The 1,153,433-nt window shown below is 37.6% G+C and overlaps 2 protein-coding genes across 8 annotated transcripts; one reads left to right on the top strand and one right to left on the bottom strand.

Moving 5' to 3' along the window:
* The first annotated feature begins 281,787 nt into the window (after positions 1 to 281,787).
* Positions 281,788 to 289,086, top strand: ABRA (actin binding Rho activating protein). Its single transcript, XM_047783420.1, is given in 4 exon segments — positions 281,788 to 282,532; positions 288,485 to 288,689; positions 288,692 to 288,805; positions 288,808 to 289,086. Coding segments are annotated over 4 exon segments (1,152 nt in total). The 5' UTR covers positions 281,788 to 281,851; the 3' UTR covers positions 288,960 to 289,086.
* A 17,897-nt stretch (positions 289,087 to 306,983) lies between these two features.
* OXR1 (oxidation resistance 1) lies at positions 306,984 to 830,151 on the bottom strand. 7 transcript variants are annotated; one of them, XM_047783424.1, is made up of 17 exons: positions 830,052 to 830,151; positions 734,318 to 734,490; positions 569,472 to 569,668; positions 389,793 to 389,875; positions 382,411 to 382,518; positions 379,577 to 379,690; positions 366,537 to 366,689; positions 359,552 to 359,736; positions 354,798 to 355,558; positions 350,506 to 350,674; positions 346,349 to 346,508; positions 316,633 to 316,713; positions 314,344 to 314,469; positions 313,434 to 313,586; positions 311,705 to 311,737; positions 309,687 to 309,760; positions 306,984 to 308,878 (listed from the first exon to the last, which is right to left on the bottom strand). In XM_047783424.1, the coding sequence occupies exons 2-17, from the start codon at positions 734,338 to 734,340 to the stop codon at positions 308,743 to 308,745; spliced, it is 2,556 nt and encodes an 851-aa protein (XP_047639380.1). In that variant the 5' UTR covers positions 734,341 to 734,490; positions 830,052 to 830,151; the 3' UTR covers positions 306,984 to 308,742. The 7 variants fall into 7 exon arrangements, with proteins under 7 accessions (XP_047639380.1, XP_047639379.1, XP_047639381.1 ...); XM_047783423.1 differs by having other exon boundaries at positions 311,642 to 311,737; positions 830,052 to 830,146; XM_047783425.1 differs by lacking the exon at positions 316,633 to 316,713 and having other exon boundaries at positions 311,642 to 311,737; positions 830,052 to 830,144.
* Between the last annotated feature and the right edge of the window lie 323,282 nt (positions 830,152 to 1,153,433).

Here is a 1,153,433-nt window from a genome sequence, read left to right on the forward strand (position 1 = left end):
CAAGTAAAAATGTGGCTTAGTCATAGATGGTGCAGAGATGGGGAGAGAGATTTTTACAGTACCTAATTGAAAGAATAGGAGCAAAGAGTATAAAAGTTTGTTGAAACATTACTCCCTTCATAAATTTTTAAATTTTGAAATAAATTTAAAATTAAATTTAAAATTAAACAAAATTTTAGAGAATAATGAAAAGAATCCCTAAACCTAAACTTACAATTTTGAACATTGGTTAATGTTAAATTCCTTCCACTTGATTATTTTGTTTCTCTATATCTATACATAACACTCACACAAAGATATAATATTATTTATATTTTCTGAACCATTTGAAAGCATGGCACATATATTAGGCCACTTTAGCACATAATGCTTCAGTGTAAATTTCCTAAAACAATATTCTCTTAGATAAATGTTCTGAATTTCATTGTGGTGGTTAATATTGATACAGTACTTTTATGTAATCTATAATCCACATTCTAATTTTGTTAATGGTCTTAATTATGTCTTTTATAATGTTTTTTTACCTCCTTTCAATACAGGTTCTAGTCTAGAATCACATATTGCACTTGGATGCCTTACCTCTAAGTGTCTTTTTATGTAAAAAAAAATACTTAGCTTTTAGTTTTCATGGCATTATTATTTTATTTTATTATTTCACCAATACATTATTATTTTTTTTCTAACGTACAGCATGGTGACCCAGTCACACATACATGTATACATTCTTTTTTCTCATATTATCATGCTCCATCATAAGTGACTAGACATAGCTCCCAGTGTGGCACAGCAGGATCTCATTGCTAATCCATTCCAAGGGCAATAGTCTGCATGTATTAAATAAAGTGTAGTCATTGTGTATAAATGATACCCAGTTTGAATTATTCTGATTCAATAGTGATTATAGTAAGATTATACCTCTTTAGCATGAAAAATACAAGTATGATGTTGTTACCTTCTTTTGGTATTACATACAGGGTACGTGATGTCCAATAGTCCTTAATTTTTAATCTTAAGCCTAAGATAATATCTATTTTTTATTATATTATAAATTATTATATATTATCATTTATTTATTATAAAAATACCACTTCTCCCTTGGACCTAGTCTTGCTCTTGAGTTGGGGGGAGACACTTTAAGAACAATGTAAACATCTTACTCCAAATCATACAACTACTTACCCCCCTCCTAAGATTTATCATCTATTCAAAATTATTAAGTTAATGGCTGAACAGAACTACACATTGGAAAAATTGGAAAAATGGTGATGTTCAGTCTCTACCACTTTCTAATTTTGTATTCATATATGTACATAGATATGTATATATCATTTGGATTTTAAATATTTATAAAATCTTATCCAATTTAAATTTATTGATTGCACTGCTATATATTTGCTCTCAATTCTACCCTAATTTTACATGATTATTATACAACATTTTATGTGCTGTTCTTTCTCTACTGCATAAGCCTTCACTCTTACAAATCTTCCCAAATTCCAAGAGAAAATTTTATATTTTTTTGTTGCAGTAGTTATCTTTGTATTTATCATTTTATAAAGCTCCTAATCTTGTTCTTTCTTACCCTATTATGTAGACTTTTAAAATCGCATCTTTAATTCTCGCCTATTAGGTTTTCAACGATGGTAGCCTCCTTCCACTTTCCCCTTTCTCTTTCTTTTTTCAGTTGCAGTCTTCTTATTCTATAAGAACATGAACACAAATATTCTTCGCATATTCCCACTTGTGTTTTTTTCTTGAGCAAAGAATATAATTACAGAGCCATCATTTATGTGTTTTGGGCTCACCATCAGGTTATGTTGATAAGGTTTCTCTACTTATCATTAGGTTAGATGACACTGACTTACTAGTAAATTCCTGAAAAGGGATACTTCTAAACAATATTCTTGATAACTTACATGTTTAAAACTACTTTTCTATATCTCTGAAAATTGAATACACATTCTTGGTTCACAAATTGTTTCCTTGAATTTCTTAATACTGATCTACTGTAACCTTGTAATTTGCTTGAGAAGTCTGATACCAACTTAATTTTTAAAATCCTTTTAATAATTATTTACATGGAGGCCCTGGTAATATTTTAAATAGGCATATAGTGGGCCCTTTTGGTTTGTAGATTTGTTTCATCCTATTTCCAGGAAGTTTTATTGGATTAGATGTTTACTCCATTCTGTAGATTTATTTTTTTTCCCCCCGGAGACTTCAATTGTGTGTATATTGGACCTTCTTTGCTTGAAATCCTTTGAACCACTTTCTCTTTGACCCTTTATATTTCTTCCTTTATGTATGCACAGTTTCTTGGAAGCTACCATGCATTTATTAAATATTAATTTTTATTTGATTCTTTCTCTCTTGTTCATCTTTTTGTTCTTTACTTCTGAAAAGAGTCTTTATTTAATCCTGAAATTAATCAAATCATTGCATTTACTCCTTTTTTCCATTTTAAAGCTTTTTTGAGGTATAGTGGACAACATTGTAAAATATTTAAAATATATATCATGATTTGATATACATGTACATTGTGAAAAGATTCCTACAATCTAGTCAATTTAGCACATACATAACCTCACATATTTATCTTTTTTCTACTCTTACACCAAATTTCTATTAACCAATATTGTTATTAACTATAGTAACAATGTAATACCTTAAATTCTCAGACCTTATTTTGTAGCTGAAAGTTTAAAACCTTTTACCACCTCTCCTTCTTTCCTCCACCACCCAAACTCTGGCAACCACATTTTAACTCAGTATCTGAGTTTGATTTTTTTTTTCTTTTTGGATTCCACACACAAGTGATAACATGCAGTATTTATCTTTTGCTGTCTGGCTTCTTTCACTTACTATAATACCCTCAGGTCCATAAATTTTGTTGCAAATGGCTGGGTTTCATTTCTTACGGCTGCATAATTATTTATGGTACCACATCATCTTTATCCGTTCATCTGTTGACAGATACTTAGACTTTTTTTCTGTCATGGCAATGGTGAGTAATGCTGCAATAAATATGGGAGTAAAGATATTTCTTTAATATACTGTTTTCATTTCCTTTGGATATATTCCCAGAAGTGGATTATGGCAATTCTGCTTTTAATTACATGAGGAAACTCCACACTGTTTTCCATAGTGGTTGAACCAATTTTCCTTTCTGCTAACAATAAACAAGTGCTGCCTTTTCTCCACATTCTCACCAATATTTGTCATATATTGTATTTTTGATGACAGCAGTCCTAACAGGAGTGAGGTGACATCTCATTGTGGTCTTTATTTGCATTTCCCTGACCAATAGTGATGAGCATCTTTTCATGTAGCTGTTGGTTTTTGAATGTCTTCTTAGGGAAAATGTCTGTTCAGTTCTTCTGATAATTTTTTATTCAGGTCTTTTTTTGTTGTTGTTGTTATTGATAGAGACATATGAGTTCTCTGTATGTTTGGATATTAACCCTTATCTGTTATATGGGTTGTAGGTATTTTCTCTCATTCTGTAGGTTGCCTTCAGCTTTTGATGTTTTTTAGACATTGCTTTGGCTATTGGGAATATTTTGTGATTCCATACAAATTCTAGGATTGTTCTATTTCTGTATAAAATGCCATGAAATGTTGATAGATATTGCATTTTATCTCTAGATTGGATTGAGATGTATTGACATTTTCACAATATTTCTATCCATGAGCATGTAATATTTTTCCATTTATGTCATTTTCCATTTCTGTCATCAGTGCCTTAATTTTCAGTGTATAGGACTTGTACCATCTTGGTTTAATTTATCCCTGGGTATTTTAATCTGTTTAGTACAATTGTAAATGGAAGTGTTTTCTTAAATTCTCTTAGAGATTATTGTTAAGTATTTAAATACAATTAATATTGGTATATTGATTTTTGTATCTTGCAAATTTGCTGAATTCATTTAACAATTTTTTGGTAGATTCTTTAGGGTTTTCCATATATTTTACTATTTCACCTATAAACAGGTGATTTAACTCTTTGTTCTGATATGGATGCCTTTTCTTTTTGCTTAATTGTGCTGGCTAGGACTTATATTACTATGTTGAATAAAATTTTAGAGTACCATGCCTTGTTCCTGATAATAGAGAAAAAGCTTTCTGCTTTTCACTATTGAGTATGATGTTAGCTATGGGCGTCTCATATATGACTTTTTTATTACCTTGAGGTTTTCACCTCTACCTAGTTTTTTCTTCAGAGTTTTTATTATGGATATTTGTTGAATTTAGTTAAGTGCTTTTTCTGCATCTATTAAGATTATCACATGGTTTTTATCTTTAATTTTGTTAATGTGATGTATCACATCAACTGATTTGTGGTTATTAAATCATCCTTGCATCCCTGTAATAAATCCCTGTTGACATGGTATATAATCTTTTTAATGTTGTTGAATTTGCTGATATGAGGAATTTTGTGTGTGCGCTCATTACAGATAATTACCTATAATTTTCTTGTCTTGTAGTGTATTTGGTTTCAGCATCAGGGTAATGCTGGCCTAAAAGAATGAGTTTGTAACTTTCCTTCCTCTTCATTTTTTGCAAGAGTTTGAGAAGTAGTGATATTAATGATTCTTTAAATGTTTGGTAGTACTCACCAGTGAAGCCATTTGGTTCTGTATTTTTGTCTTATTGAGAGTTTTTTTTTTAATTACTGATTCAGTTTCCTTACTATTAATTGTCTACTGAGATTTTGACTTCTTCCTGAGTCAGTCTTGGAAGGTTGTATGTTTCTAGGAATTTATCTATTTCTTCTACTTTTTCTCATTTGTGGCATGTAATTATTATCATACCCCCCCTTTTTTTCTTTCTATGGCATATGGAAGTTCCTAGGCTAGAGGCTGAATCAGAGCTGCAGCTGAGGCCTACACCACAGCAGCACTGAATCTGAGCCACATCTGTGACCTATGCTTATGGCAATACTGGATCCTTAACTCACTAAGCAAGGCCAGGGATCAAACCCACATCCTCACAGAGATAATGTTGTGTCCTTAACCCACTGAGCCACAACAGGAACTCCTCTTTATCCCTTTTACAACAAAGTGACTCAGTCATACATATACACATATCCATTCTCTTTCAAATTCTTTTCACACAGAGATTATCACATTACTGTCATAATTTATACTTTTTAAAAACTTATGTATCCATTATAAAATTATTAGTTATTATTTCAATACTTCTCTTATAATTTTCATACTTGTATTATGCTTTATACCTATTACCATCACAAAACATTGAATTTCAGTATATATTTGCCTTTGTGAGATTTATACTGTCACAAATTTTATGTTACTAATTGGAATTCTTCAGTTTGTAGAAGTCACTTTAAGATATTTGTAATGTTGGTCTAGTGGTATGAACTCCTATAGCTTTTGTTTTTCTGAGAAACTGTTATCTCTTCTTCAATTCTGAAGGACAACTGCTGTCTAAAATATTTTCTGTTGGCAGTTTTTTTTTTTTAATTTTAGCTCTTTCAATATATTGTGCCACCTTCTTCTGGGTGAAATTTTCTGCTGAAAAATCTGTTGATAATTTTGTAAGCGTTCCTTTATATACAACAGGTTGTCTTTCTCTTGTTGATTTTAAGATTCTCTCCCTGTTTAACTTTTTACAGTTTAATTATAGCACGTTTTACTGTCATTTGCTTTAAGTTCATCTTATTTGGAAATTTCTGGATTTCCTGGATCTTGACGTCTGACTTTCCAAAGATTAGTGTAGTTTTCATCCATTTATTTCTTTGAATAAGCTTTTCCGTCCTTTTTCTCTTCTATTTCTGAGACACTATTATATAGATATTGGTTCATTTCATGTTGTTCCATAAATCCTTTAAACTATCTTTACCCTTTTTTTATTATTTCTCTTTTGTTCTTTGAGTAGGTGAATTCTTCCTCCCTGTCTTTGTTGATTGTTTCTTGCTCAATCTAGTCTGCTATTTAACAACTGTATTGAATTTTTTATTTCAGTTATTAAATTCTTCAGCTCTATGATTTCCATCTGGTACTTTGAGGACTTTTCTTGCATCTTCTATCTCTTTGTTGAAATTCATACTTTCTTATTTATATTGTCTTCCTGACCATGGTAAGCATCTTTGATAGTTATTTTGGACTCTTTATCAGGTAAAACCCTTATCTCCTCTTCTTTAAACTGTCTCTGGAATTTTGTCCTGTGTGCATTAGATAAAACAGCTGCTTCTCCAAGTCTTGACATCATAGCTTCATATAGGGTATGAATCTTAGCAGTCTTGTTTGATTTCTTGCTTGTCTCACAAACCTTTGTGATTGTCTAAGCTGTCTTCTGTGTTCTTAGTGGCTCCCAGTAATTGAATGACAATATCTTTGGTGTCCTGAAGGGAATGATCACAGCCAGCACCTGGATGCAGACCAATTGGAAGCCAGACACTCAGGTTGCAGACGAAAAAGTATGTCATTAAGGCCCTTCTGAGGAAAAACTGAGAGGTGAGCCCAGCATGGAATAAGCAGGCATGAGTTAAAGAAGGAGGGGATTGGTGTTCCTACTGTGGCTCAGTGAGTTAAGAACCTGAAATAGTCTCAGTGAAGATGTGGCTTCACTCAGTGGGTTAAGGATCAGACATTGCTGTAAGTTGCAGCTTAGGTCACAGATATGGCTCAGAACCAGCGTGGCTGTGCTTTGTGGTGTAGGCCAGCAGCTGCAACTCCCATTTAACCCCTACTCTGGGAACTTCCATATGCTACAGGTGCAACTGTAAAAAGAAAAAAAAGAAAAGAAAAAGTAGCATATAGATAAGGGGAGAAAAATAGAAAAGTTCCCTGAAAAAAAAAATGCAATGAGAAAAAGATAGTGACTGAGGGAATGAAAGAGACAAGAAAAGGCAGAAATATTATAGGGGAGAAGGAAACAATGAAAACACCAAGACTGAGACTGACCTAGGGATAATTTATATATATATATGATATAATATTTACATAGAGTGTATATATATAATAAATATACATAAAAGATATTTAAGAAAGACTAGTTAGATGACATGGCGATAAGTTAACCATCTATGCAATGGGAATAATAATAATACCTCATGGGAAAGATACAGAAATTAAAGGAATTAACATAGGTAAAGAGTTTTTAAAAGGATTTGGGGATATTTTAAGCACTCAAATGTTAAATATTACTATTATTCAGAAAAAGAATAAGAAATGCAAATATGGGAGGGAAGGATGGAGATAGAGGGATGAGGAGACAAATGTGTATTGATAGAGAAAAAGAGAAACAAGACTACAAAGAATCAAAAAACTATTTTCAAATACAAACATGTCTATTCACTTATTGTTAATATGGATACTTCTCTTGACCCGGGCCCCATGAGTAGGATCCAAAAAAGAAATGTTAAGATATATAGACTGAAATTATTCACTAATATGAGATTAATTTAAATCTGAACATAACTGTGGCTTGCAACTTTGAAGAGGTAATGGATATCTCATATTTGTATTAACTTTAAATACAATTTGAAGCATTTTTAAAAGTCTTGATCTGAAAAAAATCCATTAGAAATACATCCTTTTTAAAAGCACATAAGGGAGATAAATTTTAGGAAATCTATACCATATTCTCTCCTTAGCCTTTTTTTCTTGGTAAAATGCTTTTCCCTGTATTGTATTCTCTTTATTTTTCTCACTATTCCATATTTATTTTGGTCTTTTTACAAGGTACAACTTTTTAAATACTTATTTATTTTTTTCGTATCAAGTGGTCTTAATTGTAATCAATTGTTATTTCCCCAATACATTATTTTTTTCTACTGTACAACACGGTGACCCCATTACACATACATGTACACATTCTATTTTCTCACATTACCATGCTCCATCATAAGTGACTAGACATAGTTCCCAGTGCTACACAGCAGGATCTCTTTGCTAATCCATTCCAAAGTAAAGGGCCTTTTAGAGGTTTACAAAGTTGAAAAAGGACTTAGAAATAAGCTCGTCTTCTCTTCTTTTATATTTTTTAAAGTTGAGAAGTTGAAAACCTGTATGTAGCATGAACAAATGAACTTCATAATAGTACTCTGTATAAATCTCCCTTCTAGGCCAAAAAATTAAAAGCTCTAAGATATAGCCCTGGCTCTAAGGGAGTTATAATATGTGTCCCATTGCCCAAGGAAGGTATTATTTTACACCAGGAACTCAAGTCTTATCCATGTAGCTGCTAAGTTTTGAATCTACATTCTGATAATTTTGATTCATTATTATAAATAAAAATAGACTAATAGATCATCCGCATCACTGCTATGAAACTACCTGAAGTTACCAGACAATGACTGCTGCAAAAGCCAGCATTTTGTTGTCTTTTTTTTTTTAAATCTTTACCTCTTAGCAGAATTTGACTATGTTTGCTGCTTCTATCTTCACAAAATGCTTTTTGTGCTAAGCTTCCATGACCACTCATTTGCCTCCTTTTCTCTTCCTTAACTACTCTTTTTTTTTTTTTTTCAAGATCCTTTTCCTCTACAAGCCCTTTAATTATTGAGATACCCTACAGTTCTGTCCTCAATAGCACCTTCTCTCTATAGGAACATTTCCTTACAAAATCTCCTCTGATCCTTTAGCTTAAATATTTTCTATATACCAGTGTCTCAAGTTCTATATCTCCAAACTGAATCAAATAGGCAGTTAAATGTATAAACTTGGACACTTCAGGGAAAATGGCAATTTTATGTCCAAGAGTAGAGCCACTGAATACAGTCTAATAGTTGTACATTGCACAATCCTAGGGGTATATCATGCAAATAGATTATGATTGTTTTGTATAAATCATTTAAATTATCTGAGTTAATATAATCATCTGGAAAAAAAGCAGGCTTAACTAAACAAATTCTAAGGTTCTTTCTTACACTAAACATTTGGTAGCTATTGTTACACTTCTATGTTCTCCTTTTCATTTTAAGCAAATCTGAAGTTACACTTTAATACTCAAACTAGAAATTAGTAATAAGATTACATAAGAAATTTGTAAAACTATCATAACAGGCTCAAAAATGCTTATAGAAACATTTCCTACTGAAGATAGTGAGCAAAACTTTGAAAACCATTCTGGAGTCACTCCTAAAAATCACATGCAGGCTGAGGTCTACATTTTATTACATTTTAATACATGTAAAACTATTTTAAAACTATTTTACTAACAGACAAGAAGTGTAGGAGTCAGTGAGCAACTTGAAAATATAAGGCAGATATTGAAAACAAATCTCCTACTGAAGTATAAGAGCAATGAAACTAAAATGGTGAGAGATTCCTATGGCAGGAAGTGAAGGAGTGGCAAGGTCCTCCACTGGTTTGAACAGTAAAAGATAAAAATTAATTATCAAAATAATGCTGCAGTTTTCAGTAGCTGTTGCTGAGTGAGTGATGTTCCAGAATATTTTAAAGACTCACTGTATACTTTTATTTCTACTCCACAGAGCCTCAACCTAAAAATCCAAGCCACTGCAGTCTGGATTATTATATTGAAATTATGGATTCTTATGTTGAAATTATACTAAAGAAATTAAATAGTCCTTTTAAAAACTGGCTGAAGAGATTGTTACTAGAATAAGTTTAAGATTAGATTAATAAACATGGGCCTTTTGAAGGCAACATTACCAAATAACAAACTTCTAAATAAAAGGAGATTTAATGAAAGCTAAAGTGTGTCTGCATTCAACAAGAAAAAAATATTACTTAAGGTAATTGATTAAACAACATTGTAATATAGGTTCAATTCTGGTTAACCAAATTGTCAAATTCTATTCCAGATGACCAGAAATATAATTCCATCAGAGAAATTATACCTAGATATCTGTACAAATCAGTTCTTAAACTTCTTTAGTCTTCAAACAAAGCATTCTGGAATTCCTGTCATTGCTTAGCAGAAACGAATCTGACTAGCATCAGATGCAAGTTCAGTCCTTGGCCTTGCCCAGTGGGTTAAGGATCCGGTGTTGCAGTGAGCTGTGGTGTAGGTTGCAGACATGGATCAGATCCACAGCATTGCTGTGGCAGTGGTGTAGGCTGGCAGCTGTAGCTCCAATTCGACCCCTAGTCTAGGAACCTCCATATGCTGTGGGAATGGCCCTAAAAAGAAGAAAAAAAAAGCGTCTGTCTCTAAAACATTGGAGAGGATTGAAATTTGAGATCACTTTGGGATGAAGCCTTCAGAGTTGAGTCATATCTGTTAAGAATCCTGTTCAAAGGGATGGAAAATGAACTTAGGTTTATATCATTTTTCCTCCAACTAGCCAACAACATTTATTTTGGTTTGAAAGTCTAAGCACGGAAACACCTAGAAAAGTCACTCATGAATGAGTTCCTTTAACTTTCTTCTCAACTGATTTTTTTTCTGCCTTCACTCAGAAATGTGTCCCTTCTCCATCAAACTCGGTTACATTATGACCTTGAATATGTCTACACTCAAGGACTCCAGGATCTTGCTTTTTAAATCACCCCCCTCTCTCTCCCACCTTTAGTTTTCACTTTCTCCACCAGATCCTTCCACTTAGCCTCCAAACACATAAAGTTGTACCCCATTTAAAAGCAAAGAAATGAAAACTAAAACTTTCTGAATCTGCAACCCCTAAATTGCATCTATTTCAGTTTTATCCCAATACACTTGACTATTTTTTTTATATCATAAAAAATATGACTGATGTATAGCATTATGTTAGCCTAAGGTGTAAGTTCAGGATGTATACCATGTTAATTCAATACATTACTGTAGTATGATCACCACTAAGCATTAGCTAACATCTCTACCACATCACATAATTTTCATGTTTCTGTGGTGAGATCATTTAATATCTAGTCTCTAAACAACTTTCAAGTACATAATACAGTATTATTGGCTAAAATCATTATGATGTGCAGGAGATCTTCACAACTGGCTTATCTTCTAACTGTAAGTTTCTGCCCTATGTCCATCTTTCTAATCCTCCTACCTCCTAGCCTCTGGTAATTACCATTCTACTATGTTTCAGTTTAGCTTTTTAAGAATCTATGTGCAGGTGATACTATATTTGTCTTTCTCTGGCATACTTATTTGTGACCGTATGGATGGAACCCATTTATCTGTCACTTATTTGTGACAATACGGATGGAACCTGAGGCAGGATTTGCCTGCAAATGGCAAGATTTCCTTCTTTCTCATGCCTGAATAATATTCCATTATCTTCTTCAACCATTCACTGATGGACAGACAATTAGGTTGTTTCTACATCTTGGTCATTGTGAATACTGCAATAAACATGGGAGTTCAGATATGTTTCAATATTTTGTTTTTATTTGGTATGTACTCAGAGGGATAGCTGGATTATGGTAATACTATTACTAGTTTTATGTGGAAGCTCTGTACTATTTTAATAGCAGCTGAATCATTTTATATTCCTGCAAAGAGCAGATAACCTATTCTCCACATCCTGGTCAACACTTGATATCTATTGGCTTATTGACAGCTATTAGAACAAGTGTGAGGTAATAGTTCACTGAGGTTTTGATTTGCATTTTCTTGATTAGTGATGTTGAGTATCTTTTCATATATTTGAGGTATTGGCCATGTGTATATATTTTTTGAACAAAATGCTTATTCAGATCCTCTTCTGGTGTTAAAATCAGATTGGTTTCTTATTGAGTTGTATAGGTTATTTTTATATTTTGAATATTGACTCCTTATCAGATAAATGGTTTGCAAAACACTGGTTTCCATGCCATAGATTTCCTTTTCATTTTATTGATTGTTTCCTTTGCTGTGCAAAGCTTTTAGTTTGGTGTAATCTCATGTCGTTTTTGTTTTTGTTGTCTTTGCTTTTGTTTTATAGCCAAAGAATTGTTGCCAAGACCAATATCAGGAAGCATTTCCCCTGTGTTTTCTCTAGGAATTTTAAGAGTTTCACATCTTTTTATTTTTGCTTTTTTTTTTCTTTCCTTAGGGACATAGCTGCAGCATAGGGAAGTTCCCAGGACAGTGGTCAAATCAGAGCTACAGCTGCCAGCCTACACCACAGCTCACAGCAATGCCAGATCCTTAAGCCACTGGGTGAGGCCAGGATTCAAACCCACATCTCATGAATACTAGTCAGACTCATTTCTGCTGAGACATGATAGGAACTCCTGAGTTTCACATCTTATGTTGAAGACTTTAATACATTTCAAGTTAATTTTTGTGAGTGGCGAAAGAGGGATCCACTTTTGTTGTTCTGCATGTGGTTACCCAGTTTTTCCAGCACTGTTGATTGAAGGCACTGTCCTGTCCCCATTGAGTACTCTTTGTTCTCCTGTCAAAGATTAGCTGAGTGTAATGTAGGGGCTTGGTTTTGGACTATCCATTCTGATCGAATTGTCTATGTGTCTTTTTATGGTATTACCATACTATTTGTATTTAGTATAGCTTTGTAATATAGTTGTAAATCAGTGTGGTGCCTTCTGCTTTCTTCTTAGGATTGCTTTGGCTATTTGTGTTTTTCTATGGTTACATGCAAATTTTTTCTATTTCTGTTGAAGTGCCTTTGGAATTTCAATGGTAATTGCACTGTAACTGCAGATTGCTTTAGGTAAGTATGGTCATTTTAACAATATTCTTTCTCTCCATGAATGTATCTTTACCATTTATTTGTGTCATCTTCAGTGACTTTGGTCAAAATCCTATGGTTTTCATAGTATAGTACTTCCTTGATTAATTTACCCCTGAGTATTTTTTTGATGATCTGGTGAAAGGGATTATTTTTTCCCCAGATACTGTGCTGTTAGAGAAGTCAGCTGCATTTCTATACACTATCTTGACTTTGTATCCTCTGGTATTTATAGTTCTGAATTCATTGATTACTTTGTACAGTTTTTTAGTGATTTTTTAAAAATTATGGTTGATTTATAATATGCTAATTTCTGCTGTACAAAGTGATTCAATCATATATAAATATATATGTACTATTATATAATATGTATACACATTCCCTTTCTTGTATTATCTTCCATCATGGTCTATCCCAAGAGTTCCCTGTGTTATATAGTGGGACCACATTGCTTACCCATTCTAAATGTAATAGTTTATATCTATCAACCCCAAACTCCCTATCCATCCCACTCCCTTCCCCCTGCCCCCTTGGCCACCACGAATCTGTTCTATATTTCTGAGTCTGCCTCTGTATTGCAGATAGGTTCATTTGTGCCACATTTTAGATATAAGTGATATCATATGGTATTTGTCTTTCTCTTCACTTAGTATGAAAATCTCTAGTTGCATCCATGTTACTGCAAATGGCATTATTTCATTATTTTTTATGGCTGAGTAATATTCCATTATGTATAAGAATCACATCTTTTTAATTTCATTCATCTGTTGATGGACATTTAGGTTGCTTCCATGTCTTGGTTATTGTGAAAGGTGCTGCTGTGAACATAGGGGTGCATGTATATTTTTGAATCAAAGTTTTATATAGCCATATGCCCAGGAGTGGGATTGCTGGATCATATGGTGGTTCTATATTTAGTTTTCTGAAGAAAGTCCATATTGTTTTCTATATTTTTCTGAAGAAAGTACATATTGTGGTTGAACCAATATACATTCCCACCAGTGGTGTAGGAGGTTTCCCTTTTTCCACACCCTCTCTAGCATTTGTTATTTATACACTTATTAACGATGGCCATTCTGACTGGTGTGAGGTGACACCTCATTGTAGTTTTGATGTGCATTTCTTTAATAATTAGTGATATTGAGCATTTTTCCATGTGCCTACTGCCCCTCCATAGGTCTTCTTTGGAGAAATGTCTATTTCGGTCTTCTGCCTATTTTTCAATTGAATTATTTTGTTGTTGTTTAGTTGTATGAATTGTTTGTGTATTTTGAATATTTGCAACTATTTTCTCCCATTCATAGGTTGTCTTTTCATTTTGTTTATCATTTCCTTTGCTTGTAAATTTTATTAGGTCCCGTTTGTCTATTTTTGTTTTTATTTCTTTTGCCTTGGGAGACTGACCTAAGGAAACATTTGCTCTACTGATGTCAGAGGATATTTTGCCTGTGTTCTCTTCTAGGATTTTAATGGTGTCTTGCCATTAAGTCTTTAAGCCATTTTCAGGTTATTTTTGTGCATGGTGTGAGAGTGTGTTCTAGTTTACATGCAGCTGTCCAGGTTTCACAGCATCACTTGCTAAAGAGACTGTCTTTTTTTTTTTTTTTTCCTAGAGCTGCATATGGAAGTTCCCAGGCAAGGGGTTGAATCTGAGCTGCAGTTGCTGGCCTACGACACGGCCATACCAATGCAGGATCTTAGCTGTGTCAGCAATCTGCACCACAGCTCACAGCAATGCCAGATACTTAACCCACTGAGGGAGACCAGGGGTCAAACCCACATCCTCATGGATACTCATTGAGTTTAACTGCTAAGTCACATGGGAATGCCCACTTTTTCCCTATTTTATATTCTTTGCTCCTTTGTCAAAGATTAATTGACTCTAGGTGTCTGGGTTTATTTCTGGGCCCTCTATGGTGTTCCTATCCATATGTCTGTTTTTGTACCAGTACTGTGCTGTCTTGACTACTGTAGCTTTACAATATTGTCTGAAGTCTGGGAGAGTTATTCCTCCTGCTTGTGTTTTTCCTTTCAGGATTGCTTTGGCAAGTCTGGGTCTTTTTACAGTTCATATAAATTTTTGGATTATTTCGTCTAGTTCTGTGAAAAATGTCATGAGTAATTTGATAGGTGTTGCATTAAATCTGTAGATTGCCTTGTGTAGTATAGCCATTTTATAACCATTAATTTTCCAATCCAGGAGCATGGGATATCTTTCCATTTCTTTGAATCCTCTTTAATTTTCTTGATTAATATTTTATTGTTCTCAGCCTATAAGTCTTTCACCTCCTTGGTCAGATTTATTTCTAGGTATTTAATTTGGGGGTGTGATCTTAAAAGTTACTGTTTTTTATATTTTCTTTTTTTCTTAGCCACTTTAAAAAATCAATTTATTTAAATTTTTTAAAAAGTAGGAGTTCAACCATTACTTCCACCCCTCCCTTCCACCTCTGACAACCATTGGTCTGTTTTCTGTATCTATGAGCTTTCTTTTTATTTTCATTTTTATGTATAAGAGAGATCACATAGCATTGGTATTCATCTTTCCCTGACTTTTTTTTTAAATATTATTTTCCATCATGATTTATCCCAGGAGACTGGATACAGTTTCCTGTGCTATACAGTAGGACCTTGTTGATCCATTCTAAATGAAATAGGTTGCATCCACTAACCTCAAACTCCCCCTTGGCAATCATAAGTCTGCTTTCTGTTAAATTTATTTTCTAATATTTCACTGTTAGTATACATAAATGCAGCTGATTTCTGAATGTTAATCTTGTATCCTGCTGCTTTGCTAAATTTGTTGATCCATTTGAGTAGTTTTTGTATGGAGTCCTGAGGGTTTTCTATATGTAATATCATGTCATCTGAATATAGTAACAATTATTCTACTTCTTCTCTTCCAACTTGGCTACCTTATATTTCTTTTGTTTGTCTGATTGCTGTGGCTAGAATTTCCAGTATTATGTTGAATAAAAGTTGTGAGAATGGGCATCCTTGTCTTGTTCCAGATTTTAGCAGAAAGTCTCTCAGCTTTTCTCTGAGTATGAGATTGTCTATGGGTTTGTCAAAAATGGACTTTGTGATATTGAGATAATGTTCCCTGTATACCTACTGTTAAGAATTTCTTTTTATCATGAATGGACGTTGAATTTTATCAAATTCTTTTTTCTGTATCTATTGAGATGATCATGTGGTTTTTGACTTTTCTTTTTTTAATTGTATATTACATTGACTTGCGTATGTTGAACCATCCTGTGAACTAGGGATAAATCCCATTTGGTTGTGTAGAATCTTTTTTATGTGTTGTTGGACTTGGTTTGCTAAAATTTTGAATTTTTCATCTATATTCATCAAATATACTGGCTTATAGTTTTCTTTTTTGGCTCTATCTTTGATTTTGGTATTAGGGTGATGGTGGCTGCATAGAATGTCTTTGGGACTTTGCAACTTTTTGGAAGAGTTTAGGGAGGATAAGAATTTGTTCTTCTTTGTATGTTTGGTAGAATTGGCCTGTGAAGCCATCTAGTCTTGGGTTTTTGTTTGTAGTCAGTCTGTTCAAATGATCTATTTCTTGACTGAATTTGGATGGGCTTTATGTTCTTAGAAAGTTGTTCATTTCTTCTAGGTTGTCAAATTTACTAGCATATAATTGTCCATAGTATTCTTTTTTATGGTATTTCTGCAGTATCAGTTGAGATGTCTCCTTTTTCATTTCTTATTTATTTATTTATTTTTTTTTAGTTCTTTCTCTCCTCTTCTTGTTGAATCTGGCCAGAGCTTTGTCAATATTGTTTACCCTTTCAAAGATCTAGCTCTTGGTTTTATAGATTTGTTTCTAATGTTTTTTTGAATCTCTATTATATTAATTTCCTCTCTGATCTTTAAGATTTGCTTCCTTCTGCTGGCTTTAGGTTTTGGTTACTCTTCTTTTTCCAAGTCTTTTAGGTGGTAGGTTAAGTTACTGATTTGAGATTTTTCTTTTTATTTTATTTTTTTCTTTTTTTGAGGAAGGCCTGTATCAATATGAACTTCATTCTTAGAACTGCCTTTGCAGCATCCCATAGATACAGTAGGGTTTTGTTTTTATTGTCATTTGTCTCAAGGTATTTTTAATTTCCTTTTTGATTTCCTCATTGACCCCCCCTTCTTTTTTTTGTAGCATGTTTTTAGTCACCATGTGGTCAGTTTTTTGTCATTTCTTTTTGCCGTGGTTGATTTCTAGTTTCACGCCATTGTGGTCAGAGAAGATACTTGAAATAATTTCTATACTCTTAAATTTGTTGGGGTTAGTTTTGTGCCCTAGCATGTGCTCAATCCTAGAAAATGTTCCACAGGCACTTGAAAAGAATGTACATTCTGGTCTTTTTGGATATATTGCCCTGAAAATATCAATTAACAGACTGTTTTATTGTCATACAGGATCTCTGTTACCTCACTGATTTTCTTTCTAAAGGATCTATCCATCGATATGAGTGTGATGTTGAAGTCTCCTATTATTGTATTCCCGTCAGTTTCTCCTTTTGTGTCTTTTAGTATTCATTTTATGTATTTGGGTGCTCCTATATTAGGTGCATATATGTTGATGAGTGTAATATTCTGTTCTTGAATTGATTCTTGTATCATTAAATAGTGTCCTTCTTTATCATTTTTTATGGCCTTTAATTTAAATTATATTTTGTCTTATATGAGTATTATTATTTTGGCTTTATTATCATTTCCATTTGCATGAAATATATTTTCTATCCTCTCACTTTCAATCTATGTGTGTCCTTTGCCCTAGGGTGGGTCTCTTGTAGGCAGAATATTGTAGGCTGTTGTTTTCTAATCTGGTCTTCCACTCTATGTTTTTTGATTGGAGCATTCAGTCAATTTCCATTTAAGATAATTATTGATAGGTATGTAATACTGTCATTTTAAACCTTTTTTTCCCCACAGTTAATTCTATGTTTCTTCTTTGTTCCTTTCTTCTTCTTTTGGTTGGTTTATTTTATGCTTGTGTCTTCTTTTAGTTTTTGTGAATGTATTTTTTGTTTTGTGATTTGTGATTGCCCTGTTTGTCAAGTATGTTAACCCCTTCCTATATTTGCTTGCTGTAGATGGATAGCCATACAGTCTCATACGCATTCTTAAAAAAAAAAAAAAAAGTCGAGATTTTCTCACTCTCCTTTCCCTCATTTTATGATTTTGATGTCCTTTTTTATATTTTCATGTTTATCCTTTTGCTGTTCCTGTATTTATCATCACTTTCACAAAGAGTTTTTTTATCTTTTTGATGTGTATACTAGCTTATTTATATAATTGCTTAACAATTGTGATTTTTTCTCCATCCTGTAACTTTGTACTTTTGTACCTAGAGGAGATCTCTCAGCATTTCTTTTAAATAGATTTAGGGAGTTCCCATCATGGCTCAGCAGAAGCGAATCTGACTAGTATCCATAATGATGCAGGTTCTATCCCTGGGTCTCACTAAGTGGGTTAAAGATCTGGCATTGCCATGAGCTGTAGGCATAGATCAAAAATGCAGCTTGGATTCCAAGTTACTATGGCTGTGGTACAGGCTGGCAGCTGTAGCTCCGATTCAACCCCTAGCCTGGGAACCTCCACATGCTGTAGGTGGGGCCCTAAAAGAAAAAAAAAATAGATTCAGTATAGCTATATTCCTTTAGTTTTTGTTTTGAGAAATTCTTTATTTCACCTTCTATTTTGAATGATAACCTTGCTGTGTAGAATATTCTAGGTTGCAGAATTTTCCCATTCAGAACTTTGAATATATCTTGACATTCCCTTCTGGATTTCAGTGTTTCTATAGAGAAATCAGCTGATAGCTTATGGGGATTCCTTTGTGATTAACTCTTTTCTCTTTCTGTATTTATTTATTTATTAATTTTTGTCTTTTTGCCTTTTTTAGGGCTGCTCCTGTGGCATGTGGAAGTTCCCAGGCTAGGGGTCTAACTGGAGCTGTAGCCACCGGCCTATGCCAGGGCCACAGCAACGCGGGATCTGAGCCGCGTCTGCAACCTACACCACAGCTCATGGCAATGCCGGATCGTTAACCCACTGAGCAAGGGCAGGGACGGAACCTGCAACCTCATGGTTCCTAGTCGGATTCGTTAACCACTGCGCCACGACGGGAACTCCTCTTTCTGTTTTCAATTACTCTCCTTATCTTTAACTTTTGACATTTTAATTTTAATATGTCTTGGCAAATGTCTATCTGGTTTGAACTTGTTTGGGACTCTCTGTGCTTACTGTATATGGCTGTTTCCTTCTTTAGATTTGGGAAGGGTTCAGCCATAATTGCTTCAAATGCATTTTACATCCACTTTTTCTTTCTTCTCCTTCTGGAATCCCTATTATGCATATATTGATATGCTTTATATTACCCCTTAGATCTCATATCAATTTCATTTTTTTGTCTTCATTTAATTTTCTGTCTGCTGTCCTGATTGGAAGACTTCCATTATTCTATTCTCTGAGTCACTTATTCATTCCTCTGCATTATTCATTCTGCTATTCATTGCCTTTATCTCAGATTTCATCTTGGAAAAGAAATTTTCCATTTTTTTCTTGGCTTCTCCTTATAGTGTCTAGTTCCTTTTTATAGTAATACACATTTATTTCAATAGCCTATCTTAATTCCATCCATATTTTCATTACCTCATTTTTGAACTTGATGTTTCTTGTTTGCTCCTTGAGGGGAATTCTCCTGTTCTTTTACCTGGGAATGGTTCCTGTGCTTTTTCATTTTGCTTATACTTCTCTTATTCTGTAAGTTTAGGGGAAACATTTATCTACTTGTAGTCCTAGTGAGCTATTTATATGCAGAAGCATCCCTGGGTAGCTTGTATGAGTTTATTATTTTTTTGGTGTGAGGGCTGCTTTTGGTTTTGGATCCCTGTTGTCTATCTCTTCAGCATGTATTGTGCATTATCCCTTTCATAGGCGGCATGTAGGTGCATGGCCTGTGTGTCATCCCAGGGAGATGGGAACAATGGATGGCACCTGTTTGTGGGCCCCTTGTCAGTAGCAGCAACCTCAGGGAAGTGGGGGCAGTAGGTGGTCACCTGGTCAGAAGACCTCTGGGGAGGTGGGGGACAGTGCCCAGTCATGGGGCCCTTGGCAGCAGCAGTGGTGGGGCATGCATGTTCCTAGGGAGGTGGGGGTAATTGTTGGTGCCTGTAGTGAGGGAGGCAGGTGGTACCTGGTTCACGGACCCTCAGCAGTAGTGGGCCAAACCCACCTCTGGAGTTTGAGATCATTGCTGCAGCTTGCACCCACTCCCATAGCCCAAGCAAGAGGTGCCCTGCTGCCTGAGAGCCCATGCACACATAGAAAAATTTCCTATGGCAGTCCCCTCTAAATTCCCCAACAATGCTCCTCGCATCTCTGAAGGACCTAGGCCTCCTCTTGCACTCCCTGGCTGTGGAGTACTACTCCCTAGTACCTGCAGGCTGTTTCCACATAGCCACCGTTACCCTCTCTCCACGACTAGACTCTGAAGCCTGAGCCTCAGCACCTAGACACCATCTGAGTGTCTCAGGCTGTGGTGTACTAGTTGTGGCACTTGTTAATTATGTGGTTCTCTTTCTGCTTTGCCACCCTCTGATCAGCTGCTTCACTTTTCTCTGAGACTTTGAAACTCCTTTGTCCCAGCTGATCTCCCTGCCAGTCACAGAGCTTCCCAGTACATGGAATCCTTGCCCCTTTCACAGCTCCCTTTCAGGAGTGCTGGGCTCATCCTGATTCTTTTTCTCTCTTCTCTTTTTCTCCCTTTTGCCCTACCCAGTTACATGGAGATTTTCTTGACCTTTTGTAAGTCTAAGCTCTTCTGCCAGTGTTCAGTATGTGTTCCATGAGACTCATTCTACATATAGGTTTTTTTTTTTTTGACGTATTTGTGGGAGAAGGTGAGCTCCAAGTCCTCCTCTTCCACCATCTGGATCCCAATTATTTTCTACTTTGGATGTCTTTTATTTATTTATTTTTTTTCTTACTGACTAATTGCTCTAGCTAGGACTTCTAGTACTATTTTGAATAAATGTGTTGAGAGTGGGCAAGCTTGTCTTGTTCCTGTTCTTAAAGGCTAAGCTTTCAGCTTCTGACTGTTGAGTAAGATGTTATCTGTGGGCTTGTCCCATGCGGCCTTTAGTATGTTGAGGCATGTTCCCTCTATATCCACCTTGTTGAGAATTTTCATCATAAATGAATATATATTATGGCAAAATTCTTAAGCTTGCATGTTTTCTTTCAATCTTACAACTCAACAGGCCAGATGCTGGAAATCTCTTTTGTGTTCCCAAAGGTGGTGCTGCATCTCACATCTGTGGTTTATCTCTTGTCAGCAGATTCTGAGCTGCTTTCTGTGATCATTCCCTGCCTACTGGAGCTTGTTCTCACTGTAGCCCCTGGAGCCTCATAAGGAGCCAGAGCTCACAAAAGGAGACATCCTTAGATTAGGGAGGATGTGGGCTTGGTGATGATAGTATTGGGGGTGTCCACTGGCCAGGTTGGGTAATTAACAAGTAAGGTTTTTGCAGTAGCTCATAGGCAGGCTTCCTGCTTGAAGTTTAGAATATGGTCACTAGGAACCGCATCCATTTAATGTTCTCTGATATGTTATCTATGTTTTCCCCAGTCTCCTCTCTCCTCCAGTCACAAAGCTTCTACCTCAATATTCTGGGTTTCATAGGGGATAAATGGGTTTCTCCCATGGTGTCAGCACATCTGGAGAATGTGGGAACTCGCACACTGCTCTCCTTTCCCCCACAGGATGGGGGGCGGCTCTCCTGCCATGAGCTACTTCAACCCCATGCTATGCCACCCTGGGGGAGGCACAGCACTGGCAAAGTTCTTCTTACCTTCTCTAATGGATTGCTGGAATTTCTCCTCTAGTAAATAAAGGAGTTCTACCAAAACAACTTTTTCATCTATGGATGTCTGCCCCACTCAGTCCTCTCCAGGTGTATCCCAAACCCAACCACAGGGGCTGAGACCAATTCACAGGCTCCTATTGGTTCTACAGCCCATATCAAGGTCTGTCTGCCAATTATTTGATGCACAGGTGGGCAGGACTCCTCCAAGGTCCTTGAGTGTGTAGTGCTAGATCCCACAACTCCCACAAAAGCATTATTGTTCTTGTATATATGTCGAATATTAGTTGTTAAAATGGGGGACAAAAAGGAGGGATATCTTATGCCACCATAGAATTTGTGTTACTCTCTCAATCCAGCCAGAAATCTTGGAAGACAACTTTAGTCCTTTATTGTCCACCCCCTCTAAATGTTACAGAATTTGGTTTCCAATCTTATTTCTACCAAACTGCTTGATAGTCACTAAATGATTTCATAATCATCTACTTGTAGGCCTGCTCTCATTCCTCATCCTCTTTTATGTCTGCTTATTTGACACTTGTAGATGTTCTCATCCTTCCTCCACAATCTTCAAATATTCTTCAAAGCTATGGCTTACACTTCTACCGCACCTGCTCCTTGGAAAATCATAATCAATATAACAATCATTTCTAAATAATAAAGCTTTCAAATCTATGTGTCCTACCTGACTTCTTTATAAAGCTACACTATTTAGTATTTAACTTCTTAATAAGTTACCTGTTTGGTCTGAAGACAGTTCCAATTCATCATGTCCAAAATTTAAACCTCCTCAGCCTTTGTTCTGACACTTTCCTCCTAATGACCCAAGTTTTTAAATCTAAATGACATCTCTTATTCTTTGATCCTCACATCTCATCAAACAAACACTAAGAGTTGCCAAATGAGCTTCCCTAATCCTCTCAAACCAAGGTGGCCCTCTTCCCACATTCAACATCAACTTCTTCAATCTAGTTTACACTTGGCAGATTAATCTCCTTCAAACATAGCGCTAAGCATTTATTTCCTGTTCTAAAACCTAAAGTGGGTGTATACTACTCATAGAATAATGTTTGGACTCCAAGTTTGTTATGTCAGTGGTCTAGCTTCAAAAAAAATTTAGCATGCTCTTTTCCATAATTGTTCTGTAATATAAAACTATTTGCTCTAAGAACATATCCTGCACTTCCTCTCTCTGTGTACTACAAAGAGTAATCACTCTGCTTAGAATTCCCTGTGCCCGCCAACTCCTCCATCTAAACAGGTCTCCATTCTACTCATTCTTCAAGAGATTAGCCTAAATTCCATCTTTATTGTGAAATCCTTCCTAGTCCTCCAGCTGGAAGTAATCTTTCTCTTTTATGAAGTCTTAGATTATTTTATCTCTGTTTCATCTATGGCATCGGTCACTTTTGGCTTTGTACTGTTATAATAATTTTAATGCAACTTTAACAAATACTTATGAAACACTTGTACATACATGGCACATTGGCAGATACTATGGATTAAACAGGGTTCAAAATTGTATAAAACAGGGTTCAAATCCTCAAGCAGCCTCCATCTGGTAGGTTTATGAATATTTCTTATCTTGACTAAAGATGAAAACAAAAAAACATTTCTGACAGAAGAGTTACTTCCCAAAAATGACAAAAAGAAAAATCAGCTATGGAAGAAGTAATAGTAACCAGAACATTATGATCAGGAGAAACCAAAAAATGTTCTCAGAACATTCTATTACTCTGTAGGCCCCAATCTATACTAAATTTCACAGTTCAACTTTAATTTTTTCCTCTTCTTCAGTGACTAATTTTTAAATAAACAAAAGGAAAGGGAAACTTTTTATAAGAAATGGCTTTGAAATTTTCCATATGAGAGTAAATTGGGGTATACTCCTAAGTACAGATTTAGTAATAAGTATTTTGTGAAAATGTAGTCATGACTTGCTTGTCTAATGAGACATGATATTGAAGTCAATATTCTCTGCAGCAGTGGTTAAATGTTACTGTGCTTCAGAAACATCTGAAGCACAGATCAATGGGCACCACTCCCAGAATTTCTGATTCCAAAGACCTGCAGTGGGAGATCTGAGATGTGCATTGTGATCAAATTCTCAGATGATGCTGATGGAGTTGTTCCAGGGAACACACTTCGAGAACCACTGCTCTACAGAATTACTCTGCTCATGAGTATTATAAAAATCTAAGAACATCCAATTACTTCTTTCATTTCTCTTTGGATTTTGGAGGAGAAAAATAAATGGCTCTATGTTATGATCATCTCCTAACTACAAGGTACAGACTTCATGATACAGTTCTCCAGAGTGTTAGTTACTACTAATAATATTTAAATTAATAATCATATTTCAAAATAATATTTTTGAAGGCTTTTGACTTTTTTTTTCTTTTTATGGCCACACCTGAGGCATATGGAAGTTCCTGGAGTAGGGGGTCCAATCAGAGCTGCAGCTGTTGGCCTATGCCACAGCCACAGCAATGTAGATCTGAGCCATATCTGCGATCTACACTGCCACTTTTGGTAATACTGGATCCTTAACCCACCACAGCAATGCTGGATCTGAGCCATATCTGTGACCTATACTTCCACTTTTGGTAACACTGGATCCTTAACCAGCTGAACAGGGCCAGGAATCGAACTCACAACCTTAGGAATACTAATCAGGTTAGTTTCCACTGAGCGACAACAGGAACTCCTTTTAAAAGCTTATGTTATCAAACCACAATGTAATAGATAATCTCATTAATATAATGAAATATATTAAATATGCAATTGTATCCCCACTTTACATATATGAGAACAAAGTCATGTAACACTTAGAGCCAAGATTCACACAGTTCTCCTGACACCAGGTTATGAGGCTTTACTCCCTCCCTACTATTTCGTTTGAGATAATAAATTTGTAGAGACTACAGATGAATTATTCTGGTGTCTGTCACACAATTGAATTGAACAGAGATAATGAATCAACGAGTACATTTCTTAAAGATTATCTTCAGTTCAATTGTCAGAGACAAAATTATGCCACTTGGTCTCTTCTTTAACAAATAGTCTCCCTCCTGTATTGTCAATGTCCTATTTCATCATTACTTGTGAGCTCTTGAAGGGGATATGCATTAGTCATTTTTGTATTCTCCGTGGTGAGCAAGCAGATTTTCTGCCACACCATGGACACTTAGGAATCATTGATTGAACTGGGACTAAAACTTATCTCACATTTTATTTTCTAAATGCCAAGTCATCACATAATATCAGCAATGATTAAGTTTAAACACTCTTAGCAAAATGCAAACAATTCTCTGGAAAAGACTGAAAAAAACCCATGACTTTATAGGGCATGTGTGTTTTTAATCACTTCTTGGATCTCAATCAATAACACCATTTCCTGGAATAATATAACAAAATAAAAACAGATACTAGAGTAATATAATAAGACTCTTAACTCTCTTTCAGCAGTGGTTGCTTTATGCTCTGACTCAGGAAAATTTATTAGTAAGCATTAAATAAAAGAAAAAGAGACTTTAGGTAAAAGTGATTTTCCCCCACTTAGATGTGAGAGCAATCACCATTTTATTCTAAGGAACAAAAATGTCTCTTATTCACATATATTGCAGTGATAATATATCTATAAATGAAGAATAAAAATTCTCTCTACATCTCCCTTTCAAAGGGATGCCCAGAGAAAGCAGTAAATTTACCCTCAGAAGTCAGTAGGAAAACAGATAAAATTAAAATCTTGATTAAAACTCAGAGGTTGAAAAATCTATGGCCAAACTCCAGGGCAAAAAAAATTGAATATTTATGATAATATATAATATAATAAATTTTAGGGACATTGCTGCCAAAGGAATTCAGTTTAAAAACTGGTGTTGACAGGAGACCAGCAGTGAGAGATCATAGGAAGCAAGAAAGCGTATAATTAGATACTCGATCTGTGGCACATTTAAGTCAGGATGATGTGAACCAAGTTATGGCACAGTTGGAACTACTTACCATGAAACTGAGTGCAAAAACAAAAGGCTCACACAACCCAAGAATCCAAAGCAGCAAATAAACCAAGACATACTCTTAAAGCAGAATTAAATCTCAATTGTGGTGGGACTTGGGGGGTGGCGTTATCATGTAAAGAACAACCACATCTCAACACAAATAACCTTTACCAATATCCGCTCTATCTCTACACATACATACCTCCAACATACCCCAAACGAAAAATGGTAAATCTACCAAAAAAAAAAAAAAAAAAAAGTCTGCCCTCTTATCAGAACCTGAAGACTTAGGTAGTGATAATGCCTGTATTAGCCAGGCATACTTCAGCCAGGCTGAAGGCAAATATCATAATCTGAGAAGATACTAATCAAAGTACAGAAAAAAAAAATCAGGGGGCTCTGAGTATCAGCAAGACTCAGAGCTGGAGTTCAGGTGAATTATGAATGCAGGACTGAAGCCAATATTTACACAGATTCTTTGTCCCAAAATATATAATTCCAGGGTGAATATTAAGCATTTTAAGAGCATTCAGCTTTCAGCAAATCATTTAGTGGAATGTCACTATTCACTGGAATATTAATAGCACTACTGTGGTTTTAAAATGCTGTGCCCAACCTGATTTTTACCCAGAACCTACTCCAAAACATAATTGTTCCCAGAATCTAGGCACAAGTGTCATGTTTGTAAAAGAATTGGCTTTTAAAGCATATGCATACGGGCAAGATTTAATTTATGTGTAAAATAAGCTGTAAGGATGGGTGAAGAAGGAAAGAAAATTTTCTGTCTCTTCATGTTTAAGTGCAGCTTACATGACATTAATGTTTCAAATTGTGTAGTTAAGTTTTAAATAAGTATTATAAAAGGGAAATAAGGGATTTGAAACAAATTACACTTGAATAATTAGATTTTTTTCTCATTTATCAGCTGTGTGACCTTAGGTAAGTTTCTTACCCTCTCTAAGCTCCACTTTCCTAACTTCTAAATAGGAGGATAAGAAATATGACATGACAGATATAGATAATAAATTGTCTAATTCAGTGTTCAGCAGGTAGCAAATGCCCAATACATTGTGCTGAGTGGGATTTACTCTGCAGCTCATAAAACACATTTCTAGTCTAGTTTTGGGATATCTTCTACGATTCTGAAAGAAGCCCCCAGAAATGTGTAATTTGTGATGGATTTCAACTTTTAATTTTTAAAATTTTGTTTTGATATGTTATCTCAGTGTAAGTAAATTAACTTTAATACCTAACTTTGTTTCAGCAATATTTTATGTATTCTTTTTCTTAAAAAAGTTTCCCAAAGTCCCATAAAACCTCAATCTGCTTGTAATTGTTCCTATACATTATTATAATCATTACTAGTAATGCTCAATTAGTAATACTAGAATTCCATATAACTTGACTATTTTCCATAGCTCAAAATGATTACAAAAGTTTACTTTTAGCGAAAACAACTGTGGAATCTGAGCTTATAATTAAGTCTGTATAACCAGTTTTGTTTTTAAAGTATTTACTATCAGCAATGTGTTGGTATATTGAAGACAGTGATTCATTGCCAATGGGAAGTTAGAAGCCAGGTATTTTTTCAAGTCATTTGTTACAAATAGAAACTTATATTGAATTAAGTCATATGTTGTTTGGAAGATGTCAGCACACTGTCAAAAACCTCTGTGTATTTGGTGAAGAAAGGAGCTCATACTGTTTTAACCTTGAAAATTGGAGAACAGACACTTAACATTGGAGGAAGGGAGGGAAGAGGCTGAGTTGAAATGATATTTGATTCAGCCCCAAATTGCCAAGCCAGGTAGGATGTTTACAGAGGCCATCTGCCCAAAGTCATAACTTGAATGAGCATAGGAATCCAATTGCCTATGTGCCATTTATTCAGATATACAAGAATAAGGTTAAGGAGAGAGTACATGGGCACAAAATCAGGTGCCTTGGAGAGAGAATTAAACAGTGTGAGGAAAGCTGCCCACCTTTTGCCAGATGACCTAGTGTCTCAGGATGGCTTGTGGAAGCAGTGAATCTGCCCTGATTCCATGCCCAATCCCATGAGCCTCTCATACTGAGGCATCTTGCAATCTAGTGTCTGGGAATCCAAAGCACACAATTTAATACATCACTGGAAGAAACAGTTATCCACCCGTCATAAAGGAAAAACTGCCTTATGGGATTTCTTGTATGAGAACATGCCTGTCCTGTATGCTTGATTTAAGGGATTTTTCTGGGTGATAAACAATTGTACTTTATACCCTCGTTTAGGAAACAAATCTTTAAGAAGTGATTCTACCATACCCTTAGGATCACTTTCAATCAAATATTCTACAACAGAAACAGGACAAAATCGAATATATATAGCAAGCACAAATTACTTGGTCATTAAATCCAAATACGCAGAAATATCGTGTTTCCATAGTTTACTGTAAATCAGCTCACACCCTCATCCTACCTAATTTTAGCTAATTCTGCTTAAAATTAGTTCATTTCAAACTTAATTTAGCTAGCCTAGAGGTTCCTTTTGTTATTCTCCGTTCCCAGGTTCTTGGGTTCTTATGTAACTCTGGGGATTGGTGAGGGGTGGCGGAAGGGGAAGGGTGGATATTGGTGAGCATCTGGTCATTCATTGATATTTTCATCCTCCCAGGTTGGCATCCACTGAGATCCATTATTCCATAGGTCATAGTCACTGTTCTACAAAGTTGATATTCCCCTTGCCATATAGAAAAGTCCTTTCTAATCTGTTATCCTGCTTTCATCCACTTCTCTTCCACTCTTATTACACTTTACCAGAATTTTCTAGGGCCATAGGAAAATGTCTTGGCAGAGCTGTCTCAGGTCTGATCTGCCTATTCACCTCATACCACCACTTGTACTTACTTGCCACTGCACCAAGTTGATGTGGGATGAAAGAAGTCTCAAACTATGCAGGCTTCTTGGGTTCTGCCTTAGAGCCAAACATAGGTCCTTCTTCCCACTGAATAACAAACTTAAATGGACGATATAAAAGTTTCCATCATCTGCCTCCACTCGGAGATAACCAGAGGGGTAGCAGCATAACCAATCCATACCACAGACACTTGAATCCAGGATTCAGTCTGTGTGCCTTTTTCTTGGCTATTATCTCCTTAAGCCCAACTGAAAAGACCTTTGTTAAAAGTGAGAAAAATGTACCAATTTTTTGGCATAAACTTTATGCTCTGAACACCACAGTTGATGCTTCTGAAAAATCCAACCCCTGCAATTCAAAATTCATCATTACTATTATCTTTGTCTTGTAGTTCAAAAATTTATTTCAAAATGCAAAAGCTAAGCATCATTCATTTCTTTCACTCCGCATTTATGCAGTAACATTTTTATTCAATTTCTTAGATTAACTTAGAGACTCTAAGTATGACATATCTGTAGAAATTAACCGATAAGCTACATCTTAAAAAACTATTGAGTATCCTGGATCTCTACCACAAAGGTAATAAACCCAGGATGACTTAAGTGCTGAAAAAAGGGTAAATCTTTGATGGTGTGCTGAGTGAGGAAACATTGCTAATATAACACAATATCACTTCAACAACAGTTCATCAAGAAAAAAGCTATTTTTTTTTGGCTTTTGTCTTTTTGAGGGCCACACCTGTAGCATATGGAGGTTCCCAGGATAGGGGTTGGATCGGAGCTGTTCCTGCCAGCCTTCGCCAGAGCCACAGCAACGCAGGATCCGAGCCGAGTCTGCAACATACACCACAGCTCACGGCAACGCCGGATCCTTAACCCACTGAGGGAGGCCAGGGATCAAACCCTCAACCTCATGGCTCCTAGTTGGATTCGTTTCTGCTGCGTAACAAAGGGAACTCCGAAAAAAAGCTATTTGAAAGAAAATGTCTTCTCTGATACTGACAGTGAATTTGGCCTACTGGAAGATAGTTTGATTAAGTTTCTTGTCTGGACTTCTCCAGAAACCGCAGAGGAGATAGAATAGGACTTAGGATGATGATGGTAACAGGAGGCCTATGATGTAACAAAGGAAACAATGAATATTTTGTTTACTGGATGTTTTGATTGTTTTTCTTAAACTTGCCCATGTCAAGTAACAAAGTGGTGGAATTCTTTACAGAAGAATGTCACTTTCTGTTTGATGAAATTCAACTATTAAAAATATCCTATTCTGAACCTATGTAAGTTAAGATTATGTCTATGAGCAGGATCTCTCACTCTCTCTTCCTCCCTCCCTCCACTCAAATCTCTCACTCTGTCCATAGATATATAAAATACAGGTAGGCATGGACACACAAGTGCATAAGGCAAGCAAATAACCAAAATAGATGTGATCAATTTTATGCCATTCACATTGACTTGAAATTTCTTCATTCATTGTGTCTCTTGCAATACTGTATTCTGTAACAGTAGCATACAGCAAAGATTTAAGAAACAACCACAAGTGGAAATGACTTGAAATTGGGAAAATTATGTCTGTGGATATTTTTTTCCCTAGAATCTGGAAAAGGCTGCTGTTAATTGTTTCTTATTTTCTTCATTTCCTGTTGGATTCTGTTGAGGTAAGAAACACCAGTGTTTTGTGGGATCACAGTTTGAGAACTACCATGAAACCATCTAAATTAACTTGCTCCATCTTTCAATGATTTGGAAGCAACTGTTTTCTACGTGGTTTGCAAACAGCTGAAAGTCAGGAGTGATGGTGAGACGCCAAAGTAGTTCACATGTTATAAGCAAAACTCTAATCTCTGGGCTTCTGTAGATACAGGGCTGCAGGGTAATATTTTTTTTATTTTTCTGTGTGTGTGTTTTTAAATGCATGTTAATTTTTGTTTGTATTGGTTTTAAGTAAAAGCCAACAACTGTGAAGGAGATGGGATTCAGAAAGGATTTGCATAATAAGAGAATACCTTCCAGCAGGTTTTGGTATAGACAATATTATATTTCTTGTCAAAACTCATTCAAAAAATACTTCAGTTGTCCCTGTTACTTGAAAGTATTTGAAAGGAGTTTAATAAGAGAACTGTACTCTCTGCAACTCCCCCTTTTTATAGATTTGAGCCATAGTAGATAGAAATATGAGACAGTAAAATTGAAATTGATAGAATCAATGGAGTTCATAAAGAAAGCATCTATCCCTTACAAGCTGAACTTTGAACAATTGCAGGCAAACATTTGCTGCTCTCAATGAGCCCCAGATGTAGGCTATAGAAGCAAACCATGTGGGTCAGAGGCAAAAAGAACTAAGAAAAACGATTTCTATCAGACCAAGAGTCTGAAAGATAAGTTATTTTAAGTAAGCCCAGCTAGAGGCTTCACCAGTAGCAAGAAAGGGGTTGTTAAATCAGTTTGCAACTGGAGTTCATATCATGGGTTAGCAGTTGCTAGAGTGCTGTTTTATGAATTCCATTCCATAAAAGTTCCCAATTTGGAGTTCCTGTTGTAGCTTAGTGGCTTAAGAACCTGATTAGTATCCATGAGGATGCAGGTTCGATCCCTGGCCTCCCTGGGTTGGTTGAGGATCCAGTGTTGGTGCAAGCTGTGGTGTAGGCTGTGGATACAGCTTGGATCTGGCATTGCTGTGGCTATGGAGTAGGCCTACAACTGCAGCTTCAATTTGACCCCTAGCTCTGGGAATTTCTGTATGCCATGGGGCGGCCACCCTTTCAGCTCAGAGGTGGTCCATATGTAGAAGAGCCATAAGGGGTGGCACTTATGCCATGGAGTTGCAATCTGAAGCTTAGAAAAATGCTGCAAGCATCCTGAAGACAATAACTGTCTTAAGCCTCTGTCAACTTTATAGAGTAGATAAGTTTCAATTTTTTTTTTTTTTGTCTTAGAAAGTACTAAGTAAAATAACCTGCTTAGGTATTACTAAGGAAGGGCATGTATATGAGAAGGACCCACATAAAACTGAAGTTATAATCATGGGTCACTGACAGATTTATAGAAATGGCACTGAAAAAGAAGTGCTTCTATTGGAAGAAGTCAACAGGCAGTCTCTTTAAATTCTGTCTGAACAGAGCCTAAATGTGTAAAAGCCAACAAGCATCTGCCAAAAATATATGTAATTACATCTTTGAGTCTAAGGTGTACAATTTACTACTTTTGAAATCAGTGATGTTACAACATTTACATGGTAGTAGGTTTTTTTCTGAACTGTAATTTGACAGACTACATTAAGCAATGGCATTGTAAAACTAGGAAAATAAAACAATAGTTTGATAATATCAAAAAATAGCTCTAAATTTCTCACAGGACATTTTTATCCCCATTTTTATAGAGATGGAGTTTAACATAAAACACTGTATAAATATAAGTTTTGAGCACAGTGATTTGACTTACATGTATTGTAAAATGATTGCCCCAATAAGTGTAGTTAACATCCATCATCTCATATAGATAATAAAAATGTTTTCTTATAGTAAGAACTCTTTTAACAACTTTCAAATATACAACAGTATACCAGAGTTCCTGTCGTGGTGCAGCAGAAATGATTCCAACTAGGAACATGAGGTTGCAGGTTCGATCCTTGGCCTTGCTCAGTGGGTTAAGAATTCGGCGTTGGCCTGAGCTGTGTTGTAGGTCACACATGCAGCTCAGATCCAGCATTGCTGTGGCTGTGGTGTAGGTTGGAAGCTGCAGCTCAGATTCGACCCCTAGCCTGGGAACCTCCATATTCTGTGGGTGTGGGCCCTAATAAGTTTTATAGTATAACATAAACATAGTATAAACTGGAGCCATCATGTACATTATATCTCTAGTACTTATTTATCTTTATAATTAGAAGTTTATACTTTTTGACCACCTTCATCCAATTGCTCTTTCCCCCACCTCTGAAAACTGCAAATCTGATCTCTTTTCTTAAGAACTGTTTTTTGTTTGTTTTTAGATTCCACACGTGAGATCAGAAAGTGTTTGTATTTCTCTCTCTGACTTTAAATCACTTAAATTATGCCCACAAGGTCCATCCATGTTGCTGCAAATGACAAGATTTTTTTTCTTTTTTATGACTAATATTCTGTTGTATATATATGTATCATATCTTTATGCATTCATCTATTGATGACTCTCAGGTGGTTTTCAAGTCTTGGCTATTGTAAATAATGCTGTAGTGAACATAGAGTTATAGATATCTTTTTAAGAAAGCACATTCTTTATCCTTTGGATAAATACCTAGAAGTGTGATTGCTGGATCATATAGCAGTCTATTTTTATTTTTTTTAGGAAATGTGGTACTATTTTCCATAGTGACTGCACAAGTTTACATTCCTAACAACAGTGCACAAGGGTTTTCTTTTCACTACATCTTCCGGAACAGTTTCTATTTCTTGCTTTCTTTATAATAGTCATTCTAACAGGTATGAAGTGATATCACATTGTGATTTTGATTTGCATTTCCCTGATAATTAGTGATGCTGGGCACATTTTCATGTATCCGTTGGCCATTCAAATGTCCTCTTTGGAAAAATATTCCAGGTATTTTATTAAGGTCCTTTGCCCATTTTTAAATTAGGTTTTTTTTGTTGTTGTTGTTACTGAGCTGAGTGAAATATTTATATAGATTTGAATATTAACCCTTTATCAGATACATAGCTTGTAAGTATTTTCCTCCATTCACTGAGTTGTCTTTACATTTAGTTGATCATTTCTTTTGTTCTGCAGAAGCCTTTTATTTTGCTGTGGTCCCACCTGTTTGTTTATTTTGTTGCTTATGCTTTAGGTGTCAAATCAAAAAAAAATCAATGCCAAGATCCATGACAAGATTTTTTTCTATGATCTTCAAGGAGTTTTAAGGTTTCCAGATTTATGCTTAAGTCTATCATCCATTTTGAGTTAATTTTTGTGAATAGAATATGATAGAGGTCTAGTTTTATTCTTATATATGTGGATACCCAAGTTTCCTGGTACCATTTATTGAAGAGTCATCTCTCCATTGAGTATTAAAGACTTCCTTGTCAAATATTAGTTGTGTGTCTGAATGGGCTTATTTCTAGGTTCTCAATTCTCTTCCATTGGTTAATATGTCTGTTTTGTGCCAGTAGCATAGAATTTTTATTACTATAACTTTATAATATAGCTTGAAATCAAGAAGTGAAGTACCTCCTGCTTTACTCTTAAGATTTGTTTGGCTATTGGAGGTCTTTCGTGATTCTATCCTTGCATCCTAGGGGTAAATCCCACTTGATCCATGTGAGCGATCCTTTTAATGCACTGCTGATGAATTCACTCTGCTAGCATCAAAACCAAAAAATACTTTGAAATTAATTTAGCCAAGATGATGAAAGATCTCTAAACTGAAAAATGTAAGACACGGATGAAAAAAATTGAAGGAAAGCTATTAGTATTCATCAATTGGGATAATTAATGTTATTAAAATGTCAATACTACCAAAAGCCATCTAAAGAGTCAATATAATCCCTATCAGGATGTCAATGAGATTTTTTTTACAGAAGTAGAAAAAACAATTATAAAATTTGTATTATATGACTTTTTAACTATGGATACTATTCTCAGTGGGAGGAAAGGCTATGAATTAGTTCCCCTGACCTGACAAGGCAGCAAATTGGGCCCCAGATTTCACACAGCTCATTGTTTGGAGACCCAAATCAGGAAAGACTGCGTGATGAATTCCCTGGCCAGATGAGGCCACTGGTTTTTCTCTTTAGATGGAGAAAGCCATAGGCTGTGCTCTGTTCAAGTACCACTGTACAGAAAGCTGCTGGATGGGGTTTGGAGCTTCTCACGTACTTACCTTTTGGGTAAGCTGAAGGCTATGTTCAGCAAAGGGTAAGACTCTGAATTAGATCCTGTGTCTGGGAAGAGCTGAGAACTGGCTTGAAGGCCAAAAAGTCTCTTTGTATGTGATTTCAACCAGATTCCAGGCTGTATAATGCTCTTTGAGGACCCCATTCAGACAGACCTGTGCTCTACCAAGTTCCCTGGTCTGCTGATGAGTAAAGATGTTGGTTTGGACTATTAGCCGAGACACTGTAGGTAGGAACTCAGTCTACCAAGATCTGAGTGCTGATTTTTACAAGTTCCTCTGCACTTCTCTATCACAATTAGATTCCTAGGGGTCAAGCCTCATATTCCCCTGCAATCCCATGGGGTGAGACCAGAGTGGGAGTTGCCATGGAGTGGCCCACAATGCTAGGGGAGCAGGATCTGCACATTGGGCTCTCCTTTCTCCCTGGAGATAGTGTGGGCTCATGGGAGACCTCTCAGTGTGGGGGAGGTGCATTGCCATTAGTGTGCAGTCAGTCTTTTCTAATACAGTGTCTTGGTCTCTGTTGTGCAGAGGAAGTGCTTCAGCCTTACCTTGTGGTCTAGGATTCCTCCAGGTTATTTTGGATGCGAATAGTTGTTACTGCCCTTGTGAGAAGAAGCAAAGTCAGGAATGACCTATGTTGTCATCTGGGTAATGCCACTTCTTTCTCAGGGTCTTTGGACAAGAAGTTTATTGACCTAGCATTAAGTCATCTTTACAAGCTATGCCTTATAAAGAAGAGTGATTGATGTCCCATGGTGGAAAATGTCCATGAATGAGAGGTCAGACAACCTGGAGCTTATTTATGGCTCTGCATTATTTGAACTTACTTGACTCAAGTCTTCTAAGAAGTTTTTATTAGATTATGTTTACAGGCCTTCCAGCTTTAATATTTTTGGGTTTTCTTAGTAAACATCAAAATACCCACAATATAAGAGCAGCTGATATTTTCATATAAATATTTAATTCAAAAAATAAATGTACAAATTATCAAAGATTAAATTTTACTCAGCATAGTCTGAATTCTAGGTATATATTTTCATATTCCATGTTTCAAATTGGCCATCTGGGCATTTTTCTTAAATATAATTTACTATTGACTACCTCTTTATTCAATCAGGTTTATCTTTGGGATATTATAGAGGTGACCTAAGCATAAGCTACCACAAATACACCATAAAGATTAGTGAAATTTAATTGTATTTATTTCTAGGTAAAAGTGAGGGAAGCATATAGTATCACCATAGATTGATCACTAAGTTGTCACAGTAAATTTATATTCTAATCAAGAGTATCCCAATCATAAACAGGGATCAAGATTAGAATATATTCATTATACATAGGAAAATACACAGCATTTCCAGAGTGCTTGGCAAAGTTAATCCTCAAAACTTGAAATTTACAGGTATATCCCAAGGTGCTTATCATAGATTGCAGCACTAGCCTAGTTTTAATCCCTAAAAAACATTAAACACTTAAACACCACTTGGTGGAAGAAAAATAATTCAAATAGAATTGAAGTTCATATTGTTATTTGAAGGGGCTTGTATTTATCACTTCCTATAAAAGTTCCAAGAAGACTAACAAAAATACAAATATTGGCAGGAGCACACCACTCCCTTGCCTACTTTTAATATCGATGTCTGTGACAGTTTATTGACCTGGAAAAAATATTCATGATTCCAAATTCTCAAAGATCATGAAACATAGATCTCTAGTGAAGTGACTTACCAGTTGGCTAACATACCAATGACCATTTCAGAAAGCATATTACAGCCACACTGGCACATCACTGACTGCATACTCTCCATAATATGTTTTCATTCCAAATACAAGCAGCTGAATTTGGAGAATATTCATAACATGCCAAAAAAAGTCTTTTTTTAAAAAAAAAAAAGATATTACAGAGTTATGGGTCAGTTCAACAACAGGGGAATGCTTAGAAGAATTATGAATAGGTATTATATTTATAAAGAATTTAATAATGAGAAAAATGTCATATGTCAATGAAAAAATATAATACAAAGCTGTATAGTGTAATGCCCACCATATATATTATCTATAAATATGAATACTAAGAGTACTAAAAGGAACTTTATTAAAAGGAAATGGACTAAAATATCATTCATGGTTCTCTCTTAGTGTTACCTTGATTAGATGCTTAATACTTTGCTATACTTTTCAAATTTTCTTTAATGTTAATAGAAAGGGAATGTGGCTAAGTATATAATACAGAATTAAAAATTTTTTATCATGCTGAAAATTGCTAGTCATGATGAGGAAAAATAAAAATGAAACCATTTAAAGTAGGAAAAAAGTAACCCCATGCTAATTCTCTTAAGTGAGACAATAACCTTCCAACTACAAAAGTACATATTTTTTTTAAATTCAACAATTACATAACCAGAGAAAAATCTCTTTACTCAAAATGCTTTTCTTCACTAAAAATAATCAATGAGAGACAGAAGTCTTTGTGCTCAGAATTGGAGTTTCGGTCTTTCCCTTTTTCTGTACCCTATGTTTCCTTCCATAGATTCCTACAACTCAGTGTTTTTTGTATTATTGAAGCTAATGTCATCTGCTCCCTGCTGAGAAGTATCTGTGGCCATGTTGTAACCAGGTTATCATGAGACACCAAAGCATTGCCCTTAGGTGGCATTAGGCACAAATGTTCAAAGCTTCCATTCAGCACTTTGAATGCTGCCCAGTTGCTTAAATTATCTCTCAGTTTCTTCATCTGCAGAATGGGGATTATACCCTCAAAGGTTCTGAGATGATTGTAGGGATAAAGCTGTTGTTATCACTCCCATTTTCCCCAAACCAGAGTCTTCCCCCAGCTCATTATCCTTCCATTTGCTTTGCCCAAGTCCTTAAAGTCATCCTAATCCCTCCTTCCTCTCAATCTATCAGCAAATTCTGCTGTTTCTACCTTCAAAATAAATTCATGTTCTGACCACCTGTCACCACATCCACTCCCACCAGCTTGGTGCCAGTTGCCATCATCTTTCTCCTGCATGAATGCAGCAGTCTCCTCTATCACTTTTGCTCCCTACAGAGTATCCTCTGCAAGTCACACTGTAAGCCACATCATGTCACATCTCTCCCAGATCCCTTCAGTGGCTGTCCATCTTGCTCAAATGTAAAAGGAAATTCTCAACCAAGATCTGGAAGGCCCTCCAAAGCTGGTCCTTCATTATGCCTCTGACCTTAACTCATACTACTCTGCCCTGTGCCTCTTGTCTCCAGCCACATGGGTCTCTAGAACAAAAGGCAAGTCTTTGCATTAGCTGTTCCCTCTGCATAGATCATTCTCCTCCTAGATATTCATAAGGTCTGCCCCCTCACATTCCTCAAACCCTCACCCAAAAATAATCTATTCAAAATTGTATCCTCTTTTAGGATTCCTCATCCTATTTCCTGACTGTTTTTCTCTTTAACATATATCATTTTCTCATTTACTATGTAAATTGTTCACCTATGCTTTTTGGGATATCACTTTATGAAGGAAGAATTTGATGTAACCCTTAGGGGCCTTTAACAATGCCTCCTACCTAGTAGTTAGTTAATATTTTATGAATGCATGAATGAATATGTACATGTTCTTAGGACAATGCCTAGAGATAGCAAGCACTCCGTACATAGAAACTATTCTCATGTTCTGTGAGAAAGAATATCATAGAATTATGAAACTATAAAGTTAAAACTTAAACCATTTTTTAATCTCTATTTTGGGGTTTTTAAATTTTTACTTACTTATGTATTTATTTTATTTTTGGTTTTGAGGGCCGCAGCTGCGGCATATGGAAGTTCTAGGCTAGGGGTCAAACAGAGCTGCAGCTGCTGGCCTATGCCACAGCCACAGCAATGTGGGATCCAAGCCACGTCTGCAACCTAACACACAGCTCACAGCAACACCAGATCCTTAACTCACTGAGTGAGGACAGGGATCGAGCCCACATCCTCATGGATACTAGTCAAGTTTGTTACCACTGAGCCACAATTGAGAACTCCCTAATCTACATTTTTCGAAATGTGATCATTTGATCTCTAAGTAAGCTCTTTCTCAATAGGCCATTTGCTAACAAAGAGAGCACCTTGTTTCTTTTTTAAATTATTTTTTTAAACCACTGATAGGCTGAGATTTGTCTCCTGGCAAGTTTATTCTGTGATGCTCTGATTATATTCTGCAACTACCATAAGTTTGCCCATGTTTTACATAAAGGAACATTCTGAATATTTGAAGGTAGCTTTAGTGTCCCATTTAAGTCCTCTTTTTTATCAGAAACATTGTGAGCTCTTACCCATCTTCCATTATACCCAGAAGGGAGCACACCAATATACTTCCATTATTGCATCAATAGTTTATCCACTGTCATCACACCATTAGTTTATGTTGAATTGGTTGTAGTTTAAGATGAGCAGATTATGTGTATTATTTGTGTATTTATTCCCCACATTAGTTTCTTTTAAGGTAGTTCTCCCTCATTCCATCCTATTCATTTCCCACAAATATAGAATAATCTTCACTGAGACCCTGTCCTTTTAAGTTTAGAAATTAAATGGTGAGGTATCACAGTTGGTAATGCTATAAGCTCTCAGGCTATGGGAGAAAAGCAATAAATTTTACCATCTATAATCAGAAACACTTGTTATACATTAAAGCATCACACAGGTAATTTCCATAAGCTATCTTTTTCCACCACATTATCTCTGCTAAAATTTTCAGAATTTGTAGTAAAAAGGATCCCATCTTCCATAAAATATCTTCCCACACCCTCTTAGGAACTGTATATGCTAAGTATACTTCATCATTCTCACTGTGGTAAAGTCCTATCTTTCTACCACCAAACCAGGACCTCAAGAATACATACAACTACAAAAAGACTTCTCATGAAGGCTGTGTGATTAAATGAATTTTATTATGTGAACTGAAAACACTGAGTAGAAATCTTGATTTAGTAAATTGCTTTCTTGCTCTATGATTTTTGTAATCTCATTGTCCAATCCCTTTATTTATCTTTAAAAGTAGGATCATAGCACAATATCTAATAATATCAACAGTGGAATCGGATAGCTTTAATAGGATGCATTTGTAATACATTTTAAACTCCTTACAAAACACATTTCAAATAAAAATATTTATGAGTTGAAGAGTAAATAGATAAATGCAAGCAGTTAAAAAGTGTTTAATAGCAGAACAAACAGCTTATTCGCTCTGCTGAAATTGTTGTCATCATATTATGACCCTCCCCAAAGAGGGAAAACAGCTTTATGCTATTCTCAAGATTCAATACACATGTGTGAGTACAAGATAATGTGGTAGCCAGGAAGATGACAAATCTTATATACCCGGAAGCAGAACCAAACATATTGTCCTCAAAACAGATTTGCTGATTAGATTTTATGCCTCTAATACAATTTACACCTAATAATCCAATCTGGAAATATATACAGTCCTGCAGATAATGAAAGGTAATACAAATATTTTTCATGTGCATGTAAAGGGTTTTGGCTAAGAGAAATTTGCTAGATACAGCAAATAAACTATAGGGTAAATGGTTAAACTTGAATTTCAGATAAATAATTTTTTAGTTTACATGTGTCTCCAATAGTTCATGGGACATACACATAACTGAAAAATGATTCCTGTTTATCTGAAATTCAAATTTAAATGTGTTTCCTCTATTTTATCTCTCAATCTTAGGCTAAGATCAAAGCAACTTGACTCTGATTAGAGTCACATCAGTGTCACAGAGTGTTAACTCAAGTGGGGTACAAGCAGCAAAATAGAAAAGGGGCTGTGTGCCAAAGCTAAGGGCCAGACAAAAGGCAGAACTCACAAATAAAACTTAGAAAAAGTGGTGCTACACTTTCAAGGCCATTCAGTGAGATCAAGAATATAGAAGGGGGTCATAGTGGTCAGAGGATGAAAGAGGGGGAAATAGTTCTGTGGAAGAAAGTTGGTCTTGAGTCCCATCTCCAGTTCACCAGGTGAAAAGAGGAGTTTGTTGCCGCTCATCTCAATGCAAATAAGGGCTTCAGCCACAGCCCTTGGAGGGCCTAATTCTCTCTGTGGTTGGGGAATTCCGTGGACTAAGAAAGAGGCCTATTTCAGGACAAAAAAGAGAGAGCAGGGCTATGTTGCCAATGGAATTATACATCTGCTAGTCAAAGTCAAGCAATGTTTGATTCTCATGGACCAATTGTGGGCCTGTGAGAGAAGAGCTGACCTGGATCACAAAAGAACTTGGACACAGCACCAAGAAGGAGGTACCTGAACACCAGGGCTCAGGACAGGAGGAAGACATTATTCCTGCCATGACAGCTGCCACTAAAAATGGCCACTCAGGAGTCTTTAAAATTCCCCCGGGAGAAAACATCAGATGCAAACATCTGCCAGGACCAGCGTGAGAAGCCAGCTGATTAAAATACCAGTCACCAGCCAGGAAAGAATTTCCCTTTTCTATATCCCTTCTGTCTCTTCTCCCTCTTCAGCCATGGCATAGTCTAAAATGACAGCTTGAGGTGTCTGAGTCCAGGAAAGTTACTGGTAACCTTCTCTTTTCTCGTCCCCCAAGATGCCCCAGCCTACCATCTACAGGATTCAGCCTCTTACTCTGGATGAAAAATCAAAATACTTACTAATATCTTGCCCTGGATGACTTTAAAACTTTGCACTAAGACTGTGTCATATCTCTAAAAGTAACTGCATCTTGTAAGGGTGTGCATAAACATTTGGGGATTTGGGAGTTTTAATCTGATGGACAGAGAAATGCTTTCTTCAACTAAATTTTAAAGGATCAATGGGACACAAAAATAAAACTGTTATATACAATGATTCATGTGTATTTATATGGTTACAGTAGGACAGAGATTAAAATGGAGCCCTTTCTATGAAAACCAGGTTGGCTGAAACAGCTTTCAGGATAAATCGATGTGTGTTCACCTTTTCATCATATTGACCCACCAAGAAAACACTACCAGCTACTGTACTGGCCACTGATGTCATGCTGATGTTTTGCTGGCCAGTTTCATTTTCAGAAGCTTCTATGCCATTTTATGCATTTGAAAACATAACCAATGAACCTTATTTTTAATTTCTGTTATTTAGCAACAATGTGAAGAGACTGTACATAAAAAATGCTTTTAAATTTGTCTGAGATTTTTCAGACCTAAGAAAGGTTTCCTTTGAGTTAATTTTCAGTTTTCTCTCCAAAGACTTCATTCAAGTTTTATTTTTCTGGTTTTAGTGCCAGTTTCATACAACTCTCAAGGATTCCCAGATTCCCTTCTATAAGAAAAGGAACAGCCCTAGACAAAAACTGAGCAAGAAAAGTATATAAATATATCTGGAATCAATAATAAAATCCATTGCAATAATGTATAACACAAGAAACTCCTGACACAGCCAAAACATGATGCTGGCCAAACATTGCATAATGCTGAAGGCAGCAGTCAAGTTGGAAAACAAAAATAGTAGATAGTGTCAGCATAGACAGAATGTACAAATTCCTGTAATATAATTATCTTACTGGGAATGCAAAAAAGAAGAGCCAAAATGTAGTGACCTGATCTACTATCTGTATTTATCTTCTAAATTGCAAATGTCCAAAATGTATAGAGGGAGATATCCTGTTACATTTTCTTTGCAATTTTCTTTTATAATAAAAATAACACCACATTTGGGGAAAAACGGATGAGGGGAACTTTTTAACAAAAGTAAAATTTTATATAGTATCAGTATAATTCAGCTCTATGTATGCAGAAGTATTGTTCTAATCTTTAATTGAAATATAATTGACATATAACACTATTAGTTTTAGGTGTTCAGCGTAATGACTCAGTGTATGTACCTATTGCAAAGTAAGTACCATAATAAGTTAACATTTATTATCACACATAGTTACGTTTTTTTCCTTTGATGAAAACTTTTAAGATCTACTCTCAGCAATTTTAAAGTTGTGCATTACATCCCTAGGACTTACTTTATAAGTGGAAACTTGTACGTTTTGACCACCTACATCCATTTCACCCATCCCCACTAGCAGTTCTAGTAACCACCAATCTATTCTCTGTGAGTTTGGGGTTTTTTTTTTTTTTTTTTGGTTCCACATATAAGTGATATCATATAGCATTTGTCTTTCTTTGTCTGATTTATTTCACTTAGCGTAATGCTCTCAATGTCCACCCATGTTGTTGCAAATGGAAGGATTTTTTTATTTTAGAATTTTAGGACAAGAGATGCTATTCATTGTGCCTCTAAACATTTCTGAAAAGCTATGCACTAGTCCTTCAGAAGAAATTTTTAAAGAAAAATACTATGTTAGTAGGTTATAAATTAGAAAACCTGGCTACAATTTCCTAACTCAAATCCTACTTTAAGTGACTATATAGAAACGTGAGAGAACCTGAGAAAATCTAGGCACACATACTCCTGCCTTTGCTCCTTTCAAAACTATTTATAGTGCAGAAGCATTCATGCCAATGACAAATTCCACTTCAGAGCTATAGTCTAGAAGAGTCTCTAATCTAAAACATATTTGTCTGTAATTTCCTCTCACTTTCCATCCTTTCCCAATACAATATGAAGGTTTTTTTCAGTGCAATAACCAAGATTAGATGTGATATAACCAAAAATTCAAATTAAATTTCAGCTTTTTTATTCAGGTTAATCACAAGTTTTTTGAGCCAATACACCAAGCTATGCCACATACCCAGAATGCTGATTTATTTTAGGTTCTATTATGAGCTTCATTTTGGAAGTTATTCCTATAACAGCTACAATAGAACATTGAATTACATTTTTCAAGTGTTGGGACTTTCCTTTGGCCTTGATGATGACAATGGGCTTAAGGGGCTCAGGCTCATTTATTACAGTTCTCCTTTCTTTCTGATGGTTAAATTTACACTGTTGTTATTTAATATAACTTATATATATATATATCTTTAATTCAAAACATATTCATGAACAGACTTGAAAATCCAGAGAAACAGAAACAAAGAGAGGAAATCAATTTTCCTACCAACTACCTTCAATTACTTTTTCCTAACCCTTAAGGTCTTTTTCTTCTAATACTTTGACAAAAATAGGTGCAGTTAAAAAAAATAAAATTGGATATACATGACTTTATATCCCTATTTTTTCTCACTTAGCATTATTCCATTAGTATTTTCCACATTATATTATCTTTTAAAATATGGTTTAATTTTTTCCTTATGATTAGGTATTCTGTTTGTTTCTACTTTTTCAACATTATTAATAGTGATCGTATGAACTTGGAGTGAAAAACCTTTTTCTTTATTTAGGATTATTATGGTAGATTCTTGGTGTGGAATTACTGTTGAGAGGATATAAGGCCATTATACCTATTGATAAATTGCTGTCTAGAAAGGTCATACCAGTTAACTATGCCACCAGCAATAATTGGAGCATTCCATCATATACTTACTAGTGTTTTCATTTCAGGCTCATTAGCTTCTTTGCTAATGTGATAGGTGAAAAATTGAAATATCGTAATAGTTTCTAGTTTAATTTTTAAATCAGACATATGCATATGAAGACTTTAACATCTTACAAGGCCTTTTATGAAAAAGTTATCCTCCAAATCCTCCACTGACCCCCCAAACACACAAATATTTTCTGCTCCCCAGAAGTAGAACACTTTCTAGCCCTGCTGCTGCCTTGTCTTCTGACTTACGTACCCTAAGGTTATGGGCTGGGAGCAACATGAAATGTCTCCTTTTCTATTTTGATTGCTGCTCTGTCAGGTAAATGCCTCACTCGGAGTTACCATTGTGTGTCGCAGCAGAGATGAATCTGACTAGCATCCATGAGGATGTGGGTTTGATCCCTGGCCTTGCTCAGTGGGTCAGGGATTTGGTGTTGCTGTGAGCTGTAGTGTAGATCACAGGCACGGCCTGGATCCTGCATTGCTATGGCTGTGGGTAGGCTGGTAGCTGTAGCTCCGATTCGACCCTTAGCCTGGGAACTTCCATATTCTACTGGTTCAGCCCTAAAAAGCAAAAAACAAAAACAAAAACAAAAAAAACCATTCAAAGGTCAGGATGTTAAACATTTATCTTGATTCTTGTCCCACAATGTGCTTCACTTAACTGTCCATCCCTGGGCCACTCTGCCAGCCTTGTTCTAACAACCAGTAACCCACAAGAATAATGATAGAGTCAACTGTTCGTTCTTAGCTCCGTTCATTAAGCTAAGCTTTTCCACCTTCAAAAGTTCAAACACCTTTAGTTAGAAGGTGCATTACTGCGGCCTTCCTCTCAAGAAAACCTGTAGGTATTGGTCCTCTCCATTGCTTACTGTTGTTCTTCTACAGTGAAGTTCTCAAATAGCAGAGCTCATATCACAGTGAGAAAATGCCAGAGGCTAGGTTGGGATGGGAATTATGACCTCTATTACTCTCTTGTGTGACCTTACTGTCACTATCTGGTGTGACTCACTCTGGGCATGGTCCCTAACCTCCCTGTAATTCAATTTTCTTTCCTGAAATATAGGAAAAATAACAGTACCTACTTCACAGGGCTATTATAATGATTAAATGAGCTGGTATGCGAGTGTGACACTTAGGGAATGAATGTTTCCCACATAAAGCACCACATATGTGCAAGTTAAAACTGTAACTTCATTCTACCTGAAATGAAAATCTTGGCTCATAGGTCATAGTTTCTTGCAGTAGATGTTTCATACAACTTAACTCTATAATACTTCCAAGCATGGCGCAGAACCTGGCTACTTCTATGTTCTATTTTTATCCTCACACCAGGCCTCCTCAGGGATTCAGGGTGGTGGTTTTCTGTGCTCTGTCACATACTTACTGTTAAAGTATTCTTACTGACATTTTAAGTTATAAGATACACCTCACTGGAGTTTTTATCAGAGCTGTTAAATTTATAAATGACTTTAGGGAGAACCGACACCTATTCAGTAGTTAATCTTCCAGCTTACAATGTATGTTCCTTCTTTTGCATAATCTCTTGGATCAGAATTCCATCAGAGAAGCAGAACCGCTATATGTAAAATGAAGGGTTTGTTACCAGGATTGGGTCTTAAGGAAAATATGAGGGCTGGCTAAGCAATATCTGTAAGGCTGATCTGTCTTTTGTCTCCGGCTAGAGCTTGAAGTCTGCAGGGTGGGAAGCTGGGAAGAGAAGATGGATGTAGCCTAGGGAAGAGCAGGGAGAAGCTGGAATTCACGAGAAGGAGCTGGAAACCATGAGGGGAAAAAAAAAAGTCAATTCTCACTGTCTGTGATCTGGATGATGGGGTGTCCTATATAGAAAGTTTATGTCCTTCTTGAAACTAAAAACACACCCACTGGGAGTAGCAGAGTTGAAGAAGGATGTGGGGAAAGGTGGGGAAAGTGCAGACCCAGCTACCGTCCCACAGCAAGCTTTGGGTCAGCGAACTACAAAAAGGTTTCTGTTTAAATTCCGTCTGCCTAATAGCCTATAAAAATGTCTCTAGCAGCCCATTCTAATTGGAAATACATAGGAAAGGGAATTCTGGGGAGGTGACACATTAAAAACCCACCACATCTCTCTGTACAATTTATCTAATGGATTTTATGTCTTACACTCATAATTATTTATAACTGTATTACCACTATTGATGTGATTTGTATGCAATAGGTTTACTGTAAGGTTGTGAACACCCTAATGCCCTTTTCCCCATTCCCTCCATTACACATCATCGCATCAAACCTAGTTATCCAACACCGCTCGCTCTGCACTGAGGTAGCTGAATATGCCTAGGATAAAACTCAAAGCCATGCTTTAACAGTCCAACTTTGAATTATAAATACAAATCCTACTTAAGCCCTTATTGCTGCCTGCCCAACTTACTACTACTCAGGTCAATTCACTCTACTATTCTCCTATGTTATTTTGTATCACTCCTGAAATCTCCAATAACTTCTCCCCTGTGTGAGTGTTCTAAGGCTGTGAAAACAAAAAAAGCCACAGACTGGTGGCTTGAACAGTAAATCTATTTCCTCAGAGGCTGAGAGGTGTAAACGCACAGCGCTGGCATTTTGATTCCTTGGGCCTCCTCTGGGCTCATAGATGGTCACCTTCTCACTGTGAACTCACATGATGGGGAAAGAATATCAAACCTAAAATGTTTGAAACCAAATGTCTGATTCTCCTTACCCCAATGTGTTTTTTTTCCCCCCAGTATTCTCTTCAGTAAACATCAACTACTCATCCATTCAATAGGCCAGAAACTGCAGAATCATCTTGCCTTTCATTTTCACACACCAAAAAAAGATGATCTATGAGTAAGTCTCGTTGGTTCTAAAATACACCTAAAATCTACCAACTTCTTACCACCAGATCCAAGCACTTTTCTTCCTGAACAATTGTAAAAAGCCTCCTAAATAACCTCTTTGCATCCAATCTTGTAAATCTATGGTCCAGCTTTATATAAGCATTAGAATGAGCCTTTAAAAATGTTAGATTATGCCAGATCTATGCACAAATCTCTGAATGGTTTCCCATCTCTAAAAGAATAATCCAAAGTCCAAAAATGTGCCATACTATGGCCCATTGCTAACTATATGACCCCATTCCATTCTCCTCTTCACTTAATTTTCTCCAGCTACACTGAACTCCTTGCTGTGATTTGAACACATCAAGCATTCTTCAACCCCAGGACCTTTGCATCTACTGTTCACACTTATCGGAATTCTTTTTAAGATAACATCATGGATAAACTTATTAAATTGTCTCCTTTAAATGCCATCTCATTGCAAGGCCTTTGTCCAGCACCCTCAATGAAATAGTACCCCTGCCACTTTCTCCCCTTATTCAGCTTTACTTTTTCTTAATATAGTTAATCAAACCTAACTATATCAATCATAAATAGACATAGGAGCATGAACTGCCCAGATCTGAAACTTGTCTCCACTACTCATTATTAGGACTCTGGGCAACTTCTTTACCTATAATTTATTTTCCACATCTGTAAGATGGGAATAATAATAGACCCTACCTCATAAGGGTGTTTATGTGATTTAAACAAGTTTGTGTGTGGGTGGGTGGGAGGGGAAGCACTTAGAAATAAGTATCTGGTACATAAGCACTACATAAGCATGAATTGCTAGAATATATATCATTATTTGCTTAATTCCTTAAGAATGTAAGCTCAGTGAGAGCAGGATTTTTGCCTCTCTTGTTTCATGTTGTATTCCTAGTATTTAGAATGGTAACTTCACATAATATTAAATGAATTAAAGAAGAAATGGTCACGACTATTATGTGTATAATGCAACTAGCTACTTAAATTAATTCACTTGGATTTTAATAGTTTTTCATTGAGTCTTTAGACTCTTCTAGGTCTTCTGACATATCAGTTACAAAAAAATTCTTTCCCATGTTTAAATTTATGTTTTATATCCTTTTTAATCTGCCAGAACTTTTAAAGCAATAATCACCCTTGCTGTTCCCTATCCCAGTTACAGGACACAGAGTAATGGCTGCTTCATTAAGAGAAATGACTTTAATGGAATTGGTTTTGAAGCTGATTAAATTTCCTTCTAAGGCAGCACAGTGGTAAAAGAGGTTCTTTCTCTTTGAACCTAGTAGAGTGATAAGGGTTTTGTGTGGCTGTCAGCTGTCGCAATCCAAGCAAGTGGGCTCTGAGATCAACGTCCAATTCTGACTTAGTCGCCCACTGACTGTGACCCAGTCACTAAATCTCCCTGATTCTGGTTGTTTTCATACTTTCTCAAAGGTTTGCTGTTTAAGAGTTGAATAGAACAAGGAAGATAAGTGAAGTGATTCCAAACATATTACACGCTAAATAGATGGTAGGTGACTCTCTTTCATTTCCCTTCATCTTTAAAGAAAAAAATCCACTCTTGCATCTTCACATTTATTTATTTGACAAGTACGTATATAAAATGTACTAAGTGATCGCCATTAATCCAGACACTGAGATCTGAGTTCTCAGTCTGACAGAACAGATGATTAAATAACTCATTACAGTGTAGTGTAAAATATGCCTGAGAGCAGATGTTCAATTAATTCTTAGTGAATAAATGAGCAAACAGTTAAGTGAAAAGTTTAACTTTTAGTGTATATTTCTTTCTAGAGAGTTCAACTTAAAGTTATCATTTATCCTATATTGGAAAGACAAAAACTTCCAGTTCATGTACATAGCAGCACAATATACTTCATGTATGTCTGCGGCTGGAATAGGGGAGGGGAGGATCTGGGAGGCGGAAAGTGGAGTATGTAGACCTTTGATGAGTAGAATGACATTGGGGGTTTTGTGCCTCAGAAAAGAAAGTGTTTCCAAGTGGAAGACTCTTCAGTCATTTGTTTTTATAAACATCCAGTTCCACACTGGCAGTGCACTCAAACAGTTCCATGAGAAAGTGCCATTAGCACAAAATAAAATATCTCGTAAGACTCTGAAATGCCCTTTGACTGTTTCCTTTTCTGAATTTCCAATAAGAACTTAGTAGTGAGATAAGGCAAAAGCACAAAAATTTTTCCAATTTCAGAAAAACAGACATCATTAAAGGGAAACCTAAAAATATAGTCACCTATCACCATCCATCTTTACTTAGAAAACAATAGTTGCCTATCCAAACAGAGAGTTTGATTGATCCTAGGTTCTCAAAACACACACGAATGGTTTTGGACAGATGTTTCATCAATGATAAATTGGCCTTGAGGGAAATATAACCACCTTGGAAAAAAGCCACATATCCAAATTCTTTGAGTTTCAGCAGCACTCATTTGGAACTATTTTCTAATCTTAAATTTCTAAGTAAACTTCTGTTAAAATAAATATTAAGGAACTCTTTTTAAATTAGATTTAAATAAATCCTCTAAAGGCTAAGATTACAGTTCTAAGTAACCCACTAATCAACTCTCCAATTTTTACGGCAATAATATTACTGGCAAGAGTTTGCAAAGTGGTTGATGGCATCAACTGCAAAGCCCTATTTATAAATACATATTATCACATTAGGGGAACACTGTTTTGATTTTCAGAGCATTCCATTTACATTCCAACCTTGAACTGATCTGATGAATAGTTTTTCTTCTAGTAGTTATATTTCATTTATGACAACATTCAGTGGGAACAGAGAAAATATCCCATTTAAAATGAAAGTCTCTAAGTATCTAAGATAAGTATTGTTAACACCAAAAGCTGTGAAATTATCTCCTATAATTCTCCAGAAGGTAGAGTGGAGGAAAGATCCATAGTAGTGTTATACAGTGTTTTCAAGAGGAAGCAAGAGGAATCCACGAGTTTCATAGCCAGGTAAATCACTCATTACTGAGAGGTTTCTCCTCAATTGTTCTCTTATTAGAGAATGAAATATTCACACACAAACACCACCACCACATATAATGAGAGCTAACTATGCTATGAACTTGATTTCCATCAACCTACTCCATCTTTTTGTTATTGTTTTATTATATCATTTTATTATATGTTTCATGGTTCTGTTATTACTATCTTGAGATATGTTGTAATGACATGTTCAGGAAATCACTTGACCAAACCTTAAATGCAAAGGGCAAAATACAGAAACAACAAAATATTTCTAAGATGCTTTTGGCCTCATGAAAGGGATCTACAGATATATTTTCACACACAGACATAAATACACTTATGCACACACACATTGTTTCCTTGTGTGAAACAGTTCATTTCAAATGCTAAGGAAGCTCTAGAAATTCCTGGAGAGTTCACCATTGTTTGATTTTAAAATTTGTATTTTTAATACTTCTTGAGGATTCTCATAGGGGAGAGGGGATGAGCTGTGATACCCTAACCAGGTTCCAGCCTCTCTACTTTCTCATTGTTTCAGAAACCTCACAGCATTGTAGAAACAACTCCTCTTACTAAACTCTGGCCATAGGCCAACCTAATTTCTCTCTCCACCTGCTGAAGGAGATCAGAATATCTTATTCGGACCTAAATTCAAGAACACTAAAAGAGTCAAAGCTAGTGAGACCTATGGACATACTTAAGTCCAACACTTCTCACTATTGTCTAGATCTGTGACCTGTTCTCCCTTCCTCTTCACCAGGCCAACCCCTGCCTATCCCTCAAGTCTCTCTGGCTGCTGCTCCTCCAGAAGCCCTTCCCTGATTGGCAAGTGCTCTTCCTGTGCATTCACTTGGAATTCTTTGCACATCTCTACTCCTTTCTCAGGGAAATGATGTTGGGTGGTTCAGATGTCAACAGCTCTCTCAGGTCCACAGTTGAAACACATGCCATCAAAAAAAAAAATTATGGCATAAGTTAGTTTATATTCCATACTCCACCATTAACTTTAAAATTCTGCTTGGGCATCTATTTTCTTCATAGTCAACTTCTTTACCACTCTCCTTCTGGTAGTACCTTGGTCCCCAGGATTCTCTAGTCTCTCTTCTTCAGAAATATTCTGTCACGTGTACTAGAAGCCTTTAAGTGTTTAAGAAAACAATACCATGCAAATAACAATATTTGCCTTCTCTAGAGGTAATTTATCCAGTCTACTATTTCCAGATCTTGCTCTTTGAAATCTTTCCTAACTGATGGAATAAAAGTAACATCAGGATTTTGCAGTTCTTTGCTCTGGAGTTTTGCCAAAGATTCAGCTACCGTTTCTGTTTCTACTTTGTCTTCCTTTCTATAAAACTCCAGCAAATGATTTCTTCACTTAAAATGTCTATATGCCTTTCTTCTACTTGATGCTTGCTTGCTTACTCATAGTTTCTGCTTCCCTCATAACTTCAGCCTATACATTAGATTATAATCCTCTCTGACTTTTCAATGTATGCTCCCAATACTCCTACTTCAAATATTTAAACTAAAAAACTGATCACCCCAGGTCATCTTTTAATTCTTGTCCTGTCATAGCTCATTTGACAACATACGGATTGACTGTCCATTTTTCTAGGCCTAGCCCTGGTTGTCCAATCATGTATAGTTTTGATTATCCTGTGGCAAAGATGATCAGTCAGACTCACTCCTTCTACAGCCAGTGCTGATAGATTACTTAGATTGGGCTAGAGGGAAGCAATTACTATGATTGTGAATTATGCCAGTGCACCCATCTCCCTGGTCCTGTGAGTGTGGCTGTTGAAGGCTTGTAGCTGCCTGCCTTCTCTAGGAAACTGTCCTCAGCTAAAAGGAGCTGCCTCACCCAACAGATCACTGCCTTTTCCCCTCCTGTTCACCTTATTATCCTGATTGACTTCCCCTCTTAGAGATCTTTTCTGAAAAGCACTCTAAAAAAATCTGCATCTGAATTCTTGTCTCAGGCTCTGCATCTAAGGAACATGACCTCAAACTTATTAAATAAATTTAAGATCCCTTTGTAACTTCATTGGAAATAAGTAATTCTTCCTGAAACTAATGATGATAATAGCTTTGCATTTATATTTTGAAATCCAGAAAATTCAGGTTCCATTTTGATTTCAGACATGCTGTCATTCAAGTGGAGATATGAGTGCATAATAAAAATGCTAAAATGATGTGCATGAGATTGTGGTGAAATTAAATGAAATGAACAGGCTTCAAATATATATAACAAATTATATTTCTTTGGATCATACTTTTTTTAAGAATCAGATTTCAGGGAATCAAATTCCTTATCATTCAGATAAATTGACCTATAACATTATATTTAGGTATACAACATAATGATTTCATATTTGCATATATTGTGATAGATCACCATGATAAATGTAGTTAACCTTCATTGCCACCCAATTACAATTTTTTCTTGTGATGAGAATTAAAGATTTATTCTCTTGTCAACTTTTAAACATAATTAACCAGTCACCATGCTGTATATTACATCCATTAATTATGATTATATAAATGGAAGTTTGTACCTTTTGACTACCTTCACTCATTTCATCCACAACCCAAATTCTACCTCTGGCAACTGGAAATTTATTCTCTGTATCTATGATTTTTTTGTTGTTGTTAATTCCACAAATAAGTGAGGACATAGGATATTTGTCTTGGTCTTACTTCATCTGGCATAATGCACATAACATCCATCCATGATGTTGTAACTGGCAAGACTTTCTTCTTTTAATGGCTACATAATATTCCACTGAAGTCCATTTTCTTTATCCATTCATCCTTTGACAGATACTTAAGATTTCTTCCAAGTCTTGACTATTGTAAATAATGTTGCAATGAATATGAGTGTGCAGACATCTTTTAAAGTCAGTATCTTCAATTCCTTTAGATAAATTGACAGAAGCATAATTGCTGGATGATATGACAGTTCTTTTTAATTTTTTGAGGAACTGTTATACTGCTTTCCATAGTGGCTACACCAAATTAACATTCCCATCAACAATGCACATCCACATCCCCAGCAACATTTGTTATGTCTTTTTCAAAATAATCTTTTAAACAGGTATAAAGCGATACGTCATTGTGGTTTTGATTTGCATTTCCCTGATTATAAGTAATGTTGAATACCATTTCATGTAACTGTTGGCCATCTGTATGTCTTTGGAAAAAAATGTCTAGTCAGAGACTCTGCCTGTTTTTTTTATTTTGCTATTAAGTTGAATGTGTTCTTATATATTTCAAATATTATATATTTTGAAAATTAATCCATTATCAGATGTATGGTTTACAAATATTCTCTCCTATTCGGCTGGTTACCTTTTCATTTTGTTGATGGTTTCTCTTGCTGTGCAGAGCTCTCTAGTTTGATACAGTCCTACCTGTTTTTGTTTTTCTTGCTTTGGATTTGATGTCAAGTCCATAAACCATTGACAAGAACTATGTCAAGAAGGTTATTGCCTATGTTTTCTTCAAGAAGTTTTATGGTTTCAGACATTATGTTCAAATCATTAATCAATTTTGAATTAAATTTTGTGTATGGTATGAGATAGTAGCCCACTGTCATTCTTTGACATGTGTTCCACATTTCCTAATACCATTTATTGAAAATATCCTTTGCTGATTATATAGTTTTGGCTCCTTCAAAGCAAATTAATTGACCATATATACACAGATTTATTTCTGGGCTCTCTTCTGTTCCATTAATCTATGTCTCTGTTTTTATGTCAATACTACACTGTTTTCATGACTATAGCTTTTGTAATATTATTTGAAATTATGAAGTGTGATGGCTCCAGCTTGCTCTTCTTTCTCAAGATCACTATGGCTATTTGGGGTCTTTTATGGTTCCATATAAATTTTAGGATTGTTTGTTCAATCTATGGAAAATACCACTGGAGTTTGGATAGACAGTGCATTGAATCTGTAGATTGTTTGGGGTAGTACGGACATTTAATAATATTAATTCTTCAAATCCAGGAACAAGGAATATCCATTTATTTGTGTCTTCTTCAATTCTTTTCACCAAGGTCATATAGTTTTCAGTGTACAGGTATTTTACCACATTGATTAAAATTATTCCTAGATATTTTTTGTTGTAATTGTAAATGGAATTGCTTTTTAAGTTTCTGATAGTTTATTATCAGTGCATAGAAAATAAGTTTGTTTATATTGATTTTGTGTTCTGCAACTTTGCTGAATTCAATTATTCCAAGAGTTTTTTGGTGGAGTCTTTGGGATTTTCTATATGTAATACCATATCGTCCACAACTAGTAACAGTTTTACTTCTTTTCCAGTTTTGATTACTTTTATTTTTTTCTTGCCTAATTGCTCTGGCTAGGACTTCCACTACTATGGCGAATAATAGTAGTGTGAGTTGGTATCCTTGTCTTGTCCCTGACCCTAAAGCTTTTAGCTTTATACCATTAAGTGTGATGTTAGATATGGGGCTTGTCATACATAGCTTTTATATTATATTGAGGTATGTTCCCTCTATACACAGTTTTTAGGAGTTATTATTATAAATGTTTATTAAATTGTGTCAAATAATTTCTTTGCATCTATCAAGATGATTATATTTTTCATCCTTCATTTTGTTAATGTGATGTGTCACATTGATTGTTTTGCAGATGTTGAACCATCCTTGCCTCCCTGGATAAAACTCACTTGATCATGGTGTATGATTATTTTAAAGTATTAAGAATATGGTTTGCTAATATTTTCTAGAGGGTTTTTGTGTCTATGTTCATCAGGGATATTGGCCTATAATTTTCTTTTTTGTAGTGTCCTTGTCTGATTTTAGAATCAGGGTAATGCCAGTCCTATAAAATGAGTTTTGAAGTATTATCTCCTCTTCTAATTTTTGGAACAGTTTGAGAGGATTTGTATTACTTTTTCTTTTATTTTTTATTTTATTTTTTTTGTCTTTTTGCCTTTTCTAGGGCCACTCCTGCAGCATATAGAGGTTCCCAGGCTAGGGGTCCAGTCAGAGCTGTAGCCACCAGCCTACGCCAGAGCCACAGCAACGTTGGATCTGAGATGTGTCTGCAACCTATACCACAGCTCATGGCAACGCCGGGTCCTTAACCCACTGAGCAAGGCCAGGGATCGAACCTGCAACTTCATGGTTCCTAGTTGGAATTGTTAACCACTGTGCCACAACGGGAACTCCTAATTTTTCTTTTAAATGTTTTAAAGAATTGACCAGTGAAGCCATCTGTTCTTAGGCTTTTTTTTTTTTGATTACTGATTCAATCTCCTTACTGATAATTAGGATGCTTATATTTTTTATTTCTTCTTGATTCAGTCTTGGTAGATTGTATGTTTCTAGGCTGTCCATTTCTTCTAGTTTGTCCATATTGTTGATGTATAAGTGTTCATAGTAGTCTCTTACAATCCTTTTTATTTCCCTGGTAATGTATCCTCTTTCATTTCTGATTTTACTTGAGTTCTTTCTTTTTTTCTTGGTGAGTCTTGCTTAAATATTTGTCAATTTCATTTTTTTCAAACTGCCAGCTCAGTTTCATTGATCTTTTCTATTGTCTTTTTAGTATCTATTTTATTTATTTCAGCTCTGATCTTTATTTCCTTCCACCTAATAATTTTAAAATTAGTTCTCTTTTTTTCTAATTCCTTGAAGTGTATAAAGTTAGGCAATTTGATTTTTCTTAATCTGAAGATAAATATTTGTCAGCATGAATTTTCCTCTTAGAACAGCTTTTGCTGCACCCCATCAGTTTCACTGTGCTGTTATTTTCATTTGTCTCATGGCATTTTTTAATTTCTCTCTTTTTTCTTTGACCCAGATGTTGTTCAGTAGCATGTTGTTTAATCTCCATATATTTGTATATTTTCCACTATCTTCATATAATTGATTTCCAGTTTCATAGAGTTGTGGTCCAAAGATGCTTGATATGATCTCACACTTTTAAACTTATTAAGACTTGTTTTTTGACTTAATACATTCTCTATCTTGGAGAATTATTCCTAGTCACTTGAGAAAAATTATATTCTGTTGCTTTTGGATGGAATGTTCTGCATGTGTCTGTTGAATCCATCTAGTCTTAATCATGTTGTATAAGGTCAAACTACTTATTGATTCTCTCTCTGGATGACTTATCCATTGATGAAAATGGGGTATTAAAGTCCTCACTATTATTGTATTGTTCTATAGTTCTTCTAGCTTTAGATCTGTTAATTGTTGCTTGATCTATTTAGGTGCTTCTATTTTGGATGAATAAATATTTACAAATGTTATATCCTCTTGTTGGATTGACCTCTTTATCATTATATAATGACCTTCTTTGTTTCTTATTACAGTCTTTGTCTTAGGCTATTGTCTAAGTACAAGTATAACTCCTTTTATTGCACTTGACAGATACTGTGTTTTTATAAATTGAAATTTTGTGGCACTGCTGCATCAAGGAAGTCAAGTCTATCAGTGCCATTTTTCTATCAGCATTTTCTCACTTCATGTCTCTGTGTCATTCTGGGAATTCTCATAATATTTCAAACTTTTTTTATTACTATATTTGATATGGTGATAAGTGACCTTTGATGTTACTACTTTGAAAAGATTATGACCTACTGAAGGCTCAAACAATGGTTAGAATTTTTAGCAAATAAAGTATTTTTAATATAAGGTATGTACTTTGTTTAGATACAATGCTACTGTAAACTTAAACTATGGTATCATGGGAACATAACTTTTACATGCATTGGGAAACCACAAAATTTGTGTGACTCACTTTATTGTGATATTTGTTTTACTGTGGTAGTTTGGAATTGAACCCACAATAACTATTCCAGCTTTTTAAAATTTCCATTTGCATGGAATGTCTTTTTTCATCCCTTCACTTTCAGACTGTCTGTCCTTTGAAATAAGTTTCCAGTAGGCAGCATATATCCATTCACCTACTCTATATCTTATAATTGAAGAATTATTTATACTTAAAGTAATTATCGATAAGGATGTACTTATTGCCATTTTCTTATGTCTGGATATTTTCTAATTTCTTTTTTCTTTTGCTTTTTTTGTGATTTGATGATACTCTGTAGCAGTATGCTTAGATTTCTTTCTCTTGTGTATCTACTATAGGTTTTGCATTGTGGTTACCATGGGGTTTATATAAAACATCTTATATCTATAAAAATCTATTTTAAGTTGACAACTTTAATTTGAACATTTTCTAAATCTTTGCATATTACCCCCTGTGTCATGTGGGTGGTAGCTGGTTGCGAATTCTTTTTCCATTTGTTAGAGTCCTATGAGGTTCACAAGCTTAGCCCCAACTGGCCACAAGAGCCAGGGGATCAAGAGGTGTCCCATGGGTGTCAGATGATAAAATTGTAATGCCAGATGTTTGTATAAGCTGCTTTCCAGGTGATAACTGACATGAGAGGAGGCAAAAGGAGAGCCCAAACATGGCATCTGCTATATAGTCTATTTTTGGACTATTTCAGTAGGTCACCAGCTGTGTGTTAAATTAGTTGCTTGTTTCTCAGGGTGATGCTCTGAGATAAGCAAATAAGCCTCTTTCACAAAAAGTAAGGAACTTTTCAGTTGGCAACCTCTGTGCTTAGCCTTCAGGTGGGTGAGTGTATATACAAAAGCCCTTTAGGAACTCTTTCTCAGTTCACTGTAGCCTTGCAGTTTTCCTAGACCCAAGCCCCATTGGCTTTTGAAGCTAGAAGTTTGGGAAGCTCATCTATAGAAGGCCTTAAAACCTAGGGTATCTGATGTGAGGTCCAAACCCTTTGTTAATCAGGGAGAGAAGCTCAGGGTTTTCAGTCTCCTTTTGATTGCGGATCACTGTGCCAAGAGTGTGGTTTATGGGAAGATTGTGTCTCAGCCTCTCCTACCCACATCGATGTGTTTGTTTTTGTTTTTTTTTGTTTTTGTTTTTGTTTTTTTTCATTTGTTCAGTTTATAGGAGTCCTTAAGCTGGCTTTGGGTTATTTTTTTTCCCCAGATGAAATTGTTCCAAATGTAGTTATAGGTGAGGAGGTGCGTTTAGGATCTTTCTATGTTGTCATCTTGAATCAGAACTCTCAAGATTCAAATTCTTGGACTAGCCTAGTAGAAAATAAAATTAAAACATTTTTAGTTACTTAAGAACTTGAAAATCTATTTGATAGTGCTTTTGAAACATAGAGCAGAATATTTAGCTTTAGGCAACTACCTCACCCCCTGTTAGAAACAGTGGACAAAGGCGATAAAGATTTAAAGTAACCAAAAGAATTTTACATTACCCATATCTTAAAAATTGGTATTAGATTTCTTAAAAGCTAACTTTTTTCTTCAAAGAAGATTAATGATTTGTCTCTTTCACTGCATTTTATACATAAGCATATTTTTTGATAAAATTGTTTTGGATGGCTAGTTTATAGCCCAATTAAAAATAATTCAAAGAAAAAAATCTCACTTATGGGATAAATGTCTCTTGTTATTCCTATAATAGCTATTTCCAGAAATAAATTGGTTAAGGAACACTTAGTTTCAAGCTTCATTTAAAGACGTGAAAAGTTTCAATGTTAATTTTCATGGTGCAATCAATTTGAATTAGGTCATAAACATTACTACTATTTCTGAAATCACTTGAAAAGTTTTCTCTTTTTTAACTTTTTGTTGTTTTGTTGTGATCCAGTATTAATTGGCTTCTCTATAATTGGTTTGCTTGCCTTAAATTGGTTTAAAGTTCCCTGTCATACTGATTTTTTAAGTTTCATCTGAAATATAGCAGATCTAGCATTTGTCAAGAAGATATCCCTCCACCTTTTTTTTTCCAGTTTTTCTATATCATAAGGATTGTAGAGCTTACATTCTATATTTTGAGTTCTACCTGGAGTCACAGAGTCTTTAAGAAAGATTCCCTCCACTTAAGGAGATCACTTATGCATTTGAGAAAGGAAAACCCTTGTCAAATACTATAATCAATGAAGCATAAATACACACCCAATAAGACAAGACACCCATCATGCAAATAAGTGAGATACTCACACGGTGCGTTTTAGTTTGCATTGTTACAAGTATTTGCCAACAATTCTCCGTCTCATTTCAATACAAAACAAACAAACAAAAAATCAATGTTCACCAAATACCCCTCTACTGAGTGAAAAGAATTGGTTTATTGGCCCTCTATTCCATCTGCTTTCTAGATTTCTATGTGGCACAGACTGAAAAACTAAAAATTGAATTTCAAACTCCCTTGCAGCTAGTGTTCTAGATACCAGGCAGGGTTTCTCTATAAAATCCACTCATGCAAGATTCAAAAGATGGAAGTGGGGTGGAGGCCAATGTTTTACTTCATTGCTGTTTTCTGTGGGAAATTACAGCTAGAGACACAGGAATTTTCTAAAATGGGGGTCCAGTGCCCAGTTGCTGCCACAGGGATGCCCAGCAGCAATTGCAGAAGTGCTGTTGTAGCCCTGTGATTCTTACCCTTTGACTGAGGCAGAGGAGCAGTTCTCTGATCAGCGATGAGGGTTCTCATTGTTACTCTGGGGGTCATTCCTGGAAGACTTACCTAGAAGCTTGCTCCTTCCCTGTTTTGAATCCTCTTCTACATCAAATAGCTAAACGTGTGTTTCTTCTAATGGTATTCTGCCTGACACTGTCTCAGAAAGATCACTTGAGAAAAGAGCATCTGAGGTATAGTTAAGGTAAGTCAGAAAATTCCCATCATATATTTGAAAGCATTTCTAAGAAACTCGGGCACTGAAGTTTGCGTTTTGCTGTAGTCCCCAGCACTTGGTGGATGGGTAGTAAAAGATCAATCAGGCTGACAGAAAGTGTAGCAAGATGTAAAGAACAGAGCCTCTGAAGTCAGATAGGCATGCACAGACTGGTGGGTTTCCAGTTAGAGCTATAGTTTCTAGACAGGCTGGAAAAGAAAGGTTACAAAATTAAAGGAGAAACAATCTATAGGTAAAGATAAAAAGTGCCATAGTCATTCCTGGAAGTTTAGTGCCCAGTGTCTGGGAAGGTAACATATGCTAAGCTAGACCAAGGGAATAGACTCTGAGCGTATTTAAGAGAGTACAGCCTTTGATGGCAACAGTCCTGCCATCTTCCAATAGGTTCATTACTTATAGGCTGCATGACTAGAATTTTCCTTAGTCTCTGAGCTTCAGTTTCCAGACCGTAAAATGTAAATATTTACCTTACTCATGGGATTGTTTTATTAGAAATAAGGTATACAAAGCACCTATAGCACTTAGCACATAATAGGTGTTCAAAGGCGGTAATGAACTATCTATTAGTCCCTCAGCTTTTAACAGTGAATCCGGCCTTACACAGAAGCAGAAGTAATAAAATATGGAAATTGAAACAGAAAAAAGCAAAAAAGATAAATAGCAAGATACAGAGCCAGAAGAACTAATGATGTCTCATAGGCCCTGAGACACATGGAAAAAGGAAACAGTCTCCTACAGTGAGAAGAAAGGAAATAAAGTAGTCTGGAGCCACAAAGAATCTAGGACAGGGCCCTCCTGCTGCATTAGCACTGGGTGACTGTAAAAACATGAGGTCTGCTCTCAGCAGTAGAGGCATGCAAAGTGAATTCTATTATAATTCTCTGTTTTCACTCAAAACTTGCCAAAAAAAATTCTTTGTGGTGAAACTCTAGTATTCTCTACAGCTCAAACTGATTATTTGAAGTAGTAAAGAGAGGAAGTAAAGATACTTGTTGGTGGAATGCAAGGAGGTGGGAGAAGAGACATAAAATTATCAGATGCACCTTGTATAAAGTTAACCATGTTTAGATTAGCTAAACAAATCATGAAAAAGAAGTTGTATTTTTAATTGAAATTCACTGGGAAGAAATGTGGGCTCCTCTGAAAGCATAGACTATGGATAATACTAACTAAAACACATATAAGGTGAACTCCATATTCTCTGCTTATTTGTGTCAGCATGGATTATGGTCTACAGTCTAAATACATGGTTTCTACAGCCAAAACAGCACAAAAATAACTGGCTCATTCAGTTAAATCAATCAAATTTAGTGGTCAGTTCAGTGAAACAAAAGCACACCAACTGTATTACCAGTTAAATCAAACTAGTTTGTGTACAAAAACAGATCTACAATCTTCTAGTTAATTTTCATTATTTAAAAAAAAATATTGAAAGAGAAGTTTGTATGCATAATCATTATAAACTCTGTAAGTGTAGATTCATCTATACTTTTAGGAATGACTGACTGTGTTTCATAAAGTTCAGTGCCACTTTTCTCAAGTTCAGTCTCTGCATGATGCCATTTTCTTGTAGGTAAGTTTACCTTGTTCAATCAGAGATGGGCGGGAGTAGTACAACTGTCTTGATTGTGGCTCAACAGTATGTATTCCCTGGGGAAGCGATGAGCTCCAGACATTTCAGGAGACACTAGCAAGCTGTACAGGTGGATGTAGACACAACTTGGAGGCCCAGCTTCATTCAGAATGTGGTCCCATGCAGGTGTTTCGACAGATTAGGAATCTGGGAATGAGGCACAAATACTGAATCACAGTGGCATTAAGTACTAGGTTACAGGCACTGGAGATCATCAATCCCAATGAGACAATGGGGCGGGACTCTACGATCTTCATTTCTGGAGGCCATCCTTGCTTGTTGACTTCAAATTTAAGTCCTCAGAAGAACTTCTGGACAGTGATTTCAACTTTTCCTAGGTAGAAAAACAAGAGGATTCCCCTTTTCACAAGCTAAGGCTTCTCTCCAGCATTCTGGCCACTCCAGTCCACAGTTTCCTCAAGCCCCTCCCTTATTCATAAACCCCTGTGGTATGAAGCTCTTTAGTAAGAATTCCACAGAATCTGGTGTATCCATTTTAAGCAAGAATCTTTACCTCATTTTTCCCCCAGGGCTTTTACCCCAGCCTCCTCCCAGGCCACTTGTGGCCAACACATCTTATGTGCACTTCACACTCACCTCTCAGTCTGCACAATAAGATGCTTGGCCTACAAACCATCATGGTGGTGGTAGTCATGTATTGTCTGTGGTACAGATGCCATGCTTGCAGGTAGGGCTGCTGCAGCCACTGCTTTTCCAATTCATTGGGGGGAAGATGGCAAAATGCTAGAGTGCTGATACTCCTTTCCTAATCCTTCGTTGCTCCTACCCTATTCTCTTTCCAGGTCTCATCACTTTACTCTTTCTCATAACTCTTCAATCCATTCTAAAATCCCATTTTGTATCTTAGTACTATATTAATACTCTGAAATTTATTGCTAATATCTGATTCTACCCTGCTTGACATTTTTACTTAGACTTTAGGTCTAATAATCATTAAAAAGTTTGCAGAGTACATATATTATAACACTGAAGTTGTAATTTGGTTTGACACAAGAGAATAATGACAACAATAATAGCATTATATATTTGGTACTTACTGCATCCTAGAGGCCATCTTGTACAATGACAGTATAGAATAATTATTTAAAAGCACCAATATAACATCAGCCTACATAGATTTAAATCCTCATTTGGCAATTTACTAGCATTGTAATGTAGGTAAATCAACATTTCAAGGACTTAAATTTTTTATCTGTAGAATAGAAATACTACTAGTTACCTACCCCAGGGCTATTTTGAGAATGAACTAAGATACTGCACATAAAACTCTTAGTGAATGTTGGTACTTAATAAACATAAAATGAAGCATGTTAGCTGTAACTGATACTAGCATTTTTTTCATTTAATAAGATTGATCACTATAACCTCATTATATAGATAGGGGAACTAAAGCCCAGGGAAGCTGGGTAATTTCCCCAAGCTCACGAAGCTGGTAATTCCCTAAAAAGGTACTTATTCCCAGATGCACCTACAGAGCCTGGGCTCTGACATAGCACACTCACTAGTGGCTCTCACCTTATCTTCCTTAAAACGACAGATGTCCCCTACAGGGGTGTCCATGGGATTCATGTTCATGGGTCTGCTGCAGCTGTTCATAGGTGGCTTTTTATCATTTCCCATTTTGCAGATAATTCTGATGACAGCTAAACAGTACACTGCTGTCTACCTATAAAAAGCCTCAAAGCCTTTCTCATGGTGCTGTGATCAGGAAAAAATGAAAAGTATATGAAACCCACCCACTAACAAAGTTTTAACAACTGTTGCATGTCAAGAGCTATTATTTCCCAAATTGATTTAAAGAAAAAAAAAAAAGGCTAAGTGATTCCTAAGGAGAGATGCTTCAAAGGAAATTGTTGCTTGTTGGTTAAAAGTCCCTTTTCCTGACAAAGGGGAAGCTCGTAGATGACCCCTGAGCATGTAAAGCAGTTTTGTCTAAGTTACATTTTAACTCTGAAAGAAAATTTGAGAACTTTTTAGGAAAAAAAAATTAATACATCCAAAAAACTATTGTTCCATGGAGCAGAACAAGAATCTGAATCTCAGAGGGGAGTCATGTTAAGATGCCAGCTGATCTTTCCATCAGGAACTGGGAGCTTTTTGCCTCTACTCTATCCTCACATCCAGCACCATCAATCACTGTACCTCTTTTAATCTAGTCCATCTCCCTTCTCTCCTTTCCTACTGCTCTTATCTAAATCTTAGTAACTTCTCTCCCAGAATATTTTCATGTGCTCCTGATCCATCATTTCTACACACATACTATAGCCCAGCTTAAAATTGCTTTCCCAACTAAAGTCGAGTTTCCATTGTTTGCCAGCCAAGGGTGTCCCTAGTCTGTCTCTAGCACTAACTTTCCAGTTCTCTTCCCTTCAGTCATGTGCCATGCTTTCTCTCTTTTGTGCCTTTGACTAGCTTATTACATTCAGTTGATCTTCTCTGTCACCTTTTCACATTTGGACTTTGTCCTGCTCTTGAGGTGGACTTCCAAGGTCAGTTCCTCCATAATTGCCTCTGCAAGTAAATGTGATTTTGCCAACCCATGAAATGTCACATGTTATTTATACAGTTGTACTAATGCTGGCATTGGATGGAAGGAAAAATAAAATTTCCCTTACCCACTTTAGATTCTCCAGCATAGGGCCCAGTAAATTAGACTGGCCAGAGACAAGTTAAGAGGAAAAAAAAAAAAGTTTATAAGTATTTGTATCACAAATGTACACATGGGAACACTTAACAATGAGTAATTCAGAGGGGTGATTAGAACTTGAGTTTATCTCAAGCTAAGCAAGGAATTTTGGGCTTATGAGCAAGGGAGGCAGTTAACAGATTACAACCAGGGAAAGTACTGTAAACAAGAATTGTTTAGTAAGGTTTGTAATGCATATTTAAGACAGCTTTCTCCATTGATAAAGAGGGGTTATGATACTGGAGAGGGAACGTTTCTATAAAGAGAAATTTCCTTTACAAATGTGAATTTCCTTTATAAAAGGTAACTTCTACCCAGTTTTTAGAATTTTTCCTGCTTCTGCTGGTTCTCAGTGTACTTTAGTTCAAGATATTCTGTATGCCAGAGAGGCATATTTTGGGGTGCAATACCCTGGTACCCTCAGCATACATCATTCATTACTTTATATCTGGAAAATCTATCCAACATTGCTATATTTGGAGTGTCCTAGTAGATTAAACTTGGAAATTTTTCCCTTCTTCCTTCAGCAAGAAAGATGATTTAAGCGGGCGATAGGGGTGTATAGAAATGAAAAAAGAAAAGTCTGCCTGAGTGGCTGAGCTTGGGGTGGGTTCTGCAATCACCCGTGCATCATTCCTACCTGCAGGAGACATATGCATTTGGAATCACTGAAGGCTGCTTTACTGAAGGAAGATTTGGGACTGGTTGGCTCCATTGTGCTTGGAAAGAAAGCAGAACAAAAGCTTTTATGTTTTTTAGTTTAAAATAAGGGGGGGGGGGGTGGCCAGGATTGGGAGAGCTGGCTCTGAGCCCAGGAGTTTGCCAGTGCTCATCCCAATTCTTAACCCTGCCCCACCCCTCCCTGTGAAGCTGTTGAAGGGGAGAATAATACACCACCCCAAAACATACCTCTCTAGCATAAAGATTATTTTCAGCCAATTATTTTCGAGAAATAGCAGACACAGGAGAACTTCTGTTTTTAGAAGAGAATTTGCCTTTTGGTGAGGTACATTTACCTTTATAAAGGAAATCTTTCTTTGTAAGGGTGTCTCCTTCTAGGTTCCGGGAAGAGAATAACGACTTTCCATCTCCAGAACTTCCTACCAATGGAGCAGGCAACAGCTTAAACATGCATAGCAAGCCACATCCTTGTTACCATGATTTCCTGGAAACCTCCCATAACTGGCCTCTTCTTCAAAGTCTCTCTTTTGTCTTTTGTTGGAGACGGTATTTAAGGTGGCACTTTTACTCAGTTTTTCTGGGTATCTCCCATGTGTACAGGAGGTATACATGTTGATGAGATAAAAGTCATATTTTATGGTAAGATGAGAAAAATTTAAACACAATTTTTCTTTGCCCGTTTGGGCCCTTTCTCCCACATTTAGTGTATATCATGCCTCCACATTGACCAGACCTGCTTACAAGATAACATTCCTTCTTACTCTCATCAAGGATTACAACTCCTTAGAAGATAACCTTTCTTCTTAATCTTAAAAGGGGCCAGGATGACCCATGGCCCACTACTCGCTTCTCTGTATATGTAGATCTGGATTGTTATGTAGATCTGGATTGTATAAAGTGCCAATGCATCATTTGAAGTATAACCCTTTGTCTCAAAAACTTACATGGCTGTGCTTTGATCTATAAATGGGCAAAACAGTCCTCAGAGCTTTCTGAAAGACTGTCTCAAATGAAATTTTCCATTTCTTTCTTTATCGCCTATTGATTTTTCCATCAATAATACTATTAAACTTAACCTATATTTGTTTTTCTCCTATTAATCTGTTTTTTATTATGGGGACAGGGTCCCATCCCAAACTAGAAGGGTAGAAGAAAAATATTTTTCTTTCCCCTATGCTCCTGTGGCCTGTGAAGTGTAAGAATCATACCAATGCACCTGTCTATGCCCTTAACGGAGCACTCTGCTTAGCACCACAAATCCCTGGTTGACCTTGATCAGAAGCTTTATGAAAGAATCAATCTTAGCATATCTGGGGATCTCAGGTTCTGCACATCAGATCTGCCAATCTGAGGCACTTAATCATTAACACATTTGGCACTGTGAGTCTGTTCTGGGTGTTTAGCTCCAGGGGCCTCTGAGAAGGGGGTTGTTTTGGATTTGCTGCTACTTGTAATAGGTAAGAGGGATCAATCATATTATCCCAAGATGGCTTGGAAACCAATAGTAAAACCTCTGAAATATTGAGGCAAGGGCCACCCCAGTAACAATAATGACCTGCTTGAGTAGATGGTCTTTGTCTTGCTCAGAGTGGTCAACGGCGCCTCGGACACCAGGTGTTACTGACTAGAAGTTATATAACTATATTATTTTGTTGTCTTAGATATGCAATTCATCTTGTATTTTTTTCCCTGACAGATACAGAGTATAAATGGTAAGTTTTATATAATAAGACATTACAAAATTCTTTGGATGACTCTAAAACATTACTTATACATTTAATTTAAAAATGTATTAACTCCTGGAGACAGGATTAAGATGGCAAAATAGAAGGACTGGAGCTCACCTTCTTTCATAAAAACAACAAAATTACAACCAAATGCTGAACAACTTTCAACCAAATGAACTGGAAACTTTCAAAAAGATATCCTACTCCAGAACATGAAGAGGAGGCCACATAAAGAGGTAGGAGGGGTTATTACATGATATAAGCAACCCCATACCTGCTGGGTGGGAAACCCACAGACTAGAGAGTAACTATCATGGAGACTCACCTACAGGAGTGAGAGTTCTGAGCCCCACATCAGGTCTCCACACCTGGGGATCTGGCATTGGAAGAAAGAGCTCCCAGAGCATCTGGCATTGAAGGCCAGCAGGGGTTGTACCCAGGAGCTCCATGGGACTGGGAGAAATGGAGACCCCATTCTTGAAAGGTTCACATAGGTTTTCATGTGCCCTAGGTCCCAGGGCAAAGCAGAGTCTCCATAGGAATCTGGGTCAGACATAACTGCAGGTTTAGAGGATCTCCTGGGAAAACAGGGGGAGACTGTGGTTTGATGTGGGGGAAGGACATTGGAGGCAAAGGTCTCTGGAGTGTTTATCAGTGTGTATTCCTCTAGAGGTGGCCATTTTGGGAAAATCTGGCCCCACCCATCAGCATTGAGAAGCCCCAGGCCAAATAATAATCCAGGTGGGATCACAGCCCCACCCATCAGTAAATAGGCTGCCTAACCCACCAGGCATGCACATAGCCACCTCTAATCTCAACTAGAGACAAAGTCCCACCCACCAGAGGGATAGGAATCAGTCCCACTTACCAGTGGGCAGGCACCAGTCCCTCCCATCAGGAAGCCTAGAGCAAGCACCCATACCAACTTCAGCCATAAGGGCAGTAGACTTCAGAAGTAAGAGAGGCTACAACTCCATTGTCTGCAAGAACACCACCACACCAAAAACCTATAAAAATGAAAAGGCAGAGAACTATAACTTAAAGGAACAAGAAAAAAAAAACAGAAAAACAGTTAAGTGATCTGGAGATTCTCAGCCTCCAGGAAAAAGACTTTAGACTGTTGATGCTGAAGATGATGCAAGACATTGGAAATAAACTGGAGGCAAAGATGGATAATTTACAGGAAACACTGCACAAAGAGATAGATATAAAATTTAAGCAAGTGGAGATGCAAAATATAATAACTGAAATAAAAAATTCATTAGAAGCAACCAACAGCAGAATACAGGAGGCAGAAGAACGAATAAACAGGTGGAGGACAGAATAGTGGAAATCACTGATGAAGAACAGAAAAGAGGAAAAGTTGAAAAGAAATGAAGACAGTCTAAGAGAACTCTGGGACAATGTTAAATGCACAAACACCCATATTACAGAGGTGCCAGAAGGAGAAGAGAGAAGGGGACAGAAAAAATATTCAAAGAGATAATAGCCAAAAACTTCCCTAACATGGGAAAGGAACCACTCACTCAAATCCAGGAAGCACAGTGAGTACCATAAAACCAAAATAAACCCAAGTAGGAACAGCCCAAGACACGTATTAAACTGACCCAAAATTAAAGACAAAGAGAAAATATTGAAAGCAGCTAGGGAAAAGAAACAAATAACATACAGGGAACCCCAGTAGGGTTATCAGCAGATTTTTCAGCAGAAACTGCAGGCCAGAAGTGAGTGGCACAATATACTTAATGTGATGAAAGGAAAAAAACCTTCAACCAAGATTACTTTACTCAGCAAGGCTCTCATTCAGAGAAATCAAAAGCTAAGAGAATTCAGTAACACTAAACTAGCTTTACAACAAATACTAAAGGAACTTCTCTAGGCTGAAAAGAATAAGCCATGACTAGAAACACAAATACCACAAATGAAAAGGCTCACCAGTAAAGGCATATATATAGAAAAGGTAGATAATCATCCATGCACAAATATGCTGCCAAAATCAGAAATTGTGAGGAGGGTACAAATGCAGGAAACTGGAGATGCACTTGGAATTAAGAGAACAGCAACTTAAAACAATCTCATATATATTTTTATAGGCTTCTATATCAAAACTTTAGGGTAAATACAAACCAAAAATCTACAATTGATATGCACTCAAAGAAGAAAAATCAACTCAAATACCACACTAAAGATAGTCATCAAACCACAAAAGAAAAGGGGAAGAAAAAATAGCAACAAAAAAAGAGCAACAAAAACAAATTCAAAACAGCTAAAAAAATGGCAATAATAACATACATATCAATAATCACCTTAAATTAAAATGGACTAAATGTCCCCACCAAAAGACGTAGACTGGCTGAATGGATACAAAAACAAGATCCATATATATGCTGTCTTCAAGAGACCCTCTTCACTTCTAGGGACACATACAAACTCAAAGTGAGAGGATGGAAGAAAACATTCCATGCAAATGGGAATCAAAAGAAAGCTGGAGTAGCACTACTCATATCAGACAAAACAAACCTTTTTAAAAATAAATAAATGAGTTCCCGTAATGGTACAGTGGATACAAATCCGAATGGGAACCATGAGGTAGCAGGTTCAATCCCTGGCTTCACTCAGTGGATTAAGTATCTGGCATTGCTGTGAGCTGTGGTGTAGGTCACAGATGTGGCTTGGATCTGGCATTGATGTGGCTCTGGTGTAGGCTGGTATCAATAGCTCTGATTAGACCCCTAGCCTGGGAACCTCCATATGCCATGTGTGCAGCCCTAAAAAGACAAAAGACAAAAAATAAATAAATAAAAATAAAATGTGTTAACTCCAAATATATAGATAGATATATATAAATAGTGATGAAAAGCTACAAGAGCCTGTGCCTAACTTATAATATATTTAGAAATTCACTAAATTCATCTATATAACTTCTATTCAGTTAAAAAAAATTAGCATCTGTCTGTTACTTAGTCAACACCTGGCTAAGTAATGGGTAACACAGTCCTGCCTTCAACTCATATATTGAATTTTTTCATGTTCAAAAGGTAACAATAAATCCTGATGAGCACCATCAAGAAAACAAATAAGGTAGAAAATAACTACTCACTTAGATTGGTGAGAGAAGATCTTCATGAAGAGGTGAGATTTCCACTGAGACCTGAAGGTCAAGATATAATCATTTATGAGAAAGTTGGTCTGGACAGAGAACAGTGTATTGAAGCCTCTAAGATAAAAAAAACATACCTTCTAGACAGATCAGGCAATATATTACTAGAGCATAAACTATTACAGTGATAAATATTTTGAATGTTTTCTTTTCAGCAAGTATTTTCTGCATGACTACAATGAGCATGATGATGATACAATGATGAATATAGACACACAAATCTCCTGCTCTCCTGGAACTTATAATCAGGTGAGAAAGACAAAACCTGAGCATGCAATTACAGGTGTGATGAAGATTATATAATGATACATAAACTAGGCTGTGAAAGATAAGTAGGCATCTGATGGGTGAAGAGCTGAAGGCTAGGGACATGGTCCAGGAAAAGGGTATAGCCAGGTCTGTTGGTATAGCTTGTCTAGCATACCTATCAAAGCGGACAATCCTTGTTAATGCACAGGAAGAATTTACAGGAGTAAATGGTAAGTTTAGGTTTGACAGACAAGGAGGCACTGAGACACTGAATACAAAAGAAGAGTAAGAAATTGCTAGTCATAGCTGAGTAAAGAAAAGGGTTGACACATATTTGAGTCTGATGGGACATTAGTTTTCATTGAAAATAGTTGTGTAAGAATTAGTAACCTTTTTATTCTTGGCAGCAGCTTAATAGTTAATTTCTTTCTACCTCTAAAAGCATGCAATTGTGTTTTAATTATTCTCAAAATTACTGTCAATAGGGTACTTTCAAAATTACTGTCAATAGGGTACTCAGATTCCTCTACTTAGGGTACACATTTTGTCTTTTCACTCAGGGTTGATATTTCCTTGGGAGGGGGGAATGGAGCAGATTTTATGAGAAACTAAAATGTCACAGATGACACCTTTCCCCCTCAAAGACTTGTAATTTTGAACTCATCTGATTTTCTGTCCATAACATTGAGCATGCGTTTAGAGTAAGAAAAAGGTTGCAAAAGGCAAAGGCATTCTTTTACTTAAAAGCATAATGTATGGCAAAGAAAGACTAATAATATATTTATTGTTTTTATAAAAGCTTTACCAAATGATGGGCAATCCATGATTCATATGCATGTTTTTACTGCTCTGACTCTGGATTGAATTTTTTTAACGTATTTTTATGACATATAAATGGCCCTGTGAGCTATGGAACATACAATTATATGGAAGCTGTATTATGTTATCACAGCTAAATACAATCAGTAGAAATAATGCATAGAAATCTTGAGCCCAGTGTCTCCTTCCCTTTGAAACCATCTTGACTTCCCTGGAAGACCCAGTTACTTTCTGTACTCAGCCCTTCAATATAGCAGTCATAATTGATTATAATTACTGTTCACATGCCTGACTCCTTCACTAAACTGAGTGACTCAAAGGTAAGGAATGTTTTTATTTATCTTTCTAACCACAAGACTTTAGATGTAGTAGATGCTCAAAAATATCTCTGTAGGAATAAATATGAATGAGTTATTAAGACATACTATGGGGTTAACAAGGATTGGACCTTTGTCTTAATAACATGCATAAAACTTTAATGGGGATGTTCATTGAGAAAGATACCCCCAGCTAAGCCAACACGCCAAAACCCCCTTGGCCACTCTGTCACCTAGTTCTTGTAAATTTTTCCCTTCCTCCCATGTATTCACTCTCACAATCCAGTGAGTCTAAGAAATACAGCCATGTTTAAACATCTGGGATTCATCAGGCTGGTTCTGTTAATCAAAGTTAGGAAATCAGCTCCAGATGCTGCCTAACTAAAGTTACATAAGCATTGTTCGCATTTTTAAGTACAATCAGACCTAAGTTACCATATCTTGAAAGTGACTTATAGGTAGGAGTTTAGAAAAATTAATTCTCAACTTAAACACAGAGATAATGCTGATAGATCTCCCCTGGAGGTGAATGAGTATCAGTGAAAATTATTGATATGATTAAATGTATGATTTGAAAAAATATAAAAAGATGCCATGAGAAGGATAGAAAAAACAATACTGTCCAAGCATCCACTATGTGCTTGTATAGAGGGGGAAAATGTATTTTTCCTCTACCCCTAAAGGCTCTTAGCTGAGAACTCTCTGTCATAAAAGATTAATAGGAGAAAAACAGAAGCTTAATGACATATATACCTGGGAGATATTCATGGAAAACTGAGTATACATGGGAGATATACCTAGGAAATACCCAGGAAAACTGAATAACTCCCCAAAATGGCCCAAGCCACCACCTTAAATAAGACCTCCAGCTAAAGACAAAGAAGGTGTTGGGGGTTAAGCAAGGAAGATAGTCATGTGGTTGCCAGGCAAAGCACAGTAAATAAGGGCATGGTTGTTAAACATTACCTTCTTCAGTGATAAGAATTTCTAGAGCTTTAGTCATTCTTCTCTTCCTGGTACAGAGGAGAAGTTTTCTCTTATAGATATGAATATCGCTTACAAGAGGGTAACTTCTACTGGTTTTCAGAGCTACTCCTGTGTCTACTATTTCTTAAACATAATCAGCTCCAGGTAATCCACATGCCAAAGAGGGATATTTTGGGGAGGCATACTTCGTTCACCTCGCATAGTACAGAAGCTGAGTTGAAAGAGGGCTCCATATCTCACTGAATCAACCTTAGTCTTGAAATAGGTTAGTGCAGTTAAACATCGTGTCTTATTTCAGGAAGCAGTCTTGCCAGTGGGCTCCCAAAGTCAGACCTATATGGTGCAAGCGATTAGGTATGTAATAGAGATAGATCCTGAAGTCCCCTGCACCTGCAGGTTGACCCACCTAGTCAGACAATTTTGTCCTTCCAGCAGATGAAAGTAAATTAAATTTTACATAAGTACCATATTGATATTGAAGCTTGTTTTTAAAAATCCTTATAATAATAATTCAATTTTAGCCAGCTTAACCACATAAGGTAGGATTTCTCTCTTCCCTACTCTTCATATCCATTTAGGTTGTTCTTTAATATCATCTTATCCATTCTGAAATAGCCAGTTCTTTGGGACAAAACTGCTTTCACGTCCCTTAACAAATGCATCTCCATATATCACATTTAGTTACTCCAAAACATACCCTACTTTCTTTGCATACAGAGATGGAATAGTTTCTCTTACTACTGCTAGTAGGCTTAATTTATATATATTAATTAGAATTTTTAACTCACAGAAGCCTTAATTTCCAGTGAAAACTCAGAAGTAAGGTGTATGCCTTTCTTACAGTATAATTTTTCAATGCGGCATTAGACATGTTTACTACTAATAGAACCATATATCTTTGGTTTGTCTACTTTTATTACAGAGAATCTAACATTCAAAATTTTCTTATTTAGAAATGATATAAACAATGGATTTATATCCTTTAATTTAGTGAAATTTTAAGGCTTGTACTAAGAAGATTTTGGTGGTTATTTTAAATTAAATATTTCTTATAAAACCTCATTATTTTTCAAAAGTGTATTTATAAACTTCTACTCTACCTACAACTACTTAACTCTTTTGCTTTTAATAATCATATTTAGATTAGTATTAGTATTTAGTTATTAGTATTAAACTTTCATAAATAAAGTTAGCCATAAGTTATTTTTCTCCTGCTGACAAATACAGCACGAGCTTACCTGAGTCGTAAATCCCAGGTAGATTAAGAGATGGATATCTGTATTAGATTTAATGCTAATGACACTGAAGACGTCTCTTTTAATTAAACTAACAAACTTCACCTAACTTTCATTTAAATATTTTTCAGGTCATATTTCTGTGAATTTTGGAATGCCCAATCTATGCAGCATTTTCCTTCAAGCCAACCAGATAGAATTTTTACAAATTAATGTTGACAATACCACCTAGAGGTAGAAAAATACCATACCTACGAGCTTCACATATAGATACACATGATCATATAGGCAGATACAAATAGAAATAATATAGCTTTTATTCTAAAAAGTTTAGCCATGAGTCAAATACCATACAAAACTCACTATTTTTAAGTCGGATCCAAATTGTTTTCTGGCAGATGGAATAAGTTTACCTGCTCACATGGTTAAAACTTTCAAACTAATATTTGTGGAGAAAGCACTTAAGATTTTTTTTATTTGCCCAAGTTCTAAATAGCTCCTTTTTTTCCCTCTTAATAAGCATGATTTCTCTAGTTTACATTTCAAAGAAATAGCTGTCAGCCCCTAGAGAAGACAAAGTGGGCACAGAGAAAGTATACAAGTTTTCTCCCAGATGAAAATTTGGGGGTATCTGCAAGCAAATCAGTATGGAGATTGGGGGATTGGTAAGGATAGGTAAACGGTGGATTGCTTCTAGAGCTACATTTCTGGGCTCGTAAAGATTTTTAAGACAAAGGCATTTGATTCTAATTCCTCAAGGGATTGGATTGTGGCCTGAATTATATCAAGGGACTGGCCTGCCCATCCAAATACATTTATCTTTAATTTTCTTCTTTATATCAACAAGATTTCTGGAATTCTCATCACGGCTCAGCGGAAATAAATCTGACTAGCATCCATGAGGACACAGGTTTGATCCGTGGCCTTGCACAGTGAGTTAAGGATGCAGTGTTGCTGTGAGCTGTGGTGTAGGTCTCAGATGTGGCTTGGATCCTGCACTGCTGTGGCTTTGGCCAGCAGATGGCAGATGTACCTCTGAATCGACCCCTAGCCTGGGAACCTCCACATGCATGGGTGCAGACCTAAAAGACCCCCCCCCAAAAAAAAACAACAAAAAAATGAAAACAAACAAAGATTTCCAACTAAGATGGAAATCAATCAAAAGAATCCTATGTTTTGGAACTTCAAGGTTTAATGTGATATGCCTTTGTAATGTCGGTATAAAGTCTTATTTTTTTCTGAATGTAAAATTCAACCTCAACCAGTTAACCTTAGAAGGAAAAGCTCTGCTGTTTTTTCTATCAGCTCCTTTATATCAACCTCCAGCTGAGTTATCTCTTGATCATTTGTAGGAGAGCCTGGGAGAAATTCTGTTCCTCTGTGAGGGATTTTTTCCCCAGGGGGTCATCTAGCTTTCGGATAACTTTTATTGTAACACTAGGCACCCTTTAGCAGCCAATTAGGTACCTGTATGTGTAAATGTGAATGTACACCAATTTTTCCAACTCTTCTATAAATTTGGCAGGATCTTTTGAAACTAGAAGCAACAAAAAGGGAGCATGAGGGTTATATAATTTCATCTCCTTAAAGAAATCCCTAAGACTAGATGCCATACTCCATTGTGTATTCTTTTCAACATTATTTATTCATAAATACCTATAAGACAGTTGTGGAAAAAAAATTTTCAAATATAGAAGTTTTTCCAATTCAAAATATGCATCATCTGGCCATTGATAAGTAGAGTCTTCAATGGTATGTTTTTCTCAGTAGTGAATCAAACCAACAAGCTTTGTTATGACTTACCTGCAGATAAAAAAAGGCATTGCAGAAGATGCAGCCCAAATGATTCAAAATTTTCCCTCGCAGAGTTTGCCTAAGAAAGCAAAGACCTTCATTGTCACAGGTGGTAAGAACGGTATTAGTAAAAAGATACTCTTTTGGTCTCCCAGAACACAAAATGCCTTTACTTATAGACCTTCAAATCTGTGACATAGGGCAGGCACTACTGGAATGGGACATTTTCAGCATGAATGAGACTATAAAGGTTGACATGACAAAGGCTTTTTATGGACCAAGACCTCTTAAGACAAGTTTCCTGTGAACCAGGCTCCACTAGACAAAGAGAATGCTGCTAGTCACTTCATGGCATGGACCCTCAGCCTGCTTTAGCTGCTAGAGAGAAGCCTCACCGGCCATAAAGCAAGCTCTCAGGACAAAAATATAAGAGAATAAGAAAACTTCATTTGCCCATACTTTTACTCCTTATAATGGAAGATAGAATAGAGACAAAACAATGATCATTTCTGGGAGGAAAGGGAAAACTAGAAAACAAGAGCAGTCATAACAAAAATCTTTACCACTTGCCATACCCCAAAAAATAGTTCATACAAATATTTTTTCCTACTAATCTAAATTTGGAAAGGAAGGGACAAAACATTTTTATCTTCTCCTCTCAACTGGGTATATATAGAGAAAACTGGGAGAGGAGACTTTGGAAAGACTTCTTTCTTTTTGCCAGCTTCTACCAGTCTTCCAAGGATCCCATCTCCAGGCTCTGGAGTGAGGCTGGTGTCTCAGCAGATCCCATCATGGTGGAGAGGAAAAATAATTTTCCTTCTATCCTTCTATGTTCTTGGTTGAGATGCCCTATACTAAAAGACAGATTAACAGGAGAAAAACAGAAATTTAATTAACATGTATACCTGGAATATACCCATGCAAAATGGAAGAACTTCCCCCAAAAGGCCCAAGCCACACATTATATACCAATGCTAGCTAAAGACAAAAGACGTTGGGAAGGGGAGGCCTAAGCCAGTTATGGAAGGTTATCAGGCAAAGAAAATGAACAGGAGTATAGTTCCTTTCTCCACTGAAGTGGATTTCTAGAGATTTCATGATTCCTTTGTGGTACAGAAAGGTAAACACACTCATAAATGGAGATTTCCCTTATATTTATGCACATGTCACTTATAAAAGGAACAATTTTCAGAGCTTCCCCTGTGTCTGCTATCTCTTAAAAATAACCAGCTTGAGATAATTTTTATGTCAAAGAGAAATATTTGGGGTGGCATATTCTGCTCTTCTTTACTGGACATTGTCATAGGTAATTCCACATGTACTTCTTTAATTCTTAAAATAACTGTGAAATAGAATAATCTTCATTATACAAATGAGGAGGTACAGGCTCACAGAAATAAACTACACTGTTAAAAAGTCATATGCTTGGTGTCTAAACTGAGATTACAGTCATTTCTCTGATCCAAAATTTAGTACTCTTTCCACATGTTGTATTTCTCTATAATCGTAGACAATATGGGCCAAAAGGATAAATTTGAGAAAAATTAAAAAGTATATTTATAACCTTCTTAGAAACTATTTTCCCAAGGAAGACCATAAGTATGAAATTTATGTCTCTTTTCAGAAATTTTGTTTTGTCCATACTTTATTAAAATAATCAGTTTAATCTGATAATATAATTGGATTTTTTATGAAGCTCAAAAAATTCTTGGAGTATAAGAAAAATAAAGTGAATTAATTTAATCTCACTGCTAGAAGCTTTATAACAAGCATTCTATAAATCCAGAAGTGCTGTAGGGCTCTAGAAGAAGCCCATGTGGTATCAAATAAAAGTCATGCACTGACTTTTGATGTTATCAGAATGGGAATATAGATGTTCCAAATGGTCCTCCTATGACAATGCAATTTGATCCTGCATAACTACAACGTACTTTCTTTTTAAATTAGAGTTGAGCTAAAAAAAAAAAAAACCCATAGAAAATCAACAAATATTAAGGTAATATAAAGAAAAGATATGTGGGGGAAGAGTTAAAAGAACAGCGAGCTAAACCCTGAATAATGCCAGTAAACAAATACAGAAGTCAAGGTTCCCCAATTCTAGGAGCAGCTCAGGAGACACATAAGCCATTCTGCAAGGTAGAGATGCTGAACATTAAGATGCCCCATAGGAGCATCTTAGAGAGATACATATTTCTATAGGTTTTATAGATATATAGGTTGTAAATGTATGTGCCTTTGGCTCCAGTGAAGCAAATATCAATCTTCTGTGGTAGAAAGCCAGCCTACGTTAGACCGTCAGAATTCTCAAAATTTATATAATTAAAATTCACATTAAAAAAAAAATCACTTACCAGGAGTTCCTTTTGTGGTGCACAGGAAAATGAATCTGACTAGTATCTGTGAAGATTCAGGTTCAATCCTTGGCCTGGATCAGTAGGTTGGGGACCCGGTGTTGCCATGAGCTGTGATGTAGGTCCTAGATATGGCTCAGATGCCATGTTGTTGTGGCTGTGGCATAGGCTGGTAGCTGTAGCTCTGATTTGATCCCTAGCTTGGGAACTTCCATATGCTGTGTGAGTATGGCACTAAAAGCAAATTAAATCATTTACCAACAAATGAAATAAGCTGCCATGAATGAGTCATCAGAAACAAAAAATAAAACTGTGAAAACCTGGATATACTAGAAATAGCTGATGGAAAATGAAAAATGATATTATAAAATGTCCTTAAAATTAAAAAAAACAGTAAAAATAAGAAATGAGATTATTAAAAATGACCAAGTAGACTGCAAAAGATCAAGTAGAAGTTTAAAAAATATTTATTCAAATCAAAAGCTCAATGGTTATATTAAATAACACACTAGACATAGTTAAAGAGACAATGAACAAGAAACAAGAAGTAAAGAACTTTCAGTTAAGAGATAGGTCATAAAAATATAAAAGAATGATTACGAATCATCGAAGACAGAATAAACAAAAGAATGTCAAACATATATCTAATCATAGTCCTTGAAAAATAATACAGAGAGGTAGTAATGGAATGATTGAGAATCAGACTGAGAATTGCTGAGTCTTATGAACATGAGAGCCTTATGAGAATTAGGATAGGCATAATAACCACAGAAAAAGCTATTAAAAAAACATAGTAAAACTTGAGAACACCAACAATAAAGGAAGTATCTGAAAGGCAGTCAGAAAAAAACCAGAACACCTATAAGAAAAAATTAGTCTAACAGATATCTAAACTTTAGTGGAAGTCAAAAGTCCTTAGAGCAATATCTTCAAAATACTGAGAGACATAACTACCAGTCTAAATTGTGCTGTCATCAAAATTCCTTTTCAAGGTCATTATTAAAATAAATACGTAACAACAACAACAAAATGAGTTTACCACGAAAGACCTTAGCTAATGTTCATTCTAAAAGATGTACTTAAAGGTGGAAAAATTCTAGATAAGAAAGGCAAGAAGAAATGTTGATCCCAAAAAATGTTAAATATGTAGATTAATTTTAAAAATGACTAATTTCTATATTTTAAAAAAGAACAAAAGTATTAGATTTCCACAGTAGATCTATTATACAGTATCTAATAGCCACAGATTATTATTTAAACATAAAATTAAGTTAAAATTCAGTTGCTCAGTCATGTTATTTACATTTCTGGTGCTTAGAAGCCACATGTACTGGAGATTCTATATAGTTTGCAAAGCAAGAGTTACAAAAATACGGAAAAACACTAAAATTTCACTATTAACAGATATAACTGTCTGCATAGAAACACAAGACTCTACCAACAAAATATTAGAATTACTTAGTGTTTATCAAAGTTCCTGAAATATAATATTTAAAGATTAATGTGGATGGAGGGGGAAGATGTAGTTATCAGATGTAAGCTTTTATACACTGAGAGGATAAACAACAAAGTCCTACTTATAACACAGAGAACTATATTCAATGCCCTATGAAAAACTATAATGGAAAAGAATATTTAAAAAACATGTATGTGTGCGTGTATGTGTGTGATGTACACATCACTTTGCTGTATATCAGAAATACAGCATTGTAAATCAACTATTTCAAAAATATTTAAAAAGATTAATGTGTTAATATGTACCATCTATAGATTTAGCAATCATAATTTAAAATATATTAATATAAAAATAAAATAGATATTTAAAAGGTGGTGTGCAAAAATCTAAAGAAAGGCTTAATTTTTTAATTTATTTTATAATGATTTCTAATTTTTCCATCATAGCTGGTTTACAATATTCTGTCAATTTCCTACTATACAGCAAGGTGACCCAGTCACACATGCATATATACATTCTTTTTTCTCACATTATCATGCTCCATCGTAAGAGACTAGATATAGTTCCCAGTTGTATAAAGCAGGATCTCATTTCTTATCCATTCTAAAGGCAAGAGTCTGCATCTATTAACCCCAAGCTCCCAATCCTTCCCACTTCCTCCCCCTCTCTCTTGGCAACCGCAAGTCTGTCCTCCATGTCCATGATTTTCTTTTCTGTGGAAAGGTTCATTTGTGCCATATATTAGATTCCAGATATAAGTGATATCATATGGTATTTGTCTTTCTTTCTCACTTACTTCACTTAGTGTGAGAGTGTCTAGTTCCATCCATCTTGCTGCAAGAAAGGCTTAATTTTATTGAAAGCTATTTTAAAAACACAGATATATAAAGAGATATACCACCCATTATTGGGCCTTTCAAACAAGTTTTACAATTAACTTGTTTCCTTGAAAACTCCGTTAAATTTTGATTAAATATGTAGTAAAGTTTAAGGAGAACTGACACATAGATAAAGAGATATACCATGTTCGTGGATGGGAGGGTGGAATAATTCAATATTATAAAAACGTCAGTTTTTTACTGACATTTTTTACTGACCACCGGAGAAAGGAGATACTCTAATTTAAAAAACTTTGTTTTTTATTTATATAATGCATACACATAAATTCCAGGTTGACTAAATATTTGATTCCAAAGGGAAATATTTTAAACTTTCAGAAGAAAATTTAGAAGATAACTTTTATGATTTCAGAATGGGTAAAATGTCAACCTTAAACAAAATTTTCTAAACTATATTAATGGAAAAAACTTAGAAAAAACTTCTATTTATCAAAAGATACCATAAAGAAAACAATATAAACCACAAATTATTTCTGCATATAGATTCAATAAATAATTAGTATCTAGTAAGTGTAATTATACTTGTCAAGCACCATGAAAAAGAACTAGTCTCCTCTCATCAAAAAACAACAAAACTGGAGTTCCCGTCATAGCTCAGTGGTTAATGAATCTGACTAGAAACTATGAGGTTGCAGGTTCGATCCCTGGCCTTGCTCGGTGGGTTAAGGATCCGGCATTGCCATGAGCTGTGGTGTGGGCTGCAGACGCAGCTCGGATCCCATGTTGCTGTGGCTCTGGCGTAGGCCAGCGGCTATAGCTCCGATTAGACCCCTAGCCTGGGAACCTCCATATGCCCAGGAGTAACCCTAGAAAAGGCAAAAAGACAAAAAAATAACAACAAAAAACCAAATCAAGCAGGCATTTCAAATGAGAAGAAATAGTTAGTGGTTCAGCCTCATTAGTAATCAAAGTGCAAATTAAGCTCACAATTGATTTAATTTTATTTACATTAAGGAAGCAGAGAGATGAAACATATAAACTGTTTTAGGGAGCATGTAATTGGAACATATAATTTGAAAAACAATCATTTTGAAATCTAAACATGAACTTAGCTATAACCCACGAATTTTACTTCTAGAAACCTAGAGAAATTTATATCAGTCCCAGAAGATATGTATAAAAATTTTATAATTGACAATAATTAAAATAGGAAAAAATCAGGTAACAAAAGCATTGACTGAAAAAAAACTGGATAAATTGATTATGGCATAGTCACAGAATATTTTATAGCTGTTAAAATGAACTATAGCTGATGGAATATGATAGATCAATCATAGAAACAATGTTGAGTGAAAAAGCAAGTTGAAGAAAACTACATATTATAAAATTATACAATGCAATAATATATACATACATAATTGTGCAATAATATATACATACATAATTATGTAATTACCTAAATTGTATGCTAAAATTTTATAAAAATCTTTTTACATTTAGAGATTGCTGCATATGTAATTTTTTTTAAGAAGGGAAATAAAGCAGTTATTTCTGGAGTGGAAATAGAGGAATGAATTTTAGAGGAAGACACACAAAACCCAGGTGATGTCAGTAACATTCTAGTTTTTAATCTAAACAGTGAGCTCACCAGTGTTGGTGTTACTATGCTTCATAAAGTCCCATCAATTATTTCTGTGTATCGAACATTACGTAGTAGTTTAATCAGAGCTTTTCTGTATTGTTTAATGTGCCCCATAATTTGGCTTGCTGGAAATGTTGGAATTTAATAAATTACGTTATGCATGAGTGAACATGAAAAGCATGAATTTGGAGCCAGATCTGAATTGAAATTTTTGCTTTGATAATTGCTAAATTGAGCTATATAATATTGAGTGAGATACTTAACATCTCTGAATATCAGTCTCTTTCAACAATATTTGTTGTAGACCTACTATTACTAAGTACTGCTCAGGACAGTAGCAACATAATGGTAAACAAAATAGGAACCATGTCCATGTATGTAGAAGAATTTATACAGGAGCCTGGAATGGCTCACTACCAATAAAATGTAATTTTTAGTGTGAGAACTGTGTCAGTGCCCTTTTAGATGAATTTGTGTGGAAATTATTTCATAGACTTTCTAAATTGGCTGTTCTTCCAACACTCCTCGGGATATATGAAACACCAGGACTTTTTACATACTATTATTAACATGAGTAGTTTGTATAAGAAGCTAGCAATCACTCTTTGTCAGCCTATCAAATTCCTTATAGTTAGGGAACAAGGGATTGACTCCATGTAGAGAAGTCTTTATTTTATCATATGCTAATAATCCCTGACTGCCTTACTTGTGTGCTTTTCCCATTTATACTCTCCCCTGTATCACCAGAAAGTAAACTCCTTTCTCCCATCTTACTTTGGTAGGCATCGGAGTCATAGTTCTTCCCATTCCTATCAGACTATCTCACTTTTCTCTGTGGGTCTCATTCTTATTGCCCTGCTCCCCCTGAGCTCTTGGGTACTCAAGCAGTCCTGGGGCTACTGCCACTGATGCTGGTTTATGAGTAACCATCCACCATGAAGTAACACTTGCTCTAAAGGGCCACATGGTCAGTTTGAGAGCACAAAAAGCATTCTATCCTCATGTAAGAAGAACCTAAGAGAAGAATAAAATGAAAATCTAATAATATGGTTAATATAAAAAATAAGTTGTATTATGATATTTATGACAAAGTAATAAAAAGCCCTCATTTACCAGAAAGGAAATTTGTGTCACACAAAAGAACCCTTCTGAAACCAATAGTAAATTCTTCAAGAAGTGCATTCATCTGAAATATGACATAAAAGAAACAGACAAGGATCTTTTCTCAGCATATACAACCTACAGTATGGGAGAAAATATCTGCAAATGATGCGGCAGACAAGGGATTAATTTTCAAAATACACAATTAGCTTACACAGCTCAAAAAAGCCAAATCAATCAAAAAATGGGCAGAAGATCTAAATAGACATGCTCAACATTGCTAATTATTAAACAAATACAAATCAAAACTACAATGAGGTACCACCATACACTGGCCAGAATGGCCATCATCAGAAAGTCTACAAATAATAAATACTGGAGAGGGTGTGGAGAAAAAGGAACACTCCTAAAATGTTGGTGGGAATGTAAATTGGTGCAGTCACTATGGAAAACAGTATAGAGTTTCCTTAAAAAACTAAAAATCAAGTTACTATATGAGCCAGCAATTTCACTCCTGGTCATATATCCAGAAAAACTGTAATTCAAAAACTATGTGCACCACAATGTTGATTGCAGTGCAGTTTACAGTAACCATGACATAGAAGCAACCCAAATGTCCATAAACTGAGGAATGGATAAAGAAGATATGATACATATATACAATGAAATATTACTCAGCCCTAAAAAGGAAAGTGATAATGCTATTTGCAGCAACATGGATAGACCTAGAGATTACCCTAATAAGTAATGTAAGTCAAACGGAAAAGGACAACATCATATGATATCACTTACATGTGGAATCTAAAAAGAAGATACAAATGAATTTATATAGAAAACAAACTTACAGTTACCACTGTAAGAAAGAGGGGGGGAGGAATAAACTAGGAGTTTGGGGTTAAAATAAACACACCAGTATGTATAAAGCAGATGACCAACAGAACCTGCTAAATAGCATAGGGAACTATACTCAATATCTTGTAATAACCTATAATGGAGAAGAATCTAAAAAAGAATATATGTATATGTGTGTGTATATGTGTGTGTATATATATAATTACATACACACACAAATATATGTATTTGAATCACTTAGCTGTACGCCTCAAACTAACAACATTGTAAATCAACTATATTTCAGTTAAAAATTTTAAAAATTCTCAGCATTTGTAAAGTAAGGAAAATATAAAAAATAAAACAGCAACAAAGCCAACAACCCAATGGAAAAACGGGCAAAAGACCTGAAGAGACATTTCTCCAAGGAAGATATACAGACGGCCAACAAGCACTTGAAACAATGCTCAACATCCCTGATTACTAGAGAAATGGAAATCAAAACTACCACGAGATACCACCTCACACCAGTCAGAATGGCCATCATTAAAAAGTCCACAAATAACAAATGCTGGAGGGGGTGTGGAGAAAAGAGAACCCTCCTGCACTGTTGGTGGGAATGTAAGCTGGTACAACCACTATAGAGAACAGTATGGAGGTACCTTAGAAATCTATACATACAACTACCATATGACCCAACAATCCCACTCTTGGGCATCTATCCAGACAAAGCTTTCCTTAAAAAAGACACACGCACCTGCATGTCCATTGCAGCTCTATTTACAATAGCCAAGACAAGGAAACAACCCAAATGTCCATCGACAGATGACTGGATTAGGAAGATGTGGTATATATACACAATGGAATACTACTCAGCCATTAAAAAAACCCAAAATAATGCCATTTGAAGCAACATGGATGGAACTAGAGACTCTCATACTGAGTGAAGTAAGTCAGAAAGAGAAAGACAAATATCATATGATATCACTTATATCTGGAATCTAACATAAGGCACAAATGAACCTTTCCACAGAAAAGTAAATCATGGACTTGGAGAATAGACTTGTGGTTGCCAAGGGGGAGGGGGAGGGAGTGGGGTGGTTGTGGAGCTTGGGGTTAATGGATACAAACTATTGCCTTTGGAATGGATTAGGAATGAGATCCTGCTGTGTAGCACTGGGAACTATGTCTAGTCACTTATGATGGAGCATGATAATGTGAGAAAACAGAATGTGTACATATATGTGTAACTGGGTCACCATGCTGTACAGTAGGAAAAAAAATTGTATTGGGGAAATAACTACTAAAAATTAAACATTAAAAAAAACATTTGCACATGCCATAATTGGGAAATTTCCTACAACTATAAGCAAAGCAACAAAATGAGACTTGAATAGGTATTCAGATAGTTATTGATGGAAAGGTATGGGCAAAAAAGCAAGAGATGAGATCATAATTATTTAATTTTCTAAGAAAAGAGGGTAAGAGAATATGTAGCAGAGCTCTGTCAACCTCAAACTCAGGTGGTGACCTTGACCTGCCTGAAAGGTGATTCCTCATTCTCAAGCACCCCAAGAGAAACCAGGTAATCAGGCCATGATGGAAATTTTAAAAACTGTTTTTCAGTTGTTTATTTTTGTTTTTGCCTCTGCAATATCTGTGTCTTAAACAAGAAGTCTTGCCCCATTCACAAACAAAATACATTAGCAAAAAAAACCCAAAACATACACACACACACAATCCCCACCATTCTGACTCTCTCTCATTTATACCATTTTTCTAAGCAGTTAATGACTTCCAACTCATGGGATTAGGGTATCTTAGAATAACTGGGCTACTAGTTCTAATTTCTTTAAGATACCGCTCCACAGCACATCACTCAACATTCATCTGCCATTATTGGTGCCTTGGATTTCTTTCACCTATCAGAATAAATGGGATTCCAGTCAAAATTTTGGAGAGTATAGGATCCTGACACCATACACAGATCTAATAAGAAAATGAGACGGATTTTAGCTTGTATGAAATTTACTTTATGAACTACTTATTCTAGCACACACACACAAAAAATCTTTATGCAAATTATGCTTTGCTCCAACCTCTGTTCTTTCCTCTCTGCATCATTAAACAATCCTGAAAAACATTCATTTAATTGGTGTAATACTTCATTCCTTTTGCTATTTTCTCAAGTCCCAATGGTGCCTTACAGAGGTAGTTTCAGTTCCTCTCTACAAAGTATAGTTTTTCCACCAGATGAACAAAAGAGACTATTTTACATCTGGGTAGAGTGTGATTGCAATAGCACTGGAAAACAAAAGTCAGATCACAAATCTCTTTATCAAAGGCAAATTCAGATCAGTTCCTACTTTTGATCCAGGCAGAAAGCCAAACCTAGAATAAGAGAAGCCATATGTATGTGTTTGAGAGAAAGTTGCCTATATAAGTGGGGATTTTCCCCAAATAATGAAGTTAACTTTTTGATGGCTTTCAGAGGATGATGGAAATGTAATGGTCAGACTACAAAACTCTTAAACTGTTTTTCAAATACTTTGAGGTAATTTTTTAAAAAGAAGAATCAGCATGATAAAAGGGCCACAGCCATCATCAAGCGTGATTAATGCAAAAAGGGCAGGGATGGTATTTAAAGGTTCACCAGTTTCCCTACATTCTAATGCGGATGAAACTTGTTCCCAGATATTTTTAACCATGTCCAAACGATGAAATATCTGACTAAATAGGAGGGAGCCTGTAAAACTGCCCACCCTCATGCCCTTCCTGATTTACATTTACACTTAAATATCATAAAAACAAGCCAGCGATTTTTGGGTTACTATTAGAAACCCTCTTTTAAATACATCAGGGCAGTTCAAGAAGATTGATCCTAACATCCCCAGGCTGGGAAGAGTCTAAAGGTCTTCTAAACAAGTGGTTCTCAACAGGGAGCAATTTGGTCCTTAAGGAACTTTTGGCATGTCTGGAGACATTTTTGATAGTCACAAGTGGAAGGGGAAGGAGGTGCTGCTGGCATCTAATGAGTAGAGGTCAGGAATGCTTCCAAACATCCTACGATGCGCAGGTTAGTCCTCGACCAGAAAGCATGAGGGTCCAAAATAGCAAGTGCAGAGGATGAGAAACACTGTTTATAGATCACTGTCACCTGGACTGGCCCAATCTGTGAGGAAGCACAATCTTACTGATTTCTGACCTTGAAGGTGCAAACTGAAAGGAACGATGTGGAGCCATGTCCCCGCCCCCTGCTGTGGATGCATTCAATTCAATGTTGGCATTTCTGTCTCTTGGTCTAAGGTCCCCCTTGTAAGCAATTATTTGGAGCCCATTTCCCTGCTCCTTTCTTCCAGCAGACCTACATTTCAGATCATGACCTACTGAGGCCTAAAAAGAAAGGCACAAAAGGGAGGCTAGAATTATATTAGCTGATGTTCTCTGGCTTTTCTTAGCCCACATAGAATATTCTAAATTAAGAGAAATGACATTTGGAATTTACTTCCACCTCTAGGCCAAGGAGTATGTTTGACAATGACTGTAAACAAAAATAAATTTCAAGAATAGTTTGGATATTTGAATTCTATTTCATAGTACACAATTATATGTATAAATTCCCAAACTGATATATTTAATCAAGGAAATGATCACATACCATATAATAAAAACCAAAAATATGTTTATATCTTCCTCTATTTGAAGACATTTAAATATATACTTTTTAAAAACAGTGTAAAATGGCCAATGATTTTTTTTTTCCTTGAGAGGAAAAAAAAATATTCTGAAAGAAGGTACTTCCTTAATTTTGGTGTTAAAGCAATGGTAAAAATAGTGTCTGTGTGGTATTTGTTTTTCTGTAACAATCTTCCTTAGCAAAATAGTAGGCTGGAAACTTTTTGCTGGTTTTCCAATTATTCATTTGAAGTTCTTTGGGTCCATGAAACCCCAAATTCTGGAATCACTGTTATAGTGTAGCCAATAACCAAGAATTCACAACCAAATAGGCTCTTTGCCTAAGTAAGTACAGTGGTGAGGAATGTCATATTTGGCCAGTCCTACTGGAAAGTTCTTTATGTTAAGGTGAAATTATCTCCTTGATAATTATCTCTTTGAAATTTCTTGGCCCTTGACTCTTGTTCTACCCTTCAGGCCACAGAACTCAAGCCAAACCCCACTTCTACGGGATAGGCAGTAGGCAAGGATGGCTACCAAACCCACACCTTCTCTAAGCCATGCACAGCACAAGACACAATTCAGGGTTCCTCTCATCATTCTAGTCATTGTCCGTCTAAAGAGCTTCCAGCTTCTGTAAAATTGAGCAACATAAGCTTTGACTGAAGCAGAGTTGAAAAGCACTATCATTTTTCTGTTTCAGACATTTTGCTCATACTGTTCAGCTTTAGGACAAATTAGATTTGTTGGCAGGACTTAGAAGTACTGACACATGAAACTGTAGTCAAATCAAATCATTGATATTCAAACAAATTCTTTTAACCCACATGCCCCCTACTGTGTATACATCCAATTGGTAGGGTTTCCATTTGATTCAAGTTTAGGATTTTTAAAAATTTATCTCTCCTAAATTTTTATCATGTTAGTGTCACCACATTTGTTGCACTCTATAATTTTTTTGAATATTTTTCTTATTAAATATTTCAAATATGAAAAATTAGAGAGCCTAATATAATGAAAACCCATGTGCACAAACCCAGATATAAGAAATACTAACATTATACCATATTTTCTTTTTTTTTAAGAAAACCAAACATTATACTTACAGCCCAACTGAAGGCTATGAAATACCATCCCCTTCCCTCTCTCCTCAGTAAAACCAATAACCTTAGGTACCATGTATCCTTTCCACTGCAGATTTATATACTTAATCCTACATATACAGAGAGCTGTCAATGAAATGTATATATAAACTTTAAACATATGTTATCATAGAATATAAATCACTCTATACTTGGTCTTTAAAATTGCAACTTTTGTTTCTGGCCTTTATCCTTGTTGAAACATGAAATACCAGCTTTTTTATTTTCACTCATACATTTATCTAGTCTCTCATTTTCTCCATTTCAAACAATGCTCCTATGAGCATCCTTAAACACATCATCTTCTGCCCACTGTACAATAGTGGGTCTTGGACAGACATCCAGAAGTAAAAATTTCTGAATTACACTTATGTATCAACACTTTTTTTCTTCTTTTTCTTCTTTTTATGTCTCCACCTGTAGCATATGGAAGTTCCTAGGTTAGGGGTCAAATCGGACCTGCAGTGCAGGCCTATGCCACAGCCATGACAACACCAGAGCCAAGCTGCACCTGTCACCTACACCATAGCTCATGGCAATACCAGGATCCTTAACCCATTGAGCAAGGGCAGGGATTGAACCACAGCCTCACAGACACTATTTCCACTATATCATGTTCTTAACCTGCTGAGCCACACAACGTGAACTCCCAACACTTTTTATAGCTTTGTCAAATTGCCTTTTTTTTTTTTGTCTTTTTAGGGCTACACCCACAGCATATGGAAGTTCCCAGTCTAGGGGTTGATTCAGAGCTGCAGCTGCCAGCCATAGCCACAGCAAAAGCAATGTGGGATCCAAACCTCACCTGTGACCTACACCACAGCTCATGGCAATGCTGGATCCTCGACCCACTGACAGGGGCCAGGGATCGAACCCCCACCCTCATGGATACTAGTCAGATTTGTTTCCACTGTGCCATAACAGGAACTCCCTGCTTTTTAAATCAATAATACTAATTTACTTTTCTAACAATAGTGACTGAGAGTTTGTGTAACTCCACATCCTTGGCAATACTTGATGTTATGTGTTCAATTATGTCCTCCTCCAAAATTTACTTTCAAAATCACGTTGACAATTCATGTTGCAGTCCTAACCACCAATACTTCAAATGTGAACTTATTTGTAAATAGTCTCATTGCAGATGAAACTAATTAGGGTGAGGTCATATTGAAGTAGGGTAGGCTCCTAATCCAGTGACTGATGTCCTTCTAAAACAGAGGAAATTTAGTCACAGAGGAATGAATGCAGGGAGAAAGCCATGTAAAAATAAAGACAGACAGAGATTGGGCTGATAAAGCAGACACAAAGGAACACCAAGGATTGCCAACAAACTGCCAGAAGCTAAGAGAAAGCATAGACCCCATCTCCCTTGTAGCTCCCGGAAGGTATCAATGGTGCCAATACCTTGATCTCAGACTTCTGGGCGGTAGAACTATGAAACAAGAAATTTCTGTCCTTCAAACCACCCACTTTATGATACTTTATTATACCAGCTCAAGGAAATAAATACACTATTACTGACTTGTATTTCTTCCCTTTTTTTTTTTTTTTGACTTTTCGGGCTGCACCCACTGCAGTTTCTGGGCTAGGGGTCAAATGGGAGGTAGCTGCCAGCCTATGCCACAGCCACAGCAATGCCACATCCCAAGCTGCATCTGCAACCTACATCACAGCTCACAGCAATGCCAGGTCCTTAACCCACTGAGAAAGGCCAGGGATCAGACCCACATCCCCATGGATACTAGTCAGGTTCATTACTTCTGAGCCATAATGGGAACTCCTACATGACTTTTAAAATGTATGGCAAATTGATAGATATAAAACAGACTCATTTTAATGTTAATTTTTATTTTCTTTCACTCATACTGAGCATATATATTGCTAATTTGTGCTCCCTCTTCAGAATATTATTTTTTTAAATATGTCTACCTTTTAAACTGATTGCCAATTTTGATGATTTTTACATAAATAGTTTAAATTATTAATACTTTTATGAAACAGGCTCTTGGTGTCATAATTTAAAATGTTTCATACCCTAAGGTTTTAATGTCCTCTGTAATTTTTCTAACAAGTTAAAGTTTTGCTTTTCACAATTTGTCCTTTAATCTATCTGAATTTGGATTTCGTATGTGAGATGAGGAAGGAATTCGTTGTTTTTTATGCTTGGATAATCAATTTTCCAAGAACCATTTATAATTCTCAGTTCTTTGTTCACTAATTTATATTACCACTTATGTCATAGTCTGTGTTTTTCTGTAGGTATGGCCTTGTTTCTAGACTCGCTATTCTATTTCACTTGTCTATTCATCTAATCCTATTCCAATACTACATTATCCTAACTATTACAGCTGTATAGTAAATTTTCATTGACATTAACAAATTTTACTATAATTTTCTTCTCCACTTCTAACTTCATTGTATTGCAATTTGTGATCATTAGTATCATGTTGAATATATATAACAAAGTATTAAAATGTATCTCTATCAGTTTTGAAAGAGTACCTGAGACCAAGAAAAAATGTAGTACCTATTCTGAAGTGATGGAGTAAATATCTTTGAAGCAGTTGTGAAATAGCTGGTAACACTCAGCTCAATAACCATATCAAGGACAACTATCTGCAGTTAAATAGACAAGGAGAGAAAACTTCCATGGTAAAAATTTTTTAGAACGGCATTTTCTTTCTTCTCCCCACCTAGGTAAAAGGAAAAGAGGATTCCCATTATGGCTCAGTGGTAATGAACCTGGCTAATATCATGAGGACGCAGATTCAATCCCTCGCCTCACTCAGTGGGTTAAGGATCCGGCGGTGCTGTGAGCTATGGTGTAGGTCATAGGTGCAGCTCAGATCCAGTGTTGCTGTAGCTGTCAGCATTGCTGTGGCTGTGGCATAGGCTGGCAGCTGCAGCTCTGATTTGACCCCTAGCCTGGGAACCTCCATATGCCGTGGGTGCAGTCCTAAAAAGACAAAAAAAAAATCATTATTGAACATTCACTGAGCATTACTATAGATGTGGATAACAGCAACTGAAGGAGAGCTTGAAAAATTCCTATATATTCCTTGGAATCTGGAAGGCTGCACACATGTGAAGGGCTATGTGCATGCCCAAGACTATACACATGCACAAGAAAGACCTGAGGAAGCCCCCAGCAATCACCTTTGACTGACTTTAACTTCAAGGAAATGAAGGTTAAGGTGGTGTTATTAACTGTCTGTCTGACTCTGGAAAGCTTGCACCAATGTGCACACGCAGCCCTTTGGCAAAATCTGTGAAACCTTTTGGTTCTAGGCATTTACAGAAATCACTGTCCAATCATAATCTGAAGTTTAAACTAATTGAGTAGAGACTGCAGTGGCTCCACACAACAAAGTTCAAGAACATTACTAAGCAAACAAACATCAACAATGACAACAGATAATAATAACAAACCCTGGGGAGAGGGAGATTGATTTTTCCAAGTTGCCACATTATTCAAAATGTCGTTTTAAACAAAAATTTAAGGGACAGGGAAACAAAGAAGGAAGTATGGTCCATACACAGAAAAACCTGCAGAAACTGTTTCTGAAAAAACACACATGTTGAACTAACTAGACAAGATTTAATCAACAAGTTTAAATATGGTCCAAAGAACTGAAGGAAGTCGTGCCTAAAGAACTAAAGGAAAGTATGAGAACAGTATTTTATCAAGTAGAAATTATCAACAGACACCCATTATTTAAAAAGTACTAAAAGAAATTTATAAGATCTGAAATTAAAATTTCACCAGAGGGACCCAAAAGGAGATTTAAACTGGGAGAAGAATCATTGAACTTCAGGATAGCTTTAAGAAACAACAGGATTGGCGAGAAGAAACAAAATGAACACAGCCTCAGTGACTTGTGCGATACATTAAAGTGTTCTGAAATACAAATAAAAGTAGAGAAAAGGGCAAAAAAAATTTTTTAAAAATAATGTCTGAGAAATCCCTTGATTTGATGAGAAACATTATACATCCAAGAAGCTCAACAGTCTTCAGGTAAGAGAAACTCTAAGACATTCACATCTAGAGACAGAATGATCAAACTGTTGAAAACAAAGGATTCCTGATACAGAACAAGTACTGAGAAAACTGATATTTTAGCTTTAAATTTTTTTCAAAAGGTCTCACACAATGAAAGTTCAAATATTCTATAAAAAGCAGTGTATTCAATTGCTGAAGTATTAGAAAGATGTTAATAATAGGAAACATTCTGTGTCTCATCCTGTTTGACTTTGGACCCCCTATAAATACTGATTGGATCTACCCCATTTGACCTTGATATTAAACAGAATCAGATGGAATAGAAAAATGTTGATTGCAAAATCTCTTTATTCTCTGTGATAAATGATTCCTACTCAGGCTAGTCTTAGTCACAGTGCCAATACTCAGACACAGATGTCTTTAGAGTTTGCATATCATAGAGCACAAAAAAGTCTCAGGTCTTCTAAACAATGCTTCTTCTTACTGACAGTGATACAATGAATTTTAAAGGGCCCAGAGTCTCAACATCACTAATTATTAGAGAAATGCAAATCAAAACTACAATGAGGTATCACCTCATACCAATGAGAATAGCCATATCATAAAAAACCTGCAAACAATAAATGCTGGAGGGGGTATGGAGAAAAAGGAATGCTCCTATACTGTTGTGGGAATGTAAAGTGGTACAACCACTATGGAGAACACAGTATGGAGGTTCCTTAAAGAATCAAAAATAGAACTGAGCATGTATCTAGAGAAAATCATAATTTGAAAATATACATGCACCCCAGTATACATTGCAGCTTTATTTACAATAGCCATGACATAGAAGCAACCTAAATGTCAATCAGCAGAGGAATGGATAGAGAAGGTGTGTCACAATGGAATAATATTTCTTGGCCATTAAAAAAAAGAATGAAACAATGTCATTTGTAGCAACATGGATGGACCTAGAGATTATCATACTAATAAAGTAAGTCAGACAAAGACAAACATTGTATGATATCACTTATCTGTGGAATTTTAAAAAATGATGAACTTATTCACAAAAGAGAAACAGACTCACCAACAGAGAAAACAAACTTATGGCTATCAAAGGGGAAATGTGGGAGAGTGGGATAAATTATGAGTTTAGGATTAAGATATACATTCCACAATGTATAAAATAGGTAATCAACAAGGACCTACTATATGGCACAGGGAACTCTACTCAATATCCTGTAATAACCTATATGGAAAATAATCTGAAAAAAGATGGATGGATGTATATGTAAAATTGAATTATTTTTCTGTACACCTGACACTAATACAACATTGTAAATCAACTATGCTCCAATATAAAAAAATTAAAAATGATAATGAAGGGCCCACGGTAAATGGGATATGGATGAAGGAACCAGATAAAGTGAGAAAAAAATTACAACATAATTTTATGGTTTGTTCTGTCTACAAGAAATAGCCACAGCAAAAGTAATAAATTGTAAAGATGAGGAAATCAGCCCACCCATAAGCCAAATAAAAACCTTTCCTGTCATGTAGTTTATTAAAAATTGAATAAAAGTTATCCCTAGTGTATTACTACCTTGAACATCAGATCCCTCTGCAAGTCTTAATTGTCATGCTTCCCTTTGTTTTTCTGAACAAATACCATAACTCCCCACCTTTTCAAACATGTGTGACTTCTTTATGAGTATATTTTATTAGAACTCTTTTCAAATAGCCCATTGATAATAATACTTTATTGTACACTTAAAAATATATTAAGAGGATAGATCTCATGTTAAGTGTTTTCATCACTATAAAGAAAAAAATGTGAAAGGAGCAGGAGAGAAGAAACTCATAGCATAAAGGGAGACTCATTAAGATTAATAGCTTATTTCTCTCTGAAACTATGCAGATTAGAACAGAATAACATTAAAAGTGCTAAAAGAAATAGACTATCACTCAAGAATTCTACATTGAGCAAAACTATCCTTCAAAAATCAAGAATAAACAAAGGCATTTACAGATAGGGACAGAAAATCTTTCACTAGCAGACATTTCCTCCAAGAGATACTAAAAAGGGAGTTCTTCAAGCAGAAATAAAATAACCCTAGATGGTGACAAATCCACATGAAGAGATAAAGAGCCCTGGCAAAATTTAAGTACATAGGCTATATACAATGGAATATTACTCAGACATAAAAAAGGACAAAATAATGCAGTTGTGGCAACATGGATGGAACTAGAATTATCATACTAAGTGAAGTATGATAGAAAAAGACAAATATCATGAGATCACTATATATGGAATCTAATAAAAATTATACAGAAGAGTTTATTCACAAAACAAAAACAGACTAAAATATTTTAAAACCAAACTTATGGTTACCAAAGGGGAAACATTAGGGGAAGGAATAAAATAGGAGGTTGGAATTGACGTATATGTGGAATTGATAAGTAACAAGGATCTACTCAATACTTTGTAGTGACCTATGTGGGAAAAGAAATCTACTCAATACTCTGTAATGACCTATGTGGGAAAAGAAATCTGAAAAGGAATGGATATATATATAGATGTGTAACTGATTCACTTGTACACCTGAAACTAACACAACATTGTAAGTCAATACATTTTTTAAGTACATAGGTAAATTTTAAGGAGAGCATAAAAGTATTTTTGTAACTTCTTTTCTCTCACTTAAAACTATATAAAACAAAAATTGAAAATCTGTGATGATGAGTATAAATGATATAAGGATGCAATTTTCATAACAGTTACACCACAAACAATGGGAGAGAATGGGAGAGAGACTAGAGATATATAGGAGAAAAGTCTTTGCATATTGTCGATATTAAGTTGGTATTAACTCAACCTAGACTGTTATAAGCTTAGATGTTAATTGTAATCCCCAGGTCAGCCACTAAGAAGATCACTCAAAAAATACAGTAAAAGAAACAAAAACAACTAAATGGCATGCTAACAAAATTTATTTAACTTGAAGCAGTACAGGAAAATTCAAGAAACGAAAAGAATAAAACGTAGAAAACAAATTGCAACATGGCAGGAATATCCTATCTTATCAGTAACTACACGTGAAATGTAAATAAATACCCCAATTAAGGAGTTCCCACTGTGACTCAGCAATAACAAACCCAACCATATCCACGATGATGCGGGTTTGATCCCTAGCCTCACTCAGTAGATTAAAGGATCAAGTGTTGCAGGGAGCTGTGGTGAAGGATACAGAGGTGGCTCAGATTCTGCATTGCTGTGGCTGTGGCATAGGCTGGAGCTACAGCTCTGATTCATCCCCTAGCCTGGGAATTTCCATATGCTGCACAGGCAGCACCCCCCCACCCCCCAAAAAAAGACAAATAAATAAATAAATAAAACAAAAAATAAATACTCCAATTAGAAGGCAGATTTTGAAAAAATGGATTAAAAAGAACACATGATACAACTATATGCTGTCTACAAGAGACAAGCTTTAGTTTCAAAGACATAATTGACAATAAAAGGAGGAAAAGATAAATTCTATATGAAAAGTAGCCAAAAGAGAAGTAGACAAGACAAAAATTGCTACTTTTGACCAAGAAGGGTATCTTATGATTATAGAGTGGTCACTATGAAGAAGATAAAACAATTTTAATTGCATATGCACACAACAACTGAGTGCAAATACATGGAATAAATACTAACAGAATTGAGAAAAATAGACAGGTCCACAGTAATCACTGGAGACATAAATACTGACTTTCAATAGTGGTAAAACAGCTACATAGAACATCAAAAAGGAAATGGAAGACTTGAATAGCAATAGAAATCCACTTAGAGCTAAAGATATTTATGGATTATTCCACTCAACAACAGGCAAATATACATTTTACTCAGTTGCATACAGAACTTACCTCTAGGATAAGCCATAAAGCAAGTCTCGATAAATCTGAAAGAATTGAAGTAATATAAAATATTCCATAATGGAATGAAAATAGACATTGAAATTTTACCAATCTGTGGAAATTAATGTTAATAAATAACAGGACAAAGAAAAAAATTACAGGATAATTAGAAAATACCTCAAGATAAATAAAAAGAAAAATATATATACACCAGAATTTAGGATACAGGTAAAGCAGTGCTTGCAGAGAAATTTACCTAATTTAAAAAGTTGAAAAATCTCAAAACCAATAATCTAAACTTCTACTTTAAGAAAGTAAACAACAAAGAGAAAAACCAAAACTCAAACTAAGCAGAAAGAATAATAAATATTAAGGTGGAAATAAGTGAAATTAAGAAAGAAAAAACAATACAGAAAATTAATAAAATCAAAATTTTGTTCTTTGAAAAGATCGACAAAATTGACATTTGTCTAAACCAAGAAAAACGAGACAAGATTCAAATTACTAAAATCAGAAATGAAAGATAAATTAACCTCTGATCTTATAAAATAAAAAAAGACTAGAAGGTAATAGTATTACCAATTGAATGCCAACAAATTATGTAACTTGGATGAGATGTACAAATTCCTAGAAAGACACACACTATCAAAACTGAGTCAAAGAAAAATAGAAAGTTTGAATATACTTATTAACAAGGAAAGAAACTTAATTAATCAAAAATGCCAACAAAGAAAATCCCAGAACAGATGGCTTCAGTCACAAATTCTACCAAATGTTAAAGGAAAATTGAACATCAAATCTTCTCAAACTCTTTCAAAAAACAGAAGAGAAAGGAACACATTCCAACTCATTTTATGGGATTCCAACTAATTTTGGGGATTAGCCTGATCCCCAAATCAGATAGATATTATAAGAAAAGAAAAAAAACTAGAGACCAATATCCTTTATGAATATATACAAAGGAGTGCTCCTGTGGTGCAGCAGGTTAAAGATCCAGTGCTCCTGTGGTGCAGCAGGTTAAGGACCCAGTGGCTTGGGTCACTGCTATAGCATGGGTTTGATTCCTAGCCCAGGAACTTCCACATGCCATGGGCATGGCAAAAAAAAAAAAAATGTACACATAAAAATCTTCAATAAAAACCAGGAAGCCAAATCCAGCAACAGGTAAAATATCCACCTTGATCAATTGGGATCCATTCCAGGAATACAAGGTTGGCTCAATATATGAACGGTAATCAATGTAATAACATATTACTAGAATAAATGATAAAAAAACATCATCCTAATAGATATAGAAAAAGCATTTCACAAAATTTCAACAGCCTTCATTATAAAAACACTCAATAAACTAGGAATGCAAGGGAACTTTCCCAATAAGATAAAGGGCATCTGTGAAAATTCCACAAATAATTCCATACTTAAAGACATTAAAGCCTTTCTCCTAAAATTTTCTCCTAAAATTAGGAACAAGACAAGGATATCTGCTCTTGCTAAACTTATTAAAACATTGTGCTGGATGCTATAGCCAGAGAACTTAGGCAAGAAGAAAAAGTAAAAGGTATCCAGATTGACAGAAATTCTTGAAATTCAACAATAAAAAGACAACCCAATGAATTTATGGGCAAGAAATTAAACATTTCTCCAAAAATACACAAATAACTATTGGGAAAAGCAAGTCAAAACTACAATGAGGTAACGCGTCCTACCTACTAAGACAGCTACAGTAAAAAAAAAAGAAAAAAAAAGAGCAAAAACAAATGTAGGTTAAGACATGGAAACCCTCACGTATTGCTGATGGAAGTAAAAAAAAAAATGTAGCCGTATTCAAAGACAATTTTGCAGTTCTTCAAAAAGTTCATCAACGAATTGCCTTGTAACTCTGCAATTCTTCTCCTAGGTACATGTCTAAGAAAAATGAAAGCATATATATATATAAAAGCTTTTATCCAGATTTTTTTGGGAGGAGGGGATGTCTCTGAGGTGGTATGTGGAAATTCCCAGGGCATTGATCAAACCCATGCCACAGCAGTGATAATGCCGGATCTTTAATGTGCTGTACACAAGACAACTCCATGTATCCAGATGTTTATAGTAGCCAAATGTTTCATTAAAGCCAAAAAGTAGAAACAATCCAAATGTTCAACTGATGAATAAACAAAATATGGTATATAAATATAACGGAATATTATTCATCTCTAAAATAATGAAGTACTGACACATGCTGTAACATGGAAAATCCTGGGAGATATTATGCTACATCAAAGAAGCCAGATATTAGAAACAACATATTGTATGATTCCATTTATAATGAAATATCCAAAAGAGGAAAATCCATAAAGACAGAGAAACAGCTTGGTTTCCAGGGACTGGGGGCACAGGGCAATGAGTGACTGCCTAATGGGTACAGAGTTTCCTGTGGAGGTAATTAAAATGCTTTAGAACTATATAGAGGTAGTAGTGACACAAATTTATGAATATACTAAAAACCACCCAACTGCACAATTTAAAAATGGTGAATTTTATAATATGTGAATAAAATATCATAAAAAAATGACAATGTAATTTGTCACATAAAAGGGGGAATAATGTGATTGCCTCAACAAAGACAACAAATTTTGAAAAACTTCTAGATAAGAAAAAAAAAGCACAAACTAACTTATAAGGAGACCACCTTAACTGCTGAAGTATATATTCACACACACACCCAACTATGATAAACAGTACACTTACTGGAAACCTTAGAAGTTACTCCATTTTAAAGAACAAGGATGTCGGCCAATAAGAGTATCATTTAACATAGTATCAGAATTCTTGGCCAATACTGTAAATTATAAAAATAGCAATAACAACAATGATAATGATGAACTAAGGTGTAAGGAAAGATATAAAAATGTTTTTTGCAAATGTTATCATCTGCCTAGATGAACCATTAAAAAAAAAGTATGAGTAGGTGTTCAGCAAGGTCTCCAGAGACAAAGTCAGTATATAAAAATCAATAGCATTCTCTATAACAGCAAAAATAAACTATAAAATATAATAAACTTTATCTTTCCAATAGAAACAAATATTTAAGGTACTTGGGAATTATCTTTATTGAGAATACATAAAATTCCACTTTTTAATTGTTAAATGTCACTAAAGTATGCAGATAATTGTATGAATAAATGGAGTATATTCTGTGCTGCAGATGAGTCTACTTAACATTATAAAGATATTGGTTCTCTCCAACTTAATCTATAAACTAAACTGAACCAAAAAAAATCCATTTTGGATATTTAAAGAAAAAGCCAAACATATTCTAAAATGTACATGAATAAATAGAAGTATATAAATAATGAAGTTGACCATCATAAAAAAGTAAAAATGAACACTTGCCTTTCTGGTTATTATAATAAACAGTAAATAGACAAATGGACAGATGGATCAAAACAGAAAGCTTAGAGACATACCCCTGAACATATAGGAACTTGATACATGATAAAAATGCCATCATATATTAATGTATTAAAGGGAAAGAAGAAATAATTTATTACACTGTTGAAAGATGGTTCACTCTAAATAGAATTCAAATCAGCTCATTTGTTAATATAATTTGTAAAGATGGAATAAATGGTTTAAAAGATAGAATAGGTGGTTTATAAAATACATACATGCAAAATTAAATTATAAAACTATAGATGATGTGAGAAAATGTCTTTGTGACAATGGAGTAGAAATAAAATTTGTAAATATAACTTTAAATCATAGACTATCAGACAAAATTTTTTTAAGATGATGAATTTGATTATATCAAAATAATGACTTGATTAGAGAGCATGATAGTAAAATTAACAGTGTGTGAAATCAACTAGAAACTCTCAGAGGTCAGCAAACTTTTTCTATAAAAGGATAGCTAGTCAGTATTTTATGCTTTGAGAGTCGTATGATTTCTGTTGGAATTAAACTCTGTCATTGTAGCATAAATCCAGCAATATACCATATATAACTAAATGAGCGTGGCTACATTTAATGCAACTTTATTTATGGACACTAAAATTTGATTTTAAATAATTTTCATGAGTTACAAAATATTATTATTCTTTTCATTTTTACCCTATCATATGAAAATGTAAACTTTATTCTTAGCCTGTTGGCTCTATAAAAATAGGCAAAAATTTAGATTTGGGCCAGAGACCAAAATCTGCTGATCCCTGGTCTAGACTGTAAAAGAATCTTTGCAAACAAGACAAAGAAGACTAGCAACACCAAATAGACAAAGAATAAAAGCAAGCAAAATATAGAAAGTGAAATTTAAAAGGCCTCAACTGTAAAATATATGTTCAGAGTAATTAATAATAAGAAACACAAATTAAAATGAGATATCACTTTATACCCATTTAGAGTGTCAAAAATTAGAAAGCTGGATAAGGCGAAATGTTAGCTGGGATTAGAGACATGGGGATCTTTCATGCCTTGCTAGTGAAAATGCAGACTGTACAACCTCTTCTGAGAAATCTGACACCACCTAGTTAATTAAGCATATTGATATCCTTCCATCTGGGAATCCTCCTCTTGCCTCTATAACCCAAAGAAGAAAATCCAAAAGGGGAAATATATAAGGAAATTTATGCAGATTTCTTGCAGGGAGCTGAATGTGATCTGTGTGCTCATTGTTGAGAAAATAAGTGGATAAATATGGTAGACACTACTATGGAGCACCAAGCCTATATTAAAACCAAGCATACATATCAAAATTAATGGTGATATGAACATAGTATTTTGTGAAAAGTGAGAAACAGGTGAAAATATAATTTACATTACCATTTATAAAAATTAAAATAATAATGTATATAAAGCAATTCACATTCACAAGCATATATGCAAGTTTAAGGACATTTGCCAAACTAGTTAGAATTGAATTGGGATGGGTAAGGGTGACAGGTGGAATAGAAAATGAGGAGTAAAACCAACAACTATGTAAATCAAAAAAAGAGAGAAGGGCCTTCCTTGCAGGACCATCAGTGATTCTGCACTGTGTATTGAGTTGTGTGATTCACTCAGTCTATTGCCTCTGAGGTTTAGACACACACAAACAGGAATAAAAAGCACACATTACTGAAAATATTATAGTAGGAGATTTTAACAAAAAACTTACAATCTTTAACAGATCAAGTACACAAAGGAGACAGAGGAAGAAATAAGTTTATGCTCAAATAGCATTAAATTAAAAGATATAACTAACTTCCTATCCTACAAAGGAAGGAAACACATTCATATTCTGTCAAGGGACATTTACTAAAATTTATATTCACTTCAGCCCTGAATAAAACCTTAAAATCCACAATCCTCCCTAAGAGCAAGTTAAATATTAAAACATAATAAAGCATATGTAAATGGTGGAAACTAAAAATTAATTTTATAACCATAAGAACAAAGAGAAAAATCCAAAACAACTTCAGTAGAAAATTTATAGAATGATTAAAAATTATAATACACATGAAAAGGTATAGAAACAAGTCACTTTGTATCCCAATTCATTAACTATTTAAAATAAATGATACAAAAAAGACTTATACCTAAGTAACTACAAAAAGAACAAAATTTCTCCTTAAGAATTAACTGAAGGGGAGTTTTCCAGACAAGCAAAAGCTAAAGGAGTTCATCACCACTATACCAGCCTTAAAGAAATGTTCAGGGGCCTTTTTAAACTTAAATGAAGGATGCTTGCTAAGAAGTCACAGGAAAATATGTGAAAGTATTAATCTCACTGGTAAAGGTAAATATATAGTATAATTCAAAATAATGTTGTAAAGTAGTAGGTTAATCACTTATAAGGCTTGTATGAAGGTTAAAAGACAAAAGCACTATCTATAACTATAATAATTATTTAATGACACATCGTATTAAAAGATATAAATTAAAACATTAAAAACAAGATGTATGTAGGGGCAAATGTATAGAGCTTTAGGATGCATTCCAACTTAAGTTGACATTAACTTAAAATAGACTGTTATAAGTTGTTTTATGTAAGCCTCATGATAATCACAAGGCAAAAGCCTACAGTAGATACACAAAGAAGGAAAGCTAAGCATACATACCACTGTAGAACATCATCATCAAAAGGAATAGAACAAGAGAAGAAGAAAGCACAAGGAAACTACAAAACAGCCAGAAATCAATTAATAAAATGGCAATAAGTACATATGTGTCGGTAATTACTAAATGTAAAAAAATTTCAAATCAAAGGACATAGAGTAGCTAAATGTTTAGTAATCAACACCCATCTACATGTTGCCCACAGAAGACATACTTCAGATATATTACATACCAGGCTGAAAATAAGAGACAGAAAAAGAGTTCATGAAAATGGAAACCAATGGAAATCTGAGGCAGTAATACTTGTATTTGATAAAATTAACTTCAACACAAAGACTTTAATAAGACACAAATAAGGTCATTACATGATGATAAAAGACTCAATCCAAGAGGATATAACATTTATAAATATCTATGCACCCAACATAGGACCATCTAAAGAGATAAAGCAAATATTAACGTACCTAAAGGCAAAAACAGAGTACAATAATGTTAGGGATTTTAATACCCCACTTTCACCAATGGATATATCATCCAGACAGAAAATCAATGAGGAAACATTGGCCTTAAACAACATGTTAGATTAGATGGACTTAACAGACATATTCAGAACATTCCATACAAGAGCAACAGAATACACACTCTTCTCAAGGGCACATGAAATATGCTCCAAGAGAAATCATAAGTTAGGCCACAACCCAAGTCTTAACAAATTTAAGAAGACTGAAATCCTACCAAGCATCATTGCTGCAACATTGGTATAAAACTAGAAGTCAACTGCAAGAATAAAAGTGGAATATTTACAAATACATGGAGATAAAACAATATGCTACTGAGTAAAAGATAAGAGAAGAAATCAAGAGAGACATTTAAAAAATCTTGAGACAAATGATAGGACAAATGCAACATACCAAAACTTATGGGATGCAGCCAAAGCTATTCCAAGAAGAAAATTCCTAGTGATAAATATGTAGACCAAGGAACAAGAAAAATCTCAAATAAACAACTTTATACTCTCAGGAATTAGAAAAATAACAAAGTCCAAGGTTTTGTAGACATAACTCATTTTATTGAGCTTCACTTTATTGCACTTCATAGTTATGTTTTTTTACAAATTAAAGGTTTGTGACAACTCTGTGTTGAACAAGTCCATCTATGCCATTCTTTCCAAAGCATTTGTTCACTTTCTGTCTCTGTATCACATTTCAGTAATTCTCACAATATTTTAAACCCCCACCAGCAAAAGATTATAACCTGCTGAAGGCGCAAATGATCTTTGGCATTTTTTAGCAATAAAGCATTTTTAAATTAAGGTATGTACTTGGGGTTTTTAGACATAATGATATTGCACAATTAATAGACGAAGATGTAGTGTAAACATAACTTTCATATGCCCATGGAAACCCAAAAAATTCATGTAACTCACTTGGCACAATGTCTTCTTTACTGCAGTAGTCTGGAACCAAACTCACAAAATTTCCTGAGGTATGTCTGTAGAAGGAAGGAAGTAACAGAGATCACAAAGGAAATAAATGGACTAGATACTAAAAAAAAAAAGAAAGAAAAAGAAAAAGAACCAGTGCTATTAAGCCTGGCTTTCTGAAACTATAAGCAAAATTGACAAAACTTTAGCTAAACTCACCAAGAAAAACAGAGGACTCAGATAAATAAAATAAAAAATGAAAGGGGATACATTAAAACTGATAACAAAGAAACAAAGGATCATAGGAACTACTTTGAAAAAATTATATACCAACAAATTGGACAAGCTAGAAGAAATGGCTATTCCTAGAAACATAAAATCCGTCATGACTAAAACATGTAAAAAGTTTATTCAACTCAATAGTAAAAACAAAAAATTGCCTAAAAACAATGTTATATTCATAAATCCAACAGGCAGAGGATATGCTTAAAAATTTTTCTGAAGACGATGTTTCTGAAGATGCATAAATGGCCAACAGGCACATGAAAAGGTTTTCAACACTGTTAGTTGTCAGAGAAATGCAAATCAAAACTACAATGAATAGAATCTTATACCTGTGAGAATGGCCATTATTGGAAAGACAAGAAATAAGTGTTGGCAAGAATGTAGAGAAAAGAGAACACTGTGCACTGTTGATAGGAATGTAAATTGTAGCTACTGTGGAAAATTGCATACAGCTTCCTTAAAAATCAAAAATAGCAATACTGTATGATTCAGTTATTCCACTTATGAGTATTTATCTGAAGGGCACAGAAATACTAACTGGAAAAGACAAATGTTCCTCAGTGTTCTTTGCAGTATTGTTTACTATAGCCAAGACATGGAAGTAATATAAGTGTGCACAGATAGATGAATGGATAAAGAGGTTTTGTATATATATGCAGTGGAATATTTTGCCATAAAAAGATGGAAATTTTGCCATTTGTGACAACATGGATGGACTTTGAGGGCATTCTGTTAAGTGAAATAAGTGACAAAAAGTATGAATACTAAGAGTTCCCATTGTGGCTCAGCAGTAACGAACCCAGCTAGTATCCAGGAGGACAAGGGTTGGATCCCGGGCCCTACTCAGTGGGTTAAGGATCTGGCTTTTCTGTGAGCTGTGGAGTAGGCCACAGATGCAGCTCGGATCCCACGTTTCTATGGCTGTGGAGTAGGCCAGTGACTGCAGCTCTTATTCTACCCCTAGCCTGGGAAACTCTATATGCTGTGGGTGTGGCCCTAAAAAGACAAAAAAAATTAAAAAAAAATAGAATTTATAGTGGGGATAGAAAAACTGATTTGCTAATATCAACTACCAAAATTGACCCAAATGTGCAAAGCCAAAAATCTTAAAAGGAAAATGACTTTGTCATTTCATGAGACAATGATAAAGACAGTTGATAAAAATCTCACACTTATTCATGCTTAATGCAACAGTTAAAAGAAATTTCCATTCAAGTAGGAATATTAGTCATAATTTCTATTCTGATCTTTATTTCTTTTTTTAATAAGTTCTAGTCAATTACAATAAGAAACAGATATAAAATACAGATATAAAAAATATAAATAAGAAAAAATGTTTTTATTTCAACAATTTTCTCCTTATAAAACTCAAGGGAATTGACTTAAAGAGTACCACAATTAAAACATTCCTTGAGTAAAGAATCTGAATAAAAATAAAGTATTCCCAAATGAATAATCAATTCTTCTAATTTAATGGAAAAAGAAGAATAAAATAAAAGTATCTATAAATGACCTCAATAAGAAACATATTAGGTGTAAATAAATTTACAAATTTTGCTCAAGAATAAATATTTATATTAAATAGTTACAATGCTAAATACCTTAAAGATACCATTTTTCTATAATCAATTTTTAGGTTACATTTGAAGATAAAAATATATTTAAAATTATCTGGAGTAATAAACATCTAGTTAATAGCTGTTTTACAAAGGTATTAAAAAGGTGTGCCTGGCAAAATATGCAGATTTATTATGGAGTTACAATAATTAAAACAATATAAACTTAACCCCCAAGTTACTAGAAGAATCCCTGCACAATAGAAATGGGTCCTTCTATTTGAACAGAGTTGGAAAAAAATACTTGTGGAAAATAAATTAGATCACACTGCACCCCCAAGTAAATTTTATTTTAAAGGCAAAGTATTAAAAGAAAGTAAACTAGGATAACACATAGGAGAACATTTTTGTAGTGGTTTTGCTACCTGGGCAGAGCCAAAAGAAGTGGAATAAAAAAGAAAGTTTCCCAGGGCCTCTAAACTGGAAACTGACCCTGGTTTAGAAACAGAGAATTTTCCCACTCATCACTCCTCTCACCACAGATACCAACTTACCACCTGCCCAGAGCACCACACCTGTACATATATTTCCATGTGAATATCTCCCGTCTTCTTCCAATACCTTATTTAACGAACCTTCTCAGAGTACCTGGGCTCTGGATTTTATCTACCATGGTGATGGACAGAACCTCCAACTAGCTCTTTGGGATTAAGCTAAGGGTCTCAAAACTGGACATCAGGAAGGAAATACACCTGATTTTATAAGCTTACTGTTTGAGAAATTTTCATGAACAATCTGGCATTAGAGAAACGAGACCTTAAGTAAAAGGTAAATCTCGAATATGCTGATGTGAGAGAAGGGCAGCCTATGACAAACAGCAATGAAAAAAGGCAAAGAATTGGGAACATAGGAGAGAGCATGAAGAAACAGAATGGGAACAGGATTAGTAAGTATCAGTTTGCTGGGGCTGCCTTGGCAAAGTGCTTAACAGAAATTTATTCTGTTTTGGAGGCTAGAAATCTGGGATCAAGTTGTCAGCAGCGCTGTGCTCTCTCTCCAGACACTAGCGAAAAATCTGTTTCAGGCCTTTCTCCTCACCTCTGAAAGTTTCTTGGCTTCTGGCAGCATGACTCCAAATTTTCACATCACGTTCTCCCCATTGGCATGTCCTTGTTTCCCAGTTTCTCCCCTTCATAAAGACACTGGTCATATTGGGTAAGGACTCATTATAACAACTTCACTTTAATTTGATTACCTCTCTAGAGAATCTATCTCCAAATAACATCACATTCTGAGATGCTGGATGGAGGTTAAAACTCCAGTACATCTTTTTTGAGGGGTAACAAGGGAGACACAATCGATCCATTACATTAAGCAATAAGTACAGGAGGAACTTTATTTAATGGGTTAATGGAGTAAAGCACCGCTTAACAATGCCTTAGGTAACAACAAACGTTAAAGGATTTAGTTCAGGGAAGAAATAAAAATGAGAGGAAGAGCAACAAATCTAATTGTCAAAAGCAAAAAAGGTAAATGTGGTTGACAAGGCCAGAATAAGGTATTACAATCTGCATATGTTTTATTTCTTCTGGAAATTAGGAACTTGTAGTTCAGGTCATGGAAGAACTACACCAAAACACAGCTTTTAGCAAAAAGAATACTGGAGCTACCAAGAAAAGTTGAACCAATAGCCTACAAAAATGGACCATAACAAAGAAATCTGCTGGAGGATATATAATCCCAGGAATTTTGCATGCCCTAACAATGAACAGCAGATGGTACTAAATCCAAAGAACATTGGTAAATAAAATAGCCAATGGTTTCAATCAGTTGAAAAACTGGAATGTTAACTCCAAATCCTATGTAAACCAGCTTCCAGAGAGAAATTTTTTTCTTTTTAAGTGAAAACATATTTGCATTTTGATGGCACCTTTCTTCCAAAGCTTTCAAAGCATTTCTACGGGTAAGTTTTTCTGCTTTATGAGTCATCCAGGGCAATTCACTTTCAAGTTGGTAATGTGTTGCTATTTTCATTATAAATGTAGAATGCATATTTCAGGTCCATTGCAGTTTCTGGGGTTGGGGGAACAGTAACTACCAAATAACATTGTCTCTATATGCACATGAATATAAAATATGAATACACTGTAAACTACATCAATATGAACAAACTAGGAAACAAGAGACTAAGTAGCCTATCGCCATAAAAAAATCCAATCCAGTTCTGTACTAGGTAAAGCTTTCTGTGGAATGGAAAGGATTAGCATAGATCTATGAATCACAGTAGATAATATAACAATTAATATAACACAAAATAAACCATTTTTATTAATAGCACAATGAAATCACTTGTAACATGGGTTATGTTTTAAAATAAGTGCATAAGGAGAAAATTGCATGTTGTCAAAACTGCATTTGATAATCCATTAAATCACCATAAACTACACTAAGTGAATTTGTATACTCTGTCTCTCCAACATGGGATTGAATTGCTGGTTTGTTTTTGGCTTTGTGGTAGGCATCAGAAAAAGTAGTTAGGTAATAGAATAATGTTCATACTGTAATAGATAAATTACAGGGTTTTTTAATATGAGCACATGTTGAATTTGGAGAAGTAAAATGTGGATATGACAGCTCCACTTTCATGATTAAGATTCACTGCACTTTTACTGAAATCAATACAGTATATTTAGACTCCAAGGAAAAAGCAACAAAAGCAAAAATAAACAAATGAGACTATAGCAAACTAAAAAGCTTCTGCACAGCAAAGGAAACAACAAAATGGAAAGACAATATCAAATGGGAGAAAATATTTGCAAATCATACATCTGATCAAGGTTTAATATCTGAAATATATAAAGAACTCATTAACTCAATGGCAAAAACAAATTTAAAAATGTGCAGAGGACCTGAATAGACACATAAGACACACAGATGACGAACAGATATATGAAAAGGTATTCAACATTACTAATCATCAAGGAAATACAAATCAAAAACCACAATAAAATATCACCTCATGATTGTTATAATAGATATTATCAAAATGACAAGTAATAAATCTTGACAAGGATATAGAGAAAATAGAACCCTTGTGTACTGTTGGAGGGAATGTAAATTGGTGCATTTATGGAAAATAGTATGGAGGTTCCTCAAAAAATTAAAAATAGAACTATGCTATGATCCAGCAATTCTACTTCTGTGTATTTATCTGAAAGAAATGAAAACAGTAACTCAAAAAGATATCTGTTCCCCCATGTTCATTTCATTATCTGCAATATCCAAGACATGGAAGTGATCTATGTATATACCAAAGGATGAATGGATAAATAAGTTGTGAAACAATGGAATATTATTCAGCCACAAAAAAGAATAAAATCTTGCCATTTGAGACAACATGGATGGACCTTCAGGGCATTATGCTAAATGAAGTAGGACAGAGAAGGACAAGTAGCACATTATCTTACTTAAACATGGAACCTAAAAATCAAAACAAAAGATGGAGTTCATAAACACAGAGTACACAGATTGGTTGTTAGAGGAAAGAGGTGTGAAAAACAGGAGAAAGTGTTCAAAAGCTACAAATTTCCAGTTATAAAATAAATAAGTCCTAGGGATATAATGTACAGTATGATAACTAGTGTTAATAATACTATATATTTGGAAATTAAGAACATAGATCTTAAAAGTTATCACTAGAAAAAATATTCATAATTATGTACGGTAATGGATGTTAACTAGACATATCATGATCATTTCACAATATATACAAATATTGAATTTTGGTGTACACCTGAAACTGATACATTGTTATTTTTCAACTATTTCTCAATGAAAAAAATTGTAAGAAATCTTAAGACCCTGACTGACCTATCCCTTCTTATTTGCTCTCCCACTTATTGTCATTGTCTCTTGGTCTTTCATTATTTCCAACTCTTTATTTCTCTCTCTCTCTTGCATGCCATAGGTCCTGTAAGGCAGGTGCTGATGATTCCTGTGGGGTATAATGAGAAGAATGCAGTATTGGAAGCTGTGTCGGGCTTAGCCAGGCTCAACTAATGACTAGTCACAAGGTCTTAGGTCACGAAACCCACCTGATCAATACCGAAAGTCAGAGTCAGTGCCTAATTCATATGGTTTGGGAAGACTAAAGATATAGACTTTACATACAAACCAGTAGGTATTATATATGCATAACACAGATATTAAATGGCACCCATTTTACAGATGATAAAGCTGAGGCTTAGAGAAATTTAAGCCCATAATTGTAATGATTTGAAGTTGTGATTCACTTTTATAACTTCAAAGCCAGAGTTCTTCAAAAAAAGCCATAAATACAACAGAATCTTCAAGCGTTTACTACTGTCCTCAGACCTAAACACATTTACCTAACAACTGAGAGATCCAAACTCTTTTCTGCTTCCTGTCATCTATTTGTAAAGATTCTATGCTTAAATGGTCACATTCTGCAAATTCCCAGCAACTTCAATGGGATGTAAGTCATAGAAAATATGTATGAACAAGCTAAAATACACCATATGGTTAATGGGGATAAAAATTCAACTTAAATGCATCAAGTAGAAGAAATGAACTATTGTTCCATGTACATCTTCTCAAAAAACTGGTAAGGCCATTTTCTAAATCATCTTACCTTACTGTCCCTTCTAAAAGGGCTTCATATTAATTGTTATGTGTTATCTTAAATATTCTCTTGGTTTAATAAAATATAGTCAAAGAAAGCCCCCAACATCAGGATAAACCTTTAGCAAAGTTCTTAGTAACATTAAGCACAGATAAAAGTAAAATAAATACATGCCAAAATTAACTTAGAAAAATAACAAAAGTTCTGAATTAAGCACAAAGGAATAAAAGTTTAAATGTGTCATTTCCTTTTCATTCCAACTAGCTTACTTTTGCTTATAATAATATTTTAGGATATATACAGAATTTTCCTAGATGCTTTCTGAATTTAGCAATTTCATTCTTTGGCCCTGGTAAATAAGTAGCAAGGAAGTATGCCATTATGAGAAATATCGAGATTCCAGATGACTCTGAATTAGTAACAATGGATGCCCCATTTGTAAAGATCCTTCAGGATTTGTCCTTATTCCAGACAGTACAAATTCCAAACATTACGAATAATCACCAAAATGCATATTTATGGATTTTTTTTCTGATCAAAAAAGGAATAGGAATACTCTTCTAGAAAAACTTAAAAATATGAAAAGAGCAGTAAAATCTCCCACAAACCTCCCTGAGTAACCTTTATTTCATCTTAAACAATGTAAAATATTATATAGTAAAAACAACTAAGCAAATAGCCAACTTAACCTGTTTTTAAATAGTTCGCAACTCTCAAATCTTGAAAACATCTGCTATGGAAAGTATTTGTTTAGATTATCAGTTAAAAGGGAGGCACACATTCTTTATCCATTCAACAAATGTTGATTCTTCATTCAACAGCTATCCATTCAAAATATATGGATTAAAGACCTACTAAATTTAAGGCACTATTCTAGGTCATGGGAAGGAACTAAACAGCTCTAAGTTTATGCCCTTAAAAGAAATGACATTCTAGTTAAAATGAGGGGTGTGGGCAAATAATAAATATTTTTTTCTGAAACATGATACTATTTTAAAAGGTGATAAGTGCTTTGAAATAAAAATAAAGCAGAGAAGGGGAAAACAGACTGCTGAGGAGTAAACAGTGTTGTAATTTTAAACAGCCTGGCCAGAGAAGGCTTCACTGATGATACTTGAGCAGAACTACACGAGATGAAAAAATAAGCCATACCTATGACTGGGAAATAGGGTTTCAGACATTTTCCACATGTTCTTAGTCCCTGTCCCATCAAAGAAAAACATCAAAAGACATTTTAGTAATAATTATTGATCTTCATGGTGGCAATTTCGAGTTAAATTCACTGCTTCAGTTTTCCATCAGTGAGTATCTCATAGCCCTGTTTACGTATATACAATAAGGCTTAATGTCACCTGTCCATTCCATGCCCATAATCAATTCTCTACCAATCATTTTATTCCATATGGAAATTCAACGCAACATGGGAATCAATCAGAAAGTCAGCTTTATTGAAATTACAGTTAAATTATGGATTCCCGTACTCAGACTATGAGAATTACGAGGTGTATGTGTGATGATTTGTGGCAGTTGACATTATAATGCTGAGGGACAACAGAAAATAATGGGGACAATGATGAGCCAGAGAGGACATGTCCCATCAAGTGTTGCAAACTACTCAGGATTTTTTTAAAGAAAAAAAAAAAAAACACACAAATAGACACCTAGACTTATGTATGTTATAGTCTCATTTTTGAATGATGGCAAATTTAAATTAAAAAACATCGAGTTCCTGCTGTGACACAACAGGATCCATGGTGTCTCTGCCACACCAGGACACAGGTTCAATCTCCCCAGTCCAGTGCAGTGGGTTCAAGAATCCGGATTTATGTACCTGTGGCGTAGGTCACAAGTGCAGCTCAAATCTGACCCCTTGCCTGGGAACTCTGTATGCCATGGGGCAGACAAAAAAAAAAAAATTAAACATCCTGTGTTGTTCAGAGGCCAGATTTAGCTCTCATGTTTGCACTTGAGAACCTCTGGCATGGATTTAGGAGCATGTGTCATGAGTAAAACATAATCTTCTTTGACTCCCACTGCCTTGATGTCCACCTAGCCAGATCATAAAAAGACTCTTGATTTTAGGGAGATAGACCTGTGTAGAGATGAGCTGAATATGGAGAAATTTCAAATGGACCCCAAGTAGACTTGTGGAATCAGAAATTGAAAATGGCCTATTTCTCACATTCTAAGGTAGAGACTTTGAAAGATCATAAGACAATCATGACCAAACAACAGATGGGGGCAAACTCCACAAAATCCTAAAGTCAAACTCCACAAAATCCTAAAGTCATAGAACCAAGTCTGTATTGTCCCACTCTCACCACTCATGGAGAGGTGTGCTAGAATCAGTGATGGACTGACCCGCTGTGGACCGTACTTGTGGTAAGGAACCTGGATTCCAGCCACCACCTGCACTTACAAAGGAATCAGACAGAAGCTGAGATCACCATTCTTTCTGGTCTTGTTGGCAAAAGAAATACTCTAATTTCTCATGCCAGTTGCCTACAGAGGTTACTTATGAGAGCCCTGTTGAGGAATCACTGCTAGCTTGTCAGATTATCTGGAAGAGGTGCAGGTTTGTCTCTCAGGCTGCACCCTGCTTACAGAGGCTTATTAAATTTAGGTTTTGCCATAGGGGATATACAATATTTTTGTTAACTTTTTTGACAAGTTTTCACTCTGGACTACTTCCTGGGACAGTTCTAAGAAGGAGTTTGGGGCTAACTATCCATATATAAATTACAAAGAAAGAAAAAATTATACATCATTTAACTCTCCACCCTTTCAGTGGTCATCCTGTCTTCAGCCTCGAGAATGGGCCAGATTATTTGTCTATTGGCTGGAGCAATGAACTCTCCAGAAATGGAGGAGTTGTCATTTCACACCAAAGATGTCTCAGAAGCAGACAAGGATAGCTGCAAAGCAAAGAGGAGGTTAGAGCTGCTCTTGTCATCAGCGTGAATATCAGGTACCATCTAATGGAAAAAGACATCCAAATTTATGTCCATCTAATCACTGCAAACAAGGTCCAGGTAGTACCAATTTGTTTCCATAGGGAGACATTCCTTAGGAGTATGCCCTTAATAATCTGATCTTAAATAATCCCCTGCCTGACCATACAACTTGGTCATTATCAATTCTCATGAGTATGTAAAAACAACATAGCTTAGTTTTCAGCCCACTGAGAATGAACAGAAAATATTGGGAGCTCAGGAATATTTTGTTCATTTGACTAGAATGCGAGTACTCTAGATAGGTAGCAGGAAAACAGAGCAGCATCTACCACTGTCCATCATGATTACTTATCAAGATTTATTCAACATTAAATTATTCTTTTTCCTTCCCCTTCTTAATTTTTTCCTTTTTTTTTTTTGTCTTTTTGCTATTTCTTGGGCCACTCCTGCAGCATATGGAGGTTCCCGGGCTAGGGGTCGAATCGGAGCTGTAGCTGCCAGCCTACGCCAGAGCCACAGCAACGCAGGATCCGAGCCGTGTCTGCGACCTACACCACAGCTCACAGCAATGCCAGAACCTTGACCCACTGAGCAAGGGCAGGGATCGAACCCGCAACCTCATGGTTCCTAGTCAGATTCGTTAACCACTGCGCCACGACGGGAACTCCTTTTCCCATTTTTCTACTTCATTTTCTTTCTCACTTCTTCATCTTCCCTTTTTTTTTTTTTTTTTTTTTCCAGTCTCCTTGTGATGCCTAAGATTTACCATCATTGGACCAGGTATCAGAGGACCTGGACTCTAAGTTCTGGCTCTGTCAAAAACTGGGCAGCCTTGGGAAAGCCTCTTGATCTCGCCACAATGTGCTGTCTTTAACTGTGTGGTCATAGGGAGGATAAAGTGGGAAGGAGGGCAATTAGCAGGGGGTTTGAATGTATAATACAATGAGGAGACTGTAGAATATAACTGAACCCCATGGGTTTAAATCCAAGTTCTTCTCTACCTATTACTGGGGTGACTCTGGGAAACTCACATAATCTGGCTAATGCTCAGCCTCCCAGTTGCAAAGAGGAATAATGATAGTACCTAGGTTGGTAGAATTATTATTATGATTGCATATATAAATCATTTATCACAATGCATGTCTCACACTAAGTTTCCAGCAAATGATAGCTATTATTTTTTACTAACCATATAAATATATTATTAGTTTGTCTGATGTTCCTGAGCTTATTATAGCTAAAATTATTCATGATATTGTTCTTGGTTCCTTAATTCACTAGTTTTAGGGGAAAATTATCTCATACCAGAGTATCATTTTTCATTTGTTTCTAAGATATCACTTTTCCTTGTCACCATGCAACCAATGTCTCCCTCCTTTCTCAGTAAGAATGCTCCCTTTAAAATTAGCTTTCTCTCATCTTTTATCTCATTAACTTTCTGCTCCTTGAGAAATCTCATCACCTTGCAAGAACATACATACATTCTCAAGATCTATTTGACAAGGTAACCTTTCACCTGTGAGTCCATCTAATAAATACTGAGTAACCTCTTATAGCAGCAATAAAGTGAGTGGCAGAGTAGACTAAATAAGCACTAGAATGTCACTCATTATCAGCTGTGTAAGCTACAGGTGGAAAAGTACCCATGAAAAGAAGAAGAAAGTTTCTAGAAACATTAACATAGGGTCACATAAAACACATACAGAGAAGTCAGGAGAAAAAGGTAGACAAAAAAATAAAAGTTGCAGTAGGTAGAATAGTGGCCCCACAAAGATATCTGCATCCCAGTTCTCCGAACCTGTGATTCTGTTACCTTACATACAAAAAAGGCTTTGCAGATGTGATTAAGTTAAGGACCCTGAGAGGGGGTAATTATCCTGAGTGATGGAGGTGGACCCAATGTCACCAAAAAGGTCATAAGGGAAAAAGGGAGGCAAGACAGTATCAAGGAGATGCAGCTTGAAAGATGAAAGAGGACCATGAACTAAAGAATGTGGGCAACTTCCAAACATTGGAAAGAACAAGGAAACTGCCTCTTCTCTCATGCCTCCAGAAGGAATGCAGCAATGCAGATATTTTGATTCCAGCCCAGAGCGTCCCATTCCAGACTTCTGACCTACAGACCTGTAAGGTAATAAATTTTTGTTGTTTTAAGCAACCATGTTTGTGGTAATTTATTACAGCAGCAATAGAAACTAATATTAAAAAGGTGTTCAATAATTAACAGTGACATTTAGAGGGTAGCCAATTCAATAAGAAAAATCAACACAGATGTGATATAGGGGCCAGCTTTAGCACATTTGCTGTTCTCCAACACCAATCCAGAGTGTTGGTTTCCAATGTCAACAATGTGTCTATTATTTTACTACCATACCTCTTCATGGGAGTAAGAAGTGAACAGCTGACCAAAGATGGACCAATCAGGATCCATTTCTTTGAAATAAGAGATGCAGTCTCTCTTTGCAACTAACTTCTTAATGTATGAACCTGAGCACCACCAGTGACCATTTTTTCCCCACCACGGGTGCTGATAACAAAGAAAGCCAGCCTGTCTGCAAAAGGAGAAAAAATTACATATGTATATATATATACACACATATATACATACACACAAACATATATATGCATATACACATATATATGTGTGTGTATAAATAGAGTAGGATGAAAATATCCCCTTGGCTCCCTACCACCTTCTAGTTCCTGACTCAAATTCATCCTAAGGCCAGGCTGTATTCCTGCCTTTCACTTTCATGAAAGAATTGTTGTCAGGTGATTTCTTTTAGTTAGAATGCAGAATCCTAAATAATGCAGGTGGAAGAAAACAGGACAAGAGATGAATTGAGACTTGTACCTAAAAACTACTAGCTAGTGAACTATCATCAACTCACCATATAAGAAAGGACCCATGATCTGAATTGAAAAAGTATGTTACACAGTGTTATATTTACATTTTTAAATAGATTACAAAGATAAAAATAAAATTTACAAAAGCAAAATGCTAGACAAAAATACAGAACTTACAAAAGTCAAAACTTGGTCCATGACTGTTTGGACACCAGGGCCAGACAAAGAACATCAAAGGAGCCCAGAATGGAAAGGAGATGCTGTATGAAGAAGTCATTGTGTAAAGTGGAGTTTTAGAGAGTGTCACATAGTGCTGGAAGGCCTTCCCTGGGGGAGGAAACACTGTGAAACCTGGCCCCTCCCCTCAAGCTCTGATATGGAAGGATTCCAATTAGGCTCTCCAAAGAGTTTAATTTGTGACCCCTGAAGTTGGAAGCTTAGTGAACTAGGACATTGATAGGGATAAAAGATGAAGGAATGTTTGGCAGTGGCTGGAGAAGGGTTTATGCAGAGAGAAAACTAGAAGATGTTAAGACCAGCCAATTTCATATTTTGGTGGCAGAGCCAAGACAACTGCCTCATCACTGAGGTGCATCACTAGAGTTTATTGGGAAAAGAAATGTGTTTCCTGTGTGCTATAAGTGAGATCCGGAGGGGTCACCTTCGGTGTTGATCTATAAGGGACAGAGATGCTACATCAAGAAGCTAGATATGGAAGCAACTTCCTAGAAGATGTAGAAGGAGGCTCAAGTCACTAGTCAAAGTAGACAATCTTCTGGGTCAGAGTTAATAGCAAGTAAGAGATCCCCCATTTGGGATTCTCAAAAGAGCCAAAGGAAGGAATTACATGAGAAAGAGTATGCTTTAACCATGCCAAGTTCAGAGGGCAGAAATCCATCCAACCAAATCTATATCCTGTAACTCTTCCCACACCTCATCACTGATGGGGTAGTGAACATCCTGTGAAGGATAGAATAATAAAGATTGTAGGTGATCACAGTACCCCCACACCTAAGCTGGGAGAAGGTGAGAAGACATGTCTGAATAACGACTGACGAGTTAACTAACAGCTTGCACCAGATATTTTTAATTTTTAAATTGTGACTTCTGTGACATAAGTTGACTCCAAGACAGTCTGTTACTTCAATACCTCTATTGAATAGCTAAGGACAGTCTTCCCTCTACTGAATGAAGCTGAAATGGGCATTGGGAGACAAAGCTTTGATGGCAACCCGAGTAATGCATTCAATTTAAGTTACACATACCTATTCTATATATGTAACTTTTATTAAAAATGTTGTGGTTTTGACATTTTAAGACATCTGCAAATAATTGGGCATGCTTAATTCAAATGCTGTAGTCAATTTAAGCATACCCATACATTTAGCATGTAATGAGTTTTCAACAAGAAATAGCTGGTTCTAAGTCTGCGTAGAGACAATGCAGCAGATCCAAGTGACGCATCAGCCCATCACCCCTGGACTCACCTCTAAGTTCACCTCCAGGTTTAGGGGAGGAGTTTCCTTCAGGTTGGCAGCTTTCCTCCTCACAATGATACTATCTGTTTAGTGATAATGATCAGAAAAGGTAAACAGAAATAATATAAAAGGGTAAAAATGGTTTCCTCTGGGGAACAGGATGCAGATTAGGGAAGAAAAAGGCAGGTAACCATGGCTTTACTTATGGACTCTTGTCTCCTTTTTTAAAAATTTATTCAAGTGTGTATGCACAGGTACATCCCCCATAAATGACAAGTGCGATGTTATTAAGTTACAGCTACAAGGTGCAAAAGAACATTATGCCCATATACAATTAAAATAGAACTATAGGCACTTATACAAAGCATACACTTTTTGGAACTTCTTTTAAAATAAGCAAATTTCTTTTGTTGTAATTTAGCCAATTATTATGGCTCAGAGAAGGTGATAGGACAGATATTATCTTGGAAAGAGAAAGAAGTCTATTCCAAGCCTAGAGGATTGTGGAAAGAGGGGAAGCTTCAGCAGTGAGGAGTGGTCAGGACCTTTCCTCACATTAAGCTGAAATCTTAGGTTGGGGCTGAAGGCGTATTTGACAGGTTGAGGGGCAAACTGTGAGTGGGAAGGCTTTTACCTGCTTCCCCATCTCATCTTGTGACAGCAGACCCACATGGAGTGGCCGCTCCATAGCAAACACAATGGGAGGGTGCGGTGGAGGAGAAGCAGAGCCTGGGTTTAGCTTTACTAGAACTCCTGCCAGCTGCCCTAACATGGTATAGAGGGTATTCAGGAGTTTTTATGTGCATTGAGGAGGGAGGACAGGCCTTGACTGTTACTGTTCCTTGTGGGAATCAGGACTTAGAAGGGGAAATCAGTGGAATGGAGAGGGGAACAGGGCAGGGGGTGGGGGGGGGCACAAGCTGTGGGGCAGGGGGAGCAGGGGCAAGAGAGGAGATGGGGGTGAGAAAATCCAGCCATAGGCTTTAGAATTAGGGCCAACAGGTTAAACAGTAACCTCGTGGATGAGAGTCACTGTGAAGCAGAGCCCAACAAGGACTTAGGAGACAACTCTGGGACTTTGATGGAGATCTGAAACCTTCCTACCCTCCCTGCTTCCTACTACCACTACCACCTCAGACTGCCTCAGGGGCCAAGGAGTCAACTTGGGAAGGAGAAGGGGTAAAGACTGGATCTAAAAAAACTGAGCATTTACTCAGGAAGGGCTCTGGTACAAAAAAGGCATAAGAACCACTAACATTTCGCAAAATACACCCTGAAAAGGTTAAAAATACATATTGTAATCGTCAGAAATGAGTTCAGACATGAAATACGATACATCATGAAATCATGATGCGGATCGTGACACACAAATTTTTCTTCTGAGACTGTAAAAGATACTCAGGTTTTGGTTTGGGCAGAACTGAGAACAAAGAGGACAGAGTGCCGTATTAGGCAGGACCTCCCACCACGCCCTCATCGGACCTCCGGCCTGGTCCCTCTGCCAGCTCAGGTCGGCCCATTTCTGTGTCAGCATTTGATCACGCGTGTATATTCAGGGCCTGCCAGTGTGAAACCAATAATTCAAAGGCACATGAGGTTTACATTGGGCTAATTAACTTCGAAACAAACATAAATCCTAAGAGCATGTTCTACATAACAACAGGAGTGTGTGGAATGAGCTGAGTTACCACGGTCCCAGCGCCAGCTCTGTAACACTTCAATCGACCTTGCCCTCCCTAACAGAAAGTGACCAGGTTATACTTTAAAAACTGCTATTTTATACTAAATAACAAAACAATGACCTGAAAACTAAAATATGCAATAAGTCAACTTAGCCACTTCCACAATGCTAAACTTTATTTGTACAGCCATTTTTTGTAGTTTTTTTCCCCCACTAAATTGAAGGAATAGAAGATTGTTTCAGCACCACAGACGAAACCCAGGTTAAGAGGATAAAGTCTGGTCTTGTCCTCATTAGAGGTGCCACTGCAGAAGAGCATATAGACTGTAACAAGCTTTGAGCGATTTTTCAGCAGGTTGTAAAATCGGACTGAGAAGGAGCTTTGCTTGCAAGGGAAGCCATCTCAGCAGCAAGGCATAGTAAAAAAAAAAAGCATGGACTTTGCAACCAGATCTCAGTTAAATTTTTTGGATTTTGTTTCCTCCTTGGTGAAATAAGATTAAGAACATTAAATGACTTAGTTTCTTAGAGATAAGCAACAGACATTGACTCTGGCTGATTTTACCCAAAAACAAAAATAAGAAACACAAGACTTCAGTTAAAGGCTTTAATGAGGGGTTCACAGAATCTCAGGGCTCAGAGGTTGACCAGCTCCATAGGAGCCATCACTGGACATGGACACCTCTGGAAAAGGGAGCCCTCATTCTATCCTAACTGATTCCATCAGTCACAAGCATAGATTGCTTTTTTTTTTTTTTTCTTATGGACTCTACTTCATCAGGACTTGCTCTTCCCATTCAGAATCTGGAGTCAAAGTGCTGAGAGGGAGACTGAGAAAATGGAGGGTAGCCTCTGCCCATCAGTCAACTATAAAATACTTCATTTGAAGACTTGGAATAAAGCTGAAATTACATAAATAGGTATAAATTCCATCACGGAAGAGACTTTGACCCCTGATTCAAGGCTGGTACATAACAGATGCTCAGAAGGAGTTGTTAGAGTAATTATTTTTAAAAGCAAGAAATAGATGAACAACATGTGTAAAGACTCAGGCTTTGTCACACATAATAGCCAAGTAATGAATGCACTTTCTTCTCTCAGTCTCCTAATACTCACTTCTTGAAACTATATTATATAAATTCTTCATATATGGCAAGTGGAGAGTAGCTTTTCTGATTTATGAATTAGTGTGTTAAATGTTAAATATATATTATGTAAATTACACATTTTTAAACAATTAGAATGTGATATATGTAATTATTGCTCACAGGTGTGAATTTAATGAACCCTCTTTTCTCAGATTTAGAAGGCTCTACAGTAATTATTCACTGGACATCGTTGTATCTTTAATTAATATTCTTATAATGAAAATAAATGCCCCATAATAAAGACTTCTTAATTTCAGATGGCCAATTGCAACAACATATCCTTCTTTTAGTAGTTATCATGAGGGATTAACAAATGTTTAATCATCTATTTTTTCAATAATAATTCATTTTCAATAGAAAGCAACACTATTTTCAAACATGCAAAGTCTGGATAGTTTTTACTTATCCTCATTTATTATCGTTCATTTCTGCTATGAAATGTATGTGTCCTCCACAAATTATGCCCTTTGCAAATGAAGTAAATCATTATCATGGACCAAATTTTCACCCTACTCAATCATCAGAATTCAATAGTTTTACTCTAAAGCTGTTATCATTTCTAGGCAAGACACTGAAAAAATGGAGGGGAAGGTAATTTACCATAGTAATTCTGAATAACCTTATCTTTCTACCTCTGAAACTTGGGGGTTTTACACAGTTACAAAATAAATACAAAAGTAATTCAAGATGTTCTGAACCATAGTAAATCAGAATTAAGCAGACCATGTAGCAAAACTATTTACACAACATAGCATTTTTGGCCATCTGGATCATCTTTAAACCAGACCAAGAAAATGATGAAATGCACAGGCAGAAAGACCAAATCCGCATGCAGCAAAGCCAACTCTCACCTCAGCTCTACGTGTGGCCCCATGGCCTGAAATGACATTTAACCAAAGGTTTCCAAGAAAGAACTGTGAAAAGCAAACAAACCAAAAAACATTTAAAAATATCACACATAATATACATTAAAGGAAAATGCAAATAAGCAAAATCAGAATAAAAACCATTATAATCCTACATAGGTAAACACTGTTAACATTTTGGTGTATTTCCCTCTAATTGTATATGTGTTTATATATGAGTGTTTGCAGACTTAGATGAATGTTAGGATATACACTAAAATAGAATTCTACTGCATAATTTGATTTCCTCATCTAACAATAGTTCTAGCCTCATGATATTCCATTTCATGGATATACAAAATTATTTACCCAATGGTCTCCTTGGGTATTCAGGTTAATTCTAATTCTTTGAAAAGAAACAGAATTATGATGAACATACTATAATAAAGAGTCTGACTTCATTTTCACTGCTTGACCCCTGATCCAAATCCCATCCCTCCTCCCCTCTCTCTTGCCCCATATCTGCACAAGCCCATAAGAAAGCCTCTAGCGCCAGAGGAGAAGTTCAAACCACACAAATCCCACAAACCCTTCATCCCAGCCCCAACCCCCAACCACAGTAAAAACCAAAGCCACTTGTCTCTCTTTTGTTTAAGCCATTCTGAATGGTCCCACTACCTGAGTATTAAGCCTTTTCTCCCCCTCTCTGTGCAAATGTGACATCATCATTCTCAACATCTGAAACAAATTTGAGGGAGGGGTTGGTCCCCCTACCACAGGGCCACCGCAATACAACTGGTACTATAAACAAGATCATCTAGGTGGTCACCACCACCACCCCGGGATCCTTGTTCTCTTGCATTTGGTTCACTTACTGTGTATCATCTGCCTGTGACAACCATGCACTCTGAGTTGCTATCTGCCAAATAGGGTAAGTTTTGAGTTGTGTTGCTACCTTCTGGCAAGCTTGTATTCTGAGTCCTACACTCTGCTGCATTTGTAGAGTCCTACCAAGCCTGTTACAGACATAACCTACCTAAGTCACAAGTTCCAATTACTGACATTAGAAACAAGAATATGGGAATGGGGCTCCCCTTAAAGTGGACCTGGGTTGTATGTCTTGGCCAAGACCTTTCTGTGTGACTCAAATTGAATCGAGTGTCTCAGTTCCAGCACAATCTGTAACTGATGTAGGCTTATTCATGATGATACTTACAAATTGGCTCACTCTCAGTTGTGTCCTCCAAAAAAAGAAAAAAGCTCTAGAATCTATTCAAATTGCTATACAGCAGTCCCTCCCTCTCATTGGTGTTCCAAGACTCTGGCACTGTCAAGGGACTTTAGCAACTTCCTCTCATGCTGCTTAGAGTTGCTGGATTATCCAAAGTGACCATAGTCTCCCATATGCTACAAGAAACTGCCCTCCTCAGTCCCATGCCAACTCCATTAGAGCAGCAAATTCTGTCCACACATTGAACCCTTCCAAAGATGGACACTCTCACAAACACTGGGCCTGTGACTCCACAGGCCCAACTGAGTTACACCTTGGGTCTTGGGGGCAGAATCCCAAAGGCTTGGTATGGCCACAGAGGCTTCCTTATTAAAAAGGAAACGAGGAGTTCCCGTCGTGGCGCAGTGGTTAACGAATCCGACTAGGAACCATGAGGTTGCGGGTTCGGTCCCTGCCCTTGCTCAGTGGGTTAACGATCCGGCGTTGCCGTGAGCTGTGGTGTAGGTTGCAGACGCGGCTCGGATCCCGCGTTGCTGTGGCTCTGGTGTAGGCCAGTGGCTACAGCTCCGATTCGACCCCTAGCCTGGGAACCTCCATATGCCGTTGGAGCGGCCCAAGAAATAGCTAAAAAGACAAAAAAAAAAAAGGAAACGGTATTTGCAGGTAGAACCAAACCTGGACCCTCTGGTATACTGCACCTGTAAGAGGAAGTGACTTTCGCATCCTCATTCCTTTATCAGGTGCAATGGTCACCCCTCTTCAGACCCACAAGTCACTTGGGAAGCCCACAGGAATCAATTGAGTGATCAAGAAAGACAGTTCATATCTCTTAGGAATGGCACATGTGATGGAGCTTCCTAGAGAACTGCTACCATCTAGCCTCTAACTTGGACATCCCTGATTGAGGTTGTGTCAGCATTACTGTCCAATTTGAGGCAGTTGTCCTGGTGCTGGAGGATGATCCAGACAATGACCAGCCATCTCCACATATTTTTGCAGACTCTTGGGCCATTAATGATCTATCTGTTCTAATCAATGGCAAAAAACGATTTCTTATTCATAGTTACTCCCATTGGGATAAAAACACTGGGAATTTCTTGCCTCACAGACACCTAAAACATCAGTCGAGGTCACACATGTCTCCACACATACCAAAGCCATAGTACAAGGTCTCCCCAAGATACCCCTTATTCCTTCAGTTTCAGACATTGAGCTCCATGGCAACAGAAATTTGTGTCTTTATCTTGTTCACTTTATTTCCTTTCACTACTAAACCCTCAGTTCCTAGAACACTGCCTGATACACAGGAGGTAGTCAGAAATTGTTGAATGAATAAACAAATGTCCAAAAGCTCTGACATTGTATATATTTCGTACCCCAGAAATTCTATCCATCCCCAGTACACAGCTGAGCACTTCTTTTCAACGTTAGTTTCAGTGACAAGAGAAATTTAAGGAAGAATTTGAATAATTTAATTAAAGATCTTAGTTTGGCTTCAATTATCTGGGTATACTGGGTATATATTTTTGGCCCATTTCTTCAAAAATTACAGATTTAAACAGAGGACTAGAGCCAGAAAAGATGTAGGGAAAAAAAAAATACCGTCATGCCTTTCCTAAATCTTCCCTAAGACATTTTTAGGGTTTTCTAGTCATTTTCTAAGACAATTTCTTTTATATTTTCATAGGTCTGGGGATAGAGAAAGTCTAGCAATTTTACTATTTCAATCCAAGACTTTTTTTTTTTACTGATTTATTCAAGTTTGAAGATACTTTAGCATTCTGCTAAACCTACCTTCTAAAAGAATTCAATCTCTATATAAAAAGACTGCTATAAAAATGTAAATGATTTATATAATAGCTTCAAATCTGCACTTATATTCCTATGTTGATAAAACACCATCTACGTGAGCAAATGAAGCAGGCACTGCAATAGACTGATACTCATATACTGATGTTGAATAAATTAAGCTTTCCCTGGGCCAAGTCAATAGATGAATATTACAGACCACCTGCAGCTCAGGGAGCTCATGCCAATCAAGGGCTTCCACCCCTGTCAACCTGTCATAGGATGGATTGAATGGACTACTCCAAAATCTACTCATGTGGAAAATCTGAGTGGAAAAAAATTTCTCTAGACTTTACAAAAATTGATTAAAAAACAGAATGTGAATTTGAATCTCATAATCCTGATTCTCTGCCTTCACCAGCTGACAGATCAAATGAGGTATCCACATGCCTCCCTCTCTGATTTTAGGTCATCTGATTAATAACACAAGTAGAAATTCTACATGGCTCAATAATTTGTACAGAGTTGTTTCAAAAACAAGAAGGCTCCATCATTTCATGTTGGCAGTAGGACTGAATATCAAGTGAAATACTAATCTCAGCCCCGAAGTCCAGACACATAAACGTGAAGGGAATTTTACAGAATCAAACTGAGCCCTCTAAGTCCACAAAGCTGTTTATACCTTCCCAAAATAGAAATTTTAGTCCATATTTCATATTCCACTAGTGTTAGCTCATTGTTTTGCTTTATATTGTTGGGGGCAGGAGAGGAAAGGACAAAAGAGAAAATAATTGGGAAGTTAATCCCTTGTACCGAAAAAGGAAGATTTCAGTTCAAGCCTGTGACCCAGAGACAGCAACTTTTTCTCCTGAGAAGCAGGATTGACCAGTGGTGACTGTGAAGACAGCTGTATTGGGAGGGGCAGCTGATGGACCAGGCATTGTGGCCGTTTACTCACATAAGTTATGGGGAGACTTTGGAGTCAGAGGGATATGGGTTTGAACCTGGTCCTGCCAATTACTAGTGATTTTTAACCTTGCTGCATTATCTGTATATGGGGATAATGTTCCTTACATCACAGGGTATTCATGAATATTAAATAATATCCAAAAATTATTATATGTAATACACACTCAATAAGTGACAGCTGTCATTTTTAGAATAATACACACACACACACACACATTTTTGTGCCCAGAAGGACAACAGGACCTTTTTAAAACTTCACGTTTAACAGTAATATACATTTATAAAAATATGGCATTCTTGTCGTCATGGCAGCAGAAACTAATCCAACTAGGAACCATGGGGTTGCAGGGTCAATCCCTGGCCTTGCTCGATGGGTTAGGGGTCTGGCATTGCCTGAGCTGTGGTGTACGTTGCAGACACGGCTTGGATCCCATATTACTGTGGCTATGGCATAGGCCAGCAGCCGTAGCTCTGATTGGACCCCTAGCCTGGGAACCTCCATATGCCGTAGGTACAGCCCTAAAAAGCAAAAAACAAATTTATAAAAATAGAAGTAAAAACATTGGGGATAAAGATAAACTATGGTAAGAAAATAAGAGCAAGACAGGTATAAGCTCTCAAAATACATATAAAAGTTATAATTTCACTAAACACGGGCCAGAAATTTTACTTTAACTCCTGCAGGTAACATGAAGACAAAACCTGATCATTTTAAAGATTCTAAGAGCTCCCAAAGTAAAAATTAGTTGTTCAGATGAAGTGAAACTTTTTTTTATTTAGCATGATAAACATTCATCTAGTCAACAAAATGATCTTCACATAGGTTTGTTTTTTAAAATACCCTTCAAAATAATCCAGTGCCACCATGACAATCCATTTGTAGTACAGAGAGTAATATATACCAAAATTCACATTTTCAAGGAAAAAATTGCTCATATTCTAAAGCAGGATGTTGAGAGGGAAATTTACTCAATACTGTGTAATAACCTATATGAGAAAATAATCTGAAAAAGAATGTATATAAGTATATGTATAATGCTTTGATATACACCTGAAACTAACACAACACCATAAATCAACTATACTCCAATAATTTTTTTAAATCTTTAAAAATAAAAGAATGTAGAGAGCCAAATATAATCATGTCACTATGGTGGTTTGAAAGAAACCTTCACCAATCTTTGCTTCTTTTCCCCTTCTTTGATTCCATTCTCCTAGAGGGGGCCATGGATTAGTGACCCATTCCTAATAAATAGAATAGAATGAAAGCAGTGGTGTGCAATTTCAGGGACTAGGTCATAAAAAGGTAGGCTTTTATCTTGTTCTTTCTTTTCTTGTATTACTCATTCTGAAGGAAGCCAACTGCCTTGGCTTGAGCTGCCCTATGGAAAGGTTCATGTGGCAAGAAACTGAGGTCTTCAACCAACACCAGTGATAAACTGAGACTTCCCATCAAACATGATAGAGCTTGGAAGTAATCCTCCAGCTCCAGACAATCTTTCAGGTGACTGCAGCACAGACTCACATCTTGACCTCAATGTCATGAGAGATGGGGACATAAAACCACCCAGTTGAGTTCTCAAATTCCTGATCTACAGAAACTGTGATAATAAATGTTTATAGTTTTAAGCTGGTAAGTTTTAGGGTGATTTGTATACAGAAATAGGTAAGTAATGCAACTGCCTTGGGAGAGAAAGGCCAGAAGATTGAAGCTATTGGTAATTGATAGAGAAACATACTAACATTGGTTTCCCAAAGAAGCAAGTGGTATTTTACCTTGAGTAGGATAAGAACAGCTTGTCTACAAGATTTTGCAAGCTTCTGCTTGTGGAAAAATACAGATATGCACAATTTAATGAGTCTAACTCAAAAACATTTTGAGTTTGTTTTCCAGGTCAAAGTGGTTATTTTAGTTTCCATTTTCAGATTTTTTTTTGAGAGCCCCTGACAATAACCACAAATATTAGAAGATGATTGGATTCAAAGACTTGGTAAATGCAATTATCTTTTAAATAATATACAACAGTTGTACAAAGGGAGTAATTTGTGCATAGCCATAAATCTGTTTCAAAAGTAGAGGAGCTAAGTGGTCAACAAATATCTTTCATTAGCTCATCCTCTTAATACAAAACATTTTTTTTTTTTACTTTTATGGCCACACCTGGGACACATGGAAATTCCCAGGCTAGGGGTGGAATCAGCTAGGGCTGGCCTACACCACAGCCACAGCAACACTGGATCCAAGCAGCATCTGCAACCTATGTGGCAGCTCACAGCAACGTCAGATCCTTCACCCACTGAGAACTTTAACCCACTGAGCAAGGCCAGGGATTGAACTAGTAGCCTCATGGAACTATGCTGTGTTCTTAACATACTGAGCCACAATGGGAGTTCCCCAAAACATTTATTGATTCCTACTCTGTCTTAGGCACTGGGATAGATACTCCCAGACATAAAGGCTGAAACTCAAGTCGGCTGATTTTTATGAATTGTATAAAGGCCTAACTGAATAGCTCCCTTGCCCAGGGAGTTATCCCCAACTGTCAACGGGGGGCAATTTCGTTTCACAAAGACAGCAGTTTGTTTGACTGACTGCAGAGCATGTAATTCATATGACCTTCATCACGTTATTATATCATTTGTCTTATTGCCACAACTGAATTATTGATTCTTTGAGACCAGGGAGAATGTTTCTTACATGCTTGAATCTTTCACACTTACTAAATGTTTAAGACAGAATAGGAGCTCAGTATCTGTGTAATTTAACAAGTGATGCTGCATTAGCACTACATAGATATAAATTTATAGATAATAGAGATGGAAGACAGAGAGAGAATGTCAGTATATTCTTAACGTCATTTCAAGTATCTTCATCGTCCTTCTGAGTAAGCTGGAATTGCAAGTGGAAAAGAATAAAGAAAACGACTTCAGGAAGGACTATTATGATTCAGCACAAGTGAATACATTTTAGCTAAATTCATCAAGAGTAGTTAACACATCTGTATTTGAATTCTAGCCCTTCTACTCAGCGCATTACTTCTTTGAAGGTTTTCTCAGTGATAAACTAAATCTACCAATAAGGTTGCTGGGTAGAGTAAAGCGATGTTACATATAAAATATTTAGCGTAATTTCTGGCACATAGCAAGTGCTTTTTAAAATCATAGGTGCTGATGATTCTCACTTGTAATAATACTTTGCAAATTGCATTTAGGGAAATTCAAAGTTGGAAATGTTCCAGTGAGCCCTCTCCTCACTGCCTTTGGCTTTATTTTTTTTCTACTTCCTTTCTTACAGATCTTTGACTGAAACTCCTCTGTTTCAGGGAATCCTAAGGAACTGATAGCATTAAGTTATTCTCTAACTTGAAATAGTGGCATCTCTAGGCTGAGACCTACTGACTCACAACCTGTTCACTATGTTTTTGGTGTCTCTTTATTTCATTCTGGGTTCTGGACTCAACATCCACAAAATCTACCCAGATTCATGAGTGGACTTTTGGTCTCAAATTCCACTTCTAAAAATATCACCTAGGATTCCAATGTCTTGGCCACACTCCCTAATCTCTGAGATTGCCTTCCCTTTTTCACAACACTCACTGACTCTGAAGTTTTTCTTTCATTTCTTGAATGTTCCATGAAAAGCCATATTTTATTCACCTGTGCCAGTTCCAGCCCTGCTCTCCCTTTGACCCTGGTACTGCTCACAGGTGAACAGGAATGCCCATTGTTCCCTAAATGCACAGGTCAACAGGATAAATACCCACCATCCCCTAAACAAGCAGAGTTAACACTGCAAATTCCAAGCTGAATAAATGTTTTAGTTTATTACCCTCTTATGTACCTGACATAAGGAAAGTTGGGTGTTTAGATAAAATTATTTCAGTAATAACACAAATGAATCCGAAGAAGCTGTTTTTCAATTTTGCCTATGAAACTTTACCAGGCATTATAGGCATACTTCAGGGATATTGTGGGTTCAGTTCCAGACCACCACAACAAAGGGAATACTTCAATAATGCATTCCATGTGATTTTTTGATTTCCTACTGCATATAAAAGTTATGTTGGGCATTCCTGCTGTGGCACAGTGGGTTAAGAATCTGATTGCAGCAGCTCTAGTCACTATGGAGGTATGGGTTTAATCCCCAGCTCCTGCAGTGGGTTAAAGGATCAATCATTGCTATAGCTGCAGCATAGGTCTCAGGTATAGCTTGGATTCAGTCCCTGGGCCAGGGAACTCCCATATGCCATGGGTGCAACCATTAAAAAAAAATTACATTTATACTAGACTGTGGTCTATTAAGTGTGCCATAAAATTATGCCTAAGAAAAACAAGGTACATTACATACCTTAATTTAAAAAATACTCCATTGTTAGAAAATGCTAACCATCATCTGACAATGCAGGGTTGCCACAAACCTTCAATTTGTATAAAATACAGTGTCTGTGAAGCATGATGAAATAAGGTGTGGTTATAAATGGTTCTACCACTCCTAAATTTAATATATTTTCATAGGCTATATCTTCTACACAAAAGACCTGTCCTACATCAGTATAACCATCGTTCTTTTGCCTACTATCTTCCTAGAAGCCCCTGACTATTCCCTGAAAGTGTGCTGTCCTGAGAAATGGTTATGGAATGAGGCAGGGATTGTACAATAACAGGGAAATGCTGAGTCAGGACTAGAGTTTAGCTGCACCCAGTATAGACTAGTTATCTGAGAGTTAGATAATGAGAGACCAAGTTGAGTGAGGTCAGAGAAAGTCCCAACCCCAAAAAGGGTGGTTTTCTATCCAGTCTCTACACAATCACCTATCTTTGGACCTTTCTAAAATGCAGATGTCTGGGCATTCTGTAACTCTATAGAAGATACTGGAAATGGTTACGGGCTTCTGATCCAAAAATAAAGTTCATCTATTTCCAGTATTATCATCATTGCACTATACAATGTATGTGCATCCTAGGCCAGGAACTATGCTAAGTGTTTTACCAACATTTATTCTTAGTTATATAAACCATTTATATACAGGGAAAATTAAAACTTGCCCATAATTGTGCAACAACCAAAGATCAAATTTGGAATTCAAGTCATGGGCCTTCAAGCTCCAAAACCTTTCACAATCCCTACTCTCCACTGCTTTTTGGTGTTCCTGCCTCTTGCTGCCATAAATACCATCTACTTTTACTGATTTTTCTTAGTTCAGGCTGCTATAAAAGAACACCATAAACTGCAGCAAGGGGAGAGGGGAGCTTATAAAAAAACAAAAAAAAACAAAAAAAAAAAACAGAAATTTATTTCCCATAATTCTGGAGCCTGGGAAGTCTAAGATCAAGGTGTTGGCAGATTTACTGACTGGTAAGAACTCACCTCCTGGTTCCTAGACAGCTGTCTTCTTGCTGCGTCCTCACATGTGAGAAGGATGAGGGCGCTCCCAGGGGTCTCTTTGATATGAGCACTAATCCCATCACGAGGGCTCCACCTTCAAGATCTAATCACCTCACAAAAGCTCCGCCTCCAAATGCCATCATATGGGGAATTCCATTTCAAAATATGAATTTGGGGAAGGACACAAAATTTAATCTACAAGTGGGCCATTAGAGTCAAACAATTCAGTAGAGGACCCAACTCAACCCTTTCTCCAAATGTAGTTGGCCTAGACCTACTAAGACAGGAGGAAAAGGCCATTAGGTCAAGAGCCAAGTCAGCTCTCTCCTGATGTCATTCTGCAGTAGGGAAACAGGTCCTATGTGAAAATTTACCCCTGTGCTCCTCTCCCAGGAGAATGCTGACATTTCTCCATATTCTTATACCATCCCCAAAGCAGTTGCACAAAACACTGGGACAAAGGTTCCAAAGCGCAAACTAACCAGGTTTGTTGATGTCGTTGTTACTATGCCTATATGCATGTTGTGTGTGTTATAAAACTATGCCTTTTCATAGAAAACAGACTTGTGGTTGCCAAGGAGAAAGGGGAAGGGAGTAGGACAGACTGGTGGTTAGTAGATGCTATCTATTACATTTACAATGGTTAAGCATTGAGGTCCTGGTGTAGAGCACAGGGAACTATATCCAATCTCCTGGAACAGAACATGATGGAAGATAATACAAGAATAGAAATGTATATACATGTATGATTGGGTCACTTTGCTGTACAGCAAAAACTGGCATAACATGCAAATCAACTCTAATTGAAAAATTAAAATTCTTTAATAGTAAAAGAAAAAAATTTTAAAGAGATATGTGTCTTTTCGTTTTTAACCTAAATTTACATTTGTAAAATCACAATAAACCACCACAAAGAAATGAAATTGGAAGAAGAATTTTCCATCATCTCCTTCAGAGTTCTACAGCTTGGACTAGGATATTTGTTTAAATCAGAACGACATATTTAAGGAGTAGCTAGAAAAAGGGAGCTCATCTGCTTGTCGTGTGGCCATTTTCAGAGCTCAAGGACCCTCAACTACATGTACCAGCCTAAGCAGGGAAGAATGCAGCCCCAGCCCCTCTTCAACCCACTGACATTCATCATGTGAATTGGAAGTAATTGGGACATTTTCAATGCCTGTGCTAAACTTCCAGGAGAGACGAAAGAATGCACAGCATGAGAAATGTCTGAACCCTTCTGCCCTACATTTACATGGCCCTGTGTATTCATCTCCTTCTGAAATGAGGATGTTGAGACAAACTAGCCAATCTTTCTTGGAGACTGCAGCAGTAGCCAACAGCACCACAAGTCTAGTCGTCCAAGCTGTTCGACTTGACCAGGAAACAAGACCCTGATGTCTGCCAATCTCTCTTCCACTGGTGAGCACATTTTCTTCATCTGTTAAATCAGAAAATGCTTTCTCTTCTGTAGGGATGGGAAGATGGTTGAATTATCTACTATCTGCCAAAGATCATCCATTTCTCTGGGAAAAATATCCAAAACCTTTACGAACAGTAGTATAAAGAACTGTGGCCTCCTGCTGTTTTCATTCTTGGCCAATTGGCAACTACTGAAAGATTAAGGGCTTCAAAAACACTACCCTAAAGCCTCCGCATTCCAAAAATGTGAAACCATGGAACAGAATATTTCATTTGGTCTTTGGTGTGAATACAGATACTGTCTCTTCTCTTATCCTCTTAAAAAAACTTGTACAGGGTAAATCCTTTGTCTTTAGAAATAGGACACCCTCGAGTGCTCCCAGGCCAAAAGCAGTAATTTAGGAAATGCTTTTAGAAAGGACACAAAAAGGCCAATGCCATCAATAGCAAAGAAACATTCTAACAGATTGAGGGTGTTTATTAAACTTCTCATTAGATTCCCATGGCCATAGAATGCTCCAGAAGAATAAGTTGAAGCTAAGGGTATGTCCCATGACCACTGGATGACCCTTCCTCTTTTACCGTTGTCCTCAGGCTCCACTCTGTTAGCATGGCATACAGTGTAGAAGGATCCTGGCATTTAAATGGATGCTGTCTGGACATTCTTTACATGTGACCAGGGAGCTGAAGACTCTGGGAGACACACGGCTTCGCTCACCCCATTCACGTCTGCATCTAGGCCTCCCTTCTTTCTTTTTAAATAGACTATGTTATAAAAGCAATGTTAGGTTTACAGAATAATGAAGCAGAAAGTACAGAGATTTACCAAATACCTCCTGCTCACCACCCCTGCCATGCACAGCCTCTCACACTATCTCCATTCTGCACCAATGTGGTACATGTGTTACAAGCCATAAACCTGAACTGAGATACCATTTTTTCCCAAAGTCTATAGATCTGTTATGGTTCAATACAGATTCATTTAGGTTCAGTCTTGGTGTTGTTCAGTCTATGGGGTTTTTTTTTAAGCTTTTTATTTTTTTATTATAGTTGATTTACATTGTTCGGTCAATCTCTGCTGTACAGCAAAGTGACCCAGTCACACACACACACACACATATATGTACACATTCTTTTTATCTTTTCTCATACCATCCTCTATCATGTTCCATCACAAGTGTGATTAATATATATATACTCCCTGTGCTATACAGCAGGATCTCATTGCTTATTCATTTCAAATGCCAGTCTATGGGCCAAGTCTATTTCTGACAGATGCGTAATGACTACAATTTATAGCATCACATAGAATGGCATCATTGCCCTAAAAATCTTCTGTCTTTTCTCTATTCACCCCTCCTCACCCACACCCCTACACTCAACTCTGCCAAGCACTAGTCTTTTACTGTCTGCATAGTTTTGCCTTTTAAAAATGTTATAGGAGTTCCCACTGTGGTGCACAGGATCGATAGCGTCTTGGGACCACTGTGATGCAGGATCAATCCCTGGCCTGGCAAAGGGATTACAGAACTCTGATTCTGGGTTACAGAACCAGAGTTGCCACAGCTGGGGCTCAGATCTGATCCCTGGCCTGGAAACTCCAAATATTGCAGGGTGACTAAAAAAGAAAAAAAAAAATGTTATACAGTTGGAATCATTCTATATGGAAGCTTTTTTCAGAATGGCTCCTCTTACTTAGTTATAGGCATTTAAAGTTCTATGTCTTTTCATGACTTGATAGCAAATCTCTTTAGTGTGGAGTAATATTCCATAGTCTGGATGTACCACGATTAATTTATCCATTCACTTACTGCAGGTTGCTTTTAAATTTTAGAAATGATGAATAACGCTGCTATAAACATTTGTTTGCGTATAAGTTCTCAACTCATTTTCATAAATACAAAGGAATACAATTGCTAGATGACATGGTAAGGGCATGTTTTGTAAGAAACTGCCAAATTATCTTCCAAAGTGGCCCTTATTTCTCTATCTTTAGCCAGAGGGAAATTGCCCTGGGCGTCTCCCATGACCACTGGATGACCTTTCCTCTTTTACTGTTGTCCTGATGCTTTGCCCTGGGCCTCCAAATTTCTCCCACCCATTTCACCATCATCTTCACAGATGCCTCTGAATAGAGCCAGTCCCCGGGCTAGGACACCCCGGTCTACTGTCTTACCTCTCAGATCTCTGGACAGGGCTTCTGGAAAAAGATGCCAGCACTGAGCAGTACACACTAATCAGGTGGTCAAAAATCCTATCCAGAAACCTTCTGACATCTGTTTCACGTCAGGAAGGAGCTGCCCCCCAACCATAGTCCAGTCAGTGTAATTTAATTGGCAGCATTTTTCCCGAAACTCAAGCCAAGCCTAGGGATTACGATTCATAAAAGCTTTCCAGCATTTTGCATTGTTGGGCTGTCAGGTGGCTTATCCTTAGTAGTTGGTCATCTTCCATCAAGCTCTTTAGCATTTTCTCAGTGTGAAAACTGCCTCATTGTCATCAGCTAGGTTGAGGGGTCTGGAGCATGGGAAAATCTCTAGGGATTCAAACTTGCCCATATTCAAGAATTCTTAATGAATGTATGAAATATGGACAGTCTCCCCTCCACTGCCATCCACTGCTCACAGCCCTCTCCTAGAAAGTCTTAGATACACACCCATCCTCTTATGCAGCCTGAGAGGCCCTGCTGAGACTGTCAGTCTCACAAACAAGGACCACATGATAAATCATTGTCATTCATACCTGCTCAGGAGTCTCTTAAAAATGCGGCATAGCCAGAAAATGTCAACATATTAACTCCATAGTCTAAAGAGATAACAGGAGTAAACCTGGGAATATATACAGTAATGAAACACATAGATGGTAATACCCACATCATAATTGGATGGCCCCTGATTAGCAAGTCCTGTGTTGACTGCACTTCTGAATGAGATGCAGAAGAGAAGGTGAGAATACAAAGAGTAGATATTGGTTAGGGCCTAACAGCAAACACGTGGCACAGTCATACTAGGTATTGAGGAGGGTTCAGTGATGGGTCCTTTACCCAGCTCTGAGCTGAGGACAGTAGCCGGGAGCCATGACCACCCCCAAATCAGAAGCGACAAAGGAAAGGCTGTTACTGGAACCCAAAGGAGCTGCCAGACAGCCTTGACTTCCGGAGACAAACACAGCCAACCTGCAGCAATAGGACAGGGTGGGAGCTAGAAGAATAAATACTCCACCCCACTCTCTGTACCTCCAGTAGCCTGGCCCTGCCTCTCCCTGGAGGAACCTAAAAGGGAGACCAAGAACAAGGGCAGACTGTGACTCAGAGATTAGCCAGAAAGAGCAGTTGTCTTAGTTAAATCTGAATCTACACAAGCTCTGTTTCTTATTAGCATGATTAAAGCTCTTCACTTTAATATCCAGCTGCCTAACTAACCTTTTGATTTAATCACAAAGGAATGTAACTCTAACAGTAAAGCTTTCAGTGAATCACAAGCCTTATGCAACATTTGTTATAGGAAATTATACTCATTCGCTTAAATAAAAAATGTTTGTTACCAGAAGATAAATTTACACACTTATGAACTGCCCACCAACATTAACCTTAGAATTAATACAGGCCCCTGCAAATGAATTTATCCTTCTTGTGTCTATGAATGCATCACATAGATTTTCTTTTAAGCAGAGAGCATTTTGGCTAGCTTCCTCTTGCACTGTAGAAAGAAAAATTTGATCTCACCTCTGGTATATTTATCTAAACATATCACAAAGTTACTTTGTGTTTTTATACCAGATAATTATTTTATGCTCTGGAGAACGTCCCTGTCCTTTGATATTTACGTAAGTCATGGTGTATACTTCTTGGACCTTGAAACATATAGAGAAATTCTGAATTTTCAAGATTTTATCCAGTAAATTATCTTTTACTTAAAATCATCCAAATAAAGGTGCCCTTTGCAGGATACCCAAAGCAAGTACCTGGAATGAAAGGAATAACAAAAACTTTATGGATACATATAGCTGTCTCTTCAAAACTAATCTGCCTCTAGGAAATGTCAGTGAAAGAGTGGGGTAGAGAAGGTTCTCTCTTCTCCTTATACTTAACCCTGTGACATACATTAGCCCTGTGATTCCAAGACAGTGGAAAATGGACTTAGTAGCATTCCTTAATATGTAGTCTCCTAGGACAATAATATAGGAATACATTCATGTGTACTTGCCTAGGACACTCAGTCACATCAAAGCAAAAAATTTTATTAGAATCAAGCATCATTTTTATGCTTTGATTTTTTAAAATGCAAATCCTCTGCAGGTTCCTTTGTGTATTTGTGTATTTTCTCTAAGACCCTACTCTGTCTTATCAATCCCATTCTTCAAGGTCTCCTTCTCAATCCAAGCCTGTACTCCTAAAACCTTGGAAGGGATCCATTGGTGGTAGTGTTTTACCAACACCTTTGCTCAAAGTCAGACGTTACTGAATCCTTCCTTTTCTTCCTCCAACCTCACCTCAACTTGCTCCTGTACAACCTGCCCCAAGCCTAGGTAGCCAATGTTAATCACTAGTCTGCTTCCTTCCACACTTCTCTCCATGATCACAGAATGACACACGTGCAGAAGTACCTAGGTTTGGGGACTGTTTTGCACAAATGATTTTCATATTATAGTCTCTACATTTACCATCTCACACCCACACATGGAAATCCCAACAAGAAAGCTGAGATAGGTTTAATTCATTCTTTGGTCACACATACATATTTGATGTTTTAATTTTAAATTCAGTCTCATCTAATATCATCACTTTCTTATTTTTGTTGGCCTTTGGTCTCATCCATTTTTCAACTTCCAAACTTTATCACTTCAAGTGTGTTTCATTAAACTGAATGTATCTGTGTTTTTTTTTAATGCAATCTCTCAATTTCTATCTTTCAGTAAGAGAACTGCCAAGTCATAGTGAGCGTGACAATTTACATGCTTAATTTTACTCCTTACATATTACTCTGTTGGCTCATTTTGTTTTTGCTTACTCATATGTTCTTCTTGCTTTGGCTGTTTTGCTGGTTACCCTCTTTCTCCTCTGTTTAATTTGAAATTCTGCACTTTTCCATTCTGCCAGTATTTACCTTTTTTCCAACACTCATAATCAAATGTTTATATCTTTATAACAACTATTTCTCCCAACTGAGAGGAGTTATTTCTCTACTGTTTTCTTTCCCTTTCCCAACAAGACCACTAAAAGGCTTTTCTCTGTCTACTTCTTGGTGATAAGTTCTGTAAAATGCTTCTCTATTCTTTATTCTACCCCACTTCACCGTTTAAATCTAAGTTTTTAGGTAAACATTTAGTAAACTGCAGCTTCCCTTTTCATGTCACTTCTGTTTTAACAATTTGTATTTTGCACTTAAATTATTTTTGCATTATCACTTTTCACTTACATACATTTGATACTATTTGCATATATTTACATCCATTTAGTGCATATTTACTGCTATTTGTATATATTTACATCTACTCACATATGTTTTAAAGTTTATTGCCTGCCATTCTTTCTTCTCTTTATCTTTACCTATATTAACATTTCTTCTGATACAAGGTTGTTTTTGGTTTTTTTTTTACGTTATCTTCCCATTTAGGGTGTATACTCAACAGTTCTCTGAATCCTCACAAATCCACAAATCTTTCCTTTCCTCAGCAAATGAATTACATCAACATTCTCAGCTTGCAGCCCTTTTCTCCTAGTAGCCTATAGCACTTAGTCTACCACCCTCCTGCTTCTAGAATTCCAGCATCATTTTTCTTCCTTTGTAGGTAGTTTTTGTTTTTTTTAATCTGGAAACTTGCAAGATTTTCTCTTTGTATTTTACACCTTATCAAAAATTTTCTAGGCCCATTCATCACATTTTCCAGACTTTTCCATTGTTTTTTAAAACATTTTCCTAAGTTTCTTCTAAATCCTTGCTAAACTAAAATTTCCTTTTATTTTGTCTTTTTAGGGTGACACCCGTGGCATATGGAGGTTCCCAGGCTAGGGGTCGAATGGAAGCTGCAGCTGCTGGCCTATAGCACAGCCATAGCAATGCCAGGTCCTCAACCCACTGAGCAAGGCCAGGGATCAACTGGAATCTCATTAACCGTCAGGTTCGTTAACCACTGAGCCATGACAGGAACTCCTAAAATTTCCATTTTAAATTGTGTTTTATGTAGCCTTAGCCTCTTTCAGCACATTACCACATTCTCTCTATTCTCTCCTCCTGACACTTCTTAAATGAGAGACATGCAATGAATTTTTGCACATTCATTCATTCCCCAGCATACATTGGGTGCATTACATGTGTCATGAGCATTTTTAGATGCTGAGGATACAATAAAACATTTAAAAAACAAAATTGCTTGCACTTTTGAATTTTCTATTTTCTCATCTTTCATTCTTCTACCCACTTAACCTTCTTCCCCCTGCCTTCTCTCACCCCACCCCCTGCTCCCTAACTCCATCCAAGGCTGCTCTAGCAAAGATCTGAAATGAACTGTAATTGCCAAACTTATGCCTACCTCAGTTATCTACAACATTTGACGCTTTCTTCAATGTCTTCTTCTTTTAATTTTATTTTATTTTTATCAGCATATAGTTGATTTACAGTGTTATATCAATTTCTACTGTACATCATAGTGACCTAGTCATATATATTATACACACACACATTTTTCTCATACTATCTTCCATTATGTTGTATCCCAACATATTGGTTATAGTTCTCTGTGCTGTACAGTAGCACCTCATTGCTTATCCATTCTCAATGTCTTCTTGATTGCAATAATGTGTTCTGTTAGGATTCCTTTCATTCTGAATAAAGGCAAACCCAACTAAAACTGGCCTAAACAATAATTTACAAAGTAACATAACTGATATTTTCATTTATGGCAGGTTTCAGAGCTGATTTGGTTAGGCAGCTCATCAAGAACCTGGTTGCTTTCTTTGAATTCTGCTTCTCTGGTGTCGGTTTCATCCTATGCCATAATAGTTCCAGTCTTCACATTAGTCAGCCACACCTCTGAGAATGAAGAGATTGTCTTTCAAGAGCTTCCCCCCCACACGCAAACCCCCAGCAAATTTCCCATCATATCTAATTAAATTTAATTTGGTTTCTGTCCTTTCTTACACTAATCTTTCTCACCCTAGAAATGTTCTGATTGTCTTAGGCTTGGGTTATGTGAACCCATCATTATGGCATGGTATAGGATTTCTCTGAAGAGCCATATAAACCAGCACTCACTCCTACAACTAGCTTTGACTCAGCTTCTTAGGACACACATCAGCAGCATAATGGAAAACTGTGTGGATACCCAAACAAAAATCTGGGTACTGTTAGGAAGGGTAAAGAGGGGGAATTATTGCTCAGTTGACCTTAAACAAATGCCAATCTACTTCCCCCTAGACCATGAATGAAATTTTGTGGCTTCCTAGAATTTCATGTCCAGCAATTTGGGATGTTTTAATCTATTACTTCATGGCTTTAACTACCAACTATATGATAGGCACTCTCAAATTTATGCCTGAAATCTCAGCTTCTTTCCTGGAATCTAAATTTGTGTTTCCAGCTACAATATAACCATCTTGGCAAATTAAGTATTTCAAACTTAACCTGTTCAATACCTGCGTAAACATCACTAGTAATCCAAAATGGAAATCTTCCAATAATCTCTGACAGTCATACCTTTTGCTTGTAAATACTTTTCTCCAAAATCGGGGCACTTATTGCTATATGCATCAAATATTTTGATCTTCTTCACTAATGTGCACCTTGCTTAGAGGAATATTACAATCACTTAGACATCTGAGAGTTTTGTCAAGGAGAATTTTTTTTTCTTTTTAAGGCTGCACCTACAGTATATAGAAGTTCCTAGGTTAGTGGTCGAATAGGATCTGCAGCAGCTGGCCTATGCCACAGCAACACTGGATCCAAGCCCCATCTGCGACTTATGCCACAGCTTATGGCAACACCGGATCCTTAATCCACTGAGTGAGGCCAGGGATCAAACCCATGCCCTCATGGACACAATGTCAAGTTCTTAACCCACTGAGCCACAGTGGAAACTCCCTTGTCAAGGAGAGAGTCAACGTTTCAAGTTTGCTCCTGACTACATCTTTTGTCCTAAAGCTCTATTCACTTTTCCAATGTCAAGTCAAAGTGATAATCCAGCTTAGTAGAATGAAAAGTTTAATATAATTATCCTTCATTCGTAGGCCTTCCTTGGAGTCTTGACCAAAGCCAAGTAACTGAAAGTACCTTATTTTTCATGTCTTTGTAGCACTGTCTGTTCTCCATGGCTGGAATTTTCTTGTCTCCCTGGGCTCCTGCATGAAGTCTCCCCTCACTCACCCCCAACCATCTGAAAGAGTTAGTGACCCTGTCTTTCCAAGTCCCTCCTCTAGTGTAGAAATTATCTACTATTGCCAAGACACACCACATCATAATTATTCAGTTTTATGTCTATCTCCATACCAGATAGCAATGTCCTTATTAGGTGTGTAAAGATGCAATAAATGTGTGTAAGAAAGGAAGCGGGGGGGAGAAGGGATGTGCTATAATAATAAATAGTTATCTATAATAGTGACCTTAGGGTATTATCTTCAATTTTTAGTAGATAGATTTTATATGAACAAAAGGGAATAATTTGAGGATAAAAACAAGGATTTGTATCTAAATTCTTCTATTAATTACAATATATACTAGAGACCTTGGCCCAGCAAATTCTCTTTTCTCTCCAGGTCCAACATCAATAATTTACAAATGTGGATAATTCTAATCAGCCAAAATTTTTAGGCTGGTTTTGGAGCATTATGGGTTATGCAGTTCAGTGAAAATGGTATGACTTAAATGAAGCATGTGACATTGGTAATGTGTATCTGGTTTCACGTGCTGTACTACAGATCTGCATAGGCACTAAATTAGACACAAAAATCACAAGAGAACAGCAGATATCTTTCTGCCCCATTTAACAAACACAACTTTTTCTCATTTCGTGGAGATTGAGCTCTTGTTTCACTTTCTTATTGCTTCACTTTCTTATTGCCTATCAATCAGCTGGAGAAGACATCCGCAATTGTATTTCCTTCATAAGGACATAAGACCTGGCAGCAGCAGCCAACACTCATCTGAAAGCTCCATCCTAAATAACCTTTGTCAGACTGTATGGAAGGTAAAAGGCACACTTCAGTCTCATTTGATTAAATCAGGGAAGGGACCAGCTAGCCAGAGAATGCAAAGTCATTTTCATTTATATGCTCCATTAACTGCACTTCACCGGAAAAACAAATCTCAGGGCAATTCTTTACCTCTGCTCCTCCAATTGCCACTTACAAATTCTTTTCTCTCAATCACGCTATCTCTTATAAATCAGGAAGCAAAAGCATTTGCAGCTGAGCCCTTAGCTCTAATTTAACATGATATGCCACTATTAATGCCAAAGGCAAATACTATACCAAGTTACCATGGGAACCAGGGCATGAAAAGGTGAAAGCCCTCCCTTACACAAGATGGGTGGAACTTCTGTGGGGACCTCTGTCCCACCCACACCAGAGGCCATGTCATTTTGGCAAAATTCCTCAGACCCAGCCCATCTCCAATTGCAAAGATGTGTGGATCCATCCTTCATCCCTTGAAACTTGACATGTAATTGGTCCGTACCTCCAAAGAGAAAAATCACTCACATTATAACAGATTCTCCATTAACACTCACTTTCAAAAACTATAGCACACAGCAAAATATTAAAAGACAAACTTGGAAAAGAAATCAACTAAAGGGCGTTACTACCATTAAAAGAGTCTATTTCATTTATAAAAGCCCTCATCTCAAGATTCTATAAATTGAATAATATCCTTTTACATTCCTTTTTTTTTTCTTTTCTTTCTATTTTTGGACATCCCATAGCATACAGAGTTCCTGGGCCAGGGATCAGATCTGAGCTACAGTTGCAACCTACTCTGCAGCTGTGGCAATACTGGACCTTGGATCCACTCTGCTGGGAGAGGGATCAAACCTGCGTTCAGGCACTGCAGAGATTCTGCCAATCCCACTGCGCCACAGTGGGAACTCCTTCCCTTCCAATTCTTATGTACCCCTAGAATAGAGGTAATTTCAAGGCTGAGAAATGGGGTTACATTATTAAAATCAATTAGAAATAAAAACCAAATATCTCTATAGTTACAAATCAATGGAAATAAATTATCCCATTCGTCAAAATATTAATTCACAAAGTGTTTCAGTGATAAGGCTTGTTTCTAGTGCTCTCAAACAACTTCATACACATTCATGTCTGTATACCCTACACACAAGGAAAGAGCTCCCATAGAACAACCTTTGTCAGCCTCCTTCATTCATTTCTAATTTGCTCCGCCTCTGCATCACGCCAAAAGCAAATGTCAATTATAAGGAAAGAAATCATTGAATTTATCATAAGGAAAATATTTCTCTAGAGGAAGATACAAAGAAAATGCCAGGCATGGTACTAACATGATAATATTAATTTTCTCCGGAGAAAAGTCAACTCAATCGTGTGTATGGTATTGAATGACGTCATTCACTTACTGTCGTGCAAAGTTTTCTCCATTTTATTCAGAAAATGATTGAAAGAACTGAGCTGAAGTAAGCAACCACATTCTCTTTTATTACAGCTCTATAAAATTTAGAGTTGCAATTGGTGCACATATGCAAATCTGGTTACCGAGTAGACAAATCTTTGCCACACATGTTGATTTCACTGGGATTCAAATTATTGCTAATAGCCTTGGGTTTATTAAATTCAAAACATATTTTATGGAATATTTTGGCCCTTCACTTTAAAAGCCATGTGTGTTTTATTGAAACTTTTAATTCAGAAGAGTTTGACTCTATTTGAAATCATTACGATTTAAGTGAACTTCTTGATGTTGACTGGTAAGGTCAGCTAAACCAAATATTGAGTTTGATGACTGACAGTTAATGAGAGGCCAGAGTTAGAATTAGTGTTCTGTTACAGGAGTAGAAGCAGTTGTCTACATGTACCAAGAAGTTAACCATAAAATTTTACAAGGTCAGAGAAGATTAGAGGGTATAGATTTATTGCGAAGACTCTTCAAATTATATGGCACACCCATCTTGCCGTTTTAGTAAACTAAATACATAATGTCTCTCACATATATCTTTTCTAGTTGTGTGTATGTATGTGTGTGTTTGTATACATTATTATATTAATAAAATAGAAATTTACCGAATAGGGTAGTTTTTTCAAGTTTTTTTCAGTAATCATTTCTTTACATGACTGTTCAAGCAGTAGATGAATCATGAAGATAGCAAAAGACACAATACTAGAATTAATAATAATTGTAAAATTTATTGAGTACTTTTCATGTGCCAAACACCTTGCTAAAGATCACCCCCAAATCATCTCATTTAATCCTCGAGAAAACTCTTATGAGGTAAACATCTACTATAACTCATACCTTGACCATGGTCACATACGTACTTTCTGTTTATCCTCTATAAAGCCATCTAGGAAAGAACGTAAGAAAGTAGGTGATAGTAAGACTTTTGTTTCAGGTTTTATTACCTCAAAAGAGTAGTTATCCTACACAACACACAAAGAAGGAAATGCTATCTATTTGTGCCAGTGTCAAGAAGAGACAGTCTGGTAGTGTGTGTACTTAACAAAGAGCCATACCGTTTAGGTTCTACACACTCTACCAAGCTCAATCTAGCTACATAAAAAGTACAAGAGATAAGACTCTTGTTTGCAGCAATGTGATCTGTTGTATTACCATTCAAAACTGCTCCTCTTTGGGAGGATTACATATCCCCATTCTGTTGACACCAGGTTTAGCCACATAAATTGCTCTGCGCAATGACATGTGAACAGAAGGTGACACATATCACCTCTTAGCAGAAGCTTTTGGATCCAGCACATGAATCATGTTTCAATTTTTCCCTCTTTTATGAGCACAGCAATACCTCTGATAGGAACTTCTCCATCAGTCTAGATCCAAGACTGAAGACAATAGGTGGCAAAGCCCCAGCTAGCTCCTGGTGAACATGTCAATACAACCTACTTGAATGTTTTAAAGCCCCTAGGTTTGGGAGGTCATTTGTTACTGCACATTAACATTGTCTACCCCTACAGATACAAACAATGTAACACAGTGATTAAGAGGATGAGATCAGCAAATGGCCTGGCCTCAAATCACAATCCCATCACTGTTATTTATGCTATTAAAATTCAGTTCCAAAAATCTGACCTTTGAATAAGCCAAACTGAATGTATAACAAATTAAATTTGGTCCCTTGAATACTTTCATTGACTAAATATGGAAAAACAAGTAGATAATTTACAATTGGTTGACATTAAGCAAAACAGATTACAAAGCTCATGCATCTCCAAGGTTTTTAAAAAGTTTTTCCAAAACATAATCCTGTTTTAAATTTCAAAATCTAAGTGACTTTGGTGCCCTAATTCCTTTCAATAACGCTTATCTATATGTGTTCAATATTTGAATTGTATATCTCTTTCTCCCTTTTCATTATTGAAATAATATAACATGAAGGTTTCTCTATGGTCTTTATACGTTGGAGTCCCACCATTATAATAAGAGTATGTGGTTCTCTGATGTGTCATTTTGTCATAGTTGATAATTTATTCCTTATTGCTATTTACCGCATATAAGTTTTGATAAGGAAAATAGAGCATTTGTTCAGGTAATTACACCCTACATGCTTTCAAAATGACTTGGAGTTGCTTATAGAAATAGGGATACCACAACAGAGACAAAAAAGAAAATGAGAAGTGAGTGCAAAGAGAATAAAAGCAGGCTTGCTGGATAGATTTGGTGTGTAAAACGGAATACAACAAGAGCTTACATGGTTACTAAAGTGCTTTTCAAATTCGGCTTTGAGATTCCTAGTACCCAAAGCAAAGAGAGAAATATAATCACTTACCAGATACATAATAACCCACAAACTTTAAAGCAATGACTCAAAAAAAAAAAAAAGCACAAATTTTCATGTCATGGAAATCTGTCAGACATGTAGGTCAACATTAAAAAGAAAAGGCAAAATAGCACGCTTAGCAATGTCCTTATCAACATCCCTACAAACAGTGAAAATATAAGAAATTTCCTACTCTGAATTCTATTGACTTGAATTTCATCCTTATGACTTAAGGAAATATCCAATCCAAGATATTCTTCCAAGTTAAGTTATTTATTTACACTAAATATGTGTATCCATCTAGGCTATGTGAAATTCTTTATGTATAAAATTGTATGTGGCATTTCTGAACCAAATACAAAATTAAAGATTGAAACATTGGTCATTGTTTTAGATATTCTGTGGTGTATACACTGCAATTTACTTAGACCAAAATGTTGGAAAAGCATTTTGGTTTATCTGCAAAGGAATCTTGAATAAACAAGATCAAATTCTTTTCAATTCAAGATCATATTCTTTTATTCAATTCAATTCAAGATCATATTCTTCTAGTCAACCCAACAATCTCTACATCCCTTGCCATCAACATTTTTTCCATTGTCATCTCCAATTTCACAGTTTTTTTAATTTTGATTTTCTGAAATCATTCTTTCTATAAATGCCATCACTAGCTGGGCACCTCACTTAAGCTGCCAATCATTTACAACTATTCAGTGAGTAAAATTCATTGCAGATGTCCTCTATTTGTGTTCATATAGAAACTATACGATAATATTGCCATTGGCACTTCTCTATAAAGTGCCTTGCTCTCTATAGTTTTCTGAACTTGCTTGTCTTCCTATATAGATGTCAATTATTTTCAGAGAAAAATTATGCCTTGCTGAAGAATATCAACTAAAGTAGTTTAGAAAAATAGGGGAAAGGACAACCACCAAAATGAGTGGATATGAGTACCTCCTTCAGATCTCATACTCAGACTTGTGAAAGTGACTTTTAGAAGCCATCTAATGAAATGATATGAAAATTTTTCATCTAGATTTATGAGGCCACCTTGATTCTGCTGTTCATTTCTAAATATATAAGGATTTGTAAAATACATTATTTTAAAAATTTAATCTTGAGGCGTGTTGTTCATAGTCTTAACTGTCTGATCCAGAGAAAGTTAATCTCCTTATACCTCCTTTCCTCATCTTTAAAATATAATCTTTTTTTTTTTTGTCTTTTTGCCATTTCTTGGGCTGCTCCAGCGGCATATGGGAGGTTGCCAGGCTAGGGGTTGAATCAGAGCTGTAGCCGCCGGCCTACGCCAGAGCCACAGCAACGCGGGATCCGAGCCACATCTGCAACCTACACCACAGCTCACGGCAACGCCGGATCATTAACCCACTGAGCAAAGCCAGGGACCGAACCCACAACCTCATGGTTCCTAGTTGGATTCGTTAACCACTGTGCCACAACGGGAACTCCTAAAATATAAATTATAATAGGGCCTACCTAATGGGATTGTTGTGAGGATTACTTGGGTTAAAATTCATGAACCAGAGTTCCTGCCATGGCTCAGCAGAAGTGAATCTGACCAGCATCCATGAAGATGCTGATTCGATCCCTGGCCTTGCTCAGTGGGTTAAGGATCCAGCATTCCTGTGAGCTGTGGTGTAGGTCGCAGATGCGGCTCAGATTCAGTATTGCTGTTTCTGTGGTGTAAGCCAGCAGCTACAGCTCCAATTAGACCCCTAGCCTTGGAACCTCCATATGCTGTGGGTGCAGCCCTAAAAAGACCAAAATAAAATAAATAAATAAATTCATGAACCACTTAGAGCCATGCTTCCCACACTGAGCATTATAATTATTATTCTTTTAAAAGTTAATTTTTAAATGCTTTCAAAATGTTACTGTTCCCTATATTTTTCCACATTAAATATTCAATAGCATAAAATGGTAGAAATGGGCACCATGAAAGTCAAAACATATTTTTAATTTTTCAGATGAATGCCAAATTCTACCTCATTAGGAAGAAATGAAGCTACAAGTTTTCCTTTCCTTGCACACAATGTTTTAATCAGCAGACACCAGGACACTTCAATCAGTGATAATTCAAGAAAGACTTCCTTTTGCTAACATCTCTCCACAAATTACTGCTTTTTGTTAAAGGCCTAAAGAAAACCAACTCCAGTTTTAAATTTGTTTCAATTCAAAGACCTTCACTCTCTATTCAGCATGTCCCTAAAGGCCTTGTTCACCCATCCTTAGACTGGCAGCAGGTTACAATGAAAAGACCACTGGTCTGGAAATAAAAAACTTATCCTGAACTGGCTGTGTCACTTGCTGGTTCTTTATATTTAAACAAGGGATTTTGTCTTATTTGAACTTAGTTTCCTACAGGATCTGAATGGACATGATTCTTTATAAAATTCTATAGTTCTCAGAAGCTTTTCAGATGTTATCTACAGATGTCGGACAATGTGACATTAACTCCTCCAAAGTTATGCATCTATATACAGACTTGTACAGAAAATGAATTCTCATCTAGATCATTTCTGTGCTCCCTAGAAAGAAGAGAAAATAGTTCATATTCGAAGCTATTTAATACTTAAATAGTTAGAATATCCTTAACAGCATGGAAACACTCATCCTTTTTTTTTAGATTTGACTGTTCTTTTTATCTTTGCAAAGCTGTCCAGTTGCTGGCTGCTGTTTCTCATTATTATCAGTTGGTCACAAATACAATTGAGGTAGTCATGGAAAACATTTACTTCTCAAAATATAATTCCCCAAATATAAATGTCCATATTACCTTACAGCCATCTGCAGATTCAATGCAATCCCTATCAAAATCCCAATGGCATGTTTCACAGAAACAGAAGAAATAAATCCTTATATATAACCACAAAAGGACCTGAATAGCCAAAGTAATCTCAAAAATTACAAAATTATAGTAGTACAATAATAGCATGATATTGGCAGTAGGGACATGACTATCAATGTAATAGCCTGGAAATAAACCCAAACATATATGGATAGTTAATTTACAACAAAGAAGTGGAGAACATACTTTGGAGAAAGGATAATCTCATCAATAAATGGTGTTGGAAACTGGACAGCCACACACATAAGGATAAAACTAGACCACTATCTCACATCATACAAATGGACTACATGCAGATTTAAAGGTAAAACCTGAAACCATAAAACTCCTAGAAGAAAACCTAGGCATCACTGACATCAACCTTAGCAATATCTTTCTAGATCTGTTTCCTCAGGCAAGGGAAACAGAAACAAAAATAAATGATACCACATCAAGCCAAAAAGCTTCTGAATAGCCAAGGAAACCAGCAACAAAATGAAAAGACACCCTAAAAAAAATGGGAGAAGGGATGTTCAAATCATATAACCAATAAGGAGGTAATACTCAAAATATGTAAAGAACTTATATGACGAGAAGATCTAAGATGGTAGAGTAGCAGGATGTAAGGCTCATCTATTTCACAAACACATTGAAAATACAACTACATGTGGAACTATTTGCACAGGAAATTTGTGAAAAACTGACGAAAGACCTCAAGATTATGATAGAATAAGAAAAACATTACAAAACCAGATAGGACATAAAAAAGAAGAAAGAAGAACAAGAGAAAAAGAAGCAAAAGGAAACGATATGGGACCTGCTCTCCCAGGAGAGAGATAGAAAGAAGAACTGCTCCTGCACCCTGGGAAGTCCACCTATCAGCAACGAGATCAGCCAAAAACAGAGGAGATACTCTATCAAGTGGTCTGAAGCAGTTAAGGAGACAGTCCTCCACAAATGGTCAGTGCTACAGGCAACAGGCAACAATAGGCAGGTGCCAACAGGTGTTGGTAGCTAAAACTTTGGCCTTAGAGATCAGAGCCAAAGAGGGAGCTGGGGACAGCTATGTGGAGAAAAAAAAACTGGGGTTGGTCATGGGGAAACAGCCCAGAGGGACTAGAATATAAGGCAACCACAATGGAGAGCATCTAAGCAGAGGTAACCCAGTCAGGCTTAGAGACTAGATACCATTGTTTGAGGGTGCTGGAAGGAAGGGGCAGGATTCACTACAGCCTTGTTCCCTATACCCACTTCCTCAAGCTGCAAGATACTGCCTGCCTCAGCTCCGGAACCACTTCGCCAAAGCAGCTGCCTAGTAATGACTGGGAAGCAGCCCCACCCTTAGGGTACAGATTTCTTGGAGAAGGTGGAATAAACTCCTGGGGAAATAATACAAGTTCCCAGTTCCTGACAGTGGGGGCCCTGTGCCAGGGTAGCCCAACGTGCACCAGAAGGCATTCATCCCTCTGAGAGATCAGTGAAAACACAGATGTTCTGGCTCCACCCAGAAAATCTGTAGGGGTTCTGACCAGCAGGGAAGCACCAGAAAAGCTGCTGGAAACAGTGCCCACTTCCTGCAAAGCAATGACCTGCTTGAGCAGCGAAAACACAGGAGTCTCAGCCCCACCCAGAGAGGCTGCACCCATTCCCAACAGAGGGCCACTGGAGCCTGTTCCCTGCTGATCAGGGAAAACACAGGTGCCTTGGCTCTGCCCAGAGGCTCATGCCAGCAAAGCAGCACCAGAAAATCTGTTGGCAGCAGCACTAGCTCCCATGAGAGAGCTGCCAGTGCCCACTCTCTGATGGAGCTTTGGGCTGCCCAACCAGTGAAAAGCATAAGATACAGGACTCCTGCCAGTGGCCCCGTGAAGGCTCATGTCAGTGGCACTCTTTGCACTCCAAGGGAGCCAGGGGAGGCCCATTAACCCACATTCCAATCTGCAGGGCTACAGAGAGCACTCCTACCAGCAGCAAGTTGGGGGGGAGGGGTGGCTGCCCAAAACACACATCCTGCAACTAGAGAAAGAGCCTGTGAGCAAAAAGTAGGGAGAAGCCCCCCTGCCCCTGAGACTTTAGAGAGATCCCTACAATGGCCAAGCAAGGAGAGTTTCGGCAAAACTGTTCCTATATCTACATATAGCAATCCCTAGAGCCTACCTGGCAAAGAGATACATGCGAACCACTACCACCCCTGAGAACTCCAGTACTGGGCACCTATTTCAACATCTACATACCAACTTTCAAGGGAACGATGAACAGAAAGACACTATGTGATGACAAAGAAACAGTTTTCAGACAAAGGAATAAGACAAAAAACACAAAAAAAACACTAAACGATGAGGAGATAGGCAATTCACCTGAAAAAGAATTCAGAGTGATGATAGTAAAGATAATCCAAGATCTTGGAAAAAGAATGGAGACACAGATCAGGAACTTAAATGTTTAACAAAGAACCAGAGGATTTTAAGAACAAAATGAATAGTGCAATAGCCAAAATGAAAAATAATCTAGAAGGGAGCAACAGCAGGTTAACAGAGGCAGAAGAACAAATAAGTGAGGTGGAAGACAGAGTGGTGAAAATCACTGCAACAGAAAAGAATTTTTAAAAAATAATAAAAAGCTGAAGAGAGCAGAAGAGACATCTCAGACAACATTAAATAAACAACATTCACACCATAGGGGTTCCAGCAGGAGAAGAGGGAGGAAAAGGGGCCAGAGAAAATATTTGAAGAGTTTATAACCAAAAATTTTCCAAATATGGGAAATGAAACACTCACTCAAGTGGAAGAAGCACAGAGAATTGCATACAAAACAAACCCCAGAAAATATACAGCAAGACACATTACTAATCAAACTGACAAAATTAAGTTCGAAGAAAAAGTATTAAGAGCCTTGAGGGAGAAGCAACAAATCACCTATAAGGGAATTCTCATAAGGATAACAGCTGATCTCTCAGCAGAAACTCTATAACCAGAAAGGAGTGGCAAAATATATTTGAAGTGATGAAGAGGAGGAACTAGAACAAAGAATACTCTACCCAGCAAAGCTCTAATTCAGATTTGGTGGACAGATCAAAAGTTTCACAGACAAGCAAAAGCTAAGAGAATTCAGCATCTTCAAACCAGCTCTGTATCAATTACTAAAGAAACTTCTCTAAGCAGAAAAGGAAAGCCACAATTAGAACAAGAATACGAAAAATGAAGAAGCTCACTGGTAAAGGCAAAGATAATTTAAAAGTAGGAAATCACCCACTAACAAATATGATATCTAAACTAGCAAGCATGAGAAGAGGAGAGGACAAATGCAGAATGTTGAAAATGCATTTGAAATTAATGAGACCCGCAAGATGAAAAAATTCTGCACACATTAACAGATGGATATATCAAAATATAAGGGGAACTACTAGTCAGATAACTATAATGGTCACACACATAAAAAATAAAAACCAAGCCAAACATAACACTAAACATGTTTAGCAAATCACAAGACAGCAAAAAGGGAAGAAAAAATACCCAAAATATCAACCCCCAAATAAACTTATTAAGTAAATTACAACAAATACATACTTATCCATAATTACATTGAATGTGAATGGATTAAATGCTCCAACTTAAAGAAAAAGACTAGCTGAATGGATTAAAAAACAAGACCCATATATATGCTGTCTACAGAAGACCCCCTTCAGATCTAAGGACACATACAGACTTAAAAGTGAGAGGGTAGAATAAAATATTACATGCAAATGGAAATTATAGAAAAGCAGGAGTAGCAATACTCATATCAGACAAAATAGATTTTTAAAATAAAGAAGGTCTCAAGAGATAAAGAAGGACATTACATATTGATCAAAAAATTAATACAAGAAGAAGAAATAACAATTTTAAGTATATATGCACCCAACATAGGAGCAGCACAATATATAAGGTAACCACTAACAGCCATAAAAGGGGAAACTTACAGTAGCACAATAATAGTGGGGGACTTTAACACCCCCTTACAGCAATGGACAGATCATCCAGACAGAAAATCAACAAGGAAACACAGGCCTTAAATAATACACTAAACCAAATAGACTTGATACCTATGGAACTTTTCACCCCAAAGCAGCAGAACATACTTTCTTCTCAAGTGCACACAGAACATTCTCCAGAATAGATCACATCTTGGGCCACAGATAAGCCTTGATACCTTTTTAAAAACTGAAATTATTTCAAGCATTTTCTCCAATCACAATGCTATGTATGAGACTAGAAATAAAATAAGAAAAACAGCAAAAAAACACAAACTCTTGAAAGCTAAACAATATGCTACTAAATAACCAGTGGATTACTGAAGAAATCAAAGAGGAGATTAAAAGGTACGTAGTGTCAAAATGGCAATGAAGATACAACAATCCAAAATCTATGGGTCACGGCAAAAGCAGTTCTGAGAAGGAAGTTTATAGAACTACAATCTCACCTCGGGAAAGAACAAAAAATGCAAATAAATGACTTAAACTTACACCTTAAACAGCTAGACAAGGAGGAACAGACAATGCCATAATTTAGCAGAAGGAAAGAAATCATAAATATTAGAGCATAAAGTAATAACATAGAGATAAAGAAACAGTTGAGAAGATTAATGAAACCAAAAGTTGGTTCTTTGAAAAGATTAGCAAAATTGAAAAACCACTAGCCAGACTCATCAAGAAAAAAAAAAGAGAGGGTTCAAATCAATAAAATTAGAAATGAAAAAGGAGAATTTACAACTGACACTGCAGAAACACAAAGGATCATGAGAGACTACTGTAATTGTATGCCGATAAAATGGACAACCTAGAAAAAATGGACAAATTCTTACAAAGGTACAACCTCCTAAGACTGAACCAGGAAGAAATAGAAAATATGGTAGACCAATCACAAGTACTGAAATTGAGAATGTGATTTAAAAACTTCCAAAAAACAAAAGTCTAGGACCAGATGGCTTCACACCTGGAGTTGTACTAAACATTCAGAGAGGTATTAACACCTCTTCTTCTAAAACTTTCCAGCAAATTGCAGAGGAAGGAATATTCCCAAGCTCATTCTATGAAGCCACCATTACCCTGATACCAAAACCAGACAAAGATACCACAAAAAAAAGAAAATTACAGGCCAGTATCAATGATGAACATAGATGTAAATATCCTCAACAAAATATTAGCAAACTGCATACAAATATACTTTGAAAAGATCATACACCATGATCGAGTAGGATTCATCTGAGGGATTCAAGGATTCTTCAATATCCACAAATCTATCAATGTTTTACACCACATCAACAAAATGAAAAATAAAAATCCTACGATTATCTCGGTAGATGCAGAAAAAGCTTTTGACAAAATTCAATACACGTTCCTGATAAAAGCTCTCCAAAGAGTAAGAATAGAGAGGAACTACCTCAATATAATAAGAGCCATTTATAAAAAACCCACAACTGACATCATTCTCAGTGGTGAAAAACTGAAAGCATTTCCAGTAAGATCAGGAACAAGAAAAGGACATCCTCTTTTGCTGATGTTATTCAACACAGTCTTGGGAGTCCTAGTCATGGCAATCCGAGAAGAAAAGCAAATAAAAGGAATTCAAATTGGAAAGGAAGAAGTGAAACGATCACTGTTTGCAGATGACATGATTCTATACCTAGAAAATCCTAAAGATATTACCAGAAAGCTATTAGAGCTCAGCAATGAATTTGCTAAAGTCACAGGATACAAAATTAATACACAGAAATCAATTGTATTTCTATACACTAACAATGAAAGATCAGAAAAAGAAATTAAAGAAACAATTCCATTTACCATTTCATCAAAAAGAATAAAATACTAAGAAATAAACCTACCTAAAGAGACAAAAGACCTGTGCTCTGAAAACTATAAGACACTGATGAAAGAAATCAAAGAAGACACAAACAGATGGAAAACTATACCATACTCTTGGATTGGAAAAATCAATATAGTCAAAATGACAATACTGCCTAAGGCTATCTACAGATTCAACGCAATCCCTATCAAATTAATGATGACATTCTTTACAAAACCAGAACAAAATATTTTAAAATTTGTATGGAAACACAAAAGACCTCAAATAGCCAAAGCAATAATGTAAAGAAAAAACAGAACTGGACAAATCAGGCTCCCTGACTTCAGACCCTACTGCAAAGCTACAGTCATCAAAATGGCATGGTACTGGCACAAAAACAGAAATATAGATCAATGGGAACAGGATAGAAGGCCCAGAAATAAACCCAAACACCTGTAGTCAATTAATCTATGACAAAGGAGGCAAGAACATACATTGGAGGAATGATAGTCTCTTCAATAAACAGTGCTGGGAAAACTGGACAACTGCATGAAATTAGAACATTGTCTAACACCATACACAAAAATAAACTCAAAATGGATTAAAGACCTAAATGTACTGCCAGACACTATAAACTCCTAGAAGAGAACGTAGGTAGAACACTCTTTGACATAAATCACAGCAACATCTTGTTTGATATACCTGCTAGAATAAAGACAATAAAGACACAAATAACCCATGGAACCTAATTAAACACAAAAGCTCCTGCACAGCAAAGGAAACCATTAAAAAATGGAAAAGACAACCCAAAGAATGGGAGAAAATTTTTGCAAATGACTCAACCAACAAAGGTTAAATCTCCAAAATAAACAAACAACTCATACAACTCAACAACAAAAAAAACAAACAACCCAATTGAAAAATGGGTAGGAAACCTAAATAGACATTTCACCAAAGAAGACATACAGACATTTCACCAAAGAAGACATACAAAAATGCTCAACATCACTAATTATTAGAAAAATGAAAATCAAAACTATGAAGTACCACCTCACACCAGTTACAGTGGCCATCATTAACAAGTCAACAAATAACAAATGCTAGAGAGGATGTGGAGAAAAGGGAACCCTCCTACACTGCTGGTGGGAATGTAAATTGGTACAACCGCTATGGAAAAAAGTATGGAAATACCTCAGAAAACTAAATATAGAACTACCATACATACAGCATTCCACTCCTAGGCATATATCCAGACAAAAACTTCATTGAAAAAGATACAAATACATTCGCCTGTATGTTCATCACAACACTATTCACAGTAACCAAGATATGGAAACACCCTAAATGCCCATCAATGGATGACTGGCTTAGGAAGATGTGGTACATATTTATAATGGAATACTACTCGGCCATAACAAAGGACAAAATAACACCATTTGCAGCAGCATGGATGGAACTAGAGACTCTCACACTGAGTGAAGTCAGAAAGACATACTCATACCGAGTGAAGTCAGAAGGACAGACACCATATGATATCATTTATGTGTAGAGTCTGAAACATGGCACATATGATCTGTCTGCAAAATAGAAAATAACATGGACATGTAGGACAGACTCATGTTTTCCAGGAGGAGCAGAAGGGAATAGGATGTATTGGGAGTATGGGCTTAACAGATGCAAACTATTGCATGTGGAGTGGATAAGCAATGATATCCTGCTGTATGGCACAGGGAACTATATATCTAATCACTTGTGATAGAACATGATGGATGACAATGTGAAAAAAAGAAGATATATGTGACTGGGTCACTTCACTGTATAGCAGAAATTGGCAGAGCATTCTAAATCAATCATGATAAAAATTTAAAAAAAAAAACAACTCATACAACTCAACCACAATATCAAAAATCAAACAACCCAATTTAAAAGAGGGCAGAGGCTGTGAATAGACATTTTTACAAAGAAAACAAACACATGGGCAACAGGGACCTTACAAGATGCTCAACATTACAAATCATTAGAGAAAGGCAAATCAAAGCCACAATGCAGTATCCAGCCTATTAGAATGGCTATTTTTAAAGAGGCAAGAAATAACAAGTGTTGAAGAAGACATGGAAAAAAGGGAAACCTCATACACTGTTATGGGAATGTAAGTCAGTTGACCCACTAAGGAAAATATTATAGAGATTCCTTTAAAAATTAAGAATAGGAGTTCCCGTCGTGGTGCAGTGGTTAATGAATCCGACTAGGAACCATGAGGTTGCAGGTTCGATCCCTGCCCTTGCTCAGTGGGTTAATGATCCGGCGTTGCTGTGAGCTGTGGTGTAGGTTGCAGACGCGGCTCGGATCCCGCGTTGCTGTGGCTCTGGCATAGGCTGGCAGCTACAGCTCCGATTAGACCCCTAGCCTGGGAAACTCCATATGCTGCGGGAGCAGCCCAAGAAATGGCAAAAAGACCAAAATAAATAAATAAATAAATAAAAAATTAAGAGTAGATCCAGTTGTTCCACTTTTGGGTATTTATCCAAAATGAAAACACTAATTCAAAAATATATATGCATCCCTATGTTCATTGCAGCATTATTTACAGTAGCCAAAATATGGAAGTGATCTAAGTACACATTAATAGATGGAGGGATAAAGATATGGAGTGTGTGTGTGTGTGTGTGTGTGTGTGTGTGTATATATAGAGAGAGAGATGAATGGAAGGATAAAGATATGGTGTGTATGTATATATGTGTATATATATATATATATATATATATAGAGAGAGAGAGAGAGAGAGAGAGAGAGAGAGAGATGAATGGACCTTGAGAGTATTACACTAAATAAGTCAGATGGAGAAAGATAAATACTTCATTCTTGTGGAAAATAAATTAACAAATTAAAAATCCCCAAACAAGCACATACATACAGAGAATAGTGTTTACCAGAGGGGAAGGGGGAAAGGGATGGCGAGAGCAAACCGGTCAAAGGCATCAACTCTATAGTGATGGAGAAAAAAATAACATTTTGGTAGTATTCATGCAGCATGCAGTGTATATAGGAATCAAAATATAATGCTGTTGACATGAAACTCATATAAAATTATAATCCAGTGTTACCTAAATAATTTTTTTTAAAGAGGCCTTTTTCTGCAGTTGTTAGTATTCTGAGAGCAGCAGGTCAGGTTCTCTAGAGAGTTCAGGCTGAAACCCTACATAGAGTAGCGCTTTATTAGCTTAATAAAGTCTGTATTTTAAAATACCATAAAAAGCAGTTGGCTCCATAGCTCAGGGGTTAGAGCAATGGTCTTGTAAAATACCATAAATATAAGAAATCAAGAAAATAAAGGACACTTTTGTAAAAACCAAGAGATTGGAGAATTTTTAAGCAAGCCATATAGGATTTATTAAAGCTGGAAACCCAACAAGCTGGAAAGCCAAGAGATGAACTTGGATTTGGAAGCAAATCTCTCATTGTGTAGCCTTGGGCAAAAATTCCTCCAAGACTCAGTATTCTTATGAGTAAACCGGTAGAGGATCAAATATGTTCCTGTCTGCATGCTATTATCTTAGGAACTAAATGATATGATAGAGATGAAATTAATGTGTGAAGATATCACAGAAAGTACTCTGAACTAATAGCCAGGAGCCCTGCATGTTACTTCTCAACCTGCCGTGTGACATTGTACAATATCCTTCCTTAAAACTTTAGTTCTACAATCTTCCAAAGAGAAATAACATTCTCTTTCAACATCACAGGATACCATGTCTAAAAGTATTTTCAAGTTAAAAAGCTATATGTACCTAAGACTTTTTGGTACATGAAGAGGATAATTCACTCTCAGGGAGTCATGTCCAAAGAAATCTAAGTACTTTCTGAGTAAATGCTGTGATAATGTGTTGTGGATTGAACTGTTCTTTCAGGTAGGTAAATAATGTCATGGTTCCTAGATGATGACTATGTGAAGCCTCAAATTGGGATTAATTCCCAGAAGTTTAAACATTAAAAGAAATAATACTTTTTGAAAGACAAGCATAAAGTATATGCATCAGACTAACAGAGGAGAGATCTAAAAGAAAGGCATAGCACAGAAACTTCCTGGAAGTCAAGAGATAAAAAGTAACAATGCTGAAACACTAAAGAGGACTGCTACACATGGCTTCATAAACTCTGTCTTCCATGTGTTTTCAGAAATACTTGAAAGGGTCATAAAATATCCCAGTGATGAGAACCACCAGATAGCTGGTCAGCTCATCTCTTTGGATGTAATTTGGGATTTATAACACTTCCTTATATTAAGAAACATAAAAGCAAATACCAAAAAAAAAAAGTCTTCTACTATCTGAAAAATTTGGCCCTGTAAAGATAATTAGATTATTGTTCATGTTTAGAACACAATTCTACCAAATTAATCATGATTAGAGGGGCCAGGTACCTCCTCCTTTTCAAACAAATTTGAAAAGAATAGAGGGTGTAGTCTTATGTGCAGCTCGTCAGAATCCAGAAATTCTAATTGCTTTTACTTATATTTTCCACTGTTGAGATGAAAAATGTTGACCTACTATTGAGAATTTTCCAGAAACCATCCTGGAGACTATCATACTGTTTCTGAACAAATTGTGATTACTTATCCCTCTCTGTCTGCAGTTGTTTGCAAATATCATGCTCTCCATTTAGAATTAAATTTTTAATTTTTCAAGTAGTAGAGCAACTCTTGGTAAATCCAAGAATTGCAAATCTTGCAAATCCACAGTACAAAATCCCTTATATCTTCAAAAAATATAGGGCTTTGATTACAATCACTAGATCACCAAATAGAAACAGAAGAGGAAAATATTATTTTAATTTTTAAAAGAACGCTAATTAAATAATGCAACCACAGTAATAATTGAATTGTAAACAACAATAAAAATAAATCACACTACATTTAAGGGTTTCAATGAGATAAAATCCTTAAAATCCCTGCCATCCATAGCTCAGCTTAGGAATTTCTCAGACCTGGATTTAAATCTTTTATTTGGTATTTATTATTTATAGGAACTTAATCTACTTAACCTCTTCAATTTACAATGAACTTGGTTAGACTATCTACTTATATGACTGTGGTGAAAATTAAAAATAATATGTATAAAGCTGCTACCACTATTCTTGCTACATAATAAAGCATCACTAAAAGGAAATTTTTTTTGTTTGTTTTCTTCATCCATAACCACAGGAAACGGAGGAAAATCATTCTACTTTTACAAATTAAAGATCTTGAGAGCTAGATTCTAGTGTTCATTTCAGCAGTCATGGTAACAATCAGAGCAACATTTTATAATTGTACAGAGCTTTATCATTTATAACACTTTACAAATAACTCATTTGATACAAATCCATAGCAAAAGCCCATTCGTACATTTTGAGATAAGACAATTGAGACTCAGGGAAATTAAGTGAATTTTTAATAATAACTTTTAATGTGGTAGATCTATTTTGGTTGCCAAGGATTTTTCTTTATACAGGAAGATGTTTTGCCCTCCACTTCATTCATGAAGCTCCTGCGAGAAATTCTAAGTCTTATGTAAATCCATATTCCTGGCAAAAGCTGATTGGTCCAAAAGTGGGAATAAGACTCAAGTGGAGTCAATAATAGACCACATTCACAGTGGCCAAAATTGATTGGTCCAATGAAGACCTCTGACTCAATCTGAGCGAAAGGGTCCCTTCTCAAGATTCTTTGGACTTAAACCAAGAAAGTTTCTCTCTGATGAAAGGGCTATGACATGTTTAACTCTGGAGCTGTTGGTATCTGTGACTTCTGTAGAATGGGAAATTTTATTGAGACCAAGGTTTTCTTATACTAAATTTGGTTCTCTTGTTACTAGACAGAAAACTAATAGCCCCCCACTGTTCTCTGAATACTTCCTTTTACTATTTTTGTGCATTTGATTTGGGGACCTAAGTAAATAAAAGCTATAAAGGGTATTGTTCAAATTAATTCACACTATATAAGAATATTAGAAGGAAATGATACAAAACAAAGACATTAGATTGAAAACAACTCAATTCTAAAATGACTAAATTCCTCTTTTGAAGTCTGTTAAGTAGAGTATTAAAGGCAAATTTAGGACAGATCCATGTCCTAAAACATCTTCAATTCATCCAGTATATACCATTTTCCAGCTGGTGAAATACTGAATTTCTTCAAGTTTCTCTGTTCCATATAACCCTAGCCTGTTCCATGTGGGTTTTTTGGTTTGCTTTTTGCTTCTTATAATTCCCAACCTCCAGTCCACAACCATGACACCTTTCCACTTAGCTAAGTTTTGTTACTCAGGTCTCAGTGCAAAGATAATTTATTCCAGGAAGCCTTCTCTAGTCTCGAAGTTTGGGTTCTGTGCATCTCCTCCATGCTCTATGAGTACCTATATTAAATCCATAATAACTCCTATCCCATTACCTGATAAAAGTTCCCCAAGATACACCAAACAGAGTACTAACTAATCTGCTCAATGCGATGTCTTCAGTAGCTAAAATTGTGTTTAATATATAGCCAATATTCAACAAATATTTATGATAATCTTTGTGAATAAACTTCTTTGGGGATTTTTATCAATTTCAATCATCCCTACCTCCAAATAAATCATTGATAAGGTACCTCACTTACTGATGACAGCATTTGAGTTAACTCAGTTATGCTGGGATAGACATTAGATTGAAAACAACTCAATTCTAAAATGACTAAATTCCTCTTCTGAAGTCTATTAAGTAGAGTATTAAAGGCAAATTTAGATGGACACTGAAATAGTAACTGTTTTCAAAGCCTGTTCAGACAATTTCATTTATACGGATAATAGAAAATGAGAATTAACTTCTATATTCCATCAAAGGACAATAAGAATGCTAAACACTGTCCCCAGTGAAAGCAATTTGCAACAGGTTGAAATTAAAAATTGCAAAATGGTTCTCATATAAATGGCTATTGACCCTTAGCTTTGGGCAATACCATTGTAGACTATGTATTACCTAAAACGAAATGTTTTTCCTGATGTGAGCAAACATAACTATGCAACCAAATCTCTCAGAATATATTAGAAATGACAGCGATGAAATAAAAAATAATTCAGTTAAAGCAATATATACTATTCAGATTTCAACAGCAATATAAATGGTATGAAGAAAATGATCCTCTCACTATGTGACATCAATCTGACATAAACAATAGCACCAGGAGAGAAATATACCTAAACATACTTCTGTCACAAGGATTTAGGTTGAAGAGAGGTAGAATGGAAGCCCAATGTTTTAGTTTCTATCAACTGTTTGATGTAGTGTTTTCATCCTGTTGCTGATCTTGGCCCTTATGAATACTTTGTGTTTTTCTTTGGATTTCTAGAAATAGCGTTCTCCAATTACAGGGCAATATGCATTCTAGACCAAAAAAATGGCAGTGCCTAGTACTGTGCTATGCCTAAGGTTGTGCTCAGCACATATGTCTAAGAAATATTGTTGAGTAAATGAATGAATATATAAATCCATTCATCACTTGGTTGTACACTTTGAAATTCTTTATTTTTACATATGCCTTTTAATTTTTATCCCAGTAAGAGGATCTATATAAAAACTATGGAAAAAATCATACTCAATAATGAATTATTAAAAGCACTACTTTTAAAATTAAGAATGGGTAATTTCTGTCAAAATCACTTTTATCCACTTATCTCTGGAGCTCCAACCCATCACATTAAGATGGGGAAAATAAGGTTTAACAAGATAAACACTGATACGAAAAAAACTAAGCAATTATTATTCAATATTTTATATTTATATAGATATCATAAAAGAGAACATAGGCAATATATAAGAATCACTAAGAAAAAAACATCAAGGGGAGTTCCCATTCATGGCTCAGTGGAAATGAATATGACTAGCATCCATGAGGACACAGGTTCAAACTCTGGCCTCACTCAATGGGTTAAGGATCTGGCGGTGCTGTGAGTTTGGTATAGGTCACAGATGCAGCTTGGATTCAGTGTTGCTGTGGCATAGGCCAGAGGCTGCAGCTCCAATTCAACCCTTACCCTGGAAACCTCCATATGCCATGGGTGTGACCCTAAAAAGACAAAAAAAGGAAAAAAGAAATACATCAAGACTGATGGGCATGGTCAATTTTTAAAAATTACTCTTCTTCCCATATTCTAGCAACAACAGAAAATGAAATTTTAAAAATACCATTTTAGATAATCAAAAAATAGCTAAAAATAAATATAAGAAAAAGATTCACATGTGTCCCAGGAGAAGCATTGGCTTGCACTGGGCTCTGGTACTAGCCCCCAAACTCTAGTCTGTACATGCCAAGACAACAGACCCTGTGCACCCCAAGAAAAGGTCCAGCCCGTGCTAGTTTCACCTCCAGAACTCCCACCAAAGCCACTGGATACATGCAGTCTGCATAGGGACAATCCTACACACAGATATTCCTTCAAGACTGGGATAGTGTAATTTCACAGAGACAGAGAAATTCAAACAAAATGAAACTACAGAAAGGTATGATCCAAATGAAAGAACAAGATAACCCTAATGAAATAGAATTAAGTAATTTACCTGGTAAAGAGTTTAAAGTAATGGTCATTAAAATGTTCACCAAATTCAGGAAAAGAATAAAGAGATACAGTGAGAACTTGAACAAAGAATTAGCAAATATTAAAAGACCAGTAAGAGGAGTTCTTGTCATGGAACACTGGGTTAAGAATCTGACTACAGCAGCTTGGGTCACTTCAGAGGAATGGGTATGTCTGAAGACCAGCAAAGTGAGTTAAAGAATCCAGCACTGTTCAGTTTTAAACACTGACCAGTAACTTACATTTGCCATGGATGCAGCCATTTAAAAAAAAAGACCAAAAAGGGATGAAGGTTAAAATAACTGAAATGAAAAATACTCTAGGAGGGAGTCAAAAGAGACTAGGTGATACAGAATAATTCATAAGCAATCTGGAAAAGAGAATAGTGGAAATTATCCAATCAGAACAGCAATAAGAAAAAAAATGTAATGAACATAATTTAAATGACCTCTGGAACAACATCAAATTACTACTATTCGCATTACAGGGGGTCCCAGAAGGAGAAGACAGAGAAAGGGATAGGAAACTTATTTGATGAACTAATGGCTGATAACTTCCTTAACCTGGGAAAACACCCACATCTAAGTCCAAGAAGCAAAGAGCATATCAAACAAGATGAGCCCATGGAAATGTTCAGAAATGCTCCACCAGCAACCACATCGTTGGCACCAAGGACCACGCATCCATCCAGATAAACATGGCCAAGGCTGACAAGGTGACCATCAGGATTGATGGCCAGCTTTGAAGCTATGCCATCTGTGGGTCCATTTGCAAACATATCATAATTAAAGTGGCAACAATTAAAGAAAGAATTTTAAAGGCAGCAAGAGAAATACAGCATCTCATAAAAGAGAACACCCATGAGGCTATTAGCCGATTTTTCAGCAGAAACTTTGCAAGCCAGAAGGGAGTGGCATTATATATATATAATGCTGAAAGGATATTATTATATATATTATATGTGTATATATATGTTTATAGTGCTGAAAGGAAGAACCTATAACCAAGGATAATAACTCAGCAAGGTTATTATTCAGAATTGAAGGAGAGATAAAGAGTTTCCCAGACAAGAAAAAAAATTAATAGTTCATCACTATTAAGTTAATCTTTAAAAAAATTAAAATATCTTCTTTAAATGAAAAACAAAAGGACAAAACTAGAAATGAGAAAATAAAGAAAAAAATCTCATTGGCAGAGACATACATATAGTAAAAGTAGTGGATCAACCACTTATAGAATTATTGTGAAGGTTTAAAGACAAATTCATAAAGTAAACTATAACCACTATAAATATTGTACACATAAGGATGTAAAACATAAGATCAAAAACATAAAACATGGGGGAGGAGGGAGCCAAAAATAATAGAGCTTTTAGAATGTGACCGAAATTCAATGATCATCAATTTAAAACAAATAGATATAACATAGGTTGACATATATGAACCTACAATAGATACACAAAAATATAAAGAAACCAAACATAACACTAAAAGAAGTTATCAAAACACAAGGGATGAGACTAAATTAAGGAAGAAAAAAAGAAAAGAACAACAAAAAGATCAAAAAACAAGTAACAAAATGGGATGAGTACATACCTAACATATAGCTTCAAATATAAATGGAATAAATGCTCCAATCAAAGACAGAGGGTAACTGAAAATAAAAACAAGACCCATCTATGTTGCCTACAAAAGACTCACTTCAGAGCTAAGCACACACAAACTGAAAGTGAAGGGATGGAAAAAGATATTTTATTCAAATGGAAACAATAAGAAAACTGAGATAGCAAAACTCATATCAGATAAAACAGACTTTAAGTAAAATCTACAACAAAAGAGAAAGGGTATTACATAACGATAAAGTTGATCCAACAAAAGTCTATAACATTGTGTCATCATATATGTACCTAACACGGAAGTACCTAAATATATAAAGCAAACAGCAACAGAAAAGGGAGAAACTTGCAGAAATATAACAACAGTAGGGGACTTTAATACCCCAATTACATCAATGGATAGATCATCCTGACAGAAAATCAATAAGGAAACAGTGGTCTCAACTGATACACTAGACCAGATAAAATGGATAGATATCTAAAGAATATATTATCCCAAAAGTGCAGAATACACATTATTTTCAAGTGCACATGGAACATTCTCCAAGATATCACATATTAGGTTACAAAAACAAGTCTAAGTAAATTTAAGAAAAATTATACCATATCAAGCATCTTTTTCAACAATGATGATAACAAACTAGAAATCAATTGCAAGAAGAAAACTGTAAAAAAAACACATGGAGACTAAACAGGATGTTACTTAGAAAAAATCAATGGGCCTCTTAAGAAACCAAAGAGGAAATAAAAATGTATATTGAGACAAATGAAAATATCAGAACAATTTCACAAAATCTATGGGATTTGGAAAAAGCAGGTTTTTTTTCCTTTGGTTAGGCAGTTCATTAATTACTTTTTTAAAATTTTTTATTTCCCCAATACATTATTTTTTTCTACTGTACAGCATGGTGACCCAGTTACACATATGTGTGTACATTCTTTTTTCTCACATTATCATGCTCCATCATAAGTGATTTGACATAGTTCCCAGTGCTTCACAGCAGGATCTCATTGCTAATCCATTCCAAAGGCAATAGTCTGCAGCTATTAACCCCAAGCTCTCAATCCATCCCACTCCTCCCCCTCCACCTTGGCAGCCACAAATCTATTCTCCACGTCCATGATTTTCTTTTCTGGGGAAACATTCATTTGTGTCTTATATTAGATTCCAGGTAGAAGTGATATCATATGATATTTGTCTTTCTCTGACTTACTTCACTCAGGATGAGAGTCTCTAGTTCCATCCATGTTGCTGTAAATGGCATTATGTCATTATTTTTTACGGCTGAGTAGTATTCCATTGTGTATGTATACCACATCTTCATAATCCAGTCATCTCTCGAAGGACATTTGGGTTGATTCCATGTCTTGGCTATTGTGAATAGAGCTGCAATGAACATGCGGGTACCTGTGTCTTTTGCAAGGAAAGTTTTGTCTGGATAAACGCCCAAGAGTGGGATTGCTGGGTCATATGGAAGTTCTAGGTATAGTTTTCTAAGATACCTCAATACTGTTCTCCATGGTGGTTGTACCAGCTTACATTCCCACCAACAGTGCAGGAAGTTTGCCTTTTCTCCACATCCTCTCCAGCATTTGTTATTTGTGGACTTACTAATGATGGCCATTAGACTGGTGTGAGGTAGTATCTCATGGTAGTTTTGATTTGCATTTCTCTAATAATCAGTGATGTTGTGCATTTTTTCCTGTGCTTGTTGGCCATCTGTACATCTTCCTTGGAGAACAGTATATTCAGGTCTTTTGCCCATTTTTCAATTGGATTGTTGGCTTTTTTGCTGTTGAGTTGTATTATAAGTTGCTTGTATATTCTAGAGATTAAGCCCTTGTCGGTTGCATCATTTGAAATGATTTTCTGCCATTCTGTAAGTTGTCTTTTTGTTTTCTTTTTGGTTTCCTTTGCTGTGCAAAAGCTTGTCAGTTTGATTAGGTTCCATTGGTTTATTTTTGCTCTTATTTCTATTGCTTTGGGAGACTGACCTGAGAAAATATTCATGATGTTGCCTATGTTCTCTTCCAGGAGTTTGATGGTATCTTGCCTTATATTGAAGTCTTTCAGCCATTTTGAATTTATTTTTGTGCATGATGTGAGTGTGTGTTCTATTTTCATTGATTTGCATGCAGCTGTCCAGGTTTCCCAGCAACAACTGCTAAAAAGACTTTCTTTTTCCCATTTTATGTTCTTGCCTCCTTTGTCAAAGATTAATTGACCATAGGTGTCTGGGTTTATTCCTGGGTTCTCTATTCTGTTGCATTAGTCTGTATGTCTGTTTTGGTACCAGTACCACATTGTCTTGATGACTGTGGCTTTGTAATATTGCCTGAAGTCTGGGAGAGTTATGCCTCCTGCTTAGTTTTTGTTCCTCAAGGACTGCTTTGGGAATTCTGGGTCTTTCACGGTTCTATAGAAATTTTTGGATTATTTGTTCTAGTTCTTTGAAAAATGTCATTGGTAATTTGATAGGGATCACATTGAATTTGTAGATTTCTTTGAGTAGTATGGCCATTTTAAAAATATTACCTTTTCCAACCCAGGAGCATGCAATATCTTTCCATTTCTTTACATCTTCTTTAATTTCCTTGATTAATGTTTTATAGTTCTCAGTATATAAGTCCTTTAGCTCCTTGGTCAGGTATATTTCCAGGTATTTTATTTTTGAGGGTGCAATTTTAAAAGGTATTGTATTTTTGTATTCCTTTTCTAATATTTCATTGTTAGTATACAGAAACGTGACTGATTTCTGAATGTTAATCTTATATCCTGCTACTTTGCTGAATTTGTTGATCCAGTTCAAGTAGTTTTTGGGTTGAGTCCTTAGGGTTTTCTAGATATAGTATCATCATGTCATCTGCATACAGTGACAGTTTTACCTCTTCTCTCCCTATTTGGATGCCTTTTATTTCTTTTGTTTGTCTGAGTGCTGTGGCTAGGAAAAGCAGTTCTAAGAGGGAAGTTTTTAGTGATAGAGGCCTACCTCAAAAAAAATTCTCAAAAAACAACATAACTTTACAACTAAAGGAGTTAGAAAAAGAAAACAAATGAAGCCTAAAGTTAGTAGAGGAAAGAAATAATAAAGATCAGAGTAGAGACCAAAATATAATAGAGATGAAAAAAATTAAATATTAACACAACTAAGAGCCAGTTTTTTTACAAAAAGGTAAAATTAATTAGCCTTTATGCAAACTCAGCAAGAAAAAATAGAGGGGGCCCAAATAAATAAAAATTAAAGAGCAAAAGTTACAATCGCTATCACAGAAATAAAATCATAGGAGAACACCACAACCAATTACAAGCCAACAAATAGGAAAACCTAGAAGAAATGGATAAATTCCTAGAAAAATATAATTTTCCAATAATGACTCAGGAATAAATAGAAATTCTGCACAAGTCAATTAATAATAATGAAATTGAATAAGTATTCAAACTCACAACAAACAGAAGTCCAGATCAGATGGCTTCACAGGGGAATTCTGACAAACATTTAAAGAGCAAATACCTATTCCTTTCAAACTCTTTTGAAAAATTGTTGGGAACACTCCTAAACTCATTTTATGAGGGTGACATTACCATCATAATAAAACCAGAAAAAAATACAAAAAATAAAATTATAGGTCAATATCCCTGATTAACATAGATGCAAAAATCCTCTACAAAATTAGCAAATGGAATTCAACAATACACTAAAAGGATTATATATCATGTTCAAGTGGAATTTATTCCAGAAATGCAAGGATTGTTCAATAGTCATAAAACAATCAATGTAATAGACCACGTTAAAAAAAAAAAGGATAAAAATCACACATTCATTTCAATAGATCCAGAAAAGGCATTTGTCAAAATTCAGCATTCACTCATGATAAAAATGTTCAACTAAGTTGATATAGAGGGAATATACTTCAATATAATAAAGGCCATACATGAGAAACCCAAATATAACATCATACACAATGGTGAAATGCAGAAAACGTTTCCTCTAAGATCAAGAACAAGAAACGGATGCCCATTTTCACCACTTCTTTTTTTTTTTTTAGTTTTTCAAGATTTATTTTCCATAAATCTTCAAGTTAACTTATGATGTTAATGATAATATTTCATTAAAATCAATCAATAAAAAGAAAAGAATACATATGTATACATAGATATGTACATATACATATATGAGTGTGTGTGTATTTATGACGAAAACTCTTTTGGAGAACAGTAAATCTTAACTAACTGTGGACATCAGGCAACCCTTTTCAATTCTGCTAGAGACTGGATACCACTTCTATTTAACATAGTATTAGAAGTCCTAGCCACAGCAATCAGACAAGAGAAAGAAATAAAAGGAATCCAAACCAGAAGGGAATAAGTAAAATGGTCACTTTTTGGAGGTAGCATGATGCTACGTATAAGAAACCCTAAATTCTCCACACACACACACACACACACAAAAAACTATTAGAATAAGTGAATTCAGTAAAATTAATATTCAGAAATCTGTTGCATTTCTATGTAATAATAATAAACTTATCCGAAGGAGAAATTAACAATTCCACATTCCATTCTTATTAAAAGAATAAATAGCCCCTTTTTTTGAGGAGGTAAAAAAGAATAAAGCTGTAGGTATGCTCACTGATTTCATATCATACTGCAAAGTTACAGTTATCAAAACACTATGGTACTGGCATATAAACAGATGCATAGATCAATGAAACAGAGAGCCCAGAAATAAATACACTCATAAATGGTTAATTAATCTATGGTAAAGTAGGCAAGAATATACAATGAGGAAAAGAGAGTCTCTTCAATAAATAGTGATGAGAAAACTGGTGTTGAAAAATAAAAACTGTAAAAGACTGAAACTAGACCATTTTCTCATATCATACAAAAATTAAATTCAAAATGCATTTAAATATAAGACTTAAAACTATAAAACTCCTAGAAAAAAACATGCGCAGTATGCTATTTGACATCAATCTTAGCACTATGTTTTCTGAATCTGTCTTCTCAGACATGTGCAACAAAAACAAAGCCACAAATGGAACAGCATTAAACTAAAGAGCTTTTACACAATGAAGAAAACTACCAGCAAAATAAAAAGGCAACCTACTGAACCAGAGAAGATAGTTGCAAACGATATGTCTGATAACAGTTAGTATCCAAAATGTATTTAAAAAAAACTCACACAACTCAATACCTAAAACAAATCAAAACAAAACAATTTTATTTAAAAATGGACAGAGGACCCGAATAGATATTTTTCCAGATACACAGATGGCCAAGAGATACAGAAAAATGTGCTCCACATAACTAATAATCAGAGAAATGCTAGCCGAAACCACAATGATGCATCACCTCAGACTTGTCAGAATAGCTCTTGTCAAAAAGAGAAGAAATAACAAGTGTTCGTAAGAATGTGAAGAAAGGGGAACCCTTCTGCTCTGTTGGTGGGAATGTAAAATGGTGCAGCCACTATGGAAAACAGTATAGACGTTCCTCAAAAAAATTAAAAATATAACTACCCTGTGACCCAGCAATTCCACTACTATGAATTTACCTGAAGAAAACAAAAACACTAACTGGACAAGATATATACACCCCTGTGATCACTGCAGAATTATTTACAATAGGCAAGATAAGGAAACAACCTAACATCCATCAAAGAATGAATGGGTAAAGAAGGTGTGGATATATGTGCAAAGGAGTATTTCTCAGATATTAAAAAGAATGAAATCTTGCCATTTGCGACCACATGGATGGACTTTGTGGCTCTTTGTTTTGTTGATAATTCCCTTCACTTTGCAAATCTTTTTTATTGATATAGTCCAATTTGTTTATTTCTGCCTTAGTTTCCCTTTCCTGAGGAGACATACAGAAAAATATTACCAAGACTCAGGTCAAAGAGCATACTGCCTATGTTTTCTTCTAGAAATTTTGTAATTTTGGGTTTTAAATTTAAGTCCTTAATCCATTTTGAATTTACTTTTATGCATGGTATGAGAGGGAAATCCAGTTTGACTCAATCAGGCAAGAAAAAAAAATAAAAGGAATCCAAATTGAAAAGAAAGGAGTGAAACTCACTGCTTGCAGATGACATGGTATTATACATAGACAATCCTAAAGATGTCACCCAAAACTACTAGAATTTGTCAATGATTTTGGTAAAGTTATAGAATATAAAATTAATATACAGAAATCTGTTGCATTTCTATACACTATAAACAATCCACCAGAAAGAGAAATTAAGAAAACAATCCTATTTACGATCACATCAAAAAAAAAAAAACCTAAGAATAAACCTAAAGAGGTGAAAGACTATACTCAGAAAACTATAAGTCACTGATGAAAGAAATTGAAAAGGACATAAACAGATGCAAAGATATACTGTGCTTGTGGATTGGAAAAATTAGTATCACTAAAGGAAATCTAAAGGTTTTATGCAATTCCTATCAAAACAACAGTGGACCTTTTCACAGACCTATAGCAGATAATTCTAAAATTTTTGTAGATACACAAAGGTCTCTGAATATCCAAAACAATCTTGACAAAGAAGAACAAAGCTGGAGGCAATCATGCCTCTTGATTTCAAACAATACTACAAAGCTGTAGTAATCAAAACAGTATGATACTGGCACAAAAGAGACACACAGATCAATGGAACAGAATGGACAGCCTAAAAATAAACTCATATAAGTAATTAATCTACAGCAAATTAGGCAAGAATAAACAATTAGAAAGAATGCCACTTCAATAAATGGTGTTGGAAAAACTGGATAGCTACATGCAAAATAATCATATGGTAAGACATTTTAGAATACCTGGATAAGTGGAGGCTTGCACTGAAATTCAGTGTTTCTTCAACTTGACTGAAGCTGCATATTAGAATGAGTACAGACATCTGCTCTCTAAAATTATGATGTAATTGTTCTCATGTGAAAAATGGGCTTTGGGAGTCTGCAAATTGCCCCAAGTCATTCTAATGACTTTTAATGATTTAGTGGATGGTATGGTTCCCCCCCAGACCCCCACTGTATGATAAAAATACCCATTTCCCCAGCTTCTAGAGGGTTAGCAACTGATAGTTCTCAGCTGACTCCCCTCTGTGGGACCTTCCCTCAAGTTCTTTAGCTGAAGACAGCAGGATTGGAGCCTCCTGTATGTGGCTTAACAGTCATTTCTCTCTATTCCTGGACCCAAAGAGAAACCCTAACTTGGATTAGGTATTTTGTATTATTACATTTATTACATTCCCTTATCCTTTTTCCACATAGGTATGTGTCCCTAACAATACACAACATGAGTTATATCATACTGAATATATTTCTCTTGCTTTATTTTCAATTAATGTTTATAAGACTTATACTAAAAATTCTAATGCTAATTCATTTATCTTTGAAACTGTAGATTGCCATTGTATGCATATACTATAATTTTTCTCCATTTAAGTGACTCCTTTTCTTCTAAAAGAGGCCATTAGAAGATTAGGGAATGCCCAAAGCAATTTACAATTTCTTTAAATTATAAGTAATACAATAGAAGTACCAGGAGGGAGAGACAGTCTGAATATGTCACTATAGAAGTTGAGAAAAAATAATGAGAAAAAGAACAAGAAGGGATTGAAATAAAAGCTAAGTGGGATCCATGTCTTCTGAGACCCAGCCAGCTGACCATTTTCTTACATATATTTCAATCAACTTTCCATCTTCATTTTCTATCACAACTAAGCTTTCACATCTCTTTCTCCTGAGGCAGCTTTAAAATGACATTAAGGCAAACTGCTTCCTACAATGGACAACTTCTTTATTTTCCTTACCCTGTGTTGTCATATTTTCTCCTGCTTGTGCACGGGATTGCAGTCCTATAACATTAGCAGAAGAAAGATGCTACTCATAAATCATAGCCTACATTTTGTAAAGAGTGGGAAAATCTTTTATAGTCAGACAACCTGGAATGAAATGATAATATGTGAAGGAGTTACTTCATATCTCCAAGTTACCATTTCCTTATCTATACAATGGAGATACAATTTAAAATTAAATATGTAAGACAACTGAGGTATGTCTGTAAAGTCCTTCGATGCATGCCTGATCCATATTAAGTACTTAGTAGATGCTAGCTTTTTACAAAATTAGTCTATAGTCCTTTCAAAATCCCACAGCAACTATAGCTATGGTATATTACCAACTTGTGATCACTGCCATAAATTAACACCTCTAGTGGAGTAATCTTCTTGGGACCAGGGTATGCTGGATCCTGATGGTATGAATTTCTTTATCGTCCCCTAGTTGGTCCCAAAGTCAGTCAGCGATGCACATTCACAAAAGTGAACTAGATTCATATACATTTTATAAATTACCTTATAAACAATGGTTTTTAATCATGTATATTTCAATAGATTGTACATGTCACATGTTCCTAAATTTATTATAATGGTTTTAAAAAGTAATAAACATATATTGTGTAGTTTATGGTTTGCAGGACTGATGAATCTAGGGGCCATATTTTCATGTGTGGCTTCATGGAAAATGAGACTTCCCTGGTCTTGCTTGCAAAATTTGACATCTATGTTCATTCTTTTGAAGAGCATTTTGTTAACTATCATCATATTTCAAAAAAAAAAAGTCTGTTACACAAAATTGATCAAATGCTGGTTTACTGAAACCGAGTTTGCATGAGTGATAAGCAAGGGTCTAACATTTCTCTCCTGTATTGGTCCTGGTGTCCTGTGATTTATGTCATTGCATGTGCCCTGCTGCATTGATTCCTCACCTAATTCACCTTATGACAGTCTGTCTCTCTTTTTCATCACTCTCACTATAGATACAGTGAATGAAACTACCTCTATACTGTTAGTTTGTCTGGGATAGTCTTGTCTTACACATGTCCCCCATGGGAATTATCAATGGCACCTTTTTCACTCTCCAAAGTGGCCCAATTTGAATTATATGATTACATTGAACACAATACAAGAATAGCTGAGGACAAGACTGGACCTTTGATGAAGCACTTACATCTCTTGGGGGAAAAAAAATTGAAATCAACTTCCAAACTAACACAGCTTGTCTTGCCAGCAGCTAATAGAAATGAACAACCAAGCTCTCAATCTTCAGTAAGTTCTTGCCACAAAAAGAGGCTACAGATCCCACATCAGATGTCAACTGAAGAAGCAGAATGGGGCTCAGTGGTCTCTACACTGCATATTGTAGGAGAAAGAAGCAGTTCTATGACAGTGTGATGAAGGATCGCTTGCCCCAGCACTGCCCTTTCACTGGCCAAACTACCTGACCTCTGAACTGATAGGGCTACTTTTAGAATTCAGATTCTCAGAATTCTTGGTAACTTGACTACATCCCAAAACTAACTTCATAATTCCCAGAAAGAAAATATGCTGTGAAAATTCCTAAAGTAATACCAGTAGTCAGTCTTAGATATGTACTTCAAATGAAAAAAAAAAAAAAAGACTTCTATCTTTTTTCATGTCATAATACGTTTCACAATGTTAAGAATATCTGAATATGAGAATGGAAGCACAACAGATGCTGGCATGATGGTCAAAACTGTACATTTTAAAATAGTATCAAGTGAAAGCTGAACACAACATTGTTCTGAAAATTATTCTGAATGAAGCCACAAAAATTATTTTGAATTTCAACCTTAGTGGTGTGGAGTTCTGTGATATGAAACTCTTTAAAAACAAAAGAACATCCCAAGTTTCAAATCCTTTGTCCATGAAAACAATTTACAAAGTAATAAAATGGTGGTAAATATGAATAAGAAGAAAATAAAGACAAAATTTTATATCCAAATCCAGAATTCTGTAAAATATTATATGCTAAGTGGGAAGATACTATATCATGAAAATGTTGGAATTTTTTTTCTTTTAGAAAATAGCTGGAGCTATAATTAAATTGAGTTGATGTGAACATCTGATGTCAGTAAGGGTTAGGTAAATATTCCTGGAATCCACCTGGCTTAAGGAATAAAAATTCTCTTACTGAAAGTATTTTATTAAAGGAAGAAAATCATTCAATTTTATAATCTCCAAGGAGAAAAATCCTAATGAACAAGTACCTATCCTTCAAAAAAAAAAATCAAACAGGACCTGAATTCTAATAAAAGTACTAATGGTCTCACTAAATACTCATATGCTGCTGAGATTTTCTCTACAGCTTGAAGTGAGTGAAAGTTCAGCCCAAAGTAGCCCCTAGGGACATACTCCTTGTTCAAAAATTCAATCTCACCATGTGAAGTAAAACCCAGTTGTATGTCAACCTTGAAGGGATGAGTGTTTTTTTATTTGGCTTAAGAATGTGATATGTAGAACATGAGCTGGGAACACAGTTTAACCTAGTTCCCACCCAAAGCCTAAACCCAAATGAATCTCTCTTGGGCTTTATCTGCCTGGTACAATAGAAGCTCTGTCAAGTTAAAAGAAAGCTGTGAGGTGATGGACTATGTAGACTCCTCCCCACAGCAGTGAAGCTGGTGCCAAAAGCATGGAAATTTAATAGGATGAAACCATATCCTGCCTGGACTCCCAGCCTCATTTATACTCAACTGTTCCTTGTTTGGCTATCTGAAACTATTCCTAAAGCCATACTATTTTGTCAACAAAAGGGTAGGCAATGTTACTGACCAATGCCACCTACAAACGTCATAGCTCTTGTTCCTTCTATGTACTTCCATCCAGTGAGACAATCCTGCCTATCATGTTAACATGGGCCACTGTCTATGACAAGTATGGTGGGTGTGGAGAGGGAAGTCTTACCTGGGCATCCTTACCACCGCTAAGCTGGCCTTAGTCTGTCATTTTAAGTCCCTGGAAAGCCAAAGCCAGGAGTGCTTCCAATTTAAGCCCAGATTCATGTCTCGTCTCTAGGTGTTCACCAAGAAAATAGCATTTTAAGTTATCCCCAGCTAAGGCTTGCTTTTGTCAACAAGTTGGTCTGACCATAGCATGTCAGCTCATGGAAACTGGAAATATCTGATTTCCTTATTCCTCTAAATATCTGTTCTTTTATATCCTATGAAACTTAGAAAATATTAAGAACCCAGTGTCTGTACAAGGGATACAGCTTTCCCCACATATGCCAAGTGGTTTTAAACTGGTGTCTGAATATTTTAAGCTACTTAGAAACAGTAAACAATGTAGTTCTAAAACACATTTTATTAAAAATAGTATAAGCATCCATGAACAACTGTTTACAATACAAGTGGGTACTTATTCACATCAAGTATCTAGTAATTCCAAATAAAGTTGACCCTTGCACAATGTGGGGGTTAAGGGTGTCAATCCCCTGCACAGTGGAAAATCCAAGTATAACTCTTAGTTACAGAAGCCCTATTAATAACATAAACAGTCAACTAACACATTTTGTATGTTATATGCATTATATACTGTATTCTTATAATAAAGTCAGCTAGAGAAAAGAGAATATTATTAAGAAAACTATACCTCAAAAAAGAAGAAAGTTCTCAAATTGGCACTTAACCCTCCACCTAAACGAATTAGAAAAAGAAGAACAAAAAAGACCTAAAAAATCAGCAGAAGGAAGGGAATTATAAAGATCAAAGAGGAAATCAATAAAATAGAGATTCAAAAAACAATAGAGAAAATTAATAAAACCAAGAGCTGGTTCTTTGAAAAGGTAAACAAAATTGACAAACCCCTGGCTAGACTCACTAAGAAGAGGAGAGAAAGAACCCAAATAAACAAAATTAGAAACAAAAAAGGAAAAATCACAATAGATGCTGCAGAAATACAAAATATCGTAAGAGAATACTATGAACAACTATATGCCAACAAATTTGACAATCTGGAAGAAATGGACAGTTTTCTAGAATATTACAGCCTGCCAAAACTGAATCAAGAAGAAACAGACCAACTGAACAGACCGATCACTAGAAATGAAATTGATTATGTCATAAAAACACTCCCTACAAATAAAAGCCCAGGACCAGGTGGCTTCACAGGCGAATTCTACCAAACATATAAAGAGCATCTGGTGCACATCCTCCTTAAACTTTTTCAAAAGGTTGAAGAAGAAGGAACACTCCCAAAGACATTCTATGATGCCACCATCACCCTCATTCCAAAACCAGACAGAGATACCACCAAAAAAGAAAACTATCGCCCAATATCATTGATGAATATAGATGCAAAAATTCTCAACAAAATTTTAGCCAACCAAATCCAACAACATATCAAAAGATCATACACCATGACCAGGTCACAAGGATGGTTCAACATACACAAATCAATCAACATCATACACCACATTAACAAAAGAAACGTCAAAACCATATGATCATCTCAATAGATGCAGAAAAAGCATTTGACAAAGTCTAACATCCATTCATGATAAAAACTCTCGCCAAAGTGGGTATAGAGGGAACATTCCTGAACATAATCAAAAACATTTATGACAAACCCACAGCAAATATAATACTCAATGGAGAAAAAACGGAAAGCCTTCTCACTCAAATCTGGATCAAGACAGGGATGCCCACTCTCACCACTGCTCCTCAACATAGTTTTGGAAGTCCTAGCCACAGCAATTAGACAAACAAAAGAAATAAAAGGCATCCATATAGGAAGAGAAGAGATCAAACTGTCACTGTATGCAGATGACATGATACTATACATAGAAAACCCAAAGGACTCAACCCAAAAACTACTTGAACTGATTAATAAATTCAGCAAAGTAGCAGGATATAAGATTAACTTTCAGAAATCAGTCACATTTCTGTATACCAACAATGAAATATTAGAAAAGGAATACACAAATACAATACCTTTTAAAATTGCACCCTCAAAAAAATCAAATACCTTGGAATATACCTGACCAAGGAGCTAAAGGACTTATATGCCAAGAACTATAAAACATTAATCAAATAAATTAAAGGAGATGTAAAGAAATGGAAAGATAGTCCATGTTCATGGATTGGGAAAATCAATATTGTAAAAATGGCCATACTACCCAAAGAAATCTACAGATTCAATGTGATCCCTATCAAATTACCCACGACATTTTTCACAGAACTAGAACATACAATCCAAAAATTTATATAGAACCACAAAATACCCAGAATTGCCAAAGCAATCCTGAGAAACAAAAACCAAGCAGGGGGCATCACTCTCCCAGACTTCAGGCAATATTACAAAGCACAGTCATCAAGACAATGTGGTACTGGTACCAAAACAGACAGGCAGACCAAGGGAACACAATAGAGAACCCAGAAATAAACCCTGACACCTATGGTCAATTAATCTTTGACAAAGGAGGCAAGAACATAAAATGGGAAAAATAAAGTCTATTCAGCAATTGTGCTGGGAAACCTGGACAGCTGTATGCAAAGCAATGAAATTAGAACACACCCTCACACCACGCACAAAAATAAACTCAAAATGGCTGAAAGACATAAATATAAGACAGGACACCATCAAACTCTTAGAAGAGAACATAGGCAAAATACTCTCTGACATCAACATCACAAATATTTTCTCAGGTCAGTCTCCCAAAGCAACAGAAATAAGAGCAAAAATAAACCAATGGGACCTAATCAAACTGACAAGCTTTTGCACAGCAAAGGAAACCAAAAAGAAAACAAAAAGATAACTTACAGAATGGCAGAAAATAGTTTCAAATGATGCAACTGACAAGGGCTTAATCTCTAGAATATACAAGCAATTTATAATACAACTCAACAGCAAAAAAGCCAACAATCCAATGGAATATACTGTTCTCCAAGGAAGATGTACAGATGGCCAACAAGCACAGGAAAAAATGCTCGACATTGCTGACATTGCTGATTATAAGAGAAATGCAGATCAAAACTACCGTGAGATACCACCTCATACCAGTCAGAATGGCTATCATTAGTAAGTCCACAAATAACAAATGCTGGAGGGGTTGTGGAGAAAAGGCAAACTTCCTGCACTGCTGGTGTGAATGTAAACTGGTACAGCCACTATGCAGAACAGTTTGGAGATACCTTAGAAATCTATACAAAGAACTTCCATATGACCCTGCAATCCCACTCTTGAGCATATATCCGGACAAAAGCTTCCTTGAAAAAGACACATGCACCCTCATGTTCATTGCATCACTATTCACAATAACCAAGACATAGAAAACAACCCAAATGTCCATCGACAGACAATTGGATTAGGAAGATGTGCTATATATACGCAATGGAATACTACTCAGCCATAAAAAGAATGACATAATGCCATTTAGAGCAACATGGATAGAACTAGAGACTCTCATACTGAGTGAAATAAGTCAGAAAGACAAACACCATATGATATCACTTATAACTGGAATCTAATATACAGCACATATGAACATTTTCACAGAAAAGAAAACCATGGACTTGGAGAATAGACTTATATTGCAACAGAACAAAGGGTGGAAAAAAATGTATACATGTAAGTGTAACTTGGTCCCCATGCTGTACAGCAGAAAAAATAAATTAATTTTAAAAATTATAAGAAAATACATTTTCAGTACCGTACTGTATTTATTGGTACCATAAGTTTATCTCCACTTACAAGATGAATTATCTGTCAGAACCTACATCAATATTATCTTATATGATACAAAACATGCTATAATATTACTAACACTAAATATAAAAAATAAATATGACATGAAAAAAATTAAGTTATTTACAGGTAAAACAATTCTTGCATCAATAAGGAAGAAACAGCAATATGACTGCTTCACAGTAGCCTAGCCTAATGAAAGAATTGTAGTAAAATTTTTGTGACATATAATATTAGTCACATTCATAATACTGTATTGGAAACTTTTTTTCTTTAAAGATATTTACATGTATGTTAAGAAGATACACATTTCCTCCAATTACTAGAGAGAGGCATACTCTAATGTAGTTCTTTGGAAGCAAAGTTATAAAACAGTAAGAAAACTAGCACATTATTAATTTTATGTTAAATATCACTCACCTTATGCTTATATAAGAATAGGCTATATTTACCTGCATTTTATTCCTTCATGACATTCCTTTTTCTTAATTTTTTTTTGTTGCTATTTTTCGGCTATTCAGTTATCTGCAAGTTTTTTTTAATGGTTGCAGATATCCAAAACATTTTGCAATATATTTTTTGAAAAGAATCCACATTTAAGTGGACCCATGCAGTTCAAACCCTCTGACATGGCCCTTATCCAATTGGGTGAATCTCACTTGAAGGCTTGAATAGAATATATGAATTGATTATATTTGAAAGGATTTAATCCAGAATATAAAGACTTCCTATGAATTAATAATATTAATAATATAAAGACAGATAATTGGATTTTTTAAATAGGCAAAGTATTTGAATAAGAATTTCACCAAAGGTTTATGAGTGACCAATAGCAGCAGCAGCTGTGGAGAAAATGCAAATTAAAGTCACAGTGAGGAAGTTCCCATTGTAGCTCAGTGGTAACGAACCTGACTAGGATCCATGAGGACACAAGTTTGATCCCTGGCCTCGCTCAGTGGGTTAAAGCATCCAGCACTACCGTGAACTGCAGTGTAGGTCACAGATGTGGCTTGGATCCCACGTTGCTGTGGCTGTGGTGTGGGCTGGCAGCTGCAGCTCCAATTCTACCCCTAGCCTAGGAATCTCCATATGCCATGTGTATGGCCCTGAAAGACCAAAAGAAAAAGAAAAAAATCACAGTGAGATTAATAGTAGGCACCCACTTGAATGATTAAATTTTTAAAAGTTGTCATTGCCTCATGTTAACAAGGGTATGGAGCTAATGGAAATCTTATATATTAATGGTGGGAATGCAAAGTGGCGCCAACACTTTGAAAGAAATTAACAGTTTCTTATAGATATGCATTTACATGTGACCCAACAAGATAACTCCTCCTCAATATCTATAAGAGAAATGAAAATATATGTTCTCACAAAGCCTTGTCTTGAATGTCTACAGCAGCTTGATATGTAATAGAGAAAAACTGGAGACAACACAAATGTCAACAAGTAAAAGATGTAAATTATGACATAGTCATACAATGAAGTACTACACAGTGATGAAAAGGAATGCACTGCTGAGATATACAGCAAGAAAGACTAATCAGAAAAAGTTATGCTGGGCAAAAAAGGCAGGCACAAATAATATATTGTATAATTTCACTTTTATGAAACTCTAGGAAAAGAACTCTAAATTACAGGTATACAAAGAAGACCAGTGTTTAGATGAGACTAGTGGTAAAACATGGAGACTAGGACAGAACATAATGAAAGTTCTAGAAGTGAGGAAGATGTCCTGTATGTCTGCCCTGATGATGGTAAATGGAATATACAGTTGTCTAAACTCACTACAATTAAGATGGGTACTTTTTATTGCATGTAAATTATACCTTACTGCAGTTAATTTAAAAATCTGAAATAGGGAGTTCCCATTGTGACTCCGAGGTAATGAACCTGATTAGTATCCATGAGGATGCGAGTTTGATCCCTGGCTTGGGTCAGTGGCTTAAGGATCTGGCTTTACCATGAGCTGTGGTGTAGGTCACAGATGCAACTCAGATCTTGAGTTGCTGTGGCTGTGCCTGTGCCCAGCAGTTGCAGATCCAATTTGACCCCTGGCCTGCACACTTCCATATGCTGTAGGTACAGGCCTAAAAGGCACAAAAAAAAAAAAATATATATATATATATATATCCAAAATAAATAAAAGTAGTACAGTCAAAAGTTCTTCCCCCAAATACCCACATGAGTTTCTCATCTCCCTTGAGTTTTGTTCAAACGTCATTTTCTCAATGAGTACTTTCCTAACCACCACTAAATTCAATACTTCTTTCCAATTTCTCTTCCCTTGTCTTACTCTATTTTCTACAATGCTTAGTATCAGCTAATATAGTATATAATTTACTCTCATGTACATCATTTATTCTCCAAAGGGAATGTGAGTTCCATGAAGCCTCAGATATTTTATTTTTGTTTTTTTTACCTTTTGTCCACTAATGCATCCTAAATTGTTATGTGCCTTACAAATAGTATATGGTCAATTAATCTTTGTTGGACAGTTGAATGAAACTCCAAATAAAACAATTTCCAGAGTAATCTAAACAAGCCACTAGATTAAAAAGTACCGAGATACATTTGGGAAAAATCACATTTTTCTATATTGTCCTATCTAGGCACTCTCTCAAATGTGCTCTCGGGGTTACTGATTGACTTCAGACTACAACTACGCATAATCTTGGAATTGTTGTAGATACAGGAGAAGGGCTGAGAAAAATGTAAAGAATGAATACATTTAAATAACGTAGTGCCACATTCAGTGACACAACAAAGAAAATAACACAATACATCTTGGGAAAATGTCACTTTAATCACATTTACTCTTAGGAATGCTTTAGAAGTTCACTTATTCTTAGGACCATTCAAAGGGATTTATTTACTTAAGTGTTAAAGGAACTTTATTATATTTACCATAATCAAATTATGTAGCTTCTCTGGATCAGTTTTCTCACCTGTAAAATGAAAGGTATCAGACCAAGAATAACCACTGAATTTTGAAAATGTTTATTAGAATCTAAAGGGTATTTTACAAGTGGAGCTGAACTTAGGTAATTAATTTTAAAATTTTCAAGCTATGTCATCAAAATGTCAGAACACTAGAGAGAAGATCAAAAGTCCACTTGTTCCTCTCCTTTCCTAAGACTAAACTATTCCACTCATTGATTCTATGGGTTATTACAGTGTTTCTTCAATAACTTCAGTTTCCTCTTTAAACTTATATTAGCCAGATTAATCCTCTGTTGCTTGCAACCAAGAGTCCTAACTAACAAAGAAATTAGTCCTGAGATGTGACAAATGCGAAAATGTGAAAATAACTGCATGAAGGTACAATGATAAACAGTGAGGTTTTCTTACATTAAGGGCTGGGAAAATTTCAAGTCTTACTACTCTAAATAGAAACGTTTGATTAAGCAACCATCTATTGTATTTTGAGATCACAATCATATGACTAAAGATAAGAATTACAGGCTGCTAATCATTATACAACTACAGATGTGATAAATTCATTTGAGTAATTAAATAAATAAATAATTTTTTAAAAAAAGAGCAACCTGAGTTAAAAAAAAAAAGAAAAGAAAAGAAAAGAATTACAGGCTGCTGGATAGGAAATGTCAGGATGGTGAAGAGTTTTAGCAACTTCTTTCAGATTTTGATAAAATGTTTTAAGGGAGGGAGGCACAAGGCCCTAAAATATTCCAGCTGAAGGGGGCCAGCAGCCCAGTTACAAAGCTTTGCCAGGAGAGGGCCAGTAATCCTGCTTTGTCTATGTCAGACAGTGCAATCGTGTAATTTGCTTCTTCTGTGCTTTGGCTAGGAATAAATAAAAAGGGGGAGCAGAGGAATTGAGGAAGCTGTGAATAAAATGATCATAGAATTTTTCACACCACAAAAAGAAAAATGAAAGGAATGAAGAATTCCATCAGACAATAAAGAGATTTGTGTAATCCAAGAAGTGAATAAATTAAGGTCTATGTAGGGCTTGAAAAATTCCAGCCTTTCAATTCAGACTATTAAATTTTGAAGACAAGATTAGAAAGAAACTTGAAGTTAAAAACTGGGATAAAGCTAAATTTACCAGATTGATAAATTAAATCATAGCTGTAATTACGAGTGTTCAGCTTTCTGTGACAAAGCAAGCAGAGTCCCACTATTAAGACTAAGATCAGCTTAATGACACTAAATGTTTTAGACAAAAATCATTCTACAATGTATAAACCCAGAACAGATCCTCAGTCTTGTTCCTTAAATCCTGGGCCAATGACTCAAATTTATGATTTTACCGTAATCACCAATATTGAGCAAGTAATGTCCACATGTGTGAGACAATGTATTTCTCCCCTATGTAGCTAAGTGAGTTTGAAACTCCAAGAAATTGTTAAAGAAATGACAGAAATAATAAATAAATCAAATCCCACATTATTAATTAGGTATAAATTTATAAGTTCATCAGATGTTATTTTAGGTTTTTAAACACGATATTTTTAGAGAAATTTATGTATCATTTATTTTGATCAACAGCATATTTTATGTAACATGCACTCTTTTGAGTACCTTAGAAATATTAACCTATTTAAAACTCATAACTACACTATGAGAGGTACTATTATCAGTGCATTTTATAGAGAAAATGAGACACAAAGGAGTAATTTACTCAGTTTTCCAAGTAGTAAGTGGTAAAGCTGGAATTTGAATCTAAGATAGTCAAGTTCCAGAGTTTATGCCATGTATTATCCACTGTGCAGTGTGCACCCTCAATTATTAGACATGTTGCCTTATTAAAAATTTTAAATTGATATTAGAGATATCATTTTTCTTTGAAAGGTGTAAAAGACAGATTGATCAGTTTGTAGACAGTATTTTAAATATTAAATATCTTATTAAAGTATTAGTTTACACAGTATTTGTTTACAAGTAGCAATGAAAGATGTAGGAATATTCTGCTTGCTAGATGTGTACACCTGAATCATTATAGTGTTGAGAAAATTGGATATACAAACTTTTTGAAATATTTAACTCTGCAAATGAGATTATTTTACAGAGTCATTTAACTCATTAAATTTATGAGTTAGTGAACATAAACAAGTAAATGGGTGACTGACCCCCCACATAGATTTAAAATAAAATTTATAAGCTGTACATATGCCTTAATAACCAAGCCATATGTTAACCAAGTTTCAAATTTATATTTTCAATAATTTCAGTATTAATTAAATCCTAGTAACAGTAAAGAGTCCTTTATATAAACAAAGATTTTCTCATGTATGAAAATAGTCTAATGACATAGCTGTAAAGATGGGCTTTACCACAAAAGTTCATGTGAAGTCATTCTTGTGGTTTGCTGTCATTTTTACTATATTTTCAAATTTCTATAGAATTAGATAATTTCTAAGATTATCCAAATAAAAACTAGTACATTTAAATTATAATTAATTTCAAGTGTAAATCCTAATTCACATTACATGTATATTTCCTGCCAAATTAATCCAAGTTTAGAATATTACTAATGTAGAGCTTAGCTAATTGCAGTGCAAAATTTCAGATCTTCACGTGGATTAAAGATGCCATGTTGTTGGCACTCTGTAGGGGTGTGTTTTATTATCCCTACTTTATGTAATCATACCTGTAACTTTCTTTGTAACTTCAATTGCTTAAGTGGTCATCCTTCTACCAATGATATTACTATTTCACTGTGACAACTAGACAAGATAAACTGAACAGAATTGTAGACAGTCTTATAAGCTTATACCCGCATTCCTTCTCCCTATTAAACCTGTGCAGTTAAGGCAAGGTCTAAGGCGATATGCAGGCTCCAGGTTCTGTTGTTAAGAAACTTTATTTTCTTAACAAACACATGTACATAATGTACATGATGACACCATACAAAGTGAATACAAATATTAACTCTTTTAAGCAATCTTAATGGGTAGTATTACTCTCACTATTCTGCAGAAGAATGAGGAAGCTGAAACACAGCATAATAAACTGAACCTGATCATACCGTAAGTAAACAGGGGAACTGAGATTTGAACTCAGGGAGTCTGACTCCAGGATTCAGATTCACAAACCCCAAATACAAATATTGTAATTCAAAAACACTTCTAGCATTAGCACTGGGTTTCAGAGTCTTAAATAGAAAGCCAAAAGACTTAAAGCAGTTATATTGTCAGAATAACACCAATCCTGAAAGCAGGCCTGTTGCCCTTCCAACTTTACAGCAATCTTTTAGAAATGGATTAATATGTTACTTTATCCACCTGCAGAAATATACTCTACAAATCCTCCCTCTCATGGGGCCATAAAAAAATTGTTGATTCTTTCCAATCCAAGACCACCCCCAGGAATATCCCTGTAGTCAAACAAAGTTGGCATTACTGATTGACTTATTGCAACAAGGGAAAACCATAGGGAGATCTCCATAAGAGGGTTTTAGAAATGATCTGTAACAGGATTTTGGCTTGTGTTAGATGATTTGGAGGAAGGATGACTGAAGTAGAGTTTTCTTTGTTCTCTGCAAAAAGTGGGAGAAAATCTATGATTGGGCATTTTAACAATCTCCATTGTGAACTAGTCTTGAAACCACAGCACAAAGATGAAAGAAGCTGCTATCCAATTTCAGGACAGTAGCAAAGAAGAATATTCATAATCCTCTGAAAAGGCACTGAAATACATCTCCTTTTCCAACTACAAATCTGTCTGTGGCTGGATTTTGCTTATATGCTTCTAGCAGCACAATATACTATGAAAGACTGAATTTAAGAGAACACAGAAGAATCCCCCTATATCCTTTTAAAGATATTGAAAAAATATAAATGATGCTACTCTTTCGTTTTGAAAGATATAGTTTACTTTTCATAAAATGCTATTTGTAATAAAATCATGGGGTTTTGTCTTAATATCAGAAAAATTAATCATTTAAATTTTCTGGGGTTCAATTTCTAAGGCAGTAGATATGACATTTAGCCTATTCAGCAAAAGCTCTTTGGGGTTCTCAATCATCTTTAAGTTTGTTAAAGGATCCTGAGAGCTAGCAGTTTGAGAGTCACTGAGCCAGGTAATGGGAATGACATGTACAAAATTTCAGAGGCCAGAGGGATGTCACTGCAAGAACTGAAAGAAATTCAGTTTAGTTTTAACGGTAGAGTAGAAGAAAGCCAGTTCTATAAGGGAATGTGAGAGAGGGTGGCAAGAATTGAAGAAATGAAGAAACACCTGTCAATATGGCACAAACTTATCAAGGACCTTAGCATCTCATGGTTCACAATGAAGGCCCGTCCCATTTTTTTTTTTTTTTAATAGTTTTTACTTTGTCAGCACCTAGTGGTTAGGAAGAGATATTACTGCCAAGATCTGCATTTTGGTATTCTCCATCATCATTATCATCATAATTTGGAAGAACTCCTCTGGCCTTTCTCGGCCTCAGTTCTTTGAAAGAACGCAGAAGTTAAGGTTTCTTCCAAAGAGAGATAAAAATCAAGAGATTGAATGTGGCAGAGATATTTACAGCCTGCATGTTAATAATTAACTAGCTAACCTCCTGAGAATATGCTACATGAAAATAAACACCCCAAATTATGCTTTAAACTATTTAGAATATCATAAGCTAAGCAACTAACTACCGAAAGTCTTACTTCAACATTTTGATTTTGCCTTCAATTTGGCAGGAAACGAGTTTCTCTCTAAAGAAATTGTGAAGAGGCCAACTTAAATCTCAGTGTGTTTCTAGAAGAAAGTAGTGAACAGTCTCCTAAATTTGAGTTTGCTTTTCATTTACAAATATGAATATATTTCATTGCATTGTAGAAAAGAGTCTTATAGTTTTTCTGTAACGCAACCCAGAGAAATGTGAGCAATGAATTTTAGCCACACTCCATTGTAATCCAAGAACAGTACATCATGAATTTGTTATTCTTGCTGTTTTTATATTAAAGGACATGGCATTGAACAAGATAAGAAACTAAGATCTATGAGGCTAAAATAGCCTACATAACAAAGCAGCATGACCTTGTATATAGAAAAAAAATCACCACAGGGGAAAATGTTGAAGACAGAATTCAGATATTAATAGTTTACCTAATATAAGATCTCAAAAAAATATATACTGTTATATCCTCTAATTATTCTTACTACTTCTGGCAAAAAAGATACACAATATAAGTATGCATTAAGGTTAGTACAAATGGGATTAACTGACAGTTATTTGACAAATATTGCTATATTCTTGTTTGGAAAACACTGATTTAAACTATGTACAAAGTGACCTCATCTTACTGATGCCCTTTCTTTGTTGCGTCAGTTTTCAGAATTGTTATAATTTTAACCAAAGCTAACCCCTTAGCCTCTTGTGATAATTCTCATTAATCTTCTTGGGAGAAAGAAAATAGACCTTTTGTTTTAAAAAAAAAAAAAAAAACGCAATGCTGTTATAAGCCATACATCTCAAAGATAGTAAATTCACAAGGAAAATGAGTTGTGCCAGTGATTTTCAAACATGCTCCACATTAAGGTCACCTATGTTTGGGTTCTACCCCCAAAATGTGATTTAATTCTGGATAGGTAGGTACTTAATTATCACCTATTTTGAAAAAATAGTTCTCAGCCCTCACATTAGAATATGATTACATCAAACCATGTAATAACAAGCCCAACCCCGTGACAACTGGACGGACTCTGGGGGATAGGCACCCAATGATAGCAGTGTTTTAAAAGCTTGCTGATATTTCTTTTTTTTTTTTTTTTTTTGGTCTTTTTGCTATTTCTTGGGCCCCTCCCGTGGCATATGGAGGTTCCCAGGCTAGGGGTTGAATCAGAGCTGTAGCCCCCGGCCTACGCCAGAGCCACAGCAACGCGGGATCCGAGCCGCGTCTGCGACCTACACCACAGCTCACGGCAACACCATATCATTAACCCACTGAGCAAGGGCAGGGATCGAACCCGCAACCTCATGGTTCCTAGTTGGATTTGTTAACCACTGCGCCACGACGGGAACTCCTTGCTGATATTTCTTAATGGCAGCCCAGGTTAAAAATGTATGATAGAATTTCATCTACAAAATTGATGGTAGATTCCAAACTCACCTTTAGTGGAAGGTTCTATAAAAAGATGAGCTTCCGAAACAAAAAGACAACCCACAGAATGGGAGAAAATATTTGCAAATGAAGCAACTGACAAGAAATTAATCTCAAAAATTTATAAACACCTCCTGCAGCTCAATACCAGAAAAAAACCAAACAACCCCATCAAAAAATAGGCAGAAGTTCTAAACAGACAATTCTCCAAAGAATACAGACAGATGGCTAAAAAACACATGAAAAGATGTTCAACATCACTCATTATTAGAGAAATGCAAATCAAAACCACTATGAGGTACCACCTTACACCAGCCAGAATGGCCATCAAAACATCAAGGAACAATAAGTATTGGAGAGGTTGTGGAGAAAAGGGAACCCTATTATACTGTTGGTGGAATGTAAATCAGTACAACCACTGTGGAAAACAGTACGGAGATTCTACAGAAAACTAAAAATAGAATTACCACTTGATCCAGCAATCCCACTCCTGGGCATCTATCCAGAGGAAACCAAGACTCGAAAAGATACTTGTACTCCAATGTTCAATACAGCACTATTTGCAATAGCCAAGACGTGGAAACAACCTAAATGTCCATTGACAGAGGAGTAGATAAAGAAGATGTGGTGCATATACATAATGGAATATTAGCCATTAAAAGGGAAGAAATAACTGCATTTGTAGCAACATGGATGGACCTAGAAATTATCATGCTAAGTGAAGTCAGTCAGACAGTGAGACACCAACATCATATGCTATCACTTGCATGTGGAATCTAAAAAAAAAAAAAAAAGACACCATGAACTTCTTTTTCACACTTTGAAAAACTTATAGTTTCCAAGTGAGACAGGATTGGGGGGGGATGTGCTTGGGGTTTGAGCTGGAAATGCTATAAACTTGGGTTGTGATGACTGCTGTACAACTAAAAATGTAACAAAATTCCCTGAGTAATAAATAAACAAAAAAAGATCAGCTCCATAGACATCTGTTTACAGAACATACTATGCTCTGCAGGTCAACATGAAGCTGTTCTGTGGCCAACCATACAGAATAGAGTAGGGCTGTCATAGCTAAGGGACTGGACAAATGACAAGCTCCAAAGAGTTTTATTTTATTTTATTTTTTTTCTGTCTTTTTGTCATTTCTTGGGCCGCTCCTGCGGCATATGGAGTTTCCCAGGCTAGGCGTCTAATCGGAGCTGTAGCCACCGGCCTATGCCAGAACCACAGCAACGCAGGATCTGAGCCGTGTCTGCGACCTACACCACAGCTCACAGCAAAGCCGTATCCTTAACCCACTGAGCAAGGCCAGGGATCGAACCTGCAACCTCATGGTTCCTAGTCGGATTCATTAACCACTGAGCCACGATGGGAACCCTTGAGTTTTGAAACCTAGCGTTAACATATGTTATGTTTTACTTGAATATTACCATTTTGGAAAAAAAAATGAATAAGATACAAAACCCCTGTGGAAAAAGCAGGAGTTGCTTCTACATGAAAAAATAAATATATAAAAATAGTAATTCAAGAGATAAGATGATTATAAGAGGAATGCTATTGAAGAATAGCAAAAAAAAAAAAAAGCTTAATCATGCACAAAAATGGATTAAAGACCTAAATATAAGGCCACATACTATAAAAACTCAGAGGAAAACATAGGCAGAACACTGCTTGACATAACTGCAGCAATATTTTTTGGATCCACCTCCCAGAGTAAGGAAAATAAAAAGAAAAATAAACAAATAGGACCTAATTAAACTTAATAGCTTTTAGACAGCAAAGGAAACCATAAAAAAAGATAACTCACAGAAGGGGAGACAATCTTTGCAAACAAAGTGACCAACAAGGGAGAAATTTCCAAAATATACAAAAATCTTATACAGCTTACTATCAAAAAAACAAGCAGGTTAATCAAAAAATGATCAGAAAATCTACCCATTTCTCCAAAGACAGACAGATGGCCAAAAAGCACACGAAAAGATGGTCATCATCACAAATTACTAGAGAAAAGCAAATCAAAACTACATTATGGTATCACCTCACACCAGTCAGAGTGGCCACATCAAAAAAAAGTCTACAAACAAACAAACAAAAAAGTCTACAAACAATAAATTCTGGAGAGGGTGTGGAGAAAAGGGAACCCTCCTACACTGTTGGTGGAATTACAAGCTGGTGCAACCACTATGAAGAACAGCATGGAGTTTCCTTCAAAAACTAAATATACAACTACCACAGGATCCAACAATCCCAGTCCTAAGCATACATCTGGGGAAAACCATAATTCAAAAAGACACATGCACCGCAGTATTCACAGCAGCACTATTTATAATAGCCCAGACATGGAAGCAACTTAAATGTCCATTGACAAAGGAGTGGATAAAGAAGATGTGGTACATATACACAATGGAATATTACTCAGCCATAAAAAGAACAAAATAATGTCATTTGGAGCAACATGGATGGACCTAGAGATTATCACTCTGATATCAGATAAAGAAGGACAAATATCATGAGATCACTAACATGTGTGATCTAATTTTTAAAAATTGATACAGGAGTTCCCGTCGTGGCACAGTGGTTAACGAATCCGACTAGGAACCATGAGGTTGCGGGTTCGGTCCCTGCCCTTGCTCAGTGGGTTAACGATATGGTGTTGCCGTGAGCTGTGGTGTAGGTCGCAGACGCGGCTCGGATCCCGCGTTGCTGTGGCTCTGGCGTAGGCCGGGGGCTACAGCTCTGATTCAACCCCTAGCCTGGGAACCTCCACATGCCGAGGGAGCGGCCCAAGAAACAGCAACAACAACAACAACAACAAAAAAGACAAAAGACAAAAAAAATTGATACAAAAGAACTTATTCACAAAACAAAAACAGACTCACCCACAGAGAAAACAAACTTGTGTTTACTAAAGGGGAAATATTGGAGGGAGGGATAAGTTGGGAAGTTGGGAGTTGCATATACACATTACTATATACAATTAATAAGTAACAAGGACCTACTATATAGCACAGAGAAATAAATCTACCCAGTACTCTGTGATGGTCTATATGGGGAAAGAATCTCAGGAATGGAAATATGTATAAAGGATTCACATCCTTTAGACCCAAAGCTAACACAATATTGTAAGCCAACTATATGCCAAAAAATTTTTCTAAAAGCTTAATCAGAGGACTTATGGCTGTGTGACAGTAACAAAAAAAAAAAAAAAAAGTCAATCTCTATTTCTTCATCTGTACAAGAAGTTACTACCTACTCCAAGCAGCTATAGAATTTTAAGTAAATGTGCGAAGCTTTATACCCTTGCTACACAAAGTGTGGTCTAGGATAAGCAGCATCAGTATTACCTGGGAGCTTGTTAAAAAGACAGAATCTCAGCCTCACTTGAAATATATTGAATCAGATTCTGTATTAGCAAGAGCCTTAGGTGATACATAGGCACACTCAACTTTTGGAAACTCTTCTCTGCACATCAGTATTATTGTTATAACTGAAGTAGTCATTGTAGAATGGCTTCAACCTCAAGTCTTTTAATACAGATTCATAAATACAAAATAAACTTACCCTGAACTTGTCCATTGCTCAGACGTTTCTGAAGCAGTGAGTATCTATGAAATGCTGAGTTATCTGCAAACACATGCTACAACCTTGCAACCTAATAATGGGAATTTCAATGCCTGGCAAGTCCATTTATTGAGAGGATTTCCTATTCTGAACCAGCTTTGAGGATGACATCTCAGTGGAAAGGGTAGTTGGCATCAACTGTCTTACATTCATTTGTCTATGGAAAAGCTCATCCTCACATCCCAGACACATACATGAAGAAAATGTGTGTGTGTGTACACGATGGAATATTATTCATATTTTAAAAAGAAGAAAGTCTTGCATTTGTGACAATGTAGATGAACCTGGAGGACATTATGCTAAATAAGGCAAGCTAGACACAGACACATGCTGCATGATTTCAAATGTGGAATCTAAAAAAGTAGAACTCATAAAAGCAGAGAATAGAATGTAGTTTCTAAGGGCTGGGAGAAAGGGGAAATGAGATGTGGGTCAAAAGGTGCAAAGTGTCACTTATGCAAGATAAATAAGTTGTGGAGATCTAACGTGCAGCATGGTGACCATAGTTAACAACTGAATTGTCTACTTAAAGTTCCTAAGAGTAGATTTGAGTGTTCTTATCACAAGGAAAAAAAGTGAGGAAGGAAGGAAGAAAGGGAAGAAGAATGAAAGGGAAGGAGGAAGGAAAGAAGGCAGGAAGGAAATGGTAATTATGTGAGGTGATAGATATGTTAATTAGCTTGGTTATCGTGATCATTTTACAAGGTATACGTATATCAAAACACCAAGTTGTGTTAAATATAGATAATTTATGTTGGCCAATTGTACCTTAATAAAGCTGAAAAAACAGTTTTAAAAAATAGACACTCTTATCTAAGGTTAGTTGAAGAAAGAAACCAGGAAATGGAGCTGGACTGTGAGCATCAACTTTAAAAACAAGAACTTAATCAGGAAAAGAACAGATAAGGAATTTTGAAGTGCCACAGATAAAGAAATCAGAATTTTGAACCCTTAGCCATTTCATATTTCTTTCTTACACAGGACCTTTGGTAAGATTTATTTTCCAGCCAATTGCACGAACTACAGTTATGACACTATATTTTGGTAGGCAGAGTATCTCTTCAGATTAGAACAGAAGTTTCCTCAGACTGATGGAAGTTGTTGGGGGTTTTTTCGAGATTTGATATGAAAGATGCTATTTCTGCATGTGACCTTTCACTGTTTCTCTGAATAGGAGAAACACACACACACACACCCCTCCATTTTCATAACCAAATGCCAATGTAGTATGTATGTATCAGAAACTAAAACAAGCTTTTTTTTTTTTTTTTTCTGAAATAGGTATATAGAATGGGCATATGACCACTCTCACAAGCCGCAACATGAGAGAAGGACATAAAAGGGGAGAAAAAATTAAAAGAAAAATATATACAGTAAGCTAGCAATGTATTAGTAGAAACTAAATAGTCTGTGAACATGTTCAAGACAAACTTTATGCGTGACCATTTTGCCCAAAGAAAATGATAGACATTCTTGCTAAAGCCTGACTGGTCTCAAATCTGGATGGGAATTTACAATCTGCTCAGCTTGTAGACAAGCTTTACTTGATTTGACCAACCCATGAAAAAAAGGAAATCCAATTAGACACAGATGGAGGAAAACAGAAACTCACTCTCAGCAGGTTTTTAATTCAAACACAGCCAACTTCATTATGTATAAACATTTGAACTTTAGGAGGAAAATAGAAAAATACAAAGGTAAAGACTGAAGAATAAGCTTTTGTCTAGGGTTTGGGATTTTTAAATTTTAACTTTTTCTCATCAGAAACTCAAAGAAGTATCTTTTCAGTCCAGCAGGCTCCCAGGCGGGCCCTAAACATATTCTGCAGTTGCTCAATACAGTGCTTTATTTTTGTCATTACATCTAGTTTCTAAATTACTGTTCAAACGTATAATATACTTAACTGATTTTTTTTAACGGCTTCTATTACCAGGTACTTAAGGAAGTATGATGCATGCTCCCTAAGTAATGATAGATTTTTTTCATTTCTTTTTAATTTCAATTTTTGTTTAATATTTTGAAGCCATATTTTCAGTTCAGAACTGCTATTTCTCCCAAGTGAATCAAACATTATTTCATTATAGTGTGAATCCATAAAATATTTTTTTAAATCACCTTTAACTTCTTTTTTTAAAAACCTTAAAAATCTATTTTGCCTCATGGTAATTCAGACACTTCCAAATTTCCCCTTTTTTTGGCTCTGGCGTAGGCTGGTGGCTACAGCTCCGATTAGACTCCTAGCCTGGGAACCTCCATATGCCATAGGTGTGGCCCTAGAAAAGGCAAAAAGACAAAAAACAAAAACAAAAACAAAATTCTGAGAGATTAAGAGAAAAGGAACATAGCGGAATATACTCTAACATATATAATGTGAATGAAATACAGGCTAGCATGTTATGCAATGTGTAATGGTGGAATTAATATAAAATAGAACTGATACTGGAAAACAATAACATACGAATTAGTAGGGGATATTGGGATTAATGTGTTCTAAGATTTTTATACTGGGGAGGGGAGGAGAGCAAAGACCTTGATTAACATTAGACTCGATCTGGATTTAGTTATGCGTGGAACTTATTAAAATAACAAACATAAAAGTATAATATATAAATTAATAGAGGGGATTAATGGATTGAGGGGGAAAAAACCATTCCAATTGATCAAATAAGATTAAAAAAAAGTAAAATCAGGACAATGAAAAAGTACAGATAGTAGAAATACATTACAGTTTATCAGTAACAAAACGAAAACAAATAGACTCTCCAGTTACAGCTCAGTAATTTTAAGACTATTCTTTAAAAATTCAACTTTGTGATATTAATAAGAGAATCCGCTGAAAAAAAGGATACCAACAGACTACTAAAATTTGAAAGAAAAAGAATTGGAAAATATGGCTGCCACAGCAACACATGATCTGAGCTGCGTCTGCAACCTACACCACAGCTCACGGCAATGCCAGATCCTTAACCCACTGAGCAAGGCGGGGGATTGAACCCGCAACCTCATGGTTCCTAGTTGGATTAACCACTGCGCCACAACAGGAACTCCAAGTGTTATATTTTTTATCTCTTTGCCCAAGCATTTCAAAAAACTTTCTATTATACTTTCATAGATATTTTGTCACAGCAAATGTTTGTTTAGAGCTTTCTCACACATCCTGGTTCACCATTTATTCTTACCTCTGAAAGCTTCCCTCTAATAAAATACTCTTTAGACTATCTTCTAGTGTGGATATGTTGGTGATAAATGGTCTCAGTTACTGTTGTCCGAAAATGACTTTATTTTACCAATATTCTTGACAGATATTTTCACCAGATATATAGTTTTAGGTTGACAGTTATTTTCTTCAGCACTTGGATGGTATTTGCTTGACTTCTGGCTCCTGCTACTACTTAGGCAGTCATCCATCAAATTGTCATTTCTTTGTAGTAATCACTTTTTCTTTCTCTGTTTGCTTTCAACATCTAACTTTTGCCTTTATTATTCTTCAACTCACTCTGACTCATCTAAATTACAATTTCTTATTTATCCTATTAATTTTGTGTCTTATCTTTGTTTTCTTTCAATAGAAGAGTCTTTCCCAAATTCTGGAAAATTCTTAGCATTTATTCCATCAAGTATTGCTTCTTTTCTAGTTTCTCTTACTTCTTCTCTTACATCTTCTGGACTTCTAGTTAGGTGTATGTTAGATGTATCTCACTATCGTGTGTGTGTGTGTGTGTGTGTGTGTGTGTGTGGTTTCTGTCTTATTTTCTATGTCTTTTTGCATGTGGCATCAAAAAAAATCCAATTATACTCTTCTCTTACATATTTCTCACTAAATGTAAAGTGGTTATGCCTGACATACTTTTGAACAAACCGATTATAGGAAACCAGGTAGCAAAACTGTGTGAAGATTAACTTGTGGTAGGAATAATCAGAGAAGGTATTTTCCCTTTGAACCAATGCCAAAATTATGCCGTTCCCTGTGTGGCAAGGCTGTTATTCATTTTCCTTTGCATTGAGGTGTAGGTCTTTGAGGTTCCAGCTTTAACAGAGTCTTCTTTTAGATTCTTCACATTGAGAAGTTCTAGATTTTCAATCTTAAGATTTAAGCCTTAGGGAACTTTGAAAATTGGGGTTCATTTCTTTTCTTCATTTGCCTTCCTCTTCCTAATTTTTAAAATCAACTGACTTCCTTCTTTTCCTCACCAAAAAGCCATGAGATAGTCCTAAATGAGGTGGAGTCTCAGGGAAGCAGTCTCCTGCAGGACGGGATGAACAGCCAGTAGGATGAAGATGTTGGATATACATAGGGAGCTGGAGACAGTGGGAACTAGCTTTCTCATCAGAGGAGGAAATACAAGTATCAAAAGGGAAAAAACTAGACTAAACTTTGTGTTAGACTGCAACTGGAGATAACCATGTAAACTTCTGACTTTAACCACACACTGAGTTAAAGCAATGAATATAAATGTATTTTGTGTGCATATATGTATATTTCTTTTACTTTAATTTTTATTATAGTTTATTTATAATATTCAATTTTTTCTATAAAGTGACCCGGTTATACATACATATATATATATAGATGTGTGTTTGTGTGTGTGTGTATGTATATATATATATATATATATATATATATTCTTTGTCTTACATTATCCTTGCGTATGTACATTTCTTAATCTTTCCACTGATAGAGCTCAGGAAGAGTGGCACTTAATTAGCAACATGCACAAGTCCCAGCTAGATCTTGGTTTTTGAATACTGTCCTGCACTAAATGGAATCAGAGATCTTTGGGGGGAAAAAATGGGTATATCCTAGGCTAGGGCACGTGAAAATAAAAGTGATCTTAGAATCTCTAGTACCACATTGTAAGGAAATATGTAAATAATAAAGGCATTGGCAAAAGAATACAAAAACCATCTTGAAGTCACTGTCATTGGCTAAATCTGGGAAAAAGTAAAGCATCAAAACAAATAGTGATAGTAGTGTATTACATCCACCTAATAAAAAAGGAACACAAAGTCCACACTAACATAAATTACTAAATGAGTATCAAGAAAGGAAACCTCTAAAGTTTCTGTGGAAGCCATTCAATAAACACTGAAGGAATGCTAGTACTAGAAAAATCACCATTTGACAACCTTATTAGTAATAAATAATCCAATCAAAACATATTAATGGATGCTAAAAGTAGTTGGTGAAAGTTAGTTATGAAACCAGATTTTATATAATCTCTAGATACCGCTCCATAATATAATTATTGAAAAGACAGAAAGATTTGGTAACTTTACAGTGGAGACACATGGCAGGCATCATTATAATCAAGTGGTTAAATTTAACACAACCAATAATGGGAAGAACAGACATACTATGCACCCAATAGGATTCAATGATATTTTAGGACAAAAGAAAAAATGCATAATCTAGGACTGATGGTAAAGAAACACCAGACCAACTCAAATTGAGGGAGATTCTACAAAATGACTGGCCTAGAATCTGCAAAGCATCAATGTCATGAAAGTCAAGAACTGAGGTAATGTTCCAGGTTAAAAGAGAGAGAAAGACATGACAACAGGTATGATGCATAATCCAGGATTGGATCCTTTGCTATTAAAAAACACTATTGAGACAATTAGCAAAACTTGAATGGGGGCTGAGAGAATGCTAAATAGGAGTTCTCTGTGCTATTATTGCATCCTTTTTTTAGTTTTATACTATTTTGAAATAAAATATTAAGAAATCAAAGAATCTAAAGTTTAGGGTCAGTTAGGGTGCAGCAGATATCTTTGGGCAAACTTTCACTTCCCGGTATTCCTGCTTTCACTTAGGTTTTGTCCTGTATGGATTTATTTTCTTGTTATCTCAGTGATGCCCTTGAAAATATATTTTCTCCAGCATTTTCAGTTGTCTTCAGTGGAAGAAATACTGAGTATCTAATCTATAATCCTACAGGAAATTCTGGCCTCATATACTTTAATACAGTTGACCTTCGAACAGCGTGAGGGTTGGGGTGCTGACCCTCTACGCAGTTTGGAAATCACATATAACTTTATAGTGGGCCCTCCATATCTCCAGTTGTGCATCTGTGGATTCAACCAACTGCAGATTGTGTGGTACTTCTTGAGGAAATCTGCATGTAAATGAACCATGCAGTTCAAACCTGTGTTGTTCAAGGGTCAGTTATATATTTTTGTTCCTTTTTTCCATTCTGTTCTTACAAAATACAGCATGTATCTCCATTGACTTCCTTGCATATTCTTCTATTTGTGATTCTATGTTCTTTTTTATTTATTTGTTCAATTTCGTCAGACCTGTTTTTCATATTCCCAACTCCATTTTCAACAATATCTAATCTTTTGTTTTCTTCTTCCTAATCCATCTATGTTTTTCATTTCTGATGTGGTTTTATTTCTCATACTACTTTATTGAGTGCTACTAATTTATTGTTTTTATTATGATCTATTGTCTTATTTTTCTACTTTAAGCATTTATTTCTGGGTGGCTATTACCAAATTGGCCATTACCTAATTTTTTCCAGCTTAAAAAAATTTTCTCACCCAAACCAATTTCAGTCTTTATATGTCACATTCCTGTCTATATTTTTTCTTACGCTATTTTGAGAGGCCCCATTCTAGTTATTTTCTAGTTATTACTAGAATTTTAGTGCCAGCTGGGCAGTTGAAAGAATGAGGAGCCTTGAAGAATGAAATAGAGACACACCTGTATCTGTATCAGGTGATATCATGGCTCAGTTCCAGACAACCACAACTGCATACAAGTTAAGTTTTTACAATGCCGTCATCTATTAAGTGTACAATAGCATTATGCCTAAAAACAGAGCACTATATGCCTTAATTAAAAAATACTGTTGCTGAAGGCTCAGATAATGCTTAGCAACTGTCCTAGTAACATGAAAGATAAAAGATTGCAGACCACCGTAACAAATATACTAACAAAAATTTTGAAATATTGCCAAGAATCATCAAAATGGGATGCAGAGACATGAAGTGAAGCAATGCTACTGGGAAAAAATGGTGCTAATAGATTTGCTCAGTGTAGGGTTACCACAAGTCTTCAGTTTGCAAAACATGAAGTATGTGAAGCACAATAAAGCACAAGAAAACGAGGTATGCCTGTAGTGAATGAGTAGCTTCCATTTCAGCTAGTTGTCTCTGTACACTTACTTCCTCCATCAGCTCTCTGCCAAGTGAACAAGTCTCCACTCCAGGAGAATAGAAATTTTTCCTGACTACAATGGCACACATTATCCCATAAGCCATTATGTAGTGATTTAGCCTACTTTTCTTCAGTTGACCAAAAAAAAAAAAAAAAAAAAAAAAATCTATGGCTAAAAACTAATTACCAGCAGCAGTTTACTGACATGGCAAAGGAAATAAAAGACGTAGTACAGATGGCATATCCATGCATTTGCTCCTTTGTCACTGCCCTCGAACACTCCATAGAGTCACAATAGGATGTTTTTGCAGCACAGTGGACATGCAAACACATCTGGACCAGCAAAGAACAGCAAGAAGGCCAGAGTGCTTGTAAAATATTGCGCATATGTGAGATGAGATCAGAGGAGCAGGCAGTTGCCAGTTTACATAGGACCACAGGCCAGGATAAGGAGTTTGCATTAAATTCTAGATTAAATAGGAAACTATTGGAAAGTTTTAAGTAGGGAAACATAGTTACCTAACTTCACAAATAAGGAGTAAGAGTTGAAGTAAAGAATCCAATTTGAGTGATATTTTCATAATCTAAACAAGAAACTAGACTAAGGCCATAGCAGTAGACAAAGAAAGAAATGGATGGATGTATCATGTGGGAGATACAACCACCAAGACCTGCTACTGGGTAAGATATGGAGCAAAAAGAGAACAAAAGAGAGGATTCAAAAGTGTCTCGTAATAACTTTTCTAAAGGGTAGGCATGGGGAGTTATGATTAAGAATAAGAGGAACATTTTCAAAGGGAGAGTCAGTACTTAGAGTTGGAAATTTGTATTGAATGAATGCATGAAAAAAGACATATCAGTCTCTGCCCTCAAAGAATGTATCACTCTGCAGAAACAGACAAGAAAAAAGGAACTTGCAATAGAATGTGCTAAGTACCACAATTAGGAATATGCAGAGTGTTGTAGCAGTACATAGGACAGGCACCTACACTATGTTGTGGGGATCAGAGAGGACCACTTGGAAGGAAAAACTCATTTGAATGAAGATCCAGTGGTGGGAAAGAGCTTGGGGCTTTCCAGAAGCTTTGGGAAGGATGAGACTAAGAGCAAGGCATGGAATAGCGAGAGAAGGGATGGAGCAGTGAAGGCAGTCAGGGCATTCGAAGCCTTTTAAACCATAGTCAAGAGTTCAGCACTTCCCCTGAGAGCGACAGGGTGTCAGGGTAGGCTACCTAAGCAGGGAAGCCCAAAAGTATCTATTTCCCTTCCGTTCCTATTTCATTGTCACAAACCAGTCATAGACCTCCCATAGCTGCATGGGTTGTGGAGTGAGCTTCCTGCATGCCCAGAAAGGAAGAGGAAGGAGTTGGTAAACACTTGGAATGTCTGCCAAGGGCAGAGATCAATTACTATACAGATTACAGATTCTCTTCTTCTTCTTCTTCGGTGGAAAAGACAGAGACAAAAGGCTTTTTTAAGTTTATTAATATCTGTCTATTGCTATAGTATGTGAATAAGTAGGTGTACACTGTCCCATCAAATCTTTGTTACATTTGAAATGATTAATTTTTATTATGGGCTCTGCACCAAATGCCTAAACAGCTGAAACAAAGGAATATAAAAAACCCAGTACAGTTGCCTACTTGAAGAGATTTGCCAAACATACTAAGACGCCATTAATGGGGAAAACACTGGTTTTAAATCTGGTCTCCAAACAGAAGACCCCAACTGTAGATGCTTCAAATTGCTTGATGGGTTCAAGCTGCTTCTCCCTGTGCTGTGTGTGTGTGTTCCTCAAGGGAACAGGACAGGGATTGACTTTTAATAATGATGTGATTCTCCCTAGTAACTGTAAAAACTAGTTACTGGTTTTTTGCTTTTTTGTTTTTGACCATGCCAATAGCATGTGCAAGTTCCCAATCCAGGGATCAAACCCATGCCAGAGCAACAACCCAGCCACTGCAGTGACAATGCTGAATCTTTAACCTGCTGCACCACAAGAGAACTCCTAAAACTAGCTAGTTTTTGATATTATAGGGAAAGTCCAATCTACAACTGATATGAACTTCTGTTAGACATTGCTTGAACTATGTTATTTTTTGCTACTTTTACTACCACTTTTATATTACTTTTTTGCTACTATTTAAGTGAAGAAATACAGCATGTGCTTTGGTTTGAACAGAACCCCAGTTTTAACCCCTGGTTCCACCACTACTAACTGTGTGGTCTTGGGCAATACACTCAAACTCTCTAAGTCTCAGCTTACTCATCTAGAGAATGATCATAGTAATTGTATTTTACTATGTTTTCTTAAGGATTAATTTTTCAAGACCTATAAATCACATAATACCATGCTTGCCATGTGGTGAGGGCTCAATTAATGGGAGCTCCTACGATCTCATGTTTTAGTTCTCTGTGCTCAGTTGTAGTTTTTGGATCAAACTATTTGAATCTTCAAAAATTTAATAGTAACAGTATTCTTATTTCAAATGCTCACAGGAATGATTACAAATCAAAGAATTTTTATAAAGTTCATTTTAATGATCAAATTTTGTTATTTAAAACAAAATGTGAATCTTATTATAGTCAGCTCTTTTTTTCATGAAGTTTTGACAAGTGAAATTAAATGTCTGCCACATGTTTCCCCATCTACCGAGAACTACAGACATCCTGGCTTAAAGTGCAGTAACGCCCGTAGTCATGCCCACAGGCTGAAGGGCTTTAAAAACCTGACTCTGGATTCAGGACTCACTGTTCTTGGTAGTTCAAAAAGGTCCTCAAACATATAGCCCTCAGGCCTGACTCTGCCCACTGATGATCCCCTTAGATGCCCCCCCAAAACTGAGTGCTGGGTGCACTGAAGACCTTAAATCCAAGTACTATGTTCTGCAGCTCCCCCAGGAGATCTGATCCTTACCAGGGTTCATGTGGTGGAATAGGTTACAAAGTGGAATTAAGTATTGCCTGGACAAGCATGCTTAAATAGCAGTAACAAGACAAACCAGAGTAACTATGTCATCTCTTTTATACTTAAAAACACTGTATTAAAAAACACTGGGGCAGCATCTATGCAGAATCACCAGGTTGCCAATATTATAAAAGAAGAAAAAACAATGAGGGAAATTCACACTCTGAAATCAACCTTCAGAAAACAGTAATGCCAAGGGGGTGGGGGTTGGACTGGGAGTTTGGTGTGAGCCTCAGCTTACTCATCTGCATTTAGAATAGATAAGCAATGAGACACTAGTATACAGCACACTTTATACTATATCCAATCTCTTGGAATAGAACATGATGGAAGATAATATGAGAAAAAGAATGTATGTATGTGTATGCCTGGGTCACTTGGCTGTACAGCAGAAATTGGTACAACAATGTAAATCAACCATACTTCAATTGAAAGAGAGAAAGAAAGAAACAAACAAACAAACAAAGAGAGAGAAAGAAAGAAGAAAGTAAGACTATAGTAGGTGAAGTAACGTAAGCTATGAACCAGTGACATTTAGCTAATGAACAGCTCACTGATCAGTTTACATCCAAGGTCCTTTTTCATTCTATTCCTAATACTTCTGCATATGTAAGGTAGAAGACAAAAAGGCCAACTTCTGAAAACAAGCTGAGGATAAGAATTTATCTTTGCTCTACTTCCCTCTATATTTGCAAAGATAAAGATTTAGTCCTCTTGCCAGGTGATTGTAGAAACATGTAAAAGAGGTAACTGCAAAAGAAGGCATGTGAGAAGGACAAACAGATACACACCACCTTCCAAGAGCTGGGGTGTAGTTCTACCTTGGTCCCTGATGGAGGTAGACCTGCATTAAACCGCGCTTCTTCGAGGCTTCATTTCCTAATGTGCACCAAGAATAGCTGATAGCTGACCTCTTAGTAAACGACTATACATCCCAAAACAGACCCTGTCTGCACCTGCTCGCCTAAAGTTCTTATGGCATCTCCTCTCACACTGAAACACATCCTGGTTTGGTTGATAAACACAGCATGGTCCACCCTTCCTCTCAGGTTGTCTTTTTGAGCTCTAAAATTCTATTAATTCTTCCACTCATGTATTCTCCTACATCTAGAGCATTTATATACACCAATGTTCTCATCAGAAAAACTATACCTGATTCATAGACACCTATCTTGGGAAGCATGTTAGAGTAACTGTTCCTTGCATATGGACTTTGGTTGACGTCCAAGATGTCATCTGCCTAATTAGAATCAAATTCTGAAAAAATTAATTCACTTGGACTTTACAACAAGGTAAACAAATGCTACTTATTTGTTTTTCTATTAGTAAAACACAACATTTTATACCCAGTGGCCTTCATAGGCTAATAAATTATAATGATTAAATTCTTATTTCTTAGGCTCTGCCACACTTATTTCTAACTGGTTAATGTACTAGTTAGATTTTTAGATGCTAAAAGCCATTGAAAATATATCAATATTATACCATTTTCCGTGGAAGTAAGGTTTAAGGACATGTCGATCTCAAAAATACTTTGGCCATACATATATTTAAATCATTTAAATTTTTTTTCTTCCCAAGTTAAGGAATATAATGATTAGTAACATATGTTGTAAGGTGTCAACAAAATTGTATACTTTAAATTTTCCGTCTGAAATTTTTTAAAAAGCTCAATCTCAAACTTACCAAATAAATTTTAAAAACATTATTTAGCATTGCCTAAGACAAACAACTCTATTTCTTGGTTATATTAGCCATAACTGATGACCCTTCTTGGAAATGCAGAATTCCTTTCATCCTTCTCCATTTCTTTGGCAGCCATGACTGTCTTCTGGGACACTCCTCCCTCCGTCCAAGCCTCCTCCACCCTTCACTTGACAAGCCATCTCTGGCTTGCCTTTCTCCCTTCTGTACGCTTTAACTGGAGCTGCTGATAATTGACAAATGTGACAACTGCTATCAGCAAAGCTGAGCTTCAAACATTAGCACAATGGTGTTGGGAGATGTCTGCAGGCTGTCTTCATCCATAAAAAGAAGAACTAAGATGAATTATTAGATTAATCAAGGCTACTTCATTGTCATACCTTGCACTCTCATCTTTTTCCACCAATTAATCTCCACATTTGCCACCATTCCAAAAGAAGACTCAAACATAAATCTTCATTCAATTCATTTATCACCCACATAAATCTACAAATTCAAATCTGTAACTACCTACGATGATAATAAGTTCCTGTAATAATATAAACTCTCTCCAACCCAAATGCAACTCAAAGTATTTTTAAGTGATTAATTTTTTACTTCAAAGTATGAAATATTAACAGAGTTTGATAAGTTATATTTCGTATCCACGAAGATCAAAATGCTTTGGGAAATGTAATAATCCCTAATAATAAAGGAAGAGAACCCCAAATTTAAAAAGATGCTTTTGGATACAATTAAGAGATAGGAAATGAGCATGTAAATAAGCAAATCTTATAGTAATTATACCTAACATTCACCAAATACTTTCTTTGTACCAGGTCCTCACCTCAGCACCTTCTCCTGTATAAACTCTTATGATTATCACACTAACCCTCCAAGTTTTAGGGTATTATGTTAATATCACTATAGATGTTTTATAGACGAAAAAACTAAATCAAAGAGAATGGAAATAACTTTTCAAAGTTCTCATAGCAAGTAATTAATGGAGATGGGATTCAAAACTATGACTCCTTAATCCTTGCTTTTAACCATTAAGATCTTCTACACAGACTTATGGGTTTTTTTTTAACCCTATCAAATTAAAAACCCACTTTAAAAAATAAATATTATGTAACGCCTATTTCAAAATCTTAAAATAAATTTATAGAAAATATAACCTATAAATTTAGATATAATACAAGTAAAAACCCCATAAAACTCCCTAGTGATTACATAAAAAAGTAATAAAAACAAAGCAAATTATAGTAAAAATATACATAATTCAATATGTAAATACTCACATTAGAAGAAATAATGACCTAAACAGCCAAAAATGCAGACTGACACAGATGTGTTGCATTTTTGACTCCAGTACCTCAGGCATCATTGTCATTAGTGATGAGATGTTCCATGATGAACAACTCCTGGTAAAGTTCCAAATAAAACAAAGGAAAATTCTCTTTATGTATACGATAGTCAACTCAGTTGATATTAAAACTGCATTGAGGAGTTCCCGTCGTGGCGCAGTGGTTAACGAATCCGACTAGGAACCATGAGGTTGCGGGTTCGGTCCCTGCCCCTGCTCAGTGGGTTAACGAGCCAGCGTTGCTGTGAGCTGTGGTGTAGGTTGCAGACTCGGCTTGGATCCCGCGTTGCTGTGGCTCTGGCGTAGGCCGGTGGCTACAGCTCCAATTCAACCCCTAGCCTGGGAACCTCCATATGCCGTGGGAGCGGCCCAAGAAATAGCAACAACAACAACAACAACAATAACAACAGCGACAACAGACAAAAAAAAAAAAAAAAAACTGCATTGAAATTACGATTTCCCTTATATGTAAAATATATCACTTGGATCTTCCTTCAGATGATTATAAAAAGGTTTTTTACATATACCTATGTCTGGTGGTGGGACTTTTAAATGTCAGCAGTACAAGAAACAATTATTTGTTACTCAGGACCATCTTGAACAGTATTAGACATCCCGCCTCCTGATTCTCCACTCACTAAATGCCAGTAGGGCCTTTCAATCATTGGGACAACCATAAAACACTCCCTACAGTTTTCAAAAACATTGCTTAACAGCAGGACTGGCCCTAATCAGTACCATTGCTATAGAAGAGAGATTATTCACTTAGAGCAGAGAAAGCATCACTTCCTTGAGAGGAAAGAAAGCCCAAGTCCAAATAAAGATGGAAAAGTCTACTTTAAAATGTATCATCTGAAGCAAACCGATTTTGAACTTTAAATGAATACTGAAAAATAGGTCTTCTGGGGTCTCGGGCATTTCATTTTGACAATTTCTCCCTTCTCACCAGCAGAAGACATCCCACTTGGTGTAACTGAGTATATGCCTCTGGTCTGGCTCCATTTCTAAAACAATAGCCTTGGAATGGGCTCAGTCCACTCTGTGGAAAGAAGTTTATTTGCTCTTTTTCTTCTCTTTCTGTCAAACTTCATCACCTTCCTTCCTCTGACATCCCTTTTTTCATCATTCTTCTATTATTCTTCCTCCCAGGAATCATAATGGGGCCAAAATGAGCCCCAGGAATAAATATTTTTAATAAAGAATTAGTGGATATAATTAACTACTAGAGGACTATGACTCATAGAAATTATTTCATTCATTCAACAAATATTGCTAAGCACCTTAGATAATGCCATATACTGGGTTTGGTGCATATTCTCCATATAGAAGGAAATCATGATCTGATGGAAGACAAATAATAAATGGGTAGTTTCAAGATACTAAAATAAGCACCACAAGTAAGCCCAGGAAGGCATCAATAATGTGGAATCTCACAGAAATGACACGTGACATGAGCCTCAAGAGAAAGAAATCTGAAGGGCTAAAAAGAAAGGTGAGGAGTGGAGAAAAGGGCATCTTCCTCAGAGAACAGCTTTTCTGTTTAGAGCTATTGAATTCTATAATGGTAGAACTAAAGGAGGCTTTGATTATCAGGCGTGTATTTAACCTCATTTTGAAAATAAGGAAACTGAGCATAGGTAGGAGAGAAACCAATTTAATCCAAAATTTACACTTAATTGATTGAGGCAGAATGTATAATGAAGAAAAACACTCAGCATCAAGTCTCTAATCTGCTGCTTGTCAGCTGTGTGATCTTTAAACGTGTCCCTCCAAGTACCTCCACCTCTAAGTGTTGCCGCAAAACAAATCACAGGTTCAAAATGCAGCATGGCGGGCTGCTGGGTGCAGAGCAAGGTCTCAGAAATGTTTTGTTTCTCATTCCCTAGGTAAAAAGGCAAAAGGATGATTTTCCTAAACTTGGTGTTCACTAGTCTTCTCCCTGGGCATTGGAATTGGGCGGCATAAGATTTGAAAATGAGAGTCTGATGCTCTACTGGACCAGTTAACTAAATGGCTTAAGTTGACTTCCTTTCCTATAAATATGGTGATACTGACTGCTTTACAGGATTTTCCAAAGATGAAGCGAGCAAATGTGTGAAGGTATTTAAAATAAGACCAGTCACAGAGCAGATGCTCAATAAATCCAAGTAGGCATATATAGTTGAAATTTTCATCTAGCAGTGTAGAAAGGAGATCAGGGTGACATTTGACTTCTCTAAATTGACATGACATTTGATATAAGATTGAAATTGGGAAGAGATGCTGAAAGGGGGAAAATCTACCAAGTCTTAAGGAGAACATGGATTTAGGAAAGACTGGGTGGGGGTGGGGGCAGTTGATCAAAGAAGGAAAATAAAACCAAGAATTACAGTGTCAAAGCTATTAACAGAGTTTAGAAGGGAAGTGGGGATTAATCAGGTAGTAAACACAACACAGAAGTAAGTAATGAGAGGAGTCAGGAAAAGACTGATCAATCAAGGGCTTTCAAAGTGAACAAAGTGAAGAAGTTAGTGCATAGGTACTGCTCTTCAAATATTTATTTCCCAGGTACTTGTGTGTGACAGGGTGGGTTTTTTGTTTTGTTTATTAGTTTTGGAGTTGGGGTGGGGATGCTATTTGTTTCAAAATCAAAGAATATGGCCCTCTTTTGCAAAGTGTTGATGTTGCTGCAACTGTTTTTGATTTCTCTGTGCCTGATCTAGCCTTGCCAATCCTTTTAATAATTTTTGTTATTCTATTTTTGTCCTTTGGAAACAATATATATTTGAATTTCAGTTTTTGATATTTTAAAATATAAAACTATAATCTATTACAAATTTTTTTATGTATACATACTTTAATATAATCCTTGTCCATAATTTGTCCTAAAAGTTAGTTTGTGTTTCATTATATATTATATTTTATATATTGTACTTTCTCTACTTTATCAATTTAAAGTTATCCAAAGCACTTTCAAAACTCAAAACCTGTTCAGCTTGCTTTTTTCAATTATCAATATTGAGTGAAAAAAGGCTCTTGACTTTCCCATGTAAGAAAATTAGCATGTTTTTGGTTTGCTTAATTCTCTCCAACCTACTGAGTTTTTTTTTTTTACTATGACTTTTTAGGCATAAGTTGTTTTAATATTGTATATTCTCTATGGGCATATTTTTCCATTTGCACAAATTTCTACTCCTATTTACAGCAAGAATTTGAACTTATCTATGTGTCACTGTTATCAGTGTTCAAAGCCAATCTTATTATGGCCTAATTTGTCCTTCTTGGAGTTCGTTATTAATTTACTTCTTGTTGCAATGTGTACTAATTTTTTTTTAATGTATGAGTTACATAATTTTTTATTTGGGAGAATTTTGTTCCTTTATTTCACATATTTCCTATTTCACATACATTTTCATATTTCTTATATACCTTGGGAAAGGAAAGGGGAGCTTGGAGTGACATCATGCACCCATGGCCACATGATTCATTCCTCTTTTCTCTCCCCTTTGATTAACAGCTAATTAGACATCTATAACTGAACAGAAGTGCCTCAGGCACACTATACCAGGAAAGTTTCCATCCACACGTGCTTCTGAAAACAAATAGAAGCTCAGTAGCGACTAAGAGGCTGGGCTGATGATACTGCCTCACTTTCACTCACATCAAATAGAGAAAGGTTATCTGGAGAGTTCAAAACTGGGAGGATCCCCGTGAGTACCTGCAAGCGAGAATCTGTGAAGGTCCAGATTTTCTAAACGAACAATCTAGCACATCATTGAGGAAGGACAGAGATGAGTCTGGATGCAGAGAGATGAGAGGAACTTGTCAGGGTGGGAATCCCTCCAGGGCGACACTGCAAGGGGCTGGCCTTTTGGGAGTGGTGACCTCTCTGGCAGAGGAGGTGGAAAGTGAGGAGGGAAAAAGCAAAAGTGGTGAAAGACCTCCCAGCTGTCCCAGTTGTGCAGGTTGCAGCTGGAGAAACCTGTTTCTCTCTAGCAACATTCAGATTTCTGAGGAGAGAACTCTGACTGGGGTAAGGGAAAGGAGAGAAAGGAGGCAGATAACAAAATAAAAGGGTTTTGAAGGAATGTGTTTCCTGCTGTCTGCTTCATGACTTCTGCAGGGGGTTGGCTTGGGGACTTCTGGGAGTGACTCATTTGACAAGTCCCCCACAGGGCTCACGGCTATCCCAAAGCCGCAGGTGCTAAACTCACACCTCCCCCTTAATCTGTTGCCAGCTCCACATTCCCAAGTGCACCCCAGCCAGCCAGCTCCAGGAGGAGAAACCACAGGCTTGAGCTACAGCACCACCTTCTGGAATTAAAAGAACGGTTTCTAATAGCATGTTGAATTTTGGTAACCGAAGAACCAAAGTTCGATTTAAGGATGGGTCTGCTATGTCAAATGCAAAAGCAGAATTGCATGCTTCCCAAAGAATATGAGAAATCAAGGAAGAACAGAAGGAAGCGAGAGTAAATGACTTGGAGGATAGGAATATAGAAATAATTTAATTAGATGAGGAGAGTGAGCTAAATTTTTTTTAAGTGAAGAAACCCTAGGAAAGCTATTAGATTTGATTAGAAAGGCAACTATAAGGATAATTGGTATACCAGAAGCGAGGGCAAGGGGCAGAGAGTTTATTTAAAGAAATAATAGCTGAGAATGTCTCAAACCTAGGGAAGAACTTGGACGTGTTAATCCGTTCTTTTGTCTCAATACAAAAAGATCTTTACCAAGACACACTGTAATGAAATTGTCAAAAATCAGTGACAAAGAAAGAATCTTAAAGGCAACATGGGGCATGGGGACAAAATAACTACAAAGGAAACCCCAACTAGGCTATCAGCAGATTTCTTAGCAGAAACTCTATAGATCAGTAGAAAGTGGTATGGCATATTCAAAGTGTTGAAAGAAAATTACCAGCCTAGAATACTTTATCCAGCAAAGTTATCCTTCAGATGTGAAGGAGAAATAAAGGCTTTCCCAGATGAACAAAAGCTGAGGGATTTCACCACAAGTATTCCTGCCTTTCAAGAAATGCTGAAAGCAGTTCTTCAAGCTGAAATGAAAAGATGTTTATCAGAGACATGAAAATACATAACATTATGGTAAAAGTCAAAAAATGACAGAATTAGAAAATTATAAAGCTATTGGAACCGTGTGTTAACTACCTAACTATAGTATAAAAGCTAAAGGAAAATATAATTAAAATAACTATAGCTAATAGAGTTTACAAACAAATGTAAAACAGCCAAGAGGTAAATTGTGACATCAAGAATATAAAAGGGGAATAAAAGAGCCTTTATAGGTGAATAAAGATATGTTGCTATTAGCATAAAATGGACTGTTTTATCTTTGAGATGTTTTGTGCAAGCTTCAATGGTAACCCCAAAGCAAAAATCTAAATTCATGAAATATAAAAAAGGGAGGAGTTTCCATTGTGGCATAGCAGAAATGAATCCAACTAGTATCCATGAGGATGCGGGTTCAATCCCCAGCCTTGCTCAGTAGGTTGGGAATCCTGTCTTGCAGTGAGCTGTGGTGTAGGTCACACATGTGGCCTGGATCCTGCATTGCTGTAGCTGTGGCGTAGGCCGGCAGGTGCAGCTCCAGTTCAACCCCTAGCCTGGGAATCTCCATACAACACAGGTGCAGCCCTAAAAAGCAAAAAATAAAATTAAATTAAGATTAAATTTAAAAAGGGAGACAGAGCATACCATCTTGGAAAACCACCAATTTACAAAGGTAGGCAGAAACACATGGGGAAAAAAAGATATACAAAGCAACCAGAAAGCAAATAATAGACATCCTAGGAAAAAATGGTTAAATTCCTGGAAAGACACAACCTACAAAAGTAGGAAGAAACAGAAAATCTGAATATACCAATAATGAGTAAAGAGATTCAATCAGTAATCAAAACTTGCCCAGAAGAGGAAAATCTCAGGACCAGATGGCTTATCTGGCAAATTATACCAAACATTTAAAGAAGAATTAATGCCAATCCTTCTCAAACTCTTCCAAATGAACACTTCCAAACTCTTGCCATGAGGCCAGCATTACCCTGATACCAAAGCCAGATAGGAATACTATAAGAAAAGAGAACTGTAGACCAATATACCTGGTGAATATAAATACAAAAATTCAACAGGATATTAGCAAACTGAATTCATGAACACATTTAAAGGATTATATACCATGACCAAGTGGGATTTATCCCTGAAATGCGAAGATGCTTCAGCTCATGCAAAATCAATACATCACATTAATAGAAGGAAAGGTAAAAATAACATATCTATAGATGCAGAAAAAGCATTTGTCAAAATACACCATCCTTTCATGATAAAAATTCTCAAAAGATTGGGTATAGAAAGAAACTAATGCAACATAGTAAATGCTGTATACAGCAAACACACAGCTAACATTATTCTCAATGGTGAAAAACTAAAAGCTTTTCCAGAAAAAAAAACAAGGACGGCAATGCCCACACCTACCACTGGTGAGAAGTACTGGAAGTCCTAGCTAAACAAATTAAGCAAGACAAAGAAATAAAAGGTATTCAAATTGGAAAGAAAGAAATAAAATTAGCATTATTTGCAGATGATATGGTTTTATATATAGAAAATTCCAAAGACTTAACCAAAAACTATTGGAATAAAAAAATTCAGGAAATTTGCAGGATATAAAATCAACATAGTGAAATAGCTGCTTTTCTATACACTAATTACAAAACATAAAAAAATAAACTATACCATTCACAACAGCATCAAAAATAATAAAATACTTAATGATAATTTAACTAAGAAGGTAAAATATCTGTACAGTGAAAACTACAAGATTTTGTCGAAAGAAATTGAAGAAGGCACAAACAAATGGAAACACATCTTGTGTTCATGGATTGGAAGAATTAATATTATTAAAACATACACAGTATGCAAAGCCACTCACAGATTCAATGCAATCTTCACCAAAATAATAGCATTCTTTACAGATATAGAAAAAATAATCCTAAAATCCTCAAATAGCCAAAGCAATCCTGAGAAAAAACAAAGCTGTAGGCATCACCCTTCCTGATTTTCACTATACAACAAAGCTATACTAATAAAAACAGCATGGTACTGGCCTAAGAATAGGAACATAGATCAATGGAATACAACAGAGAGCTCAGAAGCACACAGTCACATAATCTGCAACAAGGGAGCCAAGAATAGCAGTGAGGAAAGGATAGTCTCTTCCAAAAATTTTTTCCATTAAAAAATTTTTGGAAAATTGGATAAACACATGTAGAACAGTGAAATTGGACCTCTATCTTACACCACTCACAAATATTAACCAGAAATGGATCAAAGACTCAAACATAAATGGTATACCATAAAAGTTCTAGAAAAAAACATAAGTTGTTCATCAACATTGGTCTCAGCAATAATTTTTGACTATAACACCAAAAGCACCACTAACAAAAGCAAAATCAACAAATGGGACAATATCAGAGACAAACCCATGCACCTATGGTCAACTAATCAATGACAAAAGAGGCGATAATATATAATGGAAAAAAACAGTCTCTTCAATAAGTGGTGCTATGAAAACTGGACAACTACATGTAAAAAGAATGAAATTAGAACATTCTCTAACACCATACACAAAAATAACTTAAAATGGATTAAAGACCTAAACATAAGCCCAGATACTATAAAAATAGGCAGAACACTCTGACATAAATCACATCTTTTTTCATACACTTCCTAGAGTACTGAAAATAAAAACAAAAAGAAATAAATGGGACATAATTAAATTTAAAAAGCTTCTGCACAGCAAATGAAAACATTAACAACAACAACAGCAAAAACTAAAAAGACAACACAGAGAATGGGACAAAATCTTTCAAACAAAGCAACCTACAAGAGATTAATCTCCAAAATATACAAAAATCTCATACAGCTTCATATTAAAAACACTCAGTCAAGGCGAGTTCCCATTGCAGCGCAGTGGTTAACAAATCCAACTAGGAACCATGAGGTTGCATGTTTGATCCCAGCCCTTGCTTAGTGGGTTAATGATCCGGCGTTGCCGTGAGCTGTGGTGTAGGTCTCAGATGCGGCTTGGATCCTGCGTTGCTGTGGCTCTGGCGTAGGCTGGCAGCTACAGCTCCGGTTAGACCCCTAGCCTGGGAACCTCCCATATGCTGTGGGAGCGGCCCAAGAAATGGCAAAAAGACAAAAACAAACAAACAAACAAACAAAAAACTCAGTCGAATGGTCAGAAGATCTAAATAAGCTTTTCTCCAAAGAAGACAGACAGATGGCCAAAAAGAACATGAAAAGATGCTCAACATCACTAATTATTAGAGAAAATCAAATTGAAACTACAGTGAGGTATCACCTCACACCAGTCAGAATGGGCATCATCAAAAAGTCTACATCAATAAATGCTAGAGAGGGTGTGGAGAAAAGGGAACCCTATTATACTGTTGGTGGGAATGGAGATTAGTGCAACCACTGTGGAAAACAGTATGGAGACTCGACAGAAAACTAGAAGTAGAACTACCATTTGATCCAGCAATCCCACTCCTGGGCATCTATCCATAGAAAACCATGACTTGAAAAGACACATGTACTCCAGTGTTCATTACAGCACTATTTGCAATAGCCAAGACATGGAAACAACCTAAATGTCCATCAACAGAGGAGTGGATCAAGAAGATGTGGTACATAGACACAATGCAATGCTACTCAGCCATTAAGAGGAATGAAATACCAGCATTTTTAGCATGATAATTTCTAGGTCCATCCATGTTGCTAAGTGAAGTCAGTCAGACAGTGAGACACCAACATCATATGCTATCACTTCCATGTGGAATCTTAAAAAAAAAAAAGGACACAATGAACTTCTTGACAGAACAGATACTGACTCAGACTTTGAAAAACTTACGGTTTCCAAATGAGACAAGTCGGGGGAAGGGTGGGTGTGCTAGGGGTTGGAATGGAAGTTCTATAAAATTGGGTTGTGATTATCATTGTACAACTATAAATATAATAAAATTTATTTGAGTAATAAAAAATAAAATGCTGGAGAAAGAGTAAAGAAAAGGAAACCCTCCTACATTTTTGGTGGGAATGTAAATTGGTGCAACCACTATAGAAAACAGTGTGGAAGCTCCTCTGGAGTTCCTGTCGTGGCGCAGTGGTTAACGAATCCGACCAGGAACCATGAGGTTGCGGGTTCGATCCCTGCCCTTGCTCAGTGGGTTAACGATCCGGTGTTGCCGTGAGCTGTGGTGTAGTTTGCAGACGTGGCTTGGATCCTGCGTTGCTGTGGCTCTGGCGTAGGCTGGCAGCTATAGCTCCGATTCGACCCCTAGCCTGGGAACCTCCATATGCCACAAGAGCAGCCCAAGAAATAGCAAAAAGACAAAAAAAAAAAAAAGAACGATTTAAATATAAGACAAGACACCATCAAACTTAGAACATAGGCAAAACATTCTCTGACATCAACCTTATGAATATTTCCTCAGGTCAGTCTCCCAAAGCAACAGAAATAATAAGAGCAAAAATAAACCAATGGGACCTAATCAAACTGACAAGGTTTAGCACAGCACAGGAAACCAAAAGAAAACAAAAAGACAACTTACAGAATGGGAGAAAATAGTTTGAAATGATGCAGCTGACAAGCGCTTAATCTCTAAAATATACAAAAAACTTATACAGCTCAACAGCAAAAAAGCCAACAACCCAATTGGAAGATGGGCAAAGGAACTGAATAGGCATTTCTCCAAGGAAGATATACAGATGGCCAACAAGCACTTGAAGCAATGCTCAACATCCCTGATTATTAGAGAAATGCAAATCAAAACTACCATGAGATACCACCTCACACCAGTCAGAAGGCCATCATTAAGAAGTCCACAAATAACAAATGCTGGAGGGGGTGTGGAGAAAAGGGAACCCTCCTGCACTGTTGGTGGGAATGTAAGCTGGTACAACCACTATGGAGAACAGTATAGAGGTACCTTAGAAAATTATACATAGAACTACCATATAATCCAACAATCCCACTCTTGGACATATATCCAGACAAAACTCTACTTAAAAAGACACATGCACCTGAATGTTCATTGCAGCTCTATTCACAATAGCCAAGACATAGAATCAACCCAAATGTCCACTGACCGATGATCAGATTGGGAAGATGTGGTATATATAAACAATAGAATACTACTCAGCCCTAAAAAAGAATGAAATAATACTATTTGAAGCAACATGGATGGAACTAGAGACTCTCATCCTGAGTGAAGTTAAATCAGAAAGAGAAAGACAAATACCATATGATATCACTTATATCTGGAATCTAATACATGGCACAAAGGAATCTTTCCACAGACAAGAAAATCATGGACTTGGAGAATAGACAAGTGGTTGCCAAGGGGAAAGGGGAGGGACTGGGAGCTTGGGGTAAATTGAAGCAGAATGTTGCCTTCAGGGATGGATTAACAATGGGATCCTGCTGTGTAGCACTGGGAACTCTGTCTAGTCAACCATGATGGAACACATAATGTGAGAAAAAAAGAATGTATACCTGTATGTGTAAGTGGACCACCATGCTGTGCAGTAGAAAAAATACATATATAAATAAATAAATAAATTTTTAAAAGAGATCAAGGAATAAAGAAGTTATGACATTTATACAATGGAATATTATTCAGCTACGATAAAGGATATCATGACATTTTCAACAACATGGATAGACCTTGTGAGATAAGTTAGCCAGAGAAAGACAAGTACTCTGGTGAGATAAGTTAGCCAGAGAAAGACAAGTACTCTATGGTGAGATAAGTTAGCCAGAGAAAGACAAGTACTCTATGGTGTTACTTTTACATGGAATGTAAACAAGATAAACTCATGGAAACCAAAAGAAAATTGGTGGATACCATGGAATGGGCATGGGAGGGATAGAACAGACATTATTTAAAGGTACAAGCTTGAAACAAGTGGTGAATAAGTCCTAGAGATCTAATGCACAATATAGAATTATAACAAGATTTACCAAAAGATTAGAAGGCAATTATCCAACCACTAAAAAGAAATAACTATATAACATGATAGAGGTGTTCATTACTGCTGCAATGGCAATCATATTACAAAATGTAAAATTATCATATCAACATGCTATTTACTTCTAATTTAAACAATGTTGTATGTCAAATAAATTTCAGTTAAATTTTTTAAATTTTAAAAGAGAAAAATTGAATCACAATTTCTTCCCAGGAATGGTTATAAGTGTTGTGCCTTTCCAGTCTAACACTAATGCAAAGATTTGTGAAAACCGTTTCAACTTATTTGTAACTACCCTGGTTTGTTTCTATTTTGTTTTTTTCCCACCTGGACACTTAAATAGATTTCTCTCTAGCTCTGAAATTTAAAAACAATTCATCGGGATCCCCATCTAGCAGTTGTTTTCCTTTCATCAATTTTGCTTGATATTTGGTGAGCCTATTCTATTTACTACCAGTCTTTCTTAAGTCAGCAAAGATTTATGCTCATATACTTAATTCTTATTACTCTTCCTTTTTTTTGTCCAGGAACATTTTTTTTTCTAATAGAATTTCTTGAATATTGATTATGCATTTCACTGTTTCCATTGGAGCTATAAATCAAGCTTCATCATTTTTGGCTTTTGTATGTCTGTCTTTACCTGCATGAAAGTCATACCTTCTTCACATTTCTTGTCAAATACATATTATATGACTATGGCAGTCATACATACACACACACACACACACATATATACATACACACATTAGTATATTTTTTATAGAACTTTTCCTATATTATCTTGAAAACCCAAAGCAGGTGGTTTATAAAATTTACATGTTTGTGCATTTTAAAACAACTATTAGAAGTCTGATTTTTCTCTACAACTTGAAAAAAATGGTGTCATTCTTTGAGATTGTAGAATCTTTTCCCAAGTGCAATGTTTTCCCTTCACCTGATTCCTCACCTTTGAGTGAAAAGAGCACTATTCAGGCTTCCCACAAAAACAGCATGAGAGTATTTTCCTTGAGAACTCAGACTTCGGGGTCTAGTTGATGTAGAGAGACTCTACTCAAATTCCTAACATCTGACATTCATTGTTTTAGAGTTAGCATGCTGAATTAGCTGTAGGTTGCTGGAGCATATTAGATCATTTGAAAGCCAGTGAAGCCCCCCAAAATACCCCTCTCAGCCAAGCCCCAGGAGATTTACCAGCAATAGGCACCCAGATAATCTGAGTAGAGATTCTAGAGCCCAATTGTCTATGTCCAAATCCTGGCTCCACAATTTAGGAGTGGTTGTTATCTAGGTACCTACTTAGGAGAACACCAACTGAGGCTATGGTGAGAGAAATTATTTCATAAGCTTCAATTTTCCCATCTCTGAGATGGAGATAGTGAATTTTGCCCTCATAGGGCTGTTGTAAGGATAAAACAGGCTACTCTATATAAAGCACTTCAAACAATTCCTGGCACATGGTTATTGTTACGTAGCATGTAGGCTGTTTTTCAGAAACATTAGCTTCCAAAGGGATTGTAGAGATGCAGGCTCAGCATTTGCACAGATCTATGCACTGTCAGGTAGGAACTAAAACAACCAGAGCAACAGAAGTATGCAGACACTTGCCTAGTGAGCAGAAAAATCTCTGTACCTGCTAACTGTCCACTCTGTACTGGGGAAACTGGCTGCACAGAAACCACCATTCTTGGGGTGTTCTCCCCCCACACTATGTTCTAATGATTTCACCAATCCCAAGGTGTATGTTCATGCCCATTAAAATCCTCATGTGGGAAATGTGTCTGTAATGATGTAAGTATTCTCAGTATCTGGCTGACAATGCACAACAATGAAGAAGAGAAAAGACAGCTGTGTTTTTGGAATCTGAGACATCTGGAAGGATCAAGCAGTGAACTGAAGAGGCGAATGAGACAGTAGATGGAGAGATGAAGGGCCGTGGGCTGAACAACAGACTTCAAAATGAAATGATTATTACAGGGTACAATAGCCATGATGTTTCAAAAAGACGCAATAAAGAGAAAAACAGGTTGCAAGAGGAAAAAAAACGCTAAGAAGGCAATCATTCCACAATGGATGCTGAAGGACAGGATGTGGGCGCTGCCTCCCTGCTCTCACAAAGAACACAGCACCTATTTTGCGCCAGACACTTGACAGGTTCAAAGCGCCACCAGATACAATTGAGGGTGAATGTAGAGAAAGGGGCTGTGCCCTATACATACAAAAGAATCTCTAAGGGAGTAAAAATAAAGTGTTACAGATTTGCGATGAGGCAGAAAGGCAAAGAAGGAAGAGATAAAAACAAATATTATGTCCAGATTTATTTGGCCACAAACACAACTCATTCCATTTGTGCTCATGTTAAGCGATTTTAACAAGGTAAAAATAACAATGGTGATGTACCTCCCTTGCCCATGTGCAAAGCAGCCTTTTGTTTCCTTGCCTATTGATATTCTTTCTTCACTATTCCTTTATTACCAATAGTCTATTTTTGTTTCCAACCTAACCATCATAGATTTTAAGAAAAATAAACAAACTCATAAAATAGAATTTGACCCATGGATACTGAAGAATTTAAGAAAATGTCATAGATTTTTTAAGGTTCTCCACTCTAACCAGATCAAGCACAGGACAAACAGTTTTTCTGGTAATTTTGTCTGAAATTGCTTCCATAATTGGCACATTTCTGGTGAAAACTTCCATCTTAATCATCTGAATAATTGTCTCAATTCATGTTCCTTTTAAAAACTGCAGGGTTGGAGTTCCTGCTATGGTACAGTGGGTAAAGGACTCCTCTGTTGCTACAGGTCACAGCTCTGGCTCAGACTCAATCCCTGGCCTGGGAACATCCATCTGCTGAAAAAGCAGCTGAAAAAAGGAAAAATAAAAATAAAATGATTTTTTTTATTTTTAATTTTTTTATTTTTATTTTTATTACTCAAATGAATTTATCACATCTGTAGTTGTATAATGATCGTAACAATCTGATTTCACAGGATTTCCACCCCACAGCCCAAGCACATCCTCCCACCCCCCAAATTGTCTCCTCTGGAGATGGTAAGTTTTTCAATGTCTGTGAGTCAGAAAAAATGATTTTTTTTTTTTTAAATGCAGAGTTTTTCTGGATTTAATAAAAGGCTTTGCTCTTCTCAGGAGCAGGCTTGGTTTAGATAGAATCTGTTGCAATTCCCACAGTGTCCTCAAGATGGCAGGCGGGGATTAAGACCAAGTTTATGACTTCTAATGAAAGACATTTTATAGCTTCTTCTCTAATTCAGTTCTGTTACAGACTCCATTAACAAATATTTTATCTTTTTGCCCAACTTTAATGAGATAGAATTGAAACATTAAAGTTATATATATAATAAATATCATATGAATATATATTTAAGGTGTACAAAATGATGATTGGAAATGTGTATATACTGTGAAATGATTATCACCACCAAGCTAATGAACACGTTCATCACCTCATAGTTACCTTTCATTTTGTGGTAGGAACACTTAGATCTACTCCCTTATAAATTTCAAGTATACATTACAATGCTATTAACTATAGGCTGGTAACCACGCTGTATGTTAGATTCCCCAGAAGTTATTCATTCTATAACTGAAAGTCTATACTGTTTGACCAACATCACTCCATTTTTGTCATCCCCGAGTTGACAACCACCATTCCACTCAGTTCGACTTTTTTGAATGCATATTATATGCCAAGGATTATACTAGATTTGAGGGCAGAGGGGGATACCATGCAGTTTAAAAGATTACCTTTATTTACCATATGACTTAGGAAAAAACACCAAATATTTTGTTTCCTGGAGAAAAGACAAGAATTTTGGGCAGTACACTAACATGAAGATATCATACACAGGAAGCTGCAACTGAAAAGTAGGCAAGCAAGTACCACATAAAGCAATAAGCAAGATAGAAGACTGGGTATGTCTGGCAATTTAAAAAAATCCTATCAGGATTACCATAAAAAAATCTAAATATTGACTCCAAAATCCCAACATTTTTTTTTCTAAAAGTATTTCCTTTGGAATTTAACTTGCTGACCATAATAAAATTGTGAAATAATTTTCCAGAGACTAGTATTAACCTTGTCAATGAAATAGAGTTTTGAATTATCAATGCTAACAAATAGACCACTATATTATAAAAGTCAACAAACAGAGCTATATCTTAAGGAGAATTTGAAAGGCCAAGAGATGCTAGAGAAAATGTTCCCTTTCCATATCTTAAAATTTAAATCTGATAAATTTTCTTTCTACCATAATGATATTAGGCAAGTTTAATTTAAAGAAAATTGTAATCACTTGAAAAATGGTATGTAATTTATTTTACATAGTCATATATTTTTCTCAGTGTTCCATACATTACAAATTAATTATTAAAGGCTCATAAAAGATAAGTTTAAAAATTAGTATTCAATGTTAGAGAATACTAAAACGACATGAATATAAAATGCCATATGGTGTAATGGATTCAATTCTGCAATAGAAAAAAAGGATGTTATTGGAAAAATTGGTGATATCTGAATAAAGTCTATAGTTTAGTTAATAGTGTAGTATCAATGTTAACTTCATAGTTTTAACAAATGAACCACAGTTATGTGACATGTTAATGTTAGAATAGAGGAGCTGGCTGATGGTAGACAGCAATCTTCCATATTGGCAACTTTTTCTGTAATTCTAAAATCACCCCAAAACAAAAAAAGTTAAAAAATATATTAGTCTCATTAAGCACTATTGATTACCCACGATTTACCAGTTATGATCCAGATGCTGGTGATGCAAACCCTACCTATGCTGTTCATAGTCTAGAAGAGATATTCATACAAATGTTGAATTGCATCACAAAATATCTTTAGCAATGTACTTTACCCCCAAGTACATTCTTGCTTTTATTGGGAAGAATTAAAAATCACATCACGAAAATTAACATGGGTGAAAGAGGAAAGAGAAGCGGGGTTGTAAAAGGTCAAACAGAGAAACAAAGGGCTAACAGCAGAAACAAAGCACAAAAGTTGAATGGATGAAGTACATAGTCTGGTGCAGAAGTGGAAACCCTCTCCATCATTGTTTATTTTTAGGCTTGTTCCTGGTAAAAATATGCAGAGAGTGGGATGGACTGAGATGCAAACTATTACATTTAGACTGGGTGAGCAATAAGGTCCTACTGTACAGCACAGGACACTACATCTAATCTCTTGGGATAGAACATGATGGAAAACAGTATCAGAAAAACAATGTATACATATGCGTGGCTGGGTTACTTTGCTGTACAGCAGAAACTGGCACAGCCATTATAAATCAACTATAAGTTTTTTAAATATGCATTTTTAAAATAGCTGCAAAACAAACATGACTGAAATGGCATGATTCCTGTGGATAATTTCACCTACTATCTTGTTTTATGTCTTACCAGGTTGGCTTGTGTAAGCCATGTTTTACCCCATCCTCCTAAGAGCATGCTTTATATAGACTGTGGAGGGAGAGGACACAGAAGAAAATAAGAGGAGGAACGAGAAGTGTTGTGAAAAAGATGGAGAAAATATGAAGTAAAATATGAGGTAGGGAAATGGAAAAACCGATAGATAGCATAGGTGATGAACTTTACGCAAAAAGGATTTAATTGCTTTCTGAGAGATGGTGGGCTCTCAAATTCCAGTGAAGTTACATTTTCATTCTTCTTTTACTAGCCAAGAATAATTTAGCCTCCTCTTAACTCTTTTAAAAAATTGAACAAAACAAATAGTGTGTTCTTCATAGATCACAGTTTATCAACAGTGATGGGTACCGTATGTAGTATGAGAAGATATGGGATATGGTAAATGAAATTTATGATCTTAAAAATTAAGTTGACGAGCCATCTGGAATTTTATAATAAATAACGTAGCTATTTTACTGGACATCATTTCTCATGTCAAAAACTCAAGGTTCATAAAGTGAAGAATGCAGAGAAGGCCAATCACAATGATCAGAAGCGAGAGAGTCTAAAAGTTCTGAAACATGTATGTCTATAAGGGTGAGGCTGGAATAGGAACAGAAAAATGAATAAAACATTCACTAATGGAGATTAACAGACCCACTCACCAAATTCTATAATGCTAAAATACCCTTTAAACCTGAGTGAAGCAGAATTAGGACACATAGAGGTATCACTTCTTTCAGCTGGGTCACTTAGGAGGTGATAATAAGTGGAAATTTGTAGATGGAATACAAAACTGGTTTAAGGAAAAGAATTTTTGCTAAAATCTCCAAAGTGATCACATGTATATGTATGCGTGTGTGTGTGTGTGTGTGTATTATCATGTACGTACATGCATGGGAGCACCCAACACTCTTTTTCTATGAACTGATCCCTCCAGAACCTGGGTGGTGGTTGCAGGAGCTTTCAGGTTACAACACATCACCTGCCCATTAGCCAATGAGTTTCCTTCCTTGGGAAATCAGACCTGAATCAAGAGAATTGAGACAGTCTTTCCTTGTATGTCTACAGTGTAACACACAAAACCTGGGAGTTGTTGATGGACTACCACTGTTTCTTCATGTAAGTAAAAAGAAGCAATAAACTTACACAGAGTGAGGAACGGTGAGGTCAGTCTTGGCAGTGGTTTAGATCCCTGAATTCTACCTTTCCCAAAGCCCAGAGAATTGTTGTCCTTGGGTTCTATGCTACACTGAGTGTCGATATAAAGAAATTTCTGGCTGTAATTCATTTTAGTTTGTTTCTGTTCTTTTTGACTGAAATAATTCCACCTAACACAAAAGCTATACACTACTCCCTCTTTCCTGATCTCTAATCTTTTCCCCCCTCTCTTCTATCTTCAGTCTCTATGTACAACAAATATATATAGCAGAGAAAACAAAAACAGTCATCTCCCTGCTGATCAGTAAGTGGAGAGTTTTAAACACAGCTACAGCTACAGCTACTTGGGTTTCCAATGATAGAAGCTGGGATAATGTCACCTGATGATGCAAACAAAAAATTAACAAACAATAATGACTGAGTGAAAAGTCTACATCTGAAGTAGCACTTAGCCTACAAGGTTTTCTCTTCTGGTAAAATCCAACATATAACCTCTCCCAATGCTGCAGTACTATCCAGAGAGGTGGCAGCATGCAGCATATGCACTCAAAGAGCCAAATCTCAGAATTCAATATATGTACACACCTTATCATGATAAAATATCCAGTCATATAGACAGAGTTATTGAAAACCATAAACTTAAATATGGCAATTAGTAGGTAACCTCTGACTCTATAAAGAGAAAAAAAAAAAGGGTGGCATGATTGGTTTAGGACAAGGAACCATCCTTGGGTCAGCTGATGATACAGAAGTGGTATTATTAGTATCTACACTACTCAACAGCATCACTGAACGTCTGCCAAGTTTGAATCAGGACCACCGTTTTCAGATCTTTCTCACAGGATTTCACCAGTGTCATGAACAGCATTCCCTTGAACTGATACATCTTATTACTAGGGGAAGCAGAAGTTCCAACGAATGTGGCTGCTTAGACTAGGTGATCTCAATTTTTCCTTGCAGCTCAACATGCTTCTGTGCTTTTTATATTCCTAAATGTGAAATAAATTAGTGGTAGACCCCATTAAAAGCTATTAGTGATGACAGTGGAGGAAGAAGTGGTGACAAGGTAGAGGAAATCGGTGAGTCTAAAAAGCCATTTATCTCATCAAAAAAAGGATTTTTCTTGTTAAAATGTTTGATGTATTTAGAACATGTCAGATTCTAAAATCTGAGAGACTATCATAATTTACAAAGCTAGACAGCACACCCAAGTGAGTCTTTTACTCTAACCATACACCCATATGTATTAAGAAATGAATCAAAAATATTTCTGGAGTTCCCGTCGTGGCGCAGTGGTTAACGAATCCGACTAGGAACCATGAGGTTGCGGGTTCGGTCCCTGCCCCTGCTCAGTGGGTTAACGATCCGGCGTTGCCGTGAGCTGTGGTGTAGGTTGCAGACACGGCTCGGATCCTGCGTTGCTGTGGCTCTGGCGTAGGCCAGTGGCTACAGCTCCGATTCGACCCCTAGCCTGGGAAACTCCATATGCTGCAGGAGCGGCCCAAAGAAATAGCAAAAAGACAAAAAAAAAAATTTCTATATAATGTGTGAATTTTTTTTTTAATTTTCACACTTTTTCTACTTTAATGCAACCATAGAGAACTGTAGCCTTTTCTTACAATAAATCTCAGTCTTACTTAGATCTGAGTGGATTAAGGTTATACAGAAATAGTAAAGTAGACTTTTCTTGAGATATTACTGTGCACCAGGTTTTTTTTTTTTTTTTTTTTATGGCCAAACCCATGGCATAGGTAAGTTCCTGGGCCAGGGACTGAATCCAAGCCTCAGTTACAACCCAAGCTACAGCTACAGCAACACCAGATCCTTTAACCCACTGCACTGGGCCAGGGCTCAAACCCACACCTCCACAGTGACCCAAGGCACTGCAGTCGATTCTTAACCCAATGTACCATAGCAGGGAACTCTCAAGCATTTTTCTAAGTGCTTTATGGGTATACAATCCTCATGATATTCCTACATGCCAAGTACTCTGCTTATCAAAATTCTGTCACAAGTGAGCAAACTGAAGCACAGAGAAATCCAACTTGCCCAAGAACCCACATCTAGGAAGCTGCAGTACTGGTAGTTGAATCCAGATGATCTGTACTTGTAACTCAATCGTTACCAAGATTCTTGGAGGCCATCACGAATAGGACTTTATGCTTAGGGTCTTGGCACAAGCTCTGTAGGACTGTCACAGACAAAGCTGAAAACAACTTTCACCACCCCAATTCAGGTGGGAGATGCTGTACACAATTGGAATGGGCTGTTTGGAAAAGATGCAACGGGTTTGTGTCTACTTGGCAGATAAACAGCATTGGATAAAGGAGCACAAGTTAAAAGCCAATTCTATTCTACTTATATTAGGTTGTAGTAGAAAACGACAGATACCAAAACGGAAACATCTGGATTGCTCTCTACATTGCCCACATAAAATTTCTAAACTATTATTAGGCTATCAAACCCACCAGGGTCAACCTTGGATCACAAACTGCCCTGACCACTCACTTACCCATGTGAGAGTTTATAGAGCAACACAAATGTCCTAATGGGATTTTATGTCTTTTTTTAATATATATATATAATTTCTATTTTTTCCCATTATAGATGGTTTACAATGTTCTGTCAATTTTCTACTGTACAGCATGGTGACCCAGTTATACATACATGTATGCATTCTCTTTTCTCACATTATCATGCTCTATCATAAGTGATGTCTTCTTAATACTGCTTGCTGAATTTAATTATTAGAGTGTCTAATAACATGGGAGTATTTTCTTATTATCACTGTCATTCAGAATTAGAAATTCTATGGAAATTATTGGTAGAGAGTTTAAGTAGATTTTAAATGGACATCCAGCATAGAAAAAGTTTTTAATGTGGGGCAGCTTCACTGAAGGGGATTGGAGTTCTCCAGTACCCCATCCCCACCCTGTTAGTGTGTCTCCCTCCTTCCCCTGTGGAAGTGCCTCCAGGTCTTTATGAAACCCTTCGTCCTCCACACCTTACACAGTTTGTAACCCACTGGCTGTTACCAAGTGGCAAACAAATGGGAGGGATTCCTGGGTCTGGAGGTGATAAATGGTATATTCTGAGGATTGAAAATGAAGTAATTTTTTTTTTCTTTTTTGTCTTTTTAGGGCCACATCCATGGCATATGGAGGTTCCCAGGCTAGGGGTCGAATCGGAGCTGTAGCTGCCAGCCTACACCAGCGCCACGGCAATGCCAGATCCAAGTCGTGTCTGTGACCTATACCACAGCTCACGGCAACGTTGGATCCTCAACCCACTGAGCGAGGCCAAGGACAAAACCGCAACCTCATAGCTCCTAGTCGGATTCATCTCCACTGCGCCAAGACAGGAACTCCTCAAGTCATGTTTTGATGGCTCCACCAAAGTTAGCCAGTGAAGTTCATTTCCTAGAAGGTCTTCATGGGAACTATAGCGGTGGGAGAAGGAACACCTATGTCCTTTCCTGAAGTTCAGAAATGCCCAAGTGCATACAATGGGCCAAACACAAGTCCCTTTGATTTAGGATTTGAGAAGCACCTTAGCATCATTCTTAGGAAAGAGAGTGCTGAACAGAGAAGATTGTATGAAGGTTATTAGCATATACAGGGAAGGGAGATGATGGAAGGAGGGATGCTCAGAGGCAGAATGAGAGTTTGACAAAAATGGCTCCAGATTATTACAAGGACAAAGAGGGATACCCGAATTAAATTTGAAGGTAATTGCCTAAAAGAAGGCTGAGGAAGGGTGCTAGATTGCTGGATGGGTCATCATCAATACAGATTTTTAAAACTCAGGGAGCATATTGAAGGGAATGAAGTGAATTTTATGATGAATCAAGTACTGAAACCATTAAGAATATCTTAAGTTCAAAAGGTTTTTAGCAAGTGAGGGCAGGATGAGCATTGTATGGATGGAAAGCCTGGGCAAAGGCAGTGTTGATGGTGGGGTTAATCCCAGTTGAGGAGCCTGGCAACAGCTGTTAAATTCCATCTTGTTACAGACTTTCACTCTGGCTGATAGGATACTTTTTAGGTCATATTTCTTTTACCCTAAAATGTCACCATTTCTTCTAGCTTGGTATCATTTATGAAATCTACTTGGTGGGTCTCAGCAGATATTTTTTAATGAAATAGAATTTAAAAAGTCAGATGCATTTTATACAGTGAGGGTTAACATTATTTCGTGCAGTTTTTGTTTTCATTAAAGATGTGTGTTTTATGTATATGCATTTATTATGTGTCTATGAATGTACCTGTGTCCCTAAGTCACCATGTAAAATGTTTTTTCTTAGGGCATATGGAATAAAAATTTTAAAGTCACTAAATTAGATAATCTAGTAATAGCAATGGTGTTGAAAAAAGGCACCCTCCTACACTTCAAAAGAGAAAGCAAAATAGTACAAACCATTTTAGAGGGCAATTTGGTAATAGGTCCTAAAAGCATCAGAATTATTCAGATCTTTTGATCTTGTTTTGCCACCCAAAATTTAGCCTAAAGAAGGAATTGATCAAGTATCTAGGTATGCATATTTTTCACAGCATCAGGAATAATAATGAAAACCTGGAAATAACCAAAGAATCAAAGGATAAAGTGGTGCTTTATATACATTTTGTGGCAGATAATATACTGTAACATCCATATGCCAAAGGCTGCAAAAGGCTGCTACTTGTTATTTACCAGTATGGAAAGATTTTCATGATAAGATTACAGGTGTCATCATGTAATACTTATTTATTTATTTTAAATCTGTATCCATAAAACAAGCCCTTCATTGGTGGCCCAGGGCAGAAAAGAGTCCTGCCCCATTGGAATCTGTTCCCACAGCAGGACAGCTATAGCTGTCAAAGGCCCCTCAGCAGCTCCTTGTTTCCCTCCCCAATGAAAGCCATTCCCACCCCTGAAATAGATGGGCCTTCCTGACTTGGAAAAGAAAGGGTAGATGCCTCCAAGGCAGGGCAACTTTGAACAAAACCTGAGGCAAGTCATCACAACTTTCTCGTGCCATCTCTTTCCATTCCCAGACAGGAGGGCCTGGGTTTGGCCACCAGGGCTGGAAAAGCACATATTGAATTCCACAGTTCAAGTGGCAATCACATTCTTATAGAAATAACCTAAGGGAGCACTCGTAATAGGCAGAGGTGTGCTAGATGAGTGGAAAGACTTTCCACAAGCAATCATTAGTGAAAAGAGCAAGACGCAGAAAATGAACGTAAAGTGATTCCAGTTCTGCAAACAATTACTACGAACATTTGTATGTACAGGTAACTATGTCAACATATGACTACGTAAGTACAAAGAAAATAAATTTAATTATATCAGCTTACTTGATGAAGAGATTAAGAAAAGAAGACAGGGGGGGAGTTCCCGTCGTGGCGCAGTGGTTAACGAATCCCACTAGGAACCATGAGGTTGCGGGTTCGGTCCCTGCCCTTGCTCAGTGGGTTAATGATCCCGCGTTGCCGTGAGCTGTGGTGTAGGTTGCAGATGCGGCTCAGATCCCGCGTTGCTGTGGCTCTGGCGTAGGCCAGTGGCTACAGCTCAGATTCGACCCCTGGCCTGGGAACCTCCATATGCCGCGGGAGCGGCCCAAGAAATAGCAACAACAACAAAGACAAAAAAGACAAAAAAAAAAAAAAAAGAAAAGAAGACAGGGGATGGGGGAAGCAGGGAAAAAAGGAAAATCAAATAAAATTACACTGAAACTTGAAAAAAAAAATGTGTCCACAGAAACATTTTTGAAAAGATATTTATACAAACTGGTAACATCAGTAACTCTGTGGAAAGTGGAGAAGCATTATGGACTCTTCAATTCTTCCTATTCTATTACTTCAAATGTCTTTTTTTCTAAAATGGACATTGATTTTTATTTTAGAAACATTAATAATGTTCTCAATCCTGTCCACTCTGAGACACTATGACTTCCAGAGCCCATAGCCTAAGATGAGCCTCTAGTACTCAACCTACACAGCTCCTTACAAGAGTATTTTCAGTCCTAGAAGGAACTGCATAAAGTTTGAAGTGGGAAATGGGGATGGCATGTAAAACAGACAAGAAGACATTAATCCAGCTGGATTAGATGCTTTTAAAAAATGTATATTATATATATTTTTATATATTTTGTAATATATATTTATAAATATTCATATTGATAAATATGTTACATGTTTATGTGTAAAAATATTTTTATGTAAATATATGTAATATAAATATATTATATATATTCAGATAGCTAAAGGGGAATCAATCGGCTATCAGGGCTAACATTTAGGATTTGCAATATGGATTTGATTTTTTGTAAGGTATCACGTAAGTTCACAGGAAGACATTATTGCGTTTTCCCATCAGTGCACCATAATGTCCACTTGCTCTAACTCAGACACTCTTCATGGAAACTAACACTTCAGGGCAGAATGGGACATTCATACTGCAATGCGGCAGTGTTAACACGTGTAATGGAAGTTAAAGTGACATAGAAGAGGTCTTCATTGAACTCTTCTCCCAAAACAGCAGATATTCTTTTCTAGCTACTCTAGCAAGTACTTAAGTTTTTATAACAAGCTAACGAAAATTGCTACATCTATAAATGTCAGCTGGAGTCCTGGGATTAATACTCTACTTGAAACACTTTTTAGAGGACAAGATCTTTAAAGATTCATTCTTTGCAACATTTCAAGCATTATTTTGGAAAGCACCCTGCCTTAATGAAATAAGACCTCAATATGCTCAAAGGGAAATAAAACAGACCCTATTTAATATTGTAAAAGACCACAAAAAACATTTTGCCTTGCTTAAGCCTTAGTGTAGGGCTCGGCAAACTCTTTCTATAAAGAGTTAGATAATAAATATTTTCCACTTTGCAAGGTTCCTGTTGCAACAGCAACTGTAGACAATATATAACAAAATGGGAGTGGTTGTATTGCAATAAAAAACTATTTTCAAAAACATAACAGGCCCAATTTTTCCCACAGGCTATAGTTTGCTGACCACTAACTTAGACAATATAAATTAACCAAGACACAAATCAATTTACATGCAGAAATTCACTAAAAAATAATACTTATCTAAAAGACCAGAGATTACTTGATTGTTTAAATATTCTACCATTCAAGTATTAATTGGTCAATTAAACACTGTATTAGATTTTATGAAAAATCCTTAATTTACACTAGATCTAGTTATTATTTTCCTAGAGCATTTCTACATTTTACAAAATCCAGCAATAGGATTTTTGCGGGTTCGATCCTTGCCCTTGGTCAGTGGGTTAAGGATCCAGTGTTGCCATGAGCCGCGGTGTAGCTTGCAGATGTGGCTCGCATCCCGCGTTGCTGTGGCTCTGGCATAGGCCAGTGGCTACAGCACAGATTAGACCCCTAGCCAGGGAACCTCCATATGCCACGGGAGCAGCCCAAGAAATGCCAAAAAAAGACACACACACAAAAAAAAATCCAGCAATACAGAGATGGAGATCAAGTTTCATCTTTAGATACTTATGCATTAACTTTATTTTATTTTTTGTCTTTTGCTATTTCTTGGGCCGCCCCTGTGGCATGTGGAGGTTTCCCAGGCTAGGGGTCCAATCGGAGCCATAGCCACCGGCCTACGCTAGAGCCACAGCAACACGGGATCCGAGCCGCGTCTGCAACCTACACCACAGCTCACGGCAACACCGGATCGTTAACCCACTGAGCAAGGCCAGGGACCGAACCCGCAACCTCATGGTTCCTAGTCGGATTCGTTAACCACTGCGCCACGACGGGAACTCCTAGCATTAATTTTAAATTTAATAAATATTTAAGTTATTATAGTCCTATTGGAGTCTGCATGCATTTGAAGTACATTCTTGAGTATTAAAATACACAGCCTTCTTCTCTATAACTGAAATGGGCAAGTTCTATGGCCCCATTTCCACTGTTGGTAGAAAGCAGGTCAACTCTGGATCAATTCTCCAACCAGCCTGAATATTCAGACAGTGCAGGCCTATGGGACAGTCTTGTTATAATTCCAGCTTCCCTCACACATTTTTGGGTTTTTGCCTTTGCCCAGTTCCTGAGATGCCTCTACAATTCTAATACCAGGGAGGTTCTAGTGTCAGCTGTTGAGTCCTTGTCCCACTTTTCCTGGAGCCTGGGTGATTCAAGCTCCTGCCACGAATGATGACCTTAGCCTACTATGCAACTGACTCTACTCATTTCCTCTTCCTGGCTTTTGGTATGTATTGAGATTGTGGCCAAGTTTCCCTGAGGAGGCAGGGGTAAGCTATTTACCCTCACACTTCATCCTGCTTCTAGTCTCGGCCACTCTAATATTGTAAAAGACCACAAAAACACTTCCACTTCTAATTCTTCACTCACTCAGGCCAGGGGAAGTCCAGCACTCTTCCAACCCTCTGGAGCATTGAGAAATTCAGACAGGGGCTGAGGGACAGGGCAGTCTCTGTCCCTCTGATGCTCTGATACATTGTTTCCACTTCAGCTCCTCAACTCGGCCACCATGAGAAGAAGCACACTGCTAAGATCTCAAACAGGGAAGAGGTTTCAGTGCACTCACTCTCAGGTCCTTAAATCCTATGGCAGTAGGATGAGGGGTGGGGGGTGAGGGTGAGGTGGGACAACACAACCCACAAAGTTCATACAACTTGCACCTGTAGTTCTTTATATATCTGGTAGGGAGGATCCTTAATTTTACACATAAACCTGTTTTTGTTGTTTTCATAGCCGCACCTAAGGCATATGGAAATTCCCGTGCCAGGGATGGAATGCAAGTCACAGCTGTGACCTAGGCCACAGCTGCAACATTGTTTCATCCTTTAACCCACTGTGCCACAGTGGGATCCAACCCCCACTTCTCAAAGAAAATTTGTATACAAATGATCATAGCATATCTTTTCACCATAACCAAAAGGTGGGAATAACCCAAATGCCCACAATGAATTAATAGATTTTAAAAAATGAGCTAAATCCATATGATAGGATATTTACCTGTAAAAAAGGAATGAAATACCAACACCTGCTAAAACATAAACATTGAAAAAATTATATGAAATGGAAGAGGCTAGACACCTAAGACCACTTATTATGATTCCATTTATATAAAATATCCAGAATAGGTAAAACCATTAAGATAGCAAGCAGGTCAGCAGTGGCCAAGAACTGCAGGCTCCGGGAGGGTATGGGGACATGGGGAATGAGTATTTAATGGGTACAGGCTCCTTTCTACAGTAATAGAAAAGTTCTAGGACTAGATATGATGACAGTGGCACAATGTTATAAACATACTTCACGCACTGAATTTTATAAATTGTTCAGAACAGTTTTATATTGTATATATTTTACTACAATAAAAAAATTCAGGGTTGTATTTGAGAACAAAGTAGAAGGAGCTAGACAGGTGTGAAATTCTGCTATGTCCACATGACGGGGAATAAGCAGATGGAGGAGATGCACAAAGACACCAGAAGCAAATTTTTTGGCATCAAATTTTGAAGAGCTTTAGACATCATATTAAAGAGTTTGAACATTACTCCAGATCAACAAAGATTCCTTGAACATTTTTAAGGAATTAAAAACACAGCAAATTGATCTGAAGTTCTCAAGTAACTTTCTTTTGAATGGAGGTCCAATGTGACATTTAAACAACTATCAGAATTCTCTTTTATTGACAGTTTCATTAATAAACTTGATTAAACTGTCTCCCTCTCTCTCCTCAGAAACCAGGGCTCAGAAATCCTCTCCTACTATACTTTTTCCAACCTCCTTTTTCAACTGTAAGCCAAAAGTTGCCAGAGTGGTGGCCATCCCTATTAAGGTTTTGACATATCTCTTAGGATGCTTTTTTACTGAAGGACACTAATGTCTCTCCAATTAGTGGATTGAAGGCCTAGGCTATTTTAACAAAAATATTTCCCTTGCTCCCAGGCAGCCCTGAAGCCTCCTCCCAGCTGTGGGATTATCCTTTGTGCATAAGCTCAAAAGCCTGGGCCAACATTTCATGGCAGAAAGTCAGCTCCGCAGCCTGCAAGTCTGGCATGTAAGGCATATAGATCTATCTTTAATCAAAACCAGAGACAGTTGGCACCTTGGGCACTCCAAGAATGCAGGCAGGAATTCTCTATGATCCAGCCCTGACCGAAAGCTCACATGAACACCTGACACTGAGAGACATGGTGAGATCCACTGTTAACTCTTCATTCCTCAAGATGAGTTAAACACTGTCCTGAGTTAGCAGAGTTAGTTCATAAATCTTATATAGAAGCCTCATGACCATAGTTCTCCAGTTATGCACCTTTCCTGGATTTTAAGTTATCCTAACTTCAGATTCAAGTATTCAAATAAAAAATATTTTTTACTTTTAAGATCAACCACACATTAGCAAGGGTTCATTCAAAGACTTTCATCGGGAGTTCCTGACATGGCTCAGCGGGTTAAGAAACTGACTAGTATCCATGAGGATATGGGTTCAATCCCTGGCCTTGCTCAATAAATTAAAGGATCCAGTGTTGCCACAAGCTGTGGTAAAGTTTGCAGACCCAGCTCGGGTCTCTTATTGATGTGGCGTGGGCCAGCAGTTACAGCTCCAATTTGACCCCTAGCCTGCAAACTTCCAGATGCCACAGATATAGCCCTAAAAAGAAAAAAGAAAGTCTTTCATGAGTTGCCCATATTCATTCTAACCTTCTAGACTCATCTCCCACTGTTTCCCCACAGAACACTAAACTTCGCCCATCAAGCTCATTAATTGTGTACTTGCCGAGGATACAAGAATAAGATGTGGTTCCTCCATGAGGTTTCAGGTTCGATCCCTGGCCTTGCTCAGTAGGTTAAAGATCCGGCATTGCCATGAGCTGTGGTGTAGGTGGCAGACGTGCCTCGGATCCCGCATTGCGGTGGCTCTGGCATAGGCCAGCGGCTGTAGCTCGAATTAGACCCCTAGCCTGGGAACCTGTATGTGCCGAGGGAGCGGCCCTAGAAAAGGCAAAAAGACAAACAAAACAAACAAACAAACAAACAAAAAAATGTGGTTCCTGCCTTCAAAACAGCCAGCAAGACAGACAGGTGCTGTCACAGGAACAAGGTATTTTCCAAGAGTATCTCCCCAGGACCATTTTAGTACCTTTCAAAATTATTTGCCAAGTATCTGAGGAGCTTTACAAAATTAGAGCTTTTGCCACACATTTGAGAAACTTTACAAAAATGTCTTCATTTTAGGCAGGATGTGACTTTGCAGTGTTTTAATCACAATGAGAATATTAGGGCAATTAAAGAGACCAGCCAAGAAGGCTTTACTGTCCCTTTTGGTCTGAAAGGAGGCACTGCCAAGCAGTTCCCAGCTAATCCCAGCTCTGCCCCTGGGAGCACAGTATGTGTTCCCCCCTCATCTGAGTGATCCAAGAGTGCTAAGGCTTGTAAACAATCCACAGCCAAACCTCATGGCCTTGACTGAGTATCTGCTTCAAAAGTTGAGGAGGTATTATGTCCTTCTAATACAACCTCGGTCTCAAACTGCACTATCTCATCACAAGTTTTACTTCTTTTGAGTCTTGAAGGGACAAGTCTCTCTGATCTTCTATAGAATCGTTCAACAACATGCAGAATTTTGGACAAGTAGAATTTTATCTCAGAAATGGTTGCCAAATCTGCCTACTTTCTCCCCTCATGTAATATGTAGACCGTATTTCACAGCATCTTATTTAACAAAAAATAAACAATGAGCATACTTTGTTAATCCTATTTGTTTTTCGTAGAAAGAGAAAAAAAATAATTATATGCTAAGTGTCAAGGATTTTGAGGCCCTTGAGGATGGTTAATTTTGCATTTCGTAACTTGCCTGGGCTAAGGGGTAGCTGGTAACATCATCTTTCCCCTCTCCCACCACCCCTCCCCCCACCACCCCCTCTCTTCAGGGACACCCATTTTCTCCCATCTTTGGAGATCAGACCTTCCAGTTCTTGAGTCATTGAGCTCCTGGGCTTATGCCAGCACCCCTACCCTTCCACGTTCTCAGGCCTTAGATATCAGACTTGTAGTTACAAGATCAGTTCCCCTATTTCTCAGGCCTTTAGACTTGGACTGAATTACACCACTGGTTTTCCTGAGTCTCCAGCTTGCAGATGGAAGAACGTGGGACTAAGTCTCTACAACCACACAAGTTAGTCCCTATAATAAATCTCCTCATATATCTCCATATATAGATATGCATCTTATTGTGTTTCTTTGAGGAATCCTAACATACCCTTTAAAGGGGAAATTGACTGAGAGCCTCTAATAGCAAACATCCAGCATGGTACTAAGCACAAGGAGAGTTTGTGATATGACATGAATTTTAGTAGTAAGCATGCTTCCATAGGAAACAGATATGTACTTCCCCCAATTTATTCTGATTCTCCATAAATTCCCAAATAGCACTTTTTTTTTCCAGTGTCGACTAAGTCAACCCTATTTACATATAGTAATTCTGCATATTAGTGATTACATTTTCACAAACCTCTCCCCACTTTGCAAACTAACACCGATGTCTTTCTTTTTATATTTTTTATTATATTTAGGGCCACACTTGCAGCATATGGAGGTTGCCAGGCTAGGGGTCCAATCGGAAGCTACAGCTGCAGGCCTACACCACAGCCACAGCCACTCCAGATCCAAGCCATGTCTGTAACCTACACCACAGTTCGTGGCAATGCTGGATCCTTAACCCATTGAGAGAAGCCAGGGATTGAACCTGTGTCCTCATGGATACTAGTCAGATTTGATTCCTCTGAGCCATGATGGCAACTCCAACAGTCAGATTCTTAACCCGCTGAACCACAATGGGAATCCCAACTAACACCAATTTCTGATGCACATGAGTCATTATACAGACAGCTTCTTGTCTACCCATTATTTCTACCCTATGTGTCAAATACGCCATACTGCTAGAATGAGATTTAAACAGGCAGTAACAACTGTGAACTTCCTATGTAGACAAAAGTTATTGTGGCACCTATGAACCATGACAGAGTTTGCATTTTGGACTGCATCACTATTCCAAGGCTCTTATCATCTTGTTACTCAGGTGGACCAACATGGAAATACTCTTCTCCCTGGTCTTCAGGCTGTAAGGCAGCCCAAGATGCTCCATAAAGCTCTTGGAGTGCATTTGCTGTCTCCTATGCAAATTCAACTCTAAGGCCAGTTCAAGGTCTAGATTTGGATGGCAGTAGTAAGAATTTTACCTTAATTTCTAAGCAAGGATCCCTGGGCTTTGGAAATTATTGGTTCTTGATTTAAAAGCTCATATATTGTTTTCCCTGGGTCAGTTTTGTACCTGCTAGCACTTAGACGAGAGGAGGGATAATTAATTGGTATCTGGGGAGGCCAGCAAGCTTTACACTGGCAATTTCTAAACCAGCTCAAATTTCACTTCCTGAGACAGTTTCCTTCCTTTTTTTTTTTTCTTTTTCTTTCTTTTTTCCTTTTTATAGCCACAGATACAGAAGTTCCTGGGCTAGGGGTTGAATCAGAGCTGCTGTTGAGGCCTATGCTACAGCCATAGCAACACTGGAGCCTTAACCCATTGAGTGAGATCAGGGACTGAACCCGCATCCTATGTCAGGTTCTTAACCCACTGAGCCACAACAGGAACTCTGCGAGACAGTTTCTTTATGACCCCAGGACAAAGGAAAACAGAGTCAGAGTGAACACTGAATTCTTTAGTTCTAACTCCTCCTCTCCCTAAACACCACAAATTCTGCAGTTGAAAAAGCAGATCCAACACAGTCTAGAATATCTGATACATCTTATGGGTCATCTGGTCTCTACTTTTCCCCTAAGGAACAAGAGCAAGATTCTTCTAAAGAAAAAAAAACAGAAGAAATATGGGAAGAGAGAAAGTTAAGAGCCATATAACCTTATAGCCACACAGCTATGTAAGGGAGAAAGTAAATTTAACCTCAGCAAAAATAGAAAGGCATTGGAAATGATACGAAAGGTGGATGGTCATAGCTGGGGGCTCTAGAAGGAATGCACAAACTGAAGAGGAATCCAAGATTCTCTGAGATCCAAGTACATAACACAGAAGACAGCAGGCTGCAGTCCAGCCAAAGCACAACCCAGAAGGGCTTTCTGAGCCACACAGCCAGAGAGACCACCAGGTGTCAGTAAAAGCTAGAAAATTAAATCAAATAAAAATATCAAATAACTTGCCTAAATTTACACTAGGAGATAACATTCTATACATGTTTTAATAATTTTGAAAAGTAATAATAAATGGATTAGCAAATACAGAAACTCACAAAATTAAATCAAAACAAGGGTTTTTTTTTGTTTTTTTTTTTGTTCTTTTTTAATGCACACCATGGTAAAAAGAACTCCCACCAGTTTTTCTCATGATATCAGAGAATGTTTATTTTGGTTAATCAATGCCACATTGGAGGAGGAAGAAACAATGCTTCCCACTAATCAGAGATACAGGAAATGGAAAAATTATTTTAATCAACTTGGCCATCAGATGCATTCCCACCTGGGAACAGCACAAGCATCGTGTGATATGGGCAGCTGTTGGAAGATCACAGCTTTTGATGAATTCCAAGGAATTTTAACGGGCTTTTCCACTCTCTCCGTGGTAAAAATCTTGTTTCAGATTCTTATTGACAGTTGTAGCAATGGCTCTGCCTATTTAGGGAACTGCCTCTGCCACAAAGAACCAAGTAAAAATAATCAACTCCCCCTCACTTCCATGGAACCTAAAATCACCATGCCTAGAACAGATTGTCACCTCCCAGAAAATTTCATAGTTTTATACCTCAGCAATCAATGCCATCCTGTGGGAGCCTTGCATGTACTTTCCCATTAGCCATATTCGTTAGTATCAGCTATCTCTTCCTGCTTCAAAAATAAAACTATCCCTGAAGAAATAAAAACCATTATTTAATACCACTTTATGCTTATAAGACCACATTTTCATTCTCATTTGATATTAACAGCAATCCTGTTGTGTGGTTAAAATAATTCCACACCCATTGTACAGATGAGGAGATTGAGCTAAACAATTAACCCAAGTTTGCACACTGGGTTAACTTCTCAGCATCAGCTTTTCATTAGTAAATCTTTCTGACTCAGCCCCCAGAGCAAATAAAAGAGCCATGTGCTATTAAAAATGTTTTAGGTTCCAGAGAAAAGTACCATATAAAGATAAAGAGACAAATGTGGTTATCTGACAAAAAAAAAAATTCAATACTGTCAAAGCAATTTTTGTCAAATTCTAGCTAAGTATATTAAACTTGTCATAATTCCTATGACAGACCATGATAGAAAAGAACATAAAAATAAATGTGTGTGTATATACACACACATACATACGTATACAAATATATGTATAAATGACTCACTTTGCTATAGAGCAGAAATTAGCATAATATTGTAAATCACCTATACTTTAAAATAATTTGAAAAACAATTAACTTGTCATGACACCATACTAAACCACTGTAAACAAAATAGAAATTATATATATACACACATGTGTATATCATCTATCAAAATATTTATTTTCTTTCTCCATGTCTTTGACAGGAAAAGGGTGGGTTGTAAGTCAAACTCACTTCATGTTTGCTTAAAATGGTTAAATTATATTTTAAAATTTTAAAACAAAGAAAATGAAGTAGAAAAGTAAAGTTACAGGGGTTTGAGTAGGAGCCCTAATAATATAAACAAACACTTTATCCTCCTGAGTTCTGAATTAACTGAGATAAACAGAAGTCAGGCAGATGATACTCAACACATCAGCTTTACATGAGCTGCTGGAGAATGTGATCTGGGGGGAGGCAGCAGTGGTCCTTAATGAGGTACCCTGAGCAGATTTACCCAGAAGCAGGACCCAAGGCAAGGATTGGACTGCAAGTAGTTAGTTGATGTGGGAATTAATCCAAGCAGAAGAGTGAGGGAGTGAGACAGGAAAGGGAAGAAAGTCAGCAAAGAAAATATTCTCAAGTCAGCTACCACCTTGGGCAGCCTGCAGTCAATCCAGCTCGGGAATTCTAAGAGAAAGCAGAGAACACAGCGGGCAAAGTTACCTCAACCTAGTGTCTCTGAAACCAGTACTTTATTCATCAGCTCCCACTCCATTCTAGACTGAGAGCTGCCTCTGGGGACAGCACCTCTAGGGCACTTCCAGCTTGTCTCGTGCATGGGCCAAGCATGTTCCCGTGACCAGGAAAAAGACGCTAAGAAAGAACAGGTGTAACAGGCAACCCTCTGCCTGTGGAGGTGAAGGCTGGGAGGAGAGAGATGAGGTACCCACAGCTTTTGATACACCCATCAAGCTGTGGGCAGCATAGGCCAACCTCACCATGTGACCAAGAGCAGACCAGACCTTAGGTTCTCCTGAGCCGACAAAGAGAAAGGGACCGAGCCACGTGTGTTCAGAAATTCACAAAACTCACCTCAGTCAGTCAGTCACTCCTCTACTGAGAGGAATGAGCAAGGGGGCAAGAGAGACAAGGGGTGAACTCTGATGGAGCTGGGGGGCAAAGCTCCCCCTAACCCCACAGTGACAGTGCTGGGTCAGCTTTATAGCAGGAGGGAGGTATCTAGAAAAGTTACCTAGAATGTCTTCACTCACCCTTTTAACCTCTGGCTACCAAAAAGAAATCCCAAGAAAGCTACTTTTTCTGGTCTGACTTAGGTTTCACTGAATTACCAGCACATTTCGACATAAGGGCCAGAAGAAATAATTTGGGCACTAGAGATCCAAAGCAGGTATATTTAACAGTGTCACCTGGCATAAGAATTACTTTCAGACATATATATTTATATATTTACTACCCAATTATTGGGTAAAAATCAGTCTACTTTAAAATATTTTTATAACTCCCAGATAGCCACTAAATCGACTTAAAGAGGTGAGAAATACATAGGCAAAAATAAATACTACCAACAGGCAACATAGCCTACTATAGCCTCCTATGTAACTTGTCAAGAAAAAAGAAGTTTTTATAGGGTTATATCATACTTATGCTAGGACCTAAATAACCACTAGATGTGGCAGAACAACACACACCATCTAATTTTTTATCAGAAAAATATTTTATATTTACATGAAAAATTTATGGCCGCCTCATGTGTGTATATATATGTGCATATAGACACATATATGTTTATGTGTATATATCACTGACTTACTAAGTCGAGATTAAGCAATGGCCTATGGCAATTTTCAGTTCCGTGGGAAGATGAAACAATCCCTTGAGAGACCCCATGGACACGCCCTAGCTGAGCCCCGCCAACACAGCACCATCAGAGATAAGAGACTGCTATAACAAACTACTACCTGAGGGTGGTTTGATACACAGTAATAGGGAACCTGAAACAGATCTTTCGAAGATACAATCTCCTTCAACTGTATCAAGAAAAAAAAGGGTTAAAAGACATAGTGTACTTGTCTAAAAAGACTCACTGTATTTTAGAAGGATTTTGGCCACCCTGGAGCTCAATGACGTCATTCTTCAGGCTTCCTCTCCGCTTTAATCTAAGGGCTCTCACAGCACTTTTTCTTATGCAAAAACTCAGCTGTCAAAATTTTCATTAAAAAACAAGTGAAACACCCCTTGCTGATCCCTCAGTTTGCAAATTCTAGTGGTCTTCACCTTCCAAAGGACAATTTTTGAGGGAGAAAAACTACCAAATGACTCTAAGGAAATGCTATTTTATTGGAAGGCAACAGCAGCAAAAGGGTCATTTTCAACACAGCATTCATATGAATGTCACTGGCCTCTTTTGCTGGTGTGTTTTTTTTAAAATTAATTAATTAATTTATTTGTCTTTTTGCCTTTTCTGGGGCCACTCCCATGGCATATGGAGGTTCCCAGGCTAGGGGTCTAATCAGAGCTGTAGCTGCTGGCCTTTGCCAGAGATATAGCAACGCAGGATCCAAGCCACATCTGTGACCTATGCTACAGCTCACAGCAACACGGGATCCTTAACCCAATGAGCAAGGCCAGGGATCCACCAACTCACAACCTCATGTTCCTAGTCAGATTCATTACCACTGAGCCACGACGGGAACTCCTGCTGGTATGTTTTAAAGCCATGTGTCAAACATTTCTGGGTGGTGCTGTTTCATCACCACACCAGGTGTTTTACTTATGGAAAGGTAAACTGCATGCAATTATCAAGGATGCCTTTCCTCCCAGATCTACAGGATCTACATGTGCAGGCATGGAAGCAGCCTCAGTAATAACAATCACGGTATCTGCAAATGGCATCAATCCTCCCTTCCCAGGACAGTAATCAAGAGAGGGGTGGGTGGCAGCCAGCAAGCAGAGTGAGAGGAGCTGAGGATGGGGGACAGGTGGGGAGGAAGTACTCAGACACTAAACACCTGAGTTTCTTTCTTTTTTTTTTTTGCCTTTTTGGGCCGTATCTGCTGACATATGGAGGTTCCCAGGCTAGGGGTCTAATAGGAGCTGTAGCCACCGGCCTATGTCAAAGCCACAGCAATGAGGGATCCAAGCCACATCTGCAAACTACACCACAGCTCACGGCAATGCCGGATCCTTAACCCATTGAATGAGGCCAGGGATCAAACCCACAACCTCATGGTTCCTAGTCGGATTCATTTCCGCTGCACAACACGGGAACTCCGTCCTTTTTTTTTTTTTTTTTGCTCACCTGAGCTTCTAACTCAAAGTATGATTGACAATTTCTCCTTAGGTCCTTGGCAGCTCTCCTGTATGGGAATTAATTTTGTCACATATGCTGGAAGTGCCCCTGTGGCACAGCCAGTTAAGGATCTGGCATTGCCACAGCTGTGGCAAAGTTTGCAACTGCAGCACAGGTTTGATCCCTGGCTGTGAAGTTCTGTATGCCGTGGGCACAGGCAAAAAAAATATATATGTGTGTGTGTGTGTGTATGTATATGTGTATATATATATTAGTCATATATGCTAAATACAAACTAAGTGACCTGGGTACTCCTTCCTTCAGGTACAAAAAATGAAAACAGCTTCACTGTCAGATTATTGCCTGAGTATTTGATTGGCTCCGTAGATCTAGAGGCCACTGCTGCAGGTTTTTATATTTACATACTGGCCTTTGACTCCAGGCCAGCTCTGCCCTCTATAAAAGTACAATACAGAAATATGGCCAGAAAGTACTCTAATAAGGAAGAACAAATCTGACTCCATATTCCATCTGTTTCTTTTACTTTAAGTTTTGTATTCTATTGCTTTTGCTACAAGTTAATCACTAAAGGGATGGTGCCTATAGTATAAAGTATACAGAACAACCCATCTCTGAAACCCTGCCTCCCATGCCTGAGCTTGAGCAAAAATACCTTTGTTTAAAGGAAACATCCTGACCAGGCCCACCTGTGGAATGGCTGTAGGAAAGAAATACTGGCAACAGCTTTTTTACTTTACCTCCTCACTTTCCCCTCTTTGTTCTATGAAAGAAATATCCAAATTTAGGCAAGGTGGTTGAGAGACTAGCCCACATCTTCCCAGACTGTTGGGTTTCCAAATAGAGGCACTATTCCTTGCCCCAGCAACTCATCTCTCAATTTATTGGCCTGTTGTGCAGTGGGCAGTATGAACTTGGACTCAGTAACAGTACATTATTGGGTTCAGTCACTCTGTAGATCAACTCCTCATTCCTCCTACCAACCCAGGGAACTTACTCGACTCCACACTACCGTTACTTCCTAAAAGAAGCATTACAGTTCGATGTTCTCATGTCACACTAAATTAACTAACAAAATGACAGAAGGGTATTGAATAAAATGTATGCATTCTCAACAAATGCAGTTCACGTGACCATGGCTTTAATCGGTGGCATAACCTCAGCAGCAAAGTTTCTCAAGTCCAGTAGAACATTCAAATCACATAAAGGGCTTTTTAAAAATGCTGCTGCCAAGCGTGCCCAGAGCAGTTATATTAAAATTACTAGGAGGAGTTCCCATCGTGGCGCAGTGGTTAACAAATCCGACTAGGAACCATGAGGTTGTGGGTTCGGTCCCTGACCTTGCTCAGTGGGTTAACGATCCAGCGTTGCCGTGAGCTGTGGTGTAGGTTGCAGACGCGGCTCGGACCCTGTGTTGCTGTGGCTCTGGCGTAGGCCAGTGGCTACAGCTCCGATTCGACCCCTAGCCTGGGAACCTCCATATGCCCCAGGAGTGGCCCAAGAAATGGCAAAAAGACAAAAAAAAAATTACTAGGAGTGAGGCCATGGCATTGGTTTTAACATTCCCTCATGATTCTAATGTACAGCTATATGAATTTCTGCTTTGTATTCTTTTCATAGACAATAAAACATTCTAGGTTTCAGAATCAATGTTTTTAATGCCCTCTGATATTTTAAGGCTGACCATCCTTGCTGTTTACCTTTAATTATTGCTACAGTTAGTACTGCAAATGGCCATAAGTCTTTATTAAAAGGAAATTTACTGGTTAAGAAAAAATGGAAGACTATGAGAAAAGGGAGAGCTCTTAGAGGAACTGTTGCCTGAAAGGAGAGATTCTTTCCTCAACATTACTCCACGTCTGGTCATTCTCCCTAAAGATTTAGCAATTGTTTTATGTAACCCAAATAAAGCCAGGTACCCACTAAATCAGAATTAGCATAATTTTATAGCCACAAAGCCAGCACAAGAATCTCTCCAAAAGGACTTCACAAAGAGTCTAAGTCTTTACCTCTATTTCTTGAAAAGCGAGAAAGAGAAAATTATACAGCATAGAACATAGTAAAGCAAGCATAAAAATATCACCTTACCCAAATCCTTGATAGCAGAATAGCCAATGTCTCTAGTACCTCCTCCCTGCTCTTTCAAAAAACACCCTGTCTCTCAAAAAGTGAGCCTACCAGGATTTTCTAATTCTCTCTCCTCCTTTTCAAACTCATTATTTCCTCTCGAAAATAGCTTTCTGTTACTATAACACTCAGTCACTGCTATCTTTAACATAATCCATAGCTCTGTATCTTTTAACAGCATCCATAATTTTTTATTCTTTCCTTCTATATATAGCTTTGGATCTAATATTTCAGTCAGTTATCTTTAACACAATCCATAAATCCATAGCTTTAACAGCATCCATAATTTCTTATTCTAGTAGTAAAAACCCTTTTCCTCAGGAAATCACCCCTTCTTTCTTAAAAGTATTTCAAATGGAGCTGAGCAAACCTTTCTCTGGGGTTGAGCGCAACACCTGGCCCATTGCCTGCAATCCACACAATCTAAGGTGAGCACAGGTCAACCAGGCCAGTTAGAGGCAATGGGATAAGTTCAAGACCAAAGGCTTTATCGTTCTTCTGAGGATACCAGCCTTAGGAATACTTGCCCAAAACAAATTTAAGTCTGAGAGTGGAATCAACAACAAGGAAATAGAACATGGGGGGTGGGGGAAAGAAAGTGCACCTGGGTGTGACTTCACTCAAGTAGGTTAATCCCAAGCCTACTCAGCTTTTGATGGACTCCAGCTGCACTTCTAGAAGGATGTACCTGATTCCACAAATAAAAGGAAAACTATTTTTAAAGTATATTGAGTTAGGTTTCTACCACTTAAAACTGAAACGTTGTATGTAACACAGAAACCAGTATTTGGAAACAGGATTTATAAATAAGAGTCCATAACATGGAATTGGTTGACCTGTGATATGGTAGGTGGCAAAAACGGAAACCTCCATCCTAAGAAGTTGGAAGTGTTTGCTACAAGGTGGTTGATCTGCAACACCTGGGGATATAGAAAACATGCCTAAGAAGGCTGGAATATTGGAAATTTTGCAGAAAACCTCTAGAATGTAGGGACATATTGGTTACTCCTTGCTGCCTTCACTAAGCTCCAGCAAGAAAACAAATTTCTTTTACAAAGAACTTCCAGGCACACTCACCCTTCTGGAAACAGAGGGAAGAAAATAAAATCATGCTAAGAAAGACCCTTTCCATGTACAAGTCATTGGAGATGACTTCAATTCTGTTCGTATTTTACTTGCAGGGTTAGAGATACTGAGTTGGATAAAGTTGGAATTGAAGCTAAACTGAAGTAGAAGAGAGCCAGAAGAATCAACAGCTTTCTCTCTCAGGCTTCTTTTAAACACCTTCACCTGTGAACTTCCTATCTGGAAAGGAGAAACATCAATTGCAAAGCAAAGAGCCAGTCCTTGGACTACAGGCAAGGGGCACAGAAAGATGAAATGGAATATGTGACCTACCTGGAGACAGAGGCCAAACTGCAAAGTACTAAGTTAATCACTGGTCAGATGTGCTGAGCTCACTCTGGTGCCCACAGACCAGAATCTAAATGCACATGCCCTGACCTGATGAGATAACTAGCTTTATCTTTATTAAAATTGACTGGTGGCAAATAGGTCCTTAAACCTACTAAGCTTTTAAGGGAATTGTATTTTCAGAGAATCCTCAGTCTGTTGAACAAAAGTCTAAACATATATTACTCGGAAGCTTTTATTTTATTTTATTTTTCAGTTAGCAATGTACTGGGAAGAGGTTCACACCAATGCCTGCTACCTTAACCTTCTCCAACCTCTGAAAATAGTATTTCATTGTATAAAAATTTTATAATTTATCAAATCCACTATTACTGACCTCTGACTTCTATCCAGTTTAGAGACATCATCAAGAATGTGGCACAGGATACGGCGTTGCTGTGAGTTGTGGTTCGGATTGGGCATTGCTGTGGCTGTTTTGTAGGCCAGCAGCTGTAGCTCTGATGAGATCCCTAGCCTGGGAACCTCCGTATGCCAGGGGTGTGGCCCTAAAAAGACAGGGAAAAAAAAAACAAAAAAAAAACTCTGCACAGAATATCCTTGACTGTACTTATGAAAAGAGGTTTTTTTCTTTAAAACTCAAACCTGATATGGGAAAGGGTGTTGTGACCTAGCTACCAACTTCTGGGAACACAAAAAAGTGTTTACTCAATAAATGAACTACAAGCTATTTTTATTAGCCATGAAATTTGTGCTTCCTTCACATATCTAGGGTCTCAGAAATAGCCTCCACAATGCATCAACCAAAGACCCCAGCCCCCTTGGACTGCAAATTTAAGACCTGACCTTTTGTGAGGCTCCAGCGTTCCACCAGCACAGTCTCCACACTCCAGTTCTCTTTTCCTTCCTGGCTGGTTTTGTCAATGTTCCTTGGTTTCCTAATGTGCCAGCAGCATGTTTGTTTTTCATTTGCATGTGGCTTGCAAAGCTACAGAAGTGGGTGGGTCACAGGAACTCAGCGCTTTGCTTCCTTAGCAATAAGTACCACCATCAAAAGCACACATATGGCTCCGATTTAAGTAAATGGAAGGCACGTGCCTCATCTGGAGGACAAAACTGGCAAAACTGAAGCAGCTGTAGCTATTGACCCTCTGTTTTGAATGGGTGCTACAGAAGGTGAATAGTTCAGGTCCCTTTTCTAACCTGCTTCTACAACTTCTTCACTGCAAGGTGGTCATTTCTTTCCATCTCTGTCCACGTATCCTAGGATTTTCCCCAGACTTTCCTTGGTTCAGTATTTCTTTCTTTCTTTCTCATTATAAAAGAAGAAACTTATGTAAGCCATTTTGCACACTCTATAAACACCAGTGCCAAACAACCCCCTGTTCCGGTAGAACTAAGTAACCAGTTATTGGTATATTTTAGAGGGCAGTCAAACATTTTATTGGGACAGTGGTTGAATGTAAGATTCCTTTTGCTTTCAAGGGTCTACGATTCATGAATTTATAGAGCTGAAAGTTAAAAGAATGGTCCAAACTTGGATGGAGGATGAGAAGTCATCACCATAGGAATGTTAGAGAAAATTATAAAAATGGGTGAGACTGACCCAGAAGAATATATGGAGTGTGGCCAGCTTTGGAGCAGCTGACCTCTAAAGCACAGATAAAGGGCAAGGAACCACCAAGACATAATCAAAGATGTAGGATGGATATCTGTATAGTGGATGTCCCAGAAGTCAAGAGAGAGCGTCTTCGTCCATTCAGAGTGCTATAACAAAAATACCATACCATAAGTCACTGAGTGATTATAAACAAATAACAGAAATTTATTTCCCGCTGTTCTAGAGGCTAGAAGCCCAAGATCAAGGCACTGGCAGATTCAGTGTCTGTTAAGGATCCACCTCCTGGTTCTTAGATGGCTGCCTTTTCACTGTGTCCTTATCTGGCAGAAGCGGGGTGGGAAGATAAGGGTACCTCAAGACCTAGTCACCTCCCAAAGGCCCCACATCCTCACTCTATCACCTTGGGGGTAGGACTTCAACAAATGAATTTTGTGGGGACACAAACATTCAGAACACAGCAGAGAGTTTCAAGAAGACTATTACCAAAGATACAAAGCAGAGTATATACGTAAGTTGCAGACTGAGAAGTAACCACTTAATAAAAAGAATTAGAAAAAAAAATAAAGAAAAGCCGGCCAAAATTGTAGAAAAGTAGTAGTCTAGAAAAGGGGAAAAAATAATAGCTGAATAAGAAGAGACTTTCCTTTTCCCATCTTTTGGATAAAAACTTTCTCTGTATCTCCCTACAGAACGTAGCATGAAGATTAGCAAAACATTTTCCCATACAATTTGGATAGGTTTTAAGTTGGACAAAAGATATTGTAGCCTTAAAATACAATACTGATTGTCTTAATTTTCAAGGAAAAAAAATGAATTTAAAGGATGATGGGTTCTCAATAGCAAGTTTGTCTCTCATATATTTACATCCCACTTTTGGCTTCTGTTCTGCACTTCTGTTATCAAGTACTCTCAAGTACAAGCTGCACTTTAGTGAGATGGTAGAAAAATGAGGGGAAAAAAAGCAATAAACATTAAAGAAGGAAACCTAGGAAGAAGCTAGACGTTGCTTTGGTGACTTTTTAATTCAAGACAGGTGTGTTCAAGCGTGATTTTATGTTATAAACTTTAAAGTTTGTTCTTCATTCACATAATAAACTCCCCTTTCTTCATGGTGTTCTGAGAAGTACCATGGAATCTGGGCCCTCTATCTCCTGAATGAATCTGAGAACCATGGGCCTAAGCCATTAATTTGCATGAAGTAAGAAAACAAACTTCAAGATCATCATTTATATACATTCTTGTGGCAACAATAAGAGGAACAATTGCAAAGGACCTGAGGGAATGATTTACTATTTACCACCTACAAGTCTTGTCAGAAGTCTCACAGTGAGTTCAGGGTGGACACTACCTTCTAGAGTGAAAGCAGCTCTCTCCTTGGGGCCTAGATGGAGAGGATTATTGCCAACATTCTGGACTGGGAAGTGAGACCACTGAGAGAAATTGGAGAAGCTAGATAATTGGAGACAAAAACCGGTATTTTATTAAGTGCACTGTTTTGATTCTCCCTATTAATCTTCTCTCTCTCTCTTTTTTCTTTTTAAGGCCACACCTGCAGCATATGTAATTTCCCAGGCCAGGAGTCGAATTGGAGCTGCAGCTGCAGGTCTATGCCACAGCTCACAGCCACATCAGATCTGAGCCACATCTGCAACTTAGGCCACAGCTCACAGCAATGCTGGATCCTTAACCCGCTAAGTGAGGCCAGGGATCGAACCTGCATCTTCATGGACACTATGGTGGGTTCTTAACCCACTGAGCCACAATGGAAAGTCTGTATTAATATTCTCAAAATAGCACAAGTGAAATATTTGAATTGTCTCTAGATTCCTTTGTGGGTCTGGATTCTGGTTTTTGAATGTTAAACCACTACTTAAATGGAGTGGCATGAGTCTTTGGATTCCCAGGGGTCACATCTATCATGTCACGCCCATTCAAGGTCACTCTGAGACAGGGCTTTGGGTTTCACTTCCCTAAATTCCTGAGCAGAGAACTTTCCTCCAAATGATACAGTGGTACATGCGTTCTCTTTGCCTATTTCCCACTGCCTCTCAGTAACTACATCCTTAGCAAATAGCTCTGACCTCTTACCTCCTTTTAGCTCATTACACTAAGTTTAAAACCAAAAAGCTTTGTTTCTCAGCAATGTTTGTAACTTACTTCCCTGTTAACCTGTGAAGGAATCTGAACACATCTGGAGCGAAGGTAATATTCTCTAAGGTCAGGCTTCAAGGAGACAGAGAAGGGAGTTCCCGTCATGGTGCAGTGGAGGCAAATACAACTAGGAACCATGAGGATGTAGGTTCGATCCCTGGCCTCGCTCAGTGGGTTAAGGATCCACGTTGCTGTGAGCTGTGGAGTAGGTCACAGACGCGGCCTGGATCCTGCGTGGCTGTGGCTGTGGTGTAGGCCGGCAGCTGTAGCTCCAGTTAGACCCCTAGCCTGGGAACTTCCATATGCCAAGGGTGCAGCCCTAAAAAGCAAACATAAAAACAGAAGGCAGAGCTAAGGGCACGTTATTTGAGTGCCATTGTCATGATTGGCTGAACAGAAGAGCTGATCTCATTGCTTGTGAACTCTATTAACTATCAAGAGGAGACTACCCAAAAAACTATACCTGGAAGCAATTGGTCTCTCAGGCTTTGCAAAACTTGTAAGGACAAGGAACCACCAATCAAGCCTAAAAAAAAAAAAAAAAAACACCTCCCCTTGGGATGGTGGTGGTGGAATGAAAATCAGGGGCTACAACCCTCAACCCCCTCCTTCCTCAGTGAACATTCTGCCCCTTCATCTGTGTGCACCTCCTGACCTACTTGCCAAAGAAGCTCAGGCTACTCACCTGTCTGCCTGCTCTCCCTCTGAGAGCATATTCCCACTTAAATACATCCTCACTTTCTTGCAGGGGGAAAAAAAAGAACAAGGAACTAAAGGGCTTTATCTCATGGTGAAAAATTATTCCTGCATCACTCACTGGTGTACTGTCATTTCCCACACAACCACCAAATGAGCTGAATGGACTCCTCATTCTGTCCACCTGTGGGAGAACTTGCTAGAAGAAAGTGTCATCCCACTCATTTACAATTCTGGACAGCCTTTCCCACGTACATGAGAAACTATTTCTCACAAGGCTGTTCTCAGCTGTTGCCTTTTCCTGACGCAAGTGTCAAATGCTCTGGCAGGTGAATTCTACATCCCTGTGGTGGCCTTGGGTGTTGGCACTTGTAAACCAGTATATTTCTGTCATCACTCGCCAGCCTAAACTCAAAAGAAAACTCCACGTGTATTGGAGGAAAGGCAGCTGCCCTTGTCCTTGGGGGAAATTTAATTATAAATGTTTGAGCAGACAACCCTAGCATGTCCTTTGGAGAATAATGGGGAGAGTTGGAAAGCTAAGGGGGCTCAGAAGAATGGAATCTTTAGAACCAGATACATGAATCTGACCAAGAAGCTTAAAGAGAGAGCAAGGTAGAAGGGAATGATGAAAGACCAGGGCCCATTCCACACCTCATTTTACCCAAACCTTTGTCTGATGCAAAGCCCTAACTGCTTCCTTTGATTCTGCCTGAAAAGGCACAGGGGTGAAATTCATTGCCAATACACTTTATGTTATAGAGACGGAGCAGGAACAAATTGGAACTGAAGGAACAAGTATATATATATATACCTGTTAGTTGAAACATCTAATGCTTTACTGGAAGGCAATTAGGTGCCTTTTCTACTTTACCATATAAAAGAGAGTAAAGGAGTTCCCATCGTGGCTCAGTGGAAACAAATCTGACTAGCATCTATGAGGACGTGGGTTTGATCCCTGGCCCCACTTAGTGAGTTAAGGATCTGGTGTTGCCGTGAGCTCTGATGTAGGTCACAGACACGGCTCGGATCCCGAGAGTCTGTGGCTGTGGCATATGCCGACAGCTGCAGCTCCGATTTGACCCTTAGCCTGGGAACCTCCATATGCCACAAGTGCAGCCCTAAGAAGACAATAAATAAATAAATAAACAAACAAATAAATAAGAAAGTAAAACCATCACTGGGTAAAAGCAATGCTTTATATGCTGAAAAGAATATGAAATATGAGAACCAAAAGTTACCTCAGAATTAAAATTTCCACACCCCTCATATTGAGTGAGGAAAGTAAGGCTCAGCAAAGTGAGTTCACCAAACCAGACTGCTGGTTAGTGAGAACAGTGACTCTGATGCAGCTATTTAGCAAAAAAAAAAAAAAAAAAAAAAAAAAAAAAAGTTTTTCCAGGCATGGTGCTGGGAACCTAAGGGTACAAAGGGAAAGTAAACGACACTCTGAGTTCCTTGAGGTCAGGGACTGTGGTTTTCCAAAGGGAGGACCAAGAACTGAACATGTGTTATGAGGAGTGATGAGCTCATTTAGGTAGAACATGCAGAGTGAAAACAGGAGATGCAAACACCCATCTCCTATGAGCATCTAAGAGTCCCTCCACATAGCCTACCCCAGTCAATCCCTTTAGAGGAAAAACTTTATGTAATCTCCGCAGCATTGATTACCCTGTAAAATCTCATAAAATGTCATGTTTATTACCAAAATGGTTTCAAATCTCACACTTGTATGTTGACTAGAAAGCAAATTTTGGTACATAGCTCAAATATCCCAGACCTCAGTGCCCAAGAGGTCACAATTCCCTTTTATATCTAAGTCAGAACAGGTGGAACCCCTCATCCTTCTGATGTGCCATCTTTTCCATGTTTTCGTAGCCCATTCAGGCTCCGAATGCTAATGGAATACCACATACTGGTGCGCTCACACACAACAGCAATTTCTTTCTCACAGTTCTGGAGGCCGGAAGTCCAAGATCAAGGTACCGGCCTGATTTGGTGTTAGTGAGAACTTCTTGCTGGTTCATAGATATTTGTGTTTTCACTGTGTCCTTACATGGTGAAAGGGAGTGAGGGAGCCCTCTGGGGCTTCTTTTAAAGGGCGCTAGTCCTGCTCTGCTCCTAGGACCTCGTCACTCCTACAGACCCCACTGCCAAATACTGTCACTGTGGGAGGTAGGTATTCAACATGAATTTGCAGCAAGGGGCGGGGTGTATAAACATTCAGTCTATAGAGTAGGTTTTCCTCTTCTAACAGTTTCTTAATATCTGAGTATCATTTGTGTCTTCCATACACTTCCTTCACCACTCATCCAGTTCTGCATTCTGTGAGCTGATGCTTCGTACCCCAGAAGAGCTACCCTCAAGTGTAGCAGAAGGGCCTCCCCTCCACTTTTCACAGCATAGCAGAAAAAAAGCTACTTTTGAGAAATAATGATGTAAATTATTCTAAAGGTAATTTGAAGATTCTGCACAGTGCTCAGCCCCTTCTAGGTCCCTTATAAACCAAGTTTATGTCATGTCCTCCACCCCAGGACACTGGCTCAGACCCAAGGGTTTATCTTGTACCCAACGGCTGCTCATGATCTAGGGCCCTCTGCATGCCCAGGTCTAGGCCAAGGGAACCCTGATCCAGAGAGAGAACAAAGTATTTCCCTCACCCTGTTCTAAGGCTCCTTTAGGAATGGATTCTTTCCAGAATGACTGACAATTGAAATATCCATTTCCTTCGGCTGTAAACCCACTCCTATTACAAGGTTGCAATCGAGCTGCTCACAGGACATTCTAGGACAACTGATAGCAGATTTCCCCAAGCCCATGTGCTTCAGCTTGGCCTCAGATGGCAGGACATCGATAGCCCAATGGAAATGAGATGATGCCAGCATTAGGATTCTTCTGTAACAGCATAATGGCTTCCAATGATGTACACATCCCAACCCCTGGACCCTGCGAACATGCATGTCACCTTACATGGTAAAAGAGACTCTGTAGATGTGACAAAATTAAGGGCCTTGAGATGAGGAAATGATTCTGGATTATATGTGTGGGCCCAGGGTTGTCACAATGATCTTTAAAAGTAAAGAACGCGCTCTGGCTGTGATGTGCGGTAGACAAGAGTACAGGTGAAAAGTCAGAGAGATGCCCCTCTACTGGCTTTTCGGTGGAGAGAGGGGCCACAAGCAAGGGAAGGCAGGTAGCCTAGAGAAACCTGCAGAAGCAGGAAATGGACATTTCCCTAGAGCCTCGAGAAGGAACACAGCTTTGCCAACACCCTGATTTTAGCCCAGTGAGATCTGTGTCACACTACCAACCTATAGTCTATAGCATAATCAATTTGTGTGGTTTTAAGCCACTGAATTTGTAGTAATTTGTTATGGCAGCCACAGAAAACTGATTCCTTATTCCTTTTTAGTCTCTCCTCATTAAGGATACAAAAGACATGGGGACACAGTCTCATGTAGGAATACACTTAGTAACGTGTATGTATTACGCTTGTTACCCTGGTAATATCAGTTTATCTTGGATGCTGTGTATGGAATTTTGATAAGCAGCAATTCTGGGCTAACTTTAGTCATTCTTGGACTCAAAAAAAATGATCTAAAACAGTCAATAAAGTTGAAGCCTATTCGGAGAAATTTTAAATCAATTAGAAATTCTCCAACTCGAAATGTCTCAATTTGGCAGTACTGACATTTTGGGCCAGGTAATCCTTTGCTATGGGGCTGTCCTGTGCATTGTAGGGTTTTTAGCAGCCTCCCTGGATGTACCTGCTAGATGTCTGTAGCAAGCCTCCATCTGCAACATCCAAAAATATCTCCAGACATTGCCAAGTGTCCCCTCGGGGACAAAATCATCTACGGTTGAGAACCACTGGTCTATCCCAAAGGTACCTTGGGGAAAAACAAAAAAAGCTGTCTTATGAGGATCACTTTGCTATTTCAGGATAGGAAAGTGTTGAGAAGCACACACTAGTATGATGGGTGTCATTCCCATAGGCCTTGACCTTCTCCATGCACGGAACACACAGGGTCAGGGATGCAAATCTCCTTTTCAAAGTAATCTAAGTGTTAGGGCCATCTTGGATCAGTTATCTGTACTCTTCTCCTCTTTTAATACAAGCTCCCTTTCCATGAGTCAATCGTTTTTTCCTGCCAAATTGGCTTGGAAGGGCATTACACAGAGCTAGGCACGGTGGCTGCACTTGGAAGGACATGGCCCGACTTCTTAGGAGATTGGGCACCAACACCACCAACTGCAGGTGGCTTCGAGTTACAAGAGCACAGGCCAGTGGGCAGGAGGAGATGACACTGTGGAGTCACCCACTGAGAGCAGCGGGCACTTCAAACTTTTAACCTGGGGTAAAGTTATTAGCTGGATCTTTTCTTTGAAAAAACATTTCCATTGATGTGGACGTCACTCATACACTCAGGCCCATACTCGCATTCCACGAACGAGATTTAGCTACTCTAACCTTAAGTGCTGGCATCGCAGGCTGCCACATGCACAAGAAATCAAAGGTTATCTATTCTTCTCAAAGATGGTAATGAGCTAAAAATAGGGAAGTGATTTAGGAACTAAACAAAGCAAGTGAGTTGGTTGTTTATAACCTGTGAATAAGCCAGGGTGGGAACTCAGCTGTCAACAATTTGAAAATGAAGCCTTCAGCTAGAGCAAAGCGTAATCCATCATCACGATCCCGTGACATTAACCCAAGTTAATAAGCTAATGGAGCAGAGTGCAGGGTTCTAATCCACAGTAAAATAACTAAGACTGTGGGTGACATTTTTTTTTTTTTCTAGACCATCAGTAAGTTCAGCTGGTTCTCTTTTGTGGGATAGAGACTTTTTAAATTGGGGTTTTTCTTTAAAGTACATTTATGATGTCTAGTTGCCAGGTGTGGTAATAGTCTATGGAAGCAGTACTTGGGAATGGAAATAGTAAGTTAAAAGTGATAGATAAATGGGTTATGTTTAGCAGAGCTCTGTTCTGTTAGATGATTATTATAAATATACTCCTATAATTAATAACCACTATACAGTTAGAGAAAACATCCCTATTTCCCCGTCAAAATAATTAAATCCCATTTTTCTTTTAGATTGGAGTCAAGATGATGCCTCCATTACATTACAGATAAAGGCATTATGGCCACAACTTACAGGTCTCTTTAAATATTTCAAGGTCTGTTATGTTAGAGTGGGGTTAAGTCCCTATGTGTTTCTCCAGAATGAGTTCCCACAGCTGGAAGTTCCAGGAAATCAGGTTTCAGAACAAAATACAAAGAGAAACCTCTTGGAGTTCCCACTGTGGTGCAGCAGGATAAGAGCCACCATTGTCTCTGTGGTGGGGCAGGTTCGATCCCAGGCCCAGCACAGTGGGTTAAGGATCCAGCATTGCCACAGTTGTGGCATAGGTGGCAGCTACAGCTCAGATTCAATCCCTGGCCTAGGAACTTTCATATGCTGCAAGTGCAGCCGGGGATTGGGGGGGTCGGCGGGAAAAAACTCTTGCTATTGGCAATGAGAACAGCTTAGCTATAGACTAAGCTCCACTGGGAATCAGCTTTTCCTGTAGGGACTGCATCATCAATTTAAAAGGACAAGGATGAGAGGCTAGACCAGCAGCCCTTAGCACTGCCTCTTCACTGCCAGGGTCTACACTCCGGGACCTCAAGGTGGCCATCACCTAAGGCTCCCAGGTCCTGGGTTCTAGGATATCAGATGATTCTCCCAGCCCCTAAGGGATCCAGCACAGCCCCCTAGAGCATCAGGGACAGGAGGCTTGAATGATTTTCTGTGTTGGAGCCACTAGTCATACCTGAGCACAAGCTCTGTCAGAAGCGCAGGTCAGCAGAGAACATCGCCCCCCTCTTGTCTGTCCTTCCTCCCCTCACCATCAGCAAACTTGTTTACAATCCAGTTAAGATCTCCCCAGTTAGTTAGGTCCCTTATTGATGTTTTGAAGCCTGTTCAACGTTTTGGCTCAGACCTGTTCCTTAAGTCTATTTATAAACTAACTGCATTCCTTCATTCAGTAAACGTTATGTTAAGGAGCTACTTGCAGCAGGCATAGTAGCAGGCATTGAGATTAAAGGGGTGAGCAAGATCAGGGTGATCCCTGCCTTTCAAGGTGTTAACAAACATGGAAGATATGCAAATACACAAGCACTAGCATAAATGAATGTAATAGGGGAAACAGAGCACGTTGCAGCAGCCACTCACCTGTTAGGGTGAGGCAGGGCTTGTCAGAGCCACAGGCCTTTAATGCTGAGGCTTGAGGAAGGAGAGGGAACTGGACCTGGAAAAGAATGAGTTCCAAACAGAGAACACTGGCCGAAGGCCAGAAGGCAGAAGAGCTGTTAAGTCTGGGGAAATGGGAGAGCTGCCCCAGGACCTAGAGATAGAGGACAGGCAGGCATCCCATGCAATGAGGCTGGAGAGGTGGGTCAAGATCCTTCTGCTCCTTCCTGACTGCGGTGTGGCCACATCAACTCAGTCATAGTGAGGATAAGGAAAGCACTGCCCCCAAGTGTGATAAAACAGCACACCCGATACCAATACCAATGTTCATCCATTCCTCCTGCAAACTTCTGTCCCCTCCCACACATCCCCAGGTGCTGACCTGCTCTGGACATTTCCTCCACGCAGCCTAGAGGTGACATTGATGGTAGAGTCAGTGTCTGTCCCTCTGCCCTGTCTCTCTCTTGTTCCCAAAGGTTGCTAGGAAGCTCCCTGCCATCTCCCAGAAGGGGCCCACTGTGAGAAGCAGTGACACCACTGGTCACCAGGTCTACTGCCAGCCCTGATCCCGTCCTGCCCTCCTGGGGAATTCCCAGTAGACACACATGAGCAGGGACCTCCGTGGGATACACCCATCTGTCAGCTTTGGGCACTTGTGGAGAGGGAGAGGGGTGTTAATGAGATAGCCATCCCCCCTATCCTGGAAGGGTCTTCCTCTTTTCCTGTCAGGGTTGATTGGTAAGGACGTTCTGGAATGACAGATACTAATTTCATCCTTTTCTCCCCAACCCCCACCCCAGGTTACATGATATGAGAGGGTTCAGAGAGGGTGTGGCGGGAACTGTGAGCAGCGCAGTATCTCCTCTGTAAGGAGGGTCCCTGCCCACCTCTCCACACCACCCAGCTCACTAATGGATGAAGAGAAGTCTTACTCTGCTTCCCTCTTTTTCTTTTCTCTTTTTGCTTTTTAGGGCTGCACCCACAGCACATGGAAGTTCCCAGGCTAGCAGTGGAAATGTAGGAGAAAATGTCCCAATAAAATGTAGAAAGGAGAGACCCCAGCCATGATGACTAAGCAAAGTCTAGCCGACTGCCCCAACCAGTACCCCCCCATGCATCTGCTTCCGCATCTACTACCTTGCCTGACGTCACTCCAGTCCAACTAGTCAAGCTTGGACCCGGAAGACGTAGCCCATAAAAGCCTTGTGAAACCCTTCTTCCGGGCTCAGACTCTGGAGAGCGATCTCCTCTGAGCCCACCGGCGTAATAAAACTGAGTTCTCCAACTCTCCGAGTGCTCGCTTGGTTTCTCGCCGGGTAAAAGAGCTGATCCACTGCAGCCGCAAAGCTGCTGGAGCTGGTACACTACAGCCACGGGGCTGTCGCCAGAGCTGATACGCTGCATACGCAGCAGCGCAGGGCTGCTGGGTATCTGCCCTAACAGAATCAGAGCAGCAGTCACCATCCAATGCCACAGCCACAGCCACTCCAGATCCAAGACATGTCTGCAACCTATACCACAGCTCACACCAACACTGGATCCTTAAGCTTCTGAGTGAGACCAGAGATCAAACCCACATCATCATGGATACAAGTCGGGCTCATTACCGCTGAGCCACAACAGGAACTCCTGCTTCCCAATCTTAATCGCCACCACTGGTTCAGCATCTCATGAGTGTATGTGGTTTTCAGCCCCCCACCCCCCCACCCCGTTTCTCAGAGAAGACAGCTCTCCTGGGCTTTGGCATATAAAGACCCCAGGTTCCGAGTCAAAGAGAATCAACTTGGTTGCCAAAGATTCTTGGTAGGCACAGAGCAGCCATCTAGGGGTGACCACAGATACTAAGCTCTGGAAACCAACCTAGGGAAGGAAGCTGAAGTTTTATGCAGTTTAAATGATGATTAGTTTGGTAGAATCTGAATCCTAACTGATTGATCATGATGCTCAGAAATGATTGTTTATTTGGCGGGTATGATCATGGTATCATAGATATATTAAAAATAAGATTTCTCTTATAGTGCACTGGGTTAAGGATCTGGCATTGTCACTGCAGTGGCTTGGGTCACTGCTGTGGCCTGGATTCAATCCTTGGCCCAGGAAATTCCGTATGCCACAGACATGCCCAAAATAAGAAGAAGAAGAGAGATAGATCTTATCTTTTAGAGAGACAGGCCAAGACTGAAATATTTATTAATAAAATTATGTTGAAATAAACCCCAGACAACAAATAATCTGACAGTGGAAGGACAGTTGGCTATTAGCTTATGAATTTTGAATCTATGATGAAGACTCAGGGTACACGGAAGTTATTAGGCTATTTTCTCTACTTTTGTCTGTGTTTGAAATTTTCCCTACTATGGCGTTTTAAAGAATATCCTTTGTAAACAGCCATATCCTTTGTAAACAGTCAAAGAAAACTACTAGAAAGTTTTAAGACAACTGAAATCCTCTACAAAATCTTTAATAAATGGCATTTCATTAGATGAATAAAGATAGAACAAAGTCTCCACAGTGCAAATTAAACAGTACATATTTAATTCAGCAAACATAAGATTGTTTTTGAAAGGTCTTCGGCTGTGGATTATAGCTAAGTGATAACTTGGGCTCAGAAAATTAAAATTAGATCACATAGAAAGAAAAGAAAAACAGTAGAGATCTCAAGTATTATATATTCTCTCTTGGCAATAATACTAATAGATTTAACAGATAATCAAGACTGAATAACAAAATATTGAGTCCAGTTCTGCCAGAGGGCAGAGGCACAGTTCCAAGTAACCTCCAGCTCTCCCAGTTTGGTTTCTGTGTAAATAACAGATAACATGTCAGAGTTATTCTTTCTATTCCACTGATAGCAGGTTTAGCCCCCCCAAATGGACACAAGTTTTATTAGCCAAGGGGATTAGAAATAACTTAGCTGGTTCATGATGCAGAGATGTGGCAAAATTGGTGCAGAGATGTGGCAAGATTTAGGAAGTGAATCTGAACCCTCAGGTTGAGCTCACAACATGGAAGAGAAGCCAAGAGAATACACTGAGCTGGTCATGTCATTCTAACTTGAAATTTAGATGTCTGTCACAATCCACATTCTTAGTACTGAGTTCAATAAAAATGGAGCCAAGGTTTTCATGTCACACTTCAATGACCACTGAGCAGCTGAATTAGCAGACAGATAGATGGCAGCCACTTGAGCATGTGGTCTCTTGTCCCAGCCACTTTCAGGTAAGCTCAGAGTTTACAGTGAAGCTCTGAATCCCCGCTGGGTGCTAAGCCTTTGACCAGCATTATTGAATATAAACCTCCCAGCACTCATAATACCATCCCATTTTACGAACCAGGAAACCAAGGCCCAGAGAGGCTCAGAATGCTACCTGAGGTCCTCCAACTAGGACGTTGCTAAGCTTAGGTTTAAAGCCAGACTCTCTGATCAGTGAACTTACATCCTTCACCACAACATGAACCCATTTTACTAAATACAACAGAGACTAATAAAATATGTCAGAATATTATCTCTCCCACCTTGACCATTTAAATAAACACATACCCTTTTGCTGATTCATCGGGCAAGATGTCTAGCTCTGTCCTTTCTCTCTCACTGCAGTTAATCTCTAGCCCATTCCTTGCAGGAGCTCATCAGAGCTCCAGGCTGGGCTATGATGGAGATACCCGTACATTTAAAAGTAGCCACTTGCTTTACACACACACACACACACACACATGCACCCTCAGGTACATCTCATTCTGGTGGGGTTGAACATTAGAGACAAAGGAAAAAGAATCCCTGAAAAGGATGCCTATGATCATCAAAAATTGGGGTTAATAGAGGTAAACTATTACATTTAGAATGGATAAACAATGAGGTCCTACTGTATAGCACAGAGAAATCCAGTTTCTTGAGACAGACCATGATGGAAGATAATATAAAAATGTCACTATGCTGTATAGCAGAAATTGGCACTACACTGTAAATCAACTATAATAAAAAAAAAAACATAAAAAAAACTCTGACTAGAATTCAGAAGAGAGCCCCATCTAAGGCAAAGCTGACTTAATTTGCCAGAGAAACTATTTCCTGACCATGGAGGAATTAACGCTAAGATCTGCAGGTATGTTGCAAGATAGCCACACATGACTTGAAAAGGAGGGAGACAAAATGAGGAGTAACGCCATACAGCAGCGTGGAGTTTTAGCAAAAGCATTTGTCGACTGCACCTAACAGATGATCCTATCTGATACTTCACTCTTGGATGACAACAGGGATTACGTTAAGGTGGTATATGTGGATTATAATTTCATAAATTCTAACAACGGGCTTTCTCATTTTACTGACAGGAAATATTTTGAATAAGGAAGAGAACAGGGGAACATGCAGAAAGAGTAAGCAGTACCTCCACATCCATACTGACTCTGATGCCATTATGGTAAACTTTGCTTGAGGTTACAGCCAGATTTTTGTTTTAAGTGCTCTCTTGTGTGCATGAAAGCAGATAAAAGTTTGGAGCTGCTCTGATACCCCTGAAGAATGAGCCTTAGGGTAAAACCTAGCTCTGCAGAAAGAGAGCCTCTAGCCCACTAAAGATTTTTCTGGCTGCTTACTTTATGTTGTTTGGGTTTATTTTGGAATTTGTCCTTAGGTTTTTCAACCTATACCACAATATCATGCAGAGATTGCGAAGGATGTTGTTGATATCAACATTATAATTTCCAGAAAGATCTATACCTTAAAATGAGGGTAGAAATGAATGGCTTTCATTGCTTTATATCCATAATTCTTTTTTAGTGTCCTAACATAATACTTTCTTGTTTAGCATCATCATAGAACAAGGCATTCAATATAGGTATATTTTCCAGATAATTGTTTTAATTATGTTTTACTTTGATTTGCTTTTCTTAAGGGCATTATATAGTGAGCATATGTATCTGGTTCATAGGTAAAAATAGTCACTAAATTAACACATCAAAAATCAGTGACAGTCTCTTAATTTACTAGGGTTCGTATGGATATTTAGCCAATAAATTAGATAACTTCAAACTCACAGGCAATTGGAGTTGTGTCTGCTGTGTCCTATTCCTGATCAACTGAGGCTTCTTGGTGCTAGAAGTATATCTTGTCATTGTCATTTCTAACCTATCACAGAAGAGGAAATGAATAACTGAGCTTGTTAGAATTTGTCTAAAACAAGACTACACAGAGGAACTCTGCAATTAATGAAGAATAACAGTTTTGGTGCATAAACCATCTTATGTTCATCAACCACTACACTTAAAAGTCTAAGACAGCAAGGCCACATCTGCATTCTTAGAACCTATCAGAGTGTCTGATATATAATTAGCATCCAATAAATACATGTTGAATGATTAAATGAATTTACAGTTTGGCATTTAATTTGACTTCTCTGAAACTTTTAAACTTATTTTAATATTCTTGGCTTCGTAGACTTAAATTCATGGATTCTGCATAAACTGTCACTGATAGCTCTTGTGAAGTGAGAAAATGTGTGCAAAACCACTAAGCTTAGTGCTCGACACACAACAAAACACACATGATAGTATTAGTTGAATCAGCATTTTCCTTACCTATGATGCCGTTTTTTTTTTTTTTTAAACTGCTTTTCATTGATACAGAATTTTCAAGGAGGTTGCATAGTATAATGGGAAAACGACTTAATCAAAAATGAGGGGAGTTCCCACTGTGGCTCAGCATGTTAAGAAGCCAACATAGTGTCCTTGAGGATTCAGGTTTAATCCCTGGCCTCACTCATTGGGTTAAGAATCTGGCATTGCCACAAAGTGTGGCATAGGTTGCAGATGCAGTTTGGATCCGGTGTTGATGTGGCTGTGGCTGTGGCTGTGACCAGCAGCTGCAGCTCTGATTCAACCCCTAGCCTGGGAACTTCCATATTCCTCAGGTGCTGCCATGGAAGGAAGGAAAGAAGGAAGGGAGGGAGGGAGGAAGCAAGGAAGGGAGGAAGGGAAGAAGGAAAGAATAAAAATACCAAGTTCAAGTCCTGGCTTTCTCACATATTTAATTCTGGCAGTGGGTAGCTAACATAATTTCTCATAACCTTAGTTTCTTTGTGGGCAAATGGAAATAATTATTCAGCTGAACAACAATGTATTGAATGCCAGTCAGTGTTAAAGTCGACAGGATTCAAAAATTATCTATCACTTTTCTGCTTCATCTATGAAATTCAAATTATAAAATATGAAAAGCTTTGTAAACTATGAATCAATATACAAAAATTAAATGTGATTGGGGATTATTTTTCCATGACCCTTAAATCATCCAAGTTCTTTGATTTCTTTTTCTTTCCCTGTACCCTTCAGAGACAAATCAAAATGTGTAAGGCTTTGTTTCTCCAAAGCATGGTTTTTATTTGCACTTGATTTTTCCGAAGTCCAAGTTCAAGTTTGCTTTTGGATTTGTTTTGTGAGATTGAGTTACATATTTTATCAAAGTTGGGTGGAGTGTTGGGGATGAATGTTTGCTTAGAGCATCTTGGGGAAAGGTGTACAGCATTTTGGGGCTTTTACTTCCTGTATTGATCTAATAAGAAGCCCAGGACTGAAGCGTGGGTGGGAAAGATAAGCAGAGTGTTTGAAACCAGCTCCTTTCCATACTGGGTAGAGATTCAAGCTATGCTGGGTTGCCAAGTTTAGCAAATAAAATCGAGCTCCAGTTAAATTAGATTTTCAGATAAACAATAAACAAAGTTTTAGTGTAAGTACTGCCAAATGTTGTATTCTGTATTTTATCTGGAAATTATAGCTGAGACAATGCCTGCCAGAAAGGGGCTAGAAGGAGTCTCAGCAACACTGCAAACTTATTCTGTTAAAAAAAATGAGATAATTTTGCCACCAGCAAAAAGGTTTTGTAGGGTGACCAGGGTCTTCTGGGAGGTTCTCTTTTATGGTCTCTCAGGTAGGTGCAAATACATGGCTGCTGGGGCTGGAGTTGTCTAATCACTCCAGGGAGCTGCAGACCCAAGACACCTCTCAGAACTGGCTATTGAGCGGGAGCAGATGACAGCTACTGATTAAAGTGTCTACACAAGGCCAATCCACATGGCTTGGGGTTCTCCCGACTTAGTGACTCTGTTCCTAGCATCAAGAATGCGTCCAGTGGGCCCCCAGACCAGCAGGGTTCTGCCTCCGCAGGTTCAACTAACCACAGATCAAAAATATTTGGAAAAAAATTCCAGAATGCTTCCAAAAGCAACATTGGAATTTTCCATGCACCAGTAACTATTTACATTGTATTTACAACAATTTACATAATATTTACATTGTCCTTGGCTATTATACATAATATGGAGATAGTTTAAATATAGGAAAGGATTGCCTATGTTATATAAAAATATGATGCTATTTTACATAAAGAACTTGAGCATCCCTGGAGTCTGGTATTTTTGGGTCCTGGAAACAAGCCCCTGTGGATACCAAGGGACAGTTCTATTCCAAGAGCTAAGTCCTCTGCTTTCACTTTCAAACTAAGCAAACAGTGAATTTGTTGCTACCACCAACCCTCATGTTTTAGAGATGATTGATACTGTGATGGCCCTTGTTACATGGCTTCTGCTCTCTAGAAACACATTCACTTCAATGAGTAAGTATAGAAAAATGCAAAAGAGACATCAAATAGTGAAATGTGAAGTGAGAATTGAACAAGGGACAGAAGGATAGGTGGAGGCAAGTTATAAAGACAGATAACTGGTGGCTGGGAAATAGCCATCTTTGGTGGATCAGGATCCTAGATAAAGTAGGAAAGCTATGGGTGACATCGGACTGATTGATACATGGATTATCTACGATAATTCTGAGAGCTGGTTTAATCAAGAAATAAAGTTGACTCTGGGGGAGAAAAACTGAGAACCTGGAACCCAATTTAAAAAAAAAAAAAACTGTCCAAATATTTTTATGCTTTAGATGCTCTAAGGACCTAAAGCGTTGTAGGTTAATGGTTTATCCTTTTTTAAAAAGTAAACCTTTTGATTTTATTTACACCTGTTTTTCATTTAGGTCTATGCCTCGTGGCTTTAATAAAAGGCTCCTTTCACTTAAACACACTTAAAAATGTGAATCAAACCAAAAGAACTCTAACACAGATCTTGGCTTATATTTTGAAATATACTATAACATCCACTGCACTGCTGTTTCCTTTCCCTATTTCACGAATGTCCCAAGTATAAGCTGAGAGTCCCAAAGGCCTTCTGGAGCCTGGGTAAGTATACATCCCACTCTATCAATGTTCCTAATCACAAGCTCTTGACATGCTTTAGGCATATACGGAAAATGATCGAGGCTCACTATGATCGTAGGTTAGCCCCAGAGGTTGTTTTTGGTTAACTCATGATTAGATCTGTCAGAAGTTTACTGTTCCCACCATAACATAGCTGCCTGTTGAGCAAAACGGTTGGTGGCTGGAAAAGTGATGAATGAGAGCATGTTCTTCCTGCTGCTCTGAGATGTGAAAGGGGTAAGGAAGAGCCCCATTTGCCCTGGGAGACTTTGCAGAACGGAAAGGTCAAGCAATTCAGCTGTCTAATTGGACCAACAGGCAACTTTTTGTTTCTAAAAGCCAAGCCCAGAGGGAGAATGTAGCAAGAGGGGAAAATGAGATCATATTGTCCTCTGACTGGCTGAAATCTCAGGCTACAGTTTTGGGGTCTCTTATTGTATCAGAAAACAAAATTTCACCAATCATGTTCAATAATGGGACCTGAAAAGTCACTTGCACAGGGTGGTGGATGCATTTCAGACTAAATTAGAGCTACAAGGACCAGGAAAAAAGCAAAATCAAACTGGTTGTCAATCAGCAATATACGCATCTTGTAGATGTGGGCTGGCCACCACTAACCAGAAAAAGCTTTTACTTGGAAAAATGACAGTTAGGAATGCAAACAAGTTCAAGTCATAAAGGGGAAATAGGAGTTCCCGCCGTGGCACAGTGTAAACGAAATTAACTAGGAACCATGAGGGTGTGGGTTCTACCCCTGGCCTCGCTCAGTGGGTTCAGGATCCGGGGTTGCCATGAGCTGTGGTGTAGGTCCCAGACATGGCTTGGATCTGGCATTGCTGTGGCTGTGGTGTAGGCTGGCAGCAGCAGCTCCCATTAGACCCCTAGTCTGGGAACTTCCATAAGCCGCATATGTGGCCCTGAAAGGACCAAAGACAAAAAAATAAATAAATAAAATAAAAATAAAGGGGAAATAATTACACTCCAGGAGTTCCCATCGTGGCCTAGCGGTAAGGAACCCAACTAGTACACATGAGGATGTGGGTTCTATCTCTGGCCTGAGTCAGTGGGTTCAGGATCCTGCATTGCTGTAGCTGTGGTGTAGGCTGGCAGCTACGGCTCTGATTAGACACCTAGCCTTAGAACTTCCATAAGCCCCCTCCATGGGTGTGGCCTTAAAAAGAAATAGGAAAAAAAAATGCATATATACTATTTTTGCTAGGTTCAGATTTAGGAGCAGCTATAACTATCAGCATCATTGGTGTACTGTGTTGACGTTATTTAGGTATTTTCAGCAACCTAAAAATGTTCTAATGGAAAGTTTATATTCACTCTTTTTCACTATCCCCAAGTCAATATTTTTGATTGGGTTAAAGATATGCCACAATTAAAAAATTAATTAACAATGTTGTTATTTTGGGGTAAAAGTGTATTACAAATCTAAGGACTCCTAATACAAGACATAAAATAAATATTTGTATGCATGCATATACCTGTATATGCATTTGAGACATAACTTGTAAACATCAAGATTGGCATATTAAATTGATTGACATATAATATATATATGTGCCCTCTACAGTATTATCATGAATATCTGAGGACATATACAGTTTTCACAACTCAGCGACTTCCTGAGGAGCTAGCTTGAGAACAGCACATTTGCATTAGCCGCAAAACCTAAACGCTAGTTGATAAAGGAACAAAAAGTAAAATATGTATTGAGGGAGATAAACTCGTTTCTTTATCTCATCCTTTAGTGGCTTGAAAATGTTTCTAAGGGAAGAAAAGGTTGCTGGAATTCGGTTGAACACAGCAGAGGATGATTTATGAAAGTTCAATTATAGAACGACCCCATCTGTGGTATTTGCCAAGAACCAAAATGTGAGTGTCTTTGGTAAAGTAGAACAAAAAACACTCCTGAATGCATACTGAGTTTCAAAACAAAGAGCAATATTAATAGGCATCTGCCAGATACAAGTCTCCTGAAAGGGCATTATAATTAAAAATATCTGAACAGGATTTTCAATACAATATACAAAGTCATTCCAGTAAGAAGGTAACACAGGCATTGACAAAGAATGACGGGGACACTCAGAAAGCAAGTGCTTGCAATTACATTGCACATGAAGTTGCACATAGGGGCTTAAAAAATTAAGTGTCAGAAGGAAGGTATAATTCATCTCCCATTCTAATTTTATTGTCATGACAGCAGGCATGCTGCCACTCAAAGGCTCAGAGACCTGCTATTGCTTCTGCATTGTTTGTAGCAGCAAGAGATGGTGTGTAATAAGAAGTAACATTTTGCAAGTCCCCAAATCAAGTTTCAGTTCGAGGGGAAAAACAATGGATGGTTTACCAATTGGCAGGTTAGGAAAGGCGGACACAGAACAGAGAAGCAAGTGCTGAAGTTTGCACAGGGAAATATCCATTTAATATAGCCCATCTTCTACCTGAACCTGTTTAAGTCACATAGCAAACAGCTCATGATGCTTTGAGTATCTGGTCTTGAATCAAGATGCTCGATTTCAATTCTAGCATCATGTATTTCCTTCACAACAAGGACAAATTATTTCTCCACAGCTTCCATTTACCCATCTGTAAAATGAAGATAAGGTTCACGTTTTTCCACTTTGAGTTGTAACCAGGAGATGCTAGGATAGAGTCTCTTAGGTGAATAAACCTAACCCAAGAAGCAATGCAGATTCTAGCAGGGTTTTTTTGGGGGGGGTCACACCCCTCGCATGTGGAACTTCCCAGGCTAGGGATTGAACCTGCGCCAGAGCACAGCAGCATTTACCTATATTATCACTGAAGCAAATTCTAAAAGACACACTTGGGATGTCCTAGAAGCTCCTATACACAAGATACAACATAATTCTTTGACCATCATTCACTTTGTCCATCATGCTTTAGCCCCATAAAAAAAGCAGTTTTTTAAAAATAGGGTATTATAATCATAATTTCCCAGATCAGTTATATGCTATAATAATACAATTTTTAGCACTTACTACATTTTATCAAGCACAGTTCTAATCACTTTACACATATTACTCATTAATCTGTACAATAACCCCATAGTTAATACTGTTTTTAGCCGCATATTGTATTTAGTCAAACTAAGAATAGATAAATAAAGTGCCTTAGATGTACTGGTTTTCTATTGCTATGTAACAAAATACCACAAACTTGACAGCTTAAAACAAACCACAAATTTTTACTTACAGTTTATGTTGGTCAAGAGTCCAGGCACATCTTAATGGTTAGTCCTTTGCTCAGCATCTTATAAGGCTGCAATCAAGCCGTCAGCTGGGCTGCATTCTCATCCTGAGGCTCAGCTGGGGAAGAATCTGCATCCCAGGTCATCAGGAGATTGGTAGCAATCATCTCCCTGCAGCTGAATGATGGAGGGTCTCCCTTTTATCTTGCTTTTGGCCGAAGACAACCCTCAGGTCCTAGAGGCTACCTGCAGTTCCTTCCACGTGACTGCTTATATCATCAAGCCCACAGGGAGATCCTCTCACTTCAGGGAAGGTTCAGCCCCTCCTTTAAGGGAGGTTCACCTGGGAGAGTCAGGCCCACTCAGCGTATTCTCCCTTTCAATGCAAAACCCACTAATTTGAGACATTAATTATATCTACAAAACCTCTTCACTTTTGCCACATTCTACTGGCTAGGAGTCAGCCACAAGTACATCCACACTCAAGGAGAGGGGCTTACACCAAGGCACGAACAACAGGAGGTGGGAATTACTGGGAGTCAACCCCAAGTGTCCGTCTGCCAGTGCTCCTGCACCTTCAGTGTACATACAAATCATCTGGCGATGTTGTTAAAGGCAGATTCTGATTCAGTGTCTGGGATGGAGCCTGAGCATCTGCACCACCAACAAGCTGCCCAGTGATACTGACGCCTCTGGCCAGTCTGGGGACCTTCAAGAAGACCTCATAAAGCTGGGGTCAGAACTAGCAGTTTGAGCTCCTGGCCCCTCGCTCTTCACCACTTCATTACACCTGTTAACGCTCCCAGGGCCAGATGTGAGGCTGTTGGCAACAAAAGGTCTACTTTTACTTTTATTCCACATTTATTCTTGGAACCCTGAGATGTTCTGATTACCTCTTTTGCCATATAAGTGGTTTACAGAACAAAGCTTTACCACAAGCAAGCTGCCTTTGAATCAAAGCTTCAAGCACCCTTTAGCTGGCCCCAGGGTCCTCCATCCTTTCCTCAGCCAGGTGGCAGTCTGTCCTGGATGAAGGTGACAGCCCTGGGGAGGGGACTGTCCTTGTTCCCTGCTTGCTGAGGAGCATTACACACCAGTTACCCTAAGATTTTCAACCATCACCTCCCCCCAACCCCAAAACAAGACTGGTTCCTCCTTGTTTTATAACTTGAGCCTCCATGGATGTTTTTATTTGACCAAGTGTTTTACCAGAAAAATCTTTCCCTCTTGAAGAAAAGGAAAGGTAGTACAGGTTTTGACCACTCGTTATTTTAAGAGAATAAATATTTTGAAGGAATGACTTATAAGGATTTAAAACATCTTAACTATTTGAGATCAAATAACTATCCCTGGACTTTGGGGTGGGGGGAAGGCATTCTCATCAAAAGAGTAAAAAAAGGCTGAATGAAAGTTTCTTTTTTGGTTAATCTCTCCCAGACAGGAAGCTGTTATCTTCTTCTTAAAATGCTGTTTAGACCCTTACAACTTAAATTTAGCTCTGGGGCAGCCTTTCCTTCCTCCCGGTGCAGTACAGGTGGTGTCAAATGACAGGCAGATGTTAAACAAGATACCTCTGCACACAGCTGCTTTGCCTCTTTGAGTAAGTTCCAATCTCTATTTTAAAAAAAAGAAAAGAAAAGAAAAGAAAAGAAAGAAAAGAAAAGAAAAGAAAAGAAAGAAAGAAATCTGAAGATAAGCCTGTCAGAGGGTTCTGAAATTAACATAACTCAGACCTCTTGCCAGGGTCCCCAAACTTAAAAATGAACTCTCAGTTGTCTGCCAGCTCGCTGCAAGGCTTTCAAAGCAAAGTCCCTATTCTGAGTTGGGACAAGTCTGCAGCGCTTACCTTGCCACTGGGGGGAGAATTAAGACAGGAGGCAATAAAGGAGAGATAAATGCATCCTTATAAAACTACAATGAAAAGCCGACATTCTCCTAGTCCCTAGGGTCACAGACGCTCGCCATGGCAAAATCATCTCTCCCCCGGTTACTGAGCTGCCCTAATAGTTTTATATTCCATGCCCCATGTCCTTTGTTTTTTTTTTTCTTTCTTTCTTTTTTGGCTACCTCGTGGCACATGGAGTTCGTAACCACAGTTGTGACCTAAACCACAACTGTGACCATGCAGAATCCTTTAACCCACAACACCACTGGGCTGGGGATCAAACCTGCTTCCTGGCCCTACAGAGACACAGCAAATCCCATTGTGTCACAGCGGGAACTCCCCACTTCCTATATCCTAAATGCATACTTAACACTTCTCATTTGGATAGACAACTCAGGCAGAAGGAAGTTAGGGAACATGCCCAAAGGTCACGCAGCTGGCTGCTAGGGAGGCTTAATTTGATCCAAAGTCAGCCGACCCGAATACAAAGACAGAGGACCAAAAGCACAGGAGGAGGTGAAGACAAGTAAGGGAACACCCTGCAAGGCTGTGGTGGTTGAATGGTAGCCCCCCAGAGCTACGTCCACATCCTGACCCCTGCAATCTGTGGGCACCACATTATTTGGAAAAGGGGTCTTTGCAGGTGTGATTAATTTGAGGAACTTCAGATCATCCTGGATGATCTGGGTGGGCCCTAAATTCAATGACAAATGTTCTTACACCAGAGAAAGGCAGAGGGCAATTTGAAACAGAAAGAAGAGGAAAAGGCGCAGAGGGAAGAGCCATGGAAAGGCAAAGGCAGAGACTAGTTCAGGGCTGCCACAAGCCTTCAGGAGCTGGAAGAGGCAAGAGAGGATTCTCCCCTGGAACCTTCCAAGGGAGCAGGGCCAGGCCAGCAACTTGATTTCTGACTTCTGGCCTCCAGAACTGTGAGATAGTTAATTTCTGGGGTGGTGGCTGTTGTTGTTTTTGTTTGAATTTTATGGCCACACCTGTGGCATATGGAGGTTCCCAGGCTGGGGACTGAATCTGAGCCACAGCTGTGCCCTACACCATAGCTGTGGCAATGCCAGATCTTTTAACCCTCTGCACTGGGCTGGGAATCCAACCTATACCTCTGCAGTGACCCAAGCCACTGAAATCAGTTTCTTAACCAACTGCGCCATAGCAGGAACTCTTACATTTCTGTTTTAAACTACAGAGTTTGCGGCACATTGTGACAGCAGCCCTAGCAAGATACCGGTTTAGACAAAACAAATCCTTAGGGTAACAACTTGTGGACGCCCCTATAATTATCCTGTGCACCAATATATCTGACTAGATTATAAGCTCAGAGACAACACCTCATTCATCTTTGTACCTTTCATATGCATGATACTTACCTGTGGCTCAATGGATGTTTGAGGACTTGAACCATAGAAATAGTTCTGGCACATGGTGACTACAGAGACTGCAAACCTAAAATCATCTGAGAGCCTGCAGAGGAGGCTGTGGCAGTCAGTCCTTTTTGAAGCGCAGATTGGACTGGAATCATTCGTGTGGCTCTTCTGCTGGGACTGAGAAGAAGGATAAGGAACCCTGCCCTCATTTAGGGAGACAGAGAGGAGTCCCTAAGATATTCAGAGCAACCAAATATTTTCAGCCTTCATCTAATCCAAACATAGTCATGGAAAGGGAGACAAATTCCTATAACCTCTGAACTGGAGAAAATAAGAATAAATCTGAGGCCCTTCTAGCATTCACTTTTTTGTTGTTTTATTTTTAATGTACCTTTAAAATAAATTCATTAAGATATACAAAGGAAAGCAGTGATGTCCCCCTCCCCATCGCCCACTCATTTACTGACCAAACTTTTTTTTTTTGTCTTTTTGTCTTTTTAGGGCCACACCTGTGGCATGTGGAGGTTCTCAGCCTAGGGGTTGAATCGGAGCTGTAGCTGTCGGCCTATGCCACAGCCACAGCAACGCAAGATCCGAGGCGTGTCTGTGAATACTCCACAGTTCAAGACAATGCTGGTTGCTTAACCCACTGAGTAATGCCAGGGATCCGACCTGTACCTTTACGGATACTTGTTGGGTTTGTTAACCACTGAGCCACAATGGGAACTCCCATTCACTGACCAAATATTTGTTGGGTGCCTACCACATATGCTGTTCTCGGTGCCTGGGGCACATCGATAAGTAAATCAGACTGAAATGACTGTCTTCATGGCCGTCACACCCAACTGGGCTGAGAAGTCCGGGTGGCCTTATGAAGGGAAGACAGAAGCAAAGACTTAAAGAAGTAGAGCAAGTTTATCTGAGAAAATATCTTCCTCCTACCACTTCTGTTATTAGATTTTTCTGAATCTTGTCGGAGTTTGTTTATGGATATGGCAGCAAATTTGAACTTAGAGTCTTATTTTCTTTTTAATGCTACAAAAGGGAGCATATTGGACCCCTTTCCATTTAATGTATCCTAGAGCTTTTTATCAGATAACTTTTTTTTTGCCAGAGTTTCCTTATTAATTTTTTTGTACTACTTTTTGTGTAAATATGCATTATATATTTAACTGTTTCCTTATGATGGACATTTAGGTTAAACTTTTGCTATTCTGAAAAAAATGTTGTAATGTGTAACTTTGTACAAATATCATTTGAATCTCTTGGATAATTTCCCCAAAGAGGGGTTTCTCATTCAAAAGTTATGAGGTGTTCCCGTCGTGGCTCAGCAGAAACGAATCTGACTAGTATCCATGAGGACGAGGTTCAATCCCTGGCCTTGCTCAGTGGGTTAAGGATCTGGCATTGCCATGAGCTGTGGTGTAGGTCACAGACGAGGCTCAGATCCGGCGTTGCTATGGCTGTTGCATAGCCTGGCATCTACAGCTCTGATCAGGCCCTTTGCCTGGGAACCTCCACATGCAGCTCTAAAAAGATAACAACAAGAAGAAAGTTATATGAATGAGTACTTTTAACAAAAATTTCCAAATTGCCCTCCATTGGGGTTTTACTGATGAATTTGTCCCAACGACAGTGAAGCATAGTGCTTGTTTCCCATAGGTTTCTAATAGAGCATGATGTAAAATATTTACGTACTTGTAAGAATTACCTTGGGCAAAAAAATATTGGTAATTCCATGTAACTTACCATTTGTATTTCTTTTCCAACGAGCTCTTTCATTCATATTTTTGCTCAGTTTTTGACAGGGAATTTGGCCTTTTATCATTTATTTCTATATGATTTTAGATATTAGGGAGATTTTTTTGAGTTGCAAATTTTTTCCTGTGTTTTCTTTTTCATTTTTTTCCCCTGTAGAATTTCTTTTTAATGGAGTTCACTTATATTGATATTTTTATTAATGGCTCTAGATTTTTGAGTCATATTTCAAGATCATCTCCACCCCAAATTTATAAAGAAATGTTCCCATTTCTTCTAGTAGGTTTATGGTTTTATGTTTTACATTTAAATCTCTAAATAGCAAAAAGACAAAAAAAAAAAAAAACTCTGCTCAATTTAGAATGCATAGGATGCATGGTGTGAAAGATAAATCTGATTTTTTTTCCCCAGATAGGCCTCTACTTTTTCCATCAACATTTTTTGAATAGTCAGTGTATTTCCTCCTACTGGTTTGAGATGACATATCTATCACCTACTAAATTCTTATACATAGTTGGGTTTATTTTATTATTTTTTTATTTTCTACTCTGCTAGTGGTTCCGTTTGTAAGTTCATATGTTTTTTTGTTTTTTTTTTTTTCCCCACTGTACAGCAAGGGGGTCAGGTTATCCTTACATGTATACATTACAATTACATTTTCCCCCCAGCCTTTCTTCTGTTGCAACAGTTCATATGTTAATATAATACTACTTAATCATTGAAGTCTCCCCTTTTTTTAGTGCTTTTCTATCCTTGATTATTTAATGTTCATATGACCTTCGGAATCCATTTATCTCACTCTAAGAAAATGAAAAAAAAAATGATGTATTTATTGGAACTGAGTTAAAGTTACCACAGAGAGAATTATGTAAAGTGTTCTTACCGAAGATTATGGTTTTACATTTTCTTTATTGGGTTGTATTTTGTGCTTTTCAGGAGCATTTTAAAGTATTCTACATATAGTTTGTGCATATTTATTATTAAGTTTATTCATAGGTATTTCATCTTTCCTGCTGCTATTATAATTGGTTGATTGCTTCCATTATATCTTCTAAATGATTTTGTTAAATATATAAATGACATTCATTTCTGCATACTAATTATCTCCTCCCCCATCCAACTGAATTCTCTTAGTGATTTTTTAAAATTTTTCAGTTGGTTCTCATGTTTTTCAAGTATACATTCATATTCTTTGTAGAGAATAACAGATTTATCTCTTCTGTTCCCATTTTCTACCTCTAATATCTTTTCTTTAAACTTTTTTGTCTTTCATAGGTATTTTGCCATCTTTCCCATTAATTATTATATCTGCTTTGTGTGTTCTCTTCTTCTTCATAGATGTGATGCTTCTTTGTCTTTAAATTTTTGGCTGAATTTAATTTCTTAAATTTCTTTGTCTTTAAATTTTTCACCTGTACTACGGCAGTTTTTTTTTTCTGGTGAGTGTGCTTTGTTGGTAAGTTTATTCTTTTTTTCCACATATTTTTCTTAAAGTATCTTTGGGTTGCTATACTACCATTTTAAAACTTTTTTACATCATTAAAGAAGTTGAATTTTTCTGGACTAGGTATTTAAGAAAGTTCTTGTGAGGAAAGAGAATGGACCAGAGCAATTTCCAGGTGTTTTGATCAAAGAACTTTCCATTTGTAACAAAAAGATATGACTGCTTTCTGCAAATACAGTGCATCCATTTAATTCTGTGTGTTCCCTTACTGCCTCGGCCTCTTTAAATCCACTGCTTTACAAAGTCAAAGTTTAGGAGGATTTTATTGCCAGTGCTGACACCAGATTTCAACACTCACTATAGCAAACCAGCCACGCAGCTTTTTTCCTACAGAGCGAAAATTTTGCCTGTTGCTTTTTTAAAAAAATTTTCCTGATTTCCAGGATAAGAGGGAAAACATCTAATATACAAAGCCATGTTCAGTGGGCTATTTAAGCAATTTTTTTTTCTCTCCAAATGCAGCCCAGCACTGAAAGGAATACTTCTAGCACAACCAAAGTTTCAAGATTTGGAGTAAATTATAATCCTGTATATTAAATTATGCATGACTAGGAATAAGTGGTATGAGTGTGGTATAATCATGACTGGCTATTTCCTTATTAGTTTTCCAAACTTTCTTTTTCTGTCATGATTCTCTCTCTTTCCCTTAACACATACACATATTCATACACACACACACACACACACACACACCACACACACACACAGAAAAGGATGTATACTAGTTTAAATAAGTGAGAACTAAAACTCTCCCTTGGGTTTGGCGATGAGGAAATCATCTTTGACCCTGACTAAATTGAGTTTGTGGGCAGAAACCAGAATTGTGAATTGAATGGGTTGGGAAGTAAACAGCAGGTCATAAATTATGAAATATAGACTACTTTTGTGTGTGTGTGTGTTTTTAGGGCTGCACCCTCAGCATATGTAGGTTCCCAGGCTAGGGGCTGAATCAGAGATGCAGCTACTAGCCTATGCCACAGCCACAGCATAGGATCTGGGCCATGTCTGCAACACACAACACAGTTCATGGCAACACCAGATCCTTAATCCACTGAGGGAGGGCAGGGATTGAACTTGCGTCCTCATGTATACTAGTCAGATTCCCTTCCACTGAGCCACAATGGGCAGTCCTAGACTACTTTTTAAAGACACTTCTTTCCAGCTTTACTGAGATATAATTGACACATGACAATGTGTAAGTTTAAAGTGTACAATGTGTGGATGTGATAACTATATATGTTGCAAAATTATTGCCACCATAGAGTTAGGTGACACCTCCATCAGTTCAGAGAAAGACGCTCGGCATGAAGGAAAGTTTTATAAGATCGGATAGAAAGTCAGGGCTGAGAAACTCTAGATGTTCTTAACAAGATGGTTTAGAGAGTGGTGTCACAGCTTCTGAAGTCCTGTCCTGTCCTTCAAGGTGGGGGTGGGAAGCAAGGAGAGGAAAGGAATTGGTGTCGGAGCACAGTCATTAGCAGCCTGAATCTGCACTCACGTGCCTGACTTTGATCCCGTTGTTGACACTTATGGCTCTGTGACTTGGCGCAACTTCATCTCCATGATCCAAAATGATGCTCTAATCTATGTAAGAGCCCAGACCTTTTTCCTGAGCTCTAACCCCTGTCCATGAGGTAACTAGCCCTGGATGACCTACAGGTATCTCCATTACTACATCCAAAACATGTGTGTCCAATTCCCAAGCTTGTTCCCCTTAGTAGTTTTCTTCTTCGTGATTTAAACCACCATCTACCTCTAAACCCAAGCTAAATCTATGTTCATCCCAAATGCCTTCATTTCTTTCACATCTAACATCGCATTGTGACCAACTCATATTAATTCCACCTCTTAATTTCACCTGTAGTACATAGGCCTTCCTTTCCAACTTTAGGACTGCTATCTTTTTTTGTTGTTGTTGTTTTAGGGCCACATCTGAGGCATATGGAAGTTCCCAGGTTAGGGGTCAAAGAGGAGCTTCAGCTGCTGGCCTACACCACAACCACAGCAATGCAGGATCCAGGCAATGTCTGTGATTTATACCATAGTCAAGGCAATGCTGGATCCTTAACCCACTGAGTGAGGCCAGGGATCAAACCCACATCCTCATGGATACTATTTGGGTTTATTACTGCTGAGCCATGGGAACTCCTAGGACTACTATCTTAGGATAGTGTTCAACATCTCTTACCTAGACTTCCTCATGCCTTCACCTAGCATCCTTGCACCTGGCCTGGAACCAGAAATCCCTAATCCAGATGTGTGAATAGTTCCTGGGGATGCCATGTGGGGTGGAGAGTTGGCAGAAAGCTGGAGCAGCCGCCACTTTGGCTCCGTCAGCATATGGTGCCATTATCCTTCTTGGTGTGGGAGGAGTACTCAGGCTACTGCAAGCTGTCACCATAGTAACCAGACTTAGCAAGTGAGGTGCCTCATCACTCTCCCACCTCTAGCAGTGCAAACAATCTTGGTCTGCTGTACTTGGAACTAGTTAGCAAAACTAATTGACTGGAATTTCTGCATCAGAAGAGTCTAAAGGGGGTGGGGGAGAGAGCATACAGAGACCCCCACACATCCCGCCCTTGGCTGGGGAGTGCCTCTGGATAAAAGAAAATTATATCAGCCTCTATGCTCTCCCACAATTCATTCTTGAATCTATCCTCTGTACTACTAACAAAGCAAATTTACTAAAATGCAACTACGATCATGCCATTCTTTAGGTTAAAGATTTACAACATTTGGATAAAATCTGCATTTCCTTATCAGGGCTATAAAATTTCTCCACAATCTGGTCCTACTTATTTACCTCTCTAGCTCAGCTAGAGAAACTCAGGTTACACCCCAGTAGGACATGCTCTTTCCTCCTCGGTACCTTGAATTGCTAAGCTTCTCTCCAGGGCTTACTGTCCCCAAACTCCTTCCATTTGACAGCAACCCATAATGCTCTGCATCTTTTTTTCAGGCCTTACCTAACCCTGAAGATAAACCTGGTCATGATCTCAGATACACCCTATTGTAACTTGTAACATAACGCAGTACTTTCTCTCTTCACGTTCTACTGTGAGCTTCATTGGGGAGAAACTGGTCAGACTCATCTCTTTTAATACCCACGCCCTCCATGGCACTTAGGTGGTACTCAGTGACAAACACGGGTGTATACATCACACAGTAAGATACAGTTGGGTGGTACCAATAGAGCCCCAGAGATGGGTGTATTACCATGGGCCCAGTGGTGAAGACAAGAAAGAAATCAGAGCATGGTAACTCAGCTGCTATCACTCTTTATAGTTTATAAAACACTTCTGTAAATATTACCTCACCTATTCTCACACCAAGTCTAGGATAAAGAAGATTTATGCAGGAGGAAACAGGAGCAAAAATTAAATGAATTGTCTCAGCACACACTGAGTGTAAGTAGAACAAATAGGACTACAATACAAGTGTTCTCCTCTGTATGCACCTTTGTTTCAACCATACATCCGCTGGAATAGGAAGAAAAAGGTTTTTTTTTTAGGTGAAATTCCACAGTCACAAAACTATAAAGATAAGGAGTGAAAAGTGAAGGCAAATGATAGTGAGCTTTGACGATGAGGCTAAGAACTTTGGCCTTCATCTGGATGACATCAGGAAACCATTAAAGGTTTTGATCAGCTGAGAAATACTTGAATTTTGAGTTTTAAGGTAAACACGGAGTCCAGCATAAATTTTCCACTTTTGGACAGAGAACCACATCTCTGTATAAATACCACCTCCCATGAAAATTGTTCTGTATCTATAAATAAAAGGATGCTAGTTTCAATCAAAAAAAAAAAAGTTAAACACGGAGAGTGTGCACAGATGGATCTGCATAGAGCAAAATTAGAAACAGAGAAATGTATTAAGGAGATATCACACTAATTAAGTGGGAGGTGATGAGACCAAACCAGCTATTGATTTTCCTTTACTTTCATTGAAATATAGGTTGATGCCATATTAGGTGTGTTATAAATTATAACACGTGTACAATTCAATGATCAGAGAAATTATGAGCATAACGCTTTAATGGGTATTGTCAGTTTAGGGTGTTTAATGTGATACAATTATAAATTATGCAGTTTGGGTTTAATTAAGTATGAATGGAACCAAGTAGTGTTAATAACATAGTGAAGACTGAAAAACTATTATCCAAAGAAGAGTGAGTTCTTGTCATAATTACAAGGCTAGTTTCTTTTGCCCTAGTGTTCAGATTTAATTAAACATCATAAGCATTTATGAGTGTGTTTCCTGAATTAAATTAATGTGACAGGAGTTTCCGTTGTGGCTCAGTGGTTAACAAATCCGACTAGGAACCATGAGATTGCAGGTTCGATCCCTGGCCTTGCTCAGTGGGTTAAGGATCTGGCATTGCCGTGAGCTATGGTGTAGGTCACAGACATGGCTTGGATCCCGCGTTGCTTTGGCTCTGGTGAAAGCTGGCAGCTGTAGCTCCGATTCGACCCCTAAGCTGGGAACCTCCATGTGCCATGGGAGTGGCCCTAAAAAAGGCAAAAAGACAAAAAAAAAATTAATGTGACAATAGTTTGATAGTGGTGTTTGTGACATTTGTTCTCTGAACTTTTCTTCAGTTTCAGGCAATGAATGTCAGCTGTTGTGGTTTATGCTGGAAAAGTTTATGTTATATTATACATACTGAGGTTTGATATGTTGTCTATGAATTTAGTCCATTCATTTAAAAGTTGGCATAATGATCCTCAGTAATAGTATAAAGAACAGAAGGAAGAGCTTCTCATGGGGCTCTTACACAACTCATTGTGCTAATTGCCTCACAAACATAATCTCCTATCAACATGTTAACAACCCTGGGGAGAGCAATGTTTTTGCCATTTTTACTCAAGACAACTGAGTCTCAGGGAAGTTGGCTTTTCTGGTACACAGATTCTGAAAGGGGAGCCAGTCTGCAAAACCAAGCTGCCTGACCTGAGCTACTGATTACGACACTCTTGAGACATGCGTGTGGAGTGTCTGCTGACCCCACAGGACTCTAGAAGCTAGAACCATGGTTGTCAGCCCGATGGTAATGTTAGGTTAAAGTGGAGCCAGGACCTCACCCTGGCTACCCAAGACCCATCTTCAGAGACAGCTCTGCACCAGCAGTAGAGTTCAAAGCTCCACAGGTGGTCCTAATGTGATCCTCAGTGGTCGTAAACCACTAAGCTGTGTATTCCAGCAGGTTCTAGGAAAGTTCCTGTGCTCAACTGTTTGCTTCTCACTACTGAGTAACTGAGACCTCATCTGATCCCCACCAAGCTGAAGGAAACCTTTTAGACACTGCCTTAAAGGCCTCACTATAAAGTACCTTAAAATAAAACACTATAAATAAGTTTTCTCCTGCAGCCTCCAGTCCCTACAAGTTACCCCACTTGACCCTCCCACCTGAAGACTCATCTTGCCATGGGTTCAGTATCAGTCCTGTCCTTGGTCACACAGAGTTATCTAAGGAGATTTAATTCTCTAACTCCCTCCAGGACTCAACATCAAGATATTAATAACAACCATTTATCGAGAGCTTGCATGTGCCAGGCATGGCGTTAAGTGCTTTGCATGTGTTAACCCATTGAATTCTCACACTGACTCTGAGATACATGTTCTGATAAGACTCATTTTACAGATGACCAAACCGAATCTTAGAGGAATTAGACAACATGCCCCAGGCTGTCCTGCTAACCTGCAGAGACTGGATTTTCACCCAGTTCTGCCCTACCCTAGGGTCCATACTCATGGTCACTGCCCCTGTCCACATGCACATCCCAGAGCGTCCTCAGCTCAGGAAGCAAACTCCTCCTCATTATCAATCCTCTCCTGCTCCTGTCTTTTCACAGCTGATGTCACTTCCTCACACCTGTCACTCAAGCTGAACCCTGTAGATCATCCCCAAACCCAACCCCCATGGCAATGGCTGGGTCCCTCTGTCCTTCTGCTGTTACCCTCAATGGCTCTCAAAACTTGACCCCTACTTTCAGATCCTCTTTTGGTTCTTTCCAAGAGTATTTTAGTAATTGCCAGAAACAGTCTCCCTATCCCAGTCATACATTTTTCAAATCCAGACCCCATTTTGCTGTTTTTTGATGTGATCATTTGGTAACGAAAATTAGGCATCACACTGGGGTTTCCATTTTTTTTAGTGATGCCATGAGCCCCATTTGGTAAAAAACTGGTTCCTTAGCAAGACATTCTTCATAATATAGCTCCAACTTACTTCTTCAAAGGCCTGTCCTGCTGCTCTCCAGCCTTTTGTCCTTACCCCACACACATTGTATGCTCTTCTCCAAAGGTTAAGACAAAGACATGCCACACTATGTAGGTTCACCCAGTATTATTGTGTGTGTGTGAGTATGTGGGTCTGTATTAACTGTCGTCATTTAAAGAACTGGAGGAATTCATGTAGGAATCCAGGTCTCTGTGTCTCTCGAGATATCACTTCACCCATTGCCCACAGTCCTCACCACCCCAGGCTGCGCCCTCAGCCTGACTCACCGCATGCATTTAAGGGACCTGCGTGATCCTGTAGGTGTTTGAGTTTGTGATCTCTACACCGGGCCATTAGAAGGTCGCTAGGTATACCGTGGATCTTCATGCCTCTGTAACCTTGTTCATGGTGATTCTTCAGATTAGCACATCCTTTCTCCGCCTGATGAAGTTTTCCTGTTCTTTTGAAGATCAGATGAAGGATCACCATTTCTAGGAAGTCCTTCCAATAAAATCAGTCATCCTGGGCTCAATGAGCCCATAAAGCTTTATCTCTATTTCTAAAATAGCTCGCCCCAAACTAGTAAGTGCAGCTGTAGTCATGTCTCTCCTGGTTAGACTGGGAAGAGCTTGAAAGCAGGTTCTGCTTTGTTGAGCTTTATACCCTTCCCATGTTATTCACCATCAGGTCTCACCCATTATATTCATTCCATGAGCACTGAGTAGGGTGAATTCAGTTGAAATCAGAAGCCCTCTCTGCCATCCATTAAAGTCATTTCATTCCCATTTTTCTAGAGCTAACCAAGCAAAGGATTTATTCACTTATGTAGAAAGGATCAACAAAATTATTGTTTCATATGAGCTTTGAGCAAATATTGGTTTCTAAAGTGTCTTCAATAAGATTAAATAGCAAATGATGTGGGTTGGCTTCGGCTGGCTGCTAAGTGTATTGGGCAGAGAAGTGAATTAGCATTCCTTTCCCTAGTGTTGCCTATATGATCAAATCATAACTAATATTTTTCAAAATATTTTCACACAACAAATTCCCTAAGGGGGCAATACTTCATTAGTCAGGTCTACATCTTCGCCTACAGTTTCTAATCACATGGTCTCATAGGAAACTCACATGGTAAACTAGTTATTTCACTACCTTTATCTTTGAGACTTTATTTTCATTTCTTTCACAGCTTCTATTAAAGAAGAGTGCCAAATGCTAAAGAATCTAGATCTAGGTTGAGAAAGAAGCTACAACATTTCTTATAAGATGCACAGTAGGTAGCATACCGACATTTCTTTGGGGAAGGAATGCCCGAAGCAGACCTGAGGAGGGAAAGGATTTTAACACTGTTTTCTGATGAAGCATGAATGAAGGACCGCAGTTGCCATGGAAGCAAAATTTCAATAGGAATGACCAGATTCTTTCAGGCGCTGCCTCTGTTTCTTGCCAAGCAGCTCTGCTGACAGCCCTAAGCCCCAGGCAGCTGACGGCAATGCCTGCTAATATGTGAAAGCCTAATAACATTTTGCTGTTTCCCACTCTCTCCCTATAAGAAAGGATTGAATGTGGAGCAGGTGTAGGCAGGGAAGCAAAAAAGTCCCTTTGGAAGTTATAAATTAGCCTGATCCTGGGTTGAGTTCCTGGGCATCTCTGAAGAACCCCATTCCTTCCTAAGGCATTCCAAAAGGCTGAAGGGAATCTAACAGGAACCAAACAGTCTGCGGTGCATCTACATTCCATGAAATATGCCAGAAATTTCAGACTCAGATTGAAATCTTTGTAATACTTTTCTTTTCTTGTGATCCAATTTCCTCTTAATTAATCGGGAGATATTTTGTCTCGGCTATTGTGGGACCACAGATAACATTATCAAATGCTGGTGAACTCTGAAAACACACTGGATTTCTAGATAGAGTATTAAATCATCTCCTCAGTTGTGTCATTCTAGGAGGTAAATTACCCACATGATGAAAAACTGACATCAATAATTTTTTTCAAAATAAATTTGTCTCACCATCAGAAGTAATTAAAGTTCATACCTTTGTTTTATGCTCTTAGACAGCAGTTCTCTATCAGTGTGGTTAACTGCATGTCAAGATTGGAAGAAAGAGTACAGTTTTACAGTTTATAGAACTGTGGGATGAAAAGAAATTCTATTTGTCTTACTTCAAGAAATTACTCAGTGCTGGGCCCTGTGCATTTTTTCTGGTTTAGGATTCTTCATAGATGGTTCTTTCTCTGTCTAAATGATATATCTATCCAGTCTTTAAAAGCAAAAACAAAAACATGGAGTTCCCATTGTGGCGCAGTGGTGAATGAATCTGACTAGGAACCATGAGGTTGCAGGATCGATCCCTGGCCTTGCTCAGTGGGTTAAGGATCCGGTGTTGCCATGAGCTGTGGTGTAGGTCGCAATGCGGCTTGGATCCCACCTTGCTGTGGCTCTGAGAACCTCCATGTGCCGCAGGAGCAGCCCTAGAAAAGGCAAAGAGACAAAATAAATAAATAAATATTTAAAAAATTAAAAAACAAACTACACTTCAGTCTTTGTTCTGAAAATTGAACGGCTTTTTCTGCATGAATTTAAAGATCTGCTAAGGATGGTTATGATACTAAAACATAACATAACCTACATAACATGTCATAATTGCTTCTGATAGCATTCACTTATTTTTGTCTTTTTGTTTTGTTTTGTTTTTTAGGGCCTCACCAGTGGCCTATGCAAGTGGGATCCTTAATCCACTGAGCGAGGCCAGGGATCGAACCCACATTCTCATGGATACTAGTCAGGTTCTTTTCCACTGAGCCACCATGGGAACTCCCACTTATTTTGTCTTTAAATAGTCTTATTTAACAAAATATTTGAAGATGCGATAATAATCTATGAAATTCAATGTGTGCATAGGTCTCAATTAAAAATTTTTTTTAAACAGATTGAACAAAAAATTTAACCATCTTATATACAAAATGACTCGTCTATAAAATAATTCAGACTTAGGACTAGAAACCTGGCCTTTGTCTCCCTCCCCCTCTCCAGGCCTCAACTTCTCCTATGGAAAACGGAGGTTGGATGAAGTGACTTCTAAAGTCTGTATCAAATGGAGTTGAAGACAAGAGAAAAGGGCAACTTAACAACCCTCAATAAGTAGAAAGAGAAGAGGCACATGCTTTGAATCAGACATCTGGGCTGGAGTCTCAGATATTTTCAGCTTAAGAAGTTAGAGGTCATTGTATTCAGCTCTAAAATAGGACTGATTAAGAGCCATATTAAAGGCTGTTGAGGTTTCAATGGAAACAAGCCTATAATGTTCCCAGCACAACTTGTCCAGTATTTTGTGCTCCTATAAATGGGAGGACCCATCTTTGAAGGTCAAGAAAAACCCAAGGCTGAGCACATGATCAGATCTAGTAATTTCCACTCTGGCATTGGAGAAGAAAGGGCGTGAGCCTATCACTGTCCTTTACCCACAGAGATGTCCCTCTGCTGCGATGAAACTGGAGCCGTCAGGGTTTAAAAAAAGCACACGGTCAGGGGGAAGGCACCACATCTTGGCAAGAAATGCTTCACATAGTTTCCACCGTCACCAAACCTGCTTCCCACCCCACACCCTGCTTCTATTTAAACCCCAGCCCTCCACTGGTCCACATTCATTTCAGCCCGCGCCCAGATTACCAGCAGAGAAGAGAAGGGCAGCATGGCCCGGGGAGAAAAGGGAAGAGGGGAGGGACCTGCCAAGAGTGCCCTCCGGAAGGTACGCACAGCCACCCTGGTTATCAACTTGGCCCGGGGCTGGCAGCAGTGGGCAAATGAGAATAGCACCAGGCAGGCCCAGGAGCCTACAGGCTGGATGCCAGGAGGAGCCAGGGAGTCAAGCCAACCTTCTGGACCAGTGATACACCCCATAACCCACCAGAAAGTCCAGAGTGCCCCAAAATCTCCCTCCCCAAAGCCAGGGGGATATGGAGCTGGACAAAGCTCAGAGGGAGCCACCGAAGTCTCTCCTATCAAAAGGAAAGAGGTGACCAAGACCATCGTCAGCAAAGCTTACGAGAGAGGAGGTGATGTAAGCCACCTCAGCCACAGATACGAGAAGGATGGTGATGAGCCTGAACCCGAGCAGCCAGAGAGTGACATTGACAGACTCCTCCGCAGCCACGGCTCCCCAACGCGGAGAAGAAAGTGTGCCAACCTGGTATCTGAGCTGACCAAGGGCTGGAAGGAGATGGAACAGGAGGAACAGGAGGAGCTCAAGTGCAGGAGTGATAGCATAGACACAGAAGACAGCGGCTATGGAGGGGAGACAGAGGAGAGGCCGGAGCAGGATGGAGAGCAGGTGGCCATCACCAGAATCAAACGCCCCTTGCCCTCCCAGTAAGTGAATTCATCTTTTTGTTCCTTTGCCTGCGGTGGAGCCCCAAGCAGCTCTGGGATCCCAGAGAGCAGGGTAGGACTAGCAAAGTCAGGCACAAGTGAGGTCTTGCGGGGGGGGGGGGGGTACGCCTCTGGGCTAAGAGCACAGCGTCAAGCTCAGTCACCCTGCCCTATTTGGTTTCTCCTTTCTTTTTTGAACACTCAAGGATTAGCTGAAACAAAAAATGAAGCCACCAGAGAGGGGTGTCTGCTTTGGATAAATTTTTAAAGTCAATTCTAGAGTGAGTTAACTCCTTGGTTTGTTTTTCTGCAGAGAAAGGTATTTGCTGAGTGACTGGAGAAACATTTCCCTTGTCCTGAATCAGTCTGTAATGTTATCAGGATGCACAGCTACCCAAGTAGTGACCATGGAACACCGATTTCTATGACACTGTACACGGGTGGGAAGCTGCTATGCAAGAGCAGGCTCTGAAGTCAGAACCAAGTTCAAATCCCAGCTCTGCCCTGACAATAGTTAACCATGCTTTATTATATATTTGAAAGTTGCTAAGAGAATAGTTTTTAAATGTTCTCACCATACACACATGCAAAAAAAAATCTGGTTATTTTTCTAAACCCATTTCCTCCTCTGTAAAATGATGGCAACAGTAACCTTTTGGAATAAATCCTGTTGTATGGAGAAGCAGATGAGATTAAGACTCTCAAGCTCTTAGCACAGGGTCTGCACATAAGCTCACTATATGAAAGCTATTACTATTTGTTTAGATTTTATTATTTAGCAATTTTTCAAACTTTCAGAAAACTTTGTCCTGTTTATAAACAAAGACAGAAATGCTATAAAGCTAGGTAGTTAAAATATCACAATCCTAAAATTATGAGATGTTAAAACACACACACACACACACACACACACACACACCCTGACGCATGTATTCTGACAAGATATACATGCTTCATCTCAAGATAGTAACTCTGCCTCAACATAACAGAAAGAATTTCTTACTCCATGACCACAGGCTATCAGAATATGGGGAAAAATCTCTGATGTAATGAATGCTTATAAACTGGCTCTCCAGGAACACACTGTAGGTGTGCTTTCAAGTTTTACAAAACAATCAGAAAGTAAAGACAAAACTGGTTACCTAATTTGACAAAATCTGCCTTACAGTTTGTGACTTAAAGTTGTTTTGAAAGAATGAGCACTATTATATCAAAAGCTTTTGATAAAAATGAAATAGCAAACCTAGGCAACATAGCAATCCCCTGTGCTTTAGTGCTTGCTCTGGGTGTTTTCCCTGCTTTGCCCTTTGAACTCTCACAATGAGATAGGTAATATCCCATATTAGGGATGAGATGCTCAGAGGGGAAGTTCGCTCAGCCAGTTAGTGATAAAGCTGAGACATATGTGCCTGTCCCTTAATGTGATACTTTAAAACTAGATGTGGGGCTACTTCTCATGTGGTACCTTGAGGATGTGTCCAGAGATCTGGATTTGTGCTCTCCTTACAATCACATAGGAATTCATCATCAGAAATTACTGTTCTATGGAATCAAAGTCTATAGGTTGGCCTTGCTGATTTGGATGTGTGTGTGTGTATGTGTGTGTGCTAGAAAATAGAGTAATAGAACCCAACAGAATAAAGATTGAGTGTGACACAATGAAGATCTTCCTGTGAGCACATTTTGAATTGGCCAGAGATCAGGAACTGACAGCCAGGACCGATCTCCAACACATGCAATCTTCTTTGGCACTTGTCTAAGTATTTTTCATGTTTATTCACTGAATCCTCACAACATTCTCAGGGGGTAGGCATAATTATTGTCCTCATTGGATAGATGGGAACATGAGACAAAGAAATATTAGGGAAACTGTATAAGATTATATGGTACATGGAGTTCAAACCCAGGCACTCTGGATCTAGAGTCTGCCCTCTTGACCCCTACTCTACAGTCATACCTGGAAGTGGGAACTTGCCTTGTGGACCCATCTCGTAATTCCTCAAATCAGACATGTACACGGACACCTTCTTACTGGGATAGAAAGGAGCATAAGCTTTGAATGAGAGACAGTTAGATCTGAGACATGGCTATTTTGGCAAATCCAAGTTTCTTTGTTCTCAACTAAAAACTAGATATAATACCCCATAGAGTTATTTTGGTATTAATTATGTAAAACAATGGACCCGGAGAAGCTCTTAAAGGTCTGGTGATCCCAACACTTTGAGATGCTAGGAGACTGGCTCTCAGGGTTTGGGGAGGGGAAAGGGAATTAAATCTCTTCCTTCTTTCTTTGGTTCCTTTCCCTCAGCCTTAGAGTACATAGGGTACCAGAATGTTGGATGCAGCAACAGTAGCCCTGAATGTCAGCAGTAATCCTAGCTGTGCTCAGGAAGCTTCAGCAGAAGTCCAGTGGGACTTTCTACCTGATGGGACTCTCAAATACTGCTTGAGAAATTAATGTGGCATTATTAAGTAGGCCTATGTGAAAGGGGGTTTTGCTGACTTATTTTTAATTCTAAGCACCATTGTTTTCCCACCTTCACTAGTAGGGAGAAAATTGTCACAGATATTTAAGTAGAAGGTTTCTTGTTGGTTAAGATGTTCCATGGATAACAGGAACAAACAAGTCAGGTTTGGTAAAAAGTCAAAGAGTTTTGCTAACTGGAGCTTTACTGTGAAGATGATTTCTATTTTATGCTTTATTAAAAGTCTTTTGATTGTACAGCTATATGACTTATTTGGTCCAGCTCTTTCAGACCAAGGAAATTTTATCCCTCCCGCATAGAGTAGTGATGCAACATTAAAATGACAATCACTCATCCACTCTCTCCAACAGGTTCCATTTGGCAAAAATGGTAATGGTTGAGCATGAGGGTGCATTTGGTAGAAAAGGGAACTGAACACAGGGATGTATCCAAGGCATAGAACTAGTAAGGGATGACGCTGGAACGGCTGATGCCAGAGCGTGTGTTATTAACCCCTGTGCTAGACTGATTCTTTTAGGAGGGGCTAGACTCAGGGAATCAAAAGGAGATCGAAGTATCAGCTTAATTAATGGAATTCCGTTAACTCCCAAAGGGTAATGTTTTGGTACAACTATATTGAAGATATTTGCTGGAAACGAAGGGGAAAGTATGGCTTTCTGATACACATTTATACTAGATTGTCTCTCTAAAGCTCAATCTAAACTATTATTCACATTTTTAATTGAAATTAAAAGAAAAAACCAGGATAAGTTGGTATATTCTTATATTCATTGATCAAAGAGATACTCGGAGTATAAGACTTTCTAATCCTGATTCAAACTCTGACCCTTTCAGACTTTTTAAAAATTGGAAATACAAAAACAATATAGAACGCTTATAAGATAGACAAAATTAAAGACTCATTAAAGTATATTTCCTCCTATTTTTAAAAATAATTCTATTTTCTAATTCTTTCTTAAAGGACCAATTCTTTTGCTTTCCTTCTCTATTTTGGGGAATTACAATTTGACCATATAAAATGGACATTAAGATTTGGAAGGTGCTGGAGTACACACTGTGGCATAATGGGTTAAGAATCCACTTCCAGTGGCTGGGGTTGCTGCTAAGGCACGGGTTCGGTCCCCAGCCAGGTGCAGTGGGTTAAACGATCAGGCACTGCTACATCTGCTGTGTAGGTTTAAGCTGTGGCTCTGATTCAATCCCTGGCCAGGGAACTTCCATATGTCACAGATGTGGCCATAAAAAACAGAGATATTAGAAGGTCTTTTTTAGCTGTTCCTCTTCCTCATAGAATTATTACCTCGCCAACCCTTATCCCAAAGAACACAGAGTTTCAACACTCAGGGAATTTAAGATTCTAATTAAAGTTAGAAGAAAAAAATACTACATCAAAGAATCAGAGACCCATAAAATATAAGGTTTAAACAAATTACCTCTGGATGCTAATTTGAATATTTTTCTAGTTTTTACTTTCTCTAACTCATAAAATCAATATATTTAACTCTTAAACAACATGAACTGCATGGGTCCACTTATAAGTAGATTTTTTTCAATAAATACTATGGTATTGTACAATCCACAGTTGGTTGAGTCCATGGAGGTGGAGCCATGGATACAGGTTAAGTGTGGAGTTATACTCATATTTTCAAGTGCTGAAAAGATGAGAGCTCCCTGTTCCCCACTCCCAACCCCCATAGTGTTCCCTTGAACAACCAGATGTGGACATGGTATTGTAGTAGTATTTAGTATTGAAAAAAAAATCCATGTATAAATGGGCCCACACAGTACAAACCTGCATTGTTCAAGGGTCAACTGTAATATCAGCATGAAAGAGACTTCTGAAAAAAATTTTAAAAATCAACTGTCATTTAGGTACCACATAATTACTTTCGATTGTGCACATGCTATTATTTCCTCAGCCTCATACATGTTCCACATAGTTAGAATTATACCATATACTCACATTTGTTTTACTCTGATCATTTCCATGAATGTTGCTTAGTGGTTACTCACCATTCTTTTTCATTATTGAATATTCACTTAGTACCTAACAGAGTGTATGGCACACAGTGGGTGTCCTGAGACTATGCCTGCCATGGATTGCCATCGTTGCAAGGGGATAAGGTGTTTACTTTCCTTTGATTTTGAGATCAAGCAGCCCATCGTCTGGGCAGCTGAACAGGGACAGTCTGTGAAGAGGCAGATGATGGCGAGGACCAGCACAGCTGAGGGGAATGCATTCCACTTCAGAGCAGTGCAGTTCCTAGCACTTTTCTATACTTACATGATTTTTTAAAGCTGTGATAATTGTGTATACAGTTTTTGTATGCTTTTTCCCAATCTGTCACATACTTTTGTCCATACAGTTGCAAAGAATAAAAGTGTTATATGCAGCAGTGTATTCCTAGTTTGAATTCCACTCTAACAGTGAAACCGAATGCGGCAAGGGTAGGACTTTTGGAAACACAAAACATGGGAATTAATGAAAGTTTGCCATCTAGTGGATGTCATTCCTCTTTGAAAGCAGGGCTAAATCAAATCTGAATAGCTCCCTGTCCACATCTGTTAGTTTCCTGCCTTTGGATTGCATAACTGGATTTCAGGAAATGAGTTTTGAGAGTGAGGAATACCCACATAGGACCCCTTCCTGGGTTTTAAACAGCAAATTGTGCTGGGTTAGGGCAGCATTTCACAGTATTGATACACAGGCTCTGGAGACAGCTTAACTTTGATTCAAGCTCCAACTCCAACACTTAAAGAGCTCTGTGACCTTAGGCAAGTTATGCAACCTGCCCTGGCCTCAATGTCCTCATCTGTGATAGTTCCTATCTCATCAAATGGTTATGGAAAAGTTAGTGAGAAGTGTTTAGAACAATGTTCAATGAATGTTACTGTTGCTAGATAGTGTCTCCTGTCTATACAACTTGAAATTTCAAAATTTGCGGTATGATAGGGCATAGATACTAGTATAGATATGCTTCATTAAAACTCACATATAAAAATCTATACATAAGTGAGTATCACAAAGGATATATGCTGTTATCAGCCTTATTTTGGAGAAATAATTTGTTTTTGAACAAAATAATTTTAGATTCTCCTGTGCAGCAGAAATTATCACAACATTGTAAATCAACTACCCTTCAATAACCCTTTAAAAAAAATCCCTGAATATACTCAGAAGATTCCAGTTCTAAAATATTACTAACATACAACTTCAAGATGCCCATATTTGCATTACATTTGTGTAAGGGACTTTTCTTGAAATAGTTCAATATTATTTTAAGGAGCTTAAAATATTTATATTATTCACAGAGAAAATAATCTAGGAGGACATACCTCAAACTAAGAGCAATGGGGGCATTGTGTATGATTTTCTTTTTTTCCTTTCTTTTGTTTTGAAGTACAAATAGAAAGCAACATTTGGGTGTTAAATATCAGTAGCTTGATTCTTCACCCTCTCTCTCTTTTAGGGCAATAGATTTACCGAGAAACTCAATTGCAAAGCCCAGCGGAAATACAGCCAAGTGGGCCACCTGAAAGGGAGATGGCAGCAGTGGGCTGATGAACACATACAGTCCCAGAAGCTCAACCCTTTCAGTGACGAGTTTGATTATGAATTGGCCATGTCCACCCGCCTGCACAAAGGAGATGAAGGCTACGGCCGTCCCAAGGAAGGACCAGAACTGCGGAAAGGGCTAAGAGAGCTGAGGAGCACATCTACAGGGAAATCATGGACATGTGCTTCATCATCCGCACGATGGCGCACCCCAGGCGAGACGGCAAGATCCAGGTTACTTCGGAGATCTCTTTGACAGATACGTTCGTATTTCAGATAAAGTAGTGGGCATTCTCATGCGCGCCAGGAAACACGGACTGGTTGACTTTGAGGGAGAGATGCTATGGCAAGGCCGAGATGACCACGTTGTGATCACTCTGCTAAAGTGAACTTGCAACAACACAAACCAGACTTGACCCACTCCTGTCTTAATGCTAAACACGAAAGCAGTGAAAAGTAAAAGGCAAACTGCTCTGTACCGAGTTAGTAAACATTAAACAATTTTTACATAAATGACTTTTTGGCACTCTGTTTCTGGAGAAATCTAAAGATTTTGAGAAAGCACATGCAAACAATTCAGAAAGCACATCGAGGGTTATTCATATATGATACTATAAGTATTTGAAATTTCACTTACCTTTTTGGGCAAAAATAGTTGGCTATTCTTTGCAAAAGTTGTTATAGATCTTTAAGTGAATAATTATTATATCTAAGAAGAATGCTGACTTTGGGTAAATATCAGCAAAATCTATTACGATTTGTCATTGTTCAGGGGAAAAAAAAGAATTTCATTGAGTTTGGCAAAACTAAACTTGAAATTTTCTAAGAAATGACTTTGTACCACTATTTTTATCACAGCATCACTTACAAAATAACCACATAGATAAAGAAACTGTATTCAAATAATATGTTGAAACTGAGGAAATTTCCCTGTGGACTTTGAATTTAAAAGGTTTCCAATAGGAAGTCATGTGATGTAATGTGCACATAGCACATAAAAACAGACATCATTGGCGGTCTTAGAGCCAGCTGAGAAGGCAGTTATGTTCACTTTCTCTACACAAGTAAAGCAGAGGTGAGAGATTTAGGTTTACCTGCCTTTGTAGTACCTCTTGGGAAAGTTTATTCTTTTCTTAAAAGATTAGAGTCATGCTGTTTACATTTATGTCAATATACACAGAAGTAGAAATACAGAAAATGCTATAGTGAACTAGAATGTTAGGTGTGAGAGAATCTGATAGAATCATTGGTGGATAGAATAGACTAGAGACATTTTAACTTACTTCAAGCTCTACAAACTTTTTGTTTGTTTTTGTTTGCTTTTTAGGGCTGCACCCAAGGCATATAGAGGTTCCCAGGCTAGGGGTCTAGTGGGAGCTACAGCTGCCGGCCTATACCACAGCCACAGCAACGCCAGATCCAAGACGCATCTTTGACTACACCACAGCTCACGGCCACACTGGATGCTTAACCCACTGAGAGAGGCCAGGGATCAAACTTGCAACCTCATGGTTCCTAGTTGGATTCGTTTCCACTGTGCCACGAAGGGAACTCCTGACAAACTTTTGAACTATCTGAAAGTCCTAAAAGAGAAATTTAATCCTGCCAAAGTGAAAAACATCTACTTTAATGATGACAGAGAAACTTGACACTAACCTGTTACTTGCCAATTTCCTCTATTAGATTTAATGTGCATTATATTATTCTAAAAACAAACTGAATAAAATGTGAGATTACAATTCTTATGGAATTCAGTGAAATTACCAAATGACACTCTAACACTTTGGTGTTAGATACATAAATTAATATTGAATTGTAATACCTCAAAAGAATAGACACACAATTGTTCAGTGTTAGGTTTAATACAAAGTATGGATTAAGCTACCATAGGAGTTACCTTTGTTTTCATGTACGATTCTCTTTCAAACTGAAAGCTCAATATCTTCTTAAAGAAGAAAGTTTGTACACATTTTTGTTTGCATAATAGATTTGTTGTTATAAATTAATAGTGAATATTTCTAAGTAGAATTTCATATAAGATGTACACATTTATCACGTGGCTCATGAATAAAGATACTTTCTTGTATTTTGTTATTGTTTTTATAATACTATGTTAAAATTATATTCCACAATATCACTTTCTTGTATTTGAAATACAAAATTATGGAGTACAACTCAGATTACTTCTAGAATTGGTGGAATATTTAGACAAAAGCCTCAGAAAAGTTTTCTCACATTCAACTCTGGACAGTAATAGTTTATGCAGGCATCAATGCAGATTATTCAAAGTTCAGTTTGTCTGAATTTTTGAGGATGGAGTTAAAAGTCTTCTTTCAGAGAGCTTACATGAACACTTTTCTGAATAAAGTGTGGCTGTAAATTCAGAAAGTTAATTTTCTTAGAGGAAAATGTCTGCTATATGACAGATTTTTATCTTAAAAAAACTTCATGATAGGAAAACCCATAGTTGATAAATGTAAAGCTAAAAAAGAATGATTAAGCAGATTCAGGTGATAAACATGCTAATGAAATACCTCATACATATATATGTATATTTACATATGTATATACATATATTTTTTCCCTTAGGGCTGCACCTGCAGCAAATGCGAGTTCCCAGGCTAGGTTGACTCAAGCTGCAGCTGCCGGCCTAGGCCACAGCCAAAGCAACACCAGATCCCAGCTGTATTTGTGACCTACACTGCAGCTCACAGCAACGCTGGATTCTTAACCCACTGAGTGAGGCCAGGGATTGAACCTGCGTCCTCATGGATACTAGTCCAGTTTGTTATTGCTGAGCCACAACTGGAACTTGCTGAAATTTATCATGTTTTCATCATTGCCAAAATAACACATGAAATAATTATGCACAAATATTCTATCAATAGCGCTTTATCTTTGGTAATTCTAAATTCCCAATAATGGGTAGTGTACAGTTGGTCTCTAAATCTTCAGGTTTTCCATTTCCAAAAGATTTTTCCTTTTCCAAATCAGATGTTTAAAGAGTTTGGAGCTGTTGAAATGCACTTTTTTTTTTTTAAACCTCTTCTGTATGGACCTCCAAATGTTTGAGGGCTTTTAATTTTTATAATGAAGTTTTATAGCTCCCTGATTCCCAAGTTTACCTTCTTATACTCTGCCCACTTATATCAACAGGAGAGAAGTTCCGAACTCATATTTTCTTTCTCCACACACTGTGCTGGAAAATGAGGTTGCACCTATATTCTTAGTTTGTTTTCTGCTTTTACTTCTTTCCCTTCCCAAACTCTAGTTCCTTCTTTCTTTCCTTTTTTTTTTTTTAATACCACCAACAGATATATCAGATACTGTTTCTCACATGAAAACAGGAACAATTCTGTGTAAAGTGGAATTCTGTTTCAATGGGAATTCATGCTTGGGAAAGTATTGCTGCACTTTATTAAGTCACTCTGTTCTGGGATCATAGAGAAGCAGGGGACCATGTAGCCCAGGTTAAAATGACCTATTAAAGCAAGTGCCTCCTTAGGATTGCTAGAATATGCATTTTTGCTCCCAGTATCTAGGATATTTCTCGGTACACACTAAGAACACAACGTCTGTTGAAGTATTTAATTTGTTCATGGAAAGTATGACCTAACCTCTTAACCTAGAGGTTTTTAGAATGCTGTGGTTCACTATCATCCCAATAAGGGTTATCTGATGACACTGTGTGCCCAGAATTGGGGGAGGGGGAGCAATCCCTGTATAACAGAATTATATTGCATTTCCTTTTTGACCAAGAAGTTCCAATCCTAAAATCTCCCTTGAAGATACAACTCAACCAGTAAGAAAATACATATGCATAACACTGTAACCATTTTTAATTGTAAAATAATGTGACAACCTAATAGATATAGAAAAATGGTTGAATGAAGTATGGTACATTCACACACTGGATGAAGTTCTAGAAAAGGGCGGGAAAAGCGGGGGGAGATCAAGATGGCAGAGTAGGAGAATGCTGATCTCACCTCACCCCAGTAACATATCAAAAATGCAGCTACAGTATGTATGACTGGGTCACTTTGCTGTGTACAGCAGGAATTGACAGAACACTGTAAATTAACTGTAATTTTTAAAATGCAGCTACATGTGGAACAACACTCACCCAACAAAACAAAACAAAAACAAACACACACAACAATGGAGATTGGTAGAAAGGCTATTCTACAATCAAGGCTGTAAAGAAAGTTCCACACAGAGCCAGGTAGGAAGGGAGAAGCTATCAGGACAAGCACTGAACACAAAGAGGATGAGGATAGGGGATGTCCAGGCTTAGGGATCCTCCCTGGGAGTGAGGGGCTTGACACCTATCAGGCATTCCTAGATGTGGAGCCCAACACCAGGAAGATGAGTCCCCTTAGCTGGTTTGAAAACCAGTGGACCTTACCAGAGGGCTCTAAGAAACCAAGATTCTGCTGGCGAAGGAAGCCCACATACTTGCTTACTACCAGGAACAAAGCAGAGGAAGCAGGTGGAAAATATCCTGAGGCTCCAGGTGGCTCCTGCAACCACCCAGTGTATGCCTTGGCCCACACTGGGAGCCTGTTCTAGCCCCACTTGCTCTGGCATAGCTACTGAGGAAGGTGAAAACTGCCACTGCTGAGGAGAGTGTACCCTTGGGAGGGTATGGAGCTGGCTTGGACTCAGCCCTGCATCTGAACAGGGTAAAGGTGGCCGCTGCTGGAGGGACAGAGGTGAGAGACGGGGAGCTGCCTGGAGGTCTGACTGATGTGCCAGGGTAGTGCCAATGCATGCTCTGGCCCTCACTGGGCAGTGGCTCCTCTTGCTCCAGTGCTGCTCTCCACTGGGACAGAGGTGCTGTTGCTGGGGGGAAAGTGCACACTTAGAGGGAATGGAACCAGCTCAGACGATCATCAGGACTTCTGCTCCAATGCCTTGGCAATTGGCCTTACCTCTGATAGGGTGGTAATGGCCACTGAGTGCAGGAGAAACCCTGGTTCACATCTGGCTCTGGCTCTAGCTCTACCTCCCACCAATGTGATGGCTGCCAGCACATCCCACAGGAGCACCTGACCCATGCTCACTTCAGACCCACTTCTCCCAACAAAGCCACTGGGCACATGCAGACTCCATAAGGAAAACTACCACACAAGGACACCCCTTTAAGGCCAGGATATGTAACTGTTTCATCCAATTCCATAGATAAATTGAAACAAAATGAGAATACAGAGGAATTCCATTCAAATTAAAGAACAAGAAAAAAAAATCCTTGAAAAAACTAATCAGAGATAATTTACCAGATAGAGTTCAATGTATTAGTAATAATAATGCTAACTGAACTTGGGGAAAAAAATAGATGAACACAGTAAGAATTTTAACAAAGGACTAGAAAATATAAAAAGAACCAGTCAGAGCTCAAGAATACAATAACTAAAATGAAAAAAATGCACTAGAAAGAATCAATGGCAAGCTAAGTGATACAGAACATGTAAGTGATCTGAAAGAGAGAATGATGGAAATCACCCAATCAGAAGAGCAAAAAGAAAAACAAATTTTAAAAAATGAGAATAGCTTAAGGGCCTTTGGGACAACATCAAGCATACTAACATTTGCAGAAGGAGTGAGAGAAAGGGGTCAAAAATGTATTTGAGGAGTTCCCATTGTGGCGTAAGGGAAATGAATCCAACTAAGAACCATGAGGTTGTGGGTTTGATCCCTGGCCTTGCTCAGTGGGTTAAGGATCCGGCATTGCTGTGAGCTGTGGTGTAGGTTGCAGACACATCTCAGACACTGCGCTGCTGTGGTGTCAGCCTGCGGTTACAGCTCCAATGAGACCCCTAGCCTGGGAACCTCCATATGCCATGGGTGTGGCCCTAAAAAGACAAAAAAAAATGTATTTGATAAAATAACAGCTGAAAATTTGAAGAAGGTGAAGAAATAATCATATTTCTATGTATAGAAAGTATAGATTCCCAAACAAGATGAACCCAAAGGGACATACACCAAGACATATAATTAAAATGGCAAAAATTGAAAAAGAGAGTACTTTAAGTAGGAGAAAAACAAAGACTCACATATAAGGGAATTCCCATGAGACTATCAGTTGATTTTTGCACAGAAACTTTTTTTTTTTCTTTAGAGACTGTTTCTATCTTAGGCTTTTCTTTTTTTTATTTTTTATTTTTTTTTTGTCTTTTTTGCTATTTCTTTGGGCCACTCCCATGGCATATGGAGGTTCCCAGGCTAGGGGTCGAATCGGAGATGCAGACCCCAGCTACGCCAGAGCCACAGTAACGCGGAATCCGAGCCGTGTCTGCAACCTACACCACAGCTCATGGCAACGCCGGATCCTTAACCCACTGAGCAAGGGTAGGGATCAAACCCGCGACCTCATGGTTCCTAGTCGGATTCGTTAACCACTGTGCCACAACGGTAACTCCTGTCTTAGGCTTTCAATGACCTGCATTGTCCATGTGTGGAGAGGGGAAAAAAGTGAGCAAGAGAGGGAACAAAACAGAAAGACAGAGAGAAACAAAGAAAATTCTAGAAGTTCTTCTTTTAATGCATTGGTTAATTAATCAATGAATTTTGGGTTATGCACAGACTGGGGCATCTCTGTAATTAGAAAAAAAGCAAGTCTTTGTGCTTTTGGAGAATGTTTTGATGCTGGAAGGTACAGGCCTTTGCTGTTAAAGTCTCTCTTTTCTCCCCAAGACCCGGGCAGGCCATAGGTATTTCAGTGTTAAATAAACAGGCCTGTGAGCCTGGCTCAGGACACCCTGCTGAGAGCGTGTCCTTAATGACAACAGTGCCACACATTTATTCTACACTGACCCCACTGACCCTCAAAAGTTTGTTCCCTCAACTGGGTCTCCTTGGCCCTTTCACGGGCCTGAATTCCCCACACAAAGCACTTGTCACATCTACAGGCCTCTTGAAACTCAACTGGGATGGGAAGAGAGGGGGGTTTGGCAAGAAGCTGAAAGTAGCCAAACCCTCATCCTCCACCTAAAACCCAGTGGGGCATTTGCATGTTAAACCGTCTGGCAAGTTTCAGGTTCCTCTCCTCCAGCCCAACCCCTGGCTCACTGTACAGAAAATTTTTAGGCCAGAAGGAAGTGGCATGATAAAGTGCTGAAAAAGTAAAACCTATAACTTAGGATGCATTACCCAGCAAGGTTATAATTCAGAATTGAATAAGAAATAAAGAACTTCTCCGACAAGCAAAAACTAAGAGTTCATCAATACTAAACTGGCCCTACAAGAAGTGTTAAAAGGTCTTCTCTAAGTGGTGAAGGCTACAAGAAGATGAAAAGAATTTATAGGAAAAGAAAAATACCACTAGTAAAAGCAAATATATAGTAAAGATCATGGATAAATTACCTGAATAAGCTAGTATGAAGATTAAAAAACAAAAATTTAAAATTAACTGTAACTCAGTAAACAGTTAAGGGATAGACATGAAGATGTAAAATATGAAATCGTAAAACCAAAACATGGGAGAGGGGAGTCGAAAATGCAGCTCTTTCAAACTGTGTTTCAACTTAAATGACAATCAGCTTAAATCAAGTAGATACAGTTACAGATCAACATACATGAACTTGAAAGTAACTAAAAACCCACAACAGATACACACACACACAAAAAAAAAAACAGAGAGAAAAGAGCACAAGCACATCACCAAAGAAAATCATCAAACCACAAGGGAAGAAACCAAAAGAAAGAAAGAACAGAAAAGAATGACAAAAACAGAGAACAAGTAACAAAATGACAGTAAGTACTTACCTGTCTATAGTCATTTTATTTTTAAAATTTTTATGGCTGTACCTGAGGCATATGGAAGTTCTTGGGCCAGGGACTGAATCCAAGCCACAGCTGTAGCAATGCCAGAAACTTTAACCCATTGTGCCAGACTGGGGATTGAACCCAAACCTTGAAGCAACTTCAGCCACCACAGTGGGAACTCCAATGCTCATTTTAAATGCCAATGGAAAAAATGTTCCAATCAGAATACATGAGGTAGCTGACTGGGTATAAAAACAGCACCCAACTATATGCTGCCTACAAATACTCACTTCAGAGCTAAAGACAGGCACAGACTGAAAGTGAGGGCATGAAAAATCTATTTCATGCAAATTAAAATGAAAAGAAATCTGGGATAGCATTACTCATATCAGAAAAAAGTAGACTTTAAAACAAAGTCTATAACAAAGGCAAAGAAGGGTATTATATAATGATAAAGAGATAAACACAAGAAAGGGTATAACACTCATTAGCATATATGCACCTAGCATACAAACATCTAAATGTATAAAGATAGATATAAAGGGAGAAACTGACAGTAATACAGTAATAGTAGCGGGCATTAACATTCTACTTACAATTAGATCATTGAGACAGAAAAATTTATAAGGAAACAGTGGTCTTAAATGACATATTAGACCAGTTGGACTTAATAGATATCTACAGGACATTCCATCCCCAAACATCAGAATACATATTGTTTTTAAGTACACATTGAAAGGTCTCCAAAATAGAGCACATGTTAGATCACAAAACAAGTCTCAATACATTTAAGAAAACTGAAATAATATCAAACACCTTTTCCAACCAGAATGCTATGAGACTAGGGAACAACTACAAGAAAAAAAACCTGCAACCACAAACAAGAGTTTAAGATGGAATTATACCAAGTATTCTTTTCCAACAACAGTGGTATAAAGCTAGAAATCAATTTCAGGAGGAAAAATGGGAAAAAAAAAAAAAACCCGAAGATGTGCAGACTAAACAACATGCTACCAAGACAACTAATGGGTCAGTGAAGAAATCAAAGAAGAAATCAGAAAATAGCTCAAGACAAATGAAATAAACACATAACTTTCCAAAATCAGTGAGATGCCACAAAAGCACTTATAAGAGGGAAGTTTATAGTGATACAAGCCTACCTCAAGAAACAAAAAAACCTCAAATAAAGAACTTAACCTACCATCTAAAGGAATGAGAAAAAGAACGAATAAATCCCAAAGTCAGGAGAAGAAATAATAAAGATCAGGGAGGAAATGAATAAAATAGAGACCAAAAAATCAACAGAAGGCATCAATGAAACCAAGAGCTGTTTTTTCCAAAGATAAACAAAATTGATAAGCCTTTAATCAGGCTCTTTAAGAACAAAAAAGGACTCAAACAAAATAAGAAATGAAAGAGGAAAAATTACAACCAATATAACAGAGATACAGAAAAAAAAAAAAACCCCAAGAGTACTATAGTTATGTGCCAACAAACCAGTCATTCTAGAAAGAGAAATTTCTAGAAACAATCTTTTGACTGAGAAAAAAGGGGGGGGGGCATAACCTAAAAGACGAGAATTGTTTTATTTGGTGGACAAAACTGAGGACCTAAGCTGGGAAGATAGCCTCTCAGATAGCTATAAGGAGTGATTCAAAGAGATAGGGGAAGAGCCGGGATACACAAGAGTTTTGCAATAAAAATCAGGTATTTGAAACATCCATAGATTGTTAGATTACTGTTAGGAAAACCAGACATCTAACATTAATGAATTTAGCAATTTTCTATGTATGGGAAGATGCAAGAGTCTGAGCTCATTGAAATCATTCCTTTGGGAGTTCCCGTCATGGCTCAGTGGTTAACAAATCTGACTAGCATCCATAAGGACACAGGTTAGATCCCTGGCCTCACTCAGTGGGTTAAGGATCCAGTGTTGCTGTGAGCTGTGGTGTAGGCTGGCGGCTACAGGCTACAGCTCTGATTCGACCCCTAGCCTGGGAACATCCATATGCTGTAGGTGTGGCCCTAAAAGGACAAAAAGAAAGAAAGAAAGAGGGGGGGGGGAAGAAAGAAGGAAAGAAGAAAGAAGAAAGAAAGAAAGAAAGAAAGAAAGAAAGAAAGAAAGAAAGAAAGAAAGAAGAAAGAAATCTTTCATTTGATATGCATCTTAACTATTTAGAGCTAGTATCCTGCTTTTTTCCATGCTGAATCTCCTCAGGGTGCACAGTTGGAGGTGGCTGCAGTGGCTGCTGGCTTAATGGACACAACATCCCTTGTTTGGAAGGCAGGCAACATTTTTCATCCACAATATAATCTTCCAAGACTGAATTAGAAAGTAATAGATAATCTGAACACACCAATCACTAGTAGTGAGACTGAATTACTAATCAAAAAAACTTTTACAAAAACAAAAGTCCAGGACCAGACGGCTTCACAGGGAAATGCTAAAAAAATATAAAGAAGAGTTAATATCTATTAGCCTCCTCAAACTATAACAAAAAACTGAAAAGGAGGGAACACCCCAAAATTCATTCTATAAGGTGACCATTAATTACCCTGATACCAAAACCAGATAAACACATTACAAGTAAATAAATTAAAGGCAATATCTCTGATGAATACAGATGCAAAAACCTTCAACAAAATATTAACAAACCAAATTCAACAATATATAAAAAGGATCATACACCATGTTCCAGTGGTATTTATTCCAGGTCATTCAAGCATAATTCAGTACCTACAAATCAATGATAAAAACTCATTAAAGCTGGTATAGAGGGGCCAGTATCACAACATAATAAAGGCCACTTATGAGAAACTCATAGCTAAGATCATACTCAATGGTGAAAAGCTGAAAGCATTTCCTTTAATATGACAAGGACGCCCATCCTCACAACTTTTATTCAACATTACTGGAAGTGCTAGCTACAGCAATCAGAGAAGAAAAAAGAAATGAAAGACATGCAAGTTGGAAGAGAAGAAATAAAATGATCACTATATGCAGATAACATGATACTGTATATAGAAAACCCTAAAGTCTCCACCAAAAAACTATTAGAATAAATGAACTCAGTAAAGGTGCAGGATAAAAGACTGATATACAGAAATTGGTTGCTTTTCTATACACTAATAATGAACTAACAGAAAGAGAAAGTAAAACAAACAACAACAAAAAATCTCATTTAAAATTGCACCAAAAAGAATACCAGTAATCAGAACAGTATGGTGGTGGCATGAAAACAGACATAATAGATCAACGGAATATAATAGCACAGAAATAAACCCATGTAGTTACAATTACTCTGTGAAAAAGAAGGCAAGAATGTACAGTAGGGAAAAGACTGCCTCTTTTCAATAAGGAATGCTGGGAAAACTGGATAGATACATGTAAAGAATGAAATTAGAACATTTTATTATACCATATACAAAATAAACTCAAAATGGATTAAAGAAATAAATATAAGACTGGAAACCATAAAACTACTAGAAGAAAACACAAGCAGAACACTCTTCTGACATAAGCCATAACAATGGATTTTTTTTTCTTTTTGCCATTTCTTAGGCTGCTCTTGCAGCATATGGAGGTTCCCAGGCTAGGGGTCGAATCAGAGCTGTAGCCACCCGCCTACACCAGAGCCACAGCAACTCGGGATCCAAGCCGCGTCTGCAACCTACACCACAGCTCATGGCAAAGCCGGATCCTTAACCCACTGAGCAAGGGCAGGGACTGAACCTGCAACCTCATGGTTCCTAGTTGGATTCGTTAACCACTGGGCCATGACAGGAACTCCACAATGGAGTTTTTTTGCCTCTGCCTCCTTCAAGTGAAAGAGAAGCAAAAATAAACAAATGGGACCCAATTAAATTTAGAGGTTTTGCATAGCAAAGGAAATGATAGAAAAAATTAAAAGATAACCTACTGAAAGAAAGAAAATATGTGTAAATGGTAGTTAATAACCAAAATATACAGTTCATACAACTCAATATTTTAAAAAACTACTCAATTAAAAAAATGGCAGGCAGCTTGAATAGACATTTTTTTTTTTTCTAAAGACATACATATGGCCAACAGGCACATGAGAAGATGCTCGGCTTGCTAATCATCAGGGAAATGCAAATCAAAACCATGATTTTTTATCACCTCACACCTCTTAAAATGGGTATCATCAAAAAGAACACAAATAACAAATGCTGGTGAGAGACTTCCCTTTGTGGCTCAGTGGTTAAAAAACCCGACTAGGATCCATGAGGATGCGGGTTCTATCCCTCACCTCGATTGGTGGGTTAAGGACGCAGCACTGGTGTGAGCAGTGGCATAGTCCAGCCTGGGAACCTCAATATGCCATGAGTTCGGCCCTAAAATAGCAAAAAAAAAAAAAAAAAACAAAAAAAACAAAAAAACAAAAAACAAAAAGCAAACAATGTTGGAGAGGATGTGGAGAAAAGGGAACACCTGTACATCACTGGTAGGAATGTAAATTGGTGCAGCCATTTTGTAAAACATATGCAGGTTCCTCAGAGAACTGCCATGATCCAGGAATTCCACTCTTGGTATATATTTAAAGAAAACAAAAACACTAATTAGAAAAGATACATGCACCCCAATGTTCAAAGTACAGTAGCCAAGATATGGACGTAACCTAAGTGTCCATCGACAGATAAATGGATAAAGAAGATGTGATACACACATACACACACACATACACATACACACAGAGTACTATTACTCAGGCATAGGAATGAATGAAATTTTTCCATTTGCAAAAACATGGATAGACCTGGAGAGCGTAACATTTAGTGAACTAAAGCAGACAGGGAAAGACAAATACTATATGCTATCACTAATATGTGGAATCTGAAAAATAAAACCAGTGAATGTATGTAACAAAACAGAAATAGGAGTTCTTATTGTGGTTTAGTGGTTAATGGAACCTGAGTAGTATCCATGAAGATGTGGGTTTGATCCCTGGCCTTGCTCAGTGGGTTAAAGATCCAGCATTGCTGGGCTGTGGTGTAGGCTGGCAGCTGTAGCCCCAGTAATGATCCCTAGCCTGGGAACCTCCATATGCTGTGGATGTGGCCCTAAAAGACACACACAAAAAAATAACTAAACAGAAATAGACTCAGATATAGAAAACAAACTAATGGATATGGGGAGTTCTGGGGGAAGGGTCAAGATAGGTGTAGGGGATTGTGAGTTACTAATTACCATGCATAAAATAAATAAGCTTATAAGGACATATAGTACAGCACAGGGAATATTATACCCTATGGAAATATTGAATCATTATGTCGTACACCTGAAATTAATACTGTAAATCAATTATTCTTCAATTGAAAAAAAGTAGGGAAAATCTTTTTGAACTGAAATGGTTATTTTCTGTGTATTGAGTGTATACACACACACCCTGGATTTTATGCAACATATGTACACACATTAGATTATGTATGTATATATTTTTTGTATATAATCTATACTTTGAAAAGAGAGAATAACCATAAATAATTAAATCGACTTTGTGTAGGTGTGGGTGGAAACAGGTTGAATGAGACAGAAGACAGTTCTGTAGTTTTGACTTTTGGTACATTTTAAATATCTTACACACAAAAAGTAAAATTAACTTTGAAGACAGGAAAAAAACTAAAATTGAATACAACAAAAGTATTGCACCTAATTCTATTCTAAATGATTAAAACAACCCCACAGCAGGAAAAAAAAGTACCTGACTTTTGAATTCTATACCTCAATTAAAGACCTTCAGTCTAAAGACATAAAAAATTGCAAAAGAATATCAAATTTTACTCCGTTTTGTTGTTTGTGTGGATAAGGGTGTAGTAATCCTGAAACTATGTGTGCATTTGTCTGATTAGACAATTATATGGATGCTCTCATTCTGCAAGAAGAGAGAGAACAGACACAGAATGAGGGAAGACAAGGAAGAATTCTACGATGTTAGATTGAAATTAGAGGTATCAATACGCAATCATGGTGTGTATATTTCCTATCTCTGTCTCTTGAAAAACCTTAGAAACAATGTCACCCCAGTAGCAACAAGTGTTTCTAATATCCCAATTTGAAATTACCATTCCACTTAAAAGGAAATATTTCTTCTACCTGAAGAAATGGCTGATTCTAAGACTGGGTTACAGAAAGTCCAGGTAGGGTTGAAACATCTTGTTGCACTAAAAGCAAGCAAGCGCTCAAGGAAATAGAAAAGCACCGAAGTCAGTCTGATGGGGTTCCCACTCGTTAAATCTAGGAAGAAATGGATGGACATTCTGAATCAAAAAAGAACACATCATTCCATACTGATAATATAAATTTTCAAATGATGGAGAAACAGAAGTCTTCCTTATAGTAAATGCCAAGTAATAAATATGTGAAGAATAAAAGAATTTTAAAAAAATCACCATTTTGCAACCTTTTTAGTAATTCAGGTGATAAACCTTGATACCAAAAACATGGTGACAATTTGGTAAAGAACAGAGTATCTATGATATCAAAGTATTTCCCTACACATTCCTTATTAATTACAAGGGGAAAAATTGACAGCAGTGGAGAAACATGATAGATACTATCTTAATCAATCAAAGCTAATATCACCAATAAGTGAATAAACATACATTATGTGCATCCTAATATGACACAGAAGACATAATATCAGTTTGGTGGTTTTCTTGCCAAAACTGTATAACCCTAAATTCAAATACAGGAAAAATACAGACAATTCATATTGAAGGAAATTCTATAATCCTGAACTCTTCAAAAACATATCACTGTCATAAAACAGAAAGAATGGCTAATGAGCTCTTCTAGAATTAGATCATGGATTAGGAAAAATAATACTTAATAAAAGACATTACTAGAGAGGTTTCCCGCTGTGGTGCAGTGGGTTAAGGCTCTGGCCCTGTCTCTGAGGTGGTGTGGGTTTGATCCCCAGCCAGCGCAGTGGGTTAAGGATCCAGTATTTCTGTGTCTTTTTTTTTTTTTAAGGGCTGCTCCTGCGGTATATGGAGGTTCCCAGGCTAGGGGCTAGGGTCAAATTGAAGCTGGAGCTGCTGGCCTATGCCACAGCCATGCAGGATCTGAACTGCGTCTGCGACCTACACAACTCATGGCAATGCTGTATCAACCCACTGAGCGAGGCCAGAGATCAAACCCACATCCTCATGTGGTTCGTTACTGCTGAGCCATGACAGGAACTTCAGAATCCAGAATCCAATTGCAGTTGCTACAGCTGCAACTCAGATTTGACCCCGGCCTGGGAATTTCCGTATGCCAGAGGCACAGCTGAAAAGAAGAAAAAAGAAAAATATATTAATAGAACGATTGGGAAAATGAAAAACTGGATCTCATATTCAATCATTTTATTGTATTATGCTAAATTTCCTGAATTTGATCATTTACCATAGTTATTAAAAGGATAGCCTTGTTCTTAAGAGATGCACATAAATATTTATGTTAAGTATAACAGAATTAGATTCAGCAAAATAGGTAAGTGGTAAATGTATAGAGGGAGTGGGAAGATGGTCAGGAGAAGAGAAAGAAAAAGCGAATAGTTCTTCTATAGACATTCTAGTCCATGTCTTTTGGTAAACAAATATATACATTACTGTTGGGTACATACCAAGTAAATTTGCTGTCCAAAGTCAGCTTTAGGAGAATATTGTCAAAAAATGTTTTCCAAAGTTGTTCCACTTCACATTCCTTTTGAAAATAGCTTTTATTGGCTATGTTAATATTCTTAGGCATTGCCAAAGTCATCTGCCTTTTCTTCTGTTGAGTTTTTTTTTAAATTCATAGTCATTTATATATTGTGTATATGAGATCTTCATTATATCTATATATTATAAAAACCTTCCACTCCACTGGTTGCCTCTTCATTTTTAATGTCTTCTGATGAAAAGTTCTTAAAATTATAATGCGGAATTATTTACCATTTTTTTCCTTTAGTGTTTTTATGTCCAAAGTATGTGTATCCTAAGGTCATAATGATATTCTCCTATACCTCCCACATTTTTCAGACTAAAAGAAGTTTCACTTTTCACATTTAGATCTACAATCTATAACTTCCGTATGCAGTATGAGATGGGTCAAGTTTTTTGTTCCATCCAATTAATCCAGTACCATTTAGTAAAAAGACCATCCTCTCCATTGAGCAGCAGTGTCATCTTTTTAAAAAATCAGTTTGTTGCTAGCTTTTGATTTTGACCTATTCCTTTGTATATATATCCTTTGACCAATATCACATTGCTTTAATCAGCTTTTTAATTGATTACAACTGTCTGGTATTTAACACCAGAGCCTCATTCGTCAACGTTGTCTTAGCTATCTTTTGCCTTTACATTTCCATATAAATTACAGAACAGCTTAATTTGCACAAATACACCTGGCCAAGATTTTCACTGTCAATACAGATTGTCTGACACCTTTCAATATTGTCTTCTGATCATGAGTATGATACCCTTCCTATTTATGTTCTTCTAACTTTAAATAGCTAATATTTTCAAGAACATTACAAATGATAGTTTTTAAGCTTCATTTTCTTCATGTTGGTTGTACATAAAAAGTTCTTATTCTTTTTAAAATATCGAACTTGTATTTAGTGACCTTGCTAAATCAGCTAATTTCAATAATTTGATCTTTTTGAAATATTCTATGTCCACAATTACGTCATATACAAATAATATTTAAAGTCCTTCCCTCTATAACCTGCCTTTTCTTTTTCTGGCTTTATAGAAGTGGTTGGAATTACTAGGAGAATGTTGAATATCACTGTCATGTTTCCTATCTGGGAGAAAACTTTCAAAACTTCACCATTAAAGATGATGTTTTCTGTAAATTTTAAGGATAATTTTTTCATCAATAAGGAAGATTCCTCTTTCCTAGTTTGCTAGAGTTTTTATCATAAACAGGCATTGAAATTCATCAAGTGCTTCTTCTGCTTTTGGAGAAATGATCATAGATTTTTATTTCTATAAATTGGCAAATAGCACCAATTTCAAAATGCTAACTGCTCTTGCTTTCTTAGAATAAACCCAATTTTGCTGTAATATATTATTCTTTCACATAGTGCTGAATTTGATTTGTGACTATTTTAGGTAAGATTTTGTATCTATGTTCACATGACACTGTTCTGTATTTCTATTTATTGTTGGAAGGATTGTAAAGTTTTGGTGTCAAGGTCATGCTAGCCTCAGTAACAGAAGTCCTCCTTTTTCTCAGTATCCTGGAAGAACTCATTTAAGACTGATACTGTCTTTCCTTAAATACTTATAAGAATCACCCAGTAGAACCACACAGGCCTGAGTTTTTTGTGGGAAGGTTTATTATTTTTTTTAATTAAGAGATTCAACTTTTTTAATACAAAAATTCTATTTCTTCTTGGATTAGTTTAATATAATTCTATTTTCCAAAACATTTTTCCATTTCATCTACATTGTCAAGTTTACTGATGCAAAGTTGTTCACACTATCCTAGCTCTTTAAGGTCTCATGGCTCCAGTGATGTCTCCCTTTAAATTCCTTTCTTTTTCTTAATCTTGCTAGAGTTTACAATTTTTTTATTCTCCAATTTTGTTTTCTATGCTTGTTTTAAATTTTATTGATTTTTGCTCATATCTTCATTTTGTCCTACTTTCTATTTTTATTAGGTTAAATTTGTGGTTGCTCTTCTAGCTGTTTGAGAAGGAAAGCTTAGAGCCTCTTCTTCTACTTATCACTTAATATTACTATACTCCCAAAATCTATCTCAAGAATTGTCTTTTCGATCAGTCTGTAATCCCCAAGGGCATCTTATCCATGAATTATGGCTTCAGTGTTTACCTATATGTTGTTGATTTGAAAATCTTTTAATCTATCAGAACAGAATATTAAATCCCCTCATCCCCAATCTGTTCTCTAGTTTCTTATTACACTATAATGAAGTCTACAACTAGCCTAATTTACTGATACTCCTTGTACATTTCCCAGCTTTATGAACAATACACCCACTTTCTAAGTAAAAAACCCCAGAGCTATCTTAACTCTTTCCGATATTCAATTAATAACCATATTTTATTAATCCTAACTCCTATATCTCTTTCACATCCATGCCTCCTTTCTAATCACCATTGCTACTATCCTTATTCTGGCCTCATCATTTTTTTCTCTGGACTTTTCGACAGGCTTGTTTATTAGTCTCCTTGTCTCCAGGTGTTCTCTGTACTAATCTTCTTTTCAGACATCTTCCTAAAGTGCAAATTTAATCATGTCATTTCTTCACTCAAATTTTCTTAATTGCTCCTATGAGATAAAAAAACAAACCTAAATTTCTTGACACGGCACAAAACAAAGTTCTTTATAAAATCAGTCTTACTTTGCTATGTACTCCCCACCAAAAAAAGTCCCCCCCCAAAAAACACAGAGACAGATGTTAAAAATAACAAATGACTCATACTACTGCCTGATGTGTCTAGTACCCTCTTACAACCCCATTTTTTAAACTGTGGTGTTCCCTCAACTTGAATGCTTCCTTTCATCACTATTACCAGCACCACCACCACCACAGTTCCTAGGACCACCTTTCATAAATGGTGGAAAGTAGTGTGTTTAATCAAAGACTTCTTAAATATAAAAATAACTTGATTATCAATAAATCCAAACTCAAATTTATATTTACGTATTTAATTTTATTTGGTATATACCACTATGATCTTATTGTAATTAAAATCCAATACAGGATTTTTTTATGATTAGTCAACTCCACAAAGACAATAATACTGCTGTGGAAGCCCAAAGGGGGAAAAAACTGAGATATTTATTTACAGTTCCCTATATTGTAAACATTTAATCTATATACTGTTAGTAACTTTTAATGAGAGCTTTACATTGACAAGGAAACAATGCTCGGCATTTCTATTCATTTTCAGCAATAGCATATTAAATAGAATATCAGACTTTCTTTTTCATTAGCATTAGGCTTTCTTTAGATAATTATCTAAACTTTCGAAAGATCTAAATATATTCAAGTACTATACAACTAAAACTACTTAAGCCAACATATCTGGCTTATAACTTCATTTCCAGAATAATTTAAAGTGCTATAAGCAACCTGCAATCGACACTTTCTATAAGAACAAAACTACTTTTAACATTAATTTACAATAATATACAATGTTTATCTGGAATAGCTGAAATTTCAGCACAAGGTCACTGTCACATGTATAACAGCAGGATTTTTTTTTCTTGCATAACATGAAGCTTTGAAATTAAATGATAAATTATTGCCACAGTGGCTTATTATTGGTTTCCTACAAAAGAGGATAAGAACTACTGATATATTCTTTTTTTTTTTTTGAGGTCACTTGACAGTATGTTTGCATATTCAACAAGTCTACTGAGTTAAATATTCTACTATAATCACTGCCCCTTTATAACAGCAAATGCTAATGGTAATCAATAACACATACCACTCAAAAAAATCACGAGTTTTTGTTTTTCCTTTTGAACAGGAACCTATATTTTGGGAGTTGGTGTGCAACAAGGCTAAAACAACAGAACTATAAAACAGTATACCTGACACAATATGTTGACGAAATATGCATCCGTTTTATAGTTTTTGTAGTTATGATAATGCCCTGCTAAGCTACAAATATGTAAATAGTATATTTTCTTGCTTGATATATTAAATCCAGTAGAATCATCAAGTTCTCATTCTCCTTTGTCATTTTGTAACTCTTTATCAGGCAATTCAGTGATGAAAGCAGATGCCCAAACCTGCAGATCATATGCATTGTGGTCTATTACAATCAGAATTCTCCTCAAATTTCATTTTTATTAAAATGAAATTGAGAATATAGGCAAAACTAATAAAGAAAATGTTGTAGTGTGAATTAAAACTAAAACTGAGTGGCCCATGAAGTATTATGCATTATTTTGGCATGTGTTTTTTTCCTTCCTAAGTTGAGCATGTCCGAAAGTTACCTGTGCCAACCTCACAGATACAGCGGTATCTAGTCTTCATTCCCTCAATATTCCAGGTTCCACTACTCTGGTAAAACAATCAATATAGTTTAAGAAATAATAAACCAAAACAGGTTCAACAAAAGAGCACCATCCTATTAGGAGACTAAGATAACATGGACTGTAGATGAGGGGGTCACTATGATCAAAATGCTACCAAATTTGACAAAACCTAAGCTGTTATACTGCATGGACCCACACCATGGACTAAACCTAAAGAACTCTGGAAAAGAAACATGATTTTAAAAATAATTCCAAAATTATAGCTGTAATAAATGGTGATACGAACTAATTTAAAGCACAAGTTACATGTTACGTTGTATTGCTTTTTGAACTTTCCAAACAGTGCTTGTTTGTCCATGTCAGGTTTGGGCCATTATCCTGCTTATACAGAGAACATTATATTCATTCAAAAGCCCAGATTTCAATGTCTTGGATAAAGAAATCTTCCTTCTTAGAAAGTGTACGATTCCCGAATGTTTTACAAGAATGGCTTCTTCCATGGTAGAGATCTCCATCAAGCCAGAGGGCAAATTCTCCCCTGTAAGACACAGAAGAAAATAATTTCAACAATCTCTTAATACTTACGTCCTAAGTTGTAAAAGAATAATTGTAGAGGTTGTAAAAATATTAACTTAAATGACACATTTCAATATCCAAAAACTTTACAATCATTTTTTTCAAACCACTCCCTACTTCTTACACGCTGGTACAGGCAACTGCTGATTAACTCATACTGTTAAAAACAAAACAAATAAAAACAAACCTTCAAACTCGGAGGAGGGGTCATTAAATTTTTAACATGAAAACAAATTTCTATTTCTAAAATATCAATACCAATAGTCTCCAGGGTAGAAAACTGAAAATCTGAGAAGTTCTAAAGGATTAGTAATATTTCTCTTTCAAATATCAAGGAGTCACTGTACTCTGAAAGAAGCATTTTAAGCAAAGGGAATTTACTAAACTAAAAATTTTAACAGGAAAACAAATTTCTATTGTCTAAAATATCAATAAAATAGTCTCCAAGGTAGAAAACTGAAAATTTGAGAAGTTCTAAAGGATTAGTAATATTTCTCTTTCAAATATCAAGGAATCACTGTACTGAAAGATAGGTTTTAATCAAAAGGGAATCAACTAAATAGCATTTTAAGATGAGTAAACAAACATTCTACCGAGAGTTTCAAATACTACATTTAAGCACCTTCTCACAAATAATGTCCTTTCTTAGTCATAATATACAAATTAGGGTTCTAATTTCAAAACTTTCCAAATACAGCTGATTTTATAAATAACAAAAGTGAATTTTTAGTTCCTTTTAAAATCTCATAGGAAATGTTCAAAAGACTTACCCTCCACCACCAAAAGCTAGTGAATCCATGTCTCCCTTGATAAAAAACATATTATCTCCTGTCCACTTAAAAACCTATAAAAATGAAAAAAATGCTTTAAATATGTAGATGAAAATGATCACTACACAGTTAGTTTCCCTAAACCCCAAAGAGTTAACAAAACCTTGATTGATAGCAAGAGAAACAACAAAAACAAAAAAGGCTGAGCAGAATGACATGCTGCTTTAGGTTTCAGTGTTTGTATGACTACATACGATGGCATGTGCTCTACCACAACATAAGCTTCAAACCTTCCTATTTCTTCAAAGAGATGAACTTTTTTCTAACTATATAGGTATCAAGAGTTGAATAATGAAAAAAGTTAAAGAAAGTAAAAAAATCAGTTAAAAAATGAAATGTCATTAACCTTTATTTTAACATTAAATATAAATATATATTAATTTGATAACATTTTAATATTTTTATATGGGACTAAGGTCTTTTCTTTGGGTAAAGAATTTGCCTATCACCATTCTCATTTAAGCCTATAACATGTGTTTATGACTTCTAGTTTCAATTTCTTTAAAGAGCAGTGAACATAAGAACACTTGGGAAATTCAAGGGTAAAAACTTGTAGATGGTAATGTTCTTAAATATTTTTAACCTTTCATGGAACCTAATGAATAGCAAACCTAATACAATAGCAAGTTCTAGCACCTCACCTTATAAAAAATTTTCAAAATTATTTTAATTCATTTTCAATAAATAAACTTTAACACTTTTAAGAGCTATGTAACATTTGCTTAATTACATTTATTAGTTATCAGGAAATTTAAATTTACTAGTTATCAGAAACAGCATCATAAAAAAGGTCTGAAAACAAGCACAACTGAAGCTTCAAAAATCTGTAACAACTACAAGCTTCCAGTTAGCTGTAGGCATTAGTTGTTATGTTTTATGGAAGGAATGAAAAGCACTGGTTAAACTGGTGAGCCTCTTAAACCCAAGTTAAGAAAGTTCGTATTGTGTTATCAAATCCTATTTTGTTCATTATAGAAACTGTTCTTAAAGACAACTCATTCTTTTTTAAACCAACTGTATTGATTCCTATTTCCAAGATTATAATTTCATCTCTTAGCAACTGTTTGACATGCTGAACCTGAATGTTCCAGAGATGCTGAGATTGCATTCAGTATTTTGAAAAGTCATATATTCACTAAAATTCATGTATATCTTTAAATTTTAGGTCTTAATGGTATCAGAATATATCTAATTTAAATCACACTACAATAAAGAAAAAATAGGTAATCACTTTTATTTAAACCCAAATAGTTTATTTTTTTAAGTTTTCAAGACTGATTTAATTAAACTTAGTCACTAAAAGTTTCTAGGAATTTTGTAATGACAATTTGTAAACAAAAAGGGTAATAATGATATATATTCCTTACTGAGCTTGGTACCATGCCAAGGATTATACACACATAATTCTAATTAAAATTTTAAATAACCCTGTTACATATATGACCCCATTCCTTTCTTTTTTTTTTTTTGTCTTTTTTACGTCTGCAAGTGTGGCATATGGAAGTTCCTAGGCTAGGGGTCAAATGGCAGTTATAGGTGTCAGCCTACTCCACAGCCACAGCAACATGGGATCCAAGCTGCGTCTGCGACCTACGCCACAGCTCCTGGCAACACCAGATCCTTAACCCACTGAGGGAGGCCAGGGATCGAACCTATGCTCTCATGGATACTAGACAGGTTCATTACCACTGAGCCACAATGGGAACTCCTATGACCCCCATTCTATACACAGGAAAGCTAAAGCCCAAAATGTCAAAAAAGTGATAAGTTATCAGTTGGTAAAAAGTAGAGATTTAAAGTCAAATGCAAGTATGTACACAGGATTCCAAAGTGAATGTTCTTTTCATGCTGCCATCTCTTTACAAACTGAATATAACTGGAATAACTATCCTTACCTCAAATTCTGGACAGAATGTAAAAACAAAGGTCTCTCCAGTACCATAAAAGCCATCACTTACTTTAAATGGCTCAGATGCTAATGCACCAAAAACCTAAGGGTGAAAAAGGCATATTCAATGACGTGACTATTTGTTTCAGTAAGCATAATATATGTTTAAGTGCAAGGCAAAAAAAACAGAAATCTAGCACAGTTTTATCTATTTATATTTAAAAAGGGAAACATGATTGGTTGTTACACAGTTTGTATTACTGTCAGGTACAAAGCATATTAGTTTCTCAATGAGGAGAAAAGATTTTTCCCAGTTTGGAAATATAGAAACATGCAGTAAGCATTTATAATGCAATATAATTGTTGTAACAAATAACATTAAAAAGACAATCTAAAAATTGCCAGACACATTTCAGGAGGACAATGTACATATATAAGGATATAAGATGCTGCTGCGGCACTGTAGCAGTTAAGAAAGCAAAACCCCCTCACGATAGGTAAACATTCTACTACTAAAAAGGTATGCTGTTTTTTTCTTCATTAGACAGTTACACTTCACGAGGACAGAACTTGGTCTGAACTGTTTGGTATTTAATGTCTTGGCCTTACACACACAGGAGAGACCCCAGAAAATGAATGAGTGATTAAGATGCCTGGACAAGGTATTTCAAGGCTCTGGGTCTAAGATTCCCCATCATACAATGGGAATGTGGAGTCTGATGGATGATCTCTACAGTCACTCTCTCTGGACATTCTATTTTTATAGTCATTATTTTTAAATTGACTTTCTCATTGCAAGATATGTATATATATAAAACATAACTGTACAGATCAATTTGGAATTACCACACAGCAAAGTCCCATTTAACCTTCATTCAGACAGAGAATTAGGATGTTATGAGCACGCCAGAAGCTCTCTTTGTGCTTCCTCTGTACCACCTCCTCCATCTCCCCAAAGGAAGCTACTAGGCCTGACAATACCAAAGATTTGTTGGCCCATTTAGGACCTTGCTGTTTCAGGAATAATCAGTGTTCCTTGTGCTTACCTGTGACTTTGTTCTTGGTATCATCATCACGTATCTTTAACCTTCAAAACTTTAACCACACTTCAAGACTGACAATTTCCACCCTTTCCCTGAACCTCATTCTTATCTCCCCCAAAGAGAAATGGACAACTTTTACCCTAAAAACCCACTTTACTTTTCATTTTTATTTATTTATTTAGTCTTTTTTGTTGTTGTTTGTTGTTGTTTTGTTTTGCTTTGTTTTTTTAGAGCCACACCTGTGGCATATGGAAATTCTCAGGCTAGGGCTGAATCAGAGCTGCAGCTGCTGGCCTATGCCACAGCCATAGCAATGCCAGATCCAAGCTGCAAGTGCAACCTACGCTGCAGCTTGCGGCAATGCCAGATTCTTAACCCACTGAGCAAGGCCAGGGATCGAACCCACAACCTAATGGTTCCTAGTCAGATTTGTTTCTGCTATGCTACGATGGGAACTCCCGCCCTTTTACTTTTTATAGGTTCTCACTATACTAGGCATATTTTACTTGGCAGTAGAGATAGTCACATATTTTAACGCTCCTAGTCTATAATTCCTTTGAAGGCAGAAACTCAAATTATTCATGTTCGTATCTATCCTCTATAGGACTCAGCATTGCCTTGCATACCAAAAGCACTCAATAATTAGCAGTTAAAGTGAATAAAATAATTTTTATCAAAAGCATATGCTAAAGCTATTGTTATTACTATCATCTATTAAAAAGGTAAGGTAAAAAGTAATGTCATTACTTTTCATACCTGCCCATCACTGTCTTTAATCACCATCAGCACTGGGGTGTCTAAACCTGTCATTGTTCGATACAGGGTCTTCAAGCTTGTGCCATGCTTCCCGGTACCATAAACAAGAGTCCATGGGTAGCCAATTGTTCTTGGAGGAAGATGCTTGGTAAGCTTTGAAAAGTAAATTGTTAACACATACTTGATAGCTACTTATTGTCAATTTGTAAAATACCAATGCCAGCTGGAATTTAATAGTACTTCATAAAATGCAGCCTACAAAATGACAGTAGAAATCATTTATCATTGTCAAAGATACTGAGACACATGAAGACTAACTGTACCTTTCTCAGCATGAAATGTTAATTGTTCATTAGGAAAAGAATCATACCAAACAATATACAGATTAGCATAGAGGCAAGAAAAATGGAGTACTTAGATGCTGTGCCCCCTATATCAAAGTAGCAAAAATATGTGATGAACCCTTAGCTTGAATTAATAACCTCTCAATCTAGAGCCAGATTATTAGAGTTAGAAATCAAGCTTCGATACTTTATAACCACGTGGCTTTGTACATTTACTCAACCTCTCTATACCCAAGTTTCTTAACTTATAAAATGGGACAATAGTTCTGTAACAACTACATGAAAAAAACCTAGCAAGTAGTTGGTACACAATAAGAAATTAAATATTAGCTATTATATTGTCCCACCAAAATTGGTATTGTTATTTATTTTAATGTCTCCTGACGTAAATCTCCTAATCTCTTCTATTACGTTAGTTGCTATATTCTGTTTACTTTTTCTTCACTGAAGAGGAAGACTAGGAGCAACAGCCCTGCTTCTTCAAATTTCAAAAAACAACTGAAAAGAGGCTATTTTACTGGTCACAGACACACACTCAGAAATGCACATATGTGGGTATGTCATACCTTTTCAATTTGATCTGGCAGTAAGAGTTCACTGGGATCACTTAAGTTTGGTCGAAAAGATTCAGATTCCAGGTCTGCTTTTGCTGGAGCAAGCTGCTTTGAATTTATATCTTCCCTTGTAGTAATCTAAAAGAAGTAAACAGCAAGAGCGTATTAATACAAAACTGCAACAAACCTTCAAAAATTTAAGTCTTTTGAGAGAAATCAAACTTTATACCTTAAAAAAGGTGCTAAAGCTTTAATTAAGGATTTAGAAGGGAAAAGATGCTCCAGATCTAATAATAACAGCATGTCCAATGTTGAAAAAAATTTTTCATAAGCAGATATTTTTGTCATCCACTACTTTAAGAAGGGCAAGTATTGAATGATAAACTGCACATTTCTGTGTAAAAAAAGATTAAGTTGCATACAAATTTCAATTTTTCTGTTGAATGACAAAAGTGAGACAGCTAGCTTGTTTTTTATCTGTGCTATTTAAAAAATGATAAACATAAACTTTGCCAAAAATAATTAGGAAAATTTCCTGCGTTCCAAAATTTTAATTTAAAAATTAGCACAATATATGTTTCATTGGTGTGCATGTGTATATGAATTATTTGCTTCACTGAAAAGTTATTTTTTAAAATGCCTTTTTTAAATTTTACTTTCTAAACAAGGATTTTTTTCTAAATCTAACTGAACCAAACAATGAATTTAAAAGTTAATTTGTTCGCAAATCTATTTTCTTTCTTTTCTTTTTTTTGGAGGGTTCACCTGTGGAATATGGAAGTCTCAGGTTAGGGGCTGAATTGGAGCTACAGCTGCCAGCCTACACCACAGCCACAGCAACCCTGGATAAGGGCCTCATCTGCAACTCCCACTGCAGCTTGCAGCAACACGGCATCCTTAACTCAATGAGCAAGGCCAGGGATTGAACCCGCAATCTCATGAATAATATTTGGGCTCTTAAACCTGCTGAGCCACAATGGGAACTCCCTCAAATCTATTTTTTAAATTAGAACAATTAGATACATTAAAAAGAACGTATGGTTTTTTTGGATGGAAAATTATCTGATATTCTTACAGTGATAAAAACGATGATTAATTCAAAACAAATTCCTACACATTTATTCTGTTGGCACTTACTTTCTCATAATTTTATTCTCATATACAAAATGAAATAATATTAGAAAATAAATACGTGAAACAACACTGATATTCTTAAAGTGATAAAACGTTTAAAATTCTATACAATTTATTCTGTTGGCACTTATTTTTCACATTAATTTAATATATAAAATACAATAATACTAGAAAGTAAATGTGTGAAACATAACTATTATTGATGAAAGTTTCAAAGTGGAAAACAGAATTCTATTGGAGCAGATAACTAAAATGCAGCAATTCTTGACAACTGCGACTCCACGTAGGAATGAAATCTTACTAAATTATTTTGTTCCTTTAACAGATTTCTTACTAAACCTAAACAACATATATTTTCAACCAATATATGTTCTAGAACTGATAATTTTTTGATGAGAACTATATTAATTCTTTCACATCATCACATTTACCCTTATTTTGATGATGTGAAAGGTTAAAAAAATCCAAGGCAGCAAGAGAAGCATTAAAAGAAAAGAAAAAATTCAGTAGTTCTAGCAAAGCCATGAAAGCATATCTCATTAAGAACGGAAAACACACATATAATACACAAAACTGAAAAAATGAGTTCAAATATATAGTTCTTATTTCTAAAAAAATCACAAGATTCTTTCACAGAATTTTAAATAATTTATCTGGTTCTAGTGCCTAGCCTACCCTATTCCAAAGTATTCTAATACCAACCAGGACAACCTCAAGGACAAAAACAATTCATCCCATTAAGATATTGATGTAGGGGTGATAGAACTGAAATAGACTTAAAGAAGAGAACCCTGCTATCAATTTTTAAACATTTCCCACAGTGCCACGTCCTGCACATTCTGTTTAGTAAGATTCAATCTCAATCCAAGACATTCTTCCAATATTAAATGAAAACTTCTCACCAAGCTAAGAAACAGTACTGAGAACAGTTCTAAAATGACAGAAAATTCCTCCAAATAGTTATCAAATGAAAAGACTCAGAAAAGATAGTCCTACAGCTCTTCAACGCAATATTGTACTCTTTAATACAAAAAGGAATTTTCTGATGGGGTACTTCAGCACTGCAGTAAAAACAAATCCTTCAAAAAAGAGATTTGCCCGGACGAAAGACACTAAAAACAGGAGGATTCAATCTCTGGAGGGGTGTAAACTATCTGAAGGGGGCACCTGGAGACGTCTGCAGAGTGTGCGCAGTTCCTCTGTATTTAGAGCATCGATCCTGCGGTGATACTCAGCCACTGACACTACCTGAATATGGAGACAGGAAGACAATAATTCCACCGGCAGTTGAGAAAAACAGCCAAATAAAACAAAACAAAAACTGGAGAAATTTAAATGGGAAAGAGAACTGTAATCAGGATTTCTTTCCCTACTCCATGCTGAAAATCCAAGTGATTTATATATTAAACTACAGTGAAATACATATGAATGAATTTATTAACTACATATTAGCTACTATTATCGAACTACCTATTAGTACACAACATAATGTTTATTTTATGGATTGTTTCATATGGACAGGATTTGACTGAGTAAAGAGAGCTGCAGTTATAAAAAGAAACACTATATAAAACATAACATGCTTTGCTAACATCAAAGATAACATCTAAAAATCTAAATATCCTGCAGTTTACAAAGAAAATGGTAGCGTCAAATATCCTCTTCAAATCAATTTAGCTCAAACATTACAGCTATGTAATGCTGGAAAAATTTCTTCTAGGCAAAGGTAACAAACATACCCATGCTATATGATCTGTATCACAAGAAAGAAGTGAGGGAGCAAGAAAAAGAAATGAAATACATTTTAAAATTTAGAGCAGTAAGAAAAATAAGCTCCAGAAAGAGAAAATTAGATTTTTAAAGACAAGTCTAATAGACAGTATTCTCATGTATGTCTACGTACCTCAGTTTCTCTAAACGACCCTTTTCAGTTTTTGCCTCTCTATAGTATTTCTTTAGAGTGGTACTGTAGCAGTTATTTGTGACTGAAACTCAATGACTTTTCCACATTCTAAATTCCCTAAAGGAAATTCTCTATCTTCTATAATTGCCTAGACCAGTCTCTTGCATAGTGCTGAACTTGAAAGCCATATATGACAGATAAACATTACAAAAAACCCACAAAAACAGACAAGTTCCTCAGGCTGACACAACAGCTATAGCTTTTTCAGAATATGATGTAATTCTCAAGACAGTAACTATAATATAATGAACTCTGGTGGTGCTATAATATGTGCTGAATTCTCCTAACTATGGCATATTCCTTTAGTGATCAATCAGTTGTGGAGAGGTTCTGACCACAAAACGCAGTTAATCCAACTGACCCATAAAGAGTTTAGACTTCTAACCTAGGTTTTTAGAAGGTTCTTATTCCAGCCAACTAAAATGAGTTAGCCACCTCTGTGAAGAGCTATGTAAAACAGCTGAAAGCTATAAAAGACATGAGAACAGAAAAAAGGAAAAGAAACTAAAAAGATTTTCCATTCTGGTCATTTTTATTAGATTGACTTTTGCAAAGCAAGAATGCATGCAATGTGATAGCTGACTCTACTACAAGAAACGTAAACTGGTTATGATCTCAAGCTCTGAGGAATCAGATGGATTGGGTTCCCCCCCTTTATCTATTTCTCCATAAAACAATGGAAATAAAAGAGTACTACCAAATAGGGTTTCTGTGTAAATAAAATGAAGAAATGAAATACATACCCAGGACTGCGTGAGGTGCCTACCACAGAATAAATTAGGGCTAACCCTACTTTTACTCCTGATGATTTTTCATCAATTACCCTAAGGACTAAAGGATAATGTGTTAAGAGTCTCTTTATTTATTTCTGGTTTTCATTTTTGATATTAAAATATTTCAGTTTTTTGTTTGTTTTTGCTTTTTAGGGCCACACCCTCGGCATACGGAAGTTCCCAGGCTAGGGGTGGAATCGGAGCTATAGATGCTGGCCTACACCATAGCCACAGCAATGCCAGATTCTCAACCCACTGAGCGAGGCCATGGATTGAACCCACATCCTCATGGATCCTAGCTGAGTTTGCTACCACTGAGCCACAATGGGAACTCCCAATATTTCAGTTTTGAGAACTCAAGTATTTTGTAATACTTTGAATATCTATTCTGAAATTTTAGTTTAAAAATATTAAAAACATTTCTATTAAGAACATAACTTCCAATAAAGTTGAAAGAAAAAAGTTGAAATTTCAGTAGTAAAAAAAAGAAATCACAGTTTGCTTTTCTAAGGCCAGCAAAAGAAATCTCTACAAAATATTTAATGACTAGTTAATACTTTTCTTCCTTCTTCCTACGGCATTCAGTCTAATTAAGAGTCTCCCTAGGAGTTTCTGTCGTGGCTCAGTGGCTAACGAATCTGACTAGGAACCATGAGGTTGTGGGTTTGATCCCTGGCCTTGCTCAGTGGGTTAAGGATCCAGCATTGCTGTGAGCTGTGATGTAGGTTGCAGACGAGGCTCGGATACCTTGTTGCCGTAGCTCTGGTGTAGGCCAGTGGCTACAGCTCCTATTCAACCCCTAGCCTGGGAACCTCCATGTGCTGCAGGAGTGGCCCTAGAAAAGGCAAAAAGACAAAAGACAAAAAGACAAAAAAAAAAAAAAGAGTCTCCTTAGATAAGAATTTTCAAATTATATAACTTAATTACTCCTCTGTGTACTTTTATTCCTCTACTTAACACTGATCTCACACTTAAAGATCTTCCTTTTACTATATGAAAACACACTTTCTGATTGAAAATAAAAACTGAATTTGCTCACAAAGGGGATAAGTTATAACCTAACTGTATCAACATCACCTAGAGCAGGAATTATCAGTGAGGGAACCAGAAACTGCCATCATAAGTGTAAGCTTATTGGAGCTCCTGTTGTGGCGCAGCAGAAACCAATCCGACTAGTATCCATGAGGACACAGCTTTGATTGCTGGCCTTGCTCAGTGGGTTGGGGATTCGGCACTGTGAGCTGTGATGTAGGTCAGAGACATGGCTCAGATCCTGAGTTGCTGTGGCTGTGGCGTAGGCCAGCAGCTATAGCTCCGATTCGACTCCTAGCCTGAGAACTACCATATGCCTCAGGTGCAGCCCTAAATTAGAAAAAAAAAGTATAAGCTTATAACATCTGGTAAAATCATAGTTTCTTGAATGTCACAAATCTAACTTTTCATGTTCATACCCTTTAAAACAAAACTAAAATAAGAAACTGTATTCCTTTCTGGGTCTTATAAACTTACCACTTCCTTACTCTTAAATATTTACTCATGCTGTGATGAATGAAGATATATAATATTGTCAAAAAGAATCTGTGAACTAATAAAGAAATGGATTTGAAATCTAATGAACAGAAAAAAATACCTCCTCCTTTTAAAATAAATGAATAATGGGATATAGATTCCTAGTTTATATGGTAGAAATGGAATTAGTCTCAAATTAATTTTTAATCCCTTGGTAAATCATACTCCATGTACAAAACTTATTGCTTTACCCAAAAGAGTAAATCTAAGTAGAAAATGGATATATTTCTACAAAATGTCCTATATAACATTCTCAATTATTAAGCGTACAGAGTTTAGGAAATCGAGACATTCTAACTAAAAGAGTATTCACTGTCTGGCTTAAAAGTCCCTTCTTGAGCAAAGTGGTTTACATACACAGCTAAATCCCTTCTGTAGAAACTATGGTACTTATGAACTACCCACAGCAGAATGAAGTGCTACCCTCTAGTCTTTTCAGTTTTTGACAAAGGAGTCACTCACAAAGCGTTTGCCTAAGCATTTACTTTCAACAAATTACAAAAGCGAGAACTAAATCCAACCATCTCTATCACAAAGAAACTAACAACAACCTCCAGAAGAGAAGCTGAAAACTGAGAAAACGTAGAGTTGCTGTAAATCCCACGAAAAAGAACATGTTCTCTTAGAAAGAAAGAGCCTTACCTGGGTCTAAAAGCACCCCCCTTCCAGGATGTTCCAGTATTTCCCTTAGATTATCCCATAAACAAACCAAAAACCTACCTTTACCCAACTGCCTTGCTGCCTAAAAGAAGGCTGTTAAGATACCTGTGAATGTGCAATTTGTATTTCTTACTTATCCCTTAATTTTACTCCTTAGTAAAGGGATATGGGGTAGAAAGAAAAATGTTAACCTAATTAATGCCATTTATTCTTACTTTGGTATCCAAAAATACGTTAAAAAAGGAGGAAATTAAAGTTGAGCTGTTACTGAATAGAGAACACAGAAATAAAACCCAGACACCTATGGCCAATTAGTCTTCGACAAAGGAGGCAAGAATATAAAACGGGAAAAAGACAGTCTCCTCAGCAACTGGTGCTGGGAAAACTGGACAGCTGCATGTAAATCAATAAAACTAAAACACATCCTTACACTATGCCCAATGATAAACTCAAAATGGCTTTAAGACTTAAACATAGGACAAGACACCATCAAACTCCTAGAAGAGAACACAGGCCAAACATTCTCTGATATCAACTGTACAAATGTTTTCTTAGGTCAGTCTCCCAGAGAAATAGAAATAAAAATAAACCAGTGGGGCCTAATCAAACTTACAAGCTTTTGCATAGCAAAGGAAACCATAAAAAACAAAAAACAAAAAAGACAACCTATGGAATGGGAGAAAATAGTTTCAAATGATGCAGCCAACAAGAACTTAATCTCCAAAATATACAAACAACTCATACAACTCAACAGTAAAAAAAAAAAAAAAAAACAAACAATCCAAGTGAAAAATGGGCAGAAGACCATTTCTCCAAAGATGTTAGGATGGCTAACGGGCACATGAGAAACTCAACATCACTAATCATTAGAGAAATGCAAATCAAAACTACAATGAGGTACCACTTCACACCAGTCAGAATGGCCATCATTAGTAAGTCCACAAATAACAAATGCTAGAGAGGGTTGGAGAAAAGGGAATCCTCCTTCACTGCAGGTAGGAATGTAAATTGGTACAACCACTATGGAAAACAGTATGAAGTACCTCAGAAAACTAAATACAGAACTAACATATGATCCAGCAATCCCACTCTTGGGCATATGTCTGAACAAAACATTCATTGAAAAAGATACACGAACTTGTATGTTCACTGAATCACTATTCACAACAGCCAAGACATGGAAACAACCTAAATGTTCATCAACAGATTAATGGATTAAGAAGATGTGGTACATATATGTAATGGAATACTATTCAGCCATAAAAAAGAATAAAATATTGCTGCTTACAGCAACAGGGATGGAACTAGAGCCTCTCATACTAAGTGAAGTCAGAAAGAAAAAGACAAATACTATATGATATCACATATCTAAAATCTAATATGACACAAATGAACCTATCTACAGAAAAGAAACAAACTCAGGGACACGAAGAACAGACTTGTGATTGCCAAGGGAGAGAGGGAGTGGGCTGGACTGGGAGTTTGGGATTAGTAGATGCAAATTATTGCATTTGGAGTAGATAAGCAATGAGATCCTGCTGAATGGTACAGGGAACTATTATCTAATCACTTGCGATGGAACACAGAGGATGATGCGAGGAAAAAGAATGTGTATATATATGTATAGCTGGGTCACTTTGCTGTATAGCAGAAACTGACAGAACACTGTAAATCAACTTAACAAAAAGCTGTAAAAAAAAAAAGAAAAAATTGAGATTACTAAAAATACATGGTATTAGTTAAAAAAATAAAGTTGAGCTGTTATAGCTAACAAAAAGGGCATACAACAATATGCTGAAGTCACATAACCAGCTGTTCTTTATTTCATAATATATGACAAAGTCTATTTTTGGCCGCCATGTGGCATATGGAGTTCCCAGGCCAGGGATCAGATCCAAGCCACAGTTGTGACCTACACCACAGCTGTGGCACTGCCAGATGTTTTAACCCACCGTGCCAGACCAGGATTGAACCTGTGTCCTGGCACTGCAGAGATACTGCTGATACAGTTGCACCACAGCAGGAAGTCCTATGACAAAGTCTTTATTACAAAATAAGACCTGCATTATGTTAAAACTTTGCTCCTTTTTGCCTTAAGTTAAAACTATTATTTTCTAAATTATATTATTTAAATTATAAAAAGTTATATATTACAAATTAAATTATATTAATTCTCTAAAATCTCTTTTAATCTCTTTTAAGCAAAAACAAGTAGAGAAAATATTTTCAACTCATTCTATGAGGACAGCATTACCCTAATTTAAAAAAAAAAAGACATTATAAGAAAGAAAAATTACAGACCAAATATCTCCCATGAACATACAGGCAAAAAGCCTCAAGAAAATATTACCAAACTGAATCTAACAATGTATAAAAATAATCACAGGCTCAGCGGTAACAAATCTGACTAGTATCCATGAAGAAGTGGGTGCAATCCCTGGCCTCACTCAGCAAGTTAAGGATCAGACATTGCCGTAAGCTATGGTAGAGGTGGCAGACAAGACTCAGATCTGGTGTTGCTGTGGCTGTGGTGTAGACCAGCAGCTACAGCTCCGATTCAACCCCTAGCCTGGGAACGTCCATATGCCGCAGATGCAGCCCTGAAACACAATAAAACAATAATAATAATAATAATAATAATATTTAATGACCAAGTGGGATTTAATTCCATGTATGCAAGGCACATGGCAAGGTATTTCAACATTTGAAAAATCAAATGGTATAAGTCATCATACATCAACAGATGCAAAAAGCATTATTCAAAATCCCACACTCGGAGTTTCCGTCATGGCTCAGTGGTTAGCGAATCAGACTAGGAACCATGAGGTTGCAGGTTTGATCCCTGGCCTTGCTCAGTGGGTTAAGGATCTGGCGTTGCCATGAGCTGTGGTGTAGGTCACAGATGGGGCTTGGATCCCGCGTTGTTGTGGCTGTGATGTAGGCCGCCTTGTTGTGGCTGTGATGTAGGCCAGCTCCAACTGGACCCCAGCCTGGGAACCTCCATATGCTTTGGGTGTGGCTGTAGAAAAGAAAAAAAGACAAGAAAAAAAAAATTAAAAAAAATCCCACACTCATTCATGATTATCAACAACCTAGAAATACAGCCTAACTCCTGCAACCTGATAAAGTTGACATTTAATAAAAAAAAAATCCTACGATTAACATCATACATAATTGTTTTTGAAAAAGAACATACTTTCCCACTCCTATTAGAAACCTATTACTCCTAGCAAACCGAGTAAAACAAGAAAAGAAAATAAAAGGTATACAAATTGGGAATGATGGAATAAAATTCTTGATGACATGGCTGCCTATAAAGAAAATTCTAAAGAATCAATCAAAACTGCTGGAATTAATAAGTTATCATAGTAGGTTTGCTGATACAAGGTTGATACACAAAAGTTAACTGCTTCTCTATATATCAATATATAGATATATCTATAATTAGAATTTGAAGTGTAAAATAATACCATTTATATTAGTATAGAAAAAAATTAAGACATGAAGTACAAAGTACTGAAGAAAGAAATCAAAGAGGATATAAATAAATGAAGAGATATTCTATGTTCATACATTTGGATAGGAATATAATACTCTCAAGATATCAGTTCTTCCAAAGTTGGTCTACAGACTCAACATAATTTCAATAAAAAGCCCATCAAGTTATTTTGTAGATATAGGCAAAGCTATTATTTAAAGTTTATGTAGAAAGATCCAAATACTAACACAATAATGAAAGAAAAGAATAAAACTGAAGGATTGACACTACTTAACATCAAGACTTACTATAAAGCTACGGTAATCAAGATTGTAATGTTAATGACAAAAGAACAAATAGATCAATAGAATGTAACAAAGCACCCAGACACAGACTCACACAAGTACAGTCAATTGATTTTTGACAAAGAAGCAAAGATAATGCAATGAAGAATGGATGGTCTTCTACCAAATAGTGCTGGAACACATGCAAAAAAGTTAATATAGACAAAGTCTTTGTACTTTTCACAAAAATCAACTCAAAATGGATCACAAACCCAAATGTAAAATGCAAAACTATAAAACTCCTAGAAACTAACATAGGAAAAAATCTAAGTGTCTATGGGTTTAAAGATGTATTTTTGGATAGAATACCAAAAGCATGATATATGAAAAAGAAGTTAGATTTCACTATAATTAAAAATGTCTGCTCTGTGACAGACATTGTCAAGGGAATGGAAAAACAATCCACAGACTGGGAGAAAATCTTTGCAAAGTATGTATCTCATAAATATATTATCCAAAATATACGAAGTACTACTGAAAAACAAGAAAACAAACAATTAAAACACAAACTAGGAGTTTTCATTTTGGCACAGCAGAAACAAATCTGACTAGTATCCATGAGGATGCAGGTTCGATCTCTGGCCTTGCTCAGTGGGTCAGGGGTCCAGCATTGCCATGAGCTGTGGTATAGTTTGCAGACACAGCTCGGATCCCGTGTTGCCGTGGCTGTGGCACAGGCTGGCAGCTCAGGTGATTTGACCCCTGGCCTGGGGACTACCATATACCATGGGAGTGGCCCTAAAAAGAGGGGGAAAAAAAAAAATTCCTGCAGTGGCACATGGGCTAAGAATCCAACTGCAGCGGCTCAAGGTTGCTGCAGAGGTATGAGTTTGATCTCCAGCCCATAGCACTGGGTTAAAGCATCCAGAGTTGCCACAGCTGTAGTGTAGGTTGCAGCTATGGCTCAGATTCAATTCCTGGAAGTTCCTATACTGTGGGTGTGGCCATAAAAACCTCAAACCAAAAGAGTGAGATACCACCAGGTAGCTATTAAGAATGAAAGCACTGACAACATCAAATGCTTCTGGGGATATGGAGCAACAGGAACTCTCATTCATTGTTGATAGAGCACAGAACGGTACAACCTCTTCGGTAAACAGAGTGGCAGTTCCTTACAAAACTAAACATGCTCCTATCATAAAATCCAGCAATTACACTTCTTGGTAGAAATGAGCTGAAAATTTACGTCCACATAAAATCTGCACATGAATGTCTATAACAACCTTTAACTTATTACATGTCAAATGCGGAAGTAACCAAAATGTCCTATAATAGGTGAATACATAAAACGTGGTACAATGAGACAATGGAATATTAAATGTCAGCACAAAAAAGTGAGCTATCAAGCCATGAAAAGACAGAAAGGAAACTTAAACACATCTTACTAAGTGAAAGAAGCCAATCTGAAAAGTCTGCATATGGTATGATTCTAACTACTTGATACTCTGGAAAAGGCGAAACTACAGAAAGAGTAAAAGCATCAGTGGTTCCCAGGTAGTTAGGTGGAGGAAGGGATGGATGAACAGATGGAACACAGGGCAATCTGAGGGCAGTAGAACTACACTCTATCACCCTGTAATGGTAGACACACGTCATTCCATAGAATGGATAACACAAAGAATGAACCCTAATGTAAACTACAGACTTTGGACAATAATGTATAATATTAGCTCATAAATCATACTACATATCACATGATATAAATAATAGGAGTAGTATGTTTGGAGAGAAAGGGGGCATATGGGAATTATCTGTACTTTCCATTTAATTTTTCTGTAAACCTAAAATTGCTCCAAAAATAATATATATATGTATATATATATATATTTTTAAAGAAAAGCTGGGGAATTGTAAATACTAAATTCAGGGAGGTAGTTACCAATTTGGAGGCGACATGAGATGAGATAAAGAAAGAATACATAGGGAATTCCTGTCGTGGCTCAGTGGTTAAGGTATCTGACTAGGAACCATGAGGCTGTGGGTTCAATTCCTGGCCTTGCTCGGTGGGTTGAGGATCCGGTGTTGCCCTGACTTGTGGTGTAGGTCGCAGACATGGCTTGGATCCTGTGTTGCTATGGCTCTGGCATAGGCTGGTGGCTATGGCTCTGATTAGACCCCTAGCCTGGGACTCTCCATATGTTGCAGGAGCAGCCCTAGAAAAGGCAAAAAGACAAAAACAAACAAACGAACAAACAAAACCACATAGGATGATGTACTTTTACTTGAATATTCTAGTTCTTAAGTTGAGTGGTAGGATCACAGATATTCATTTTACCATGATATCTCATAATTTATACATGTAATAAATATGCTTTTCACTACTAAGTCAAATAAATAAAAAGTATTATATACTGAACACATGCGTACATATCCTCTTTTCAATTATATTGTGACCAGAAAGCAGATGTTTTATACAATAAGGCATATATAAACACTAGTTAAAAAATTTCCCATGAATATGTACTATTAGTAAGCAACACAATATAGCCTAAAGAATCCTGGGTTTAGCGGTAGACCTCTGTCTTAATTCTGATTCTGTTTTGGGGGGTTTTTTGACAACACACATGGCATTCAGAAGTTCCTGGGGCAGGCATAGAACCTGCACCACAGCAGTAACCCAAGCCACAGCAGTGACAATGCTGGATCCTTAATGCTGAGCCATGGAAGAACTCCCTGATTAACAGCTATTCCTCCATATGCCTGAGGGATTGGTTCTAGAAACCTTCACAGATATCAAAATCCATAGATACTCAAGTCCCTTACAGAAAATGGCACAGTAATGCATATAATCTATGCACATCTTTTCATATACTTTAATCATCAATAGATTACTTATACTATCTAGTAAGATGTAAATTCTTTGTAACTAGTTATAAATACAATGTAAATGCTATGTAAATACTTGCTATCAGGTGGTAAATTCAAGTTTTGCTTTTTGAAACTCTCTGGAATTTTTTTCCCCAAAATATTTTTAATCTGTAATTGGTTGAATCTGCATATGCAGAACCATCAAATGCAGAACTGGCAGATAAGGAATGCTGATTGTATTAATTTTATGAATTTGAGCAACAGCACTTAGTTCCTCAATTTCTGGTCTTTCCAATAAAAACAGTAATTATACCTTAGGCACTTTATGAGGAATAAATATGTGTAAGATATATATAAAGTAGAAACTAAAATAAATGTTAATTCTCTTCTCCTAGTTTTATTCTGAAGATTTTGAGAACAAGTACAGGAAAGAATTTCAGGGCACATGGAGTTCCTGTTGTGACTCAGTGGTAATGAACCCAACTAGTATCCATGAGGATGTGGGTTTGATCTCTGGTCTCACTCGGTAGCTTATGGATCTGGAGTTGCCATGTGTGTGGTGTAGGTCACATGCATAGCTTGGATCCCATGTTGCTCTGGCTGGGGTGTAGGCCAGCAGCTGCAGCTCTGATTTGACTCCTAGCCTGGGAACTTCCATATGCCACAGGTGTGACCATAAACAGTAAAACAAAACTCACGGAAAGTGTACAGAATAATACATAGTGTTACTAGACTAGACGTATATAATGTTGTTAGAAGTACATGATGTGCTGCAAAACAAAAATTGGCTGAACACTGTAAATAAACTATACTTTCATAAAAAATAAAGTGAAATTAAAACAGAAAAAAGAAATACACCATGTTAGCAAACGTGATTATTTTTATCAGTATTATAAGCATATTGAACTGAGGATATTGAAAAGAGTTTGACATTTAAACTGGCTCTTATTAAAAGTCGATCTGTGAGGTAATTCTTAAACAGATATAAGTAATTAATCATTTCAAATGTTACCTTTCATAAAAGCCTGAGATACAAAAAAAATTATGCCTTGTCATATGTAAGAGCCTAAAAACAATAAAAAAGATAAAATTTACTGAAGTATTGATAAAGTGGCATTGTTATTTAATAATTTGTGACTTTGCTGTATAGCAGAAATTGGCACAATACTAAATCTATTACACTTTAATAAAAAATTTAAAAATTAAAAAAAATTGTGACTTTAATCTGATTAAGTTTATACCCTTATTATAAAATGAGTTTATAACCTTCACTTGAATTACATATTTCTTTTTAGCTGTGCTCATGGCCTATGGAAGTTCCTGGATGAGGGATCGAATCTGTACCAGAGCAGCCACCTGAACCACTGCAGTGACAATGCCAGAACTTTAACCCACTATGCCACAAGAGAACTCTGAATTACAATTTATTGACAGACACTAAAAGACAGAACATAGTATATTGGTATATCAAATATATAAACAGCTTCTAGTAAATGACTAGAGATTAAAGTTTAGATTATTTCTCAGAATAAACTCTAAAATAGCCTTTAAAAATAAAGCAAAGATAGGAGTTCCTGTCGTGGCACATGTCGTTAATGAATCAGACTGGGAACCATGAGGTTGCAGGTTCGATCCCTGGCCTTGCTCAGTAGGTTAAGGATCTGGCATTGCCGTGAGCTGTGGTGTAGGTTGCAGATGCGGCTTGGATCCCGAGTTGCTGTGGCTCTGGCGTAGGCCGGAGGCTACAGCTCCGATTCGAACCCTAGCCTGGGAACTCCATATGCCATGGGAGCGGTCCTAGAAAAGACAAAAAGACAAAATAAATAAATAAATAAATAAAGCAAAGACAACAAGATGGCTGAGCTTACCACCTCTCATAAGCATATCAAAATAACAACTATTCACAGAACTATCAATGAAAAAGACTTGAACCTAGCAGGAAAGATCTTTTACAACTAAATATATAACGAAGATGGTGGGAGGGGTGTAGTCATGGTGCAGTCAAGACCCATGCCTCTGGTAGGTGAACCACAAAAAGAAGAATAAATAAAACTGTAGAAATTCTTCCCAAGGGGTCTGAGACCCACATCAGGCTCCCAAGCCCAGGGTTCTGTGCTGGGAAAACAAGTCTCAAATTATCTGGCTTTGAAGACCAGGGAGCTTCCTTTCAGGAGACCCAAAGGGCTGTAGGAAATAGGAACTTCACTTTTAAAGTGCACACATAAAATCTTACATGCTCTGGGACCAGGAACGGTTGCAGTAATTTGAAAGGAGCCTGAATTAGATCCTCCTGCTGATCCTGGAGGTCTCCTGGAGAGTTAGGAGGAAAGAGGAGCTCACCTTGGGAACAAAGACACTGGGAGTTTGTTCTATCACGGAGACGCTGATAATGGTAAGTGCCATTTGGAATCCTCCCACTTATTAGCACCTGAACCCAGCTCCACTCACCAACATGTAGGCACCAGCACCGGATGCCTCAGGCCAAGCAACTAATGGTGAAGGGATACAGCCCCACCCAATAGCAGACAGGCTGCCTTAAGAACCCCTGAGCCCACAGCTGCCCCTATATATGTCCAAGACTAGAAGGGTACCCAGAAACCAGTGCACAGGAACTACAGCTTGGACTCCAGAGTCTGTAGTCAGAGACTGCAGGACAGTGGTCCACCCATCAGTGGTAAGACACCAGCTTCTGAATCCCTTGGGCCCACGCCCACCTACTGGCAAGCCTGCTCTATCCTCAAGACCAGCCTCATCCACAAGTAAGTGGACGCCAGCATCACCCAGATACCAAAACCAGACAATGTCACACACAAAAAAGAAAATTACAGGCCAATATCACTGATAAACATGGGTGCAAAGATCCTCAACAAAACATTAAAAGTATCATACACCATGAGCAACTGGAAATTAACCCAGTTGATGAAAGGATGGTTCAGCACCTGCAAATCAATCTCTGTGATACACCATATTAACAAACTGAATAATAAAAACCAAATGATCATCTCAGAAGCAGAAAAAGCTTTTGATAAAATTCAACATTCGGAGATCCCGTCATGGCTCAGTGATTAACAATCCTGACTAGCATCCATGAAGACACGGGTTCAATCCCTGGCCTTGCTCAGTGGGTTACGGATCTGACACTGCCGTGAGCTGTGGTGTAGGTTGCAGATGTGACTCAGATCCCACAGCTGGACCCCTAGCCTGGGAACCTCCATATGCCACGAATGTAACTGTAAAAAGATAAAAGTCAAAAAAGAAAAAATCCAACATCCATTTATTATAAAAACACTCCAGAAAGTGGGTGTAGAGGGAACAGACCTCAGTGTAATAAAGGTCATATGGGAGAAGCTCACAGCTAATATCATACTCAATGATGAAAAACTGAAAGCATTTCCTTTAAGATCAAAAATAAAACAAGGATGCCCCAGAGTACTGGAACTCCTACCCACTACAATTAAACAAGGGGGAAAAATATCCAAATGGTAAGAGAAGAAGTAAAACTGTTACTATTTACAGATGATATGATACTATACATAGAAAATCATAAAGCTGCCACCAAAACCTACTAGAGCTCATCAATGAATTTGGTAAATTTGCAGGATACAAAATTAATATACAGAAATATACTGCATTTCTCTACACTAACAATGAACTATCAAAGAGAAATTAAGGAAACAATTCCCTGTACCATCATATCAAAAAGTATAAAGTATCTAGGAATAAACCTAGTACCTAAGGAGGTAAAAGATCTATACTTGCAAAACTGTAAGATTCTGATGAAAGAAATTGAAGATGACACAAATTCAAAGACATACTGTGTTCATGGATTTTAAAGAATTAATATTGTTAAAATGACTATACTACCCAAGGCAATCTGCAGATTAAATGCAATTCCTATCAATATTTCAATGGCAGTTTTCACAGAACTAGATAAATATTCTTAAAAATTGTATGGAAATACAAAACACACCAAATAATCAGAATAATCTTGAGAAAGAAGAAAAGAGTTGGAGGTATCATGCTCCCTGACTTCAGATTATGATAAAAAGCTACAATAATCAAACCAGTATGGTTGTGGCACAAAAAAAAGACATATAGATCAATGAAACAGAACACAGAGTCCACACACTAACCCCTACGCTTATGTTCAATTTATCTATGTCAAAGAAAGCAAGAACGTACAATGCGGAAAAGCCAGACTCTTATCAAGTAACCAGTGCTGGGAAAAGTGGACAGCTACATTTAAAACAGTGAAATTAGGGAGTTCCTGTCGTGGCGCAGTGGTTAACGAATCCGACTAGGAACCATGAGGTTGCGGGTTCGATCCCTGGCCTTGCTCAGTGGGTTAAGAATCTGGTGTTGCTGTGAGCTGTGGTGTAGGTTACAGATGCGGCTCGGATCCCACGTTGCTGTGGCTGTGGTGTAGGCCAGGAGCTGTATCTCTGATTAGACCCCCAGCCTGGGAAACTCCATATGCCGTAGGAGCGGCCCTAGAAAAGGCAAAAACAAAACAAAACAAAAACAGTGAAATTAGGACATTTTCTCACACCATATACAAAAATAAACTCAGAGTGGATTAAAGAAATAAATATATAAGACTGGAAACCATAAAACTACTAGAGGAAAACTACTAAGCAGAACACTATGTAACATAAATCATAGGAAGTTTTTTTTGGCTCTGTAACCTCAGACAAAGGAAACAAAAGCAAAAATAAATAAATAGGACCTTACTAAACTAAAAGCTTTTGCACAGTAAACTAAATCTTGAACAAAATGGAAAGACAATCTAATGAATGGTAGAAAGTATTTACAAATAATATGACTGATAATTGGTTAATATCCCAAGTGTATGAAGAACTCATAATCAACTCAATATCAAAAAAGCAAACAACCCAATTAAAATACAGGCAGAAGTTTAGAATAGACATTTTTCCACAGAAGACCCAGAAGTGGCCAACAGACACGGAAAGATACTCAACAGTGCTAATCATCAGGGAAATGCAAATCAAAACCACAATGAGTTATCACCTCACACGTGTCAGTATCATTAACACAAATAACAATTGTTGGTGAGGAGAAAAGAGAACACTTGTACATTGTTGGTAGGAATGTAAATTGGTGCAGCCATTGTGGAAAACAGTACAAAGATTCCTCCAAGAATTAAACATAGAACTACCATATTATCTAGCAATTCCACTCCTGGGTACATATCTGAAGAAAATAAAAACATTAAAAAGAAAAGACACATGGGAGTTCCCATTATGGCTCAGAGGGTTAAGAACCTGACTAGCATCCATAAGGATGCGGGTTTGATTCCTGGCTTCACTCAGTGGGTTTAGGATAGGGAACTTCCATGAGTTGTAGTGTAGGTAGGTCGCAGATGCGGCCCAGACCCTGCATTGCTGTGGCTGTGGCATAGGCTGGCAGCTGCAGCTCAAATTTGACCCCAAGCCCAGGAACTTCATATGCCAAAGGTATGGCCCTAAAAAGAAGAAAAAAAGAAAACACACACCTCAATTTTCAAAGTGAATTATTTACAATTAGCCAAGGTATGGAAGTAACCTAAGTGTTCATTAACAGACGAATGCATAAGGATGTGGTATATACACATATGAAATGGAATATTACTCAGCCATAATAAATGAAAATTTTTCATTTGCAACAATATGGGTGAAACTCAAGGTTATTATGCTTAGTGATGTAAGTCAGACAGAAAAAGACAAATACTGTTATCATTTACATGTGGAATCTAAAAACATAAAACATGTGGAATCTAAAAACATAAAACAAAGTACTGAATATAACAAAAAGAAACAGATTCAGAGGTATAGATAACAAACAAATAGTTATAAGTGGGGAGAGGGTGACATGTGGGGCAATACAGGGAAAGGGGTTTAGGAGGCAGAAAGTACTATGTATAAAATATAGAGGCTACAGGGATATAATGTACAGCATGGGGAAGACAGACAACATTTTATAATAATTATAAATGGATTATAATCTATAAAAATTTGAATCACTATGTTGTACACTTAAAACTAATATAATATTGTAAATCAACTATACCTCAATAAAAAGCATGTAAGGAGAAGTTAGGCATCTTTGATCAATACGGTTTTCACTCAAGCTAACTGGGAAAGGTTTAACTTCATTTCAGGTATTTTAGAGAATATTCTACCTATTATTAGTTAATGTCTTTAACCCTTAATATAATTCATTTATAAAATGAAAATAATCTATCTCTGGTTAACACACAGTTACTGTGAGGTAAGGTCTGACATGACATTGAACATTTAGAAAACTGTCCAGGTTTACATAAACATACAGTCAGATCAGTACTAGTTATAAGACCTTTATTACTTAAGTCTATAGATAGCATTCTACTTATCAGCTGAATAAAGTTATAAAGAACTGTAAAAAGCTATAAAATATGAAGTCCAAAAGTGAGAAATTTTATTTGTTCTAAAATATTTGTTATTCTCATAGAAGGATTATTTTCTATTTTCAATTTTAAAGTGGAAGCCCCTTTTCCAGCAGAATTTTACAGGAAATTTCAATCTACAAAAAAAGTAAAAGAGTTGCTATCATTTTCCTCTTTACTTTCTTAAGCCTTTCTCCTACCCTACAGCTCCTAGGACTTCCACTCAAAAGTAAGGAAAACAGCTAGAAAACCAGGATCTGAGCTTGTCTACACACCAAAGCACATTGTATCATTTTATAAAACTCTCAAAGGCATCCTAGGTGAGGTAATGAATATGCTAGGGTCAAGTTGTCCAGGTGCTCCATGACAGCTTAGTTCAGTAATCACTACATGTGAGCTTTCTCATCTTTAAAATGGGAAGCAATACTACTCACTTTGCAAGGTTATTGTGAAGGTTAAATGAAATAATATAAATAAACTCTATATATGAGCAGAGCTGAAGACCAGTGAGAAGTAATAATGGTCTCATATCTGACAAAATCACATAACAGCTTCCTATAAAGTTGAAAAGGAACTGGTGAGTGTACTGTGTGATGTACATTATAATGATCTATAAAATTTAAAAATCCACATTTTACCTGTATTTGTAATAAATTAAACTATACTACAGTATTAAACTAATCATAAATTCTTATTCAAACGGCAAATCAAAAAATACATGTATAACATCACTGTTTTTGGTTTTAAAAAAAAGCTGTGTTATTAATTGGCTAATATGATAATCTGATCAGAATTTTAACAAATCCAATCATTTCAGATGCCTAAACCCCTGAAAAAATTTGAAATCAACTTAAAAATAAAAAGATATAAGAAGTACTCTCAAGTCAAATTAAACAATACCCATGAAAATCATTTTGATATTTTTACTTGTTTAATATGTAAGGGTGGCAAGCTGCTTTTGAGGCATCCTCCAAAGTCACTCTTGGTTCTAAGTATACATCTAGGCTTATTTAAATCACCTATAATTACAGCAAAAATAAAATTAATATTCATAACACAAGATAACAGTCCTAAATTACCACAGAAATAACAACTGGCAATACCTTGTCTAACAAATAGTGCATATGTACTTATAACAAAAAATATCTAGGATTCTTAAAATAGTAAGATTGACTAAGATTTTTGTTTATTACAATATCACTTAAATTTTGTATTAGGTAGCAATGCTTGAAACTTTTTGGATAGCTTACTAAAGGCTTGTCTCAGACTGTCAAAACAATAGTCTTAATATACAATTACAAATGTAGTTAGTTTGGGATCCAGTCAATAAAAATTAAGTTAATTCACTCAGGCAAAACAAAAATTCTGATTATTTTCCTACAAAGTTAAATTAAAAATTAAGGTAGCACTAAAGATCTGAAAACTTCCTGTTGAGGTAGAACAGGAAAACCAAAAATACTTTCAACAAGCCAAAATTGCAGTCCCTTATTCATTTCCTTTTTGAAGATACTTAGAATTAGCAGAAATAACTTAAATATACTTTTTTTTTAATAATCATACAGTTCTGTATTCTATGCTTAAACTTTCATAAATTGTATAATTCTGCAGAATGTCACTATAAAAAGACTAGTAAATATAGAAACTAAAATCATTAAGATTTACCAGAGTATATTTTTGATTAATTGACTGATGCCTTCTCCCTTTTTTCCCATACCAGAAACGAGACATTTCCTTTCCAGGGCAAATTAAGTTACATCAGATCTCCTAGGAACTGTTTTAAAAAGCATTCTTCCTCTGTCAAAGATAAATTTTCAGCATAAGAGCCATTCTACAGTGACAAAACAGTCTGTTAGAGACAAAGATTTGATTGACAAGACCGAGAACTAATCACTAAGTAGTATCCACTGCAAAGACAGTCCTGAGTGGAGACTGTAAAGCTGAGGAGGGAAGAGAGGGTTTCCCATGTTTAAGTTTGGTTGCACTGTACCCAAATGTGCAAAGAAAGGGCTCAAAAGTTTAAAGATACAGAGCATGCGTTTCACAGTACATTAAGAAATATACTAAAAATAACTAAGTCATAAAAAAGTAATCAGTAGAGTTTTCAGAGTCCCTCCCAAAGAATACGAATAATAATTTCAATTAACATTTTATTGTTTGCCTATACAGGCTTAAAATCATGTTCTTTGTTTATATCTAACAGTCCTATAATATTTCATCTTATTTGTATTTTTAATCAATAAGACGTCAGTTGAGGACCACTCAACCCACAAATTTTACAGAATGACTATGTAAAAATGAAGCAAATCTACTACAAATAAATCCTGTACAAATATTTGGTGACTTGAAAACTCCTTTATTACACAGTCCATTTCTGGACCTACGCTGCAACTGTGGCAACCCCAGACCGTTCAACCCACTGCGCCTGGCCAGATGGAACTTTTGCCTCAGGATCAAACTTCAGGCCTCTGCAGTGACCTGAGCTGCTGCAGTAGAATGCTCAACCCACTGCACTGTAGTGGGAACTCCCACAGTCCTTTTTTAAACTGCATTTTCTTAACATCTAATTTCTTGAAAGAGTATTTATATTTACTATGCCTGTGTATATATGTCACTAACCAGGGTATCCTGAATAAAACCTAAGAAGTGACTTTTTAAGATTAAATATTATTTATTATGACTATAAGCAAAAACTACCCAGATTACCTCCATTTAAACTAGAATACCAATGCCACAATAACAGTTTCTTCTATTTCAAGCTAAACCTGCTCCTCCCCCTTTACCTTGCTGTGTGTACACATAAAGCTGTGCAGACAATGCCGCCCCTCACAGAAACACAACCACCTTTCTAGTTCACACAACACTGCACCACCCCTACACCCCCAATCTCCTTCATCTACATTCCAGCATGTGCATGCACAGGACACAGCACACCCCTAATGAATATCCACCCTGCCACACACACACCAATCACCCCTCCATATCTCCCCAGCCAGCTCCACCATACTTACCCTAAGATCTCTCTTCCACGGTCCATCACAGGGACACTAAAACCATCTCCACACCAGCTTTACAATAGAGTCCTATTATATATAGAGTGAACTGTGGTCACCACTCCCCCCATGCCTGCACTTCCCCCTGCACAGATCAACAACATTAAATAATTTGGTGGCAGTGGGGTGCCATTTTGAAAATCTATCATTACTTTCAGTCCAATTTTCTATATTTAAAATATATGAGAACCAAAATGCAGTTTAAATGAGATTTTTAAAAATACACACACACACACACACACATATGCACCATGCACAGGACAGCCTATTTTTCTGGTTGTCTCACTCAGCATACAACCCCACACCTTCTTCCTAATACAGCTTTGATTTTGCTAAGGTATCTTTTCAGCCATGAGTTTCTGAAAAGGCTGGCTCCATGACTAGCACAGGATGGATTCTTAAAGATCCAAACAAGTGCTTTCAAATTTTAGCCTACATCATAATCACTTGGAACATTTGTTAAAACAGAATGCTGGGCTCCAAAACCAGTTTCTAATAGGCAGACTGGAATGGAGCCTAAGAATGTACTTTTAAAACAAATTCCTAGAGATTACTGCTGCTGCTGCTAGCCTGGGGACCATACTCTGAAAAACGAAAAAACTATAATGAGATATCTCTTAATACTGGTTAGAATGGCTATTGTCAAAAAGATAAATAACAATAAGCAGTGGCAAGATTATGGAGAAAAGGGAACTCTTGTGCACTACTGGTAGAATTATAAATTGGAACAGATACTGTGACAAACAGTATGGAGGATCCTCAAAAAATTAAAAACAGAACTACCAAATGATTCTGGGTATATATCTGAAGAATGAAACACTAATTTGAAAAGATGTATGCACCACCAAGTACAGTGCAACATTATTTACAACAGCCCAGATATGGAAACCATCTAAGTGTCTATCAATGGACGAATGGATACAAAAGAAGTGGTATAGATACATAGTGGAATACTACTCAGCCATAAAAAGGAATGAAACCTTGCCATTTGAGACAACACGGATGGACCCTGAGTGCATCAGCTAAGTGAAATAAGTCAGACAGAGAAAAATAAACACTATATGACCTTGTTTATATGTGGAATATACAACAACAACAAAAAAACAAGCTCACAGATACAGAGAACAGACTGGTGATTGTCAGAGGTGGGGTAGTGGGGTAGGCAAAATGAGTGAAAGGAGTTAAAGGTACAAATCTCCAGCTATAAAATAAGTAACATACTATAGTAATACTGTAAACATATTTAAAAGTTCCTAAGAGAGTAAATCTTAAAAGTTCCTATCACAAAAAATTTTACTTAACTATTTTTGGTGATGAATAGTAACTAGACTTACTGTGGGGATCATTTCACAATATACACACATATTGAATCATAATGTTATATACCAGAAACTAATGTTGTATCATTTATACCTCAAGTGAAAAACAAAAATCAACTGGTCTAGGCTATTAAAGTGTGATCTTCTGTTTCTTTAAAGCCAAATGCTTCCTAATTAACAAACACAAAACCTACCTGGCAGACATAAAAAATGAGCTCAGTAAATCTCCTTCTTGCCATTTCTTTCTTCATAGTGTTTAGAAAACATAATATTAGGTCATTTAAATCTGTCTGGACATCCCAGAGCTTGAAGTGGATGTCAACTTAGCATTAAAAATGTAAAATGACAGACTATAAAATGAAGCACCTTTAAAAACATAAGCAGTTTAAAGGCTGAACATAATCTGTTCTCATAATTCACGTAACCAACATAATGTTTCTTCCTTTACTTTGTTTATCATAGCTGAAATTACTGAATTACATCTGATTTCCTCTAAGTTCAGAGTGATCCAGTTGAAGCAAAAATACATTATCTATACCATTCAATATTTAAATTAATATTTTAACATTTAAAATCATATGTCTGTCATTCACTCATCCCTTTTCACAAAACAAATTCAATATTTTTGTAGTTTAATGGAAATTTTACAGTCCATAACTTGTGACTAGTAAGTAAGGAAGAATATTAACAGGGAAAGCAAAGCTTTCAAACTTCAAAACTTTCCTGAGATAAAGAAAATCTTTAATTAACATTAGTAATAGTCAAAACTGACCATAATGATTCCTGGGTGCTAAATGCTAATAATAAAACAACATAACAGTCTATAACTAGAGATCAACTCTATAGCACAGTATCTATGATAATACCTCACTGTACACTTGAAAATTTGCTAAGAAAGCAAATCTTATGTTATGTGTTCTTATTACAAATAATAATAAAGAGAGTGAGAAGAAAACTTTTGGGGATAACGTTAATGGCATAGATTTTGGTGATCGTTTCATGGATTTATACTTGTCTCCAAACTCATCAAGTTGTATATACTAAATATGTACTTCTTTCTGTGTATCAATCACAATTCAAAAAAGAGGTTTAAAAATACTCAATATAGAAATATTACATAAGACAATTTGTATTCAAATTCTAATTGTTTTTAATGCTTTTGATCTATAATTTTTTCAGATTTATTGAATTTCTTTTGGAGTTCTGATTTGTAATCCTATGTGATTTGATCAATATATATTTAAAAAAGTATAGTCTTCTTTAACTGCCTTTATCTGAGAAATGCGACCCCTGTTTAGTGACTTAGAGATAGAGACCACTTTCATTTTGAACAAAATCAAATCTGTATGGATTTTGCTCGCTAGGCTGAGAAGAGATCAGGAACTGTTTTGCTTTATATATTGACTCAATTTTAATTTTGGCATTACTTGTCCTTTAATTTTTAAAAAAAGACCCATATGTTTAATAAAATGAACACCAGAATACTCATTATCTGGCAACTTAAGAGGTAAAACATTAGCCAAACAATTGAAGCCTCCTGATACCAGGGCTTCTTACAAGTTGCAGCAATACCAAACTGCTAAAAGTCTTCTCTGAGGAACCGAATAATCATGGCAATAACTCTAATGGCAATTAAGAAAAGAGAACCAGAACAGAACTGGTTTTCTGCATTCTCCCAGAAAAACAAACCAATAAGGACATAACATGATAAACTTTATAGCCTAAAATGCTAAGATTAGGTTAAATATTTCAAATGCATGTAATTAAAAGAATACCAACATTAATGTCAAAATGGGAAAATCCTATAAATAATTTACAAAATTATCTAAGCCAGAAAGCAGATTCTAAAATATTTGGAATAATCACAAAACCTCTGTAAAGGTTTATTTAATAAGTAGCCAACATATTTACATTTATACTTTCACTTAAATGAAAGAGGGCTCTGTTTGAGAAAAGGTGAGTAATATCAAGCACCTAAAAATGGAAAAGTTGTCCCAGAAACCAAAAACTGAATGAAACATATTTTTACCAATACTTTGGCAAGTATGAGATGTGAGGAGTAAACCAGAGTAATTTTTTTCTAACATCATTACTTTCAAAAATGAAAACCTCTAATATGTTTTATACTCTTTTGCCATATAATTGCTGTAAACTCATATTTTAAAATTTAATCAACAATGATAAACCTGGGGATATGACCTTAGTAAACTCATCTTAAAATTTAATCAATAAGCACAAACCTGAGAGGTAAAATTCTAAATAAATCAATTAAAGCTAATTTCATAAAGTTATTTTCTTAGGTGTTTGACTACTGGATGTTTTTAGTAAGTCTGCAGTATGAGAGATGTTCAACTACAAGTGGTACAAAATTAACTTTTAAATGAAAAAAAAAAAAAAAGGGACAACGTTTTCTGCTAGCTCTTATCCCAAAAGGAGTGAAAATCAACCTAAAGCAAGTGATAAAACAACCAATTTTAGCTTCAAAAGCTCTACTTTTGAGGCCTGTTGTCATTAAGCAGCAAGACTGACAGAATCAACACATGTGACAAGCTGAAACGTTAAAACTTTCAGAGGATTCTAGTAGAGACCTTCTTGGAGCTGGTACTTAGGGCTGAGGGTGATAAAGCCTGAGGGGTGCAGTTATGTGCCATCACACCTGGTGACGGGATAAAACCGATCTGTATCTGTATTACTGTAGCATCAATTTTACTTCATGATAAGGAATTTTAAAAGCTCTTTTTATATACATCAGATAGATTAAGAAGATGAATGTAAAATTCACATGAATCTTAAAAATAAAACAAGCTTGAAAGATATTCAGGCTTATTGTAGTAGGCACTCCTAGAGACTATACCACTGGACTCTTGGGTAGTTACCAAGTACATCAAATTTGAAAGCACATTTCATAGACAAGTTCAAGAGACAAAGATCAACAACAAAAAATTATGGATGGCCTGGTATGTTTCTTGATTTCCTTCTCGCTGTACTGCCTCTGAGAACACATGATAGGAGTCCTTTAGTATATAAGGGAACTATGCCTGAAGTAATGGTGTCAGAATGGTTGCTACTGATAAGAAATCTCGGTAAAAATCAAGGCATAAAATAAAAAATATCTATCTCCACAATGAACCAAATTTATATTTTTGGTATGCAGGTGCTACACCAAAATAAGGGGAATTTTTGAAAAATATTTTATACATTGTAACTTGGATGACAGACACTTGAAAATTAAACTATATTATGATCAATATAGATTGAAAGAATCTTTTAGTCTTAGCATTGTATATACTTAACACAGCACCCCAAGTGGTGACTTGGGGCAATATAGTATTTTTTCCACTATACTGAACAATGTAATCACCTGAGAAGCTTTGAAAGAAGACTGAGGGGGAGGGAGCAGGATGGACTGGGAGTCTGGGGTTAATAGATGCAAACTATTGCATGTGGCGTGGATAAGCAATGAAATCCTGCTATATAACAGAGGGAACTATATCTAGTCACTTGTGATGGAACATGATGGAGGATAATGTGAGAAAAAGAATTGACAGAACACTGTAAATCAACCATAATGGAAAAAATTAAAAAAAAGATCTTTAAATCCAAAAAAAGAAAATAATGGAAAATAAAATAGATTAAAAAAGAAGAAGAAGAACACTGATAAGTAGGTCCCACTCCAGGGGTTCTGATTTAACTGGTCTGAGGTGACTCTACTAGCAAGATTTTTGAAAGCTCCCCTAGATGCTTCAAAGGTTCTGCCAAGGCTGAGAACTTGGTATGGTAAAAATAGTACAGACTGAATTACAGATTACTTAAAGTTAATTAATTACTTTAGCTAAGGATTTTAGCTAAATAAAAAACAAGCTTAGAGAAATTATCTGTAAAATAGAGATGATAAGGAGTTCCCACTGTAGCTCAGTAGTACTGAACCTTACTAGTATCCACAAGGATGCAGGTCTGATCTCTGGCCTTGCTCAGTGAGTTACAGATCTGGCTCTGCTGTGAGCTGTGGTGTAGGTTGTGGATGTGGCTCTGATCTGGCATTAATGTTGTTCTGGGTAAGCAGCGGCTGCAGCTCCAATTCAACCCCTAGCCTGGGAACTTCCATATGCCATGGATGTGGCCCTAAAAAGCAAAACAAAGATGACAGCCTATGATTAAATGGGTTGCTCTAGACCTATCAGTTCCTAGGAAATTCAAGGCAGAAGAACATGTTAACAATACTGCGGAGATGTGATAAGCAAAATCCAGACTGGGACATTCTATAAGAAAAATCTGGTTTCTTAGAAACTAAAATTATGAGGGAAAAAAATGCAAAGACAGGGAGAGAGAACCCACATCTTCAGAGAGTTAAGAGACACTTAAACTAACCAAAACATTTAAACCTTAGTTGGATATTGATTCAAACAGCAAACCATACAAATATATCCATATTGGGTGTATTTTAAACATTTTTATCATATTTGAAGAAACATGAACTAAGGGTGGTACATGCAAATTTCTTATGTGATTAATCTCTGTATTTATGCATTAATTATATCAAAGCACTATCATTAGCAAACTGTAGGGGTCAATATGCATCTTTCCCAACCTTTACCTCAGGACCTTCCTGACACTGTTGAAATGACATTAGCGCATTTTCCTTTTCAGTGAAAATCCATAAAAATAATCCCCATCAAAAGGCAAGTGATATTTCTCACAAAACCACAAAGGCTCATAAAACATTATCTTCACTACACATACTCTACTGACTTCTTGCACTGGATACCGAGAGAAACCAGAGAAGATTCTATAATAAGTAGCTCCTCCTCAGTTGCAAGGTAGGGTTATTAAGCTACCAACAGGAGAAGATTTCATAATTAAGAAACTCAAGACAGGAAGGTTAAAAAAGCAACAATGTTGAGGTAGGCTGATGTTTTATGCTAACTATATTTATACTGACTAATGACTAAACTAGAATAAAGAATACATATTAAATAATATCAATCTATTACACAACTTAAGTTACATGCATAGTGTTTCTCAGGTTCTTTCTCCCAATATTCAGGAATCTTAGTTCTGATGTAACCTAAGGAGTTCTTACTCCTTACAATCTTAAAATGTAGCTAACTTTTCACTTTTTCTGCAGCTCTCACCTCTCTCAGAATTTACTGTACAAATCTCAAAGACTGCTCTACTTCTTTCCTTTTCTCATTATTTCTAATGCTTAAATTCCAGTATTTTCTAATTATCTACAGTAGAAGTGACTTTCAATTTGTACATTTGGGGACTGAAATTGTTTCAAATATTATAGAATTTCCCTTGCTACCCAAAGTTCACACTTAAGTAATATGGGGTGTCATTGTTAATGAACACTTTTAGGGTAATGGTTAGGATAATGTAGGATCAAAGAAGAGTTATTAAAGTCAAACAGTATATGTGCCAGGGAAAATAATCCTGGAAGAGGATTAAAAAGGAAATTAATATTTTCAGATTTTCATAGTATATAGGAAAACTCTGTTGCTACTAATGTGCACTGGAAGGAAGAACAAAGACAAATGTATTAAATTTACAAAGATATGTTTCTTTAAACTCATTGAGAGAAAGAACTTTCTAACAGAACTGTCCTAAACTGAAAAGTAATGCCCTTTGAGGTAATAAACTCCCTCTGAGTATGTTAAAGCAGAACCAAGAGTACAGTAAAATGTAAAATAAGAGGCTAAATTGTCAGTTAATCCCAACTTCTAGAGTCTATGATTTTATGACAAAATATTTACAACTGACACAAGAACTTATTTGAGGATACAGATCTATTTTTAGTAAGTATAAGTTTTACTATTTAATCTTTTTCCAAATTTATTCATTAATGCTTATAACTATTTATTAAGGATGAATTATATGCCTGTATTGTTCTTAGCTCTGGGGATACAGTAGTGAGTGAAACCCATAAAACCCTGTTCTCATGGCACTCACAGAGGGAGCAGGACAAGAGGGAAACAGAGCTAACTGAGGAGTTAAGTTTATCACATGCAAAAGTTACCCCAAAACATAAATTTCATGTTAGCCAATTTATTTTGGGAATTATATTCAATATCTTGTAATAATCTATAATGGAAAAGAACCTGAAAAATATATGTGTATACATATATAGGAGTTACTGTGCTACACATCTGAAACTAAAACACTATAAATCAGTTTATACCTCAATAGAAAATAATTTAAAAAATTAATGAGATCTTATATTTTTTGTTTCAGTTCTAAATCTTTAAAATCCAGTATATACTTAATATTTATGTATTATCTCTATTAGGACTAGTCACATTTCAAGTGGTCAACAGCTACAAGTAACTAGTGGTTATTTTAGCTATAGGAATTCATATATTTAACCATAGCACATCTCAATTCAGACACCAAATTTGTATAGGAAATACTTGATCTTATTTTGATTTATATTTATTTAGATCATATTTAGACTTCATGAAATTTATAGTTGAAAAAGTAGATTCATACATCCAAGTTGTTCCAAACATATTTAAAAGTCATCCAGTTTTCAAATTTAAATTACTTAAAATTAAATGAAATTAAAATTTCCTTTGTTGCATTAGCCACATTTCAAGTACTCAGTAGCTGCACATCACCAGTGTCTACTATACTGGACAGTGCAGCAAAATGCTTCTAGACAACGCAGCAAAAAGTTTCTAAAATTAAATTTTTTAAAATTTTCCCTCTTCTTTTTACTTGAATCAATTCTAGTTGAAAACAGGTGAGGGGACTTTTTTCTTTAGAAATTATAACCTGTAGTCTTCCACAACAACAGAGACAGTTCCTTTGAAGCAAAACAGTCAATATTCAAAAATAATGATAATAAAAATCTATTATTTACAAAGTTAAATGTTTCAATCCCGAAGGAGAAAAAATTCCTAATTCCCTTACTTGTGAATATACTGCCATCCACATTCTCACCCAAGTTAGAAACTTCACTGATATGCTATTGTCATTAAATCCTGTTTTATTCGCTAGGTAATACCTTTTAAAAAAACTTTATTTGTCCCTTCCCACTCTATCTTTGATTGTTATTACCTTAGTAGAGGAATACATTCTTTATCACTGGGCTATTTGAAAAGCCTAAAGCTATTTTAAATACATAGGGATTATTTTATATATGTCAACACCCATGTAAACCACCAAGCAGAATAAAATAAGGAACATCTCCAGTATTCTATAAAGTTCCTTCCTGCCCCTAGCCAACCTCTAAACTCCCAGAAATAGATACTCTGATGGATTTTTGACTATTTTTGCCTATTTGAACTTTATGTAAATGGAACTATACAGTAGACAGTCTTATGTCAGACTTGGCTTCTTTTAATAAACTATTATCTATGAGACTCATTTATGTTGTTTTTGGTACCAGTAGATTTTTTTATTGCTATATTATTTGGAATTTTATAAATATTCTAAAATTTATTTATCTAATCTCTTTCTGATAGGCATTCAGGTTGCTTCCTGTTTGTGGCTACTGTGAATAATGCTGATAAGAAGATGAATAATGATGGTTTAAGTATTAAAGTAACTTAAATGTTCAATATATGTTAACTCTTTTCCTCCATTATACCATAGTTACAGTAGAAATTGATGTTGTATATACTACACAGAATGAACTTAGGCACATACAAAATCAGGCTTGCATTTTAAACAAGAGACATGCCATGTATACCTTCAATCATTATACATGTTAAGTACATACGATACATTCATATCACATTAACAACCACAAGCATTAACGCCAAATGGATAACAAAATTTGATTCAGTTATTATCACATTTTAGCATCTGCTCTGTATTTTCTAATGCATGAAGAAGAGATTAATCCAGGCAACCATAACAAGAGAGAAACCAGACAGGTGTAAAATCACACAAGACAAAACATGTAAAAACAGGATATGATATGTAATAATAAAAGATGGGTCTAAGAGGGGTTACAAAGAGTTGATTAGTGTTAATTTGACCATTTAGACATGCTCAGTAAATTTTGAGCACATAAAATTTTCACTAATTATAAATTTAGCATCAGCTTATTTCCCTAGCATTATTGCTAAACTGATATCAAGATAATGCTTAGGTATGAACTTAGAAAGGGGTGTTAACTTTGCATGAATGTGTTAAATAACTGCTAGACTTACTCCATGCAGGAGATAACATCAAAATGAATCAGATCTGAAATGACATATACTAATTTTATGAAAATTAGTATAATGGTAATTAATATTACTCTAAAATGCACTCAATAATAAGTATTTTATTGCTCATAAGTTGCTTCTTTAGTATTTTAAAGCAAAAGAAAATGACAGGTATTAATAAGCCAAGTTACTAATCAGATTTAATCAATAAATATACATGGAAAGTGAACCTTTAAAAAATTATTCTTTCATACAAAGATCACATGACTTTGCCTGCACTACTATAAAACTACGAATTTGCACAAAGCAAAAAGACATATGCAATCTTCACATTTTTCTCCTTACCTCCCATTCTCTAGCTGCTGCCTCAGTAGAATCCTCACTTATTTCAGATTCTTCAATCTTTTTTACTACTATAAATCCAGGTTCTCTGGAACATTCACCAGTATCTTCTGCATATATTTCTGGACTCCACTGAATGAAGAAGGCATACAAATGGTCTGTCCTGTTTAAAAAGCAATTATTAACAATAGAACTGGTATTCTGGGCTGTTAGCTAGAATTTAAAAAATTTATTTGTTAAGTATGTTGACAAAACTTGAAGACTTAAAATATACAAAATATATATACTATGTTTTATTTAAAAAAAAAAAAAAAAAAGCCCACTACTAGGAAGATATCAATTTGAAAATTTTTGGCTATGTTCTATCAAGCTCTGAGAAAACTACATCAGGATTTTCTTTGGCAGGCTTTTGACTAGTTCAGATGCTGTCCACAGCAATATTTCTTTTCTTTAAAGTAATGGAACGTAGGAGTTCATGTTGTGGCGCAGTGGAAATGAATCCAACTGGGAACCGTGACGTTGTGGGTTTGATCCCTGGCCTTGCTCAGTGGGTTAAGGATCCAACACTGCCATAAGCTGTAGCAGATGTGGCTCTGATCTGGTATTGCTGTGGCTCTGGTGTAGGCCGGCAGCAGCAGCTCCGATTAGACCCCTAGCCCGGGAACCTCGGTATGCCATGGGTGCAGCCCTCAAAAGACAAAAAGATACACATACACAAAAAAAGTTTCATCCTTCAAATAATTTGTCTGTATCAAAACAGCAATTTTCACAAATTTCTTGAATACAATATAGTTCAGAATTCTAATAAAATTAATTTGTAATGAACATTAGTCAAAGTGAAAGCACAATATTAAAATGGACTATCTCACGCAAAAATTAAAATAAAGCCAAAGTAACTAGAAAAACAAACCTTTGTTATTTTTAACTAAACATTATTACAATAAGAGTTGAATTTTTCATTGTAATCATTTCAATATCACTGGCAAATCTTGAATATCTGGCTCTTTGCCTTTCATGTACTCATGAATTATGCAAATCATATCATATTTTTAATTATTCTAATCACATTTTGTTGAATGCACATATTGTACTATATATTTAGGTGAGGTGGGAGGGAGAAGAATTTTATCATTATATTCCTGAAAGCAACAATCTTCAGAGCAATGTATAAAAACTTTCCAAGAGGTACATAAGCATGTTCAGCCAGTAGTTCTAAGGGAATTGATGGCTTTATCTTCTGCTTCCATATGCTAATCTTCAGTTATACTAGTCTGCCTGAGAACAGTGTGGTGAGAATATGTTACAAATTGCCTATTCTCCGCTTTCACTGAAGGACTATCCTCACCCATCCAGAATTTAACAGTGGTACATTCCTTAAAGTAAAAAAACTTGCAGATTGTCCCAAGTTGGTACTGTGACACAGAAAGATTCTAAAGACTGGGTAAAAAGTCCTTTTGCATATCGGATAGCTTCAAATTCACTGATTTCCATAAAACTGAAGGGTTTTTATTTTATTTTTTTTTAGGGCTACAACCACGGCATATGGAAGTTCCCAGGCTAGGGGTCGAACTGGAGCTGTAGCTGCTGGCCTACACCACAGCCATAGCAACACAGGATTTGAGACACATCTGCGACCTACACCACAGCTCATGGCAATGCCAGATCTTTAACCCACTGTGCAAGGCCAGGGATCAAACCTGAGTCTTCATGGATGCTAGTCAGATTCGTTAACTGCTAGCCACAATGGAAACTCCCCAGAAAACTGAAGTTTTCAATGAAGTTCACTGGTTGTCACTAAAAATAATTTTGGTGAAAGATGATTAAGGGATTTTGAAATATAAATAGAAACATGTTTAAAGAATTGACATTATTATATTCTTTTCAGTCTCATAGACTTTTAGTGAACAAAGCTTCTCAATACTTACAATAAAAAGAAAAAAGGGAGAGAGTAAAACTGAGTGGCTGAATCCTTTCTCATCATTTCAATGAACAATATTAATATTCATCAATGGATATATAAACCAACCAGAGAAAAGTCCTAACACAGATTCTGTTAAAGAAGAGCATATTCAAGTAGTTTTTAAATGGATAATGGTAGAGGGCAAATTTTATTTGGGTATATTTAAAAGATAAATGTTAAGTTTTAACTTAAAATGTGAATATTTACAATGCAGTGACTACAGATATTCTTCACAACTGCTTAAACTTTAAGATGAAAAATTTTACTTCGTAGTGGGTATAAAAAAAATTTGAAGGCGTTCCCGTCATGGCTCAGTGAAAACAAATCTGACTAGTATCCATGAAGACGCAAGTTTGATCCCTGGCCTTGCTCAGTGGGTTAAAGATCCAGCGTTGCCGTGAGCTGTCGTATAGGTTGCAGATGTGGCTTGGATCCTGTGTGACTGTGGCATAGGCCAGCAGCTGCAGCTCCAATTCGACCCCTAGCCTGGGAACCTCCACATGACACAGGTGCAGCCCTAAAAAGACAAAAAAACAAAACAAACAAACAAACAAACAAAAAGACAGTTTGAAGACCATATTCTTTTTTTTTTGTCTTTTTTTTTTTGCTATTTCTTGGGCTGCTCCCGAGGCATATGGAGATTCCCAGGCTAGGGGTTGAATTGCTGTGGCCTATGCCAGAGCCACAGCAATGCTGGATCTGAGCCACGTCTGCAACCTACACCACAGCTCACGGCAACACCGGATCGTTAACCCACTGAGCAAGGGCAGGGACCGAACCCGGAAACCTCATGGTTCCTAGTTGGATTCCTTAACCACTGCGCCACGACGGGAACTCCAAGACCATATTCTTTTACTAGCTAATTTAGTGCTATATATATAGCAGGTATTCAGTAAGCATTTGATGAAATTTTTAAAAGAGAAGCTATACATCATCTTCCTTGAAGAAGAGGATGTACCAGTTAATGTTTTGATGAACCTTCTTTCGTCTGTTTGTTCATTTTTGTTTTAGATTTTAATATCATTTTTTTTTGTCTTTAGTCTTTTTAGGGCCACACCCGCAGCATATGGAGGTTCCCAGGCTAGGGGTCGAATTGGAGCTGTTGCCACCAGCCTACGCCAGAGCCACAGCAATGCCAGATCCAAGCTGTGTCTGTGACCTACACCACAGCTCAGAGCAATGCCATATCCTTAACCTACTGAGCAAAGCCAGGGACTGAACCCGCAACCTCGTGGCTCCTAGTTGGATTCATTTCCACTGTGCCATGACGGGAACTCAATGTCATTTTTTTTACTGACATATAGTTGATTTATAATGTTAATTTCTACTGTATATCAAAGTGATTCAGTTATACATACATACACATATATATATATGCATGTATATACATTCTTTTTCATATTCTTTTCCATTACGGTTTATCACAGGATATTGAATTTAGTGTCCTATGCTCTATAGGAGGACCTTGTTATTTATTCATTCTATTATATACATACTAGTTTGTATATACTAACCCCAAACTTCCCCATCCTTCTTTCCATGTGGCACTGTATGTTTGTTCTCTGTGTCTGTGAGTCTGTTTCTGTTTCATAGATAAGTTTATTTGTGTCATTTTATTTATATATTTATTTTTTTGCTTTTCAGTGCCTCATGTGTAGCATATGGATGTTCTCAGGCTAGGGGCTGAATGAGAGCTGCAGCTGCCAGCCTATGACACAGCCACAGCAATACAGGATCCAAGCTGTGTCTGCAACCCACACCACAGCTCATGGCAACCCAGGATCCTTCACCCACTAGCAAGGCCAGGGATGGGACCTGAATACTCATGGACACTAGTTGGGGTTCATTACTGCTGAGCCAAAATAGGAACTCCTGTGTCATATTTTAGATTCCACATTTAAGTGATATTGTATGATATGTCTTTCTCTGACTACTTCACTTAGTGTGTATGTTCCTTTACTACTAAAGCTAGGTATATATTCACATTTTTTTGCATTAAACCATGAACATGAATAAAATTAAAAGCGGGATAATCTAAAGAGTATAAAATAGGAGCTAAATGATTTCAAATAGACTTAATGTTGGTTTTTAATCATAAACTATATGTTTCAGTACTTAGCCATTGGTAAGAAGCGTTATACAAAATAATTTCAATTCAAGGAATCTCAATAATGTTTTCAAGATTTGTTTGTTGTTTTACCTTTCTTGTGGCACAGCAAACCAATATTCATGTTTCTTATCTCTCTGTGCATACTGCTGCATTGTGGCACTTGCTTGAGATACAAATGTTTTCCTCATCGGTTTTCCAACCCTGAGACATAAGAACTTATGTAATCGATGCCTCCTCTTTTCTTTTAAAAGTGCAGAACCTAGAATTGAGACACAGTGTTTATTCAATGCTCATACACCATGCTTAAATATTTAAAATGATTTAGATCAAGGAAAGCTTATCTCAAAATTTCTGATAAATAATTACGGAATAAGACATCAGTTTACTGACAGGTGAATTCTCTTAAGTAATTTCTACTTTTTACCATCAAAGGTAAAGTGAAAGGTATGGTAAGACTAATGAACTAACAGCCGAGTTATGAACTGAAATTATGTCTAAGGGTATTAGGAAAAAATATGAAAGATCTAGAAACTCTTGTTAAATTTTGTAACAACCACACTAAAGTAATTAAATACACACATGCATTTCTGCATATTCTCTACCAGCCTTCTAGAATAATATCTAAGTAAGTTTGTAGAATTTTCAAAGGTTACTTTAATATGATTGTTACAGATAAAAATTTAGTAAGTTTCTGAAGCTTTTAAATACATATGGAGGCGTGATAACAACAATATGCTAGATTTAGTTATCTGTTTGGACAGTTTATTAAACCTGAATTATCTCTAACCCTTTCAACCAGACATGCTGACATACGGTATACTGAGGGTCTGACAATATGGTTCAGTTCTGTACTCTACACATTAGCCTACAAAGGTGACAAACTGTGGAAGAAAAAGCACTTAGATCTGGATACTAGTCATGGCTTTTCTTCTGTGTAATACTGTGCAAGGCACATAAGCTACCAGAGCCCCAGCATCTGCATCAGGTTAAAAGTATGATCTTTTACCATTCTTACCACAATTATATTCCACAGTTTTATTATAGTTTTATGACATTATAAAGCCAATAAAGATTAGAAACTCTGAATATTTCTCTATTACAGAATCTCTAGTTATTTAAAACTAATAATTCCCCCACACACACCCACACATGTCCACCTGCCCCCCTCCCCTCCCCCCGCCCCAAGACACACACACAGAAGAAACCAAAAGGTAATAATCCAGGAATAACTATCTAAATCTATCTACCAATTTTCCCCCTTTTAGCATTTTGTCATAATAGGACCTCTCCCTCATCAAACCCTGCACCAAACCCACTAAAATATAAGTAGTCTACTACATTTATTAGGTCAAACAGAATGTCTCACTTTAACTTTTTCAAAGATTTCAAAATACAAGACAACTATCAGATGCAAACACATCAAATAAAGTTATTCATGCCAGAATTCTTTACAATATCAAAGATAGGAAATATCTTAATAATGTGACTTGTTAATAACAACTGAATGTCTTAATTTAGAAATGGCTGAATTACAGAGCCATTACAAAAACATGTTTTCAAAAAATTATAGTTTACCCTTAAACAACATGGGTTTGAACTGAATGAGTCCATTTATATGCAGATCTTCTTCAATAAATACCTAATTCAATACTAGGATACATGGTTGGTTGAATCCATGGATGCAGAACACAGATATGGAGGACTGACTGTAAAATCAAACACAGATTTTCAACTGGGGAGAGGGATGTGTGTTACTCCCTAACTCTGAGTTGTTCAAGGATCAACTATATAATGACATGGGAAAATGTTCATGACATGAAATGCTAAGTGAAAAAGCAAGAAACAATACTACATACACAATCCCAATTTTATATGAAAAAAATATTCATACAAATATCAAAATTGTATGTGTGTGTACATATACATGCATGTGTGTATTATAAACACATACACACCAAAGATCAAAGATAAATATACCAAATATTAACAATGATCATCTCCAGGTAATGAACTCTAGGTAATTTGTATAAATTTTCTAAAAACCTCTTTGTCAAATATTCTTTAATGAACATTCCTTAGCTCAGAATAAAGAAAAAAATATTACAAAAGAAGAAAAATTTAATCTTTTATAGAACTTGCTTTGAATAAGTGAATTCCTTAACATCTACTGAATATAATCCTTAGGTCTTGAGGATTTCTGAATTAGAGAATGCAAGGAAAATTCAGTGTTTTTAAAAAAACCGAACCAAACTTTTGTGTGTTGCTGGTGGGAATATAAAATGGTACAGTCAAATCTGGAAAACAACTTAGTGATTCATCAAAAAATCCAACCCAAAACTACTATCGGATCCACAAAATTCACTTCCGGGCATATAGCCAAAAAAACTAAAATAAGTAAATCAAACAAATTATTTGCATACCAATGTTCAGAGCAGCATTATTCACAACAGCCAAAAGGTGGAAATAATCCAAATGTCCACCAACAAACGAACAGATAAAAGAAGTGTGCTGTGCACAATGGAAGCTTTACAAAGGAAGAAATTTCTGACGCTACAACACAGATGAAACTTGAAGGCATCATGCTAAGGGAAATACGCCGAACACAAAAGGGCAAATACTGTGAGTCCACTTACAAGTGATACTTAGGGTAGAGACATAAATTCATAAAGACAAAACATAAAAGGGTGGTTTTCAGGGACTATAGGGAAAGGAGAATGAAAGTTATTGTTTAATGGGTAACAGAGTTTCAGTTCAGGGTTCTGGAAAAGGATGGTGGTGATGGTTGCACAACAATGTGAATGTATATTTTAACAAGAAAAATTTTTAACTTAAAAAAAGTGAAAGGAGAATTCCCTCCTCAGAAAACTAAAAATAGAACTACCGTTTGATCCAGCAATCCCACTCCTAGGCATCTATCCAAAGAAAACCATGACTTGAAAAGACACATGTACTCCAATGTTCATTGCAACACTATTTGCAATAGCCAAGACATGGAAACAATTTAAATGTCCATTGACAGAGGAGTGAATCAAGAAGATGTGGTACATACACACAATGGAGTATTACTCAGCCTTTTAAAGGAACAAAATACCAGCATTTTTAGCAACATGGATGGACCTAGAAATAATCACGCTTAGTGAAGTCAGACAATGAGACACCAACATTGAATGCTTTCACTGACATGTGGAATCTGAGAAAAGGACAGAATGAACTCTTTGTAGAAAAGATACTAACTCACAGACTTTGAATAACTTATGGTTTCCAAAGGAGACAGGTTGTGGGGGGGGGGGTGCACTGGAGTTTTGGGATGGAAATCCTATAAAATTGGATTGTAATGATCATTGTACAACTATAAATGTAATAAATTCATTGAGTAATTAAAAAAAAAAAAAAAAAGAAAGGGGAGTTCAGCACATTAGAAACCCAACTAGTATCCATGAGATTGCAGGTTCAATTCCTGGCCTCACTCAGTGGGTTAAGGATCTGGCCTTGCTATGAGCTATGGTGTAGGTCACAGACCTCACTTAGATCCTGTGTTGCTATGGCTGTGGTATAGGCCGGTAGCTACAGCTCCAATTCAACCCCTAGCCTGGGAACTTCTATATGCTGCAAGAGAGGCCCTAAAAAAATAAAAAATGGAAAGGTAAGTTAATATGTAAATTGGATTAATCTGGAATCAACACTTCAATAGAACATAAGAAATGTTAGCTAAGATACTTGAGCTATACCCCTTTTAATCCATAATTACTAATCAGAAGCACTGTATATTAGAAATAAAAGACAGACTATTACTATAATTGTCATAAAAGAGTAGTATGAAAAAACAAAACTGAAAAAGAAAATGGTGTTTTAATTTATCCTTAGTATTGCCTTTTAAAGGAAAACATTTAGTCAGACAATAATGAAATTTCTGGATACTTGAAAGAATTTTAGATAGATTTTGATGTCTAAATGCAATTTTTAAAAATGATGGGATTATGACTCTGTCGATTACAAACTACAGTTAGGATATTATATGTGCAATGAAAAAAGACACTTAAGTGAAGTAACATACCAAGAACTAAAAGAGAAAATGGAGAAATCAGAGGTATTATAGAATTTCTACACACTTTCAAAAAATAAATTGTTTAAAGACAGAATACAGTTGAGTCAGGAATGTTCAAACATGGTGGAACGATGCTCATTATGTGTACTTATCCCAATGCAGGATAAGACACAAGACAGGAGAAACCAGACACCATGGACTTGTCGGCAGAGAAACATCAGTCACAGGCCACTAGATACCTTTCAGAGTGGCCTAAGATACAGCAGCTTCTGCCAGGGAGGAAAGAAGGAGATAATATGCAATAAGATGAACTAACATTAACTTACTTAACCCTTACCTTCAATATTGGCTGTTGCTATTTTATGCTTAATTTCTTTTTGTGACACCTGTTGAATATTTTCCCTTTGCTGTTTAGTCTGTTGCATAGTATGGGTTTTCCAGAGTTTCCGTAGCTCTTCTACTTCAGTCTCTGAGTCCTGATTTTGTTCCTTTCCTTGTTTTCCTTTACTGACAATCTGCTTTTGTTTAAATGCTGTTGCTTCCCCACAAGGCATACTTTCTTTTTCACCTTCTTCTTGGTGTAGCGAATCCTCAGTGAGAAGAAAATCCCGATCTGCATTATCTTGTATACTTGTGGTTTGTTCTTTAGGAAGTGACATTTCTTGAAAATTATCTGCAGAATGATCTCCTTCCTTGGTGGCCATTTCAAGATTATTTGAATCAGTTTTAAGAGAATGAGTTTCGACTTCATTGGTAATATGTCCAGAATCAGATTTTAAGTGATCAGGAGCACTAGCAGCCTCTGCTATGACCATCAAAGCTTCTGTTCCACTCTGAGTGATGGTCTGCACAGACTCTGATGACGCACCAGATGATTTATCTTGTCGTAGCTCATCTGAAGAAACAAGCTCCTCTCGTATCGGAGAGAGTTCTGATTCCGTGAACACATCTTCAGAAAAAGACTCCTCAGTGCTCCTAGGAGCAGTGCTGGCACTATCATTTCCTGCATCACGCACTCTTGAATCTATTTCATCAGTATTACTTCTTGTTACTTTCTTTAAATGGCAGAAGTCCCTTCCTGATAAGTGATCTATCTCTCTGTCAGTAAACAAAATTTAAAGTTACTACTTTTCAAATTGTAGAACTTTATTTTCCACAAACTTAACATTGAATTAATATCACTAAAAAGGCTTTTCTAAAAGGCTGTAGGATACATCTCAATGGCATATCAAAAATTTGACTGGTTTCATACAGACTAAGTAATTTTGTCAAGTTTTTGCATCAACTGCTTAAGATCTTGGAAACAACAATGTAAGATTTCCTGAACTGATCTACATGATGAGAAGCTGAAGATACAAGTGTGGGGATGAAGCTATAATTCTAAAGTAAAGTAAAATTTATTCACTGATGAAATACAGAAAATAAGTGTAAATAAAATTTGCTTAAAATTGTAAATGTCTTAATAAAGGAAACATACACTGACTGATACTACACACAGTGCTTATTTAAACAGAAAATAAACTAAAATAAATGACTCAAATGTAGAGTTAAAAATCATCCTGAGGAGTTCCCGTCGTGGCGCAGTGGTTAACGAATCCGACTTGGAACCATGAGGTTGCGGGTTCGGTCCCTGCCCTTGCTCAGTGGGTTAACGATCCGGCGTTGCCGTGAGCCGTGGTGTAGGTTGCAGACACGGCTCGGATCCCGCGTTGCTGTGGCTCTGGCGTAGGCCAGTAGCTACAGCTCCGATTCGACCCCTAGCCTGGGAACCTCCATATGCCGCGGGAGCGGCCCAAGAAATAGCAACAACAACAACAACAACAACAACAAAAGACAAAAAAAAAAAATCATCCTGAATAGAATTGAGCCAAAAGTACTAAGGAGAATTCTTCAGGCTACCAGCAGTGACTCTTAATATTAATAATTCCGTCTTTTTGTTTTTTGTTTTTTGTCTTTTTGGGCCACACTCACGGCATATGGAGGTTTGCAGGCTAGGGGTCAAATTGGAGCTATAGTCACTGGCCTACGCCACAGCCACAGCAATGCAGGATCCAAGCCGCGTCTGCCATCTACACAGCAAGCTCACGGCAACACTGGATCCTTAACCCACTGAACAAGGCCAAGGATAGAACCTGCATCCTCATGGATACCAGTCAGATTTGTTTCTGCTGAGCCACAATGGGAATTCTTTAATGTAACAATTCTAAGAGAACTTGTTCAGCTAACAAGTTAGATATTAACTAGATGAATGGTTCATAATTACTTCTGGATTTCTGTGTTTAATGGCATTTGTATATGTAAGCACTAATGTTCAAAGGTTAGATAATTTAAGTTCAGGAAGGAGGGTACTGGAAACACTACAGCATAAAATGCAAGCCAGCAATTTAAAAAGTTTACTAAAAGCAGTTTGTGATAAATGGAAATTACATGAGTTTTTAGTGGAAAAAGTATTAACATTTATGCAAGTTTCAGAACAGAAAAGACTAGGAAGTAAGTTGACACAAAATTTATTGGCTACCTCTGGATTTTGAAGTTGAATAACTTTTTCTGTCCTATTCTACTTATTTTTTTTTACAATGGTATGCATAATTTTTATTGTATATAGGATACGTAAAATTTATTTTTTTTAATGGGAGTTCCCTTGTGGTCCAGAAGGTTAAGGATCCAGCATTGTCACTGCAGTGGCATAGGTTTGACTCCTGGCTCAGGAACTTCCACATGCTTCAGGTTTTGCAAAAAAAAAAAAAAAGTATTAATTAGTTGAAGCCCAATTCCTATCTCTGTTTCCCTTGCATCAATTGATTCACCTTAAGAAATGCAAGCATCCAATCTGTGCTATTAAATATGTAATAGTTTCATCTACTGGTGATCAACAAAAACTACATATATATATATATATATATGGTCTTGGAACCTGGCAAAAAGTTTTAAGAAAATGGATCTGTAGATTTAATAGGGAAGGAGATAAAATTAGCAAAATTAACAGGATATATAGATTTAAATATGTAATAGTGTCATCTACTGGTGATCAACGAAAACTACATATATATACATATGGTCTTGGAACCTGGCAAAAAGTTTTAAGAAAATGGATCTGTAGATTTAATAGGGGAGGAGATAAAATTAGCCAAGTTAACAGGATATATAGATTTAGATGTGCTGTAATCCTATTTTTTAATATCAATGATGCAGTATTGCTTATATAGTTCCCGACTAATACTTTTGAAATCAACTTCCCAAGCACTTTAAGAGAGAAGAAAACCAATCGAATCTTACACCTCATTTTTGCCATAGATAACATTACTCTGTAAAATCATATGTTCTATCTGATTTATTGCCAAATATACTGTTTTTAATCAATGCACATGGCAAGATTGAAAGATATTTCTTTTGGAGTAATTTTTTTTAAATATTTGGATCAAACAGATAGTCTTTCCAGGTGATAGTGTGAATGATGAACAGTGATTTGCAAGAGGAAGTGCCCTACAGCATCCATGTAGAATAGTGATGGATCAATCAGCTTAAGAGAATCCCAAAGTAATAAAATACAAATGGAAAAGCAGGGTAAGATAAAAATGGATCTCACCAATGACTGACAGTATATACTTATATAAAATCTTCTTGTTTCTCTTTTAATCTAATCCTTCACTCCTTCACCTTTGTTTCACCCCTCCATCCATCACAATAATCTTTATTTGCTAAAACTGACGTGGATGATGAATTATTAAAATAACCAACAGTAAAGGCAATCCTAGGAATAATCTACCTCTAAAGATGCTTACTAAACCAAGATAATATTTATTGGGTAGCAGGTAAAATGGAGACTTTTTTAAAATAGGATTTTATTCTATCACAGGTATTCTTTTTTTTTTTTTTTTTTTTTTTGCTTTTTAGAGCTGCACCTGAGGCACAAGGAGATTCCCAGGGTAGGGGTCTAATTGGAGCTACAGCTGTGGGCCTACACCAGAGCCACAGCAATGCAAAAAAGAGATCTGAGCAGTGTCTGCGACCTACACCACAGCTCATGGCAATGCCGAATCCTTAACCCACTGAGCAAGGCCAGGGATTGAACCCGCAATCTCATGATTCCTAGTTGGATTTATTTCCACAGTACCACGACAGGAACTCCCTATCACATGAATTCTAACAACTCAGGTAGTCTGTCTCAAAAGCAAAAATAATTTGCTATCTCCTTTATAGGTAATTCTGTCTCCTAAGGGTTAATTTTAAAACAATCATTATCATCCCAGTGGGCTATTACAGAGGATATAAATCTCAGTATCAGTTAAAGTGAAGCCAGTTTTTAAACTGTTGACAGTCATGTATGGAGGAATGAGGGAGTTCCCTTCTATTATATATCAATTTTGTACTTCTTACTTTCTTTGCATACCTATCTTCTATTTTCTTCTCTTTTTATTTCTTAGCCTTCCCTTTTCTCTATGGTCATCCCTTTAGTTAAACACTTTACTTTTAAAGCCTGTGCTGACCTATAGCCTCACATTTATGTTAAATGAAACACACAAACCCCCTAACCAGTATATTCCAGGATTAACTCATTATATTTGCGCCATTTGTGGGTCTTCTCTCCTATATTTTATACTTTTCTGAGAGAGAGGATAGAAACATATAAATCAATTAAAAAACCCAAAGCTTCTGTGGCTTTTGCAATGTCAGGTCTTTGCTCATCTGACCTCCTCCAAATCCCACACAAAACTCTTTAGGTTCTTCTTAGGAAAATTTGAAAGCTACCCTTGATTAGTTATATTACTTTAAATTACTCATAAAAATAATTTAGGATTCTGAATGCTGTATCTGAAGAAAAAGGGCTGGTAAACATTGAATTAAATGAGTACTACAGGTTACTCTTTGGTCAGGTTCTCTGGCTAAATATACATATATAAATCCGAAACAATTCTTAACAATTCCAGTGCAATCAGAATAATCTTTTCAATACTACATATATTTTTGTGTCATTACTGGTAAAATGAAAAGTGGCTATAATAAAACTATTAAAAATACTTAAGACTACTAGACTAGGGTCAACTACCTAGATGAAATAAAATTGCAAAAGAGTATAAATATCACTCTTACATGGGTAAGGATTCCTTTATTTTGCTATCCAAAATTTCTTTGTACATTGCAGCTGACATCACCTCTTCCATTGGACACATGATGCCATATTCCTCACAGCCATTCTCTTGAACCAAGGGGTCAGTTTTATGTGGATCAAACATTATATTATTTGGTGTAACTAGCAGCACACCACTGACTGTGCCCTAAGATGAAAAAAGAAAATAATGTTTAATCTTCAAAGTTTAAATTTTCAAAAATTATTCTAGATATTTTTACTAATTTTCTTCTGATGTTAGGCCCACCTACCACACATAAAAGTATACTCAAGTTGTATGCCATTTTCATGAAAACCTTTTTAAGAAAACCCAAAATTTCCCAGTAAAATTCTTCCTGTTAGCAGAGGCAAAGTACAAAGAAAGTCATAGTCATCTTCAATCACTTGAGTTAGGAATTAAAATTTGCAGCCTCAATAAAATGCTGAGCTATATCAGCAAGATAAATTCAGTAATGTAAGAAGGGATTGTGAAGTCCTGCAAGGCATGAGCCATGTTCTACATTACTTTGCATAATGCTTCCTGTGTTGTTCCCTCACAACGGGTATCAAAGACAGTTTTATGCACAGGTTTAATAAACAATGTGTTGAAACCCAATCCATTATAAAAGGAAAACAGTATAAACTCTTTAAAATATCTAAAAATAAAATCCCCATTTCACTTGATTCTGTTACTGCCTAGTTATGGGACCTCGGGCAAGCAAGGCCTCTGGGGCTCAGTTTCTTCATTATAAATAAGGTAGATTAGATGGTTTCTAAGGCATACAGTAATCATTTTAATTTAATCATAAAAAGCTATGAGATTTTAAATACATTTATACAAAAAGTGACACAAATATAGAATCCAACCCTCTGTCTTATAAATGAGCAAACTGAAGTACATAAAAAGTTGATTCCACTAATATTAGCTAATATTTATTGAATGCTTTGTATGTACAATGCTTCATATATATTATTGTTCATTTTATCTTCATAACTACAGCTCTAAAATGAGAATACAGATGGGGAAATTAAAACAGCGAGGCTAGGCAACTTGCCCTAAGTAATAAATAACATATCTAACTAATAAGTGGTAGAATGAAGATTCAAAACTCAAACAGTCCATGCTTTTTGTTATAATCTCTTGACATTTGAGTTACAAACAATAATCACTCCAATTCAAGTGCCAGATACTCCTTAATCCCATTTACTTATTTATTTATTGAAGTATAGTTGATTTACAATGTTGTGTTAATTTCTGAAGTACAGTGAAGTAATTCAGTTATATATACATTCCTTCTTAAACCCATTTTTATTTATTTTTTTAACATTTTATTGAAGTATAGTTGACTTACAAAGTTGTGTTAGTTTTGGGTGTACAGCAAAGTAAATCAGTTATACATATACATATATCAATTCGTTTTCAGATTCTTATCTCATATTGGTTAAACCCATTTTAAAATTCTCATTCCACTACATCCTATAAGTATAAAGGGCCAGACAGAATTCTAAAAATAAAGCAAATAATTACTTCATAGTTGTCTCTTTTTCCGCAGCTATAAAGGAAAAGAAAAACTTACACCCTGCCTTGATTTGGTATCATACTCTCCTTCCAAGTCCATATTCAGCTCTGTGAATTTACCCGACTTAACAATGTAAAACTTAAGTTATGACAGACACTAACTTTAAAAATGATATTAAAAAAAACTCTACTAAAAATGGTCACCCAATCACAAATGGAAAAAATCTATTGCAAACATTCAAGATTCTAAAATATGCTTATCATTCACAGTAACTGCATGCAACACTGGAAAGAAGAGTATGTATATTTGTGCATTTTGATGCGGGGAAGGGAATCAATGTGAAACTCTGACTAGCATTTCTTTTAGTTCAGACCATGGACCACCTAAATAAGAAGTAACTTTATATACCATAGCATCGTCATTTCTAATCAATATTTTAAATAGATTCATATACATAAGTTAGTATTCCTGAATCACATGACAACTTAAGTCAATGAGTGATGATAAAATATGTTGTAGGGACATTTTCACTGCCAGGGATAATCCAAGAAACGAATCATCAAGAGTAGTTGTATTTACAATGTGAAAAACCTTAAAGATTTCTACCTTTAATAGCTTCATCTATCTCACCCCTTCTATAAACAAGTTATATGAGAAATGAAAACAAACAATCAGAAAGGATTGAAGAAAGAAAACTTCAGGTTCTCTGAAAGACTTCAGGTCATTCTTGACTTCATAAATTTCATCTGAGCATTAGTTTTAAATAATGACATAATATTTGGTTCACTGTCATAATACTACATCTTGTCTTTTGCTTTAGAAGATTTTCACTAAAGACAATGATTACTAGGTATGAAAGAAAAGGCCCGGTGTAGCGATAATGCTTTAATGCACTTTATACATGAATACTATAATCTTAGTAGTGTAATTATGGAAACCATTTGAAAGGCTTCTCAAAAATGTACTTCTACTACTTGGATTACCAGAGGCTAGAAGTACTATATCTTAATACTGGAATGATCAATCTGCTAAGGTTACTTTCTAGGAATTTATCCTTATTTACTACTACTGAAGAACTTGCTGATTTTTTCTTCAACCTTCTTTCTCTCTGCCTCTAGCTGGGGCTCTCTGAGGTATTCTGTCAGGTGTCTAGTGTCTCCATAAATCAAGAAATGGCCATGAGAAACATTACAACACAAAAGTCAAAAAAATCTCTTTAGAAAGTAGCTTCTCAAATTCATGTGGCCAAGACCAAGTCTGAAATCATAAATTCATACTAAACCATAAGTATGTCATTCTTCTTAAAAACTGTTTCACAAATGCAGATATATTATCAGGAGCAAGAGCATATTTTAAATAAGAAGTTTTCAATTAGCATATCTTTTTATTTCTTTTTATAGCTGCACCTGTGGCACATGGAAGTCCCTGGTCCAGGGGTCGAATCAGAGATGTAGCTGCAGCCAATGTCACAACCATGAAACAGGGGATCTGAGCCACATCTGTGACCTATGTCACAACTTGTGGCAACATGGCATCCTTAACCCACTGAGTGAGGTCAGGGATTGAATCCATATCCCCACAGAAACAACGTTGGGTCCTTAACCCACTGAGCCACAATGGGAACTCCCCAGTTTGCATATCTTCTTAATCCACACAACCTTTAGAAGACTTAAGCACATGTTTCTTTTTATTATTAATAACTTCCAATTCCTTATACACAATTACTTGACTAATAATCTTCTAAGAAATGATTTCTATTAGAAAACAAAGTCATTTGTAGAAGAAAAGTTACCACTTATATTACAATATTTCTGTAAATACTACAAGATAAAAGACTATGATTTGGAAGCCCATCTCAGCAGAGAAAAAAGTTTATACTATTCTTTTTTCAGTCTTAAATCTATGGTAATTTAATCACTGTGAGTATTGTTGATAGATTTTTCACAATTTTTATGAGAATAATCTTTACTACAGTCAATCTGTAAGAAGAAAGAAGAAAAGATGACTTGTGGAGAAAGCATCTTTCCCATTTACTTTCTTACATGAGATGTTTTAAGAACATCAGGTTGCAGGCCATTTCTAACACTGCTAATGACTTTATCTTTTCTTTAACTCTTAAATAAAATTGTTATTCACAAATACTTACAAATAAAATTTTGCTCTTAGCCAAGATCGAATTCTGCCAAAAATGATTAAAACACACAAAATATATGAAATAACTGGTTTTAAATACTATAATGCTTAATAAAGGTAAACAAAAAGATGAGATCTACAAATGCCCCAGCATACTGAGTAGAGTTTCTGAGCCACAGAAGGAGAGAGAACACTCCTCACTGAGAAAGGTTTGGCAATCTGCTTGCCACCTATGGGTATGGCAGCTATCCAAGGATGAGAAAATAAAAAAGTACCCAAAGAAACTGAGGAAGCCATCCCTAGAGTTCAGAGTCAGAAATAGCTTCTGTTCTCGGAGTTCCCGTGGTGGCACAGTGATTAACGAATCCGACTAGGAACCATGAGGTTGTGGGTTCGATCCCTGCCCTTGCTCAGTGGGTTAACGATCTGCCATTGCCGTGAGCTGTGGTGTAGGTTGCAGACGTGGCTCGGATCCCGCGTTGCTGCGGCTCTGGTGTAGGCTGGCAGCTACAGCTCTAATTAGACCCCTAGCCTGGGAACCTCCATATGCCGCAGGAGTGGCCCAAGAAATGGCAAAAAGACAAAAAGACAAAAAAAAAAAAAAAGAAATAGTTTCTGTTCTCATCAATCAGAGCAAAAAACCATATAACTTACAGCACCTCAATACTCAAAAGGGTAGTATCTCAGTCAGGGGGGATACTAGTTACACTTAAAGCTGCACTGGTCCAAACAAAACTTAAAAGTAAGCCGAGATAGCATCGAGCTGTTTACAAGAAACAACTGTGTAACAAAAAAGGATTCAAGAAAACGTATAAAAATTATGTATACATGTGTGTGTAATTGGGTCCCCATGCTGTACAATGGAAAAAAAGACAAGTGTGTTTGGGGGAAATAACAATTAAAAATAAATTAAAAAAAAGAATATGTATAGAAATACAAAAACACCCAGCAAACAAGAAGATTCATAATATCTGGTATCCAGTGAAAAATTACTAGGCATGAAAAGAAACAAGAAAAATGGCTCAGAACAGCAAAAATCAATTAGCAGAAACAAACATGAAAGTGAGAGAGAGAAAAGAATTGGTAGAAAAAGACATTAAAACAATTATTTCATTCTACAACTACAAATGTAATAAATTCATTGGGTAATTAAAAAAGTGGGGGAAAAATTAAAAAAAAAAACAATTATTATAACCATAATCTATATATTTAAGATTATAGAAGAAAGATTGTGCAGGGTAAGTAGGGACATGGAGAACATAAGAAACCCAGTTTGAACTTACAGAGGTGAGAAATACACAGATAGAATACGAGGAGTTCCTGTCGTGGATCAGTGGTTAACAAATCTGACTAGGAACCATGAGGTTGCAGGTTTGATTCCTGGCCTCGCTCAGTGGGTTAAGGATCCGGCATTGCCATGAGCTGTGGTGTAGGTCACAGACACGGCTTGGATCCCACGTTGCTGTGGCTCTGGCATAGGCTGGCAGCTATAGCTCTGAATAAACCCCTAGCCTGAGAACCTCCATACGCCATGGGAGCGGCCCAAGAAATGGCAAACACACACACACACAAAAAAAGAGTGAATTCTGATGTAAATTATGGAAATACACTTTAAATATGCAACACAGGTTAAAAGCAAAAAAAAAAAAAAAAAGGAAGAAATAAACCAAGTCAACATTAACTAACCAAAATGTACCTCAAGTGACTACATTTGCATCCATCAAAGCAGATTTCATAGCAAAAATTCCTACCAAGAAGAGTCTTTCATAATTAAACAAGTTAATTCATCAATATAATAACAATGTAAGAATCCCAAACACTTTTATACCTTACTGCAGAGTTTCAAAATTCACAAAACAGGAGTTCCCGTCGTGGTGCAGTGGTTAACAAATCCGACTAGGAACCATGAGGTTGCGGGTTCGGTCCCTGCCCTTGCTCAGTGGGTTAACGATCCGGCGTTGCCGTGAGCTGTGGTGTAGGTTGCAGACGCGGCTCGGATCCTGCATTGCTGTGGCTCTGGCGCAGGCCGGTGGCTACAGCTCTGATTAGACCCCTAGCCTGGGAACCTCCATATGCCGCGGGAGCGGCGCAAGAAATGCCAAAATGACCAAAAAAAAAAAAAATTGCAAAACAAAAACTGATAGAACTAGAATGGGAAATAAACAAATCAACAATAATAGAGATATTTCAACATCCTTCTGTCAATAATTGATAGAACAAAAAGATGAAGTCAGTAGGGATACAGAACAATAACATCTATTCAACTTGACATTAACTGACATCTATATAACTACTCCTACCAACAGCAGCAGAATACATCTTGTTTTCAAGTGCACATGGAGTTCCTGTCATGGCTCAGCAGTAACGAACAAACCCAACTACAATCTGTGAGGATGAGGCTTCAATCCCTGGCCTTGATCAGTGGGTTAAGGATCCAGCATTGCCATGAGCCGTGGTGTAGGTCACAGACACAGCTCAGATCCTGTGTTGCTGTAGCTGCAGTACAGGCCAGCAGCTACAGCTCTGATTTGACCCCTAGCCTGGGAACTTCCATATGCTGCAGGTGCAGCCCTAAAAAAGACAAAAAAACAGTGCACATGTAAACAAGAATCAAGATATACCACGTCCTGGACTATAAAACAAGTCTTAAGAAATTAAGCATTCAAATAGTAGCATATCTCTAACCACATGGAAAAATATTAGAAATCATTAACAGAATGTATCTAGAAAAACCCCAAATACCTGGAAAATAGCTAGGAAACTTTTAAATATTCCATGGACCAAAGAAGAAATAAAGTATCATGAAATGAATGAAAATGAAAATACAACATATCAACACTATGGATGCTGCTAAAACAGTACATATAGGGAAATTTATAGCACTAAACACCTATTTCAAATAACCATAATTTATGAGTTATGACGATAAAGAAATGGTTCTCACTTGTGACCTCAACTCAGTATCACACTATTGCTACTTTCTAAGCAATAACTGGAGTTTATTTTGAACTCCGTGTTACTTTACTATAATTCCCTTTGCAGACCAGAAGTTCTTTGCTCTAGAAAAGCAGTAATGCACAGTAGATAAAACAGATGCAAAATGGGTTTGAATTATGGCAATGGAAGGGAAACCTGGACCTGTCAACCCTTTCTGAAAGTTTTTTCTCCTGTAAAGGAGGAGTAAGATCCCTATTTCATAAGGTTATTTAAAACTGATCACCATGTGCTGATGCTGATGACAGAAAATGTAAATGCAAACTGCCATACTTTAGCAATAAAAATGATTAAAAGTTTTTCCTAAAGGTTTATTCATTACCTTGCCACTGGTAATGTATCTGCAATTAATTTTAAGAAATTTCTCAGTAAATGCTTCTTCCTCCTCAGAAGTTGAAGATACGACTCGTGCAGGTCGAATACCAGTAAAAGTAGATGAAGGAGTTGCTTCTTTCGGGTGGACTACATCAGGAGTCTTTAAAAAAAAAAAAAAAAGATAAAGGCACTTCAGAGAACAAATAAAAATAAGCACATTATTAAAGCAAAATGAATAGCTTTCCTCAGCAGGTGTTTTCCTTCTCATCACATTCTGGAGATTCGAGCAAAATAATTTTAGGTTAAAATATGGGAAAGAGGAGTTCCCGTCATGGCGCAGTGATTAACGAATCCGACTAGGAACCATGAGGTTGCGGGTTCAATCCCTGGCCTTGCTCAGTGGGTTAACAATCCGGCATTGCCGTGAGCTGTGGTGTAGGTCGCAGATGCGGCTCGGATCCCGCGTTGCTGTGGCTCTGACGTAGGCCGGTGGCTACAGCTCCGATTGGACCCCTAGCCTGGGAACCTCCATATGCTGAGGGAGAGGCCCAAGAAATGGCAAAAAGACAAAAAGACCAAAAAAAAATATATATATATATATGGGAAAGAGGAGTTCTCATTGTGGCTCAGCAGTAACAAACCCAACTAGTATCCACGAGGATGCAGGTTCGATCCCTGTCGTCTTTCAGTGGGTCAAGGGATCTGGCATTGCCATAAGCTGTGGTGCAGGTCGCAGACATGGCTTGGATGCTTGGATCCTGCATTGCTGTGGCTGTGGTACAGACTAGCAGCTGTGGCTCTGATTTGACCCTTTGCCTGGGAACCTCCACAAGCCGCAGGTGCAGCCCTAAAAAGCAAAAAAAAAAAGGGGGGGGGTGGCGAGTAAAAAATGGGCACTGCTTTTACATTTGGTAAACATCTCTAACACAGCTTAAAGTGAAATTTTCAATGATTTTTTTTTTTTAAATGGGGATATAGGAGTTCCTTTTGTGGCTCAATGGATTAAGAACCTGACAAAGTGTCCCTGAGGATGCGGGTTCAATCCCTGGCCTTGCTGAGTGGGTTAAGGATCTGGCATTGCCAAAAGCTGTGGTGCAGGTCACAGATGAAACTGTGATTTGACCTCTAGCCCTGGAACGTTCATATGCCACGGATGCAGCCATTAAAATAAAATAAAATAAAATAAAACCAAACCAAAACAAAATAAAATAGGGATATATACAGACACAAATCATCTGAAGTAAACTGTATGTCTTGTACCCCCACCCTTCACATACATTGATTACACACTCAGCCACACACACTCAGTTGCTCCTGTATCACATCACCAGTCCTGATCATTTAATATATCCTACAGGTGTTGGGAGCAGAGAAAAGGTGGCATGCTTGTCTGTGATACCTAATGAATTCAGCAGAATCCATTCACTGAACAGCCTTCTAAAACCTCAAACTATAGCGTTTATCAGTACCATTTTACAAAGTATTAATTAGATCAGATTCTTAGCTTTTCTTTTCCTTTTTTTTTTTTTTTTTTTTGGTCTTTTTGCTCTTTCTTCGGCTGCTCCTGCGCCATATGGAGGTTCCCAGGCTAGGGGTCCAATCAGAGCTGTAGCCACCGGCCTACGCCAGAGCCACAGCAACGCAGGATCCGAGCCGCGTCTGCAACCTACACCACAGTTCACGGCAACGCCAAATCGTTAACCCACTGAGCAAGGGCAGGGACGAACCCGCAACCTCATGGTTCCTAGTCGGATTCGTTAACCACTGCGCCACGACAGGAACTCCAGATTCTTAGCTTTTCTGATGCCATGGGCCATTCCCTGCAGACCTCTTTCTCAGAATGTATTTCTGAATACTTAAAATATAAGATTACAAAGAAAGCCAATTATATTGAAACAATTATCAAAGTACATTTTAATTAGATATAGTAAAATATAGATATATGCTTCTTTATTAATAGATTAAGTAACAAGTCTAGTGATGACTCCGATAATAATTTTGAAGTAGCTGGTCATAACATTCTGTGGCATCTATAAGAACTCTAAACTGCCTTGAAAATATGTGAGTTATTGGGGACAAAATCACAGGTATGCTTGGTACTTTTCTATAGTTTGCTGCTTATATTATAAATCTTTTAAAATGTTAGATTTCACTTAAAATTTTTTATATCCAAGTTCGTAAGGATACATATTTCTCCAAAGTTCAATATTTTGTACAAATGTTAGATGCCTTTTAATCTTTGTTTTAAATAACTCCATAGAGGCATTTCATGCCTTATGTATGAGTAAATGCACAATGTCTTATAGAATAGCTTTCATAGTAGCAAGGTTCTTGGGAGCTTCGTAATTAGTATCTAATAGTTATGATTTAGCTTTTTGAAATAACAAGACTGCCTCTTTGTCAATCTCATAGACTTTGAAATACCGAAAAAGAACTAACATAACTTCTTCAACTCTAATAAATGAATTTAATTCCTTAAACCTATATGAGAAGAGAATTTTTAGACTTCTCTTCTAAATTTCAAATATCCTTACTAAATAAAATGTAGGGCTGAATCCCAAGGACTTGAGAAGATATTCAACAGACATTTTTTTGAAGGAAAGATAGACCAGTTCAGAATATTGCAAAACAGATAATATACCATAATTATATTTTTAAAAACCTAAAATTCATAGATTTTAATAGCTATATGACACTATTCAATCATTATCTATTAAAAAAGTTTTTCTCAATCTCTTCACTTTAAGATGCGAATTAATAACTTTACATTCATCCTGTTGTCTCTGGTAATTACTGTATCCAAGGGGTTTGTGTCATATACAAATTCATGTATAAATTCATTTAGCATAATTAAGGGACATTAATAATAATATCAATCACTATGAATATGAAAGACATGAATATCTTTATATTTAAGTATATTATTAGGACATCACTCCCAATAATACTCATAGGTATATACTCATCACTCACAAGGCATATACTATTTCCTTAATTTTTTTGATGGCATAGGTGTATTTTATTGGTTTCCTTTCAGAACTATTACCTTAATTTTTAACAAAACTTACTCTTGGCCAAATTTAGTAACTTGCCCAAAGAGTAAGATAAAACTAAGGTGAAAACCCATGTTATCAACACATGAATTAATGAGCTTAACTGCAATACCGTATACACTTTCCAATTCAAATATTCTTCTAAGTGATTGATAACTGGGCAGAGGGAAAGGGAAGCCAATACAGAGCCATTAGAAGGTTCCTGCAAGTTACCACAAAGCTATAAACAAATTTTGTTTATGACTATTTAGCCACCCCAAATCAGGTGACAACATTTTCTACCACATAACTAATATTATTCACAAAAAACTAAGGTACACTGTCAAATGCTTTCCCTAGATAAAGACATACCTCATAGAACAACATGATCTCTGAGGTGCCCTCAGAGTCTCAAATTCTACAACTCTGTATCTACAGCAATCCCAATTTGTCAATATAATCCCATTAAAAAGAACACATGATATTAGCTTAGTGAATTCTCAAAGTATAGCACAAAAGAGTTTATTTCTTTAAAAAAGATCACAGTTGTTCGGAGGAATCATTATCAGACCTCATTATAACTTACATACATGTACATGATCCAAAGTATCAGTATCTCTGTTATCTCTGTGAATTTGTAGATTCTGTTTTTTAATAAGGTGATTTTGAGGCTCATTTGAGTGCCTTCTGAGGTTTCTTTGTGCAATTTTGTTTTAGCTGCTAGGGATGGAAAGGTCCTTAAAAATACAGAATTATAAACATTTACATACCGAGCCTCAACTATCACCTCAAATGTTCAAATGTGCAAAAGCAAAGCAATGCTAGGACAAATGACCCAAAAGGGTGAACTTATGGTCATCTTTTTGTACAATATGATTGAAGATCACATAATTTATAAATTAGATTATCATTGTCATAAACGAATTAGCAACTCCAAACCCTCAATTTCCCATCTTGCCTTGGCTTTATTCAGTTTTTGTTTCATTGTGATTGAAAATACAGAAGTTTTCAAATTAGAAATGCTATAATGGTAACATATAAGTAAGGTATACCAAATTTGAGGGGGAAAAACCATACAAGCATTGAAATACCAACATTTATATTATTTCATACAACATATATAATCTAAAAGAAAACATTTACTTTTAAAGCACTATATACTTCTTCATTCAATCCAACAAATATGATGGGTACCCTTTCCTTCCTATACATTATATTTATCATTCTCAGAATTTAAAATCCAGTTCTTAAGAATCTGAGGCTTTCAAAACCCACACACAGAATAAAATACAAATTAAAAAAAAAAATGAAGGAGTTCCCATCATGGCGCAGTGGTTAACGAATCCGACTAGGAACCATGAGGTTGCGGGTTCGGTCCCTGCCCTTGCTCAGTGGGTTAACGATCTGGCGTTGCCGTGAACTGTGGTGTAGGTTGCAGACGCGGCTCGGATCCTGCGTTGCTGTGGCTCTGGCGTAGGCTGGTGGCTACAGCTCCGATTGGACCCCTAGCCTGGGAACCTCCATATGCCGCGGGAGCGGCCCAAGAAAGAGCAAAAAGACCCAAAAAAAAAATGAAGAAAAAATAAAACATAGTTTTAACTGTTGTACTTGGGGTTTGGGATCTGGCACTGAGCTTTTTAGCAAATTAAATTACTGGGTGAGGGTTTTCTTATAGATTCTGCATGAGAGCACTGTTTTCAGAACTGGAATTTAAAAATTGATCCGGAGTTCCCGTCGTGGCACAGTGGTTAACGAATCCGACTAGGAACCATGAGGTTGCGGGTTCGGTCCCTGCCCTTGCTCAGTGGGTTAACGATCTGGTGTTGGCGTGAGCTGTGGTGTAGGTCGCAGATGCGGCTCGGATCCTGCGTTGCTGTGGCTCTGGCGTAGGCCGGGGCTTCAGCTCTGATTAGACCCCTAGCCTGGGAACCTCCATATGCTGCGGGAGCGGCCCAAGAAACGGCAAAAAGACAAAATAAATAAATAAATAAAAATTGATCCTTCTTTCCTTTTCAACTCTCACCCAGTAATTTAACCAATTTGTGATGTAATATCAATTCTCTGTTTGGTTCACAAACAGAGAATTCTTCTATATAAAGAAATGCTTTCTTAAAATTTACATAAATACAAAGTCAACTACGATGCTATATTTTTTTCACGTATTTAAAATATAAAATTTTCTGAGCATAAAAGACTGAGATATAATTACAGCACTATCATTTAAAAAATACATGTTAAAAAATTATAATTCCATAATAGGAATCCAAATTGGAAAGGAAGACGTAAAATCACCAGTTGCAGATGACATGACACTATACATAGAAAATCCTAACAATGCTGCCAGAAAACTCTTTGAGTTCATCAATGAATTTGGTAAAGTTGCAGGATATGAAATTAATATACAGGAGCTCCTGCTGTGGCTCAGTGGTAACGAACCTTCCTATTGTCCATGAGGACTCGGGTTTGATCCCTGGCCTTGCTCAGTGGGTTAAAGATCCGGGGTTGTGGTGAGCTGCTGCATAGGTTGCAGATGCAGATTGGATCTGGTGTTGCAATGGCATAGGCTGACAGCTAAAGCTCCATTTGACCCCTAGCCTGGGAACTTTCATATGCTGCAAGTGGGGCCCTAAAAATAAAAATAAAATAAATACATAAAGTTTAAAAAAAATCACAAAATTAATACACAGAAATCAAGTGCATTTCTTTCTTTCTTTTTTTTTTTTTGGCTTTCTAGGGCTGCTCCCACAGCATATGGAGGTTCCCAAGCTAGGGGTTGAATCGGAGCTGTAGCCACTGGCCTATGCCAGAGCCACAGCAGTGCAGGATCCAAGTCAAATCTGTGACCTACACCACAGCTCACGGCAATGCCAGATCCCAACCCACTGAGCAAGGTCAGGGATGGAACCCGCAACCTCATGGTTCCTAGTCAGATTCGTTAACCACTGAGCCATGATGGGAACTCCTTGAATGCATTTCTATCACCAACAATGGAAGATCAGAAAGAGAAATTAGGGAAGCAATCCCATTTACCATTGCATCAAAAGAATAAAATACTAGGAATACTACCTAAAGAGACAAAAGACCTGGACTCCAAAAACTGTAAGACACTGATGAAAGAAATCAAAGATGACACAAACAGATGGAAAGATAAACCATGCTCTTGGATTGGAAGAATCAATACTGTCAGAATGACTATACGACCCAAGGCGATCTACAGATTCAATGCAATCCCTATCAAATTACCAAGGACACTTTTCACAGAACTAGAACAAAGTATTTTAAAGTTTGTTTGGAAGTACAAAAGACCCAGAATAGCTGAAGCCATCCTGAGAAAGAAAAATGGAGCTGGAGGAATCAGGTTTTCTGCCTTCAGACTATACTACAAAGCTACAGTCATCAAAACAGTATGATCATATAGTATCACTTATATGTGGAATCTAAAAAAAAGGATAGAGGAGTTCCCATCATGGCTCAGTGGTGAAGGCATCCAACTAGGAACCAGGTTGAGGGTTCGATCCTTGGCCTTGCCCAGTGGGTTTAAAGAACAGGTGTTGCTGTGAGCTGTGGACTAGGTCGCAGATGCAACTTGGATCCCGCACTGCTATGGCTCTGGCATAGGCCAGCAGCTACAGCTCTGATTAGATCCCTAGCCTGGGAACCTCCATATGCTGCAGGTGTGGCCCTAGAAAAGACAAAAAAGAAAAAAGAAAAAGAAAAAAATACAATGAACTTCTTTGCAGAACAGAAAACTGACTCACAGACTTATAAAAATTTATGGTTACCAAAGGAGACAAGTTCTGGGGAGAGGAATGGGCTGGGGGTTTGGGATGGAAATGTTGTAAAATTGGCTTGTGATGGAGGTCCCATCATGGCTCAGTGGAAACGAATTTGACTAGTATCCATGAAGACACAGGTTCAATCCCTGGCCTCACTCACTGGGTTAAGGATCCAACCTTGCCATGAGCTGTGGTGTAGGTTGAAGACACAACTTGGATCTGGCGTTGCTGTGGCTGTGGCATAGGCAGGCAGCTACAGCTCCAATTAGACCCCTAGCTTGGAAACCTCCATATGCCATAGTTGTGACCCTAAAAAGACCAAAAAAAAAAAAAACTCAAAAAACCTGCGTTGTAATGATGGTTGTACAACTATAAACAGACTAAAATTCATTGAGTTAAAAATAAAGAAAACATATTAAGAAAAAAAATTGGAGTTCTCATCATGGCACAGCGGGAAACGAATCTGACTAGGAGCCATGAGGTTGCAGGTTCAATTCCTGGCCTTGCTCAGTGTGTTGAGGATCCAGCATTGCCATGAACTGTGGTGTGGATTGCAGACCCGACTCAGATCTGGAGTTGCTGTGGCTGTGGTGTAGGCCGGTGGCTATAGCTTCGATTAGACCCCTAGACTGGGAACCTCCATGTGCCGTGCATGTGGCCCTAAAAAGACAAAATAAATAAATAAATAAATAAAAATAAAAAATTATAATTTTATAATACACTGCTAGTATTTAAATTCTTTGAAAGCACTAAAGCTAAGTTATGTAATACAAAAATAATATATAATTTATGTGTTATTTACACACATGGTATTTTAGTTATTTAACCTTATTTTAGTGTAATATATGAGCTTGTGTTTATTAGACAACAAAGTATATATATTTACATATGCAAATTTAGTTTTAAAAGAATGAAAGTTAAAAGCATAATCTATATATTTATTATATATAACAGATAAAATACATTTTATATATTTTAGTGATTTTAAATTTAAGTTTAAATATATAATATACAAAGAGAGAGAGAGGAAGGAGTAAGTGAGGAGAAAGGGAGAGAGGGGAGAGGCATGATTAAAACTAGTATAAACATGACACAAGTGAGTACAATTTTTGAAGTGTATGCAATATTTAATCTCTTCAAATTACATTGATATTTCTAACTAAAATTTGTTTAACTTCTTGCATGTCTGTTTATTTTTTAATTTAATTTTATTGGAATATAGTTGACATACAGTGTTGTATTAGTTTCAGGTGTATGGCAAAATAAATCAGTCATATATATAAATATATCCATTATTTTTTCCCATATAGGTTATTACAAACTATTGAGTAGATTCTCCTGTGCTATACAGTAAGTTCTTGTTAACCATCTATTTTATACAGTAGTGTGTATATGTTATTTTCACCCTCTGATTCTTCCCTCCCTCCCAGCAGTCTCACCTATGGTAACAATGAGATTGGGCTGAAATCTGTGAGTTTGTTTTATAAATAAGTTCTTTTGTATCATTTTTACTAGATTCTACATAAAGTGATATCAAATGATGTCTGTCTTTCATTGTCTAAGTTTACTTAGTATAATAATCTATAGGTCTGTCCATGTTGCCACAAATGGCATTATTTCATTCTTTTTATGGCTGAATAAACATTCCATTGTACATATGTACCACATTTTCTTTATCCAATCCTCTGTTGATGTACATTTAAATCAGGCTCCCTGACTTCGGTCCATACTACAAAGCTACAGTAATCAAAACGGTATGGTACTTGCACGAAAACAGAAATATAGATCAGTGGTACAAGATAGAAGGTCCAGAAATAAACCCAAGCACCTATGGTCAACTAATCTATAACAAAGGAGGCAAGAACACACAGTGGAAGAAAGACAGTCTCTTCAGTAAGTGGTGTCAGGGAAACTGGACAGCTACACATAAAAAAATGAAATTAGAACATTCTCTAACACCATACACAAAAATTAACTTAAAATGGATTAAGGACCTAAATGTAAGACCAGATATTATTACTTCAATGTCTGTTTTCAGGTATATTAAGTGCAAGATGACAAGGAATTATGTGATTAGTATTATTATAAAATAGAGGGAGTTTTATTAGATTTCACAAATATTCTCAAGCTCCCTGAAAGCTGTAACACTCTTATGTATCTTCTCAGATATATGTGAACAGTTACTGAATGGTTTTTGAAAAATAAATTTATTTGACTAGAGTTAGAAAATCTAAAGTTCCCTGATAAAATCATGTGATTCTCTAGAAATTTTATAAAAGGCCATGCTGTGGGTTCACTGCATCACCCAAGAAGATATGCTTAAGTTCTAACTCCCTACTTCAGAATGTGACCTTATCTGGAAATCAGGTTTTCACAGATGAAAGTCATACAGGAGGAGGAGCTTGGACCCTCAATCCAATTTAAGTGCTTTCCCTATAGGAAGAGAAGACCACTATGTGCAAACACACACACACAGAAGACAGCCATGTGACTACAAAGGCAGAAATGGGAGTGATCATTCCTTGGTGACAAGGAGTGACAAGGATTGCAGGCAAATACCAGATGCTAGAGGAGGCAAGGAAGGATCCTCCCCCTTAAGAAGTCCTGCTAACAGCTTGATTCCAGACCTCTAGCCTCTAGAACTGAGGTAAGTTTCTGATTTAAACACACTCATTTTGTGATCCTTTCTTATAGCAGTCCTAGGAAACCAATACAGGCAAATAGTTTAAGTTACATAAACAGAAGAACAACATAGTAAAAAAACAGATGGCACACCAATTTGAGTGATTTTAGGAGAGTTAAATAATGGAACTACTGGAGTTCCCGTCGTGGCTCAGTGGTTAATGAATCCGACCAGGAACCATGAGGTTGTCGGTTCAATCCCTGGCCTTGCTCAGTGGGTTAACGATGTGGTGTTGCTGTGAGCTGTAGTGTAGGTTGCAGACACGGCTCGGATCTTGCGCTGCTGTGGCTCTGGCGTAGGCCAGCGGCTACAGCTCTGATTAGACCCCTGGCCTGGGAACCTCCATATGCTGCGGGAGTGGACCTAGAAAAGGCAAAAAGACAAAATAATAATAATGAAACTACTTACAAAGGTATGCAGTGTATACGAAAATTCAGGGTGAACATCAGAGGCTTCGTTATCACCCACAGGCCTCAAGAAGTAAGGGAGAGACAGAGAGGGTTCTGTGGAAAGGGTCATCTGACAAGAGATGAGCCGCTGAACAATGTGGCCAGTTTGGGGTGACCTTGTAGGATAGGAGCTGGGAAAATAAACATGCTACCCCTCTGTTCCTCTTATCGTCCACCAATGTTCTTGAAAAACCAAAACCAAAAGAAACAAAAAAATCAAGGGAGCCCAAAAAGGATGGAGAAGGGTGTAGAATGGGTCTGGGGAGGGGGGGGAAACAATCAGGACAAGTGCTTGTAAGTTTGAGGTTAGGCTTAGGCAGTAACTCTGTATGTTTGTTTTTTAGGGCTGCACCCACGACACAAGGAGGTTCCCAGGCTAGGGGTCTAATTGGAGCCACAGCTGCTGGCCTATGCCACAGCCACAGCAACACAGGATCTGAGCCACGTCTTCGAACTATACCACAGCTCATGGCAATACCAGATCCTTAACCCATTGAGCGAGGCCAGGGATCAAACCTGCAACCTCACAGTTCCTAGTCAAATTCATTTCCGCTGCTCCACTATGGGAACTCCGTTAGACAGTAAATCTTTTAAATTCCATAGAATTTTACCTGACACATGGAGAATTTTAGCTCCTTATATCATGTATTTACCTCACTCTGGTCTACCTTCTTCTATGTTTTTGTATCAATATACCAAAAAAGGGGAGACTGCTTGACTCTGATAATTCTCAAACATAATATTTTATATAAAAACATAATATAAAAAAATCACTGAGATCCTTTATGCTAACAAAACCAAGGGCATTATTGCATTTTAGCATTACAAGTGAGCCAATACAAGTTAGGTATTTGGGAAACCAATTAGTGAAAGTCAAAAACAAACTCTTGACAATTTTGGGGAAAAACATATAATAATACCAGTAAACATTACTTGATAATACAAATAAGAATTATGTCAAATAAGATATAAGATCCTTGCTTCTAAGGAACTTACACATAAAATGGAAGATATAAATTCAATAATTATAATACAAAGACATAAGCACTAAGCACCTGAAATACTGTATGTGGAAATTTATATGGGAATATTATCTTGGAGTATGATAATGACTATATTTCAATGTTAAAAAAAATACAACTAAAGTTGATAAAACTACTGTTCAAAAGAATTATTTCTGACTATTGCCCACATCAGAAAGCAGGTGATGGCTATCATCTGGGTAAAGGAATTCCAACAGCTCATATGTTTCTTACATTTTTCCTGAATCTGTCTCAGGGAGAAAGAACTTATTCATGTGACTGGTCATACTAGAGAACACTCTGAGGCCCCCCCCTCTGACAGCAGCTGAGTCACTGCAGGTTAAAAGGTCATTCATATAGCTTTATTATTCTTTCCCTCTTTCACCAACATGGCAAAGGTGAGGAAGAGGGCATTTTCATGTAGGAGACCTTGTTGCTCCCTTGAGCTTCAGGACACTTTTCTCTTTGATCTTATGCCTATCAATAAGACCACTGGTAGCAGATTTGGGTTAAAGCAGGGGAAGAGAAAAGGGCCTCATAAGTTTCTAGTGAGGCAAAGTGCTATAGTCTAGCATTTTTGCTTTAGGGTTTGGAACACAGGCTGTATTAACCTAAGACTGCATTGCCCTCCTTTGTCACTTCCTCTTAGGAATGTATCTCTTTGTGAGTTCCATGGGAAAACAGCATGGCCTTGCTCAAAAAGGCATTCTTGCATCCTTTGGTCCAGTAATACCTATCATTAGAATCTGACTTCTTCTAGAGTTCCCACTGCAGCTAAACAGAAAGGACCCCAACTAGTATCGATGAGGATGTGGGTTTGATCCCTGACCTCGCTCAGTGGGTTAAAAGATCCAGCGTTGCTGCGAACTGTGGTGTAGGCTGCAGATGCGACTTGGATCTGGCATTACTGTGGCTGTGGTATAGGCTGGCAGCTATGGCTCCAATTTGACCCCTAGCTTGAGAACTTCCATATGCCGCAGGCGTGGCCCTAAAACAAAACAAAACAAAAAACACCTGACTTCCATTCTTATCAATGATGAAAATAAATGTAATATATTCCTTTCATGTAACTGTATTCTAAGGTACAGTGTTGTCATTTTTATGCAAATAAGACAGCCAATAAACATCTGAAAAAGACCCCATTTTTCCCTCTTTATTTTCACCAAACACACAGAAAAATGTCCCTAGACAAGAAGAAAAATGGTTATCTATAATATCTTGTCCGTTATGACAGAAGAGGAACGAGTTTAATACTAGAGCATAGAAACTAGTAATACCTAATAACCTATACACAAATTAACATTAATAATTTGTTTTGTTACCAGTATTCCATTTGGCATCCGAAACTCTGAGTGTAAATTGGCACAGAAAAGAAAAAAGACGTCTCCTAAAGTCAGCACAGTGACACAAAAGAATCTCCTATAAGAGTCTAGCGAGTTAATGGAGAAAGAGCCTTTTACATGTAAATTTAATCACTAGGTCATTACAAAAATGGGAAATTATGGTTAGTATTAATTTACAAAGAAAAGGCACAAAAAAACCCAATTCTTTTCAGAGAGATTTTGATCAAAATTATTAAAGTATTGTTCCTTAGAATTCATTTGTAAAATGCGACTTGCATGGAACATTCCTTTAAAATGCTAGATAATTAATACACTACGAGGCACTCCAAATTAATATTCTCAAGAACTAAGACGACAAATTAATTTTTAGAAGTCAGTCTGTTAAAATGAACTTAAGAGTTTAGTATTAAATAAATATTCACAGAAACTGAAATAAAAATCAAATTGGACATGGACTTCCTATACACTCATGTTTGTCAGGTAAAATTCCTTTCTTAGTTCAACTACTATATGATATTTATAAGTGGGCTGATGAATATCTTTGGATCACTTACCACCTGTAAGTCAATTTAAGCAGTCTGATTCAATAAGAAGGTTTCACTTTAAAAACTAGGATTTACAAATTTAATTTACAAAATAAAAAGGTAAAATTTTGTTCTAACCATAGTCAAAGTAAGATTATATGACATATATATCTATACAGTGACATTTCTCGGTATCTTTGAAAAGAAGGGAAACTTACAGTGGTCTTATCAAATTCAGCCTCGGATGATGTTGGTGACAGAGGACTTATGGGGCTTAGAGATGGAGAGCTCTCAACACTGGAGACATACTCAGGGTCAGGAACATATAAAACCTGTAAGAAAATATTCACATAAGGATTTAGTCAAATTAAAATATTAATAATCAGGAGTTCCCACTGTGGCTCAGTGGTTAACGAATCTGATTAGGAGCCATGAGTTTGTGGGTTCAATCCCTGGCCTCGCTCAGTAGGTTAAGGATCTGGCACTGCCGTAAGCTGTGGTGTAGGTCGAAGACTCAGCTCAGATCCTGTGTTGCTGTTGTTCTGGCGTGGGCCAGTGGCTACAGATCCGATTGGACCCCTAGCCTGGGAACCTCCATATACTGCCAGTGAGGCCCTAGGAAAAGACAAAAAGACAAAAAAAATATACATTCATAATCAGATAGTGTTCTCTAAATGGATACCATTAACAATGACCTTCAGAAATAAATTTTTAAAATTACATAAACTGACACAACACTGTAAATGAACCATACTCTAATAAAATATTTTTCTGCTTTTTAGGGCTGCACCTGCAGCATATGGGAGTTTCCCAGGCAAGGGGTTGAATTGGAGTTGCAGCTACAGGCCTATACCACAGCTCACAGCAACACTGGATCCTTAACCCACTAAGCAAGGCCAGGGATTGAACCTGCATCCTCCTAGATACTAGCTGGGTTCATACCTGCTGAGCCACACAGGGACTCCCTAATAAAAAAATTTTTTTTAAAGAATATTACCAAAATAATTATAACAAAGTTAAATAAAGATATTTAAATCTAATTTAGATAAGTCAGATAACACAAATTGGACAATAGTAAAGGGAAACAATTCTTATATACTATGAGTGTTCCTCTTAAAGGACATTTTGGCAAACTCAGCAAAATTTAAAATGCACATATCCAGAGTTCTCTTGAGGTGCAGTGGGTTAAAAATCCAGTGTAGTTAGTGAAGTGGGTCAATTTGCTGCTGTGGTGCAGATTTGATTCCTGGCCCAGGAACTTCCACATGCCATGGGTGTGGACTAAATAAATAAATACAATGCACAGAACCTTTACCTGAGCCATTTTACTTCTAGGACTTGACTTTATAGATATACCTACATATAAAGAAAAAGAGATACAAACAAGAATGTTCCCTACAGCAATGTTTACAAAAGCAAAAAAAGTAGAAAGACTGCAGCTTACTGTGCCTAGTAAAACCATAAGACAAGGAGGCACACCTCGTTTTACTGTGTGTCACCTTATTGCACTTCACATATATTGCATTTTTTACAAACTGAAGCTCTATGGCAACCCTCTGTCAAGCAAGCCTATCAGTGCCCCTTTTCTAAGAGCATTTGCTCACCTCATATCTCTGTGTTACATTCTGGTAATTCTTGCAATATTTCTAACTTTTTCATGATTATTATTTATGTCATGGTGTAATCTGTGATCAGTTGACCATGCAAAAAGATTTTAACTCACTGAAGGCTCAGAGGATGGTTACCATTTTTTTTAGCAATAAAGTATTTTTAAATTAAGGTTTAAATTAAGGTATGTACTTTTTTAAAGACATAATGTTACTGCATAACTAACAGACTACACTGTAGTGTAAAAATAACTTTTATATGCAGTAGGAAATCAAAAAATTCTATGACTTGCTTTATTATTTGCTTTAGTAAAGTGCTGTGTAACCAAACCTACAATATTTCCAAAGCATGCCTGTATATTAATACACTGCAACACTACATATATGAAAAAGCCTGAGATCAAGTTGTGCTTAAAGAGAATATTTTCCCAGAATCAAAGTTAAATTTTATTTTTTATTTTTTTGTCTTTTTGCCATTTCTTGGGCCGCTCCCGCAGCATACGGAGGTTCCCAGGCCAGGGGTTTAATTGGAGCTGTAGCTGCTGGCCTACACCATAGCCACAGCAACGCGGGATCCAAGCCGAGTCTGCGACCTGCACTACAGCTCATGGCAACACCAGATCCATAACCCACTGAGCAAGGCCAGCGATCGAATCCGCAACCTCATGGTTCCTAGTCGGATTCATTAATCACTGAGCCACGATGGGAACTCCAGAATCAAAGTTAAATTTTAAAAAAGAAAGAAAAGCTAAAGTATTTTTGAAAAGGGATACAAATTGGTAACTGGGGTTGCTTCTGGAAAAGGAAATTATAACTTTTTAAAAGTTCGAATTTTTTATCATGCATATACACTGCTTTCAATATTTTTAAAAGCTCTTTAAAACTATATTTGAAAAGATAATTCACAATTATTTTCAAAAGGTGTTAAAAATTTACATGGATATAAATAAGTTAATTTTCTCTTCTAGAATCAATATGATTTGTTCAAAGTATGCATAAAATCATTCCTAAATTTTTTATATTATTAACTACATGGCAATGGATACTTTCAGTCTCACAGCTGAATGCTTTTACCAACCAATGCATTTTAAAAAGATCTAGAGTTCCTGCTGTGATGCAATGGGATTGATGGCATCTCTGCAGCACCAGGTGCAGTTCGATTCCTGGCCTGGCACAGTGGGTTAAAGGACCCGACATTGCCTCAGCTGCAGCACAGATCACAACTGTGGCTCAAATCTGATCCCTGGCCCAGGAACTTCATATGCCATGGGTGGCCAAATAAGAGAATGAAAAAAATTAAAAAGATCCATATGGGAAAAGAATCTGAAAAAGAATGGATATGTGCATATGTATGACAGAATCACTTTATTCTACAGCAGAAATTATCACAACATTGTAAATCAACTATACCTCAATAAAATTTTAAAAATGGAAAAAAAAAATACCTGTCCAGTAACAACTGCTCGGGTGAATAACTTATTTAATTGAACAAGTTCATTGGGCGTTGTATCAAATTTCAGGGCTATACTATTCAAAGAATCCCTTGATTCGACCTGTTGAAAAGAAAAAAAACAGTTTTTTTACTCTGTTAAAACAGGACTAAAGTCTGTGGTTTAATGATCATTAATATTTCTATGGTCCAATTTTATATTTGATAGTATTTTCAAATATTTTATATTTGATAGTATTTTCAAATAGTATTTTCATCTTTGGAGGTAGAATAACTCAAGAAATTTTGTGTTTGTTAGCAAGTGGTCTCAACTACAGAATGTATGCATTATCATAATACATCACAATTATAATAAAATTCATTAATAAATAAAAGGTAAAAAAATGCATCACAATTACATGTAGGGCTCTACTTCAAACAATTTCAAAATATGTAATACTAACAAGACACAAACACATGATTTTTATTTTACAAAGGCTTTAAAACAATATACTATATTTCCTAAAACATGTAACTTCTAGACATTAATTTTACTTGAGCAAAGTATGCCTGTATTAAAATTAAAATTCTATTTTTTGTTTGTTTGTTTTGCTTTTTAGGGCTGCACATGGAAGTTCCCAGGCTAGGGGTCAAATTAGAGCTGCAGCTGCTGGCCTACACCATAGCCACAGCAATAGCAACGCAGGATCTGAGACGTGTCTGCAACCTATACCACAGCTCATGGAAACACTGGATACTTAACCCACTTAGTGAGGCCAGGGGTTGAAGCTGTGTCCTCATGGATATTCATTGGGTTTGTTACCGCTGAGCCACAATGAACTCTTTTTTTTTTGTCTTTTTGCCATTTTCTTGGGCCGCTCCCTCGGCATATGGAGGTTCCCAGGCCAGGGGTTGAATCGGAGCTGTAGCCACCGGCCTATGCCACAGCCACAGCAATTCGGGATCCGAGCCGCGTCTGCGACCTACACCACAGCTCATGGCAACACCGGATCCTTAACCCACTGAGCAAGGCCAGGGATCGAACCCGCAACCTCATGGTTCCTAGTTGGATTCGTTAACCACTGAGCCATGACAGGAACTTCAATGTGAACTCTTAAAATGCTATTTCTAATGATCTTTATGTATATCATCTGTCATTAAAATGTATAAATTAGAAAATATGTTGAACTAAAGCTGAGGAATCTTGTTTCTGAATCAGTGTATATATTAATGATCATACTTATAGAAATCTTTTTTTTTTTTTTTTGTCTTTTTGCCATTTCTTGGGCCGCTCCAGCGGCATATGGAGGTTCCCAGGCTAGGGGTCGAATCGGAGCTGTAGCCACCGGCCTATGCCAGACCACAGCAACGCAAGATCCGAGCCGCATCTGCAACCTACACCACAGCTCACGGCAACGCCAGATCGTTAACCCACTGAGCAAGGGCAGGGATCGAACCCGCAACCTCATGGTTCCTAGTCGGATTCGTTAACCACTGCGCCACGACGGGAACTCCTAGAAATCTTAACTCAGGGGATTTTGCCAATTATCCTCGGGAAAAAAAGGCATTTGATTGGTCAGTATAATCCTTTAGAGTTCTCTATACTTAAAGCATTATGAGAGCTCTGTCGAGAATAAAATGAAGTGCAGCTTAGGGGTTTTAGTGCACAACAGGTTTACAACCTCTTTGGAAAATAAAGACAAAAAAAGGCTATGTAAAAGATAAACAGCAATGTAAAAGAAACAACAAATCTAACAGAAGCTCTTAGTATAAACAGAGCAACATATTTGCTCCAAATTGTCCAGGAAAGACTTTATAGAAAGGATTTAAAGCTAAATTTTGAAGAAGGGGTAGACATTTGAGAAGTAGAATGGAGAGAACATTCAAAGTGAAGAGAATAGAAATGACATACCAGGAGACATTGAAACATGTTTGTGGGATAATCTTTTCCTCCTAAACCATTCAGAGTATAATATGAATTTAGGATTTTAGAATGGAGAATAACTAGAGTTAAGTCTCAAGAAAAGATGAGACTGAATGGGCATTTTGAATTAGACTTAACGATTTTGAAAATCAGGAAAAGCAGATATGTATGTGAAGGTAAAAAAATATATGTACTTTTTGGAGTTCCCATTGTGGCTCAGTGGTTAACGAATACGACTAGGAACCATGAGGTTGCAGGTTCGATCCCTGGCCTTGCTCAGTGGGTTAAGGATCTGGTGTTGCCGTGAGCTATGGTGTAGGTGGCCTACGCAGCTTGGATCCCATGTTGCTGTGGCCCTGGCGTAGGCTTGGCAGCTACAGCTCCGATTAGACCCCTAGCCTGAGAACCTCCATATGCCGCAAAAACAGCAAGAAGACAAAATATATATATATACATGTATATATATATATATATACACACACTTTTTTTTAATGGTTTTGTAAAATCAAACTGATGCCAAAGACATGGATTAATAAGTTAGTTCTGCCCTCTTCTTCTATGCAAACTTTCTCATCTATACAATGACATGATATGTCACCTACCTTATCGAGATAATATATATAAAAGCTCTCAGTACACCAGCTTCATTTTTCAGTAACATTTGGAAGTTCGCAAATTATTTTATGTTAATTATCACACATTCATCCTCACAATGATCTTATTAGTTGGGGTAATGAAAATGATAAAAAAAAAATAACACCAATATAAAAGAAGGTAGTTGCAAGGCCAACTGGCATCTTAGATTAATGGCAAAAGGTCTAGGATTAATGAGACAAGAGCATGGATGCAGAAAAACCAATGTAATACTCCAGAAGCAGATCATTTCGAAGGGAATAAAAATGTAAAAAAAGATTAAGGTACAAAATTTTCAGATACAACTCAAGAAAAAACATGAATGGACTGAATGAGACTGTAATGTGGTTGCAGTTGTAGTATGCATGAGGTGTAAATGTTAATGAGTAACTGATGTGGAATCCAAAAATTCCAAACCGGATGAACAAGAGACTGAAGGAAAACGGAAATAAAAAAAATAAGCACTGGGGAGTTCCCATTGTGGCACAGCAAAATGAATCTGACTAGGAACCATGAGATTGCAGGTTCGATCCCTGGCCTCACTCAGTAGATTGAGGATCCCAAGTTGCCACAAGCTGCAGACGCAGCTTGGATCTGGCACGGCTGTGGCATAGGCTGGCAGCTACAGTTCTGACTGGACCTCTAGCCTGGGGGTCCAATATACCGCAGGTGCGGCCCTAAAAAGCCAAAAACAAACAAACAAACAAAAAACAAACAAAACAAAACACACAAAAAACAAAAAACTAAGCACTGGACAAGAATGGAAAAAGAACCGGTTAAAAGATTTGCTAGAATTTGTTACATATGAAGTGGTAGGAGGAAATATAAGCATCCAGAAAGGTAGAAAATAGAAAAAAGTTTGGGTCTTCTTCACATAGTAAAGTTCTTAAGCCTTGCAAATAATAGAGGCAAATGGAAGAGTGAAAAGAAACAGGGACTACTCACACTTGCAATCAAGAGCAGAACAGCCGGCAAAAGAGGTAGAAGATACAGTCAAAGTGCTAGCAAGAACAGCAGGGCAATGACACATAATGATAGAAAAATGTAGTACAACTAGTCTCAAGAATAAATTGAGAAAGGAGAATATTTAATCAAAAAATAATGGCTGATAATTTTCCATAATTTATGAATGACATGATTCCTGAGAGTGAAAAAACACAGTAAATAGGATAAATAAAAATGTCTGAATCTAAAAACTTATCACAATGGAACTACAGGACTGTAAAGACAAGGAAACTTCAAAAACAATATGAAAAAAGAAAACTGCCTAGAAATGAACAAAAATAAAAAAGCAACAGAAGTATATAGATGATTACTAGAGTTAAAGCACTGATGGAAAATAACTATCAAACTACACATAGCTCAGCCACCAGGAATGAGGGTGCAAGAAGACTTTTCAGATACTGCCCGATTATCCACTCACAGACTCTCATTGAAAGATACACCAAAGAACATTAAGAAGGAAAGTAAAACCAGAATAAAGGAACAGTGAGCAGGAAGCATCAACAAAGAAAAAGCCACTGGGTTTGATAATTAGAAAATCAGGAATTCCCATCGTGGCGCAGTGGTTAACGAATCTGACTAGGAACTATGAGGTTGCAGGTTCGATCACTGGCCTAGCTCAGTGGGTTAAGGATCCCGCATTGCTGTGAGCTGTGGTATAGGTCACAGATGCGGCTCGGATCCTGCGTTGCTGTGGCTCTGGCGTAGGCCGGTGGCTACAGCTCCGATTGGACCCCTAGCCTGGGAACCTTCATATGCCGCACGGGAGCGGCTCAGGAAAAGGCAAAAAGGAAAAAAAAAAATCATCAGTGACTTTGGAGAAGGCTTTCAGCAGAATATACAGGGATATTCACTAGGAAGAAAATGACAATAGCATTTTCAAGGTCTCCTTGATTGCTACTGAATGTGATTTTATAATTAAAAACAATACATATGTACATTATGTGCATAAATAAGCATATGATTTTAACTTTAAAGCTACCTAAAGTACAATGATTAATTTATACTACATTTAGATTACATTTAAAATAGATTAAACTAAACCATAAATATTTTAGGATAGGAGTTCCCGTCGTGGCGCAGTGGTTAATGAATCCGACTAGGAACCATGAGGTTGCGGGTTCGGTCCCTGCCCTTGCTCAGTGGGTTAACGATCCAGCGTTGCCGTGAGCTGTGGTGTAGGTTGCAGACGCGGCTCGGATCCCGCATTGCTGTGGCTCTGGGGTAGGCCGGTGGCTACAGCTCCGATTCAACCCCTGGCCTGGGAACCTCCATATGCCGCGGGAGCGGCCCAAGAAATAGCAACAACAACAACAAAAAAGACAAAAAAAAAAATATTAGGATAAACTTTGAGAGTACATTCTGATATTAAAAGATTTTAAGAGAAATCTAGGATAATATATTTAAATATAAAGCTCATGTTATATAAGTAGTTTATATAAAGATATATGAAGATTTTACAAATTTTAATAAGAATTGAAGATAACAATATCTTAGTCTTAGAAATACAACTGTTCCTTTCTTTTAGGGTATGGCATAGGGAATAAATGAAGGATTAAAGAATGAAAAAAAAAGTCTAATAATTATTTCCCAAAGGTCATTTATAACATAAGAAAAAAAGTGTATATATATATATATATATATATATATATATATAGTGATTCCTCAGTACCCTGGGGGATTTGTCCAGGATCCTTACAGATACCAAAATCCACAGATGCTCAAGTCCCTTATATAAAATGGCCTGATTCTTTGTATACATATAACTTACATACATCCTCCATATACATTAAGTTATCTCTAGATTACTTAAAATACCTAATACAATGTATGTAAATAGGGGCAAGTAAGGCAAATTCAAGTTTTGCTTTTTGGAACTTTCTAGAATTTTTTTTTTTTTTTTTTTGCTTTTTAGGGCTGCACCCATGGTATATGGAAGTTCCTAGGCTAGGGGGCAAATCCGCCACAGCCACAGTCACAACAATGCAGGGATCTGAGCCATGTCTGAGACCTACACCGCAGCTCACTGTAAAGACAGATCCCCAACCCACTGAGTGACCCAAGAACAGAACCCACATCCTCATGGATACTAGTCACATTCGTCTCCACTGTGCCATAACAGGAACTCCAGGAACTTTCTAGGATTTTTTCCCACAAAATATTTCAATCCATGAGTGGTTAAAACTATGGGCACAGAACACAAGAGTACAAAAGGCCAACTGTAAGTTCAAGTTTCAAACAACCTTTCCTCCAAAATAATGGCTCTTAATTTCTATTTAATTTTGCTATCAATAACACAAGTTCTATTGAATTAAAGAAAAATTTGATGAACTCCTGAATTCAAATCCAACTAAACTTTCATAATCCTTCACAAACACAGAATTACATATGTAGATAACATCTTACTCATGCCTAGTCTCATGCCTTAATACAACAAATTACATTACCCAATATTTTACTGTCTAAATTTATATGCTCTATTTCTCAATCACGCAGAGTAAGCACAAGCACATTTAATTTACATTTATAGTACTTAAGAGGAGTTTTTGTTTGTTTGTTTCACCTTTTTGCCTTTTCTAGGGCTGCTCCCGTGGCATATGGAAGTTCCCAGGCTAGGGGTCTAATTGGAGCTGTAACCACCGGCCAGAGCCAGAGCCACAGCAACACGGGATCTGAGCCACATCTGCAACCTACACCACAGCTCACGGCAACGCCGGATCCTTAACCCACTGAGCAAGGGTAGGGATTGAACCCGCAACCTCATGGTTCCTAGTCAGATTTGTTAACCACTGTGCTGTGATGGGAACTCCAAGAGATTTTTTTGCAGTAGTAAATATAATTCTACCCTAAATTATCTGGTTTCAAAACATTTTAAAATATTTTAAATCTCATACTGTCAATTATACAGAGTATGAAAATAATACATAACTCGAAGGTTTTGATAATTTGTTCGATGTTTATAATTCAAGAACAATCAACTCTCAATCCAAGACTGGAAGACTTTGTGATGACACAAATGTATAAATTGTTTAAAACTGCTATTTTCTTCTTAATACAGTTATACCTATAAGGAAATGTGGGGGTCATTTTAAGAACATAGAAACCTAACTATAAATCAATGCAAATAATCTAATGTGAGAGGTTGTTCTGAAAGATTAACATAAGCTTATTTTTTCCATATTCTATCTGCCATTTTCATTGCCATTTGCACTTCAGGGAATATAATGAATATAATAAAGATCACATTTAAAAAAGTAAATGTTTCTTTTTAAAAGCCTAACCTAATACAAATTATTGTAGCATAGGAAGTTTGACTTCCAGTAAATAATCATCTTATTAAAGCTGCTAGAACAGGAGTTTCCATCGTGGCTCAGTGGTTAATGAACCCGATTAGGATCCATGAGGATTCAAGTTTGATCCCTGGCCTCACTCAGTGGGTTAAGGATCCAGCATTGCCATGACCTGCGGTGTAGGTCACAGACTAGGCTCTGATCTGGCGTTGCTGTGGTTCTACCACTAGCCTGGGAACCTCCATGTGCTATGGGTGCAGCCCTAAAAAGACAAAGACTAAATAAATAAATAAATAAATAAATAAATATGAAAATAAAGTTGCTAGAAAAGTATACCTTAACATCATGCTTAAGATCTCTCTATGGGAAAAAAATCCTACAATACAATTAAGAACTGAAATATTATTAGTAGTAATACAGTTATCGAAAGTGAAGTACAGAATTTTAAAATAAGGCAATTAGCAACCTTGGTCTTATTTATAAACAAAGCATGTCTCAAATAAGACTATCACAAAGAGAAAGTAGGTTTTTCGAAAGCAAATAACTTACAGTATACTCAATAGTCCCTTTTGGTTTCTGAAAAGACATTCGTCTCCCATCTTTCTTGTCTAGGGTCTTCTTTTGGCCAGTGTCTGAAAAAGAATGATGCAAAACTCATAATTCATTTTCCTTTCAGAGTAATGTCAAGGACTGCTAAATAGAGCTCACTGGGCAGATATCTACTAAAGTTAACAGTAATACAATTTGCAATCTAGGATTCTCTACTCTAAAATACAACCATGTATCAAAAAAAGTGTACTTCCTCCCTGCTTACTTTACAGACTGACTGGTTTGTAAATGGTTGGCAGAAAGGAAGTTATTAAAACATAAATGAAGGTATGTATCTTTCAACACATCCAACGTGATTATGATAAACTCTATTTGAAGACTTATTATTATTAACCAAACCAAGTCTGAAACATGCAATATTAACCCTTAACGGAAGAAAACATCTCTGTGTCCAATAGTTAAAGACAGAGTCTTCTATATGGAATTATATTAAATTATTAAATTTGTTATATACACCATGAAGTAGTAAAGATATACTTTCATATATAAACATACTTTTATGGATTTCATTTCAGATTGAATGCCAACTATTTTTCACTTGCTTATCAAGACATTTCACTTGGGGAGTTCCTGTTGTGGATCAGTGGAAACAAACCTGACTACTATCCATGAGGATGCAGGTTCGATCCCTGGCCTTGCTTAGTGGGTTAAGGATAGGCCATTGTCTTGAGCTGTGGTGTAGGTTGCAGATGCAGCTTGTATCTGGTGTTGCTGTGGCTGTGGTGTAGGCAGGCAGTTGCAGCTCTGATTCGACCCCTAGCTGGGGAACTTCATATGCCACAGGTGAGGCCCTAAGAAGACAAAAAGACAAAAAAAAAAAAAAAAGGAAAGAAGGAAAAAGACATTGCACTTGGAACACATCATTATCACTAAGTTTATGATATCTGGTTTATTTTAAATTATGCATTAGTGTTAACCTCCTCATCTATACTTCATGTAACAAAGATTGCACTGAATTGATAAAATACAACTCCTATCTAAAATTAAGTAAAATCGGAGTTCCTGTCGTGGTGCAATGAATTCAACTAGGAACCATGAGGTTGCAGGTTCAATCCCTGGCCTTGCTAAGTAGGTTAAGGATCCAGCATTGCCCTGAGCTGTAGTATAGGTTGCAGACATAGCTTGGATCCTGCATGGCTATGGCTCTGGCATAGGCTGGCAGCTGCAGCTCTGATTAGACCCCTAGCCTGGGAACCTCCATATGCTGCGGGAGTGGCCCTAGAAAAGGTGCAAAAAAAAAAAAAAAAAGAAGGTAAAATTAAGTAAAATCAATCGGTAAAAACCTAAAATTCAAAACTGAATAAGATAATAAATAAGATGCTATATTCACATTTAATTTTTACAAAATTAAAAGAGTAATTTTCATGGAGTTCCCATCGTGGCGCAGTGGTTAACGAATCCGACTAGGAACCATGAGGTTGCGGGTTCGGTCCCTGCCCTTGCTCAGTGGGTTAATGATCCGGCGTTGCCGTGAGCTGTGGTGTAGGTTGCAGATGCGGCTCGGATCCCGCGTTGCTGTGGCTCTGGCGTAGGCCGGTGGCTACGGCTCCGATTAGACCCCTAGCCTGGGAACCTCCATATGCCGCAGAAGCGGCCCAAAGAAATAGCAAAAAGACAAAAAAAAAATAGTAATTTTCAAAGAAAAATTAGTTCTATGTAAGCCTAAATAAGTTAGAAAATATCTAATTCATTGTTCTCCCTCTATCCAATCTTAATTGACATTTTGACAATACCAGAGTTTGTTGGAGTTTCTGTCATAGCTCAGCAGTTAACGAATCTAAGCATCCATGAGGACACAGGTTCGATCCCTGGCCTTGCTCACTGGGTTAAGGATCCAGCATTGCCCTGAGCTGTAGTGTAGGTCAGAGATGCAGCTCATATCCTGCATTGCTGTGGCTGTGGTGTAGGCCAGCAGCTGCAGGTCCAATTTGACCCCTAGCCTGGGAACCTCCATATGCGGCAGGTATGGCTCTAAAAAAGCCAAAAAATAATAAAAATAAAATACCAGAGTTTGTTTACATGTACCTGATTAGCTCTGCTGGGTGAATGGTTCTAATAAAGCTAAATAATGAAAATAATATTAATAATCAAGTCTGAATCCCAAAGAAGTCAGTTAGCTCTGCAATACTTAAAAAGGCTTTCCATTAAAACCTTCCTGATCACCCAGGCCAAGCCAAATCTCTGTTACTGGTTACACAGCATCTTGCCTCCTTCACAGTATTTGGCAGAGTTTTAAGTTTAAGATCTCTTCCACTAAATAACCTATAAAACATGGTGCGTGCTTTGTTCCACAATGACACCTTCTGTGCCTAACAAAGTGCCTAACGTGGCAAGTATCACATTTGTTTGGTTCATTTTTTAAAAAATTTTTATTGAAGTACAGTTGGTTTACAATGTTGAGATAATTTCTGCTATACAGCAAAGCGATTTAGTTATACATATACACATAACCATTCTTTTTCAGATTCTTTTCCCATATAGGTTATCATAGGATACTGAATAGGTAAATTAATGTTGTGAAGCAACAACTTGAACTGTATCTAGAACTGACATAATTATAGTCATTTTTTAATAAAGAAAAGTGGACAAAGAAAATGTATGGCTGTAAAAAAGCAGTATTTTTCTATTGTTATGGTGGGAATGCAAAATGGCACAATTCTTAGGGAAAGACATTATTTTTGCTTATCACTATATTCTAGCTTTCTCCATTGAACAGTATATATTTAAATTTGTTTTTGTGATAAAACATTAAAACTATTTTAAAATAAATTTTAAAAATTCATTTCTGCTATTTCATGAACAGCAGGGGGAGCCAAAAACACTTTCCTCATTTTGCAATTTAAACTTCTTAAGCAATGCAAAATACAGTTATTAATTTTAATAATGTATATCCTTCCTTAATTGACTTCAGGAGTAAACGTTAGTCTACGCTTACTTTGTCTAGTAGTAGTTTTTCAATCTGCATTACATAGTACTCCAAGAATTCATTAAACATTTAATCACAATTAAATTTGCAACTGCACGATCATTTTTAAAAGTTCACCATGGACCACAGTTCAGAGCAAGAAAATTAATACAACAGGCTTCTGCAGCTTAAGTTTTTAAACAAATTGAGAATATTCACTTTAACAATTTAAAGTTAAAAAATATATTGTAATAATTTATTATGAAAATAATAACTTCTAGGGAGTTGTGCTCAGTGGGTTAAGAATCTGACTACTATCCATAATTCAATCCCAGGCCTTGCTCAGTGGGCTAAGGATCCAGCGTTGCCATGAGCTGCAGTGTAGGTCTCAGACATGGCTGAGATCTGGTGTTACTGTGGCTGTGGTGTAGGCTGGCAGCTGCAGCTCAGACTCAACCTTTACCTTAGCCTGAGAACTTTCATGAGCCACAGGTGTGTCCCTAAAAAGACCAACCGCCCCCCCCAAAAAAGAAAATTATGTTAGTGGTCATCCATAGATAACAGCCTAAGTTACTTTAATTTTTCACAACTAATATTAACTAGTACTTTTATCCTCTTTCTGGACAATGTAAAGATGTTAAGAACTGTGGGCTCCTACCAAGACTTAAATGCAATTGTTATTACATATGTGTATATTAAAACACTGTGAGACACTTTTTCTAGATAGTCAACATTCATTTAGTTTTGCCCTCATATTTACCATTATTTATTGCATCTCTGGTTAATTCCACAGATTATCCTGTGATTTTAAGTTGGTAGGTTGTTTTCCCCTGCCTTTTAGTTTCCACTGTTTCTGTTGACAAATCAACTGTCAATCTTATTGTTACATCACTGACTACTTGTTCTGATTGCGTTTAAGATTGGCATTGATTCCACTGGGAGCCTGCAGGGAATCTATGAATTAAAACATTTCATTGGTCTTGGAATTTTCAGCCACTCTCTCACGAAATAATGTTTTTGCCCCTTTCTCTCTCTCCTTTCTTTTGGGGACTCAAACATACATATGTTAGAACTTCTAACATTATCTGGTATTAAGCTTGCACTCCCTCCTTTCTTTTCTTTTTTTTTTTCTTTTTTTGTCTTTTGTCTTCTTAGGGCCAAACCCCTGCACCCAACCCCACGGAACATGGAAGTTCCCAGGCTAGGGGTTTAACTGGAACTGTTGCCACCGGCCTACACCAGAGCCACAACAATGCCAGATCTCAGCCACGTCTTCGACCCACACCACAGCCCACAGCAACGCTGGATCCTTAACCCACTGAGGGAGGCCAGGGATCAAACCCGAAACTTCATGGTTCCTAATTGGATTCCTTTCCATTGCGCCACGAAGGGAACACCCCTCCTTTATTTTCCATTCTTTTGTCCCTCTCTCTTTATTCTGGATATCTTCTTATCTGTCTTCCAATTCACTAATTCTTCTGTAGTGGTTAATTTGCTATTAAATCCACCCACAAAAATCCTAATTTGGAAGATTATACTTTTTCAATTCTAGACTATCCATTTTTCTTTTTTATGGTTTATACCTCTACAAAACTCTCAATTAGCTCGAAATTCTCAACAGAGCTATTTTAAATATGATAACTACAAGACAGAGAGTTCCTATGGATCTATTGCTAGTTTCTTGTTTCTGGTATCTTGTCAGGTGTCTAATTATATTTTACGTAATAGATACTAAATTTGCAAAATTATCTACATACAATTTGACACACAGAAAGCTGTATTTCTCTAGGAAGGATTAATGTTTGCTTCTGCCTAACACCTGAGGACTCCAGTAATAGCAGATCTTGTTAATGCAATTATAGGAATGATGATTTATTAAAGCCAAGCTACCATACTCTGAGAGTCTAACTACTTCAGCTTTTCTACTCCTAAGGTGTAGCATTTTGGGGTCCTAAGTGAGAGTTCACCCCCTCTCCTGTGGTGAGTCTTATACCCTGTTCCTATCCCCTTATACCCACAGGCTGCCAAAAGCACTTCTTAATCTCTTAGCTGCTACTTCTGGTATTAACACATCCCCCATGGAAAAAGAAATCCCAGATTGGAGCTATTCCTCCTTGAACCTCTGTCCTCACTTAGATCCTAACCTAGTCATATCAGCTAGCTTTCTGATACCTTCAGTAACATTTGTTTTGTTTTGTCCCAGCTAATTATTTATTTTTAATTGAACTATAGTTGATTTACGATAGTGTTAGTTTCTGGTATATGGCAAAGTGACTCGGATATCTAACTAGACATAGGAGATAGATAGATAATCATTTTTTTCTTCTTTTTTTGCTTTTTAGGGCCACGCCCGAGGCACATGGAGGTTCCCAGGCTAGGGGTCCAATAGGAGCTTCAGCTGCCAGCCTACACCATAGACATAGCAATTCGGGATCTGAGCTGTGTCTGCGACCTACACTGCAGCCCACTGCAACCCCAGATCCTTAACCCACTGAGCAAGGCCAGGGATTGACCCTCAACCTCATGGTTCCTAGTCAGATTCATTTCTGATGAGCCACGATGGGAACTCCTTTTTTTTTCTTTTTATGGCCACACCTGAAGCATATGGAAGGTTCTTGGCTGGAGTCCAAGTGGAGCTGCAGCTGCCTGCCTACACCACAACCACTGTAACACCAGATCAGAGCCACATCTACAACGTACGTCACAGTTTACGGCAATGCTGGATCCTTAACCTACTGAGTCAGGCGAGGGATCAAACCTGAATTCTCACACAGACAATGTCACGTCCTTAACTCACTGAGCTACAACAGGAACTCCTACTCTTTTTTTCTTTCTTTCTTTTTTTTTTTTTTTGGCTGCCCCACAACATACAGAGTTCCCAGGCCAGGAATCACATCCAAACCACAGTTGTAATTTATGCTGCAGCTGTGGCAACACCAGATCCTTTAACCCAAAGCACCCAGCCGGGGTCAAACCTGTACCTCCACATTGATCCAAGTCGCTGCAGTCAGATTCTTAACCCGTTGTGTTGTGGAAACTCCTATTTATTTTATATAGAGTACTATATATCTGCTAACCCCAAACTCCTAAATTATCCTTCTCTTACCTCCCTTCCTCTTTGGTAACCATAAGTTTGTTTTCTTTGTCTGTAAGTCTGCCTCTGTTTTGTAAATAAATTCATTTGTATAATATTTGAAATTCCACATAAGTGAAAGCATATGATATTTATGTTTGTCTCACTTACTTTACATAGTACATTAATCTCTAGGTCCATCCATATTGCTGTAAAAAGCATTATTTCATTGCTCTTTTATGGAAGAGCAATATTGCATTGTATAAATATACCACATCTTCTTTATCCATTCATCTGCTGATGGTCATTTATGTTGCTTCTATGTCTTGGCTACTGTAAATAGTGCAGCTATGAAGACTAAGGTGTAAGTTATCTTTTAAATTAGTTTTTTTCTGGATGTATAACCAAGAGTGAGATTACTAGATCATATGGCAATTCTATTTTTAGTTTTCTAAGAACCTTCAAACTGTTCCATAGTGGCTGCACCAATTTACATTCTCATCAACATTGTTGGAGGATTCCCTTTTCTACATATCTTCTCTAGCACTTGTTATTTGTAGATTTTTCAGTGACTGGCCCAGTTATTTAAACTGTCCTCAGCATGACAGTCTGAATTACTTAGTTTGCAATTACCAGACTCTGATGTCCCAAAAGATTTTTTTAGCAGGGAATTAACAAAATTAAAAATCATTTTGGTAAAGAATAGGGAAAGTCAAAAAAAAAAATAGGTAAAACAAACTGGAAAAAGAATGCAAGCCTGAAAATCAACAATGAAAATTGTATCATGTCCACTTTTAATATGCTAAAAGGCCCCTATTATAACTGAATATTATAAATTTGCTAGTAGCTACTGATAAAAAGTTTGATGATTTAAAAATATTGAGCTGAAGTTTCTGTTGTGGCTCAGCCGTAACAAACCCAACTAGGCTCCATGAGGACATGAGTTAGGTCCCCTGGCCCCGCTCAGTGAATTAAGGATTTGGGATTGCTGTGAACTGCTGTGTAGGTGTAAGATATGACTCAGATCTGGCATTGCTCGTTGTTGTGTCTGTGGCATAGGCTGACAGCTGCAGCTCAGATTCAACCCCTAGCCTGGGAACTTCCATATGCTGCAAGAGCAGCCATAAAAATAAATGAATAAATAAATAAATAAATGTTAAGATTTTCAAGCTAAAGTGTTATGACCCAACAATATACTTCTTAGCTATTTTTTCCTTCTGTCTCAAGACCAGGGCTGTTCCATATAATGGCTACTCCCTAAAAGGGTATTACACATAACATATCTGTGCATGTACATCTAACCATTCCTGTTTCTGCTCCTGGTTAAATTATAGTGTTCGGAAAATAAATGTTCTTTAGGAATTCACGCGTAAAAAGCAAATCACTTACTAGGGGAAAAAGAAAACAGTCTAGCTTGCTTAAAACCTCTTTACTGAAACATTCAATGCCATAAGACTGAAATTATGCCAAGTGTATCAAAATAAAAACTCCAGGAATGAGGAGGACATGATCAAAGGACTAGCAGGGAGTACTGAAAAAATTATGCAGCTGAAAAACTGAATGTTATAACTATGACAGGGCCATATAAGTAGGAGAATTGAAAATATGGTGTAATAAATATCAAGAAATGGGGAGAAGAAATATAGAGGATGAAACTGCTCATACCACCTCAAAAGTTAAATAAATCCCACCTAAAACTGAAACAAGAATGTAACAACAATACCAACTTTTAATATTTTTGCAGAATCTGCATAACTTTAGACACATCTTTTAGGAAGTATTTTCTTTTTTTTAAAAGGCAGTACTTTCTTAAGCAGATATTATCACTCAGTCACTCTTTCTCTCTAACCATCTACCCATCATTCTATATGTATACGTGTGTAAAACAGATCTTAACAATTATGCCTGTCCTAATATTAATGACATCACTGGATAGCTGGATTGGAGGTGGCTTTTAAAAGTTAATATTTGTTATATATTAGGGAGTTCCCGTTGTGGCTCAGTGGTTATCGAACCCAACTAGTATCCATGAGGAAGCAGGTTTGATCCCTGGCCTGGGAACTTCCATGTGCCATGGATGCAGCCCTAAAAAGACCAAAAAAAAAAAAATTTTTTTTTTTGTTATATATGACTTCTTTATAATTAGCATGCATTAGTCAAGCAAAAAGTTTTATAATCTAACACCTATCCCTCAGTTAAGACAAACCATGAGATAACTAAGTATTTGGATTAATTGCTTTGGCCCTGTATAAAACTACATTTACTACCTGAGATTTTATTACTACACCAACTGAACTACATGAAAGAATGGTGTTAAAAATAGCTTTTTGAAATTAGAATCTGTATTTACTATAAAGATGATGAGGATACCTTTTGCTATATTAGAGTTCCATAGAATTTTCTCTATTTTATCAGGAAAAGTTGTGTTTCTCTTACCTGCCTAAGCAATAGGTTTATCTTTATCTTATCTTAGTGACACTGTAATCATGTATGATCACATTTCTCTTTTTTCACTGACTGCCAGGAAAGGAAGGCAAATTTTTGGTCTTTCTCTAATAGATTAACATGACCTTAAAACTTGCCTCTTTTTGGAGTTCCTGTCATGGCGCAGTGGTTAATGAATCCGACTAGGAATCATGAGGTCGCGGGCCTTGCTCAGTGGGTTAAGGATCCGGCATTGCCGTGAGCTGTGGTGTAGGTTGCAGACGCAGCTTGGATCCCGCATTGCTCTGGTGTAGGCTGGCGGCTATAGCTCCAATTAGACCCCTAGCCTGGGAACCTCCATATGCCACGGGAGTGGCCCTAGAAAAGGCAAAAAGACAAAAAAAAAAGATAAATTAAAAAAAAAAATTGCCTCTTTTTGTACTAATATCATTCATTCACTCAACAAAATGTATCGAGACTCTCTCAAAGGTAAGTTTGCTGGTGGCCAGTAAGGGAGACTTTATACATAGAGAAAAGGGAGTCTTTATACATAGAGAAAATTATTTTCAGTTAGTTTACTTTTTAACTAATGTTTGCTTTATTGAAGTACAGGTATAAAAACCAAGTTTTCCCTTAAGCCTTCAACTATAAAGTATATTCTATTTATAAAACTAGTAAATTTTAACACACTTTCTAAGGTGTTTTTGATAGTTAACTCAAACAGAAAACAAACTAAATATCCTAAAATAATCTAATTTACAACTTGAGTAATTAAATTCTCTGATACATAGGAAATTACATTGGTAAATTCACTATATTCTATTGTAAATACTTTAATTGCCTTTAACAAGAAAACTTTTCTAAAAACTTAACTCTAGTACGTACTTTATAATAAAGTTTTAAATATAATGAATGTTAAGTTCTCTTAAACATTCCAATAGTTTCTAAATTTAGCCAAAACCTTGCAACTTTCAACTTAAAATCATTCAAAAAACAATTACCCAAGTATTCATTTTCGATCAGATTTTTAAGGCTAATTATATGCACTCTAATAAGCTTAATTATCTGAACTATAAATATTTTAATGACCAAATACATTGATTATTCCTAAACTTAACACAAAAATACTAAGCATTTAACAAAATTAATCATTTCTGTGTTTGCTTCTAACCTTAACATAGATAAAGAAATTATCCACTAAGAAGAGCAGTGATTCTCAAAGTGTGGTCCCCAGACCAGCAGCATCAGCATTACTTGAGAAGTTATTAGAAATGCAAGTTATAGGGCCTGACTCAGAGTACTGGACCACAAACTCTGAGGGAAGGGTCCAACATTTTTAACAAGTCTTTCAGGTGATTCTGAGACACATTAAAGTTGAAGAAGCACTGCTGTATTGTACCCTGAACCACTCATAAGCAGTTTCGTCCTATAACATGAATATAAAAGACCTGAGGTCAGCTATCCTGTGAGATGAGCATGGGCTTCATGCCTGAGAACAAATGGACAAAGGGAACAATATTATGAACCCAAACTTGGAATTGGAGTTATTGCCATCAGAGCAGACTGAGGTTGTTTATCAAGAAGAGCTTCTTCTTTCCCTGCCAACTTAGGAGATCTAGGGTTATTCTCTTCCATGACTGACCAGCACTGTGAGGTTTTTGTTTTTGATTTTTTGGCTTAAGGCCACACCCATGGCATATGGAAGTTCCCAGGCTAGGGGTTACATCTGAGCTGTAGCTGCCAGCCTACACCCCAGACACAGCAACTAGGGATCCCAGCTGCATCTTTGACCTACAGCTCACAGCGATGGCAATGCAGGATCCCCGACCCACTGAGCAGGGCCAGAGAAGGAACCCATGTCTTTGTGGATACTAGTCAGGTTCATTACAGCTAAGCCAGGACAGGAACTCTGAGTTTTTTGGATTTTTTTCTTTAATAGTTACTGTAACAATTGGTATTCTAAATCATTTAGAGGCACGTGGTCTTCCCTGGGTTCAAGATAAACTATCATCTAACGCTTCTAGATAATCTGTATCTGCTATTTCCAACCTAAAATATGCCTAGGTTTTCTCACACCTTCCTTGGATTTTGCTCTTTTGGCTCAGTCATTTTAATATCCTTTTGATGCTAAAGAAATTTCAAAGACAATCCATCCTATCCTTTACCTAATTTAACTGAATTCTGCATTCCCCTCTCATTTTTTCCTGACAGGGCCATAACTCTTAGAAACACAAAGATAAATTCAAGTGGATTCTATATCCCTATTTCTTTGCCTCCCAGTTTCTTCATCAGGAAAATGGGAAAACAGTACCTATTTTTAAAGTTGTTTTATTAGGATTAAATAAAAATATTTGCTAGAGCCTGCCCCGTAGAAAATGTTCTTAGCTGATTCAGTGACAATGCCGGATCCTTAACTTGCTGCATCACAAGAGAACTCCAGCTGCTTTTATTCTCATTGTCATTTCCCCCAAAGATATTTTAATTGACATAAATAAATGAAAAGAAACTTTGAATAGGAGATGTGTTTAAAGTATACCGCCACCAAGTGGGAAAACAGAGTTGATATAACAGGGCAGTTTATGATTTAAAAAAACAAAACAAAACAAAAACTACACTACAACTAAGCTGAGACTCTAATATGTTAAAAAATTAAATTTGTTTATTGCCATGTGATCTAATAAAGTGAATACTTTTAAAGGCTATACAATACAGGCTTATGGTTATGCCCCCAAACATGAGCTATAGTTAAAGTCTAAAAAATTTTTCTGAATCAGAACACAATTTACTCCTTAAGCAGGAATAAATGTTGTGTCATTCTTTGTTGCTGTGTTTTCTTTGTAATTGTTACTAATTAGAGCAATGGTGTAATAAGCTCCTTAATGTGTCTAGGTCCCAATTATGGTTTCCCTGAGGAGTATGTCAAGAGTTAGCAAACATTAAAAACTGATAAGAGCAAAAGCAGCCACCTTGGAGAGAAGCAAAGGCATCAGTAACACTAAGGTAAGTGGTTTATTTATAGGAGTAAAATCAGAAAAGTATGATCAAAGTTTTATCTGGTCCATCCTTAAACTATCAATAATAAAACTAATTTATCAGTATCATTACTGAACATGAAATGGTGAGAGGTAAGATCACTAACAACAAAAGGAGTCCTGGAGTGCAGCCAGCCTACAAGTGTGGAAGTGTCTGCATAAGATAGACTGCTACAACATTCAGGACATATTAAAGAACTGAAGAAAGAGGCAACAGACAAGAAAGAACTTAAATAGCTATTACCAATATCTAATAAGGGTAGTCACAAGCAGAAAGGTAGAAGAAACCTGTCAGACTAACACATACTCAATCTAGAGGAAACAAATGCAAAGAAAAACCCTACAGCCAAAATCTATCTGATAGACAACTGCAATGAACTGAGTTCTGATTTTAAGCAAAGGCGGGCTAGAAATTAATGAAGAACCATGTACCTTTTTTTTTTTTTTTAACCTGATTAAACACGTTGTCTCTCAAAGGAGACAATTTAGGAAGCTATACTTATTCGAAGAATGGAAAGCGGTGATCAAATTATTGCAGGGGCACTCATGAACTACCTTCAGAACTCTGTAGGCATAACTTCATAGACTTTTACCCCCAAATGCTACTTTGTAGCTTTACTACCCATCATTTCACTAATCTTGTTCCAAATGAAAAAGAGAGCCAGAGTTTAGAACCTTTGAGATCATCCAATCAACTTCTCACAAACAAGAAAATACAGCCCCAAAGAGATTAATCTGTACAAATCTTACAGCAAGTTGTTTTTTTTTTTTTTTTTTTTTCAGGGCTGCGCCTGTGGCATATGGAAGTTCACAGGCTGGGGGCTGAATCAGAGCTGCAGCTGCTGGCCTACACCACAGCCACAGCAACACCAGATCCCAGCCGCACCTGCAACCTACACTGCATCTGGAAGCAATGCCAGATCCTTAACCCACCTGAGGGAGGCCAAGCATCAAACCCTTGTCCTCATGGATACTTGCTGGGTTTGTTTCCACTTAGCCATAAAGGAAACTCCCTTTCAGCAAGTTAATGCTAAGATCTACCTGCCCACCTGACTTCTGTCATAACTGTGACTTCATAAGGCCTCTCCAACTTGTGTCAGATTTGGGGGAACCACGAATATTGAAGAATGTGCCATGAGTTCATGGCAGCTTTAACAGAATGGAGATTTGTGGAGTTCCCGTCATGGCTCAGTGGTTAACGAATACGCCTAGGAACCATGAGGTTTCCGGTTCGATCCCTTGCCTCGCTCAGTGGGTTAAGAATCCGGTGTTGCCATGACCTGTGGTGTAGGTCTTGGACCTGGCTGTGATCCCATGTTGCTGTGGCCCTGGCATAGACCAGCAGCTTCAGCTCCAATTGGACCCCTAGCCTGGGAACCTCCATATGCCACAGGAGTGGCCCTAGACAAAAGGCAAAAAGACCAAAAAAAAGAAAAAAAAAGGAGATTTGTAGATTATTCTGAAGCTGCAACTCTAAAGGGGAGTGTCCAATATAGCAGGGACTATGCTAAAATAGCATCTTAATATTTAAGTTTCTTCAGAGCATAAATTACACACCTGCACACAGAGATCAACAGATTTACTCACTGTTTCATTGCTTTAAAATGAATGGTAGGAGTTCCCATCTGTGGCTCAGTGGTTAATGAACCAGATTAGTGTCAATGAGGATGCAGGTTCCATCCCTGCCTTGCTCAGTGAGTTAAGGATCCTGCATTGCTGTGGGCTGTGGTGTATAACACAGACCAGACTCAGATCCGACGTTGCTGTGGCTCTGGGATAGGCCATCAGCTATAGCTCTAGCCTGGGAACTTTCACATGTTGCGGGTGCAGCCCTAAAAAGACAAAAAAAAAAAATCGAATGGTAGGGTGTGAGGTTATGGGTAGATTTTATACTCCTTGTATTTTCCTTTATTTCCTAAACTCTCTAATGCTTATATATTTACTCTCATAACACCAAATTGCACATCAAAACAGTTAACAAAAATAAATATAAATGATTAGGTGATGTCTGCTACTTGTTAACTCAGAGGAAGCCAAGGACATTAAAGTTATCATATAAGCAAGATGCCACTGTCTCTTCAGCAAGTGCTTTTAAAAATTCCATAAGATGGCAATATCATGACATTATGACCGATTTTTTTTAAGAATCGTACAATGCCACTATGATGAAAGAAAACATAACAAGCAGAAGACACGGTACGTGAAAAAAGTTTCTAGGTTTTGCCACCTCAAGACAACACGTAGCCTTTTAAAATACACGATACAAAAATACATTGGGTTCCCTTGTCAAGTTGAGTATTTTCTTTTCCAAAAGTCTTATTAAGTGCTGATATGAATTCTAACAGTTGGCAAATATCAAACAAAAACCATGACCCGAACCAAGCCCCAAGCCAAGCACGGCGTTCTCAATGATCTCTAGGAGGAACACGAGCGTCATAATTGGTTCAATATTCCGCTCCCGGGGAAAAAGTAAGAGATCATACCCTTGAAATAGTTGGGTAAAGAAAGTCGAGTCTAGGTGAAGTAAAGCAGGAAGAGCAGAGCAGGAAGAGCTACGACGCTACACAAGAAAGTCTTCCGTCCCCCCAGCAGAACTAGTCCCCCGGCGCCTCCCCGCCGCCACCGAGGTCCCCAGCACACCTGCCAGCGCCCCCAGCCCCCACGCAGCGCCCCCACCTCCGCCTCCCCCCAGCCCGCAGCCCGAGTCGGCCGCGCGGGATGCGAAGGAAGGCTGGGCTCACCAGGTCCCTCCGGGCTGGACCGGGCCGGGGGTCGGTGGGGCGGGGACCCGCACCCGGGGTCCCCCTGGGCGGGCTCCCTCAGGTAATCCTCGAAGCGCACCTGTCGGGCTTCGCCGCCACCCCCAAACCCCCACAGGCGGTTGGCGGTGCCCCGCAGAAGACGCCCGCTCTTCCCTGTGAAAGTGGTCAAGTAGTCCATGCTGCCGCGGGGCAGGCGCCAAGAGGCCGACGGTTTCCTCCACGATGGCCACTCGGCGCGCGCCCGCCCGCGCGTCTGACCCAACACGGGGGGCGGTGGCTCCGCGCGCCTCACCGGAGGCGGGGAGGGGGAGGGGACCTTCATAGCTGGGCCTCGGGGCAGACCATCGGGGAATTACGCATCGGGGGAGAAGTTTCACAAAAGTTTTGAGAAGTTTTCCTCGTTGCTCCTAAACGCCAATTCGAGGCCAGACTTAGCTTATAAAGTAAATATATGCTTCTCGGAACAGATGGGGCGTCGAAAAGCGGGTGGCCTTTCAGTTAGCGGAAGGGGACTTATCCGTTCTCCCCCACCGTCTAGCTCCAATGGAGCAGGCCTGCCCCGCCCTACCCCGCCCCGCCCCGTCCCTACCCAACCGGACTTTCAGGACTGTTGGGGAAAGAGGAGGAGGCCGAGCTTCGGGCCAGAGGGCAGAGCAGGGGCTAAAAGTGACCCAGGGGAGGCTTTGCTGGGTTTGCAGAGTTTGGGGACCTAGGCGAGCAGTGCCAAAAAGTTTCTGTGGTTTTCTGTGTTAGGGAAAGGGGCATAATCCACAAGAAACTTTTGCTGTTTGTAATATGGGGAGGGGAGGAGAGGGGAACGGGGAGGGTGGAAGGAAGAAAAGAAGGTTACTTTTAATACAACCTATGTAAAATGCTTCTTTGGAAACATTATGAGGCCACCTTCGTAAAATAAAACATTAATCGTTACGTTCTAAGTTCGCTGTGGCAGTTCGAGTTTGACATTCCATGACTCTGGTCCTGCAAGTCAAAGCAATTAGGCTTCAGTGTGCAACTTTATCTTCCTTCAAACAGAGAAAGAGCAATGACATTTGATGGACATTTACTACCCCGTTTTGTTTTCTGTGAGATCTGGTTATTCTCTTCCTTTCACATCTTTTTATAGCTCTTTTAGTTTTTTTTCATGCATTAAATAAATAAACCCTCTTTCTTGGAATTACCAAGTTATTAATGTATTTGACAAAAAGGTTTTAAGTTAAAAGTTGAAGAGCTAATCATGAAACAATGGAGTCCAGAAAAATCTTGCAGGAACTTAAGCTTATTGCCAAACTATTAAAGATTATCTCTGTCCCCTCTTTATAATTATTTGATGGATCATTTCCCCACCATTTTCAGCTTAAATTCTTACTAGGTTGGACAAACTTCACCACTCTAACATCAGCATCACCTTTATACCTGGTTTATTGTATAGAATGTCTGGACTACACCCCCACAGTGTAATTCACAGTCTTTCTGGGTAAGGACCCAGGAATCTGCATATCCAGCAACTCTCCTTGTGCTGCTTGGGAAAGCACCACTCCAGACTTCTTTCTGTACCTCACAGGGACCATCTGGTAGAATGGTAAGTGGCATCTGATTTTTCTGAGATTTTCCACTTGATAAGGAAAGAAGCATTACCAAATTTCCACTTACAAAATCTCCGAGAGGCTCAGTAAGCTTTAAAAATTGAATATCAATGACTTACATCTAATCCTGATTAACTAAATCGAAATTCTTGTTCTAAAATATGCTTTACTAAAATTGCCTTTTACTTTGTGATAATCATATCCAAAATAGTGGTTGAGTTTTTTTATACCTGATTAAATCTTCACTTGTACATCTAACCTCAGTGGGAACCTTTACCGGTTCAAATACAAGGTTACAGACAGTTAACTCATCACTTTTTATTGATTTATTTATTTATTTCCTGCTTCTTTTTCATGGAAAGCTAGAGCTCCTGGAGAAAAATATATAAGACTGATAACTGATAACAAGTTTTTATTTAAACTCAGTTAAGCTCGAAGGTCTCTGACATCCTTTTATTCATTTCCTCAGCTTTCCTTTTTATTTCTTTGCATAATCATTCTAGAGTTACCAAATTCATCACTCAAACATGTTACTTAGTTTTCTACATGACTCAGAAAAATATAGGCCATCAAATATGAACACTCTCACGTTTCTTCCCGTTCTCTTTTTGATACAACACACCCATCACCCTTATTGCCTCAGGAGGAAGGAAGTCCCTTCTCTTGTTCATGCCTCTCCTTCTCCAAATTAATTCTTGATCTTAGTCGGCTGCAGTTGTCTATGACCTGTCAGCTTATTCCTCTCTGTTTTATTATTTTTTCTCTCTCCACTCTGGTTCCTTCCTCCTTATCTTACCCATATCATCCACATAAATTCCTCTTATCCTTTAAAAAAAAAAAAAAAGTGTCCTTATATACGATGCCTGCCTCCTCCAGCAACCCTTTGCCTTATTTTTAAAAGAACTTTATTAACATATGACTTTACAAACCATAAAATTCATCTGTTAAAAGTATACAACTCAATGGCTGTTAGTATATTTACACAGTTGTTAAACCATCACTCAAATCTAATTTTTGAACATTTGTATCATCCCCAAAAGATACCTCTTATCCATTTATAGTGACTCCCCATTCCCACCAGAGGCATAAACAACCACTCATCTACTTTCTGTCTCCATAGACTTGCCTTTTATAAACATTTCATATAAATGGACTCACGTAATAGGCTGGTCTTTGGTGTCTGACATCTTTCACTTGGCCTAATGTTTCTGAGGCTTATTCATGTTATAGCATGTATTAGTACGTCATTCATTTTTATTGCCAAATAGTATTTTACTATATGGAAATATTATATTTTTATTTATCCACTTATAAATTGATGGACATTTGGATTGTTCCATCTTTTTGGCTATTATATAATTTTGCTGTGAACATCTATGTACAAATTTTTTTGTGGACATATGTTTTCATTTCTCTATATAACTAGGAATTGAACTTCTGTGTTTATGTATTTAAAACAGACTAAGTTTAAAGTATACAATATGATGATTTGATAGGAGTATATATTGCAAAATAATTACCACAATAAGGTTAATTAACATTTCTATCAATTCAAATAATTACTTTTTTGTATATGTGCAATGAGAACATTTCGATTTACTCCCTTAGCAACTTTCAGGTATCTAATAGATTATTGTTAACTACAGTCACCATGCTATATGTTAGATCCGCAGGACTTACTCAACTTAAAATTGGAAGTTTATACAACCTGAGCAACTCTCACAATTGTCCCTAGCCCCCAGCAACCACAATTCTACTGTTTCCATGAGTTCAGCTTTTTTAGATTCCACATGAAGGTGAGATCATACAGTGTGTCTTACTTTGCCTGACTTTTTGCACTTAACATAATGCCATCAAGGCCCATCCATGTTGCAAATGATAGGGATTTCTTCTTTTTTAATGGCTGAATAATATTCCATGGCATATCCATACTACATCTTCTTTATCCACTAATTCAATGATGGATATTTAGGTTGTTTCCTTGTCTTAGCGGTTACAAATAATGCTGCAGTGAACATGGGGAAGCAGATATCCCTTTGAGATAGTGATTTCATTTCCTATGGATATATACCCAGAAGTGAGATTGATGGATCATATGGTAGTTCTTTGATTTTTTGTAGAACCTCTATACACCTTCCACTGTGGCTCTACCGATTTATGTTCCCACCAACAGTTCAGGAGGGTTCCCTTTTCTCCACATTCTAACTAGCATTTATCTCTTATTTTTTAGATAACAGCCATTCTAATAGGTGTGAGGTAATCTGTGATTTTTTTTTATTATAGTTGATTTACAGTGTTGTGTCAATTTCTGTGGTACAGTATAGTGACTCAGCCACACACACACTCATATATAGATATGGTATATTCATTTTCTCATTCCATCATCCATCATGCTCTACCCCATAATTCCCTGTGCTGTATAGTAGGACCCCATTGCTTAGCCATTCCAAATGTAACAGTTTGAATCTACCAACTCCAAACTCCCCATCCATCCTGCTTCTTCCCTATTACCCTGTGGCAACCACAAGTCTGCTCTCCCCATCCTTGATCTGTTTCTATAATGTAGATATGATCATTTATGGGATAGTTTAGATTCTACATATAAGTGATATCATATGGTATTTATCTTTCTCTTTCTGACTTACTTCACTCTATGAAAATCTCTAGTTGCATCCATGTTGCTGAAATGGTATTATTTTGTCCTTTTTATGGATGAGTAGTACTCCACTGTACGTATGTACCACATTTTCTTAATCCATTCATCTGTCAATGGACATGTAGGTTGCTTCCATGTTGTAGTCATTGTGAATAGTGCTGCAATGAATATAAGGGTACATGTATCTTTTTGAATGAAAGTTTTGTCCATATATATGCCCAGGAGTGGGATTACTGGATCATATGGTAGTTCTATATTTAGTTTTCTGAGGAACCTCCATATTGTTTTCCGAAGTGGTTGTACCAATCAATATTCCCACCAACAGTGAGGGAGGGTTCCCTTTTCTCCACACCCTCTGCAGAATGTGCTATTTGTTGACTTGTTAAGAATGGCCATTCTGACCAGTGTGAGGTGGTATCTCATTGTTTTGATTTGCATTTCTCTAGTAATTAGTGATGTTGAGCATTTTTTCATGTGCCTGTTGGCCATCTGTATGTCTTCTTTGGAGGAATGTCTATTTAGGTCTTTTGCTCATTTTCTGATTGGGTTTTTTGTTTTTTTGTTGTGGAGTTACATGAGCTATTTAAATATTTTAAAGATTAGGCTCTAACCTCACACCTAAAATAACTAGAAAAGGAAGAAGAGACAAAAGCAAAAATTAGCAGAAGGAAAGAAATCATAAGGATCAGGGAAGAAATAAGTGAAATAGAGATGAAGAAAACAATAGAGAAGATCAATGAAAACAAAAGTTGGTTCTTTGAAAAGATCAATAAAACTGATAAACCTTAAGCCAGACTCATCAATAAAAAAGGGAGAGGGTTCAAATCAATAAAATTAGAAACGAAAAAGGAGAAATCACAACTAACACCACACAAATATAAAGGATCATAACAGACTACTATAAGCAACTATACACCAATAAAATGGACAACCTAGAAGAAATGGACAGACTCTTTCCAAGGTACAACCTACCAAAACTGCACCAAGAAGAAATACAAAATATGAATAAACCAATTGCAAGTGGTGAAATTGAAAATGTGAAAAAAACTTTCGAAAAACAAAAATCTAGGACCTGACAGCTACACAGGTGAATTCTATCAAACATTCAGAGAAGAGTTAATACCTATTCTTCTAAAACTCTTCCAAAAAATGGCAGAGGAACACTCCCAAGCTCATTCTATGAGGTCACCATCACTTTAATACCAAAACCAAATAAGGATACCACACGTAAAAAAAGAAAATTACAGGCCAATATCACTGTTTTGTTTTTTGTCATTTTGCCATTTCTAGGGCTGCTCCTGTGGCATATGGAGATTCCCAGGCTAGGGGTCTAATCGGAGCTGTAACCTCCGGCCTACATCGGAGCCACAGCAACATGGGATCGGAGCCACGTCTGCAACCTACACCACAGCTCAAGGCAATGCCGGATCCTTAACCCACTGAGCAAGGCCAGGGATGGAACCTGAAACCTCACGGTTTCTAGTCGGATTTGTTAACCACTGCGCCATGACCGGAACTCCCTAATTTCACTGTGGTTTTGATTTGCATTTCTGTTGCTAAAACTTGGCCTCTGTCCACCAGTGCTGAGTAGAAATGCAGAAACAAAGTTTGGGCAAAGGAGAAAAAAAAATAGCTTTATTGCTTTGTCAGGCAAAGGAGGCCACAGCAGTCTAATGCCCTAAAGACTGTGCCCTCCTTTGGGAGAGAATGGTTTTATAGTTTGGGAGTAGAAAATAGGACCATAGATAAGGATCAGGATAGATGCAAGTTTTCATTCTTCTTCACAGTTGATGTTTGGTGGCCCCAGGACTGGTTCTGGTGGTTGCCCTCTCTTGTTTTCATTTGTGGAGAGTTGTGGTTATGCAGAAGTACTCAAAGACATTGTTATGTATATTCCTTAAAGAGGAACCAGGACCCTGCCCCAAGGCTGCAATATTGTTTCTTGACTGCTCCTCCGTGGTCTCTGCCTCCACTCTCCTCTGATTAGCTATTGTTTGAACTAGCCCTTTGGAACTCAGGGAAGGTCATGCAGGCTAAAGTTTATTCTGTAAAAACAAGAAAGGCTTGTGCCCAGAAGCCCCACAGGATCCTGCTTGGTTTCATTTCCCTGATGAGTGATGTTGAGCATCTCTTCACTTACCTGTTGGTCGTTTGTATGTTTTCTTTGGAGAAATGCCTCTTCCAGTCCTCTGCCCATTTTTAAATTCAACTGTCTTTTTGCTGTTGAGTTTTATGAGTTCCATATACATTTTGGATATTCACCACTTATAATTGGCTTGCAAATATTTTTCCAAATTTCTTAGGTTGGCTTTTAATTTTGTTGATTATTTCTTTTGCTATGCAGAATAATTTTTTACTTTGATGTAGTCTTGAGGAGAATATTAACTCAGGTAGTCAGTGTAGGATCATGGGCTTCGATGCATTCTTTATATGGCCATTAACATTTGTGGCTTAAGGACTCCAGGGAGTAACATCCCCAGAGGCCTTGTTTACTATAGGGAGTGTACCCAAACCCAGATGGACATTAATGCCTAATCTCCTGTGACTCAGTTTATGGAAGAAAAAGGCAAGGATACTGTGAGATTTTCAGGACATTTCCACCCCTAGGACCCTATTGGACAAGGACTGATATAGGTAACTGAGCAAGGCCAATGGGAGAAGACAGCATCTCTCTGGACCCCACGTTGGTACCCACCCCCCCAACTTTAAGGAATAAAAAACCTTTTAAGACAATAGAGAAAAGACTATTGCTCGCTTGCTGCCTGTGTGTTTGCCGAGTTCATTCTTCGACTGCCATGAATAAGAACCCGGATTCCGGTATCATCTTTCAGGTATCAGTCTTACTGGTTTATTTTCATTTTTACTGCTTGTGCTTTAGATGTTATATCCAAAAATTCGTTGCTAAGAACAATGTCAAGGAACATTTTCCCTGTTTTCTTCTAGGAATTTTACAGTTTCAGGTCTCAAATTTGAGCCTTTGATCGGTTTCAAGTTAATTTTTGTGTGAGGGTCTAAGATAGGAGTCAAATTTCATCTTTTTGTATGTGAATGTCCAGTTTTCCCAGCACCACTTATTAAAGAAACGGTATTCTTGGCTTCTTTGTCAAATATTAGTTAATAGTATATGCATGGTTTACTGCTGGCTCTTGATTCTATTCCATTGTTTTATGTGTCTTTTTTTTTTTAATTTAATTTAATTTTTTTTTGTCTTTTTTGTTGTTGTTGTTGTTGTTGCTATTTCTTGGGCCGCTCCCGCGGCATATGGAGATTCCCAGGCTAGGGGTTGAATCAGAGCTCTAGCCACCGGCCTATGCCAGAGCCACAGCAACGCAGGATCCGAGCCGCGTCTGCAACCTACACCACAGCTCATGGCAACGCCGGATCGTTAACCCACTGAGCAAGGGCAGGGACCGAACCCGCAACCTCATGGTTCCTAGTTGGATTCTTATGTGTCTTTTTATGCAACTACTCTACTGCTTTGATTACTATGGCTTTGTAATAAATTTGAAATCAGGAAGTGTGATGCCTCAGCTTTGTTCTTTCTTAGGATTGCTTTGGCTCTTTGGGGTCTTCTGCAGTTCCATGTGAATTTCAGGATTGTTTGTTCTATTTCTATGAAAAATGCCATTGGAATTTTGATAGGGATTGCATTGAATATATAGAAGACTTTGGGTAGTATGGACATTTTAACAGCATTGATTTTTCCAATACATGAACACAGGACACCTTGCCACTTATTTGTGTCTTATACCATTTCTTTCCCTTGTTCTTCTCTGGCGGTCTGCCTTTATAAAATACAATTTTTTTTTGTGGTGATATGTTTTGATTAAGTTGATAACTTAATTTCAATAGCACATAAAGACTCTATTCAAATATTTTACTTCCCCTCTTATGCTTTTGACATCACAAATTACCTCTTCTTAAAATATTTTTAAAAATTTATGAAATTTTTAAAGGCTACGCTCTATTTACAATTACAATTATTACAAAATACTGATTATATTGCCTTTGTTGTACAATATAGCCTTGTAGCCTGTCTTACATCCAATAGTTTGTACATCCTACTCTCCCACCCTAAACTACTCCTCCCTCCTTACTGGTAACCATTACAACTTACCTCTTTTTATATTGTATATTTATATTATAGCATTAGAGTATTTTGAATTTGACTATATACTTAATTTTACCAGGGTTTTTTTTTTTTTTTTGTCCTTTTTCGGTCTGCATCTGAAGAATATGGAAGTTCCCAAGCTAGGGATAAAATTGGAACTGCAGCTGCAGGCCTATATCACAGCCATAGCAACACCACATCTTCGACCTACACTATGGCTCACAGCAACATCAGATCCTTAACCCACTGAGTAAGGCCAGGGATTAAACCCACGTTCTCATGGATCCTAGTCAGGTTCATTACCATTGAGCCACGATGGGAACTCCCTTACCAGTGTGTTTTTTATTTTCATATGTTTATTGTTATCATTAGTATCCTTTCATTGCATCTTGAAGAACTCCTTTTAGCATTTTTTATAAGGTAAGTCTAGTGGTGATTAACTCCTTCAGCTTTTATATGTTCGGGAAAGTCTATCTCATCTCTATTTCTCAAGGACAAGTTTATCAATTCATGAAAATCATATGATATCTACCTGGCAACTATTTTATGGGATAGAAATGTCAGCATTTTAATTATTTAAAAATTAATTATTTTCTTTGTAGGTCTGAATCTGCAGCATATGGAAATTCCCAGGCTAGGGGTTGAAACAGAGCTGCAACTGTTGACCTACACCTAAGCCAGATCCAAGCCGCATCTGCAACCTACACAAAAGCTTGGGGCAATGCCAGATCCTTTAACCCACTGAGAGAGGCCAGGGATTGAACCCCCATCCTCATGGATACTAGATGAGTTCTTAACCTGCTGAGCCACAAAAGGAACTCCAAAATGTCAGCACTTTCATTTTTAATGTGATAAGAAGAATCCACTGACAAGATAAAGTGGATTGACACTAAGCATAGAGGTTTTGTTAAGTATTAAAAAATGAAGGAATGAGTCTATTATTCACTTAGTACATGTGGATCTGTGAGGAAACCTAAAGCCTGACTTTAGTAGATAGCCAAATTGGTTATCCTTGACATTAACTCTTCATTTATTTAAAGCTTTAGTGTTTCTTTATCCACTAAAAGAATTATACTAGCATTCAAATGCCTTATCATATGGGACTCTCACCTATGTCAAAAAATAAAAAAATAGGAGTTCCCATCGTGGCTCAGTGGTTAACAATCTGACTAGGAACCATGAGGTTTCGGGTTCGGTCCCTGGCCTTGCTCAGGGGGTTGGGATCCGGCATTGCCGTGAGCCCTGGTGTAGGTTGCAGACACGGCTCAGATCCCATGTTGCTGTGGCTCTGGTGTAGACCAGCAGCTACAGCTCTGATTTGACCCCTGGCCTGGGAACCTCCATATGCCACGAGAGTGGCTCAAGAAAATGGCAAAAAGACAAAAAAAAAAAAAATAAATAAATTAAATAAATAAATAAATAAATAAATAAAAAACAAAGCAAGGAAGAATATAAGCTGTTGTTTGGATGAAACCATGGTCAAAGTGCTGAAGAGCATATAGCAAAAGGTTTAATGTGCCCTTTCAAAAGAATGGGAAATACCTTAATATTGATTAAAAATAAATTCCCCTCCAGCAGATCCCAACCCTGGGTATAATCATTATAAAAATTCTATTTAAAATCAAGTAACTTTTTCTCAATATGAAACTGTTCAAAAAGTGTTACCTCCCTTACTTGTCAGAAATAACATATATAGTTAGTCAGGTTAAGCAAGGATATAGGAATACCATCATTAAGAATTACAATTGGAATTTAGGTCACAATAACTCACATCAGCTTAACAGAACTGTTTGGGGGCTATTTTTATAGACTATCAAAGATTATAATTACAATTTTATAATTATAGCCCAAATACTTCATACCTGGAATATGGCAGGATCAGTTTCACTTAACTCATTCAACAAATATCAAGAGATACTACCATTTATGCCCAAGTGAACTTAGGATCAGTAGCCAATCAGAATCCCCAAATCACAGTGTTGTGTTATGAAGACAAACACTCACATTCTCTTTCTCTGCAGCTTTCTTTCTCTGCCCGTATTCTGATGGGGTTGTAGTAAGGTGTGTGTTTCTATAGGTGGGACTGCATGCATATAGGTGGGGCTGTCTCTTTTATCTTTCTGGACTCTTTCCCTCTACCCTTATTCCACTTCTCTCTTAATTCTGTATCAGGTTTGTACACATTGTTGGAACTTATTTGTGTTTCTTGAATAGAATTTTGATATTTATCTTCTTAATCTAAAAAAGGCTAATATATAAAACATTTGGACATGTAGAAAACATGTGTATAATGTATAAAACTTTAATATATTTTAAGTATTTTATTTTAGGGTTTTGTTTTGTTGCCCCCCCCCCCCACGCACACATATGGCATGTGGAAGTTCCAGGGCCAGGGATCAAACTCATGACACAGCTGTGGACCTGAGCCACGGCAGTGACAACACCAGATCCTTAACCTGCTGTGCTGCAAGGGAACTCCTAATATTAAGTATTTTAAGGTTATATAATATTTTAGTTATATTTTTGGAGTGGTTTTAGGTTAAAATATATTATAAATAATTTCCTTATCTTTGTATTGTTTTTTTAAAAAAGTATTAGAAAAATTTATTTATTTATTTATTTATTTATTTTTGTCTTTTTGCTATTTCTAGGGCCACTCCTGCAGCATAGGACAGTTCCCAGGCAAGGGGTCAAATCGGAGCTGTAGCCGCCGGCCTATGCCATAGACACAGCAACATGGGATCCAAGCCGCATCTGCAACCTATACCACAGCTCACGGCAACGCCGGATCCTTAACTCGCTGAGCAAGGCCAGAGATCGAACCCGCAACCTCATGGTTCCTAGTCGGATTCATTAACCACTGAGCCACGAAGGGAACTCCCTCGAAAAATTTAAATGCAAAAAGGAAAAGTACAAAATAATTAGGGAAAAAAACCTAAGCCTATTGCTTGTAATTATTTTTATGCCAAATTGCCAGTTTCCAGTTTCATTCTATAGCTGGGAATTAAGTAGTATTATTTTTGTTTTTTCTTGGTGGGGAGGCATTAGGGTACTTGAACTCTGGGCTCTATCAAAACAAGACAACATGAAACATGGCAATAAAAACTGCTGGGAGTTTCCATTGTGGCTCAGCAGGTTATGAACCCAACTAGTGTCCATGAGGATACAGGTTTGATCCCTGACCCTGCTAGTGGGTTAAGGATCCGTCGTTGCCATGAGCTGTAGTGTAGGTGGCAGCTGCAGCTCAGAGGCTGGGATCCTGCACTGCTGCAGCTGTGGCGTAGGCCGGCAGCTGCAGTTCCGATTGGACTCCTGGCCTGGGAACCTGGGAACTTCCAATACTGCAGGTTTGACCCTAAAAAGCAAAAAAACAAAAACAGAGAGAGAGAGAGCCTGCTTACAGTCCATCTATCTCTCTTAGACAAAGGTATGGCAGCAATGTCAAGTTCTTATCAATATTCCTCTTGTTTCAGCCATGGTACATGAGGAGCAAACTGATAAGTGCTGAACATTGTATGTATGTATGTATGTATTTTTGCTTTTTTTTTTTTTTTAGGGCCACACTTGTGGCATATGGAGGTTCCCAGGCTAGGTGTTGAATTGGAGCTGTAGCCTATGGCCTATACCACAGCCACAGCAACTTGGGATCCAAGCCGTGTCTGTGACCTACATCACAAGCTCACAGCAATGCTGGATCCTTAACCCACTGAATGAGGCAAGGGATTGAACCCACCACCTCATGGTTCCTAGTTGGATTAGATTCTGCTGCGCCACCACGGAAACTCCTGAATATAGTATTTAGAAGAAAGAGAAGCTACTCCTTTTCTTAAAGTATATGAGGGTTCCCTGACTCCCCATCGCTGAATCCCAAACATCATTTGGGAGATAATACCAGGTGAATCAGCCAAAATCCAGACTGCATATAGGAAGAGAAACCCAAATCTGGATGGTCAATCATTAAATGATCTGGCACTAACTAGGGAGGTTTAATTTTCAAAAGTCATGTGCTGGCCATTTTCTCCCACTGCAGATCTACTCTTAGCCCTCACTAGGCAGCAGAAACAGCAGCAGAACCAGATTCTGCGCTGTCCTAACAGGCATGAAGAAAAGTTTCACTACTTCTAGCCTCTTCTCAAGAGAGAAAGAGACTACCCACTCTCTACCCAGGGACTCCTATGGGTGCTGAGCTGGCTCTACAACCAATACCATGAGCACCAGTGGCATGCAAATATTTAATGAATGAAGTGAACAAAGGCCGGTTGGCAGCCACTTTGTGCCTACTCTGCTAATTTTCTGGGAGTCAAGGAATGAAGGCGTGGGGAGGAGATTCTTAAAACATACAGAAAAATTTACAACAGCATTGTTAGGCTCTCAAATTGAGCTGGCCCTGCTAACACATTGCATAGTACATAAACACATGCATTTATGTTTGTTCTTTAAACCTTGTATGTTGCATAACATGAAATCTCTCAGCTTTTAGTTTCCCCCTCCCTTAATCATCTCCTGCACTGTAGTCCAAGTGCTTTGCATATTTAGTTCACAAGAATCACACATTCACTTCCCAAACAGGGCCACAAGACTAGTCTTGACAAGCACGAGCAGAAGTGATGTGCTTTACACTCACATGTGTAAATAAACAACCTCTGTTTAAAGGAGCCAATATTCTACACTCCATATGCTTCTGCCCCTGCCTGAGTAACCAAGAACCTGGTCCAGATGGCACAGTGTGAAATGGGCACCATCTCCAACAACTGGATCAGAGCCCCTCCCCCAAATTCAATCTGAATTGGACATGTAATATGAGCAAGAAATACATCAAGAAATAAATATTAATACAGAAGCCACTGATATTGAGGAGTTCATGTGGCCCCAAGCTTAGTCAACCTTGATTGATACGAGGGTTTGCAAATGTTTAATTTATATTTATTTTTATCATATATTCCAGAAGATTACCTGATTTATGTTGTCATTTTGTTTTCCGGGCTTCTACTGCCATTTCTATATTCTGAGGAGTATTCTCAGATTCCAGGACTATTTATTAATTTGCCATTTAAACTATGTATGTGAATAAGGATTTTTTTTGAAAAAAATTTTTTTTAGGGCCACACCCATGGCATATGGAGATTCCCAGGCTAGGGGTCCAATCGGAGCTATACCACAGCCACACCCGTGGCATATGGAGGTTCCCAGGCTAGGGGTCAAAGTGGAGCTGTAGCCACCAGCCTACGCCAGAGCCACAGCAACGCGGGATCCGAGCCGCGTCTACAACCTACATGACAGCTCACAGCAATGCTGGATCCTTAACCCACTGAGCAAGGTCAGGGATTGAACCCGCATCCTCATAGGTACTAGTCTGGTTCGTTAATTACTGACCCATGGCAGGAACTCGGAGTGAATGGGATTTTCTTGACATTCTGCAATCAAAAGCAGGCAAACAAACCAAAATACAATGAGTAGAATGCTGAGGTGCTGATTCTAAAAAGAAACCATCAATCATCCATAACTCCCAGTTTAAAACTAGTTTTTTATTCATATCAGCCTAATTCTCTCAATAAATGTCTTTATTATCAGAAAATATTCTATATTTGAACTTGTAAAACATGTATGTTCATACAATGCCATTTTTATGTTTTATATATTGGTTTTAGGTAAAACTATATTAATAGAAAAAGTCTGAAAATAATTACTTTTAGAGCTACATATAGACTAAGTCTCAATTCTCTTTCACATGCTGCCATTAATATATTAATAGCAACCCTGTTAGACCTGAGAGGGGCCTTGGTCTTTATCTAATTGAGCTTCTTGTTTTTGTTGATTTGGTAGCCAAGGTCCAGAGAAGTCAATGTCCTTGAGTCTCTCAAGGTCACACACTTGGATAAGAACGCACCTGAAAGAACCCAGGGACTTCCTACAAGGAGTGCTGCCACATGAAGAGCTCCATCTATTTTTTTTTTTTTTTGGCCACTCCCACAGCATGTGGAAGTCTGGGCCAGGGATTGAACCTGAGCCACAGCAGTGACCCCAAGCTGCTGTAGTTAACAATGCCAGATCCTTAACTGGCTGTGCCACAAGAAAATTCCAGAAGTGTTCTGTCTGTGATTTGAGAAATTGATCATGGCTCTTGATTCACCCAAACATTTGTTGAAGTGTCACGATGTCCCCTGAAATGTTTTCTTTTTTTTTTAGGGCTGCACGTGTGGCATACGAAGATTCCCAGGCTAGGGGATGAATCAGAGCTATAGCTGTGGGCCTACACCACAGCCAAAGCCATGCGGGATCCAAGTCGAATCTAGAAGCTACACCACAGCTCTCAGTAATACTTGATCGCTGACCCACTGAGCGAGGCCAGGGATCAAATCTGAATCCTCATGGATACTAGCTGGATTCATTGCTGCTGTGCCACCATGGGAATGCCTTCCCATAATGTGTTTTCCAGATGTCAAAGCTAGGTCAAACTCCTTACTTTTGAGAAAAGGTTTCCTATCTAAAAAATAAGAGCAAATAATATCTATCTTACAGCTCTACGTGAATAGAAGGAATATCACATATGTACAGTGTTAGGCCCACTGTTCCTTGGCCTTAAATAAACAAATTTAGATGTATTTGCCTTCATATTTCAGCCTCTACTTCTAGGTCAGTGTTAAAGAATGGCTCATGGATAAAATTTTTCCTTGCACCTGTTTTGATAAATCCAGGTTTATTGGAACACAGCCATGCCAGTTCATTTGTATATTGACCATAGCTGCTTTGTGCTACAATTGCAGAGACAACTAGTTGTGACAGAGACCATATGGCCCCCAAGTCCAAAATATTTACTCCCATCCTGTTTTTAGAAAAATTCTGCTAACCTATGTTCTGGATTGCTGAGGTCATTTTGAAACTACTCTTGATTCTTTCGTTGAAGTATTATTCCATATTTCTTTTTCTAAGTTAACAACAAATTTATCTCTATTCAAGCAGTTCATAAAAATATTTTAGACACAGGCAAGGAGAGTTAGATATGGGCAAAGAGAATCCAAGGGCACAGCACAGACACTGCCTTCATGGTTGACCATAATTGTCTCTCGATGGACACAGTTATCTGAAGAAGTATGAATCTACTAAATGATACCATAACCCAGTTGTATTTATCAACTAAGTCATGTATGTGTTAAATGCCTTTCTAAAATGCAGAGGAAGAGGAGGTACAGACTCCAAGTTAGCACTGTTTTCCCCTCCCAATGGGTTTCAAACCTATATTGTTTCTGTATCCTTCAATTCCACTCCAACCCCATTCTTTGAAATTTGAATTATTCACCTAACCATAAGTTTTCTGGCAGATCTAGTATTATCCAGGTAGAGACTGGTTATCTGTCACCAAACCTGACTATTCTTCCTGGGCACATTACATTTCCCAGCTTTCTTTTGGATCAGGGTGCCCAAGTGACTGAGCCAATGGAAGGACTGTACAAGTGTTACTTCCAGGCCTGGCCCGCTGAGCATCCCACTGGTCACCCTCCAGGGTCTTTTTCTTTCAGAGCCTGGAAGCAAACAGGCATGAAGACAAGAGAAGCTATTTGTGAAAAATGGCAGAGCTAAAGACAGAAGTTGGGTCCCTGAAATCACCCTTAGAGGGGAGCCGCCTATCACTCAGGAACGCCCGTTTCGGACTTGAATAAGAAACAAACTTCTTTTATTTAAGCCATTATATGCGTATAATGAATATATAGAAAGAGAGAGAGAGAGAGGTTTGTCTGTTGTAAAAGAGAATATAATTTTCACAAACACACTATCATTCTCATATGAGTACCAAAGGCCCTGTGACCACACATCAAAAAAAAAAAATTTTTTTTTGGTCTTTTTAGGGCTACACCTGTGGCACATGGAGGTTCCCAGGCCAGGGGTTGAATCAGACTGCAGCCACTGGCCTACACCACAGCCACAAAAATGCCAGATCTGAGCCGAATCTGCAACCTAGAACACAGGTCAAGGCAATGCCAGATTCTTAACCCACTGAGCGAGGCCAGGGATGGAACCTGCATCCTCATGAATGCTAGTCAAATTCATTTCCACTGAGCCAGGATGGGAACTCTCAAAATATTCTGATAATCCAGTTCTCTGGACCAAGAGGTTACAATTCATGCAAAATAGATGTGGGTGGCTTTTCACAATGTCCTCACCTACCTTACCCTGTAAATTTCCATGTCACAGTTTTTGTTTTGTATTTTCTAGGAGCTCATTCTTTCTTTCTTTTTTTTTCAAATAATGCTCAAGGGTTTATTGATTCAGTCAGTCAAAAGATAGGGAGCCCTGACTCAGCACCAGGGAAATGCTCAACCAGACAGAAAATTTTCTGCCTCTAGTACTCTCTGATTTCTAGAACTCTGAACTCTGCTAAGACTCAGTTTCCACAGCTCTCTGACTAGGGTAGCAATGGTGACCCTAATGAAAACAGCATAAGTTCATAACATTTGACACAGGCCTGACATATGATCAGTGATTTGTTGGGGGGAAAGAAAACCTTCCTCTACCCTTTGATGTTCTTCTGGCTATAGATTAAGAATTAAAGCAACATGCAGCATATTAATTCTTAATTGAGAAAAATCAAGCAATATAGGCATCGTTGTTCTGCTTTATAATAACTGGTTTAACAATGCACATCTTCCTCAGAAAGAGAGCCTCACACTTCCTTCCTATCTATTCGAGGACTTCCCTTTTCACAGAATGATCCTAGTTGGCTAGTTCCTTCAGTGTTTCTAAAATCTCACTCTGTGTGTTAAACTTTCTGACACCCCTTAACAGTTTTATGCCCTCCTGTTACTTGTCCTGGTTTCACATGTCTTCCTACTTTTATCTCTTGTAGGAACGAAGCTTGAGAACAAGTTAAGTCACCCTGTCTCTCACCATTTTGCTTTCTATTTAAGATTATTCATGATGTTGATTTTTTTTTTGGAGTGCTACCATCTCTCATGTAGGCTTCAGTTCTAATCTTCGAACTTAGATTAAAATGTCTTATTTATTGTCTGTCTCTCCTTACTAGCATTCAACAAGGACAAGGAATTTCCTTCACTGCTTAGAACATGGCCTGGTACACAATAGGCACTCAGGTATTATATTTGTGAAATTAATAATTAATGAAATCATGTCCATCTTTCCTCTAAATCTGATCTCAGCCCTCCTTTCTTTATAACCCAAGAATTAGCTGTAAATAACTCCTACTCCCTCTCTTCACTGTTAAGAAGCACCAGCCATCCCATAGCTTTTTATCAAATTGTGATTTTCAGCCTTGGCTGCACATTTTTGGGTTTCTGTAGATCTTCTGAAATCCCATTGCTCAGGCCACACTCCTGATCAATGAAATCCAAATTTCTCAGAGGCGGGATACATACATTTGGGAGGACACTGCCTAGGTGATTTCGATGTGTAGCCAAGATTGAGAATCACAGTTGGGCTCCAGTTGTTTCTGTAATACAGTCTTTCCTATTACTGAAAATTAAATCCAGAGACAAGTAACTGTTATGACACCACCTTTTGAGGAATCCTGATATAATAATGATGAACATATGTCAATTGCTTACTATGCCAGGCATCGTATGAAGGCTTTTATTTTTATTTTTATTTTTTGTCTTTTTTGGGGGGGGGGGTCACACCTGCAGCACATAGACGTTCCCAGGGTAGGGGTCGAATCGGACCTACAGCTGTGGGTCTACACCACAGCCATAGCAACTCAGGATCTGAGCCACATCTGTGACCTACACCACAGCTGAGAGCAATGCCAGATCCTTAACCCACTGAGCAAGGCCAGGGATCAAACCTACATCCTCATGGATCCTAGTCGGGTTCAGGTTCATTACCGCTGAGCCACAACGGGAACTCCAAAGCTTTTTCATACATTATTTTCTTTAGATCTCATGTCCACCCTGTGAGGGAAGTTAATGAGCCCTTTTTTGTAACAAGATTACTGGTAAACCCAGAGAGGTTAAAGGGAAAGAACACTGTTAGCCAAGTCAGTTAAGAGTCTTTCCTGTGTTTATTTTTATTGATACCTACAGCACAGGGGTTTTCAATCACAGGCAATTTGGCTCCCCAGTAGGGTTACTAGATAAAATAAAGGACTCCCAGTTAAATTTGAATTTCAGGTAAACACAATAATTTTTTAGTACAGTTCTATACCAAATGTTGCATGGGATACATTCATCCCCAGAAGTTATTTGCTGTTTATCAGAAATTCAAATTTACCTGGGTGTCCTCTAATTTGACTTGCTAAATCTGGCAACTCTACTCCCAGGGAATACTGAGCAATGTTTAGAGATATTTCTGGTCGTTAACTGAAGGTGTGCTACTGGCAAATAGTAGGTTGAGGCCAAGGATGCTGCTTAAGATCTTACAATGCTCAGGACAGCATGCAGTATAAAGAACTGTCTGGCTTCAAATATCAATAGTGCCCAGGTTGAGAAACCCAGATGTTGTAGATGTTGGGAAAGGTAACTACTGCCTTATGCTGCTGACAACTTTTATAGTCTGTCTTCAGACAGCCTTATTTTATCCTCTGCCTAGATAAAATAATATCTAATATTCTAATATCCTTTTACATTTGCATTTTAGTATGTTGTGCATCAAGGTAAGCATGTTTCTATTGATCCTGATACCTCTCCATCTCATTACAGAGATGATGTGGGGCAGGCTATTGCCTCTTCCTGCAGTATCTTCCTATGCTTTTTCTTTCAGCGTCACATTTTCACTTATTTCAAAATCTATGTGGTCCTAATTAAGATGCCCCATCCTCTGAAGTTCTCTCTGCACCAATTTGACACAGCTGCAATTAGCACAGAGAAATCTTGGACTGAAAGAAAGGTGTGATGAAAGCCCATTTGACAAAGGGAGAAGAGAGTTGCATGCAAAATAGTTTATTGCTAATAAAATGATGCCTCTGTCAATAGCAAATACAAATGTTGTGAATGACATTAGCATGAATGGCAAGTATTTTATAACTTCTAAATGTGTGCCACTTGCAGATGTCTTCTGAAAACTTTAGCAAAAGAATACTGAAGTGAATTTTATTTCAGTGATTTTATAGAACATGCATTATTAGCTTATGAATAAATCTAAGTAACTGTATTTTCTAATCTGATTTGGAATCTGTAAAAAGCATACTAGGTATTCTTTTCAGTATTGTTACCAAATATAGAGTATGAAGTTTTGACAATTTCTTCAATAATTTTTTTGGTCTCTTTGTCTTTTTAGGGCTGCACCCATGGCATATGGAGGTTCCCTGGCTAGGGGTTCAGTTGGAGCTGAAGCCTCTGTCTTACACCACAGCCACAGCAACATGGAATCTTTAACCCACTGAGGGAGGCCAGGGATTGAACCTGAGTCCTTGTGGATGTTAGTTGGGTTTGTTAACTGCTGAGCCACAACCAGAACTCCCAAGAATTTCTTAAGAACATTAAATCATGTGCCAGATATTGAATTTCAGAAAATTTAGTTTGTCTTTTTCAGGTGTAACTTTAATACACTCATTTTAGTGTGCTCCCAAAAACTGACTGTCAGAGTAACAGATGTCTGGGAGTTCCTGTTGTGGTGCAACAGAAACAAATCTGACTAGTATCCATGAGGATGCAGGTTCAATCCCTGGCCTCACTCAGTGGGTTGGGAATCCAGCGTTGCTGTGAACTGTGATGTAGGTTGCAGATGTGGCTCGGATCCCACATTGCTGTGACTGTGGAGTAGGCCTGCAGCTGCAGCTCCACTTCAACCCCTAGCCTGGGAAATTCCATATGCTGCAGGTGTGGCCCTAAAAACCACAAACAAACAAACAAAACAAAACAAAACACAAAGTAACAATGTCATTTTCATGCCACCAAGGTTAGAGCTTGAATTACTTCCCAAAGATCACTTGTTATTCAGGGCTCTAAAAATATATGCTATTTCCACTCTTTTATTTTTGTCTTTTTAGGGCCGTACCCGTGGCATACGGAGGAGGTTCCCAGGCTAGGGATTGAATTGAACCTACACCACAGCTCACAGCAAGGCCGGATCCTTAACCCACTGAGCAAGGCCAGGGATCGAACCTGCGTCCTCATGGATGCTAGTCGCATTAGCTTCCGCTGAGCCACGATGGGACCTCCTATTTCTACTGTTTCTAAATAGAAGATTTCCATGTTTTAAGATCATCATACTCACTACTTATCTCTCCCAAAAAGAAGAGACCATGAGTTTTGGATAATACAAAAAGAGTTTTATCTAAAGGTCCTCTTATTCTAAGGTCCTGATAAAAATTATCTATAGTATTTGAGAATAATCATAACTATCAAAAAATATAATATATATATATATACAATTAGTTGAAATATATACATACACATACACACACACACTTGCATTGTATATGTAATGTAATTGGCCCTTAATAAATATGAATTATTTCTACTCCTCTAATATTGGATATTGAATATTTATTTTATTTATTTACGGCTGCCTCACAGCATATGGAGTTCTCAGACCAGGAATCAGATCAGAGGTAGAGTTGTGACCTATGCCACAGATGCAGCAGTGCTGGACCCTTTAACCTACTGTGCCAGGCCAGGGATCAAACCTGTGTTTTAGCACTGCAGAGATGCTGATCTGTTGCACCATAGCGGGAACTGAATATTTATGATACATATTTGGAAGTATGTATGTCTGGCCTGGTGATATTAACAGTATAAAGAGAGAAAGAAACAGAAACAAGGAGGATCACTGCCTTCATGAACACGTGCAACGCTTTTTCCTTGACATACTAAAGAGAAACCAAAGTAAGACATTCATGATCTTGGAATTCCTGGCAGTGGCAGATGGTAGGGAAGTTATTAGATTTTATATACTTGCTGCCAAAGGGCTCTATGAATACCTCAGTTACACTTATCTTACCACAGTATTTATTTGTTTATGTGTCTGTCTCTGAAACTATGAGTTGATTGTCTATGTCACTATGACTTTACTATTCTGTTGTCTTCTGGTTCATTCAGAAACATCCTGAATGGATGCACTGACTCATTAACAGAAAGCATCTACTGACAGTTTATACACTAGAACTCTTTGAACCCCTTGCTTCAAAAATCCACATTTTATTCTATCAACTGTATCAATCAAGGATCTAATACCATGATCCTAACCAAGTTGTTATCTTGAAAGACCTACCTTCAATCAAACTGGAAAATCTCAAAAATCTCAGCTATTACTCCTACCACCTCCTCCCCTTCACCAACACAAGGGCATTTCAAAGGCTCTTGTTGCCATGGTATTCTCTTAACCTCAATAAACTCAGCTTTGTCTTACCAAAAGGTAGCTTTGGTAAGTATTTTGCGGAGCGAGCTTTTGACACTTCCATTACATTGTTAGCTTCTAAAGGGCTGGGTCTATGTCACATTTATCTTATCTGTAGTTTCTCTGGGCAAGCGGTTATCAAATGTTATCTATCTTCAGACCTTCCATCCTCTGGGATCTTGTAAGAAATACAAACTCTCTCTCTCTCTCTTTTTTTTTTTCTTTTGCTTTTCAGGGCCACGCCCAAGCCTAGGCTTCTCTCTCTCTTTTTTTTTTTTTCTTTTGCTTTTCAGGGCCACGCCCAAGCCTAGGCTTCTACAGCTGCCGGCCTATGCCACAGCTACAGCAACGCAGGATCCTTAACCCACCGAGTGAGGTCAGGGATTGAACCCACAACGTCATGGTTCCTAGTCAGATTCTTTTCCCCTGCGCCACGAAGGGAACTCCCCCAAGAAATACAAACTCTTGATGGCCAACAAACACATGAAAAATGCTCAACATCGCTGGTTATAAGAGAAATGCAAATCAAAACTACCATGAGATATCACCTCACACCAGTCAGAATAGCCATCATTAATAAATCCACAAAGAACAAGTGCTGGAGGGGCTGTGGAGAAAAGGGAACCCTCCTACACTGTTGGTGGGAATGTAAACTGGTACAGCCACCATGGAGAACAGTTTGGAGATACTTTAGAAATCTATACATAGAACTTCCATATGACCCCGCAATCCCACTCTTGGGCATCTATCCGGACAAAACTCTACTTAAAAGAGACACGTGCACCCGCATGTTCATTGCAGCACTATTCACAATAGCCAAGACATGGAAACAACCCAAATGTCCATCGACAGAGGACTGGATTCGGAAGAAGTGGTATATATACACAATGGAATACTACTCAGCCATAAAAAAGAATGACATCATGCCATTTGCAGCAACATGGATGGAGCTAGAGAATCTCATCCTGAGTGAAATGAGCCAGAAAGACAAAGACAAATACCATATGATATCACTTATAACTGGAATCTAATATCCAGCACAAATGAACATCTCCTTAGAAAAGAAAATCATGGACTTGGAGAAGAGACTTGTGGCTGCCTGATGGGAGGGGGAGGGAGTGGGAGGGATCGGGAGCTTGGGCTTATCAGACGCAATTTAGAATAGATTTACAAGGAGATCCTGCTGAATAGCATTGAGAACTTTGTCTAGATACTCATGTTGCAACAGAAGAAAGGCTGGGGGAAAAATGTAATTGTAATGTATACATGTAAGGATAACCTGACCCCCTTGCTGTACAGTGGGGAAAAAAAAAAAAAAAGAAATACAAACTCTTAAGTTCAACCTCAGCTCTGCTGAATCAGAGGATGGGTGGAGCTCAGCAATCTATGTTTTATTTATTTATTTATTTTAGGGCCACACCCATGGCATATGGAGGTTCCCAGGCTAAGGGTCTAATCAGAGATGCAGCTGTCGGCCTACACCAGACCCACAGCAACATGGCATCCGAGCTGCGTCTGCAACCTACACCATAGCTCACGGCAATGCCAGATCTTTAACCCACTGAGCAAGGCTAGGGATTGAACCGGCTAACTCATAGTTCCTAGTTGGATTCGTTAACCATTGAGCTACAAAGGGAACTCCTAGCAATCTATGTTTTAACCAATTCTCCAGGTGATCCTGATGTACTCTTAAGTTTGAGAATTACTTAAATCATAGCAAATGGTCAATACACATGAAAAGCACAGAAAAAAAAGTGATGCTGTCAAGAGGAGGTATGGTAATTCCTAGTTAAAGTAGATAAAGCACAACATGGCTTCTCGGAAGAAGTGACCATTTATCAGGGACTTGATGAATTAGTGGAATTAGTAGGATGTCATTAACTTTATTTTTTGTGTGTCTGTTTTGTTTTTTGTTTGTTTGTTTTGCTTTTTAGGGCCACACCTGTGGCCTAGTTCCCAGACTAGGAATCAAATCAGAGCTACAGCTGCGGGCCTATGCCACAACCACAGCAAGCCATATCTGAGCTGTGTCTGGGACCTAAACCACAGCTCACGGCAACGCCCAGTTCTTAACCCACTGAGTGGGGCCAGGAATCGAACCCATACCCTCATGGATACTAGTCAGGTTGGTTTCCACTGGGCCACAATGGAAACTCCCAAATGTAGTGAACTTTGGCTGAATAAAGTAGGATATAAGGGTGTTGAGCTGGAGAACAGAAAACGGAAAGAAGCTGAAGCTAAATTGTGAATGTGTAAGCAATCTGGACTTCTGTGTGTTGATTATAGAGCATCACTGAGAGTAACAATGCACTCAGGGATGTAGTTCTGTAAGGAAAAATAATTCTGTGCTTCAGTGGAAAACTGCAATGTCTAGAGAGTACACTCTACTGGATTGTCTGATTTTGATTCTATGGAAGCTAGTTTACAACTCTATAAAGAATACAAGCTGATAGCTTATGCAAAATTATTCTTGTCTATAAACAAAGACATTCTTGTTTATGCAAATTCTGTCCAGGAGACTTTGAATTGACTTTGTTCACCAACAGAATGTGACACCATCTGCACAATCATTCCAATCATCCTGTTCTGCAAGTACCTCTGTTTCAATTCTCCTTTAAATTGGTTGTAGGAGTTCTGTGGTGCAGCAGAAACAAATTTGACTAGTAACCTTGAGGGTGCAGGTTCAAGTCCTGGTCTCACTCAGTGGGTTAAGGATCCTGCACTGCTATAGCTGTGGTATAGGCCAGCAGCTGTAGCTCTGATTCAACCCCTAGCCTGGGAACCTCCATATGCCATGGGTGCGGCCCTAAAAAAAAGGAAAAAAAAAATTGTTTGTAACATCTTAGTGCTTCCTTCATTACTGAGTTAAATAAAATACTTAATGTGTTCTTTTTTATATCAGTCTCAATGTTACATTTTTTGGGGGGAAAATTATCCTTAAACAGTACTCTCTAACCACCTTATTTCTCAAATAGAACCCATTTGGGATATACACATGTGTATAGACACACAGAGTAGTTTTTTCTTTTGATATAATGATATTCTTTTAAAACAGCAAAAGGAGGAGTTCCCTTCATGGCTCAGTGGTTAACAAATCCTATTAGCAACCATGAGGTTGCATGTTCAATCCCTGGCCTTGCTCAGTGGGTTAAGGATCCAGCGTTGCCGTGAGCTGTGGTGTAGGTTGCAGATGCAGCTTGGATCCCGTGTTGCTATGGCTCTGTCATAGGCCAGCGGCTACAGCTCCGATTAGATCCCTAGCCTGGGAACCTCCATATGCCGCAAGTGTAGCCCTAGAAAAGACAAAAAGACAAATAAATAAATAAATAAAATAAAATAGCAAAAGGATATACAATTTTTGCTATATTTATTAATTCTTTGGGCTATGAAACTTTGCATCATGCTTCCTATCAAATCTATTGACAGTAATAAAGGTATTTTAGAGCTTTTGAAATAGTTATATTTTATAATAAATAATTTCAACAGTAGCAGCAAGATTAAGAAAAACAACAAGTTATTCTAATTACAATTATCCAGCCAGAGATTTTAAATACTGTGCTATAGCAGAACAGACAACCTGAGGGGTACATGTTTGCAGAATGCCAAAAGACCAGAGTTTGCCAATAAAAAAATGGGTAGAAGACCTAAATAGAGATTTTTTCAAAGAAGACATATAGATGGCCAATAGGCACATGAAAAGATGCTCAACATTGCTAATTATTAGAGAAATGCAAATCAAAACTACAATGAGGTTTCATCTCACACCAGTCAGAATGGCTATCATCAAAAAGTCTATAAATAAATGCTACAGAGGGTGTGGAGAAAAGGGAACCCAACCATACTGTTGGTAAAAATGTAAACTGACACAGCCACTGTGGAAAACAGTATGGAGGTCCTTGAAACACTAAAAATAGAGTTACCATATGATCCAGCAATCCCATTCCTGGGCATGTACCCCCCAAAAGATGAAAACTCTAATTAGAAAAGATAATGTACCCCAATGTTCACAGCAGCACAATTTTCAATAGCTAAGACATGAAGACAACCTAAATGTCCATCGACAAATGAATGGATAAAAAAGATGTGATATATTTATACAGTGGAATACTACTCAGCCATAAAAAGAAAATAATGCCATTTGCAGCAACATAGACGGACCTAGAGGTTATTGCACTAAGTGAAATCAGAGGAATACAATATAATATGGTAACACTTATATGTAGAATCTAAAATATGATATAAATGAACTTACTTACAAAACACAGGCAGACTTACAGAGAGAGAAAACAAATTTTATGGTCACCAAAGAGGAAGGGAAGTTAGGGAGGGATAAATTAGGAGTTTAGGATTAGCAGATACAAACTACTATATATAAAGTAAACATCAAGGTCCTACTGTATAGAAAAGGGAACCATACTCAAACAATATTCTGTAATAAACCATAATGGAAAAGAATATGAAAAAGAACACACACACACCTGAATCACTTTGCTGTACAGCAGAAACTAATACAACATTGAATATCAACTATCCTTCAACAACAATAAAGATCACAGTTTGAATAACAGGTTTTTGCTTATACTGAGAGCTAATGAGGAACACAGAAAATTTCATGCAGAGCCTGCTCTTGTGGAAAGAACAGAGACAGAAAGACTAGGTGACTGGGTATTTGCCAGGAAGAATAGGAAGAGGGAGAGAAAAGAACCTGTGTCTATAAAATTGAACATCCCACACATTCAAAGGTGCAGCCTCTTATAAATAGGGAGCCTCTTGGGGCATAACCTAAATTAGAGAAGTTTAAGCAGCAGCATCTGCATGTTAGCCACTCTCTGATTCAGAGTCATACCCCAAATCCCCTCCATGCGCCCATTACTCACTGATTCCTCCAAATACCCATTTGTCAAAGGAAAACCTTAGACGCTCTAGTTATTCCACAAAACCCAAACCAACAGACCAAAATATAGAGCCATATAGGGAAAACTACTTGTGGTTCAAATGGGAAGGTTTCTGGAAGCAAATTCTTGCTCACCCACTGACTCACTCTATAAACACAAGGCACCTACTAAACCAGTCAGGTGTCATTTGTTCATCTTTAAACAGTATAATGTCTACATCCGGGGATGTTGGCAGATTTTATTATTATTTAGTCTTGGAGAACCATCCTTAGGTATCTATAGGAAGGAGCCAGAAAATTAAAAAAATATATATTACCACAAATACAATCATTTAGTAAGGAGCAAAAGTACTTGATTTCTCTTTATAACAATGTGTGGAATTCTCTTTTGCCCTCTTCTCCAGAAACAAAGAATGAAATGCTTTGCAGTGGTTAAGTACATCAAGGGTTTATGTGATGTTGAAAGGAACGCCTTTTTATGTGACAAATACATACCAGCTTAAAGAGTTTCCTATTGGTCACATAACATCAAGAGCCCTTAGTGTGCAGTTATAAGCATAGACTCTTAGCAGAATGAGAGGAGTACAGGACTCTCTATTAAATGCTTGATTTGGATGACTACGTAGCTCAACATTCCATCAGTCGGTCGCTGAAATGAAGAATGCCACATGAGAGGAAATACAGGTCTAGAACAAAAGCATCATCAACTGCTTTTTCTTGTTTTTAAACACAACAAAGGCATGAAACCTAAGATCAATGGCCCAAAGTATTCACAAAGTATAACACCTATCACAGAATCATTGTTGAGAAAGGAAGCTTGGCAGATTTTTTAAGTCATCTGGTTTATACCAGGGCTATATCTAAAATGGCCCATAGGAGTTCCCATTGAGGCACAGCGGTAACGAATCCAACTGGAAATCATGAGGTTGTGGGTTCGATCCCTGGACTTGTTCAGTGGGTTAAGGATCTGGTGTTGCCGTGAACTGTGGTGTAGGTCGCAGATGTGGCGTGGATGCTGCGTTGCTGTGGCTGTGGTGTAGGTCGGCAGTGGCAGCTCTGATTTGACCCCTAACCTGGGAACCTATGTGCGGCCCTAAAAAGCTAAATAAATAAAGTCCCATAGATCAAAAAAATGTGTGCTATTATTTGGAGAAAGATTCTCCGGCATTCTGTTAAATGATTAACCTTTTTTTTTACTATAAGAAACTTCTTTCAGTTACTTATAAAATTTCTAGGGCATAGGCCTGTTTATATGAATAATTTTTAAAAATTTATGAAATATTCTAACATATTCAAAAGTAGACAGAAGAGCAGAATGACCAATCACACAGATTCAACAATTTTTAAGACTGCCACACCTATATCACTTGCTAGGTAGTATGCTTTTGCTACTGTCTTTGCCAAAGCATTTTATTTTTATTTTTATTATTTTTTTATTTTAAAATTTTTTTGTCTTTTTGCCTTTTCTTGGGCTGCTCCTGCGGCATATGGAGGTTCCCAGGCTAGGGGTTGAATCGGAGCTGTAGCCACTGGCCTACACCAGAGCCACAGCAGCGCAGGATCCGAGCCGCGTCTGCAACCTACACCACAGCTCACGGCAACGCCGGATCGTTAACCCACTGAGCAAGGGCATGGATCGAACCTGCAACCTCATGGTTCCCAGTCAGATTCGTTAACCACTGCGCCACCATGGGAACTCCTGCCAAAGCATTTTAAAGCAAATTCTAGCCTTATCATTTCACTTCTGCATATCTTGGTGTGTACATGTCTAAATTTTAAAAGATTTGGACATTCATGTTTAACCATTAGGTGCCATTATTATACCTAGTAAAGTTAGCACTCCAAACCCAAAAACTAGTCCATGCTCAATTTTCCAATCAATGAAAATGTCATTTTGCAGTTGGCTTGTTGAATCATGATCCGAATAATAATTCGGATAATTATAATTATTAATTAATTAATAATTATAATAGTTAATTATTATTTAATTAATAATATTATTTAATTAATTAATAATTATTAATTAATAATTATAATTATTCGGATAATTGTAATTATTAACTATTATAATTAGTTAAGTCTCTAGTCATCTAGACCAGTGCTTCTTAAATCCTAATGTGCAAATTAATCACTTAGAGATATTAAGATTCAGGACTTGGGGCAGGACTGAAGATACTAACAATCTTTCAGGTGGTGTCAGCATTGCTACATTTGAAGCAGTTAAGATTCTAGCAAAGGCTCCGCTGATTTTTTGTTTTATTGTTGTTGTTTATTTTTTATTTTTATTATTATTATTTTTTTATAGGCCAATGGCTTGTTGCAGAAACAGGTCAATGATCCTGGGTTATGTCCCATAGTCTGAATTTCCATGTTTATTTCTCTGTGATATTATTTAACTTGTTCCTCTTTAACTTGAAACCCTTACTTTCTGCAAATAAGAGTGGCTCAAAAACTTGAATAATTTCAAGCGCATCTCTTTTTATAAAAACAAATTAAGGCGTGATCTCTGATTCAAATCACTATTCAATCAGTATAAATATCATATGCTTCATGGTGCTACTGTGATGAAGGGCTGGCTCTAGAGTCAGATTTCTATGATTCAACTTCACGTCCATCACATACTATTTATGTGACTTTGCATAAATGAACTTTCCCCAAGCCTCAGTTTTCTCATCTGTAAAATAAGTAAAATAATAATAATATCCTCTTATAGAATGACTGTGAAAAATGGAACAAATATTTGGTAAATGCAAGCTGTTATTATTTTTTATTGATTTTTCAATCTTTATACTCCAAGTTAAAATATTTTAGCTTCTGGGACTTTCTTCTAAGTTCTAAAACTCACTTTTCAGCTCATTGTTCATTTTAGGCTCCCCTATAAACCAGCTATAGCTTTTCTCTTCTTTCACACAGTGCAGACTATAGAACTAGGCTGAACCCTAAGAGGGAGAATATTATTAGGTTTTGGAGGATTTATTTTTCATATTTTAATTTACTTTTCAGGGTATCATAGCTTATAAGGCCTACAAATAAGACTTTTTATTACGTTTAAAAAAATTATAGTTGATTTACAATGTTGTACCAATTTCTGTCATGCAGCAAAGTGACTCAGTTATACATATATATGTATAATTTCTTTTTTAATATTATTTTCCATTATGATCTATCCCAGGAGATTAGAAACAGTTCTCTGTACTATACAGGAGAAACTTACTGTCTATCAATTCTAAATGTAATAGTTTGTATCTACCAATCCCAAACTCCTAGCCCATCCCACTCCCTCCCTCTTTCCCCTTAGCAACCACAAGTATGTTCTCCATGTTTGTGAGTCTGTTTTATAGATAAGATCATTTGTGCCATATTTTAGATTCTACATATAAGTGATATCATACAGTATTTCTTTCTCTTTCTGACTTACTTCACTTATTATAATAATCTCTAGTTGCATTCATGTTGCTGAAAATGACATTATTTCATTCTTTTTTTATGGCTGAGTAGTATTCCATTGCATATATATGTACCACATCTTCCATCTGTCGATGGATATTTAGGTTTAAACAAGTTTTTAAAAATCTTGTATCAACTCATCCAAGTACATCTTTCAAAAAAGTATTGGTTCTTAGCAGTTCATAATAAAAATCTGGGTGATAAAAGTGTACAATAGGAAATGGTTCCAAATCAACCATCTTAAGTGGATACTGCAAAACTAAAAGGAATTCCTGATGTGGCTCAGCAGTAACAAACCAGACCGGTTTCCCTAAGGGTGCGTGTTTGATGTTTGATACCTGGCCTCAGTAGGTTAAGGATCCAGTGTTGCCATGAGCTGTGGTATGGATCACAGATGTGGCTCAGTCCTATGTTGCCGTGGCTGTGGTGTAGGCTGGCAGCTGCAGATCTGATTCAACCCCCAGCCTGGGAACTTCCATATGCTGTGGGTGCAGCCCTAAAGACACACACACACACACACACACACACACAAAGAAATAAAAGAAAAAGAAAAAGAAAAACTAAGGAAACTTGTTTATTCATATAAATCCTATGTGAACTACATAGCTTTTTGGTGTGTTACCAGTAATGTTTTGATATGAAGACTAGGGTTTAGTCAGAGACTAAATCTTCAGTTACTCAAGTTGAGCTGATGGAACACTCTGATATCTCCCTCTCTCTCTTTTAGGCTTGTGACATTTGGAGAGAAACCCTAAATTAAACTTGATACTTTGGGAAATCTAAGAAGCTAGAGAAGGAAGCGAGGTCGATCCAAAGCAGCACAGTTCACTCTGAAGTTTTTTATGACTGACTCTATGAACAGAGCACATGATTTATATGGATAAGAAGTCTGCAATTGTAAGTTGAATCCATGACTTGTAAATTATTCCTTTCTTTATGACTCACTTAGAGTCATCTTTCATGGCAAGCAAGTGCTGCCCAGATGATCGGGGCCAAAAATAAATTAGGCAATGAGCCCAGCATTGTTCTACATTTTGCTCTTTTTTCTTTTCCTTTTGAGCTTGATTTTCTCAGATGTCTTTCCTCTGAGGCAATGAATGTGTTTGTTTCGGAGATGCAGTCTCTTAGATTAATAATATGGAGAGTAAGATAAGAAGGTAGAATTGGGAGTTCCCGTCGTGGCACAGTGGTTAACGAATCCGACTAGGAACCGTGAGATTGAGGGTTCGGTCCCTGCCCTTGCTCAGCGGGTTAACGATCTGGCGTTGCCGTGAGCTGTGGTGTAGGTTGCAGACGGGGCTCGGATCCTGCGTTGCTGTGGCTCTGGCGTAGGCCGGTGGCTACAGCTCCGATTCAACCCCTAGCCTGGGAACCTCCATATGCCGCGGGAGCGGCCCAAGAAATAGCAACAACAACAACAACAACAACAAAAAAAGAGACAGAAGACAAAAAAAAAAAAAAAAGAAGGTAGAATTGGCAGAGTCCTAGGACCAAAGCAAAATAATTGAAGAGAATATTATGAAAGCCTACTACTTTTTTAAAAATTTAATTTTATTGGAGTATAGTTGATTTACAGTGTTGTATTAGTTTCAGGTGTACAGCAAAATGAATCAGTCATTCATGTAAATATATCCATTCTTTTTTCCCATATAGCTTATTACAAACTATTGAGTGGATTTTCCTCTGCTATGCAGGAGGTTCCGGTTAATCATCTATTTTATTCAGTCATTCCCAGTCTCCCAATTCTTCCTCCGCCCCCAGCAGTTCCACCTATGGTAACCACAAGATTGGTTTTGAAATCTGTGAGTTTCTGCTTTAGAAATTAAGCGCTTTTGTATCATTTTTTATTAGAGTCCACATATAAGTGATACCATATGATATTTGTCTTTCTCTGGCTGACAGCCAATTACTTTTGAAGAGTTATTAGCAAGACAGCCAAATGGCAACAGAAGTGTAGTGATATTACCACAATTTTACAATTATGCAGTGTTTTGGAATCAGTATTTATATGTGATACAAGTAAAGAATAACTAAATATGGCAGACTAAATAACTAGACTATCATATGGTAGACTAGAGAATTATGTCTAATTTAAAAAATGCAGCAAAAAATTAAATGAAAAAAGGAGGATGGTATATAAAAAGTGCTCCCCCTTTTTCTGTAGCTATAATACAAACACACACATTCAGAGCATCTCAACACATGTAATACACACACACACACACACATATATACACACAATACACATAGCACCTAAACCAGATCAATACAAAATAAGCATAAGCCAACAATGACAATTCATCTATTATCAGATAATAGACCATTTCATTGAACAACTTGTTTCATTTTCAGATATCTGCCTGCATTTAGCCTGAAATTATTGATTAAAAGCCAAACATAAAAAGAAATTAGATGGAATAAGACTATCTAGAAACCAAGTAGCATTTTATAAACATAATTTATGCCACAGCAGTTTTCCATATGAAGATAAAAGGCACAGAACATGTGTTATTGATCAATCACTCCAACAATGGATGACAGTATAAAGCTAGTATGTATTTGTGATCACATTTGAAGGTAATATGTTTTCACATTAAGCATAAAAATACTATTTTATTATCCCCCAAGCTTTTATTAAAATCTGATGGGTCAGCCTAATTGGATCATGTTATATCTTTCTTCATGCTCTATATTTGCAAGATCTACAGCTCCTAGGAAACCGATCTTTGCAAACTATTTAGGTTTAGGGACCATATCAATAACATGTTCTCAATGAGTGTGAATATTTTCTGCCTTCTTGTCTAGGATGTGAACTAAAATATTCCCAGTGTCTCTGATTTTATTTCAGTTTCCAAACTGAAAGTATTTAACATATTTTTTGCACTTTATCCTGATGACAGGTATAGCAGTATATAAGGTGTTATAATAAAAAGCATACATAGCAATTTCCTCAGAACAGAAGACTAAAACTTTACTGAGGGATTGTTTTCATCTGGTAATTAAATCACGGTATCAGGGAGTTCCCTGGTGGCTCAGCAGGTCGAGGATCTGGCATTACAACTGCTGTGGCATGGGTTTGATTCCTGGCCTGGGAACTTCCTCATGCCACAGATGTGGCCAAAAATAAAAAATAAATTACATCAATGTATCAGTAATATGTTCTCACGTAAATGTGTGTTGAAAATTATGGAGCACTTATATATTCTTATTGGGATCAAATCTTTCTTAGTAGACTGATCATCATCTTTTATGACATGACCTAACTCATTATTAGCACATAGTAGACATTCAATAAATATTTGTAAAATGAAGTGAATTAATACTAACAGAACACAACAAAAACATATTACATGTTCATGAGTGTTCTCCATCTAGACTCATATCCATGAAATATTCTACTTTTTACAATTCAATTTGTAATTACTTAAAATTAAAGCCACAAAGATATTTTGACAGATTTTTTTCATGTGTGCCTCCAAAATATACTGTTAGGTAAATACAAAAGAAGATGCATAACAGTTCAAGGGTGAGTATTTTTGCTTTTTTTTTTTTTTTTTTTTTGGCTTTTTAGGGCCACACCTGAGGCATGTGGCAGTTCCCAGCCACCATCACAGCAACTTAGAATCCAAGCCCTGTCTGCAAACTATACCAAAGCTCATAGCAACGCTGGATTCTCAACCCACTGAGTGAGGCCAGGGATTGAACCTGCGTCCTCATGGATCACCAGGTTTGTTTCTGCTGCTCCACAGTGGGAACTCCCAAGGGTGACTATTTTGTGAAGACATTTAATTTGTCTTCTTAATTGCATGTTTCATCCATACGTATGTAAAAACAGTTTGGTTAGCATCCTCATATAGTGCTATTAAGCATCACTACTATAAAAAAGAATCACTATAAAATTGTTGTGAGATTTTAGAAAACTAAAGGATATAATTGTGTCTGTGCAGATTCCAGCCTAAAAAACTCCCAACAGTTCCAGAGTCTCCCATTTCTCCTTCTTGCTCTTCATCTCCTACCACTCACAAACTGATCTTCCCTTGTACCTGTATTTGAGATATTTAATCAGTATTTTCTCTTTCTCTAATGATTTCTGTGCCTGATAACCATTTCCTCTGATCCAGAAGCATCTCCCTTGCTCTGCTGGCCTCCTGGTGTATTCTTCCAGGCTTTACACTTGAGGTCCCATTTCATACAGCAAAAGGCCAGGAAAAAACCCTCCAGAGGGAACTGGTCTAATCTTTTCTTGAGCGTATTGCTATAGGTTATTTCCAGAAATTTCTATTTAGCTGTCCCATTCACTTACTGAATATTGGCTCCACTATATTCTATTCACAAACTAGCAAGAGGCCTATTGCTCTCCACCCATAACCACTCTGCCCTAGAATCATAAGATAGCTACAGAGTGAAAGAAAACGGGGAAGTTAAAAACAAAAGAGAACATCTGGTTACCAAAGGGGACAGACGGGGGTGGGGGTGCGGTGGAGGGCTAGACTCAGGGTTTGGGACTGGCAAATGCATACTGAAGTATGTGGAATGACTGACCAGTGGGGACCTGCTGTAAAGCACAGGGAACTCTACCCACCATTGTGTGATAACCTATGTGGTAAAAGAATCTGAAAAAGAATGGATGTGTGTACACGTACAACTGAAAATCACTTTGTTATACAGCAAAAATTATCACAACCTTATCACAACTTTGTAAATCAACTATACTTCAATAAAACATTAAAAATGAAAACAATGACAACAACAAAACCAAAACATAATGTCCTGGTAGTGACCTCAAACGTTCAAGAAAATAAATGCCTTTACTAATCTTAGGTCTATCCTAGTTCTTAAGAGTTGGTTGTTTTATTTGTTAGCAGTGGTTGCTATAGAGTTTTGCTGTTGCTGATATCTTTCCTTGATAAATTATACAGTAATATACTTCTGAAACTAAAAAAATTTTTTTGGACATTTTTTTTTTTGCTTTTTAGGGCCGCAACCATGGCATATGGAGGTTCCCAGGCTAGGGGTCAAATCAGAGCTGTAGCTGCTGGCCTATGCCACAGCCACAGCAGTGCAGGATCTCAGCCGTGTCTGCAACCTACACCACAGCTCACAGCAATGCCGGGTCCTTAACCCACTGAGAAAGTCCAGGGATTGAACCTGCATCCTCATGGATGCTAGTCAGATTCGTGAACCACTGAGCCAAGATAGGAACTCCTGGAACTAAAATTTTTAACACATGATTCTATTGAAAAATACCATTCAATGTAGAACACTGTCAGCCTGACAAAGGATAAATGTTTTTACACTAGAAAAGTCTGAGGTTCTTGTAATCTTGAATACAAAAAATCATACCATTTGGTTTTACTTTTAAAATTCAGTGCTCCACTCTCACTCCTTTCTTTGAAAAAATATATTTTAATTAGCTCTCCACAAAAGGGATTTTCAGATAGAAATATTTTAACTGTCTTCCAGTGGGTGGGCATATCTGACCCAACTTTCAAGATGCTCTGAGACCATACTTGGGTTGCACTATGACTAGTCAAATGGCAAGAGTTCATAGAGTTTATGGATTTAAGAATAACTTGCAGGAGTTCCTGTTGTGGCGCAGTGGAAACAAATCCAACTAGGAACCATGACGTTGTGGGTTCTATCCCTGGCCTCGCTCAGTGGGTTAAGGATCGGCATTGCCTGAGCTGTGGTTTGGGTTGCAGATGAGGCTAGAATCTGGAGTTGCTGTGGCTGTGGCTGTGGCCAGCAGCTATAGCTCCAATTAGACCCCTAGCCTGGGAACCTCCATATGCTCTGCGTGTGGCCCTAAAAAGCAAAAAAAAAAAAAAAAGCAAAGAAAAAAAAAAGCAAAAAAAAGGAAAAAAGAGTAATTTGCAGATGGTATATTTTAAGGTTAAGATTTTTATTTCCTACTGATATATTTAAAAAATGCCCACCATGGAGTTTTAATTAATTTATGCTTATTTTACTCTTACTGACGACCAGAGAAGAAGAAAGGCATGTATTGAGTCTCTTTCTTCTGAAAACACAACTTCTTCCCTTCTTTTACCTTTTTAATAAATCAACCTTATATTTATATATTACTTTTTTGCTTTTGATTTTGCTAAAACTCTCATTTATTTCCCTCTAATTAAGGCTGCTCTGTCCAAGACTGCTAACTACCAAATATCCATTCTTCCCTTCTTCCTTCCTGTTTCTATTCGGAATGATAATATGTTTAGCAAAAAAATATAATTTTTCACTATCTTTTTCTAGGTGGCTCTGTGATCTAGTTCTGGGTACACTGAGACATAAGCTGAAGTCTACTAGAAGTTTTTGCTTCAGTGATACAGGTGCTCCTCCTTTCTGGCTCCACCTTCTCCCTATATGGAAGGTGGATGTGATGGCAGGAGCTATTATAGCTCTCTTAGAACCACGAGGAAAAGGCTAAGAAAATTTTAAAGAGCCTCCAGCCTTGACAGCCTGAACCTTTATCAGTGATCGCCTATTTCTGGACTTCTTCACACAGGAGAAAAATAAAGCTTTATGTGTTTAGATAAATGTCATCAGGAGTCTTTACTCACAGGAGAATGCAACTCCTCACTATTAGAGTAGGAATTTGAATACAGGAGAATGCAACTCCTCACTATTAGAGTAGGAATTTGAATTTAGGTTCTTAGTTTCCAGCTCTGTAAATCTTGCTATTACCTCTTTTAGATTATGGTGTATGCTAATCCTAGACTATAAACTTGACTCATTCCTAGTCCTAGTACCCATGAAAATAACATTCAACATCAAATCTTAGAGCATGAAAAAAAGGGTAGTGTCACATCTTGAATTTTAATTGGTTACCTCTATAACCTTTAGCAACAAAACTGAGTAGCCAAAGGTTGTTTTTAGCATTTCTCACCACTTTTTTTTTTTCCCTTATCCAATGAGCTTATTTTGCCTCCTAGCACTCTGTAACCTTTGGTATCTAGCATTCTACTCCTATCTAGGCCTGCCCTTTGCTAAGGGCTCTAAGCTCTCAGTTACATTCTCTTCCACCTCTCCACCACCAAGCAAAGCTGATGTGATTAGAGGAGAAATATAGACCGGGCTGTCATGGAAGTAATTTATGGGGATGTAAGCATCATTTTAAGAAAATATTTGCATTTTGTAAGAGGGACCTGTAAATCCAGTTGAACCTCTCAGGTTGGAAAGCACTGAAAAAATCATTTGCGAGTGAGAGGTTGCTCTGGTATTCCTCATCTAATCCAAGCAGCCACTCTTATCGCCAGCTCAGCCCCTTTAACTTCTTCCTCATACACCCTCCACCCTCAGCCAGCACAGGCAGCAACACAGCACCAAGCAGAGGTTTGGTGCTTAGTTTGAAGACCTTCCTAGTCCTAGAATTAGAAGAACCTGAAAAAGAATGGATGTGGGTATATGTATAACTGAATCATTGTTGTACAGCAGAAATTATCATAATATTGTAAATCAACTATACTTCAATAAAGCTTAAAACAGGGATGGCAAGGAATGTTTTTTGGTGATAATTCTATACATTTAAAAAATATTGGAGTTCCCACTGTGGCACAGCAGGTTAAGGATCCAGTGTTGTCTCCGTGGTGGCTTGGGTTTCATCCCCAGCCCAGTGCAGTGGATTAAGGATCTGGAGTTGCTGCAGCTCTGGTGTAGCTTACAGCTGGGGTTCATATTTGATCCCTGGCCTGGGAATTTACATATGCCACAGGTACAGCCAAACAAAACAAAACAAAAGCCAAAAAAAAAAACCCAAACAAAAAGACAAAAAACATTAGTAGATATTTTAACTATTAATATAAATTGGGCAATTAAGTTTTTCATGTTTTAATGTTTCTTTGACATCCTATAAATCCTGTAATAAATATTCTTCCTGTATCTCCCTCTTGTCTTTTCTCATTCGCTGTCGTGTCACTTGGCATGAAAAACCTACTTCCTCTTTGAGATCATTCTACCATAGCCTTTAATTCCTTTCATGTGCAGCTCAGTTACGTTGTGCCTATCAAGCAAAAAAAAAACAAAAGCACACTCAAGCAAAGGACTCAGTTTCTAGCCTCAGCTGTACAACTCATGGGCTAATTGATCTTGGGCCCACCATTTACCATGTCTGGGCCTCAGACTTAGCTGAAAAATGGTGAGGTAGATTCACCTTGGGGAGGTCCTTCAGTTTCAGGATTTGATGATTTAAGCCCACGTGTACACTTCTGTCATTAATCTTTGCAAGAACCTTGCGGGGAAGGAGAGTAATGTTATCCCTCTGTTGCAGATGAAGAAATCAGCGGTAAAAGAGGATCAATGGCTTTATCTACTGTTGTACAGGCAGCAGTGCAAGAAACTAAACTCAGGTATTAGCTGACTTTCATCTCTTCAGAGAAAGGTAAGACACCATTTCTCTATACAAAGAGGAGACAAAGGGGGTCAGATGGGTGAGATGCTAAGGGCCACATACAAATTCGTAAGACAGAGCAGGGGTTTCACTCTCTTAAGACAGGGGATTATAACTTGTAGATATATCATATTGCATTAAATCACAACGACTAAGGGAAATTATTACCATCTTCCCCCAGCACGACAAATCTGCTTTAGACCTTAGATTATTGGACAACACTTAGGGGTGGAGGGTCCCACCACACAAACTAAAAAGAAAAACGAAATGGTTTATTAAAAATGATGTTTACCTTCTTCTTCATATAGACTAATGATGGTCAATGGATACTTATTTGATTCATTTTATAATTTAAGAAATACTTTTGTGCTGATATATATATCGGTTCTTTAAATTTTAGGGGACAATGTAAATTTCAGAAATATTTCTTCATCAGTATTCTTTTCTTTTTTTGTCTTTTTAGGGCCACACCTGTGGCACATGGAAGTTCTCAGGCTAGGGGTTGAATCGGAGCTACAGCTGCAGGCCTACGCCACAGCTCCCGGCATCGCTGGATCCTTAACCCACTAAGCGAGGCCAGGGATCAAACCGACGTCCTCATGGATACTAGTCAGGTTCATTACTGCTGAGTCACATCAGAATTCCCAGTGGTATTCTTGACATAATATTACACACTAGTCAAGAGAACATATGCATTTATGAGTTTAAAACTCTTATTCTATTAAGTGGGGGAAAAACAGAATATGAGCACTGGCAATGACAATGATTTACTTCTCCATTGATATTATCCTCTGCTTTTTGTTGTTGTTGTTAAATTAAAAAAATTATTATAGTTGATTTACAATGTTGTGCTAATTTCTGCTGTACAGCATAGTGAAGCAGTCATACATATACATACATTATTCTTCTCATTCTATCTTCCATCATGTTCCATCCTTTATTTTTATCAAGCCCTTCAGGGGGCATGACAGTAGTTGGATGCATAGAACCCTGAACTAGTAGTCAGATGATCCAAACTCTATTCCTGGGACTTGCACTGACTCACTCAGTGACCATGTGCCTATCGGCTGATCTCCCCTAAGTTCTCAGATCTTAGAATTCAGGGGTGTTTTCTAATTTGCTAACCTCTGAGAAATGCTGCGAATGGAGGTACAACTGTGTTTGGAACATGTAAAAAGGACTGGGGAGAGGGAAAGGCTTAAGACTAGAGTCTTAGTCCACTTAGCATGAAACATAACCAGCATTTTTTAAGAAAACTTAACTTTCATTTCACTCTTTCTGAATGCCATCTTCTTCTCCTTCAGCCTTGCCTCTCTCCATGTGGTAGGAAAATCCGTCCATGTTACAGAGGGAAAAGGGGAATGAAGAAAAGGAGGGTTTGTTGTCCTTCATCCCCTCTGACCTCCTTAAGTCTGATCCTGCGCCTCCATAATGATCTGGTTGAATGTTATTTGGAGAGCTGGTGCAGTTACCCATTAAATGGGAGGAGGATTTCTCCACTTTTGAGAAAGGGAAAAGCCCCCCCATTCTGAAATTCTCTTCAGAGCTTACTTCACTTCTTCCATTTTTTCAACAATTGCTGAGTGTGGCACATTGTGCTCAGCTCTGAAAATAACAAAGACAGTGAAGATATGGTGTCTGCACCCAAGGAAGAGCCCATAGGTCGGAGGCACTAGGTATTTCAACAATTTATTACACTACAATATGTTGAGTGTGAAAATGAACGAAGACAGCATAGAGGAGACTGGAACATCTAGAAAGAGTCAAAGAAGTCGTTTATCAGTTAACCTTGGTGAGAAATGGAAGCAAGGGAAAAAAGGTCATTTTCCAGACACAGTTTTATAGAAATAGGTTTTTTTTTTTTTTAAGGCAAAAATGAATATTTTATCAAGCTGAATTGTATACCAGGCAATATGCCAGGCTGTCATAAAGTCTATAAAAGCATTGTTTTGGAGTTGGATAGATAAAATTACAATTCCATTTCTGGCTAAAGGTGTGACCTTGGGCAAGTTGCCTGACCTCTAAAAATCTGTTAATTCATTTAGAGAATGGAGATTATAAAAAAATCTATACCTCATATGGTTATATGAAGATTAAATGTAAGAGTACACATAAGCACTCAGCCCCGTCTTTGGAACCTGGTAAGAGAGTAGGTGTTCTATGAATACTAGTTATTATGAGGTATTTTATGTACAGCTTCTCACTGAACCCTTGCAATGATCCAGTGGACAGGCATTTCTAAAATTAGGTCAATGAAGAGGATATAGAACACAGGAAATGCTAGGAAGATAGGTTCCAAAGCATGAAAGATTTTATTGCCATGAGAAGGAATCTGGATTATATGTAGCAGGCAATGGAATCTCTTAGAGGATTTTTAAAAGAGAATCAATGAGTTCTGTGTTTTAGAAAGAGCATTAAGATGGCAGTGTGGATGATAGGTCGGAAGGGCATTGAAGAAGAAGGTTAAAAGTTCGGCAAGGAATTCTTGTAGTGAATCACTATGAATGATAGTCACACAGGAAATCCCAAAGGCAACTCTAGGGATCTTCATAAAAAATGGCTGGCAGATGCCCTGCTCCTCCAATGTCCATCTCTTCCTGCATTCTGTCCTGGCAAAAGACATGCTGATGAATTGTACTAGCACTGAAAATCTTTTCAGATTGGTTGTCTTTGTGAGCAAGTTGCTTAAGGTGTTAATCATCTCTGAAAAGGCAGCAAGTCAGTCCCCTGCTGGTATTGGGAGAACTAAATGTCAGTGTGATTGTTTCTTGGCTGCAGGAGAGAAGCAGAAAGCAGAGACTAAAAACATTCAGGTAGTTTACTACCTTTCTGATTTTTGTCATCTTCATATGCTGATGACCATCATCAATCTACTACACTGACTCAAGAGGAGTAAATCACACATAACGGTAGAGTTGATGTAAAATGCAAACAGAATATATTTCATTCCACCATTGATTTACCACCACATATTTATTAGTGCTTCATCGCTTTCTATTGGAAAAAGCCAATTTTCCTTATCCCAGCATTTAATGTTTCCACTCTAAGGCAACAGTCCCTTTCCACTATTTTTTGCTGAAGATTATCAATAGTAAAATGTATGCTTGGAAAGAGAAAGGACTGCAAAAGAAGTTTAAAACATGTCGATGGGCACTCTTCTCTCAAAATAACAGGAGCTAGGTAATTCAGAAGGACTACTCTGTTAGATACCTGCATCTGAATATACACCTTTGTGAAAAAAGTATGAGAAACCAAGTTTTCTTTTGAAATACCTGAATTTACTATTCTGAATCCTTCCCTTTCTGCACGTGCTCCAATCCAATATTGATTAACAAGACATGCTTTGTTGCCTTGATTTCGGTTGTTTGCATAACATGAACATATACTTTGACTTGAATGCTGCTGCTGACTTGAGAGGTAACTATCAGAGAAGAGTGAAGACACGGAGGAGCAAAAAAGTCTGAGCATTTTCTCCTTTTTTGGATTTGCAATTTTAGAATGATAAAAGAAGATACGTGTCCTAGCTCTTTAAAAAGTTGAGTACATTAAAAATCATATTGCATCTAAAGTACGTTAATTTGGAGTTCCCTTTGTGGGTCAGTGGTTAACAAATCTGACTAAGAACCATGAAGTTGCAGGTTCGATCCCTGGCCTCGCTCAGTGGGTTAAGGAGACAGCATTGTGGTGAGCTGTGGCGTAGGTCACAGACACGGCTCAGATTCTGCATTGCTGTGGTTCTGGCGTAGGCTGGCTACAGCTCCAATTAGACCCCTAGCCTGGGAACCTCCATATGCCACATGTGTGGCCCTACAAATACAGAAAAAAAAAATTAAAATACGTTAATTATTATATATATTTATAAATCATTTAAAATATTTTTACAATGACAATTAGCTGTTAATGTTCTAAAGAATTTTTGAAACTTCGCAGTATTAAATATATTAAATGTGTTTGAAACTGAGAAACAGTGACAGGATGATAGTGAATAATAACTATAAGATCTTTTCTTCAAGTTTAAGACTTGATCATAGTGGTTGTTTTTTGATAATTAAAAGGATTTACAGCATTAAATCAGAAAAGCAGCTTCCTAGACTTGGAGAAGAAAGTAGAGGGGGAAAAAAGACATCCTTAAGTGAAACAAATAAATGTGTAAGAGATTTTTTTAAAAAAAATAAGAAAATGAGATACTTTCAAAGTAAAAAAAAAAATTACAACCAAGATTTAATCATCCAGAGAAGGAGGTAGGAAACCATAACACCAATGAAAAATTAATTAATTAAAAATATGAAAAAGGACTGAATTAAAAGAGAAAAGCCACCAACCTTTAAAATCAAGGCTATGTCATACATCTGTAGAAATAAATTGAAAATATAATAAGCAAAGGAGTTCCCATCATGGCTCAGCGGTTAATGAACCCGACCAGCATCCATGAGGATGTGGGTTCGATCTCTGGCTTCGTTCAGTGGGTTAAGGATCTGGCATTGCTGTGAGCTGTGGTGTAGGTCGCAGATGTGGCTTGGATCTCGCATTGCTGTGGCTGTGGTGGTGTAGGCCAGTGGCTATAGTTCCAATTGGACCCCTAGCCTGGGAACCTCCATATGCCCCAAGTGCGGCCTTAAAAGACCAAAAAAAAAAATATATATATATATATATATATATATATAATGAGCAAATAAGCAAGAAATAGGAAATACTAGTTAAAATATAATCCTCAAATCTACAAAAGGTAAGAAAGGTTTTCTTAGCTAACACAGTAAATATCATACCTCTACATAATAACTTTAAAAATTAAAACAGATGAATATGTGGTTACCTGCATAACCCTGACTTGCCTCTATGCTTAATAGCTCCAACCGTGCAGTATTTCTAATATGTTCAGATTGTTTTTTCAGTTTTTAGAATTTTTTTGCCTTGAAAGAATTTATGATATGAAACACACACCCACATACACACACACTATTAAAGCAAACTGAGGTTTCCCTTTCTTTTATTGCAGCAACTCTTTTCTGTTTCTCTTTTTTTCAGCCGTAAGGAAACTTCAGTTACAACCAAAGCCTCAAGTTCATTTCAAATCTGGGTTAAAAGATGGTTTTGATCTTTGGACAATTCTGATGATGCACGTGGAATCAGATCACATGTATGCGTGTATGTCTGGGGAGGGGTGCTTTTGCAGGTCCCTTAGTTAGGCAAGTTTTACAAACCACAGCTTCCTTCCCTATCAAATGGAAGTAATGTTAGCCCTGCCTACTTCATGGCGATGCTAAGGAATTTTAAGTAAAATGAGATCGCATGTAAAGGTTTTTACAAATTAGGCAGTACAGAATAAATTTAAGTTATTCTCTATTAGAAATAATAGCAGATTTACCACTGAGTTACATTACAGAAGAATAACAATTCCAACACTCTTAGGCATAAACGAAGGTTAATTATGAGGGTACATCATGCTGCTGACTAACTCTGAGACTTCATCTTGTACCATTACTACTCTGTCTAGTCCTGTTCTTTCTGTTTTGTGAATAAACCAAATTTGTTTTCACCTCCCAGCCTTTGCATTTACTACCTCTCTACCTGGTCAGCTATTCTCCTGGCTCCTTTTATGGTGTCTCATTATATGAGTCTATCTTGAATGACACTTTCTCAGAGAGACCCCCAGTATTATACAAGCTAATTATGCTGTGCCCCCACCTCCTGACTCTAGTTTCATGTGATTACATTATTCTATATTGCTATTATTATTTTCTTAATATTTATTATCTAAATATCTTCTTTCTTTTTTCTTTTCTTTTCTTTTCTTTTCTTTTCTTTTTTTAGGGCCATACCTACAGCATATGGAAGTTCCTGGGTTAGGGGTTGAATCAGAGCTGCAGCCAAAGACCTAAGTCACAGCCACAACAACATTAGATCCAAGCCACATATGTGATGCATGCTGTAGGTTGCAGTAACGCTGGATCCTTAACCCACTGAATGAGGCCAGGGATCAAACCCACATCCCCATGGACTCCATGTCAGGCTCTTAACCCACTGACCCACAAGGAAAACTGTGTAAATATCTTATTTCCATTTTACTAGTTTAGGGAGAAATCACCACCATGTAAGGGCAGAGCCCTCTTTACAAAGAAACTGAGGAACCAAGAAGTCTGTCACTAAGCTAGATCAGACTGCCAACACTTCGGATGACAGTCAGGAAGATCATAGTGACCTTGTTAAATCCAAGAAATGGTCAGCTGGAAACCTGACTTTCCACAGGAGCAAGGTAGGAAGGGAAGAACACGAAATTAACAATTTTCCATATGATGCATTTGGATAAGTAATGGTATCTTTTTGTAAATAATATTCAGTATGTATTAACACACCCTTCAGATAACTATTTGCCTCTAATTTCTATTCTATGGCATATGCACTATTTAAAAATACTCCCTCTCACTAGTTCTATCTGTCATCTAAAGCAAAATTGTGACATGTCACATTTATTGATGGCAGTTCCTAACCTTCTCCTTCACAAAGTGTTTCTTCACTCTTGAGACATTTAATCACTTTCCGCTCACTATTTACATACCTGCCCTGCAGCTCACTCTCCAAGCCTCTGCCTTCAGCTGTCATCAGATCTCAATTTGCTGTTTCTTCTAAATTCTAACTCAGAATCACATATAACCCAACTATGACACCTAACAAAATGCATAATTATAACTGTCTGTATATGTCTGTCCCTCTCATTAGATTCCATCTGTATTACCAAATATGTAGTCCCAGTGCTTACTTATTACAGAACATAGTAGGCATTCAGTAAATGTTTTCCTTTTACATTTTTCCATAGTGGCATTCTCCTTTTACCATTGCCCATATGTACCTTATTATTACTATTTGAATGTCAACATGGGTGGAAGTGGGGTCCTTCATTTATATATTTTTCTATGTTAAAAACTCATACCTTCTGTTTTGAAAAAAATTAAAAAGTGATGGAGGAAAGAGGCTTTGCTATATCTGACTGTGCTAAGCCAGGCAACTCTCAACTTTCTACTTAATGGGCGGGGAAGTGTATCCAAAAAAAAAAAAAAAAAATCCCCAGAGAATATCTGAATTTATATATAGTTTTATTTTTCCAATTAATCTACCCAGTCACTCAAATAAGGAAAGCCAGGTGGACTGAACACAGACTCCAGAGCCAGGCCTCAGGTTTAAATCCTGGTTCTGTTATTTAGCTTGTTTGCTTTAGACAAATTTCTTAATCTATCTGCATTATAACTTCCTCCTTGGTAAATGGGGGTAATAATTATACCTAATGAATAGGATTGATCCAAGGATACAGTCAAAAAATATTTATTGAGGGCATATTACATGCTCTTGGTACAAGGGATAGAATATGTATATTTAAAAAAGACAAAAAAATTCTTCTTCACAGAGTTTGCATTCCAGTTAGCAAGATAAATACAAACAATATGTGTTAGGGGTAACTGCCAAGGAGAAAAGAAAAAAAAAAAAAGCAGAGTAGAAGGGTATGAACTGTTGAGGGACTGGAGAGATTTGAAGTTTTAGATAAGGTAGCCAGGGACGGTCACACTGAATGGTCAACTTCTGGAAAAAGACTGAAGAAAGTGCAAGAGCCAGCCACATCAGTCTCTTTGGGAAGAGCCCCCAAGGCAGAAGGAACAGTCATTGTAAAAGCCTTGAGAAAGAAAGAAGCATGTCTGGTGGATTCAAGGCACAGCAAAAAGGCCAGCTTGGATGGAGTGCAATGAACAAGGAAGGAAGTGGAGAAAATGAGGAGTGTGTGTGTGTGTGTGTGTGTGTGTGTGTGTGTGCGCACATACGCTTCTGCAAAGGTGACCAGGTAGGGCCCTGTGCACCACGAGGAGGACTTGAGTTTGGCTTTTACTCTGAAGGAGAGCAGCTCCAGAAGAGGTGTGGGCACAGGAGAGACACCAGGAGACTTACCCAGTGAGACTGATGTTCTAGCCATGTTCCGCCAGCAGCTTACTGAAAGCTGACTGCTAGAGGGGCAGTGGGGGGAAGAAGGGGCAGAGGCAGGGAGGCCAGTTAGGAGGCTACTCCCACAATGCAGCCGAAAGACAATGGTGTTTGGAAGGAAGCAGTACCTGTGGTTTAGCACTGGGTGGATTTATTTTGAATAAATAGAGTCAAGAGCATCTCTAGGGTGATCAGATACAGAGTTGAAGAAGAAAAATAAGAGTCTATAAATGCACCAATGTTTATGGCCTGAACAACTAGAAACATTGTGCTTCCATGAGCTGAAATGCTAATAAATGCTTAATGCATGATTCATATAATTGTGCCACGAGGTGTTAATTGTTAATAAGTTAATACAGGTAAAGCACTTAGTATAGAACTTAATACCAAGTCAGCCCAATGTGTTTGCTGTTAACTACTAATAAATTGAGATAGAAAACATTTTAAACCCCAATATATTATTAGATGGAAAAAAGTTCATGGTAGAGTTATGATTTTTGGTCTGTGTAAATAAAGTGCTTGAAATGAGATATTGAAAGCCTCTCCATTGGAAATTATATTATAGGAGAGAAATAGGGTTTTCAAGTAATGTCCAAAATTTCCTCTCTGTATTTTCCCTTTTTACTTGCACATGGCTAGAATACACTACCTCTTTCTCTTCTTTACTCTTGCCTGTTGAAAGTATTCCTATCTTCAAAAATGACACATACACAAAACATGGTATCTTTCAAAAAAAAAAAAAAAAACCTTTGTGTTTTATACTCACAATAGCAATGGAATTTCCATTCAACAAGGCTATTGGAAATACCTGGAAGTACCCTGTATTTTGAAGATACAGCAACGACAGTTATTTTTTTATTGTTATTTTATGTTCTTGAAACTGTGAAAGTTAATACAATAAAATATAAGTATCGCGGAACACTTGAATACATAAAATGTCCCAACCAGGTTTTTTTTTTTTTTTTTTTTAAAGCATTTTTGGTTTCTATGTAAATGTTTGGTTTCTATGGTCTTCTGTAGAATTCATTTTTCATCAGTGATTTATAAGATGAAATTTCAAGCTGAAAATATTTGAAGTCTTCCTGATGGCAGAAAAAGGGTCTAGGCAATGGAAATACCTATGCGACCAATCTCATGTTTGTACATGTTGATTGTACAGACAGCCAATAGCCACATGAAAAGATATTTAGCATTGCTAATTATTAGAGAAACACAAATCAAAACTACAATGAGTTATCACCTCACACGGGTCACAACGGCCATCATCAAAAAGTCTATTTCAGTTTAAGGCTCCATGTATAATAGGGGCTGATAAAGAAATAACATTGGGGACTCAACAAATAGACAATAACGTTTGATTGCTTCAATCAGATCAAGGAACTAAAACAGAGATCAAGAGCAATAATTGCTGACAATCCCTCTCCCACCCCGTCCCACCATGTTTTCCTCTGAAAGTAGGAGTTAGATAAAACTCTTTTTCATATGATTCCAAAATCCACTGTTAAACATGCTTATGTTATTTTTCCCAAAGTCTTACTGTAATTTACAGGTCGATATGTCTCAAATGAAAGGAACAAAGATGGGAAAGGAATTGGGGAATCTAAATAACTTCTTTTATTTTTAATGCCACCAAGGCGCTGTGGGCTGTGGTTCTGCTAATTCAATAAAGGATACAAGCTCTCAGAGACTGGCACACATTCAGCACTGGGATTCAAAATAGATCGAAGGTTGGAAGTTCTCAGAAGACAGGTTTCACGGTTCTTGCAATTCAGACTGTGAGTTAATGGGTAATATCATCATTTCCAATGATAATTAAAAAGAAGAATTTACTCTCTTTAACTTGGCACAAATTATACAACTTCTCCTTCTTCTGCCTCCTGCCAAGCTAATGTTTTTTTTTTTAATAATGTTGCTTAAAATTGATAGTAGAACAGCACATGGTTTATAAAGTATGCTTATATATATTTCATATTCAATATTTTTATTGGACCAATATTGCTTACAAACTGTCCTAACATCTTGTAATGAAGAAATTATTCACATTGTTCTATTCTCTAGGTATATAATCTGAACTTGAGAACAATTACTGGATTACCCAGTACATATCAGTTGAAGGAGCAGAACCATAGCTTGCATCTTGGTCTCAAGTTAAAAAAATTATACTCTGTCTATTTCATTACAGTTAAATATTAGTAACCATATCACTAGTAAAATTTTCCAAGTATTTTCCATTGGATTTTAGTCAAGATAGTTGGTCCAAGAATAGGTAGAACCAAGTGCAAGGGAATAAGAGTGGAGGAACATATTGTGGAGAGACAAAAATTGGCCTTGGATAAGCCACGTAACAGAAAGAGAATACTCTTACAAAGTCTGCACATGAAGTGCGCAGCATTTAGCACATTACACAAGTAATCGATTAACCTGCAGTTTTTACTACCATATTTCATCAAGACTGCATTGATCATAAGATGCACCACCAAGAGAGAAAAAAGAAAAACAAAATCTTGTCAATTAAACCATGATACACCATTGATCATAAGATACTCTGAGATGACAAAAAGTCAAAATGTGAAAAAAGGTGCATCTTAGACTCCAAGAAATACAGTAGCTGGTAACTGCAGTGGCTATGGATATTCTCAAAATCTGTCATAATAAACCGAACTGGGCCATCAATAAGCATTTATTAAGTGCCTACAGATGGGTATAAAGAAACACAATGCATAATCTAGGTAAAGAGGCTTAAGTGCTACATATGAAATATTAATTGCTGTCCTTCGGTTTCACACTGATGACCACTGGTTGAAAAAAAAATTTACTCGTGCAAAAAAGATGTGTAAGTGTGCAAGTGTCAGAAGGAAATGGGATTTAGGAGGGAGAGGAAGAAAAGGAAGTGAAGAGAAGGGGAGGATGGCTTGGAGGAGAAAGAAAGGAAAGAGGGCTCTAACCTAACCAGAGTGTCCTGAAATTTACAAGCGTTCTGAATCCTGTGCACATAGATCTCCTGATCTTATAAAACAGAATTGCTGTGCTGTACGTGAAATTATACTTTAAAACAAGGGTCTTCATACATTTCTGTAACATCTATAGCTTCATATATAATTCTGAAGATTTTTCCATTTTTGCATATTTCCTAAATCACAAAGATTGAAAATTTAGAAACTTTTGATAGCTCTAAATTTGAACTAAATGTCGTTGATTAAGTACTGGGCATTTGCTTGGAAACCACATTTTATTATGACTGGTTATCAACCTCCTTGATATCTTAAAAGTTCTAGATTCTGTGATTAAAATTAAAAAGTTGTTTGGGCTGAAACCAATCATCTAAATATTTAACATGGGCATTTTGCATATATTATGATTATCTGGGCAAAATCTGTGTGCTGAACCAGAAAAATGAAATTAGATTGTTTATTTCTAATTAAAAATACTTCTGTCCCTGCAATGAGAATTTCATAAATAAATCACCCTGTAATGTGAAGTAATTGCTTTTGGAATTAACCAAATAAAAAGAAAAGATACTCAACCTTTTAGCTGTGCATTGTGCTCATGAATTTATTGCTAACTTGAAAGGGATAATATCCTGCAACATCATTAAGCTTCATGACTAAGTAAACCATATTATACATTCTGATGTTGTTACATAGTTGCTTGTGATTGAGGATAAAACTAACCTAGTAATGGTAATTACTTCTTTTGAAAGGAAAAACTATAAATAAATAATAATGCAGAGCAATTTCATTTTTTTAAAGTCGATAATGAATTCCATTTGCTGCATGCCATTATAAATCAGAAATTTCTTACATGCTCCAGTCTTTTTATACCTTTATTTTTTCCACTTAAAGGTACAGGTTAGCTATCAATAATAACATTATTTTGATTTATTTGACCAAAACTGAAAAAAAAAAAAAAGACAAAAACCTCCTATCTGTTTTCTGTCCTCACTTCTCTGGAGCCCAGAGGACTTAAGGAAATGACAAGCTACAGGAAAACAGAGACATTTAAGCAAACTTTCAAGAGGATGGTTAAGACTGCCTAATGAAATGCACTGCCAGGCTCTGAAATCCAGAGAACGGTGGTGATAAAAGCCAAGCATGTGACTTAATCACTATCATTACCTTAGTTGTGTACAACCTTTCAGTTAAGGGCAAGGTAAAGCAATATGGGGATCTTACTGACAAATGACTTCCTATGAAGGAATGAAAAAAATAGTCATTAGTTACTTGTTATATATAAAGGACCACTAGACATGAAAACAAGACTGAAAATCCCTACATTTGATTCCATTTCTGGAAGTGCCTCCATCACAGCAGCTGCACCTAAGCAAATCATAAGCAAATAATGTACATGCACACAAAGTCTTTTTTATATCCTATATTTAGCGCAGGATTTCAACAGAGTTGACTCCCCCTGACTGCCCCCCAGCACACATTCCCTTTCTGGAGGTAGTAGCCAACAGACCCATACAAATCATATGGATTTTGAAAATATAACAAAGTCATCCCTCTCTGACTTTCTAAGATGACTTGTTTAAAACTGAGAGCACTTACACATACCTTTACGCGGGCAGAACATTGCTGAAGTCCTCCCTTTAAACTCTACTCAGCCAGCAAGGTGTGGCTCTTAGGAAGAGAGGACGGGGATTTGGGTTCCTGTTCTTCCCCCGGTAATGCAACACTTCCCTCTGGGAGTGCCCTCTCCTCCCAGTCCTGACCTCTGGTGGTGGCGTGAGAGATGCAGAGGTTTCTGTTTCTGCACACGGGAAACCCACTGTATCCGCCTGATGACTGTAGACTCGCTCTAGGTTCCCTGAATGTTTTGGAAACAGTGCCAGCACGCTCTGCATAATACATTACTCAGCTGACCCTCTAAAGTCTATCACAGAGTGAGATAACAACACCTAACTTCTGAACAGTTTCTTAACATAAAGTAAATCAATGGCACAGCGCCTTGAACAAATCTCTGTTATGTAGTCCTAACAATGCCGACAAGCAGTAGATTTGATAAGGCTGGGTACTAACCTGGTTGGTGTTTTATATCTTTACAGATATTTAAATGCTGTTAGCTCACTGTCCAAACATCAGTTTGATTTTTTTCCTCCAGAACCTCCATCTGCATTGTCATGATACAGTAAGTACACCTTGCTTTGCATTGCAGTTACTTCTCCTGTACTTTTTCCCTATTAGGACAAGTAGAGGGTACATCACAACACCCGTTATGGTGCTGAAACTTAGAAACTGAATGAATGGATAAGAGTCACAATAACTCCTTCCTTCCTACTCTCCCCCCTCAACCCCTCCACCTCACATTCTGTCAGTCTTTTTTGTTTTTTTTCAGGGACACAGTCCCAGCACATGGAGGTTCCCAGGCTGAATCTGAGCTGTAGTAGCTGGCCTATGCCACAGCCACAGCCACGCCAGCTCCTTAATGCACTGAACGAAGGCAGGGATTGAACCCACCTTCTCAAGGATACTAGTGGGGTTCTGAACCTGCTGAGCCACAACAGGAACTCCTCTGTTCGTCCTGTAAAAACAAATGGCACCATTCATAGCCTGACTCTATTTCACTTCCTGTTCATATACTTAGACCTCATAATCGTGGAGATTTGGGTGGATGTTTTCCCTTTATTCTCTCCTGTCATCACATTTTTTTATGAAATCCTTCAATGGCAGCTCAGTGAGATATACACATATGATACTACAGTATTTGATTTTGGGGGGTAGGGAGTATGATCATCAGGTAGAGGAAATGTCAACTCAGTATGTAAAGATGCTTTGCTAGTCCAAGGACTACTGTCTGCCAAACAGGTGGGCTACAGATACCCAAGTCATTGAAAGATATACAAGTCATTGAAAACTTTGTGCTGAGTTAATACCTTGTAACAAATTGACAATGATTATAAAGAAAATGGAACTGACGTTACCACCAGTTCATAACAATGACATTTACATGTAATATAATAAGACCAAGATTTTACACGCAATACAGAACTTATGGCCTTGGCGTTCCCATTGTGGCTCAGTGGCAATGAGCCTGACTAGTATCCATAAGGATGCAGGTTCGATCCCTGGCCTTGCTCAGTGGATTAAATACCTGGCGGGGCTGTGGCTGTGGTGTAGTCCAGGAGCTGCAGCACTGATTTGACCCTAGGCTGGGAATCTCCATGTGCCGCATGTGCAGCCCTAAAAAAAAAAAGAGCAGAATTTATGGCCTTGCCCAAGCTCTGACAGTTCCATAATAAGCTGCTCATTGGCTAGTAAAGTACCTAACCAAAACAACATGATTTTAGAGGGCAATGGTATAAACTGGCAGTAAGATTCATTCTTAAGTGAAAATTTATGATATCTGACCTTCTCTATGGAGCTACATCTGTATCCACTAGACACTATTTGGCTCCTTTAAGAGTTCCAGCAGTATTCCCTATGACTGCTAGCAAGTAAATAAGACAACATATATAAAACTTCTGGTAAAGTTCCTGGCACTCTGCTGTAAGTGTTTTAACAGCTATTAATTTCCATCACATTTCTTAATGACATGACTGGCTTATTCCAGTCCTAAGTACCATTATACCATGGTGGAGTCATGCTAACAACAGTGCTTCACAGGTAGGTATGGCTTTATCTTTTAAGAAGTGCTTCAACTAAGAAGTGCTTCATCAGTCATATACTCAATTATCCTGGGAGATGTTGCTTATTCTCAAATTTTTGCTGAGTTAGCTATGTACAGAATTTTTTTTTTTTTTTTTGGCTCTTTAGGGCTGCACCTGCAGCATATGGAGGTTCCTAGGCGAGGGGTCTAATCAGAGCTACAGCTTCCAGCTTACACCACAGCCACAGCAACGCCAGATCTGAGCCTCATCTGTGACCTACGCCACAGTTCATGCAATGCTGGATCCTTAATCCACTGAGCGAGGCCAGGGATCAAACCCGCAACCTCATGGTTCCTAGTTGGATTTGTTTTCGCTGCGCCACTACGGGAACTCCCAGCTATGTATAGAAAATTAATGATAGAATGTTTCCTTGCAGCTTTATGTGGTGATCAAAAAGAGAGGGCAGATGTGTTTAAATTGTTTTAATATTCATCTTCAAATAATTTAGCATAATTGTAGACTCCTGGAAAACAAGAGCAAGCAGGTAATAAGCAGGAATGAACTGGCTCTTTTATTTTTTCTTTTTTGGCTGGGCCCATGGCATGTGGGAGTTCCAGGGCCAGGGATGGAAATCTGCACAACAGCAGTGACCCAAGCTTCTGCAATGACAATGCTGGATCCTTAACCCGCTGCACTACAGGAGACTTTGAACTGGCTCTTTTTTTTTTTTTTTTAAAGCAAGACTTCATATTAGAAGTGACTCACACAAAAAACCCTAGATAAAACATAAACATGCTTTTCAGTATCTGCAGAAAATGCAAAAAGAGGGCTTTTACATAATTACATCTCACTAAGATGGTATGCTGTCTCTATCTGCATTGTGTTGGAATTCAAATAAAAGAGGTATAAAGACATACACACACATATCAAATACAGTTGTAAACTGGTCATATGAAAGGTATTTGTATAAAAAAAAGAAAAAAGAAAAGTATGTGTATAAACAAGAATCTATATCTGTGCCATGTCTGTGAAAGATACTTATTTCCTAATGTTTCATCATTTGCTCTTATTTGCTCTCAGTAGAAATCTGATAAGAACCAGATTTGACTCACCTGTCAGCTAAATGTAGTTCTTTCTAGGTTTTGTAAGACCAAATCAATTTTTTAATTGTGTTTAGAACTATCCATTTGGCACCTGATGAACATTGTTTCCAATGAATAAATACTGGCTTTCGGGCACTGCTGCCTATTAGCTGTCTGTCACCTTTGGGATTGAGGCTGCTAAGAAGCTATGATTTAAAAATATTTTTAGTGTTATGGTTAGGAATGCCACTGTTTCTACCTCACCTTCAGTTTTTATTCTAGATTCTTTTTCTAGTTGAGTTTTAAAAAATTTATTTCCTAGTTTACTTTATTTATTTAACTTCTATCTGTTACCAAATCATATAGTTTGATCAATTCATGACAATGTGACTTATTTTACTGAAAAGTTTTTTCCGTTTTTATTGTGATAAGAACATTACACATTCTTACCATATAGTCTTGTTCCTAGAAGATTCCTAACGAAAGCAAATGACAACATATTGGGAAGTGTGTATTTTGTATAGACATGGCACATATATAGACATAGATATATGTTAAATAGGTACTTTTTTCTTTTTCAGCTGCATCCACAGCATATGGAAGTTCCTGGGCCAGGGATTAAATTCCAGCGACAGTTGTAACCTATGCCACAGCTGCGGCAATGCCAGATCCTTAACCCACTGCACTGGGCCAGGGATCAAACTGGCACCTCCACAGAGACAAGCCAGATCATTAACCCATGATGCCACAGCAGCAACTCCTACATAGGTACTTATCATATGACCAGTTCACAAGTGTGCTTGATACATGTGTCTTTATAGCTCTCTTATTTGAATTCAAACTCTTACTGAGTTAACATTTAAAATCTGGGAACAATCCGTTATTGTTGACTGTAATAAGGTGACTTTAAACTTGTTTTGTTTTTATGAGATGGGTAAATCTGCTTGATTACATAAGGTTTGTTCAAATTGAACAGTTTTTTTCTTTTTTGAAGATGGTAGGCATGATCTTTTCATAATGAAAATTATGATAGAAGTCTTTCCAAGTCTTGGGTAATTTCAGAATCGTATGATTTTTCCTATTTATAGAGAGTAATTGTTGGCAGGTAGGATTATAAAAGCACTTTTGCAAGTTATCACACTATAATGCCAAGGAGATAGTCTTGAGATGTGAATTTTACTTGTAGTGTGCACCCTTATCAAAATGCATACTATAGAAGGCCAAAAAGACCATTTTCCTTCTCAGGTGAAGTGCTGAGTAGGGAAATAAATGTGGTCAAGATGCTGAGTGATCAATGGCGTCAGTTCTGAAGCAAAGGTTCTTCAGCAGATGGATGAAAGGAAAGGCGACATTCCCTGGTGGAGAGAAAATATCTAGCTTCTCTTATGAGAAAGGCTACTTAATAAGTTTTTAATATTCTTTTAGAAGAGAAAGGGTGTTTAACAGTAATCTTTCAAAGAAAATTTTAACTGCTCATGGTAGCAGTTATTGCCGATACGCAGGGTATTTCATAGTTATATTAGGCTTCATGGAAATAAATACCTTACAAAATTCCTGTAAGTTTAGTTTATTTTCACCAAACCAGATCAGCTAGCATGTGAACAAAATGCTGTTTACTGAGCAACTAGTGTGTGAGGCAAGCCTGTACTAAGCACTGGGGTTATAGTGGCAATTTCGCCACATGATATACACAACCTTTTCAATTTTCTTCTTACTCCTTGTGTACATACTTTCTTTCTTTGATTTTTTTTTTTTTTTTAATGGTTGCACCTGTGGCATACAGAAGTTCCTGGGCCAGGGGTTGAATCAGAGCTGCAGCTGCTGGCCTACATGACAGCCGCGATAACACTGGATCTGAGTTGCATCTGCTACCTATGTGGCAATGCTGGATCCTTAACCCATTGATCGAGGCCAGAGAGCAAACCCACATCCTCAGAGAGACAATGTCGGGTTTTTAAACTGCTGAGCCACAACGGGAACTCCAAATTATTTCTGTCTAAAGAGAAAAAGTCCCTTAAAAGTTCCATGTTTTTCTCTTGGGAAAAATGTCTCTTATTGAGCAGGAAGCACAATTTCCACTCTGTTCTTGCCGCCTGTTACATTTCTCAACAATCTGCACCAAGTGGCCAGCTTGTCTCCTTCCCCAGTGGTGTCAGCTAATCTAAGTATCGCAGAGTGATCAACAGTAAAGATTCCAGAGCTGGTTGGCCTGGGTTCCAGCCATGAGTCCTGTGGTAAATTATTAATCCCTCTCCTCTCGGTTTTCTCACCTGTGAAACTAGCATTGTAGTACTTCCTACCTCATAGGGCTGCTCGGAGGATTAAGTGACTTAATACATACAGGGAACTTAGAATAGTCCTGGGCATGTAATAAGTACTCAACAAATGATAGCTTGTTAAATTATCATTTGAAGAGAAAGCTATAAAAGCGGGTGTAGATACTTCACATATTGCCTTCTGTATCAAGATAAGCCAGGTTAACACAACATTTTGTATAATACACAAATTTATTAGGATGAACTCTTCAAAACAAAGCTTTCCTTAACTATCTGGTTTTGAAATTTCAAAATCATCATGAGAAAAGAGATAAATAAAATAATAATAAAAAAACCCACCTCAGATCATAATGACAAATGAGTTTTGAGCTTGATTTCAAGCGCCTATAATAAAGTCTATACAAGAAAATTGTTACACACATAAAAAGTTACATAGTACATGAAAATTACCTTAGCCTAAAAGAATTATGTTAAAATTAATGTGTGATTAAAGTAGTTTTATCAATTAATGGTGCTTTGGAGACCACCTAATAGTGAATATTCTAAACTTTGACTTTATAAGTAATTACAATTATTAACTTAAAAAACTTCCCTGGATATATGAATTATGTGCCATATATTTATATATATATATATTCATACATACTGAGTTCATATGATTTACCTTTCTAGTTTCTCTTCTTACTTAGTTATGTTTATTTCATGCAAACTTAAAAGAGCATGTGTATGTGAAAACAATTTTTTTCCAACAAAAGGGAGACGGTCTTTTTGTGGACATTGAGAAATGGAAAAATCAAAGATCAAGGAGAAGATAATGAAAGAAAAATGATGAAGTGACTAGTGACTGATTAATAAGAATAAAACAGAATAGATATCATATTAGAAAATAATTCAAGATCTCTCAGTTGCAGTGGTCAGTCCTAGAAACAAGTCAGTTCTCCCGAAAATTATAATGACCTTTTAGTTCTGTTTTTACATGTTTACCATATGTAATATAGAGATTGAAATTATACTGTATTTGATCTATTTAAACCATGTGTCTGGAAATTGCTGTAAAAACTAGAATTCATTATTTTATTTTTTAAAACAATCTATTACAGTTCTTGACAAAAGTCATTGCCGTAGTTGAAAAGCTAGAGTATTTTCCATCACCATTTAATGGCTGAGGGAAAAAAAAAAAAACCCTGGAGTTGGCTAAGTTAATTTTGGAATAGTTAGGAAAGAACAGGGATGGGGGAGTTCCCAGCGTGGCTCAACGGTAATGAACCTGACTAGATCCCTGGCCTTGCTCAGTGGGTTAAGGATCTGGCATTGCTGCAGCTGTGGTGTAGGCCAGCAGCTACAGCTTCGATTTGACCCCTAGTCTGGGAACCTCCATGTGCCCCCGGTGTGGCCCTAAATAAATAAATTAATAATAATTAAAAAAAATAATCTCAACTGGATGAGACTCTTCTCCCATTGTCCTTGGTCCCAAGTGTCCTTTCTTTTCTACAAAATGCAATCCAGTTTGTGTTCTCAGTCCAAGAACAAAACCATAAGGACAAATGAAATCAATACCCAGACAAAATTAGACCTGACAGAGTGGATTCACTGCTCACCATTACAAGATCTGGCCAAAGAACGCCCTTCCCTCAACACCCCCTCTTGATTACTGAGTTTAACATATGCAGGTTTCTTGGCTGTTCTCTGAACACACCAAGCATGCTCTTGTCCTCTGGCCTTTGTACTTGTGGTTCCCCCTTTCTTAGAATGCTCTTCCCAGACACCCGCCTGACCTTGCTCTGCATTTTATTGAGGTCCCTATTCATGCAGCTCTTCCTCTGAGAGGTCTTCTCTCACCATCGTCTCCAAGGAAGACGCACCCATTTTTTCCTTTCTCTTTCTTTTTCTTTTTTTTTTTTTTAGGGCCACATCCACAGCATATGGAGGTTCCCGGGCTAGGGGTCGAATCAGAGCTACAGCTGCCGGCCTATGCAACAGCCACAGCAATGCAGGATCCGAGCCAAGTCTGTGACCTACACCACAGTTCACAGCAACTCTGGACCCTTAACCTACTGAATGAGACCAGAGATCAAACCTGCAACCTCATGATTACTAGTCAGATTCATTTCCATTGCACCACACGGGAACTCCAAGAAGTACCCTCTTATGTGTTTTCCTTCTCATGGCACATCCTGAACTGCTATGATACATTTATATGTTTGTGCACAAAATCAATTATACTGCTTTTATTAGATGTGATTATAACCCATCCTTGTGCCATTATACCATGATGTAGTTATCTTTAGGTGAGTAGAACTATGTTGAGGAATTTTCTAAGAAAGAAAGACGGAGGAGTTCCTGTCGTGGCTCAATGGTTAACGAATCTGACTAGGAACCATGAGATTGTGAGTTCAATCCCTGGCCTTGCTCAGTGGGTTAAGGATCCGGTGTTGCCGTGAGCCATGGTGTAGGTTGCAGACGTGGCTCGGATCCTGCCTTGCTGTGGTTCTGGCATAGACCAGTGGCTACAGCTCTGATTCAACCCCTAGCCTGGGAACCTCCATATGCCGAGGGAGCAGCCCAAGAAATGGAATAAAGACAAAAAAAAAAAAAAAAGAAAGATGGTGACTTGAGGTTCCTCTAAGATATTTTGGAAGAATTTGGAGGGGGAGACAATAGTGGCTAAGAGCATGGGCTTTGGACCAAGGTATGACTTCTCTTCATTTTAATTTCCTGTAAAATGGGAATAAAAGCAGGTTCTGTCTCAACTATGGTGTGTAAACTATTTACCAGATGTATTAGTTTCCTGTTGCAGTTATAACAAATTACCAAAAAGGGAGTAGCTTAAAAGAACATAAATGTATTAGAGTTCTGGTAGTCTGAAGCCCCAAGTGCATCTTACTAGGCTAAAGTCAATATATGAGTACAACTACATTTCTTTCTGAAGTCTCTATGGGAGGATCTGTTTTCTTGCCTTTTCTAGCTTCTAGAAGTTTTTAGAAGTTTCTGGCTACAACCCTTGCCTGGGGGTCCTCTACCATCTTCAGACCCAGCAAATGACTGGTCAAGTCTTGCTCACATTTCATCAGGCAGGCACTGGCCCTCCTCTCTCCCTCTTCTACATAGGAAGACCCTTGTGATGACGTTGGGCCCACCAGCTTAACTTCCCACCTCAAGGCCAATGGATGAGCAACCTAATCAAATGCATCTGCATCTCCATTCCACCTGCAACCTTAATTCCCCTTTGCCACATAAGGTGCCAAATGCACAGGTGCTAGGGATTAGGACAAGGGCACTTTTAGAGGTCATTATTCTACCTGCCATTCAAGAGTACCTGCCATGAAGCAACACTTCATGTTAGTGGAATGTTAGTTTGGCCATTCTTAACTCCCCATAAGAAATAAACCTTCTCTGAATGTTTGTTGTTAAGAAGATGACAGCTGACCATTGTCCCAGAAACCAAGTGAGTGCAGAACCTCCCGCATGGTATTTCAACACCTTTTACATAGTTTTGGCACTCCGCCTGTAAAGCTGAGAAATGAAGAAAAGAGTTGTTACCTCTGACCTAAATACATGTGGTCTAGAGCTCTCCTAGTCTCTTCTTTCTCTACACTTTTCCTTTCTTGAGGATATTTTCTGCCATGGCGTTAACTCATATGCAGCTGGCTCCAAAGTGGAACTCGGGACTCACTTTTCTCTTAAAGCTTCAAGCACCACACGTCCAGCTGGAGCTGGGCAACAGTCTCCTAAAAGTCTCTGGGTCCCTGAAAACATCTCCAGGATTCCAATGACCTTCCTTGACTCAAGCCATTTCTTCATCCCTCTTGGTAGGGTTGCATCAATCTGTTTCACATGCAACGATTAGGGGTCACATGTCTCCCGGTGTCTCCTAATACTTCCTCGAGTCCTCTCCAGGCATCTTCCTCACTAGTGCTATCCAAGTTAAAGCTTGTTGTGCCCTTGCCCGGACCATGACATAGCCAGGTGCTCCTGCTTGTCTTTCTTCACTGATTTAGGTCACTCCTTCCGAAAAGGGTCAGGTCCCTTCTCTTCATCTCTTTTGCCTTAAATCAACCCTTCTGCCTTGAATCAGTGCTTCTGCTTGGTAGTAAATCAGCCCTTGTCAGCATGCTGAAGGGCTCAGGGAATTATTGTTAAGCACCTACCATATGGCAGATATCGTACTTAGACATGTTACATATGTCATCTCATTTGATCCTAATTTAATGCCCTGCCAGGTTTGTGCTATTTCTCTTTTGTTACCAGTGAAGCACCTGGGGGACAGAGAGCTTTCTGTAATTTAGCCAAAGCAACACAGTAAGTGGCAAAGAGAGAATCCAAACTCAGCTGTGTCTGATTTCAAAGCCCCTAATTTTACAGCTTTATTCCACACCCCACCACTTGGTTTTGGTTATAAGGTTCTAGAACAGATACTTAATGATGCTGTACCAGAGTTCACGTACTTTAGGGGCAAGTCTTCCAGGAGCCTACCGACACCCATAACATGGTTTGGGCCTCTTGATAGTGGTTTCTGTGGGCAGCTAAGGACCGCTACATGTAATTTTTATGAAAGATTTAAGAGGTAACAAAACATTGCCTTTGACGTGGCTTTGCAGTTTAACCCAGGTACATTTCTCACAAAAAGAGGGTTGGGAAGGGGGGAAGTCATTTGTGTATATATGGGTGGCTTTGAGCTGGGGGAGCTAAATAATCTTGATAAATCTGTTTCTTTTCCATTGGAGATCAACTCTCAGTGACAAGCCAAAACATGTTTCTCTTCTTTGACCAAGACACCCACAAAGGAAACAGAAACCAGTTTAGCAACTTTGCAAGTGGGTGCTAAAGGATTCCTATAAATAAAGCCTCCCATTGTGCAGCTCTGGTCCTGTTAGATTTGGAATGCTTATGGTTTGTATCATCCTACTCTGAACTCTTAAGGACAGCCTGCTGCATTTAGCTCTAGCTTTGGTGGGTTACATTTTTTAGAATTATAATTTTGATGCTTCTTAAAGGTTACTTTAATCATAAAGTCTACTTTATAGAATGGATTTTGGGGGTTTTTTTTTATGTCTTTTTGTTATTTCTTGGGCTGCTCCCGCGGCACATGGAGGTTCCCAGGCTAGGGGTCTAATCGGAGCTGTAGCCACCAGCCTATGCCAGAGCCACAGCAACACAGGATCCGAGCCACATCTGAGACCTACACCACAGCTCACGGCAACACCGGATCGTTAACCCACTGAGCAAGGGCAGGGACCGAACCCGCAACCTCATGGTTCCTAGTCATATTCGTTAACCACTGCGCCACGACGGGAACTCCCATAGAATGGATTTTTGTATCCATCTCCCACTACCCTTCACCCTTCCTGATTAGTTACTTTCTTGAAAGGAGGGAAAAAAATAATATAACTCAAATTAGGTGACTTAAGAATAGGAAGAAGCTTGTTGCTCATAAAAAAAAAAATTAAACCAAACACTATATAGAGAGGTTAGTTTGGGAAACTCCTTTTTATTGATGGGGTAGCTTTGCCCTTATGCAGATGATGGAACTCAGAGAATTGTAAAAAAGCTGCAAGCAATGTAAAGAAATATTAAGAAATATCTTTTTAAACCTTATTGTATTTCTTTTGTTGGAAGGAAAATGCAAACAAAACCAACTACTAAATGTGGCTCTTAGATTTTTGTGTAATTGTAAAAGCTGAACACAGCAGAAGAATAGGTTTGAGAATTAAAAATTCTGTCTGGGGAGTTCCTGTCGTGGCGTCCCTGGCCTCGCTCAGTGGGTTAAGCATACAGCATTGCCATGAGCTATGGTGTAGGTCGCAGACATGGCCTGTATCCCACACTGCTGTGGCTGTTATGCAGGCTAAGAGCTGAAGCTCTGATTTGACCTGTAGCCTGGGAACTTCCATATGGCGCACCTGCGGCTCTAAAAAAAAGTGCTGTCTGGAGGTGCTGTCAGTACTCAAACTTGGACTGCAGATGACAATCATCTAAAAGTATAATGTTGGGAGTTCCTGTTGTGGCTCAGTAAGTTAAGAACCTGACTAGTATCCATGAGGATGCAGGTTCAATCCCTGACCTTGCTCAGTGGGTTGAAGGATCTGGCATTGCTGTGAGCTGCAGCGCAGGTTGCAGATGCGGCTTGGGTCTGGTGTGGCTGTGGCTGTGGTGTAGGCTGGCAGCTTCAGCTCCAATTTGACCCCTAGCCCGGGAACTTCCATATGCTGCATGTGCAGCCCCCTCCCCCCCAAAAAAAGGAGAAAGTGTTATGTCAATGTGAAATTGACTAAATTGCAAACTACCCTGTGGTTATGTAAAAGATATTCATAGGAAATGTACACTTGAATATTTAGGGCCAAAGCCATGATGCATGTAACTTATCACTGAATGGTTCAACAAATATATACATTGTGTATGTGTGTGTATTTAAATACATCAGCGAGAGAGAGAGAGAGAGAGAGAGAGAGAGAGAGAGAGAGAGAGAGAGAGAGCGAGAGAACAAATATAAAACAAATGGGATGAAATATTAGCAATGACTGAATCCAGGTGGAGAATAAATGAGAATATGTTTGTCCTAAGCAATATTAATTCACATCCATGAGCAGATGATGTTTTGAATCTAAATTTCCAGCTGGGAAGATTTTCATAAACCCTAGACCTGTAAAAGCAACTGTTTACTAACCACCCACTAGGATATTCCATAAGTATTTGGAAATGAGCCTTTCCCTAGTTGGTTTTATAATGCCCCTCCTTTAAACCCAAGTGTCCAGTATTCTCTGTACCAAAACACATTCTGTCCTCTCTCTTCCCAACCACATCTCCCTCATGAGCACAGCTACCAGAAATCCTAGCTGTTCTAACCCATGAAGTATCTCTGATTGATTCACCTCTGTCAGCCCCTGCTGTCATTATTCAGCTTCATATTCACATGAATTATAATCATCACCTCCTAAGACCACTCTTGCATTCAGGATTTGTCCCCCTCTTATCTATCTCCTGTATTGTGGCTGATTAAAGTTCAAGTCAGATCTTATCCATGCTCTCTGGCTTGTCCTCAGAGGAAAATCTAAATTCTCAGTGTAATTTACAGGATGCATGCATGAAGGCCCCAGTTCTTGTTTCTCTCTCTAATCTCATCTCTCTCTTCCCTTTTCTACCCACATTTATCGTCTCTTCTCATATGCCCTGCTATGGCCACAATGGACCTCTTGCAGTTGAAGCTTCTCTTGCCACCAAGCCTTTTCCCCAGTAGTTTCTCAGCCTTGCGTGTTTGCCCTTCCCCATTCCCCACTGGTTTGTCAACACGTGGTCCTATTTTCCTGACACGCATCTTTACTTAAATCTCAATTTAGACAACATTCCTCTAGGAAACATTCATGACACCCTGAGTTTGAGCAAGTCAGTAATTAGAAGCACATTTAAAATAAAATAATAATAGGGAGTTCCCATTGTGGCTCAAAGGGTTAGGAACCTGACTAGTATCCATGAGAATTCGGGTTCAATTCCTGGCCTCACCCCATGGGTTAAGGATCTGGCATTGCCATGACCTATGGCGTAGGTCAGACATGGCTCAAATCTTGTGTTGCTGTGGCTGTGGCATAGGCCTGCAGCTGCTGCTCTGATTCGACATCTAGCCTTGGAAACGTCCACGTGCCACAGCTGTGGCCCCTAAAATAAATAAATAAATATAGAATTATTATGAATACATTTTTAAATACAGCACAAAGCATGTACATGTTCATTCGGTTATTAAGATTTTCCACAAATACTCACTGGAACCTGTTATATGCCCAGCAGCTTCTACTGGGGACGTCAAACAGATATTTCTTGCCCTCCTACATTGACTCAGACATTATTTTAGTTTAGGGGACTATAGCAATGAATATTCTTAGAGCATAAATTCTAGGAGTGGCCTTGCTCAGTGGGTTAAAAGGTCCACTGTTGCTGGAAGGGGGGGCCCTTAAAAAAAAAAGGAAAGAGAAAAACCACAAACAAAAAAGCAGTACAATTATCTTCTTGTTAGGATGACTTTGTATTAGTTCCTTTTTTTTTTTTTTTGCTTTTTAGGGTCACACCCACGACATATGGAGGTTCCCAGGCTAGGGGTTGAATTGGAGCTGCCGGCCTACACCACAGCCACGGCAATTTGGGATCTGAGGCACGTTTGCCACCTACACCACAGCTCAGGGCAATGCCAGATCCTTAACCCATGGAGCGAGGCCAGGGATTGAACCAGCATCCTCATGGATACTAGTCGGGATTGTAACCCGCTGAACCACAACAGAATTCCTGTATTATTAGCTGCTTTCAACCAGGAATGTAAAAAGGGCCTTGTCACAAATAACTAATTGAAGCTTAGTGTTTCCACTGTTTCAACTTAAAAGAATAAGGAGCTGACTTGAGGTTTTAGCAGTGCCCTTGTGCACGTTAAATTCTAGTTATTTCTGTCCTGGCCCCTCCCCTACAGAAGGTGGTTTGCGTAATGAAAGCAGACTATTAGGCGAGCCCAGGAAGAGTCTTGCTGGACAAGAAGGAGGAACATCTGATCCACACATGTAGACCTCAGACAGAAACCGGATCATACCCTATCCTTGCGTTTTAATGTAATTCCTGTAATTGTTATTTTGATAAATAATTCCTTAATTTTTTTTTTTTTAGTTTGCAAATGTAAAACAGTTTTTATCTTTGTGAATTTTACATTAAATGCTTCTAAAAGCTTGCCTTTCCCATGAAATATTTTTCCTCGTCCTCCTTTAGCACAAAGGAATGATTTTGCCCTAGGGCAAACTACAAGTCCCAGAATCTTACCTTCTTCATCTTGTAAGATTTTAAGAAATCTAAGCTACAGAGAGCATTATGCAGCATCTGGCCTATTAACTGACTATAATCTGATTTGGCTTTTTACCTCGCATGACATCCTATACTACCCTCAAATCTTCTGTGCAAAAAGTTGTGGGACTCATATGCACACACGTGTGCATAGGCCACACAAATACACGCACATCTTGGACACAAACATGTGCTGCCAAAATCATTTCTGAAATGCTTACTTCCTGATATAACCCTCAGGCATAGTACATAATTGTTTTGAAAACCACTCTCTGTGAATAAACAAGAAAGCTTACATAACAATTATCAAAAGGTAGCACTGGCCTGTGTTACTGCAAACAGCTGTACAGCCACAGGTTAATCAGCTGTGTACGGGAAAGGCAGTAAAGAGCTTTACTCAATAAACCTCTTCCTCTCTTTGTCCCTGGTTTAAAATTATGCAATCCCACACTTCAGTAAAGCCACCGAGTTTTGTTACTACATACATTTCCACATCTGTCTGCAGAAGACAAATGGATGAGTTCAAAAGCAGTGATTTTTGTGCTGTAAGTCTTCTAAATAAGAGCAATACCCATAGAAATTTACGAAAATCTAAAAACCAATATAGTACCTTATTTAGAGGATATCAACAATACTGTATATGACAGAAGAGGAAAAGATGGTGGCATCCAAGCATTTTTAAAATTCACATAAATATGCATATTTGTCCAACAAATTACACATTTTGTGTTTGTTTCCTATTAAAAAATTATACTAATGCATGGACACAGGAAACAAGTTTTGCTCCCTCTTTCTCCATTGATAGCAATGGCCTTATCCTGATACGGCCATATTTTCCTGTTCTGCAGTTCTCGGCTTTTAACAATCAATGTTTTTCAAATAACTCAGCAATCCATGACTGTGGAACACAACAAAACTTACAGGGAGATTAAATTGGGGAGAGAAAGAATAAGAACAGGAGTCTAAATATTTTGGCTCTAAAACTAATGGTTGCATAAACCTTAGAGAAGTTTTTAAAATTAAACTTAGTAAGAACCTTTCCTGTTCTAACATCTACTATAGAAATATAATTAACCAAACTAATGAGAACAACTACCAATCAGCACTATTTATAACTCAGAATAGCTATATTCTTCTATTTGGAATGACCAATGGTAGTGTTAGCACATGAAGTACCAGCTTACCTGGGGGTAATTTTTAAGTCAACAGGGAAGAGGTGAAAGCATGTATGTCAAATTTATGATTGAAAAAAAAAATCATTAAATCATCCACACAGAGAATATGCACAGTTTTGTGTATATACCACACACAGAGAAATTCTTAAGCACTCTAAAGCACGTTTTTAAGGAAGAACAAAAGGAAAGTCTACATGCGGATAGTTTTGGACACTCACACCATATCGGCTGTAAGACAGTTATGAAACCCGAGTGGTGAAAGGGGTATGGATGAGGGATTATAAACTGTTTCTATTTGCTTGTTGGTATACTACTTTTTTGTTCTGTTATTCACATTAAGCTCTATAATTTATTTTTTGCTATTTAGGGCCGCACACATGGCATATGATAGGGGTTGAACTGGAGCTACGCTGCTGGCCTACACCATAGGCACGGCAGCGTGGGATCCGAGTCACATCTGTGACCTACACCACACCTCATGGCAGCACTGGATCCCTGACCCACTGAGTGAGGCCAGGGATCAAACCCGCATCTTCACGGATACTAGTTGGATTTGTTTCCTGCACCACAACGGGATCTCCTCATCTATAATTTTAATAGATTTATTTATCATGAGGTTTAGATGACAATGATAGTGTCACATTTTGTACTTTATACGGGTTTGGGTATGAAGTCGGTAAATAAATTGGAGGTGAAATGATTTCACGACAGCTGCAAGTGTGGACATATTTAGGGATATCGCCAAAGTCTATACTTTGCTCTGGTTGGAGAGGTGGGGCCATGTTGGCATACAGTTCTCCATGACCCTTTCCTTGAGCTGACTGGATGATGAGGTCTCACCCAACCTGACACTTAACTCAAGGGCCGCTCTTCTACAGGCAGACAGTCTGGGCAATCAGACACTCTATCAAATTGGAACTGAGATGAATTCTGGAGCTCAAAGACCACGTACTTAGAGCCGACCTAACTGAAGTTATAACAACAAAAGACATATGCAAGCTAATGCACAAGGAGAGAAACTAGTCTACATATAAGAGAATGGAAAAGACTTGCACAGAAAAAGGAAGTCAAAGACCCTGGGGAAGCAGGGGCAGAGAGAGACAAATTTGGCTCCTGATTTTCTAGGACTGGGTCCTTTCTCCATGAAGCCTGGACTTCAGATGTCATTGCCCAATTATTTCTATCTCTATTTTTTTTTAATACAATCGAGTCAGTTTTAATTTCTTGTGACTCAGAGTCTTGACTAGAAAGAACATTACCATTTAAAGAGTATGAAACGTTCTGCTGGAAAATTTATATACTTTTCTCATTTGATGCTTACTAAAAAAAATATCATTCTTATTTTATAGGCAATAAAAGGAAATAAGAAGGTTTTGTTCAACACTGCAGAGCTTTGTCCAACACGGGGGTTTTCGGCTCATGACCGTCCATCTCCATTATTCCATGCAACCACTGCCATTATGCCGAGACAGCTTTTTCTAGGTACTGACAAAATTTGTCCCCAATCATAAATGTCCTTGTTTTCCTTAAAACTGATACCATGCCCAGAATTCCTGTAGAATGATGGAGCTCTTTTACCCCAACACAACGGCGCCAAAATTGTCAATGGAGATTTTTAGCCCTCACTCCAATTCTATAAATCTGATCATACTGCATACAGGTATTGGGGGTATGAGGGATAAGTGGATCCTGAAAGTATAGGCTATTTTAAAGAACCATAGGCTTTTTCAACTAATTTTTAAGTTTACTGAGCATTAATATTTAAATTAATGGACTTTAAGTGCCTTTTTTTTTTGCTTTTGCTTTTTAGGGCCGCACCTGCAGCATCTGGAAGTTCCCAGGCTAGGGGTCTAATCAGAGCTACAGCTGCCAGCTAACACCACAGCCACAGCCACATCATATCTAAGCTGCATCTGCGACCTACACCAGAGCTTACGGCAATGCTGGATCCTTAAACCAATGAGCAAGGCCAGGGACTGAACCGGCAACCTTGTGGTTCCTAGTCAAATTTGTTTCCACTGCACCATGATGGGAGCTCCTAAAGTGCCTTCTTAATTTGTAGATGTGCCTTATCAGCTGAAGGCCTTAAAAGAAAAAACAAATTATGCAGATGGCCAGCAGGCACATGAAAAGATATTCCATGTCATTAATTATCAGAGAAATGCAAATCAAAACCACAATGAGATATCACCTCATACCTATCAGAATGGCTATTATCAAAAAGAACACACATAACCAAAATTGGTAAGAATGGGGAGAAAAGGGAACACTCCTACACTGTTGGTGGGAATGTAAATTATTGCAGCCACTGTGGAAACCAGTATGGAAGTTTCTCAAAAAAAAAAAAAAAAAAAAAACCCTAAAAGCAGAAATACCACATGATCCAGCAATTCTGCTCCTGGATATACATCTGAAAAAAATAAAAACATTAATTTGAAAAGATACATGCACCCCAATTTTCATAGTGGCATTACTTACAATCACCAAGATATTAAAGCAACATAAGTGTCCATCAATAGATGAATGGATAAAGAAGATGTGGTTATACATGATGGAATACTACTCAACTATAAAAAAGTAATGAAATCTTGCCATTTGCAGCAATATAGATGGACTTAGAGGATATTATGCTAAGTGAAATAAATCAAACAGAGACAAATACTGTGTGATATTTATATGGGGAATCCAAAAAAACTAGTAAATATTACAAAAAAGAAGCAGGCTTACAGATATAGAGAATAAACTAGTGGTTATCCATAGGGCGAGGGAATGGGAGAGGTACAATGTAGGGGTAGGGATTAAGAGGTACAAACTACTATATACAAAATAAGCTACAAGGCAAAAAATAAAATAAAATAAGCTACAAGGAGGAAGTTCCCTTGTGGCGCAGTAGGTTAAGGATTGAGTGTTGTTGCTGCTGTGGCACAGGTTTGATCCCTGGCCCAGGAACTTCCACATGCTGTGGGTGTAGCGAAAAAAACAAAAACAAAAACAAAAACTACAAAGATATATTGTATAGTATAGGAAATATAGCCAATATTTTGTAATGACTATAAACGGAGTATAACCTTTAAAAACTGTGAATCACTATATTGTATACTTATACCCTATAAAATATCATACATCAACTATACTTGAATAAAAAAATTTGAAAAAAAGGACAGGTTTCCTGAAGAAGGAATTAGACCTCATGACTGAAAGCTGTCTTTGACTTTCCAGCCTGCCTATCCTGTCCTGTCCTGCAGAATTAATTAAAGACTGCAACATCAGCTCTTACCTGAATTTCTACTCTGTTAGCTTGCTCTACAGATTTTGGATGTGCTAGCTCCCACGACTGCATGAGCCAGTGCTTTAGAATAAACCTCTTGGGAGCTCCCTTCGTGGCTCAGTGGTTAACAAACCTGACTAGTATCCATAAGGACATAGGTTCGATCCCTGGCCTTGCTCAGTGGGTTAAGGATCCTGAATTGCCATGGCTATGGCGTAGGCCAGCAGCTATAGCTCTGATTCTGCCCCTAGCCTGGGAACCTCCATATGCTGCAGGTGTGGCCCTAAAAAAAAAACCACAATAAAATAAAATAAACCTCTCTAGGTAAATAGGTAGATGGCTAGATTATATATTTTATTTTTCATTTTTTTTTTTTTGGTCTTCTGTCTTTTCAGGGCTGCACCTGCAGCATATGGAGGTTCCCAGGCTAGGGGTCGATTTGGAGTTATAGCTGCTGGCCTATGCCACAGTCACAGCAATGCCAGATCTGAGCCGCATCTGTGACCTACACCACCACAGCTCAGGGCAACGCTGAATCCTCAACCCACTGAGCAAGGTCAGAGAGCGAACCTTCGTCCTCAAGGATACCTGTCAGATTCATTAACCACTGAGCCACGATGGGAACTCCAGGTTATATATTTTTATATCTATCTATCTATCTATCTATCTATCTATCTATCTATCTATCTATCTATTTATCTATCTATCTCTGTGTGTGTTTTCTATTGGTTCTGTTTCTCTGGAGAACCCTGACTAATACATAGGGTTTGCTGAGGTCGCTGGGGGAAGCGTTAAAGAAGAAACCTGTAATTTAAAATGTGCAGGCAGTCTTTTGTAAAGGTGAGCACAGAGACCCTGAGTGGATGGCACTTGACTTAGTAGAATATCTTAGCAAGTTATTAAAATACAGACGATTGGAGCCTAGTCTGCATACTGTATGAGCTTCCCAGTTTGAGAGAGTACTGGAGAATTGGGAAGCCAGACGAGGGTTATAAAAACAAATTGCAGGAGAAAGGCAGAGTGCCCAGCAATGTTTCCAGGGGCCTGAGTCTGAGAAGGAAATCCCCCATGGTGAGGAATTGCTGGTAAACCCTCAGGAACGGTGTTGTCTGATACGGAATTTGAGTAGTTTCCTGCCCTTTGCAGTCATCGCTTTCACCATCTCAACTGCAATCAAGTGTGTCACACTCTCAATGTTGTTTAAGTTGTGCTTTTGGGGTCAAAGGAAGAAAGGGTGGGTGTCCAGCTTGAAGCAAAGTGGGCCAGTGAGTGAGGGTCTGCGTCCACCAAGCGCGTTTGCAAAGAGCAATGATTAGAGGTGATCAGAGCAGAGAAGCAAGCTGCACGTAGTCTGACCCAATGACCGCCAGTCTTGAAAGCAGTGGGGGTTAAATCGCTTATAATTGGAAGAAAAGCACTTTAGATAGATAGCAGGCTAAAGATTACAAGTAATAGCTGAAAGCAAGAATTAGGAGTGAGACAATCCTGAGGTTAAACCTGACCCTCACTGTTTACCAAGGGGTGATCTTGGGCAAGCTGTCTCTGTGCACATGATTTCCTTGTTCATAAAACTGACCAACTTAACAAAAATTCTGTAAAGTCTTTAAAAAGTGAGTGCATGTAAAGCACAGAGCAGACTACCCAGCACAAAGAAAAAACTTAACAGATGTTAAGCAGGCTTCTGCTTTTTTTTCCTTCTTTTTAGGGGTACACTTGCAGCATATGGAAGTCCCCAGGCTAGGGGTCAAATCTAAGCTGCAGCTGCCTGCTTACATCATAGCCAGGGCAACAGTGAATTTGAGCCGCATCTTGTGGCAACACTGGATCCTTAACCCACTGAGCGAGGCCAGGGACTGAACTCACATCCTTAACCTGTTAAGCCACAATAGGAACTCCGTGTAGGTTTCTTTTCTTAATGTGGTTTCCAAATGCCATTTAATAACTGACACATGTGCTTGATGCTGAGCTTTGAAAGGTTTTCTTTCTTTCTGAAAGTCAAGCTTCCTGACATCACAGCATCCTGGCTTATCCCTTCACCAATAGTGACTTTGGCAGTTTTTTTTTTTTCTTCTGATCCATTTTAAAAGGGTGTTTTAAAAATATATTTAAAGCGTGATTTGAGCTTTTACCAAAGTATAATTATTGCTTTGAGGTCAAGTGTTATGGCATACAACTAGTACATCGTAGAAGCCTGCTTCTTCAGAAGTTTTTTTCATTTAATCCCTGCAAATGTTTAGGTTGCTTCTGTGTATTCCTGATTTTTAAAGCAGTTTCAAGGAATTGCTTTCTAAGACATCTTAAAGTGTTTTTTATTAACATTCAAGGTTCTATTCAAATCTGTATTTTTAGAGAAAATTACATGTTGCATATTGAACATCTGGCCAATATAGAAAAGAAATAGAAATAAACTAACAATCGTCCCTTACGAGCCCATCATTCACAAGGAACCATTATGAAACAATAAACACCCTCATACATGGACTATGTTTTAAATATTCTTGAGATATAGAGGGGTTTTTTGGCTTTGTTTTTTGCTTTTTTTAGGGCCATGTCTGCAGCATATGAAGTTGTACAGGCTAGGGATCAAATTGGAGCTACCAGCCTAGGCCACAGCCACAATGACGTGGGATCCGTGCTGTGTCTGTGACCTACACCACAGCTCATGGCAACACCAGATCCTTAACCCACTGAGCAAGGCCAAAGATCGAACCCACATCCTCAAAGATACTAGTCAGATTCATTTCTGCTGCGACACAATGGAAACTCCCTATTGTAGAGGTTTTAATGGACAGTTTTAGCTCAGAAGGATGGCTGTATTATCTGAAATATACCATTTACAAACACAGAAAAACAGAATGAAAAAGGCTAAAGACTTTTTAATTTTTTCTTCCATATAGGCAAACTATATTTAAAAAAGTATTTTATGCTCTGTTTTTAGAAGAAAGCTAATTGAGGATAAGGACTGCACCTGATCCTAGACATAAGTTTGGAAACTATATCAGAGAATATATCCATGTTTTCATGCAGAATGATAGATTTAATGGTGTCATTCCATCTCCTCGTGTCTCACTAACAACAGGACCTGAATCCAGTTATAGGAGGGAGGTCACGCGATATAAGAAAGAACAAAACAAAGCAAAAATAAAAGATTAAAGCATACCTGGAGAATAATGGTTATGATAAATTATTAGAGAAATGAGATTTTTTTTTCCCTCACCTTTACACTGGCAAAGTTGCTTTTAAAGTAATAACACTCAGGGAGTTCCCGTCGTGGCGCAGTGGTTAACGAATCCGACTAGGAACCATGAGGTTGCGGGTTTGGTCTCTGGCCTTGCTCAGTGGGTTAACGATCCGGCGTTGCCATGAGCTGTGGTGTAGGTTGCAGATGCGGCTTGGATCCCGTGTTGCTGTGGCTCTGGCGTAGGCTGGTGGCTACGTCTCTGATTAGACCCCTAGCCTGGGAACCTCCATATGCCGTGGGAGCGGCCCAAAGAAATAGCAAAAAGACCAAAAAAAAAAAAAAGTAATAACACTCAGGAGTTCCTGTCATGGCACAGTGGTTAACAAATCCAACTAGGAACCATGAGGTTGCGGGTTTGATCCCTGCCTTGCTCAGTGGGTTAAGGATCCCGTGTTGCCGTGAGGTGTGATGTAGGTTGCAGACACGGCTTGGATCCCACGTTGCTGTGGCTCTGGTGTAGGCTGCCAGCCACAGCTCCCATTCGGACCCCTAGCCTGGGAACCTCCATATGCCGCAGGAAGCAGCCCTAGAAAAGGCAAAAAGACTAAACAAATAAATAAATAAATAAAGTAATAACACTCAGTGGGGAAAGTGAGGTCAACTATATCCTACTGGAGGGAATGTAAATTTCTCCCATCTTTCTAGAAGGTTATTGAATACATTTAAAAAAAATCAATAATGTTCATAATTTTCAGGACATAATTCATAAAAGGGAAAAAATTAAAAACTGTTTAACTATACACCAATAGAGGAATAAAGGACTGGTTAAATACTTAAGAAGAATGTATTGTGGAATACTACGAAATCATTCAAATTCATGTTTTGCTATTAAGTGAGGAGGAAAAGTAAAATGAACTTTACTATCATCTTAATTTTAAGACAAATAACCATATTACATATAAACATACATATACATGAGTATGTGTACATATACATATATACACAAATATATATTACGTACATCTGTTAACTTGGCAAAATATAATATTTCTAAAACCGAATGCCATCTTTGGGTCCCAGCCTGTAGGCCAAAATATCCCTTTGCTAATCTTTCAATATTTAGTAAATAGGGCCACCATCTACTTATTTGCTCATGCCAAAATCCTGAGAATCGTTCTTTTTTGTTTGTTTGTTTTCTTTTTAGGGCTGCACCTGTGGCATATGGACGTTCTCAGGCTGGGGGTCAAATTGGGGCTGCAGCTGCCATCCTATACCACAGCCACAGCAATGCTGGATCTGAGCCAAATCTGTGATCTGAGATGCAGCTTGTGGTAATGCCAGATCCTTAACCCACTGAGCAAGGCCAGGGATTGAACCTGCATCTTCATAGAGACTATGCTGGATTCTTAACCCCCTGAGCCACAATGGGAACTCCTAAGAATGATTCTTGATTATTTCCTTTCTTTCTACCCTCTCAACCCTACTTATCAGCAAGCCCTGTTTTACTTTTCAAATTTATTTTAAAATCTCTACTGCTAGAATCCAAATCCAAGCCACCACCACTATCTTTTGCTTGGATCACCATGACAGTTTCTCTAAATGTGTCCCTTTCCAATCAGTTTAGTCATAGAGAAGATTGTGCCCTTCCCTTTATATTCTCTATTGCTGTGTAACAAGATACCATGAATTCAGCAACTTAAAAACAACACAAATTTATTATCCCATAATTTATTACCCAGAGTTTTGGAGTTTGGAGTCTAGGCATGGCTTTGGTGGGTTCTATGTCCAAGGTCTAACCAGGCTGAAATCAAGGTGTCTGCTGGGGCTGCAGTCTCATCTAAGCCTCTTCCAACTTCATTAGCTGTTGGCAGAATTGAGTTCTGTGCAGTTTTAGGACCGAGGTCTTCAGCAACAAGAAGTCACCTTATTGATGAAGGCCCTGCCACATGGGCCTTTTCTCTGTCTTTCTCTTTTTTTCTTTTTTCTTTTCAGGGCCACACCCTAGGCATATGGAAGTTCCCAGGCTAGGGGTAAAATCAGAGCTACAGCTGCCAGCCTACACCACAGCCACAGCAACACAGGATCCGAGCCACATCTGCGACCTACACCACAGTTCACAGCAACACCAGATCCTTAACCCACTGAGTGAGGCCAGGGATTGAACCTGCATCCTCATGGATCCTAGTCGGGTTCATTAACCACTGAGCCACGAAGGGAACTCCCCACCTGTGCCTTTTTATGCATCAATTTTCTCCTTAGAGTTGGTAGGAAAGCCTTTCTGTTGCTCCGAACCTCTCTGACCTCTATCTGGAAACTCGAGACTGTCTTTTAAAGAGTGCATTTGGTCAGCCCTACCCAGGACAATCTCCCTTTGGAAAAGCTTAAAATCAACTGATAAGGGACCTTAATGACATTTCCAAGATGCTTCCGTCTTTGCTATATAACATAACCTAATCATGGGAGTAATACGTCTTCATACTCATAGTCATATTCCTGCCCACACTCAATGACACAGAGAATGTATACCCAGGGATGAGAACCTTGGGGACTGTTATAAACTGCATGGTTTCTATTGGTCTTATTATTTGCAAGTAATGGATATACTTATTTATAGTAGCTGCTTGATCCCAAACAAGCTCTTGGGCTCTCTAAGGTCTCTTTCAACACTTGATTATAAAGGACAAGGTGGTATGTTAAGAGAGTTGTTGGGATAGAGTGATATGAACTTTACACTAAGAATAATCACCACTGTATGACTTTTACTCTTTATCCTTGACATTCTAGCTTATAAAACCTAGCTCTCCTTATATAAGCTTGTGGCTCACTTCAAAGATCTTGTTATCAAAATATTAACTTAACCTTTCCCAGTAAGAAACTTGATAACAATCCAACCCATCTGGGGATCAAAAGAAAAAAAAATAATCTCTTTTTGTCCCTGGTTGAAGAATAAATATGACCCAGTTCAGTTATTTGAAGGAAGATATAGAAAGTAAGAAGTCTTTCTAATCATGTAAATATTAAATTCAGGCTAAATGTTCTTTTTGATTTCAGTCCACTGAGTTATGGTCATATTTGATTTTATCGGTGCATGTTGTAAATCCCTGTGGTGGACCGACCTTGGGTTCTACTGCCAATTTTTACTGCTTGAGATGCTGCATTAGTATCTGATAAAGGGAATGCTAACATTTTCTCCTCTCAGTAATAATCAGCAGCTGGGAAGAAAGAAAAGAAAAGTGTGTGTGAGGAGGTAACACCATCCTCTAATCTCCCTGTCAACTAGCCTCCTTAAGTGAAATAAAGTCTTAAGTGAAGCCACTGAACTTGTCTACAAAGTCCCCTCTTTTTCATAATTTTCTTCACAACAAAACCCATTTTTTTGGTGTGGCAATTTCCCAAGTTTTATCATATGAAAACTGGAAAGGAATATCTTTTTAAAATTGAGGACATAGGAAAATACATTTTTTAGTACAATACAATAAATTTTACCCTAAAGACTCTCAGATTAATAAAGCTATACTTGGCATCTATTTCACTGATAATGAGCCTAAGAGTGATCATTGAATACCTGAAAAACTAGTTTAATCACTAAGACATTATGTCATTTAGCCAACTAGTTTTAGAACAAACAATTAAGCTTCTTGTTACTATAGAAACATCCCATCACCTTAAAATTAGGAAAAAGGAAACAATAATGCTATTTGACTTGTTAACCAAAATTTAAAGTATTATTAAAGTGATTTCGTTTATTACTTGTATTTGAAGCTCAACTTATCTATAATCTTTAATTTCCTAACTATCTTTAAATATTAATACCATTTAGTATTAACTCTAGTTTCATATATTTCTTCTAAGGTAGCAGTTTTAAAAATACTGAATAAAAGGCTTGACTGTTTTAAATGTTGTGGTATTAGTCAACTTTTTTAATCCAACAGTATACATCATCATCTACATTTTGGTTGTAAAGTAAGTACACTGCTAACTGAAATTTTCTTTTCATAGGTTGTACTTCTACTATTTCAGGAGGTTGGTGGCGAGACGTTGTAATAGATGCTTAACAGTGGCTTTAATTTATCATATCTGAACATACCATAAAGCACACGGCAGTCTTTCATACCAATTCCCCTGAGGTCTAGTAGAGCACAGGTTTTCATTCTTGTGATTTGGTGATTTTATTTTACTTGTACTATTATGTTGCTTTTTACATCCTCTTAAGTAAGTCCAGAGATTCCCACCATCAACCTCTGATGGTTGAAACAAAGTTCTCTCTTTCTTAGTTAAATTACATTTAAGTATTAGTTATAATGAAGGAACTTTCTTCACAATACTCTAAAGCCCCAGATGTGAAGGGGACATCATGAAGTTGCCTCTGATAATTCTTAAATTCTCTCCTGTTACACAGTCAAGTGGGAGACCTCAGGACACACAAGAGGCTCTGTGTTTCCACAGAGTCTGCAAAGTTGTCTTACCCATGGCTCCTTGCAAGACAGGAGATATTACCTTCATACTGTGTGTGCTTGTGCAGAGATGTGTTCACATCTGTGCCTTCCTGAGCTGCATGGGGATTGAGAATGTTGGGTGCAAGAACAGAGGCTACAAGGCGAAAACTGTCTTGAGGAAAAAGCTGAAATTTGTGGCTCTCCTGGAAGATGAGTGAACTTCAAAAATCACATTTCACTGGATTGTGATGATCATTATACAACTATAAATGTAATCAATTCATTGAGTAATAAAATAAAAAAAATCATATTTCAAACTTGACCTAACATGACTACAGGCAATTAGCCATTAGTGATCCATAATCCATAACTGATACTAATCCAAATAGTACAGCAATTGGTCAGCAATGATATACTCTTCACAAATTCAGGCTCCATTTAAGGCAGTCATATGCACTTAAAGCATGAGGCACCTGCTATTAATTTTCTGAGGGCAATATATACATAGTCGTGAGATTAAATCTTCAAAATCTATGTTCAAGGGTAAAATTTATACTAAAACTTCATCATGAATGTTTTCCATCTGGATTATGTAAATATGAATATTAAGCACTTCAAAATTAGCAACAGTTCTGCTCATGCTTTTTTATGTCTGGAGTTTTTTTTTTTTTTTTTTGTCTGTTTTGCTATTTCTTTGGGCCGCTCCCGCGGCATATGGAGGTTCCCAGGCTAGGGGTCGAATCGGAGCTGTAGCTACCGGCCTACGCCAGAGCCACAGCAACTCGGGATCCGAGCTGCGTCTGCAACCTACACCACAGCTCACGGCAACGCCGGATCGTTAACCCACTGAGCAAGGCCAGGGACCGAACCCGCAACCTCATGGTTCCTAGTCGGATTCGTTAACCACTGCACCACGACGGGAACTCCTGCTCATGCTTTTTTATTAGCTATTTTCATGTTTTCCAAAATATTAAAAGGTACTAGTTAGAATTAATTACTTTACAGCTATGTAATTCCTAGCTTAAAAATGGTTGTCTTTAGAATTCTGCAACACATAACAAAATGCTAAACATAAGTCAAAATTAAACTATAACCTGATATTCATGAACAACTTTTTTTTCATGGTATACATCTGAATTGTCAGGGATGTAATTTCACACAGTACTAATAATCGCTATGTGAACTCTAAATATCATGGACTTGCAGAAAAGCAGACTTGCTCAGATATCTGATTATTTTTAGAAAGTGCTCTAAAATTAGGAGATTTAAAAAACATATATGGTAAGGACTCAGACACACAACATCTATGAATCACTAGCATCACCATATATGACAATATTTTTCTTCGGACCAAATTTTATTTAAAAATGATTAGATTGAATATTTATATATTGCTGGCTCTTGAAGGTGTTGCTTTATTTTAAAAAAATTATGCTTTTTGTTTTTCCCTTCACTGCATTTCAAGTTGTCAGATTTCTACGTAAGAAAACTGAGGCATATAGTAGTGGTTGGAAACTGTCTCCTGTGACACTTCTCTGAATTGCATTTGTTGTTCTGAACGTTCAGGTAAGCAAAATTATCTGTATGTTCTCATCACATTTTCCTGATTTATGAGGATTTAAGTAATCTGGGCCCAAATCAGAATGCTTATCACTTTTTTTTTTTTTTTGTCATTTTAGGGCCTCACCCTTGGCAAATGGAAATTCCCAGGCTAGGGGTCAAACTGGAGCTGCAACTGCTGGCCCACATCAAAGCCACAGCATTTCACGTTCTGAGCTGCGTCTATGACCCACACCACAGTTCATGTCAATGCCGAATCCTTAACCCACTGAGCAAGGACAGGGATCAAACCCGCATCCTTACGAATAATTCATCACCATTGCACCACCACGGGAACTCCAGAATGCATATCACTTTAAAAACTTGTAATGAAGAAAAACATTAAGCACAAATAATGGATGAAGGAATTCTCTACTGGACAGTCCCTGTTCCCGTGAAGTGTCCCTGGCATTAAAAAGAGGACACATTCTGTAAAGGTACAGACTGCATATAAATAAGAGCTAAAGAGAGGTGGTCTGTCAACAGAGGAAGCACCCAGGCTGACGTTCTGGTTCTGCTACTTCTGTCTGACCTTGGACTTAATAAGATCATTTGACTTTTCCAAGCCTCTTATGCCTCATCTTCAAAATGGGCCTTGAGGTTTTGTGGAAATCAAAGGATACCATGTGGGTCAGAGGGCTCTGTCTACTTGAAGGCCCCTATGGAACCCTTATATATTAACAATCAAATTTTCAAATTAAAATACTCTAGTCTATTTTTCTTCCACTGCAGCCAGCAAACTGTCACTATTATACCTGGAGTGGGTGATCAAGCACAAGAAGTTCCCAAAGTTCTATTTCTGCTGTGAGGGAAAAATGGAAATAACTGGGCAATGTTGGTACATCCTAAGCCAAACATATATATATGGCATATATGGCAGGCGTACCGGACCATGAAGTTAATGATGGCTACTATCTTCCTTTGAGTTAATGATGCTTACTGCTAATTGCTATAATCAAGAAAGTCTTAGCCATTTAGATAATCAAGACATTTTTCAATTCATATGCAAGATCAGTGTTTAGCAAAGAGAAGACAAAGCAGCAGGTAACCTTGAAAGTAGCAATCACGGTGTTTGTCTCAGCGCAGCAGTAACGAACTCAACTAATATCCATGAGGACATGGGTTCAATCCCTGGACTCACTCAGTGGGTTAAGGATCCGGCATGGCCATGAGCTATGGTTAGGTCACAGATGTGGCTCGGATCCTGAGTTGCTGTGGATGTGGTGTAGGTGGGCAGCTGTAGTTCCGATTCAACCCCTGGCCTGGTAACTTCCACATGCCATGGCACAGCCTTAAAAAAGACATTAAAAAAAAAAAAAAAAAGGAAGTAGGAATCAAACTCCAGTGAGCACACTTGGCTTATTTCCATGGACAGAAAAGAGGTGAGTTGGAGCAGGGCTGGGAAATTGCTAGATGTTGGTAAGTAATTATCAAAACTAGAGGAATTCTAGAGAGGCCTAGACTAGAGAAAGAGAGGAAGGAGATAGCTTTTCTTCTGCAGTGACAGTTATGACAAGGACAGGATACACCTGGCAGAAGGAAACTGAAGTTAGCAGAAGTAGGGAGCCCGAAAGAGAACCTTATGAAGCATTCTGCAGGTCATTACTCAGGTCACACAAGGCCCACTCTGACTTGCCAACTAAAAAATGCAATGGGCACACCCCCCTCGCGGGTCCCTCTTAGCCTGCTCTACTTTTACTTTTTCCATTGCACTTATTTCCTTTTGGCATTCTATAATATTTATTATTTATTCATTCTGATATATAAGCTCCTTGAGTACAAGGATCTTCATCAGTTTTTTGTTTTTGTTTCTTGTTTGTTTTTTTTTTTGTCTTTTTAGAGCCGCACCTGCAGCACATGGAAGTTCCCAGACTAGGGGTCAAATCAGAGCTGTCAAGTTGGAGCCAGCCTACATCATAGCCACAGCAACTCAGGATCTGCGACGCATCTGTGACCTACCCCACAGCTCATAGCAATGCCAGATTCTTAACCCACTGAGGGAGGCCAGGGATTGAATCCATGTCCTCATGGATACTAGTTGGGTTTGCTACTGCTGACCCACAATGGGAACTCCTTCATCGGTTTTGTTCATTGATGGATCCCTTGTACCTAGGTGAGTGCTTGGCACTAGCAGGTGTTCAATAAATATTTATCGAATTACCTGAATGAGTAACTAGATAAAAGGGAAGTTCGATAGAAGCTGTTGTTAAAATTTATATCGTCAAAGTCGTATATGGTAAGCAGAATTTATAATTTTTTTTTTTAAATTTTCTAGGGCGGTACCCGTGGCATATGGAGGTTCCCAGGCTAGGGATCTAATAGGAGCTGTAGCTGCCGGCCTTTGCCAGAGCCACAGCAACAGGGGATCCGAGCCACATCTGCAACCTACACCATAGGTCACGGCAACACCGGATCCTTAACCTACTGAGCAAGGCCAGGGATCGAACCCACAACCTCATGGTTCCTAGTCGGATTCATTAACCACTGCACCACGACGGAAACTCCAAGAATTTATAAAATTAAGAACATTCAGGATGCATTTTCAAAAATCTGAAGCCATATTCAACACTTGGGTTTACAAAGGTTCCTGTTAATGAGTCTCCTCTGACCTGGATCTCCTAACAGCCAATAGCTAGAGAGGCCACGGACCACATTTCCAAAGTCAGTCCTGAATTCTAATTTTAGCAGGTTACTGAGAATTTGAATACGCTCTAGGAGTTTTATTTGCCACCTTTACTGAATGAGTCTCATTCCTATTATGGCTCATTTACAAGCAGGGAGGAAAAGGTCACTTCCACCATCATTACACAATAAAAGTGACCATAAAAGCAAGACAAATGCTGTCTTATTTTTTTCCCCATGAGCTATAGTTCTGGCATTCTTAAGGGGAAAGAATGCCCCTCTTTGAACAGACAATGTAACGATGCAACTGGTTGTTAATAAACCAAAAATCTAGCTCTATGCATGTTCTTTTTTCAGAGTCCACGGACAAGGAGCCTGCTCTAATTTTAAAGGAAGGGTAGCAAACTGGTGGTCTGCAGGCCACTGTGGGTCCCCACACAGAAGAGTATGGTTTTGTCTATGAGTTTCAAAAACTTTTTTGAATTAATTGCCAGTACTAAAGAAAAGGAGATTTTTCATAAAAATCCAGAATGCCAACCTCCATTTGAAAAATCGAGCAGCACTGGGCAGGCATTCCTGCAGAGCAGTGGCTTCCTGGAGCTAAAGAGGAGAAGAGGAGCTACTGTTTGATCAGGCCACCCTTTCCAGTTCCAGAGTTTCCTACTGGCTATTTGGCCACCCATGGAGTATTTGCCTCTGCAGGCACAGAGGAGGTGTAAAGATGGAAAACTTTTTTTTTTTTTTTTTTTTTGCTTTTTAGGGCCGCACCTGTGGCATGTGGAGGTTCCCAGGCTAGGGGTCCAATCGGGGCTACCCTTGCCAGCCTACGCCACAGCCACAGCAATACAGGATTCGAGGTGCGTCTGCGACCTACACCACAGCTCACGACCTACACCACAGCTCAGAGACCAGTTCTGGTTCATTTGTGCCCATGTTGCTGCATGTTTCATAGGTCTGTTCTGAATCTTAGGAGTGATTTGAGTCAGGTCCATTTTTACCAGGGTCCTTGAGCTCCAAATTCCCTACCTCATATCACCTCTGGCTGACATCCTCATATTTTAGACGCAAATGATTTTTGTCCTTTTTAACTAAACTTTCTCTTAGAGATTTTGAACTCATTCACCTCAAAGGCAGAATGACAGATGAGAATGTCACGGAGTTTCCAAACAAGAGCCGTAACACAAATACGTCATTAAGTTCTCAAAATGAAATAGCAGACAACTAAGCAGGAGTTAGGGATGGTGTGTGGAAGAGGTTTCCAAGGCTTCTGTGGAGGCTCAGCATCACCCAACATCATTCTTGTATGTAATAAAGATGACCGCCCTCAGCTTTGCTGGTATCAGGACCACTTTTACAAACCACCAGATGAACTCCATGATGAATTAATTTTTAATTAATTTAAGAGACAACGAGATTTTCTCTTATATAACAATACTGGTGCTGACATGTCCCTGCTAGAGCTTCACTTTATTGGGAACAAAGGAGAAACCAGTCCTCAAAATAGAGCCAGATGTCCTATAAATTGCCTGTTAGAGAAAAAACTAAATCCTCAGCAATTTAACAATTTTTTTTTCCCATTTCAGAGTAAGAAATGGTGGCAGTTAGTGGGGTTTGTTAGGACCCTCAATTCTATTCCTTTCTGCACAAAGCCCTGGAAAATGACCAACACAGACTCTAAAGCTTGAGTTTGTGGTCTGATTTTTCACAACTGGACTTAGTTAAATCAGAATCAACTAAACTGGGTTGATCAAGCACTTGCTATGTATATGCTCCTGTGCTAAGTACTTGGAGTTGGTTGGGATACAAAGATGAGTGAAATCAATGCTGGATCCACTACTGTATATGGCACCTTTATGCAAACTGGACACAAAAGGAAGCTTTCTGGGTAGATACATCCCTGTGTCATGGGGCTTAGTTTGGTGAACAGAACTCAGCTGGATTTCACCCTCAAATCACAGAGTCACAGAGTTGCTTGGGTGCCCTTGAGCAGGAGTCAATATATACCCTCATAACTGGGGACCCTGCAAATCCTAGTCCCTGATCGTCAGATTAGAATCTAACAGTCAATGAGACAGGTACTTAATGAATGTCTTAGGATAGAGCTTAACACAGGAAAACTATGCTTGAAACACTACAGAGTTCAAAGGATGGATTTATTACATAGTTGAGAGATCAAAAAAAACCTTCACAAAAGAAATTTTTAAAAAGAGGTTGCAATGGAAAGGAGAAAAAGGTTGAAGGGGAAACTCTAAGCAGAAAAAAAAAAAAAAACCTGAAAAAAAAATAAGACGGGGACTGTGGGGTGACACTTAGGAAACATGATATAGTTCAGTATCTCTAAGGTTTGTATAATGTTTATATACATGGTAGAAATGGGTGGTAATGCTTTAAGAATACATTGGGTCCAAGATGTGGAGGGCCTTGAAGACCAAGCTGAAGACCAAGCTGAGGACTCTACTTTTACTAACCACTGCTTCAGGTATTCAGCAGGATAAAAACACTGATAAAGATAAAATTATTGATCATTTACTCTATGCAAGGCATGTTGCTGAACCCTTGGCAGGCATTATCTCATGTAACTCTCATGACAATCCTAAGGAATGCGTACTATTATTATCCTTCATTTGACACATTAAAAAACTGAGCTTAGAAAGCTTAATGTTCCCACGGCTGAGTAGGCTAATAAATGGGAGAGCTGGAGCCAAGCCCCATTTTGATTGCAAAATCCCTAAATATATGTGTTCTTGTCACGGGATAAGTCAGAGCCATACTTTGGCAAGAGTGGGTAAAGTGAGTGGAAATGGAGACAAGGAAAGAAAGACTGTTGGACCGCTCAGGTGAGAGGCAGTGAGGAGCCGAAGGGGCAGTGGAGATGGGAAGGAGAAAGCTCGTTAGGCTGACGTGCAGAGGAAGAGTGCTTCAGACGTAGAAACTGGCTGTTTGGGAGAGGAGCTTTGATAACAGAGGTTTTAAAGTTGGGTGGTGCTACAGATAAAAATGTGGAAAAGGCTAGAGAACGTTTCCAGGGACAGCTGTGACTGATGGGCCCAAAAGGATGTTCAGGTGAACATACGTGGGAGGCATGATGGCTGGAAAGCGAGAAGCCATGTGAAAGATGGAAGCCATGGGCTAAGGAAGGCAGAACAGAGAGACAGCGCCTGATGACTCTGTGGAACCTGAACTGCCTCTCTCTGGTCATTTTGTGTGATTATACAGGTTTACTTTGAGTAAATACTATAGCTGTGTCTCTGTTACCACTAGCTAAACATACTTCCTGTTTCATACAAACATTATATACATTTTCACTGAAACAATGAAAACTTTCGCTCTGATTGCCTTAATTGTTTTTACTGATAGTCACAACTTACAGAAACAAGGTTGAGAATTTTCTATCATTCCACTCTAGTCCTTCTGCTGTATTTATGGAACAAAGGGATTTAATTCTCTTCTAAAATAGTAATCCAGATAAAGTTGAAATAAAGCAGGTAAACAATCTTAGAACAATTTACTAATGCTTGGGCAAGAAAAAAAAAATTAACCTAATGGGAAATCATAAGTACTTAAAAATAAAAGTAGTCTACCTTATTGCTGGGAAATAAGCTTAGAGACAAATAAGGATTTTATATTTAGAAACATGAGAGTTGGTCTTCATATTTTTCTAAAAAGAGGTAGCAGAAGAAATCTGTTGCAAATTACATGATGTGGGATTCTAGATTTGTGGGGCTTTTTTTGTTGTTTGTTTTTGTATTTTCTAGGGCCACACCAGTGGCATTTTTGTCAACACTTAATGTTGGGTTTCTTAACTTTTACTAATCTGATGGGTGTAAAATGATATTTCATATGGTTTTAGCTAAGTGTGGAGGCTGAGGGTTTGCCTTTCATGTTTCTTTTTCTTGAACTGCCTCTTCTTGACTTCTCCATTAATTTTTTTTTTGTCTTTTTGTCATTTTTTGGGCCGCTCCCGCGGCATATGGAGGTTCCCAGGCTAGGGGTCTAATCGGAGCTGTAGCCACTGGCCTACGCCAGAGCCACAGCAACACAGGATCCGAGCTGCATCTGCAACCTACACCACAGCTCACGGCAACACTGGATCCTTAACCCAGTGAGCAAGGCCAGGGATCGAACCCGCAACCTCGTGGTTCTTAGTCAGATGCATTAACCACTGAGCCACAATGGGAACTCTGGATTCTAGATTTGTAAGGATCAAGCTAAGGACATAGTGATTTAGTTGATTGTAAATCCAGTCCCATTTCTGAATGGGAGACATGAGGAAGGAAAGCAGAGGGAGCCTCCAGTTGGCATATGATGGGAAGACTATGGGAGGTTCCTGTTTTGTTGTCTGCTGAGACTTAAGAATAACCTGCCCTGTGCTGGGTGTGAGGGGAATACTGGCAAATCAGAGACGATCAGAAAATAACATGGCTCAGGGCTATGGTGAGAGGAAGGGCTGGAGAACTAGGAATGGCAGGTCTCCAGAAGAGATGGCCCAGATGGGACAGAAGTTACCAATCTCCTAACTAGCTGCCCTCTATCAACCCTGGTTCTGTATTGTCTTTAAAAATTTTTTTTTATTATATTTGATTTACAATGTTCTGTAACTTTCTGCTATATAGCAAAGTGACCCAGCCATACATTTATATACATTCTTTTTTTTTTTTTATTGTCCTTTTAGAGTGAATTCCTTAAATCAGGAATAAAGTTACTCCCTTGATCACAATTCTCCAGTGGCTCCCTTTCATAATTCAGAATAAAATCCAAGCCCCTGAGCATGAATGGGCCTCTGTTACTTTCTCTGCACGCTCCTCTAATACTGAGTCTTTCAAACTTGGACCTTGACATTCCAAACTCACTTCCCCTTCTAGGCCTTCGCATAAGCTGTTCCTTCGGCCTGGCTGGCCTTCCTCTAGATCTTAAAAAGCTTGGCTTCTCCTTTTGCTGCATGTTATCTCCCCAGAGAAGCTGGCCCTAAACATTCCTGGAGTCAGAATGGTCTGTTTCAAATTCTGGTTCTGCCTCTCAGGATCATTCTGGCCTTGCCTCAGAACCTTCAACTAAAGAGTGAAGCAGCTACTTGAGAGTTTCTACGAGAATCAAATCACACAAAGCACTTTGAACGGTGCCTTTGATTTTCTGTGCTTGCAGAGACTCATAAATATTAATGATCAACATTGCTGTTTAATGTATGTATCACAACTTTAAATTATTTTACTTACTGGTAATTTTCTTATTTTTTGACTATTTATTCATACAAGCATGTGAATTCTGTCAGTGCAGAACTCTTGGTTTTCTCTTCTCCATCTTCAGTGCTTCTGACAGTATCAGGCCCATAGAAGGCATTGGATAAATAAATTGCTGACTTTTAATTTAATGGGGTGGACGTAATACAGAAGAGCAGGAAGAAGTGACTTTTCAGTAATATAAAAGTTAATATTCCACCACCCATGTCATCTTGATTACTTTTGATTACTTTTGGGGGCATCAGTTTCCTCCTTAGCATGATTCTGTTGTTTTTTTTGTGGAAAAAAATATAATAAGTACCAGGCAGCAGGGGGCAGCAGTGTGCTAAAAATGCAGCTGCAGCTCTAGCCCAGGTGCCTTGTTTCCCTCTAACTGAGTAGCTTGTATTTAATATTCCATCAAGTCATTACATTCTATGAGAGAAGGAAAGAACTGATATCTTCAGAGAAATGATGTATAAGCTTTTATTTCTGTAAAAAGAGTTTTCAATTCAAGGATCAAGGATAACTCATTCTTTTTTTTTTTTTGTCTTTTTGCCTTTTCTAGGGCCGTTCCTGCGGCATATGGAGGTTCCCAGGCTAGGGGTTTAATTGTAGCTGTAGCCACCGGTCTACGCCAGAGCCACAGCAACATGGGATCCGAGCCACATCTGTGACCTACACCACAGCTCACGGCAACGCCGGATCCTTAACCCACTGAGCAAGGCCAGGGATCGAACCTACAACCTCATGGTTCCTAGTCGGATTCGTTAACCACTGCGCCACGACGGGAACTCCAGACAACTCATTCTTGCCTTCTGATTTTATTTCCACGCAGGAAACAGTCGTGGGACCCATAGGAACTGGTTTAAGGATTGAGGTGGTAGAAGTGATAATTCTAGTTCTACCAGTTCCTAGCTGTATGGCGTTAGGAATGTTGGGAATACATAGCTAATGGTAACTTGTCTATAACAACACTATTCAATTCTCAAGCCAATGCTATCGGTTAGATATTAAAACACCAAGCTGAGATATATGAGCTTTGATAGGAAGCTGCCAACTATTATAAGAATTTGCTTGGTTTAAAAGTAAACAAGGGACTATATGAATTTCTTTCAAGTAAATGAAAACTAAGAAGCAAGATATATTTTCTTCCTTGCTTGAAAAACTAGATCGTTAAATAAGAGGTTCAGTATTCAGTTAATCCAATTTTCTGCTGCTTTTTTTTTTTTTTTTTAATATTTAGAACATAGTTCAGCTGGCTTTACCTTCATGGTCCTATCCTTTTGAGGTATTTCCTATCTAAATCTGTAAATTTCCCTTCTCTGTTCTCAGGCATTCTAGTATTTTTTTTTTTTCTTGGTCTTTTTGTCATTTCTTGGGCCGCTCCCATAGCATATGGAGGTTCTCAGGCTAGGGGTGGAATCGGAGCTGTAGCCACCAGCCTACGCCAGAGCCACAGCAACGGGGAATCCAAGCTGTGTCTATGACCCACACCACAGCTCATGGCAACGCCGGATCCTTAACCCACTGAGCAAGGCCAGGGATCGAACCCACAACCTCATGGTTCCTAGTCAGATTCGTTAACCACTGAGCCACGACGGGAACTCCTAGTATTTTTTTTTTTTTTGTAGTTGTTTTTCCTTTTGCCCAGCTCAAAGATAATGATAATACTCATCAGTTCAAATACTAACATCTCCACCTAGAAAAGGAAACACATACCAATTAAGAAAGGGAAGATATGTGGAAAGGGGATACAAAAAGGTTTTAAGAAGAAAGGAAGAAGAGAAGCCAGGCTGTAATGTTTATGTAAGCACAGCTGTGGCCACATGTGTATGGACACGTCCAAGAGAAATTCACTGATGATTACACGTTGAGCTCTCTGGACTTCTGTGTGAAACTTAGCTTATTCTTTGAGAACATTCTTTATTCAGAATCCATCTTAAAATCATAAAGATCCTTTTCATTTTCAAATATAACTAAACAGTCATGATAAGCAAGCTTTCCAGAGAGATCCCTATGAAGTCCATGTGGACCCAGAGCGCTGCCTGGCAGTTGCACTAGTGATTCTCTCTCCCATTCTCCTGGAAGATGATTTCACGCCATTTCCTTTTTCCTAATAGCCTGAATAAATATGTCCTCCACCCATATTCTCAATGATGCTCTAGCTACCTAATGTACTGAAAAAAAGGAAGCATTCAGAGGAGGACTTCCACAGACCCTCAGTACCACATTGACCCACCTCCCAGCATCTGCACCTGCCCTCTCAACCTCTCATCTGCTCCTATTTTAAGCTCATTTCTCTCTCTCCCCTATTACTTATTTGAAGACAAACCTTTTGAAACTCCCCTCTCTCCTCCACACTGTCATTTTTCCCCCCTCTCTGCTGGTTTACTCTCATTCACATAAAGATATGCTGCTATTTCTCCCATTTTATAAAAAGCCTTCTCTTGACCCAGTTTACTCCACGGATGAGCCCTTCCTTCTGTGCTCCCTGTGCAGAAAAACTCTTGAAACTTTCTGTATTTGCTATTTGCAACGCCTCCTCTCCCATACGCTCTCCTAAATCCACTCCAGTGGGGTGACAGCCCCCCCCCCCCCACACTGTACTGGTCTTGTTATCAATAAGCTTCATCTTGATAAAAACCAACGGGCATCTCAGTTCTCATTCAACACAGTGACCTCTATTTCCTTATCCAGACACTTTCTTCACTGGGTGCCATAATATCACAGTCTCCTGGTTTTCCTCCTACTTCGTCAGCTTCTTCATTTATCAGATTTCTTCTATCAGATTTCTTCTTGCAACACCGGAGACTTTGGGCCTCAGTTCTTAGTTATCTGTCAATGCTTACTCTATTTTTTTTGTTGTTGTTTGGCTGTGTCCATGCCATGCTTAAGCTCCTGGGCCAGAGGTGGAACCCACCCACCCACAGCAGCCATCCAAGCCACAACAGTGTCGATGCTGGATCCTTAACCACTGAGCAACAAGGGAACTCCCAGTGCTTGCTGTTTTGATGAGCGCATGTATAGTTTCCATTGCCTGTATGTTGAAAATTTCCAGATTAATATTTCCAGCATAGATGTTTTCCCCCAGCTCCAGAGTCATACAGCCAAATTCCCTATTTTCTGCTTGGACGTCTAAATAGCAACTCAGACTTAACACATTCAGAAATAAACTCATGAATTCTCTGCCAGACTATCCCACCCTCATCTTTCCTACCTCACATGAGGGGAAGTACATTCACTTGCTTTGGCCAAAACCCTTGCAGGAATACTTGACTCCTTATTTTGCTTTTACTTCCTCTCTGTTTGATCCTATCCATCAAAAAAATCTGTTGGCTCTACATTTAAATTATACCCAGAATGTGACCTCTTCTCACTACCTCCATCACTACCATTTTGGTCTGAATTACTATCATTTCTTACCTAAGCAGAGCAATAGTGTCCTAACTGTTTCTCTGCATTCACTCATGTTGGCTCAACAGTCTTTTCTCCATATTCCCATTAGAATGAGTTTCCAAAATGTAAGTCAGGTCTTGTCACATCTTTGCTCAAAATCATTAATTATGCCTCATTTCACTCTAAGAGCCATGGTCCTATAACCCAGAGTAAAAGCTTCTAAGATGCCATATGGTCTGGTTCCATTATTTCTCCAAACTCATTTCCCTCTTATGCCTCCCTTGCTCACATCTTTCCAGTCACACTGACTTGTATGTTCTTGAGAAATATAGAGCAAACTTCTGCCTCATGGCCTTTCTTTCCTTCTTCCTGGAATTCTATTTCCCTATGTATCTCATTTCCTAAAAGTGCTTCCTCATCCTTATCATCCTCTGAATCAGGCTTACCCTCACTACCATTAAAGAAAACTGTAGCACACCCCTTTCCTGGCACTCCTGACACTGCATCTTCTTTACTCATTAGCCCTTTCACTTCATTTATTAGACAATTTACTTACTATGTTCACTTTTTTACCAACCTTTCTCTACAAATATGTAAGCTCCATGAGAAAGTGAATTACTATAGTATATAGACTGGTTAATAATGAGATAATGTAAACTTTCTTAAAGGAATATTAATTCAATCAAGCAGAAAACATAACTTGTAATCTGGGTAATGGGTACATAAGCTAGTAAATTAGTTCAGACAAAAGTTGCCTGAGGTGGTACAAAAAAAAAAAATGAAGAAGGAAACATGATTCACTAGGTTGTAAGAAAAGGGGTGGGTTTTAAAAATCCCATTAAAAGAAGGGACTTGGTTAGAATTTTTCTAGAAGTAGCACTGAGAAGCCCAAGAGTCACCATCCACAACCCAAATCAATGACCATAGCTGCTGTGGTCGAATGGCTAACTGATTCTTTTTTTTTTTTTTTTTTTTGGCCTCACTCACAGCACTTGGAAGTTCTTGGACGAGAGATTGAACCTGTGCCACAGCAGCAATCCAAGCTGCAGCAGTGACATGCTGGATCCTTAACCCACTGAGCCACAAGGGAACTATGAATGGGTAACTTTTAACATGAAATTACATCTCTCAAAAGTGCAGTTTTTTTTTTCTTTTCTTTTTTGGTCTTTTTAGGGCTGCACCCATGGCATATGGAGGTTCCCAGGCTAGGGGTCTAATTGGAACTGTAGCCGCCGGCCACAGCCACAGCCACATGGGATCCGAGACGTGTATGCAACCCACACCACGACCCACACCATGGTTCACAGCAACGCCGGATCATTAACCCACAGAGCAAGGCCAGGGATCGAACCCGCAACCTCATGGTTCCTAGTGTGATTCATTAATCACTGTGCCATGACAGGAACTCCAAAAGTGCAGAGATGTTGAAGAAAAGAATTTTGCTCAATTTGGGTTTATAGAAACTTCTGAATTTTCTAATCAATGATTTGATTACACTTTACAAATTTGGTTTTAATTTTTTTTTTTGTCTTTTTGCTATTTCTTGGGCCGCTCCCGCGGCATATGGAGGTTCCCAGGCTAGGGGTCGAATCGGAGCTGTAGCCACTAGCCTACACCAGGGCCACAGCAATGCGGGATCCGAGCCGTGTCTGTGACCTACACCACAGCTTACGGCAAAGCCGGATCCTTAACCCACTGAGCAAGGGCTGAACCCGCAACCTCATGGTTCCTAGTCGGATTCGTTAACCACTGCGCCACGACGGGAACTCCTGGTTTTAATTTTTTATCAGAGTGAACTAAAGAAGCCCATAGTTATTTCTCCTGGGCTTCTTATAAAATAAAGCAGTTTTTCCAATTCCTTCTTTTTTCTACATCCTAGAATCAATCAGTTTGAAGCCTTTTTATTTGGATCTACTCCAGGCTGGACTGTCTATCTAGGAGAGTTCTTAGCGGAACTATCCTTTAGGAGATTCCTTCTTTTTCTTTTTTTTTTCTTTTTTCTTTTTTTTTTGTCTTTTTGCCTTTTTTCTAGGGCTGCTTCCTGCGGCATATGGAAGTTCCCAGGCTAGGGGTCTAATCGGAGCTATAGCCACGGGCTTACGCCAGAGCCACAGCAACGGGGGATCCAAGCCGTGTCTGCGACCTACATCACAGCTCATGGCAACGCCGGATCTTTAACCCACTGAGCAAGGCCAGGGATCGAACCTGCAACCTCATGGTTCCTAGTTGGATTCGTTAACCATTGCGCCACAATGGGAACTCCGAGATTCCTTCCTTTTTAATGGGTGGATATATCCCGCTTCCTGAATTCCACAGCCCTTTTTTCTTGTTTTTTTTTTTTTTTCTTATAATGATGGCGCACCCAAGAAAGGGGACATGGGACAGAAATTTTACTCTCACATATTATTTACAATTTGAGTAAACTTTTTTGGCAGGAAATAATTTACATTAGAATTTGGAAAGCACACTTCATTATCCTCTAGCTTCTAGGGTTGCTGGAAACAAGTCCTACACTATTCTGATTCTTAATGCACTGATGCATATGTCGCCTTGAAGATCTGAGGATCTTTTCCTTGTCAACCAGTTTTTTCAAGTTTCATGATAATATGTCTAGGTGTGGGTCTATATTTCTTGGTACTAGGATCTTTCAATTCAGAAACGGACATTCTTCAGTCCTGGGAAATTCTGAGTTACTCTCCGACTTTATTTTTTTCTCTTATATCTCTTTGAAACTTGTGGAAGTTGATGGATTTCCACAACCGGTCCTCTAATTTCCTTGTCCCCCCCCCCCCATTTTCATCCTTTATCCTATTGTCTTACTTTTGAGAAGATTTCCTTCAAAGCTTTTACTGAGTTTTTAATTTATGCCATCATATCAGTTTCCCACTATTTTATTTATTCTCAATAAATTTTATTGGAGTATAGCTGACTTACAAAGTTGTGTTAGTTTTAGGTGTACAGTAAAGTATATCAGTTATATATATATATATATATATATATATATATATATATATCTCAGTTATATCAGTTATATATGCATAGATGCTTTTTCAGATTCTTTTCCCATATAGGTTACTACACAATGCTGAGCACATTACCCTGTGAAATTCAGTAGATCTTTGTTATCTATTTCACATATAGTAGTGTATCTATGTCAATCCCAACTAAAAACCTAGTTGATGAACCCAGAGGACATTATGTCCTTATGCTAAACAAAAGAAGCCAGATACAGAAAAATAAATACTAAATGATACCTCTTTCATGGGGGATCTAAAATAGTCAAATCCAGAGAAGGAGAGAGTAGATTGGTGGTTACTAGGAGCTTCAGAGAAGTATTAGTCAAAGGGGACAAAGTTTTAATTATGCAAGATGACTAAGTCCTAGAAATCTACTGGTCAACATACTACTTAAAGTTAACAACAATGTATTGTATACCCCAGTTTGTTTTTTTTTTTTTTCTAAGAGGGCAGACCTTATGTTAACTGTTCTTACCATAAAAATATTTATTTATTTATAAAGAAGGTGGGAGAAAACTTGTGGAGGTGATGGGTGCTTATAGCATAGATCGTGGAGATGGTTTCATGGGTGCGCACTTACATCCAAACTCATCAAGGTGTATACATTAAATGTGTGCAGGCTTTTTTTCTTTTAAATGCAGGTTTAGGTTTACAAATTTGATTCTGAATACCTGATTATAGCCAGCGCCTTAGTCATTCTCAATAAAAGAGTCCCCCAAACAATGGCAGTTTGGGGGTTCAAAGATTTCCTCAATGATACTGGATGTAAACTTGTTTTCTACATTCACAGAGTGAGCAGGGATGTATCCTCTGGCACCACCTATCTCTTGAGTATCCTTTTTTTCTTCCAGTTTTATCGAGATATAACTGACATATAGCACTGTATATATTTAAGGCATACAGCATAATGATTTGACTCACATACATTATGAAATGATTATCACAATAAGTTTAGTGAATACCTATCATCTCATATAGACACAGACTGAAAGAAACAGAAAAAAATTTTTGGTGATGATAACCCTTAGGATTTACTCTTAACATACATCAGTGTTAATAGTATCTATCATGTTGTACATTACATTCCTTGTAGTTACTTTTAACTAGAAGTTGTAGCTTCTGACTGCTGTCATCCAACTGCCCCCTCCCCCACACTCTGCCTCTGATAACAGCAAATCTGATCTCTTTTATACAAGTTTGAACATTTGTTTGTTGGTTTTTAAATTATAACTGTAGCACTATGTTATTTTCCATTATACAACACAGTGATTTTTTTCAAAATGATCACCTTGACAACTCATCAAGCTGTATATATTAAATGTGTACAACTTTGAGTTTGTCAGTCACACCTCAACACAGCAGTTTTATAAAACAGCTTAAAAACAGTATAAGTACATCATGTCACTGAAGTAGAGAAGCTATGGAAATGAATCTCTGTTTCAGTTTTGGCTGAGGACTGTAAGGCTGAAAGCTCTGTAGTGGGTACCAAATGTCTCCATATCCTAAAAGTGATGCAAAGAGGCCATAACACTGGTTTGGCTCATCATGCCCCTACGGTATCAAACCGTTGCTATGGAAGCTGCTGAGAGAATAACTGTGGAGAAAGTCATCACTGTATTGTGCTTCCACTCCCATCCCGCATATGGTTTGGGGAGAGGGCCATGAAAGCATCTTCCTCACATCAAGTCAAGTGAAGGATGTCAGGGTACTGATTAGAACCACTGTAGCTGGCTGGCCAGAGAAAATGCAGGAGGCTGTGCAGGTGCTGAGCTGTATTTCCACAAATGGCAGAGCAAAGCAGCCTATTTTCTGGAAACCAGATGCCATAACAAGTAACCACTAAGATATGATGGTAGATAATTCCCTGCAATTGTTTGATTCCTTTTTTTTTCTTTTTTCTTTCTTTCTTTTTTTAGCTCCACACCCACAGCATATAGAGGTTCCCAGGCTAGGAGTCAAATTGAAGCTGCAGCTGTAAGCCTATGCAACAGCCACAAGCAATGCCAGATCCAAGCTGCATCCATGACCTAAGCCACAGCTCACAGCAAAGCTGGATCCTTTAACCTCCTGATCAAGACCAGGGAATGAACCTGCATCCTTGTGGATACTAGTTGGGTTCCTAACATACTGAGCCACAATGGGAACTCTGACTGTTGATTATCAATGTCTCTCATACATAAAGGGCACCTTAAGAATGAAAGGGAACCCCAGGGAACACCTGAAGTGCTGGTGGTTTGGAGTAATTGTACATAGTTAGAGATCCTCTGGCATAATTACATAGAACTCCAGAGAAGAAGTATATCCACTACCTGAAAGGGGTACTGAAACAAAATAAGTTGAATAGATTGTTGGGTCTGTTATTAGTACCCACTAGAAAATAGTGTTATCTTGTTATGTCATTGGCAAAAGACTTTGATAGACTAGAAAGGAAAAATATTATAATTGTAGCAGGACATTACTTACTATCTCTAATTATTAATAAAAGGTCCCTGGAGAAGTCAAATATCTTTATTTTTTCTCTCCCATCCCAACTTTATCTAAGAAATCTCCTATTTGCTTTGTGGCCACGTTGTGACTAAATCTACAGACTTCTCCAAGGTCTCACTGTTTTATATATTAGTGATTCCTTCATAAAATAAGTTTAGTGCCAAGTCATAAGCTTTGGTCATTATTTTCTAAAAACAGGAAATACTTGCTTTGTAAGTTAATGTCTCTACTTTATAAAATGCGGTGTTTTCCTTCTAACTTTGTTACTATTAAGCTTTACTCATAAACTCAATCAGAAATTTGGCTTTTTAAGGTTGGCAAAAGCTAAGTTAAAGGGCTGTAGAAGAGTTTTTATTTAATGCTCTCCATTGTTGAATACCTACCCTTGAGAAGAAATATACAGTAACCTCTACAATGACAGGGCATTTCTGTTTTTTTTCAGGGCCGCATTTGCGGCATATGGAAGTTCCCAGGCTAGGGGTCGAATCAGACCTACAGCTGTGGGTCTACACCACCGCCAGCAACACCAGGTCTGAGCTGCATCTGTGGCCTACACCACAGTTCATGGCAATGCTGTATCCTTAAACCACTGAGTGAGGCCAGGGATCAAACCTGTGTCTTCGTGGATGCTAGTCATATTGATTTCCCCTGAGCCATGATGGAAACCCCCCAGGGCATTTCTGTTTTGTTCACCATGCTAGATAACCGTAACACAGAATACATATGGGAAAGAAAATTTCATTGTCTCCAAGTTTTCCATTTTTAGCTGCCACAAAGAACAAGTGCTGTGTTTTTGGCTTATTATTACTATTTTTTAAAGTAAATCTTATAGGAGTATAGGTGACTTACAATGCTTAGTTTTTTGTTGTTGTTGTTTTGTTTTTTGGCTACACCCACAGCATGTGGAAGCTCTCAGGCCAACAAGTGAACCTAAGGCTGTTGCAGTGACCATGCTGGATCTTTAAGCCACTGCATTACAAGGGAACTCCATTTCTGTCTTATCATTAACTTTCTTTCTTATATTTCCACATAATTTTGTCTTATCTATCAGGTCTTTGTTATTTTTATTTCTTTCCAAAAGCTACTTTGTTTCGAGCAGTATTTTGTTTTTTTAATACATTAAAAAGTCTATTTGTCTTGCTGTTTCTTTCATCAATTATCTGATATTATCAGAAAATTTATTAGTTACTGGCTGGAAAATGTTAAATAGTCTGATATTTTTCATTCTAGCAATTCTTTTGACACTCTAAATATTGTCATCTTACAGTAAGTAAACATGGGATTTAAAACTACTATGATTTTGTTTTATTCATGTTTTTTCTTTTTTTAATTTCTAAAATTTCATTCTTAAATTTTTTATCATGATTGATTTACAATATCCTGTCAATTTCTGTTGTACAGCAAAAACCAAGTCATACATATACATTCTTTTTCTCACATTATCCTCCACCATGTCCCAACGCAAGTGATTAGATATACTTCCCAGTGCAATACAGCAGGATTTCATTGCCCATCCACTCCAAATGCAAAAGTTTTCATTTATTTTCATGTTTAGAGTGAAAAAGGATATTTTCTTTTAGATATTTCTACTACTAAAATGAGAAATGGAAACAAGAAAAATCAAACAACATCAACAAAAGTAAGATAACATTTTAAATATTTTTAAACCTGTATCACAGAATCAGAATATTACAGACAGCTAACATAACTATAGCTCTTTTCTTCAAGTCCAAGGTTAGGAATTTCTGATGCTTATTCCGAGGGCAACTATAAAAACATCCAAATCCACTCTTATTTGAATAAGATTTTACTATTTAATTAATTTCCATGAATCAAATGCTTCGGTAGCAGGACTCTGCTTTTCCCAACTAATGATTGACAGTTCAAGTAAAAGAGAGATTTAAAAAAAAAATAGGCATGATTTCAGAAACTTACTTCTTAGCTTCACAGATATTGGATATAAGTTTTTGGAATTCAGCCTTCTGCAGTAGTGGGGCTGGCGAGTTGTCTTTCAAACATTCTTGCTATTTCACTGGGTTGATTTCCATCCTGAATTTTCAATCTCTAAGTACAGAGTGACTTTGAACAGCACCATTTTTTCCTCCATCTTTAGCAGACTACTGAAGTGAGAAGTCTACATCTTCCCACTTGTCTTCCTTTGACTAATTTCAAGAAAATTTTAAAGCTGGAGAAGACACTGGTAGCCAAAAGAATGAAGAAACAAATATGTGTTTTAGGTTCAAAAGGGCAAGTTATTCATTTACCCAAGGAATGTTCTGGGAAGTATTTAGCTTCTTAGATTAAACACATTTAGAGGGCTGAAGAAAATTTAAGTATACTGGTCCCAAGTTGTTTCTTGCAAAGTACTAGATTCAGTAAGTTTACATTTTCTGAACTACAAAGTATATTGTTTCATCAAAAAAAAAAAAAAAGAAAGGAAAAATGGTAACAGGAAATAACAAGTGTTGGTGAGAATGTGGAGAAATTAGAACCCTAGTGCACTGTGGGTAGATGTAAAATGGTACAACCACTAAGAAAAACAGGGAGGTTTCTCAAAAAAATTGAAAATAATGAGATCCTGCTGTGTAGCACTGGGAACTATGTCTGGTCACTTGTGATGGAGCATGATAACATGAGAAAAAAGAATGTATACATGTATGTGTAACTGGGTCACCATGCTGTACAGTTGAAAAAAAATAATGTATTGGTGGAAAAAAATTGAAACTAGAATTACCATAGGATTCAGTAATACTACTTTCGGATATATATTCGGAAGAATGGAAAGCAGGGTCTTGAAGAAGTATTTGCATATGCACGTTTGTGGCAGCATTATTCACAACAGCCAAGAGTTGGAAGCAACCTAAATGTCCATCAGCAGATGAATGAATATACAAAATGTGGTGTATACATATAATGGAATATTTTTCAGCCTTAAAAAGGAAGGAAATCCTGTCACATGCCACAATATTGACAGACCTTAAGAACTTTATGCTAAATGTTATAAGGCAGTCACAAAAAACCCCCAAAATTTTCTGATTTTACTTATGTGCGGTATCTAAAATAGTCAAATTCATAAAAACTGAAAGTAGAATGGTGGTTAGCAAGGGCTAAGGAGGAAAGGGAAAGGGAAAAACAAAGTTTTATGGTTATAGAGTTTCAGATCCACAAGATGATCTGATTTGCAACAATTGAATACACTTAACCCCTACTGAACTGTAAACCCCAAAGTGGTTAAGACGGTAGGAAGAAAATACATAGTGTTTGAAAGGATGCTTATTTAAATTGTTCTCTGTCTATCATTTCGCACATTTAAAATCATAGTTACCACAGGAAGAAAATGCTGGTCACTAGTGTATGTTTTCCAGCCTAAACCATGAATAATGATTTCATGCAGCTGGCTGCAAGTATGTGGTCACTGAGAATGCACACACTTCTGCTGCGAGCCTAGGATGGTAACGGCATCTGGACTGTTTCTATAAGACTAGAGAAACTTTATGGTGTTTTAACCAATCACTACTACTACCCCCAATTTTGCTGAATTAAAGAACTGCATAGCTCATGAAAGCTAAATTATACAAAATCAGGCACATAGATAGCACAGTGATTAAGAATATAATATGAGCTCAGAACTCAGCCTGACTGAGTTTGAGTCCTGACTTCCCTTCTTAGCAACTGTATGAGCTTGGACATTCTTAACTTTTCTAAGCTTTAAGTTTCCTTTCTCCCATCTGTGTGCTGCAGTTACTTTGTGGGGATCTTATAAGCATTAAATCAGATGAGATCTAATTTCTATTTAAACCTTGAAAGTAAGTTAAATGTGATCAATTGTAATCATGCTTACCAAAAACTCTGTAAACCCTCATACTAAACAAATACAATACATCCTTTAGAGTTATTGGATCACTAAAATGTATTAAGAATCAAATATATATAGGATGTATATTATTAGTAGCCATTCATTGTAGAGTCATTGCATCTTAGCTCATTACATGCAGGTTTGCCTTGATAGGTAAAAACAGTATCTTTGTCTCATACATGGACCCAAAGTGCAAACTCAGCTAGACTGTTAATTGTTTAACCTGGCAACTTGGCTGGAACAGGCTGTTCTAAGATTTCTATTCTAGTCACTGCTTGTTCCAGGTTCCCACAATCTTTGGGCTCTTCAAACACAGACTGAGGAAAGATTTTATTAATAGTGATTTTTCTCCCTTCTTCATGTACGGAAATAGATGCCACATAAAGATGAAAGATTCAATGACTGTGTAAGGGAAGCTGGATGTACTCAACAGTCCTCTCATAATGATTCCTAAGTCAGGAAAGTAGTCATTTAGCCACGATATTCAATTTTAGATAGCAAAAAATGTATCAAGTGTCATGATTGAGGGGTAATAAAACAAAGGCTTTCATTTGAGTGTTTTTTTTCTGTGTTGGACAATTCTGAGCAATTTGCATGCTTTAAGTTAATCTTTACAATTATTTTGAGGCAGATATGTTCTATTTATATTATATATAAGAAAACTGGAGTATGGCGAGGTAAAGGAACTTGCCTAAGGTCACACAGCTAGTAAGTGGTTGAACTAAGAATTGACGTCAGTCCATCTGACTCTAGAGCCCACAAACTCAGCCACGAGGCTTTCCAACATCCTTCTCTGAATATTCTGATGTAACCAGAGATGCAAAAGTAGCCACCTGCTTCTCCCACTCAGGCCTAGCTTTCCTCCTCAGTTTATTTAGCTAGAGGCTGGCAGGCCTAGGATCAGCACGGCCAGGGCCTACGCTGGCCTCATGTAAGATGAAAGGACGTACAGGAGAACCCAATGTGTTAGGCAGATCAGAGGTGAAGAGTTTCAAATGTCAAGGAACAGCAATTACAGGACAGGGAGGAATGAGTTTGAAGTGGTCACCACATAATCAACCACAGCCACAAATAGGGAATTATAGCAAAAGCCTAGTTACAGGCCAGAAATGCATTTTGGGGCAAGCCAGCAACCTAGAGCCAGCTCAAAAATTCTGGAATCAAAATAGTCCTGGCTAGAGACAGGAAAAGAGTAAGAAGTCAAGAATTTCCAGAGCTAGGAGGGGCCAAGTCCAAGTCAGCAATGAAAGAGGTGGCTTTTATTTCAGGAGGGTTTGGTATATTTTCTTTCTATGGAAGAAAAAGATTGAGAAGATTATCTAGGTGGTAACTAACGTCAAAGTTGCCATTACAGTAGTGGTCGCGTTCAGATGATGGCAGGAACAGGTAAGAGGGTCAGGGAAGCCTGAGACGACCTTGTTGATAGGAACAACACAAGTACCACGTAAATACTTTTAAACAGATGAATACGTAGCCACATGTATTAAGTATTTTGTTAACTGATGAATTTAGTACTCAGAGTCCAGACCTCAGATGCAAGCGGAACAATGAAATTAACCTATGTTACAAAGTAGCAATTGACCTATTTTACAATCACATTAAATTTGTAAGATTTTCCATCCTATTTTCCTGTCACATTTTGTCAATATACATACAAACACACACACACATCTATAGGTATACACACACATATAAATATATACAATTACACATACACACGCATAGAGTATATATGGTACATTTTTAATTCCTTAAAATGTTGATAAGGAAGTTATGCTGGTATATAATTGACTGATTTGTATTCCTGAGCCATATAGAACCATGTATATTTTATCTATGAACTCATTTCTTTGCAAAGTAGACAAAGTTCAGATAGCTTCTATCAGAGTTACCATACAAGGGGCTCATGTTAACTTACTAACTAGTAAGAAAGTTATTTTATCAATTCCAGTATTTGTGCTTTAGGAAATAATGCTATATCAGTTAGTGTAGCCAGGAGACAGAACAGAATATAAGGAACAGTTTGAGTACGAGGTTGATGACACTAAATTATCACAAAGATAGCAAAGGCAGAAAGCAGCTAACAACAAGGGCTAGGGAGCAAAAGGAAATGGTTGAAATTTTAAAACAAAGGAACTTAGAGAAAGGTTGCTACTGAAATGAAACCTGGTTGCCAAAGTTAGGGGTAGCTGGATAGCATTCATAGGAATAGTACTCAGCCAGGAAGTTCATTTCCCTGCTCCAGCCTTGCACCCACTGAGCCCTCCATGGGCAAAGCAGAAACTTGGTTCACAGAGACCCAGCCCCAGCTGAGCTCAGAAGAGTGGGTTTGGATCTGAGACAAAAGAACTTATAAGTTGGCACATGTAGAAATTTGTTCAATGTAACATAATTTAATAAAGAAACTCATAATTTAATTGTTCATGTGATTAGAAAATCTTCAGGTGATCAATTTCGAGCTATTGAAAGAAATATTTCATACATTTAGTAAGTAATTTTCTGAAAAATACTATGAATTCTTCTAAATAGTTAAAAGTTAGTCTCCCAAAATACACAGAAAAAGATTTATACCAAGGAGTGTTACAAAAACAATTAAAATAAATATTCTACTCCCACATGCAAGATGAGTGTACATGAAAAAAAATAAAGGAACTTTTTGGGCTTAAATGGCTGGAGTTCTAATAATGCCTGAATCATAAATCTGAATTTGTCAAGTGCCTGCAATATTACTTACATAGCATGAACATTTTGTCTAATATATAATGATGCTTGACTTACCTAAGAATTTCCTTTCTAATGTCATAATGTATGATCAATCATTATGACCATAACTTCAGAAAACAAACAATTTAATTAGTATCCAAGAGACATCCCAATAGACTACTACCTAAAGACTGATTTTTTTTTATGTCACTCCTCAATATATGTTTTGTATCTCATCTGGTTTCCATTTTATATGTTAACAAATACTGCATGTTTCTTTTTACTCTGGATAAAAATCTTTTTGAACAGTTTACATTTTCCAGGTCTTCTGCAGTAAAGTTTGTGGAACCAAACTTGATCTTTTCTTGTTAACTTGACTACCATTATAAGAACAAATTATTGTATAATTCCATATATTATAATTAAATACAAAAATAATAATTTCTCTTAAATTTTTCAGAATATTATTCTCAAATAACATTACTTGAATTCTCTTTATTAGAGTAATACATATGCATTTTAGAAAATTTAGAAGATACAGAAAAAAGTAGGATAACTTATCTCACCACCCCAAGAAAATCATAGTTAATATTTTAGTGCATTTACCTTCAAGATGTTTCTTTTCAGTTTTTAAAATCATGTTTGTGATCAAACTCTATGTTCAAAGTTATAGCCAGCTTTTCTTATTATAAATGGTATTTTTCTGTGGCATTTAACTCCGTATAAAAATATGTAAGACCTTAATATACTTTCACTAGATGATCCATAATTTAAATAAACACTATTTTTATAAAAAGCTGAAATTTGGGTTCCTGTTGTGGCTTAGCAGTAACGAACATGACTAGTATCCATGTGGGTTCGATCCCTGGCTCTGCTCAGTGGGTTAAGGATCTGGCGTTGCTGTGAGCCTTGGTGTAGGTCACAGAGAGGCTCAGATCTGGTGTTGCTATGGCTGTGGCATAGGTTGGCAGCTGTGGCTCTGATTCAACCCCTACCCTGGGAACTTCCACAGGCCATGGGGAAAAAAAAAAAGTTACAATTTAAAAAAACAGAACATCAGGCTGTCATGTGTGGTTTTGTTGTAACAATACAAAATCACTCTCTCTTTCCTCACTGTCAACCTCTTAGCTATCACTATTTGTTGTTAATGCATCTGATCTTTTCTAATTTGCTCTTTTTAATCTGCCATTGACTTGGAAATCATATAATCAAATGTGTTAAGATTTTATATAACTTCAGAGTTAATGTGCTTTGAAATGAGAATTTGAAGTCTCTCCTCCGAGAAAATTACATGAGCTCTGGCATGTAAATGAGGTGCCACTTATTTAAGCAATTCAATACCTGCACTCTTTTAATAAAAAAATATGCTCTTCAGGATTCTTGCTGAATCAAGTTGGTGTCACTAAAAGTAGGTGTCATAAAATGAGATATCACACATTCATTTTGTACCTGCTTTAATGACTAACACAGTTGGGCATATGATCGTTTATATCTGCATTAAAACAAAGCATGAATAAAAGATCAATATAATATAATTTAATGTAGACATGAAAACATTGCTGGTACATGTGACACCACACTCGTGTTCATCAGTCATCAAGAGCCTGCGTATGTCTTTTTTCATATAATCAAGCGAGACAAATTTATTTAACTATAATAATGCTAGTGAGAGTGATGTGAAAGAGACTAAGAGCAGAAATTTCTGCAACCCTTTGTGGAAAGTGATCTAGCAATATAAATCAAGAACCTTTAAATTGTTCTTATCATGTGATTCAATTTTATTTTTAAGACTCTATTCTAGTAACTCAAAATGCAGATAAACATTAATGCCTGAAGATATTCATGGTTAAATTTATTTCTATCTGAAGTTCTTTTTATTTTCAGTATGAGATTCTTTTTAAAAAACTGAATTACAGTTCATTTACAATGCGTTATTTTCAGGTGTACAGCAAAGTGATTCAGTGTATACACACATATATACATATATATATATATGTATAAATTTTTTTCAGATTCTTTTCCCTTATAGTTTATTATAAAATATTGTTGACTATAGTCCTTTGTGCTATACAGTAAGTCCTTGTTGCTTATCTATTTTATATATAATAGTACATATATTTAATACCAAATACCTAGTTTAATACTAACAAGGACCTGAAACAAAAGCATTTGATATTGGCAACATGTCGAATGAATGCTGATATTTCTACAGGTTAATGCAAAGATAAAAAAATATTTAAAACCACTAAATATTTCAAAGTTGTGATAATATTATACATTATCCAGTTAAAAAATGCAGAACTATATCTGATTATCTAGAAAGAAAGAGAAGTCTCATAAAGAAAAGCCATAAAGTAATACACCAAAATCTTAACAATGGTTATCTCTAACTTATGGAATTATGGTCAATTGTTACCTTCATATTTTTCTGTATTTTCCAAACTTTCAAAAATATAAATTAAAAAAAATTAGAAACTAATAATACATGGTATAATAATTTTAAATTCTAGATTCTATAACCCATGGTAACTGAAGCAGAAACAGTTCCCCGTCATGGCTCAGTGAAAATGAATCTGATTCAACCCCTACCCTAGGAGTTCCCCGTCATGGCTCAGTGGAAATGAATCTGACTAGTATCCATGAGGAGAATGCAGGTTGGATCCCTGGCCTTGTTTAGGAAGTTAAGGATCTGGCGTTGCCATGAGCTGTGGTGTAGGCTGAAGATGAGGCTTGGATTTAGGTTGCTGTGGCTACGGCTGCGGCCAGCAGCTGTGGCTCTGATTCGACCCCTAGCCTGGGAACCTCCATACACCACAGGTGCAGTCCTAAAAAAAAAGAAACACTATTTAAGTGCCCCAAAATCTCATATCCTGTCCCTAAGAGTTTATATTTGGACAACCTGGTACACTAATTGGGAGACCTGGACAGATGTACCTTAGCCTGGGTGGATAGGGAGCCTCCTTATACAGCCTCCTTTCTTCAGAGACTGCTGGCTTTTCTTCCTAATATCTGTACTCTTCTTCTATAAAGACCTAGGGCTTAATAGCACTAGGCTGTTCAGCAAAAGACTTTGTCTCCCAGGTTTCCCTGGTTGTAGGATTGGCCAATGAGAAATGAACATAAGTAATGTGGTAAACTTTAGGTCATATTCCTACAAAGAAAGGCCTGTGCCACTTTTCCAGTCCATCTCTCCACTGGCTGAAATGCAGATGCTGGCGTGGACATTAGAGAAGCCTTTTTAGACCAAGAGGTAGAAGATGAATATTAAGATCCCATAGCAATTCTACTCTTAACACTAAAAAATCTGCTCAGGACTCCTTAGCCTCAGACTATTGTATGGAACCAAAAAAAAAAAAAAAAAATCTTCTGACCTTTATTACAGCAGCAGTCAAATTAGTATCTTAGCTAGTGCTGCTTCTATCTGACAGAAGCAGCTGGACTTAGTTGATTACTTTAGAAGATTAGTTCACCATTAATTACACCAAAACTAAAATCACTATATTTAGTAGCCATTCCCCAACATTTAAAGAGCTAATCTTAACCCATTCTGCAGGCCAAATAATACAGCTATTTGAGAAGGCAGAGTGCCATGCTGCTTGAAATCAGATGTCCCAGAAGCCAACTAAGGTCCTTCAAAAATGTATGCCTTTTTTTTGGCCAAAATAAAAATCACTTGTCACATGACATATCACTTAGACTCAGTGGCTGGAGAAAATTCAAAGTATTTATTGGGATAATGTTGGGAGCACTTTCAGGTCACATGATTTTTGACACCAGTGCTGAAATGAGAGTCAGGTACTCAACTGCAATAGAATGTCAGGCAATTCAGATCTGACATCTTAATCATAAGGAAACCTTGTTCTACTTCATATATTAGAATGCTGTCCCTTCTTAGAGAACTGAATCATGAACTGACAGTAACTAAACACTGTTCAAGCATTTAAAAGAGCTTTATCTGAAAGAATAATGGATGTATTAGCAATCCATTCTCGAGCCTCCAAATCATGTCTCCCATTAAACTAAAATGTGAGAAAACAAAATATGTATATAAAAAGTTAGTATTTGACTGGTGTTTCTGACCTAATCTAGCTGCATTATTATTGAATACACCATCTTTGTTCAATAGCTTTTTTTTTTTAGACAATAATTCAATAAAATGTTCTTCCAATTTAATTTCTGGAAGTATAAGATGAACTTCAAATTTCCCTTTTTTTAAAGTACATGTACATTTATATTTTCTTTTTTTCATGTATACATATATAAAACTCAAAAGTTTCCCATTTAGTCATAATTTTCCCTTTAGCCTACCAGTATATCCTCCTCTGACCCTTGGAAGATGCACTCTCATTCTTACAGTGGATCCATCCTTCTCCTATACACCTCATATGCTTCCAGGGCAACTGGCTTGATCTCCAAATTAAAAGTAGAAGCTATGGCTCAGGTCTAAGCTACCTGGGCTAGCCCATATCCAGTCAGATTTATTGAGAAAAGGGTGGGCAAATGTTCTAAAGTGTTTAACCTGGGCTAAAGCTCAGGATTTTTATTTGAGAGTAGGAAGCCTGCACTCTATTTAAAAATGTGAATGAGATACTATATATGAGATTCAAGTTCAAGTTTGCAATCATTCACAATGCATTGTTAGCTAAGGCAGATCTGACACATTAATCATAAAGAAACTTGAATGTGAACAAAGTAGCCATCTTGGGACCATGAGGTGGGAACTTGCACAGAATGGAGTTAGCACTAAATAGGTAGAGTCAAGCCATGGAGAGGTCCCTCTCGTGTCATGTAAGTAGACAGATCAGGCCTGATCTCAAGTCAGCTTACCTCCAGATCTCTATGAATTTATGTTATAGTTTAAATCAATTTGAGACAGAGGTGCTGTTGCTTCTAACTAAAAGCATCCTAATATAGACAGCAATAAATTGAGACAAATTCAATTCGAATTTCATCTCACATTTTTGGTAATGCCAATCCCTTCTCTTAAAGGTGGCCCTTGGTTTTTAAATTTAATTATATCATGTTACAGTACATTTACTTTCATAAACCTCTGCAGACCTTCCCCATATTGTGTAGGAAGGTAGTGGGAAAGAAATCTTAATATTAATTCTCTGCCTACTCTGTCAGGCATTCAATGTATACTATTTTATTTAATTCTCAAAACTGAGAAGGTAGGGTCTCCATTAACAGATACAGAAAATGAGTTTCAGAGAAAATCCCCAAGGTCACACAGAAGTTAATCCAGCTGCTGGCAACTGAATCCCTAAAACTCAGCCTCTTTTTAATATACTAAGTTGCTTTAGATAAGTAATAATTTCCAAACAAATAAAAACAGACCAAAGGAGATACGTTTATTCATTTATTTACTCAATGAATTTATTACATTTATAGTTGTACAATGATATAGCATTTACATCCCAAACCCCCAGCATCCCCCCCACCCCCCCTACCTGTCTCATTTGGAAACAATAAGTTTTTCAAAGTCTCTGAGTCAGCATCTGTTTTGCAAAGAAGTTCATTGTGTCCTTTTTTTTTCAGATTCCACATGTTAAGTGATAGCATTTGATGTTGGTGTTTCATTGTTTGGCTGACTTCACTTAGCATGATAATTTCTAGGTCCAACCATGTTGCTAAAAATGCTGGTATTTCATTCCTTTTAATGGCTGAGTAATATTCCATTGTGTATACATACCACATCTTCTTAATCCACTCCTCTGTTGATGGACATTTGGTTGTTTCCATGTCTTGGCTATTGAAAACAGCGCTGCAATGAACACTGGAGTACATGCGTCTTTTTGAGTCATGGTTTTCTCTGGGTAGGTGCCCAGGAGTGGGATTGCTGGATCAAATGGTAGTTCTATTTTTAGTTTTCTGAGGAATTTCCAGACTGTTTTCCACAGTGGTTGTACCAATTTACAATCCTACCAACAGGGTAATAGGGTTCCTTTTTCTCCACATCCTCTCCAACACTTATTGTTTGTAGATTTTTTGATGATGGCCATTCTGGCTGGTGTAAGGTGGTACCTCATAGTGGTTTTGATTTGCATTTCTCTAATAATGAGTGATGTTGAACATCTTTTCATGTGTTTTTTGGCCATCTGTATGCTTCATTGGAGAATTGTCTGTTTAGATCTTCTGCCCATTTTTTGATGGGGTTGTTTGTTTTTTTGGTGTTTATAAATTTTGGAGATTAATCCTTTGTCAGTCAATTCATTTGCAAAGATTTTCTCCCATTTCTGTGGGTTGTCTTTTCATTTTTTTTAGGGTTTCCTGTTCTGTGTAGAAACTTTTAAGTTTAATTAAGTCCCATTTGTTTATTTTTGTGTTTACTCTCAGTACTCTAAGAGGTAGATTTAAGAAGATGTTGCTGTCATTTACATTGGAGAGTGTTTGGCCTATGTTTTCCTCTAAAAGTTTTATAGTGTCTGGTCTTATATCTAGGTCTTTAATACATTGTGCGTTTATTTTTGTGTATGGTCTTAGGGAGTGTTCTAATTTCATTCTTTTCCATGTGGCTGTCCAGTTTTCCCAGCACCACGTATTGAACAGGCTGTCTTTTCTCCATTGTATATTCTGGCATCCTTTGTCATAGATGAGTTGGCTGTAGGTGTGTGGGTTTAATTCTGGGCTTTTTATCCTGTTTCACTGATCTATATTCTGTCTTTGTGCCAGTACCATATGGTTTTGATGACTGTTGCTTTGTAGCATAGCCGGAAGTCAGAGACCCTGATGCCTCCAGCTCCATTTTTCTTTTTCAGGATGTCTTTGGCTATTCTGGGTCTTTTGTGTTTCCAAACAAACTTTGAAATATTCTGTTCGAGTTCTGTGAAAAATGTCCTTGGTAATTTGATAGGGATTATATTGAATCTGTAGATTGCTTTAGGTAGTATAGTCATTTTGATAATATTAACTCTTCCAATCCAAGAGCATGGTATGTCTTTCCATCTGTTTGTGTCATCTTTGATTTCTTTCATCAGCCGTCTTACAGTTTTCAGAGTACAGGTCTTTTGTCTCTTTAGGTAGGTTTACTCCTAGGTATTTTATTCTTTTGGATGGGATGGTCAATGGGATTGCTTCCCAAATTTCTCTTTCTGATCTTTCATTTTAGTATATAGAAATGCAGTGGATTTCTGTGTATTAATTCTGTATCCTGCGACTTTGCCAAATTCATGGATGAGCTCTAACAGTTTTCTGGTAGAGTCTTTAGGATTCTCTAGGTATAGTGTCATGTCATCTGCAAATAGTGATAGTTTTACTTCTTCCTTTTCAGTTGGGATTCCTTTTATCTCTTTATTTCTCTGATTGCTCTGGCTAGGACTTCCAAAACTATGTTGAAGAGTAGTGGTGAGAGAGGACATCCTTGTCTTGTTCCTGATCTCAGCGGGAATTTTTTCAGTTTTTCACCATTGAGAATGATGTTTGCTGTGGGTTTGTTACATATGGCCTTTCTTATGTTGAGGTAGGTTCCCTCTATGCCCACTTTCTGAAGGTTTTTTATCAGAAATGGGTGTTGGATTTTGTCAAAGGCTTTTTCTGTCTCTCGTGAGAGGATCATAGGGTTTTTATTCTTCAGTTTGTTAATGTGGTTTATGCATCACACTGATGCATTTGTGGATATTGAAGAACTCCTTGCATTCCTGGGATAAATGCCACTTGATCATGATGTACAATCCTTTTCATGTATTGTTTGATGTGGTTTGCTAGTATTTTGTTGAGGATTTTGCATCTATGTTCATCAGTGAAACTGGCCTATAGTTTTATTTTTTTGTGGTATCTTTGTCTGGTTTTGGTGTCAGGGTGATGGTGGCCTCATAGAATGAGTTTGGGTGTATCACTTCCTCTGCGATTTTTAGAATAGTTTCAGAAGGAGAGGTGTTATCTCTTGTCTAAATGTTTGATAGAATTCGCCTGTGACACTATCTGATCCTGGACTTTTGTTTGTTGAAAGTTTTTAAATCACAGTTTCAATTTCAGTACTTGTGATTGGTCTGTTCATCTTTTTATTTCATCTTGGTTTAGTCTCGGAAGATTGTACTTTTCTAAGAATTTGTCCATTTCTTCTGGGTTTTCCATTTTATTGGCATACAGTTGCATATAGCAGCCTTTTATGATCCTCTGTATTTCTGTGATGTCCGTTGTTACGTCTCCTTTTTCATTTCTACTTTTATTGATTTGAGTCCTCTCTCTTGTTTTCTTGATCAGTCTGGCTAAGGGTTTATCAATTTTGTTGATCTTTTCAAAGAACCAGCTTTCTGTTTCATTGATGTTTTCTACGGTTTTCTTTGTTTCTATTTCATTGGTTTCTGCTCTGATCTTTATGATTTCTTTCCTTCTGCTAACTTTAGGCCTTGTCTGTTCTCTCTCGAGCTGCTTTAGATGTAAAGTTAGCTTGTTTATTTGAGCTTTTTCTTGTTTCCTGAGGTGGGCTTGTATTTGTCTAAAGTTTCCTCTTAGAATGGCTTTTGCTGCATCCTATAGGTTTTGGGGTGTCGTATCTTTGTTGTCTTTTGCTGCCATGTATTTTTTAATTTCCTCTTTGATTTCTTCAGTGATCCATTGGTTGTTTAGTAGCATGTTGTTTCATTTCCACGTGTTTGTATTTTTTGCAGATTTTTTCTTGTTGTTGATTTCCAGTCGTATAGCGTTGTGGTTGGAAAAGATGCTTGACATGATTTCAATTTTCTTAAAGTTACTGAGGCTTTATTTGTGGCCCAGGATGTGATCAATCTTAGAGAATGTTCCTTTTGCACTTGGGAAGAATGTGTATTCTGGTGCTTTTGGATGGAATGTCCTATAAATATCTATTAAGCCATCTGGTTTAATGCTTCATTCAGGGCCTGTGTTTCCTTACTGATTTTCTGTCTGGATGACCTGTCCATTGCTATAAGTGGGGTGTTTAAGTCCCCCACTATGAGTGTGTTATTGTCAATTTGTCCTTTTAAGGTTGTTAGCAGTTGCCTTATATATTGTGGTGATCCTCTGTTGGGTGTGCAGATATTTAAAATTGTTTATCTTCTTCATGGATTGATCCTTTGATCATTAGGTAGTGACCTTCCTTGTGTCTTAAAATATTCTTCAATTTAAGGTCTATTTTGTCTGTTATGAGTATTGCTACTCCAGCTTTCTTTTGATTCCCTTTTGCATGGAGTATTTTCTTCCATCCTCTCTCTTTCAATTTGTATGTGTCCCTAGAAGCGAAATGGGTCTCTTGAAGACAGCATGTATATGGGTCTTGTTTTTGTATCCACTCAGCCAGTGTATGTCTTTTGGTTGGGGCATTTAGTCCATTAACATTTAAGGTAATTATTGATATGTATATTCTTATTGCCATTTTATTAATTGCTTTGGATTGTTTTTGTTGCTCTTTTTTTTCTTCCCTTTTTCTCTGGTTCTCTCCTCTTGTGGTTTGATGACTATCTTTCGTGTTGTATTTGAGTTGATTTTTCTTATTTGTGTGTGTATGAAGTGTATATTTTTGGTTTGCAGTTATTCTGAAGTTTTGATGTAAGAGTCTAACTATATACAAGATTGTTTTAAGTTGTTGGTTTCTTAACTGCAAGTGCATCTCCAGTGTCCTGCATTTGTACCCTCCTCTTCTCACGATTTCTGATTTTGGTGGCATAATTGAGTGTGGATGATTTTGTATCTTTACTGTATATATACCTTTACTGGTGAGCCTTGTCATTTGTGGTATTTTTGTTTCTGGTTGTGGCCTTTTCTTTTCTGCCTAGAGAAGTTCCTTTAGTGTTTGTTGTAAAGCTGGTTTAGTGTTGCTGAATGCTCTTAGCTTTTGCTTATCTGTGAAGCTTTTGATTTCTCTTTCAAATCTGAATGAGAGCCTTTCTGGGTAAAGTAATCTTGGTTAGAGGTTTTTTCCTTTCATCACGTTAAGTATATCATGCCATTCCCTTCTGGCCTGCAGAGTTTCTGCTGAAAAATCTGCCGATAACCTTATTGGGGTTCCCTTGTATGTTATTTGTTTCTTTTCCCTAGCTGATTTCAATATTTTCTCTGTCTTTAATTTTGGTCAGTTTGATTAATATGTGTCTCCGGGTGTTCTTCCTTGGGATTATTCATAAAAAATAACGAATAATCCCAAGGAGGAACACCACCTTGCACTTCCAGGATTTGAGTGAGTGATTCCTTTTCTATGTTAGGGAAGTTTTCAGCTATTATCTCTTCAAATAATTTTTCTGTCCCTCTCTCTCTTCTCCTTATAGCACCCCTATAATACAGACGTTGGTGTGTTTAACATTGTCCCAGTGTTCTCGGAGACTATATTCATTTCTTTTCAATCTTTTTTCTCTTTTCTGTTCTGCACAGTGATTTCCACTAATCCGTCCTCCACCTCGCCTATTCATTCTTCTGCCTCCTGTATTCTGCCATTTGGCTGCTTCTAATGAATTTTTCATTTCAGTTATTGTATTTTGCATCTCTTCTTGCTTAAGTTTTATATCTTGTATCTCTTTGCTCAGTGTTTCCTGTAAATTATCCATCTTTGGCTCCAGTTTATTTCCAATGTCTTGCATCATCCTCAGCATCAACAGTCTAAAATCTTTTCTCTGGAGGCAAAGGAGCTCCTGATCACATAGCTGTTTTTCTGGGGTTTTTTCTTTCTCCCTTATCTGAGTTATAGTTCTCTGTCTTTTCATTTTTATAGTTTTTTGGTGTGGTGACCTTTTTATGTAATAGAGTTGTAGCCTCTCTTACTTCTGGTGTCTGTCCCCCTTGTGGCTGAAGTTGTTATAGGGGGCTTGTTGTAGGCTTCCTGATGGGAGATACTGATGCCTGCCCACTGGTAGGCGGAGCTGATTCCTATCCCTTTGGTGGGTGGGGTTTTGTCTCTAGGTAAGATTAGATGCAGCTGTGTACCTGGGGGGTCTTTAGGCAGCCTGTTTACTGATGGGTGGGGCTGTGATCCCACCTGGTTTGTTGTTTGGCCTGGGACTTCTCAGCGCTCATTCGTGGGGCCAGATTTTCCCAAAATGGCCACCTTCAGGCACTACACTGATCAATATTTCCAAGAGCTTTGCTTCCAATGACCTTCCCCCACAACAAGCCACATTCACCCCCTGTTTTCCCAGGAGATCCTCTGAGAACTGAAGTCAGATTTGACCCAGATTCCTATGGAGACTTTGCTTTGCCCTGGGACCTAATGCACGTGAAAGTCTGTGTGCACCTTTTAAGAATGGGGTCTCTGTTTCCCCCAGTCCCATGGAAGACAAGCCCCACTGGCCTTCAATGTCAGATGCTCCAGGGGCCCTTTCTCCCAATGCCTGATCCCCAGGTGTGGGGGCTTGACATGGGGTCAGAACTCTCACTCCCGTAGGTGAGTCTCCGTGAAACAGTCACTTTCCAGTCTGTGGGGCTTCCCACCTGGGAGGTATGGGGTTACTTATATAGTGTAATTGCCCCTCCTACCTCTTGATGTGCCCTCCTCTTTGTCTTCTGGAGTAGGATTTTTTTTTGAAAGTTTCCAGTCAATGTGGTTGAAGATTGCTCAGCATTTGGTTGTGATTTTGTTGTTTTTAGGAGAGACGCTGAACTCCAGTCCTTGTATTCCAGGAGACAGCATTTAATATGTGAGTTTTTAAAATACTGGCCACTACCAACCTCTTTAAATTTGTATAACTGTGTTTTGGAAATGTTGAGAATTTTCCAAATAGTTTAGAGATTACTTCATTATCTACAAAACAAGGTAGACATCATTAATTCTTAAAAAGGGAAAAAAATGAATGTGCTAATATGAACAGTCTGACAGCTAGTGACTGTTTTCCCCAATAGGCATTACCTGTCTCAAATGATTGTTTTTTTTGTTTGTTTGTTTTTGTTTTTTGTTTTGCTTTTTGGGCTGCACCCATGGCATATGGAGGTTCCTGGGCTAGAGTCTAATCGGAGGTACAGCTGCCGGCCTATGCCACAGTCACAGCAACACTAGATCCTTAATCTACTGAGCAAGCCGAGGCCAGGGATTGAACCCACAACCTCATAGTTCCTTCCTAGTCAGATTTGTTTCTGCTGAGCCACGACGGGAACTCCTCAAATGATTCTTTATCAAAGAGTTACTTTCAGATTTCTTCCCCATCTCTCTAAGCTAGCCAGAATCCTACAGTTCAAATCTATATTCTAAAAGCACAATTCTCTGCCATTCTTCTGCTTTCTTACTTTAATTTTTCCTTTGATTTTTGGGGCAACTTACTTTTCCATAAAAATCTTATTCCCCTGCGTGTAGGGTCCAGATTCTTTGTCTACTTTTATATCATCTCTTTGTAGGAGGCACTGAAGTTGAAGTTTTCTCTCAACATCCTGTTTAACTCTTCTGTTTAAATGCACACACCTTCTTTCCCTAAATCTTCATACTATTAACCAGACTCTTTCCTGATCATTCACGTCGTCAACTATCTCTCTTTGAGCTGCTTCTTAAATAGCAAAGTCATGTCTAAAGTAATCATTCATTGATCACATCAAATTGAGCTCGATGGAACACAGAAAGTACAAAGCCATTGGCTCTGGACTGCCAAGATTATGTAGTCTGGAAATATCTTCAAGAGGGAAAAATTTCAAGTCTGGAGACACAGACACAGTGGAAGCAACATTAATGATTTTCCTGAATATCAAAGTCAAAGCACACAAGGAAGCTAATTGGATATTGTCATATGTGTTGGTCATATAAGGGTGGATAATAAAACTGTAAGCAACAATCATGGCTGGGGGTCAAACTCAGATCAAACCATCAAATCTGCACCATGACAGCACACTGACAAGAGTGCAGGAGCTGTGAAAGTTATGTAAGGCCACATTCAGCTGCAATGTGTGCTGGTTATTTCAAAGCATTTGCACCTAGAGATATAAATAATAATCTATTTACCTTGGAAAAACAGCTCCCACACAGACATTTCACATTTGATTCCATAAGGGGAGAACACTGAACAGGCTGCAAATATTTCACAAAGTTTTATAGTGTTTCTGGGTCTCATGCAGTTTGGGATTTACTAAAATGGGCACTGTCTTTTGACAAATGCGAAATATGCTTTACTGAAAATGATTTTAAGGTAGAATGGTAGAATGTCTAAGTGAGAGTATTGATGTGATTATCAATGGGATATTTATAGGGACTTGTCATTTCCCCTAAATTAACCAAATTAGTGACCAAAAACTGACCTCTCTTGATGCTGTTTTAGCAAGATTTTATCCTTTCTGGGGTGTACGATCTTGTATCTCAGAAAAAGTGTTCAGGAAGATGTCCTGGGCAGGCAATGCAGCATGCAGAAATGAATACTCTCAACATTTAGTAGGCAATGATCTACTTTGTAAATTGACTTTTTTTTTTTTTTTTTTTAGCATAGTGCCTAATAATCTGTGAGACTGAAGGGAAATAGTCAATCTCTATTGACTGGATTATGAATTGACAATCTCTCGGAGAGCACTTTGGCAACATGCAATAATATTCTAAAATTGTGAGTGGATTACTTGAACTTGGTGATTCCCCTTTTATGAACTGATCCCTAACAAAGTCATAAAGAAGAAAAAAGGCATAGGTTTACTTGCATGCATTTTGATTAAAAATACTGTTACAGGTAAAAACAAACAACATCTGCCAATCCAATAAAAGAGGATCAATTGAGTAAACTGCGATATATCTATACTATAGGATATTATTTAATCATTGAAAATGGTGCTTCAGGATCATGTTTATTGGCACAAAAAGATAGAGGAATACAGTAGTTAAAAGAGTATTGAGTATGTCCTCTGTGGTCAGTGTGGTGTCTAGATGCCAGAACAACAGCAGTGAACAAATCAAAGCACATCTCAGCCCTTGTGGGGCACGTATTCTGGTGCTTACCTTAGGACCTTATAATATCAGTTCATTTTCTTTAAGATTTTATTTTTTTTATGTCAATACCCATGGCATATGGAATTTCCTGGACAGGCTGCAGCTGTGACCTGTGCTAGATCCTTTAACCCACTGTGCTGGGCCATGGATCAAACCCGTGCCTCCATGGCAACTTGGGCTGCTGAAGTCAGATTCTTAACCCAATGCACCACGGTGAGAACTCCATCAATTCATTTTATTAATGTGTGTACATGGTTTACATGTAGTTAGAAAATTTGGCAAATGATATAAAGTAGTTCTCTCCAGAGAGTGTGTTTATGCTTCATTTCTTCTATTTGTGGATATATTCGAGTGCTTTGTATAATGAGCAAATAATTGTAAATTATTTTAATTAAAAAATTGGGATATAGAATAGCCAGCAATAACAAAAAATTGGTGAAAAGGAACACTAAGAAAAGGCTCTATCATTCAGGAGGTATGCCATTTTCTCATGATTCAGATACATTTCATTTACAAAAAATGAGGTGAATGTTAGACTTCACAGACAAAAAAGAAAAAAAAATCAGGCAGAACAACTATTTTCAACAGATGCCATCATTCTTTCACCAAGACAATTCAGGAGAAGAATAAAATGATCTTTTAGGTCTTATTTGCTGCGGTTCTATGTTTCATCATTCTCTAGGACCGCCTCTAGGATTGTAACTTTTTCCTGTAGGGACCAGAGGTCAGAGGCCAGATGATTTCAAGGAAAAGGCAGATTTGAGATTTCCAAAATGATGCAGGATAAGAAAAGAATACAGTTTATGGAGGATCTGACGAGTTACACGTGGAGGATTCTGTACTTGGAGCTTTCTATTTCCTCATATATTTATCATAATTCCACCAGGCAGGTGTTCTCCATTTGTTACACATGAGCAATCTCAGAAAGGGTATTGTGTTCATGGATAGCTAGGACGTGAGGAGATAAGATTTGAATTCATATCTGGGTCCAAAATCAGTCCTTTCATTCACTTGGTTGGCAGGGCAGAGGAAAACAAATCAATAATAAAGTCAATGATCTATCAGTCATAAGATTTTAGACCAGGAAAGGATCTTGTAGATCATGGGTTTTAATTTCCTCATGTGACGGATGGGAACGCAGAGACTCTAGGAGGCTAAGAAACTTGTCCAGGGTCACATTTCCCCAGCACTAGACAGAAATGACCATAAAATATCATAATGTGAGTCATTAAGCAATAACTATTTTATTTTGGCCCTTGCTCAGTAGCTGTTTGCAAATTATTCAGTGATCACATATCATCCAGATAGCTTCATGCAGTGAATTGCATTTACATTTTAATTAAATACATTCTGTATTTATTAGCAACTGGAATGGAAAGTCACAAAAATTATTTTAAGAAATTATTTTGTTTTCATTACCTTTCCTTTGATTTTCATTATCATCGTCAACTCTCCCTGAATACTTGTGTTTTGAAGGGATGCATAATAGACATGGCTTTCAAATTATGTAATATACTTACTGTTTTGACAGGCTAACAAGAGTTTCCCAACGTTACCTATTTCAACGGCATCTGTATTTGGTATTACAATGAATTTTGGCAGACCAAATTCAGAGAAATAACTCTTTACTTGGTTAATTATCTGGCAGTCAGCTCACAGAAAACCCTGTCAACAGATGAGGCTAAAAAATGTATTCAGATGAGGATAAAAAATGTATTTTAACTTTTTTTCCTCACTGATGTAAGCACCAAACAAAAGTCATGGCATCAAACTAAGTATCTCTCCTTTTGAGTCAGTGTCTTTCTAAAGCATCCAGTGCTTATGAAATTGCACAGCATCTGGTGAAACCATGAGTAATCTTTTTAAAATCCGAGGAATTCACCTGAAGTATCTGATCCACCTGTCTTGAATCTAAATAAATTCAACATTCCAGATATCTCTGCATGCATAGAAAGCATTTATAAAAGACCAAATTCCCTCTGGTTTCTTTTTCCTGCACCTAATGAAATACAGAGAGTGTGAAAACAAAATAACCTCATGACGGGTAAAACAAAAAAGTTCCTAACTGTGTTGTAGCAAATCGAATAAAAATGAGATGGGCTGGAGAGAATGGTTTGATCAGAGGGTGGGATCTACTTGCCATGGTGCTTAGCAAGTAGCCAGTGACTTTAATACCATCTGGAGACCAGGCCACTTAGGCTGACAGCCCTGCTCAGCAGATGGGGCTTCCAGGACATGCAGGGACTTCAACAGAGCTCTACAGGTTATCTGTCAAGGTTAGAAACTACCTCTGGATGCCTGCCATGAGCAACCCTGGCCAGCTGTACATGACTCCCAAACAGGTAAAATGATCTCTTGGAGCATCAGTGCCATCAGAGCAGGTTTACAGTTGGGGTTATACAAAAAGAGCTTAGAAGAAAGACCCGAGCCAGCTTATGGGACAGGGTTCTGTATCCAGTGGCTATCTCAAACTTGCCTTAGTAAGCTGACATCCCTGTTAATCAGGTTAGTGCCCTTTTACAACTGCATCTCCTCAATACAGCAGACCATGGGTAGCTGATGAGATTTCAACTTTAATGCCAGTAAGAATTATTTGCTTAAAATACAAACTCCTGACTTCCATCCCAGAGATTCAGGCTTCCTCCACATTACATTTAGTTTCATGTTGAGTTTCATATTTCTCAATGTTTTTAATCCATGATGCCTTCTGAAATGGGGCATGCCTCTCTTCAGACTTTGAGAATGGTATTCGGGCAAATCTCTACCAACTTTACTCTTATTTTCTATTATGGTAGAACATAAACATAATTGAGCTTTTTGTAATACGATTGTTACAATATTGGAAAACTCAGTATGTTTTTCCAAGCTACCAGTTACTGCCATCTTTTCCCCAATTAAGAATCATTGCCCTATTCTTTTGTTTTGTCTTTTGCATTTTCTAGGGCCGCCCCCCTCACCATATGGAGCTTCTCAGGCTAGGGGTCCAACTGGAGCTATAGATGCCAGCCTACGCCAGAGCCCCAGCAACATGGGATCCGAGGTGTGTCTGCGACCTACACCACAGCTCATGGCAACGCTGGATCCTTAACCCACTGAGCAAGGCCAGGGACCAAACCTGTAACCTCATGCTTCCTCGTCAGATTCGTTAACCACTGCGTCATGACGGGAACTCCTTATTGCCCTATTTCTAAGAGGTATTTATAAACTCTGTGTTTGTTCTTGATGTAGGTTATTGGAATTTGGGAGGGGAGAGTTGGAGAGACATGTTGGTAGAAGCAGTATTTTTAATGCCAAGATGTAGGGGGCAGCAGTGCTAATTGCAATGTAAAGTATGTTAGTGATAAGATATCAAGAGATTTGGTGCAACATGGACAGAAAGAAGATTACTATTATTATTATTATTGTCTTTTTAGGGCCGCACTTGCAGCATATGGAGGGTCCCAGGCTAGGGGTCCAACTGGAGCTATAGCTGCTGGCCTACACCAGAGCCACAGCAACATGGGATCCGAGCTGTGCCTGCAACCTACACCACAGCTCATGGGAACGTCAGATCCTTAACCCGCTGAGCAAGGCCAGGGATCAAACCTGCATCTTCATGGATACTAGTCAGGTTCATTAACTGCTGAGCCACAAAGGGAACTCCTTTTTTTGTTTTTTTGTTTGATTGTTTGTTTGTTTTTAGAAAGATTATAATGAGTATGGGACTGGGCTAACATTCAGCCAATATGTATCAGAAACACTTTTGTATTAGTTGATAAACAGCTACTGCACTATCCCTCTAGACAGCCCTCTCTCTCACTGTGCAGGGCCCCCCATTTGACCCTTTAGACCAATGGATGACCCAGGAACCTAGGGATTAACAACCACTGGGCAGAGGGCATCCAGCCCTGCAATTGCACTTGATTGGTCCAAGCTTTTGCCAAAGTAGCTATTAAATATTTCAAATATCATTATTTTGAATAGGGCTAAAATATGTAAACATTCATAAAAATCAATTCTTTTGATTGAGCCAACTCTAGGAGCATAAGAAGCAGGGGAGCCAAGATGAGGCCTGAATAATCACCCAACTCAGTGTTACCTAAGTTGCCAACTCTAAGGATTGTGAGCTAGCTTAATAAATGGTTACTATTGTTGTTTTTAAAAGGGTTGTTGGTTGAAGCTACTGGCTTTTGGGTTGGTTTGTTATGCATCAGTAGCTAACTGATACAAAAGGGCTATGAATTTTTACTTCCCAGAATAGACTGCTCAAGAAGGAAACAAGCTTTTCCCTAGTACATGTCCTAGAAACAGGAACTCAGCTCTCATATAATTTTCATACAATCTTATGACGTGACTGTTATTCCCACTCTGAACGTGAGGAAATGGGCATTGAGAGGTATGAAATGACTTCTTCACCAGGTACAAAATCCAACCAGTGGCAAAGCCAGAATTCCAAGTCAGTTACATCTGTCTTCAAATCACTGAGGGGAATGTTTCAATGTACTGTAGTTTGCCAATGGGTCTTCAATTTTCAATCCAGTTTCTGTGTTAGTTATGTTTAAATTATTCCTTATTGATGTTTCATTCTTTATTGAGATGGAGACCTTTCTCTTCAAACAAATAAACCAGTCACAACAAAGATTACACTTCAGATGGGGGGTCTGTCGCCAACACGAGTGGCATTTGACTTGACTAGTACTCCACTTCAGGACTGTGCGTGTTTATTTCTGCCACATTTTAGCTTAACAGTCTTGGCTGCCTGCAGAGATGGAGAATAAACACTGGGTCCTAAAGGGTCCTATAAGATAAATTCAACAAGTGGCATCTAGGGAAAATATTTGCTTCTCTCTCTTCTTGGGAGCTACCTATAATAAGGTAGTTCCCAGTACATAGGGAGAATTCCACAAACAGTAGTTTTACTGATAATCTCCTATCCGCTAATTCTGTGCCTCAGATCAACCCAGCCAGGAAATGATAATCACTTGACTTGGTGGTCAATGACAACTGGTCATCATTTAGAAGAAACCTAGGCCAGAACAACAGCCTCCGTGAGTAACATAACCCTTAACTGCATGCTTTACAATTAAAATTTCCTTTTAAACTAAGCACTAACTTACTGCTATGTATGGGTTTATTTCCTATGCCTTAGCTACCTTATTACAGCAAGAAATTAAATGGTTTTAAGTACCATAAAGGGGAAACTTTCTTTAAATCCTCCTGATTGGCTTTTAAGGTAATGGGTAATGGGTCCTTCAGTAGAAAAAGAAAAAAAAAAATCATAATTAATTAATTGGAAGGGCTCAATGTAGAAAACGTTTCATTAACTACAATTAGAGCCAACCCTACGAGAAAAAGGAATTTGAGTTTCCATGTGAGAAGGAAAGGAAAAAATTTGATGCATATGAATTTAGAAAAAAAGAAAAGTGCAGGTGGGTATTTGCTCAGACTGCTTAAATAGCTTCAAGGTTGCAAAATTAATGAGGGAAGAGAATTGCTCAGTTTCAGATGAGAGAACAGGAAGCCATGGCCTGAAGCAATGGAAGGAAAGCTCGGACTGGCTATTAGGAAGAGCAGAGTGAGAAAGAACATTTAGCAGTGGAGCACACACACAGCCAGGCGTCTGTGAGCAACACCAGCAGAGAGATTGCATAACGGGTGAGGAAAGATTGCGTAAAACACAGGCCTGGCAGTGCATGGTCATCTTGCACAAACAGGGCAGCTTTTGCTGAAGTTAGCCTTCCATTCCTTCTTTATCTTTTTGTTTTTCAAGGACAATTTGATGTCCTACTAAGCTCAGTTGTGGACGCATGATCTCATTTAATTATAGGAACATATGAATGAGGAGTTACCTTGCTTCTCAGAAGAAATAAATGGAGAGCAAGTAAGTGCTCCACCCAGCTCACACAGATTATAAAGGCAGAAGTAGGAATGTAAACACAGATTCTGCATTTGATAGCAATGCTTCTGCTCAACATGGAACACTATGGCTTCTGATGTTGAGATAATAACATAATCCTGAACATAAGAATTTGTATTCTTCAACACTGCAAGACCTCGGCTTGCTCCTCCTGGAAATGCTTAAATTTTAGAGTCTTAAATGAGAGCTTGATGCATAACAGGATGTGATGCCTTTTCATTACTCCCTTTCTTTATACTTCTAAATTGCACCCACAGTCAAATAACAAGGGCTTGGAATGTGGAGCTTGCAGTCTGCTTCTTCCCATGTTCCCAGCCTACTTTTTCTCTTCCCTGGGCTTGACAAATCCTGTGATTGCCAGGATAGCACTGACAGCAAGGGTCATGCCTAATGCTTTGTTTCCCAGAGTTCTCAGATTCCGGGGTGCCAACAAGAATATGCATTCTGCTGCAAGGCTTAGCTGGTGTCTTTGGGGACTCTCCCCCTGCTGGATCTGTTACCATTTCCCCAACTATTTTTTTCTTGTTACTATCTTCAGCCAAATTTAGAGAAATTCCACAGCTCTGTTTCTGTTCTGTAATAACACTACAGCTGGAGAACTTACTTTCCAAATGGACATTGCAAATTTTCCTCAGAGGCAAAGTCTTGGCTTAAATAGATGTGTGGACTTCATACTAAAGCTAGTTACATCTTCTTCCTAGAAGACTCTGCTCATGTACTTTTCCAGCAGAGCAGGTGGCTTGAAACCTAGTCTGAGGGAATTCCAAGTTCATAAAAAAATAATGTTTTCCATTCCATGGATAATCATCCAGTCTTAGGAATGATACACAATTTATATTTTATATATATACACATATATATATGTATGTATATGTATATATATATATATACACACACACATACACATATATATTTATTTATTTTACTCAAATCGTATCACTATTACATAAGCCAAGAATGGACATAGATGATAAATGGATAATTACAGATAAAAAGAGACATGCATATAAATATAAATTATTTTCTCAAGTCATGGGGATATTACATAGTACATATTAGCTAATTGTTTTAACAGATAAAGGAATGAATCGAGACATAGAAGACAAGTTTAATACATAGTTGACTGTGGGGCAGAGTTTATTTTTTTCTACACAAAAGGTAGAAAGGATCAGATAAGACCATTTTCTGACAAGGATACTCATTATTCCATATTATCAGCAAGGTGCTGGTTGTTTTCAAGGGAAAGAGACTGGAAAATTTTTTCCACTGAATATGGAAAACTTGAGTGCCCTCAAATAACATGCCAAATTTGTTTGCACACATTTTCCACTTTAAACAACAACGGTAAAAACAAATATATTTTCTTAAGGATGGAGAAGTCATGCTAGACCTTTGCAAAGATTCCCGGTCAAATGTGAAGTTTTTACAAAATAACTTAGAGTAGTTATAGCTGTGATTCTTCCTAAATGCTTTCAGTAATAAGGGTGGCTTTCAGGGGGCATTTTTAGAAGGCAAGCTATATGATACCACTTCCTCAATGAAAGTACGGCTATCGAAAGAGTACAGGGAAGGAAAAACGTTGGGGACCACATGGTCTTTCCTCTTCCGGGAACTACCAGGCTTTCTTCCCTAAGGATTTTCAGACCATCGATCACTGAAGATCAGTGGAGGGAGGAGAAACAAGGACTTGTGGTTCAAAAAACGGTCAGCAATGCCTCTGCAGGGGTATCACTTGAGTTCCTAAAGAAGAAACAGATGTTCTCAGGGTTTGCAAGAGGCAGGGAGATGGCCCCCGGTGGACCTGGTCTAGTGATGTCTACAGAAAAACACTGGTGTTTGTCTCAGTTCCTTACTTCCGCTCTTTTTTTTTTTTTTTTTGGTCTTTAAAAAGGGACACACTCAGGGCATATGGAAGATCCCAGGCTAGGGGTCGAATCATAAGGGTCGAGCCATAGCTGCTGGCCTATGCTACAGCCACAGCAATGCCAGATCTGAGCCGCATCTACAACCTATGCCATAGCTTGTGGCAATGCCTGATCCTTAACCCAGTGAGTGAGGCCAGGGATTGAACTCACATCCTCATGGATACTAGTCAGTTTCCTAATCCACTGAGCCACAACCGGAATTCCCTCAATTATTTATTTCTACTCTACCTCCATGTACATAAGAATTTAACACACATAAAGAATCATAATCATAAATATTCAGCTTGATTCTAATTCCCAAATGGTCCAGGGACACAGGTAGGCCAGGAAAAAAAAAAAAGTAATTAAATAAGACACATACCTCACTCCTTAGAATAAAGCCAGTCATGACTAAGAACTGAACTCATCTTCAGCATTTATTAATTTGATGTCTAAGACACCCTTGACATTGACCAAGATAAGACACAGAAATCTCTAGGGTCACCAAGACACCTTGGAGCTTAAGAGGTATTAAGCATAAGCGTTCTTCCTCAAAATTCCCCTTTTCCTGGGAAATTCAGCCTTATCTGAAATGGGGAAGCAAACATGCTCAGAGACCCCCCCCCCCACCCCCAACCTCTTCCTCTTTCCTACCCTCACATCTCTACACCTAGTCCATCAACACGCCCTTCACAGAGGTTGGAATCCATTCACTTCTATCTCTATCGGTGACTATCATTCTACTCCAAGGTACCATCCTCCCTACTACACTGAAACAGCATCTTAGCTGGTCTTTCTGCTTCCAAACTTGTCTCCAATAATCCATTTTTCACAGACACCAACTTAAATATATATATATAGATAGATAAAATGGGGTTCAGATGAAGGTTGTTAAACTCCTTACCATACTTCGTGGGCTCCTGTATGACCCACCTCAATCGTCCCTTATGACTTCATCTACTGCCCCCCTCCCTCACTATGCCAGCCTCATTTCCCTTCCTACAATACCTGTAGTTAGTTCCTGCCTTAGGGCCTTTGTACCCGCTATTCTCTGCATATGGGATTCTTTACCCCTTGATGTTAACCTGATTGCCTTCTTCTATCATTTAGGTCTTAATTCTAAAGTAACTTCTTTGGCGATGCTTTCCCTGGTGCCCCTGTCTGGAGTATCCATCCACCACCTACCCTTCTCTATGATGTTACCATATTAGCTTTTTAAAAATTATTCCTATTTTTGTTGAGCTGAAGTTTTACATAACATAAAACTAACCATTTTAAAGTGAACAATTCAGTGGCTCAGTGCATTTGCAATGTTGTGCAGCTAACTTCTATTTACTTCCAAAATATTTTCTTAGCTCCAAAAGGAAATGCATTAAGAAAAATGTACTTGCATTAACAGGTACTCCCCATTTCACCTTCCCCAGCCCCTGGTGTTCAAAAATGTGTGTTCTGTCTCTATGGACTGACCTTTCCTGCACATTTAATATAAATGGAGGCATACAATACGTGACTTTTTGTATCTGGCTTATTTAATGTAAGGTTTTGGAGATCCATCCACATTGTAGCATGTAGCAGTATTTCATTCTTTTTATGGCTGAATCATATTCCATTGAATGTATACACCACAGTTTGTTTTTCCAATAATCTGTTGATGGAACTTAGACTGTTTTAAATTTATTTTTAAGTGGTTTTTTTTTTTTTTCTCTTTTAGGGCTGCACCCATGGCATATGGAGGGAGGTTCCCAGGCTAGGGGTTGAATAAGACCTGTAGCTACAAGCCTACACCACAGCCACAGGAATGCCAGATCCAAGCCACGTCTGCGACCGACACCACAGCTTGTGGCAATGCCAGATCCTTAACCTGCTGAGCAAGGCCAGGGATCAAACCTGCATCCTGATGGATACTAGTCAGATTCATTTCCACTGAGCCACAACAGGAACTCCTAAAATTATTTTTAAGTGTAACGTGTGAAATTATCATGCTCACTTATAGACTTACTTGTGCATCATGCATGTCCCTCTACCACTGGGATGCAGGCTTTGTGAGGTCAGGGACCTGGTTGTCCATTACCCTTTCCTTAGTAAATCACTCTTGGATAAATAATGGCCAAACTTACATCCAATCCCAGTTGGAGGTTTATCATCCATGGATTTCCTCTGAAGCCCATCATTTACACCCTTTCTTTTTCTGCTGGTACAATAAGGAAAAGGTCTCTCTGTAGGGCCTCAGCCTTCATTGCCAGGATCTGGACCAGCTTCAGTATTTCCAGATAACTTGTAATGTTTGCCAAACTTTTCTGATCATAAATTTACCTTGGCTGAATGTTAAAAAATGCTCATCTCATATGAAGAATGATTTGGTAGGTTTGGAGCGGTTGTCATGATCATAGAACATTCATAGAACATTCTAGGATATGCTTATGATCATGCACATTTGGGAATATTAGGTTAGAGCAGCCATTTTCAACTATGTTTTGCACAGAATTATCTAAGGAGCTTTGAAAAAATATCATTGACTTGTCCCAATCCATAGATATTCTGATTTAATCTGTGGTGAAGGCTGAACTTTGGGATTTTTTAAAAAACAATTCTTTCCAGGTGACTCTGATGGACAGCCAAATTCAGTACTATTGGCTTAGGGCCCCGCTTCTCAACCAATGTGTTCGCTGGAATCACATAGGGAGATTTTTAAGGTCCGGTGCCAAGACCTCAACCCAGGCAAGTAAAATTAGAACATTCAGGAGTGACATAAGTGACTCTTTTTGAAAGGTTTTTTTGAACTGTTGACTTTGAAATACTTGTAGATTTATAGTAAAGCTGTGATAATGGTACAGAGATGTACCATATAAGCTTCACCCAGCTGTCTCTAAAATCAACATCTTCTATAACCACAGTGCAAGTATCAAAATCAGGAAATTAAAACTGATAGAATATTTAACTAACCTACATTTTTTCAAATACTACCACTCTTCCTTTTTTTTTTTTTAACCTTTCGAATCCACTTTTATTTTCCTTTTTCCTCCTCACATACAGAACTCACACACAGCTTTTCATGACTCTATAAAGTCATTTGATGTTGGTAAGGTACCATTTTATCCTCTGAAACTTTGCTGGCGTCAAAATATGACAGTTAACCAGTGTTAAATCTATGAAATATTTACATGGCACAGCACATTAAGCTTTAGACACTTGGCAATTAATCCACATAAAAATTGGATTAAGACCCCCATTCTACATGTTCAGAATCAGGTGTTCACAGTGCCTCTCTGGTGACTGTATATGGTTCAAAAGGCAGCAGAGGCAAAAGGCAATTACTTCAGAGGACATTGAACACAATGATCTAGAAGTACATTGCGATGTTACCCCAATGTCATGTACCACTCTCTTCCTACTAATGTCCATTTTCTAATTCAGAGTGTAACTCAGGATCCTGCATTAGATCGTGAAAATAAAGGTGAAGTTCATATAACCACGTTGAAGCCTGCTGGCCAATCATTTCCTAGAAGGCCACTCAATTGGATCTGCCTGGTGTTTTCTCATGCTTAGACCTTTACAGAAGAACACTAGACTATAGAAGTGACCTCGTATCCCTCCCCTAGAATATCCTACTGCGGGTACATGATATTACTGTGACCTACTATGGGCCTAATACATGTTTAAAACTCTCCAGGTGATTCCCGTATGCAGTCAGGCTTGAGAAACATTCACACAGAAGCGTATTAAAGTGCCTCCAGAAATCTCTGGTATTGATGGTAAATGAAATATTCATGCTAATGACCTTAACACCTTTCAAATTAATTTCATGTGAGAAAATCTCAGGTTAACCATAATCTCTGTTACGGCCATGCCCTGGAAAAGTTATATATTGTATTTTTTGCAAGTGCAAGAGTCACTGAATCCTCTCTCAAGAAGACACAGAGAGTAAGTGGAGTCACAATGACTTTATTTTCAGGTTTTTCACAAATATATTTGGCCAACTCCACCTACACTTATGGAATGCTCTCTACCAGGAAGGCTTAATGCTGGATGGCTCCGAATTCCCTGTGGACTCCTAAGAGGCCTGAATACACTGACTCAGCTTTGATTTTTTAATGTAATAATAGTGTAGGCCTGAAGTCCACATACTTACAACCCGCCTAAGAATAGAGAACAGAACTGCCCACACAGAATATTCATGAGACCTTGGGGGACATGACCAAAATTTATTTGCTTGATAAACAGAAATAGGATGATTCAGAATAGACCCCTAAAAGAAAGCACCATCCGGTTCCTCACATCAGCTGCAACAATTCCAACACGGAGTTTGGCCACACATTCTGCCTACAGGCAGGCACAAAGCTCGGGGGGGGGGGGGAGGGCAGCATTTTTTCATCAAAAGTAAAGCTTTAGCACCTCAAATGATATAAAAATCCTCCCTGTTCTCTCGACACAACTCTCCCCCTAATATGAGTGATTCCTCTAGAACAAAGAAGTCCCCTCACTCTAGATGCTCAACTCAGATGAGCCCTCAGCATCTAAACTGAGCTGTTATCACAAATGCAGGCCAAAATTCAAGTAGCTGGTAGGTGCCTCAGGAAAAAAAAAGAAAAAAAAGAAAAAAAAGAAAAAAAAGAAACAAATGCTAAGCAAATAGCTAATTAAGAGGTTTTAATATTTTTGTCCTTAAAAATACACTTAAAAAATACATTTTCATACCCAATTGTGTTTGAACAGAAGAGGACTTTTCCTGTGGCTCATTCCTTTTGTTAATTGTTATGTTTCCACTAAATTTTGCTTATTTCATCAAGAAATATTCCCTAATCATAGCAATGACTGAACCCTACATTGCTGGTTTGTTGGATACTATGTTTATCTGGTTCTGAAAAGAAATAGAGTACTCTGGAATGAGTGGATTTTCTGGATAATTTACGTACTTATTTTAAAATGTAATTGCTCCTGATGGTAAACTATTCGAATTTCATTACTCCAATTAAAAGCCCAAGTAAACAAAGGTACAACAGAATGGGGATACAGAAAAGGAAAGATTAATTTGGGGACTGGGAGAAAGTTGCACAGGAGAGGTAGCACTGGAATTAAGTTTGAGAGTATTAATAGACAACTAATTAGCTGGGGGTTAGAAGAGAGGATCATTTTAGGTTAAAGGAACAACTGAGAGCTTAAACGTGGTGATCACTGTTTTCTGTACCACTTGGACATCCTCACTTAGTTTGGCTTAGGAACTGTTGCCAGCAGATGGATTTATTTCCACCACAGGTGAAATCCTGGATGGGTGAGGCTTCTGAAGTCTTCCTAGTGAGAAGATGGAATGCTGCTATGTTATATACTTAGACTTTGGTCCTTGTTCTTTGTCTACAGTGTAACCTGAATGTTTGGAGAACTGTGACTACACTATCTTTCTGTACTGGAATCCTCTTCTCAGAGGAGAGCAGTTTGAGTTTATCGTATTAGCAGCAGAGCCCAGGACTAATAGCACTGTTTTCCAAGTCACATTTCGTTAGTAGCATTGTGACTTTGAGGAGATATGTAAGCAATTGAAGCCACAGGAATATGGGAAAGATGGTAACATCAACCTCATCATATAGCATTGTATGGATTAATTCAGATATCTAAGACAAGCTTATTAGCATGATGCCAACCAAATAGTAAGAATTCAGAAATACCAGTTATATTCAACACGACCACTGCTAAACAATGTTTTTCCCAAGGGCAGGAGTAACAGGACACAGGAGGGTCTCCAATGTGGATAGTGAATAGTTGACCCTTATCATTTATACCTTTAGTTTCTCGTTTAGGTGATCATACTATTTTACGAACAGATATAATAAGGCATTAGTAAGAAAGAAGACTTGGTGTCATGCATATAAATAATACTCAAGAATTTAATAAAATTAGAACTCTCCTAATCATGCTCATAAATATTTGCTAACATTCATTTACTCACAAAAGTCAGCAAGTATCTACTGAGTGTTTCCTATGTGACTACCTATGAGCAATGTTCAGGGGAGATGGTGATGAACAAAGCAGCCAAGACTCCTCACTTCTGGGAGATTATGGTCTTGATGAAGAGGAAAGTCATTTAAAAAATGTTTGCTGTGTTTTTGACCAAGGAAGGGAAAGACATATGCTGAGAAGTATAAAATCTTAATAAATGAACTGACAATGATTCAAAGAAATGGAAAGATATCCCATGCTCTTGGACTGGAAGAATCAATATCATGAAAATGGCCATACCACCCAGAGCAATCTACAGATTTAATGTGATTCCTATCAAATTACCCATGACACATTTCATAGAACTAGGAAAAATAATCCTAAAATGTTTATGGCACTATAGAAGACCTAGAAGTGCCAAAGCAATCCTGGGGAAAAAGAATAAAGAATAACCCTCCCTTACTTCACTCAGTATGAGAGTATCTAGTTCCATCCATGTTGCTGCAAATGGCATGATTTTGTTCTTTTTTTTATGGCTGAGTAGTATTCCATTGTGTATATATACACCACATCATCCTAATCCAATCATCTGTCAATGGACATTTGGGTTGTTTCCATATCTTGGCTATTGCGAATAGTGCTGCAATGAACATGAGTGTGCATGTATTTTTTCAAGGAAAGTTTTGTCTGGATATATGCCCAAGAGAGGGATTGCTGGGTCATAGGGTAGTTCTAGGTGTAGTTTTCTAAGGTACCTCCATACTGTTCTCCATAGTGGTTGTATCAGCTTACATTTCCACCTACAGTGCAGGAGGGTTCCCTTTTCTCCACATCCCCTCCAGCATTTGTTATTTGTGGACTTATTAATGATGGCCATTCTGACTGGTGTGTAACTGGGTCACCATGCTGTACAATAGAAAACTGACAGAACACTATAAATCAGATATAATAGAAAAAAATTAAAATCATTACATAGAAAGAAAGAAAGAGAGAAAGAATAACCCTCCCAACTTTAGACAATACTACAAAGCTACAGTAATCAAAATCATGTGGTATTAGCACAAAAACAGACATCCAGATTAATGCAGTAAAACAGAGAGCCCAGAAATATACCCGCACACCTATGGTAAATTAATCTTTGACAAAGGAGGCAAGAATATACAATGGGGAAAAGATAGTCTCTTCAGCAAGTAATGTTAGGAAGAGCCACATGCAAATCAATAAAGCTAGAATACACCCCCATACCATACATAAAAATAAATACAAAGTGGCTTAAAGGTACCATTAGACATGACATTTAAAACTTATAGAAGTGAACATAGACAAAACATTTTCTGACATAAATCCATAAATCATACCAATTTTCTTAGGTCAGCCTCCCAAGGCAATAGAAATAAAAGCAAGAATAAACAAATGGGGACCTAATCAAATTTACAAGCTTTTTCATAGCCAAGGAAAGCATAAACAAAAAGAAAGGACAACCTATTGAATGGGCAAAAATATTTGCAAACAATTAGACCAACAAGGGCTTAATTTTCAAAATATACAACCAGCTCATGTAACTCAAAAACAAACAACAACAAAAAACAACTCAATAAAAAAATGGACAGAAAAACTAAACAGACATTTCTCCAAAGAAGACATACAAATGGTCAACAGGCACATGAAAAAAATGCTCAAAATCACTAATTATTACAGAGAGAAATGCAAAACAAAACTACAATGGAGGACCACCTCACACCAGTCAGAATGGCCATCATTAAGAAGTCCACAAATAAATGCTGGAGAGGGTATAGTGAAGAGGAAACCCTCCTGCATGTTGGTGGGAATGTAAATTGGCAAAAACATTATGGGAAATAGTACAGAGTTTCCTCAAAAAATTAAAAATAGAGTTTCCATATGATCAAGCAATCTCACTCCTGCACACGTATCTGGAAAAAAAATATAATTTTAAAAGATACATGCACCCTTATGTTCATAGCAGCACTATTCACAATAGCCAAGACATGGAAACAACCTAAATGTCCACCAATGGATGAATAAAGAAGATGTGGTACCTACATACAATGGAATACCAGTTAGCCATAAAATAATGCCATTTGTAGCAACATGGATGGAACTAGAGACTACCATACCAAGTGAAGTAAGACCGACAGGAAAAAAAATACCATACAATATCACCTGTATGTAAAATTTAAAATATAGCACAAATGAACTTTTATGAAACAGAAGCAGACTCCCATACATAGGGAACAGACCTGGGGTTGCCATGCGAGTGGGGGGTACGAGAGGAATGAGTAGGGATTTGGGTTTGGTGGATGCAAACTATTATACACAGAATGGATAAATAATGAGGTCCTACTGTATAGCACAGGGAACTATACTCAATAGTCTGTGATAAACCATAATGGAAAATAATATATATATATATATATATATATATATATATATATATATATATATATATATTTTGTCTTTTTTGTTGTTGCCATTTCTTGGGCCGCTCCCGCGGCATATGGAGGTTCCCAGGCTAGGGGTTGAATCAGAGCTGTAGCCACCGGCCTACGCCAGAGCCACAGCAACGCGGGATCCGAGCTGCGTCTGCAACCTACACCACAGCTCACAGCAACGCCGGATCGTTAACCCACTGAGCAAGGGCAGGGACCGAACCCGCAACCTCATGGTTCCTAGTCGGATTCATTAACCACTGCGCCATGACGGGAACTCCGAAAATAATATTTTAAAAAGATATATATAACTGTATCACTTTGCTGGACAGCAGAAATTAATACAACACTGTAAATAAACTATATTTTAATAATTTAAAAAGGTTTGGTAGGTTTTCTGATGGGAAAGTCTAGGGTGCTCTGAGAGAGTTGTGCAGTCAGGTTGGTGACATCACCCCTTTCCTGTTTCATGGAACACTGCTTCCATGCAGGCTGTTCCAGCTCCCTGGAGGAGATGGAAGCCCACAGCTTAGATTCACATCACTGCTGCTGGTTTTCCCTGTGACTGTGACTTTGAGCCAGGTGTATTCTTTGCTGACAACAGGACTGCTGCTTTATGCTGCTTTAATATATTCATGAATGCGCTGGGGTTATTTTTGTGTTGTGATAAATTCCAGTAATGGGGAAGGATTCTGTGACTGGATATTTAGACAAGCAGTTCTTTTTCTGCAGCTGGTTTTGGGCTGCCAGAAAACGGCATGTTTTATAATGTTCACAGACGACATTACCTCTGAATCCCCAAATATTTTGAGATCCCTAAAAATCAAATCCAAATCTCTTCATAATAATAGAAAATGACAAAAGAAATAGGCAATACACAACCTGCAAATAAATTCAGCTTTTACATGTAGCAGTTTCCTGAAAACTGCTTCTTTGAAGCCCTCAATATACTTTATACTAATAAATTAAAGCCTCTTCAGCTGGTTATCAATTCATTTTTGAGACCACAGTATTAATTACCTTTTTTAAGGGCTACACCCATGGCATATGGAAGTCCCCAGGCTAGGGGTCGAATTGGAGCTGCATCTGCGACCTATACCACAGCTCACAGCAACACCAGATCCTTAACCTACTGAGTGAGCCAGGGATCAAACCCATGTCCTCATGGATACTAGCTGGATTCGTTTCTACTGCACCACAATGGGAACTCCTAAATTACTTTTCAATTCACCTCTTTTTACTGGTTTGTGGAGAAAACAACATGTGTTCATGTTTCCTATTCAGCTTTTTAGAAAACTTTTTTTTATTGTGGTAAATATTTAACATGATATCATTCTCTTAGCAAAAAATTCAGTGCATAGTACAGTACTGTTACCTATAATCATCATTTTTTTTTTTTTTACTTTCTCTAACTGCACCTGTGGCATATGGAAATTCCTGGACTAGAGGTCACATCAGAGCTGCAGCTGCAGGCCTACACCACAGCCATGGCAACACTGGATCCGAGCCGATTCGAGCCACATCTGTGACCTATGCCACAGCTTGCAGCAACATCTGATCCTTAACCCACTGAGTGAGGTCAGAGATCGAACTCACATCCCCATGGAGACTATGTCGGGTTCTTAACCCACTGTGCTATAATGGGAACCCCTGTAGGCACATTTTTATAGTTGTTTCCTCCATGGTCTCATAATTTTCCTGTTATCTCTCTTTTTTACAGTGAGAGATTAGAAAATCTTCAGCCATAAAGCAGGAGATGGACAACAGTGAAATTAAAAGGAAAGGTTCTGGTCTGCCCCTCTTTGTGTCTACCTGTGTGACCAGAGGGACACAATGGCTTGGTAGGGGAAGCAATGGATAGGCCAAGTCAGGAGGCATCTTAAGTAGCCACTTAACCTCAAAACTCTCTGACTCAGTGTTTACTTGTGGCAAAATGAGTGAATCAGATAATTGCTAAGATAGAAAAATGAATGATTCATACCACTTCATACCCATTAGGATGCCTATTACCAAAAAAACCATAAAAAACAAATGTTGGCAGAGGATGTGGTGAGAGTGGCACTCATGTGCATTACTGTTAGGAATGTGAAATTGAACAGGTACCATGAAAAACAGTGTGATGTTTCCCCAAAAAATTAAAAATAGAATTATCATACAACCTAGCAATTCCACTTCTGGGTATATATGCAAAAGAATAGAATAGGGAGTTATTGTTTAACTGGTATTGAGTTACAGTTTCCCAAGATGCAAGGTATTTTGGAAATGAATGGGGGTGACAATTACACACAGTATGAGAGACAATGCCACTGCGACATACACTTAAAACTGCTTAAAATGGTAAAGTTAATGGTATGGGTGTGTTATCACAATTTAAAAATATGTAAGCCTACTTTGCAAATAACAAATCCACTATGCTAAAGCCTGGGAATGCAGTGATAGAAGTTACAAGGAGTGAAGTGTTTAGCAGAGAAGACAGCTAAGTAGACAGACATGATAAAAGCTAAGCACACTCTGGAGTGGAATTACATAAGAGGGGAACCTCCCAGATATGGCAGAAATCAGAGGAGGAAAGGCTCTGATAAGTCAGGGGTGAGTGTCCAGTGGGCAGTGAAGGAGAAAGAACAGCCCTTGGGTAGAAGAAGGATCTACAGAATGGCCTGGAAAAGTCAATATCTATTTTATTGAAATGTAAAGTGGGACATATTTAACAGTTTTCTTTCAGATTATACCAGCAATCATTCAATATCACTTCCTACTTTATCTGCTTCTTTGTGATGTTATCTTTCAAAATTAATTTTTAGGTCAATTAGCTCAGTTTTGAGGCCATTTACTCTGCTCTCCTGGTCTATTTATTTGTTAGATACTATTTTGACTATTACAGGTTTATGGGATGCTTTAGGACCTGGAAGAGCAAAAAATATTGTCATTCTTTTCTTTTTATAATGCCCATACATTTCTCACTTGTGTTTTTCTCTAGGTTTTTGTTTTGTGTTGTCTATTATAAAAGGGAATTCTAAATTACATCTCCCAACTTGATGTTATTGATTTTTGTACATATACTTTTTTTTTTTTTTTGGCTTTTTGGGGCCTCACCTGTGGCATATGGAAGCTCCCAGGCTTGGGGTTGAATTGAATCAGAGCTGCAGCCACCAGCCACCGCCACAGCCACAGCAATGCTGGATCTGAGCCACATCTGTGACCTACACCACAGCTCAGGGCAACTACTTTATTGAAGTCTTTCTTCATACAAGTTCTTAATTGAATGTCTTGATTTTAGCAGGTAGACAATTATCTAAAATAATAATGATGTCTCCCTTTCAGTCACTTTATTTCCAACTTCCACTTTGTATTATACTGAATTGTCTAGAAGAGTGTTTCTCAACCAGGGGGGACTTTTCTCCCAGGGGATACTTGGCAATGTCTGGTGATATTTTCAGTTGTCACACTGGGGGTTGTGCTTCTAGTATCTAATGGACGGAGGTCAACGGTGCTGCTAAATCAGCTTTTCTCCCCCTCATTTTTATTTGCAGGGAAACATAGAAACCTTTTACATACTTTTGTGCTAGTCAAAAAGTCTGACACCCCAAGAAAAGCAGTGCCCTTTGCTCTGAGGCTTCCTCCATGAGAGCTAAGGTGTATCTGAGTTTTCATCAGTTGAAAACTCAGATACATCTTAAAGAGCATTTCCATAAACTTTTACCTTCTAAAACAAGATATAACTGAACACAACAAAATATGTTCCTATTTGCTCCTCTTTTTAATGTGATCAGATTCGCTACTAAAAATGCTCATAAAAGGCAAAAGAAAGCTGATTTTTCCAATACTATTGGTTGCTAGGTAACTTCTTTATTACCTGTGTGTTGCACATATCTGTCTCCCTTTGGATTATATGCTTTGACAAAAACATCATCTTGTAGAGGGAAGTAAAAAAGGCTTGTCCTGAAATGAGGAGGCAGGATGAGAAAGGATGTGTATACATTTAGAATGCTGACTCATTCAACATTATTCAAGCTAGTCCTTCAGAGAGAAGGCCTAATACCACCTAAGACTTAGAGGAACAGCCCAGCATTCTCTCTACTGTAGAGATATCAATACAGTACCATCCCTGACCTTTTAGGGACAATGGCTTAAAGGGCTCAAAGCCTAAAAGCTAGATTTGTCTATAGTCTCCAGTTAGTAAGCTTTCCATTTAGATCCATTGGTAAGAGTTACTCATAAAGACTGGGAAAGGAGAAGAGAAGGAAACTTTCCTTTGTCAGTGGCAAAGTCAGACTTGTGGGTGGATGGCAAGGCGAAGTTTTCAGAGGCTCCTCCTGTGTCTCTAAAATCATTTATCCCAGAGCTGCAGACAAGCTGAGATCTTGCTTCCTGTCAAATTGGCACATCTGTTTTTTTTTCAAGACCAGAAATAGTTCTCTCTGACCTTCGTGCCCAGCCTTTTCCATAGCTTTGTAGGCATTAATTCCTTGCATTAAGTCTTTTCTTGTTCAAATACCTAGAGTGGCCTGTTTTCCTAAGCAAACCTAAGCTGATACGACATAATATCAGCTGACCAATGAGTATCTACAGGGAGAAATTTACCTACTTGTGTCTGAAGAAATCAACTCACCTAAGGAGGGCAGAATCTTTTCATAAATTTTTAAAGAAATCACTGTGGCTAAGAATTACATAATTTCTATACAGTTTTTTTTTGGTTTTTCTCTTTTCTTTCACTTGTACATAATGTTCAATATCTTCTCTCATGGGAATTCATTAATCAATCTCTCGCCCCCACACATAGGTAGTTAAAATGAAATAATTCACCAGCATAAAATCTAGAAGAAAAACAAAGATAAACTGATCGGGTCTCAGCTTAGACCTCAAGCCTATATGAAATTTGGTTTCTTGTAGTGATATTACTTTCTGACTTTTGCTAACACCATGATATATTTGAAACATTTATTTAAACTGAATCTATTTGTATGCAAAAATGCTACCACAATTTTACTGAAGGGAATGGAATTTGTTTAAAAAAAAAAAAGCCTAACTTACAGTGGACATATAATAAGAAAAAATAATTTTATGACTATATATATGTGACTATATGGATAGGTATCATTTTTCCCAAAAAACTTTGGCAGAACTATAGATTAGGAAGAAGAAACACATTGTTTTTATCATCTTTTTCAGTTCTGAATAAAAATTGCATGTTTTGGAAGCTTTGCCTCCAAAACTTCCTGGGATTGCCTTATGAAGAGTAACATAAACCTATGTGGGGGAGGGGTGGAGAATATATGTTCCCCTGTCAGGTGCTCCATCAGTTTAACAAATGCTTGTTTTAGGCTACTCACAGTCTGTTTTCTTGTGAATTTATTTCCTTTTAGGATTTCAGGTTAGGTAATATTCATAGTAATCTCCAAATAGAACCTTAGCTGCTGAACAGTGTCTCTCAAGCTAAAAAATTCTCTCCAAAGGGCTCAGGACCATCACCTGGGTAGCTATCAAAATGGTGAAATAATTTTGCTTTTTTTTTTTTGTCTTTTTAGCTATTTCTTGGGCTTCTCCCACAGCATATGGAGGTTCCCAGGCTAGGGGTCGAATTGGAGCTGTAGCCACCGGCCTACGCCAGAGCCACAGCAACGCAGCTCACAGCAATGCTGGATCGTTAACCCACTGAGCAAGGGCAGGGACCAAACCCACAACCTCATGGTTCCTCATCGGATTCGTTCACCACTGCGCCACGATGGGAACTCCCCTAATTTTGCTTTTAAAAGAGAGGATCACTTTACTCATTGAAGGCAGTGATATAAGCAGACAGACTTCTGCTTTTAGAAAGAAGACGGACTGAAATCCCTGGTATATCAGTTGCTAACTGTGGGAACTCAGGCAAGCTGCTTGACCTCTCTGAGCCTTAACTTGCTCACTGGTTAAATGGAGATAAAAAATACATAACTCATAGGATATGCTCAAGATAAAACAGGTGATACATGTAAGAGCCAAGAGCCAATACAAGCAATACACACTGGCCCTATGTGAAAGGTTGGTATCTTAGCCCCACGTGGTATGGTGTGTATCTCCTCTTCCCCCTTTAAGATCTCTGTTCACTCCCTGGGATCCCTCTTGGACTGCTCTGCATTTCAGCTACTCTGTGTTAATCCTTGCTCTTATTCTCTAACACTCACTGAGATCGCCCTGTTTCCATAGCTCATCACACCTCAGCAAGTCACTTCCACGCTTCTCAGGTATCAACTACTGATCTGCTAAATTTACTTTTGCCGAAGAGCTAATAACCGAGAATCAAAAGTATTCCCTTCTTTTCTTCACAGGTGGATTAGTGATTCTCTGGAAAACGGTCTTTCTTTGTTTTAAGGTTTGTGCTTGATTTTCCCTGGAGGGCTTTTGGATCAAACCAAAAGAGGATATTGGGGGAGGATATGGCTTTCCGATTCCCCTAGAGTCAACGCAACCTGCATGGCAAGAAGGAGGGAGCTTGTTTTCTTCATGTTTTCACTACTGTATCTCCTTTGGTAGGGATTAATGTAAAGAAAAATGGTGAAAGAACTTGCATTTCCTCTGGAAAACTAAGGACAGTGTATAACATGAGTTTACATGCTTGTTGGTAGCGGTACAAGGATTGGGAATAAATGATTCATGTTGCATCTCAGGAGCACCATTACACCAATTCATTTCACACTAACATAATAATCATCACTTCGTCAACCTACCACTTACTATACTTGCAACACATTTCTAAGTTTTTAAAAATATGAATTATAATACTTTTGTAAATTATTAATAATGGATATTTGTTAAACACCATATTTCACTTAAATTACTAATTTAACAACTACATTGTCTACATTTAATTCTTGGAACAGCCTACTGATGTAGACAACATCTTCTTTTTAGAGAGTAGAAATAGAGGTTCAGAAAAATTAAGCAAATGACCCAATATCCCATAGTAACAGTGGACCCTGGGTTTAAATCAGGCTATGTCTGGCTTTATAGCCAAGGCTTTTACTGTCCTCCACATTGCCTCTTACTAAGGGACCCTCCTAAATGAGGAGGGCAGTAATGGTGAAGGACTAACAGAAAAAGGAAATCATTCAGAAGTCTATTAAAGTGCAAACAGAATTTTGCATGGCATTGTTCTAAAAAAGGGAAGGGTACAGACATTACCACGGTTTTGTGCAAAAAATGAAATGTGAATGTATTATTAAAAAAACAAAATAGAGGGAGTTCCCATCATGGCTCAGTGGTTAACGAATCTGACTAGGAACCATGAGGTTGTGGGTTCGATCCCTGGCCTTGCTAAGTGGGTTAAGGATCCGGCATTGCTGTGAGCTGTGGTGTAGGTCGCAGACGTGGTTCGGGTCAGATCCCAAGTTGCTGTGGTTCTGGTGTAGGCAGGCGGCTACAGCTCCAATTCGACCCATAGCCTGGGAACCCCCATGTGCTGCAGGAGTGGCCCAAGAAATGGCAAAAAAAAAAAAAAAAAAAAAAGACAAAAACAAACAAACAAAAAAACAAAATAGATTAACTATTGGGTAGAGTTGACTTAGAATCCCTTCTTTGGGCTGTTATTGTTTTCCGGTAGCTCTTCTTAACAATCTAAAAAGTCGTCTTGGAACTTCTGCCCTTTGGAGTTGGGGTTACCCTTGGGAGACAGGTAGAAGACGACTGGAAGATCCTTCTTCCTTAGAGTAGAAAACAGCTACAGTAAATCCCTGAGATCCTGATCATTCAAGATTAGATTCCTTTTCTGACATTCTATGTCACATTTTTGACAGTTCACTTTTAAAACCAAAATCCATGGATCTCTTTTTATCCAAATTGCTGTTAAATCCATTTTTATGAAATCTGTACATGTACAGTCAGCTTTGCCAGGCAGAGAAAAATTAACTTCTAATATATTTATTGAAAAATATTAACCATTTAATGGAGTTCACATAGTGGCACAGTGGTTGATGAATCCGACTAGGAGCCATGAGGTTGTGGGTTCAGTCCCTGGTCTTGCTCAGTGAGTTAAGGATGTGGCACTGCCGTGAGCTGTAGTGTAGGTTGCAGATGCAGCTTGAATCCCGTGTTGCTGTGGCTCTGGCGTAGGCTAGTGGCTACAGCTCAAATTAAACCCCTAGCCTGGGAACCTCCATATGCTGAGGGAGCGGCCCAAGAAAAGGAAAAAAAAAAGTTAACCATTTAAGATGAACTTATCTTGTCGTATTTTGATCTCACTCAGCATTGTGTCCATTTAGAGCTTATCCGTATGGGTCAAAGACAATGGTGAAATTTGATGAGACAAAGTCCTAAATTCAGGCCTTGTGGCCCAATACAAGAAACCATTCTCCAAGCTGACCTCTCATTATTAGTCATCCTCAAAGCTATCCACAAAATCATCTCATGTTTATTTCCCTCTTTTTTTAACTGACCATCATAAGAAATTTGTCAGATGGTTCTGCTGAACTCAAGATATTTTCTCTATGACATTTTCCTAATCCTTAGATCTTGTTTTTAAAAAAGAAAAGGTTTGTTTGACATGAGTCATTCTTAAAGAACTCATACCCAAATTCCATTGTATGACATTTTAAATTACTTTTTCGTTTTTTAGCAGTATGTTTAGAGAACTTAGTTTTGGTTCCCGTCAAAAAATTACAGTAATTTTATCAGTTTAGATTTTATTGGAATGTGAAACAAATTACAGAAGTTCAATTTATATTTTACTAAAGAATGTGTGCATGCACACATGTGCACACACACACTCTGTAACAAGTCCCAAGCTGAACCATATAATAAGTTTTCAAACATTGCCAACACTCGCTGCTTTCACTGAGAAAATATGGAAATGGCATGTTTGGTGCTTCAGTGGAAACAATGCATTAATTATAAAATGCTATTTCAATGTACATATGAGAACTTAAAATTAGGAATTCCCATCATGGCACAGCAGAAATGAATCTGACTAGTATCCTTTAGGATGCAGGTTCGATCCCTGGCCTCTCTCAGTGGGTTATAAGAGAATCCGCATTGCTGTGAGCTGTGGTGTAGGTGATAGATGCGGCTCGGATCTGGCACTGCTGTGGCTGTGGCGTAGGCCAGTGGCCATGGTTCCAATTGGACTCCTAGCCTGGGATCCTCCATATGCCATGGGTGTGGACCTAAGGAAAAAAAAGAGAGAGAGAACTTAAAATTACAAGAGCAAGACTAAGTGTATAATTGTGCATGTCAGTTATTTTTCTTTAGGAAGCTTAAATGAGTTATCCCGTTTTATCATTTATAGTACCAATATGTCACAGTTTTATACCACTTTACAGTTTATATAGAGCTTATGCAATGAGCTTACCTGTATAAGCTCATCTGATAAATAAGTTGCAATGAAAGAGCAGGACTCTTTGGAGAAAGTGAAATTTAGTGGAAATAAGATAGGTTTTGGAGTCAAATGTGTTTAAATCTTTGTTCTACTACCTTACAGGTTGAATGACCTTAAAAAAATCATGGGATATCTTTGAACCTCATGTATACCTGTGACAAAAAAACCCTACTATTACAAGATTTTTATGATTAAATAAGAATGCATAGCATTCCACACACACGTCCTCATAACTGTTAGGTTTTTTCTCCTTCTTCACTTTGAAGAATCTAGCATTTTGCTTTGCTAAGCTTTGCATGCTTAGCTTAAACTATTTTTTGTTGCACTCAAAACACCTATTTCTATGCTATTCAGAATTGTTGAGTTTATCAGAACTCTCTGGGGTCATGAAACCAAAACAAAGAATATAACCACTGAGAAAAGATTTCTCTCTATAAAGGTTTTAATTATTACAAAGATTGCTCATTTTAACATAGTAAAACAATTATACTAAATAAAAGGAGTTTAGGAGAATGCAAAAAGACAAATCATGATGAATGATTCAAATCACGAACAGTAAATAAGCCAGTCCAACCTAAAACTTGTATATTTTGGTAAAAAAGCCCAGCCTAGTTTTGGAAAAACCAAATTTAATGAACGAATACCAAAAATGGCAGAGAGGACACAGTACAAGTAATTGAAGATGTTTTTTATAAACAAATGGTATTTTGAGCTATATTTAGATAAGAGTTGTGCCCAAAATCAATGCTCAAAAGAACTTCACCTAAATAGATGCAGTTATGAAATGCACCTCAGTTTAAAATATTAAAATCCAGGTATTAGAGGCTCATAAGGGTTTTCATTGAGGAGGATATCAAATTCCCTAGTTTTTCAAGTAGGAGTTAGAATTCCAGGAGGATAAGTAACCCAGCTCCACGACCACACATTTGACTAGAAGAAAATGTGGGAACAGTTCAAAATCATCTGAGTTTTGAGTCCCCTCTTTCCACTGTTAATGACTCTGTGTCTGACCCCAAGGTTAGAGGTAGGTCTCTCTATGCTATGGGACTGTCAATGCTACTTATTTCTACCAATTCAACCAGGACAAGGAACTTAGTCTTTCTATCAGTTTCCATAAGAAATCCTATCACAAACAAAATTTCTTGATTTGTATCAACTTTGCTGAAGATTCACGAGTCACAGGGAAGGGAGGAGAGAAGAGGGCATTGGAAGGCTCAGTATTAGCAAAGAAAACTGGCATCTGGGTTAAAGGATGGCTGAATAAATAAAGAGCTCTAGAGACAGGGCAGAGATTTATCTCCCCAGAGCTATGTGTTTATATTTCAAAGGAGCCTGAAACCCTGAGCTATTCTGTTTGTTTTGCCAAGGGCCATAAAAATTTAGTGACCAGAGAAGATTCATTTACATTAGGGACAAAGATGTCTCTCCCTCTTTCCAGAGGGGAACAGGGCAGCTGTCCTGCTCCTGTATTAATGTCCAGGCTCCCAATTTCAGGCTTCTTGCAGTACAACCCTCTGAGCAGAGCTGACACTGCCCTTTGTGGAGTTGCTGCCAGGGGTGGAAGGAAGGGAAACTGGTGCTGTTACTGCTGAAGGTAATCATAAGTCTGACGCAGAAACCTCATGTTTGCTTTCAGAAGAAAATTAATAAATTAAAATATATCAATAATGTATTTTCCCCAAGCCAAGACTACTTATTACCAATGATTACCAATTGGCTATGACTTCTCCACTCATCTCTTCCATTTTCATTCTCCTTCTTTAATGAAACAACAACTATTTGTTAATAATTTACCAACCAGACAGCCACTATGGAGAACAGTTTGGAGATACCTTAGAAATCTATACATAGAACTTCCATATGACCCCGCAATCCCACTTCTTGGGCATCTATTCAGACAAAACTCTACTTAAAAGAGACACAGTGCACCCGCGTGTTCATTGCAGCACTCTTCACAATAGCCAAGACATGGAAACAACCCAAATGTCCATCGACAGATGATTGGATTCGGAAGATGTGGTATATATACACAATGGAATACTACTCAGCCATAAAAAAGAATGACATAATGCCATTTGCAGCAACATGGATGGAGCTAGAGAATCTCATACTGAGTGAAATGAGCCAGAAAGACAAAGACAAATACCATATGATATCACTCATAACTGGAATCTAATATCCAGTGCAAATGAACATCTCCTTAGAAAAGAAAATCATGGACTTGGAGAAGAGACTTGTGGCTGCCTGATGGGAGGGGGAGGGGGATGGGGAGGGAGTGGGAGGGATTGGGAGCTTGGGCTTATCAGACATAACTTAGAATAGATTTACAAGGAGATCCTGCTGAATAGCATTGAGAACTTTGTCTAGATACTCATGTTGCAACAGAAGAAAGGCTGGGGGAAAAATGTAATTGTAATGTATACATGTAAGGATAACCTGACCCCCTTGCTGTACAGTGGGAAAATAAAAATAAATAAATAAATAAATAAATAAATAAATACATGCAATTGGAAAAAAAAAAAAAAAGAATTTACCAACCAGATTCAGTGCTAAGAGCTTTGTATGTATTGTCTTAGTAAATCCTCACAAAAAGCCTATGAAGAAAGTGCTTTTATTCTGGTTGAAAAGTTGAAAAAAAAAGATCAATGGACTTCATCAACACAACTGGTCCAGTAGAACTATAATATGGCATATATATTATATTAAATATTTTTATTATATTGTATTATATATAACATAATATAATATGAGAGCTATAATAGCCAGTAAACTGCTAATGTCTGACCTCTTTTGTGTCAGAACCTATGTTACTTTTCCTGCTCTGCACTAAACTACATGATAATGTTCCAGATAGCACCCTTGACTAATCAAATTCAGAAGTTGCTAATATCTCTCAAGAGCTCTAATCTTAAAGTAATTTTATCTATTACTACTTCATAGTCATTTGTGTATCTGACCATATGAAAATTATGTGTTCGCATGTGTGAAGACATTCACATTCTTATTCTTGCTCTGAAAGTTTCCAATATCATAAGCATTAAGGGCTTGGAGTTAAGTAGTTTGTTTCTAGAAAGGAACACAAGTCTCAATGATATATTTTTAGTCCAGGATGATAACTTGGGTCCAAATACTGAAAAATATTTTCTATATGTTGCCAAGTGAAGAAGCCTTCAGGCTCTTCAGACTACCCCTGCTATTCATGGACCATATCACCTGGAGTCTTGTTACAAATGCAAAATGGTGGGCCCCACCTGGGCCTATGGCGTCAGCATCTGCATTTTTGTAAGTTTCCAACGCACATTAAAATTTAAAAATCAATTCTTTAGAAGAGTCTTAAGGCTCTAAAGCTTTCTTCTCTGAATCCTGCTGATGAAAAGTAAAAGCAAGCCTTCTTCTCTGCTCAGGTGGTCTATTACAGAACTGCCTTTAGACCCTGAGTCATTTGCTATCTGCTGCTTATCCTGAAGTTTTCTACAAGTCCCAAAATAATGTCAGAGAAAGTTCTCAGACTGTGTGATGTGGCATGACTCTGCAGTAAATAGGGTGTTTAAACAGAATGAATCACAAGTGTGACTTGGACTAAAGAGGACAGACTCATGAATACTGATTCAGTACTGGAAAAAGATGTTTTCAGATGCATTGGCCTTTCTCTAAATCAGATAAAAACGATTTGCCCTTAACATCAAAAGGTTTCTGATGTCATACTTAAGACATCAATCCCAGTTCATTCCATTTTTCTTGACAGATTTCTTACCTCAGTAGACTTAAATCACCAGTGATGACCAAAGAAGGGAGCCAAAGAGAAGTTGCTGCTTCTCTCTCTGACAAAGAATATTCCCCTCCCACCCCCATCCCTCTTGCAAGATAGTTTTATGAACATGTCAAGGCCCCAGCACGATAATCTTTTACACATTTGGTCATATGAATTGTGTGGTTTCATTTCTTTCCTAAGTAACTAGTAGAGGCAAAAAAGAGACAAAGTTATAGGATGACTGAGCTTGAGGTTATCAGATTCCTCCTATGCCCCCACGTATTCTTTCTCAGTTTCCTTTGCAGCCTACTGGTCTGATCCTATCCTTTAAATTTCGAGTAGGACCCTTTTCTTTCTCACTTTACTCATTCTTCTTAAGAAATTCCTCTACACTTACATGCTGATCTGGAGTGATATCTTCATCCTAAACCTACCTCCTGAGCACCAGAACTGCAGGTCCAACTGCCTAACTCCCCACGTACCTCAAAGCTCAACTAACCCACAATGGAACTCAATATCCTATGTCCAGATCTATCCCCTGAGCATTGTCCATCTTTGTAAGTGCTAACCCCATTCACCTAGATGTACAAATCAGAAACCCAACAGTTATCATAGAAACCTCATGCAAACAATTAAGTCTTTAAAAAATTATTTTTTTTTCATTTTCTTGAGTGAATTCCTTGTCCAAATGGTTTTTTTTTTCCAGCCGACATTTGTGTAAAATATTTATTGAAATATAGTTGATTTACAATGTTGCTAATGTCTGCTGTATAGCAAAGTGATTCAGCCACACGTACACACATATCCATTCCCATGTAGGTTATCACAGAACACTGAGTAGATTTCCCTGTGCTATAGAGCATGTTCCACTGACCACCCATTCCATATACCAAAGTGTGCATTTGCCAATCCCAAACCTCCAGTGCCTACCCCCTTCCTCTTTGGTAACCATATGTTTGCTTTCAAAGGTTGTAAGCCTACATGTTCTGTAAATAAGTTCATCTGATTCCACATATAGGTGGAATATTTTTAGATTCTACACACAAGCGATATCATATCATGTGCATCTTTGTCTGACTTCACTTAATATGTAATCATCTCTAGGTTCATCCATGATGCTGTAAATGGCATTATTTCACTCTTTTTTATGGCTGAGTAATTTGGTGACTTTTAGTTTTAGCTTTCCTCATATCCTTCAATTTTAATTTAAGGCTCCTCTTGAAATGAAGCTCTTAGGTTTCACTTTTTTTTTTTTCTAGGTTTCACATTTTTTTTTCTCCTTCTAGTGCATTCATTTTTTTTTTTTCTCTAGCCATTTTGCTTTAGCTCTGCTTGTCCCCTACGACCTTCAGAATAAGGTCTTGGTGGTTCACATCATATGCTGCCTGTGAGGAGAAATACGATTTGGATGCAGAATGGAGGGTTGGCTTCTCTGAGGTCCAGCCTTCAAGCCTTGCTCTATTTCCTCTGGCCTCCGAAGCTTAGACTGAGCCATAATCCAAGGTGGGCAGTGATCACAGCTTTTTCCAGCCTCCTTTCATGGTTGGGAATCCCTGCTCAGGTGCTAAGTTTGAAGCAGTGAGTAGATTTCTGTCCATCTAGTGTGCATGGTACCCTTTCTTAAAAATAAAATTTTTTGTTAATGAGTAGTTTTTAGAGTCACCAAAAAATTGCCAAGATAGTAGTGTTCTCATATACCCCACACCTAGTTTCCCCTATTATTAAATTTTAATTGATTAGTGCAATGCATTTTTTATAATTACTGAATAAATACTGACACATTACGATGAACTAAAGCACATACTTTCTCCAGATTTCCTTACATTTTACCGAATGTCCCTTTTCTGTTCCAAGATCCCATCTAGGATACCACATTACATTTGGTTGCCATGTCCCCTTGAGCTATATCCTTGACTATGACAGCTCCTGGTGTCCTTGTCCCAGCTACCCTGCTAGAGTTGAGGACTTGGCTGGCCCTGACTATATCTGGACTGGAACCCAAAAGGCCCATGGGCTCCATGTTCCTTTATTGCTATGTGTTTTCATGCCTTGTTCTGGCCCATAGAAATATTTGTTTTGCTTAGAAAAGAAGATATATCTTAACTGAAAAACATCAGCTATCATGGCTTTAAGCATTTAAAACTTGAAATCATAGTACTGATTGGAAAATCTTTCTCTTCTTCATTTCCAGCAGATCTCCACTTTCTCTCCATTTATGTCCATCACCTCACAGTAGTTCTCTCCTCTCATATTGCCTCTGCTTTAGACAAGGACCTTGTCACTGTTCGTTAACATTGTTGTGATAGTTTACTTTTTATTTAACTTTTACTGTGTGCTTACTCTGTGCCAGGATCTATTAAGCAATTTGCACACATTATCTCATATAAATCTTATTACAAACCTTTGTGGTACAAGGTTATAGTTTCAGTTCCCAAAGGAAAAGCAGAAGTTCGGAGAGATTAAAGGACGTGTCCAAGGTCACAGAACTACTTAGAATGGCTGTGCAAGTATCCCAAACTAGGTCTATATAATGCCAGAGCCAAGGCATAATTTCTAATTACTCCCTATGCTATACATCTAAAAGATTAGTCTTTCTCTAGGCATATATATCTCCAACCCACTCTCCACATGATGCTCACAACGTCTCTTTATAAAGCAGCCTTTCCAAAGTACGCCCCTAGGCAAAAATCCTTCAACAATTCACAAAGCATCAAGATTAAGTCCAAATTCTGCAGTACAGAGCAAAGGCCCTCCATTATCTGGCTGCTCATCTTTCTCAAGCCTCATCTCCAACTGTCAATGGTCAATAGTAGTCATTCATTTATTAAGTGAATGAATAAGCATTCTTAAAATCACCCATTGAATTGAGCTCTAGATAGGCTTATATAAGGGAAGAGGTGAAAAACAAGAGCATGAAGAGAGAGAGAATTACTATGTACAGTCCTCTTTTTCTTATTTTAGTGCATCTTTATGGCTATCTCCAGCCCATTCCACTCACCCTGTGTTTATTTACAGGAGTCTTTCTCCTATTGCAAAAGAGCTGTAATTTGAGAGAATTGTTTAAAGCAAGAAGTGAAACTCTGTAGCTCCAAATAGCACATCAAACACCCTGTTTCTTTAGTTGAGTAAACATTATTCTGCCACCTTTGCTATACATCGACTCACTTGAAACAATACTTGATAAAGACCCCAAAGACACTAAAATTATCTAATGGAAAAGGAAATTGTTTTGAATTGGTCAATGAGACACTCAATAAACAGAGTCACAAGGTTCAACTCTCTGTGGGCACTTACGATATTTTATCTCCAATATACCACTGAGGATGATTTTTGCCTCCTTTGGCACAGAGAATAGTAGGAGAGGAAATCAATGTCCTTTCTACCAATGCACTTAAATTTAAACAACAAAATAAAGTCCAAGGATCCTTGAATGCAAATCCTAGTGAATAAAAAAAAAAACAAACATGTTCAGCAGGAAGACAGGCACTGTTTAACTTTGTTGTTGTTGTTATTGTTATATTTTTAGTGCCTCATTCGCGGCATATGGAAGTCCCCAGGCTAGGTGTTGAATTGGAGCTATAGCTGCTGACCTATGCCACAGCCACAGCAACACAGGATCCCAGCCGCTTCTGTGACCTACACCACAGCTCGTGACAAGGCCAGATCCTTAACCCACTGAGTGAGGCCAGGGATCGAACGTGCCTCCTTGTGGATACTTGTCAGATTCATTTCCTCTGAGCCTCGACAGGAACTCCAACAGGCACTGATTTCTTTCTCTGTGATGGACTACCCTCCATATACTTAATATGTAATGATGTCTTAGTACTTAATGTCTGTAAGACAAAATGTTCCAGGAGACTTAAATCAAACTTATCAATCAGGCTTACCTACTATATGACCAAACATAATGGAGGAAATGGGATGCTAAGACTTGCTGTCCATGATTACACAGACAAAACGGGCTTCTCCCCAGGAAGCATCCATCTAAACTGCTAGAGACTTAGTCAGATAATATTTTAAAGGTATTTAACTTTGTGATCTTCAAACATAACACATGGTTACAAGAAACAGGGTAAGTAATACATAACCTTACTTCCAAACCAACACATGAATTTCTCTTAGTAGGTTACTTTTACCTACTAAAAAGCTGTGAAACTACTTTGCTGAACATAATATTTTCTGTATTTTGAAATCACGTTTCCACCAAAAATTCACATAGCTTTTTATTCTTAGATTATACCAACACAAAGGCTTTTTATCTCAGAGTTTGTCCAGATGATCTAACATTTGTATTCTGAAGTTTTAAAATAGCTCACAAAAGGTTGCTTGCATGTAGATGTGCATGTGATTTTGAGTGAATCTATTACACATGGTCACTGAAACATTTATAATTGGGTTATTCAAAGTAATTAACTAGAGTCAAATCATTTCAAAACCTTTGGCAGAAATAGCAAATAGAAGCCTTCCCCCAAATATGCCCCACTTTTAACTACTTTTACATTCTTTGAAGTGATATTCTTTTGGTCAAAGTTGTGAACGTAGTCAAAATTTTATTGAGAACCATAAATCATGTAGTTTTTTTTAATGTGTGAAGAATGTCTCTTGACAGGAAGTAGGAAGAAAAGCCACATCTTAAAAAATCAGGTAATATCCACTGCTTTTTAAATTTTTTTTAATTGAGGTATAATTGACATGTGACATTATACTAGTTCCAGGTGTGCAAGATAATGAGGGGCTATCAATAGTTTTATTTCTGAATCATAAGATCCTAGAACCCCTTTAAGTTGACGCTCTCTAAAAAATGGAACTACTGTGAAAATTTGGACATATTATATTCACCATTCCAACTGCCATTAATTCCATTCCTGAATGTTTAAAATAAAGTTGGTATTTCTTCATAATCTGTCATTTCCTCCCCTTAGCCATGGTGTCGTGAAATGGAATGTTCCTACAGGCGTTGGCAGGTGGAAAGGGCAAGTTTTGATGGCTGACAGTGCTGAAGGACTTATTTTTACAGGAATTTAGGAAATTTCAGGACTTATTTTTACAGGAATTTAGGAAATTTCAAATAGGATCATGGTCATTTCTCCACCATGAAACAATGCTCATTTTAATTATTACACAGCTTTAACCAGCGTAACTTTAATTAGGCTGCTTAGAAATCATTAAATAATTTGACAGGTATAATTTGTTTTCAATACCTTATAAGTTAGGCAGCAACTCAAACACCAAACCAACACCAGTGGCTCAGGGGAACATTGGGGGTATTGACATTTTTTAATCCATTTATCACAGCCATGATTAAGCTGCGTTTCTTGATCCTGAATTGATTACTTCTGACAGAGAACAGTAACCCAACGAGGGTAAAGAGAATAAGGCAAATGTATAGAGTATGGTGATAACACTGTAAATTAGAGCTGGCAAGCTTATCTGGCACATTGCAAACACTACCAATCTACAGGAGTATCAAACAAACATTGTTTTCTTCTTTCCAGTATACTTACTATTGCTTAGTAAAATGTACTGAAAATTGTATAAATGTTTACTAAAAAAAAAAAAAAATCTAACTTCTCTTGGAAGAAAGCATTTGTATTTATTCTGGAGTTTGAAAGGCATTTTCATGTGAGTTTTCCTAGGCCTCATGTTTTAAAGTGGATTTTAAATGGAATTTAAAAATGGTATTAAATAAAAACCCATTCAGATATCCCTCTCACACATAGATACACACAGACAAAGACACTTATATACTTAACCCCAAGGTCTGCTTATCCCACAAGTGAATAAAAAATTGAACTTGGGGAGTTCCCGTCGTGGCGCAGTGGTTAACGAATCCCACTAGGAACCATGAGGTTGCGGGTTCCGTCCCTGCCCTTGCTCAGTGGGTTAACGATCCGGCGTTGCCGTGAGCTGTGGTGTAGGTTGCAGACGCGGCTCGGATCCCGCGTTGCTGTGGCTCTGGCGTAGGCTGGTGGCTACAGCTCCGATTCGACCCCTAGCCTGGGAACCTCCATATGCCGCGGGAGTGGCCCAAAGAAATAGCAAAAAGACAAAAAAAAAAAAAATTGAACTTGGATTTTCAGTATCTTCAAATTCTCCTATCTTAATAAAAATGGCCCATTCTAATGCAGTGTGCATCCAAAAGAAAAGGTACCTCTATATATGCACCAATCTTCAAAATCTGTGAAAAGCCCAGGTCCAATTAGGAAAGTTCAGATTCCATGTGTAACAAGGAACCTCAGCAAAAAGAATAATTTTCCTTAAATAGTCTTGTGACCCAGATAATATAAGAAGTCATCAAACTGTCAGAACAAACTTCAGTTCAAAATAAAGCTGTTTTTCTCAAGAACATAATTTAACTTGAACCCTCAGAGCAGTTGCCCATTTTAGTTTCTATGCTTATAGACAGTGACCTGTATGGCAAGTTGATTCTTCTGATTAAATCAGAGAGACTTTCTGCCTTTACATGAAGACTCTTCTAGCTTAGAAAGAAGGTTGTGGTTCATTGGTGACCTAGTTTCATGCTGCAGGATGTGTCGCCTCCAGCAGGATTAGTCTTTTCCGTTATATTTTTCTTTCTCTTGTTACAGTATTTTCACTTTAGAGTTGATCTTTTTTATTCTTATAATTAAAATGTCTGGATTCAAAATGAGAGACCTATAAGTTATGTGATGATATTTTAAAATGCCTGTATTGCAATTAAAAAGCAGTTAAATATGTGTCTTGTTTTTCCCTTTTTAGAGTTTCCAAACTAGTTATTACTGTTTTAATTATGCCAACTACTCAGAATTCCCAGGGAACCCCTCATTCTGTAGACTCTCTTTTCAATATGTAAGCAGCCTAGGGTTAGCAAGAAATAAGTTTGTATTTAACTGTGCTTCATTAGGTTTGGAAAGTTGAAGGTATTCTATTCTACAGGCAGGACAAGATCAGTGGATTTCAGATTTATTTATTTTTTCAATTTATTTTATTTTATTTATTTTATTTTGTCTTTTTGTCTTTTCTAGGGCTGCATCTGCAGCATATGGAGGTTCCCAGGCTAGGGGTTGAATTGGAGCTGTAGCCCTCGGCCAATGCCACAGCCACAGCAACGCCGCATCCGAGCCGCGTCTGTGACCTATACCATGGCTCAAGGCAACGCCAGATCCTGAACCCACTGAGCAAGGCCAGGGATCAAACCCGCAACCTCATGGTTCCTAGTTGGATTCGTTAACACAGAGCCACAACAGGAACTTCTCAGATTTATTTTCATTTATTCATTTTAGGGCCACACCTGTGGCATATGGAAGTTCCCATCTAGGGGTCGAATCAGAGCTACAGCTGCTTGTCTATGCCACAGCCACAGCAATGCCAGATCTGAGTTATGTCTGAGACCTACAGTGCATCTCATGGCAATGCCAGATCCTTAACTCAATGAGCAAGGTCAGGGATCGAATCCGCATCCTCATGGATACCAATTGGTTTCATAACCCGCTGAGCCACAACAGAAATTCCAGATTTCAGGTTTTTAAATTTCACAGAAGAGTAATATTTCAAAAGAATATTTTGGGGACATTTCCTAACTCAATTTTGACAAGCAAGGAGATTTAAAAATAACACACCTTATTAAAAAAAATTCTGCCAAAGCAATACATATACCATGCTATCATTTCACAAAATGCAGTCCATTTTAATACAAGGAAAGAAGTGAGAAAAGGAAGAGAGAAAGGCAGATGGAAAGAAGGAAAGAAAGAAGGATGGGAGAAAAGAAGGGAAAGATGGTCACTTTAACAGAATAAGATAAATAAGCTTGTTAGTTATAAGTCTACTTAGGTTTTTTTGTTTGTTTTGTTTTTAGCATTGCCATTATTTCCAGTGTGATCATGAATAAGTCATTCAACATGCAGAGACTTAATTCCACAGAATGCTACACAGTGGCCATAACAAGCATCCCACTCAGCCTTTAGGAATGTCATAAGCAGTCATCAAATTCAACACATATTTGTTTGTCACCTATAAAGCTGACTATGCATATATTAAAATGCTTTGAAATCAGAGTTCCTGTTGTGGCACAGTGGAAACGAATCCAACTAGGAATCATGAGGTTGCGGGTTCGATCCTCATGATTTGAGATTCTAAGCCTCTTGTTTACAGTCACATAATTAGCAGTGGGAATGGAATTCTAACTTAGACATCAGACATTACAGAGGTCAAGTTCCTCACCATTGATCCACCAGCTCTGAACAAAAGAAGGAGCTTAGTAACCAGGATGGATGGAGTGACTACCCTTCGGCCTCCCTGCCACTGATCACAGCCGTTTAGGATCTCTGAGAGCTGATCTTAGCACTTTTCCAGGCAAGCTGATGCCTAAACCAGTCTAAAGAAGTAACAGCTGTACTTCAGAAAAAAAAAAAAAAAAAAAAAAAAAACCAAAACAAAACAAAAACAACAACAAAAAAAACCCAAACCTTCCAGCAACATATGCTCAAATTTGTTACATTCCTCCAATATTTAATTTCAGTATTCTTTGCTACAACTTTCCTTGTCAGAAATGAAGAACATATGGGCATCTCCTCTTTAAAACAATGCTGGGAAGCTTGAATATCATTAAATTCTCCCACAACCATTTTCTTCCTCATGCTGCAAATATCAATTCCATTAGTCTTTCCATAAACCAATTTTGTGCCAAGTGAAAAACAACTCTTTGAAATATCTAGTATTAATATATCGAATGTCCTGTAATTGAAACCACCCTAATTGATTTCTCATAACTGTATAATTTATCTGTGACAATGTTTACAGAAACTGTGTAAGATAAAGAAAAAAAAAAAACAGTGTGTAAGATTTAAACGCATTTTACAGGGTAACTTTTCTATCACTTTCCTCCTGCTTGATGTCCTTTAAAAACTTACTATTTCTTGTCAATGTGTTAAATATCCAAATGTTGATTTATAGCGTGTTTTTCCCGCTAGAATATAAGCACCTAAGAGCCTGGACTTGGCCTTATTTACTCTTGTATTAGTGACACTTTGAATAAGGCCTGGCATGTAGTAGGCATTCAATAAATATTTATTTAATAAGTGAATAGGCTAATAAATGAACATATTTTCATATATATAAAAGTTTGAGTAAATAGATCCCCCCCAAGTAAACTTGAATTTGTTCATCTGACTATAACCAACGTGTAGAGAACACCGATTGATTCATCACAGATGGTGTTCCACAATGAGAAGGTGGTACAGTGAAATGACTGCAGAAGGGACAAAAAGAGGCTGATGCCTGAGGGCAAACAGGAGATTAAAAAAGGTGAGCTGGTTGTCAGTTCACTTGACCATGTGAGGACTTGAAAGACAGGTCTCAACTGAAGGAATGTTCTAGAAGTATTTTCCAGACACCTGTTAGCCAAGGAGCCCCCTTACTGGCCCTGTTAGGAAGCCCTGCTGAGCCAGGAACCTGAGAAGACTAAATTCAATCCTTTTCTGCCTTTTCCATGAACCTGTAGAGAGTATTGACATAGCATAAGTAATAAAAGAGGGCTTTGCTGACTTAGGTATTAGAGATGACACCGTAAAACTCCTAGAAGAGAACACAGGCAAAATATTCTCTGACATAAAACCGTAGAAATGTTTTCTTAGGTCAGTTTCCCAAGGCAAAACAAATAAAAGCAAAAGTAAACAAATGAGATCTAATCAAACTTACAAGCTTTTGCACAGCAAAGGAAACCAGAAACAAAACAAAAAGACAACCTAAGGAATGGGAGAAAATATTTGCAAATGCTGCAACTAACAAGGGCTTAATTTCTAAAATACACAAACAGCTGACACAACTCAATATCAAAAAAACTAACAGCCCAATCAAAAAATGGGCAAAAGACTAACAGACATTTCTCCAAAGAAGTCATACAGATGGCCAATAGGCACATGAAAAGATGCTCAACATTGCTAACTATTAAGTAAATGCAAAACAAAACTGCAATGAGGTTATCACCTCACACCAGTCAGAACAGCCATCATCAAAAAGTCTACAAACAATGTGTGCTGGAGGGGGTGTGGAGAAAGTAGAACCCTCCTCCACTGTTGGTGGGAATGTAAACTGGTTCAGCCACTAGGGAAAAGAGTATGGAGATTCCTTAAAAACTAAAAATAGAGCTACCATGTGATTTAGCAATCCCACTCCTGGACATATATCTGGAAAAGGCGAAAACTCTATTTTGAAAAGATACACGGATCCTAATGTATGTTATCTTCACAGTGCTATTTTTTTCAGTACTATTGATAATAGCCCAGACATGGAAGCAACCTGCATGTCCACAGACTTACGAAAGGATAAAGAAGATGCCGTATATATGTACAATGGGATATTCATAAAAAATGAAATAATGCCATTTGCAGCAACATGGATGGATCTAGAAATTATTACCAAGTGAAGTCAAAGGAAGACAAATATTATATGTTATCACTTATATGTAAAATCTAAAAAAATGATACAAGTGAACTTATATACAAAACAGAGAGTCATAGACATAGAAGACACACTTATAGTTACCAAAGTGGAAAGGGGGGAATGAACTGGGAATTCGAGATGAATACATGCATACTACTATATATATAAAATAGTATAAACAAGGTCCTACTGTATAGCACAGGAAACTATATTAAATATCCTATAATAAATCAAGAAACTATCACAACACTGTAAATCAATTATACTTCGATAAAAATAAATTTAAAAAGAGGGCTTTTGGAGTTCCTTTCATGGCTCAGTGGTTAACGAACCTGACTAGGATCCATGAGGACATGGGTTCGATCCCTGGCCTTACTCAGTGGGTTAAGAATCCAGCATTGTCATGAGCTGTGGTGTAGGTCACAGACGCAGCTCAGCTTTGGCACTGCTGTGGCTGTGGCTGCGGCCGACAGCTACGGATCCAATTTGACCCCTAACCTGTGGGAACTTCCATATGGCATGGGTGTGGCCCTAAAAAGACAAAAAAGAAAAAAGAGGGCTTTGCAAACTGAAACCTTTTTATCTTCTAACAGATGTAAAGGTTGTATGATCTTATTCACTGGTTTCCCCAGCAGGGGGTCCAACCCTTCTCTAATGTCCTAAAGTCTTCCCAGCTCTTCCTTAAACTGAACTCTCAGATCTCCTCTTTCCTCCTCCACCCAGAAGGGCAAGATTCATCACCTCCACCTCCACCAGCTCCCTCTCCCCCTCCCCTTTCCCACCTTCAACATTTACTTAGCACTTACTGTGCGCCTCACACTGTACTAAGTGCTGGGATTCATGAAATTAACAGCATATTTCCCCACCCATAAGAATGAGACTGGGTATGGAAACAGATATGCCAACACAAGAAGGTAAGGAAGATGCCTAAGTGACAGATGCCAAGGGAGCTGATAAGCAGGGAGGACAGAGGGCGGTGAAGGGTGACTGGATCTATGTCACCGATAAAGAGCCTCCAAGTGTCTTTACAGTCTGGTGTGATTCCTCCAGCAGGCGCTCCTTTTCCCCCCACATACATGGTAACCACCTCAAAAGCAAGGCTGTCTTTATTACCCTTCTTTCTATTCTGAGCAGCATCTTCCAGGAGGCCTTCCCACAGCAGGGTCTGATGGGGAAACCAATCAGCATTTGGTGTGTCACTGAATGACTCTCATTATGGGGACATCTATTCCAGAGCTGTCCCACTCCCTAACGGTCAAAGGGAAAAAAAAATCTCAGAATGGAAAGACACCGGTACCTCTTACTAATGGTCACAGATGCTAAAGAGAGACATGTGGACTTTGGCTTTAGAGTCTGAATCAAGAAACAAGTATTACATGGATTGTACAAGCAAGGCTTAGGCAGTAACAGGTTGTAGGCAGTAACTGGACCCTGTGTGCCCAGTCGTCTTCATTACCTCTTCGCCTACTTCACACTGGTTCAGGAGTCCTTATACGTAGTTCTCTGACTTACAGGTAGAGAATACATGGGGTATTAACAATAGCTGAGTCTACTTTTGGGTTTCATCTTCCACCTTTAAGTAGAGACTATGATTTTGAAGGATACAAGGATACACTGTCAAACTCAAGTAGTTCTATTGATCACAAAGACACACTGGAGTAGGGAACAATTCTATTCTGTTTTCATCTGTGTAGGCATCAGAGCTAGCCCGTGTATTTAATGTTATATTACTCTAGTTCTAATGAACACTTTTATTTTAAAATAATAATAGAATTTTAAGGAGTTCCCATTCTGGCGCAGCAGAAACGAATCCGACTAGGAACCATGAGGTGGCGGGTTCAATCCGTGGCTTTGCTCAGGAATTAAGGATCCGGCATTGCTGTGACCTGTGGTGTAGGTTGCCGATGCAGCTCGGATCTGGTGTTGCTGTGGCTGTGGTGTAGGCTGGCAGCTACAGCTCCAGTTCGACCCCTAGCCTGGGAATCTCCATATGCCATGGGTGTGGCCATAAAAAGACAAAAAATAATCATAATAGTAATAGAATTTTAAGGTATCTGAAAGGACTTCAAATATCTAGTCCGGTATAGGTCACAACTATAGACCATGCAATCAATTTACTGCATTTAAAAAATGAAAATAACGATCAGAATGGAGAGTAAAGGAAATGCTTTTAGGAAATTGTTTTCCCACTGTGTTTCGGTTGACTGTGCCCTGCATACGTGGTGTGAAATGCGTTCGGCAGAATTCTAAGACGGTCCCCAGGATCCTCCTCCCCTCCAATGTACACACCTGTGTAATCCCCAGGCTTATGAATATCATGGATGTGACTCCCATGATCAGGTTTTTTTTGTTGTTTTTTTTTTTCTTTTTAGGGCCATGCCTGTGGCATATGGAAGTTCCCAGGCTAGAGAATGAATCAAAGCTGCAGCTGGTGGCCTACACTGCAGTCATAGCAATGCCAAAGCCGAGCCACATCTGCAGCCTTCAATGCAACTTGCAGGAGTGCCGGATCCTTAACCCACTGAGTGAGGCCAGGGATCAAACCGTATCTTCTTGGAGACTAGTCGGGGTCTTAACCTGTTGAGCCACAATGGGAACTCCCCAAGATTAGGTTTTGTTGACTTTAAAACAGAGAGATCATCAGGGTGGCCTTGACCTAATTACATAAGCCGTTTACATAAGCAGAGAGCTTTCTTGGCTAGCCCCAGGAGAGGAAGCCAGAGATTCAGACTAGAAGAATCTGACCTGTAGTTACTGGTTTGAAGATGGAAGCAGCTACAAGGCAAGGAAAGAGAGTGGCCCCTAAAATTTAAGAGTGAGCCCCAGCTGACAGTCAACAAGGAAATTGGGACCTCAGTTGTACAACTGCAAGGAACTAAATTATGCCAACAAAAGGAATGAGAAGAAAGCAGGTCTTTCTTTCTTTCTTTCTCTCTTTCTTTCTTTCTTTCTGGGCTGCACCCATGGCACATGGGAGTTCCCAGGCTAAGGGCTGAATCAGAGCTATAGCTGCCAGCCTAGACCACAGTCACAGCAACTTAGGATCCAAGCTGTGACTGTGATCTACACCACAGCTCATGGCAATGTTGGGTCCTTAACCCACTGAGTGAGCCCAGGGATTGAACCCGTGTCCTCATGGATCCTAGTCAAGTTCACTACCACTGAGCCACAATGGGAACTCACACTATGTCTTCCCTTAGTTGAACCAACCTCCAGAGGAAAACTTGCCCAGCTAACACCTTGACTTCAGCCTCACAGATACCCTGAGCAGAGAACCTTGTGATGCTATGTTGGGTTTCTGACCTACACAACTGTGAGTTGATAAATGGATGTTGCTTTAAACAGCTAAGTTTGTGGTAATTTATTTCATCACAATAGAAAATGGATACAGTACATCATATGGTCTACTGTATGAAAAAAAAAATAGAGCAAGAGAGAAAAATACTCAGAAAGTCTTATTTGGCCTAAATATATCACTGCACAGATGAGAAAGTTAAGGTCAAGTGATGGTAAATAACCATGTAAGATTACACAGTTAGTGACAGAAGCATGGTAGAAAAAGCCATTTTGCTTCACAGGTGAATTCTACCAAACATACAAAGAGGAATTATACCCACCCTCCTTAAACTTTTTCAAAAGGGTGCAGAAGAAGGAACACTCCCAAAGACATTCTATGATATCATCATCACCCTAATTCCAAAACCAGACAAAGATAACAGCAAAAAAGAAAACTATAGCCAATATCTTTGATGAATATAGATGCAAAAATTCTCAACAAAATTTTAGCCAACCAAATCTAACAACATATAAAAAAGATCATATACCACGACCAGGTGGGATTCATCCCAATTTCACAAAGATAGTTCCACATATGCAAATCAATCAACATCATACACCACATTAACAAAAGAAAAGTAAAAAGCCACCTGATCATCTCAATAGATACAGAAAAAGCATCTGACAAAGTCCAACATCCATTCATGATAAAAACTCTTACCAAAGTAGGTATAGAGGGAACATACCTTAACATAATAAAGGCCTTTTATGACAAACTCACTGCCAATTTAATACTCAATGGAGAAAAGCTGAAAGCCTTCCCACTAAAATCTGGAGCAAGACAAGGATGCCCACTCTTACCACTGTTATTCACCAGAGTATTGGAAGTACTAGCCACAAAGAAAAGAAATAAAAGGCATCCAAATAGGAAGAGAAGAGGTAAAACTGTCACTGCATGCACATGACATGATACTATATATACAGAAAACCCTAAGGACTCCACACAAAAACTACTCAAACTGATCAATGAATTCAGCAAAGTAGTAGGATACAAGATTAACATTCAGAAATCGGTTGCATTCTGTATACTAACAATGAAATATTAGAAAAAGGAAAATAAAATATAATACCTTTTAAGATCACACTCCCCCAATTAAATACCTAGGAATAAACCGAGGAGGTGAAAAACTTATATGCTGAGAACTATAAAACATTAATGAAGGAAATCAAAGAGGATGCAAAGAAGTGGAAAGATATTCCATGCTCCTGGATTGGAGGAATTAATAGTGTAAAAATGGCCATGCTACCCAAAGCAATCTACAGATTTAATGTGATCCCAATCAAATGACCCTTGACATTTTTCACAGAACTAGAATAAGTAATCCAAAAATTTATATGAAACCACAAAAGACCCAGAATTGCCAAAACAATCCTGAGGAACAAAAACCAAGAAGGTGCCATAACTCTCCTAGGCTTCAGACAGTATTACAAAGCTACGGTAATCAAGACAGTGTGGTACTGGTACAAGAAAAAAGAGCTAGAGACCAGTGGAACAGTTTAGAGAACCCAGAAATAAATCCAGACACATATGGCTAACTAATCAATCTTTGACAAAGGATTCAAGAATATAAAGTGGGAAAAAGTCTCATTAGCAAGTGATGCTGGTAAAACTGGACAGATTCTATGCAATCCCTATCAAATTACCCATGACATTTTTTGCAGAACCAGAACAAACAATCTGAAAATTTATATGGAATCACAAAGGACCCAGAATTGCCAAAGCAATATTGAGAAACAAAAACCAAGTAGGAGACATAACTCTCCCAGACTTCAGGCAATATTACAAAACCGCAGTCATCAACACAGTGTGGCACTGGTACCAAAACAGACATAGAGAACCCAGAAATAAACCCAGACACATATGGTCAATTAATTAATCTATGACAAAGGAGGCAAGAACATAGAATGGGAAAAAGACAGTCTTTTCAGCAAGCATTGCTGGGAAACCTGGACAGCTGCATGCAAATCAATGAATAGAACACATCCTCACAACATGCAGAAGAATAAACTCAAAATGGCTTAAAGACTTAAATGTAAGACAAGATACCATCAAACTCCTGGAAGAGAATATAGGCAAAACATTCTCTGACATCAACCTTAGAAATGTTTTCTCAGGTCAGTCTCCCAAAGCAACAGAAATAAGAGCAAAAATAAGCCCAGAGGACATAATCAAACTGACAAGCTTTTGCACAGCAAAGGAAACCAAAAAGAAAACAAAAAGACAGCTTACAGCATGGGAGGAAATAGTTTCAGATGATGAACTGACAAGGGCTTAATCTCTAAAATATAAAAACAACTTACATAAATCATTAGCAAAAAAGCCAACAAGTAATGGAAAAATGGGCAAAAGACCTGAATAGACATGTCTCCAAAGAAGATATACAGATGGCCAACACATTAAAAAAGGCTAAACATCACTGATTATTAGTGAAATGCAAATCAAAACTACTGCAAGATACCCCCTCACACCAGTCACAACAGCCATCATTAATAAGTCCACAAATAACAAGTGCTGGAGGGGATGTGGAGAAAAGGGAACCCCGCGGCACTGTTGGTGGGAATGTAAGCTGGTACAACCACTATGGAGAACAGTATGGAGGAACCTTAGAAAACTACACATGGAACTACCACATGACCCAGCAATCCTACTCTTGGGCATATATCTGGACAAAAATTTCCTTGAAAAAGACACATGCACCCACATGTTCACTGCAGGTCTATTCACAATAGCCAAGACATGGGAACAACCCAAATGTCCATCGACAGATGATTGGATTAGGAAGATGTGGTATATATACACAATGGAATACTACTCAGCCATAAAAAAGAACAAAAGCATGCCATTTGCAGCAACATGGATGGAACTAGAGACTCTCATACTGAGTAAAATAAGTCAGAAAGAGAAAGACAAATAGCATATGATATCACTTATATCTGGAATCTAATATAGGGCACAAAGGAACCTTTCCACAGAAAAGAAAATCATGGACTTGGAGAATAGACTCATGGTTGTCAAGGGGAAGGAGGAGGGAGCAGGATGGATTGGGAGCTTAGGGTTAATAGATGCAAACTATTGCCTTTGGAATGGATTAGCAATGAGATCCTGCTGTGTAGCACTGGGAACTCTATCTAGTCACTATGATGGAGCATGGTAATGTGGGAAAAAAGAACGTATATATGTATGTGTAACTGGGTCACCATGCTGTACGATAGAAAATTGACAGAACACTGTAAGCCAGCCACAACGGAAAAAAATAAAAATCATTATATATAAAAAAAGAAAAAATTTCTTTAGCTACAGTCCTGATACAGTAATTACATTCCTTTTACTTTACCTGAAGACTCATATATCTCATATTGGTAGAGGATAGATTTCCCCCTTCTTATTTTAAAACAATGAAATTGTATTATATTTCTCATAAGATGGATTTTTCTCCTATAAAAAAACCATGAGTATATTCTGTCCCATTTTTTTTTACTGCTACAATAGGCTTAATATGTTTCTGTTATTAGGAAAAATTAAGGATCTGAATCTATCATCTACACAAGGAGGCAATAATTTCTCTTTCCTAGAGTTCTTTCAACAAGTAGTACATCCATACATAAACTCACAAGGAATAAAAGCTGTGAGATCAAAAGCAGTTTCTAGAGAAGTTGATGCAGCCGCCTATTAGCCAATAAGCGACATTTAAATAAAACCAAAACTTTCTAGTTCTTTTTTTAATGTAAAAAAATTCTCTGATTCCCAGAATGATGGCTTGAATTTTAGTAAACCACTTTAAATACAGTACTGCACTTCTATGCTAAATTTAATTGTAGTACTTAACTCTGCCACAAGAGGGCTCCCAGGCTTTTCCAGCTGTGTGAGCCATAAATCAAGACCTTGAAAGCATACCTTTAAATGAAAAGGTATACTGGCCCTTGGATGGGTTAGTTGGTATGGTTTCCTTAAGGTAGACTATCTGGGAGTTGCAGTAAAAATATCATTCCACTGCATTACACACAGGAACTCCTCTGACTCACCTCTGTGTAGAGGGGGATGGCATCCTCCTGTGTGACATAGAAGGCTGACTCTAAAATGTCATGAGAAGGTTAATTTCACTTGCAGAGTCTGCTAACTCCTGCTCACAGTTTTTCTTTAATTTCTTTAGGGTTCTATCCCTCACTTATTAAAATAGAGAATTTAGTACTTATAAGAATTGTGAGGATCAACTAAGATAGAAAAAAAGGATTACCAAGACATTTACTAAGGGATACTAAAATAGATTTGTTCTGTGAAGTGATCTTTCAATATAGGCGATTAACAGTTGCTAATATTTCAGCCTTGAAAATGTCCCCAGGTTAAAATTAGTAGAAGGATTATACCATCAGAGGACACTTGACAATTCACGTGTCTATTTCAACAAACAGACATGCCACAGGCACTGATTACAAATCAAATAGCTGCAAGTACAATAATTAAACATTCACTAGTAACAGGACAATTTAAAAGAACTTATAGTTCATCCTTCTGTAATCCAAACACCATTCAGACTTCTTCTGTTCTTCAGATGTAGTTCTTTATTTGCTTTGGCCAAGTTGGTCAATGTTCCACTCTCATGTTCTCAACTTTAAGAAATACTGAGTTTGTACAATAAACTTGGTTTTCTGAAGGCGAAATACTGTCTTCTTAGCCATGTAATAAATCAGAAAAGTAATAGATGGTGGCACACATGTTGAAGGATGAGAGGAGAGGACATTGGAAAATGGAGAGGCAGTTATGTAAACATCAGAGGCTTTTCAATTGATTGATTTTTAAAACTGCTATTGCAATGGAAATATGTGCCTGTCTTCACTCTCTTGTAAAAATTTGCATTCCACCTGACCATAGACATCCTCAAAGACACCAAGTCTGCTGCCTACTGAAAAATGAGACTTGAATGTCTTCCTCTAGAAAGAGGAAATCTGAGAGGGGTACAGGAAGACATAAAACAGCAAGAAGAGAAAGCATGGCTTCAGGAGTCAAACCTTGAAATACTAGAAGGCATACCCGGAGGCATCTCTTCACGTTTGAAGGAAGTAATTTAACCCAAAGACACAGGAGAATGGCTGTACAAAGACATGCAGAAAATTGGTGTGGAGATCAGAACTAGAAATCTGGTCTGATGACATTTCTAGATAGAGACACAAAAACATCTGAGAAAAAAATTCCAAACATCCCCTACTGGGGTGGTGGGGGTGTTGGACAGCAAGTAAAATATGACCCCTTTGATGTAACTTTGGTAAAGCCATTAAGCCAGTGTCGACAAGGAGGGCTTTTGGTGATGACCAAATCTCCCCCATGAAACAAGAAACAACACAAGAGCATCCATTATCTCTCAAACTTCATCTCCCCTAAGCATGACCCTCTCCCATATATGTGTTTCACATCTTCTGTCTCAAATACACCAAAACACTAAAAATTGTTCCTGTCAGTTAAAAATCAAGGTCAAAGACATAATGAAAGATATTGGTACATAAATGTTGGTAATTCAACTTACTTGGATTGATTACCTCTAACACTCCAATTACATGTTAAAGTTCAAAATTATAGGATATTATCCTACCTGGGGAAAAGAGCATAATGCCTGCCCAACTCTATCCACAGCCTACCACCCTGCCATGCAGTGAGATCTGGATGTGTGTCAGTCTTTCCACTGTGAAGCAATGTGCAAGATGAAAACAGACCTACAGCGCAATCTGTCCTTCCTCAGAAGGCAGTAATTTTCTAGTTTCTTAGTGGCTTCATTAGTTACTGGCTAACATCATCCACTGTCTCAAGGACCTGACAGAACAGGGTCAGAGACTTGAGAGCCTGGAGGGAAAAAGGAAAAGAAGAGAAACCCCAAACCAAAAACAAACTGTGCTGCCTAAAGGCTGACCAAAAAGAAAATAGCACATAAAGCGTAAAACTTGGAAAACCATATACAATTTATTTCTCTGAGGCAGAACAGAAAAGGTCCTCAAGTCTGCTTTCTTTTTTTTTTTTTTCTTACTTAACTTTGCTGAAGGTTTTCAGTATTTTCCAACTTTATGTTCAGACTATATGAGAAAATGTCCACATAAACCAGGATAAAGATAAACAGTTGGCCCTCTGTATCCTTGGGTTCTGCATCCATACATTCAAACGAGGGCTGAAAATATTTGGAGAGGAAACTCAGAAAGTTCCAAAAGACAAAACTTGAATTTACTATGCACCTATAACTATTTACATAGCACTTACAATATAGTTGGTATTATAAGGAACCTAGAGATGATTTCACGTACATGGGAGGATGTGCTGGGTTATATGCGAATACCATGCCATTCTATATAAGGGACTTGAGAGCATCCTAGAATTTTAGTATCTCTGAGGGGTCCTGGAACCCATCTCCGTGGATACTGAGGGACGACTGTACATGTTATACACACAAAGGGGCACTTAGCCACAGGCCCACACATTCATGGTGCTGTTTAAATAGACCCCCTCTATTCACTTACATAAAGTGTGGTACTCACCAATGGTGTAGAACCTCTTCAGTTCACTCCTCCGGGAAGGATGCTTCTGGGAATTTGCTGCGTTATTCTGTTCTTCTTCAATGATGGGTGTCTTGGGTGCAGGAGGCTTACTGGCTTGTGGCATTTGCTTTCCTGCACCAGCCAAAGGGTTGAACCCTGGAGCAGTAATATCCACCGACTGGGACTTCTTCTTCAACCTACAGGTAAAGAATATCACATGTTGTAATTACTGACTCCGGAGACAGAGGGACACACTCTTTTCACACTGATCACCACCACAATTTTTTTTTTCAACAAATGAGTTATATTTGGCCTTGAAATAGAACAAAGTTTATTCAGAAATTATAGGCCTTCCCTACAGTATTTTTAATTCTTCGAATGTTTTGAAATTAGTGGGGGGAAAAATCTTCTAATCATTTTGAAAAGTTTCACTAAAATATCTTAAAAGGTTACGGTGATAAAAGGACTTTTATTTTTCAAAGAGCAAACTAAAATGCGGCTTCAGACAAAGACAATGCATTTGGCTACTGCTTTTCATTTTGAAAAGAGTATTTTTTTAATGCTACAGTAAAACGTTAGTTAGAAATAAATAATTGCAACCCAGAAAAGATTAATGAAACGCTTACTGGTATAACTAAAGGCTGCCAGTGCTTTTCTGTTTCATCAGTAATAGCATCTCAGCTGGAAAAATTATAGAGTTTATACTGTTTCTCTAGATACCCTCAATGGCAATAAACGTACTGCTCACTCCTACATTTCAGAGAGAGCTGATATCAGGCCTAACGTGGAAAGCAAAAGGCTATCCATAAAACATTTCCCCACTCAAATACAAGATTGTTTCTCTTGGGCGTTTCCGTCATCATGGCTCAGTGGAAATGCAGCTGACTAGTATCTATGAGGATGAAGGTTCGATCTCTGGCTTCACTCAGTGGGTTCTGGCGTTGAGGTTATTAGCTGTGGTGTAGGTCACAAATGCAGCTCAGATCTGGCGTTGCTGTGGCTATGGCATAGACCAGCAGCTACAACTCCAATTCAACTCCTAGCCTGGGAACCTCCATGTGCCATGGGTGCAGCCCTAAAAAAAAAAAAAAGATTATTTCTCTTGGTGTAAAAATAACTGGTAAATGAAATGAGTTAAATCCAAATACTTCAAGCCATGCAACTTGATATGTGTAATGTTAAGTGAGTCTTAATCTCAATTTACTCCTGACCCTTGGTAGTTCTGGAGGCCAATGTTAATTTTTTTTTTTTTGGTCTTTTTAGGGCCACACCCATGACATTTGGAGGTTCCTAGGATAGAGGTCTAATCAGAACTGAAGCCGCTGGCCTACACCACACCCACAGCAACTCAGGATCTGAGCCGCATCTGCAACCTACACCACAGCTCACAGCAATGCCAGATTCTTAACCCACTAAGCAAGGCCAGGGATCAAACCTGCATCCTTATGGATACTCGTTAGGTTTGTTAACCACTGAGCCACGACGGGAACTCTCAAGTGTCATTTTTCTTTTTTTTGACTTTATTATTGTTATTTTTTTAATAGTTATTTCCCCAGTCATTTTTGAAGTCATAATTCCCTACAGAAAACAAGTTGGCAGTTTTATCAGTTATGGTCATCACAACTGCACATTTGCTAGAAATTTCCTAGATGTTTCATAGGCCTTCACACCTCCAGGTTTTTTTCAAGCTTTTCCAATACATTCACCTCCACATTCTGCCCCAGTGTGAGACCCTGCTCCTGCTTCTAGACTCAGCTTAGAGGGTGGTCTCCTCTGGGAAGTTTTCTATGATATGGATCTTGGTAGCCTTAGACCACTCTGTAGAGGGGCTCTTTCATCAGGAACTCTCAATAACCTTCTATTAAATTGAATTTTCCAGAGCAAAAGCTTTGCTAAAGGAATAGAATACGTAAATTAGCAGAAATTCTTTAATGAAAGAAGTGTTTACTAAATTTTAGTCATTTAATTATCACCCATATGATAGCTGCCATAGTCACATACCACCTATGCTACCTACTTAATATTTATGAAAATTGACTCTCTTTATCCAAATTGCAAACAAATTCATTAAAAAGTGTTCCACGGAGCTGGTCATGGGAAATGAAAATGAATAACACCACACTGTGTTCATAACAGACCAACCAGAATGGCTAAAATGTCAGACATGACATCAAGTGTGGAGATGAGCAATTGGAACTCTGGGACACGATGCTGGAGACCACTTTGGGCAAAGGTCTGGTATTATCCGCTTAGCTGAAGGCATGCATCTTTTGACTCATCAATTTTATTCTTAGTATTTATCCTACACAAATAAAGACATGTTCACCAAAAGACTGAGTCAAGAATATTCATAGGACTTTCTGTAATACACACATATCAAAATTATCCCAAAGGTCTTACCAACAGTATAAATGGGTAAATGAGTTGTGATGATACTTTGAAATTGGAGTTTTATATAGCAACAGAAATGAATGAACTAGAGCTACTTGCAACATGGATGGCTTTCATAAAAATAATGTTGAGCAAAGGGAGACACATATAGAAAAGTACATACTATATGATTCCATTTATATGAAGTCCAAATAGAAGCAAAACTACCTCTGATATAAAAGCATGGGTAGGAAAACTTTGGGGAAGTTATTACATTAATAGAGACATGAAGGGCTTTCTGGGATTCTGGTACTGTTTTGTTTCTTGATCTGGATTCTGGGTATCGGGACGTACTTAGTGAAAATCTAACAATCTATGATTTCTGCATCTTTTCGGAGTATATAACAAGCTCCAATAAAAAGTTTCCAATCAAAATTTGAATGCATTTTTAACTTATTCATTTACAATGAAGATTACATACAGTGACTGAAAGGCTACCTGCTACAAAAAGGTGACAGTAAGAAAAAAAGAGAAGGAAATTCTTGGCCTCTAGTTGCCCAAAGATGGCCAGAGTAGAATGGATCTAAGTAAGTATCCTTTCAAACAACTCATACAACTTAACAGCCAAAAAACAAAAAACACAATTGAAAAATGGGCGCAAGACCTAAATAGACATTCCTCCAAAGAAGGAAGATATATGGATGGCCAATAGGCACATGAAAAAAATGTTCAACATCACTAATTATTAGAAAAATACAAGTCAAAAATACAACGAGGTATCATCTCACACCAGTCAGAATGGATATCATTAATAAGTCTACAAATAACAAATGCTGGAGAGGGTGTGGAGAAAACAGAACCTTCCATCACTGTTGGTAGGAATGCAAACTGGTATAACCATATGGAAAACAGTATGGAAGTAGCTCAGAAAACTAAATATAGAACTATCACATGACCCAGCAATCCTCCTCCTGGGAATATATCTGGACAAAACGTTCCTTCAGAAAGTTACATCTACCCCTATGTTTATCACAGCACTATCCACAATAGCCAAGAGATGGAAGATAACCTAAATGTCCATCAACAGATAAATGGAATAAGACGATGTGGTACATGTACACAATATATTGTATATATGGCTTGTAGACTGCTCATCCACAAAAAAGAACAAAATAATACTATTTGCAGCAATGTGGATGGAACTAGAGATTCTCATACTAAGTGAAGTCAGTCAGAAAGAGAAAGACAAATACTGTATGATATCACTTATATCTAGAATCTAGTATATGGTACACATGAACCTATCTACAGAAAAGAAACAAACTCATGGACTTGGAGAAGAGACTTCTTGTTGCCAAAGGGGACAGGGAGGGATTGGGATGGACTGGGAGTTTGGGGTTAGTAGGTGCAAACTTGGCATGGATTAGCAAGGAGGTCCTGCTGCATAGCACAGGGAACTATATCCAATCACTTGTGATGGAAAATGAAAGAAGATCATATGAGAAAAATAATGTATAAATATGTGTAGCTGGGTCACTTTGCTGCAGAGCCCAAATTGACAGAACATTATAAATCAGCTATAATTAAAAATTTTTTAAAAATTATGGAGTTCCTGTCATGTTAACAAACCCAACTAGTATCCATGAGGATGAGGGTTTGATCTCTGGCCCCGCTCAGAGGGTTAAGGGTCTCTGGCATTGCCGTGAGCTGTGGTGTAGGTTGCAGATATGGCTCAGATCCCGTGTTGCTATGGCTCTGGCTTAGGCTGCAGCTCCAATCAACCCCAACTTGGGAACCTTCATATGCCATGGTGTGGCTCTAAAAAAAGACAAAAGACCAAAAAAAATTAAATTAAAAAAAAAAACCCTCAGATTTCACACTATGTGTGATTGACAAGTCTGCTGGCAAGTAAGCAGACCCATCTCAGACCACTGATATTACTGATGGACATAAAAATGTATGTGTTTTTTAGAAATCAATTTTCTTTTATTCAAGAAAAAGAAAAGAAATATCCTTTCCTCACTGGGGACAGGTCTTGCCCATAGTCATCCCCCTGATTTTCATGAACTGAAAGAGATCATTCATGTGTTCCTTGAATGGCTTCTCTGTATCAGGTTCTACTCTGGGCACCAGGGAGACACAGTGAACAAAAGGGGCAAGATATCTGCCACCATGGAATCTTCATGCTTATGGAGGGAGACAAGTAATAAGTAAATAAACAAAGCAATATATAACAAATCAAGTGGCCAAAAGTGCTGTGGAGTTAAAGTAGAATAAAAATTATAGAGAATAGAGGTGTACATACGTATATTACATAAAGGAGAAGTGGCAAGAAGTGCTGTGGAATTAAATAATGTAGAATAAAAATGATAGGGAATAGAGGTGTACGTGATACTACTACATAAAGGAGAGGGCCAAGGTAGGGCTCTTGGACCATCAGACTTTTGGAAAGAGACCTGAAGGAGGGAATCATGAGCATATTTGGGAAGCAGCATTTCAGAAAATGGGGAACATGTTTGTTGTGCGTTAAAGGAACAAAGCAGCCAGAGCAGAGAAAGAGAGGGGAAGAGAAGGAGGGGATGAGGTCAACAAGATGCTGCTGGGATACAGGGGAAAGAGGACAGATTACATAGAGATTCAAGGTCATTAGAGAATGAGACCCTTAGAGAATGAGAGTGTCTGAACAAAGGAGGCATGGTGTGATGACTCTATTTTAGAAGAATCGCTCTGGTTGCTTCGTTGAAATTAGTTTGAAGGCTGTATCTCCAAGTTAGGCAAATTGCATGCGATGGCCTTCAAGGAGTCCCACATACTGGAGGAAACAGGGATATACTCTGCACAGGTTATCTACTTACTAATACCTGGGTCTTCCGATAGCATCATTCTTGTCTTACTCTGGAGTCTGCAGTGCTAAAGAAGGCATTGAGATTCATAAGAAATTGGAGGTCACCAAGGCAACAACACTGATTTGTCCCATCACGGCTTTCCAGAAAAACACACTTAGACACATAAACTTAGACCAAAAATATCATGTTGAACCCTACAAACTCTAAGAAATCACCAATATCTGACCATTTTCACCCAGAAATATGTTGATTTCTCTATAGTTCACCTTATAAACTTTCTTTCAAAATTAAATTTGAGTTTCAGTAAAAAGCAAGTTTTTTAGGGGGAAGAGGAATGGGAGAAGAGTAGGGATTGAAAGGAAAAGTGCTAGATTTCACCAAAAGGAATCCAACAGCTCTCTAGTTCTCAGGAAGATCATTTTCAAAACGTAAATGGACAAGTTTTTCTGAAATTCATATGGAAGATCATCTTACCACCAGGAACTGTTTATAGTTTCTGTTGGCCTGTTTTAGAACTGACCAGAGTCACTAAATTTACATCTCCTGTTGGAGGGTATCAGCAATGGCATCTTATGTTTGATGACGTACTAGGTACCATAATATTCATGAAGTTCTCCATCACCTCAAATACCTAAGTGTCCCACATCTCCTTTTAAAACCTCTTTGAAATAAGAAAATGCCAAAGGCAAGCAGGCAATAGCCTTTCTGTGTTTTTTTCTTCTTTTTGTCCTTCCCCACCGGACCCTCTTCCCAATCAGTACTTGAAGGCTGTCACGTTTTCACTGTTGTTGCTGGAGTCTGGAACACTGCTAGTAGGTTTGCAGGCTTGCTTAAGAAACGACTTCCACTTGCATGATCTTAGAAAGCAGTACTGTGTGGGTAACGGAATTACTCCTTTTAAGATTCTAAAAATGACTACTGTGGTTGACAAGGAAACCTGCTAAATGCTACCTTCAATTTCCAAATTTCAGGAAAGGGAAAGCCTCTCTAAATTTTTAACAATGGTCTTAATTAAATGTGTTAAACAAATGTAAATATAGCATAATGGACTATGTAGGTGTGCATGAGATAAAATACCCATTGATGATAAATGAAAGGCTACAAATAGAGACAAAAATAATCTTTTAATAGGCACTGAAAGGATCTTTGTTTAAGGTGCTTTGCATTTCCAAGGGAAAATAACTGTCGACGTCTAAGAAATGAACAAAAGGAGCCATCCTTCTTGGCATGGCTCTGATAGGTACCCTGTCTGATATTTCATAACCTTGGCCTTTTCTTTTTCTTCCGTTCTTGCACAAAAAGTGCTATTCCTACTCTTCCCCACATGGATCCCCACATGGATTCCTACTCTTCCCCACATTTCTTTCAGCATGGTAACAATCAATGTTGGATATTATTCTGAGACTCAGTTTCCTCATCTATAAAGTGGGGATAAAACATGCCCAGAAAGGTTCTGAGGACTACATAAACATCCTATGGTACACAGCACAGCACCTTCATAGGATACAAGTTCCAATCCCTCTATTAGGATGTCATGAGACATAATTTTGTTCTTCAATCTTCTTCAGACGCTGAGGAAATGATATCAGCTTCTTAGTATCCATCCCTGCTGTACAACTTTCGTAAACATTGAGCCCATAGGGATTGCATTGCATTTGATAGGGAGATTTACCTACTCCAGAGTGTGGATTCTGGTGAAGGAATGGAACTTCACCAGAGGACAAGCTAAAGGGAAGTCCTTTGTGTGGTGTATAACACAATATTTCTCTTGTGAGAGCCTCCATATCTTCCGGCAAGTAGATGAAGCCATTTGATAGTTCACTTGAGAATATATATATTTTTAATCTGTGTTCAATTAACCAAAACCAGCTAACTCAGAACCAGAGGTAGGGACCAAGAATCAAGAGGAAGTGAGGGTAAGAACTGGAAAGGAAGGGTGAAGAGGGCTTTTGACTTTTCTCCTTTGTAAAAAAATAGGGTTCACACCATTATAACCAGTTCTCTAAGGATCAGGAGAAGCCCGGTAGGCAGATGATGAAATCTGAAATCACAGGAATGAGAGGAAAAAAGGAATGGCTGAAAACTTCCATTACCAACCAGTTTAAACAGAATTACTCTCATGGTAATCAGATAAATTTTCTTCTTGCATAACTTATTTCAACCTTCCTAAGAACATAAGAAATCGTCCCCTCATTTTCAAAATCACTGAGTAGAATACATGAATCTTCTGACTTAAAGGACTTAATGGACATCCCAGAGTCTAGAACTTGTGCTAACAGTGAGTGAGTGAGTGAGTGTGGTTTTAAGCTGCTCACCACATGGAACTTGTCCCCAAGATAGGGGTCCATCCTCTATTTCAAAAGCTTTCACCATGGAGAAGGTTTCTCTAAACTTCTTCACGTTTAGCCCTTTATTACTTGTCACATTCTTTTGGTCTCACCTTCCTATTTCCTCTCACATTATGGGGTTTTCACTGTTTCACTACCTCCACCCTTCAATCATCTTCCCTTCAAGCCATAACCAAACAACACATTTCACCTTTCTTTGTCTGTCATACTCCACATCTTTTAATAGTTTTAACTCATCTGAATACTGCATGATTGAACACTACCTTAAGCCTAAACTAAACCCTGGTATGGCTGAAATTCATAAGAAAAACATATTTTCATTCAATTTGAGTTCTTAACTGTAACTGTTTCTTTCTTTCATCAAGTGGTATTTAAATTACACCTTCACTATAACCAATTGGATACTTTCCTGAGTTCTGCACATATTTGGTAAAAGTGAACCTTTTATTATCTACTTACTACATAATATTAGGGTGCCCATGACAAGAGCAGCAATAGTTGGGAAAGTCTACTACACTTTAATGAGAATATCCTCTAGGTCATAGGCAAAGTTTGGCTGGGAGGCTAAAAATTAAGGGGGTTGGAATCCAACCAGGACATTTTGACCAAGAAGCCACACTTAAGAATTAGAAGATAGAGATAAATTTCAGCCCTGACACTGACCAGCCATGTGATTTTGCACAAGAACTTGGATTGTCTGGTTCTCTATTTTTTCACCCATGGTGGTATTCATGCTTCTATTTACTTGACCCAAGATAGTTATTGTGAACAGAAAATGTGTTAATTTTGATGAAAATATTTTGTCAAATTCCACAGAAATTTACAGTACCAGTAGTAGCTATACAAATTCACTCTCTGCCCCATTCACTTGTTGTACACTTACACAAGCACACATGTACACAAATACACATGGATGCATGTTGCCCCAAAAAACACTTGAAGTCTTTTCCAGTAATTTCCAACAAGAAGACCATTTGCTATTTGTACAACTCATTAGTGTCAGCAAAGCTGTTTCTTGGCTTCCTAAAAGAGCTAATGTAAGGATATTTTTTAAAGTAGTAAAGCCGCTGAGAATGCAGATTTTCCAAGTTGGAGATTGCTGCAAAAATCTCAAGTCACTCAAAAAGAGCTTTTGAGAGCAAATGCCTAAAAAATTTTCACATTGGAAAAATAAGGGCTTTTGTTACTCCTCCTGTACAGGTTAACTAGAAATCAGTGGCTAAAAACAAACCACAAAATCAGCAAAAAAAAAAACAACAAAAAAAAGTATATTTTGAAGTCCATCCAAAAGAAATGACAGATTGGAAACTTACACATTAAAACAAGAAAATAATCCCCTGGGATGTAAAGTATGCCAATTATAGCCTGTTCTATAATTGCTGTGGCCAAATTATTATTTGTGGCCTCAAACACAAGGATTAAGATAGAAAATATCATTAACACAGGATCAGAAATTACACAATCTTCTTCTACAATTCCAAACCAATGTAAAACGTTTCAACAGAAATATCCTTTGGGAGTGTAAATTGGTATTGGAATAGTTAATAGAACTCCAAAACTAGATACCTTGTTATAATAAGATGTTTCTAGCAGTGTATTCATTGTACGTGATCTATGCTTTCCTATCCTAGAGATTCAGAGAACAGGAAATTCAAGAACTGAGTCGCAAGAGCAATGCTATGTAGAAATGGTTTGCTAGACATTCTCTTGTTAAATGCAATTGAATTCAACTCTGTGAAGGGCAAGGCCAGCGTATATAATATCAATAATATAGAAGCATACACGAATTTGTTGCTGTCATACCTAATTTTCTAAAAAAAAATACTGGAAATTAAATCCCAAACCAATCTGCCTCTACAGAGTTCAATAAACCCTAACCTAAAAGGTTAGCATTTCTTAACGATTTTTCATGCAAAAGACACCCAAGTCCTCAAAGTTTGCCAGGTATTTCATTTATACCCCTATGCTTACTCCAGCCCAGAAAAAAGAGGTTGGAGAGAAACACTGGACATCAGGAATCCTCACCACCAGATCAAATGAATTCCCACATTCATGGAAATTCATTCTGCTCACCATTCATTCCTAAGACTTGGCACAGTTCTTGGCTTATAGAAGGCAGTTAATAAATAAACTGTTAAGTGAATGAATGGTTTCATCATGGGAAAAAGCCACAAGCGATAATATAAAAATGTAAGCAAGTTCATATACAAAAATCTATAAAAATAAAATGAGAGTAAGTAACTTTGGATAGTTTGGGAATAAATAATAATCATGAATTTAGTACATTCACATAACATAGCCTACTTTCCACCATGGGGATGTTTTGGTTCTTAAACAAAGGAAATTACCCCACCTCCATTATCAATAGTATGATAACATCTGAATAAGACTTCTTTTTTCACTAAATCCAGCTTTGTGATTTCTAAAAAAAAAAAAAAAATTTCTATATAGTCTTGATAAATTGGCATTTTAGTGGTGCTATGGAAAAGTGAAAAGAGCAAGGACTCTGGAATCAAAGATCTGGGTTCAAGTTCAGGACCTACTGCTTTTATGTAATCTAATATTAAATAATTTTATTGATCAGAAAGTTCTACTTTATATTTTTGAGTACTTATTAAGAATTTGGCATATTATCTTTCTACTATAAAGTCTCAAAACACTAAGTCAATCAACAGTCATTAAATTTTTGAGTTTCTTCTTCCGTGTACTTTCCAATTATACCACTATATTGTAAGCATTCACTTTAAAATTACACAAATTTCCAATTTATTTCAGTTTTTGCCTTGGAACTTCAAAGGCTTTCAACTGGAAAATCCTGAAAATAGAAACACATTATGCAAATCCAAAGATTAGGGTTTGAAGGATTTGTAAGTCAAATTCTTGTAAATGTTGAACAGTCTTCTGTAATAACTCACAGAGATGGAATTTAATTTTATTACCTTTGATGAAATGATTTGTAACATGCTATTGCCACATCGACTGCATTCTGTTTATTCCTCTTAGGAAGAAGGAATCAGAATAAATAAGACTATTTTAAGACTTGAGGCTTCTATCCAACATTGCTGATTAAAAGAATCTATTTTTAACAGGGCCTATTACAAACTATCTGTATAAAGCATATGGACTAGCTGATTAAAATGTAGTTTCACTTATGCACAACACAAGGCAACTCCAAACTTAATCAAGATAGCTTCTGCAGGTAATAATAATCTGGGCCAAAGCCCAAAGGTTTATAGTTAAAATGCCAATTTAGCACAACAATCTCCCATCTTAATTTCCCCAAATGAATACATGAGAGACAGGAAATGAAGTTACAAAAAACAGTCTCCCATCTCAACTTCCCCCAAATGAATACATGAGACAGGTAAAGAAATTACAAAAATATAGGTCTCTTGTTTACATATTAATTCAGGAACTTGATAGAAAACATCACTCTTGTTTAATCTGTTGTTTCTTTACCTCTTAAAATCATTCTCCTCCTATTGTTGAATATTAAAAAATCCTTAAGTCTCCATAAATGTTTTCAAATGAAAATGCTGCTCTGTGATTTTTAAATGTAAGACTGCATTATTGACTGTATTCTTGATTGAAAAGGATTTTTTAAACTGTGCTAGGTAGAGTTTAATTAGCTGCCCTAGAATAAGGCAGGCCGATGTCCTCTCCTCCGATTTGAGGATCACTGAGGAACCTGTTAGTTCTCCTCTGTTCAGATATTGTGGTTTTTTGTCTTGGTTTGTTTGTTTCAGGGCTGACATCTGTGGTATATGGAAGTTCCCAGGCTAGGGGTCGAATTATAGGAGCTATAGCTGCTGGCCACAGCCATACCATATCCAAGCCACATCTGCAACCTATACCACAGCTCATGGCAACACCAGATCCTCAGCCCACTGAGAGAGGTCAGAGATTGAACCTGCATCCATCATGGATACTAGTTAGGTTCTTAACCTGCTGAGCTACAATAGGTACTCCAGATAACAGTGGTTTAACACATGAGAGTTATGAAGTGTGCCCCCAATACAACAAGGTTGGATTTTAGACTTTCTGCAGACACACCATAAAATCTTTAGTATTACATTTAAAAAGTCAGTCTTCTTCCCAATGTCAACTCTATAAAACTACATTTATCTTTCCCCATTATTTAAAAAACATTTTTTCCTAGGATAGAAAAGGGTATGGCAATCCTTTTGTTAAAACTAGTATCTCCATGTGTTCTCTGAACCCAACTGTGTCCTCTCTATATACTTGAGGTTTTAACGTACTAACCATTCTCTTCCCTGTGTAAATCCTGAGCCAATGGAGAAATAAGGACAGGAATCAGGGATCTCATCACAGCTGGCACTTTGGAGAACCAGTGTCCTGGTGAGGCTGCCCCATGTCCAAAGAACATCAGAAGGATGCTATGGGCATCATGTCCCAAAGAGAGAAGGTAGAGGAGGAGGGGCCAGACATCTGCAGTCATTTTCATAGACTGAGAATTTGTTCGTCTTCCTTTGGAGATGCATAGATACAGAAAGCCAAAGGTCTCATCTAGATCCTTCAGAAAGGAATGGAGTTTCTATTTTTATATGCCCAGGAAGGGATGCAGGCAAGGCAGACAATGTTCTTCCCACATCACTTTCTCAACTTTATCCTTAGGTCATCTGCTTCCATCCTGGTCATTTTTGCTAATCTATTCTGATCAGCATTCAACCAGGTGCTAACATCTCCCATCCCTTCGAGAAGCCCTTTTCTTTCTGAGGGCTTTACCATTCCATCTCTTGATTCCTCTTCTATGTTTCACAGCATTTGGCTTCTTCTCTTTATCACTGCACAACCCTCTCCAACGCTGCCTCACACCCAATGCTCTCACAAAACAACTCATTTAAGTTTTCACTCATTTCATGTCGTCAAAAGTTACTTTTCTGGTTTTCATTTCTCTTAACCTTTTAGTCACAAGGTGTATTTGTTGAGGTGGATAGTAAAAAGGGTAAGGTCAGGGAACCTGGAGTTAGAATGCCAGGATCCACCATTAAAAAGTCTACAAATAATAAATTCTGGAGAGGGTGTGGAGAAAGGGGAACCCTCCTATCCTATTGGTTGGAATGTAAATTGGTTTAGCCACTATGGAGAATGGCATGGAGGTTCTTTAAAAGCTACAAAGAGAACTACCATATGATTCAGCAATTCCACTTCTGGATATATCTGGAGAAGATGAAGACTCTATTTTGAAAATATACATGCATCCAAATGTTCACAGCAGCACTATTTACAAGAGCAAAGACATGGAAATAATTTAAATGACCATCAACGGAGGAATGGTAAAGAAGATGTGTAAATACAATGGAATACTACTCTGCCATAAGAAAGAATGAAATAATGTCATATGCAGCAAGACAGAAGGACCTAGAGATGATCATACAAGTGAAATAAGTCAGACAAAGATGAATAGCATACAGTATCACTTATATGTGAAATCTAATAAAAAATAATACAAATGGACTTACCTACAATGGCAACAGACTCACAGACATAGAAAAACTACTTATGGTTATCAAAGGGGACAGTGGGAGGCAGGGAAGAACTGGTATTAACATATACACACTACTATATATAAAATAAATAACAAGAACCTACTGTATAGCACAGAGAACTATACTCGATATCTTGTAATAAACTATAAATGGAAAATAATTTTAAAAGGTATGTATGTCTAATTGAATCACTTTCCTATACACTTGAAATCATGCAATATTGCAAATTAACTATACTTGTATTAAAAAAATAGAAAAAAAAATAATGCCTGGGTTCAAAACTTGTCTCCTTTTTATGGGATCTCTTTACCATTTGTATATCCGTAAAATGAGTTTAATTAATGTATTTACCTTGAAGGTTTATTAAAAGGATCATATAATATTATTCGTTTAAATATTCAGCATGATGTACACTGATACATTTTTTTAATGGCTTCTCTATGTTGAAACATTCTAGCTTAGAGCCTCTGATATACGGTGTTTTAACATTCCTTTTTCCACTATTCCTTGAAGAGTTCTTTTTTTTTTCTTTCAAACATAAATTCTGGAATATCCAGGAGCCTAACAGAGCTGGGCCTCCCCCTGCTCTACATTCACTATCTCCCTAGATGTTCTCATTCATTACTTTGAGAAGAAATATTTATATGCTGAAACCTTCCATGTTTATACCTTCAGCCTAAACTTTTCCCAGAACAGCAAACTTAAATACACTACTAGCTACTTGGCATTATCCATTACTTAGGGCACATCTTAAATTTAACAATCCCTAAACAAATTCTCCATTCCTCAACATGCCCTTAACCTTCCCTCCTATCTCCTCCATCTCTGCAAAGGGTACTGACACCCATAGATATCCATGCCAGAAAATTAGAAGTTACATTTGTTTCTTGCCTTTGCAACACTCTCCACTGCTAATTCATCAACAAAGTCTTTCTATTCTGCCTCCAGATTATCCCTTAAATCTTCCCACTTCTCTCCATCTCCAGCTCCCCAGTCCTCAGCCCTCTTGATTACTGCCAAAGCCTCCGTACTGGTCTCCTCTGTTAGACTTTTCTCTCTGCCTTCCTATTCTTACAGCAACCATAACAAGCATTTTAAGCCTAAAGGAGATTTGCTGTTGTCCTGTTCAAAGACCTGAGTGGCTCCCCACTATGATCTGATGAATTTCTCAACTTCTTTCCATGGTCTATACCGCCTTTTGTGTTTCCATCTGGTACTTCATTCAGGGCTATTCTTCCTGTTCATGTACTGTCACCTTGGTATCTTTCAACGTTCTCAAATGCACCAAGCTCTTTCCTTCCTCAGGGCCTTTGCACATGCTAGTCCCCCAGACTGAAATGCTCTCGGAATTTCTGCTTGTTTCTCGTTAAGTCTTCTCAGAAAAACCTGCCCCCATGATTCTAAGTATCTTGTCTCTCATCTCCTACTTCCCAGCCTCTGGCGAGCTCAGGCTATTCTTTAGCACCCCTGCTCATGTGCTTGTCATGGTATTTATCACAAAGTCTAGTGATACATTTGTTTACCTTTCTCCATGCTTTCTCTCTCACTACACCGTTCACTCTGGTGGGCCTGGCAGTACATGTCCTTTATCTACCGACCAAGTGCCTTGCACAGTCTGTGCAGACCAAAATTATTTACAACACAAATACATGAATCGATGAATAAATGAATAAATTATCCCTCTGCAAAGATTCCAGACATTTCTTTACCCAGAAGACTTACGGGGCATGAGGTGATGTTTATTCTCTCCATCTTCTTTCATTCTGGGTTTAGCTCAGTCACACTGTCCCAAATCTTCCTCAAGAAATTACTGTCACATCACTTTGGTTAGAAAATCACAATGCTCCTAACAGTTGTGTAAAAAGAGAGCTGTCTCCTGATTGATGAGCTGGACTAATTTTGAAAGCTGAAAATGAAGATTGCATATATCTTCTCAGAAATAGGCGTGGGCTAGAAGACCCTTTTAAAACATGTGTTGATACACCGGAAGGTGCTAATGGGCAATTTGTTCCTGAATTTTCTGGGCCTCATATTTCTGTAGGTGGTAAATTATATTAGGAGAAAAATCAAATGGAGATTGAATGCAGAGAAGCAAACTACCACACACTAGTAAGCCAAGGTAAAAAGGTCAGTAGAAAAAAATATGTGTCCCTACATATGTTAATTTCTAATGAAAGACTGATAAAAATTCTTACCTAACTCTATTTAAAATAGTATATTCAGTCAATCATCATTAAAGACAACCTTTTGACAAAATCCAATGCCCATTTCTGATAAAAACCCTTCAGAAAGTGGGCATAGAGGGAACCTACCTCAACATAATAAAGCCCATATATGACAAACCTAAAGCTAACATCGTTCTCAATGGTGAAAAGCTGAAAGAATTCCTGCTGAGATCAGGAACAAGACAAGGATGTCCTCTCTCACCACTACTCTTCAACATAGTTTTGGAAGTCCTAGCCAGAGCTATCAGAGAAGTGAAAGAAATAAAAGGAATCCCAATTGGAAAGGAAGAAGTAAAACTATCACTATTTGCAGATGACATGATACTATACCTAGAGAATCCTAAAGACTCTACCAGAAAACTGTTAGAGCTCATCCATGAATTTGGCAAAGTCACAGGATACAGAATTAATACACAGAAATCAACAGCATTCCTAAATACTAACAATGAAACATCAGAAAGAGAAATTTGGGAAGCAATCCCACTGACCATCCCATCCAAAAGAATAAAATACCTAGGAGTAAACCTACCTAAAGAGACAAAAGACCTGTATTCTGAAAACTATAAGACACTGATGAAAGAAATCAAAGATGACACAAACAGATGGAAAGACATACCATGCTCTTGGATAGGAAGAGTCAATATTATCAGAATGACTGTACTACCCAAGGCAATCTACAGATTCAATGCAATCCCTATCAAATTACCAAGGACATTTTTCAAAGAACTCGAACAAAATATTTTAGTTTGTTTGGAAGCACAAAAGATCCAGACTAAGCCAAAGACATCCTGAGAAATAAAAATGGAGCTAGAGGCATCAGGGTCTCTGACTTCAGCCTATACTACAAAGCAACAGTCATCAAAACCATATGCTACTGGCACAAAGACAGAATATAGATCAGTGGAACAGGACAGAATGTCCAGAATTAAACTCACACACCTACAGTCAACTAGTCTATGACAAAGGATGCCAGAATATACAATGGAGAAAAGACAGCCTGTTCCATAAGTGGTTCTGGGAAAACTGGACAGCCACATGGAAAAGAATGAAATTAGAATACTCCCTAAGACCATACACAAAAATAAACTCACAATGGATTAAAGACCTAGATACAAGACCAGACACTATAAAACTCTTAGAGGAAACCATAGGCCACTCTCTGACATAAACCACAGCAACATCTTCTCAGATCCACCTCTTAGAGCAATGTCAGTAAACACAAAAATAAACAAATGGGACCTAATTATACTTAAGTTTCTACACAGCAAAGGAAACCCTAAACAAAACGAAAAGACAACCCCCAGAATGGGAGAAAATCTTTGCAAATGAAGTGACTGACAAGGGAGTAATCTCCAAAATTTATAAACACCTTCTGCAGCTCCATGCCAAAAAACCAAACAACCCCATCAAAAAATGGGCAGAAGATCTAAACAGACAATTCTCCAAAGAAGACCAACAGATGGCCAAAAAACTCACGAAAAGATGTTCAACATCACTCGTTATTAGAGAAATGCAAATCAAAACCATTATGAGGTACCACCTTATACCAGCCAGAATGGCCATCATCAAAAAGTCTACAAATAATAAGTGCTGGAGAGGGTGTGGAGAAAAAGGAACCCTATTACACTGTTGGTAAGATTGTAAATTGGTACAACCACTATGGAAAACAGTATGGAGATTGCTCAGAAAACTAAAAATGGAACTACCATTTGATCCAACAATCCCACTCCTGGGCACCTACCCAGAGAAAACCATGACTCGAAAAGATACATGTGCTCCAGTGTTCATTGCAACACTATTTGGAATAGCCAAGACATGGAAACAACCTACATGTCCATCGACAGAGGAGTCTATCAAGAAGATGTGGTACATATACACAATGGAATATTACTCAGCCATTAAAAGGAAGGAAATAATGGCCTTTTAAGCAACATGGATGGACCTAGAAATTATCATGCTAAGTGAAGTCAGCCAGACAATGAGACACCAACATCAAATGCTATCACTTACATGTGGAATCCAACAAAGGACACAATGAACTTCTTTGCAGAACAGATACTGACTCAGAGACTTTGAAAAACTTATGGTTTCCAAATGAGACAAGTTGAGGGGTGGGGTGATGCACTGAGGGTTTGGGATGGAAATGCTGTAAAATTTGCTTGTGATGATTGTTGTACACTTATAAATGTAATAAAATTCATTAAGTAATTAAAAAAAAAGAAAAGAAAAAAATGTGTCCCTATATATGCAGTTTCTAATTACATTTAAGACTGATAGAAATTCCTACATAACATTATTTAAAATTGCATATTCTGTCAATCATCATTAAAGAATAAGAGAAAATCTGATGATGGCAAAAAGTAATATATATGTAATTATAGATTGCACGACCCTTAAAATCTGTAGGGTCAATCACTTAAATTTCATAGTGGCATTAATGGAACTAATATTTCTTCAGTTCACAATATATGTTAAGTAAATACCAGTTATTGCTTTTCATCTGTCCACCATAAGCTACTTGAGGTAGGGGATTGTCTTACTTTTATGTGAACCTGTATTCTGCCAGGCACACAGCAGCCACCATTAAAGGTTTGACTTCACTCAAGGATAAACTGAATAACCAGGTACATACAAATGCCCCTGGAAAGACAGCCTTGGAGCCTCCAGATGAACCCTTAGTTGCTCTATATCACAAACCTGGTAATGGCCACATAGTGCTGTTCGGGGCTCCTTTTCAGACTAGTGCTCTCAATTAGATTCTGCCATAGCGAGGGATAAACCTGACTTAGCACACTTCATCTGAACTTCTCACTGTCATCTGTACCATGCTGGCTTTATCCTTGAAATATCTGCCTACCAAGCTTACATGTCTTTGTTCACCAAATATCTATGTTCAAGGCATTGTACTAGACTTCAGGGATCTTATTTGCTGGCATCAACACACTGTATTGTATTAGGTGTTTAAGGCCAATGCGTTCTCTTGTCAAACAGATGTTTTATGGGTTCTTTGCAGTCCAATCCTCAGTGGAGATCCCTCCTCTGCAGTTTCTGCCTTTTGAGTGAATGCAAATCTTCCCTCAGGCAATGATTTAAATATCATTTACTTATTATCATTATATAATGATATAGAGTTTACTTTCAATGCATTCAATGAAGGCTCATTGAGCCCAGTGCACCATGCTAAGTGAGTGCAGGGGATACAAAGATGAAAAGAAAATTGTTGCTTTCCTTCGGGACACAAAAGGGGATGATTTATAAAACAAAATTATAGAAAATGATAAGTACTCTGGTTATAAGAGGGTGATCCCACCTCAACTTTGGATTTGCCTATAAGTCCTAATATTCATGTGAATTTATTTCTGATTACCTTTTTCTCAACTTTAAGACATTAGGGTCAAGTATTTACGAATTGCGTGTCACTGTTATTGGAATTAGTTCAGTTGGGATTAGTGGAAAAAAAGAGGTACAGCAGGTAAAGCAGAAGACAGGGATAGGAGGGAAGTTTTTGGTTTTTTTTGTCAAGAAGCATTAGGCTGAAATGAGTTGGTTAACTTTTATTTTACATAAGTGCTTTAAAAATAAAGAAAAAGCTGCTATCTACTACTGACATGTTACAAAACAGAAAATGGGTTAGACCAGAATTGGCAAGATTAATCTAATTTTACAATAAAGACCAGACCTCTGAGCAGAACAAATTTATCTTTACAAAAATCTGAGGGCACCATCATCTGTGTTCTTATTTTTCCTTGGACAGGTAAAAATCAAGTAGGTGTGAACTGCACGCAGGCATTTGAAAACCACTGAATTAGATGACCTCAAATTCTACAGGCAATGAATTTCCTTTGCCAAGAATGCCTTTCTTCAATCTGCTCCCCTCCTTCCTCTACCTTTCTATGCCTTACAACAGAGGAACAGATTTTCACACAATTTACAAGCTCAGGACTAGCTACAAAATTTGTGGTTTCCTGTGCAAAACAAAATGCAAGGATTCTCATTAAAAATGTATCAAGAATTTAAGACAGCAACAGCAGAGCATAAACCAAGTGTGGGGAGTCCCTGCTGTGGCTCAGTGCATTAAGGACCTGAATCTCTGTGAGGAGGCAGGTTCAACCCCTGGCCTTGCTCAGTAGATTAAAGATCCAGCATTGCCACAAGCTGTGGCATAGGTCACAGACGTGGCTCGGATCTGGTGTTGCCATGGCTATGGTGTAAGTCGTCAGCTGCAGCTCTGATTCCATGCCTATCCTGGGAATTTCCATATGCCTCAGGTGCAGAGGTAAAAAGAAACCAAACAAAACCAAGTATGGAGCCCTTTAAGCACAGGCCCTACACAGCTGCACAGGTTGCATACCCATGAAGCTGGACCTGCCTGGATTACCTAACACAATCCGTTATATCGACTTCCCAAAGCATAGCATTTTAAATACTATGCTTCAGCCCCTAGGAATTGTGTACCAGGAAACAATCCTGGAATGACAGACAAGCTTGATGAAGTCTTTTGTTCTGGTCAGTAAAATTACGTCTTGCACATCATAGCTCAATCCCAAAGACTGTAGATTATGAATGTAAACATTGTCTTAACCTCCTAGTAGTTGAAATGTCCTTAGTTTAAGTTAATCTCTGTGCCTGTGAGGTTAGAGTGGAGTTTAAGAATAATATTCTGTATGTATACAATTTGATCAGAACCACCTGGATGGTTCAAAATCATCTCCATATGGAGAAAAGGATACCAAGAGTCTCCAGCTCTGGGCACTGTGTATCCTTCCCTTCTGCACTGAAGCAGGAAGTGTTTAAATAGGAAACAGTTTTTTTTTTTTTTTTTTTGGCTATACGCATAGCATATGGAAGTTACCAGGCCAGGGATCATATTCAAGCCAAAGCTGTGACCTATGCTGTAGCTGTGGCAAGGGATCCTTAACTCTCTGTGCAACAGAGGGAACACCTAGACGGGCAGCATTTTTACTTTGTGGCCGTAGGAGGCATTTCAGAACAAGGGCAATTTGGAGAGTCCTGAAGAGAATGCTCTGCTTCTGACTGGAGGTGGATGCATCATTATTCTTTCTTTGGATGCCTCTTACTCTTTTCACTCTTTCCTCTCATTCAATCCATTCTCCACACAAAGAGCAAAGTACTATTTTAAAAACATAATTCCGATCAAGCCAGTCCTCTTTCCACTGGCTTCTCATCTTCAATGACTAGATTTCAGACCACTTACCAAATCCTGCAGAATCCTTCATGACCTAGCCCTTGTCTGCTTCCCTGTCCTTGTCTGCTCCTCCTCCCTCTGTTCTGTCCACTTTCCTTTCTGTGCTTAGAAACTCTACTAGCTCAAAGTTTTTGTCCTAGAAGTTCTCTCTGCTTGAGGTGCACCTTCTCTAGAAATTCCCATGTCTGGGTCCTTGTCACCCAGGTCTCAATGTAAAAGTCTCTTTAGAGAAAGACCCTCCCTGATCACCCATCATGAGGTTGTGAGCCCCTCCTATGACCCTACTTTATACTTGCATCTTCTTCAGACCATTTATGATAGATATACCTTCTTGCAAATGATCTGTGGTCCCCAACCCCTTCATTAATGATGTGACATTACTAGGCATAGGCACAGCTCGCCTGCCTTGCTCACTGACAGATCTCCAGAATTAGAACAGAATTTTAGATGGCGGAGCAATTGTGTCACACACTCAAATAACTTCATTCTGCAGTAACTAAGAAGGAAACACTACACACTTTCTGTCATTTTAAAATGACAATTCACCTGCGGAGATTTTTAACTAGAAGGAAATGTTATATGCTTGCTAACATGTAAAAATGACAACTTCTCTAAGAGGTTTTTACATATACAGAGAAAGAGTGACATCTGAAATGTGGTACTTCATGTGCAGTATCTGCTGTGATTTTCTCTGATGACTTTTTCTTTTTTAAAAAAATTCTTTGGTAATTTCTCAGGAGCTTGATTAAGTAGTCTACACATGATGACAATTTGCACCACAAAAATCCACAGCACGAGAGCCAGCAGCTAGACATTAGCGGTCACTTATGATTCCTGGATCACTGGTTTTGTCACAGTAAGCAAATGAAAGCTCAGTGACTAGATATTTAACATTCATTTCTCACTTCACAAGCAAAGGAAATACTGCCTTATTATTCAAAGAGAGAGTTGAAATTGCAAGTCACTGTTGAGACAGTGACAAGAAGGTCAGAGTTTCAGAGGAAGAACGATTCTTTTTCTACCTCATATTCTCCTATTTAACTTCAAAGGTACTGCTAGAATTAAAACCCCAGTATTTCTTTATCTCACTACATCCATGAAATGAATTATATTTCTGTTTCCTTTCTATCCCAACATGAAGTGCTGAATGAAATTTTATTGCTGTTTAAGAATCAAGGAAGAAGAAGGAAAACTGTAAAATGTTTCACAGTTCTTGTCATGCACTCAGCTGATTAAGGTCAGTAGCAATTCTGGAGACAGTGATAGGCCCACTGTGTGTTTTAACCTCTCTTACGTAGTAGAAGCAAAATATCATATAGGTTTTGGGGAAAAAACCCTCTAGGCATACAGAGAAGAATCTATTCTGTTACTTTACTGCTGACAATACAGAATAAAAAAAGCAAAACCATGTTACACAAAGGTTTGGGCCACAGAAGGTGATGAAATTAAAATGAGTATATTTTCATATTAACATGTATGCTTCCCCCCCCCCCCACCCGACTTAGGATGGCCCCCACGGACTGGTCTTCAATAGAGACTACCAGAAATAATAACATTTTTCATGAGAATAAGTAGTAGCCCAAAGCAAAGGTGTAATTAACAAGCAGTTATTCTGGTAATTACCCCCTGGGAAAAATTATAGTTGTCAAAGAAAACAGGACACTACACACTTTTAAAATATCTATTCATTCTTTAGCCAAAGAGATAAAACCTGCATCAGTTGGTTTCTTGCCATATAAGATGATGAGGTGAACTAGTGGCAAATGAAATTGCATTGGGAAAAAAAATCAACTCCAAGCATTTTTGGAAAAATTTTCCAAGTGACTCACTACAATGAATCCCAAGATGCACTGTGTAATTTACATGCACACACACACACGCACCTCTTAAGATGTGAGCAGAATGGAAAACAGAGATGCAATCATGATATAAAACAAGTTTTTTTTTGTTTCTTTTTTTAATGTCCACACCCATGGCAGATAGAAGTTCCCATCCCAGGCCAGGGATTGAACCTGCGCCTCCCTAGAAACCCAAGTTGCCGCAGTCGGATTCTTAACCCACTGCACCATGGTGGGAAGTCCTTAAAATAACAGTCTTAAATTAAAGCCTGACTTAAGTAAACTGCATTCCTATGGTTTATGTTGTGATTTAAAAGTTTCCGGATTTCATACATAGGGTTTTTTTTGTTTGTTTTGTTTTGTTTTGCCTATACCACAGCTCACAGCAATGCCAGATCCCTGACCCACTAAGCGAGGCCAGAGATCGAACCCACACCCTTATGGATACTAACTAGTCAGATTCGTTTCTGCTGAGCCACAATGGGAACTCAAAGATTTGTTTGATTGAAGCTAAAATAAGTAGTGTGCAAACCATCTCAGGAAATTTGTTAGTAAGCAAAAATTTTATTATTTCTGAAGACAGTGTATCTCCCTCCATATTTTTAAATTACATCCAAAATGCTCTCTCAATTGATTTGTTTATAAGACAGATTGTATTAGGATATGTTTAAAGGAATAGTCCACATTCAAGAAAAATGTCAATTCTTAATAAATGTAAAACCTGATGTTCATATATTTATACAATTTTCTTAAAAATTATATTTTATTACAATTTTGTGAAATAGAATTCATAGCAAACAACATATGCCAAATTCCAGGAGTCTCTCTAAGAACATCTGGTCGCTATTACTTAAGGAAAATTATCAACCAGTTTCTAGTAGGGAGCTACAATAAGAAGACACAAGTCATATATATATATATAAAGTCAGAAATGAGCCAGGGCACTTAAACTCAGTTAAAAGTATACTAACTAATCCTATAAATGAGTTTTCCTGGACAATACACAGATTTTTTTTTTAATTTTCCTGGAGAAAATTAGGTCCACAAAGTGGGCAGACATTAGCACAGAGAACTCTATTCAATGTCCTATGATAAACCATAATGGAAAAGAATATTAAAAAGAGTGTGTATGCATATGTGTGTGTGTGTGTGTATATATATACGCATACACCGGAATCATGTTGTTGTACAGCAGAAATTAACACAATCTTGTAAATCAACTATACTCTAATAAAACATAAAATTTAAAAATAAAATACAATGTGTACATTTCATAGTGGGAAAGTGCAACATTCTCTATCAACATATGTCTGGCCTCATTCTCTGACATTCAATAAAGACAATGCCCTCAAAAAATATATTGTGACCATGTAAGTTCTTCTACAGAAGCTTTCTCTCCATTGAGGAAGGGGTTTAATCACTTACTTACAAAGCACCTGAAAAAAATCAGAAGTTATTAAATAGAAATGCACTATTTTCTTTTTTTTTTTTTGTCTTTTGTCCTTTGAGGGCCGCACCCACAGCATATGGAGGTTCCCAGGCAAGGGATCGAATCTATACCACAGCTACAGCAACGTGGGATTTGAGCTGCGTCTGTGACCTACACCAGAGCTCACGGCAACACCGGATCCTTAACCCACTGAGCAAGGCCAGGGATCGAACCTGCAACATCATGCTTACTAGTCAGGATCGTTAACCACTGAGCCACAACAGGAACTCTGAAATGTACTATTTTAATTGCAGATTTTGATACTCATTAAATGCACATTTATGGTGGCACAGTGGCTAAGATTACAGTAGATGTTTCCAAGAGTGTCAAGTAAGGCAGTCTTCACCAGATGAGTGAGGCTTTTTTTTTTCCAAACAAGACTGTATCAGTTCAACTTTTACTGTAACTACTTTCTCATGATTACATGGCTAATATCCTCCATTTATTTTGAGATAAAAGCAAGGCAAGCAGAGAACATGGTAGAAAAATGCTAGCTGAATGTGTGTAAGATTTTCTAACAGATGAAAAAGAATCACCTGTCACAATCACAAAGAATGACTAAGGACAAGTGATTCATTGCTCCAAACTGAACTCCAATATGAATTTAGAAAGATTATAGGTCTGAGTTTTTCTAAGTCAATACATTAATTTAGTCAGTGCTAAAGTATCCAAAGAGTTAATTTTATCATCATCAAAAGCATTTAAGAAATCACCCTTTAAAATGCTCTGCATTAAGTACTGAACTAGTGCAGTTTACACAGACAACAGCTCTGGTGGATATGAAGCCTATTCTACAATCTCAGGTATGTCAGAAATACCACTTTTCTTTAAATCCACTTAAAACTAATGCTGAGCATCCCATGGAAGGAAGTTCAATCTCAATCACTTTTGTATTTGTACCCTCCATTGCCCAGAGTAGTACAAAAGTCCCATGATAAAATGACAGGGCCCTTCCCTTGACCCACCCCAGTCACTGGTCTGCACTGGTCCACTTTGTCTCACTCTGTGTGGGATACATTGGTTCATACTGGTCCACCTACTGTCCCAGGCTGCATGGTTTTCTTGAGACCTGTGATTCTGTTTCTTCTGTACCTACTGAAAACATGGGAACAACTGGGGTGGCTGGTCTTCCCAGGGGTGTTAGTGGGTCATCTTCTCTGAGATCTCACTGTCTCTTGATAATGTGTTATCATCACAAGTTCCCTGGTCCATGGGTATACCCTCATCATTAGTTCTGGCCAATTATTTGTCAGTGGAAATGGTATGTGTCACCTTTTAGTCTATTAATCACCAGTGTGACACTCTCCATTTTTCTTTCTCCTCTGGCACAGTACTAGTAATGCTGGTGGCTCTTCTGTCAACCACGATCCCAACTGAGGAGATACAGAGTAGAATGGGCCCATACTAACCATGATGGAAATTAAGCTTGAGTGAAAAAAAAAAAAAAAAGCATGTTGTTTTCTATCACTGAGATTTGGGGCTAGTTGTACTAAAGTAAAATTTAGCCTAGTGCTTCTCAAACTTGAGCATGCATTAAAATCACCTAGACGGCTTGTAAAACCACAAACTGCTTGACTCTGTTCCAGAGTTTTGATTCAGTAGGACCAGGGTACTGATGGATAGTCCTAACAAATTTCCAGGTGACGCTACTGGTTTGGGGATAAGAAACTGAAAACCACTCACCTAGACCATTCTGACTGACACACACTGCATGGGAGTGATGCACAGCCCTTCCTCTGAGCCTGGAGTCCATGCCCAAGGGTTCCATAGTGTGGGATGGGAAAATGATTATATCTTTATTTTCATGAAGCTCTAAGTGAAAGTTTCCAAACTTTATTGTTTTATGCATTAATAAATATGTTACTATATATCAATCTTAAAAAATGTTTTGTTAAATGAATTTCAATATAATAGGCTCTGTTTGTAATTGTCACTGAACTACCAAAGGGGACCATGGCATAAAAAGTGAATAATACCTACAGTATCATCTTCTCAGCTTAAGATTGAATTTTTTTCTCTCTTGGGGAAAATTCTTTTTCCTTCAGCTGTCTTCAAAAGAACTCTTCTACCCAACCCAGGATACACAGCATAATTTCTTCAGCAAGTTTCAGATTTGATAAAAGCAGAGCAGACTTTCAGCAACTTCTGCTTTTTGCACTGCAACATTCTCTATGACAGGAAAACTAGGGACTTGGATAACTGCATGGAAATTGGGGGGAGGCTTCAAGAGGAATAAAACTTAAGGTTAAATCTCCATTATCCTACCACATCCCATCCACATGGAATACCTTCCTCCCCTTCTCTTTGCATATTTATAAGAGTGTTTGTCTTCTTTCAAAACCAGTGCAAGTTCTATTTTTTCTTTGAAACTTTCAATAGTTGCCTAATCTCAAGAAGTTTTACTGTAGTTGTCCGTAATACTAATTGGACATGTACTACTGTGTACTTACAGCTTGAGGTTGACAATATATTCATCCAAATGTTGCTATGAGGATGATACAGAGAAGATCTAAATGCTACGTATTGATGTATGTTACCATTACCTATACTCATTTAGCCATTTATTGAATCACAAATATTACTGAGTACTGGTGTGCAAGGAGATGGGCTTTCCACTGCAGATCATCCCTCTGAACACTCACATGTGTCAGGCACTAATCTAGGGGTTGAGAATACAGGGATGACCAAGGTAGAAAGGTCTGTGCTCTCAAAACATTTTAATTTTTTTGGAGATTATAATAAGTAAAATAATCCAAATATAGTCAGGAAATATCAAAAATTGTTAGAGAATTTTAAAAGGGATGAAACACCACAGTGCTTCTAGAACTTTTTTTTAATTTTTTTATAAAGTACAGTTGATTTACAACGTTGTGCCAAATGCTTCTAGAACTTTAATGTGCATAAGAATCACCATACTAATACTATGGACCATGGACCAGCAGCAATGGTATCATCTGGGAGCTTGTTAGCAATGTAGTCTCAAGTTCCATCCTAGACAGAGTGAACCAGACTTGACATTTTAATAAGATCCATATGATTCAGGTGCACATTAAGGTTTGAGAAGTACTGTTATACTTGACTACATAGTAGCACATAGTAAGTGCTCAATATTCATTCATTTAGTAACCATGAATATTCATTAACTTATTGGCATGCCATAGATTCAAGTTTATAAATCAGGATGTTGCCCAAAGTTGAAGAGGATTATGGTTTACAGAGTCCTATCTTTAGGCTTTAAAGAAAATTATATTATTTTCAAGGTTCATCTTGTTTCTTACAGTACACACCTACTAGGTGTGGTAAAAGATCATCAAAACAGTACTTTTTCAATAAGGAAAAATTGCTTTTAGCGAGACCAAAAACAATTTATTCAGCTTAAAGTTTCACTAAGTGCTAGTAGAGGAGACAGAGAGAGAGGGAGGGAGACAGGAGCAGGAGTGGGGAGGGGCCGACACTAAAATCCTAATACTGCAAAAACTTGGTGCTTCGGAACCCTCAGCTTCTAGATGGCCTCAGAATACCTAGGAGGAAAATGTTAGCCTGTAGAATGAGGCAGATGGGGGTGGAAGGTGTTATCTGCTCCTGGTATTTACCAGCCGTGATCTGTAGCAATTCCCTTACTTCTCCCTTCAGTTGGCCCACCTGTAAGCTGGGGCTAATGATAATAACCAAGGAGTGTTCACTACTTTCAGATATCTAAACTCTTTCAACATATTCTTTGGTTTTTTTTTTTGGGGGGGGGTCTTTTTAGGGCCACACCCACCACATATGGAGGTTCCCAGGCTGGGGATCAAGTTGGAACTGACACCACTGGCCTACGCCACAGCCACAGCAATGCCAGATCCGAGCTGAGTCTGTGACCTATGCCACAGCACATGGCAATGCAGGATCCTTAACCCACTGAGCGAGACCAAGGAACCTGCATCCTCGTGGATATTAGATTCATTTCTGCTGAGCCAAGATGGGATATTAGATTCATTTCTGCTGAGCCAAGATGGGAACTCCTCTTTCAACATATTCCAATTTACTTCTCCTAATAACTATTCCAGCTAAGTCTCATCATGTTCTTTCTCGAGAGGAGGAACTGAGGCCGAGAGTGATGGAGCATCTTAGTCCAGCTCTGAAGCGCACTACATGGAAGAGCTGGAGTTTGACAGCAGGTACAGAGGACAGACTTCAAAGAACATGTTCTTATTTAGCTCCTGGTGCCTCATAGAGCTATTTTTGGTAATGTAATACTCTTTTCTCTGTCTCATCTCCTATAATAAGTGTAAACATTAATACAGGATGTAAAAAAAAAAATTGGTTTGGTATTCCATCAGTAGAATCTGAAGCCCCAGAAGAAATAAGCACAGATCAGGAAGATAATGACATCCCCAGAAAGGAGAACCACATGTACAAGGGCAGAGTCTCCAGACATGTGGATACAGTGGCAACACAGAGTATGTCAAATGGGCAGAGGAGAGATAGTGAGAGGAGATGACACAAGAGCACTCTATGGCGAGGACCACTCAGGGGGAATACGAGGCACTGTGGATGCCAGTGAAGCACATCTGAACCTAACAGAGGCAGCATGTGATAAAATACGCATGCGTGCAGCTTGACAGTTCTGCAGGTTGGAGGGGCTTTTCCCTAATATGCAATGTAGTGGCAACATTGTGTGACCTTAAAGCTCCCCGTTGACCACCGTGTATCTACAGCTATAGCGTTTAATACTGCAGAACAATTTATGCTGCATTTTAGAAAGATTTATTTTTACTTCTAGCTTAATGTAAAAAATAAAAGCTCATAGGTCTACTCCAGCTCCTTCACCATATGTAACTATATCTTTCCAGAATGCAGGAAAACTATATGAGGCATTTTAGGAAAAAAAAAATATTTTTAACATCAATTGATATATAAAAGCATTCATCTCTATGTATCCGATAGGGACAGAGAAAAGGGAAAAAGTAGGTGATTAAACAATTAATAAGTAAAGGGGAAGTAGGGAAGATCCCTGTAAGTTAATGATCACTCAAGAAAGCAGGTTTGCTTAACAACAAAACCAAGCAGGCTTGCTTAGCGACAAAGCCATGCAACAGAAGCATGAGACAGACCCCCAAAACAACAAAACAATGGTGGTATGAGACCCACATTCTGCCGAGCAAGGACAGTAGGTTAATGATTCCTAGGACATGCTCCTCTGTGCACACAAAAAAACAAAAATATAAGGAAAAGGGGACATACTGAAACCTGAGATGATTTACCATATTTCAATATATGTTGCTGCCTTTTTGCTAATTTCTATTGTTCCATAACAGTCCTAGTCTGACCAAGTAGGGACAAAAAAACTGCCCTGCCCGACATGGAGGAGGAACTGATGATGGAAGCTTGACATCTATTTAAGAATGAGGAAAAAGATGGTCTTCTCCCCCTCCCCACATTTTCTCTTGGTAGGAAATAGATGGGTACCTATCTCTCTGAGGCTGAGCAACTGGAATATGTCCCCTGTGGACAGATGCTTCAGGATAAAGATTATGGCAGGAGCAAGGAGGAGCTGAGTCCTGCTTGGATAAAAGATAAAGAGACCACACATTTCTCATTCTTGAGGTCAAGGAGATGTCCTGAGCTACACATGCACAGAAATATTGCTCAGGGGTCAGGGAAGGGAGGGGGTGCCAGACCATAATGCATCCAGTCAACTTCCCAGAAACCCTCACACTGGACTCCATCTAGGCTACAAGATGTGCATACACAGGGGGAGGGCCCCGAGTCAGGCCAAATATGGACTCAGACAAAGCCAGACAAAGCCAGACAGGCCAGAAAAGCAAGATGATTGGCTAGAGGAAACCGGAAGAACTGCCCCCATACCATGATTTAAAAATCACCCCCAAAGAGTGAGTGTCTGTGCCCCCGCCCCCCATCTTTCTCTGTGGCTGACCCCACCCATGCTTCCTCTGTGGTATCTTTTCTCTTAATAAACATGCTACTTGCTTTGCTACTCTCAAACTCTTTGCTGAATTTTTTTTCTCTAAAGAGACAAAGACTGGGGACCTGCAACAAGTCTGCTGGCCTTTGTGGTCTAGTGGTTAGGATCCAGTGCTCTCACCCCACTGCCACCTGGGAACACTTTGATTTTAACACTGCAGCCTATTCAGTTTTCAGAGCAGCAGCCCCTGGCCTGACTGCTTGTAAATCTTACAGGCATCCTATACCAATAAGTTCTTTTCTCGCCTGTCACTCTGCCTCTTGTGGAATTCTTTCTGCACTCAGATGGAAGAATCTATGCACTAGTAAGCCCCAAAATGTGTTCTGCATTTTCATATCCTCCAGCTCTTCAGAAACCTAGACTCTTACTATTCAGGAGTCCGGACTGGTGAAGTTTTGTTAAAGCATTGACAACACAGTTTGGTAAACATTAAGAGATAATATGTAATGTGTGAGGGTTAAGGGGCCCGGGAGCATTCAGGCCTGGTGAGGCAGTGCTTCCCGTTCCCAAAGACCTAGATTTTTAGGCCAGCCCAAACACCTGTGGGCTACAACTTAAAATGTCCAGAACTATCAGGAAGATGGTGAGTGGACAATGCTGCATTGCTGCTGGTTTCCACAGCCCAAGGCCAAGAACAGTAAACCTTAGGCTTTCCTTTTACACATGTCATTATGCAGGTGACCTTCAGGTGACTTCGGCTTGGCCCACCTGCAAAGGAGCTCCAGGGAGCCATAAAAGAAAGTATTCCTAGGTTTACGGACAACTGTAACTCATACAGTAAACACACTGAAAGACTGAGTCTCTTTTTTCCTCCTATTTTACTTTAGGTTCTCTGAGGCCTTCAGAGACACAGCAACACTTTATGGGAAGTCCCAGCTTTCTTTTTTAGGTTTTCCTCTGAGGGCTTTCTGAGCGAACGCCATCTAGAGACAGATGAATTGTTTTAGAGAGGGGGAAGTCATGAATTAGCAGCACAGAGTACTTGTAAATGCTTATAAATTCATAAGCTAAACAGGTGAGTACCTTCGTTATTCCCAAACTGTGCCCCAACATACCTCAGTGGCCATGGCAACCGTAACTCACACAGTAAACACAGGGATTGGGGCTGGGGGCTGGGGGCTGGCAAGGATCTTAAACTTTTCAGGAAAACACATTGACAACTGATGGGGATCATGCAAATGTGGATGAAGAATGCTGCCAGTTGGTATCAGTAAACCAAGGATGCTGTGGCCATCAAGCCATCAGCCACTGCAGCTGCCCCCCCCACTGTGTACCCAAGGGGATTCAGGATGGAGAAAAACAGGATACCAGCCCTAGACTGTTAAGGTGCATATCAAAGGAATGATTTCAATAGGCTCAAACTCCTGCATCTTTCCATACATAGAAAAGCATTAAGTTCATTAACTTGAGATACCTGGTTTTTCTTAACTGCAGTCCTTTGATGTTCTGCCTACCTGCAAAACTCCTGTACCTCCTGGCTGCTCCCTTACCTCCCTGGAACAGTCCTTCAGAGCTTTCTGGGAACCTGACTCTTAGCTTAAGTCCTTAGTAGGACCACTGAATAAAAGGTAATTCTCAACTTTTAGGTTGTCCTTTTTTGTTTTTCAGTCCACATAAATGGCTACTTTTCCATTATTTGCCCTTAATTAATTAACAAATCGTTAGGTATTTATTTCAGTCTAGGGGCACCATGAAAAAACCCTGAGATTAGAATTAAGCCCAAGAAATTTGAGAACCTCTGGTGTGTCTCATAATATATAACCAGATTGTATTTTATACCATTCTTCACTTTTTAAATTTGTGTTTTCATTGTTAAATCTAGAGGCAACAAAATAGGGATGACCGTATAGATGCCCCAGGATGTGCTAAGCATTTATCTAAATATTTATGCAAACCACGTCAATCAATGCCAGAAAGTCTGTCCTCAGCCTCATTTTACAGGTAAGGAATGAGCAGTAGAGGTCCATTCGCTTTCTCAAGGTCACACACTTTCAGCACAGACAGGAGGTATGTCTCCGGAGCTGGCACTGCTCAGCTCACACTGCTGCACCTTGCAGGCCGGGAGCAGAGGAAACAGTGTGACATGGAATTGAACAACCCTCCGCTGTCTTTCACAAGCTTGAAAACTGGAAATTTCACACTATTGGTAGATATTTTCACACTCCTAAAATGTCACAGATTTCACAGGAGTTTTGGGTGAGGGTAGGATGAAAAGATATATCATCACGCTAATGGCACATATGGTTACAATATATATTCTATTTAGATCAGTTAAAATGTGCAAAAAAAGGGGTCTGTGGGTCAAGGAAAAACAGTGTAATCACACTGCTGTGTGTGTGTGTGTGTGCACGTGCGCGTGTGCATGTGCACAAATGACTTTTTGTCTACACACATATAGTGATTTCAGTTCTATTTACCGAAATAAAATACAACCAAGAAATGGGGAGAAAAACCCATGAAAGACAGCAAAGATAAAATAAGAGCAGGATGGAAAAGAAAGGAAAGCAAGGCCTGTTATCTATACAAGTTGGAGCAAAAGGATAACGCCTTCCAGAGAGTTTGAAGCCAGAGCATCTACTGGTCTTGTATTTAGACAGAAATCACAACACTTATGTATTGAGTACAAGCACCTGGAAAGCAGATCTGAAAGGAACAGAGAAAAATGAATGACTGAGACATACCAGCCCCTAAAAAGGCAAGAGGACGCCTAGGACAAGAGAGGGACAAGAGAGGGGCTGGGGACTCTCATTCACTTACAAATAAACACATCCCATTAAGCGCACCTTCCTCGGGTTGGCACACAAAGCCCTCCAAGGCGCCACATGGCATCAGTGCCTCCAGCACATCCACACGTGGGCTAAACATGCCAAATCCAACCTATCCTTCCCTTGCGCCTCTTCAAGCCCAAGTGACAGCAGCCTGCCTCTCAGGCAGGCAGACTGCCTCAGGGTAACTCCTGCCTACATCTGCATCTTTAGTCCTTCAAACCATCCCTCCAGGATCCCCTTCAAGAGGAGCACAATTTTTAAATGCTGCATCCTCCTACCTTTCCTAAAATAAGCTTTCTTTAACCTCTACACCTCACAGCCTTTTAAACCCTTCTCATGACAATGAACTTACTCCACTCTTTGGGTGGTTTGCAAGTATTTTAAGTCAGGAAATACACTGTTGAAGTGAAAACAAATAAAAAGCATCAAAGCAGGACACTGCTGGTTGATAGGGAATGAGAAGGCCAGGGAAACACAAATGTATTCCTTTTCATGTTTCTTTGGTTTTAAGGTAAGAGACAGAGGGGCTCCAGGACAGACCTTTACAAGCAGCCACCTGTTTACATTTCAAGATAGAAATAACAACAGGAATAAGCTAAGTAACCAGAATTTTTCATCTGTGGCCACTTTAAACAATAGTGACAGGGGCAGAAAGGGACTCAGCCCTGCAAAAGATCAAAAGGTCACATACTTCCTATCCTTCCTACTCCCTTCCTATCAAAAGGTCAGGGAGACCCCAACTACACATGTGCAGAAAGATTCCTAGGGGTCAAAAAAGGGAAGGGCAACCAGGCCATAATAAGTCCTGAAAACCTTAAACCATAATCCTTTGCTCTGGAATCCATCTCGGCCAGAAGATGTGCAGGCATATCAAGATCCAGGGTCCTGGATCTTGTTAGGTATGAGAAATAAAACAAGATAACTGGCCAAAGGAAAAACAAAGACCTGGAAGAACTGTTCTATACAAGTGATTTAAATCACCTCGCTGGGGCTCTCCTCATTCAGCAGGACGCCCACACCCACACTCCTCCTTTGGGTGTGTATTACTTACTGCTCTGCTTCTGCCTTAGATAAACAGACGGCTTCTTTGCCTGCTCTCCCACATGTTGCACTGTGTTTCTAACAATAAACTTTATACCCATTTTTAGTCTCTGCCTCCTTAAAACATTCTTGCTTTGAACTGGGGGCAAGAAACTGGACAATTCTGCTTTTAGCCTCTAGCTAGTCTAGTGGCTAGGATTCCTGGTTTTCAACCAGGCTGCCCAGGTTCAATTCCTGAGCACAGAATTAAAATCTCGCTCTAAGCCATCACTCACTTCCACCTCTCCAAAATCGGTTTGAAGAAAAAATGTCTTGCGTATAATAGTACCCAAGAAGTATTTGTTGTATTTAATGAAAACAGGGCTACTGGTAGAGGGATCACACATCCCATTTGCCTGGAACAGTCTAGTTCAAGCCAACTGTCCTGGTGTAAGTCCTAACAGTTCCCCTATTCTCTCTCAAGTGTTTCAATTAGGACACAAATTATATGGTAACCTTAGCTATAGGAAAAAAACTGTTTCATAGGTGAGAAAAATATTTTGTAGAAAAGGTTAAAGTAGTTCCTCAAAATCAAAAAGCATAGAAGGATTTAGTATGTAATTCTAAATCAGTAAGAGGCAAGCATTTTTCATAAATTTTAAGTACATCTTAAGTACAGAAGACAATAGCATGAGGAAACATGTTTTATCACTAAAAATGAGAACATTTTTGTAAATTATTATTCTGTATGTCCATGTCATAATAAGTTTCGTGAAATTTCTAAACAATATTTTGTGTTGTCTCCATCATTATTGGTTTGTTTATTTATTTAGTCTTTTGTATTTTTATGGCTGCATCCACTCTACATGGAGGTTCCCAGGCTAGGGGTCAAATCAGAGCTGCAGCTGCCAGCCTAAGCAACAGCCACAGCAAGATGGGATCTAAGCTGTGTCTGCAACCTACACCACAGCTCATGGCAACGCTAGATCCCTAACCCACTGAGTGAAGCCAGGGACTGAACCCGTGTCCTCATGGATACTAGTCAGGTTTGTTAACCTGTGAGCCATGACAGGAACTCCATCACTCCATCATTTAATATTTCCAGTTATCGAGACCAATCCTCAAACATGACAATCAGGCAACCAATAAATACTTAGCTGGTGTCTACTATACATAAGATAGTAAATAATATGTCAGACACACTAACAGAATATGTGGATTTTTTTTTGCACGTAGTCTAAATTATGAAAGGAAATCTATCTTCTGGGAAGATGTACAATGATGAGCTTTTCTGGCAATTGCCCAAAGTCACCCCAGTGATGATGCTGCACTGGGGTCAGGTCCCCTTGGGCTCCTTCTTCATCCTGATGCCACCGAGTCATACAATAGCAGTGAAGGAACCCAGATCAATATTCAGAATTGTCTCATGTTATTTGGGATATTTATCCAATAGTACCCAAAACTATTGTTTATGGGAACTTCAAGAATTTTTAGGTTAAAAGTTATACTGAAATTGAAAATATTATATGATATAGTAATTATAACTTGTAACAACATCTGGTCATTTCCATAAGGATTATGCATATGAATTTATCAGCATTACTATACCGGAAGTCTACAAATTCCATTCCTTCCCAGATAGCAAAAGGCAAGATGAAAAGTCTCATTTTATGCGCATAAATTAAACAAGAATACAAATAAAATGTGAAACCATGAGAAATCTCACAAACTCATCAAATAAAAAGGCTTATTTTCTACAAGTTCCAGCCAACTTAATATATAAACATACATTTTATTACATATGTAATTGAAAAGAAAATGGAGAACAGCATTGCTTTCTTTAAAAAGGCACAAAACTAATTCATTCTATATGATTCATTCTATATGATTAAACAAATTTAGGAATGATAGACAGGATTTGAGAATTTTTACCAAGATCAGGTTCCTTAATATAGCTCACTTCTTGACATGGTTGGCTTAGAAATCTAGATGGTCAAATCTGCGAGAATATATACATGCATGATTTGCTGGAAGAAAGCCAATTTGAAGCACAGAGTGAAGCTCCAGTGACATTAGCTAAACATAGAACATGAAAGTGGAGGCAATTAGAGGTTTCTGAGGTGACATTTCTTTGAAGCATGTAAAATAGGTGTCTTAGACTAAGAACTGGAAATAGAGACACCGTTTTCTTTTACTTGACTAATTTCATTCAAACAGCTATTTATCGAGCTGAGAGCTTGTCATGGGGCCCCATCTCAGGTACTACAAAGCAAGTATGAATGAGGCTTAAAGATGTAGGGGGAGGCAAGGATACAGACAATGATCATGATGATAATGATGACAATGCTGTTATTTGAAACCACTATAATCTGTTCAATGTGTACTAGATTCTACGCAATATGTTAAGCAATACAGCAACTCATTTACAGACAAGAAACCCAAAACTCACAGAGGCTTACGACCTCACTCAGATAGAGTCTGATAAAGCTAAAATTCAAGGCCAATGCTCTCAACGACCATGGAGGTGATTACCGAGGTGAGGAAAAGGATTACAGGCAGAATATGGCACCGAAAGATATCCAACTCCTCATCTCGTGAACCTGTAAAAAGATTACCTTGCACAGCAAAAGGGACTCTGCAGATGTGGCTAAGTATCTTCAGATGGGGGAAATTATGCTGGATCTATGTGGGCCCAATGTTCCTTAAATGTGGAAGAGGCAGGTAGGTGAGGAGAATCTGGGGGATATGTGACTACAGTAGAATAGGAGGAAAGGACTAACAAGGAAATAGAGATTGCTGGCTTTAATCATGGATGGAGGAGAGGATGAGCAAAATGTGACTGGGCTCTAGAAGGAAAAGGCAAGGAAATAGATTCTCCCCTAGGGTAACTGAGCAGGACCCTATGGGGCCTGCCCAAGACAGACCACATCCTCCACCCACCTTGTCCTCTGCCTGCCACTTGTTTATGGAAAAGCTGCAGTCTCCCAGGCCTCACCTGAGTAACAAAAGCCTAGCTCAAGAATGAATGATTCAAAGGATGTGAACATATAGCGGTAAACATAGCAGTTGGACCAGGAGAAATGGTGACAATTTAAACAGTACATTGGCTAGATGGCAGTTGCAGAATCTTTAGTTTCTCCCTGAAGTACCTAGATAATAGTATATGCTGCACATTTCCTGAGTCGTTTTAAAGATGCTAAACCCCATCCCCCAAACAGAAGTTAACTACTGGATGACCAAAAGCATGTCGCCCCAGACCTACTGAAGCCTGAGGATTGTTCATGTTAACCCCGATGACACTGCCCTGTTACTTCACCATCACCCAATTAGAGTTTTGTGCAGGAGCCAATCACTTACCCTGCAACCACGTGTCTAATAAATATTTTTAAATTTCAATCTTAGAGGTAACACAAGAAACCAGGAGTCCATAGAAGAACAAGCTGTGTCAAAGAGGACAGAGATACAAATGAGAATGACCTTAAATAGTCTGAAAAAATAGCACTGCCTATTATCAATATATAAAATATTTACAATTTTATAAAGATTATTTTCCCATCTTGGCTTTTGGACAGAATCCACTGCTAAAGTAATTATTTTACTTCACATATTTAGACTATTGAGAAGGAATTTTAGAATATCAAGAGCATTAAAAATGGGATTACAATTTATAGTGACTGAGGAAAAAAAATTCCTGACTTTAAATCCAGTGAGTAAGGCAGTATTTTTGAAATAAATTATTCAGTTTTTGAGGCCACAAGGCTTTGCATTCTTCCAGCAAGATCAAGCATTTTCCTTGATAAGACAACGTTTCCTTGATAACACTTTTAATACAATGAAATTCCAGTTATTTGGGCAAATCTTTGCCAAAACAACACGTAAATCAACAAATTAGTATAACTCAATGATGAACTGATAACTGAACAGTTAAAATCTCATGCTTTTAAAATTAATCCTACTTCAAAAGTTAATTTATTTTTACGTTTTCAGAGAAAAGTAACTGAGCAGAGGAAACTTCCTGCATTCCAGCCACCTCTGCAGCCTCTCCCATTATCAACATGTGTTACAACTGGTGAACCTAAATTGACACATCATTATCAGTCCCAGTCCACAGTTTAATTTTTTTTTAATGGCTTCACCCATGGCATATGGAAGTTCCTAGGCCAGGAAGTGAATCCTAGCCGCAGCTGTGACATATGCTACAAGATCCTTAACGCACTGCGCCAGGCCAGGGATTGAACTCACACCTCCACAACAACATGAGCTTCAAGTCAGGTTCTTAACCCACTGAGCCACAGCAGGAACTTGCCTAGTTCATAGTTTACATTAGGGTTCACTCTTGGTGTTGTGCATTCTATGAGTCTGGACAAACTTGCAACATGTTATCCACCATTAGAGTATCATACAGAGTCATTCCACCGCCCTTAAAATCGTTTGTGCCTATTTATCCTTTTGGTGAGGTGTCTGTTAAGATCTTTGGCTTCCCAATCACTGGCAACTACTAATCTTTTTACTTCTTTCACGGTTTTTGCTCTTTCCAGAATGTCATATAGTTGGAATTATACAGTAGGAGTTTCCTCAGATTGCCTTATTTCACTTAGTATTAGGAATTTAAGGTTCATCCCTGTCTTTTCTTGGCTGATACGTATTTAAGTGCCGAGTAATGTTCCCTTGTATGGAAGTACCAAAGTTTATTTATCCATCTATCTACTGAAAGATATCTTGCTTCCAAGTTTTGGCAATTATGAATAGAGCCAAAAATCTATGTGCAGTTTTTTGTATAGACATACGTTTTTAACTGCTTGGATAAATACAAAGGAATGTGACTGCTAGATCATAAGGTATGTTTAGTGTTGTAAGAAACCATCGAACTGTCTTTCAAAGTGGGATGTACAACTTTGCATTCCTCCCAACTGCGAATGAGAATTTCTGTTGTTTCACATCCTTGTTAGCATTTGGTGTTGTCTGTATTACGGATTTTGGTCATTGTAACAGGTGAATAGTGGTATCTTACTGTAGTTTTAACACATTTGCTTGACATCTGATACAGAGCATCTTTCCATGTGTTTATTTGCCATCTGTGTATCATCTTTGGTGAGGTGTCTGTTAAGATCTTTGGCTCATTTTTTTAAATTGAGATGTTTGTTTTCCTACTGTTGAATTTTAAGAGTTCTTTGTATATTCTGGATACCAATCCTTTATCAGGTATTTCTTTCGCAAATATTTTCTCCTAGTCTGTGGGAGACTTTTCATTCTCTCTTGACAGTGTCTTTTGCAGAGGAGAAATTTTTAATTTTAATGAAGTGCAGTTTATCAATTCTTTCTTTCATAGACTTTGGTGTCCTAACTAAAAAGTCACTGTCAAACTCAAAGTCACACAGGTTTTCAAGATATATATATATATATATATATATATATATATATATATATGTATTTTAATAACTAGAATAAGAGGCTAAAGACAAATCTAATATCTTGACCTGATCCCTTGAAAATCAAGTGTAAATTCAGTCACTGTAGTTGAGTCCAGGATAGAATGGCTTCATTTTGAATGGAAAGGTTGTTGGCAAAGATGTCTGGGGAAGGTTGGCTGGCTCCCCAGATAGGTTGGCCCTGTTGGTTTATGACATCACCATTTCCCAGAATCTCATCCTCAGCTTGTGGGTTTGGAAATTTAATCATTCAACAGCGGGAGAAAGCCTACAGATAATCAGTTTTCCCAGAGACTAATACTTTAAAATCACAATGCCAAGTCAGGAATTCATAATCAGAAACACTTTCAAGTGGACCAGATATTCCATTGGCCTATATGCAAGCTAATAATTCACAGCCAAATTATACCTGGAAACTTCCTAATGAGGATAGAGATAATTAGATGATTTTAATGGCTACTCTCATGGCATTATTGGGACATAAATTTTAAAAGAAATTATGTTCAGGTATCATATTATCACCCCCTCTGGATGGGTTGGATATGTTGTCATGCATTCTCTCACTAAATCAACTTTTTCTTCCAATTGCTATAAACTCTATTCTCTCTCTCTCTTCCCTTTCCTTCCTTCCGTCCATCCTTCCTTCCTTCCTTCCTTCCTCTTTTAATAGAAATGTCAATCTTCTCAAGTCAAATCTTGCTCCCTGAATCTTTCTCAACTGACTGCAATGATACATATCATACGCTTTACAATTTACCAGTCAGAAAGCAGGCTTATTTCTTTATTTCCTAGTCCCAGTGGCTATAATTGGCTGTAGCTGCTATGTTTTCATACAGGTGTCAGATGACCAAGTGACAGTTTTATTGCTGCAATGAAAATCTACTGCAGTAGAAAAAGATGAAATCTTGGGAACAATGGGAACAACGCCCTATTGAATGTTTGCATTAAAAATGTTTAACTTGAAAAATACTTTCACTTGTTCAATTTCATTAGCTGTGAAGATTTTTATCGTCATAGCAATTTAAGGCCTCAACAACTAAACATTAAGGAAACCAGCAAGACACATTCTGCTCATTACTCAAAGAATTGGTCTAAATGCGTTCTCACATTCTGACATAAAGCCACAGCTCATTTGAAATAATCTTTGAAGCCTGGAAAAGAAGATTCACAGTGAACTGAAATCCAAATGAGTGAACAAAACAAATTTCACAGTTAATAAAAGAGATGAAGAAGAGGAATTTAGTACTTTCTCTGCTATTTGAGTCTACAGATAAATGCTGAATTTTGAATGATCATTAAAGTATCTGGTAATAAGGAAATTAATTTTTTTTTTTGGCTGCATCCCCAGCATGTGGAAATTCCAGTGCCATATCTTTATTTACTAGGCCGCCAGGGAACTTCAGGAAGTTATTATTTATTGACTGCCTACCACGTGCACTGGGAACTATATGCAACATAACATCATGAGCTTGAGAAGTAGATATTTTTATCTCTAATTTAAACTACAAAGTTGTTCCAGGAATTTTTGTTGTTTTCTCAATGTTACTGAGTTTGCAAGGGCTACAGATGGGATTTGAGCCCACTTTCCCCTGATTCCTAACTCTAGTTTTTCCCAGGATTCTACACTGCCTTGACATATTACCTACTCATTGTTAAACAATTTACTTGGTTGGGATCCTTGAGAAGGGGCTTTAATTTCTACTTCATGATGCTGTCCTCCAGATTACTTGGAGGCTCAGAGCACACTTACCCATGGAATAGCCCTCAAAAGCTCCCATAACTAACACTCAATCCACCAAAATGCAGAAATATAGAGAAGCTATGGGGGTGCTCTGAGCTCAATTACTCTAAAATTGCTTGTTTCTTTTGCAAGTGTGTATCTTTTCCCCATTAAACAGCCATGATGCACTTAAAGGTAAGTCAGTATGGTTATATGTATCAGATTTGTGTGGGTTTTTTGTGTTTTTTTTTGTTGTTGTTTGAGTTTTATTTTTATTTTTGTTTTTTGTCTTTTTAGGGCCATGCTGCAGCATTTGAAGGTTCCCAGGCTAGGGGTCGAATCAGAGCCGTAGCTGCTTGCCTACACCACAGCCACAGCAACTCAGGATCCGAGTCACATGTGTGACCTGCACAACAGCTGACAGCAACACCAGATCCTTAACCCACTGAGCAAGGCCAGGGATCGAACCTGCGTCCTCATGGATGCTAGCCAGATTTGTTTATGCTGAACCATGACAGGGACTCCCTGTATCAGATCTGACATCCAGTAAATATTCATTTAATGAATAACTGAAGGCATCCATGAATGTTATGTGCATCTCATTTTTACCTGCCTATTATCCTCTAGTCAGTTTTCTGATAACAATACTTCAAATTTCCCTTCCTATATATCCTACTCATGGAAGCCTAAAAGCATCATAAGCATATAGAAAAATTAGAATTAATGACTCAACCTACCCATAACTCATGTGTGTGGCAATTAGGAGAAAGATGACACAGAACAAGATAAGCATTAATGGATAAAATTGATCAATTATAATTCTGAGACAAATACTGAGTTAATAGAAAGCAAACCATGAATCTACCAAGGGTATGTTTTAGGTATATTTTTTAAAATAAAATAAAATTAGTTAAAATGTGGCAAATTGAGTTGCTCCATGTAGAGAATGATTCATATTTTCCATTCTCAATAGCTATTTGTATGTACTCTTTTCCTCCATGGCTCTTCTGCAGAATCTGATCTCCTGGTTCTCTAGCCTAGAGATAGGTCACATTTTTCCTCAACTTCTAATATTGCTATCACTTTGAAAGAAGCCAGTCAGATATTCTCATGAAAGCTACCAAAACAGTTTATTGGAGAACTATGCAATATTGCTTTAGAAAGCTTTATTTATGTTTTTTTTTTAAAGGATCAATATTCCAAACCTTATGTATCTGGTTATATTACATTTCTGTATCCAGCTTTCTCTATAGAAAACTTCTAAAAGTCTCCTAGTTTAATCTATCAAGTAGAATTAAGGACATAGAAGAAAACTGTTATGCAACTTCAGTATAGAGTTTTCCGAGACCAATTCAATATCCAGTCTTTAATAGTAAGCATCCTATGTGTCACACACAGTCCAGTTGTTTAAGGCTCCAATATCTAAAAATGTTTTACTAAACCATTTGTGTGTCTTAGGATGAGCGCGATAAAAATTTTTCAAATAACTGAGAGGCTACTGTCATCTACGTCATCATTCTTACTTAGTTCTTGCCTGGCCTGGCTATTGTCTTAATTTACTTGGTAAACTGTCTTAACACTGACAGAGATGATTATGTAAGATTCGCAGATACCCATTTATTCCACTCAGTGACCTGAAACAAGAAAGCTTTTATTTATTTATTTCTGCTTTTTGAGTCACATGTATAGCATACGGAAGTTCGCAGGCTAGGGGTCAAATAGGAGCTGCAGCTGCCTGCTTATGCCACAGCTGCAGCAATGCAGGATTCAAACCTCATCTGTGACCTACACCACAGTCACAGCAATACTAGATCCTTAACTCACTAAGCAAGGCCAGGTATTGAACCCACATCCTCATGGATACTAGTCGAGTTCTTACTGCTGTGTCACAACGGGAACTCCCGGAAGCTTTTAAACAATAACCGTCACCTTAGTTTAGTTAGAAGTACTCAATCACTCTCTTCCTTAAATTCATATGGCACTTTATTGGTCTAAATTTGTTCATGGCCATTAAATAATTTAATCCACATAAGCCTTTGTAAGATAGGCAAGGCAGGAGCTTTGAATTCCTATGAGCAGTCTAAGGTTCAGAAAGTGTAAGGAACTATGAAAGTTTATACAGCTGGGGACTGACACTAGTGAGATACACAAAGCCAGGTACATCCTCCAGTGTTGGAGGACTTACTAATGTGGCTACATCACTAGTGTTTACTGAGAGCTTACCTTGTGTACCACACACACATTCCAAACACTATATAGCTCAGGAAATAAGACAGAAACTGAGGGAGGAATTATGGAATACTATCACTCAAAAGATCTGGAAGTGAAATATTTCTATAGTTTATTATGAGCAAATATCCATTCAACCCACTGAAGTACATGAATAGGAAAAAAGAAATAGAATTTTAAGAAAAAAAAGGCATTACTATCCTCAAAGCCATCATTATTTTTTCATAAGCATAATTAATGCAAAGCCGATTTACAACAGGCCTTTACTAAAAGGTACTGAGAAAAAAAAAATTTAGAAAGAAATAGCTATACAGGGTTCAAGTTTACAGGCAAGATCATTTGAGAAATATCACCATGCGGAGAAGCAAAATATCTGGGCTGACTCTGCACGTGGAGGGTAATGCTAACAAAATCAAGTTGACATTTCAAGGTTTCTCTTTTTCCTTGTCTTCTTCCCATCCCTTCTCCATTGCTTATCCCACATAGCTTGAGAATTAATGAACAAAAGTTAGTTCTTGGGAAGCTATGACGGGGGGACAGAAAATTAAAAAATTTAAGGCATTGCTACTACAGTTGTTAAAAATACAGAGAAGTCAAGAAGTGGCAAAATGTTGTAATACACTGTCTATCACAACTCCTACAGCTTCCACCTACATGACTAGCCAACTTCACAACTGAAAACATGGCACTGTAAATAAGCCAAAACTATTTACATTCCAGTAATGTCTCTTAAGTTTGTTCTTTAAATCAAATTAGAAACTTTAATCTTTTGTGATTAAATTCTAAAGCACAAAGATTTATATTCTCAAGTGCTTCTCGTAGCTTAGGAATAACTATAAATTTCCACAGAAACAAATGTGAATATTCATTAAATTTATAGCAACTGAGTCATGTAAGTAAATCCTGGATCTCGATGCAAAATCTAGTTTATGTAATTTAATTGGCCAGCTCTAAACAGTAAACATAAATATCCAAAATTGAATTGCTCTGTACAATGAAGGTAATACCTGGCTGTCACATAAGGCAAACAGGTTGTGCACTGTACAATTCCAGGAGGACAGTGGTGCCCCCTGGAGTGATGTAATGTGGCAGCCCTGTAAGTGAATTTAGTTTAAGCAACTGCTTTCAATTTACAGTTGAGAAAATGTGATGAGAAAAATCTAAAGTGATACTGGAGAGGGTAATAAAGACTTATTAGGTAGATGAGACATCGCATAGAGCATGTCAATGGAAACAGAATTAATGAGGATTTTTTACTCCGTAAGGCATGGTGGTATGGCAGCATACCTAAGTATCAGCAGTGCAGGGTTGATATCAATATACCCAAATAATTTAAACAAGCACAATCCCAGAGAAATGGATAATCTAAGATAGATACTGATACAGTGCTATTCAGAATATACAGTAAATAGACCAAGAAAGCTAATTATTGATAATATATTTCTAAAGGTAGTATAAGTTAGGATGGTTGTGAAAGTGATTAATCTAGAGAAAAGTATCCTTTTTCTCCTCTTCTGAGGAGGTGGGTATTATATCATTATAGTCCTCAAAAAAGAATAACTAGAAACTTGGAGTTCCCGCTGTGGCTCAGAACTGAATCTGACTAGTGTCCATGAGGATTCAGGTTTAATCCAGAGCTCCAATCAGTGGATTAAGGATCTGGCATGGCCATGAGCTGCCATGTAGGTCACAGATGAGGCTTAGATCTGGTGTTGCTGTGGCTGTGGTGTAGGCTGGCAGCTGCAGCTCCTGGGAACTTCTATATGCCTCAAGTATGTACCTAAAAAGCAAACAAACAAACAAACAAACAAACAAACAAAACTTGTGAATTTGATTAGGTCCCATTGGTTTCTTTTTGTTTTTATTTCTGTTGTTTTGGGAGACCGACCTAAGAAAACATTTGTATGGTTGATATCAGAGAATGTTTTGCCAATGCTCTCCTGGAGGAGTTTTACACTGTCTTATGTTTAAGTCTTTAAGGCATTTTGAGTTTATTTCTATGCATGGTGTGAGGGTGTGTTCTAGTTTCATTGATTTACATGCAGCTGTCCAGTTTTCCTAGCACCACCTGCTGAAGAGACTGTCTTTTTCCCACTTTATATTCTTGCATCCTTTGTCAAAGATTGATTAGTTAGCCATATGTGTCTGGATTTATTTCTGGGTTCTCTAAACTGTTCCACTGGTCTCTAGTTCTTTTTTGTTGTACCAGTACCACACTGTCTTGATTACCGTAGCTTTGTAATACTGTCTGAAGCCTAGGAGAGTTATGGCACCTTCTTGGTTTTTGTTCCTCAGGATTGTTTTGGCAATTCTGGGTCTTTTGTGGTTTCATATAAATTTTTGGATTATTTATTCTAGTTCTGTGAAAAATGTCAAGGGTCATTTGATTGGGATCACATTAAATCTGTAGATTGCTTTGGGTAGCATGGCCATTTTTACACTATTAATTCCTCCAATCCAGGAGCATGGAATATCTTTCCACTTCTTTGCATCCTCTTTGATTTCCTTCATTAATGTTTTATAGTTCTCAGCATATAAGTTTTTCACCTCCTCGGTTTATTCCTAGGTATTTAATTTGGGGGAGTGTGATCTTAAAAGGTATTATATTTTATTTTCCTTTTCTAATATTTCATTGTTAGTATACAGAATGCAACCGATTTCTGAATGTTAATCTTGTATCCTACTACTTTGCTGAATTCATTGATCAGTTTGAGTAGTTTTTGTGTGGAGTCCTTAGGGTTTTCTGTATATATAGTATCATGTCATCTGCATGCAGTGACAGTTTTACCTCTTCTCTTCCTATTTGGATGCCTTTTATTTCTTTTCTTTGTGGCTAGTACTTCCAATACTCTGGTGAATAACAGTGGTAAGAGTGGGCATCCTTGTCTTGCTCCAGATTTTAGTGGGAAGGCTTTCAGCTTTTCTCCATTGAGTATTAAATTGGCAGTGAGTTTGTCATAAAAGGCTTTTATTATGTTAAGGTATGTTCCCTGTATACCTACTTTGGTAAGAGTTTTTATCATGAATGGATGTTGGACTTTGTCAGATGCTTTTTCTGTATCTATTGAGATGATCAGGTGGCTTTTTACTTTTCTTTTGTTAATATGGTGTATGATGTTGACTGATTTGTGTATGTTGAACCATTCTTGTGAAATTGGGATGAATCCCACCTGGTCGTGGTATATGATCTTTTTTATATTTTGTTAGATTTGGTTGGCTAAAATTTTGTTGAGAATTTTTGTGTCTATATTCATGAAGGACATTGGCTTATAATTTTCTTTTGTGGTAGCATCTTGGTCTGGTTTTGCTTTAGGGTGATGGCGGCTTCATAGGGTGACTTTGGGATTATTACTCCTCCAACCTTTTGGAAAAGTTTAAGAAGGATACATATAAGATCTTCTTTGTATGTTTGATAGAATTCGCCTGTGAAGCTATCTGGTCCTATACTTTTGTTTGTAGGGCGTGTTTTTATTACATATTCAATTTCATTTCTAGTGATCGGTCTGTTTAGTTGATCTATTTCTTCTTGATTCTGTTTTGGTGGGCTGTATGTCTCTAGAAAGTTGTCCATTTCTTCTAGCTTGTCAAATTTGTTAGCTTATAACTGTTCATAGCATTGTCTTACAGTTTTTTGTATGTCCACAGTATCCATTGAGATTTCTCCTTTTTAATTTCTTATTTTGTTTGAGTTCTTTCTCTCCTTTTCTTGGTGAGTCTGGCCAGAGGCTTGTCAATTTTGTTTACCCTTTCAAAGAACCAGCTCTTGGTTTTATTGATTTTTCTATTGTTTTTTGAATCTCTATTTTATAGCCTATGCAAGATGTGTCCTGCCACCCCACCCATAGGCCACACAAGAGGCACTTGCCACCTTTAGCCTGAGCAAGAGGTGCCCTGCAGGCTAAGAGCCCATGCATGCATGTGCAGGTAATGATATTCCTATGGTGGGTTGTCCCTCCTCCACTAACCCTCCCCATCAATGGTGCCTTGCTTCTCCTACAGACCCAGGCCTCCTCCCCAGTTCCCTCAGCTGTGATGCTCTGCTCCCCAGCCCATGGAGCATCACTCCCTAGTTCCTCAGGCTGTCTCCACATGGACAAGCCTAGTCCTCTCCCCGGAACTGATCTCTGGAGCCTGAATCTCAGCACCAAGGCCCTGTCCAACATCACAGGCAGTGGGCAGTGGTGTCCAGGGGTAGTGGTACTGATGGTTTGTGTGGCTCTCTTTCTGCCTTGCCCTCCTCAGTCTAGTTGCTGCACTTTTTTCGAAGGCTTTGAAGTCCCTACATCTCAGTGGATCTCATGGTCAGTTAGGTGGCTTCCCTTTACTCTTTTGCAGCTCCCTCTCAGGACTGCTGGTTCTATCCTGAATTCTTTTCTTTTTTTTTTCTCTTCGCTCTGTTTTTTTTTTCTTTTGTTCTACCCAGTTATGTGGAGGATTTCTTGCCCTTTTTGGAGGTTTAAGGTCTTCTGCCAGCGTTCAGTAGATGTTTTATGTAAAACTTTCTACATGTAGATGTGTTTTTTTGGATGTGTTTATAGAAGGTGAGTGCTATGTCTTGCTCCTCCATCTTGATCCCTCTCTAAATTTAACTATTAACTAGCTCAAAGGCATTAGGGACCACTGACCAACTTCTCATGCTATTATACCCACCCCATTCTAAAACATTCTTTTTCTGGATTTATTGTTTCAGTAAACATTATTTATGGATAAATAAATTTGTACTGCATATAATTTTCATGATCACCAATTTAAAAAAAACTTCTCAATTTACATAGAATTCTTAAATTACAAGCCATTAAAAAAAGGCAGTAGGTCAGGTTTGGAAGACCAGTTATAGTTTGTCTACCCTTTTCATAGCTTGGGATTGTTGGAGCTGGTACATTAATACCAGGCAATCCACGTTCAGAGTTCACATTCCAAAGCACTGTAATCTAAAAGTTTCTCTGGAGCACTATATCCAGTCTCCTGAGATATACCATGATGGGAAAAATATATAAAAAGAATGGAGATACATGTGTAACTGAGTCACTCTGCTGTACAGCAAAAAAAAAAAAAAAAATTGCACATTGTAAGTTAACTATACATTACCTTAATTTTTTTAAATAATAAAGAAGTGCTTCTCAAACTTTTTTATTACTCAATGAATTTATTACATTTATAGCTGTACAATGATCATCACAATCCAATTTTATACGATTTCCATCACACAACCCCAGCATATCTTCCCACAACACAAACTGTCTCCTTTAGAGCCCATAAGTTTTGTGAAGTGTGTTGAGTCAGTATCTGTTCTGCAAAGAAGTTCACTGTGTCCTTTTTTGAGATTCCACATGTCAGTGAAAGCATTTGATGTTGGTGTCTCATTGTCTGGCTGACTTCGCTTAGCATGATAATTTCTAGGTCCATCCATGTTGCTACAAATGCCGTTATTTTGCTCCTTAAATGGCTGAGTGATATTGCATTGTGTATATGTACCACATCTTCTTGACCCACTCCTCTGTCAATGGACATGTAGGTTGTTTCCATGTCTTGGCTATTCCAAATAGTGTTGCAATGAACACTGGAGCACATGTATCTTTTCGAGTCATGGTTTTCTCTGGGTAGGTGCCCAGGAGTGGGATTGCTGGATCAAATGGTAGTTCCATTTTTAGTTTTCTGAGCAATCTCCATACTGTTTTCCACAGTGGTTGTACCAATTTACATTCCCACCAACAGTGTAATAGGGTTCCTTCTTCTCCACACCCTCTCCAGCACTTATTATTTGTAGACTTTTTGATGATGGCCATTCTGGCTGGTATAAGGTGGTACCTCATAATGGTTTTGATTTGCATTTCTCTAGTAATGAGTGATGTTGAACATCTTTTCATGTGTTTTTTGGCCATCTGTATGTATTCTTTGGAGAAGTGCCCATTGATGGGGTTGTTTGTGTTTTTGGTATGGAGCTGCAGAAGGGGTTTATAAATTTTGGAGATTACTCCCTTGTCAGTCACTTCATTTGCAAAGATTTTCTCCCATTCTGGGGGTTGTCTTTTCGTTTTGTTTAGGGTTTCCTTTGTTGTGCAGAAACTTAAGTATAATTAGGTCCCATTTGTTTATTTTTGTGTTTACTGACATTGCTCTAAGAGGTGGATCTGAGAAGATGTTGCTGTGGTTAATGTCAGAGAGTGGCCTATGGTTTCCTCTAAGAGTTTTATAGTGTCTGGTCTTATATCTAGCTCTTAATCCATTGTGAGTTTATTTTTGTGTATGGTGTTAGGAAGTATTCTAATTTCATTCTTTTCCATGTGGCTGTCCAGTTTTCCCAGAACCACTTATGGAACAGGCTGTCTTTTCTCCATTGTATATTCTGGCATCCTTTGTCATAGACTAGTTGACTGTAGGTGTGTGAGTTTAATTCTGGACATTCTGTCCTGTTCCACTGATCTATACTTCTGTCTTTGTGTCAGTAGCATATGGTTTTGATGACTGTTGCTTTGTAGTATAGGCTGAAGTCAGAGACCCTGATGCCTCTAGCTCCATTTTTATTTCTCAGGATGTCTTTGGCCTAGTCTGGATCTTTTGTGCTTCCAAACAAACTAAAATATTTTGTTCGAGTTCTTTGAAAAATGTCCTTGGTAATTTGATAGGGATTGCATTGAATCTGTAGATTGCTTTGGGTAGTACAGTCATTCTGATAATATTGACTCTTCCTATCCAAGAGCATGGTATGTCTTTCCATCTGTTTGTGTCATCTTTGATTTCTTTCATCAGTGTCTTATAGTTTTCAGAGTACAGGTCTTTTGTCTCTTTAGGTAGGTTTACTCCTAGGTATTTTATTCTTTTGGATGGGATGGTCAATGGGATTGCTTCCCAAATTTCTCTTTCTGATCTTTCATTGTTAGTATTTAGGAATGCTGTTGATTTCTGTGTATTAATTCTGTATCCTGCAACTTTGCCAAATGCATGGATGAGCTCTAACAGTTTTCTGGTAGAGTCTTTAGGATTCTCTAGGTATAGTATCATGTCATCTGCAAATAGTGATAGTTTTACTTATTCCTTTCCAATTGGGATTCCTTTTATCTCTTTTACTTCTCTGATTGCCGTGGCTGGGACTTCCAAAACTATGTTGAAGAGTAGTGGTGAGAGAGGACATCCTTGTCTTGTTCCTGATCTCAGCGGGAATTTTTTCAGTTTTTCACCATTGAGAATGATGTTTGCTGTGGGTTTGTCATATATGGGCTTTATTATGTTGAGATAGGTTCCCTCTATGCCCTCTTTCTGAAGAGTTTTCATCAGAAATGGGCATTGGATTTTGTCAAAGAATTTTTTCTGTTTCTATTGAGAGGATCATATGGTTTTTATTCTTTAGTTTGTTAATGTGGTTTATGTATCACACTAATGGATTTGCAGATATTGAAGAACACTTGTATACATGGGATGAATCCCACTTGATCATGATGTACAATTCCTTTAACGTATTGTTGGATGCAGTTTGGTAGTATTTTGTTGAGGATTTTTACATCGATCTCCATCAGTGAAATTGGCCTGTAATTTTCTTTTTTTGTCATATCTTTCTCTGGTTTTTGTATCAGGGTGATGGTGGCCTCATAGAATGAGTTTGGGTATATCACTTCCTCTGCGATTTTTCTGAAATAGTTTCAGAAGGATAGGTGTTACCTCTTGTCTAAATGTTTGATAGAATTCATCTGTGAAGCCATCTGGTCCTGGACTTTTGTTTGTTCGAAGTTTTTTAATCACAGTTTCAGTTTCAGTACTTGCGATTGTTCCGTTCATCTTTTCTATTTCATCTTGGTTTAGTCTTGGGAGATTGTAAGAATTTGTCCATTTCTTCTGGGTTTTCCATTTTATTGGCATACAGTTGCATATAGCAGCCTTTTATGATCCTCTGTATTTCTGTGATGTCCGTTGTGATTTCTACTTTTTCATTTCTACTTTTATTGATTTGAGTCCTCTCTCTTGTTTTCTTGATCAGTCTGGCTAAGGGTTTATCAATTTTGATCTTTTCAAAGAACCAGCTTTTCATTTCATTGATGTTTTCTATGCTTTTCTTTGTTTCTATTTCATTGGTTTCTGCTCTGATCTTTATGATTTCTTTCCTTCTGCTAACTTTAGGCCTTGTCTGTTCTCTCTCGAGCTGCTTTAGATGTAAAGTTAGCTTGTTTATTTGAGCTTTTTCTTGTTTCCTGAGGTGGGCTTGTATTTGTCTAAAGTTTCCTCCTGCTTTTGCTGCATCCTATAGGTTTTGGGGTGTCGTATCTTTGTTGTCATTTGCTGCCAGGTATTTTTTAATTTCCTCTTTGATTTCTTCAGTGATCCATTGGTTGTTTAGTAGCATGTTGTTTCATTTCCACGTGTTTGTATTTTTTGCAGATTTTTTCTTGTTGTTGAATTCCAGTCGTATAGCGTTGTGGTCAGAAAAGATGCTTGATAGGATTTCAATTTTCTTAAAGTTATTGAGGCTTTATTTGTGGCCCAGGATGTGATCAATCTTAGAGAATGTTCCTTTTGCACTTGGGAAGAATGTGTATTCTGGTGCTTTTGGATGGAATGTCCCATCTGGTTTAATGCTTCATTCAGGGCCTGTGTTTCCTTACTGATTTTCTGTCTGGATGACCTGTCCATTGCTATAAGTGGGGTGTTTAAGTCCCCCACTATGAGTGTGTTATTGTCAATTTGTCCTTTTAAGGTTGTTAGCAATTGCCTTATATATTGTGGTGATCCTCTGTTGGGTGTGCAGATATTTAAAATTGTTTTATCTTCTTCATGGATTGATCCTTTGATCATTAGGTAGTAACCTTCCTTGTGTCTTAAAATACTCTTCAATTTAAGGTCTATTTTGTCTGTTATGAGTATTGCTACTCCAGCTTTCTTTTGATTCCCTTTTGCATGGAGTATTTTCTTCCATCCTCTCTCTTTCAATTTGTATGTGTCCCTAGAAGCGAAATGGGTCTCTTGAAGACAGCATATATATGGGTCTTGTTTTTGCATCAATTCGGCCAGTGTATGTCTTTTGGTTGGGGCATTTAGTCCATTAACATTTAAGGTAATTATTGATTTGTATGTTGTTATTGCCACTTTGTTAATTGCTTTGGATTTGTTTTTGTTGCTCTTTTTTTCTTCCCTTTTTCTCTGGTTCTCTCCTCTTGTGGTTTAATGACTATCTTTAGTGTGGTATTTGAGTTGATTTTTCTTATTTGTGTGTGTATCAATTGTATATTTTTAGTTTGCAGTTATTCTGAAGCTTTGATATGAGTCTATGTATATATATATGAGATTGTTTTAAGTTGTTGGTGTGTTAATTGCAAGTGCATCTCCAGTGTCCTGCATTTGTACCCTCCTCTTCTCATGATTTCTGATTTTGGTGGCATAATTGAGTGTGGATGATTTTGTATCTTTACTGTATATATACCTTTACTGGTGAGCCTTGTCATTTGTGGTATTTTTGTTTCTGGTTGTGGCCTTTTCTTTTCTGCCTAGAGAAGTTCCTTTAGTATTTGTTTTAAATCTGGTTTAGTGTTGCTGAATGCTCTTAGCTTTTGCTTATCTGTGAGGCTTTAGATTTATCCTTCAAATCTGAATGAGAGCCTTGCTGGGTAAAGGAATCTTGGTTGGAGGTTTTTTCCTTTCATCACATTAAGTATACCAGGCCACTCCCTTCTGGCCTACAGAGTTTCTGCTGAATAATCTGCTGATAACCTTATTGGGGTTCCCTTGTATGTTATTTGTTTCTTTTCTCTAGCTGATTTCAATATTTTCTCTGTCTTTAATTTTGGTCAGTTTGATTAATATGTGTCTCAGTTTATTCCTCCTTGGGTTTATTTTATATGGTACTTGTTGTACTTCCTGGGTTTGAGGAAGTGGTTCCTTTGCCATGTTAGGAAAATTTTTGGCTATTATCTCTTCGAATAATTTTTCTATCCCTTTTTCTCTCTCTTCTCCTCCTAGAACCCCTATAATATGAATGTTGTTGTGTTTAACGTTGTCCCAGAGTTCTCTGAGACTCTCTTCATCTGTTTTCTATCTTTTTTCTCTTTTCTGTTCCACATGCGTAATCTCCACTAATCTGTCCTCCACCTCACTTATTCGTTCTTCTGCCTCCTGTATTCTGCTGTTAGCTGCTTCTAGTGAATTTTTCATTTCAGTTACTGTATTTTGCATCTCTTCTTGCTTAAGTTTTATATCTGGTATCTCATTCCTCAGTGTTTCCTATAAATTATCCATCTTTGCCTCCAGCTTATTCCAATGTCTTGCATCATCTTCAGCATCAACCATCTAGTCTTTTTCCTAGAGGCTGAGAATCTTCTGATCACTTAGCTGTTTTTCTGGGGTTTTTTTCTTTCTCCCTCATCTGAGTTATAGGTCTCTGTGTTTTCATTTTTATAGGTTTTTGGTGTGGGTGACCTTTTTACAGATAATAGATTTGCAGCCTCTCTTACTTCTGGTGTCTGCCCCCCTTGTGGCTAAAGTTGGTAGGGGGAGCTTGCTGTAGGCTTCCTGATGGGAGGGACTGATGCCTGCCCATGGGTAGGTGGAGCTGATTCCTATCTCTCTGGTGGGTGGGACTTTGTCTCTGCATGGGATTAGAGGCAGCTGTGTGCCTGGGCATTCTTTAGGCAGCCTGGTTACTGAGTGGCAGGGCTGTGATTCCACCTGGATTGTTGTTTGCCCTGGGGCTTCTCAGCGCTCATGGATGGAGCCAGATTTTCCAAAAATGGCCACCTCCAGAGAAAGGCATGCTGCTGAATATTCCTGAGAGCTTTGCTTCCAATGTCCTTCCCCCACAACAAGCCAAATTCCCCCGTTTTCCCAGGAGGTCCTCCAAGAACTGCAGTCAGGTTTGACCCAGATTCCTATGGAGACTTTGCTTTGCCCTGGGACCCAGTGCATGTGAAAGCCTGTGTGCACCTTTTAAGAATGGGTCTCTGTTTCCCCCAATCCCACAGAGCTCCTGCACACAATCCCCACTGGCCTTCAATGCCAGATGCTTGGGGGGCTCTTTCTCCCAGTGCCAGATCCCCACAGGTGGGAGTTTGATGTGGGGCTCAGAACTCTCACTCCTGTAGGTGAATCTCCGTGAAACAGTCACTTTCCAGTCTGTGGGGCTTCCAACCTGGGAGGTATGGGGTTGCTTATATCACATAATCACCCCTCCTACCTCTTGATGTGGCCTCCTCTTTGTCTTTGGAGGAGGGTATCTTTTTGAAGGTTTCCGGTCCATTTGCTTGAAGATTGTTCAGCATTTAGTTGTGAATTTTGCTGTTTTTAGGAGAGAAGTTGAGCTCCAGTCCTTCTATTCCACCATCTTAATCCCATCTCAGGAAGGGGTTTGCTTCTCAAACTTAAATGTACAGAATATCTTACTGAAATGCACTTTACCATAAGCCTTCCTAGTCTTTGAAATCTATACATCGAAGTGTATGTTGCTGTCCATGATCAGGTGCTGCAAAGCTTGTGCCTCCCAACAAATCTTTGAGCAACAATGATCCCTTAGCACATGGGGCTGTGCCATTTTTTTTACCTGGTAAACAGAAAAATTCTCTAGAATACGTAATCCATAATGTTGTCAGTCCTAAGGGAACATTAGTCTGACATTCACATAAAATATAATACATGAATATTTCATACTGAATTCATGATAGCAAAGAACAATTAAGTAATCTAAGTTTTACTTTCAAATTAGACAGCCCTTCTGCCTTCTGCTAGCAGTTGTAAGTCTCATGTCAGTGGCAAGGAAAGGTACAGGCAATGTGAAAGAAAACAGGCTCTTCTCATTTGATTTTTCTTAGAATATTGAATAGATGAGACAGAAACTTCTCCCTCTGATGAGACCCCAGAAATTAAATGAATATAAACAATTTGGTAGGCTGTTATATAAAAAGCATTATAATTTCTTTTCTTTTCTTTTCTTTTTTTTGTCTTTTTGCCTTTTCTAGGGCCACACCCATGACATATGGAGGTTTCCAGGCTAGGGGTCTAATTGGAGTTGTAGCCACCAGCGTACACCAGAGTCACAGCAATGCAGGATCCAAGCCGTGTCTGTGACCTACACCACAGTTTACGACAACTGATCCTTAACCCACTGAGAGAGGCCAGGGATCAAACCTGCAACCTGATGGTTCCTCATCGGATTTGTTAACCACTGAGCCACGACAGGAACTCCATTAATAATTTCTTATATGACTCAAGCTTACCCTTTGAAGGACAGAAATAATCCTCTTTAGAAATCTCTTCACTTTCTACCAGAAATTAAACACTGTTAACTTCTACTTTATTAGCGTTCCTTTTTTTTTTCTCCCCTATAGATCTGTGGTCTTAGCATGTGGCTCTTTTCAGAGCCTTCTAGAAAACAGAAAGACATACACTTTGTGTTAAAAGAAAGCCTTTATGGCTATCTTAAGAGTTTATTATTTTACATAACAAAAGGTTACATTTAGCTTTCTTTTAAACCTGTAATCTAATACTCAGAACCCTAACATTTGTTTTATTTTTCTGAAGAAAACTTGAGATGCCTAATGAGAGCATTTGTTGCCTAACAAAACATATATTTTTAATAGTCTTTTCAAGTAGTGTTTTCGAAGGCATTAGGAGAAAGGCTGATGTGTGATGACTACCATTAGGAGGCAGTGATATTCTTTGACCTTTATTTAATCACGATCATCAAAAGGCATTTCCCAGGTGCCCAGTTGTGGCAGCAGCTTATTTGTGCTATGGCATTAAGTTCCATCCTGCTTTAGGACTGGGCAAAAACCCAAGTGGTCATTTTATTCAACATGATCTTCTAAACAAGAATACACCAAACTGTTCTGAGAGAGTATCTCTCTTTTGCCAAATGGTACAAACAAAATCTTTATAACCTTCCCTGTCAATCACTTCATAATAAAGTCAACTGAAAATGAGTGAAAAGCATATTTTCTGGAACATAACAGTGATGTATAATGTGAGTACAGCTATAAAAAAATGACAGAAAAAAAATTGCTTGTTCTGGTTTAGGCAATCTGCAACATGGCTTATTGTTAGGAAAACAAAAACAAAACACTCAAGCAAACCAAAACCCCACAGTACAAACTTAAGAAGAGGTTCAAAAATTCAGGTATCTGCAGCCCAGACCAGAGGAACACATGCAGCGAGACTACTTATCACACTGGCTTAATAGGGAGAAATTCCTGAGAAATATAGTCACTGAACATTGATATTTAGATGACAGGCAAATGTAGATACTAACTTTAGAAGAAAATAAGATACATCACCATGGAGTGATCATTTCATTAATATAATTTAATTACATAAGTCTCTTACCTGACCTAAGAGTAGGAGAGCAAGCTGTTTGAATATAAGTACATCCTTTATTAGAGTTATGTTTGTCATGTATGTTGAGAAGCACTTACTTCTTAAATTTAAACCAATTCACATTTGAAGGTTACAGTAAATATTTGCTGTTTTTACTCTTTAGCATTCATTTATCCTCCTTCCTCTAAGGGCACCCCTACATTTCCTGCTGAGAAATACCCCCTTCCCCCTGAGTCACGGTGCTTCCTATGAAGCCTGCTCCAGGCTCAAGTTCTGAGGTAGAGCATGTGATCCAGCCTAAGCCAATCTTGCCACATGCAGAAGAACAATATTAGAACATTCTCTAACACCATACACAAAAATAAACTTGAAATAGATTAAAGACCTAAATGTAAGACAGGATACTATAAAACTTAGAGGAAAGCAGGCTGAACACTCTTTGACATCAACTGCAGCAACATCTTCTCAGGTCCACCTCCTAGAGTAATGACAATAAAAACAAACAAATGGGCCCTAATTAAACTTAAAGTTTTTTGCACAGAAAAGGAAACCATAAACAAAACAAAAAGACAGCCAATAGAGTGGGAGAAAATATTTGCAAATGAAGCGACCGACAAGGGATTAATCTCCAAAATATACAAACACCTCCTTCAGCCTAAGGCAATCTTTACATCATTTTCCCTTGGTTCAGGAAGGCACATGTGACTTAGACCAAACAAGAACAGGAAGATATATGCTACTGTTTCTGGGAAAGTGATTCTTTTTTTCCATTGTTCCTAAAAAAAGAAAATAGAGACAGGAGTTACTGCTGCCATTTTGCTAACACATGAGGACTGGGACTAAAATTGACAAAATAGGAGGCACTGATAGGAGATGGAAAAGAACCAAGTATTGATGATATTTTGAAAGCCCTGGGTCCTGAGATCTGGGCTTTTCAATCTATACCAGCCAATAAAATTATTTTTTGTTTAAGTCATTAAAAAGAATCCTAACTGATTCAACGATTTAAAATTAAATGACAGAGTAATCCTTCTTTAATATGTTGTTTTAATATGCTCTTTAAGTAATCTTTTGTGAACATTTTAATAGTGAACAAAGCCAATCAAATAGTAAACAAACTGTATCCTGTCACCTCACCCAACTGTATAGTGTTTGAGCTAAAGGGTTTATGGCTTGTATTTCTTTGTACTTCCCAAGGCATCTAACAATATATTTTCAATTTATTTTTATTTTTATTTTATTTTATTTTTTTAGGGCTGCACCCATAGCATATAGAAGTTCCCAGGTTAGGGGTCAAAACGGAGCTGTAGCTGCCAGCCTACACCACAGCCACAGCAATGCCAGATCAGAGCTGTGTCTGCAACCTACATGACAGTGCACAGCAGTGCCAGATCCTTAACCCACTGAGCAAGGCCAGGGATCGAACCCACAACCTCATGGTTCCTAGTCTGATTCATTTCCACTGTGCCACAACGGGAACTCCATTTTCAAAAATAATTTTTGTTTGATTTACTGATCCACCCCTTGATTGGAGAATGGGAAATCTTTAGTAGATCTGAGTTGGGGGAAAGTATCAGCCCAATATTGTTCAAAGCACAGTGCTAAAGATAATTTTGTTTATATATGACATATTAGTACTTTTTGAACAAATGCATCTGAAGCTTATATATTCTATAGAGTATTTTCCTGCATATGCTGAATCCAGACTTGAGGAAACATCATTCAAACATTTTACAAAATAACTACTCATTACTCTTCATATGTGACAAGGTCATGGAAGGTAAGGAAAGACTGACACGGGGTGGGGGGGTACAACGGGACATAACAATGGAATACAATGAGGGTCCTGCATTGGATCCTCAGCTAGAAAAAAAGACAGTAATGGAAAAACTTAGAGAATTCCAATAGGGTATACAGATGAGCTAACATAATTCTATATATACCCATTTGTAGGCCTCAATAGTTGAAATACAGTAAAGTAAGAAATTAACATTAGGGGAAGCTGGGTGAAGAGCCTATGGTAAACTCCTCACTATTTTTGCAGCTTTCTTCTAAGCCTAAAATTAGTTCAAAATGAAACAGTCAAAAGAGTTTTTTCCTCTTCAAATTATCTTAAAGATATTTTACATGCTGTTATTGCTTCAAATAATAATACGCTATTATTGAAATTTCTCAATTCTGCCTTGAGAGCAAATTTTTAAAACAATAAAAAGCTCTTGTTACTTTAAAATCAGAATCACTAGCTTGGCAGTCTGCTTTATTCGTGGGAGGCCCTTGAAGAATCTTTAGCATTGGGAGCAATCTAGAATGTGATCCAGTAAATCTGTGCTGTAGCATAATCACCAAGCTCAACTAAATTTCTTGGCGCAAATCATAGACTCGCTTAATGGCAGGGCTTCATCCTTTCTTCATTATTCTACTATGTCTGCATTTGCCCCTTTATATTTAGTACATAAATATATTTACTTTGGGGGATATCCATAAATAAAAATTCAACCAGAAGAAAATTACACCCAGTAGATAAAATTCATAAGAATGTAAGTAACTGAAATGAAAGCTATATAATCAAAAGAGCATTATACCATTTCTAAGTTAAAATTTTAGCTTCCAAAGAATAATAAAGAGCATGAAAAAATTATAATATTGTTGAATAAATTATTTGGGTCAGAAGGGCGGTCAACGAAAAAGTACCTTTTCCTTGCCACCCTCCCTGCTCCCAAAAATGTGGTTCAACTTTCAAACCAATGATATTAATACCCCCTTCCTATGTCTACAATGTATTCTAAGTTTACAGTATGAAGATTCAATGTCATGAAAAAAAATGATGAATGTCCACTTTTTATTTATTTAAAAATTACGTAAAGTAAGCATTTCTGTGTCTAAACTGTGTTATAGTGCACGATACACAGTTCATAAGATAAAAATTCCTAAGATACAGGTTTTACTCTCAGCTGAGGAGCACATGGTCTAGTAAGGTCAACAGATAGGGCAATATACAAAATATTAACATGTGGAAGAGTAGAAGTTTAGACACGGTATATAGTAGGGGAGTGTAGAAATTGATTAATATTTTTTGGACAGTGACATTAGAGAAGGCTTCTTAGAGATGTCTGAATCAGCCTCATTCAAGAACAAGTAAGTCTGGGAGTTCCCATTGTGGCTCAGCAGTAATGAACCCGGCTAGTATCCATGAGCACACTGGTTTGATCCCTAACCTCGCTGAGTGGGTTAAGGATCCGGTGTTGCTGTGAGCTGTGGTGCAGGTCACAGACGTAGCTCACATCTGGCATTGCTGTAGGTATGGTATAGGCCAGCAGCTGCATCTCCGATTCAACCCCTAGCCTGGGAGCCTCCATATGCCATGGATGCAGGCAAAAAAAAAGAACAAGCATGTCTGAAACTTTGATAAAGTGGCTTAACTTACTTCATGTAGCTAGTGTATGGAACATTCAAGAATAGAATTCAAGTCTCCAAACTGTCTCTTGGATAAAGTACTACCAAATACCATAACTATATATGGTATCCGATCATGATGTTTGAGTTGGTGAAGTTGTCTATCCTGAATCTATGGGAAAGAAGATGATGACAGGTAACGATATTCCTCAGATTGTTCATGATAACTCTGCCTCTTAGGTGCTCAAGTCAAAAACTTTGATATCATCCTGATCTTTCTCTCACATTCCACAACCGGTCCATCAGCAAGTCATGCAGGGTATACTTTCAAAATATATCCATAGTTTGACCACCACCACTACTCTGGCCCAAACCAGGATTCTCTCATCTGGACTCTGCTATGCCGTAGTCTATTTTTTTTGTTTTTTTGTTTTTTGTTTTTTGTCTTTTTGCTATTTCTTTGGGCTGCTCCCGAGGCATATGGAGGTTCCCAGGCTAGGGGTCGAATCGGAGCTGTAGCCACTGGCCTACGCCAGAGCCACAGCAACGTGGGATCTGAGCCGCATCTGCAACCTACACCACAGCTCACGGCAACGCTGGATTGTTAACCCACTGAGCAAGGGCAGGGACCGAACCCGCAACCTCATGGTTCCTAGTCAGATTCGTTAACCACTGCGCCATGACGGGAACTCCGCGGTAGTCTATTTTTAACATAACAGTCAAAGTGATTCTGTAAAAATGTCAATCAGATCATGTCACTCATCTGTTCTGTACCCTCCGTTTCCCCTTTCACAAAAAGTTAAAGCCAAAATCCTCACAATGACCTACAACGCTCTATCTACATGGTTTGGTCTCTAATTGCCTTTCTAACCTCACCCTCCATTACACCCCCTTGCCCCATCTACCCCTTGGATGACATCATTTCAACTATGTTTTTCTCTTTAATACCCTTCAAACACATGGGGCACACTCCCACCTCACATCTTGTACTTATTTTTCCTTCCAGTGACACCCACAGCTGGTATTGATGCAATAATTACCCTCACAGTGAGGCTTTCCATGGCCAAATCATCTAAAATTTTACCCAACATTCTCTATCCCCCTTTTCTATTTTATTTTTATCATTAGTACTAAAAAATTAGTGTCATATATTGTATTCAAGTATCTTGCTTCTCTTCCACCCCATCCTTTCAATGTGGGCTTCATGATGGCAACAACTTGTTTTTTTTCATTACTACCTTATCCCTAGTGCCTTATAGTAGCTACCCAATCAATACTCATTGAATGAATAAATGAGTATAGATACCATGACAAAAAAAAAAAAAAAGCCCATGTTCATTGATGCAGAACAGGGACTAGACAAGAGAGGACAACCCATGGTTACTGTATAAAGAGGCCCCTCCCTACCTGATATATCCTAGGCGCCAATCAGTATTTGCTGAGTATTATTATTATTACTATTATTTTGCATTTTTAGGGATGCCCCCACGGCATATGGAGGTTCCCAGGCTAGGGGTCAAGTCAGAACTGTAGTCACAGGCCTACAACACAGCCACATCAACATCAGATCTGAGCCGCATCTGTGACTTGCGCCATAGCTCACAGCAATGCCAGATCTTTAAACTCACTAAGCAAGAACAGGGATCAAACCTGTGTCCTCATGGATGCTAGTCAGATTCATTTACACTGAGCTACGATGGGAACTCCAGTATTTGTTGAATAAATAAATAAAAAAATAATATAAGAAGGTTTCTTTTAGCTTCTGCATAAATAAGACTTACCATTTCACATCTATGAAGCCAACAACAGAAAAAGGCTGAGAAATGTATTGCCAAGGGTCTCTCTACCTGACACCCATACTGTGCTAGTGTCAAGAAACCTGGGGACATCTAAGAGTGGCTACAGTAGGCTGGCATTTGTCACAGCAAAAGCTCTTCTACTATGAAGAAGAAAATAAGGCATAAGAGAAGTCATGTAATGAATGGTTCCTTCTTTATGTCTTAAAAAATTTTTTTCATAATTTCCACTTTTTTAGTGCAAAACACTGCACATGGGACAAGCCTCCTTCCTTCTTACAAAGACACATATATAACCCATTAATTTGTGTGGTCTAGAAATAAACAACTTGAATAAACAACTCAGCTTAATTTTACCCCATTAACTATGTTATTGGTTTTCTCATCACAAAATAAGAATAAAAATACCTGCATCACAAGATGTTTTGAGGATTAATGCAATATTGGACTTGACAACGTTTTGTATATCAAATGATATTGTTTTTCCAGAGAAAACATTTGTGGAAGACAGTACTCTTCTACGACAACTATAGGTTCAACTCAATAGACTACAATCAAATAAAACAATGGGAATACAATCAAGGAGCTTCAGAAATTATTTTGTTGAAATGAAATAAATATATAAATAACAGAAAAAGAGACAGATTGGTTCACATAAGTGTAAAAATAAATGAGGCCCTGAAATTGCATTCTGCAATGCAGAAGCACCTGTGGTTTTGAATAAAATCAATTATATATTGACGAAAAAACTGATATTGCTACGAGCAAGAATAAACTATGTGCTCCCCAGGTGAGTCAGGGTTAGAGCTCAGGTTTTCCTGATTCTAACCAAGGGCTCTAAAATACAGCTATAAGCATTTAATGAGCTCTTACTCTGTCCCAGAATTGCCTTAAGTACTTTATACAAATAATACAATGACATTGGTGCTCTTAAATTCCCTGCTTCCCTAATAGGCTGGTTGAGACAAACTTAAATTAAGTAGTTCAGCAAGGTCGCGCAGCTCAGAAATGGTTGAACTAGGACTTGAACCATGGTAGGCTATGGCCTTGCTATGGTCTCAACCTCTATGTCACTTCTCTAAAGGGAGCTAGACCACCTAGCCTTCCTTTATGCCTTTCTCGGTCTAATGAAAAACTAGTTCATGGCCTCTTATTATACTTTGAAATAGTCTATCCAAGATTTTGTACTGCATTTGCTATTCACTCAGGGAAGCAACGTGTTCTCCCAGAGTTCCCCACAGGAACTGAAGAGTCTATGAATGGATTAATGACTGAAACAGAGGTGGAAAAATAAACTAACATATTCAATGCAGAAACAATGATAAGAAATTCAATATAATATTCCATTCGCACTTTCACATGTTGCCTAAAGCATAACAATCAGACAAACCATGTGTCCTTTAAAGGTTAACAAAGACTGCTGTAGGAATGTGAACACATAAACCTGAGAAATCTAGTTTCATTTCCCCAAAATGACTTGAAGTCTAAATTATTTACAGAGGTATAATTTTCTGGAAGAGATTATTATCCTTTTCCAAAACTGCTTTGAGATATACAAAATGGTCTAATAGACCAATCAACAAAAAACCATCTGTAAGATCCCTCAAGATCTTTTATGTACTAGAAAAATACATTAATACTGCTAACTAGAAAATAAATACAAAAGGGAAATACATCCATCAGTACCCAAGTCCCTTTAAACAGAGTCAGTGTCCTTTTCTCTAAATGTAAGCCTCAACAAATACAAGTTCATGGAATTTAGTTCTTTTAATTTGGATGTTTCTTATAGATGCTAATGAATAACTCCAGCATTAGTCAGATCTGATTCATGCTCATTAATGAGTAACTTCCTTTGGCGCAATAGAATTACTTATTCCTAACATTTTTCGCAACATTTTGCATATATAGTTGACCCTTGAGCAATGTGAGGGTTAAGGGCGCTGATCCCCCACAAACAGTTGAAAATTTGTGTACTATTATCTCTGCCTCAAAAACAGAGGAACTCATAAATGACTCACCCACGGCCGGAAGCTGAGACATTTGGAGAGAATCAGGACTCAAACCCCTAGATTTTTGATCCATGGATTGTGATCTCTAATCAAACACAATCTCCCCCCCCCACCGACCCACATTTAGTTAACTTAAAGGTCTGTAACCTGAAGATACAGTTTCAATATTTACTGATAAAAATCTGCATTTAGGGGGACTCACGTGGTTCAAGGGTTCATGTGGTTCAAACCTGTGTTGCTCAAAGATCACTTGTATTATCTATTCTCATCTGCACTACCAGCTGTGATGGGAAAGGCAGGTATTATTATTTACAAATAAAGAAACTTCGAATAAGCAAGAATTCTATATTTTCGGCTTTAAAATAACTATAAAGTCCATCTATTTAAACCGTTCACCCAACGCTTGCCAAATTCCTATTTTATACAAAAATAATTCCTATTTTATATAAATAATTCCTATTTTATATAAATAATAATTCTTATGTTATACAAAAATTCCCCCCTAATTCATATTTTATATAAAAATACATATAGTGAAAGGAACTCATCATTTCCCAAAGCAGATTACTCTCACACTGGCCAGATCTGAATTTGGGAAAATTTCTCCTGTCAGTGAGCCAAAATCTGTTCACATAATCTCAAACTGCTAGCCCTAATTTACTTTTAAGGCCACACAGGACAAATCTAACTACTAGATAAACAGATTCTCAAATTCAGTGCTTGGCTATGATGTCCCCCTTGTGTTCTTTCCTTCAGGCTAAACATCCTGTCTTGAGGATGATATAAAATATAAGTAATACATATTTTATATTATTTTATTGTTTACATATATATTTGTGATATCACTTTATATATAATAAATATATAATATATAAATATAAAATATATTATACAATTATACATATATAAATATATATATAATTTTAAATATAAATCTGAATACACAGGCTCCCAATACTGCACTTCTCTGTGAGATTTTATATAAGCCTGTGGAGGCAGAACTGACTGTCATTCAATTGCACTGTTTTAACAAGTCAATACATGTTTGAGCAATTACTGCATACCCCCAAATTTGCCCAGAATCTATGGAAAACATAAGGCGGTACAAAATATGATAACCTTCTGTAATCAAATTTTACTCCAGTGGGAGACACCTGATTTTAAAAGCATATGGAATAATCCAAGTAGAATTGAACATGCCATCATCTGGTGCTATTATAAATGTACTAAGAATACACAGGAATACACTACATATATGTTAGAGGTCACACGTGCTACAATTTCTGTTGTCTTGTCCCTGGTAGATATTGCTAAGAGAGCACCACACGGAATGCTCAAACTGGATCCATGACTTCAGAATCCTTCTCTGAGAGAAGTACCTTAATTAAAGGTAAGTTTGAGAATTACTACTGGAGTTTATCTATAACTGAGAAAATATTTTAACTGAGCTTGGAACATTTTCCTCAAAATGTATCACTTGTTTTACTATTGTTACAGGTTATTATTATTATAAGTTCTATGGAAATAGCTTTTTAAAGAATTTCTTATAAGCAACTTGACTTATGATAACATGCTTTAAGTAAAATTTCTCAATACCCCATTAAAGATAGGATTGATTTATACTCTTCTTTTTCATGTTTCTAAATTTACAGCTTAGAAATGAATTGTTTGCCCATAAAAATGGCAGAGGGGCCTAAATAGGCTTCTATAAAAGTAGGAACACTATGGAGCTTCTTCCTTTTTCACAAAAGAAACAGTAAAGAGACCAGTTAAATATTTTTCCCGAGGTCACAACTATATACACATACATACACATTTACTATGCTCGATAATTTGATATCACTGTCATATTTTATTTGTTGAGTTATGACAACGGAGCGACTTTTCAGTGTTTCCTTAGTAGGGACAGAGTTTAGATAGGCTGAGCCTCAAGAAAGTGGAACAATAAAAGATATTTAATCAGAGTTGGTGGCATTTTCCTTGCAAGACCATTGGTGGTTCCATAGTTAAATTTTTTTTTATGTCTCTATAAGAATCCTGGGCATAGTGTGTATGGGAGGGAGAGATAAATTCAAAAGGAACAAAAAGTGACAGTCCTGGGGCAGTCTAATATCTTTGCCCTGGAGTTCCCATTGTGGCTCAGCAGTAGAGAGCCTGACTAGTATCCATGAGGACGCAGCAGTAGAGAGTCTCACTAGCATCCATGAGGACGCCAGCTCGATCCCTGGCCTCGCTCAGTGGGTTAAAGGATCTGGCGTTGCCATAAGCTGTGGTGTAGGTCACAGACACTGCTCAGATCCCACATTGCTATGGCTGTGATATAGGCCAGGAGCTGCAGTTCTGATTCGACCCCTAGCCTGGGACTTCCACATGCTGCAGGTGCAGCCCTAAAAAGCAAAAAATGAAATAAAAAAATAAAATAAAATCTTTGCCCTGAAAGACAAAGAGAAGTGTCAACCTTTCTGAGCAGGTAAACACAGTGTGAATATCATACACCAACACCAAGAAAATAACTGAATTTCTTTGGGGATGATTTGCATCATCTGCCAGTCACCTGACTTAGGCCGGTATACTTGACTGGCACATCCTAAATACAGGGAGATTTTGCCTTACAGAAAGTCTTCTCCTTAGCAAGATATATTAATAAGAACATATCCCAAACTCTGAAATGCCCAGGCAGAGTGTATGCTTATTAACTTACTTTTATAAAATGATCATTACACAATTTGGTTCATCAGCAATGGACAGGATTTCGCCCCAATATGTGGCACAGAGATTAGCCACTTTTAGAGACTCCTTTTACAGCTCCTAAGTTACCATTAGAAACACTTCTGAAAGCAAGACTGTGGATGTCCCTACAGCTCGACTTGACACATATATTTTCAAAATGCCAGGAAATGGCATGTAGGAAACCACCCAGGTCTTTGAGTCTCATCAGAATCCACTATGCCATCTTCCACGCAATCCCCAGATTGCTGGAAGCAGAGGACAGGGGGCTGTGAGTCACATTTCTTATACATGAAAAGATGATGATGGCATTAAATCCTGCACTTGGAAACTGTGGCAGCTCTTGAAGGACAGGGCAGCCCCAGACAGTGTACTGAAAGTCTGTGCAGATATTTCCAGGTGTAAAGAGATGTGGTGACATTTCTAGGGGTAAAGAAATTCCCGGTGATTCTTGGGTCACTGTCAACTGGTGAAGGCACTGACTTCGAGCAATGGTGTCACAAGTAAATTTAAAATCAGCTGCAAGTGACAGACTGGGATCCACAATGCTGGGGCCATCTCTGCCTTGTCAACCACTGCATCTCTTGTACCTAGCACGATGCCTGCCACAAGCAGGCACTCAGCATGGACTTTATTTTAAAAGGAATGAAAGAATAAGTGAGTGACTACAATGAATTGACAGTCAGCTCTACAGCTAGAGGGAAAGAGGCATATATGGATGATCCACCTCCCTTTGATTTTACTTAGCATGTGCAGCACAGCTGGCCTGCGACATTGGGTGAATAATGGCGATGTCCTTTTTATGACAGCTTGAAGTATATCACAAAGATTATCTTTTATTAAATTCAAAGATAGTTTTTTGGGAATGAGAGTAGGATGATCAGGAAAACACTAAATTTATCTTCTGTGGTATCGGATTCAGTGCATCAGAATCTGAAAACACCGTGGCAACTGCTGCTATATGCAAGACCGGGCATGTATTAGTGAGGGCATGTCATTACAGACATACTAAGCTCAATGAGCAGCAGATATGCTAGTCTCAAGATCCTGGCCCACTTTCTCCCTGTATAGATCAGAAATTGGTTTGCTTTTTAAGATGGTAACAGAAAGAGAAAAGACTACTCCTCATAAGCACTGGCCAAGCGCGAGTCGGAGAAAAGAAAGTGAGTGGGAAGAAGTAACGATTTTGCTCACCTGAGTCCCAGCGTCCAGCACAATGGCTGGGACACTGGGGGAATTTAGGATAGGTCTTTAATCAATAAGTAGGTGTTAAATTGGTAAATCCTAGCTTAAGAGGTGGAGAGAGGTTGCAGATTTTGATGAACACTGTCTAAAATATGTGGTAAGAATGATGCCAATCAGATGTCATAACCACTTCATTAGGGGTCAATTCAAATAATGAGGTTTTTTGGTAAAATGTTTACAATAAACATAACTGCAACTTACAGGAAGAACACACACACTCACACATTTATGTCGCCTCTTGGATTCCTCAGTCTCCATTTATCCATCCCTGGTTTACACGGGACTCTGCTAAGAATCCAACTGAAAGAGGAGTTGCACAGAGGGATTAAGGAGGCTCTAGAGGTAATCAAAGTAATCAAACAGCTGCCTGATTTATTGTTATGGAGGTTATCATGGCTAGATGTAAATGCAAAGAAAATTGCAGGTGCAGCTGTGATGTGGAGGAAAAAAAAATGCTCATTGAGATGGATTCAATTTGTCTCTTTCCTTCAAACTGCAATGATGCTATTAAATAAATTCCAACATAACTATCCTATCAATAGAAATAAAGCCAGATAATGGAGCTAGATATAGTCAAAGTCAACTTTTAGATTATTTTTTCATGTGTCCTTTTCATTGTGAAAATAATCCAATGCTTTTTTAAAATAAAGCAAATAATGCTTATTTTGCTTCTGCTGAGTATACTAGAAGCCTAGAAAATCCTTAAGGAAAAGCTGTTCAGAAAACAGCCAGACTGTTTCGTATGATCATGATCACATGACCCGATGATTAGATTAAGAGCTGTCAGAGGAAGGAGGAAGTGGGCATGGTATGGAAGACAGTATCTGCATCTATTCCCAGCCATGGCTCCATCCCCTGGTGACCTATGATGACTCACAGATCTTAGTGCTTGCAGTGACTCAGAATTATTTTTAAAAGTTGTCTGTTTAATTCTATATCACAGATCATTTCCTCTGGAAAGCATACAATACAAAACGACCTTTTTTAGTTCTTCCATCTGTATTCACAAAGTTCTTAACTCCCCTTGTATATAGACTGGAGTGAAATAGCATTGTGTTTATAGCGTTTAACAGTGAAAGACTAATGATGAAAATATTCTAGAAAATATTTTTCAAAGATCTTGAATTATGGGATCTAAGTGCACTGACTTTTACAACCCAGAAGAAAAAAATCCCTATCAGAATTTGGGAATGAGAGTAGGATGACCAGGAAAACACTAAATTTATCTTCTGTGGTATCAGATTCAGGGCATCCGAATCTGAAAAAAACATATTCTCAAACTTATATGTCTATAAAAATTACACAGAATCCAGGGAATCAGAAGGTGAGGCCCCATAGTGCATGTCTATCCAGTATTCCATGTGACTGATAGAGGTTGGACCAGGCAGTATTTTGAGTAATACTGTTCCAGAGGTCATCGCCTGTTCCTTTGTCAGTATCTCTTTGAGTCATGTTATATATATATAGAGACTGACTCATGGCTAATACTGGGGATTTGGACATAGACTGTTCGTTTTGACACTTGTTAATGAAATGAGGAGACACTTTTAAGGAACAGGCATTGGACCTTGACTAATGTTTTGATCAACATACAACGTTTCAACTGAGAATTTAAATTTGCTCTTAAAGGTTATAAACCTGCTTTTAGTTATCTTTTTCATACTCTGATCTCTGGCTAATCTTAGTGTAAACATGGTAAAGGTGAAATGATGTTTAGCAAATATGTTGTCCAATCCTGAAATGGACATAAATATTGGATTAGTGAGTTTCTGTTTGTTTTGTAAAACGTAGGTCTTGACCAATGTAGAACTGAAGCAAAATAACAAGCCCTTTGTTAGATGATACTGGACCCAGGGTACCAGTCATATAAGAGCAATAGTATCAGACGTCCTCCCAGGGAAACTTTGAAACAATGTTCTCTCAACTCAAATCATTCCAGTCAAATAGAGAAAGAGAAACACCAAATTATACTTATTCAAGTTTCAGTGAAAAATAACTGTGCCAGCAGCAAGACTACAAAGAAAATACCACATGGTTGGTCTTTACCCTTGGCCTTGCAGTCACAAGAAAATGTAGACGTGTGAAGATGAGTGTACACACAATGCTCAGAGAGCATCAGAAAGGCAGAAATGAAGTCCATCTGGGGTAGTGAGGATGGCAGGCTTCAAGATGGCATTTAAATTGGATCACAAACAGCTAATGTTGGTTTGAGAACAGAGGGGAGAAGTAAATTTCATGCCCAGTAAAAAGGAATGAATGCAACAGCACAGAGCTACAGAAGGATCTCCTCCCATTCACAAAGTCTCAGAGTTCAGAAACAGTATGTGGGCTGAATGCTGGGGAGAGGAGATTGAAAGGAAAGTTTGGGAGCATTTTAATAATAGTATGCATTCAGCCCATGCGTAATTCACTATTTCATCAATTCTGAGATGTACTTTACTATTTTAAACCTTTTAACACTTCTGAAATCAGGATGTAGCTGGACAGGTGGCAGTTATGATCCTGTCACATAAAACTTCCTTGCAAAGTAGGTGGAATAAAATAACTGTTTTAAGACATGCTTCATCACTAATACTCCTGATGAAACAGAGAACAATAATATGTGGAACAAAACACAAATATTAATGACTCTGCGGTCGAAAGAGAGGCAGAAGAGTCCAGCTTACATTATAAAGTTGTAAGAATAACCTTCACCCACTTATGTTGCATATACATTGCCTTTTTTTTTTTTTTGTATTTTTAGGACTGCACTTGCGGCATATTCAAGTTCCCAGGCTAGGGGTTGAGTCAGAGCTGCAGCTGTAGGCCTACACCATAGCCACAGCAACTCAGGATCTGAGTCATGTCTGCAACCTACACCACAGCTCACAGCATTGCTGGATCCTTAACCTACCGAGTAAGGCCAGGGATCGAACCCACAACCTCATGGATACTAGTCAGGTTTGTTACTGTTGAGTCACAATGGCCTTATGTTGCTTTTCATTTATACACTTGAGTGATAGATAATCAAAACCTTCTTTTACCTGAAGAAGTCTTAAAAGTCTTTTAGGAGGAATAAAATAAAAATTAGTGGGATGGATTGGGAGCTTGGGGTTAAGAGATGCAAACTATTGCTTTTGGAATGGATTAGCAATGTGACCCCACTGTGTAGCCCTGAGAACTATGTCTAGTTACTTATGATGGAGCACGATAATGGGAGAAAAAAGGATGTACACATGTATGTATAACTGGGTCACCATGCTGTACAGTAGAAAAAAATTGTATTGGGGAAATGACAATTAAATAATAAAATAAAAATTCAGAGAGACGTAAGAAAGAAACAATTGTGCTTTATTAGAATTTGCAGATTTTTTCCCCCTTAGTGGTATATCACATGATGTTGTGGATTTGATGAAATAGGACATGCAGAGTTCCTGTCATCGCTCAGTGGAAACAAATCTGGCTAGTATCCAGAAGGATGCAGGTTTGATTCCTGGCTTTGCTCAGTGGGTTAAGGATCTGGTGTTGCCTTGAGCTGCGGTGTAGATCTCAGACGCAGCTCAGATACTGTGTTGCTCTGTCACATAGACCAGGAGCTGTAGCTCCAATCTGACCCCTAGCCTGGAAACTTCCATATGTGGTGGGTGCAGCCCTAAAAAAAAGAGAAAGAGTACATTCATTGTATGCCTAGGATATGCCAATCACTACTCTTGGTGCGAGGGGTATAATGTTGAGCCAAACATGGTATGGCCCAGATCTCACACTGCTACCAAGCTACAGCTTTAGATGCTGGGCTGAAAAGCCTGGATTATGTATTGTGATAGGGTATGCCTAGGGGATTTTAAGAATAGGAATGATGTGATCAGATAGGCTTTCAGGAAGTTAGTTCTTACAGTGATATACAGACTGGATGGCAGAGAAGGAGACTGATGGTAGGGAAGACTAGCTAGGAAGACCTTGAAATAGTCTGTATGAGATATAATGAGGGCCTGAGTGAAAGGATGGACTAAGAAAGAAGAGGATTTAATCAACATGATTCCCACTTCTCACAGTTTATGATCAAAGAAAGCCAGCAGACAATTTAAAGGGCCTTCACCTTGATGGAAAACAGTATAGCATTTGAGGGTTATTGATCATTGAACGGATTATCACTTTCAAAATGATACATATACTGTAGCCTTAAATTGTCCAATATGAAGGGCAAGGCACCATGCTAAGTCCTGGGAAGACAAAGGAGAATTGAGTCTTCCCAGGTGAAGGGGGTAGAGAGAGATGGAGAAGTGATGTGATTACACCAATGTGATTATGTGCAGTGACTGAAGGGTAAACTTGGCCTGGGAGAGCTTAAACTGAACAGCACTGCCTGGAGATGTAAGGACCTCCAAGGAGGAGTCACATATGACCAGATGCTTGAAGAAGTACAAAAAAGCCACAAAGTGGATAGTCCAAGAAAGGGCGTGCTCATGATTATGCGCAGTGACTGAAGGGTAAACTTGGCCTGGGAGAGCTCAAACTGAACAGCACTGCCTGGAGATGCCCGGACCTCCAAGGAGGAGTCACATATGACCAGACGCTTGAAGAAGTACAAAAAAGCCACAAAGTAGATAGTCCAAGAAAGGGCATGCTCAGCAGAGGTAAGCCTGTGCAAAAGCACAGAGCTGAGAAAGGGAAAAACATATATGGAGCAATTTTCAATATACAGGTATGCCTATAGACAGTAGGGAGACATTAGAGAGAATACAAGCCGAGGGGCTCCACGTCACATTAAAGGGTTCCAACTTAACCCTGGAGCACTAGAGACCCACTAAAGGATGGCCTGTATTTCAGTTTATGTTATTTAAAAAGGCCTTCAAATATTTTATCACTCTAAATTGGATTACACATAAAAACAAGCCTGAAAAGGGTTTTCATTAAGTTTCAAGATAAACAATAAAAGGCAAGGGAAAAGGTTTCTAATATAATCCCATTAAAGTATGCAATTAATTTAAAATGCTTCTCAAAAAGTGAAATGCCAAGAGCAGTAAATTGGTGATCAATTTAAAAGCCCAACATCAAATGGAGAGGGTGACTGTTTTTAGAATTACTCCATGATGCACTTAGATGTAAGAGAAAGCAAAAGTGTCTACAGATACTGAGTGGTCTAAAGATCCTTTTGTAAAGATAACATGGGGAAAATTTCCTGTTACTTAAAAGTTTCTCTTTTATACTTCTGAGCATGTAAATTTAAATACATACATACATACATGTAAATATAAATAATAAATGAATGAATTGTTAATTTAACCTCAACATTTTGGTTTGCTGTCATATTTATAGAGTAGATTTAAAAGAATGCTGTCTTTGAGTTCAGATTTACATGCATTTCACAAATTTAAAAAGTTTCAATAAAAAATTCAGCTAATGTTAGGCTTCTCTTTTGGATAACAGTGGGATTCAGCATCATCTTCTGCCATTTGAGAATTACCTTTGAAGAATGAGTCACTTTTTTGTCCTGTATCTTTCTACATACATGACACTAATAGAAAGAAATCAAATGCAGATGGAGGCAGGAGCTAGACCATGGTCTGTGTTTCACACATAAAACGTTCTGAAGTATTTGCCAGACTCTGGGACCCTGAGCTAAGTGGGCATTTAGTTACGTATGCTCTCTTTTCCCAAATCATCTCATGGCCTTGTGTTTTCAATGCCACACTGTTGGAACATAAAGCAGTCTTCTTAATGTTACACCATACTAATATTTATACACTTAGACCATCAACAGATGAATGGATAAAGAAGATGTGGTGTATGTTTATATGTACAGACTGCTCCGCCAAAAAAAACGAAATAATGACATTTGCAGCAACACGGATGGACCTAGAGATTATCATACTAAGTGAAGTCAGAAAGAGAAAGAAAAATACCATACGTTATCACTTACATGTGGAATCTAAAATATTACAAATGAACATATTGATGACACAGAAACACACACAGAAAAGATTTGTGGTTGCCAAGGAGGAGAGGTAATGGAGGAGGAAAGGACTGGGAGTTTGGGACTGACAGATGTAAACTTTTATATGCAGAATGGATAAAGAAGGTCCTACTGTATAGCACAGGGAACAACATTCAATATCCTGTGATAAACCATAATGGAAAAGAATATGAAATATACACTTTGCTGTATAGCGTCAATTAATACAACACTGCACTTCAATAAAATTTTTAAAAAATTCTGCACATTTAACTCTGAGTTTCAGCCACTAACCAGTAAAATCAAGAGAGCTAGAACTGAGTTTTATTCATTTTTGAATCTTCTTATAACAAAAAGCCAAATGCCTTGTTAAATAAAAGTAAAGAAATCTTTGTTGAACTAAATTACAGATGTGTACAAGATTTAAAATTTTTATTGCTAGTCTCAACAGATATGAGCATTTCTGGAGAACAACAAAGATTTTATACTATATAAAGCTTTGTCTCTTTGTGCTTATTTTATTTTATTTTTGCTTTTTAGGGCTGCACCTGTGGCATACAGACGTTCCCAGGCTAGGGGTTGAATTGGAGCTGCAGCTGCCAGCCTAGGCCACAGCCACAGTAATGCCAGATCCAAGCGGTGTCTGAACCTGCACCACAGCTCACATCAACACCAGATCCTTTACTGAGCAGATCCTGCACTGAGGAAGGCCAGGGATCGAACCTTCATCCTCATGGATACTAGTTGGGTTCGTTACTAAGCTATGTGGAACTCCATCTTTGTGCTATTTTTAAATCATTACTATTCCAACCAGCATACTTCAGCATAATCAAAACCAATATTTAAAAAACAAAAAGAAAAAATTCCTATTATTCTTTGAAACTGAACAGGCTTTGAAGGGAATAACTGTACATAAAATGTCTCAAAATGTCAAAATTGTAAGAACAAGTCCTTTATTCTGAATAGTATATATTTAAAGAACAACCACTATGATGCATTTTCTGTTCCTTAGTGGGCAGAATTCATCCGTATGAATAAAAATATATATTAGAGCCAGTATATGTACTTGTAAGATTTCCAATATCATACACTCAGATGCAGCCCTAGATTCCAGATGGTCCAGAACAGAATGTTCAGAGTATCAACTTTAAAACTCTCATTCTCAGATGACTGTGTTCTTGTCATCACTTCAAGAGCATATACATTTTTTGCACTAAAACTTGAACAAATAAACACAATGCAAAATTTTTTAGACACTTAAGATGTGAACAGAGTCAGGCCCCATGTCTCCAGCTTCGATGGGTTCCACAGGAGCACAAATAATGTGTTACATTCTCTCTTGGTTCCCAATCTGTGATGGGGACAGTGCTGAATAGCACTCTTTGCTGCTTTACAGAATACTGCCTGCTAAGCAGACTTGCTTCAGTTCTAGAAGCAGGAAAAGTCAAGCATATGACTTGATGAGCTGCTTGTTCCCAAGAAATAAGGAAATGAGGAATTACTCTTCTGAGGCACAAAAAGGAAGTATAAATAATCGTTGTAGAAGACTGGCTTTGTTTTCAAACTCAAGAGAAAAAATACATCTTTCAGAGCTTTATAAAATGGAAACATTAAAGTATTTAAGGAATAATTCTCCTATGCTCAAGAGGCACCCAGGTGGCTTAAAGATGCCTGTTTCATTCTACACGAAATATGACTGATGCCACAGGAGAGCTGGACTGTTGTATATGGTGAACTGCTGTTCAGTCAACCATGGAATAATACCCCAGGCAAGGTGTTTATTTCAGAGCTGCCTGTCCTTGTTTATTGTCTTGATTGCTTTTCCTTTTTTTTTTCCTTTCTGGCCCAACCCATGGCATGAGGTGGTTCCCAGGCCAGGAACTGAACCCATGGCACAGCAGCAACCCAAGCTACAGCAGTGACCATGCTGGATCCTTAACCCACTGAGCCACAAGGGAAGTCCTACTTTTTCTTTTCAATCCAAAATTTAGGATTGTAATGATACAGGCTTTTTACTTTTCTCATCAACCAAAATGTTACTGAAAATTTTGGTTGAAAAATGTTGAAATTTTAACATATCTCAATTTTTCCATTTCCTAAGTCTTTCTGGTTTGCTTCAAAGAATCTACACTAAGATACTACATGGAGACAGAAACTGATGAGATCAATCATAGTATTTAGGGTGATGGGGAACAATTATTAAAATGTGTACTTGATGGAGCCAGGCATAAAATTTTGATCAAGTAATTGCTAAGAAATTTCAGTATTATGAGAATATCCTCATAATCAGACCTTAGCTTTAGTTAAAGCACTTGGCTCATCTCACTGTCAGGTGTTTATTTGAAACACTTAGGCAACTGATCATTCACTTATCTGAACAGCCATCTTAACATGAATAAATTACAGTTCATTCATCACATGAAATATTACACACCCATGTAAAGCTGAACTATAACTCTCTACTGATATGAAGTAAGTATCACTCTATTGTGACATGTAATTTGGTAAAATATCAAATTTCAAATTAATGTTTATAGGATGTTTTTCTTTTTGCTTAAGAACATGCATGCATGTGGGAGAGCACACATGACTTTACTGCTTAAGCATGAATAAAAATGTAGAAAGATATTCTCCACTGTCAGAAGAGTAGGTTCAGAAAGGGGAGAGGGCATAATTTTTTCTTTGCACATGTCTGTGCTATTTTATTTTGTATCCATAAGCAAGTATCTTGTAATCTGAATGTCTAACGAAAAAAAGCGTAAATGGAATTTAAAAAAAAAATTAATCTTGGAACTGGATTTTTTTTCATTTAAAAAAACTCTACTACTGAGATACTATGGATTTATTGCCACCATTTACAAGCTCTGTGATGCTGAGAAATTTATTTACTTTCTTATACCTCAGTACCCTCACCAGTACAATAGGAATAACAACACCAATCTCACAAAACTGGTTTGACAGCTATGTTAATACATGTAACGTATACAGAACAGTAGCCTGTATTAAACAACAAACATCATCTTCTAATATAAGTTGTGGTACATTGAGGCTATTTCTAAAGAAATAATTTGCTAAGGTTTCTGAACAAGTCTATTGGTTTTTGAGATGAAAGTATAGTCTATGCAGCTGCCTGCTTTTGCCTCAGAACTTTGGATGATTTTCCTCATTTAATGTTGATGAAAGGAAGGCATGAAGAACTGCAAGTTTTTCTCATTATCAATCAGAGTCAAATTGGTCAAAGGGGAACTATGGGTTGAAGTAAGTTAATTCTTAATTAGGCAAGTTCAACCCCTAAAATATTTCTATAATGCATGCCAAAATTCTATATGTTTTAAATTAAGTTTCCAGATAATTTTGGTTTTCTTACCTCCAAAATGCAATTCATGGTCAACGATAATGATCAACAGAATGCTAAGTAAGTCATCTGGTTAAATATTTAAATTTCAAAAATTACATTTTTCCCTACCTACCTACCTACCTATAAACTTCATTCAGAAAACAATACTTGAATTACATAAAATGATATAATTTTGATCCTCGAATGATGTTAAGAACTATTAATGCCATAGTCTACATCTTACTGAGACAAAGAGAACGCAATATTGTAGTTAAAAAAAGAATTAGTGAGTAAAGGCAGTTAATTTCTCCGGGCAAAAGATGAGTTTCTACGTCGGATGTGCTAAAAGGTCACATAAACATCTACCACTGCCCATAAACAATTGAATTGTGAGACCACCCAATAGATATTCTATGTTGCGAGACCTACAACATCGTTAGTTTAAAATACAAACTGCCTGAAAAACTATCATTCTCAGAAAAATACAAATGTTTATTACTCATTTTCTCAAGTAATTATTTCAAAGTGATTTGAAATGTGTTAAGCTAAATATAACACACTAAAATATATAATAAATGCTTCAGATACTTTTAGTGAAGACTAAAAAGTATGATTTTCTCCCCCACACCCTTTAAAATCATTTAAACCATCGATAACAGGTGTTAGTCAATGGTAGGTAGTGCTGAGGTGAAATTACAGAAAAACATCGTTTAAAAATTACAAAGCACTATGGTTTTGAAAGGGATCTGATGTAATGGAGACAGCAAACCAAGGATGTCAGAAGGGTTTTCCCTGTCTTTTATCCCCATGCCTTTGGCTGCCTGCCTTGTTCGTGGTCCCATTTTGCCAGGAAACAAATGGCAACAGAAATCCATCTGTTTGGTCCCATAAACACAAAGATTTGATTTCCCACTTGCACAGAAATCGGAGATCTATTTGCTAATGCAACTAGGAAACGTTTTCTTCATAATAACAGAGGAAGTAACAACAGATGGAGCTGGTAGAGCTCACCTACCCTGGGTTGTTTTTGTCCTTCGTCATTTCTGTGAGGGCGAGCAGGCAACCTTATAGCTGTGTGGGAGCCCCGTTGGATCTGATAAGCGTTGTGTTACCTGTGAGCCTGGTACTTGGTGTCTCGCAAGCTCCGCCCACACCTCCACCAGGGGCCCGGCTGTTGGAGGAGGGGCTGGCAGGCGGAAAAGCATCTCCGGAAAAGGAGACCCTATACTCCACACAGCAAGCTGTTATCCCCTACAGAAAATGCCATTCAGTGGGTACAGCAAAGGCGGGTGTTAAAATGCAATTGCTCTTCAGTTATGTATGTGAGAAATATGTTTCCATAAGTGCAGTTTTCTCTGTGGCATATCTTTTAAACTACACAATAAGCTGTGTTAGTAAACAATAGGTAATGCTGAGGTGAAATTTCCTTGTAGGATATGATTCATAAGAGAAAGGAATGATTTAGATAGCAGACTTTTAACCTTCAAAGAACACAGTAATATTGACGTCCAGAGCGCTATCACTGTGCTTCATTGTGTTCTCACTATAGTGCCAGGGAGATTGTGGTAAGAGACCTAAATGCATTACTTCATTTCACAGGTGTGTCTGAGAGGTTGGTACTATTCCTATTTCCACCTAACAGAAGGGAGCAAGGGAAATTAGCAAGGTTGTGGCACTCGCTCAAGGTCAAATAGCTAGTAAATGACAGATATGGGATTTGAACTCGTTTCTTTAAGACTTCAAACACTGGCACAGCCTCTTTTTCACATTTCCCTCACCTTGTTACATTAGTTTAAGTAGAGCCCTTCATACCCCTAGAACATTCCTCCTAAATATTAAAAGAGAAGAGCTTAGATAAAGTAGATTTTATAATTCAATATGCATCATGCCAAGACATAAGCCTCAATTACTATCAATACCCTCAAAAAGTTTAACATGCCTTCAAAGAAACTTGTAACTTTTCATTTATTTTCCAAATCTGTTCATGATAAGATATTAAAAATCTGTAAACATGGTGCTGAGGTGTAAATTACCTAGCATCCTAGGGAATAGAAGCAGCAGAAATAGTCAAGCATATGTCATTTAAAGGAGGAGTCAGGGATGAGATTAAAAACTAAGACTGCTTCTTCTACCTGAGATTGCTGTAAAAATTTAATTTCTAGGTGGAGAAACTCCCTATGGATTCAGAGAGGCCAGGAAATAGGAAAGCCCCAGGGCATGGCCACACCTTGACTTGTGAAGAGAAGTAGAAAGGAGTCAGAGCAGCTTCCTCAGACAACGAGCCAGTCTGTTAAGGAACCACATTTGAACACACCAAGGAACCCACCTGGCCAATTTCTAGAAGGTGACGGTGAAGGGGAGACAAGCCACCTTGCATCACACTCACACGTTTCACTTGTACACACCCGCCTGGACTGGAGAAGAAGATTGTCATAAAATCAACCTCCATTTCACAGCCTAGTAAGAAAGGGCTCTGCTTGCTTCCCTCTTTAACCTCACAGTAGGTTTAAGAATATGCCAAGCCTGAGGTCTTGTTCATGCTCCTGTTTGCTGGTGCCCCTGCCCCAGGAGAAATGAAGGCCAACTTGCTTAAAAGGTAGAACCCTAAACCAGGCCCAAGGAAAAAAAAATCTATTTGTCTATTCTCCTTCAGGAGGAGCTACATTTTTATTGTGCTTTTAGAGAAATTGTAAGACATGCAGCACACAGCAATTCTTCCCAGGAGTTCCTATTATGGCTCAGTGGGTTAAGAATCTGACTAGTATCCATGAGGATGTGGGTTCAATCCCTGGCCTTGCTCAGTAGGTTAAGGACCTGGCATGGCTGCAAGCTGAGGTGTCGGTTGCAGATGTCACTCAGCTCTGGCATTGCTGTGGCTATGGTGTAGGCCAGCAGCTGCGGCTCTGATTTGACTCCTAGACTGGGAACTTTCATATGCTGTGGGTGCAGCCCTAAAAAAATAAAATAAAATAAATTCTTCCCAAGCCTTTACAAACTGAATAGTGCTAAGCTGTGAACTCATGAGCATATGTATCTTTTCTTTCTGTCCCTGACATTTTTGTTCAGGTAAAAATCTGATTAAGTGGACATCTAGAGTAAACTTAAAAGGTAAATAGGAATTCCTGCTGTGGCACAGTAGGTTAAGGATCTGGTATTGCTACAGCTCAGATTTGATCCCTGGCCCAGGAACTTCCATGTGCTGAGGGTGCAACAAGAAAAAGAAAAGGAGGTAAATAAAGTCTGAAAAAGGCAACAGATTTTGGACATGGACAGAAATCAAGGTGGATGTCCAGGCCTTGGCAAAAATGGGGAGAGGGCACGTAGGGTCCAAGCATGGCAATAAGGCTGGTCTTTTAGCAAAAGCTGGATATGGTACCTACCCTCTGGGGGGCTACCCTGAAACATGACCAGTTAATAATGAGTGGTTCCCAAACTGTAGGCAGCAGGCTGCTGGCTCAGTATCCTGTAGATGGATTTGCCTGGCATTGTGAAAATGCTCATGTCAGAACCAACTCATAATTCAGCAGTTAGGCCTCATGGTATTTTTCACTTTGTTGCTAGTACATCTTAAAATGATTCAGGGTTCCCCTTCTTGGGTATTGAGTGCCTAAATAAGCCTCTTAAATGACTACCAACTCGTCACCAGCCCATGACGTTATATCAGAAATAAAACAGGTGAGATTAGAGTGTTTGTCTACTCCACGGCACAGCAAGGCTCTTTAATAACAGGAAAGCGAGTGGATGTTATCAGGACTGCTTTAGTGGTTTCCGTTTAATTCCCTATAAATAAAAGGCTCTGTTAGTAGACTCATTAGACAAAGGATTTAGAAACATCAGAAAAAGAACTCTCCTTGAATTCTTAATGCCTACAGCCCAAGGTCATAGCTAAAGTATTTTATATTTGTTCTAAAATACTATGATTTATATTAAATTCTAATATCCATGCTATATGTACAAATGGTGTGTGTGGGTATATATAAGAATTTTGGAATCATATTTTCAGATGATACTTTCTTTTAAAAAAAATCAAAGAAGGAAAGAATGTATTTAACAAATGTTTCTAAGCCCAAGCTCAGCTGTAATTATAAACAAGAGTTGATAGTCACATCGGGAAAAATGTTATGAATGGGAGAGTACTAACTATTTTAATACATTTAACCTGAGAATATCCATTGGTGAAAAAACCCTGACCATCTAGGTTAATATTCTGTACTGGTATTTTAATTTCAATTTGGCACTACTTTCTACTTCACTATGTTTTCCTAAGATGAAACATAAACTTTGATTTTATTATTACATTATTTATTTTTTATATAATTTATTATTATTTAAAAATTCCAACTTCCAGATATTCTCTTTTTTTTTTTTTTTCTTTCTAGGGCTGCACCTGCAGCATATGGAAGTTCCCAGGCTAGGGGCTGAATGGAGCTTCAGCCGCCAGTCTACGTCACAGACACCACAACACCAGATCCAAGCCAGCTCTGCAGCCTATACCACAGCTCGTGGCATTGTTGGGTCTTTAACCTACTGAGTAAGGCCAGGGATTGAACTCACATCCTCATGGATACTAGTTGAGTTCTTAACCCTCTGAGCCCCAACAGGAACTCCCGCAAATTCTTTTCAATATTATTTTTGATCTGCCTATATCCAAAGAGGTAATAACTACAAACCAAATCCTATGCTTCCTTGAAAAGAAACAAATGGATAGTATATAATTTATTTATCAGTGTCCTGATTATTTTTTAGATGCACACCTCAAAATTTATCAAGTTCTATCACCCAGAACTAGGCAAGAATGAATAGTTTACTCTTTTTTTGTTTGGCCACACCCATGGCATGTGGAAGTTCCTGGACCAGGAATCAAACCCACGTACCACAGCACTGACAACATGGGATCCTTAACTGCTAGGTCACCAGGAAACTCTGAAAATCTTACTCTTAACTACATACCATATGACTCTTCTTCACTGAAGCAAGCAGTGCTTTCAGCATGTAAAGAAAATAAAATCACAATTTCATTAGAGATTGTGCTGATTGTGACATTTATTAATAAGAAGGACAAATTGTACAGTGGTTCATGTGGCATGCCTGAGCTCAGCTGACCAGACAATGCTGCAAAACCTATTCATCCATAGCTCTTGGAGGGTGAGGGTATAAGACTACACCAATAGGTTGGAAATCTATAATAATTGAGACAAGTTTCTAACACCACTGTCTACCTAGGAAATGACCAGTGCAGCTCCATTAATAAGGGGCACCACTGAGATGCCCTTCCATCACAGAGGGAGCAGACCTTCTCGCCTTTTTACTAAGGATGACATAAAGGCCAAGTAGGTGGAATTTTATTCATGCCTCAAAATAACAGCAGCCAGAGTTAAAACTTCACTAATCCAGTGGCTTCAACCATCTAAAACCCTGTCAATGATTTCCAAATTCACAAATTGTCAAAGACCTTATCCATAGGAGAACGCTACACACAGAATCTAATTAGAACACTATTGAAAACATTATTTTTATTATTAATCTAATCAACGTGGCTGCCTGGTTTCTCATTTATTTGACAAATTTATTGAATACCTACTGTGTGGGTGGAGTTTTGTTATGTTTTGAGGATTCACTAGTGAAAAAAAAAGTGATTTATCCTCTCTGCCAGTGAGGTTTGCAAGATAAAGTCCACAAATATTTGGGTGGCAAGTAAGAAGCTGGCTGAGGTGGGGTGGGTATAGGCCAGCACATGCATTGCTTTGGCAGGTAAGAATCTAGAAGGAATGAATTCAGAAAGCACAGGTTTCTGAATTCATTGGCTTAGGACCCCTAAATTTATTTATTTATTTATTTATTTATTTATTTATTTATTTATTTATCTATCTATCTTTTCTAGGGCCACTCCCACGGCATATGGAGGTTCCCAGGCTAGGGGTCTAATCAGAGCTGTAGCCACCAGCCGAAGCCAGAGCCACAGAAACATGGGATCTGAGCCACATCTGCAACCTACACCACAGCTCACGACAGCGCTGGATCCTTAACCCATTGAGCAAGGCCAGGGATCGAACCCACAACCTCATGGTTCCTAGTCCACTTCACCACAACGGGAACTCCAGGACCCCTAAATTTAAAAACAAGTATCAGGAACGGAAAAGACAGAACAAAAACAATTAAAAGCTAAAAGAATACACCCCCCCACACACATATAAACAATTTTGAAAAACGAATGTCTTCTGAATGTTAACAACAGTAAAAGCAACAGTGCAACTATCATTTTCCATTATTTTGCTCCAGGTAGGGGTCTAAGCAACTTTGATACATTATCTCATGTAATCATCACATAACAATGGGGATCCGACTCTTATTAAATCCAATTCATATGTATGTGGGGACTGAGACACAGAGAAGTAACTGGCCCAAGGTCAGGTGGCTGGTGAATTAAGGACACAGAGCCATGCTAATACCCACCCAACAAGCTATAGGGCCTGAACCAATATGCTCATCTCTCTCCCTGTATCTTAAACATGCTGCTCTCATTTATTGACTCCTAACTGTGGGCTGGGCACTATGTACTTAATAAATATAATTTGACCTAACATTTAGAACAAACCTATGAGAACAGCATTACTCTCATCCCCACTTTACAGATGATAAAACTGAACCTCAAAATAGTTAATCTGCCCAGCTACAAAGCAGCAGACCTCTGCTTAAAATCCCAAAGCCCCCGCTCTTTGTCCCTGTGTAGTCTAGAGCAGTTGGAAGCCACTTGGCCCCCTCAACAGGGAAGGCTCTGAGTGAAAGTAGCCAGCAGAGAGGAAAGCATGGCCAAGAGATGGAGAGACGGAGATTGCATCCTTCGGGCTCGCACATAATGGAAGCCCCTCAACTTTACGTGAATTGCTCATACCTATTTTCTGACTCTTAAAATTGTAAGGTCCTGGTGAAAACTGTAAGTTATGAATCTTCTCTCAACTTCATATTGTTTTCATGATGTGGGGAAGAGTAATTGAGATTATATTCACAAAGTCCCTGAAACAGAGTGGGATGTAAATAGTCAATGCTCTTATTTATTTATTTTTTTTAAGAGAGTGAGGTGGTTGAGGATTGGAGCTCTTGAGCCAAAGATAATATGTTTGAAACTTGGAAGGGCTACTCACCTGCAGGGCAAATTTGAGCAAGACTACGTGACTTCTCAGTTCTGGTTTCCAAGTCTATACACTGGGAATGATATTATGCATTTGAGAGAAGCATTATGCCATTTAGAAATAACATATGCAAGAGTCTAGCTAACTGCCTGGCACATGACCAGCAGCTATGAAATAAATGGTTTGTATGATTACCAATGTCAGTTATTAAAAACTCGAATGTATTTTTATGCCAAAAGTATTAGAAATGGTACCTGTTTTAGCTTTTAGTCGAAAAGTCATGATTATTTTTAATCTTTCCTTGGAGAGAGAAAAAAAAAAAAACCTGTCATGTGGATTTCAAAAAGCTAATATGACCTTGAACAGTAAAAATAGGTGTAACATCCAGAAAAAAACAAAGTAAAGCCCCCCTCACCCCCCTTTACTCTTCATCCACCTGACCGATTTTGGAGCTTAATTTTTAGGTTTAGGTGTCCAAAGGATGTGGTTGCTCATGCATACATGCCTAAGGGCATCCTGTGAAGCAGTGAGTAATCAGAGTACTGAAGGATGAAGACATGTGGGGGTGGTTGTCATGTCTGGGGCTGCTGAGTGAAGAAAAGACAGAGGGAAAGATTCTACAGGGACACACACCCTAGGGGCTAAGAGGGGATGGTTCCAGAGGACCAGACAGCAAAGCGAGAGCATGTGGAGATAATTTCCATCATTTCAACTTAAAATGTATCTACTTTCCATAATTTTATGGTCACCTCTGCTCCCTCCACGTCCCACATCTAGACTGAGTACTGGCTCTTCATCTGGGACATAAAGTCATACCCGCAAAGTCTCCAACGTGCTCATAGTCACACAAACATACATGAATAATTCAGGCTTTATAAATGATTAAGCAGATATACTGATATTTATCAGGAACAGGTACTTTCCTTTCACAGCATCACAAATCCTCATGAGGGAGGGTAATTCGGGAGAGGACCTGACTGAATAACTGACCAGCCCAGATTAGTAACTCATTTTGTAGTTTTCTCCATGCAAAGCAGCAATAAAACCAGCATGTAAGACATTGTTGCCGAAAAAGCTCTTCAGGTGCTGCATTAGTAAACTGTAGATAAAAGCATTTGCAATGAGAATACTATTTATAGGCAAATGGGGTCATATGTAAGAACAAACGTCTTCTGTTTCCTGAACTTTCTAGATCCAGTTAGTCAGTGAGTCATTTATGCTCTACCACCACGTGTTTATTAAATATGGCTGCCGTTTCTGCATCTCCCAAACTATCCCCTGCTCAGGAGTTCTGAAGTGGGGGCAGTTTTGTTCCCCGAGGGACATTTGGCAATGTATGGATATATCTTTGGTGACACCTGGGGCAGGGAGGTGGGCACTGATATTGCTATCTAGGGAGAAGGGACCAGAGATATTGCTAAATATCCTACCATGCAGAGCACAACCTCCAAACCCCAACAAAGAATGGCCTGGCCTCAAATGCCAGCAGTGCCTGGGTTGGGAAATTCTGCCCTCATCTAATCCACTAATGCAATTTTTTTCTTTTAGACCACTAGCAACCTTCCCGTATTTCTCTTCAGCGGTTACTCTTACCACTACCCTTACCCCTTATAATCCATTCTCCATGTAGTAGCCAGAAAGGCCATTTAAATATACAAATATATAACTTAAATACATCAAGATATAGCATATACATACATACATACATATATATATATATATATATATAAAGATATAGCACAATATACTATTGTATTATTATTAAGTATACTGAAAGATGGCAGAGTGTGTCACTCCCGGGAGTGTCACATTGGCATGGGGATGGTTTGGGGCCCGGAGGCACTTTAGAAAGAGCCAATACAATAAGGACATTCCAGTTTCCCCTTTTCTTCCTGAAAACAGGAGATTAAAAATCCCCCTTGTGAAAGATTCCGTTCCCTGTACCAAGAGGGAAAAGAAACTTTCTTCAGCCTGAAGTCAAAACTGAGAAAATTCTGTGCAAAAAGACCTTGTAAAAATCATTCTTACCATCTTTTCACCGCCATGTATATTTTAGGTGCTTCTCCGCAACTACTCTTCTTTGTAAAGCGTTTAGGTTTTGCCACTTCTTTAGGTCTTCATTTGCTCTTGGGGGCTCCCATGTCAAGTTAAACTTACATGCTTTTCTCCTTTTAATCTATGTTTTGTCAGTTTAATTATTAGGCCCAGCCAAAAATCCCTAACAGGGGAGGGGGTAATTTTACCATTTGGTGCCTTCCTTGCAATAGTATTATAATATAATTAGTATGTTAATAATCATCATTAATAAAAATCGATGTATAATAAATGTCTACTCTAACACCACACCCATAAATCTGTCATGCCTACTACTCCTTTTCGGTGGGTTCCTGGAATAACTAGCAATTCTTAGCATAAAACCCAGCTTCTTGCCAAGCCTCCAAGGCTCCCGGCTGTCTCACCAACCTTATTTTCGGCCACTCTGTCCCGCACTTCTTCCTCAGCCACACAGACCTTTGCAGTCTTCACACACAGCAAACTTGTTCTCACCCTCAGCCCCATTCACTTGCTGTTCCTTTGACTGCAGTCTTTCACCAGAGGTCTGCATAGCTGATGCCTTATTCAGCTCTTAGCTCAATTGATATCTCTTTAGAGGTGCCTCAAGAATTTTATCCATAATCATATCTTCAGGATGTGGAATAGCACCTGATTCCTAATGGACCCTCCATAAATAACTGCTGGAGTTCCCGTCGTGGCGCAGTGGTTAATGAATCCGACTAGGAACCATGAGGTTGCGGGTTCGGTCCCTGCCCTTGCTCAGTGGATTAACGATCCGGCGTTGCTGTGAGCTGTGGTGTAGGATGCAGACGCGGCTCGGATCCCGTGTTGCTGTGGCTCTGGCGTAGGCTGGCGGCTACAGCTCCGATTCCACCCCTAGCCTGGGAACCTCCATATGCCGCGGGAGCGGCCCAAGAAATAGCAACAACAACAACAACAACAAAAGACATAAATAACTGCTAAATCAAAGAAATTGTGTTTTCTGAATCCACCTTCCCCCCTGCCAGCTTTACTGAGGTATAACTGCCATTTAACTTTAACATCAGTTACTTTCTCATTTTTCTTAGCACAGATAAACTTTTTAGATGTTGATGTTTAGATTAACCTCTGTTCACATTGTTACAAATTAAAAATCAAGTAAATTGAACTCAATTTTTTTCTTTCCAGAATCATTTAACAATCAGTAAGGCAAAAGGATCACCCCCAGAAAGCAATTTTTTCTTATCTGTTTTAGTGGCATTCATAGTTTCACAGTCAAAACGAATAATATCACCAGTAAAACATTGGTATTTCAAGGCACACTGAAAGCTCCAATTCTTTCGAAATTGTCTATATCTTAGTATTACAGCTCTTAATGAGTTTTTTCCTCACCACCTCTTCAGTTTAACCAAGTTCACATTTTTGTAATAAAATAGGATTTTTTTTTTTTTTACTGTAGCACGCAAAATGCAAAATTCTCTGTATAGTTTCTCTATGACTTAGTGAATATTATTATTGCTTAAAGCACTGGGAACACAGTAATTCAAACGATCCTACTGCTTTATACACCCACACAAACATGCATGCATATAATATCAAAATGAAATAATTTAATCAGAGGTAATATTACATTCTAGTTTTAATAGCAGAAAATACACATCATTAGGTCATGATGTCAGAACTGTATGAGATTTACAAGATAAACAGAATATTAAACTTGTTCTTTAAAAACAGTTTTGTGATGTTTTTCTTCCTGCTCCTAAAATGACTTTTAGGTTTGTACAGGGACATTTGGTGGATGAAAGAATAGTCCTCAAAGCAAAAAAGAAAATAATAATTTCAGTGCAGTTACTTTTATAGATGAATTTAACTGCTGGTTGCAAAAACTCAGAAATATTCATCATTCATTGTTTGCCAAGAAAGGTAAACAAGAAAAGTATATTTAAAAAAATGTTTCTTTCAGCATTGTTTAGAAAAGCAAAACTAAAAGTACCCACAGTCTAAAAATAGGGGAATAGATAAATAAAATATACGGAATAATATACCACAGTTAAAATGACTGGACTACATACATGGATGGATATAGATATAGATAAACGCACATATTTCAAAAACAATGTTGATTAAGAAAAGCAAGTTTTTCAAAAGGTTGAAGAAGAAGGAATACTCCCAAAGACATTCTAGGATGCCACCATCACCCTCATTCCAAAACCAGACAGAGATACCACCAAAAAAGACAACTATCGCCCAATATCATTGATGAATATAGATGCAAAAATTCTCAACAAAATCTTAGCCAACCGAATCCAACAACATACCAAAAAAATTATACACCATGACCAGGTTGGGTTCATCCCAGGTTCACAAGGATGGTTCAACATACGCAAATCAATCAGCATCATACACCACATTAACAAAAAAAAAGTCAAAACTCATATGATCATCTCAATAGATGCAGAAAAAGCATTTGACAAAGTCCAACATCCATTCATGATCAAGACCCTCGCCAAACTGGGTATAGAGGGAACATTCCTGAATATAATCAAAGCCATTTATGAGAAACCCACAGCAAATATAATCCTCAATGGGGAAAAACTGAAAGCCTTCTCACTCAAATCTGGAACAAGACAGGGATGCCCACTCTCACCACTGCTCTTCAACATGGTTTTGGAAGTCCTAGCCACAGCAATTAGACAAACAAAAGAAATAAAAGGCATCCATATAGGAAGAGAAGAGATCAAACTGTCACTGTATGCAGATGACATGATACTATACATAGAAAACCCTAAGGACTCAACCCCAAAACTACCTGAACTGATTCATAAATTCAGCAAAGTAGCAGGATAGAAGATTAACATTCAGAAGTCAGTTGCATTTCTGTATACCAGCAATGAAATATTAGAAAAGGAATACAAAAATATGATATCTTTTAAAATTGCACCTCACAAAATCAAATACCTCGGAATACACCTGACCAAGGAGGTAAAGGACCTATATGCCGAGAACTATAAAACTTTAATCAAAGAAATCAAAGAAGATGTAAAGAAATGGAAAGATATTCCATATTCCTGGATTGGGAAAATCAATATTGTAAAAATGGCCATACTACCCAAAGCAATCTACAGATTCAATGCAATCCCTATCAGATTACCCAGGACATTTTTCACAGAACTAGAACAAACAATCCAAACATTTATATGGAACAACAAAAGACCCAGAATCGCCAAAGCAATCCTGAGAAACAAAAACCAAGCAGGAGGCATCACTCTCCCAGACTTCAAGAAATACTACAAAGCCACAGTCATCAAAACAGTGTGGTACTGGTATCAAAACAGACAGACAGACCAATGGAACAGAATAGAGAATCCGGAAATAAACCCTGACACCTATGGTCAATTCATCTTTGACAAGGGAGGCAAGAACATAAAATGGGACAAAGAAAGTCTATTCAGCAAGCATTGCTGGGAAACCTGGACAGCTGCATGCAAAGCAATGAAACTAGAACACACCTTCACACCATGCACAAAAATACACTCAAAATGGCTGAAAGACTTAAATATACGACAGGACACCATCAAACTCCTAGAAGAAAACATAGGCAAAACACTCTCTGACATCAACGTCATGAATATGTTCTCAGGTCAGTCTCCCAAAGCAATAGAAATACAAGCGAAAATAAACCCATGGGACCTAATCAAACTGTGAGAAGCTTTTGCACAGCAAAGGAAACCCAAAAGAAAACAAAAAGACAACTTACAGAATGGGAGAAAATAGTTTCAAATGATGCAACCAACAAGGGCTTAATCTCTAGAATATATAAACAACTTATACAACCCAACAGCAAAAAAGCCAATCAATCAATGGAAAAATGGGCAAAAGACCTGAATAGACATTTCTCCAAAGAAGATATACAGATGGCCAACAAACACATGAAAAAATGCTCAACATCGCTGATTATTAGAGAAATGCAAATCAAAACTACCATGAGACATCACCTCACACCAGTCAGAATGGCCATCATTAAGAAATCCACAAATAACAAGTGCTGGAGGGGCTGTGGAGAAAAGGGAACCCTCCTGCACTGTTGGTGGGAATGTAAACTGGTACAGCCACTATGGAGAACAGTTTGGAGATACTTTAGAAATCTATACATAGAACTTCCATATGACCCCGCAATCCCACTCTTGGGCATATATCAGGATGAAACTCTACTTAAAAGAGACACGTGCACCCACATGTTCATTGCAGCACTATTCACAATAGCCAAGACATGGAAACAACCCAAATGTCCATCGACAGATGATTGGATTAGGAAGAAGTGGTATATATACACAATGGAATACTACTCAGCCATAAAAATGAATGACATCATGCCATTTGCAGCAACATGGATGGAGCTAGAGAATCTCATACTGAGTGAAATGAGCCAGAAAGACAAAGACAAATACCATATGATATCACTTATAACTGGAATCTAATATCCAGCCCAAATGAACATCTCCTTAGAAAAGAAAATCATGGACTTGGAGAAGAGACTTGTGGCTGCCTGATGGGAGGAGGAGGGAGTGGGAGGGATCAGGAGCTTGGGCTCATCAGACACAACTTAGAATAGATTTACAAGGAGATCCTGCTGAATAGCATTGAGAACTTTGTCTAGATACTCATGTTGCAACAGAAGAAAGGCTGGGGGAAAAATGTAATTGTAATGTATACATGTAAGGATAACCTGACCCCCTTGCTGTACAGTGGGAAAATAAAAAAAAAAAAAAGAAAAGCAAGTTTCCACAAGATACATATGTATAATATAATTTATACATACAGAATACTATATTCAGAGTTCCCGACGTGGAGCAGGGGAAATGAATCTGACGAGGAACCGTGAGGTTACAGGCTTGATCCCTGGTCTCGCTCAGTGGGTTGAGGATCTAGCATTGCCATGAGCTGTGGTGTAGGTCACAGATGTGGCTCGGATCTGGTGTTGCTGTTGCTGTGGCTGTGGCGTAGGCTGGCAGCTGAAGCTCCGATTTGACCAGTAGCCTGGCAACCTCCATATGCTGTGGGTGTGGCCCTAAAACAGCAAAAAAAAAAAAAAAAGCAGCAGAATACTATATTCCTATATTTCTTCATTCAACACACATTTTGAGGGCACCTAAAATAAGGATACAAGGATATAAGCAAAGGAAATCCCTGACCAAACAAAAGCTTAAAATCTAATGAAGGAACAGATAACAAAAACATAAATGCATGCATATATGCATACATACATGTGCAAATTGTGTCAGGCAGATTTTATGGAGAAAAATAAAGCCTGGTAAGGGATTGTGAGGGCAGTGCAACTATAGATTAAATGGTTTCCCTGCCCCCACCAGGAGGTGACTTTTGAACAAAACCCGAATGCAGGCAGTGGTCCGGTGGAGCCACAGGAGGCAGGCCTGTGCAAGCGTCATCCAGGGAAGGATGAGCCACTGCAAAAGCCCAGAGATGGAAATGTACGTGGTGTGCTCCCTAAAGAGCAAGAAGGCCGGTGATCCTGGAGCACAGGGAGCAAAGCCGAGAGTGTGGGGCTGGAGGTCAGAGGGTAGATCATGGGGGGCCTTGATGAACAAGACAGGGACTACGGATTTTATTCCATTTGTGATGGAGCCCCAAAGGGCTAGGAGGGGGAAGTTATGTGATCTGATGTATGCTTTTGAAGGCTCAGTGTAGCTGCTGGGTGGAGGAGAGATGGAGGATGTTGGGATGATGCTGTGCGAGTGACAGCAAATGTCAGCTAGGAAGGAAGATGTTGCAGTAACCCTGATAAAGGATGCCAGGAGGTGGACTAGGGAAGTAGCAAGAAGAGGTGAAAGGGCTTGGGATTAAGACATACTTTATTTCAAAGACAGAGCCAAGCAGATACATTGTTCATTCATAAAATAATATGCAGTAATAGCATAAGACTATACATATTGAATACAGATAATATTGTCTCTAGAACAGGAGAAAGGGGAATAGGAAAATATAAAGACTCAACTATCTAATATTTCATATCTTTCAGAGAAAAACATTCTGATAGAAACATGGTACAAACTGAATGTTTGTTAATTCTGGGTTTTGTGTTCCCAGATATTTGCCATATATCTTTGTAATATTCTGATTCTCATATTTTTCCAGAAGAATTACATTCTATACAGAAAAGAGTAATATCTATGCTTTCTTTTCACTGAGTGATTCACTGATTCATTCATTTATTCAACAAATATTCCTTGAGCATCTATTCATACCAGACTCTGGTGCAGGTCCTACAGAAGTGATAAAGAGCAAATCAAAGTCCTCATGGGGTTTATCTTCTGGGGGAGAAGGCAGACAGTTGAATAAACAGATATATAAAATAAGGGCATTTGAGATGATGGCATATGAATAAAAATGAAGCATGGTGGGCAGAGTTATTTTAAATTGGTTCTAACTTTGTCTTCTTATGAGAGAAATCTAACTTATTCAGTTTTATTCCTGTGGCTATAAATCATAAGTGGAATAAAACCTAACAGGAACATGGGCAGCTGGCATTTACAAGGGGGTTAAGAGCACAGACTTTGGAGTCAGACTCCCTGTTTAGAAGTTGGTAAGTGCTCTGGATTAAAACAATTTATTATCATTATCCTCACCTGAGTGATTATTATTATAACTCATGATTTTTGTGGGTCAGCAATTTGGTCTGGGTGGTGTGTGGACAGTTTATCTCCATTTCATGACACTGGTATTTCATCAGAGTTGGCTCAAAAGTCTGGAGGCTGGAACAACTGTAGGCTGGACTGGCATATCTTGCGCTTCCTTATAGCATGGTAGCCTCAGTTGGACTTCTACATTGGCTCAGGGCTCCAAGAGCAACTGTCACCGGAGTTGCAAAAGCTGCAAAGATTCTTATGACCTAGGCTCGGAAGTCCTGGAACAACACCTGTGCCACACGCTATTGGTCAAATAAGCGACTGGGGTCAGCCCAAACTAAAGGGAAAGGGAATTAAAACTCCACCTCTCAAGGGGAGGAGTAGCAAGGAATTTAATCTATGACAGCAAATCACTATTCGGAGATGTATTAAATAAGTCTATAAAACAGAGAGTTGAAAGGATAGCAAATAATGTATAGAAACTGTCTACAGCAATGCAGGGTTTAGTGTCACCAAACCTCTGGGCCATCAAAAATCTGTTTATGACATATATCAGCCTTCCATGGCTCCTCTATATTTGCACTTCAGCATGCATGAATTCAACCAAGCACCTATAGTGCAGCACTGTAGTATCTACTACTGAAAAAAAATCCACATATAAGGGAACCCATGCAGTTCAAAGTCATGTTGTTCACAGGGTAATCTGTAGTGCCTGACTGGACCTTTAAAATGGATTTGTTCCATAGCTTACAGGAAAGAAAGAGACTCCAAAACCATTTTCCCCTGTGATGAGGAAGGTCAAGGAAAATCTTGAATTCCACTGGTAGTGGAAGAGTGGGAGATTTATAATAAGGCTCTATTGTTTTCTTCATTGCTTAGAAGATCATGATAGGAAGATAGGCTAAAATACTGCATCAAAGACACTCCAAACTCTGTGCATCTGTCTTAGTTCTTAAAGTTTTATGACTCCTAGAAAATAGGCAGTATTTTTGTTTTGGTAAAGGTGGAGAGTATCATTTTATACCCAGCAGGTTTTTAGAAGATGAATGAGTTGGGTAAGTGAATTCTTGATTCTTAGGATTATAAAAATCAATAAACCTTTCTTCCCAGGGCAGCTGTTAAAAACAAGGTATTTTGAATGTTGTAATAAATGTTCCTTTACTTGGCTCTGAAATGAAGTCAGATAGGTAAAGGGCACAATCTACATTTGAAGAAAGTATGGGATAAACATAACTTTCCTTCCCATCTGTGCTGTATACAATTGTATTTCTGAAATGCTAACTTCATCCCATTCGTTCCCTTTTAAGACCAAGCAAACTAAATTGGTCCATTGGTTTATATAACATATAAAGTTCCTTTCAATTCTTTGCAATGGGCCTTCGGATGTCTGACAAACACATTCATTTTATAAGGGATTATGACTTAAGGAAAAATGCTTAAAGAAAACAAAAGAGACCAATCTACCATGTAAATAAAATCACTAAAGTTCTATCCATACACCCAAAGAATAGGCTACCAGAAATCTTTCTCTTTTAGTTGCCATTTTAAAAGTACAAAAATCTCTATAACTATCAATTCACAGAGAAACATTATTATAGAAATTACTGGAAAATATTTACACTGAACATGCGCAAGATTTAAATACGGTAAATAAAATACTAAAAGACATTCACAAATTTAGCTACATTTCCTAATCATATTTTCTTGGCAAAACCGAGAAATCCAAAGCAGCCTGGAGAAAACCATATAGAAAGAGATTTATGTAATCTGATAATTCTCTAAACTGGGAGATGTATTGATCTCTACAGATTGTCTGATACTATACTCATCATCACTCCTATCAGTCCAAGTCCTAGTCCTTTTCTCCATAGTACTAAATGGTCTTGAATTTGTCATCTACAATTTGTCACCCAGATCTTTGAAAGAGAGAGAGACTTCTCCAAGTCCACAAGTGTGGCATTACACAGGTTAATTAGCTAAATGTCTGCCATGGTAAAACTGGAGACAAATGAGTACATGCCCGCATCCTTTCCAACCTGCTCCTCTTTTTGCTTTCTCTGCAATGGGAAGCTGGTAAGAAAAATACATGGACTCCCAGCCTCTCTTGTAGGCAGGGGTGGCCATGTGACAAGTTCTGGCCAGTGAGAGGTAGGTGAAAGTCTTGGGAGTGACACAGAAGGGCCTCCTAAAATGAAGGCAAAGCAGGTTCTACCCAGCCTCTTTACTGTGTTGAAAAAAGATGACATGCCTTGGGGTACCGCCATCTTGTAACTGTGAGGAGGAAAGGGCCAGGAAATGCTGAGATGCTGAGAACGAACAGTGAAGGGGCTTTTTTTTCCCCATAAAAACACTTTTAACATCCACCTTATCCTTGTACGTCCGAGTTCCAGGTTTCTCCTTATGTGAGAAAGGGACCTGGGACTTATTTAAATCATCATGTGTAGCTGTGGGGTTCAATGAGGTAGCCACTGACCACATGTGGCTTTAAAAATTTAATGAATTAATATTAAAAAGATAACAAATTTGGTTCCTGAGTACTGGACAGTGCAATTAGAGACCCCCATCATCACAGAAATTTCTCTTTTAACAGAACAGCACTGGAGAAAATGCTGTTATTTGCAGCCAAATATACTGTGAATGCTACAAGACGATAATACTTTCATCACTAAGCCAACCACAGAAACATTTCAGTCTCTGTCTCTCAGCTAAGCCCATATGCCCCCAGGTATTTGATTGTTTATTCCATATTAAAATAGCACACATTGATTTATCACTAGCCTTTCATCTAAGAGATTTCTCACACTTTCTTAGAGGATTAGATTAGTCTGTCAGAACATATTCTTCACATAGCTCCAAATAATCAAGAACTCCCCCAGAGATAATGGCAAAATTAAGGAAATTAATATCCCTACGCTAATACTTCAGAAAGGGTGGAAACGCAGCCATGATCATGCTGCAATAGCAGCAGCTGCGAAGTTAAAGCAATTGACCTCAATATATGGTCTTCTTTTCAAGGGTGGCTCTTAGCCCTTTCAGAATATACCAATCTCTTTTATTCTCTTAAAAATTATTCCAAAGCGGGAGCTGGATCTGAAACCCACATCGTCCACAGCTGCTGGCTGGGCTGTTTGAAGCTGTGTCCTATGGTCTTTGATTGGGCTTCACTAAATATAGTCACGAATCAGTCTACCCAACACGGAGGTACACGCAGAATTCAAATCAGTGGGAAGACATCTGACGAGGCAGTTTTTCATAATTTTAACTTAGTTATAGCAAAAAAGAGGGAGATGGTGAAAATTTCTGACAAATTTCCTAAAGTAGCAATTCCAATTTCAGCTGATTTATTTACTTGTAAGTCACAAAACAGTGATTATAATAACAGTATCTAATATTTATTGTTTTTTATTTACTATTGAGTTTAATATTTACTATGAGCCAGGCAGCATGGCAAGTGATGTTTATAAACTTTTACATAACTCTCACCAATGTACTCTTATATAGGTACTGTTAGCATCCTAATTTTATAGATAAAGAGACTGAGGTACGAAGAATTTTAAAAACTTGCCCAAGGTCACACAACTGAATAAACAGTGAAATGCAAATTCAGACCCAGGAAAATCTGTCTCCAGGGTCTTCCTCCTCCTTTTTTGTTTTTTGCTTTTTAGGGCCCATGGCACATGGAGGTTCCCAGGCTAGGGGTCAAATTGGAGGTGTAACTTCTCACCACAGCTACAGCCACAGCAATGCCAGATCCAAGCCAAGTCTGCAACTTATACCACAGCTCATGGAAATGCCACTTAACCCACAGAACAAGGCCAGCAATCGAACCCGCAACCTCATGTTTACCAGTTGGATTCATTTCCACCGCACCACAACAGGAACTCCATCCAGGGTCTTCCTCTTAATCACTGTATGCTTTTATTTATTTATTTATTTATTTTTTCCCACTGTACAGCAAGGGGGTCAGGTTATCCTTACATGTATACATTACAATTACATTTTTCCCCCAGCCTTTCTTCTGTTGCAACATGAGTATCTAGACAAAGTTCTCAATGCTATTCAGCAGGATCTCCTTGTAAATCTATTCTAAGTTGTGTCTGATGAGCCCAAGCTCCTGATCCCTCCCACTCCCTCCCCCTCCCATCAGGCAGCCACAAGTCTCTTTTCCAAGCTTTTAAATTGATCATGTTCTGACAGAAATAAGTCAAGAATCAGAGACCTCACTTTCATCCAGGTACTGAGATACAACAGAAGTCTAGGACCACACTGAAACTTGTCTTCACTGCTTTAAACCCCACTTCTTGAAGAACAGAAAACAGCAATGATGAAAAGGAATATTTTCTAAAACATATAGTTACTTTAGACTTAGGCATGATCTTCAATTATTTTAAAAGAGTGAATATAAGAAAACATGTAAAAGAAAGGAAAGTGGAATAGATATGCCTGAAATTAGAGGCTTGTAGAGTCTGGGTAGTAATTTTAAAAGTAATAACATCACAGGAGTTCTCATTGTGGCACAGCACAAATGAATCTGATGAGTATCCATGAGAATGCAGATTCGATCCCTGGCCTCACTTCGTGGGTTGGGGAGCTGGGATTACTGTGAGCTGTGGTGTAGGCTGCAGATGTGGCTTGGATCCTGCATTACTGTGGCTGTGGTGTAGACCAGCAGCTGTAGCTCCCATTCGACCCCTAGCCTGGGAACTTCCATATGCTGCAGGTGCAGCCCTAAAAGGAAAATAATAACGATAATAATAACATCAAAAAACTACTGAACCCTTGAAGTGCCAGGCCTTGTTCTAAGCTCTCATTTGCATCACCACATTGTAAGCTCATAACATCCTGCTGAGAGAGGTATTATTATCCCCTGTCATAGATGAAGCAAGTGAGTCACAGAGATAGGCAGGCAGATAGTAGACAGCCATCCCAGGCATCTGGCTCCATAGCTGACATTTCAGGTCTTCTGTGGTCTGGCCCTTGATCTCTTCTCTGCCTCAGGTCCTCCTCCTCTCTCCTTTGTCCACTCTGTTTCAGTGCCTCGTGTTCCTCACATGCTCACTCTTCAAGAAGTTTATGCTAATATTTCCTCTTGTATCATAGAGGTCTTCCCTAACTTCCTAACATTGCAATCCAGGCCCACTACCTGGATTTATTTACTCCGTGAATAAACAGACCTGGGTCACCTCCACTCCCTCAGGGAGATGCAATGATGTTTGACAGCAAAAAAGACCGTCTACACAAGTGCTCTGGATTTGCTTTCCTCACTAGGCTTTGTTCAGCCCATTTTTTTGTGGGGGGGGGGCATCAAAGATTCTTAGAGAAAGGATTAAGTTTAGAAAATGAAACATATTTCAGAGAGAGAAACTGGTCTACATTACTCTGTTACTGTAGATGTTATGTCCCTCTTACCATCCTAGAGGATGAAAGAAGTAAGACCAATAACAATGGGGACTTATTGATCCCCGAATTATTTTTATTGGCGTCATTCAGTGGTAAATCTTACACTTTCACAAAATACATTTGTACAGCGGAGTAATGTTCTTTATAACATTGTATCAAAGTGAAAAGTAATATTACCAATCAAATCATCTAAAGTTAAAAATATACCAAATACCTAAAAAAATCTGAGTGAACTGCAGTATTCAGTTTTCAGGGGTTAGGTCCAAATTATTCTTCAAATTTTTTTCTTGATTAATAATGAAGGAAATATCAGTTCAAATTACATTAAACAAATAACACCATCTTAGGGATAGTTAAAGAAAAACCTGTATTTTCAAAGGGAAGAAATATAAATACTAAAATGCATAAGAAAAAAAATCATCCTCAGTAGTAACAAAGGGAAATTGAATGAAAATGAGATATCATTTAAAAGATTATCAAATAAGGAAAAAATTAAATGATAGGAATCAATGCAGAGAAAATCCAAGGAAATTAGAGTATCATAACACTATAGTGGAGGTAAGACTCTGAAAGGGGACAATTCAAAAAATTCATCAAAGACTTTTAATTTTAAACATACCTTGGTCCATCATTTCCACTATTATGAATTTATATCAAGAAAATAATTTTGGATGTTAGAAGATTGGTTAGATGCATGCTTGCTGTAGTGTTATCTTAAAGGTAAAAACCTAAGAAACCATCTAAGTATGACCAAGAGAACTGGTTAAATACATAATTGAATATTTAATGGAATTTTTACCCCCCAAAATTACTAGTTAACCATTAAAAATGACGTGACTGAAGAATATTTAATGACATGAAAATATTTATGATAGGTATTTTTCAGTAGGAAAAAGAAGATAACAAATTATGACTGAATGAACCCATTTAAATATATAGAAAAATTGTGGACATACACATAAAGAGTTAAGTGTTCGTTTGGATAGAAAATTCTGATATTCTCCCTTTTGTTTACAGATAGTTTCTAATTTTTCTACAAAGGACGAAGACTTTTTTTCACTTGAAAGAAATGCTTAATTTACTAAAAAACTGCTTGATAAAAGAATATTATCGGAGTTCCCGTCGTGGCGCAGTAGTTAACGAATCCGACTAGGAACCATGAGGTTGCGGGTTCAATCCCTGCCCTTGCTCAGTGGGTTAACAATCCGGCATTGCCGTGAGCTGTGGTGTAGGTTGCAGACGTGGCTCGGATCCTGTGTTGCTGTGGCTCTGGCGTAGGCCAGTGGCTACAGCTCCGATTCGACCCCTAGCCTGGGAACCTCCATATGCCGCGGGAGCGGCCCAAAGAAATAGCAAAAAGACAAAAAAAAAAAGAATATTATCTTTTCCCTGCATTGTATCTAAGGTAATAAGATAGAATTATTTTTCTCTGAAGAGAGGCTCCCAAGGGTAAAGAAGCTAGGAGTCACCTCTCGGGGAAAGAGAAGCAAACTGTTAGGAGATATATAGCTTTTCATTTTATCCTCATCTGTGGTTAAAAATGCTACCTATATGCACAGACCAACACTAGGCAATTTTTCCTCTACTTTTAAAAATCTAGTTTTAGCTTAGCAAAAATTTAAATAATGGCAGAAATCCACCAAATAAACAACTGCTCAGGTACACTAAAGTAGCGTAACAGAGGCTTAAAAAGTCAACTTAATTTAGAAGCACCTTGAGAATAACTAATTTACCTGCCAGAATTTAGCCAATTTATTTTCTCAAACTGCTTCCAGAGTATATACTAGCCATAGTACCAGAAACATAAAAATAGCTCCTTAAATAAAGCCCAATCACTTAACTTGAATGATAGTTCCAAAACTGAACACCTGAGATTGCTTATCCATAAAGTAAGGATGTCCAGAGTATCACTAACTAGCTGTTTTAGGATGAATCTTAAATCTAGGGGTACTCATCAGGTGTACTCATAGGGTGACATATACAGTTTTTTGGGGGGGTGGAGCACAGTCCCAGTATGTGGAAGTTCTGGGCCAGTGATCAAACGCATGCTGCAGCAATGACCTGAGCCACAGCAGTGACAACACTGAATCCTTAACCTACTAAGCCACCAAGGAACTCCCTGTATAATTTTTTTTTTAACTCAATGAATTTATTACATTTATGGTTGTACAATGATCATCACAATCCAATTTTATAGGATTTCCATCCCACACCCCCAGCACATCCCCCCACCCTCCAAATTGTCTCCTTTGGAGACCACAAGTTTTTTAAAGTCTGTGAGTCACTATCTATTCTGCCAAGAAGTTCACTGTGTCCTTTTTATAGAGTCCACATGTCAGTGACAGCATTTGATGTTGGTGTCTCACTGTCTGACTGACTTCACTTAGCAGGATAATTTCTAGGTCTATCCACATTGCTAAAAATGCCGGTATTTCATTCCTTTTAATGGCTGAGCAATATTCCATTGTGTATGTGTACCACATCTTCTTGATCCACTCCTCTGTCGATGGGCATTTAGGAAAGACTGAGTCTACAGTAAGAAGAGCCACAGTCCCTTTTCTTTGTTAATTTTTGTTTAACTAGATGCTAATTCAATCAATTATAATAAGAAAGCACATGCTCTCCAGGCCCTCCTGCCCTCCTGCAGGGCCAGACTATTTATTGTTTCATTATAGAAAGAAAGAACCATAAAACAGTGAAAACACAATCAGGGTTGGGTCAACACTTTGACTAATGCCCCCCAACCCCACCCCTCAGCTTTGAAAGTCAGAGGCTACTAAAATCCTGGAGAAAGGCTGGAATTTATGCTAGCCAGCCAGGGGAACCCTCTCTCCTCGGCAATACCAAGGGCCATTTTGACCAGTATAGGCATCATTCAGATCATTCACCTCTTAAAAGGTTTTTATAATATCTGAAAAACATGTGAAATTAAGTGCTTTACAGAGTAATGATTAAGAGCATAGGATTTGGTGTCAGAAAGAAATGAATTCAAGTTATGATTCTTCTGACTCTGATTGATTGTGACCTTGGGCAAGTTACTTAACCTTTCTAAATCTTTTTTAATTTTTAATTTTTATTTTATTTTTGTCTTTTCTAGGGCCGCACCTGGGGCATATGGAGGTTCCCAGGCTAGGGGTCCAATCGGAGCTGTAGCCGCCAGCCTACGCCAGAGCCACAGCAACGCGGGATCTGACCTGCGTCTGAGACCTACACCACAGCTCATGGCAATGCCGGATCCTTAACCCACTGAGCAATGCCAGGGATTGAACCTGCTGCAACCTCATGGTTCATGGTCGGATTCGTTAACCATTGAGCCAAGACAGGGACTCCTAAATCTTTTTTTAATCTGTAAAACTGGGGTAATAGACACAGCTATTCCTCAGAGAGTTGTGAGCACAAAATGAGTGCTCTAACAATGGTAGTTATCACCAGAAGGGTAAATATGCACTCTGAGAAGCCAGTCAACTCTACTTTGGAAATCATACATGTGGCAAACACATGGAAAATTATAAAATGTGATTTAAAATGAGGATATCAGCAGGGAGTTCCTGTTGTGGCTCAGTGGAAACGAACCCAACTAGTATCCATGAGGATGCGTGCTTGATCCCTGGTCCCATTCAGTGGGGTAAGGATCCAGTGTTGCTGTGAGCTGTGGTGTAGATCGCAGACGTGGCATGGATCTGGTGTTGCTGTGGCTGTGGTGTAGGCCGGCAGCTGTAGCTCTCATTTGATCCCTTGCCTGGGAACTTCCATATGCCACTGGTACAACCCTAAAAAGCAAAAAATAAACAAAAATTTAAAAAACAAAAAAAGATATTATCAGTATTAATTATTTTACTATTTTATAATGCTTTCAATGAGCAAATGTTTTTCTTTTCTTTCTTGTATATATATATATTTAATTTTTATATTATAGTTGATTTATATTGTTCTCTCAATTTCTGCTCTACAGCAAAGTAACCTGGTCATACACATATATACATTATTTTTCTCACATTATCCTCCATCATGTTCCATCATAGTTCCCTGTGCTATACAGCAGGATCTCATTGCTTATCCATTCCAAATGCAATAGTTTGTGTCAATTAACATCAGAATCAGGGACATTTATAAGTTACTTCAAAAGTAGATACAACTTTATTTGGAATTAACTTATTTTTTCATTTTTGAAGAGAGATACTCTTATTTTTTTTCCCACTTTGGGGTACTTGTTTTTTAAATAATATATGTGTGTAATACATACTACAGGGCACAGATTATTACTGTGTCTTTTTTTGTGGAATTATAAATTTCTGACTTCAATGACAGAACTTTATTACATTCCCTCTTTAGTTTTAGACCCGTGTTCTATGAAAGGATGCTTGCTTTCTACATGTGGAACAAGTAAGTACATAACTATGACAGTCATGATTCCACCTTTCCTGCTTTCTTTGAGCTCAGCCTACCCAAGCCAGTGATGACAGTACCCTTTGGAAATACAATCTTAAAAATTAACTGAAACTTCCAATGAGCTGAATTACAAAGATGAAACCCCTATAGCCTCTATGGCCAGAGAATTACCCTAAACACTGAAATACTCCAAACACTGAGGTATATCTGATACTGGCTACTCTTACAGCTATCTAGAAATTATCAGTCTATTTGCATATATTTAAGAGAAAGGAGATTTGTCTTGATGCTAGATTGATTGCATGAATGGCCCAATTACTGGCCTCTCATATCCATGCCTTTTACTCCTTAATTGTGTGTTGCCTTCCCAATCTGATGCTGAGCCCCATCAAATGACTCGCTTTGCTTTAGCCGGTAAGATAAAAGAAAAAACTGACAGAAGAGGCTTAAAAAGGCATTTGATCTTTTGGTCTTTTGTTTCTAATCTTGCTCCTCTGAAATCATGGTGAGAACACACCCAGTCCAGTTTGCTGAAGGACTATAATCGACAAGCATGCAGGTATCCCAGCTGGGGCAATCCCAGCCCAGTCCTTAGCTTGCCACATGAGAGAACCGTGCCAAGATCAGCAAAACCACCTCCTCACCCTACAATGAACCAGACATAGAGTGATCCCAGCTGAGCCCAGAAGAACCATCCAGCTGACCTATGGATAAATAAATGCATAAATAAATGCATATTGTTTTAAACTACTATGTTTTGGGGCTGGATATTACCTGGTATTATTTTGGTGATAGATAACTGATATATTTGTAAATTAGTAAAGAGTCTTCCCATTTTGGCTTCCTATTATACAACTCAGTTATTTCAAGAGGTCTAAGGAAAAGAAGAATTCTATACCAAAGTTCTCCAAAGTGTGTATGGGGTTGGGGGGCATGCATGCAAGTGTCCCACAAAATCATTGATTTAGGAGGGATATGAAAGGCATTAAATTTTATGTTATGAACTCTACTTTGGGAATATGTTTTATCATGTGCAAAGTATATTATTATTGTAGCTCATATATATAATTAATACATACATGCATATGTACTGGAGGCACATATTTTATCAATAGGTATGCACCCTCAAGAAAGTTCAGAGGCCACTGATCTTGACTGTTGACACTCAGTAATTTTATCTAGCATGGGCTTCCATGGTGGGTCATCTCCTCGGAAACAAACCGAAGACCAACTCATTGGCTAGGTGTCACTCTTTTCTGAATATGATGAGATTTTAAGTATTTTAAAAGATTATTAGCATTCTTTTTTTAGTATTTAAAATTTTATTTTCAATGCCACACAGCACTTTACTTAAGCAATCACTGCTACCCAAAAACCAAAGGAAGCTTGATTTTAAAAATAACAACTGTTTACTCATAGGTGGTGAACTTACATCCTTTATCAGAACTCAGAACTCTAACATTTGTACAAATAACTGCCATACTGACCTAGATTATTAGCATTCTAATCAGGTAAAATGAAAAATACAGGTAGTAAATGTATAATGGTTTCTTTTTAAAAATATTTAGTCAATGTATAGTAACTGCAGAGGAAAATACAGTACAGTTTCTTCAACTTGAGAACATTTCTCAAGTATTAACATCTTAATTTGCCATACAAATTTAGTGTGATATCTTATTAATATTTTGGATATATTTTCAGATATAAATATTTTATATATAAAATTTAGATATATAATATTTTACTACAAAATATTTATCAGGAGACACAATTATTTTAATGAGTATAAAGAGTTAGGAGTTGGGATTTTGTAAGAGATTGCATATATTAATGGTTTGTAGTGATTTTAAAACAGTTAATTTACCTGATCACATAAACTTCCAAATAATTCTTTTACTGGAACTAAAATTACAAATATACCTATTGGTAGAGTAAACTAGTAAGGAATGATTATTTATTTCTTAGATATAAGGAAATTATAAGAAAGATATATTCTTCGTGACTGCAGAAATTAAAGATAAGTGTTAGAAAATAAATTCTACAAATTAACAAATAAAGATTTATGACCTCAATTCATAACCAATTTTACAATGTGCTATATGTTTAAAAGGAGAGTAATTTAAAACTGTCAACTTTGCTTCTGTATGGCTTTCTTATATATTAAATTCCTATAATGCTACCACACACATATGTTTTTCTTTTCCCCTTAGATCATTCTGCCAAAGTCATACACATTCATATTGAAGATATTTTAAAAACACAAGTGATTTTCCTCCCATTCACATAAAAATGCTTTCCTTTTTTTCTGCCCCAGAGAGTTACATATTCGGATTTCCTGAGAGCTCAACCCTTTAAAAGAGGGTTGGCACGGTGTGTACATGTTTATCCAGGTTGAGCTGTATTCTTTCTGGGAAAAAAAAAAAGATTTTAAAGTCTTATTTGCATATTTATTTTCACAGCATTCTGAGTTATATCTAATGAAATAAACCTGTCACTTTATACTATTGCAGTTGGACTGGCAAATAAAAGGTCCAGGTTATTAAGAAAAGCCATTGAATTATTGCCCAAATAAGAAACAAAGAGGCAGAGGGTGGTTAAGAGGTTGATACCCAGCAATGCAGCAATCCAGACAGATGCAGAGCTGAGGGATGCAGCGGGCCAGACTGTTCTGAAGGCAGTCGCTCTGCAGCCCCTCCAAGGAGTGGGACATAATGCAGCAGAACTGGATTCCTCACAGACTCCGTGGATTCCAGCTCCCCATGCTTCTAGCCAGACAACAAGCTCATCTGTCATCTATTTAGCTTCTGAACCAACGTCCTATTGACTGGATCCGGACTCTAGGGAATGGGATATTCCTGGAAGAGCTGCTGATACTCACCATGTGACCTCAATCAAGCTGATCAATACACCACATGGCTCTTCTAAGTTCCCTATCTACAAAAAGAGGATAAGAAAGAGCCTGCAACCTACCTAAGTATGTGCTGTTTTGCAACCTGCTTTCTTTCCACTTGTTGTGGACATCTATTCCTCTTTCATAAATAAATAGATTTCTGGCATGATTTTCAGTGGCCACTGCATTGTGCTCCATATCTAGGAAACACTATTTTTTTTTTTTCTGAAAAATAAGCCACCATTAAAAACACAAGGGAACTTCAGCATCATTTCGAAAGATCAGACATTTTGTTATGAACGAAGAGTCAGGAAATGACAGAGACGTTATAAGAGAGAGAAAGACATAAAATATACAGGAAAATGGTATAAGGAGATGAACGCATTAGTATATTTTCAAATGACTCTTGCATGTCATCTACATATCTATATATACAGATGTCTACATAGATATACACATATATATGTATAATGAGTAGCTCATTTACTAAATGAAATAAACACTAAACATTACAAAATCCTAAATTTGCAGACTTCATTCACAGACCCAAGTGACCCTCTTCTCTACTGATTTAACATCTTTTTAATTTCCTTGTAATCGCATTCTGTAAGCTGCCATTTTTGTCAAAAGTTAAAATTTAAGATGTTCCTTTACTAAGCTGTCCATATGACAGTGAGTGGACAACGGGATCCCCCAGACATGGCCCCAGCTAGAGTGAAGAGTCCTTTCCATAAAACCTTCTGTTTCCATCATCCCTCGTCACTTCATGCTAAGGAGGGGTAAAGCCCCCACTCACCCCCAGTGCTGTCCCCTTATCCTGGGAGTTACCAGAATCTACCTAGACGCTTCCTACATTCTGGTTAACCTTTTATAAATCAACCCTTTATAAAAGTCTCCTTAAATTACTCACTCTGAGTGTACCATTGTTTCTGGTTGGGACCCTGACTAAACCATACATATTTCATAGCTATAAAGACACTACAATAATACTGCTGCTATATGATAATAATGGTTTCTGTTTATGTCACAAACTTTGGCTGATGAGGAAACTTAATTTTCTTTTTTATGAACAGTAATAGTTTCTGCAAATAGCAGCTATATGTCTTTTATTAGGAGCAATTTGATAAATGAGTTTATTGGCCTCAAAGACACACTTGAAATTTCCTGAGACTATTAGGTGTTTTCTGATGGTGCTTGAAATAAATGAATTTCCTCAGTCTCACAGACTGAAGTGAGAATTAGTTCCTCAGAGTAAAGACCATACATAACATATTAAAACATGAAGTAAATATAAGTAAACCTTACTCAGGCCTGAGTTATAAATCCATAAATTTAAGTAGTACACATTCTTTTTTTCCTTTCGGTTGCACTCACAGCACATAGAAGTTTCCTGGGCCAGGGACTGAATCCAAACTGCAGCTGCAACCTATGACACAGCTGCAGCAATGCCGGATCCTTAACCCACTGTGCAGGGCTGGGGATTGAATGACTAAGCCACCCAGTAAGATGAAATCTTCAAAAGCTCTTACTTTGAGTTTAAATCTGGAGATAAGAAATGGCTTACTGAGTAGCACTTTGGCCAAAGAGGTAAATATCACTTAAAAAAGTGTAGATCAGGAGTTCCTGTCGTGGCTCAGTGGTAAACGAGTCCAACTGGGAACCATGAGATGGCAGGTTCAGTCCCTGGCCTCCCTCAGTGGGTTAAGGATCCGGCGTTGCCGTGAGCTGTGGTGTAGGTCACAATCACGGCTTGGATCTGGCGTTGCTGTGGCTGTAGTGTAATCTGGTGGCTGCAGCGCAATTGGACCCCTTGCCTGGGAACCTCCATGTGCTGCGGAAGCAGCCCTAGAAATGGCAAAAAGACAAAAAAAAAAAAAATTGTAGCTCAGAAAGACTAGGCTACAAGGGAATGTTAGCCAGATTTATGCATTCCTACCAGCCCTGATGTTCTTCACACTTTGGGTCTTTCCCATGAATGCAAGACAGAACACTCCACCATGCACACCAGTAATGCATATTGAGTTCTTATATTTGCCATGTAATCACTGTGTTTGCAATATCTCATTGAACATTCAAACCACCTTAAAAGTAGGTACTATGATAAACTCTTCTTAAATAGATATTAGAACCCTAATCTTATATGTATTCTAAATGTACCTATAAAGTCTGCCACGACAACACTGTGCCCTTTTAAACCATATAACCTTCTTTCAATGAAATGGCAGTGTTTAGCTACAGTAATCAACCTCCTTAAAACTAGCACCTGATTAATTTTAAATTGTAGCTTCCAATGACAACATCAAAGTCTTAGAGACTGAGTGAGCTGATGTGGGGTGTTAACAAAAATACCTTCAGGAGCTGGCTCTAGCCTTACCCAGTACCCCTCTTCCCATGGTCATGTGAAACAAATTAGCAGCAATCTCATCCTGCCACTCTGTCTTACACTCAGGCCCATGCACGTTATAGCTCTCTCCTGCTTTATCATCCTTATGCCTTTCATTTTAAAATTATATTAAAACTCAGATGAGAGCTTGTTTGGAGGTTCTAGCAGGGGAGCACAGCTACTCATATACACTTGATGGAAGAATGGTCCTCCTCCATTGGTGAAGGTTGTCCTCTTCGAGAGAGTGCACAGCTTCCATAGGAATGCATGTGGAATGGTAGGGAAGGAAGGGGACACCTGCCTAGCAAGCCACAGTTTTGGGGTTAATAGATGCAAACTATTACATTTATAATGGATAAGCAATGAGGTCCTAGTGAACAACCCAGGGAACGATATCCAGTCTCTTGGGACAGAAGATGATGGAAGATTCTATGAGAAAAAGAATGTATATATACATATGGCAGGGTCACTTTGCTGTACAGCAGAAATTGGCACAACATTGTAAATCAGCTATATTTTAATAATAATAATAATAATAATAGTAATAATAATTATAAAAACAGATGGCAAGTAGCTGGATTTGGTCTCCCAACCCTGAGGTAGAGATGGAGCTGGGTAACTGTCATTTCAGGTTTCCTTGAGATAGTAAATAATACTAATAATACCATTTACATTGCTGACTTCTGCTTATATTGGGAAATGTCTGCAATTTCCCAATTATTTGAAGGTGCATATTTCATTTATCTTCACAGAAACCCCATAAAGGAGTAATAACAAAAGCAACACCAAAAAAAAAAAAAAACAACGCAGATGAAAAGTCATCCCCTTTAGTGAGCCACTTGCTTCCTCAAGGTTGTTTCTACCCTGTTACCTACACCAATCACAACACTTATAGATTATATAGTAATTATCTGATCGTTTGTCTACAAGCTTTTTACAAGCTTTTTAAGAGAAGGGACTGTATTCTGTTTACCTGGCAAAGTACTTAGGAGTTTCTCAAAATCTGTTGTGTGAATGAATGCCCTGGCAAGATTGTCCTAAAAGGAAAGCTTCAACAGTACGGGCTGACTATTTGAAGATGTACTACAAGCCAGGTGCCATGCTCTGCACCAAAAGTATAAACTGTGCCCTCCAGAGCACACAATCTAGCTGGGGCGGGGGGTGGGGTGGTTGGGAAATATCAAAAAACTAGCCATAATGTAATATGTAAAATTATATAAGTTCAAAACTATATTGGATTGCTGACAAGGAAGCATACATTTCTCACTATTAATGGTGAGAATAATCACCATAATGTATTAAAGAGAATGTGTTTTATAAGAAACTTTATGCAACTTTTTTGTTCTCCAGGAGTTACTCCCCAGAAGGAAGCAATGGGATAGATATCTAGTCCTTTCTCTGCATACACATATGCATATTCTCTCTCACTCTCACATGTATGGGTGCATGCACACACACGCACACCACACAAACACACAAACACACCGAAAGTCTCTTAAAATAGTGAAAAGACAGGAAACTTATGTAGCCTACTCTCTAAATGAAAAAAAAAAAAATCCTGGTGGCTAGAACTGAAATTTGAATATTGTCTTCTAGTCAACATCAGCTGTTATTTCAAACTGAGATAACATAATGAAGCCTTCCCTTTTGGCAAAGCATATTAATACCAATAAAAATGGCAAAGCATTATTACAAGTGATAAGACAGATGGCAATAGATTTTAGGCCTGCTGAAAAGCCATAAAAATATACTGGATATTTACAAAGAAGAGAAGTTTCAAAAATGATGAAAAGTAAATTACAGCCCTGTTAAGGCATTTTTAACAGTGTGCCTCTGTGGTGTCAAATAAAGGTAACAGACTCTGTGAAGACATGTCACCTGTCACTTTAGTTATTTGTTTACATTTCCAGGAGTTTCTACTGCATTATAAAGGATGACTCAGATTAAATTCAGGCCATCATCCCTCACAGTAATTAGTTTGCTAATTCTGCAGCACAGCTTTTGGCTTCTGCTCAGCAGTTGGCCTAAGGTTATAAACTGTACTATTTATTAAGCCTTATTAAGACTGCTGTCAGCTGTAATCATATTGCTCCTCCGCACAAAACCTTCAGTGGCTCCCTGTTGCCTTCCTAATTAAGTCCATACTCCTTGTCTTGGCATTTAAAAGTCCTTTTCAATATGTTGCTAACCTTCCTTTCCAGTCTGTATGTTCACCATTCTGAAGCTTGTTCTGATCCGGTCCAAGCAAACTTCTCATTTCTCAAGCACCCTTTCTGATGTATATTCTTTACCCCAGAGGCTCTGACAAGATTAGTCTTTCTGCTTCCCATTTTTAACATCCATGCCCGCCCATCCCTTTCTATGACCCAAGTTTTTCCCAGCTTTCCTGATGTATTTCGAAAATATCCTATTTATTAAAGAATGTAAATTGTACAAATGGAGAAAAAATATCAACTTTGAATGAGACAGAGTTGATTCTAAATTATGGTTTTTTTCCACTTACTGATGACCTTGAGCAGGTTAAATGAGATCCCACCTGTAACGATCTTATTATAGTGTCTGGCATATGGTAGAAAATCAATATACACTGGCCTTCCTGCCCCTGATTTCTCCAACTCAAAATAGCTTCTTCTCTCCTTGAATGACATGTGACAAAAAACATGTCAACTCTGTCACCTTGGAGTTGTTCATGATGTCTTAGTACTTGTCACAAAGGAAATACCTGCCCTTTTATAAGTGACAAATCATTGATGGCACATATACAAACCAAACCCCCCAAAACCGTCAATGCTGGAAAACAAAGTCCTAAATATTGTAAATAAGCTCATCAAACTCAGAAACTTAACAGAGCCCCCTCACTCTTCATTGAGACAAAAAAAAAAAATATTGGTAAGGAAAAAAAGCACTGTGAATTTCCAATGACAAAATTATTACAAGATATTCAACTAAAATAGTTACAGCATTAGCTATATTTTCATCCTATTTTGTTATTTACAACATGCTAACCACCATGTATGCAGTGAGAACTGGGTCTGCTCTGAAAACTAGAAAACATCTAATTAAGAATATAGACTAGATAGCATTGGGCTCTCTAATAAAATAAAAATAAAATCTAATTCTGGGCCCTTAAACAACCTATGAAAATTCTTTTCTGTGTTACTGAAAATTTGTCTTGATTAGGTCTTATCCAGTTTACCAATGTCTAATAATAACTAACTGTGTCCAGGAGACCTGAAATTTTTTAAGATTTTGGAGTCTTAACCACAACTTTGATAGACTTCGATGCCTTTCTATAATTATTAGTGCATACATTAATAAAGGCCAGTGTGTAAGGAAGGATACTGAATTTTAAGAAGAGTGCTTGGAGAGTCCAAGAGGGTTTCTGGGATCAAGTATCTGCATGTGCTCTGAATACACACATTTTAGTCTAATAGTCTAATATTAAATGACCATGTATTTAAAAGCGGCATTAGATCAAAGCAAAAGCCAAAGCCAAAAATTAGCATAGAACGAAAATACTAAAAACAGGCTCTCATGTATAATGAATATGCCAGATCAGTAACAACCCTAGAAAGATAAGGTGTATATTAAAAACAAAAATCTAAATGAAGGCAAACCTGAATCTTATTTAAAACAAATTTTTCTTTAATTATTTGTCAAAAAATATTCTAAGTCAGTCAGATAACCAAATGTATTCCCTAGAAAGCAAGGAAAACTCACAAGGTACTTATCAAGAATAACTTTCATAATAATGCAAGTTACCATCTATCACTGAATTTCTATAACACATTGAGCATAAGTGTTCCCTTAAAAGGCTAATAAAAATAAATAGGATTATGGAAGAGATAAATATATACATCATCATCCTGTTGTGAAATACATATATCTTTTTAAAAGGAAATGATTTATCTGATTATATAAATAATACACATTTATTATAAAACTTTTGGAAAGTACAGGAAAACACCCAAAGGAAAGGAAAATCACCTCCGTTACATACAAGAATTAAAGTTCAGTCTACTAGTTAACCAATAAAAAGAGAGACTCACATTGCCTGACTTGATCCTCGACAGAATTCTATTTCAGGGCAGAGTTTTAGAGGTCTAAAACTCCCTGACTCCTTGTGTATTCACCTTGAAAAATGATAATATTTGTTCAAGAACTTTCTGTGCCAAAATAAATTAGGTTATGGAAATTGATAAGAATACTTAGGTGGGAACTGCTCACAGCCCAAAGGTCTGTTTGGTTTTAATGCTGTAAGCTGCACTCTCTTATGCACGGTGGTGACAATTTTAAAAAGGTCTGGAAATTGTTTCCAATGTTGGGCCTTAAGAAGCTTTCATATTAACAGCTCATTTTGAGATGTGAGTTGTAGCTCACATTTGTTCTCAGAAACACTTTTTTTTCCCACCTTAGCATCTGAAGGGCAGGTTGCCTTCTGGGATGTTAGGGACTGCTGTGTACGCTACTGGATTTAGCTGAGGAAGTTTCCTAAGAGACATAAAAAGCCTGAGACAACTTGACACAGTCAAGAGTGAAGGCTGCCTCTCCCAAAAAAAAATCAGGTTCAAATGCTAGAATTACTAGTATCTCAGAGGAATTGTGAGAATTACCCGATATAGCAACAATAATAAAAACAGGTAATATTTTTGAGTGTTTGGTATTTATTGGCATTGGAAGTAGACTAACAAATGTATGGGCATATTTAAGTCAACCTTCAAAACAATCCTATGAAGTAGACTCTGCTTTTCTCCCCATTTTACTGAGGGGAGAAACTGAGGACCAGAAAATTAGAAGACTGCAGCGCTAGTGAGTAGCAGAGTCACCACTGGATCCTAAGCAGTTTGGTTTCAACATGTTCAGTTCTTATACTGTGGGAGTGATAGCAAGTATGCAAGAGTGCCTTTTACAGCCCAGCACTTTTACTGTTCTGAATATAGTACAAGGCTCCTTGGGTGACACTGTACCTAAAATGATATAGTTTAATCATAAAGCATCAAAGGCACAAGTGGCCCAAAGCCATAAACTCTCTAGATGCTAAAAGGCCAATGTTTTAAGACTCAAAGAGTTGTACAGAAATCAGGGACCTTGGATAAGCAAAGCCTTATCATTGCACTATGGGATATTTATAAAAAAGTATGCAATTAACATACTTTTTCTTTTTAGGGCTACACCTGCAGCATATGGAGGTTCCCAGGCTAGGGGTTGAATTGGAGCTGCAGCTGCCAGCCTACACCACAGCCACAGCAATGCAGGATCCAAGCCACTTCTGCAACCTATACATCACTGCTCACAGCAATGCCAGATACTTAACCCACTGAGCAAGGCCAGAGATGAAACCCACATCATTATGGATACAAGTCAGGTTCATTACTGCTGAGCCACAACAGGAACTCTGCAATCAACATATATTTACTACTGAACACAAATCTACTGTAATAGGGACAGGAGATAAAATGAAAAGTAAGGGACATTCTCTTTCAGAAACTTCATATGGGAGAAGAAGCATCATTCATATGTCTCCCTTAGGACACTGTGGGCTTCTTGAACGAATCAACTAGGACTTTCACACTTTCATATCCTCCATGTTGCCAATTAGGTACCATCATGTGCCTATCATGTCCCAATTATAAACTCCACAGTGCCTTCACAGTGTAGTACACAATAGGTATCCTTTGGTATCTCTCTGTCTCTCTTTTTTTTTTTTTTTTTTTTTTTTTTAGGGCTGCACCTGAGGCATGTGGAAGCTCCCAGGCTAGGGGTTGAATCAGAGCTGCCACTGCTGGCCTACAACACAGCCACAGAAACTCAGGGTCTGAGCTGTGTCTACAACCTACACCACATCTCACAGCAATGTTGGATCCTTAACCCTCCCACACAATAGGTATCCTTGAGATAAAAGGCAGCATGTTTAACCTGGCCCCAAGTGCTGTGCATGCTCTGGCCTTGCTTTGTGTCACCCCACTCTCCCACCTCACTCATCATTCTTGGTGACACCAGTACTCTCCCACCTCAGGAAGTTTGCCCACAGGCAGCTTTCAACACACACATATTACTTTCATAGAGAAATCTCTCTCCTATACATTAGCTCTAACCTCCCTATCAGTCATTCTCATCTCAAAAGATACTCTTCCTTAACACTCACCTCAAGTATAAATAAATACTTATTTATGGAATTAATTGTATAAGGGCAAAAATACTTCTCAGCCTTATTTGGTGGTATAACTCAGTATCTAACATAGTATCTGATACCTGGTAGATGCCCAATAGTGATTTATTACATGAATAAATGAGTGAATAAGTGAATGATTAAGCATTTCTGAACAAATGAATCCTTTTTGGAAGAAACATATAATCATATCTAGAGGATCACAGATGTCATAAAAATGATAATACTGAGAAGCTTAGAATATACTACAAAATAGGGTTATTAGAAATGATTGCCCCTTTAACTCATGGTAAAGTTGGTTGTTGGATACATTCCATTACTCCTCTTTTGCTTACACTAATCAATCATCCATCTAATGCTTTTTATATTTTTTGAGCCCTCTCCTATATCAGCTTGAAAATCCATACCTTAGATGTTCAAGTCAGAAGCTCTGACTGCCTCTTTGCTATCTCCACAAATACTTATATCCCCTCTAGGATCAGCATCCATTTGTAGGAATTATCTTGGAATTAATTCAATGTTCTAAGAGGCTAAGATCCCTTCCAAAGGCACAGGGCTCTTTTTGTAAAGAAGGTTCTGGGTTGATTTTGTACTAATGAATAGATTTACTGAATAAGGAAAGAGTCACAACTTTCTTTCTTCTTAGGATATCACTAATGGCCAACATCTACCATTACTTCACATACAAAAGGTATGTAAGACATTATCAGTGGATTTGATTGGAAAGACAAGAAAGTAATAGGATGTTTAACTCTCAAGCTTAACCTAACTAATTTTCTCTTCTCTGACACATTCTAGTCATTGGCAAATGGAATACTGAAACTAGGAAGATGTTTCCAGAGAATCCAAACTATTTTTCAATCTACAGAAAAATTAGCGTTTATTATTCCCTTTCCTCCTAGAAATAAGTGAAGCCAGTACAAATACAAACCCAAAACTTTTTCAGCCATCTAGATTTTTACTGAAATAATAGGAATTTACATCTTCATTGTCAGTTTTTGGATTACATCTATTGAAAGTTTTTAAAAACTTCTCTCTCTCTCTGTGTATGTGTGTATGTGTGTTTATATTACCTCCTATGGGCATTTAAAAAAATCTGTCCCAATAAATCAAAGAAGAAATTCTTAAGTTTGCTATTTAGTGGAATGAGATCTTGCCACACACTCTCCAGGGTAAAACATTTTCAAGATGACTCTAAGAAAGGAGCAAGATTAAGAACTATATGTTAAAAAATCATCTAATTCACTAAGTCCATTTTAAAGACCTTATGTAGTTATTTTATATTTTCCAAGAAAAGCAAGCCTACCTAATTATTTTTCTATCAAGTACAACTATAACGAAGTCTTTCATACAATGTAATCATACCACCCTGCTATATTAATGCTAGTGAGTGAATCATAAATATTTTTAAATATTCTCTAGGAATTGTGAATTAATTTGCATAAATGTAATCCCTCTGAGCTCTACTTAAAGTTACTCTAAGTGTTTCAAGTTCTGTGTTCATTACTTTCACAATTTCATTGGCTTTGTGTGCCAAATACATTTAAAAGTCTACTATTTCTTATGGAAGATAAGACAATTTAATTTCTTTGGAAAGAAAGTGTTTTCTCAATTTTAACGATTTCTTTCCAGGCCAAATTGTATAATCATTTTCTAGGAATTAGATATGACAAGGAAACATAGCTGCACCAAAAAATAGATTTTTGCTGTGTTTAATAGTAAAATAGTCTTTTTGTTCCTTTTATCTGACAAAAGCTCACTGATGCTTCAAATTTCTCTGCTTTTGCAAAATTGACCTCCAGAAGTGATTATGGGAAAGCTAATTAAGGTGGGGGAAAGTAATGCATGATCATTTCCCCTCTATGTGCAGTAATAGTATAATATTATTGTATGCATGAAACATACTAGGCACTGGAGATAAAAGTTCAAGGGTTTCATAGTCTGGGGGAAAATAAATCTATTACACAATTAAATACCATTGCAGTGACAGAAGCATTTCCTGGAGGACCCCTTGGTTAAATACCTCTTACAAAGGCCAACCTCCCCTCCTGCTCTCCCTATCAGCTTCTATAAACACCTCACCATAGACTACATGGTCTTTTCTTTCTTTCTTCCAGGAAGCTAATAGGACTGTTCATCCTAACTGCTGTTTCCTCAGTGAAGTCATACAACACCTACATGTACCTCGCCTAGAGAGCAGCAAAAACCGAAGACTGTGTAAAGCTAATTTGCCAGCATAAAGTTGCCACCAGTGAGGTAAGTGTGGTCTGATCAGAACCCCACCGTCTACTTTGGAAGAGAGAAGACAAAGGAATGGAACCATCCTCTACCCACTCCCCTTGAAGCATCTAGTAAAACTCCATGTGTCTAAAAATCTTCCAAAACAGGGACCTGGAACAGGAACAGGAGGAGAAAGAAGAGGAAGAGGAAGAAGAGAAGAAGTCTCACCAACAAAGAACTGATACCTATGTGAGTTATATGTGGATATGGATGAATACATTTTTGAAATGAGAAAACTAAAAGAGCAGGGAAAGAAACCTTATGAATTAATGTTTATCTCTTAATGTCTTGAAATGTCCAACTTATTTCTTCTTTTAAAAGAGCTAAAAGTCAGTCTGTCCCAGAGAGAAGAGCCATCCCTAGTAGTAGCAAGCACCTAAGAAAATGCTACAATTCAGGGTTTCCTAAGAACAGCACTACTGACACTTGGCCAGATAATTCTTTGTTGTGAAGGGGCTGTCCTGTGCATTGCAGGGTGTTCAGCAAAATCTCTAATCTGCATCCACTAAATACCAGCAGCAACCTCAAGTCACGTAAGTCAAAAACATCTCCAGACATTTACTATCTGTCCCTTGAGAGGTAAAACCATCCCTTGGGTGAGATCCATGGCTGAACTGATGTGTTGTACAATCATGGATGGTGGGGACAGTCAACAAGACCTGGGGGCATTAGTGAAAGCTTTCCAAACAATGTGATTCTTGAGTTTTCAAGGTTGACCAAGAATTTGTTTAGATCGCCAAAATAAACCCCTTTCCCCATGAGTAAATTTAATTGGAGATTTCAAAATTGGGACCATTCAGGCTCAGCACTAGCCATTCCTGGGCCAATCAGTTCTCCAAATTCATCCTTTCCCTTCTCCACCATACTTTTTGGACACTTGGCATTGCTGAAAGACAGTAAAGCATAATAAATAATGGTGCGGGCTCAATCACTAGCTATGTGATCTTGGGGAGTTAGCTAACTTTGGGGGGTTTCAGTGCCAAGGTCTATAAAGCAAAGGTGTTCAATTAGTGTTTGACCTCCAGTGCCCTTTAATTAAGAAATTCTTTGATAAATATTTCTTTTTTTAATAGTAGTCTCTCTGCTCATTAAAATGGATACCCTTTATGTTATATTGATTTGAAGCAGGCACTACTCAAATAGCAGTTCTATAAGCTGGGTACTGAAAACTGATTAGAAGTGCATCCTTATTTTTCATGCCCCTCTGGGGAAAATACTCAGATTCAAAGAGGAAATAATTCATCCTTTAGACAAACCTCAACATTGCATTGACAGTGAATTAAACTGCTCAGGACTGCAACAAAGAGTTACAACCTATGTCACAGATATATCAGGTATCATATTAATATACACACAAAGAGAGAGAGGTAATTGTTGAGTTCAATACATAAACCACAGTCTTCAGATACTTTCTTAAAAACAGACTTTTTTTTAAGAGCAGTTTCAGGTTCACAGCAAAACTGACCAGAAAGTACAGAGAGCTCACATATACTCCCTGACAGGACAAATGCACAGCCTTCCCCATCATCAACATGCCCCACCAAAGTGCTACATTTGTTACAACTGATGAACCCACACTGATACATCATTATTATCCAAAGTCCACAGTTTACATTAGGGTTCAATGGTTCACTCTTGGAGCTGAACATTATAGGTTTTGATAAATGTATTATGATATCTACCATCAATAGAACCATACAGAATAGGTACACTTCCCTAAAAAAATTCTGTGCTCTGTCTATCCATCCCTCTTTTATCCCCAATCCCTAGCAGCAAGCACTGTTTTTCTGCGTTTTGTTTGTTTGTTTGTTTGTTTATGGCCACCCCCATGGCACATGGAAGTTCCCAGACCAGGGATTGAATCCAAGCCACAGTTGCAGCAATGATGGATCCTTTGACCCACTGCACCAGGCCAGGGATCAAACCCATGCCTCTGCAGCAATCCAAGCCACTGCAGTCAGGTTCTTAACTCACTATGCCAAGCAATCACTGTTTTTATTGTCTCTAATAGTTTTGTCTTCCCCAGAAATCATTGTTAGAACCGTACAGTTAATCAGATTGGCTTCTTTCACTTAGTGATTTGCATTTATGTTTCCTCCATGACTTTCCATGATTTGATAACTTATTTCTTTCAAGCACTAAATAATATTCCATTGTCTGAATATATCACATTTTATCTATCTGTTCACCTACATCTTAGTTGCCTCCAAGTTTTGGAAGTTATGAATAAAAGCTGCTACCAACATGTATGTACAGATTTTGTATGAAACTAGATGTTTTAAAAAAATGTGGTTTAATAACTACAAAGAAACAAAGCAGAAATGGGTGTCAATGCTTGTATTCTTAACTCAAAAATAAGTCAACATCTATTAAGTAAACTTCTAACTTACATGTTTCTGAATAAACTCAGCAGTTATGTTTGAGAACCAGAAATAACAGCTACTCTTGGGTAATAATTAAAGATTTTTCTCCAGGTACTCATACGAGGGCAAAAGCAACAGTAAGACAAGCCCTAAGACAAGATTAGATCCCTGTAATATACAAACAGGAAGATTACAAGTATGTTCTTCTCACCATGCACACTAAATGTTTACTAGTTCTTTAGGAGCAATGGGACATTGACTTCAGAACTTTGAATTTTTTTCAGAGTTCACTGCATATGAATATATAGGAAAGAGTTTAATACTATGTTTACTATTTAGTTCTTTGTTCTGTTAACTCCTTGGTATAAGAGTTAGCTACTACTGCATAATAAACCACCCCGAAATGCGTGGTTAAAAACAACCACTTATTAATTCATGATTCTCTGGATAAACGATTTCATTTCATTCATTTGCACTCATCTGCATGATTCTTTTTTCTCAACTGGCTGCCTTCATTGCCTGCTATTAGGTGCCACTAGGTGTTGGTGATCTGTTTTGCACTCTCTCATCTCTGTGGCAGGAGTTGACTCAGCTCTGGAGTGTATTCTCACATCCTCCAGCAAGTTAGCATATGATTGTTCACATGATATCTGGATAGGGTTCCAAGAGAGTGGAAGCACAAAAGAGCAATTGCAGACAAGGCCCTGAACTCACACAGCATCACTTGTATGGAATTCAGTTGGCCGAAGCAAGTCACAAGGCTTATCCAGATTCAAATGAAGGGGAAACAGACTTGAGTTCTTGACCGAAGAATCTGGAAAGTCACTTTTTGCAGGGTATGGATATTGAAACAAGTGAAAAAGCATGCCATTTCTGCAATTTTCTGTATCTGGGTTCTTAGACTAGCATGAAAACACTGTGGTTTAAAATTTCAGCTCTGATGACTTGTTAATGGTGGCTATTTTGACAGGTGTGAGGCAATGCCTCACAGTAGTTTTGAGTTGCATTTCTCTAATAATTAGTGATGCTGAGCATTTTTTCATGTGCCTGTTGGTCATCTGCATATCTTCTTTGGAAAAATGTCTATTCGGATATTTTTTCAACTGGGTTGCCCATTTTTCAATTGGGTTGTTGGTTTTTTTGCTGTTGAGTTGTATAAGTTGCTTGTACATTTTAGAGATTAAGCCTTTGTCAGCTGCATCATTTGAAACTATTTTCTCCCTTTCAGTAGGTTGTCTTTCTGGGTTTTTTTTAATGGTTTCCTTTGCTGTGCAAAAATTATCAGTTTGACTTGGTCCCATTGGTTTATTTTTGCTTTTATTTCTATTGTCTTGGGACAGGGACCTAAGAAAACATTGGTAAGGTTGATGTCAGAGAATGTTTTGCCTATGTTCTCTTCTAGGAGTTTGACAGTGTCTTGTCTTACATTTTAAGTCTTTAAGCCATTTTGAGTTTATTTTTACTCATGGCATGAGGGTGTGTTCCAGTTTCATTGATTTACATGCAACTGTCCAGTTTTCCCAGCACCACTTGCTGAAAAGACTGTCTTTTTTCAATTTTATATTCTTGCTTCCTATGTCGAAGATTAATTGACCATATGTGTCTTGAGTTATTTCTGGGTTCTCTATTCTACACTGTTGGTGGGAATGTAAACTGGTACAACCACTATGAAAAACAGTATGGAGGTACCTCAGAAAATTAAATATAGAACTACCATATGACCCAGAAATCCCACTCTTGGGCATATACACAGACAAAACTTTCTTTGAAAAAGACACATGTACCCGTACGTTCACTGCAGCACTATTCACAATAGCCAAGACATGGAAACAACCTAAATGTCCATCGACAGATGAATGGATTAAGAAGATGTGATATATATACACAATGGAATACTACTCAGCCATAAAAAAGAACAAAATGATGCCATTTGCAACAACATGGATGGAAGTAGAGACTCTCATACTGAGTGAAATAAGTCAGAAAGAGAAAGACAAATACCATATGGTATCACATATTTGGAATCTAATAAATGGCACAACTGAAACTTTCCACAGAAAAGAAACTCATGGACTTGGAGAATAGGCTTGTGGTTGCCAAGGGAGAGGGGAAGGGGAAGAGAGTAGGATGGACCAGGAGTGTGGGGTTAATAGATACAAACTATTGCCTTTGGAGTGGATAAGCAATGCGATGATCCTGCTGTATAGCACAGTGAACTAGGTCTAGTCACTGGTGATGGAACATGATGAAGGACAATGTGAGAAAAAGAATGTATACATACATACATACATATGGGTCACTTTGCTGTATGGGAGAGAATTGACAGAACACTGTAAACCAACTAAAACAGGAAAAACAAAAATCATTTAAAGAAAGAGTAAGATTATCCTGGACAAGATAAAAAAAAAAAAATTCATCTGGAAACCAACCACGGGAGTTCAAAACCCTGCTTTGTGGTTCACAAGCTGAATAGTCATGAGCTCTTTAACCCTAAATCAACTTATCTGTAAAATGAAGATAATAATGGTAACTACCTTATAGTGGTATTAATGTAATCACACTGTCTGGCACAGAAAAAGCATTTAGCGATGGCTTGCCGTTGTTACTATTTTATTATCATTACTATCTGTTACAAGGGAACTTTATCCCACTATAAGAAATACAATTATTGTGCAGTTTGAGACAAACTGCCCTTCCTCCTCAAATGATTCATCTTTAAGTTGTTTCTTTAAGTCACATTTCTGAGTACATAGAAACATCATTGAGTTACTTTTGGTTAGCCTTTATTTTTATGACATAAATAAGGTTTTTTCTATCTTTATTGACAAGAACAGAAGCAATCATCAAAATTCTCACTTGCTAAATAGTTTCGCCTAAAACAATTCTTAAATGTTTAATGTTCCATCTGTCTTTAACTTTTCATTTTCTTAAATTTACTATTTATACAGTAACACAAAGAAATTTCTGAGTAGTAGCTACTAAGCCATGTAAATTAAATTATGAAGTACAAAGGATCATTTAATTCTCCAAAACATATACCTACTTGTATCTATCTGTCATAAATCCATTCAAGAGGATCATGATAGCTTTGAGCATACTTTTTTACATATCAAAATTAGATATTCAGTCTCTAAGTATGATTCATAATGGAAACTTATAGAGATATTTTATTATTCATGTTTCTTTTTGTAACACAACAAATTAACAACCTGTTTAGGAGTTCCCACTGTGGCTCAGTGGGTTAAAAATGCAGCTGCAGTGACTGCAGGTCACTGCAGAGGTACAGGTTTGATTCCCCCGCTCAGCACAGTGGGTTATAGGATCCAGTGTTGCTGCAGCTACAGTGTAGGTCACAATTGCTGCTTGGCTTCAATCCCTGGTCCAGGAACTCTCATATACCACCAGTGCAGCAAGAAAAAAATTTTATTTTCCTAGCCCAAACTGGATGTCATAACTCAGAATTTCTGTCACTCGAATAATCTCCCAACTCTGCCTATAAAATCATAATACAAGACCAATTTACGTTAATTTTAAAAAGGTTTTAAAAAATTATTGTGGATATTTTACTCCTCTTGGAAAAAGAAGAAACTGATTTAAAGGAATATTTTTATTAATGTTGGAGAAATGCCGGGATCCTTTCAGTCCCAAGATATTAACGCTATGTCATTTTCTTTTGAGGGTATTTTTAAGAAGGTAGCTATAAAACCAGAAGAATAAAACCCAGTGGAGTTGAAACAGATACCTCTGCTGTACATATACAGAAAGGCGTTTTGTTCAATATGAACATGATTTCCAGTTATTTAAATGAATTTTCCTTTTTTTACAACAGGAAGATTTGACATTTAATAGAAAATACTTGTGAGCATCTACTAGGCACACTTTGGTGGCAACACAAAGGAAAAGTAGGTAATATTCCTGACTTAAGAATGTTGGAGTAGCTATGCTGCAAGTCACATGGGAAGTTCAAGATCCAGCAATCCTACTCCTGGGCATCTATCCAGAGAAAAGATACATGTACTACAATGTTCATTTCAGCACTATATACAATAGCCAAGACATGGAAACAACCTAAATGTCCATCGACAAAGGAGTGAATAAAGAAGATGTGGTACATATACCCAATGGAATATTACTCAGTCACTAAAAGAAAAGAAATAACAGCATTTGCAGCAACATGGATGGACGTAGAACTTATCATGCTAAGTGAAGTTAGTCAGACAGTGAGATACCAACATCAAATAATATCACTTACATGAAGAATCTAAAAAAAAAGTACACAATGAACTTCTTTGCAGTACAGATACTGACTCACAGACTTTGAAAAACTTATGGTTTCTAAAGGAGACAGGTTGTGGGGGTTGAGGGATGGGCTGGGGGTTTGGGATGGAAATGCTATAAAACTGGATTGTGATGATAGTTGTACAACCACAAATGTAATAAAATTCACTGAGTAATTTAAAAAAAACAAAAACAAAGAATGTTGCTTGAGCATTTGAAGTGAAGTATGTGTACATGAATGATGTTAGAATATATACAGAGAATAGACATGCAAATAATCATTAAAATAGTGCAAGATATGCAATGGCTAAAAGAGTTTTTAAAAACAAAAATATATGGAAGGCTAATAATTAAGAATTTTGAAAAAATTTGGAAAAAAGTGAGTCTTAGAGCAGCAAAACAGATTATTTATGAGAAAAACTAAATTTAGTTAGTGATCTTGACATAAAATAGAACAGAAGGAACATAACTCATATCATTGTTTTATATAACTGCCTGGTGATGAATTTTCTTAACCAGACACAAGGAGACTTGAAATAAGGACAAATGTACTGAGATTATCTACAGAACCCTATTTCATTGCAGAGTCAACAAAGCACAGGAGTTCAGAGCTTGCAATCCAGAATCAGACTGCCTGGATCCAAACCCAATTCTGCCGTTCATGAGCCATGTGACCTCGGACAACTTACTTGTCGCTGTGCCCCAATTTCCTCATTTGTAAAACAAGGAAAATAACAGCACCTGCTTACATGTTGGAGTGCACCCTGTTAATCTGGCTAAGATAGGGATTACATGTCCCAGAACCCCTCCCCTCTAAGGTTCTGGGTTATATTTGCCAAGAGAGGAACGAGCTGGAGATGTGCAGAGTGGAATGAAGTGGTGGTCATTTAATCTCTTAATAGCATTGTGGTCACATGTGATGATGAACAGATACAGAGATGTCCAGCGGTTTCCAACTCGTCCTAACTTTTCCTCACTGCCCCCTATAGAGGTTTTTCCTTACTTGTCATGCTGCTGATCAATAGCAGACTCAGGTCTGCCAGCAGGCACTTGACTGAGGACCCCCAGAGGCAGAAGTTACAGAGAGACCATTTTCTCTATGCACTCCCCTTCGTGTTGTCATTTCAGCGTTTGGGTATACCTGGCTTTTCACACAGATCAACACGCAACTTCTCTGATCCTCCAGTTTCTTCTTCTGGAACTTCCTGTCCGCAGATCCACCCACAACTGTGTGGGACCCAATTCATTTCATAAATCCTTTATGCCATAATACTTATTGTGACTGATTTCCTTAACAAATGTTGACTGATACTCTCTCATAGAGCTTTCTGAGGATTACATGGGTTAATATATGTAAAATGCTTGGATAATTTTCTGGCATGTACTAAATACTTATATGTACTTGTTAAATAAAATAATCTCTAAGACATTAGTATCAGGCCATCAAGGAAGAAATTTTTTAAAGTCTGTGAAGGAGAAGGACGACAAAATACAATACTCTCTATGACATATGCCATTTGGGGTAGCTAGGGCATATGAATTCTGACAGAATAACAGTTAATACCTACTGAGTGCCTTCTCTGTACAAGTGCTAGTCCTAGGCCTTTTGAACAGATGATTTCATGTAATCTTCACAAACGCCCTGTGAGGCAGGCATTCTCTGTTTTGTAGAGAAGGTTAGTGAACACTGTAATGAGAGGGAAATAGCAAACCATATATAAAGGAGATTAATTCCCATGCCTATAATTATCATATTTGGAAAGTGGGTCTAATATTGTTCTTTATCCTCTAGCTGCTTTTTTTTTTTTTTTTTTTGCTTTTTAGGCCATACCCGCCACATATGGAAGTTCCCAAACTAGGGGTTGAATCAAGGCTTTAGTGCTGGCCTACGCCACAGCCACAGTAACACCAGATCCAAGCCACATCAGCAACCTACACCACAGCTCACAGCAATGCCAGATCCTTAACCCACTGAGTGAGGAGAGCAATTGAACCCACATCCTCATGGATACTAGTTGGGTTCGTTACCACTGAGCCACAAAGGGAACACCTGGTTTCTGTCTTAATAAAATTCATTACAAACTGTGCTGGGGCCTGAGAATCTCATATCTGACTAGAGATTCTGAGAGGTTCTCTCCTAAGGAGCACCGTCCTTACTGCTCGTTGTTCACACTCTCTGGGTAAAAGAAGCTATAACTGACATGAAAAAGTAACATTTTGACATACTGAAAAAATTCTGGGGTTCTGGCAGCTAGAAAAATCTGTCAGTGATCCCTGACTGTGTGCCCTCTTGTGTGACTTTCATGAAGGCCTTAACAGTCTGATCCTAATTTGCCTTAAAAGTAAAATGCAAACAATACCAGCCTCAAAGAATTTTCATAAAGATTTATGAAACAGCACAATAACATTTGCATGCCTGGCATATTATTATTAGGCACTTAGTAAATGGCCAAATGATATTATTTATTCCCTAGATCTCAGTTCTAAGAAATAAAAAAATAAACAAAAAGAAAATTTAAAAATCTCTGAAGTTGTTAAAAATAAAACCAGTGCTCTATGATTCCCATTTATGACTTATCGACTTCCTTCATTACTCTTGAAATAAGTTAAATTTAATGTAGAAATGGTGAGTATCTTATTTGAATATAAAAACAGGCAATTGACTTATAGGAGGTCCTATTAGGGATTAGGTGTGCTTTCCAGCATGTTGAGAAAAAACTCACAGATGGCTTGTCAGGTCATTAAACTAGTAGATGTGTTTGACTATAGAAATTTTAGCATAAATGAAAATCTTGATAACATACGTATTAGGAAAAACACAATAGAAAATTAAATAATGAAGGTTCTGTTTAAATTTCTACCTCAAAATTATACACTTTAAATCTAAAAAAAAAAATGTCTGACTCCTTTCATCATAAATGCCTATAAGTTAATGGAAATGTATTTGCAATTTACTTTACCTCGCAGCTGGCAACACTCAAACTTTTCTGTACTAACGATCAAAACAGGTACATTCTCCCTAGGATATGGAAAATTATTCTTAAAGAATTATAAAAAAGGATTATGATTCATTAATTTGTATTGTTCCTCTCCGCTATACTAGACAGGGATTTGGCAATTACCCTCTCATATCACCATGTACATTCCATTTCACCATTTAGAGTTTTATGGCTACATTATGTAAAACACTTTATATGTTTTTTACTCCTAAGAAGATATGGCATAACTTAATTATTTCATTTTTATTCCATTTTAACTGGGTCATTTCTTTTCCTTTTCATCATCACCTGATCCAATGAAACACTGGGAAAAGAAGCAAAACAGGGCTTCTAATTACAGTCTGAGTGTCTTGCACTTCAGAAAGGCTTCTTTTGAAATAAGAATAGTGAAACACTATTTTAAATAAAGTTCTTTAACTATTCACCTCTATGGCTATAGTGCTCTTTTCTGAATTATGAGTTTAAAAATGATACAGTAGATCAGGTAGACAGCATCGGATTATAAAGCCCAAGATGAGCTTTCACATTTTCATTTCAATTGTTCCTAACTAGGTAAACAGCTGAGAGCGTCAATGAAAAAATGATGACAAAATGCTAGGATTGCTACTTTTGCAGCTGTATCAATGAATACAATAAAACTAAACAGCTAGAGTACTTTACATTTGCCAAGTCCCCATTACTATCTTTATTCATTTAATCTCAACACAAACAGAATAAGTGCACTGAGATAATTATGAAATTACTGTATCCATGTCAGAGATCAGGAAACTCACTCAGGATTATTTAGGAGGCTTAATATTGAGTTGGTAGTTGCTTCAGTTTAAATTTCATAACATTTCAGTATTTTCAACATTTTAGTATTTTCAAGTGGCCTTTAGGGCATCAAAATCATTATGGCAGCAGAAAATAAAGACAATGGAGGACTTCCCGTCGTGGCGCAGTGGTTAATGAACCCAACTAGGAACCATGAGGTTGCGGGTTCGGTCCCTGCCCTTGCTCAGTGGGTTAACGATCCGGCGTTGCCGTGAGCTGTGGTGCAGGTCGCAGACGCGGCTCGGATCCCGTGTTGCTGTGGCTCTGGTGTAGGCTGGTGGCTACAGCTCCGATTAGACCCCTATCCTGGGAATCTCCATATGCCGCGGGAGTGGCCCAAGAAATAGCAAAAAAAAAAAAAAAAAAGCCAGAGAATTAAAAAAGAAAATAAAGACAATGGAGAAAAGAATAAAAGATTCAGTGTTCCAATTTGTTTAGTGGGAGGAAGGATTAAACAACTTTTAGAGAAAACGAAAAAATTCTCAGATGTGCAAGTGCAAGGAATATTTTTAGAGAAGAATAAAAACTTGTGAGGCAGGGATGTATCCGCTGAGCAAAGAAGCTATGTTCACTCTCATATATCTATACTACAATTCAATAACTACAACAACAAAAAAATCAATTTAAAAAATCAAATAAAAAATGAGGCATGGAATAGTCATTTTTCCAAAAAAGACATCCAAATGTACTAAACAGGTACCTGAAAAGGTATTCAACATCACTAACCATCAAGGAAATGCAGATCAAAACCGCAATGAGATACCATTTAAGACTTGTAAGAATGGCAACCATCAAGAAGACAAGAAATAAATGTTGTCCAAGTCCATGATTTTCTTTTCTGTGGAAAGGTTCCTTCATGCCGTATATTATATTCCAGATATAATTGATATCATATGGTATTTGTCTCTTTCTGACTTACTTCACTCAGTATGAGAATCTCTAGTTCTATTCATGATGGAGCACGACAGTGTGAGAAAAAAGACTGTATACCTGTATGTATAACTGGGTCACCATGCTGTACAGTAGAAAATTGACAGAACACTGTAAACCAGCTATAATGAAAATAAAATAAAAATTTAAAAAATAAAAATAAAAAATAAACATAAAAAAAAAGAAATAAACGTTGGCAAGAACGTGGAGAAAAAGGAATCCTTGCGTCCTGTTGGTGGTATTGTAAACTGGTTCAGCCTCTATGGGGAACAAATAGTATGGAGGTTCCTCAAAAAATTAAAAACAGAACTACCATATAATCAAGCAATCCATTATCCATGATCCAAAGGAAATGAAAACAGGTAACTGAAGAGGCATACGCACCCTCTTGAATATTTGTAACTTATTTTTCTGATAGTGATAAATCTGGCTCCTGTTACCTGCAATCTACATATATGCCTGTGCAAATGAAGTAATTCTAGAACTGCTACAGGGTGTTCCTGTGAGAAAAAAATTTGCCAATGAGAATACAGTGTTCATACACAGTTCTTTTTTCTCTCCAGCTTAATAGTTCCAGCCAAAACAGTGCTTTCAATATTAAGATAAACTATTTTTCACCACCACAATCACTAGGGTTATGTCATACATTTGGAATAAAGTTAGATTTATGTGTCAGCCTGTATGCTATGTCCTGGGATCTCCCAACATTCTAGTTAAATCTTTTAAAAAATGTATTTGTATACAATAAAGTTGATGTTTGTGATATACATTTCTATGGATGGTGATAAATGCATAGTGTCCTATCTGTCACTGGACCAGTATCTGGAACAGTTTCATCAGCTTCATTACCCTAAGAATTCCCTTCTATTCAACCACCGACCCCACCTCAAAATCCTGGCAACCACTGATCTGTTCTCCATCCCCGTTCCTTTCCTAGAATGTCAGACACCTGGAATCATACAATATATAACTGCTTCAGCTTAGCTCCCTCCACTTAAAATATAGTTACGATTCATCCATGGTGGTGCTAATGTCAACAGTTCATTCCTGTTTTTCTGCTGCATAGTGTTCCGTTGCGTTGCTATATGACATCGGCTTATCTGTTCACCAGTTGAAGGATATTCAAGTTCTTTCCAATTTTCAGTGATTATGAATAAAGGTGTTACAAAAATTCTCATAGAGGTGTTTGTTTGAATCTTGGTTTTCTTTTCTCTTGGGTAATTATCTAGGAGTGGGGTTGCTAGGTCATATGCCAAGTGGGCTGAGTCATATGTCTAGTGTATGATTACTTTTGTAAGAAGCTGTTTTATCTTTTTTTTTTTAACCATTCCAAAAGGTGTGTAACAGTAAACATATCCTTTTTAAATGTCCTCTAATTTTAAATATTTTGTCTTTCAAAGAGAGCAACTCATCATGATTTGTGGGTGACTATATGTCAACTGGTTAGACATATGTCCCTTCCAACATCAACTCAGTATAAAATACTGTGTCTCAAAAGCCCTGTCATTTGTTATTTAATCATCTGGTGGAGAGTCAATCTTTAGAATAATTTTGGACTTTTTAGGTAGAGATCCCATTAAAAATGATTTTCTAGGAGTTCCCTGGTGGCCTAGCAGTTAAAGGACCTGGCATTGTCACTGCTATGGCTTGGGTCAGTGCTATGGCATGGGTTTGATCCCTGATCCCTGGCCTAGGAACTTTTGCATGGCACAGGCATTGCTCCCTCCCCTCCCAAAAAAAGAAAGATTTTCTCCTGTTTTCCTAAAATATGTGTTCTACTACTTTCTAAAAAATACATTTTAAACTGAAATAGATAAAATAATCTGAAGAATATGAAAGTATTATGTTTTTCTTTGGCCAGTAATTTGCTGTGTTTTTAATAGTATACAATATATAGGAATATCAAATCCTAATGATAACTATATATTATATAGCTATATCAACTTGGTGTAATTTGGCAGTACAAAAATATATATTAAGATAATTCTGTATAATATGAAATGTATATAAAATTTACTAAAATGGTTATATTTTCAAAGTTTTTATGTTTCTAATCTAGGGGGTACTTTTTATGACTACAAATTTGAAATATAGCTATTTTTAATGCACTCTAAAAATGTCTTTCTTCACTCATGAACACCCTCAAGAAGAGAGAAGGTAGAATAATGAAGAATCTAGATTACTATTATAGTAACATTTATGTGTTTCGAGATTTTCAAAGATTTAGACAAAATATGTTTTTTTTTCCTATCTACTGTTTTACAGAGACTGCTTAAAATAGATTATACCATACATGATTTATACTTTTACTCATTATACAAAAATTAGTATTGTGAATGAAGATTTTAAAGCACTGCTATATATTGGCAGCTAGCTTATATTGTTAACTGTGTTGTGGGATTATCCAAGCCAAAGTATGCTAGAATACGCTAACTAATGCACAACTATCGCAAGTAGTTCATAATATGCAAAAATGGTGTTATCAATTTACCACTAGAAAGTCTGTTTTGAATTATTTATATGGTAGTGAGGCTAGATAAGCTAATATTCATCCACGTTGTTTCTACTATTTTGTTTTTATCATACATTTGTGAGATCAATTAGCGCTGCAGATATAGACTGTAGCAATGAAATAATTTAGGGTAATTAACTCACTATATAAGAGGGCAGAAACAGAAATCATATTGAAGCTGTGACTCAAAAGGAAAATAATGTCCAAGTGGAGAAGTGGGAAAGGGGAGGAAATGGTGGCAGGTCCTCAAGAATCCCTAGTAGGGATTTTCTCCAACTGCCTACTAGACATTCTCGCTTAAATGTGTTAAAGGCACCTCAAATTCAACATTTTCAAAACTGGGATCATTTTCTCCAATCCAACCTTATTCCACTGTCCTCCACCAAAGTGGACAGCACCATGCTCTGGGTCTATCACATAAAGCAAACTCATATATGGGCAATCATTTCCTACCTGCAAGAAGCCCTCAGTACAACTGGGGAGATTCACTCTCATTCATTATGGGACTAGGCATCCAATAGTTCTTCAAAAGTCCTGAGATCTCACACAGCAAAAGAGCACCCCGAGGACCCACTGCCCGCTATGAGGGATGTACAAAGGTAAGTGCCCAAGGCTTTTAGTTCATTTCAAGATCCTGTAGCTCTGCTGCTTGTGTGTCATGTCTGGGGTATGGAACTCCTTGGTGAGCTGGGAATCCTTCAGGACAACACATAGCCATTCCTGCTGATTTCTCCCTACCTCTGAGGCAGTGCTAAGGAATAGTTTTAATGTGCCATCACCCTCAATGTTCTGGACTGTAGACTTGCAAGTGACATTTTCTTTCTTTAACAGTTTCTATATTAAAAATTTTTCTCTTTTGTAAATGCATTGCTTCAACCATCAGAAATAAATTAGTGTTTGGAAAAACACTAAAAAAAGAAATAAAATAACTGGAGACTAAATATAAATAAACACACTCAAAATGTTTTGTTTCTGAGTTTGCAGATCTCAAAACAAGGTACAAGGGTATTTCTATTTCACAGGCAATCCAACTATGGTAAACAGTGTTTGCTATAATATATGATAAACTAAAGCAACAGATTTGAAATTTCCCTTTAAATAGAGCACATGTTTTATGTGTTACAGCTCAGTATTCATTACTCAAAAAATGTTTTAAAGAAGGAACACATTTTCCCTCATGACTCAAGTCTTGGTCATGGAACATTGGCATCATTTTAATGAAACTGGTTTATTATTTATTTATAATACCATATGCATAACAACGTCTACATAAACGCTTGCCAATGTGTGCCTTACATTTTACTTTATATAGTAACCCTGGCAGAAGTGAGATAAAGAGTAAAATGTTAAAATATTTTTCATCAAATATAATATCTGCTTATTTTTAAAAAACTTTTAATTATGGAAAATGTCAAATATCTAGAGTAAGGTAATAATATAATGAACCCATATGATTCAATGATTTTCAATTCATCACACATCTGCTTATCAACTCCATTTGATAACTTGGAGTTATCAAACTTTTATCCAACCTCCATTTGCTTTCCTCACCTCCAGTTATTGTGAAGCAAATCTCAGATGATAACATTTAAATTTATACATTGTTTTCAATGGCAAACCCAACAAGAGATTAACGGCAAACATAAACAAAATGCAGAATGCTACCTCCAATCTAACTGATTTACAAAAAAAAAAAAGAAAAAGAGAGTCATAGATATAAACTTGGTAGTTTCCAATACAAAATGTTTTTAGGAACTCTCAGAGGTCAAATGATCACAAAATGGATCTCAGGTCCTATCTACTGCCTGCTAGTAACTTAAGAGGCAGACCCTAGGATCAAGGCATTCTCTCCAAAGGTCCCTTGACAAAATATACATAGGTTTCCCAGAAGGGGAAATATAAGAGGCAATATACTGATAAATTTTTGAGCTATACAGGTGATAAATATCCTCAATGGGATAAAGCAAAAATGGGAAATAACCATTATGAGACAGAGATAAAAGGAAATATTGTGGGGTCCCTAAGGAGGAGGAAACAAAAGGAAAAAGGGTACCTAGCAGGAAATTCAGAGATACTAAAAATCATTTTGCTGACTTTATAATTTTGTCCATGTTCGTCCACATTTGAGATCTACAAAGAAGAGAATAATCAGAAGGAATATAAACAAGTCCTGCTCAAGTGAAGCTACTAAATCTAGACTTTTAGGAAGCTAGTCATAGAAATTCCAGAATCATTCACTTAAAAAAAAAACAAAAACAGTATGGATGTTCTTTGTAAAACTAAAAACAGAGTTATCACATGATCCAGCAATCCCATTCCTGGGCATATATTCAGAGAAAACTAAGAAAGATACATGCACCCCAATGTTCACTGCAGCACTATTAACAATGGTGAAGATATGGAAGCAAGCTAAGTGTCCATCAACAGATGAATGGATAAAGGTGTGGTACATATAAACAATGGAATATTATTCAGTCGTAAAAAATAATGACATAATGCCATTTGCAGCAATATGGATGGAACTGGAGATTATCATACTAAATGAAATAAGTCAGAAAGATAAATATCATATGATATCACTTATATGTATAATCTAAAACAGTGATTCAAATGAACTTATTTACAAAATAGAAACAGAACTGCAGACATAGAAAACAAAAGGGAAGGAGGAGAGGGATAGATTAGAAGTTTGGGTTTAATATATACACACTATCACCAACAAGTCAATAAGGACTTACTGCAACAATATTCAGTATCTTGTAATAACCTATAATGGAAAAGAATCTGAAAAAAGAATATAAATATATAAATATAAATATATATATATATATAACTGAATCACTTTGTTGTACACCTGAATCTAAAACAACATTGTAAATCAACTACATTAAAAAAAAGACCTAAAAAAAAAAACCAAACTGTATTTGAGAGTCAAGTGTGTGATTCTATTTATACAATCAATACATATTTACTTATAGAAGATTTAGGTCCTTTGGAACAGAAAGTAAAAGCAATTTTATTTCCATTATCATGAACAAATTAACCATTTGTTTTTCAACAGGTAAACTATTCTGTTGAATTATTTTTTCTGCACATAATGCTATACAAAAATTTATGCAGAAGAGAAACATAAATATACAGAATGTGCAATGGTTATACACTGCACAACTAGCATCAGACTGATTGGGTATGAAGACCTGCCCTGATACTAACTTGCTGTGTGACCTTGGAAAAAACTGCTTAACTTTTCTATATCTCAGTATCTTCATGCTGGGGGATAATAACAGTTCCTATCTTTTAGGAAATTGATCCCTGCTGTGAGGGATTAATTTCCATATAATTAATATGAGGAAAATGGTATAATAAGTACTTTGCACTTAGTAAACACTATATGTGTGACTGCTCTCCACCCTGCATGCCCCCCCAACCTCCAGAATGTAAGTTCCAGGAAGGATGGTGTTTTCTGTTCATTAATGTAATCCCTTTGTCCTAGTGCCTAGTACTAGCATAAAACAGACACTTATTAACATTTGGTGAATAAATAATATACACAACTTTGGTTATTACAGGGAAAATTTTAAACATGAATGTACATTACTTATTATTACATTAAAGAATAAACAGCTAAACAATACCACTGAAGTAAAAATTACAATTAAGTAAATATCATAAAGGCAAAAATTGCAAATTCCATGATTGATACTTACATTAATGACGGATAAATTTAAAAATCAAAAGTAAATGAAGTTAATTCATATCGAAAAGGCAGTGATTTGTCCTTCTTGTTAATATCGGAAGGCAGATATCATCAAATATGAACTATCAGTTTTACTGAAGCTGAACTTTTACTTCTTTCCAGGAGATAAACTCACTTTTGATACCAGATCTATATTAGAAAGAGAACTGATACATGGGGATAATTTGAAGCTTTCTTACAAGCTTTCTAAGGATATGGATCATGCAATGAATTACTCAACAAAGATTAAAAATATCAATTAAAAACCTATATAGGCTTTATACATAGAGACATCCCAGGATTGTTAAGTGGACAATATTTAGTTTATTAATCAATACCTTGCTTTTTCATGAGAAAATACAGCCAAATATGCTGATGCTTCACACAGGCAGTATATGGAATTTTTCAAGGATTTTAACTTTTCAAATAACCTAAACTTATTCCTATTATATGGTGCTAAAATATTTTCATGTACATTTTCTCAAAAATATTCTAATTCTTCCTCGCTTTTTTGCATAGAACAGGCATTGTTTGATTAAATGTTATGTTGAATAAGTTAACCTTTTCATAATGACTCAGGGACATTATTACCGACATTAATTATTGCTCCGTGTTGTAATACAGGAATACCCTCCGGAGTTTCTGAGGTTTGGAAAGCTCTTTGTCTTGCTGAAGGCTCTGGAGTGCTGATTCTTTATTTCATATGAAAAGGATGGGAGTGAAAAGCGGGCTATGGGGAACATTTACTTCAGAGCCACTGGACTCTGATTCCATTTAGGAATCACTCTCACGCCCCAGACGCTGTGTATGGACTTTACATGCAAGTTCTTAGGCACCCGAGCATCAAGACTACCCCAGGAAGAAATTCTGAAGTGAGAGAGAACAGAAGAGTATCATTTGCAAGACACCTTCTTTGCAGCCCAAAGAATTTGACACTATTATCTTTCCAGCCTAGCTCATGGTGTAAGCTATCAAAGTCATGTTAAAATAAGTAAACAAGGAAACCATGAGACTGATGTAGCCCTCATGCCTTGGTTGCCCACTCTGATAAACCAAAACCTAAGTGAAAATCAAGGCACTGGAATCCAAGAAAGTGAAACTTAAGAACAACCAATCCCAAACAGGCTTTCCCAAGTAAGGCAAAATTTAAGCTGTTGCCAGTCAAATCATTGCTTGGCTTGGCTTTCACATCTTCTCCATAAAAACCTTGCCCAGAGCTCCTGTCTGTGGGGTGCTCCTAACCACCTTTTGGTATGGCCCTGCCTGACTCCAATCCACATACATTCAAATAAGATCTTGAAAAATTTTAATGTGCCTCAGTTTATCTTGGAACGGTAGGCACTGATGAACCTCAAGGTGCAGGGAAGTTAGATGCTGTACTCCTTTGTGTTCAACTTAAAGAGTTTAAACCATGACGGTAATATAATGGCACTGTTAGGCTAAGAGCAAGGGCTGCATGTCACTGAAGGACTGACCCAGATGCAAAGACATGGGTTGGAGGCATCATTGTTCCTGCACTTGCTACAGGGTTAGCTGAGTATTTTATTTACATCTAGGCCTCTGAGTAGTGTTTCCTGAGGCTGGGGAAATAAGGGTGATGGTTATCTTCATCCACTCTTTTTTTTTAATGAAAAAATTTTTATTAGTGTATAGTTGATTTACAGTATTGTGCTAATTTCTGCTGTATAGCATAGTGACCCAGTTACACAAATATATGCATTCTTCTTCTCACACTATATTCCATCATGGTCTATCCCGAGAGACTGGATATGGTTCCCTGTGCTGTACAGTAGGACCTCAGCTTAGCCATTCTAAATGTAATAGTTTGCATCTACCAACCCCAAACTCCCAGTCCATCCACTCCCTTCCCCTCCTCCTTTGCAACAAGTCTGTTCTCTATGTCAGTGACTCTGTTTCTGTTTTTCAGGTAGGTTCATTTGTGCCATATTTTATTTATTTATTTATTTTTGTCTCTTTTTTTTTGGCCATTTCTAGGGCTGCTCCTGAGGCACATGGAGGTTCCCAGGCTAGGGGTCGAATCAGAGTTGTAGCCACCGTCCTACGCCAGAGCCGCAGCAACGCAGGATCCAAGCCGCATCTGCAACCTACATCACAGGTCACAGCAATGCCAGGTCCTTAACCCACTGAGCAAGGCCAGGGATTGAATGCGCAACCTCATGGTTCCTAGTCGGATTCATTAACCACTGAGCCATGACAGGAACTCCTGTGCCATATTTTAGATTTGACATATAAGTGATATCAAATGATATTTGTCTTACTCTTTCTGACTCACTTCACTTAGTATAAGAATCTCTAGTTGCATCCATGTTCCTACAAATGGCATTATTTGGGGGGTTTTTTTGTGGCTGAGTAGTATTCCACTGTATATGTGTACCACATGTTCTTAATCCATTCATCTGTTGATGAACATTTAGGTTGTTTCCATCTCTTGGCTCTTTGCAGCTTAGTGCTGCAATGAGCATAGGAGTACATGGATCTTTCTTTTTTGTCTTTTTAGGGCCATACCTGAGGCATATGAAGGTTCCCAGGCTACAGGTTGAATTAGAACTACAGCTGCCAGCCTACGCCACAGCCATAGCAATGCCAGATCTGAGCCACATCTGTGACCTACACCACAACTCACAGCAACGCTGGATTACATATATCTTTTTGAAGGAAAGTTCTGTCCATTCATCCACTCTTAAAATGAAACTCCCAGCTTTTACTTCTTGATGAACTCTGTATTTGCCACCATTTTCTTATTTATTCTCTATTTGCTCTTTTTCCTCCTGGTAATTTGTTGCTTCTAATTTGCTATGGTCTGGGAAGCTATAATCTAAGTTTTCTAAAATTAAATCTACAATGAAAGTAATATTTGCCTGTGGGGTTTACCCATGGAAAGCATATAGGCAGTAGACTTTGCTGGATTTATTTTTGGCTATAAAAGAATTTTAAACTTGATTCCTGGTCCTTAATGTGTTCTAGGTCGGCTAAGATTGCAAAATAAATTACCTTTGGATAAAAGTGTTATTATAAATGGAATGAGAGCCCCCAAAGTCACCAGCTTGGCACTGATGTGATGCACACTACTTAAGTATTTGACTATAATGAACACTTTGAGCAATCTCATTACTTGGAAGATGAGTGCACCACTGTGACTTGCCTATAGCACGTGCCCTACAGTACTCTAATTGAAATTAAATTCTAGGAGAGATGTAACCCTAGACTTAAAATGCTTTTTTTTTTTTTTCAATCTTAAAATGTTCCATGTGGGAAGAGAAAAAGCTATTTTGGGTTCTGCTTATGATCTTGGGTTGTCCATTATCTGCTAAATATTTCAATGCCCTCATAATGTTTTTTAAAATATTTATAAGTAAAACAAACACAGAAGGAAAGCTGGATCAATAATTTCAGAGAAAACACCAAAAACTCAATCCCAAAAGGATCACTCCTTTCCTAGACCCATGAGAACAGCAGCATGGGTCTCCTCATAGCTCAGACTGGAAAATGTAATTACGTCTAGATAGAGAGTTGCTCTAGAATTCTTAGTAAGTTCTGGGTATTCAGGCTGTTTACTTCTGTTGTTAACTTCCACTAACCAACTAGAAAGAATGGGTAGTCTGTCTGCAGCTGTAGCCCAGCTATCTACCTTCTACTCCTTACATTGTATTTGAAATTATGGGGGGAGGCCAATGGCTAAGTTCAGTAGTTTTATATGTTTATATTCTTATTTATTTCTCTGAGACATGGCATTGATGGCCATTCTCACTTTTTGACGCTTTTTTTTTGGGGGGGGTACTCAGTTCCACAACAATTTCCAAATTGAACCAGCACCTGCTTACTAATCCTGCATTTTCCATTTCTAGCCTAACATTTCAGGCATTTACTCCTCAAGCAGATTCACAACAATTCTTCCCTTTGTCTCCTTCCTACCTCCAATCATCCTACTTACCCATTTCATATTAATCTTCTTAATAGAGCCTTTTTTTAAAATGTGCTAAAAAAAAAGAAAAAACTCCAGCCAATTCACACAATAGAAGATTATTTTCTTAGCTCTAAGTTCCTGTTTCCAACCCATCTTCTCCTTTTTCTCTGCCCTTCCCTTCACCTCACTAAATCTGCAGACTCACTGTCTCAGTGTCACCCTGCCCTTCTCAATGACAGTTCACCTCCAGGGTGCCTCCTGGACTTCCTATCCACCCTCCTTTAAGACCCAGCACAATCCCAACTTTGCCTCAACTTGGCAGGGAGGACAGGAGAAGAAAAACAAAGGCAAGACAAAGATGAGGAAAATCTCCATTTTGCTTCTCCACAACTGAGGGTATTAACATAACAAACAATGTTTTTGTGGACCCTTCTTGATTATGCAAGTTTACTATTCCTAAAGATAGTGTCCATTATTTTTCACCAGACCATTATCTCCCAGAAATGCATTGTGTGTGTGTGTGTGTGTGTGTGCGTGTGCATGCGTGTGTGTGTGTGTGTGTGTGTGTGTGTGTGTGAGAGATGGCTACATTTGCAAAGGAAGATAAAATATGGCTTAAGCAAACATATGAAGTATCTCCTCTCTGACCCGTTCTGGTCCTTGATCCCACCAAATCACAGAATTTTAAACTTAAAATGAGCATTCTAGTCCAACTTTCTAATATTGGAGGTATGCATTGCCTCCAGTCAACTTTTCAGTACTGGAGGGACAAAAAGGATCAGAGAGAGGCTTGGATAACGTCCCTTTGCAGACTTGAAGACCTCTGCATTATCCAGGGTTCCTATTCCCAGGGAATGCAACCTAGCTAGCTTAGGTGGAAAGAATTTTATTACAGGGTAGTAAGCAGTTACAGAAGTTCTCAACCACATAACAAGAATTTTATAGAGGAATTCTTGCTGTTGCTGCCAACCCCATGCTCGGTAGCTATAATGTCAGAGACCAGACCAGTAACTACAGCTCAAATGGGTTTGCTGCCTTTTCTGCTCCTCACTTCCACGTACCCCAAGTCTTAGTCAATAGAATCTGCTTGGCAGAGTCTAGAGCACAGGTTAAGCTCTGGCTGCCAGGGAGCCTTGAAAAGGTGCTTTTTGAGGTTCCAGGCTTCATAGGACAGAAAGATATGCTAGAATGGGAGCAGAGTGGGTATCAAATGAGCCAGCATGCAATATCTGCCCCAAGTGCTCATGGAATGAATGAGTTTGCTTCTCTTGTGGATAACAAATTGGATAATGAGGCCATGGAGAGATGAATTAAGAGTGTTGGCCCTGGACTGGGACTGATAAAGTTCAAATCTCATCTCAGATATCCCCTCTGTAATGCTGGGCAGTCACACATTATTTCTTTGCATTTACTTTGACTATAATGGGAATAGTTGTAATTTAACTGCTTTATTTAGCCCAAGATTAAGAACATTAAAATGTAAAGTGCACCAAACACTGCCTCTCACATACTGAGTATTCAATAGACATTAGCCATGACTGTTTCTATGAAACTGTGACTCTTTTGAATTTATGTGAGCTGAGCTGAAATCTGTGTGCATCTTTATCAGAAGGCAGTTTGTATGACTTGCAACAAATAGAGCATAGGATACCTGCAAAGTACCAATAAGAATTTTCTCCCTTGAGTTTTTGCCAGCTTGCTTTTGCGATACTGCTATGAAAGGATGGAAAGAAACCTGTCATTAACCTGCCTCAAATTAATTATCATAGTCTATCATTGCTGTCCCAGGGAAGGTAATGAAAGCTTTCAGTTACCCTTCTTCTTTGAAAGGAAAATGCTGCCCCAGCATGTTTACTTTGAGTTCAGAACAGAACTCTATTTCTTTGCCTGAAAAAACAAACAAACAAACAAACAAACAAAAAAACAGATGATCCAGACTGGAACTAGTATGGGAAATAACAAAAAATGCTCTTTAGTATTGTTTTGAGTCAGTGATTTAAAGACAATAAAACAGTATCAACAAAAACTTTTGACAACTCAGTATCTCAGAGAACTGGAAATCTCTATCTCCATTGGGGCCAGACCAAAGGAAAAAGCCTCTCTTGATTTTGCGTGTACCTAAAACAGCTCCCCTTGCCACTTTGTGAGCACCGCTGCTTACTAGAAAATTCTTTCACATACAGGTTAGAGAGTACATCTGCCAAATTTAACCCACTGGCTAGTTCCACACCCTGGCATGATATAAAACCATTCTTTCCTCATGCAGCTGAGCAGCTGTTCATATGAAGTGGAGCATGGCAATATCATTAAAGACATGGACTCAAGTGTCCCTCTTCCTAAATGTGTGATCTCAGGGAGGTGTATTAACCTCTCTGTGTCCATTTCATTATCTGTCCAATGGGTGATAATCAGTATCCCTACTTCACTGGACTGTGAGATCCTTAAATAAGATGATGTCATAAGCATTAGTTATCATAACATCATCATCACCATCATCACAGATGCCATACTGGTTTTAGAGTTAACCAACACTTTCTAATGAAAATACCCTTAGGAGATGCAGTTCTATTTTTACCTACCTTTAATAGAAGGATTCATTTTGTCAGTTTCCTCCACAACGTGATCATTGGAAATGTGCATTTAACAAGCACAGTGGAGAGAGATGAAGTCATTCTCCCTCCCTATTCATTTTTTTCTATACTTCTATTAATGGTACCTATTATAGTAGGTATGGGAGCTCATCACACACTTCTAGTTTATCCTGACTTTATGGACAAATAAAATTCCTAGGTCTTTTCTTGAGAAGCTCCTATCAGTGTTATGGTTTTATGGGTGATTTTTTTTTTCCCCAAAGTGCCCTATGATAAAAGAATTCTACATAGGGATAGCTTTGACTTGGTTTGTGTGATTTATGGGTAAACAGGGTAAACAAAATAAAGATGATTCCCATAGTAATGAAAAATCTAATTCTCTCTCTGGCTCCTCCACCAGACTATGGGCTAGATGAAACTGAAAATTCAGTCTTGATCATCTGTTTATTTTTTGGTCAAAAGTGTGCACTCAATACATAATGTACTGTTAACCTCTATACAGTAATTATTTGCTCCTTTTGTTTTTATCAACCATGTGCAAGACAATCCTGATAGATTTGTGAGCACTGCATCAACTTCTTTTAATACAGTATTTCAAACGATGCAATGACAAGGCACACATCTGGTTTACAACCAATGCCTCATTTTAATGAAATCTTGGAGCTGCCTAGAGGAAAGAACACATGTCATGGATAATACATTTCCAAACTAATACAGCACGGCTTATTACAGGTACTGAAAATAAATTTAGATGTACAGAAACCAATGAGGTTGACTAGGTAAAATGCGTGGGGGTTTTACATAGAGAAACTTAAAAATACCTTTCATGGTATAACCTAATTAAAATACTAATCAATAGTGTTCTTGCCTCATTACACAAACAACTCAAGGGATGACAACTGCTTTTATGATCATTTATTATTAACAATGGGAAAACACGATTTCCATTAAAATAGATAACTTGAAATGAGATAAGCATGCTCTCTAGAGATATTTTTATCAATTCCTCCTTCCCCATATACTTTGAGGGGGGGGGAGTAAAAAGAGCATTGAAGGTCTTCCTTTTAAGTAAACCCAATATTCTTCCTCCCCACTGTTACTCTAGATACGCAAAAACAGAGTATCCAAGAGCAAAGGCTGTGGGTGTCAGCTGTCAGAGGTTACAACTTTCCTTCATTTACTGGGGTTAAGTTCTTTAATCTGAACTACTTTCCTCATATATAAATTGGTGATTATGCAATTTCCAGGACAGGTGTAAAAATTTTTGAGATTGTATTACAGAGTACCTAGCACAGTGCTTAGTGTGGAAAATATTGCCAGAGTCCCCCATCTCCATCCCCACAAACAAAACAAAAAATAAATAAATAAAATGAAGATGCAAACAAACCAAAAAAACCTCACTGCAACTCACAGACCTGGGTAGGAGAATTTGGAGTAGAGAAGAAAATACCAGATTGCGGGACCCTGTGGTCAAGCTGGAGTGTGGGATGAGAGTGCAGCAATCACAAATGTGCTTCACATAGAGAAGGAGGTCCAGCAAGTGCATCAATACTGCATAGGAGACCCAAGATGGGCAAGCAGCTCTGGGTCAACATTACATGAAGGGATTCAGGACAGGTAGGAAATATCAGGATTTCTGTTTGGAGGATTTGTAACCAATTGAAAAAAAAAAAAAAACAGCAGAGAAAATAAAATATATTGCATTATACTTTTAAATTAGAATGGTATATCTACCTATATATACCACATATATACCATATATATCTATGGAACATATGTGTGGGGTTTTTTTGTTTTTGTTTTTTTCTTAGGGATAAGAATTAGTAAACAAAGTGAGAAAATGAAACTCCCAGTTTACGTGAAGACTACTCACAAAGTCACAAATCTAGAAGGCATTTCAATTTCATTTTGGCCTTGTAATTTTTACTATAAAGAAACAAAGTGTCCAGAAAGAATATGATTTAATCAAGGAGACAGTTACTGTAGAGGGACTTAAAGTTGGGTCTCCTGGTTTTTCACTCAGTTAAAAGTCTGATTCCCATACATTTACTCTCTAGATATTGATATCTCATTAGTGGAGAAGCTTCATAAACAAACCATAAAAACAAAGAGGAAATCAGCTACAGGAAGCTTGTAATTTAGAAAGAAACGTTTAGATTATTGTTTGTTAGGCATCTAACACTTAGAAATGTGTCCACTTTGTTTATTAATTTTGCTTCGGCTAAAGGATTGAAATTAGTAACCGTTTCACACATCCAGATGCACCTGGAGTTGTGGTCTAACTAGAGGTATATTTAGACCATTAAAATACTGAATTCCAAGGGACATAAGGTGAATTTTTTAATTAAGAGCTTGCCTCAAACTGAATGTCACTGTGAAAAAATAAATCTCAGTAACATAGAATATTCTATAAAAAGGAACATTTCTTCATGAGAAAATCAACCTCAACGACTGACAGAAACTTCAGATGAATATATTATGAGGAGGGAATGTGATGAGAGTTGGAAATCTCACTCAGACCAGCAATAAATGATATGAACAGTAAAGACACAGCCTGGATCCCACATGAGAGTGGCTAAGGAGCTGAGACGAGGCCTGATGGCCAATATGGAACTGCTCCCCTTATGTTTTCTATTCTATCCCACCCCCCCCAATTGAGATTTTGCCCCACCCCCTCCTTTATGTGCAAACGATTGTTCCCTCTCCACACACATCCTAACTCTTGCCTCAACTTACTCCAATCTTTCCAAGCCAAAGATCTCCCTCTTCCTTGTTCCTGATTCCACCTCATAACCAGCCAAGCCTCCTCTCTCCTACTCATCATACGTCAATTTAATAAAGGCACGTATGTACTGTCTCCATGTTGTCCTTCTTTTACTCATAAGCTGAGTGCATTAGGGTTCTTGGCCCATCATCCCAGAGGCACTGTTCTCTTGAGTCACAAATAACCAGGATCCTAACCTCCACAGTGTACATTTAGTTCTTATTCTGTTTGAACTTTTCATTATTTGGCTATCCACTCCTTGGGGAAACTCTCTTTTCCTTGAAAACTCTGCATTGGTTTTCTTTGTTCAAGAAATTTGATGCAAAAATCCCTCAATTAAATATCCTGCATGAATAACAGGTGAATCTGATATTGAATTATCACAGCAGTTACCATTGTTACTCTGTTTCATTGGGGGAAAAAAAGAAATTCACTTTTAAAAATCTCTCATTAATCTCCTTCTCCAAAGAAATTATACCTAGTCTATCAAAACTTTATAAAAAAAACTACCATAAAATCATATATCTGATGAGGACCCACATCTACGATATATAAAGAACTTTTTTTTCTTTTTAGTTTTTTAGGGTCACACCTGCGGCATATGGAAATTTCCAGGCTAGGAATCAAATTGGAGCTACAGTTGCTGGCCTACGCCACAGCAACACGGGATCCAAGCCACGTCTGTGACCTACACCACAGCTCATGGTAATGCCAGATCCCCGACAGGCTTAGAGAGGCCAGGGGTCAAACCTGCATCCTCATGAATCCTAGTCAGGTTCATCTCCACTGCCCCACAATGGGAATTCCTAAAGGACTTTTATAATTCAATAATGAAAAGTCAAATAACCCAATTCAAATGTGGGCAAAGGTTCTGAATAGCATTTCTCCAAAGAAGTGGCCAACAAGCTTAGAAAAAGAAGTTTAACATCAAAAGCATCAACCATTAGGGAAGCACAAATCGAAACCATGAGACGCTACTCATACCTACTAAGACGGCTAGATTCAAAAGATAACAACAAGTGCTGATGAGGATACAGAGAAATTGGAATACTCATACACTGCTGAGGGGAATGTAAAGGGACATAGCCACAATGCAAAACAGCCTGGCAGTTCCTAAAGAAATTAAAATATTACAGTATGACCTTACAATTCTAGTCCTAATTATATACCCAAGATAAATGAAAATAATGTCCACACAAAGACATGTACCGTGAGTATTCATAGCAGAATTATTTATTCCAAAATGTGGAAACAATCTAAGTGTCCATCACCCAATGAATAGATAAATAAAATCTCTATTTTTATATGTAAAATATCATCTATATTTAAAGATAGTATACATATTTAATGGACCATTATTTGGAATGATATGGAATAATAAAAAGGACTGAATTACTGATGCGTGCTACAACATGAATGAACCTTAAAAACATACGCTAAGTCAGACAAGATGGTATGTGTTAAAAACTATATATTATATGACGCCATCTACAAAAAAATGTTTAGAATGGGAAAATTCCTAGAGATAGAAAGTAGAATCAGTAGTTGTTAATGGCTGAGGGGGGAGTTGGGTAAAGGGATGAATGGAGAATGACTGCTAATGGGTACAGGGATTTTTGGAGGGTGAGGAAAATGTTCTGCTAATTATGGTGATGGCTGCACAACTCTGAATGTACTAAAATTTACTGAATTATATATTTTATTTATTTACTTTTGATTTTTTTTCTCTTTTAAGGCCACACCCATGACCTGTGGAGGTTCCCAGGATAGGAGTTGAATCAGAGCTACATGCTGCAGCCACAGCAATGAAGGATCCCAGCCACATCTGCAATCTACACCACAGCTCCCAGCAATTCTGGATCCTTAACCAACTGAGCAAGGCCAGGGATCGAATCCACATGCTCGTGGATACTAGTCGGTTTCATTAACCACTGAGCCACAATGGGAACTCCTATTTATTTTTTTTAAGTCAAAGAATTTTATTACATTTATAGTTATACAACCAACATCACAACATAATTTTTATAGCATTTCCATCCCAAACTCCCATCCCAACCCTCCCCAACCCCAACCTGTCTCCTTTCTAACCATAAGTTTTTCAAAGTCTATGAGTCAGTTTCTGTTCTGCAGATAAGTTCATTGTATCCTTTTTTAAGATTCCACATATAAATGACAGCATGGAGTACCGTCGTGGCTTAGTGGTTAACGAACCCGACTAGCATCCATGAGGACGCAGGTTCAATCCCTGGCCTCTCTCAATGGGTTATGGATCTGGCATTGCCGTGAGCTGTGGTGTAGGTCAAAGACTCGGCTCATATCCTGCATTGCTGTGGTTCTGGCATAGGCTGGAGGCTACAGCTCTGATTCGACCCCTAGCCTGGGAACCTCCATATGCATCTGGTGCAGCCCTAAAAGACAAAAAGACAAAATAAATAAATAAATAAATAAATAATAGCATATGATGTTTGTGTCACTATCTGACTAACTTCACTTAGTATGATAATTTCTAGGTCTAACCATTTTGCTGCAAATGCCATTCCTTTGTATGGCTGAGTAATATTCTATTGTACATATGTACCACATCTTCTTTATCCACTCCTGTCAATGGACATTTAGGTTGCTTCTATATCTTGGCTATTGTATGGTTTTCTCTGGATAGATGCCCAGGAGTGGGATTGCTGGATCATAAGGTAATTCTATTTTTAGCTTTTTGAGGAATCTCCATTCTGTTTTCCAAAGCAGTTGCACCAATTTACATTCCCACCAACAGTGTAAGAGGGTTCCTTTTTCTCCATACACTCTTTAGCATTTACTGTTTGTAGATTTTTTGATGAGGGCTATACTGGCTGGTGTAAGGTGGTACCTCATAATAATTTTTATTTGCATTTCTCTAATAATTAGTGATGTTGAACATATTTTCATGCATTTTTTTGGCCATCTGCATATCTTCTCTGGAGAACTGTCTGTTTAGATCTTCTGTCCATTTTTTGATGGGGTTGTTTGTTTTTTTGGTATTGAGCTGCAGGAGGTGCTTATATATTTTGGAGATTAATCACTTGTCAATTGCTTCATTTGCAAGTATTTTCTATCACTCTGTGGGTTGTCTTTCCATGTTGCTTAGGGTTTCCTTTGCTGTGCAAAACTTTTAAGTTTAATTAGGTCCCATTTATTTATTTTTGTTTTTATTGTCATTACTCTAGGAGGTGGATCTGAGAAGATATTGCTGTGGCTTATGTCAAAGAGTATTCAGACTATGTTTTCCTCTAAGAGTTTTATAGTATCCAGTCTTATATTTAGGTCTTTAATCCATTTTGAGTTTATTTTTGTATATGGTGTTAGGGATTGTTCTAATTTCATTCTTTTACATGTAGCTGTCTGGTTTTCCCAGCACCACTATTGAAGGGACTGTATTTTTTTCATTGTATTTTCTTTCTTCTTTTTGTCATAGATTAGTTGACTTATAGATGTGTGTATTTAATTCTGGGCTTTCTATCCTGTTCCACTGATTTATATTTCTGTTTTTGTGCCTGTACCATACTGTTTCAATATCTACAAATCAATCAGTGTGATATACCACATTAACAAACTGAAGTGTAAAAACCATACGATCCTCTCAATAGATGCAGAAAAAGCTTTTGGCAAAATTCAAAACCATTTCTGATAAAAAATTCTCCAGAAAGTGGCCATAGAGGAACCCTACCTCAATATAACAAAGGCCGTTAATGACAAACCCACAGCTATTCTCAATGGTGAAAAGCTAAAAGAATTCCTGCCAAGATCAGGAACACGACAAGCATGTCTGCTCTTGCCACCACTATTCAACATAGTTTTGGAAGTCCTAGCCACAGCAATCAGAAAAAGAAATAAAAGTTATCCAAATTGGAAAGGAAGAAGTAAAACTATCACTGTCTGCAGATGACATGATGCTATACCTAGAAAATCCTAAAGATGCTACCAGAAAACTGTTAGAGCTCATCAGTGAATTTGGTAAAGTTGCAGGATACAAAATTAATACACAGAAATTGACCGCATTTCTATATACTAACAATGAAAGATCAGAAAGAGAAATTAGGGAAACAGTCCCATTTACCATTGCATCAAAAAGAATAAAATACCTAGGAATAAACCTACCTAAAGAGACGAAAGACCTGTACTCTGAAAACTATAAGATGCTGATGAAAAAAATCAAAGATGACACAAATAGATGGAAAGATATACCATACTCTTGGGTTGGAAGAATCAATATTGGCTAAATTACTGTACTATCCAAGGTAATCTACAGATTCAACACAATCCTTATCAAATTACCAAGGACATTTTTCACAGAACTCGAACAAAATATTTTAAAGTTTGTTTGGAAGCACAAAAGACCCAGAATAGCCAAAGCAATCCTGAGAAAGAAAAATGGAGCTGGAAGAATCAGGATCCCTGACCCCAGACTATACCAAACAGCTATGGTCATCAAAAAGTATGGTACTGAATTATATATTTCAAAGAGTGAATGATAAGCCATATGTAAACCAGCTAAAATGGAAAAAAATAAAAGTCATTATATAAAAAAATAAGACATGAATTCTGCTTCAATAAAACTGTTATATATTTTTTAAATACCATGAAAACCAGAATAGGCAGGAATGGCGTGCAGCAACACACATTTATCTTTGAATGTTTTCAACATTAAGGAATCTGAGTTATTAACTTATATACCAAAAACTTAGTCCAAAATTTACACCAGTTGGATGCATAGCTAACAGGAAAGGAAGCATGATTTTACACACAGTGTTCTCTTGTTAAAAAAAAAAAAAAAAACAGCTGAAACTATTAGTTAAAAATGATCAGAAAGCTCTTTTGCATATCAATTATAGCCAAAGTCATTATTTTTGGCAGTCATACTATAAATCTAAACTCTAGAGAGACAATTTTATACCATCTGTTCTTAAACTTGAGCATGCATCAGAATCACCTGGAGGGGTTAATAAACCACAGATTGTTGGATCTCAGTCCCAGAATTTCTGATTTGGTAGGGCTGGGATGGAGTCTCTAACAAGTTCCCAGGTGATGCTAATTCTGCTAGCCCAAGGGCCACACTTTAAGAACCACTCACCATTCTGTACTAATCTACTTAGTTTACTTCTGGGCTTACTTAGGACTAATTTATCTCAAACATTGTTATAAAAAATCAAACCTGTGACATGAACCATATGGTAAATTATTGCCACAGTAGAAAAAAATGCTTGATTGAGAGAAAGCTAATGAAATAAGCCAGCAGTGCACTGCAGGGGCCATCACTTGAGCTTGAAACATACAGTGATATACAGTGAGATGAGCAATGGTCAGTGGTAGCAGGTACAGAATCAGAAGGTCACAAGGAAAGTCAGGCATCAGTACACTGGATTAATGCAATCGAAATAGAAGATAGATCAATAAAGTTTTGTTACTTGGGGCAATGAGATGACAGTCAGTAGGGCATCATTGCATCTTAATTGGCCTTCAGTCCCTGAACTACATTCTCAATTTTGTGAGGCCGGTTTCTGCAGCATAATTGGATGTACAGCTAACAGGAAAAGAAGCATGATCTTATATACTGACAGTGTTCTCCTCCTGTGGCTTGACTGTGTCTGAGACACCTGCTCTCATTATTCCAGAGTTATTCAACAATCATCTGTCCCTACTTAAGACAGAATTGAGTGGGGAGCTTTCCTCAAAAGCCAAATGAAAACATTTCCAAGAAGATCTTTACATGACAGCTTGATGGGCCAGCTCTAACAAGGGGATGCTTGATAGAGATATGTGCGCATTATGGCCTCATAAGTCATATATGATAACCACATGATACAAATAGAAAAGGCAAAGCAGAGAAAAACAAAACAAAAAAATGAGCTCCTCTTGCACTTATAGGAATATACACCCAGAAAAAGAAACAGCAGTCTCATATTACATAAGGTCAAACCCAAACCGGTTTTTGTGTTCAGTTATAAGTCATATTTTCAACAGAAGCTAAAGACAAGCTAAAGCATATCCAGGGTAGAGCAGAAGGGTCTGGAAATCTGAGATAGGGTTAAAGGAATCAACATGTTTAGATTGAAAAACTTCAAAGAAAGGCAGAGGAGGAGAAAAGGATAGCTTTTAACTAATGATTTTTGCCCCAAATAACACCAACTACAAGAAAGAAAAAAAAAAAAAAGATTCCACAGTCTAAATTGGGGAAACCCAGATTATTATATCTACCTCCTACATATCTCCAGTACAGATTAACACAGAACACTGCCTGCCACACAGTAGGTTCCAATACATTCTTGTTGAATGAATTAGCCCAGTAAGGAATCTGTGAAGTACTAAAATTAAGTCATCTGCTGTTTGAACTATTGCTTCTCCAAATAATGTGACTGTGCTTTCCCCTACTCCTTGTGATATCAATTAATAGATACTGTGGAATTCATGGTCATTAGAAGATATCTGGGAAAATGCTGTATTAGACATAGCATGCATGGCTTCAGGTAAAATTTTAAAAGTAGAAATTAGAGTAGTAGCGTTAGATCCAAAGTAGCAGAAAACCTATAATAATCAGAAGAGATTAAGATGATCTGAACAATCCATGAGGCTGGGAACTTCTGAGGAAAGGCTGAATAACCACTTCTTAGGGTTTCTGTGGATGGGATTCATGGTTAGGGCAATTATCTGAACTAGATCAGTAGCTCCCAGACTCTTAGATTTATGGAAATATAAATATGAAAATTAAAATTGGATAACCACTTTTGGGCTAAATACTTCTGTTTTTATCCACCAGGGATAATGATTATTATTTTTATTACCACCTTCTTTTCATAAAAGAAATACCCTTTTAATATCAAATAATCATTTCAGATGAAAGAAATTTAGCAAATTAGTCTGATATTATCTTTGTTTTTCCCATTTTGTAATAAGACAGTTTGTCACTGACTCTTGTCCATAAACTCCAACTTTGCAACCAATGCCCTGTGTGACCTCAGGGTTTCCTTCTCAAAAATGTTCTTTGATCTTAGGCAAAAGCCCTTCCAGTGCTAGCCAATCATTTGCGATGATGTGAAAAAGCTAAAAGACAGTGAGAAAGGGCAGAAGATGACAGAACACAGATCTGAGGACGTTCCTTCAAAGTGTAGACATTAAAAATCAAGAATGGTGCTGTTTTATTTTCTCAAATATCAAGGAAGTTCCTACATTAGCTTCAATGAGTCAGAGCTCTAATCCAGAGCTGAAAATATATCCACAAAGTTCCTCAGTGCCCAGAGACAAGTGTCTGCATACATTAGACATAGAATAGCCTTATGACAGTCGAATCACTTTACCTCCTGTTCCAAAGTTAGACTTTCTTTTAAAGCAAGATCTTCCCACCCATACTATATATATATATATATATATATATATATATATATATATATATATATACTGTCCATTACAGCGTCTGGCTGGGGGATCAGCCTGAGTGTTCTGGTGAATGTTCAGCCAATTAAGAACACAAAGCATCTGTTGAGTACCAGGTGCCAACAATGTGTACAATGACCTCATCTTTGACCTAGCAGTTGGCTGTCCAGATACATTCTAACTGGGAAGCTGAAGTTTCAGATTATCTTATCATATGTGTTCTGACAAAAGCTATAGTTCAGTGCTTCATCTCAATCAATCATTTATAACTTGCCAAATATAAGTATTTGATATGTCTGGATTATTCTCCAAATACTTAAAATCTGAACTTGGAAAAATTACGACGGGATAGCAAGCAAATCCTCACTTTAAGAAGACTATTTTCGGAGTTCCCGTCGTGGCGCAGTGGTTAACGAATCCGACTAGGAACCATGAGGTTGCGGGTTCGGTCCCTGCCCTTGCTCAGTGGGTTAACGATCCGGCGTTGCCGTGAGCTGTGGTGTAGGTTGCAGACGCGGCTCGGATCCCGCGTTGCTGTGGCTCTGGCGTAGGCCGGTAGCTGCAGCTCCGATTCAACCCCTAGCCTGGGAACCTCCATATGCCGCGGGAGCGGCCCAAGAAATAGCAACAACAACAACAAAAAAGACAAAAGACAAAAAAAAAGAAGACTATTTTCTCTTACTCATGAGAACTCAGAAGTAATAAATACAATGAATGCTTTCACCATGCAGGCGAATTAATAGATGCCTTTCAAATCTTTTCATATCATCGTCTTTACAGTCACTTCAAATATCTAGCTGGTTTTCCATAAAACACTAAGAAGAATATTATAGATTGAAAAAAGATCATCAAAATTTCAATGAGTTTGATTCTATGCAAATTCTGTATCTGAATGCAATTTTATGATACTATAAAAACCTCAGGGAAAATGTCTAAATGAAAATGCACCCAGGGATATCACTTAGCTTGAATTTCAATTTTTTTTCTGTCATTTTCATGAAAGCAGTCTGTATCAGTAATCGAAAACCAAAGAGTAGTTAACCTAATCTAATTTTTTGTCAAATGTTAGAGTCAAACCAATTTTCAGTTACAGCAGGAGTCCACGAAGTTAGTGTGCACAAAGCTGAAAAATCATCTGGAACAACAACATCCCTCCTGCATGAAATGTATTGGTCAGAAAATATGGTGGCATTTCAGAAATTCAGCTTTTTGCCACGAGCTTCCAGCTGAACCAGGGAGGTCTGGTGCACCGGGCTCTTCAGGCATCATCTGTCAGTGGAGGTTATTCTATCTCTGCTGCTGTCACTTAGCTGCTCTGAATACTTAGCATTGACGTTGTAAAATCATGCACCATTTTATCTAAGCAGACATAGATCAAAGGAGAGTGTTCACTTGAGTTCGACTTGGGATCTATAATTAATAGTTTCAACTCACCAAATACAATTTATGTGACCTCTGCTGAGGTGAATTTAAGAGCAGTTAACTTTCCAAATTCTGGGGAATCAAAACCCATTCAAAGGCCCAAGTCTAGTTATTATGAAATACAGATATTTCTTAATACATGGGAGTAGCATTAATAAGTTAGGGAGCGTTAAGCAATGAACTAATTAATTTTGCACATTATAAAAAGTGAGTTTTGCTGAAGCACCAGTAGAAAAACTTTAATGTTACCTGATAAAGCAATGTGATTATTACAAAGAGAAGGAAATGCATGAATGTGAAATATAACTAAAAATAAATAGCATGAAAATAGTAATTATAACCCTGCAGAGGTACATTCTAGACATCAAATGGTAAAAGTGTGTCCAGAAGGAAGAATGGATTAGTTGTGTTTCCCTATATAGGCAGAAGCTTGAATAAGCCTAGCCAAAAAAAAAAAAAAATCCAATAGGTTAGTATTGTGTGCTTATAAGAACATTTTACCCCCCTTTAGCCAATAAAGTCATTTTAAAGCTTTCTCAATATACTGAACCTACAACTCTGTAGTGCCAAATGAAGATGGCAGATATCCACGGATGATTTCTTCTGTGCCCTAGGTCTATATCCTATTGACAGTTACTACTTTGAACTGGAGCCAGTTTTAAATAATTCCTGGTTCACCAGATGTTCCAAACTTTTTGATTTTACAGTCCAATTAAATTCATACACACACACACACACACACACACACACACAGTGATTGGGAAAGAATGGGATCAATGTTGTGTTTCTAACTTTGATTTTACCAAGGAAAGACAAAAAAAAAAAAAATCTAACTTCCATCTATAACCAATACCATAAAAAAAAAAAAACAAATTTTACTACCAGAAGTGTAGAAAGGCCATAATCTTAGAATAAAGGTGAATTTTTCCCCGAGAAAGAATATCTAGTACTTTTATGCCAATATTCTTTCCCAAACACATGTGAACACTTGGATGGATGTTATATTACATCTGGTTTCTTGCTAAAACCATGTATAGAAACAACCAGTATAGAATAGGCACTTCAGTGCTTGATGTACTTTTGTGTCCATACATGGAAATTAGCCTTAACATTGGGTGGAGAGAGATTTAAAAATAGATGAAAATGTAAGTTGGATAAATGATAATATATTCTTAGTTTCCACAATTTACAAAAATATTTACTCATACACTGCAAAACTCCTTAATGCAAGACAGAATATTTCCATAGATGAAATCTCTTTTATACCATACCCTGAATTATTCAGATGTATCGGATTTGCTAGCTCTTTTAAAGTGGATAATAATGAGACATAGGCTATATTCCTGAAAAAGGTTTTTCATTAACCTATTTTTCTTTCATTAATTACATCTCATTAATCATGTCTGCTATGTGTCTATATTAAGAATATAATATGAGTTGTTTCAATAAAATTTGAAAATAGGGAGCTCCCACTGTGGCACAGTGGATTAAGAATCTGACTGTAGAGGCCTGGGTCACTGCAGAGGCAGGGGTTCAATCCCTAGCCAGGCACAGTGGGTTAAAGGATCCAGCATTGCTGCAGCTGTGGCATAGGTCACAGCTGTGCCTTGGATTCAGTCCTTGACCCAGGAACTTCCATATGCTGCAGGTGCAGCCACTGAAAAGAAACTGAAAACTGAAAATCACAAAGAGGTCCTTTTAAAAAGAAATCAGGTCAACACTCTGATCTCAATACTTAATTCTTCCCAAGGCCAAATTTTCCTAAATTTATATTTTATATGAAATTTTGTCTATAATCTGGCAAATGAGGTCAAGATTTCCCATCACATTTAGGTTGCAATCTTTCTTATAACCTATATGGTCTCTGGTTACCCCTCCAAGCTTAGTCCCTGGCATTCTACACTCTACGGGTTGTTTCCACCCAACGATCTTCCTGATGGTTCCTCAAACACACCAGGTACATTTCCGTATCAGGGCTTCTGTCCCACTATTTCTCAGCCTGCAATGGCTTTCCTCAGCAAGTCATACACCCCATTTCCTCTCTACTTAAATGCCACCTTGTCCAAGAAGCTTTTCTCAAACAATTCCCCACCCCCACCAGCACTCTGGTTTTTTTTTTTTTTTAATCTTTCTTCTCTGCTTGATTATTTTTCAAAATATTTATCACTGTCTAGGACTTCCTGTTGTGGCTCAGTGGGGTAAGAACCCGACTAGTATCCATGAGGATGCGGGTTTGATCCCTGGCCTTTCTTGGTAGGTTAAGGATCCAGCGCTGTCATGAGCTGTGGTATAGGTCACAGATACAGGTCTGTGGTGCAGGCTGGCTGCTGCAGCTCCAAATTGACCCCTAGACCTGGAACTTCCATATGCCACAGTTTCCCTGAAAATAGATAAATAAAATACTTATTAATATTTATAAAACATATATGTTAATTTGTTTGTCTTCAGTACTAGAACGTAAGCTTAATGAGAGTAGGGACTTTTGTTTCATTCATCATTCCATCCACTGCATTGAAAATTGCACATTGAGGCACCCAAAATATTTGTTGAATGAAGAAATGGATGAATATAACTGTAAAAAATCATTATAATTTACATAAAATAATAAAGCAATTAAACTATACTGATTTATCTTTCTAAATACACAGGAATTTTTTAAAAATTCCTATAAAACTCATGATAATAAACCTAATCTTTAGAAAAGAACAAAAAACCAAGAATAAATGAATGAATCTTTTAATAACTATCCAATTGAGTTGAAAGGTGTTTTTATTTTTTTCTTAATTGAACTGGAAGAGTTTTAAAATCTCTTAAAAGCTGAACTCACATTACAATCTTAAAAACATGGGAAAATGTACAAACAAATACAATCCAAAAAGCAAACACACACAAAGACAATGAGGGATACACACCAGGATAACACAATAGCTGAAAATGGTGTATTCCAATGGCAAATAATGTTTAAGATTTCATGGACAATTTAATTTGGCTCACATTGAAAATAACATAACTTAGTTTATATAACTATTTTAATAACTAAAGTTATTTCACAGACCATTCACTGGTCTTTACCTCAATTATTCAAGTCCAAAAAGAACTAGGGCTTAGTAACTCCATTATTAAGGGTCAGAATGGACTGCCCAGTTTTATGTAAAAGCCTCTACAGTCTAAGTAAATACGTCTGTGATTTTATTCACTGTGGTGGTTTCACAACAGAGTAAATTACAGTTCCTTTGAGAATGTTGAAAAGACATATTTCAAAGCATATTTATAGACCTGGATGATATTCAAAAGGAAGATGATACATGTGACTGATTCTCAATCTCTAAAGAGCACTTGATTTTAGTGTGTTTTGTTTTTTTTTCTTCCAATACTGATAGTGAGTTGGTGGTTATCAATCAAATGTTTCTAATGACTTGTGACAAACCATGAGTTTGGGAAAGAGGGCTGGTCAAAGTCACAGGTGTAGGCTTTGGTCTTGAATGAGAGTGCAACTAATTGGCCCCTGTAGGAATTGAACCTGCAACCTCAGACTCATTAATTCCACAGGAAAGCAAACTCCTCTAAGCAGACCAAAATTTACCAGTTTTCTTCAAAATGTGATTCATGTCTAGTTGGCATTAGTATTTAAGAAAAAAAATAAAATCTTATGTTTTTCTAATTATTTGATTATTCAAGGAGAAAGAATTTGAGGTAGCTATAGGGAGAAAAATATCAGGAGGTTTCCTATAAATCTTTAATACTTATAAAGCTATTTCTAAAGTCACATAGCTCAAAGCCAAAAATAGTCAGGGATACTAAAAATATAATGTGTTTACTTAAAGTGCCAAGCCTAAATCAAAATTGTATTAACCATGTTAATAATGAAGGGATTTCTATTTTTATTTTTTGCCATTTTTTTTAAGGGCTGTACCTGTGCATATGGAGGTTCCCAGGCTAGGGGTCAATTTGGAGCTGTAGCCACTGGCCTATGCCACAGCCACAGCAACACCAGATCCCAGCCGCATCTGCGACCTACATCACAGCTCACAGCAATGCTGCATCCTTAATCCACTGAGCAAGGCCAGGGATGAGACCTGCATCCTCATGGATGCTAGCTAGAACCGTTTCCACTGAGCCACAATGGGAACTCCAGATTTCTATTTGAAAGGGCATATTATGAATAGAAAGACATATTGAAAATTTTCAGAATTTGGAAAATTGACTTTTATCCAAATTACTGCACTATAACGTAAAGGATTGCGTAATCTGGGATACACACAGGGTTTTCATTGTAATTATTTTATTTTCTCCTCTCTTCCTCTCTGAGCTTATTTTTTCCTTATTTGTTCTCCCCTAAACTAAGCTTACCTTACTCTTCTTCCATGTTCTGGATCTATTCCTTCAAAAGCTGAACATCCACACTTAGAGGAAGATTCAGTTTCAGGTTCTCAAACACACTATCCCCTCTCAGCACCATGAAACATCACTCATTCATTCAACATGGACTTAGCATGCAGAGAAATACTCAGCAGTATCTCATCAACTGAACCTTTCCTATCACTCCAAGTTCTTCTCTCTTTTTTTTAGTTAGAAGCATTAACTTTATATTTACGTCTAACCATTTAATTTTTCCCTCATCTCAAATAATAAGCTGTGGACAACTGACTTTTAACCTTTACTGTAAAACTCAGGGTGAAAACTTAACTTGCAATCTCTACTTCCGCGTATCACCCCCACCCCCCGCCTCAGCAGTGGGTTCTGATCCCTCCAAAAATAGAGACAATTCAAATCTCTACTTCCTCTGCCACTGCAGATCCTGTCCCTGAGAGCCTACCACTTAACAGTGTAAATAGGACAAGTATTTTGCAGAAGAGTGGTTCAGGTAATTTGAGGAAAGATCTTGATTTTTCTGAGCTCCTCCCTCTCCACTCCACCTTGATTCCTTTAGAATATATAAACTGCTTCTCTGTCTCACACAAAAGTTTTTTTTTCTCCTAAATGCAGGTGCCAAAGAATGATAGAGAATGATACAGTTCTTCATTTATTCATTAAAGAAGCATTTAGATTAAAATACTATAAATAATGTGAATAATCTGACAAAGCAAATTTTGCACCTTTCAATTCAAGGATCCTAACACTATATTTAGGTAAAGAAGATAACTGGAATTAGTTTTAATCTCCTATTAGAGCATTACTAAACTCGCCAACATTTGTAATAGCATTTTATACTATAAGCATATTCAATAAAGACCAGTCACCACTTCGCTACTTCTAAATTTAGTCAATATATCAATAACTTACACATACACTGATTATAACACATCAATCATTTTGTCCTATTCCTAACCTACAGGCGTACATAATAGAATATTTTGTTGACCTTAGACAAAATCACTGATTCAGCTGCAGGAAAACACTTCTCTGACAGGTATGAGCACATTTTCAATGTTTATGAGGAACTAAATCTGGTGAAAGGGTTAGCATATATTTCATTTTTCTAGAATAAAAAAGGGGATGAGCTGACAAGACCCTTTCTCAGAAATCCCTATTTTCTCCATGCCCTTGATGTGCACAATTCAGGGAGCTAGAATAAGAGTATAGCACAGGGAACTATATCCAGTCACTTTTGATGGAACATGATGGAGGATAATATGAGAAAAAGAACTGGGTCACTTTACTGTACAGTAGAAATTGACAGAACACTAAAACAACTATAAGAAAAACAATAACAATCATACAAAATTAAAAAAAACCAAATGTATGAAGAAATATAACTCCAAAGTAGACATCAGATTTGCTCCAAATACTTTAACTTGAAATAAAAGTTTCTGATGAAAAAAGGGAAAAAAAAAAAAAAAGATAAGGCCTTGTCAGGTACTTTAAATGGCATGGTACCTTGCGATCCAGCAATACTTTAATTTTCATCTCAAGAAGTATTTACAATAGTAATAACAAAAATTAGAAAACACATGAAGGTCCAATCTGGATGAGTGAAATAAGTAACTCTGCTGTCATACAACGATACCAGCCTTTACACGTGATGACGTCATTCTACACCCTTCAAAGAGAGAGAGGGTCTTAGAAATCATTCAGTAAAACACAGAGACAGCAAAATATCATGTGTGATTTGAGTTCATTTTTTGCAAAAAGATGTGAGTATATGTAGAAAAGAATACACCTCAGCATTTATAAGAGTGGTTTTCTATGAATGGTAGAATTTAGCAAGTTTCTGTTTTATAATTTCTATAGTTTTTGACTCTTTGTAATTAGTATATTTGTTTTAGAAATAAATGCTGTGCTCTGTGTGTCTGAAAAACAAGGCATTTCTTTTCAAGGAGGAAAACAAATATCCATTTTGATTTTTAAAACACCTTGGACATCCCTTCAGAGCACATATCGCCCTCTGACCTGTTATCTAATTACAGGCATCCCTTCGGATTCGCGGAGGATTGGTTCAGGGACCTGCCAATGATACCAAAATCCACCACACTCAAGGCCGGTAGTAGACCCTCATATCTGCAGTTTCCACATCTGCAGATACCAAAGGCCAATTGAAAAAAATCTGCATATTAAGTGAACCTGCACAGTTCAAACCCATGTTGTTCAGGGGTTAACCGAATTTAGTCGTCTGAGTTAAACTGTGAGCTCCTTGAAGAGTTGAAGAGCAGTCCTTTACTTTCCATCAACACGGCCCTGTTCTTAGCAAAGGGCATAGCACATGGCACAGTACAGATACTCAACAGATTCCAACTGGTTATTTGGCATCTTACTTTCACCCACTGTCCTCTTTCTCCCCTATCTGGCTCTAGTTGAATTACTTTCACTTCTGCGAGGGGCCATAACATCTTTAAGATACTGTGGGACAAAAGTTGAAGTGTGTACAGGCATCACAATTAAAAAATAATTTAGGGAGTTCCCGTCGTGGCGCAGTGGTTAACGAATCCGACTAGGAACCATGAGGTTGCGGGTTCGGTCCCTGCCCTTGCTCAGTGGGTTAACAATCCGGCGTTGCCGTGAGCTGTGGTGTAGGTCGCAGACGCGGCTCGGATCCCGCGTTGCTGTGGCTCTGGCGTAGGCCGGTGGCTACAGCTCCGATTAGACCCCTAGCCTGGGAACCTCCATGTGCCTCAGGAGCAGCCCAAAGAAATAGCAAAAAGACAAAATAATAATAATAATAATAATTTAGGGTCAAAAAGGTGTCATTTGGCAAAGTCAGTTGAGCCCCTACTAGAATCTCTCTAAAGATTGGTTCACATATGAAACAATAAAATAATGGAAGTTTAGGGTGCAGGAGGGTCCAGGGAGTGGAAGGCATCAGATTTAGTAGTGGAGGGTGTGTACGAGATGAGGAATTGAAGAGCCATTTCAGTTTAACTATATAGCAAAGGGCTGGGATCTTTCTATTGTGCTTTTGTATCTCACTGAAAACATGACTGGGTTTTTTTTTTTGTTTGGGTTTTTTTGTTTGTTTGTTTGTTTTTTAGGGCTGCACCCTAAAAAAAAAGGCATAAGGAAGTTCCCAGGCTAGAGGTCAAATCCGAGCTACAGCTGCCGGCCACAGCCACAGCAACTTGGGCTCCTAGCCTTGTCTGTGACATACACCACAGCTCATGGCAACGCTGGATCATGAACCCATTGAGCGAGGCCAGGGATTGAACCCATGTCCTCATGGATACTAGTCGGATTCATTTCTGCTGCACCACAACAGGAACTCCCAAACCTGACAATTTCTAGCCTGGAACACAGCAGATGGAACTAAGATTTATATTTAATAAGTTTAGGTAGTTCACTTGATGTGATTTTGGAAGTTCAACCAAGTTTCTGTTCTGTGACAGCCTCCTTGCCTCCCCCCGGGAAATTAGGGGCTCCCCAGTTTCCTGTTCCCATCTGGTACCCCCTCTACTCTTGCTAATGCCTGCTAGTGTTCTCCGATCCACACCCTCACTTCCCTCCAGGAGAGGCTCTAGGACATCTACGTGGGAGGAAATGAAAGGAAACATCCTGGTTGGGATTGGGAATGAGGGTGTTTCTTGAAGCACCCTATACACAGCACATATACACAGTAAGGATATTGTTCTTACATGGATACTATTTGTTTTCACGCAGGTAGTTTAGGGGTTAGCAACACCAAATGGCCACCTGCCTTCATGTTCTATCCATTAAGGAATGGCTGCACCATAATGGGCAAACTACTTAACTTTCTGTGCCTAACTTTTCCATTTGTGGAAATGCAAAAAATAACAATTTTACATTCCTAATAAGGTTGTTGGGAGGAGCATGTGGACAAAGTATCTTCAACAAGTGCCTAGTACATGGCAATTGCCATGTAACTTTTCACACTTGATAATATTTGCTGAGATGGCATGCTTTGAAAATTCTGTTCTAGAATATTCTGGAGTTCCTGTTGTGGCTCAGTGGTAATGAACCTGACTAGGATCCATGAAGATTTGGGTTCAATCCCTGGCCTTGCTCAGTGGGTTAAGGATCTGGTGTGGCTGTGAGCTGTGGTGTAGGTGGCATTTGCTGCTGGGATCTGGTGTTGCTGTGGCTGTGGCGTAGGGCTGGCAGCTACAGCTCTGATTCAACCCCTAGCCTGGGAACTTTAATATGCTATAGGTGTGGCCCTAAAAAGGAAAAAAAAAAAGGAAAAAAAAAGAAAAAAAAATCCGCATACATGTAATATGTTATATACGTATAATATATATATCTATATATGTTATAAAAGCTTTTTTTTTGCTTTTTTTTTCTTTTTAGGGCCACACCCACGGCATATGGAGGTTCCCAGGCTAGGGGTCAAATCAGAGCTACAGTTGCCAGCCTACACCACAGCCACAGATCCGAGCTGCATCTGCCACCGACACCACAGTTCACGGCAACACTGGATCCTTAACCCACTGAGCGAGGCCAGGGATCAAACCTGCAACCCCATGCATGGTTCCTAGTCGGATTTGTTTCTGCTGTGCCACGAAGAAAACTCCTAAAAGCACTTTTAAAAGGAGGGATTGAGGATGATTTTCAGCAAAGGAAACACTGAAAGTCCTCCCAAGCACCCCTTGCATCACATCGTTTCCCTCTTTGTGCTAGAGACACAGGACCCTTTCTCAACTCTGTACCTCTCCATGTCTCCTGCTAATAATCTCTGCTACCTGCAACAATTCTTCCCCTCAGATTATACCCTGGAGCCTCTCACCTGTCTGTGGATGTCTTAAAGGATTCTCTATATCCCTTCATCTCTATCTCAATCAGCATCAACTCAATCACTGTCTCCCTCTGGCAATTATTTCTTAAGGGAAAGATTCACAAAACATCTGCTCTCTGTCACTAGGTGACGCATAATCAATTCCTGCACTCGCCTTACTTGCCGGACACTGCATCCTTTCTGGGAAACTGCAAGTTTCCTAGATTGAATTGCTTTTTGAGATTCTGAATGAGAGGGCCTAATTCTTTTACATTTTTTCAACGGTCATACACATAACTTCTAGAAAAAGAAAATTTTCACTTTTAACATCTAAAAAGATAATTTTCTTATACTGGTGTTTAAAAGCTGGGAGTGTTGCTTGGATAGTTGTAAACATGAATGTTAAGTACCTTGACCTATATTTTCTTTTTTTTTTTTTTTAAAGGGCTGCACCACCCACGGCATATGGAGGTTCCCAGGCTGGGGGGTGAATTGGATCTACAGCTGCCGGCCTACACCACAGCCACAGCAACATCAATCCGAGCAGCGTCTGTGACCTACACCACAGCTCATGGCAACCCGGATCCCCAACCCACTGAGCGAGGCCAGGGATCGAACCTGCACCTCGTGGTTCCTAGTCGGATTCGTTAACCACTGAGCCATGACGGGAACTCCAAGACCTATATTTTCTAAATCTGAGGTTAGACTCAGTCACAGCTGAGGATCACGATTAGGTACTCTTCCTTCCATTAAGCCTCGGCATTAAATATTAAAATCAACACATGGTTATGGTTAGGTATGTACAACACCATGGTGGGCAGCAAGCTGCCGGGATGGAAGAAGGTTTTGACTATAAATGTGTGCTAACATTAATGAGAAAGCCAAGCAGAAGAGAGTCTGGGAGAGGTGCACTAGAGGAATTAGAGACAAACACTGACAGTATTATTCCGCTAACTCCTAGCCACGAAGAAGCTGCCCTGAGAAGCAGATGGTGGTGTCTGGCAGATACACCCCTTATTGACAGGTATATCCTGCCAGGCACACCCCATCCTGTTTCCTTCGAACACTTGAAGAATATAACTTTCCTTGCCATGATGATGTGACATCAGCCAAACTTCTGATTTAGATTCCCAGATAGTTTTCTAGAAGAGTAAGGATGCACTAGTCAGGCCAAAGCAACCATCCCATGCACTTAAAAGTTACGTACATACCTTGTTTTAAGTTAACAGTTTGGAAACCCAGTTTATTTTCCAATGTCAGGCAGTAGTTTCACATGTTTCTGGATTTCCAATCAGAGAGCCAGGCCCTTGACCATAAAAATTTCACTAAATTAACGGAGCTCTGTGAGAAACTCTCACAGAGGAGTGATGAGTTACTATGCATCCGTATTCAAACATTTATAAGATAATGGTTCCCAAATTATAGATTAGAAATTTTAGGAAATGTAAAAGAATTACAAAGGTTAATGTGAAAAATGAAGATGAATGACTTCTAAGCTGGGTGTAAGTGAAATAAATCAGTGACTTGTTTTGCATAGCTTAGAATTCCTTTCCAGACTTCTTTCTTGCCAGTGTGTGGGGAATCTAAATTCTAAGAGGGAGAATGGAAGTGCCAGATCACACACAGTTGTATGATAGGGTGATACTGTTAAAACAAATGAAGAGCTTCCTAAATATAAACCTAACAGGGAATATTAGTTTGCAGCCAGAATGAAGAGCACTGTTAAATGAAGGTATCCAAGAATTATTTCTGTAAAATATGAACCTTTAACATGGAAAGAATTCTAAGAAATTTCAGCAATATGAATTCTCTAAGATACCCTCATAATCTTAAATTCTCTTTCAGGATAAAAACATGAATTACTTCTCTGCCCTTTTCCACAACATAGATGGATAGGACATCCACTAAATTCTAAAACCCAGGCTCCACAACTGGACTGGAAGCACAATATACAACCTCTCTCGTTGTGTGGAGTTCATTGGTTTGGGTGGCCCTAATCAAATCATTCCATCACATCAAAGCATCTGGTTTTGGGGTTTTTTTGTTTGTTTTGTTTATTTGTCTTTTAGGACTGCACCCTCAGCATATGGAAGTTCTCAGACTAGGGGTCAAATCGGAGCTGTAGCTGCCAGCCTACACCACAGCCACAAAAATGTAGGCTCCAAGCCGCTTCTGTGACCTACACGACAGCTCACGGCGACGCCAGACCCTTAACCCACTGAGCAGGGCCAGGGATCGAACCCACATCCTCATGGATACTTTTTGGGTCTGTGATCACTGGGCCACAATGGGAACTCCAAGGCATCTGTTAATTGAGGCACAAACTAAGGACAAGCTCCAGTGTTTGTCCTGTCCTGCCTCTGTGAGTCAGGCCACAGCCCAGCCTATCCTGAGATATGACAACTGCATCTATGTTTCATTCTCCCTCTCCCGCTTCTTATTCATCTTCCCCCAACCCTTTTCTCCTCTTTCCTCACCCCTACTCTTTTTTCCCCTGTCCTGTTCCCTTCCCAACCCAATACACGTGTCTCCCAGAGGTATAATTCTTTTAAATACATTGTTCCTAATATCTCCCAGGGTTTGAAGGGACTCACAAGTTTTACAGAAATTATTTAGTTTTAAAATTTTCATAATAATGTAAAAGGAAACATTTTGTAGTAATAATTTACAACTTAAATACTTTTTCATTTACTTTTACAGGATATTTTTCAGCTTCTTTAATCCTTTTTTATTTTTTTCAAACTGAGATCTTTAGCACCCAGGGCATCCATACAGATAGGTCCTTCAGAAATACAACTCTAAATCTAAACAAATGATTCCACCCTTTGCCCTAAAGAAAATGCTTACTTAACTAAAAATAAATGCATGGACTTAAACTGTGGAAACTGGTTCTAATCTGATGCTGTTTCCAGCACAAATTGAAGACAAGGATGAGATGAGCTCTTAAGGAAACAAGAAAAGATTGCCAGGTTTTTCTTACATTCACATACTAAATACTATCGATTCACATAATATCACTTATTCAGCTCTTAATATACAGAAAAAAATCCAAAGTACAATAAAATGGCTTCAAATTCACCCCTTCTAGTACTCCATGGCCAGAGGAAAGTTGATGTTTACTTGCCAGAAAAGTATCTTCATGCCTCTTTTTAAAAATCACAAACAGCTTTTATACATGAAGTATAAGTCAAAGATTACTCAAAATGCCAGCTATTTAGATATGAATCTATAAAAGAATTTTCTCTTCATTATGTGAGTTCTATTCAGTTTAATTTGGGTGGATTTGTTGTAATAGGAAACCTGAAGAAAAGTATTGATGGAAAATGTCTATCCCACCCTTACAACTTCTGTTTTGAATCTAGGAAGATGACAGCGGATAGCAACTTGAAAGGATATTTTATTCCTATTCCTCTCTCCCCAGGGTGTGCTGGAAAGAAAGGCATTGGATGTCACTGGGATTCAGCAGCAGGCTTGAACTCTTCCCAGAGTCCCAGACACCACAGTGCTGGAAGGTCAAACTTTAAATACCAGGCCGCTTTCCTCAATCTAACGTAGGGAAAAAAAGCTCTTGAAAACAGACTTTTTTTTTTTTTTTTACTTTTTATGGCTGCACCCACGGCATATGGAAGTTCCCAGGCTAGGGGTCAAATCAGAGCTGTAGCTGCTGGCCTACAGCCACAGCAATGCGGGATCTGAGCCTCATCTGTGACCTACACCACAGCTCACTGCAACACCAGATCTTTAATCCACTGGGCGAGGCCAAGGATCGAATCCACATCCTCATGGATACTAGTCAGGTTTATTTCCGCTGCGCCACAATGGGAACTCCCTTGAAAACAGACTTTTAAGTTCTCTGCTTTAGTTCTGACTGTGCAACTTACAAAACATTGCTTTATAATATCCATGTATTTGCATTTAAAGTTAGAAAGCCATTCACTTACCATGATAAATTCGATACAGACATGGCAGCAATTTATGGAGGAGTTTTGTGGAGCAGTCTTCTCTTGGTTTCCAAGCAGGGATGAGTAGGTCAAGTAGACAAGACAGCTGGGAATTTTAGCTTTGCTGTCGGAATGATACACAAGCCGCCTAGTTACTCACAGTTTAAGAAGACCTACAGAGAAAAGGAAGAAAGTGCTATCTTTAGTACCCAGTCAATATAACTTTTCACAGATTTATTTCATTGTCAATAGTTTTGTTATGGTAATAAGACATAAAAAAGATAATATGAATTTTTTTCTTAAAATATAAGATGTCATAAACCAAAGAACATTAAACCAAGCTTAAAATGAACTAAAGGGTTTTTTGGCGGGGGAGGGGAACAAGTTGAAAGATTAATAAGACGTTGATTCCTTGATGGAGAGAATGCAAGGAAAGAACAAAACATATTTTAGAAGCACAAAATATTTTCTCCATAGGATAAACCAATTATGCTCTTTAAACCAGTTTTTTGTTTGTTTTTATTTATTTTCTGTCTTTTTAGGGCCGCGCCAACCACATATGGAGGTTCCCAGTCCAGGGGTCAAATAGGAGCTGTAGCTACCAGCCTACACCACAGCCACAGCCATGTCAGATCCGAGACACGTCTGCGACCTACACCACAGCTGACGGCAATGCCGGATCCTCAACCCATGAGCAAGGCCAGGGATTGAAACTGTGTCCTCATGGATGCTAGTCAGATGCATTTACACTGAGCTTTGACAGGAACTCCTAAATCAGTTTTACATACGTGTGATAAAAGGATCAGAACAAAGATCTTGATTAGCCCATAGCAGATACTGAAAAAAAAGTTCCTTAGCACAACATTTTAAAAAATCACACATTACTACATCTGAGTGAATAAGAATTTATATTGAGTAACACACGGGAGATAAGCGGTGTGCTAAAAGCACACTAAACATTTCCACATACTTTTTTTGGAACATATACTGTGTACAATTTCTATATGTTGAACCAAAATTTTCTTAGGGTACAGTTCATTCCATGGTACTGTGTTAGGCACTTTAATTAGTTCAGGTCACTAATCCTGTTCTGTGACAGACATTCACTGAACATATACTGTGTGCATTTAGGCTATCCTCGGTACAGTTCTGGGATAAAGATGTATGACACAGGAGTATATTATTGCTGCCTTCAAATAATGTTTTATGAAAACACAATAATTGTAATAAAAAAAAGGTAAGAAAGGTTTACACAAAGTATATGGGAGCAAAGAAGAAGGGCTTCCAGTCTACTCTTAAGAGATTTAGGAAGGATTTCTAAAGAAAATATGCCCAAACCACTATCATCATGTTTGGCTGCAAGTTTCACACAGACACACAAAAATTAAAGTGGCTTAAAAATGGCAGAGTTTATTTCTCTCTCATAGAAACAAATCTTGAGTCTTAAGAAGTCCAAGATGGATATGGCAACTCCATGGACACCAGCGATAGAGGCTCCTTTTCTGTTGCTCCACCATCCTCAACACATAGTTCCATGTCATGCTCCAAATGGATGCTGAGTCCCTTGAGTATGTCTGCATCCAACCAGCAGAAAGTAGGAAGTGGGAAAGAAGAATGCATCCCCCTAAAATTATTTACACACGGCATTTCCACTTGCATATCACTGGCCAAAGTGTAGTCAGGTGACCAGTCCTATGCTAGGGGAGACTGGAAAATTCACCATTATTCTAGTCAGCCATCTGCCCAACCAGATGCCTATTAGAAAGGAAGGGGAGAAAAGTGGGTCTTGGGACAACACTAGCATTGTCTGCCATCATGTTTGAGGCTCTATGACCTTTATCTCCAGTATTTAGTGATGTGGCACCTACTGGAAAGCGGCAAACATGGGACAGAGGGGAAGGAGAATTAACCCATAGTTCGTTGGTAATTTTACATATTTGATAAATAATTTTAAATATCAAACTTCCTAAGTTATCTTAAATCATTCGCAGAGTTCCCGTTGTGGCGCAGTGGTTAACGAATCCAACTAGGAACCATGAGGTTGGGGGTTTGATCCCTGGCCTTGCTCAGTGGGTTAAGGATCCGGCATTGCCATGAGCTGTGGTGTGGGTCACAGACTCGGCTCAGATCCGATGTTGCTGTGGCTCTGGCATAGGCCGGTGGCTACAGCTCCAATTAAACCCCTAGCCTGGGAACCTCCATATGCTGTGGGAGCAGCTCAAGAAAAGGCAAAAAGACAAAAAAAAAAACAAAAACAAATCATTCATACAGTCAACAAAATATTTTTTGTGCCCTACTGTTCACCAGGCCCTAAGTTCTTAAGGACACAAAGGTTAATAAAGCATAGTCTTTGCTCACAGAGAATTCACTGTCTAAAACAGATGCCAACATGTAAAAAATAAAATGCACTACGAAAATTGCTGTGCATGTTCAAAGGAAAACAAAGAGCTATTTGTGAAGAGCAAAAGTACTATAATTCTAATAAATTCTAAGTTTAATAGGCCCTGACAGCAAGTGGAGTAAGTAAGGAGATAAAAGGCCATATCCTACATCGCTTCCTTACATTCCAGCAGGCTTTCAGGTTCATCCTGCCCTTGGTTCACTACTAAAGCATATGGACTTACATCTATTAAGGATATTGGAACTCCAAATTCTGCTCCTCAAACTGATAACTTTAAACTCTCACAATCTGTATTACCTGATTCTTATCAAGGGTTTGATTACTGTCCCGCCTCTCTCCCTCCCAAAAAAGTATCATTCTTCAAGATACTCTTTTTTTTTTTTTTTTTTTTTTTTGCTTTTTAGGGCTATACCAACAGTATATGGAAGTTCCCAGGCTAGGGGTGGAATCGGAGTTAGAGCTTCCAGCCTATACCACAGCCACACCAGATCCAAGCTGCATCTGTGACCTACACCATAGCTCACAGCAACACTGGATTCCTGACCCACTGAGCGAGGCCAGCGATCAAACTCGCATCCATCCTTATGGAGACTAGTCAGATTTGCTTCTGTGCCACAACAGGAACTCCCTCTTTGAGATCGTCTTAATTTCTATCCTTAGAGAACTGTGTATCTGGATGTAATTATTTTCATACCTAACACAATTACTTTTACTTTGGGGTTTTGCCAAAGGTTCGCATTGAGGGACATAATTAAAGAAAATGATAAACAAACGAGCAAAAACCAGGCCTGTAAAATCAGCTATTAGGTTTAGTGAAATATTGCCAACATAAAAATTTTGCCCTTTTGAGCACTCAATGGAAAAATGTGTCATGTTTCAACAGCAGGAAAACTACTATCCTAAATTTCAGGTTTGCTTAAACCCTATTCAACAATAGGGATGAATTACTGCAACTTATGCTTATTTCCCTGCTTTAACTTAGGGGAAGCTCTGAAACAAATTTGTGACATTTCTTTAAGAACTATTCAGGTCTACAAATATCAAATGCTGGAGAGGGTGTGGAGAAAAGGAACCTTCCTGCACTGTTGGTGAGAATGTAAGTTGGTACAACCACTATGGAAAACACCTTAGAAAACTGTACATAGAACTACCATATGACCCAGCAATCCCTCTCTTGGGCATATATCTGGACAAAACTTTCCCTGAAAAAGACACATACACTTGTATGTTCATTGCAGCACTATTCACAATAGCCAAGACATGGAAATTATCTAAATGTCCATTGACAAATGAAAGGATTAAAAAGATGTGGTATATATACACAATGGAATACTACTCAGCCATAAAAAAGAATGACATAATGCCATTTGCAGCAACATGGATGAAACTAGAGACTCTCATACTGAGTGAAATAAGTCAGAAAGAGAAAGAAAAATACCATATAATATCACTTATATCTGGGATCTAATATATGGCACAAATGAACCTTTCCACAGAAAAGAAAATCATGGACATGGAGAATAGACCTGTAGTTGCCAAAGGCGAGGGGGAGGGAGTGGGATGGACTGGGAACTTGGAGTTAATAGATGCAAACTATTGCCTTTGGAATGGATAAGCAATGAGATCCTGTTGTATACAGCACTGGAAACTATATCTAATCACTTATGATGGAGCATGATAATGTGGGAAAAAGAAAGTATACATGCATGTGTGACTGGGTCACCTTGCTGTATAGTAGAAAACTGACAGAACACTGTAAACCAGCTATAATGGAAAAAATAAAAATCATTATTACAAAAAGAATGATTCAAGGCCTTGAGGCCTCCTTTTTTTACACTAACCCATTTTTCCATATTTGCCAACTTTAAATTTTAACTTGTTTTTGATAAACACACACACGGACATATACTCACTATATTTATGGAAATACATATACAACCAGGAAGAGCAACAAAGACCACAATTCCAGAATAAACATCTTTATGACCTTTGGGCAAGTTTAAATCTTCTGTTTATTGTGATGATTCACAATCTTTATACTAATTCCAACTGAGTCTTCACACTAAAGTATGAACTCATAGCTTTCAGCCAAAATTCAAACATTACTAGGAGCCACATTCTGTCCCTCTGTCACAAGGGAAAGATAGTATATATTCACGGTTATACAATACATCAAAATATATGGAATGATTTGACTTTCCTTGAATGCCCAGCCACGACTGTAAGGTATAAGCATAGGCACAACTATTCTCTCTAGGTCACTCTTTCAGCACAATGTTAAGGCAAATGGTACATGAATTTAATACAAGATTCCTCATTTGACATACTTACTAAAAATGTGAATAACACTTGAACAAAACAATGGATTATTGGGATTACATTTTACCAAATAATTTTATCAAATAAGTCTTCTGATCATTTTATTCATGTATAAGACTCTAGGCTTCAAATCCAGCTGAAAGGAACACTATATTCTCACATGTTCATTTAGTTGAAATTACTCTATTTAGCTATATAGCATAAAAGAACCTCTGTAAAGTGATCTGACTTAAGCAAAATTAGTGTTTTCATAACCTACTCCATAAATACATAGATGCTTTTGTATCTTTAAGATATTAAAATCAGGAGTTCCCGTTGTGGCATGGCAGAAACAAATCCAACTAGTATCCATGAGAATGCAGGTTCTATCCCTGGCATCACTCAGTGGGTCAGTGTTGCTGTGAGCTGTGGTGTACATTGCAGATGTGGCTGGGATCTGGTGTTGCTGTGGCTGTGGCTCTGATTTGACCCCTAGCCTGGGAATTTCCATATGCCGCAGATGCGGCCCTAAAAAACAAACAAACAAAAAAAGTTAAAATTCCATGAATCTCTATTTAAGCAACTTAACTATATACTAAAATATGTTTTTATATATCCCATAGTTAAGATAGTAAACCTATAAAAAATACTTGTAAGTTGGAGTTCCCATCATGGCGCAGAGGAAACAAATCCGACTAGGAACCATGAGGCTGCATGTTCGATCCCTGGCCTCACTCACTGGGTTAAGGATCTGACGTTGCCATGAGCTGTAGTGTAGGTTGCAGACGTGGCTCAGATCTGGTATTGCTGTGGCTGTGGCATAGGCCAGCAGCTGTAGCTCCAATTAGACCCCTAGCCTGGGAACCTCCACATGCCGTGGGTGCAGCCCTAAAAAACAAAAAGACAAAAAAAAATTACTTGGAAGAGGGAAAATGATTAAGGGGTTTTGATCATAAACACTATTTAAGTATTCGTAAGTAAATCACATTGTTTTTCCTAGAGAAAAGAGCCTGGAGCCCAAAAGTGATACTAAACACTATAGGATAATTTCAAACTGGGTGAGACAATTTTGTTTAAATGATGTACAGGTGATGAGGATACATATACTCTAATTCCACTAAGGTGTTATAAGAAAAAATGGTTATGAAATGAAGGATCAAATGCATTAAGTATAGAAAGAACATTTTTATGCCAAAGATTCAAAATAAATGTTAGCAAAATGAATTATCAAGAAGATATTAGGATATTTTGAGTTTACAGGATGACTTCCTATTTCTTATTACATCAAAGTCCTTTTCCTTGCTTTCTGGTTACCCTATATGCTAATATTGATATTTCCAGACCTAGATTCCTTACTCTGGAGACTGAGCTTACAGTGTTCAACCCTGAGACCTGACTGTGCTACAAAATACTGATTCTTCTCTGTGGCCTGACGTTTTCTTTCCTTTCTAAATGCAAGTATCTGAATTCTTCAAGGATCAATACAAGGCCCACAGATCCTGTGAACTCCTACCTCATAGTTGAGGTATCTCTAATCTCCCTTCTCACCTCTTTCTGAACTAACCTACACTCAATTTAGCAATGAAAATATACTCAGCATTAAAATGTGTACATCATTTTTCATATATATTTATTATTTTTACCTGTTGAAATAAACTATAAGTTTTCAAGGATCAGGAATTGTTTTTTATGTCCAAACTCCTAAGTATCAAGTACTCCCCAAGTGTTAACAGACTAATGGTTAAAATGCAATACCTTAGCAGAAATATGATTTGAATGACTGAAAAATAATGGTTTGAATATTAACTTTTTTTTTTTTTTTGCAGGTATTTCTCTCTCTCTCTCTCTCTCTCTCTCTCTCTCTCTCTCTCTCTCTCTTTTCACAGTCGTACCTGCAGCCTAGGGAAGTTCCCCGGGCTAGGGGCTGAATCAGAGCCTCGGCTGTGGCATGCACCACAGCCACAGCAACTCTGGATCCAAACTGCATCCTTAACCTATGCCACAGCTTGCACCAACACTGGATCCTTAACCCCCTGAGCAAGGTCAGGGATCGAACCCATATCCTCACAGATACTATACTGGGTTCTTAACCTGCTGAGCCACGACAAGAACTCCTGCACGTATTTTTTAAATTATAGCTGATTTACAATGCTGTGCCAATTTCCACTGTACAGCAAAGTAGCACAAAATTACATATATATGTGTGTGTGTGTGTGTGTATATATATATACATATACACACACACACACACACACTCTTTTTCTCATATTATCCTTCCATCATTTTATTCTGAGATTGGATATAGTTTCCTGTGCTACAAAGTCAAGCATTAACTTTTTTTTTCTTATTTTATTCTCATACTTGTGTTATTAACTTCAGGACCCCAAGGACTTCAGGAAAATATAAGACAGTCTTTATTCTTAAAGAGATATTCTATGGATTTCTATCTATATCAAACTCTCTATCTATCTATCTATCTATCTATCTATCTATCTATCTACCTACCTACCTACCTGCTTGGTTTTCAAAAAATGGTAGCCTATCACACATTTTGTTCTGTACCTTGCTTTTTCACATATGTACATAATTATATTACTACATGCAACATTTCCTTATCAATTCATATATAGAGATGCCCGATTGCCTTTAATGATTGTAAAGCATTGAACTGAATGAATTTACTTTATTAGCCTGTCTCATACAAAGGAGATTTAGCACCTGTTATTCTGCAATTACAAACAATGCTGCTATGTATATCTTTGTATATATATATGATACAATGCAGATGCATGTTTGTTGATAAATACCTGGAAGTAAGGTTTCTGGGTCAAATACATGCACATTTTTTACTTCTGAAAAGATACAGGTGCCTTTCATAGAAGTTGTACCAATTTGCATTCCTATCAGCAGTGTATAAGTTTAATATTTCTGACATTACTGCTCCCTAGAGTACCAATAAACCTAGTAGATTTTACAAATATACTTCTTATAGTGTATTCATTTTTCAAATCAGAAATACTGTTCCACACATCCAATTAATCAGTAAGCCTGGTTGATTCTACTTTTGAGATATCTTTGGAATATGTCCACTCTTTTCCATCCAAACTACCTCTGTCCACTGTCTTCTGATGTCTGAGAAATAACAATGACCTCATATCTAGGCTCCCTTTCTAGTTTAGCTTTCATCCAAAACATTCTCCTCCAGCACACTATGGAATGATGGTCTTCATGGAATGGAATAATTTTCTACATAGGAGCAGTAGAACACAGAGACCGGGACAATGAGGTCAAACAAACCTGGGTGGGGTTTCCAGCTGTACTTCTTAGTAACTTACAATCTCAGGAAAACGAAGTACATTGGCTTGCTTATTTCTTTATTTTTAAAATAGGGGTGTTAATAGTCTTTCTATCATAAGACTATGGTGAGAGTTAAAATACTAATGTGCAAAAGGACTTAAGATTGCCTGGAACATAGTAAGAGTTGAAAAAACAATAATGGGGAGTTCCCAATGTGGCACGGCAGAAACAAATCCAACTAGTATCCCATGAGGATGCGGGTTCGATCCCTGGCCTTGCTCAGCGGATTAAGGAGCCGACGTTGCCGTGAGCTGTGGTGTAGATTGCAGACATGGCTTGGATCCTGCATTGTTGTGGCTGTGGTGTAGGCAAGCAGCTATAGCTCCAATTCGACCCTTAGACAGGGAACTGCCATATGCCGTGGGTGTGACCCTAAAAAAATAATAATAATACTAATGGTATTGATGATGATAATGATGAGGAAGATGGAAAAGGAAAAGTTGATGGTAATAGATGTCTGCCCCCAAATCCTTTAACTGCTCTATTTTGCCCTCGTAATAAAGCCCCAATTCCTTAAGATGGTTTATAAGACTTGAAAGATCTGATAACATAGATAGGATTGCTTCCAAACTTCCCAAATCCTCATTAGGCATAGCCTCTTTGTTCCTTCATAACACCTTGTTCTTAATTCATGATAACTTTCAGAAACAGTGGTTTAATTCCTTGATGCGGGTCTGTATTTCCTTGTAGACTGTAAGTTCTTTGAGAACAAATACTAGGTCTCAACATAACCTAGTACACCCAAGTCCTAGCATAGCATCTGAGACAGAGAATGCATTTAATAATAGATGCAGATTATTGCCTTTGGAATGGATAAGCAATGAGATCCTGCTGTGTAGCACTGGGAACTCTGTCTGGTCACTTATGATGGCGCATGATAATGTAAGAAAAAAGGACATGTATGTGTAACTGGGTCACCATGCTGCAGAGTAGAAAATTGACAGAACACTGTAAACCAGCTATAATGGAAAAAAAAATAATTATATAAAAAAAATTAAATAAACATCATTGATACAGATGGCCAATATGCATATGAAAATGTGCTCATCACTGCTAATTATTAGAGAAATGCAAATCAAAACTACAATGAGGTACTACCTTTAATGATAGTCAGAATGGCCATCATTAAAAAAATCTACAAATAATAATGATGGAGAGGGTGTGGAGGAAGGGGAGCCCTCCTTCATTCTTGGTGGAAATGTAAATTAGTACAACTACTATGGAGAACAGTATGGAGGTTCCCCCAAAACTAAAAAAGACAGTTGCCAAACGACCCAGCATTCTCATTCCTGGGCATATACTCAGACAAAACTATAATTCAAAAAGAATACTATGTTGATAGTAGGGCTATTTACAATAGCCATGACATGGAAACAACCTAAATGTCTATCGACAGATGAAAGAATAAAGAAAATGTGATATAGACACACAGTTGAATATTACTTAGAAAAAAATGAAATAATGCCATTTGTAGCAACATGGATGGATCTAGAGATCATCATACTAAGTAAATCAGAAAGAGAAAGACAAATGCATATGATTATCACTTAAATGTAGAATCTAAAATACAACACAAATCAACATATATATGAAACTAAAACAGACTCACAGATACAGAGAACAGACTTGTGGTTGTCAAGGGGAAGGAAGGTAAGAGAAGGAAAGAGATTGGGAGTTTGGGGTTATCAGAAGCAAACAATTATACATGAGATGGATAAACAACAGGTCCTTCTGTATAGCAGAAGGAAATATATTCAATATCCTGTGATAAACCATAATGGAAAGGAACGTGCAAATAACATACATATATGTATAACTGAGTCACTTCACAGTACAGCAGAAACTAACACATTATAAGTCAATCATACTTTAATAAAATTAAAAATAACAAACGTTAAAAATTAACTATCTGAAATAAATATCAAATCCTATAGAATGCTGAACAAAAACACATTGTCTCTTTTCCTTTTAAACTATAAAAACACTATTTATTTAATTTTGCTCATATTTATAGGCCTCATATTACTTCTGATGCTTGCATATTAATCATGAAATATTAATTACAGAAACTGAGTAGAAGTCATCCGTTTTTCCTATTTTGCTCAATCTTTCCCAACTATGGTTTAGTAGTAAAATATGTAAACTAACATCCTTCTGTTTGAATATGCAAAGTGGGGTCAAACTTCTGCTATCATCACACAAAATTTCTAACAGGTGACAGATGTCTCTCTAGAACAACTGAGTGATTAAGGTCAGCATGCCTTTAAATCAAATAGCACAAGCGCCTTCCAAGTTGCTTTTATACCCTACTGATACCCTGACTGAAAATATAGTCTTTGCAGAGGGTTGAGAAATCTCACACATTAAAACTTCAGATCAGCACAGATGGTAACCTTGGAGACAATCAAATGCAAAGCTTTATGCGTCCTTTCGGCACAGTGCAGCTGTCATTTTACTTGTATTAAAGCCATTTCATGGGAGGTATTAGTATTCAATAGAGCATGTCACTAATTGGTCTAAAGCCATTTATCACAGAGACTCGGCTATATTTATGACTATTTTAAGTACCCACTTCTAAAATAGCCCCTATGTTCAAATTACTGGAAGTACTTATCATAGTCAGAGAAATAAAGAGTTATGGACCTTAGAGCAATTTTTAAATAAATTAACACAATAAACAAAAATCACCTTAAAATAGTTTGAAGCTATTTTCTTCAGAATTGTACCAGACTTTGTTAGAGTTTTCTAACAAAAATTCATTTTATTCTTTTTTTTTTTTTTGAAAAGTTTTATTGGTGTATAGTTAACTTACAAAGTTGTGTTAGTTTCAGGTATATAGCAAAGTAAATCAGTTATACATATACATATATCCATTCTTTATTCCCATGTAGGTTATTAGAAACTGTTCAGTAGAGTTCCCTGTGCTATTCAGTAGGTTCTTGTTAATTATTTATTTTATATGCTATTCCTATCCTCCCAATTCTCCCCCACAGTTTCCCCTTTGGTAACCACAAGATTGGATTTGAAATCTGTGAGCTTCTGTTTCATAAGTAAGTTTTTTGTATCATTTTTATTAGATTCCACATATAAGAGATAGCATATATTTATCTTTCTCTGTCTGACTGACTTTACTCGGCATGATAATTTGTAGGTCTATCCATGTTGCTGCTGATGGCATTATTTCATTCTTTTTTATGGCTGAATAATATTCCATTGTATATATGTACCACATCTTCTTTATCTATTCCTCAGTTGATGGGCATTTAGGTTGCTTCCATGTCTTGGCTATTGTATAATGCTAAAATGAACACTGGGGTGCATGTATCTTTTCAAATTATGGTTTTCTCTGGATAGATGCCCAGGAGTGGGATTGCTGGATCATATTCATTTTAGTCTTATATGAACTACAATGACACCTTTTCCTCCTGTGCTTTGCAGTTTGATCTAATTTTTTCTCAGATCATAATGTAGTCATAAACTTCTGTGTTGCCTACCTCTTCCATCTCCATCTCTTTCTGGTTCTCCTCTACGTCCATGATTCTTTACAATCTTTCCTCGTTATGATTTGAAACAATTTCTTTATCCTACTTCTTCCTTTTACTGACAAACTCCACAAAATACTGCCTATGAACAGTGTCTTCTCTTTTTCACCATCCACTTATGCTCTCTGGTTTCTACTCCAATATTCTCATCAAAAGCAGCTTTCCAATATTCAATTTCAATAACATTCTGATTCCAATAGCCTCTGTCAGACTCCACTCTCTCTGTCCACTTATCCCAAAAGCTCCTTCATTGACTTCCGGAATGCTGAAACATTCAGGCTCCCCTAATGCTCTGTTAGTCCATCATCATCCCTCTGTTTCCTTTATGTCAAAATTCTTCAAAGTTTTGTCTAACATGACTTTCTCAGGAGATAATTCAAAAAGTTCTATCGATGAATCTGATCTTTTTTTCCAAAACTTTCAGAACCATTTTTTTCTAGATATTTATTAAACAACTGCCAACTCCTGGTTTCATTTGGTTTTGTTTTTAACCACTTAATAATATCTCCTTAGGTCATTGCCTCTTTTTCCCCTACTACCACCACCCAGGTTACAGCCCTTACAGGTAACTTTTCCCTTAACTGTCTCTATTTTTCAGATATTTTAAAGTATATGAAATATATAAACAATAAATAATAAAGCATAATTTAAAATCTTATGAATGGACCAGCAATCTAATTGAAAAGAGAGTTAAAAAAAAAGGTCCTTTGAACGGTTTAGTGTTTGATGAGGAACATGTCTTTGTTTGGAAAATCCTTGAAGCCTCTCCCTTCAGCCTTAGTCTTCTTTGGTATACAGTTTTCAAATCACTGGCTGGAAACTGTTGCATTGGCTTCTAATTTTTCTCTGGCCATCAATCCATATTAGAAATGAACTTTATTAAGGCCAAGCACTTATATACACAAATTCCTTCTTCAAGAAACCTGCGAAGACTCCCTACCACCTAAATACTACACTTGCGATCTTCTCCCACATTGTCCATCCTCTATTTTCTGGCTTGTCTTCATGCCTGTTGGATTGCTACCATTCACAGAATTTGTTTTCACCCACTGCTGAAGGCTTAGCATGGCACTCTGTGCATTGGAACTAGTCAAAAATATTAAATTGAATTCTCAGTTCAAAACTGAAAATTTTCAGGTATACATTATTATACAAGGGTAGCACTAAATAGATACGCCTTTTTAAAAGTATGATGCATCTTGGCATTCCCATTGTGGCTCAGCAGATTACAAACTTGACTAGTATCCCTGAGGATGTGGGTTTGATCCTTCACTCAGTGCGTTTACGATCCAGCATTGCCATGAGCTGTGGTGGACACAGCTTGGATCCTGCGTTGCTGTGACTGTGGCATATGCCACAAGCTGCAGCTCAAATTTGACCCCTAGCCTGTTAGCTTCCATATGCCACAGGTACATCCCTTAAAATAAAAAAAGTATGATGCATCTAAACTGCCTAAGGATTTTTAGAATTTACAAAACATTTTAATGAGTCACTAAAGGTTCAGTCTTGTATGGACTGCCCAGTGAAAAAGATTGCCAAAATTCAGTCTAATTAAAAGCAGAAAGAAAAAAGCAGCAGAATTTTTTTTTTCTAAATAAATCTTTCAAGGGAAAAAAATATCTTAGGCACACTTTATGAATCTTCCTATAGTCTCAGAATGTAAGCACTCTAATATTCAAAATTTGAGAGACATGGCGGAAACCAGCCTGTAACTCAATGTAGGTTAGCAATGTAATACATAGTTGTTGATTTTTTCCAGAAGACTGGCCAGCCCTGGCTTCCAGGCCCTTTACAGTTCAGCTCAGATCACCTTGTTCATCCTCATCTCAAGCTATCCTGACCCTGCTTGGCTCCTAAGGCCTGGCAACACCATGCTTGGGTGTATCCTGAATAAAGTAAACAATATGATGCCTATAGTTCAGAATCAACAGACTGATCCTTATATTCCCACTTACAGGAATGTCTCTTCCCTTCTGGTCCGGAAGATCTGAGGCAGGAAATACTTGGGCTCCGGGATAGACATTTACAACTACTCTCACATTTATACTTCTTGATGCAGGACATAGGTGGGCTCCAGGGTAGAGTTTACAACCAGCCACCTGTTTATACATTGAGATAGAAACACTAATGGGAATAAGGCAAATAACTGGACTTTCCCTTCTGTGCAAAGTTAACCAATGTTAAACAATTGCTTAATACTGTTAAACAAAGGTAATGGCAGGGGTAGAGAGGGGCTAAGCTCTGTCAGGGTAAGAGATCAAGAGGTCACATACTTCCCATCCTCAGGGTCAGGGAGACCCCAACTACACATGTGCAGAAAGACCCCTCAGGGTCACAAAGGAAGGAGACTCAGGCCATAAGTCCTGGTAACCTTCCCATAGGCCCTTGCTCTGGAATCCATCTGGGCCAAAAGATGCACACACATATCGGGGAGGGCCCTGGCTCTGATCGGGTATAGAAAGAAAACAAGATAATTGCCCAAAGGAAAGCAAAGACCTAGAAGAACTGCCTCTATGTAAGTTATTTAAATCAACCCCTTGGCACATTTCCCACTTGCAGGGGTGGCCACATGCCCTGTTTTGCTCCTGAACTGCTTCTCTGTGTGCTCTCCCACATGTTGTACTTGTCTCTAACAATAATCTTTCTACCTATAAAAACAGTCTTTACCTCCTTGAAACATTCTTGCCTTCAATGGGGCAAGAATCAGGGCAATTCAATTCCAATTTTCACCTAGGCTGTCCAGGTGCAATTCCTGAACAGGGAATTAAGGTCTCACTTCAAGTCATCACTCACAGCTGTCTCTCTGAGATCCTATTTGTCCTGCAAAATGCAGCTCAAATACCAGCACTTTTGTAATTTAAAACTTGGTAGAATGATGTCCCTTTCCTATCTGTAACCCTTCTCATTATATACATATTTCTATTGCAATAGTTATCACATTTCACTAATGTTATGGTTTACCTGTCTGATAAAAGGTGACCACTGTTATCTTTTTTCTTTTTTCTTTTTTTTTTTTAGGGCCACGGCATATGAAGGTTCCCAGGATGGGGTTGTCAAATCACCAGAGCTGCAGCTGCCAGCCCATGCCACAGCAACAGCAATGCCAGGTTCGAGCCGCATCTGCAACCTACACCACAACTCATGGCAATGCCAGATCCTTAACCCACTGAGTGAGGCCAGGGATTGAACTCATGTTCTCATGGATACTAGTCAGGATTGTAACCCACTGAGGCACAATGGGAACACCATGTATCTTAATAATATACTATTATACTATTTAACTACCTAAGAAATAGTTATTTATTCAAGAAACAAGGAATCTGAAGTTTCTGGCCATGGGCATAGGAAATACCCTGTTACAGTAAATGGACAGACCACTAGAGAGGAGGTAGATAATATTCATTTAAAATATTATCATTTGTAGGTATTTTAGAAAAACTGCCATAGCCAAAGAAACCCAATAGTCATTCACTTCTCTGAGTCTTAATAGTTCCTCAAGAGAAATAATTATATCTTACCTTTTTTTTTTTGCTTCCTTCCTATACTACTTAGCATGGTTTATCATCTAGAAGGAACAATCAATAAATACCTCTTAACTGATCTTATTGAATTGCTGTATTATTATGGTCACAAAAATTACTGATTTTTCTTCTGTTCTTCCCTCTGATTAACAATGAGGTCATCTGCATACCAGAGACTCACAAGACAGATATAAAGCCTACTTCCAAGAAAAGAAATCTTACATGTTATAGCTTCTTTGTTGAAAACCACTAGTCAGTCTCTACATGTATTCTTGGGGAGTTTAGCATCTTAGAGTGAGGCATTTCCTTCAGATACAGATTACAAGAAAAATATTTGCATGTCACCCTTTACTAAGGCAAATGTTTTCTTCTTTTGGACATTATTCGAATATACCCAACATCATCAAAATCAGTTCACTCCCTTTAAACGAGTCCTTTCAGTGAGCCTGGAAAACAAGTGGTTTTCTCTAATAGCCTTTCGCTGTCTTTTTGCAGAGACAGATATGCTTAATTAAAACTGAGGAACTTCTGCCTTTTGGAGTGAAAGAGAAAATGTCTCTAAACATCAGAGTATCACTGAAGGTTCAACGAAGCCACAGCCCACGGAGGTACACTGTCACTTTTGCAGAGGGATGATGCCGAGATTGGTGAAATGAATTAGGGATGGAAAAAGAGTTCACGTATCTACACTGGTACGGAAAAAAATTTTTTTTTCTTAACTTATCATCCATATTGTCTTTCTTTACAGAACCAACAGCATCAACAACTTCATCAACTATCTCATAAAATAAAAATTAACTCAGGGGTTCCCTGGTGTTCTAGTGGTTAAGATTTGGCACTTTTACCACTGTGGCTCAGGTTCAATATATATGCTGGAAACTGAGTTCCCATATCAAGCCACTGCACGACACAGCCAAATAAATAAAATAAAAATTAACTCGTCTCCACCTCAATTCTTTATGCTGTTCTAAGAATTCACACCCCTAAAAAAATGAACTTCAGAAATTATGACTCCTTGAGTAACCACTGAATGCCTCCTTTGTCTAAATTTAATGATTTGAGAATTACATAACAGGCAATTTACAACATTTCCTTAAGGGCCCCAGGGTGTTCAGAGTTATACAAATACATGGGTTTTTTTTGGTTGGTTGGTTGGTTTTTTTAACATTACTTTTAAATGTTCACTTAATAGTTGTGTCAGCTCATCTTTGGATATTTCATGCCCTGGATCTTTGGTCTTATCCTCTGATAGATGATACTCACTTTAAAATGTCAGATTTTATCAAGAAAAGTAGTATTTATGAAAATTTACTGGCTCCCTTTGTCAATATTTTTCTGTAATTCACTGGGAAAGACTGCTGCAACCTCATCACCAAGAAGCTGCTTCCTCTGTGATCTTCAAATGCTGCTGTCTTGCATAGTTTTTAAATCATTTGTACAATTCTAGGCTTGAGGTTCAAACTTGACTTCTTTACCAAATGATCTCTTTCATCTTCTTCTTCAGATCTTCAAAGTATGTAGTACCTTCAGTAGCATCTACCTGGTTTCAAAGACTATGATTATCCACTGCATGAGACATATTTCTAACATTTCAAACATACCAGGCCATGCTTGAGTGACACAGTGAAGCTTTCCAAGATGAAAAATCCTATTATAGTGTTGTCATAGATGTTATAGATGGAGAGAGAAACATGACCAGGCTTACATCTTTTATGTGTTCACCTCCCTCAATATATTTTATACTTCCAATGTTCCTTCTATTGAATGGGATTTCCCAGACATTTTGTGCTCACCAACTTTCTTCAAAGGCCTTTCTATTTCCTTAGAAGACAAGAGAACCTATCTTCCTATAAGAGACTCTGCTAGTCTATGATGGAAGAACACATTCTCCTACACAGACTCACCTACCACTTGACATTTCATTGCTGCACTGTATAAACTTGTCACTTGAATTTCTATTTGGATAGTATATTTTGGTGAAAATTTTGTAAAATGTAGAAAATATTTGGATAGTGAAAGTTCAGATACTGAGTGCTATCTGTATTGCAGGAATATATGTGTTTTTTTATTTTTATTTTTATGGCTACAGCCATGGCATATGGAAGTTCCTGGGCCAGGGACTGACCTACACCAGATCCTTTAACCCACTGTTCCAGGTGGGGGATTGAACCTGCACTTCTGCAGCGACCTGAGCCACTGCAGTCAGATTCCTAACCCACTGCACCACAGCAGGAATTCCCAAGGAATATATGTGTTAAATGGTTTCTATTTTAAAATCTTAGAGTAAGAAACACTAGCCAACTCACGCCTCCTAGCTCTGGCCAGAATTAACTGCTGCCAATTAAGAGCCCCTATCATTGCCTGTAAATGTTTAAAAAAGCAGATGGGGAGTCTAGTTTGTAACATCTGCCAATTTCTGTCATGTAAATAACTTCACTATAAGGGGGTGATTTCAATCTACCAATGTGGCATTATGGAAAGCAGAGGTGGGAATGGATGCTTATGACTGGCTCTCAGGAACCATGATGGTGTGGGCTGGAAAATAATCTGGATATGGGGTACAAATTGTGGAGAAATACACACACACACACACACATACACACATACGTGTGTGTGTGTGTATATATATATATATATCTTTATTGTGTATATGTATATATATGGAAAGAGAAGCAATGAAGAAAATTCTTGAAGTGAAGAGATCAGGTCAAGAATAGATGGAAGGGAGTTCCCGTCCTGGTGCAGTGGTTAACGAATCTAAGAACCACAACGTTGCAGGTTCAATCCCTGGCCTTGCTCAGTGGGTTAAGGACCTGGCATTGCCGTGAGCTGTGGTGTAGGTTGCAGACGCGGCTCGGATCCCACGTTGCTGTGGCTCTGGCGTAGACTGGCAGCTGCAGCTCCTATTGGACCCCTAGCCTGGAACCTCCATATGCCACGGGAGCGGCCCTAGAAAAGGCAAAAAGACAAAAAAAAAAAAAAAGAATAGATGGAAGGATGAAGTTAGTACAGGAAAAAAAAAAAAAGAAAGAATGCTTAATCCGAGGCTTGATAAAAGGAGGCGAGGTTGGATATAGACAGAAATATTTTTAGGTACAAAAGGGGGAAATTAAGACTAAGACAGTTCAGAGTTTCCAATTCCTTTGAAAAGTAGGAAGCAAGATCATCTGGTTAGCAATCAAGATAAAAGAGCTCACATGGGGAATAGGAGCTGATGGTGATTGCAGCAAGTACTAAATATATATGTGTGGATGTCTGTGTGTGTGCATATTTGATGTTCTAATGGATCTTCCCCACCAGACTGAAGTTCTTCTAGAGAAATGAGAATAACATTTATCTTTGTATCCCTAACATATATCCTAGCTCTTTGAGTTATCTTTTGATAATAATATTTGTTGATAGGTAGAGATGGATTGGATGATCAAATAAACATGGAAAAGTATGTAGGCATTTCTAAAAGATGTACTATTTTAAATACCCTTTATGTCTCATTCTCATCCAAATTCCACTACCTTGAGTCTGAATATCATATTTATGGTATTTGTTGTTGTTGTACACATAGGAGTACATTTATTTAAAGAAAAGTGACCTTAGTCCCAAGGTAATAGTGTTTATATACAAATAAATGACATAAAAAATACTGGAATCCCTTCCCAACATTTTTTACAGGATATGTAGTAATAACAGCTGAAATATTTTCAATGCTCTTCAGTCAGATAAACTTAGATCTATCACTTAATATCTTTATTCACAGTATGTTTGCTTATTTCTGCAACATGAATAATTCAAGTTTATCTAATATGTCTTTGAGATTACAGTAAGATTTGCTACAAACGTTTTGCAAATATCAGTAAAGGCTGACTAAAACAGAGGCTTTAAGAGATAGTTTGAGATTTCTTAAGATTGCAGTAGGCAGTATAAATTTATAGCAGTTTAAGTCATTTCTTTCTGCTGTGTTCCTTGATGGTTTTATGTTCTCCATAAATTCATCTATTCTTTGATTCTTTGGCTCATATTTAAATAATTGGTACATGAGAGGAATTGTTCTTTGTGTCAGAAACATAGCAAAAAAAATAAGGAAAAATGCTGTCCTCATGTGGTTTATATCATAGGGTGGGAAAAAGGCTACGACGACAAAATAATAAAGGGATATAGATATAGATATTGATAGATATACAGACATATATAGGATATATATATATATATATATCAAGAAACAATGAATGCTATGAAGAAAAGCAAGGCAGGGTGATAGTGGGTGATAGGCTACTAATTTAAATACAGTGGTCAGGGAAGATCAATTTAAGGAGGCAATATTTGGAGAAAAATTATAAAAGTGAATAATATAGTCTCTTTTCTAAAGATAACAAAACTGATAAACCTTTAGCCGGCCTCATCCAGAAAAAAAAGGAGAGCTCAAATCAATATTCCTGGGCATATACCTAGAGAAAACCATAATTAAAAATGAAAAAAATAAAAATCATTATAATATTTTAAAAAGATTCAGATTAGGAATATATATATATGAAAAAAATAAATCAGTGGACATTGAAAAAAAAAAAAAGAAAAGATACATGCACCCTATGTTCACTGCCACATTATTTACAATAGCCAAGAATGGAAACACCCTAAATGTCCATCAACAGATGAAAAAATAAAGATGTGATACATATATATAATGGAATATTACTCAGCCATTAAAAAGAATGAAATAATGCCATTTGCAGCAACATGCATGGACCTATGGTAGAGATACCATATTTAGTGAAGTAAATCAGACAGAGAATGGCAAATATATGATACCACTCATATGTCGAATCTAATAAAAGTTATACAAAGGAATTTATTTGCACAACAGAAATAAACTCACAGATTTCAAAAATCACACTTAGGGTTACCAAAGGGGAAACTGTGGTGGGGGGAGGGATAAATTGAGAGAATGAGATTAACACAAACACACTACTGTATATAAAATAGATAACTAAGAAGGACCTACTGCATAGTACAGGGAGTTCTATTCAATATTCTATAATAATTTATAATTATTATAATAATTTATAGAATATATAATAATTTATATGGGAAAAAAGAATGGATATAGGTACATCTATGTATAACTGATTTACTTTCCTGTAAAACTGAAGCTAATACAACATTGTATATCAACTATATACCCAACAAAATTTTTACAAATTTCAGAAAACATATAAAAGATCTCTTTTCTAAAGTACTTATGTATTTTGAAGAATTTTTAAAAGTTTTATTGAAAATAAAATGGGAACTCGGCAGCTCAGGTAAAACTTTTAAAACATATTTTTTTTTATTTCTCCAATACTTAGGTTTGCTTTCTTAAATGGAATAAAGAAAATCTACTGGCAACTTAGATCATTATTACGATCCATCTAAATAAGAAGCTTTTCTTTCCCTCACTGACAGCTGCTGTGATCTCAACCTAGTTGACTGCTGCTGAATACTATAGTATGAAAAATCAGCTATAGTTAAAAGGATTCAGTGAAAACAGTTAAACATTCTGACTGATGGTTTTAAGGCTTGCCTACAGAAGAGGTTTTGGTTTGTAGGCTTATAAAAGTTCTTTCATTAGCTCTGAAAATTGCATTTTGTAAACTGACTCTGGGAAATGGAACATATAAATATAAAATGGCATTTACTTATGAGATCACAAAAGCTAATATTTATTAACTGCTTCCTCTATTTCAGACTTTATTCTAAGTACTTTATCTCAATTCCTCATTCAAAAAGCTAAGCAAGCTCTCAGTTTTACTGTCCATAAAACGGGGAGATGAGGAGCACCTTCTTCAGAGTTTTACTGATGAATTTATGATTCACTATATTTTATACTCGGCAGAGAAAGAATTATTGCTTTTATCAAAAGGAACATAGAATAATATATAGGACTCTGACACAGAAATAAACATTGTGTTCCAGGTACAGCAAAAAGGCCAAAAGGAATCATTCCATATGGTTATCAGCATAGTAGTACTTGCTCTTCTCCAGAATATTACTGGTTATCTGTTTTATCTATTTTATCTTTCGTTAAATTTGTCAGTGCTGATAACTGAACACATGCCACAAGGGAGTAACTCCCAAAGAGCAAGATTTCAAATAAATTTTCCAATGTGAAACGGAAAATACAACTCTGTTCTTAAAGAGAAACATGAAATCCAAAATATGAATCGCCCTTTATGAAGAAACATGGCTTGAACTACAGAAAACTGAAGAAGTCACTTGTTTATTGAGGTGCTATGTGTAAATTCCTTCTTTTGCAGGACGAGGATAACTTGAGAGTAGAGAGAATATTCAAAATCCTATGTGCTAAAAAATCAGCTCAAGACCAGATAGTAAGTTAAAAGAGAGACATTGACAGTATGATAATAAGTAAGCACATATTTCCTTTCCAAAATGTAAATCTTCGTATAGATTTCAAGAAGCATGCCATGTGTTTTAGAGAATTACAAGTTATAAAGTATGGATGGCTCAGGATATAATAACAGTTCATGAATTATGCTCATAAATCATTTCAGGCATGACAACTTACAATGAAAACTCTGAAACTTCCCACTGAAGAGTTCAGGATTTGTTCTCCTAAATCTATAAAAAGCCAAATTAGTTTTTCATTTCTGAGATAGCTACCATAATTTTATGTCCTCCTCATATACAATTTGAAATACTGAAAGACAAATGCTTTGATAGCACTTAAACCCAAACATGATATGGACTTTTGCTTCTACTTCAACGTAAAGGTAATTAACTAAATTTCCAACTGAGACTGTATACTTCCAACCCCTTCCTTGAGAGGAATATTTTATTTTGTCCCTTATAACCTGAAGGAAAAGGTAGGATTTCAAGAACATATATATGTTTTGGTATTTTGAGACCTTCAAGGCTTTGCATAACAAATTTTAACAAGGGTTAAATAATTTTTAAAACTAGATCAACAGGCATCTGAGAGGTTTGGTCCATGACGAGTTTCCTGTGTGCATGACATCACAGAGTCAAGTTCTAGCCTTAGGTTCTAGCCCAGGATGCTATCAGTAACCTGTGTGATCCTGGTCCCTTAAGGAGCAGCAATCTCCATCTCTACCTGTAAAACAAGGAAGTTGAACTCTGTCACTTGCCCATGACACTGTAAATGAAATATTTATGAAATGTCAAGCACTATTTCAATGTTTTCTATTTATTACCAATGTTTCTTAAGCTCTTTGCAAGCTTTAAGAGTCTAGAACTGTGCTGTAATGCTCTTTGAAAAATTAATAAATTTTGAATCCCCGAATATGAAGCTGTATTCCATATAATATTAATATTAAATGCATTCTGTTGTAATTTAGTTATTATGTATGTACCAATGTGTTTATCATGTATTTCGTTATTTAAAATGCTCACAAATCATGCTTTAATAATAACATGATTTACTCTGTATCTCTGTATGTCTCTTTTTCTCTTTTTTTGTCTCTCTCTTCCCCCTCCTTTTTTTTTTTCTTTGCCTTTTTCTAGGGCTGCTCCCGAGGCATATGGAGGTTCCCAGGCTAGGGGTCTAATCGAAGCTGTAGCCACCAGCCTACACCAGAGCCACAGCAATTCGGGATCTGAGCCGAGTCTGCGACTTACACCACAGCTCACGGCAACGCCAGATCCTTAACCCACTGAGCAAGGCCAGGGATCGAACCTGCAACCTCATGGTTCCTAGTCGGATTCATTAACCACTGAGCCACGACGGGAACTCCACACACACACACACACACACACACACACACACACACACACAAATATATTCCTTTCCCTATTTTTAGAAAAATTAGTAAGTAGTCTTAATATTCTTTTTAGGTATGTCACGTTTCAGTGACAGTCCCTATTGAGAAACTTCTCTGGTTCTTATGATAAACCAACTTCCACAAATTTGGCATATATAGCCAAAATATACACTAACCTAGGAAAAGAATTTTTTTTTTTTGGTCTTTTCAGGGCCACACCTGCGGCATATGGAGGTTCCCAGGCTAAGGGTCGAAAGGGAGCTTTAGCCACCGGCCTACACCACAGACACAGCAATACAGGATCCATGTCACGTCTGTGACCTACACTACAGCTCATGGCAATGCTGGATCCTTAACCCAGTGGCGAGGCCAGGGATCGAAACTGTGTCCTCATGATGCTAGTCAGATTCGTTTTCACTGAGCCACGACAGGAACTCCAGGAAAAGAACTTTTAATTTTCTTCTTTTACTGGTTTTTTTTCCCTCTACATTTCTCAGCTTATGCTAGTGCCACATTTTACATAAGCTCTTACTTGCAGTTTTCTTATTTAGTCAATAGGCCAATATCATGTGCAAAGCACGTATAGACTATAAAACTATTTTCTTATAATAGTTTCTTCCAAACTGTTTTTATGCATTAAATAGGCCATCTAATGGAGATATTTTAGCCTTAAAAAACTACAACTAAAATCTCATCAGGAAACAAGAATATTCATGAATTATCTTTGTGCTTCTATGTTAATTAGAAAACTAAATATTTTAAGTCATGCATTATAACTCAGAGATATTTCCCAATTAGGAAGTTGAGTAAGCATAGCTGCTTGAAGTTAAATTTAAATATATTTGTAAAATACAAATACATTTTTATTTATAAAGGGCTTATAATATCCTATCATCATGTTATAGACATTTGCCTAACAACATTTGAATTAAGCTCTTTGCTCAAATGACTCTTGCTAGCATAAGCCATTGGTTTATGTCAACATTCCCAGGTCATTAAGAAGTCATTTTGGCCCAATGTTTATGTTAGGAATTAAAAGGAAGTTTTTTCAACTTGCCACAGTGAAAAAATTCTCTAATTTGGTTTTCATCTCCTAAGAATATCTATAGAACAGTTCACCAAGAATAAAATACCTTCAGAAGAGAAAGCTGAAATCAATGTACTCAGCTTAGCAATGTCCCTCCCCAAATCCAGTTAATAATGAAACTTTGAGGTGGGGGGCAAAAAACTGTGCTTTAAATTACGTAAAGCGGATGGATGCAATTTGATTCCAATGCATCAATTTGAATTTGGGCATCAGTCGACATGTCAAATGTGAAAGTGAGGTAGCAACATACTACAGAGGGATCAGTAGGTTAGTTAGTCCTGGGAAACCCAATCCCTTAATAACTAGAGCCAGATCCTTTGCCCTCAAGGGAATAACTCATAAGGCCATCATTCAGGGCAGCCTGATGAAACACACCCAGTCTCTGACTCTGCCACTGGAACTGCTGAATGGCCACACTTTAATTGCTATTCTTTCCTACAGCACACAATGAAAGCCTCAGTGTCCTTTGAAATCCATGGATGTCAGAGACGGTCTACTCCTCCTCTACACTGTCAATCTATGCCTTGCCCTACTTGCATAAACGGTGATCCTTTAATCTGCTTTTTAACTCTCCCTTCTTCCCAGTGGGTCTAAGGAAAATGAGATTGGTATGAAAGTCAACTTTTGTATTCCTATCTTGTGAGTCTGCATTATCTGGGTTAAAAACTCACTCTTTTAGAGAAAAATCAAAGATCCATATACCTAGTTCTAATTCTTGACCCAGAGAATTAGTGTTTAATCAGATCAGGACATAAATAATCCAGGCATCATTCAGCCCAAATTACTTGCTCTAACTTTACGTCAGTGAATAGGGTGCTATGGTGCCTATAACCAAGTGGGTATGATGGGCTTAAAGAGGAACAACAGAAGTTAAGGGTCCAAATTGTCACGTCCTCGCATGGTAAACAGTCCAAGATGCAGCCTTCGATTCTGGATGGTGAAGAAGGCAGTGTGAGGACAATAGCAGACATTCATTCAAATATTCTTCAGTATTTACTACAGACCACTGCTCAGTTTGGGATATCCAGAGATCAAAGAAAGGATCTGATCTCAAGGAGTTCAAGGAACAGGCTGGGTGACAGGGATGTAAATGAACGATTAAAATATCACATAGGGAGTTCCCGTCGTGGCGCAGTGGTTAACGAATCCAACTAGGAACCATGAGGTTGCGGGTTCGGTCCCTGCCCTTGCTCAGTGGGTTAACGATCCAGCGTTGCCGTGAGCTGTGGTGTAGATTGCAGACGCGGCTCGGATCCCGTGTTGCTGTGGCTCTGGCATAGGCCAGTGGCTACAGCTCCGATTCCACCCCTAGCCTGGGAACCTCCATATGCCTCGGGAGCGGCCCAAAGAAATAGCAAAAAGACAAAAAATAAATAAATAAATAAATAAATAAATAAATAAATAAATAAATAAATAAATAAATAAAATAAAATATCACATAACTCTATGCCTGGGGATCAGAAGAAGAAAGTGCAGGCTATAATATCACAGATCAGGACAAAGGAAGGCAGATCTGGGAAAGCTTCCTCAAGTAGGTCAGACAGAGTTTTTAAAAACTGCCAGATGAGGCACTTTGAGTGAGGGAGGAAACATATGCCAAAGCCACAGAGAGAGTGTGGCATTTGAAATGGGCAGGAATAGGAATGGTTAAGGCGTAAAGTGTGTGTGTGTGTCTGTGTGTCTATATGTGTATGTTTAGCGCAGGACATGAGATGCAGCGGGAAAGATAGGTGTGATGTTTCAAAAAAGGTGTTAGGCAACTATTTTAGGTGTGACACTTAAAACAAAAGCAAGCAAAACAAAAATAAATTGGAATTTTTCAAAATTAAAAATCTTTGTACATCAAAGGACACTATAAAGAAAATGAAAGGCAATCCACAGAATGGGAGAAAATATGTGCAAAGTAAATCTGACAAGACTCTAGCATTCACAGTATATTAGGAACTCTTACAATCTAACAATAAAAAGAGAACTTACCTGGTTTAAATGTACACAATAAACACATTTAAATATTGGCTAGGAGTTCCCATTGTGGTGCAGTAGTTAACGAATCCGACTAGGAACTATGAGATAGTGGGTTCGATCCCTGGCCTTGCTCAGGGGGTTGAGGATCTGGCTTTGGCGTGACCTCTGGTATAGGTTGCAGATGTGGCTTGGATCCCGCGTTGCTGTGGCTCCAGTGTAGGCCGGTAGCTACGTCTCCGATTGGACCCCTAGCCTGGGAACCTCCATATGCCGCAGGAGCGGCCCTAGAAAAAGCAAAAAGACAAAAAAATAAAAAATAAAAATAAATAAATATTGGCTAGAATGTTTAGAAACTGGAGCTCTCATATCTTGCTGATGAGAATGTAAAACCATTTGACACTTATTTCAAAATGTAAAGATATCCTATATGACCCATAAATTGCTCTCGTAGGTAGTTATACAAGAGAGGTGAAAACATGTATTTACACAAAAACTTACACATAAATGTTCATAGCACTGTTTTCATAACAGCCAAAAGTGGAAGCAAGTTTCTGTCCATCAACTGAAAAGTGAGTAAACAAAATGTAGCATACCCATACAAGCATACACGAGGAATATTATTCAGCCACAAAAGGAAGTACTGATGTGTGCTCTAATGTGGATGAACTTTGAAAACATGTAGAGTAAAAGAATACAGACAGAAAAGGCAACATACTGTATAATTCAATTCATTTGAAATCTCCAGAATAGGCAAATCCATAGAGACAGAAAGATTATGGTTACCAGGAACCAGGGGAGGGATGAGCGGAAAATAACTGCTAATAGGTATGGAGTTTCTTTTGGGAGTGATGAAAATACTCTGGACTTAGCGGTGATGGCCGCACAATTTTTTTGAATATATTAAAAAGCCACTGAATTGTATACTTTTAAAAGGGTGAATTTTATGGCATGTATATTTTATTTTGATTGCAAAAACATTTAATGTGTTGCCAGATGCACACTCTACATGCATAGCATGGTAGGTCTGGGTCTCAATTATAAGGTCTCCAAAACCCAATTTTGTCTTTCTTAGCTTTTCCCATGACAAGCCCTGTGCCACATACTACAAATACATTCAGTTTCTAACCAACAAGTTATGTAGGAATCAGTAAAAATATAACTCACTATGGTAAGTATTATAAATTTCTTCCTTTTTTTAAGGAGACTGAGTGGCATCTAAGAAACAAGATACATATTAATTCCAATACACTGCAGAATGAGAAGCAGCACAGGAACTCTGATACTACAGGTAGAAAGTATGAAACAAATATTGAATAGACTTGAATAAAAGACCCAGGAGGTGACTTACAGTAATCCTACCCCAAGTATGATTGTGGATCTCTGCCAATCTATGAACAGTTTGCAGTGAGGTAGGAGCTTGTACCAGAATGTAAAACATTAATTTGTTATAAGTGTGGCAAGTTTCTTAAGTATACATGACAACATCTTAAATGTCAGCTTTTCTTTTATAATATTTTAAAAGGTGGAGATCCAACTGGAAGAAGATCCAACTAGGATAAGAAATGTGGCAATAGCAGATTCTTAAAACAGTAAACACACAGCTCAAATTTTGAAGCTGTTAATTTATCATGTTAGCCTAAATTTTTCCTTGATATCGTCCATATTTGCATCCCAATTCCTTAAGACATGACTTGGCTTTACAAATTCCCCAATCCAAAAAGTATTACCGCTTATTTTATGAAGAAGGAAGGAAGGAATGAAGGAACAAACAAACAAACATACAAACTAGTGTGGGGGAGGAGGGGCAGAAGGAGAGTAGATGTGTGTATACACACACACACACACACACACACACACACACACACACATCCTATCTTTTCTAAGAAATAGTGTAACGAATGGAGCCAAAGGCACTCCATTTAAGATATTTATAGGAGTTCCCCTCCTGGCTCAGCGGAAACGAATCCTACTAGTAACCATGAGGAGAGGGGGTTCAATCCCTGGCCTCACTCAGTGGGTTAAGGATCCAGCATTGCCGTGAGTTGTGGTGTAGGTCACAGATGTGGCTCAGATCCCGGGTTGCTGTGGCTGTGGTATAGGCCAGGGGCTGAAGCTCCAATTTGACCCCTAGCCTGGGAACCTCCATGTGCTGCGAGTGCGGCAAAACGATTTATATAGGGTTTCCCATCATAAACTACAGAAAATAAAAAATTTGTCAAAATGGGATTTATAGAATTCCCTTCTGCAATTCTCAAAAATAATTTCAAAGCCTTCACTTATTGCAGTTTTACAAAAAAGCTAATACAAGATCTGTATAAATAATTTTATAATTTATGTCTAAGATACCTCTAAGACATTGCAATTGCAATGAGTACGTTAAAAAAGTATTTGTATGAGTTTCCATGGCATGGAATAAATCTACAGTAGTAAAACTCTAAATTGTGAAAAAAAAATTTTTTTTTTGTCTTTTTGCCATTTCTTGGGCCGCTCCCGCGGCATATGAGAGGTTCCCAGACTAGGGGTCTAATTGGAGCTGTAGCCACCGGCCTAGGCCAGAGTCACAGCAACGCAGGATCCGAGCAGTGTCTGCAACCTACACCACAGCTCACGGCAACGCCGGATCGTTAGCCTACTGAGCAACGGCAGGGATCAAACCCGCAACCTCATGGTTCCTAGTTGGTTTCATTAACCACTGAGCCACGACGGGAACTCCCTGTGAAAAAAGTTGAAGCAATTTTTCAAATATTTCATTTCGATCAACTAATGGGAAATATCCAATCATATTTGCATAAAGCTAATTTTTAAATGTTTTGTTGATATTAGACAATTAGAATATATTACTGCTTTTTGTCACAGGACAAAATATTTGTTTACTTGAGGATTAAAGTTAAAACGAACTTAAATATTTATAAAGTAGGGCAAACAATATTGGAGGAGGAGTTCATAAACAAACAAATAACAAGTAGGTCTTTGACAAGACAGTCATTTATTCTACTTAAGTGATTCTGGGCAGCTCACCAACACTGAATCACTGCAGTATGCAAAAAGAGTAACTCGAAAGTCTAAGAGACATTTACAATGAAATTTAGTTCTTCTTAGCACTTCATACTTTTCCCTTCTTAACTAACTTTTTTTTTTTAAACCAGCTGGTCACCCCTTATCAAAACTGGCTTCTGAAGATTAGAGAATTATTATTTCTGAGTCCTTAAAAAAAAAGTCACCAAGAAATACACATTTTTGTAAGAGAAATGTTTCTAATACATTTTACTGTGGTCCAATCCCTTTGGCCGAATGTTTCAAAACTAATCAAAAGGAAAGTGCCACTAGCTTTTTACAGCTCGATGACACAGCCCAATGAACTCAATAGCAGTGACCTGGTTTTATACTGGATCATCCGGTTCTCTCCAACGAAGGAAAGGTTGGGTGTTGAGAGGACAAGCCATAATTAAGGAAGAATTTTTAAAACCCAGTAGTCATAAATCCCATCCATCAGGAAAACAAAACATGCCAAGAGAAACATCTACCCATGACATGACTTCTTCTTCTCTCTTTTGATTCCATAAATGAGCGCCTATTTTCCTTTTAAGTATCTAACATTAAATAGAGCTTCTGTATGCTGTAACTTACAGTCTGGTCAGAGACAACTGAAAAGGTCTGTGAAGAAAAAAAAAATCACTGACTTAGCCCAAAGAACTTAATCCTCAACACTTGGATATCCAGGACTCTAGGGCGAAGTAGTTTTTTTCCAGTAAGGCTTCTATATTACCTTACTGTGATGCCAAACTAAAAGCAAATACTTGAATAATCAAATTTTATTTTGAGAAATGAACAGCTGTCCTCATCAACATTATTTCTTACAACTTTTCAACATGGTCCCTAGCACTGTGTTAAGAATTATAAATGCAAGCAACATATAATTACTAATCTTAAACCATTCAGTCTAGTGGGGAAAAAAGAGCAATCACAACATATAAAGGCCAAGAAACACAAAACGGAAAGGCAAATCAGGTACCAAGAAGTTTGTGACCAAATCACAGAGCAGAAACAGGGCAGCAAGCCAAGGATGGGGCTGGAGAGGGATTTAGGATTCACAGTGTGGCCAACATGTATTAGGAATTAACCATATGCCAACAATACACAAGGGTTCCATTTCCCCCATATCCTTCCCAGTGTTTCTTATTTGTCTTTTTTTGATAATAGCTTTATGCAGCCAATATGGAAAACAGTATGGAGGTTTCTCAAACAATTAAAAACAGATCTACCAAATGACCTATCAAGTCCATTACTGGCTATCTATCTGAAGAAAATGAGAACACTAACTCAAAAAGATACACGCACACCCCTGTTCATTGCATCATTGCATACGATTGCCAAGATACAGAAACAATCTAAGTGTCCACCAATAATCTAAGTGTCCACCAATTGATAAAGTAGATGTGGAATATACACAATGGAATACCACTCAGTTATAAAAACGAATGGGATCTTGCCATTTTCAACTGCCCAGACGGACTTTAAAGGTAAGAGTGAAATAAGTCAGACAGAGAAAGACAAATGCTGCATGATTTCAGTTATATAAGTGGAACCTAAAAAACACAAGAAAAAACTCAAACTAACAGATATAGGGAACAGACTGGTGGTTGCCAGGAGGAAGGGGAATGTGGGGGATGGATAAAGGAAACTAAGAGGTATAGACTTCCAGTTATAAAACAAATAAGTAAAGGGGATAGGAAGTACAGTATGGGTAATATAATCAATACTATCATATTAACTTTACACAGTGACAGATGGTATCTAGACTTACCATTTATTTCACAATATATACAAATGTCAAATCACTATGCTATACACCTCAAACTAATATAACATTGTATGTCAATTATACCTTAAAAAAACTATATACCAGCTGCTGTGGTAAATATGTCACATACCTTTTTTCTCATTTAGTCCTTACAAAACAAGTCTATGAAGCAGGTCTTATTTTGATCACCCCATTATAGATGAGGAGGCTGAGGTATAAAGAAGGTATGTAAACTGGTAACGATGCTACCCAGCTAATAAATAGAACTGTGATTTGATTGCAGCTCCTGGATTACAGATTCTATGCCTAAAATAAAGGATTTTGTGTACAAAAGTAAGCTTTGCATTTTCTTCTACTCCAATGGAGTTTACTTATATTTCTCTGCTTACATAGGTAAGTAGCACAGTCATCATGACCCTAATGAAAATAGTGAACCTGACCCTGAGGTTCAACATGAATTAAGGGGAACAGACCATGGAGCAGGCGGCTAACTAGAAGGCCAAAGTGGTAATTCAGGCTGGAGAAGATGGAGTTGTGAATTTTGGCAGCAGAAATGAAAAGAAGCAATGGCTCTACCTGAGCACTGATTTAACTAGAGATCTTTACATTTCTAAGTAACAACTGAGAAGTAATGGAATGAGAAGTGTGGTCTTGATAATCCCTAAAATGCATTAAATGTCCTAGTCTGGAAGGTGATAACAAATCTTGTTATGGTACTATTCCTGCTCAAATTATTTTCTTCTATTACTTTTTCTTTTCTTTCTTTCTTCTTTTTTTTTTGCTTTTTATTCTTGGTTCTAAAACACAATTGTCACCCTTTCAACATACGAATCTCAGAAAGCAGGCTGACTGACAGCAGACTTTAACATCTCCCCTCTAATCAGCTTCCAACACAGTTATGCTTACGTTTCACTACTGCCCTTCAGACATATCCAAGAGTAGAGGTGTGCTTCCTTTGCTTATTAAATCTATATTTAATTTTTTAAGTGGAATTCTTTTAATCTAAAAGAGAATTTTGCTAGATAAAAGTAAAAATAAGCAAATAATAAACATGGTACCATAATCTTCCCTTTTATTATTATAAAACAAAAGAGGCTAATGTATAAACATCAGTGCATCTTACACTTCCCAAATTCAAAAGAGCTCCAAGCTACTTATATCAGGGCAATGTTCTATGATTCACATCTTGCACCTTAGCACTTTAACACTTTAAAGAATGCTACCCAGGGAGGGATGGGCTAGGGGTTGGGGACTGGCAGATGCACACTGTGGTATATAGAATGGTTGGCCAGTGGGGACCTGCTGTACAGCACAGGGAACTCTACCCAATATTCTGTGATAATCCCTATGGGAACAAAATCTGAAAAAGAATGAATGTGTATATATGTATAACTGAATCGCTTTGTTGTACAGCAGAAATTATCACAACCTTGTACATCAACTACACTTCAATAAAATTTTTTAAAATGAAAAAAAAAATGTTACCTGATAGACCACAAACACAATATACATTTTACTCCAATGGAGTTTATTTATATTTCTCTAGGAGTTCTAACTAGGCAGCATAATTAACTGTGGAGACAGTGATCTGAATGGAGGGTAAAAGATGCTCCCACATTTTGAGAATAGTTGCATCTGAGCTGTCCATGGTTCCGAGAGATTTAGAACATCACTTTGAAGAAGTCCTAAAATTTAAGTAACAAACCTGAAGAACTGTTAGTAGAGAGATTTGCTATGTGCACCCCCAGACTGACACTTGGCATCAAAAAGACCTGAAATAGACACAGGAGTTACTGCTGCTCATCTTGCTTCTCCTGTGTACGAGCCTCCCATCCTCTCTCCATGCCATTTCACCCTTCCCACCTCAGTTAGACACCCAGCTCATACCAATCAGAGCTTCTCATCCTTCAGGATGAACAGCTGTCTGGGGGTATGCACATGGTGAGAATGACCAAACATTACCATTCTGAAGAAATTATAAATATTAAGGGTTAGAGAAGCATGGTCTTCATTCTCTGGCATTATTAGCCGTGAGGCCTAGGACTGACCACTAACCCTCTTTCCTGCCACTTGTTACTCAAAAATTATACCAAAATCAGGAATTAGTAAAGGCGAGAGAGACACACAGAATCCAGAATACTAGAGCCATCACATGAACCACTGGATGCCTTGTATTTGAATCAACCTCATATACTTTAGGCTTCCCACTCCCTTCCCCCCCACCTTTTTTTTTGGCCATGCCTGTGGCATGTAGAAGTTCTCTGGCTAGGACTGAACCCATGCCACAGCAGCAATCCAAGCCACGGCAGTGGCAATGCCAGATCCTTAACCTGCTGTGCCACAAGAGAATTGCCCCTCTCCCTTTTCAGTTAAACTAATTTGCTTGGTTTTTGGTTTTCGGTCTTTGCCTTTCTAGAGCCACACCTGCAGCATATGGAAGTTCCTGGGCTAGGGGTCAAATCAGAGCTGCAGCTGCCAGCCTACACCACAGCCACAGCAACACTGGATCAGAGTCACATCTGTGACTTAGGACAAAGCAACACCAGATCCTTAACCCACTGAGCGAGGCCAGGAATGAAATCCACATCCTCACAGACACTGTGTCGGGTTCTTAACCTGCTGAGTCACCATGGGAACTTCTCAGTTAATCTAATTTGAATTAAATTTCTGCCACTTGCAGTTGAAAGAGTCCTGATTCCCAACGAAAGAACATAATAAGTTAATTCTCTCTTTGAAAGCACAAAATAATAGAATATTGGATAAAAACACCTACATTACATAATGAAATAAATTTAATTTTGCTTATCAGTAGATTAACTTGAATAATGAGCTGGCATATATAATTCCTTTGCTACCAAGTAACCAGCTTTTGAGAATCTTGAGGGACAAAACCAAAAAGCATTCTTCTTAGAAGAAACATTTATAAAGAAAGCTAAGGACATAACAGACTAAAAGAGACATGCTTCAAAGTATAAAAAGAGTAGGAATATGAAGATTTCAACAACATTTAAAACAATGCGGAGAGCTGCATTTAGCAAGGCACATCTTCAACTGAGGACAATGGAAAATATGAGTGAATATATTTCATGAATTATGCATTATATCAGAACCTCATTTAGTAAGCATTCTGACCTCTGCTATTTCTGTGCTAGTGTCTGTTGTACTCTCAATTAATCAGGAAAGAAATTAGCATGGTAGATAATAGATAATGCTAGAATTAAAGACAGGAAGTTGAAAACCTTTATAGTAATTTAACATTTAAAAGCATGAAATTAGTTTTGAAATTAAAATGAAATCAAAGAACAGAAGCAAGAAGTAACCTCTTTCTGGTTCAAGCTATAATTTTTAAGAGGACATAAAATTACTCTCTATATTTTTATTCTCCACGATGTGGTTCAAATGTGAATGAACTAAATATATAATAAAAATATAGAATAGAGAGCAGGGAGTCGATCAATGTAGGCCCTGCACTGAAACTGAATGTAGCACATTAAAAAATAATCTGGTGGTTAGATATAGAAGAAAACTTTAGTAAGGAAAACTTCTATGTTGAAATTACTATAGGCAATATTTTCATCCTAAGTGGGAAATTTAGGAGTTCCCGGTGTGGCTCAGTGGGTGAAGGATCCAGCATATTGCCGTAGCTATGGCATAGGTTGCAGTTGTGGCTCAGATTTGATCCCTGGCCTGGAAACTTCCATATACCATGGGTGTGCCCCCCCAAAAAAGGAAATTTAAATGATTATATGTGTTTGTGGATTAATTTTCCTACCAGTTAAATTAATGTAATGATTTTTCTCCTAAATATTACGTATTAATTATAAATTATTTTCATTTATAAAATAGAAAATTCTAAGCAGAGAAATAATTAAAATGGCACTATCTCCTAAAAATCCTACAAAGCTCTCATGATGTCCCTCAAATACTGCCCATTACTTTTCTGCCTTTATTCCCTATCACTTTCCTCTCCTCACTCTGTCCAGTCCCACTGGCCTCTTTAATGCTTCTCAAATGTTCCAGGCATACTCCAACCTCGCATGGGCTGCTCTATCTGTCTGGAAAGCTCTTTGGCCTGATATTTACATGACTCACTCCCTCTCTTCCTTTAAGATTTTGTTCAAGTGCAAAATTTTCTCAAGTTCTATATTTTGACCCTTCTATTTTAAATTGCCCAAAAGCACCTCTCAGTTCCCCTTGCCCTGCTCTACTTCATTTTCTCTTTCCTTCTATCACCTGTTTTTTTTAAATGGCCACACCCATGGCATATGGAAGTTCCTGGGCCAGGGACTGAGTCTGAGCTGCAGCTGCAACCTACACTGCAGCTGTGACAATGCCAGATCATTTAACCTACACTGCAGCTGTGACAATGCCAGATCATTTAACCTACACTGCAGCTGTGACAATGCCAGATCATTTAAGCCCAGCATCAAACCCACACCTCCATAATGACTCAAGCCACTGCAGTCAGATTCTTAACCCACTGCACTACAGTGTGAACTCTGCCTTTTATCACCTTTTGGCAATTTATATACTTTAATTTGTACTATTTTTGTCTAGTCTCTTTTCTTTGGCCTCCTTAATTTTTATTATGTTTTATTTATTCTCCATTCCCTGTCCCACAAAAAATGGGCAGGGATCTGTTTTTGTCCAAGCACAAAAGAAGAGAAGCGTATTGTAGGTATTTAATAGATATTTGTTGAATGAATAATTGAAAGGTTGACTATGACAATGTTGAATGAAAATATATGCCCTCTAGTTTACAGCATCACTTAGAATCACCAAAATATAATTTAATTAGTAAAACTAATCACTGTACATAAGAGGAAAACTATACATAATTTGAGCCCAAAGAATATACCTGGGCCCAGAGGACACTGGTTTAGAAATCCATACATCCCCTTATTCATTGGTGTGTAGTCTCTTCTACAGAACTGGAAGGAGAAGGAAAGAAAATTACAATGACTGCAGAGTTCAAGAGGCTTGAAGTTGAGGAATAAGGCAGCAGCGTTAGAAGATGATGGAAAATTTTTTTTTAAATATCCAGGTTTCTGATTTTCTCCAAATAAAACAGCCAAGTTTGATCAGAAATAAGTATTCTATTTCAAAAGAGAAGGACACTTAGATGTATAAAAATGTGTTACATAGAAGAAAGTCTAGAGATAATGGTGACCCTCTTGGAAAAGATTAAATTGGAGAACAGGGAAGGTTAAAAGATCTCTGGCTTAGGTTAAAATAACATTTTTTCATCAGAAGCAAAAATCAACTAATAATTCAACTATTGTTCTATCTTCACTGACTAGAGACAGAACCTGCTTGTCTTTCCAGAAGTAGAATTTAGGTTAGAAAACATGAACCAGGAGTTCCTGTCGTGGCGCAGTGGTTAACGAATCCGACTAGGAACCATGAGGTTGCGGGTTCGGTCCCTGCCCTTGCTCAGTGGGTTAACGATCTGGCGTTGCCGTGAGCTGTGGTGTAGGTTGCAGACGCGGCTCGGATCCCGCGTTGCTGTGGCTCTGGCTTAGGCTGGTGGCTACAGCTCCGATTAGACCCCTAGCCTGGGAACCTCCATATGCCGCGGGAGCGGCCCAAGAAATAGCAAATAGGCAAAAAAAAAAAAAAAGAAAAAAGAAAACATGAACCACTTATAAAAAATATATTTTCCTTCTTACCCATTTTCTTATCTTATTGAAATTATTCTGCAGGCAACCCTAACCTTTTAAGATCCACATAAACACAAAAAACATTATCTAACCAAAATATTCCGACAACCATCCTATGCAGCACTTTAAGCCAATCTGATACAACATCACTCTGGGTTTTCATGTATTAAAACTCATTTTAACAATATGAAAGAGTCCAGGAGTTCCCTGGTGGCTCAACAGGTTAAGGATCTGGCATTGTCACTGCTGTGGCTCTGGTTACTGCTGTGGCTCAGGTTTGATCCCTGGCCTAGGAACTTCTGCATAATATGTGCACCACCAAAAAAAAAATGAAATGAAATGAAGTAAATGAAATAAAATACTCCAGTCTCACCGTTTAAGAATTTTTTAAGTAATTTAACAGATTAATAGTAATGAATAGAATTATTCTATTGATTAATAGGATTCCTCATGTGTAATCATAGATTTAAAAAGCCAAAGAACCCTACTATCCAATACTCCTCTTTGATCAGATGAAAAAGGCAGAGTCTAAGAAGTTGCATGCCCATGGTCAACCACATAAGTGTGGAGAGACCAAGCTGAGACTCACAGATCAAAGGTAATTAAAGCAGAGTAAAAAGGAGTAATCTGAAAGTATAATTTATTTCATGAGTATAATGTTAAAACTTGAAAAGAATGAAGTGGTTATATAATTCCATCTATTTTGCTTATGTATATGCTATCTGAATTTTTTGATTTGATACTGTTTGGGGTTATGCTTTTCAGCTACACTCATTAACTGATTTACCTGGGAAAAAAATTATTTAATTCTCACTGTATTCCTGGCTTTGTGCTGAGCATCAAGGAAGCAAAAAAGGAGTAGCATAAATTTCTGTTGGTGCTTTGTGCTTTCTCTGGCCTAACATATCCTGAATGGTTGTGATCTTGCTAATAATTACCAAATAACCAGCTATCCTGGCTTCACTTCAAGTTTCTAAAAATTAGCCTCAGTCAAATGCTGCTTCTAGGTTCATGTTATGCATATACAGCATGCGAGGTTCTGGTCTAGTTGCTGGGGAAACACCTGTGGAGGAGACTACAGTTCCCGCTCCTCGTGGAAGCTATATTCAAGAGCAGTGGTACCCACTATGAACGGCTATCACCTGTAGTGCTTTAAAAGCCTAATCCCGATTATACCCCCAGAGATTCTGATTTCATTCACTGGTCTGGGGCCTAAGCATGTGGAGTTTTAAAAGCTTCTCAGGTGTTTCTAATGGCTAGCTAAGGTAAGAATTTCTGACCTAGTATATTCATTTTGCATTAATCTGGGATTTCAGTTTGACTTGATTTCTTATTGTTCATAACCTTAAGTATAACAACTTCTGAATCCTGTGATGCCATCAAGCCTGAAGATGGTCTTGGAGGTTGCCAACATGCCACCCAGCCAACATTTAAGGCCATGGTCAAGTCATATTAACTCCAGGAACCTTTCCTCACCTAGCTCCCTTTTACCCCTTCTTTGCCACTAAATCACATATTGTTTTATCCTTTTCTATGGTTTGCTGATCTTTTGGCTTATGCAAATATCACTGCCCCAACCAGAGAGCTACAGAACTCTAATGAATAAAGTATATCCAATGCCACACCTAATCAGGCCTTCAATAAAAATTTGCTTTACTGAACTTAATTCAGATACTTACTGGCAACTTCAATATAATACCAATCAAACACTTTTAGACTTTGCAATTCAAACAGGATAGATACGGTGGAGATGTTTAATTCATTTGTCTGCTAAATTTAAAAACAAGGATCAAGAGCAAAGGTAGGTGTTTCCCCCATCAGCCAAGTGAATAATGCACTATGGCCACATATATGGCCCCCAAAGCCTAAAATATTTACCATCTGGCCCTTTACAGAAAAAAAAAAATTACCCATTAATGAGGTAATCCACTGGTAAAACACATGGTATCTGGCCAAAGGTGACCACATCACTCGGTAGATGTGAGCTCAGCATCAGGGCAGAGGGTGGCTGATGCCTACAGATGGCACCAGGTGCTCTGAAAACATCCCGGCACGCAAGGACACACCCAGACGTGGCACATGTATCAGCAAGGATTTATTATTTCCTTTCTTTTTTTTTTTTTTCTTCTTTTTAGAGCCCCATCTGAAGCTTATGGAAGTTCCCAGGCTAGGGGTCAAACTGGAGCTGCAGCTGCCAGCCTACACCAGAGCCACAGCAATGCCAGATCTGTAATCCACTGAGTGGGGCCAGGGATCAAACCACATCCTCATGGATACTAGCCTGGTTTGTAACCGCTGAGCCACAAGGGGAACTCCAGTAGGGATTTCTAAAGCTTTTTTTTTTTTTTTTTCCTAGCACAAAATCTTTTTTCAAATAAAATGCTACATTGAAACCCAATGTGCAAAATGAATAAAAGCAAAGTTATTCTCACTGGGAATGGGGATGGCAGAGCTAGAATTCAGGCATGTCGTTTCCCAGCCCTTAGTCCTTTCCTTGCATCAGATACTGTTCTTTCATAAAATAATGTTTTATTATTGCTCAATTTACATTCGTGTAATAAAGGTGTATAAAGAAGTGTTATAACTTTGTTTTCCAGGTAATATTCTAGGACTTTCTCAACAACAGGTTAATATCAGCTTTTTCCCACATCTAACACGACATATTTGGTTGTTCCCAATTAAAGACGTGATTATTTCACAACTGTCGCAGAACTCATCATTCTAGAAAATAAATGCTTGTTAGGAGAGCTTCTACCATCAGTTCCAACAAACTTTGGGGTGGAATCTGGGGTCCATGCCTTTGGCTGGAGAGAAAGCCAGCGTGTGAAGGAGAGGCTGTATTCTGATTTCTTCTTCCACTCCTTCTTCACTCTTACCTCTCACTGCTCACCTAACATCTTTTTAAAGCAGTCTTAATGCCACCTGGAAATTGCAGGAAGGTTTTGCTTTGTACTGAGTAACATCTAGACCGGCTTGGGCATGCCCCATCACCACCACTGCCAACCTCAACATCTACCTCCACCTACTCAATTCCATGTACCATTCCAGTCACAGGCCCACTGTCTGAGGACCCTCCTTCCTATAAACATTTCATTTAGCTAGCTGTGGAACAATAAATATGCCAAAAAATGAAAATATCAGACCTATTATATTTTTTTCTTTGAAACATGAGTAATCAACTCAAAACATTTAATACGGGAAAGATGTACTTAAATCCATTGGTCCTTCTCTCAACAAATATAATTGCTCACAAAGCTCTGTTTTTATAAATGGTGATTACAAAGGCCATTTTACCTAAAAATGATTGATTTCCACATATAATTTGAAGACGTAAGATGAATCCTGGATTTGAAAATTCTTCATTCCTGTCACAGGAAGTACTGTAAATGTATGTAACTAAATCTTACACATTATTCACCAACACCATCAGCTGTCAAAAGTGCTAAGCAAGTCATAACTGTTGTCAGGAATGAAGGGGAGAAGAGAAAAAGAAAAGAGAGAGAAAGAATGAGAGTTACAAACACGGAGTGATTTCATATTTATCACCAAGGAATTACTTGTGGAAAGAAGGAGATGCTCAGTAAATTCTCACCTGATAAAATACTCCCCATTTTGCCCTAAATCCTGAATGAAAAGGTACATTCAATGACGCTACTATAGATAAGGCAGCAGAATTACGGGACTGGCTAAAATGTTAAAGTTTCCATAACCATTACCACTTCTTCCTTTCTTTTTTTAAAAATTTTATTGTGTTGAAGTATAGTTGATTTACAACACTGTGTTCATTTCTAGTATACAGCAAAGTGATTCAGTGATACATAAACAGACATTCTCTTTCATATTCTTTTCCTTTTGGTTTATAGCAGGATACTCCGTCTATTTCCCTGGGTTACACAGTAGGACCTTGTTGTTTATCAAATTTCTGCCCTTCTAAGGAAAACTTCTGCTATCTTGTCTTGTGGGCTAATCAGAGGTAAAGGGTAGAAACAAATGTGCGGAGACACCTAAAGCTATGACTCAGAGATCCTGAAGGCAGAAGTGGGCAATCAGAGAAAGAAGACAAGGTATGTGCAGAGAGGGGGGCAGAGAAGTGAGGCACTGTGAAGAGGAGAGCCCCCAGAAAACGATGAAGAGAGATATGGGCACCTACATTCAGCGGCCGAGAGAGATCACAGTTTTTGTTTTTTGCTTTTTGTTTTTTTTAGGTCCGCACCTTCGCCATATGGAGGTTCCCAGGCTAGGGGTCCAATTGGAGCTGCAGTTGCCGGTCTACACCCCAGCCACAGCAACAGGGGATCGGAGCCGCTCCTGCGACCTACATCACAGATCATGGCAGCACTGGATCTTCAACCCACTGAGCGAGGCCAGGAATCGAACCCACATCCTCATGGACACTAGCAGGGTTCGCTACCTCTGAGCCACAACAGGAACTCCCAGAGGGAGGATTTTATGTAATGCATGATATGACTGTGTCATTACACTTCAAAAACGGTTACTCTCAATCCAAGCCCTGAAGGCTAAGAGACCATTTCCTGACCAAGAGGTACAGATTTCTAGAGTATAACTTCATTCAGCTTCTCAGCCTCACTCCAGACCAAAAGTCACCTCTCAGATGGCCTCGAACCTGGAAAAAGAGAAAAGCACCTTCACCACCCACAGGAAGCCCCTGCTAAACTTCAACTGGGACATGGGATACTGCAGATCAGAAACTTCCTCATCAAGAGTTTGGCTGATTATTAAACTGCCCTAACCAGCCAATCCACAGAAGCACACAGGGTATAAACATAATGGATTCCCCTTGATTCCTCCTGCCTGAGGCTACTGAGGAACCCATTTATCTTCAGGGAGTTATTCTCTCAAATATTCCCCCAGAATGTTGCCTAAGGGGAAATGGCTGCAGCTGCTTCTTAATGCATTTTTTTTTTTTTTTGGTCAGGAAGATGTTTCCTCATTGAAAGGGTAAGAGGAAGAAGAAAAGACTTCTGCAAACTGTCATATTTCACAAGCAAAAGGCCTTTTAAAATCCCCTGGGAGCCTGATCTTCTCTTATAGACCAAGGAGCTTTAGTTGCCCTACTTCGGGATGGGTGAGACAGGCCTTGTTTCTACAGTTGAGACCTACACACAAAGTTTAACACTCTGAAAGGCTACTCCCTCTTCTATTAAATCGCTTTCCTTCCAGATATAAAGTTGGCCAATCACCAGTCTGAAAATGTGCTGCCTTTAGTGGAATGTGATTGTCTTTCATCAAAAGAAAGTACCTTTTCAGCTTATCCTTCTGGCTCCTTTGCAAAAGAGTAGTTAGCCTGCTCCTTCATCTTTTTCTCTGGCTCCATTTCAATGCCATCAGCTATACAGAAGGCTTTTGGGTAGACACCAACCCTAAACTACCTCTGCTGGAAGATCTTATGGAAATAGGAGCCTATAAAGTAATCAGTTTCAAGAAAATTTTTGATATAGTTTAGCTAGTTAAATTGACTTTGTTAGGAAGCCCACAGATTAGGCTTTAAGCTATGGTAAACCATGGAAGCGATGTAAATTACTTTAGGAATATATAGGCTACTAGAAATACCAACTATTCAAACAATCCATCCACTTAAACAGTAAAATCAATACATTCAGAAAAGGGAAAGACATTCTGGATATTTTCTCATCTATTAAATGGCTGTTGACAAATGTGAATAGATTCATGATTCAGTTCATTTGTTTACCTCTTTCACCACGCCAGAGTCTAGTGATGAAAAAGATGAACAATATACTATGCCTGCTCTCCAGAAGATTAAGAAACCAGCAGAGAAGCAAGTATCCCATAATACCAGGGTAATGCATGCCATACTTGTGATATGAATAAAGGAATAAAGGAACGCAAAGGAGGAATTAAGTGATTTGGCCAGGAGACAGAAGAAAGAAGGAGGCAAGAAGCCTTTTCTCAAGGGGAAATTCAAGATGATCTTTGAGAATAACAGAACTTGCTAGGCAGGAAAGTGATGAGGGGGCATTTCAAAGACAATGAAAGTCCATAACACATTCTAGGGAAGGCAGAGCTGGTGAGCCTAGGAAGCAGGTTGAAAGCAAAAGCAGCTAACGAGCTAGGTTTTTGTAACGGCTTGATGACCATACAGAAAATTAAAACTTGCTTTGAGGCTCTAAGACGCTATTCAAGATCTCTAAGCAAGGGAAAACCCTCAAACAAAACTACTGGTCAGAAAGATTACCGTGCAGACAAATAACAACTGTAGTAAACAGTATGCAACAAAGCGTTTAAAAAAGTTTTTTTTATAGTTAAGGTTTTAGTTAACCGGTTCTAGGTGGGGACAGAGGAGAAAGCCCAACCAATTACTTTAGGTTTTCCATTGTGTGAGTGTGTTTACACTCTGATAACAAAGCAACAGATACTTTTAAAATTTATCAATTTTGTTATAGTTCTCAAGGATGGATTTCTGATTAAGATGCCTATGTATATGAAGGAATACATATACTCAGTATTCCTAAAATTTATGTAAGAGGGACTGGAATTTAATAATGTAACCATTATTACTTGTCAAGCTTGTTTGGACTAGATTAATTTTATCTTTTCACGTTTAATATTATTCTTTACATAACAGGTTTATTTTTTTCTGTTAGTCTTTCCTGTACGTCCTCTTTTATGGGGGGTTATAGTTTAGAATCTTGATGTAATTTATTGTTCTCGAATATAGAAAGTTTTTCCTAAAAGTCAATTTTAAGAAAAATAATATAAACTCTACAACTTTTTTCTTTTTTGCAATTTAGAAAAGATGAAAAAAAAAGTGATGAGGGGGAGGAGAGAGAAAGAATGAGAAAGAGTTTTCCTACAGAAAGATATTCTGAGGAATCCTGCTGTGTCAGTTAGGTCCTACAGCTGCTCCAAAGAGGAAATATCCAGAAGCACTGTGCTGTGTAATGGGAGAGAATCTCTCATTTTTTTTTTTTAACAGCCTTGCTCCAATTGTGTCCTAACCAGAAAGTCATCTGGGGGATGAAATAAAGGAAAATACACATTAAGTTTATACCTTATGAAAAATGCATTACCATGATCAATATTTTAAATTAGACCTTGGAGTTCCCATTGTGGCTCAACAGGTTAAGGACCCAATGTTGTCTCCTTGAGGATGTGGGTTCAATCTCTGGCCTTGCTCAGTGGGTTAGGATCCAGCGTTGCTGCAAACTGTAGCATAGGTTATAGATATGGCTTGGATATGGTATTGCCATGGCTGTGGCATAGCCTGCAGCTGCAGCTCTGATTCAACCCTTGGCCAGGAAACTTCTATTGCCATAGATAATGACCACAGAAAGAAAAAAAAATTAGACCTTAATATTAGAATGTTTACTTGCACAAAATTTTATATATACACACATCATATTTACACAAACTTTCCTATAAAAAAAGACTAAGGTATATTGCAAACTTGGTCATAAAACTGCAGTGAAATTTTTTTCCTCTGTCTTTTCCAGAAAAAAGCGAATCCATCAAGCCACTAGCTTTTCCTAACCTAATGTTTTACTTAAGTTTCTAAGGGAGATGTTCAACGTTGAATTGTTAGAGGGGTCCAAATAAAATCAACAAGGATGTGATTTAATACTGTGGGTTCATTTATCTTCCTTTGTAAAAACAAAAAATCACTGTAAGTAAATGGATATAACCCTCAATGACCAAGAGAGGTGAGAAGATGGCAAGATACATGCAAAATGTAATGAGACAGGATTGTCCAAAAAGCCCTGCCTGTCTTCAGTCTAGATTCTTCTCAATAAAGATTGATCACAGCCTTCAAGGCAGAAAGTTTGTCATTATTCTTCAGATATACCATCCTGGGAGGGAGGCTAAACTCCTCCCTAGTGATTTTTAATAGCCTTTGCGAATACCTGAAACAAGGAAAAAGCAGCTTTGAATCATGTATTACAAATCTACCCGTATATAACCAAACAATAGTCTATCTTACAGATTATTCATTTCTAAAGGCCTTTGAGAATACATTTCATGTTTCCTCTTTAGGTCACATCAAAGTTTACAAATACCACACATACCGAAAAAAAAAAAAAAAAAAGGTTTTCTTTTTTCCCCCATCTACTCCATATGCCTCTGGTTTCCAATTTGGCTCATCTGGAGTTACTCCTTGTGGAATTAAGAACTAGTCGAGATAGCTTTCTTTGAAAAATGGGATCAGAAGTCCTCTCTCTAGCCATTGCCATGTGGGCTTTTTGAGCTTTGGTTCCCTTTCAACAAAATGGAGAAACATTTGCATACATGAGTGACTGCAATACTTCCCTTTGTTACTTTACCCATTATGTTTTCTATGGCATTTCTTTGATTCTAAGGTGCCATTGATTACAAGTCTCACTAGTGAATTAATAACAGCTTTTCTAAACATTTCTAATATGTTAAATGAGTAAAAAACATGAGTCTTAGAATCAAGACAAAATGATTTTTCAAAGGTAATTTTCAACTAGGCTTTAAAGATTCCCAACTGTAAATTAGTATGTCAAGCAGCTGCAGTCTGATTGTAAAAAGTCTTGTATTTTATCTTGTGTTTTAAAAAAAATACTTCAAGTAAGTTCACTTCAATAGCAAATAAAATTATTAAATATTACTAAGGTAGGAAAAAGGGAAAGAAAATACCATTTATTTGATATTGGCTACTTGCATTGTACTATGTGCTTTATACAAGTACTTTCATTTATTATTTACAACAATCCTATGAAATATATACTGTTTTTCCCACTTTTAGATTTAAGGTCACTCTGGGTCCAAAGAGGTTAAATGACAACAACAACAGCTTGACCAAAATATGAGATCTACTAAGTGGCAGAATGGCAAGTCAAAATGTCTAAGACCTTTTCCATTATAATGTCTCTCCAAGAAATGCCATTTTGAGAAATATACAACAGACAAAATCTCTGCAAAAAAATACTCTCATGTGCTTGGAACACCTTGCCTAGAAATCTACCTTTTATATCATCTCAAACTTCTTCAGGGATATTTACCCTCTGATCACTAACCTTAATGCCAATGTCAGACCTCAGAGATAATTCTGAGTGATTATATTGTCATATTTTAATTAAATCATCTTTTCTAAAATTCAGTTAAGATCCCCTTATCTTCACATATATCAGGATACCCTTTCTTTAATGAGATTAAACTGGTTACTCTATCCAGGCCTGTAGTTGCCAGAGGTGGTTAGGAGCTTGTGTGAAGCCATGCTGGGCTGGTTTTGAGCCCTTGCTTCACTGGTTTCCTAGCTGTGGGACTCTGGACCACTTACTGAGCTTCTTTAAGTCCCAATGTCCCCACCATTTAAGAGTCCGTGTCATTAAGCTCTTAGCCCACTTAGCACAGAGTAAGCCCAATTGATTCATTCCATAAATATTTTAAATGTAGCTGAAGCATGTAGCCCATAAAAGGGAATTCAAAATCTCAGTGCATTTAACTTTAGCTTAGGCAGTGAGCAAAGTGTGCTCAGTGTCTTTATATATAAGTAATTAAATCTAATTTTAGACTTGGGCATACTATATTCAGTTCCATCACACTGATTAACAATCAAACAGTGCCTTCCCTTTAGGAAAAGCACTGTTGAAAATTCTACGATGGTCTGTATCACGTACCTCTTAGAGGTCGTGATCAAAACATCAAGAATCAAGGTGAACTTCAGTTTACAAAGAATGACAAATACCTAAAAAAAAATGTGTTTCTCAGAATTTGTTCCATGGATGCTGACCCTCCTGACATACTTCTAGATGAAAAAGCACTCCCTGCAATTTTGGATTCGCACTGTATAAAATATTCCCTTTTGGTCATACACACTCATCATGCACTCTATGATCACCAGCAGTAAGGAAACCTGTTGAATGCTACAAATTTATAATTTCCTGAATTTTGTATGATCACAGAATTTTTTCCCCTCATGTAATACCTATTACGTCGAGTTCTATAGAAACAGAGTCCAGGATTCAGGAGCCCTTACTGAAAAGTTTACCAAAAAACTCTTCTTTAATCTCTCATAACAGTAATGGCATTATGGATTGCCTTTCAAATTTTCAGAAAAGTTCTGCTATGGAGGCATGAAGTCATATGTTAAAAGTTCAACTACTTTAGTATTGAGGGCTCCAGGATGAGAAGAGCATATGGCAGGGAGCCTTATGCTTTCTACTTTCATTAATGGTTCTAGTTCCATAAAAAGCGTTATGATTTTATTTGGCAATAGATTCCTGCCACAGGGGGAAAAATATCTTTAGGCTATAATATGGCTAGAAGAATTCATTTTGTCCTAGCAAGAGGAAAAAAAAAAAAAAACTTACATGGGACTAGAGATTCTTCCTCCTCATAAAATAGCAACATGTATCTAGTAATTCATAACTGTGCTTGCTAAGAGAGAAAAAATATTCCACAGTAAAACATGGTGTGAGCTTACTGGTCACCCACTTAGGAAAATTTCATTAAATTCAAATCACCCATATGAGAATCAAACACCCAAGGAAAACGATGTGCTTTATTTGCATTTTTTCTGAAATCTACTGCAAGACAGAATATGCTGTACCCTAATTATATTGGTTTCCAGTGGATTTAAACTTAAAATTACAACTTTTTTCAAAACAAATTATGTACTTAGGGAATTTAAAAGTCTCAAGAATGAAACTACAGTTCTAAAAACATGATGTAAGGTGAGAGTAAATTTTCACCAACATGGAAGGCAATCTTAATGATGACAGCAATTATTATTTTTTTATTGCTCCATGAATTTTATTACATTTATAGTTGTACAACGATCATCACAACCCAATTTTATAGCATTTCCATCCCAAATCCCCAGCACATCCCCCCACTCCCCAACCTGTCTCATTTGGAAAGCATAAGTTTTTCAAAGTCTGTGAGTCAGTACCTGCTCTGCAAAGAAGTTCATTGTGTCATTTTTTTAGATTCCACGTCAGTGATAGCATTTGATGTTGGTGTCGCACCATCTGACTGACTTTGCTTAGCATGACAATTTCTAGGTCCATCCATGTTGCTGCAAATGCTGTTATTTCTTTCCTTTCAATGACTGAGTAATATTCCATTGTGTATATGTACCACATCTTCTTTATCCACTCCTCTGTTGATGGACATTTAGGTTGTTTCCATGTCTTGGCTATTGTATATAGTGCTGCAATGAACATTGAAGAACATGCATTTTTTCGAGTCATGGTTTTCTCTGGCTAGATGCCCAGGAGTAGGATTTCTGGATCAAATGGTAATTCTATTTTTAGTTTTCTGAGCAATTTTTTTTTGAGCAATTATTTTTTAAAAGGGAGAGATCGATATTCCATCATCTTGAAATGGTATTTCACACAGCATTATGACTCCTCACAGTATCAGTACACAAACACAAATGCATACTTAAGGGAAAAAAATCAAGATGATATACTCTCCTTAAATTTTACTTCGCTTAGTGGTCTCTGATTTTCTTTAATATCACATGATCCCTTATTAAAATAAGAAAATACCTCCAAAATACAGTCTATGCAGTTCAAAGGATTTGCTCTTCCAAACAGAAGTTTCTATTTTAGTGTGATCTGACATCTAATTATATGCCCTAGATAATCACCATGGAATACCAGATCTATACAAAACATAGGTACCCTTTATTTATATCTCGAGGAGTAATTTTAAGTTCAACCCACTGATTGAATCCTGCGTTAGCTGACAACTGAATTCACATTATAAAACAAATTATATAGGTTACTGGTTTAGCCTAAGTCTTATAAATAACTTTCAGGAAACAGTAATTTTATTTTGATTCTTCACAAGCAATGCCATAAATTTTAATTCATCTCAGTGCACTCACGCTTGAGAGAACTACAGACTGAATTGTTATGTCATATATCAGTGTGATGGTATTTTGACGTGGGGCCTTTGGGAGGTGATTAGGTCATGAGTGCATAGCCCTCACAAATGGGACTGGCACTGTTATAAAAGATACCCCAGAGAGTTCCCCTGTCCCTTCCTCCATGTGAGGACATGGCCAGAAGAAAGCATCTATGAACCAGGAAGCAGTGCCTCACCAGACAATGATGCTGGTGCCTTGATCTCAGACTTCCTCACCTCCAGAACTTTAAGAAAATATATTCTATTGTTTAGAAGACACCCCGTCTATAGTATTGTTTTAGCACCAATTACAGATGAAGACAAAGAGCAATTTAACAAGGGAGCCTGGATAAATATCCACTGTGGTAGCCAACTTCCAGTTTGACTGGCAATGATCGTCCTCTCCTGGAATTCACACCCCTGCGCATCCTCTCCAACCAAGAACAGAGCGAGCTGACCTCTTGAACCAACAGAATGCGGGTAATGAAGCAGAGTGGCGTCTGAGGCAAGGGCAGAGATGACATTGTGGCTTCTGCCCCACTTTCTTGGCTTGCTCACTCTGACAGAACCCAGGCATCACATTGTGAGGACACTCAAGCGTGGGGAGGTCCAGATGGGGGAAGAACTAAGGCCTCTTGCCAATAACTAGCACAGTGTGAATGAAACACCTTGGAAGCCACCCCAAGTCAAGCTTTCAGATGACTGCAACCTTGTCTGGCAAACGGACTCAATCTCGTGACAAACTTCCAGCCAGAGCATCCAGCTCAGCTGCTTGTAAAGCCATGACCCACAGAAACTGTGTAAGATGATAAATATTTATTGTATCTTTAAGCTATTAAATTGTGGTATAATTTATTGAATAATAATGGACAACTATTAACTTGTGGGATAATTTAATGTACAGTAATGGATAAGTAGATGTCAATCCACAGTGATTTGCAGCACTCGACTTGTTCTAATATATCTGTTTTATAAAGAAGGAATACGTTCCAGTGGTAGGCATTAAGTGAGTACAGACTTTCATAGAAGTTAGGTAACTCTCTCACATGTTAGGGCTTCATAACATGGTGAGTTATAAGCAGCACACAAATGTAAGTTCCATGAAGGCATTATTTTGTATGCTTTATTTTCTGCTGTATCCCCAGAACAGCAGAACAGTGCCTGAATCATGTAAGGTACTTAATAAATATTAAATGAATGAATGTATGCAGAGGTGAAAGGGTATCTCCCATGTACTTTCATTAAGCACAAACTACCCATCTATCTACATAAATTATTATATAAATATACATATATATACATATACACACACAAAGAGAAATTCTTTAAAATTTGGATATATGATATTGAAAGATAATTTTGCTATTTATTTTTTCTGAAAGGGTTCTTCTTATTATAAGAATTTCAACTTAACATTTATCTGTAAGTTATAGATAGATTTTTATGAGTATTATTTGAATGAAGAAGATGGCTAAATATTTAAATTAATATGTAGATTTGGGAAAAGTACATTTACCCTAAATTTTGAAGTTTTTAGTTCCAATGGTTACTCATCCTTTGTTTTTCAATTAAGTATGTTGACTTTTTTTTTTTGTCCTTTTGCCATTTTTCTTGAGCTGCTCCCACGGCATATGGAGGTTCCCAGACTAGGGGTCGAATGAGAGCTGTAGCCGCCGGTCTACGCCAGAGCCACAGCAACTCGGGATCCAAGCTGCCTCTGTGACCTACACCACAGCTCACAGCAACGCTGGATCGTTAACCCACTGAGCAAGGCCAGGGATCGAACGCGCAACCTCATGGTTCCTAGTCGGATTCGTTAACCACTGAGCCGTGACGGGAACTCCATATGTTGACTTTTTTGATGACAGACCCAATAAGTTTTAAGAAAGAATGTATTATAGAATAACCAGGGAATTCATGAGTACATTTACATTTATCTAGTCAACAAAACAGTTTTATGTAGAAATAGACTGAGAATAGATTTTACAACAGAAGCAGTAATTGCATCTGTTAGTACCTGATTCAAATAATTCTTTCCTATATGGGACCATCTTGTAAATACTTTTCAGTAAGAGTTCTAAAGCTTTTTTTTCAGTAGTACAACTGAAATCTCATATTGATTGTGTCAAACTGAGAAGTATATATGTTTTTCTTGGTCAACAATTTATAAATAATAAGAGTAATAAGCAGGTAAATAGTATTTCCTGGCACTATACACATTGAGTTGACTTTAAATTTTATTTTGCATAGATCTTTTAGTACCACACAGTCACACAGTATTTCTTTCTGTTTTTTTCCTTTTTTTTTTTTTTTTTTTTTTGCTTTTTAGGGCTACACCTATAGCATACAGAAGTTCCCAGGCTAGAGGTCGAATCCGAGCTGCTGCTGCTGGCCTATGCCACAGTCCCAGGAACATGGGATCCAAGCTCCATCTGCAATCTACACTACAGCTCACAGCACTGCCGGATTCCCAACCCACTGAGTAGGGCAAGTGATCTAATCCAAGTCCTTATGGATACTAGTTGGGTTCGTTACTGCTGAGCCACAGACAGGAACTCCAACACATGGTATTTCATATAAGAGAAAGTTTCTCAGTGCATTCTAGCATTAAAAAAAAAAGGAGCTCTGGAGTCATTACTAAATAGAGGAAGATGTAAAATCTTCCTGTTGTGTGGCTATTCACCTGTACCTTCTTCCTTTGGATTTTGATATAATTGGAAAGCAGTTAACAAGAAGGAAGCTACTAATATACAGGGCAGGGAAGGAAACCTTGAACCCTTCTAGGTCTGACCAGGTCACCACTGGATTATGGACCTATAGTAGATTCCACACATTCTCCGCAAGTGGACTCTTAACAATCATTGCCTTTACTCTGTATCTTCAGAAATCTCACTGCAAGAATTTGTACTCCTTAACCTAGCCTCTTGATCCCACACATTCTTAGAAAGAGGACTCTGCCAATCATTGCCTTTACATCTTCAGAAATCTCACTCCAAGAATTTGTACTCCTTGACCTAGCCTCTGAAGAACTATCAAGAGACTATGGGAAGAGATTTATAAGCCAACACTTACATCATTTCTTAAATCCATGCCACTATTTTAATTCCAACTTTTCATTAATTTAAAAAACATCTCTGGGAATCAACCACACACTGAGCACTTTGCTATCTGTTGAGGATGTGACCTTCAAAGGACACACATATGGTCCCTGCCCTCATGAAGCTGACATTCTAGTGGGAAATAAAAACAGATAAAATGTTAGGAGACACAAAACAGGACCAAAAAAATCCTGGAGTAAGTAAGCATGAGACATAAGAGGTTTTAGCCACAAGAGCACTTGAAACTAAGGGAACTGCATATGCAAAAGCCTGGAATGAAACAGAAAAGGATACACTCTGGGAACCATAAGATTACAGGTAGATGAGAAGTAAGTATAAGGAACGGAGAAGGATGACAAGAGATGAGGCTGGAGAGGTGGGTGGTGCCAGCCCATGAAAGATAAAGGTTTTTGTATGTTACCCTGAAGCAAAAATACCCATTTTTACCATAAAATTCAAATACAGGGTCAGGATCTTCTTGTCCTGCTGTGTATGTGACCCTACAAGTGTTTCTCTTCTCCCTGTTTCTTTGGATTCTTTTTAGATCTCTCTGTTTGGCTGGCTAACATTTTCCTTTTATTACTGCAAACCTGTTAATGTCTACATTCTATCTGGAAAATCTCTGTAAAATTTACATCTAGTGAAATGCACAAATACTAAGGGTACAGCTGGATAAGTGCGAACAATTGTACACACCCCTATAACCATCAGCCCAACCAAAAAGCTCGCTCACTTTTCCATGTAGGGTAGTAAATTATGAATGCTCATAAGCAATCGCTCTCCTGATTTGCAATCACTCACATGAGTTTTGCCTGTTCTAGAAATTCATAAAAATGGAATCATATTTACACTATATACTACTCTTTCACACAAAATAAAGTCATAGAGATATCCATGTTTGTGAATGTCAGTACTTCATTTTTTCTCTATACAGCTGAGTATTCTATTGTATGAATATACCACGATTTCTTTATCCATTCTCTTGTTGGTGAACATTTAGGGTTTTTCCAGTTTTTAGCTATTCCAATTAAGGTTATTATGAACATATACAACTATATCTGTAAACAAAATTTTCCATTTGATTTGAATAAATATCTTGAACTAGTCACAGCTAGGTATATTTTAGCAGGACATAGTGATAATGGGTTCCCACAGCTTTAAATCCAAACTTATTATGAGTATGGATGAAATAAATTTATTAACTTTAAGGATTTATACATTAGTGATTTGTGATTCTAAAATTATTGAATCTCACTTGAAGATTAAATCTGAACACTTACGTCTAATATTGCAATTTAGAAGCTATTAAGAAAATCATTCCTTGGACATTCCCAAAGAAGAAATATACACCACAGCCACATAGCAACACAGGATCCAAGCCGCATCTGCAACCTACACCACAGCTCACAGCAACGCTGGATCCTTAAACCACTGAGCAAGGCCAGGGATAGAACCTGCAACCTCATGGTTCCTAGTCAGATTCATTAACCACTGAGCCATGATGGGAACTCTGACAAGGACATTTTTAAAACTTAACTGTATAACGGTATTAATAGCTCTTAAACAACTAGAGGATCAGATTCACACTGCATTTTAATGAAAAAAAAAAAAGAGCTTTGAAGGTTTGATGCAAAATGCACAATGAAGGAGGGCTATCAAGGAGGAAAAAAACCCATTTCACCTCTAAAAATCTAAGCCCATTGGACAATACTTTATCCTCTCTTGAGGTATTTAAGTAGATTAGCAAAAAGTCCTTTAGCTTTTGCTTTAGAATATAACTGTAGCTTTGAGTGAAAAATAGCAATAAAAACCTCTCTAGCCCAGTTATAGGTGGGAACAAAACAGAAGGAACTGACATAGTTATACAAATGGTGATGGCGCAAAAATACAGAACAGAGAATGAATCTGAGAGGCAGACACAACTAAGAATAGATATTGGGTTTAGAGAAATCAAGGGGTGTATTGACATATAGGAAGAAAAGCATGAGTAGCAATCATAGCAGAAAATAATGAATGGATATTTGGGAGATGTCTGAAGGTAAAAATAGATGAGAAATTATTATCCATATAGCTAAAGAAATAATTAAATATTACTTTAATCAAATACTTCTCAAGTTAATGTAAATAAATCTAAGATCATCTTTATTACAGTGAAAAAAGAACGATTAGCAAAATCATGGAAAGAAATATTTATTTATTTGTTCATTTTATTATTATTATTTTTTAATAGTTATTTCCCAATTACAATTTTTTTCTACTATATAGCATGGTGACCCAGTTACACATACATGTACACATTCTATTTTCTCACATTATCATGCTCCATCATAAGTGACTAGACATAGCTTCCAGTGCCACGGAGCAGGATCTCATTGCTAATCCATTCCAAAGGCAATAGTTTGCATCTATCAACCCCAAGCTCCTCAACCACCGCACTTCCTCCCCCTCCCCCTTGGCAACCACAAGTCTATTCTCCAAGTCCATGATTTTCTTTTCTGTGGAAAGGTTCATTTGTGCCATATACTAGATTCTAGATATAAGTGATATCATATGGTATTTATCTTTCTCTTTCTTAATCACTTCACTCAGTATGAGTCTCTAGTTCCATTCATGTTGCTGCAAATAGCATTATTTTGTTCTTTTTAATGGCTGAGTAGTATTCCATTGTATATATATATACCACATCTTCCTGATTCAATCATCTGTCACAGACATTTGGGTTGTTTCCATGTCTTGGCTATTGTAAATAGAGCTGCAATGAACATGTGGGTGCATGTGTCTCTTTTAAGGGAAATTTTGTCCGGATATACGCCCAAGAGTGAGGTTGCTGGGTCATGTGGTAGTTCTATGTATAGATTTCTGAGGTATCTCCATACTGATCTCCACGGTGGTTTTACAAGCTTACATTCTCACCAACAGTGCAGGAGGATACCCTTTTCTCCACACGCCCTCAAATATCCGGGAGTACACCTGACCAAGGAGGTAAAGGACTTATATGCCAAGAACTATAAAACATTAATCAAGGAAATTTAAGAAGATGTAAAGAAATGGAAAGATATTCCGCACTCCTGGGGTGGAAAAATTAATAGTGTAAAAATGGCCATTCTACCCAAAGCAATCTACAGATTCAATGCAATCCCTATCAAACTACCCAAGACATTTTTTACAGAACTACAACAAACAATCCAAAAGTTTATATGGAACCACAAAAGACCCAGAATTACCAAAGCAATTCTGAAGAACAGAAACCAAGCAGGAGGCATAATTCTCCAAGACTTCAGGCACTATTACAAAGCCACAGTCATCAAGACAGTGTGGTATTGGTATCAAAACAGATAGACAGAACAATGGAACAGAATAGAGAACCCAGAAATAAACCCAGACACCTATAGTCAATTAATTTTTGACAAAAGAGGCAAGAACATAAAATGGGAGAAAGGCAGTCTGGGAAACCTGGACTACTGCATAAAAAGCAATGAAATTAGAACACACCCTCACATCATACACAAAAATAAACTCAAAATGGCTGAAAGACTTAAATATAAGACAAGATACCATCAAACTCCTAGAAGAGAACATAGGCAAAACACTCTCTGACATCAACCTCATGAATATTTTCTCAGGTCAGTCTCCCAAAGCAAAAGAAATATAAGCGAAAATAAACCAATGGGACCTAATCAAACTAACAAGCTTTTGTACTGCAAAGGAAACCAAAAAGAAAACAAAAAGACAACTTACAGAATGGGAGAAAATAGTTTCAAATGATGCAATTGACAAGGGCTTAATATCTAGAATATACAAGCAACGTATACAATTCAACAGCAAAAAAGCCAACAACTCAGTTGAAAAATGGGCAAAAGACCTGAACAGACATTTTTCCAAGGAAGGTGTACAGACGGCCAACAAGCACATGACAAAATGCTCAACATCGCTGATTATTAGAGAAATGCAAATCAAAACTACCACGAGATTCCACCTCACACCAGTCACAATGGCCGTCATTAATAAGTCCACAAATAACAAGTGCTGGAGGGGATTCATGATAAAAACTCTTACCAAAGTGGGTATAGAGGGAACATACCTTAACATAATCAAAGTCATTTATGACAAACCCACAGCAAATATAATACTCAATGGGGAAAAGCTGAAAGCCTTTCCATTAAAATCTGGAGGAAGATAAGGATGTCCACTCTCACCACTGTTATTCAACAAACTACTTGAAGTCCTAGCCACAGAAATCAGACAAACAAAAGAAATAAAATACATCCAAATAGGAAGAAAAGAGGTAAAACTTTCACTGTATGCAAATGACATGATACTATATATAGGAAACCCTAAGAACTCAACCCCAAAACTATTTGAACTGATCAACAAATTTGGCAAAGTAGCAGGATATAAGATTAACATTCAGAAATCAGTCACATTTCTGTATACTAACAATGAAATATTAGAAAAGGAATCCAAAAATACAATATCTTTTAAAATTGCATCCCAGGAGTTCCCGTCGTGACTCAGTGGTTAACGAATCCAACTAGGAACCATGAGGTTGCGCGTTCGATCCCTGGCCTTGCTCACTGGGTTAAGGATCCGGCTTTGGAGTGAGCTGTGGTGAAGGTCGCAGACGCAGCTCGGATCCCAAGTTGCTGTGGCTGTGGTGTAGGCCGGCGGCTACAGCTCCGATTAGACCCCTAGCCTGGGAACCTCCATATGCTGTGGGAGTGGCTCTAGAAAAAGGCAAAAAGACAGCAAATAAAAATAAAAAATAAAAATAATAATAAAATAAAATTGCACCCCCCAAAATCAAATATTTATTTGTTTATTTATTCAGACTTTTGTTTTTTAGGACCATACCCACCCCATATGGAAGTTCCCAGGCTAGGGGTCTAACTGAAGCTGTAACTGCCGGCCTATGCCACAGCCACAGCAACGCCAGATCAGAGCCATGTCTGCAACCTACACCAGAGCTCACAGCAACACCGGATCCATAACCCACTGAGTGAGGCCAAGGATCAAACCCGCAACCTCATGGCTCCTAGTCAGATTTGTTTCCACTGCACCACGACAGCAACTCCCACATGTTGCATCTTAAGCTGGAAATATATATAAACTCTTCTGGGTGTCTTTTTATAAATTATATTTTGGAGATTAAGAGAAATTTTTAAGATAAATTATAGTACCAAAAATGGGAATAAAACACAGAAGAGAAAATGATTAAAACACAATTAATTGGAGGAGTGAGTGCATGGAAAAAGAAAGTACTGTAATATCATCAACTGTAATAAATATAATTTTTTCCCTATATAATAGTTTTAACTTAGCCTAACTTATCATTTCTTCTTTTCATCTGGAAGGCAAAAGCACAAAATCTCTGAACCTAGGTTTATTCTTTTCTGTACAAAATACTATATTACTTAATGTGGTATGTAGCAAAAGAGAGGTAATTCTGGTATTATAGTTTTATCTCAGCCCCAAATAAGGAAAACCAATTTAAACTAGACATGTGGGTTTCTATCTATATATTAGCTAACTGTTGGCTACTGTGAATTACACTATGATCACTCCAGACAAGTGACCCCAATTAACAGTGAAACTAAAGTTCCCTTGAGTTACAACCTGCTGGGAGATAATCCCCCAAATAACCATTTAGACCTGAGTTCTCTGCTCAGGTAGCCACTAGCCACATGTGGCTATTAAGCACTTGGGAAAAGGCTAGAGCGATGCAGGAGCTAAATGTTTATAATTTAATTGAGATATGCTGTAAATATAAAATACACACTGGGTTTCAAAGACAATATAAAAACGCTGAATATCTCATGGATACTTTTTTTAGATTACTTACAAATTGAAGTACTAATTTTTTAACATATTGGGATAAATAAAATGTATTATTAACAGCAATTTTACCTGTTTCTTGAATTTTTTTTTTTTTTTTTGTCTATTTTGGGCTGCATCCACAGCACACGGAGGTTCCCAGGTTAGGGGTCTGATCGTAGCTGCAGCTGCTGGCCCACGCCAGAGCCACAGCAACACTAGATTTGAGCCGCGTCTGCGACCTACACCACAGCTCAAGGCAATGCCTGATTCTTTTTTTTTTCCCTTGTTTTATTATTTAATTTTTTTCTGCTGTACAGCATGGGGACCAAGTTCCTCTTACATGTATACATTTTTCCCCCACCCTTTGTTCTGTTGCAATATAAGTATCAAGACATAGTTCTCAATGCTACTCAGCAGGATCTCCTTATAAATCCATTCTAAGTTTTATCCAATAACCCCAAGCTCCTGATCCCTCCCACTCCCTCTCTCTCCCCCTGGGCAGCCACAAGTCTTTTCTCCAAGTCCATGATTTTCTTTTCTGTGGAAAGGTTCATTTGTGCTGTGTATTAGATTCCAGTTATAAGTGATATCATATGGTATTTGTCTTTCTCTTTCTGACTCATTTCACTCAGGATGAGAGTCTCTAGTTCCACCCATGTTGCTGCAAATGGCATGATTTTGTTCTTTTTTGTGGCTGAGTAGTATTCCATTGTGTATATATACCACCTCTTCCGAATCCAGTCCTCAGTCAATGGACAACTGGGTTGTTTCCATGTCTTGGCTATTGTGAATAGTGCTGCAATGAACATGTGGGTGCATGTGTCTCTTTTAAGTAGAGTTTTGTCCGGATATACGCCCAAGAGTGGGATTGTGGGGTCATATGGAAGTTCTATGTATAGGTTTCTAAGGTATGTCTAAACTGTTCTCCATAGTGGCTGTACCAGTTTACATTCCCACCAGCAGTGCAGGAGGGTTCCCTTTTCTCCACACCCCCTCCAACACTTGTTATTTGTGGACTTATTAATGACGGCCATTCTGACTGGTGTGAGGTGGAATCTCGTGGTAGTTTTGATTTGCATTTCTCTAATAATCAGCGATGTTGAGCATTTTGTCATGTGCTTGTTGGCCGTCTGTACACCTTCCTTGGAAAAATGTCTGTTCAGGTCTTTTGCCCATTTTTCAACTGAGTTGTTGGCTTTTTTGCTGTTGAATTGTATACGTTGCTTGTATATTCTAGATATTAAGCCCTTGTCAATTGCATCATTTGAAACTATTTTCTCCCATTCTGTAAGTTGTCTTTTTGTTTTCTTTTTGGTTTCCTTTGCAGTACAAAAGCTTGTTAGTTTGATTAGGTCCCATTGGTTTATTTTCGCTTATATTTCTGTTGCTTTGGGAGACTGACCTGAGAAAATATTCATGAGGTTGATGTCAGAGAGTGTTTTGCCTATGTTCTCTTCTAGGAGTTTGATGGTATCTTGTCTTATATTTAAGTCTTTCAGCCATTTTGAGTTTATTTTTGTGTATGATGTGAGGGTGTGTTCTAATTTCATTGCTTTGTATGTAGTTGTCCAGGTTTCCCAGCAATGCTTGCTGAATAGACTTTCTTTTTCCATTCTTAACCCACTGAGCAAGGCCAGGGATCAAACCCACAACGTCATGGTTCCTAGTCTGATTCGTTTCTGCTGCACCATGACAGGAACTCCTGTTTCTTCTTAATTTTTTGATGTTACTACTAGGACATATAAAATCACAAATGCAGTTCACGTTACATTTCTACTTATAGCTCTGGTTTAGATTCTTTCAATGAAAACAAACAAATAAAAACAAATCATCTGGTTCTGATGGGTTGTAAAAGCTATGGATTCATTTTAATTTCTTCAAATTCAAATGCACACTGATTAAGTCTAACATTTGTGGGGACTAAGAGGTTGGTTCACACAGTTTGATGAATAGGCACAATTCTAGCCTTAGAATTTAGATAGCAGGAAAGATCAAATTCAAAACACTTATCTAAGAAAATGTATCTTCAATCAAAAGACAGAATGTAAAATAGGATGGAAAAAGTCTAGTTTTTTACCTTTTAAAAGAAATAATGGAATATTTAGGAAGGTAGGTGATGACTCAAGATTTTGGGTTAGTAAAGAAGTTCAGTCACTATTTAGAAACTGGAAAGAGATTAAATCATAGCACAGTAACAAATTAAATTAGAGAAGATTTGATTTAAAACAACTCAGATTTAATCAGGATTTCAATCGCTAGTAGAAAGACTTGAGTTGATTTTCCTGAAGAAGTGATTAAAAATAATATATACTGATATAGCCAGACAATTTTATTTAATGAAACACATAAGGCATTTTAAAGCAGTGATTCTTAGTATTATAGATAAATATTTTGGTAATTTGCACAGATAAAAAGAAAGCGGCAAATAATGCTATTTATTTCTCTTGTTTTTACTAAAATACTAAAATAAGTGAAATAGGTACTTGTTAAATGACTAGTAGATATGACAGTTTTGAAGGGTGAGTAGTTTACCTGATCCAGGTATTGAAAGGGAAAACACACCAGCTTTAAACTATTTAGTTAAAAATTTAATTAAAACAAGTTTATATTTTGCACATATTTTCTTTCAGTGTATGTTAAGACAGTTTATTAAATAGATATTTATTTTTTGAGCATATTAACCATACATTCTAAAAATGCCAACAGTGACTTTGAATCCTGGTTTTTGATTTATTCAGTTGGTTTACTTGAATGACTAAAGGAAGTAATATACACAAGTGTCCAAGTTCATGGCAGAGTAAGCATCCAATAAGGTTTATTCCTTGCTCTATAAATGTGAAATGTGAACACTTAAAAAAAAGAAAAATCAAAGATGGAGTTCCCGTTGTGGTGCAGGGGAAACAAATCTGACTAGGAACCACGAGGTTGCAGTTCGATCTCTGGCCTCGCTCAGTGGGTTACAGATCCGGTGTTGCTGTGAGCCCTGGTGTAGGTTGCAGACATGGCTCTGATCTGGCGTTGCTGTGGCTGTGGCATAGGCCAGCAGTTACAGCTTCAATTAGACCCCTAGCCTGGGAACCTCCATATGCCAGGTGTGCAGCCCTAAAAAGACAAAAGACAAAAAAAAAAAAAAAAAAAACAAAGAAAAATTCAGAAAAATCAATATAGAAAATTAAAATACTAGGCTAACTTATTCAGGGCTTTCCCTTTCACATTTGAAGGTCAGAAAAGATAGGTACACATTCCTTTTTCTCCCTCTTCTCTCAAAGTATTTCAATCTATAGGTTTTTTTCCCCTCATTATACTTTACTGTCTTACTTATGTCATAGTTTCTAAATGACTCTCAATATTTTTAAGGCATAGGCTCACCCTTGACTATGAAATTTTTAGAACTTGGTAGTATAGAAAAACAAATTGCTTAATTCATATATAGCTGGAAGTTCTTCTGCCTGAGGAACAATTTTAGAACTTGGGCTAAAGAAGACAGTTATTAAACTAGAGCAAAGTAACAGGTGGCCATGAACTCTTTATAAGGTTATGATACAAACACTCCCATACAACTTCAACCTTGCCATATGTAGGTATGTCCTTCTTTGATTATTTCTATATTCTGTTATTGGTAACTTAACAAAATTGATTTTTATGTTTATCAACTTTACTTTTAATTCTCTCATGTGATAGAGACTTTTGTTCTCTCTTAAAAGAAAAATATGGCCACAACTATATTTTAATTTCTGATTTATGAAAGGAAGTACTTTTACTTGAAGTTTAAACAACTTATTCAAGATAAGTTACTGAACCAAGGCATTTATTGAGTACTTAAAATAAGGCTCAACATATGATCCAGCAATTCTACTCCTGGGCATATATCAGAAGAAAACCATAATTTGAAAAGATACATGCACCCTAATGGTCATAGCAGCACTATTTACAATAGCCAAGACATGGAATTCACCTAAATGTCCATTGAAAGATGAATGGATAAGGAAGATGTGGTATAATTGTACAATGGAATAGTACTAGCCATAAAAAAGAATGAAATAATGCCACCTGCAGCAATATGGATGGACCTAGAGATTATAATATTAAGTGAAGTAAGTTAAAAAGAGAAAGACAAATACCATATAATATCACTTATATATGGAATCTAAAATGTGACACAAATGAACTTTCTATTTCATAGAAAAAGAAACAGACCAACAGATATAGAAAACAAACTTACAGTTACCAAAGGGGAAAATGAGTGGGGGAGGGATAAATTAGGAGTTTGGGATTAGCAGATACAAGCTCCTATATAAAAAAAGGAGTTCCCATCATGTCACAACAGAAACGAATCCGATTAGGAACCATGAGCTTGTGGGTTCAATCCCTGGCCTTGCTCAGTGGGTTAAGGATCCAGCTTTGCCATGAGCTATGGAGTAGGTTGCATATATGGCTTGGATCCAGCGTTGCTTTGGCTCTGGCAAAGGCCAGCAGCTGTAGCTCCGATTAGACCCCTAGCCTGGGAACCTCCATATGCTGCAAGCGTGGCCCCAAAAAGCAAAACCAAAAAAAAAAAAGGCAGCTTGTAGCTACCTTTCATAAGGGTAAACAAAAAGGCCCTGTTTAGCACAGAGAACTATATGCAAAACCTGGAGAAAAGCCATAATGGAAAAGAATATGTACATACATGTACAACTGAATCCCTGTGCTATACGCCAGAAACTAACACAACATTGCAAATCAGCTATACATAAATTTAAAAAGAGCCTCAATATTTTTACACGTTCTCTCATATAATTCTTAGAATATCTCTGCAAGTCTTTAAATCTTTCTAAGGGTGCTACTATTATTCATTCACCTTTTTAACAGATAATGGAATTAAAGTTCAAAGAGGTTTTACTTAACATAGCCCAAATCCCACTAGGACTGTAATTATTAGGTACTAAGATGGGCTTGTTTCACTCTAATGCATCCCTGTAATCAGAATACTATTTACAATCAATGATGTCTTCATTTGATGAAATTCAGAAACAAGAGCATTATGGCAGGATTTGGACCCTGATTGATTTGTTCAATCCAAATCCCCCTTGCTCTTCTACCCAACTGCGTTACAATGGCTAGATGGGTCTATATCTGGAGTTTAAAACTTGATTGATTGGAGTGCTTGTTGTGGCTGAGTGGTAACAAATTCGACTAGTTTCCATGATGATGTGAGTTTGAACCCTGGCCTGGCTCAGTGGGTCAAGGATCTGGCATTGCCATGAACTCTGGTATAGGTGGTAGACATGGCTTAGATCCCAAGTTGGTGACTATGGCATAGGCCAGCAGCTGTAGCTCTGATTCCACCCCAGCCTGGGAATTTCCATGTGCTGTGGGAGCACCCCCCCCCAAAAAAAACAAACAAACAAAAAAAATTTTAAATAAAATTTGATTGAGCTCCCAGACCCTGTACATTTCAAAACCTGACTACATCTTTATTTTCCTACTGAGTACTGAATTAAATCCTTTAAAACATAAAAATAAATTAATGCAATAAGATTTTAAACAGAATATTTTATATGCATAACACGAAGACACCTCAAATTTCTAAGCAGTGAAATCAATACACAAGTACAGCTAAACTATACAGTGGTTATAAAATTTATAAACAACATCCTCTCACAGTAACAAGCACCCCTTCCTCAAATCCTCTGGCTCCAAGTAATATTCATTATGCCTCATTTGGGGCAATGTCACAATTATGCCCAAACACTATATTGAAAGTCAAGAATCTTGACATTAGATCTCAGCTTTCGTATGACTTGAGTTTTATCACTTCATCTTTTTGGACCTAAAACCTGCCACATTTTGCAACAGAAGGGTTTGAATCATTTTGAAATATTCCAGTTCTAAACCCAAACTATCCATTCTCTAACCCAGATATAAAGAAGAAAAAGAAAGGTGAGGAAAGAGAATGAAATCATCCAACAGAAACTATCCACCAGGGTTTCAGCAGATACCGTGAAAGGCAGGGTCTGAAGAGATTCTTCTTTCCCGGTAGAAAGTGCAGCATTGATGCAATATGTTCCCCACCTCAATTCAATCGAACCTCTTCAAAAAGGTAATGCAGAAGAAGTTCTTTGTCAATCTCTGTCCCTCTTACTTTTATGGACCAGGAACTGAAGCCGTCATGGTTTTCCTGGGAGGTTACATTTTGATCTGTCTCTGAAATGTCTGTACAGCACAGTCCTTATGCCACAGATGAGTCACTGCATGCCTTGGATTGAATATTTGCAGAACATCATAAAAACAATGATTCATGGTGCATTTCATGATGCAAAGGACTCATTAATTCAGTTTTCCTAACACATTAACTGAAGGATCTATGTATAAAAAGGAGAATCTTTTATGTTGAATAGAAATATAGAAATCCACATAAGAAAATTATTTAGATAAGAGAAGTGTTTTAGGTCCCTCACTGGGTCTAACTCATTCTATCCAAATGGAATAAACCATAAAACAAAAAGGCTTAAATTAAAAATCTTACACATGGAAAAGGGGAAAGATCAGGGAACCCAAGTTAATCAAAGGTAACGATGCCCACCGGGCTGAGTCTGGGACACCGCTCAAGTGAAAAGAGGAGTAAAATTAACAGAAAAGGCTCTAGTGTCAGCGGCCAGGGAGAACACTCAGAGGGTCGGGAGGCTGATTTTTCTAGATAGATATGATAAATTCTATCAAATAATTCTGCTATTTCTCTTAATCTATATACCCAGTCTTAGCTCTAGCTATGCTTTCTTAAAATTCTTAAACTATAAAGAACCACCTGTACTTTTCAAAGTGGTTTTACATTTTGCCTCTGTGCCTCTGCTTGTGTTTCTGCTAGTTACTTTGCCTGGAAGGCTTGCACGCCACTTCCTCCTTGACTTTTAGCAAAATCCTATCCATCTTTCTCAGCACAGGACAGATCTCATGTAGAGCATCATGTAACAATCCCATTCCTTCACCATGTTCCAAAGCACTTTGTAAACTCTCCTGTAACATGTCTATCTCATCCATAAAACTGTGATCTAGCTTCAATCACTGACTAGGGTGTATACTTAACATACAGTTTTTAATGAAATAAACTTTGTTTCCCACAGGCTTTAAATCACTGAGAAACAGCATTTCTTTTTTTTTTTTTTATGTGCAAGCAATATTTCTATATATTTTGGTTCTCTTTAATTTCCTTCATGAAGGTTTGGTGATTTTTTTTTTCCCACTGTACAGCAAGGGGATCAAGTTATCCTTACATGTATACATTACAATTACATTTTTCCCCCCACCATTTGTTCTGTTGCAACATGAGTATCTAGACAAAGTTCTCAATACTACTCAGCAGGATCTCCTTGTAAATCTATTCTAAATTGTGTCTGATAAGCCCAAGCTCCCAATCCCTCCCACTCCCTCCCCCTCCCATCAGGCAGCCACAAGTCTTTTCTCCAAGTCCATGATTTTCTTTTCTGAGGAGATGTTCATTTGGAGAAACAGCATTTCTGAATGAGATCAAGGTGTCATTAAGCATACAGTAGTGTGCCTGGCACAGAATAGATTCTCAATAGATACCTGATTGAAAAATATTGAGTTAAAAAAAAAAAAAAAAGAAAGTAGGGAGTTCCCGTGATGGAGCAGTGGTAAGGAACCCAAGTAGTATCCAGGAGGACGTGGGTTCAATCTCTGGCCTTGCCCAGTGGGTTAAGGATCTGGCATTGCTGTGGCTGTGGCATAGGCCAGCAGCTACAGCTATGATTCGTCCCCTAGCCTGGAAACTTCAACATGCTGCAGGTGCCGCCCTAAAAAGACGAAAAAAAAATATATATATATATAGGGAGTGAACTTTATAACATAGAAATAGTGACCCAGTGTCCTTAATAGAATGAATACAAATATGAAAGAGAGTTTTTTTCTGAAAGTGGGAAAGAACATGAAGATAAGTGAAGTTAAAGCCATAAAGCAATGTTCTGTTCTTATTTATTACCATCTCCCCCACGACCTGGAAAAAACACCTAGGAGTAGCTATACCAGTTCCTGTGGGTACAATTCTCAAAAGTACAATGCATTCACCAGACACCAATACTCCCCCAACAAATACTATGTGAGTAAGGCTCTTATTCTTCTGCCAATAAATAAAATTGCTTTTGTTAGGTTTTCTCCCCCTGAAGGGTCTCCTTTCAATAAAAGAGTAGACATAAAAATTATGATACTCCATATCAAATCAGCTATGTGCATCTCCTATCTTTGTATGGTTCTGATTTTTATGATCCACTTCTACATCTTTTTTTTTTTTCTTTTTTAGGGCCAGCAGGCTAAGAGGTTCCTAGGGATAAAATTGGAGCTAAGCTGCTGGCCTAGAACACAGCCACGTCTGTGACCTACACCACAGCTCACAGCAATGAGCTTAACCCACTAAAAGAAGCCAGGGATCAAACCCGCAACCTCATGGTTCCTAGTCAGATTCCTTTCTGCTGCGCCATGATAGGAACTCCCACTTTTGCATCATTTTCTATTTCATTCCACTCTACTCTGTTCTATCAATTCCATTTTAACAAAATACTGCATAAAAATGGGTATTATGGAGACAAAGATGGCACTCATCATGACTGATTCCAATTGTTAGGATTTATTCTCTCAATCCCTACTTGACATGCATCGATGAGCAGCAACAAATCTGACAGAGAAGAGAAAGAAGCAAGTAAGACAAGATTTTGTGGTCTACCTGTTGAATTTTTTTTTTTTTTTGCACTATATCTTTGCGAGATTTACACTTGGTCCTTTGCTGGATCACTGCCTCCCACAGTGATAAATTTTAAGTATCTGCCACGGCAAGAGCTTGCCATCAAAATCTGTTCTCCATGTCAAGCATCTGTGCTGTAGTCATTAAGTACCCTCAACCAGTTTGTGTTTATTTCCTTTTTCTTGCAGATACCTTTCCCAAGGTGTTCTTGGGCAAAGATGTGTGTATCTGTGAGAAAACATTTTCCATGAATGTTTATACAGACCGTAAGACTGGTAAAAATAAGAACCTATATGCAAACAGTTAGCTTAGTACTAGCAGATACTTAATAAGTGATAGTATCCTTCTCCTTAAGAAAATTATCTAATCCAAGATAAGAGAATATATCTAAGACAAAATAAAATTACACAATCCAAGGCAAAACACAATAAAATCTAAGAGTCCATTTGTCTAATATATTCCCACTCATGAGGCTCTCATAGTACATGAATGAGAGATGCAGTTATTAACTTTGGGATTCCTATATTGATAATACAGTGGAATCAACCTCTTGAGGTGTGTATAAGGATTACATGAGACAATGCACAGGAATAGGTGGCAGTTTTAGGAGTGTTCTTGGACTTTCCTGGCAGGTGAAGAATCATCTTCTAGGGCAAACCAGTGGCAGCAGAACATCTGTTACAGGTCAAAATAAAGAGTAGAAATCATAAGCCAAAAATTACGAAAACTGTATTAGCGTGGGCTAGGAATTAGGTGTTAAAATCTAAGATTACTGTTCTCTCACTTTTATCATTTCCCTCTTAAACCTGCCCTGGCCTTTGACTCAGTCTGGGTGACCATAAACACAAATACTCACTGCTTGTCCAAGGAGAGAATGAGAGCCAGAGATTACATTTAGTCCACAACACGTACAGTGGTCTCACCACTACTCATCAATACAACTTAGGAAATCACTAGAGTTTAGCCAATCATGAGAAGCTAATGGGAGAACCAGAGCTCTATCTGAGGCCCCTTTTATAGGTGCCTCATATTTGGTGGTAGGAACTGAGGAGGGTGATGGTCAAGCTGCTTAACTTCTCTTTGCTTTGGTTATTCATCTGCAAAATGGACACAATAATGATACCTTCCTGCCAGAGTTTTTTAAAGAAAAAATAAGAAAATATCTGCAAACCACCTATTTTTGGTAAATAAATATTAGTGATATCATTATTATTATTACCATCATCAACATCATCATTGACTAAGTCCGTTTATGAATAACAATAGGAAAGATACTCTTAGGGACCCCACCCATAGACAAGCAAAAGTTGATAGAACCTTTGAGTGCCTCAAAGCAAAACAAGGAAATGAAAGGTAGCGGGGGAGTGGGTGCAATGCAAATTGATGGTAAGCCCATAAGAACCTAGAAGAACTACAGACCCAAGCAACCAGCAGAAGACTGAGAATAACACTGGCTTTGGAAATCGCTGCCATGGCTGGTATCTTCCTTGATGAGTGGTACACCCAAGGGAACAAGGATTGTGGAGAACCAATGGAAGCACCACCTAGGGGAGTAATCAATGAGAAGAGCAAACAGGGTCAGGCCAGGGGACTTTCAGGCTCAGCCATCTCCATCAAGGAAGTATGACTCACTCTCCAGGGAAAGGGGTTCAGTTTGTGTTATTGTAAAACACTTGGAGGTATGTGCAGCAAAGAGACTGATGACATTTTACTCCTCAAAGACAAGACCCAGGTCTGATTCACCATTCTCTTCTCCACAGCACTTAGCATTTTAATGGCTCTAATTCTTTTTGTACATGGTAGATGCTCAAAAAAAAAAAAATCTCTTGAATGAAAAAAAAATTGTTTTTAATTTAGCACCAAGTATACTGATGGGTTATAAAAATTAGAGTCACTAGATGGTAACCAGTTCACTTGTAAACTGCCATCAGATCTTGAGATTTTTAAGGAATTTTGCTAAGCATTGATTTGAACTCTAGCATACGCTAATGAAGAAAGAAAGTGAAACTGCTAGATCCCACCACCTCAAATCTATGGTGACATTGTTTGTGGTATATCGTTCCCTCTACATGAGATTATTATAATATACATACAATAGTGTCCCTTTTTTTCTGAAATGATATCACTCATGACATTTGCTCTCTTTTAATAGATAAGATTGACAAGTCCACTGTGCAAAATTTATTTAAATATTAAAAAGTCTTTTATGTAGCTAAAGGATGAACTGGAACCAGAGCCACAGAAATGACAGATCTGAGCCACATGTGTGACCTACACTGCACCTCCACGGTAACACCAGACACTTAACCCACAGAGCGAGGCCAGGGATTGAACGCACATCCTCATGAATACCAGTTGGGTTCATAACCCACTGAGCCAAAATAGGAACTGGAGACATCACTTCTTTCAGACTTTGGTTAGCCTAGAGAAGCCCGCGCTTTGGTAGTTACATCAAAGTTGAACGCTAACCATTATGCCCAGCACTGTACACAGTATCCTTTCATCCTTGAAGGTCTGATCACGCTACACAGACTACAAAGTTTAACTGGATATCTACAATCCTCCAGATACTCTACTTGCTACTGGAGTTATAAGACACAGTATTCCTGCTACTTGCTTACAGTATTAAGGGAGGCAGGGAAAATTGAGTCAACCATTCTTGATTTACAATAGTGCTATGATAAGATAACAAGTACCTACTTTATAGCACATGGAACTCCACTCAATATTCTGTAATAACCTAAATCGGAAAAGAATCTGAAAAAGAATGGATGTGTGTATACGCATAACTAATTCACTTTGCTATACACCTAAAACTAATACAACATTGTAAATTAGCTACATTTCAATAAAATTTTAAAAAATAGCACTATGATAAAGGTAAAACACACACCATGTTATGAAAATACATATTGAGATACACACGTCAGAATGGTTAGATTACCTAGAAGGTTTCCTAAAAGATGGTGCATAAGCTAAGTTTTGAGGAACAAATATGGTACAGAGTTGCCTTATGACCCTACTTCATAAATGTGAGCTAATTTATTATTTTAAAAGAATGCTCTCCTAAGCATATTCTCTTATGCTCCCCTACTAAACAAAAATCAAAATCAAATGAAGCCAGGGGGAAGGGGAGGGAGTGGGGTGGACTAGGAGTTTGGGATTCGTAGATGCAAACTATTACATTTAGAATGGATAAGCAATGAGGTCCTGCTGTATAGCACAGGACCTTCTGTGTAGCAATCTCATGTGATAGAACATGATAGAAGATACCATAAGAATATATATATACATATATATATATATGTATATGTATGGTTGAATCACTTTGCTGTACAGCAGAAATCAACAGAACATTGTAAATCAACTATGCTTTGATAAAAAATTTTAAAATCAGATCTAATGAAAATCTAGAAGTCATACTTTTGATAAGGTACTGCTCAACAGTTATTTTTGTTTGCTTTTTTGTTTTTTGTTTGTTTGTTTTGGCCTGGACCTGAAATTTTGTGTGTGTGTGTTTATTTATTTAATGATTTTCATTTTTTTCCATTATGGCTGGTTTACAGTGTTCTGTCAATTTTCTACTGTACAGCAAGGTGAGGAGTCACACGCATACATTCCTTTTTCTCACATTACCATGCTCCATCATAAGTGACTAGATACAGTTTCCAGTGCTACACAGAAGGATCTCTGCTTATCCATTCCAAAGGCAATAGTTTGCATCTATTAACCCTAAATTCCCAGTCCATCATACTCCCTCCCCCTTGGCAACTACAAGTCTGTTCTCCATGTCCATGATATTCTTTTCTGTGGAAAGGTTCATTCGTACCATATATTAGATTCCAGATATAAGTGATATCATATGGTATTTGTCTTTCTCTTTCTGACTTACTTCACTTAATATAAGTCTCTAATTCCATCCATGTTGCTGCAAATGGCATTATTTTGTTCTTTTTTATGGCTGAGTAGTAAGTATTTCATTGTGTATATATACACACACACACACACACACACACACACACACACACACACACACACACATCTTCTTAATCCATTCATCTGTGGATGGAAATTTGGGTTGTTTCCATGTCTTGGCTATTGTGAATAGTGCTGCAATGAACATGCGGGTGCATGTATCTTTTTCAAGGAAAGTTTTGTCTGGATATACGCCCAAGAGTGGGATTTCTGGGTCATATGGTAGCTCTATGTATAATTTTCTAAGGTACCTCCATACTGTTTTCCATAGTGGTTGTACCAATTTACATTCCCTCCAACAGTGCAGGAGGGTTCCCTTTTCTCCACTCTCTCCAGCATTTATTATCTGTGGACATCTTAATGATGGCCATTCTGACTAGTGTGAGGTGGTACCTCATGGCAGTTCTGATTTGCATTTCTCTAATAATCAGGGATATTGAGCATTTTGTCAAGTGCTTGTTGGCCATCTGTATATCTTCTTTGGGAAAAAATGTCTATTCATAGGTCTTTTGCCCATTTTTCAGTTGGGTTGTTGGCTTTTTGCTATTGAGTTGTACAACTTGTTTGTATATTTTAGAGATCAAGCCATTGTCAGTTGCATCGTTGGAAACTATTTCCTCCCATTCTGTAAGTTTTTTTTTTTTTTTCTCATGGTTTCCTTCGCTGTGCAAAAGCTTGTTAGTTTGATTTGGTCCCACTGGTTTATTTTTTTCTTTTATTTCTCTTGCCTTGGAAGACTGACCTGAGAAAACATTTCTAAGGTTGACATCAGAGAATGTTTTGCCTGTGTTCTTTTCTAGGAGTTTGATGGTATCTTGTCTTACATTTAAGTCTTTAAGCCATTTTGAGTTTATTCTTATGCATGGTGTGAGGGTATGTTCCAGTTTCATTGACTTACATGTACTGTGCAGGTTTCCCAGCAATGCTTGCTGAAAAGACTGTCTTTTTCCCATTTTATATTCTTGCCTCCTTTGTCAAAGTCTAATTGACCATAGTCTACTTAGGTGTTTTTCCTGGGTTTTCTATTCTGTTACATTGGTCTGTATGTAACATTGGTCTGTATCTAACCCTAACCCTAACCCTATTGTTTTGGTACTAGTACCATACTGTCTTGATGACTGTGGCTTTGTAATATTGCCTGAAGTCTTGGAGAGTTATACCTCCTGCTTGGTTTTTGTTGCTCAGGATTGCTTTGGCAATTCTGGGACTTTTGCGGTTCCGTGGAAGTTTTTGGATTGTTTGTTCTAGTTCTGTGAAAGATGTCATGGGTAATTTGATAGGGATTGCATTAAATCTGTAGATTGCTTTGGGTAGTATGGCCATTTTTACACTATTAATTTTTCCAACCCAGGAGCATGGAATATCTTTCCATTTCTTTACATCTTTTTAATTTCCTTGATTCATGTTTTATAGTACTTGGCATATAAGTCCTTTACCTCCTTGGTCAGGTGTATTCCCAGGTATTTGATTTTTGGGGGGTGCAATTTTAAAAGGAATTGTATTTTTGTATTCCTTTTCTAATATTTCATTGTTAGTATACAGAAATGCGACTGATTTCTGAATGTTAATCTTATATCCTGCTACTTTGCTGAATCTGTTGATCAGTTTGAGTAGTCTTTGGGTTGATTCCTTAGGGTTTTCTATATATAGTATCATGTCATCTGCTATAGTGACAATTTTACCTCTTCTCTTCCAATTTGGATACTTTTTATTTCTTTTCTTTGTCTGATTGCTGTGGCTAGGACTTCCAGCACTATGTTGAATAGCAGTGGTGAGAGTGGGCATCCTTGTCTTGTTCCAGATTTTAGTGGGAAGGCTTTCAGCTTTTCTCCCTTGAGTATTATATTTGCTGTGGGTTTGTCATAAAAGCCTTTGATTACGTTAAGGTATGTTCCCTCTATACCTACTTTGGTAACAGTTTTGATCATGAATGGGTGTTGGACTTTGTCAAATGCTTTTTATGCATCTATTAAAATGATCATGTGGTTTTTCACACAAAGTTTTTTTATAACTTACCTGTGCATCGTCTGTTAGCTTTGGCAACCACAGCACATATGTACAACTACAAAATTGGCAGTTCTTCAAGACTGTGTCATACCCGGAGAACAACGAGAACTTGATGCTAATGGTTTCTGCTCATTCCTTTGTGGAAACCAATGATCCGCAGAGTGAGGGCCATGGACAAGTCTAGTCTGGAAACTCCTTCTGGTCTACAGCTAAAGAAAGCGTTTGTGCTAGAATGTAAATCAACGTACTGCTTCCTTCCTTGAGAAAACATTCCTCTGGAAAATAAAGTCAGCTGATTTACATTTTGGCACAAGCTCCTTCTGTTGTCACACACCAGTGACAAAGCCTGCAGCCCAGTAATTTGAAGAGCACTGATCTGAACAAAGATCACAAATAGGACAGCTCTCTTTCCCTCACACCCAATACTGAATTCCTCAGTAAGGTGTATATGCGTGAGCATGTTTGTGTCCAAACTTCCACCATGTTTTGTGTGTATCCCAAATACAGCTTCTGTAACCACCTCTACCACCATAATCATAGTTCAACTTCTCATACCACCCCACTGAATGGTTTCTCTGTTGCTGTCCGTGTCCAGTGAGAGTCATGCCTCCTTGGGAGACAGGGTAAAATTTCCAAATTCATCAACTAGGTCAGGTCACTGCTGGGCTCAACAAATGACTGACGTATATTCTCTAAGGGCCGTTTCTTTGGTTCTCCGGCTACCTCACTGGCTGCTGCTTCTGGGGCTCCTGGCTTTTTCCTCCCTTGCTTCCTATTCTTTATAAACGTTCCTCTGCCCTGAGCCAGCTTTCAGATTGCTCCTCTTTTTAATCTATGTACTATAATTTTTCCTCAACCTCCATGCCTGTCATGCTCCACCACATTAACCAAACTATTGGAATATCTTTTCTTCAAAGTATTTATCTGTACATGTGCTTAATTGTTGATTATCTCCACAAACTGGAATGCAATGTCTATGAAAGCAGGGACTTCTGTGGATTTTTTTCATCACATTTTTCCCCTCTATGTTTGGCAAAGAGTGAGCAATCCATTTACATAATAAATGAAAGAATGAATGAAATGAGTTGGAAATCCTCGACATTAATTAATATGAAAGTTACGATCAGTTCATGAACAGTTAGCTTAAGTAGATTATGTGAAAATACATATTTGGGGGGCAATTCCTATATCACTCCAATTAGATGCTCATTCATACCAGGTGTAGGAAACATCTGAACCTTCCCTGTACTTCTGTCACCCAGATGTGGCTCCTCTGTGACTCATGATGCTCTGCACTGACCAGTCCTGTCCTTGTGTCGGGGTTTGTACCACAAACAACAGAGAACGCTCAGGTTTTCTGTCAGCAATTGTACCAAGGGCGAGGTTCATAAACTCAGAGTTGCCCCCTGAACTTCTGCAGACCTAGTTTCGTCTTGTCTGAATTTAACAAACTGAAGGAGGCTGCACATCTTCCTATACACTCTGTGTGCCGCAAAAGAGTTCCTGGGAACCCTCTCTGTCTGCATGGCCCACTGCCCCGAGGCTGCAGCAACAGGTCCTAGCCAGTAGCTTCTGCATTCTATAGGCACAGGGTCATGCCAGCACAAGGTGCTTCATACCTCATTCCTTTCAGCAGAAGAACATGCAGACAGATTCAAATGCACAGGAAACGCCACTGCACAGCAGTGTGGATTCCAACCACTTTTCCTGTGAGACTCCAAAGCATCCCCTCTGACTGGAACAGCCCAGGGGGCTCTGTTCCCTTAGCTCTACATACTCATCGAAATGGTAACAAACCCCCATTCAGATGTAGATGCTCATTTGTGTTTATTAAACAATCTCCTATGGATACAAAGGTGAGAACTGTTTTGTTCTTGTTTTTGTGTCACCAAGGTGATAGTGTAATAAGCCATCAATTCACTAAACACAGCACAACAGAATTTCATTATCCTCATGCTATTTGCTCTGGTGCAGCATTTTTCTTTGGAAAAGGTGATGTTTTTCCCCATTAAATTACCTGGGAAAGAGAAATCTATTTTTTTTCTATTACAGAACCACAAGGAATAATAAACACCTCAGTATAGTCTATGACACCTTATGAAAAACTGGTGTTTGTTGTACTTTCTCTTCTAAATGGAAGCAAGCTAACCAAGAGATTTCTTTATGTACTCTGAGACCATTCAGGCCATACCCTGGCAGACAGTGCTTTCTGGTCACCGAATTATGACATTCAGAGTACCTCTTGTTATCGCTTAGTTAACCAGGTTCTATTATTAGCTAAAGGGCTTATCTTATAACCCTTCTTAGCAGAGATGATCCTCATGAGACAAGCATCGATGTAAAATAAAATGAGTCTTTGTAATGCCTCTGATTCCCCTCTCCTTCTTTTAGCCATGAACAATCCTCATTTATGGATGGTTCAGGTATCTCTCTAGAAAGAAATCACGAAAAAAAAAGTCACTAGCATAAACTTGTATCAGAAATGTCATTACACTTCCTCTGCTTTTCTGCTTTCCACTTCAGGTTCACAGGACACTTGAAACACTCTTTTTCATTACCATACGTGTGTTTTTCTTGTCTTTAAAAGGAAATGTCTGTAAGAAACTGATACCTAGGATACCAAATGGAATGAAGCTGTTGCAAAACTATGCATCCAAAATGACTGACTCATATTTTCTAGCTATTTAATGTCCAAATGAGAAATTAAATGTCTTCCATTGCTGAGTTACTAGATATAGAGAAGAATTTATCTTTTATTATTTTTACTGCTTGTCCTTCTAATCTTGTTATTCACATTAGAGACCATTACTGGCATTGTAATATCTTATTTGTTGAACAATAGAACTTAGAAAGCCTCATGGTAAAAGCAAATGCGTAACAGACAAATGTATCCATGGATTTCAACTAGGAATCAGCCAGCTACATTTATGTTTGTTTCTGTAATACATAGCAACACAGAGTCTCCCATTTCTCTATAAGAGAAAGAGTAGGATGCTATTACGTCAGAGTAAGTTTAAAAGATCCAGTGCTACTTAAAGGAAATGGCAACAGGAGAGAAAAATTAGTCTCTAAAAAGTCTCTCTATAAACTTTCTGGCTCAGGACAACACAGATTTTCACCCTATCCCACATGACATCCTCAGACCTCTCCTTCCTGCTGCCACCTCACTGCAGGAAAAATTTATGGGCAGCATTTGTGCTTTCATTATTTTAATTAAAAGAAACAAAAACCTGGAGTGCCTGTTGTGGCTCAGCAGAAAAGAATCTGGCTTGCAGCATCCATGAGGACGCAGGTTCAGTCCCTGGCCTTGCTCCATGGGTTAAGGATCTGGCATTGCCGTGAACTGTGGTGTAGGTCACAGGTGCAGCCTGAATCTGGTGCTGCTGTGGCTGTGGTTCAGGCCAGCAGCTACAGTTCCAATTCGACCCCTAGCCTGGGAATCTCCATATGTCTCAGGTTCAGCCCGAAAAAGCAAAAAAAAAAAAAAAAAAAGTAACAAAAACCTAACTTAAATTAGCTTAATTGAAAGTGAAAAGATGTGGTCCTTGCAACTGAAATATTCAGGAATCTTACTGACTTGCAGTGTGATGGGAACAACAGGCTGACATGTGCCTTTTCATCTCGTTACTGTCTTCCTTGGACTAGCATCATTGTCAGACAGGCTTTCTCCCTTGGAATAACAAAGATGGCCATCCACAGCTCTAAATACGCTTTCTAACAACTCTGTGACCCCCCAAAAGAAAGAGAGCATCATTTCTGTGTTCTGCAAGGTCCCAGGGGAGCTCTCACTATCTTGTCAGCGGATCATAGATCTATCCTTGAAGCGATCACTGTGGCTGGAGGTGGGGCACTCTGGCCGGCTGGGTCACAGGCACACCCCTAGGAGAAGGGAAAGGGAGCAAAGGAGGCAGGCTGGCTGCATGTCACCCAAGGATTGAAAAAGGCGATTCCAGGGGTGGGGGCAGTCCACAAAGGAAAGTCGCACAGACAAAAGACACATTTTCATGGAAGTACATTTTCAGGGAAGTACATTCTCAAAGAAAGAATCTAAAATAGAGAACAAAGCCCTTTGATGTCATGGATAGGCTCTGAGACGCCTGTTGACATCATGTGTAAAGATGACAAACACAAAAAAATGATTCTCTGTAACTGTTTTAGGCACCTCCCCTGAATATCCTTTCAAAGTCCTTCACACTCAATAAAATCAGTAAGTAACCTCCTATATCTTCTGTGTGCCTGGTTAAAAGAGATGAGGTATTAACCACAGGCCACTTAAGTACAGGCGGATGATGGCCATTTCAGCACATGCTGCCTTAGCTTCACTTGAACTATTGCAGAAATTACACATAAGGGGACATATGGATTTTAGGTTGATAGCTTTAAAAGGAAGAATGTTCCTCTTGTTCATGTCCAACGCCTCCATAAGATAATACAATGATTTGGTAACTCATTCATCCCCATTGGTAGCTAGCACTGGAAATGAGGCAGGCGTTCCCATTGTGGCTCAGTGGTAATGAACCTGACTAGCATCCATGAGGATGTGGGTTTGATCCCTGGTCCCGCTCAGGGGGTTAAGGATCCAGCATTGCTGTGAGGTGAGGTGTAGCTGCAGACATGGCTTGGATCTGGCATTTCTGTGGCGGTGGTGTAGGCTGGCAGCAGCTCTGATTCAACACCTAGCCTGGGAACTTCCATATGCTGCAGGTGCGGCACCAAGAAGCAGAAAAAAAAAAAAAAAAAAAAGAGGGGGTGGGCGTTGGGGCACAAAACTGCTCCAATTCACTTCTAGACAAAATGCTGCCATTTCAAAAAGTAAATATAGGAAATAAAAACTATGTTTCACAGTCTTACTCAAATAATCTAAATACTCCAAGAATTTTTATCTCAAAGTAGTGATTAAGAAGGCTACATAGACATCAGTGCTCAATACTACCATGGTCTGTATTTTTCTAATCAAATGGAAAATTCAAAATTTGTCTGTAAACTGAAATGTAGCAGAGATTATCATCCCTGAAAAGGACAAGTCAGTTCAATTCAGTAATAGAAATAATACCTCCAGCTTACTCTTTTAGCTGCCAGGTAAACAACGGCAGCTAAAAGAGTAAGCCAATACCTGAGTGATTTTAACAGCCCCCTCCTTTTTTTAAAGATTGAAGATAATGTTATAATAGTTCTTATAATGGAAGCTTTATAAAGAAGTATTCAATGACAAATGACAAAGGCAAGTGGTTTAGAATTCCCTCAGTTCAAAACCTCAAAGAAACAAGTAATTTAATCTTTGCACAGATACTAAATGCCTGCTACCCAGAGATACAGAAATATTTATAATATTATATATATATATATATATATTTGGTTCCTGTGTCATGTCCATTGTGTTTAAATAGCAGACCTTTTTTTTTTAAGTTGCAAAGCATTTTGCTTTTACTTAATGCTATTTGCTTTCTTGTTGAAGAAACAGTGTTACCTCCGCATCAGTGAAGGATAGTTGATAGTGTCAGCCTCTGTTTCAAGTCCAAAATCATTGGCCTGGCCAAGAAAACCATGTAGATGCTGGCTTATCTTTCCACCCCTGTTTGGTCCCATCTTCATCCTTGACCCATCCATACTGATCATCTTTCATTTCCTCATAAGGACCAAGCTGTTTCCTCTGCTTGGAAAACCCGTCTATTCTGGCCCCCAGTTCCACCCATGCAGCCCTCAACCTAGGGAGCCTCTCCTTTCTCAGAGTTAGGTCCCTCTTCTGTTCAGCCTCCCACTCCACCTACTTGGCCTTTGGAACTCCTTCTGGTAGTACAGCTAACACCCTCCCCTCAATAGCCACAAGGGCAGGGACATGTCTGCTCTGTCTCAGTGTTCAGCTGAGTGTTCAGCCTGACACATATTCACATCCGAAACATTTGTTAGAAAAATGTTTCACTGCAACCTAAGATTAACATTTCCCAGTAAGTATATATTGATGAAAATATACTTTGGGCAGATTTCACAAGAATCTGCACTGTTTGAATGCATTAGAAAGGTCACAGTAAGATCACTGAAGTAACTTCAAGAAATTCCCAGATAATTATGAGATTTTGCAGACCAGAGCTAGGTCAATGATGAAAACTAAACAAAAGCAGATTTTATTCCAAAAGAGGCAAAACTTCCTGTCAGGGTTGTCAAAAATAAAATAAAGTAGCCTGAGATGTTTAGAAGATTTGTCTTCATAATGGATACGTATCTAACTGTGAAATTATAACCCACAAGGAAGCAAGCCTCCCATTCCTCAGGGGTCCAGGTAGATCCCTACTCGCCCACCATCACAACTGGCACTTAGTCACCCAAATGGTTCAGTCTGGCATGACAGCATTTAGAACAAAGTTTAAAAGATAATAAAAATAAATAGATAGAAATCTTGGCATGGAAGATGTGTTCATTTAAATCTCACCCAACCTGCTAGGGAACTGCATCAAATTTAGGTAAAGAACGCTGACCTATGGCTCTAAGTTTGGCCCGAATTCACAAACACAGAAGTGGAAGCCACCAGACTGACCTCTGTTAGAGATGCCCATCTCCCCACCACGGATTTCAGAGGCCCTGAGCCATGAATGTGGGGTGGTGTTCTAAGACCTAGACCCCCTAAGAGGCAAGGTTAAAAAGCATCACACTGGGTCCTTACTTCTAAGGTTACATTGGCTCCACCATAGAAGAGGCCTCTTAACAAAGCCACAGAGAACTACACATTCTCAAAAACATGCCCATGGCACTCACCAACTGACATGAAACCTGCTATTACCAATGTTTCCTATGGAATGGCACAGCTGGCATCTGGCAGATCAAGCACTTGCACAAAGGGTTAGAACACACTCAACAGCACTGGCTTTCTGGACCAAGCCATCTGCACTGAATGGAATTTACTGCTGGGCATCCAAGAAAGGCCCCAAGTTCCTTTGTGATGTTCTGAATCCCTCTGGGAGTCTGTCAAAGCCTATGCCCTCTTTTAAGAATGAGACACATAAAGGAAACGAAATACACTGAAACAGTTATCAAATTATAAAAGCATGAATTGGTGACATGGTACATGTGTTTCTTTTTCTAATATTTTAAATGAAGAGATCTAACAGAAGATTTAATAGTAATCACACTTTCAAAGTAGGGATGAGAATAGGTAATTTTTAACATCCGCCAACAACTGTAATGGGATACGATATTATCTGTGACTTACACTGGTGACAAAGTCACGGGTACTACTGATGCTATGTGGTTTATGACCTACACCCACAATAAAAGACAACACTACATTTCAATTAGAGGCTAATAACAATAAGCATGCCATCTTCTCTATCCAAGTTTGTGTACTAACTGAATTCTACCCCTGCCTGTGAACAACACATTAAGAACCCCCGGTTTCAGAAGTATGTCAGATGAATTCTAACGATCCTTTAACCTTGAAGAGTCTATAAGCAACTTGACATAAGTTTGGGGGAGGGAAAATAACTATACATGCATTTATAAAGGGCTTTGAGTTTCAAAAATAATGCCATTTGTAGCAACATGGACGGACCCAGAGATTACTAAGTCACAAAGAGAAAGACAAATACCAAATGATACCACTTACAGGAGAAATCTAAAATATGGCATAAATCAACATATCTATGAAACAGAAACAGACTCATAGACACAGCGAACAGACTTGCAGTTGCCAAGTGGGGACGGGTGGGCGAGGAAAGGATTGGGAGTTTGGGATTAGCAGAGGCCAACCATCATACGCAGGATGGATAAACAATAAAGTCCCACAGGGAACTATATTCAATAGCCTGTGATAAACCATAGTGGAAAAGAGTATGAATTATATATGTACAAATATATTTGAATATGAAATACTGAGTATACCTGAATCACCCTGCTTTACAGCAGAAATTAACACAAAATTGTACATCAGCTATACCTCAGTAAAATTAAAAAACTGAGTAGTTTATAAGTCAATATTATTTTACATATTATAATGAAAAAAACCCTCAGATCATATATAGGATTGAGTTCTTACTGAGCAAATTATGACCTTTAAGTCTCTCCTAGCCCCTCAAAGTACTCCTGCTATCTACATAACTGTTTTGATCTACTTCTGAACCTCTGCTTTTTCTAAAGTACCATGTTTTTCATGAAACATTCATGGCTCCCTCCCTGATGGTTATTCTCACTGAACACTGGTGCAGTGGTGAGGTCAGCACTTTCCTTTTATTCCTTTCTATTGTCCTGTAGAATTTATTCTGAGGAATATTACCACAATTGGCTTATCCATTCCCCAACTGATGGACCTATGGGTTGTTTCCAGTATTTGACCATTATAACTGCAGCTGCTATAAACATTTGGGTCCTCTGGATGTACCCTCACTCTCAGGCCCTATAAACCTGGGCCCTGGGCTGGCTTTCCTTCCACTTTCCTGCCCCTCTCTCTTCCTGTCTCTCTTCCAGACAATGCTCTGGATCTGCTGCAGGTCTCTACTTTGTACCCCTGCAGGATCCTGGGCTCAGTGGGGTTTCTGTCCTTCCTCCAGTGGCTCAAGGCTTTTGCGCCCTTGAAAGTTGAATCTGGGGTCAGAGGTGGGATTTTACACCTGTTCCCAGGGGCAGCCTCTCATGAGGTGCACATGTGTGGAACTAACAGGGTCTCTCTCACGTTAACTGCCCCCAAATTCTTTGATAAGCACAGAGCAGAGGCCCACGGGAAAGAACTTGTGCACTTACACATGGACTCTAAAATATGATACAGGGAGTTCCCGTCATGGCGCAGTGGTTAACGAATCCGACTAGGAACCATGAGGTTGCGGGTTCGGTCCCTGCCCTTGCTCAGTGGGTTGACAATCCGGCGTTGCCATGAGCTGTGGTGTAGGTTGCAGACGGGGCTTGGATCCCGCGTTGCTGTGGCTCTGGCATAGGCCGGTGGCTACAGCTCCGATTCAACCCCTAGCCTGGGAACCTCCATATGCCGTGGGAGCGGCCCAAAGAAATAGCAAAAAGACAAAAAAAAAAAAAAAAGATACAAATGAACTAATTTGCAAAACAAAAACAGACTCACAGATTTTGAAAACGAACTTATGGTTACCGAAGGGGAAATGTTCAGGGTTGGACGGGGCTAAATTAGGAGGGTGGGATTAATATATTCACACTACTGTATATAAAATTCGCCCTAACCCTAACCGTCTAACCCTAACCCTAACCCTAAACTACCATACAGTACAGGGAACTCTACACAATAGTTTGTAATAACTTATAATAGAAAATACTCTGAAAAAGAAGGGATATATGCATAACTGAACCACTTGGCTGTACACCTGAGATACAACATTGTAGTCCAAGTATATGCCAATACAAAATAAAAATTAAATTTAAAAAAAAGAAGCATAACACTGCTGGAATCAGCTCTGCTGGGCAAAATGATGCATTATGTCCCTTCTAGATGGCCAGGATTGGGTATGATGGGACTTTTGCATAGGCATAGGTGAAAGAGAAAAATCCACATTATGACCCAAGGGCATGGGAAGGTAGAATTTCAAAGACAAGTGTGGCAGAATAAAGCCCCTCCAAACAGGTCCGTGGCTGAATCCTCAGAACCTGAGAATATGCCATCTGAAATTGTAAAAGATATTGTATTGATGTGATTGGGGTTAAGGACTTTGAGAGGGAAGGACCCCAGGAGACTCAGTCTAATCACACGGGTCTTAAAAATGGGAGAGGAAGGCAGGGGAGTGGGTCAGAGAGATGCAATGTAAGGAGAACTCCACTTGCCACTGATGATTTGGAAGATGGAGGAAAGGATGCTATACACCAAGAAGTGCAGGTGGCCTCTAGGAGCTGGGAACATTTCTTAGCAGATGGCCCGTGAGGAAACTGTGATCTCAGACCTATATCCACAGAGAACTGAATTTTACTAACAACCTGAATGAATACGTAGTAGATTCTCCCCTAGAGCCTCCAGAAAGGAAAAGAGCCTGCCGACACTTTGATTTTAGTCTGGTGGGAGCTGTAACAGATTTCTGACCCACAGAACTTTAAAAGTTAGAATTTGTGTTGTTTTAATGCAAGACATAAAATAAAATATGAACTTATTTACAAAACAAAAACAGACTCGCAGACATAGAAAACAAATTTATGGTTACCATAGGGGAAAGGGGAGTTAGAGATAATGAGGAGTTTGGAATTAACAGACACACACCACTATATATAAAATAGATAAACAATAAGATCCTACAATATAGCACAGGGAACTATATTCAATATCCTACAATAAATCAAAATAGAAAAAATATGAAAAAGAATATAGATACTAGTTTATATATACATAAAACTGAATCAATTTGCTGCACACCAGAAACTAACACAACATGGTAAATCAACTATACTTTGAAAAAAAAAAAAAAAAAAGAAAGAAAGAAGGAAAGAACTTGTGAGCGAGCACAAGTTTGGTTCCCCTTGCATCTACACTCCCAGGTATTCTCATCTATCCTGCTAGCCTTCACTTGACTCAAGAATTTTTCAGACTTTACGTCTTTCTTCTTACTCACTTTTTAAAATCTTTTAATGATTATTTTTAGTTGTGGTAAAATGTACATGATGTAAAATTAACCATCTTCACCATTTTTAAGGGTATAGTTCGGCTGCACTAGGTCCACTGACATCATTGAGCATCAATCACCGTCATCCATTTCCAGAGTGCTTTTCATCTTACAGAGCTGAAACTCTGTCTCCAGTAAACAAGAGCTCCCCATTTCCCCTCCATCCAGCCCCTGACAACTGCCATTCTACTTTTCATCTCCATGAATTTGACTATTCAAGGTACCTTATAAAGTGGAATCGTATAAGAACTTGTCTTTTTGTGACTGGTTTATTTCACTTATGTAATATCTTCAAGGTTCATTCCTGTTGTAGCATGTGTCAGAGTCTCCTTCCTTTTTCAGGCTGGATAATAATCGATTTTATATATATGCCACATTTGGTTCATCCATTCAGACATCAATAGATACTTGGGCTACTTTTACCCCATGTCTACTGTGACTAATACTGCTATGAACAGGGGTGTACTCTTCTTATTCATTTTTATGCACATTGTTTCTTGTTCCTATGGGTTCACGACTCATATCTCCTTAAAGGGACCTGTCCTTCTTTCAACTTCAGTTCACCTGCTTACCCTGTGACCTCAGCTCTTGATGGACCCAAGACAAGTTAGGATTTTGTGTATCATCCAATTTTTTCTCACTGTGAGAGTGGGAGTGATTTCCTGTGGCTTTCTCCATCTTAAGTGGAAACCAAACTTCTGAACTTTATTTCATCAAAAAAAAAAAAAAAGAAGAAGAAGGAATGTTGAGAAGAGTGGGAAGATGTAAGAGGAACAAGGTGGAGGGACTTAGTAAAAGAGATATCCATCCTCATCTTCCACATCTCCTAATGCAGGAAGTCACCAGATAAAAGCAAATACCAATATCTAGAACTCTAAGGATGTATTTAGGAATATGCTTAATTTAGGTTAATTAATTTAGGTTGCTTCCTACAAATAGAAACTGAAGATGGTAAGCACTGGAGGAGGAAACTGCTGGTCTACATCATATGCCTTGCAGAAAATTTTGACTTTTTAAACATGTATATGTATAAGACTTGGTGAAAAAAATTTAAAACTCCTCCAGTATTATAATATATTCCCGGAGACAGTAAAATGTTGAAAAAAAAAAGCTATTAAAAAACTCCTTCCTTTTGAAATCTGGACTCTATCTCAAAGACAATGGAAAGCAAAAACGAAGATAATGGAGAAAGAATTATATAAGTTAATTTGACATTCATTCTATCAATCTAAGAATCTACCACGAAAGCCAGAAAAGCAATTATGAATTGCTTTTAAAGGATAGTTCAGAAATACATAGTATTTAGGCACTGCAAGCAAGAGAAAGCCATATTTATATGCACAATTTTCCCCTTCACTGAGCCAACAGCTATCTTCTGAACCAGTACTAGGAGGAAGGACTTCTGCCCGGAATAGCTGCTTCCAGGTATCTACAGTGCAAAGGAGTGCCAGAAACAGCAAGGAAAAAGTCCAGACAAATAAATCATCAGAACTTTGACACAGAAGTTTTCAAGTTTCAATCATCTATATATACTACCTTCTTGATTTTTTAATATCATATTATTAAAAAAATTTAACTGCATGAATGTCTAAAGGAAGCTTTGGGTCATTCTTTTACATAGAAACTACCACTTAGCAGGAAAGAATGTAAAATAAAAATGAATACGATTAAAACAAAATAGTTGTATTAGACTTTTGAACACTTTGCAGTTGAAGCTTACTCTTTATTAAAAAGGGAGATAAACATGTATTAGAGACACTAAATACTAGCATCAAATTGAAACTTCCTCTTTGCCTTAATAAGCACCACTGAAAGGGAGCAAATTCAAAACCCTTTCAATTCAGTTCAATACATATCCTTACACCATTCAAAGTCATCTTGCATAAAACCAGTCAGAATGTCCCCCACTTTGAGAAACATTGCTTTAGCCAAAGTCCCCTCCAGTCTCCACATTAAGACATTAACTTCAGAGGTCCAGGGCTACCTCTGTGGACAAAGACAACCCAGGGGAGAAAAGAGATTAAGGAGAAAAATCACACCCTACCTTTAATCCTATTTTTAAGATGGTAAAATTGAAACAAAGAGAGGGATGATATAGGAGCAAGGTAATTCTAGCTAACCAGAGAAACAGAATGAAGGAATATGAAAGGGCTGATAAGGATCAGATAAGGACTCCAGGTAAACAATCTGAACATATACTTGTCGAGTAGATCTGATTAAACAACAAATTCACTCAACAAGTATTTAATGATCTGTGGCTCCTAGATTTTTACCACTAGCGAAGTATATCTCTGAAATATTTATCTCTGTAATAATACACATGCCATGTTTACTTCTATATCGCTAACACACAATACCATGCTCCATGCACAATAAATGTTTTGGGGATGACTAATGTCCTATGTATTCCTAGAAGAAAAGAATCTTGAACCAGAATGTTGAGCAGTTATCTAACCTAGTTTTCTTCATATTTAGAAGCTTCTCCTACATCATTGATAATAGATATCAGTGTAGCTTCTGCTGACTGCTTCCAGAGATGAAGACTTTACAAACTCTTAAAGTAGCTCGTTCCTTTCCTGAACCACACTACTCTAGGATTACTCTTGTTGTTCTGTTGTGTTTTCTTGCTTCTCTACAATTCCCAGCCATAGGCCCCAGTTCTCCCTAAATACCAATTACCTTTCTCTTCCTTTCAACATTTGGAAGCTCATATCATATTTATCTAAAGCTCCTCTTTGCCCAACTTATAGTCCATAGTTTGAAAATACTGCTCTTAGAAAGTAAACTGTTTTCCCACTAGTTCTCCAGTTGACATGTTATCCTCTGAAAAAGACTGCCTAAAACCAGGCATGATACTTCAGATAGAGTTTTATAAGAGGAAATAATAGGATAACATGCCTTCCCACTCTTTGGTCTATGTGCATTGTTATTTATTTTCTCCACATTATATTTGTACTAAGTTGGATAGTGTCCCCCCAAATCTCATGTCCTTCCCTGAATCTCAGGATGTGAGCTTACTGGGGATTGGGTCACTATAGCTGTAAGCACTTGTATTAAGATGAGGTCATACTGGAACAGTGCAAGCCCTTCATCCAGTATGACCAGGGTCTTTATCAGAAGAGGAGATACACAGAGTCCACACAGGGCAGAAAGACACCATGTGACAACAGAGGCAGAGATCATAGTGATGGGTCTGTGAACTGAGAAACACCAAGGATTACTGGCAGCACTAGAAGTCAAGAGAAAGACAGGGAACAAGACTCCCTGCCTGGAGTCTTCAAAGAGAGAATGTCCCTGCCAACACCTTGATTTCAGATACACATCTTCCAGAACTGTGAGAGAATGCACTTCTGCTGTTTTAAGCCACCCAGTGGATCTGGCTGTAATCTGTTACAGCAGCCTTAGGAAACTGACATGGTATTTTTGTTGCCCATATAGGTATTGTTTATATAATATACTTGGGTTTTTTGTTTGTTTGTTTTGTTTACCTTTTTTTTTTCCTTCTAGTAATTCATCAACACTGAAACAAGTTTTCCATCTGGAATTTACATGGTGGACATGAGTTGAGCACACCTGCCCAGTATCATCAATTCTCCTTCTTCTGGAAGCAGGAGATTATAGACTATGCTTTGGTAGCTCCTTGGACCCATTACACACAGTGTTGGTGGACTGCCAGGCAAGACACCCTGCTCTTCCTCTGAACTAACTCTCTCTCTCTCATCGAATTCTGAATCTTGGGCACAGTGACACAATGACAGAAAATAGCTAGAGTTGACTCATCTTAGCATCAGGCTATCCTTTCCAAGGTCTGATTTTTCAGCATTTTCTTCAATTCCATGAACCTCTCCATGACCATAGCATGATTCCCATTCTGCTCAAACTACCCAGAGTCAGTTTCTATTTAATTTAGTTAATGAACTCAGATAAGTTATAAAACTGAAGCTTTGAATTTTGTTCTGTTGTGTTTTCTTGCTTATCTTGACTGACCACTATTAATAGGTTCCATTGAAATTACAGCTTCGCTCCATTCCCTCCCACAAAATCATCTACATAATTAGCTTAAAATTCTTCTAGGTACACATTTCCATAATGAATTTGTTATTGTGTACTGCAAGTCTGAGTGCTTTCTTCCTAGAAGCAGAAAAAGCTGATGGAAAACTTAAAAGAAATTAATGCATACTTTCCAACTGGACTACAACCTTGTTATTCTCATTCTCATTAGCAAGGAACTGGTCACATGGTTTGAACTCTCAATTACGTCCTATCTAGGGCCAAATACAGTCCCCTATTCTACTCAATTATATATTCATGAAGCCTCTTTTTTTTTTTTTCCCCTGAAGCCACCTGAAGTGGGGTTTTCAGATTCTTTACAGTGAAAGAATCTGAACTATTTCAAGTATAAACAATTACTTTCAAGTTGAAGTATGGTGAATCAGCAGTGCACAAGGACAAAGAAGGATGCCAGGCATCATGCTAAAATCTTTATTTGCTTATCTTACTTAATCATCACAAGAATCATAATCTGGTGGATGTGATTCACAAAAGACAGGGAAGCTGGGAAGTCAAGTAGTAGGTCCAAGTTTTCATAGCTAGTAAGTAAAAAAGAGAGATCTGAATTCCAGCTCGTCTGATGCTAAGGGGAATGTTCGTTCAAAGTTGCCATCTGTCCTGGCTTTCAATTTTAAGTCTTTCACTACTGCAACTGATTGTTTATCTTTACCATAAACTACAAATAAGACAACATACATAACATACTTCACAATTCACAAAGTACTTCTAACACATAGTAGATTTTCATACAATAGAACTATCAGCAGGGCCAATTTTCAATTTTCTATAACCTAGTTGAAGAACATTATCCTTAGTGGCATTTTTTGTTTGTTTTTAAATAAAACCCTACTTAGGTTCACCCTAGTCAGGAAAAAATAAAGATGTGCTTGATCATTTTGATCATTTAGGTGAACAGCTGAGTTGAACTCCTATACAAATTCAATTAAAAATCTATTGATGACTTTTTGCCTATAAAAGACCTGGAACTCAACAAACTGAAAAGAGAGTAGCTTCAGCTGAATCACCTTTTTTTTTCTTTTTTTTTTTTTTTTGGTCTTTTTAGGGCCACATCCACAGCTTTTGGAAATTCTCAGGCTAGGAGTTCCCTCAGAGCTGCAGCTGTTGGCCTACACCACAGCCACAGCCACGCCAGATCTGACCTGTGTCTGTGACTTACACCACAGCTCAAGGTAACGCTGGATCCTTAACCCACTGAGTGGGGCCAGAGATCGAACCCACGTCCTTATGAATACTAGTTGGGTTCCTTACCACTGAGTCACAACAGGAACTCCTCAATCAACATTTTTAGATAAACAGAAGCAACACAGATTTAACCAAGAAAATAAGTGTGCTCTTAAGGTGGTGAGTGTTGGGATGGAGACTTTGACAAACTGTAGACTCAGCTGAAATGATGCAGAGTGACTGAGGACCTTGGGCAAATCACTTCATAATCCTGAGTTCCTGTCTATTAACGCCAAACTATGTGTCTCTTTTTTACCAAAATGTAACAAACTATTGCCTTTGGAATGGATTAGCAATGAGATCCTGCTGTGTAGCACTGGGAACCATGTCTGGTCACTTATAATGGAGCATGATAATGTGAGAAAAAAACATGTATACATGTATGTGTGACTGGGTCACCTTGCTGTGCAGTAGAAATAAAATTGTATTGGGGAAATAGCTATTAACAAATAATAACAAAAAAGAAAAAAAGAAAATGGGATTGAAGAGATAATTTGGTTATTAGGCACACACATTATTGAATTTTCACCTGCTGTTTCCAGAAGCTCTAATAAGTTTCAAGTATACAGAAATCAAAATAAAATCTCCATCCCTGAAAAAAAAAAAAAGACATGTAAGCTCCACTACTACTTAATAGGTACATATGCTTTGAAAATAACTCCTCTAATCCTATAATGAATGAACTCTACAGAAAAAAAAAAAATCTCCTTTTCAAAGATGAGGAAATTGGACCTCCAAGAGGTTAAAAACAAAACAAAACAAAAACAAAAACCTCACCTAAAGTGACCAAACCTACCAAGTAAAAGTGCCAGATTTGATCACAAAGCTCTAGATTTTCCCTAAACTGCTGTACTTCATTCCTCTTTCCTCTTCCCCATTAGTAGCTAGTGTTCTGGCTCATCAGGTGGTCTTTTACAAATACATTAATTGATTCAAAGCCTGGTCACAACTCTGGTTCTGATCAAAATTGTTAAAATCAGGCTCCATAATCCAGAAGACTGAGGTCTATGTTTCGATCAATGGAATGCCGGACCAACATCAAGTACTATGCATGTCTGTGTGTAAAAGAGGCTGCAGGTGGCACCCATAACAGTCCTTCCAATGACAAACAGGACACCTCTTTCACCCTCTTTAGAAGGACAGAGACAAGTCTAAATCACAAAATCAGAAGGGACTGTATCAGTCAACTTAGCCCAGTATTTAGATTCCAAATGATATCACATAATGAATATTCCAGAGAGAGAAGAGACACATTGTTTGTAATGAAGGCTGAAAGCCTCAGGAAATGTTCGAGGCTATTTGTTTCTTAAGATGAATAAGCATTTATGAACAAAAGTAAAACCTTCCACAGGCAAGATTACCCTTTTCATGCATTGCTGCTGCTCGTCCTTAATAATAATAAACTAAAGTAAAACTGAAAACAGAATTTCTCATTGCCTTTGCCGTAGCACAAATCTCAAATTCCTGCTTTTGTTTTCATTTGTTTTTGAATTCAGCAAAGACAACATACACTGTTCAAAAAAATTTCCACCCCTCACGCAATAACTGACCTGCCCCAGTGACCAGCGAGTTTGTTGACAGGAATGAGAAACTACTGTATTATTACATCTCCCCTCTGAAACACGTATACTTTAAAGCAGTACAGATGTGTAGCTCTGCAATCTTTATATGTCTCATCAAAACTGTGACATGGTATGTTCAGCTTGTGCAAGTGTGTAGCCTTTGTTGCAAACAGTATTACAGAATTGATCTGAAATTCTAACCATCAGTGCCAGCCAGCCCTGCCTTTTACCATGGCTATCAAAAGTAGAAAAGGCACACATCCATCCAGCAAGTATCTGTGGGGAAAGAGACCATCTCTACTTGTCCAGAGGTCAAACAAAATCAATAACTATTTCCTAAAAAAAGGAAAAGGGAGATGAAAACTGACCCCTTTCACCTCAAATTGCTAAACTGCTCACTCTCTCCTCCTCTGATCTATAGAGAAATCCATGTGACTGTTTCCACCCCCCCACACAATGGTTTCTTTTGTCTTGTGAATTTCACCAATTGTGTTCTGAAGTATTTTCAAGAATCAGGCTATATATCTCTATGGCCTCTCTAAATTTAATGAAAATGAATACTGATCTTATGTTTCTTTCTCCCCCCCACCCATTTTTGCACACCTGTGGCATACACAAGTTCCCGGGCCAGGGATCCAATCCAAGCTGTAGTTGTGACCTATGCCACAGCTGTGACAATGTCAGATCCTTAACCCACTGTGTGGAACCAGGGTGGAACTGCATCTCCACAGCAATTTGAGCTGCTGCGGTCGAATCCTTAACCCATTGTGCCACGGTGGGAACTCCTTGCATTTCTTTTATAGATAGACTTTTAGAGACATATATAGAATACATGTATATTACTCTAAATGAACTTGGTTCTGCAAACCAGTTGCAATGCGCAATGCAGCTCCGTGTGGCAAATGCAAGAGTCCCTGTGCCTAGAACAGAATCTGCTACTTTTGAATTTACAAATGCTTGTTGGATTTAAAAATAGGATGATCATTGGTTCAAATCATATTCTTGAGGCTTCACACAGTCAATGATAGGTGCCCTCTACCAACATCAGTTGCTTGCACCAAAGCTCTGTTTTCCTCAGTTCTTCCACTTTCCCTTTGGGAAGAGGACACCTTCCTAAAAGCAAGAATATGCAACTGAACAAACAACTGAGCAAGGCCATTCAGAAATGCAAGCAGAGAAATGGATACCACCCTTCTGGAAAACAAAGGTTCTCCCCACTGCCTTTTTCTAAGAGATACAAATCTCTGTTCCTCTAAGAAGCAGGAAAGAGCTGTTTGTGTTTGTACACAAAGGAAAAAAAAGGAGGGGTTACTGGGTGCCCTGGAGATTAAGCAGGAGTCTCTTCTGCTACATGAACTCCTGAGGGACTGAGGGACGGTGCCAGGCAAGGATGGAAGGAATAGTTATTAGAACAAGAAGGGAAGTAAGCAGCCCTAATGAGGATCCCTTTAGGATGAATTCTGAAACCAACTAACCAACAAAAGTGCTGGGCAGGTGGGGACAGACAGGGGAAGAGGGTAGAAATAGTAACCAAATCTCTTTAGTTTCTCCAGTCCTCAATGTGATAATGACAAAGCTTTTATGGAGTAAGTGCTCTGAGTACCCTGCATACAGGTGATCTTAGAACAAGTCCACTGATCTTATTACATTTGTCAGTGTCAGCTATTGTTCCTGCTCTCCAGGCAGTGTATTGTGCTACAGGCTCTAAAAGTTTGCTTCTCAATACATGCCCTTCTGTCTATTTAAAACTGAAACTAAATACATGAAAATTATATGGGATTCTTACCTTCCTGTGTAGATGTCTACAAATACTAAGGTTTCACCTTGGAAAGTTTTGTGAGGCTCCTAATACATATTCAGCTAACATTCTTCTCTGATTCTGTTCAATCCTTTACCACATATAGAATTGTTGTAATATAAATTAAATTAATATTAATTATCACTTTTTGGCCTTTTGGCTAAGATCAAGTGTAAATTAATATTAATTTAAAATTAAAAACTTTTTTTAAAAAGCAATTACCAAAGAAGTTCAGTGATAAAGACTGTAGAAGAATACTTCTAACTTGTTTTCATCAAAAAATGTTTACTGGAGTTCCCGTCGTGGCACAGTGGTTGACGAATCTGACCAGGAACCATGAGGTTGCGAGTTGGATCCCTGGCCTTGCTCAGTGGGTCAAGGATCTGGCGTTGCCAGGAGCTGTGGTGTAGGTTGCAGACGCGGCTCGGATCCCGCGTTGCCATGGCTCTGGAGTAGGCCAGTGGCTACAGCTCCGATTGGACTCCTAGCCTGGGAACCTCCATATGCCGCGGGAGTGGCCCAAGAAATGGCAAAAAGACCAAAAAAAAATTATATGTTTACTCAGTTCATATGCATACAATATATGTCCTTTCAGGCACTGCCAATCTATTTTGGGATTTTTTTTTTTTTTTTTTTGAAAGCTGAAAAGAAATTATGCTAAAAGAAAACTCCTTTAATTTCCTTAAAGCAAGCATTTTTGAACATGGGGCCATTTTGCAAAGTGTCTCAATATTAACTATTCTTAATTTTAAGAGAGACTTCTAATAGGAGTAACTGAAAGCATCCTGACGAAGCATCCTAAAGGAGTTGCTTTTAACTCTACTCACGCCTTGCTCTAAGGCATGATTCCTCATCTTCAGCACCACTGACTATGGGATTGAAAAATTCTTTGTGTACCCAGTACATTGTAGAATATATGCAACATCCCTGGCCCTGTCCATGAGATGCCAATAGCACTCTGTGCCCCAAGTTGTGATACCCAAATCATCTTCAGACATTGCCAGTGTCCCCTGAGGGGGCAAAACTGCCATTGCCAAGAACCACTGCTCTAAGCCTACCAGTAGGACCAGTAAAAGCAAATGATTTCTCCTCTTTCACTTTGACTAATATTTCTCTCATTCATCATTCTGCTTCATTTAAGTGACCTCATCGTCCTTTCAAAATGTCTTTACCTTATGGCTGCAGAGTGCATTGATTACTTCCTAAGGCAAACCTGAGTTTAGGGAATGATCTTCCAGGGCAATGACTGTTAAGTTTTAGGTTTCTGAGGACTAGGAACCAGCCCAAGGGTACAATCCTTGCATTTCAAAGGGAGGAGGTGAGGAGTGGGAAGAGAAGGTTTTTCTCATTTCACACTGAATTTGGCATTATAGAAATGAAGCTTTCACATACACATGCTTGTAAGATCTTCAGATGCCTTTATTTGATACCCTAATCAGTTTGCCCAACTCTCCTTCTTCTTTGACTCCCAAACCAAAAATAGGCAAATATGGAGTTCCCATCATGGCCCAGCCAAAACAAATCCGACTAGGAACCATGAGGTTGCAGGTTCCAGCCCTGGCCTTACTCAGTGGGCCAAGGATCCAGCGTTGTCGTGAACAGTGGTGTAGGTCACAGACATGGCTCAGATCTGGTGTTGCTGTGGCTGTGGCGTAGGCCAGCGGCTACAGCTCCAGTTAGACCCCTAGTCTGGGAACCTCCATATGCCTCAGGTGCAGCCCTAAAAAGACAAAAAAAAAATAGGCAAAAATATATATGGTTATATATTTTAAAATTATTTTTATTTTTTCCATTATAGCTGGTTTACAGTGTTCTGCCAATTTTCTACTGTACAGCAAAGCGATCCAGTCACACAAACATATATACATTCTTTTTTCTCACATTATCCTCTATCATGGTCCTTCGTAAGTGACTAGATATAGTTCCCAGTGCTACACAGCAGGATCTCATTGCTTATCCATCCCAAAGGCATTAGTTTGCATCTATTAACACCAGATTCCCAGTCCATCCCACTCCCTCCCTCTCCACCTTGGCAACCACAGGTCTGCTCTCCAAGTCCTATATGGTTATTTATTTGAACAGCGCTCTGGGGAGAAAAGAACTAATGAATAAAATAATAATTTTCACCATATGTTCTAATAAAAATCAACGAAAAAAAACATAGTACTAGAAGCAGAAAATGATAGCATATGTCTTTTTATTCAAACTTTTCACTTTACAGATATCCAGAATCATGAACTTATTTCAAAAGTTCAATTTCAATAGTTATTGTACTAGAAACCGGGCCAGCCACTGTCACCTGGAAAGAGATGATATGCCCCTGGCCATTAGAAGCTTTCTGTTCTGCTGTGTCCATCCACCAATGATTAACCTGCAAGACAACCCACACTGTGGTCCTCACCACTTGAGAGTTTCTCACTTCCCTTCATCTGAGTCTCTGGCTGCATTTCGCATGTTTAGAATTCTGATGACCACACACAATCTCAGCGACCAACCCTTTGAACTCTTAGCATTCAGTAGGTACAGCTCTTCTTCTCCCTCCTTTGAGTTCTTCCACAGATGGCACAGGTTTCCAGAGTCACCTTCATTCTCATTTCCCACATTTGTTAAAGTCTCGCTTGAAATATGGCACTGAGACAGAACGTAGCAAGCTGGACAGAGTCTGAAGGGGCCTGGCCATGATGACAACTCCCGGTCCTCTGCCTGCTCCCCTCCAGTTTCAGATGTGTACGCCGCAGAAGCTTCTTCCCTTCTTGCTGCTGATGGGTAGAATATTTGCCAGCCAAAGAGGCACATTTACATAAAACCTCTGCCCCTCAGTGTTTGACTAATCTGGTCTTTTCCTTTTAAAATTACATTTAACTGTGGGGAATTGGAGCAGGGGGCAGGCGGCGGGGAGGGGAGATCCACTTCCAGAGACCCGGTAAGTGCTGGTCAGTCTATTGGGCTTCAGGCCTCGATGGCCATTTGGAGCCAAGGTCCACAAGGCAGCATTACCTCCGGGCAACATTACCGCATTACCTGCAGGGGCAGCAGAATGAACTGCGGACCCCTAGAGGGACACCCCAAGAAAGACTGGTGGATTTAGGATCCCCTCAGACCGCTGGGAGTCTCCAGATTCCCTCTGGCATAAGAGGGACAGAAGCGTCCCCTGGGTACAGAATCAGAGGACAAGACCGGCGTCAGGTTTGGGGTGTGCGAGAGCTGGGAAGAGGTTAGAGAGGAGCATCCTTGTACGAGCAAGAATGTGACCCCAGGGAAAGGAGGCAGAAGAAACGTAGGAAAGCACGTTGCCCTTAATCCCCTCCCTGTGCTGCCTGTGGAACCCTGGATCTCCTCGCCATGGAGACAGACTGCAGCAACACACACGACCCCGGGCCAAAAACAAGCACACAGGCGCACGCACACACATACTCACACTCCCCGCTGCCAGGTTCATGCTGGCTGCAGACTTCTGCCTGACTTTTCGGCCCCAAACACCATACCTGTGGTGTAGGACCATGGGTTCCAGTGGCCTACAGCAGAAACCATTCCCCCATCCCCATGCCCTGCAACACACACATTCACACACTACATTGCACCCGGAGAAGGCCAGGAACCACTTAAGTGAAGCATCCGTGGCTTCTCTATAAATGACTACCTTCCGGGCTACCTAATCTGTCCAAATCTACTTGCTCCCCTAAAGCGAGCCGCCCAGTGACAGAGCCAGGTAGGAAATGGAGGAGGAGCCTGGGGTGCAAGTGAATCTCAGAGAACCGCTACCAAGTCACTATTCAGGGACTGCACGCAGCAGCCTTCAAGCCTTTCCTGAGCCTTTTGGCCCCATCAGCAGTCCTGTTACACCGGTTCGATCTCTGCACCGCTCCCCTCTCTCGATCTCTGCACCACCGCTCACTCAAATCCCTCAGCGATTTTCCAAATGGTCCTTCCAGGCCACTTTCTACATCCATCCTCTGTCCAGCCGGTTCCCAATATTTGGCCTCGCATACTTGCTCTCAAGTCCTCGATTCAAGGCTGCCTCTGTCCATCATTATACCGCCCTGACTTGGTAGAGAGTCCCCCAAATTATCCGAGTCCACTCATTCCCCGGAGCTCACAGCCCCTTCCACCTCCCTTTGCTCTCATTCAAATCCGCTTTCCGCGCGCCCCACTTTCCATCCATCTTTCCTCCCGTCTCTCCGGCCAGGACAAGCTCACCCACTACTACGCCTCCCACACTGCGCTCTCACTCCGCTCCCACCCTATCTCCTGGAGACACCCCGTTTTCCCTCTGCGGCTGTTCTCAGCCCGGCGCCCGCATCCCAAACCCAACCTCCCCATTCTGCACCAGCCCTCCCGGCCTGCTGAGTACGCGCAGCCCTTCCTTCTCCCCAGGTCGGCCTCTCCCCCAAAGTCAGTTCATCCCTCCCGCTCTGGCGGTCCCCCTTGCTCGAACGTCCCAGTGGCCACCGCTTTCAAACTGGCCAAGAGGCGCGCCGAGGCACTGGGCACCAGGGGCAGCCGCCAGCCAGCTCTCGGAGCGCTAGCCGCGCCCGGCACCTGCCCGCCTGGGCTCCCCGGGGCTCCAAGCCCTGGCCCCACCGCCCAGCAGCCTCTCAAACTTACTTGTGGGTCGCCAGGAGGGGGCTTCGGTGAGCGGCGGCGGGCCCCGCGGCGGCGAGTGCGCCCCTCTCGGCGGGGCTGGGCGGCGCGGCGCTGGCGCTGCGCTCCTGCGGCCGCGCGGTGAATGGGCTCAGCCTGACGCAGCCCGGCTCAGCCCCCGCCGCTGCCGAAGCCTCCGAGCGCTTCCAGACATGCTCAGTTTTCAGACCTGCCCGCGTGGACGCTACCAATGGCGAGCGGCGACGGGGGAGACGCAGGAGCCGCGGAGTGGCGGCCGCCACTTGGAGGCTACCACGCTGGAGGCCGAGAAGAAGGGGGCAGACGCGCCGCTAAAAATAGCTGCTGCGGAAGGCACTGCTAGGGCTTAAAGCGCCCTCCCCGCCTCCCCGCCGCCGAGCGCGCGTCCCCGCCGCCTAGGACTAGGGGCTCGGGAACCCGCGCTCGTTACCGCGGCGGGGACCGGAGCGCGCATACTGCTAGCTGCCGGCGCTCTGATCCCCACCCTCCGGCAAAAGGCTCTTGCCGCACAAGCACCCGCGGGTTTCGCTGGAACTAAGCCTCTTGTTCCCCCGATTTCGGGCTCCAGCCTGCCTTGCAGCCCTAATTTCAGGTTCTCATCAAAAAAACAAGAGAAAGTTGGGTTAAAGCAATGGAAAAGCTCCGTAACAGCGAAATTGGCGGAAGACTTCTGCAAAAGAAAGTTTTTTTGGCTGCTTAGTTTTGCTGAAAGGAAAAAGGAAGAAAGGGGGGTAATGATCAACACCGGGAGAGAAGAGCCAAAGGGGGCGTGGGGCTGGCTATAGGGGTCTCTGGAAAGAGCTTCTAAAATATTGACTCTTTCCAGGGTGTTTATGACTCCTCATTCCGGAGGATTTTGCCTTGTTCGCTGACACCAACCCTGACTTTAGTGATTTTGTTGTTCTGGTTATCGGAACTGTAATTCCCCCACACGCCCCCCAACACACATTTTTCCTCCTCCTCCAGTTAGGGTTTAAATTGCAAAAGGAGATGGGTAGATTCTGACACCTGAAATGGAAGCTGTTCTTTTGGTAACGCTGTGCAAAAAGGGGTCAGTCCTGTTGCCAAGTCGCACGAGGAAGTGTCCTAGGTCTCTTGAGCATCCGGCTCTTTCAGCTCGAAGTCTCCGCCCCTACAAATTAACTATTTGTCCGCTCTTAATTTTCAATATATTCTACATTAATTTCTGATAATCTACTTTTGAAAATATTCCTCCCTTAAAGTGAGAGAGGTGCAAATATTTCTTGAGTCTAATTCCCATCTTATTTCACTCACTCCTCACAACCATCCCATAAGAGAATCATTATTATTCCCATTTGGCAGATGAGGGCATTGAAGTTCAGAAGACACTCATCTCTTGCCTAAAATAGTAGTCTTGAATCCAGAGTCTGCCTGACTAGAAACCTCCATGATTTCTGCAAAACCTGTTCCCCTGAATCAATAGCTTTACCTGACAAGGACTGAAAAAACTTAGTTTTTCTATATGGAGTGCTAAGAATGAGAAAATGGCAATTATGAATTTTGTTCTCCATTATTTTCCTCCTAATTTCCTTCTGCACATTGGCAGTTTAGATTGTGTGCATTCTGTGGAAAGTGATGTTTTATTTTATTCATTCATTCAGGGAGAGTTTACTGAGAAACTTCTAAGAACAATGCATTCACTTGGGATGCATATTATGTCTCACAGTTATTCTTTGCTAAGGTTACTTTCTTTTGCCATTATTACAAATTAGTTAGGCTTTGTTAACCCCACTAATGCAGCTGGTTTTTGTTGTTGTTGTTGTTGTTGTTGTTGTTGTTGTTTTTCCACAGAACTGAGTGGTATGTGTCTATTTGGGCCAAGTTGTCCTCCCTCTTAAGTTTCTTCCTTCCCTTCCCACTTACAATTTAGTGCCATGTCTAGCCCCAAAGAGATGATCAGCTAATATTTGATCTTTTACTTGCTAGTCTCTAGCTTCTTGATTCCTTCTTCCTTTGGAGTGGTGACAACTTTGAACTGACAACACCATTTTCCTAATTTTCCATAAGCAATTCATTGGGAAGATCAAAATGGAATTTCCTTAGGGTGTCGGCACAACTCACCCATTCCTTTCTGTAGGTAGTGAAAAAAGCATGAAAAATATACTTTATTTATACAGTTGTTTTTCTTTATACAGTTGTATTTCTTTTCTTTTTCCAGTAATTAGTCTTAAGATGGTTAGGTATACCTGGACATCTTCATGTTCCAGCATGCACATTAAGCATAAACATGAAATAGGCAGATTTTTATTTTGAAGACTTTATAATTGCCTACCCAAATATGTAGTTGAAAAACATATTGCACTCAAGATTCTTAAGAGCAAGTGACAGAAACTCAACTCTACCTTAGGCAAACAAAGGAAATGCCCTGAGCCATGTAACTCAGAAGTACAAGGGGTGACTGAACTGATCCAAGGCTGAACAACATCAGCTAGAATAGGTTTTGTGGGGGTGTTGTTGTTGTTGTTGTTGTTGTTGTTTCCCTCTCTCTCACTTGCTCTTAGCATTGCTTTCTGTTTTGGCCTCATTCTCCAGCAATCTGTGTCCAGAGTGCAGTTCCAGCCCTACACAGATGACAAAGTTTGTGATCTTACAAAGAAAGCAAACCTTATGCTCAGATGAGCAGATCAATCTTTGTAAATGGAGTCTGGTTGGCTATCCTGAGTTACATGCATAAACTTGTGCATCCTCTGAGGGAAGGAGATAAAATATCCAGTCAGTGGGAGAAGGGATTCAGGATGCTTGCAAAATACAAATACACGTGATTCCCCACAGACCAAAAAATAAAAGATGGCTGGCCTGTTTAAGGAGGTCAGCTGATTTGAGTTATTCAGAAATGAGCAAATGAATAATGATGCCTGGGAGTGATTTTCCTATCTCTTTTTAGGCTCAGATGCTTTCATTTGGCTTCCCAAGGGTAGTAGTTAGTCCCTCTTTGTTGCCTTTTTATCTTTATTCCAGGCCCCAGATACTTTCAAGGTGGAACCACTCATTAAAGTCTTCTGATGAGCCTTCAGTCAGCTGAGGCCTCCATGCTACAATCTCCATGGGAAAAGGACATTTCCCATATTCTTAAAGCTCATTCTTTCTTTTTTAATTCAACATACCTGATGATTATGTAAACCACTTGATAATAAAAGTGCGCTATTTCTCTCTTGCCTTCAGTCCTGAACATATGGAGGGGAAATGCTTCTCTTCCTATGGTGAAGGTATTATGTCTTTCATATGGATCCCTGCTAGAATTATTTAAGTAAATGATTATCACTCCCTGTCTCTTTATTTATCCCCAAATCCATGCAGTTCACTTGTTACCTATTTTAATTCTTGTTTATGAATAAATGCATGCAGCCCACGAATCACTTCAACTGCAATTTATAGTAATATTAAGATCATCGAACCCACATCTTTTCTTTAGTTGTCTTCCTCATTGACCTCTTTGAACGTGGTATTCTAGGAACCCCTCACTCAGCGTTGCTCACACCATGCCTTCTTTTTTTTTTTTTTTTTATCTTTTGTCTTTTTAAGGCCACACCCACGGCATATGGAGGTTCCCAGGCTAGGGGTCTAATTGGAGCTTTTTGCTGCCAGTCTACTCCAGAGCCACAGCAATGCCAGATCCGAGCCGAGTCTGCGACCTACACCACAGTTCACGGCAACGCCAAATCCTTAACCCACTGATCGAGGCCAGGGATCAAACCTGCAACCTCATGGTTCCTAGTTGGTTTCATTTCCACTGAGCCATGACAGGAACTCCCACACCATGCCTTCTTAACCCACACTTCTGATTATTCCTCTTTTCTTTTTCTACTTCTTCTCCTTTATCTCACCAGTGCCGTTCTTTGTCCTTCTCTTACACTACTCTCCCATTTGCTTTTGTTATCTATATACTTGTTTTTCCTCCCCATCTGAAATACAAGTTCACAGAGGTTTGGGCCTATGGCAAATCTATAAATATATGTTTTTATCTTTTTCAGTGTTCAGGAGACATTTGCCAAAGGTTTAATCAATTAAAAAGGGAAGGTGGATATTTATGTCTGAAACAACGGATCTAGGCATGAAGATACCCACTTTCATGAAGTGGAGAAAAGATGGAGGGGCTGATGCTGGAGATGGGATGGCATAGCATGTCGACTTTGCCTGTGTCACCATTTTGTCTTGGGATAGCTCAGTGTGGCCCTTTCTTCCCTCCTTGATATTTCCTTACCAAACTTCTCTAGGTTGGCATGCGTTCAGTGTGATCTATGCCACACAGCCAAGCATCTCTAATTTTTTCAGATATCAGCACCAACCACTGAGCATATTCTGCTTCTATTATATAGAGGCAGACCATTTTAGACCCTTGGACACTGGACTACCTCTCCATTGCACTTTTCATACTAAATTTCCTTTCAGAAAATAGAACTAAGTTAGGAATGTGAAGTAATTCATAACTGCATTCGTTAAGAGAAAAAGAAATAATCATGATGGCTTCGTGGAAGAGCTATTAAAATCTTGTCTTTTTGATACCTGATATTTTCCCGTTGTGAAAAAAAAAGTGTATAAAATGGAGAATTAAATGTGAGTAGTTCAAAGTCATTAATGCCCAAATTATTCTTTCATTTCATGACCATAGATAAATGTCATAACAGATCAACTAATGATATGTACTAAAAATATAAATGTTCACTTCCCCCTCTCTCTAAACTTCAAGGCTAAAACTGCTCTAGGTAATAGTCATGGGACATTAAGGATGCTCATAGTATTTGTGAATAAAAGATGCTTCTTGACTAAAAGTCTTAGCTCTGAGGGCCCTTTCCTCAGGGAAGAACATGGATAATTATGCACTTCAAATATCAGGCTGCTCTTTTCTTGCCTCTAAATCTAACACAAACATGACTTATTGAACAAGTAGCAAGGTCTTGTTACAGCTGCAATTCTTTTCACTTCTCAATGAGTCCAGTACTACAATACCAAACCTTCATATTTGATCTCAGATTCTCAAGCAATGTCAAGAAATTCATGACCATTAATTTATTTCCACAATATATTTGAATATAAGGGATTCAAATACTAATCTGCATCAGTTAATAATAATGTAATCATAATGTTCAATTTCTTTCAGTCCCTCTGTGTGTCTCATTCAGTGGTAGGTGCCCACTTTGTATACCGTTTATCATTTAATTCTCTTAACAATCCAATGAGGTAATATGTACTTGGCATCTTTTTGACTGCAAATATAGAAATCCAAACTAAGGTAGTTTAGATGAAAAGGGAGATTTTCTGGCACAATGGTGGTACAAGTTATAACCTGTAAAAGACAATGAATTTCTCTGAACCTCAGGGTGTATAAATACTGTCATTAATCTATCCATTTCTCATCAACATTTCTCTCTTGTGTCAGCTTTATTTCCCCATCTTGCAGATACACTTCATTTACAATCTGTGTAGTCCAAGGATCCTTCCTTTAAATAAAGACTGAATCTATTCCACTTGTTTTAGCCTTAAAATTCCCAGAGAATGTAGTGACTTGCTTCCAAAGAACAGAGTATGGAAAAGGGAAAGTAGCAACTTTCCAGTGGAGATTCTTGGCAGACACTACCTTAACCAGATGATGAAGGTACATATCCCAGGTGATGCCATGTGGATAATTTTTACTTCCTGATGTAATATGATTAAAAGGGCACCTCATTTCTATAGCATTATTTTCAAAAAAATTATAATTCTACAAAATATCAGAAAAACTCAAACTGAGGAGCAGTCTACAAAATACCTGAACAGTATTCCTCAAAACTGACAGTCATAAAAATCAAGATCCCTTAGTGGGGTCTATACTGAATGAAGGTGAGATGCTAGAAATTCCTATGTGTAATATAAATAGGATCTGAGAAGTTATGGAGATAGGGGGTTGGAGTGTCATCATCAAGGAGGACTGACTGGTGCAACTACTCCCTACTGGTTGCTGAGAAGACCCAGAAGGCTCTTCTTTCATCAAGACATTAATTGCTGCATTGACTTTCCTCTTTGGCCATGAACGAAGGTGGGAGATGTTGGTACTGAAATGGTTTCTAGGGTTTAATAGAAGTAAAGGATTATCAGAGTAGAAAAGGCAAGGTGGTAGCCTAACCACCAGAGTCTGGTGGGGTGATTATTATAGTGGGTGATAAGGCTGAATCATTTATGGAAATTGTGACCCACAGAGTTTCTTGGAAATGGCTAAAAAGTCATGGTCTCTTTTGGACTTGATGTATGGATAACAGACTAAGGTCCTACTTTATCTGTAAGTAGTTTGTGTTGTGGTGAAAATAGACCTGACTTACACAACAAAAAATCATGGCTCTCTGCCTAATTTCCAGACCTGAGTTACGGCACTGGTGTCTGGGTATACTCAGAGAGGACTCCTCCGTCAGAAGGAGATACTTAATTCTTTCTCCTAGTTTCCTTCCCAAAAGACCTGCAATTATTTACCAGGGTGATTATATCTTGGGAAAAGGGAAGTATTCAGATCTTTATGGGGGATTGTTGCATTCTAATTCTAACCCAGAGTACCACTGTGGTCCACTGGCAGATGAAATATAGAAATTCTGTTCTTAGTTGGTGTCATGAGGGGCTCCTTGTTTCTGCAAACCCATTCTGTACTTAATTCCCTCCTTCCTGAGTGAAGAGTTGGAATATACTCAGTAACTGTTATGAACTTCCTGACATCATAAAGAATTTCTAGGCAAAAAAATCACCCCCCCCAAAAAAACACTACATGACCAAACCAAAATACTCCCCGAAGACCTAGACTTCAATCTACCTAGCAAAGCAGTAAGTAGTGAGCCAAAGCAATATCACATCCTTAGGGGAATCATAGAGAAAAGTGTTACTACCGAATACTTGAAAGTTGCATGAGTAGTAACTGCAATCACATCCCCTATTTTTTTTTTGTCTTTTTTGTCTTTTTTTTTTTTTTTTGGTGTTGTTGTTGTTGCTATTTCTTGGGCCGCTCCCGCGGCATATGGAGGTTCCCAGGCTAGGGGTTGAATCGGAGCTGTAGCCACCGGCCTACGCCAGAGCCACAGCAACGCGGGATCCGAGCCGCGTCTGCAACCTACACCACAGCTCACGGCAATGCCGGATCGTTAACCCACTGAGCAAGGGCAGGGACCGAACCCGCAACCTCATGGTTCCTAGTCGGATTCATTAACCACTGCGCCACGACGGGAACTCCCACATCCCCTATTTAACTCATATGGTTAATTTATGTACAAGCTATATGGATACTGGAAAAAGAAAGATGATTCTCAAAGGCTTAATTAGGCTACTGCACCAATTGCAGTTGATTTTTCAAAAGTGACATTACCGAAACAACTCAAGACAGTCTCTGACTCCTGGTATGCATCCATTTATTGGCCAGATGTGTTTTTCATTGTCTGTATAAACACAAAACCACAGAAGGTATTTGATTTCATCTTGATTTAATAGAAAAGCAGGGCAATTTACTGTCTTGTCTCAAGGCAAGCTCAACTCTCAGGATATGCACCATAACATATAATCCAGAGGTCCCTTGATTATGTCATCATCCACCAGGTTTTATGCTGGACAACTACAAGGATGACACTCTCCTAGTAGGATTTGGTGATCAGAATATAATAGGTGAACGAGGTGCCTTGACAAAATACATAGGAGACAGGGAGATAGATTCAGATAAAAAGTCCATTTATGTAAGCACATATTTACGGATATATGTACTTATCAGTTATTGATTTAATGTTGCTCCTTTCACTATAATGTATGTTACAGGAAAGCAGGGGTTGTATCTGCCTTGTTCCTTATTCCCAGCACAATCTTGGTACCTAGAATAAATGAATGTTCAATGGATAGATGTGTTCTTTAACATGACTCTCCCAAAGAACGGCAAAAAGTTTTATAACAGCTATTTTCTTCAGGTAGAGATGAAGTTTTTACTGCTGGGCATTATAATTCAGAAGGGTTTTGAATTCTGCTAAAACAAGTTTTGATGTGAAATCATTTGGAAGAAGAAGCATGGTTTGGAATGGGTAATAAACGTTATAATTTTCCTCAAATGTCAGTGACTTGTTTTTGGAAGAACGTTCATTTATGAAAAATGACAGAATAATTACTTACATTAAGAGATGCTAGGAAGATATTGGTCACATGGGAAAATTATTATATTCTTTTGTGTATTTGTTGCTTACTTTTACTACTTAACTATGAGACAACAGTTTGTGAAACACCAAAATAATCCATATTTAATAAGACAGGAGATCAAGGGAATCAAAGAAACGAGGAGCAAAAATGAAACATCAGTAAGACATTATTTCATATCAAGTTTTTAAAAAGGAAATCATTAAGGGGGGAATATATATAATGTTTTTGCCTTATCCAAATAACGGTGAGTTTCGGCTTTTTACTATTAAAATTAAAATTATGTTGTTTTAAAGCTTCTAGGGTAAGATACAATGAGAAGAGACTCCTTCCTAAATAACCAACATGTTATGCCAGCAGAGAAGAAGCTACTCAGGAATCCAGGAATGGATTATCTATCTGTACTGTTTAGCTAGGGCAGGACCGATGTACTATTTTGCTAGGGCAGGACTGATGGATTTGCTTTACCTCCTCACCTCTCATCATCTGTCTAGTATCACCGACACCCCATCCTCACCACTCCGAGTTGAACTGGGTGCTTTTCCTAAATACTCTCAATTTATCATGATCTCTTCATTCCTTTCTCATGCTTAAAGGTTGCCATTGACTATTTTCTCATCTGATGCCCACATTGAGGCAAGGGGAGATATATATATATAGTCTTTGTAAGGGCCGCACTGGCATCGTATGGAAGTTCCCAGGCTAGGGGTCAAATGGGAGCTATAGCTGCCAGCCTACATGACAGCCACAGAAACAAAGGACTCAAGCCATGTCTGAGACCTACACCACAACTCATGGCAATGCTGGATCCTTAATGCTGAGTGAGGCCAGGGATTGAACCCGCAACCTCATGGTTCCTAGTTGGATTCGTTTCTGCTGCGCCACAACGGGAACTCCAGAACTGGTTATTCTTGATGAGGTTTTTTTATTCAGATAAATAACGGTGAAGGTGAGGATTGACCTTGAGGGTTAAAAGGCCCCTGTCCTGGATTTGCACTTTCTTCTGAGGATCAGTATCATTTTGATCCATTCAGCACTAGGTGAAAGCCTTATATTTTGACCATAGTTCACCAGTGTACAACAGAGGAACCAATGCAGTAAGAGTTTTTAAAGGCATTCCCTGTTGGAGCTATAGAAATAATCAAGTTCTTTCCTCTACTTCTAGAGGCTGTTCAACTTCTTTTTTTTTCCTTTTAGGATTTTTACTTTTTATGACCTGTCTGCCCTAAAGCCCTATGGTTTTTAATGTTGTTGTAAATAATACTGCTCTTTTAATTTCATTTTCAATTGTTGGTTGCTAGTGTATAGAGATGCAGTTTTTCTTGTATATTGACTTTGTCTAAAAATTATCTTATTAGTTCTAGAAGCTTTTAAATAGATTACTTAGAATTTTCTATCTCTGAAAATAGAGACAGTTTTATTTCCCTTTCCAGTGTAAATCTTTTTTTCACTTTCCTTATTACTGTTGCAAGAAATTGAATTACAGTGATGAACAAAAGTGAAAGAACATATATTTTTTTGTTCTCTTGACCTTAGATAAAGTATGCCCTTAGCTATACCATTAAACATACCATTAGGTATGATATGAGCTGTAGGTTCTTCATAATACTCTTTATTACATTAAAATAGCTTCTTTTCTTCTTCATTTTGACAGTGTTTATAAGTAGAGACTGAATTTTACCAATTTCTAAAATTTATTATTAATTGTATTGAAATACAATGATTTAACTTTTGAAAGCTGGATCAAGCTTTTATTCCTGGGATGAATTTCACTTGCTAAGAATATATTATGGTCTTTTCATTCTCTTGACATTGTCTTTCATATTGCAGAAGCTTTTAATTTTAATGAAGTCCAGCTTATCAATGATTTCTTTCATGGATCATGCCTTTGATATTGTATCTAAAAAGGCGCCACAACACCCAGTGTCATCTAAGTTTGCTATGCTATTTTCTAGTAGCTGTACAGTTTTGCATTTTATATTTAGTTGTCTGTTTCATTTGAGTCAAATGTTGTGAAGGGCAAAATTTGTTTTAAAAAGATTAATAAAATTAGCAAAAAACCTAGCAGTATAAATCAAGTAAAAGAAAACACAAATTATAAACATTAGAATGAAAGAGGGAATATCATGACAAATTTTACAGGCGTTAAATGTATAATAATGGCTTATGAATACCTTTAAGCTGATACATTCAATAATTTAGAGAGATGAAAAAATTCCTTGAAAAATATAATTTCCCAAAACTCAAGAAGAAATGAAATATCAGTATAGCTTTATATATCTTTATTTTTTATTTTATTTTATTTTATTTATTTTATTTTTGTGTTGTTGTTGTTGTTGTTGTTGCTATTTCTTGTTGCTATTTCTTCCCGCGGCATATGGAGGTTCCCAGGCTAGGGGTTGAATCGGAGCTGTAGCCACCGGCCTACGCCAGAGCCACAGCAACGCGGGATCCGAGCCGCGTCTGCAACCTACACCACAGCTCACGGCAACGCCGGATCGTTAACCCACTGAGCAAGGGCAGGGACCGAACCCGCAACCTCATGGTTCCTAGTCGGATTCGTTAACCACTGCGCCACGATGGGAACTCCTATTTTTTAATTTTTAATAAATGTTTTTATTGTTATTTCCCCAATACAATTTTTTTTTCTACTATACAGCATGGCGACCCAGTTACACATACATATATACATTCTTTTTTCTCACATTATCATGCTCCACCATAAGTGCCTAGACATAGTTCCCAATGCTACACAGCAGGATCTCATTGCTTATACATTCGGAAGGCCAGATTTTGCATCTATTAACCCCAAGCTCCCAATCCATACCACTTCCTCCCCCTCCCCCTTGGCAACCACAAGTCTATTCTCCAAATCCATGAGTTTCTTTTCTGTGGAAAGGTTCATTTGTGCCATATACTAGATTACAGGTATAAGCGATATTATATGGTATTTGTCTTTTTCCTTCTGACTTACTTCACTCAATATGAGAGTCTCTAGTTCCATCCATGTTGCTGCAAATGGCATTATGTCGTTCTTTTTTAAGGCTGAGTGGTATTCCATTGTGTATATATACCACATCTTCCTAATCCAATCGTCTGTCGATGGACATTTGGGTTGTTTCCATGTCTTGGCTATTGTGAATAGTGCTGCAGTGAACATGCAGGTGCATGTGTCTTTTTCAAGGAACATTTTGTCCAGATATATGCCCAAGAGTGGGCTTGCTGGGTCTTATGGTAGTTCTATGTATAGTTTTCTAAGTACCTCCATACTGTTCTCCGTAGTAGTTGTACCAGTTTACATTCCCACCAACAGTGCAGGAGGGTTCCCTTTTCTCCACACTCTCTTCAGCATTTGTTATTTGTGGACTTATTAATGACGGCCATTCTGACTGGTGTGAGGTGGTATCTCATGGTAGTTTTGATTTGCATTTCTCTAATAATCAGTGATGTTGAGTATTTGTCATGTTCTTGTTGGCCATCTGTATATCTTCCTTGGAGAAATGTCAATTCAGGTCTTTTGCCCATTTTTCCATTGGGTTGTTGGCTTATTTGCTGTTGAGTTGTATAAGTTGATTGTATATTCTAAACATTAAGCCCTTGTCAGTTGCATCATTTTAAGCAGTTTTCTCCCATTCTGTAAGTTGTCTTTTTGTTTTCTTTTTGGTTTAGTTTACTGTGCAAAAGCTAGTCAGTTTGATTAGGTCCCATTGGTTTATTTTTTCTCTTATTTCTGTTGTCTTGGGAGACTGACCTGAGAAAAAACTTGTAAGGTTGATGTCAGAGAATGTTTTGCCTATGTTCTCTTCCAGAAGTTTGATGGTGTCTTGTTTTATATTTAAGTCTTTCAGCCATTCTGAGTTTATTTTTGTGCATGGGTGTGAGGGTGTGTTCTAGTTTCGTTGATTTGCATGTAGCTGTCCAGGTTTCCCAGCAATGCTTGCTGAAAATACTGTCTTTTTCCAATTTATGTTCTTGCCTCTTTCGTCAAAGATTAATTGACCATAGGTGTCTGTGTTTATTTCTGGGTTCTCTATTCTGTTCCATTGGTCTGTCTGTCTGTTTTGGTACCAGTACTACACTGGCTTGATGACTTGCCTGAAGTCTGGGAGAATAGTACAGCTTTATACCTCTTAAATGAATTTATTTGATAATAAAAGAAGTTTTCCACAAGGAAAAAATATAGACCTAGACGGTTTCAGATGGTATAAGTCTTAAAGTCTTTTAGAAAATAGGTAAGGACAGAATAATTCCTATTAGATTTTTGAGGCTATCCTAATTCTGCTATCCTGACAAAAACATTACAACATAGGTAAATCACAGACAAATATCCCTTGGCTCACAGAAATATTCGACAAATTACCAAGCAAATTGAGTCTAGCAACATAAATAAAAGAATAGACAAAGCACAGGCTGTGAGAATATATTTGCAAAATACGTATCTGATAAAGAAGTGGTATCCAAATTATACAAAAAACTCAATACTTAACAACACAACAAAAAAACCCCTAACAACCAGATTGAAAAATGGGTCAAAGACCTTAACAAACACCTCATCAAAGAAGATATACAGATGGCAAATAAACATATGGAAAGACACCTCACATCATGTGTCATCAGGGAAATGCAAATTAAAACAATGATGAGCGACTACTGTACATCTACAGGAATTGCCAAAATTTGGAACACTATCAACAGAAAAAGCTGGCAAGGATATGGAGCAACAGGAACTCTCATACACTGCTTGTGGGAATGCAAAATAGTATAGTTACCTTGGAAGACAGTTTGATGGTTTCTTATAAAACTAAAAGCACACTTACCATAGTCTAGCAATTGTTCTCCTTGGTATAGACCCAAAGGAATTGAAAACATATGTCCACACCAAACCATGAACACAAATATTTATAGAAGTTTTATTTGTAATTGCCAAAGCTTGGAAGCAACCTAGATGTCCTATAGAAGGTGAATGTATAAACTGTGATATATCCAAATAACATTATTTGTGCTAAAAAGAAATGAGTTATCAAGACATGGAAAGACATGGAGGAAACTCAAATTCATATTTTAAAGTGAAAGAAGCCAATGTGAAAAGGCTACATACTATACGACTCCAACTATATATTGCTGTGGAAAAGGCAAAACTATAGAGACAGTAAAGAGGATGGTGAAGGAATATGCATAGTACAGAGGATTTCCTAAGGCAGTAAAGATATTTTATATGATATTATAATGATGAATAATGTCATTATACATATGTTTAAAACAGTAGAATGTGCAATACCGAGAGTGAATCTTAAGGAAAACTGTGGGCCTTGTGTGATTATGATGTGTCAATGTTGGTTCATTAATTGTAACAAGTGTACCACTCTGGTGGGGAATGTTGATCATGGGGAAAACGATCAATGTAAAGGGACAGGAATTATATGGAAAATCTCTGCGACATCTTCTCAAGTCTAAAACTTATCTAATATATATATGTGGTCTTTTTTTTAAGAAGTTTGTATTTATTTTTTCTAATGCTTCTCTTTTCTTTTTCATTGATTTCTGCCATTACCTTTATAATATCTTTAATAATAATTTAATTACTTTCCTCAACCTACATATTATGGTTTTGCTCTAAACAAAAATCAGGTTTTTTAAAGGAAATATTGAGAAAAAAAAAAAACAACCCACCATTTTTACATCCATCTACTTACCACTTATTTCCTCTAGGTTCAATTTTCCATCTGACATCATTTTCATTTAGCCTAAAAGACATCCACTCAGTGCACAGCCTAAAAGTGCATTTCTGTCTACAAGATCATCTATGTGTAATACCTGAGAAAGGCACTATGATTGGTCCAGCTAGACACTATTAGATCAATTGCTCTCAACATTACATATCGGCTTATGGATTAGCTGCCCTTAGGTATAGAATCCGCAAAGCTGCAGGTGAAGTTTGAAGGTTGGTAATATAGGACCAAATACTGCTGACTAGAGCTTTTCAACAGAGGATGTAGTTAGAATAGTTTCCCCTGAAAAAAATATCAATACCAGCTACTATTCACTGAAAGTTTACGAGTTTCCAGTTCAGTTTAACTTCCAGTCCAGTTTATCTAATCCTTACAGTTAGAAGGTAGTTATTTATATGTCCCAGGTATGTTAAATAAATTTCCTAGTCACAGGATCTATTATTGTAGAGCTGGAATTCAAACCGAAGCTATATAATCTCAAAGACTATGCATATTTTTAAAAACCACCATGCTGTGCTGCTTCCTATAAAACTAACGGGTTGCCAATACTGCTTACATAATCCACTTGAAGATGTGCTATGGAACAAAAGAATGTTGACTAGGAAAAAAGAAACCCTCGAGAATGATGAAGTTTTAGTCTCAAAGTGTTGGCATTAAAACTATTTAGATATAGAGTGCGAACTCTAGGTAGTTGTTCTACATATGGTTACGAAGTTAATTTTAAATGTGTTTCTTACCAGGAAGATACAACATGTAGTAGAAATAGATGACAGGGATCACAATTACATAAATGTTCCATTTTCCATGAAAGAGCTTTTAGAAAATTTTGATCTTTTAGATATAATGGAAGAAATGAAAGAAAGAGAAACCACAATTCTGAAATAGTGATCTTTTGATGGGGAAATTATGTTTTACTTATTTTATTATACTTTCCTGTATCTTTCATAACAGTAAGAAAGATAACTTTACTATGAAATTATATTTCCTTTTTGATGTTGTGAAAGCCTCAAAACACCTTAAATAGGTAGCAGCTATGATTTATTCCAAAAATGCACCTGTGTAGGAAATTTTTCCTTTGGGTCAACTTAACCCAACTTTGGCTCTCAATCTTCAGGGCTAATGGGAAATGTAGCCTAAATACTCCTGGAACTCTCCTTACAGCAGAATTCTGCAAAGGCCCTGAATGTTTTGAACAACACAGCCTCTGAATGTCCTATTTTCATGCATCTATACTGTTTACTGCTCAGCTAGTTGGTGTCCAAGAAGACCTGGGTCCTTGAAAGCCAGAGACCTCTCACTGTCTTGCCACTTAGCACAGAAGAAACTTTGCCATTTTCTTGAGGTCCTGCTCTTTATAGAACTTATAGTCTTCTTCTGCTTCCTGGGCTAGAGCAATTCACCATCTCTCTGCACCTTCCTTAAACTTCCTCAAAGCACTTACCTCTCTGCCTTTATCCCTGAGGGTAATTCTCTTTTTAATTAAGGTTTACAGGAAATACAGGAAGAGAACTTGTCTTTTGGGCATTGGAAAAAAAAAAATCCCAGTTTTGTTCTTCATGATGAGGAGATAGCCAAGTATTTTTGGCAGTTAGTGCAGAGAAAAGCTTTTAGCTATAGGTGCTGGAGTTGAAAGAAACTCACAATCCAGTTGGGAAGACAGGCCACCCATATGGATAAATAATCAGTCAGAGTGCATCAATGTATAAATATTAAGTACAAATTGGTAGTCCTAGTTTTATTGTCATTTCTTGCCAATGTCTTTAAATCTTTTCTACATCTTTTTCCTCCCCTTTCCTTTATCTATGCTTCCTCGCCACCGCCCCCCCCCCCCACATGTCCTTAATCATTATCTTCAGTCTTTTCCCCCAAATGGAAGCAGACAGATTTCTTCCTTCCTACACAGTTTACTCAGTGGGTATGTCAGAGAGTTTTTGTTTTTCTCACAATGCAAATTAGAATTTTGAAATGTCAGGTAGACAGATGTGTTAAAAGTTCTTTCAGGTAGAGGAAGAGAGATGATTCAACCTCTATGCACACAGGAAACACAACAGAATTTAGTTCTATTATGTTTTGGAGAGTGTAAGTCTCATAAATTACAGTTCTGAATTATTTCAAAAAAAATCTGCCCTTTCAAAAGTTTCTCAAGAACACCACCCTGTTAAAAAAAGTAAAGTGATACCACAACACAATTGGCTGGCTCTCTCGTTTCATCTTCTGAGTGACAATTTACGAGACTTTTTATGAGCATTTTTTTCTTCTCTAAATGTGCCTTCGTTAATGAAAGGAAACTAAGGTTTTCCTAAATGAGCTAGTTTGTCCAGTATAGTGTAATCTCATTTAGTTTTCCTAGTCACCTGCCTGTCTTTTTAATCCATCAGAGTGGAGAAAATGTAAAGAAAGAAAAAGAAGGAAATATATAACCATTAACAATCCTCTACTATCAGAAGATTGGAATGAAACACAGAGAAAGCTATTGAAGGCCTTACTTTCCCCAAAATATTCCCCTATGCTCACCTTTCTTATGACTCTTTGTTATCATTTGGAAGCGGACATTGATTTTTAACCCTTCCTGTTTTCAGGAACTCAAGAACACATATACAGTGTATCCAGAAGGTATATTGAAATGGGCGTCATTGTTCTTGAGATGAAAGAACTTTTCTTCTTGGATATCACAGTTTCAGTGTCAAAAGACGGGTTCTAAACCTCACTTCTCTTCCTAGACAAGTGACATATTATAGAAGTGATAGCCCACTGTGTGTTTTAGTTTTCTCATTATTAAGATGCAGAAAAAAGCAGAATAAAGTTCCCAGGATGGTTGCAAGGGATACAGGAGATACTCTAACAGTTGCAAACTCTAACAGTTTCTGTAACATAGAAAATACATATTTAGAATTTTAAAATGCTTTCTTGAGTATAAAATAAAATAGAAACTAGTTTATGAGTTATATTTAGAGGTTTGGTATTTGTCTATCTCCTTCCTTCCTTTGGATATATATCAGATGCCACTAGGCAATATCTGAAGAGTTTGGGGGGAAAACATTTAAAAGTTAGCATAGTTCCACAAAGGTCTCTCTCTCAAAAAAACTATTTGCTTCTACCATTTCTTGATTTTTATTTCTTCTCATAATTTAACTGTAATAGCTTTTGGTGTTTTCCATCTGATTTCAAATGGTCAGCTGCCCTTTGCCACTCTTTATTTTCTCCTCCTGACTGCCTCTGCTTGCCCAGGACAAATGGCTCTTGCTCTTCTTGCCTTTAGAAATGACCCTGGCAATGATGCCTGGCAGAGTTCAAGATTGTGCTCTCCAATGGAGCTTGGGAAGTAATTTAAAAGCTATTATGGAGTCAGAGCCAAGGGAAGGAATGTTAGTAAGACAATATCAAAGGCCAGTACATTATAACTAGCTTTTTGTATTTGTTTACTTATTGGATTCATTTAGTTCTTTTCCACAAAAGCAAGCAAGTTTCTGAAACATCTTCATTCCTCAAGTGAAAAATAAACCTTATTTGAGTTTTAAAAGACAAAAAAGTTTTAGAATGGTATCTAAGACAGTGTTCATAGCTGACTACATTTGTTTATTTATTCTTCCCATTTTAGGTAAAACTTTAATAAAGGAAATATATCAGATGCTGTGTGGGCACAAAGTTGAATCAGATGTAGACTATGTCTTAAGAAGCATTACATGTTGACTAAAGAGCAAAAGTATTAGAAAAAATGTTCAATATTAGATAGAGAAATAAAGTCTCAAATTTAAAGACAAGGGAGATGATTTTTACTTCCAAAGTTTAGCAGTGGAAAAGTGAACTGGTTATGTTTGTAGTAAGAGTCAGAAGCTCATCTGTAGCTTAAAAAATTGTACTGGGCCCTGTAACTGTGAAGCCCAGAGGGATGTTAATTTCATGCATAACAGGATCCAGGTGCTCAAACAATGTCATCAGGCTCACCTGATGTCATCTCTCAGCCTGTTGGCTGTGCTTTCCTTCATATTAGCCTTACATTCAGGGAAGCTCTTTATACAGTTGCCATCATAGCTGCTGGTTATGCTAGGCTGTATACAGCCAGGTCATCAGCTACAGTGGGAAAAGGATTTGGGCCAATTGTTTGGGTTCTATTTGGCCAAATATGGGTTTCATGCCTATCTGTAGCCAACTGCTATGGCCAGGGGAAAGTGGTTCTTTGATTGACGAAGTCTGCATTATGTGTGAGCCCTCTGAGCCTGAGAATGGGACCAGCCACAAAGAAACCCTACAGCCTGAGAATCGAGAGAGGTTGTTCACCAGGAAAAGCCAGGGTGATGTGACTAGCAGAAAGATGACTGAATGGTGGGGCCGCAAGAACACATAATATTCCATTTTCAAGGGAAAGCTCCAGGTCACAGGGAAGAATATCTGACCAGGCAGCTCTGATCATCTCCCAATTGCTGCCATCATCTTTCTGCCACTGCACAGTCTAAAGTATATTTTTTTAAAAGCAAAAAATAATCTCTTAGGTCTCTGTAGCATAGCTGAAGCCAACTGAGTCTTGAAAAAATCTTAAGAAAATGAAAGGAAATAAATACTATTAAAAGACAAACTGAGGCATATTGAAATTTTGAGCTAAGCTTGATTTGGATTGGGGAGCATCAAAGCAGAAGTGAGGAGGAGCATTCACTGAGAGGAGTTGGCTGTTTCTGATTGGCTGTCTTAGTTTTCACGTTCTAACCTTGAGGCATTTATAGGCCTAGATTTTGGGGGTTTTGCATGGACCACCACCACATTATAGTCACTTCAGTCTAATAAGCCTCTTTAATTAATTTAACAGTACTAAGAAATGTAACTATTAATATTACAGAATGAAAATTTCTCTTTTAAGAAAACTATAGCTCAAGGGGGAAATACTGGCTGCCAGCACCCCTTTCCTGCTTCCTTCTTTCCTAATAGCGCCCAGAATTTTGTTCTAATATACTCATCTCTCCAATTGTGTCCTGGTACCTCACAGGAAGCTGACTAATTCCTTGGCAACATAGGAGCTGACATAGATATCCTCACTGTAAGAAGACTTCACTGAGAAAAATGTGATGTGAAGAAACTTTTCCTGGAAAAACATTTCCCCCCTTTTAAGATTAAACCTCCATACAGCAGAAACTGGTGCAAGATTGTAAATCAACAATACTTTAGTAAAAAAGTAATAATAAGCCTCCAGAAGAAACACTTTTTCTTTTCAGAACATGGTGTGTAGACATTAAAACTTGGTTTTGTTACTATTACTTTGCTATCAGAAGGGAAACATCTTCCTCTCTCCATCCTCTCCCCCTCCTCCTCTTTCTCTGCCTTCTCCTGCCCTTTCTCCTACCTCTTCCTATCCCTCTTCCTCCTTCTCTGTCTTCCTCCTCCTTCCCTCCTTCTCTTCCTTCTATTCCTCCTCTTCTTGCTTCTTCTCGTCCCTTCTTACCCCATCTTTATCTCTTCATTGAGTAACAACAAAACCAATGGAGTTACATCTAAAAATTACTAGCTTTTTGGTGCAAAGAGATAAGCTCATCTAACCTGAGTGTTCCCTGAAACAGGGGCAGTGTCGAAGTGTGCACCAGAACAAAAGCCACCTTGCTTATTTCCCAGGATGCCAGGTCACTTGGCTTCGTGACGAGAACTTTATCAACATGATCTGTTTCATGACCAATTAGACTTGGGATACTCATTCACAAAGATCTTCAAATTCCACTGGTTAAAACATTTACCACGGATACATTAATTCCTGCTTGGTTGTTCTTCCTTCAACTAGATTAATTACCCAATCACCCATATTTAAATAAAGACAATTATCTACCTTTTTATAAATAGTTTCAGGATAGATGTTTTTTAGGGCCATAGTCTTAAAAGTAGAATATCTTATTTCCCTTGGTTTTCTCTTCCATTACAGTCTCCGTGGACAGCCAAATGTCATTTTCTGTATCTTTTTGGATGTTCAGAGCCTGACTGACACCATGGAAGTGGAGAGTAGAACAGTGTGTAAAAGGTCAGGTCAAATTCATCTCGCTTTGTAATGATGAAGGGCTAGGACAGCTGGGGTGATTGTTTGCTTACTCCTCTCAGATGACACCGGCTGTAATGTATTTTTCCACTAGTGTAAAAATTTGTCAAAAACTTGATGAGGATAAATAGGATCTAGCAAACTTGATACCTGGAAAGAAAACACTCCTCCGCACCATGGGTCACTCTTTGCACCTTTGAAAATCACACAGTATGAAACCCATTTATGCATATATGAAAACATATGTGGGACACGCAATAAACCCACAGCATTGCTTCATGCTGAGAGTGCAGTTTTAATAATGATCAAACTAATTAGAATAACTAGGGTATTTTTTCACATTTGGGGGATTGTTTTCTTTTCAAAAAATAGATTTTGTACATGAATTTAGGCAAATACTTGGGTTTTAAATGAAGTTTGTGTTATTGTAGTTTTTAACCCCTTATTGCTCTTATTAAGATTTTTTATTTTGGTCGTTTGTGTTGTAATCTTCAAATTAAACCCTGTGATGGTTGATTTTATGTATCCAGCTGAGTGAGCCACAAGAGTGCCTAGATAAAACACTGTTCTGGGTGTATCTGAGAGGAGTTTCTGGCTAAGATTAGCATTTGAATCGTTAGACTCCATAAAGCAGTCTGCCCTCCCCAAAGGTGGCTGAGCATCATTCCATCCAGTGAGGGCCTAAAGAGTACAAAAGGTAGAGGAAGGAGGAATGCAGCCCCTCCTCCTGCCTTACTGCCTGAACCGAAACACCTCATACACATTCGCCTGCCCCCTCAGTCTAGGATTTACATCATTAGTTCCACTGGTTCTCAGGCCTTTGGACTACTAAATTATATCACTGGCTTTCTTGAGTATCCAGCTTGCAGAAGGCAGACCATGAGACTTCTCAGCCTTTAGAATTGCATGCACCACTTATAATAAATCTCAATCTCCCTCCTTCCCTCCCCCTCTACCTCCCTCTCTATTTCTCTTTATGTCTCTCTCTCTCTCCCCCTACATCCCTCTAATATAAACCCTATCTAACAATTTTCCAAAGTCTGTTCCCTGGACGCTGTGGTCTGAAGCAAATTACTAAACTCTCTCTGGAAGAGGAAAGGTTTCCAATGTCTAATAAGTTTAGGCAACATCAGGCATTACAAGACACAGAGACTTCTTTACTTCAGCACTCTTTGGAGCCTCCAATAAGCAAATACGCATGAGGACTCACACAGAGGGTGGAGCTAATAGGCAACATTTCCCTAACTTATTTTATCACTGAAGTTTTGGTAACAAACCTCTTCCAGGAGTACTGTTCCTTAGAGCACACTGTGGCAACAGACCTTTGTAAGGCCTTCAGGAAATTAGAAGAATTATGGGTGGTGACATGCTTGTTTCCTTTTGGCTCAGCCGATTGGGTCTCTTGTAAGTAGATAAATTCTGTAGCTCCCAATTCATCTGCTCGATTTTCTTGTTTCCTGCCAGCTCAAAGTTCCATTTAAAAAAGTTGTTATCAAAATGTCACACTCTAATAGCTGAGAGCAATTTAGAAAGAGTCTTTTAAAACCACACATATTTTGAAAAGTTTGAAGTAACCAAGAATTTTTTACAGAGAAGGAAATGAAAGTTTCAAAAAGCTTCTAAATTTTAGAAACAATGTGCTTTAACTTATTTGAAATCATGAAAATGATATCTGAGGTGACATCATGGTCTGTAAAGTATGTTCTGAAGAATTTCATGACTTATGCAAAGAGCAGAAATGACAGCACTTGAATTTCTATTTGCACTAACAATGTGTGTAGAGAGAGTGAATTGACACTTTAAACTTCCAGTGATTTTTGAAATAAGTCAGATAAAGGTTTTGCATTTTCACACTGAAACTCGGAAAGAGTATTTACCAGATAATTTCTAAGAGTCAGACTTTTTTTTTAAAGTTAGGATTATTTCAGCATCTTTGCAAATATAGGCCTTGCTCCAGATAGTTGTACTTTCTGGGAATTTTACTTTGCACTTCCTTTATTCATATATTCATTATTCACATGGAGTGACACATATATGAGAGAAATTTTTCTTAGCATACCTTTCTGTGAGTTCAAAAATAATCATTTCTATAAATTACTACTAGCATAGTTTCCTCTTCCCCCATAAGCTGAGAATATCTGAATATAGTATAGGTATTTACAATTTTCTTGTGGCCTTACTACTTACTATGTTTAAAATGGGTTAAAGAAAGATAAAATAATATTTTTTAAAAAGCTTCAAGGCAATTGATTGTATATTAAAGACAACCCCCCCCCAAGAAACAAAAAACCACCAAACCAAACTGTTCTTATCCTCAACATCCCCATATTCAGGGAGTTCTTCCCATGGTTCACAACAGCCCAAGAGGAGGAGAGCATTGTCCATCCTGTGTCCTGTCCAGTCTGCCAGCCAGCATTTTGGTGTGCCTCTGATGTCACTCTGCCTTGCCATCCCTGGGATATCACTGTGGGAATTTCTTCCTGGTTCTAGTAACTATGCACAGGCAGCTCCATTAGTTGGTACATGGTCTCAGCCATCGTTCAGTTCCTTGGATTATGATAGTGTCTGCTGGTCATGTGATCTTATTTTCAGCAGAAGTGAGAGGAAGAGTCACAGCTTCTTTCTCTCTAATCACCATTTCCAATGTCTAAATTTAAGCAACTTTATGTATTCCCTTTTTATGTCCTTCCTCTTGGGCCACCCGCACCTACCATTGTGTAGTCACTTCTCTTCTTCAGAGGTAGGATGAGTTAGTGGAAAGAGCAGTCTTGGAATCAAATAGATCTGGATTTGAACTCTTACTATCTAGCTGTTCTTGAAAATTAACTTAGACTTAGTTTCTTCAATGGCAGAATAATAACAATAATAATGATTTAATGAGTTGTTGGAAGTGTCAAATGGGATAAACATCTATTAAAACCCTGGGACATAATGGGCATTCCATAAATATCACTCTGATGGAAAATACTCTCTTTCTGTGCCATATCCACACACTATTGTGCAATATCTCCTACTCTCAGTAAAAACAGCAGAATCAAAATATTTTCTGGCCATTGAATTGAGCTCTTCAGTGCAATAAAATAATTAAGAATTAATTTATTTAGCAAGCATTTGTCATGCAATCCATATACATAGAGCTGGGATAAGGATAGTATAAAGAAATATAAGAAACAGCCTCTATATTCGAGGAGAAGCATTGCATCTATTTGGATAAATAAGAAATGAAACAGGAAAATATCAATGCAAAGCTATATATAAATTGAGAAAATGAGTGCTATAATTGTGGAATGCTTTTAAAAACTGGAGATCTTAGTGTAGGGATGTTTGGAGGAGGCTTTTTGGAACTAAATGAAAGTTAATCATCTACAAAAGGATGCTTTTGGTAAAATGATCCCAGAAGGCTACTTCTGTTTTGTGTTTTAAGCTGGATGTTTTGAAGTATTCCATGTTTGATATTCTGAATGTTTTTTTTTTTTTCAATTTCCCTTGTGACAAAATCAAATAATTGTTTCAGAGGTAATATAGCGTTTCATTCTGTGGGAAAATAATCACCACTTTAACCATAAAATAAGAGCTTATTTTAAAAAAAACATTTAAGTTGTAAAAAAATAAAACAAGAGGCTATCGTATTTAGACACGTAATAACTTTTTTAGTAATCTTTTTGGGATAACTATTTAAAAAGGAAGTTATTTACACTATCATAAGCTCTAGCCATCCCACTTCTGTGTATATATCCAAAGGAAAACACACTGTTGGAGAGATATATCACTCTGTGGCAGCCTTCACGACAGCCAAGTATCCATCAATGGGGGAATGTATGACAAAGATGTGATACACACACAATGGAATACTATTCAGCCTTGAGAAAAAAGGAGATCCTGCCATTTGTGACAAAATAGATAGACCTAGAGGACATTCCGTGAAGTGAAATAAGTCCAACAAAGACAACTACTCCTGTATGATATCCCGTATCAAAAAACAAAACAAACAAAAAACCCAAAAACCAAACCAAAAAAAAAAAAATAGAGTAGATGGTAGCTACCAGGGCCTGGGGAACAGGAGAGATATTGTTTAAAGGTACATACTTGCAACTAGTATATAAGGAGGCCCTGGAGATCTAATGCACAGTATAGTGATCATAGACAACAAAACTGTACTGTACACATTAAACTTGCTAAGCAACTAGATCTTAATTTTCCCACCACTAGAAGAAATGATAAGGATGTGACATGACAGAGGTACTAACTGTCCCTATAATGGCAGTCATATTGTAATATAAATGTATCTTATTTATTTGTTATATACCTTAAATTTATGTCAATCATATCTCAAAACAAAACAGCAAAAAAAGGCCACCAAAAAATAAAATAATTTCATATTACAGCTTAGAAAGTACCATGTTTCAAAGCTATCTCTCTCCTTTTTGATGTATTCATTTTTTCCCTCGCTAAATATGATAAATGTTTTTCATAAATTATATGTGGTCCCTGCCCCTCCTGGGACCTCCCTGGAGATAGGTATTTAAATACGAATACAAAACTAAGTAAGTAATCACAAATTATGGTGAATGACAATAGAGGAAAAGAATGGGTACCATATGAGAGAGAATAGAAAGAAAGACCAAATTTAGCTTTGGGAAGGCATCGCTCAGGAGAAGTGATTGGAAAATGGAATAAGCAGGAGTTTGCTAGTGAAGAACAGGGTAAAGAATTCCAGGCACAGGGAACAGCATGAGCAAGGGCTCTGAGATTAGAAAGAGCCCAGTACAATGTTTGAAGCCTTTTTAAACAGCCACTTAATTAACAAATAAAGACAGAGGGAAGAATGGCATAAAATGAATCTGAGAAGGGCACAGGAGATCATGGATTTTATTCTAAGTAAAAGAAGAATCCATCGAAAGCTAAAGGTAGCTTTTTAGATTGGTTATCATATAATAGCATGCAGCAAACATAATATAGTATGGTTCTTAGTAGGCGAAAATAGATGGTGAAATCTTTATCAACATAAAATGAATTAAATCTAAGAATTCAATTCTTTTTTTGTCTTTTTGCCTTTTTTAGGGCTGCTCCTGTGGCACATGGAGGTTCCCCAGGCTGTAGCCGCTGGCCTACACCAGAGATGCAGCAAGGCGAGATCCAAGCCACGTCTGTGACCCACACCGCAGTTCAAGACAACGCCAGATCCTTAACCCACTGATCAATGCCAGGGATGGAACCCGCTACCTCATGGTTCCTAGTCAGATTCATTAACCACTGAGCCACGATGGAAATGCCTAAGAATTCACTTCTAAGATAAATTTTTTTGGGGGGGGATTTGTAATGCTGTTCCTGAGCCTTTGCATTCCACATGGTAGTATAACAGATTATGATGTTGTTAGTATTTAATTTTTAGGAACTAGTTCTTAGATATTGTACTTTCCTGAAGACTCAGTGCCAAAAGATACCAGGATTCCTCAATCAATCGAAAAATTAATATTTTTGGCCTTAGCATGCCAAGGCTTGATGTAGGATTTCAGTTCCCAGATCAAGGATTGAACCTGGGCTGCAGTGGTGAAAGCTCCAAGTCCTAACCACCAGGCCACTAGGGAACTCCCCAAATTTAAATTTTTTTTTTGTCTTTTTGCTATTTCTTGGGCCGCTTCCACGGCATATGGAGGTTCCCAGGCAAGGAGTCGAATCGGAGCCTTAGCCACCGGCCTTCGCCAGAGCCACAGCAATGCGGGATCCGAGCCACGTCTGCAACCTACACCACAGCTCACGGCAACGCCGGATCGTTAACCCACTGAGCAAGGGCAGGGACCGAACCCGCAACCTCATGGTTCCTAGTTGGATTCCTTAACCACTGCGCCATGACGGGAACTCCTCCAAATTTTAATTTTTAAAGTGGTAATATCAACGTTTACAATACTTTGGGAGTATATTTCTTAGAGTTAAAAATTTGAATAATGTCATTATTAACAGCATCTATTTATTAAGCACATACTGTGTATTAGGTATTTGAGTTTAGGTAGAAACGCATATAAGACACAATCCTGGAAGAGTTTTGAATCTGAAGGAGGACCAAGTCAAAATAAGCATGAAAAGGTAGGAAGAGGCACATTTCAGGAAAGCAGACAGGGATTTATCACCAAGAATAGAAGACTCTGAATTTTCCTTTCTACCACAGCAGCTGAACTTTGGATTACAGTTGAGGAGAGGGGGCAACCTATTCAAACAATACACTCAGGAATGTCCCTAAATACACATGATATTACTTCACCATAAGATATTAAAAATATTGGTGCCAAATGCATTATGCAGAGAAATAAAAGCTACATTCTTCATTAAATCTGCAACTGGGGAGATTTACTCAGATCTGATTAATTAACTCAAATGGAAATTCCACACTTTAATTAGAAGCAGGACCAAGCATGAGAATATCTATTTTGGACCCAATTTTAGCACTAATAAAGACAGAGTCTTCCATAGTAAGAATGGTGATTACAATACTTTGTTAAAATCTTAGTGTTGTGTTCTTAGCCACAATCATTTAACGGGTTGGATTTTAATTCTATACAACTAATGCTAAATTCAATAGAGGTTTTCTTTTAATTTCCTTGATAGAAACTTCAAATATAACGTTCAACTTACATTTGGATATTGCTTCATATCATAAAGTATACTTTTCTTTTACTTTTTCCAAGAGTTTTTCAAGGGGAGCCACCTTATTCAGGATCTGATGACGGAAGTGGCTTCTCCTTTATTCATCACCTACAGAATTTGCTCAGGTAAATCTGGGGGGGGGAGTATAGTAGTTGCCCCCTTATCTGTGTTTTCCCTTTCCATGGTTTCGATTACCCATGGTAAACCATGGCCCAAAATATTAAATGGAAAATTCCAGAAATAAACAATTCAAAAGTTCTAATTTTGAGCCTTTCAGAGTAGCATGATGAACACCTGTGCCCTTGTGCTGCCTGGGCAATGAATCACCTATCATCCCTTTGGAGTATCCTGCCTGTTAGTCACTTAGCAGCTCTCTCAGTTATCAGATCTACAGTTGTGGTGTCACAGCACTTGTGTTCATGTAACCCTTGTTGTACCTAATACTGGCCCGACAGTGTAAAAGTAGTGATGCTGGAAACTTGGATAAGCCAAAGAGAAGCTGAAAAGTGCTTCCTTTAAGTGAGAAGATGAAAGCTCTTGGCTTAATATAGAAAGAAAAGAAATTGTATGCTGAGGTTGCTAAGATCGATGGGAAGAACAAATCTCTCTGTGAAACTGTGAAGGAGAAAAAAACTCATGCTGGTTTTGCTGTTGCACCTTATGCTGCAAAAGTTATGGTCTTGGTGCATGCACCCTAAGTGCTTAGTTAAGGTGGAAAAGGCATTGAATTTGTACAATGAGATAATTTGAGAGAGAAAGAAACCACACTCACATTTCTTTTATTAAGTATACTGTTATAATTATTCAATTTTATTATCAAGAACTGTTAATCTCTTATTACGCCTAATTTTTAAATTAAACTTTACCATAGGTATGCATGTATAGGAAAAACAGGGTGTGTGTGTGTGTGTTTATTTGGTACTATCTTTGGTTTCGGGCTTTCACTGGGACCTTGGACACTAAGCCTTGCAGATAAGGGGGGACTATTGCATTGTCTATTGAAAAAGGTATAAAATGAGCTGTGGGAAACATTTACCTGAGTTTTTAAGAAACAGACTCAGAGCTTATGAATCAACATTTTTTTTTCTCATTCCATATTTAACAACTGATTAATTTAATATTAAGAGTTATTTGGGTTTACACCAAACTGAGCAGAAAATTCCCGGAGTTCCCGTCGTGGCACAGCAGAAACGAATCCAACTAGGAACTATGAGGTTTCGGGTTCGATCCTTGGCCTTGCTCAGTGGGTGAAGGATCCGGTGTTGCCCTGAGCTGTGGTGTGGTCACAGACACAACCCAGATCCTATGCTGCTGCGGCTCTGGAGTAGGCCGGCAGCTGTAGCTCTGATTCAACCCCTAGCCTAGAAACCTCCATATGCTGTTGGTGGGGCCTTAAAAAAAAAAAAAAAAAAAAAAAAAAGGCAGAAGACAGAAAATTCCCATTTATCCTCTCACCCCTACCTTCCCCACACGTTTCCTCTAGTATTAACTTCTTGCATTAGTGCAATACATCTGTTACAATTGTGAGCCAATATTGTTACATTATTACTAACTAAACTCCATAGTTGTTTGTGTAGTCTATGGACTTTGGCAAATGTATAATGACATGTACCCACTATTAACAGATCACATAGAATAGTTTCACTGTCCTACACATCATCCCCTGTGTTCTGCCTATTCATCCTCCCCTCCTTCCCTCAAACCCTGGAAACTACTAAGCTTGTATTGTGTTTTTGACTCTTCCAGAATATCATGTAGTTTTCATTGAACAGTATGCAGCTTTTTTCAGATTGGTTTCTTTCACTTAGCAAGAGGCATTTAAGTTTCCTCTGTGTTTTTTCATGGTTAGATAGCTAAGTTCTTTGTACTGTTAAATAATGCTTCATTTTATGAATGTACCAGTTTGTTCATCCATATACTTACTGAAAGGACATCCCAATTGCTTCCAAGTTTTAGAACTAGGAATAAAGCTGCTAAAAACATGTGTGTCCAGGTTTTTTGGATATGTATATATTTGTGTGTGCATATGTATAGATAGACGCATATGCATATATATACATATACATATATACATATATATACTTAAAATGGTGCCTGGCACACACATATATATATAGTGTGTGTGTGTGTGTGTGTGTATTTTTTTTAAATGGTGCCTCCTGGCACATAGCAAGTTCTCTATAAGTGCTAGCTCTTACTCAGTTAAACAGTGAGATAAAACCTTAACAGCGAGTTAAAATCTTCTCACTCTCTCACCAACCACCTGTTTCAGAAGGATAGCTTGGACCTAAAGTATCTTCTATAGTCAAATTCTATAAATAATTCCTACTATGGCATCTCCCTCTTGAGATAAACTTTTTCTTTTATGCCACTGACAATTACCTTGGCTCTAGTAAACTGAATTACGTATCTATTTTTCTAAATATTGATGACTCTTTCTATTAGGTCCTTGTTTACCAGGCTTCTCCCCCATGTTCCTCCCTGGAAGAGAACTATACTTCCTGCCCTGTGTCTGTCCAACTTGCCATGATTTGCTTTAGCCAACGGAATGTGAGCTCAGATGATATATGCCAGTGTGAACAGAAAATTTAAGAACAATTTCAAAATTATGCCCTTGTTCCTTTCCCTTTGCCAGGAGAATGGCATGTTCCAGGTAGGGGTTTCTCCTTGTTCTAGAACTTCAAACAGGAAAGACATATAGAGCAGAGCCACAGCTGACCTCCAGGCAGCATGTAATATGGAGAAAGAAATGACCTTTGATATTGACCACCGATATATGGAGATTGCTTGTTACCCACGCATAATCTAGTGAAAGGAAAATGACTGATTTTCCTTTCTCACTTGGGGCACTGAGAGGCAGTCTTCTATTCTCTAATAGAGAGAACCTGAAAGAGCTACATGCAAAATATATCAGGATATTGTGCAAGACAAATACTAAAAATACCCTATGCTTTTATATCTCTTGTAAAGACTTATGCAAATTAGCTCCTGGAAAAAACCTGGAATACACACTGCTATACCGTATCCTCTTCGTGGAGGTTTATCAATGCCCTATGTTCAAAAAAGAAGAGAGCAAAGTCACATGACAAATAGCTCAAACCTCTCTCAGTCTGATGGAGCAAGAAAGGCCAAGAGACTACGGCGTATTCCACATCTCTGTCTTCTTCCTATTGATTGTGAACAGATGGGAGCTATACTACTTAAGGCAGAGTAAATCCTGGTATTTGGCCATTATCCAAAGTGAAACGAAATAAGGTGGTGGCATTCACATGGCTCAGTAATAGGAAATAACTGAAAATAGGCACCCAGTCGGATCACAGCAAGGCTGCCCGTTGCTAGGCGAGAAGGCCTTTTCCTCAGCAGCTTAGGGTCCCCCATTCACAAGTTTTAAAATACTTACCAATTTGTCAGGTTTACTTGTTTCATCCTTGGGCTCACTAACATCCACCTCTATGGCCTCTTTACTTTATATTAACCCAAGATACAGATGATGTATACACTGAAACAGGTCCCATGTTTCTCAGTCCATTGAGTTCAAGGATGACACTTCTGGTGCTCAGAGGTTTCCCTCCTCTGAAATGTAACATTCTGAAAATTAACATTTCCTGTAGTTACAAATGTTACACTATTAATTAGGGTCTCTGTAACCTTGAAGGTGTGGTCCTGTGAGGGTTACTGATATTAAGATTGGATGCTCTAATTAAGCTGCCATTCACTTTTTAAGCAATTGTTAGAATTGCTAAGTCTTTCCCTATAGATAGAGTAGTTGAATATATAATAACAGCATCTTACAACTCTTACAACAGAGCCAAGTATTTCTGTCTCTGCTGCAGTGACTATGATTTTAAACTCCCAACCTGAGGAATAAAAAAACCCACTGTGCACTAGCTATATAAAATCGACAGAACACTGTAAACCAACTACAATGGAAAAAATAAAAATCATTTAAAAAATTAAATTAAATTAAATTAAAAAATAAACATAGTGATGGCAAGTGGGACAGTTTCTTGATTGGAAGATCAAAAATGAACTGGCACTCCTGAGGTTCACAAGTGGCTACCATACCACTCTCAGCAAATCTCACTTCTTTATACACATTTGAGATGCTATCACTAAAATTACATTCTAAAATGAAAGAAACAAACTATAAGAACATGAAACAAGATGGAGGAAACTCAACAAATATGATACATAAGAAAGAAACCTGATACAAAGAATACATGTGTACAATTCCATGTATAAAGTGCAAAGGTAGATGGCATTACCTATTGAGTTAGAAGTTGGATTGTCTTTGCACAGGAGGCAGAAGCTAAAATAAAAAAATGGACATAAAGTGGCCTCCAGTCATATTTTATTTCTTTTTTTTTGTCTTTTGTCTTTTTGTTGTTGTTGTTGCTATTTCTTTGGGCCGCTCCCACGGCATATGGAGGTTCCCAGGCTAGGGGTCCAATCGGAGCTATAGCCACGGGCCTACGCCAGAGCCACAGCAACACAGGATCCGAGCAGCGTCTGCAACCTACACCACAGCTCACGGCAACGCCGGATCGTTAACCCACTGAGCAAGGGCAGGGACCGAACCCGCAACCTCATGGTTCCTAGTCGGATTCGTTAACCACTGCGCCACGACGTGAACTCCCATATTTTATTTCTTGACCTAAGTGGTATTTACATAGATGTGTTCTATTCATAACTCTTCAAAGTATATACTTGTATATATACATACACACATATATTTGCATATTTCATTTTACTTTTTTTTACACTTAGCCATGTCTATGTAAATTTTATAAATATACAAATGCGTATTTGCAATTAACTATGAATAGACATGAACACCTAAATGTGCACTTGTTTTCTCTTTTTTATTTTTCTATATTTTTCAAATATTCTTTAATAAACCAGGACTATATATTGAAACAAGCACATACTTCTGATTTTTGCACTTGTCTGTAAATAAGTTATACTTTATTTAAAAAAGGCAAAAGGTCATACTCCAGAACTAATGACAGTCTTGGATGACGAGGTCTTAACAATTTATTTTGGGAAATTTTATACTTCTGTTTGTTCAGTAAATCACATTTTATTCCTGTGAAACTATTTTTAACCAGTGAACAGCCTCAGCCTCTTGAACATGGGCAAAGTCTGACCCACAATTAAATGTTGACTGACTCATGCATTTCAAACCACATTGCAGCATTGCTCATTCATTTACATGATCTCCCTGTCCCTGAAGCTAAGCTGACTGGTTCTTATTTGGGCAGACATTGGCATCATCGAGTTCAATTTGACCCAGTTCTTTATTCCATGGAATTTTTAAGGTTTGGATGACTCCAGTGAAATCCAGACAAATTTTATATCTACATATGATTTAGCTCCATGGGGAGTCTTAAAACAGCCTAATCTCCTGTGTATACCCTGCAGGGTCTGATCCTTATTATTTCTATGTACTATTTTAATTAGATTAGACTGATTCTTTATTTGATTTGAGGTTTTTTAAAATGAAATTTATTTTGAGATCTCCACCACTCGGGATACCAGCAAATGCTCTGAATATTTTGCCTGTTAATAGAAACATTTATTGTCACGTTTTGTTAGATAAAATCTAGTGTATTTTTAAACTCAATCTTCATGCAAGACCGATTTCAGTTTTATTCACACCAATTTTCATTAACATTTGTTTTTCTTCATAGATTTGCTTCCCTAGTAACTGTGGTGGAACAATCTTTTCCCTCCCTCAAAGCTGTCTCTACCTACAGACGCCATCCAGGTGTGTGGTTGGATGTAATGAATATTTAAGTACATCTGTAGCTGGTCTCTGGGGTGGAAAGTGAGGTGTTTTTTTGAGAGGCTCATGAGTACTTTCTAGATATGTTTTAAATAAGGGTGCTTTGCTTTCCTGTGGCCTTATATACTTATGATCAGGGAAATTTGTAGATTAAATCATAATGATAGCACTGATCATGAGTAGCTTATCAACGGAACAAATAAGATTGGGGACCCAAAATGGAAAAGTAGGAGTTCCCGTCATGGCTCAGTGGTTAAGGAATCTGAATAGGAACCATGAGGTTGTGGGTTTGATCCCTGGCCTTGCTCAGTGGGTTAAGGATCTGGCCTTGCCCTGAGCTGTGGTGTAGGTCGCAGATGCGGCTAGGATCCCGCATTGCTGTGGCTGTGGCTGTGGTGGTGTAGGCCGGCAGCTGCAGCTCCGATTTGACCCCTAGCCTGGGCATCTCCATACGCCGTGGGTGTGGCCCTAGAAAAAACAAAACAAAACAAGACAAAATGGAAAATAAAAATTTATCAAGTACAGCTTCTTATTATCGAATAAATTGGGGGTGGTAAAAATTATATTTTTCTTACACTTTTTCAGGTTCGCATATAGTTATTATTGGGCTCTCAAGCATTATTTCTTCTTTCATAATTAACCCATAACTTGTCCCCTATTTTGTCAAAAAAACTGTCATTTTTACTTAATATTTTTTGGCAAATCATAAACTAATGAATCCTTCATCTAGTTTAATAAGTGGGAAATCTCATATATCAGTATTATTTTTCCAAATTTTGGCTTCTATTATCCTGAAGCTTTTTTTTTTTTTTTTTTGGTAAAATTCAGTTAACAAGGAAGCTTTACTTTTTTTTCCCCAGTTGGGTTTCAACAAAGAAATGTTCAAGTCTTTTATTTGAACATGGTGATTACGACAAAATACAGCTGGAATGGGAGGGTGGTCTGATTGATTAATCAAATTTATTTCCATCACTTTATTTTTCCCTGACCCTTGGTCTTATCTGCTAGGAGGGAGATAACTAGGGAGAGAGCATCATGAAGGCTGGGTCCATTAAAACCAGCCCCAAGAGGGAATTTTCCACTAATAGACCCAAACCTCCTAACATTTCATAGTAGTAAGGATTTGGAACTGGGATTTAAGTAATCTATTCCACAGTTCCATTCTATGCATTGCTTCAAGGTGAAAACAAGGTAAAATTTTCACTTTATATTCTTTTTTTTTTTTTTGTCTTTTGTCTTTTTGTTGTTGTTGTTGCTATTTTTTGGGCCGCTTCTGCGGCATATGGAGGTTCCCAGGCTAGGGGTTGAATCGGAGCTGCAGCCACCGGCCTACGCCAGAGCCACAGCAACTCGGGATCCGAGCCGCGTCTGCAACCTACACCACAGCTCACAGCAATGCCGGATCGTTAACCCACTGAGCAAGGGCAGGGACCGAACCCGCAACCTCATGGTTCCTAGTCGGATTCGTTAACCACTGCGCCACGACGGGAACTCCCCACTTTATATTCTTATCATACACTGACTTATGGACAATTCTAGTTGTAAAACTTATTCCCTAAGCAGATTGTTTTGGGACCATGGATTCTATATATTTGAATATCATTCTGCATAAGCCTACTAATGGTGGCTACATTAACCAGAAGAGGGATCCTATAACCTGAATGGGGATAATATACAAATTTGTTTTTTATCTAGATGGCCTATGTACCAGCAACATTCATACAAATATTGTTATGCATATGAAAAGATACTAAACCTCATTCATAAGAGAAATGCAGACGCTAACCAAACAGAGATGCTATTTTTCATATACAAACCCAGCAATATCAAAACACTTAATAACATGATGTTAATGAGGGAGGGAGTATAAATTGCTACAACTTCTATGGAGTGTAATTTGGCAATAGCTATCAAAATTACAAATGCACTTATACTATAATCTAACATTTCCCTTTCTAGGAATTTATTTCATAGATGTACTTGCACTGTGCAAAATGATGTGTGTAGAGGAATATTCATTAAACCATTATTGCTGCAATAGCTAAACACTGGAAGCAACTTAAATGTCAGTCAATACGAGAGCAATGAACTACAGAATGGTACATTCACACAATGGAACAACATGCAGCCATTTAAAAATAATGGAGAAGCTTTTTATGTGTCAAAATGATTTCCAAGATACATATATTATTAAAGTGAGATGCCACACAGTATGTGTAGTATACCACCATTTATGCAAAAAAGGAGTGAGACTAATAAAATATCTGTGATGGGTTATGTGAGAAACTGATGACACCATTGGCCTTGAGAAAAAGGGTGGCTGGGGACAGGGATAAGAGGGAGAGTTTTCATTCTATGTCCTTTTATATGTTTTGAATTTTGAGATTTGTGAATAAATTAGCTATTCAAAAAATAAATACAGTTAGAAAAAATAAAGAATGTATTTTCCTGATCAGCCATCACATCAAAACAAGACCTGAAATATCATCCTAATACTAGAAATAATACCAGGCCTAGGATGACCATAGTTGGCATAAGCACATTTAGTTTCCAATGTTTATTATTAATCTGCAGGACCTGTCAGTCATCATATGAGACCACATTGGCTACTTGAAGGGAGAGTCAGTTGAAGGGATTACCCAGTTCCTCTTACTCTTAAGTCTCAGCTATGATTTCAAGCACTCCTTCTGGGACCCAGTACTTTTTCTTTCTTTCTTTTTTTCAGTTATTTTTTAACTGTTACTTTTTAATTCAACTATAGTTGATTTACAATGTTGTGTCCATTTTTGCTGTACAGCATAGTGACCCAGTCATACATATATATGTACATTATTTTTCTCATATTATTTTCTATCATGTTCTATCCAAAGGGATTAGATATAGTTTCCAATGTGGTACAGTAGAATATCACTGCTTATCCATTTTAAATGTAATGTTTTGCATCTACTAACCCCAAACTCCCAGTCCATCCCACTCTCTCCCTACTCCCTCTAGGTACAGCTGCTTATTTATAATTATGGTTCCATGGGGGAGCTCCAGAGGTTTCTGTTTCTATCCTATGATCATCTCACACATTACACATTCCAGCCAAAGTTCCTCCTTCCTGCAGGGTTACTATAAGTACACACTAAGGGAAATGAAAATCTACTGCAGGAAGTATCTTTAGCTCTCTGTAGCCAATAAAAAATGTATCATAACTCATAAACTCTGAATCCTTACTTCTCCAAATTCTTCATTGGTCCAAGAGTTCTCTCTCTCATTATACTGGAATTAATTAGTGCTTGCTCTGAACCTGTATCTTTTTTCTTTTTTTTTTTCAGTCTTTTTAAGGCCGCACCCATGGCATATGGAAGTTCCCAGGATAGGGGGTGAATGAGAGCTGAAGCCAATGCCACATCCACAGCAACACCAGATTCAAGCTGTATCTGTGACCTACATCACAGCTCACAGCAATGATGGATTCTTAACCCACTGAGCAAGGCCTGGGATTGAATCCACGTCCCCATGGATACTAGTCAGATTCATTATCACTGAGCCACAACGGGACTCCTGAATCTATTTCTTAAAGCTTTTGAAATGATTGTATGTACATATTTCTCTGAAATATCTAGACTTTAGCATAGGACTAAAGTCTTTCCGAAAAGACTTGATGTCATATATAAAGAGAAGAAAATCGGGCTATTTATGTTTTCTCTTAGACTGATTAGGCTAAAAAAGATAAATTGAAATTAGTTTCCCTTACTTAGCATTACCCCTTAAAATTGGAAGGGAGTGCTAGTTGGGTCGATTATTAAACCACTTTTCTTGTTTGCTGGTTATGCACACACGTGCAGTCTAGAAGATTATGCAAACCTTTAATTCAGGCTCAAGAAAAACATTCCTAGTCCATATTACATACATAAGAATTGTGAGGTTTTGGTGAGGTAGAGTCTGGAAGTGACTCCTTTATTCTCTTCAAATTATTCTTAGTTCATCAGAAGACCAGGGTCTTTGGAAAAGGCAATGGCCACCACACAAGGCCATGTTTCTCGCAGTTCTTAGTGAACAAACCCACCTCTTTGGACTCTTTCCTGTTCTTTCTTTCTTCTATTAATACTTTGTTTCTCTTCCCCTGATTTACACATTTCTTTCCTCAGCCTCTTGTGTAGTTTTTGGTCATTTTGTTCCATTCAGTTCCACTTTGGATGAAGCAGCCAGTGCGGGCAGGGATATGAGAATCTTGCCAATGAACTATTGAAATACTCAAACCTCCAACACTGGGCCCAAGATAGTCTCCTGGGATGCTGAAATGGACTTTTTCTTTCTCTGCCTTGGATCCCATTTCTAAATGCTGCTTTTTTTCTCTCTGTTTCTAGTAGGTGCTAGGACTGAAGGAATGGGGAAAACCCCATTCTCACTACACTTTTTTTTTTTTTTAGAAGAAAGGGGCATACCACCTTTAGCCCTAACCCAAAAGCATGCCTTTTTAATCTAGAGTCAAATTAGCTAGACATCTTTAGCTTTGGCTTTCTCTGAATGCTCCCTCCTCTTTATATTTCTGTTCTGTTCAAGAAAAGTATCTTCTTTACCAGCCTTTCCTCCAACTCAGCTCTTTACTTAATATGAATAATTAAAACTCTGCAATTACGAACATAAGAAAGCCTACAGTCAAGCTAATTTATTTTAATTAAAATTTGATTCACAGACTTCAAACTGGTCCCCAGGGGCAAAAATACGCAGTGAAATTCAAAAGATGCTTTGGGAGCCTGGAGAAGGTCAGTCAGCATTTCCAAGGACTAATACCAATTTAAGATCATTAAAATGACCTTAGGGAAAGTAAATAGCAATTATGAAATAGATATAGGTATTAATGTATATTTCAATGTTTGGTCTGGTGGGAATGTAGACTTTTCTGGGCATCTAAGTTTGAAAATATTAACGAGTCTGGAAAAACATCTACATATAGATATTTAGAAAGAATGTGCATGATTGTAAATTAGGGGGTCCAAATTAACATTAAGATAAAAATGGGTATCCTGTATTCAAGAGCAGGAATAGGATGCCTGTATTATATGGAAAAGGAATCCCTTATTCTATAATTGTAATTTAATTTTAAAAGAACCATCTCTGTAGTAATTGTACATTAAATAATATCAGTCTGTTCTTTGAGCTCACTTTATAATATGATCATGTCCTAGATTTTCCATCTATTTCATTTCAAATCCTCGCAGCAATGTTAACCAGTCAGGCACCCAATTCTCTAATGCTTCCAGGCACTGGGTACTAGCTTAAAGCAGTTTCTGATTATTTTAGGCTATTCAAAATTGTCCACAGTGAGCAAATTTTTCTCAGCTATGGGATGCTTGTTAATTTGCCAGGTGCTGACTAACACTGCATCTTCTCAAAAATAGCTGTCTCTACTTTCAATTGAATGGCATCTCCTAGGACTTTTGATTGGTCCTTACTTTTAGCAGGTTATTAGTGAAGGGAATGAACCAGATGTTGAAAACTTCTCATTCCTGTGGATTTAATTGATACTTTGGGCACACAGAAAGGATTAAAATATTCATATATTTTATATTAAGGTTGAGTGAATATCTAATGAGGAATATCTTTCAATTATGCTCTTGAATTATGGCTTCAGTTTTTTTTTTTTTTCCTGCTGGACTTTGTCCCTGTCCTTTGTTTTTATTTGCTATTCTTCTAAAGGGCATACAACATACAGTTACCATAATTTTCATCAATGGAGACAAGAAGAGAGAGACAGAAACAGCCATCACAGGCACAACTTAAAATGAACATACAGAAATCACCACATATGTGAAGCTGACATTTGGATAAACTCAAATGAACTATATTTTACTAATAAGGAAAAATGTAGTTGAGGCAGAGAAAAAATAAAAATAATAGTATAAATAGACAGTGGAAAAATAAATAAGAGAGAATTATGGTTAATTTCATTAATAATGCATTTTATTAATGCAAAACAAATGCATTGTCTTTCTCCCTTTCTTTTTTTTTCTTTTTTTCTTTTTTTTTTTTTTTTTTTGATTTTTAGGGCTGGGCTGTACCTGCAGCATATGGAAGTTCCCAGGCTAGGGGGTTGAATTGGAGTTGTAGCCACTGGCCGACATCATAGCCGCAGCAATGCAGTCCGTGACCTACATCACAGCTCATGGCAACTCTGGATCCTTAACCTACTGAGCAACACCAGAGATTGAACCCATGTCCTCATGGATACTAGTCGGGTTTGTTACCACTGAGCCACAATGGGAACTCCAAAAGAATGCATTTTTAAGTACTCTTCACTCTTATAGTACCAGGGCAAGTTCTGTCTTTGTGAAAACCCTTTAGAGATTTGAACAACGTGGAAATAATGGTCTTTACTGAGAATTTCCATTTAAAAAGACAGCCAGATGTACGGTTTATAAAAGAAAAAATAGCTAGTACATGCCACGTTGGTTTGTGACCTCATTTGTAAAAAACTGAGTGGATTTCATCTCTTCAAGACTATAACTTACTTGAAGATAATAGGCTTCTTCTATCTACTTAGTTTCTTCCCCAGGGTCAGCATTATGACTTTTGTAGGTTCTGGGCATTTTTTTTCTCCCTGAGTTCGCTTCTCTATAAAAATGTTAAAATTTGCATTTTCAACTGATACAGTGACACATAGATTAATATTCTGGAAGAGTTTTATCCAACCTAAATATTCTTTTTTTCCCTCCGATTAAAGAAAAGATCAAAACATTTTGATTTGTGAGCCTCTCCAGGCACTGTGGCTCTAGGCACAATGCTTTCTGTGCCCTGTGGAGGGCTGGCCTTGTCTACCAGTGTACCAGAGCAAAGATGACTCAGGGTGTTGTAGCTGGAAGGATCTTTAAAATGGAAGTTCAGGAGTTCCCATCGTAGTGCAGTGGTTAACGAATCCGACTAGGAACCATGAGGTTGCGGGTTCGGTCCCTGCCCTTGCTCAGTGGGTTAACCATCCGGCATTGCCGTGAGCTGTGGTGTAGGTTGCAGACGCGGCTCGGATCCCGCGTTGCTGTGGCTCTGGCGTAGGCCGGTGGCTACAGCTCCGATTGGACCCCTAGCCTGGGAACCTCCATATGCCGCGGGAGCGGCCCAAGAAATAGCAACAACAACAACAACAAAAAAGACAAAAAAAAGAGGAAGTTCAGTGTTTTCTTGTACTGGGCCAATAACATTGTATTGAAATGAAAAATAAACCATTGGAACATTTCTCATCTGTACAGTTCAAGGATGGATGGTCTTTCTTTAAAGATCTTGAATTTGAATTTAAAAAACAGAGCTTTGTAAAGGCCTGGCTATAAATGCTTATATGCTAATTAAATCTCATCATGTTTTAAAGCAGATTTTGTATTGAAGTGTAACACACATGCGGCCAAGGGCACATATCAAAGTGAACAGCTCAGTGAATTATCACAAAGAGAACTTCCTCAGGTAATCAAATTTACTAACAACATTTGCTAACAACATTTCAACACAAAGAATATGCAAGATACACTTTAGAATTCGGGGTTGAATTATAAAACAATATGGCTTAGTATTTACTTTGATTCTGAAAGCAAATGCCTCTAAAACGACTTACACATTTGTGTACGTGTTCAATTTCATTTTGTTATCGAGTCATGTTTATACCTGGCACCCCTTACCCTGTCCCTGAACTCTACTGATCCTTGACGGTCAGCTCACTCCAGAGCTGCCTATGACTCCTGACGTCCCTCACTGTGTCACTGACATGCCCACTCCCCGAACTACCCTGTCATTCATTCATCCACCAATATTTGAGGACCTATAATATACCAGACACTGTGTTAGATGCTAGGATACAGCAGGAATAAATCTAGACCATTCTGGACCTTCTACGTTAATACAAAAGACATAAACATTTCAAGAATAATTACTGAATTCAATTACACTAAATATGAAAAGGGAAAAGTACAACATGCCATGAGCGTGAATAATACAGAGACCTAATCTAATTCTGTTGGTAGTTTATTCATTCCTTCCCTTTTTATTAGATCAAAGATGGTCGTGGTCATTGTACTGACCAGTGACAGCCAGGATGAGTAGGAAATTTTGGACAAGAAGCATAAAGAGTTCCCTGTTATACAAAGTGAATGAAACTGCTGTAAACCCTTATGCTATTTTTGTTATTGGTGTTGAAATGTTTGGATTTTTCTCTTTCAGAATGACACCATCAAAACAACAGCATCATAATTTCCATGCTACCCAGATCCCTGTGTCATATGTCCTTCTGTATCTTCTCTCTCTTACACACACACTACACAGCAGATCTCAGAACCACAGTTTTAAGCAACTCCCAGATCTCCACAATTTTTTCTTTATTTGAAGAAAAACACAAGACGAAAACATTTCTGACCACTTAAAAATCCTTATCCACCTCTGCCCTTTGGTAACCATAAGTTACCAAAGGGGACAGGTGGGAGGTGGGGGAGGGATGGACTAGAGTTTTGGGATTGGCATATATACCCTGAGATGTACGGTCCTGGCCAACAGGGAACCTTACCCAATATTCTGTGATAATCTGTAGGAAAAGAATCTGAAGGAGAATGGATCTGTGTACATGAATAACTGAACCACTTTGGTGTACGTCAGAAATTAGCACAGCTTTATAAATCAACTATACTTCAGTAAAAATTTAAACAGGAAAAAAGTAAAAAAGGAAAAAAAAATTCTCATAGATTTATACCAAATGAGATCAGAATGAGGCAATCATATCACTGCCAGATTGATCCCTTCAGCCAACATATATTTTTTTGTAAACTTCTAAGGGGAGCTAGCGCATGAAACCACATGTACCTTTTACATGCTTTTCCATGTCTGTCAGCTCTCAGTGCCCAGGCATAGGAGGCTGGCTTGAGCAGTGCTGCTTTTCATGCATGCAGCAGGCCCTTTGCCCTCAGAGCTAAATGCATTTTCAACTTTTCTTTCTCTTTCTACATAGCTAATGGCGTTATGGTTTATCACATTCTTGGTCTCTTTAGAATTATGCCCTGTGACTTTCTGGATGGCACCATGTGGGAGTAAATGATCCTACCACATCAGAAACATATCTAAGCTATGTAGACTGAGAGGATAGGAACCCAGAGAAGATCAGCTCGGTGGCCCTTCTCCTGCGTCAAGGCAACTCACCCCCTTGCCTACCCTATCACAATATCTCTAAGTTAGCTGAAGACATTACATAAAAAAACCTCCACTCTTCTAGGAGTCCTTTTTTTTTTCCTAAGTCTTCCTCTTACAACTTTTCTTAATGTTTATTTTTTCAGTCTTTGAGGATGCTTGCCTTCCTGTTCAGTTTCAGCAGGCTTGAGCAGGGCCATAATTAAGTGCAAGACAGGTGCACAGAGTTAGGCATCTTGAGACCATCATCTTGAGGCACTGCTGTGGTAGGGATATTAAAGTGAGGTCCCTGAGCACCTGGTACTTAGCAGGGACTCAGTAAATATTTGCTAAATGAGTGGATTTGTTTCCCTTCTTCTCCCCATGTAGACAATGGGTCAGCATGACTTCCTCTTCAGAAACTGGGCTAACTTACATCAGAAGGGTTTTGTTCTTGTTGTTATTTTGTTATTTTATTTTATTTTTTTTATTTTTTTTCCACGTGATTTGTAAAGATTTTTTAATTCTATTTTATTTTCATTCCTCTTTATATAATGATTTTTATTTTTTTCCACTATAGCTGGTTTATAGTGTTCTACGAATTTTCTACTGCACAGCATGGTAACCCAGTTACACATACATGTATACATTCTTTTTTCTCAAATTATCATGCTCCATCATAAGTAACTAGATACAGTTCCCAGTTTTTTTCAATAAATGTTAGTGGAATATAGTTGACTTAGAAAGTTGTGTTGGTTTCAGGTATATAGCAAAGTAAATCAGTTACACATGCACAACTGTTTGTTTTTATTCAGATTTTTTTCCCATACAGGTTATTACATAGTATTGAGTAGATTGCCCTGTGCTATACAGGGTATACAGTAGGTTCTTGTTACCATCTATTTTATGTATAGTCCGTGTATATATATCAACCCCAACCCCCTAATTTATCCCTCACGCCCCACATTCCCCCTTTTAGTAACCATGAATTTGGTTGCAAAATCTTTGTTTTTTAAGTACTTTTGTATCATTTTTTTTTGTTACAGTCCACATATTAGTGATCTCATATTATATTTGTCTTTCTCTGTCTGATTTCACATGGTATGAAAGTTTAATGTGTGCAGGAGCCCAACCTTTGGCAATGGTTCCCTGGGTATTGTTTTTTTCAGTCTCCTGAAGGGGCTCGTCTCATGTCTGGGGTCTCACGTAGCAAACTCTCCTCCTCTAGCATCATTATATTTATGAAGAAAGGAATTTTTTTTTTTGTCTGTTTTGAATTTGGGTTTTGTTTTTGTTTTTGCATTTTGGCTAACAAGTCAAAAATTTCCTCCTCGGGTTAATTTAAAAATTTCAGGTAGCTGCCATCTGGTCTCATGGATTTAACTGCATTTAGTTTGTTCATAATTTCCAGAATAGCCTGGGCATTTGCCAATGTTTGCTCAAGCACCTCCTACCTGTATGCTGCAAAAAGCATCTCTCAGAGTGCGAAAACTCTTAATAACTTCTTCCCTAAAGATGTTGACCAGTAATTTGTTTACCCCCCTGCTATCTGTTCTTTTCCTTTAAAATGCCCTGCATACCATGATGCTCATCAAGTCACTGACTTCTGTCTCTAAACACACAGCTCTCACATTAGAGCCTGGATGGTCGTTTTTTGTCTTTATTTCTCACTTATACCATACCCACTACATCCTACTATGCTGAAGTTCCTTTCACTCTGCCTAGATTAATTTTTCACAAGGGAATATTCCTAAGATAATGTCTTCAGATTTTCCAGCTAAGATGCCAAGGGTTTTGTTTGTTTGTTTATAAATATATAGTCATTTGGATGGCATATTTTTTTTTACCTTTCATTTTTTTTCTCTGTACAGCATGGTGACCCAGTTACACATACAGATTAATGGATTTGAATGTAGTTTCATTGAAATTGTCTACATTTTTGTCTCTGTATTTTACAAAAGTACCTATTTATAAGAGAAATATACATACTTATAGTGTAATGGATTTCAATAAGACATAAGACAAAATGTTTGATGATACAAATAAGGGCAAATAGAACACTGGGATTGATGATTATATAAGTCTTAGAAGTTTAGGAGTCTGGTGAAGGGAAAAAAAAATGTCCTTAAATGCCTTTGAACATAGCAGGCATGAAATAATTATGGGATTGAGTCAACCTTAAGGAAGGCCTCTAGAGTCAGGCTACAGGGCTTTGCAATTGACCTTATGCTGACTGAACAAGCATTCACATGAAGAACTGATAATAATTTGGGGAATTTTTGGGTACAAAAACAGTATTAAAAAAGGAATCAGCCTATGGTCTTTTTACATGAAGAGTGTCTTCTTGGGTGTCAGGACTTTTTTTTTTTTTAATTTAAGAAGGACACTGTCAAACTGTAGTATAATAGGACAAGTGTTACTAAGTGACAACTGGCCTGAAAACAAGATGACGTGGACAAAGTGGGAACATGAAAGATGACCTCAAATACTTGTGGGAGGAAATGGGGAATAGGAATTAATCACAATTTAGTTCTAGAAAAACATACCTAGGGTCAATAATTGGAACTTAAGAAATTTTCAGTTTCACACCAAAAAGCTTTTAAAGGTTGTTCCAACCAAGCAGTGATGCCACCCTGTGAGAGAGTGAGCTCCCTGTCACCAGAGCTGTTAAAACAAACGCTGAATAAAACTGTCAGAAAATCCCATCACATCGGAAGTTAAAATAGGCTCATTATTTTCAGCTCCAAATCAGAGATGCTTCCAGTTGGGTTAATCCCCTTTTTTTTACAACTGGAGGAGTAAGGCTGATTTTAAGTGCTGCCCTCACCTGTGAAACCCACTCAGGAATTCTCCGCACTTACCAGTTACAGCAATTTCATTTACCCAGATGATTGTGGGTTAACATTCCCTGGTTCTGATCTCTAGAGGAAATGTTAAGGAACACAGTGTATCCACAGGGGCCTGAACCTGGTTCATGATGTCACGGCTGCTAGCTGTCTCCTTTCTTTATTGGTAGACGCAAACATCTACTGGAGGAGGGCCATTTTCACCATCACTCCTGCTAGGGAAGCTGCCGCAGACACTTTTGCTTGGTTGACCTGCCTCCTCTCTTCAACCCTCTCTTCCTGACCCCCTTCTGGGTTGTCATGAAATAGAAGCAGAGCCCTATGATGAGATTCCTGGAAAAGCCTTTGCTTTCCTGATCCAGGCATTTCTAGTTCTTCCTTCTTCAGAATTTAATCATGAACCATGATGATAGAATCACAGCAGCTAATGTACAGCCATGAGGGAAAAACCCTGGAGGATTGTAAAGACAGCAGCTCCAACAGCAACTGCCTTACAAACACTCTCTTTCTATTTGTTTAAATATTTCTTAGAGTTTTTTGGTGCCAACAGCTAAAAGCATTCATGGCTAAGACATGATCCTTCATGATTTCTCCCCTTGGGAGTGCAATATTTCCAGTCATGTGATAGTTTGAGCATCTTGTACCACTGATTCTTTAAAGCAACCCTCATCTGTTACTAAGAGGTCTGAGGACCATTTGGGATGTTTACAGAATCACAGAATCTCAGACTTAGAAGGAAAGTTCAGAGCTCATTGAATTCGAAAAGTGTACAAGTGCAAGAATTTTCCAAGATCCCTGGTAAATGGTCATGCATTCACACAGGAATTGGTAAATTATTAACTAAGCGCCTATTAGATTTAAATGTCTTCATTAAGGGATCTAAGTACCTACCAAGGTGCTCTTTGAATTGTACTGACTGATAGAAATTCTTTGTTATGAATCAAAGTATTTTGATTTTATAAAGGACGTCATTTTAAAAATCTTGCTTTTGCAAAGTATATCATCTCTGAGATAGCTATTAATATAATTTATTGCAAAATGACTTGTCATGGTGGAAATCTCATGATCTTCGAAGTAGAAGTAACAGTCTGCAAAAACTGCTGGCATTGCCTCTTACTAGCTGTGTGACTCTGGGCAAGTTATTTGTGCTAGTGATTCTGCTTGCTCCCACCTCCCTGAATCCTGCTTACTGAACTTCTCAGAGTGCACCACTCAGGCTCCCTTTTTACTGGGTGGGTTTAGTCAGTGGGAGGCACCTGCTGGAGACTGGAGGCTGGAAGGAGAGATAGTAGAGGTCAGGGTACTTGTTCCCCTAAAGATTTCCTCCATTTCCCACAGTTCTGCCAGTAGCTGGTTCCCTCTATGGTTCACCTCCTAGAGGATGGCCTTGCTCTTCCCTCAAGCCTACATGCGAGTCTAATAACATCCATCTCTTCCCTTTTCCCTTTGAGTCCAGGTGTGGTGGAGGCTCCCTGCTGTGGCAGGTTCCTGTTGACATTATTCTAAATTCTTTCCAAGTCCTTCACCATCCGTTATAGGTTTCCTTACCTATTTACACCTTTGAAAACCGTCCCTTCTGATATGTCATGTTTCCAGTGGGTCCATAACTTCTACATTATAAACCTCTCTGAGCCGCCACTTACTCATGAGCATGGGGATACTAAGAGCCACTTCAAGGAGTTCCTGTGAGGGATTAAATGTCATTACCTCTGCAGTACAGTCCAGTGTCTGGCACATAGTAAGTGTTCCATAAATGTAAGACTATAAATAATAGAGTTGAAGACATAATTAGCATAATTAGCATAGTGGGGAGGGAACCAAGAGCAGTCCCATTTTTACATACTGGCAGGAGCCTTTTTCCAACATAAATACAGCCTAATACGTAGGAGTAGAAAGAATGTGCAATAATATCAATGGCTGTGGGTGTAATAAGGAGCAGTGCTTCCTTAAGATGCTCACTCTCCCCTACCAAGCCCATCTATCTTTTTCTCCCTGGGTGTCTGTTCACTCAAGGATGACTAATAGGTAACACTTCACAAGCTGAAAGCAAAGCACCTTCATTCATTTTATGACCAGTATAACTACCTGAAAAAAGACAACCTAAAACGCTGTATCACCTCCATTGATTCTGTTTTTATATTCGGCCAAATTAAATGCCAATTAGCAGGTACACGCCTTAACAGAAGGACCATCTTTATGTACATTATTGTCAAAGTGCATCTTCTTCCCTTAGAGTTTGCACATACTTCTACATTTAGCTTTTGAAACTGTTCTGTAGTGAGATGCTTCCTTATGGCTCTTCTCTGTGAGACTTTTTGACCCCCAGCATCTTACAGAGTTACCCTTAACACAGTAGGCACTCAATAAATGTTTGTGGAGTAAATGGTACACGTGAGTTAGCAAGGACTATTACTTTTATTGAGGTTCCAGAGGAAGACACAGATGGCTAGGCAGATGGCATGTAAGGTCATGCAATGCCTTCCCAGGGAGCCTGAAGTTATTCACAGAAAGCCATTGCATCACCACTGTGACCAGCTTGAGAGCTCCCGTGAATCTGAGCAGACACATTGGCTCGCAATGGGATGATTAGTGGAAGAGACTTCAACGTCCTGTCCCTGCTTCAAAAAGACAGCAAAGAAAAGTAGAAGAAATAATAGCCTGAGGATACCAGCATAGGTCAGTGAGAGATACATCTTGAGTTGAACCATGATTAGGGTCAAGTGTACAAAAAATGATGTAGTACTTTTTTCTTCCCAACTCAGATCTTTTGGAGTCAGATGATAAGCATGCTAAAATAATGAATAAAGCCAAAAAATGTGATTATGAACGATTTGAAGTCATGATCGAAAACATATCAGCGAACAAATCCAAAGTCTGCTGAGAATTCCTTCATGGAGATGACATGCTGTTATGTTGATGGCTGTCATCATTCAAAAGTTATGCAGTGGTTTAGACAATATAAATACTAAATATTTCCTGATTGATTAGTCATAGCACAAAGGGAATAGCATTTGTAGTCTTTATCCTTCAAACCTTATTTTTTTAATTTTTATTTTATTATTATTATTTTGCTTTTTAGAGCCACACCTGAGGCATATAGAAATTCTCAGGCTAGGGGTCAAATCAGAGCTGTAGCCCCTGGTCTACACCACAGCCACATCAATGCGGGATCCTAGCCACGTCTGTGACCTACACCACAGCTCATGGCAGTGCAGGATCCTTAACCCACTGAGCGAGGGCCAGGGAACCCTCGTCCTCATGGATCTTAGTTGGGATCGTTAACCGCTGAAGGGAGCTCCCCAAACCCCATGAAGGGAACTCCTCAAACCTTATTTTTGATGCCCTAAATCTTTCCTATCAATTGCCTTCCAGTGCACTGCATTATATCTGGCTTCTGACATGGCTGTACCCCTGCTCCAAATGCTTTCCTCTCCTTTTTATCCACCTAAATTTTGAATGGAAAGCCTTCCATGGTTATAGTAATAACCCCACCTATGTGCTTCCACTGTGAAAATACCTTTTCACAGTAGATTTTTGCAGTAACTTGAGTAAATATTCTCACCAATCAAAGTTACAGATAGGCAGTTAAAAGTATTTTGAAACAGTCTTGTTACAGAGAGTTCCTCTAGTATTTTGTTATTTTTTCCCCAATAGTCACAGTAGTATTAGAGGTACCCTGAAAAGATTATCTTGCTCCATTTATATTCTTCCCCATTCCCATTATGAAGCAGTTTTATTTTATTTTATTATTTTATTTTTTAGGACTATATCCTTGGCATATGGAGGTTCTCAGGCTAGCAGTTGAATCAGAGCTACACGTGCTGGCCTACACCACAGTCACAGCAACGTGGGATCCGAGCCTTGTCTGTGACCCATACCACAGCTCATGGCAACCCTGGATCCTTAACCCACTGAGGGAGGTCAGGGATCAACATCCTCATGGATACTAGTCAGTTTCACCACCACTGAACCACAATGGGAACTCCCATGAAGCAGTTACCTTCTTATGGATGCTTTGATGTAATTTACAGGACATAAAATATAGGCTTTATTCCCTCAGCTTCTGGTGATACTGCTGGTGGGCAGCCCCTGCCTGTCCACCTTCTTTCGCAATGGCCTCAGCTGAAGAGAACCACCCAAGGAAGCTGGCTTTCTGTGGTGACCCAGCCTCCTTTCTCCAACTTGGGACAGCTCTGAAGAGAGTTTCCACTTTTAGGACTCCCCAGAGGGTTGACTGAGGCTCTGGCTGGGGCTGCATTGCTGCTCTATTTCTCCCTCTGCCCAATTCTGCTTGCTTCCCTCTCTTTCCCTTTCACAGGGACTGAGCCAATGAGGTCTTCCCAATAAACCTCCTGGACACAAATCTCCATCTCAGAATCAAGGGAATCAATCTGTGAGAGTTAGTGATAGGAGTGGCCTGAGAAACACACAGGCAGATGGGATTTGGGGCAGAACTGCATAGCTACATGCTGGCCAACGAGGACCCATTGCTGGTGGTAGGCAGAGCACAGAGAGCTCCCAGTACAAGACAGTGTAATTGTGAAGACTTTCACCTTGGAAAACAGGGATAACTTACAGGTAGAAGGGAATGCACTAGCTGGTATGGTGTGTAAAGTTTGAGAAGGGAAAATAGCAACTATGGGGAGGGTAAGTTGGTTGGCTTTGGCTAAGCTTGATGGATGCTTTGGAAAAATACAACAAAAAGCTGAGAATAATTACTCTTCACTTAAAAGTTAAGTTTGAAAACCAGAGGACCCCTCTGGTAGCAACAAAGAGGCTCTCATCTTCTGCAGCAGAAGAGCAGGGAAATTGAGGCCTGGAGAGTAGTTGGGCTCCACAAAGGTCCAAATCCTTCCAGGGAAGGTTGGCTGCACCAAGAAGGTTGGCTGGTCCCTGGTTGAAGGAAAAAAATGAACCATGTCCCATGGGACGGGATTGATGTCCTAGAAATTTTGAATTCCCAGATTTCCTTGAGTCCTTTGGGCCTATTAAAAAATGTTTATTTCTCCACATCAAAGATGAGGAAGCCTCTGCCATTTGGAAATGAGGCATCTCCCCTCAAAGATAACATGTGTCTCTCCATTTCCCCAGGACCTGCCCTCAACACCCATCCATCTACTAGGCAATATTAAGACTGAGTTACATCATACCAGCAGGTAGGGACATGCCAAGGGAGGAAAGGGACTCCAGATCTAAATAGTAACAGGAGCCACTAACATGTACCCTGAGGACCTTGGGGGAGGACATAGGACCCTGGATTTGTGGAGTGTTTGATCAAGTTGAGAAAACCATACAGGATATATAAGGGAGAGTTGGGATCACTCTCTTGGGATAGACAACTGAACATCCTGGCAAGGACTTGGGAAAATAATGAGGACAAAGTACTAGTCATGGACCACATATGACGTACAGATGCCAGAATTTCCAAGACATATAGTACAAAGGGATTAAAAGGCTCAGATATGTGGGTATAGTATATTCACTATTCTCAGTATAGTATATTACTTCTTACCTAGTAAGAGGAACATATTATGGTAGAGGGAATATGCTAAGAATATGTTTTGTAAGGCCAGAGTTCTCACAGGAGACCAGGTTCCATAGAAGAGCCTGGAGGACACACCATTCACCAAAGCAACAAAGAGTGTCCTGGTAGAGGGGCACTGGCATCAGTTAAAATGTCAGAGGTGGGCATCTGTGTAGGCTAGGGATAATGGCAAGGTTTGCAGCAGGAAGGCAAAGCAACAGAGTTCAGTGGCACCATTTAACTGCTGGAAGTCAGGTAGACACATTTTAATCAGTGGAAAATTTGAAAGGACTTCCAGGTGGGGCCTGACTCTCAGAGTTACAGAAGTTATTAATATAACATAGTTCCCCTAGGCATCCAATATAAATAGGCAACTAGCAAAAGTACTACACAAAGTGTGCAATTGAAAGAAATTAAGAATGATCCAGTTCTGTGAAAAATACCATTGGTAATTTAATAGGGATTGCCTTGAATCTGTAGATTGCCTTGGGCAGTACAGTTGTTTCAACAATATTCATTCTTCTAATCCAAGAACACAGTATATCTTTCCATCTATATGTGTTGTCTTTATTTTTTTTCATGAGTGTTTCATAGTTTTCAGAGTATAGGTCTTTTACCTCCCTAGGTTTAGTTCTAGGTATTTTACTCTTTTTTTTTTTTAATGCAATGGCAGATAGGATGAATTGTTGGGAAGCCGAGGGCTTCTCAGTTACGATGCTCCTCAGTCCCTAGTCTTAAGCTACTAAGTTTGGGGATGGTTTGTTACACAGCAATAGATAACTGATACAGCTACTCTGGTCATTTTGTGCATAAGCCCACTGAACAAGCACTAGGGTGAATCAACTTCCTAATTAGGAAACAGCTTTTTTCAGAGTGAGAGGTTTTGGTGAGAATTCATATGAAAAAACACTTGTCCTGAAAAACACTTATCCTCCTACACTCCATCTAGCCATAGCTTCTCTCCAATCTTGTTTGTCACTGATGTCTTTTTTTTTTGCCCCCAAATCAACAACCATCAAGCCAAACCCTTTGTTCTTCATAAATTGGTGTAGATTTTGTTTTCAGACGAGTCTTTTAGGCAAAGAAGGTGAAGATACTTTCTGCCCAAGGTTATGCCTATTAATACTTGCCTTACCCACTGGCTTTCAAGTGATGCTTACAACTCTGGTGTTCCACTTTCAGCCGATGCCAGCACACTGAGCAGGATCATCTCTAAACCACACAGCTGAGGGTGGAGGAGGGAGAGCTGGTGTGTCAGGACTAGACACACAGGGCCACGCCTTGAGATGAAAATTGAGATTTGAGGGTCTCTTTTGATTTTTCAGCTGACAAGTGCTATTAAAAATCCTCATTACACCTGGCCCTACAGTCATTCAGTACCTGTGGCCCTTCACAGACCATTGGTGACATTGACCTCCAAATTTTGCTTTTTGTGGGCATTTCATTCTAAAGGAACTCAGGGGACAATTTTATTAGATGTTTTGTCATGGCAGGCCATAGACTCTTCATTTTCTGTCCCTTATAAGTGACAAGATGTCCTCTACCACCCAGATGTCTTGGAGGTTCTATGCTGTAGCCACTCCTGGTACCATTTTCTGTAAAGTCAGGATTATTACCACCAACAGAAGTAAGTTTTAGCTGAGTTGAACTGAAAAATAATTGACTGAATAGATATGGGGTTACTTGAAGAATTTTTGGCAAAAACAAGGAACCAGCCGGAAAAAGGGCAAGTATAAAAAGCAATGGTCAAAATCATAAAGGAAAACCAGTTTTAAGAAGCAGTCCAGTGAAGAGACTAGTTCTAATGCCATCAGGCATGGATGCTGCAGCTTGCACCCACAATGTTACTGGCACTGAGCACTGGCTGTCACCATGGTGACACTGTCAAGCCTACCTCTGGACGTCGGATGTTGTTGCTACTGCTTCTGCCACAGAAATAATCTCCCTACTTCCTTTCTGTCACTAGTTCCCTACTCTAGATCCAAGTCAGGTACTTTTATTTTTTCTTTTTAGGGTCACACCCATGGCATATGGAAGTTTCTAGGCTAGGGGTTGAATTGGAGCTTCAGCACCACAGCCATGGCAACACCAGATTTGAACCACATCTGTGACCTACTCTGCAGTTTGTGGCAACACTAGATCATTTAACCCACTGAGCAAGGCCAGGGATCGAACCTGCATCAAGTCAGGTGCATTCGACTGGCTGAGCCTGATCACAAGTCTGCTCTGTAGCTGCCTCAGAGACAGGCCTGGCCTTTTTGGCTTTTATAGTAGAAGATGGACCCTGCTTCCTGTTAATACGCACGTTCAGATAATTTCTGAAATGCAGACGGGAGCTCAGATATTAGACAAGGAAGAAAAAGACAAATGCCCTCTAAGACCCCTCTGCTGCATTTGTCCCTGGTTCACTTCCCCTGCTATATTATATGTCAGCCTTCTTCAGGAATTCGTTGATGCTTTAAGATTTGGGATAATTTCTAATCTTGAATTGAACTTCTGCAGGCTAAACTTCTGATGTGCTCTGAATAAGTACAAAGCTGACTAACCAAATAAAGAATTGCATTTTTTTTTTCAGGTGGTAACATCTGTACCAGAGGAGCTCTATGTTATAGGAACACACAAATGTTTTGAGTTCAAGAGTTATTTGTTTCAGCAACTGAATTCTACAGTTTCACAGAGTTAAAAAATTGGCACTGTAATGTATGAATAAAAATGAGTTATGAAAAAGAACTGCATCAGAACCATTAGAAATGAAGTTGACAAAATCAGATGAATAAAACTGAGTGAATATAGTTTGAAGATATTAGAATCTGAACTTAAGATCTTTCGTAAAACAGTGAGTTATAATGAAAGAAAAATAATTTTACATCTCTGAGACAACTTCAAATGAGATGTTTAAATATAATTTGGCCTCTGACCTCCTTTTCACGCATGAATAACACTAAATGTGGAGACGAGATGAATACCTGAGCACAGACATGGAAGCTGAAATGATGGATTTAAAAAATCTCTTTTACATATGGCTGATGGCATTCATGGCTAAAGGGAAGTTGCCACAGATCTGTCCTATGACCTGGGCTTGCCTCACCATTCTGCTTCAGGTCGATGTGCCAACAAAGGCTATAATTAGACTTTTTTTTTTTTTTTTTTTTCTGTACAGATACATGAATGAGTGGGCAGTCAGGTATTGAGCAAACCTGGAAAGGTCGTCGTACCCTTCAGAATCATTGCAAACAGTATGCACTAGGCCTGAAACACAGGTTCTAATACAGAAAAATGCAGGGAAATGATTGATGGGCCTGACACATGCTCACAGAAACAAGTTTCTCCAGAATTATTCCTCCCAGGCCTAGTCAAGCTGCCTTTACCAAGTCACTTTGGTATTTTCAAGGTCACCTGTCATCTATTCCTATAGGAGTTGTCTTTTTATGTATATATGTGTGTGTGTGTGTGTGTGTGTGTATGTATCTATCATCATTTATCCACCATTGATTATAGAGTAATACAACCACAAAGAGAAAAAGAATAAATTATGTACCCATTTTCCAGATTCAATAAGGATCAATTTATGGCCACTGCTACCCTTCCCATATTATTTTGAAACAAATACCTTTCTACTTAATTGTATCTGTAAATATTCTAGTAGGTATCTCTAAATGCTAATAACTTGTATAAATCATAGCTTCAATAACATTATTATCAATAAAATTTAAAATGTTTCCTTAGTATATCAAATATCCAGCCAGTGTTCTAATTTCCAATTATCTCATAAATATCATTAGTATGAGTAAGTTTTGGGGGAGGCAATGGAATCAAAATCCAGACTATGGCATTATGATTAGGCATTATGATTGGTTGAGATGTTTCTTTAGCCTTTCCCCATTTGTAAATTCCCCTTTTTTCTCCTCCTACCAGTTTGCAATTTATTTCTTTAAGAAACCAGGTCATTTATCCTGTGGAGTTTCCTAGCCTGGAGCTGTAAGTTTTTGAGAACAAAAATAGTAGTAGATGAGGTGTGAATGTTCGCAGCCTTGTGCTTCTGGCCCCTAAGAGAAGTCTGACTTTGCCATATAAGTTCTTGGGGTTTTGTGCAATTAACAGAATTGGGCAATCATAGAAGAGTAATGGGCTTGGGGAAAACCAGGATGGGGAACTGGCCTCCAAAAGTGACAAATAGAGTTTCCCTGGTGGAAGAAAAAAGAATGAAGGTAAAGTTACTCAAAGGAGAAAGAAAATGAAGCACTAGAAGGAACTTAGACTGTGGCTGTAAGCAACTGTAGACTGGAATTAAAACTGGGAGAGAAAGAGGTTTTGAGGAATAGCTGACATCTCTGTGGAAAAGATTAAAGACAGAAAGAGACGCTTTACAATTTTTTTGATGTAAATTAAATATATGATAATCTCACTCGAATCTTTTGCATTTTTAGAAGCCAAGGAAATATTGGAATTACAATTTATGATTTTTTTTTCATTTGTTTTTCTTTTCTTCTTCTTTCTTTTTAATGGGACATTGAGTAGAAGCTGGACTGTGTGGGTCACAATCACCTTCCTTTGATCTACTTCTTTAGTTTCCTGTTCTCAGAATGGTGTCTTTTCCCACACTCCCCATACCTATGGGTAGCTAAAAATCAGTGTCTGCCCCTGAATCTTTTTTCCTCACTCTGCCCTATTCTGTAGGACCTTGAATCAGTTGATAAGCTTTTGGATCCAAGTATGAAAATCCTTGACGCAAAATCATAAAATCAAAGCAAATTTGTAATGTCATATTAACAAGGAGGTCTGAAGTAGGGCAAATTATTTAAATATCTCCCATCAGCTTTATCCCAAACAGCTCAGTGGTGCCCTCCTCTCCTCCTTTCATGGTCTTAAGATGGAGGCAAAGTTTCAGACCATCAAATTGTCACCAAACAATATCCAGAAGCAGGAAATAATATATTTTTTTAAGTTTCTCTTTAAGAGCAAATAACCTTTTCAAAATGCCTAGCTCCTTTACCTGTCCTGTCTGATTCTCCAGAATGTGGTGCCATACCTCATTCTAAGTCAGTCACTGGTAAGGGAAATAGAATGAGCAGGATTCCATTGGCTGGGACTAGTCCAGACCCACACTCTTGAGGCTGGGGATTCTGACACCTTCTAAGAGCACAAAGCCGTGTGGAGAGCAAACATCTGAACAGGGGTCTGTTGTTACAGAAGGCTGAGGCAGAGGTGAGGGAGTCCATTTGCTGAAGCGTCTATTAATGTCTGCTTTGGGTGTTATCAGGCACCAAAGATATAGGAATAAAAATCTACTACAGAAATAAGTAGAGGGGAGAAACCCTCTTATTAGAGACTTATTGGTAACCTCTTTCCCCCAAACTCTGGCCCCAGACATCCTCCAGCTTTAAGTATCTTAACACTGTAAAGTTTAAAATATTTTGTTTATGGGAATGAAGTGATTGAAGAGGTTATCAGTTTTATCAGAACAGTACATTGGAGGACAAGCCTAGGGAGGGTCCATTTCAGCCTGGGAGGTGGAAAGTTTCAGTTTTTTTCAGACTCAGAAGGGCCAGAGCTGGGCTCAGAAGAGAGAAAGCAAAATTAAGATGGGTAAAGGAATCCTTTTCATGCCTTGGTCGTGCTCGGTGTGGCAGGGATTCAGAATAGACAGTGTGATAAGAAAGGGAGGAGGAGGCACATTTGAGTGGAATATCTATTTTGATGTATCCCTTAGAACCTTGGCACAATGATAGCACCTGAAATAGGAAAGAAAGTAGAGAAAAAGAGGAACCCAGTCTCCAGTGCAGCTTTCTCAGAAGAGGCAAGGGAGAAGGAAGAAAGTTCTGATAAGCAGGCTTGATTATGTAGGATTCCAGAAACAAAAATTGCCATTTCTCATTCATTCTTTCATTTATTTAACAAATATCCCAAACTCATACCCTTAGTATTTCCCCTCTACATACACTCAGTCTTGTTTCCATAAATAAACCAAGGGCTATTTCTGATATAATTAAGGAAGATACTTATATCTAATTATCCTCTAGGTATAACATTCATTACCTCTTTGGTCCTAAGTGAGCCTTACTCTGTATTGAGACAGAGTACTTTTTCTATTCCTAAAAAGCGTTCAGACATGTATTTGATCAGATGTCAACAATCTAAATGTCCATCAACAAAATGAATGGATAAAGAAGATGTGGTACATATGTACAATGGAATGTTACTCAGACATAAAAAAGAATGAAGTGATATAATTTGAAGCAACTTGGATGGATCTAGAGATTATCATACTAAGTGAAGAAAATCAGAAAAAGACAAACATCGTGTGATATCACGTACATGTGGAATCAAACAATGTTACAAATAAAACTTATTTACAAAACAGAAACAGACTCACAGACTTTGAAAACAAACTTACAGTTACCGAAGTGGTGGCGAGGGGTGGATTGGGAACTCTAACCAAAAGAATCTGAAAAGGAATGGATATGTGTTTATGTAAAAATGAGTCACTTTATTGTAGAGCATGCATTATCACAACATTATGAATCAACTATATTTCAATAAATCTTCAAAAAATGGGGAAAAAAAGATTATTTCCTCCCTCTCTCTCTTTCTCTCTCCTTCTCCCTCCGTTTCTCTCTCTCTCTCTCTTTAATGCTACAGGCTTTCCCTGGATAATTTCATTCACTCTCAGTCTTTGAACTCCATTTATCCATTGATGACTTTAATATTGGTATATTTATTCCAAATTTCTTTCCTTTATTAAGCCTTAAAACCAACTGCTAAGTTAACATGTATAGCTGAAAATTTCACAAGTTTCTCACATTCTCAATCTTCCACCAAAATGGATCTGCTCATCTTTGTTCCCTACTGGACCCTTCTCATGTTAATCAGAATATAAAAACATTTGTTAATTGATTTAGTCTATCAAACTTGATGCTAGGTGCTTTGGGTAATCTGATGATGCATATGTCAAAATTCCCTTAAGAACTTACTCTTTATTTTTTTTACCTTCTAATGAAAAAAGAGAGAAAAAAATCAGTAATAGCTCTCTTCTTTGTTTTCTAAATGATGCATTCTGGCCAACATATTTAAAGGGGCATATGTTTTAATTAGTGTGGTTTAAAAAAAACAACACGTCTGCTTTATTTCAGCAGAAATGGCTTAAGTAAGGAATTGGGGTTATGCCAAATAAAGTCAATTACTTAAGAAATAAAAGGCATGATGAAGCAATGTTATTTTTATCAAGATGATTGGTGTGATTGGTGGTGACCTTGAAAGATTTCACAGAGTTTTAAAATTGGCATAAATTAGGGCGATAAGATGGAGAAAGCAATAGTTCATCTGTATTAAGTGGATAAAATGTCTCAACAAGAAGATAATGCAAGTGGGCAAAAATGAATTCAGAAAGAAGACTTGGATCACCTAATTAGCTTTCAGGGCATCAGTTTACTTTCTCATCTGATAAAATCTTTCATGACAATATGATATGAAGGATAATATTTTATTTCTAAGTATAAAAACTTCCTATACGGTAATTTCTTAATGAAGATGACTTGCAGATAATGTCTAAATTATGATTTCCAGGAAATGTTTTTATAGACATGGGTTAGTGATCATCACAAAATAGTGAAAGTAAAATATCTAATGTGACTAAATAATAAGGAATAAGAAAAAGTGGGTGTTTGTGATGAAGTCTTCAAGGGCACAGAGTCTGCCCTTTAAGCAGGTTGGAAATTAGTAAGGAAATGAGTCATATTCACACACTCCTTCCATACAAGGTAAATAATGATCTGTTTCACAAAATACAAACACAGAGTTATGGGAATTCAAATACAGGGAGTTCATATTTACTGGGTAACAAGGAAGTCTGCATGGGGAAGGAACCACTTGAGTGGGGTATCGAAGGTAAGCTGAGCAGCCAGTACAGGCCAGACATGGGCCTCTCTGCTGGATCTTGATGCTGGTCCATGGAATGCAAGGCAGGATGCAGGAAGAAATTGAGTGTGAGGAGCTGGACAGGATACAATGCAAGTTGTGAGAAAGCAAATTCCACCTGGTTTTCAACCTAAGGACTGGGTAATAAATGAGGGCCATGGTATAAAGAGAAAAAAAGGAATTGGAGAAATGAGTAAAAAGTATAGGAGTAAGGTGATTAAAGGAGATCTAGATAGGCTTTTCGTTGGATCCCTATGTGAATTTATATCACTGAGCTCTGTTTATCTAAAGAAGTTCATAGAGGATAGGTCCAGGGATCTGTGTCAGAAAGAAGGACATGCATCAGACTGTAAATCTGAATAAAGACCTGACTAATTTGGGAAACAATAGCAGGCCCGTTTTGACTGGCATCTAGTATATGTTTAGATAAAGAGATATTCAGATGGGAGCTTGGTAGAATGGTTGCATTTAGATGTTAGGAGGAAGAAGAGGAGCCAGGAAGGAATTAAGCAGTGGTCAAGTGTTGCAGGAACATGCAGAGTGGGAAAATGATCTTTGAAAGCCCACTTCAGTAAGGAAAAAGCTAAATTTCATAGTGGGATCTCTACCATTGGGGATGCACATAATACAGCAACTAATGATGCAACAGTAACTACACTCATAACTGAAACCATTGTGACATTAACCCTTATTTTATTTTTCATAGTTTCAAAAATACAGATGGAATAATTTTTTGCTATTTATTAAACCTATTTGTTTTGAAAATGTTTACCTAGAAACTTGCTACCTTGGACAAAAATGACAAGCACCCCTTCCCTTGGAGTTCTCAGCTTGGTTGGAGTTATTCAGCAGCAGTATATGGGGCTAGAAGAAGAACCACTGAGGGGAAATTTGCAGAGCTAGGAATGGAAACAGAGAAAGAAAGATGAAATCTTTTTATTGGAAATAATGTCTTAGTTACTTAACTACTGCCTAACACTACCTCAGAACATACGGACAACTGCCATTTTATAATTTCTCATGACTCTGTGGGCTGCCTGGGCTCAGTTGGGTGGTCCTTCTGCTCTACCTGAGATTAGCTGGGAAATCACTCATCTGAGGAGTCCACTGAATGCAATGTCCAAGATTTCTTACTCATGGGGCTGGAAGTTAATTGCTGGATCTTAGATGAGGCAGCATTAACCTGGGGCTCTCAACTGGAGTGTTTACATATGGGCTTCCATGTGTCTTGAGTGCCTCATAGTGTGGTAACTGTGTACTGAGATGAAATGTCCCAGGAGCAAGCATTCCAGAAAGGAGGAAGCAGAACCAGCCACTTTCTTGAACTGGCACAGTGTGTCCCTTGTACCACCCTCTATTGTTGAGCAGTTACAGAGCCAGCCGGATCCACACAGAGGAGGGATAAAGTCCACCTCTCACTAGGGATACTGATGAAAAATTTGCAGCTAACCTTGATACAGCAAGTGCAAGGGAATCAACTATGTAGTTCAAGAAAACAAGACAAGAAACTGTTGGCTGTGTGTTTTTTTGTTTTTTGATTTGTTTACTGTTTATATATACTGGACATGAGGAAAACATAAGAAAGCCAAAAATATATGGAAAACTCTCTTAGGTAAACATATAGTATACCCAAACCAAATTTGGTTAAGAAAGAAAAGGGACTTCTACCTAAAAGGACCATTGCATCAAAAGCAAAACATGGAGCAGAAAGATAAAAATCAGGTTTGTTTTTGTTTTTGTTTTTTCACCACTAGAGGGAGGAAATCTCCAAAACAAAAGTTCTCAGGGCAGACTCCATAATAGTTTGCCTGGGTAGGTTATGGTTTAGAATTATTTTAAGATTTGCTGTCAAAGTGACTTTCATTGAGAAGTGATTTCATGTGATGTGATTCTTACGCATGTATTTCATTTCTAACTGTGGGTTAAGATTTTCTGCACACAAGTAAGACATTGCTATGGCAAAAGCACTATTCAAATGAAATGAAACCATGAAAAGGTTTCACGTAGGAGTAAAAATAATTAACCATTAATTATGTCACCTTTTACCTTTTGTATTTCTTCATTAAAAATATTCCTGAGATTGGAGGTCAGAACAGGACTTTTTTGAAAAATAAAAAAACCAAGACTTACTAACATTTTTAATCATTAAAATATCTTCAGTGAAATAGATCTAAATTCAATCTTAGAATAAAAGAGTCCTGAGGGCTTCAAATCCTAGGCTTGGGTATGAGGTCACATAACTTATTGGTTTGGCAGGTTACTACATACATTTATCAGCAAGCATTTGAGCCACTCATTTATCCATCCATCCATCCATCCACCGAAACACATCTTTAAGGTGTACTGGACTAGGCCTAGATGTACATTGGTGGGTAGATAATAGAGACATGTTTCCTAATTTATGGAACTTTTAGTCTCTGGGATTCAGGCCATTATATGGCTAATAACATAAATAATTAAAATTTTAATTAAATAGTTTGGGTTAATTTTTTTAAAAAAACTGCAAGAACTAAATAATAATAATCATTATATGAAATTATGCTTTTGCTTCCTTTCTAATCCTGTCTCATGTTTTGAGATCTTAGAAGTTATATTAGTGAAGGTACTGTTCTCTGTAGGAGGTGTAGATACAGTTCTTTAAAAGTTTGTCATCTTTGTTGCAATTGGACTTTGATCAACTCTTTTGTCTGCCCTCTTCATTATCTAGGGTGCTTACCACCCCCCTCAGTTTACCTAAGTGTATTCATGTCACTCTCTGTCCTAATAACTCCACTCAGTCTCTCTGGAACATACAGAGTGTTACCAGTTTCTTCTTAACCACCATCAGTCTCTTATTTGAAGCCCTAGTCTTTCAGTGCAGTTAACAAGAGATAAGTGTTAGGCAGCTCTGAATGGCTATCTCCAGCTCAGATCTCCCCTATCTTTCATGATAAACCTAGCTGCCTCTTTCACCTTCCCATTTGGGTACTTCAAACTCCCCATGTTAAAAGTGTAGCTGACTTCTCTACACCACTTGCAGCTGAGATTCATATACATATTTGCCAAATATTCCTTGAGTATCTACTCTCACCTATGGAGTGTGCCAGGCTCCAATCAGATCCTATATTAAAACTAACTCATTACTTGTAGGCCTCCCTCTTCTCATTCTGACATAAATATCACTGATTTTCCAGGTCCTAATACAGATTAGGAAAACTCTAAAATCTATGATTTTTGAAAAAAAAAAAAAGTAATGGGTTTCCCAGAGGTTGATTCATTTCAATGCTTCTTGCAGTTATCATCTTTATTCCCCTCTTCAATTTCTCCAAACTTTGCCATTTGCAGTGGTCCTCAATTTATCTTTCCAGCATCCAGAGACATTCCCCAGATTATTGCTTCTGTAAGGTTAGCAATTACAGATTGTGAAGTTTCTATTCATAACATTGTGTGGATATTTAGCAGTAGCTTCTTGCAGGCCAGGTCATAGAGAAAATCTTTAGCTATTATGTATTAAGGAAGAACAAGCACTCATAATATGTCTCTGTGAGAATAACTTAAAATAGCTGCCTGGTGTTGTGCAGGCCTAATCATACAGATGAAAATGCAATCATACCACATGAGAAACAACTAGAAATGTACCTGTTTTCAAAATACAATTCTCAGGTGGTAAAATACAGAAAAACTGCACACAAAATCACAGTTTAGCTCTAACTTCATGACTTAAAGGGAACTTGTGAAAGATCTTATTTAACTCGTTAAAGTTTTTATATAAATACAAAGTTTTAAATCTATACAAATTATACATTATAAATGAAATTCCTTTGGTTTATTAATGGTATGATTTACTTGTTACCACTAAAGAATCTTTTCTTTTATATCCACATTTGAGGAAGTAAAGATTGTTCAATAAGAACCAGGGTGCTTCTGGTTAGGATGTATAGGTTAGATCATGTACTCTGATTGTGAAAGAATTAATTTTCTTAGAAAATTATGGTGGGGGAAAAAAAAACTTTGGTACAACCTAATTTAACCTCTTTATTTTACCAGATTTTTTTAAAAAGGAAATGAGGGATTAAGCAATTAAGTGACTTATCCAAGATGACTCAGCTCTATTGGGTAGGAGGCATGTGGTAGATTGAAACTAGGCTATAAGCACTGAGAAGCAGCCAGTATGTCTGTCTTAGCACTGTATCTTTAGTGCTTGCTGTATGAGTACTTAAGAGATGTATATTGGATGAATGAAATAAAGAATGCATGATTTCGATATTTTTTATGTTTTTCCCAAGTTGCTACATTCATGAAGCCTCTTGAAGCTCAAATACATACATTTGTCTTTCCTATGTATTTCTTACTATAACTAAGGTTTTTTTTTTTTTTTTTTGTCTTTTTAGGGCTGCATATGGAGGTTCCCAGGCTAGGGGTGGAATTGGAGCTATAACCTCTGGCCTACAATACAGCCACAGCAATGCCAGATCCCAGACGTGTCTGTGGCCTATACCACAGCTCACGGCAACGCTGGATCCTTAACCCACTGATCGAGGCCAGGGATCAAACCTGAAACCTCATGGATAATAGTCAGATTTGTTTCTGCTGAGCCACAATGGGAACTCCATTTTTTTTTTTTTTTTTTTTGAAAACAAAATAGTGGGTTAAAGGAAGCATGGCTAGAACCTAGAGACCACTGAGACCATTAGAACCAAATCAGGTAAGAAATAAGCCCTGTCCACAGGAGAATGAGGAATCCATTCTGTCTGCATCTAAGAATCCAGCAGTCAGCAGCACATGAGTGATGGTTAAAAAGGCACTCCCATGGAAGATGAATTTGAAAGTATTTTGCTTGCTAGTGTGTAGAACATGACACTAAGGATTTTGGAACCAGACAGTAGGCTACAAGCTACAAACAGTTATTTGATGGCTATTCAGCTCCTAGGTCATTGATCTGAGGTTTAGGATCAAGCTTCCTATCCCTAAAGAACCAGGGACGTCCCTGTGACTATCACCAAAGAAAGGAAGTTGAAACAAACTCTAGTTTGCTAAACCAGGGCTAAGTATTGTGTGACCCAAATGGGGACTGAGGTACTGAAAAATAATGAAGTTATGGCTCCTGAACAAACTAACTGTGAACAATGAAAGTTATAAGTAGGTTAAAGTTTTCACATCAACTTTGGGCTCTGTTGGAACATTATCCTTTTTTGGTAGCATTTTCAGCAGAACATGTTCACAGGAAGGAGCCGAGGTGTCACCCTCAGCATAATATAATATTCAGAACGTGGGAGCAGATAAAAACTGTGGCAGATTGATGACCGGCAGGACTGGCTCCAGTCTCCTTTTATCCCTCTGATTTATAATCATGGGTCCTAATCCAATTGCTTAAAAAAATACAAAAATTTCTCTTTTCTGGGATACATAAATTTACAAGTTTTTAAGACTAGAATCCTCCCATTAAATTCTTTGAAAGACAAAATCAGAATATTCCAAAGGAATTTCTATAGACATAATGGAAAATTTAATAATTGTGAGATGATGAATGCAATTGAAAGCAGTGATGGATTGGTGTTGAGTATAGACAGTAACAGAAGTTAGGATGTCAATGCTTAATTATCCAGATGGGAAAACAAGCCCAGGCACATAAACCAAGGCTTCAGTTGAAGGGCAGCCAATGGAATAGCCAAACAGACTTCCTAACTTATTTTGTTGGAAATGTGGGTTCTTACTGTAAATCTCTTGGACATGGAAGATATCTTTGAAATGGCTTCTTACAAAGCTAGTACAACAAACTGTCAATATCACAAGATACTAGTCAATGCTGATGGTTGGTGAAGGAGGTGGCAGGACTGGGAGAAGCACTGAACTGATTCGGTGCCCAGGAAAGGGAGAAAACCGTGACAGCAATCCAAGATAACTCAAGACAAAATCCTGACCTCCTCATTCCCTGATGTTCTGGCCATTGTTACCTAATAGTTTAAGTGACATGAATGATCTGATTCACCTACTTCTTTTCCCAGTTCACTCGGTTGCTGGAGGACTGGATTCACAGTTGAAGGCAGGGGCAAATGTTTTCAGGGAAGCAGCACATGGAGAAGTAGAAAGGGAGAGATTTACCTTCCCTTGCCTTTGGTCCCTCTATCTTCACAGATACCCTACTGTCCCCATCTGTGGGCTCACCCCAAATGAGATTCTGAGACTAATTCTCAATGTGTTGGGATTTAAGAGACACTAGTTCAAGTATTTCCATGGATAAGAATCTCATCAGACTTGTAGCTGGGCCTGTCCTGACACTATCCTCAGTTCTAGAATCCCAGTCTCTACTCAGTCCTTATGAATAAGCCCCTACCATGCAGCAGTTCTTGAGATGCTAGCATATCCCTGCTCAGAGGAATAAGAGTCAGGCTCAAGGAATGGAGGGAAGACCCAGGAACAAGGACTGAGACCTGAGGCAAGGATTCACTTTAAGATTTTAAGGACTAAGATGATATTCCAGGCCATAGAGCTGGACATCAGTTCTGTCTGTGCAGAATCAGCAACAGATTTACTTAATACTGAGTATCCTGAGTGTTCGGAAGGGATTTACTTTAATCCCTTTCTGCGTGAGGAATACAGACTTGGGTTGGAGGAGAGGATCAAGCTGTCTCAGTCATGAGGAGAGGTAAGTTTTGGGGTAGGTGGCCAAACCTGCATTAGTATCCTTAATACAGTGTGTTTTTCAATTACTTGTTGAGCTGGCAAGCAGCAAAAAGATGGAAAGAAACACGGCTATTTTGTACCTTAGCTTCAAAAGTAAGCAAAACACCAGTAAATGATTGAACAGGAAGTGGACCCAACATGCCATCTTTTTATTTTTGATTTATTTATTTTTTTGTCTTTTTAGGGCTGTACCCACAGCATATGGAGGTTCCCAGGCTGGGGGTCTAATCGGAGCTGTTGCTGCTAGACCACAGCCACAGCAACGCCAGATGGGAGCCACGTCTGCGACCTACATCACAGCTCACAGCAACGTTGGATTCTTATCCCATTGCGTGAGGCCAGGGATCGAACCCACAACCTCATGGTTACTAGTCGGATTCATTAACCACAGAGCCACAACAGGAACTCCAGCCATCTTTTTAAAAGGCTACATTAGAGAAGTGGCATAGCTTCTCTGCCAGCAACTGAGGCTGATGTTGTTAGAGATTATTTTGGCTGAATGTAGATAGCTTCTGTACACGGGGGCATGAGCATATGGACTTCCCTTGATGGATTCTTTTTTTTTTTTTTTAATCTGAGAAGGATTTTGTTTAGAAAAACAAGTTGAGCATGAACATGTGTGTTTCCCCTGGGTGGAATTTTTTATATCTGTAGAGAGAGATTTTATTCAGAAAATCTCTGAAAATTGGAATGTCTTAAATCTCAGTTTTCTTGGTCCTAGAGCCCTACAGCTCTGCCCATCAAATTCTGCACACTGCATTTCTTAGCAGGCTGACTTCTGAGTTGACTCTTTTTTTCTTTTTGATATTTCATGTATGACTTTTCAGTAATACAGAGATTCCAAAAATATGGTTATAGTAAATATTAAGGGATAAAACCATTCTCTGGGTCAAACACACTTGAGAAATGCTGGGCAGAGTAAAGTTAAACGGTTTTCTTTATTGTGGGATTTTGCAGAGGCTTAAGAATGCTAATAGTGGCTAATCTCTGAGAAGAATTAAAGTATTGGATCTTTATTTGAAAACAGAACCCTTCATATATTTTCCATCTGTGAAGAGTTCTGGGAACTATTTTGTATTGGAGTATATTTTGAGAAAAGTTCCTGTGGAACCCAAGGGAAAAAGCTTAAATAGATTTTTTTTTTTAATCTTGTCAAGTTGGTTCCTCCTTCGCTACTCTACAAAATCAGGAAGAAATAGTCCTTGTAAATCAGATGCCTTGGGATGAGCAAAAAGTACACCTTCTTTAGAGTTTTAACTTTGCATCTCTATTCATGTGTCTGGCCCTGATTCTTTTCCTTGGAGGCATGACTTTTCCTCTCTTAAAATAGAAAAGTTTGTTGTAATCAGTGAAGCACAATCATGGCTCCGAAAGGATCACTTTTACTCTTTGTATCACAGACATGACAGCTATATGCTAAAATCTACTGGAGATGTTTTCATAAAAAACAACTGCAGGCAAAGTAATATTATTGAATATTTGACATGTTTACCTTAGGTACTAAAAGAGTACAATGTAATAAGTACAATAAATAACAGCAGGGAGGTTCAAGTATGATCTGAGCTATAAACTAATGTTAACCAGTCTTCATGGCCGGGAATGGCATGCCTTTATAAACTACCATAATGTGTGAAAATTATGGGGAATTTTAATAAAATTCAGTCAAACTCTTCACATTAATTATTATTGTTACCTGCTAATCCTGATTTGATTGTTTTGAAAGTCTTCTTATCTCATTTCTTTTTTGTCCATAACAACAGTAATTAAGATTTAATAGAGCTTTACATAGTAAAGGGTACAATGGTCTCAAAATCCAAAATTCTGTGAGGTATGAATAACTAATCCTTTTTTAAGGATAAAGAGAGTTGCAAATAACAGTGTAACTAACTATGAGTAAGTCTTAGAGGCAAGGTATGTATCCAGTCCTTACAATAACAAATCCAAAAGTCCAAGTGCCATCATCTGTACTATTCAAATAGCGTTAGCATTCAATGTATATATTTAATGCATACAATCATTAGGTATTTAATACTTTGAGTCTTCATTTAAAAATGTGTGAGCAAAACATCTAATGATGGGGCTGGCAGTCACATTTCAATTGAGTTGATGGTACATCTTTTAGATTACGATTATTTAAAATTTCTTCTTTCTTATTCCAGTTGCTTTTCCTACTCTCCACCCCCTCATTATTTATTTATTTATTTTTTTATTAGGGCCAAACCCGTGGCACATGGAAGTTCCCAGGCTAGGGGTCGAATTAGAACTATAGCCTATTCCACAGCCTACTTACACCAGCCTACACCACAGCCAAAGCAGTGTGGGATCTGAAACGCATCTATGACCTACACTACAGCTCACTGCAATGCTGGATCCTTAACCCACTGAGCAAGGCCAAGGATTGAACCCAAATCCTCTTGGACACTAGTCGGGTTTATTACCACTGAGCCACAAGGGAAACTCCCGCCCCCATTTCAATGCACTAGAGAAAAGGCAGAGAGAACTTTCCATAGGATATAATAGAGAAGCTATTCATCTACATTGATCATAGAATCTGCTGAATAGTTTTGCAGCACACCAGTTTTACATACTGGGTCTTAGGACATTCCAGAAAGCACAGGGGTAACCTGACATATACTTCTATGGCAAATGCCAGAAAATTCCCAGGTACATAAAGGTGCCATTCTGCCCTTCACCTGGATAAGTAAACCATTTTGTTGCACATCTGGTCTCCAGTTATTTCTACTCTCCTTAAAAGGATCACACCCAACTGCAAGCTCACGTTAAGGCAACTTAAAAACCCAGTAGTGACCATTCAGAAATGATGTGTTGATACAAGCCTATGAGGTTACCATAGCTGACCTGTGTCATATGGCTTGCTGTCAGAGATGTATTTTAGTATATTTCCAAGCCAATGACCAATGCCACTTCCTTCTTCGCCACACATCCTTTTCTAGAGTTTGTCAGGGACCCCCATAAGAGGGGTGGGGCAGATGGTGACATCAGTTCTTCTTACTCTGACCAAGTATTTTACCACTTGATTTTCCTCCCCTCCCCACTGCTGTCATCAAAATTTATATAAATGAGGAGCGGCTTTTCTAAAAAAACATCTCCTTCTGTCAATGACAACATACCTATAATAGGCATTAGATCATAAATATACAATTTGCTTTGAAATTTTTCAGATGGACTCATATCAACCAGATGTACTCACATTTACTAATTACATTATCTTTTTTTAGAGGCTGTATATCATTTCCTGCCTGCTATAAATTCATTCCCAGTACCTCCCACAGGCTTACAGGGAAAAAATACCATTAGATTCTAAGATGTATTGATTAATTCTCATTTTATTTATTGTGACTTTTTTAGGACAAAGGCACATGCTCCGTGATTTATTTCAATGCTAATCTCTAAACATAATTTTATTATTAATATTTTAATGTTATAATTTTATAACTTTATTAATTAAAAATATCTTCATTAAGTTGCAAATAACTTTATGGATGGAAAAGCTAGGCCATGAGTAGTTAAGATTAGTGTAAGACCATGAAGTTTGAAGAAACAGGTAGGAAGTGAACGTATCTTTGTTCTGCTTTTGATGTTTTGATGTTCAACAGAATATGGGAAGCATGATAAGTGACATGAGAACTGGATTTAGATTTAGGAGCCCTGAGTATGAATGCCAGCTCCATGAGCTGTCTTAACTTGCTAAATTATGTGGCCTATCTGGGTTCAGGTTTCATGATCTGGATGCTGGAGAGAATGTAATTAACTTAGAGCATTTGCAGGAGGAGTAAGTGAGATAGCCTATGTGAAGGGACCTGGCCTTGGTAGGTGCCCACTAAGTATTAAATGGTACTTATGAATTTCCAATAAGCTTCAATGAGGGAAAACGGCACTATCTGCCTCATTTAGACAGCTGACAGTGGGCTAATTGGTTATTAATGGAAAAGGTCTTTTGATTTTCATACACCAACATGCATTGAAGCAGATTCATACTCCAGTCCCGAGTCCTGCGGTGTGAACATGGTGAAAATATCTGTGCTAAGAACATGTCTGAACAATGCATCCCAGGAAATGAGGCCAAAGCATGAAGCGATTTAATTATACCCTCAAATAAGAAAGAGGGAAGAGAGAACTGAGGAAGACTCCCAAAGACTCTAGTAGAAGGGGTCCTTTTTTGCATGAAGGTAGGAAACCGATTGAAATTGGGCCACAGAAATATAATAGAGCAGAGTAACCCCAAAGAGAGGATTTAAAGGCAATGTCTTTAGATAATAATATCAGATCGCACTGTAGTATCAGCGAAGAACAGACCTAAAGGCTCCACTCTCTCCCTTGGAAAGCTGTGGGGAGCTTCTGGTCTGCACATTCCCTGCCATCAGAGTGCTCATTAGGAGGAAATGGCCTGGAGTCAGGAGTTTCTATGTTAGGGTTTTACTAACTAAATTGTGTGGTGAAGAGGTAGAAAGAGCCTGCAGAAAACTGGTCCAGAAGCATGGTCAGATTCCAGAGCTGGATCAGAGGACAATCAGAAGCAACTAACTCAGATAATTCATATTCTAATCATTCAGCAAAACTTCCTTCTTCTGAGACTTGGGGAGGAAAACAACTAATTTTATTTATATTGTTGAACTAATACAACTTATCACAGGCTTGAATTGTTGACATTTGTAATGTGAAAGTACCATGTTCTATTAGGCCAAAAATTGTTTGGCGGGGGATTGTTGATTGTGAAAAAGTCCTTTGGATAGACTGGAGACTGAATATTAATTTTACAGCATCACAAGTGCCATTACACTGTTGTGGAAAACCTCATTTAAACCACATTATACTTGATTTTTTTTTTTTTTTTGGATTTTGTGTTTGGCTGTGCCCATGGCAAGCAAAAGTTCCAGGCCAGGGATCTAACCCATAGCAGTGACAATGCTAGATCCTTAACCCACTGAGCTGCCAGCAAACTCTCAACACTTGATGTTTTAAGATGTAACTACAGAGAATTAAGAAAGTTTGACCTGCTATTAAGTCTTTAATAAACTCATGTATGGCTTCCTTTTCCTTTCATGATACAGTCTAAGACCATGAATTCACATTACGAAGAAGCTGGGAAAAAAAAAAAATCCAACACTTTCTATAATCTCTTGTGAGTCACCGAGGGAAGCTGGCTCTATTGACCTCAGAGTTTCTGCTGTGTAACAAAGGAGGCTAGAGAGGTAATGGAAATGTGTCCAGAACCCCACAATAATGTTTATTACTTGGGGAGGGTTCTCTCCTGTGTCTCTTTTGCAAGACTCACTAGACACCATGTTGATCTCATAAATTATTAAGATTAGACTTGAAACCCATTTTTGTCTGTTTCCTCATTTTGACGTTTGGGAGTGTGTGTTTATTGAGTATAAAGCAATGATGTGACAAAGCGACACAGAAAGTAATAGAAGATAATGAATCATCTTATTTAAAGTGTCTTCTTGTAATAGGTTTTTCTAGTTTGTTTGGGGATTTTTTGTTTTCACATTGATGCTTTTCGGCCCAGGGGAAAGTCAGTTTTTTTCACAAATGCCTAAAATTCCTCATTCTGACAATTTGCCAGACCCTTGGGGATTATTAGTCAGGAAACACTGGTTACAAAAAAAGATAAGGTTTTGAAAATGTGACAGCTTTCCAAAAAAGTTACAAAAGTTGTAAAGGTTTCTTAAAAATAATTTAAACTATTTTGAAGTAGCCACAGTAAGTGACAATTTGTCCTTAATTTCCTCTTCTTATAGTTTAGTATGGACTCTGAAGGAAGCTTTCTCAGTGTTAATCCAACCATCTATAGTAGCTTTGTTGTTGCTACAAAAACTAAAGTAGAATCAGATTGTGTACATATTTCTTCCCTGAACAATATAACCTTTGAAACTGGTCCTTTTCAGAACATGGAAAAACATTTCATTCTTTCTAATAAGTACAAAATATCCTGTAATACAAATACATCATCATTCATTTACTCTTCCTTGGTGAACATTTTTACTGTCTAATTTTTAAATCTTTTTCTTTTTTTCAGAAATAAATATTTTGTACTTATGTACACAAATAGTACTGTAAATATTTCTGAAGGAAAGATTTCTTTTTTTTTCTTTTTTTTCCCCACTGTACAGCAAGGGGGTCAGGTTATCCTTACATGTATACATTACAATTACATTTTTCCCACCTTTCTTCTGTTGCAACATGAGTATCTAGACAAAGTTCTCAATGCTATTCACAGGATCTCCTTGTAAATCTAATCTTTTTTTTTTTTTTTAAAGTAGCTTTTATTTTATTTTATTTTTGTCTTTTTGTTGTTGTTGTTATTGTTGTTGTTGTTGTTGCTATTTTTTGGGCCGCTCCTGCGGCATATGGAGGTTCCCAGGCTAGGGGTCCAATTGGAGCTGTAGCCACTGGCCTACGCCAGAGCCACAGCAACACGGGATCCGAGCCGCGTCTGCAACCTACACCACAGCTCATGGCAACGCCGGATCGTTAACCCACTGAGCAAGGGCAGGGACCGAACCCACAACCTCATGGTTCCTAGTCGGATTCGTTAACCACTGCGCCACGACGGGAACTCCATCCTTGTAAATCTATTCTAAGTTGTGTCTGATAAGCCCAAGCTCCCGATCCCTCCCACTCCCTCCCCCTCCCATCAGGCAGCCACAAGTCTCTTCTCCAAGTCCATGATTTTCTTTTCTAAGGAGATGTTCATTTGTGCTGGATATTAGATTCCAGTTATAAGTGATATCATATGGTATTTGTCTTTGTCTTTCTGGCTCATTTCACTCAGTATGAGATTCTCTAGTTCCATCCATGTTGCTGCAAATGGCATGATGTCATTCTTTTTTATGGCTGAGTAGTATTCCATTGTGTATATATACCACCTCTTCCGAATCCAATCATCTGTCGATGGACATTTGGGTTGTTTCCATGTCTTGGCTATTGTGAATAGTGCTGCAATGAACATGCGGGTGCATGTGTCTCTTTTAAGTAGAGTTTTGTCCGGATAGATGCCCAAGAGTAGGATTGTGGGGTCATATGGAAGTTCTCTGTATAGATTTCCAAACTGTTCTCCATAGTGGCTGTACCAGTTTACATTCCCACCAACAGTGCAGGAGGCTTTCCTTTTCTCCACAGCCCCTCCAGCACTTGTTATTTGTGGATTTCTTAATGATGGCCATTCTGACTGGTGTGAGGTCATATCTCATGGTAGTTTTGATTTGCATTTCTCTAATAATCAGCGACATTGAGCATTTTTTCATGTGTTTGTTGGCCATCTGTATATCTTCTTTGGAGAAATGTCTGTTCAGGTCTTTTGCCCATTTTTCCATTGGTTGATTGGCTTTTTTGCTGTTGGGTTGTATAAGTTGTTTATATATTCTAGAGATTAAGCCCTTGTCGGTTGCATCATTTGAAACTATTTTCTCCCATTCTGTATGTTGTCTTTTTGTTTTCTTTTGGGTTTCCTTTGCTGTGCAGAAGCTTTTCAGTTTAATGAGGTCCCATGGGTTTATTTTTGCTCTAATTTCGATTGCTTTGGGAGACTGACCTGAGAAAATATTCATGACGTTGATGTCAGAGAGTGTTTTGCCTATGTTTTCTTCTAGGAGTTTGATGGTGTCCTGTCGTATATTGAAGTCTTTCAGCCATTTTGAGTTTATGTTTGTGCATGGTGTGAGGGTGTGTTCTAGTTTCATTGCTTTGCATGCAGCTGTCCAGGTTTCCCAGCAATGCTTGCTGAATAGACTTTCTTTGTCCCATTTTATGTTCTTGCCTCCCTTGTCAAAGATGAATTGACCATAGGTGTCAGGGTGTATTTCCGGGTTCTCTATTCTGTTCCATTGGTCTGTCTGTCTGTTTTGATACCAGTACCACACTGTTTTGATGACTGTGGCTTTGTAGTATTTCTTGAAGTCTGGGAGAGTTATGCCTCCTGCTTGGTTTTTGTTTCTCAGGATTGCTTTGGCGATTCTGGGTCTTTTGTTGTTCCATATAAATGTTTGGATTGTTTGTTCTACTTCTGTGAAAAATGTCCTGGGTAATTTGATAGGGATTGCATTGAATCTGTAGATTGCTTTGGGTAGTATGGCCATTTTTACAATATTGATTTTCCCAATCCAGGAATATGGAATATCTTGAAGGAAAGATTTCTAATGTGAAATGATCAGGTACAAGAATTGAGAGGGTCCCTGCTGGTTCAGTGGGTTAAGGATATGGCATTGTCATTGATGTGATGGGTATCACTGCTGTGGGGCAGGTTCTATCCCTGGCCTGGAAACTTCCATGTTCCTCAAAAGTGGTCATAAAAAAATAGAATTGAGTATTTTAAACAGTTGTCCCCCAAAAGATTATGGTGATTTGCATTCTTATCCTAGTTTACAGGAGTGCCTGTTTCCTCATATTCTTGCCTACCCTGGGTAACCTAATTGTTTTTAATATGTGATACATTAATAGATGATAGATGATATATAATTTTATGTATTGTATGTATGTATATATGTATGTATGTATATATTTTTTTGGCTGCACCCACAGTATATGGAAGTTCCTAGGCTAGGGACTAAATCATAGCCACAGATGAAACCCACACTGCTTGTATGGCAACAACAGATTCTTTAATGTGCTGCACCAGGCGGGAGCTCAAACTCATGCCCCTGCAGTAACCTGAGCTGATACCATAGGATTTTTTTTTTTTTTTGAAATTTTATTTTTATTTTTTTTTTACAGAATAAAATACATACATTTAAACAGTTACCTTCACACTGATTATTATATCATGGGTCTTAAGAAACAGATTAAGTGACTCCCTCTGGAGAAGTGGAATGGAAAATATGCTGAGACAAATAGAAAATTTATTCTATACTTTATTCCATTTTGTATGGCTTTCATCCTTACTGTTTAGTGTTATCTATTACATTTCATTTTTTCTTTAACAATTAGCATTATATTAAAATTGTTATGCAACTAAAATTTGTAAAGAAGAAAGCCTTATATACCATTAAATTTTTTATATAGCATAATAAAAAGAATAACTTAACTAGTAAGAATAACAAAAATAATATACCCTCTGAAAATAAGTACAATATAAAATGCATAAATTGGTTAAAAAACAGTGTAACTATATAAGTATGTCCTCACATGCCATAGGATTATTAACCCACTGCAGCAGTGGGGACTTTGATAATTACTGTTTAAATTGCCACAAAAAAATTATTAATGCTCTTCTCTTTGCTTTATTCACTTGTTCAGTTGTTTAGACAGAATTATTTACAACCCCATGTTTTAAATATTTCCTATATTCTCACTGGGTATATTATTACAGAACCACAACAATTCAGAGTGGGAAGGGGTTTTGATAGAAATCTATTCCTTCTACCCATCTGGTGCTTCTTAGTGGTTAACATCACCAAGAAGTATTTGATCAGCTTGTACTTGAAAACTTCTAATGGCAGAAAACTCGTGTTCTAACGAGGCAACCTGTTCCACCTTCAAGTCTTTCACTTTATGAAAGATTTTTCTAAGGAGCCAAAGCTCTTTCCCTGATGTTTCTAATCATTTTACAGCTCATGAGCTTTCCATGTGAATCTAAGATCTAGATGCTTTCCTCCTGCCCTAGAGATTTCTTCTGGGGTTGTTTTACTGATGCTGTTTTGCGTATCTATGAATTAGTTCTGATTAATTGCTAAATGGAAGCCTTGATGACATTTTCTGGGACACAACAAATATCTCAGACTGGAGGTTATTTTCTTCTTATGAAGCTATGCTAATGCATTAACTCTACCTCCACGCCTCCTGTCATTCCTCCTGTTGGTGGCTTGAGACACTATGGCATTAATGCATGCATTTTATGCATAGAAAGCTACATGTTTCTAAAAGGTATTGATTACAGTTACTTAGATTTGTTTGTTGGGGTGTGAATAAGATTTAACTAGACTGGATATGTTATGAAATATTTAAGGGGATAATTTATAGCAATGAATTCTCAGGTTGAGTCTAGACTAGAGAATAAAGAGACTTCTAGATTTCTTTTCATTTTTTTAGCGTTTCAACCTGTGTGCATTTATGTTTTCTTTCTCCATATATTTAGATGAGAGAGATTTTTATCTGGGTTGTCATTGCTTCTTGTTTTTCTTTTTTTTTTTCAAATTGAAATTGGATTATTTAAGAGATACGTATTTTAATCTCCATTCCCTGGGTCAAAGAAGGAGGCCTTGCTCTCATTGGGGAATGGAGTGGGAAGTGGAGGTGGGAGATCCTAGCCCTTTTTTTCTCTTCTACAGATGTGATAGTACCCCTCTTCTGTTCTTTGTTTATGTCACACTCCAGATAAGCAGAGTGTTACTGTAATTTTAGTGTTGGATGAAACATTTTCAGATTGTGTCTTTTCTTTTTTTCAAATTTATTAGCTACATAAAGAGAATCAGGTGGCATGGAAAGCAAGATCCTGGGGAAATTTTTAATTTAATTCAGTACTTCTAAGTTGCTCTCTGACTGTTTGGCTCAATCTGTAGAAAGGCTGCTTAAATGAAAGAACAGGTGGCAAAGTTATTGAGATATAATACAAAAGTAAAAAAAGAGCTATTTTAGGTTTTCTTCCACAGAAAATAGGACTGGATTCCATTTCTATTGAAAAAACATTTTAATATGCATAACAGCAAGTTGGAAAAACTTTTCCCTTTCTTTCAAAGAGTAAAGAAGCCGTATTCTAGCCCACTACTCTTAGAAATGTTCTCTAAAAAATTATCATTAAAAAAAAAAGAATCTCACACACTATACACAATGATTAGTACTATGGAACTGTGAGAAAGTTTCAAGTTAAATTCAATTCTGAATATGATTATAGACAGTTTTAGAGGTAGAGAGATATAAGCAAATATTCAAGCTCTGTCACTTTTTAATTGTGTATCTTTGGAGAAGTCATTTAACTCAGATTCAGTTCCTTCATTATAATTATAGCACTTGTTTCAGTAATTTTTCTAGGGCTGTGAGGATTAAATGGCATGGATTATAAAGACAAATGAGTTAAGTGATTTAAAAATAATTTTGATCAAATCAAATCACTTTTGAAAACATCCCAAAGGTTTCCAGTTACAATTAGATTAAAATCTTGATACTTTATCTTGGCTTGAAAGGTCTTATGTGATTTAGACCAAAGACAGTTTTCCAATTTTTCTTACATAATGTTCACATTTCTTATAGTTCAGCCATGATGGCTTTTTTTTCTTTTTTTTCCCTGACAGTTGATTTAACAAAGAAAATGTGTTTCTAACTTAGAGTCTCTGGATTTAGTTTCTCTCTTTCTGAAATGCCCTTAACCTAAATATTCCAGAATTGATTGAATCAGGAAACTACTTAAGTTTCATTTCCTTGGGGAGTTGTTCCAACCTATCTAACACAGTACCTGTACTTCAAGGTGGGAGGATGGAGCAAATACCAGAAGCCTCAGCAGTACTAAGTGAAAGTAGCTGCCTAGTATTCCGTATCCAGGGAAAATATGTCTCCAAAATGAAGGTAAAATAAGTATGTTTCCAGACAAATAAAATGAGGTAGTTTTCTACCATAAAAAATTTTTTTAAAAGAAATTGTATAAAGGAAAATCTTCAGTCAGAAGGAAAATAAGCACAAATGGAAAAATAAAATTTCAGGAGTTCCCTTTGTGACTCAGCGGTAATGAACCCAACTAGTATCCATGAAGATATGGGTTTGATTCCTGGCCTTGCTCAGTGGGTTAAGTATCCAGTGTTGCTGTGAGCTGTGCTGTAGGTAGCAGATGCAGCTCAGATTCTGTGTTGCTGTGGCTATGGTGTAGGCTGGCAGCTGTAGCTCTGATTTGACCCCTGGCCTGAGAATTCCCATATGTCTCACATGAGGCCCTAAAAAAGCAAATAAAATGAAATAAAATTTCAGAAAGGGAATACATGTGTGTAAACAAATTAATGTTGACTGTATAAAATATTAACTGAAATATTTTATAGAGTTTATTTACAACAAAAATTGTACAACAAAGAAAATATATGTACAACAAAAATGCATATGATAATACAGAAGACAGGAGGAAGTACATGGTATTTAAAAGTCTTCAAAATTCATGATATAATTGAAGAAAGAAAATACCTCCACAATTGGATTTTGAGATTTTAAAACAACTCAAAAAACCCCAAATGATCCAATCCAAAAATGGGCAGAAGATCTAAAGCAACAATTATCCAAAGAAGACATACAGATGGTCAAAAAACACATGAAAAGGTGCTCAACATTGCTAATTATTAGAGAAATGTAAACCAAAACTACAGTGAGGTATCACCTTACAGTAGCACAATGGACATCATCAAAAAGTCTCTAAACAGTGAACACTGGAGAGGATGTGGAGAAAAGGGAACCTTCTTACACTGTTGTGGGGAATATAAATTGGTACAACCACTATGGAGAACAGTAGGGAGGTTCCTCAAAAAACTAAAAATAGAACTACCATAGGATCCAGCAATCCCATTCTTGGGCATCTATCTGGAGAAAACCATAATTCAAAAAGATATATGCACCCAATGTTTATTTCAACATTATTTACAATAGCCAAGACATGGAAGCAACCTAAATGTCTACTGACAGAGGAATGGATAAAGAAGATGTGGTACATATACTCGATGGAATATTACTCGGCCATAAAAAAGAAGGAAACGTGGATGTAACCACATGGTTGGACCTAGAGATTAACATATTAAGTGAAGTGAGTCAAACAGAGAAATACAAAACATCATGTATCATTTATATGTAGAATCTAAAAAGATGATACAAATGAACTTATTTATAAAAAAGAAACAGACTCACAGACTCTGAAAACAAGTTTATGCTTACCAAAAGGGGCAGGCCGTGAGGGGAGGGATGGATTGGAGGTTTGGGATTGGTGTATGGACACCATTGTGTATGGAATGGATGGTCAGCGGGGACCTGCTGTACAGTACATGGAACTCTACCCAATATTCTATGATAACCTATAATGGGAAAATAATCTGAAAAAGAATGGATATGTTTATATGTACAGTTGAATCACTTTGCTATATAGCAAAAATTATCACAACATTGTAAATCTATTCTACTTTAATAAAACTTTTAAAAATGAAAAAAGCCAACTAATACAACTGGATGAATTCTAAAAACAAACAGAAAAACTACTCTCTGTAACTGATAGAACACTTGGACAAAAGATCAACAAGGGCAACATTAATCCAGACAATCCTATCAACCACCTTGATTTAACTTATATTTACACAACACCACATCCAAGAAAACAACAACAAAAAATTACTGCAGATAGGTTATGTCTTGATCTCTTAAGATAGATCATATACTGGCCCGTAAAACAAATAATACAGTTGAAAAGGTTGAATAATTCTGGGTATTTGTTTGAGGGAAGAAGAGTATACATCAATAATAATAGATACCTAGGAAATCACAACATACTTGGAAATGAAATAACATACTTCTAAATAATCCATTGTAAAGAAAGAAATCATAACAATAACTAGAATACAGTTTGAACTGAACAACAGTGTATACACAGCATGTTAACATTTGAGGGTTGCAGCTAAGGCAGTGTGAAGAGGAAAAGTTAGAAAAGTAGAAAGATCTAAAATCAGTGAGTTGAGGTTCTACATTAAGAAGCTAGCCAAGGAGAGTAGAATAAATGTAAATAGCAAGCGGAAAATTTTTAAACAAAAAGGTAAGAAAGCGCAAATGATCAATGAAACAGAAAGCCAATAATAGATTTTGAAAATATCAATGACACTGATTAATCACTAGCTAGACTTTATCAAGAATAAGTGAATGAACATAGGTTTGTAAACCTGATTTAACCTTAGAAAACTGATCAATTCATATTATTAGCAGAATAAAGAAAAACACCATGTGATCATTTCAATAAATATAGACAAAGCATTTGACAAAATCCAAAATTCATTTATGATTAAAAACTCTCAGGACCTTAGAAGGGAACTTTTTTATCCTACAGAAAACCTACCACAAACATAATACTTAAAGGTGAAATATTGAATATTTCTGCTATTTCTCTAATATTTAGAACAAGGGGAGGGTGCTCACTCTCATCACCTCTATTCAAATATATATTGTTTTTGGAGTTCCCCTTGTGGCTCAGGGGAAATGAACCCAACTAGTAGCCATGAGGATATAAGTTCAATCCCTGGTGCTGCTCAGTGGGTTAAGGATCTGGCATTGCTTGTGAGCTGTGGTGTAGGTTGCCGGCAGCTGTAGCTCCAATCAACCGCTAGCCAATTCCCATATGCCACAGGTGAGGTCCTAAAAAAACAAAAAACAAAAAAAAGGACTGTTTTTGAGTAAGTGATTAATGTATATACTATATGTAGACCATATAGTAATCATACAGTACATATTAGCTAATTCTTGCATTCTTTTACACTACCTATTGGATCATGCTGGATGCTTTTGTGTAAGGGTACCATTTCCCTTGTTTGATTGGTCATGTCTTACCTGATTAAAAGAGAACTTCAAAAAGAAGAGATCATGCCACAGAGAGAATACCTCTCATCCTAGCCAACATCCTAACCACCTTACAGGTGGAGACTGAAAGCGAAAATATGGACTTAGATTCTGTGGAAGCCCACTGCCACTGTAGGCAAAGCAACTGTATGTCAATAATGTGTGTGAAATTTATCTGTTTTCATTTACCAAGAGGCAAATGTTTGTGAAGTATTAGGTTAATTCTGTTTGCATCCCTGCTGGGCTGGATAAAACTGTTTACTTCAGACAAGAAGAAAAATGTTACAGCATTCTAGGCACCAAGAAGTATAACACTTTTAAATCATTATGGCATTTCTCAGCAAAACTGTATTTACCTGCCTACATCAAATCTGTTGCAAACTGACAATTACAATGCCTGCCTGAAATCCTATTTTATAAGTGATAGTGCCTCACAAAACAATGGTGAGGGGCTGCCTCATGTTATAAGAAGATGAGACAGACATCAGAGCCAACCGTTCGGTTGCTTTAGAGCATCTTGTATTTCCCAGGTCTAGGCTTTGAGTTACCAAAAAAAAAAAAAATCGAGATTTTTTAAAAGGTGTTCTTTTCATAAGTTTGTGTAGGAGGCACCTGTGAAGAGTCCAAGAATATTTCCAGATGAAAATTGTGTTATGGAATATATAGTATTGGCAATGTGTTTTGTTTTTCTATTCCCTTGTTTCTCCCTGCATCCCAGATTACAGAAAAGACTTATTTGTGGTATTAAGTTGGCTTAATGAATCTCTTTTTACCCTCCTAAATATTTTGCTATTGATCTAGCCCAAATTTGAAGCCAAGGTTTGGGGAGCCATCTACAAATAAGTTATGTTATTTGGTGTTTGTTGCAAACCTGGGTTTCTCTCTTTCTCTCTCTCTCTCTTTTTTTTTTTTTTTCTCTTAGTTGGTTGGTTTTTTAGGGCTGCACCCACCTCATGCTGAGGTTCCCAGGCAGGGGTTGAATCAGAGCTACAGCTACCACCCTACACCACAGCCATAGCAACGTGGGATCCTAGTAGGATTTGTGACCTACACCACAGCTCACGGCAACATCAGATCCCTGACCCACTGAGCCAGACCAGCGATTAAATCTGCATCCTCGGGTTCGTTACCATTGAGCCACAGTGGGAACTCCCCTGGGTTTCTCTTTTGCTCGGTTTCATTAAAAATATTTCTAGTGAATATCCTCAGGTTTTCTATGATCTGTTAAGTTCACTTCTCTCCAGAAATAAGTGTACTAATCTAAGAATAGGGACAAGGCCTGGAAGAATCTCTACCTTCTCTGCTTTACTGTTTTACTTTCCTCCAGCTCCCTCCTGCTGCTTTAGCCTCTGTTTTCTCTACAGTGGATTCGGAAGAAAAGGCTTTTCTGACAACAAAAATGACTTGCATTACCTCCTATTTTACTGGTGTCAATTTCAGTGGCAAAGAAAGACAAAGGAAGAAAGAAGTGGGGTAGAGAAAGGATACAGGGTTTTTCCAGTAATGGAATTTACTCTTTATCCACCCCTGAAAGCAAATCCAGAACCGAAATCAATATTTCAGTCCTGGGATAGACCTTATCATAATATTTTCTTAAGTCTGACATTGCTTGAAAACATTCATAAATTTTGGATAAATACCATCAAAACTGTGGGCTGATTTAGATATCGGTGAGTGATCTTACTCAATTGATTAGCTGAAGTCAGTGTGCGAAGGAGAGACAGGCAATTTCTCATGAGTTTAAAAGAACACAGTAAATGAGTTAGAACTGGATGGTGAGGAGGAGGACAACAATCAAAATTCATTTATAAATTATCATGTGCCCCTTAGTGCTGTGTTTCCATAAAGGGAACTAAGGCTGAGAGAGTTGAAGTAACTTGCTCAAGGTTATGCAGAGAGTAAAAGATGGAACAAAACCCAGGTCTTTCTGACTATAATGCCCACATACTTCAAAATCCACTACAGTTCTATACTGCCTCTGGTGACACAGAGAGAAGTGGGGACACCATTCCAGATTGGGGGAACAGCATAACCAGTAACAAGAAGAAAAAATGAACTACAGTCCATGGCTAACTGCCTAAATTTGCCTGCCTGATTGAAAAAGTTATTGCTTACTGGAGTTTTTTGAAGTCTGAGCTACAATATTCTTGTGAAATTCTCTGTAAGTGCTCTCACCCGCCTGAAAATGTTATCTAAAAATGTTCTGTACAGTGGGAAACCTGTATGGATGTTAAGAAGGAAAACAATAAAATTAGAGCTGAGACTTGCCTGTAAAATTTCGCACCCTCCAAATTTTATTTCCTTCACCAAAGAGGAATGAACAACACACTTTCTTTCAGAGCAGAGCTTCTCTTACAACATTAGACTGGGGGGTCTCCGACTAACCAATTATTTTTTCATATGGAGTTTCACATTGTGCAACTGGAAGGAATTATTAATTTGAAAGTAAAGAAGGAATAAGGAACAAATTATGTTAGGTTCGCTTGAATTTTTCACATAATAAATTTTAGTGGATGGGACATCCAAATGAAAATTCCCTAAAGACTATCAGGATTGTAGGAACAGACCAGAAATGACAGACTAGTAATGAAGATTTATGTTTGAGAGTCAGATATTAACAGTATTTCACTACTTGAAGAGGTCTTAGCATCTGGTACAATCTTCTCATTTTACAGACTATGAAATTGAGCCTCTATAGCTTAAATAGCATGCTGAAAGTCACAAATCAATTTAGCGTGAGAATTAGAACTGGGTCTCAAATTTTTGACCATTAATTAGTCCAATATTCCTATTGTGCCATCTAATTTTTATCAATATAATAATGATTATTCAGTCTATGAAAGAAGAGAGTCAAAGAGGGGTGAGGAGAAAGGAAAATGAATTTAGACACATGGAGAAGTACCAATTTCAAAGTTTGGGGGACATTTATAATTAAGTTACATATGGAGAAGGAAGAGACACATAAGGGTAGATGGATGATTAGGAAGTTGGTATGGAGGCAGGAAAATTGTTTTTCTAGAAATTAATCAGGAAATGCTATGAAGTTTTTTTCAGTTTGTATTTTTTTCTTATTGTGTTGTTAAGGAAAATAATAGAAGTGATCCATCAACTGAGAAGATTCAGAACATAGGTTTTATTTTTTTAAATTTTTTATTATGATTGATTTACAATATTCTGTCGATTTCTGCTATACAGCAAAGTGACCCATTTTGTGTGTGTATATATATATATATATATATATATATATATATATATATACACACATTCTTTATATATACACATTCTTTTTCTCCTAATATTTTCCATCATGTTCCTAATATTATCCATCACAAGTGATTGGATATAGTTTCCTGTGCTATACAGCGGGACCTCATTGCTTATCCATTCCAAATGCAAAGGTTTGCATCTACTAACCCCAAACTCCCAGTCCATTCCACTCCCTCCTTCTCACCCTTGGCAACCACAAGTCTGTTCTCCATGTCCATGAGTTTATGTCTGTTCTGCAGTTAGGTTCATTTGTGCCATATTTTAGATTCCATGTATAAGTGATATCATATGGTATTTGTCTTTCTGACTTACTTCACTTAGGATGAGAACCTCTAGTTCCATCCATGTTGCTGCAAAAGGCATTATTTTGTTCTTTTTTTATGGCTGAATAGTATTCGATTTGGTTTATGTACCACATCTTCTTCATCCATTCATCTGTTGATTTAGGTTGTTTCCATGTCTTGGCTATGGTGAATAGCATTGCATGTATCTGTTTGAATGAAAGTTTTGTCTGGATATATGTCTAGGAGTGGAATTGATGGATCATATAGTAGCTCTACATTTAGTTTTCTGAGGTAGCTCCATACTGTTTTCCCTAGTGGTATAACAGGTTTTAAAAGGATGCTTTTGTCAATTTTACTTATGTGTATGTCCCAGGCACATAGTTGGCCCTCAATAAATACTCGCTGAAAGAATGAATAAAATTTTTCCTTACTTCTCTGTACTTGAATATATTATTCAGTCTTTTGACAAATAAAACTCAAGTGAATTATGATTTTGGAAAAGGTAACTGGACTCTTCATCAAAGAATTAAACTAGTTAAGTCAATAATTTTTTTTTAATTACAACTAGCTCATGAATTTCAAAAGTCAACTTAGATTACTTCAGTTGTATCAATAATTTGAATTAAGGACTATTCTAAAATTAAACTAGACTAGTAAGAAAATAATCTACTGGTAAATATAACAAGATTATTTTGTAAAAGTAACATGCTATATATATATATATATATATATATATATATATATATATATAGTCTCTTAAATTATGGAGGACCTATTATTTTACATGCAAAAAAAGGAAACCTTCCTTTGAGATTATTATGACATCTGGATTGAAGAAAAGTACTCAATCCAATTTTCATGTCATGAATGCTTTGCACATTTTGGAGAAATATGCTATCCCAAAACGTATTGTTATGATGAGCATATTTAATACCAATAACACTGGCAGTCTAAAAATTTAGAATTGTCATGGTATTTGAATGTAACATCTACCCACTTTGGATATGGAAAGCACAGGCATGGATAGTTAAGGAATACAGACATTTGAGGGGCAAAACCAACTTTGTTTATATATAAGTCATAATCGTTGCTTATCATCTTTATAATACCCTATTTCTTTCTGTAAAGCTTCTCTTATTCAAAGTTTCACCTTTTATTTAAAATTAGAATTTTGAGTGCTTAGTATGTGTAAGGCTTTTTACGTATTAAGTCATATAATCTTCACAACGATTTTAATACATGGTTAATATTATTGTCCTTTCATGTGAGGAGACAGGCAGGGAGGAGTTAAGTAATGTGCTTAAGTTTATAGTACTTATAAATGAAATAACTGAAAATAAACTAAGAAACCTATCTCTGAAGACCATATTCTGAGCCACTCCCTTATACTGTCATTTCTGTACTCTTTATTCCCATTAAAGATATATCCTGGAGTTCCCGTCGTGGCGCAGTGGTTAATGAATCCGACTAGGAACCATGAGGTTGCGGGTTCAGTCCCTGCCCTTGCTCAGTGGGTTAACGATCCGGCGTTGCCGTGAGCTGTGGTGTAGGTTGCAGACACGGCTGGGATCCCGCGTTGCTGTGGCTCTGGCGTAGGCTGGTGGCTACAGCTCCGATTCAACCCCTAGCCTGGGAACCTCCATATGCCGCGGGAGCGGCCCAAGAAATAGCAACAGCAACAACAACAACAACAACTACAACAACAAAAAAAAGAGAAAAAAAAAGACGAAAAAAAAAAGATATATCCTATTTAGCCCTACCGACTTTGGGATTATCCTATTTAGGGTCTGCTAAGCTCCTTGGATCTGAGTTTATATGTTTGGTTGAATTTGAGCCATTATTTCTTCATTGTTTTCCTGCCCATATCTCTCTTTTCCTCTGATTCTGGTATTCCAATCATATATGGAATTATATTATGGAGTTTGTGGTTATTATATTATGGAGTTTGTGATTATCCTCTGGAATACTACGCCTTGGTCCCTCCTTTTTTTTTTTTTCCCCAGCCTTTTTCCCTCTTTGTATGTCAGTTGAATAGTTTCTATTTAACTGTCTTGAAGTCCACTGATCTCCTCTTTCCCAGTGTCCAATCTGCTCCCAAGTTCATCCAGTGCATTTTTCATCTCAAATATTGTATTTTTTGTTCTAAAATTTCTCTCTGGTTTTTATATTTCCATTTATCTGCTTTGGTACCCCATATCTTCACTCATTATGTTTATCTTTTACCTTAAATCTTTTTTTTTTTGTCTTTTTGCCATTTCTTGAGCTGCTCCCACGGCATATGGAGGTTCCCAGGCTAGGGGTCAAATCGGAGTTGTAGCCACCGGCCAACATCAGAGCCACAGCAATGAGGGATCCAAGCCGCGTCTGCAACCTACACCACAGCTCACCGCAACGCCGGATCCCCAACCCACTGAGCAAGGCCAGGGATCGAACCTGCAACCTCATGGTTCCTAGTCAGATTCGTTAACCACTGAGCCGTGACAGGAACTCCTTAAATCTTTAAATATATTTAGAATAGACTTTTTCATGCCCTTGTCTGCTAACTCCTAACATTTATGACATCTTATGGTCTTGGACAAAAGGTAGAAGAACAGCTTCAGTCAAAGCAAAGAAGCTGGGTGCATTTGTGCACAGAGAGTGGTTTTTCAGGAGGCTTGAACTGTCCAGGTACACAATAGATTTGCATACAACTATGAAAATAAATAATATATATCTAAACATAAGAATATGGATAAATTTTTGTAGCATAACATGGAACAAAAAAGACAAGCCATTGAGGACTTTTAACAATATTGTTCCCTTTTTAAAAATTGATAAATAGGTAGCATCAAATAATATACTGTTTAAATATACATACATATATTATAAAATAAAAAATTAAGTTCATAAAATAGTAAATAAATAAAGCAAGATAAAGGAGGTTCATTATACAATGATAATGGCACATTGTGAACAAATAACTATAATTATATATTGGATAATCCTGTGCCCCTGAGGGACATCCCCAAAATTTAAAAGAACATTAAGAAATAGACAATGGGAAATAATGCTGGAAAGGTAGCAGATATCAGCCCATAGTTTTCTCTGCCTCTTTCTACACTTAGAACTCACTGTTGGCTTCATTTGTAAGCAGTAAGAATGAGATTCAATCTTCATTTGAATTTTTGGACCCATCCTTTCTAAAGAGGAAGTTAACTCAAGGAAATTGGCATCCTAGTCCTCTACTAAGAAGGCCTACACTTAGCAGCTACCCATATCTGGGATCCAGGAGATTAGTTCAGAATGACTGGCCTCCTTAATGACCTGATACATCAGAAATCTCTAGCTCTCCAAAGTGACACTGTCCACATACATAGCCTCCACGTGCCTCTCATCATTTTTGTCTTCTCTGCTACCAACTATTGCTACTCTCTAAATTACTCCTTCTGCCTATAAATCCATACATGTGTGTACACACACACATACACACCTGTGTGGGTGGGTACTTCATTGGTCTCTATTGCTAAATCGTCCAATATTCTTAATGTCTCTCTCAATTCCTTTTCAAGACTGGATCTGTGCCCAGGCCAGGAGTCCGACTGCTTTCTCTTCTCCATGTTAGTCTGTAGCTCCAAAGCTGGAGTTTTGTTCCGCACTCTGTCTTATGGCTGAGGTCCCACCATTGTTTGATTTCCATTTCTATCCTGTCATCTGTCTCAAATGCCATGTCCTTTGACTTTGCTATCTGCTTATACTGGGGAGGAATTTTTAAGTATATAAGAAATTAAGAAATAATGGGCTTTATAGCATTTACAGAGAAAGGAAGACTTTTAATGAACAGGAGAGAAACTTTTTTTTTGGTGGAATGTTGCTGTAGGATATAAGTTGAATTTCTGATAATGTTTTCTAAAAACATGTACAGACTGAAATTACTTTTGAATTATTGTCAAATTCTTGACCAAAAAATTACTCCATAAGAGTCCTGCTTTTGGGGGGGGGGGGGTTTGTTGTGTTTAAAATCATCTGTGGCTTTGTGATGCTCAATTTAATCTCATACAGGCATGATCTGTATACCCCCAGCATCCAAATTGTGCCTAGGCACATATATACTCGATAATCTGGTCAGGCACAGACCAGATATACAAATACATTGTGCTAAGATTTAAGGTGTAGGCAGAGAATGGATTTTGTTTTAGGTACAGTAGAGAGGCACTGAGGGATTTTTTTTGAAGCAGACCAATATTTGGATTAGATTTCTTTTAGCATTGGTAACTATGGAAACAATGCAGAGGGTCATTTGGATATGAGAAGAGAGTAGAAGGAGTGAGGCCTCTTGTGAGACTGTAACAATGGACAATAATAGAGTTTATGTGGGTTTGAATTGGAGTTTGTGAAAATGAAAGAAATGGATGAACAAGTCATTGTGTGGGCAGAGTTGTCAGGACTCGCATCAACCTGTAGGCATCTTTGGGAGCTTATACATGATCATTGCATCTGTGATAGTATGTGAGAATTCCTTGTACTTTTTTAGAGTTAAGTCAATAGTTATAAGGGTGGGGATTGGTCATAAATGAGAGGAATAGATGATAACACTTAGGAATCTGAGAAATTAAAATAATGAAGTAGTCATTTATTGCAACCAGAAACACAGAAAGGAGGAGACATAAAATTAAGATGTAAGATGGTATATTTTGATTGAAATGCTTTGATTTTTATGCTTTATCCTACAACTATGTGGAATGTACACAGCAGTGTGTCTGGTTTGGAGTTTGAAAGATGTTTCAGGGCTTGAGATATTTTATTTGGGAATTATTTCAACAGTCTTAATTATGAGAACTATGGAAATGGCATTTCTAATGGGATAGCACATAGATCATAATGAGAAGCCTGAGATGTTAAGGTGTAAATTCTGGAGAACACATATTTAGATGCGGGGCAGATAAGAGCATGCTAAAAAAGCAGAGTCATAAGAAATCAGAAGGATGAGAACTAGGCCACTGCAGATTGAAGGCATGCCAAAGAAGGAAAACGTTTTAAGGAGGATATGGTCAATAATGAGAGACCCTGCAGAGGTCAATATAAACTGAAGAAAGAGTTGAGAAAAGGCAAACAAAAGAAAAAAATTGTGGCTTTAGGGAATTTAGTGGCCAAGCAGAATGAGGCCTAAGAAAAATCCATTGAATCTAGCATAGTATCAGTGACCCTCATAAGAAGATTGGTTAGAGATGGGAAGTGTGCCCATATTACATGAGCCAACATAGAGAAAGGGAGAGAAAGTGACGGCAGTAGATAGTAAGGCTCTTTCGAGAAGCTTTGCAGTAAGAGGAAGAAGCTAACCAGGTTCAGGAGGAAGGGGAACTGAAGAGACAGATTTGGAGCTCTGCAGTTTGGGGAAAGGGAGGAAGAGGAAAGGGAGAGTTGGAATATTTAATGTATGTACTGATACAACATGGTCCTAGAGAAGCCAGGGAAGACTGCAAGAGCCCATGGGAACAGAGCTCTTGAGTGCATAAATCCTTCTAAAGAAATAACATTTGGAAGTGAAGAAGAGAATTAAGGAATTCACATCAGACAGTCTCAATCATTCCTGAAAAGTTGGTATTCTGATTATCTGCCAGTTGAAGGATTCTGATAGTGCTTTAGGATCTCATGATGAATAAAAATGATTTCAGATGATCTCTTTTCGAATGTTTCTAAAACAGTTTGGAGGCTCTTGGAAATCTTTTCAAGCTTTATGGAGAGTACGTATTTTATAAAGACAAAATATTAGACTTATTTTACCCCTCAAATGAATGTGTAGCCTTTTATTCATCTTGGAAACTAGGAAGCTGTTCACCTTGAATCTATGGATTATGTAACAGCCTTTGCAATAAGATTGTTCTCTCCAACTGATAATTAGCCCTTCATCAGTTTATTGTCTGTCTATTACATTTTGCAGTGAGTTTTCTGTAGCTGCCCTGAGTGTGTGAGTGTGGATTCAGGACCAGGAGCAGCTCCCAGCCAGGCTGCAAGCAAACTGCTTCCTCCTAAAATGTCAGTGCATCTATTAATCAAGTCTAATCATACATCATTTTAAAAGGACAGTTCTCTGAAAATCAGATCAAAGTCAGATGATATTATTCCAGACAAATAGCCTAGATTACAGTTGTCATTGCACCCTTAGAAGTGTAAGACCAGATACTATAAAACTCCTAGAGGAAAATATAAGCAGAACAAATCCTCTACATGCATTGCAGCAATATTTTTGTGGATCCATCCCCTAAAATAAATAAAAGCAAAAATAAACAAATGAGACCTAATTAAACTTAAAAGTGTTTGCACAAAGAAGGAAATCATTAACAAAAGGGAAAAGATAATCTACTGAATGGGAGAAAATGTTTGTAAGTGCTATGATCAATAAGGGATTAATACCCAACATATATAAACAGATCATACAACTCAACATAAAAAAAAACAAAAACAAAAATTAAAAAATGGGAAGAACTGAAAAAACATTTTTCCAAAGAGGAAATGCAGATGGCTAAAAGACAAGAAAAAATGCTCAACATTGCTAATTATCATGGAAATGCAAGTCAAAACTACAATGAGATATCACCTCACACTTGTCAGAATGGTTAGCCTCAAAAAGTACATAAATAACAAATATTGGGGAGGATATGGAGAAAAGGAAACCCTTGTACACTGTTAGTGGGAATGCAGATTGGCATAGCCACTTTGGAATACCAAAAATGGAACTACCATGTGACCCAGCAATTCCACTCCTGGGTATATATCTGAAAAACCATTAATTAAAAAAGATATAGAGTTCCTGTTGTGGTACAGCAGAAACAAATCTGACTAGGAACCATGAGGTTGTGGGTTCAGTCCCTGTCCTCACTCAGTGGGTTAAGGATCTGGCATTTCCATGAGCTTGTGGTGTAGGTCATAGACGTGGCTCCGATCCTACATTGCTGTGGCTGTGGCATAGGCTGGCAGCTGTAGCTCTGATATGGAGCCTAGGAACCTCCATATGCTACAGGTGTGGCCCTAAAAAGCAAAAAAAAAAAAAAAGATACATGTACCCCAATGTTCATAGCAGCATTATTTACAATTGCCAGGAAGCAACCTAAGTGCCCATCAATAGATGAATGGATAAAGATTGTGGATATATATTTGCACATGCACACACACACACAATGGAATATTACTCAGCCATAAAAAGAACAAAATTGCTATTTGCAGCAATATGGATGGACTCGGAGGGCATAATGCTAAGTGAAATAAGTCAGAGAACAACAGATACTGCCTAATATTACATATGTAAAATATAAAAAATACAGCAAACTAGTGAATATAACAACAACAACCAAAAAAAGCCTACTCACAGATATAGACAACAAACTCATGGGCAGTGGGGAGACCATATAAGAGTGGGGGGAGTGGAAGGCACAAGCTGCTGAGTGTAAGATGGGCTCAAGGATGTATTTATTGTACAAAACAGGGAGTATAGGTAACGTTTGTAATAGCTGCAAATGGAAAGTAACATTTAAAATTATATTAAAAAGTTAAAAATAAATAAACAAGTCTCAAAACCATATCATTTCGCTCTTATTTCTTTCATCATTACAGTGCTCCGTCCTTACAACTGACTTTGCCACTAAGTAGGAAACAGATGAGTTGCTGGGTTTCATCTTTGTATGCGTAAGAGGGAGGGGAAATCTATAGTGCCTGTCTTGTCATTGATTACTTTTCTAATCCTGTTTAGCTGTCTGCCTTACCAAGCTGACAGGCACTTATCTTCTCGAGGGCCGAACAGCAATAAAAAAAGGAACAGTAGCATTGCCTCCTTCCTCCCTTCTTCCCTCCCTTCCTTTCTTCCTCTCCCTCTCAGCCTCTTCCATTCCTACTCCTTTTCTTCTACTCTCAAACTTAAACAAAGGAAATGTATTCACATGGGAGTAAGTCAGACTTTGACCATAAAGATAAGTTCGAATTTTTTATTTCAAAAAGAAAGTCAGCTCTATACTACAATAGGTCAGATAGTAGTTTGCAAACATTTTGATAGTGTATATTACCAGTAGGAGTTCTTGCGCTCTCTTGCTAATTTTTTAAGTTTATTAATCACATATTTTAGCACTCGCACATTAAAAATTAGATGTTTTAAAGGGATAGTTACAAAAATAAATGTGATCATATTTTTTCCCAATCTTCAGTGAGACTCCTCCTCTCTCTTTTTACCCACTCCCCTTCAGACATCTTGAGGATAACGTATTTGATGTTAGCACAATCTCCGAAGAATCCTGACCTTCCCAAACGCCAACCCTTAAGCAGTGATTCTCATTCAACTGACTGAGTTTTTTTAATTTTCTGGGACCGTATAATTAAGAGTATAAGATAATTTTCCCACCGATTCCTAGAACTTAACTGAGTAATTTAGGATAGTAATGGTTAGTGAGAATGCAGTTCATCAATTATTAGAAGGCAAAAGGAAGGTGGGCGGTGGCATTTGTCTCCTGGGATGGAGGATGCTGGGTTAAGACTCCATAAATCTCTGGATGTGATCAATTCATCTGGAAGAGTTGAACTCTAGTAAAGAAAAAGTGCCAAGTAAAATTTAACTACAATCTCTATATATTATGCACAATATGGCTAGTGAGTATATACAGTAGTTAGAAAAATATTGATGGGACTTACTTTTTCTAACACATATTTATTGTCACCGTCCATATTTTAGAAACTGTATGTGATAATATGGGAGTAAAAAAATAAGTCACCGTGACATCTATGACTTTACAAGTAATAATGGAACTGGACATAAAAATACAAGAGAATATGATATAGTCAGGAGGAAGGTTCAAAATAAGCAGAGTAAAAATAATTAATTTCATGGAAGAATAATGTAAGGAAGGTAACATGCTTTTGAAAGATTCCAGGTAGTAAGAACAATATGGGGGAAAGCACACAAGATAAGATATGACATGGTTTTGGACCCAATTTCACCTCTAACTAGCTGTATTGACTTGACCAGAATATTTCTTTGTCTGGGTCTCTACTGTTTAATCTTGAAAATGAGTTATTTTGACTTTATGGTCTTAACTCAACAAATGTATTTGTGTACCCACTGCCTTTTAGAGGAAATAACAATGAATAAAACATAGTACTTTCCCCTAAGGGGAAAATCTATTAGAGGAAAAAGACAAGTAGACAAATAACTAGACTTACCGCAGTCTTCATGAAAAATCTGATAGCCTAGAGAGTAACAGGAAAAGTTTAAAAAGATTGCCTAGCAGCAGAAAGAAGACACAGGAGTTAGATCAGATTTATCTTAGAATAAGTGATGATGATCACAACTAACATTTCTTGAGTAGTTACATATGGCAGCTCTACATGCATTACTCAAATTACCACACTTCCCCCCAAAAGGGTTTTATTATATTTGTTATTATTATTATTCCACTTTATGGAAGAGAAAACTGAAGCATGGACAGGTTAGGTGGTATGCTTAGGTCAAGGGCAGGAGGTGCCAAAGATGATATTTGAGAGGAGACTAGACACTGAGAGCTTGATCAATACACTTTGTGCCCTATTTCATCATATGCCAAATTTTGATTCTGGGGACTAGCCAGGGCTATGACTTGTTGATAGAAAGATAGTATGGCAGACAAGTGATCCATATTAGAGAAATCTGCAGTTAGTAGAGATTCAACCACAAGAACTAGGGTTGAGGGATAGAACCGTAGTTTCTCCATTGATTGAGGAAAGTTGGAGAAGTTGATAAGAATCTCTGGTGAGGATAGAGGCTTTGTCAAAGGAACCAAAAGCCTATTTACTGAAACTGGAGCTCAGTGTAAGAATTAACTAGCAGGAACAAGTCACAAGCCCAAGTTATTGAAAATATAGAAGATTAGAGAAACACCAACGGTGAACTGTGGTAAAGGAGGGTTGCCTGAGTGCTACTAAATAAAGCCTTTGGATCACCTAACACTTGGAATAGATTATACTCTCTGAGTTACAACATGGCATCTTAGTTGAGAATACTTGCTTTAAGATGGCAGATTTGGTTTGGAATGTGGTTTATACAACTTACTAGCTGTGAGCAATTACCTAACTTTTCTGAGCCTCAGTTTTGTTATCTGTGGAATAGGTAAAGCGATATCTACCTCCCAAGTTGCTGTATACATTAGTAAATTACACGACGTATACAAATCACCTGGTATGGAACTTGACACAAAGTACATGTGTTAACTTCTTAGCATCCAGTGACGGACAATCCAAGGTAACAAGGGCTTAAACATAAAATTAATTCGAAAATACGTAGAAATTAATTTTTCTCTTCTATAAATGTAGGCACGCTCAGGGTTGGTGTGACAGGTCCAAAATCATCAAGGACCTAAGCTCCTTTTATGCTCTCCTCTGCTATATCTAGCATATCTTCCAACTTGTGCTTTAAGCTGTGTACTCCAGCCCCAGCCATCATCTCTGCATCCTAGATAACCGGAAGGAGAGTAGAGGCACTTGCCAGAAACTTCCATATTGTTAACTTTATGCTTTATTTGTCCCAAATTAGTCATGTGGCCAAACTAAAAGGGAAGCTGGGAAGTGTCTTTAGTCTATATAAACATGTAGCAAGATAAATATCGGGTGTTATGTTACTGCAGAGGAAGGGGAGAATGGATATTGGGAGACAAGGAGAGTTTCTGGCACACTTCCCTATTCATTAGAACTACTTAAGTAGTCATAATACTAAATAATGAGGTACAAAGACCCTTATCTGCAGGAATTACATGAAAAATCCAGAGGGAATTGGAGTTTTGAACAGCCAGTTCTAAATGAAACCAGGTCTTGCACATATAACTTCTATTAGCACAAGCCAGGAATTAGAGTTTTCCTTTTGCAGTTATTAACACCTGGCTAGTCACTAAACTTCTTTTCTAATCTTACTGAATTCACAGACTATGTTTTTTTTTCTATTCCCCTTGCAGTTAGGGATGACTGGAGTTCTAGGTGATGAAAGAGGGAAGGATCTTGCTTCTCCCAAGCCTGGCATATAAAAACTTTCCATGTGTGAACATATGGGTTCTTTTTCCTTCTAGAGTGACCTGAAAAGTCACTTATTTCAGGTAGCAGAACCCTTCTTATTCCTCCATCATCCTTACGTGCTTCTGGGACATGCTAAGTTCCTCCCAATTTCAGAGACCTGTTAGTTGTTCTACTTTCATGGCTAAAACTCCTCTTTATTCAGGTCTCAGCTCTAGAATTCGTTCCTAAGACAAATTTCTCCTTGTACCCAGTCACCATCTAAACCTTTTTGATTTATCTTTGATTTTTATTGCTGGTATGTCTCTCTCTCTCTCACTATCCATGTATCCATCCATCCAATCTCTTTAAATTAGAATATAATATCCATGATGGCAAAGACCTTGAACAGTTTGTTGATAAATATATTCTAGCAGTAGGGTAGTGTTTTCACATTGTAAGTATTCAGTAAACATTTATGAAAAGATTCAGGAAGGAATTTTATTGTTTATTTTTTCAAAGTGAAACGTTTTCAGCACCAAATATAGACATTGTTTCTCCTATATCATGTGATTAAGGGGTACCTACTCTTGTAATAGATAGGAGAACATAGATTCATTTATGTGCCATGTGCTATAAATGCTTGATAAACAACATAGATGTTATTCAGAATAACATCTGAATATATATTATAGTAGATATACAGATACAATAGATAGCAATTGTAAATTAATATAAGATGTAGAAACTATCTCATTAGGCTGCAAATCCCTTGATTTCAGGGCTATTTCGTCTAATGTTGTTACACCTAATTTTACACTTTTTTGGTGCCTTGCAATTGGAATCTGTTTATTACTTGAAGAAGCAGACTTTACTAAGATTTTATTTTCTTACATGACTACTCTAGCATCATCTCCACCAGAGAAATCATTTACTGAATATCAGGCATACAGTAATACTACTTTTTTTCTTTTTCCTACTGGGATTAAGCTCAAGTCTTGATGGCATCCCCTAATACTTGCCAGTACAAGGGATAAGATGACATACAGTGTGGCGAGTTCTGGAGGTCAGAGGTTGCCTCTTATGATTATTTGGCTATGCAGTTGATCATTATACAAAAAAGAGATAAGGACGTTGTGCAGTTTAGACAAAGATACCAATTTTTAAAACACATAAGAGTTCTCTTGTGGGCCAGCAGGTTAAGGATCTGGTGTTGTCACTGCAGCAGCTTGGGTCACTGCTGTGGCATGTTTCAATCCTGGATTGGGAACTTCCACATGCTGTGGGTGTGGCCAAAAAACCCCCCAAACAAATAAATTAAAAACCAACTGATATAAATGCCAAAGGAAAAAATAGTAAAAAGTATCCTCCTAAATCAGCCCAAAGACCTGCATACCAGACACAATATCAAACTTTCAGATTAGGTACAAAAATCTCTGTAACTACCTGACTCTCTTAGTTTTTATGCTCAAACACTATACTGTGCCACTCAGAATAGTAAAGGATAGTTTAGTGCTTGGGTATGCAAATATTTTGTGACATATTAGGGGTAGTTGCTATAGGAGTGGAATGTCTTAAACTTGAAACCCTAACCCAGAAAAAGGCATAAAGGACTATATAATGTCATTGTGACCACCTCAAGGTTGGCTTTTCTGAGTAGAAGGGCCAACCCTACTCACTAATTTTGTTGCACCAACAGGAACTAAAGTTAACCTGATACATCTTAGAATGTACTTTACTCCAGTGACTCCAAAAAATCTATATCTACCTCAACAGCATATCATACTATTAACAAGATGCTTGGCACAGAATAAACATTCAATTAGCATCTTTCGAATGAATTTGTCAGAGCAGCCTGTCTGCAAAGGTTAGGACCAGTGGAAGAAACCAGATGGTGTAGTTCTATAATTCTTAAATTTGAATGTGCATGTTAATCACTTTTTAAATTGTAGATTTTAACTCAGTAGCTTTGGAATAGTGCCTGAGATTGGATATTTCTCACAAGTTTCCTGATACTGCCAATAATGCTGCCTTCAGAGAACATGGCCACACACTAGAATCACTTTAACTTGGGGAGCTCTAAGAAATACATATGCTTGGGTTCCACTTCTGGAGATTTGATTTCATTAGGATGGGGTGAGGTCTGGCCACTGGGATTTGTAAAAGCTCCTTATAATATGGAAACCACTGATGGGAAAAGATAAAGTTGAGTATAAGAGGATCAGAGTAGAGTTGGAAGATAATTTTATCATACAAGTTCTCTTCTTTAATGTATGTGGAAATTTACTGGTAAAAATAGTCTAGAACATATTGTCATTTCACCTTTCAGTACATCTGTTACGAGCAAGAATAGTTACCCTCTGTCAAGGCAACAGGGTCACCTGATCCCTGGATTTGCACATGTTCTTTGTTGGCAAAGCAGTTAACGGTCTGAAGCTCCCTGAGTTAAGAAACAAAAACAACAACAACAAAAAAGAAAACAAATTCTCTAAAAAGCAAAAAAAAAAAAGTACTTTTTCATTATCTTTTTAGAAAGCGTAGTCATATATTACTCATCTAACTCAAACTACATGGCTTCCTAAGGGCTACTGAGTTTTATGGGGAGACGGAACTAGGTTGCTCCCCTCCTGAGATAAATGCAAACATGTTCTCTTGTAAGGAGAGCATATGCTGGCTGAACAAGAAGCTCTAGCTCATCTTTGCTAGGGCCAAGAGAAGTCAATGAATCATAAGATGAGCAAAGCTCTGGACTGTCTGATAACATGGGGAAATTCTAGTGAATCCATGTGTAAAACTTAGCAATTACCTGATTTGGAAAGATTTTTGAAGTATAAGTGCAATGTGAAGAATAATGAAGGAAAATGGCTATAGTCCTGAATATTTATTTGAAAAATACTCTTTGAGGATTAATATCATCAATATTCATCATTGTGTAAATATTTAGCGACCTATTTTATTTGATGTAGCCATTGTGCTAAGCCCAGATATAGAGTGATAAGTAAAATAGACATGGTTTGTGTCTTCTTGGAGGACAAAGACATTAAGAAGGAAAAGACAAACTTTAAAAAATATTTGGGAGAGGTATTCTGGGAACATGGTGTCCCAAACACAATTCTCTTTCTATCCCCTATTCCTATAACCCAAATCTAAGCCATTTGACTCTACTGATACAAATGGCTACAGGGTCCTGTAAGCAGATGTGCATGAATGATGCTCTAAGTTTGCTGACATCCTGGTGGAGAAAACTGGTGCTAAGATTTCTTCATTACTGGTTTGGAAAGCAGTTGGAGAATAGCATGCATCTCAATGTAAAATCTGAGAGTAGTGGATCCTGGTAAAAGCTTGGTCCTTAGAGAAGTACAGATGCTTGTGCAGAAGGCTCTCATTCTCCCAGAATCTTCCTGTAGGGGCCTCATCAACCAACTGGCAAGCTGCCTGCGAACATCTCATCAGCATGTGGAGGTAGGATACTTTACCTTCCACTACTTGCAAGAATACTGTCACTTAGGAAACTTTAATCTCCTCATAAGCAAATATTTAAAAAAAAAAAAAAAAAAAAAACCACCCACCTAAGGGGACCAAAAGCCAGAAATAGGAAGATCAATCAGAATAAATGTGATCCATCAAATGAAATAGAGTTCCTGGAGAAGACAAGAATAAAGTGAAGAGAAAAATGAGAGCACTTTTTTGGAGCTAAAACATGATTTTCACAACTATACCATGTAGTGTATAGATGCAGGAAAGGATGAATTGTGCTGAAACCTGAATTTTTAGCCTGAAATCAAGTTTAAGCTCTATCCCAATACACAGAGGGAAGTAATAATCGATTGAAGGTATAAAATGGAAAGTATAAAAGAGTGGATAGGGAGTTCCTGTCGTGGCGCAGTGGTTGACGAGTCCGACTGGGAACCATGAGGTTGCGGGTTCGATCCCTGCCCTTGCTCAGTGGGTTAATGATCCGGCGTTGCCGTGAGCTGTGGTGTAGGTCGCAGATGCGGCTCAGAACCCACGTTGCTGTGGCTCTGGCGTAGGCTGGCGGCTGCAGCTTCGACTTGACCCCTGGCCTAGGGGCCTCCATATGCTGCTGGAGTGGCCCGAGAAATGGCAAAAAGCCAAAAAGCCAAAAAAAAAAAAAAGAGTGGATAGGTCCAAGAAAATTAAAAAGTGAAAAATAGTGATTATAGGAGGAGAATGGAACAGATCTAAGCGAGGGAATAATCAATAAAATAGAAGACTTTTTTTCTGAGTTGAAAAAAGATCTGCATTGCCAATTGAAAGAACTTAGTAAGTTCCAAACAGGATGAATGAGAAAATGCACTCACCAAAGCAAATTCTGGCAGCACTCTCAAGTTTGCAAGCATCCAGGCAGAAAACATAAAGATTCTACAGACGAATAGAAAATCAGAGGGATGCTAGACTTCTCATTCACAACTGAGTTGAAAAGCAGTGAAACAGCATCTATAAACTACTAAGGGAAAAGAACTACGTTACAAAAATCCAAGCTCAGCTAAGGAACTATTTATTTATTGGAATAAAAGACTCAGGACAGATTTTGAATGACAGGACTCAACATCATAAAATATAAGTTGTCTAGAAATTGACTTACAAATGTTATACAATTCCAATTAGAATCCCAAGTTCTTTTTTTATATAAGTAGAGAAGATTGAATGAACTAACCTTAAGTATGTATAGTAGATTAAATATCAAAATATAGCCATAATATATTATTAGAATAAAGAAAGTGTGCCTCTTGCCTTATCAGATCACAATACTAAAAAGTAAATCCTCTGTAATCACATCGATATGATATTGACATAGAAATAGACAGAGTGGAAAACTTAGAAATTCAGAAACAGACCAATTAAACATAAGAATTTATTAAATGCCAAATAGTAGTTTAATACAATGGGGAAAAGATGGATTATTTATTAAGTTATACTGAGGCAACTGGCTATTTATCTTGGAAGAAATAGAAGTGAACTCGCATCTCATGCCAAGCACAAAAAAAACAGTTGGATTAACATTAAATACCAAAGATAAATGTAAAAACATTAAATTTCTCATGAGAAATACTAGACTGTGTGTAAACCCAAAATGTAGAGGATGTCTTCTTAAGACAGAGGAAGAAGACACATGTGAGGAGGTAAGCATTTTGACTACTTGAAAGTTACAACTCTATAAGGCACAAAATATCACCATGTTGATCCGAGTTTGATTTGACATAATATTCTAATGCATTTAGCTCATAAAGAACTAAAATCTGTAATATACAGACAGAAAATGAAAAACAAAATGAAAGGAAGATAGGCAATATATGTGGTTAAGCAATTACATAGGAGAAAAAAATCCAAATAACCAACAAATTCATAGAAAGATCCCCACTCCACTAATAACAAGGAAAATGCAAATTAAAATAACCATGATATTTATAACTTTATTCTCATTTGACTGGAAAAAATCCATATTACCTATTGCTGGTGGATACATGGCAAAAATGGAAATCTCTATGTTGCTTATAGATTACACAGCTTTTTAAGAACTTGATCTGACCACATCTGTTATAATGTAAAATACATGTATTCTTAAAAGTAGTATGCAAATTCCTGGAAAATAATTACTTAAAATAAAAGCATTAGCACACAAAATATACAACATCTATAACAATTTTTATTGCATCACTAGGTATAGAAACTAAGTAACTGACAAGAACGTTAATGTTTAAGGACAGATGAATGACTGGATAGATGATGATTCATCTCTACCACGATATACTATGTAGCTGATAAAAATGGGGATCAGGTGATTTAGAAGAATTTCCCAGGGCATTATTGAGTGAGAACAGAAACATGCAGAAATGTATATAAAAAGCAAACTACATATTGTAAAATAAACAATTTCATGCATATATGAAAAATTGTGATAAGTGCTATGAAGAATGTCAGGATGCTGGGAAAGCAGCTAAGATGTGTTTTCTCAGAGGAAGTAGCATTTCGAATACTACATGAAGGATACGTCCAAACTGGCTGTGTGAAAAAGATAAAAACTCTTCTAGACGGCTAGAATGGTACATGAGAAGTTGCACGTGGGGCAAGGGTTTAGCCTGTCTTCCAGGAGGAACTGTAAAGAATTCCAGAACAACGGGAACTTGAGAAAGGAAAAACAATCTAGCTCAAGATGAGACTGAAGGGAAAGGCGGGCAGGCAAGATTTCAGCATAAGAACTTTGGTTTTAACCCAAGAGCAATGAGCAGCCATTGAACAGTTTCAGTAAGGCAGAAAACACCAGCATAGTGGTGTTTAAGACCGCTCTGGCTATATGTGGAGTCTGGATTGCAGTGGGCAAAAGTGAACGCAGAATGTCTGACTTAGAGGCCTCAAAGAAGAGGCCGTTCAAAGGTGAACTGGCCTAAGATGGTGGCAGAGATGTTGGAAAGAGAAAAGATGTAAATATAATCAGTGATTCAGAGGAAATAATTTACAAACATGATATAGTATCCTTAAAATGGGTAAGATTGGAAATAATTTAAATTTGGAAAATGGTAATAAATTTTGGTATATCACCTTGACATTCTATTTCACACATTAAAATTATGTTAGCAAAGAAAATATAATGGTAAGAAAAATAATGATGATATCTTAAAGTCAAAATTTGTATAGTATTTATTGGGATCTTAGCTACATAAAAGGAAAAATATGTTTACATGTGTGTGAGCCAGAACATGTATGTGAATCTCCAAGAGAAAATACACAAAAATGAAAACAGTTGTTTTTCATTTGGTACGACCATGTGTAATCGTCTCCCTCATTACAATTTTTTTTAGTTTCCAAGTTTATCCAGTGACTACAAATTACTGTATTGATTAGAGATTTTGAAAAATAGGATAATAAATGTTTTGTCATAGAATATTTCTAATATTAAATGCCAAGTTAACCAACTTAATATTATCTTCCTTATTTAAAAATTTTCTTCATTTGTATTCAGATTAAGGTATTGTAATCACTATTTTCTTTAAACCTCTAAATAAACTTTATGAAAATAAAGTTAAATTACCAAAAGTAGGTGCAGATTTTAATTAACCTCAGCGTTTAAAGTTATTCTTATTTCTACTTGGCTTGTTTGAAATTCTGCAAAAGCTAGCAAATCCAACATATTATTAATGTTTAAGTTTAGATTTCCATAAAAAATCAGTTGTGAAAAGTTCAGAAACAGTGGGAGAAATAGCAGAGGTAGTGGGAGTTTAATAAATCATAATTCTGAAATCTATTATGGAAATAATAAACTTTTATTCTTAACGTGGATTTGAAAAGATTAAGCTGACCTGTGTGTAGGTAAGATAGAATTTCTATCTTAAATACCAGGAAAGGCCAGCTTCATTAGATGGGCTTTCCCAAAGTTTAAACAGGGCTGGGTTTTGAACAAAGTAAAGTAGGAAATGTGTTTATTTTTATTATGTAAAAAAAGAGAAAATTTTATATGCAATGAAATAGGTGTTTTAGCACATATATAATAAAGTACTACATATTTTTAAAACATTTTCCAAACCCTTTACCTTTCAAAAATTTTAAGATATCTGGATTCTGTGAATATATTCAATGGAGTTAATGAGAAGAAGAGTATTGTTTACCTACAAAGGTAAAATAAAGGTACAGAAAAGTAGAAATCAACATTTTAACATTTTACTTTCATTTTGATATAGTAGATACTCATATTGTTGGGGTTTGTATCTAACTTTAAATTATATTAATTATATTTCTGCAGACATTTCTTCCTAGTTTAGAACTATGTATTCATATTATTACACAACAAAATAACATTCATATATATATGAATGTATATATATATGTATATATATATATATATACACATACATTGTATGGTTTTATATTACTTGGTGGAAGGAAGTTAATCCTCATGGTAAAAGCAGAGCTATAAGAAGCACACACAATATATTTTTTAGGACCTAGAAGAATATTTTTAATTGATACACACACATCTATGAGTATTTCATGTACTGTATTTATATTTTATAGATATTTTAAATTTGTTATAAGTATTCATAATTCTTATACATTTAAATATATGTGTGTGGAATTAAATCAAGGAGTAACTGGGCAAAGATGCTGAAAAAAAATTAGCTAACTCCTCGTTTCTTTGCAAAAACTGCATTTAAAGGATTTTTTTCCCCCAAATTCCTGAAGCAGTTGACTGTCCTTAACTTTTAAGCAAATTAAATAGTTTCTTTATCTATACTATTGAAGTTTAGCAGTTTAAAAAATGTCTGTGAGGGTATATTGAAGCTCAAACTGTTCAAACTATGACACATCCCAAAATAATAGTCAGAAAATAATGGGATTTTGCTTAATTATGATTACGAGGTTACACTACAATGGTTTGGTAAAGGAATGCTGATTCAATTAACACATTACATGGATATTCAGTAAATGCCAGTGGGATAAAGTCAGACTTAAAGAAGAAATCATGAAAGCAAAACTTTCCTCTTGTTTTACTTCAAATTTACAATTTCCCATTTGGAACTAGTGATTAAAATATTTGAAATTTTATACTGTGGTAACTTGATGGTATATTTTGAGAAATACAGTCTCTGAAATGTTTTAAATTTCAGCTTACCTAGATGGAAGAAGGTTCACATTCATTTTGCAATATTATATGCTACCCTTTACAGCCTAAAATACCGTAGTGAATTGGATGACATGTTGTAGCTCTTCCTGCTGTGGCCAAACACTTAGACCATGGAAACAAAGCAAAGCAAAACAACAGCAAAAACCTTAGGAAGTTGTTGGAAAATATATCTAATCCAGAAGATAGTAGAGCACTTAGATTTTAACCGGAGAAAAGCATCTTCTTTTGGGTTGGCCAACAGTCAGTCTAGTAACTAAAAAAAAAAAAATCTAAAATGTATAATTTTTATCATTTTTGCTGGTAGAAAACAATTTATTGTGGAAATTTATTATGGCACAATTCAGAGCTAAATTTTAACAATGTTATAGAATACTTGAGGTGAAAAAAAAAGACCCATTAGATACACTGGCTCTTGTATCATTTCTCGTATAAAAATATTAGACCCAGAGAGTTGGCTGACTTCTGTTTAAACCACACATCAGTGGTGGAGGTGAGAGGCGAATCTTAATTTTTCTTATTCTTAGTGTCATTGCTCTTTTGCAGACTTGTGTTGTTCCATTTCTAGAGGAATATTCACGAAGATTAGCTGTTCTCCATGTCAACCACATTGTCACACATTAGTGATGACATGGTGAAATGATTTGAGATAGTAAATAGATAACATTTATTTTAGGAGTTAAATATTTTAATATGTTTTAGAAAAATACAATTGGCACTCTGAATTGTGATTTCATTGATGTTGCCTAGGATGAGGCTCATTTCATGAAATCATTGATTTAATTTTGCTTTAAATAAAAATGCTATAAATATAATACTGCAGATGTTAAATCTATGGCAAAAAAAGCTATGAGCTTGGTTTTGAGTAAAGTTTATGGAATACTATTTTATGTTAAAAATGTCCTTTAAGTTCTCTACAAGTCTAAACTATTAAGCCAAAAAAAATAACTGAAAGACTAATGAAGTTAATTAAATTAACATGTGTTCTTCATTTTTGTGAAGAGTAAGCCTTTTAAAAGAAAAAAAGATTTCATTTCTTATTGTGTATATTAGTTGCCCTTTTTCCATCTCTTCATCACTTTTTGTTCAGATTCTCATCATTTCCTTATTGGACTAATGCAAAAATCTAGTTTTCCTTCTAATCTTGGTCCAATTATTCACCACAATACTGTGAGCATGATTTTTTTTTAATAGAAAATTTTGATAACTTTAATCTCCAACTTAAAAAAATCTTGGAATGGTATTCTTTTTTTTTTTCCAGAGACAACCCAAAATTTTTAAAAATTTTTTATTCTTTTTTTAAAATTGCTATTTCCCCAATACAATTTTTTTTCCTACTGTACAGCATGGTGACCCAGTTACATATACATGTACACATTCTATTTTCTCATATTACCATGCACCATCATAAGTGACTAGACATAGTCTGAGCAAAAATAAACCAATGGGACCTAATCAAACTGACAACCTTTTGCACAGCATAGGAAACCAAAAAGAAAACAAAGAGACAACATACAGAATAGGAGAAAATAGTTTCAAATGATGCAACTGACAAGGGCTTGATCTCTAGAATATACAAGCAACTTCTACAACTCAACAGCAAAAAAACCAACCCAACAACCCAATTGAAAAATGGGCAAAAGACCTGAATAGACATTTTTCCAAGGAAGATGTACAGATGGCCAACAAGCACAGGAAAAAATGCTCAACATCACTGATTATTAGTGGAATGGTATTCTTTTCCTTACAGAATAAAGTCATGAAGTCCAAGCTACTTAGTGGAACCCCCCTTTCACTTTCTCACTCTGCCTTCTATCCTCTTTCTACCCTTTTCTCCCCTCAGGCTCCAGACACATTGAAGAACTTTCTGTTTCCTGAAATGGTCCACCTTTAGATCTTGACCTAAAAGTTGATGTATACCAAGACTCAGCTCATTTATAAATCATTTTTCTCCTGAACAAATACTCATTTGTGTTCCACATAAATTTTGAATTGTGCAAGGCAAAGCATATTCCCTGTCCTTACAGAGTTTACAGCTTAATGGAGAAGAGACATTAAATAAGTAAAAAATATTAATATAGTTAAAATGGTATTAATATCCATGAAGAAAAAAAAAAACTCAAGTGCTATAAGAGAGTAAGAGAGGAAATGTTTGTATGAGCAACCAGTGACAACATTGAGTTGACATTTAAGGTGAGACCTAAAACCTGAAGGGTGTGTTTGTTAGTCTCCTATTGCTGCTGTGACAAATTCCCACAAACTTAGAGGCTTGAAAACAACACAAATCTATTACACTACAGTTCTGGAAGTCAGAAGTTGGAGGATTTGTGGGCTAAAGTCAAGATTTGGCAGGGCTGTGTTCCTTCTGAAAGATTTAGGGAAGACTCTGTTCTTTGTCTTTTCCAGTGTCTGCCTTCTTTCACGAGTGGCTTGCTTTCATCTTTAAGGCCAACAAGCACACCATACTTGCCTCTGCTTCTATCTTCACATCTCCTTCTCTTCCTCTTGCCTCCTTCTTTCCCATAAATAGCTTTGTGATGACCATGGACCCATATGGATAATTCAGGATAATCCCCCTACATCAAGGTCTTTACTTAATCAACTCCTGCAAAGTCCATTTGCCATAAAAGGTAACATATAGGTTCCAAGGATTGCACATGGGTATCTTTGGGTAGACATTATTGTGCCCATCACAGACTCCAGCCAAGCATCACCTACCCTCAGCTTCCTTCCTTTGCCTCCCCTGCTTGGGTGGCCTGTATGTTTTGACCTATCATAGCCCTGTACCACATACAGTGTTCTCCTGATGAATCCACCTCCTCTAATATTCTGGAGGGCAGGGTCATGTCCAAAGAATTTTCAGATTTCAGCAGCACATAGTATTGCACATGGCAGACATCTCACAATTATTAGTTAAAAATTACTATCAAGCTTATTAGAGAACATCATGAATGCTGTCACCCAAAGGTTGACAAAAAAATAATAATAAACTCCAGTTAGAAAGTTTCACCATAAATATCATAAACTATAAAAAATTCATCAGAACTCTCTTCCCTGAGATTTAAAATAAGTGTGTGGGTGCCGGCATCAGACTGCCTAGGTTGGAATTCCAACTCTAATACTCACTAGCTGTGTTACTGAGCAAATAAAATTTTTGATGCCTTAGTTTACTCAAATATAAAATGGGGCTGATGCTGGCACTGATCTCATGAGGCCATGGTGACAATTAACAACATATAACCTTTAGAGTGTTTCAATGAGTATTAGCTGCTATTATTATCATTAGCAAATATTTAACGCATGGTAGTTATAGTTAGGGCACGGATTCTATTGAAATTTCACTTACATGTGATTTCTGTATAATCAATCTAGATTTCACAGAGAGGAGAAAAGATGTGAGCTAAGGTCAATACACTCATAGGTTTTATTAGCAGACTAAGCCCTCTGAGAACTATGTCACGCACCGAGAAATACGTGGGGGACTGATGTTCAGATTTAGCATTTACATTTTTACTTGCAAAAAGAGAGTCTAAAAATATATATTAAATTAATAACTGATTTGAGGTAAAATGCTGACATTTTTAGAGGTAATTAGCTTGGCTCTGTGGCAATGGTCAAATGTCATCCAGCCTTTGAAAATTTAATTGAAACTAATCTCAGTGATAAAAATACAGGTTTTTCAGGGACAAAGTTTGATTTAGGGAGGACTGGAGGGGCTTGGCCTTGACCGCAGATAATAAGACTCCCATTGTGGACTGCCTTTGAAAGGTTAACACAATTCATTTTGTGTTCTACCCTCCTACGGATCCTTCTCGGCATTCTCTTTTAATTGCTGGTGTTATTCTTCTCTTATTTGCAGATAAATTATATTTTATTGTGAGTGTTTGCCAAGATTTATGGCTAGGCTCTATGGTTTGTTATGTGCTTTCAGTTTTCTGTCAGGTTTTATATCTTTTAATCTTCAGAATTTCAACAGATGGTGACTCTTTTGGAGGTTAGATGAGCAATTAAAATGCTGTCTGGTTGCTGTGTGTCAGTGCATATGCTATTCACATTTCATGCTAAATGTGAACAAACCACACAGCCTTCTTTTGCCTTACTTTCCTCTTTGGGAATTTAGGAATAGAAATATTCATTCTTCCTGACTGCTGTGAGGAATGAGTCATAGGAAAGATGTGACAACTAGTTCAGTTAATATCCACCAAAGCTAGGCAGAAGCACAAACTCTCAAACCTGCTCCTAAAAGTGATTTTAGCAAAAACTGTCCTCAAAAGGGGTTCACAGCACATAGTCAAATGATGTTACAAAAGCAGATTATAAATTAACCTTTAGAACAAGAAATTAATTACCCAGAAATACTTCTCTGTGCCCTGGAGACAAATAGGTCATCCTGTAGATATTATCTCCAACTCTGTTAATAGTATATCCATTTTTAACTTTGTTGAATGTTAGAAAGACACATATATACCATTCATTCTAGTATCATGACCTGAAATCCTATAAAAAATTAAATGAGATGTTGAATTGTACTGGAACTGTAGTGGGTTTTGATTAAATTTAACAGATTTTTGAACGTCACATCTTTAATGGATAAATTTCAATGCTTAGCATGGAGGATCAGTCTGGGGAATCAGAAAGCTAAATAATAAAATCTTCACCTAGAAGGAACTTATAATAAATTTAGAACAAACAGAAATACATTGCCATTGCCTACAAGACACTCAATGGATGTTTAGTAGACAAATGTTAAATGTCTTGGGAGAGGTAAAGGACTGGTATGAGTACAGAGTAGGGACTGATTTTGAGTTGGGTTATCAGGGAAGGCTTGACAGAAAGGGCACTATCTATGACTGACTTTGAACTGCATTTATGACTGACTTTGCACAAAGTAGATTTAGCTCCCGAGAAGAGGGGTTATAAGATTGGCACATACTGGGTTACCTATACGGGAAACCACTTAATATAATCAGGGAGCCATGAGCTTGGTGTGGCTGGACCTTGTAGTACACGGGCCATGGAGAGTAGTAGGATATGGAGCAGAAAGGAAGTTCAGGGCCAGATTGTAGAGGCCTATTGTGCTCTGAAAAAATTTAAATCTAAAATAGAACTGAAAAATGTGAAAGAAGAATCTTCCATGTGTGCTCAGGAAGACAAAACTTAAGCAGTGAAAGACTGGTTTTCATCAGTGCCTGATGTACAGAAAACTCACAGTGTCAGAATTTTCTTGGATGATGGAAGGCTGATCAGAGGTTGTCTCACATCAACTTTGGCAAGTTTCGCCAGAAGCATGAATGAAAGATGACCTAAGTTGGGTGAGTCTCTCACAGTGAGCTGAATTGAGCTTTGTTTGTATTACTAGACAGAGTTTTGTCTGCTTGAGAAGTTTTCCAGACTGGTCTCCATTTGTTTTTGATTTTAACTGACTAACTGAACTAGTCCTCCATTATATTCCCTGCCCATAAATACGACCTATCCTACACCCTCAAAGGACAGGCCTGCTGCTTGCTACAGTTTGCTTGTCTCATACTGTAATTCCTCTGTTATTCCCACATACACACCTCTTTCAGAGCTTGCCTTGGTTTACCTCTTTATTTAGGTCAACAATGCTAAAAGAGTTTTAATTTTAGGCAAGGGGAACCATCAACATTTGAAAATACAGGCAGTATTGTGCTGGTAAACCTGTTCTCTAAACAAAAGAAAAGCCTGATTTGTAGCATTTGCTAATTTTCATAGTGTAAATTCTCGCACTATGACTGACTTCAAGCTACCAACCTGGTATCACTAAACTCAAGGCTGGGAAGAGACACACACCAGCACTTGTTAGCCAGTATGAGCTGGATCCTGGCACCATGCTCAAATAGCCCTTTTTGAAAGTTTGCCTTGGCATCTGGTTAGTAGATAGACTGGAGACAGGAGTCAGAGAATGGGTTGAAAGACTAAATTACAACTCAGGTGAGAGATGAAAATTGAAACACAGAGTGGGAGTGGAAAGCTGAGACAGATTAAGGAGAAAATACTGAGTAAAACAGAGTTTCTAAGACTGGGGTCTATGTGTGAATTTTGTGAACTCCCTTGCTGAGACCAGCTCAGCAGGATGGGGCTGAAGAACAGAACGGGTGCTGTGAAACTTCAGGAAAAAGTTAACATAAAACAAGACACAGAGACATTTATCTTAAGTAAAGGTGGGAACTGGGGGACTCAAGGTTTCAGGGACCAAAAGCACCGTCTCAAGAAACCACACTGCTTTTATTGTGCTCTTGAGGATTATGTCAAGTGAGGAGGGGGTTGTAGGTGCAGGATATAGGTTTTTTTTAAGTTATTTTAAAAGTCATATAGCTGGTTGCTGATTAAGCTTTTATTCTGACCTTTAGGCATTTAACAATCATTAGCATTTGAGGAAGCTTGGTGTCAGCTATCTATGCATAGCATCTAGAGAATCACCATTGTGCTTCTGCAGACCTGGTGGCTATGGGCAGCAACCTTGCATGCCTAGGTTTGCACCTTGGTTCTCTTTGCTAATGCATATCCTGCTAACAACCCCTCATAAACCCCTTGGGGCCACGAGGTTCCTCTTTCTCTTATTCTTAAGAGGATATATCATGCTGTGCAAACTGCGTGCCTAGACCAATGCAATAAGTCCTCATTCAGCTGACCCTATGAATAACTTATGCCTTTTGGTCTTTGCTCTTAACTTAAGACATTTACCAGCACTGGACTGTTTTTTAAGCAGGAAGATGGGGTAAAGTAAAGCAGGACAAGATGGAGTTTTCAGCAAAGAGGCTAAGAAAATATTGTAGAAACATGTCTCTCGACACTCCCTGATACTGAATGCACGTTTTTGCTTAAGTGACTTTGAGGCGTGAGTTTTATTAGGTTTTTCAATTGGTCTATGACCCTCACCCTTAAAATTTAAGAACTGTTTTCAGATAGGAGAGACCAAATTTGCATTTGGGTCAAAAGAAGATCAGGTGATGAAAAAAAAGAGTAGAGCTACAGATAATTTGAAGAATTATAACTTGGGCAGTCAGAAAATTTTTATACCACTTTCTGAGACAGAGAAAGAAAAGCAGGATCTTCTAAACTAGAAGATCAGATACCCTTACTAAGTAGAAGTGATTTTTTCTTTTTGTCATCTTTTTTTTTTTTTTTTGAGGGCTGCACCGGCATTATATGGAGGCTAGGGGTCTAATTGGAGGTGTAGCTGATGGCCTATACCACAACCACAGCAACGCCAGATCCAAGCTGCATCTGTAACCTACACCACAGCTCACAGCAATGCCAGATCCTTAACCCACTGAGCAAGGCCAGGGATCAAACCTGCAACATCATGGTTCCCAGTTGGATTCGTTTCAGCTGTGCCATGACAGGAGCTCCGTGATTTTTCAAAAAAATACTTTTTTAGAGCAATATTAGGTTTATAGCAAAATAAGAGGAAGGTACAGAGATCTCCCATATACCTCTGCCCCAACAATGCACAGCCCCCTGCATTACCAACATGCCCCACCAGAGGGAACATTTGTTACAAGTGATTAAACTACACTGACATATCATAATCACTCAAAGTCCATGGTTTACATTAGGGTTCACTCTAGGTGTTACACATTATATGGGTTTAGAAAAATGTACAATGGCAAATATCCATCATTACAGTATTATGTAGAGCATTTTCACTGCTCTAAAAATCCTCTGTACCCTACCTGTTCATCCCTCCCTCTCCTTAATCTCTGACAGCCGCTGGTATTTTTACTATCTCCATAGTTTTGCCTTTTCCAAAGCGTCATATAGTTGGAATCATAGAGTATTTAATGTTTTCAGATTGGCTTCGTTCACTTAGTAATATGCATTTTGGATTCCTCCACATATTTCCCTGTCTTGATAGTTCAGATTTTTTTAGCAATGAATAATATTCTGTGGTCTCAATGTACCACAGTTTATTTACCCTTTCTCTGCTGAGGACATCTTGATTGCTTCCAGGTTTTGGTAAATACAGATAAAGCTGCTGTAAACATCTGTGAGCAGGTTTTTGTGTGGACTTAAGTCTCAGTTCCTTTGGGAAAATACCAAGGAGCACAGTTGCTGGATCTTATGGTAACAGTATGTTTTTTTTGGAAGAAACCACCACACGGTCTTCCAAGGTGGCTGTGCCATTTTTGTATTCCCACCAGCAACGTGTGAGAGTTCTTGTTCTACAACCTTGCCAACATTTGGTATTGTCAGTGTTTAAGATTTTAGTAATTACAATAGGTGTATAGTGATATCGCATTGTTGCTTTAATTTGTTCTGATAACACGTGATGTGGAACATCTTTTCATATAAAAAATGCCTATTTACCATCTGTATATCTTCTTTGATGAGTTGTCTGTTAAGGTCTTTGGATAGATTGTTTCTTATTTTTCAGTTTTAAGAGTTCTTTGTATATTTTGGATAATGGTCCTTCATCACATGTATCTTTTATATTATGTCCTCCCTTTCTGTGGTTTGTTTTCTCATTCTCTTGGCATTGTTCTTAATTGTTGTCCAGCTTAACAATTACTCCTTTCACGGATTGTGTCTTTGGTGGAAATACATGAAGACAATCTTGTAACCTTGGTAAAAAGATTACTGCCAATCAAAAAGAACAGATATCTCAACTTAATGATTTTAGTGTTTTTCTATGAATGGGAAAATGCAAGAATCTGGTGTCACTGAAATTCTTCTTGAGCTATGCATTTTAACTATTTAGGGACTGGGTTTGTCCAAAACACAGGATGCCTGATTCTGCTTTCTCCATCCTGAATTCTGTCCATGAGTGTTTGGAGTGGGCTGATATTTAACCCTTTGTATAAATGAATAAGGAACAACATTCTTTGTTTTTTTTTTGTTTTTTTGTTTTTTTTTTAGCAAGTAACTTAAACTTCCTAATTCTTATTCCCCTCATTCCAAAGATGGAAATAAAGTTGATGCTTGAGTAACATGGGTTTGAACTATACCAGTCCATCTACATGCAGATTCATTTTAATAGTAAATACTGTAAGCACTATACAATCCGGAATTGGTTGACTTGTCAAAGCAACCACAGATACAGAGGACCAACTATAAATTATATGCAGATTTTTGACTCCATGGAGGATCAGCACCCCTAACCTCTCATTGTTCAAGGGTCAACCATACTAAAATCTGCTTTTCAAAACCACTGTAAAGATTGAAGATACTATCATTAAAGCCTCTAATTATAATTACTCAAACTAGCTACTTTATTAAAGCAAGATAATTATTTGGTATTAACCATGATGGAATCTGATTACCTCATTACATAGTATGTATCTACTTTCAACTTCCAGTATGAATAAAAAATTTGAAGGTGTAGGTAAACAAAATTTTACCTCAGTGGGATTTTACTCTAGTGGGGTGTCTTTCCAATCAACCATTACCTGAACTTGTGTATGTACAAAAGGAATTAAAAAGAATTCCATGCAACTCAAATCAGTGAGACTCATAAATGTCTGCTCATCCATTAATGGATTTCAAAGAAAACTGACTTTGTTGATTGATAATCAATAAGCAACTGGGTAGGAAGTGTCCTAGGGTTTAGCATTTGTGTCATACAGTTTTTAATGATTCCCTTTGTCTTGCTGAAATTGACAGTTTAAAACAAATCTCTCTGAATTGAGCAAGAATTTCATTTCTTATCCTAAATGATAAAATATAACTATAATAGATTCCAAAGGTTTCTCTTGGACATATTAGAAAGTTTGATTTTGAGAAATAAAGCAATTTAAGTAGTTTTCTAAGTTACGGTAAAAAATTAGCACAAACTTGGTGACAGCAAACAACAGAAATTTATTCTCTCATAGTGTCTGAAGGGCAGATTCTGAAATTAAAATATCCACACTCTAATGGCAGAATCTGTTCTTTGCATCTTACAGCTTCTGGTGGCTACAGGCCTTTCTTAGTACCCCTGATCTTATGACTTCAGTCTCTATCCCTTTCTCTGTGTTGTGCATGTGCATGCGTGTGTGTGTATGTGTGTGTGTGTGTGTAAAATCTTCCTTTATCACTAATAAAAACACTTGATGGCATTTAGGGCCTAGAATAATCTCCCTCTCTCAAAATCCTTAACGTAATCACATTTGCAAAGACCCTTTTTCCAAATAAGGTAGCATTTACTCTTTTGATATATCATATAACAGTCAGAGGCTCCAGGGATTAGGAAGTAAACATATCTTGAGGGAGTTCAGACTCCCACAGTGGTTGCCATTAATTTAATACCAACATAAATGTTTAGAATAAATGTCTTTAAAAATTACTACTGAGAGTAAAATATAAAGCATGTAAAAAGAAACATGCAGTGAAGAGGTAAGATTCTTTTAGAGAAAAGATTCTTACTTTGCTTTGATCATACCTAAAGTCTTCATGGCTGTGGGGTTTTTTTAACCATTAATAACTAAAGATTACTTCTGTCTATGTTCTTCAGTTTTAACTTGAGTGAAACAATCTACTGACACAATGAAAAATTAAAAAAAAAATGGTATTTGGAGTTCACATAGCCAGCAGGCCTACATGTGTCTTTTATTCACTTTCCTCGCTCTTTGGGATATTTCAGCGTTTCTAGGGAGACTGAGAATGATTAGCACTGGTAAAAATCATGTACACAGATGATATTTAATAAATAGATGGCTCTGCTGTGAGATTTTAGGCTTTTTTTTTCAGTGACACATCAATATTTTAGGTCTACAAGCTAAACTTTGATTCAGACCCTTGTGTCAACCCAAAGGTAATTATTTTAACATTTATTTTAAAGCTTGGATTGAAAAAGTCAAAACAAGCAAAAAGAAGTAGAAAGAGTAAATAAATATAAAACAATGCAAGCAGATAAGGAAATAGAGAAAGCAAAAATGTTCAACACTGAGATTGAGAGAACATGTAATCGCAGATAGAGAAATAATTTTAGAATCATGATAAATTATTGTATGCAATTTTCTGTAATGTTAAAAGAAAATACGGCAACTAATTTAAGGATCTAGAGCAAATTATTTCCAACTAAAATATTATGAAAAATTGGCAAAACATCTAACTGAATCAATCACTATTAAAGAATTTGCAAAAGTAACTGAAGAATCATCCTTTGAAGCAATATAAGCCTGGTTTTGCAGCTGAACTTAACCTAATTTTTAAAGAGAATCTACTTCTAAATGGCATTTAAACTGTATTAACAACAGAATAAATTTTTATGAAGCATGTCCCTAATAAAAATATGTTAAAATTAGTATGGAAAAGGAAACCTAGACCAATTCAATTATAAATATGTAAAAACTCTAATGGCCACAAATTAAACTCAGTAGTAGATTGAGATTAATTCAACATGACCATATAGAATTTATTCCAAATTTATAAGTTTAAGTCAATATTAAGAAATATATAATAATTATTAACTTAAAAAATACATCCACAAATTATGGAGGTGAATTTCTTTCTTATATTATTTGATAATAAAAAACTTCAGTAAAATTAAGTAGATATTTCAAATGAAAACCTTACCTAAAATAAGAACAATATTATAAATGATTAATTTGGTTGGTTAGTATATTTATAATAGTCATGCCTTTCTCAAAAAATTTTCGTAAATTTCAAAACATAATATATGTATTTATATATCAAATTTTAAAATATAAGCAAATGTTTAAACATAATAAAGACCGTTTTCTAAAACCAAAAGCACATGTTATATCTAACAGTGAATAATAAAGTCAATTCCATTAAAATCAAGAAAAAGACAGGAAATCCAAAACTGCTATAAAAGGAGAAAGAAAATTTTTATTCTCAGATGATATTCTATACTCAGGAGCTCTAAAATAATCAACAAAATGAGTTTAAAAATTAGTGGGGAACCAGGAGTTCCCGTCATGGCGCACTGGTTAACGAATCTGACTAGGAACCATGAGGTTGGGGGTTCATTCCCTGGCCTTGCTCAGTGGGTTTAGGATCTGGCGTTGCCATGAGCTGTGGTATAGGTTGCAGACGTGGCTCAGATCCTGCGTTGCTGTGGCTCTGGTGTAGGCCAGCGGCTACAGCTCTGATTCGACCCCTAGCCTGGGAACCTCCATATGCCACGGGAGCGGCCCAAGAAATGGCAAAAAGACAAAAAAAAAAAAAGAAAAAAAATTAGTGGGGAACTTGTTGAATCTTATCCCATTGAAAATTCAGTGTAAACTTAATAGCATGGTATTGGTACCAGAATAAATAAAAATATTGGTGAAAAAACAGAATCCTAAAATATATTCCTAAATGTTAAATGTGTATGGAAACTCAGTATACAGCAAAGTTGATATTTCAATTCTGCAGGAAATATGAGTGTATGTTTCATAAAACTGGTAGTGTAATAAGCATCTAATCTGGAAAAAAGCAAAGGTAAATCGTGTCTCACAGCATATATAAAAAAATCCCAAATGGATTAAGACTATCAGCCTACTAAATCTGTTAGGCAAAGGGAAGAAGACGGTGGAATAGAATGACTTGAGCTCACATCCTCTCAGAAGAACACCAAAAATCACAATTAGCTGCTGAACAACCATGGACAAAAAGGACTAGACCCTAGCCAAAAATATATTCTACATCCAAAGGCAAAGAATATGCCACAATGAAACAATAGGAGGAGCACTTTGCAATATAATCAAATCCCAAACCCCTTGGGTAGGTGGCCTATAAATGAAAATAATTATATAACAGAGGTTCTCACAGAAGAGTTAGAGTTCTGAGCTCCACCTTATTTTCCTTGGCCAGGAGATTTAGCATTGGGAGGAGGAACTCTCAGAGAATTAGACTTTGAAGATGAGTAGGGCTTGAGTGCAGGAGTTCCACAAGACTAGAGGAAACAGCTCCACTCTTGAAGGGTACACAGAAGCTTTCACACTGGGACCCAGGGTAAAGCAGTGACTCCTAGGAGCCTAGACCAGACCTACCTGAGGGACTTGGATGATCTTCAGGGGAGGCAGGGGTTATCTATGGTTGGAAAGGACATTTGCGGTGGAGGGAACATTCATTGGTGTGAGCTTTACCAGAGGTTGCCACATTGGTACTGAGACCTGGTCCCACCCAACAGCTTGCAGGCTCAAGTGCTAGGGCTCCTCAGGCCAAACAAGCAACAGGGTGGGAAAACAGCCCCATCCATCAATGGATAGGCCATCTAAAGTTGCTCTGAGGCCACAGTCACCTACAAACATACCTCTTAACATGGCCATGCCACCAGAGGGAGAAGACCCAGCTCTACCCATCAGAGGGAGGCACCAGTTCTTCCCACCAGGAAGCCTGCAAAAGACCCTGGACCAAACTCACACACCAGGGAGCAGACACAAGAAGAAAGAGGAATTACACTCCTGCAGACTGAGAAATAGGAAGGGAGACAGCAAACACAGAAAGTTAGACAAAATGAGATGGCAGAGATACGTTTCAAACAAAGGAACAAGATAAAATCCCAGAAGAACTAAATTGGAATTAGGAAATCTACCTGAAAAATAATTTAGAGTAATGATAGTAAAGATGATTCAAGAAGTTGGAAAAAGAATGGAGATACATACCAAGAAGATGCAAGAAATATTTAATGAAGGGCTAGAAGATTTAAAGAACAAACAAATAGAGATGAACAATACAAAAATTGAAATAAAAATACTCTAGAAGGAATCAATAGCAGAATAAATGAGGCAGAAGAACAAATAAGTGAGCTGAAAGACAGACTGGTGGAAATTAATGCTATAGAATAAAGAAAAAAAAGAATGAAAAGAAATGAGGAGAGTTTAAGAGAACTCTAGGACAACATTAAGCAAAGGTAAGAAGTCATCAACACAAAATATGCTATCAAAGCCAACAATTATGAGAAGAGAAGAGTACAAACACAGAATACTGGAAATATATTTGAAATTAAGAGACCAGCAACTTAAAAAAATCTTTTTTATATACAGACTGCTATATCAAAATGTCATGGTAAATGTAAACTAAAAATCTACAATAGAATAGGCACACAAAAAAGAAAAAAGAATACAAGCAGCACTAAAAAAAGGCATCAAAATCACAAGAGAACAAAAGAGGAGGGAAAGAAAAAAGTCTTACAAAAACAAATCCAAATCAATTAACAAATTGGCAATAAGAACATACATTTCGATAACTACTTTAGATGTATTCAACATCACCCTCATATCAAAGAAAAATCTCATGTAAACAATCTAACATTACACCTAAAGCAACTAGAGAAAGAAGAACAGACAAAACCCAAAGTTAGTATAAGGAAAGAAATCGTAAAGATCAGAGTGGAAACAAATGAGATAGAGATAAAGGAAACAACACAAAAGATCAATGAAACAAAGCTTGTTCTTTGAAAAGATAAAAAAAGATGATAAACCTTCAGTTAGACCTACACTCTGAAAACCATAAGATGTTCATTAAGGAAATCAAAGAGGAGGCAAACAGATGGAAAGATATACCACATCCTTGGACTAGAAGAATCAGTATTGTCCAAATGATTCCACTGCCCAAGACAATCTACAGATTCAGTGCAATCCCTACCAAACTACCAGTGGCATTTTCCACAAAACTGCAACAAAAAATTTTAATTTGTACAGAAACACAAAAGATCCCCAATTTGCCAATGCAATTCTGAGAAAGAAAAGCAGAGTTGGAGAAGTCAAGCTCCCTGACTTCAGACTATAGTACAAAGCTACAGTAATCAAAATAGGATGGCACTGGCACAACAACAGAAATATAGGTCAATGGGACAGTATAGGAAGTCCAGAAATAAACCCATACACCTATGGTCATTTGATCAATGACAAAGGAGGTAAGAATGTACAATGGAGAAAAAACACTCTTTTCAATAAATGGTGCTGCAAAACTGGAAAAGAATGAAAATTTTAAAATAAAAACTAAAAGGATGAAATTAGAACATTCTCTAACACCACACACACAAAAATAAACTCAGAGTGGATTAAAAATCTAAATGTAAGACTAGATACTATAAAGTTCTTAGAGGAAAACATAGGCAGAAGATTCTTTGACATAAATTTCAGCAATATCTTTTTGGATCTATTCCCTAGAGTAATGAAAATAAAAGCAAAAATAAACAACTGGGACTTAATTAAGTTTAAAAACTTCTGCACAGCAAAAAAAACCATAAGCAAAATGAAGACAACCCACAGAATGGGGGGAAATGCTTGCAAATGAAGGGACTAACAAGGGATTACACTCCAAAATATACAAACAACACATGCAGGTCAATATCAAAAAACAAACAGTTCAATCAGAAAAGGGCAGAAGACCTAAAGTCTTTTCTCCAAAGAAAACATACAGATGGTCAACAGGAACATAAAAAAATGCTCAACATCGCTAATTATTAGAGAAATGCAAATCAAAACTACAATGAGGTATCACAGTCAGAACGGCCATCATCAGAAAGTCTGCAAACAATAAATGCTAAAGAGGGTGCAGAGGAAAGGGAACACTCTTAAACCATTAGTGGGTATGTATATTGGTCCAACTACTATGGAAAACAGTGTGCAGATTCCTCAAAAAACTAAAAAAAGAACTACCACAGGTCCAGCAATCCCACTACTGGACATCTATCCTGGGAAACCCATAATTCAAAAATATTTATGCACCACAATGTTTACTGAAGCACTGTTTACAATAGCCAAAGCATGGAAGCAACCTAAATATCTACAGATAGAGGAATGGACAAAGAAGATGTGGTACATATATACAATGGAATATTACTCAGCCATAAAAAAGAATGAAATAATGGCATTTGCAGCAACGTGGATGGATTTAGAAAATATTATACCAAGTCAGTCAAACAGAAAGTAATATGGTATTGCTCATATGTGGCATCTAAAAAAAAGGGTACACATGAACTTATTTACAAAACAGAAATGGATTCATAGGAGTTCCCATTGTGGCGCAGTGGTTAATGAATCTGACTAGGAACCATGAGGTTGCAGGTTTGATCCCTGGCCTTGCTCAGTGGGTTAAGGATCTGGCATTGCCATGAGCTGTGGTGTAGGTTTCAGACATTGCTCGGATCCCGCATTGCTGTGGCTCTGGTGTACCCTAGCAGCTACAGCTCTGATTAGACCCCTAGCCTGGGAACCTCCACATGCTGTGGGTGTGGCTCTAGAAAAGGCAAAAAGACAAAAAAAAAGAAAAAAAAAAGAAGTGGATTCATAGACTTCAAATACAAACTGATGACTACCAAAGGGCAAAGGTGGCAGAGGGGATAACTTAGGAGCTTAGGATTAACATATATACACTACTATATATAAAATTGATAATTAACAAGGACTAACTGTATAGCACAGGGAACTCTACTCAATATTCTATAGTAATCTACATGGGGAATGAATATCTACATGGGGAATGAATATGAAAAGGAATGGATATATGTATATGTATAACTGAATCACTTTGCTAGAGACCTGTGACTAACACAAGATTGTAAATCAACCATACCCCAATATAAAATAAAATAACTTTTAAAAAAGAATATAGGTCTATAGTACAAGACAATAAAATGTTAGAAGAATATGTGGTAGATTGTATATTTTGAACTTTTTTTTCATTAGATAGGACTCTAGAAAAAATAAAATATACAACCCTTGAGTACTTAAAATATAAATTAAAAAATATAATAGCAAAAGACACTATAAAAACAGTAAATGGCAAGTGTTATCTTGGGACAAGTATTTACAATTCATACACTACACTCAAAGGGTTAAAATCCCAATTATAAAATAGATTTTCATAAATTTTTGAGGCAAGGCAATAAAAATAATTTTTAAATGAGCATAAAATATAAAAGTACAATTCTTCAAAGAGGAAATACAGGTGGCCAAAACACATTAAAAGATGTTCAACTCACCAATAGGCAGAAGAAAGCAAATTAGAGGTGACAGGGAAGAGATCCAGTTGCCCCCTTCTGCCAAATTTGATGGGTCTTTTCTTTCAGGGGAGTTATCAGGCTATAACCCCAAGAACTCACCCAGACTGGGCTTGCTGATACCTCCATATTTTCAAGTATTTCCTTAGCACCTGTGTACAGAAGCTCTTTCTTTGTCTAGGCTGGAGGTCAGATACATGTAGAGATAATTCAGAATACAGTGGAGTAAGTGGAAAAATCCTAAAGAGGCCCCAAAGAGAGAGCTTCAATTCTTGCCTACATAGGTCAGAATGGAGAAGACCAGTTACCAGATAGTCTTTTCTTAACCCATAGGGTAGAAAAGCTCAACAGCAGTTCTGTAGAGTCTGTAGTGATGCAATCACTCCTTTCCTTGTCTTGGTCATTTGTCTTTTTTCGTGCTCATCTAATGAGTCTAGTTAGAGGTTTATCAAGTCTATTGATCTCTCAAAAACCAGCTTTAGACTTCATTGATTTTTTTTTACTGCTTTTCTTTTTCTTTTTCCTTGATTTCAGTTTTACCTTTTTAAATATAATTTCATTTTTTCCCCTGCTTAGTTTGTGTTTAATTTGCTCTTCTACTTTTCTGTTTTCTTTAGGCAAAAGCTGAAATCATCAATTTGAGAACTTTATTTTTTTAAACAAAGATATTTAGTTCTATATACATTTTCCTCTATATACTATTTAATCAGCACTGCCCAAGTTTGATAGGTAGTGTTTTCACTTTTATTCAGATTAAAATATTTTTCAATTTCCTTTCGGATTTTCTTTTTTGTTCCTTGAGTTATTTTGAAGGGTATTTAGTTTCCAAATATTTAGTAATTTTTTTCAGGAATCTTTGTTTTTTATTTAATTGCATTGTGGTCAGAGATATATTTTGTATGTCTTGAATTGCTTTTTTTTAATTGAATTATTTTGAGTCTTAATTTATTGGCCTAGAATATGCCTAGAATGTGCACTCTGCTGCTACTGGGAGAATGTTCTATTAATATTGATCAGGCGAATTTCTTAAAAAATGAGTTATCCTGATTTTCTCACTTTATAAATTTAGTTTCTGTCCATGTTTATAATTTAGAAAATATTACCACCTGCACTTTGTTACTATGTATAGTGACATGTAGCTCCCTCTAGTGACTAAATTCAAATTTTTGTATTTTAAAAATCAATTGTTTCTGAAAGTTTAGAGAAATGTATTCAGTAAAAAATAAATTCTTTGGGAATTACAGATTATTTTTAGCCCTATATTAATTAGTATGGTAAGTTTAATTAAAGTGTTACAAATAAAACTTTTGTTATACATATTTATCAATTTAGGTTTAAAAATCTTATCTATCATTATGGGGGTTCATCTATGTCATTTTTCTAATCTTTTGTCAGTTCATATATTGTCTAGAACTTTTATTTATAAACTGAAAGATGAATCTATTTGTAACAAATACAGTATATTGATCAATTATAACCTCTACTCTATGTCCATACGGGTGATACAAATTCTTCACTCCCTCAATCATTCTACATGCAATAATTGATCATCTATTATGTGCTGTTATGGCTTTAACTGTGTCCCTCTATAATTCATGTGTTGAAGTTTTAAAACTCAGTTCTTTAGCATGTGACTTTCCTTGGGGATAAGGTGTTTATTAAGTGAAAGTGAGGTAATTAGGGTCTGTTTCTTTATCAAGAAGAGAAATTATGAAACAGAATAATGTATACAGGAAGAATATTATGTGAACATGAAGATGGCCATCTACAAGCCCAGGAGAAAGACCTGGAATAGATGCTTCTCTCACAGTCCTCAGAATGAACCAACTTTGCTAACACTTTGATTTTGGGCTTCTGGTCTCAAGAACTGTGAAACACTAAATTTCTGTAATTTAAGGCCCCTAGTTTGTGATACTTTGCTACAGTAACCCTAGAGCACTAAAACATGTGGCAAACATGGAACTTAGGACAAAGTATTCAAAGGTAAAAAGCATTGTCTTGGTACCACAAAATTCAAAGTCTACTAGAGAGACAGTCTTGTAAACTTTCAATCAGTATATATCTGATTAAATTCATGTGACAGAGGGGACATATGCACTCAAGATCTGATCAGGGTATGAGGCACCTTATCTTTGAGGCAGAAACATCTGAGCTAATCCAAAAGACACAATGGCTTAGAAAACTGAAGGACAGAGATGGGTTGGGAAGGAAAAGGAATAACATTGGCAAAGACACCAAAATAAAACGAGGCTGTTAAATTGTTAGATGAGCCAGGAGTTGGGAATAAGTGTTTTGAGGCTGGAATTTAAATTGTTCAGGGCAGTGGTAAGAGGTAAGACTGAAGAGACAGAAAAGGGTATTACTGTAAAGAAGGCAGAAACTCCTTGCGTAAGGAGCTTGCAATCAAGTTATAGACACAAACTTCAAATATGTGAAGAGTACAGAAATGATAAACATGTAAACACAAATTAATATCAACTCCATAAAACATTAGTAATAATGACTTGTGGGTTTAAATAAAAGTAGAATTTAAGGTACTTAACGATATCACTAAAAGGTGGGAAGGGAGAATACATTCTAAGAGTAAATATATTCTAAGCTCCTTGCTGGGAAATCACAAAAGTTTTCATTTGTAATAGATTCTAAAATGTCATAGACATGTGATAATATCTAGGGAAACCACTGAAAGGTAATAAAAGAATATACAACCAACAAGTTAATCAAGCAAAATGAAATAATAAAAATACTTGATTAATCAAAAAGAAAGCAAAAAATGAGGAGGGACAAAAAGCAATTGAACAAACAACAAAAAAGTAAATAGTAAGATGGTAGAGTTAAATCCAAATGCTCCCATCATTAGTTGATAGCAACTGATTAAGTATAAAATTAAAGGGCAGAGAGTGGGTTAAAAACAAAAACGAAACAACAAGTACGAAATTCAAGGATATGCTGCCTACAAGAGAGATCTTGAATATAAGAACACGGAGCTTAAAAGCAGAATAGAGAAAGATAAACCATGAAGTACTAACCAACAGAAGCTCATGTAATTATACTGTAATATATATTTTAAAATGGGTTTTAAAGCAAGAAGAATTACTAGAGATAGAGCTATTTCTTAATAAAATGGTCAATTCCCTAGATAGACATAGACCCTCAAGTTTTTTATAATTAATAACATAACTTTAATTTATAAAGCAAAAGCAGGTAGGACTAAATAAAGAAATTGATAAAGCACAAGCATAGTGAGATTTTAGCTGACTTCTTTCCTTCAGATGGCCACAGTATTTATGTAATCACTGCTCCATGCTTTTGACATTTTTGTATTTGAGTCAACAACAGCAAAGCTGCTTCCAAAAACAGGGAAATTTGAATAAGAAATAATACTTGAAAATATTTTAGTACATATGTATATTTTTTTTCAAGATTACATTTTAAATTAAGTGAGCAAAATAAATAAATAAATTAAGTAAGTAAGCAAAACTTTTAAAGTGTATTTGAAAGAAATTTCTCAAATTAATTTTTCCGGGTGAGAGTTTGATTTCCCCTCTGAGATTTTACTGTATGTGTGATCAAAAACCTGCATTTTAAATTTATTTTCTGTTACTTAACATATCCAGAATTGCTAAATGAATTTTAATTACTAGTGATGAGAAATTTTTAAAAAATGCTTATCGCCTTTAGGGAAGCACAGTTTCAAGAAACCCAAGTATTTTATATGATTAAAGTTGACGCTCTCCAAGTAAGTTTCCTTGATAGGAAGAAAGCCCTATATTGCTTCCTGGAGAACATGAGAGATTTAGGTAGATATGGTGGAGTTTACCGCAAAGCTTTTTTATCCTTTGCATTTTGATTCTCCATCAGGTACTGAAGAAGACAGAGTCAAAACTGGCCACGTACTTCTAAAAAAAGAGAGGCTCTCCTTTAGGGGAAGTGAGCCCTGTGAACGCCCATACTGAAGAGTATCACAGTTCGATTTTGCTCCTGAAGGAAATCCAGCCGTAACCTTTTTTGGATTTCCTTTCCTTGCTATTCCTGTGCTTCCTGCACATTTTTTCCCACCTTAATTCTGCCTGCAATTATTTCTTAACTAAACACTAGTTTCTAATGTTCCATGTCTTTAACTTTGTGTGTTGCATTTTAAACAGATGAGATTTCTTCCAGTTATTTTAAGACAGAGAAGAGACCAGGGGAAATAAAATAATTCCTATGTTGAATGTGTATTTCAAATGGCTTTGATTCTCTCAGCTTTAGAGCGTGTTATGCATTCTTCTTCAGAGCTAGCTCTCCTGTGTCCTGCTCACAGATCAATATTCATCACTGGTTCTCCTGCTGTCCTACCCATAGATCAATAAGCAGTGCTTTCAGGCATGCGAACCTCTTGGCATCATCAGCTTCTCGTTCAAACATGCCATCCATGCTTCACTAGGGACACCTTTCTCTCACAAAACTGGCAACAGTGACAAAGTTCATTTGAATTCCCTGTCCTACTCATTCTCAAGGAGTCCGAGGTTCTCTTTTGTAAATACAGATGCCTCTCCCTGGAAAACTACTGCCTGTTACAGTAAATCAAGGTTCACATTTATTTTCAGTGCTGGAAAAAGAAGGCCTCATGGGATTTCTCTTAGACCTCTGATCATTCTACAATGTTCTTCCACGTTCTTCCCAGCAAACTCCTTCTTTGCCACCCCCCCTCCTTTTTTCAACAAAATCCACCAACAATGGAGGCTGAAGGAAATTGGATAGGAAACTCCACAGGAGCTGTCAGATCCTTCTTTAATCACACCTACAAGCATAGTGCAACAACCGGAGACACTGGTTCTCTACCCAGAGATTAAGTATGTTCCCTCAGAGGTAACATTCAGGGAAGTATCACAGGTACCTATGAAAATATGCTAACTCATCAGAGGTTTATTTCCTCTTTAATGTTTGAAAACAACAGAACAAACAAAAAGAGAAGTTCTAATAACAGGCCAGCATTGTCACTAGGTCTAAGTATATTTCAGGATAGGTTAGGATGATGCTTGTAGAAGAAATGTCTCAACCTCTCTTGAGAACAAAAGAATAAACCTGAAATGCTGCTGGGAAAAAAAAAAAAAAAAAGCTGTTGTTTGTTTTGTTTTGTTTTCCTGGCTGCTTTTAACTCTCCCAATATTTCAAGAGCAAATTTTAAAAATGATACCAATGGAAAGAATTTGAGATTAACTTTCTTGGATAATTCCAGAGAAGTAGAAATTATTGGTCAATTAGGAAAAGGATTTCTTTGGGGGGCTTTAGCAGTGATATAAGCAATAGTCTCAGTTTTGTAAATTTTGCACCATTTATAAAGCAATGAAGCCTTCATATCTCCATTACAGACAAGCAAACATTTCCTTAGGTGATAAAATATCTGTCAACTTTAGATGTCAGAGGAGTTCCTCTCATGGCTCAGTGGTTAACGAATCTGACTGGGAACCATGTGGTTGCAGGTTCGATCCCTGGCCTTGCTCAGTGGGTTAAGGATCCAGCGTTGCCATGAGCTGTGGTGTAGGTTGCCGACTCTGCTTGGATCTGGTGTTGCTGTGGCTGTGATGTAGGCTGGAAGCTATAGCTTTGATTTGACCCCTAGGCTGGGAACCTCCATATGCTGCAGGAGCAGCTCTAGAAAAGGCAAAAAGACAAAAAAAAATGGATGTCAGAGTTATGCTCAGTTTCAAAAACTGCTTATTAGGAGCTTATGAAAATGTTCATCTGTATTTTATCACAAAAGTTTTCAACTTTCAATAATATGAAAAAATGGAAAGGGTGGCTTGGTTTATTGTATGTATTTTGTCCCTCTCTTTAAACATTGCATATACATATGTTCAGGTGCGCGCGCGCACACACACACACACACACACACACACACACACAGTATCAGAGGATCAATAACCCAAACTTCCATTTCTAACTCCAAATATATACATATATAAATTATACATTTATGACCTCCCAAGTTAGATGGTAACTGGGACTTTGAATTTTTCTCAGAATACTTAGAAGAATGCAGTAAACATTTTAGGTGCTCAAAAAAATTATTAATTGCCTGATGTTAACACACTGACTCAATGGGAATGGTTCAATCAGATCAGCGTCATCACCAAGGCCTGGGATATGCCTTTATTCACCATATTGCACAGCAGAGAGTTGATACCCATGCATATTCCCCACTGCTAGGCAGTGGGTCCATGCCCTGTTAGCTTTGTGTTTCCATCTGATAACACAGTGTTCAATGTTCAGAGATAAATGAGGGCTTCCCCACTGTAGCTTAGAAGCTTTCCCTCTACATGAGATTCTGCCTTAAACCATGGAAGAGCATCATGGTTGCAAGCTCAGCTGGACTCAGTTTCCTTCCTCAATGCTTCCATAACAACACAGTCTCATTGTATGTCTTCAATTGTAGGTTTACCTTGGTATAATCAAAACTAAGGATTATTTGGAGTTCCCGTTGTGGCGCATCAGAAACGAACCCGACTAGGAACCATGAGGTTGCCAGTTGGACCCCTCACCTCGCACAGTGGGTTAAGGATCTGGCATTGCTGTGAGCTGTGCTGTAGGTCACAGACACAGCTCGGATCCTGCACTGCCATGGCATAGGCCAGTAGCTGTAGCTCCAATTTGACCCCTAACCTGAGCATATCCATATGCCTTGGGTGCGGCCCTAAAAAACCAACAAAAACAAAAAACAAAACAAAACACAACTAAGGATTATTTCTTGGAGTTCCATGGCTCTGTAGCAATGAACCCAACTAGTACCTATGAGGACGAGTTTCGATCCTTAGCTTGCTTAGAGGGTTAGGGATCAGGCATTGCTGTGAGCTGTGATGTAGGTCACAGACACAGCTCAGATCTAGCGGTGTTATGGCTGTGGTGTAGACTGGCAGCTGAAACTCCGATTTGACCCCTAGCCTGGGAACTTCCACATGCCGTGGGTGTGGCCCTAAAAAGACAAAAAAGACAAAAAACAAAACAAAACAAAACAAAAAAACCCCTAAGATTATTGCTTTTTTATGTTTGTTTCCTTTCAAAATCCTATTTCAGTGCTTGCACATACCAGGTTGTTAGCACATAGGAGGTTGTGAAGATACGTTTGTGAATAAATGAATGAGTTAATGAAGAAAATGATTTTTGGCCAGCTCTAAGGTGCTGTGAGGGTCTCATTTCATGGGTTACTACAGACATGATGTGTTTATTTTCAGAATATTGCTGTTTACTAGGGGAAGTAACCAGTAATTCCTAGGAATTAATTTGTCCAGAGAAAATAGTGATAGACACTACACCTTTGTCCCATGCATCAAGTACATGATGAAACTATGAAAGAAAATAAATTCTCCAAATTTTTTAAGGTGCCAAATTTTTAAAGGCACACGGAGCAGAAGGTAGCAACGGATATTTACTTTTAGTTTTCTCATCCAATAAAAATAAAAAACTAAATTCCAAAGAAGGAAAATTTTTTTCTACAGGGTGAAAAATAGTTGTTTCTATTTTGTCTTATATAAATACTCTTAAGTATTTAAAGGGAGAAAATGGACTACAGTCTTCCACAGTAGCAAGATAGTGTTTCACATTATTTTTTGTTATTTTGTATGAAATGAACCTTTGGAGGTTATCTTAAAAAATGGCAGTTCTTGCTGCAGAACTAATTATTCTATACTCATTTGCTATTCATTCAGTGTTGGGCAAGGCAGTTATGCTCTCAGATTCTCAACTGTCTCATCTGCAAAATAGTTTGTGAAGAATTTATGAGGATTTGGAATAATAAATGCCAAAGATCTAGTGAAATGTCTGGTACATATTTGATGCTCCATAACTAATAGGTGTTTCATCATCACCACTGTTATAAAGATCATCATGATTCATTATGACGAAAATTAACTTAAAGTCTGATACAGATTTTAGGTTCAGGGAACAAAATGTTACAAATTCACATTTTTAATAATAAATGGAACATACCATGGTCTTCCCCAAACATCCCATTCTCCCTTAGTAGAAACAACTAATTGATCTATCAAGACACTGGCTTAAGTTTGACGGAATCAAAGGAAGACACATAAAGGGCTAACCTATAGTGGGCTCCTTGAAAATTTGTATCCTATAACTCTACTCTAGAGACCAAGAAAAGTCTATACTTAAAAATGAGTTTGGGGAGTTCCCATTGTGGCGCAGTGGTTAACGAATCCAACTAGGAACCACAAGGTTGCGAGTTCGATCCCTGGCCTTGCTCAGTGGGTTAAGGATCCTGCATTGCTGTGGCTGTGGTGTAGGCCAGTGGCTACAGCTCCGATTGGACCTCTAGCCTGGGAACCTCCATATGCTGCAAATGCAGCCCTAGAAAAGATAGAAAGACATAAATAAAATAAAATAAAATAAAATAAAATAAAATAAAATACAAAGTTTGCCAATCTCATCATGTTTCCTGAACTGTAGGTTTACTTCTGTCTTATCAAAAGTGGGATGCATTGATTATGTGCTTATTCAGAATACTATGAAAGACTTCACACAGGATTAAATAGAGAAAAACCTAACTAATAATGTAGCAAACTTATATTAAAAAAATTTTCTTGCTAATCATCAAAGAAATAAAAATTTTTTAATGAATCGGTAGCATAGTAAAAATAGACAAATTTGACACTAGTTTTAAGCTAGTGTATTAATATATTTTTATGAAATTGGAAATTAGTATAGGCTTTTTGGGAAGCAATTTCTCTACAAGTAAAAAGTCACAAAAATCTGTCTTTCCTTGATTGAGCAAATAAAATTTGTGGAATTTATTCTTAAAAAAATAATTGTTTAAGGGAAAAATATACATGGAGATTTCATATTTTCTATGCAGTAAAAGTCAAATAATACTCATAACAGCCAATACAATTATATAGTACTTATCCTGTGCCAGGCACATTTTAGATGCTTTACATTCTCATTATGTCCTAACATGACCTCTTTTCATCTTACAGGTAAGGAAACTGAGGTACAAAGTGCTGAAATAACTTCTTACAGTGCAGCAGATATCAGACTGTAAATTTTATACTCTAAACCATTACATTATTAGCCTCATAAAAGAAGAAATAGCTTATGGCTTAGTAATAGGAAAACTGTGATGTAAATTATTATTTTAATGGGACAGAATATTATGCAACCATTAAGATGAACCATTTTGATAAATATGACTTTTTAACATTATGCTACATCATAAAATGATATGCTATGATCAACCCATTATGGTTGCAATTGTAAAATATGGCTCTCATATGAGGGGGCTAATATAAATGAGTATGCAGAGGCAGCCACATACACACAGAGAATGAGGGGAGGATTGAGGTAAGAAAAACAAGGAATAGGAAAAGCTAATCATCTACCAAATCCTACTGGAAGAGAAAAATTGTCCACAAGACCAGTCCTAGGGATGATGGCAGTATACTCATCTGATACTGCACAAATTTCCCACCAGAAGGGCATGTAAACTGAATGATGGAGAAGAGCACTTGACTTTAAAAGTGTGAGGTAGAGATGGAGGGTGAGCCAGAGGTACAAGGAAGAATTTTCCTATTTTATCAACCAGAGAAAAGTTAAGGGAGGTTGAAGAACGAACTCTAGCATGCTGGCTCAGATGATGAATAGAGCTCCTCTGATGTTGATGCTTGGCAAGTACTGCAAATTGTAGATATCTGAAAGATTCCAGCAGAGGTGGATAACTGTTACTGGGAGTAGGGATCAGACTGGAAGAAATCTGGATCCCCTTGGAATGGAGTTAATTTCCAGAAATTGTGGGCTATTAGGATAATAGAACACAAAGAGCTACAAAATCCTTAAGTATAGAAGAGTAAAAGGTCCAAAAATCCTTCTCTCCAGGGCTTTGGAAACTCATGATAGCTTTCCGGTCTTTGTTCCTATGGGATTCACGGGAGGTCCAATTGGGAGGCATGACTCAAGGGCACTAGACGGCTGGGCTGGTGCAAGACCTGCACAAGATTTGACAACGATTAAGTGTGGAAAGTAATACATTCAATTAAAAGAGTGGTAAACATGACATTTTTATTTTAGAAATTTCCTTTAATGTAAAATATTTTGCGATTTAAAAATATATGGTAATTTTTGGAAGATGTACTTTAGCAAGTCTCCTCTTTTCACTGTGTACTCTAGCTATCTCTATCAGTTCTTGTATGGATTATTTTATGCATTTTCCTTCTTTTTTTCTCACATCAAAAAAATGAAATGATATGATGCAGTTTGTTTATTTTTGCTTTTGTTTTCATTGCCTGAGTAAACAGATCCAGGTAAGTATTGCCAGAACCTACAATAAAGAGAGTACTGCTGGAGTTCCTATCTTGATTCAGTGGTTAACAAATCCGATAAGGAACCATGAGGCTGCGGGTTTGATCCCTGGCCTTGCTCAGAGGGTTAAGGATCCAGCATTGCCGTGAGCTGTGGTGTAGGTTGCAGACACAGCTTGGATCTGGCATTGCTATGGCTCTGGTGTAGGCCGGCGGTTACAGCTCCGATGAGACCCCTAGCCTGGGAACCTCCATATGCCACGGATGTGGCCCCAGAAAAAGGCAAAAACAAACAAGCAAACAAAAACAACACAGAATAAGAGTGTACTGTCTATGTTTCTAGGATTTTTATGGTTTCAGGTCTTATATTTAAGTCCTTAATGCATTTTGAGTTTATTTTTGTACATGGTATAAGAAAATGATCCAGTTTCATTTCTTTCAATACCATTTATTAAATAAATTATCTTTTCTTCACTATCCTTGTATCCATTATTACAGATTAATTGATGACATGTATTTGAGTTTCTTTATGAGCTCTCTACTGTGTTCCATTGATCTATGTGCCTGCTTTAGTGTCAGTGCCACACTGTTTTGGTTACTACCGCTTCGTAGTATAATTTGAAGTCAGGAGCATGGTACTTCCCACTTCACTCTTCTCAAAATTGCTTTGCATATTTGGGGTCTTTTGAAATCCCATACAAATTTTGGAATTATTTGTTCTACTTCTGTGAAAAACACATTATTTTTATAGACATTGCATTGAATTCATAGATGGCTTTGAGTAGTATGGACATTTTAACAATGTTAATTCTTCTAATCCATGAAGATGAAACATCTTTCCACTTATTGATGTCATCATCTATTTCTTTAAATATCTTAGAGTTTTCAGAGTATGGATATTTCATCTGCTTGGTTAAATTTATTCTTAGGTATTTTGTATTTTTGATGAAATTATAAGTGGGATTGTTCTTTTTATTTATTTTTTTGGTAGATCATTATTAGTATATAGAAATGTACAGATTTCTGTGTATTAATTTTGTATTCTGTAACTTCACTTATTAGTTCAAATTTTTAGTCGCATCTTTAGGGTTTTATATATATAGTATCATGTCACTTGCAAATAGTGACAGTTTTTACATCTTTCCTTCCAATTCAGATGCCTTTACTTTTATTTTCTTGTCTGTTTTTTGTGACTGGGACTTCCAATGCTTTGAATAAAAATGGTGACAGTGGCAGTCTTCACTTGGTCTTGATCTTAGAGGAAATGCTTTCAGCTTTTCACCATTGAGGATGCTGTTAGCTGTGGTTTTGTCATGAACATCATTTATTATGTTGAGTGGTATTCCCTCTATAGAAACTTGTGGAGGGTTTTTATTATGAATGTTTCTTGAATTTTGTCATATGCTTTTTCTGCAGCTATTGAGAATATCAGGTGATTTTATTCTTTATTTCATTAATATGATATCTCACATTGATTTGTGGATATTAAACTATGCTTGCATCTCTGGAATAAAACCACTTGATCATGATGAATGGTCCTTTTAATGTCTTGCTGAATTTGATTTGCTTATCTTTTGCTGAGGATTTTTATATCTATGTTCACCAGTGATAGACTTTAATTTTCTTTTCTTTCTTTCCTTTTTTTTTTTTTTTGGAGTGTCCATGTATGGATTTGCTATCAGGGTAATGCTAGCCTTATAGAATAAATATAGAACTGTTCCTTCTTCACTTTTTTGGAATAGTTTGAAAAGAATAGGTATACACTATTTAATTGTTTGGTAGTATTCCCCTGTGAAGCCATCTGGTCCTGGATTTTTTTTTGTTGTTTTTAGTGTTTTGATGACTGATTCAATTTTATTACTAGTAATCAGTCTGCTCAGATTTTCTATTTCTTCATGAATGGACTCTCTTATCATTAAATTGTGTCCATCCAGTCTTGGGAGATTGTATGTTTCTAAGAATTTATCCATTTCTTCTACGTTGTTCAATTTGTTGGTTTAGAGTTTTCATAGTATTCATTCATGATTGTATTTCTGTAATATTGGTTTTAACTTCTCCTCTTTCATTTCTAATTTTATTAATTTGGTCTTTTTTCTTGATGAATTGGCGAAAAGGTAATCATGTTGATCTTTAAAAAAACAGGTTTTAGTTTACTAGATTTTTTTTCTCATTTTTTGTTCTTTTCTATTATTTTGTCCTGATCTTTGTTATTTCATTCCTTCTACTAACTTTGGGCTTTGCTAGTTCTTCTTTTTCTAATTCCTTTAAGTATAATATTAGATTGTATATTTGAGACTTTTATTGTTTCTTGAGGTGGGCCTTATTATTATAAACTTCACCCTTAGAACTGCTTTTACTATAGCTCATAGAACTTTGAAAGTTATGTTTCCATTTTCGTTGTTGGATTTTTTTAGTGATTCTACATTTTATAGATTATATTCTATTTAAAGTTATTGCAAATAATGGCTATATTTCTCTGTGCTGTACAATATATCCTTGTGGCTTAATTCTTTTCAAAATAATTTTTTCTCTTTGATATTCTAATTGGGTGATTTCTACTATACTATCTTCTAGGTTGCTTATGCATTTTTATCACCTAATCTGTTGTTGATTCCCTCTAGTGAACTTTTTACTTCAGTTATTGTATTCTTCAGCTGTGATCAGTTCTTTATATTTTCTAATTCTTTGTTGATGTTTTCACTGTGTTCCTTTATTTTACCACATTGATGAGCATTTTAATGACTTTCCCATTGAACTCTGTATCATTACTTATCTCCACTTCAATAGGATTTTTTCTGAGGTTTATCTTGTTCTTTCCTTTGGAACCTACTACTTTTCATTTTGTTTGACTTTGTGTTTGTCTCCAGAAATTAGCTGAAACAGTTACCTCTCCCACTCTTAAAGGTATGTCCTTCTGTAGGAGCATTTATATGCTGACTGCTTGTGCCTGATGGCTTTGGTACAGCTGAAGTAAGCATAGTCCAGGGCCTTTTCTGGGGTATGCTAGGGCTACTGCCTTGGTGGGGTGGGCTGGAGCTGAAGCTTGGCATAGGGTGGATCTTCTCCTGGTACACCCTGGGTCTTCTACCTTGGTCAGGACTGTGGGAGCTGAAACATTGAATGGGATGGGGTTTCTCCTATGGTGTGTCTAAAGCTACTACCTCGGTGGGATGGGGGTCTGGAGCCAGAGTCCTGTGTAAGCTAGGGCTTCTCTGTGGGTGCAGTGGGAGCTACTGCCTTGGCAGGGGGCCTAGAGCTGGAACTCAATGCCAGCTGAGGCTTCACCTAGGGTACAATGAAAGCTGCTACCTTGGTGAAGTGGAGGGGACCTCAACTGAAGACTGACATAGGCTGGGGCTTCTAGTGGATGCACTGAGGGCCACCACCCTGGCAAGGGTGCTTGATCAAGAGGTCTAGAGCATGATCTGAATCTTAGCAAAGTTCAGGGGTCTGGAACCAGGTGTGTACTGGGTGTCATGCTTGAGTGGCCTTGGCAGGCAAGCAAGTGTACTCATTACTTTTTAATCTGTTGCCTCTGTCCTGGGACACAGATCCAACAAATTTGTGTGCATGCCCATTTTTTTTTTCCTATTGCCCTCCAGCTCTTCTGATAATAAGCCCCATTGGTTTTCAAAACCAGATAAGGGTATCACTTTCCCATTGCCCATCCCCCAGGCTGAGGTACCCAGTGTAGGATTCAAGCCCCTTGTTCCTTATGAGTTTGTGATGTTCCCTTGTTCTTTTGGGTCACCTGTCCAGGATATGAGTCCTGACTAGAACACATCTCTTCCCCTCCTACCTGTCTCAATGTGTGTATGTTTTTTCTTCATATCCTTAATTGTAGAAGAGCTGTTCTGAAAGTTTTCGGATCATTCTCAGAGAGATTTGTTCTATATATAATTATAGTTTTGGTGTGTCAGTGGGAGGAGGTAAGCTCACAATCTTCCATCTTGATCCCACCTCTCTCTACTACATTGTACGTTCATTTTCCAAAAAGCCTTGGCCATCATGCATAGATTCAAATTCTAAATCTAAAAAAAATTTAGTATGAAATTCTTGCTACGGGATTATCTTAGAGTTTAAAAGAATCAAGTGCTACTGAAAAGGGGTGCACTCTATCTTCCTTTCTAGACTAATATTCATCAATCTATACCAACATACAAAATTTCATTCCTATTAAACAACCTATACTGTCTAAGAACTTTAAATTTATCTTCTAAGTGGCAAAACGTGTACTGTTTGGATTGTATCCCAAACAGAAGCTGTTCTAGGGGATTTGCATTAGGAAATGAAGAAATCCTACTGTTTAGTTTTGCAAACAGTGTCACACTATGTCATAAAGCATAAAGCACAAATGTGGTGTCATAAAGCGTAAATAAGCTGTCCTGTACTGATGCTGGGCCAGCTGGATGCTAATGAACTTCTTTTATAGGGCCTTAATCTGCTACATTTCCTGTGACTCAGCCAAGCCTCCCACCCTCTATTGAAGAGAGTCATGGATCATTTTGGAATAGTTTGCAGTGTGCACCTTTTATGCTTTGATGACATCAAAGGAAGTTAAATTTAGTCACTAAAATGCACATTTGCCCATGAAAGCAGCCTCAGCACTCCCTTTTACCAAAATAAGTATATATCAATAATAGTGGCTAACTTTTACCAAACAATCACTGTAGTTAGGGACTTTTCCAAGAATGTTTCATCCCTAAACTCATTTAATCCTTCTAATAATCTTAATGAGAAGGTATTACTTCCATTCTTCAGATGAATAAAGTGGGAAACATAAGGGTGAATAACTTGCTCAAGCTCACAACGAGAATTTGGGATTGCCAAGTAAGGGAATGAATACCAGATTACCTAGGTGGCAGTCTCAATTATTTGTCCTCTCTTCTCCTGGCCATCGCTTTCTAGTGCTTTGCATATAATCTGTGCTCCATCAAACTAGACTATTTTGCAGTTCTCCAAACACACCCCTATTCTTTCAGTTCTAAGATAAATCCCCTTCTTATGTACTGCTATTGCCTCCTGTGCTTGCTATACCCTGATGTTCTGTTTGGTTTCTCTATAAGGGATGTATGCCTCCCTGCCGTTAAATCATGGTTTTAAGTAGACCTTTGCAAAAATTTTATAGTTGGATGGGGGCTGTTTTAGAGGACCTTCAGAAGGGAGAGCTACTTTTCTTTGCCTTAGTGTTAGTCTTCTTAGTTTGCAATAGTGGGTTGAGAGGAAGGACACTAGAGAGTAAAATTACAATAAAGAGAGATAGAGGCAGAGCCCCTCTGCTATGCTAAGCATCAGCCCCTTAGTTGTTAGATAATGGGAAGGAACTACAGAAGGAGCCAAAGTAGGCTGGAGAGCTCTAGAGAAATTTGGGGCATGATTTGTTTACTTATAGATATAAAGCTATTTAAATATTTAAAATTTTATTTAAGGCCCTACCAGTGTGTCTTGGCTAAAGATCCTTACTTGGGAGCATCTTATGTCAGTGATCTAAATGGGATTCCAAATCCCCCAAATCCTCTTTTTACTCTGTCCTTCTCTTTATCACAACTGAACTATGATTTTGTTTAGTAACAATCAATTCATATTCTTGTCTCAAAGAAGTAAAGCAATTCTTTCTTGTCTAGCTTTACTAACAGTATATTGAACTCTGATTATTTCATCTTGGAGCCAATATTTACAGGAATCAAGTTCACAACACATTTCAAGTTCTGTGTTCCCTGGTCTTATTTTAGTCTCTTTCAAAATTATAATTTTCTTTTACTTTCTGTATTACAAATATACTGCTTTATCCTCCTGTTGATGGATGGTATATCTAATGTCATCTGTCAAGACTGGAAGGTTAAGAACTGAAATCCAGATTTTAGAGAATGCACAACTCAGGTGGCTTGGTTCCTGCTCTGTTTAGCTTTCATTTCTTTAAAGTATTTGATAGCCTGCCCAACATACTTCTGTAGTACCAAATATCTTCTATTATTAAGGAAACATTCTATATTTATTTATTAATAGACTTTCATACTAGATATACTGAAGGCAAATATTACTAAGCCTATGTATAGGTAGCGAATTTGAGACTTGTAGAGTTAAAAAATTTGAGAAAGGTCACGCAGAGGAATAAGGTCAAGTGGCTAAAACATTCAAACTTTTGGTCTTTCTGACCTGGATCTTCTGCCCTAGATTATACCTCCTCCCGGATAAGTGAGTCAGCAATTCACTGTTTGTTTTTCCTGTAATTGCTATTAATCATTTTCTTCCTTTTATTATACCCAGATGGGTATTGGCAGAGATTAATGTCATCATTAAAATCCTAAAGGATGCTGGGGTGGTTGCTCCTATCCCATCTGTGTTTTATTTGCCAGTCTGGTTCTTGCAGAAAGGTATGGATCCTGGAGGATGCCTGTGGTATAGATCACTATAAGCTCAAACAAGTAGTAGCCCTGTTCACAGCTGCTGTGCAACATGCAATGTCATTGCTAGAGCAGATTTATAAAGCCTCATGTTTCCCTGGTGTGCAGTCATTGATTTAGGGAATGCATTCTTTTTTATTCTGGTCGGATAAGGGGATCAGAAATAGTTTGCACTTACGTGACTGGCACAAACCCACTCATTTATACTTTTACTTCAGAGCTATGTTAACTCTCCCTCCCTCTGTCATAATATAATCTTCAGAGATTCAGACTGTCTGAGTTCCTCAGAACATTACATCAAGCCATTATATCAATGACATCATGCAGACTGGACAGGAGGAGCAAGAGGTGGCTATTAAGTCTAAGTCTTAGGAATACATATGCACTTCTAATGGTGGAAGATAAACTCTATGAAGGATTTACTTGCAAAACTTGTAAATTATTTCTCTGTCCCTTTGAAATGAAAATCTTCTCCTAGCCTCCTGGCAGTTTCAAAGCCCAGGAATGTCTTTCTCAAAGACCTGAGAAATGTAACCATGAAAAAAGACAGTGCCCCTAACTCCCAGCCTCTGTGGAGGGCAGAAGCCTAACTTCACTAAGTGCCAACTAACAAATACAGATGATCTAATTGCATCGATCAACCTCCCCACCCCACCATAACTTCCAGTACTTTTCCACAAGCTTAGCCCAATGTTTAAAAATTCTTATCTTCAATCTGCCTCCCTGACTGCAATCTTTTTCTCCCAGTTGTATCATGATGTAACTGACATCTAATGTTGAATAAGTTCAAGGTACACAACAAATGATTTGATATATGTATATATCAGGAAATGATGATCCCAATTAGTTAACATTCATCACCTGACAGTTATGAATTTGTTTCACTTGTGTTGAGAACTTTCTGGATCTACTATCGGAAACTTTAAAATATACAATACTATTAATATATATTAATATTATATATGATATATAACATGATATATATAATACACTATTATATTAAATATTATATTATTAATATATAATGTATATTTAATATAATTTATAATATATGTAAATATACTATTACTCACTTGAATAAGATCTTCCTTACCTATTTAACTCAATCTGGAACAACCTGTTTTGATGCAGGCTTCACAATGAGAAGAACCAGAAAATCTGCTTTGGATATATTGGGAATTACACAGTTTCCCTTTGAAGACTGAACCACCTACCTCTAGATCACAACATTAAGAGAAGAACAAACATCCATTTTATGTGAGCAGTTGAATTTGTGTGTGTCATTGTTAGAACAGCTTGGCCTGTGTCAGAAGTAATATAAAGCCTATTTGACCAAGATCCTTTAAGAAGGAGACAAATTTGAAAAAAAAGGGGGAGGGGGCAAATTTAATTTTGTTTTGTTTTCTTCCCCTGAGCATGAATTATGGCATTGAACTTTGTTAAAAGTCAAAACTAAGGAAAATACAACAGTGCACACAGCACCCTATCACACAAAATTGAAATAAATGAATGTGGTATTTAAGTCTTAGACTGAAATTGTATTATTCAGAAACAGGAAAGGACAAAGAAATGAATAAATTTATAATATTTTAAGATTCAAATTGGCCAAGTTATGCAATGATTTATTTACTAGGAAAACATTGCAGAGAACCTACCCTGAAGTCCACTTAATTTACTCAGTAAATATTTACATTGCTCAGAAAACGTGATTATAATAACATGACAAATGTAAAAAAGGGAATACTTCTGTTATTACAGTGTACAAAAAAAGGAACAAAGAAGGTAGGATATCATCCAGTTATACAAAGGGTTTTATCTCAACCCACTGCAGTCACCTAGGGATAGTACATCCCGAGGGAAATTCAGGATGGAAAAAAATTGGATAAGGCATTGTGTGTTTTGGATAACCCAGGCCCCTGAATGGTTAAGATGCATACTTCCGGGAGAATTTCAATGACCCCAGATTCCTGCATCTTCCCATACCTAGAAAAGCACTAGAAGTCCCCATTATGGCTCAGTGGTAACTAATTCAACTAGTATCTATGAGGATTTGAGCTAGATCCCTGGCTCCACTCAGTGGGTTAAGGATCCATCTGTCTTTGCCACGAGCTGTAGTGTAGGTCGCAGATGGGGCTCTGATTCCTGCAGCTGCCGCATAGGCCAGCAACTACAGCTCCAATTTGACCCCTAGCCTAGGAACTTCCATATACCAAGCGTGTGTCCAGAAAGAAAGAAAGAACGAAAGAAAGACAACTAAAATCATGCAAACTGCCACGAGATACCACCTCACACCAGTCAGAATGGCCATCATTAATAAGTCCACAAAGAACAAGAGCTGGAGGGGGAGTGGAGAAAAGGGAACCCTCCTGCACTGTTGGTGGGAATGTAAGCTGGTACAACCACTATGGAGAACAGTATGGAGGTGCCTTAGAAATCTATACACAGAACTACCATATGACTCAGCAACCCGACTCTTGGGCATATATCTGGGCAAAACTTTCCTTGAAAAATACTCATGCACCTGCATGTTCATTGCAGCACTATTCACAATAGCCAAGATATGGAAGCAACCCAAATGTCCATTAACAGATGATTGGATTAGGAAGATGCGGTATATATAAACAATGGAATACTACTCACCCATAAAAAAGAACAAAAGAATGCCATTTTTAGCAACATTGATAGAATTAGAGACTCTCATGCTGAGTGAAGTTAAGTCAGAAAGAGAAAGACAAATACCATATAATATCACTTATATCTGCAATCTAGTATATGGCACAAATGCACCTTTCTCTAGAAAAGAAAATCATGGACTTGGAGAATAGACTTGTGGTTGCCAAGGGGGAGGGGGATGGATTGGGAGCTTGGGGTTAATAGATGCAAACGATTGCCTTTGGAATGGATTAGCAATGAGATCCTGCTGTGTAGCATTGGGAATTATGTCTAGTCACTTATGATGGAGCATGATAATGTGAGAAAAAAGAATGTATACATGTATGTGTAACTGGGTCACTATGATGTACAGTAGAAAACTGATGGAACACTGTAAACTAGCTATAATGGGAAAAAATAAAAATTATATTAAAAAAATCATCAAGTTGAGACATGAGTTCTTTGTGATCAGCAGTAATTTTTTACCAAGACGGATACTTCACTACATGTATTTCTTAGCCATAAAAAAATCCTATATCTATGCTGGCTCCTCCCCTACCTCTTGGGACCAGGTCCTCAGAGCTATCTGAGAGACTATTCACCAGGCTCTAATCCTCAGTAAGGTCCCTAAATATAACTGAAACACAAAGTCTTATGTTGCATTTTTTTTTTAAGTCGACAATAGTCATGCTTATTTATTTTCTGATTTCCTAATGAGCTTTTTGTCATGTCCATATCACAGTTTTCTTGGGAAAATGCTAATTTTCACCATGTCATTCATCAATACCTATCTTACCTCTCTTTCTCCTTTTGTAAATATTCTTTCTTTTTTTTTTTTTTTTTTTGGCCTGTGGCCTGTGAAGTTTCCCAGTGCAGGGATCAAACCTGTTCCACAAGGGCAACCTCAACCACTGCAGTAACAACTCCAGATCCTTAAAGTGCTGCAGCACAAGAGAATTCCTAGATACTCTTTCGTTAATTAATTCAACCAAAAATCTCTTATATTATGCCTGGAGCTGTTTTAGGTACCAACAAAATGTAAAAGTGATCCTAAATGGGATGGACAATAACAATCACATAAACAAGAGAATATTAATTTGTAACATATTGGAGACTGAGGAGGTAGGGGAGGTGAGGAAAAAATGTGATGATGACAAGGAGATAACTGGGTTGGAGTGAGAGAGCTAGGTCAAATAGGGGCATACATGCCTGTGCAGTGCCAGGGAAAAGGATTCCTGACCCAAGAAGTACAAGTACAAAGACTCCTAGAAAGAGAGAACTTGACTCCAAGGAAAATGAGGAGGCAGTTGTAGCTGGAATACGGTGAGCAAGGAAGAGAGTAGAATGAGTTGAGGTGGGAACTGGAGAGGCCTTATTAGAGCAGGAACTTCTGAGATAGCTTAGGTGCTTAAATTTTGTTCTAAGCAAAAAGCAGAGCTTTAAAGAGAGAAGTGACACAATGTGATTTTTCAAGTCAGAAAGAGGAAGACAAATATCATATGACATCACTTATATCTGGAATCTAATATAAGGCACAAATGAACCTTTCCACAGAAAAGAAAATCATGGACTTGTAGAATAAGACTTGTGGTTGCCAAGAGGGAGGGAGAGGGAGCGGGGTGGTTGGGGAGCTTGGGGTTAATAGACACAAACTATTGCCTTTGGAATGGGTTAGCAATGAGATCCTGCTGTGTAGCATTGGGAACCATGTCTAGTCACTTATGATGGAGCATGATAATGTGTGAAAATAGAATGTGTACATGTATGTGTAACTGGGTCACCATGCTGTACAGTGGAAAAAAATGTATTGGGGAAATAACTATTAAAAAAATTAAAAGAAAAAATTTTCAAAGATCAGTCTGGTCATTGGTGGTACCTGGGTTATAGGTCTTATCTTTCACCATTGAGGTCACATGCTACTGGAGGTGGGAATCCAGAAGTGCTGACTTCCCCATTTAGGGACCTTGTGAAATCTTTGGACACCAGAGTTCATTTGCATATCATAACTTGATTGGTTGGAAAAGGTTTCTTGTTTGCACTGTGGTTGGACTTCCAGCCAGGTGGCTTGGGGCTGAAACTGAAGCAAAAGTCTACCTAGCTATGCAAAGGGTTTTTTGTTTTGTTCTCCTGATTTTTAGGAGAGCCTGGATATAGCCTTCGTGAGGATCAGGGGCCAAAGGGAGGTTTGGCCCTTGCACCCCAAGACATGAGAACTAAGAACGAGAAAAATCTCAGGTGATGACATGGCTATTTCTCTGGGGCACCAAAAAATCATCAGCACCATAGCATAGGTATCATTAGCACTCAAAGTCTGCTTTGTGCTTCATTCCTTACGCACCCATCTTCTCCATATCAGGATCTAAAAAATAATTTTGTTCTTAAAACTTCGCAACACTCTTTACAAGTATCACCTTGAAGTTAAATGAATTGAAATTAAATCATTCATGGACTAATTTACATGTAACAGAAAATCCAAAGTGAGTGCTCTAATTCTTAGCAAATTATTATTTAGGAGATGAGCATATTTGAATAATCAACAAAAAGAAATGACATACATTAAGACTATTCTTGCCGTATTAGCATTATAGGAAAAGGGATTTTAACCATCTATGAAAAATTGCATTGAACAGGCATTTTTTTTTTGTCTTTTTTTTGCTATTTCTTTGGGCCGCTCCAGCGGCATATGGAGGTTCCCAGGCTAGGGGTCTAATCGGAGCTGTAGCCACCGGCCTACGCCAAAGCCACAGCAACTCGGGATCCGAGCCGCGTCTGCAACCTACACCACAGCTCACGGCAACGCCGGATCATTAACCCACTGAGCAGGGGCAGGGACCGAACCCGCAACCTCATGGTTCCTAGTCGGGTTCGTTAACCACTGCGCCACAACGGGAACTCCTGAACAGGCATTTTTGATGATGATTAAAACTCAGTAATGACTGGATTTTTCTTTTTTTTTTCTTTTTTTTTTTTGCTTTCCTTTATGAGAAGATAAATGTATTTGAAATGCTTCATTAACTGGAAAGTCTGCTTTATGCCATCCAGAGTTGAATTTATACTTGTGAAATATGCAAGTATTTTCAAGGTATAAAATTTTAACTGCTGTTGAATTCAACTGGAGCACTGTGGGGAAAAAAATGAAAGTAACCTAGCTCATGTCTCCATTTTTCATTTTAACAACCTTGGCTAAACATTTTTTCAGAATTAGATTTTTGAAGTAAATCAGTTCTTGTGATGATGATCTCACCTCCCTGAGTTATGTTGCCCAGTTTCATGGCGCACAAGTCCTACCCTGGAATGCCACACAGGACAGAGTAGGAACCTGGCTGCCGGCTTAGCAGCTGCAAAGTCTCCCTTTATATATATATATACTCACTCATTCCTCATTCTTTTATGTTAATAAACAGCCTCTCTTAAGATGTGAATGCCCACTGGAATGATGGGAGTTAAAACTTTGCAGAATTTACATCAAGAAAATGTACCTAAGAGAATGGTATTCTGATTCTACCTTCAGACATTTGCAGAGTAGGAAAGTTATTTTTATATGCCACAGCACTATCTAAGAGAGTTAGGGATGCCTGGACATTAGGGATACAGTGATGGGGTGCAAAGGAAGTGACCATGAGACAGGAGGTCCAGGGATTTGGAAAGGAGAGAAAAGGCATCCACTGTTGTCGAGGGGAAGGAAATCTGCGGCTTGGGTAACAGGAGATCTTGATTTTCACCCCAGGTTTATAAACAATCATAACTACTCAAGTAAAAAATAGACCCAGGGAAGATTCAGTCTTTGTGGGAAGCTTATGTATCTCTGGGCAAATTATGGGAGAAAAATGAAAAAAAATGCTTATGAAATTAAGTATAGACATGCTGACTTAAAAAAAAGAAAACCACAATATAAAAGCCATGAGTGGAGTTTATTCCATGTTTTATTGAGGAGTATAGCCTGGATGACAGCCCTTCAGATAGCTCTGAGGAAACGCTCTGAAGAGGGAAGTGGGGAGATCAGTATATATATGATTTTGGTGAAGGGGGTACATGCAACCAAGTACACATCTCAGTGGAAGGTTGCTACTAGTCACAAAGATCAGATATTTTATGGTTTTAGTGCTTTTCTAAGTATGGGAAGATGAAAATATCCAGGTTCATAAAAAACTTCTCCTGAAAAAGAACTATTTGAAGGCCTGTTCTGCCAGTTTTCCCAGAGCACAAAATGCCTCATTCCTGAGCTCCTTTCAGTGTGTATTCAAGGTCAGTGGTTGCAGTGGCTAGTGACAATCCTTATAGAGCCAGACGCCTAATGACATTCTTTAGCTGGCACAGCCTTAGAAGACCTATGTGTCAAATGACAAAACTAGAACAACTGACTAATGAATTTGATGTCCTTTTTTCAAAAGAAGGCAATCTATGGCTTGGTGGGGACAGTGCCTACCAAGCAATGGTACACTCTTTCCCAAGCATTTTGGGCAAGAGCAAGTTTTAAAGAATGTTGTAGGCAATTAGTGGCAGAGCAGAAAAAGGGCACGATGGGCTCAGAAATGGAGGATTTTCTTGTAAGTCTAACAGGTCCTATTTCTAGGGTAAGGCATGCTAGCTAAAACTGAGTTGGGGGATTGTGATTGGTGTTTGGTTTCTTTGACAGTAAGACATTTCCAGTAAATGCAGGCTGACTTAAGTTTAGATTTGTGAAGTGAGCCAGGCCAGTAGGGCAGTCTCCATTTTGTGGGTCCCAATACATGAATTAACTCTATTAATAAATGCCATCAAAGGCCCTAGAAGCTTAAGCTCTTTTAGTTTCATGTTAAATGCTACTCAAGGTAAAGATCGGTACTTCAATTCTCATACGACATAGCAGAGAGCCAAGGATAAGAAGGCTTCCAGTTAGTACTCTCATAGAGCTAAGCCTTGAACCTGATCTCATGAAGCTAGAATCTCTATTATACAGAGGGACCGCCCTATGTGACCTCAGCCAAGTTACTTCATCTCTTTGGCAAGGGCCAAAATGAGGTAAAATAAAACAAATGTACATTTCTTCCCAGTTTAATAAAAACACTGTCCATTTACCCAAATTGAAAAACAAAGGTATCTTGTGGCTTCTCAGACTCTCATTCCTATGATCCAACAGGACACAGCTTGATGACTGATGGTACTGCTGTGATGTCAGCCTCCCAGTGTTTGCTTCCTGGCCTGATTCTACAATAGCTGTGCATGCTGTTACCTGGGCAAATTACCTGGTTTTTCTATGCCTCACTTTATTCATTTATAAAATGGTGATAGCAATAGTACTGAGAGCATTAAGTTACAATGATTATTAAATAACTTCATGCCTAGTACAATAAGACTTGGCCATTATTATTTTCTAATCAGTCACCAAATGAAGAACATCTCCTATCCATATCTCTGAACATCTTCCCCCATTTTATCTTTTCTTTTTTTTAAATTTAATTTAATTTTATTTTCCCACTGTACAGCAAGGGGATCAAGTTATCCTTACATGTATACATTACAATTACATTTTTTTTCCCCCCACCCTTTGTTCTGTTGCAACATGAGTATCTACCATTTCCAATCAGGATGCTTTCCAGAACTCCCTTCAGGATCAGGACAGAACCAGGGTATAAACACTCCATGCTTTTCGTGTCTCCTCTGCTGTTTCCCACATACTAAACAATTTAGGTGGGATGCATTTCTCAGTACCCAAAGGTCCACGAACTTTCTGCTCATTTGGCATCCCTCTTTACTAAAGCAATATACTTTCCTTTATCCTTTCTTCTAGAAGCCTGCAATGTTTTTGGAACTTGGCTCTCCTTTCTGTTGCATGTCTTGGGAGCTTTCATGCATCTCCCTGTCTCCCATGTATTTCAGCCCCTCTACTTAGCCACAGACTGATCCAGGGAACTACTGACTTGACTGGAGGATATCGCAAGGCAAGTATTAGTCCTTCAAAGCCTTTGTTTTTTGTTCAGAAGTTGGCATAATAATTGCTCCTACTTGACTACGGTAAAAATTAGATTACCCAAAGTATGTAAACTGGTTAGCACACTGACTAGCATACCGCGAGTACTCAAGGAGGACTGACCGTTATCATCATAATCATTATTCTCTCCAGGGGAGTTTGTTATGGTAACATCTGTTTCCTTTTCCCCAGATGTCACAGATACATTCAGTGACATCCCAGTTCAAGTTCTGAAAATAATTAGCAAAAGTTTAAATATGTTGGTAAGATTATCTCCTAATCCAGGATGCTTCTTATGCTGATATATAGTTAACACATTGCATTCTTATGAAATGCTGATTTAATGAAATCATAAATGATTAAATATCTTTAAGAAAGATTTCTTATGCTGTGGGAGAGACTGTATTTTACGTCTATAAACAATTTTATAATAAGTAATTTCAAAAGATATGTTCAAAATAGGAATGCCATAAGGGAAATGTTGGTGCAGATGGGACGTTTTTAGAGCTCAAAGTAATTAAGAGTTCTTGGCAAGAAGAAATTTTGAAGAAATAGAATCCAATTCTTTACCCATGACAGTTTAATGCTGTAACTTTAATAAACTCTTATTAGTACTTATTTATGATATACCAAAATGTGGGATAAAGGCATATGCTTGAAACCCTTATGTTCTGAGTACATTCATTTAAAATATTGATTGAGCCAGTGTCCTATATTACAATGTTCTTCTCTTTTAATGCAATAAGGATGAACTATGAGCTATGTCTTTAACAATGACACCAAGGTCTGGAATTGCTACGTGTTTGGCATAAAAAGAGAGTACACCTAATAATAAAATAGTTTATTGGCTCAGTAAGTCCTTTAGGTTTTCTTACACTTTGGTATTATTGATGAGGTTTCTAACTGAATTCTAAGTGAAAAGTGTGAATACCTTTGGTTAAATGCAAATACAACCACTACCAATAAAAAGTAACACTGCTTAATAAGAAAATGAGAATAAATGATTTGTTAATATAAATCACAATACATAGAGATTCAAAGCATCAACATATAAATTTATGGTCAGTATAAACTAAAATTTCTATTAAATGTGTTCAAGATACCATAAATTCAAATGTCCAAAATTTAATATTCAAATATCCTTTATTGACTTATGTTTTTTTTTTTTTTTGGTCTTTTGTCTTTGTTGTTGTTGTTGCTATTTCTTGGGCCGCTCCCGCGGCATATGGAGGTTCCCAGGCTAGGGGTTGAATCGGAGCTGTAGCCACCGGCCTACGCCAGAGCCACAGCAATGCGGGATCCGAGCCGCGTCTGCAACCTACACCACAGCTCACGGCAACGCTGGATCGTTAACCCACTGAGCAGGGGCAGGGACCGAACCCACAACCTCATGGTTCCTAGTCAGATTCGTTAACCACTGCGCCACGACGGGAACTCCTGACTTATGTTTTTAAAATTACAAGTATTAACTATATGCCAAACCTCCCACTAGTTGAAGCATACCCAGTGTTAAAGAAATGTACATGGGTGCTGCTTTCAAGGAATTTAAAAATTATTGAATGAGACAAAATGAACAATTACATTACTGGTCTATTTGCAATTTGAAAGTTTAAAACTTTTAAACAAGAGAAAAAAGTGTTTGGAAAAAGTGGGTAAGTTGGGAGTTCCCGTCGTGGCGCAGTGGTTAACGAATCCGACTAGGAACCATGAGGTTGCGGGTTCGGTCCCTGCCCTTGCTCAGTGGGTTAACGATCCGGCTTTGCCGTGAGCTGTGGTGTAGGTTGCAGACGCGGCTCGGATCCCGCGTTGCTGTGGCTCTGGTGTAGGCCGGTGGCTACAGCTCCGATTAGACCCCTAGCCTGGGAACCTCCATATGCCGCGGGAGCGGCCCAAAGAAATAGCAAAAAGACAAAAAAAAAAAAAACAGTGGGTAAGTAGAATTTAGGGTAGTAATATTTTTGGAGGATATGACATTTATGCTGAGGTTGAAATGATTCCAGGAGTCTGGAGTCTGTTGTAAGGAAAGAGATTGTGAGGAGCATTCTTCCAGCAGAGGCAACTATACATACGCCAAGTCCCCCAGTACTCAGGTGTCTGAGAAACAGGAAGGTCAAAGTGGCCCAAGGTTAATGAACCAAGGGAAAGATGGATTGAAATGACTTTGGACACATAGACAGAAATCAGATGATGCATATAAGTAGAGCAGTTATATTTTAGCCAGTGTGGAGTGGGGACCCTTAAGGTCTGGAAAGGAGCAGTTAATAGAGAAATTATACATTGACTTACTTCCGGATAGTAGATACTGTTATTCTTAAATGATAAACCAAATCTGGAGGGAAGCAGGGACAGAGAATGGTGGTGACAAATGGTATGGATCAGAAATTGAGGGGAGAGCACACCGTGAGTGGGATTTTGAGAAAAGATGAGAAGTACATCATTCAATATTGATTTTTTTAATTTGAACACTCTCTTTTCCAGAGATTGGAAATCTCAGTTTCTAATTGATGAACAATTTGTTCAACAAACTTTTATTGACCATTCGACATATGCCCAGAATTTCTCAACTGGTCAGGACTTAATATAATCAGATTGCTAATACAATAATGAAAATTATAATGAAGGCAATGGAATAGTGGAAATCTCTTTGGTCCCGAGTCAGGAGGTTGTTTCAGTTGGAAGACAATCTTACTCATTCGCGTGAAAAATATTTTGTATGCTGATCCTACGAAACGGTGGGCAGGGCTCTGTACACTCTGGGGTGTACAGAGTTGAGTCAAAGTGGCATCCCTCCCTCAAAGAGCTCACATCCAATAGAAGTAAGATAATTAATTATAACAGTCAAATTTGATAGGATTCTGAAGATCCTTTCTATCAGCTATGGAATGAAGTTATATTTTCATTCACTGTCAGACAACAAAATGCATTGATCACCTAATTCATCTAACTATCACCAACATGTCTGTTCCAGAATAGTATTCCTTTATAGAATGTTTTATTCTTTCTATTTTAGGGCTGCACCTGTGACATGTGGAAGTTCCTGGGCGAGGGGTTGCATTAAACTGCCGCTGCAAGCCCATGCCACAGCCACAGCACCGCTGAATCTGAGCCGCATTTGTAACCTACTGCACAGCTTTTGACAATGCCAATCCTTAACCCACTGAGCGAGGACAGGGATCAAACCTGAATCCTCATGGACACTAAGTCAGGTTCTTAATCCACTGAGCCACAACAGGAACTCCTACAGAATTTTTTTTTTAATGTGAAGGAAACTAGTGTACACTGTGTATCTATCCTGTGCCAGATAATATGCCTAATGGGGTTCCTCTGTATTCTCATTCATGACAACTTTATTACAACCTCCCCCTTCTTGTATGAAGGAACAAAGGCCCACAAAGTATATATAATTTGCCCAAATTCAACTAGCCATTAAGCAGCAGAGACAAAATGTGAATTTATCTTTGTTCTATCCTAATCTTGCCTATTTCTAGATCTTTACTTACCATGGGGAAATATTTTATCCCAGGAAAATGGGACGTGTTTGGGTACACATTTTAGAACAATAGGTTTGAAGGCAGATTTAGATTTACAGAAGAATGACATTCAAAATACATGGTTAAGTGGGGGAAAAAACACATTGGAGGTCACAACACAGCAATTTAATAAATAATAAACTCAAAACCAAAACCAAATTGTAAGACACATAGAAAGGGAGTTAAAGGTTATATACAAAACTGGTAAACATGTTTGCCTCTCAGAAAGCAGACGATAAAGAAGTAGGAAGAAAAACTCTTGCTCTATACTCTCTCATTAAAAATTTTTGCATGAATGAATCCATGTTTTGCAGATGTAATTAACATGAATACACATAGAAGTAAACTCACTTTGTTTTCACTAAAATAACTGGGTAATAAAGAAAGCAATGTGCTCTCATGTGCGTAACTGAGAGTTTAGAGGCAGCTTCCTTCATCCTGTGCAGAGGCACTGGAGTTTTACTAGATAAAGAGATTTTTAACCATCAAATAACAGAATTCATGGTGGCAGAGTACTTGATGCTGCCAAGGCTGTCTGAGATACTTTTGCATATAAACATAGCTAAAGATTCTTGATCATTACAAGATCCCCATAGAGCAGATCACAGATGCCAGATTCTGCTCAGAGGTCAGGATTCTCGCGTTTAGACCTTATGTGTAGACCTTTCAGAGGAGCAATATCATTCAAAAGGTCCTTTTTTCTTCCACAAGGTAAGCACAGACTCTTACCTTTCCCAGTGTTTGCCAAGTACTCCTTCTGACTGTCAGTTTTCAGATGTTTTTACACACCCCTTGAGATGTCTGGTGTGCTGTTTCCATGGCTACTCTTTCTGAAGAGTTCTTTTGGCAATGGTACAACCTACATGACTCAGAAGATTTTTTTCAGTAGAACAGGCCATCTTTGTGAAGAGACTATGATTGCCAGTGAACTGGGTGTATCATGTGTTCTGGGCCTGATACTTATATTAATAGCAGGTTTTTTTGTTTTTTTTTTTTTCCCTCAAAGCTTTTCCCCAAACATTTACCTTTGGATGAAAAATCTCCTGCACGATTACCGAGAGCTGATCTCATGATAAGGAAGGAAAAACCATGACCCAGAATCACTGAGTATGTCCAGCTGATAAAACATAAAGTAGAATCCCAGCTCCTAACTCCTACTTCAGTGCACTCTCCATCTACATTGTGGTACCCATGTGTGACTCTTTTGGGGTGATGTCTGTTTACCCTGAGTCATCAATCACCAAATCACAAAGCCAAAAGAGATGCACCTTCACAATCCACTTTCTGTAGACTGAGTGTCTGTGTTTCTCTAACATTCAATATATTGAAACCCTAATTCCCAATATGATGATATCTGGAGATGGGGGCTTAGGGAGCTTATTTGGTCATGAGGTAGAACTCCCATGATGGGAGATGAGAGAACTTTCTTCCCCTTTTCTGCCTTGTGAGGATACAGTAAAAAAGGAGTTCCGTTGTGGCACAGTAGTTAATGAATCCGACTAGGAACCATGAGGTTATGGGTTCGATCCCTGGCCTTGCTCAGTGGGTTAAGGATCCGGCATTGCCGTGAGCTGTGGTGTGGGTCGAAGATGTGGCTTGGATCCCGAGTTGCTATGGCTGTGGCATAGGGCAGTGGCTACAGCTCTGATTGGACCCCTAGCCAGGGAACCTCCATATGCTGCAGGAGCGGCCCAAGAAAATGGCAAAATGACAAAAAAAAAAAAGGAAAAAAGAAAAAAAGAGAAAGGAGTTCCCATTGTAGCTCAGTGGGTTGCAAACCTGACTAGTATCCATGAGAATGCGGGTTTGATCCCTGGCCTCGCTCAGTGGGTTAAGTATCTGACATTGCCATGAGCTGTGGTGTGGGTCATAGATGAGGCAGTGGCTCAGATACTGCATTGCTGTGGCTGTGATATAGGCTAGCAGCTGCAGCTCTGATTCAACCCATAGCCTGGGAATTTCCACATGCTGCAGGTGTGGCCCTAAAAAGCCAAAAAAAACAAAAACAAAAACAAAAACAAACAAACAAAAAAAAGATATCAGTCTCAAACTAGGAACCCAACTGGCCAGCATCTTGATGTTGGACTCACAGCCTTCAGAAATGTGAGAGATAAATTTCTATTATATAAACCATCCAGTGTATCATCTTTTTCATAGCAGCCTGAACTCAAAACACACCCAGGACAACAGATTTCTTATTTATGATTTTAAAAAGAAAACAGTGGGGAAAAGAAATCTCTTTAACACCACACCACTGAAATTTAATTCCCCCATTAAATCTTTCTTTTTCTCTCCAGAAGGTTCTCTCCAGTGCCAGACTTCTCATTTTTCATCCCTGAATTTTGCATGGAGACAGCAGACTCAAGCAAACATGGGTACAACTGTCTTTAAATTTAAATCACTCTTTGCAACTGGACAAGCTAAAATGGTAAGCCAAGAAAAGTTCTGAGTTCCTCTACCTTCCCGTTCACTGTTAATATCTAGAAAATATGTAAATAATTAGATAGAAACCATGCAATAAAGGAAGGAGGAAAGCAAGATGAATAATTAATAAATTTAGTCCCTAAAATTCAGCAGCATGAGCAAGGAAATTTACAAAAAAAAGATTTTAGGGCACACTAATTTCTTGTGTGTGTGTGTTTGTGTATATGTACATAGTCATATATATACATATGTAAGTCCATGATCAAATATATTTGAGAAACTTGCATACTATAGTTTTTCTTTGAAATATATAACAAAAGTTCCCATAATGTCTAAGAAAAAATGTGTCTACCTTGTTTATTTCAGGACGTCCCAGACTTATCTGAGCACAGAACTTGTGCTTGTACCTTTCACTCCCATCATTACCCGACAGAACACACTCTGGCTCTAAAAGAAAGCAAGTCTGTCCTATGACTTTGCAGATCACTCTAGCTAAAGACCTATGAGCTGCCCCAACTTGCTTTGAGATCCTGTCGTTTTCTTGTGAAATAAGTATTTCCATCATCAACTCCTGTACAGTTGTCTTCTAATCACAATTTAGCCACTCAGTGAGTGCTCACATTTGCACACTTTCTAAAACATCCAGAATGAGTAAGACAAGCAGCACGGTGAGAAGACATGGCTCTGGATGTCAGGAGACCAAGAGGCTAGGCTTGAAGTAATATATGAACCTTGAGAATGTAGACATCTGAATTTTGAGGTGGTGAGGGAGTTCCCGTTGTGGCTCAGCGGAACTGAATCCAACTGGGAACCATGAGGTTGCGATGGGCATCTGGCATTGCCTTGAGCTGCGGTGTAAGTCTCAGACATGGCTCAGATCTGGTATTGCTGTGGCTCTGGTGTAGGCCAGCAGTGACAGCTCCAATTAGACCCCTAGCCCGGGAAGCTCCACGTGCTGTGGGTGCAGCTCTAACGGACAAAAGACAAAAAAAAAAAAAAAAAAAAGACTATTGAGGTGGTGAGAACAATGTTTAAGCATAATTATAAAAATAAGTAATTTAAATAAATGGAAATAAGATAAAATTTTACACTAAGTAAACTAAACAATGCATATTCATTGACTATCAAGATCATTTCCAAGAAGATAATAAACCAAGATACAATTGCCAAGTATGTTTAAACCTATCTGCTTATCTACTTCAGCTTCCTATTGTTAGAGTCAGAAGATATTTGGGTCTATTAATAAATATGCCTTTTGCCACATTAAAATTGTACTGTGAAAAATATGACTCTAAGATTATAAATTTGAATTACATATTTATAAATTTGCTAAACTACTACGGGATGTAAACACGATGAACAGTTCACAATTGCCTGCTTCCTAGTTTTCACTGGAAAGTAAAGGTTACTAATAGTAAAAATTTATAGTCAATATATAAAAAATAGAACTACTAGAGAAAGAGGGAAGGGAAACAAATTTGTATGCAAAGTATAGACAGAAAACAGGATGCATTTTTATATGAAGCGAAAGCAAGAAATACAGGACATGTTCTTGTTAAGGAAAAAGAGTTATGTTGGTTAAAATAAAAAGACTGGTTATCCCAGGTTAAAAGGAAAAATAAAATAAAACCTAAATGGATAATAAAATTTTTCCAGCAACTTTGTGGAAAGGAATTTATGTTGTGAGGTCAAAGCTGGTGAAATTTTATTCAATTTGGAATAGATTTATGAAGCTTTTCTTAAATGTGTTTAATTACATATTTATACAAAACTAAAGTTTAATTTTCTGTCTGTTAAAGCTACAAAACTTTGTAGATTTTTGGTTTACTCTTTTTTTTTAATTTTTTTTTTTTTTGGTCTTTTTTTTTGCTATTTCTTGGGCCACTCCCTCGGCATATGGAGGTTCCCAGGCTAGGGGTTGAATCGGAGCTGTAGCCACCAGCCTACGCCAGAGCCACAGCAACGCGGGATCCGAGCCGCGTCTGCAACCTACACCACAGCTCACGGCAACGCCGGATCGTTAACCCACTGAGCAAGGGCAGGGACCGAACCCGCAACCTCATGGTTCCTAGTCGGATTCGTTAACCACTGCGCCACGACGGGAACTCCTGAACTGTCATTTTTAAGAAAACACATGGAATCACTAGTCTTACACTTATGTAAATAATCAAGCCAAGTTTAATGAAACTAGACTTGCTTCACAAATTGGTTTCATAGTTAACATCTTTGATAAAAATGAGACAAATATAAAAAATGTATTCAACAGATAATCACAGTGTATCCATTATCAGATTCTAGTCCTGTTAATTGTCTTCAAGGTTTTGTTATCTACTTGTAGATTTCAGAGAAAGCACCAGAACAGATTGTACATGGAAAACCTTCATGCCCATTGCTGTATGGGCCATTTAAGCAAGTTCACCAAAACACCCTATAACATCAAATACAGTCAAACTTGCTAGCCAAGAAAATCCGTCAGACTGAAACTGCCATCCTCATTCCACCATGTAATGATGCTTCAAGCTCAAATCTAGAAATTTTCTGAACTGGCTGCTCAGCAAACTCAGAAACTGAGTTAATAATTTGCTTGAGTTTTTGTTAATCTTTTAAGCTTTGTTTAAAAGTAACCTTTATTAAGTTTTTTGTTAGCTTGTTTCCATAGAAATTCCTCTCATTAAATTACCTGACTCACATCACATAAAAGCCTAATCTAAGTAGAAGCTCACCTGCAATGCCACCACCTGAAATGAAAACGTCCGTATGTTTATCTTGTCCTAGGTAATCAAGAGTATATGTCATTGCTAATACATCATGTGGTGCCTATATAAATAACTCAGAAATAATTGAAACTCAAATATGAACACATTAGCCCAAAAAAGGGGGTGAAACTTGTACCTTATTAGAACCCATTTGATTTATTCAATTGGTTAAATCTTGTCTCCTCTGAATCTCTGCCTTGAGGAATTATTCAATCCTTGGCTATTATTCTCCATATAGTCATCATATTAACCTCTCGAGGGCATTGTATCTTATCAAGGGCCTTTTAAAATGCCTTTCAGCAGCCATTCGCACATCAAATGACTCCCATGAGAATTAGGCAACTGGAAGAACTCAGTGATCTCATCACCCACATCTAGGATGACACGCAAATGTTGGGAATAGCAACTACGTGACCCTCCATCCTGATGACCCAGCTAATGGAAACAGCAAATATGTGATTTTTTTTTCAGCCTCTATTAACAGTGGCTGCTGAGAGTAACATGGTACTAGCTCATCACACTCTAAGCTTGCTCAAAGAATGGACACAAGGGGAAAATTTTTCAAATTAAATAGAAAATGGAGACCAGACCTGAGAATTCCCTGAGCTGACAGTTAGTATAACTAAATCTTATTTCATGAACATATGTGGTACTTAGTTATTCCTTGTAACTGCCTCTGAAAACCATCAAACTTAAGCCATCTTCCTAAAAATGGTGTCAGATAATCACTTCTAACCAATCCCCTGCCATCTGGAAACTCCCATTACAATCACTGTCAAAGGTGACAGCTCTCTCATTTTCACTTTATAAGCCATCCTGTAACACTGTGCCCCTGAGTTTTCACATGAGTCTTTGAATTTGAAAACTCTTAGATGCATAGTAAATTCTTACTAGATACTATTTATTAATTTGATGGTTTTAATTGTGCTACTTCTCAACTTTTGACAGCACCCAGTTCCATAAAAATCTCTACACTAAGGAAGGAGGGACACACACTTTCACCGACAACTAGCTTTCTTTGCATAGATAACAATAATAACAGTTTCTATTAGTTTCCTAAATCTGTTGCTGTAACAAATTACTATAAATTTAGTGCCTTAAAAACCACACAAATTTATTATCCAGCAGTTCTAGAAGACAGAAATCCACAATAAGTCTCATTAGGCTAATATCAGAGTGTTGGCAGGGCTGCATTTTGGTTTTTTTTTTTGATAGCACTAGGAGATAATCCATTTTCTTACCTTTTCCAGCTTCTAGAAGCTGCTCACACTCCTTGGTTTGTGGTTCCCCTCCAACTCTAAAGACGGTAACAATGCGTCCAGCCCTCCTCTTCACTGTCATCTCTCTGGTTTTCTCTCTTCTGCCTTCCTCTTCCACTTATGAGGACCCTTATGATTACACTGGCTCACCTGGATAACCCAGGATGATCTCCTCCATCTGACGGTCAGCTGATTAGTGTCTTAATACATCTGCAACCTTAACTCCCCTTCACAATATAGCCTATCTCTTCACAAGTTCCTAGGATCAGGGCATGGATGTTTTTAGGGGGCCATTATTCTGCCCATAATATAGTAGCAAAAATACCAGTCACAATGACATTCATTGGGTACTTTTCTTTATATAAGAACCATTATATAGAATAATTTATTTAAGCCTTAAAATAGTCTAATTAGGTGGGCATTTTTGACACCATTTTATAAGGGAGCACACCAAGGGAGGGATGTTCAAAAACTGTGTTTAAAGTCACAGAGACAATGAAAGGAAGAAATAGGATTCAATCTGTTTCGGTCTAACTCTAAAACACCTATTTTATCCCCAAATATCTACCTCTTTCCCATCAGATCTTTCATTCCTTATTTTTCTGCAGATGGTCTTGCCTCTTACTTTTTTGAAATGTCTTCTCTGGCCAAGCACTGTATGAGGGGTCCTTATTTATAATTTACGCTTCACAATACCTTTGAGAAATATTACTATACCCATTTTACAGATAAAGCCACTGAGACACAGCCAATTTAACCCATTTACTCCAGATCCCAAGTGGTTGAAATCGAATTTTTTTTTTCTCAGAACCAAGGCCAGGGGTCTGTTCTGTATAAAACTCTCCTACATCGGCTCTCCCCTGAACTCCAGAATAAAGAAACAGTGAACAAAAATTCCTAAATTATGGTTTTCATTGTTTCTACCTGTGACTCTGGAAAAAAAAAAGTCAAAATATGCAGGAACTCTCTTGTATGAATACCTTCAGAATCAAGTGAGGAATCATATACGAACAGCATGAAACAGTACCTAAGCAAGATACAATCCTGCTTTTTCCCCCACCAAAAATGGGACCAAGAAGGGCTGGAGCACACTCTCCAATGGCTGAAGTGAAGGAGGATCCTTCAGAACTGCATATTAAATCTGAAGTACTTTTCCAATTGACTCCCAATCGATTATTCCAAGTGTTTATGCTGCAGAGAATGTGATTTCTCCCAGGGACTCTGAAGAGTGGTTCTTAATTATTCATCATGAAATTTAATTTCAGAGCTTGTGATCATGTAACTGTTTAAAATGGAATTTGTCACTGGAACACGTGGTGAGAAAATAGAGGATTATTTAACATCTACTCATCTAATTTCCAGATCAGTTTAAAATTGTACTCACTTCATGATTTTATGATGGCAATTACATAAGGGCCCTGCAAGCTAAACACCTACATGTTTTCAGCTAATTTGGTTGATTTAGGTCATTTTCTATCATGAACTTGAAAGGATATTACAGATTAGGGGATATAGATACAAGCTTTCTCTCTCCTCCCAAAGGTCCAGCTCTACAGAAACACAATTAACTTACTCTAAGCCATTCCTTGAGATGCTTAGAAAAATAGCTGACAAAACTGAGGCCAAGGTAAGAGATGAGGAAAGACATTAACTGTATTAAAGGTAAGGAAGAAGTGATTTGGATTATTTTTAATCTTAACACAGGCAAAAAAATGCTTTTGAACTTGACAGTATCAAAGATTACTGAGGAATACTTTCAACAGAAAACTCCACTTCTGGGTTTGGCTGTAACTAGACACAGAGTGAATTGTGGTCCCTAGACATCTCAGAATGTCCTGCCTGGATACAAACGACCAAGACACAAAACCACGATGTCATCATGTTAATGAAAATGAAGTTTAGTGAATCTGAAATAGAAGCATAAAAAAAAAAAAACCTCCACTAAAACATAAAGAAAATGCTAGGAGTAAGGACACAATTACCATTAAAAAACCCTGAAAGCAGTCTGACAACCAACTGTAAAAGTTCAATATTTAACTTAAGGTGATATGACTTTCCATTTTCTGAGGTCATATGATTCAATGAAGGACATAATTTTTGCAAAAAAAAAAGCATATAAACATTTTGTCCTACTGGGCATTCTCTATCCATTTACAGCAGCAAGGCCAACTGTAAGGAACAAACCAACTTGCATTTTAGTTTAAATCACATGCACAGTCTTTTTGACATGAGCCATGAGGCCCTGTAGATCTGGAATCCTGACCTCTCCATCCTTGTCTCATGCTACTCTGTCTGCCCTCAACCTGCTGGCTTCTCTTTAAAGCCTCAAAGCTATTATAGTTTTCTTTCATCCATACTTTTAAGCCTTTTCATACACTGCTGCCAGAAACAGAAAAGTCCCACCTTTCCTCTTCCTACAGCTGGTTCCTCTCTTTTGGGTCTCAGTGGAAATGCCAGTCCTCCAGCAAGGTCATTCCTTTAGCTCAGCTAAATTGTACTCTTCCTTCCCTCCATTAACTTTTCTCCATCACTGCACTTTGTTCATGTCACGGCCTTTATAATAATTAATAAATGATATGTCTATGTGTCTGGTACCTTGTAGTGTATCTTTTATCTCAAATTTGATTGTAAGTTCCATAAACTTTTGGGCATTAACATTTATTTATCACTGTATACCCAGTACTTAATAAACAAAAGGCATGCAATAAGTTGTTTAAGAAATTAATGAGCTCAAATATCTCTTCCCATCTCCAAACCATGTCATTTACACACATTTACAAGTAACTGGCTAAATTTATGCCTTCGGAAACAGTTCTAAAACTAGCAATCACATTCTGAATAGTATAATTAAAGGTAATATAGTTTAGTCACCTAAGTTTATTAAAGCCCAGCTCATAGATGCTCTAATAGTTTATACTAATACTTAAGTGAGATATACAAGTTTTAAGATACACTTTCTATCAATAAGAAGCTTATGATTTTATTGGAGCATGACTTGTACTGTGTAGGTATTAGATAACCAGATAAGTACTCAAAATAATTAAATCAAGTGCTGAAATAGTGAGGAAACCAGAAGTAATTAGCAAAGGATTTAAAAGAATTGAGATAGATAGGATATTAATTTAGTTAAGCATAGAAGGAAAGCAGAAGCCCAAAAAAAGAATGTTTTAGATGGGAATGCAAGCACCAGGAAGGATATAAAAGGAAAGAACAACATGCCCATAGTGAAACAGGAGCACAACCAGCCAGAATTAGAGAATATCCATTTGGAAGTAATTTTTCTGGGTTTGGGTTGATAATGTTGCCTCCTGGAGGGCCATTAATGCTAGATTGAGTGTGTAAATGTGAGTTCTTGGTCAACAAGTTGTCATTGCTGATACAAGAAAAAACATAACACTGAGGTTCTAGAAGAATCATCTAGCAGGATGAATTAGAGGGCACAGTGTTCTCTGTTACATGACAAAAATGAGGTAACTGAAGCAATACATAAAAGATAGAAATGAAGACAAAAAAGGAAACAAAATATGTTGAAGGTTATCAGTAATTCCTTTCACCTGGAAAAAAAAAAGTTTTTATCATGTTGGAATAAAAGACTGAGAATTTTGAGAGACAAATTCAAGTTTAACTTAATCCTGAGAGGAAACTTAAATAATAAGAAATAATCTTAAAGGAAAGTTGATTGCATTTGAATAACTGAACAGCACACTGACTTAACTTTTGACAAGCATTCCTCACATATTCTCTACTGAAGTTTTTATCAGCTAGAATGAACTTCTAATCAATTGACATTAAAAATAAAATAAATGAGCACAGACTTTGGATTAAATTTTCCTTGACCCAAAATGCTCCAGCTTTATTTGATAAAAATGGGCTTAAATCTTTTTGCCCTGTGAATAATAGAAGCTTTCTTGGCTTGACATTATTCTCAGATGTCATCTCATACCTCTTTAATTTATACCAAATTTGAAAAGTCTTTGAGAAGCTAAGCACATAGGTCTTTTTAATGGAGACAAGCTAAGAGGGAACACAGTGCTCTTTTGAAAAATTAGAGCAGGACTCTTTGAACCTTTCTCCCCCTTCGTCTTGTATAGTTTTATAAGTTTTGATTCTATTTCAATCTTTTAGTATGTAAGAGTTATTTGCATAAAGTCATCTTCAAGAAAAATATGCTCTTGGGTCTTAAAAGAAAAACGTCTGCTGTATCATCTTAAAGCATCTGAAGAGTTACAGAAAAAAACAGAAGCCCAGAAAATGGTATTGACTCTGTTCAGCAAAATCTCTTTTATCATCTATGCATTATAGACATTTAGAAGTCTGCTTTTTACCATAGATCACAATATTAGTAAAGCATGTTGGTACATTCCTTTTAAAAATAATGCACTACTTAAAAAAAAAATATATATATAGGCTTCCCCTCCTATCATAAAGGCAAATCTAGTCTTCTGAAGCACATGTGAAAGATACAGAAAAACATAAGAAAATTATTTTTGATATCATCCCATAACTTAACCACTTAGTCTGATTCTATGTGAACTGGAATCACATTGCACATTCTACTAACTTGATTTTTTTTCATTTGATAATATATAATAAACATTTGCCCTCTTTTAAATACACTTCTCAAACATTTTTAATGACAGGCTACCTAGTTGAATCATACTTTATTTTACTAATCATCTACTGTTAGAAGCTTTTGACTTTTTATTATAAATGATAGTGCCAATTAACATCCTTGTGCAGAAAAAAAATTGTGCATTTATCTTTCTTTAAGGTGAATTTCTAGGATTTCAATTGAAGAGTCAAAAGTATTTATATTTTATCAACTTTTAGTGTATAAAATGTCAAGCTGCTTATTATCCATAGAAATATAGTTTCAGATTAACTTATTATCTATAACCACTTATTTGTGACCAGAGTCACAGGTAGAAACAATGAAAACCATAATTTAGGAATTTTTGTTCACTGTTTCTTTATTCTGGAGTTCAGGGGAGAGCCGATGTAGGAGAGTTGTATACAGAACAGACCCCTGGCCTTGGTTCTGAGAAAAAAAAAATTCGATTTCAACCACTTGGGATCTGGAGTAAATGGGTTAAATTGGCTGTGTCTCAGTGGCTTTATCTGTAAAATGGGTATAGTAATATGTGTGCTATGTGAGCCTGAAAATATATGGGCATTAAGAGACTGCAAATGCTGGACACCAACAACAGCACAGAAAGTTGGGATAGGTAGAATAATGTAATACGTTTGAGTAGGGCAGAGACAGGGAGGCCACTTGCAGCATTTATTCTTTGATATACTTTCTCAAGTATTCCACATGCGCAGAATGTCAGAGAGCTAGACCAAGATCCCACATGTTAAAGCTTCATTGGGTGGAATCCTGATAGAAACTGGCATTTAAATTAGAATTGTACTCATTAGTCTCTACTATTCTCTGAATTTAAATATGCAGGGCCAGAGAAATTATTAATTGCAGTGTTCTGAAGAAGTCTCACAGCTATAAATGTTGCATAGAATCATTCCTAGCGACCTCTAAGAAATCATGGATATTAGATCTCTAAGGGAGAAGACTAGAGACTCCATACAAGGAGCTTTTTGTAGACTCAACTACCTGGAATCTGAGTGGTACTCAGAACAAGGGTACTACCTTGATTTTATTTTTAATAATGCTATTAGAGTTATACATTATCAACTTTCCAGATAGATATCTTGATTTTTTTAACAATGTTTCTCACAATACTCATGCAGACAAGGCAAAGAAATGCAGGCTGGATTACTATCAAGACACCATCTTAAGCCAAAAAAAAAAAAAAGAGTTTTAGTTGTATAAACTGTCAACTATAATATGTGTATGTATTGTGCAATAATTAATGGATTTAAGTCACTGTGTATTTGTTCATTCAAGAAAACATATTGAATGCCTACTATGTGCCAGGTATTATGCTGGGTCCTTATTTTACAGTAATTAAAAAAAAAACTGGCACAAATTTCTGGGGAATATTTTCATAGCTCTCATATCCCGGATTCTTTCTGACAACAAAGACTGCTTATCTGATGGTAATTCACTCTCTTTTTCTTTGACTCAATGAATTTTAATACATTTATAGGTGTACAATGATCAGTACAACCCAATTTTATAGCATTTCCATCCCAAACCCCCAGCCTCACCCCCCAGTGGTAATTTACTTTAGAAAAAGATCTTAGGAAACTGGAATGGGATAACCAAGAGGAAATAAACAGTACATAGAGAAGGACAAGTCAAGGATGAGTTACTGAGCTGGTTCCCACTGTGGGCACTTGGTGTAATATGTTAGTGAAGCACATCAGAATTGTATACCCTGAACATGGAAGTGGAGCATGTGAGGCACTGAATCCCATCTCCCACTGGTCAAAGGTTGCCCGAAGGAGTGTTGACTCCCTTGCACATCCAGATATACCATCTAGAGCAGGGCTGACTGGACGCCTTCAGTTCCCCATGTTGAGCAACCAAATAGATCAGGACAGAAAGCAAAGGATGTGCACTGCAAGGTGTGGTGAGGGTAACCTGCCTACAGTGGGTTTCAGCAGCAGTAGCTGAGGGGAGAGATAGGCCAAGGGGATGTGTAGGAGCCTTCATGGTTCTCTGCTAATACTGCCCAAATACACTCAACATAGTCCCTTGAAATATGCAGTTGGCTGCAGTCTCTACAAAAGACTTCGTTAGAGGGTATAAGAGTTTCTTAGGGCTGCTGTAACAAAGCATCACAAACTGAATGGCTTATAAAAACAGAAATTTATCGCCTCATAATTCTGGAGCCTGGAAGTCTGAAATTAGGATGTTGACAGGGCCATCCTCCTCCTGAAGCCTCTAGTGGGGATCCTTCCTGGCCTCTTCTGGCTTTGGGTCTCCCCAGGTGTTCCTTGGTCTATGGCAGCAAAACTTCCATCCTGGCCTCCACTTTTACAACCCATCTTCTGTGTGTCTTCATATAGCACCCCCTGTTTTGTGTGTCACTGTCCCTGTGTCCAAATGTTCCTCTTCTCATAAAGACACCATTCCCATTGGATCAAGGAACCACACTGCCCCAGGGTGACCTTGTCTTAACTGATCACACCTGCAACCATTCTATGTCCAAATAAGGTTACATGAAAGAAAGAATATCAGTTAGGGAGACATTACAACAACTACAGTGTAAAGAACCCAAGTCCTAATTAATACACTGGTGGTGAGAAGTAAAACCAAACCACACCTCTGAGAAAAATTGGGCAGGAAGACAAGAAACAGGAGATTGCTTTAGTGGAGGGAGAAAAACTGAACTAAAGTACTGAGATAGAGGTTTTGTGGGTGTTCAACCACAGACCTACTATGTATCCATTCTTTAAGGTGTCTAACATCGTACCATTTTCCATGATAATTCACTTGGGTAGAACTCTTGCACACACTTTATAAATGAAGCCTCATTTTTTCCAGGTGTAAAGGTATTAATGTCTATGATATTCTTTTAAGTAAGGCAAATAAATAATTTTCATCATGTTTTCTTTTCCTGCTCCTCTTTCTCCTTTCCTTCCTTCTCTTCCTCCTTCTATTAAAACATCTTCATCTTGAATTAAGCTTTCAGTAGAGGTAGAAAATGTGCACTGCCCATAGATGATGCTTCATAAATGGTTTGGGGGGAAAAGATCCTTACAAGTTATCCCTCCTGAACTCTGAAATTTAATTTTGAAACCACTTCCCAAGTAAAAACTTTGAATATTGTTATTGCATATTTACATTTTTTCCACCTGTGAGTTTTAAAATATGAAATTTACCTCCATAAATCCTCCTATAATGATTTACTTTATACTCTAAAAGCTACATTTCATCCTACCTGTTTCAAGTAAAAATTACTGAAGCCAAATATGCTTTGCTTTGTCATAGTCCCACATGTACAATATTTAATTAAGCATAATTAAAATCAGTCTCATCTTATTTTATATTCCCATCCCATATGCTATGTGTTCCTTGTTCCTATGAAAAAGATATAATTTTAATAAAAATCAACTTTTGTTCTTTTCTCGTATGCTATAATTTTATAACTTTTAAACCCATTATTATTAGGTTCAGGTGCTGGTGATTATTAATTCTCCATACTTTCCTCCCAGTCAAGATTAAGGTTAGATAAAGGAAATGACAATTCCTAACCTTGTCTAGCCTTGAAAAATAAGGCTCGGTATAGTTCTGGTGAGACTTCCACTGGAAAGACTCCGAATTTGAGAAAAATGTGGGTTACTTCTTCCATGAAGTCAGAAGGGAGGATGAATTTGTGGCAGGTGTGCCATCAGAAACCCCCTGAGATTGCCTAAGAATTCATAGGCCCATTCCAGTTTAGAAAACCTTCTTCTAAATGACCCTCTGCTAGCCTCTAAGAAAACTGGGAAAATCAAAGCAAAGAGCTTCCATTTATAGCTTTTTTTTTTTTTCTTGATGTTCATCAACTCTACATTTTAGTGCAATTAAGACTGAGTATCTCAATCCTTGATTTGCACAGAATGGGCTACTGGAATGTCTCAGGCTGACCCTGGAGGAGTCTAGGTCCAACTGAGCCAGCTGATATTTCCAGGCTCCCTTATAACCTCCTCTATTTACCCCCACTGAGCCATACAAATATAACTTTCTATGAACACTGTGACAGCAGAAGGATGGGAAGCACTGGTTTGAGTTATGAGGAAAAATGCCAGCTATGGATAGACTTGCTTTAAGATAAACCCAGTATATTCATTTAAAATAACATTATTTATATCAGTAGTTCTTAAACTTTTGCTTTGTATTGGATTCAGATGGAGAGTGTTAAAACATCTTGATGCCCAGACTACAACTCGCACTAACTACAACAGAATTTCTAAGAGCGCAGCCTGGTTGAGAAATAGTGGTTTATATGATTCCTAAAAAGAGGGAACAATTATGAGATTCTCTGAAACAGTCCTGATTTCAACTATCCTTTTATATCTAGGGAAGAAATTTATTAAATGTGTATCTAAATGTGCAAATTGTGTGTATCCAAGTATGATTCAATTTTTATAGTTTAAAACTATTTTTCACATCAAGAAATTCACAAACAGGAGCAAAACCAGCTCTGACTTATCTGCCGGAGTAACATCTAATCCACCAGAGCAGTATTAAGTCATCACTTCAATATGATGAGTTTTTGTTTCTGGTATGTGACAACTGAAAACATTTTAAGATTATTTTTTCTTTATTATTTTATTTATACAGCCTATGAGTTTTTCTATTAATCAGGAGGGGAACAGAGGGCATTGGTTCAGATGAAAGGAATCACATGAGCTCACATCGTGAGGGCTTTCGTGTTTTGCTTTGGGAGAGTGGATAGATGGCAAGGAGCCTAGGTGATGATGGATTTAATTAAAACAATTGATAATTTTTTTCTTAGACTGTGAACAGCCAAATAGGATATATGGTGACAAACAAACCCAAAAAGCAAAAAAACAAAAACAAAAACAAAAACAAAACACTGACTAGTTATCTGAGAAGGAAGGCTAAATTGTGGATAAAACATTTGAAGAACTGAATCCTGAAAGTCTAAATTTTCTTTAGTATAAACTGTTTTGCTAAGATATTCAGCTCTTTTCACTTAACTAGTATAATCACACTGAGAGCCTGTTCCTGTTATTTCAAACAGAAGACATTTTGTTTCAACCAAGTATTTTTGACTGTTTACCGATTTGTTTTAGTGGGTACATAAACTGACCGAATTTATTTACATAATGCAATTTTATGTTAATTTCCCTAGTGACTTAAGGGTAAGAGTTCATTGCTTTTCATTAGTTTTGCAGGGAATTATTTGACCCAGAAGTATCAGGCATCACATTTTAATGGTCCAAAATTTATCATATAAATTATTTAAGTTTAAGTGTGTAAGAGCTGGATTTGCCTGCATTTGTCTTTTATGTCATTTCCTAATTTACTAATATTTAAAATTAATGTAATGAACATATTACACTATCAGAAATCAAAATAAAAATAGTACAAGTTGGCTTTGGCCCTTTCTTTGGCCTGATTTTGGTAGAGAAATGCTGAGGATCAGTAAATATTCACTCTGGTAGCAGAGGGATTAGTAAGTTCCCAGAATATTCTTTTGTGGCTTTCTTCAAAGTGAAGATACAGCTGCAGATGCCACCTACTAAGAAAAGGAAGAACATCACCAAGAACCCACAAATAAGGGTGTTGGAGGACATTAAGCTAAGTGAAAAAAGTCAGACAGAGAAAAACAAGTACTGTATGACATGGCTTATATGTGGAATCTAAAAAAACACTGCAAACTAGTGAATTTAACAAAAAAGCAGGAGACCCACAAATACAGAGAACAAACTAGTGGTTACCAGTGAGGGGTGGAGAGGGGCAACAGAGATGTAGGGGAGGGAGAGTTACAAACTATTGGATGAAAGATATGCATCCTTGCTACAAGGATGTGTTGTATAACACAGGGAATATGGCCAATACTCTGTAATAACTTCAAGTAGAAAGTATCCTTTAAAAATTGTGTAAAAATTTTAAAGAGCAAAACAAAAAAAAAATACAATAAAATATTTAAAAAACAAAGAAGGGTGTTAGAGACTGGAAGATGAAAACCCAAAAACATGTGCAATGAATTCCCAAGCCATCCATTTCCATTCTTTTGACTTGCTGTTTTTATTCTTTTATTGGGTACAGCTGTGTTCTTTTGACAGCTGAGCAATCACACAGTGTTAATTTTAATTCAACCTGTTAATAATGGTGATTAGAAGATCTATAACCCAGGCATGCTAATTAAGCACCCTTTGTATGAGTTCTAAGAGTGGAGAAAAGCCTTGGGTACACATCCATTAGCCAAGTTTGTGAGCCCTCAGCTTCACTCAGCAATGATGACATTTCACTGGGTTTTATTGTCCAGCATCAATTTTATACCATGTCTCTGTCCGTGTAAGGCTATTCAAAAAAAATCAATGGAGCTGGAGAAAAATATCGTAACACACAACCTTCTTGCTCTTTTTGAGGGAAAGATGAGAAACAAGACTGCCTGTTTCTAATACACATGCCACAGCTCATTTAAAGATGTACATTCATTTATCTTTGTCAAAACCCTGAAGACCAAAGAGTATCATTGTCTGTGTCTCAGGATTATTGTGAGTTCTTCCAAGTGTTTAGAAGAGACTAGTCACAGTGAAACTAAGGCAAAAGTAGGAAGTAATTTTGTCTTTTTTTTTTCTGAAATGGACTTTTTGGTTTAAAAAAAAAAAGAGATTTCTATAAGGAGCCGAGCTACACAGTTCACAAATTATGCCTATGTTTAGATGTTTCCGATACTTTATAATTTTTATTATTTGTTATGTTAATCTCCCCACCCCTTGCAATATACACAGCAGCTTGTGAAGGACTTATGCAAGGAGTAAATAATCAACACTTATTACTGACTTGCCAGGTAGGTATATATGTATGTATGGACTTATACATGCATTTTATAGTTACATTTTTTTCCTCATGGTGAGAACTTTTAAGATTTACCCTCTTAGCAATTTCCAAATACATAATACTATGCTAGGTATTTAGACATTTAAACTGACAAAATACTCATTTGAAAACACTTCAGGGATTTGACCCCCCGAATAACCAATTGATGTTGAATTTTGTTATTATTTTTCATTAAAAGGCATCTGCCAATAGGGGAGGCAAACTAAATTCATTCTCTGAATTTTTTGTCTATATTGTTAGATAGTTCTTACTTTTTTCTTCAAATTTTCTTTTGAATCTTGTCTTGGTAATGTGTTTTAAATATCCAAGAGCTCTTTTTGTTTTTATTTCCCTTACCCATCTTTAGGAAAGGAAATGAGGATGCTGACTGAGATCTTTTCATACATGGGCAGTTTGTCACCTGCTAATCAACTCTGCTTTAAGGGTTAGTAGGGAAGATCCGACCATGACAGGGCTGACTCTGAGATGTCCATAGAAAAATAGATTCCTTCATTCGCACCAGACAACTTTTCTAGTTTACTAACAAAATGAAAATTAAAAAACTACTGCTCTTTTGCCTGGGAGAAGGAGATAATCTATCTTCACTACGATGTGCAGTATAAGAGAAATTATCTCAAATTTATATGAAGGAGAAGAAATTGTTAAGTATTCTTTGGTGCACTCCAGGGATTTATAATTTAATGTCTGTGCTGTTTTACAGTTCCTGGGGGCAGAGGTTAATTTTGAGATTTTTGTTTAACAGAGATACAACTAATTTCTGTCCAGTAGAACGAATAATCCTATAGATGATAGGTTGTGTCCTAGATGGACATTAACCAGCTGTGTATTTAACCCAGTACTCCTACCCTACCGTAATTTCTATTAAATTGCCTCCCTATAACTTTATTGGCTCCCTCATTAATTGAATGTAGTATCTTTGACATATGCTCATTTTGTAATTATATGAGAGTCATGCTCTTACCTTTTGGAATGTTCTATTGAATAACTATTAAAACCTAATCAGATGACCAGGAACAGGTCAATGGTCTGATAAAACAAGATTTATTAATTTCCAGCCAGGGAGTGCACTACCGAGGAATTCTGCTTGGCCAGAAGGAGGCAGGAAGGTCTTTTGTAAGGTCTGGCCTCCAAAGGAGGAACTAAGGGAGGTAGTATTCTGTTCAGGATTGGTTGCTATTTCTGAAGCAGGTTTAGAAGAAGTAGGATTAACTAGGCACTGGGGCTGTCAAAAGGTGAGGAAGACAGCAATATGAAACTTGCAAAATGGGTCTGGAGTCTCATTGATAAGAAAGCAGTCATCAAAGAGGGAGCTATGCAATTTTGAGTGAAACAATGTTTTCTGTGAATTTTGAAGCTGGGTTTTGCCTGTGTTTGTCTTCAGAGCCTAAAGAATTACACAGTGCTCTTTCCCTTTTCAGCCTGAGCTGACTTTCCCTCTTTTAGTCCTAGCATGAGAAGGTGGGAGATGGAAGGTGAGGTGGACATTTATACACCGCCTTCGCTTAATCTCTCTTTTAAATCCTATTCTTTTTCTCTCTGGTCATCTGTGCAACATTCCATTTCTGAGTCTAGAGCAGGGGTCAGAAAGCTTTTTCTATAAAAGGCCAAACATGAAATATTTCATATTTTGAAGGGCAGATGGTCTTACTCACAACTACTTACCTCTGCCATTAAAATATCAAAGCATCCAAAGAAAATACATAAATGAACAGATGTAGCTATATTCTAATAATTTTTTTTTTATAAAACCAGAGAAGGCACTAGATTTGGCCCATGGGCCATAGTTGTTGATCTTTATCTAAATCTTCTCTGTGTTTCTACCCAAGGGATCAACTCCTTTTTCTACCATCGTCCCTGCAACATCTTTTCTAAGCTATAACCTCCTTTATTGATTCAGCCTTCAACACTCTCATTTGATTTTGATATTCCATAAATTTGTTGGAATCTATCGTTTACTAATAGCACATCTTACTTTCACCTCACTATTTCAACTTTCCAATTTCTTTTACCATTTTTTAGTGAGGTCTCTTGTGAGATGGGAGGTAAGTTCTTGTGCTCCGTTTGTTATCTTGAACTGGAGACATATAAAAACCTTTTAATAAAGGTGACTCAAAATAAAGCACTTGCATGCCCATGAAGATATGCCTTAGAATGAATATTTTATCATTATCAGCATTTCTTAAGGTTCCAAATTTTCATATTGTTGCACTACTGAATAGTTTTCCATCTAAAAGAGCTTCATACCGCAGAAAAGCTGAGAGTAGCTTTAAGAAACAAGTCTAAGAGAATTAATGCATCAAATCATAACATTAATGAGTGCTTATATATGTTTAATCAATATTGGTAACAACGTGAGGCAATACTACAAAAGGGACCCAATTCTGATAAACTTAGCTTATTATACACACAGGAAAACTTTAAAATCAAATATTTCCCTTTGGAGCTGAATTATCACCTCTCTTTTTCTCTAGTGTTTTTTTGTTTGTTTGTTTGTTTGTTTGTTTTTGTTTTTTTAATGAAGATACATACACAAAATGCCGAGTAGAGATTAATGTACAGATTTTGTAAATAATCTGTTAATTTTCTAAAGTACAGAGCTTTCTGAAAAATCTAGTTCAGAGACCATTTCTTGGATCAGTGGTCAACATAGGGAAATTCTACTACTCATTGCAAATCTACTCTTTGACATCCTCCATGGAAAGAGCTGGGTTTTCAAAGCATATTCCAAATATATTTACTTAGATGCATACATTGTTGCAATCTTCCTCAGAAACCCAGTCACTATCAGACTAAGGTATATGAAAGATCCCATCAGGTGTCTAGGCTTGCCCCCAGGAGAAATGGAGAGGAAGTCTTGGCTCTTGTAACAATGCAAGAGAGCATGGAACAGCTCTCACTTTTGAGACACGGTAATGTTACCTACTGCCAAAAGGACCTAGTGGTTATTAATGCATTCCCAGTTAGATTAGATGTTCTTTCAACCTTGCAGGAAATAAGGGGTGGAAAGAGAAACGAGGACTCTGTTCTATATCCTCCGCATTGCAGAGAGAAATGAAGATCTCTTTACTTATGGTAAAAAGAAAGCCAAGCTAAGAAGAATAGCGCTCTTCCATTCCCCTAAAACTCATAAAAAAATCAGATTATACTATTATATAAATGTAACTGACATTCTATTACACATTACTTTATAATATAGAGTCAGGTCAAAATCTTTTTACCTTAAAAGGTGGAAGACTTCACAAAAGAAAGGAAACTTGGGGATTATAAGTCAATAACTCATTACCCAATGGAGTAAAATTAGTTGCAAAGTAGTTAGCACTGAGCATATCTTAATGGTATGATTTTTAAAAGCTCATCATTTTAAAACTAGCAAATGGCAGCTTAAAGTCACATATGCAGAACCTTTAAGCTATCCTCTTTAATAGCACTTCAACAGATAGTAATTAGGTTTGGACTCCAGCAGCATGCAGCTGAGGCTATGTCCTAGGACAAAGGATGCTTAAGCCCCACAGCATGACTCACATAAGGTAAAAAGTAAAATGAATCATCTTGACTCTCTGTCCTTATTTTAGGGGGAAAAAACAAAAAAAAAACCAAAAAAAAACCTGGAACCAGCTTCCACTTCTACTTGAGATAAAATTGAAAGCGAAGCACCCAATGTCCTGTGATAAAAGCAGTGTTTTAAAGAGGTTTAGCTTCGTGGGTTTAGCTAGCACTGAATCCAAAATTACACAGACTTTATCAAGAGCCAAGCAACCACTTAACTGCACTCTCCCATTGAATCGGTTCTGCGTCATACAGCAACCTTATTATACACACAATATATACATTCACCAAGATACTATTTTAGGTATAAAAGTAAGCAAAAGGGAGTTCCCATCGTGGCGCAGTGGAAATTAATCTGACTAGGAACCATGAGGTTGCGGTTTCAAACCCTGGCCTTGCTTGGTGGGTTAAGGATCCAGTGTTGCCATGAGCTGTGGTGTAGGTCACAGACACAGCTTGGATCCTGCATTGCTGTGGCTGTCGTGTAGGCCAGTGGCTGCAGCTCTGATTCGACCCTTAGCCTGGGAACCTCCATGTGCTGCGGGTGTGGCCCTAAAAAGGACAAAAGGCAAAAAAAATAAAAAATAAAAAAAAATATTACTGATGTAGAGTAAGAACCAAGTATGGTTGCTTTTTTGTTTGTTTTGCTGCCAGCTAAACAATATCACTAGCCATCTGGCTGTACAAGGATAAGGTCATGAACCACTATAATTCCTGATCATCAAACAACCTGAGAGGAGGAATTCTGGGTGGAGATCAAGAATGAGGCACTCTGTACTCTGGGAAAAGGTGGCAGAACAGGCCTTCAAGATAGTTAGGTATTTTCAGGAGAAAAGTTTATGAATCCAATTCTGACATCTTCTCATACCTAGAAAAGTACTAAGATCATTAACAAGGACATTTACTCCTCATGGCCAACAGCAATGTTCTATTGACCTTAACTGCATGCACCCCCTTCACCAAAAAGACCTATGTACTGATGTCCCCTTACCTCTTCAGAGCAGTTTCTCAGAGAGGCTGTCTTCTGGGCTTTAGTCCTCAGTAAGTCCCCAAATAAAACCGAAAGTCACAGTTCTCAGTTGTGTGTTTTTATTTCAACCAACAGTGCAAGCCATGCACTTCATCTTTTCTTAAATCACCGTATTTGTCCACGGCACGTTGACACCAAGTTGCTATCCAACATGTGCAACCCCCTCCTCCCCACCATCTGCTCCTATTGATTCTCCTTTGTAAGTTCTCTTACACTTCAGCATTGTATTCAACTTAGATGTTCTCAAGAAGAAATAATAGTTCACTGAATTTTTTAAAAAGTGTGTTACAAGATAATTTTTAAATTAAACCATAACTAGCAAAACCATAACTCTCATACAAGCACAAAACGAACATGGAGCAAAAATGATAACTTATTAATGAGGGAATAAGCAAAGGCCTTAAAGACTGGTTCAAAGGAGAAGCCAAAGAGAAGGTACCTATACAGGCAATAAAGCAACATTAAATTGGTGTTGATAGATGTAAAGCTGGCTTCTTTCTCAGTGGTTGGGGGAATCAATACACCCTCACTGGAAAAAAATTAATTTGCGTATCTAGGGACAGAAATAATTTGCATCAATATCAATTTTCCACAATTTAGAGCTATAAAATAGCTTTAAAAAAAAAAGTGGCTGCCATGAAATAAAACAGGCAGTACATTTTTTTTTTTAATTTCCTGATAGGAACAAGATGAAATTTAGATTTCAGTTCAACAAAACCACTAAACAGAATATGATGGACATGTTTAATAGGGTCATACACATTTCACCTTGTTCTATTTTATGCATATGGAAGATATATCCAAAGTTAGCCAGGATCAGGTAAACTGCTTTGTAAATACTGATGAAGCAGAAGTCTACTTTTCATTGAGTTCTTTGTTATTATTGCTTATACATTTAATCATCAAAGTCTGCTCCTGTTGATTCTCCTTTTGTAAGTTCTCTTACACCACAGCATTATTTTTCATTTTCATGGATACTACCTTAGCCCAACCATTCAGCCAATAACTCACTGAACATTTGGGTTAAGATATCAATGATTCTTGCTTCCTTGAATCTCTTTTTACTGTGATGGATACAACACTGCTAGATTTTTTCATATGACTCTCCAATCCAAAATCTTTTAAGACTTTTTAGCCTTACATTCAAGGGCAATTGGTTATCAGAAAAGTAACTATAAGATGAATGAGCCACCTTAAATACCTTATTAAAAAAAACAAAAAACAAAAAACAGTAGATAACTAAACAAAGAGAACAATCAAACCTGACTTATGGTCAGTAAAATGTAGATAGGTCAACAGGTATGTAAAATGAAAATTCTTTCCAAAAGAGTTTTAGAAACTACTAGAACTCTTAAAATTCTTCTTTAAGGGATAGAAATGACTTTTAAAGATTTCCAGCTTTGCTGAAATTCCAAAATTCTTTGTCTTTGTCTACTATGTCAGGTGCTACAGCTTCAGAGTGATTCAGCAGATCTGAAGCCTTGGTCCATTACTTTTCAGCTGTGTGACTCTGGTCAAAGTGTTAAGCTACTCTGAGCTACATTTCTTATTCTATAAAATGGAGACACAAATGATAACATCCCTATTTATCTTCCAGGATTATGGCAAGAATAATTAGAGATTGTGAATATTGAAATAATTACTATATTGTTTAAATGCTAAGAGTACTGATAAAATATTGTTCAAATGCTATTAGTATTAGAAGCAATAGTGCTAGCTTTTGCCTCTTCCATGTAATTCATTCTTCACTGTACAAAATTTGCAATTACCAGTGATAAAAACTGGTAATAATAAGCTAGAAAGCACACTGCCTAAACTGAAGGATTTTCTCGCATTTTCCTCCAAGGGCCAATACACAGTTGTCTTTTTTTTTTTTCCAAGAATGAAAGCTACATCAGTGCCTCGGGTCCCCAACCTTAGACATATCAGTAGATGTACAGTTTGATGTGGCTGTATTCATCAGTTTCTTAGGCACAATTTCACTAAGTTACTCTAGACTTGGACACTTGAATTTCATTTATAAGTATATTCAAAGAAAAAGAACCTGGAAATAGTTGGAAAATTTTATATGGAATGGAACAAGAGTTATTTTTAAACACTCATTAACTTAGGTCCTAATTTAGAAAAACAAGTATGCTTTATGTCAAAACAAATCACAACAAATGACTATTCAAAATGCAATGTCTTCTCAACATCAACTACAAATATTATTTAATCTAAGTGAATGAAGTGTTACCAAAAAGTTAAAGAAGGTAATTAATAGCTTATTAAACATCTATTACGTGTCAGACAGAGTCCTGAATAACCCTATGCTGGGATAAACTCTGTGGAGATGCTTTATTGAGTTCATAAATATTATTATGAATAAGCACATTATTAATTAGGCTTATTTGGAGGTCTCAAAAAGCATACTTTTTTACACAAGAATTTGAGTGCAAGTAGTTTATTTTGGAAATGACTCCAGGAAGCACTCCAAAAAAGTATGAGAGTGAGACAAGGCAGGGAACACAGGCAATACTGAATCGGTTTCCCCTAATGAGCAGAACAGGAAAAAGTCAATTTATACTTCTCTTGTGATGAGATTGTATGAAACATGCCTTAGAGTTTCACCTTTAAGAGATAAGAGGAAGTGGGAATATGCATTCACTAACTTCTGTTCCTTGTTGGTAAAGGATTTAAGAATTTCTACTGTGGTATTAATCCTTCTGAACCTGCAGAAATGCGAAGTATGCCAGAGAACACCCCTAGGTGGAAAGACACAGGAATTCACTGGCCTGTAAGGGAACCACCTGCAGGAGTAGACCACAGGATCATGGGCAAGACATCTCTAGCATACACTACATTAAATCAATGAAACTTTTCACTCTGCTAATCTTTGAGAGGACACTAAAGAAACAGAAAGACTACTGCATTCCATGATTTTAATCTCTTTGTCAAGCATAGACCACCTGTCAGTTTTTGAGCTAAGTACCAGGAGTACAGCAAATAATAAAGCACAGCCCGCACACTTAGGGGTCTTACATCAGCATGCGGAAGTATACAAGTGCTGAGACAAAAGATGTAGGTTTAAAGAGTTACAGAAACGTAGAACAGATGCAGTCCTGATTGATAACCTCCTAAAAAAACAAATCTAAATGAAATAAACATTGGAGAACTGAGATTGGAAGAAAGATGCAAAAAGGATATTTTGATCAAAAAGAATGATCTGACCAGAGAGCTATCTTGAAGTGAGCGTTTAAAGATACATTGGATGCAGGAAAGAAGAGACAAGACAAGAGACCTGGGGTTGTTTCAATAATTCACTGTTGATAATGTTAAAAGACTGGACTAAGATTATGGTAACGGAAAGGAGAAAAGGTATGACAGTTACTACTGGCAGTGGCTCACTTCCCACCCTGTTCAACCCTCTACTAACACTCCTTTCAAACATGGAGAGGCTAGACACCTTGAAGTTACATTTCAGGCTCCCTTCCGGTTAGAGCACCACATGTGATCTGGATAAATATAAAGGAGAACCTAAACAGGGCTGAAATTGAAGCTTACAGGGCTGCCGAATTTTTTTTTCATTTCTCTTTTTTTAAATTTATTTTTAATTGTTATTTACCCAATACAATTTTTTTTTCTGCTGTACAGCATGGTGACCCAGTTACACATACATGTATGCATTCTTTTTTCTCACACTATCATGCTCCAATAAGTGACTAGATATAGTCCACAGTGCTACACAGCAGGATCTCATTGCTAATCCATTCCAAAGGCAATAGTTTGCATCTATTAACCCCAAGCTCCCAATCCATCCCCCACCTTCCCCCTCCCCCTTGGCAACCACAAGTCTATTCTCCAAGTCCATGATTTTCTTTTCTGTGGAAAGGTTCATTTGTGCCATATAGTAGATTCCAGATGTAAGTGATATCATACAGTATTTGTCTTTCTCTTTTTGACTTAACTTCACTCAGTATGAAGTTGCTGCAAATGGCATTCTTTTGTTCTTTTTTGTAGCTGAGTAGTATTCCATTGTGTATATATACCACATCTTCCTAATCCAATCATCTGTCAATGGTCATTTGGGTTGTTTCCATGTCTTGGCTATTGTGAATGGAGCTGCAATGAACATGCAGGTGCATGTGTCTTTTTCAAGGAACGTTTTGTCCAGATAGATGCCCAAGAGTGGTGTTGCTAGGTCATATGGTAGTTCTACGTATAGATTTCTAAGTTACCTCCATACTGTTCTCCATAGTGGTTGTACCAGTTACATTGCCACCAACAGTGCAGGAAGGTTCCCTTTTCTCCACACCCCCTCCAGTATTTGTTATTTGTGGACTTAGTAATGATGGCCATTCTGACTGGTGTGAGGTGGTATCTTGTGGTAGTTTTTATTTGCGTTTCTCTAATAATCAGTGATGTTGAGCATTTTTTCACGTGCTTGTTGGCCATCTGTACATCTTCCTTGGAGAAATGTCTATTCAGGTCTTTTGCCATTTTTCCATGGGGTTGTTGGCTTTTTTGCTGTTGAGTTGTATAAGTTGCTTGTATATTTTAGAGATTAAGCCTTTGTCAGTTGCATCATTTGAAGTGGTTTTCTCCCATTCTGTAAGTTGTCTTTTTGTTTTCTTTTTGGTTTCCTTTGCTGTGCAAAAGCTCGTCAATTTGATTAGGTCCCACTGGTCTTAAGTTCAGCTCCAGACCCACCTCCTTCCTGTCACCGTTTTCCAGGCCTTTTTAGATGGATCTACTTACCTCCTGACTTGTTTTTCATCAAGATGAACTTGGGAGTTCTAGACAAAGATTTCAGCTCCAAAAATCTCTTTAAGTATCTGTCATATGCTATGCCTGTAACCCTATGTTGTGAAAACAGTAGTTTATGACCAGGCTTCTATCTTCTCTTACAGTCTGGGTCCCTGATCAGAGTGTAGTTCTTCTGGAAATTAACTAACAATTTGTCACAAAAGTTTTACATGGGACTGGATTTCAGTTCCTAAATTACATAACTGAATCCTTGTTGTCATGTTTCCCCTCTACCCTCCTACTAAAAATTTTGCTGGGTATCTACCATTGATCATCTTTGATCATATTTTACTGCCTAATAATACCAGTTTCTTACATAATGCCAATATACTCTGATGCTACAGTTATTTTTGAATGTTCTTCTGTGGTAGTAGATACTGTTGATGCCCCACTTTGCCAGATAAAATGTAGACTACCAAGTAAATCTGAATTTTAGATTCAATTTCATCAGCTAATTTTTGGTATCACATTCAACAGGTAAGAGCTTTATACTATCTTTATTAGTCCATATGTAGGAACAGACACTCATGCTGGTGTGCACTTATGAATTTATTCCTTCAAACATTTACTGAGTGTTGGCCATATACCACATACTGTGCACTGGGGTTCCCATGGTAAGAAAAACCATAAACTAGCCTTCCTTGAGAGAGGTTACAAAGATAAACTAAGGTGTCAGGTCAAAAACACCAGCAAATACTTGGCCCTCAGGAAATGTCAGTATCTTCCCTGCCCTGACCTCTTTCCACTCCCAAGCCACTTTAGGAATTCCACTCTGATCCTTCTTCCTCTGATACCTTAGGCTCTCCTCTTAGCATTAGTAACTTGGTTCTCACTATGACCCTAGGTCTTGCACTGAAGTCTTTGTAACTTTTTCTGATACAAGAACCTAGACTAACCAATCTTATTTTTCTTCACCATTTCTCACATTCTGCCTTGTAATACGTATTTTTTTAAACACATCAGCAAATGTGATGAGGAAATTTTTCCATAACTCACTGAATTGATTGCTTTGGAAAAGTAATAATGTGCCCTATCGTGGAAAGATGGAGATTGTTGCTGTTCTCCAAAAATGCACTTCAAGCCTAATTGTAGAGAAGTTATTATTGTATGTCAAATTTTAAGTGGTTGTTTTTTCCTTCTTTTTCTTTTTATAATTTTTCCGCAAGGGGAAAAAACAGTAGCAAAATTCATTTTATTTAAATAAAATGGGGCAAAAGAATGGATGTGTGTATAACTGAATTACTTTGTTGTACAGCAGAATTGATCACAATATTTTAAAACAACTATACTTCAATAAAACTTAAAAAAAAAATATATATATATACTGTAGAGATAAGTTAAAAGTTAATTGGTTACTTTAATTATATATAAATAATTTTTCCAATAAAAAATAAATAAGGTGGGCAGTAGGGAGAAAAGGAAGTAGAGAGGTGAGGATTGAGGATTTGGTATAAAAAAAAGATTTGCTAAATTTTCATTTTAGTTTGGCTTGGCTTAAGACCTAATACTACGCCTTTATACCAGTAAATATGGCAGCCAGAGAGTGATACAGAACCGGAAGAAGTATGTAATATATTTATAAAGATATATAGGACTGTTTCCATCATGGCTCAGTGGGTAACGAATCTGACTAGCATCCAAGAGGATGCAGGTTCAATCCCTGGCCTTGCTCAGTGGGTTAAGAATCCAACATTGCAGTGAGTGAACTGTGGTGTAGGTTGCAGATGTGGCTAGCAACACGTGTTTCTGTGACTGTAGTGTAGGCCAGCGGCTATAGCTCCAATTCAACCCCTAGCCTGAAAACCTCCATATGCCATGGGTGTGTCCCTAAAAAGCAAAATAAATAAATAAATATTATATAAATATAAATATATATAATTATATTTTTAAACTATAAAATATTATTTATTTTTAAAATATTTGTATTTATATATTTACATAAATATATAAATATTATTTTAATAATAAATATATATGTGATGAATCCATTTCTTTTTTTTTTGTCTTTTTGCCTTTTCTTGGGCTGTTCCCACAGCATATGGAGGTTCCCAGGCTAGGGGTCGAATCGGAGCTGTAGCCACCGGCCTACACCAGAGCCACAGCAATGCAGGATCCGAGCCACGTCTGCAACCTACACCACAGCTCACGGCAACGCCAGATCCTTAACCCACTGAGCAAGGCCAGGGATCGAACCCATAACCTCACGGTTCCTAGTCAGATTCGTTAGCCACTGTGCCATGACAGGAACTCCAAATCCATTTCTGTTTTAAGAGGACTGAAGGGTTAAACTGCTCATTTTAGATCTCTATGATATACATGTTCAATAAAACATAATTTTATTGTAAGGAAAGCATAGAATTATTCTCTCAATTTACTGCAATAAGTTTATAGCCTCGGGAGATTTTTTTCTGCATAAATGAAATGATATGATTTTAAGTTTGAATAAGATCCCAATGGGAGGCAAGATGAGCAGAAATGAGAAAACCACTGGGGGCAGTAGATCAGAAGATTTTTTTTTTAAATGTCCCAAGGGGCAAAAAACAGCTAGAGGAGATATCTTAGCCAAGAAACACAGGTAAAGGGTGGCGTACACTTTAGTAGCTATCACAAAGACACCAAAACTTGACAATACCTGCCAATATGAAGTGATAATAATGTCCCACAGGTATGATTTAAACTTGGCTGCAGAATTGTATAGCACAGTGGTTTTCTGCCCCAGGCTATATATACCCTAGCCATTCTGACTCCAATGGTCTGAATGAGACCAAGGTATCAAGACTTACAAAAAGCTCTACACAGAACTCTAAAGTGTTGTTTGGGAAATTCTAACATAATAATACCCTAAGTTCTGAGTAGGGATGAATACATTTAAAACATCTGGAAAAGATAAGGGTCCAGTGCTGCAACTGCCACCTTTCCACATCTTACCCACAAGTATGCACTGTTTCGTATTTGATAATGATCTGTATTTGTGATGACAAAGAAAAAAAACAGTGGGCATTTCATTTTAGTTCCATTAATAAGTACAGCGTCACAAAAATGTGCCTTTCTATTCTGTCCTTGAAAAAGAATACGTCCAGCAAATTTCAAGCAGATAAGCCTTGTGTACGTATAAATGCACATATGTTCATGTATGTAAACATTTATGTTTTGGCAAGTTTGATATTTGTATGGTTAGATTAGTCTCTTAGCTTGGGGAAATATACCTAAGGCAAGTCTAGCCTGGAAATATTCTGATGTTATTTCTTCTACTTCATCAAAACTATATCAAACTGAAAAAAGGCTCTGCTGAGTTGCAGATTCTACTTTTTTATCGACTAGCTCTCATATTTGTAGAAGGACAAGTATTTCAGATGGTCACAGATTTGAAAAGAGGGCCAATGGAAAAAACAAAGGTCTTATATGGATGTTTTATTTGTTCTCTTTTCCTTGTTCCTAGATTCCAAATAGGCAACACACCTTTATGCACGGATGTCAATCTAGCTAATTTCCCCTGCGGTTATTTTCAAGTGTTCCATTCAGATTGGAAGGGCATTTTTTTTTTCACAAACTTGGTCAAATTCTGTATGTTTTGGGGCAAGAGGGAAAGGGGAGAGTGAGAAAAGGAACAGCAAAGATTATTGATTTTTATTCATTTTTCTAGACTGTTGGTATTCCTTTGAAGCAATGGATTGCATTTTCCTCAGACCCTTCAACAGTGTTTAGACTAGAATACCTATTATTGCTGATGACTATGTTCTATCTGGAGAACATCTTTTAAATTACTCTGAACAATATCTGATTATGACTTGCTTGAGACATTATCGAATCATCTTATCGAATCATCAATCATGGCATCATTGTCTCTTCATTGTCTATTTGTATCAAAGTCAGTATTATTCTGCTCTGGAAGCACTGCATCAGATTGTCTGCTATGTTTGTTCAGTAAGTTTAGTTACTGATGTGCTGGAACATTCCTCCATTAGGCTGTTCCAAAGTAAAAATTTATAAGTCACCGTTATAGGAAATCTCAAATATCTACCATTTTATGGCCCATGAGGAAGTTTACCATCTGATGCTAATCTTCTTCTCCAATCCCCATTATTGCTTATATCTATAATATTTTAAGGTTTCTTCAATTACAATTCTGTGCAATCCACTCAAAATTTTACCGTTGGAGCTAAGATATACTACTGGGACGATAGGTGAAAAATTAGAGTAATAGTGAAACTATTAGATTTAACTTTGTGCTCTTACATAACGGTTTCTTTTCATTTCTCAAAATTTTGCCTTAGATATCTATTCTTTTCAAAGCACTTTATTCCATCTGGATTTTATGTTAGACTTTGCTACGGTAGGACAAATACATTTAATATTTAGAGTATTTCTAACAAAATAAACTAAGGCCTACTTGGTTGGATCGAGGGGTAGTTTAGCTTGCAAATAGTAGTGAGAAATTATTACATATTTCTACTTTATAGTCCACGTTCTTTCATTAAAGTGCAGAATGTGATATTCAGGGGATTCCAAGATCTTTTCACTGAACTTTGCTTCAGGGAATCTTTGAAGATAGCAACTTAGCATTTTAGAAATGTTTGTGGTCAGGTATAAGACATAGCTTGGTTTCAAGCCCTACTATTTTCTCTCTGTGGTCCTGATCTATAATTCAATTTGGTCTCTATTCTTCTACCCATAAAATAGCAGAAACAATACCTACCTTGTAGGCATGTTCTATGAATTAAAATAATGTCCAGTTCATCATCAAGTGATGATGGCCAACGCAGCATTAGATCTTTAATTCTAGCCATTTTAATTTCTTTTCTCGGGTCCTTCTAGGCTTAATTCCTTTGGCTTGTTATTTAAAAAATTGCTAACATTTTCCTTGGGGAAAGCTCCTCTGCAGGGTCTTTTCATTTCTCCTCAACACAAGCTATCAACTCTTCGAAACATTCTATGATATTTTCATAAATAACTTATCTAAGTGAATTATTTTATCTGAGTTACTTTATGAATTACAGCTATTTTCCTTGAATGTTGACATATTTTTAAAAGAAGCCATTATTGGGTTTGTAATCCTTTGAAGTGCATTAAAGTAGTCCATTTTAAAAGCCCAGCAGAGTTTTGAAGGTAATAAAATATCTTTAGTTTTTCTTGCCATTTGGATTGTAAGTGATGTACTAAAATTATAAGGAGAATGTCTTCCAAATATACAGGTTCGAATGACCTTGCACCACCTGCATATGTTAAATAAAATATCAATTTTATTCACTGAAATATTCATCTGTTTACTATAATAGCTGCCCTAGCACACTACATGTGCTAAGTACATCACCAATACTGCTGCCTGATCTTTCTATTTGCATATACATTATTGAATGAGTGGGGATAGTTTAGCTATAGTTTCATGTTGGTAGCATAGCTAAATCATTTTCATAGTGCTTCGATTATAGGTTTACTTGAGCCAGTTCCAGCTTTGGAAAAACATTATGAAATAAAAAACAACACAGGAGAAATGGGAGCCAAAGAAAACTACTCATGGGGACAAGATGAGACACTGTGACTGCTGATGCTGATCTCTGGGTGGTAGCTTTCCTTAGGGTTCCAGTTACAAATGGATCCAAGCACTGGAACAATGGAATACCCACAGTGGAGGAAATGGGCAAAAGCCAGTCTGTGTGTTCAGCTGGTACTACCCACAAGAGGGTAGTTTACGTCCCTGTTTGACGGTTAGCTGAGACTGTGCTTTCCATGTACAGAAGTCTTTTTACCACACACACTATGAAACAATGTTTAAGCATTTCTATTTACAAAAGATACAAGTTTGGGTTAACTTGGTAATGTCTTAGCTTAAAAATACACCTGTGCATCAGAGAAGTCTACGGGAGCATCATTACCCTTGGATAAATTATATAAATACTTTGAATTGAGCCAAAAACTGACATGTCCTCCAAGTACCATCATTTACAAAGATTTTTTTTTTAGCAAAATAGTTTTCAGTCAGAAATCAGAACTCTATTCAAATTGCTTCCTTAATATTGATTTCGCATATAAGAATTAGATAATTATATAAAAATTCAAGTTGAATCAGGAAGAGTTTTCCAATTAACCTTGCGCTGAACATAATTACAAGGTGGATATTCGAAACCAACAGAGATGACAATTTACAAATTATAATTACTTTTATCTTGAGAGTGGAAGAAGTAAAGTTACCATATTGCTTAAAGTTATAGCAGTGTCCTGAAGCTTTGAAAGGTTAATCATAATGCTAAGAGTAAGCTTCAATTAAAGAGTAGTTTCTATCACATAACCATTTTCTTTTTTTGTTAAATATCATTTATTGAGGTTTCTTAGGGGAGGAGGTTGCCTTTCTCATATAAAGTCTACAGTTGTCTCTACCGTGAATAAAACTGAACTGATCAGAATGTGGACCTATTGTTATAAAGAAATAAATGACAGATATACTACATACAAGGACCTTACATTTGTAGTATTCTTTTCTGATCTTCTTATAGATAGCCAATGCAGAACTATCATGCCTGCTTTGTTTAATTCATAAATGGAGAAATAAGTATTATTCTGTAAACAAGACTCGAATTTCTAGAGAAATAATAAAATAGATGGTATTGTTAGATCTATTTTATAAGATAAAAGATCAAGCATCAGACAGGTTAAATAACTTGCCAAACTGAACCAGCTAGGAAATAGCAGAGCTAAAATTAAAACTCCCTGTGTGAGAAACACCAAGAGAAGAGAGTGCTTTAAAGTGAGTGACTTAATATATTAAAAGCTGTGGAGATGTTAGATAAGGCCAAGAAATGCCTACTGAAGTTGGTAAAATGGAGGTATTTGAAACTGTAATGAGAACAGTTTCAGAGAATTGGTGTGGGTTGGAAACTGGCTAGAAACGGGTTGAAGGCAAACTGAGGGCTGAGGAGACAGAAATTTCAAGTGCATAAACATTTCAACAAGTATGACTATGGAGGTATAATGCTCTTGAAATAAAGATCATCAAAGCGGAGCAACAAAGCCTTAATCCACAGGCTTCTGAGAGTTTAGCAACCATACTTGAGGTCGCAGGCATTTAGAGTGAACTGAAGTAGAAAGGTTTAAGGACACAAAAATTTGATGTAGGGCAAAGCAAATGTTCTGTTTCACTTCTTAGATGTAGATGCCTATGAATATGCAAATCCATAAAAGTACATCCAGTGGGTTTGAGTTTAGTAAGGGCCATGAGCAGTTTAGCTATCTGAGACAGTACACTCTTGATTTTCAGTTTAGCAATATAAACTAAGCCTAGGGGCTTCCAATTCTGGGTATAGAAGGTCAAAAAAAAATAGCTAGAGGGACTCTTAAAAATGAGGGCTATTAGAACACACTTCACACTGCAGAAAGATATCCAAAACATAAAAATAGACTGGAGGCAGGGGAGAAAGGACTAAGTAACAAAGCTACAATGTGAGGAGTCAAGAAGAGATGATATCCAGCACTCAGTGGAGGGCTTAGGTTTTGGTGGGAGGAGGTGCCAGTTTTGTATGTTTGAGCTGTAAGATGTAACTCAGGCAAAGGACCTCTCAGGATCTAAAGTGTTTTTTAAATCTACAAGATGCAGTAGTTGGATTATGTTTGTTTTTTTTTTTCTAAAGCCCCTTCAAACCCCTATGGTTTATGATTCTATGCTAACCAATTGTCTCCTTAGAAATTATTGTGAATTTTTTTTAGCAATCTCCTTTCTTACATTCTTAGCTATTTTCATGCCACATGTAAAAGCTCACAAAGTCCTTCTGACTTCATAACTGGAGGTAAGGCTTCACCACTAGCCTCCTTACTGTGGGCAAACAATTCTGCCCCAGTAGTAAACCTTACAGGATTATTGTGAGACCTAAAGAGATTAAAAGATAATGTGCCTGCTTAGGCTACTGTCTAACAAATAGTAAGAGCAATACATGTTAAAGATTGCTATTCCTTTCAATCCCAAATTAATCCATATTAAACTATGTAGGTTTGACCTTCCTGGTTTAGCATATAGAAAATCCCCTTACCATTTAACAAATTATTAATTTCCCAAAGCTATCCATTTAATGAGTTAGAGATTCCCTCATCACAATGTGCTAATATGTTCAAAAATATGTATTATGACATAGAATGTGAGAAAGGGTGGAGAAAATTAAATTGATAAGACCAGGTCCCTGCATCAGAGATAGCTATAAAGACTTTGGTGGAAGACATAGGGTCAGAGAGGGAACAAGGTTACTAATCAATGGTAAGAAGAAAGCCCAAGAGACTGGAAGAGGAAGATCAGCAATGTAACTCCCCATATGGAGTAGGAGTAGAGAAAGATCAAGACAGGCAAGAAATTGGCATTCCTTGAGCACCACATGCATGCTGGTGATTTCAGTTGTCATCTCCTTTTACCTTTATCCTGGGCTATAACTTAAACCATTAGGAAGAGAGGTTTTCTGGTATTGCTTACCACTAAAACCCCAGTGCACAGCACCTAGTGTATGGCAGACACCCAGTAAATGTTTGAGTGAATAAATTAAACTAATAAGTCTACACCTGTATGAATGTTTCTTTCTACCACAAATTTAAAAAGATATTTTAAAGCTCTCTTGACTTGTCAGATATGATGAAAAGATATTGGAGAGAAACTGAACCCACACAAATATAAAACAAATAGTGTGGGGTTTTTAATATAAATGAATATAATTTTTATACACTTGAATGTTATACAATCCATTCTAAAACAACGTGGGTCAAAGAAAATGAAAATTGCCAATGTCCTCATCTATCAATTATAATTTTGCCAACTCTATCACATTAGCTTTTATTCTCAATTATAGAGTACCTCTATACACTTATTCTTTCGTGGTGAAGAACTGCATACTAGAAGTTAAATAGCTCCTTTAGTTTTACTTCAGTTCGTTTTCTATTAATTTAAAAGTTTTAAATGTATTTAAAATTGCATTGAAAGTTTACACTATTTTTAGACTTGTCTGTGGCCAAGATGGAGAGTAGGAAGACCCTGAACTCACCTCCTCCCACAGGCATACCAAAAATACAACAATTTACAGACAAACTATTGGTGATAACAACCTGAAGGCTAGCAGAAAATGTTTCCCACAACTAAAGACATATAAAAGGAACCACAATGTGGTAGGAGGGTGGAGTTGGGGTATAGTCAAGACACACGTCCCCAGTTAGATAACCCAGAAATAGGAGGACAATAATAATTTCAGAGTTTTTCCACAAGGAGTTAAGGGATTGAGCCCAATATTGGGCTCCCCAGGCCAGAGGTCCTGCACCAGTAAGATAAGCCCAAGGAACATCTGTCTTTGAAGATTAACAAAGCTGGAGGAATGTAGGGAAAAAAAAGAGTCTACACTTGAAGGGCACATGCAAAATTTCACATGACCCAAACCTGATGAAGAAGCAATAATTTGAAAGGACCCCAGGTTAGATCCTCTTGCTGTTGATGGAAAGCCTTCTGGAGAGGCAAGAGGCAACTGGGACACCACCCAGAGATATAAACCCTGGTGATAATCTTTCAGGGAAGCCTGTCCTACCACAAGGACACTGATGCTGGCAAGGGAAATTTTGGAGACTTCCTTCTACCTTATTAGTGCTGAGGGTTCACCTGCCCACTAGCCAGTTGGCGCCAGTCCTTGGACTTCATGGGCCATGTAGAAAGCTGTACTGGGACGCAGCCAAGCCTATCCATGGGCTGGCATGAGACTCAGGATTCCCAGACCCACAGCCCCCATTTCCCTGGGACCAGAACCCCACCCACCAGCTGGCTGGCACCAGCTCTCCATCCCATGGGTCCCATATCCAGCCATGCTGGGAGCCAGCCCTACCTACCAGGGAGACAGAAGCCACACACAAGGCAGAACCCAGCAGCCAGCTGTGCCAGAGGCCAGCCCTAACCACCTGTGTGCCCAAAGTAGTCATCCCCCCACGAAACAGAAGCACCTCCACAACCCCCATAGAAGGCATCCCTAGAGCAGATAGCTCTGGTGACCAGAGGGAAGTGTGCTGGTGAGCTCCACAGAATGTCTCCTGCATAACGCCCCTTCTTCAAGATTGGAAAAGTAAATGACCTACCTAAAATATAGGAATAAAAACAATTAGGCAAAATAAGCTAACAAAGGAATATGTTTCAAAAGAAGAATCAGATAAAACCCCAGAAGAGGAGTTCCCATCATGGCTCAGCAAAAACAAACCTGACTAGTATCCATGAGGAGGCAGGTTGTATCCCTGGCCTCACTTGGTGGGTTAAGGATCTGGCATTGCACTGAGCTATGGTGTAGGTCACAGATGCAGCTTGGATCTGGCATTGTGGTGGATGTGGGGTAGGCCAATGTCTATAGCTCGGAATCAACCCCCAGCCTGGGAATCTCCATATATCACAGGTGTGGCCCTAAAAAGACAAAATTTAAAAAAAGCAAAGAAAAAGAATAAGGAAACACAACCATTTAGAAAGGAGACGAAGAAGAACTAAGTGGACTAGAAATAAGCAGCCTACCCAGTAAAGAGTTCAAGATAATTATCTTAAAGATGCTCAATGAACTTAATAGAAGATGGGTGAGCAGAGTGAAAAATTTAACAAAAAGCTAGAAAATATAAAAGAGAATCGAAGAGACCTGAAGAACACAATAACTGAAATAAAAAATACACTAGAAGGAATCAACAGACTTAATAATACAGAAGAACATATCAGTGACCGAGAAGGCAGAGTAGTGGAAATCACCTAAGTTGAACAGAATAGAGAAAAAAGAATTTTAAAAAAAATTGAGAATAGTTTCAGAGATCTCTGTGACTGCTTCAAGTTTATTAACATTCACATTATAGCAATGGCATATACAATGGAACATCAGCCACAAAAAAAGAATGAATTCTAAAAAAGAATGAAATCTTGCCACTTGTGACAACATGGACATAAAGAGTATTAGACTAAGTGAAATTAAGTGAAACAGAGAAAGAAAAACACCCTATGTTCTCACTTATATGTGGAACCTAAGAATAAAAGAAATTAACAAACCTAACAAAACAGAAACAGACTCAAAGATACAGATGATAAAGAGATGGCTTCCAGAGGGGATGGGTTGGGGGATAAGTAAAATAGGTGAGATTAAGAGGTACAGACTTCTAGTTACAAATTAAATGAGTCCTGGAGATGAAATGTACAACATGAGGAATAAACTCGACAAAATTGTAATAACTTTGTATGGTGACAGATGGTAGCTAGACTTATTGTGGTGATCTTTTTGTAATGCAGAGAAATATCAAATCACTATGCTGAGCACCTAGAACTAACTAGTGCTCTAGGTCAATTCAATTTAAAAAATAAATGAATAAAAATAAAGTTGATCCAGATTTTAAAAGTTTGCCTTTATGCATCCTTTATCTGTATGTATATGAACTTGTATTAAAATACATATGAATAGATATAGATGAACATTTATGCACATATATAAGATTACATGTATAAACACATTCATTTGTATATAAAAAGTGTGTTGAATGCTATCTGTGAAATGTTTAAGAAAGCTACATTCAGATGGTGATATTTTAATAAGCTTTTAATTTTTTCTTTGAAATTGTCTGTGTCTGGAATTTTTAATAATACAATTTTCGTGGACTCCTAACCCAAAGGCCTAGATTAATTGTTTCATAGAAAAAAGTATTCATAAGACAACAGTTCTTCCAGTAATACCCTTCCCTAGGTTGAATTAATTTATCTTAACAGGGAGGGAACAATTAATGGTTCTAGCAGTACCCTTCTTATTTAGAAATCTCAGTAGGTCTGATATGGCCTAGCCTGAATATGTCTTTAATCTTAACTTTCATTTGAGAATTACAATAAATAAAATAACTGAATCCCACTGAATCTTCAAAATTACACTGAAAAGATTTTCCACACATCCACCCTCTGAAAGAAAAAGAGAAATTACAAACGTATTTAACAGAGTCAAGAAAAGTATAAAGAATCTTCATTCAATAAGACAGTAGATGAACCTTTCAAAAGTTAATAAGTCCAATAAAAGCTTTGTTTGTTTTGTATGAGTGGGTTTTAAAGTTTTTCTGTGTAGCTCTGATCCTCTCTAGAGAGGCTTTTTGATTATGTATTTGATATAAGTCTCTGGAAACATGCAGTAGATTACATTAATCCTGAGATCACGCTATATGTCATTTAACTCTGCATCCTCACAATCATAGAGGTATCACAAGTAAAAGATGTGTGTGTGTGAGAGAGAGAGAGTAGTTACTGTTAGTTCATTTGGCTTTGTTTAATAAATAAATGGCTGGCTGATGCATGAGTAATTTTATATTGTCTCACATTTTGGTCAAGAGAATGAACTAGGTGTGTGCATAATCTGATCTTAATCACATAGGATGGGTGGGGTGTGTGTGTGTGTGTGTGTGTGTTGGGAATGCTTATGATCTACTCTCAGCAACACTCAATTATATAACAGTGTTATTAACTAGAGTCACCATGCTGTACATTAGCATAAATCCATATTCATACATATTTATCTACCTCCTCAGAACTTCTTCTTCTTATAACTGAATGTTTATACCCTTTGACCTACATCACCCTGCTTTTGTCTTTCCTCAACCTCCTGGCAACCACTATTATCTTCTCTGTTTCTATGAAGTCATTTTTTCTTTAAAATTTCATATATAAATGATACATTATTTTTCTTTCTCTCTCTGGTTTATTTCACTCAGTATTAATGCCCTTGAGATTCATCCATGTTGATGCCAATGGGAGTATTTCTTTATTTTTTATGGCTGAATAATATTGGTCTACACAGATAGAGATAGACATACCATTATCCATTCATCTGTCAAAGGACATTTAGGTTGTTTCCATATCTTGGCTATTGTAAATAATGTTGCAATTAACATGAGCATGAAAATATCTCTTTGAGATTCTGATTTCAATTCTTTCAGCTATATACCAAAAGTGGGATTGCTAGACTTGAATGGACATTGGCAAACAATTAATGCTTTTTGTTTTTAATGTTAGCATCCTTGGATGTTCAATGCCCATATTCATTAATTCATTAAAGGTTGCAAAATCATGATATTCTAATTCTATTTTTTTTCACTTGTCATGTGGAATAATTTAAAAGGGAGTTGCTTCCCCTCATCTATTTGTTTACCCAGTGGCATAGTTCATATTGGAAGATCAAGATAAATGTTGCTTATTTCCTTACAACTACCATATTTTTATTTTTCGTCTTTTTAGAGCTGTACCAGCCACGACATGTGGAGATTCCCAGGCTAGGGGTCAAATCACAGCTGTAGCTGTCAGCCTCTGTCACAGACATAGCAACACCAGATCTGAGCTGTGTCTGTGACCTACACCACAGCTCTTGGCAATGCCGGATCCTTAAACCACTGAGCAAGGCTAGGGATCAAACCTGTGTCCTCATGGATACTACATTAGTTTCTGCTGAGCCATGATGGGAACTCTACAACTACCATTTTTAATCTAATGAATTGATTCTATTTCATCCTCAGAAAGTAACCAATTGGGCTTCATTTCAACTGAAAAACTAATATTACAAACTCAAAGATGTTAAAATATTGGACGGGTTTCTATCTTTGGTGACTTCTTCTTTAATAAATTTCAAATTGTCCCACTTTTGATCAATTGAAGCTTCTTCAAGAAAATTACTTAACATACTCTAATCACAGTCTTTCATAGGTATCTTGCTACTGATTTATCAAGATATTCCAAGCTCATCTTACACATGTCAGCCCTAGACAAGGAATCAAAGAAGCCCTGTTTATGGGAATCCTATCTCAGGGTTACCTGGATGCTAGAGATGGTTTTTGCTATAGGGTTATTTCCCACCATTCCCTTCATTTCCTTTTTCAGGGAATCCTACTGTTTGTATGATTTTTTTTTTTTTTGCTTTTAATGTTACCATCTTTTGAATGGTTTTCATGTCTTTCTTCATTTCTTTTGATTTTTAACTTTCAATTCATGTTAAGGCTCTGGGCCCCTCAGACCTTCTACACCCCTCTTGCAAAGAGCCCTTATAGTTTAGTCACCACTCTGTTGCTTCCCTTGCTTCCCCCTCATGTTGATGACACAGAGGTGTCCTGGCTGCCAATGTTTTATGCCCACATCCTTATATTTTTGAGTTTGTGGGTATCTTGTCATTTTGTTTTCTCTTCCATGCTATCCACGTGATTTAGTGTTACTGCATAGTTTTGCTATCTGGCTTTTTGTTTGTTCATTTACAGCCATAACCACAGCATAAGGAAGTTTCTGGACTGGGGGTCAAATCAAAGTTGCAGTTGAGGCCTAAGCCACAGCTTCGGCAACAACATATCCTTAACTCACTGAGTGAGACCAGGGATCAAAGCCGTATCCTCACAGAGACAACACTGTATCCTTAACCACAGTGGGAACTCTTGCTTTTATTTTGAATTTGTGAAAATCCAAAATCTATGCTACCATTGCCACTTCCATTTTCCTAGAACCCCAGCTTTGTAATGAAGCTTTTTGCTCAAAGAATAGTATATATTTTCCCTAAAGTTGCTAAATGTAAGCCATTCCTTAAAGAACTCTTTCCCTTTACTCATATCTAGATTTTTAAAATGCTTTTACCCATTAAACCCACTGAAATTTATTTTGGTTACTACTATCATTTATAGTGCCAAGGATTTAAAATTAATTTTATAGTAATTGTTTTGGACTAAGTTAAATGACAATCTACTACTAGTCCTGCATCTTTTCTAGATTTGAACAGCAACTTGTCACTTCCTTTTTAGTCTCCTAAATCCACCATACATTTTAACTTATGAAATTGGTAAGTGCTAATATGATATCAAATGTGCCTTGTTGCTATAAAAATAAACAATACATGAATTAGAACTCAAATAATCTTTTGGTATTCTATTAAAGGGAAATGAAGCAAATGACAAGAAAATAAGTAAATATTATGATTCAATTTCTTTTGGTAAATGTTCTGGGTTTAGTTTTCATTCATTCCAGGTTTGTACTTTATAAAAATTGATGATTTGAATTTCAGATGAATTCTAAGATCCTTGGTTATCAGAGGTTAAGTTTTAAATCAGGAAAATGGATTGATCCTATCTTTAAGAAGGAATTTTAATAGCAAAAAATGAAATAAATTCTCTAATTCAAGTAATGATTAAACATCTCTTATATCCCACAATTAAGAAAAATGATGACAGGTGAGACAGCCCCTACTTTCACATTGCTCACAGTCTAGCACATAAAAATGGGCTTTTCTGCAAACTTAGCCTGTTGGTTAACTGTGTGACTATCAATGAGCCTTAATCTTTGGCTCTTAGATTCTTAATCTATAAAATGAGAACAGTGGTTATAGTGCCCACATAGAACATTTCAGAGATAAAGTTCTGAAAAGACAATGAATGTGAAAATACTCAGCATATACACTCTATAGTGCAGGGCTTCTCTTATGCTAAGCCTCCTCAGGTGGACTCTGGGAGTGACTGAAACCAGAGTTCATACATGTAGAATTACTTAGAGGAAGAAGAAAATGACTGGACTCCAAATAAAAATCTGAGGGTCAAAAGCACAGAGAAGCTGTTCTAAGTGACACAATGAAATGAGATCCACTTGTCTAATAGAAGAGAGAGAGAAAATACAAGGACTGGGTCCTGGAGATATGCCAACACTAGATGTTTGATGGAAAGGAGAAGTCAGCCAAGAAGACAAAAGACACAAGGGGAGAAAGTGAGGAGGATATGATGTCACCTAGGGGAGAAAATATTTCAAGGAGGAGAAAGTGGTAAACCAAGTTAAAAGCAGCTAAGAGTTCTGCTAAAATTAAGGACAGATAATTGACCGTTAGCTGTGGAAGAATATAGCTCCCTATTAACCTTGATGAAGCCATTTCAGCTGACGAATGAGTCAGAAAGTCTGGAACAGGCTGAAGAGATAATAGGAGGTATTACAGTCGAAAAAGTAGGGACAAAGAGATTATTAAAGTAGTCAAGGTCATACTGAATTGACAGAATTAGTCAAAGGTATTCAGATTCTTTAAGGACACATTCCCAAACCATTTAAATAGAACCACTGCCTTTTTATCTTTTTTTTTTTTCATTAAGTGGCTTAGGTATGGAAAGAGTTCCTAGGAAATTATTAATTCATTTAGAAACTAAAGGTAAAATTACCAGATAGAATTGCCTATTTGGAAAGAAATTATTACGTTGAGTTACCAGTGGAGGATTATAACACAGCATTAATTCATGTCACAAAACAAAATGAAAATACCTCCTGCATTTTCATATCACAGGCATGACCATTTTGAAACAACCAGCCTAAGTAATACATGGAGGGTCTGCTTAAACATCTCATGCTTGCCAGGAATCCACTATACTAGGACTTAATTTAAACAACTAAAACAATTTCCATTTAAAATATGTACCAATGGGACTTCCCATTGTAGCTCAGTGTTAACAAACCCAACTAGGATCCATGAGGGTGCAGGTTCTATCCCTGGCCTTGCTCAGTGGGTTCAGGGATCAGCGTTAATGTGAGCTGTAGTGTAGGTCACAGACATGGCTAGGATCTTACATTGCTGTGGCTGCAGTGTGGGCTGGTGGCTACAGCTCCAATTCGACCCCTTGCCTGGGAATCTCCGTATGCCATGGGTGTGGCCCTAAAAAGCAAAAACAAATAAATAAAATAAAATATGCACCAGTGAATTTTAATTTTTAACTGCTTTATTGAGGAATAATCTATACACAATAAGTTTGCAGGTTACATAAAAAATTTGATGTATTTTTACTATGTTCATATACCCAAGAAACCATCCCACACTGAAGATAGTGACATACCCATTCTCTTAGTTCAGGATGCTCTAACAAAGTACCAAAGAGTGGGTGGCTTATATACAACAGAATTTTATCTCTCACAGTTCTGGAGGCTGGAAGTTTAAGATGAGGCTGCCAATGTGGTTGAGTTATGATAAGAGCCCTCTCCTAGGCTGCAGACTAGACAACATCTTGTATCTTTACATGGAGGAAAGAAAGCAAGAGACTTCTCTAGGGTCCCTTCCATAAGGGCACTAATCTCATTCATTAGGGCTCCACCCTCATGATCTAATTGCTTTCCAAGGGACCACCTCCTAATACCATTGCACTAGGGGTTAGGATTTCAGCATGTCAAATTCCAGTTCATAATTTTTATCATCCCCAGAAGTTTCCTCATACCCCTTTGCTACCCTTAGTCATCCTCACCATCTGACATTCTCTGTGCATTCTCCCTCCTTCCAAGTAACCAGTTATGTCCTGTGTCACTACAAACTAGGTTGAGATTCCAAAAGTTTTATATAAATGGCATTTTACACCATTTATTCTTGTATTTTTACCTGGATGCTTTCATCAGAATCATTTTTGACGTTCACCCATGTTATAGTTATCAATCGTTCATTCATTTTTATATCTAGAGTAGTTTTCCATTGTAGAATTTTACCACAATCTATTTATTTACCTGCTGATAAGCATTAGGGCTGTTTCCAGCTTGGGGCTATTAAAAAGTTGATATGAAAAACTGCGTCCAGTCCTTGAGTGAATATAGGCTGTTATTTCTGCTGAATAAATACGTGAGAGTAGAATCATATGATAGAAATTTCAAGGGACTACCAAACTGTTTTCCAAAGTAATTGCTCATTTTACATTCCCATCACTGTATGAGAGTCTGTTTTCTCCACAACTTCTCCAAAACTTGGTATGATGAGTCTTAAATTTTTAGCCATTTTAATGGATTTGTTGCATCTTCCTCTGGATCTAATTTGCATTTTTATAATGAGTAATGCCATTTTGAGTCTTTTCATATGCTTATTTTCCATTCTCACATCTTTGGTGAATTTTCTTTTTTTTCTTTTTTTTTTTGTTGTCATTTTGCCTTTTCTTGAGCCGTTTCTGTGGCACATGGAGTTCCCAGGCTAGGGGTCTAATCAGAGCTGTAGCCACCAGCCTACACCAGAGCCACAGCAATGCGGGATCCGAGCCACATCTGCAACCCACACCATAGCTCACGGCAACACCAGATCCTTAACCCACTAAGCAAGGCCAGGGATCAAATCCACAACCTCATGGTTCCTAGTCAGATTTGTTAATTACTGAGCCACAACGGGAACTCCTTTGGTGAATTTTCTATTCAAATCACTGGCCCATTTTTAAATGGATTGTTTTTCTTATTGAGTTTTAAGAGTTATGTGTATTCCAGACAGTAAATGGGTAACTGTGCTAGGCTGCCATAACAGAATACCACAGACTGATGTTTATAAACAACAGAAATTTATTTTCTTACAGTTTTGGATGCTGAAAGTCCCAGACCAAGCAGACGACAGGGCTGTTTTCTCCTAAGGTTTCTTGTCTTGGGTTGCTGATGGCTGTCTTCTTTCTGGGTCCTCATGGCGTTTTCTCTGTGTAGGACATCCCTAGTGCCTCTTCCTCTTCTTATATGGAAATCAGTCTTATTGAATTAGGACCCCACCCTCAAGACTTCATTTAACCTTAGTTAGTTTTTAAAGACTCAATATTGAAATAAAGTCACATTGGACTATATGCAAATATAATCACATTGGAAGCTCTATATCAAAGATAGTCATACTGGAGGGGTTAGCTTCCATATATGAATTTTGGGAGGACACAATTCAGTCCATAACCCTAGGCCTTTATAAGATACATGCTTTGCAATTATTTTTTCAGTCTATGCTTTTTCTTTCTATTAGCCTAATGGTGTCTTTCAAAGAAAAGAAGATTGAAAATTTGATAAGGCCCAATTTATCAATCTTTTATTTTGTGGATTTTGCTTTCAGTGGCCCATCTAGGAAATCTTTGCCTGTCTCAAAGTCACCAAGATTTTATTTTATTCTTTCTTCAAGAAATTTTAGCCTGTTAGTTTTCCTTTTAGGTTCATGATGCATTTTGAGTTAATTTTTGTATGTGTTATAAAGTGTAGATAAATTTTTGTTTGTACATCCTAGCAACATTTGTAGAAAAGATTTTCCTTTCTTCAGTGAATTGCCATTCACCTTGGTTGAAAACCCACATAACCTTGGTTCTACCTCTGGCTCGTTATTCTATCCCATTTATCAAATAAATTATCTTTATATGAATACTTTGCTGATTACTCTAGCTTTATAGCTGACTGAAATCAGATAGTGTTGATTCTCCAACTTTGTTTGTCGTTCTCACGGTTGTTTATTATTTTCTAGGTTCTTTGAATTTTCATATGCACTTTAGAATTAGTTAATAAATCCTTACCAAAATAATTTTCTGGGATTTTGACTGGGATTTTGTTTAATCTATGTCAATATCAATAGAACATAGAACTGACCTTTTTAGAACATTAGGTCATTTTTTCTGTGAACACTGAATCTTTTGCATTATCTAGGTCTTTAATTTCTCTCAACAATGTTTAATAGTTTTTAGTGTACAGGCATTACATATCTTTGTTAGAATTATCCTCACATATTTCATATTTTGATGCTGTTGAAAAGTGTTACTTAATTTAAATTCCTGATTGTTCACTGCTAGCACATAAAAATTTAGTTGTTTTGTATATTGACTTTGTATGCTGTAGTCTGCTAAAATACTTCTCAGTTCTAGCAGGTAATATTACAGATGATTATGTTGTCTATGAAAAATGAGTTTTACTTCTTCCTTTCAACTAAATAAATTTCATTTCTTTCTGACTACTGTACTTGTTAGAACCTCCAAACAATGCTGAATAAAGTGGTGAGGATGGAATCTTTGTTTCATTCTTGATCTTAGGGAGAAAGTACAATCCTTCATCATCAAATACAGGCATATCTTGTTTTATATGCTTCATTTTATTGCATTTTTTTTTTTTACAAATTAAGGTTTGTGTTGAGCAGGCTTACAAGGGCCATTTGTCCAACAGTGTTTCTCATGTTGTGTCTTTGTGTTAGATTTTGGTACTTCTTGCAATTACCATATCTTATGGTGATCTGTGATTGGTAATCTTTGACCACAGACTGGAAAGTAACTGGTTCACAGAGACTCACCTACAGGAGTGAGAGTTCTGAGCCCCACATCAAGCCCCCATGCCTGGGGATCTGGCACTGGGAGAAAGAGCCCAAGCAGAATCTTCCATTGAAGGCCAGTGGCGCTTGTGTGCAGGAACTCCACAGGACTGGGGGAAATGGAGACCCCATTCTTAAAAGGCACACACAGACTTTCACATGTACTAGGTCCCAGGGCAAATCAGGGTCTCCATGGGAATCTGGGTTGGACCTGGCTGTGGTTCTTGGAGGACCTCCTGGGAAAACAGGGGTGAATGTGGCTTGCTGTGGTGGAAGGACATTGGAAGCAAAGCTCTTGGGCATATTCAGCAATGTGCCTTTCTCTGGAGGTAGCCATTCTGGGAAAATCTGGCCCCACCCATCAGTCAACAATGAGAAGCCCCAGGGCAAACAACAATCCAAGTATGATCACAGCCCCACCCATCAGTAAACAGGCTGCCTAAAGACCCCCCAGGTATACAGCTGCCACTAATCCCAGCCAGAGACAAAGCCCCACCCACCAGAGGGATAGCAACCATCTCTACCTACCAGTGGACAGGCACCAGTCCCTCAAGAAGCTTACAGCAAGCCACCATACAAACTTCAGCCACAGGGGGGCAGACACCAGAAGTAAAAGAGGCTACAACTCTATTATCTGTAAAAAGGTCACCACACCAAAAACCTACAAAAATGAAAAGACAGAGAACTATAACTCAGATGAGGAAGAAAGAAAAAAAAAAACTAGAAAAACAGCTCAGTGATCAGGAGATTCTCAGCCTCCACGAAAAAGACTTTGGACTGTTGATGCTGACCATGATGCAAGATATTGTAAATAAACTGGAGGCAAAAATGGATAACTTACAGGAAACACTGAGCAGAGAGATACAAGATGTAAAACTTAAGCATGGAGAGATGCAAAATACAACAACTGAAATAAAAAATTCATTAGAAGTAGCCAACAGCAGAATACAGAAGGCAGAAGAACGAATAAGCGAGGTGGAGGACAGATAAGAGGAAATTACAGATGTGGAGAAGAAAAGAGAAAAAAGATTGAAAACAAATGAAGAGAGTCTCAGAGAACTCTGGGACAATGTTAAACACACCAACATCTGTATTACAGAGGTGCCAGAAGGAGAAGAAGAGAGAGAGAAAGGGACAGAAAAAACAGTCAAAGAGATAATAGCTAAAAAGTTCCCTAACATGGGAAAGGGACCACTCACTCAAATCCTGGAAGTGCAACAAGTACCATATAAAATAAACCCAAGGAGGAACACCCCAAGATGCATATTAATCAAACTGACCAAAATTAAAGACAAAGAGAAAATCTTGAAAGCAGCTAGAGGAAAGAAAAAATAACATACAAGGGAACCCCAATAAGGTCATTGACAGATTTTTCAGCAGAAACTCTGCAGGCCAGAAGGGAGTGGCATGATATACTTAACGTGATGAAAGGAAAAAACCTCCAACCAAGATTACTTTACCTAGCAAGGCTCTCATTCAGATTTGAAGGAGAAATCAAAACCTTCACAGATAAGGAAAAGCTAAGAGAATTCAGCAACACTAAACCAGCTTTACATCAAATACTAAATGAAGTTCTCTAGAAAGAAAAGGCTGTAGGAGGAAACAAAAATACCACAAACGACATGGCTCATCACGTAAAGGTATATATACAGTAAAGATACAATACCATCCACACTCAATTATACCACCAAAGTTAGAAATCATTAGGAGGGTACAGATGCAGGACACTGGAGATGCACTTGAAATTAAGAGAACAACTAAAAACAATTTTGTATATATATAGACTCATATCAAAACTTCAGAATAACTGCAAACCAAAAATCTACAACTGATACACACACACAAATAAGAAAAATCAACTCAAATACAATGCTAAAGATAGTCATAAAACCACAAGAGGACAGAACCAGAGAAGGGAAGAAAAAAGAACAAAAACAAATCAAAAGCAATTAATAAAATGGCAATAAGAATATACATATCAATAATTACCTTAAATGTTAATGGACTAAATGCCCCAACCAAAAGACACACACTGGCTGAATGGATACAAAAACAAGACCAAAATATATGCTGATTTCAAGAGACCTATTTTGCTTCTAGGGACACATACAAATTCAAAGTGAGAGGATGGAAGAAAATAGTCCATCAAAAGAAAGCTGGAGTAGCAATATTCCTTACAGACAAAATAGACTTTAAAATGAAGAACAATTTCAGGGACAAAGAAGTCACTACATAATCAAAGGATCAATCCAAGAAGAAGATATAACAATTTTAAATATCTACACACCCAACATAGGTTCACTACAATATATACGGCAACTGCTAACAACCTTAAAAGGAGAAATCGACAATAACACAATCATAATGGGGGACTTAAACACCACACTTACAGCAATGGACAGATCAACCAGACGGAAAATCAATAAGGAAACACAGGCCCTGAATGAGACATAAGATCAGATGGACTTAATAGATATTAATAGGACATTCCATCCAAAAGCAACAGAATACACATTCTTCTCAAGTGCACATGGAACATTCTCTAAGATTGATCAGATCCTGGGCTACAAATCCAACCTCAGTAACTTTAGGGAAATTGAAATCATATCAAGCATCTTTTCTGACCACACGCCATATGACTGGAAATCAACAAGAAAAAAACTGCAAAGAACACAAACATGTGGAGACAAAACAACATATTACTAAACAATCAATGGATCACTGAAGAAATCAAAGAGGAAATTAAAAAATACCTAGCAGCAAATGACAATGAAGATACGACACTCCAAAACCTATGGGATGCAGCAAAAGCCATTCTAGGAGGAAAGTTTATAGCAATACAAGCCCACCTCAGGAAACAAGACAAAGCTCAAATAAACAAGCTAACTTTACATCTAAAGCAGCTAGAGAGAGAAATGAAGAAAACCATAGAAAAGATCAATGAAACAAAAAGCTGGTTTGTTGAAAAGATCAACAAAATTGATAAACCCTTAGCCAGACCTATCAAGAAAAAAAGAGAGAGGATGCAAATCAATAAAATTAGAAATGAAAAAGGAGAAGTAACAACGGACATCACAGAAATACAAAGGATCATACGAGGCTACTATATACAACTATATGCCAATAAAATGGAAAACCTATAAGGAATGGACAAATTCTTAGAAAAGTACAATCTTCCAAGACTAAACCAAGATGAAAGAGAAAAGATGAACGGACCCATCACAAGAACTGAAATTGAAACTGTGATTTAAAAACTTCCAATAAACCAAAGTCCAGGACCACATGGTTTCACAGGCGAATTCTATCAGACATTCGGAGAAGAGCTAACACCTCTCCTTCTGAAAATATTCCAAAACACTGAAGAGGAAGGGATACTCCCAAACTCATTCTATGAGGCCACCATCACTCTGTTACCAAAACCAGACAAAGATACCACAAAAAAAAAAACTATAGGCCAATTTCACTGATGAACATCGATGCAAAAATCCTCAAAAAAATACTAGCAAACCGTATCCAACAATACATTAAAAGGCTTGCACATCATGATCAAGTGGGATTTATCCCAGGGATGCAAGGATTCTTCAATATCTGCAAATCCATCAGTGTGATACATTCACCACATTAACAAACTGAAGAATAAAAACCATATGGTCCTCTCAATAGACATGGAAAAAGCCTTTGACAAAATCCAACACCCATTTCTGATAAAAAAAAAAAACCTTCAGAAAGTGGGCATGACGGGAACCTATCTCAATGTAATAAAGGCCATATATGACAAACCCACAGCAAACATCATTCTCAATGGTGAAAAGCTGAAGGAATTCCCAATGAGATCAGGAACAAGAGAAGGATGTCCTCTCTCGCCACTATGCTTCAACATATTTTTGGAAGTCCTAGCCACAGCAATCAGAGAAGTGAAAGAAATACAAGGAATCCAAATTGGAAAGGAAGAAGTAAAACTATCCCTATCTGCAGATGACATGATACTATACGTAGAGAATCCTAAAGACTCTCCCAGAAAACTATTAGAGCTCATCCATGAATTTGGCAAAGTCGCAGGATACAAAATTAATACACAGAAATTGATGGCATTTCTATACACTAACAATGAAAGATCAGAAAGAGAAATTAGGGAAGCAATCCTGTTCACCATCACATCCAAAAGAAAAAAATACCTAGGAGTAAACCTACCTAAAGAGACAAAAGACCTGTACTCTGAAAACTATAAGACACTGATGAAATAAATCAAAGATGATGCAAATAGATGGAAAGACATACCATTCTCTTGGATTGAAAGAGTCAGTATTATCAAAATGACTATATTACCTAAGGCAATCTACAGATTCAATGCAATCCCTATCAAATTAACAAGGACATTTCTCACAGAACTTGAACAAAATATTTTAAAGTTTGTTTGGAAGCACAAAAGACACAGAATCGCCAAAGACATCCTGAAAAAGAAAAATGGAGCTGGAGGAATTTGGCTCCCTGACTTCAGACTATACTACAAAGCAACAGTCATCAAAACCATATGGTACTGGCATAAAGACAGAAATATAGATCAGTGGAACAGGATAGAAAGCCCAGAATTAAACCCACGCACCTACAGTCAACTAATCTATGACAACGGAGGCAAGAATATACAATGGAGAAAAGACTGCCTGTTCAGTAAGTGGTACTGGGAAAACTGGACAGCCACATGTAAAAGAATGAAATTTGAATGCTTTCTCACACCATACACAAAAATAAACTCCAAATGGATTAAAGACCTAGATATAAGACCAGACGCTATAAAACTCTTAGAGGAAAACATAGGCCAAACACTCTCTGACATAAATGACAGCAATGTCTTCTCAGATCCACATCTTAGAGTAATGACAGTAAAAACAAAAATAAACAAATGGGACTTAATTAACCTTAAAGTTTCTGCACAGCAAAAGAAACCCTAAACAAAATGAAAAGACAACCCACAGAATGGGAGAAAATCTTTGCAAATGAATCGACTGACAAGGGATTTATCTCCAAAATTTATGAACACTTTCTGCAGCTCCATACCAAAAAAACAAACAACCTCATCGAAAAATGGGCAGGAGATCTAAACAGATGGTTCTCCAAAGAAGACATGGAGATGGCCAAAAAACACATGAAAAGTTGTTCAGCATCACTCGTTATTGGAGAAATGCAAATCAAAACCACAATGAGGTACCACCTTACACCAGCCAGAATGGCCATCATCAAAACGTCTACAAACAAGAAGTTCTGGAGTGGGTGTGGAAAAAAAGGAACACTATTACACTGTTGGTGGGATTGTTAATTGGTCCAACCACTGAAGAAAACAGTATGGAGATTTCTCAGTAAACTAAAAATGGAACTACCATTTGATCCAGCAATCCCACTCCTGGGCATCTCTCCAGAGAAAACCATGATTAAAAAGACATGTGTACTCCAATATTCACTGCGGCACTATTTTCAATAGTGAAGACATGCAAACAACTTAATTGTCCATCAACAGAGGAGTGGATCAAGAAGAAGTGGTACATATACACAATGGAATATTACTCAGCCATTAAAAGGAACGAAATAATGGCATTTTTAGCAACACAGATGGACCTAGAAATTAACATGCTTAGTGAAGTCAGTCAGATAATGAGACACCAACATCAAATGCTATCACTAACGTGGAATCTGAAAAAAGGACACAATGAACTTCTTTGCAGAAGAGATACTGACTCAGAGACTTTCAAAAACTTATGGTTTCCAAAGGAGACAGTTTCAGGGGTGGAGGAATGCACTGGGGGTGTGGGGAGGAAATCCTGTAAAACTGGATTGTGATGATCATTGTACAACTATAAATGTAATAAATTCATTGATTAATTTAAAAAAAAGAAAGGCATATCAAAAGCCAAGATAAGCCAGAGATTCCATTGTGGCCCAGCTGAAATGAATCCGACTAGGAACCATGAGGTTGCATGTTCAATCCCTGGCCTTGCTCAGTGGGTTAATGACTGTGAGCTGTGGTGTAGGTTGTATACTCGGCTTAAATCTGTCGTTGCTGTGGCTGTGGTCTAGGCCGGCAGCTGCAGTTCCGATTTGACCTCTAGCCTGGGAAATTTCATATGCCACAGGTGCAGCCCTAAAAAGAAAAAAAAAGCCAAGATAAGCCAAAAACTAGGCCTTTTGCACCAAATGTTTAGCAAGTTGTGGATTCAGGTTGAAGGAAATTAAAATTGCTACTCCAGTGAACATATGAATGATAAATTCAAACAGTCTTATTGCTGATATGGAAAAGGTTTAAGTGGTCTGGACAGAAGATCCTATCAGCCACTATATGCCTTAAGCCAAAGCCTAATCCAGAGCCAGGCCCTAACTCTCTTCAATTCTATGAAGGCTGAGAGAGGCAAGGAAGCAGTACAAGCAAAGTTTGAAGCTAGCAGAGGTTCCTTTATGAAATTTAAGGAAAAGAAGTTGTCTCCACAATATGAAACTATGAAGTGAAACAGCAAGTGCTGATATAAAAGATATAGCTATCTTTTAGACAGCAAGTTATCCAAAAGATCCAGCTAAAATAATTAACAAAGGTGGCTACACTAAACAACATATTTTTAAGGTAGACTCAACAGCCTTATATTGGAAAAAAAATGCCATCTAGGACTTTTATTAAGCAAGAGAGAAGTGAATGCCTGGCTTCAGAGCTTCAAAGGACAAGCTAACTCTCTGGTTAGAGGCGAATACAGTTGATGACTTCCTCACCTTTTTGATATTGCTAATTTTCACCCTCTGTGTGTCTCTGTCTTTCTCTGGTTAAAAGTTAATCAATTTCATTGATTTTCTCAAAGAATCATCTTAAGCTTCATTTATTTTCTCTATTGATTTTCTGTTCCAATTTTATTGATTTCCACTGTGATCTTTATTATTTCCTTTCTTATGCTTACTTTGGATTTTCTTTGGTCTTCTTTCTCTAATTGATTAAAGTGAAAGCTCACACTGACTTAACATCATTTTCAATATATGGTTATCCAGTTCCCCAAATTTCCTTCTCAGTACTGTTTTAACAACATTTCACATTTTGATACATTGTGTTTCAATTTTCATTCAGTTGAAAATATTTTCTTTTTTTCTTTTGATTTCTTTTTTGACCCATTTTGCTTTGTCAGCACTATTATTCATTTATACATATTTGAATATTTGCCAATGATTCTTTTTTTTTTAATTGCTAATAAGTTCATCATGCTCAGAAAACTTATTTTTGTGTGAAGTGAATCCTTTTACATTTATTGACATTTATTTTTTGGTCTTGTATACAGTTTATCTTGGGAAACATTTTATGTGTGCTTAAAAAATGTATACTTTTTGTTGTTTTTTGAAGTGTGCTATAAATATCAATTAGGTCAATGTGGTTGTTGATGTTCACATCTGTATCACCTGTCTACTTGTTTTTTTCAGTTATTGAAGTTGGATATTCAAATCTGTAGCTCTCATTTTTTATTTATTATTTTTGCCTGAAAGTCTATATATTTTCACTTTAACATTTTTTATAGTGTGGGTATGCTGGTGATGAATTCTTGATCTGTTGTATGTCTGCAAAAATTATTTCAGGAATTCCCATTGTAGCTCAGTGAGCTAAAGGCCTGGATGTTACCTCTGTGAGGATGCAAGTTCGATTCCTAACCTTGCTCAGTGGGTTAAGGATCTGTGTTGCTATAAGTTGTGGCAAAGGTCGCAGATACAGCTGGGATCCAGTGTTGCCATGGCTGTGGTGTAGACCTCAGCTGAAGCTCCAATTTTATCTCTAGCTCAAGAACTTCCATATGCCACAGGTATGGCTGTAAAAAGGAAAAAAAATTTAATTTCACTATATATATGACTGGGCCACTTTGCTGTACCTCCTTTGCATTATGTAGGATGAGAAATCTTCCATCCCTATTATGGTTAATCTCTATGCAATGTAGGAAGGGATTTTTGGCGTTGTTTTAAATGGCTGTATATAACTTCACTATAATATGCACTGGTGTAGATTCCTTCCCTTTTTTTTTTCATGGGGTTCACCGAGATCCTTGGATCTATAGTTTACAGTTTTCATCAAATTTGGGGGATGGCGGCCATATTTTCTTTTAAATGTTTTTCTGTCACCCTCTCCTCTTTTTCCTAGACTCTAATTACGCATATATTAGGCTGCTGGTGCTCTTTTAATTTTTTTAAATTATTTTTTCTTATTTTTGATGCTTTCCATTGCTATGCCTTCAAGCTCATTAACCGTTTCTTCTGCAATCTCTAATCTGCCATTAATACCAGCCAGTGTTTTTTTTAAATAGGAGTATAGTTGATTTACAATATTGTATTGATTTCAGGTATATAGCTAAATGATTCTGTTGATTGATTGATTGATAGAGAGATAATCTATCAGATTATTTTGCATCATAGCTTATTACAAGATACTGACTATAGTTCCCTGTGCCATGCAGTAAATCCTTGGTGCTTATCTGTATTATATTCAGTAGTTTGCATCTGTTAATGCCGTATTCCTAGTTTATCTTTCCTGTCCTTCTTTTCCTCTTTGGTAGCCATAAATTTGTTTTCTCTGTCTGTGAATTTGCTTCATTTTTGTATATAAGTTCATTTGTATTATTTTTTAGATTCCACAAATATGTGATACCATTAATATTTGTCTTTGACTTACCCAGTATGATATTCTCTACATCCATCCAAGTTGCTGCAAATGGCAGTATTTCATTCCTTTTATGGCTGAGTAATAGTCCACTATATATTTGTGTGTAGGTATGTGTGTTTATATATATAAATAATATTTATGTGTTTGTGTATATATAAATATTCTTAAATAATTTATTAGTTGGTGGGAACTTGGGTTACTTACATGTCTTGGTTATTATAAATAGTGCTGCTATGAACACTGGGGTGCATGTATCTTTTTGAATTAGAGTTTTCATCTTTTCCAGATGTATGCCCCAGAGATGATCATATGGTAGCTGTGCTTTTACCAACCAGTGTCTTTTCAGTCTCAGAGAAAGTAGTTTCCATTTCCAGAAGCTCCATTTAGACATTTATTTTTTTATTTTTTTATTTTTTGAAAGGTGTGATTATTCTTTTTTTTTAATAATTTTTTTTTATTTTCCCACTGTACAGCAAGGGGGTCAGGTTATCCTTACATGTATACATTACAATTACATTTTTTCCCCCACCATTTCTTTTGTTGCAACATGAGTATCTAGACAAAGCTCTCAATGCTATTCAGCAGGATCTCCTTGTAAATCTGTTCTAAGTTGTGTCTGATAAGCCCAAGCTCCCGATCCCTCCCACTCCCTCCCCCTCCCATCAGGCAGCCACAAGTCTCTTCTCCAAGTCCATGATTTTCTTTTCTGAGGAGATGTTCATTTGGGCTGGATATTAGATTCCAGTTATAAGTGATATCATATGGTATTTGTCTTTGTCTTTCTGGCTCATTTAGCTCAGTATGAGATTCTCTAGTTCCATCCATGTTGCTGCAAATGGCATGATGTCATTCTTTTTTATGGCTGAGTAGTATTCCATTGTGTATATATACCACTTCTTCCTAATCCAATCATCTGTCGATGGACAGATGGGTTGTTTCCATGTCCTGGCTATTGTGAATAGTGCTGCAATGAACATGCGGGTGCACGTGTCTCTTTTAAGCAGAGTTTTGTCCGGATAGATGCCCAAGAGTGGGATTGCGGGGTCATATGGAAGTTCTATGGATAGATTTCTAAGGTATCTCCAAACTGTTCTCCATAGTGGCTGGACCAGTTTACATTCCCACCAACAGTGTAGGAGGGTTCCCTTTTCTCCACACCCCCTCCAGCACTTGTTATTTGTGGGTTTATTAATGATGGCCATTCTGACTGGTGTGAGGTGATATCTCATGGTAGTTTTGATTTGCATTTCTCTAATAATCAGCGATGTTGAGCATTTTTTCATGTGTTTGTTGGCCATCTGTATATCTTCTTTGGAGAACAGTCTATTCAGGTCTTTTGCCCATTTTTCCATTGGTTGATTGGCTTTTTTGCTGTTGGGTTGAATAAGTTGTTTATATATTCTAGAGATTAAGCCCTTGTCAGTTGCATCATTTGAAACTGTTCTCTCCCATTCTGTAAGTTGTCTTTTTGTTTTCTTTTGGTTTCCTTTGCTGTGCAAAAGCTTTTCAGTTTGATGAGGTCCCATGGGTTTATTTTTGCTCTAATTTCGATTGCTTTGGGAGACTGACCTGAGAAAATATTCATGACGTTGATGTCAGAGAGTGTTTTGCCTACATTTTCTTCTAGGAGTTTGATGGTGTCCTGTCGTATATTTAAGTCTTTCAGCCATTTGGAGTTTATTTTTGTGCATGGTGTGAGGGTGTGTTCTAGTTTCATTGCTTTGCATGCAGCTGCCATTTAGACATTTTTAAATATTTGTCTCTATCTAACATTTTGAACATCTGTAACATAGTTTTTGACTACTTTTCTTTCTTTGTCTGCTAATTCTAATATCTATGTCAGTTTGGGATCATTTAAATTAATTTTTACTTTCCTTACCATGGATTACATTTTCCCAGCTTCTTTACATGGCTGGTAATCTTTGATTGAATGCTAGATACTGTGAATTTTACCTTGTTGAGTCCTGGATATGTTTGTATGCTGGTAAATGTACTTGAGGTGCAATTAACTTACTTGAAAACAAATTCAACTGTTTTCCTTTTGGCTGGTGAGGACAGCCATTTATTCCTGGTCCTATGTTAGCATCAGGCCCTGTTACTTTTAATCCATTCACATGGTTCTTTTCTCAACCTTGGGTAGTTTCCTTAATGTATGATCCAGTTAGCACTCTACTGATTACTAAAGAAGGAGTTTTATTGATCTCCAAAGTTCTCCCTCTGTGCAACTCTATCTTCTCTGTTACTTTACATTATGAACTCTAAGAAATTGGTCTTCTGGGTTTCTGACTCCATCTCCTCAAGTAAGGGAGTCTGTTTGACTTTGTGGGTTCCCTTTGTTATGTCATGGACTGGAAACTTAAGACAGTAAGCATAAAAGCATTTGCGCAGCAAAGGAAATCACTAATAAAATTAAAGACAACCTGCTGAATGAGTGAAAATATCTGCCAATGATATTACTGATAATGGATTAATATCCAAAATATATAAACAACTCATACAACTCAATCTCAATAAAACAAACAACCTGATTTTAAAATGAATAGAAGATATGAATAGACATTTTTACAAAGAAGCACAGATAATTAACAGGTATATGAAAAGACACTCTACACTGCTAATCATCAGAGAAATGCAAATCAAGACCTTAACAAGATACCTCCTCACGCCTGTCAGAATGGCCATCATCAAAAAGATCACAAATAATAAATGTTGGCAAGAATGTAGAGAAAAGGGAACCCTAATAAGATGTTAGTAGGAATGTAAATTTGTTCAGCCATGTTTTAAAACATTACAGTGTTTCTTCAAAAAACTAACATTAGAACTACTATGCAATCCAGGGTCTCCACTCCTGGGTATGTATCTGACAAAAACATAAAGACTAATTCAAAAAGATACATGTACCCCAATGTTCACAGCAGCATTATTTACAGTAGTCAATACATGGAAGCAACTCCCATGTATTTATTATAAGAATCTATTAACAGAGTAATAGATGAGGGAGATGTGGTATGTATATAATGGAATACTACTCAGCCATAAAAAGAATGAAACTTTTGCCATCTGCAGCACATGAATGGACCTAGAGGGTATTATGCTTAGTGAAATAAGTTAGAGAAAGACAAATACTCTATTATTACTTATATGAGGAATATAAAATGTACAACAAATGGGGGCAGAGGATCAAGATGGCAGAGAAGTAAGATGTCATGCTCACCTTCTCCCACAAACACATCAAAAAAACACATCTACATATAAAATGATTCACAAGAACATCTACAGAACACTGGCAGAAGAACTTAAACCTCCAAAGGGTCAAGAAACTCTTGACATAACTGGGTAGAACAAAAGAATAAAAAAGAAAACAGAGATAGAGGGAAAAGAAAACAGTATGAGACTAACATTCCCGAGAGACAGCTATGAAAGAGAAAAGGAACACACATCCTGGAAGCCGCCTAACCAACGGGGAGATCAACCAAGATGGAGGGACCTCAAAGTCACAGAGAAAGTGCAGCAATAGGACTGAGGAGGGCAAAGTAGAATGAGAGCCCCACAGATCATGTGCACCACCACCTTGGACACCACAGCCTGAGATGCTCAGATGGGGGCTGGGAACTGAGACTCAGGCTGTGGAGGTCAGTTCTGGGGAGAGGATTAGGGTTGGCTGTGTGGGGACAGCCTGAGGGGCTAACGAGCAGTGTGTCATGGGTGGGGGAGTGGTGTGCTATGGGTTGGGGAGTGGAGCTCAGAGGGAACCCAGTAGGAGGTCTGGGCCCACAGGAGAAGCAAGGTGCCATTGCTGGGGAGAGTGAGAGGAGGAGGAGGGGTGGATTGCCATAGGAATTCCCCCCATGCACATGTGCACGCAGGCTCTCAGAGGGCAGGGTGTCTCAGGTACAGGCTATAGGTGGTGAGAAGCCACTTGTTTGGGCTACTGGAGACCGGATGATTCTTGTGCAGGTGAGGGCAGCAGTTGGTTAAGTACCACATGGTGCTTCTTAAATGACCTACAGGAGAGAGGGACAGACCATGGTGGTTGTCTTGGAGGCCAGAGGGAGGCATGCCCTGCCACCACTGGGGGCCTGTGAGTGGGCTCCACCAGCAGCTCCAGTCACCTCAGGGATCAGCAAATAAAAAGAGGGTACTACAACCAAGCACCACCTGCTGTTGCTCTCACTCCCCTGGGAACACACTCACCCTGCTGTTTCCATTGCCAAACACTTGGGATATGCTTGATCACTATCCCATCCAAAGACCCTGCAATTAGGAGCAGCTGGTATAACACTTCCTGTGTGGGCTAAGCAGGACAGGATGCTTGTTGCATGGTCTACAGGTGTCAGGGGCAAACTACCACAGTTATCTCTGACTCCAGAGGTGTGCATGGCCCACCACCACTAGGGGTCTGTGAACAGGCACCACTTCCAGGCCCAATCACCTCAGAGGGAACAGAAGAGGGCATTGTGACTGAACACTACCTGTTGGTGCTCTCACTCTCCTGTGAGCATATTCACCCTGCTGTAGCCACTGCCAAATGCTCTGGGCAGGGCACACACACTTTATCACTGTAACTTCCCCAAATCCTGCAACTAGGAGCAGCCTGTACAGCACCTCCTGTGTGGGTTAAGTGGGACTGGGTGATTCTTAGGTGGTCTGCAGGTGGCAGGGGCAAACTATTACAGTTATCACTGACATCAGATGTGGGCAAGGCCCACTACTACCAGGGGGTCCTTGAACAAACACCTCTAGTGGCCCCAATCACCTCAGAAGGGGGAATTACAATTGAATACTACCTGCTTTTGCTCTCACTCCCCTGGGAACTCACATACCCTGCCACTGCTACTGCCACATGCTCTGGGCACCTCATAAATCTGCTTAAGGCTCATTACCACTTCCCAGGGCCCTGCAACTAGGAGTAGCCTGCACCACATTTGTGGAGGTCCTTGGTGCTGCTAAGAGCCCAGCAACCAGGCACTGATAGGCATTTTCTCCTTCTCCCTGGAAACACACTTAGCACCCTGGGGATAACAGCCTGTTCAGACCAAAGAAAGAGACAGCAAATATCCAAACTCTCATGCCAAAAATAAGTAGTAAACCCCCACAAAATACAAAGGCGCGCTCTTGCATAGAAGTAGCCCTCCAAGGCTGCAGTTTGGCTTCCCTAAACTCAAAGAAAAAGAAAAACATAAGCAAAATCAAGAAGCTTAGGACCCATTCCCAGCTAAAAGAACAGGAGAATTCACCTGAAGCAGCAAACAATGAAACAGACCTCTGCAGTCTGATAGACACTGAGTTCGAAAGGGAGGTAGTGAAAATACTGAAGGAATTAAGGCTGAATATTAAGGAATTAAGAACAGATATGAACAGTAATGCAGATTCCTTTAGAAAGAAACTAGAAAATATAAGGAGGAACATAGAAAAATTATAAAATTCATTTGCAGAGATGCAAACAGAGCTAAAGGCAGTAAAGACCAGAATGAATAATGCAGAGGAAAAAATTAATGACTTGGAAGAGAGAATATTGAAAATCACCCAATCAGGACAGCAGAAAGAAAACCAAATGAAAAACCATGAAAGCAGTATAAGAGATCTATAGGAAAATATAAAATGGGCCAATCTATGCATAATAGAATTTCAAGAAGGAGAAGAAAAAGAAAAGGGGATTGAAAATATATTTGAAGACATTATGTCTGAAAACTTTCCAAATCTAAAGGAAACTGATATCAAGATACAAGAAGCACAGAGGGCCCCAAACAAGTTGAACCCAAATAGGTCCACATCAAGACATATTATAATAAAAATGGACAAAGTTAAAGATAAAGAAAGAATTCTAAAGGCAGTAAGAGAAACACAAAGCATTAATTATAAGGGAACCCCCATAAGGCTATCAGCTGATTTCACTACAGAAACACTTCAGGCCAGAAAAGAGTAGCATGATATATTCAAAGTCCTGAAAGGACAAAAAAATTGCAACCTAAAATACTCTATCCAGCAAGAGTATCATTTAAAATAGAAGGGGAAATAAAGAATTTCTCCAACAAACAAAAGGGTAAAGAGTAAAGCAATACTAAACCCATTCTAAAAGAAATATTGAAAGGGCTTCTCTAGATAAAAAAAGAAATCTAAAGGATGGAGGAAATCACAAATGAAAAGCAATCACTTACATAAGCCAGCATACAGATCTAAAAGGAGGGGGGGGGGAACTACTATAAAAGTGATGATGAACACAAGGAACACCTAAAAGGCAAAGATGAAGATGTTAAAAAATGACTTCAAAATCACAGAATGTGGGGAAGGAAAGTAAGAAAATCTAGAGCCTTTTTTTTTTTAATAATGTGATTGAGCTTATATGAATATCAGGATAAAGTAAGCCGATACAGGAAGGGGTTAACATACTTAAAAAACAGGTTAACCACAAATCAAAACCAAACATTACATTTACAAAAAGGAAAAGAAAAGTACACAAGTGTAAAATAAATGGAAATCATTCAACCAAAAAAAGAAAGGAAGAAAGGCAAAACATAGAATCAACTAGAAAAAAGGTTTAAAATGGCAATAAATACATATTTATCAAAAACTACCTTAAATGTCAATGGATTGAATGCTCCAATCAAAAGATACCGAGTGGCGGATTGGATAAAAATGAAAAAAATCTAATCTGCTGTCTACAAGAGACTCACCTCAGGGCAAAGGACACATCTAGATTGAAATTGAGGGGATGGGAAAATATATTTCATGGCAATGGACAAGACAGGAAAGCAGGAGTTGCAATACTCATTTCAAACAAAATAGACTTTAAAATGAAGGCCATAAAGAAAGACAAAGAAGGACACAATTTAAAGGTAAAAGGATCCATTCAAGAAGAGGATATTACAATTGTCAATATATATGCCCCTAATATAGGTGCACCTAGATACATACAAATACTAACAGACATAAAAGGAGAAATTGATGGGAATACAAAAATAGTAGGAGTCTTTAACACCCCACTCACATCAATGGACAGATACTCTAGCCAGAAAATCAATAAGGCAACAGAGATCCTAAATGACATAACAGAAAAGCTAGATGTAATTGAAATTTTCAGGACATTACATCCAAAAAAATCAGAATATACATTCTTCTCAAGTGCAGACGGAACATTCTCAAGGATCAATCACATACTGGGGCACAACGCTAACCTCAATAAATTTAAGAATATAGAAATTATTTCAGGTATCTTCTCTGACCACAATGGCATGAAACTAGAAATCAACCACATGAAAAGAAATGAGAAAAAACTTACTACATGGATACCAAACAACATGCTACTTAAAAAAAAAACCAATGGGTCAATGAAGAAATCAAGAAGGAAATTAAAAAAATACCTCAAGACAAGTGCTAATGAAGATACAACCATTCAAAATCTATGGGTGCTGCAAAAGCAGTGCTTAGAGGGAAATTCATAGCAATATAAGCTTTCCTCAAAAAAGAAGAAAAATCTCAAATTGACAACTTAACCCACCACCTAAATGAATTAGAAAAAGAACAAACAAAACCTAAAGTCAGCAGAAGGAAGGAAATCATAAAGATCAGAGAGGAAATCGACAAAATAGAGATTCAAAAACCAAAAGGAAAAAAAATCAATAAAACCAAGAGCTGGTTCTTTGAAAAGTAAACAAAACTGACAAAGCTCTGGCCAGACTCACCAAGAAGAGGAGAGAAAAAACTCAAATAAACAAAATAAGAAATGAAAAAGTAGAAATCACAATGGGTACTGCAGAAATACGAAAAATCATAAGAGAATACTCTGACCAATTATATGCCAACAAATCCGACAATCTAGAAAAAATGAATGACTTTCTAGAGATTTACAACCTGCCAAAACTGAATCAAGAAGAAATAGATCAACTGAACAGACTGATCACTAGAAATGAAATTGAATATGTCATAAAAACACTCCCTACAAATAAAAGTTCAGGACCAGAAGGCTTCACAGGTGAATTCTACCACACATGCAAAGAGGAAATTATACCAATCCTCCTTAAACTTTTCCAAAAGGTTGAAGAAGAAGGAACACTCTCCAAGACGTTCTATAACACAACCATCACCCTAATACCAAAACCAGACAAAGATACTACCAAAAAGGAAAACTATAGGCCAATATCTTTGATGAATATAGACACAAAAATTCTCAACAAAATTTTAGCTAACCAAATCCAACAACATATAAAAAAGGTCATACACTATGACCAAGTGGGATTCATCCCAAGTTCACAAGGATGGTTCGACCTACACAAATCAATCAACATCATACACCACATTAACAAAAGAAAAGTCAAAAACCACATGATCATCTCAACAAATGTGGAAAAAGCATTTGACAAAGCCCAACATCCATTTATGATAAAAACTCTCACCGAAGTGGGTATAGAGGGTACATACTTTAACATAATCAAAGCCATTTACAACAAATATAATATTCTATGGAGAAAACCCGAGAGCCTTCCCATTAAAATCTGGAACAGGACAAGGATGTCCACTTTCACCACTGTTATTCAACATAGTACTGGAGGTCCTAGCCACAGCAATGAAACAAACAAAAGAAATAAAAGGTACCCAAATTGGAAGACAAGAGGTAAAACTGTCACTATATGCAGATGACATAATACTATATATAAAAAAACCCTAAGGACTCAACCCCAAAACTACTTGAACTGATCAACAAATTCAGCCAAGTAACAGAATATAAAATTAACATTCAGAAATCAATCACATTTCTGTATACCAACAATGAAATATTGGAAAAGGAATACAAAAATACAATACCTTTTAAGATTGCACCCAAAAAAAGCAAATACCTGGGAATAAACGTGACCAAGGAGGTGAAAGAATTATATGCTAAGACCTATAAAACATTAATCAAGGACATTAAAGAGGATTCAAAGAAATGGAAAGATAGTCCATGCTCCTGGGTTGGAAAAATTAATATTGTAAAAATGGCCATACTACCCAAAGCAATCTGCAGATTCAGTGCAATTCCTATCAAATTACCAATGACATTTTTCACAGAAATAGAACAAACAATCCAAAAATTTATATGGAAACACAAAAGATCCATAATTTCCAAAGCAATCCTGAGGAACAAAAACAAAGCAGGAGGCATAACCCTCCCAGACTTCAGGCAATGTTACAAAGCCACAGTCATCAAGACAGTGTGGTACTGGTACAAAACTTTCCTTGAAAAAAACACATGCACCTGCATGTTCATTGCAGCACTATTCACAATAGCCAAGACATGGAAACAACTCAAATGACCATTGACAGATGATTTGATTCGGAATATATGGTATATATACACAATGGAATACTACTCAGTCATAAAAAAAAACAAAAGAATGCCATTTGCAGCAACATGGATGGAACTAGAGACTCTCATACTGAGTGAAGTTAAGTCAGAAAGAGAAAGACAAATACCATATGATATCACATATCTGGAATTTAATATAAGGCACAAATGAATCTTTCCCCAGAAAAGAAAATCATGGACTTGAAGAATAGACTTATGGTTGCCAAGGGAGAGGGTGAGGGAGCAGGATGGATTGGGAGCTTGGGGTTAATAGATGCAAACTATAGCCTTTAGAATGGATAAGCAATGAGATCCTGCTGTGTAGCACTGGGAACTATGTCTAGTCACTTATGATGGAGCATGATAATGTGAGAATAAGGAATCTATGCATGTATGTGTAGTTGAGGCAACATGCTGTACAGTAGAAAACTGACAGAACACTGTAAACCAGCTATAATAAAAAAATAAAAATCATTAAAAAGGAAAAAAAATTCAAAAAAAAGTAAAACAAACAAATGAATATAACAAAACAGAAACAGGCTCTTAGCTATAGAAAACAAACTAGTAGTTACCATTGGGGAGAAGGAAGTGTCTAGAGGGAAGATGTGGATAGGGGTTTAAGATTTACAAATTACTATGTGTAAAATAAATAAACTACAAGGACATATTGTACATCAGAAGGAATATAGCCAATATCTTGTAAAACTTTAAATGGATTATAATCTTCAAAAATTCTGAATCACAATATCATACAATTTAAATATCAAAGTGTAAATCAACTACACTTTCTCAGAATGTCAAAGTTTCATAATCTCCCAAGCCTTACAGATCCAGTTTATCTAGCAGGCTCAAGGTTATGCAGTTTTATGGTGTAGCAGTATCATAATGTTTAGTTCCAGAGGTGAAGAGCCTGAGTTCACTTTCAAAATGTTATGGAAACTGTTATAACCAAATCTTGACATAATTCTATTTTTCTTACCTATCCCTTTGGTAGCATAGAAAATTAAGGACTGGGCTACAAAACAAAAAATTTTAAACACCTGGTACTTAAGTTCAAAGTATATTTAATACAATAACATGAAGACCAATGAAATTGAATACCAGCCCAAAGATTTCAAAACTCTAGTATAGAAAGAAAAAAAGACTGTGAAATAATCAACTTGGGATTGGCAAAGATTTCTCACACAGACACAAAAAAAAATTAAAGAAAAATTAAAAACTCATGCTCTTCAAAATATGCTGTTAAGGAACTGAGAAGTCAAGTAATGAAATGCAAGAAAATATTTGCAAACATTTATCTGACAAAGTACTGCTAATTCAAACATACATTCCTATCTATATTAAGAAAAACAAACCAATAAAAATGGGCAAAAGACCCAAAAAGAAACTTCACCAAAAGTAGTTATAGGACTGGGCAATAAGTACCTAAGATACTCAATGTTGCCAGTTAAATTACAACAATAATGTGATACTACTTTATACCCATTAAAAAAAAAAACTGACAAAACCAAATGCTGATAAAGATTTAGAGTAAATGAGGATAGGAATTAAATGATGTAGCCACTTTGGAAAATTGGCAATTTTTCGTAAAGTTCAGTATGTATACCTAGCCAATGACACGGCATTTTTACGCCTAGGTATTTACTCAAGAGCAATGTCCACAAGGAGCTCCGTCATGGCTCAGAGGAAACAAGTCTGATGAGTATCCATGAGGACACAGGTTAGATCCCTGGCCTTGCTCAGTGGGTTAAGGATATGGCTGTGTTGTAGGTCACAGACGAGGCTAGGATCTGGCATTGCTATGGCTGTAGTGTAGGCTGGCAGCTACAGCTCCCATTAGACCCCTAGCCTGGGAACCTCCATATACCTCGGGTGTGGCCCTAAAAAAAAAAAAAAAAAGAAAAAGAAAGAAAAAAAAAAGAAAGAAGAAAAAGAAAAAGAAAAAAAAAGAGAAATGTCTACAAGAAAATTTATCATGTTTCTTTCAACTATATTCATTTTCCAATCAGGAAGTCATCCAAATATTCATCAACAAGTGAGTGTCTAAACAAATTCGAGTATTCATACAATGGAATGTTTCTCAGCAATAAAAATAGACTATTGGCACACATAGCAAAATAAATAAATCTCTAAATATTAAGTCAGACACAGAAATGTGAGTACAATACTATTCAAATTATTTAAAAATTCTACAACTTCAAAATAGTGAAAGAAAGGAGGACTGATTTAAAAAAGGCATGGAGGAGTTTTCTCTGGTGATGAACATGGTTTGTATCTTGGGATAGTGGTTGCCTGGTGTTTATTTTTGTCAAAGCTCATTGAACTGATCACTTTAAAAAATGTGCACTGTCTTATATGTAAAGTATATTCAATAAAGTTGAAAAATAAATGAAAAGAGGAATTTGTGTTAAGCAATAAGCATAAGTGTGGAAAATCTTTTAAAGGTACTTATCATTTATATTCTTAATGAAATATTAACTATAACTACCATTTACTGAATGTTCACTATCATTCGAGGACTGAGATAAACATTTTATGTACATAATCTCAATGAAAACACTGAAAACAAGTAGGGCCCTGTGGGCTCCTGGGCACACAAGCCTTTCTGTGTCCCATTTCTTGTTTTTAGGGAATAAACTTCAGCTTCCATGACTTTCACTGCGTTCCAAAGGACAGGTTCAAACAGTTGCTAATCAGGGAAGGGAGGGGATGCAGAGATGTGAGTGGAGCAATCAAGAAGCAATAGTGCAGGTTTGCGGTAGGGTCCTGGTCCCTCCTCAAGGAATATAGATAACAATATCTTTGAGTTCTACAAAACTAAAACCCCCAACAAATGGAAGATGTTAAGGAAGCATTCTTTATTCTGGAAAGAAGACAACCAGGCCACTGAATACCAGCTTTGAAAACAATGCAGACTTGCCTCTAATCTGATCCTTATCTGTGGCCATATTTTTCACTTTCGAAACTATACAGAAATATAGTTTCTCTGTAGTTTTCTCTATAGTTTCCCTTCCAAATCTCTCCTAAGAGGGGGCACAGTCTTTGAGGCATTAGCCTGATGTGACTCTCCTTTGCTCAGCCAAGCAATAAAGCTATTTTTTTCTCCTCCCCAAATTCTAGTCTCTGCATTTCTATTCTGCACTGGTGAGCAGAGGCAACATCACAATCAAACTGTAAGTGTATATTAGCTTGAAATACCTGGAGGCAATAATTTTAAGTCAGTCAGATGTAAAACATCATGAGACACACACAGAGAATTTCCCTGTGCCAAAGATACCATTTACACCAGATAGTAGAGTGTTTTTTTGTTTGCTTCTTGGACTAGGTCCTTTATATACATACACCAGGGTCATCCTTATGGTAACTAGTTTATGTCCTGAAACATTTATTTTACCAACTAGGTTAATTTTAGCAGAAATGATCCTACCACATTTCCTATTTGATATCATAACACCTTGGCGTCCATAGCCGTGTGGGTAAGCATTCCTGCATGACTGTACTGCCCAGGTCTCTTCTAACCGGATAGACAACAAAGATAAATCAACAGATATCATCTGTGGGGAAAGAAACTATCAGCACAAGATTAAATCCTGTTTTATTGTCTATTATTTTATAGCAAAGTGACTAAAAGTAGTGTTGCATCAGTTTTGTTCCCTCTATCTCTAGTCCCTGCACCAATCTTTTGGAAAGCAGAAAAGAATTACATGTCCTTCAGGTTCTACAAAGTTGTAAAGAGACGTCACTTGTTATTTACACCAAAGTATCTTCAAATATTTGAATTTTAGGTCAAATATGTGCCCTTGAAATGCCACTGTGCATTTCTTGGTCCCAGTACAGTGAATGCCATATTCAAAAGGTGACTTTTCATCATGAATAGCCCACATGAAATGCTATTGTCGTTCTTCTCTTCCTGTTTAAGTTATTCCTTAATCATGCCATAAACAAAAGTGGAGCTATCAAAAATCTATGGCAATGAAGAAATAGCTTGACTACTTGAACAATGACAATACCTGCCTTTCAGCACACTTAACACAATCTCAAGCACTTTTATCTCCATCATTTACTGAACTGACTTATAATTTGCATCTATGTGACTTCATACTGCGAAGAAGGTTAGAAATAATATAATTCTTACTAAAAAGAAAAAATTCTGAAGTCAATCTTAATATTATTTATAATTTTTTAGAATGCATTGTCTAACATAGAAAATAAAGTGTAAAATCAGACTATATTTTGATTGTCACTAAAGAATATATGTTCACAATAACATAGCCATATTTGAAAGATGAGAATGGTACCAAAATAAGTTGTAAATTTTCATGGGCTATAAAATAGAAAATCTCTCCCTTGGTTAAAGAGAACTGAAGTGTTCAGTCCAAATAAAGAAGGAATCTGAACAAAACTCAGCAAGTATGAATTTTTGCATTGGGAGGTTGCAAATAGTGTATTCTATGATGGTACTTTAATATATAGAGCTATAAACCTGAATATAACTATTTTTAAAAGATTACAAAGCTATGTCTAAACACCAATTTCATCTGAGAAATGTAATTGATTTATAAGACTTTTTATTCTCACAGTCTCTTATACATTGCATTAAAAATACAGTATTACCTCACAGAGGAGATCTCAAATGATATTATATGTCTATCTCCAAAATAAGAAAATATATTTAAAATTTGTAAGTTCTACTTTTATATCAAAACAATACATGATGTATCATGCTTCAGAAATATGTGGTAGCCTTCTTTTATATTTGGGGACTTAAGAATGGGGTCTGTAATTTCATTTATATCTATATATTTTGTGTTTTCTGTAACAGCTTTAAAAAACTCCGAGTTCCCATTGTGGCTCTTTGGATTAAGGAACTGACATAGTTTCCATGAGAATGCAGGTTCAATGCGTGGCCTTGCTCAGTGCGTTAAGAATCTGGCAGTGCCGTAAGCCACAGCATAGGTAGCAGATGTAACTCAGATCAGGTGTTGCCGAGGCTGTGGCAGAGGCTTCATCTGCAGTTCTGATTTGACTCTTAGCCCAGGAACTTCCAGATGCTGCAAGTGTGGCTGTAAAAAGGAAAAAAAGAAAAATCTAAACTATTTACTGCTTATTATGTTTCCATAGGGAGGGGATAAGAAATTCTCAGGTTTAGTGTTCTATTTTTACTCGATGTCCTCAAGGTAGGATTTGTTTTGTTTTTGTTTTTTTTTTTGTCTTTTTGCCTTTTCTTGGGCAGTTCCTGAGGCATATGGAGGTTCCCAGGCTGGGGTCGAATCAGCTGTAGCCACTGGCCTACGCCAGAGCCACAGCAACATGGGATCTGAGCCTCGTCTGCAACCTACACCACAGCTCACAGCAACGCTGGGTTCTTAACCCACTGAGCAAGGGCAGGGATCAAACCCGCAACCTCATGGTTCCTAGTTGGATTCGTTAACCACTGCGCCACGACAGGAACTCCAAGGTAGGATTTCTGTAATAATTTCTCCATTCATTTCATCATGAATTTCTTTTTTTATTTTATGTTATTTTTTATTTTTATTTTTATTGTCTTTTGTCTTTTTAGGGCTGCACTGCAGCATACGGAGGTTCCCAGGCTAGGGGTTGAATGGGGGCTACAGCTGCCAGCCTACACCACAACCAGAACAGTGCCAGATCTGAGTTTCATCTGTGACCTACACCACAGCTCACAGCAACGCTGAATACTTAACCCACTGAGTAAGGCCAAGGGTCGAACCCACAATCTCATGGTTCCTAGTTGGATTCGTTTCCATGCACCATGATGGGAACTCCCATGAATTTCTTTTTTAAAATTATTTTTGGCTGTACCTTCAGCATGAGGACATTCCTAGGCCAGGAATTGAACCCACACCATAGCAGTGCCCAGAGCCACAGCAGTGCAACAGCAGATCTTTATCCCTCTGTGCCACCAGGGAATTCTCCATTATAGATTTCTCGTGATCCAAATATCAAAATGTGAGACAGTAATAGCAGAAAATGAAGCTATCTACCCAATATCCATTTAACTCTTCTTTCTTACTAACATAATTGCAGCTGTGTTCAGAGGATCAATATACCTAGAGAAAATACTGTAGTCCCTCAGCCTCAACTGCATTAAGGATGGCCATGTGTTCTATTCCTAGACATGAAATGTTGGAGGTAGCTTATTCAATGAATTAAAAAAAAAAAAAAGATGTCTTCCTGGAATCCAGATGTAATGGGTAGATAATCTTGTGAGCACAAGGAGAAAGTTCCATGTCAGAAACAGCAAATCCAGAAGTAGGAAGGCAAATGAGTTTTGATGGCGCATTTGAGCTGATGCGACAAACCTGAGTTACCTGTTTCCTAAATTCATGTTAAGCCCGAAACCTAACCAGATTTGGTTAAGCTACTCTCTTGGTGCTTTTGCTATGTGCCCTAGACACAAATGTGATACTGTGTTCCCAATACCTAGTTAGGAAAACTAACTTTTCATTAATAGTTATCAGTTCCTACCTTTTCAAGCACTTTACTGATGTCTGTATTTTGAGACTCAGCCCTACTTGTTTAGAGCCAGAAACAAATAGAGCAGTAAGTGTATTAGGTATTTCAGCACTGTAATCTAGGTCTTGCAATAAATCTTTCTGCCAAGAGATCAGGACTTAGCACCTGAGCATTTCTATACCCTGAAGTAATGGCTTAGTCCTATCAATTTATTTTCTCTCTCTAGTATTGTAGTTTTCTCAAGACTGGAGGGTTGCTTAAGTCTCAATGCATAAATTAGGAGTTTGGGATTAACACACACACAACTATAAAATAGTTGATCAACAAGGACATACTATATAGTGCAAGGAACTATACTCAATATCTTGTAATAACATAATGGAAAAGAACCTAAATATATATATATATATATACACACAAATATATATAAATAAACTGAACCACTTTTCTGTACACCTGAAACTAAGAAAACATTTTAAGTCAACTATGGTCCAATAAAACTTTTTTAAAGAAGAACCTAATAGTTTGCTTTATCATTGCCAGTGCCCTCCTAGAAGAAGGTTGCTGGTTAAATACTATGTTTCAGATTATTGAAATTAATCTGAATTTCAGATTATTTTGGGTCAAATTGTGCAGTCATTCATTTGCTTAAAAATCCCATTGAGCTTCATGCCTGAAATTTCTTTCTTTTTTCTTTTTTTTTTTCTTTTTTATGGTCATACCTTTGGTTTATGGAAGTTCTCCATTGCTTTGGGGCTTTAAAAATTTTGAAACATTCAAGAATTGATGAGCCACAGAACTTCAGGGGCAGAGGTTTACACCTCTGTGAATTATTCATGTCTACAAGCATTTTATTTTAGACCAAAAAATTCCTCAAAGACTCAGAAGATCTGTATTGCTCTATAGAGTTCAGTAGTCTCTCTACTTACCATTGTCAAGTAGGAAAGACACTCTAAGTGCTCTAAGCTTTAACTTTTAATGAGCCACAATTCAGTTGTTCAGATTTCAACAAAAAGTAATCACTTGCTTCATAGAGGTTGGTAAAAGCAACATGAATATGAATGGGGAGGTGTATACACACACACACACACATTCAATTTGTAACAACCACTGAGTAATTAATGATGATATTTATGTTTTAAACTACGATACTGTGTCTCTAGTGAGAATAAGAACAGTATATTTATTTATTTATTTATTTATTTTTTGGTCTTTTGTCTTTTTTGTTGTTGTTTGTTGTTGTTGCTATTTCTTGGGCCGCTCCCGCGGCATATGGAGGTTCCCAGGCTAGGGGTCTAATCGGAGCTATAGCCGCCGGCCTATGCCAGAGCCACAGCAACGCGGGATCCGAGCCGCATCTGCAACCTACACCACAGCTCACGGCAACGCCGGATCGTTAACCCACTGAGCAAGGGCAGGGACCGAACCCGCAACCTCATGGTTCCTAGTCGGATTCATTAACCACTGCGCCACGACGGGAACTCCAAGAACAGTATATTTAAAGACCATTTTGAAGAAGTATGTAAAGTATCTGTTGGAATATTCAACAGATTTATGTTTCTTCCACAAAATACAAAAACTTCCAAAAGAGAAAGACCTTCAAACTTTTAAGTTGTAAACACTGTCAATTTGACTGTTAGCATGAATATTGAAATAATAACAGACTACAAACACTGAAATAATAGCTAGAAAATGTCATGTAACTAGTTTGACTACTATTTAAAATGGGTTGATTATTAAGTTTTACATTGTTTACAAACAGGATGAAGAGGTGGATCTTCCAAGTCCATCAGCCCATTAAATGACATTATTTCAATTGCATCAGAAGCAGTGAGAAATTACATAGTGTGTAATTCTCTATGACTGATTCTGTTCTGGTGGCATTTACCATTTAATTCTGAAATACAAGTGACACCAAGTAATGAAATCACTGAATTTTAGCAATAAATGTATGAGAATGAATTGCTTATCCCAATGGTACAAAAAATATATATAATCATATTACATTATAAAAATAAGACCTATGTGGAAGAGGTTTAATTTAGGGAAACTGACATGACTACTGACATCATTTGGATATAACCAAGAAGAATATAAGATGAATTAAAAGTTTTTAGAGGACTTCCCCTTGTGGCGCAGTGATTAGTGAATCCGACTAGGAACCATGAGGTTGCGGGTTCGATCCCTGCCCTTGCTCAGTGGGTTAATGATCCAGCGTTGTGTGGGTCGCAGATGCGGCTTGGCTCTGGCGTAGGCTGGCAGCTGCAGCTCTGATTGGACCCCTAGCCTGGGAACCTCCATATGCCACGGGAGTGGCCCAAGAAATGGCAAAAGACAAAAAAAAAAAAAAAGTTTTTAGGACATCATCTCCAAGAACATTTTTAGTCTTTGTTTTTGTTTTCAATCGGTGTTAAGGTTGCTGTCTCCAGGTGATTGTGTAATAAGCTATCAGTAAGAACTAAAACATGATTATGTAAATACTGTATGCGTTTCTCACCCTTAAACTGAGGATTTCCTATTTTCTGCTCCCCTTAGCAAAATAACTTCAAATTCCCTAATTTCAACATATTCCGTAATGTCTAACTATAAAATGATATATTTATGTACTGTGTATATGTAAAATATGTATACATAACACACAACACTCAGTACTCAAGCAAACAGTAGTGGAAAGGAGGAGACTCTGGAAAATATGTTTGTTAAGGGCAAGGAAAAAGAGGTGGAGGCAATACAAAGAGAGGAGAGATCCATTCAATTTAAACAGAGAAGCCTAAGACAGATGACATATTTCATTGAATCTGGAAGTCATTACTTTTAAGATTAACAATTTTGGAGTTCCCATCATGGTGCAGCGGAAACAAATCCAACTAGGAACCATGAGGTTGCGGGTTAGACCCCTGGCCTCACTCAGTGGGTTAAATATCCAGCATTGACATGAGCTGTGGTGTAGGTTGCAGACTCAGCTTGGATCTGGCGTTGCTGTGGCTGTGGTGTAGGCCGGTGGCTACAGCTCCAATTACACCCCTTGCATGGGAACCTCCATATACTGTGGGTGTGGCCCTAAAAGGGCAGAAAAGACAACAACAACAACAACAAAAGATTAACATTTTTTTTACCACCAAGAAAGGAAAAAAGTTGCTGCCAATTACACTATGACACATTGATTTGAAGACACATCCTGACAGCAGCCTTATTAAATGTAAAAAAGTCCATCTTAGAATCAATAAAACATACATGTAGTACCTTTTTGTCTTTTTTCTATTTTGAGTGACATTTTTTTAAAGGAATATCCATTCTCGAGATTAATATTTTAGGTTAACATTAAAGATAAGTTTTACATCCAAGTAACTGAAATAGTAAGAATGTTGATAAGCTGCAAAAGTTTCCTCTTTTTATGAGTTATTTCTGAAGTCTAAAATGTGTTTGGTGCATCATTCATAAAGAAAAGGTTTCCCCTGCCAATAAACACGTTACAGATTCAATACAAAATGAGTGTTCATTATTCCTGTCTGGAACTTCACAGAACTGGCCCTCTGAGTTAATAATGAATGCAGAATTGGGAACATATTTGCCTATTTTTTGTTTCTTCTAGACTGGTGTTTGAAGTACAAATCTCTATTATTAGACTAATTTTCCCCTCCAATTTAGAGCCCTTCAACAAATTTGTTATTCAGTCTTCAAAACAAATGCATTTACCTTGATCAAATTAATGGGACGCTTAGGCAGCTGAATCTCCCTCTTAAATTCTTAGTTTTTGTTGTTGTTGTTTTTTCCATTAGCTGTTACATAATTAAATATTGCAAACTGGTATCCCATTATGGCATAGACAGAATTTAGGCCCAAATCTTTCTTTTCTGATCAATGCTAAATATTAACCTTTAAGAGAGAAAATGGCCAAAGCTAAATAAGGTTGATTGTAGGTTTCATTAACAGCCTAACAGCTTTGAATTTACTGACAGCTTTGAGTTTTGAGCCTAATTTGTCAACCTTAGTGTGAATATCAGTTATTAATTCATCTTCATATTTAATTCTACTAGAATTAGGTTAAAAGAAAAAATCCAATTCTAGTTTGTATAAAGTTAGAATAAGTTTTGCACATGTTGCTTCCTTAAAAATTACATTTTAAAATATGAAATAACTATCCAATAAATTGGATCCATGTCTATCTGCTATATGTAGTTACCAGTCGGACAAGTTCTCTCCTCTGAGCTGATGACGTAGTATTTATCATGATGCCTGTGGCTTGAATGAGACAATGGCTATTTGAGTGACACAGTGTAAAGAGCACACAACCAGCAACTGTTTCAAGACCCTGGTACCTTATCTGTCAGATATTACATGACAAGAGAACATATGTGAGCTGAATTGCAGTGGCTGCCCTGAAAATCACTTACCTGAGTTATGACATAATGCTTAACTCAGGGCTTTTAAAATCAAGTTATATTTAAAAATTAATTTTTGATTTTTTAAAAAAAAATCAGCAATAACATTATTGTTTACTCTTTTATTCAATGTCACTCAATCTTTGTGCCTTGATTTCATCATCCAAAGACATAATAACCACCCCAGCCCACTTCTTAGGGTTGTTATATCAAATAAGATAATGTATTGGAAAGTCCCTTACACACCTGCCATAAAGCAGTATGTAGGATACAACATGATTACATAGCATAAAATAAGGAGTTGCATAAATAAATTCAGCTAGCCCCATTAAATTCCATCTCAATGGGACCACATCCTGTGTACGGTTTAGTGCCACCCAGTGGTGGTTTTGTCTTTTGGCTTAAATACTGGTGAGAGCCATTCTGGGTTCTATGGCTGGTTGGAAACTGCAAAACTATAGTAGGGTTTCAGAAATCTTGTGCATGTTGTTTGTTCCACCCATATTGAGGATACTGTGGACAGGTGATAGTGGGAATGAGAGATTCAACTTATGTCTCCTCATTTGCTGCTGTTTTCCTACCTCTCCCTACTCTTCTTCTGCCCACCTACACTCCAAAAGATCACTCTATCCCAGCTGAAGGATATAAGAGAGGAGCCATTTCACTGTCAACAACTGCGTTATAGCCAAATGTGAACAGACAGTATTATGTTCCTTTTGTGACTTTTAAACTACAAAGTATCATGAACAAAGTGTTATAATCACAATACCTAAAATTTTCTGTAAAACATTTCACCTGAAAAACACTGCTATTTAAAAAAACGAAACAAAAAACAAAAACAACTTTGTCTTTGCATGTTAACATTTGTACTTTTTATTAGTGGAAATATGGAAGCTCCGGTTTTCAATTCACCATTTAAAACCTTCCAAATCTACTGTATTAGTTAGAAGAGGGAAGCTCTGTGACAACTGGACCCACAAATGTGAAAGTATCTAAAACACATCATTTGACTTCGCCTGACTGCAAAGGATATTAGGAAACTTAATCCCTGATGGGCAGTTACTTCCTAGTAAGAATTCTACCCAATGAATGGAAAATATATTCAGCACACAGCTCAACATCTCTGTCACACCTATTTGCCAAGATTTTATATTTTCAGTACCACATGTAGTGTTTTATCAATTTGTAAATTGGTTAAACATTTAACCAATTTAATATCTGATGACTTCACCAAAACAACTTTTCATAATTCCACCTTCTCTTGGAAAAAAAAAAAAGAGATAATCTGGCAAAACTGGACCCACATTTCCTCTGGGTAACAACTAGCTGGAGCTGAGGAAGCAAGTGCTTGCCTGTTCTTCTGCTTGCTGGGGGAAGCACCTAACCAGCTTCACTCATTAATTTGTCCTCCTAAACCTATAGTCACTGATTTTGTGACCCCTAAAAAAACATAAGATGGAAAACTTGATTTTGGAAAACTGGGAAATTTTCCAATTTAGGGGATATTCAGGGAAAGAAGAGTCACTTAGTGTAGGTTATTTTTTTGTGAAAACTGTTCCAAACATAAAATTCAGAGCATGTGTAGAGAAAAATAATAGGTATATAATGTCCACCCTAAAATCAAGGTAAGGATGAATGCATTTAAATTTAGATGGAGAGGAGAAAAAGTAAAATAGAAATGAGGGAGGACAGAGAAAAGGTTGGAGAATAAGCTGAAATTTCAATTAACAGAACAAGTAAGAGAGATACTTTTTGGAAGTAAAGAGAGATGTTACTTGGCAGCATCAAAGAATTTGGGGGAATCTAATAAATAGAAGTTTTCCTAGTAGTTCATATATTTAGCAATGTTCATATAATAAGAGATAAGCGATGATGATGTTAATACATAATGACAATTAAGATTTATGGAGTTCTCACTCTTTGCTAAGACAATGCTAAGTGCTTTAAACGTTTGTTTCATAGGATCATTTCAGAATTATGGCTTAAAATCCATGTAAAAGTGACTGGTTGCCCAGGTGACATACTGAAATGCAGAGATGTCCAGTAAGTTAGCAAAGTTCCCCTCTCTGGGGAACCATTTCTGTAAATCCTTTATTGGCTGCTCTAATGGACGAGAGAAGTGGAAAACACTAAAGTGGTAGAAACTATAAAGTCTGCTTCACAATTTATTATATGATATACTTTTTAATAGATTGTCTTTTAAAAATGTTTTGCTGAGTTGAATATTACATTTTTGGTAATGTCTTTGAATCACAGGAGTGGTAGAAGAGAACGAAGAAGATTCTAATGTAGAAAATCAATCATCATTGTTGGGTATTGTTTTCAAAGACAATACTCTTCAGATCAGAAGTACAAAAATGTATTACTTCTATCTACTCATCATTTCCTTGAACGGATGGTTTTCTTTAACACTGGATAAATTTTACGTGTTTAAATTATTAACAACTGTCCAGGGATGTGAAGGTATACTGACAATGTTGATGGTATGATTGTCTGTTTAATGCTGGGAAATAAAAAAGGAATTGAAAGTTGGACAGAAATCCAAAAATCAATGTTGTTCTTTTTTTCCCCAAGAATGTTGGCTGCTTTTTTTCTTCTAGGTGATATTTGGAATGTAAATTCTCTCCAGAAACTTAAAAAAAAAAAATCCACCTTTGATTAGCCTGACATTGTCTTCTTGCTGGATAACAAACAAGGTACTAAGCTGCTGGATATTAAACAAAAGAATACGAGGAATATTGAGATAATGCTTCCAGAGGCAATAATTTCATGTCATTGAAGGCTTAGGAGGTATTTAAACCAGAAAGTCTTATAAAATTTTTTTTATATAGGAGATAACCAGATAGAGTCATAAGACTGTTCTTATCTTGAGTGACACATTTATGATTAAATATTCTTGCCTTGTTGCATCTATGAATTTCCAAATTATTTCATTATTCACCTCAAAATCTTCCAAGATCCTTTCTTCTTTTCTGAGAATTTTAACTGAATTTAGTGCATAAGAAATTGGATCATCTTTAGAAAATAATGATATATTAGAATTTTAAAGTAGCCTTTAACAGTTGAAAGCTGTGATATGTTTATCTATCCTGATCTTTTTAAAAAATAAAGTTGACATGAGGCATTAAACAAAACCCCTAAACTGGTGATTTTATTTTTACAATAAAAGCTTATTTTAGTTTGTGTTGAAATATCTGTCACCTTCATAAGAGTTTCATAACACATATTCCTAAAGTGTATCTCATTCTGAATATTTTTACCACATGTAAATGATAGTAAAAAAATATGCAAAGCTCCATTTCATGCAAATACACTTTTGAATTTCATCAGTTGTTTTGAAATAAGATCTTTGTCCATTCTCCCATTTTCCTCCTTACCCAATCTATAAGGCCATTGTGTTTTGATGATTTAGCCCATCTAGGACATGGATTCACATGACTCCCTCCTACACACTTGAAGGGTTCAAGACATCATACCACTCCCCTGCAAAGTCAGGCTCCTTGGCCTGCCAGGGGAAATGTGAGAATATTTCACTTGAAGGGCTGCCCTTGAAGGCTCAGCAGTGGACTGGAGTGACTGGCCATTGTTTCAGCTGAGAGTCACTAATATAATTCAGAACAAACTCGGCACAGAAAGCAGAATGAGCAGCTGCACCAAGCAAAGAGCCCGCCAATCCTTCTGTGAGAACACATGAGGATGGGAGACAGAGTTAAAGCATCCTGACTATGACTGCTCATAGCAGAACTATTTGCTCTCACCTTTGCACCTGAATGATGGAAGTGACACAAATACCAGTATCTATGCAGTCAAATTCTATAAGGAGCTTCAAATGGGCCCCAGAGAAATGAGGTAGCTCAGATGTGCCCATTCTCAGAATTTAAGAACAAATGTCAGACATAAGATAGAAGTATAGTTGACCCTTGAGTAAAACGGGTTTGTCTTATGCAGGTCCAGTTAGACACAGATGTTTTTCATTGATAAAAACTGTAATTCTACACAATCTGTGGTTGGTTGAATCTGTGGATGTAGAACTGTGAATATAGAGAAACACCATTATAGGGAGGACCAACTCTGAGTCACATGCAGATTTCCAACTTCCTAGAGGTTCATCTCCCCAATCTCCATGTTGTTCAAGGGTCAACTGTAATCACAGCTTAAGATGAATAAAGGAAACATGTACACTAGAAGGTCACCTATAAGTGAGAAATTTAGTCTTGCTTTAAATTGTCAGCAAAAATAGCTGTGAGGCAAAACCTTTAAAAAATATAAGGGGAAATAATAAGAAACACAGTAATAGTGGAATATTTATATTTAATTTCTCAGTCTTTGACAGACCAAGTAGACAAAAATATAACTAAGTGTATTGAAATGACTTCTCTATATATTATATAAAATATACTTCCTTTTCAGTCATCATTTTATGAAATTAATGTCTTATAAGATAATAAGGATATCTCAATTCAGAAAACTTAAAACTGGGTAGATAAATAAAATACAATAAGACAATAGATACATAAAAACATAGGAAAAATAAAAACCCAAACATAATTACTTTTTCAAAAATCTCCCAGAGTTCCATTTCTGGCAAGCCACCATCAACCAACCCTGTGATTGATGACAACTATCAGCTCTGGACAAGATATAAAAAAAAAAAGCCCCACAAAAAAACCCCCAAAATCCCACTAGATAGATTCTTAGGAGGAAACTGAGCAGGAAAATAGGTGAGGGGAATCTAAATTTGGAGACGTGGCAGGAAGAAAGGTGATTTTTTGTTTATTTTCAACTTTGCTCTAAAGATGGACCATATCCCAAGAGTCGAAAACTCTGATAGAAAAACCACCATCTCTTCAACCAAAGGAACTAAGAAAAGCCTATAAATCACAGCCAAACTCCAGACTGGCAGAGGGGAAACAAGAGAAGAGAGGGCTGGAGGAAGGGCTCCCCTAAACCTGGGTATGAAGACTGTACTGCCTTAGGATGACCCCTAAGGCCCACGTGCATGAGACAGAGCAAGAATTTAAAGTGAGAACAGCCAGCAAGCCCACTTTTTCTCCATAAAGTTGCTCAGAATCAGACATGGAGTAGGCAGGTAACTGTGCTACAAGAAATTGCAGTCAATATGACATGGTGAACTTATGTACCTGAAAGGTACATGAGAGAGTGGAGTCTAAGATGATTCCCATGGTTTGCTTTGTGCAACCAGGTGGACAGTGGTGTGCAGGTGGCAGGAAGATTTTCTTTGGGGAAGTATAAGGTTTGAGATACCTATGAAATAGTTCAGTGTGGACTTCTAATAGGAGTAGTTTTATATATATATATGTGTGTGTATATATCTCACAAAAAAGATCACTACAGCATGTATTTGGGAGCCACTAGAGTATAGGGTATAATTGAAACAATGGAAGAACATAGAAATCTCCCAGGAAGAGTGACTTATATTGGTAAGTCACCTCATTGGAGACCTAAAGCATGCATATATTTACTCAAGTGTTCACTCAAGCACTGGTGCCATATATTCTACTATATTAGGCACTATACAACTGTAAACTCTTAGCCAAATATAATTTACTCCGCCCAAATAAGTTTTGGACCTGTTTAATTAACACAGAGTTCTCTAAGGCAGAAATGCTCAGTTCCTGTATTCATTTTTCACTGCTGTGTAACAAATTAATACAAACGTAGCAGTTTAAAACAATACTCCACCTTTATTATTTGACACTTTCTATAGGTGAGATAAGTGTAGATACATTTTATCCGGCTCATTTAGTCAGTGTTTCACAAGGCTATTATGCAAATGTCAGCCAGGCTGCATTATTATCCTGAGGATTGACTGGGGAAGAATCCACTGCCAAGCTCACCCATGTTGATGACAGAAACAGTTTCCTTGCAGTTGTAGAACCCAGTACCTGGCTTCTTGATGGCTCTTGGCTCGAGACTGCCCTTAACTTCTAGAGGCTACAGGAAGTTCCTAGAGACTTTCTTTACTTCCTTGTACAGTGGCTTTTCCAACACGGTCATTTGCTTCTTAAAACCAGTGCGGATCGTCTCTAGAGACTTGCTCTAGATGCTAATGAAGTAGAGTTTTACATAATTTAACATGATCATGGAAGTAACATGATATCACCTTTGCCATATTCTATTAGTTCAAAGTGTTAACAAAATTTTCTCTCTGCCCTTCCAGGTGCTTCTGGCTGGTCTAAGAATTAAATTGACACGAGACAGATTAATAGGAGAAAGGCAAACATGTAACAATATGTATACACATCAAAGTCCTGGGAGAACTGAGTAACTTGCCAAAATGGTCAAAACTCTCACCATAAATATCATCTTCAGCTAAAAACAGCAAGACTTGTTGGCAGTAGTGGTTTGGGACTTCATATGGACAACGAAAAGCATATGTTCAGCACACAAATGTTTGTGGTGCCAAGCAGAGACAATGGGCACAGAGAGGACTCTTAACAAAGAGACCTTGCTAGGTTCCTCCCTGACCATACACCTACTTCACACTATCGTGATCTAGGGGGACTGTTCCCTTCCTGGAACAGGTCCTTTCTCTACATTCTTTCATGCAGCTAAATGGAAGCTCAAGGTTTCTCTCTAAGCCTTAATTGTCTTCAGCTCAAAATAATCTGCATGTCAAAGGGTAACTTTGGGGTGGCCAATTTTGCTCCCCTTCAGAAGCAAGCCAAAGGTCCCACACTCAATGGGAGAAGAAACAAGGGCATGAACTTCTGGAGTCAGAGATCTTGAAGGAAGCTTAGAGTCTCTCCACTGTAGTTCCTTTAGATCACGTACATATTCACCTATCTGTGAACTAAATGCTCACAGCACACACTGTGACCCAACATCTTCGACTGAAAATACTGCGGTTCCAAAAATCCACATTCTAGGAAATGCTTGAAGAGAAAGTAAGCCTCACATGCAACAAAAACATTTGAATTCCTGTTCGTTTTCATTTCCCTCTCCTTCCCTCATGCTAGTTCTCTATACACACAGAAATCTGTTTTACGTGACTCTATTAAAGGTCAAATCATAACAAGTATCATTATAAAAAAGTTTTGTCCTGCTATTCAGTGGAAGTATTGCTTCTTACCACTATAATTGAGTTTATTCTAACCTTTTAATATTATTATTATATTAAGAATAAGAACTCCAGTTTAAAGGACTTGTATTTCCACACTGTAACACCTTTTCATGAAAAATACCTTGTGAATTACTGAGATTTATATCCCAAGAGGTCCCATTTTTCTGTGAGATTCTGTCCACTATGTTCCTATAGAACTCAGGTAGAAATCCTGGACCATTGTGGGGAACAGGAACCCTGCTGTTCTCTACTTTTCCAGAAACAGTCATCTCTGTCCTCCCTTTTCCCCAAAAAATCAATTGATGTTAGTTAACAACATGAGGCCTCCAGCTCAGTTTGCTCCACAGACCCAGCCAGAGAGTTTAAACACCACCTGAGTCTTGGCTAATATCCCCACCACGATATTCTACCTGTGACAGCTTCAACTGTGACCATCTCTTCTATGGAGACTTTCATATTATGTTAGAACAGAGACCACCTAAGGAAGAGGCTGGAGGAATGGGCTGTTTATAAAAACTCTCCAGATCTAAAGAGTTAGAAGGTGTATGGGAACAATAGCCTCAGGTAGTGGAGCTGATATCAGACTGGGATGTGGGGCGGAGATGGCCGATTAGAACTTTGACACCTTTCTAAGCTGGAATCTGGCAGTTTTCAAATCATATTCTGCGTAGTTCTCAAGTTGAGGAAATGTCCTCTAAGTTATTTCTATAGGCAATATGGGGATTGAACTAGAGCACCTCATCTATACAGGACCCAGAGTAGCATAAGATAATGTAAGATCTGAATATTATCAGTTGATGCTGAAACTGCAAATGAAAAATATTGCCTGCCATATCAGTAAACAAAGGCTGTTGCAGCTATCACATTACAGCCACCCCTATAGTGAGGAAACAGGATCAAACTGCATGCCTGCCCTCTCACAGTCAAGTGCTTTAGCCACCCCTAACAGTGCACCCTGAGAAAACTCAGGATGAGAAAACACAGAATACTGGCTCCAGATAGTTGAGGTATATATCAAAAGAATGATTTCAGTGAGCCCAGACTCTTGCATCTATCTTCCCATACATGGAAAAGCATAAGTTTCTCAACTTAGGCTATCTGGTTTTCCTTAATTAAGAGCCATCGTTTTGTCAGGTTCCTCTGTTCTGCACTCTCGCCTTCAGTCCTTGCCTACACACAACAAGGACTGGAAGGTTCAAGCTGTTAGCGCCATAACAGCGCCTGGGATGGAGCCCCTGGGCTTTGTCTCACAAGGATGGAGGCAGGCGATCTGGAGGGAGTTTTTTCCAGCTGGGAGGTATTGTAGCAGCACGTGGTAGACCCAGTGGGTGGTCTTGCAATCACAATCAAGAGTCAGGAAGCAGTATACAGTGAGTTTTATTTATGCCCTGCAACTGAGTCTCTCTTTATATGCCTATATTGTGGACCTGTTTGGGGAACCCCTACTCTTTTGGCCCAGGCCCATTAGTTTCCTGTCCCAACCTCCAAGGGCCCTGTATAAGGACTGAGTATTGTTTTGATCTCTCTATGGGAGGGTGCATTTTGATCCTCTGATTGGTTCTGGGCAAGGACTCCTTATTTACATGGGAATAAGATTACAGGGTAGTGCTCCCAAGAACATTCCTCTGGTATCTGCATGTGTCTGCATTGTTCGATCAAGGCCTCCTGTTTTTGGTAATTGATAAATAGCCTGTTTTCAATCACCCTGGTCCAAGTCCCTATCCTATCCCACCTAACATTTTGATGTCCTGACTACCTGGTCTTTGTTGCAGAAGTTCCTATATATCCTGGTTCTCCCTCTTTCTCTTCAGAGCAGTCCCTAAGAATTATCTCAGATGCTGTGTCTGGGGTTAAGTCCTCAGTTTTGTCTGCCAAGGAAAACATAATTCTGTGTATTTTTTTTTTTTTTCAGTCCATCAAACAAAAATTACACTGGACAAAGTTAAACAGCTCAGGATGACCTTATTGGGGATATTGCAGTAGGAGAGACAGATTGAAATCAACTCCACTAAACCAAAAAGCAGGAAGGATTTTAAGCACTGGGGTGAGCTGGTGGGAAAGTGCTGTAAGACAGCCACTCTGGGAGGCTGATACTGGGAAGTACTGAGCACATTGGGTTACTCCTAAATTTGCAATTTTTTTCTTCTGTGTTAAGGCCACCTGTGTTTACTATAGAGACAGAGATAAGAACATTATCTCCTTTTATGTTTACATTTCAAAGAGATGGTCCTTAAGAAAGACATTCCTGGGTTGTAAAATTAGAAAGAGGCTTAAAAAAAAAAAGATTTATATCTTAAAGGGACAGAGAAAGAATTTACAATGACAAGTTTTCTAAAGAAATTCACTCTAAGAAAAGAGGGGTCAGGGCTCAAAATCCCAAAATCAGAAAGAAGCTCTTCTAAAGGACCTGATGGAAAAATGAAAAAAAAAAAAAAAAGAAAAGAAAGAAAGAAAGAAAAAGAAATAAATGGGTGGGTATTGATGTTGGGTCACTTTGTTATACAGTGGAAACTAAAGGAACATTGTAAATCAATTACACTTTAATAAAAATTATAAAAATAAATAAAAAACAAAAAAATAAAGTTTACTCAAGCTAAAGCAAATGTTAAAGCTGTCTTGTTCAATGGTCTTATGAACTCAAGTTTGGTACTTGCCATCAGCCTCTACATGGATTAAATCATGAGCCACTGCAGCTCCCAACCTGCAGCACCCCCTGAGCAGAACTCAGGGTGAACTCCAGGAGTGAGGCACTCTGCATTCTGGGAAAACTGGAAGAACAGGTCTTCAGATAGTCAGATATTTCTTAGGAAAAGATTTTATGTGCCCAATTCTTCCATCTCCTCATATCTAGAAAACACTAAAATTCTTCATGGTGATGTCTGCTCCTTGTGACCTTCAGGAGATCAGCAACAAACTTTTGCAAAATGCACCTCCCCCTCACCTTTATCATATCCTGATTATTTCCCAGTTAAGGACAAAATAAAGAATGCTAAGGTCATCTGTGAATGTAGTCACCTCCAAGGGTGAGAGCTACTGAGTCCTGCAGGCCTTAAAAACTTAAAAACTCCCTGATAGTGGAGGTACATATCAAAGAATTGATTTCAGTGAGCCCAGTGCCTCTTTTATTCCTGCTACCTGCCCTTTGTTGAAAAAATTCCTATATAGTCTAGCTCTCCCCTCACTGCCTCCAGAATGGTTTCTCAGGGCTACCTGAGATGCTGTCTCCCAGGTTTAAGTCCTAATTTTGCCCCAAATAAAACTTGACTCTCAACTTTCAGGTTGTCCTTTTTTTTTTCTTTTTTTTTTTTTAAGTTGATGATATACTGGCCAGGTCCTTCAGGAAATAAAGGATCCAAATTCGAGGACCATCTTCCATAAGAAACAATTCACAGAATAAAGCAGAACAGCTGCATTTTTCTTCCTGTGATCTTCCTATAAATCATGATGCAGAACACTGATCAAGTGGGCTGAGGCAATAGGCATCCTGTTTTCCTTGAAGCCCAAACCCCCAACTTCCCATACTCCTGTGAGGAAGGGAGGAATTGATGAGCAACAAATGTCCAAGAGCTGGCTAAATGACCCCATATTCCAGCACAGATACACATGACAGAAGGCAAAGAAGGGAGCGCAGCAACAGGTCTGTATCCATTAGTGATTCTGCCCAATTCCATTAATAACTATTCTTCCTTAGGGGAGTCAGGTAAGAGAGCAAAAGGGAATAATGAAGGAACCTTTAAAGAATTCATTTGCTATATATAGGCCCTAGTTTTATTTCTCCACCCAAAAATTAAAAATTGGAAAATCTGAGACTGAAAGACCGCTTCTAGTCGAAACATGTTATGCAATCTCTACCTCTATCTAGCTCCTTCCACTGTGCTTCAATTTTACTTAAAAGTAAAACTCCATTCAATTTTACTTAAATGGAGTATGGTTTGGACTCCATGATTCACTGGAGTTTTTGAGATTTTTGCAGAAATGGAAGCACAACCAAGCAGGTCCCTGAAGGGCCTTCTGGGGACAGACCCCCTCCCGATGCCCTCTGCTGGAGCTCCTCTCTGAAGTACCTAGATAATGGTATCTGATGCACATTTCCTGAGTTGTTTTACAGATTCTAAGACAACCACCAAATGGAAGATATTAACTGCTTGATGACCACGAGCCCCTAGACCCGGCACTGCTCTGTTATCTCACCATCAACCAATCAGAACAATGCATGAGCTGATCACATAACCTATGACCCTGCCCCCCTCACCTGGCCTTTAACATTGCTTTGCTGAAACCCTTCGGGAGTTCAAATTTTAAAGGACAAGCCACCTGTCCTCATTGTATTGGCACATTTACAATAAATGCTGCACTTTCCTTCACCACAACCCAGTGTCAGTAGATTGTTCACCTGCCTTGCAGTAAAGCCAGACTCAAGTTTGGTTTGTTAATAGAAATTGATCAAAACTTTATATAGTTTGATCAATCTGAAGATTAAGGAAATGTTCAAAACTCTTTAAAGCCTTGAGAATCAGAGAGATGTGCAGCAACTGTTATAGTCTATTAAAAAATTGCATTGAAATTCTGAATTAACAGGTTCCCCCCCACAAACCGTAATTTTTCTCTCCTGATTTTCCTTATTGAAACACTTGACCATTCAAGTCAAGACTGAAGAGCAGCTGAGCATCTGGGCATAGTTTCCTGGATCTGTAGGAGTTGAACAAGATTGAGTCGTAATCATGTGGAATGTATGAATCATCAATTTTAGGTTTGTCATATTTACAGCAAAAGACTTTGGTTGAGATAAAACTGGAGACAGACATTGAAATAACAATCAACTCTTGGCTATTTTACAGGGTAAATTCAGTGTGCTTAACACACAGGTTTCAAAACAGTCTTTACACTGAATTTGGTGTAAAAGAAAATATTGAAGCATTCAAATGTGGTTTTGGAATAAATGTTAATTTCCCAACACCAAAAGATATTTTTGCCAAGAATTTCAGGCAAGACTATTTGGCCATGTGTTATTTTCATTTGGTTGAGTATACTCTGAATATTCCCATCATATGAGGCTAAGAACACAGGTTAAGAAGAAAGCCACCTGAGTTCTAACAGCAGCTTTCCCTATACTATTTAACCTCTTTGTGCCTCATTTTCCTCTAACCTAAAATGAGAACACAGGATTGTGTAAGAGAAATGAGCATGATTAGCACAGTGTTAAGTAGAAAGATAGAGCTAATCAATAGTTATTATTATTCACTGTATTTTTTTTTCTTTTTTTTTGGCCACACCTGTGGCATGTGGAATTTCCCAGGCCAGGGATCAAACTCCAGCCACGGCAGTGACCTGAGCCACTGCAGTGACAATGCTGGATCCTTAACCTACTGCACCACAAGGGAACTCCTAGTATATACTTTTACAAATGCCACAAATCCATTATTAAAATTATTTTTATCTCATTTTTAAATGTTGTTTGACTTTAATCCTTATAAATTAAACAAAATGACTTTTTTAATACTTATTTTATATGTGTCCATGTTTTTTTATATTCTGCCTGTCATTAACTGGCTACTTTATATTACCATTGTCAATTGCCCAGCTATAATAAGCTGTAATAAAGTGATATACCATTTTGATATGAATTGCCCAAATTCAAGTTTATACTTGAAAAATATTTTTCATCTTTACTGAACTTTTCACAATTTTAAAGAATATATTTTTTGACATAAAACTCATTCCACAATAGAGGAATAAAATCATAGTTTGGGGTTCATATCATAAGTTCTTTATTTTTCTGGCAAGAGAATTTTCCACTTCAAATACCTATGACACATTTCTTAATCAACAAAATGTTTGGAAGACAGAAAATTGAGCAAAGTTGATTTATTTGATTATTACTCAAGGATGTAGGTTGGATCTTTAAGTTGCTTCCCAGTTCTCGCTAATTTGTTTTCATAATTCAGCTTTATTACATTATTTGGAAAAGATTCCTAGAATACCATGAACAACCATATTTAATACAAGCATAAAAATAGCTACAACCTAATGGAAAACAAACCTTTTCCCTCATTCTATAACAGAGCCTAACCCACCTTATATTTTTTTCCCTAATGATACCCATTTGCAGTAACCAGTTGTTTTGCCTGATTCCTTAACTCATTAATGTAAAATTTATTCTAACCTTGTTTTTCTGGTTCTTTTCTTCTGCAACCCTCTCTATATACCAACCCACAACCCGGCACCAACTGCAAAAACTAATTAAGTGATCTCCTTCAGGTCATGAATGGAGATAGAACATTAAATAGGAATGAGTCTAATATCAAATAAACTGTTGGACTGCTACCTGAAATCAACAACAGCATAACACAATAGTAAAACTAGACAATAGTTTTGGTGGGAATGGTCCTAAAACAGAAACTGATTTCTTGCCCTTGTGACAGCATTACATGGCTCTGTCCTTTGACCATGTTGATTGACTCCAAGGTTAGTACTTGCCCCTAACTGAGCTGGTAATATTCCCATTCTAAACAACTGAAACTAAAGGTGAAGGAACTCATACATTGAAATCATTTATGGTTGAGTCATGTCAGTGTCAGTGCCCTGAAGAGAAGGCATGAGCTCCTACCCTGCTACGTACTCTTTGAGTAAACCATTATTTGTATTATCATTGTTATCTATTTTCTAACTCTTGGTGAACACTAATGTGTCAGGGCCTGTGCTAGGTGATCACTGGGCATTAGATCATGCAATACTTTCAATATGAGGAAGCAGGTTTTGTGAGGTTAATAAGTGGTCATATGTCCCACAGCTGGTCATTGATACAAACACTGTGCAAATCCAGAATCTATTTCTTAACCATTGAATTACATGTTTTCCTTCAGCAAATGCTTATTTAAACAACTTCCAAGAGGCAGGTAAATTTAAGAGAATGGAAACTTGTATGTCAATATGCTTGAAAACCTTTTTTTTTTTTTAATCTGAATTTTCACTCAAAGCCACTCATTTTTAAAAGGTTATCACGTAGATATTTTAGGAAAAATATCAATTTCACTCAACTTTTGCCTTCTCTATGATTCGTCTGGAAACTAGAATAATTTTTTAAAAAGTAAATCTTTAAACATATCCCTACTTTATACTCAGAAAGAGCTGTTTTCCTAAATTCTAAGCCACAGGACGTATTCAAAAAAGAACACAACCAACCTGGGAATAAAGTTTAGATGAATGGTGGGAACTTAGAACATGTATGGAACAATACTTTTCACAGAGAAGCGAGGCACTCTGAAAACTGCTGCAGCCCATCTCAAGTTAAAAAATAACAAAGAAAGTGCTGTCTTGTAATATATGATAGTCCCTATGCTAACTATAGTTTGAATAGCTTACATGAGTTATTTAAAAATACATGCAATTAGCTGCAAAGTTAATGCATCTCTTAAGACCGAGACAAAGCTAAAATTAAAGCTTAGTGCTCTCCTTAACATACTGGGACTTGAATACAAAGAATTAAAGGGACACAATGTGCCTTAGTTTTTGGTCACTGATATTCTCTAGCTATTGCAACAAAATTGCTCGTGATGGATGAAGTAAGTGCAAATGATATCTAGTTACTGAGATAATTTCTATAGCTATTTATGTTACCATTTCAACTTCAGTAATGGTTCCTAATACTTGAAACATTTAGACAAGATAATTATAAGCTTTCCTGAAAAGTATTAGAAAGTAATAGCAGAAGAAAATTAATGGTCTTTAAGCCTTTGCTCATTCAGCAATAGCCAAGTAATTAGAAAGCTGACAAAGCCAGGCATGAGGCAGTTATAGTTTATGTATGCATGTCTTTTCAATGTAGTTTGTACATTAAATTGTACCTTACATAACAATCATGCATCTGGTTCATAAAATGTATGGTGGGAAGCTTACTGTAATTCAGTTAAACTCTTTTTTGTAAAAGTAAGCCTACCATGCATGGAATTTGTATATTCAAAGGTCAAAGAACAATAGTGGGATTAGTCCTTTATCCCACTGCAATGAAAAAACCATGGTACAGATATTATTATCCCCATTTGGCAGATTGGACTCTTAAAACAAAATAAGATTATATGCTTTATCTCAGGATTACTGATTCAATATTTTAAATAAGTAAGAAAGGACCTAAATATTCAATATTTCATATTGATTATTCCTCTTTGCTCACTTCTATTTAAATGTTTGACATATACATTTAAGTAAAAGCTATACATTTTAAAAATATTTAATAAAAATTTGAAAAAAGAAAAGAAAGGAAGAAAATGTGTAAAGAAGGAAAAGATTATAGGAAAATAAAATGAAAAGTACAAAGGTAATGAAGAATATTGGTATAAAATCCTATGTCAATGAAGTTAAAAAAAATCTTTGCTTAGAGAGCACATAAATGAGCAATAAATAATAGTAAACCCTCAGTAAGCATTGTTTGTTATAACAGAATCAAATGAGCTTAAAAACCACCCCTTATGTTTTCTATCATCATATTTAACGTTACATTTATTGAATTTACATAAAAAATAAGGTAGTATGCAGATAAAATATCTTAGCATTACATTAACCAAGGGAGTTCAAAACAGTAACAAAGCTCTTCATTTATTAGAGAGAGAAAAAAAAAACTATCCCATTATGATCCAGCCATATTATCAAAGCAATTCAGGGGGTGATACAAAGAAAGAAACATGGTTTCCTCCTTTTCTCCGCACATCCTAGAATTAAGTTACTGCAGAATATAGATACATTTCTTAAACTCAGTAGTAGTTCTCAGTGAGATTGAGGGTGGAATTTAGGGGTGGGGGGAAGTACCATCCCTTCCCCAACTGAAATACTTGGAAAACTGTTAGAGTCCCATTAGTTATCCTAATGATTGAAACTTGCTACCTGAACTTATGGCCTGAGATCCTATTTCTTTATGGGGACATTTCCTATATGATAGAAAATCACTCCCCCCAAATTCCATTACACTACCATTAATAGATTCAGGAGGGGAAACAATTACCTGTCCCACTTGGATACAGGTCTACCAGATGTTTTTAATCTAGGATAACACTGTTTAAACGTTAAGTTCCACATCTGTTTTCTTCACAAAATCACCACAGGACCTCACCTACTCCAGTACATGTAGTGCACAGAAATTTGCTATAACTCCATGCAAATAACAAAACCAACAAATACGTGATGAAGAGCAAGACATTGGCTTGATGTTCAGGTGGACTTCAGAGTGTTGCTAAGAGGTGTCACTGCAGATCAATAATTCCTTACTCAAATTTTCAAATTTAGTGACTTGATCACATAAATTTATTCAGAGACAGTGGGAATTTGAAGTTGAGTCACATGAAATGAAGTCATGAATCTCAAAGTTCCAGAAGTTCTCATTCTGCCCTTGGATGGGTTCTAAATGAATACAAGCAGGACCACCATGTAGGGGTGTGAAGGTTGTACACAGAACGATTGATAGGGACCCCATTCACATGGACTATGATGCAAATGATGTCCTTAACGTGCAGCCCGACCACATGTAGCAACTCTGAAATATTACTTGATGAACATCAAACTTGAAGGACAATAATGTTCTTAAGAAAAATTACCATCAACTTATGAGATCTTGATTGCCACTCATCACTTTATATAAATTTTTTGTATAGTCAGTAGAAATCATTAGATTTGCTTCTCCTAGACTGCGGTGGGAATCTAATACCAATTTTCCCCCTAGAATTCAGTGGGAATAACGGATACCTATTGAGTGCTTACTAAGTGCTAGGAATTAGTTGAAGAACATCGTGTTTTATAATTAATCCTCAAAACAACCCTACAAGGTAGTTACTATTATCACTTTATAGATGAGGAAATGGAGGCACAAAAATATGAATTGATATATCCAGCAGAAAAGGAAGCAAGAAAAGTACCTCAATTATGCTTGGCAGGTGGCTAGTACTAAATAAGGAGGTCAGTGTTATGGCAGAGAGCTCATCTCAATTATTTCATAATGCTCCAGAATTGATTTTGTCTTTAAGGATAACCTGGTTTTATTTTAAGGTTATTTCTAAGTTTAAATTCCTGGACAATTCCTTGTTTTAAGTTTATAGACCCCTACACATGACAACAGTAAAAGCTGGTGAATTATATAAATTAAAGAAATGTCTGATTTTTATCTCTGACCCTGGCACTTAACACCAGACAAAAGGGTAGGATTTTAATTCAAAATGGCATGTCTGTTGGTTATGGAAAACAACTCTACTTGTTGCATCATCCCAAATAGGAAGTGGAGGATATAATTATAAAAAAGAACTTTTTGGCTTCTTACACTTGACCTTGAGATGTCTTTCCCAGCTTTTCAGAAGAACCGACTTTCATTGGCAATTGTGATTTTCACTGAATTGTCTTCTCACAGTGGCTATTTTCTTGCCCATAAATAGCTTGTTTTTAAAGAGAATAGCAATAACATGTGAAAGACAAAGTATCAAAATAACATATTATATATTCAGAAACAAACACTGAAAATGTATGGACAGTTCCAGGATTAATAATAAGATATCATGTATTAATATTTTGAAACATTAAAGAAAGAAAATATATACTGAGTAAGATACTTTCTGGAAAAATAAAAATTTATCTTTGTTAAAAGGAAAAAAAATAGTTCCACTGACTGACCAGGAAAGATAGATTTTAAAATTCATTAGAATTGCTTGCCTTAGGGAAGCTTCTATGTACAAATCAAACTGGATGTCAAGCTGGGCTCCTAGGGGATTGCAATTAAAATTATAGGATCAGGGAGCATAACTACGTAAGTAAGGCCTTGGTATATAGTCCTTGGAGAGAGTGGTGGAGGCTCAGCCTTAACTTGTAGACAAATTAAAATCATTTTGAGGTCTGTGGTCCTTGAAATACATGTGAAGCTGCTTAATAGGCTCTCATGTTTGCTGGAATATTAACCCAAATGCGAAGTGTACAACTCAACACAAGTCATAACATTTCATTTGGCATCTACTATGTCCCTAGCATTTCACTAGGGAATTGGAATAAAACATAGTCTACTCAAAGAGTTCAAAATCTGAGGAAAGAGGCAAATACACAGCATGTTGTTATTAACCCCATTCCCCTTGCCCCTACCATTGCCACAAAATGTGAACATCTAATCCAAATTAAGCCAATGACAACACCTCACCACTGACATAGCTGACTGGTTTAACAGTGAGTTAAAACAGTGAGTTAACTGGCCCAAGCTGGGCTGCCAAGTCCTCCTGCAGAAGTTAACATCCTATAAATAAAGACGGTCAGAATAATGTCTTTTGGGAGGCTTAAAATGGGAATTGAGATGGGCCAAATACTTACATGCTTGAGATGGACAGCTTCCCTAATCATGAGAGCTATTATTTCCAAGGGATTCTGTTCCCCAAAGATGGTGCGGGTCAGAGATTATGATTTCCCAGGTGTGTTTGAGGTAGGATCTTGTCCTACTACCTCCTCAGGTCCTCATGTCACTTAGGCATACGGTTGACTTCCATCCTCTCATTGCTAGCCATGGAGTCTAAAGGATGTGGCTCGCAGTGTATCAACTGACTCTCTACTTTTCTCAGTCAAGCTTCCTTCTCTCCAGATGTTCTGGCAACACTATTTAAGGGAAGCCTCTTTGTACACATCAAATTAGATGCTAAGCTGTGCACCAGAGGAAGGCAATGAAACTCACAAATCAGGCAGACTAGCTATGGGATTCACTAAGCTGAGAGCTTCATAAATTTTATGTGGAAAGCTGTGAGAGGTGGAGAACATTAACCGCCACCATCCGATGTAAACTTTCCTTCTTTCATATGAAAAATTCTCCCTCTGATGCCCTGTAACTACCAGTGCAATTTCAATCACCTGATATTCCAGACTTGAGAGTAGGAAGAACTGCCATATATTTCTAGACAGACCACAGCTCCCTGAACTCTCAGGGGCTGGTAGACTGTATGGAGGGAGATCTTCCAGCTCAATTTTGCCAAGTATAAGGAAGTTCTGTGGGAAGGGAACTTGACTATGAGTCAGAAGATCTAGGTTTTATTTTGGATATATTGCTTGTCATCAATAGCCTTGTAATCAGAATTCTAATGTATAAAACAAGGCAATCACAACAGCCATATCTTCTTTCTATAAAGTGAGGATGATCAGTTATGGCAATGGACGTAAGAGTGAAAATCAACTGATTGATAGAACTGGAAAGAGATCAGTAATCACATTCTCAAAAGAGAGGAAGCTGGACATTGATAGAAAAGTCAAAGGTCGCTGATGAGCAGAAAGGAGGGATGAGGTGCTTATGGGATGATAATACATATTGAGGGACCTCAAGGATTCTTCTGACAATCAGAACCAGGAACAAGGACACCCGAGACTGCATCATCCTTGCCCTTCCTGGAATTTAGTCTTTTGTTAAATGCTCTAGCATCAGTCCAAACATTTCCTTTTTATTCTTTAAATGAATAGGTCTTTTCCACTTGTAACTAAAGATACCTACACAATGCATCAGAGAGATGAGGTAGAACAAGAGAGAAAGCTCTGCTCAAAAGGTGTAATTTCTGTGGCCACAAAACTCTCAGAACAAATTCAGGCCTGATATTCATAAAGCTTCCTGAATCCTGGGAAAGATAAAACTCTGGCAAGGAGCACAGATGGGCCAGGACACCAGTTCAAAAGAGGGAAGCATGTCACAGAGTTCTGGTGTTTATATGTCAGTGGTAATCAAAGATTTTAGTACTGGAACACATCAGAATGAAATGTTACCAGAACCTTGATCTAAAATATGCAGAGGTGACCTATGTTCATAGCAGCACTATTCACGATAGCTAAGACATGGAAACAATCTAGATGTCCATTGACAGGTGAATTGATTAAGAAGATATGACACATATACACAATGGAATACAACTCAGCCATAAAAAATGACATAATGCCACGCAAATGCAACTAGAGATTCTCATACTAAGTGAAGTAGATAAGAAAGACAAATACCATATGATATCAGTTATATGTGGAATGTAAAATATGGCACAAATGAACCTATATGTATATGTAAATAGTCATCTAATTCACCAAATATCTGTGGAAAAGAAATGTTTCTAATTTACATGGATCCTAAATCTTGGTAGGATACTAAATTTAAAGAGCTCATAATTCCCCTGGAATTTCATGCAGGACTTTAAAAGCACAGGCTCCCAGCAATGATCTTTGCTGGTGATTTGAGAGCATTTTTCTTTTTTTAGAAAAAAATTATTCAGATATGGGGAAACATATTGTTGGGGCAGTGGGGTTGGATAAGGGCTCAGAGTGCATTAAGAAGCCATAAAGGGCTGGCCAGGACACAGGATTTGTTTATTCTCTGATATTTTTGTGATATTAAATAGCCCAAGGGAGATTATACTATACTCTCCCCATCTGGCTGGAGCCAGTTTACCCAATGAATAAAAGTCAAACATAATTATAAGGAATTTCACTTATTAATTAGAATGAATAGACAAGTGCCTTGTATCCTAAAGTTAATTGACTTGGAGTTATTTTCCTAAGACAACCTTAGCCACTGGAAATTTTGATTCCTTGACCTTGGAACAATTTTCACTAAGTAGCTTGCTAAGTTACTGCTAGACTATTAAGTTAAGTCTCAGAGGGACTGTCAATAGAGTGTATAATTTGGTGCCTTTTAAAAAATAGTAACTATTGTCCCAGGGACAATGTTTCAACATTACATGTGTGTCAACTGATGCATATGACCAGATCCATGTTCAATAATACAAATGTTTTCTGCTTGTTAGTGGACAACTTTCTTCTCTGTCTTTTCTTGTTCAAAACCAATTGTACTTCTAAGTTTCCTAAAGCTATGAATCTGTGTAACTAAAAAAATTTCTATGACATGTCATAGTTACTTGGTTTTGTATCTAAATCCCTATCAGCTCTCTATTGCTTCAGACAGACAGTCATACTTCTCTCTCTCTCTCTTTTTTTTTTTTTGTCTTTTGTCTTTTTACAGCTGCACCCATGGCATATGGAGATTCCCAGGCTAGGGGTCTAATTGGAGTTGTTGCTGCTGGCCAACGCCAGAGCCACAGCAACTCCAGATCTGAGCCAAGTCTGCAACCTACACCACAGCTCACGGCAATGCCGGATCCTTAACCCACTGAGCGAGGCCAGGGATCAAACCTGCAACCTCATGGTTCCCAGTTGGATTTGTTTCCACTGCACGATGACGGGAACTCCATGACAGTCATATTTGTATATTCTATTGCTGCTAAGCATGGTACCTCACACGAAACAGAAGGGCCATAAAATTTTTTGTAGTGAAAATACAAGCTATCTCACTGGTTTCAAACAAATACATACTCTATTTTTTTGTTTCCTCATCTTTATTGCAGGGCTTTTGCTTGTGTTTATTGGCATTGGTGTGTATATCCGCAGAAAACATATCTCTGATATCACTATATCTGAGATCACTTTGAGATGACTATAAGCCAGTGATCTGTTATCCATAATTGGAGAGTTTTGCATAACTGTATATTACCTCATGTTGGCAGCAGACATATTAGCAAACAAGAAGTATGAATCTAAGTAATATTATTTCTCATAATCACAATCATTAGGTTTCCTCATAAGAGAATATGACTAAGGTACACTGAGTGAATGAGCATCAGAGCCAAAATATTTTGATACTCATCTATCAAAGGGGACCAATTTCTGTTGCGGGCTTTTTTTTTCCCATGTATTTTTCACAGGTTTTATGTGAAAGTACTTTGAAAGAGTAAAACTCAAAGGTAAGGTACAGTACTGTTTTCTAGTAAGAATTACAGACTTGCTCAGACTCCTTCAAGATTAAATTAGACTGCACATCTACCTAGTAGGCTTAGGGACATCAGCTCCAGCCATGAAAGAGAGAAGAGTTTCCTGGTTTACGAATCCATGATCATGACCTCTTATCAGGATCCTCTAACAAATCCATCAAACACCCAGACATGAGCATTGACCATATAGAACACTAACACAAATAAGGTCAAGATTCCCATTGTCTGAAAACCTACTGGGTTCTGGGTACTTTACTAAGATAATATTGATCCACAGTTTTCCCTTTATTTCTCACAATCACCCCAGGAATCAGGCATTCTTAACCCTCCTTTATGGATGAGGTGAGAGAGGCTTAGCAAAGATGTATAACTTCCCCGAAGTCAGAGAACTATTATGTCAGACAACTGGTGTGATTTAAGTCCAGATTTGTCAGATTCCAAAGTATTATTACTATAAAACCTTCCTGATTTAGAAACAAAAATTCAAGGACCACAGAAAGGATGCTGATATCTGGGAACCTGGAACGAATGGCGACACTTCTCGGCACAGGCCGTATGGTTTCTTCCTCCAGATTTACACAGGTAGCTCCCTTCTTCTCCATCGTTGGCTCCCTTTCTCTCCCCACACCACTAAGCCAGAACCAACTGTCCCTAGGGCTTTGCTAACCTTGAAAGGCTATTTCAAATATATGCGAAGACAAATATTAGGAAAAGTGATAAGAGAAGGTTATTATTCCCATTACTAAGTATTTCTCATGTACTGAATAAGTCACTGCAGGCTCCAGTAAATAATACTGGTCAAGAACTACTGAATTTGGCTGTTGACATATATTAATGTTATAATGTAGTTATCACCAAGGACAGCAGAAAAACCTTAAAAAATGCACCAAGAACTTGTTATATTTGCAAGTTACCAAAGATATTACCAATATAGTTCCATTTTCAGAGGAAATGTGTTCCCAAAATAATTTCATTTAAGATCTTCATTTGTGGGATTAAATAAATTGTAAATAACATAATGCAATAATAAAGGAGCGACACATTACAAGTTTAGATCTGAATCTCATTTTCAGACAATTAAGAAGCTTTTTTTATAACTGCACATTGTTTAAAACACTTTTTCTTAATACACTTGGTATTTTTAAATACATTTCAACCTTAATCTAAAAATTACATAGTGTACATTAATATATCCTTTGAGAAGTGAGATAAAGGAAATGGGCATATAATCTCTATTTTATGGAATCCTGGAATAGAAAAAGTCACTTCAACACAGGTAGGCAATTTAAAGTACAGCGTATGGGACTACTATAGAATAAAAAGGTAAATGTATTTCCTGGTTGAATTATCAATAGGAAAAGCAATCAAAAAGTGTTATAATTAAAATATTAACAATATCAAAATATTTGGTCTTCATCTGTGTTGCAACCCTTAAACGTCCCTTATTTGTTTTGCATTTTAGTAATCTCTTTAATCTTAGAGAGTCGATCATAAATTGTGACCCTTGAACTGTACTATTTAGACTGAATGTTTACAAGGTGATAATATTTATGGATTTTAGTTAGAACATTAATTAACATTTTGCTTTTGCTATATAATAAGGCCCACTTGTCCAGCTATCACATTTGGGCCAAACTCAAGGATATGAGCATGAGACCAAATAGAGACATTTACAAAAATGCATCTGGAAACAGGAAATTAGCTGCTACCAGCACTTTGTTCCACAGGAAAACAGAACTCAGATTAGAGCCTATTGACTTGTACAAGAAATTAGATGACAATTTGAATGAATTGAATTTTGTGCTGCCTCCCAAACTGAGCAATTAATTGCTTCTGACAACTAGGAAAAAAGTCAAATATATAGCTGAGTTTTTATGTGTGTACACATAATGTGTAGTCAATATATAATGTAAAATAAAACATTATTTTACATTTAAATCTATTTCAGAATGCATTAATGTGTAACTTTGTTAATATATGCATATATAAAAGATACAAACCCTAAAAAATCTAGGAAGTAACCTATCTTTTTCATATTATCTATAACTCATCTTCCTTCAATATCTCTAGCTAAATCCCAACAATCTATGAAATATTCTGAGAAGTCTAGCCCATGTTACTGTCTCTTGGGCCTCGGGAATTAGTTCTGTACAAAGAAATTTTTCACATGACAGCCTCTTCTCAAATGTCACTTAGTATTTATTATTTAGTATATTTATGATTTAGTTCTGTACATGAGGATATCTTAGTCATCTTTCCTGTATATACTTCATGTTTCTATTAGAAGACTATCCTAATATTAATAATGAGGACCCTACCATACTTTCTTGACATCTCATAATAATTTTTGTGGTGGTAGAATTATTCACTGATTAAAAAAAAAAGAAATTGTGTTTATAATGTAGTTTGTATTCTAGTAGAATAGCCAATACTACATACAGATGTGATGCAATCTTTTACCTGGTCGAATGATATTTGAAAGAATAAGATCCCTTTGAAGTCCCCATCAAAATCTCTTTGAATAAACTAAGTGCATTTTCAATGCAAGCCTTTAAAATACATAAACAATATATCACAGCATGAATTTAGAAATATCTATAATTGAAATTACAAAATATAAAAAGCTTTTTTCTAAACATTCTTTTTTCTGTCTTATATAAGTCTTTTAAATTCATCCTTTAAAATAGCAAGTTTTTCTAGTACTGATTTTTATAAAAGAACTCAGTACTTCTTTTCAAGACTAAAACAGATTCTTCTCAACTGGAAATCTGTCTCATTCCTAACACATAACAAAATCATGCATTTTCACATGCCCTATTTCATATTTGAAATTCTGTTTACCTTGAACTAAATACCTCCTAGAAGTACAATGCCCATTGCAGCTCACTATTACTTAATCTGTATTCAGGACAATAATAGATATGGTCAAGGGAGACATCTCTATGAAAATGACATTTGGACTGAGATATGAATAATGACAAAGAGTCAGCCTTATGGAGATCTTTGAAAAGATCATGCCAGAGAAAAAAAGATAGTAAAGACCAGGTCTCATAGGAGGTAAAATATAATGTGTTCCCAGAATTAAAAAGACAGGCAGAAGGACTGAAGCTCAGTGAATAAGCAGGAGCATAGCCTACAGTGAAGCTGGAGATGTAAGCAGGAGCTGGATCAGGTAGTCTCCCTGTGGGGTCATTGTCCATGGCCTCACAAGTTAAGTCCATGGCAAATGATGCTTAGGCTTTTGGCAAGCTCAGGCTCATAAGACCAATAGAATGCCATACTCCACCTTGTGCTCAGAGCTCCTGGATGCAGAATTGGAAATTGCCTGGCACTGAGATCAAAGCAGAACTGATCATGTCATTACACTTATAAGAGATGCTCAATTATACCCCCCCTCCAGAATCAATTTTTATGTCCATCTAAAACCTTAAATGAATTGATATGTCAAAACCTATGCTACAAATCTTGTTTCCAAGAACATCTCCTCTAAATTATGTATTGCTTATATATACATTTTTTTTTCCTTTTTTATGAAGTTCCTGGGCATATGAAGTTCCTGGGCCAGGGATCAGATCCGAGCCACAGTTGCAACCTAAACCACAGCTGTGGCAACACCAGATTCTTTAATCCACCCTGCTGGGCCAGGATTGAACTTGCGTCCTGGCACCATAGAGACATTGCTGGTCCTGTTGCACCACAGAGGGAACTCTTATACTTATTTTTAATCAGAACTTGACAGCAATAAACCTTTCCATTCTGTATGAGGAATCACATAAGTTAGCAAATGCTTCTGTGGAAAATATTTTTCTTAAGTAATCTTACAGCTGCTTGTATTGAGTTGTAATCTCTACCCGCAGATACTGTTTTGCAAAGATTGCAATAAAGCAGGAGAGTCTAATTTGATTTTTTTTTAATTTAAAGAAGAAATCAATCGCTTTAGCCCAACATATGGCAGAATGTCATTTTGATTAGTGTCCCCTTAGCTACACTCCAGCTGCTTAATTTCAGTAAAGGATAGCCAGAATCTATCTTCAGGGAGGAAATTTGACAGAACTCATAATGCTGTCATAGCAAAGGTAGCATTATTTTAAGGAGACTCTATCACCCTCTGAAAACAGCTTTGCATGTCAGTGCCTTGCCAAGACTGGTTGTTAGGGAACTGGGTGGATATGCAATGAAGTTTAGGTGAATGGATGCAACAATGAGTCAGAAGGCCTGATTTTAAAGGCAGGAGACATATTTCCCAACTGTACAGAAGGGAACTAAATAACTGTTTCAGCTTCAGTTTACTCGCCATGAAAAGGAAGTTCATTTTGATACTTCAAATTTTAATAAACCACAAAGAACTACTTTATATAATTCCATTTAAAATAAATGTGAAAGTAAGGATAGACATATGCTTTTCCAGGAAATTTTAAATTTACAAAATGTTTGAGAACTTAAAACTGAAAGCATTAGCGAATTTAAATAGAATGATTGTCACAGAAGATCAGTTCGTCAAAAAGTATGACACCAAAATCCCAAGACTCACATGGTGTCACAAAGCAATTTTACCAAATCTCCAAAGAGCCAATAAATCGCAATGTTATTTAGATTGCCACAAATAATATTAAGAAAAACTTTCAGAATCTTCCTGCAAGTGAATATAACAGTTCATTCTAAAGTGTGACAATATTAGACACCAAGAGGCTACAGGCCAATATAATTATGCCTGACAATGAAAAAAATTCCTGAGTATAATACTGGGAGACAAAATATAGCAGCACATTAAAAGAATAATGCATCTCAAAACAGTGAATCCAAGAATGCAAGGATGGTTCACTATTAAGAAACTATTAATCACGTTATAGATGAAATAAAAAGTCTTGATCATCTCGATAGATATTGCAATGTCATTTGACAACTTTCAATGAAAATTCTTGGTAGAAAGAGTTACTTTACAAAGAATATAGAGGCTCTCCCTTAATGTGATATCTATCTCACTCCGAAGGCCAATATTCTTAATGGCAATTATCTCCACTTAAAGTCATTAACAAAACAAGGTTACCCCCTATCAACACATTGTTCTGGAGTTGCTAATAATAAAAGTAGGCAATAGAAAACACTGTAAGTAGGAAAAGCAGAAATGAGAAATTAAAACTCTTACTATATGCAGATTATATGGTTGAATAAACCACAAAAATAATTGTAAAACTGCTCCATGAAATAATATCCTTCAGTAAGCTCGTGGTATATATAGTACATAACAAAAGCCTAATTTTGATGATGACACTAAAAATCATTAGTGTAACCCATTCAAAGATACAATTGTAAAAAGAATCTTCCATGCAATAGCAAAAGATAAATTTTCTAGAAATAAACAGAAGATATATTAAAGACCTTTATGAATAACTTTATTTCTTAATGACAAATATCACCAGATAAATGACTAAATAAGTACATTCAATATAATAAAAATGGGATCCCCCCAAAAATGATGCAATCTTAATAAATTCGCTAAGATTACTTTTGAAACCAAACTAATTTTCATTTTATTTTCTTTTTTCTTATTATTTTTTAATACTTATTTTAATTTTATATTGGATAATAGACAACCCTGAATAGATAAAAAGTCTAAAAAATGAAGGGCAGTAAGAGAGACTAGTCATATTGCATATTAAAATATATAACACACCCTCAATATTTAACACATTTTGATACAGGAGCAGAACAAAAATTCATAAAATAGATCAAAGTATATTCAGGAGTTCAGGATTTGATAAAAATGACATCTCAAATCAAGGGGAAATAATATTTTACCCAATAAATCTTGTTAGAACAGTTTGATGGCCTTCTTGTGAGCCACACGGGAAGTTTAAGTAGGATGGTCTTCTTAAAAAAAAAAAAACCTGAACCAATACTTCACACTCCACACTAGCAAAAATTCCAAATGGATTAAACATTTAAATATTATGAAATCATTTATATAGTATGAACTAATTTATATCTTTTTTAAAAAAATGATTTTTATTTTTTCCATTATAGCTGGTTTACAGTGTTCTGTCAATTTTCTACTGCACAGCAAAGCGACCCAGTCACACATACATATATACATTCTTTCTATAGCCTTGAGGTGCTTAAAAAAACCCTTTCAAACCATGACTTCAAGATGCCTTAAAGAGATTTATAAATGTCATACACAAGAACAAAAAAAATCTGCATAGGAAAACATAAAGGTAAAAAGACAAATGACAAATAGATTTAAAAAAAAAAATTGTAGTTCTTATCCAGACAGTAACTAGTTTCTCTAACATAAGAACTCAGAAAACAATTCATAAAAGACTAAAGACCAATAGAAAAAGGCTGAAAAGATAAAGAGAGCTTATAGAAAAGAAAGTAGAAAGACACAAAATATTAAGTGTTCAAGCTCACTTATTAAAAAAGAAATACAAAAATACTATGGTACTAGCACATTGTCAATATTCAATTTGGTTTCTTTGAATTAAAAAAGTACTACTTTTATGTTCTGTATTGGTATTTAAATTTATATAACTACCATTTTTGTTAAATTATTCTCTTTTCCAATCATGAAATCAAGTTCCTTGGAACATGTTTTATTTTATTTTATTTCTATTTTCTTTATTATCTCATTTTCTTTTATATTTTACTTTTTTTTTTAACTTGGTTTTAAGATGCCCTCTACCAGGAAGGATTTGCATTTGCTTTTGTTGGTAACGCATTAAAACCGCTAACCCATGGTGACTTTCATAGTACATATACATGTAGGTAGGTAGATTGGTAGATAGATAATAGAAAGAAACTACATTCCTCTTCCACCCAGAGCCCCAAGATAAAATGAAGTCTTTTCACTGTCACGTTCTCCCTCTGTGTTCCATTGAGAACATCTTAGTTTTATCCAAGAGGCTTTGAGCTCAATTCCCAAGTTAAGGCAAGCATAAGATTTCCTATTTTCTTCCCTTTGGGGCAAAATTTCATTAAGTGCAAGCTCTGCACAAGAATCTACAGGTGCTACTAGCAAAGCAGTAACTTCAGCCATCCCTTTCCTCCTGGAATTTGAGTGTTCTCTTCCCTTCTAAACCAGGAAAACTCTTTTTATTTTGTTTTTCTTTGGGGGGCTGCACCAGCAGCACATGGAAGTGCCTGGGCTAGCGACTGAATCAGACCAACAGCTGCCAACCTATGCCAAAGCCACAGCAACACTAGATCCAAGCAGCATCTGTAACCTACAACACAGCTTATGGCAATGACACATCTTTAACCCACTAAAGCAAGGCCAGGGATTGAACCTGCCTCCTCAGGGACACTATGTCAGGTTCTTGCTGAGCCGCAATGGGAGCTCCTGGGATCACTCTTTTCTGCCAACTTAGTGATACCTTTAAATACATTCATAATGTGCTTTATCCTTTGATACCAGAAATTCTTCCCACTTATCTTATAATTGCCAAAAGATCATGGCTGTGTATTGTTAAAAGATAACTAGGCATATTCACAATTTTAACAGTGTATTTGAGCATTTATCTATTCTGATCGGGCAATGCCAAATCACAAGCGTTGGAACTGGGGGAAAGATTTATACAGAGAAAGTGAGGAAGAAAAAAAAGGAAATTATTAGCTATAGTTTAAAGCCTAGTCAGCTATTTGTGACTGGCTGCCCTTAAGGTTTCAATTTTGAGGAATTTACAGGCTTAGATTTTCATTGGCTTATGAAGCTGTCATGGCATCAGAGCCAGTTCAGTCTGATGGTATCCTTTTTAAAATTCATGTCTGATGGTATCTTTTTTTAAATTAATGTCTGATGGTATCTTTTTTAAAATTAATGTAACAGTGTGTACAACTAAATCTATGTATTGGTTAACTCCTTCCTTCTTTCCAAAATACTTACTGATGAAGCTACAATGTTTCTAATACTTTAAGAGGTCACGAACATATAAAGATGATAAAGACTCTATGAACTTATTGAATAGCATATGAGATCATAACACACAAAATAATTCACTGCAAGAGCTGACAGGGTCTGAGTGATACAGGATGTTCTAGGTGTGACTGAGAAGGGCACTGATCAGAGCTTGAAAGTTAGGACCCTTTGGGGAGAAACTGACATCCTATGTAGGAGCTTCAAGAAAGAGTAGGTGCTTTCCTGCAGAATAAAGCCAGGAGGCAGAAACTGTTTCAGGTATTTGGATCAATGTATTTCCTGTAAAACTTTGTATTCTATTTTTCGGCTTTGCTTCACTACTATTCTAACAAAATATCTCTTCTCACTTCTGTATGACCCCCTCCATGAGATCATCTGCGTGCAAATCTTTCCTTGAGAGTGACAGAAAAGGAAAGAAGAAATTAGAAAAAGATGCAGCCATTACTCTCTTGTTATTTAATCATATTTGATTTCATCTGTCCTATTTTTTGCAAAGTCCCACTCTGTTACATTCACTGAAATGATCATACTGCCCTCTGGAGGAGTAATTTAGAATTTTTTAAATAAAATATGTAAAAAGTTTTGAGACATTAAAAAAATAAGCAGCTAAACGGCTTAAAGACTTAAACATAAGACCAGACACCTTAAAACTCCTAGAAAAGAACATAGGCAAAACATTCTCTGACATCAACTGTACAAATGTTTTCTTAGGTCAGTCTCCCAAAGCAACTGAAATAAAGACAAAAATAAACCAATGGGAACTAATCAAACCACAGGAAAGGAAACCATTAAAAAAAAAAAAAAGAAAGAAAAGAAAAGAAAAAGAAAAAGGCAACCTACGGAATGGGAGAAAATAGTTGCAAAGGATACAACCAACAAAGGCTTAATCTCCAAAATACACAAACAACTCAGTACAACTCAAACAACCCAATTGAAAAAATGGGCAGAAGATCTAAATAGACATTTCTCCAAAAATGACATACAGATGGCCAATGGGCACATGAAAAAATGCTTAACATCACTAATTATTGGAGAAATGCAAATCAAAACTACATTGAGGTACCATCTCATACCAGTCAGAATGGTCATCATTAGTACCTCTACGGATAACAAATGCTGGAGAGGGTGTGGAGAAAAGGGAACCACTGTTGGTGGGAATGTAAATTAATATAACCACTGTGGAAAACAGTATAGAGGTACCACAGAAAGCTATAGAACTAGCATATGACCCAGCAATCCCACTCCTCAGCATATATCCAGTCAAAACATTCCCTGAAAAAGATACATGCACCCCTATGTTCATTGCAGCACTATTCGCAATAGCCAAAACATGAAAGCAACCTAAATGTCCAATGATAGATGAATGGATTAAGATGATGTGGTATATACACACAATGGAATACTATTCATCCATAAAAAGTAACAAAATAATGCCATTTGCAGCAACATGGATGGAACTAGAGACTCTCATACTAAGTTAAGTAAGTCAAAAAGACAAATACCATGTGATATCACATATCTGGAACCTAATTTATGGCCCAAATGAACCTATCTACAGAAGAGAAACAAATTCATGGCCATGGAGAACAGACTTGTGGTTGCCTAGAGGGAGGGGGAAGGAGTGGGATGGACTGGGAATCTGTGGTTAATAGATGAAAACTATTGCATTTAGAATGGATAAGCAAAGAGATTCTGCTGTATAGCCCAAGGAACTATGTATCTGATCACCTGTGATGGAACATGATGGAGAATAACGTGTACAGGCTATTTTGCTATACAGCAGAATTTGACATTGCAAACATAGTAAATCAACTACAATAAAAAATTTTAAAAATAAGCAGCTATCAAGCCATGAAAAGACATAATGAAAACTTAAACAGTGCTAAGTGAGGGAAGCCAATCTGAAAGTCTAAATAGTATAATACTTCAACATTATGACATTCTGGAAAATAGAAAACTATGGAGATGATACAAGATGAATGGTTGCTTGGGTTGGCTGTCAAGAGATGAATAGGCGGAGCCAGAGGATTTTTAGTACAGAGAAACTAGTCTTTGCAATAGTTATAATGATGGATATTTTAACGATGGATATATCATTATGTATTTGTCCAAACATATAATGTGCAACACCTCGAGTGTACCCTAAGGTACCAAAATCCCAAGTCAAAGTCCAATGATTGTTTGACTGACAAGTTATAAACACATCAAAGTAATTCTGTAATATCACTGCACAGAAGAGTTACAGCCTCTTCTAGTTCAGTCCCATTCTTGAATGTTATCTTTTGCATGAAAGCCTGTTACATGGAGGTTTTTCCTCACTTAACCGCTAGAATAACAACTTATGCTCTGCAGAGGCTTTGCAATAGACTGATGACAGTCCTGTGGCATGTGAGGACTTGAGGTGATATGCAATGGAGCAGCATCTTCACCTAAGTGATCATCTCCTACTGGGATCTCCAGACTCAGGATTCAGACGTTCTTAAGAGGCATATCCAGCCCATTATCACGGGCTCAAAGTGATAAATTGCGCAAGCTATCCTCTAATAGCAAGAAGTAAATAAAAACAGCTGAAGGGCTAATAGAAAGGAGTAGGCATTGCTGCAGCTGCAGCATGAATCACACACACAAAAATGTTCTATGATCTGATGAGGTTGTTTCTGAAGACACTGATACACATGGACCTCCTAAGGCACAGATTTATTGTATCTATTCCTGAAGGTCCTAATAGAGAGGCCCAAACTGCTCCCTATTTGAAGCAATAAAGACCAAGAAAGATCAACAAAAGCTACATATAATTTAATATTCCTCTGTAAGGTGACAGAAATCTAGCAGTGCTTAATAAAGGCATAGATAGGCCTAAAAAAAAAGCTGTATATTCTTGGGATCAGATAATTTGTAGCTTTGGTTATCATTCCTTTCTCTATCAATAGGTGAAGACCATAAATATTCTTCAAGTTAAGTAGTTCATATAAATGGTCGTAACGCCCTAAACTTTTAAGCCAAAAACCACTAAAGCTACTGCAACAGTGACGACAAAATCTGTTTGGGTAATTCTACCCACTGTGTGCTCCCAATTCATCTTATAGTGGAATTCCAGCTAGAAGCTGAAAGGATTTTAAATAAACAGAGTACAAATGCTGAACACGGAGGCTTCATGGGTAAATTAATATCATGCATGTGCTAGTTCTATGTGTTTAAATAGTGCCACCTTATCCACAGGGCATACATTTGTTCCAAAACCCCTTGCGGATGCCCAAAACCACAGATGGTACAGAACCTTCTGTTTGTTTGTTTTTTCTTATACATATATACCTAGGACAATGTTCAATTTATAAATCAGGCACAGTAAGAGATTAACAACAAATAAAACAGAATGCTTATAACTGTAAAATATACTGTAAAAATATACTGTAAAAAAGTTATGTGAATGTGCTCTCTCTCAAAATAGCTTACTGTACAGATGTAATGCCTTTTCCATCTTAACTAAGCACTTGTGCACTATGGTTATAACTTTTGAGATGTGATAGCAAAACAACCACAAAGTTCTTCTTCCCTTTTCACCATTCCACAGACAGGAGATTCATTCTTACAGCAGATCTTAGCAACGTCAACATGTGATTTTTTTTTTCTTTCCTTATTGAGAACCTTTATCTTTTCACTTAAAGAAAGCACTTTATGACTTGTCTGGCATTTTCAAATTGCCAGTATCACTACTTGTGGGCTTTGGGGCCATTATTAAGTAAAATAAGTGACCTGGACACAAGCATTGTGATTCTCTGAGAGTCAGTCTGATAACTCAAGCAGCTACTAATCAGGGGAAATGCTGGACAAAGGAACTTCCCACGTAGATGAAGGGGGTAGTTTATGATTTCATTATACTAATCAGAATGGCAGTTCTTAATTTAAAAGAACTTAAAACATCCATTTACAGAGGAATGGATAAAGAAGGTGTGGTGCATAAATACAATGGAATATCACTTGGCCATAAAAAGAACGAAATAATGTCTCTTGTAGCAACATGGATGGACAGAGATTGTCATACTAGGTGAAGTTAATCAGACGGTGAAAGACAAACATCATATGATATCACTTATATGTGGAATCTAAAAAAAATGATACAAATGAACTTATTTACAAGGAAACTGAGCCAGGGATTTTGAAAACAAACTTACGGTTACCAAAGAGGACAGGTGGGGGTGGGAATGGACACTGGGGGTTTGGGATTGGCATATGCACACTGCAGTATATACAATGACTGACCGGTGGGGACCGGCTGTGTAGTGCAGGGAACTCTACCCAATACTGATAATCTATATGGGAAAAGAATCCAAAAAAGAGTGGACATGTGAATACATATAACTGAATCACTTTGTTGTACCGAAGAAATTACCACAACATTGTAAATCAACCATACTTCAGTAAAACTTTAAAAATGAAAAAATAAAACTTATGAATTATTTATTTCTGGAATTTTCTAGTTAACATTTTTGGACTGTGATTGACCATGCATAATGGAAACCATGGAAATCAAAACCACTGGTAAGAGGGGTAACTGTGCCACCAAGGTAACCTCATCTGAAAAAGATGACTGACTGACCTACGTACTGATAGAGGAGAAAAGCCATTGTGGTACCATACTGAGAAATATCCATTTCTGTGTTATATCAGGGAACAGCTGCAGGAAGCAAGGGGAATTCGTTCATTCAGCAACACAGTCATTGTTAAATAGTCATTGTCTCAAAATAGGCATTGAGAACACATGTACTAGGCACTGTTCTAAGATTGGAGCGTACTGTGATGAATGATACAAATAAGAATTCCTTACATCATGGAGTTTATATTGTACCAGAGTAAATACATAATGACACAGACAATGATGAAAATATATAATAGATATTTGAGGTCATAAAGAGCTGAGTATTCTGCTCTCAGTGGGGACTCTCACACATTTCAAAGCTTTGGGAAGAATTTTTTTAAGTGCAGAAACTAATAAAAATCTGGCCAAATCAAGATATTGTACAGGGATTTAAGATGCCATTTAAATATTCTTTTAAAAGTAAAAAATAAAATGAGAGTTCTAAAATGAGGAAACAAGAAAATTTGATAAAAATGTTGTGATATTATTCACAATATGGGGTTTATATTTTTAATCACCAGGTATTTGTTTCCTTGATAAGAAAGCTTACATAATCCACCAGAGATATGAATTTTAACATACAATCTGATGGCTTAACAAGTTTAGCTGCCACGAAGGCAAAAGAAAAGGCATTTTTGTCCAAAAAATTCTCACTCTCTGAAATGTTCCAAATTTAGGTGTGGCAAGGAGGCCTGAATTTGATGCAACATATAGTGGATGAAAAAAGAAAGGTGGATGACATTCTGGAAAAGGCAAGACTCTGGGGACCATAAAAAGGTCAATGATTACCAGCAGTCAAAAGTGAGGGAGAAGAAGAATGATGACAAAAGTCACAGAGGACTTTTTTAGGGCAATGAAAAAAAAACCTGTATGATACTGTAATGGGAGATACATGCATTAATATACATTTGTCCAAACCCATAGAATCACAATACTGCGAGTGAATACGAAAGTCAGCTATGGACTTTATCGATCATGATGTGTCGGTGTATGTTCGTCCATTGTAAGAACTGTACCCCTTGGAGGGGGATTGGGATAATGGGGAGGGCTGCATGAAGATGTGGGGGGGTCCTATGAGAATCTGCCTTCCACTCCATTTTTCCGTGAACCTAAGGCTGCTCTGAAAAAATAAAGTGTACTTTAAAAAATTAATTTATAAGTAATTTTCAAAAAGTTATTAGATATGTTAAACACACAAAAACAAAAGAGAAAGGGAATGGAGATGAGCTAACAGGCACTGAGGTGGAAACCTGGCTGGGCATGAAGATGGGAGAGATGTTGGGGAAAAAAAGTGGATAAAAGTAACTAATTCGCTTTTCCCCGAGGTCAATACAGAGCACAGTAGGTCCCCCTTAACCATAATGGAGCTTTGTTACATCAAGGTCAATTACAGAAGTAGTCAGATATCATAAGGAATCAGATAATACTTGTGGAAAGTGCATGGGCCTTGAAATCATCTAAGAAATTTAGATCCCACTTTTGTTATTTATCCACTGGGTGATGTTGGAAAAAGTATTTAATTACTTGAATGGTTTCATCATTGATAAAAAAAGTGCATGTAATACCTACTCAGTAGACTGTTGAGGGCATTCATGGGATATATGTAAACCCACCAGCACATAGCATGTCATAAAGAGATAAACTGAAGGAACATTGTAAGTCAACTATACTTTCAATAATTTTTTTTTTAAAAAAGATGTGCTTGTATAATAGGAGATTGATAACTGAGTATAATGGCCATCAGCTTCTCACACAAAACAAGACCATTGCTTTTTAAATGATGGGCAGATACCATGAAGTGGGTCCCAACTCAAGAGGCAGAATCTCTCTGGTGACAGTGGTCTTTGCATGGACTCAGCATCTTCATAGGTTTTCATACATCTAACTATTTCCTGGTGATGTCAATTCTGTTAGATTTCATGGTCACAAAGAAAGCTCACTGACTTGACACAATTCCCCTTTAGTTTTTGACCATATATATAATATTTTCCCCTCAAGACTTAATGAACTCTGCTTTAACCACAAAACCATTTTGAAGGAACAAGACTTATACTGAGGAATACATCATGCATTCATGAGCAAGCATACTTGAGTCTGTTTTCAAACTCTGCACAAATGTATGAGTCACTGTTAAGCATAAAAACAAAGAGTAAAGAAAAAAACTCTTCAGCTGAATTTGGATTTTTATTTTCACATGTCAGCTAAATAGAACTCCTCTTGTTTTCAGTGGAATAAATTTAGCCTTAGATACTATAATTAATGCTGCCCTGGAAATGCATACAAATATTTAAAACAGTAAGTTTGGATTAATAAAAAAAGGATTAGTATTCTCATATACTTTTATGAAAAATTACTTATTATCTACCTTTGATAATACCCAGGTAGAAAACATGCATAATTACATATTTTTTCATTAAGTAAATATTGCCTTCATATCTTTTTGTATTTCTGTTAAGTCACAGATTTACAACACGTTCTATTTACATTTTCTCATTCGTTGCATCAATTATGAAAGAGAAGGTAAGGGACAATGGGATTTGTTAGCTAAATTTGTGCTCTTTCAGCTTGCTCTATGTAGCTGTCCCAAAGCGTAGGAAAATACTGCAGAGTCTTGCATAAATTGTAGCTGCGCTGTTATCTTTTCTGTTCTCAAGGAAAAGGATTGTTAAAAACAAGAGATCAGACTTCTCAACACATTCTAATCAGGGTCTCACAAACAGAATAAACACAGGAAACATTAGATTAATATAAACATGAATGAATGAATGAATCAGAAGTTTTAAATCTGTTATTTAAGAATCTATAGCACCTTTCTGGAAGTATGATTTCTATAAATAAGAAACCATTGAATGGAAAACAGTATGGAGGTTCCTCAGAAAACTAAACATAGAACTACCATGTGATGCAGCAATCCCACCCCTGGGCATAGATCCAGGCAAACTTTCATTCAGAAAGATACTTGCACCCTATGTTCATTGCAGCACTATTCACAATAGTCTAGACATGGAGATAAACAACCTAATGTCCACTGACAGATAAACAGATTAAGAAGATGTGGTACACATACTCAATAGAATACTATTCAGCCTTAAAAAGAACGAACTTATGCCATTTGTAGCAACGTGGTTATAACTAGACATGCTCATACTAAGTGAAGTCAGAGGGAGAAAGACAAATAACTGTATGATATCACTTATAAGCAGAATGTAAAATACGACACAAATGAACCTATCTACAAGACAGAAACAGATTCACAGACATGGAGAACAGACTTGCAGTGGAGTGGAATGGACGGGGAGTTTGGGGTTGGTAGATGCATTAAAATAGATAAGTAATGAGGTCCGACTGTACAACACAGGAAACTATATACAATCTCTTGGAATAGAACATGATGGAAAATAGTATAAGAAAAACAATGTATCTATGTGTATGATTGGGTCAATTTGCTGTCCCAGCAGAAATTGGCACATATACATCAATTGTACCTGAATAAAAAAGGAAACCATTGGAAAATTCAGAATCAGAAAACTAAACTGAAATACCAAATAAGTGAAACTTACCACAACACTTTTATTTTTATATAATGATAGGTTCAAAATGTACTACACATGACTCAAACTGAACTCTTCACGCTAAACATCCAGGGTCGTACTGTGTTATTATACAAAAAGGACCCCAGGGCAGAGCAAACAGGCTTGATTTGAGGATTTGAGGTTCTCAGTTTTCTTACCACTAATGTTTAGATTTTATTTTATTTCATTTTCCCCTTCACTCTTAGGCTGGAAACATTTTTTTTTTAATCAAAAAAGAAAAAGAAAAAGAAAAATCTGTGTAGCAGCTTTCATTTAGTACTTTAGATTCATGTGTAGCATGAATGGTAAACACATTCTATGAATCAAGATCATGAAGCTGTTTCTTTTGGTGACTCTCAGGTTCTCTGGCTCACTTTTTTTTTTAAAACCAATGTAGACAGTTGGTTTCCAGACTGGCCATGATTTAGGAGTATTGGTCACAGACACACCAAGTAGCTGCTGTTGACCTGCAGATCTTAACCATTGCAATCTCTTCTCTAGGCTAGATCCCTCTATTTAAAAACAATGTATCTTCTCTTCTAAGCCTCTCCAAATTTGACCACTCACAAAAACTCCCAACCCACTGATTTTTCAAATATGTTGTTCTACAGTGAGTTTGGGGCTCTTACGTTTAATATACAGCTTCTACAGAACATGCATTTATTTAAACAAGACAACTAATCTAGTAATAGCTTCCCCAGCTTTCAACCACTCTGAAAAATGGGTTTCCATACTGCCATTTTATTGATGAGGAAATTGAGGGTCAGAGAATCTAAGTATTTGGCCCCAAGTCAAATAGGTCAAAAGCAATGAATTCAGGATAAGAATTCTGCTTTATCTTCAGAGAACATGTGTTTTCCTATGTCCCATGATCTCGCTGAGTGCAAAATTGAGGAATGCCTTCTACTTTTAGCTATTTTTGGCATATGGTTTTGCCTAGAAGAGTCTCAACGAAGGGCATAAGTTAAGTGCTAAAGAGGAAGCAGTTGGAGGACCAATTATTCAGACATTATCTACAAATGAAGACCCTATCTAGTGAATCAGGCCAAAGCTGGAATGGGAATTGGAATCTTCTGAAGCTCGTGAAAGATGGGCCTTGAGAAGTCAATTCTACATTTAAGAAAATGAGACATAGGCTTCCCCTGTTAACATAGTTGTCATAGTTCCTATGACAACTTTGAGGTGAGATGACATAAAGCACCTCGCCCTCCTGCTTCAGAAAGTGTACCTTAAAGCCACCTGACTTTTACGATAGACCTATTACCAGCTTTATTTGTAAATTGAAATCTGATTTCTCTTTGTTAGCAGAAACAAGTACTAAACATAGGTCTTTCCTAAAAGCTAAGTGGCTTAAGGCCAAATTTTTGAAAGCCAGGGATACTTGTACTTGCTCCAAGGCACATGCATTCTGTGAGACCTACACCTTAAGCAGTTGTCACTAAGAACAAGAAATAGCACAAAAGATTTCCCTTACTTTGGCAATGAAGCAGCTAAAACCCCAAAATTTTCACTTCAGAAGAATTTTGTCATTTCTCTGACAAGAAGAGTAAGGATCAGGGTATTGCAGTAGCGACATCTGGTGCCCATTATGTGGAATTACACAAATCAGTCGACAGACTTTCCCTAGTGACCATTTTCTTTAAAGGACTTGGTAGACTTTTATTTACAAGCTGCAGTAGGGGCATGAATGCTGGAAACACAGAGTGAAAATAAGGGGAATCCATGAGTTACTGAAGAAATAAAAAATATTCGACTATTGGTTTCGAACAGAGACTCTCAAAATTGTGCACTGACATGAAAAATAATGTGAGAAAAAGAAACTGTACAAGTATGTGTAACTGGGTAACCACGCTGTAGTGCAGAAAATTGACAGGATGCTGTAAACCAGCTATAATGAAAAAATAAAATAAAATCATGATATAAATAAAAAATTAAAAGCTATGAAAAGAGCCAATGAACTAGGCAAATTTGGTTATATAGAGTGTGTTTGTTTTTCAATTATTTAAAATGACATTTTGTAGTGATTTCTGGGATCTTGTAAAAAATAAAGGAAAATAAACCAGTAAATAAATGAATAAATAAGTCAGTGACTCTTAGGAACCAACGCTCTAAAGGAAAATTTAAAAATGAATGACTATGTAAAAAATGAAACTTCTGGATCCCAATGATAATTAAAAATACACAAAGGGCATCCTAACAATCAGAATAGGCATGCAGGCTTTCAGGTTACCTGCCACCCCTTCCCAGCCCTCCACCCCGCAGTTTCAAGGAATCCACTCCTCCAATAATTATTCAACCAATGCTCATCCAGCAAATATTTATTGAACACCTAAAATGTGCTCAGATAGGATGTGTTCTATGAAGTAGAAATATATGGTCAACAAAACAAGCTTCCCTAGAGGACCTTACATTCTAGAGTGTTGTAGGTGGAAGGAAAGAAAAAAAAAAACACATCAAATAAATACATTTACATCAGCTGATGATAAGCAATATGATAACTAAGCAGATGAGGGCAGAGAGTAATGAAATGGGGTGCTAATTAATATAATCAGGAAAGCCCCCTCTCATGAGGGACGTTGAGTGGAGACGGGAAGAGAGTCTAGGGGAAAGTCAAGGGAAGCTCTTAGACACAGTGATACCTTTTCACAGGCAGGAACATATTCTTTCGTATTATTGGTAAGCAGAGGAACATCTCATACTGCCATCCTCCCAGCTGGGAGCCCATTCCAGCCATTTTTCCAGAATATCCTCCCTCCTTTTTAGGCTCAATTACAAGGCTAGTGGTCATCATTTTTCCACTGATATGTTATGAATCATCGGTGGATCTTAACTTGGATCATTGCCTGACTCAAAATTTCAACATACATCTCTACCTCCACATGACTGGGCTAGGCACTTTGCTTTTCACTGAAATATGCATTGATATTTTCAGGCCTTTGACCTGAAAAGCAAAACAGAGTACAACACAAAGAAATATAAAGCATAATAATAAAGCAAAGAATAATACAGCAAGGACCAATGTAGGTTATGAGCCAGCGTGGTCATAGAAGGCAAGTGCCCGGAGAATGGGAAAAGATCATTTCAGATTGTACTAGATTTTTCCATTAAATCCCTGCCCAAACACACGCCTCTCAGGCATGTTATGTTCCGTAGACCCCAAAGTGAACTCCCAGCCTCCAAACCTGCTCTTCTCTCTGTTGTCTCTATTTTAGTAAGTGGCACCACTTCTTTCCCAGTAGCATATGTCTGAAACCTCAAGGTCATTCTTGACACAGCCTCTCTGAACCACACACCCTTAATGAATTGCTCATGCTGTGTTCTGTAAAGTATTTCTATTTTGATCTATTCCTTTGCCATCATCTGTAGCCAAGCTACCATTATTGCCCACCTGGACCACAGCAACTGATTCACGTTTGATTTCCCCTCTTCATCTACCCTATCCATACCCCATTCACTTCACTCTCTTCCCACAGTCACAATTTTCTTTTAAAAAGTATGATGTCTCTTACCTGCTTAAAAATTCTTACTAGCTTTGCAATGTCTTTGAGAAGGGATACAAAATCCTTCATCGGGCCCCTTCGGAATTATACATGTAAACACAGGGGAATTTTCCTCTATGTTTTTAGGCCATTAACTGTGTTAAAAGGTAAATCCAACACTTGCTGACAGACTATAAAGCCTTAGAGTCCACTAAATTTACAAAACCCTATCCTAATACATCTATTTCTCCCTTAACTTCCAAATTTTCTACGGCATCTTTCATTTTTTCAGAAATATTCTGAAAATGTCAAGTACCAATGGGAAATCATTTTTACCATAAGCAAGCAAAATACTCAAACTTTTTAAACTCATGTTTCCTTTCAAAGATTATGGGTCTCAAATTTAAGAACAACTCAATCTGAGGAGATATGGAAGGTCAGTCCTCACCTGCAGTTCCCTGGCTTTTATGACATCACCACACTGAGGAATAATAAAAACTAACAGCAGGTACTAAGCAACCAGGTCATCAGTTTGCAATTTCGTTTTTAATAGCACTGGCAAGCTAAAGGTAACTATTATCGTTCAAATGGGGAAAAAAAAAAGTATTGTCTCATATAAATAAATCTCACAGTGTAATAAAAAGTCATGATTTGATGCATACAGATCTCGCTGAAGATCACGGCCAATTATTATGTGATGAGAACAACTTATGTAATCTCTCCAAAATTCTATTTCTTCACTAAAGAACAACATCAGTAAGAAGGGGGAAAACTCCTTTTAGAGGACTGAAAAAAAAAAATCAGTCAGTACACAAAAAACAAATTACAATTAGCAAGTACTAAGCAAGTGCCAAACTTCCTACACTCAATCACATTTAAATCTATGTGACATAATCGTTTATTTTGAGGATTAATGACTTTTTTGAAAGTATAATAGCAACAATTTATATATATTTAATTTAAAAGACTTCTTCCCTTGTAATATTGAAATACCACTTGCTTTAGTCTAATTTTAGAAATAGCTAAGCGTTCCCGTCATGGCTCAGTGGTTAACAAATCCAACTAGGAACCGTGGGGTTTTGGGTTTGATCCCTGACCTTGCTCTGTGGGTTAAGGATCCGGTGGCATTGCCATGAGCTGTGGTGTAGGTCACAGACCTGGGTCAAATCCTGCATTGCTAGGACTCTGGTGTAGGCTGGTGGCTACAGCTCCAATTGGACCCCTAGCCTGGGAACCTCCATATGCTGCGGGTGCGGCCCTAGAAAAAGCAAAAGGGAAAACAAGTTGATTAGCTGAACTTCTATTGCTGCTACTTGCCTGGGTAGAGCTAATCACGGGTGCTCTTCTGCACTAAAGAAGATGCTTAAGCTTGTAGAATTCACTGGATAATCAGAGAATCATGTGCCCTATGTCTGCTAAAGGTCCGGCTGTTCTCTCCCTTCATCCGTCTCCAACTGAAGACTTTAGCCAGCAGTCAGCAACAACCATCCACAGTGGATGACAGTTGCTCCAGATGATTCTAGTACCCATCTTAAACTTGAGCTTTTGGTCTTCCTAACTGAGGCCCAGACATCACGGAACAGAGAAAACGCAAATCTCTATGCTGATTATTCCCTGTCTGCATTCCCTTCCCCCAGAATAAGTGAATATAATACAGAAGCTGTTTTAAACCAGTGAAGCCATTCAACCAGTAAGAGTTGGGGTGGTTATTATGTAACCGTGGAAGTGGAATACTGCCATGACAAAAATATGATCCTGCCTTTCAGTATGGGTTAGAAGGCCGCCAAAAGGGCCCTGAGGAGACTGTTGGTGAAAGTTGAAAACACCTCTGGGAGAGGGTTTTAAAGCTGGGGCAGACAGGGAGAAAGTGTTATTAGACATTCAAGGTAAAAAGATTCTTGTTGTGAAGAGTTGGAAGGTTTAGCAAAATTGTTGCCAGTGGAAAAAGTAACACTGTGTTAGAAGTCTTGGAACCCCTGGGTTATGCATATAACCATGTGCAATCATTTACCCTGTAAATAAAACGTATTGGTTCATAAAGACCTTCAATCACTAGCTGTGGGCTGTTCCTGAAGCCTTTAAGCCGTGACTTTGAGTTTGGTCCCTTGAGATCTTTTTTTTTTTTTTTTTTGTCTTTTCTAGGGCCGCTCCCGCGGCATATGGAGGTTCCCAGGCTAGGGGTCTAATCAGAGCTGTAGCCACTAGCCTACGCCAGAGCCACAGCAACGCGGGATCCGAGCCGCGTCTGCAACCTACACCACAGCTCACGGCAACGCCGGATGGTTAACCCACTGAGCAGGGGCAGGGACTGAACCCGCAACCTCATGGTTCCTAGTCGGATTCGTTAACCACTGCTCCACGACGGGAACTCCCCTTGAGATCTTTTTAACCTCTACTTCCCTAAGGCTTATACACATTGCTAGGTGGCTTTCCATTATGCATCAAGTTATCAGAATAAAATCAGCAAGAAATTGAAGGTAATTTATTGGCACCTTTGTCATAATCATGAGGCCAGAGGGAGATATCTACCACTGAGTTTCTTGACATATAACAATAACAATGTTTGTATAAGGCTTTACATTTTCAGTGCATATTTACATATATAATCTCACTTGATCTTCTCAATTACCCCATGAAGCAGTTATTTTTCATAAGTGAAAACAATCCATAATAACTTATTTGCCCAAATTCACAACAAGTAAATGGCCAACTGAGGACTACCTATCAGGTTCTTTGTTTTTTTTTTTCTTCTTTGTGCTTTTTAGGACCACACCTGTGGCATATGGAAATTTCCAGGCTAGGGGTCGGATCAGAGTTACAGCCACCAGCCACAGCCACAGCCAGGCCAGATGCAGCCCCATCTGCAACCTACACCACAGCTCATGGCAATGCCAGATCCTTAACCCACTGAGTGAGGCAGGGATTGAACCCACCTCATGGATGGATTCATTTCCACTGAGCCACAGTGGAAATTCCCTCTATCAGGTTCTCTTAAATGTAAGCTTTTTGTGCTTTCACTGATATGAAGAATCCTATATAGTCATTTGTTATCTGTCAACTACTTGACGAAATAGAGTCCTGCATGTTGTAACAGTTATGACTGTCAGTTTTTAAAAGTAATTTCATCAAGTTATGATAGTCATATTGCATCAAACCCTGCCCCACCAAAAACATTTACACATTAGTACTGCAGGTAAGTTCTTAAAAGAAGAAAGAGGAAATAGATTACTTCAAATGTATGGAAGAGAAATATCAGAAAAAGTGATACAGAAGGTAATCATTCCTATTACCAAGTATTTCTTCATGTACAGAATGAATTACTATTATCACTGCATGGCTCCATTTAAAAACTTACTAAATTGACTTTATTAAAATTTTAATTTTCACAAAACTTGGTAGAAATAAAGGTTGTCACAGTTTTAAAAAACAAAAACAGTGGAAAGTCATCCAGTCTAGCAACAGCAATTTTGTAAAGTGGAATCAACATGCCTTTATTATCTAATGCTGTAGTTCTAAATTATTAATAAAACAAGCACATAATTGTTCTTTCTTAGCTTGCAAGGAAGCTGTGATTTAATTGATTTCAATAAATATGTATTGAGTACCACTCTATGCAGGGCACGTATCTCAGAGTAGGAAGCATATAATTACAACAACCCAAGGCCCCCAATCTTCACTGAAAGCAATACGCAAACACTTGTATGACAAGGCAGATTTTGGCAAGCACCACACGAGAGGTATAATATGTAATAGAGGAAAGGGAACAAGAGATTTAATCCAGATTCAAACTGTGTGAAAAAGCTTTGATGGGGAAATATAACTGAATCTAAAAACCTCAAGACTTTAAGGTTGACAAAATCCCGTATTTCCATCCAAAGATGTTAGCTCTATTGCAGCGTTTTTAATATCCCATGTTGATAAGCTCAGTTTTGTACATCCAAGTTCTCAGCAATGAATTTAATTCTATGGGTACTGATTGTTCATGGAGCATTTGTGTCAATAGTGATCCATATGGTATGGTCTCTAAGACAGTTTCCAACAAATAGCATCCCTCTTCCCCACTAAACAAATAGATAAATAAAACCAAGAGTAAAGATGAGACCAAACTAACATCTGTGCCACTGAGAGAGGCTGGTCAAGAGGGAGGTCATGTGTAAACAAGTGCACCTGTTCAGCAAACCTCAGAATGAGGAAATATACTCACCAGTCACAGAAGCGCTGGCCTTCCTACCACACTCCGCCTCTCCCTCCAGGGGCAGAGCTGGGAGAAGAAAGAAAACAGTGCTTTCTGCAAGCAGCAAGCTCTCAGGAGAAGGCTGGAGCCCAGCTGAGAGAGAGAGGAGGGGGAAAAAAAAAAAAAAAAAGCACAGTTGGAGCCTTGGCTAAACCCAGCTAAGCTCAGGGTATGCTTTTTAAATGTACTATGCAAGTAAGTTACTCTTCAGGCGAGACGTAGATAAAAGAACAGAGAGGGCCCAGGAGGGCTGAGAGAAAGGGCCTCCTCATGGAAACATGGAAAGGAGGCCTGGGACAACTGTGTTCCATCTGGAATGCCCCCCAAGATGACTCTGCTGGTTAGAGGAGAGATGACTCTTTTCGTCTTGATTGTTTGCAGTCTCTCTTTTACAAATTGCCCATTCGTATACATTTTAGTGAATAGTCCATTTTTCTAGAAAATTGTTCATTTTTCTCTGGTTGACTGGCAAGATCCAAATCAATAGTGGGACAGTAACAGAAGATCAAGATAGGCGTCTGCGCTCTGGTGTCTCACATATAGAACCTCTCAACTTCTCACTTTTCTCCATTTATTTCACCCACCTTCCCTCCTCAGTGGAGACTGGCTCAGGATGCAGGCGTGAGGCAGCTTTTATTCATAGGTTGCTATGCTTGAAACCAAAAGGCAGTGTGAGGGGAAAAAGCAGGTGAAACTGAGATGTTAGTGGGAGAATAGCTGGCTTGGAGGAATTCCAAGAATTGCAATTGAAACAAAACGTAGAGATTTTTCCCCCAAACCAGAGGATGAGATATGTAGGCATTTCAAGAGTGATCATCTTCCTGTATACTCTGCAGAAGTGTTCGGAAATGGACACGATGAAGTTTCTTAAACTTGGGACATTTAGTGTCTCTATACTATTCATTTACATCAACCGCTATTTGGGGTTTTTTTAAACAAAATTGTTAGTATGGTGCCTTCAGTCCCCACCCACCTGTATCTCAGAAATGAATTTTTAATAATAATGGTAATTCAAAGAAACAAAAAAATTCTCAAATATTTAGCCATAGGTAAAGCGTGACTAAGATGAACTGATGATTTTGAGCCCGTCGGTAGGATTTATTCATTAGGTAAAATACTCCTTGTACTGCAAAGAGAATAATGTTGAGCCGGAAAGCAAAGCAACAGGACATTGCAGGGCATTTAGAACTTAAGACATGATCCTCCAAGTATCCACACCAAAACCCTTGAGTGTAATTTTGTTCTATTTTGGCTTCAGTTTGTGACTTCATTAAAACTAAAGTATACCCAGATGTCAGGGCACAGATGTACTTCTTTACAGACTGAAGGCTCAAAACCATCTGATTTGTCACTTTTCATGAAGAAAACATGGAATTTCCACTGCAGTGAAGTGGGTTAAGGATCCGACTGTAGCAGCTTGGGTTGCTGCAGAGGTGCGGGTTTGAGCCCCACCCAGTACAGTAGGTTAAAGATCTGGAATTGCTACAGCTGTGGCTCAGATTCAGTCCCTTGCCCAGAACTTCCATATGCCAGAGGTCTGGCAAAAAAAGAAAAGAGAAAAAAAAAAGAACACATATCATGGTTACTTTCCATCAGAAAAAAAACATTTCCAGAATGAAGAACGGTAGTTTTCCCAAGAGCTACATTATGGTTTATCCTCTTATTTTTCCATGTCAAGATTCTGCTCTAAGTGAAGATTTTCATACTTGATGACTTATCATTATCTACAGCCTGCCAATATAGAAACAACTCTGGCCGAAGCAATCACCTTGTTGGCCTTGAACTCTTGGGAGCTGTAATTAGGGGAGGATGGTGACAATGTGTGCCACCTGGACGAGGTTTAATATTCCTTCCTAATGAGATTAATGTGACTTCCCTACAAGCACCCTTTCCAGGGTCCCCAGTCAACTCATACTAAATTTAGACACATTCAGATTGGCTAATTATGAGGATTAGCATGAATTATGCCCAGTAAAACTGGTGTCCAAGGGGTGTTTCAGTATCAGAATTCATCATCATGGCATCTGCAAGAGCTACGGATAAGGCTGGGAATGGTTAAAGTTACACACCACATGGCACAAAGTTTGTTGAAAAGTTTTATCTAATCTTAAAACCAGATCTTGATTGGAAATGCTCTATTTCAGGAAGAAGGGGAGACAGGATTGGAGTGTGTCATAAGGGAAAACCTCAGAATGCTTTCTGAAAAATCTGTGTGTGTGTGTGTGTGTGTGTGTGGTTTTTTCCTCCTGTGCCTGGGGCATGCAGACGCTTTCAGGCCAGGGATTGGATCTGCCTCAGAGCAGTAACCTGAACCACAGCGATGATGCGGCCAGATCCTAAATCCACTAGGCCATCAAGGAGCTCCAAAAATCTGTTTAATTCATGAATGAAAGAAAATAAATAGGTAACCAACAACAAAGAAAATGGAGCAGACATGAAGTTTTGTTAAGAATTCTAGAACTCAAAGATACACATCTTATTATTATTAAAAAGGATCCAGTCAAAAGGACTTTTTAAGTTACATTTGAAATAAAATAATTAAAATAGTGTGAGGTAAAAAGAGTCTCAGTAAGTAATGGCAAAAATCACGTGGAACTACTCAACTTGCCAGGAGAATAAGGCATCTTTTAAGAGGGCACTTTGTTCTTTCAAATGAGGGGAGCATCTTGTCCACCTGCAGATGGACCACCTTTCAGGGTCCTGAGAGAGTCTGTGGAACAACTCACCAGTCTCCTCCCTATCAACTCTGAGCACTGCTGATGACCCGGAGAGATACCAAAAGCTGGAAAAAATAGTTCTGCTTTTTCAAGAGGAGACAAGAAAGATCCATGAGCTTGAGTGTGACCTCAGCCACATCCTGAACCAGATCATTATCAAAGGAATCCTTTGTCAGCATCTATCAGAGGAGTATGTGAAGGTCTGCCATGTAAGCTTCCTAAGAGCCGCTAAATAAAAAGAGGAGGATGTGACCCAAAGAATTAACACTTCCTTTGTCAAAGATTCCTGCTGCGTGGGCTGAAATTGTGTCATCCTCAAAATTTACAGGGTGAAGTAGTTAGGAGGACAGAGTATGGCTGTATTTGGATATACGGTCTTTCAAGAGGTGAATGAGTTGAAGTGAGGTCATATGAGGAAGCCCTAATCCAATAGGCCTGGTCTCTTTTTAAGAGATTAGGATATAGACATGCACAGAGCGAAGATGGTGTGAAAACACAGGGAGAAAGTAGCCACCTACCAGCCAAGAAGAGAGACCTCAAAAGAGACCAACCCTGCCAGCACTTTGATCTCAGACTTCCAGTCTCCAGAACGGTGAGAAAAATCAATGTCCATTATTTAAGCCAGCCAGCCTATGGTTCTTTGCTGTGGCAGCCCTAGCAAAGAAATGCATCTACTGAAGTTAAGTAAGAACCACGTGGCAGCAATATAAGGTAGATGAACTTTAGTTATCATGATACAAACAGTATCTATGATTCTGTTTTTATTACATTATTCAGCACCCAGAGGGAGAGATAGGTGATATTAGTTCTTTTAACAGAGAGAATGTAACCACCTTAAGAAATTAACCAGGAATAAAGTCATTAAACAGCTGTATTAATTTGCTGGGGCTGTCGGTGGTAACAAAATATCACAAACTGGGTGGTGTAGACAACAGAAGTTTATTATCTCAGCTCTGGAGGCCATGAAGCCTGAGATCAAGGTGTCAGGAGGGTGGCTTCCCCTGGGGCTGTAAGGGAGAGTCTGTCCCTTACTTTGCTCCTAGTTTCTGGTGGTTTTCTGGCCATCTGGGGCCTTCCTTGGTTTGTTGATATGTTACCCTGACCTCTGTCGTCCTGTTCCTTTGCTGTTCTCCTTGGTATGTCTGTTTCTGTGTCTGTGTCTGTCGAAATTTCCCCTTTTGTTAAGGACAGAGTCATACTGCATTCGGGCTCACCCCAACAATCTTATCCTCACGTGACCATCTGTAAAGACCCGTAGAAACAAAACTCAAAAGAGTCACTTATGTTCAGGGATGAAATGGAGCTGGCCAATGCAGATGCAATAAGCAAAACGTAAACTTACCTAAAAGTTCCAGGAATTGAGGGGTCTTCTCAGAAATGCGCAGAGGACTTGCACCAATGCTCTAAGGCCAGGCCAGTTCACACCATCCATGGACTTGCTTGCTCGTCTGACTCAGCCACTCCCAACCCAAACAGGGAAGAAGAGCACTAGGCAACCAATCAGAGGAAAATGCCAAATAACTTCCACACTTGCCCCATTAAACTACTTAGCCTGTGAGCAACTCGGAATTCATTGCTCTCACAGCCTAAGAGTTTTCGGGCTTGCAGGTTGAAAACCTGGCAATAAATTCATCTTTCTCTTCATTTTACTCACTGGGCAGAGTTTAGTCTTTGACAGCCTCTGCTTCCAAGTGAGGCTCCATGCACAGGTACTGTGGGTTTGGAATTCAACTTTTTTTTTTTGCTTCCTGGGGCCCCGCCTGAGGCATATGTAAGTTTCCAGGCTAGGGGTCCAATCCGGGCTATAGCTGCCAGCCTACACCACAGCCACAGCAACTGGTGTATCCAAGCCATGCCTGAGACTTTCACCACAGCTCACCCAAATGCTGGATCCTTAACCCAGGCGGGGCCAGGAGTCAAACCTGCCTCCTCATGGCTCAGGGTTCCTTAACTGCTGAGCCACGATGGGAACTCCTGGAATTCAACATCTTTTGAGGGAACACAGTTCAACCCATCACATTAGGTGACAAGAAAGCAAAACGTCTTCACAGAGGTAGAAACTGTCAGGAGAGCTTCTGGGGCTGGAGGAGCAAAGGGAAGGGACTGAAATTATTAAAATATAGAAGTCTAGAGAAGGGCCCCCCAAGCTGTTGAAGAAAGGGGTACTTGTGCTCGGCTGCGGGAATCCCTGCTGCGGGTGCAATGAAGCCGCTTCTGCAAGCGCGGGTGGTTAAACCACAGATGGTGCAAAAACTGCTAACACTGGGGAAACTGCAAGTTGGATTCAGCGACTGCTCCTGCCTAACTGAAGCGTCACCTGCGTGCTGCTCACAGGAACTGCGCAGACAGAAGACCCAAGTCCCTCTTCCTGTCAGCTCCTAGTGCCCCCTACTGGCAGAGTTTAGCAAGAGAAACTAGTAAAGCAGAATTGGGTCTGTGGAGTTGCAGCACTAGCACACATGGCAGAGGAGAGGAAGGACTGGTGGATGGAAAAAAAAAAAAAATCAATACCTAGCACAGTGCTTAATTTGACTCAATCAGGACCTGCAAATGACCCAGTGACCAATGGTGAAAAGTGTCTGAGGCTGGTGTGGTCCTGCAAACATTGACCCAAAGGTGTCACAAAATTCCTGGATTTGTGGCTACTGATGTACAAAATTTTGCCTAATTACCTTATGTATTAAATGGATGTGGTAATAATAAGTAGCTTATAGAATTGCTGAGAGAACACATTAAAAAGCACCTGGAACAGTAGATGCCATAGTCTAAGAACTCAGGACTCATTAAATGCTAGCAATTATTACTATATTGTTTTATTAGATCACCAAAAATTCAAACATTAACCACATATTGTAGGGCATATATCTTCCTATACAGTGACTTAATGAAACTTAAGATTCAAACATTTGTTCACTGCCAATAAAATATCCACAAGAAATAATGGATGACCTTAATTTTTTCACGAACTAAAATCAAATATCTCACTCAACCTTCTGTTAATACTTAGTGTTCCATGGTTGGCAACTGTTTCTAGAACTTGACATAAACTTTGAGAAAAGAGAACTTCTGCCTAGGAGCAATGTGACTGAGAAAGTCAAGATGGAAAACAGGTTTCAACCTGACTCTGGCACTAATAGATGGTGGAATTAGAATTAATGACTGGGAATGCTGAATTAGGAATGCGAAGCTCCATCTGGGTTAAGCACGAAAGAAGTTCAGAATCATTTAATGATCTTTGCTGAAAGCATGGAGAAGAGCTCAGGTGGCCCCCATTTCCTCCTTGATTTGATCAACATTGGTGAAAAGAGCTTGGCTTTTAAGATCAAAACCAGAACTCAAATTCTACTTCTCTCTGCAACAGGGAGAACAGATAAGGAAACAAAAAACAAAAAACAAAACAAAAAAAACCTTACCATCTCTATGGAATTCAATGAGTATTAGTAGTCCTTTTTCCTATATGTAGTTTGACAACAATGCTCAGTAAACCTATACCTGTGTCCATATCTGTCAATTTCACAATGCTATTATCATTTGATCAGATATATCACAAGTAACCATTGTAAGGCATATTTTTTAAAATGAAATGGTCAACACAGTCCCAATTCGTGTATATCAGGATATCTACAATCATGTTATTCATCCCACTCCCCAATTTAAATAAAATTATTATTATTTTTTTGTCTTGTTGTTGTTGTTGCTATTTCTTGGGCCGCTCCCTCGGCATATGGAGGTTCCCAGGCTAGGGGTCTAATCGGAGCTGTAGCCGCCGGCCTATGCCAGAGCCACAGCAACGCGGGATCCGAGCCGCGTCTGCATCCTACACCACAGCTCACGGCAACGCCGGATCGTTAACCCACTGAGCAAGGGCAGGGACCGAACCCGCAACCTCATGGTTCCTAGTGGGATTCGTTAACCACTGTGCCACGACAGGAACTCCTAAATAAAACTATTTTTGATGAATGAGTGAATAAGGATGAAATTTGGCTTCTCTACATATAAAATTACTTCAGCATCTTACAGATGTTACAGATTAAATGAGATTCGTGATTACTCCACCTTTTGCTGAATTTGGGAACAATTTTCTTTGCCCTTTTATTAATGATGTGAAAGTTAATAAAATGCAATTGTTTTTCATTGTCTGAGAAACAAAAGGAACAGTATCATGGGTGAAAATAAGTAGCTTCCATGGGTTGAGATTTTTCTTAGAATAGACAATTTTGTCTTGTTTTTGTGAAAAGGTCAGTGTTCATGTTTAAGTTTCACCATTAAAGGGATTTCATGAATTTCATGCAGTTCTGTGAAGTATCTGTGCCTTTCTCCCCAACCCCTGTATTTTTCTAACATTTTCTCAAAGGCCTCTGTCACAGAAATTAAATTTAGTCTATACTTGTCAAAAAAATCTGGTGACTATATAAATATGTGTTGATATGTATAATTCTTGGATCTTCAGCTTCCTCATTTCCATCTACTTTATTGTTTAAATAGGCAGCACCACCTGGTGGCTTAATAAAATTATGGAAATTTTATTGCATCTTAAAAGTGAAGAAAATGTAGATTCCATGCAGAAAAATATTCCATTATTTTTATGTTAAATTAGGTTTATCCGTTGTAAATTTTCATGCTTACTAATTTTTTCATTTAAACTATGTCTAGTTTTAAAGATATATATACCTATTACCATTACTATAAGATAATGGCTCTAATACATACACCTAAACCATGACAAATTTTATCCACTGCTAAATATAGCTTTAATATATTTTAATATTATCGAAAATATATACTTGTAGAACTTTAATACTGTGATATTAAAAATGAAATTTAAAGGATTTTGCTAAATTCACCTTAGTGAGGAACTTTAAATCACACACTGAAATTATCTTATGGCACTTTCCCGTAAAAGTAATCTTATACGTAGCAAACCATAGTCACAGAAAATTTAAAAATAACTTTACTCATAGAACACCACCAGAATTAATAAGAACCATTTGGAGAAAATGGTTCTTATTAATGGAGAAATGTAATTGTTACACTCTATGGTTTTAGGCCCAATCTTGAGCGTCTAGAGACATTTGATTAAAAATGTAACATTGCTGCCCCCTTGTGGTTTAAAGTGCATATTTCCCTCTGGAAATAAAACTATAGCCTCCCCAAAATAATGCTTTTGATATTCAATGAGAAAACTGAGTTTGAGCCATTTTCACATTTAACCAAAGAAATACAATAAATGTTCCACTAATTACTATAGCTGAGGATTGGAATGTCCTAGTGAACTTACTATTACAGTTAAGAGCAAGTTACGGATTAACTTAAATTTCTTGTTTGGTAAATAAATTTAACCACACAGGTACACAAAATCCCTTCTCACCTGTTAGCATCCTTCACCGGTTCCATGAAACTTTTTTTTTTTTTGCAAATGCTACAGTAAATCAACACCCTCCAACCAAACTTAGAAACTAGTAAAACTAGTTTATTTCCCACTTTCCTAATGTTCCTAGTGGATGATAAACTGTTTTCATACCACATTTTTTAAAAACAACCCTCCATTTTGCTGCCATTTTAACTTGGGATGAGTTCAGGAGCCCTTTCCCAGGACCAGGATGTGCATTCACCTCCCAGGAGCCCTTTGGCCCCTGGCAATTGTGGGACTGAATGGAAAACAAGCGTTGGATGCTCAGTCCAAACAGAGGAGCCAAGCCTTTCCTCTTCATATTGGCTCTGCTGCTAGCAATGAATGGGGCTTTTCAGGTTTCTCCATTTGAACAGAACTAATTCTCTAAGAGCCCGCTCTGTGTTTACATCTCTCATCTGGAATTGGGAATGTTATGGGGGATAAAGGCAAACAAGAAGGAAGCAAAGGGATGATTTTGCCTTGGCCTTAAACCCCAGGGAACATAGGACAAGAGTTTGTTTTCCAACTCTCTTTGAAACGGTCTCGACTGCCCTTTTTCGACCGTATCCTACAGGGCACTCCCATGTAGAAAATAAGGTTTTGTTATTATTGTGAAGGAGGAGAACTAAAGCGATCAGGGTTATATTCTGCCTTCATATTTCTTGAGCTCCGGAAGAAGCAAGCATAATCAACAGCAAAATTAAGTGGTTGATTTGGAGGCGCCACCCTCCCACCTGGCCTGATCCTGGCCTTGTGTCCTGTCGCCTGTGTGCTGCTGCCTCCTAGTGGACCAGTCCTTGTGAACACAGGGCCTTTCCACCAGCGGTTTTCTTTAAGGAGTGGATATTTCTTTTCTCGTTTATCCTGAAGAAACCATCTATGCTTTACCTCCAGTGCCCTTAACAGAAACGAGAGGACCAAGAAGTAGGGGCAGTGGGACGCAACAGGCCTACAAGATTTGCACTGCCAATTCCCAGATGTTTAACTGGAAAACCAAACCTGCAGGGCTGGGAAGTTGCTGGAGTTGGCCCACCTAGACTCTTATCTGATCATGGCATATCTTAGGCACATAAAAATTTCCCACGTGATCCTCCTTTCCTTGCTGCCAGATCAGCTGAAGACACTCCTTTTGCTCCATAGATGTATTCTGTTCTGTCCTACTCTTGAGCATGGGGGGTGGGACAGCGTGAAGAAGCAGCAGAGAAAACTGAGCAGCTCACAGTGTGAACACTTAAAAGGTGAATAAACAGAACCCTCGATTAAATAGAATTGAGCGACCAGAAGAGGGAGCTCTCACCTTCTGCAACTGTACAGGAGCCCAAGAGGAAGAAAGACCCCTCTTCCTCTGGCAAGGATTCATCCAATAAAAAGCCTTGGCTCTGTCTGCCACAGTCCTCGTCACTTCCTTTTCCCCTCTAGAAAAGCCTTCACCTTCCCGTAGTGTGTGGGGTCCCGCACACCGTCTGGATGGTTCGAAATGCTAAATTGCAATTCTTTTCTGATCCTGAATAAACCCATCTCTGCTGGAGAAATAGCAGGCAGTCTGTTTCAGGTCAACAAGACCTTCCTGGCTCAGGTACAGCCCTGCCATTTGTCCTGATGGCAGTGAGCCCTAGATTTGCTGGAACTCACTGGAGTCCTTGTCCACAGGCTTCCCCAGAAGGGGTTCTTATACACCTTATGTGAGGTGAAACAAAGCCCAGACACTACGTTCTGCTTGTCCTCTTGGGGTCCTCACCTCTGGTGCCGAAGTTGCCCTTTCCTCATGTGGCCAGGTTTGTCCTTCCTTCTGAGTTTGGTGAGGGACAGTGGCAGTGAAAGAAGGGCACATAGGGAATCACTAAGATCCTGGTAAAAAAATGCATTTCTTAAACTTGTGTGAGGGACCAGGAAGTTTTTACCTTATGTTTTCTGTTTAAACTTACATATGCATTTTGCACATTTTCCTATATGCTTGTGACGTACCTTAAGAATTTTAAAATTCGTATAATAGAAAACCTTAGTTAACATGGTACCGAGTGAAAGAAATCAGATGTAAGAGAGGGCAAAGGTAACTCTTTATATAGAATTTTAAGCCCGGCAAAACCAAAGCAGTGGTTATACTTGAAGGCACAGTAGCTGGAAGGAAGTGCAGGGGGGGTTACACTTTGGTTGCTGATAATCTGTTCTTGACCTAGATGCCAACTAAATGGGTATGTTCACTTTGTGACAGTTGACTAAGTTGTGTTCTGTATTTCCAAGCCTCTGGAAGGGATTAATTGGCCCTAAAGTGGAAAAGCTAATTCTCTTCCTTATTATCCCAACCACCCAGAGTCAGGAAACAGAAGCCCATTAAATGCAGTTTTCTTGACTAGGCACAGGAGCAGTGTCCGTTCTCTCTCATCTGCCTCATCTTCGAGTCTGTATCTCAAAACTGGAGACAGTGAAGGCCCAGGATATCTCACTGCTTTGGATGTGATGGGAGGAACCATCCTAAGACCACACGTGGCCGCTTCTGAGTCCACACCTAGGGAGCATATTGAGGTGAGGGAGAGGAGAGGGAATGAGCCCATCTCAAAGCATCTGATCAAGACAGATGTCCTGAGGTGTTCACCTTCCTTTGATAATTCCCTGGCCTCTTATAATACTCTTTCTTCGCACCACCATCGCTTGATTAGGTCTTCCCTATCTTTTCATTGACACTACCAGATCTGCTCCCTGTGAAAGGGGGCTTTAATCCTCATTGCCTCAGGAATCCATCTTCCTGGAAAAGCAAAGGTTAGCAAAACTAAAATAGAGCACTTTTTTTTTCAGCTAGTGTTACAGGCAACCACAAATAAATATTTGCATTTTTAGAAATTGTTCTTTTCTGCATCTCCCAAGGCAAGAAATTCAAAACAACTTTTAACAAATCTCTATGTACACTCCCACTGCCACGGGCGGTGCTGGCCTATTAACCTTTCCGGTCTAAATATTCTATACTCTAAACACTAGCCAATGTGGCTAGAGGCTCTTAAAATGTGACTGAGGAACTGAAAATTGAATATAATTCTAGTTAATTTAAATTTAAGTAACCACATATGGCTGGAGGCACTGTATCATGCAGCACAGCTCTTTAGGAGTTCAAGTTCTTTGCCCTCTTAGGTCTTGACAATGTTCTCTTTTATAATCTTCACTATTGCAACTCAATTTCACCCTTTATGCTTCAACCCCCACAATTTACTCAAGGTACCTTGCATGCCATTTCTCCATCCTTTCCTTCATCCTCTCCCTTCTGCCTAGAAAGCCATTTCTTATTCTTCCACATCTTCTACCATTTTCCTCTTCCATCTTCTTCATCTTTTGATGTTCTGGTTCTTTAGCAACCTTCCCTGACCTACTCATTCTTGTTTAGGCACCATCCTCACTGTATGTTTCTTTTCCAAAATATACTGTGCTTCTTTCTTATCCCCAAACTCAGTAGAACTATAGTTATCTCTTGGGAGTTTGTTCCTCTCACTATCATTTCTTACAGATTTTATGTACCTCTGTATTTCCAAGAATCAAGACAAATAGGATGCATCCAGTAAGTATTTTGTGAATGAATAAATGAATGAATGAACAAATGAGTGCATGAAAAAAGGAAGCAGTAGTCTATCCAAGAGTCTGTGGCCCAGAGATCTGAAAGTGGAGAAGATTTGGGGGAAGAATATCTTGAGGAAATCACCCAGGAGAACAAAAGGGGTCCACAAATGGCTAATTTCATTGCAGCATTGTTCACAGCATAAAAATAATTAAAGCCATCTAAAAGACCAACACTGGTAATATGGTTTAATACATTATGCTCTATCTGCTGGTTGGAATATTATGCAGCTCTTAAAAATTATAATTATGAAGACTAGGTAGTATATGGAAAATGTTTATGATTTGCTAAAAGGGAAAAAAAAGACTATAAAATTCCTCCTATACCAATGATTAAAATCATATAACAATATAATTGCCTCTGGGCACAAACTGATATTGAATATATAAAAATGAAAACCTCTTTATTGGAAATTGGAAAAGTATGTGCTTGCTTTAAAGAAAATGTGTTAACATTGCCTCCTGCTAGTTTTACATTTTTAAAACGTGATTAAAAATTCATGAAGGACTCCCTGAAGTAACTCAACTAGCAGTGAGCTTTAAGCATGGATGTTTGAGAAACAGCAGCTATCAGGCCCCCATCCATGAGGCCAAAGATATGGGTGACGAGGACCCCAGGGGCAGAGGAGGTAGCAGGCTTTTTGGCCACCTGTCTGCAGGTGATGCTCCTGAGAACTCCCGCGTATGAAAACAGAAACTTGGCTTGGAGGGATAAAGAAGGAATACAGCTACTCTTTATGTGTACTAAAAGAAGGCACAGTAAGAGCACAGTACCCTGAAAGCCTATCAATCTAATTTTCCATGCGTATGTTACAATTAACTTCCACTTCCTACATCTTTCTCCCTTTTCAGTATGTTTTCTTTTGTCGAAGATGTATAAGAAGAGAATAGAGACTCTTTCTTACTTACACCTGACCCATTAAGCAGACTCCTGCTGCCTTTCTGGTCTTACACTTGGGAATGAGGCAGCAGTGTGGATCTCTCCTTGCGATCAGGAGCCAGCTGACAATGAGCCCTCTTGTTTGCTGCCCTGAGCAAGTCCAGATCAGCTGAAAGAAACTAGAGATCCACCGTCAGATATGGCTTCTGAGGAGACTGGTCATCCGTGGTTACCTGGAGCTTGCCTTTACAAAGTACCAGAAAGGGACTTGGAATTTCCCAGCAGGGAGGACTTCTGCACAAAAGCAATTGAGGAAAAAGGATATCACCTGCCACACCCAGGTGGTATTAAAGGCATATTACAACCATACCAGTCAAGTAAGTGCTTTCCTCATTCTTACCTCTTTTCCCTCTTTCAGTTCTAACTCTGGAGAAACCAAAGGGTGCATAGTGAATTGGAGGGCTGGGGGCAAGTGGTTTTATACTGTATGGGAGACTGAAGTTTTAATATTACATCCTACTAGATCTTTTCAACTTTGAAAGCATTTTAGACTTACAGAAAAGTTACAAAAATAGTACAGAGTTCTCATAATTTTCACTCAGCTTCCCCTCATGTTAGCATCTTATAAAACTCTAGTACAGTCGTACAAACTAGGAAATTTATGTTGTTGGCAGAATTGTTATGACCTGGACTACAGCATGAAATCCAGGTTTCACTAGCTAGTTTGCTGATGTCCTTTTAATATTCCATGTTGAATTTAATTACATCTGCATACTCTTAGGGATTTTTACTTAATTCTATGGGTTATACTATAATGTAACCATTAATTATTTTCCTGCTCAAAAGTTCCACCCTCAGCCACTAGAAACTCTTTCAGCTTGGTTCTTGTGTCCCTTTGACATGTCCTCGTCCTCTTTGGAGCATTTCCTAAGTTTTGGCACCTCAGCATGTTCCAGGCTGATTTTTTGTTTTCTCTGCCCCAAGCCATAAATCAACCACTTCTCCATGGAGGGGAGGCTTTTTCCATTCCAGGATCCTAGTCAGGATCACACAGTTCATTGAACTTTCATGTCAAAAGGCAACTTGGTTCCTTGGTTGTTGTTTTTTTTTTTCTTTTTCTTTTGAGATTGGTATTTAGTATCCATTATATGGCTGTTAGAAGATGGACTGTTACTAACATTTCATTGTTTCTAGGCATTCTCAGTGGACAGAGGAGCTTCTTAGCTAGAATACACTATTTGTGTTCTGATCTTTCCATCTTTATTCAGTCATCTCACATGGTAATGTTATTAATTTTAATGAAATTAGGTTCACTTATCGTAGGTTATATTTACTGTGGTTTCTCCACACATTGTTGTTGATTTATAAATATTTAGTAAAGTTTGTTCTTGGTGGTGGACATATGTCTAAAGTTGTGTATGTACCACAGATATCACGATATAAAATAGTTCAGTTACCCTAAACATTCCCATATGCTTCCCTTTATAGTCAACCAAATCCTTCACTCTTTATCCCTGTTACCAACTGGTTTACTTTTCTACCCAAGAGTTTTGCCTTTTCTAGAAGGGCATATAATTATTATTATATGTATCCTCTTGGATCTAGATTCTTATACTTGGCAAAATGCGATTAAGCTTCATCTATGTCTGTTTTTTATGGATGGTCCAGTTTGTTAATGCATTTACCAACTGAATAGCATCCATTGTTTTTGTTTGCTGTTTTTATTAAAGTATAGTAAATCAAGTGTAGTATAATAATATGGTTGATTTATTATACTTTAACAAAAAAATATCATGGCAATTTCTATTGTACAGCATTAGTGACACAGTCATACATATATATATACATTCTTTTTCTCATACTATCTTCCATCATATTCTATCCTAAGAGATTGCCTATAGTTTCCTGTGCTGTACAGTAGGATCTCACTGTTTATCCATTCTAAATCTGACTGGGGAGTTCCCATCATGGTGCAGTGGAAACAAATCTGACTAGGAACCATGAGGACGCAGGTTTCATCCTTGGCCTTGCTCCGTGGGCTAAGGATCTGGCGTTGCCGTGAGCTGTATTGTAGTTTGCAGCCATGACTTGGATCCTACGCTGCTGTGGCTGTGGCTAAGCCAGCTGTAGCTCCGATTCGACCCCTAGCCTGGAACTTCCATATGCTATGGGTGCAGCCCTAAAAAAAGCAAAAATAAATAAATAAATAAACCTAATTGCATCTATCAACCTCAAACTCCCAGGCCATCCAGCTCTCTCCACCTGCCCCATTAGCAACCACAAGTCTGTTTTCCATGTCTGTGAGTCTGTTTCTGTTCTATGATAAGTTCATTTGTGCCATATTTTAGATTTCACATATAGGTGATCGTGTATGGTATTTGTCTTTCTCTTTCTGAATGACTTCACTTATTATGACAAGCTCTAGTTCCATCCATATTGCTGCAAATGGCATTATTTCATCTCTTTTATGGCTAAATAGTATTCCATTGTGTATATGTACCACATCTTCTTAATCCATTCATCTGTTGACGGACATTTAGGTTGTTTCCATGTCTTTGCCATTGTGAATAGTGCTGCAATGAACACAGGGGTGCATGTATCTTTTTGAATGAGTTTTGTCTGGATTATATGCCCATGAGTGAAATTGCTGGATCATAGGGTAGTTTTTTATATTTAGTTTTCTGAGGAACCGCTATACTGTTTTCCACAGTGCTTGTACCTATTTACATTCCCACCAACAGTGTAGGTGGGTATCCCTTTCTCCGCATGCTCTCCGGCATTTGTTGTTTGCAGACATGTCAATGATGGCCATTCTGACCAGTGTGAGGTGGTACCTCCTTGTAGTTTTTTTGATTTGCATTTCTCTAATAAGTAGTGATGTTGAGCATCTTTTCATGTTCTTGTTGGCTATTTGTCTTCTTTGGAGAAATGTCTATGTCTTCTTCCCATTTTTAGATTGAGTTTTTTGTTTTTTTGCTGTTGAGTTATATGAGTTGTTCGTATACTTTGGAGTTAGGCCCTTGTTGGTTGCATCATTTGCAAAGATTTTCTCCCATTCTGTGGGTTGTCTTCTCACTTTTTCTTATGGTTTCCTTTGCTGTGCAAAAGCTTCTAAGTTTAATTAGGTCCCATTGGTTTATTTTTGTTTTATTGCCATCCTTCTAGGAGGTGGGGTCAAACAAGATGTTGCTGCGATTTATGTCAAAGAATATTCTGCCTGTTTTCCTCTAGGAGTTTTATAGTATCTGGCCTTACATTTAGGTCCTTAATCCATTTTGAGTCTATGTTTGTGTGCAGGGTTAAAGAATGTTCTAATTTCATTCAGCAATACCATGCTGTCTTGATTATGTGGCTTTATAGGAAAATGTGAAGTAAAACCATAATGAGGTACCACCATCCACTCACCTGAATGGCTAGAATTGAAAAAAAAAAAAAAAAAAACTGAGCAGTAGATGTAAGCCATCATGTGGAATAACCAGATGCTGATGGGTTGTTGTTGACTGTGTAAGATATATAGCCACTTTGTAAAATGATCTGGCCATCTCTTTTTGAAACTAAACACATTCTTTCCCTATCCCAGTAATTCCAGTTCTAGATATTTACCCTGTAAAAATGAAAACATATGTTCACAAAAGAACCTGCACAAGAATACCATTGCTGCTTCCCCCTCCTCTATAAAAACCTTAAACTAGAAACAGCCTGAGATTTTTCAATAGGCAAATGGATAAACAAACTGTGTATAATGGGATACTCAGCAATAAAAAGCAACCAACTACTCCCGTTACACACTGAGTGAAACAAGCCTTAGCCAAGACTACATATTGTATGATTCCATTTATGAGTTCTGAACAAGCAATATTAACTTATGGTGCAAAAAAAAGAAATCACTGCAGTGGTTGCCTGGTAGGTAGGATGGCATAGAGATGACTGGGTAGGGGCATAAAGGAAATCTCTGCAGCAATGATCAATTTTATGCATCTGGATCAGTGTTTGAGTTGCACAGATGTGGGCTCTTGTCAATACTCATTGCATGGTGCACTTAATTTTTGTGCATTTCATTGATTTTATTTTGGAAAGGAAATAGGATCAACACTTACTGTTCCCTTAGAAAGATGTCTGGAGAGGTGGTTCCAGAGTTCTGTGGATCAGTTATTTTAAGAAAGACCCAGGCTCTTTCTTTTCTTCCACTTCGCTCTTTTTCTTCATGCCCGTTGCTTTATGATCAACACAGCATTTCTAACTTTGCATTGAATGGCCCACTGATCAAGTCTTGGAGCTACTGAGTCATGCAGGGTTTGAATTCTGGACTTTACCTATTGATTCTGGGCATACTTTTAAACTTCTTTAAGTCTCAGTGTTCGACCTCTAAAATGAAGATGATCTTTCTACTCCATAGAGCTGCTGCGAAGACTAAATGAGATAACTATGTGAAGTGCTCAGCTTACTGCCTAAAGAATAGTACTTTTTTTTTTTTTGGTAGAAAATATGCATAGCTGAGCTTAAACTATAGTAACCTTACAAGGAGTTTTTAAGAATTCATGTTGCTTATAGTTTTGCTTAGCTGGAACCCTAATTTTTAGAAAATTAATATTGCAATGTAAAGTACAGTTGACTCTTGAATAACATAGGGGATCGGGGTGCAGTCAAAAACATGTATATAAGTTTTGACATCACAAAAACTTAACTACTCATAGCCTGCTATTGATTTGAAATCTTCCTGATAATATAAACAATCAATTAACACGTAATTTGTATGACATGTGTGTTATATACTGTATCCTTATAATAAAGTGACCTGAAAAAAGAAAATGTATTAATAAAATCATAAGACAAAAATGCATTTACAGTACTGAACTCTTATTAATATCCTAAGTTTACATCATGTGTTTATAAGATGAACCATCTGTCAGTACTTAACATCAATATCATCTTACCTGATACAAAACACTGTAGAAGTTCTACGTATTGCTGATATTAGACAGAAAAAGTGAAAAGATAATGTGAAATTTATATTTTTGCACAGGTATAATGATTCATGATTGATGACAAAGAAGCAGAAGTATGATTGCTTCGTGGTAACCTAGACTATACACTAATGAATGAATCATTATAACACTTTTAGGGTATACAATATCACAGCCATATTCATAAAATAGTGTTGGAAACATTGTTACTTTTTTTTTAGAAAAACACTTGTGATGATAGGCTGATATAATGTTTCATAAACCATGAGAGAGATAGGCGTACTTTATGGTTATGTAATTTGTAGAAAGCAAAGTTATAAAACAGGAAAACTAACACATTCATTTTATATTAAATATTACTCACCATATGTCTATGTGAGGATAGACTATCCAATACAAGCCTTGCACATGACCTACACAATGAATATTTAGGTCATGTTGGTGATGATACAAAAATGTCTCATACAGTTTCTTTTTTTTCTTTTTTTGCTTCTTTTTTTTTTTTTTTTTTTTTTTGCTTTTTAGGGCTTCACCTGTGGCATATGGAGGTTCCCAGGCTAGGGGTCGAATCCGAGCTACAGCTGCCGGCCTATGACATGGCCATAGCAGCGCTAGATCTGAGCAGTGTCTGCAACCTACACCACAGCTCACAGCAACAATGGATCCTTAACCCACTGAGCAAGGCCAGGGATCGAATCTGCAGCCTCATGGTTCCTAGTCGAATTCATTTCCACTGCGCCACAATGGGAACTCCAAAAATGTTTCATACAGGTCTTGCCATACAATCATGAGATTTTCACACACAGGTACAAATACATACACAACAGGTAAGTCTATTAACTGCTCAGCATGATGACTATGTACTATTATGTGGAACTAGATTATCGTAAAGCTCTTCATCTTCTTCCTGTTGGGTTGGCTGAGGAGGAGGAAGAGGTGGGATTGGTCTTGCTGTCTTGGAGGTGGCAGAGGTGAAGGGGGTGGAGAGGGAGGCAGGGGAGGCAGGCACCCTCCCTGCAACTTCATAGAAATACATTGTAGCATGTGCCTGACTCTTTAGGGTGTTTGTTTCTCTAAAAATGCTTGTACACACCATGAGTCCTTCTTCCACTATTTTCCTTAGTTTCAGGGCCTGTATCATAGAAGAATCCATGTTGTAAAAGAAGTCAAAAGCAGTCTTGCACAATGGGAACCCTCCTGCCAGACTATTTAATGTCTATTCATTTTCCGGCACTGCTTCTTCTACATCTTCTTCCTCATCCTCTGGCACTGGTTTGGAAGCACTCATCTCCACCAAGTCTTCTTCTGCTAACTCTTCTGATGTGGTATCTGTCAGCTTCTTGAATTTCTCCAAGATGCATATCCTAAATATGCATCCCCACTCCCCACCCCGCCTTTGGGCCACCTCCACAGTCTCTTTCAGGATTTTCTTGACAGGCTCTGTTGTAAATCCGGTGAAGTCATACACAACATTCAGACACAGCAGGAACTTACTGTCTCAGGCTTGAGGCCTTTCACAGCTTTCTCTATAACAGTGATGGCATCTTCAATGGTGCAGTCCTTCCAGACCTACATGATGTGCTATCATGGTTCTCTTCCATAGTGTGGACAATCCTTCCCATACAGTATCATGGGTCATGAGCCTTAAAGGTCCTAATGACCCCCTGATCTGGAGGCTGCACTGGGAAATGCTGTGCTTGGGGATGAGTAGACCACTTTGAAATCTTAAGTGTTGAATTCCTCAAGTTCCGGAAGTGCAGGGACATTGGCCAATAAGAAAAGAACTTTAAAAGGCAGCCACTTACTTGCCAGATACTCCTGACTTCAGGGACCATGGATGGAACCAATCCAGAATAAGGGTTCTCGTTGTCCAGCCCTTCTTGTTGTTCAACCAAAAGACTGGCAGCTTTTCCCTTCAAGTCTCAGGAATTAGCAGCTTTGTAGATGATGTCAATCCTAGTCATTAACCAGTATTTGCACACAGCAGTAGCATTAGACTATCCCTTCCTGTCTTAAGTCCTAGTGCTCATTTCTTTTCCCTACAAATAAGTGTCCTTTGTGGCATTTTTTCCCCTAGAATAGGGCAATTTTGTCGGCATTAAAACCTGTCCCAGGACATATTCTTTCTCTTCAATAATTTTCTTAATGGCATCTGGGGACTCGTCTGCAGCCTCTTGGTCAGGGAAGCTGCCTCTCCTATTCTCTTGACATTTTTTAAGCCAAACCTCTTTCTAAAATTACCAAACTAGGGAGGGGTGGACTGGGGGTTTGGGGTTGGCACATGCACACTGAGGTATATGGAATGATTGGCCAATGGGGACCTGATACAGCGCAGAGAACTCTACCCAGTACACTATGATAATCTATGTGAGAAAAGAATTTGAAAGAGAATGGATGTGTATATATGTACAACTGACTTACTTTGTGGTACAGCAGAAATTATCACAACCCTATAAATCAACGATACTTCAATAAAACTTTAAAAAATTAAAAAAACACAAAAAACAAACAAAAATCATCACATTCCAGGTACCTTGAAAATAAAAATAAAATAATCAAACCATCCCTTGCTGGCAGTAAATTCTCCAGTTTTAGATCCTTTACCTTCCTTCTGCTTTGTCGTATAATGACTTCACTTTTTCTCGAATCACACTGGAGAATATAGGTATGCCTTTCCTATAGCAATCCTGCACCCACATAAAAGCTGCATTTTCAATACAACTACATGGTTTTCACACCGGTTGTTGTAGCTGCAGCAATGGCTGCACAAATTTCTATGTTTATAGTGGTCCTTGCCCTAGATTCATTCAGCATGCCTAGACCAATGCATTAAGTCCTCATTCAGCTGACCCTATGAATAACTTATGCCTTTAGGTCTTTTTTCTTAAGCTTAAGTCATTTACCAGCACTGTGACTGTTTTTCAAGCAGGAAGATGGAATAAAGCAAAGCAGGACAAGATGGAGTTTTCAGCAAAGAGGCTAAGAAAATACTGTAGAAACATGTCTCGCGACAGTGGGTAGGCCACAGATCTCAGTCTAAAGTATGTATCATGCAATTAAACCTTTTATTGTAGCATGACTTTTCTCAGCTTCTTCAGAACACTTCCAGCATCAATAGTGGCACCAAGAGTCCCACAGTGTTACTCAAGGTTTACAGTATTGCACTGAACATGATGAAAAAAAATGCACAAGAACCTCAAGAGATCACTTTTTAATGCAATACACAGTTTACTGGAGAGACAAACTGCTCATTCAGAGATGATTAGCATCACACAGCATTTTAAGCGATACTTGCGACCCTTGAGCTCATAGAAATAGCAACAGGATGTGGTTACAAAATTATTAGAGTAGTACAGTACATACTACTTTTATGCAACTATAATTTAATAATGTATCTTTGTTTACATTTCGCTCAACTGCAAGGGGCACTATCATCTGCAAGCATTTGTGTAAGTTTTGATAAATTTTAATTTTTTATAATAGATTTGTATAAATTTTATGGTAGTACATGGCAAAATAGACTAGTATTTACATATGTTTTATGTACTCATGACAGATAACTTTTAAATTTTTTTGATTTTCTAGGCAATGTGGTTCATCTGCAAGGTTTTGTTCACATTTTTAAAATCCAAGTAGGAGTTCCCTGGTGGCTTGGTGGGCTGAGGATCCAGCATTGTCACTGCTGTGGCGTAGGTTTGATCCTTGGTCTGGGAACTTCTGTGTGCTATGGGTATGACCGGAAAAAAAAAAATCCATGTATAAGTGGACCCACTTAATTCAAACGCATGTTGTTTGAAGGTAAACTGTAATCTATTTATACTCTCAGGTAATTTTTGTATAACACTTTCATCTGGGAGAGTGTACACCACCAAAGAGAACTGCATGTGTGAATTAATTTAAAAAAAATTTTTGGGTGTTCCCGCTGTGACTCAGCAGAAGTGAATCTGACTAGTGTCTGTGAGGACTCAGATCTTTGATTTTCATCAACCCTCTCTGACCAAAAGCACAACAAGACATCTCAGTAGGCATATCCACAGTGGGGAGAACCATCAGGAGTGTGTGTGATCATTCGATTTCCACTCTAGGGCAGCCTCACCCTCCTTCACCACCCCAAATCCAAGTTGGAAGACCACTGACTTATGCAGGACAACTGTGCCTCCAGCTCTTTCTACAAAACTTTAGGGGCACAGGAGATGTTTAAGAGTCTGATTTTTTTTTTTTTTTTTTTAGGGCTGCATTTGCGGCATATGGAGTTTCCCAGGCTAGGGGTTGAATTGGAGCTACTGCTGGCAGCCTATACCACAGCCACAGTAATGCCAGATCTAAGCGGACCCTTAACCCACTGAACGAGGCCAGGAATCGAACCTGAGTCAGAGAGGGTTGATGAAAATCAAAGATCTCAAGAAACCACCCTTGTTAGTTGAGTCAAAACCAAGTTTCAAAGCTCAGTAGTGGGGCTGAACTTGGGAAGAGGGTGGCTGGTGCCCCCAACTCAATTATAACCTTACAGGATAGTTGTCACATTGGGGATTCTATCTGGAATTCTTTTAAGATACTTTATGAATCACTGGGAAATTTAACAATGGATACACACTACTTTAACCATCATAAAACAAATGTATTTTCAGTTTGGGAAAAACTATTTCTTTAAAAAAAGAAAAAAAAAAGTCATCTGGGGGCTGATCCATTGTTTTATTTTAAGTATTACTAAATTTATCTATCCTGGTCATATTTATTAAATTGCACATTTGGATGGTAACTCCTCTAAGATCTTCATCTATAAAAATTCCTAAAATGAAGACAAGAGGATCATTGTGAAAGTGAAAAGAGTAGGTCAAAAGTGTCAAGTGAATGGCACTCATTTTCTAATGCATATTTATTGAAGGCATACTATGTGCACATTTTGACTTGAAAGTGACATTTTATGTCTGATAGGAAAGAATGATGAAACAATACTTAACATATGTTATTCACGGATCGAAAGTACTATTTGTGAACAGAATTTAAAACACACCTACTAGGATGCTTACATAGCTCATTTTCTGCTTCTAAAAGTGTTTTAGTCCCCCTTTTGATAGAGAAAAGAGACTTGAGGAATTTTCATTTGATGGTACCTGATAGATTTTACATCTCAAAAATCGGAAATACAGTGAGTTCCCCAGTGATCTAGTGGTTAGGATTTGGCACTTTCATTGTCATGGCCTGAGTTCAATCCCTGGTCCAGGAACTGAGATCGCACACCTCAAGCCACAATATGCTGCATCCAAAAAAACAAAAAAAATTTTTTAAGGGAGATGCCAAATGTATTTTTCAATTCTGGGAAAATTGGGAGAGGCAAGTTAAAAAACCTCTCTGTATTTACAAGGCTCATACCATAATAAGCCATACTGACAGGTACTGGAGGACAGTGGCTCCATTGGTGGTTGGCTGCTGACTCTGTTCTCTTTCGTTTGTATCTATTTTGACCCAGGTAATAACCCTGCTGATCATATTATTCCTTCTAGAGTTTCAAACTATAGGGCCTTTAAACTTGGTCTCAGATGTCAGCCATCCTCTCTACTTTATGTTTCACTAGCCTGTTCAAGGGAACTGCTGAGATCCCTGTGGATCTGGATTCTTCCAGTGGTTGTCTTTTCTGTGGTTAGATTCCATACCATTCCCATCTCATGGGAATCTGTGTGAAGGAAAGTAATCCAAAGGACTACAGCTATTTTGCTGCCTGGTTCGACTGTGCAGAGCAAAGCAAGAGATGCTTCCCAAGGGGAATGTTGTTTTGCTTTTGCAGGCCTCTTTCCTCTACTTGTGCATGTGGTTCTTCCCACTCCTGAAATGCTCCTTTTGCCCAAGAATTAGTAGGCATCTCCATCTAAAGGTATCTCATGTGTAAATTCTGATAGGCTTCTTTGCAGAGGCTGGTACCTCTGCTGCAGATTCCACTGGAGACCATCACTTCTGTGCCTGGCTATGCATCCTGGGCTCCACTGATCTCTGAGCCAGCTATTGCAGCCTCTTCCTGGGGCACTGGTCCCTTTGGTCCCTTTTCTGGGTACTGTTACACTAGGTGGGCAGCACTTCTGTCACTTTCTAATAACAGTCCTTGAAGTCTCCCATTGGGCTCATCATGAATGCGCTGAGCCCTGCAAGGGTAAAACTGAAAAAACATCTGAAATCAAAGGGGAGAAACCCTCTCTTCTCAAGCTTACACTTTTTTTTTTCTTTTTTGGCCACCCTGGGGCACATGGAGTTCCCCGGCCAGGGATCAGATCTCAGCCACCTTTGTGACCTACGCTGCAGCTTCAGCAACACCAGATCCTTTAACACACTGTGCAGGCAAGGGTTGGAATTTGCATCCTGCTGCTGCAGAGCTGCAGATCTCGTTGTACCACAGTGGGAAGAAGTCCTTGCTTACACTTTTTAATGGGAGTCCCAAGCCGGAGTGCCTGTGGCCCCATGCTGTATTCAGACTTTAGGTTTATGACCAGTTTGAATTGGCCCTTCTGGCTTCCTCTTCACTTAAGCAAAGGTTCATAAGTGAAGTTTCCATCTTTCTTGCAAAGATGCTCTTGACAACCCTATTGCATAAGTTTTCCAGACCTTCTTTGACATATCTCAATTCCGGTTTAGCTCAGGATTGTACCCTCTACTCCAAAGAGCTACTTTTCGATGGGTAGAGATTACCTGGATTTACAGTATTATACACAAAGGAGACTGCTCTTGTAAAAAGACTCATTTTTAAGGTGGAGTGGAAGGTCAGGGGACAGAAGGTTGCAGAGAGAAAAGAGGAACCATTCGGAGTGAGCAGCTGCTTCCCCTCACTTACGTAATGACAATGTGCACCCCGACGCTGCCCTGGCTCCATCAGGGACTCACCTCTGCCTGGCATAGAATCCGGAAAGGCCGGGAGACTGGCCGGCTGGCTTACACAGGAACTTAGGTACTTACTTTATAACTCTGATCATTTCTCATGCTGCAGCTCAAGGGCTCAGAGATCAAAGAGGAAACCTCTTTTGCTTGATACCAGCTCTACACAGGTTCAACCCAGCTAAGTTGCTTTTCAATTGCATGCTGCTCCCATTGTCACACGACTGCAAATCCTCCCCAGGGGCCAGGTGTGGGGCAAGCTGACCTAAGCTATCCCCTGAGCTAGTCTCCAAAGCGGGCAGGCTGAGGTCGCCCTTCACCCTGGCTTCCCACACAATCGCTCCATGCTCTCCCAGCGAGCTAAAGGAAAGGCTATAGTTAGATTTTTCATTTAAAATTTGGCACTGCCTGAAGTCATTCCCTTGACTTCCAATGACGGTTGCCATTATATTAAAAAGAGTAAATTTGCTGCTGCATTACTTACTGCCCAGAAAATCCAGCTGAAACCTGCTACTGCCAAATCTGCAGTTTCAATGCAAGGCCAGAGACTTTAAATAGCTCCTGCTAGTGAGGATTTTCTGCTCTCTAGAAAAAATAAAAATTTATTTTGATAAAGCCTCAGTTAGAAGGATTGGACATGGACCATTAGAAACAGAAAATGGCTGTCCCTGTCTCTCTGCCTTTCTGACCGCCCCATTTGCATGATTCTTAAAGGCAAAGTCTCCTCAGAGGGGTGGTACATGGCATTTCTGATCAGAGTGAGGGGGTTTTTCTTTACTTACATTTTGCCAAAGTCCCTGGAGTCTTCCTCTAGAGGCCCAATCTCCACACCTAAAATGTTTATATTTATAGGCTCACTGGTACACAAAGCTGTTAAAAAAGAGAGAGAGAGAGAAAGAAGTGAAAAAATGAAAATTCCTTCTCAGAATATCCCCATATTGGGTAGGGCCTCCTTCTCCTAAGATTTCATTTGATTCCCTTTACTTATTTAAAGTGCGGCTAAAAGAGAGAAAGAAGGTACAGAAGTGAGTCTTTTCCCCTTTTGTTTCATTCTCCTGGCCCCACATTATCTTATACCTAAACCTTTCCATAAGACAGAACAGGTGATGCAGGGAAAATAAGAAATTGATAACAGAATGCCTTATTTTAAAGTGTGTGATTTTTTGGACATTTAACAGTTAGCTGTTTGTAGGATATTTGTCCTTGTTCTTAAAATGTATTCAGAGGGTCAAGTTTGACAACTGGATTGTCTGGTTTGCTCACAATGTGGAAGCTTTGGAAACCATGTCTTAATGCTCTATTGTTGGTTGGATGTGCTGGCAGGATGATCTTGAACACCTAAGAATCAGAATGTAAACGTGCTCCTTCCCCCCACTGTGGCATCTACAGAGAACTCTGTTAAAATATTCAGAGCAGCTCTCACCTTTCTGAGGTCCATTCCACCCAGAACTTTTAGTTTAACTTCTTGAGACTCTAGAGAACATATGCAACCCCATTTCACAAGACACTATTCAAAGACCATATTTTTTCTTCCCTGGGAATATTAACATCTTAGATAAATACCCTACTGCTCAACTCAAGCAGTCCTATACCATGGTCTGTGCACTCCTTCCTTGCTTTTAGATGTGCTTTGCCCAGTCTATTTCTTTTTTTAAATCTTTAATAGTTGTTTCCCCAATGCACTTTTTTTCTGCTGTACAGCATGGTGACCCAGTTACACGTGCATGTACACATTCTATTTTCGCACATTATCATGCTCCATCATAAGTCACTAGACATAGTTCCCAGTGCTATACGGCAGGCTCTTGTTGCTATTCCATTCCAAAGGCAATAGTTTGTATAACAACAGTCCTTGAGCTGCTGGAGACTCTTTTGTGGGCAGGTGGAAAACCAGTGCATCTGGGAATTGATTGCCTATCCTCAAACGCTTTGGCTAAGAAACTGCAGATGGAGAAATTTGCAAGCCCAGTTCACTGACAACGTTGTCTCAATTCTGGACGACTTGGAGGTGTCTCCTTCAGGCAAGAGCTTCCCTCTTGGACTGAGTCGAACCCCCCTGCTTGCTTCCTCTCCCTCCCTGTCCCGCTTCCAGGCAACCTTCCTCATGAATCTTCCTCAGAGACCTTCCTTAATAAGCCACTTTCAAATAAGCCCTCATTTCAGAATCTGCCTCTTGGTAACTTGACTTAAGACAGTGTATCTTCCTCTTAATAAGGAACAATCAAAACAAACATTACTCTATGCATGGTCTAATCAGTACACAGTGAAATATAACTAACTGCTAGTTTATTCTAGGCAATGTAATTAGAGCAAGTAACTGTGATGAAACTGTGACTATTATGGAAAGGAAATCCAAACTCTGTAATCTAGGGACTTAGCTTTTATTGCTCATCAACTAATGAAAAAAGAGATCTCCCTTGATAAAAATGGTTGTACATTCAGTGAAAGGGTAGTCTAGAAATACTGTGCCAGTCAACACAGGGAGAGGACAAGGTAGACATCCTGCAGGAGGCATATTAAATACTTCCAGTTTGGAATTTGTATTTGTGCAATCTGGATATTCCAGTTACTCCCAAGGCAAGAAACAAACATAAAACATGTTCTTAGAGAATCCTACTTCTGGCCATGATGGAGCAGCCTGTAAGGACCCAGCCTTTTGCCAAAAACAATTATATAACTGAAAAAAAAATTCAGAACAACTATTTTAGATGTTGGAAAACTGACAGTGCAGGTCTACGATTCCTAAGAGAATGAACTTAAGGAAAGGGGTCTCAGGATCATGAAGTCTTTCTCCCTGGGGACACTTCCAGATGGCCACATAGGTGGAGGACCACAAACAGAGCAGAGTGGCTTTGCTGAGGTCAGAAGACAGATGTGCACAGAAATACAAATATCATATGCTATCACTTATATGAGGAATCTAAAAAATGATACACAGGAACTTAATTACACAACAGAAATAGACTCACACAGAAAACAAACTTGTGGATACTACAGGGGAAAGGGGGAGGAGGGTTAAATTAAGTGTTTGGGATTAAAATATACACACTACTATATATAAAATAGAGAATCAGCGAAGACCTACTGTATAGCACAGGGAACCATGCTTAATATCTTGCAATAACTGTAACAGAAAAGAATCTAAACAAAGATATACATATATATCATATGTGTGTGTGTGATATGGTGATATATATGTAATATATAGTGATATATATATGTAGCTGAATCACTTTGCTGTACACCTGAAACTAACATTGTAAATCAACTGTATTTCAATAAAAATAAATTTTCAATTAAAAAAAGAAGATGTGAAAATAAGAGACAATGAGGGTGGCTGGAATTTGTGAAGCAGCGGACTCAGAAACAAGAAAGCAGGCAGAGAAGTAGTTGCTGAAACCTGTATAAGTGTTCCCTTGAGTTTTTCTCTAAAATGTAAGCTTTGTCTTCTGAGGGCAAATCTCCATGAAACCAGACAAAGAATAACTAAAGATGAGGAAAATAAACAAACAAAAAACTAGCAACTAGGAAGCTGCAAACTAACAAACCCCTGGAGCTCACACAGGCTGGAGACATCATGATAGCAGCCAGGGTGGGGCAATCTCAATGAACACGCCAGTAACTGAGTAGAGAAGAGAAATCCCCATTCAATCCTCAGTGCTGCTCAAGCCTGGAATTGAAATGAGAAAGGCTAACCAAGAAGACCTGGGTATGCCATCTCAAAGCAGACCCCGTAAATGAGAATTTCATGCATGCACGACTTCCCTTTCCATATCATCTATAGAGAATCACAATTATTTTCAGTGAAGTCATCTGACAACCAAGGATCCTGGTAAAAGTTCCTTTTGTTAGTAACCTTCCTGCTGGATTTTCTGATGATACACAGTGTGCCATGACCCCTGGGTATGAGAGGATTGGGGTCGCATTTCACCCAACTTCAAGTGCAGCAAACCCCCAAGTCATAAATTTTGTGTTCTACATGTGACAGCAGCTACAGTTCATTTCTTCCATATTCACTTTTGATGTGGCATATCTCATTACCACTGTCACATATGAGGTTAAAAATAGGAATAAAAGAATGCAGGTGGGGAAAACATTTAAAGATGTCTCTGGGAAATACACATGGCTCTGCCATACGTATTTTCTATGTATTTTGAATATATTATTATATTTGGCCTATAATTTCAAAAATCAAGTGTTGTTTTTTTTTTTTTTCCTTTATTGATACATCAGCTCTGGGCTGGGCTTTAAACTTTCTTTTCTTTTTTTCTTTTTTTGTCTATCTAGGGCCACACTGGCAGCATGTGTAGGTTCCCAAGCTAGAGGTCCAATCAGAGCTGTAGCTGCCAGTCTACGCCACAGCCACAGCAACGTAGGATCCAAGCCGCGTCTGGTCTGCGACCTACACCACAGCCCACTGCAATGCTGGATCTTTAACCCACCGAGTGAGCCCAGGGATCAAACCTTCATCTTCATAGGAAACTTATTCAGATTGGTTTCCACTGAGCTGTGACGGGAACTCCTAAGCTTTTTATACTTTCCAGTGGAGCCCTGAAATCAGCTTAAAGAGAACAATGTATAGTTTAATAGGTGTTTGCTATGTGTTATATATATTATACATATACATCCCTTGATATCATATGGAATCTTCAACCATAGCTTATATTTATTAGATATTTTTAAATGATTTGTAAGTTTTTTTAAGAAGAGACATAGAGGGAAGTGAGGAAATAACTCCCTGTATGTTTATAATCAACAGAAAATCAATTTCAATCTCATTGATTAATATTTATATTTACATATTTATTGAAGCCCTGACCTAGGCACCTACAGCCTATTTTCTGGAGATATATATAGTATGTCCAACCAGCTCCCTTCTAATCAGACCAAATAAACATATAACAGTGTATATTGCTAAAGCTTTAATGAGGTATAATTAACCTTTATATTTATTTTTTCATTACTCTTGCAGAAACATTTTTAATGCTAGCAATTAACATGTGTATCTGTATTCCTAATGCCTTAAAGAAATTAAACCTGCTAAATGATCAATTCTAATAGCATTCAATGAGCTAACAACTTAAGTATGAAGCTAATATAGGTATGAAGCATATTGAGAGATTTCTTTATTGCTTTTTGTAACAGCATTCTCTATACAAAAAGATCAAAAGATTATATAAGTACATTGATTTTATACTCATAAATTGATTATACACACATTTATTTTTTAAGGAGTTAGCTCACTTGATTGTGGAGACTGCTAATCTGAAATCTGTAGGGCAGGCCAGCCAGAAATTCAGGCAGGAGCTGGTGTTGCTGCAGTCTTGAGGGAAAGTTTATTCTCCATCTGTTGATCTGTAAAACTAAGAAACAAGTTCTCTGCCTCCAAAATACAATAGTGGGACAAGGATAGGACAGACATTCCCATTCCGTTATACAATTGTCTATACATCTCTTTAAGGTAATCTAAGCTGGAAAAAATGCTTCAGATTTTTTCCAGACTCTACCCATTACCATCCCAAAGCCATTTCCACATTTTTTTTCCAACAGCAGTAGCCACTTCTCAGTACCAAAGTCTGGGGTAGTATCCTAGAAGTGCTATGACAAAATACCAAAAACTAGGTGACAATGGAGACAGAGATTGGAGCACTGGGTCTACAAGTCGAGGAATATCAAGAATTGCTAGCAACCACCAGAAGCTAGAAGAGGCTAGGAAGGGTTCCTCTGTAAGGCCTTCAGAGGGAGCACAGCCCTATAGACAGCTTGATTGTGAATTCCAGCCTCCAGAACTGTGAGAATAAACTCCTATTGTTAAGCCACCTGGTTGGTACTTTGTTACAGTAAACACAGCGAACTAATGCACTGTTAAATCTTGTTTTTCTTTCCTTTTTTCCTCTCTTTTTACTGCTGCATCTGCAGCATGTGGAAGTTCCCAGGCTGGGGGTGGAATCTGAGCTGCGGTTGCCAGCCTATACCACAGCCACAGCAACACCAGATCCGAGCCACATTGGTGAACGATACCACAGCTTCCATCAAAGCTGGAATCTTAACATGCTGAGTGAGGCCAGGCATCGAACCCACATCCTCACAGACACTATGTTGGGTTCTTAACTTGTTGAGTTAGAACAGGAACTCCTTGCTTTTTCTTTTATCCTAAGCTTTTCTATGTCACTGAGACTCCAGCATGCGCCATGGCATATTTTTACATTCAATGTGTTTCTGTTCTCCAGCTGCTTCTCTTGTTCTCTTCAACTTTGGAAAATTCGTGAAGATGGTGATTTTATTTTCTACACTTTCTTTCTCCATTTCCTAATTGCCAGCTCAGCATTGCTACCAACTCTTTCCTAACACTTAGTTTTAAGTGTGTCAAATCTTAACAGGCAAATCCTTCATGAAGTCTACTATTGGCTCCACCATGCTGAAGGCAGATATGGTTCACATGAAGACCCAGTGTGGCAATATAATCTCTACCAGGATGGAAGCCTGCATTTTTGCAAGGATTCAAATGGATATGTTCATTAAACAGTTAATTTGTGCCTATTACGTTCCAGATACTCTGCTAGTCACTGGCTAGCATGACATCAGCAAGTTTAATAAATGTTTTATTGACGAAAGAATGATCCAAATTACATCCACATTAGTGATGTTCCCAAAGAATTCTTCACTTTGACAAACGCCAACCCATTCACAAGAGGTAGCTGTGCTCCATGACTGCACAGTCCTAGCTTCCATTTCTTTCTTGCTTTTCTGTGTCACTGAGACTTCAGCATACCCCATGGCTCATTCACTACATTCAAAGGCAACTTCTGTCATTCACTACTTGGGTGGCTTGACCTGAATTTTCTGTCCTGCGTTTGTAACAGCTCCGAAATCTCCGTAATAATACATTGGATAACCCAGAGTTGTTGTGAGGATTCAAAATCATAGTCTATCTTGAGAAAATATAACATGAACAATTGTTAATTATTATTACTTCTGCTCCTAAGGACTTTGCAGCCTACATAAGGAATGGCTGTGGAACAATTATTTCTAGGTTTGCAGCAAACATGTATATTTATAACCAGCTTGAGTGTTCTATTTCCTGCCATGCTGACTCCTGTCTAACTTTGGTATTCATTTAGGAATTACCAATACAGCTTATGTTGGTCAGATCTAATGTCTCTAGAATTTTGATAATGAGGAGGAAAATTTCTTTAAGACAAATACAAATAAGCGCCTCTTGAGAATATAAGAAAGGATCACATCCTACTTGTGGATAAAGGCATCATTAGCCAGTTGCTTTCTCTGGTTCCAGATTCCTTCCTATGTGGCTTCCCATTTACTGAGCAAGAACAGTTCTGGATTTGGCCTCTGTTTTGCCTGGAAACAGCAGAGGAAGACTCAATATTTAGCTTGGTTTTTTGTCACTACCTGTGACTGCAGGTGTCCCAAAATAAGTTGATGGATCAGATATGCCTTTCCAACCTTACTTACAGTTGATAACCTCACTGTTTTATTGCAACGTATCATGCTAAGGCAGTAAGACAGTCAGATGTTGGTTTGGATTCTCTTACAATACAGGAACTGTGCATTTGTGGGGTGGGGTGGGGGTGGGGCAAATTACTTAACCTCCCTGAGGTTCAGTTTCTTTGCGTGTAAACTGAGAGAAATACAGACTAGATAAAGTCATCAGATGAAGAGCTAGCACATGGTATGGCTGACAGAATGATATCTCTTATTATCTGTTTATTCTTCAGTCATCATCTTGTTTATTTACTATAGCATTTTCAAAACAAACCAATTGCCTATAAGTGGAATTGGGGAGCAAGAGACAAGGGCCATTGAATACTGAGCAGGGAAGGGAGCATGGTGACAACTGGATATATTTAATGTGCATGCTTGCTCTCCTTCAGATACTCAGCATTTGCTTGTCCATGGCCTTGACCTCAGATGACCCATTCTTGGACATTTCCTTCCCAATCAGTCCTTTCTTCAGTCTTTTTTTTTTTTTTTTCAAGCACAACTTTCCTTTTTAAGCACATGTTATAACATAAGTTAGCAGAGCAATTATTTGTTTTACCAGTTGAAAAGGGCAGTGTGAAGAGTACAAAGAAGGCTGTAACATCTTAGAAGTAAAATAATCTGGACTTGATATCTATTTCTGCTACTTAGTAGTGTTTTGACCTTGAACAAGGTACTTACTTCTCTGAACTGTGGTTTCTTCACTAAAAAATGACTGTAATTTTGTCCATCTGAACTGATTTTTGAAAGGGAAAGATATATTGCACAGAAAGCATCTGAGGCATCTTCTAACCTAAAACTGATAGGCGAAATGCTAACCATTACTGAAAATACTACTAATACTATGAAGAGATAAATTATTGTAACTGAGAGGTTTTGACAGAAAATGTTCTTGATGTTTTTCTTCTACAATAACAAATGGATGAGAAAGAAACAAATGGTATTTTGAAAATAAAAAAGTGAGGAAACTTGCCATGCTAGATATTTAAATTAATGTTATGGCTGATTTAACAACATTATAATGATTCCATAGATGTATCAAGTAAACAGACCAGTCTAAAACAAATTTTAGTATAGATATAAGAATTTACTCTATGATAAAAGAAGAATCACAGAATATTTAGAAAGGATTTAATTGTTTAATAATCGATATTATGTGGAGCTGCTGTCATGGCTCAGTGGTTAACGAATCCGACTAGGAACCATGAGGTTTCGAGTTTGATCCCTGGCCTTGCTCAGTGGGTTAAGGATCCGGCATTGCCGTGAGCTGTGGTGTAGGATGCAGACACGGCTCGGAGCCTGCGTTGCTTTGGCTGTGATGTGGGCCAGCAGCAACAGCTCTGATTAGACCCCTAGCCTGGGAACCTCCATATGCTGCGGGAACGGCCCTAGAAAAAAAAAAGGCAAAAAGACAAAAAAATAGTAATAATAATAATTGATATTAGGAAATTTAGCTAAATATATAATAAAAATATAGCTAGATTTTATTTTAGTTTAGTTCAGTTTTAGTTTTACAGCCACACCTGCAGCACATGGAAGTTATTGGACTAGGGATCCAGTTGGAGCTGCAGCTGAGTCCACCTCAGCCATGGCAACCAACACCAGATCCAAACTGCATCTGTGATCTTCACCCCAGCTTGCAGCAACACCAGATCCTTAATTCACTGAGCAAGACCAGGGAGCGAATGTGCAGCTTCAGAGACTATGTCAGGTTCTTAACCCACTGAGCCACAATGGGAACTCTGTTTTTTTTTTAAATGCGTCATCTTTTAGAAATGACATTGAAGTATTTATGAATGAAATAATATAATGTCTAGGGTTTCCTATAAAATAATAAAGATAGATGTAGGTACAGAAGAAATAAGAGTCCATAAATTGTAGCAGTTGAAGTTGGTTGAGCACATTGGAACATGTTACTCTATTCTCTCTACCGTATATATTTAACATTTTTCTTAATAGAAAGTGAAAAAAAATGTGCTAAGTAGTCAATGCAAGAAGTTGGGGGAAAGATCAACAGAATACATTCAAAGAAGTAAGAATAAATAAATACAGAAATCAAAGAAATACACTAAAAAGACAGAGGGAAGATTAATACAAACAAAAGTTGGTGTTTTGGAATAATAGGCTCAGCTTGTGAAAAGACTGGTAAAAAAGAGGATGTAATTAAACAATACAAACATTTTAAAAAGAGGAAATACCTATAGATAACACAAATATTTTAAAAGATAATTTATTTTGTTTCCTAGCACATTGTCCTGTCAAACTTATAGCTACTTTATTTTCCTCTAGTGCTTCAGCTTTAGGAAGGGTTGTGAGCCATATAGCAAGCCATAGCTGTCCAATCATTGGAAAGGAGATCCCTTACTCTAAATTACACATTTATTATCCAAGCTTGCACATCTGTCTCTTATGATTTTGCTTAATGGAGGATCAGCCTCCTGGATTCAATGATGTTATATTTCTTATTAAAGACCTTAGATTGGGATAAATTCACTAAGAATGTGATTCTTTGTGCTACCCATGAAAAGCCTACATCAGCCTTTTTTTATGCAGTTATGTGTAGTTTCTAAGTAGTTATATCTGCCTCCCTCTTTTGCAATTACTTTCTGAAGGGCAAGGACTGGGGCTTATCCATCTCTGTTCCAATCTTACAGAACAAAGGCTTACCAGAAGCATGTCAAAAAAGTTAAAACACTGGATGAAATGTAAAAGATTTTTTTAAAAAAACCAACAAATTCCCACATACCCACACATGCTCAAGAAATTTATTTATTTTTTATTTTTTTAATTACTCAAATGAATTTATCACATCTGTAGTTATATAATGATCATAACACTCCAATTTCACAGGATTTCCATCCCATAACCAAGCACATCTCCCAACCCCCAAACGGTCTCCTCTGGAAACCATAAGTTTTTCAATGTCTGCGAGTCAGCATCTGTTCTGCAAAGAAGTTCAGTCTGTCCTTTTTTCAAATTCCACATGTCAGTGAAAACATTTGATGTTGGTGTCTCATTGTATGCTGATTTCACTTAGCATGATAATTTCCGGGTCCATCCATGTTGCTAAAAATGCTGGTATTTCATTCATTTTAATGGCTGAGTAATATTCCATGGTGTACATGTACCACCTCTTCTTTATCCACTCCTCTGTCAATGGACATTTAGGTTGTTTGCATGTCTTCACTATTGAAAAGAGTGCTGCAATGAACATCGGAGTACATGCGTCTTTGCGAGCCATGGTTTTCTCTGGATAGATGCCCAGGAGTGGGATTGCTGGATCAAATGGTAGTTCTATGTTTAGTTTTCTGAGGAATCTCCATATTGCTTTCCACAGTGGTTGCACCAATTTACAATCTCACCAACAGGGTAATAGGGTTCCTTTTTCTCCACACCCTCTCCAGCACTTATTGTTTGTAGACTTTTGGATGATGGCCATTCTGGCTGGTGTAAGGTGGTACCTCATAGTGGTTTTGATTTGCATTTCTCTAATAATGAATGATGTTGAACATCTTTTCATGTATTTTTTGGCCATCTCCATGTCTTCTTTGGAGAACTGTCTATTTAGATCTTCTGCACATTTTTTGATGGGGTTGTTTGTTTTTTTGGTATGAAGCTGCAGAAGGTGTTTATAAATTTGGAAGATTAATCCCTTGTCAGTTGAATCACTTGCAAATATTTTCTTCCATTCTGTGGGTTGTCTTTTCATTTTGTTTAGGGTTTCCTGTTCTGTGCAGAAACTTTTAAGTTTGATTAAGTCCCATTTGTTTATTTTTGTTTTTACTGTCATTACTCTAAGATGTGGATCTGAGAAGACATTGCTGTCATTTATGTCAGAGAGTGTTTGGCCTATGTTTTCCTCTAAGAGTTTTATAGTGTCTGGTCTTATATCTAGGTCTTTAATCCATTTGGAGTTTATTTTTGTGTATGGTGTTAGAAAGCTTTCTAAGTTCATTCTTTTCCATGTGGCTGTCCAGTTTTCCCAGCACCACTTATTGAACAAGCTGTCCTTTCTCCATTGTATATTCTTGCCTCCTTTGTCAGAGATTAGTTGGCTGTAAGTGCGTGGGTTTAATTCTGGCCTTTCTTTCCTGTTCCACTGATCTATATTTCTGTTTTTGTGCCAGTACCATAGGGTTTTGATGACTGTTGCTTTGCAGTAGTCTGAAGTCCGGGAGCCTGATTCCTCCAGTTCCATTTTTCTTTTTGAGGATGTCTTTGGCTGTTCTGGGTCTTTTGTACTTCCAAACAAACTTTAAAATATTTTGTTCGAGTTCTGTGAAAAATGTCGTTGGTAATTTGATAAGGATTGCACTGAATGTGTAGATTGCCTTAGGTAGTATAGACATTTTGATAATATTAACTCTTCCAATCCATGAGCATGGTATATCTTTCCATCTATTTGCATCATCTTTGATTTCTTTCATCAGTGTCTTATAGTTTTCAGAGTACAGGTATTTTGACTCTTTAGGTAGGTTAACTCCTAGGTATTTTATTCTTTTGGATGCGATGGTCAACAGGATTGCTTACCTAATTTCTCTTTCTGATCTTTCATTGTTAGTATATAGAAATGCCATCAATTTCTGTGTATTAATTTTGTATCCTGTGACTTTGCCAAATTCGTGGATGAGCTCTAATAGTTTTCTGGTAGAGTCTTTAGGATTCTCTAGGTATAGTATCATGTCATCTGCAAATACAGATGGTTTTACTTCTTCCTTTCCAATTGGCATTCCTTGTATTTCTTTCACTTCTCTGATTGCTGTGGCTAGGACTTCCAAAACTATGTTGAAGCATATTGGTGAGAGAGGACATCCTTTTCTTTTTCCTGATCGCGGCGGGAATTCTTTCAACTTTTCACCATTGAGAATGATGTTTGCTGTGGGTTTGTCATATGTGGCCTTTATTACGTTGAGGTAGGTTCCCACTATGCCCACTTTCTGAAGGGTTTTTTTAATCAGAAATGGGTGTTGTATTTTGTCAAAAGCTTTTTCCATGTCTTTTAAGAGGATCATATGGTTTTTATTCTTCAGTTTGTTAATGTGGTGTATCACACTGATGGATTTGCAGATATTGAAGAACCCTTGCATCCCTGGGATAAATCTTACTTGATCATGATGTACATCTCAAAAGCCATTAAAGAAATTGGAGTAATTGGTATCTTATCCCTCAGCTGTGGGGGTCTAGACTGTTGTAAACTTCCAAGGAAGAGAGAATTCCTATTTTTTCACAAGTTGTTACAAATAATTTTAAGAAGTCAACCCTAACATAATCTTGATGCTAGAACCAGACAGGAAAAGGAAACTATGGGCCCTCCCAATTAGAAAGACCAAATAAAGTACTTCCTCCTCAGTGTGGGACAGAGAAAACTACAAGAATGTTGCACTCTCGTTCTAAACATGAGAATGATCTTAGACATCCTGTTGTTTTTTTAAATATTAACTGATAGCTGAGGATACAAAAAAACCTAAGGGGAAATTTCCTGAAAATGACAAGCCCTTCCTAAGAGGGAAAAGACTCAGAGCTGCTGTCACCCACAGTGTGTAGCTGGAGCAGAAAGAATCTGCTCTAAACACAGGTGAAAAGAAATCTGTAGAAATTTTAACAACATTTTAGAGGCCACATTTCAGGTGGCATGATGGACAGTAGGGCTCAGACCTCCTGACTCAAAGAAAGGCTGTTGCACCACTCTTTTTCCCCACAGGTTCTCCTGAAACTCAGGAGCAAGCCTGGAGGCAGGGCAGGTAAGCAGAGACTTCCAGGCAAAGGGCAAGTGCAAGCTCTTGGGGCTGCAGTTACTCAGATCCTGCCTTGGTGGCCTGACAGAAGGAATTTTGCCTTTTTCAGGTGTAAATATTATTAACTTCATTCTCTACTGTTCTTTTATGCACACCACCTAGCAGTCAATCAAAAATTATGAGACGTGAAAAGAAGCAAGAAAATTGGACCTAATGCTTAATGAAATATGGGAGAAGAAAGTAACACTAAGAAGGAGGGATTAGGAGTTCTCTTGGGGTGTCGTCACTATAGTGGTTTGGGTCTCTGCCGTGGTGAGGGTTAATTCCCTGACCTGGGAACTTCCACATGCTGTGGGCATGGCCAAAAAAAGAGATTATCCTGCTGGATCTAAGACATATTTTAATGCTATAATAACAGGTCATAAAGTTCAAAAAATAAGAACAGTGTCAATGTCACCATGGACTAAGAGCAGACATATTGAGCATATGAACAGAGATGGATAAGCCCCAGTCCTTGCCCTCCAGAAAGTAGTTGCAAACATGATTGCTGCATCCTACCCAGAATGGTGGAATTTTTGTCCCCATGTCAGTGATTATCACATGACACGTAAAGATGCAACCATTTTACACACATTAATACTACAAGAAAAGAGTGCACAGAGCAACTTAGTGGCCTCTTCTTGCTCCTAAAATATGCTGTGACCCACGGTCTGACCAAGAATATGCTGTACCTAACAAAGAGTGGGGAGACAAAAGTCACTGTTAACTAGTCTTTGAATAATTAACAGGGCTGACAGTTTAGATCCAAGTAAACAGTCTTCAGGGCTTTTGGGTTAAATGTTAATTACAGCATTTCAGGCCCTGCTAGTTAATTGAACTGGTAGTCAGAGAATTTAATGTTTACTTTCTATTGACTACTTGCTGAGCTGGAGGAATGAGAATCTGGGGATGGTTGTACTAAATCAACATTTTTTTTTCTTGATAGGAATAAGCAGGGAACATCATAAAACCACAGCAGTATCTTGGTAAAGCTTGAGAACTGTGCAATTAACCATGACCTCTACATGGTAGTTATTGAGCTGTAACTTAAAGCTGAAGAAAAAGTGTTATTATCCTCTCTGAGTCTTTTTTATGTTCCTGGACCCGATTCCAATGTGTAGCAGGGGAGGATTCCCTCCAACACGTCCAACTAGCAGAATTCAACTCAATTATGACACTAGCTTGCCCGGAGATAGCATCAGATCCCACAGATTAGGGGTTCAGTCCTACAAGACTGTTTCCCACCCCAACTTCAAACACCTGTTGAAAGTCCAGGTTATTAGTTATTATCTGTGCTTCTGACCGAATGAATCAGACATTCTCAGGACCCATTCCACTGGTTTGATTAATTTGCTAGAGCAGCTCACAGAACCCAGAGAAACATTTTACTTACTTTACTTTCTTACTGCATTTTACTTAAGTGAAGCATAGAATTTAGGAACAGCCAGATGGAAGAGATGCACAAGACAAGGTACGGGGGAAGAGCAAGGAGGCTCCAAGTTTTCCTAGAGTGTGCCACTCACCCCCAATCTCCATGGGTTCACCAACCTCGGAGCTCTCCATACTCCATCCTTTTGATTTTTATGGAGATAGCCTTGAAACTCCATCTCTCCTCCCCTCCCTGGATGTTGAAGAGTGGAACTGAAAGGTCCAACCCTCTAATCACATGGTTGGTTCTCATGGCAACCAGCCAATCCTTTGGTAAGGTCTCAAAGTCCCCTTGGTAACATAACAAAATGCATATTAGGAAGAAGAGGTTTTCCAAGAACTTTGCACAATGAGTAATTAATTATACAGATCAAATCATTTTTGTAAAAGAGGCAGATGTTTACATTCTTTTTTTTTTTTTTAATCTTTTTAGGGCCACACCTTAGGCATAGGGTGTTGAATTGGAGCTGTATCTGTTGGCCTATGCCACAGCCACGCCAGATCTGAGTGGTGTATGTGACCTACACCACAGCTTATGGTGATACCAGATCCTTAACCCACTGAGCAAGGCCAGGGATCAAACCCTCAACCTCATGGTTCCTAGTCGGATTCGTTAACCACTGCACCACATGGGAACTCCCCCAAAAGGATTTTTGATTTTGCAGTAATGCCTTATCTTTCAAATACCTTCTTCATGCAGCTATATCTACAGATATGATCATGATAATATCTAATATTGTTAAACTTCATTATGTTTTAAGAGTTTACATGTATTCCTCATGAAACCGCACAACTTGGATTGGGAAGTGAAGGAACCAAGATGGCAGAAGATTTGATTTCCAGTAGACTTTGAGCCTCATTATATGCTCGTTGTAATACATTGGCATGCTAATTGTCTCACCCACAGGTACCATGACAGTTCCGAGGCTGACAATAAAAGGCCAAAAAGTGGGCAGTGGCCCAACTCATGAAAATCTTCTCCCCTTCCTTGAAATCGTTAGAATAATCTTCCCATTCATTAGATAATGAAATTACCCAGCCCATAAAACATAACCACCCCATGTTTCAGGGCCATCCTCCCCTTCTGAGATGGCCCACACTCCGTGGAGTGTGTATCTCTCAATAAATCTGCTTCTTATATATCACTTTGCTCTTGCTGAATTCCTCTTCCCCTGAAACATAAAGAACCTGAGCTTCATTAAGTCCTAAGACCAGGTGTGCAATTTCAGCTCAGAAATTGTGGGTTCTAGTCCCCTCCTGAGCCAGAGATTAGGGGTTAAAGTCCCATTTGAGGTGTGTGGTTTCACTCCTAACAACCTGATGAGATAAAGAACTCTCATTATTCTCATTTTTAAGATGAAGAAACAAAGGTGCAGAAACGAGTAGAGCTTCTGCTATAATAAGACAGACTAATTCTTTTGTTCATGCTCTTGACCTCATGCAAAAGGAGGGAGAAGGCATTCCAGCAAAGGGATAGCATGTGCAGAAATCCTATGCTGGGAAAACACATGGCATGTTCTAGGAGCTAAGTGGAGTATGATGTGGTTAGCAATATCAGCAAACGGTGAGGTCAGTGAGACTGGACAGGAAGCTGGGGGCAAAAAACTCAAGGCATTAAAGATCATTGTTAAGGAATTTGGATGTTGTTCTCAAAATAATAGGAGGCAACCAATGATCAATTCTCAAACATCACTCTTGCAGTTTTGTGGAAAATGAGCTAGCATTTTTCTTTCTTTTTTTTTTTTTTCTTCAAGTATGGCATGTGGAAGTGCCCAAGCTAGGGGTCAAGCCACAGCCACTGTAGAAGAAACACCAAGTAGTCACCCTAAGAGCCACACAAGAAGTCCTCTTGTTTTCATTTTCTTTGCTGTTTTTTATTTTTTAATAAACTTTTACAGAAACCTAGCCACAACCCTTCATTTACCTGTTATCTATGGCTGCTTTCGTGCTATAGCAACTAAGGTGAGTATTTGCAACAATGACTTAGGACCCAGAAAGCCTAAAATACTGGCTCTGTGGTCCTTTATAGTAAAAGTTTGCTAACCCTTGGATTAGAGATGGAAAGTAGGGAGATGATTTGAGATGCTCTTTTATTCTTCCAGTAAAGAGATGATGAGAGATAGTTGTGGAAATGAAGAGATAAATGGTATAAATTATGTTGTGAAGGTATAATCTTTGTCAGTGATTCTTACACTTTAGTGTAAGAATTAACAGGCTAGAAATATAGACGCCTGGCCACCACAAGCAGAGGATTGATTAAGTAGTTTGGGGGGAAGCAGTGTTGGAGAGGAGGATGCTGGAACCTGCATTTATCACCAGCTCGCCAGCACAAGAATTTTCAAATCCAGTTTTCCTTTTCTTTTAAATATTTATATTTTTTATTATAGTTGATTTACAATGTTCTGTCAATTTCTGCTGTATAACAAAGTGATCCAGTCATACACACACACATTCTTTTTCTCACATTATCCTCCATCATGGTCTATCACAAGTGACTAGATATAGTTCCCTGCGCTATACAGCAGGATTCAGATTCCATTTTTTTTGTGTTTGTTTTTCTAGGGCCACACGCTCCGCATATGGAGGTTCCCAGGCTAGGGGTTGAATCAGAGCTGTAGTCACCGGCTACACCACAGCCACAGCAACTCGGGATCCAAGGTGCATCTGCGACCTACATCACATCTCATGGCAATGCCAGATCCTTAACCCACTGAGCAAGTCCAGGGATTGAACTCACAACCTCATGGTTACTCGTCAGGTTCGTTAACCACTGAGCCACGATGGGAACTCCCCAGATCCCATTTTGAAAGCTAGTTGTATGGACAGGGGTTGGAAGTGGGGTGAAAGGGTTGAGACAAGGGCAGGATCAAGAGTGACATCACAGGCTTGAGATTAGAGGGATTAAGAAAAATGGTAATGGAGACATACAATGGAATACTACTCACCCATAAAAAAGAATGAAATAATGCTATTTGCAGCAACATGGATGGAACTAGAGACTCTCATACTGAGTAAAGTTAAGTCAGAAAGAGAAAGACAAAAACCATATGATATCACTTATTTTTGGAATCTAATATATGGCACAAAGGAACCTTTCCACAGAAAAGAAAATCATGGACTTGCAAAATAGACTTGTGGTTGCCAACGGGGAGGGAGAGGGAGTGGGGTGGTGGGGGAGCTTGGGGTTAATGGATACAAACTATTGCCTTTGGAATGGATTAGGAATGAGATCCTGCTGTGTAGCACTGGGAACTAAGTCTAGTCACTTATGATGGATCATGATAATGTGTGAAAATAGAATGTGTACATGTATGTGTAACTGGGTCAGCATGCTGTGCAGTAGAAAAAAATTGTATTGGGGAAATAACTATTAAAAAATAATAAAAAGAAACATGGTAATGCCATTTAGTGAAACTGGGAAGACACAGTTTTAGAGGGAGGAGGGAACAAAAAGTGCCCACTGAACTGAGAAAGTAGCTTGAGTCTGAAAAATGAGGCCAGTATCTCCATACATCAATGGATCAGTTTATTATAGGGGAGCTTATTCACAAGGTAGGATTTAGTGGATGGGATCTGGAAGCTTTCACAGCTGCACTTTGTACCACCAAGGGGACAACTTTACAGTTAACCTAGGGTATGGGGTACATGCTTGGGAATATGAAGTGCATTCCTAAGTCAAGATTTATGAATGAGTAACTAATCTCATGGGTGTCAGGAATATGTCAACAAAGGTCTTCATCGGCGACTACCAGAGCATAGAGGCCATGTGGACCTAATGATCAATAAGCAGTATCTATTAACTATAAAGCTCTTGATGATAGAAAAGAGATTTACTACACAGTATGGCTCTAAGTAAGGTCAGTGGAAGGACAGGAGGAAATGAATGGGCCCAAGATGGCATAAGTCATGCTAACAACCATACCTGCAGGAAAGAAGAGGCTGCAAGGAGAAAATAAATCAAGACTTCAATTTGGGACATTTTTATTTTGAGCTCCTTGGGAACATTAAGTGAGGATAAGTTGGTAGTTGGAAAAGTGGAAGTGGAGCATAGGCATGAGCTTAGGATCAGAGATATGACTATCATCAGAGAGTGTTTAAAACTAGGGGAAAGAAGGAGACTACTTAGGAGTAACTGTAGAGGGCCAATATGAGCTGATTTCAGATGGATCCTTGAGGAATTCCAGCACTGGGGTATGGAGAGGTAGAGCCAGCAAATAAATAAAAATAGGAATTAGCAACCAGAGAGATGGGAGGTGAAAATGCCCTGATTCAAACACCCAGTATCATGCCTTTAGGAAAATTACTGGCGTGGCCTCTTAGGTGGTCTCCCAGCCTTCCAAATATTCCTCACATGGATTTCAAAAAGAAAATATGACCAAGTTGTTTCCTCACTTACAATAATATTTCAATCAATAGTCTTCATGGTTTGATCCCCTGACCTTGGTGACAATATAACTGAGCTGGAGAATCTTTTCTGGGAATTTCAGTAGATAGTTCCCAGAAGACAGACACCCTGGTTAGTCAAACACAGAGAGAGTATTACTAATTACTTCCTTACAGGTCAGTGACCTTTGTATAGGATGCAGCCGTTTGTGGTGCTCTTGGACTAGGACTTAATATTTATTCCTACCACTTCCAACTGCAGTGTGGACTTCAGGATGTACTGGTCTCAGAGCATAGGATGCAAATGGCCCACCGGAAGTTACAAAATAATTGATGCTATTTTATTCTATATTTTAATTGCTTATTTACTTGTTTGGTGCCTGTGAGTAAATTGTAATCTTTTTGAAGACAGGCTCTTATTCATCACTATATTCCTAGTACATAGCACAGTGCCTATATAGTATTAAGATTAAAAATATTATTGAAATGCTATTAGTAACGAAGACTTTCCCTTATTTTACTTTTTTTAATCCCTCAGAAATTTACTGAGATTGTGTTTGGTGCTGAAAAAAAAAATGAGCTAATCCCTGGAAATAAAGGGATGAAACAAAAATATAAGGTCCCTCATCAAATGGAACAGGGATTATCTTTCTCAGTCTAGCCAACGCCATTCAATTCATTGCAATACAACTCAAATCGGTTTAACTCAATTCCCTGTAATTCAAGGCAACCAAACTCATTCCAAATTCAACTCAACTTAGTCCAACACAATTAAATGCTCAGCAATGTATTGCAACTCAACACAATGCAATTAAATAAACTTTAATTGAGCGTTTCATATATCAAAGACTGGGATAAGTAAACATTCAATAACTCAAGAATTTTTGGAAACAATTTATAAAATATGCCTCTTTAATGAAGCACTGGCTGAGACATAATGAAGTATGTCAACTTTTATAAATGTTCTAAATCATCTCACATTTCTCTAGTCAGAAAGATAGGCTAGTCCCAACACTGACATAGAAACACTTCTTTTTAAAAAGGCACCTCATTCTTACTAAATGACATTTGAAGAAAAAAATTAAAAAGGCCTTAGAATATTTTATTCAACACATACAAGAAATTAAAAATTTTAAATTAAAAAATAATCAAAATTATACAACACATTAACTGAAACTAAGATGTAAAATTCCAAGTATGCAGGTTTAGCTCTTACTGGTGTTCCTGTCTTTGGGAGGTTATTTATTTGTTCTTTATGTTCTTAGATCCAAGGAGCATAGGAAATGCTAAATTTAGCCCTTTGATTTGTATGCCTTGATACGTCTTAGTTTTGTGCCCCGAAAACCGATCAGTTTTACCAAATTCTGACATGGCTGCAATGCTTTGTAGCCACATTGTACCATCAGGGAGAAGTTTCACATTATGCCAGTTTTCTAATTTGGATCATCACCTGACAACAAGCCTCCAAGTTTCTGAAAAACTGAGACACTGGTTATATGCTCAAGCTTTCTCCATCCATGCCCAATCCTTACCAACATTTGGACTACTCAGATGTACTGCAAGGCAGTTATAACTTACTTATCTTCCCTTTGAAATCTAAAATTTGAGCTTTGTTAGTCTAATAATGTAAATACATTTATTTGTGTTTTTACCATGATGGCAAAGGAGGAATTTATTTCTGGCTTGCTTTCCTTTGGCTCTTCAATATCCAAAGCAACTATGAAATTCACTGAAAACCCGTATTATAATGTTTGCCTTTCTATAAAATAAACACAACCCCTACTTATTGTTCAAGTTTCCGGTCTGTGGTCATTTTTTTCTACATCCTTCCAGACTAGATTAGGAATCCATACAATTAGGGATCCTTCACATCTATGGATGCTCCTCTAACAGTATACTATACACTCTTCTGTAGTCGCTTGCCTTCTCTCTATAAAAGTTTGTGGGAGGGGCATTCATGTCCTCCTCCTCTCTGCCCTTCCAGTGCTTGTTACATAGGGGTATCCAGCGAGAGTCTGTTGATTACCTGTGAGGCCTGCAGCATGTTCTTAGTGCAGCTTTGGTTCCTTGAGTAGCACCCTTTGGGAAAAAAAGAGTCTCTTGGAAGAGCTGTTTATTGAGTCCTCTTACTTTGGGTCCAACAGTTTGGCTGCACTTCTGAACCACATTCTGTAATCTAAATTCGAGACTAAATGTGTATCTCTTTTAGGGGAGAAATGTGCAGTAGCCTTTATGCTGAACCAGTCCTAAATGTTGTGGTTAACTAGAGGCATTCTTCCATCAGCCATGCCAATCAATTGGGGTGTGTGTGTGTGTGTGTGTTTCTGCTTTTTGTACTGGAGGCTTACCACCACCTGAAACCTCCTAAGTAAAGACCAAGCATTGCCCATGAACAGGGGAATTTGAAAGGCTGACCACATGCCTTAAGGCTTCATACAGATAAACATTAAATAGGTATTATACAAGGTAGAACAGGAATCTTTTTTAAAAATAAAAATCAGGGTTACTTGTGCTACTGTACATCACATAAAGAGTTTTTGGGTGACATCTAGGACATTTTGATATGCTGAAAAGTCAGTTCATTGTTTTACTTTGTTTTTAAAGTTCTTATTCCATTAAAGTTACAAATGCAGAAAACTATCTTCTCTTTTAAGAAGCTTTTGTTTGAGTTACATTTCATGTAATTTTATTTAAAATTCTAGCAAATTTTACCAACCACCTAATTGCCTTTGGAAAATATTTGGTTTCATTTACAATTTCATTAAATTTATACTTTCTAAGTACTTGGGTGGTCTGAATTAATAAACAAACTATTTCCATGTACTAAAATAATTTGTGTATCTGATAATTTGAACATACGTGTTGAATCTTGAGTTTTCTTACGTGATTCTCAATTCTACATAAATCACAAATATGAATTAATATGAATGCATGGCTAACCCATTTTTCTCATACGCCAAAATCTCTAAAGACATTATTTCCTTATAAAATCATAAATACGCACAAATGTTTAACAAAGATATAATCAATGATATAGATTTTATTCTTTCTACATTTAATTAATTCTAATTAATTTATTTATTCTTTGTACATTTGTACATTTAATTCTAAATTTTCCCAGGTTTAAAATTGCTCATCTATTAAGATATTTAATAGATGAGCATCTATTACATAGTTTTAAAAGATGCTCATCTATTAAGAAACTATTACATCTTTTCACACAAGTTAGGATATTATCCCATATAACTTTGAGGTTGCTTTATCAGAATATTTGAAGCTATACTTTTAAGGACAAGAATTTTCTTTTTCTTTTTTATAGCCGTACCTGTGGCATATGGAAGTTTCCAGGCTAGGGGTAGAATTGGAGCTACAGCTGCCAGCCTACACCACAGCCGTAGCAACTCCAGATCCAAGCTGCACCTGTGACTTGTGCTGCAATTTGCAGTAACACTGGATCCTTAACCCACTGAGCAAGGCCAGGGATCAAAGCCATATCCTCATGGATACTATGTTGGGTTCTCCACCTACTGAGCCACAATGGGAACTCCAAGACAAGAAATTTTGACTTAAAGGTTGACAGGCTCCTGGGGGAGTCACTGAATCCCACATCAATGACAACATAACTCCGAGATGCAAGTGGTCTAACAGGAGCCATCCGATCCTCTACCCCCATGTCACCTCATTGGATTGTGCACTTCTCTGGTTGTTAGGATATGAAAACGACTTTTCCATATAATTCTAAAGAACTTCATGCTTTATAGGTTTCTTTTTTCTTTCATCTTATTAGGCTTCCTTAAGTCTAACGAAGTCTTAAAATAATATCCAATTAAATTCTTAGTTATCAAGTCACAAACTTCCAATGTCATCCTCTTGACAGTACTCTTGGAAATGGAGTTTTTTTCACTGATTTTATAGGAAACGTGGCATTCTGTGCTTAGATATTCATCTGCCGATACATAAAGTTATGTAACTTTCATAACTTACGAGTTCAATCATCTGTATAGGAAGAATAAAAAGAGGGTCATAAGGGAGTTCCTATTGTTTGTGCAGCAGCAGAAACAAATCCTACTAGTAACCATGAAGATGTGGATTTGATCCCTGGCCTCACTTCGTGGGTTAAGGATCTGGCATTGCCATGAGCTATTGTGTAGGTCACAGATACTACTCAGATCCCGCATTACTGTGACTATGGTGTAGGCCAGCAGTTGTAGTTCTGATTTGAAACCCCTAGCCTGGGAACTTCCATATGCTTCAGATGCAGCCCTAAGAAAATAAATAAATAAAAAGAGGGTCTTGGGGTGGCCTCGGAATTGGCAGGGCCTACCTTACCAATTTCTACTCAGTAACTCTTACCATGGCCTTATAATACCTAACTGTTTCTAGTAAGATCTAGAAGAGCTGGGCCCTGGAATGGAACTGTTAAGTTCTCTGTGGGTGAATTTTATTTTAGATACCACCTATGATTTTCAGGGAAGTGAACATGCAAAAAGCACATATGCCCTCTACCTGTTCATAAGAAGCTGTCCTGTTATAGTTCTCCCAAACCCAGTCAGATATCTGATGTCTACCCAACCCTTTGTCTACACTTTTCATCCTTATTGTTTTGGAGGCCATTTCTCATCTAGTTAAGTCACTCTTGTTCATGAGTAGAAGCTCAAGGCAAAGGCTCCCAGTGCAAGTGACTAAGACAGTACATTCCTCTTTGAGGGTGTCTCAGAAAAACACTCAGGAACTTTGGGGACAGAGCAAGCACTAGACTTTACATAGCCTTTAAAGACTAAGTTTTAAATAAGAAAAGAGTTGTTTATTCTGAGCTTTCTAACAATATCAAAATGAACCCTGAGGGGGTGATAACTTCTGTGGTTTTTCTGAGAATCTTTAAAAGTGAAGTTTTCACTAGGTTATGAGCATGGCCTTCAAATTATTGCCAGAAAAAATGACTTAAGATGACTTCAGGTTTAAAATAGCTTCTGGGCAGCAGCCAGATAAAGGTACTAGTCAACTACAACACCTATGACAATAGTCAAAAAAATCTAAGCATTACAACCAAAAAAAAATTCTATTTGATAACTAATAGTACAAATCTGAAAGGGATGATCAGAGCAAATGGAAGTGAATTGAGGGAAAGGAATCCAGGAAATAGCATTGACACTGGTTCCAGTATTGTCATGGGTAGGGTCAGAGACAGAAAAAAGCTGAATGTTTTTCACTTCCATAATCCAAAACCTCCAGGTGAAGTCCATCTTTCCTCTAATTCTCTTTTATTCCAGTGGTGTATACTGGATTGGTTCACTCAGTCTCTAGCAGATCATAATTCTAGTACGCATTCTTTCCTTACAAAGTCTATATTCAAAAAATATTTAACTATAAAAGACTACCCAATTAAATACAGGGATATATCATGTTTATGACTTGAAAATGCTCAATATCGTTAAGATTCAATTCTCTCCAAATTCCTGTGTAGAAAGGCAATTTCAATTAAATTCCCCATAGGCACTTATAAAATCTAAAAAGCTGGTTCTAAAATACATAATTTTATATAAACTAGCTAAAATTGAAAGAATGTAAAGTAGTCAAACTAACCTTGAAAAAGAACAATGTGGAAGGCCTTATAAAACTTTTTTTTAAGACTTACTTTAAAGCTATAGTAATCAAGACAAGTTGTATTAGGACCAGATGGCTTCACAGGCAAACACTATCAAACATTTAGAGAAGAGCTAACCCCTATCCTTCTGAAACTATTCCAAAAAGTTGCAGAGGAAGGAACACTCCCAAACTCATTCTATGAGGCCACCATCACCCTGATACCAAAATCAGACAAACTACTACAAAAAAAAATAATAAGAAAATTACAAGCCAATATCACTGATGAACATAGATGCAAAAGTCCTCAACAAAATACTAGCAAACCAATACATGAAAAGGATTGTACACCATGATCAAGTGGGATTTATTCCAGGGATGCAAGGATTTTTCAATATCCACGAATGAATCAGTGTGATACACCACATTAGCAAGCTGAAGGATAAAAACCTTCTATGATCCTCTCAGTAGATGCATAAAGTTTTTAATAAAATCCAACACCTAGTTCTGATAAAAATCCTCCAGAAAGTGGGCATAGAGGAAACCTACCTCAACATAATAAAGGCCATATATAACAAACCCAGAGCTAACACCATTCTCAAAGGTGAAAAGCTGAAAGAGTCCCTTCTAAGATCAGGAACAAGACAAGGATATCTGCTCTTGCCACTGCTATTCAACCAGTTTTCCAAGTCCTAGCCATGGCAATCAGAGAAGAAAAAGAAACAAAAGGGATTCAAATTGGAAAGGAAGGAGTAAAACTATCACTATCATGCAAATGACATGAAACTATACTTAGAAAATCCTGAAGACACTACCAGAAAACTGTTAGAGCTCATCCATGAATTTGGCAAAGTCTCAGGATACAAAATTAATACACAGAAATTGATTGCATTTCTATATACTACAAACAAAAGATAAGAAAGATAAATTAGGGAAAGAATCCCATTTACCATCACATCAAAAAGAATAAAACACTTAGGAATAAATCTACATAAAAAGAGACAAATATCTATACTCCAAAAACTATAAGATGCTGATGAAAGAAATCAATGATAATGCAAATAGATGGAAATACATACCATACTCTTGGATTGAAAGGACCAATATCATCAAAATGACTACATTATCCAAGGCAATCTACAGATTCGATGCAATCCCTATCAAATTACCAAGGACATTTTTTACAGAACTTGAACAAAATATTTTAAAGTTTGTCTGGAAGCACAAAAGACCAAGAATAGCCAAAGCCATGCTGAGAAAGGAAAATGGAGCTGGAGGAATCAGGCTCTCTGACTTCAGACTATACTACAAGGCTACAGTCATCAAAACCCTATGGTACTGGCACAAAAACAAGTACAGATAAGTGGAACAGGATAAAAAGGCAAGAATTAAACCCATACACCTACAGTCAACTAATCTATGAAAAAGGAGGCAAGAATATACAATGGAAAAAAGACAGCCAGTTCAATAAGTGGTTCTGTGAAAACTGGACAGCCACATGGAAAAGAATGAAATTAGAACACTTTCTAATACCATACACAAAATAAACACAAAATGGATTAAAGACCTAAATATAAGACTAGATACTATAAAACTCTTAGAGGACAACATAGGCCAAACACTCTGTGACATAAACCACAACAATATCTTCTCAGATCCAACTCCTAGAGTAATGACAATAAAAAAAATAATAAACAAGTGGGACCTAAGTAAACTTAAAAGTTTTTGCACAGCAAAGGAAACCCTAAACAAAATTAAAAGACAATCCAGAGAATGGGAGAAAATATTTTCAAATAAAGTGACTGACAAGGGATTAATCTTCAAAATTTATAAATACCTCCTGCAGTTCAATACCAAACAAAAACAAAAAAACAAACAACCCCATCAGAAAATGGGCAGAAGATCTAAACAGACAATTCTCCAAAGAAGACATATGGATGGCCAAAAAACACATGAAAAATGTTCAACATCACTCATTATTGGAGAAATGCAAATCAAAACCGCTCTGAGGTACCACCTTACACCAGCCAGAATGGTCATCATCAAAAAGTCTACAAACAATAAGTGCTGGAGAGGGTGTGGAGAAAAAGGAACCCTATTACACTGTTGGTGGGAAAGTAAATTGGTGGAACCATTATGGAAAACAGTATGGAGATTCCTCAGAAAACTAAAAATAGAATCAACCTTTGATCCAGCAATCCCACTCCTAGGCATCTATCCACAGAAAACCGTGATTCAAAAAGATACTTGTACTCCAATGTTCATTGAAGCATTATATACAATAGCCAAGACATGGACGCAACCTAAATGTCCATCGATGGAATGGATCAAGAAGATGTGGTACATATACACAATGGAATATTACTCAGCCATAAAAAGGAATGAAATAGTGGCATTTGTAGCAACATGGATGGACCTAGAAATTATCATGCTAAGTGAAGTTAGTCAGACAGTGAAATACCAATGGCATATGCTATCATTTATATGTGGAATCTAAGAAAAGGACACATCAAACTTTGTGTAACATAACGACTTACAGACTTTGAAAAACTTATGGTTTCCATAGGGAACAGGTTGGGAATGGCCTGGGGGTTTGGGATGGAAATGCTATAAAATTTGATTGTGATGATTGTTGTACAACCATAAATGTAATAAAATTCATTGAGTTAAAAAAGACAATGTTTTATTGATGTAAAGATAGATATAGATCTATGGAATATTATAACAAATCTAGAAATAGGTCCACAAATGGATGATCAATTGATTTCCAAAAAAGTTTCAAGGTAATTAAATGGAGAAAGGATAGACTTCACAACCAGTGGTACAGGAATAACTAAATATCCTTTTGAAAAAAAAAAACAAAACTTGATGTTCACTCATATCATACACAAATAATCTCAAAATGCACAAGAGACTTAAAGCACAAAAGCTAAAACTATAAAACATTTACAAAATAGTATAGAAGAAAATCTTCATGACTTGCAGTGGGCAGGTTTTTTTTTTTTTTCAGTATGAAACAGAAAAGCACATTCCACAAAAGAATATGATAAATTACACTTTATCAAAATTAAAATTTTCTGCTTTCCTAAAACATTGCTGAAATTTTTTAAAAAAGCCACAAAGAGAAAATATTCACCATGTATATACCTAACAAAGGAATTATATCTAGAATATATAAAGAGACTAGTAATAAGAAAAAAATCCATTTAAAAAATTGACATACCAAAAAAAAGGCATGGAAAAATGTGAGCATATACTTACTGAGAGACCCAAAATATAAATTATTGGTGAAGATGTGGAAAAATTGCAAGTCTCCTTCATGGCTGGTGAGGATGTAAAATGGGACACTTTCACTTTGAGAAATACTTTGGTAGCATATTATAAATGTAAAATATCCTTACCATGTGGCCCAGCAATTTTACTTCTAGGTATATTTCCAAGAAAAATAAACATATGTTCAATCAAACACTTGGCTATGATTGCTCATAATAGCTTTAATCATAATAGCCTAAAGTTGAACTATCCATCCATAGGAAAAAAAATTGACGTTATCATGGTATACCAACACAATGGAATACTCCACAGCCATAAAAAAAGAATAAACTATCGAGATTCCCAATGACAATCACAAAAATTGTGCCAAGAGAAAAAAAAACAGGCACAAAACTGCATACTAGGCATTCTATGATTCCACATACGTTCATGACCAATATGGGCAAAATTAATCCATATTGACAGAAAGTAGATCAATGACAAGAACTGAAGTTATAGGGAATTAAAAGGAAATAAGCACAAGAAAAATATTCTCTGTGCCAACCAATAGAAATATAATGTGAGTTACATGAGTAATTTTATAGTTTCTAATATACATGTTTGAAACAAAAGACATGAAAATAGTTTTAATACATTTTATTTAACCTAGTGTATCTAAAAATATAATTTTAACATAGAATCATTAATAAGGTATTTTACATTCTGCATACCAAGTTATTGAAATGTGGTATGTATTTAATTTCATTTTATTTTTAACTGACTTTATTGATTTTTTTTTTTTTGGCCATTCCTGTGGCATGCTGAAGTTTTTGGGCCCAGGAGTGAACCTATGCCACAGCATAGACCCTGAGCCATAGTAGTGACAATACCAGGTCCTTAACCCACTGAGTCACCAGGAAACTCCAAAATCTGGTATGTATTTTAATTTTTTTTTAAAAAAATCATGATTTATAGTAGTCATATTTCAAATACTCAATAGCCATTGTGGCTAGTGTCTACCATATTGGATATCATAGTTCCATATTTTTATTGTAGTGGTGTCTGTATTGTGTATATATTTTCCAAACTTTATCTGATGTAATCTTACCACTTGCAATTTTATTCTATGTAAATTACACCTCAATAAAGTTGATTTTAAAGTATCTATGTGGTATCTACTTCTTCATTGAACTCTGAGCAAATTCCATCCAGATATGGTTCTTTCCCATCTGGTACACAATATATTTAAAGGTATAAGTAGTCCTTACCTCCTTACAAGGTAATATAATACAATGCAATAATGGAGGGAGAATAGAGAACCACATTGATTACCTTAATCATCAACTCTCCACAAAT

Source organism: Phacochoerus africanus, chromosome 6 (assembly GCF_016906955.1).
Source record: "Phacochoerus africanus isolate WHEZ1 chromosome 6, ROS_Pafr_v1, whole genome shotgun sequence".
NCBI classification, from domain to species: Eukaryota; Metazoa; Chordata; class Mammalia; order Artiodactyla; family Suidae; genus Phacochoerus; species Phacochoerus africanus.

Excerpts from the sequence above, each read along its gene's own strand:
- OXR1 (XM_047783422.1), bottom strand. The coding sequence starts at position 404,370 with ATGAAGGTCCCCTCCCCCTCCCCGCCTCCGGTGAGGCGCGCGGAGCCA. Across the intron at positions 379,691-382,410 it reads GAGCAGTTGTTACTGGACAG|GTTTTATATGTTCCTGACCC; the intron begins GTATTTTTTTTT and ends ATTTTCTTACAG. Across the intron at positions 313,587-314,343 it reads TGCCAGATCAAATTGAAAAG|CTTACCAAGCATCTTCCTCC; the intron begins GTATGACATACC and ends TACTTTTCAAAG.